This window comes from Dermacentor variabilis, chromosome 4 (genome assembly GCF_050947875.1).
Source record: "Dermacentor variabilis isolate Ectoservices chromosome 4, ASM5094787v1, whole genome shotgun sequence".
In the NCBI taxonomy this organism is placed as follows: domain Eukaryota; kingdom Metazoa; phylum Arthropoda; class Arachnida; order Ixodida; family Ixodidae; genus Dermacentor; species Dermacentor variabilis.
The window spans coordinates 222,566,650-223,720,082 of NC_134571.1; the positions used below are offsets into that span (position 1 = coordinate 222,566,650).

General features: G+C 47.6%; 5 protein-coding genes, 4 long non-coding RNA genes and 1 pseudogene across 15 annotated transcripts; 5 read left to right on the forward strand and 5 right to left on the reverse strand.

Moving 5' to 3' along the window:
* Nucleotides 1-5,256: 5,256 nt before the first annotated feature.
* Nucleotides 5,257-875,903, forward strand: LOC142580123 (protein O-mannosyl-transferase Tmtc3-like). Of its 3 annotated transcripts, XM_075690942.1 has the most exons (24): nucleotides 5,258-5,529; nucleotides 96,799-97,020; nucleotides 274,678-274,740; nucleotides 481,444-481,680; nucleotides 493,109-493,245; nucleotides 501,826-501,907; nucleotides 616,461-616,560; nucleotides 617,779-617,894; nucleotides 708,313-708,530; nucleotides 730,443-730,719; nucleotides 753,038-753,195; nucleotides 763,204-763,290; nucleotides 765,729-765,866; nucleotides 772,623-772,716; nucleotides 781,280-781,414; nucleotides 783,300-783,382; nucleotides 787,917-787,989; nucleotides 788,822-788,908; nucleotides 790,273-790,346; nucleotides 804,826-804,946; nucleotides 836,459-836,560; nucleotides 841,411-841,494; nucleotides 850,443-850,627; nucleotides 866,304-875,903. In XM_075690942.1, exons 1-24 carry the CDS (start codon nucleotides 5,470-5,472, stop codon nucleotides 866,419-866,421), a joined length of 3,051 nt encoding a protein of 1,016 aa, XP_075547057.1. In that variant the 5' UTR covers nucleotides 5,258-5,469; the 3' UTR covers nucleotides 866,422-875,903. The 3 variants fall into 3 exon arrangements, with proteins under 3 accessions (XP_075547059.1, XP_075547058.1, XP_075547057.1); XM_075690944.1 differs by lacking the exon at nucleotides 96,799-97,020 and having other exon boundaries at nucleotides 5,257-5,529; XM_075690943.1 differs by lacking the exon at nucleotides 866,304-875,903 and having other exon boundaries at nucleotides 5,257-5,529; nucleotides 850,443-850,631.
* Nucleotides 25,711-28,238, reverse strand: LOC142580122 (uncharacterized). Of its 2 annotated transcripts, XR_012827570.1 has the most exons (4): nucleotides 27,845-28,238; nucleotides 27,018-27,052; nucleotides 26,142-26,216; nucleotides 25,711-26,090 (listed from the first exon to the last, which is right to left on the reverse strand). It is a non-coding gene; the product is annotated as an uncharacterized LOC142580122 (long non-coding RNA). The 2 variants fall into 2 exon arrangements; XR_012827569.1 differs by lacking the exons at nucleotides 27,018-27,052; nucleotides 27,845-28,238 and having other exon boundaries at nucleotides 26,142-26,456.
* LOC142577676 (uncharacterized) lies at nucleotides 50,201-51,127 on the forward strand. Its single transcript, XM_075687143.1, has one exon. It carries the CDS (start codon nucleotides 50,201-50,203, stop codon nucleotides 51,125-51,127), a length of 927 nt encoding a protein of 308 aa, XP_075543258.1.
* Nucleotides 137,315-137,496, forward strand: LOC142580616 (U2 spliceosomal RNA; annotated as a pseudogene).
* Nucleotides 157,808-245,750, reverse strand: LOC142580125 (uncharacterized). Its single transcript, XM_075690946.1, has 3 exons — nucleotides 245,322-245,750; nucleotides 188,522-188,643; nucleotides 157,808-158,679 (listed from the first exon to the last, which is right to left on the reverse strand). The coding sequence occupies exons 1-3, from the start codon at nucleotides 245,479-245,481 to the stop codon at nucleotides 158,566-158,568; spliced, it is 396 nt and encodes a 131-aa protein (XP_075547061.1). The 5' UTR covers nucleotides 245,482-245,750; the 3' UTR covers nucleotides 157,808-158,565.
* LOC142580126 (uncharacterized) lies at nucleotides 271,747-287,711 on the reverse strand. Its single transcript, XR_012827571.1, has 3 exons — nucleotides 287,485-287,711; nucleotides 286,581-286,679; nucleotides 271,747-271,880 (listed from the first exon to the last, which is right to left on the reverse strand). It is a non-coding gene; the product is annotated as an uncharacterized LOC142580126 (long non-coding RNA).
* On the forward strand, nucleotides 597,294-599,842 carry LOC142580124 (uncharacterized). The gene has a single exon (XM_075690945.1). It carries the CDS (start codon nucleotides 597,436-597,438, stop codon nucleotides 599,566-599,568), a length of 2,133 nt encoding a protein of 710 aa, XP_075547060.1. The 5' UTR covers nucleotides 597,294-597,435; the 3' UTR covers nucleotides 599,569-599,842.
* Nucleotides 875,904-882,702: 6,799 nt separating the features above from the next.
* On the reverse strand, nucleotides 882,703-889,561 carry LOC142580128 (uncharacterized). The gene is made up of 3 exons (XR_012827573.1): nucleotides 889,273-889,561; nucleotides 884,092-884,377; nucleotides 882,703-883,844 (listed from the first exon to the last, which is right to left on the reverse strand). It is a non-coding gene; the product is annotated as an uncharacterized LOC142580128 (long non-coding RNA).
* Nucleotides 889,484-892,488, forward strand: LOC142580127 (uncharacterized). The gene is made up of 3 exons (XR_012827572.1): nucleotides 889,484-890,281; nucleotides 891,055-891,089; nucleotides 891,891-892,488. It is a non-coding gene; the product is annotated as an uncharacterized LOC142580127 (long non-coding RNA).
* Nucleotides 892,489-932,453: 39,965 nt separating this feature from the next.
* Nucleotides 932,454-1,115,109, reverse strand: LOC142580129 (putative fatty acyl-CoA reductase CG5065). Of its 4 annotated transcripts, none has more exons than XM_075690947.1 (13): nucleotides 1,115,009-1,115,109; nucleotides 1,020,640-1,020,756; nucleotides 1,012,752-1,012,868; nucleotides 1,008,683-1,008,858; nucleotides 991,836-991,908; nucleotides 989,869-989,975; nucleotides 987,503-987,680; nucleotides 976,874-976,918; nucleotides 954,428-954,786; nucleotides 937,878-938,007; nucleotides 934,232-934,359; nucleotides 933,534-933,611; nucleotides 932,454-932,717 (listed from the first exon to the last, which is right to left on the reverse strand). In XM_075690947.1, the coding sequence occupies exons 2-13, from the start codon at nucleotides 1,020,739-1,020,741 to the stop codon at nucleotides 932,546-932,548; spliced, it is 1,665 nt and encodes a 554-aa protein (XP_075547062.1). In that variant the 5' UTR covers nucleotides 1,020,742-1,020,756; nucleotides 1,115,009-1,115,109; the 3' UTR covers nucleotides 932,454-932,545. The 4 variants fall into 4 exon arrangements, with proteins under 4 accessions (XP_075547062.1, XP_075547065.1, XP_075547063.1 ...); XM_075690950.1 differs by lacking the exon at nucleotides 1,115,009-1,115,109 and adding an exon at nucleotides 1,091,257-1,091,519; XM_075690948.1 differs by lacking the exon at nucleotides 1,115,009-1,115,109 and adding an exon at nucleotides 1,030,502-1,030,710.
* Nucleotides 1,115,110-1,153,433: the final 38,324 nt, after the last annotated feature.

Here is a 1,153,433-nt window from a genome sequence, read left to right on the forward strand (position 1 = left end):
CATGCTACCAGCATGGCAGCGCCCGTTGAGGCCGACGCGCGCTCGGCGTAGTCGGCCCATTTATGCTTTGCCAGCTTGAAAATATATAGTTGTATTCAGGAATACGATCACTTTCGCGCGACTCGGCGCAGGACGCGTACTCAGCCAACCTCGCCTTGCGCAGCGCAACAGATGGCCTCCGACGAGGCGGATGACAAGACGAGAAATCGTGATTGTATACTCGAAAGCGATAGCTGGAGGATCCCTGCTCGCAGCGATCACGTCGACCACCGGCGACATTGATGAGTTGGCGTTGTGTCATCACAAGACATGAAAAAGCAGGTTATCGGGTACATCTCATACGCATAAAATTTCGCGCCGACCTGCTTGGGCTTCGATTTCAGAAAGTTTGTTGTGGCTGATGGTGCTTCTCATTTAAGGAGCTGGGGACGCGGCTGGCGCGTGAAAATGCACGTCGCCTGTGACCAGCGAAACGTTTCACACGAAAAACAACATTGGTCGCAATCACGAGAGCAATAATTAAGCCAATGTACGTGTGTCTAAATGTACAGAGTGCAATCAGTGTATTCTTAGATCAACGGCCTGCAGTTCGAACACATATCGGTTTCGAGCTGCCACCTAAGCATACGACGGAGAGACGGAGCGAACACGGGCTCACTGCAAAGCCTTCGCTAACTGCAGAGAAAGGAGAGATATACATACGCGAAATATGTGAAAAGGAACGCCACTAGAGAAAGACGAACCCAAAATGTACCGCAATGTGTGAATGAGCGTCTACAACTTACCTGAAACACGATGCAGATAACATGCATGTATGAGAGCGCGGCGCGCTGTTCACCGCCGCGAAGAAGCAATCCGGACACACACACACACACACACAAAAGCTTCAAACGGTTCACCACGGCTCGTATCACACCGCTTCGCGATGCGGAACGGAGCGTTAGCACCTAAAAAGATAACGCTAGAAGTAAGGAAATCTGAAGATGACCGTAGACAGTTGGCTGAGCGAGGTAAATTTAAGTCCTCAAGCGCCCGCGTTGCAATCCGTGGAGTCCCCGTAAAGATGGCGGCGAGCGCCCATCGCCTCTTTTAGTCGTCTGCTAGCCAGAGAACTTCCAGAGAGCAGCCAGACCAAAATCGCCCTGGCAGGTTCTGGCAGCCCGCAGGTAGCCAGAACCGTCCAGCGCGAGCAAAACGAACGCCCGGCGGAAGTGCGTAGCGCGTTGGGCGTAGCAACCCGAGAAAAACGAAGACGCTCTGGCTGGCTCTGGCAGCCCGCGGGTAGCCAGAAGTGGAAAATCGAAGAAGCCCACAGCCTTCCACGCCGGATTTATCAAAGCGGTGCACTTGTTTACATCGACTTCTAAAGATGCAGATCGTTGTTAGCGTCAAATATTGTGGAAAAAGTACTTCGCTGATATGAAATAATGTGAAAAGGTAGCAAATGTAGTTTCTGATCCACTGAATTTCCCACAATGTTTCTGTATATTCATGGATTTTCTTTGTGCACATAACTGCCAGCTGTTTCATTGTTCAGCACAATGCGTTGGCGGGCTAGTTGGTGCGAATCCATGAATACTTTGTTAAGCGCAAAAAGACAGACACAAGAAAGACGACAGGACAAGGCGCTTGGACAAGGCCTTGTCCTGTCGTCTTTCTTGTGTCTGTCTTTTTGCGCTTAACAAAGTATTCACTGTTTCATTGTGTTTGTATTTTCTGTAGTTTTTGCATGTCCTGCAAGTTGATTTTCTCCAGTGCTTTTTGTATGAAATTGATGCCACTGTATGCCATGCTGTAGTGCACGGACCCAGTCAAGCCGGCTCTTTGTCCGTGCTCGAAACATCTGACAGATGTTGAACAAAGCTGAATTGAATTGAATTGAAAACATCCATATCTGCGCATATGTGCCGCATCGTTCCACAGACGAATCAATAATGAGGGGCCTAACCACTTAAACAACGGCAACTAGATATCCAGATAACATATAGCGGGCTGTTAATTTATTTTTGATTGTCACTTTTCTTTAACTCCATCATCTTACTTAGAGTTCGCGCGTGCCAAAAACATTATTAGAGAAAATTGCGCTCACATAAATTAAGTGCACATGTATAGGCCATGTTGCTCTTTTGCGAAAGCGCGGATACTATCACTGACGCCGTTGGCATAACTGGGCGAGAAGGTTGTTTATGCTGCTGTATACCGAATGCACAGCCTCTTGTTTCCTCTTTGACGCAGAGGTAAATAGTACATCTCTGGAATTGAGTAATGTTCAGCATAACAACACGTACAGACCCACCCATTCACGTAGCGAACGCGACCGACACCTTACCGGTACGGTGACGTACAGATGTTGGCACAGCGCTGTCGCCGCTTGCCACTTATTGTCTACGCGCCATGCGAAGTGTACTTAATTTAACATCGCTAATGAAGGAATTGAACTCTAAAATCAGTTTGATTCGTTCTCACCGCTTACGTTTCAGTTCAAGTCCGCCGGTAGTGGGTGCAAGAGCACGACGGCACCAGGTTCAACCTTCGCTGAACAGGATCAACATTAGAGAGTTTTAGAATAGGGGCCCCAAAAGAAATATCGTCTGAGCCAATGCGCATGCGCGAGACGCAAACTGCGTTTGGGTTTTGCGTCGGGCACGCTATTTCACTGATTTAGCGGGAGCCCCAGCTGCCTCAAAATATTTGTGTAAACAAACATGGCGGCACCCGTCGAAGCGACAACTGTAACCTAGCGCCAAACTGGGTTCGATTCGTGGTAACGCGTGAAGTTCGCAAGCTAGGAGAAGTGACTTCGGTTACCGCCTTCTCTCAACTAGTGTGTGTTATGAAGATTGATTCATTAGACGCCACTGATGCTGAATTAGATTGTGGACTTCATTGCGCGTAGGCCTAAATAGCCTAACAAAGCTTAGCTGGGCTGGTGAAGGCTCGTAAAGTTGGTTACTCAAAACTAAGCGCAATTTTTTGCTGCTAATAGAATAACCCCCAAATTGCAATTACACACTAAAACACGAAAGTCAAAATTACTATTCTCACCATAAAATGGTATGTTTTATTTAAACATTCCTAATAGCTTTCCCTTGACGCCGTAGTGGCGTTGTCAGCGCAGAACTCTATCCGCTAACTCGTAGCCCTATTCTATAACCCTTAACTCCTGCATGCCCCCACGCTAACACCCGCAAAGATCTTTGGGGCCCCAAACTATTGTGGCCCCTATTATAAGCTCTCTATTTTCTCAAACTTCCATGTGCATGGCTTGGGAGAGTTGAAGCTTGTGCATTTCAACTTCGTAGGCATGTTTTGACTCACTTTGAGTGCGATTAATTATATATACGAGCGAAGGCGCTGTTCCTATAGCGCGTTGTCGGTTCGATGGCCGATCGTGCTGGGCTCGGTCGAACGATGGTCGGCACACTGATCTTGTCGGTGCCTTTACAAGAAAGCCCGTCGCGGTGCGACAACTCGCGCTCGTCGGTTGCTCCTTGTCGCCCTGGTATGATAAGATGCTTTAAACGACGCGCTGTACGGAATAGTCGGCCAATAGTTGATTCGAGTCTCTTGTCGGTCTAGTATCGATCCAGTGTTAACGCGCCTTAAACGAGAAGTCAGGCACGCGCTGCCACCGCCACCAAGTCAGGGCCGACGCTGCAAGAAGACTTCGTCAGCAAAGTGATGTTTTTAAGTGTCGCCAAAGTGGAACGCATGTATTTTTCGTTAAATTTGCTAGCCATCAATGAAGGGCGGCCACTACGTAGGCTCATGGTGCAGACCAGACGACGCCCTGGTCGCTTTCTCTTTTAATGTTGACTAGCAGTCTTAAGCTATGTACGTTTTTGGCACCGCACCGACGTCGAGCTACCACTGGAGTTTCAACGCAATAAATGGCAAGAGTGGTTGCAGCGGCGTGCGTCCGAGAGCTCATTATTATTTTTTCTTTCGGGGGATTTTTCCGGCGCGCGGCCACGTGCGCTCCAAAAGCGTTTCGCGACTAGGGCAGAGCGCATGCGCCGTCGCACCATGAAAAATGCGGATTGTCCATAGCGTTGAAGGCGCATTGCATGTGAGTAAAAATGCGGGCTGTGTTATGAAAAGGGCTGTCAAAGCTACGAGGTTCTCTGAAAACGCGGAGCCGCGTTTGCATCAGAGGAGTTTTATGCAGAACTAAATGTCTTTTCTATGACGCCCCTGTTAAATGTGACCAACAAATCTCTACAATTATACCATTCGTGGCCATCAAAACGTAAAACATTTCGCCTCTTATGGCATCAATTCGGAGATCCAACGCAATTCACTGATACTTCATAAAAGCCCTCCGACAGCCCGACCCAATATAGTACATCATGCCATGCCTACCTACTTAAAAAGTAAGAAAAGCAAAAGGAAAAGAAGAATTACGCCTTTCTGTAACTTGTATGGGTCGGTACGCACGTGAAACACTTCGCGACGGCATTAATCTAATAGGCACAAACAACCCAGAATGCTTAAAATTTGAAACGCGTTTATTGATGATCAAGTTTCATTAAGGGTAGAAGTTGAACTGAGCCCCCAACGGAAAGACACTTTTCATTTCTCCTTGCATTACGGGAATGCAGTCGAAGAAAGACACGCTTGACAAAGGGAGGAAGGGTCCGCGCCGCATCGATAGTCGAGCGTGAGTCGAAACGGTCTACAGCGCGAGCACGGCCTCGCCTGGGAAGGTGCGCTTCGTGACCATGATCGAGTTTTATTCATTCAGGATGACGCATTAAGCTAAAGTTAGATGGATGGGCCGGTTTGGTAGGGATGAAGTCGGCCAGCCGACGAGAGTTGTTCCGCTCGACACTGTGCGGGCGATGCCCGACTCCACAACGAAGGCGGAGAGCGTTCGCTGTAGTTTGCCAGCATTCGCGATAGACAGATCCACCCATTCGGAAAAGAAAGCAGGAAAATTTCAGTGAGATGCTTTTCACAAGCACAATTGTATCAGCCTTAGCTTTCTGCCGGCATAAAGCGAAATAAAGAAAAAAAAAGATAACTTAAGCATTTTTTTTATTAAGCCTGGCCCACGAAGGCTCCGATACCCTTCCATCATCTGCAGTCTCAGGAGGAACAGCGAGCGTTCGTTAAAATTACGGCCTCAAAACACTCACTTTACGCATTCGCAAGCGCCAAAATCGAAACCGAAACAGAGCTGCGTGGCAGTTTTCGTGTCTGTTTAGTGAGCATCGACGCCAAGCAGGTCGCAGCAGTGCGCCAACCGGTTTCTGCTCTCCTCGTTGACATTTTTTTCCCCCTTCCCTACGTTTCTTCCACTCTGTCTCTTGCAAGATGGCGTCCTGCACCGGCTGATCGCGACCGTTGGAATGTGGTGAATCTGTTGCGTGTGATCAGTGATCGTCTGCGTGCACCTGCTGTTTTTTTTTTTGCTGCACCTTGTGCTGGTGGTATTGTGCGTTGTGCGGATACTGCCCTGCCGACTATATGACGGCCAAGACCGGCGACTTAAACCGGCGGAGCCACATTGCTCTGGCCACTTCAAAGGTGAGGAGTTTGTTTACATGCGAGGGGCTCTCGCTGTCACGTTCTTACATATTTTCCCGCGCTCACTCCCTGCCTTGGCACCTCATGCTTGGTGGTTCTTTCACTGGTCGAATTTTAGTGTGGGACGATGGGCAACCAGTGGTGAGTTGAGTCGAAAGACGCTGCTGTCTCCATTCTCACTCCGGACTCTCTCGTGTGTCCGACCAGGGGCAATGGTCTGACGGACGCTCGGTTTTTTTCGAGCGTTGTGGTGACGCCAGTCGGCTCCGTATAAGCGTCCGCGCGTGTCTGTTAGATTTTGTCGTCTGTCGTTCAGCTGTAGATTCCTTCTGTATCAAAGAGCACACGAGAAGAGCACGGCGGTGAGCACGGCGAGAAGAGCATTTAGGTGACTATTTTTGCATAAACATTGCGACGGTCACTGTCACTTTCGCTTACGCCCTCGCTAACGAAGTTAATGTTCTGTCGTTCAAATATATACCACGTTTATGAATATTCCCATCTGTCACGGCGCGTACACCTTTCTATAGGCGATTTGATTCTGCTAATTCTGTGCAGCAGTGCAAAGGAAGAAAAGAAAATCACATTGCCTGCAGTGTAATTGATCACATTTTGTACCCAGTCCAGTGTTGCCTTGCGCTGCGGTACCCGCACACACAGCACGAAGAGAAAGAAAAAAAAAATGCAAATAACGATCCACACGAAGACGCGAAAGCGTAAGTTTTTTTATTTCATTGTTTCGTTCATAACAAGAGCGTGTTTAATAAGGAGGTGATGCCAGAAGCTTTGTGAGTAGTAAAGGTCGAATTGGATTGCATGTGCACTTGTGAACACGTTAAAAAAAGAGTAGGAGCACGAAAAGGTACACGACATTAGCGTCTTGGCTAAACAAGCGGAAGTTGTTTTTCCGTGTAGAACTCGGCGTATAAGACAAGCGTGAGCGTGTACGAACAAGCCCCGTTTGTTGCAATGCTGATTTGTCCCAGTGCAGTCCGATTCTGGCTGCAGAGAATTGCTAGACACGACAACTTTACGAAAGACGCGGCCCTATGTGACCGGATGTTCGGCGCAACAACGTACTGTTGGGGCCAGGTGGTTCGACACAGTGCTATGTTCCAGTGCGAATACGAGGCAACACGAGGACCGACCGCTAGTCGACGCTACCCACTTACTCAGTGCATTGAAATATCAAAAGTAGAAAGCAGACGGTTATACGTGACCTTTTTAGTCATTACAGGAGCCTATGACAACGTAGACCGCAACATTTTGTGGGACATTCTGGAAGAGGAAGGCTTGGGGGCGATTGTCTACAGCTTTTGAGATATATTTACGTAGAAAATACCGTTTGCCTTGAATCGGTAGGGATGAGGAGCGAGGATAAAGTTGATATCAACGAAGGACTGAGGCAGGGGTGCCCTTTATTCCCATTGCTGTTTATGTAGTAGTAGTAGTAGAGCAATAGCTTCCAGGTTTAATTTATGCGGACGACATTGTGTTGCTAGCTAACAAGCAAAGTGATTTGAAACGTCTGGCTAGTATCTGTGGACAGGAAGGCAACAATTTAGGTTTGAAATTTACTGTTAGGAAGTCAGGTGTTATGGTATTCAATGAAAGCAGTGAACAGACAGTGGCAATACAGGGCCAGGAAATACTTCGGGCAAGGGAATATAAATATCTTGGTATATGTATAAACGAAGGCAATCGATATATGGAAACACAGGAAGAAAGAATACCAGTGAAGGGGAAGAGAAATGGAGCCATAATGAAGCACAGAGTGCTATGGGGATACAATAGGTACGAGGTGGTCCGGGGTATATGGAAAGTTGTAATTGCTCTGGGACTTACTTACGGCGGGCGCGCCTCATAACCAGGTGCTGATTTTGACAGCGAAAATACCAGAATTTAATTTTAATGCTTCTATTGCCTCGCCTTCCTGCTAAAAAAGGGCACTCCGACATACGACTTAACTGTCAGCTGTGCTCAAGGAATAGCTTTTATTTCCTCTTAATGGGGGCTTGCAGCGTCTAAGTAACTTGTACGAGATGTGGCTTGTGCCGGTGAGTTGAATTATATATATATGCAGAAAAGCCACATGACAGACCGTGCACACAGTCGAAATTTAATTAGTCTGCCATTACCAGGACCGTGCAATAAAGATCATCCTCGTCATTATTTCAGTGGAGTGGGCGGCACCTCAACATATACTTAGGTACATTTTAGACGTTCATTCTCGGTCCATCGTAATTCGTGCCTTTGGGGCATTTTCTGAGCAGTATCGCCGCACGTGGGTACGAAAACCCGACGTCTGAGATTTTCTACGTTGTTGCGCAATGCAGCCGTAATTAGAATGTCTTGGGGGGGGGGGGGGTGTAGTTCAATCATTCTAATGACTGATTGCTAAATGCGTAACATTGGCAAACAGGACACCACACAATGCGAAACACAGAAACATCTAGCGCAGACTACCAACTAGTTTATTGCAACGTTGGATGTTACAAGACCTTTCTGCATCAGTCAAAAGGGCCCCCACAAATCAGGGGCACAAGGAGTTACATGTCTAGCACGGAAAAAAGAAACCGCAAGTGGTTCCTTACATACGCAATGTTGCGCATGACCTGAAGAAGGTTGCGAACCACTATGGCATAAGGATGGTGTCCTTGACACTTCAAAAAGTAGCGCAGTTATGTTCCCATCATGAAGGCTTTGTGTAAGAAAGCACAAAAAAGCCAATGCGCTGTGGTAGTGGTATGTTAAATGCCACTTGGACAATCCTACGAATGGCAGGCGGGATGCTGCGTAGCGCACGGGAACATGTCAGCTGACTATTGGCAATTTGCCCGCTGCCTGCACCTGTGAGGCGCAATTTCATCATATTTGGGAGAAGCAAGAACACATGTCTCCGAGATATTTTGGAAGCGCTCCTTTATCATAACCAGGGACAGCGCCTGTGTGAGACATACATGTCACTGTTCAGTGCAGAAATGTTTTTTTTTTCTACTAATCTCACGCGTTAGAAAGTTCTGTGTGGAAGGGCGAAGGGTATTTATCTGTCTTTTGAATAAAATGCACCTGGGCATTTTGTCTGTCTTGTGTTGCTGCATATTTTGTAATGGCCAACCTTCGAATAAGCCAGTTGGCATTCTCGCTCAGTGTTTCTGTATGTCTGTTCTTATGTGGTGTGCTGCTTCTCAATTTTGTGAATTTATCAACCAATCACATAACCAATCAACATAATTCAGCCGCAAGGCATATCAAGCGTGTTTAATCAATGTGAATATTCTGGACATTCACATTTAATGTTGCTAAACTTCGCGGCAGGGAGGCGAGTGATAGACGAATCTCATGATCATGCGTTCTCTATGGGCTGCGCTTTGTTGGACAATAAAGAACCCTAAGCGACGAATCCGGAGCTTCTCAATACAGCGTATGCTACTGCATGTGGGTTTTTTAGGACATTCTGTTATTCAGAAGACTTTGTAAGGACAGCACGCTGCCAACACCCTACCGCTTACTGTTGAGAAATTTACGGTAATGTATGTCTAAATAGCGGCCGGATTTCTGTGGGGGAGTTTGACTCTATGATCGCCGACCACATTGTTGCCTAACTGTTGCTTTGCTTTGGGGCTCTGTGTCCGTTCGGTGTGTGTGTCTTTTGTGCATGCACACCCATAAAAGTGCTGGCGCTTCAGTCGTGGCCTCCGAGACCGCAGCGGCGCGATCTTTTGTGCCGACATTATTCGGGCAGACAGTGCTGGCGCGAATAACGTGCAGCACGTTCCCAGTTACTTGTGGCTATGTGAGTTCAATTTATTCACGAGCTTCTTTTTCCCTGGTATCCTGTCTATGGTTCCACGCAATGCCATCTGGTCAGGTAAAGATCCGTATGGATCTTAAAACGTCATTTCGTCTCGTCATATGTGGTCAGGGATCTACTTCATTCATGACAATATTTTAGCAGTGATGTTGTTTAAGTTAGTGGCTAGGCCGGTGCACAGCAAAACCTTGCCGAGGTGACGTCATCGCGCGCGCCGGCACAGCTTCACCCATACAATAAAGAACGACTTTAGAGAAGGGAAACTGTACCTTCCGCAGTGGTTCGAAAATAAGCAGCGGCAGCACATGGAACTTACCTAGGTGGACACCAGATGGTGCTGCCAAAACAAGAAGCGGAAATGCGCATATTTTTTTAGAGCATTATCCAATATGGCCGCTTTTTGCCGGTCGTGTACGCTTGTATCCGCTCGTATGCGCCGTACTTGCCCCGCCGGCTATGCGGCATGCCTCGGCTGCCGCGTAGCTGGTGCGTTCTAATTGCCAGGATACCAAAGAGCCTCTACTGACGCCCATACAAACAAGCGACAAGTGAGTGAACAGAACGTGCGACTTTATTGGCAGAAGACAAGCAGTGTACATTCTCGTGCAATAGCAGAAATAAAATTTGTATGTCGAGATACGCTGGAATCTTTGACGCGAGCTTGTAAACGGCTCACCGTCGTCGTCGCAGGTGGCGGTCTAGTAACGAGCGACAACCAGCGGCAGTCGCCGTTAAAATGAGCAACTTGCATTGCGAAGCAATCAGGTGACACAGGCATCTGCTGCCGCAACCAACACAGCGAAATGGACTATCCGGCGTTTTAGCGTTCACTCCTTTCCAACCTGCACATTACTTTTCTTTCGAGGGCCGCTAATGTGTGGCTCACATTTGGTGTCCCACATTACCTCAATAAGGACAAATCGCTTTCATGGGCATCACCTTCATCAGCCACTTTTGCGGGCCTTTGCACCCAACTTCACACACGTCGGACCATGTAAGCACGTATGCCGGTCTCCATTCGTGCTTAATCGCGGCCGAGAAAGGCAACAGGCACAATTTGCCCATGGCTGCAGCAGGAAAGGCTGAACGGGGCGCACGAATCACGGTGTGTCTAAATTGGGAGTCTATGTCCTTGTGCAGACTGCAGGAGTGAATGCTTACTTCGAGAGACTGCTTCCCAATGCAACTGGCCAGGCCGCCACATTCGAGAAGCATAATACGGCGACCATAACCAAGTGAGATAACAGCGAAATTAAACAGCAACCAATCACCGCATAGGGTTCAGACAATACATTATACATTGGCTACGAACTATATGGCAACAGTGATCATTCACATACACTGGTCTCTTAGGATACATTCAGCTGCCTACTTACAGGCATAATGCTTGCCTTCGTTGCATGTGGTGGTCTAGTAACGAGCGACAACCAGCAGTACAAACAGATTGGACAGAGCTTAGCACCTGTTTGAACCGACAGTTGCCGTTGATGATGGGCAACTTCCATTGCGAAGCAATCAGGTGATGCAGGCATCTGCTGCCGCAACCAACACAGCGAAATGGACTATCTGGCATTTTAGCGTTCACTCCTTTCAAACCTTCACGTTTATTTTCTGTCGAGGGCCTCTAATGTGTGGCTCACATTTGGTGTCCCACTTTGTCTCAATATGGAAAAGTAGCTTTTGTGGGCATCATCTTCGGCAGCCATTTCTGCGGGCCTTTCCACCCATACGGCTATCAACTTCATACACTTCGAGCCATATAAGCACATATGCTAGTCTCTGTTCTGAGCAAATCATGGCCGAGGTAGGCCACAAGTACAATTTGCCCATGGCTGCAGCAGGAAAGAATGAACGGGAGCACCAGTTATGGTGCGTGTATACTGGGAGTCTATGTCGCTGTGCGGACTGCAGGAGCAAATGCTTATCTCGAGAGACTGCTTACCAATGCAACTGACCAGGCCCCTACATCCGAGAAATATAACATGGCGACCACAACCAAGTGGGGCAGCAAAACCAGATTCTGCAATCAATCATTCAGTGTAGCTTGCGCAAAGACCCAGGCTATCAAGGAAGAAGAGCAATCATCAACGAGACTAGGAATATGGAAAATGAGAAGGCTTGCATTCAAGAGAGAAACCACTCTGCTCTGCAAGCATTGAAGGCCAAAAACATCAAGAAAAGTAAAATAGTGCGTAGCAAACGGTGCGCAGGTTAATGCAAGACACATGTCGATGTTGCATCAGCTATTTCAGGAGAGGAATTGTGCATGACAACATACACTAAAAGGTACTGCTACAGATGTGTTATGCTACTAGACAGTGACTGGTATTAAGTATCAGCGAAGAATCGGTTGACCTTTATGTTTGGATGAGGATGAATGATCTCTAACGAGAATGGGCAATGAAAAAGCTTGCATTTATAGAAGAAAAATTACACTTGGCACAAATGGAATTGACATGGCTAGGAAGCTGATTAAGGGCAAACTGACGGAACTCTTTTGGCGAGCGTCGTCCGTGCTTGATCAGAAGTTGCAGGTGCATCTGAAGACGAAGAATTTCCATAAAGTCCTTCTTGAGTTACCTGGATGACTCAGCCAATTTGTCCGTGCTGGTGGAATGGTGGCTGAAGCACTTTTCAGTCTTGACACAGTGCTCTGCAGACTTCATATCTCATGAAAATTCTTCTGCATGCGCTTCTTTGTTTGTTGTGTAAAAGCCTTGCAAATTTGGCTCCAGCCCCTTTCTGTTGGTGTGGATAGGAGCTCCTGTGATGACCAAGATATGCTTGGCATGGACTCTGTTGAGGCAGAACGGTGACACATGAGATACAGCACAGATTAGCCAAACTCATGTGTGTTTTTTTTTATGTTCGAACCAATTATACTGAACCATAAACATGAACAAACATTCATTTCTGCTGCAAACAAATGACGTGTATCTCAAGACTAGCAAGCCAAGACAGCATATATCAGGCATATTTATTTCTGAACCATGTGTTGTTTACCTTGTAGTAGCAGCCAATGTCCACACAATGGCCTTGTTGTAGCAGGCAGCAGCTTCTGTTCAGTGTGTGGAGTGTGTTGCTTTATACTGGTGCCATCCTCATTACTGCATGTCTGGAACAGAAATTTTGACTGAATCAGAAATTGAAAAAGCACATTTTTGCAATATGAAATGCAAAAAGGTGTGACAGATATATTGTAATGTTTTGCGACTACAGAATACATGCAAATGTACACTGTCTGTTCTGGCGTGCTTAAGCAGCACGTTAAATAACTATTGCTATTGTTCATAAAATTTATGTCTGCCTAACTATACAATGAATGCAAACAGCTTAAGTATTATTAAGATCACAAATGAGAACATTTGTGCGTTCATTTATACACTGGAAGAGATCACACTGCTGGTTCCACAAGCAAATGCATGAAAGTCATGAAGCTATTAGAACTGATGCATTAATTTTCTGCACGAATGTGATGCACTGCTTCACTACTGCAAAAATAAATGCCCTGCGGTAAACCAAACTCAACAGCAAGAACATTTGGAACCAACAAATACGAAATATGAGTGAATTATCACGATTGCAGCTGTTTAATACATTAAATTCTGTACTTTCACATCATTTTACCAAAGGATTATTCGGTTTTGTGGACGAAAGAATTAAGTTACCGGCGGACTCAAAAAAAAAAAGTTTTATATGTATATTGTTAAGGCTACCCAGTCACCTATGGCCTCGGCTAAAAATCAGACGCGCGTTCCGATATCGCTCTTTCTTTCCCGATTGTGTGTGTATAACGACAGCCTCGAAAGTAACGGTTTATTTAGGAAAAAGCAACGGAGGATCCCGACTGCCGTATGTTGTGCAGGATCTAGTTCGTTAACTTGTCTCCGCCTGTAAGTTAATGAGACGAATATTATATAACGATTGAAGCAGCGCTGTTAAACGACTCACCGTTATTGCCGCTGTCGGCCGCAGCAGAATCCAGCTCCCGTTTCGATGCAGACGTGTTCCGAATGGCTCACGACCGAAACCCAACTTTCGGGCTTACATGTCCGCTTGCAAACACGGCACTTCACCCCAGGTTAAATAACGCGAGACATCGAAGCGCAATAAACTAGTTTTAGCAAAAAAGAAGCAACCAGTCTGAGTGCGCGAACGAATTAATCCGTGTCGCCATGCACTCGAAAATACCGGTAAAAATGTTAAATCCAGGCCAGAGGTCACGTAAAAGATCGGTGATGCTGAACGCTATTTGCGTTTATAGTGACAAAGAAACAATAAACTTACTTACAAAGAGTACACTATCTAATTAGCAACGATAATTTCGCCCTCTTTTTTATGTAATAAAAATGCTTCGGTAATTGTAAGAGAAAGTTTGTAAGATAAAATTGCGCTTATTACGACGCCTCTAGCGGGAAATGTTAAAGCTAACGTAAGCATCCCGAAGTGATTCTACTATGCTGGTTTTGTTAGCAGCAGCGCGTGGTCGATTTTTTCGCCCTCTGTGGCCATTTGTTGAACTTGAGAGTGTGCGGGGCCTGGCTTCACCGTAGCTTTGCCTCGCCGCCTTGTACGCAGGTCGCGCATGCGCAGATGCGGATCTAAACTGTGACGTCACTACGGGGGTATAAAGCCGGGCCAACAGCCGGGTGAAGAGAAAGGTGGCGCGACAGGAGAAAAGCGTCACTCCCGAGGAAGCGCGGCGCGAAGGCCGCCGCTGCTCGAGAACGGGTTCCACGGCTTCACTCCTCATCCCGAATGTCGCGGTGGCGAAGCGTCGGCGAGTTGCGGAACACCTGGAGTTACGAGCTCGCGTTACAGAGCGAGAGCGTGCGGGCAACCAGACGCGTCGACGAAACGATCCGGGCCTGCGAGCAGGGACGTAGCCAGGGGGGGGCTTATGGGGCTTCAGCCCCCCCCCCCCCGAAATTTTTGTCGCGCTGTGATGCACCGCCATCAAAAACAACCCAGGGCGCCGGAAATCATTCTGGATTTTCTTTAGAATGTATTTTTCGCGCCCAAAAAACATTTCGGCGCGAAGATTGTGAACTCGGGCTGGATTTTGTGGCGACGCCCATGCACCTGGAGTCACATAACGCAAAGATCCCCACCCGAGCACAAAGTTTCAAAGGCGCTTTGATGGCGAGTGGGCCCGCCGCGGCATCTCGCAGAGGCCGCAGAATCTACGGAGCGCATGGATTTCAATTAAGAAACTTTAGAGGTATAAAGATCCCATAATATTTTGAGGCGAAAGGTGCATTGACATTTCCAAAGTCGTGCGTTACATTTTCAATTCCGGGTCTTTGTGGGTTTCATGTTCTTATTAACATTTGATGCCAAAGCTGCATTTACATATCTAAAGTCGTACATCGGACCATACAACGAAACAAGCCAAATCAATACACTATCAGACAAGTTGACAAAGCACGCAGCGAGGTCCAATGAGACGAAGCGTTCTGATGGTTCATATTTGCCATCATGGGCGCGATCGGAGATATTTTGTTCGATTGCGTTCTGTTCAGTTGCTGCAACGTCACAAAGTTGCAGTATGCAAAATTTGTGATAGCGAGGCGGAGAGAGCAGCCAATCAGGAAGCGGTGACCTCCCCGGAAGTTTACCTCCCTCGTTTGTCGTCTGCTTGCAAACAGTATACTACAAAGCCAAATGTTTCTCGTCTTCCAATTGAAGAAATCTTTATCTAAAAAAAATGTATTTTTTCTTCTCAAGCCCAAACACGTTTTCAAATAGTAGTACGTGTGACTACTGCAATTTATAACTATTAGGTTCTTTGCGTCGTCCCTAGGTGGTGTCGCGCACAGCGAGAAGGAAAAAGAAACAAAAAAACGACGGGAAGAGTGGCGCACTTTTCAAGAGGCAGCGACAACATCCCAGTGGCTCGCTGGCACCGATGATGTTGTCGATTTCTCTGCACAACCAACGAATTATTTGTTTCGAGAAACAAAAACGACGCCGGAATTCACTTTCTGCCATTTCTTCAAACGCGTTTCCCACCGCCACCCGCTCTCCTCCTTCCTCTAGAAACGCCAGCGCAACAACCTAAGTTTCCAACGGAAGCGCCATTTTCTAGAATTAAACTATGGATTGGATTCAAACGTGCCATTCCGCAGCCGAAAAGGCCGCCTGTTGGATCCAATCCAATCCAGCAGACGCGCCATGCGAAGCCGTATGATCGCTCCAAACTTCTCAACTCCCGTCGCGTTCGGACGAAATGCTCGGTGGGCGGATGATTGACAGGAGCGTGTCGTCATTTTGACGTCACCAAAAACGGGGCGGTGCCCCGCGGCTGGCGACGTCGGCGCGGAGTAGGCCAATCGCGCGCGCCGGCAACCGAACGAACGCGCCGAACAACCATCTCCGATCGCACCCCATGTCACAGGAAACAATATCAACATCTTTTTCTTAACCCGCCATGGTTGCTCAGTGGCTATGGTGTTCGGCTGCTGAGCACGAGGTCGCGGGATCGAAGCCCGGCCACGGCGGCCGCATTTCGATGGGGACGAAATGCGAAAACACCCGTGTACTTAGATTTAGGTGCACCTTAAAGAACCCCAGGTGGTTGAAATTACCGGAGTCCTCCACTACGGCGTGCCTCATAATCAGAAAGTGGTTTTGGCACATAAAACACCATAATTTTTTTTTAACACCGGCGCCAAAGCATCCATGTCAACACACTAAAGCCAGCAAAGGTAACTGCGTTCTTATTTATTTTTTCTACATTGAATTTTATTCCAGAGGACACATTGAGCCTCTCCAATTTTTTGTTCTCGCTACCCGCAGGCTACCAGAGCCATCCAGAGGTTATGAGTTTTCATGTGTTGCCCTGACAACCGCGCGGTGCACTGCGGTGCGCGTTCGTTTTTCTCTGGCCGAGCGGATTTTGGCCTCGGAGAGTTTTGGACACTTTCTGGCTAGCAGACGAAAAGCAATCGTCGCTCGCCGTCACCATTGTGGGGACTCGACAGATTGCAACGCGTTCGCTTGAGGGCGTCACCATCGTTTCGACGTTATCGCAACATCTACGGAAAGCCTTACCTCGCCAGTGTAGGATAACGAGCAGCATGCATATGATTCTCTGTGGACCAAGCGTCTCACGTTTTCTTGGATATTCCTAGCTACATTAGGTGCCCCAAGTAGGCTTTCGATTGTGGCCAAGATGCTTTCCTTAGCGTTTCTTCATTTCGGTGCCCCCCCCCCCCCCCACACACACACAAAGACATTGTTGCCGCGCAGCGAATCGTCGCATGCTGAAAGTTCGATTTTGTTACTACATTTGCGAAAAGTAATGGGCCATGAGACTCTTCACTTGCCGGATACATTTACTATATTATACCCGCCGTGCTTGCTCAGTGGCTATGGTGTTGGGCTGCTGAGCACGAGGCCGCGGGATCGAATGCTGGCCACGGCGGATTTCGATGGGGGCGGAAACACCCGTGTACTTAGATTTAGGTGCACGTCAAAGAACCCAAGGTGGTTGAAATTTCCGGAGCCCTCCACTACGGCGTGCCTCATAATCAGAAAGGAGATTTGGCACGTAAAACCTCATAATTTTTTGCTATATTATTGCGATAGCAATTAGGTGGACACTCAAGGCGCATTCCTGTCGTCGCCGTCATGTCCCGTATGAAGTTCAAGGGCGATAACATCGTCAGCGCGCGCCGCATGCTGTATGTGCGAGTGAAAGGGTAGCGGGGGGGGGGTGAAGGGGGGAGCCGACGATGGTGGGGGTCAGTCGTGTGTTCGCAACGGAGAAAAGCGGGAAGGAAGCGCGCCGCCTTCCGTCGCGCGCGGTGCATCGGGGGACTGGAGGGAGGGGGGGTGCGGGCCTTAGGATTCTGTGATCTGTCAATTTGTGATTGCGCAACATGTTTATTTGCCTTGTTTGACGCATCATACAGGGTGTTTTAGCTAACTTTAGCCAGAGTTTAAAAATATGCCGATGCACTTTAAGACGACGCGACCAAATGCATGTTTCTAACTTTAGTATGCATTGTGTAGCTATTTTTGTATTTTGTTTAATTAGATAATTAGTCAAGATTAACCCTCTATTGCATGAATTATGAAAGTCATTCTAAAATTATTTTTTCAGCTTTTTTATTGATTGAATGAACAAACACATATAGAAAAATTTTCCGAGTTATAGCCACTGTATTAGTAAAGATACAGCTTTGCGCCAAATATGGCACACCATGAAGATGGCCGAGCGGTCTTGCTGCCATGGGCGGGAAACAAAGGTTCACGGACGGTGGTCTTTTTAGCGCGATGTGTCGAATGAAATAAAACAGTTGTTTGTTGCGTTCAGGCACAAATTGATGTTGCACTTCTTCTATCTTACCGCCCTCTTCTTTGTGCAAGATGGCCGCTTTGACCTTTGTTTCTTCTCATCAAATTCTGGCTACTGGCCGACTTGGTCGGATTGGACGTCTTTGGGTGGCATTGCGGCCACTGGTCCCTGTGCTTTTTTTACTTGAACCTGGAATTCGATGTCTTGACTAGAAGGCCTTCCTGGTCGCTTGTTGGGTAGGCACTTGTTATGCGAGGTAAAGCATTCTGCAATTTCTGCTTTGAATTGAGCCAGCGCTAGTACTTGTTCCTTCCCAAGCTGCTCCTGCACCCTCCTGTACAATAGCCATGCTGCTACTACCGATAAGTCTAGCATATGCGTAAAAATTCGAAAGTCCCATTTCTTCGACCTGATATGTATGCAGTATAGTCCAAGCAGTGAGTCCAGCAGGTCGGCCCCGCCCATGTGCCTGTTGTGGACCTTTACTACGCTGGGGCAATCAATTTTGCAAAACTCCTTGGCGGAGCTAAACCAGCGCTTAGTCTTTTGGACTGGATCTTTCCCAACAAAGCTCGACAGAAATGTCACGTCGCGGTTATCGTACCACCGCACACACGATAACTCCACGTCATCTATCGCGCTTGTGAGTTCCTCTGAAGCACCACGTCCTTTACGTTTCAGTTCCTTTTCGCTTTTCAGGCGACAGCTTGGTAGACAATTTGCCCTCACCATGCCGATCGACAAAAGTCCATCTTGTGGTAGAGTGCAGCTTCGGGCTATGAACAGATGGCAGCACGTTACCATATTTTGTCTTTCAAGTTCATACTGTGCCAAATATGGCACACACCGATTTCGGTTTCTCTGCTGTAATTGCAGACGAAACTGAGAAAACGAATAACTGGCTTGAATTGGTGAAACCATAAAATGTGCCAAAATAATTTTTCTATGTTACTGTGGTGGAAATTTTCTGAGAAAAAAAATATACCAATTGATCGTGTTTGCCCCCTCCGAGTTTCACGTCGCTTCCCAAAATCTACTTCACCTCTGTTTTGCGTATCACTCAAGAGATGGCAGCACTTGCCCATAATAAGTGCGCATAACTATGAGAATTACTCCGACGGTATCACATTCTCAACTGGCCATCTCACACACGCGAAAAATAAAAATGGTGACCAGTATGTGCCAAATATGGGACGCCATGCAATAGAGGGTTAATTAACTAACTTCTGAAGCAACGAAGCTAGGAAAAAAATCCAATTAGAAAGTTTCAGAGCGCTTTGCAAAGCGTCCGAATAAACAGTTTGACTTTGTCTATTAAGTATTATAGTGTTATTCATCTTACTGCGGATTCCCGCGAAATACAAAAAAAAACACAACGTGACATGCCCGCTTGCGTGTCGTGATTGCACTGCTCCCAAGCTTTCCGCGCACAGACAGCCATAGGTGCACTAGCTGCCACTTAAAAAGCGACAGAGCAGCGACGCAAGCGTTGGCGGTTTGATTTAAGCTAGCAACCGTTATCTCGTGTGCTGTGTAAAGCGACTGATGGACGTGGTTGTAGTGGTAGCTGGTAATTCCAGACAGCGATATACAGACTATCGTCCATCGGCCGTTAAAGCGCGAGCAGTTTCGTGATGCCTTTTTCCAACGAGAAAAAATCAAACATGATACTTTGCCTAGTAGCTGCAAGCAGACAGAGACGGCAGGCTGCAAGAACATTTCGAAGCTGGCACTCGGGTATGCCTCTGAGCCCGATGACAGTATTCAACACCTACGAGTCGCTGAAGCAAACCGGCAGCTTCACAAGAAAGAGGCAGAGAGCTTGAGTAATAAATAATGAGGTTCGCTCCAACGCTTTGTCTTTCATGGCGGCTAATCCACACACTAGCACGCGCTGCGTGAGCGCCCAGCTCGGTGCGTCCAACTCAACTGCCTGGATGATTTTGAAAACAGCTGGACTGCACCCTTATCACCTGCAGTTGCATGAATGCCTGGAGTCAAGGGATCTTCAAAAGAGACTCAACTTTGAGAATTGGATTTTGATTCTGGAGGAGTAGGATTCTGACTTTCTCACCAATGTATCCGGACTGACGAGATGAACTTCCTGAAATTGCCAAGTAAATATCCACAACGCCCACTATATAAATGAGAAAAATCCCCACTGGCTAGGAATATCACGCCGCCAATATCAGTGGTCTTTTAACGTTTGGTGCGGAATATATGACAGCACAGTCATTGGCCCAATTTTTTAACAACACTCTGACCGGCAAGAGGTATATCAGTTCCTTAAAGCGCAGGTTGAAGACTTCTGCTGCAACATGCCACTAGCCCAGCTTGACGCAATGTAGTGTCAGCACGACGGGGCCAGTCAAGCATGACAATAAAGCACGAGCAAGCCTTGATGTTACTTTACCAGGGCAATTGATAGGGAGAAACGGGCCTGTGCTGTGGCTGGCAATGTCATCCGACGTCAACCCTCTTGACTTTTTCTTCTGGGGCTATATTAAGGATCACGTATACACGACGGAAACGACGACTCCAGGAGCGTTAAAGGAGAAGATAATTGAAGTCTGCCACAGCATTTCACCGACGGTGCTCAAGGCAGCGACAGCAAGCGTTCTCAGAAGATCCCAGTGTTGTATCGCTGCAGAAGGTGACCTCTTCGAGCGCTTGCTGTGAAAGCGCATGAAAAAACGTAAATTCAGTGAAAGACTGTGTCTGGTCATTATTGATACTCCTATTCCACCATTTCCAGCCTTCTGAAAACTGAGTTTTTTTTTTATTTAGGGGTGTTCAATTTGCTTACAGCTATCGCGAAATGACGGACCTGTTGCTTCCGGCAGCACAAGCGATAACCGCTGAGTCTGCTTATCGCTATAACGAACTTTCGCAAGGGGAGAGCACATCGCTGGCGTAAACGGCACAGCCGACGCCTACGTGCTTGCCGTGTCACCTTTTAACTGGTAGCGCGCCTATGGCTGTTTGTGCGCGGAACGTTGCGGAGCAGTGCAATCACTACGCGCAAGTGGGCATGTCACTGGTTTTGTAGTTCGCGGGAATCATCAGTAAGCTGAAATACACTAATACCTAATATATATATAGAAAGACAGAAACTGTTTATTCGGACGCTTTGCAAACTGCCCTGCAATTTTCTAAATTGAATATTTTTCCTCACTTCGTTACTTCAGAAGTTGGTTTATTAAATTGACTAAAAATCTAATTAAGCAAAATACAAAATATAGCGTGACACACCACGTACAAAAGTTAGCAACATGCACTTGGTCGCGTCGTCTTAGAGTGCATCGGCATATTTTTAAACTCTGGCTAAAATTACCTGAGACACCCTGTATAAAGTGACTTTTGCTTAGATACGTAGATTTATTGGTTACTTAAACGTATATTTAAATACCTTATTGCGAGGTTTTGTGGATACATGCAGTGAACTTTGTTTCCAGAGACACTTTTTTTGCTTTTTATCAATCCCTATCTTGGCATTTGTGTATTCCATTGTACTTCGAGTTTATAATGTATATTTTGCAGAAATGCTGCTTTTTATATGTGATCTATGTTGCGACTACGATTTCGGCGCAATTGCAACACGAAACCGGTGACAGCTGCTCCTGCGCAGTACATTGGAATGAAGGACAGTGTCACTGAGATTTGTTCCTGGCCGTTGCATATGTTCAAAAATGTAAACAAAGCTTTCGAATGACAAAGTATCATTAACATATTTGTCCTCGACTTCTTCATTTCACGGCCTTTACATTTATCATATCAGTGGCATGCACTGCTCTGCTGGTTTCGCACTGATATAGTTCTAAACTTGGTGTGATATTTTCTTTCTTAATAAATAGACAAACAACATGGAAGCATTGATATCAGTTATTTTTGGCAGAATTTTTAGGACATAAGAATATATTCTTTTACGAAAAAATACATATTTTACTTCTCTTGACAGTGCGTAGCGTTGAAGAATTTGTTTGCAGCATCTTTGGCAATTGCACTGCAGTTATTATTTATGTATTTGATCCCTAGACAAATTCTGTGAGGAGGCCAAGCTCCCCCCCAACGTGAGCCTCCCCCCGAATAAAATTTCTGGCTACGCCACTGCCTGCGAGTAATGGAGAACTTCCAGCAGCAAGTTCGGAAATCCAGTTCGCAAATGGGAGGCGCCGACGGTCTCCAAGCGTAGCCACGCATCACCTCAGCCGAACCACGAATAACGTGGGTGGGGCCGCCAGCTTCGCTGTTTGCCCAGTCTTCGCGCCACTAGTGCGAAGCTGCCCCAAATTTTTGCTTTTTCATTCGTGAATACACATTGAAGATTTCTCGGCTCAAGGCTGCTTGTGGGAATGTTTATCCCATCAGCACACAGCGTACGTGATCACGAAAGTTTAATACTGTTAAAAGCACTGTACATCATAAACAGCAGTGGGGATAAAAGGCACCCCTGCATCAGTCCCTTGCTGATATCAAGCTTCTCCTTGCTCCTCATCCCTTCCCATTGAGCAAATGGTATTTTCTAGGTAAAACCACCTCAAACGCTGTTACAGTCGTTGCCTAAGCCTTCCCCTTCCAGAATATCCCACAAGATGTTGTGGTCAATCTGCCACACGCTCCAGTAATGTCTCAAAAGGCCACATGTTACGGTTTCCTTTATTATCTTGATGTTTCAGTACGCTGACTAAGAACAAAAAATTGTGAAGATCCCACGCATTGTGGGAATGGATGTTAGCGAAGCTTCCCGTGCTGGATGCTTTGATTGACGATAAGTAGCGGTGATGTTGACGGCTAGAGCTTAATTTCTTCTACGTTTAGGCTAACACGAGAGTGGTGAGCTGATGTTAAACGTTACCTTGCGTACACCACTGCTGTTTGTCTGCGTAGTACGCAGAACACACAGGTGGAGGGGTTTACTTGAGGCGTTGTTGTGCGCCATGTTTTATAACCTCTGAGTGGTTTGAGCATTGTCATTGCCTCACATGACACATCGCATTGTGGCAGACCCGGCATTGTGGCATCGCATTGTGGCACTTGAATTGGATTATGGGACTGTACGTGCCAAAACCACACTCGTTTTATGAAGCATGCCGTAGTGGCGCACTCCAGATTAATTTGGCACCGTGATGCTCTTTGACGTGTCCCAAATCCAAGTGCACGTGCGTTTTCTATTTCGCTCCCGTCGAAATGCGGCTGCCGCGATTGGGAACAAATCCGCGACCTCTAGCGATACCATAGCCGCAAGCGGCGGGCACAGATGTGTTGATTTGATCGTCCACCGCTTCCGTAGTGTCTCCTGGACCCTGCGGTGCGCTTTAATTAATGCGGCTCTGCTTCTGCACGCCCTGCATAAGTTGCCCGCGTGACATTTTTACATGGCGTTTATTTTTCAGAAATAGCAGGAACTTACTGTATCGTACCTTGAACTTAAGCTTATCCTGTTTCCCCGCAACCGCTGTCCTGTAGTAGCAGGGTTTCCTTGCCTTCTCACGGCACCGCCCATCCCCCCGCCCCCCATGTCTTGTATGGGAACTGCCTCTTCTCTCTGTCCTCCTCCACTCCACAGTTCTATCTGCGTCCCCTCTGGCCTATATGAATGAATAAGCCATGTGCTTCAGCATTGCTCGTTTGACCTGTAAGGCCATAATATCCGAGATGCATCGCATAAAAAGAATGCGGTGGGTATTTTGAGGACAAAATTTCCGTAATTCGTGTGAGTGCGTCGTAGAGAACGGAACGAACACAATCCGAAAAAAAAAAATCGGTTATCATACTCTTTCTCGGAAAATTAAGAGAAGGGGCTAACGCCGTAGTGCAACCTCGCACAGTCACGCCGTACAACGTTTATAGATCTATAAACGTTGATGCCGCATGCTTGGACCTTGCGCTATATAGAACAAATATATCTGTAATCCAGCACCACTGCTTAGGATGCTCGAGCAGTTCGTAAACGGTCGCTTTGCTGGACAAGTATAGTTCACACTGTAAGGTATGGTGTTATTACTAGCCAAAACTATTTTATTTATGGGTGGGAACCTCGTGTACCGAACCAAGTAATCACGCAATGTAATCTGCAGCGAACAGTTTGAACGCTTGCTTGTCAAAGTACAACAGCACAGCTCCTATCGTGGCAGAACGGTACCCACGCTGCTACGATCGTCGCATATGTTTCATTGCTCCTAAACCGTAGCTTAGAGCTCGAGGATAATACTGCAATAAGCTCACATTAGGGAATGGAACTTTCAGACATACACAGTTGATCTCCGAGGCTGATTGTAGGGTCAAACATGTGCGCTCAAGTCGCGCTGCGTGCTGTGTCCGCCTCAACGCCAGCAGAAAGTCCGGCCATGCCGACTTAAACCACTTCAGTACATCTCACAGAACCATTTTCCACGTAGAGACGCCACGTCATACTAAATAGACCGCACGAGCGCGAAAACAAACGCCAGAAACTACTGCCGAGCGTATACACCAGAACACCTCGAATTCAAAGCGCGCCGGCCGCGCCATCTATCCCAAGCGCCGCGAAGTAGCAGGCCTGGGCCGCGGCCGCCTCGATCACGCGCGCCCGGCGGGCATAGAGTTACTGTACTGACTCTAGAGGACAAGCTACCCATAGGGCCCATGCATTGAAATCGGGAACCGCAAGAGCGCCGCCATGTTGCTACGCGCCGAGGTTGCCAGCTCATGAGACGCTTGCTAGACTTGGTGACAGTAGTCAGTTTTAATCCGGCAACAGTAGCAGCGTAGCAGCATGGCGTCTCGCTTGTACTGTCGTGATGTATGCGTTCAGCCGTGTGTTTGGGCTTTAAAAGTTGGTTCTTTATTCTACGTTGCGGGACGGTGCGGGTGTGGTCCATGTTGGCCGTACAGGTGGCAGTTATGCAACCGAGGGATGATCCTGTTGAAGTTTCCGGTGGTATGCGGTTTTCAACGGTCACGCCTGTTGCAGGAGTGTCACTCGACGAGGTTACGAGCTCGAAGCTGTGGTCAGATTCCTCGTTGGCGTTCCGTTATTCTCTTCGCACTGGCGCGGTATTTTGCAAAAGCCGCTTTCGCGATCTATTATCGCGACGATAGATCGGGCTTTTTTATTATTATAAGCACTGATCCAGTTGGGGTAGGGCACATGTAACCTACAAACGGAAGTCTCAGGAGAGCACCTGAGATTATGATAAAGGAGGCGGCGCAGGAACTCCAGGGCACCCAAGGGACAGTGGGGGGATCAGAGCTCGAAGCAGAACGGTACGTAGGTTGGAGCCGCCGAGGCAGGTGTGTGCCAGGGAGTGTTCGCACGGACAGCTCCCCTGGCACGCGCAGCAGAGCCTCGCAAGGTCGAGATACCTTAAAGGCACCTGCGCCCATGATCTTTCTTTTGCCTCGGTGCAGTGTGCACGATTAAAGAGAATAATATGGAGGGCATCCGGTGCAGTCGCGAATGCGTCATGACAAATGTAGCTCGCGTCGCCTGGCGTGTGCAGTAATATCAGAGTTGGTTGTGTAAACTTTATGCATAATACGTTTTGTTAAAGTACCCTCACGCAATGGGTCTGGAGGGCGGTGTTGGTACATTTTTTCGTACCGCCCTAATCCTATACCCCCTACTACAAACACACACACATACCCCCCTCTTTTTATGTATACATACAATTCCTTGCCATGACGGATCCGTAGCCTCCTTTATTTTTGAAAAATAGAGGAGGCTATAGACCAGTTGACCAGTTCAAGTTGTCAACTTGTCAGTAACTGTCATAGGAATCACTGTATTAAACACAATTCCACGATCGGATTGTTTACTTTCATTTTTTGTTGTAACACTGAGGACTACATAGAACTTTATTTTGTATATGTGAGAGAAGTATGTAGATCACGAGCTTAAGCCAATGTGCGATACACAGACAAAGCAGCTGCTACAACATGAACTGCATTGAGGGCCACACAACACATACGTAATTAAAGGTGCAAAATATAGGGGGAAGCTTCAAAATACGCTCTGTAGCACTGCAAAGTGTAACATATATTGTATGTGTACAATAAATGTTCAAAAATACAATGCATCAATGTCCCATTTGCCTTCAAGTTTATTATCAAGTTCAAGTTTACTGAAGTTTATTATGAGCATATGTACAACAGGAATCTACTGACACACCCGCAGTCAAGGTGGCTGTTCGAGGTGTGCTGGCTGCCTCAGTGTAAGAAAAAGAAATTGGGTGAATGTCGACACCAGTGCCACTGCTTCTTGCCTCTGACCTGCACGTGCCTCCGCGGCATCTTTGTGCACAAGTGTGCTGGCGTGGCGAGGCGTAGGAGTCATCCGAGAGAAAGAGTATCGTTTACATGGAGAAGTGGCTGTTCACATTGCCTGCCGCTTTCCCTCAAATGTTTCCTTGGCGACTAGGGTGACACACCCGCAGTCAAGGTGGCTGTTCGAGGTGTGCTGGCTGCCTAAACGAAAGAAATTAGATGAATGTCGATACCAGTGCTATTGCTTCTTACCTGCATTTGCCTCCACGGCCTCTTGGCTTGCGGAGTCTGTATGAGGGAGCTGCTGTGGCTAGGCGTAGGCATTGTCTAAACAAAAAGAAAAGGCCATTCAAATGGGAAATTATTGAAATCAATGCAGTTATGTCTGCTTCTTGCACTCTTCTTGCCCAAAAATTTTCAAACATAGTGTCCAGTACACACCAGGACTTTGACTGCTTCTGCTTTTTACCTGCAGGTGTTGCTGCGAGATCCTTAGTATGGCTGCGTGCAGCATTGTAACACTTGGTGGAGGCATTTGAAGTGGTAGCCAAAAATATAAAGAATCATCCTTGTTTGCACGAATGCTTTCAATTTCTAAATGCAGTGGTAACTATCACTATTAGTGCAAGGCCCCCCACATCTATGCGGCAAGTTCCATAGCTCGAAACTGAATTTTTCCTTTAGTGTTTCACAAGGCGTCTGATATGTCCACATTAGATGTGATGTGTTTGTTTTTATTTATCCCAGTGTGGAGAGAGCATCATTAAATTGTTTTTTTATTTTTGCTTGTCTCGTCTTTTGGTTTATTTCTGAATTTATCAAGCACCAGTCTCATGATGCTAAAATGACTTATGCAATGGCAATCAGCTTTTGTTTTGCAGAAAAACAACGCATTTCCTGACCCATTGTTTGACATCCCCTCACTCGCATAATCTTGCAGAGTATTCTACCTATATTGACTCGCTTGACCTCCACTAAAGAGTCTTGCATTTTCATATACGACTCTTTCCTTAAAACCATTCGACACTTCTCATAATTTCTGTACCTTGGGCTTCGATACTCTGCATTCACCATTTTTGCTTGTTTCTGACTAAAGATGTCTTCTTTAATTTAGAGCTTAAATTTTACCTTTGGAACACACGGAAGGGCTTGCCATTGCATATCTGCATAAAAGGGAAACATGTTTCATTAAACATTTGCAAAATCCAATTGAAGATTGATGAATGCAGCTTGCAGTGTGATATGACTGAATGAGCCATAAAAGTAACTCATCTCACTCGGTAAATTAAAGCACATATTAGTGTGATGTGCAAGATACGTTACACTAACGTGGTGGGTTCTCTTGCTTATACAGCAAAATAATCGGTGCGCGAGAAAAAAATTATCTTTGCATACCCCTTGTACACACTGATTTAAGGAGAATGAGCTGTAGCTGTCCACATGATCTACTTATTTTACCTGCGAGTATGGTCAACAAAAATGTGTCCCAGCTGCTTAGTGGTACTCGGGATTATGTCAGTATTGCATATGTGCCTGTTGTAAATAATTGTAAACTGAAAATAATTTAATTTTGAAAATGCTCGCAGGGATCTGATGTGCATATCTTCAGTTTATGGATACATGTAAAAGACTCAGCATCAAGTGCAAGTGAACGTTCCCGCAGGCCCGGAGTCAATCATGCAAATACATTCGCTGCACAAATTTGTGACCAGAAAAGATATTCCATATAAAATGGCATGCAAGGAAGTGCTGAAAATATTGCACAGTTAATAAAACGCCCACGCTATTAATATGTGGGTTGATGCACTCGTTATGCAAAACGGAGGTGAGGCGTGCAGACAGGACTTAAAGAGTAGAGTATTTACAAGCAAACAACACGAGCGCCGCCCACTTCTCTACTCTTGTACGTGTCCTGTCTGCACGCCTCACCTCTGTTTTGCATAATGAATCCTTACCAAGTAGCTGAGCTTTCTGCCGTTCTAAGTCTCGATGCACTCGATTTCGTCCGCATTAGGCACTCGCCTCTTGATTACTTCGTGGCACAGAAATACTCGGCATCAGGCTATTTGTCTGCTGTGGCCTTTGTAGAAGCATGATTGTTCAAAGTGCAACAATTAAACAGATTCTTTGAGTTGCTTGCGGCTTCGCCAGTACAATTCCGGTGCGCTGGTCCGCCTGTCCAGCAATTTCCTACTGAAGGGAAACCTGCAAATAAAAACACCGCTCCGCATGCAGAAAAATGCTCTACTGTGACGCTTCTCAAACGATTGTGATGCACTACAAGAGCTGCCTACTCGCGTGATATTCTCAACAAGGAGGTACATTTGTTTACTTACATGTGAAGGTATATGCCAGAGCACTTCGGGGCTTCGGTGGCACACAATGCACGAGTGTGTGTGCCATAGCGTCCGATGTCGACGCGCGATCGCATGTCAAACCTAAACTGTACGAAACTACTACGCATCCAAAAAACAGATTCGAAACCGAAATTCGCGTCATCCTTTATGGCAAGAATGCGTGCGTCGTGATTTACATAAGTCGCGGACTTAGCGATCGCTTTCTGTAAACTTAATATTAACGTACCACCTTCATAAAGCCATCAGGTATGCGTCTTTATATGAGAAAGCATAAGGTGACCTGTACTTGCTTTCAGCTCTTTCAATAGTAATTGCGCTGGCCACATTGACCAGTAGCAACAGGGCGGCGCCCTAGAGGTTCCCACTTTTCCGGCCCAGCTTTTCCTCTAGATTTGTTCTACTAACTCTATGACGGCGGGGCTTGCACAGAGATCTTGCAGCGCTTCCCGAGCGTCTCCCGACACGTGCGCGCGTGACGGCCGTGTCTGGGCTGCCACGCCGGGAGATGCGACCCGGCGCAAACGCGGAACATCGCCTTTTTAGCTGGGCGGAAGGGGTGTTTCGCGCTTTTTCTAACCTGTCATTTTCGCTGTCTCGATCCAATCAAACTTCAAGACCTCATGCAAGTCCGCAATGGCCACACTGAGTGCTGTGCAGACTGCAGAAGCGAATACATCGGGCAAGTACGCTATTACGTTTGTACAAACCGCGCGCTATATGCTAGAACACGTGTGAGCTGTAATATCTCCGCATTTTTGGCACGTAACCTGTGAAGGAATATACAGCACTCTGTTGGTGCCATATATTATTAAAGCACGCAGAACATTGTCCTCTGCGCTTTCAGTTTGGTCTTGTTTGTCATGGTCGCTACTGGGTTGGCCGCGTTTTGCAACCAACTGGCGAGGTCGTTTGACTGGTCTTATAGCCTGCCTGATTAGCATACGCCTGCCCTTCACCACCTGCACATTGAAAACAAAATATATGTTATAGTAAGAAGTGCTGTAGTTCTTTCCCATGCCATCACTGTTGGGAAGATATAAAGTCCTCTCAAATTGAAATACAAGATACATCGGACCAATTGTATCATGCAACCACTTAAGAGTACAGCATTCAGAACACAAGCCTACAGCACTCGAACAAGCAGCATATGAAGCTAAACCTGCACTCATTGGAAAATGAGGAACTACAGTAGTTATAATGTTCAACTACATGTGCAGTCAAAGCCCGTATAATATGATGAACATGACAGATGCAGGTGTTGTACAGTTTCACAAACCATGACAGGGCACATAATATTACCATCCCTACTTAAAGCTGCATCATCAGGCACCCCTTTTGTGCAAGACAACAACGGCACCTGCATTCCAAGAAATTAGCCCCACCAACTGTAGCTACGTGGTATGAGACCTGTTTCGCCTGTGCGAGGCCATATCGGATTGTTGGCGCTCCCTTAGAAAAGAAAACAGTAAAAAAAAAGAACTGGCGAGAACGAGCAAAATTTTATTACAAAATACAACAATAATTAACCACCTTATTTTCCTCGCCATGTGAACGGGAAAATTTTGCGTTTTGCCCCGCATAACAGCCTGCACGCAGTTTAGAGCTCAGGAGGCTCAAATGAATTCGTTACGAATGACACCTGCAACACCCGCTCGTAAAGACAGGCGCGCTGCAAGAACACCTTCGGCGACGAGCAGTCGTCGTTTACGTTTTTGTGGACGCATGCTACGTGGCGAGCAGACTTCGGTTTACTATCATAGCAGTAACGCTCACCAGCAGGCCAACATTCTATTGCCTACAACTTGTCGTTCACGCTTAATGGTCATGCCGTGCACCAGCTGCAAGTTTCGCTAACCGCAAACTCAACTGTTCCGCTTAACCGTCGGTAGCTCTGCATAACTGAAAACACGAAAAGGCTTGTCTTTTTGTTATAGCCAAGGCGAAGCACCGGCACGGTATTCTGCTCTGTAGGCTTGTTGTCCAGAAAGTGCTCGGAGCAAACCCGCGTATTACACATATTACGTTCGTAGGGCGTAAAGTTGAACGTGGCACCAAAATATACAGAGATCGAATACTCACTCGTGCATTTTCACTGGGTTGTTAGTTCTTCCTATTCACTGCAGCTATCCACCGGTGGCGCAGCTTGGCATTCTTCGTTCCGAATGGAAATCGGTGCAGGCTGAAAACTCCTCACCGGCACGATTCGCTACGTGTGTTGTGCTCTTCGCAAACAGCGCTAAGCAAACTGCTCCTTTTGCGCTGGTTGTTTTGGCATCCAAACACGACGCAATGATGCCCAGATGACTTCTTGTACTTTGTATCCGCGTGAACGGGCACGTTTCCGCACTTTGGAGTCCTAGAGCTGGCGTTTGCCATGTCAACCTGTCGCCGGCGAACACACTTTGGCAGCCCAGTACAAAATGCCGCTGGTCGACCGGGCAACCCGAGTGCGAGAGTATGCGTTCGGTTAGTCTGGGTGCGAGGCTATCGTGTTGTGGTCTATTGGCGGCGAGGAGTTACGGAGTCGCCATCTATCGGAAGCGCCTCGCTGGCGTAGTATGAGGGATAACGCGGCGCGCTCCTCATAGGTTTTGCTGTCAGCGCTCACTGAAAACACCACGCGCGAGCTCTCCCGGACATTTCTGTAAGTACTTTCGAAACGGGAGAAGTTTTTTTACTGTCTAAATAATAATCTTGGGCAAACTGAAAGCATAGAATCGTTTACAGGCGCTATCTCTTTACCGAATACGTGAACGCCACTGAGCGCGGTAGCCGCGATGGGGTCTCCCGAACCGGCTTCTTGCGTGAAAGGTAGGTAAACGCTGAGAGCAAACTATGTGAAATATGTTCTTATAGTGTTTGTATAACTAAATGGAGCATAATAGAACAAAGCCTCAATGCAGCGATCGCGCAGATTCGCAGCGACCGACTGCGCGTCTGCATGCTTGTCCGCGCACTGTTTCGCCTTCCCCGCGCGCGCGTTTTCGCACCATGCCATGAGCGTTAGGCCGCCGAATATGAGCATTTGATAGTATACAAGCAACCATTGTTGCGTGGGCGCTATCAGAGCTGTTCAAAAATAATTTCATTGTAGAGACTTCGACGCCTACGGGGAGTGTGATGTGCCGTCGCGACGATTCAATCTTTTTTTCTTCTAAATTCTTTGACCTTTCAATATTATTTCTCGAGTTGCGTCGCACTGTATGTTTATCGGTGCTCTCGACGTGCAATTTCCCGCTGGTCCTTTTTTGTAATCCAGTGCATTAATTCATAACACAAACATGACCATATGCCATGCTTTTTTTAAATGTGCTTCTTACCGCTGCCTTTCCACTCCACTGAACTTGTCAGTATCTATAGCATAGACAAGTTCATAGACCAAACTGTCATGATATTAGTCGGGCAGCGGACTCGGGTGAGCGTCTCAGTGCGCGTTTTCAGGACATCGCAGACGGGGCGCCGTAGCAGAAATCTTCCTCGCGTCTGTGCTTGCTGCATACCCGAGTTGTAGCCGACGATTGTTTGCCGGTTTTATGTTTCGCGAGCCAAGCTTCACACAGCTTCTTGTCCTGCGGCTACGTGTGAATAAGGCTGACACCGTGCTCCGTTGCGTGCGTTCGGCATTGCGGCACCGAGCAGTAGCCTATTATATTGCGCGCCTTCAAAGGCAGCCACTACTTATTGTAGTGCTTTCAAGCGTTGTAAAGGAGACACTCGAAGCGCGAAAATTTCGTCACTAAATGAGGACCGCAGCGTACGAGGGGATTTTAGCTCTTTTTCAGCTCGCTTCGGCGCTCCCGAAGCAGCCGACGCGGCCGCTATGTCCACGTGATCCCTCCTAGCACGTCACGCCGACGGTGGCGCCAGCTTTTCCAGTGGTGGAGTTCGAGGCCAATACCTGCCATGCAAAACGGGGTGCTCGCCCTAGCCAGCATGCCGAGGGCCCATTGATGGCGCCACTGCATAACAATATAGTCTATAGTCGGATACCACTTTAGAAAAAAAGGGGAGGCCCCGCCCAGATGACCGAAGCGCGACAGCCGATTGCCTCCGCGACTAAAATAGTCCCGCTCGAAAAATCGTGCTCCTGAAACGCGCATTTCTCTGCATAAATAAAAACTTTTGTATTTTGATGACTGGTTTAGTAGAGCTCTCATGTGCTACAGCACATGCCGGATAGCGACAGAAAACCCCGTACCTTCTACAACGTTGCCCGTCGTCTGCTCTTTAGCTTCATTGCAAGTGACAAAAGTAGAAGGAGCAGCTCTGCATGGCTTTTGCGCTTGTTTACATGTACACGGCGTATCTACTACTCGTTTTCCAAGCTTAAAATGAATCAGTTGCTATTGAAAAAGTACTTATATAAAACAATGCATTTATCGCAACCATTACAAACTTGGGGTGACAATACGGTCGAGCCAGGAAAGTACAAAAATGCTTCATTCATCGTTTTAAATAAATACTCTTGGTTTTAAATAGCATAAAATTTATATTTTTCGGTTTGTGTTTTCACAATTTCACAGCACGCATTCTACAGCTTCCGCGTGCAGTGAGCACTGGTGGACAGCAATCAATCGACGGTGCTACACAACGCTCGAACACCGTCGCTAGTCGCTCGGCTATCTCACTGCTGACAAAGATCGTTCACGCTAAGTTGACGGCGACAAATCTTTGCGTTGAAGGCTTCTTCTGCAAATATTTTCTGTTGAGACACTCGTAAGTTTGTGTCATGCGTGCACACTTTTCTGATTTCTCTTGAGAATGGTTTTGCTCCATCACTTCACCCCGTCCGACGAAAAACGCAGCGACACAGTACACGAACACACCCGCCGCTAACAGTAGGCACCAGTCTTTGGAAAACTTTTCTCGTCGTAACTTCACTCTGGAGCGAAATAAAACAACATGGAACAAACACGCAGAATGTGTGTTCGTAGCGGTCGCCGCGGGATCCTGTTTTCAGGCAAATCATAGCGCAGCGCCAGCGATGCTCGCTGCAATGTTCCTTCGCGGGATCACGGCTCAGAATAAACGCACGCGGCACAAATGGCGCATCGTAAGCTCGTAGAAATATTTTCGGCCTGATAGACCATCACAAACAGTTCTGGAATTCACTCTGACGAGGGGCTGAAACACACAGCTGACGCGACCTCGCCCAGTTTGAAGCGCGGGCGGCCATCTTCTCGGTCGGCGGGCTCACCGGCCGTCCGGCTGATGACGTTAGCCCAGAGCGCGCGCCCATTGGTGGATGCTCGTGTGCTTCCGCCTCGGAGGAGAAACGCCTCCTTTTTTTCTAAAGTTGTATGCGACTATAGTTTTGAAGTGAGGGACGCTCACAGTAAAATTGATTATGAAGAACGACTGAGGAATATGGAAGAAAGTAAATGGGCTGGGAGAGTGTTGAGGTATCTATGCAGGAAAACGTTGATTCACAGTGGAGGAAAAGGACTAGGAAGCTTATTACCAGCGAGTATGCGCCCTGCAGTGGCGTAGCCAGAGATTTCGCTCGGGGAGGGGGGTCTCACGTTGCAGCTTGGCCACCTTCTTAAGAGGGAGCTTTAGCTTGTGTGCTCCTATCTAAATACACGTAGAAGGTGAATTCGTTTTTCTCGGCAACCACTGCACCAAATTTGACGAGGTTATTTGCATTTAAAAGAAAACTTAAATTCTACTGACTTCTGTTTTCGAAGTATTCATTTATGTTGTAAATTTTTTGTAAAGAAATTGGCAAAAATAGCGAATTTTCAGAAAACGAAACTATGACGCTTAAAACTCTGTAACTCAACAATGAAAAATAATATCACAATTCTGTAAATCGCATCTGCAATGTTCAGAAAATACAGAAAAAGGTCATTCGTATCATTGCGAATGCCCCGTTTAGTGCTCACACTCAACCTCTTTTCGAATCATTAAAAGTAACACCAATTAATGACCTACATATCTTATTGCTAAGTAAACGATATGAAAGAAAACGGAAAAATCATGACGCATTCTTTGATGACACAGCTAACTTACGGCCCAAAGCTAATTACTACCCAACACGTAACAACGACGTCTGGTATGTGCCATCCTTTCGTACTAATTACGGTCATCAAATGCTCCGACATATAATTCCAACTCTTCTTTATCGGCGGAATGAGCACTGAGGACCTAACCATACGGTTTTCTTTTTGCTTTTTGTTTTTACTGCAAGTTCGCGCTTCCTTTCTCCCTTTTTCTTTTCTTATTGTTATTCTTTGTTTTGCATTCTGTAGTGTTCCTGAGCTTTTCGTGTTAATTCTGCCGCCTTCATCTATATGTTATTGCAAGAGGACGTTCTCTAATTTTTATTGAATGTGATGTTTACCTATGCACTGTAGTCTTCTTTTGTTATTGTTCTGTCCGTGTTCTGTTGCTGCCGGTTTTTATGTACGGGGGTGCGCTCCTCTGTCAAGCCAGTCATAGGCTTTTTGGGTGCACCCCTGACATCCCTGATGTTGAAATAAAGGTATTTATTATTTATCTATAGCGGACAAAATTGATATGTTACAAATGAATCTCGAACAATTTAGTATTATCGAAATACGCCTTTTGCATAACCCTTGTGTACCACGTAACCAATTCACGTAAGATACAAATTGACATACCAAATTTGTCTGCTCTGACTGTTATAATAGATGCCGTTTAAGAACCGCGATATCTGCTTTTGATGAAGAACTATTAGTTTGTAAACGTCGTGCGTCTATTTTTTTCGCACTTTCAAATTTTTCGAAATATTGTAAACAAAATTCAGGCCTTAAATCAAAATTCCGCTTCCAACAGATACTAGTATTTAACTATCCCTCTTAAATTTAACAAGTTTCATTAAAAGCGATCCAGGGGTTATCTCACAAAAACGTTTCTGCGTTTTACATGTATTTGAATAGGCCGCGTCGGAGTCGGGCCCGAGCTAAAGCTTCCTCTTAAACAATTTGTCGAGGGATTAAATACATGAATAATAACTGCATTGCCATTGTCAAAGATGCTGCAAACGAATTCTTGAATGCTACGCACTGTCACAACAAGTAATATATATATATATATATATTTTAATGAGAAGATATACTCGTATGTGCCATAAATTGTGCTCAAAATAACTGATATCAATGCTTCCTTGTTTTTGTCTAGTTAATAAGTAAAGAAAGTATAACACGATCATTAGAGCTATATCAGTTCTAAACCAGCAAAGCAGTGCATGCCTCTGGTATTAAAAATGTAAAGGCCATGAAATGAACAGCGTAAAGTTGAGGACAAATATGTTAATGAAACTTTGTCATTGAAGAACATTGTTTACATTATTGTACATATGCAACGGCCAGTGAAAAATCTCAATGACGCTGTCATTTGTTCCAATGTATTACGCAGGAGCACCTGTCACGGGTCGTGTATCGCGAGTAATTGTACCGAAATTATAATAATAATAATATAATAATAATATTTGGGGTTTTACGTGCCAAAACCACTTTCTGATTATGAGGCACGCCGTAGTGGAGGACTCCGGAAATTTTGACCACCTGGGGTTCTTTAACGTGCACCTAAATCTAAGCACACGGGTGTTTTCGCATTTCGCCCCCATCGAAATGCGGCCGCCGTGGCCGGGATTCTACCGAAATTATAGTCCCAACAGAGAGGACCTATATAAAGCCGTTCTGCAAAATATACGAGGGCGAGTCAACTGAAAGTGAGCCAATGCGAATATATGACAAACGGTGTACTTAAAAGTAGTCTCCATGAGCCCATTTGTCCCATTGACTAAGGAGTCAGGTGATTCCAGTCTCATAAAGCTCCTTGGGTTGCTGCTTCAGCGAATCTGCAACTGACTCTTTGACGTCATCGTGCGACAGGAATTTATTTCCCTTGAGCTGTTTTTTCATTTGTCCCAAAATGTGGAAGTCGCAAGGCGATATGTCTCAGTTATATGGCGTATGTTACAGCGTTTCCCACTTGAACTTTGCCAGATTTGTATTAACCACATCAGCGACGTGGGGACGGGCATTGTTGTGGAACAATTAAAAATTTAATTATGGGGTTTTACGTGCCAAAACCAGTTTATGATTATGAGGCACGCCGTAGTGGAGGACTCCGGAAATTTCGACCACCTGGGGTTCTTTAACGTGCACCTAAATCTAAGTACACGGGAGTTTTCGCATTTCGCCCCCATCGAAATGCGGCGGCCGTGGGTGGGATTCAATTCCGCGTCCTCGTGCTCAGCAGCCCGACAACATAGCGAAGTCGTGGAACAAGATGACCCCATTCATCAATTTTTCACGTCGTTTCTTCTTGATATCGACACGCAGCCGATCCAGCGTTTCACAATATCGAAAACGATTGATAGCCTCTCCGGCTTTAGCAAATTCTATCAGTAAGGGCCCCTGACGATCGAAAAAAAAAGTCAGCGACACCTTTCCGGCGGAAATGACGGCCTTTGCTTTCTTTGGGGGTGGCGAATTCGAATGTTTCCACTGTAACATTCGCCGTCGTGTTTCAGGCTCGTAGTAGTGGCACCATGGTTCTTCCCCGATCACAAATGCAGACAAGGAGTCGTCACACTGATTGTGATACCGGATCAGATGAGTCAAGGTAGCGCAGAACCTTCTTCTGGCGGTGGTTCAAAACCTGGGGCATCCATTGCGCACACGAGAGCCGATAACCGAGATGTTCATGAATTATGATGTGAAAGGAACCGTGACTCATGTTCACACGCTCTGCCAGTTCATCGATGCTTATCCTCCGTTCTTGTCTAACCAGCTCATCAACCTTTGCAATTGTGTTGGGGGTGATTGCACGATGGCTATGATCCGGCCTTGGATCGTCTTTGCAATTTTCACATCCGTTTTCAACCGTTTGCTTCAACGCTTCACAGTGGCCAATGAAATGCAATGTGCAACGTACACGGCAGCCATACGGCGACTAATTTCTTCTTGGGAAACACCTTCAGCTGTCAGAAGCCTCGCGGCACCCCGCTGCTTAACTTCTGAAGTGTTCATTACGTCACGCAACCATGTACAATCTAGTGTATGAGAGCATTAAAGAACATTTACCCTCACACCTGCCTGTCACTTTTGTAAATGAAAGATGCCTGTGTGCTACGCGCATGCCTCGCAGATAATGACCCGAACCATTATTGCGGGGCGCGGGTAGGCTCACTTTCATTTAACTGGCTCTCGTTCATCTGAAATGCGAAGATACCATAGAATATACAAATGCCTGTTAATGGGCAAAAAAGTGTCACTGGAAAGAAAGTTCACTGCACGTGTGCACAGAACCTCGTAACAAGATATTTAAATATACGTGTAAGTCTCCAATAAATCTACGTATCTAAGAAAAACTCACTGTATATAATGCATCAAACAAGGCAAATAAACATGTTGCGCCATCACAGGTTCACAGAATCCTAGATCCCGCCCCCATTCCATCCACTCCCCCCGATGTATCGCGCGCGACGGAAGGCGGCGCGCTTGCTTCCCGCTTTTTTTCTTTGCGCACGTAAGACTGAGCCACCATCGTCGGCTCACCCATTCCAACCTCCCCCCCCCCCCCCGCCCCCTCGTACGCTTTCAATCGCACACACAGCATGCGGCGCGCGGTCACGACGTTATCGTCCTCGTACTTCATACGAAACATGAGGGAGACGGCAACAGCAGGAATGCGCCTGGAGTGTTCATATAATTGCTATCACAATAACATAATAATAGTATCCGGCAACTGAAGCGTGTCTTAGCCAATTACTTTCCGCAAAAGAATAACAAACTGTCACCATGCAACAATTCGCTGTGCCGCAACAATGTATCTTTTTCTTTCTTTTGTAGGGCGGGGGCACCGCAGTGAAAAAAAAACGCGAAGGAGAGTATTTCGGCCACAATCTAATGCCTACTTTGGGCACCTAAGGTGGCTGCCGGAAGAATATTGAAGAAAACGTGAGAGGCTTGATCACCGAGAACCATACGCATAGTGCTCGGTATCCTAGGCCGGCGAGACAATACTTTCCGGAGAGGTTGCGCTTGAGCGAACGCGGTGCAATCCGTCGAGTCTTCACAGTGATGGCGGTCAGCGTCCGTTGTTTCTTTTTTCTCGTCCGCCAGCCAGAAGGCGTCCAAAACTCTGCCAGGCGAAAATCCACTCGGTTAAAGAAAACCAAACGCGCACGGAAGTGCGCCGCGCGGTGGTCGGGCAACACGAGGAAAATGCATGTGCTGTGGCAGGCTCTGGCAGCCCGCGGGTAGGGCAGCGGCAGTAAAAATGTTAAGGGGCTCAATGTGTCCTCACGAATAAAAGTCAAAGTAGAAAAAATAAATAACGCAGTTACCCTGGCTTGCTTTAGTGTCTTGACTTGGATGCTTTGGCGTAGGTGAAAAAAAAAAATGTTGATAATATTTTATGCGACATGACGGCACAAATGAACCACAACTCTTCGCCTCATCGTATCTCACTGCGTGTTTTGTCAATTTGTCTGAAAGTGTATTGATTTGGCTTTTCTCGTTGTATGTTGCGATCTAAGACTAGAAAAGTCAATGCACCTTTGGCGTCAAGTTTATAACACCATTAAACCCACAATGCTCCGGAATTGAAAATTTAAAGCACGACTTTGGAAATGTTAATGCACGCTTCGCATCAAAAGTTTATTAGAACTTTATACCCATAAAGTGTCAAAATTGAAATCTCCCTTGATTCTGCGGCCTCAGCGAGATGCCGCGACGAGCCCACCCGCCACGCCTTTGCAACTCCGTGCTCGGATGGCGCTCCTATCGTTACGATATGTGACTCCCGGTGCATGGGCATTGCCGCGAAATCCAGCCCGATTTCGCATTGTTTCAACTAAAAGTTTTTTCGAGCATGCAAAGAACATTATAGACAAAATCGAACGTGATTTCCCGCGCCGGGGGTTGTTTTGGCCGGCGGTGCATGGACAGCACGAAAAAATTACGGGGGGCTGAAGCCCCATAAGACCCCCCCCCCCCCCCCGGCTACGCCCCTGCCGGCCTGTAGGGTGGGCAACAGAGCAACAAACAAAGAACGTCAAGCGGAAACTCAGAGAGGTTGAATAATCTTGTGGGTGGCTCAATGTAAAAGAAACCTGCCATGAGTAACTACTTAAGGGGAAAAAACGAAATCAGGAAAGAAACAATTTATGATAACGCAAAGGGAAGCTCATTACTTTTGGAAGCGAGATCGGTATGCCTTAGAACACGCACCTATAAAGCAAGATATAAGAAGGTAGAAGAAGCATGTGCTTGCTGCGTTAAAGCTAGAGAAACGATAAAGCGTGTTTTATTAGAATGTGAAGACGTCGGCCCAGCCGTCTATTTAAGCACGACTGGCCTCCTTAAAGCCCTTGGGTTCAGCGAGAGCAGGGGAAAAGTAAGCATTTCCGCAATGGAGATTAGTAAGAGGCGATTGGATGATTGGTCGAAGGAAAGTAGGGAAACGACAAAAAATGGTAACGTACAAAAGCAAAGTTCACAATACGGGGTCAGAAAATTTGGTTGTGGGTGTTCCTAGTGGTTTTTTCTTCTTCCTTAACCTGAGTGGGACATTAGGCAGTATAATAGCAAGAGCTTGGTGGCGCAACCCACCGGCCCGTTCCAAAGGGGACGCTTATAACATCCATCCATCCATTCATGGTGGCGCCCATGAAAGAACGGTCTATATAAACGCTCTTAAAGGGACACTAAAGGTTACCAGAAACTCAAGTTAAAGTGGTAGAGCAATGTTCTAGAACGTCTAAGGCGTCAATATAATCGCGAACAGAGCTTTAGTAACCGAGAAATTGAGGTAAATGCATGACACGATTTGAGACCCCCCAGCGACATTCCGGTACTAGCCCGATGACGAAAGGACTCCTCATAATTTGTGTTACTAATACTCAACTACTCGTATTAAAAATATCATTTCATTCGATTATAATACGGAAAAATATGCTACTTGTCTACGTCTATTCGATTCTAAGAAAAAATAACATTTTGACGTTGCCCTTCAGTAATATGGGTGTTCGAAAGGTTTCGTTTTCGCTCGACTCTGCGCGCTCGACTCTGCGCCGCGCACGCTTTGGAGTTTCAGTAGCTTCGTTATCGCGTCGTGCTGTGAGGGTTCTGCTGGCTCGCGAAACTTTCATTTGGAACAAGCAGCGAGAATGCCACGTCCATGTTATGTCGTGGGAAGCCCTCGTTGCTTTCCCGCTCCGGAGAGCCGGTGTCGAGGCCGCCGTCGTAGTACGCAACGACGCCGGCAGTGCGAGCCCTCAGCAGCAGGTCGCGCTCGTCGGTGCTCAAATCGCTGGAGCCCACCATCGCGAGCCAATCTGTCGGTGTCAGGGTCCATTGCGACGAGCGTCGAAGTTAGCGTCATAGAATGAAGTACCAGCTTATGGGCGTCTTGCGCTGGAGTTTGAGGTATAGTAGCGGCGCCTGGTGGCGGTGCGGGAAACGACATCTGGGTCGTGCCAGCTTGGGTCGTATTGAGCCCTGGCTGTGGCGAAGCACGTTTCTAGGCCGAGTTTTGCGTCGATTCGCACATTTTTATGCCCTGTTGCGAGTGCGAAAAGGCTCGTCGCTTCTCATAGACCACGCCGACCACGCTGCGAGCTCGCCGCAGCCTATAGTTTAACGAAAACGGACTCTCCGTGTGCCGTGGGACGTAATGTGGCACGTAATTCGTTTCTCCTTCCGCTAGCCACCATACTCCCGCTTTCGCTCTGCTCTCGGCTCTGTCTTGGCTCTGTTTCTGGCCGCGCGTTCGCGTTTTGCGCAGAAAAGCCGTAGCGCCGTCTGCGGACGCCGTTCTACTCACCGATGGTGCAACGTCACGAGACCATGATGTCAGTACTCCTCGATCGGAGGGCGGGCGATTTGAACTGCGCTAGAGGTACGCGGACGCTTCAGAACGCATTTTCTCTTAAAATAAGTCTCTCCTTGGCACGAAACAAGCGTTTCGAGGTTTCTGTGATGGTATTTCAACAGTCCACGTTGACTTAATAGTAACCTTTAGTGCCCCTTTAAGCACCCCCCGACGCGGTGTGCGCGACAGCAGCTCACAGCAGCCGCAGGAAAGAAAGCTTCGCTTTAAGAAGTTATCGTCCAGGCGGCTACCAATTCTGAAGCCATTCTTTCTGCCAGTGTGCCATTATGTTCTGCCCATGCTTTAATTTAATCGCCTGCATTGCTAACCTGTATATTACAACAGCGCCGCCCGTGGAAGGAGGGCGTGGCATAGTGCGAGGGCGTTTTCGGAGCACGACTTCCGCTCGCCGATGCGCCGTTTCACCGCAGCGCCACCTGGCGCGCGACCAACTTTGCGACGTCGTCGGCTTGCGCACCGCTGTGAACACGTCGCTGTTGTTTTACGTGTGCTCTGCCGAAGCGGCAGGCGCATGCTGCGCAAGAAAGACGCACGTTGCAGGCGCGTCATTTCGCCTGGCGTGCACTTGTAATCCTGCTGCGAAAACGCTCTTACCCTCGCCCTATACCACAATGCCACGCCTTGCTTCCACTGACGGCGCTTTATCCGTGAGTGTGTGCTGTCATGCGCTGTCGGTGTTCCTCCAGTCTAGCGATAGATAGCCACAGGTTAGCCTTCGGGTGTTTCCCGTCAATTCAAACCGCTTTCTTCTTAACCAGACGGGTCAACACAACCAGCGCACGTCTGTACATTCGATGTCAAAGAAGAAGCACCAGCTTATCAAAATAATTCAGACAGGCCACGCTCTCAAATAAGTGGCTTAGCAGACGTGCCACTTGCAGTTCTTTCTGATACCGAACACATAGCTATAATAGAGGAGTAAGACGCTTCCAAAGCTACATCACCGATTAAACTTATACAAAGTTTGTTCTGTAGATATTGTGACAACCTTTTATGGCATACATATGACACTTTTGGCGACACCACAGTCTCAAATACGATAATACCATCTTGGCATATCCCAGCACGCATGGCCACGAAAGAAAGCTAACTGCAGAAAACTGATGAGAGAGCTGAGTATAGAAGAAAGCAAAGCGTGATTTCAAAATTTTTTGTATTCTAGTGTTTCTGTACAACTATTTCCGCAAGTAAATCAATCCGTGAATAATCTTCACGAAATGGTGTTTTGTCTCGCGGCAATCGCACGTAAGATGTTGTCCTTACTGGCAGCGGGTTCCGGCACGCACGGCGGCCTCGCTTTCGCGACCTATGCGAACGCACCGATACCCGACGGCGCAGTGTAGAACGAGTCGACAGCGCGTGGGTCATGCGACCCTAATGCGGTGAAGCGTAAGGGGCGGCGAAAGACTTGCATTGCTGGCGCCCACCCGCAGTGCGTGAAAGAAGGGCACCTCCCGTTGAGTGGGCCCCTCGAGAAGGGCCGCAGAAAGCGATGCAACGGAGCGCCGTCGCGCACAGCGGCCGGACGGGGCGAAGCAGCCGTGGCGGACTTGTTTCCATTCAAGCCTGTCCCAAAAAGTCGTCAGAAAGAGCGGCGAATGATTCCGTCCCAGCCTAAGGAGTCATAGAGAGGAAAGAATCAAAATTGTTTTCAACATGTTCGGAAGGTTTGTGCTACTTTCGGTTTATTTTGCGAGTAAAAGAACTTTCTGTTTAACATCGCTTTGCGCCAAGCGGCCTCACCACGGCGCACGGCGAAAAGACAGCGACATTGGCGCCGTTGCACATTTCGCTGTAGTCGCATAAATCGGAACCTTTCGAGCAGCAAAAAAGAACAAGAAAATGGACGCATTCCTGCAGGCACAGTGGGCGGGGTTTTTTTTTTCTTTTTAATTCATGGCCGCTCTCCCGAAACGGTGACAATGTCTGCAAACGTCGACACACTGCGCATTTTATTCCCATCTCCAGCCATTAAGGTCCTAATGTGCACGTTCGTGGTACGTTGCTGACGCTGCGAGTCGTTGGAAAGTTTTCGCCGGGTGGAGCAAGGTATCGCGGGAGTTGTGCTTCGTGGCTTTGCTTGCTTTTCGCCGATTGTGGCTTTTGCTTCTTGGCGGAATCGCCCTGGGCTCACGACGAGCGCCTTTCTATGAACGGCCTCCCGAGTAGCCGCGGGGTCTGCCGCAGCCGCGCGGAGGCGGAATGCAGGAAATTAATCCGGAGCTTTTGACAGAGGGATCTATTATACAGCCGCTGCCATCTTTTCTGCGCAATAAAGGAGTCGTCATCGTTGCCCTATTCATGCCCACTGCAGGACGAAAGCCCAGCTGAGACCAGCTTATTTATTTATTTCATTTATTTATTCATTTATACATACTGCAGCCTCAATGAGGCAGGAGTGGGAGGAATAAACACAAACGTTTATAAACAAGCTTGCGTGAATTGTTTCAGTGGTAGTCAACGGATGTTGCCCGGTAATGAATTCTATACTTCAATTGTTGATGTGAAAAAAACTGTTTTTAAAGGAATCAGTGTGGGCAAAAAAGGTTGAGATATTTAGCGCAAGGTGAACTCCTCGTACATGAGGGTTTGGACAAAGACAAATAGTTATCTTGAGAGGAGAGGTGAGGAGAATTGATTAACGTGTGAAGGAATTTTAGGCATTCAAGTTTGCGACGCTCTGCAAGAGGAGTGAGACCGAGTTGGCAAAGGGAGTAAGACGGCGAAAATTTCTTGTCATATCTCCTGCAAACAAAACGCACTGCCTTTTTTTGCACTGATTCTAGTTTTTTTGACGTCACAGTGTTTGTATGGACTCTGCAACGCAGCCATATGCGATGGGGGTTTTACGTGCAAGAAGCGTGGTTTCTTTAGGAGCAAGGCGCAGTGTGTGACATAAGTAATTACCTAGTCTTTTGTGGGCCTTGTTACAGTTGACATCAATGTGTTGCGACCATGACAAGTCGTGTATTAGCAGGATACCTAAGTATTTGAATTCGAAGATACTATATAAAGTAATATTGTTAAAGGCATATGCAAATAAGGAAGAGCGTGAGCGTCGTGTAAAAGACATGGAGACAGTTTCGGAAAACTTTATTCATTTGCCATGCTTTGGACCTGTTACAGAAGTTTTCACCTCATGCTGCGAGACTCCGTCAATATGAAGCACGGATGCCCCTCGAGATGTGTTCATCCCGCCGCGTCGTCTGCTCAGCGTCTGCTGAATTTGCGATATATACGGCATTCATGTGCAGAGCTCCGGGCATGTCAATTATCGATGTTACCTATCGTTTGCAAATCGAGAACAAAACTCTGTAATCTGACATTTACGCCCGGAACAGTACTCCGCTGCGTAAGGCTCTGTATGCCTCGCACCTTCGTCAGTGCTGCAAACGACTTGCGACATGGATTCCCCGACTGCTCTTTCCTTGACTTGGCAGCCATTCTGCTACTCCAATATGCTACTGCTTATCGGCACCCACATTACATGGCGTGCCCAAATCCATTCATCTTTACTAGAACATGGGTTACCCCGTTTGCTCGATAGTCCACGCTGCGGTATTCCCGTATCTTAACGTTATGCCTGTCATTTTTCGTTCTATCGCTCGTTGTGCGCTTCTAAACTTGTCACGCTCCTTTCTTAACCTCCATGCTTCGCCCTCTTTGTTAGTACCGATAGCATGTAATCACTGCACTCACTTTTGTCTTCAAGAATAGCGGTAAGCTGCCGGTCATGACTTGGCCTATCGTGAACGCTCTACGCCATTCTTATTCTGGGAATTCGTCAGCGCTTTCCCTGGTCAATAGTGATGGACCCTTCTCGGATATATGCGGTGCCGCCCCCGGTGGCGTCGTTTCGTGCGCCGTCAATGTGTGAAGGCGTCGTGGGATCTTTTTGTTTTTGTTTTTGTTTTGCGAGTATTTATACTTTTTGTGGTTCTGGGTCGAGCTGCTAGTGTGCGTACTGCGAAAATTTCGACAAGTATTTCACCAGGATTTTGCTGCCTTCGACATGTTGCAGAACAAGTGTGGCGTCTGTGTTCCCGACTCCACAAAGCAGACGTCGCGGCACGGGGCTTATCCAAGGTATCCCAGCCTACTTTCGCCAGAGACGACGCGACCAAATGCATGTTGCTCACTTTTGCGGTAGTGAGCCACACTATTTTTTGTATTCTGCGCAATTGCATAATAAGTCAACAGTAATTAACCAACTTCTGAAGCAACAAGGTTAGGCGAAAAATTGCAATTAGAAAGTTGTAGAGCGCGTTGCTAAACGTCCGATTAGACAGTTTGTAACTTTCTATCTATCAGGCATTAGTGTTTTCCCGCTTACTGCACATGCCCGCGAACTGCAAAAAAAAAAAAAAAATGTCATGTACATGCCCACTTGCGCGTCGTGGTTGCAGCGCTCTGGTGAGTCTTAGTCAAATGTGGCAACTGTTCTAAGGACTAAAAGAAAGAGTTAGGCACGCATTCTGTGTGAAAAGGTTTGATACTACTTTCGCCGTTCTCTGAAACAGGTACCCAGACACGCATTGGCTGTTAACACTCTGGTGAGTTGTTTTAGTCGAATGTGGCAACTATTCTAAGGCCTAAAAGAAAGAGTTAGGCACGCATTCTGTGTGAAAAGGTTTGATACTACTTTCACCGTTCTCTGAAACAGGCACCCAGAAACGCATTGGCTGTTAACACGACGGTGCATCTTGTATAGTATATATATACTTCACGAATACCATAACAGCAATCACATCAAAGAAAATTTCGTGGTTAAGATCGAGAACCAATAAACTACAAGCCATTGATTGTGCCATAGTGGCTCTATCTTTTGTCGACAATATGGCATGTACTGTTCGCCAAACCCAGCAGTTCACTACAACTTCAGATTGAAACCATGAAGTAGGTTTTTACAGAGCCAATTAAAATGCCTATAGTATACTCGAGGAACTACAGCGCAGCTTAGGCTTCCTTGAAAAGAAAGATTGCGACACATCCTGCCACACCATGTCTCAATCCTGCGTTGTTTAATTATGCAAACAGAAAACTATTCACTTCGCCAGTACGCAAGAGAGAACCTAGCATACTCGCCTGATAAAGAAGACACAGCAAGCCTCACATGAATTCGCTTGAATTTTGACCTCCACTGGGGAACAATGATATGTTCAATATGTTCCACACTACTAATGAACGAGGCTACGGCTTTTTGCTGGCTGCAGCCGTACAGTCCGAAATGCATATTTCACTCAAATATTTGGCCCGAGCAGCCTGTGTCAGCTCTCCAAACCGAATCATCATGTCTGTTTCTCAAGCAAAAAGCACCACTAAATTGCTCGAGTGAGTAGACCCTGTAGCACGGAAAGGGAATAAATATTGGTACATCCCTTTCCGTGTACCGCAAACAGCTGTAAGCCTAAATCAGCTTCACTTCAAATTACCGCCACTTAAATTTAACCGGTGAAGAACGGTCTAATCTTGAGAAGCAGTGAAAAATACAAGTGGCGCTGGCAGAATCTAAACTGCAGTGTTAAGTCCACGTGTTACTGCCGAGCGTTTCCGTGAAGAAATATATTGTCACGTGGTGGTGGCGTTGAAGAATACAGTAGCAATACTGGCAATACTGTGAAAGACAAAACTAACTTTTATTGGGCGAACCTGTGCCCAGAAAAACAGGCTACACTTAAAGCTCAACGATAGCGGCGAACACGGTCGGCGATCGTCGAAAATCTGACCAGTGGGTCAAGCGCGTCGGCTTTTATACATCAGTCGTCGAATGTTCCAGAGTAATCGCTGGGGCCCGCGTGCCTTCCACAAAGTTCTACATTATTCGCGTTGCGCACACATGCAATCAGATTACACAAGGTTAGGTCAGAGACAGCGGATAGAAGCATCGATAACATTCCAGAAACTTCCGATACATGCAGGCGCGTCCTGCGCTGTGCGATAGCAGTTGTTAGCGGTAGAACGTGTCGCCCGATAAAGACAAACAAGTACACGTGTCAATATTAAAAAAAAATCGATATTATACCCTGAACTACTCGTGAGCAAACATGTTTTAGCGGGTTAAAACCGAGATAAATGTTGTAGCAGTCATATATAGCCAGCGTTTAACTGTGACACACATGTTGCGCCGTGGTGGGTATGGAATCCTGACTGGATTCTGATATGTTGTTTTTGCGTCTATGCTTTTATTATTCACCGGAGCTATACCGCTGCAAAGTGTCGATCCGCGCATGAAAAACTCGCAACGGGCTGGTCTGAGGTTCCTCGCGTGGCACTATAGTGTTGCCTCTGAGAAATATATTATCATCTAGGAAATAAGCACCTTGATTACATTTTCATGAACGAAGACGTCGTAAAATACGTATCTGAGAGGCCAGTCATCAGTATACAAACATGCGGAACGAGAACGAAAAAACGGAAACACTGCAGAAGGCGCCCGGAAACCGCCCGAACTGCAGCAGACGACACGCGCGAGTCAGTGCCCTGACGTCACGCGAGCGGCGCTCGCAGCGCCCCTCTGGATGGTTGTCGGGGCTAATCGTGGCTCACTTGAATTCCTTATGCGACATAGAATTATTTCTCTACTTCAGCCGGTTTGAGTCGTTCCATCTAGTTTTCTTCCTAGCATCTTACACCAACCCATTGGCCCAAGTTGTCTGCCTGCTTGGGCTACTAGGTATATGCTGAAGGTCGAGATGCCATTGTAGTCGTTACACTGTCCTCATTCCAGCCTCATGATCTTACTCTGGTCATGCCATCTTCGTCACGCTCTCTGTCTCGACATCCCGACCCAGCCGCCCAAGTTGTCCAATAGCGGGGGCCAACAGGTATGGGGTCGTGATGCCATCGGGCTCGTTGCACCGGCGTCATTTCAGCTTTGTCATTCGACACTCGTCATGCCGTCATCGTCACGCCATTTTCACACCGTAGTTATGCATCCGTTGTCACACAGCAATAGTGTTGCCGTCGTAGTCGTTCAGTCGTCGTCACTCTAGTTTCGCGATCCGACTCCCGTCGTGTTGTCGTCGTCACACCTTTTACTCCGACCCAGTACAAATAGCTTGGGTCTCAGGTATGTGTACATGGTGTTAAGAACGGCCCGCTGAGGTGCAAGTTTCGCCAGCCAGTTGCGACAGCGGCGTCAACTTTTCTTGGAAAGCCACCGTTACGCTCTAGCCTCGGCACCGTTGTGACTAAACGCGATCGGCCGACCAATTATTGTTACTGAACCCGCCACCGCCGATCTGATCTGCTATGAGCGGGCGAGTTGCCGAGGGAACGTCTCCGGAGGTCTCTTCCCACGCGCCGTTCAAGACGCAAGACAATGGACAACCGGCGGTCGCGCTGCGGGGGTCAGCTCGGGGAATCGGATGTGCCGTTCCTGACGTCAGATCCGAGTTCTGCGAAGGCCGTCTGACGTAGGTTAAGGACCGTGAACCTCGCGCAAAGAGGTGTGTGTGTAAGCCCTCGTCTACGGTGCTTGGTCGAACGTTTCCCTCACCTTTCGATCGAGGGAGGACCGAGTGTTTATAAACCGCTGTTGTGCGGCTGCTTAGTGTATTTCTCTCGTAGTCATGCTAGACTGATGAACTGCAACGTCCTTATGTAGATACTGTAAATAAACCCATATTCCTCGTTCTCGATGAGAAGCAGTCCTTCCCTTCAGCGTCCTCAGCGTGGATAAGTTGGACGACGGCATGGGCGAGCTGCCATCTAATTCATGCCCGACTCCAATCTTGACAACGGGTTACGAGCGGTGGGATGGACTTTGCGACGTGGTGCTGTATCTGCGGTGAGTGCTTGCTCCTTGCTTTGACACTCTAGGCTTCATTTTGTGATTGTTCTGTTTAGAACAGTAGGGAAGCTAGATTGTTGAGTGTTAGCTAGGTTGTGTTTTCCTAGGTAGATTTAGCGAGCAGGACCAAGACAGTAAAACGGCAATCATGGAGTTAAGGACACTGCTGAGGGACGAATTGTTGATTGTTAGTGAGGAACTGGGCCTAGATGTACGCAAAGAAATGCTAAAATCTGAATTACTGAAGCTAATTTCCGAACAGGCCAGTGAGGAAGAAATTGAAATGGGGTTGGAACTTCTGAAAAAAAGAGAAGAACGGGACAAACAGAGAGAGGAACGCGAGTTAAGAAAAATGCAACTTGAACTTGACAGCAAACGTTTGGAGTGTCTCAAGAAAGTGAAGGAGCTCTGGGACGATCAAATGAGGCAGAGTCATACCACATGGACAGGCTATTAAAGCCATTAGAGGTCGGGACTGAGATCGGCTTGTTCCTAAGCAATTTTGAAAGGACATGCGAGAAGATGAACTTCGGTCCGAGTACATGGCCACAGCGGTTGCTGTCTATATGCCCTGTGAGGCGGCGAAGTAATCGCCAGACTCAGTGCGGAAGAGGCATATGATTATGCGAACGTCAAGGCCAGTCTTCTGAAGGAATACCTCCTTTCAGCTGAAGCTTTTCAGCACAGGCAAGAAAGATAGCGAGCGGTATCCGGAGTTTGCATATAGCTTAAAGGCAAACCTAGTCGAGTGGCTGAAAAGCGCGGAAGCGTACGAGAGCAGAGACAGGATCATCTAATGCATGTGTCTAGAGCAGTTTTACAAGACAATCCCACCATCTGTGAAGCTGTGGGTGCAAGACAGAGGAGAGGTAAACACTGTAGAAAGGGCGGCGGAATTAGCCGAAGAGTACGCCACGCGTAGAAACCTGAACGCCGAGGACGGTAATTGGGACGGTCGAAATGGACCGCGGCAACCATTTCCGTTCAAAAGGCGTTCGGGGACTAGACGATCGGAGCCGGTAGACGTGGAGGAAAAGCCCACAGAAAAGAGCGAGGAGAAACCTAACGGGGAAACCGTACAAAAAGAGCAGAAAAAATTCAAATCTTTTAGACCGATCCGCTGCTATAAGTGCCACAAACTGGGGCATATCGCTGTGAACTGCAGAAAGCCTAGCGTAGTTTTTTCCTACGCAGATGAAAAAGACGAGAATATGGAACTTTTAAGCCCATATCTTCACGACCTGCAAGTTAATGGCAAACCATGCCGGGTGCTAAGAGACAGTGCCGCCACGATGGACATTGTCAATCCGTCTTACGTGATGGTAGATGACTTTACTGGAGAAGTAGCATGGATCAAACAGGTTGTAGAAGAACACAGCGTGTGTCTGCCCATGGCCAAAGTCAAAATCAGAGGACCATTCTGGGAGCCAGTGACCGAGGCTGCTGTTTCCAAATTTTTGTCACTGCAGTACCCTTACATTTTTTCGAATCGTTCGAATCAGTTACTGCGTGAAAAAAGGCTTAAACTGGGAGAGGGCGTAGTACAGGCATCGACGCGAGGCCACGCTCGTAAAATCGCGTCGCTTTCGGCTGAAAATACACCAGCTGCTCCAGCAGAAGCAGCAAAAGAGATAACTTCAATAACCGAATCGGAGCTAGGCTCGAGGGATGAAAAAATAATTGAGGAAAGCTTGCCAGCTGACGAGCTCAATGAGAGCGTGCCAGCGTGTCAAAGTTCACCCCTGCAGGAAGAGCCCGCTGATGCACTCGCAAGCGAGACAGGGTGGTTACTCTTACTGGCCTCAAAAAACTTTGATAAGCTCTTACGTGTGGACAGAGGGTCACTGGCAGCCGAGCAAAAAAATGATGACAGCTTAGCTAAATTATACCACACAGCAAAAGCAGACGTTGCTAGGCACAACGTGACGATACAAGAGAGAGGAGGATTGTTGTATCGGCACTACAGAGATCGAAAGTGTAGGATTCTAGATCAATTAGTCGTACCTGCTAAGTACAGGAAGGACCTCTTGAGTCTCTGTCATAGAAATGGGTGGTCCGGCCACCTAGGCATAAACAAATCAAAGGAAAGATTGCTTATGGAATACTACTGGCCTGGCTGTTTCAAAGACGTAGAAAACTTTGTAAGATCATGCGACGCCTGCCAGCGCTCGGGTAAACCAGGAGAGACATGGAAAGTTCCACTAAAGGTAGTCCCCTAACAACAGATCCTTTCAGACGACTTGTGATAGACACGGTAGGGCCCATACCAAAAAGAAAATCGGTTTACAGGTACTTGTTTACCATGCTGTGTCCGGTTACAGTTTCCAGAAGCAATCCCTCTGAAAGAGCTCAGCTCCACCGAAGTAGTAGACGCGCTTTTGACTGTATTTGCACGAGTTCGGTTTCCAGCCGAAATTCAGGCGGATCTAGGGTCAGTATTCACCAGCGCACTGACTTCCACATTCTTGCAAAAGTGCGGGGTAAAGTTGACACACAGCTCCGTTTATCACCCGCATTCAAACAGCGTAGAGAAGTGGCATTCAGTGCTTAAGCGAGTTTTGCGTGCGCTTTGTTACGAGCACAAGGTGGACTGGAAGAACGGTCTGCCGGAAACTTTGTTTGCTCTGCGAACGGTTCCACATGAGGCTACAGGGTTCTTGCCAGCAGAACTAGTGTATGGGAGGAGACTCCGTTCTCCACTAAGAATGTTAAGAGAGATGTGGGAGGAAAGAGGGGAGAGTCCAACAGTGGTTGAATACGTGCTAAATCTGGTGGAACGGCTAAGCGCAACCCAAGAGCTAGTCGAAAAGAACATGGGAGTGGCACAAAAGAACGCCAAATTCTATTACAACAAGAATGCGAGGCTTCGTACGTTTAACGCTGGAGACCAGGTAATGATCCTCAAACCTTCAAGAAAGAACAAGCTTGAAGTTCACTGGGGCGGGCCCGTTAAAAGCTTGCACAAGCTTTCAGATACTAACTATGCTCTGAAAATGCCCGGTCGCAGGAAGGAGGTGAGGATATATGACTGAAATTTGATGAAGCCGTATATATAGAGCGGAGCGGAGTCCAACTATATCATCAAAGAGCAGGTTCTTACTAGTACCAAGCTTAAGGAATATAGGGCGACCTCTAACTCTTAAATAGGCCTAGAAGAAATAGTAAACCATTCGGTAAGCTCGCAGGCTCTAAGACCCGAGCAGCTAGATGAGCTAAAAGGGGTCTTAGGGGAACATCTCGACAGGTTCAGCGATCGGCCAGGTAGAACCGACCTAATAACGCATGAAATAGAGTTGACATAAACCGAACCCGTAAGATCAAAGCCTTACAACGTGTCTCCAAGACAGAGAGAAATTATGGAGGCAGAGATACAGCGCATGCTAGAGTTGGCAGTTATTGAGCCCGCTGGGAGGGACTGCACGTCACTGCTAATACTGGTAAAAAACCCTAACAAGGACCCTCGTCCGTGTGTTGACTACAGGAAGTTAATGCCATCGCTAGGGATCAGCTGTACCCGATACCCAACATTGAGGAACGAATTGAAACAGTTAGCGCTGCTAAATACATTTCAACTATAGATCTCGTTCGGGGGTACTGGCAACTTCCCCTTTCAGAAAGTGCCAGCCGCTAGGCCGGATTCATCTCACCTGTAGGCACTTTTCGCCCTCTCGCGCTCAGCTTCGAGCTGAAGAACGCGCCGGTTAGCTTCTTTAAATTAATGAATATTGTCCTAAAAGACTTGCAGGAGTTCGCCTTGCCATATCTTGATGATGTAACCATTTTTTGGGACAGCTGGGAACAACACGTATCGCACCTCAAACAGGTGTTCTCACGGTTGAGGGAAGCCGGCTTAACGATGAAAGCGGGAAAGTGTAGATTTGGTTGTTCGCAGGTTACTTATCTGGGTCATCTTGTCGGCCAGGGCACGAGACGGCCGGCCGAGCTGAAAATAGCTACGATTGGAGAATTTTCTCAGCAGCGCACGAAAACAGACCTTCGTACATTTTTGGGACTTGTGGGGTACTATCAGCGGTACATTCCGAATTACTCGTAAATGGCAAGTCCATTAACGGACGCCCTCCGAAAGGGAGCACCGAGTAGTGTACACTGGTATAAGGACAAAGAGAACATTTTCCAAAGTTTGAAAACGTTAGTGGTTTCTCGCCCTGTGCTTCGCGCGCCAGACTACACAAAGGAATTCATAGTTCAATGCGACGCAAGCGACAGAGGTATCGGCGTGGTACTTAGTCAGGTCGGCAAAGATAACGAGGAGCATCCTATCCTCTATGCCAGTCGTAAACTAAATGTAAGAGAGGAAGCTTACAGCGCTTCAGAGAAGGAATGCGCTTGTTTAGTTTGGGCCGCCCAGAAGTTGTCGTGTTACTTGTACGGAGCGAAGTTCATCTTCGAGACCGACCACTGTCCTCTGACATCGCTCAATCAAATGTCACACAAAAATGGCCGCTTGCTCCGATGGAGTCTCACTCTGCAAGAGTACAACTTCTCCGTTAGATATAAGAAGGGAAAGTTGCATAGCAATGCGGATGGTTTGAGCAGGCTAATTTGAATTCTGCGTTTAAGGGTCCCGCCTATATTTTAGGGTTACTATTGTTAATTTTGTTAAGCCAAGAAGACCACTCTCATTTAGCAGGATTCCCTCCATGATTACTCAATTTGTCAGCATGAAATTGCTCCAAAATGTGGCATACCGAAACGCAGCATTTTTTGTTTCTGCACTTGTTTTCTTTGAAGCCTATAGCGGGTCTAAAGTGAGATCCAAGGTGCGTCATCTCGGCGCAGAGCCGTGTTGTGTGGTTCGTTTTGCAGTTGCGTGTCCTTGTTGGATGTTTTGGGGCGGTGACATCATTATACAAGTAGTCGCTGCGAGCCAAGGCCCCCTGGCTACCAGCCGTTCTCTTCCTGCCCAGCGGTTGTCAGCGCTTGACAGTCGAGATTTTCCGGGCCATGGAGGCGCTGTTAGGAACGGCCCGCTGAAGTGCAAGTTTTGCCGCCAGTTGCGACAGCGGCGTCAACGTTTCTTGGAAAACCACCGTTAGGCTCTTGCCTCGGCGCCGTTGTGACTAAACGCCATCAGCCGACCAACTATTGTTACTGTACCCGCCACCGCTGACCTGATCTGCTATGAGCGGGGGAGTTTCCTAGGGAACGTCTCCGGAGGCCCCTTCCCACGCGCCGTTGAACACGCAAGACAGTGGACAACCGGCGGCCGCGCTGCGGGGGTCAGCTCGGGGAATCAGATGTGCCGTTCCTGACGTCAGCTCCGAGTTCTGCGAAGGCCGTCTGACGCCGGTTGGGGACCGTGAACCTCGCGCAAAGAGGTGTGTGTGTAAGCCCTCGTCTACGGTGCCTGGTCGAACGTTTCCCTTACCTTGGGATCGTGGGAAGACCGAGTGTTTATAAACCGCTGTTGAGCGGCTGCTCAACTACTTTCTCTCGCAGTCATGCTAGACTGATGAACTGCAACGTCCTTATGTAGATACTGCAAAGAAACCCATATTCCTCATTCTCGATAAGAAGCAGTCCTTCCCTTCCTCAGCGTGGATAAGTTGGACGACGGCATGGGCCAGCTACCATCTAATTCATGCCCGACTTCTATCTTGACAAGTGGTTACGAGCGGTGGGATTGCCCTCATAATCCTTACAGGGGTCATGATGAACCGGGATCATTACATCGTCGTCATTTAAGCGTTGTCATCAGATTCTCATCATGTCATCGTCGTCACACTGTCGTTTGATATTAATCACTTCAGTATTGTCATCCCATCGTCGCCATGTCATAGTCGTCATACCGCCTTCGTAGTTACATCGACTTCTATTTTTCTTCGTCATTGTTTTGCAGTCGTATTGTCGTCACTCAGTAGAGGTTTCGGCGCCCTTGTGAGGCCGTCATCATCAGTCACTATCATGCCTCCATTGCCAGACCGTCATCGTGATTCCGTCATGGTCGTATCGGACTCGTTAAGCCGTCGTCGTCGTCATACAGGTTTCGTGATGAAGTCATCGTCACGCACTTATCATACTCTCGTCGCCATGCGATTGTCCTCATGCCGTTGTCATCGTCGTCACTGCATCGCAGTCATACAGTGGTCAGGCATTCGTCGTCACGTTGTTGCCGCCATGTCCTCGTGGTCACTGCATCATTTCACTATCGTCACCACGCCAGTATCGTCATGCCAATGTCTTCACGCCGTCGTCGTTACACCACCATCGTCGATTTATCAATGTCATTCCTTGTTTTGCCACTCTGTGGTTATCGTGCTGCTCCACCGACGCTGTCGTGCATCCGTGGTCATGCCGTCGTCCCGTCTTGGCCATGCTATAATCGTCACTGTCGCTTCTTCATCCGGTTGCGGTCACGCAGTCGTCATCACACCGTCGTCGCAATCTTATTGCCCTCTTGTCGTCGTCACGCCGTCGTCGTTATGCGCCTTTGTCATTCCATCGACAAAGGCATGTAAGGACATAGTAGCGAAATTCTGCATGACGAGACCAACTCTTTATTGGGCCAACCTATGTCTAGAAAAGCAAGAGATGCTCAATTTAGAACGATGCGGCGAGCACAGTCGGGACGATCGTCGAAATCTGATCGGTGGGTCAAAGGCGTCGGCTTTTACACATGGCTTGTCGTAGGTTCCTGTGTAGCCGCCGTTACCCACGTACTTTCCAGAAACTACTACAGAATTCGTGTCGTCCACGCAGTATGATTATACAAGGTTTGGCGAGGACATACACAATAGACAGAATCGACGATAACGTTCGACTGTGTTTCAAATCATGCAGGCGCGTGTTGCGCTGAGCGATAAAGTTGAGCATTTGTTAACCTGTGAAAAGGGGGTCACCGGAGAAAGATAAGCAAGTACAAGTTTCAACATAATTTGTTATTCTATCGTCACTGTGTCATCGCCACACAGTCATTGTCATGCCTCTGTGCTCATGGGTGACCTTGGCAAGCGAGTGCGAAAGCAAAGTGGGACGATATCGGAGTTGCAATTCCCACAATTGCCGTGCACTGCAGGTGTCAAATAAACGGGACTTGAGTTACATGGCCTGGCGCTGCGACATCGCTCGATCGCAATTCGCATCACCGCTGACAGCCATCGTCGGATTTTTTTTTTGGTCATAATAACTGAACAGAGAAGCGATGCCTGCCTCGAAGAGCCGTTGTGTTAAGCCATGGATCCACTGCGACTGCGCGCTGTTTTAATCGCTGCTATTCTCCCCGGTGCATTTGGCTCTGGAGCGGCGTCTCGCGCGCTACAAAAGAACACACTGAGCAGGGTGGGAGGGAGGCTGCAACCATCATTTCGCGAAAGGTGCCAGAGAATGATGGGGCATTCTCTCAGCGCTTGCGGCTCGAGATGCCAGTTCCGGGAATGCTGAAGCGACCGTGCTCCGCGCGCGTGATGCATGGAGCCTGCAATCTTGGGATCGCAGTGCGGCGGCGGGCGAAACGCAACTGTGGGCGGAATGCACGCGCCTCGCGTCTCTCCGCCGTCGGGTGCCTCGAGGCGGGCGCTCGCCGTCGGCCTGTTCAGCCTACGCGGAAATTCTGGGGTAGCAGGTGTGCTAAAGAACTTGAGGTGGTCGGAACAAATCCAACTACGGTTTGCCTCGTAATCAGATCGTGGTTTTAGCACTTCAAATTCCACAAGTTCATTCTTCTTTTTTTACGTGGATTTGTCTAAATTTCCAATTTCTGGCTCCGAATTATCTTACGGATTGTCATATCAGCGGCTTTGAAGGTCGCGTTTAGTACTTAAATCGCTTTTTTTACAAAATTTACTGATTACTGAAATATACTGATTTCCACCATTCTCTTGTTTTGAAAACCTCGCAAATAAAAAGAATTACTAGAAGTGTCAAAAGTAATTAGGAATGACAGATTCGCAAAAATAATGTTGATTTAGCTGCATGAAACGTAACCACAAGGTGCACTAAAAGAAGCTTGTTGTGCTTTTGTCAACGAATCCGTGCCAAATTGTAGGCAAGTCCATTAGCGTATCGCCAGATTTCCGTACTGTATGAAGCTATTGACCTTCGCTCCGGCTACTGGCAGATTGCCGTGGACGATCTCGACCGCCAGAAGACTGCTTTTGTAATACCCGACGGTCTTTATCAATTCAAAGTGATGCCGTTCAGTCTATGTAACGCTCCTGCCACTTTTGAACGCATGATTGACTCCCTTCTCCCTTGTGATGCAACCAGCTTGCGTACCCAAGAATGTTTACTTTTTTTTTTTTTTTTTTGCTGTTCACCAAACACAGAGTCTGTTTGTGCAGAGACACCATGCAGTGGCATGGTATATGAATATATTGTTAGGTAGGAAGACGCAGACGAGAAGCTATATACAGGTATATTTACAAACATACGCCGCACTTCGCCAAGAGGGAACAGTTCGCGCTAGCCTCTAATCGTCGTCGGCTTCACACTGCTGGCCTCTTCGTCGTCGTAAATATCGGTCTGCAGCAATATTGAAGCGCGGTTGTGCGTGAAAAGCTTTGGCAGATGTTCCCAGCGTCGCAGTCCCAAGTTAATTTGATTGCTGACGTAGTTCAGGATGTTCTTAATTTATGTATATGATATTGTACGAATACCTGACTCACCTGACCTGGCAATGTATGCCGATGATATATAACGTGTTTTTTACTTCCAGTGACACTTCTGAACTTCCTGTCAGTGTTAATGCGTATCTAAATCGCTTATCAGTTTGGTTAAGTGCAAATAGTCTTGAATTAAATACTGCAAAAACAACATACACTTTATTCAAGGCTCGTAACAAGAACATACCTAATGACATTAACATTAATTACAATGGTACATCAATTAACCGTGTCCAAGAACAAAAATTCTTAGGCGTTTGGTTTGACGAACATTTATCTTGGAGTTCGCATATAAGGATGCTATGCAATGACCTTTCTAAATCTGTCGGTATCATTAACAGGATAACCCAGCTGATTCTGCTTTGGCTCAAACAACAGTTATACAATACTCTCCTTTACTCTAAACTTTGCTACGGGGGCCTGGTTTGGGGTACAACTTCAAAAACAAACTACAACAAATTAATTCTTTTACAGAAACGAATCCTTCGTATATACTGCAATTACCATGGCCGTTTTGTAGACCTTGAAACAGCTCCATTATTTCAACACTACTCCCTTCTTCGAGCAGACAGAATATATTATAAGAAACTTCTGATGACGATACACAAACAAAAATTATTCACCAAAATAGACGACGATGAAATACGTCGTTATTCACTGCGCCTGGATACCAGACACTTACCGAAAACTAGAACAAATTATGGTAAACAAACTTTCATATATCTGTCGACAGAAATAGTAAACAAGGTAGGAGAACTGTTAAACTTTAGTGCTTCAGAAAACACCTACAAAAGACAGCTTAATGCATTATTACTCGCCGATGACATTGCTTTCACTAATTCTTAACATTTTCATTTTATTGCATCTGTGTGTAGGCATGTATGACCTAACAAAGAGTGCATACTGATAGAATTTGTGCTAATATGTATGCGGCTTACTGGTTCTAACGAACAAATATTGTAATCATTTTTGTTACTGAAATTATGATCTCTTGTGCGAAATATATGTACTTTATATGTGTATTCATTTGTACTGATTTTATCCGCTGTTGTAACCGTGGGGTCTGGGACCTCTGTCAGGCCTTCGTGCCTTTAGTCCCAGTCTCCCCTCGCTCGGACGAGAAATAAAGTACACGTGATGATGATGATGAAATCCAGCGTTCATTGGGAGTTCCCGAAGTAGAGCTGGAATCGCCACAGCCTGACGCGACGACCCGCGCCGCCGTCGGCCGCCGTCGCCGCCCCGCGATCGCGCCAGGGCCCGCCACCGTCCCGTCGTCCACCGCCGCTGGCACGCCGACCCGACCTCCCGCGGAGCGTGCCACGGAAGACGGACGTTCACCCGCCGTGGTTGCTCAGTGGCTGTGGTGTTGGGCTGCTGAGCACGAGGTCGCGGGATCGAATCCCGGCCACGGCGGCCGCATTTCGATGGGGGCGAAATGCGAAAACACCCGTGTGCTTAGATTTAGGCGCACGTTAAAGAACCCCAGGTAGTCGAAATTTCCGGAGTCCTCCACTACGGCGTGCCTCATAATCAGAAAGTGGTTTTGGCACGTAAAACCCCAAATATTATTATTAAGACGGACGTTTCGCGCGCCCTCGACCACCGTCCGCTCTGCTATCACTGTAGAGAAACGGACCACGTTTACCGCTGGTGCCCGTACCGCAAAATCGGACTACGAGGGTTCGCCATCAACGCTACGCTGCCGCAGCAAGGTGAACGCCCTCGCGGTATCGCCGACCACCTCGTTGCCACTCAGTGGAGCCCTCGACGACCGTCCCGTTCGCCGTCACCAGGTCGCTACCTGTCGCCGCGGCGCCGGCAATGCGCAGGCCCAGCCTTGGGCCGGTCCATCAGCCCATACCCGGAAAAATAAAAGCAGCAACCTATAGATGTGCGGTTGCTGTTCGAACTGATGAAGATCCTCCGCCACCGACGAAGACGCCGAAGACACTGTCACGACACGACGCCGTCCGGATGAAGCCTAGAAGCAAGGAGTGCATACCAAAGACCGGAGGAGGGGGGAGGGTATTCTGTAAAAGTCCACCCTAGTGCACTTTCCATTTCGGCCGCTGCTGATTGGAAGCAGCTGTACGAGCAAGAAGTATTCGAGCGACCCTACCCAATCAGGAACGGCCGAAATGGAGAGTCCACTAGGTGCACTCTTACAGAATACCTCCCCCTAACGACGTCACATACCAGCCACACGTCAACGCGATGCAGCCGTCATTCGACACCAAGACCTAACTGCAACTCAAGACAAAGAACGACCCACTTCGACGTGCTTCTCGACGCTCACGCAATCACCGTTTGTTTAATGTATATGTTAACGACATTGTCAACATTTCTAATGACGCGAACTTATCATTTATGCGGATGACACCAGCGTTTTTTTTTTCAATCTCGTAATATCGGCGATCTCTCGTTGTTGGTAAATGTCACACTGAAGCAATTGGCCGAATGGAGCAAGGTGAACTCTCTCAAATTAAATACAACCAAAACAAATGCTGTTATTTTTGCACCTCCACAAAACATCTGAGTAAAGACTTACCGTTGCAGGTTGGCTCTGAAGTAATTGAACTTGTTCTTAAAGTCAAAACTGTGGGTGTTATATTTAATCAAAAATTAATGTGGAATGAACATGTGGAGCTTACTGCATCTCGTTTAGCCAAAGCTTCCGGCGTGCTTTGTAGACTTCGTGAGACGATACCATCTAAAGTTAAGCTAATCCTTTATAATGCACTATTCTCATTTAATGTATTGCCACCTTGCATGGGGTACCACGTCAAAACAAAATATCAGTAAATTATTAGTGCTACAAAAAAAAAATAGGGCTGTTCTTCATAACGCAAACGCGCCATTCGACACACATATATCTGAACTAATTTCGAAGTTTAATATCGTTTGTCTAGCAAATTTGTATGAAGTTAACTTTGCCCTAAATATACCAGAGGTAAGTATAACAATGAAGCCTTCTTGGGGTTGTGCAACCTAACAGAACCAACAGATATATCCTATAACATTACGGAAAGAAACAGATAGCTGCGACCACTCTCCCGTACAAGATATGAATCAAATCGCTTATCTAATCGCGTACCATCCTTATTAAATAAACTTCATTTTAACGGTGTCGAGATAACTGACATTACTAGGAAAACAATACGAGACTTCCTAATTCAAACTGAGTAATTATTTTTAAACGTTCCTTTGGCTAGGGGAAGTCACTACTTACCTCCTTTAATTAAGTGGTTTTACGTTTGGCGACATTTTGGCATATAAGATGTAACCCAAGACATTTTATACAAACCTTTATTTGCTATTTATGTTTTCGTATGTTAATATAATGTTATATGATAAATGTTTCAGCAATGGAAAATAATTATGTATATCTGTTATATACTGTATATTCATATATGTCATTTGTTCTGACTAAACACACTGCTTTGTATCACTTATTGTACATTTCGCCTTACACATTTTCACTTATACATTTGTACATTGCACGCACCAAAGTGTACAAATTTTAATTTATTATGTCCCCATTGTGATGAATACGGGCAAGAACCTTGGCAAGCTGCAAAAAAGCAGCTTTTAGTTCTTGTCCCAGCGTTGATTTTTTGTAGATGAATGAATGCGAAATAAAGATTGATTGATTGATTGATTGATTGATTGATTGATTGATTGATTGATTGATTGATTGATTGACTGACTGACTGACTGACTGACTGATAGTGGACCCAGGAGCCGACTACTCGTCAGCAGTGGATTGTTCGCCTCCAAATTGAAGAAAGTAAAGAGTGCACGGGTCGGCCCTTAAATTCGGACAGCTGGAGGACACCTCATACCGCCGATGGGAATCTCCACGGCAATAATTACAGTTAATGACCGGACCTACCCTGCGACGTTCGTTCTGCTCCATGAGTGCTCGCGAGACGTAATTCTTGGCGTGGATTTCTTGAACCAACAGGGCGCAATCATTGACCTGAGGTCGAAGTCGATAACGCTTGTGCACAAAGCAAGCGATGCCGACGGAGAGGCCTTCCAACCAGCGCGCCTTGAGTGTACTTGAAGACCAAGTCAGCCTCGCTCCAGCATCATCATTTCCGTCGGCAGTAAAACACCCACAGGCGTACAAGGCGTCATCGAGGGCGACCAGTGTTTACTGCTCGACCGTGGAATTCGCGTCTCAAGAAGGATCGCGCGACTGCACGGAGGGAAAGCGAAAGTGAAGCTGACAAACTTCAGCCAGGAGTTCAAGCACATCAACAAGTGCACGACGATCTCATAGATCGACGAAATCTTGGAAACCCGCACTGCGTTTGCCCTCTCGGATTCTGCCGCATCTACCTCGACGATCATACTTCCTTAACCAGACTTTGGCATAAGTCCAAGTCTCCCCATGAGTAAAGAGCAACAGCTCAGAGGTCTTCTCTGACGGTGCAGACTGCTTTTCGTCGTCATCGAGGATTCGACAAACACCAGTCGCAAAGCATCGCATAATCACCGAAGAGTGCGCTCGACCCCTCCGCCAGAGCCTTTACAGAGTTTCGACGCGAGAACGTGAAGCTATAAGGCAACAAGTCGACGAAATGCTGTCCGACGACATCGTCCAGCCGTCGAAAAGTCCTTAGGCATCTCCTGTAGTCTTGGTGAAGAATAAGGACGGAACCCTACGTTTCTACGTCGATTATCGTCGACTGAACAAGATCACGAAGAAGGACCTATACCCCCTCCCACGGATAGACGACGCATTGGATCCGCTCTGCAACGCTAAATTGGACCTCAAGTTTGGGTACTGGCAAACAGAATTCGACGAGAAAGATTGCGAAAAGACCGCCTTGACAACCCCAGACGGCCACTACGAATACAGGGTCATGCCATTCGGACTGTGGTCGGTGCCTGCAACGTTCCAGCTCGTGATGGACACGGTGTTAGTAGGATTGAAGTGGCAGACCTGTCTTGTCTACTTAGATGACGTCGTCGTCTTCGCCGGAAATTTCAACGATCAGCTTAGGTGGCTTGCGACAATACTAGAGGCCATCAAGTCGGCTCACTCTGACGCCGAAAAATTGCCGCTACGCTTACGCTTCTGTTCCTGCGCCACGTCATCAGCAAATAAGGATGGAGTGCGCGCCCCGACCCGCAGAAGACAGCTGCCATCGCGAAGTTCCAGCAGCCCCTCTACAGGAAGCTGTGCGTAGATTCCTTGGCATGTGTGCCTACTACAGGCGCTTTGTCAAGTACGTTTCACGCATTGCTGAGCCGCTGACGCATCTAACTGGATGTGGTGTCGAGTTCAAGTGGGAAACGCCGCAGGCCGACGCATTTCAAGAACTTAAACGACGCATGCAGTCGCCGCCGGTACTTGCGCACTTCGACGAGGACGCCGATACAGAAATCCACACTGACGCCAGTAGTCTAGGCCCCGGTGCCGTCCTAGTCCAGAGGAAAGACGGACTTCTACGGGTAATAGCTTACGCTATGTGGTCGCTGTCAAAAGCAGAAGGCAATTATCCTACGACTAAAAAGGAGTGTCTCGCTATGATTTGGGCTACATCAAAATTCCGCCCTTACCTATCGCAGGCCGTTTACAGTCGTCAGCGACCATCACGCGTTGTGTTGGCTGACGAATTTAAAGGACTCTTCAGGACGCCTGGCGCGGTCCAGCCTCAGACTGCAAGAGTATGACATCGCTGTAATCTACAAGTCCGGACGAAACACACTGATGCCGCTTGTCTGTCTCGCGCTCCCGTGGACCCGCCGCCCCAAGATGACGAAAACGGGGACGCCTTTTTAGGTACAATAAGTGCAGACGGCTTTGTCGAGCAGCAGCGAGCGGACCCGGAGCCCAGAAGCCTTTCTGAGTACTTGCAAGGCAAGGTCGACTTGTCCTGAGGGTATTTAGGCGCGGACTGTATTCGTTTTCCTTAAGAAACGACGCCCTGGTGAAGAACTTTTCGCCAGCCCGCGCAAACTAGTTTCTTATTGTGCCTGCAGCACTCCGGTCAGAGTTCCTGCACGATGATCAGACAGCCGGGCACCTCGGGTTTTGCCGTAAGCTCGCAAAAATACAAGAGGAGTATTGTTGGCTGCGCCTCACCGCCGACGTCGCCCGTTACGTCAAGACAAGCCGAGACTGTCAGCGACGCAAGACACCACTGACAAGGCCGGCGGGATTACTACAGCCGATTGAGCCTCCTTGCCGACCATTTCAGCAGATCGGTATGTACTTATTGGGGCCTTTTCTGACGTCAACATCTGGAAACGAGTAGATCGCCGTGGCTACCGACTACGTCACTCGCTACTCCGAAACAAAAGCTCTGCCTAAAGGGAGTGCGGCCGAAGTCTCTAAATTCTTCGTCGAGAACATCCTGCTGCGACATGGTGCCCAGTTCTCCTCACCACCGACAGATGAACGGCCTGCACTGTAGAGCTCACCAAAACCATATTGAAATACAGCCAGACAAGCCACAGGAGGAGAACTGCCTGCCACCTACAGAAGAAGGGTCTTACGGAGCGGCTAAACAAGACCCTCGCGGACATGTTTGCAGCGTACGTCAACGTTGAAAACAAAACCTGGGATGGCGTCCTGCCGCTCGTAACCTTCGATTACAACACGACGGTGCAAGAAACAACGCAGATCACGCCTTTCAAGCTGGTTTACGGCAGAAACTCGACGACGTCTCTCGGCGCCATGCTTCCACACGTCACGGACGAAGAAAATCTCGACGTCGCCGCCAGCGCGCTCAAGAAACCTGACAGCTCGCCCGCCTGCGCATCAAGAACCGGCAGAGGACCGACAGCTGACACTACAATCTTTGACGACGCGACATCGAGTACCAGCCCGGCGACCGTGTTTGGATCTGGTCTCCGATACGCCGATGAGGACTTAGCGAGAAACTGTTAGGCCGCTATTTCGCACCCTACAAGATCACCCGACGCAGTGGCGCACGGGACTATGAGGTCGTGCCAGACGGCATTTCGCAATCACAGCAGCGACCTGAAGTCACCTACGTGGTGCGCCATAAGCCTGTCTACGCCTGCTGACGAACTTAGGGACTTGGTATTTTTATTAATTTGTTATTGTTTTTTATGCATGTTTTTGTTTTCGCTTCTATGTTTGTAGCATCGGGACGATGATTTTTAAGATGGAGGCATTGACACCTGTGCTTGTTTATAAGGCGACCGCGTTCACCTTCTAACAAATGTTATCGCTCACCGCAGGGCGCGCCTGCATGTATCGGAAGTTTTCCAAATGTTATCGACGGTTCTATCCGCTGCATACTGTCACTGGACCTTGTGTAATCTGATTGTATGTATGCGCAATGCGAATGGCGTAGAACTTTCTGGAAGACACGCGGGCACCAGCGATTACTCTGGAACCTTCGATGACTCACGTATAAAAGCCGACGCGCTTGACCCACTGGACAGATTTTCGGAGATCACCGATTGTGTTCGTCGCTATTGTTGTTCTTTGAGCGTAGCCTGTTTTTGAGGGCATAGGTTCGCCCAATAAAATGCTAGTTTCGTCATTCACAGTTTTTCTCCCTTTTTCGCCGTGACTACTACGTGACAATATTATGGGTAAGAACTAGAGCATGGCGGTAATCGGCCAACTCTATCGCGTCCCAATGGTCGGGTTCGTGAGAATCGCGTGTACGCACAGCTTCCGTGTCTTTCGAGCGCGACTTTCTCACATCGGCACACACCTGCAAATGATGTTCTTATTATGTCGTAAAATTACTTCAAAAGTCGTGACATCGCTTAGTTGTGTCAACGCTGTTTTGCAACTTTCCCTTTTGTTCCATGCCGTAACAAAGACGTGCTCTGAAAAAAGTAGCTCGGTTACGAGTTTTGTAGCGATTCGGCTGTTATATATAAAGTTTCGTTCACCGAAAGAAATAGTCCGGTCTGCCCCGTCACTGCCCTTATCTGAATGGGCCCCCCACTGCTCTCCACCACACACTGCTGCAGAATAATATACCAGCCGCTTTACTTACAAGCAGCATGTTATTAAAACTTTTAATGGGCACAAAAAGGAAAAATGAGTTTTGAGTGAATTCAGTCCTGTCCATCGAAATCTCTTGACCCGCAACGGAAGCAGGTCGCCCGGCAAGCTACTGAACCTCCTAAGATGGTATGAAAGAGGGAGATCGAAAGACAGTGGGGAAATTGAAATCAATATTTGCAAACAGTAAAAGAAATTAGTAAAGGACTCAATGGTGGTATTAGAAAGGAAACGGAGTTATATGTTTACGACGTAGCTTAGCGCATCCTGCGACAGCACGGGTCCGCAATATTTCGTTTCAGGGGGAGCGCTGATTGCGGAGGCATCGGTGGCAAATTGCTGTCGAGATTTTGTCGGCGCAATGCGGCCCGGCGAACAATTTTTTCCCCCCTGCGAGAAATTCTCTCGCTTTATCGGCGCCTGCAGCGGCCGAGAGGAGGCGTAGATTAGGAAACGAAAAATGGCCGCGCGGGATCAACGACGCGTGATCGACGCGGCGGGCTTTGTTCGCGGCGGTGCAATAATTGCGTCGTGTGTGCAACTCGGTGTTCTCCTCGGAAGCGGACCTTTGTCTCTCGCCGCCGCGTCTATTATCTGCCACCACCACTCGGACTGTATACGCGCTGCTTTGTGTCAGGAGGCGGTGCGAGAGCGCATTTCAACGGACGCATCCGGCGCCTTGCCTGCGTGGCTCATATCCCCCTACCGGCGACTTGCCTTTCTTCTTGTTTCCACCTTTCGGCTCAAAGGAAGTGCATTGTTCACTCGACGGAAGCATTTCGAAGGCCTTCGCCGATTCTGGGCTTGCTCTGTATCGTCTGTGGTGGGGGGAAAATTGAACCGAGACACACGGTGGACGGAGTGAGTGTTTCTGTCCAATCGGCTGTCACGGGGGCCATTGGAGGCTGGATGCTGCTACTCCTCTGAAATGATCATCCCATGAAAGAACCACAGAGTGCATCAGTTTTAATATTGTAATGATTGGGGTCGGGCATGAAATAGATCGTAGCTGGCCCATGCCGTCGTCCAACTCATCCACGCTGAGCATGTTGTTGAAGGGAGAGACTTGTTCTCATCGAGAACGAGGAATATAGGATTTCATTACAGTATTTACATGAGAACGTTACAGTTCATCAGGCTAGCATAATTGAAAGAGGAATGCACACTCAGCAGCCATGCAACAGCTGCTTATAAACACTCTGTCCTCCCTAGATCCCTAGGTGAGGGAAAACGGCCGTTCGACCTTTGACCAATCCGGAGCGTCCAAAGTCATCGTAGCCGATACGCATTTGAGGCGGAGCGTTTATGGACTCACTTCCGCACAGGTTGCACTGACCACACCAAGGTGAGAGGGTTTTCACGGACACGGGTCTTGTCCTGAGCAGGCGCCTCTTGAACCCAGTGTTGACCCCACAGACAGTGGCCTCTGCGTCTGTCCATTGACTGACGACTGCTAAAAGGCCCCTGAGACGGCGCTGCAAAGTCTCTTCTTCCCGGAGTTCCCCCGATTCAAGCAAACCGTGGTGGTGACGGTGAATCCACTAACAATGCTTGGTCCGCCGACTGCGTCTAGACATCCCGGAGCCATTCCGTTGGGGACGTGGCGCATTGCCGTCCTTTCAAAGCGAGTCGTCGCAGCAGGCATGGTGGCGCCTTTACGGCGGTCGCTTCCTCGAAGATCGCCAGCCCCCGCCGGTCGAACATAACAGCTCCTCTATGGCCCGGAAAATCTTGACTGGGCAGTGCTGATAACCGCTGGGCAGGGAGAGAATGGCTGGTGGCAAGGGGGGGGGGGGGGTGCCTTGGCTTGCTGCGACCAGCTGTGAAATGACGACGGCACCCCAAAACATCCAACAAAGACAGGCAACTGCAAAACGGACCCCACAACACGGCTCTGCGCCGAGATGACGTATCTTGAATCTCACTTTAGACTCGCTAGGCTACAAAGAAAACATAAGTGCAGAAACAACAAATGCTGCATTTCGCTACGCTAATTTGGAAGGAATTTCGTGCTGGACAAACTGGGCAATCATGGAGGGAGTCCTGCTAAATGAGGGGGAATCTTCTTGGCTTAACAAAATTAACAATAACAACCGCAACCTTTAGGCGGGATCCCTAAACGCAGAATTCAAATCAACCTGCTCAAGCCACCCACATTGCTATGCAACTTTCCCTTCTTATATATAACGGAGAAGTTGTACTCTTTGAGAGTGAGGCTCTATCGGAGCAAGCGACCATTTTTGTGTGACATTTGATTGAGCCACGCCAGAGGACAGTGGTCGGTCCCGAAGATGAACCTCGCTCCGTACAAGTAACACGAGAACTTCGGTGCAGCCCAAACTAAACCAGCACATTCCTTCTCTGAAGCGCTGCAGGCTTCCTCTCTTACTGTTAGCTTACGGCTGGCATAGAGGATAGGAAGTTCGTCATTATCGTTGCTGACCTAAGTACAACGCCCATACCCCTGTCGCTTGCGTTACACTGAACTATGAATTAATCTGGTGCGCGAAGCACAGGACAAGAAACAAATAGCGTTTTCAAACTTTAGAAAACGTTCTCTTTGTCCTGATCCCAGTGCACGTTATTCGGTGCTCCCTTTCGGAGGGTGTCCTTTAAAAAACTGGCTATTTGCGAGTAATTCGGAATGCACCGTTGATAGTAACCCACAAGACCCAAAAATGAATGAATGTCTGTTTTCGTGCACGGCTGTGAAAAATCTCCAGTCGTAGCTGTCTTCAGCTTGGCCGGCTGTCTCGTGCCCTGACCGACAACATGGCCCAGATAAGTAACCTGCGAACAGCCAACCCTACTTTTCCACATTCATCGTTAAGCCGGCTTCCCTCAACCGTGAGAACACCTGTTTGAGGTGCGATACGTGGTGTTCCCAGCCGTCAGAAAAAATTGCTACATCAAGATATGGCAACGCGAATTCCTGCAAGTCTTTTAGGACAATATCCATTAACTTAGGGAAAGCTAAACGGCGTATTCTTCAGCCGGAAGTTGAGGGCGAGAGGGCGAAAAGTGCCTTCAGGGGAGATAAATGCGGCATAGAGGCTGGCACTCTCTGAAAGGGTAGCTTGCCAGTATCCCCGCACGAGATGTATAGTTGAAATGTATTTAGCAGCGCTAACCCTTTCGATTCGTTCCTCAATATTGGGTATCGGGTATAGCTGATACCTAGTGATGCCATTTAACTTCCTGTAGTCAACACACGGACGAGGGTCTTTATTAGGGGTTTCTACAAGTATTAGTGGTGACGTGTTGTCTCTCTCAGCAGGCTCAATAACTTCCAACTGTAGCATGCGCTGTATCTCTGCCTCCATAATTTCTCACAGTCGTGGAGACACCGTGTGAGGCTTCAATCTTACGGGTTCGGTTGATGTCAGCACTATTTCATGCGTTATTATAGTTCGTTTCTACTCTGCTAATAACTGAATCTGTCGAGATATTCCCCTAACATCCCTTTTAGCTCATCTAGCTGCTCGGGTCCAAGAGCGTGCGAGCTTACCGAATGTTTTACCACTTCTTCCAAGCTGATTTCAGAGTTGGAGGTTGCCTTATACTCATTAAATTCGGTGCTAGTGTCATCCTGCTCCTTGATGGTACAGTTAACGACTCCGCTTCGCTTCACGTACGGCTTCAACATTGCAGTGGTACATCCTCAGCTCCTTCCTGCGACCGGGCATTTCCAGAGCATAATTAGTATCTGAAAGTTTGTGCAACACTTTAACAGGTCCGTCCCAGCGAACTTGTCCCAGCTTGTTCTTTCTTGAGGGTTTGAGGATCATTACCTGGTCTCTGTCGTTAAACGTACGAAGCCTCGCATTCTTGTCGTAATAGAATTTGGCGTTCTTTTGAGCTACTCTCATGTTCTTTTCGACTAGTTCTTGGGTTGCACTTAGCCGTTCCAGCAGATTTAGCACGTATTCTATCACTGTTGGACTCTCTCCTCTTTGCTCCCACATCTCTCTTAACATTCTCAGTGGAGAACGGAGTGTCCTCCCATACACTAGTTCTGCTGGCGAGAACCCTGTAGCCTCATGAGGAACCGTACGCAATGCAAACAAAGTGGCCGGAAGGCAATTCTCCCAGTCCTCCCTCTGCTCGTAAGAGAGCGCCCGCAAAACTCGCTTGAGCACTGAATGCCACTTCTCTATATACAATATTTGACTGAGGGTATAGGGAGGACTGTGTATCAACTTTACCCCGCACTTTTGTAAGAATGTGGAAGTGAGTGCGCTGGTCAATACTGACCCTTGATCCGCCTGAATTTCGGCTGGAAACCCAACTTGTGCGAACACTGTCAAAAGCGCGTCTACTACTTCGGTGGAGCTGAGCTCTTTCAGAGGGATTGCTTCTGGAAACGTTGTAGCCGGGCACAGCATGGTGAACAAGTACCTGTAAACCGGTTTTGTCTTTGGTAGAGGCCCTGCCGTCTCTATGACAAGTCGTCTCAAACGTTCTGTTAATAAGTGCATTACCTTTAGTGGAGCTATCAATGTTTCTCCTGGTTTATCCGAGCGCTGGCAGGCGTCGCATGATCTTACAATGTTTTCTACTTCTTTGAAACAGCCATGGTAGTAGTATTCCATAAGCAATCTCTCCTTTGATTTGTTTGTGCCTGGGTGGCCAGACCACCCATTTCCATGACAGAGACTCAAATGGTTCTCCCTGTACTTAGTAGGTGCGACTAACTGATCTAGACGTCTACCCTTTCGGTCTATGTAGTGCCGATACAACAATCCTCCTCTCTCTTATATCGTCACGTTGCGCCTAGCAATGCCTTCTTTAGCTGTGTGATGCAATTTAGCAAAGCTGTCATCATTCCTTTGCTCCGCTGCCAGTGACTCTTTGTCCACACATAAGAGCTGATCAAAGTTTTTTGAGGCCGGCGATTGTAACCACCCTGTCTCGTTTGCGAGTACATCAGCTGGCTCTTGTTGCAGGCGTGAACTTTGACACCTTAGTGATACGCTCTCATTGAGCTGGTCAGCTGGCAGTGTTTCCTCAACCGTCTTTTCGTCCCTCGAGCCTAGCTCGGATTCAGTTACAAAAGTTACCTCTTTTGCTACTTCCGCTGGAGCAGCTTTTGCCTTTTCAGCCGAAAGCGATGCGATTTTACGAGCTTGGCCTCGCGTCAACGCCTGTACTACGCCCTTTCCCAGTTTAAGAGCCCTTTGTCACGCAGTAACTGATCCGACCGATTAGAAAAAATGTAAGGGTACTGCAGCGACAAAAGTTTGGGAACTGCAGCCTCGGTCACTAGCTCCCCGAACGGTCCACTGATTTTATATAACTTTGGCCATGGGCAGACACACGCTGCGTTCTTCTACAGCCTGTTTGATTCATGCTACCTCTCCTGTGAAGTCACAGGGTGTCTACCAACCGGGAAAACGGGGAATTCTCAGGGATTTTGAGTAGTCTGGAAAAACTCAGGGGAAACTCAGGGAATTTGTGCATCTATCAGGAAAAATTAGCTGTAATTTTATTGAAAGGGTCGATAGTCGCGGTAATGCTGGCTCGAGTAACAGACATGAATCGTAATGAATCGTCTTTGACGCCCTGTCGTCGTCTGGGGGAGTTGCCAGTGTACAGTCAACGACCGACTTTCCGCATTCCCGATAATTTGGACGGCTTCGCGGCACCACTACGTACCCCATAGAGTCAATGCTTGATATGCATGTCAATGCATAGGCAATGCTTGATATAGCTTTCTCGTTTGACTTGACGCAAACTGTAGAGCACCCCACCCGAATAGAAGAGAATTTATAATCTATTTTAGACCTCTTCTTTGTTTCTGGAACAATCCTCTATGCAACTAAGTGTGTAGTGATACCTGGTATCTCCGATCACCAGGCTGATCTCCTGGACCTTTACGGCATGACTCTTGATAAAGTTTGCCCTAAAATGCATTTTAGAAACTTCTCCCGTGCTGACGATGTTTCCATTATTGATGTTCTTTCATTTAATTTTGATGCATTTTGTAATAACACTGCAAGTGTTCAAGAACTTTGGGACCAGTTCGAGGCCATGGTACATGAATGTATTGAATGTCACGTGCCGGTTATTGTTAAAAAGGAAACAAGAAACCCATGGATTTCTCGGGCGACACTGCAGCTAAAAAGAAAACTGAAGCCCATGAAACAGAAAAGAAAAAAAAAACATTCCTTCTCCGGAATTGGAACAAAATATAGCTTTCCTTAGTTCTCAGCTCAAAAAGCAAACGGCCATTGACAAACAGCATTATTTTGAAAAATCTTTGCCCAAATTTATGTCAGAGTCTCCTGAGAAATTCTGGCGTTCGGTTTCCCCAACCTCAAAGACCCATGATCAGTTTTAAATCAAAGGCGTTCTGGTCAGTGATGCACACGAACTACCTAATATCTTCAATGAACATTTTAAGTCCGTATTTACTAACGACAATAACATCTTTCCAAAATTTGAAGCGACACTGCCGCCTTTGGAGGATCTTGTCATTAGTGATCATGGTATCTTAATTATGCTGCTTAACCTCGAGGTAAAGAAATCACCTGGACCGGACAGCATACTTAATGCCTTCTTGAAAAGATATGTACAATGGACATCTAAATATTTGTTTGTTTTATTTACAAGGTCCTTGTGTGAAAGTCAAATCCCAAGAGACTGGGGGACTGCCAGAGTGAAACCGCTTCACAAAAGTGGAGACAAGCGATTGATCAAGAACTACCGCCCAATTTCGCTAACATCGACTGCTTGTAAACTACTTGAGCACATAATTCACAATCACATATCAAACTTCCTCGAAGCTAACAATTCCTTTACTAAATATCAGCATGGATTAAGTAGGGGTTACTCAACTTGTACACAGCTAGTAGAAACTATACATGATTTTTCCTCTTCAATTAACAATGGAACACAGATTGACGCCGTATTTATGGATTTCTCGAAAGCTTTTACAGGGTCACTCACGAAAAGTTAATTTATAAGTTAGACACAATACTTCATAACAAACAATTAGTAAAGTGGATTTCAGCCTACCTTTTAAACAGGGAACAATTCGTTGTTTTTAACAGTCATGGTTCTGACAAGCTTACAGTTAACTCTGGCGTCCCTCAGGGCTCTGTTCTTGGGCCTCTATTGTTCTTAATATATATTATATTGTGTCTAACATTCCTGTGAAAATTAGGCTTTACGCTGATGATTGTGTCATTTATACAGAAGTAAGAAGTGTCTTAGATCATATACTACTAAATAGCGCGTTGCAAAAAGTTTCTGCATGGTGTGAATCATGGCAAATGTCCATTAATTTTGAAAAAACTGTATTGATGAGGATTACTCACAAAAAGAATGCCTTACCGTTTGATTACAGTATTAATGGTGTGACACTTGCAGAAGTAACAGAATATAAATATCTAGGGCTCTGGGTCACTAACAATCTCAGCTGGAACGAACATATTGATTTTATAACGTGTAACGCTTTTCGTAAATTGTTTTTCTTAAGACGGCCATTGCGGTTATCCACTCCATTTGTCCGCCTCCTTGCTTACAAATGTATTGTCTTGCCTACCTTAGATTATGCTGCTATCATTTGGGACCCATTCACTAAGGCTAACATAAACAAAGTAGAGAGGGTTCAAAGGAGGGCTGCTCGATACATGTATAATAATTACCGACGTACATCGATAACATATCTTTTAATCAAAGCTGGTCTGCCGACAATAAATGAGCGAAATCGTTCTGCAAGACTTAAATTCATGTACCAATTAATTTAACTTAACTGAACTTACCCATTTAGTTCATTTTTCGTCTGGGTATGCGACCCGACAACGACATCAGCTAACTTTAACTCCCTTTCGCATCCGTAATAACTGTTTTAAATACTGATTTCTTCCACGAACTATTACCGATTGGAATAACCTCACTAACAATAAAGTGTTGCAACCGTCACAGATTTTATTCGCTCAACATGTTACCTAGTCTGTGTTACTGCATTTCATCACTTTACTGTTCTATTGTGTATTTTATTTTTTTACTGTTTGATATCTTGTTCAAATGTATTCCTGATACTGGCTGCAGAGCTTCAACCTGCACCCTTATTTCTTTTGTTTACATTTTGCCATTTTTGTGAAACTGCTTAATTCTTTTTCCCACCCTGCTATAATCTCGATACCGGGGTTGCAGTATAAATAAATAAATAAATAAATAAATGAATAAATAAATAAATGTATCAGAACGTCTGAAATTTCGGACGCAAGAACTCTTCACCGTCCGATTTTCTGGACGTTTTGCTCTGACCGCAGGTCCGAAACGGCATTAATCAAAGCCACCACCTCTGCCATTTTGATTACCTCGCCGCCTCGAATCGGCGCTCTTGCACGCAGATCCGCTGGCAGCCGTAGCCAACACTGCGGCAACGCTAGGCCTAGCTGCTTCGACGTTCGCTATGAAGCTTCTTGCCGTTGGGTGCCGTGTTTTTTATTGAAAGAATTCGCTGCTATCAGCAATGGCACGGACTCCGCCTTTGTGGTCCACGCGATTGGCTTACAAGCTTGGAAAGCACAATGCGTTGCATAATGCCAGTTCCCGAAAGTGAGCTTCGCCTCTGTACAGAGTGTTACTTGGTGAAACATGCGCAAAAGTATTGCAGTGAAGCATAACAAGCGCGGGAAGGGGCTATTGCCACGGGACACAGTGTGTATTCCTTAATTATGCAAGCATGCACCCGGTGTTTCCTGTCACAGTACGAGCACCGACATGCGTAATATGTGTACCGACAGGCTTTCAGAGCGTTTTTGAATGTGCCTGTGGCGGTTTGAGCCCCTAAGGTCTGCAAATGACATGCATTTATTTTTTCCAACTGGCTGATTTTTCGGAGGTTTTCGTGGCCCCTAGGGAGTTCGAAAAATCGGACGTGGAATGTGCAACTGACCAAAAAGATGCTTCAAATTGTCCGTGGGGCGAATAAGTGGCGGAAGGAGGACAAGAACAGAAAGGACCTATGCATTGAGGAATGAACGGGAAAAGAAGTGTGCTGCCACCATTTTGAAGGAGATTGACCTCAAAAAACAAAGTGTTGGCTCATACCGTGATACAGGTGTCCCTCATCCAAACCGAAATAAACTCTTTAAAGCAGTGAAACACAACACTGAGGCGTCGTGCGTGGGCTTAGAGTATGTCAGGACAGTTGAGGTTGACTTACGAGCTGTTGAGAGATAATCTCAATTGTGACAACGTCCGGGCCTCATACCACTGAGCTTGCTATCAGTTGACAGAAATAGCTCATTTTCGAAAATATTTGCTTGTGTATGCATCTCTATTTTATTCGTATTTGAGAATGTTCGACTCGATCTGCAATTTTTTTAAAATATGTTTTATTTGCTGTGCATTTTACTAACCCCTCCCTTATATTCTCTTTTTGAATAACACAAAGACTACTCTTTCGTATTCAATTTGGATTATGTCGTTTATTTCTATTTTTTTTCAGATGCTTACTAGAGAGTGACAGCATCAGGCGATATGATTTCAGCCAGTCTTGACATAAAACATAGTTCTGCATCACTCAGGAAATTTTGCAAAGGCACTGAAGGAAAACCTGGAAAATCCACGGAATTTGGAAATGTCAACTTAGTAGACACCCTGAGTCATCTACCATAACGTAAGACTGATGGACAATGTCCATAGTGGCGGCACTGTCTCGCAGCACCCGGCATGGTTTGCCATTAACTTGCAGGTCGTGAAGATATGGGCTTAATAGTTCCATATTCTCGACTTTTTCATCCACATAGGAGAAAACTACGCTAGGCTTCCCGCAGTTTACAGCGATATGTTCGAGTTTGGAGCACTTATAGCGGCGGATTGGTCTAAAAGATTCAATTTTCTTTTCTGCTCTTTTTGTATGGTTTCCTCGTTTGATTTCTCCTTGCTCTTTTCTGAGGGCTTTTCCTCCACGTCTACAGGCTTCGCTTGTCTAGTCTGCGAACCCTTTTTGAACGGAAATGGTTTCCGTGGTCCAGTTCGACCATCCCAATTTCTGTCCTCAGCATTCAGCCTTCTACGCATTCCATACTCTTCAGCTAATTCAACTGCCCTTTCCACAGTGTTTACATTTCCTCAGTCTTGTACCCACAGCTTCACAGATTGTGGGATGCTTCTGTAAAACTGCACTAGACACATGGATTCAATAATCATGTATCTGCTCTCGTACGCTTTTGCACCTTTCAGCCGCTCGACTAGGTTTGCCTCTAAGCTATATGCAAACTCGGGATATCTCTCGCTATCCTTCTTGCCCATGCTTCTAAACCTTTGCCAAAAAGCTTTGGCTGAAAGGTGGTACTTTTTCAAAAGACTAGCCTTAACCTTTGCATAATCATATGCATCTTGCACACTGAGCCTGGTGATTACTTCTGCAGCCTCACATGGCAACGTAGGCAGCAACCGCTGTGGCCATGTACTCGGACCGAAGTTCATCTCACAAGTGCTTTCAAAATTGCCTAGGAACAATCGTATGTCATTCCCGACCTCAAATGGCTTTAACAGCCTGTCCATGCGGCATGATTCTGCCTCACTTGACTGTCCCAGAGCCCCTTCTCTTCCTTGAGACAACTCCAAACGTGTGCTTTCAAGTTAAAGTTGCATTTTTTTTAACTCGCGATCTTTCTCGCATTCTGCTCTATCCCATTCTTCTCTCTGTCCCGTTTCTCTCTTTTCCTAAAAAGTTCTATCCCAATTTCAATGTCGTCCTCACTGGCCTGTTCGGAAATTAGCTATGACAATTCCAATTTTAGCATTTCGTTGCGTACCTCTAGGCCCAGTTCCTCACCAACAATCAACAATTCGTCCCTCAGCACTGTCCTTAACTCCATAATTACTGCTTGCTTGGTCCTGCTCGCTAAACATACCTAGGTAAACACAACCTAGCTAACACTCAACAATCCAGCTTCCCTACTGTTCTAAACTGAACAAACACAAAATGAAGCCTAGAGAGTCAAAACAAGAACCAAGCACTCATCGCAGTCATAGCACCAGGTCGCAAAGTCCATCTCATTGCTGTCAGCCAGTTGTAACTGTTGGGGTCAGGCATGAAATAGATGGTAGCTGGCGCATGCCATTGTCCAACTTATCCACACTGAGGACGTTGTTGAAGGGAGAGAATTGTTCTCATTGAAAACAAGGAATATGAAATTTAATTACCGTATTTACATGAGAATGTTACAGTTCATCAGTCTAGCATGACTGAAAGAAAAGTGCACACTGAGCAGCCGCGGAGCAGCTGCTTATAAACGCTGTCCTCCCTAGACCCCTAGGTGAGGGAAAACAACCGTTCGATCTTCGACCAATTCGGAGTGTCCAAAGTCATCATAGCCAACCCGCCTTTCAGGAGGAGGGTTTACACACTCACTTCCACACAGGTTGCACTGACCACACTAAGGTGAGAGAGTTTGAGAGGGTTGAGAGAGCAGGCGCCTCTTGATCCCACTGTTGACCCCGCAGACATTGGCCGCCGCGTCTGTCCATTGACTGACGACTTCTAAGGCTCGTGAGACTGCGCCGCAAAACCTCTTCTTCCCGGAGTTCCCCCGCTTCAAACAAACCGTGATGGGGACGGCGAATCCACTAACAATACTTGGTCCGCCGACGGCATCTAGACATTCCGGAACCCTTCCGTAGGGGACGCAGTGCATTGCCGTCCTTACAAAGCGAGTCGCCGCCGCAGACATGCCGGCACCTTTTCCGATGGTCGCTTCCCCGAAGATCGACAGCCTCCGCCGGTCGAACGTAACAACATACCGCCTCCTGCGCGGACATGCGGACTTTCTTTTTTAGAAAACCAAGGCAATGTGATTATGCTAGCTCTATTCAAGAAAAAGACATTGGTTGCACTAGAAATCGCAAACAACATTTGGCTAATCGATGAACCCAACTAAGAATTGTCAGTTACCTTTGGCAACATTTAGGAATTGTGCTTAGCCTTGTGGCGCTTGTGCCTCAGTTGTTCTGCCTTGCCAGGGATCGGTATCTATAGGTTGGACGCTCCATGATAACGACCGAGCAAACATCTGCCTTTGTGCCTGTGTGTTGTCTCACATGTGTCGTTTAGGCTGCCTCGATGTGCGCGCCCCCCTCTGCCGTTCTGTGGAGGATGGGGACAACCACGTCGTCTGCTACGGAGTCCGCCATATTTGTGCGCACTCCTTCCATCGCACTTCGGGAGCGCGCACTGGGGCTGAACGCGCTTCCTTGAGAGTACGCTGTTTTTCTCACGGAGCGACACAGATCATTATGACTAGAAGGTGAATGACTCAAATGATAAAATGTCATACTCTTGAGGAAGTCAAGAACCTCAGTGGCTGCCTATTAGAAGGCAGTCATTCTTCGGAAGCACACACACAAACATTGCTAAAGTGCAGTACTTGGAATGTATTGCGACGTACACTATTTTACGATATTTTGCGAAACCTGTTATTTTATCTGGCCTTAAAAATAACAATTGTGGTTATAGGAAACAGACAGTGTGGTAACTGCCACTCTCTTTTAGGAGCACACCTCAACCGTGCTGTGGGTGATGCAGTAGAGTAGGGAAAGAGAGTAGTGCCGTAGTGAAGGGCTTCGGAATAGTTTCAACCACCTGGGGATATTTCACGTTCGTTGACAGCGCACAGCACACAGCTGCATTTTGCCTTTTGTCTCCATCAAAACTTTGCCGCCGCAGTATGGTTTTAACCCGGGTACTCCTGTTTTGTACTCAAGTGCCTTAACCACTGAGCCACTGCATCGGGAAAGCGTTGAACAGCATTTTCTTAACCCACCAAAAAAAAGTTTGCTGGAAGTGCAGCCATTAAAAACTACCGATCTAACAAACAATGCCAGCCTATTGAGCCTACTTTGGTGAAGGGTTCGCGTGCCGATAACTGAATATTTATTTTTCATTACATCAAACCACTTATGTAGAAATCACTGAAAGAATCCGCAAAAAATATGGTGTCGTGATAAAATGCATTGCGACACCACTCCATCAATTTATTACAACAATGTGCGGAAAATATGGAAATGCTATGGAAAAATGTTATAAAAAATACACACCAGCTCTATGCACAATATCAAAATTGGTGTCACTGTAAGTTGACTCGAGCACACGTTTTGCTTCAGCGGCCGTTGACTTCTTTTTTTTTCAAGCTGACGCATATGAATGCGTAACCTCATTTCGGCATAGGTGGAGATGAGAAGCTTCTGAACAGTTGCATTGTGCACTTGGCAAGCATTCACGTTGAACTTAACCATTTTGCTAAAGTTTGTCACAACAGCCTGTAAAGGAGATTGTACAGTAAGAAGGCTTTTGGTCCATTCCGTGATCCCCTTGAATAGTTCTTAGCACGACTTTAGAATACTCATAACTTGAGCATCGGGATAGTGCAGGTTGTCGCCGTTCCGGATGTATTCTTTTAGCCTTGTCAGGTAAGAATGCTGACTTTCTGTCAAACTTAACAGAGCAGCTTTTCACTGCTCGCAACTGCTTATCTTTTTGGTAATGCCTTTCACGAGGAATGCGGCAATATGAAAGAGGGTGCTGCATTCTGTAGATGTCAGCTGTTCAATGAAGAGTATCTCAGAGTCAGCGATTCCAGATGGATCTGGTTCAGCTAGCTTGCACTTGCCATGTGTCAGTAGATCAACCAGATACTCCAAATCATCGACAGCATAGCTGATTGTCTTCGGCGTGTGCAAAAATTGGCTAATGCACACAAGTTTGAGAGCATCTGTCATGTCCCAAGCATGTGGAACCGGCTTCTTCAGGCGAACAGCAGTGAAAACGTTTTCCAGGCATTCTTGTAGTATTCTGCCAGTGAGAAAGAAAGTGTAAACTTCAGAGCTCAAAGGATGTCCTCGAGTTGAAGTACAGCAGTAGTGGTGATTAGAAAGACTGCCTTTGATGGCTTCCACTGCGAGGTGCTGCCCATTTCATGCCTTGAAAAGTATTGATGGCCAGCTTGAGAGTACAGACAGCTTCATAATGCTTGTCCATGTCTTGAAGACTAAGAGATACGGAGGGGTGACGCGATGACATCAGAGTATATTTATTTATTTATTTATTCGGTATACCTACATCGCCTGTACGGCATTATCCAGATGGATAATGCCGTACAGGCTTGATACATCACTTTGATACAAGTTTTAAAAACCATGCTGTGGTTTTGGCTTCTTGCTCCAGTATTTTTTCTTTCACCAAGTAACGGATTGCAGTGGGGGCTCTGAAAAATTGCACTGCGAGTCCCACTTTCATCTTTGTGAAATGTCCCGAGGAAACGTGCTTCAGAAAGCTTCGTTGCAAGCTTCAGTTCCCTTTCTTTGTCAAACTCTAAGACAGCACGTACATGCTCTAGTTTCACATCCTGTGATGGCAGGTTGTGCTCGCTGACGGTTGCATCACTTATGTGAACACGATAGAGTTTAGAAGCTGACCCTTGATATTCTTGAGCACATGGGCAGCGTCTGCATTGAAAATTAACTCCATTTCACCGAATAACGGATGTGTTATAGAGCACGTAGTCTTGGAGTTCCAATGGCTGGAAAACCCAAGATCGCGCCACATCGCTTGGTTTGATGCACCCATATCTGATGTTACTACTCGGACTCTGAGTGAAATATCTGCACACAGGCGGACTATTTCGAGAAAGCAGTCCTTGAGAGTACTGCCGTCGACGTGGCTCCCAGTAAAATGGTATGCGATCACCTGTTTCCATCGGCTGTTGAAGCCTCCTACCATGAACACCAGTGCATGACTAGCAGGATTATCTGGCTTAGGTGAGGGCGTCACACCTCCGAACACAGTGTCTTCAGCACGGTCAAGCTGAAACCCTTGCGCTATCTCCATTTCGTCAAGGAACAAAACACAGCCTCTTTCAATGTTTTCCATGCCTTGCGCTTTGATCCTGAAGAGTTCAACAACATCATTCAAAATTCCCGGCGAGAATTCAACACCTGGAGGCGACGACTCAATGTTCTATCTGTCGGCAGTGGATACCCATGCTGTATCAGAGCTCTGTAGCCAGATTTTCCTCAAGCAAACTTCAGTTGCAGCCCCTGTTTAATTGTCTGCAGCAACCACATAGAAACTTGATCGCTGCTTCTCGAAAGTGCCTGCACTTGGTCTTCATTAAGAAATTTTATTCACTTTTCAAAGGTTTCTATTTTACTTTCTAGTTTTCGCACCTTCTTTTTTAGGGACTGAATAGTCACAATAGCCTTGTGAACTTCTTGAAGCTGCATGTAGCTTTGTTTTGCATCGTCTAGTTGCTTTTTTAGCTCGGCACAAGAGCTGGAGGAAGAATGTAGATTGCATGCTTGCTCTTGTTGTGTTTGCAACTCATTGCAGACTGCCTCCTGACTGCAGTTCGTGCTGTCTTGTGCACTGCCAGAGTGGACTGGCAAAGAACCTAGATGAGATGCTGAAGACACCTCAAAAGCTGCAGAAACTTCCGGTTCTCCTTGTGGCACCACTGTGACGGGTGTAGATGTTAGAACAGATATGCTTCTTTCCTTCGGGTCCTTTCGGTGGGGAACTAAAGCTGCACAATAAACAGGAAATTAATATTTAGAGCTTAATGGACTCAGTCAAAAGCATTGAAAGATGACACTATAATTTCTCAGTTGCGTGAACGGCAAGCAGTTTCAAGTAAAGAAATGTAAGGTAGAGAAGTATGCGCGCTTACAGTCCTCAATTGCACCAGTATACTAACAGATCAGCAACAGTGATATGCATTGCAAAAATAATCACTACTGAAAAATATGGTACAACTTAAGTCAGAACGAAAAGATGGTTGGCACAGCATTTCCTTTGAGCAGCTTTCGTCCATCCGCACGGTTGTTTTCGAAGCAGCTGTCCACAAAATGGGCCTGCACACCACATAAATAGTAATATTAACAGTCGAGTAATCACTGCACAAGGAACAAAATCCACCCCCCTGACATTCCATTTATTATACACAAGGTCACATGATACTTGAGGGATTTTCTGCTGTTCCATTTTGTTGGCTTTTAGTGGCAAAAATTTTAGGAAATTGGTATAGGAAAGTAAGTCACTATGACAAACGAACACAGTAGGTGGACGGCATACCGAAAGAAAAGAACAGAGTAAGAGCAAAAGAAGTCCTTAGGGACGATTGATTTGGAGTAAGTGCGAAAGCATACGCCTTTCGCCTAAGGCAGCTGCTTAAGGCAGTGTGAAGGCAGGTTCCCTGCCTTCACGCTGCCGCGATAAAGGAATTACGTGCAGTTCTGCCAAGCCACTGCTTTTGTTGAAGAAGGGTGAAATGAGCCCTGTGAAATTGTTTGCCAAGTGTGAGCAAAGTGGTATGAGGCATAATATATTAGAATGCGGAGCTGCACCCAACTTCTAGGCCGGTCTGCCATGGTGAAGGGGCATTTGCTGTGCAGGAAAGTTGGTTTTCGGAATTTTGCAAATAGTGTACGAAACAATCACTGGTCTAGTATTAGAACTACTAATCACCACAAAGGAAGTAAAAATCAACAGCTCGAAATATTTCGATGTCATTATATTGGTACTCAACAAATGAAATCTTAAACTTCAATAATTTGTCGTGCAGCCTTCGCACCTTTACTTATTTTCTTCGGAACCTCGGATAAAAGCTACGGTGTAATGATCTCTGACACGTTCGCTTTCATCAGTAATCAGTAACACAGAGATTTGCAGCCTTAGGCAAACAGATTACGAGTGGCGGAGGGCTACAGCATAAAGGCCCGGGCACCAATGCAATGCATGTATGTATTGTGTTCTGTTCAGATCAAGGTCCCTTATTCCTTGCAACTTAGTCTTTTTACACTAAATATGCGATTCATGACCACAACTGCGCATCCTGAAGTGTACGTTGGCTAAGCATTTTAAACACAATGCATGGTGCCGTGGTATATGCTGGCATAAACGATCGTACCCAGTATTACGCGCAACATAGACATGAATGCCTACAATAACTCTAATGCCATTTTAGCATGCATGTTGGGTATTATTTTAAAGCAGTACACTTATCTATAGGGCAAGCAGCACGGAAACGAAACAAGGAATATACGGTAGTACTTACACTGCATAGGCGTAAAGTCTTGGGCGGCTGCCACTTGTCACGTTTCACCTTTACAGTCCACAGGAGCCTTCTTTTCAGATCTCTCAGAAATGAAAGCATTCTCCAGCCATTTTGGGAGTGATTTCTGCACGCAGGCATGCAACACCCCGGCATATCTTCCCTGTTTTGCAGCCAAGATAAATTGCAGCCGACGGGAAACAGGCCGCCGCACGTGCAACTGACGCAGGCGGGACAGGGAGTGGGCACGAATATGGCGCGTGCTCTCGCTGACCCTTTCGAAGGACGTCCGCACCTTCCACAGAGCGGCGAAGGGGGCCACGTGCATCAAGGCTCCCTAGTGTCCTTCATGAATTGGTGCCATCGGAGCCGTAGCTGGTTCAATTGACCTAAGCCCACGGGGTTGCCAATTTCATCTCGAAATGCTGACGAGAAACACAAAAAATAATACATGAGACACAAAGACGAGACCCAAGAAATAATAGGTTCATAGAAAAAAGGGAGTTGTGACCCTTAACACTAACTTTGAAAGGAAGGAAAAATTTGCGTAGGCTTTCAGAGACAAAACCGCAGCGGAGTCTGTGAAACGTATTGTGCGTGCCACAGATGCTGTTATGCTCTGGGGTAAAGAAATGAGGTTCAGTTTGTTCACACATTAGAAGGACTACATGTCCCCACTTATGTTGCATCTATAGTGGGGGGTCTTACAGTTTAATGTTGCAATCATGGTCGCTTCCTATTTGTAGCAAGCCAGTTTGTTTTGCAGAGGGTGTTTGGGCACTAGAATAAACAATTGACATCACCAAATACACTGGTTCAATTTGTTCACGCATTAGAATAACTACATGTCCTCACTTATGTTGCACCTATAGTGGGGGGTCTTACCAGCTAAGTGGTAGGGGCTAGTTACTAGATGTTGGGAGCACCTGCGTTTGCCTCAACCCCTGTGCTTGCACTCCTTATGGAGACGGATCAGTTCCGCCCTGGTGAAAGGGTTTGGAGATCGCTTGGGTGTTTATAGCTGACCTAGTCTCCTCACGCCATTTCTGGACCCTACATGTCAAACGCAGGGAGCTGTAAACGATGAAGCGTGAAATTTCTGGAACAAATTGCACACTTGTAAGCCTTATAACTGCCTATGAGCACTAGTTTGAGTTTCATGGATCAAGCGTACCGTGACACAGTGAGCTCTCTTAAATGTGACCACTCCTGCTTGGATGAACAAACGTACTGCTGAGCTCTCTGAACGCCGCACGTGAGGTGGAACTTAGCTCAGATTGTGGCATGCGTGACGTCACAACGGCGGCATATCTTTTGACACTTGCATGATCGCATAATGGCTTTTAACCTCTATACAATGATACAAAAGCCATACGCCTGGAGTACGGTTGCAAACATTAAAGCGATAATGCTATAACATGTTTCGTTACATGCGGCTTTAGCACCTGACCCCCTCTGACTGGTGTTGAGGACTTTTCATGTCAAGAAGTGTACAGTTCTTCACTGCGCCTCCCTTTTCATTACATGGGCTGCCTAGCCGCATGTCTTCCTGGTGATGACAACTAACAGCGAGCGTGCTATCTCCTGGTACTTACAGGGCAAAGACTTGAATATTAACAAAAAAAGCTTGAGACGACAAACCTCGTACCAAGCAATATGAAAGAAAAACTGTATAGCATAACCTCAAAAGGCATGAACACATGAATTGTGCGCGCGCTGTTGTCATCACCAGGAAGACAATGTGGCTGGGCAGCCCCTGTAATGAAAAGGGAGGCGCAGTCAAGAATGGCAGAGAACTAGGTGAGGTGATGAAATCATGAAATTTGTAGGCATAAGGTAGTGTCAGCTGGTGCAAGACAGGCGTAACTGGAGGTCGCTGGGGCGTGCCCTCGCCCGGCAGTAGACATAAATAGGCCAATTATGATGATTGCGATCAAAACAAACTACCAACACTAATTTTGTATGGAGCAATTTTACTGCTCCTGCATGTATATTTCCAAAACCAAAACTGCGGACGGAGCCGCAGATGCGGTAAGTAGCTGTCGGGGGGATGCGTGTGTACAGGCTTTGGCCCCGTAGCTTTCGCTTGGTTGCCTAAAACCTCGCCACATTACAAGTACCGTATTTACATGATTGTAAGTGGACTCGAATGTAAGTCGACCCTCCCCCCCCCATATAGCGTGACAGGAAAAAAATAAAAGAGAGCATCCCGAGGGCACATTCGATAACAAAAATTTATTAGTAGCTGACATGGTCACTGGACTACTCGTCTTCACTAGTGCTGCCGTCATCGTCACTACGGTCCCACAGCGCGTCGTTGTCCGGTGAAATTTCACATTTGGCTAACGACAGCACCACGACATCTTGTGGAACAGAAGCCCACGTCGAATGCACCCAACCACACGCAGCCGTCAGGGAGGCTCTTTTGACAGGTCCGGTTGGCGTAATTTCGCGGTCTTCTGCTGCCAGCCACTCAATATACTCAGGGCGGAGCAGGTCCTTAAAAGTCGAAGATCCGGGCTTGTTTCATGACAATGTCGCACTTCAGTGGCAGGGACGGATCACGCATTTCAGTGACATAGTGACATACGCCGCAAGCTTAGCCTACAGCTCCGGAAAGCGCCCAGACTTCGGCACGTGGGAAATTCCTCACTTGCCGTCACAGGTGAAAATTTCACTTTGCTGCAGTCGCCACTCTCGCACCACCCGTTCAGAAACATCGAAATTGCGGCCTGCTGCGCAGTGATTTGTTTCTTCAGCGTAAAGGATGGCAGCCCTCTTGAATGCTGCTGTGAACGTGTGCCGAACGATTAGTGGGCCTGGAACACTCATGACGACTGGGGAAGCATAGAAGTAGCACGTAACCGGCAGTCAAGTGGAACGCGTCAAACCAATGCCAATGGCTTTTAACAGAGAAGGAGAAGCCTGCGAGCAGTGTCTGGTCTTCCATGAACTACCGATACTGCCCGCAAGCGCCGCCATTCTGAGGGTGCCACTGCGAGTGGAACAGTGGCGCTTCCATCAACTATCGACACCCCCTCATGAGTGTTGTGCGCACTATAAAACTCTCAGAAATGTTGAAAAACCCTTCTGAAAACCAAAGAAACACGCGAGATAGCAAAAAGCTATGGGTAGGGCCATAGAGCAAACATAAAATAGTAACTACGTTGTAGCTCCCGTTGGTCTCGCTTTTTTTGGCGGTGCCATGTTTTGGTTTCGATTGTAAGTCAACCCCCCCCACTTCAAATTTTCAAATTTGAAAAAGTTGATCGACCGTGTAGATACGGTAAGCAGGTTTATCTGAATAACTGGATTTTTCTAACGCGACATCGTTAAGGTCCCGTGTCGCAGAAAAATCCGGTGTCGGCATAGGGGTCGGGCGTTCAGCGAGCGAAGATTGGCCAAGGTATTCTATACGGCACTAAACTTCTATCACTAAAGTTGTTCATTACTTGTCTTGCATTCTTTACAATGTTACTTCTTGGAATTTTGAGAATGACAGGTCACAAGCAAATGTCAATAAAGAAAGCACCGACAGCGCATGCCCTTTTAGTGAAATCTTCTCAGACTAAAATATTAAAAGTGGAAAACAATAATAGAAGATTGGTCCACGCAAGAGGTCACGTTTTTACCAAAAAGCTCGCCTTCGTGCATGGCATTCGCCGCCAGCGTTTCTCAGTTAACTTACACAGTTGCTGGGAAGCGTGAGAAGCAGTCAGGGATATTTGAATGCTATCGTGTTCCACTCTTAAACACGAAGCTTAAGCATCCTCCCATTTTTTTATTGTGCATTTGGTATAGATGACAACCAAGTGGCATTGGTCGCGGAGTACCAAAATATTTAAACCGGCCGAGCATGCAGCACGCGCTCCCCTGTGATCTCTGCGTTGGCCATGAATTAACAACTTTTCGCAAGAGAGTTCTGCGGCAAGTTGTGTTTTCGTCCAATTTAATTTACCTTTTCTTAATTATTTTTACATTTCAATTCTGGCAGAACCCACCTCATGATGACTGTTGACGTGAATGCGATTAGCACTAAGGCAATGTAGCGACACCCAAAGGAAGAGAACATAGCACTAGTAACGGTAACAGGCAGCACAAATGACGAGGACGAAAGAAAGAACCGCACAGGATGGGCGCTGAACTTCTCGTCGTTCGCGCTGCCAGTTACCGTGAGCAATCTATAGCGATGACACATCATACTGCTGAAAAAGCGCATCGCGTTTGAGCCGCACGCTGGTGCTGGGCTCCCCTTTCACTCTTGCGGTGTTGTATGTAGCAAGGGCGTTTGCTATACACGTGTACGAATACGCCGAGCAGCCTTATGGCATCCTCCCAGTCGACTACTAGGCTGCACCGGAGCCTCAACCTGCACTCTACTAGTATCGCCCTGTGTACTGTGCCCACTTTTATGGAATTGCAAGAGACCCATTCCATGGAATTTGCTTCGACCAGCCAGAATGCGCCAACGTCCGACTGTGCCATGTCAGCATTGGACAACCTGTACGTACTCCAACTGGCAAATGAATCTGACTCAACAACAAAAGAAAACGCTGACGAACGATGAAACAGTGACCGCAGCCGGGATTACTATTCAGCCACCCGCCAAACAACAGAAGCCGAATACTTCGCAAGCACTAGGACCATGCTCTAAGCATCGCCGGTTGCCACCACTCCCCATGAATGATTTTAAGATTGTGCTTCGACCTTTCAAGGGGCTTATTGTCAAAGACTTGACTAACCACCAAATTTCCAAAGTTGTGGTGATAGCCTGCCAAGGCCAGATCACGGATATGCAATTCCTGGTCAGGCTTAGACCAGGCTCCAACATCATACTTGTTTCGACACCTCACCAGCAAGTCGCTGACTGGGTTAAGTGCTTGTCCCACCTCCACGCTAACGGAACACTGCACCAGATGAATGTGTATGTGGCAGCTCCGGACGAAGTCTCGCGTGGCATAATTCACGGAATCGACCCCAAGACGCACCGAAGAGTTGATGGCCCATTTGTGTATATGTACTCAAGGGGTAGAGACACTTCAGGCTCGGATACTGGGTGACACCAAGACTACGGTACTTACCTTCAGCAGTGAGCACATGCCCAGATATGTACACTGCTATGGAGGGGAGGCGCCCTGTTACCCCTACAAGGCAATGATGCAGGTATGACGAGTATGCTACCGCACCAGCCACCGCTCTGATGTGTGCTCCACCCCTAACATAGTAGTCTGCCACACGTGCGGCACCCAAAACCTAAGGAAAGGGCATGACTGCACCCTGAAATGTGCCGCCTGTGGGGAAGCCCATGCAACTAGTTCCATGCTACTAGCGCCATTCGAGCTCCGGCCGCACTGTGAATGCTACAGATGTCACTGACACAGAAAGCGTAAATGATGGCAATTAGGCTGAATTCTTCTGAACAACTTGAGATTTGGCAGTGGAATCGTCGTACATTCCACAAGCGACAAATTGTACAATCTTATACAAAATTCCCTATGCCCACCTGACATAATCTGCCTGCAAGAAGTGGGCCCCACCAAGTAAAGCTACTGGGCTATTATACTGATATCACCACTCCTATTTAACATAAATATGCACAGAATCACTCATGCCCTAGAGGAAGTCCCGCAATTAGGCTACACCTTATATGCGGATGATATAACCCTTTGGGCTACATACGGCTCTAGCGCAGAAAGAGCAAACTCTTCAGGTGGTGGCCGACATAGTCTCTAGTTTTGCTAGGAACAGCGGACTTAGCTGCGCCCCGGAAAAATAAAACATTATCCGAATTCACAATCCTGGCTATAAAACGAATGGACAAATAAATCTCAGCTTGGATGGCCACCCCATTGCTGAAATCACCCAAGTCCAAATTTTGTTTTTTTGGGTACAAAACTATGGCAAGGCTACACCCACAATCAAAACTTTACGCACCACAAGTAAACAAATCTCTAGGATGATAGGCCGCATAACGTATCACCATAAAGGAATGAAAGAGGGAGACACCATATGGCTAGTTCATGCTTTCGTCCTTAGTCAAATATCGTACGAGCTTCCTTACCACCACCTGAGCAAGTCCGAAGAATACCAAGTAGAAGCTATCATCCGTAGCGCATATAAAACTGCCTTAGGGCTGCCTATGCAAACTCTGACTGAGAGGCTTTTGGCCTTGGGCCTACATCACACTTTTTCAGAGCTCCAAACTGCAGAGAGACCGCCTCAGCACTACCGCTGCAGGCAGAACTGTCTTAGCTAGCATAGGAGTGCCATACCCTCTAAATACAGGAGATGCTATGGAGGATATGACTAAAGAGTGTTGCAAGCATATATGCACCAGACCGCTTTCCAAGCATATGCATCACGATACCCACCAAGGTCATCGTTTGGCCAGGGTCAAATGGCTACGCCACCATTTGGCACCCAAACCACATGTAATATATGTACATGCTGCTACATATGCAGTTATACAGCAGTAGCTGTACACAAAAAACACCAGCCTCTTGTCACCGTGTCCTTAACCACATCTTGCATAACATTTGCAGAGACCACAGCTATAGCCCTAGCTATCCAACATCGTACAGACGTTCGTACAACATCCAACATCGTACAGACATGTTATCATACAGACGTTCCTTTTGAGTCAATTTTGTGCCATTCTTGTAAATCTCCATGGTCCTTTTTGTTGCTAACATTTTCATCCATTTCACCACTTGCTTTCTGATTACTCCTGGTTGTCTATCTGCACTTTCCATTACCCTGTATTTGGTTGCCAACTTTCTTAGCCTATTTCTCCATTTTGTGTCCACGCTTCTTAGGCGCAGATACATGGGCATTTTAGCCGCCCCTTTCAGAGAGGAAGAGAAAGAAGTGCCCAGGGCTCACTGGTGCTCTGGGACTCTCGCTGATATGCAATTCTTTACGTTTTTCGCCATTTTCGTGAGAGTCATTACATCAAGGATGAGCAAGAAGCCGCTCCCACGACCACCTGAACAAGATCAGTCATCTGCTTCATCGCACATTTTTGGACGACGTGCCTTTGGAGGCTCGGGCCAGCTCGATTCCTGGGAGAGCTCAACACCAGAAGTCATGGACTCTGACAGTGAGTACACCATAGCCATGGGCCGCCATATGAAGAAGATGCACCGTATGTGGACTGAGGCGACTTCATCGAATAAGAGTCAGCAGGAATCTCTCATGGTTTCTTACTTGCCGCTCTTGACGTCACACAGCATGAACTCCCTCAGCAGGCAGTTTATAACCAAATATTTTGAAAAGTGTGGCCCCTGGGCAAATAAATGAGATCAGAGTCAACGCTCACAAGAACATCCTGACGATAGATGTGAAAAAATCCACAATACTGGAGAAGTTTGAGACCATTCCACACTTAAGCGCAATCCCCGTCAACTCCTTTATTACTTATGGGAAGGAGACAACGACTGCTGTGATTTCCGACATGGAGCTTCAAATCAGGTATACGGCCCTCAAGAGTCTTTTGAAGTCATCAGTGCGCATTCTTGAGATTCACCGCTTGGAGAAATCCCGATGTATCAAGTTAACATTTGCTTCTTTGACATTACCAGCGTATGTCAAAGTGGGCTACGTGATACACCGTGTTTGACCATTTGTTTCGAGGCCTGTTGAGTGCCGGAAATGTGTCAAGATATGACACATGAGCGCTGTTTGTAGAAGTAAAGCCACCTGTTTGTGTTGCGGCGGAGAGCATAATACCACCGACTGTGATGCATCTTCATTTAAATCTCCCAACTGTACTGGCCTTCACGAAGCGACTTCGAAGGAATGCCCGAAGATGAAACAAGAAGTCCGTATTCTTCGAAAAATGGCAAGAGACCAATCTTCATATAAGGAGGCTGCTCAATCTGTTCGCCAGAGTGACCAACGCTCGCGAAAGGAGCATCACAAAGCCATTTCAGAAGAACTACATAGCGGGGCACAGGTGTCACGACCACCTCTGCCTGTGCGTGCATCGAGGACAGTCACAGCGCCTGCTGCTAATTCAAGATTGATGACAGCAAGCAGCAAACATTCACGTCCACCGGCTGATACAGACACGGAATGGCCTTTGCTGCCCTCTAGGCCCGCTGCCATGCCAGTGGGCCCTACTGGTCCTCTGCGCCATGAAGCCAAGAATTATAGGGCCAATGGAACCGGTGACACTACCGGCAAGCAAGGAGGTGGACACATTGAGAAGGAGAGCGTACAGAAAAGGCTGAAGCACTTGGTAGAGTCAGTGCGCATGATTCTTGGTGGTCTCGAGAATCCAGCCTCTAAAAGTGACCTGCAGGTGCTTGCCGTGATAGGGCCGCTTATTGCAGCTCTTTACATGCTATAAGGCTTTTGTGTGGCGCTTGTGCTGATCTTGCAGGGGAGGCCCACACACCAGCTTTGTCCTATCGCCTTTAAGTTCACTTGAATTGGTGACTACAGACTTGATACGGAACCTGATAGTGGCTTCATGGATGAGATTTCTGAATGTCTATCATGAGAATGTTGAACTTGCTTTCACCGTTGCGCGTCCCTCTTTCTATGTTATCATCATCCCTCATCACATCTTTATGTCCCAGTTCCCCCTCCCCCTCTGCAGCGTAGCAGGCTAGAGCACGTTAGCTCAGGCCGACCTCTCTGCCTTCTTTCAAGTAAACTCTCTCTCAGTCGCCCCTTTATTTTGATCCATGTCCCTGAGTCTTTCTTCAAACCAAATTTTGCTCTGCAAATCTCTGATTTCAAACGAGGCCTAACCCATGTCCGCTTCCACTGCCTCATTTGCAGTTTGCTCTGGGCTCTCAAAGCCAACCGACTCACCAATCTCTGATTAACTTCCAACCCCACCAATATATCCGATGTTAGGCACGAAATGGCATTTGCGAACATCAGTGCAGGCACCATGACTCCTATCCAGATTCCACGCACCGCCTCATATTTATTGCGACCCCAATGTTTCATTATTGCTGCATTCCGCTCCCCTCTCGTCATGTTATCTTTGTGGATGCTTGAATAAGTCTTTCCTTCATTTACGCATATGCCGAAGTATTTAACTATGAGTATGACTTGCCTGGAATCGACACCACATAGTTAGTTGTCTCTTCATTAGAGATCATATCTCCCAATTTCTCCATGCTAAATTTATGGCTATAGATTTGTCGTTGCATTTCCATACATATTGGCCAGTGTCTGTGAATCTCTTGCATGTCGTCCGCATACACCAGTGCGGGGACGTTCTGTTGCACCATTTGTCCACTACGCGTGCATGGTAAATCAAGTTTCAATTGACTGTTTTGCACTCGTCTTTCTATGCCCTTAACATAAAGTGTGAACAAGAATGGAGACAGAGGACGTCCTTGCTTCAGTCTTCTTCCCACCATCTGGCACAGTGCCATGTAGTGTTGCGCCGGTGTGTGCTAATGATTAAAAACATTTTTAAAAAGTAATCTGGAGTTTTACATGCGAAAACTATGATCTGGTTATGAGGCATGCCGTAGTGGGGAGACTCCGGATTAATTTTGACCACCTCGGTTTCCTTGACATGCAACCTTGTTGATGCATGGCACAGGAGCGTTCTTGCATTTCGTCCCCACCGAAATCAGCCGCGGCAGCAGGGATTTGATTTCGCACACTAGGGTTTAGCAGAGCAATGGACATAGCTGCTAAGTCACCGTGGCTGGTGCTGAGAAATGTTCCCTCACTGCCTACAGCCATTCGTGGTGCAGTGCTATTAAAGCCTCGGCATCTGTGTTCGCAGAACCCTTGGGATGCATGTTCGTTTCTGTGGAAGAACGAAGAAATTTCAAGGCATCTCTCTTTCTTTTAATTAGCAGTTATTGTGCTCCCGCAAATGGTTCGAAAAAGGCAACATACAAAATTGTTCTATATGACAAAGCAGACGAAGCTCGCCAATTACGCTACTTGTGTAGATCAGTCATTTTCTCATATGCTTTCCTAGGCTTCATTGTCTGTTGGTTTAGTGTGGTTGTAGATTACACGCTTTCAAAGTACAGGCTATACCATCATGCTATACCAACTGCCCAGAGTTACACCCTGCTCAGGAAGTTACACATGTTCGAGAAGTTCGCAGAAAGTGTGTTAGTGATGTATAGCCAAGCCCTCACGCTTATTACACCATACTATCTTGGCGATGGTTACCACTTTTTGCTGTTCTCTCGTCGGCAGGTAGTTCACCATTCTGGAGTGACAGTGTAAAGACGTGTAATAATACTACTGACCAGCTACTCTTCTGTAGGCTTCAGAGGCTTCTCGTTTACAGCAGGTGAAGAGAAATGAAAAATATGGAGATCCCATGCACTGTGGGAATCGATGTAAGTGATGCTTTCCATGTTGAATGCTTTGATTGAAGATAATTAGCGGTTATGTTTACGGTTAAGCTTAATTTCTTCAATGTTTAGTTTAACACGAGAGTGGAAAGTTCGTATTAAACGTTAGCTTGCGGGCACCAGCATTCTTTGTCTGCGTAGTACACAGAACACGCAGAGAGAGGTGTTTGCTTGAGGCGTTGTACGCCATATCTCATAACCTCTGAGAGGATTGAGCATAGTCATTGCCTCACATAGCACATCGCATTGTGGCTGAAGAATTAAACTTGAATTGGATTATGGGGCTGTACATGCCAAAACCACACCCAGATTATGAGGCACGCTGTAGTGGCTGACTCCAGATTAATTTTGACACCGTAATGTTCTTTAACCTATCCCAAAATCCAAGTGCATGTTTATTCTCTATTTTGCCCCCATCAAAATGCGGCTGCCGCGGTTTGGATCAAATACATGGTGTCTAGCAATGCCATAGCAGCAAAGCTACTGTGGCGGGTACAGAAGTGTTGATTTGACGGTTGACCGCTTCCGTAGTGTCGCCTGGACTTTGCAGTGCAGTTTAATTAATGCGGCTCTGCTTCTGCATTCCCTGCACAGTTTGTCCGCTTGACATATTTGAATGGTGTTTATTTTTCAGAAATAGCAGCAACGTACTGTTCTGTACCTTGAACTTAAGCTTATACAGTTTCCCCACAACCACCGTCGTATTGTAGTGCGGTTTGCTTGCCTGCTTGCTTACCAGGGAGCTCCACAAGGCATTGTGCACATTCTACGCGGTGGGCTGAAAACGCGTTTCTACAGTTGCTTTTCCTCTCTAACTCACCCCTGTCATGTTTACATACAATGAACCACCCCCTCCTGACACGGTGTGCTTGACAGCAGCAGCCACAGCAGCAGCAGCAGCAGTGGAAAAGTCAAAGGTAGAGGCAAAGAAAGCTTTGCTTTAAAAGACTGCAAGACTTGGCAACCAAATTACAATGGAAACCGGAGGTATAAATGTGCGTAGTTTGGGGCTTCCGGCCTCACTGCTGAAAGTGGTGGTCTCTGGAATGACTTTGTGTGTGAACGTTATTCCCAAGGCATCGATCTCTCAACATCCCTGGTGATTTTCGTAAAGGGGAGCGCAGAAGCATTGCGGAAATAGGAGTCGTGGACAAGAAAGATGCTTACTTGCAACTAAGTTCAGAGACAAACCACCAGGAATATTGTTGCGCATGTGCTGCCATCGACAATTGTGAAAAAAATACTGTACAATTTTTTTATATATAATAATCATGTAACAACGGGGCATGCATGACTACGTCAATAATGACAGCTAGTGTAGGTGATAGCAACAATGGCATGTGCAAGTGGCCTGACAGAAATCATTCCAAGAAAACCTTCGGCGGAAGGGGGACAGAGGAGGGGGACGTAGAAACTTCAGCCATGGGCGAGAAATGTAAATTCCTTATCCATCAGATGCACCGACAGTGCACTAATACAAAGGTTAGCATGAGCGTGAATCTGACCAGCCTCGAGGATTTCCCTTTCGAGTCTCCCTTTAGATTTGCTTATAGTTTCAGTTTTATCAAAAAGCGGTTTACAGCTAGCCACAACCCCTGCAGTGCGCAGGAAGATGCGTGGAGTTGCTCAGGGCTTTTAAAAATGAGAAATGCTCTCTTAGCCTGTCATTTAGACAGTGCCGCATCTGCCCAATGTAAACTTTCCCACAGTCGAGCGGTACCTCATTTAGCACTTCGGTGGCACAGGAGGCGAGGGGTTTCGTGTGTTTCTTTTACCAGGTCTTGTTCTTCTTATGGCTGTTTGCAAGCACACACAACTGAGCAAGCTTGAGAGGATGTGTGAAGACGCTGTGTTTTGCCCAATCCTTTCTAGGTTTTGTGAAATCATGTGAATATGGCATCACGACAAACTTATTTGGCCTCTGGCGTGGCATAGCATTTGGTGGAGCCTGGAGCTTCCTTAAAAGAGCCGAACCCACTGCGACTAGCACATTCGAAGGGAATCCCGAGGCTTTCAGATGAGACACTTGTAGGTTAAAGCTATGACCGAACCTGTGTGCACAAGACTTGGTGAGGGATGACTTGAGGCATAATGAAGCTGTACCCCATTTTACCAGTTTGGTGGGAGTGGAGTCAAAAGGTAGAGTGGTGTTACGACTTTGAGGTGGTCCCGTAGCGCTCGTCACCCGTTTCGTGACAGAGCGTTGGTAGCGAAGACTCCGAGTCAGGCGTCGGTGAGAATAACAAAAGGGACTTTATACACTATATACAGGTCATTATACAGGACATGAAGGGATCGGCACTGGGGCCGAGAGCTCACAGCAAACGCGACTGTTCCCGCACGGCGACGTCCGGCGAAAACGCGTGACACATCTCACTCCAGTCGAGAGCGGCACTCTGCTCCCGGTGGGTCGGCGGATCCGGTTTTCCAGGCGGCGCGCCGCGGCTTATAAGCCCCCAGAAACCATTGTCACTCAAACGGCCCAATACAAAGTGAGCACTCGACGGTCGTCCGAGAGGTCCAACCAGCGACCGCGCTGGCCACCCCGTTCAAAGTTGGCGGGCGCGGTGACCTCCAGGCAAGGGGAGGTACGGCGCCGGGCTGTCTGGCACTTGGCGACACGTTTGAACATGTTGCCCGCCGATGCTTCTCCGGAGGACACCACTGCCTGACGGCTCAGCATCTTGACTTGTCAAGGGAGAATTAGGGCGCTGTGCCTTTCGGCGCAGCCCCGGGTTTGCCCAAAGGGCGCTCGCAGGATAAATTCTGCATCTTGCAGATTCGGAATCCGGGCTTGTGGTAATGGCACAACAGTGGCCATCTTAGAACGCGAAAAATATTCCCAACAAAGGTGTTCATCACAGTTAAAATAGAGCGCTAAATCTAAAAACCGGAGTGTGTCATTGTCAGGATGTTTTATTGTGGAAGATAACGAGAGTGAGCATTGTTTGAAACAAAGCAACACTTGCTCAGCTACTGCAGTCCTAATGTCATTATGCGGAACAGATAAAAAGACAAGAAAATCGTCCACATATCTATGAACCTTAAGAACAGTGTCCTGGTTCAATTCTTGCTGAAGCAAACAGTCAAATTTGGCTAAGAAAATTTCAGACAGAATGGGTGCCACACACGATCCAATACATATACCCTTTTTCTGTATGTGAATCTTACTGTCAAAGTTAACAATGGTAGACGTGAGGTAGCAGTCGAAAAGCTCAAGAAAATGCCGGGATAAGGCAGTCATTCTGAAAGGCAACAACACCGTATGAATCAATTGCTTCCCGGACATTTACAAAGAATTCATCATGCCTTACAGAATAAAATAACTCTTCTATGTCCACAGACATTGCAAAGTTCACGCCCGGTACTCCCATCCTCAAGGTCTGCATGAGACTGTCCGAATGCTTGAGCACAAATGGGTGCTCGGGTGCGAGAGCTTTGAGGTGACGCAGAATAAAATACACTGATGTTGAAATACACTGATACACCAAATGTCTATTTCTGTTACTATGGATCGGAAGGGACATAGCGGTTTGTGCGTTTTTACAGCAAAGAATACCCTGAGGCTGTCGCCTTTGCAAGACTTTACCAGCTTGCACAAGGCGTCCAGTTTCAAGCCATTCAGAAGAGTGATTGTCCCGGCCTTGACTTAGTTGCAAGTGAGCATCTTTCCTGTCTACGTCTCCTTTTTCCGCAACACTTCTGTGCTCCCCTTTGCAAAAATCATGTAAAACCAACTAGCCCTGCAGCTTACTGTTTGAAATCTTCAGTGACTTGTTGATGTGCAGTCCACTGGCGCAATTGTTAAAGCCACTGCACAGGGTGTGATATTCTGTCTTGCTGCAGGTGAGTGCACTTCTGAGTGGTGCCATGGACGGTCCGGACCTGGCTCGTCGACTGGGTTCTACTCCTGAGCCTTGTGAGAGCAGCTCTGAGGACGACTCCTGCTCTCGTGTAGCCGCATGCGACCCCCGGGTGACTGGCTGCTTGGGCGGGGATCGGTGGCACGACTGCTGCTCCTGCTGCCTCTCTCCGGCAGTGCTGGACTCTTCTTCTCTCTCAGCTTGGGTATTGTGCTCTGCTTCTTTCTCTCACACTTCCTTTCGTGCATGCTCATTTCGGGGGACTGAGATCATCGCCTTTAACTCACACTGCCCAACTAACATACCAGGTCTTGTTTGGCTTTGTAGTGCTGATGGTCACGTATGCATAAAAAGCTTCACTAATATTGCTTTCCTTTTCTCTGAGGGGTGTGAGAGGAAACCTGAATAAGCCGCTCACACACACAGAAAAAAAGGCAGGATATTCAAGGTTTACCTAGAGCTTTTATGTAAAGCGGCTTATCAGTCGGTCAGTTGGTTCGTCATATTTTCTGTCGTTCCCTGAGGGGTGCAAAGGCGTGCCTGAATAAGCCACTCATAGGAAGGAAGGTATGATGCTCAAGGTTTATCTAGAGCTTTTATGCAAAGCTGCTTATCAGTTGGTCGGTCAGTCGTGTGTCCCCAGTCGGTCAGTTATAGCGCAAATATTAACTTTAGAGAAACAGCCGTATATAATAAAGAAAAGACACGCTTCAACTTGCCTTAAGTACCATAGTCACGGTCCCCAGAAAATGCTAACAACTCAGGCCAACTTGTTGAAAAGTTGGGACAAGATCGATAAGAGGAAGAGCGCAGACTAGATGCATTACGCCCACCAGAGACCAGCTGCTCGGTGACTGTGAAGATAAGGATGGGAGAGCTTTGTATTAAAGGGGTCCTGAACCTGTAGAAGTTTGCAGGGACAACATGGCCACAATTAGTACATGACCGGGGTAGTTGGAGAAGTATGGGAGAGGCCTTTGCCCTGCAGTGGGCTTAACCAGGCTTATGATGATGATGATGATGAACCTGTACTCAAGGGGTCCTGAACCACCTTTCTTTGAATATGTGCACATTGCTCTACAGGGGTTGAAGGGCGGGAAGAAACTATGGAGACAAGCGCCGACTTCCAACAACCTAACTTTGTTATCCAAAACACACATATATAACCCTAGCACAACAGCACATCTTGCTTTTTAATGCAATAGGGCGAAGGGCCCCCTGTCGCCGAAACTCCAGCGTCAGCGGAGTTGTTAGTGAGCTAAAATCCCCGTATATATTTGGGTATATGTATATGCCACGCCTTTCTATGTGACATGCAGTATATGCGGGTTATATTGCCCCAGCATTCTATCAGTAATGTTTCTCATACCTTGTCTTACATTCTTGACAAAGTTATTCCTCAGAATTTTGAGAATGACAGCCCACAAACAAATGTCATGAAACACCAACAGCCCATACCTCCTATGTTAAATCTTTTCAGACTTAAATATTAAAAGTGCGAAACGACAACAGAAACCTAAAAATGATGTCATTCATTTTGCGTGGCTGTGCACTACCTTTGGGATCACCCCACGCAAGTGGCCACGTTTCTACCAGAAAGCTCACCTTTCTAGGGTAATAGCATTCGCCGCCAGCATTTTCCCGCAAACACTATGGTTACACAAGCTGCAGTTGCCGTGAAGCACGAGAAGCAGTCAGGGATCATTGGATGCTTTGCGTTCCACTTTTGAAGGCGAAGCTTAAGCGTCCTCCAAGTTTTAGAGCGCAGGTTTTAGGCCCCCATTCCTGCGGTGAGCCTTGGCCCAGCCGAGCGAACGAGCAAATGATGAAAGAGCGAACGCAGAGTGCAGCGGGGAATGAAAGACGTGAGGATGACAGTAGAGGTGGAGGGTATGGCGAAATGTTGAGGAGAAAAGCAACGATGGCTACAAGATGGTGCCAGAGTAGCATGCGTCGTCTGGGACGAAGGTCCGTCTGCTGTGAATCGCGCCCGTACGTCACACTGTGCTCGCTGCCTCTTGCAGTCCCGAGATTAGCGAGGCAGCCGGCCCACGCTAGAGCTCTGTTTGCAACTTGCCGCACAAGACAGATATAGAGTAGCGCTCAAATTTCGCATTTCGCAACGGTCGAAACCGTTGGTGAATTTTCTTTCATGCCTAAAAATCGCCTTGGAACAAATATGGTACCTCCAGGAAAATATTAACAAAATAATTTTACAGGAAGACCTTGTTTGAACGTAGATACCGCAATGGCAGTATTTATCTTTTGCCCATTTGATTTCAACGTCCTCCATTCCGAAGGAGCGGGGCGGCGGCGCATGCGTTAAAGTGGCAGTGTCCCACTTATTTATTTATTTATTTATTTCACAATACTGCCGCTCTCAGCCGAGAGCCTAGCAGACGGGCGTGAACACTTTCTTTTCCCGACATAAATACATGTGTGAGCTACACAAAGAATAAAAAAGCAACAATATTCAACAAAATACAAAGGATAAGGTAGATAAGCTATACAATAGAACACTAAACAAAGCAGAATAAAATGAACAACAACCGGGCATATCATAGTCAAAGCGAAAACGTGAAGTATTTGGAAACAAACAAGTGTATACATTCTTTTTTTCTAAGCACTGTTAGTTTAACATAAAGAGAACAGGGAACAAACATGAGAAATCGTTAATAATCTCTTCTGATGAGCTCCAGTTGTGAAACGAACAGGGATAAAGAATTTGTCGCTGTTAATGACGAGTTAAGTTGACTCCATTCTCTGATTACTCAAGGAAAGAATGAGTACCTGAATGCGTCATTAGAAAAGGAATACTCGGTTAGGGTATGTTCGTGTTGATGCCGTGTTATTCTAGATTGCGAATATGAAATGTACCGGGTGATATCAATTTTATACTGACGGTGCAGCATTTGAAACATAAATTTTAGTCGACCTTGTTTCGCTCTCGTCGATAATGTGTTGAGGCCTGAGGAAGCTAAGAGACGTGAAGGTGAGTCAGTGGAACGATATTTGCTATGAATGAACCTTGCGGCTTTTCTTTGTACAGCTTCAAGTTTAGCTATGTTAGTTGCTGTGTAAGGAAACCAAATTGTATTAGCGTATTCTAAAATAGGTCTCACAAATGTTTTGTAGGCCAGAAGCTTAATGTTCATTGGAGCGATCTTTAGGCGTCTTTTTAGATAAAATAGCTTTCGTAGTGCAGTAGTTGTAATATTAGTTATGTGTGGTTACTATTATGTGTGGTTAATATTAGTTATGTATTAGTTACTTATAGAAGGCTTGTCACAACACCCCACATGGTATTTACACTCAGCAGATGCAGATTGCACAACTGTAAGTGCACGGCGAAGCTGGAGTGCACGCCCGCATGTTCCTGTCTGGCCGCTCTATGGGCAGCGGGCCGGCTTTATTTTGCATCGATATTAGGCAAATCGAGAGTCACTACTTTGTAGCGCTCAGTAAAATGGTCAATACGAAGCCCGCCTATACCCAGTAGTTAGTGTGCACTGGCGCGCTTACTCGTGTAGATGCTAACATCCATCATTCCTCGCAAGGCGCAGCTGACATAGCACACGCGTGGTCTGAGCTTAACTTTCGCACAGTTTGGTGCTCGCTGCAAATCGAAATTAGCGAGACCCGATGGCTATATGCCATCGATAAACAACGCGGCCAATGATTCATTCCTACATGGGTGGGCTCGGCCGAGTGTGAGCAGACGATGGTTGGCTTCTTTTGGAAGTGCATAATTCTTAACCAAATTTGAAGCGCAGATTTTCGCTAACATCAGCCTGTTCCGTTCACTACTACAGCTATTATACAGATGAAGAAGTGCACTGACCGAAACACGATTCTTGTATCCATCAATGGCAGTGCTCTATAGCAATCTGCTATATAATGACATATGACAGCCGTTGACGGTAGCCCCAAAACAGTGGAGGAGAAGGTGCCTCTGTTGAAAAGAGAGCATTTGAGAATAAAAGTTGACTTCCTGCTCCACTTGTGATGAGCCCCACACGCAGCTCCCGCATACAAAATTTGACTGAGACGTTGACAGGAGCGTATGCTATCCACAGAATGTGCTTTTTCACCAAGTTTGAGGGGTGGTTCAGGACTCCTTTAATGTACTGCAACGCACCTTTATATACACGTGGCTCCAAGGTAAAGTGTAACACATAATTACAGAGCAGACCAGTAGAACTAGATAACGCTGGGAGATTTTTCCTGCTTGGTGGAGTCGATGAGTGTGTGATTCTCGGACAACGTGCGATACTAGATGTGCCTAGGCTTCAGACTCACACGGGCTCTTGTGGCTACTGAAACCACCCTTAAGCATAAACAGCCATGTTGAAACATTCGAAACGACCTGCGCCTAACTGAAAAGCTTGCCATGTGCCGCCTAGACATGCGGGATTGAAATCTCAGTAAGCGACCGATTTACCCTTCCCTTTGTGCTGGAAATATTCTGACTAATCAAATTGTCTTTGTTCCTCTTAGTGTGCCATCCACCGAACGTACAGTTCCACACTGCTTATATTGTTACTGATCTAGAATGGATTTACTTACTGTGAAAAGGGTTGGGACGGTCCGATACAGCCGATCATCCAAATCACTCACACCGCTTTCTTTTTCCATTCGGCGCTTCTCTGATGCGGCGTTACATTTTCCTCCGAGGCAGATGAAGCTCAACGAGCGAGTCGGAGTGCGCGTTGATGGTACGGTTTCAATCGTGCGATGTGCAGAACTTGCATCTTGCGTGAACGGTGGTTGTCCGCCGTCACTTTAGTGATGACATAGGTCACTTCACTGGAGCACACCAACAAGCCCAACGTGTTACTTTAGTCGGCTACCAAAGCTGAATAAACACTTCTTTTTAAGTTACCAAAGCTGACACAACACTTAACACTTGAACTCAACACTCACACTTCACGACTTCCCATAAGTCGGGGTTGTCTACTTCGCTGCTCGAAGCCTGACCTAAAAACTAAACAACGTGCAGCAAGGCGAGCACGCTCTTATATAACGCGGCCCGAACATATAACGCGGCCCGAACATAACGCGGCCCGAACTTATATAACGCGGCCCGAACGGCCCGAGCTAAGTTGCTTCCCCCTCCCCCTGGTCTCCTTCAAAAAGCCTTCTCGCACCGTCTGTCTGCGTGCGTACTCCGTCATCGCCGGGATAAGGCCAAGCTCGTGGGCCTTTGAGTTTTATTGAGAAAATTCTCATCTTTTGCCTGTGGCCGCTCCAAGAACGCCCAGCATTACCCATAGCGGCCTTACAGGTCACTTCCAGCGACAACGTTGGCATACCTTTCAGTGGGCCGAGCAGGGATGTCGTCGATCATTCACGGAATATACAGCCGTCGCTTGTCGAATCCGCAATATTAATGCCCGCGTTGATTCCGGATGTTGATGACGCACTCGATTTTTTTGTCCCACGGTGGTTGCGATTCAATTTCAGTTGCTATGGTTGACAGATATTCCCAGAATCCGAAGCGGAAGAAGAATAAGCCCTGGAGCTGCTGCGTAATAGGCTGCCATGCCACTTGGCGAAGGATACCCAGGCGAGAAATTATGGCTTCCCACAGAGACCGTGGGAAAAATTCACTGAAATGTATCTATGATGAGCTGTGCCAGCACTCTTCATAGACCGGTGGGTCCCCCTTTCTTATGAGGTGGCGTGGGTTAAGTGTGTGTGGCCAATTCCCGGACTGCACAAAACCACCTCGTAGAACCGTTCACAGTGTCTGGCACTCCGCCATTAGCTCAATATGGGCTTAATGCTGTGGAGTTCATTATGGAGCTCAGAGTGCCATTCATTTTGCTGTAAACGTTTTATTTATATTCGCGAGGATTATGTATAGTCTGCCGGGCCTACATTTAAAGGTAAGTTCATAGTTTATGTTTCGAGTAAAGCAATAAGTGATTTGGGTATTTGAGAAGGCTTCTAAGTCTTGGAAGAGAATGTGCACAAAAGAAACACCTGTACTTATCAAGTGGCCGTTCATTTCATTCCCTGCAGGGACTCGGAATAGTTGATGTTCAGAGAGCTGCCATTGCCAGTAAGAACCCCTTATGGTGAAGTGGATCTTGAACTTTTAGGGTTGTCATCTTCTTCCTTTGTTGGTGCAAGAAAAATCTATGCAGTCGCGGCAATTTAGGGCTGTGCTGTTCTTTCAACTTTTAGGCAACTGTAGTTCTTCAGTCGATCTGTCCAAATCCGTACAAACGAAGACATGATGCCCCCTGACCGCATCGTTAATCTACGTGGGGTGGTGGGGAGGCACAATCCCTCCAAAAAAATTCGGGGGGGGGGGGGGGGGGGGGGGGGTTCGAGCCCTCCAGCCCCCTCTCGTCGGCACCTATGGAGTGGAGTCTTGAGGGTGACCGAACCATGGATGTTCGAATCATTATGTTGCGAGATAGCTGCCGTACTGGCGCAGTCACCTGTTTCTCAGCGTGTATACAGGGCTGATAATGTTTGCCCAATATTTTCCAGCAATTCACTGAGAACAGCTTGGTGCAAGCAACCTATATACGCATTTGTCAAAAAGTATTATTTGTCCAGTCTAATCATATGTGCATCCCTTTAAAAGAATGTGTGTCGTAATATTACACTTCTCTGCTTCACCAAACATGGCCTTGTATGTGCATATGTTGACATGCTGTTCCTTGGTTGTATTAATGTCATTGCCGTGGTGCCCATGCTACTCGATAATCTAAAGCAGTCGTTTGTAATTTACTAGCTTCTCAGTTATTCGGACGTCTTTTGTGAACAGTATTTATCAATGCATATAAGCTTGATCTTCCTGTTTTACAAACTCCGTGGAATGTGTGTTTTATGGTACTTCAGAATTGAGCAAATATTCAACATTCCATTTGGTATTCGGGAGTATCTTTGTGGAATATTCGTATTTGATGGATTCGATTAAGAAATTTCACTTAGCTACAACCATAGTGCTGGTTGTAAGAGTTGGCGTTGGGCATGTAAAGAGGGGTAGCTGGCCCATGCCGTCATCCAACTTATCCACGCTAAGGACGTTGTTCAAGGGAGAATTGTGTTCTCATCAAGAATGAGGGGTAGCAGACTTAATTTTCAATATTTACATGAAGAGTGGAGAACGTTGCATCTCATCAGTCTAGCATGGCTCAAATGAAGCACACCAAGGAGCCGAAAACGGGCTTCTTAAAACTCTCTCTGTCCTTCCTAGATCCATAGGCCAAGGAAACTGCCGTCCAACCATCGTCCAGTCGGAGCTTCAAAAGTTGTCGCAGGGCCCGCTTTGAGGGCGGGCTGTCTGTGGGGGACGCATTGTCAGTTTCACGAGCCGATTCTAACAGGGCACGTCAGGTGATGCCACGTATATGCTAAGCAAAATGAGAACAAGGTAAAAGCTGAAGCCAATGTTTTGACAAGTGCACTTGTCTTTCTCAAGGCAACATATGCTCCCCTTGCCACAGTATTCATAGGTTGGATTCCTATAAAGGGGAGAGGGGGTAAGCCAGCTGGGTGAGGCAACGACCGATGGTGTGTTAGCGGCGAAGGTGTGGGATTGAAAACTAAGGTGTGCTATTAGTGCCGTGCGTAAGCCAGAGTGACCTACATGTCAACTGGCTGACACACGGCGCTACCTCACATTCATTCCTCCACCAATGTTGAATAGCACACCTTTGTTTTCAATTCTACACCCTCGCCGCTAAAACACCATCGGGCGTTGCCTCGCCCACCCGGCTTACTCCTCTTCCCTTTAGAAGAACCCTACCTGTGAATATTGTGCCGAGGAAGCCCCAACCCTCTGTACGTGACCGCATTACATGCACCCAAGCAAATTACAAAAATATTGCTTCAGAATTCTTCCTAATGTTTGTTCGCAATAGAACTTAAGCTGCAACTTCTAGTATGCTTAAGTTTTATTTCTCATTTCCAATAACGATGTTCAAAAGGCAGACACAGGGCACCATGCACTTCATTGTCATGTTTTGGCGATGCGACCGGGTTGCCTGTGCCTTCTTGAACGCTAGCGATCCGTGAGTTCCACAATACGGGTGTTGCATTGCGTCGAGAGATGGTACCACGCAGCTCCTTCAGGCACTTTTCTTCTAGCTGGGCAGTGCACTCTGTCTCCCTGGTGTGTTTCACTGCCTGTAGTGCTGCCTTGAGCCGGTTTTCTTCTTCTAGTTGGGCAGTGTTCATATGGACCAGTGCACAGTAGGGCGTGGTGTGGTGTGATGGGGTGTGCCGTTGTGAACATGCGCTACACCCATTTTAAGATTGTGAGTAGTATCATCTGCAACCAGTCTGCTTTGCCGGTTCCCATTTCATGCTTACATATACTCTAGATTACGGGAGAACCAGCAATTCCTTAGAGCATTTTGAAAATTATTTGCTACATGTGCCTTAGGCAGATCCGACGAATCAATAAATTAAGAACATATTTTATGCGAGCGCACCAAAGCGATAATGAGAGTCGCGTACCAATTGAAACTGCTGTAGGAAAGTGCAATCCACGCGACGATAACGACGCGGACAGGTTTACCTACGTTAAATCGTTGTTGTTGCATGCCTCGCTATCACGAGGGAAATGTCTCCTTTCTTGTTACAAGTGCGGTGTCGGCCGCAGCCGTGTTTCCCTGAGCCGACTGGAATTGTAGGGAATGCTTCCTTTCTTTCCAACAGGCACTTCGGGTGAAGTTCGTTAATGACGGCGACTGACAGTCGGGCAAACGTAATTGATTGAGGTTAAGTGCTGCTCTCCGATGTTCGTTTGTGCGCTCCGCTGGCGTTCTTCGCCTTCCCCCGCAGGGAGAATCAGCGGCGCCTTTCCGGAGCACACCGCAAACGTGCCAGCGATCGTTGCTTCGCGCGCGGGAAAGAACCGTGCCGGGTGAGAAGGACGGCTCTCCAGGGACGAAACACGCTCCGGGAGGAGAGCGGGCTGACTGCGCCGCCAGGGGCGCTCCAGTCAGCCCACTTTCGAGTCAACGTGCCGGCGGCTTCGGTCCGGGCGCGCACTCGCGTGGCTTGCTTTCGGCGCGGCGAGCCACCTCGTGTGCGGACTTGTCCGGAGCTCCACTGCGCCGTAGTCGTCGTGGCCGTTCACTGTCACGTTTGCGCTGCATCGAAGCTCTTCCCTGGGTGTTGCCGTCAAAGCTGTTCTAACATTGTCGCGGCGATTTCGTCGTTGTCGGCAGTGATGTGAACCGTGGATCGCTTCAAGTGTTCGTGCCAAGTTTACGGATTGTGTATACTTTGCAGCCTCGTATTTCAGGAACACCTTGCCGTCACTGACGCAGTTCGGCAGGTGAATTATTTGTGCTCCTTCTGAACTGTCGAGGAACTTGGAGCTGCCCAAGTTTTCTTCTCTTGACCTTTTTGTTAAGACGGACGCTCGCCTTCGCCCCAGGACAACAGCCTCGACAGGCTGCACCTGTTTGTCGCTTGGCGATGTTAAGTCGCTGAGAAAGATGTATCGGTGCATCTAGGGAACTTGAAGACGGTCTACACGATTGTGCGTCGCATACCTCGCCAGGATTTCCAATTGCCTTATCCAAGAGCCCAGATATGTTCATCAACTTGAGTACATCCAGACTCGCGCATTGAGGCAAAATGTTAGCTTAAACCTGATTGTTCGAGCCTCATCACGCACTCAGGCTGTTCATCTTCCAGGCCCCGCACGATCTTGCATGGCTTTGTTCGCTTTCAAAGTGTAACTCATGCAGTACGCCGAATAATTAAGGAAAGTATCCCCCGTAGTGTCTGTCGTCTGCGATTCCATATTTGTGGGGGGAGACGAGGCCAATTTACTTACACTTTGATGCCATAGATTGTTTACTACGGTATGTAATTTTCTGACTGCCCGTCTTGCCATCTTCTGAGTTTGCGTGTTCATATCAATGACAGACGAACGAGCTTTCCTCAGAGATATATTGCTTTTTCAGAGACTTGGCGCTTTGCAGACACAGCAAACGCAAGCCATAGAAAAGGTTGGTTTTGTCTCAGTAGTGCTGCTGTGCGGTGCGCAGCGTAAGCCCTGCCGTGGTGTGTTCACACCTTCCTCCTGTGCATCGTCTGCGAGAAAGGAACGTTCGCAGACTTGCATTGACTTCCGTGCGCTTTTGAGAAATGTCGGAGCGGAAGCTTCGACTTGGGCATGCAGGAAGTAGCTGCGCCTGAACTCTTCAAGCCACAACGTATTCAGTGCTTGGTCCTGAATTGCATGCAAAGGTGTTATAAGCGACACGTTGCCTCAAAATCCATTATGACGCCTTTATTGCACGAATTCGTCTGTACTCCCTGTCTCTGAAAGGAACGTTGCCGGGTGACTTGCCCTGCAACACTGGATTTGTTGCACAAAAGATGTGAACTGTTGTGCTTCACTTTGATATCCAGCATAGTAGCGGCCACATTCATTACCCGCAGTTTTCTTGGACTTTGCATATGCTTCCTGCAGTGTTATTTGGGCATCTTAGGTTGTACTATTGCGGTCACACATAGATTTTCGTGAAGTGTTTCAAGCGACGTTTCTTACAAGCCTTCTTCACGTAACGGCCGTGGTCAGTTGTGTCTGCCTTGCGCTGCCGTACGTCCTTTGCACGTTAGAAGTTTCGCCCACCTTTTTGGGAGCTGGCGGCCACCACTGTTGGACAGGTGCCCTCGTGCCGGTGCGCAGCGTTTTCTCTTCGCGAGCGCGTTTCTTTCTGAGGCTAGATTGCGTTCCCACTGTGACCTGACTCCTGCAGGGCGAATTATGCAGCAGGGTAAACTTAGGTCTTGTGCAGCCTTTGAAATCTCGCTACGTGTAAAATCATCTCTCTTCCTTTGCACCAGGTGATTTCATCGAGTTTCACAAATACACCTGTTTATTTATTTATTAATGCTATTATTTTTCAGCCGCAAGTGTCCAAAAGCCGTGGTCACAATGTTTAGTGACATTCATTGCGTTACATAGAGCAGGAAGGTGGTTGTGGAGTTTGAACTACGTAAGGTTTCACGTAGTCGAAACTTTTGCTTGTGAACACTGCGGTGTGCGCACCGAGACGTAACTTCCTAGTGTGCTCTATCGAGACCGCTTTCGGAGCATCTGTATGTCAGTGAGGGCGGCCATGAAGCGTGAAAGTGTTTCTCAGCTAAGGAACTACGCTTGCCTGTCTTGAAGGCTCATTGAGGAACAGCTCTTTTCTGTCCCGATGTTTTATCGTCTACTCCGGATGAACTCGTCCGTTCCCTTAGGAACAGCATTCTGGTAATCCCTCGCAATGTTCGTAGGCAGGTTGCCGAAACTGTCCCTCGGCATCGTCGTTGCCTGCACGAAGTGCACCGCTTGGCGGATTTAGGCGGGCGTTCAAACGTCAGCTTCGATACATTTGTCTGGCTCTGGCGGTTTTGTTACCGCCAAACTGTGGAGCGCCGAAATGTGTCAGCATGCGTTCATCAAAATTTGCGCGCTTATTACTTGCCCCTTGATTTGTAAGCACGGGCAGTACGCAGTTTACTCATCCGCTTATATATATTAAGCACTTTGCGAGTGTAAATTTGCGGACAAACCGTCGAGCGGCAGTAGAGGATCCACAAGGCAGTACCGTTGTTCCTTTCTTTTTTTTCTCGCCTACGAAACAACGTGACAGTCCGCTCGAGCAGAGCACTGGTGGGCGATCCGCTGAAGCCGTCTCACCTACCGTGTTCATGACTGAACAATTGTTCGGTGACTTGTTCGCACTGGCGTTCCAACCCCTGTGATACAAGTAGTCTTCCTCATTACGCGGGAAGAGCCGCCTACGGAACGCAAGACCGTGACGAGAGACGGTGCCATGCGTCGGTGTAACGTGAGTATAACCGTGTCATAATCTTGAGGTTTGCGTGTGGGCACTCCTGCTCTGTTCCCTTTCATCAGAAAATAAGGAGGAGACGAGACCAAAAGCTTGGCACGGGTCCCATGTCATTTTATCTTGGACAACATAGCACCGTTAGTGTACATTTTATAATGCACTGAGTACTACTTAAATTCACGGAAGAATACTCGACCCAAGGACGATGGAGCGTGGTTTTCAGTATTTATTTATTTATTTAAGAATACCTTACTAGCATGGTGAGAGGCAATGTGTAAGGAGGGCAGTACAAGAAAAAAAAAACACATTCCATGTAATGAAATTAGGTACAACATAAACACAGTTCCATCATTTCAATATAATAACTAATTTGTCGTCCCAGATCAATAGCTGCACTTGGCCGGAGAAAGTAAGTAGTACAGAACAGAAAGCAGAATAATGCAATAGTGGTACAGTAACGAGAGTAGTGAAGTACCACGTAGTTATATAATGCAGGAACAACAACAAAGTCATATGATACCAAATATATAATACCAATGATAACAGTATCAGTACCATCACTTAGCTGAAAAAGAAAATTGGCCTTCATTCCACCCTGTGAAAGTGGATGTACAGCGAAGCTGTTGCCGACGTTAGACGAGTACCAGCACCCCAACTGACCGTAGACGAAGTTCCTCGAGTTTTGCAGCGCGTGGCTGCTGGCCGTACTGCCATTTCTTTCCCACCTGCCATTGCTCACGCTGGTCTTCGCCAAGCATACGTGGGCTGCACACAGCGAAATGCGTTGCCACGCTGCTTCTCCTTGGACCTCGCCTTTGGGCTGCCCTGCTTGGCGTCAGTCCACGCGCTGCCAACTTCAGCCCCTTAAACTTCGTAAAGTAGTGACACTCTCCTCCTCCGCCTTTCCTCCTTATTTTTCCTCTCTTTGACGCTCCCTCCTCGACCGTGGCGCCGCCTACACTGCTCGAGCGTAGCAACGGCGCCAACATGCGCCCCTCGCCACTCCGTAGATGCTTCTCGAGCAAAAATGGCGCTGATGCACGGGGTGAGGGTCCACGTGATGCTACTAGGCTAATAGCGACGCGGCGTCGGCCAGAGCGCGCGAGGAGGAAGCGGCATTCTTGAAAGCGTGGCACTACTTTACGAAGTTTAATGGGCTTTACGCCAGCTGCAGGTGCGCTCTATCTCACGACGTCACTTTTCGAGCGGCCGTTTGAGGTCTGTCTCGGCAGCCGCTAGGTGGCGGCACTGTTTTTGGACAGTAACGCAATCTCATACAAACAGGCGGGTACAGTAATGGAGCAGCAGCTCCCAGGTTTATTTTATGCGGACGACATTGTGTTGCTAGCTAACAAGCAAAGTGATTTGTAACGTCTGGCTAATATCTGTGGGAAGAAAGGCAACAATTGGCCTCGAGTTCCACCACTGGAAAAGCTGGCGCCACCGTCGGCGTGACGTGCTAGGAGGGATCACGTGGACATAGCGACCGCGTCGGCTGCTTCGGGAGCGCCGAAGCGATCTGAAAACGAGTTTGTTTATTTATTTATTTATTTATTTATTTATCACAGTACCCACAGCGCCAGTTTGGCATTACAGTGGTGGGGGGGGGGGGGGAGAAGTACATATATCATTGACAAACAGCAGTTAATATAGAATACATGAAAAAAAAAAGATACAGATCAGGGCAAATCGCCGTCACAACAAAAAGAAGAAACAAAGAAGCAGAGCATAACCGTACATGTGCGAAGTGAAACAAAGCGGTTCTGTTGACGCAAGCACAACGTACAGGGAAAAAAAAATTGCAAGTCATACGGCTGAAGCAAAGGCATCATTTGAAGATAGCGATACAACATCGCTGGGCAACCTGTTCCACTCACTGACGGTCTTAGGAAAAAATGACATCTTAAAAAGCTCCGTTCTACATCTATACTCTGTAAATTTAAGTGAGTGATCGCGCCTGCCAGAAGTATACTCCGGTGGCCTAATGTAGCTATCACGATTGAGGCCGGTTTTAGAATGATATATATTGTGCAAAAATGTTAATCTGAATGTTTTTCTACGATTTTGAAGTGTATTCCAGCCTAATGTTTCCTTTGTTTGGGATGCGCTAAAATACCGAGTATAATTTTGAACCACGAAACGTGCTGCTAAGCTTTGTACTCTTTCTAGTTTCTTTATGTCTGTCGTAGTCCACGGGTCCCAGATAGTACAAGCATATTCCAGTATTGGTCTTATGTTAGTCTTGTAAAGCAGGTTCCTTGTTTCTAATGGAAAGCACTTCGCATTTCTACGTAGCATTGCAAGAACTCTATACGCCTTAGCAATTATATAGTTAACATGACGGTGCCAGCATAGTTGAGGGCTCAAGTACACCCCAAGGTATTTATATTCACACACGGATGCAAGATTTGTCCCGTTAATGCTATATGTATATACATTTGGTGACTTCTGTCTCGTAAAGCACATCTGCACAGTTTTATCAAGATTTATACTCATGCCCCATTTATCACACCACTCCGCAACCTTGTCTAAATCCTTCTGTAGTTCATTATAATCATCGGGACCTTTCATAACGCGATACAAAACGCAGTCGTCCGCAAACAATCGGATGAAAGACGATATGCCAACGGTAATGTCATTCATGTATAACAAAAACAATAGCGGACCCAAAACTGAACCTTGAGCCCCGATGACACACCAACACCATGCGACAGCGACCAACTGAACCCCGATGACACATCAACACCATGCGACAGCCTACCTCCAACGACTACGCGTTGTGTCCTACAATTTCAGTATTCTTTTATCCATTCAACAACTGTTTTATTTATGTTGTACCACGACAATTTTTCAAGCAGTAAAGAATGGGGCACTAGGTCAAAAGCCTTCCTGAAATCTAAAAAGATGCTATTTACACAGCCCCCTTTGTCAAGAGTGGATGCTAGGTCGTGCGTTAATTCTGTAAGCTGAGTAATACAAGAAAAACCACTTCGAAATGCGTGATGCTGAGGGATCAACAAGGAAAACAAATTTAAGTGAGTCATGATATTGCTAAAAAAGTACATGCTCAAAGATCTTGCAAGGTACGCTAGTCAAGGACACCGGTCGATAATTAAACACAGATTTTCGAGGTCCTGACTTCGGAATAGGAACAACATTGGCAATTTTCCAGTCTGTAGGCAACATTCCGCATGTCAAGGACTTGGCAAAGAGCACATAAAGGTATTTAGACAACGGGCCTGCACAAGCGGAAAGCAGATAGTTCGGCAAGCCATCGGGACCGCTGGCACTAGTGGTACTTAAACGCTCAAGTTGTAGTTGAATACCCCTCCTGTCGAATACGATGTCATTCATTGGTTCCCCTCCGATAAGCCCGTAGTGAAACATTGAATCAGTATTAGTTGCGCGCGCAGAAAGAACAGAACCGAAGAACGAGCTAAAACATTCTGCCTTATCTAGACTATCATGCACAAGAGACCCATTGTGTTCGAGCACAGGAATTGACACTTCGTCTTTTCTATTCTTCTTGATAAACTGCCAGAATTCTCTAGGGTTACTTTTTAACTTAGAATGAAAAGAAGCATAAAAAATACCTTTCGCGTGTGATATTGCGGAATTCGCCTCATTTGAAGCTTGTTGCAATTGTTGCTTTTTCTGGGGTGTCGGCTTCTTCCTGTACGCCTTGTTACTTTATTTTTTTTCCCCAGTGCCCTACGAACTTCCCTCGTGAACCACGGCTTACTTCTAGCCCGCCTTGCCGTCATTACCCATGACGGGACGAATTGGTCATGCAACTCGAAGATCTTCTTAAGTAAACACCACAATTCGTCTACGTTACGCGACTCTGACAATGTTTCAAATGCGTCGTAATACGAGTCGAGTGCCAACGAGATTTCATCGACTTGTGCCTTCCGATAGCTGTATATCCGTCTACCTGCGCTATTAGCGACATTAATGTACTCCAATTTCAGTTTGCACAAAACAGCGTTATGGTCAGCACAGGTTGCGTATCCACAGGCAAATTAGTAAAAAGTAAGTCTAACACATTGCTTCCACGGGTAGGTTGGCACACCAACTGCGATAGCGCAAATGAGTTGTGTAACTTCATCAATTCTTTTGCTGACGCACTAGACACATTAGGTATTGTCGTATTTTGCAACCAATTAATTTCCGGTAAATTAAAATCACCACTGATCACTAAGGAGTCATAATTTCTCACTTCTACATCTTCCACTAGCTTAGTTAAAACCTGTACCTTACTGCCAGGAGGCCTGTAAAAGGAACACACCGCCAGTGATTTTCCATTTTTCTAATGAAGTTGCACCCAGACAGCCTCAGCAGAATCATCTGACTTGCGTAACATCTGCGACTGTATATTCTGATCAACGAGAATGAACACACCACCTCCGTGACAGTCTCTATCTTTTCTACAGCTAACGTAGTTGCTAGGAAAGACATCACAATCCCTATCGTTACCATCTAACCACGATTCAGTGCCCAAAATTACAGATGGTTTACTCATGTCAACCAAGTTAAAGAATTCATCTGTTTTGTTTCGGAGGCTTCTGCAGTTAACGATAAGGAACGACAACAACGCGCCTTTCTCTCGGCTTTGTCAAACTCACACAACCTTCCCCATGGATTCGTCATAAACATACTTCATTTTATGGAAGTAGAGTACGTCACGCTTTACGTACCCTTTATCTGCCTCAGACTGATGTTCCTTCGCATATTCAAGAAGCATTCTTCTCTTTCGTAGTGGCCCAGAAAAATCTTCCGAAATGGAAATTCTTGTGCCTTTCAATTTCTTCGCCGCCAGCAGAACTTTCTGTTTGTCCTTATCTGAACTAAATTTGACAATTATAGGGCGTTGCTTGTCAGCGTTAAATTTGCCAAGTCGGTGTGCCCTTTCTATTTCCACATCGCCGACTTGTAATACTGAAGTGCACAGATTGAGAACACGCTCTTCAGATTTTCTATATGGTTCCCGCGTGTCATCTCCGTCGACGCCAAAAAAAATTAAGTTACACCTCCGACTACGGTTTTCAAGATCGTCCACCTTGTGTACCAACGATGCTAAGTTAGCCTGGAAGGAATAACAGCTCGACTTATACTCTGCAACGCTACTGCGTAATTCTTCGAACCTGTCGATAGTTGCTTCAATCTTGGTCATACGCGCATTCATATTAGCCATAGCAGCCTTATTGTCTGCTTGGTAATTTTCAATAGCGGTTAGCTTCTGCTTGATTTCATTTTGGCCATCCAAGAGTTGCTGCAGTATCGTGTCACCGGGCCCAGGGTTTAGTTCAACATCGCCGCATAACAACAACAGCAGGAAGTAAAATGCAGCGCGACGGAGCAGCAAAAAGTGAGTCTTCCTTCTACGAGAAGGTCGCCTGGCCCCTAATCGCGAACATACACTCGCGAAAAGCACAGGGGGTGAAACCGGCAAGGCAAAAACACACTGCGCACATATATCATCTGAACCAACCTACATGAAGAGCAGCAAAGACGTGAATGGCACAGCCATAGTAGTGCCGGTTTCACGCTCCCAATCCAGACTGAAGCTCGCCGCCTTTTGTACATGGAAGTGGTGCTTGCTAACAGCCCATGGTAGCTCGACCCGAGTTGCGCAACGTCCAAAAGCAGCGGCACTGCAGTATTCCTCGGTGATGTTGAAGTCGGTGTTTTCTAAAACAGTGTCAGCTGCGCATGACGGGTTGGTAACTTGCGACGACGGCCCTTGAACGATGTTCGCTTCGGTGATGACGGGGCAGCGGCTCGTAAGTGAGCCAGCACCAACCTGCATGAAGAGCAGCAAAGACGTGAATGGTACAGCCATAGTTGTGCCGGTTTCACGCCCCCTCGTATGCTGAATTCCCTCGTACGCTGCGGTCCTCATTTAGTGGCGAAATTTTCCCGCCTCCAGAGTAAAACATCTTTATTAATAATATCTGAATGGCGAGAGCAGTGTGGGAGGAACCCAGAGTCCAGGGTCCCTAAGATGATTCCGGCGATGTTTCGAGCCCGTTGTATCACAGCTCGGAGGACCTCGGGAGGTCCGTCGCGGAGGGCATCGTCCCACAGCTCTTTGTTGCGTAGGGGGTAAAAGAGAATTGGCAAGGGAGGAAAGAGGTTTGCAGTGCACTCAATCGTGACGTGAAAGATTGTGGGCGAGCTGCCAAAGCCAGGGCAACGATCTGCATAACAGTGTGGGTAGAATTTATTGAGAGAGACAAGATTAGGAAAAGTTGCGGTTTGTAACTGGCGTAATGCCACTGCTTCCTCCCGCGAGAAGGACGGCGGTGGTGCGGCGTGGGTGCGACGAATGCGTGTATAATGACGGAGTATGTCTTTATAACGGAGCAAGGGATCCCCCCACTCTGAACTAGTCGCCTCACCACGCCGAGTCGCCCGGAGGGAAATTTCTCGGGCAACCGCATGTGCGCGTTCCTTACCCGGCAGCGAGGTATGACCAGGGGTCCAGAGTAAGTGGATGCGGGGAGGTGTGGTTAGTGTGTTTTGCGGGATCTGTTTGTGAATTTGGTGCGCCGCTCTCGGGATGCCATGTCCTGATAGGAACGCCCGGCATGCCTGTTGCGAGTCCGTCAATATATACACTTCCTCAGGAACACGGATGGCGTATGGAATTGCAAGAGGAACACCGAGAATTTCTCCGTAAGCGGCATTTGTTCCGCGCATTGCAGCAGAGTCTCTCAGGGATTCGGTGCCATCCAAAACTACCGAGGTATAGCCCTCTTGAGTGCGTGATGTGTCCGTGTATAAAGTTTGTGTTTCCGGGATGTTTGCAAGCATGCGGCCAATGTATCGTACACGGGCTTTGCGCCGCCCTTTGTCATGCTCGGGGTGCATATCACGTGGCAATGGATGAATACTAAGTGCTTGGCGTATCGCTGACGACAAGATCGTTGGACGGGTTTCAGACTCAAGGGGTGGGACAGACTATCCTAGCCGTGTGAGAAGATGGCAGCCAGTAGGAGTGAGTAGGAGGCGCTGGCGATGGCTGACCCATTGTGCCTCTAGCAGCTCGCCTATAGTGTGTTATGTATCCCTAAGTTAAGGAGACGGTGTGTGGAAGTATAGTTCACGAGGCCGTGGGCCAGCTTCGTCGCTTTGCGAATCATTGCGTCTATGCGAAGTTGTTGCGCTTGGGTCAACCGCTGAAATGGGTGATGGTATGTAAGGCGGCTGATCACGCATGCCTCCAGTAAGCGCAGCAGGTCCTCTTCTCGAAGGCCCGAGCGCCTGTTGGAGACCCTCCGGATCACGGCCAGAATTTGCTCAATCTGTCTGGATAGAAGGGAAACAGTGTAGTTTGACCTGCCATCCGCTTGGATGTGTAGGCCGAGGATACGAGCACGATTAACCTGTGGTATCGGTGTGCCATCCACGTGCACAGTGATAGGGGGAGTAGAGGAACGGCTCCGTGGGCGAATGATTATGAGCTCCGACTTTTCCGGAGCACATCTTAAACCGCATTTTCTCGCGAACTCGGAAACTGTATCGACTGCTTGCTGCAGTCGGTCCTGGATGGCTCCTTCGGAACCCCGTGTCGACCAGATAGTAATGTCGTCCGCATAAATAGCGTGGGCGACATCAGGGATCTGGTCGAGTAGTCGGGGGAGCCCTGCGAGCGCGATATTGAATAAAGTAGGGGAAAGAACTGAGCCTTGGGGTGTCCCACGTCCTACAAGGCGAATCGTACCGGATCGATGCGGTCCCATTCCTACGGTGGCTGTGCGATCTCGAAGAAATGCGCGGATATAGTTGTACATACGAATTCCACAGTGTGAATGTGCAACATTGCGAAGGATGAGGTCATGTTCAACATTATCGAATGCCCCTTTTAGGTCTAAGGCTATGAGTGCTCACGTTTGGGTGGACGACGGAGGTCCTATGACTTCCTGCCGCAAAAGTAAAAGCACATCTTTGGCAGACAGATGAGCCCGATATCCGAATTGAGAGTTAGAAAAGAATGATTTTTCTTCGAGGAAGGGCTGCAGACGCCGCAAGAGTACATGCTCCATGAGCTTACCAATGCAGGATGTTAGGGAGATGGGTCGTAAGTTTTCAACCTTAACAGGGTTGCCCGGTTTGGGGATCAGTGTGATGTCGGCGTGTCGCCATGCTTGGGGAAGCATGCCCTTGCGCCAGCAATCATTGAAGATATGGGTGAAGTGGGTAATATCCGCGTCACTGAGGTTACGAAGGGTGGCGAATCGGATGTGGTCGGCTCCCGGTGCCGTGTTGCGGCGTAGGTCTTGTAGGACCACCCGCACCTCGTCAGATGTGATGTCCGCATCTAGCAATTCGTTCGCCTCGCCTACATAAGGCTAGTCAGGGTACTGCGGCGGCGGGCCTGTGGGTATGAAATGCTTCTCTAGCTCTCTGAGGAGTGTCGAGACATCGTCCCTGTACTCGTGTATTAGGATGTGCAGCTGTTGAAATGTTTTTCCCTTTGTTGTGGTGGGATCTGTGAGTGAGCGAAGAATCGACCACGTTTATTGCTGTGCTCAATGTGCCTGAGAGGCGATCGCAAAATCCTCGCCAGTTATTCCTCGCAAAGATCTCTGCATACTCCTGAGATTCCCGTGTAATTTGATCTATACGTTTCCTAAGTTTGCGGTTGAGGCGTTGTCGTTTCCATCGTCGTGTCAACCCTCTGCGGGCGTTCCAAAGATGAAGTAAATGCGGGTCTATGTCTGGTGTCTCGGTTGTGGGGCGCAGTGTGCTCGTGGTGGCCTCTAGATCTTGTGCGAGAGAGTCAAGCCAGCGTTCGTACCCTTGGCGCTCAGGTGGTTCCTGGCGACGTTCCCTGAATTTCGCCCAATCCGTTATACGCACATTTCGCTCGGGCCTGCGCGCACCCCGTAATGACAAGGTGGTCGCCACAATGTAGTGGTCACTACCAAGGTGCTCCTCTAAAGGCCCGTGCGCAACTACTGGGCCAGTATTGCGCACGAAGGTAAGGTCAGGGCAGGTGTCACGAGATACGCTGTTGCCCATCCGAGTGGGGTGCTCTGGGTCGGTAAGGAGTGTGTATCTCATGTTACAGATGGCATTCCATAAGCGGGTCCCTTTAGCCTGCGATTTAACGTAACCCCATGCGGTATGCGGAGCGTTAAAGTCGCCGGCCACCACACAAACCCGTCCAAACCTACCAAATTCTGTTAGTAGGTACTGAAAACAGTGCATTCGCGAACGGGGGAACTGTATGCATTGAGTATAAACAGTCTCTCGCTGCGTTTACCTTGCGTAATTATTTCCAATATTTGGTGAGGAATGTCAATGTTAGTGGTATGCATGCGACATGTAACATGTTTCGAAATTAAGGCTCCCACAAGAGGAGAGACACCCGAGAGCGTGCTGTAGCCGGATAAAGAAGGGGTGCAATTGACTTCCTGTAAGAGGATGACATCGGGAGGGTTCGTGGATGTGGCGATATACTGCTGTAGGGAACCTGGTTTTCGGCGGAATCCCCTACAATTCCACTTCCACACCACTAGTTGCTCCGCGTTACGCGGCGCCATCATCATCGCGAGAGGAAGCAGGCGGTCGTGCATAGGGATGCGGGCGCCGAGTGCCCACATTTGATGGTTGCGGCCGAGAGCCTTGGTCGGAAAGCGCGCTTTCGTTGTTACCGCTAAGCTCAGGAACTTGCATGCGTGCGCAAGTGCACTCTATACATGATTTTACTTGCTACGTAATCCCTATTTGAAGGGCCTCCATTTGGCGTTCTATCCTGTCCAGAGCCGCCTGCATACTAGTGCTCATGTCTGCCACCAGCGCGTCCATTTGTTTTTGCAGGCGCTCACAGCGCGCCTCCATGTCACGACGTAGGCGGGCCATTTCTATTAGAGGATCGGGATTTGGTAACGAATTGGTAATATGGGGAGGGGTAGGGAGAGATTTACTGGGCGGAGCGAGCTGTGGGGTACCCTTCGCCCGACCTACCTCCCGAGGCGCCTCCATTGCCGTTTTCTTCTCCGGGGTCCGCTGCACCCCTGAAGGGACCAGGGTCACCTTGGCTGGGGCGTTGGTCTGCAGGGCCTTCTTGTAGGGTTGTCGGGAAAATGGGGAAGGAGGGCGCTTCTCTGGGAGGCGCACCGATGCCTCGCGGGATCGGGACCGAGACTTGGGGCGGGTCCGGAACTTGCGACGGGAGCTCGAACGGGTCTCCGACCGGACTTTTCTGGTCTCCTTCGTCGGGGCTCGCGACGTTCGGGTCTCCGCCGTATCTGTGGTAGTGGTCGGGTCGCTGGATGGTTGGAGTTCACGCTGCTCTTTCTCGAGAGCTTTCCGCACCCAAGCTTTGTTCAGTGTCTGCCTAGCACGCCCCGGGCAGTTTGGATCCGCTGTAGGGTGGGTGCCGTCACAGGATCTGCAGTGTGGGGTGCACGGATGTGACGGGGCGGGGTTGTCAGTCCCGCACGTCGCGCAAATGACCACGTGTGGCGTAGGACAGTAATCAGCCCAATGGCCGAGCTTGTGACATATCTTGCAAACCAGTTGGCGGGGTCGATGGGCGTAGCAGCGGAGTTCGGCACCATAGAAACGCACGTAGCGAGGCACTTTAAGTCCTGCAAATGTTACCAACGCAACGTTGGTTTGACCCATCATTCGTGCTTGAAGTATTTGAGTTCCAGGAGCCACAAGCTCATCCACTAGCTTGGATGACGATGTACCGGGCAAAAGGCCAGGAACAATTCCCTTGCATGAGTTGTCTGGGTAACTGCCGCTGACGAAGGTTCAGCTCCCTCACCTTGTACAATGCGTGGGCTACGTGTGACTGGGGTGTGCTGATGATTGCCAAGTTCTGCTGAGGTCGCAGTCGGAATATGATGTCCTGACGATCCTCGGTGGTCAAGCCGGCAGCACTCCATAGAGCACTGTCGAGTTCTGGGCGCGTCCACTTATCGAGACAAAGTCCTCCGTGAGGCCGCAGAATTATTTTTTCATCGTGCAAAGGAAGTTGAGGCAGGTTCTGATTGCGAATGCGCTTGCGTACGGTAGGCTGGGAGGCGTCCGGAATGCCCAAGATGTTCTCGGAGGGTTGCGTCTTAGCGCGCGTTTGACGGTTGCGTCGCTTATGTATGACTGTCTTCCAACAGCCACCTGTGTCGTCGTCAGTTTTGTCGTCGTAAATACTCGGGGCAGCATCTTCCTTCATCCTTTCCCTGGTCGGAGTGTCTACCTCTCGCTGTTGGGAGGGAAAATCGGCGGCGATGGAATCGGCGGCCACTCCCGCGGTATCCACCTCGGGCGTCTTCGTTGTTGTCGAGGAACGCGCGTCGGCGTTCTCCGTCGCCGATTGCGTCTTCTGCTCGTTGCAAAATGACGTTGCGGTAGATAAATGCTCCATCGAAACAGAGCGGTGAATTAGTCGAAGGCCCTTTGCACGCCCGTTTAGAACATGGGCCTCGGAAGAGCTGGTCGCTTGGCGCTGTGTCTCCTTTACAACGCTTGAAAGCACTACAATAGGTAGTGGCTGCCTTTGAAGGCGCGCAACATGGTAGGCTACTGCTCGGTGCCGCAGGGCCGGACGCACGTAACGGAGGCCGGTGTCAGCCTTATTCACACGTAGCCGCAGGACAAGAAGCTGCGTGAAGCTTGGCTCGCGAAACATAAAACCGGCAAACAGTCATCGGCTACAACTCGGGTATGCAGCAAGCACAGACGCGAGGAAGATTTCTGCTACGGCGCCCGGTCTGCGATGTTCTGAAAACGCGCACTGAGACGCTCGCCCGAGTCTGCTGCACGACTAATGTTATCACGGTTTGTTCTATCAACTTGTCGATGCTATAGATACTGGCAAGTTCAGTGGACTGGAAAGGCAGCGGTAAGAAGCACATTTAAAAAAAAGCATGGCATATGGTCATGTTTGTGTTATGAATTAATGAACTGGGTTACAAGAAAGGAGCAGCGGGAAATTGCACGCTGAGAACACCGATAAACATACAGTGCGACGCAACTCGAAAAATAATATTCAAAAGTCAAAGAATTTAGAAGAAAAAGAAAAGATTGAATCGTCGCGACGGCACATCATAGTAGGCGTCGAAGTCTCTACAATGAAGTTATTTTTGAACAGCTCTGATAGCTCCCACGCAACAATGGTTGCTTGTATACTGTCAAATGCTCATATTCTGCGGCCTAAAGCTCATGGCACGGTGCGAGAACGCGCGCGCGGAGAAAGCGAAACAGTGCGCGGACAAGCATGCAGACGCGCAGTCGGTCGCTGCGAATCTGCGCGATCGCTGCATTGAGGCTTCTTTCTATTACGCTCCATTTAGTTATACAAACACTATAAGAGCATATTTCACATACTTTGCTCTCAGCGTTTACCTACCCTTCACGCAAGAAGCCGGTTCGGGAGACTCCATCGCGGCGACCGCGCGCAGTGGCGTTCACTGTACGTATTCGGTAAAGAGATAGCGTCTGTAAACGATTCTATGCTTTCAGTTTGCCCAAGATTATTATTTAGACAGTAAACAACTTCTCTCGTTTCGAAAGTACTTACAGAAATGTCCGGGAGAGCTCGCACGTTGTGTTTTCAGTGAGCGCTGACAGCAAAACCTATGAGGAGCGCGCCGCGTGATCCCTCATACTACTTCAGCGAGGCGCTTCCGATAGATGGCGACTCCGTAACTCCTCGCCGCCAATATAGGTTTGAAATTTACTCTTAGAAAATCAGGTGTTATGGTATTGAATGAAAACAGTGAACAGATAGTGGAGATACAGGGCCAGGAAATACATCGGGTAACAGAATACCTTGGTATATGGATAAACGAAGGCAATATATATATGGAAACACAGGAAAAAAAATAACAATGAAGGGGAAGATCGAGAAATGCAGCCATAATGAAGCGCAGAACGCTATGGGGATACAATAGGTACGACGTCCTCCGAGGTATGTGCAAAGGTGTAATGGTTCCAGCACTTACTTTTGGAAATGCGATTGTTTGCTTTAAATCAGGGGTACAATCAGGACTCGATAGGAACCAAAGATCAGTGGGTAGCCTCGCATTGGGCACCCACGGGAAGACTACAAATGAAGCTGTGCAGGGTGATATGGGCTGGGCTAATCTTGAAGTGAGGGAAGGTCGCAGTAAAATTTAGTATGAAGAACGGCTGAGGAATATGGAAGAAAGTAAATGGGCTGGGAGAGTGTTCAGGTATCTGTACAGGAAAAACATTTATTCACAGTGGAGGAAAAGAACTAGGAAGCTTACCAGCAACTATGCGGCCTGTAGGGTGGGCAACACAGCAACAAAGAACGTCAAGCGCTAAGTCAGAGAGGCTGAAATAATCTCATGGGTGGCGGCAATGGAAAAGAAACCGGCCATGAGTAACTACATAAGAGCAAAAATTGAAATCAGGAAAGAAACAAATTATGGTTACTCAAAGGGAAGCTCATTACTTTTCGAAGCGAGATCGGGATGCCTTAGAACACCCACCTACAGAGCGAGATATAAGAAGGAAGAAGAAGCATGTGCTTGCTGTGGTAAAGCTAGGGAAACTATGGAGCGTGTTTTATTAGAATGTGAAGACATCTGCCCAGCGGTCGATTTAGGCACCACTGGTCTCCTTGAAGCCCTTGGGTTCAGCGAGAGCAGGGGAAAAGTAAACATGTCCGCAATAGAGATTAGTAAGGGGCGATTGGAAGATTGGTGGAAGAAAAATAGGGAAACAAGAAAAACGGAGACGTACTAAAGCAAAGTTTGCAATAGGTGGTCAGAAAATTTGGTTGCGGGAGTTCATAGTGTTTTTCTTTTTCAACCTAGGTAGGAGAGCGGCATGCTAGCAAGAGCTTTGTGGCGCAACCCACCGGCCCGTTCCAAAGGGGACGCTCATAGGATCCATCCATTCAAACTACTCTGCCCGCTATCCGCGGTACGGCCACCATAACCCGGGGCCAGCTCGTCACGCGCTCGCGACTCGCGTGACCAACCGGTCCGGCGAGTTCGGGAACAATAGGGAGCTTGCCTCCCCACCACGGTGTAAGCGGCACTGCGGGGCTAATGGCGGCCATGTCGAGACAGACGCGGGCACGCACTTTGTGACAGCACCTATTTCATTCGATTGTACTTTAAAATTTATTTTCGGATGTGGACTGGTTGCCGCCATATCGTGAGCGACGTGAACTGTGTTTGCAATTACCCGCTACGAGGTATTGTATCAAATCCTTTTTTTTTTCATTATGCGGCCGTTTACTTGGTGTTTTGTTCTAATCGCCACTTTGACAGTGTCGTTGCCTCTGTGATTGAAGAATTATCGCATTATCGGTGTGGCACGGGCATTATCGGGGTGCGTACTTAGTATAAATTGGCACAGTGTACAAAGCAGAAAGCGATTGCCAGTTGCGATGCAAGTGCGCCCTGCAAATAAAGTGTACTGCAGGAAGATAAGACGTGGAAGTCCAGCAGTTATGTGTCAGATATTACGCTGCACACATTAAACGCTGGTTGTCCAAGCAGCACAAAACCGCGAAAAACTTTTCCCTGACTTTCTTTTTATTTTTTCGCTGCTTGGGGTGTGTTCCCGTTCTATTTCTTCTTTTGCGATGATTTGGCGATTCTAATGTCTAAGAAACTAGGCAATCTTCAATCGGTCATAGTTTGGTGCGACCGCGGACGGCCGTGGCCGGCGCACGTGTCGGGTTGGCAGCGAGTAAGAACACGACACTGCGTTGTTGTTCGCCGTCGATGCAAGGAGTCGTGCACCGACGCTGCCAGAACTACGAAGCACGAGGAAGGAAAATGTATCGTCATGTTGTGAAAGAGCGCACGTTTTCATCGTCACACGGGGTTGAGCGGTGTGCCCATCTTGCGTTGGAGTCACCGAAAACACTGGACCAACTTGAACGCAACTGTTTTTTTTAGGGCATCATTTCTCTAGGCATTTTGCAACATCGGATTGGTTTCTGTGTAATTATTGACCAATTTCACAACAAATTTGATACTGATTGTTTGTTCCGTCGGTTCGCCGATTTCCATTTCGACAAAGGGAAAATGGGTTGCACGAGAAGTGCACACATAATGTTCTCCCTTGTCAGAGAGCCGTCCGGCTCGTATTCCAGTTTTATCGGGTCATCTATAGTGGAAAGAGTCAGAGAACATACCGTTACACCCTCACTCACTTTTTCCAGGACTTACTGCGTGAACATTTTGGTCAGAGCTTGTTCCTTTTGCCATCGGCAGTCATGGTGACATTTTGTCGGCTCTTGTTCATTTTGCTTTCCTGTTTGTTCTTGCATTTTTCCTTTCATACTTTCATTACGCGAAGCTTGCGTCACGTTCAGGTCTTCGTGATACTCACTTTTCCGCATATTGTGGCTTTCATAAAGCTCAATTGTTGGTTAGAGCATTCGTCTTGCCTCTGCCGCTCCCGCCATGTTTCGTTCGCGCGGTTTGCTTTTCCCCGCCTGAGCCATATGCCTCCGGAGAGCGATCAGGTGCTGCCTCTCGAGAGTCTCGCACCGTGTCTCGTTTCCTTCGCCGTCGTGCTCGAGCGAACTCGAATCACCCACTCGGCTGCCCGCTCACACTCACGCGGGCTCTGTTGGCCTAACGCTAAGCTAATCAGCTAGCAATCTTGCCCGCTCTTGAGGTGTAGTACACTACCCCTTCGAGTTGTTTCTCAACTTGACATGTCCGCTTGTTTGGCCCGTGAACTGAAGATCCCGTCGCCAAAATCTGCTCGCGCAAAAGCACTGCGCCGCAGCAGCTCCCGTCGTGCCTTTTGCTGACGATCCCGCCTTCGGGAATCGAGTCTCGCCCATTTTTCATGAAAGACATTTCCCTCCTCACTGCGCGTGTACTTGCCGCCGGCGCCTGCCGAGTTCTCTCTTCCTTCCTCGGCGGCTGCTTCGCATGTGAACTCGGACCGTGCGCTCTCGCAGGCCGGGACAATCAATTTTTGATGGGGCCGCGCCGTGTTTTCATTCCGCGTGATTAGGAAGCGGGCGCCGCCCCCTCGCCCAGAAAGGACTCGCCACGACCGGGGAACACGGTGCCCCCCCAAGGAAACGATCGCCACCAGTTCGCGAAGTATCTCGGCTTTGTTTCGGCCTCAGGCGGCGTTCGTTGAGCCTCCGGCGGCGTCGCGCGACCAGCGCGATTTGCAATCGCGAGCGGCCGCGCTCTGCTTTTCGCGCGCCGACATTTGTTTTGCCCGACAACGCGGCCGGTGTTCCGCACTCTTTCCGCTTCAAACAACCTCCGCGTTTTGCTTTTCTGCTTTGTTTCCGTCGCGGTTGTGTTTGCATAAACATTATCTTTGTTCATTCCCAGTGGGTTCCCCGACTTTTGCAGGGGCGGACATGTTTTGCATTTGCGGAGCGATTGAATAATAAAATGGGGATAGCTCCCCATCGGGCAGCTGATCAGTGTGCCTGCGGAATCGTTTGTGGCGCTGCAGGTGACAGGGCACATTCTTTGCGGACTTTCGAAGATGAAAACGGGCGTTCCTGTTCTTCCGGCAAATTAATAGGCGTTGTTCGCAAGTGCAACCATCGGGCCTCTCCGCGGGCGCTGTATACGCTTGCTGTAGCTTTCAATCACCCCTTTATTCAAGTTTTCATTCTTTGATCCTTTCGCGAGAGACGTCAAAAGAGCAGCCATATGACGCGGTCTTTGCACGCTGGGGCACAAAGAGGCAGAAAGTGTTTGTACATACGATCGGCTATACACAACGGACAAGTCTTGCCATAAACCGTTCTTATATTGTACGGCCTTCGTTAGCAACGTTCATCTTCTCAAGCTGTCATGTGCCTTACAAACCGATGGCAACCCTAACACATTAGAAATCTGTTTTTCTTTGTTACTTAAGGGTCTCCGAGTTGCTTGACCCGTGGCCGTATGAAGGGTATAATTGATGATGGCAGTTACAAAGATGACTCGCAACCCTCACTAACAGATCTAAGGCGCGTTGTATCGCTGATCAGTGCAGTTCGCCTCGGAAGGTCGTTGCGATCTCGATGGCTCGGAGAAAAAAAAAAAAAAGAACTGCTGCAGGTATGTAACGTTGTGCGCTTCTGCAGCTGGGCAACGGTGTTCGGTTGACCTGTGCGAAGAACACGATGTACCGGCTGTCACGTGACGTGCACCGAAAAAATAATACTGATGCAGACAGAGGCGAAAAATTTAACTGCGGGAGGCAAGAGTAGAATGCTTGTCTACTGGCAAATACACAATCTGATACTTGTGCTGGCAAAACTGTCCAAATAAACAAATATGGCTACGACATCCGCCTTCACGGAGGATTTCTCGCTTGTTGCTGTTTTCACGTTTTTCTTTTATGGTGTCTCGTGCACCCGCCGTGGTTGCTCAGTGGCTATGGTGTTGGGCTGCTGAGCACGAGGTCGCGGGATCGAATCCCGGCCACGGCGGCCGCATTTCGATGGGGGCGAAATGCGAAAACACCCGTGTGCTTAGATTTAGGTGCACGTTAAAGAACGCCAGGTGGTCAAAATTTTCGGAGTCCTCCACTACGGCGTGCCTCATAATCAAAAAGTGGTTTTGGCACGTAAAACCTCAAATATTATTATTATTATTATTATGTCTCGTGTAGGCCGAAAGGGTCGTTGCTGCCGACCACCTTAGTTATATCGGTTTCAAGGATTTGAACGACCGAATGGCGGAAATAGTTTCGCTGTGCGTGCAAAGGCCCGGCCTATACGCAGCGAGCGGCATCAGGGGCGGGATTACCGAGATTACGAACAAATTTGACGCAAGAAATATCGTGTATCGCAAGTATCGCTGTGGCGACCGGGCAACTGATAGATAGGATGGCGGCGCCTGCTTTGTCACGTGCATTGCGCGCAAGTTTGGTGCACAATTGTATTGGGCGTGCGCTGATGTGGAAGGCAGTGGCATTAATGCTGTGCAGCGAACTTCTGCTTATAGTGCCTGATGGGCTGTGTTTCGCTGTGCACTGAAGAGCCTGACACTCTGTTAGGTGGCGGCTAATGGAAGTGTACGTGTGTGTCCCTGACAACCGGCAGGTTTGTCGTTGATGTGGCTTGAGCACTTCTATCGTTTCCTTTTTTTTTCTAGTTTGAGCTTTCTCACGCTCATAGCTATTCTGATGACTATTTTCCCAGACTCTCTTGAGGCTACAATTTTACATGCGAGATGAAACAAACGAAAGAGCGCCTAAACGTTTGTAATTATCAAAACTTGTTGCTGTTGTACAATTCGCTGTTGTCTTTCGTACTCTTAACCTCAGCCTTGAATTAAATGACTCATAATTTCACTTCAGCTCCCAGTCGAAGCAACGTATATAGTGTCTCTGCCCACGGTTTTTCTCATCTTGTGTCATGTGGTGTGAGCGCACGTATGGGTACGACGGATGGCAATCCTGTTATGATAAGAAGCAGGACGTCAATAAGATGACATTCAACAAAAGGAAAGCGCGAATACAGTCATGTAGCACCACTGATACGAAACTTATGTAGACTGCTTGAACAACAGTGGGCTGTAAAATAAAGCACACCTCATGAACGAAGCGAAGTATTTTCGCATGAGTCCACACACACACACACACACACACACACACACACACACACACACACACACACACACACACACACACACACACACACACACACACACACACACACACACACACAAACACAAACACGTTGGCTGTCCGAACTATTATGCGCCAAGATTTAAATGTATATATGCAAAGCCACGTAGCTCGACAGAACCTAGGTAATGTTTTTCATCGCTTGCAGATACTCAGATTAGTTAATGCATTCAGCATAATTACATAAATAAGCTTAATTAGTTAAACAGCTTCTCCAATATATAAATAAATGAAAAGTGTCAATGAGGATAGTGTAGAGCAACATGAAAAACTCCCGATACTGCTTTGTCTTGCTCAATACGTGCTACATAAAAGCCCGCGAATAGGCGCAGAATCGTCGCGTGACCAGTCGCTCGAGGCGCTTCACAGGCCGGCATAACGTGGAATCAGCTAGCTCACGTCAGGAGTAATTAGAGATCGGTTGGAGATACCTTCATCCTGCAGGGAACATAAAAGTACGCTGACGACGTTTTACAGCATCGAAAACTCGTGCGGAATGTTAACGCACTGTTGCTCTTGAGCCGCAGTTCGCTTCGTTCTGCGAGGCCGCATTGGGCTGTTTACAGCACGATGTCGGACGCCGCTTGGATACCTCCACCTTGACATCATACTGTATGAGGAGTGACTGCTCTGAACGAAGTGTGACCGTGCCGCAAGATCGACGGCTAGAACCTATTTGTAACAGCTAGAATGTCGAACCGCTACCTGCTTCGTGTACGGTGCTGTGCAGTATTCTGACGTGCACTTGAGCACGTGTTCTTATGAGGCTGCTAAATTTATGGCAACCTTGGTGCTGAGCATCGTGTTGATGTTGACTGATTGGCCTATAGACTTCTTTGAGGTGCGACTTGGGTCATGGCGGACAGTGTAGTAGTGGCTCCAGGCCCTGACGTCACCAACCTATGATTTATTACCGGTCGTCTGGACCTGCAAAACCAAACTCTTAGCCTGGTGCGAGGCATCATCGTGTTTTATGAGCTGAGGAAAAGCCAAGAAGAAGCAATGAACGCGGATACTGTGTTAAAGTGTGACTGGCAGCGAAACTTGCAGGTGTGGATGTTACGTAGTGAAGTTTTCTGTCGTAATTTGGAAGTACCGGCAGCCTCCCCTTTGAGTTTCTTCTTTGGTGGCTGCTTTGACCGCCCCGCGTTCCCCCGACAGGGTATCTTCTTCTTTCATCCCGTACCTTCTCTGAGAGACTCTACTGATCATTCTGCCAACCTGCTCCGCGGCTCTTCTCAGCAGGCTGATGGTATGGCTGCATTTTCGGCTGCTCTGCAGCCACATGCCTAGGATTCGTACCATGTTCTGCTCTGGGATCAATTGCCCCTCTAGAACTACTTCCAGCGAGGCTTTGGTAGGATTTCTTCCGATCCTGATGATTTCCGACTTCTCCGTCGAACATCTGAGGCCTCTCTCCCTGACGTAGGTCTCTACGCAGGTCGCAGCTTCTTGTAGTCTGTCCTGCTTCTCCCCTAACGATCCTTGGGTGACCCACACCGTGATGTCGTCGGCATACATCGCATGTTGGATGCCCGGGATTTCCTTGAGGCGTCTTGCGAGCCCGATCATCGCCATATTGAACAGGACGGGCGATATCACGGAGCCTTGGGGTGTTCCTTTGCAAGGCGTGGTGAAGACGTCGCTTCTCAGCTCGCCTGTATTCTCAGGAAGGCATACAAGATTGCTCTACACCTACCCAGAAACGCATCAAACGAGAAGCTACTCCAACTCGGAATCAGCAATACCTTCGATGAGCTTGCCGAGGCTCGATTGGGGGCACAACTCATCAGACTCAGAGGCTCCTCTACGGGAAGGGCGCTCCTGAGAAGGTTGGGTCGGAACACGTGCGGACTGGTAGAAAGATACGCGGACGTACCGGACGACCTTAGAAAGACCTTTAATGTAGGACCCCTGCCTAAAAACATGGATCCTAACCTACACGAGGACAGACGAACAGCAAGGGCCGAGCAGCTAGAAAGGAGGCTAGGCCGGTCAGAGAACACAGTCTATACGGACGCCTCCATGTACGTACATGCAGGGAAGCGCTTAGCCGCTACGGTGGTAGCTAATAGCACAGGAGACATGGCCACATGCGCCTCAGTGGAGGTCGTGGGCATAACGGAGGCCGAGGAAATTGCCGTCGCGCTGGCGGTAGCAGAAGGCTATAGGAAAGGCCGATCCCTACACATCTTAACAGACTCGAAAGACACGTGTAAAAACTATACGAAGGGCAGAATTAGCGGCATGGCCCTCAGGATAATCAGTGGGGCAGCAGCCTCTGCTGAGCAGACACCCATACAACACATAATCTGGGTCCCAGGCCACGCAGGCGTAGCGGGGAACGAAAGAGCAGACAGCCTAGCTCGAGGGCTTACATACCGAGCAGGCATGTCAGATGCTCTGGAGCTTCAGCTACTGGCATGCGAGGGGGGATACACAGAGACATTACAACTATACAGGGGGACTAGATTCAAGTACCCACCACCACACAAAGCCCTCACGAGGGAGGAAGCAGTCGGCTGGCGTAGGCTACAAACGAACTCCTTCCCCAACTTGTACATCTATAACAAGATGTCACCAACACAATACAGAGCAAACTGCCCCTGGTGCGGCGACACACCCACACTATACCACATCACATGGGAGTGCGAACGAAATAAAGCATTCCACCAACACGAATTCCCGAGTGCGGAGCAATGGGAGAGCCGGCTCACCAGCAGCGAGCTCGCGGCCCAAAGGGCCTTAGTGCGGCACGCTGCTGATGCAGCGCGACTCAGTGGAGCCCTGGACTAGGGGCCCAACCTTGCTGAAGAGAAGCCTCAAGTCGCCGGCGCCAAGAAAGACGACGGAGGCTTCGAATCCGCGAATCTCTTAAACGATCTCATTAAAAGTTTTCTACTACTACTACCCCGACAGGGACGCGAAGGGCGCGTCGCCCACCGGCGCGAAGTAGCGGCTGCCGAGAGGGCTGCGGCGCGCGGGAGTGGCGCGTGCAGCGCGCACCGCGCCGATGAACGCACGGAGGCCGTGCCTCGAGAGCACGCGAACGATGTGGTATGGAGCGTTCTTTCTTTTTCGCTACTTAGTGTCGCAATAAAGGCATTTAGTGGGCTTGTAATACGTTGGTGGTGTTGCTACATGCAGGGTTAGCGTGGCAGGCCTGGCCGGTAATTGCTCCGACAGAGCGCCTACGCCAAATATGCCACCCTGTGTCCATCAGTTATGTGTCTTCCAGAAATGTGAGCAGAATGCGTGACACTGTCATGTTTTTCACGTGTTTTGCTTTTATGCCTGTGGGCGCGGAAGCTGACGCCCGGCAGCTGTCGAGAAGCGAGTGAGTCACCGTAAGAATGTAGCCTCGACTGCGGGAACCTGGAGCGAGCGTTTACCTGGAGTCGCGAATAGTGTAGATTTTGTGGTATACGAGTGGTCCCGCAGAGTGAATACGGCAGCGCGATTCTGAATTGATTTTATTGAGATTTGATTGGTGTGGGACATGCACATGCAAGTGTCGCTCGTAAGACGGCCTCACACGCGACTAATTTTACGCAATCACGAGGCGATTATGACGAAGGAAACCAGAAACTTTGTTAGCAGAAATAGCAGAGATCGGGCAGGTTGGTATTGTGTGATCTGACTCTTATTGGAATTGATTATGTTGGCTACAGTATTCGACCAGCGGCCAAGAGAAGCAAAATATGTTTAGAGTTTCGGCGGAAGAAAAGAAAGCAGGGAAAAGACAGATAGAGCCGAGGTGATACGCAACTGTATAATCTAGAGATATAGGTTTTAATGTAGAAAGAAAACGTGAACGACAGATGGTCACGTCGCCTTAACAATAGCCATAGTTTCATGCACATATTTGGCAATACACTGTCATTTAACGCATCAGTACTGCCAGGTGTCATAACCGTATGGAACAGCTAGTCTTCCTCATAAAATTGCATGCTTAACAAATCGTGACGCCTTTCGCGAAGAATTGCAAGGCTTCGTGTAGAAGCATTGCATACGGATGTTATTGACCTGCTTTCCTTCCCTGTATTTCAGACTTGTATTTTTGTATGTTTTGTGTGTATGAGTATATTACTGTGTTTACGCTGTCTAAAGCTTAGCCTAGACAAACATATCTTGAACTTCGCTTATCTTGTGACTGCTTGTATTAATGTTTATATTGTTTATTTCTGTTGAAACGCTTACTTTGTGGCCCTCCTTACCCAATGCCCTTGAATGGGCCTGTAAGGTATCCTAAATTAAAGAAAAAGAGACAGGCAAAATTTTAGACCGCGAAGGTTACAGTAAAACCTGATTAGTTCAAGCAGGCTAGATGAGTATTTGTCAAGGCTCCATTTCGAAGGGCATGCGGATATAAATCTTCATCATCATCATGCGCGCACCCTGCGTGTGTGAGAACAACGATGTCATAAGGACGCTCCGTTTTTGTGCTCGAGATGGTGATGATGATACTGCGGTACTCTTGATGATACTTGAGTCATCATTCTAGTGCTTTCTCAGTGACGTTGACTATCACCGATGCACGGGTTCTACCTGAGTGTGTTCGTGTGTTTATATATTGAGCGTAAGAAAATGTAATAATAGTAATCATACATAGTCGTTAGTCGTCATGCAATCATTCAGCAATTTATTGTCGCGGAAAAGCGGGCGACATAGAGGTTGCGCCACTTCCAATTGCGTTCAAGTAACTGTATGGATGAGTTGTCTTAGAACGCATTTCGGTCCACTCGGGCTTGCTTGCACGTCTGCCTCGGTGGTGCAGACGACAAGTGCACGGCGTTTCTCGCTTGACTGTTTCGCGCTCCCCTGCACACGCGGTCGGGAAACCGCCGCTGGTGCTGGCGGATGCATCGCATGTTGCTTGGAGACAAAGCACCTACATCGCAAAGCTCGGGGAGCAGCGCTAATCCGCATTCGAAAAAGCAACACTGGGCAGGCTGAAACAACCACAGTGGCCTGTTCTTTTTCCTCAAAAACCTCGGCGCCCAACAGAACACCGGGGCCGCGTCTGTTCAAGTAATAATACCTCCGAAAACCGCGCCTTTCATGAACACGTCTGGTTGAGAGACGATAGCAGTTCTTTCTGCCTTTGGATTCTTGGGCGTGGTGTCGTAAAAAGAAACGCGTTGGACCGGAGGCAAAACAAAACGACCAGAACCTTTCGGAGACGTTCAATCGTGCTTTTAGGTTTACTTTGACGCATTTGTACTCACAAACAGGTAAGGACATCTGCGGTTGCAAGTCAACTTCCCCTACGGGCTTCGTGGTGAATGATTTTGTCGGGTGTACCTGGCTACCAGTACAGGCGCTTTGTTGTCCTTTTGCTGTTCAAAATGGCGTTTGCGAAACTAGTTTGCCGCGCACAGTGCACCAGGCGGGCGCCACTTGTGCAGCATTGCACGGCACTCGGCGTTGCCCAGGTGCTGACCAAACACAGTGCCGCTTAGGTTCCGTAACCAATCTTTTTTAAACCAACGTTTTTAGATTCCTTTCGGTCTGGAAGCTGCGGCGCGTGGATGGTCGCTCTTCTGCCGCGCGGTGGCGCTCGTCACGCTGTTTGCAAAAGCGTTGGAGGCAGCCGTAGGCGAATTCCGCACAGCTGGAAACAGGGTGAAATTAGTTCGATTTGTGAAGGGAAAGGCGATAAGACGAACATGAAATCCTTCCGACCAATTACTATAACATCCGTTATATATAGGCCGGCGATGCAGGCGGTGAAATTGAAAATGCAGTCATAGGTAGAAAGTAATAGAATACTCGGAGAACTTCAGAATGGGTTCAGAAATGGTAGACACTTAGATGATAGCCTGTTCGTGCTTAACCAGTGCATAGAAATAGCTAAGGCGGAAAATGCACCTCTGTATCTAGCCTTCCTGGATATAAGCGGTGCATACGACAATGTGAACAGGGAACTCCTGCGGAACACAATAAAAGATGAAGGTATCGGTCATGAGGTAATCGATTTTCTACAGGAAATATATCGGGAAAATAATGTTCAAATAACATGAGGAGGAATTAAGAGTACGACTGCTGTCGAGGTACACAAAGGATTAAGGCAAGGTTGTCCTCTATCACCGCTGCTGTCCATGCTTTATATGATAAGTATGAAAAGGAGGCTACAAGGAAGCAGTCTAGGGTATAATCTGTCGTACAGAATAGGCGAAAAGGTTGTTGAGCAACGACTACCGGGTTTAATGTATGCGGAAAATATCGTACTGTTAGCAGATAGCCAGGAAGATTTGCAAACTCTGGTTAATTATTCTGAAGACGAAGGAGACAGTCTAGGCTTTAGTTTAGCGCAGCTAAGTCCGGTGGGATGTTTTTCAACGATACAACTGATCAGGAGCTTACAATATAAGGCCATGAAATACCCCGAGTGGCCGAATACAAATATGTCGGGTTATGGATAAACAAAGGGCAGATGTACACGGAAAAGCACGAACAGTCTCTCATAGCAAAAGGGCGAAGAGATTCCGGGATAATGAAACGTAGGGCATTGAGTAGGCACAACAGGTATGAAGTACTGAGAGGTATTTGGAAAGGAATAATGGTGCCGGGGCTTACTTTCGGCATTGCGGTCCTGTGCTTAAGGGCAGAAGTTTAGTAGAGACGAAGTAAATCAGGGAGTTGTCAAAACATGAGCTTTAGGTGCCCTCGGGAAAACCACAAACGAGGCAGTACAGAGGGGATATGGGCTGGGCATCGTTCGAAGCACGGGAAGCTGAGAGTAAAATCTTATTAGAAAAAACGCCTGAGGAAATTGGACGATAACAGGTGGGCAGCTAAGGTGTTTAAATACCTATACAGAAAGAGCGCTGACTCACAATGGCGGAAAAGAACTAGGAAGCTAACCAGTAAGTATGCCAGACACGAGGATGCAGAAAGACACAGGATTAAACGACTGGTTAAAAACGCAGGTGGTAAAAATTGGATAAATTCAATGGAAAAGAAGTTTAGTGTCGAACTATATCAGTGCTGAAAACAGCAGATCAGGAAAGAAGCGTTTTATGATAATTCAAGAGGCTATGCCCTACTTTTTGAAGCTAGGTCAAGATGTCTTAGAACGCGCAGTTATAAAAAGAAATTTAACGAAGAAGACACATGTACTGTGTGTGGTAAATCTGTAGAAACAATAGAACACCTCCTACTAAATGGTATTCATCGCGATGTCGATGCGGGCATAGTCACGCTTCCCGGGGCCCTAGGGTTTAGAGATAACAATAGTCATGTAAGTGAATATGCGGTGAAAATTAGCAAAAAGCGATTGGAAAATTGGTGGCTCCAAAGCAGAGAGGTGACATAAGGTTAAAAGTGTAGCAAGACGTATTTAAAGAAAATGACGAATTTTAATGACTCACAACACAGTTAAACAAAAATATAAAGCTGAGCAACGTGGCATCTGTCATCACCCCGTTTCAAAGGGGACGCTCCTACCTTCCATCCATCCATCCAGTCCGACCGGCGTGGTCCCTTCCCTTGGCCGTCTGATCGAAGTAGCGAGCTGTACTTTTTCACGTGGGCACTCAAATATTCCGACTGCATGCTTAGTCTCTACACGCCTCTAAAGAGAGGTGTGCTTGGAAGTGTAGAGGATGCACTGACTGCTGTGCTTGTGGGTGTTCGAGACACACTGAAGGAATCGAGAGAAGCACATCTTTGTAAGCAAGCTTGCCTGCATGAACTGATCGAGACCAGAATGCTCGAGTTAACTTCTGAAGCTGACCCGCCCAAAGACAGTGACCACATTTATTCCAAAGGAGAAGTGGATGATAGCATCTCGTAGTACTCTTCAGGCTATGCGGTGCACACATTCTCCAAGAGCACAACTTGCCCTTCCTGTATAGAAGATATCAGCTCTCCAGTGCCAGTTGTTGGCAGTGACTCATACTTGACAGTGTACAAGAGCTTCAAGCAAGGGTGCCTAAAGCATCCCATACAGTTTGCAAATACTCCAAAACAAAGCAGTTTGTATTTCCTTATCAGAAGGTCCCTTTTAAAGGGGATATGTTTTGGGACGTGCTGGAGGAGCTGGAATCGCTAAACCTTGCTCGAGTTGGATGTGCAGAGCATATGGCCACTTTTACATGCCAGGCACTGCATTTCGTCATTGTGACTCGCATGCCTTTTTATGCGAGAGGCGTGAATCGCCGGCTGCGAAACAGAGAAAAAGCCGCCGTTGCAAATAAAAGAAGCTCTTCTTCTGTAGCTATTCCCTCCATGCTTTCGACTAAGTTTGTCTTCATTTAATGCCTATTTGTGTTGACTGAAATTAGCATTCTAAAAATTAGCAAGCGAAACCCTGCTCTAGTCTGTGCGGTGCCCCACGCGTCGGCAACAGAGCGCGTAATTTCTTGACTGTGGTCTAGAAACGGAACATAGCTGGTTATACCTTATCCTTATTGTTTTGCGCATTCCTCCAAATAAGCGTTACTCTAACAAACACTAAAATGTTCGGGTCTCTATAGGCAAACCACGTAACCTTATTTCAGTCCCCTTCCACCCGTGCAATGGATAGGCCGCATGCGGTGAGCACTGCGGAAGTACAGGACGGCTATCAAAAACACCGTCGTGAACAGAAGCGGGAATGTGTGCGGTGACGGCGTGTGGCACGTAATACGAAAGAAGGTCTTGCCGCAAACGCCAAGTGTATGCACGTTTGGGTGCATCACTCCTATGGACTCCACTCCCATCGTAATTGTGGGTGATACCAACATAGACGCATTTTGGCCAGACAGAAAGTGCTTCGTTGCGTTTCTCTTGGGATGGTTCGGCATTCATTGTTACGCAAGCATCAGTGTGCGATGAACAAAGCGCGAAGAAATTAAACGATAAATTCTTCGGGAATCTTGCATTAGGCTGCTGTTTATCTCACCCTTGCCAATCAGGCCAAACAGTTCTTTAACCATGAGACTGGAGTTTCAATGGAGCTGGAGCTCAGAAAAGGCCGGCGGAGAAAGCTCTCAACTGCTGCCGAGTGCAAGTGCTTCGGGCCGACATAAAGCCCCTTAAACTTCGTAAAGTACTGCCACGCTTTGAAGAATGCCGCCGCCTCCTCACGCGCTCTGGCCAAGGCGGACGCCACGTCGCTATTGGCGTAGTAGCATCACGTGGGCCCTCGCGCCGTGCATCAGCGCCATTTTTGCTCGAGAAGCGTCTACGGAGTGGCGAGGAGCGCATGTTGGCGCCGTTGCTACGCTCGAGCAGTGTAGGCGGCGCCACGGTCGAGGAAGGAGCGTGAAAGAGATGAGAAACGAGGAGGAGTGAAGGCGGAGGAGGAGAGTGTCACTACTTTACCAACTTTAAGGGGTTTTAGGCCGACAGGGACAGCAGCGCCGCGTGTTGAGTGGAAACGGAGGGGGTCACCTTCTCGCGCGCGGCTTGGGGTAGTTTGCAAACTGGAAGGAATCTAAGAACGGTGTTTTAACCTACATCAGGCTTTTACTGCCCATTTTAATAGCTAGCTGTTCTGTTCGGGTTTTTGATACACTTTATTGTACGAATCGTTTATGCGTGTGATATATTTAGAGGATGCACTACGTTCGTTTAGACAGCGTATAGTTGACTCGCGAAAAATACTGGTGGCCGTTCACTACTGAGCGAATCAATTCTTTACGGTGTTGAAGTGCGATCCCTTATACTTTCGGGGTTCGGTGAAGTAGATCTCAAAATGAACTCAACCCTCGCGTACTCTCGCCGCAGTCGTCGCATCTGTGAGGACACTTTGCTGCGGCTGCATCCATTGCGCCTGCTTTCCCACGGGCAGCACACCGAAGTTGTGCGAAAATAGCCTGAAAAGAAAGTGCGAGCCATTCCACTATGAGCAGGTAGATGACCAGCGAAGCTGTTTAGCACACTACACAGAGGTCACACAGAATCTTCAACAAAGGCACGAACTCATTTACCGTGACTGCTACATACGTTCGCGTGGACGACGGGACCGCCGCCCCGAGGAGCCGGAGGAAACTAGACACGCGTCACGTTTCGGCGGGACCGCCACCACGGGAGAGCGGAAGGAAAGTAGATACGCAGGCGCTACATGGCGTAGACATGGCCGACGCGGGTGATAGTGTAGTATATCTGTTCTTATCAGCTTAATATCGTATACGGGACCTGTTTGGTCTCATGGTGTTAAACTTGTTTTTGCAAGTTGACGGAGCGCTCGAAGCCTGCTTCACCTCCGCCGCGGGTCGGTCCGGTATTGCACTGTCTGCGAGATCGGCCCGCGGTTATTGCACACGCAGAACAAAGATGCACGGAACCGTAGCCATAAACAGCTTCGCTGTATAAAAGAATTTAAAAAATGTGGATGCCATCGCTGGCCCGGTACTAGCATTTAATGTAAGTGCCGAACAGTTTAATGTTGACCTTAGGACGTAGCCACTGCAGGACCAACAATTCTTGCTGCCGCCATTGTCTGATTAGGATTCAGCCAGTGAGCACCTACATAGCGCAAATGGTGAAACACTGTAGCATCGAATGTAGGCACAAAGCTGTTTTTACGATTCCTCCTCCTCATCATCATCATCCTATTTATGTCCACTGCAGGGCGAAGGCCTCCCCCTGCCATCTCCCATTACCCCTGTCCGTTTCATAGCCGTCTAATTGTGCCAATCGTACGCATCTGCGGTTTACTTGTGGGCATTCATTCTTGGGCTTTAGTAGGCAGATTTGTTATCATATCAGTATCACGGAAAATACAGCTCTCCATTACGGCCACAAAATTGTCTTTAACAAAAAGTTGGCCAAAATCAATGGCAGGTGTAGCTTGTGCCTACTTCCCTGTACTAAATCTTGTTTCTAAAGTCACTGAAGACGCAGGACACTGAATCGAGAATGTTTCATTAGAGGAATTTTACTTAAAACGTTCTGAAATTTAATACAGCACTGACGCAATCATCTATGGCGGAGCAGCGAAGAAAATGCAGGCTTAAGTCACAGTACAGTGGTCACTGCTCCGCTTGACTCACCCCCGACTGAGTCAAGCGCCTAAGTAGTTTGCTCTCCGTGGTTCCGAAGGCAAGCGGTTCAAAAATCATAATTGTTTGCGGTTATCTTCAACGGGCAGCACATAGCATGCAAAAGTGCTCGCTCTTGCTGTAATTTACGGCACTCAGTCCATCGCAGCATGAATTCATTGCCCATGCTGCTCATAGCGTTTCTAATGAGTAGAAATCAACGGATATATGCGATAAATTCATTAACATCTGCATTCATATGGGCAAAAAACCAGAAAAGTAAAAAAGGGAGCTTTTTTTCGGTTTCTGGGCTGGGATGTACTGAACTATCTTCTGTGTAACACATTGATCCTTGGAAACTGGCCTACGAGAATATCAGCGCGATCGGCTATGAAGGCGCTGCTGCGGTACATAAAAGACACTGGACTTTCTGACAGATTGTGACTTCACTGTGTGACGCAGGATTGTACGGTGACGCTGCATAACACTAGGAACGCCTTTGCGGGCTGCGTGACAGTGCCCACAGAAACAGTTTATGTGTACGTGCGTGTGTGTGTTTTTTTTCCTTTTTTCTTAATTTTTTATATCATTCTCTCTCTTACTTATTGCATCCCCTTGCCCCTCCCCCAGTACAGGGTAGCCAATCGGAGATTGTCATTCTCCCTCCCTGTCATTCCTTTGCCTCTCTCTCTCTCTTGAGTACTGTGCGCAAAGCGTTTTTATTGCACGGGATTTCAAGGATTGTCGGTGACATAAACTTCCTAAAAGTAAGAAAGAACATCAACGCTGAACCACTGATATACTAAATTTCCATGCGACCTAGTGCGTACTATCGTGCTCAGTATGAGCTACAACGCGCGACCGCTTTGCCAAGTGTAGCTCCAGAAGAACTTCAGTTTGGCTTGGTTGGTGTTTACTGCATATTGTTAAGAATGGCGAGCTGCAATGCAGGATTGCCACCCAATTACGACTGGGGAACAAGACGCGCATCCCCCACTCTCCGTCGCTTCAGCTAGGATGCGTTCGGTGAAGCGGGCTTTGTGCTGAAAACCGCCGCCATCCTCTAGCCCCATCGCCGTTGTGACGGAATGAGTTCGGCGGACGAACTATTGTGCCCGAACTCCCCAGCGCGGACCTGATCTGCTACGCGTGCGCGAGCTGCCGCGGGAAAGCCGTTTTTTGTTTTGTGGGACATTTTGTGCACATTTTGTGGGACTGCCTTAAATATCCAGAGGAAGCAAAATCAAGAATGCTCCCACCGCGGCTCGCGGCAGCCGCGAAGAGCTACGACCGAGACGATCAGCTCTGGGCCGTCTAGCAGGTCCTGGAAGCGCTCGAAAGGCACGGACCCAGCGAGCCGGCAACGGCGAGCGGAGACCCGCGCCGAGTAACGGCGACTTCCAGGATGACGTAGGCCCTCGTCGGGGCGCGCGAGCGCCCAACTGCAGGCATAAATAAAGTTGTCTCCAATCCAATCCAATCCAATGTTGCTTCCCAGGCGCCGACCGGGACGCAAGACAGCGAGCTACCCAGAATGGCTCCGAGCTACCCGGAACGGCTCCCCTCTGGCGTCGGCTCCGGACATCGGAATGTGTGTGCCTTTGTGTGCGTAAGCCGTCCTGCGGGAGGCGGCTAGTTTTGCGATGAAACACGAACATTCGCCGCCTTGTATCTCCGGCGGACCGAGTGTTTAAAAACTGCTGTTGTGCGGATGTTCGATACACTTTCTCTTGAGCAGTCATGTTGGACTGACACTCTTTTTCTTAAGCAGTCATGTTAGACTGATGCACTTTTCTCAAGCAGTCATGTTAGACTGGTATAAATACTGTAAATAAACCCATTTTCCTCGTTCTCGATGAGAAGCAGTTCTTCCCTTCATCAACGTCCTCAGCGTGGATAAGTTGGACGACGGCATGGGCCAGCTACCTTCGAATCCATGCCGGACTCCAATCTTGACAACGGATCACGAGCGATGGGATTGAGCCCCCAATCCTGACAATATCATATTGACCGCAAATAAAGACGGCGAAAGTGGAAGAGCACACGAAAACTACGCGGGCGGTAATTAACTTTCAACTGGTTTATTCACGGCGATCCGTGGGCGTATATAGACAAATAGAACATGTGCAGAACGCCGCAAACAAAAACTCTCACCAGCCTAGCGGGGCAACCAATTATCAAAAAAATTATCTCCAATTGAAACAACCTAATGGAAGTGTCTTGGCCTTTCTTATTTATGTGGTATGCTTTCATCAGTTCGCGTGCACTCTGGTCCTGGCTTCTCCCCAGAATCTTTATCTCCTTAAACAGTGGTGCACAGCTAGGGGCAGGCATTGCAGTGCGCCAGGCAAGTGCGCCAATTCATCTTTGTTTAACTTTTGTTCATGTTCTCTGGCTCGATCATTTAGGCACCGTTCCTGTCTGCCCTATGTAGGACTTGTCACACGCCAGGGCTTTCGCTGTCCTCCTCTTTATTTGCGGTCAATACGATATGCAAATGCAGCGCATACTGAGCGTGATAGTACATTGCGGTAGCATGATGACAGCAGATAGAAATGAACTGCAACACAAACGTGCTCTTGACAGCCTCGCATCAATGGTGTGCAGTGCCACGTCGGTGGTAATATATTGCGGCTCAAACGAAGCGAATGCAACAGTTGCGAATAACTGCTTCTATACCGTGTGTCTCCGCTACGTTAGCCATGCTTTTAACGGGAAAAAAGAACGCGGTGCGAGACAGCATTATAAGGCCTATGGTGCTTCAGGTCTTACTACCGAACACCGCAGTTCATAAATCTATACGTTGCACGGTCTTCTTTAAATCTGTTTTTATTTTTTGTTCTGTTAATGGCTTAGATAACGGCAGCTGGGACACCCTATTTAACAGCACCATATGTTGCCACGCAATGCAGTGGCCCGGCAAGCAGAAGAGATTGAAGGCTGGACTGCGAGGTCGACGAGAAGCTTAGGGTTATTGTTCTGCCTAACGTGAAAGGGTTAAAGTCGGAGTTACCCTTTATCACGCGATAATTTGATGGAGGCGCTGGATGAACTGCACTTAACTCTACCAAGCAGCACGGAGGCCGCCCCTAAATCGCAACTGACTCCAGGTAACCGTGACAGCTAGTGAATCCGATGGCTCGCCGCAAAACTTGGAAGCCTCCCGGAAAAAAAAAAGAATAAAGAAAAAAAAAACGCTGGATATCCCGTATCGTGAGTGGATGTAAGCATGAAATAGGTACCGGCAAAGCAGATTGGTTGGAGTGATTATTAGGACGATTACTCACAACCAATCGCGACGCAGCGGGCTAGAGCGCACTAGAATGCGCATGGCTTTGCAGCGAGCCGCGAGTCGACGAAAAATACTGTGGCGGCGCTGCGATCGAAGTGGATCGGGCGACAGCAAGGTAAAAGACGTTTTTTGCCGCAATTGAACGCACGCAAAAGGAAGACACATAAAGACAACACGGGCGGCAGCCGCCCGTGTTGTCGTTATGTGTCTTCCTTTTGTGTGCGTTCAATTGCGGCAAAAAACATGTCTTTTAGCAAGCACCAACTAGGCCAACAAGCAGTTCTGTGGCGGCAGCAAGGTCGCGCCGTTGGAAAGTGCTGGCGATACCTCTCGGACGAGTCGTTCGTACTACTTCGCGCGCTGGTATTTGCGTTCGGACCGCTCAAACAGTGTTTAATATTGGGTATGACATGTATTCATGCCTTAGGAATAAATGCCTTTCTTTGTATTTATTCCACTTTATTTTTTATTTTTAACGCCGCCCAGTGATTGTGCGTGCATTGTGGCCGCAGTGTCAGCTTTCATTTTACTATGTTACTGTGCGGTTTCCTTTGGAGTACAAATGTCTTTCTTTTTCTTCAAGCAGCATGTATCGTGTGTATTTTTGCGCATGTAGCTTTCCATCAGTAGGTCTTGCCAAACGCAGACGCAAAAACATATTTCAAGTTCCTGCGCATCGCCGAAAAGAAAATAAAACATATCGGCCTGATCCGGCGCCCTGTACTCAAATTTACGGAAGTTATTGTTATAGCAAAAGAAAGAAAAAAAACTGCAGTGCAAAATTCCATTCATGTTGCCGTCTTCCTCGCGTAACAGAATGCGGAGTAATTGGCACGGGTTCTTTTATTGCGGTCGGGCTTCGGGCGCCGGAAACAGTTGTAGGTGGCCGGTACATATCCTAATCTTTGCCCCGTAAGCCGCGTGAAATTTTTCTGTCCAGTCCATCCTTAACAACAACTGCGAAAAAAAGAAAGGCGGCGCGGTAGCCTAATTAGCGGCTGCATAGTGGATGTGGCGTTGCGCTGCTGAAATCGAGCTCACGGGTGCAAACCAGGTCGCGAAATTCGATGGGAACAAAATGGAAAAACGCTCGTGTACTTCTGCTTAGGTGCACGCTAATGCACCCCAGGTGGTGAGCACTGAACAGGGTGCCTCGGAATCGTATCGCCAGACGTAAAGCTCCAGAATATTTTGATTTAAAAAAATACAAAAAAAGGAGGTAGTTGTGTCCTTCGGCTTTTTTCAGGGGTCTAAACGAAAGAAATTATTATCGAGTCTGATTTCTAAGAACATGTTGCGCTTATCTTATATTCCATGCCTAAATTTAATGCCGTTCCCAACTGTACCTTCGCTCAACTGAGCAGCTTCTGTCTTATAACCGGCTGCTTTCAGTTATCCGGTGCACTATCATAAGAACAATAATGAGGCAATTAAAGGAACCGCATGTCTCACATACACGTCGAGATACTTGTAGATCTGCTGTGTTCGCTGAAGAAGGTTAATGTGGTACTGTATTAGGCACCCAGGTTTAATGCGTTGCAGGCATGGTGATACTGTCAAAAAAATGTTTTCGTTGCCTGAATCAAGTTAGATTTACAGGCTGCCCCAAAACGGGGCATTTATATTGAATGACAGCTAGGAATTTGTTCAGTAGAACCGATTAGCACCCGTGCGTTAATTCTCTCAAGAACTGCATGGTGCGCCTCAGCACGACAGCCACGACTCTCCAGTAGCCCAATCATTAGGAATAAGAGTCCTCACTTGCATCGGGCCCTCACCTTCGACACATCAAAAGTGCTGTTATGCGTTACATTCGAACGGAAGCGGCTATTCAATAATTTTTAATAGTGCATTCTGAAGTCGAATGCGACCTGAATGGCAAATACCATTCGATTAGACTATATGTTTCTACTTCATTTATCCTGCTGTCAGGTTGAAGGAGATCGCCAGGCAAGCCACGATGATTACATTGTTAAAGACTTCCCGGTCTCCCCGATTCGGTCTGAGTACTGTGGGGTCTCTCACCCGTGCTCTCGGGACAAAGGAACGACAACCCAGTAGTGCAAACAACCACAAGGGCATTTATTGCACCTTTCATAGATCGGTGCCTGCTAGCCGAGTTGCTACCCACAAAACATGCCGATGGGCGCGCGACAAATCTAGAAGTCCGACTCACCGCGACCGGAAAACGAGCGAATATGTTCGCCCCATGCTGGATCCCAACGCCTGGTCATTCGCGTGTACGGTCACGCGGACGGTGGCGCGTTCCAAGGCGGCCACGCGAGGCGGTCTCGCAGAAGCATGGGTCGGCGGCGCGCGGGACGCCCACGCTCTCAGCCGACCCGCCGGGGAAGAGAGCCAGCCCCTGCGCCCCCAAGTAACCCTGCCGTGAGGCGGCGTTAGCAACGCAACACTCGTGCCATCTCTCGCACTGCGCCCCAACCACATCGACCGCCGCGGGCATCACGCAGGCCACGCGGCGAAGCCGGATTACAGGAGACGCGCCATGCGGGAAAAACATATTAGGGGAGGCGCGAGGGTCGCGCATCCCCACAGTACATATGCAATATATTTTCCCTAACACTGCTTTCCATATTAACGTCGAATTTGCCTTGATTCCTTTTCTCAGGAAGTCGATTGGTTCACCTGGGGCTGCTGCAGCTTTTAACAGAATTCACTTTTTCAGTCCGTGGATTTAGAAATTTGATTACTTTTCTCTTGTGTGTACGTATTTGATATATATGCCTGCGTGCCCTTAGATTTATCTGCATCTCTTCGCGCCATGCTGTTAATGAACCTAGTGTATTTCACTGTAATATTGTTTTCTTCGATGATTGTCCCTGATCAATATTGCACCAGCAAAAACAATGCTTAAAATGACACGATATTATTACCATTTTATTTCGTAGCTGCATACTATAGATAGGAGGCTTCTGTGGCAAAAATTACGTGTTACTTTTTAAAAGCAGTGTTAAATGTAACAGTTAACCTGGCTAAATCTACAATTGGTGCCTGCCGACAAGAGTCGCGGGCGCACCAAAGCAAGTAAAACCATAAAAAAATTTACTTCACTGACTTTCTACGAGAAAAACTGGGTGTTCGCTAGCGTCCGCGTAACGAATGCGTGCTCGCTGGGAGACGACGCACTTGAAAACGACAGCAATATTGAAGGCGTCATGTTGTATAACTTATGCGTCAAATGTGTATACGTAGCAAAGAGGTGTCAATATAAACATGCACTTGAAATAAAGCACCATGATCAGAGCGTACGCGCGCAATCCGTCTCAGCGCTCGCAGCGAAATTACGTTGAATATGCCGCGAAGCGCGTCTCCGCTCCAGCCCAGTTCGCTCGCAGCGCCGTCGCACAATTTTTCCACACGCGGCGCGTCAGCGAGAGAGCGCCGCTCGTCACATTCGGGCGTTGTGTAGCACACTCTAGCCGGACGCGGCCGGCCTGGCCGCGCAGCGTCGCACCATCTCTCGAGGGAAGCGTCACGAAACCCGCGCCGCGGAACTCACGGACCGCTGACGCTGAAGAGAGCACAGGCAACCCTGTCTCAGCGCAAAAATGTGACAGTCAAGTGTATGGTATACTGCATCAGCCTTTTGAACGTCGCTATTGGAAATGACAAATGAAACATCGGTGTACTAGAACTAAGAGCTTCTTGTGATGTTGTGAACAAACATTAGGAAGAAACCAGGAGCAATATATATATATATATATATATATATATATATATATATATATATATATATATGTGCACAGGGTGTCTACCAACCGGGAATTCTCAGGGAAGGGCATTTGGGCCTCTTATCAGGGAAAATTAGCGGCAATTTTATTGAAAGGGTCTAAAGTCGCGGTAATGCTGGATCGAGTAACAGACAGGAATCGTAATGAATCGTCTTTGACGCCCTGTCGTCGGCAGGAGGAGTTGTCAGTGTACAGTCAACGAGCGACTTTCCGGATTCCCGATAATTTGGACGGCGTCGCGGCACCGCCACGTACCCCATAGAGTCAATGTATAAAAACGTGTGAAATTTCCCACGCAAGAACTCTTCGCTGTCGGAATTTCTGGACGTTTTACCGTGACCGCAGGTCCGAAGCGGCAATAATCAAAGGCACCACAACTGCCGTTTTGAGTACTTCGCCACCTCGAACCGGCACTGCGGCAATGCTAGACCTAGCTGCTTCGACGTTCGCTATGACGCTTCTTGCCGTTGGGTGCCGAGTTTTTTATTGAAAGAATTAGCTGCTGTCAGCAATGGCACGGACTCCGCCTTTGTGGTCCTCGCGATTGGCTCAGAAACTTGGAAAACACGGTGCGTTGCATAATTCTAGTTTCTGAAAGTCAGCTTCGCCTCTGTACAGAAATTTTACTTGGGGAAGCTTACGCAAAAGTATTGCAGTGAAGCATAACAAGCGTGGGAAGGGGCCACGGAACACAGTATGTATTCCTTAATTATACACGTGGGCACCCGGTATTTTCTGTCACAGTACGAGCACCGATATGCCTAATATGTGTACCGACAGGCCTTCAGAGCGTTTTCGAACGTGCCTGTGGCGGTTTGAGCCCCTAAGGGCAGTAAATGACACGAATTTATTTTTTTCCAACTGGCCGATTTTTCGGACGTTCTCGCGGCCCCTATGCGAAAAATCGGTCGTGGGCTGTGCAACTGACGAATATGCTTCAAATGTTCCTTGGGGCGAACGAGTGGCGGAAGGCGGACAAGAACAGAAATTACCTACGCATTGAGGAATGAACGGGAATGGAAGCTTGCTGCCGCCGTTTTGAAGGAGCTTGAGCTAAAGAAAATAAAGTTTTGGCTGATGCCGAGATGCAGGTGTCCCTCATCCAAAGCAAAATCAACTCTTTAAAGCAGTGAAACACAACACTCGGGCGTCATGCGCGGGCTGAGAGTTTGTCAGGACAGTTGAGGTTGACTTACAAGCTGTTGAGAGAGAATCTCAATTGTGACAGAGTTAGGGCCTCATCCCAGTGAGGTTGCTATCAGTTGATAGAAATAGCTCATGTTCGAAAATATATGCTTCTATATCCATCTCCTTTTTATTCGTATTTGATAATGTCCGACCCCATTTGCAATTTTTTCGGGGCACATTATTTGCTGTGCATTTTACTAACACCTGCCTTCCATTCTCTTTTTGAACAACATAAACACTGCTCCTTAGTATTCAAATTGGATTAAGTGACTTTTTATTTTTTTCATGTGCTTACTAGAGAGTGACAGCATCAGGCGATATGGTTTCAGTCCGTCTTAAAATAAAACATAGTTCTGCGTCACTCAGGGAAATTTGCAACGTCACTCAGGGAAAATCTGGAAAACTCAGGGAATTTGGCAATGTCTACTTGTTAGACACCCTGATATATATATATATATATATATATATGATCCGATGATATGATATAGATGATATGATATGATATAGATGATCCGGGCAACCAGTCGAAACTTCAGAAAATGCGGTCTTTTGCCCCCAACCCCACGTGCTGGACCGCCTTATATACGCTATATATATATATATATATATATATATATATATATATATATATATATATATATATATATATATATATAGCGTATATACGTTTTCTGAAGGTTTGACTGGTTGCCCGGATCATCTGATTTTGCTCTCGCAAAGGTGCCCAGATATCCTCGCCTCGTTCTCTCCCCATTCTCGTATTGAGTGCCCGGATAACGGCTCTGGATCTTAGCTCAAGGTCTTTGGAAGGTTGCCGACAAAGGGGGATAAAATCATTTCATGCTTAAAACGATGACTGCGAGAAATGGCATCGAAGAGGCGACGCCGCCTTATTTCACGCTTCAGAATCTGCGAGTGCGAACGGCTTTTCATCGCGACATCTGTGAACACGCGGAAATTGGCTGGTTTATTCGAACTGCGTTTAACCACTGGGAGGGCGACACTAAACTCAAGGGCGTCTGCCTGGACGAGATTGCTCGCACGTGGTTTTTGAGTCGAGAAAACGCCCAGTCATCACGGCCTGAGTGCATGGTGGCCTGTAATTCCATGCAAGCTTTCGATTTATGCACTCACCGCTTGCTAGCTATGTCGAAATGTCAACATCAAGCGAGGCGGCCGCAGAATGGGAGACGTTTACGAAGCGGCGTCACGAGGCCGATGGTGGTGTGTGCAAAGCTTGTCGATGGGAGAAGGACAGCGAGGAGCAGGAGGGCTGTACGGGTGTTGTGTGCAGTGCAAAGGTGCGTGTGTGTGTGTTTCCGCATTTGGGGGGGAGGGGGATTCTGTTGTGTGCGGCGCAGGGACGCAAATTGATTCCAAAGGATTGTTCAAGAATGGGCACATATCTACCGAATGCTAAACCGCACCGACAGGCATGCCATACCAATGGCGAAAGAAAAAAGAAGACTAAAATAAAATATTGGAATACGATGCGCTGTACCATTGAGATGCTGGTGTGCTCCGAGATACGGTTATTAGTCGAAATTATCTGTTGAGGTTTTATGTAATAACTTATCTCTCGATACAAAGTTCACTTTAAGAAGTTTTTTGGGTAGTGGAGTGGGCCAACGCAAGAGACTGTTCACTGGACACCGGAGCGGACGCGCTGCCGACGCCTCGCTATGTTCCCACGGCACCGGATACGCCCGGAGAGACTAGCGCGCGAGAGGTCTTCTCGCGCCGCGATTCGTGTGGGCATGAGGAACGCGACTGCGAGCCGAGCGGAGCGGACGCGCTTCACATGGGCTCTGCGCATTTCCGACTTTCTTCACCAAGTTACCTCTTTATAGTGCCCGAAATTTCTACCTCGGGCCTTCGTGAACACCTAAGAAACCTCTACGACGACTTCTTTGCCCGTGAGTGCCCCTTGTCTTTGCACAAGCGGCTTACGAAGACCTCCGACGCGACGCCGCCGCACTAAGCCTAACGCCGCCTCGGCGTTAGGCTTAGTTAGGAGTTAGGAAGTGCCACGGCGGAGCAGCGAAGCACTTCAGCACATCATATGGCCAACGCAGCTGCCTGCCCAGCCGGCCCCAGCGAGTCACACTCGTTGCCCACGGGGACCACAACCACCACCATGGCCACAGGAAGTGCACACGTTGAAGCCGGCACATCCAGCGCGGTATTTCACATCAAGCGTTCGTGGACGCACACTTCCCCGAGGACTACGACTCCATGGACGAGACCCCAGAACCCGACGCCGCTAACTATGAAACCTTCATCGAACACAGACCCCAGCCGTCGGCCGAAGACCCAAGGCCGAGCGACCCAGCATGGGAATACGCCATCAGCAAAACCCGGGCGAAGAAGCTCCGTAGAGCGGCCCGCAAACAAGAGAACATCACAGACGCCAACCAACCCGTGAGTGGCCAGACGTTTTTCAACAACCCCTCGGATCAAACCCGTAAACAAGGCCCGGCTCGCCGGACAAGACTCCTTCCTTTGCCTAAAGGAGACATCAAAATCGTCATTCGTCCCACAAGAGGGCTAAACCTAAGAGAGTTTCCCAACCACGTCATCGCAGCAGCCGTCACCCACTCCTGCCCACAACGAACCCTCATTGAAGGAAAATACATCATAAGGCCACACCTGGGCTTTAACATTATCGTGGTCAGTACTCAGTATGAAGACGTGGCAGCGACACTCCGTCAGCTTACCCACCTAACGCTCGGCAACAAAATTTATCCAGTGCGGGCCTACGTTCCGTTCTCTCCCCAACTGCTACGTGCGGTCATACATGGGCTGGACCCCCGCAACACATGCGAAACGCTGATGCAAAGCCTTTGGACCCGAGATACAAGAATCAAGATCCTTGACGCCAGGATTCTGGGGTCCTCAACGACTGCCCTCCTTACGATGGACGGCCCGAACCTGCCGAAGCTCGTGTACCACGGCGGTTGCGAGTATCCCTGCTACCAGTACAGGCCTGCACGACAGTTCTGCCAATACTGCATGCAGGCAGGGCACAGACCGGACGTCTGCCCAAATCCAAATTTGTCAATATGCCGAGGTTGCGGAATGCCGAGCCCCCCGGAAGACCACACGTGCCAGCCCAAGTGTGGATTCTGCGGAGGCCCGCACGTCACCAGCAGCAGGGAATGCCATCAACGCCTCAAGCCGGCCCGTTCAAACAAGCCACAAGAACAGCAAAAGAGACACGTCTCCCGCAAAGACGCGCCACAAACGAAAAACAGACAACGGTGGTTCAGCTCCGAGGGCCAAGACGGGTCCGCTCGCAACATGGCCGACACCCGAAGCGCCAGCAGAAAGCGGGCCGCAAGCAAACAACACAACGAGAGCGCAACGAGTAGTCACGCGCCGAACCAGTCCACGGCCAACACCGGATCGCGGGAGCAGCAACCCCCGCAGCGTCCGATTACACCGCCGCGGCTGACGCAGCAACGTGACACGCAGCTGGCGTCGAAGCAGAAGCAAGCCCCCCAGGTGCCGGGAGGCGCCAACCACTCAACGCCGAGCCACAGGTCGCCGCAGCAGGGGCCACGGCCAATGGGGCAAGAACAGGACGAACGGGTGAGCTGGTCAGAGAGGCTTAAGCAACACACCGCACTAGCGGACCCCAGAGTTCCACAACTCCAAGCAATGATTGCCAAACAAAACAAAGAGCTTGCAGAACAAAGCGCTACAATAGCACGAATGCAAGCACAGCTCGGACAATTCACGCAAAGCCGCAGCACGAACACCCAAAGCGAACAAATCCCAGTGCCACAAGCACCGCAGCCAACACAACGGAACGATAACTTTGAGACTACAATCACACCTGAAGTCATTGAGCTTCTTCACCATAAGCTTGAACACGTAGTGCAGATTCACAAAGTCCAGATTGTAGCAGAAATGCATCAGGCCATCCAGGAATCAGAAGAACGGATGATGCAACATATGAAACAACTCATACAGGAGCTCCACTCCCACCGAAACTGTAAAAGGTGCGCCAACACGGCAGCAGGGCCGTCCAAATTGAGGCACCGCGCAGACTCTCTCGGTAGCGAGACCAGCTACGCGAGCACCTCTACGTTTGCTTAATATGGCGAGACACCCCCGTGCAGCCGTAAACGAAAACCTCGTAATCTGGCAATGGAACTGTAGGGGATACAAACGAAAACGAGGCCTACTCAAACAGTTCATAGCCAATACACTAATCAAACCGGACGTAATATGCCTGCAAGAGATAGCCGCCGAGAAGACCCCATCCCTATCAGGATATTACACAATCTGTCAACCTCGCATGCCTACGGTGGCCATCCTCGTAGCAAAGAACATTACATCCATCGAAAATACCCTTCCGGACCCGGACATCGAGCACCTCGTTGTTGAGATTGTTCCGAACAAAAGGGGCCGGTAGAGTACATTCATAACGAACATCTATAAACAGCCTAAACCAATGAGGCTAGATTTCACCAACATCATCACAGAAGCCTACAACCTCGCAGAACCAAACCAAATAGTCATTGTAGGCGACTTTAACTCCCCCCACACAGAATGGGGGTACCGTTGAAATTCGCACAGAGGAGATTCTATCCTTAATGCACTCACTGTGTTTGACATGCAACTCCTCACCAATCCGCTATACCCAACAAGGGAGGGAAACAGCGTCACCCGCGACAGATGCCCCGACCTCACCATAGTCAAAAATGTCAAAGAAGCTACGTGGTCCAACCTGGGGGAGACCCTTGGGAGCGACCATTGCATCATAAGCACCTCTATCTCAACTACAAAAATCAGAAGAAATCTTGGCATAGCAAGAATCACTCATTGGACCCAATTCCGTGCAATCACCACAGACAAGTGTCAAAAGATCACATCTATCACAGAATAGACTGACAGTATCTGTAAGGCACACGAAGAGACCACAGAGACTATACAACGTACTCCAGAAACTCCAGAAGTCGACACACACCTCATTCAGCTATGGCAGCAACGTCGCCGGTTGATACGAAGGTGGAAACGGGAAAAACTAAACAGGCAACTACGCCTACGAATCGCAAACATCACGGAAGATGCACAAAACTACGCCACTGAATTGGCACACCAAAAATTGGCACCAGTTCTGTGAATCTCTCAAAGGGACATTAGGAACCTCAAAAACATGGACCGTCTGAAGGAACCTAATTGATCCCGCAAAATCGAAATCCGAAGCAAACAGAACTCTCAAACGCATCGCTCACGCCTTCCCAGGTGACGATGGAGCTTTATTGAAAGCATTACAAGACAAATACATTGGCGCAACTGGGACGACTATTCCTCCATGCACACAGCGATACGCAGGACGCGCCAACAAAGAGCTGGACGCCCCCATAACCGAATCCGAAGTATACGCAGCCGCACGAGCCTGCACCAAGAACACCGCAGCCGGCGCTGACAAAATTAACAACGCCATGATTCGCAACCTCAGCCAGGAGCAAATCGAAAAGCTAGCCCAATATATCAACGACTCTCTGTGGGAAAAGAACATCTTACCACCAGAGTGGAAGCGTGCCGAGCTCATAGTCATACCCAAACCAGGGAAGCGACCAACAATCGATGCCCTGCGACCCATCTCATTAACATCATGTATGGGCAAACTCTGTAAAAGAGTAATGCAGAAACGCCCCCAAAATTACATTGAAGACAGCAACCTCTTTCATGCATCCATGATCGGCTTCAGATCGGGGTTATCCACACAAGACGCCTTCCTACTCATCCGAGAGGAGCTCTTGACCAACATACCAAGAGGCGGGGAACATCTAATCATGGCACTCGACCTCAACGGTGCCTTTGATAACGTATCGCGCGTAGCCGTACTCGAGGAGCTATCTAACATCAACTGCGGCGATCGCATATATGAATACGTCCGAACGTTCCTGTCAAACCGAACGGCCACCATAGGCATGGGAGAAACACGATCTGACCCAAAGGATATGCCTAAGAAAGGCACACCGCAGGGGTCAATTATATCACCTCTCCTATTTAACATCGCCATGACCAGAGTCGCTAGGGCATTACGGGCCATACCCAACATAGGGTTCACCTTATATGCCGACGGCATCACGGTGTGGACAAGGACAGGCTCCCTCGCGGAACAGGAGCACTATCTCCAAGCCGCCACTTGTGTTGAAACAACAGCACACCAGTGTGGCTTGAAATGCTCTCCGGAGAAATCCCAAGTAATTCGTATCAAGGGGGACAATTACAAGACCCAAGACCCCATCCACATTAAACTTCAAGGAGAACTCATCCAAGAAGTATCACTCATCCGAATACTCGGCATTTGGCTACAATCTGACCGCAAGGCCACACACGCCATCAAACTATTCAAAATATCGGCCACACAAGTATCGCGCATGATACGGCGCGTGGCAAGAGCCCGTAAAGGCATGAAGGAACAAGACACCATGAAATTGGTTCAAGCGCTTATCATCAGTCGACTGTCCTACGGCCTTCCATATCTCCCACTCCTTAAAGCAGAACGAACCACAATTGATGCCATCATTAGGACAGCTGTTAAAAACGCACTAGGCCTCCCACCATATACCGCCAACCACAAGCTTGAAGCTCTGGGAGCGCATAACACTTTCGACGAAATCCTAGAAGCAGTTCTCCTATCTCAGCGGGAACGCCTACTCAAGACGGAAACAGGTAAATACTTCAGCGAGTCCGCTACCCCGCGGACTTACGCGTCATACAATCTACCACTAACATCCCAACAGAAGACAGAGCACGCCTGCACGTAGCTCCCATCCCAAAGAATATGTCATCCCACTCCTGCGAAGGCAGAAGAACAGCAAGAGTGAACTACATAAGACGGACAATGGGAAGAAGCGGCAGGGCCGTCTACGTAGATGGAGCCTTGTACGAACCTCCCAATGGACATGCAGCGGTAGCAACTGTGGTGGGATCCAATCATCAAGAAATCACAAGTCTAACCATATCAAACTGCTCCGTCCTGGAAGCAGAAGTGGCTGCGATAGCACTCGCCATACAACACGGGAATGCTATCAACCAATCCCTTCATATTATCACCGACTCGCAGGCGGCTTGTCGGCTCCTCCTAGCAGGAAGGATCCATAAAAGACTGCTCCACCTTGTTCAAAGCAGCCCAGGATCAAACACTCACGTTAAACACCAGATCACTTGGACCCCCGCACACTTTGGGCTGGAAGGGAACGAGATAGCTGACGGTCTAGCTCGAGGTTACACTAGCCGAGCGGATCAAAACACAATCTCCCCCGACCACTCACTACTTCAACCAATGTCAACAGTTTATAATATTAGGCTCCATCACCAACGCCTTATGCGCCAGTTCCTACCACCACCACATAGACAACTTATTGCGCAGGAAGCGCGCGACTGGAGACAACTCCAGACGGACACTTTCCCCAACCTGTATAAATATCACATTCTGTTTACAGAACGCTACAGACCTACCTGCCCATGGTGCGACGGTCACCCCACCGCCTTCCATGTTACGTGGGGGTGCACGGGGGACAAACCCATACACTTACGAACACTTCAAACGAAGGAGCAGTGGGAGGCCTGTCTGTCCAGCTCGGACCTGACAACCCAGCGCAGCCTGGTACAGCAGGCAAGGGCAGCAGCACAGACCACAGGGGCTCTGAAATGAGTTCTCCATCCGCCGCCCAAGTCTTCGACAACTACTTCTTTCCCTTCGAAATAAATGTTTCTACTACTACTAGCGCGCGAGACGCTAACACGCGAGGCAGACTGGAGCTGGCGCAAAGCAGCAGGCGCGCAATCTGTCGCTGGCCTCTGATTCGTGCCCAGCTCGCTCGTCTTGTTGTTTCCGAAACTGCGTCGGTCGAGATATGCGACGGTCTGGAGAAATGGCGCCTGCGTACGAGTGCAAATTTACGCGGAGACTTTCAGCACGGGACCATTCGAGCACAGTAAGCAGCGCGCGAATAGGCACGGAAGCTGTGTGGCGTCTCTCGTTTTTCGCCGATGACACGGAAGGAGGAAACAGGGAGCGCGGACACATGCGTTTCTCGTGCATATTTTGCTTTACCTCTCGCTCTTTGTGCTAGAGCACCGTGTGCTTCAGCGGGCGATTGCGCGCAACAGTCCCGCTGCTCGTTTCCTCGCTCAGCGTTGCACGGAGGCGTCTCCCTGCGAAGCTGAGCGAGAGCAGCTGGACTACGCAGACATGCACGCACAAAGGCCAGACGCCTTTATTCAGTAAGGCTTTCGGAGAAGCCAATGATAAGTTGTCAACACTGGCCTGATTAGTCGGCGCCGACGCTGTCCTTTCTTTTCATTTGGTCAGCTCGTGCTGTAACGCTAGGAGGCTGCGTGGTATTCAAGAATCTGGTCCTGTTGGTTGCACTATTCTGTCACGTCGTGTTCTATTGAAACCTCCGCTACGACTTTTATTCTGTGCGCTAGAGGAGAAGAGCGTACATGTAGTCCTTTTTCTGCCTGAATGGATTGCCTCATTTCCTTGCTGAAGTGTGATCGTTGTTTAACAAATGACCGCCGGGCTGGTTCAACTTGTGTACCTACCTAAAGAAGACGGGCTTTCGTCATTTTGACGTTGCCGGACGTTGTGCTTGATCGCCACATTTACCGCCATAATATTGGGTGCCACGAACCACACGCATGGTGTGTTTATGAGCCGCGTGGTTGCGAGCGAATTTCCGCCGGCGTATTCGGGCCGTTAAGTTATTCCGTTTACGGTTCATGCTCATGGTCGTTGCATAGCTCTCGGAAGATGTCGGAAATAATGTTTTCAGCAATCATTGCGTTTATTATAAGCGTTTACTCGATATAATTATGGTTAAATAGTACAACCTTGTTCCGACTTTTATAGTTACTGCCTTTTTAATTAACTATGACTTCTCGCGTTGCTGTAACCTACGGCAGCGGCGTCCCTTCAATGTATCGGTGAAAAAAGATGAGCCAAGGTGTCGCCTTCGAGTTGCATGACGCGGAGTCGCTGCCTGCCGCACGCGTGGATATGCTCACTTGGCCACATCTCGGCAGTTTTATCTCGTGAAATACCGACAGTAGAACGGACACGATTCTACTCTGGCGGGTTGCTTATACTTTATATCTAACACCGATAAATCGAATTATTGCTTTTGTTGAACAGTTGCCAATCACGGAGAGAGTACTTCCTACGTCGAACTTGGTAGCACATGAAATCCATACGCGTCCACACTGGCCAGGTCGACATGCAAGCACTCCGGAGACCCCCTCGCCGCTCGGGACGCGGCGGCCAGTCCGCTGCTTGCTCTCGGTCGGTTTTCCTCACGGGCGCGCCGCTGTTGTGCAAGGGAGAGCTATAGGAAGCGAACGACGCTGGGTCGGACAGCATCGTATACAGCGGTGGCTTCTGCCACGCCTACTCGAAACGTAAAGTGAACGCTTATGGATCAAACGTCAGTTCCGAAGCTATACGCCGCCCTGCTAACCTCTCGCGCGGCACGCGGACGACTTCCGGACAGAGGGCACTGGCGCCGCAACGGGCCTCTGCTAGCAGACGACGGGCATGAGCAATACTCGCCGCTCTCACGCCGCACGATCCTGCTCATTCAAAGCTCGTTTAAGGGCCCCTCACCAGGTCTGGCCATTTTGAGCTGACAAACGCAGAGTATACAATGCGCGCCAACGATCGTGTTTGCAAAGAATTATATCGCTACGTAACACCTAAAGGTCTGAAATTTCAATCCGAACCCCGTTTTCCATGCTCCTCGCGGCCGCTGCACTCCAAGCCGGACGGTGACGTACTCGCGTCCCTGCGCCTACGTACTCGGGTCCGGAGTATGGCGTCGCTCGTGGTGACACATGACTTCGAGACTTTCGAGAATTACTCAAGGCAACATCTGCGTTATCTGAGCGATCTGTTGCTGGAATTGACGAATTGAAGTTTAGAGAAATGATAAAACGCACAAACAGAATTTATGCGTGTTTTTTGTTTTACTTCGCACCGAAGCAAGAGAGATGTACTTCCGCTTCGTCTGTTTGTTCCCACGGTCGTGTAGTCACGTGCGCAGGTACCGAAACTATGCCATTTTCTACCGTGTTCCAGCGCGTAGTCATGCTCTGCGATCCGCGTGTTGTGGGCTGCACGAAAACAGAAAATAACAACTCGCGCGCAGCGCCGCTAAAAGAAGACAACAAGATAAGGCGGGGCCCGCGACGTATGCGTCACGCGATCCTCGAGATCCGCTACGGGAGAAGGCAGGGAATGAATTTCGCTTGTGGAGGCTAAACGCGGCGAGATGGTGCCTCGCTATGCAGTGGAGCGTGCATGCCGAAATCATGGGTTCGCGGCACTGAAATATTTCTACCGCGGCTAATAATCAGCCGATTTCAAAAATTTTTGCGGCAGAACGCTCACTAGAGGACACGTAAAATCTTTCAGCGTATAAGTAACATTTTCTATGGGGCCTGGTGAGGGGCCCTTTCAGAGAGGAATTGCCAACCAATGCATGCTATCCGCGCTTATGAAATCCTGCCCACATATAATGCAAGTCAGTTTTGCGAAACAATGGGCAAAGCTCATTGCTGCAGGCTATCTGTGCTCGGTCTTGGAAGCTGGCTAGGAGACCCTCGTGAAAAAGGTAGAGGGCCTAGACGCACTCCCAGCACCTCAGCCCGAAAAGAGACAGTGGCCGAAGTTGTCCCTTACGTGCGTGGGTTGTCCCACAACATCAAAAAGTTCGCCAGCAGGTACAATGTACAAGTAGTTCTTTTCGGCGCCGCGCAAGCTTGCAGGCCTGTGCCTACGCATTCTTTGCGAACAAAAAAGGCTTGATTGCCAGAAGAAGTATACCAGGCCTTATGTTAAATGCGCCACTGGTGTCGTCGATATGATACCGCTGTCGTGTGGGAACGCCTATATAGGTAAAACCGGGAGGTGCGTTAACGACCGAGTACGGGAGCACGAACTGTCAATTATTAATAAAGGCAATGCGCATCTGCCTGCGCACTGCCTGCCCTACCATGGTTACGTAAGCTTAATATTCTAGGCGGAAGAAGGGCTACTACTGCTCATGAATTTTTGGAAGCCTATCGCATTAGAAAAAGAGGCACGGATTGCGTCATTGACGCGTCGATCTGCTTATTTGGTAGCGAGACGCGCCTCTTCGAATTCTCTTTTTCTCGGCCACGAAAAAGGTGTGCGCACGCGCTATGCTCTGTGTATCTATTATGTCCTGTTTTTTGTCGGGCGCCCCAGTAAACTCGTTGTGCAGTTAGCGCCCGGGGTGTGCTGTCCTCTTCATTGACCGTTTTTTTATTTGCGCTACAGTGGCTTCAGCCTATATCAACTAACTCGTCCAAAAAGAAATTTTATTATATTCTACAGGTTTATCAACCGGTGTTCTACATTTCGACGGCTTTCAGGAACAATGAAGGACATACGGTCCGCGACGAGGCCTGTCCGCGGAGACTTGCGCGGCGTCAGAAGTGTTCATATCGCGGACAGTGGAGACGACGGCAAGGATCAGTGAAACAGCCGGCGTTAAAGTCTCGGATACCGTGGGTTTATGAGAAGCCGGATATGCAGCCTCGAGCATCGTCACGTCGTCTGATGGCTGACAAGGAGTCGCCTCCCAGACGCTCCAACTCAGGCAAGACGCGTCGGCATTTCGCTTGCTCTAGACGACGGCACTCTTTGAACACACTTGTCAGTTGCGGTCACGTTAGCTGATTGAGTGCGTTCTCTACGATGGCTTTCAAAATGTGGGCTATCTTGTCAGCCTCGGACATCTTCTGGTCATCTTGTAGAGACAAGGCTAACACTTCCAGTATGTACGGCAAGCAATGTTCAGTTCACTTCTTCTGAACTACCGCCAGTTGTTTCTTGGCGACGGGCTGTCGACCAAATGGGTTGCGGAAAACGTCGCGGAGCTGCTGCTTGAACGTGTCCCAGCTGGCCCTCGCGCGTCCGAAACCAGGCGCGCGAGGTGCAGCCGTTTGCCAGCATCGTGGTTGGATCCCAGCCATTGTGTTTGCTGACACGCTCGTGTACATGCTGAGCCGCTCGTGCACCTCAGTGCTGTTTGCCCCGGATAAAGTCCCGGGATCGCGGGGCTAAACTGGGTGGTGGTCGCAGGCATAGCTGGAGGCGTCGTACCTGGAGGCATGGCGGTAGATCCAGTGTGGCGTCCACTGCGAAGCTCCGGCGTCAGAAAGTGATCCCAGCACCTACAAAGAATGTGACGTGAAAGCAAAGTAGGTAAACAATAGTTCACGTTGTACTTACAAGGGGCAGCAAGCACTGGCCAACATGGACGCCAGCCAACATTAAGCAAGGCACGTCGTCAGATCAGCCAGAGGCCGCTTACGGGTACTTCCCGCTCATTCCAAGTGTCCACATCTTGAAATCATTAACAATCATCAACAGCAATCGGGTCATCTTGGTTAAAAAGCGCAATACATACACGGACAGGAGGTAAGGAAGTGACGAGACAGGCGCTGAACTCTCAACTCAGAGGTTTGTTGAAATGAAAACAAATTTTTAAACACAGGCAAGTCACGTGAACTCTGATTGCGATACAATAAGCGTGAAACCGTTTCCTTTATGAGGCTTGCATTATGAGGCACGCTATACGTGTGGGACTTATGACCACCTGGGGTACTTTAATGTGCACCGAATGCGTGTTTGCATTTTGCCGTCATTGTTATGCGGCCGCCGCGGCCAGGATTTGAAGTCGCGCCCTAGAGCTTCGCTGCGCAACGCCAAAGTCGCTACACCACAGGGGCAGCTGTGTTCGGCTATCGAACCGTCTGTATCTGTGTCTATATTGTAACGCACTAACTGACGAGGTGGCTTGCAAGGATACGCGCGTTAGCAAGCTCTCCGGACCAATTTGGCAAAACCTTGATTTCGGGCTCCCGATTATTCGCACATTTATGTCGCCCAGTCCGAATTACCGGTCGATGACTGTACTTCTAAAAAACAAGCTTCACTGTAGCAGTTTCTACCGCCACAATCAACGGTTTTAATATTCCAGCTGTTTGTCAAGTTGTGAGCTAGTGTCCCTTGAACTTTCCTGCTTATTTGCCTGTTTCGCTCGTAATATTGTAGATGGAATAATGGCTTTACTGAAGTGTTTCGTGATCGCTGCGTTGTTGAAATAGTAAACTGCTTTACTGTATCGAGGTAGTCAACAAGCGCCCGACAAATACGACTCATTCCGTTTCTCTGAGGGAGTGCCTCGCGTGTCCGACGACTTCTTGTATGCAGCAGACAAGGCGTTTCCGACCACCGAATCTTATGTTTTGTGCTGATTGCTTCATTCTTATTATGAAGGAAAACTTGCTCGATGGAGAGACGTATATAGGTTTGCTTCTCCCATTCCAGTTTGTGAGGAAATACGTCACGATTGGTGAGTAAGCCGATGATTTGGGCAGTTGGTGTTCACCCAGCTGGAGCTGGCAAGAACGACGTAAACAAAAAAATAATAATAAAAAAATCAGAGACCTAGCGATAATTAATCATTCATTGCATCCGCCGCCTTGTTAACGTGTACTTCCACTTCCAAGCTACTCACACCTGTTGTGTTGTTAGCTTCGGCGTTTGCGCATGCTTGCGTGACTACAGCCTATATGCACGGTGTGCATTGCCAGGCGGTGCCACTGTCTGCCATGAAAAAGTGGCACCACACATCCATTCTGACGTCTGTTGGGGCATCGCCTCTAAAGTCGGGCAGCACGCGATTTTGGAGGCGACGGTTGGGGTGAAGGAGATTCGGGCGCTAACATCGCCGCGTGAGGTTGGCGCAGTGCTCGGTGGGGAAAGCGTGCGCATAGCGACAGGATTGGGAGACTCGGACGCATTCTTTCGCAGCGCTAAGCTCACGTTTACAGCTGGCCACGTAGTTTGTTGGTTGGCGGTTGCAAAACCACCGGGACATCTCAAACTTAACCGTACTTCTTCTTCCGTCTTCACAATTGAACCTGTTAACATATTACTTCGCTTCCCTCTTTCGTATCATGCAGTCATGCCTGATATTACCTTTTGTCCTTACGGCATTGAGAAACTAATTCATTCATTAAAACTTACATCATCATCTGGTGTCGATGAAATAAATGTTAAAATGCTGAAAAACACCAAAACAAATGTGAACGCGATGTTCTATTTTTCAGCAATCATTGTCATCAGGAGTGGTGCCGGAAGACTGGAGAGTAGGCAAGATTGTTCCAGTCCCCAAAAAAGGTCCTCCATCGTTGTGCTCTAGTTGTCATCCCATTTCACTCACCAGTGTTTTTTGCAAACTAATGGAGCATGTTATTTGCTCTCAGATCGTAAACTTTTTAGTATCCAATAACCTCTTTCACCCAGCCCTACATGGCTTCCGTAAAGGTCTTTCATGTGACACCCAACTAGCTTTATTTTTTCATTATCTAAGCTCTAACTTCGACTTGAACGTACCTGTAGATGCGATTTTCTTAGACATTGAAAAGGCATTTGGCAAATTTCCACACTAACGGCTACTCCTAAAACTTTCCCGTCTCAAGATTAATCCATTTGTACTAGACTGGATACCTTACTTTCTCACTAACCGACAGCAGTTTGTATTTGCTAACACACACTCATCTGAAGGATCTTCTGTCATTTCGGGCGTACCACAAGGCACAGTTCTCGGACCACTACTCTTTCTAATTTACATTGATGATCTTCCTTCTGAGATCTCCTCTAACATTCGATTGTTCGCAGACGACTGTGTAGTTTATCGACGCATAACTAACACTTCAGACATGGATTTGCTTCAAAAAGACCTAAAACGCATTGAATTATGGTGCAACGAATGGTTAATGTCTTCAAATACTAAAAAAAAAACCTCGCTAGTTTCTTGCCATCGCAGACAGCATCGCCAATCAGGGAAATACACCATATACGGCGCCGAAATCTCATCCATAGACTCATATAAATACCTCGGCATAACTTTTTCAACTACCCTAAATTGGTCACATCATGTCATTAACTTAGCCAATGCCGCGAATCGAACCCTCGGTTTTCTCTGCCGGAATCTAAGACTTGCTCCCTCATCAGTAAAATTGTTAGCTTATCTTACATATGTCCGGCCTAAGTTAGAATATGCATGCTCTGTCTGGGATCCTCATCAACATAACCTATCTAATACGCTGGAACCAATGCAAAACCGTGCAGCCCGGTTTATCTACTCTGAATATTCTTATCATGCAAGCGTGTCTGAACTAAAAACCCGTGCCGGTCTTACTAATCTAGAATCGCGACGTCCTATTTCTACACTGTCTTTTTCACAAATTCTATCATTCACCGCTCCACATTTCAGCCATATTACCAGCTCATCGTCAGTCTAGCCGCTTTAACCACGGCAAAGCCGTGTATCCTCCCCCGGCGCAGACTACCTCTCGTCTACGATCATTTTTTGTGAAAACCGCCAGGGTCTGGAACGGTCTGTCTGCCGACATCACGCACCACGCTCATCACTTCAAGGCTGCTCCCGAATCATTGTTTTGTTAAACTAAGCCCACCCCTCATGTAATACCCCATCTCTGGGGCCTTTGAGGTATAATAAATAAATGAATAAACTACAATCAACGCAGCGACAGAAATTGATTGTAGAACTTACCCGCAACGTCGTGCACATCGAGCCTCGTAGCAGCCAAAGCGCAACTGCCGCGCCGAGGGGGCGGGAAAATGTAAACAGGCTGTTGGTCGGCGATGCGTGCTCGGTCGTTATGGAACGCGTATCAGGCTTGAAGAATTCAGCAATGCTCGAACGGCTCGATGGCTAGCCACGCTTTTTTGAGGAAACTAGTGCTTAATTGGTGGCAACCGGTGCTTTAGGTTTGGGGCATATCGAATACCCGCTACTCGATGCGATCCTTGCAGAAACCAACGGCCTCTAAAACAAATTCACGTTACCCGATCCTGTTGCCGATGAAAAAGGGCTGGTTTTCGAATGGCAACAAGCCCAAATACAGTTCAGTAGCAGGAGCAACGGCGATGCGAAGGTTCTCGTCCGGAGCGAAGCCGTTTGTATGGTTGGCTTATTTTATGTTCCGGTAGTCGTTTTGGCAACCGTCCTTCGCAGTAACCCTACCTGCCAAGTTATTTATTTTATTTATTTATTGAATACTGCGGACACGCGGTCCAAGCAGGGAGGGTGACATATGGTACATACAAAGAAAATCAGATTGACAAAACAAACATAACCATGAAAAACAAGATTAGGAAGTGGATTCTGTTTATACAATTCCATTTAGTTACAGTTCCAGGAAAAAAAGAAAACTTACATGTGTTTGTTCTTGCAAAGTAAGGGGTTAATGCATCATGTCTGCGGTGGCGTGTAGCTCTGGTCGTTAGCTGCGATAAATGTTCAGATGGGTCAAGGAATAAATTGTTAGTGGGAAGTAGTTTAAGGAATTCAAGTCTCCGTTTTATTCTTCTAAGTTCAAGTAGTTCAAGGTTGTTAATTTCCATAAGTTCGGTGGAGGAATCACATCTGCAAAATTTGTTAAATATAAATCTGACCGCTTTTCTCTGAATTCTCTCAAGATTATTGATATTAGTTTTTGTGTATGGATCCCAAACTATGCAAGCATATTTGAGCTTTGGTCTAATTAGGGAGATGTAGCATAGCATTTTAACGTTAGATGGGGCTTTCTTAAGTTTGTGTCTCAACAGGCATAGTTTTCTGAAGGCTGAAGCGCAAGTGTTAGTTATGTGATCATTCCATGATATTGTATTGTTAAAGGTCACTCCTATGTATTTATAGCTAGTGACTTCAAGAAGAGGTGATGGACCTAACTTATATGTATAAAGCAGGGGTGATTTATTATGCGTCATCCGTAGTAGTACGCTTTCATCTGTGTTTAGTGTCATTCCCCAACACCCGCACCATGCAAGAATATTATTTAAACTACAACATAAACTAGTTTGATCATGGAGAGAAACAATATCTTTAAAGAGCACACAATCATCGGCAAATAATCGAATCTGTACACCACCTTCAACCGTGTTAACAATATCGTTAATATATAGAACAAAAACAAGAGGACCGAGCACACTTCCCTGGGGAACACCCGATGTGACCGGAAGGCAGCCCAATTTTTCGCCAATTATCTCAACGAATTGTTTCCGGTTAGACAAATTAGCTGAAAACCAAGAGATAAACGTCTGAGAGATTCCTGCATTTTCAAGTTTTAGAATTACTTTAGCATCGAATGCCGTACGGAAGTCAAGGAAAATTATGTCTATTTGTCCGTTCTTGTCAAGGGTTGATGCAAAGGAATGAACTGCAGTGACCAGCTGTGTGACAGCCGAATACCCTCTTCTGAACCCGTGCTGAAACTTGGTTAAAATTGAATGCTTTTCTAGATACGTGGTTATGCTTTTTTGCTATATGTTCGATGAGCTTGCAGCATGATGACGTTAAAGAAATAGGACGGTAATTATCTACAAGTAGACGGTCTCCCTTTTTATGAATTGGTGCTATTCGGGCTATTCTCCAGTCATTCGGTAATTCAGAGGACAATAATGAAGCACGGAATATTATAACAAGAAACTTTGGTAAGGTTACAGCATATCTACGGAGAAACATATTAGGGATATTATCAGGTCCACTTGAACATTTCGCTTTGAGGTTCACCACCATAGACAGTACACCAGCATACGATATAAAATTCACATCAAACGTTTGGTACACTGGGCATTTACGTGAATGATTACTGGGATTTGAGAAGACACTGTGAAAAACATCTTAAAGTGATGAGCAAGTTCAGCCTTCTCCGTAACCATCTGTCCATTTATTGTATTTGGGATATTGGTTTCTTCTTGGCAATGTAATTCCAAAATTTACTTGGATCGTTTGTAATAAAATTAGACAAAGATCAGTTAAAATAATAACCCTTTGATTTACGCACGGCAAGTGGAAGCTTGTCTTGTAGTTCAGGTATTAAGTTTGGCTGCGTACGGGCCTTTTTTAATCTCTTAATTTTACGTTTCATATGAATGATGTTGCGATTCATCCATGGTGTTTGCTTGTTGACTTGTTTTTTCTTATTTGGTATGAATTTATCAAGGCAAAAATGACACATGTCCTTAAAGCGTGTCCAAAGTAAGTTAACTTTGTTTTCGTCAAAATCAGTTAGACAATTTTCCAAGTAATCAATCACGCATGCATCGTTCGCGCGAGAATAATCTTTGACAAAATGGACAGTTGATTTTTAAGTTTTAGCACAGGAAACAAGCTGTAAGCAAACACAAACAAGTCAGTGGTCGGATAGCCCCTGCTCGATCGCTATCGTGAATTCAGCGAATTTCTGAGCTAAGAAAACCAGGTCCAAAACTGAAGATGAAGAACCTTGCACAAGTGTCGCTTCAAGAACAACTTGTCTGAGATCATGTGTTAACATGATATCAAAGAGTACATTAATATCCTGACTATGATGGGGCCCAGGCTGAAGGCGCATCCAGTCTACACCGGGCGAATTAAGATCACCTAGTATGATAATCTTTCTGTGTAAATAGTTATTCATACAAGACCGTAATTCATGCGAAAATTCCGGAGGGGAGTCATGTCTGTAGATTGCGAATATAACGAGAATAACGCGAATATAACGAATATAACCCCAAAGAGATACCTTAATGCATAAACATTCCAAGGTAGCTATTATGTCCAGAACGACAGCCTCTATCGGATCTTTAATTAGGACTGCCAAACCTCCTCCCCTAGAAGACCTATCCACGCGATAAACACTATAGTAGGGAGGAAAGATGTCTTGGTCGTTAATATCTTTGCGAAGACAAGTTTCGGTAATAACAGTAATGTGAGGGTCGTGTTGAAGCAACAGTATTTCTAAGGAATCTGCTTTATTTACATTACTTCTAGCATTAATATTTCATGATCATAGTTTCGCATTCCTTGAAGGTTCATTGTTTCACGACTGTGTTTGCCGAGGGCGAATATCTGCGACCTGTATCCGATTGTTAGCCTTCGCCCAATCAATATACTTCATCTTATTACACGCTTGTATTAATAAGGAGTACAAATTGAAGGTCGTACAGGTCTACACCCCTACATCCAGTCATGATGACCAGATAGTCGAAAGCTTCTATGAAGACGATGACTGAGCGATGGGTAAAGTCAAAACAAAATAAACTATACTCATGGGTGACTTCAATGCCAGGGTAGGCAAGAAGCAGGCTGGAGACAAGTCGGTGGGGGAATATGGCATAGGCTCCAGGAATAGCAGGCTAGAGTTATTAGTAGAGTTTGTAGAACAGAATAATATGCGGAGAATGAATACCTTCTTCCGCAAGCGGGATAGCCGAAAGTGGACACGGAGGAGCCCGAACGGCGAGACTAGAAATGAAATAGACTTCATACTCTGCGCTAACCGTGGCATCATGCAAGATGTGGACAAGGTGCGCTGCAGGGACCATAGGATGGTAATAACTCGAATTAGCCTAGACTTGAGGAGGGAACGGCAGAAACTGGTACATAAGAAGCCGATTAATGAGTTAGCGGTAAGAAGGAAAATAGAGGAATTCCAGATCAAGCTACAGAACAGATATTCGGCTTTATCTCAGGAAGAGGACCTTATTGTCGAAGCAATGAACGACAATCTTGTGGGCATCATTAAGGAGTGTGCGATAGAAATCGGTGGTAACTTCTTTAGACAGGATACCAGTAAGCTATCGCAGGAGACGAAAGATCTGATCAAGAAACGCCAATGTATGAAAGCCTCTAATCCTACCGCTAGAATAGAACTGGCAGAACTTTCCAAGTTAATCAACGTGCGTAAGACAGCTGACATAAGGAAGTATAATACGGATAGAATTGAACATGCTCTCAGGAACGGAGGAAGACTAAAAGCAGTGAAGAAGGAACTAGGAATAGGCAAGAATCATATGTAAGTGTTAAGAGACAAATCCGGCAATATCATTATTAATATGGATGGCATAGTTCAAGTGGCTGAGGAGTTCTATAGAGATTTATACAGTACCTGTGGCACCCACGACGATAATGGAAGCGAGAATAGTCTAGGGGAATTTGACATCCCACAAGTAACGCCGGAAGAAGTAAAGAAAGCCTTGGGAGCTATGCAAAGGGGGAAGGCAGCTGCGGAGGATCAGGTAACAGCAGATTTGTTGAAGGATGGTGGGCAGATTGTTCTAGAGAAACTGGCCACCCTGTATACGCGATGCCTCATGACTTCGAGCGTACCGTAATCATGGAAGAACGCTAACATAATCCGAATCCATAAGAAAGGGGACGCCAAGGACTTGAAAAATTATAGACCTATCAGCTTACTGTCCGTTGCCTACAAAGTATTTACTAAGGTAATCACAAATAGAATCAGGAAGACCTTAGACTTCTGTCAACCAAAGGACCAGGCAGGATTCCGTGAAGGCTACTCTACCATATTCACGCTATTCACACTATGAATACCATATTCGATGCCATAGACCATATTTACATTATGAATCAGGTGATAGAGAAATGTGCGGAATATAACCAACCCTTATATATAGCTTTCATTGATTACGAGAAAGCGTTTGATTCATTCGAAACCTCAGCAGTCATAGAGGCATTACGGAATCAGGGTGCAGACGAGCCGTATGTAAAAATACTGAAAGATATCTATAGCGGCTCCACAGCCACCGTAGTCCTCCATAAAGCAAGCAACAAAATCCCAATAAAGAAAGGCGTCAGGCAGGGAGATACGATATCTCCAATGCTATTCACAGCGTGTTTACAGGAGGTATTCAGAGACCTGGATTGGGAAGAATTAGGGATAAGAGTTAATGGAGAATACCTTAGTAACTTGCGATTCGCTGATGATATTGCCTTGCTTAGTAACTCAGGGGACCAATTGCAATACATGCTCACTGACCTGGAGAGGCAAAGCAGAAGAGTGGGTCTCAAAATTAATCTGCGGAAAACTAAAGTAATGCTTAACAGTCTCGGAAGAGAACAGCAATTTACAATAGGCAGCGAGGCACTGGAAGTCGTAAGGGAATACATCTACTTAGGGCAGGTAGTGACGGCGGATCCGGATCATGAGACGGAAATAATCAGAAGAATAAGAATGGGCTGGGGTGCGTTGGGCAGGCATTCTCAGATCATGAACAGCAGGTTGCCATTATGCCTCAAAAGAAAAGTATGTAATAGCTGTGTCTTACCAGTACTCACCTACGGGGCAGAAACCTGGAGGCTTACGAAAAGGGTTCTACTCAAATTGAGGACGACGCAACGAGCTATGGAAAGAAGAATGATAGGTGTAACGTTAAGGCATAAGAAAAGAGCAGATTGGGTGAAGGAACAAACGCGAGTTAATGACATCTTAGTTGAAATCAAGAAAAAGAAATGGGCATGGGCAGGACATGTAATGAGGAGCGAAGATAACCGATGGTCATTAAGCGTTACGGACTGGATCCCAAAGGAAGGGAAGCGTAGCAGGGGGCGGCAGAAAGTTAGGTGGGCGGATGAGATTAAGAAGTTTGCAGGCATGGCATGGCCACTTACATGACCGGGGTTGTTGGAGAAGTATGGGAGAGGCCTTTGCCCTGCAGTGGGCGTAACCAGGCTGATGATGATGATGATGATGTGAAATCATGTTCAAAACATTACACAGTTTATTCAGTTTCGTGTTCAGGAATCACTATATTCAGAACTCAATTTCTAATGGTGACTCTTCTTATGTCGGTTCCCGAGATATCTTCTGCGTAGACAGAGCTCTGGCATCAACTGGCACTAGTGGCGCGCAGCTGTTTAGCGATTCTGAGCGTGCAACCTTATCAAATAATGGCACAAAAAAACTGCGGCTCACCCAAGGGCACCCTCGCTTTTCAAGAAAGGCTATTAGAACTTGAAGCTGACCGACTGCGTGTTTGGCTCTTGCACTGAAACGGATGTGCTGAGTCGTCAAAGCGATGGCTTGCTCAAACACGTAATTATAATATTTACTTGATCAATTCAGAAATTCCGTGCCATTATCATTTTCCCTTTCGTCTAAACATATGGCTGAAAATTTCCTGAAAAAGGGAAAATTCCCCTCACGGAATAACACTGGCTCTGCTGACGCAGTCGCTGCTGCTGCGGCAAATTTCAATATGTGCTCGCGCCGCCGCTGAAGACGCACTCGTCGGGGCTAGTATCATCATCATCATCATCAGCCTAGTTACGCCCACTGCAGGGCAAAGGCCTCTCCCATATTTCTCCAACAATCCCCGGTCATTTACTAATTGTGGCCATGCCGTCCCTGCAAACTTCTTAATCTCATCCACCCACCTAACTTTCTGCCGCCCCCTGATACGCTTCCCTTCCCTTGGAATCCAGTCCGTAACCCTTAATGACCATCGGTTATCTTCCCTCCTCATTACATGTCCTGCCCATGCCCATTTCTTTTTCTTGATTTCAACTAAGATGTCGTTTACCCGCGTTTGTTGCCTCATCCAATCTGCTCTTTTCTTATCCCTTAACGTTACACCCATCATTCTTCTTTCCATAGCTCGTTGCGTCGTCCTCAATTTCAGCAGAACCCTTTTCGTAAGCCTCCAGGTTTCTGCCCCATATGTGAGTACTGGTAACACACAGCTGTTATACACTTTCCTTTTGAGGGATAGTGGCAACCTGCTGTTCATGATTTGAGAATGCCTGCCAAACGCACCCCAGCCCATTCTTATCCTTCTGGTTATTTCAGTCTCATGATCCGGATCCGTGGTCACTACCTGCCCTAAGTAGATGTATTCCCTTACCACTTCCAGTGCTTCGCTACCTATCGTAAACTGCTGTTCTCTTCCGAGACTGTTAAACAATACTTTAGATTTCTGCAGATTAATTTTCAGACCCACCCTTGTGCTTTGCCTCTCCAGGTCAGTGAGTATGCATTGCAATTGGTCCCCTGAGTTACTAAGCGAGGCAATATCATCAGCGAATCGCAAGTTACTAAGGTGTTCTCCATTAACTTTTATCCCCAATTCTTCCCAATCCAGGCCTCTGAATACCTCCTGTAAACATGTTGTGAATAGCATTGGAGATATCGTTTCTCCCTGTCTGACGCCTTTCTTTATTGGGATTTTGTTGCTTTCTTTGTGGAGGACTACGGTGGCTGTGGAGCCGCTATAGATATCTTCCAGTATTTTTACTTATGGCTCATCTACACCCTGATTCCGTAATGCCTCCATGACTGCTGAGGTTTCGACTGAATCAAACGCTTTCTCGTAATCAATGAAAGCTATATATAAGGGTTGGTTATATTTGTGCACATTTCTCTATCACTTGATTGATAGTGTGAATATGGTCTATTGTTGAGTAGCCTTTACGGAATCCTGCCTGGTTCTTTGGTTGACAGAAGTCTAAGGCGTTCCTGATCCTATTTGCGGTTACCTTAGTAAATACTTTGTAGGCAACGGACAGTAAGCTGATCGGTCTATAATTTTTCAAGTCTTTGGCGTCCTCTTTCTTATGGATTAGGATTATGTTAGCGTTCTTCCAAGACTCCGGTACGCTCTACGTTATGAGGCATTGCGTATACAGGGTGGCCAGTTTCTCTAGAACAATCTGACCACCATCCTTCAACAGATCTGCTGTTACCTGATCCTCCCCAGCTGCCTTCCCCCTTTGCATAGCTCCTAAGGCTTTCTTTACTTCTTCTGGCGTTACCAGTGGGATTTCGAATTCCTCTAGGCTATTCTCTCTTCCATTATCGTCGTGGGTGCCACTGGTACTGTATAAATCTCTATAGAACTCCTCAGCCACTTGAACTATCTTATCCATATTAGTAACGATATTCCCGGCTTTGTGTCTTAACGCACACATCTGATTCTTGCCTATTCCTAGTTTCTTCTTCACTGTTTTTAGGCTTCCTCCGTTCCTGAGAGCCTGTTCAATTCTATCCATATTATAGTTCCTGATGTCCGCTGTCTTACGCTTGTTGATTAACTTCGAAAGTTCTGCCAGTTCTATTCTAGCTGTAGGATTAGAGGCTTTCATACATTGGCGTTTCTTGATCAGATCTTTCGTCTCCCGCGATAGCTTACTGGTTTCCTGTCTAACGGCGTTACTACCGACTTCTATTGCGCACTCCTTAATGATGCCCATGAGATTGTCGTTCATTGCTTCAACACTAAGGTCCTCTTCCTGAGTTAAAGCCGAATACCTGTTCTGTAGCTTGATGCGGAATTCCTCTAGTTTCCCTCTTACCGCTAACTCATTGATTGGCTTCTTGTGTACCAGTTGCTTCCGTTCCCTCCTCAAGTCTAGGCTAATTCGAATTCTTACCATCCTATGGTCACTGCAGCGTACCTTGCCGAGCACGTCTACATCTTGTATGATGCCAGGGTTTGCGCAGAGTATGAAGTCTATTTCATTTCTAGTCTCACCATTCGGGCTCCTCCACGTCCACTTTCCACTAACCCGCTTGCGGAAAAAGGTATTCATTATCCGCATATTATTCTGTTCTGCAAACTCTACTAATAACTCCCCTCTGCCATTCCTAGAGCCTATGCCTTATTCCCCCACTGACTTGTCTCCAGCCTGCTTCTTGCCTACCCTGGCATTGAAGTCGCCCATCAGTATAGTGTATTTTGTTTTGACTTTACCCATCGGCGATTCCACTTCTTCATAAAAGCTTTCGACTTCCTGGTCATCATGACTGCATGTAGGGGCATAGACTTGTACCACCTTCAATTTGTACCTCTTATTAAGTTTCACAACAAGACCTGCCACCCTCTCGTTAATGCTATAGAATTCCTATATGTTACCAGCTATTTCCTTGTTAATCAGGAATCCGACTCCTAGTTCTCGTCTCTCCGCTAAGCCCCGGTAGCACAGTACGTGCCCGCTTTTTAGCACTGTATATGCTTCTTTTGTCCTCCTAACCTCACTGAGCCCTATTATATCCCATTTACTACCCTCTAATTCCTCCAATAACACTGCTAGACTCGCCTCACTAGATAACGTTCTAACGTTAAACGTTGCCAGGTTGAGATTCCAATGGCGGCCTGTCCGGAGCCAGGTATTCTTAGCACCCTCTGCAGCGTCACAGATCTGACCGCCGCCGTGGTCAGTTGCTTCGCGGCTGCTGGGGACTGAGGGCCGGGGTTCGATTGTTGTATTCATATAGGAGGTTGTGGCCAAGTACTGCACCAGGGTGGCCAATCCTGCTCTGGTGAGAGAGTGCGTTACCGGTTCTGGTCACCGGGGTCAGGCCGCACTCCAGGCCTGTTCGTGCAATTTTCTCAACATGGTTTTTTTTTGTATTTTGTATTTTCCGGTGGAGAATTGCGCGGCACCGGGATTTGAACCACGGTCCTCTTGCACGGGAGACGGATACTCTACCGTCCCCGCAGGAGTTAAATTAAAAAAATTAAATTATAAGGTTTTACGTGACAAAACCACTTTCTGATTATGAGGCACGCCGTAGTGGAGGACTCCGGAAATTTCGACCATCTGGGGTTCTTTAACGTGCACCTAATTCTAAGTACACGGGTGTTTTCGCATTTCGCCCCCATCGAAATGCGGCCGCCGTGGCCGGGATCCGATCCCGCGACCTTGTGCTCAGCAGTCTAACACCATAGTCACTGAGCAACCACGGCGGGTGCCGCACGAGTTGTACGCCTTATTTAACCTACAGTGGTGCCCTATTTGATCAGTCAAGGTGGACCAATCTGAGCTCGGTTATACCGCAAGGATGACACTCGGCTAGAGAACCTGGTATTTATGACCTGCACATGTGTGGCCATACATAATTGAGGATATCTATATATATATATAGTTTTTTTTTAGGAGGGTTCCCGTACAGTGATAAAATAAAGGAAAAGACATTAAAAAGAAAGGAAAGAAAGAAAAAAAAGGGGAGAAAGAAAAGGAACATAGGAGGTGATTTGAACTCGTCACCCTTGGATGTTGCCCGTAAGGATAGCTCAGTCGGTTGGTTCGTCAAGCCCCAGGTTACTTTCAAGCGCCATAGCTCCTGCCCCGAGCCTCATACTTACGTGGAAAGGGGCTAACGTTGTCCGCGATAGTTGCGATAGTGGTTGGAAGGCATACTTTCTTGGAAAAAATTGCCGCCCGAGGAGAAGCGCGAACTCGAGCGGCTTTAGAGACTAGGAAAACTGCCTTAAAATATTTAGACTTGAGGGGAAAGCTTCGTTAACAAACAATAACACGGCAATCAGCACTCGAATACGACGAGAGAGATTATTGAGACGAGGAAAATTCCCTTGAAAGAAATATGGTTTGCGAGACAAATGCTTGTAAGTATTGAACCTCTTAAAAGATGAGGCGGGAAATATGCGCTCACCGAGAGGGCATCGTCCGCGCGAGACCACCACCAGGCACCTTACTGAGACGTGGAGAGCTCTGCGGCCGGAACAAAGCCTCCCCTCTCCGCCGGCCAAGCGGGGAAAACGCGCTTTCCGATCGCTCAAGGTTGCGCGGACATAGTATAACTCTAGCGTCTAGGAAAAGCTTAAACAGGTGCGAGGGCGGCACGCATAGCGTGGGAAGCTAGCTGCCAGAATAGCTATCTCAAGGACTGCGGCTGACGAAGGCGAAATACCTCCGTGTAATTGTAATAACTCTAATAGAACTACTTTCGAAAAAAAAAGAAAAAAAAAGGAAACGGCCCGGAAGGCTATACTACGAGAGCTATGACTTATAATTTCCTATATATATATATATATATATATATATATATATATATATATATATATATATATATATATATATATATATATTCATCTCATCTATGGGATCGCATGCGCGTGCTGCTGCTTTGTCTCTGCGTGTAGTAGTTAAGGGAGCCAGTAGCCAGTTTAAGGGCGGAGAATAAGGAAGGAAAGGAAAGCAAAATTGCAGCACCGTGGTTTTAAGCGCACCCGTGGTAGAGAAACGGAAGGCGATATAAGCGTGCGTGGCTATGATACGCACACGACAAACTGCCTTAAAATATTTAGACTTGAGAGAAAGCTTCGTTAACAAACGATAGCACGGTAATCAGCACTCGAATATAGTTATAACCCTAATAATAATTGTAAATATTCATCTCATCTATGGGATCTAATGCGCGCGTTGTTGCTTTGTCTCTGCGTGTAGTAGTTAAGAGAGCCAGTTTAAGGGCAGAGAAGAAGGAAGGAAAGGAAAGCAAAAAATGCAGCGCCATGGTTTTAAAGCGCACCCGTGGTAGAGAAACGGAAGGCGATATAAGCGTGCGTGGCTATGATCCGCACACGACAAACTGCCTTAAAATATTTAGACTTGACGGAAAGCTTCGTTAACAAACTTTAGCACAGCAATCAGCATTCTTTCAACAGTAAGAGTAAGCAACATGCAAACTGAAGACGCCAAAGGCAGAGTCGGAGAGGCTGAGGCAATCTGATGGGTGGCGGCAACGGAACATTTTATATTTAAGCATGCAATACAAAACATAATATTTTCTGATCATAGTGTGTTTAATGAATGTCAATAGTAATGCTGTTAAAGTTATATTCTGAATGTATAACTTTTATTAATACCAGAATGTTCTTATTTTTGCAGTGCTGTATTTATTTAGTTACTTGCTATGGGGGGGGGGGGGGGGGTGGCAAACGGTTGATACTTTTCAATGTGTTTAAAATTTTGCTGTAAATAGTTTTGAAGTTTTCTGCCTTATTAGTTGTACTTTGTTTTATTAGTATACTGCTACTTCTGATGCTCCAGCGAGGTAAAGGCCTTAGTCAGGAGGATTACGCCCTCTTTTTGCCTTACCTTGCGGGCAAACCTTGTGTTTGTTTTGCCCCAAGAAATGAAATGAAACCTGCTATGAGTAACTATAGACCTAAAAGGAAAGTACGAAATCAGGAAACAAACAACTTATGATGACTCAAAGGGAAGCTATACTTTTCGAAACGAGATGGGGATGCTTTAGAACGCGTAGTTATAAAGCGATGTACACTAAGGAAAAAGAAGCATGTGCTTGCTGCGGGAGAGCTAGGGAAACAATGGAGCATGTTTGATTAGAATGTGAAGATATCCAACCAGCAGTCGGTTTAGGCTCCTCTGGCCTCCTTGAAGCCCTTGCGTTCAGGAATAACAAGGGGAAGAAAGGTAAATTAGATGTGAAAGGCTGGGATGTTAACCGGAAATCAGATATCCACTTTGCTACCCTGCACCGGGTAAGGGTAAAGAGGGACACAAAGAGAAAGGGAACACACATAGAAAGGGAGGGAGACGAAGTAAAAAGAAGACACCCACTCACACACATAAAAGAGCGGGGGAATGTCACAGTCGTAAATATCTCCGCAATAGAGATTAGCAAGAGTAGATTGGAGTTTTGGTGGCAGAAAAGTAGGGAGAGCACAAACAACGAAGGAGCACAAGAAGAAAGTTCCCAGTAGTGGCTCGGAAAGTTTGAGGCTGGGAATTTGTTTGTGTGTGTGTGTCTGTGTCTTTTAAGGAGGACATTCGGCAGAATAAGAACAAAAGCTCGGTGGCGCAACCCACCGCCTTGTTTCATAGGGGATGCTCATATCATCCACCTATACATCAGAGTTGCACCTGCAGGGTGCCTACATAAGGGAAACGTTTCATCCACAACAAGACAGTCGGTAGTTTGCGCTCTCTCGTCCTCTGTGGTGTGTCTCTTTGTGTCATTTACTGTGAGTAGTACCACTCAGTGCAATTCAAAATCAGTCAACATTCTTTCACCTTACGAAAGCGAATGGTAAGCTTACGTTTACGCGCTCTTTCGTCGCCTACTCTGGTGCCCGGGACACGCGCGGGTACAAGGGAACGGCCAACGCGTTAGCTCGAGGGTGTGCGGACCAAGCGACGGTGTCTTCTTCTAACCATTCGCACTATCCCTCTTGAAATACCATCAATTAAATGGCAAAGACCTCCTTGCTCATCAGCGCGGAGTCCGCAGAAAATACCCGCCGCCTCACCCACAACTAAGCGGGGAAGAGGCCGCCGATTGGCGCAAAATACAGGCTGTCACGTATCCCCTATCTAAAATTGCCAAACTTGATGTATCCCACTCGTTATAGGGCCAACTGGTCTTGGTGCGGTGGCATACCAACCCTAATAGATGTAACCTGGGAGAGCACTAAGCGCCCTCATAGGCCAGGTAGCAATAACACATTGGAGCAGTGCGAGCCGCAGCTCGCCCTTTCCGACTTGGCAACGTCCTTAATGAACCAGGCAGAGGCCAGCGGGGACAGGGGGGCTCCGACCACCCCTCCTTAACATCTCTTCCTGTCAAATGAAATATCTGCCCACACACACACACACACACACACACACACACACACACACACACACACACACACACACACACACACACATATATATATATATATATATATATATATATATATATATATATATATATATATATATATAATATGCGTTTACGCATGGCGCCATGATGGGTGCATCATGCCTACGTCACGTGACGTGGCTAATGAGGGAATGTCCAGCGTAGGATAGAGTCAACAGAAGAGACCCTTGCCGGTATTCGTGTGGCGTGTTACGCCTCGATTAGTCTTTTCTTGGCTTGGATTTGTTGCGCTCCGCATCGCGTGTCCGAAGCTCGACATGACCATTCGTGTGACGCGCCACGCAATGTGGTGACGCAAACTGCCCACGAAGGAGGTTGGGCCTTCGCCGGGGATATCGTGGAGAACTAAATGGATGCGCTTTCTCGCCTGGGTGCAGTTGATATTTGGATTACGCGTGTGTGCGTCGCGCATACATCTGCCCCCGTCCGTCTTCGCCCGCTCTGCCCGCAATTCGCGTGCACCGACCTCCGGAACGGTCCTCGGTGGCGCCTCGTCCCTGTCGGCATTTTACGACAGCTTACGGCGCCTCGAGGATGCCCGTTTCGCCGCAGCGTTTCAAGCTTTCGCGTCGTCAGATGCGCCGTTAGCGCCGCCGTGCGTGGACGCGAGGTTTCGAGGGCGCTGCACCGAACCCTGCAGTCACTGCGGGGCGAGCGGCGATAAGTGGCCTGCGTGCTGGCGCTGCCGTGTTTGTTCCGCGACGGGCCATTTGCGGAGCGCCAATGTGCGCGCTGCCGACGCGGCTCTAATCTGTTTACCGGCGTCTTGCGAGCCTGGCACGCGCGTGCGCACTAGCCGCGAACGGAATGCGCACCCTCTGTTAGGGAAAAAAAACAACAACAACGAGGCAACAAAATCAGAGATGTGTATTCCGCAAAGTTGAAATGCGCTGCTGCCGATAACGGAACGCCGACACCAACACGCGATATAACTAAGTTTAATGCAGGTCATGTGGATCCGTCTAAGCTCCACAGGGGGTCTTTAGCTTCACTCAGTTTGCAAATCGTGTACATCTAGTCTGAGGATATAACTAGAAGGCCTTCTCCTTCAGCAGCGTACTGGGTAGCTTGCTGCTGCTGACACTGATGCACAGTCGGCGTTCTTATTCTTCCCCTAATTGCCGCGTGCAGCTCACGCAAAGCACAGGGACACGTGTTCGCGCTTCTCCTTTTGTTCTTGTGCCCGCTTTGTACACCGAATCATGCTTTGTCAATTTCCTGTCCGAAGCTCCACGATTGTAAACGGTTTATTGCCACGACGAATACTGCATGGAGTCACCGGGTCCACTTTACTAAATGATTGATCATTGTAAACCGTGTATCGTTATTATGACTAATATAGTGTGGAGCCGCTGACTCCACTTTATCAAAGGTTAGTGCCTTGCTTAAGTTTACGTGTGTGCATTCCGCGAATCGACGTCGCGACGTGCTGGAGGAGCCGACGTCAAGGAAATGTTTAACAGCTCCGCGGGACGACGCCGCACTGCATAGCTTGAGCACAGATTACCACGAGTTGGTCAGCTTCACCTCGTCGAGCCATAGAGAATTGAAGTAGAGGACACTTCCCTTAGAGCCAGTCGACTGTCGCGTGCCAAGCGGCGGGAGTGGACAGCTTCGTGTTTCGGTTTAGGCGTGTGCAGTTTGAGTACTCTGTGGCTGCGGTCGTCGGCGCTGTCATGGCACGGCATTTTTGCGCGACAGCTTTAAGGGCCCCGTGTCGCAGAACATCCGACACCGGCGCCGTTTCAGCAATCGTACCCGGGCATTCCATGTGGCGCTAAAATACGTAGAAAATCGTAAAGTACGTACGACTTATACGCAACCTAAGAAGGGTCGGATTGTAATTTGAATATACGAGAAAACATAATTCTGGTACGCGAAAACTCAAACCCCTTTCCCAGCGTTTCTACCATGCGTATACCGGTCTCCCATTTGCGCTATACCGGTCTCCCACTTGCGCGCGCGAACATCCCGGAGGCCACGCAGCGGCACTTCCGTGTGGCGCTTGCCTCCGCCTCATCACAGCCTGCGCAAGAGGACGCGTTTGAAAAGAGAGATGATGCGCTACTGAACGTCTGTGGAGGAATGTGAGGTAGCGATTGAATTCTACCCCCTCGCCGCTAACACACCCTCGGGAGTTACCTCTTCCCCGCTTTAGAAGAACCGCACCTACACATATTGTGCCGAGGAGTGCATATGTCGCCTTGAAAAAGACAAGCCCACTTGTCGAAACGTTGGCTCCTGCTCTCGTCTTGTTCTCGAGTTGCTCATCGTCTTGAATTTCCATATCTTGCAGTCCCCGCGTCTTCCGTGGATTACTAAGCTATGTAGCATCACAATACTTTACCTTTGCTGTCACGTTGATATGTTTTGGCATATGAGAGGACAGGGGCAAATTTAAATACAGGTGCTTCTATATTGCAAGCCAGGGTCACCCTGGGGTCAAAGGCATGCTCCTAGACGGCCTGTAATAAACTGAATTGTAAAGGTGCTAGCAGAACTGTTTTTCAACTGGCTTAATACGGCAGAGTCACTCGTCTTTCACGAAATCTGATGCAGGCAAAAACTATTTTTCTAGGTGAAGTGTTTATCTGTAACCAAACATTTGTGTAATTGTACAACCATTTGTAGCTTAATTGAAAACATCAGAAACTTCTCAAAAAGTATAGCAAAGTAAAAACTGCCTGCAGCTTGACACAAAAGTGAACACTGACAGAGGTCGTCTGAGTGGCCCTGAAGTGAAACAGATATCGCTACAAAAATAGATATTTAAAAATTTAATAAATAACTAAATAGATTAACGTACAAGCAGACTTACATGACAGTAAATAAGAACACCTAAAAATGTACTTGCTTCCTTTATTAGGTAGCCAGCTGTAAAATAACCATGGCGCAATTCGCATGAGCCGGCAACAGACGCTGATATGTAGGGTGGTCATCATTAAGCTCTACGGCATCCTTAAACACAAGCTGTTGCAGCTAACACAATTCTAGATCGCAAGCTGGATTATAAAGAGCGCTAGACATTACTTGCATTAGAAGTAAAATACATGTTCAGATAATTAACAAAGATTTACTTAATTACTTCCTAATTACTTTGCGGCACATGTTACAATTTACGTGTTGTAGCCGGTGAGATTACAAGATGTATGCACTTAAAGTGAATTTCCAGAATGACAGCAGTGACGAGATACACCCCATCAAACTGGCCACAAAAATGCACTGTTGTTCCACTTACTTTTCTAACAAAACGCACTTTTATGCACTGCAGCACAAAAGTAACTGGAACGCTGAGGTATTTCCTCCTATATTTCTGTAGAAAATCTCGAAACTGGTGTCATGCTGGAGATTAATTTCAAGTGTATACGTCTTGCAAACTCACCGGCTACATTTTGCAAAGTGCAATATGTGCCGTAATGTAATTAAGTGAATGAGTAAATTTGTAAGAATCAGTTGAATGTGTTTCCACTTCTTGTGCTAGTAGTGTCCACCTCTGAATAATCCAGCACGGGAACAAGAACTGTGCTATCTGCCACGAGCAATTTAAAAAAAAATTCCCTAAGACTGAAAAGTGATGACTCTGTACAATCCATATTTCTTGGCTGAATGGTTCGTGCCAAATTCACGAAACATTATCTACTTTTGAGACAACATGGCAAGTGCAATAAGTGATGCCATGAGAGCAGTTAATTATATAGTTCATTATGCTGCATTTATGTTGCATGATCCAGTTTTGTTTTCTGCCATGGTAACTAGATTCCTAAGCAGGTAATCCCATGTCAAGCGACATATTCATTTTGACTACATCAGATTTTATATGAAAAACCATAGCTATTAGTGACCTGCTAAAGACATTAAAAAATTATTCCTCATGTGAGTCCATTTCAATATTTTTTTCAATGCCACAAAAATAATGAAAGAATTCACCAGAACTCTGGTTTCACGCATATGTGAAAGGCACATCATTGTCATTACTGGGGAGCTTCTGTCGCACTTTTAATGTAACTTCTGCCTCTTAATTCTTACTCATGTATATTCAGTATGAAAGTAAACCAATGTGCAAACATTTTTTAAAATACACTTTTTATTGAACACTCAGACAATGACATAGATGCACTTGCAGGTAGGTCATTCCACGCCAAATCGACAGGCGCCACAGATATAGCTCGAAAAAGTTCAGCATGCTTACTGGAGTTCAAAACTCCTTCCCTGCTTTTATTATTTTTGCCAAAGATTTTGTACCATTTTGCTGACCGATTATTCTTGCTGCTCAGTGGAGCAAGAAGGCATCAATCAGCATTACTTTTTGAAAGGCACATTGTATGGATCGAGGCGTTCAAATAGTGTGCATGGGAAGACGGTGAAGTGACGTGACTGCCAAAATAGTCCATTCTTGAAATATTTCAATACTTCGAGTGGTTTTAGCACCGACAGAAACAAGTAAAATTGCAATGTTTGAATTTTTTCTCGCAGCGCACAACAATTCAGAAGACAAATTAAATATATAATGGTAGCCCTGTTGACATAGTATAGGAGGAAAATATTTGAAGGTTCAGCCGATTGCCTGTAAAAAAAAAAGGAAAGTTTTAATCTTTTGCAAGTAGCTTTGTGTTCAAGGTCAGAAAAGCAGCCTTGGTGCTTGACGTAAAAATATGTGATACATCATTAGATAGCTCTACATTTCTCCTACGTATGCGTGAAGTTAAAATATTTTTAAACGCGGAAAATTATTATTTTTTTAAATTTATGTGTCAGCACTGGCCTTTCTTTGACACGTAGACAAGCTTGCCGGCCCGGAATGCAGACGACTACGCAGCTGGCTTCGTCCGCAACACGGATGACAGAGAAGCGATGCCGTAGTTTGCGTTCTTTTGCTAAGAGACGCACGTTCTAACGCAACGAGGCTTGTGCTTGGTGCGGGTCGGGTAAACCATACTGCCATTTCATTTAATTTCATTTATTGTACCTTCAAGGCCCGAAGGCGTTACAGAAGGCAGTGGAACGAAATACAGAGCATGTGCAGATAACAGGGTATAATAATAGAAAAAAAATAGAAAGTGCGGATTAACAAAAGTATTCTTCAATAGTGGTTCTAAAAGCAGATGTATCGGTTGTTAACAATTGAGGCCGGCAGATGATTCCAATCATTGGTAGTTTTAGGAATAAATGAATAAAAAAATTGTTCGTGCGACAGTGTGGAACGCTCAATATATGTCGATGGTCAGTCAGTACGAGATGATATATACGCAGGTTCGGACGAAAGTTCACTTTTTAATTCCGCATTGTAATAATAAATTTTTAAAATTATTTATATGCCATTGCATATAAACTATCGATACGTGTTAAATTCGTCAAGGAATCGTGCATTGTTAAAAGATGCGTTTCATATAGTTTACAAAAGGAAACATTCGCTCCTAGGTAGCCAGTAAATCCAGAGAGGGCGCTGATATCGTTCACGCGAAGCATTGCAAAGGACACGTCGCCCTGCAGTGCTGTGCGGCGCATGCAGGGAAGCAGGGCGCCCTGGAACCCAAAGATATGACGACGCAAGTGGAAAAAACCTTCGTGATTGCACGAGCATGAACAAGTTCTTGTGGTGTTGCTTGTGTTACTGCCGATCGACAGCATGCACGGCCATGAAAGCCGCATGTTCCATGTTTGCTCGGTCGTGGTCGAGCGTGATTGGCGACCAATTTGCGTGTTAGCAAAAATGCGAGACTGCGGCACTTGACGTCGCTTGCCCTTCGTGTGAATAAAAAAAAAGGCATAGTTTGTTGGCTAGCATTTGTGGCTCATCTTCTGAACGATCTCTCCTTGCTAAGCGGCAAGGCTTTACATGCTGTATGCGCGATCCACAAACGGGACATTTCAAGAAATCATTTCTCGCGCGGTCCCGCCGCCCGTGGCTGCTGCAAGCCCGCCCACACGCCGTGTGCAGTGGACGGCGTGGCGCCAACGCCTCCGGCTGCAGCTTTCGCGTCGGCAGAGCGCTCATTAATGACTCGATCAGTGCTTGAAGAGCGTGGCCACAACATTCCATCTTATCTGGCGCCACGTAGCTGCTTTACGTCGCCACAAGCGCACCGTGAAGTTAAACCAGGACAACACTCTGTGCTCAATACCACAAACCCAGCGCCGTACAACCGATTCTCGCAACGGAAAGATGGTACTACGAATGAAAACTACCGTAGAGGCGTGCGGCAGACACGCACGGCGCTGTACGCGTTTTCGCGCTTTTCACCGCGTCGCAATGGACGAACAAGGGGACTTCGAAACACTCACTCAACTTTGATGTCGCCGAGTCGGAGGTGGTCATGGTCATCTTCGAGGCAACAGCCAAAAAATAAAAAATAAGAAAGAAAAAAACGCCAGCAACGCGCAGGGATATTCCAAAGAAGTCGGAACGCAGCGCCGAAAGAGCGCAGGAAGCTCTCAAGTACACCGCGTGCACGAACTGCGGCAATGCGCCGAAGAGGCAAACGCGCATTCATACAAGTAGACGCATACAAACACACTGTTATATCGACGAGAATTGTAATATTTATTAACAAATTTTGTAGTATATTGTTATTGCTTAACTGCTACTATTTCCAAGTGTGTGAAAGTTTCCTACGTGGCTTCTTTGATGAACTACTTTCTTTATCGCAGTAATGCAGTGCACCGGCCGGAGCCAGCAGAGTGCGCGGGAAATGGCGGAACACTCGAACATCGCAAACGCCGTGCCCTGTGTGCGCGCGCAGTGTTCATCGTTTGGATTAAAAAATATATATATAATACGGACAGCAACCGCTGCGAACTGAACTATTGGCCCCAAGAGTGCAGGATTGTCTAAGAATCGACACTTGGGCGAGTTGGCACTGGTTGAACATCTTGAAGGGTCAGCGCAAGACGACGAAGAGGCAGGAACATACAGCATTATCGCTGTCGTTAGTTCAACATCATGGCAAACCGCAGACCGTCTTTCATCACATTCTTTAAACATTTGTGCCTGTGTTTCTGCGCTATACAATTTGCCACCGGAAAAGTATAGCAGCGCAGATTGTGAGTGAAATAAAAATTAAATTATGGGGTTTTACGTGCCAAAACCATTTTTTGAATATGAGGCACACCGTAGGACTCCGGAAATTTCGACCACCTGAGGTTCTTTAACGTGCACCTTAATATAAGTACACGGGTGCCTTCGCATTTCGCCCCCTTCGAAATGCAACCGCCGCGGCCGGGATTCGATCCCGCGACCTTCTGCTCAGCAGCCCAACACCATAGCCACAGAGCAACCGCGGCGGGTCAGATTGTGACTGGTGGCCACGCAGATTCCAAGCACATTGGCCCGTCTATGTCACAAAAAAGACCTCGGCCTCCATGTAAAGCATGAGCACCATGCCGTAGGCATCGGTCAAGTTTTTTGTTTCTGTTGTGCGCGAAGGGGTAACAGCTAAGCGAAACGCATTCAATGACAACATATTCACCACTTCTCCGCCGCACCCACCGCGGAGTGGCCGAGCCGCTGCGCTGCCGAGCAGGATCTGGTCGCGGCCGCACTTGAAATGCAAGAACGCCCGTGCATTGGGTGCACGTTAAGGAACCCCAGGGGGTCAGTGTGGATCCGGAGTCCCTCTCTACCGCATGCCTCATAATGAAGTCGTGCTTTTGGCATGTGAAACCCCAGACATCAACTTTGATAACTTTCTCCGCCATCTTTCCCGTATTTACCCTGGTGGCAATGCCGTTTCCTAACGTACAGCCAGAGAACTGGCCACTTACAATGGACGCCGATGGGAATACTGGATTAATATCAGTAATGATGCCATTCATAGAAATCAAGAACAATAGATGCCCGAGCACGGACCCCTGGGGGACACCAGCATCAACGCCAACGCAGTTTGAGAAAGAACTGTTTAGAGAAGCATATTGCTAGTGGTTCGATAAGTAAGTTCTAAGGCATGCTAGCAGTTTGTGATTTGTTATTACGAAACCTAATTTAAGTAGTAGTTTATTGTGAAAGACTTTATCAAATGCCTTACTAAAATCTTTGTATATAACTTCAGCTTGTTTTCATTTATTTATTGCGGTTGCGAAATCTTGCGTAATTCCAATGAGTTGTCTGCTATTTGAGTAACCGTGCCTAATGCCGTGTTGAGCGTTTGTTGGCACTTTGTGTTGTTCAAGAAACTCAACAATACGTTTATAAATTATGTGCTCGAAATTTTTTGCAAGATTTTTAATAGTAATTAAATGGGTCGAAAATATTTTATATTAGATTTGTCACCGAATTTCTGCAATGGTGTGATTCTAGCTCTGCTCCAGTCGTGAGCCAATGCTCCATTTTTCAGAGACTCATTAAACAATACAGACAAGTACATCGCACACCATTCAGCATACCGTTTTAAAAAAGCATTTGGTATATCATCCGGGTAGGGAGATATTTTAACGTCTAGTTTCAGCAAAAGGTTGAAAATGCCGTGCTCGAAAATTTTCACATCCGGTATAGGTATTAAAGACATGTTCAACATTCGAAGACAATTATTATCTTTCTTAAAAACATATTTGAAATGGTAATTGAATGCTCTACTGTACCAAAACGGCTATGATTTGTTCTCTTTTCCTTACTGATGCTTTGTAGGGATATAGAATCCAACCCAGGTCCCACCGCTGACTAACTTCTGTCTCAAATACTGGAGGGCCAGAAGAACCTACAGAAAAGGCCGGACGATATTGAATCAAAACTGGAAAAGGTTGAAGCTACCTCAGCAGCTATAACAGGAGTCAGCACCAGCGTGTCTGTCATTGAAAGAAGTGTCCGAAATTTCGAAAGCAAGCTCATTGACTTGGAAGACCGTTCGCGATGGAACAGTATTCTCGTTTATGGCATTTCCGAAGAAGCCGATGAAACAAACACCCGACCAGCTTACCCCAATAGTAGGACAACGCGTGTTTAAAAACAAAGTTGGCATAACTGTGTGCTCAATTGAAAGAGTACACCGTATAGACCGCAAACAGCCACTGCGACCATGGCCTGTAATTCGAAAGATTTTCGACCATCGCGAAAAGATTCGCATACTGCAGAATTGTTATAAGCTGAAAGATATGGGTACTTCGATTTCAGAAGACTAGGCAAAAGAGAAAGAAACTGTGGGATAGCAGGTACGAAATTAGGAAATCAGGAGGGGGGGTTAAATTAGTCCACGATAAAATGGAGGTCCAAAATCAGTTATTTGAGTGGGATGACACTGGACATAAGAGAATTCCCGCAAGTAAACGCCCTCAGCGCACAAAACAAGCACCGAAACAATGAATACTAGTACTCATATACATTTTCAGTCTTTAAACCTGAAGCCCCGGAACATAGTAAATATATTGGAGGTTATAGAAAGTAATAATAACGAACAAACCTCGTGCAATAATTATAAGCAAAGTTGGTTACACTCCGAAATCGGCTATCTAGAGGTAACACTACCAGGCTACCTAATCCACCGAAAGGATAGAAGATGTAGAAGTGGCGGAGTTGCCATAATGCTAAGAGAAACACTGCTAGCCATTAGGTTGCCTGACATATCTGGTATTGAGTCCGTCGTTATTAATATCTGCTTGGATGAGCTAAATCTAACTGTAGGGGCATCTTATGGGCCATCTAATGGAGACACTACATTCTTTGATAAACTAAACAGCTTTCTATTTTAGGGCAAAAAATATTCTAAACTGAAAGATATGGGTACTTGGATTTCAGAAGAATTTTCAGTACCAACTACGCAAAAGAGAAAGAAACTGTGGGATAGCACGTCCGAAATTAGGAAATCAGGAGGGAAGGTTGAATTAGTCTACGATAAAATCAAGGTCCAAAATGAGCTGTCTGAGTGGGACGACATTGGAAAAAGAGGGGTCGATTTTAATATTCCATGGATCGAGTGGACTAAAGATTCCCCCAAGCAGTATCAAAATTTAGAGTTTTGTTTAAATCATTCTTTTCCATGACTTAAAGCTAGTCGGGCAACCTACACACTTTCAAAATGGCACTGCCCCTATCTTAGATTTATTTTTCGTACCTGGTGAACTGCTCTGTCGTGAGCCAGAGGTGCAGGTCATAACACACATATCTTGCCACAAGATGATATGCTTAAATCTACGTCTCAGTGCCGTCACGAAATGCAAGAACGAAAAACGTGTATTTTTGAACTTCACACGTGCCAATGAGATCGGGATTTTGAATGAGCTGGATGGCTGCGATTTCCCGGTATGATTGCGACGCGTGCTCTGTCGACCATCTGGGGTTATTCGTCAAAAAGCTTTTTGTATATATGTATACATCGTGATTAATGGTACGTACGTACGGGTCCGCTTCCTGTGCCTTATGTTCGTCAGTGTAACACTAAGCGCAACATAATCAAGAATTAAAGTCCACCAACTAGCCCCGTTCATTGCTTTACTAAATGAATATGTGCCAAGTAGTTGCAAAATTGTGCAGAGCGCTGATCCCTGGATCATCAGACAAATGGTACGCCTAAAACGCAAAACGAAAAAAAAATAAGAAAAAAGGTCCAACTCTCTCTCTCTGCGGCTAATGTTATAAAGCTTACTTAAATCCGACAACAGCGTAAGGCACGTATAAAAAGCGCAAAACATAATTACCACAATATAACTAGGAAAAACTTCCTTCTCTGATCGCCTGCTAAGTTCTGGTGACATCTTTCATCTGGAAAAGACCCCTTCGCCGCTATGTGCATTGGAGATGTGACTGTGACTGACAAACAGCAGAGTCATTGCACAGAAAGTCGCCATTAAATGAAAACAATATGTTAGGTGATGAACTCTGCTTAATCGATTTCCAGAATTGTTCGGGGGATGTCTTGATGAAAGAAGGAAGTTATATATCGTAGTATTTTGCCTCATCATTCTCAGTTTCTTGTTTCAATTGTATTGATATTTTACAAATGGCTTCTTGTAGGAAAGGGCTACCCACATGTATAGCTTTTCCTTTTTCAGTCTCCTACGCTTGCCTTGTAGCGGTAGCGTTTATCGAGTAATATATTTCTTGGTACCTGTAGATTTATTTAGTTATTATTGGCACAAAGCGTACTATACATTCCTGAATAATGTTTTTGAAAGGTAGCCATGGATTACTTATAAATCATTATAATAATAATCCTGCAAGTCAATGATTGATTCATCATCGGCACGATTAAAGTTCGGGAAATGGCGTTTTTCTATGCGCTGATCATAAAAAATATCAGTTAAGGTTAACACCACAGCGTAGTGGTCAGATGTACCACGTGTGACGTCACACGAGACATGATTTTTCACAGTTCCACTCGCAAGAAACAGATCTGAGAATAAAATGGCATGTTGAGTTCTGGTGGTGTCGAATGCAACCTGTAACAAATCGAAATTAGAAGCAATGTTTAGCATTTTAATGTCAATAAAATCTGAATACTCCGCAGGGAAACTGCTCCGATTTACACTCCGACAATTAAAATCACCGGCTAAAATTAATCTATGTTATAGTTTTATATGAGAGCACTTGTAATTCTCAAGACTTCTGTGTCCTGTATCTCAAGAACCGAGACAGAGGAGCTTAGGGGCCTATAAATGGCTCCGAGGATGTATCGCATTTTGTGATGCATGTGGTACAAAAAATGCTTTCAACGTCTCAAATATTGGGCATTCTGATGAGCTGTAAGGACGCCTTAAATAAAATAGCAACCCCGCCACTCCTTCTGCCACGATCTTTACCCAAGCACATGCAACTTTTCGGAACAGATTCGCTATTTGCATAGCCCAGTCTCTGTGAACGCAGCAATTCCTGGTTCATGAGTTGGAAAGGAAGCTTCAAACTAAGCTGCTTTATTTGCAGTGCTGCGGCAATCTTAAGATAGATTGTTTCTGGACACTTGATTTCGGGAGTCACCTGTTACCTTTAGAAATTCTGTACCACTTTCCTTTAACCTCTTCCTAACCATAAAAAATGCCATCCACACTGAGCTTATCAAATGCAAGCTTGACTTTAGAACCATTTATTTTCTCATGTGCTGCAATTTCCCAGTTTCTTTCTTTTTTTTCTAGTTTCGCTGACACTGGCAGCAAAATGCTTTGAAACTGAAGATCCCTTAAGCTTGAAGCACGCCTTCAATGTAGAACTTTTTTGAGGAATATCTAATAACTTTATTATCACGGAACGATTTTAGTTGTTTGCTTACTTAATGTATGGCATCGTTCTATGCAGTTAATAGTTGTGTTTTTTTATGAACAAGTCATCTCTGATGGCATCGGTAGGGCTGTCAGTAGTTTCAGAGGTTCCTTCAATACCGTATACTATTAGATTATTTCTCCTGCAATGGTTTTCTGTTTCATCATAATTTGCAAGTAAGAAACGACTTTTTCAAGTTGAGCTACTGTTAATTTTAATTCATCGACTTCCTTTTTTAGTGAAAGTAAGAGGGCCAGCTGATGTTCTAAGTTTCCAATAAATTCGTTCAAATTCGTAATATAGCGCTCGCTTTTTCCTTGCCTAGTTAAAATATTATTGACCAATGCAGTCATGTAGTTTGTCCTAAAAGTAGCTGTGCCAGCATTTCCTGTTCCGTCGGTCCTAAATAAGATTCGATGTCACCACATACCAAGCGGTTAACTTTGAATGCACAAATACTTCGAAAAAATTTCGAGGAATCAATAAGCATGGCAGCAGTAGCAAGAATTGGTTATCGCTTCCTTAGGAGCGAGTAGGCAAGTGTCTACTGACCTGCACGGTAAAGCAAAGAGGGCTTAGCATCGAGCCAGATGCGCCAGTTGCGCTGCTGCCTTGCACACTCATCGTCCTCTGCGGCACTGGTCTTCTTATAGTGTCAGGCACGTGGTGAGTTCCTGCGGAAGCAACATGCGCCGATGCCAGTATGGGCGGTACCATGACTTCACGGAAAGCGCATAAATTCGCGCTGGATGATGATCTGGTGCTGTTGCCGTAAACTAAGCTTGTACGATTATATATATATATATATATATATATATATATATATATATATATATATATATATATATATATATATATATATATATATATATATATATATATATATATATAGTCAGAAGACGATTTGATGTGCCCTAAACCGCGCTCCACTCTGGTTGAACGGGACGTTGTGCTCTGTGTGGTCGTCCCGCACAATATTGGCTGCTGTCGGCAACCCTGTCTCGGCGGCCACTTTGGCCAGCAGCACGCGGCCATTGGCGGCGTCTTAACGACGGTGCGCCATCGTTCTCTATCGGCCCTAGAATGGGGTGCGCCCATTGACAGGTCGCAATGTATGGCGAAGGGTAACGGCCTGTGGCTGCCGCAATTTCGGGCCGCCATCTCCTTCACAAACTGGTCCAATGTACCGCATTGGCTCGGCTGTCAGGCGCCCCGAATGAAAGGCGGGTCAGCAACCGGCGTCCCACAAGCGTGACGTCAGTGGTGACGCGTTGTAGGCGAACTGACGCGATCGCCTGAAGGAGCGGATCTTTCAGATAAGTGTGTTCAGCCCATGCTTTCACAGTGAAGCTGCGTGTATCGCGTTTATAGGGCGCTGTTTTCTGTTCCGCAGGCAATTAAACGTTCCTCTTCAAGAAGCGCACACACAAGGCAAGGGGCCGTATTCCGGAGTTACCGGTGTACTCTCACTTTTGCGTGACGGTATCATGTCCGACTCGACGCCTTAATTATTAGAGCGATGTGCATTCGGCCGCCTAGTGAACATCCACTGGAAAATGTATCGATGAAAGATTTCGATTTAAAATACGGCCGCCGGGGGAAGAAACAGGCAGCACGTATTCATAAGTTTGACAAACGACGAAACCCAGCCTTCGAAGACGCGTACACAAGAGGAGGGAAAAGACAACCACACACGCAACAGAGTTTAATGAAATACTTGGGTCGAAAAGAAAACCAACGCGCGCATGCGCCATAAAGAAACCAGGCAGTCATAAAGAACATCAGTGAATGACACATTCTATAGTCGCCATTTTTCCAAAAAAGCCACTTCTTTGCATGATAGCGATAAGGAGGGTACGTTCACGCACTGATTGTGACCGTGTTTTTGGATTTGGTGTGCTTCAATGACATCTCTCTTACACTTCAAGTCTCGCCTACCAATAATTTGGGTATATTCATAAACAGGATAGTGATGGCAGTGAGCAGGCAAGTTCGACCCTGCACCTGACGTCACAGACGTTTCATGTTCCTTTAAGCGAACAGACGCAGCGCCCGGTCGGTCCTATGTAAACTCTACCACACGACAACGGTATGTGACAAGCAACACTGGTGGTGCAGTCTGTGAATTTAGAATCATGGCGAATACCGCAGGAGCTCTTAAGTTTCAGGTTTTCAATCCTGGCACAAAGTCTGGAAAGGCTACGAGTTGTGCCGAGAACACAACCCGTACGCCATGCCTAGCGGCTACTTGTTTCACGTTGTGTGAAAGCTTGTAGATATAAGGAATTACTTGCACTCGCTTACGATCCTCATTTCCATGTGCGTGTGCGCTACCATCTGTTTCGTTTCTTCAAGATCTTCAATTTCGTTTAGGCTACCGCCTTGAAATTGGTATCAGGGAAGCCAGCCGCCTATGGACGCTGAATATGCTCATGAAAACTGCGCTGCGTTGAACGGCGGCACCTTTTGTTGAGGGTCATATTAAAACACAGGGCTGTATACTATGCCTTAATCGACTAATATTGAGTGTGACGACTCAAATGGTAGGAGCTGCTGCTTTGCGCGGGGAACACGCATCTAGCAGTGGTGTCCGGTGTTAGAGAGTCAGTTTCAAGTCTAAAAACGTTATTGCATTCTTCGCATGAAAGAAGCCCAGGTGGTCCAAATTTCCGTAGTTCCCACCACGGCGTGCCTGATAATGGGATCGTGGTTTTGGCACGTAAAACCCCATCATGCTTTCTTCTTATTATTATTGCATCCTATGAGGCCAGTTCCTTGGTGTAACTTAGATATTCGCTGCGTGATTTGAATGAGTTATAAATGTCACATCATGCCACACCTAGACCTTCAGGGCTTTTGAGGTTTAACAAAATAAAAAATCAACATGCCTGAAGACCTTTCCCACCCTATGGTCAACAAACGAGCAACTCAAAGCATTGTCAAATTTAGAAAGAAAAATATTGCACAATACGGGTGCCACGTTGAACCCTATACAAATTCCGTTATTTTGAACAAGGTGTCCTCAAATTCAGTGAACGTCCATGACTAGTACATGGTTAAAAGCTACAGGAACGAGTCAACAGAGAGGTCTCGCCACAGGCGTTCTGGAACTACACTGTACCAGTTTCTTCAATGAGCTCACGAAGTGCTACAAACAATTCGGCATGTGGCACTGAGTTAAAGGTTCCTCACGGTCTAGGGAGAACACTGTGTTAGCAACAGGCTGTTCACGCAAAAAGTTCACGACACAGTGCGAACATGTGACAGCAAAAGGATGTGATGCATCTAGCGTTTTGAGCCAACGTTGCAGGTAAAGTTCCAGCTGTTGCTGCCAAGACCCTTTCTCAGTCACAATGGCTCCAAACGGGAAATGAACTTTGTGGGTCTTTGCCGCAAAGACCCACAAAGTGTGGTTGCCTGTTTTCTCCTCTTGTGTACGCGTCTTCGAAGGCTGGGTTTCGTCGTTTGTCAAGCTATGCGTACCAACAGGCCCGACACCGGACTCTTCTAAGCTTATTCTTACCCCTCAGTTGTCCTGCTTGCACATCGACGGTGACAGGACGTGGAGGAGCACTATATGCCGGCGCATCCGTTCATGACAACGACAGTGATGATAATGTTTATGATGACGATGATGATAATGGCGGAGTCAACAGGAAAGAAACAGTCTACAGCTCAGGCCAGCCATCGCTTATGCATAGGAATTCGCTCAGAACGAGACTTGAGACTGTATGACAATGTGGCCATCACTGCATGTCTGCGGGAGCGTACAGGTACTACACAGGGTGTTTTCTTTAGACAATAAAGATTTTTTTTTCCTGAAGCACCTGTCGTCCTCACATACTAGATATACGACGAGGCGGAAATAGTACTTTGCCGCTGCTTGGGTTACTCTGAAAAGACTAGAAAAACTTGTTGGTTAAGCTTTTTATTAGTAACTCGAGGGCACTTTATGTGGAAAATCTGTAGGGCGTCACAATTTATGGCATACCCATTATTTGCAAATCCAAAATATCGCACGCTCTCTGAGATAATTATCGTGGAAGTTGGCGAAATCCAGGCAATATCGAGACAGAGCGCGTCCCACTGCGCGTCTGACGGCAGCGCCTCGTGCGGCCAAATGGGAACGATGGCGCGGCTTGCCTAAAGTCCCTTGTAGGCTTGCCAGGCGAAGCGTCGTCATGTGGCGGTCCGACAGGATAGCGGTGCCGCCTGCTCCCGGGGCCCTCTGTTTCGATGTTGCCCGGATTCTCCGCTGAAATTCGACGATAAATATATGTCGAATTAAGGGCGATTTTCAAGATATTTAAAAAAAAATACGGTGCACGAAAATGCGATTTCCTTCAAGTATGCCGTTTGAACGACCGGCCCAGTCAATAATAAAAAAACTTTAATTCATAAATTGTGAATTTGTTTTTGCAGGGTAACTTAAGCAGGGCAAACTATTTCCGCTTCGCCGTAGTATGCAAAGACAAGTGCCTCACGCTCATAGCTAGCGGTATTTTTTGATGTGATAACTTTATTTGGAATACCCGCCGTGGTTGCTCAGTGGCTATGGTGTTGGGCTGCTGAGCACGAGGTCGCGGGATCGAATCCCGCCCATGGCGGCCGCATTTCGATGGGGGCGAAATGCGAAAACACCCGTGTGCTTAGATTTAGGTGCACGTTAAAGAACCCCAGGTGGTAAAAATTTCCGGAGTCCTCCACTACGGCGTGCCTCATAATCAGAAAGTGGTTTTGGCACGTAAAACCCCAAATATTATTATTATTATTAACTTTATTTGGAATCCGGCGATTGGGAGGCCCGGGCCTGGGGCCGCCTAGATGGCCGCTGGGAGCTGCTGCTCCCGTGCGGCTTCCTTGGCTCGCTGGACGGCCCAAAGTTGGTCTTGGAGTTCTGAGCTGAGCAGCACGGCCGACCACCGCGCCCGTAGATTTTCTGGGGAGACTGTCATTTTATTTTGGTATATTTCACATCCCCACAACATGTGTTGAAGGGTGGCTCTAACAGAATTGCATAGCTTGCACATATCGCTCTCTTATATATCGGGGTAGAAAGTTCTTTAGTTGCACGGGACTCGTATAAGTTTCTGTTTGTAGTCGCCTCCAAGTAACGGACTCAGCTCTGTTCAGTTTAATGTGAGGCGGTGGTAATACTCGCCTCCGATTTTGATAGAATTTGGTAATATCGCTAAATCTTGTTAATATATCTTTTTCTCTCCACATTTCCTCCTCCGCGTTCTCCTGACCGATGGAAGTCACCCTTTGCTCAGCTCGGCGAGTAAGACCTCGAGCTTCGCGGTGTGCTACCTTGTTGAGGTTGACTGCGGGAATGTCTGGTGTCGTATGCGCTGGGAACCAGAGCAATTGCCTGCCGTTCTTCTCTGCATTAGAGAACTTTGCTTCATTGACTCTGATGATGTGCCATGCCTCAGGAGAGATCCTACCTTTTGCATAATTTCTAATGGCCGCTTGAGAATCGCTAATGATGTACTGAGCATTCGTGGAGACCAATGCTAGTGCAATGGCTACCTCCTCTGCGGTCTCGGAATGTTTAGTATTAACTGATACGCTTGTAAGGGGTTTTTGGGTGTGATCTACGATTACTGCTACATAGCTATTTCTGTCTGGGTATTCAGCTGCGTCTACGAAGGTTGCTCTGTCGTCTGACCCAAAGCTTCCGATAATTTTCTCTGCTCTACTCTTGCGTCTGCCGTCGTTGTAACCTGGATGCAGTGGCGTAGCTAGGTCGTCTGGCACCCGGGTCCCATAGGTCTTCTGTCACCCCCCTTCCCGGGTGTAGCCGGCGGAAAGAGGGGTCTTCAGACGTATATGACACCCCCCCCCCCCCTACCTGGCCCCTTGCACCCGGGGCCCACGGCCCCCCGGCCGCCCCTGTTGCTACGCCACTGCCTTGATGCATGTTCTTGGGTATATTTGGTACTAGGAGTTTGTCACGAATTTCTCTCGTTATCGTCCTCTTTCCCCCGTATAGATTGTGGTAATTCATTCCTAGTTTGCTTAGTATATGCCGTCGCGTTTTGGTTTTGGTTAGTCGCTATGCTTGAGATGTTTGTTGTGCTTCTATGAGTTCGTCCAGTGTGTTGTGGAGTCCTAACTTTAGCAAGAGATCCGTGCTCGTACTGATGGGAATTCCTAGTGCTAGTTTGTATGCTTTTCTTATCATGTTGTTAATTTTACGCTTTTCAGCTGCAAACCAATTGTGGAAGGCTGCTATGTATGTGATCTGACTGATTACGAATGATTGTATCAGCCGTATGATACTTTCTTCCTTCATGCATTGGTGCTTGTTAGTAATTCGTTTGATTAATCTCATGGTGTTTGTTACCTTTGTGTCTAACTTCTTTACGGTTTCCCTATTTGTGCCTTTGTTCTCGATTACCAGACCCAGCACTTTGAGCTGGTTGACTATTGGGATATTCCGCCCGTTCTTTGTGTGTAGCTTGATTTCCTCATGAGCCATGTTTCTGTCGTATCCTTTGGGAGGCCTGCCTCTAAGTGTGGGGCGGTACAACAGAAGTTCAGATTTCTCTGCAGAGCATGTGAGGCCTGTTCCTATGAGCTGTTCCTTTTTTGTGTGTATAAAAAAAAACAGTATTGTTGAAAGGAAAGAAGCCGAGCACTCGACGCGCGGCTTGCTTGCCTCCGCCTGACACGTGGCGGACGCGACGCCGGCTGACAGCCCGCGAATTGGAAGCGCTGCTTCAGTTGTTTGTTTTCGCGTCGTCCCTCTCCGGCTTCTCGCCTAATCGCCTGCGTTGACTGGGGTTCATTATTTGGGGAGAAGAAAAAAAGTCACACAGCGCGTAGTGAATTCTACTTGCTTTTTTTTCTTTTATTTTTCTTGCGCCTAGAATGGCTGCGTTATACCTTTAACACTATTATGCTGGATGATACACATAACGTATCGTTTCCTACTGGACCAGAATAGCGCGCGTAGATCTCTAAAGAAGTTAGCAACCGTAACAGAAAACGCTTGCAACGTGTGGAGCAACTTGTTTTTCGACCCACGCTCGCGTTCTTATCAGCTTCTATAGCTAAGCGATATTTCATAGAATGAATTGAGTTGTCTGGTATGTGAAGGTTATTATTCTTTTTGGTGTTTGTTGATGTTGTTCACGTGCTTCTGCATTGATTATCTTTTGGTAATAACATTAAAGTAGGTACCTAATTCTTTTTGTTAGGTGTAGTCAATTTACATTATTTTATTTATAGTGTTCACATGTCTGCGCTTTTTTTGCTGCTCTCTTTATTTAATTTTTCTAGTTATGTGATCATAGGAGGTCCCGGTGTCAGTTTTTTCTAAACTTTGTTTTTTCATGTGTAGGTGACCTCTCCGTTACTTTTCAAAATAAACTCTATTGGCGTGTGCTTTCAAACGAGCACAATTTGGCAAGAAAGAAACTGTTCTCGTCGTCCGCAGCAATTGGCACCCGCAGCAGCCCGGTGCGCAGCACGCCGACGATCTCGCGCCGAAGGAACCCGCGCGCGGGCTGTGCGCGAAAAAGCACGGTACCCGGCCCCCACCTTTCGGCGTGTGCTGGCGCCGTGTGTTCCGTGGCGGGTTTGCCGCCTCCGGGAGTCGCGCGTCGATACTCGACTCTATTACGCACCCAGGCTCGACGCGCCCTCCTTTTTCATCGCCGTTGTTGGTCGCCTCCTCCCATTGTTGCAGTTCGAGTGCCCCGCCTGCTGCGCGGCCTGATTGAGAATCATTGGGGTGCTCGCCTTGTCGCCGCAAAGGGAAGCTGGTTCCGCAAACTGCCGCTGTCGTGGCTCTCACTTTGTACGCGCCGAATCGTTCGCAGCGGTGGTGGACGGTTTTCCTTTCTTCTAATCTGGCGGCTTTGCAAAGTGGCTTGTGTCGCGTGGAAGTGGCACGAGTCTCAACCGAGAACAAATTAAGAGGAACCTTTAGCTCGGGGGCTCCTGTCTAAGTACGTGGGAAACGAGAGAGACTTTTCCTGGGCAACCGCTGCACCAAATCTGATTAGGTTTGTTGCATTGAAAAGAAAAAGCTAAAATCTAGTGACTGTCGGTACCGAACTTTTTATTTAGGTTGTCAATCTTTTTATACAGATTGACGAAAATCGCAAATTTTCAGAAAACGAAACTATAAAGTTTACAACTCTAACTCAGCAAGGAAAAATGATATCATAGTTCTGTAAATTATATGTAGTGGTACATCTGGAGCGGACGTAATTGGTGCATTATAAATGGCTCTCCAATGGACCATTAATGTGTGAGTAGGATTTTTGCAAAGCCTTTGCAAACAATGTAACAAATTTACTAGGATGCAAGCTCATCAATCAAATTTGCTCGCTTTGGTTGCTCTAACGGATGAAGTCTACAGAACTGCGATATCAGTTCTTGGTGCAGAGTTACGAATTTGTAAACTTCGTGCTTCCATTTTTTTTTTCATGGTTACCAATTTTTGAAAGCTCGTGTTAAAGAAATTCGGGTCCTAAATGAAAATCCCTCTCCCAGCAGTCACTATAGTTGAACATTTTCTCTCGAATGCGTGAAATTTCTTTAAAACTGGCCAACTGGTTATCTCACAAAAGCGTTTCTGCGTTTTACATGTATTTGAATAGGTGGCATTGGAGTTGGGCCCGAGTTAAAGCTTCCTCTTAACGCATATTTCTGGGTATGGAGTGTAGAAGATCGAGCGTCGACTCTGGCTTACTTATTCGAGCTATGTCATGATGCGCAATGTCCAGCGCGTTCCCTAGTATGTGTGATTTGGTAAACGTAGTAGAAATTCAGTTGAATTAAACTTTCTTGCACTAAAGAAATTTGTATCGAGACAGGCTGAATGTCCCAGCGAACGACTTCGATAGCCGGCGAAATCTTTACTAGAGTGCCGGTCACGTTTTGTTGCCATTCCATAATATCACTTAAGTCGCATCTGCAAGCACACTGTACAGGCAAGTCTACAGAATCTTTCGATCTTGCTTTCTTTTGTTATCTCATTGCTCGAGTGCTCCGAGTGAAAGTATCACGGTAAAGAAATAGAACATAGCGTAGGTGCTCTGAGATACGAAGGTGAATCAGAAAGTATTCGGCCCCTATTTTTTATTAGCCAAAAGGGGGTACATACATGTAATTACAAATATACGTACAATACTACGCACCTTACACTGCTTTTACACATAGTCCCTACACCGGTTCAGACATTTGTCCCGTCGCAGCATTAAATTTGAGATGCCCCTGTGGGAGAATTCGTCCGCACGCGGCCTCCCCGAACGCTGGTTGTCGTGCAGGTCTTCGTGATCTTTTGCAAACTCACAAGACCACCACTTCACACTCGTCAAAGCGAGACGCTTTTCCCCATGCGTGGGCGGTGATTCCCTGTGGATTTCGACGGGCGTTCGACCCTTGCTCCATAGAAAGCGAATCGCACTACGTTACTCGTACACCGCGGAAATGGCAAGCACAACAGCCATCTTGGGATGGATGGATGGGTGTTATGAGCGTCCATTTGGAACGGGGGGGGGGGGGTGGGTTGCGCCACCAAGCTCTTGCTATTTTACTGCCTAATGTGTTACCAAGGCTAAACAACAAAAAGAAAAAGAAGAACACTATAGACTCCCACAATCAAATTTTCTGATCCCCTATTGCGAACTGTGCTTTTGTACGTCTGTGTTTTTTGTCGTTTCCCTACTTTTATTACACCAATCCTCCTATCTCCTCTCACTGATCCCTATTGCGGACATGTTTACTTTTCGACTGCTCTCGCTGAACCCAAGGGCTTCAAGGAGGCCAGTGGTGCCTAAATCAACCGCTGGGTAGACGTCTTCACATTCTAATCAAACACGCTCCATAGTTTTCCTAGCTTCACCGCAGCAAGCACGCGCTTCTTGTTCTTTCTTATATCTCGCTTTATAGGCGCGTGTTCTAAGAGATCCCGATCTCGCTTCGAAAAGTATTGAGCTTCCCTTTGAGTTATCATAAATTGTTTCTTTCTTGATTTCGTTTTTTACCTCTTACGTAGTCGCTCATGGCAGGTTTCTTTTCCATTGCCGCCACCCATGAGATTATTTCAGCCTCTCTGACTTTGCGCTTGACGTTCTTTGTTGCTGTGTGGCCCACCCTACAGGCCGCATACTTGCTGGTAAGCTTCCTATAGTCATTTACCTCCACTGGGAATCAATGTTTTTCCTGTACAGATACATCAACACTCTCCGAGCCCATTTACTTTCTTCCATATTCCTCAGTCGTTGTTCATACTCAATTTTACTGCGAGCTTCCCTCACTTCAAGATTAGCCCAGCCCATATCACCCTGCACAGCTTCATTTGTAGTCTTTCCGTGAGCGCCCAATGCGAGGCGACCCACTGACCTTTGGTTCCCATCGAATCCTGATTGTACCCCTGATTTAAAGCAAACAACCGCATTTTCAAAAGTAAGTCCTGGAACCATTACACCTTTCCGCATACCCCGGAGCACCTCGTACCTATTGTATCCCCATAGCGCTCTGTGCTTCATTATGGCTGCATTTCTCTTCCCCTTCACTGTTATCATTAACTGACAGCAGCGCCGTGCCGCAGAGCTAGTGGCAGATAAGGCCGGGCCGGTCCAAGAAAAGCCCTCCGCAGGGAATGGATATGTTGACTTCGCATTTTCTGCCGTAATTCGGCTTTTAAAAAATAAATAAGAGCAAGAACTTTCTGAATCGCCCAAGCATGATTGCAGTTCTGGATTTTTTCTTTGTTTTGTTTGGTGTGTTTTAATCTGTCCACCGACAACACCGGCCAACTGTAGCTCATGCATCCATGGCCATCGGCCTGAGGAAAAACACACTAGCCTTTCCTAGAGTTGATAGATTCCATGTAATATAGACATTTGCGATCGAATCAGTCGGTCGGGAAGAGCAGATACACGTAGAAAACGAACCCGCCGTGGTTGCTTAGTGGCTGTGGTGTTGGGCTGCTAAGCACGAGGTCACGGGATCGAATCCCGGCCATGGTGGACTCATGTCCATAGGGACGAAATGCGAAAACGCCCCTGTACTTAGATTTAGCTGTTCAAGAACCCCAAGTGGTCCAACTTTCCGCAGTTCCCCACTACGGCGTGTCTCAGGATCAGACCGTGGTTTTGGCACGTGAAACCATATCGATTAATTTCTTTAATGTCGAAAACGAAAGTGCCAAACTCGTGCTCGTGTCTTCTCTTAGCCGCACCTGACAGTTAAGCAGAATTATACTGAAACGCACAGGGGACACAGATAGGGAAGTAGACTGGACGGCGCTTGACACATGCTAGCGAAGTTTCCATAGAAGCCCATACGTTCAAAACATGGTGTTAAGAACGGACCGCTGAGGTGCAAGTTTTGCCAGCCTGTTGCGACAGCGGCGTCAACTTTTCCTGGAACGCCACCGCAACCCCCTAGCCACATGGCGTCACTAAGTCTACTGTGTCCTCAGGACAATACGCTACGTCCGCCAGTCTGCGTCGCGGGATTGCCGAGATGAGTTCGACGAACCAGGCTTTGTGACGGAACCCGACACCGCCGATCCGATCTGCTATGAGCGGGGGAGTTGCCGAGGGAACGTCTTAGGAGGCCCCTTCCCACGCGCCGTTCAAGACGCAAGACAATGGACAACCGGCGGCCGCGCTGCGGGGGCCAGCTCGGGGAATAAGGTGCGCCTTTCCTAAACGTGCTAAATTTTCTGGAACGGCTAAGCGCAACCTAAGAGCTAGTCGAAAAGAACATGGGAGTGGGGCAAAAGAACGCCAATTTCTATTACGACAAGAATGCGAGGCTTCGTGCGTTTAACCCCGGAGACCAGGTAATGATCCTCAAACCTTCAAGAAAGAACAAGCTTGAAGTTCACTGGGACAAGCGCGTTAAAGTGTTGCACAAACTTTCAAATACTTACTATGCTCTCAATATGCCCGGTCGCAGGAAGGAGGTGAGAATATATCACTGCAATTTGATGAAGCCGTATGTAGAGCGGAACGGAGTCGTTAATTGCAGCATCAAAGAGCAGGATGACACTAGTACCAAGTTTAAGGAGTATAAGGCGACCTCCAACTCTGAAATCGGCCTAGAAGAAGTAGTTAAGCATTCGGTAAGCTCGCATGCTCTAAGACCCGAGCAGCTAGATGAGCTAAAATGTGTGTTAGGGGAATATCTCGACAGGTTAAGCGATCGGCCAGGTACAACCGAACTAATAACGCATGAAATAGAGCTGACATCAACCGAAGCCGTAAGATGAAAGCCTTACGGGGTGTCTCCAACACAGAGAGAAATTATGGAGGCAGAGATACGGCGCATGCTAGAGTTGGAAGTTATTGAGCCCGCTGAGAGTGACTACACGTCACTGCTAATACTGGGAGATACCCCTGACAAAGACCGTCGTCCGTGTGTTGACTAAAGGAAATTACATGCCATCACTAGGGATCAGCTGTACCCGATAGCCAACATTGAGGCGCGAATTGAAAGATTTAGCGTTGCTAAATACATTTCCACTGTAGATCTTGTGAGGGGGTACTACCAAGTTCCCCTTTCAGAAAGTGCCTGCCGCTATGCCGCATTCATCTCACCTGTAGGCACTTTTCGCCCTCTCGCACTTAGCTTCGGGCTGAAGAACGCGCCGTTTAGCTTCTCTAAATTAATGGATATTGTCCTAAGAGACTTATCTGGATGATGTAGCAATTTTTTCGGACAGCTAGGAACAACACCTATCGCACCTCAAACAGGTGTTCTCACGGTTGAGAGAAGCCGGCTTAACGACGAAAGCGGAAAACTGTAGATTTGGTTGTTCACAGGTTACTTATCTGGGCCATGTTGTCGGCCAAGGTACGAGACGGCCGGCCGAGCTGAAAATAGCTACGACTGGAGAATTTTCTCAGCCGCGCACGAAAACAGACGTTCGTTCATTTTTGGGGCTTGTGCGGTACTATCAACGGTACATTCCGAATTACTCGCAAATGGCAAGTCCATTAACAGACGCCCTCCGAAAGGGAGCACCAAGTAGCGTACACTGGGATAAGGACAAAGAGAACGCTTTCCAAAGTTTGAAAACGGTATTGGTTTCTCGTCCTGTGATTCGCGCGCCAGTCTACACAAAGGAATTCATAGTTCAATGCGACGCAAGCGACAGAGGTATGGGCGTGGTACTTAGTCATGGTCGGCGACGATAACGAGGAGCATCCTATCCTCTATGCCAGTCGTAAACAAAATGTAAGAGAGGAAGCTTACAGCGCTTCAGAGAAGGAATGCGCTTGTTTAGTTTGGGCCGCCCAGAAGTTGTCGTGTTACTTGTACGGAGCGAAGTTCGTCTTCGAGACCGACCACTGTCCTCTGACGTGGCTCAGTCATATGTCACACAAAAATGGCCGCTTGCTCCGATCGAGTCTCACCCTCCAAGAGTGCAACTTCTCCGTTAGATATAAGAAGGGAAAGTTGCACAGTAATGCGGATGGTTTGAGCAGACTAATTTGAATTCTGCGTTTAAGGGTACCGCCTAAATTTTAGAGTTAGTATTGTTAATTTTGTTAAGCCAAGAAGATCTCCTCTCATTTAGCAGGATTCCCTCCGTGATTGCTGAATTTGTCAGCACGAAGTTGCTTAAAAATTTGGCATAGCGAAATGCAGCATTTTTTGTTTCTACACTTTTATTTGAAGCCTAGCGGGTCTAAAGTGAGATCTAAGGTACGCCATCTCGGCGCAGAGCCGTGATGTGGTTTTCGTTTAGCAGTTGTCTGTCCTTTGATGTTTTGGGGCGTTGATGTCATTACACAAGTGGTTGCTGCGAGCCAAAACATCACCTCCTGGCCATCAGCCGTTCTCTTCCTGCCCAGCGGTTGTCAGCGCTGGACAGTCGAGATTTTCCGGTCCATGGAGGCGCTGTTAAGAACGGCCCGCTGAGGTGCAAGTTTTGCCAGCCAGTTCCGACAGCGGCGTCAACTTTTCCTGGAACGCCACCGCAAGCCCCTAGCCACATGGCGTCACTAAGTCTACTGTGTCCTCAGGACAATGCGCTACGTCCTCCACTCTGCGTCGCGGGATTGCCGAGATGAGTTCGACGAACCATGCTTTGTGACGGAACCCGCGAGCGCCGACCCGATCTGCTATGAGCGGGGCAGTTGCCGAGGGAACCTATTCGGAGGCCCCTTCCCACGCGCTGTTCAAGACGCAAGACAAAGGACAAACGGCGGCCGCGCTGTGGGGGTCAGGTCGAGAAATAAGGTGCGCTTTTCCTGACGTAAGTCCCGAGCTCTGCGAAGACCGTCTGACGTCGGTGGGGGCCGTGAGGCTGTGCGGAAGTGTGTGCGTGTCCCTCCCGCAGAGAGGCGGCTCGTTTACGATGACTGGTCGAACGTTTCCCTCACCGTGGGATCGAGGGAGGTCCGAGTGTTTATAAACCGCTGTTGTGCGGCTGCTCAGGGTACTTCCTCTCGCAGTCATGCTAGACTGATGAGCTGCAACGTCCTTATGTAGGTACTGTAAATAAACCGATATTCCTTGTTCTCGATGAGAAGCAGTCCTTCCCTTCAACAACGGCCTCAGCGTGGATAAGTTGGACGACGGCATGGGTCAGCTACCATCTAATTCATTCATGCCCGACTCCAATCTTGACAACGGGTTACGAGCGATGGGATTGACCCCCCATCCTCACAACGGCGGTTCTTCGGTGGTTCATGGGGTTTAGCGCTACCTGCACGAGGAGGGAACGCTTCCGGTTGAAGCAAAAAACAATGTGACGCCATATCAGCTTAAAACAGAAGTGGCGTCATTTTGTTCTCACAGGCGCGAAATTTGTTTTTGCGGTCTGGCATTAGAGCTCTATATTTAAACGGCTCGCCATTCGACTCGATGGGCGGGCTTTCAGCGCGGAAAGCAGGATAACGGCAGCCGTACGGGTGTCAAAATCGCACCCCTTCACCGAACATAGTTTGCCTAGACGCAGCCGAAAGTTTTAGGTGTTGAGTACTGGTTCTATCGCCGGATGCCATGCCCGTTAGCCTGCACAGTCGCGCGCGAGAGAGTAAAACATCTTCATTAATAATATTTGAATGGCGAGAGCAGTGTGGGAGGAACCCTCAGTTCAGGGTCCCTAAGATGGCTCCGGCGATCTTTCGAGCCCGTTGTATCACAGCTCGGAGGACCTCGGGAGGTCCGTCGCGGAGGGCACCGTCCCACAGCTCTTTTTGCGAGGGGGTAAAGGAGAGTTGGGAAGTGATGAAAGAGGTTTGCAGTGCACTCAATCGTGTTGTGGAAGATTGTGGGCGAGCTACCACAGCCAGGGCAACGACCTGCATAACAATGTGGGTAGAATTTATTGAGAGAGACTAGATTTGGAAAAGTTGCGGTTTGTAACTGGCGTAATGCCACTGCTTCCTCCCGCGAGAAGGACGGCGGTGGTGCGGCGTGGGTGCGACGAATGCGTGTTTAATGACGGAGTATGTCTTTGTAACGGAGCAAGGGATCCCCCCGCTCTGAACTAGTCGCCTCATCACGCCGAGTCGCCCGGAGGGAAATTTCTCGGGCAACCGCATGTGCGCGTTCGTTACCCGGCAGCGTGGTATGACCAGGAGTCCAGAGTAAGTGGATGCGGGGATGTGTGGTTGGTGTGTTTTGCGGGGTCTGTTTGAGAATTTGGTGCGCCGCTCTCGGGATACCATGTCCTGATAGGAACGCTCGGCAAGCCAGTTGCGAGTCCGTCAATATATACACTTCCTCAGGAACACGGATGGCGTATCGAATTGCAAGAGCAACACCGAGAATTTCTCCGTAAGTGGCATTTGTTCCGCGCATTGCAGCAGAGTCTCTCAGGAATTCGGTGACATCCAAAACTACCGAGGTATAGCCCTCTTGAGTGCGTGATGTGTCCGTGTATAAAGTATGTGTTTCCGTGACGTTTGCAAGCATGCGGCCAATGTATCGTACACGGGCTTTGCGCCGCCCTTTGTCATGCTCGGGGTGCATATCACGTGGCAATGGATGAATACTTAGTGCTTGGCGTATCGCTGACGACAAGATCTTTGGACGGGTTTCAGACTCAAGGGGTGGGACAGAGTATCCTAGCCGTGTGAGAAGATGGCGGCCAGTAGGAGTGAGTAGGAGGCGCTGGCGATGGCTGACCCAATGTGACTCTAGCAGCTCGCCTAGTGTGTTATGTGTCCCTAAGTGAAGGCGACAGCGTGTGGAAGTATGGAAGCGTGTGGAAGTTCGGGAGGCCATGGGCCAGCTTCGTCGCTTTGCGAATCATTGCGTCTATGCGAAGTTGTTGCGCTTAGGTCAACCGCTGAAATGGGAGATGGTATGTAAGGCGGCTGATCACGCATGACTCCACCAAGCGCAGCAGGCCCTCTTCTCGAAAGCCCGAGCGCCTGTTGGAGACCCTTCGGATCATGGCCAGAATTTGCTCAATCTGTCTAGATAGAAGGGAAACAGTGTAGTTCGACCTGCCATCTGCTTGGACGTGTAGGCCGAGGATACGAGCACGATTAACCTGTGGTATCGGTGTGCCATCCACGTGCACAGTGATAGGGGGAGTAGAGGAACGGCTGCGGGGGCGAATGATTATGAGCTCCGACTTTTCCGCAGCACATCTTAAGCCGCATTTTCTCGCGAACTCGGAAATTGTATCGACTGCTTGCTGCAGTCGGTCCTGGATGGCTCCGTCGGAACCCCGTGTCGACCAGATAGTAATGTCGTCTGCCTAAATAGCGTGGGCGACATCAGGGATCTGGTCGAGTAGGCGGGTGAGCCCTGCGAGCGCGATATTTAATAGAGTAGGGGAAAGAACTGAGCCCTGGGGTGTCCCACGTCCTACGAGGCGAATCGTACCGGATCGATGCGGTCCCATTCCCACGGTGGCTGTGTGATCTCGAAGAAATGCGCGGATATAGTTGTACATACGAATTCCACAGTGTGAATGTGCAACATTGCGAAGGATGAGGTCATGTTCAGCATTATCGAATGCCCCTTTTAGGTCTAAGGCGATGAATGCTCTCGTTTGGGTGGACGACGCAGGTCCTATGACTTCCTCCCGCAATTGTAAAAGCACACCTTTGGCATACAGAGGAGCCCGATATCCGAATTGTGAGTTAGAAAAGAATGACTTTTCTTTGAGGAAGGGCAGCAGACGCCGCAAGAGTACATGCTCCATGAGCTTATCAATGCAGTATGTTAGGGAGATGGGTCGTAAGTTTTCAACCTTAACAGGCTTGCCCGGTTTGAGGATCAGTGTGATGTGGGCGTGTCGCCATGCTTGGGGAAGCATGCCCTTGCGCCAGCAATCATTGAAGATATGGGTGAAGTGGGTAATATCCGCGTCACTGAGGTTACAAAGGGTGGCGAATCGGATGTGGTCGGCTCCCGGTGCCGTGTTGCGGCGTAGGTCTTGTAGGACCACCCGCACCTCGTCAGATGTGACAGTCTCGCGAAAACAACACAAGTAAGCAATTATCTGGGGGTCGTAACTCACTACTTTTCAATGAACAGGTTGAGGAATAATGAAGATACCCGCGTCTCCAAATTCAGACATAATTCGACACGCAAAAGAGCACAACATGTTAGGGGGGGCATGATGTAACGGGTTAACTTTGCGAGCGCGCCTTTCTGCACACTTCAAGAGCTACATTGCTTTGCAGTCGATGCAGGGGATAGATGGGCTCTGAAAAGAGGTATTTATTGATAATGATAAAATAAACTAGAGTTCTCTTTACTCGTCACGCATATTTAAAATTGATAAGGACTCTTATTTTCGTTGGATGAATCTGTGTCTCGCCTGAATTAAAAAGAAAAAACGCTTTTTTTCTTTCCTAGTGTCCGTTCCCTCCAAACATAGTCGTGCTTCAATCGCTGCTCCCATAACCACCCTAGCTGATGTCGGTGATAATTTGTTCTGAACCGCTCTTCGGCCGAAGCTTCGCGAACCATTCGAATCAACCTTGGCTTGACTCTCAACTGAATTTATTGATGGACAAAAAAACATTTATAAAGACATTACAGTATTCTACCGCATGAACAGCAAAGCAAGATCAGAGACTCGTGACATCAGCGCCAAGACTTCAGACCCCTCAAAATTCTATCGTAATTGTTTTCTACCTATATATGCATACTCTCTATCGTGCAGTTTGATGGCTGTCTCACTGACGCAGTCGCTACCCCTTTTTCTAATATAGTATGCCTCAACTATTTCACTAGTTACTTGGATATTTGTGTCTAAAAATAATCTGTATGTTAACGGGTGAAATAGGTCTGCCAAACAATTTAGAAAAAGAGGTAGCGATTGCGTCAATGAGACAACCATCATACTGCACGATAGAGAGTATGAGTATCTAAATAGACAACAATTACGACAGAATTTTGAGGGGTCCGCATGAAGTCTTGGCACTGATGTCGCGAGTGTCTCATCTTGCTTTGCTGCGCATGCGCGAGAGTACGTCTTATACATTTTTTTCTGTCGATGAATAAATTCAGTTGAGAGTCAAGCGCCGTCCGGTCTACTTCCCCATCTGCCCGTGTTGCTCATTCCAAACAGGAACACCAACTCGCCATCCTATTGCTGTTCAGGAGAGACGAGCGCGCGTGCGTGGTGTTCCTCGAGAAGCTCGTTCGTGCTAGCTGGCGCGCATCCCGATTATGAGCATTATGAGGTGCTCGCAGCGTCCTCATTTGGACTACGATGCCGTGACGCCGTGTCTCCATGTGCGAGATTCCAGGCGTCGGCGTCTCCAGGCGCCGCCGACCGAACGACGACGCCGTGCTTTTAATTCGGCCACTCTCGGCACGTGTTGCTCTGTGTCAAGCAGTGCGCCACTTTCCGGCTTTTCGGTTTCGTGAGTGCGCAAGGGGACGGCGACCGCCTTCAGTTCAGCCCATTTTATGTACGAAAGAGCAGGCAGGCTGAACTCCCGTTGACATCTGCGTAAAGCGAAGCCTACTTGGTGTGATTAGCTCACGAACAGTGTATGTGTTGTGCGTGTGTTTGAAGCGGGGCTTTCGGGCTACAAATATTAGTATGAAAGAACAGCATGTTTGTTTATTCCACTTGCTCTGCCTTAATACGCCCAAATTTAAGAGCCACCTATACTTTTCTAAATGCACACGCCAATAAGAGACTGCAAACACACATAATCACTACTAATTGCAGCGGTCGAGGTGGACTGTCGACCTGGAAAAATCCAAACTCGCCAAGCGTCTCATTGCGTGGCTTTCCTGCGAGAAAGGGTGTTTCTTTATGTCGCTTGCAGATGCATGCGTGCTGTGCTATAATGGGTTCAGTATCAAGCTTGTGTGTTAGAGTTATTGTGTTCGAATCCTGCTTTCGAACAGTTTTAATAATATTTTTGTAAATATTCATAACGCCGTACTGGTCAGTTTGAAAAGTCACGAAGCCGTTTGAAGTGAAAAGGGCGAGGTTTCGGCAAATCCATGCACCAACCATCGTCGTCTTTAGCTGGCTGACTCGTCCTGCTTGCATCTCGCATAGACAGTAGCGCCACTAGTAATCCAGGTTGTCTACCAACCAGGAAAACCGTGAATTTTCAGGGATGTTAAATAGTCTAGAAATACTCAGAGAAAACTAAAGCAATTTGTGCTTCTATCAGAAAAAATTAGCTCTAACTTCATTGAAAGCGAACGAAAGTCGCGGTTGTGGTGTCTCGAGTAACAGAAAGATCGTAACGAATCGTATTTTGACGCCATGTCGTCAGCTGGACGAGTTTCCAATGTGCAATCAACGACCGACCTTTCGGACCCCCGATAATTCGGACAGCTTCGCGGTGCCACCACGTACCCCATAGAGTCAATGTGTAAGAACGTCTGAAATTTCGGACGCAAGAACGCTTCGCCGTCCGACTTTCTGGACTTTTTGCCATGACCGCAGGTCGGAAACGACATTAATCAAAGCCACCATTGCCACCGCCATGAATACCTCGCCGCTTGAACCGGCGCTCACGGACGCAGATCCGCTGGCAGCCGTCGCTATCACCGCGGCAAGTGCTAGGCCGGTGCTTCGAAGTTCGCTATTAAGCTTCTTGCCGTTCAGCGCCATGTTTTCCAGTGAAAGAATGAATTCGCCGCTGTGAGAAACGGCACCGACTCCGCCTTTGTGGCCCTCGCGATTGGCTTCAAAGTTCGGAAAGCACAGCGCGTTGCAGAATGTCATGTCCCGAAAGTGAGCTTCGCCTCAATCCACTAATGTGCGTGCTGAAGCATACGCGAAAGTATTGCAGTGAAGCATAAGAAGCGTGGGAAGGGGCAATTGCAGGGTGTCTACCAACCGGGAAAACCGGGAATTCTCAGGGATTTTTAGCAGTCTGGAAAAACTCAGGGAATTTGTGCCTCTATCAGGGAAAATTAGCTGTAATTTTATTGGAAGGGTCGAAAGTCGCCGTAATGCTGGCTCGAGTAACAGACAGGAATCGTAACGAATCGTCTTTGACGCCCTGTCGTCGGCTGGAGGAGTTGCCAGTGTAGAGTCAACGACCGACTTTCCGGATTCCCGATCATTTGGACGGCTTCGCGGCACCACCACATACCCCATAGAGTCAATGTATCAGAACGTCTGAAATTTCGAACGCAAGAACTCCTTGCCGTCCGATTTTCCGGAGGTTCTGCATGACCGCAGGTATGAAACGGAATTAATCAAAGCCACCACCGCTGCCATTTTGATTACCTCGCCGCCTCAAACCGGCGCTATCGCACGCAGATCCGCTGGCAGCCGTAGCCAACACTGCGGAAACGCTACGCCTAGCTGCTTCGAAGTTCGCCATTAAGCTTCTTGCCTTTCCATGCCGTGTTTCTTCATTTCTCCAATGTCAGCAATAATTTTGGCTTCGAAGCTCGGAAAGCACCGTGCGTTCCATGATGCTGGTTCCGGAAAGTTAGTTTCAACGCAGTACAGTCGTGTGACGCGGTGAAGCATTCGCAAAAGTATTGCAGTGAAGCTTAACAAGCCTAGGAAGGGGCAATTGTCACGGGACACAGTATGTATTCCTTAATTTTACACGCGTGCACCCGCCCTCTCCTGCCACAGTAGGAGCACCGTTATGCCTAATAAGTGTACTCACAGGCATTCAGAGCTTTTCCAGACGTGCTTGTGTCGATTTGAGCCCTTAAGAGCAGTAAAGGCATGCATTTATTTTGTCGGACTGCCTGATTTTTCGGAAGTTTTCGCGGCCTCTAGGGGGTCCGCAAAATTGGACGTTGAATGTAAACTGACCAGGAGTATGCTTCAAATGGTCCGTAGTGCGAACGCGCGACAAAAGGAGCATGAGAAGAGAAAGGATCGATGCATTGAGGAATGAACGGGGAATGAAGTATGCGAGCGCTTATTTGAAGGAGCCTGAGCTCAAAAAACACTCTTGGCTGACGCCGAGATGCAGATGTCCCTCATACAAACCAAAATAAACTCTTTAACGCAGTGAAACACAACACTGAGGCGTCGTGTGCTGGCTGAGAGTATGTCAGGACAGTTGAGGTTGACTTACCAGCTGTTAAGAGAGAGTGAATAGTGACAAAATTCGGGCCTCATACCACTGAGCTTGCTATCAGTTGGTATAAATAGCTCATATTCGAAAATATTTGCTTCTCTATGCATCTCCTTTTTATTTGTATTTGAGGATGTCTGAGTCGATTTGCAATTTCTTTCGAAGACATTTACCTTCTATTCCTTTTTTGAGTAACATAAGCACTACTTGAAGAAAGAGGGTTAACCGAGCGGCTCGATTTTTATTAGTCATATCATAAGAAGCCAACAAACGCTGACACCAAGGACAACATAGGGGAAATTACTTGTGCTTAATAAATAAAATAAAGAAAAGATAAATTAATAAAAATTAAAGTGGATGAAAAAACAACTTGCCGCAGGTGGTAACCGAACCCACAGCCTTCGCATTTCGCGTGCGATGCTCTACCAATGGAGCTACCGCGGCGCTGTTTTCCCATCCACTTTCTTGGGTATTTATGTGACCTAGTAGAACCCTGGGAGTGTTAGCCAGCGCCACCACTCACAGACCTTGGCGGTGGACGTGGAACGTCCTTTTTGCCGCAGGCGTCACGAGAACGTGATCTTTTTCGGTGAAGGCAACCGGTGAATAAACCCACATATGCTACCTGAAGGCATCAATGTTGCCGGATTCGAGACCCTCGTTATGTAATAAACGAGAAGAAAGAGGGTTAACCGAGGGGCTCATTTTTTTTTTATTAGTCATATCATAAGAAGCCAACAAACGCTGACACCAAGGACAACATAGGGGAAATTACTTTTGCTTAATAAATGAAATAAAGAAACGATAAATTAATGGAAATTAAAGTGGATGAAAAAGCAACTTGCCTCTGGTGGGAACCGAAACCACAACCTTCGCATTTCCGCGATGGTTGTGGGTTCGGTTGTTGTTTTTTGTTGTTTTTTCAACCACTTTAATTTCCATTAATTTATCGTTTATTTATTTCATTTATTGAGCACAAGTAATTTCCCCTATGTTGTCCTTAGTGTCAGTGTTTCTTGGCTTCTTATGATATAAACACTACTTAGTATTCAAATTGGATTAAGTCGGTTCTTTTAAAAAAATTTCTCATATGCTTATTAAAGAGTGACAGCATCTGGTGATATGGTTCCCGCCCGTCTTGACATAAAACAAAGTTCTGAATCACTCAGGGAATTTCGCAAAGGCACTCAGGGAAAACCTGGAAAACTCAGGGAATTTGGAAATGTCAACTTGGTAGACACCCTGAATTGTAACGGGGCCCAGTATGTATTCCTTAATTGTACACGCGTCTACTCGCCATCTCCTGTCACAGTACGAGCACCGATATGCCTAATAAGTATACTGGCAGACCTTTTCGGATATGCCTGTGGCGCTTTGAGCCCTTAAGGACAGTAAAAGTCACGCATTAATTTTTTTGAACTGCCTGATTTTTCGGACGTTTTCGTGGCCCCTAGGGAGTGCGAAAATCTGACTTTGATTGTAAAACTGACCAAAAGGATCCTTCAAATGGTCTGTGAAACGAACGCGCGGCGGAAGGAGGACGTGAACAGAAAGGACTTATGCATTGAGGAATGAACAGGAAAGGAAGCATGCCGCTGCTTCTTTCAAGGAGCTTGAGTGTTGATTGACGCCGAGATGCAGGTGTCCCTCATCCAAAGCAGAATAAAGTCTTTAAAGCAGTAAAACGCAACACTGAGGCGTTGTGCACGGGATGAGAGTACGTCAGGGCAGTTGAGGTTGACCCACCAGCTGTTGAGAGAGAATCGCACTTGCGACAAAGTTCGGGCCTCATTCCAATGAGCTTGCTATCAGTTGATCAAAGTAGCTCACATCCCCTTAGGTCACGCTGTCCGCATTTGTGAACGTGGCTTACTTTTGCCATTTCTGGGCAGAGCTAGCAAGGAATAGAGCACAAACATTAAGCTTATTGAACATTCTGATAACCTAAATTACTTCCATTTTACTTCAAAGCGATTTGCATCATTACAAAGTACTGCTTTGCTGAAGGCACCACCGTGTTTTACGTGACGTTTGACGTGGTGCATGTCGGTATCAACCTCGAAATATTTTCTTTCTTTACATACTTGAAGCCAATGAATAACTTGTGCATGTAATTCGTGCAGGGGATTTAGTCATTGTTATGAAGAAACATAGCGTGACTGACTAAATTATTGAAATAATTAGTTACTTTGTAATTACAATGACTCATAATAAAATGCTATAAGAGTCATTTTGTTCCTTTCAGTGGAGTCTCAAGCAACACCTATGTTTTACGCATGTATCAACAGCCATAAATAATGCAGGACTGAAGGGGATATTCGAAAATGTTTATTTCCACATGTATCTTCTTGTTATTCGTATTTGATAATGTTCATTCCGATTAGCAATGAATCTTACTAACTTTTTAAAGATATCTTCTTTTTCGCTTTGCACTTTACTAGCCCTTCCCTTCTGATTTCTTTTTGAATAAACTAAATGCTACTCCTTACCACTAAAACTGGATTAAGTCGTTTTGTTTATCTTTTAGCATGATTACTAGAGAGTGGCAGCATCAGGCAACAAGGTGTGAGCCTGTCTTGACATGAAACATAGTTCTATGTCAGTCAGGGAAGTTTGCAAAGCCGCTCAGGGAAAACCTGCAAAACTCGGGGAATTTTGAAATGTAAACTTGTTAGACACCCGGGCAGGGTGTCTACCAACCGGGAAAACCGGCAAAACCGGGAATTCTCAGGGAATTTGAGTAGTCTGGAAAAACTCGGGGAAAACTCAGGGAATGTGTGCCTCTATCAGGGAAAATTAGCTGTCATTTTATTGAAAGGGTCGAAAGTCGCTTTAATGCTGGCGTGAGTAACAGACAGGAATCGTAATGAATCGTCTTTGACGCCCTGTCGTCGGCTGGAGAAGTTGCCAGTGTACGGTCAACGACCGACTTTCCGGATTCCCGATAATTTGGACGGCTTCGCGGTACCACCACGTACCCCATAGGGTCACTGTATCAGAACGTCTGAAATTTCTGACGTAAGAACTCTTCGCCGTCTAATTTTTCGGACGTTTTGCCGTGACCGCAGGTCCGAAAGGGCAGTAATCAAAACCACCACCGCTGCCATTTTGATTACCTCACCGGCTCGAACCGGCGCTCTCGCACGCAGATCCGCTGGCCGCTGTAGCCACCACTGCGGTAACGCTAGGCCTAGCTGCTTCGACGTTCGCTATGAAGCTTGCCGTTGTGGGCCGCGTTTTTTATTGAAAGAATGCGCTGCTGTCAACAATGGCATGGACTGCGTCTTCGTGGTCCTCGCGATTGGCTTAGAAGCTTGGAAAGCACGGTGCGTTGTGTAATGCTGTTAGGATTGGGGGCTCAATCCCATCGCTCGTAACCCGTTGTCAAGATTGGAGTCCGGCATAAATTAGAAAGTAGCTGGCCCATGCCGTCGTCCAACTTATCCACGCTGAGGACGTTGATGAAGGGAAGGACTGCTTCTCATCGATAACGAAGAATATGGGTTTATTTACAGTATCTACATGCAGTTCATAAGTCTAGCATGACTGCGAGAGAAAAGTACATCAGTCTAACATGACTGCTTGAGAAAGTACACTGAGCAGCCGCCCAACAGCGGTTTATAAACACATGGTCCTCCCCCGATACCCAGGTGACGGAAACGGCCGACCAGTCATCGTAGACGAGTCGCCTCTCTGCGGTACGGTTTACACACACACACTCACACACACACTTCCTTGCGCGAGGTTCACGGTCCGAAGCCGACGTGAGACGGACTTCGTAGAAGTCGGGGCATGTGTCAGAAAAGGTGCCTTTTATTCCCCGAGCTGACCCCTGTTGCGCGGCCGGGTGCCTATTGTCTTGCGTCTTGGACGGCGCGTGGGAAGGAGCCTCGAACTACGTTCCTGCGAGCACTCTCCCGCTCAGGGCAGACCAGGGCAAGGGTGGCGGGCTCACTAACAATAGTTGGTGCGCTGATCGCATTGAGTCACAACGGCGACGAGGCTAGAGCGTAACGGTGGCGTTCCAAGAAAATTGACGCCGATGTCGCAACTGGCTGGCAAAACTTGCACCTCAGCTGGGCCGTTCTTAACAGCGCCTCCACCTTCTTAACAATGGCTGTTCCCGAAGGTCAGCTTCGCCTCTGTACAGAAATGTTGCTTGGTGAAGCATACGCAAAAGTATTGCAGTGAAGCATAACAAGCGTAGGAAGGGGCTATAGCCGCGGGACACTGTATGTATTCTTTAATTATACACGCGTGCATCGGGTATTTCCTTTCACAGTACGAGCACCGATATGCCTAATACGTAAATCGACAGGCCTTCAGGGTGTTTTCGAATATGCCTGCGGTGGTTTGAGCGTTAAGCGCAGTAAATGACGTGCATTTATTTTTTCCGACTGGCCGAATTTTCGGACGTTTTCCTGCCCCTTAGGTAGTTCGAAAAATCGGACGTGGACTGTGCAACTGACCAAGAAGATGCTTCAAATGGTCCGTGGGGCGAACGAGTGGCGGAAGGCGGACAAGAACAGAAATGACCTACGCATTGAGGAATAAACGGGAATGGAAGCTTGCTGCCGCCGTTTTGAAGGAGCTTGAGCTAAAAAAAATAAAGTTTTGGCTGATGCTGAGATGCAGGTGTCCCTCATCCAAAGCAAAATCAACTCTTTAAAGCAGTGAAACACAACACTCGGCCGTCATGCGCTGGCTGAGTGTTTGTCAGGACAGCTGAGGTTGACTTGCGGGCTGCTGAGAGAGAATCTCAATTGTGACAGAGTTCGGGCCTCATACCACGAGCTTACTGTCAGTTGATAGAAATTGCTCATATTCAAAAATATTTGCTTGTGTATGTATCTCATTTTTATTCGTATTTGAGGGTGTTCTACTCGATTTGCAGTTTTTTTTTCGAATACATTTTAGTTTCTGCGCATTTTACTGACCCCTCCCTTCTATTCTCTTTTAGAATAACATAAACAGTACTCGTTAGTATACAAAGTGGATTAGGTCTTCTCTTTTGTTTCTTTTCATATGCTTACTAGAGAGTGACAGCATCGGGCGATATGGTTCCAGTCCTTCTTGACATAAAAGATAGTTCTGCATCACTCAGGGACTTTTGCAGTGGCACTCAGGGAAAACCTGGAAAACTCAGGGAACTTGGGAATGCCATGTTGGTAGACGCCCTGCTTTGTGGCTATCGTATTGCTCGGGGTCGTGGATTTGATACTTACTGCGGCAGCCGCATTTCGACGGGGGCGAAATAGAACTCGCACGTGCACTTAGAATTGAGGACACGTTCAAGAACCTCACGGTGTCCAAATTAATCTAGAGTCCGCCGCTATGGCGTGCCTCGTAATACGATTGTGGCTTCGCACGTACAGCCCCAAAATGCAATTCATGTTTAATACTTATGTCACGATGCGATCAGCCATGTGAGGCAATGACAATGCTCAACCCTCTCAGAGGTTATGAACTATGGCGCACAACAATGCCTCAAGCAAACACCTCTCCCTGTGTGTTTTGTGTACTACGTAGATAAACAGCAGTGGTGCACGCAAGGTAACATGTAACATCAACTCACCACTCTCGTGTCAGGCTAAACGTTGAACAAAATAAGCTTTCGATGTCATCACCACTAATTATCGTCAGTCAAAGCAACCAGCACAAAAAGCTTCGCTTACATCGATTCCCACAGTGCGTGTGATCTGCATAACTTTTTTAAAACCGTACGTATGCGCAGTAATTTGCGTTATCCTAAAATTAAATACGCACACGCAATAAGTACGAACGCTTTACCTTTTTTCATACCAATTGCCCACTTCCGCCTGAGAACGCCGATCGTCTGCTGCGGCGGCCCATTGGCGCGGAGTGAAAGCAAATGCGGTGATGTCTTTGTTAGCTTCAGGAACATATGCTCGCATTGCGCTGCATGTGCGAGCAGGAAGTAACGGCGCGGTATGGAAAGGGTGAGCGCTGCACGTCAACACCAGCCTCGTTACCCAGCGGTCACCTACAGTTTTGAAAGGGAAAGCGTCTTTAGCGGCAATCGCAAGTTCCGCATCTGCCAGAAAGCTGTTTTATGTATGATTTGACTAGAATGATAAGAGAAAAATATCCTAATAAACCGAGATACGGGGGCAAAAAGCGCTTCGAAGGCATTTGGACATGCACGCCTTACAACGTTAAAAGACGTTATGCAGAAAGGCGTGAGCGTAAGCAAAATAATAACTATAAGAACCTAGTGTAGTGATACCGTGTCTGCCTTCCACTCCGAAAGTGTTTGTTCGAAAGTGATTATCAGAGGGGAGGGTATTGTTTAATCACTTGTACATGTGTTATTACAGCACGCTGATACGAAAAAAACTTGAGAACACATTGCTTGAGAGATACTCTCTGTGTCAAAGGCATACAATAAAAACCGTTTCAGGGACCGTTTTAGACGAGCTGCTTGGTAAAAAGGAATATTATATTGTAATATCAGTGTTGGCGCTTTGCCACGGAACAGGCGACAGTACACCGGTGAAATGTAAACTGGAAGTAAAATCGACAAGTCACCCACCGTCGAGTTTTTTGCTATTCGAGTCTCCGGTCACTCATCATCATCAGCCTGGCGGCGCCCACTGCAGGGCAAAAGCCTCTCCCATACTTTTACAATTACCCCGGTCATGTGCTAATTGTGGCCATGCTGTCCCTGAAAACTTCTTAATCTCATCCGCCCACTTATAACTTTCTGCCGACCCCTGTTACGCCTCCCTTCTCTTGGAATCCAGTCCGTAACCCTTAATCACCATCGGTTATCTTCCCTCCTCATTACATGCCCTGCCGATGCTCCCATTTCTTTTTCTTGATTTCAACTAAGATGCCATTAACTCGCGTTTGTTCCCTCACTCAATCTGCTCTTTTCTCACCCCTTAACGTTACACCCATAATTCTTTCCGTAGCTCATTGCGTCGTCCTCAATTTAAGTAGAACCCTTTTCGTAAGCCTCCAGGTTTCCGCCCCCATAGGTGAGTACTGGTACGACACAGCTGTTATACACTTTCCTCTTGAGGGATAATGGCAACCTGCTGTTCATAATCTGAGAATGCCTGCCAAGCGCTCCCCAGCCCATTCTGATTCTTCTGATTATTTCAGTCTCATGATCCGGAGCCGCAGTAACTACCTGCTCTAAGTTATTCCCTTGCCATTTCCAGTGCCCCGCTACCTATCGTAACCAAAGTTGACGCGATTGAAAACACGGCGGCAAGCATGTCGTCTAGGTCTGTTACTGAAACGGGTCCTGTTCATGAGAAGGAAACTTACAGAATAAAAGTAGGTTGGTGTTCATACGGGAGACATTGCAAAATTGTGACTCGGAGCTTACCACTGCCAATGAGAAGAAAAGTCTGCAATCATTGCATTCTAGCGGTGCTAATATATGGGGCAGACACTTGGAGGCTAACAAAGCAGCTGGAGACCAAGTTAAGGAATGTGCAAAGAACCACGGGACTAAGAATGTTAGGCGTAAATTTAAGAGACAGGGAGAGAGCGGTGTGGGTCAGAGAGCAAACGGCGATAGCCGATATTGTAGTTGACCAGAAGAGAAAAAAATGGAGCTGGGCAGCCCGTGTAATGCGTAGGGTAAATAACCGGTGGACCATTGGAGTAACAGAATGGGTGTCAAGATAAGGGAAGCACTCTCGAGGAGGGCAGAAAACTAGGTGGGGTGGTGAAAATAGGAAGTTTGCCGGCGCGACCGGCCGCGCAAGATTGGCGTGGTGCACGTTATGGCAACAAACAGCCGGGATCGTAATGACAGGATTCCTTGAACTAGGACGCGTTCTTTCGTGAATCTTTACCTCAAGGGAAAGCTCTTGCGTACAGCAGGCCGCGCCTATGAAGCCGAGGAGCTGGTGGCTGTAGGTGCTTTCACTGTGAAGAGGACACGTGTTCCTCAAACTATAGTTAACGCAGCAACAGGACAGAAATTTATTATAGAACGCACGTGCAGCAGGATGCCGACCGGCGTCTTCCTTTCAGGTGAAGTGAGCAAACCGACACGCGGCAGGCGCGAGATCACGTCCAACTCGTGCACAAGTCGGCTTCGTGCCCGAAGCGTTCCGCCACGGAAGGCATATCAGGCTTACAGGTGCGCGATCCGAAAACAGAATTTAGTAAATGTAGAACGATTTGGTGGCTGTGCACCCCCTTTTATGAAAACTAGTATGCCTTGTGGTGTGAAGGTGCTTTAGGTTTGGGGGATACCGACCGCGCCTAACAAGGTGCGCTGCTTGCACAAACCTTTCAAACTAACTCACATTATACCTATTCGTGTCGACGGTGAGAATCTGCTGCTTTTCGTATGGTAGAAAGACAAAACACAGTTCCACATTTTATTGCCCAAGAAGCAGGATCAACGACGAGGTGAAGGCTCTCGTCCTCACCGAAGCAGTTTGCATGGTTGGGTCTTCTCTTCCAGATGACTTCTTGACAACCGTTGTTCGCGGGAGCTTTACGTGCCAGGTTCGCATTTGTCCAATCAATAATCTTCAACACGTTACACCATTGTAATGTAGTGAAGTGTACTCAAGCACATTCGTCACGTTGTCACGTGCCGCCTCAGCCGTCCCATCACATGGGCTTTCGAAAACTCAGTCGTTGGTCATGCTTCACGTAACCGCTTGACATATTATCAAGAGCACATATTTGGGATTGCGAACTCTCCTTAACGCGTAAACTATTCTTAAGGAGGAATGTGTAGAACGCAACGGCAGCCTGTAACACTTTGCTGTATCGCCGTCAGCACAACGCCGGATGCATGTCTTTGCTTGCTCCGAGAGGTTGTAAAAATAATTAATGCCTGTTAGTGGCAGCTCAGACAATGTAGTGGAAGTGCGAGACGTATCTGCTGGCCTAAATCATGGTTTTAACGTCCGAATGCGCCACTCAGCTGCCGTTAGCCATGCGAATTTACTTTCATAAACTTCGTACACATTACGCCTGGCTTCCCGAATAAAACGTGCAGCGCCGAGTAGAAAGGAAACGTAATGCAGGTGACTGCGCGACGTGGCCATTTTTCACACGAACAAGTTTAACGAAAACACCGAACATGTAGCTGTCGTTCTTCAACGAATCGGCTGGATCCATTGTTTGGGCCGTTGCTTCTCCGGTGCTGCGTTCTGCCATGGCGGACCATTGCTGTAAACACGGTGGCAGCGCATTGCAGCTGGCGTCGTGAACGTCGTTTCTCAGTTTAAATGTAAGCGATCGGGAACAAAACAAAGTGAGGAGCTGCAGTAAGTGGCTGCGAGGTTGCCTTTGGGGCTGACCCATCGTGTTCGCCTAATCGAGCCTGCATCAGCGGGTTCCTTTCATCTCAAATGCGTACCTCTGCCACGCGCTTTGCCGAAGTCATTAAGCCCACCTTCCCACGTGAAACGTCAGCACTGTCTCCGGGCGGTTTGCCCAACCGCGACGCGCGTTTCTTTGACTATCAAGGGTGGACGCTCGATGCTTGCCGAGGACTCGCAGCCTCTCCTCCCCTGCGCTCTGCTCCTAGGAGCGAATTGGCGTTCGCCGTAAGATGCGAGGAGGAGCCTCTTCGGGTGCGCAAGAAACGATTGCAGTGTCTCTTTGCGGCGATTCTGGCTCGACTTTGAGAGGTTCGTTCCGATTTTATGTCTTTTTTCGTAAACGCATGTCTGTCCGAAGCTCAGAAAAGCCTCTTTTTGTAATCCTGCGTCCAATCTCCAATTTGAGTGCGCAACCATGCAATCCTTGTTTACCTGTAAGCGGTGGAGACGTACCTGACGTTACGCAACAAGTGCTGCAAAAGTGGCTGTGTCTCGTATGGGCAAAACGGAGGCCGAAACATAGGTCGATAAAGTTCTAAAACACAATTTGTGCAACATTGCTGCTGTTTACGTGCCACTGTCTGAGTAGTAAATGCGTCTCTTTGCACTACATTTCGCGTATGAAAAAATGTAAGATTCGATGCGTGATTTCAGTACACCACATAATAATTAAGATTGCCCGTGACAGAGAATCTAATTGTAGTCGTTGAGCTGGCTTTTTCAAAGAGGCGGACATTACTTGTACAAGAAATCGATATACATTATCAACTATTTGAAAAAAAAAAAGATTCACGAAAATCTTCATAATTATTTCAAGTCACATATAGCAGTTTACGAATTCTAACCGGTGAATTCACAGGGCATACCCATTTAGAACAAATTTTCAGGATGGCACGGGTTTCGAGATATGCGCCATCAAACTCATGGTAAGAATGCACAGTTGTTCCTTTTACTTTTCTAACAAAGCGCTATTTCATGCATTGAAGCTGAAAAGTAACTAGAATGCCCGTGTATATTATATCACGGGTTGGCAATGAATATCTCGAAACTGCTGTCATTCCGAAAGATCATTCCCAGTGGATACATCGCCTAGCAGATACACATAGATACACATACGCCTAGATACACATAATCAAAATTGCCATAGGTAATGTAGTTCCTTGTCATAAAGAGTGATAGATGGTTCACTGATACACGCTTTGTCCCTAATCTTTATATTGTGAGCTTCGGCGATTTCCCTTGTCAATTGGCTTGCGTGTTTAAAAATGACACTAGTTCTTTTAAATTCAGGGCGACAACCGCACGACTTGCAATGCTCCGGGAGATGAAGTGGCGCAACCCCTTGAAGAGATAGCTCGTGCTCCCGAAGTCGAACATTCACACATCGCTTCGTTCGTCCCACCTACTCTCGACCACAAGATAATGGAATGGCATGCGCAACCTGCTTAGCACAACTGATATATCTGTTCACATGTTTGACAGTGCATTTTCCCTTCACTTGCTTTTTATTCAGCAAATTATCAAGTAACGGGCATATACGACCTATCTTATGTTTCGCAGAAAAATGAACATCAATGTTGTACCTTGAACCAACGCTCTTAAGCCCGTGCGCTAGCTTGTGTACATACGGTACAACTGCGTTCTTTCTTTTTTGTTCTAATTTAGTTTGAATACCTTCGTCATTTATGTCCTTGACGCCGCGAACCATACTTTCACTCACAGATGAAATGATCGCTTCGGGGTAACCAGCGTCCAGTAAACGAGTTACCTGATCGGAAAAAGCAGCCTTCGTCATATGAAAACACGACTTTTTTAATGCAGTATTCAGGATAGACTTCACTATAGCCCGCTTCACTACTTTGGAATGACCGGATTTATAGTTCAAAATGGGCTTAACCGACCTGGGACCATATTTCCAGCACACATGATTTTTACCAAAAATTATTCTCAGGTCAAGAAACTGCAGTTGATGGTCCTTAGGGACTTGGAAATTAAAATCAAGGCCCATGCCGTGCTGCCTGAATAACGTTAAAATTTAATCAACACTTTCGGCGTGAATGTCTCTGGTAAAAAATATAACGAAATCATCAGCATAGCGAAAATCCCTATTGGAAAGTTTAGCAAGGTGGCCCTCTAATTGCCTATCAACACAACCTAGGAAAATGTCACTAATGATAGGGGCTACGTACGAGCCAATGCATGCCCCCGATTTTTGTATACGCACGCCCCCTTTCGATGAAACAAAGGCAGATCTCGAGTAAAAGGAAAGGAGTTCAAGAAAGGCTTCCACCGAGATACCGCAACCATTGATGAAGGCTTGTGCGTCATTGCCTCGCACTATGCAGTCTTCAACACATTTCATAGGCTGGCCTTGTGAGCGACCTGCGCATGTGGAATATGCGCAGGCAGCTCGCTCACCGGCTGCACGCCTTTCGCGGCCGGCCACCGTTTCCGCATGCAACGCGTCGAGCGGCCTCCACGCGCGCCCCGTGCCTCGAGAAGCGCGTCCCGAGGCTCGTGATCGCGAGAAGTGGCGAGAGTGGCGTGGGTGGGGCATTCGCCGGAGGGCGTGCAGGCTTTCGCGCTTCTTGGCACAGCGCCTGCGTGTGACGTGGCAATTAGTTAAGCGCGCGCAACATGGCCGCTACCGTGCAGGCGACGTTGTTCTGGCCTGCCCGAGTTGTGGCCAGTTGCCAACATGGTCTCCGAGAACATCCCCGGCGACTTGCAACGGGAGTGTGTGCACGCGCCTCAACGTTGCCGTCGATGTCTGGCCGCTCGTCATCTTGAGCGTCCCACGCGCTGCCGGCCTGTCGCGGCGTGTTCCCTCTCGCTTCGTGCAAGCTGCGGCTGCTCTTCTTCCCAAATGACGTACCTTGGTTACGGGACACGCATCGTCATCGGCAGCAGCCTATTCCCACGTCCAGGGTCGAGTGGTCAAGACTGCCGACTTCGATTCGGAGGCCGCATCCCGAAACGACGCTCCTTTCCGAGCGAAGCACGTGTGGTCGGAATAATCCGGAGAGTAATCGACGGTACTGTTTTAGGGTGCTATTATGTGCACCGTCATTCTGTCAACCACTTGTTCAGTCGGCCTCGTGTTGTCTTTCAAAAGAGGGTGGCCAAGCACCTCCGCCGAGAAAAACCTCCTCCTATGGCTGCAGTAACGTCTCTGTATACGTACCAGTAGTCACTTTCGCAGGGTTCGCGCTCCTCCTCGAGAAACCCTGGAATTGAGAAATGGAGATTTAAGTGCGCTTGTAGGACTCGTTGAAAATAAACACACTCGTTGATTTTCTTGAGGCCTGACGTTCAGGATATCTTTTCTAGATTCAAAGTAACAAACTCAGCACCTAGCCTACGTTATGCCATGGAGACTGTCTATCGGTCAGCAATCCTGGATATCTTCTTTTTAAAACTGTCGCTGAACGATTGCGATGTCGTATGTCCGCAGCCAGCAATGAAAGTTTTGTTTAAATTGCCACTGGCATGACACACCTAGAAAGTGGCATGCCTAGTTCAGGACAACATTCATTTGGGCTAGATCGTGCATACTTGAATTACGAAGGAACAGCGCCAACGAAGACGATCACAAGTGGGGAGAACGACTGGCGCTTGTCCTGTGTCGTTCTCCCCACTTGTGATCGTCTTCGTTGGCGCTGTTCCTTCGTAATTCAAGTATGCACGATCTAGCCTAAATGAATGTTGTCGTGAACTATGTGTCGAAAACACAGGGCCCTTTTTTATGTTGGCGCTTGTCCTGTGTCGTTCTCCCCACTTGTGATCGTCTTCGTTGGCGCTGTTCCTTCGTAATTCTAGTGGCATGCCAGATCACTTTATCAAGTCGTGCACTTGGTTATTTTTTCGTTCGTTCACACCGCAGCCACCGCGGCTCCATTGTCTGAGCCTCTTCACACGCCTGCAGAACGGTGAGCGTCTGCCATTTGGCTGCAGCACGACGAGCGTCTTTAGCCGAACACTACCACCCATCATTCCAGAGGGCGATCGACATCACTGTATACAGTGCGAAAGTCAACCTTGAAAAGTCTGGCCATACCTGGCCCTTGCGCCATAAAACCCCATACATCATCATCATCATCAACCTTGGAAAGTCACGGGCAGAGCGGCAGCTCGAAGCAAGAGAACACAGGCGAGGCGGGCTCGTGTTTGTTCCGCTCGTCGTCCGTTGCTTGGCGCCGTCCCCAGTAATCGTGGTCACAGACAGAGGTCACCCGAAGAACTTGATGTGCGACCTCCGACTCAGCAGCTGCTTAACTGTAAGAGATTGCAGCAGAAAAGATGGAGATTTCACTATTTTCCCACGTATGCGTACGAATAACGTATGTCCGCCTCCACCCGCGTTAGAATATTGTAACGTTCGGCATCGTCGAATCAATTGACCACGTATCAAGGAATGGAATGGTCTGTACGAATTCGAACGTCGTCGACTAAGAAAAAGGGGCGCTCGTGACGGAACCGCTTCGTTTTCTTTCGAAGCGGTTCCGCCACGAGCGGCGCGCACGAGCGCGAAACTCGCGTCCGACTTCCGAGTCGCCTTGCGTGCGATGGCTGATCCTGTCGCCACGAAGCCCTTGGTGTTTGCTGCCTGTCACCTCCGTAACATTTGTTTTTCATTCTTTAACAAGAGAACACTAGCCGCGCGCATTTTTCTTTTTTTTTTTTCTGCAGAGCGAATTGCACCACAACTGGCAATACTGTGGGCCGCCATGTAGCCCCTATGCGCGTTGTATTGCGATATCGGAAAAATGAAAGCATAACTTATATGAACGCAATACTGAAGAAGTTATTCGGAATAAATAAGAGATACACTGCGGACGCGTTATACAAATGTTGCGAAAATAGAACTTGATTACGTGTTACCGATTGCCCGTAACTCGCCGCGTGAAATCAAGGACTGGGCGCTGCGAGAATATTGCGCTCTGTCGGGCGACACGCTCGTGTCGCGTGTTTCAGTTCCGCCGCGGAGCGCGACGGCGGAAGAAATGTCACGGGCGCTTTATGCGACGCCTCCCGCGAAGTGCCGGAGTGCTTCCCGCGCTCGTGTTCGGGCCGCGGTTGGCGGCAAGCAGCGCCGACGCGCGCAACACGGGCGCCTGCCGGGCGCGGCTCTTAATTGGCGCGCAACGGGCGCTCGGCGGAACGAGCGCGCGCCATCGCTTTCGTTCTCTCGCAGCGCGGCGTTGCTAGCTCGCCTCAGGCGCTGCTGTGCCGCGGCCGCTTGTTGGCGTCGCCATCGCTGCCCGCCCAGGCGACCCGGGGCCCCCGACGTGCGCGTGCCGAATTCGTCGTCGTGTTGCCCTTTTCGCGTTAATCGGCGTGTCAACCCGGAATCCGCCGTGGCGCGCGCGTGCTTCCCACCGATTATGTGGCCAGCGCCGTGCGCGAAAATAATAATAAAAGAAAGCGTGCGACGCGGATCGTTGCGCTTGCTTGTATCTGCCGCACGGCAGGCCTCCTCCCACAGCCCGCAGCTCGGTGGGCCCGCATCATTTTCACTGCAACAACTGCGAATCGCAGGAAATGCACCGCATCGATCCACCTTGTTTTGCGCCTTTCTCGCGCACATAGCACGACGACGTTCGGGCGGCGCGCATATGTCATTCTTGTGGCTGCAAGCGTCTCCTCCGAGCGCGCGAAGCTCCTCCTTGGGCTCTGTTTTACATAACAGTATTGGGCCTCGCTAATTCTTCCCCTATGACTTAAAGTTTTTCCAATTCGATTTTATGGCACGTGGTTGCCGAATCGATTCAGCACTTCACTATCGTTGCGAATGGTGATTTCGTGACGCCATTTTTGTCTCTGTTCGACGGCGTCCTAGGTATACAAGAACTGTGGAATGCTCGGGGCCGAGTAGCTATATTGGTGTTGCGCAACGTATGCATGCCAGATATTCGAGCGATAATTAATTAATATTGGTAATAATTAATGGTGTTTTGATAGTATTTGCACAGACAAATTATTCTGGACAGCACAATGCAACAACCAATTCTAAATCTAATTCCTAAATAAATAGTTAGCTACGAACCGTATTTCGTTAAACTTTACATCACCTTCTAGACGCAGCCATTGAAGCCATTCGAGCCATTGAAGCCGGCCGCCGTTCGAGCTCTGTCCGCTGAGCACACGGTCCTCCTGTCCCGACGTGTCCCTCTCAAACACATCCGCGAAACGTTCCGGTCGTGCACATAATTTCTACCCACAATTCTTAGGAAAACGCGAAAAAGTGAGGGCCAAGCCATTGCGGAGATTCGCCACCGATGCTTGACGTATACTGTGAAACTGCTGACCTTTACTGCGAAGCGCAATTTGCGATAAGAAAATTTGGGCTGAAGTAGCTATTGAAGCATTTCATTTCTGTACTTTTGTCAGAACGAAGTGGTTAACCGGCAACAATTGGATAGTGTACGTCCGCCGGTACATATAACGGATAATTAGAATACTAACGTTTCGGCGCTTTTAAGGAATACTTCAGGTATTTCCCACTAGCAGAGAAAGCTGGACTTCTTGCTTGACGTTATACTTGAAAAAAAAAAGGAGAACGCTGAAAAACACCAAGACAGGTATAGGTAAACACATGAGCGCTGCTTTTTTGTTCCTTTTTTAAATATATCTGGACGCTCCAGGAATCTCTAGCCAGTCTGGTATGCTAAGACGTAAACGCTGGCTCTACACGCTACCACCACTATCTTTTGAGCCAAGAAGGCGGCGGGCCGGTCGTTAAGAAATAGGTTATAGTATAACAAGGAAACTACCGCGGTATACGACACACACACTGCAGTGGTTAGGGAAAATAAAACAGCGCAAAACGACATTGTATTTCTTCATCATGCATTCCTTAAGACATTCCGTGAGTCCAGTGGGCTGGGAAGCAGCCGTCTTGTTATCGCTGTTGCTGGCTCAATTTTTTCCAGTGCTCTGACGCCCCTCCTCGAACGGCCCACCCGTTTCCGCAACAGCCACACGAAAGACAGCTGCCCCGACCTTTCGCCCGTAACATCCCTCATGTGCGCTGGGAAAATGTCGGTATGAACATAGGCAGCGATCACTATGATCTCAGCACTACCTTTGCAGCCACACACAGCAACAGCCCCCGCCGCACATTCGAACACGTACACCAGCTGGGACGCTTTCCGGTGCGTACGAGCTCAGCGTCCGCAAAGCCCCATAGAGGATCTCGACACATGGACAGATGCTCTGCTCCGCGACGCAGCCAACGCCACCTACACAGTAGTCCAGGAGGAGGGTGGCCCCACCGCAGATGCTAAACTCATGCATATTTGGGAGGCCCAGCGCAGCCTCCACGCTCTCTGGCTCCGATGCAAACACATCCGCGCTCTCAAGCTTCGCCTCGCGCGCCTCGAAGGAGAGATCGAGGCCTACCCTACCAAACTTAGTCAGGAACAATGGCATCAGACTTGCGACCGACTCAACGGGCAGTTGGGATGCAAGGACACGTGGTTTCTGCCCAAGCACTGGCTTGATACGACCCACACCAAGTCTGCATCAAACAAGAATCTCAACCGCGTCATACACGCGTTTCCAGGAATGAACGAGGAAGTCCTCGTTACTTTGAAAGACAAATACATCAACACATCTATTGACATTCCGACCCCCTTGGATTAAAAAGGCTCCCAGAACCCAGGAATGTACAGGGACATCATGGCGTCGGAAGTCCGCGCCGCTCTCAACCGCATCAAGACTACCGCGGCTGCCGGCGACGACCTTATCATCAACAAAATGCTCCGCAACCTTAAAAACCACTCGGTCGCAGCACTTGCGGACCTTTTCAAACACCGCTGGCATGAAGGTCGCCTTCCAGATTCCTGGAAGCATGCCAAAGTAATGTTCATACCTAAAAAAGGGAAACCACTCGATCTGGGCAACCTCCGGCGCATCTCACTCACGTCTTGCCTGGGGAAAGTTATGGAGCACGTGGTTCTATAGACTCCACACTCACGCAGACAAGGCGCATCTCCTCCCCTCCACCGTGTTTGGGTTCCGGGCTTGACTCCCAGGACATCATGTGGCAGATACAACACGACATGCTCGACCTGGCTCAATTTTCGACCTCGATGTCAGTAAAGCGTTTAACAACGTGTCCCATACTCCTATACTGATCAACATCTCGCAGATGAATGTAGGCACTCGAACCTACAACTATATTGCCAACTTTCTCCACAACGGCACTGCTGAACTCCACATTGGAGACATCTGCTGCGACACAGTCACAATGGGCACCCGGGGAACAGCATCAGGAGCTGTTTGGTTCCTGTTCCTATTCAGCATTACTATGCGAGGCCTTTCCTCACTTCTGGATACCGTGCCCCCCCCACATCAAACATTCAATATACGCCGACGATATCACCCTCTGGACAAACTCTGGCTCGGACGGGGAGACACAAGATTCGCTTTACCAGGCAATCGCCACCGTCCACACTTACGTGCAGGCAAACGGTCTCGTTTATTCGCCCGCCAAATTTGAACTGTTAGTTATACGAGACAGACGTGTTCGCCGACCCGTCCCCGACCCTCAAGAGCCGATCGCGCTCCACATCGCCACCCATCTCATACCCCCCGTACAGACCACAGAGAACTCGGAAGCCATCCAACGCCTCCCGAACCACGGCCCACCAAATCAACGGCCTTATCTGACGCATCGCCACTCGCCGCAGGGGAATGCGCGAGACCGACCTCTGCCAACTCACACAAGCCTACCTCATTGGTAGGATTGTCTACACATACCCTTATTACCACTTCCGCCGCAAAGACGAAGGGGCGGTAAATAGCATCATCCGCTCGGCGTACAAGGCGGTAATGGGACTGCCCCAGTCTGCCAGCACACAGCGTCTCTTCTAGCTTGGAGTATACAATACCCTCACAGAGCTGATAGAGGCACACAAGACTGCACAGATACACCGCCCTTCTCGCACCAAACACGGTCGTTACATTCTTAACCGTCTTAACATCAAGCCAATAGGTGACATCCACCCTACTGCTCCCCTCCCGACTGGAGTCTGCAGTCGGCTGGTCATCAATCCCATGGCCATGGATATGTTAACCGGCCGCCATGATAGGCGTCGCCAACTGAAGGCACAAGCCTTAGACGTCACTTACTCCGCCGACGAACACGCCATGTACGTGAACGCGGCGAAATCTGACTAACACGTACATGGCTTGCGTAGCCACGCCAGCTAACACTCTCATCAGTGCCGCTACAGCGCGCACACACTCCTCCACCGCTGCCGAAGAGGTCGCGATCGCGCTAGCCATAGCGGATCCCCGCACACGCACGGTTCTCAGTGACTCTAAACGAGCCATCCAAAATTTCTCGAAAAACCCACTTCTGTCTCCCCGCCGCACGCGTCCACAGCGGTTGTGCTCTTGACAGAACTGTAAGCTTAGTGTAGGTATCTTATCACGTGGGGATCTCTGGGAACGAAGGGGTCGACCGTCTAGCCCGAGGCATAACAGACCGGGCGGCAGGCCCCTAGATCCCGGATGCCCTCGCAGAGGCCCCCAAATCCTATATATATTGTTACGCCCACAAAAGGCGTTACTTTGAAGCCGGGTAGAGTTAGATGCGACGGCCTTGATCAGCTGAGCGCCTGTCGATATTCAGCTAACCAGCCACCCGTCGTCTTCTTCGTTCACCACTCTTCGGTGCCCCTGCATACTGTTTATTGAGGCGTGAACCCACTATGCACGTCAGAGCGTCACATTTCCCTCCGCGCAGACGAAGCCCGCCGGGCAAGTCAGACAGGCTGTCGAGAAATAAAGGGCTTTAAACGGGCGACATGCGAAAGTTTAGTCTTTGCTGACCGTCGGCCATTTGATGTCAGACGTGCTATGCGGTAAGTTAATTCGCTGATACGCTCAGTAATAACATAGGGTCCATCATAGTGGGCCAGCAGTTTTTCACACAATCCGCATTTCCTGGTTGGTTTCCAGAGCAACACTAAATCACCAGGGTCATATATCACGTACGTGTCGGCGTCGGCGGTCGCAGCGTGCCTTCGAGCGGTCTTGTGAAACAAGAGCGTAAAGAAGCAAGTCGTCGGGCTTCTCCAGCAAGACAGACTGTCTCATACAAAGATTATCGTGGCTGGAGAACGGGAAGATAGTGTCTAGTGTATAACGAGGCGGACGAGCGTAAAGAAGAAAGAAGGGACTGTAGCCCGTAACTTCATGCTTTGAGGTGTTGAATGCGTACGTAATAAAAGGTAGCACGCTGTCCCAGTTCTTATGATCTGACGCGACATACATTGACAGAATGTTAGTAAGAGTTGTGTTCGTGCGTTCCGTAAGGCCATTTGTTTGGGGATGATACGGGGTGGAATGTCGAAACCTTGAAGCACATAGACGAAGCATCTCTTCGACCACGTCTGCAGTGAACTGCCGCCCATGGTCGCTGATGATGACTCTGGGAGGTCCATGTCGCAGAATGACAAAACGCAGCAGAAAAATGCACACTTCGGTTGCAGTAGCCGATGGTATTGCAGCTGTCTCACAGTAGCGTGTCAAGTGATCGGCACACACGATAATCCAGCGATTCCCGTCGGATGAACGCGGGAAAGGACCGAGGAGGTCGATGCCAACTTGCTCAAAGGGAGTGCTGGGGGGTGGCACTGGATGGAGTTGACCAGGAGGAGCACTTGTCGGACGCCTGTAACGTTCACATTCGCTGCAGCTGGACACATACTGGGCGGTCGTCAGGCGCATTTTAGGCCAGTAGAACCTTTCTTGGAGGCGGTAGAGAGTTCGCGCAGAACCCAAATGACCAGATGTTGGATCGTCATGCATAGCGCGCAAGACGGAGACACGGAGACTCTCCGGGACCACCAGAGGATATCGTGGGCCTGTAGCAGAATAGTTCTTTTTGTAAAGAACCCCATCACGAACGCAGAAACGAGTGGATGGTGCTGATTGCCTTGCAGTAATTAGCAGCGGTTCTAAAGTTCTGTCTTTTTGTTGCTCGATCTTGAAGGTATTTATATCAGGAAATCCCGGCTCCAGTGATGCGATATAGCAGTCGAAGTTGTCCGCGTCGCACTCCGTCGTTGGAAGCGGCATGCGGGAGAGGCAGTCAGCGTCGGCGTGTCGGCGGCCGCTTTTATAAGAAACGGTAAAGTCATATTCCTGTAAACGGAGTGTCCAACGCGCAAGCCGGCCCGACGGATCACGGAGATTAACCAGCCAGCAGAGAGAATGATGGTCTGTCACCACAGTGAAGGGGCGCCCGTACAGGTACGAACGGAAGCGCTGAAATGCGAAAATAACTGCAAGACATTCTTGCTCTGTAACGGTGTAGTTACGCTCGGACTTACTTAAAGAGCGACTCGCATAGGCGACGACGCGTTGAATAAGGACAGCGCCGATGCCAATACCGCTAGCGTACGTATGAACTTCTGTGGGAGCCGCATGGTCGAAGTGTCGGAGAATGGGATGTGACGTCATACGAGACTTCAGCTCATGAAAACTAGCTTCACATTCAGGAGTCCATTCAAAGGGAACGGCCTTCTGGAGGAGGCATGTCAGCGGATACGCGATGTTGGCCAGCTTGTTTGGACGTGCGGCGCCTCGGGAACGTGGTAAATGTGCTTCTGCGCTCCTTAATTAGCTGTGACGCGATTCGATGTGGTCTGGTGAACTCGAAGTAGGCTCAAGAAAAGGTCCCGTATCTAACAACGTGAGTCGTCGCATGTGATGATCCTGTGCTTTGTGATTGAAGTCTGGTGTACCTTAGATGAAGTTGCGAAGCATGCCCTGAATTCAAGCAAAAGCTCGCGCAGTGCTGCCTGATCATCTTGCGATAACTCTGAATTAATGTCGATGTTACCCAGTAACTTGTCAACCATCCTGACTGCTTCGGAGGCAAAACTTTCAGCCACGTTCTCTATTTCGTCGGCAAACGCTATCGCAGTACCGCGCAAAAGGTGTCGATGCTCGTTACTGAAGCTGGTGACGAGCCACTGGGAACGGCCATCAGTAATCTGGAGCATACGCCTAGCCGCAGAAACACCTTGCGTCACTAGATGTGAAAAAAGTTACATTCTGCTATCACTTCACCTCGCGCATTCCACTGCACATAACTTCGACGAGAACAATGGCGCGTGGAGGAAGCGTGACACTTTCGGCGGAAACACGAAGGGCGTCGTCACGTCGGTTGTCGTCGTACCCATCTATTTCTGGGTAGGCTGAGAAGGTGGCTACAACTCCCCCTATGTCACTAACAGCGCCGTATTCTTGCAGAAAGTCAACCCCGAGAATGACGTCACGGGAACATTCGCGTTGGACAAGGCAGCTGGCCACGAATGTCGATCCTCGAATCCGAACTCTAGTCGTGCCGGTTCCCAGCGGAGTATCGACGTGACTAGTAGTCGCCCGAATCTACGATCCATGCCAAGGAGTAATTACTCTCTCGTAACCGTCAATCACCATCGGTACGTCGAGCGAAAGCCGGTCATTCCGTCGAGTTGCAGTTGACATCGGATTGGTGCCCGCCCTTCGCGTCGATCGGAGGTCTTCAGCACGTCGACTGCCAGTGGCCTCGCCCTCAGAGGTCGCTGTAAGTTTTCCCGGCGGGGACTTGGCGATCGTGCGCTCGAATATCGCTGGGGCGCTGGTGAAAGTCGCCTTGGCGACGGCGAGCGCGACTGTCGTCCGGTAGGCAGGGGCGTGCGCTGTTGAGCCTGATGTTATGATTGTGGGCTCAATCCCATCGCTCGTGATCCGTTGTCAAGCTTGGAGTCGGGCATGAATTAGAAGGTAGCTGGCCGATGCCATCGTCCAACTTATCCACGCTGAGGACGTTGATGAAGGGAAGGACTGCTTCTCATCGAGAACGAGGAATATGGGTTTATTTACAGTATTTATATCAATCTAGCATGACTGTTTGAGAAAGTACATCAGTCTAACATGACTGCTTGAGAGAGAGTGACCTGAGCAGCCGCACAACAGCGGTTTTTAAACACTCGGTCCTCTCCCGATACAAGGTGATGCGAACGTTCGTTTAGTCATCGCAAGCTAGCCGCCTCTCCGCGGCACGGTTTACACACACACACGCATACACACAGTTGTTTACGGTCCGAAACCGACACCACACGAATTTCATAGAACTCGGAGCCGTTCCGGGTGGCGCGTTGTCTTGCGTCTTGGTCGGTGCCGTCGGAAGGAGTGTCCGTCGGCGTTGTCGCGCCAGCTCCCCCGCCCGTAGGACATCAGGTCCGCTTTGTCGTGTTGCGCACGAAGCCTGCTTCGTCGAACTCCTTCAGTTACAACGCATCCTAGCTGTACCGACGGAGACTGGAGGGTGCGCGTATTGATATCGACACAAAGTCGACTTCGCCACGCCCTGGCTAGAGGTTGGCGGCGATGCTCCTGAGATGTTGCTTCCACAGTCGCAACTGGTTGGCAAAACTTCTACTGCAGCTGGCCGTTCTTTGCACTGATAATGTTCACTATCCTGGGGTCGTTGGCCAGGTCTCGGTGGCGGCGAGTAAGCGGAGAAGCCCCGCAACCCGGGACGTCCGTATAAAAATGTTTAATGTTTTTTTGAAAGTCTTTTGAATTTGTTTTGTCGAACTCTATTCTGTTTATTTGGATTGATCATAGAATTTTCCTATAGAGATCCAAAACTTATTTGACCCCCGCATTCTTATAGGAACTCTAAAGACAGATTTCTATTGAACATTTCTATCGAGTGGCTTTGGGGATGCTAAAGACAAATTTCTATAGAATATTTCTATGCACTTGCTTTCGAGTCCCTATATAGCCTATAGAGGCTAGGACGATGTGTGTAATGTGCTTGCCATTTACTAAGGTTCTAGGGAACGGTACTGTAGGCAATAAGGACTACAGTAAATGCAGTGGCAAAAAAATTGGTGCTACAACCACAAATGAAGACTCCACTCGCTGTACATTTTTACTCCGTATTTTTTTTCTGTTTTTTTTGGGGGGGGGATACACTTTTCCTACTGTTACTCCGCTTTTCTCCTTTCGTCGTCTTTCATCCTTTGCGGTGCTCGTTCGCTCGGTTGCGCCGAGTGACGCAGACGCTCATCGCCGAGGAGCTGCGCTTTTAAAATGGCAGAGCTTGTTTCTTTCCATTGCATCTGCCAGCGGCGCTCCTGCACGGAGGACCTGCAAACGCTGTTTTAATTGGCTTAGTGTGCGATGGAGCATGCCCTTGGTCACTGGCTGTGCCCGTGTACGAAACCTCAAAATATGAAAACTTCACCCGTAAGAATCTTCTAAGTAACAATAATATTTGTTTGATAATAATATATCTGACTGAGTATACGGCTGTAGCACAAGGAGTTTTCCGGGGCGTCGCAAATGGAAATGCAGTGCAATCAACTCGGCCCTTCATCGTACGGTATAGAGTTAGCAGTGCTCTTTCGAAGCCTATTCTTTGTCGCCGCGCTCTGCACACAGTTTGCCAGATGTTTCCCTAAACGTATTCCTTGTTTACAACTCTGTCGCAGCATTCGCTAGTGCACATCGCCCACCTTTGTGCAGTGTTGTCGCAGCACTGATTGTACAAAGTTTGCGAAGCGGCGTACATCAGTCACTGATAGCGCATGTCGACGATGAAGGAGCAGAAAAGGGCGGTCGTTATTTTATCTGGAACTGCCATCGTCTCGGACATACTCCTTCATTTTTGTAGCCCGCTGGCTTCTTTTTGTTCAGCGATGGTGCGTCCGATGAGAACAGCGTTAGATGAGGAATGGTTGCGGAGAAGTGTGCCTGCCTCCGCCGCACTTCTCTAGTTCGGAGGCCACAACGTGAAGCTATCGAGTGGCAGTTGTTGTGAACACAGCTGCTTTCGTTCTTGCATTTCTTTCTCCGGTCTTTTTTTTTTTTTCGCTCCACTCCGTTGCGTCTCGCAGAACGGTGGACTTACCTGCGGCTCGGAGGGGCCTCAACTTTGTCTTCCGTAACGAGGCTGAGCCTTTAGCTTCTATATTATACGCAGTAGATTGCTACGCACATGCCTAGATTGCCTGCCGCGAAATATCGTGCGTGTTTTTTAGTTCGTTCTCTCTCTTTCTTCGTTTTTTTGCCTCGAGACTTGTTCGCTATTGAGCGAGCGCCGTCGTGCTGCCTCTTTTCGCTGTAACGGTTTGCGTTGCCCATTTCGATCGGACTGGGTTAACAACACTGAGTCCGATCGCAGGACGCCCGCCCCGAGTTGATTGGGTTCTGAACTGGAGCATGACATATTGCAGGACCCGTTCATACCGATTATGCGTCTCCTCCGGGAGCCTGTGCTTCCTTGCGAGATTACGAGGGCTTTGCTGTAAAGAAAAACTACTTTTAATGTTCGTTTACCTGGTGTTTTCATTTATTTCTTTCTTTCCTTCTTTATTTCTTTATTTATTTATTGGCGGAAGGTGCAGGCGGCGTTTGTACTGGAACACGACTCTTAACCAAAATTATTAGTTGTTGGAGCGAAGATTTCTTACATTTAGGACAAGCGTAGCTCACGTTGAATCGAGTGTTTGGCTACAGAGATAGCAGGTACGCTCTCATTGTAATATGTGTCGTGCACGCTCTTCGGCTTGAGCAGCGAAATCCTAAACTTGGCACTTGTGCCTTATTCCATGGGAGCCGCCACATCGCTTTTTCTTGACCACTCGCGGCAGGAGGAGCGGCAGCGTTAGTGCCTATGAATTCTCAGATATCTTCTTTCTTGCAGCGGCTGCATTACTTACGAGTATTCTTAATTTCTTCGTTTATATATAACGAGCACTGGTGTTGGTACAGATCACAATTTCTTCCAAAGCATTTGCGATCCACAATATGCGTCTTCGTCAAGGAAGTTGCCTGTGTTCTGGTGCTCCGGGAAATTTCTGCACCGGAGCGCCTCTGTCCTGAATGGATTCGAAGACAAGTTTGTCCCACACATATCGGTCCTCTCTTCGGCGGCGCAGATGCGAAGAGAACGGCGCGCCTGGCGGGTCAGCGGCGGATGCGGCGGGAACAATCGGCGGGTGCGCTTTGCCACGTTTAACAACGGCTTAAACCAACGTCAGCTTCACTGCTCAGATTTGTTAAACTTGCGGCAGATAGTGCATTATTCAAAAGGACCTGCCGTAAAAATTTCATAGCACTGCGATCGCGCGGCGCGTAGAGGAGGAGGAGGTTTCCCTCCTGGAAAGTATCCAGACTACCGTCACGTGCCGTCGACGTCGTTACTGACCTTGAGGGAGTTTCGGCTTCTTCCATTACCCTTGGTCACCAAAACGTATTGTCAGGTACGTTCTACCGTCCTCCCTCTACGTCATTTTTCTTTACTAATGAATTGCGTGACAAAATACACTAATTTCGCAACCGATTTCCTTCATCGTCCATTGTGATCCCTGGCGATTTCAACATTCCCAAGACTGCCTGGAACACGGACCCGGCCACGTTATCACCTTTTTCACAAGAAGCTAAGGAATAGTCATATACGTGCTATTCTTTTCCCTTTCACAACTGGTAGCTGATTCTACGTGACCCTGTGGTTATATAGCGAAGACGATACGCGACTATAGAAGTGCCAGTTTTGATGGGATTAATGTGTAATTATCTTTCTTTCTTGATGTATTCGTTCAAGATTTCGGCAAACATTAGGTTCAGAGTACTGGGTCTTGTTCTTAGCTAAAATAATTGAATTAGCCAAAAATATATGTACCAACTCGCATTGTTAGTTTAAACTCTCAAGCACTTAGGTATGGTGATCACACCAGGCGCATTAATTGCTAACCGCAAGAAACGTTTTTTCCGCTTGGCTAAGAACTCATCGCTGAACTGAGATTGGCTACTTACAAAACAGAATTTGAGGCTTATGTGACTGCCCTAAAACTTGCTAAGAATAATATCTTTATCTAGCATTCTTCCATCGATACTAACAAGTAAGGCTAAGATAGCATCATCAACCCATCATCTAAGGATCAGATTATTTTGGATAACCCCTCGGGCACGCGGCTCTCTTTGTACCCTGTTAGATACGGGACCGTTTCCTGAGCCTACTTCGAGTTCACCAGACCACATCGAATCGCACCACAGCTAATTAAGGAGCGCAGAAGCACGGATACCACATTCCTGAGGCGCGGCAACGTGCAAACAAGTTGGCGGCCCCCACCTCGTGTGCCGCAGGTGGAGCTATTCACTGCTTGACTCTTCCAGAAAGTGAAGCGAGAGCCTGGCACTGTTGCGGGTAAAGTGGGTCCCGAAGCAAGACGACTGTAATGCGCCGTGAAAACCTGGCGGCGTCGCCCCCATCCATCTATTGTGACGGCGCATTGCAAGTTAGCAAGGCAAGACCGCAGGCAGGAGTAAGCCCTCGCCGATTGGCCGAAAATGGCGTCACCTGAGCGGGCTCGCCCATTGGCCGAACGTGACCTGTCTTCGAGACACCGAAGGGCTTAAAAGACGCAGACCGGAAGCAGCAGAGGAGCATTCCTAGAGCATTCCTTGATTCATATCTTTCGAACTGCTTGCCACGGGCCGCAGCGTCCGAGTTGCTCCCGTTCTTACTTAGCACCAAGTGATTTCCACCACTTTGGGCCCCTTAAGGAATTCCTTGAAGGAGAATATTTCAACACTGATCGTGAAGTGAAGAATGGTGCCTTGCAATGGTTCCGTCGTAATAACAAATTTTTCTATGCCGTAGCGTTCCAGGTGTTAGTTAAACGCTGGGATGAGTGTGTAACTGTAGTTGGAGTTATGTGGCAAAATAAATGCACCTTCCACACTTTGAAATTTGTTCTTCTATTTGTTTGTTAAAAAAGTACCGGACTGACTTGAACGACCCTCGTACTAGCGTGGCTAGTTCAGTTATACTTTCAAAGCTTTTTCAGCAATATCTAGATACGTCCACACTACCTAACGAATGGCATTAGGGAGGTGGTTGCCCTACATGTCGGGCAAGAAAAAATGCCTAATATTTACCGTCCCATTTCCGTGACTATTATCTGTTGTGAACTACTGGACCAACCAATTTTTATAGCCTTCCCAATTTCCTTGAATCTAATTCATTCTTTTAAATTCAACACAGCATGACTTTCGAATAACTTTTTCATGTGAAACTCAGTGTGTCTACCAACCGGGAAAACCGGGAATTCTCAGGGATTTTGAGTAGTCTGGAAATCTCAAGGAAAACTCAGGGGATGTGTGCCTCTATCAGCAAAAAATAGCTCTAATTTATTGAAAGGGTCGAAAGTCGCTGTAATGCTGGCGTGAGTACCAGACAGGAGTCGTAATGAATCGTCTTTGACGCCCTGTCGTCGGCTGGAGGAGTTGACAGTGTGCTGTCAATGACCGACTTTCCGGATTCCCGATAATTTAGACGGCCACGCGGCACCACCACGTACCCCTTAAAATCAATGTATCAAAATGTCTGAAATTTCGAACGCGAGAACTCTTTACCGTCAGATTTTCCGGAAGTTTTGCCGTGACCGCAGGTGCGAAAGGGCATTAATGAAAGCCACCACCGCTGCCAATTTGATTACGTGGCCACCTCGAGCCGGCGCTCTCGCACGCAGATCCGCTGGCAGCCGTAGCCACCACTGCGGCAACGCTAGGCCTAGCTGCTTCGGCGTTCGCTATGAAGCTTCTTGCCGTTGGGTGCCGTGTTTTTTATTGAAAGAATTCGCTACTGTCAGCAATGGCACGGATTTCGCCGTTGTGGTCCTCGCGGTTGGCTTAGAAGCTTGGAAATGTTGTATAATGCCGGTTCCAGAAAGTCAGCGTCGCCTCCGTACAGAAGTGTTGCTTGTTGAAGCATACGCAAAAGTATTGCAGTGAAGCATAAGAAGCGTGGAAAGGGGCTATTGCCACGGGACACAGTATGTATTCCTTAATTATACACGCATGCACCCGGTATTTCCTGTCACAGTACGAGCACCGATATGCCCAATACGTGTACCGACAGGCCTTCAGAGCGTTTTCGAATGTGCCTGTGGCGGTTTGAGTCCTTAAGGGCAGTAAATGACAACCATTTATTTTTTCGAACTGGCCAATTTTTCGGATGATTTCGCGGTCCCTAGGGAATTCAAGAAATTGGACTTGAACTGTGCAACTGACCAAGAAGATGCTTCAAATGGTCCGTGGGACGAACGAGTGGCGGAAGGAAGGCAAGAACACAAAGTACGTACGCATTGAGGAATGAACGGGAAAGGAAGCTTGCTGCCGCCGTTTTGAAGGAGCTTGAGCTCAAAAAACAGTCTTGGCTGATACCGAGATGCAGGGGTCCCTGATCCAAACCAAAATCAACTCTTTAAAGCGAGTGAAACACAACACTGAAGCGTCATGCGCGGGCTGAGAGTATGTCAGGACAGTTGAGGTTGACTTACGAGCTGTTGAGAGAGAATCTCAATTGTGACAGAGTTCGGGCCTCATCCCGCTGAGGTTGCTATCAGTTGATAGAAACAGCTCATATTCGAACATATTTGCTTCTATATGCATCTCCTTTTTATTCGTATTTGATAATGTCCGATCCCATTTGCAATTTTTTTTGTAGACACTTTATTTGCTGTGCATTTTACTAACCCCTGCCTTCTGTTCTCTTTTTGAATAACATAAACACTGCTCCTTATTATTCAAATTGGATTGAGTCACTTATTTATTTTTTTCATGTGCTTACTAGAGAGTGACAGCATCAGGCGATATGGTTTCAGTCCGTCTTGAAATAAAACATATAGTTCTGCATCACTCAGGGAATTTTGCGAAGGCACTCAGGGAAAACCTGGAAAACTCGGGGAATTTGGAAATGTCAACTTGGTAGTCACCCTGGAAACGCAGGTAGCTTGTTTCCCCAATAAGTTACATTAAAACTTGGATCGTTCCTTTTAGGCCTACTGCACTTTCTTCCATTTCCCTAAGGCTTTTTACAAGGTTTGTCGCCAACTTCTGTTATTCGAGAGAAATAAATCTGAATCCTTACGTCCTCATGTGGATTGAGCATTTTTTGACAAATTGCACTCGGATTGTTGTAGCTAATGGATGGAGTTTTTTCTTGCAGTGACGTTCGTTATGGCGTACTCCAAGGTTCGGTTCTTTGCCCTTTTCTATTTCTCACCTATATTAGGGACCTTCCGTCTGCAGTGTGCTCTAACCTACATTTGTTCGCTGATGACTGTGTTATATTTCACAAAATAAACATTGAAGTTGACGTTAAGCAACTACAACTTGATCTTACCTCAATAGCTAAATTTCAACTTTCAACTTTATTTCCCATTTTCCTTTCTACAGGAAAAAAAATGCAAGGGCACGAACAAAAAGCGGCACGATCGCAGCTTGACGAGGTTTCTGTCCCCTATCTTTAACGAACAGCACAGCCTAGTCACAAATAGAATGTGTTACATATGTACAAAATAATTTCATATTATACAGACATCCATATTCACATTAGAACATTTATAACATCTGTATACATATGTCCACATGCGTATCTACACCAACCCAGCATCTATACATATTTGCATCTGTACAAGTAGTCATAGATCTATATCCAGACAAAGGGGGGGGGGGGGTGACGATCATGCACAAATGATAATCAACACCAGTAAAAATACACGTTAAAAATATTACCAACAATGTTACTCAGAATGTAAGGGCATTGTTCAGCGGAACATAGAAATAAATGCAGAACGATGGGAAAGCGAAAGATTTGGAACGTGGTAAAAATTTGCCAATATTATCATTTATAAAATTTAACCATTATTATTTCATTTAATTTCAATGCCTTTCTCGTAATAGCATTTAGTTCGGTATGGGGAAGCATTTATCACGTTAATATTCTCGGCACCTGGTGCTGCAATCGCTTGAAATCCTAATTAGTTCTTGTGAAAGATAATACCCACTCGCTGTCTTTTCTGAATTCATATAACTCTACCCTTGATTTGACTAAATTGCAAAAATTTATGAAAGCCTTGTTGTTAGACCGAAAATAATTTCTAATTTTTAACACTAGGTTATGATAATAAAAATATTCAATAGGGAGCACATTAAGAGCACGAAATATTTGGAATGTATGTGCATCAAACGGTGCGTTAAAAACATGTCGGGCAGTTTTCTTTTGTAAGGTTTTAAGCTTCGCATGTTTGCTTGCGATGCCGTACCCCACACTAGATTACAATAGCTAGCATGTGAAAGGAAGAGACTGTTATATAACATCAGTTTTACCTTAGAGGGCAGTATGTGTCGTAATGCTCTCGCCAAAGTGGTCATAATACGCTCAACGTGTGCATCCCAAATTAAATGTTAATTAAAATTTACACCTAACGTTTTTACATTATCAAGTAATTCTATCCTTACTGTGCCGAGGTAAAGAGCAGCATTGCCGTTTACCTGTTGTCGTGGTGGCGTAAACAACACAGCTTTAGTTTTATTCGCACTAACTGCGAATGAGTTTAGATTACTAATACTTTATTACTAATTACTAATAGTAATGAGTAGATTACCAATATTACCAATAGTAATAGGTTTAAAGTTTTATTTGCCTTATTTGTAAGTTACGCAATATCAAGTGATCTGAAAAAAAGGTTAGCATGATCCGCATATGTTCACTAATATTCGTCATGTCATTAATATATGTGTTAAAGAAAATCGGTTCAAGTACACTTCCTTGTGGAACGCCTTGTGTTAATTTCCTTGCTGATGAAAGTTTTGATCCAATTGCGACGCACTGCCTTCTGTGCCCAAGATAATATTTCAAAAGTTTAACGGGAATTCCGCGAAAGCCATAATGGTTTAATTTTGAAAATTGGGGTTTATAGTTAATCGAATCGAAAGCCTAGGAAAAGTCAACGAATACACCTAGAGTTAACGTCATGTTCTCACAGTTACTTAAAATTTCTTTTTGCCTCAGCAGGGCAAGCTCTGTACAATTCATACCGGAAACCAAACCGCATATCTGTTAGGATGCTATGTTTATCACAAAATGACTTAATTCTTTCGCAAATGACCTTTTCGAGAGCCTCGGAAATTACAGGAAGTATTACAGAACTCGTATTTGTTTCCGGACTTAAATGTAGCAATCACTTTCGCATGTTGCATTTTCTCAGGGAAGACGCCGTTGAATAAGCCAATGTTAAAAAATGTGAGTTAGCACATATGACGAAAGATCAAGCACAAATTTAATGGGTTTAATCTGCAATCCATCTATATCACGCGCTGTACCGTTTTTTAAGGAAATAAAGGTCGAGTATAATTGTTGTAGTGTTGCGGGTTCAAAAACAGCTGTGTAAGTATTTGGATTTCCCAGAAAGGAATTTGCATTTATATTATGCGTGCTTAAGGTTAAAGACGTAAGGTGTTTGTTGAATTTGTCAGCTAATTCTTATACACTTCTTGCTTTGTTATCAATTGTCAGCTTGAATTCCTGCTTATTATGAGATTTCTGGCAGTAGAAATTTGTTTACTTCGCGCCAAACGACATCGCTCCTATTAAACAACATCGCTCTATTAAAAACGTTTTCAAAATGTCTGTTCTTGACATTTCTCAGAAATTCATTTAAACAGTTTCTGCATTTTTTAAAGAAAGTGAAGTCCGCAGGATCCCGAATCTTAAGAAACGATGCATACAAGGAATGCTTTTCGCGGATTATTCGAAGGAATTCTTCAGTAAGCCATGGTTTCCTGATTTTTCTCGATTTTTTTTGTACGGGAAACAATCTACGTAAACGTTTAAAAGTATATGGATAAAATATTATTCACTTCATTTGCGTCTGTGCAGTCAAGTACAGAGCTGAAGCTTATTTTTGTTTATTTCCGTGCGATATTTTTTTAGAGTTTCCTGATTAATTGCTTGAATCTGAAGTGGCTCAGAACGATGAGACTTCCTAAATGCGCAATTAACCTTATATATCATGTACACGGGCGAGTGATCTCCCATGTTTCCTTGAATTACAGCAGACTGCACGTTGGCGTCCGAGCTATTTGTGATGAACAAATCAAGCAAGCTTTCAGAGTTGGTACAAATTCGTGTGGGTGCCGTAATTACGTTTCTTCAGCAGAAAGTATTGAGAGTAATCTGCAATCTTCGCGAATTCGGCGTATTTACTAGAAGATTAATATTGAAATCCACGCCAATTACAAATTACAAGTGATTTGTACTGATAAAGCACAACAATCTTTCAAGAAACGCGAAAGAATTCTCAATGTCGCCCCTAGGGGTACAATACACAACAGTGAAAACACACTTTTGGTATTGTAGACTTAACACTTCCTAATCTGTTGTCAATGCAGAGTAAGCTGGAAGCATGCTACATGAAATTTGATCAGATACAAGCTGTGATACACCTCGGCCACACCTATCAGAACGGTTGAAATAAAAGGTTTGGAAACGAAGCATTCGAAACACTTCTTCGTCTGATCTATGCCACGTTTCCGTTATCATTGCATTGTCGAATCGAAACGGGAAGTCACCGAGAAGCGCGATGAACTCGTCATGTTTGTGCCTAGCTGATTGAGCGTTACAGTGATGAGATGTAATCTCGCAAATTCCGCTTGATGACGTCTCTTGGTGAAACCATTCATATGGCACAAATAAGATAAGAGACAGATCAAGCAAATCTTTATGTAGGCGTGCCTACGCGCACATCTTTTGCACATCTGCCTCGCTACCAATTCGAATAACATTAGATGTTTCGATTTTCCGTGCAAAGATTCTACCGCCCTTCACCCACACAAAACGCCGGTTCAGTTCCCGTTTCCTAGCGGTAGCCATGCCTAGAAGCTTCTTTAGCTGCGGACAAAGATGCTCATTTACAAATATTGCTTGCCGCTTGTCAAATCCTAGATGACTGGAATTGATTCTAGCCCTCCGTGCTTTCTCAAGCACTTTCTCAGGCTTTGCGCGGTGGTTGAAAACAACCACCGTGCGCTGCTCCGTGTCCGCCCTTCGTCACGCGACTCGATGGCAAATCTCAGTGTCTCCCCTCTTAATCGGTTCACCCAGTGCGTCGCCTACTTTGCCTAGCACATCAACTAGATTTTCAACTCTCTCATGCGGAATTCGCCTAATTTCGATGTTTTTGTTCCGACAGTATTGGTCTTGAACAGTGACCTTGAGCGATGCATCATGCTGTTGTTTTTTTAGTGCTTCGACTCCCTGCGTAAGTGCTAGTTGTGATGTTTTCAGAGCTATATTTCCCGCTTTCACTTCAACGCAGTTCTGCCTGAGTGTTTCAAACTCTTTGTTGATAAAGTCAAGACTATTTTTAAGCTCCCTTATTGCCTTGCGCAGTTCACGGGCTAAGTTTGACACTTCCGTTCACATCATGAAAGGCAGTCAAATACAACACTGGTTTGGGAACAGAGGCAGCAAGCTAACAGATCGATTAGTTTCACTATATGGTAAGGTCTCAAACCTGGAAAATCAATCAGGGAAATGTGAGGCGTACTTCCTTCGCGCTGCCTCTGTTGCCAAATGCTGCTTCTTCGATGCGAGCGAATTGGGTGACTCTTCGTTAATTACCCTGAATATTAATAAGTTTAGAGTACTACATGTGCCCCTAGTGGCTCGCCACCAAAACGTGTGCTGCATAAATAACGTTTCTCCTGAAACAGTCTACTATTACAGATATCTCGGTGTTCATATAGCAAACCTGTCATGGTTCATTCACAGCGAGTACGTTAGTCTGTGAGGAGTACGTTTACCTAGGTCAATTAATCACAGGGAACCCTGATCATGAGAAGGAAATTGATAGAAGAGAAAAAAATGGGTTTGATCACATACGGCAGGCATTGTCAGCTCCTAGCCGGAAGCTTACGATTATCATTGAAAAGGAAGGTGTACAATGAGTGCATTTTGCCTGTGCTGACATATGGGGCAGAGACTTGGAGACTGACAGGGAAGCCTGAGAACAAGTTAAGAAGCGCGCAGAGAGCGAGGGGACGAAGATTGCTAGGCATTACGTTAAAAGACAGAAAGAGAGCGGTTTGGATCAGAGAGCAAACGGGTATAGTCGATATTCTGATTGACATTAAGAGAAAAAAAAAATGGACCCGGGCAGGTCATGCAATGCGCCGGTTAAACAACCGTTGGGCCATTGGAGTTGCCGAATGGGTTCCAAGAGAAGGCAAGTGCAGTCGAGCACGGCAGAAGACAACGTGGAGTGATGAAATGAGAAAATTCGCGGGCGCCAGTTGGAATCGGCTGGCGCAGGACAGGGGTAATTCGTGCTACAGTGAACATAAAACAGGCTGCTGCTGCTGCTGTTGATGATGATGATGATGACGACGTTATTAACAACGCTAATCGCATCTTAGTGTGTCTGCGCTGTAACATTTCCGGAGCTCAATCTGATCTAAAACACCTATTACATGAAACCTTAATGCAGTCTAAATTAGCATATGCGGCATCCGTGCGCGATCCAGGGCATGATATTGTAATGACTTCCTGAGAGCTTATCGCTGTTCGTTTTATCTGTTCTGATTACGACGGAACCGCTAGCATCACACAAATGAAAAATAATATTGGTGTGCCTTTGCTGTCTCTTCGCCGTAGGATTGCACGTTTGGCACTGTTTCAGAGGTTTTAACATCATCCTACATTGCTGTCACAGTTCTGTACGAGCTCGCATTATGTGTCCCACGGTACTGATTACAGTCATAATGTAAGGACAGGTGTATGTCATACCTGGTATTTTTCGAAGTGTCTTTTGCCGCACACATCTGTAGATAAGAACCACTTTCCCGCTGATATTGGGGCTAGTAGCGATAACACTTTTTATTTTCGTGAAAGCTCAACCAACATTGTATAACTAGGAACGTTTTCTATTTTCGTTTGTTTTTCATGACATGTAATATTGCATATTAAGAAACTTTTGTATCTCACTTTGGTTTTGTTTTCTTTGTTCCTTTGTCACCGCATTTGTTGCTGACTATGTACCATATATTGTACCGCTGCCCTCTATAATGGCTCTGGCTCGGAGGGTATGATAAATAAATAAGTTAAAAATTACATCGTAGTACGTTGGATTGTGTAAACACGGGCCACTATGTGGTTAATTGACCTACCGTATGGGTTGCTTTGGTTGCCTGGGCGATTAATTGTTTTGCAGTTGCGTAAGTATAGTATGCTTTGTTGGCTGTTTCTTTTTTAAGTGTCGGAAATAACAGAAATAAAACTGTAGATAAAGGTGAGCAACGCAGTACCGCGATAAAATATAAAATATAGTGTGTGAGATTGTCCCACTATGTCAAATTGGATGCGAAATTAATCTCCAGCATTTTTAATATATAATTAAAGATGCACGAAAATTGATTTTCTTGACAGGTTAATAGAAGATTCAACGAAATGCTAATTCATTTTAGCCTTTGCGCGTTTGGTTGGAGTCGTGCCAAATAAGCAAATGTCATTTACCTTATTAGTGATACCTTGCAAAGGCTGCCCCGATTTGAACCTTATTGGCGTTCAGGTAACTTGTCCCACCGCAAAATTTCTAACTTGTCAAACCTGCCATGTGAGCTCAGGTTAGGGGCGTCCTCGAAGCAATTAAATTCGAATGTGGGACACTCCCATATGAGGCATGGCTCACTTACGGCTCTCTCGACTGGGGCCCGTCTGAAGCTCGCGCTGTGTTCTCCCTGCGCCGCCGCATTCGCCGACGGCCTCGGCGCGAGCCGGCTGTGCCTTCGCGTGCGCAGTGCGGCACGTCCCGAGATTTGTGCTCTTGCTGCTCGAGCGTCGTCGCAGGCGCATCCTTCGATGACCACGTGAAGAAATTGTTTCGTTGCGGTCTGCGCACGGCCGAGGCGCTCGGATTGGCGGTGTTTCGTCGCTTCCCCAAAGCGGTGCTTTCGGTTCCTCGTTTGCGTTCCCTGCTTAACCGGGATCTCGTCTGATTTCCACTCAGCGGCCTGCATCGTCTGAGGGCGTGGCGCTGTTGCCGTCCATCGCCGTCCTCGTGGGGCCGGCGCAGTGACGTCGGCGAGAGGTCGTCGCTTGCTGCGAGACGTGATCTGGAAAAGATACCGGCCTTCTTGCGCGCCGTCCCGTCATGCCGTGCTGCGGGCTCGGACATTGCGCCTTCCCTCCCGCGCTTTCGATTCAGCGCCCTCTCGACTTGCCAGGGGGGGGTGTCGTTATCTTTCGTGGGGTGCGTCCGCGGTAAGCGACAGACCGCAATTGAGATGATTTGGCACGCGACGACGATGGGCTTCGCTCTCGTTCTTTTTTCAATTTTCTTTTGACACCGCCACGCGTCAGTCTGCGGCTTGTATTTGGGACACGTTGTCGGCATGACCGTGCCACGTGGCCTGAGGTGTCGGGCTGCGTGCACGTCGCGATCGACGGCGCGCTAAACGAGACGCTGCCCTTTCTGCTGGCGTCAGCCGCGGCCCAAGGTGTCACACCTCGATCCGAACGCGCACTGCGTTTGTTTTCGAAATGTCCCGTCACTTGCCGGAATCGCGTTACGCCTTACCGCCTTGTGTGCGTCAATGCTCCACAGCGCTCGTTGTTAGGCAGAGACCGCCCGCTACACTGTTGAATGTTATGACCTCCGAAATACACACATAAACAGCGCAGCTATCTTGGGTCGTACAAGATAGCCAATTGGCCCCGCGGCTTGCGCACCCTGCTCCTAAGTATGGTGTACTGGAATAGGGCAGTGTGTCGACCGGTGGCGAAAACGTGCGTCTGTTTCGATGACAGCCGGGGGCGTTGGACCACGCTGGTCTACTGCAGTGCCATCTGTCGCTGCAGCCTGGAGTCACTGCTGGCAAGAGGAAAAATAATGGTGCAAAACAGGGCTTCCGAGGTTGGCAGTTATGGTTGACGCGGAGACCATTCGTGTACGTGCGTAGCTCGCCGATTGCTTGCTGTGGCTTTTCATACCGTGTTCGCACATCCTTTATGTGCATGGCAAGCGCTGGGTTTGTATACGTCTTTTTTTATTGTGTGCATTCAGGTTCCTGCATAACGATCAGAACAACTCCGGGCTGCTTGAGATCGGGCACAATGAGAACACTGGCTGTATTCTTGCCCTCCGGTGGCCTTTTGCGAAGCTAAATGTGCAAACGATGACGGCTCGATTCGTCACAGAGCAGTGTATATATATGTATATATATATATATATATATATATATATATATATATATATGTATATATGGTAATGAAGCAGACGCGCCCCTGTGTATGTGCCGTCTGAAGAGGAAGACGAAGGGCCGTGGCGTGATCGCGAGCGAGCCCCGTGCTACGGACAGCCCTGGCAGTGCCTTGATTTACCTAGCGTTCCACAACGTTGAGACCGAAAATAAACCTCGTCGCATTTGGTGGAGGTTGCTGAGATCCTTCGCCTCGTCTTGGAGCTCCGCACTCGAACCCTGCCAACAAAATCGCCTTGCACTATGCCTGATCCCGCCACCTCGTTGCCTTCACCACCGGCTGCCACTGTCATCTGCGCCGGCGTCTCTCGTCAACGTGACCCACCCATTTTCAGCGGGACCGCCGAACACGACGTGGAAGACTAGCTGTCATCGTACGGACGTCTAAGTGCCCATAACAAATGGGATGACCAGTCTAAGCTGGCCCACGTGCCGTTGTATCTAGCCGACGTCGCCAAACTTTGGTTCTTCAACCACGAATCCGACTTTACGAGCTGGTCCGCGTTTAAGACTCTGTTTGCAGAAGTGTTTGATCGCCCAGCTGTGCGTAAGCTACGCGCTGAACAGCGTCTACGCCAGCGCGCACTGCAGCTTGGAGAGACATTCCCTAGCTACATTGAGGATGTTCTCGATTTGTGCAAGCGGGTAAATCTCAGCATGTCAGAGGATGACAAGATCAAACACATCCTCAAGCGCATATAGAGGAAAGCGCATTCCAGATGTTGCTGGTTAAAAGGCCACCTAGCGTATCCATCCTCATTAACCTCTGCCAGAGCTTTGACGAGCTGCGCCGCCAGCGTTCCATCGCCCGCCAAAACATTCAGCATGGCGATTCCGTCTCGAGCATCGCGGCCTCTGCCGAAATAACCAACTCGACCCTCTTGCAGCATATCAAAGATATTATTCGTGAAGAGGTGGCCAGGGAGCTCTCGCTGCTGCCTCACAGTGACGCACCTACGGCAGCTTTGCCTCCAACGCTGCAGCAAGCCATCCGAACTCAGATATCTGAAGCGCTTCCTGCAGCTCCTACAACCCCCCTACCCAGTCCTATAATTGTGCCGCTGGCCCATACCAACTTTGTCACTCGCCCTACGTCTCTGCCGCTCAGTTATGCAGCCGCGGTTGCGCGGCCACCTGCTCAGACAGCTTCCTTTTCATAGCCCATGCATCCAGCTTCATTTCCAGTTGCCCGACCGTCACCACAGTTCCTGCGTCCCACCGAGACGTGGCGCACTCAAGACAACCGGCCTATCTGCTTCGCCTGCGGCATTGCTGGCCATGTGGCACGCTTCTGTCGCCGCCGCGCCCTAACTGCGCGTACTAGCTTTGACACGCCCAGCTACGCACCACAATACGCCGCCACGCCTCCATTTTCACCGCGACGTCTCGAGTCGGATTCCTGATTAAAAATAATATAGCTGGTAACATACAGGAATTCTATAGCAATAACGAGAGGGTAGCAAGTCTTGTTGTGAAACTTAATAAGAGGTACAAAATGAAGGTTGTACAGGTCTACGCCCCTACATCCAGTCATGATGACCAGGAAGTCGAAAGCTTCTATGAATACGTGGAATCGTCGATGGGTAGAGTGAAGCCTAAAAGCAGTGAAGAAGAAACTAGGAATTGGCAAGAATCAGATGTATGCGTTGAGGGAAAGCCGGCAATATCATTACTAATATAGATGAGATAGTTCAAGTGGCTGAGGAGTTCTATAGACATTTATACAGTACCAGTGGCACCCACGACGATAATGGAATAGAAAATAGTCTAGAGGAATTCGAAATCCCACAGGTAACGTCGCAAGAAGTAAAGAAAGCTTTGGGAGATATGCAAAGGGGGAAGGCAGCTGGGGAGGATCAGGTAACAGCAGATTTGTTGAAGGATGGTGGGCAGATTGTTCTAGAGAAACTGGCCACCCTGTATACGCAATGCCTCATAACCTCGAGCGTACCGGAATCTTGGAAGAACGCTAACATAATCCTAATCCATAAGAAAGGGGACGCCAAAGACTTGAAAAATTATAGACCGATCAGCTTACTGTCCGTTGCCTACAAAGTATTTACTAAGGTAATCGCAAATAGAATCAGGAACACCTTAGACTTCTGTCAAGCAAAGAACCAGGCAGGATTCCGTAAAGGCTACTCAAAAATCGACGATATTCACACTATCAATCAGGTTATAGAGAAATGTGCGGAATATAACCAACCCTTATATATAGCTTTCATTGATTACGAGAAAGCGTTTGATTCTGTCGAAACCTCAGCAGTCATGGAGGCATTACGGAACCAGGGTGTAGGCGAGCCGTATGTAAAAATACTGAAAGATATCTATAGTGGCTCCACAGCCACCGTAGTCCTCCATAAAGAAAACAACAAAATCCCTATAAAGAAAGGCGTCAGGCAGGGAGATACGATCTCTCCGATGCTGTTCACAGTGTGTTTACAGGAGGTATTGAGAGACCTGGATTGGGAAGAATTGGGGATAAAAGGTAATGGAGAATACCTTAGTAACTTGCGATTCGCTGATGATATTGCCTTGCTTAGTAACTCAGGGGACCAATTGCAATGCATGCTCTGTGACCTGGAGAGGCAAAGCAGAAGAGTGGGTCTAAATATATTAATCTGCATAAAACTAAAGTAATGTTTAACATTCTTGGAAGAGAACAGCAATTTACAATAGGTAGCGAGGCACTGGAAGTGGTAAGGGAATACATCTAATTAGGGCAGGTAGTGACGGCGGATCCGGATCATGAGACGGAAATAATCAGAAGAATAAGAATGGGTTGGGGTGCGTTTGGCAGGCATTCTCAGATTATGAACATCAGGTTGCCATTATCCCTCAAGAGAGAAGTGTATAATAGCTGTGTCCTACCAGTACTCACCTACGGGGCAGAAACCTGGAGGCTTACGAAATGGGTTCTACTCAAATTGAGGACGACGCAATGAGCTATGGAAAGAAGAATGATAGGTGTAACGTTAAGGCATAAGAAAAGATCAGACTGGGTGAGGGAGCAAACGCGAGTTAATGACATCTTAGTTGAAATCAAGAAAAAGAAATGGGGGGGGGGGGGAGGCATGGGCAGGACATGTAATGATGAGGGAAGATAACGGATGGTCATTAAGGGTTACGGACTGGAATCCAAGGGAAGAGAAGCGTAGCACAGGGGGCGGCAGAAAGTTAGGTGGGCGGATGAGATTAAGTTTGCAGGGACGACATGGCCACAATTAGTACATGACCGGGGGTGTTGGAGAAGTATGGAAGAGGCGTTTGCCCTGCAGTTGGCGTAACCAGGCTGCTGCTGCTGCTGCTGCTGCTGCTGCTGATGATGATGATGATGTCTCGACACTGATCGCCGGTCACAAACTCGGCGTTGGCCTTCCCGTCGTCGGCGTTCGATTTCGCCCCTGCGTCGTCGAGTTCCCACTGAAGAGGGAAACTGACTGATGAGGTTCATGAGGCAATAACTGCAACTGCATTGACTTTCTCAAGAGCTCAATCTTCGCCGGAAAATGTTATTACTGTTTTTGTAGAGGGAGTAACCGCAGTGGCACTAATCGATACCGGAGAAGCCGTTTCCGTCATTCACGAGAGCCTTTGCCGCAAGCTACAAAAAGTGACTACAGCTCGCTCTGGCCTGGTGCTCGCCACTGCCAGCGCGCAGCGAATTCACCCTTCAGCTGTATGCACGGTCCGCGTCGTCATCAACGACGTTCTGTACATAATCGACTGTTTCGTGCAACCGTCGTGCTCTGACGATCTCATCCTTGGTTTGGATTTTATGTCACCTCATCATGCTGTCATTCACTGTTCGCGTGCAGAAGTGTCGCTTTTACCACTAAGTGAATCACTGCGGACCAGCTCTCCTCACTTTGCCGACAAACTCAACGTTGATGCCGACATAACCATGCCTCCTGAGTCGTCGATGGCTGTCGTCCTGTCTTCTGATGCTGCATCTCACGCCACTGTAGTGTTCACGCCGTCCGATGTGTTTGCTCAACGCAAGGGCATTGTTCTTCCGTTTGCCGTGCTTACTGTAACATCTAGGTTAACTGTGATGCTAGTCACCAACTACTACCATTACCCCATCAGCCTACTGCGCGGAGAGACCGTACAATACTCCCAAACGGTCGACTACTTCGACGACCTCGATGTTCCTACCGACTCCCTCCGTCACGTTGACGCCATCGCCTCGGTCTCCGGCTCATCACCTTCAGTCGGTTTTGACAACGCCATCGACCCTGCTCTTTTCCCACCTCATCGCCGCCAACTTCTCGCTCTCCTTCACCAGTTTGTCAATTCTTTCGACTGCCATCAGACGTCACTGGGCCGTGCCACCGGTGTTTCTCACACCATCGACACCGCTTGCCACTCCCCCTTGCGACAGTGCCCGTATCGTGTCTCCGCCGAAGAGCGCCGAATCTTCAAGGAACAAGTGGACGACATGCTTAAACGTAAAATCATCCGTCCCTCTCAAAGTCCTTGCTCTTCACCTGTTGTATTGGTGAGAAAAAAAGATGGCTCCATTCGCTTTTGTGTCGACTACAGACGCCTAAACAAGATAACGAGGAAAGACGTTTATGTTCTGCCTCGAATCGAACGCTCTCGACTGTTTACAAGGCGCAGAATATTTCAGTTCCTTGGATCTGCTCTCCGGGTACTGGCAAGTTCCAATGGCCGAGCCTCACCGTCCGAAAACCGCATTCGTTACACCCGATTGCCTCTACGAGTTAAACGTCATGCCCTTCGGGTTGTGCAACGCACCTGCTACTTTTGAGCGTATGATCGACACCATCCTTCGTGGCCACAAATGGAAGACCTGTTTATGTCATGTAGACGACATCGTCGTCTTCTCAACCGATTTTCCGACACACCTCGCTCGCCTGCATGACATTCTGACCTGTCTCGCATCTGCCGGCTGTTAGGATTGGGGGGTCAATCCCATCGCTCGTAACCCGTTCTCAAGATTGGAGTCGGCCATGAATTGGAAGGTAGCTGGCCCATGCCGTTGTCCAACTTATCCACGCTGAAGACGTTGATGAAGCGAAGGACTGCTTCTCATCTAGAACGAGGAATATGAGTTTATTTACAGTATCTACATCAGTCTAGCATGACTGCTTGAGAGACTACATCAGTCTAACATGACTGCTTGAGAGAGAGCGTCCTGAGCAGCCGCACAGCGGTTTATATACACTCGGCCCTCCCCCTATACCCAGGTGACGGAAGCGGCCGTCCAGGCACCGTAGGCGAGTTGACGAGGCACCGTAGGCGAGTTGACGAGGCACCGTAGGGGGATGACGATGCACCGTAGGGGAGACGACCAGGCACCGTAGGGGCATTTTATTCCCCGAGCTGACCCCGCAGCGCGCCCGCCAGCATCCATTGTCTTGCGTCTTGGTCGGCGCGTGGGAAGGGGCCGCAGTAGATGTTCCCGCCGGCTCAGTAACAATATTTTGTACGCCGAGCCCGTTTAGTCATACTGGCGACGAGGCGAGAGCGTAACGGTGGCGTTCCGAGACAAGGTTGCCGCTGCTGTCGCAACTAGCAGGCAAAAATTGCACGTCATCGGGCCGTTCTTAACAGTGCCTCCATGGCCCGGAAAATCTCGGCTGTCCAGCGCTGTCAACCGCTGGGCAGGATGAGAACGGCTGGTGGCCAGGGGGTGATGCCTTGGCTCGCAGCGACCACTTGTGTAATGACGTCACCGCCCCAAAACATCCAACAAGGACAGGCAACTGGAAACGAACCACACAACACGGCTCTGCGCCGAGATGACGTACCTTCGCTCTCACTTTAGACCCGCTAGGCGGCGAAGAAAACAAGGGCAGAAACAAAAAATGCTCTATTTCGCTATGCCAATTTTTGAAGCAATTTCGTGCTGAAAAATTCAGCAATGAGGGAGGGAATCCTGCTGAATGAGGGGGGATCTTTTTGGCTTAACAAAATTAACAATAACCATAAAATTTAGGCGGGACCCTCAAACGTAGAATTCAAATTAGTCTGCTCAAACCATCCGCATTGCTATGCAACTTTCCCTTTTTATATCTAACGGAGAAGTTGTACTCTTCGAGAGTGAGGCTCCATCGGAGCAAGCGGCCGCTTTTGTGTGACATTTGATTGAGCCACGTCAGAGGAGAGTGGTCGGTCTTGAAGATGAACTTACCTCCGTACAAGTAACACGACAACTTCTGGGTGGCCCAAACTAAACAAGCGCATTCCTTCTCTGAAGCGCTGTAGGCTTCCTCTCTTACATTTAGTTTACGGCTGGCGTAAGGATAGGATGCTCCTTGTTATCGTCGCCGACCTAAGTACCACGCCCATACCTCTGTCGCTTGCGTCGCATTGAACTATGAATTCCTTTCTGTTGTCTGGAGCGCGAAGCACAGGACGAGAAACTAATAGCGTTTTCAAACTTTCGAAAGCGTTCTCTTAGTCCTTATCCCTATGTACGCTACTCGGTGCTCCCTTTCGCAGGGCGTCCGTTAAGGGACTTGCCATTTGCGCGTAATTCAGAATGTACCGTTGATAGTACCCCACAAGTCTCAAAAATGAACAAAGGTCTGTTTTCCTGCGCGGCTGAGAAAATTCTCCAATCGTAGCTATTTCCAGCTCGGCCGGCCGTCTTGTGCCCTGGCCGACATGGCCCAGATAAGTTTCCTGTGAACAACCAAATCTACACTTTTCTGTTTTCATCGTTAAGCCGGCTTTCCTCAACCGTGAGAACACCTGTTTGAGGTGCGATACGTGTTGTTCCCAGCTGTCCAAAAAAATTGCTACATCATCAAGATATGGCAAGGCGAACTCCTGCAAGTCTTTTAGGACAATATCCATTAACTTAGAGAAGTTAAACGGCGCGTTCTTGAGCCTGAAGCTGAGTGCGAGAGGGCGAAAAGTGCCTACAGGTGAGATGACTGCGGCATAGCGGCTGGAACTTTCTGAAAGGGGAACTTGCCAGTACCCCCGCGCGAGATCTATAGTTGAAATGTATTTAGCAGCGCTAACTCTTTCAATTCGTTCCTCAATGTTGGGTATCGGGTACAGCTGATCCCTCGTAATGGCATTTAACTTCCTGTAGTCAACACACGAACGAGGGTCCTTGTTAGGGGTTTCTACCAGTATTAGCGGTGCCGTGTAGTCACTCTCAGCGGGCTCAATGACTCCCAACTCTAGCATGCGCTGTATCTCTGCCTCCATAATTTCTCTCTGTCTGGGAGACACCTTGTAAGGCTTTGATCTTACGGGTTCGGTTGGTGTCAGCTCTATTTCGTGCGTTATTAGTTCCCATTGACATGGGAGACATTGTAGAGCAGAGTGTGCGAAATAATTATCGGATCCTTACTGATTCGTACGAAGCATACGTGACCGAATTACAGTGACCGATCGCTACGACAGATGATGCGGTGGCCAACGACACCAGAACAAAGCTAAAGAGAATACAGGACAATGGGAGAAATGTTGAAATCCTATGGACACCGGGGCACACCGGCGCGGAAGGGGGAAACGCAGCCGTTCACGCAGCTGCCGCGCAAGCGGGTGGGCTTGATTACGCGTACAGCTCCCAACACTCCATTTCCTCGCCAAACCCCGCGGACCAATATCCATACCTAAACATATTGGCCGAAGCCACTCCTAGCAAAGCACTGATGCATTAAATTCGTACTAAAATAAAAGCAGACAGTAAACGGAGATTATTAGAAGCTACACCAGTACATGTATTTGACGACAAGGGCGGGCTTACTCGCACGGAAGAGGTTTTTTGAATAAGGTTATGGCCAACGCTGCATACACACCACACATACTTGAGAAATGGCACCAAGCCAGACAAGCTACAATTGCGAAGACTAATACCCGATGCACACATTGCCAGGAGTCATGCAGAGCAGACTTGCAAGACCTCATTTGGAGCTGTGCAGCTTTTTCACAAGGGAGATCTAACATTCAGCATTTACTACACGGAGATATCAGAACACTAGGAATTGCAATACAATCTAACCCTGAAACACAGAAAGTCATTGCGACATATGGCAGACAATGTGGCCTGTTTCGAGTAGTGTAGAAGGGGTCGATCAGCCCATGTGAGATCGGCGGAACTGAACATGCACCTGAGCCTGCATAAAGCGGAAGATCCAGGACTGAGATGAGGATGTGCATCAACCAACAGTCTGGGAACCTACATTCTCTTCCCTCCTAATCCCCATCAGTGGCCTAGAGCCGTCCCCTTCTTTAAAAAAAGAGGCTTTATTCATTCAATCATTAGTTCGGCTCTACCTGGCCGATAGCTGAACCTGTCGAGATGTTCCCTTAGCACCCCTTTTAGCTTATCCAGCTGCTCGGGTCTTACAGCGTGCGAGCTTACGGAATGTTTTACTAGTTCTTCTAGGCCGATTTCCGAGTTGGAGGTCGCCGTATACTCCTTAAACTTGATACTTGTGTCATCCTGCTCTTTGATGGTACAATTAACGACTCCGCTCCGCTCAATATACGGCTTCATCAAATTGCAGTGATATATCCTCACCTCCTTCCTGCGACAGCGCATTTTCAGAGCATAGTTAGTATCTGAAAGTTTGTGCAACACTTTAACGGGCCCGTCCCAGTGAACTTCAAGCTTGTTCTTTCTTGAAGGTTTGAGGATCATTACCTGGTCTCCGGCGTTGAACGTACGAAGCCTCGCATTCTTGTCGTAATAGAACTTGGCGTTCTTTTGAGCTACTCCCATGTTCTTTCCGACTAGTTCTTGGGTTGCGCTTAGCCGTTCCAGCAGGTTTAGCACGTATTCAAACACTAAAAGACTCTCTCCTCTTTCCTCCCACGTCTCTCTTGACATTCTCAATGGAGAACGGAGTGTCCTCCCATACACTGTTTCTGCTGGAGAGAACCCTGTCGCTTCATGTGCAACCGTTCCCAAAGCAAACAAAGTTGCCGGCAGACAGTTCTCCCAGTCATCCTTGTGCTCGTAAAAGAGCGCACGCCAAACTCGCTTAAGCATTGAATGCCACCTCTCTACATTGTTTGATTGAGAGTGATAGACGGAACTGTGTATCAACTTTACCCCGCACTTTTGAAAGAATGTGGAAGTCAGTGTGCTGGCGAATACTCACCCTTGATCAGCCTGAATTTCGGCTGGAAACCCAACTCGTGCAGACACTGTCAAAATCGCATCTACTACTTCGGTGGAGCTGAACTCTTTCAGAGGGATTGCTTCTGGAAACTTTGTAGCCGGACACACCATGGTCAACAAGTACCTGTAACCCGATTTTGTTTTTGGTTCAGGGCCTACCGTGTCTATCACAAGTCGTCTGAAAGGTTCTCTTATTAAGGGCACTACCTTCAGCGGAGCTTTCCATGTCTCTCCTGGTTTAGCAGAACGCTGGCTGGCGTCGCATGATCTTACAAAGTTTTCTACGTCTTTGAAACAGCCAGGCCAGTAGTATTCCATAAGCAATCTTTCTTTTGATTTGTTTATGCCCAGGTGGCCGGACCACCCATTTCCATGGCAGAGATTCAAAAGGTCCTCCCTATACTTAGTAGGTACGACTAACTGATCTAAAATCCTACCTTTTCGATCTCTGTAGTGCCGATACAACAATCCTCCTCTCTCATGTATCGTCACGTTACGCCTAGCAATGCCTTCTTTAGCTGTGTGGTGTAATTTAGCTAAGCTGTCATCATTCTTTTGCTCCGGTGCCAGTGACTCTGTGTCCACACGTAAGAGCTTATCAAAGTTCTTTGAGGCCGATGATAAGAACGACCCTTTCTCGCTTGCGAGTGCATCAGCTGGCTCTTCCTGCAGGGGTGAACTTTGATACACTAGCGATGCGCTCTCATTGAGCTGGTCAGCTGGCGGGCCTTCCTCGACCGTTTTTTCATCCCTCGAGTCTTCTCGGATTCGGTTATTGAAGTTATCTCTTTTGCTGCTTCCGCTGGAGCAGCTGGTGCATCTTCAGACGAAAGCAACGCGATTTTACGAGCTTGGCCTCGCGTCAATGCCTGTACTACGCCCTCTCCCAGTTTAAGCCCTTTTTCACGCAGTAACTGATTCGAACGATTCGAAAAGATGTAAGGGTACTGCAGTGACAAACATTTGGAAACTGCAGCCTCAGTCTCTAGCTCCCCGAATGGTCCACTGATTTTGACTTTGGCCATGGGCAGACACACGCTGTGTTCTTCTACAGCCTGTTTGCTACTTCTCCGGTGAAGTCATCTACCGTCACTTGTAAGACGGATGGACAATGTCCATCGTGGCGGCACTGTCTCTTAGCACTCGGCAAGGTTTGAGATTAACTTGCAGGTCGTGAAGATAAGGGCTTGAAAGTTCCTATTCTCGTCTTTTTCATCTACGTAGGAAAACACACTGGGCTTCCCGCAGTTTACAGCTACATGTCCCAGTTTGTGGCATTTATGACAGAGGATTGGTCTAAAAGATTCGAACTTTCTTTTCTGCTCTTTTGGGAGTGTTTCTCCGTTTGATTTCTCCTCGCTCTTTTCTGCTGGCTTTTCCTCCACTTCTACAGGCTCCGATCGTCTAGTTTGCGAACCCTTTTTGAACGGAAATGGTTTCCGCGATCCATTCCGACCGTCGGAATTCCCGTCCTCTGCGTTCAACTTTCTAAGGGTTGTGTACTCTTCGGCTAATTCAGCCGCCCTTTCCACAGTGTTTACATTTCCTCTGTCTTGAACCCACAGCTTCACAGATGGTGGGATGCTATTGTAAAACTGTTCTAGACACATGCATTCAATGATCATGTCTCTGCTGTCGTACGCTTCCGCGCTTTTCATCCACTCGACTAGGTTGGCCTTTAATCCGTATGCAAGCTCCGGATACCCCTCGCTATCTTTCTTGCCCGTGCTCCAAAACCTTTGCCGAAAAGCTTCGGATGAAAGGCGGTATTTCTTCAGCAGACTAGCCTTAACTTTTGCATAATCATATGCATCCTGTGCACTCAGTCTGGCGATTACTTCCGCCGCCTCACACGGCAACATAGACAGCAACCGCTGTGACCATGTACTCGGACCGAAGTTGATCTTCTCGCAAGTTCTTTCAAAATTGCTTAGGAAGAAGCCTATGTCGGTCACGACCTCAAGTGGCTTTAATAGTCTCTCCATGCGGTATGATTCTGCCTCACTTGATCGTCCCAGAGCCCCTTCACTTCCTTGAGACAACTCCAAACGTTTGCTTTCAAGTTCAAGTTGCATTTTTCTTAACTCGCGATCTTTATCGCGTTCCTCTCTCTCTCTGTCCGTTCTTCTCTTTGTCTGTCCCGTTTCTCTCTTTTATTTTTTTCAGAAGTTCCAACCCCATTTCAATTTCTTCCTCACTGGCCTGTTCGGAAATTATTCCCAATAATTCCGCTTTTAGCATTTCTGTGCGTACGTCTAGGCCCAGTTCCTCACCAACAATCAACAATTCGTCTCTCAGCAGTGTCCTTAACTCCATGATTGCTGCTTTACTGCCTTGATCCTGCTCTCTAAATCTAGCTAGGAAAACACAACCTAGCTAACAATCAACAATCTAGCTTCCCTACAGTTCTAAACAGGACAACCACAAAATGAAGCCTACAGAGTCAAAGCAAGAACCAAGCAGTCACCGCAGATAGAGCACCACGTCGCAAAGTCCATCTCACCGCTGTCAGCCAGTTGTCAGGATTGGGGGCTCAATCCCGTCGTTCGTGATCCATTGTCAAGATTGGAGTCCGGCATGAATTTGAAGGTAGCTTACCCATGCCCTCGTCCAACTTATCCACGCTGAGGACGTTGATGAAGGGAAGGACTGCTTCTCATCGAAAACGAGGAATATGGGTTTATTTACAGTATCTACATCAGTCTAGCATGACTGCTTGAGAAAGTACATCTGTCTAACAGGACTGCTTGAGAAAGTACATCAGTCTAACATGACTGCATGAGAGAGTGTCCTGAGCAGCCGCACAACAGCGGTTTATAAACACACGGTCCACCCCCGATACCCAGGCGAAGGAAACGGCCGTCGAGGCACCGTAGGCGAGTTGACGAGGCACCGTAGGGGAGACGACCAGGTACCGTGGGGACATTTTATTCCCCGAGCTCACCCCTGCAGCGCGCCCGCCGGCTGTACATTGTCTTGCGTCTTGGTCGGCACGTGGGAAGGGGTCTGAGTAGACGTTCTCGCGGGCTCAGTTACAATAGTTGGTCCGCCGAGCGCGTTTAGTCACAATGGCGACGAGGCTAGAGCGTAACGGTGGTGTTCCGAGACAAGGTTGCCGCTGCTGTCGCAACTGGCAGGCAAAACTTGCGCGTCATCGGGCCGTTCTTAACACGGCCTACAGCTTCACCTCAAGAAGTGCCGTTTTGCTGAAAGAAAGCTAACCATATTGGGTTACGTTATTTCGAAAGACGGCGCCCTCCCGGACCCAGACAAGCTCCGCGCCCGTTGCAGACTTCCCAACGCCCACGTCTATAAAAACCATCAGAAGTTTTGTTGGCTTATGTTCCTATTTTCTTCGCTTCGTAAGCAATTTCGCATCCATCATGGCGCCTTTGACTAGTTTGCTTTCCGCCAGTAACGGCATATCAGCGTGGTCACCTGAATGGGATGCAGCGTTTCAGTTGCGCCAGTTGTTGACCTCACCACCGATACTTCGCCACTACGACCGTGATGCTCCTACGGAAGTCCATACTGACGCCAGCGGAGTTGGCCTTGGTGCGGTCTTAGCGCAACGGAATGCTGGCTATGATGAATACATCGTCGCTTATGTTAGCCGTAGTACAAAGAAAGCGGAACTAAATTACTCCGTCACAGAAAAGGAGTGCCTGCCGATCATCTGGGCACTAAGCAAGTTTGGCCGATACCTTTACGGCCGTTCTTTCGCCGTTGTGACTGACCACCATGAACTTTGTTGGCTTTCTTTCTTGAAAGACCCGTCTGGACGCTTGGGACGTTGGGCGCTTCGCTTGCCAGAGTACGACATCCGCGTCATGTACCGCTCCGGTCGCGAGCACTCTGACGCTGATGCGCTCTCTCGCCCCCCGTGACGCCTCATTTGGCGTCTTTGTCAGCTTCCTCGTTCACCCTGTCACCGTTCACCATCACTGATCTGCTTACAAAGCAGCGCAAGGACCCAACCCTGCAATGTTACTTGACTACCTTGCTTCTCCGTCTGATGTCCCTTCGACACGAGCACTGCGTCGCCAAGCAGCCCACTTTTCCGTGCGGGACAACTTCTATATCGCCACAACTACATGCCCGACGGTCGGAAATGGCTACTTGTTATACCTCGTCATATGCGCTCTGACATCTGCGCGTCTTTTCACGCTGGTCCCCTAAACGCTCATGCCGGCGTCCTCAAAACTTACACAAGGTTGCGTCAGCGCTATTATTGGCGAGGCATGTACAACTTTGTGCAAAAGTACATTCACTCTTGCACTACATGCCAACAAGGCAAGACACCTACCCAGCGTTTCACAGGACCGTTGCAGCCGCTACCATGCCCATCTCGTCCATTCGACTGCGTCGGCATTGACCTCTACGGCCCGCTTTCATGTAGCGGGTGTGGAAATCGGTGGACTATTGTCGGCGTAGACTACCTTACTCGCTACGCTGAGACTGCAGCTCTGCCAGCAGCGACCGCCCGTGATGTTGGTTTTTTCATCCTTCACAATTTTGTTCCTCGCCACGGTGCTCCCCGTGAATTACTGAGTGATAGGGGCCGTGTCTTCCTGTCGGAGGGTATCCAAGCCCTCCTTGCTGAGTGCTGGATAATTCATCGCAAGTCGACCGCGTACCATCCCCAAACTAACGGTCTGACCGAGCGCTTTGATCGGGTTCGCGGTCTCTTGCGTTCGCGTACAACACCGCGACGCAAGCGACCACCGCCTTTCCCCCTTTTTCCTTGTGTATGGCCGTGAGCCTTCATGCCCTTTGGACACACGTACTGCCGTACCAACCTGACGCTACACAGTATACTCCGCTTTCTGAAGTCGCCAAATATGCTGAAGATTGCCGCCAGCTGGCGCGTGCCCTGACTAGTGAGACTCAAGAACGTCGAAAGACAAGACATAACCGTGCTCATCAACCACCGCACAACTTTTCTCCTGGTTCGCTTGTGTGGCTTTGGATACCAGCCCACATTCCTGACCTTTCTTCCTAACTCCTGGCGCGTTATCACGGTCCGTACCGTATCATCGAAGCCACTTCACCGGTCAACTACATCGTCGAGCCGCTCACAGTGTCGCCAGACCTACGTCGTCGTGGGCGAGAAACAGCACATGTCAACCGCCTGAAACCATATTACGACGCGCTCATCTTCTCCGTGTCCTAAGTCGCCAGGATGGCTACGCTTCGCTCCCGGGGCATTGTAATGAAGCTGACGCGCCCCTGTGTATGTGCCGTCTGAAGTGGAAGACGAAGGCCCGTGTCGTGATCGCGAGCGAGCCCCGTGCTAGCGTGCCACAACCTTGTGAACGACAACAAACCTCATCGCAATATATATATATATATATATATATATATATATATATATATATATATATATATTTGGTGAAACCTGGCGACCGCTTTTCTGGCTGATGCTACTTGGAAGGAATCCCGTGCAACCCAGCAGGCACAGTTCAGGTGCTCCTTCCGGGCTTCTCATTCTCCTGCTTACTGAACGTGCGTGGTTACTGAACGGAAAGAGCAGACGAGTGTTTGTCTTCTGCAACCGAAACGCTGAGCAGATGATCAGGAACACTGCATGATCTGTGGTTCGAAATGTGCAAGTTTATACGCATCGTTGATGTATCCCAACATTTTGTATAATTTATCTTTTGCAAATTCTAATAGTTTCAATTGTGTTTTGAGAGCGTTTCAGTTTATAAATGCAGAAAGTTTAGCACAGCATGTTTAAATTTCGCGTGGCAGGCACGCTGGTCGATAGCAGCGCCCGACTGGCGGCGTCATCGGAGAAGCGTCCCCGGTTCTCACATTGTTTTGCTGTACAGACGACACACTGCCCCACTCCAGTACACCATATCCTAAAGGTTGCAAGAGATAGAGGTGGTTGGTCTTTCTTTTCAGTATTTATTCGGTTGTCCCCGATGCGTTCTAGGAACACATTGTATGTTGCGACGTCTTAGGTGTTACGACGCTCTAACGATGTCGTCGATGCGCTCGTCCATTAAAACGTATGTACGCTTTGGATTTATCTATTATACAACTATGTACATGCCGGCATTTTATGGTGATTTATTGTTTGCCAACGCACAAGGGAGGGGCCTTCATTGGCCCTACTTTGTGGATTAAAACGCAGTGCTAGATCAGCTTGGATGGCGATAAGCCGGAGCAGATTTTTTTCGTTATAAGCCGGTTTGTCACCGCTTGGAGTTTATCCAGCGGGAAACATGGCGGTGGCGATGGTGAACCAAGTTCTTTCTTCACTCTGTGGCCAGGGTGCGAATGTGGAGGACGCTTGACGGTGACGACGTTATACCGTCGTCGTGGCTTTCATGGCAGTTTCCTGCTTTTAGCTGCTGTGGAAAGAGCGTATGGCTCGAGGTACTTTGAAGAAGATAGAAAGTCATAATATAAGGAGGAGAAGGAAAAGAAAGACCAGACGCACAGATCCCTTGCTACTCCACGCAAGGAAGGGCCTTTACATAAAGTTGTAAAAGAGGAGGGGTTCTATGAGGGGGAAGTGAAATTCCTTGTGAGGGTGCAGGATGAGCTGTGTCAGATCAAGCAGTTATAACAAAAACGGTATTACCGACATTGTAGATAAAAAAGCCTATGCTGACATTTAAATTGCATATGGCAAATCAGTTCTGCTGAAGCCCACTATGCCCACGAAACGAAACGCGTATGCACTGCACAAAATTTTGCACGCTTAGGAGGCTCTGCCCGACCCATGGTGAACACCGTTAGGCTTTTAGCAATGCTTACAGTGCACGGCAACGAGCTCTAACTCGACAGGCGATGTAAACAGGCGTGGTTGAAAACTGTACACTAATTCTGGCTGCCTTGGGCGCACAGAAACAAAAGATAATTCGATAGCAGTAGTATTCAAAGTTTGCCTAATCCACTTTCCGTGTCACGCGCCTATCATCATTTTTACTTGCCATAAAAATTCGCCAAACAAGATACCTTCATTGGTCCCCACCAACAGTTTGATCTGAACTCTTAAGTATCAGGGCATTATCTATGGGACAATCAAACACCATTTACACACCCACGAAGGGGTAAGAATGTTTTGAGAGTGGGTTTCCGTTATTGCTTCGTGCCGCAGTCGGTGGTGCATGGCAACCTTTCCCTCATAAAATTGCATATGAATCTGAATACTAAGAGGCGGAGGGACATTCTGTAAGAGTCCCATTTGCTGGTTGGCTGGGCAGGGGCACTTGTGAGGAGCCGGGCACCCCCCGCCAGCCTCCATCTTGCTGGTGTACAGAATACCACATCGGGGGGGCAGGGTCGGCTGTTTACCTTCGCTGGAGGTATCCTATCCGTTTCGCTCGCACCATTGCATGCGTGGTGTACGAACGCCACTGCTTTGTGCGCGCAGGGCCAGCAGCTGCCGAGCAGAGTTGCGCCTCTCCACCCGCCGGGTCCGCTGTGAGAGCACAAACTGCCATTCAAACACGGGATTCGAAGCCCTCACAGGGATAGCTTGCACGGAGGCCCGTAGCCGGTGAATATGCCTCTTCTTGATCCGAAAGTGGTTATTCGGCTAGTCATTCAGAATAGGCCCAGCCACTGCTGCATTATGTTCGGCGATCGGCTTGCTCGTTTCCCTGAAGGGTGCTGCTTAGTTTAGCGATTATTGACCTGCCGTTCCGGGAGCCTAGTGGTTACCTTTTAGTCGACCAACTAAATGGCAGCCAGTTTTTGTGCACATCCTGCCTTTAGTGGTAAAACTAGAACAATCACTTTATCGACTCTTTTGCGTTGATGTGTTATTTACGTGTAAAGCGCATTTAACTCTGCAGTGGAGACACTACACCGGTGCGTAATTGACCGTGTTACCAGCTTACTAGAGGCGACGGCTCCGGGCACGCTCGATTGAACTAAGAGCGCACACCAGCTACCGCTATATTAAATAGGCGGCTGCACCTAGACTTGCAATAGGCTCGAAGGAATACAGGCACAAGGCTTGTGCCTGCATTCCTTCGAGTCGTAGGTGTGGTGCAAGGGTAAGCGACGGCAGCAAAGCGCAGCGAGAAGCGAGGACGTACGACCTGGGCGCACTCGAAGAAATTTCCCGCTCGAGGCTGGCACGGCAGCACGGCTCGCCGGCACGTACTCGCCGCTACGTGGTCTGTCTCCCCTGGCGCGAGTTGGGACCTTTAGGGGCTCGGAGGCGGCTCTTGTGGAGCCACGCGCGTTCCTTTGTGTTTACAACAGCTATGCCGAACGGCGGGGCCGTTGACCGCTTCCGATCTGGCGTAAAAGCGAGCTCCCGTTCTGAACGTCGTCCCACGTTCGAGTTGTATGCTAGTTCGTGACTGCTTGTACAGCGTAGCCGGCTGATCTCGCCAAACCTTAGGGACACTGTCATGAATATGTTGAAGCACATTTTCAGTAACAAAATAAGCCTACTTTATTCGCTTTATATTTTTTTCTTTTTCCTTTGAGCACACAGCCTTTGCTGTGCGTGTGCCTCGAATGAGCGTGTTGCTATCCGCCTGTATCTGTTGAGACTAAGCCGATTTAGTTCTTTTTTCTGCAGCAGCCACTATACTTACGCGAGTTGTTGTGAGGAATCCGAGGTGGAACAGGCTTCGAGGCAACGTTAACGATAGAATGCAGGCAGCGCGCATGATGACCGCACAACCCACACAAGCACTACACACATCCTGAAGCGAATCTGTAGTACAGAAACAAATAAAGACCCAGTACTACGGTACTGCATTATGTAGTATTGTACAAAGTAAAGATCACTCACTGTACATTCGCTATACTGAGCTAGTGCAAAAGTACAGAACAGAAAGTGCAGTGAAAGCAAATTTAAAATATAGTACTGCACTGCACCTAGTAGTAGACGTTTTTGAAATAAATTCTATAACTTGAGTGCTGGCGATAGCAACTGTTCAATCGTTTGTTTTTGTTAAGAGTATTTTGACGAATGTGCTGCAATAATTGAAAAGTATATTAGTGTGCGGTATAACAACATGCCAGTGTTCATGATGGGAAATAGTGCGGGACGATGTTTTAACATGTAAGTTAGCAATTGGATGTGATAGTGCTTTGCTTTTGGGACTTCGACTTTTATTACGAACACAATGCAGGACTGAAAAATCCAAGTGAGCTTTATGATCTTGATTTTGGAAGTCAAACACGAGCATTCCAAGACAAGTTCTGAACCTAACGTAAGGCTTTTATTTTTTTTATTTCGTTTTGCAGTACCACTCAGTTTTAGTGGATTTCTTGGTATCGTTACCCAATACCTATGCCGCAGTAAACAAAGTGAGATGCCGAAAAGTGCGATGAATAATGATCTCTACTGGTCGTTACTGCTTAAATTTTATCAATACAACTGAGGAGGAGGATGTTGGTTGTGGGCGACCTCCTCGAAAGAGTGGCCGGCAATCGTTTTACCCCTTTTGAGCAGAGTTTAAGAATCTCGATATCGCTACAGGCGCGTCGTTCACTGCGTCCTCATTCAAAGTGCATCGCGGGGCGGACGAACCAGGCTGGGCAGGCAGCGATGCAGCACAGAACGAAAGCCGCGGGGCCGCCCAGCGCGACCGCCCTGGCCTTGTCTGCAGCGTTTCGGCATGAAACGCGCCCGCCCGCAACAGCTCTCTTTTGCTCGACAGTAAGGTGTAGCTTGCACCCAGCCTGAATAATAAATTATCTTACGTCTCGTTCACATCGCGAAGTTTGCTATCAACGGCGTGCGAATTTTGCCAACGCCGAAAGACTCTTGCTGAGTCGTATTAGATTCGTCGGATGATCTCGCCGCTGCCACCATTTGTTAGAGTTGTCGGACGATCTACAAGCTGTAGGTCGATCTCACCGCTGCCATTCAGATGTAAGATTTGGCAGTCGTAGCTGTAGGAAGGAGCTTCACTCTACGTCGGGGCTTAGGAGAGCAGGATTTATTTACATGTTATTTAGAGTTGAACATGAGATACATCGACAGTCTAGCGTGACTCCCAAATGGAGCCCGCTAGACGAACATACAGCAAACAGCTTACGAGCACACAGCTCACGAGTGCATTTCGAGCACGACAACGAGCACGACGACGAGCACCCTCTAGCAGCCGACAATCGCTGCTTACAATGGCTCTCGACTTGGAGTGAGGGCTCACACACACGCATAGGTGCAATGGTCCGGAGCCGACGTCAGAGGCGCTTCGTAGAACTCGGAGCCGTCCCGGGTGGCGCGCCCGGGTAGCACATTGTCTGGTGTCTCGAAAAGCGCATGGGGAGGTTCCGCCAGTTACCTCCCCTCGAGAACTCCCCTGAGCTGACCCCTCGCCACGTGGCTGCCGGTTATCCGCAGTTCTCTGAAGTGCGCCACCGTCCCGGTTGGATCGGAACACGTGCAGCGGGCTGAAATAGCTGCAGGCCGATCCTAACAGTCGTTACCCCTAACTGAACCTGTAGTAAAGCGAATTACTCCCGCCCTCCCCCCCCCCCCCCGCTCCACTCTTCTACTTTCGCTCGTGCCCACCATGTTGCCCTTGATACTGCTGTACGTTGGGCATGCTAGTACTCCAACTTCGACGAAGTCTTTAGCAACAGCGTACGAGCACGAAAGGAAGGCACGAACACAGTGCGCGTTGTGGTGTCCACGTCTGCCTTCCGCCCTCGTTTGCTCGCGCTAAAAAATGTTTGCTCTTGGCGCGGGCAATTAAGGAAAGATTGGACATGTTTTTGGGCATAAACTTTTCACCTCTCTTTCTTCCTGTTTAAAAAAAAAATATATTCCCATTTGGTTTCGCGCTGTCGGCACTAGCATATTCATGCTCGTGGTGAAATTATTTACCAGAAATCCTTAGTACCAAGTGAACTTCCTTCCTGTCAACTTATAAATAAGGATTTTATAAATACGCATGTATTTAACCTACTTCATTACTTCTGTGGGCTGGAGTTAGGTGGCAAAACAAATAGTATTCACTGAGACCCTCTAAAAACGATCTGTTGGCTGACACGGCACTCAGACTCACCAAAATTCCACTCAGACCGGCTCACCTTACTCAGACTCACTAAGACCATACTCAGCCGGGTTCACTCGTACAACTTTACCAGTATCAGACTAATGCAGGCCCTCTTGGACTTATGGATGTATAGATTTGCTGCATCTACTCACAGCGTCACTGCACACACTGTTTCATATTATGCCTTGTATTTGTGTTTGTTGCCATGGATAGAGGCAAAAATCTCGTCAAGCTGCAAACAAGCAGCTTTTAGTTCCTGTTGTAGCACCTATCTTTTGTAAATAAGTGCAAATAAAGATTGATTGGTTCATTGACCGATCCGCCCTCGCTCGAGCCAACTCAGGTTCACGGAATTACAGACAAACTACTTAGCAGCCAAGTCATGAGCTGAGAGTCCTAAAGAGTCATGGAATCGCCCATTTGCTCTTTGGATTCGAACTTGGAAGCATATCTGAATCATCTCAGTCACTCGCTCACTAAATGAGAGCTCGCTCCGAAGTCCAGTTCATGCTCACGCCTACTCAAATTTCGCACTCGTCGGCTCACACGCACACGTTCATCATCACGCCCGCTAACACTCGCCGGCGTTTACTGGTATTCACGTCCATTCATCCTGAACGGCACTCACTCATGTTTGCATTCAGGCTTGTCAGCACTGACTCGCGCCCACACTCTGCTTTAATCACGCCCGCCCACAGGTAGGCATACTTCCCCGCGCTTACACGTGCCAAGGACCATTGTACTTGGCTTTGTACAAATGGCATGAAACAAGGCGACAAATTAGAGTCGACAACAGCGCAAGTGCCACTTACAAGTTTATTTCCTGGAACCGGTGCAAGAATTCTATACTCCTCGTGCGAGTGACCACGCGTTTAAAAGGGCCTTGAACCACTCTTCCGGTTTGGTGAAATAACATAGGCCGCGGGTAGCATACGCTGCTGTGAACATCTCAGCCAAGTTTTGCTGTCGTACGCGGTGCGTGCGAGCTCGCAAGCGGATCGCCAAGTCACCTTTCTCTCAAGCGCTCTCCTTACAGCAGAAGGCCCTGTCCTCACTCTCTTCTGGACGCTTTGTTTAGTCATTTCCTTAGGCGGCTGCTATTGGCCGATAGCTGACATCAAGTTGTGGTAGGCTACATGACTACATGGTGGCCGCCGCGGGGTGCCGCCACGAGTCCACTGATAACTTATTTGTTCTTACTAAGTGTATTGAAATATCAAAAGTAGAAAGCAGACCGTTGTGTGTGGCCTTTTTAGACATTACAGGAGCATACGACAACGTAGACCGCAACATTTCGTGGGATATTCTGGAAGGGGAGGGTTTAGGTAACGATTGTCTACAGCTTTTGAGAGAGATTTACCTAGAAAATACCGTTTGCGTTGAATGGGAAGGGATGAGCAGCGAGAAGAAAGTTCATATCAACAAGGGACTTATGCAGGGGTGCCTTTTATCCCTGCTGCTGTTTATGATGTACATGGTGAGAATGGAGAGGGCGCTAGAAGGAAGTAATATCGGGTTTAATCTCTCATACAAACAGGCGGATACAGTAGTAGAGCAGCAGCTCCCATGTTTATTTTATGCGGACGACATTGTGTTGCTAGCTAACAAGGAAAGTGATTTGCAACGTCTGGCTATGGGGATACTATAGGTACGAGGTCCTCCGAGGTATGTGGAAAGGTGTAATGGTTCCAGGACTTACTTTTGGAAATGCGGCAGGATGGCAACAATTTAGGTTTGAAATTTAGTGTTATAAATTGAGGTGTTACGGCATTCAATGAAAACAGTGAACAGACAGTGGAGCTACAGGGCCAGGAAATACCTCGGGTAATAGAATATAAATATCTTGGTATATGGATAGACGAAGGCAATAGATATATGGAAACACAGGAAAAAACAATAACAGTGAAGGGGAAGAGAAATGGCGGCCATAATGAAACACAGAGCGCTATGGGGATACAATAGGTAGGAGGTCCTCCGAGGTATGTGGAAAGGGGTAATGGTTCTGGGACTTTCTTTTGGAAATGCGGTTGTTTGCTTTAAATCAGGGGTACAGTCAGGACTCGATGGGAACCAAAGGTCAGTGGGTCGCCTCGCATTGGGCGCTCACGAGAACACTGCAAATGAACCTGTGCAGGGTGACATGGGCGGGACCAATTTTGAAGTGAGGGAAGCTCGCAGTAAAAATTGAGTATGAAGAACGGCTGAGGAATATGGAAGAAGGTAAATGGGCTGGGAGAGTGTTCCAGGTATCTGTACAGGAAAAACATTGATTCGCAGTGGAGGAAAAGAGCTAGGAAGCTTACCAGCAAGTATGCGGCTTGTAGGTTGGGCAACACAGCAACAAAGAAGGTCAAGCGGACAGTCAGAGAGGCTGAAATAACCTCATGGGTGGCGGCAATGGAAAAGAAACCTGCCATGAGTAACTACTTAACGAGGAAAAAACGAAATCAGGAAAGAAACAATTTATGATAACTCAAAGGGAAGCTCATTACTTCTCGAAGCGAGATCGGGATGCCTTAGAACACGCACCTACAAAGCGAGATATAAGACGGAAGAAGCATGTGCTTGCTGCGGTAAAGCTAGGGAGACTGTGGAGCATGTTTTATTAGAATATGAAGACGTCTACCTAGCGGTTAATTTAAGCGCCACTGGCCTCCTTGAAGCACTTTGGTTCAGCAAGAGCAGTGGAAAAGTAAACATGCCCGCAGTAAGCATTAGTAAGAGGCGATTAGAGGATTGGTGGAAGAAAAGTAGGGAAACGACAAAAAACGGAGACGTACAAAAGCACAGTTCAAAATAGGGGATCAGAAAATTTGGGTGGGTAGTTCGTAGTGTTTTTTTTTCTCTTTTTTTATTGTTTGACCTAGGTAGGACATTAGGCGGTATAATAGCAAGAGCTTGGTGGCGCAACCCACCGCCCCCTTTCCAAAGGTGACGCTCATAACATCCATCCATCCATCCATCCATCCATCCATGGCTAAGCGCACTGCGACTCTCTGGGCTCAACCGCGTGACTTGTTCAGCGCGTCGCAGGAACCAAATGGGGAAGTCGTGGCGTCTCCAAGATGAACTTTGAACTGCGCGTCACGGTGACATCTAGAAGGCGGAACGCTGTGGACACGCCCTTGCACTGCGTCGTAGCCTTCGCAGTGCAAGACATTGGAGAAGGCACGGGAGCACAGCGCAGGCCGCGTTTGATTGCCAATAATTACGCTTCTTCCCGAACGCCTTGAAGTACTTTTTGTGGCAAAATATTTCTTAAGTAGCCTATTTTCACTTCAAATGCGTTTCTCCACTTCGGTGAAAAGTCGTTCAGGACCACTTTAATGTTGAGAATAGGACGGTGCGATGGCGTTGTCCTGTCCAACAATGTTGGAGATGAATACTAACTGACGACAGAGGACCTCAGTTGCTCAGTCGTTATTTATTCACTCGATGCCTGGCCCTGACCGCCTGTCGTCGTCAAATAGGTAACCACTGACGTCTCTAGGCAATCGAGATGTTGCTGCTGCATTTGCCATGCTAGTAAAAGCAGGTCGAGTACTCGGTGATTTTTTTTTTTTCATTCTCTCTTGAGATGCGCTTGTGATGTCGTCTATGAAAGCTACATGGAGTAGGAAGACGAGTCTCGCGAGTACCGATATCGGTGAAGAAGAGCACCACCAGGGGAGGCTTACATGGCCGCTGCAGTTAGTGCGGCCTGTTCGATGGCCTTTTGTCAAACAGCGTCAGGGAATGTGACGCCGTGCTGTAGCCCTTGGATGCCAACATGTCTGCGGCCACGGCAGCGCCAGGCCTGGTGCTGCACCGGCTTTTCGCGCTCTCTCGAGCACCGCCGTCGTCGCAGCTCCCCACGCGACGCTGCCGCCCGCAGTCGAGTGCGCGCTCGCAATCGACCACCGGTGATCGGGGATAGCCGGGCTGATTGATCGCTCTGCCATTGTTATCGGACGGCCTTTGGGGACGTCATTAGGGACGCGTTCGATCAGGCCGCCACCCTTAGCGCCTCTTCGTGTCTGTTTTTTGCCTCCCACCATTTTGCTCTATGCCGTGTGGGTTGCTTTAGCCTTTCCTTGAGCCTGCTTCTCAGTCGTTACTCTTCAGGCAATATTTTGTTTCCACTCTTACGGTGCGGTCGGTTCAAGTTTCCTCCGTCGTGCGGGAGCGACGTTTGGATACCTGTTATCATCGGGCCGCGAACGTCCGTCCGCTGACGATCGCCTGCTCCCGCTTGCGAGCAGATATACGGAGCCGCAAACGCTTCGCTTGAGCTCGTTTCCGTCCTAGTCGGTGCTTGCCGCTCCTCGTTTGGATTCCCGCTGCTGCTTCTCGTGCTGGACCGCTGCTGCAGCGGTCCAGCAGCTAGTTCATTCGAGCAGCGTTTCATTTTTCTGGTTGCTTCAGCAGCACTTTTGACTAGTGCAACAACTTGTGCGCTAACTTCTGCCGTTCGGTCTTGCGTTCTCGCGTATTCATTTTTATTTGTTTCCTCGTCTTTTTCTTCGTTGATGCGGTGGGGTGCAGACCGACGGTCTCCGTGAAAAAAGGAGAAGTCATGGGCTTGTATTTAGACACTGTTCTTGTGCAGCAGAATCTTGGCTTGGTTCAGTTCGTGCATGGCTTGCTGATATTCAAGTTATGCTTGCCCGCCCACAAGCACACACGCACACATACACGCAACAGAGAACACACAACGCATGCGTGCACACTGTCAATCAGATCCTTGTTTACAACTTGGCAAAAGAGGCTGCAGCTTGCTTCGTAGAGACTTTACAGATAGGTGTCTGACGTTGTTGCTAATGCGGCTCGTCTTTGTTTGCATTCAACGAAAAGGCAAACTGAGCCGTCTAAACAAAAGATGACGTCCTTTTCAGCTCGTAGGAATATCTGGAAAAGGGACGAAATTAGGAAAAAAGTTGGTGAAAGCCATCTCACGACCAATGTCGATGGTAATCATCGAATCAATAGAGCGACACAACGCATTGTCTAAACGAGTCACGTGTGATGCGTGTGCTGCAGCAGGACTCCTCTTTCGCCCGACAACTGTCGGCGCTATCTACCGGCGCACCCAGGTAGGCTGAGAAATGGGCCGTTTCACACGATGCAGTTTTTATCGCACTGGACATGAGCTTTTGGTCGCATGCGATGGAAATTGCAATCCATGTGTCGATCTCTCTTTGCAACTGCGTCGCACGAATCGCGGCGATTTTTGGACGCCAAAATAAAAAGAAAAAAAAAGAAAACCGAAAAAGGATCAGAAAGATCCGTTTAAATTGCGCCGCTAGCCAGATCGCGTTGTTCTTTGTTTCTTTATTTCTTAAGGTATGGCGGTTGCCTGTTTTTCAGCAAATCCAGAAAATGCAAGTAATTGAGCGGAGCCGTGTATTGCAAAGCAGTACGTAGTACCAGCAGCACATACCCGCCGTGGTTGCTTTGTGGCTATGGTGTTGGGCTGCTGAGCACGAGGTCGCGGCATCGAATCCCTGCCATGGCGGCCGCATTTCGATGCGGGCGAAATGCGAAAACGCCCGTGTACTTAGATTTAGGTGCACGTTAAAGAACCGAGGTGGTCTAAATTTCCGTCTCCCATTAGTCCCACGAGTCCCCCACTACGGCCTGCCTCATAATCAGAAAGTGGTTTTGGCACGTAAAGCCCCATAATTAAATTTTTTTTTACCATTAGCATCGACACCAGAACGAGGCAGATAAAAACTTGTAGGTCAGATTCGGTTCTGTGATTTCTATGCGTTTGTTGAGGCTACATTGGAGGTCAAGTGACATTTTCTTCGCGTTGACTTGGGCTGCTGATACTACGTACTTTTGAGTGTCTTTTGTCAATTTAGATGCACTGCTAGTTGTACGTACTGTGGTGTGTCACTCGGGAGAGGACGTGCATTTCGGGTGTCGTCCCAGTTTTCCGGTTCGTTGCGTTCTCGCAATGCACTATTGACGCCACTGTTGCGGCCCAGTGCGCTTTCGCGGAAGGAGTCTCAATTAAAAAAAAATATTAAACTGGGGTCAAAATGCTGCGTCAAGCGGGTATGACATGACAGCATCGAAGCCGGCCTTTATTAAACGCGCGACCGTTTATTTGGCTCACCTGCATCGTAGTTGTGCATTCTATTGTTCTAGAATATGCTGCTGCTGTGCCGTCTAACGTGCCTCTACATCTTAACATTGGGCATTCTTGAAATGTAGATTATATCCTTGTAAAACCATCCCAATAGGCATCACTTCTTTGCACAGCTGCAACTACATGAAAGCTTGCCACATTCATCATTAGGCTTGCACATCATTCCCCCAGCCATTACTGTACAGCTGCATGCTTAATGCTGTCAGAGCACATAATTTACATTTCGATAAATACATGGACGCTTATCGAAGTCAAATAGTCAAATAATGCAAGCATGTCACGTTGTGCCAGTCACAACGTGGCAGTCGCATTACAACGGGGTTGAAAAAAAAAAGAGAGACTTCCAATCCCGGCCCTGCGAAAGTGGATCTCTGGCGAAGCTGTTGAAAACTACTACTATGATGGGTGGATGGGGTAGGCAATGTTTATTGATTTAGAGTAATGGCAGAAATGGTAATTTAGAGTAATGGGAGCAATAGTAATTTTGATGGCGCGCCGCCGCTGGTCGTATTTCCGTTTCTTTTTTCCTTTGCCCCTCCAGGTTTCACGCTGCTCCTCGGAAGTCCTAACTATGCGTTGCCTACCCATAGCGGTGCTGCAACAAGAATGAAATCAGTTGCTAGGTTGGTTCGCTTGTATAGAAAAGCCTAGTGACGTCACTACCTGCGTCGCAAGTTGCCATCGCCGCAGCAGCTTGTGCAACAGTAACCTTTACCAGGGAAGGATGAGCGCTACGCCTTTCCCCTTGTTGTAGGGAACACCTTATCATCAGTTAATTGTGATGCGGATGCTTGTTTTGTTCATTTTTTATTGAAACGAATGCTGTTTTGTATATTGTATGCGTGATTCCAAAGAATGTGTGCACTTTTCGCCTGACTTTGCTGAGTGTTTCAAGCCGGCTTCACCTTCGCCGCGGGTCGGCCCGGTGTTGCACTACATCCGGTATCGACCCACATGTTTTCCCACGGTCGATGACGCGAAAAGTGCCGACCGATGAGAGGCTAACAACTTCCTTGTAAAACGCTCCTGTAGTCAGGTTTAGGCGCACGGTAAAAACCCTCGTGGTCAAGATTAATGCGGAGTTTGGCACTACGGTGTGTCTCATAATAAAATTGTAGTTTTGGCACGTGCAACGCCATAATTCGGTTAACATTTACCATTTCTGGCACGGTGCGATGTGCCGTGTGAGGCAATGACAATGCTAACCATCATGGAAGTTATGAACAATGGCGCGAAACGATGCCTCAAGCACACACGTCTTGCTGTGTGTTCTGTGTACTGTGCAGAAAAACAGCAGTGTTGCACGCAAGTTAACGTTTAACAACTCATCACTCACTTATTCGACTAAAGGCTGAAGAAAAATAAGCATTCGCCGTTGGCATTATGCTGGGGGGTGGTGGGGGCGCACTCGTGTAATTTCGTGCCAGGCTGGCCCTTAAGTCGCCGCTGCTTTCATTTCAACATCTCTTAAGCAACAATCCGACAAACGGTGACGTGCGTATTGGTATGGACTAGGGCAGCACCCCTGACTGCTGTCCTTATTCCTCGCAGGGCGACGGGGGATGCTCCGGCTGGAGAGAGCCTTCCTCATCGTCGAACGTCAGCCCGACCCACGTGAGTTTCCTTCTGCACATTTTCTTCCACCAAGATACTCGGCACCGGACAGCTGAGTTTGTATCACGCACGCTTAGTGCGCAATCAGAGTGCAGCTCTATACGTGTCTTCATTTCGCGATATATTGGCTGGCGCAGACAATCCATCTCATGCAAAGTAAGTAGTACTCAAGTCGGCGGTCGTCGAAAATCAGATCAGCGGGTCAAGCGCGTCCATTTGTATACACGACTCGTCGAAGGTTCCGTCTGATCGCTGGTGCCCGTGTGGGTTCCGGAAAGTACTACACATTTCGCGTCGCGCATACAATCAGATTATAATTACTATGGCGCCATCTCGTAGTCTTGTGCGGCACTCTGCTTTCCTCATCGCTCTTTCGCCACACACTCCCCGGCTTTCCGCCCCATGCTTTAACTGTAGCTTCCTCCTCCGCTTTCCTCATCGTGCTCTCTTCTTTCGCCTCCGGCTGCACTGCGCGTTCGCTCGTGATTTTCGCTGTGCTCGATCGCTCGCTTACGAGGGACAACGCTGACGCTCGCCGCAGGAGCGGGCGCCCAAAAGCTGCGTTCTAAAATACCAAGAAACCGTAGAACAGCGTTACCTGCTTTCCGAGCGCGTAACGCCTTCAATTACTCATGAAAAAAAATCTTTGACGAGCTCAGGCCTCTAGCCTTAGCATTGTCCCAGCGTTTATTTAAGCGAACATTAGTGGTGCTTGTCTTTAGGAAAATATAAAATCGGCTTCTGTCGTAGGTGCTGCGTTGCACGGGGCTTAAGCCCGACTGCCTTATATTCCTTCAGTGAAACCCGGCGCAAAGTGCCGAGGCACAGTGCTTAACTGATGCAGCTGAGCACGTGTACAATTTGTTGGTGCTGATGTATGAGTTAGTCGCCAATGCATGGCCCTGGCGTTCCGATTCGAGTGCATCAAAGCGCGTTAGATAAGCTCCGCACACCGCGCGAACCACGCAGGTGCAAAGCCTGAGTGAGTGTGTGATCCGTGAAGCAGAGTAGGGAAACTTACCAGTCGGGCGTTTGGTTAGCGTTGCGAAGATTCCTTGCAGCTGATATTCCGGTGTAGCGGAACGTTTCGAACGCGCACGAGCCATTCGTTTCGTTCGCGAGGCACAAGGAGAGGGCAGACATTGCTGCTGAGACTTCCCCAACCTGTCTGGCACGAGGGAAAGAAAGTCTTGGGGCGCAATGGTGGTCGAACTGCGCCATTTGCTCCATTCTGCTACATTTCGACTTGCCTGCTCCTGGCTGCGTCCACTCAAGTGCCATTTGCGCCAACTACGCAAAAGTGTGCGATATATTCGCATTTTCACGACAATGCAATGTTTTCAGTAGGGTTTGTCAACGACTGATTTTCCGGACGTAAGATTTTTCGGACATGCCAGATAATTCGGACGCCGTCGCGACACCGCCATGGTACGCATACAGTCAGTTTCTAAGAACGCCTGAAATTAGACGCAACAGCCCTTCGCCGTCGGATTTTCCGGACTTTTTGCCATGACTGCAGGTCCGAAATGGCATTGAATGGTTCTAGAAGACAAGCCACATAACTCAAGCCATTGTTTGAGTTATTTAGGCACTCAGAACAGTATCTATAGAATTGCTGATAGCTGCGATGTGTCGAAATATTCAGTGTCTCTGTGCCTCAAAATGGTTCTGGACTTCAGCAAAGAAGCAAAGAAGTGATATCAGCAAAGAAGTGATTGCTTGGCCTCGGGATCAAGAGCGGGAGAATCTCAAAGCACGCTTTCTTGCTAGAAGCAACGCTAAAGGACCAAGAAATACTATAGGGTGTGTTGACGGCTGTTACATGGAAATCCCTCACAGGAAAGAATCCTCTGCGCCGTGCTATAACAGGAGCTTCAATCGTTTTGCAAGGAATCTGTGATTCAAGGAGCCTCAATATGTTCGTTGGCTATTGAGGCTGCGCACACGACGCGCGCGTGCTGAAAGTTCTGTCTGGGGCGGTGCGCTGACGACTGGGGGACTCAGCGTGTCCGCTTGTCCCACGGCTTACGCCACCAGGATAATAGGGCAACGTTTGAACGTTACAAGCGGAATTTCAACAGATGCACAGCCAACCACATGCGGCAGTTGAGCGTGTATTTGGAATCCTGAAACACTGTTCCAAGAGAGTGCATCCAATTAAGGCGTCCACCAACCGGGAAAACGGAATTCCCAGCGATTTTGAATAGTCTGTAAATACTCAGGAAAAACTCAGGGAATTCGTGCTTCTATCAGTGAAAATTTGCTGTAATTTTATTGCAAGGGAACGAAAGTCACGGTAATGCTGGCTTGAGTAACAGAGACGAATCGTAACGAATATTGTTTGACGCCGTGTCGACGGCTGGAAGAGTCACCATTGTACAGTTAACGACCGACTTTCCGGACTTCCGATTATTCGGACGGCTTCGCGGTACCACAACTGATACGATCTCCACCGGTTGATGTGGGTCTTCACCGAGAGAATCAAGAAACCACGACGAAGGCGGGCATCGTAGTGATGAAAAAAAAATGTAGAAAAGATTGTATTCACTTCACTGGTACATAGTTGGTGCTCTTATCGATGTCTCGAGCGGTCCTGATTATCACCGGGGCCGGCACGGCCTTAAATAACCCCTGGCAGTCCTTTGGTTGTCGACGTCTTCACGGGGAGCCTGTGGAAGTAGGTTCTGCTGTCCACCCGGCCCGTCGGTTTTTCTTCCCTTCGTCCGTTCCTTTATGTATGCTCGGGGGGAAAAGGCGTTGACGCCTTTTGGTCTTGTGGTTGGCGACGTCATCCCGGGGGAAGCCTGTGGAAGTAGGTTCTGCCGTCGACCCTGCCCATCGGCTTTTCTTTCCTTCGTCCGTCCCTTTGTGTGAGCTCGGGTAAAAAGGGGTTGACGCCTTTTGGTCTAGTGGTTGGCGACGTCTTCCCGAGCGAAGCCTGTGACAGTATGTTCTGCCGTCCACCCTGCCCGTCTGGTTTTCTTTCCTTCGTGCGTCCCTTTGAGTCTCCAGGAAAAAGGGGTTGACGCCTTTGGTCTTGTTGTTGGCGACGTCTTCCGAGGGGAAGCCTGTGGAAGTAGGTACTGCCGTCCACCCTGCCCGTCGGGTTTTCTTCCCTTCGTCCCTCCCTATGTGTCAGCTCTGGGAAAAAGAGGTTGACGCCTTTTGGTCTTGTGGTTGGCGACGTCTTCCCGGGCGAAGCCTGTGGCAGTAGGTTCTGCCGTGCACCCTGCCGTCGGGTTTTCTTTCCTTCGTCCGTCCCTTTGTGTCTCGAGGAAAAAGGGTTTGACGCCTTTTAGTCATGTGGTTGGCGATGTCTTCCCGGGGGAAGCCTGTGGAAGTAGGTTCTGCGTCCACCCTGCCCGTCGGGTTTTCTTCCCTTCGTCCCTCCCTATGTGTCAGCTCTGGGAAAAAGGGGTTGACGCCTTTTGGTCTTGTGGTTGGCGACGTCTTCCCGGGCGAAGCCTGTGGCAGTAGGTTCTGCCGTCCACCCTGCCGTCGGGTTTTCTTTCCTTCGTCCGTCCCTATGTGTCAGCTCTGGGAAAAAGGGGTTGACGCCTTTTGGTCTTGTGGTTGGCGACGTCTTCCCGGGCGAAGCCTGTGGCAGTAGGTTCTGCCGTGCACCCTGCCGTCGGGTTTTCTTTCCTTCGTCCGTCCCTTTGTGTCTCGAGGAAAAAGGGTTTGACGCCTTTTAGTCATGTGGTTGGCGATGTCTTCCCGGGGGAAGCCTGTGGAAGTAGGTTCTGCGTCCACCCTGCCCGTCGGGTTTTCTTCCCTTCGTCCCTCCCTATGTGTCAGCTCTGGGAAAAAGAGGTTGACGCCTTTTGGTCTTGTGGTTGGCGACGTCTTCCCGGGCGAAGCCTGTGGCAGTAGGTTCTGCCGTCCACCCTGCCGTCGGGTTTGCTTTCCTTTGTTCGTCCCTTTGTGTCTCGAGAAAAACGGGGTTGACGCCTTTTGGCCTTGTGGTTGGCGACGTCTTCCCGGGCGAAGCCTGTGACAGTAGGTTCTGCCGTCCACCCGGCCCGTCGGGTTTTTTTTCCCTTCGTCTGCCCCTTGTGTCAGCTCGGAGAAAAAGTGGTGGACGCTGTTTCGGAGAACAGGACAATTATGTCGACATTGTGACGCCCGCTTTAAGGCTTCTCACACTGGACAAGTCAACCATAAGATGGGCGTAATTACCCTTTTCGGTATCGTGTTTGTCGAAGTCTTCCCGGGGAGCCAGTGGAAGCATTCGTAAAGCTCTGTCGTCGACAGCGTCCCACCCTTCTGTTTGCCTTCGTCCATCCCTTTGTGTCAGCTCGGGGAGTAAAAGGATTGACGCTGTTTCGGAGAAGAGGGCAATTATGTTGACGTGGGGACGCCCGCTTGAATGTCTCTCACACCCGACAGGTCGATCATAACTACACGTACCCCACAGAATCAGTGTATCAGAATGTATCAAATTTCGGGCGCAAGAATCTTTCACAGTCCGATTTTCCGGACTTTTGCCGTGACCGCAGTTTCGAAACGGCATTGATCAAAGCCACCACCGCCGCCTATTTCATTACCTCGCCGCCTGAAACCGGCGCTCTCGAAGGCAGTTCCGCTGGCAGCCGTAGCCACCACCGTGGCAACGCTAGGCATAGCTACTTCGACGTTTGCTACCAATCTTCTTGCTGTTCGGCGCCGTGTTTTTCAAGAAAAGAATTCACCGCTGTTAACAATGGTGCCGACTCCGCCATTGTAGTCCTCGCGATTAGCTTGGAAGCTTGGAAAACAGGGCGCGTTCCATAATGCAAGTTCCCGAAAGTCCGTTTCGCTTCAATACAGCGTTGTTATGCGGTGAATCATAACAAGCGTGGGAAGGGGAAATTGTCACGGGACACGGTTTGTATTCCTTAATTATACGCGCGTGCACTCGCCATCTCCTGTGACAGTACGAGCACCGATATGCGTAGTAAGTGTACTGGCAGGCCTTCGGAGCTTTTCAGGTGTGCCTTTGGCCATTTCAGCACCTAAGGGCAGTAAAAGACGCATTGATTTTTTCGAACTCACCGATTTTTCGGACTTTTTGCGGGCCCTAGGGAGTCCGAAAAATTGGACGTTGACTGTACAACTGACTAAAAGGATTGGTCGAATGGTTTGTGGAGTGAACACGCGGCGTAAGGACGACGAGAACAGAAAGGACCTACGCATTGAGGAATGAACAGGAAAAGGAAGCGTGTCGCCGTTTCTTTGAAGGAGCTTGAGCCCAAAAAACGAAGTGTTGACTGACGCCGCGATGCAGGCATCCCTCATCCAAGCTAAAATAAACTCTTTAAGGCAGTGAAACGCAACACTGAGGCGTTGTGCTTAGGCTGAGATTATATCAGGACAATTTAGGTTGATTTACCAGCTGTCGAGAAAGAATCTCACTTGTGACAAAGTTCAGGCCTCATACCAACGAGTTCGCTATCAGTTGATATTGTAATGAAGAAGAGGAGCCTGCCTGCGCCAAAGCACCCTCGCTACCGGTATCAGCTCGTGGTTGCTGTCCTTGGCCGAACGCTTGTGGCTGCTACCCATTTGCCTGCGCCCGTTGCTAATAAATATCTTAGCAAGTAGTGGAGGCGCTGGGTTTCAAACACCCTGCAACTTCGGTGTTGCACTCTAGCCCCCATCATGCCCTACGACGCATGTACTCCTCCAACGGCGTCGGCCACCTTGGCTTGTGCCGGTGCCTTGAGTCAGCGAGATCCCCCTATCTTCTCCGGCACAGATGACAAAGACGTTGAAGATTGGATCTCCTCTTATGAGCGAGTGAGATCCCATAACCAGTGGGACGATGTTACCAAGCTGAGAAACGCCGTAATCTATCTTGCGGATGTTGCGAAGCTATGGTTTCTAAACCATGTAGCCGACCTCACTTCTTGGTTGGTCTTCAAGACCAGCTTTACCCAATTTTTCGGTCGGCCAGCAGTACGAAAGCTCGCGCTGAACGTTTGCGCACACGATTCCAAGAGGCCGGAGAGAACTTCACGAGCTACATTGAGAACATTGTTGACCTTTGCAAACCGGTGAACTCGTTGATGTCAGAAGAGAAGATCAAACATATAATGAAGGGTATTGAGGACGGCGCGTTCCAAATGTTATTATCGAAGAGTCGTCACAGTGTCGCTGAAGTGATACAATTATATCAGAGTTACGACGAGTTGCGCAGGCAACGGCTTCACACCCGACGTCCCACTCCGCCCGCCGATTCTCCGTCAAGCCGTGGAGTCGACGACGACCATGCTGCTCTGTTCATAAAAATTCAGGAATACGTTCGCGCAGAGGTCGCCCGCCAGTTATTTTTGATATCTTCTGTCCCGGAACCACCACCCGCTTTGCCTTCTATGATCCGCGACTTGATTCAAGAGCAAGTATCTCAAGCCGTTCCTCCAGCCGCTGAGCAGACACCAGTCACTGCACCTCTCACTTACGCTGAAGCAGTTTCCCGATCTCGTCCACAAACGCGCTCTATGCATTGACCGCCGACATTTTTGCCGCCATCTATACCGCTTCACGACCGACAGCATTTTCCTCCTATGCCGCTACTCTACCGACAGCATTTTCCGACTCCTCAATCGCGACTCGGACCTTACCCCCACCAGTGGCGCACCTTCGATGACCGCCAAATATGTTTCGCTTGTGGTGGTGCTGGTCACGTGGCGCGCCATTGTCGTCGTTGCATGCTTCCTCTTCGGAACATCCGGCGAGCGCCACCTTTCCCCGCTCCGTTTTCCTCTTCGGCTTCCAGCCTTCCTACCTCTTCTTTTCCTCCTGACCGCCCAACCGCGTCTACCCGCCGCTCACCATCTCCCCGTCGTCACTCGCTTTCTCCCGTGCGGCGCCGTCCCGTGTGCACCGAGCAGGAAAACTGATGGCCGCAGTTCCCGAAGCACGAGCTGCGTTCACGTCGCAATGGTGAAGTCCTCGTCCCTCTTCAGCCAAGGTAATACAAGTGTCTGTCGAAGGAATCGCTATCCTGGCACTTGTAGATACAGGAGCCGCCGTATCTGTAATTTCCGCAGAACTCTGCAGCACACTAACAAAGGTTTTGACGCCTCTCTCCGACGTCTCCCTTAGAACCGCCAACGCTCAAAGTATTACGCCTCTCGCTGCCTGTACTGCTCGCGTCTTGATTCAAGGACTACTGCATACCGTCGAATTCGTCGTGCTGCGCTCGTGTTCCCATGACATTATATTAGGCTGGGACTTCCTTGCAAATAATAACGCCGTTATTGACTGTTGTCATGCCGAACTTGAACTTTCTGCAATTCCCGACCTTGAGACTATCGAAAACGGCCGTTCTAGTGCTAAACTCTTTGTGTCCGAAGACAATGCCGTCGCTCCACGCTCTTCCCTGCTTATGCCTGTGTCACGCGCCGCTATTTTTGATGGCACAGTTCTCTTTACGCCCTCTGAGGTGTTCATTCGCCGTCGATGTTCTCCGCTGCCCTTTTCTCTCCTTATTCTTCGCAGCGGCGTCACCAAAATGGTCGTCGACAATCCCACGGCCTCCCTTTACCTTTATTTCATGGTGCCTAGGCCTCGTTCAACCGATCGACACCTTTTGCATCTTTGACGCTCCTGCCGTTTCTACTTCGCCGGACCTTGGCGCACTTGTGACCCTGCGGTTGATCAGTCACTCCTCGACGCTTTCTACTGCTCCATCGACGATGGAACGTCATCTTCAGAACGGAGCCAGCTTATCGCTCTCCTGCAGAAGTTCTGCGCCTCTTTCGACAGCCATGCTTCCGGCTTGGGCCGCACAGCGACCGTCTTTCGCTAGATAGGCACCGGAAGCAATACACCTTTACCGCAACGCCCTTACCGAGTATCCGCCTCTGAGCGCCGTGTCACTGACCACCAGGTTGTTGACATGCTCAAGCGTGGCGGTGAGCAGCCTTCCAACAGGCCCTTGGCATCACCGGTTGTTCTCGTTAAGAAAACGAATGGCTCTATTCGATTTTGCGTCCACTATCGACGTCTGAACATGGACGCTTGCCCGTTACCGCGCATCGACGACGCCCTCGACTGTTTTCAGGGAGCGAAGTTCTTCGCTGGATTTACGTTCCGGATACTGGCAAGGCCCTTTGGCACCATCTGATCGACCGTAAAACAGCATTTGTAACACCTGACGAATTATACGAATTCATCGTAGTGCCTTTCGGCCTGTGTAACGCTGCAACCACTTTTGAGAGAATGATGGATAATATTTTACGGGGCCTCAAATGGAACACACGTCTATGCTACCTGGATGACGTAGTTGTTTTTTCCGATGATTTCCCAACACATCTCAGCCGTCTCGAGCACGTTCTGAAATGCCTTACTGATGCGGGACTTCAACTAAACTTTAAAGAAGTCGTTTCGGCGCCCGAAAGCTCACCATTCTTGGCCTTGTTGTATGGCGAGACGGCGTCCTTCCTGATCCAGCCAAGCTCCGCGCTGTCACCGACTTTCCACAACCAAAGAAGTTAAACGAGCTTCAAAGTTTCCTTGATTTATGCTCGTATTTCCGACGTTTCATTCGAAATTTCGCTTCCATCAGTGCACCCCTGACAGCCCTTCTAAGTGGCGACAAAAAACTTTCCACTTGGTCGCCCGCCTGTGATGACGCCTTCATGAAATTACGCCACCTGCTAACCTCGCCACCTATCCTCCGCCACTTCGATCCTGCAGCCCCCACAGAGGTCCACACTGATGCCAGCGGCGTCGGACTCGGCGCCGCACTCGCGCAACGAAAAGCGGGGTCTGATGAATATGTCGTTGCCTACGCGAGCCGAACTCTAACAAAGGCCGAGGCTAATTACTCTGTTAGAGAGAAAGTGTTTAGCCCTTATTTGGAAAATGCCCTTGGAAAATTTCGTCCTTATTTGTATGGTCACTCTTTCGATGTCGTCACTGGTCATCACGCTCTTTGTTGGCTTGGCTGTCTACCCTTAAGGACCCATCTGGCCGACTTGCTCACTCGGCCTTGTTACGAACGCCCTGCAAGGCTACCAACCTACAAAATTTTCCCAGCCAGCTGCAGCTGCGGAGGTGGCGAGCTTCCGAGAAGCGACCGTGGAACCCTTCCCCACCTGCTGCGGCGACTCGAATTGTAGGGACGACGATGTGCCGCATCAACACCCCCTCGGCGCCGCTATGACTAAACGCAGTCGGCGGACCAAGTGGATTCGCCGTTGCTATCACGGCTTGTTAGAAGCGGTGGAAATCCTTAGAGATGTCTTGCGGCCGTCTCACGGGGCTTAGAAGTAATGGACAGACACGGCGGCCATTGTCTGCTGGGTCAACGCTGGGATAAAGAGGCGCCTGCTCGGGGCAGGACCCGTGTCTGCGAGAACCCTCTCACCTCGGTGTGGTCAGTGAAACCTGTGCGGAAGTGAGAGCGTAAACCCTGCCCCTCAAAGGCGGGTCGGCTACGTTGACTTTGGACGCTCCGTTTGGCAGAACGGCCGTTTTTGCTCTCATCAGCATCCTTTCGAATCAAGCCACCTCTTCACCATCTCGCGCTCTTCGCCGCCACACACTAAACATTTTAACATCCTTAAGGGTGTAAATCAGTTTGTCGCCAGACGAACACCCTAAGGGTGCTGTTGTCTACACCCTACAGTTGGGGTGCCATTATAGCACCCTAGAGGAAGGGTGTCCAGCAAAATAAATTTAGGGTGTAGGGGTGCAAGTCCATATTAACACCCATCTATGTGGGTGTTATGTTGCAAGGGTGTACACCCTTTTATTTCTAGTGTGTATGGAAGGCAGGTTCGGCAGTACACGCCTTCAATTACTACTATGTACAGCGATCCACGCGTAACTCTCGCGTGTGTCCGAAGGTTCAAGTTCGGCTACCAAACGCACCGTCGAACAGCTGGCCTTGAAGCTTCGATGGGGACACACACACCTATACGTGTGGATCACATTACATATTAGTAATTCATGGTGTATATTGCAAAATCTGTCTTCGCTGCACAAATACAACCTAGCAAATGTCACTTTTGAGCATGTATATCAACACCAACGGTTATCACGATTTCCAGATCCATATAACATGCAACACAGACTGGTACCGATATATGCTGCATTTTCAAGAAAAATGTAAATATATTTATTGCATGCTGCAATACAGAGTACAAGATATACATAAATCACAGGAAATATAAATATGCACAATCACCAAACACATCGGTAAGTACAAGAACATGTACATTTCCAACAAAGCTACCTAAAATATATGTATTCATCAAATCTGTTCTTAGAGAAGAAACTATGCATAGCGGCACTGAAAGAGCCTGAGTTGACCTCGCAGTGTTTCGGGCCACATAAAGGAATAAATTTTCAGTATAAGGCTCAATGAACGAAAATTCAAGTTTTGATGCCTTGAAAAAAAGGGATATTGCAAAGGTGAATTAGGGAAGCAATTGAAATGTAGAGCAAACGCACAAGACACCTGTTATTTTGTAAACTAATGTAATCGCAAAGCATTATGAAAAGTTTGGAAAGTCGATATAAGCATAACTGGCCAACATTTTTCGGACTGAAACAATACTTTCCAAGCGTAGACGTGCTTTAAGTGAGGCTTAAGCCAGCAGCATTATTGCTAATTTTCTCTTTCTAACAAGATTACTTGAGCACGAAAAATATGTAGAATTTTTTAGTGCCTACATAGTTTGTCCTCTTTTGTGAAACGAGAGTCCTCTGTGCTAAAGGTGCTGTGTAGCAGATTTTCTAACTACAATTCCAGTTTCTATAAATTTTTGTCTTGTAACCCGAAGGCACTGGTACATATAAATATGTAGTTTGAAAATAGGTTCTTTTCTTACTATAAATCAAGAGTGAATATTTCACATTTACTTTTGTGTGGGTGCAAAGTGCAGTAGAAGCCCTGATAAAAGCAAACCACTGTTGAGTAAAAGATTTTGCTGAGCACGAAAGGTGGACAGTATTTTAAAATACATAGTAAATTTCTAAATTATTTGCACTTAGATGCAATAATACAAGATTAGGGCTTGCTGTAGCATGTGAGTACGCAAATTAGCAAATATGGTTTGATAAATTAGCCATACTCTGGTTACTAAAAGAACACAGGCAGTCATGTAAAAGTTCAAGTTAAATATCACACTGTTAACAATTGCCAGCAAATGGTCTTATCAAATATTTTAAATATACTGAAAAAGGTGCTTTCTTGGGATAGTTCACATACACGCACGCATGCATTCACGCGCGCGCGCACACACACACGCACACACAACAAACACACAAGTCTCTACTACATAAGCAGCTTCCCATGCTTCACACGCTGCATTTTTTATCCTTTGACACTCCTACTGCTAAGGCATAAAAAAGCCTTCGTGTGACCAACCCCAAACTCCTCAACCTACACTTCCAGCCCAAACATACAGCTTAAACAGAGCCAGGACAAGCCTTGCAGCTTCCCCAGTTCTCCAAACTGTAGTTACGAATTTCAATAGGGCTATAGGCGACAGCTCTCGAAGGGCATGCAAACTACCAGGAGAGACCTAAAGCTTGCATATGATACCTCTAAAGCACAACAACACTCCAAATTTTCAAAACTCATTAGAGCTCCTGAGGACAATTGCTATATACGTAGGACGTCTCGAATAACCTGCTGTTCACAATTTCACCGGTTGTCTGTATCAACGGAAATGTGGGCTAATGGAAAATTCACGTCTTTAAGATGAGAATTAGTGTAATGGTGAAACACACTACCAGATTTCTTAATCATTTATTTATGTTCTGGATGTAACGTTCCCTTTAGAATAACAATCAAGGATATCAATTCATCAGGGCAGAGGAGGGAAAAAGGAGGAAGCGTATACCTGACGCCTTCCCACTGATCCTCCTGAGAAACGGCGCCTCATACAGCAGTTGTCCAGGTTGGCTTGAAACCAAACTCGGGTTTCAGGCGTCAACACTCGCTGCACCAAATTGGAAGAGTTTTATTGCAAGTAAAACTCTACCGGCCTTATGCAATACATATGCACGCACACAAAACGCACTCGCGCGCACACAAATATACGCACTCTCAAAGCGCAGACACAAAAGCACGCACGCGCGCATTGATAAACACAAGCAAGCACACATACATGCAGGCAGACACGCTATCACGTGCACGCACACACAGCGACCCACACAGAAACAAGCTCACAAAACACGTACGCACTAGACACACGCAAGCACGCCGGCCCATACAAACCGGCATGTACGCGCGCGCGCGCGCGCAGCCACACACACGCACGCACACAAAGCGAGCTGAGCGCACGCACACGCACGAATCGAGCCGAACGCGAGCACGCACGCACACACGCACAGACAAAACGAGCCGAAGACATGCTAAAGGCGTCCGGCAAGCAGCAACAGCAGCACGCGACCGCATCAGGGAGAACCAATACCGCGCCAGTTCTTTCGAAAGATGGCAAAGTCAGTCGTCCTTTTTCTACGCGACGCAAAAGTGGTCGACCACGTTACAAGAAGCCACGCTGAACGCACAAAAGAATCACATCTACGAACGTTGAAGCGCTGAGAAACAAAGCGTAACTATGCAGGCGCACCGCGCCCGATATAAGACGGGGCGCGATCGAGGTAGTTAACTTGCCCTACTAGGAGTGCAGCTGCCCTTGCTGTTACATTAGTGAATTATGCTACGAGATCACAGTAAGAAACTTCTAGAGCGAAGAAACACACGTAACCCACCAAAGAAATACCAAATAAATGGGCACTTGCCTGAAAATTCCCATTATGGCAGTACTACCGACCGCCGACACAGGGCACATTGCAACTGCTCGTATCAGCGTCCGTGGTTCTATCTTCCAGTGCGTACGAACGCTTTGCTTTGAAGTGGAGCACGAGTAATACACAAAGCACGGGCCATACCTTTTTCTACACCGCGCACAAAACTAATCACACGTGTAAAATTATATCGCACAGCGCGGCACGCGAACGCACTTCATGTAGCGAGCGAATGCAATAATGGCGTAGCTTCCGCCTTCCCGTCCTACCGCGCGCCGAAGTGACGGCATGTGACTGTACAGCGTCCTCCCGTCACTTCCGGTCGCTTTTCATTGGGCAGGGGGCGGCCGCGCAAATTGAACGTTTATTCTGACAGGTTTGGTTGCTCGCATGGCCGCCTGTTTGCTGCTGCTTCGTTCTGGTCTCCAACTAGAGCGGTGAGGCGGGTAGTTGTTACTACGTTTTGTGCCGAGCATTTTTTTAGGGGGGGGGCGCAGTCAGTGCTGCATGACTGAGGGTACAGCACACAAATCGGGACCGTGAGCGAGACGATCGGCGCTCTTCTGCTGGTGCGATTAGATTATTTGCCGCGTCCGAACGAAGCAACCTTGCCAGGTCGCAGCGTAGTTACAGCGATATCCTGGCTAGATAAAGACCCTCACATCTTGGTCGTGCGACAGCGACGCGTAAGCATTCATGAGGCGACTGAAGAATGTGTTTGTAAGAGCGTATGCTGTGTATAAGCAATTACAGCTTTGACGACACCAGCCCCTAATATATAGGCTGAGCCTTACAAACTGTGCCCGAGGATGCGCTTAGAAAGCAGACCAGTAGCTTAGTAAAACTCTGAATAAATTAAGCAATGTACGTGGAGATTCGGATTTGAGAACTTGCAGCGTGATCTCGCCGCTATAAATGTCTTCGTTATGGCTTCACCAAGCAAATGGTGCGTTAATGCCATTGTACAGCAGAGGCTCGTCTAACAGCACATCCCCGTTTGTTCAGCAATGTGTCCACACAGCTTCTTTAATTTCGCCACTTTTTGTTGGGCTTTTAAGGACACCGAAACATTCGTGCAGAATTGTGCAAGTTGCTCGCGCGTTTTCATTCTGCTATTGCAGTTTGTCTTAGAAGTGTTTAATTGCATGATAATATAATTGTGAGCACAAAATATAGTGATAATTAAATTGTAAGTGAAAGTGCGTACATTTTCTCAATGATACATTTTGGAGTGGCCGTCATGGAGTGGCCGTCACAATCCTAGAAAAAGATCGACAGTCACTTAGGAATGCGAAAACTTAATGACTTCATGGATGTACACTTGCAATTATCACGTGACCGTTATACGTCCTACATTGCCACGTGTCCTTTACAATTCTACCTTCATCTGCCGCAATCCACCTTGCTACAGTTTGTACGAACCTTAACCGAATTTATTCCACCCTAAGACACATTATTTACCCATAATTGCTCATAGTTAACGTTGTTCTATTTACTACCTTCTGTATCACTACTGACGTCACACAAGACGCTGATGACGTCACATTTTATTGCTTTATTATACATACTTTCAAGGCCTAGTAGATACAACAGAAAGAAGGGGTGAAAGTATACAATATTTGCAGTGCAGGGCAAGAATAGAAAATCAAACTGTAAGACACTTTGAACAGTGATGTTTAATTAGTGGTGTCACAAATTGAGACTGTGGAGGCGGAAAGGCGGTTCCATTCAGTGGCTGTTCTTGGCAAAAAGGAAGAATGGCACATGAATTTTGTGTTGATGGTCCATGCGAGACGAGATATAACTTTGTGGGGTGAAAATATTTTCTTTAAGAGAAGGGTTAAAGTACCATATTCTATGAAAAATACAGAGACGAAGGTACCTACGACGTAACCATAGGTCAGGTTGACCTAGTGTTCTTTTCATGGACGTGACGCTAGAATGACGTGAATAATTGGAGAGAATAAAAGGGCGGCGCGGTTCTGAATGCTTTCAAGGGAAATGACAAGATTGGCATGAGCAGGGTCCCGTATGGATGGTTGTTGTGGAGAACGCCATCTTTCCTACCTGAAAGGCCATAAAATGCTTTCGCATTAATAATGCAATACATACACACCTTGCTCAATGCGTGGACGTGTACACGTTACTTAAGTTTATGCATCAATGCGTTCAACACCCTTCAGTCGTTGATTTAACACCCTTCTTCTAGCAAAGTCGCACCTTATGTGTGGTATACACCCTTGTGATAGGGTGTTTTGACCGGAAAGGGCGCTAAAAGGGTGTGGACGTGGGTGTAAATGCGTAAAGCACCCCCTTAGCACCCATAAGGGTGTAAAATGATTAGTGTGCAGGCTACCCTCTTCTGCATTCGCGACGGCTTTCTTTATCGTCGTAATTATCCCTCTGACGGTCGCAAGTGGCTTCATGTGATACCCCGCCATCTCCGTGACCTTATCTGCGACGCTTTCCGCGCAGACCCTCAGTGAGCGCATGCCGGCCCCTTCAAGACTTATGCTCGGCTGCGCATCCGATTTTATTGGCGCTGCTGTATAACTACGTCCGAAAGTTCATTCGCTCCTGTGCTCAGTGCCAACGCAGGAAATTACCTCCCGGACAAGTCTACACGCCACAACCCCTTCCTTGACCTAGTCGGTCTTTGATCGTGTTAGTGTAGACATATAGGGACCGCTACTTTCCACTCCAGCAAGCAACCGCTTGATTATTGTTGCAGTGGATCACTTGACCAGAGAGGCTGAAACAGCCACTCTGCCGACTGCCACTGCCGGCGACGTTGCATCGTTTCTGTTACGACATTTCGTTCTTCGCCACGGTGCGCCTTACCAACTTCTGAGCGATAGAGGCCGCGCCTTCCTTTCCAATGCTTTGAAGGCACTACTCGACAAATGCCGAATCGTCGACCGCACCGCTACAGCGTACCACCCGCAAACTAACGGCATGACCGAGCGCTTCAACCGTACTCTTGGCGATATGCTCTCGATGTACGTCGCCTCTGATCATTCAAACTGGGACCAAGTTCTCCCTTTCGTGACGTATGCGTACAATACGGCGGCCCAAGGAACTACTGGATTTTCCCCTTACTTTGTTCTATACGGACCAGAACCTTCTACTACGCTCGATACCATTCTTTCATATGCACCTGACGCGTCTGAAAGTACTCCGCTATCTGAAGCTGCTCGTCATGCCGAGGAATGCCACCAGCTTCCCCGCTCTTTTTCCACCGAGGACCAGTGGCAGCAGCAATCCCGTCAACCTGCCGACCCTTTTTATTCGTAGTTTTATTTTTTATTCGTATCTCCTTTTTATTCGTATTTGAGAATGTACATCATTTGGAATGTGTTATACCATTTTTTTCGAAGATATTTTATTCGTTGTGCGTTTTGCTAACTCCTCGCCTTTCTTTAATAAAACAAACACTGCTCCTTACTACTCAAACTGAATTAGGTCACTATTCCAACTGGATTAAGTCGTTTCTTTTCTTTTTCAGCATGCTTACTAAGGAGTGACACCATCCGGCGACATAGTGGCAGTCGATCTTTACGTAAAGCCAAGTTCTGTTTCACTCAGGGAATATTGGCCTCGCGCTCCACCACTGGAAGAGCTGGCGTCACCGTCGGCGTGACGTGGCATGAGGGATCACGTGGATACAGCGCCCGCGTCGTCTGCTTCGGAAGCACCGAAGCGAGCTGAAAACGAAAGTTGAAAGTCCCAGCTGAGCTGCGGTTCTGATTAAGTGCTTAGGCTGTACCGCCTTGGGTGTCTGCTTGACAACATTTGAAAGTACTATAATAGGTAGTGGCTGCCTTTGGAGGCGTGCAGCATGGTAGGCTACTGCTGTCAGGATAGGGGGCTCAATCCCATCGCTCGTGATCCATTGTCAAGATTGGAGTCCGGCATGAATTCGAAGGTAGCTGGCCAATGCCGTCGTCCAACTTATCCACGCTGAGGACGTTGATGAAGGAAAGGACTGCTTCTCATCGAGAACGAGGAATATGGGTTTATTTACAGTATCGATATCAGTCTAACATGACTGTTTGAGAAAGTACATCAGTCTAACATGACTGCTTAAGAGAAGTGTCTCAGTCCAACATGACTGCTTAAGAAAAGTGTGTCGAGCATCCGCACAACAGCAGTTTTTAAACACTCGGTCCTCCCGCGATACAAGGTGACGCGAACGTTCGTTTAGTCATCGCAAACTAGCCGCCTCCCCGCAGGACGGTTTACACACACACATGCACACACGCACGCGTTGACGGTCCGAATCCGACACCACACGAATTTCGTAGAACTCGGAGCCGTTCCGGGTAGCGCGTTGTCTTGCGTCTTGGTCGGTGCGTGGGAAGGAGCCTCCGTCGCCGTTCCCGCGGCAGCTCCCCCGACCGTAGGAGATCAGGTCCGTGTTGTCGTGTTGCGCACAAAGCCTGCTTCGTCGAACTCCTTCAGTCACAACGCATCCTAGCTGAAGCGACGGAGAGTGGAGGATGCGCGTATTGATACCGACACAAAGTCGACTTAGCCACGCCGTGGCTAGAGGTTGGCGGCGGCATTCCAAGATGAGGTTGCCACCGCTAGCGTAACTGGCTGGAAAACTTGCACTGCAGCAGGCCGTTCTTAACAGCGCCTCCATGGCCCGGAAAATCTCGACTGTCTAGCACAGATAACCGCTAGGCAGGAAGAGAACGGCTGGTGGCCAGGGGTTGATTGATCCCTTGGCTCGCAGCGACCACTTGTGCAATGATGTCACCGCCCTAAAACATTCAACAAGGACAGGCAACTGCCAAATGAACCCCACAACACGGCTCTGCGCATAGATGACGTACATTGGCTCTCACTTCAGACCCGCTAGGCTTCAAAAAAAGATATAATAAGTGCAGAAACAAAAAGAAATGCTGCATTTCGCTATGCCAATTTCTGAAGCACTTTCGTGCTGACAAATTCAGCAATCATGGAGGGAATCCTGGTAAATGAGAGGGGATCTTCTTGGCTTAATAAAATTAACAATAGTGACCCTAAAATTTAGGCGGGACCCTGAAACGCAGAATTCAAATTAGCCTGCTCGAACCATCCGCATTGCTATGCAACTTTCCCTTATATCTAACGGAGAAGTTGTACTCTTGGAGAGTGAGGCTCCATCGGAGCAAGCGGCCATTTTTGTGTGACAATTAATTAGCCACGTCAGAGGACAGTGGTCGGTCTCGAAGATGAACTTCGCTCCGTACAAGTAATACGACAACTTCTTGGCGGCCCAAACCAAACAAGCGCATTCCTTCTCTGAAGCGCTGTAGGCTTCCTCTCTTACATTTAGTTTACGGCTGGCATAGAGGATAGGATGCTCCTCGTTATCGTCGCCGACCTGACTAAGTACCACGCCCATACCTCTGTCGCTTGAGTCGCATTGAACTATGAATTCCTTTGTGTAGTCTGGCGCGCGAAGCACAGCACGAGAAACCAATAGCGTTTTCAAACTTTGGAAAGCGTTTTCTTTGTCCTTATCCCAGTGTACGTTACTCGGTGCTCCCTTTCGGAGGACGTCCGTTAATGGACTTGCCATTTGCGAGTAATTCGAAATGTACCGTTGATAGTACCCCACAAGTCCCAAAAATGAACGAAGGTCTGTTTTCGTGCGCGGCTAAGAAAATTCTCCAATCGTAGCTATTTTCAGCTAGGCCGGCCGTCTCGTGGCCTGGCCGACAACATGGCCCAGATAAGTAACCTGCGAACAACCAAACCTGCACTTTTCCGCGTTCATCGTTAAGCCGGCTTCCCTCAACCGTGAGAACACATGTTTGAGGTGCGATACGTGTTGTTCCCAGCTGTACGAAAATTTGCTACATCATCAAGATAGGGCAAGGCGAACTCCTGCAAGTCTTTTAGGACAATATCCATTAACTTAGAGAAGCTAAACGGCGCGTTCTTCAGCCCGAAGCTGAGTGCGAGAGGGCGAAAAGTGCCTACAGGTGAGATGAATGCGGCATAGCGGCTGGCACTCTCTGAAAGGGGAACTTCCCAGTACCCCCGCACGGGATCTATAGTTGAAATGTATTTAGCAGCGCTAACTCTTTCAATTCGTTCCTCAACGTTGGGTATCGGGTACAGCTAATCCCTAGTGATGTCATTTAACTTCCTGTAGTCAACACACGGAGGAGGGTCCTTGTTCGGAGTTTCTACCAGTATTAGCGGTAACGTGTAGTCACTCTCAGCGGGCTCAATAACTCCCAGCTCTTGCATGCGCTGTTTCTCTGCCTCCATAATCTTTCTCTGTCTTGGAGACACCCTGTAAGGCTTTGATCTTACTGGTTCGGTTGATGTCACCTCAATTTCATGCGTTATTAGTTCGGTTCTACCCGGCCGATCGCTGAATCTGTCGAGATATTCCCCTAATACCTCTTTTAGCTCATCCAGCTCCTCGGGTCTTATAGCGTGCGAGCTTACGGAATGTTTTACCAGTTCTTCTAGGCCGATTTCCTAGTTCGAGGTCGCCGTATACTCCTTAAGCTTGGTACTTGTGTCATCCTGCTCTTTGATGGTACAATTAACGACTCCGCTCCGCTCTATATACGACTTCATCAAATTGTAGTGATATATCCTCACCTCCTTCCTGCGACAGGGCATTTTCAGAGCATAATTAGTATCTGAAAGTTTGTGCAACACTTTAACGGGCCCGTCCCAGTGAACTTCAAGCTTGTTCTTTCTTGAAGATTTGAGGATCATTACCTAGTCTCCGGCGTTGAACTCACGAAGCCTTGCATTCTTGTCGTAATAGAACTTGGCGTTCTTTTGAGCTACTCCCATGTTCTTTCCGACTAGTTCTTGGGTTGCGCTTAGCCGTTCCAGCAGGTTTAGCACGTATTCAAACACTAAAGGACTCTCTCCTCTTTCCTCCCACATCTCTCTTGACATGCTCAATGGATAACGGAGTGTCCTCCCATACACTGTTTCTGCTGGAGCGAACCCTGTCGCTTCATGTGCAACCGTTCCCACAGCAAACAAAGTTGCCGGCAGACAGTTCTCCGAGTCCTCCTTGTGCTCATAACAGAGAGCACGCAAAACTCGCTTAAGCACCGAATGCCACCTCTCTACACTGTTTGACTGAGGGTGATAGACAGAACTGTGTATTAACTTTACCCCGCACTTCTGCAAGAATTTGGAAGTCAGTGCGCTGGTGAATACTGAGCCTTGATCCGCCTGAATTTCGGCTGGAAACCCAACTCGTGCAGACACTGTCAAAAGCGCACCTACTACTTCGGTGGAGCTGAGCTCTTTCAGAGGGATTGCTTCTGGAAACTTTGTAGCCGGACACAGCATGGTCAACAAGTACCTGTAACCCGATTTTGTTTTTGGTTCAGGGCCTACCGTGTCTATTACAAGTCGTCTGAAAGGCTCTGTTATTAAGGGCACTACCTTCAGCGGAGCTTTCCATGTCTCTCCTGGTTTAGCAGAACGCTGGCTGGCGTCGCATGATCTTACAAAGTTTTCTACGTCTTTGAAACAGCCAGGCCAGTAGTATTCCATAAGCAATCTTTCTTTTGATTTGTTTATGCCCAGGTGGCCGGACCACCCATTTCCATGGCAGAGATTCAAAAGGTCCTCCCTATACTTAGTAGGTACGACTAACTGATCTAAAATCCTACCTTTTCGATCTCTGTAGTGCCGATACAACAATCCTCCTCTCTCATGTATTGTCACGTTGCGCCTAGCAATGCCTTTTTTAGCTGTGTCATGTAATTTAGCTAAGCCCTCATCATTCTTTTGCTCGGCTGCCAATGACTCTCTATCCTTACGTAAGAGCTGATCAAGTTTTTTGAGGCCGGTGATAATAACGACCCTGTCTCACTTGTGAGCGTGTCAGCTAGCTCTTCCTGCAGGCTTGAACTTTGACACTCTAGTGCTACGCTCTCACTGAACTGGTCAGCTGGCAGGCTTTCCTCAACTGTTTTTTCATCACTCGAGCCTAGCTCGGATTCGGTTATTGCAATTTTCTCCTTTGGTACTTCCGCTGGAGCAGCTTGTGCATTTTGGGCCGAAAGCGACGCAATTTTACGAGCTCGGCCTCGCGTCAGTGCCTGTACTACGCCCTCTCCCAGTTTAAGCCCTTTTTCACGCAGTAACTGATTTGAACGATTCGAAACGATGTAAGGGTGCTGCAGTGACAAAACTTTGGAAACTGTAGCCTCAGTCTCTAGCTCCCCGAATGGTCCACTGATTTTGAGTTTGGCATGGGCAGACACACGCTGTGTTCTTTTACAACCTGTTTGATCCATGCTACTTCTCCGGTGAAGTCACCTACCGTCACGTAAGACGGATGGACAATGTCCATCGTGGCGGCACCGTCTCTTATCACTCGGCATAGTTTGCCATTAACTTGCAGGTCCTGAAGATATGGACTTAAAAGTTCGATATTCTCGTCTTTTTCCTCTACGTAGAAGATAACTACGCTAGGCTTCCGGCAGTTTACAGCTATATGTCCCAATTTGTGGCATTTGTAACAGCGAATTGGTCTAAAAGATTCGAATTTTCTTTTCTGTTCTTTTTGTGCGGTTTCTCCGTTAAGTTTCTCCTCGCTCTTTTCTGCGGGCTTTTCCTCCATGTCTACAGGCTCCGATCGTCTATTCTGCGAACCCCTTTTGAACGGAAAGGGTTTCCGCGGTCCATTTCGACCGTCCCAGTTTCCGTCCTCGGCGTTCAACTTTCTACGCGTTGCGTACTCTTCGGCTAATTCAGCCGCCCTTTCCACAGTGTTTACATTCCCTCTGTCTTGCACCCACAGTTTCACAGCTTGGGGGATGGTTTTGTAAAACTGCTCTAGACTCATGCATTCAATGATCAGGTCTCTGCTGTCGTACGCTTCCGCGCTTTTCAGTCACTCGACTAGGTTGGCCTTTAAGCCGTAGTTAACTCCGGATACCCCTCGCTATCTTTCTTGCCTGTGCTTCTAAACCTTTGCCGAAAAGCCTCGGCTGAAAGGCGGTATTACTTCAGAAGACTGACCTTGACCTTCGCATAATCGTATGCATCTTCCGCACTGCGTCTGGCGATTACCTCTGCAGCCTTACACGGCAACATAGACAGCAAGCGCTTTGGCCATGTACTCGGACCGAAGTTCATCTTCTCGCAAGTCCTTTAAATATTGCTTAGGAAGAAGCCTATGTCGGTCCCGACCTCAAATGGCTTTAATAGCCTGTCCATGTGGTACGCTTCTGCCTCAGTTGATCGTCCCAGAGTGCCTTCACTTCCTTGAGGCAACGCCAAACGTTTGCTTTCAAGTTCCAGTTGCATTTTTCTTAACTCGCGATCTTTGTCGCGTTCCCCTCTCTCTCTCTCTCTCTCTCTCTCTCTCTCTATCTCTCTCGTTTTTCTCTGCCCCGTTCTTCTCTTTCTCTTTCCCGTTTCTCTCTCTTGTTTAGAAGTTCCAACCTCATTTCAATTTCTTCCTCACTGACCTGTTCGGAAATTAGCTTCAGTAATTCAGATTTTAGCATTTCCTTGCGTACATCTAGGCCCAGTTCCTCACCAACAATCAACAACTCGTCTCTCAGCAGTGTCCTTAACTCCATGACTGCTGCTTTACTTCCTTGATCCTGCTCTCTAAATCTAGCTAGGGAAACACAACCTAGCTAACAATCAACAATCTAGCATCCCTACTGTTCTAAACGGAAGAACCACAAAATGAAGCCTAGAGAGTCAAAGCAAGAACCAAGCACTCACCGCAGTCACAGCACCACGTCGCAAAGTCCGTCTCACCGCTGTCAGCCAGTTGTCAGCATTGGGGGCTCAATCCCATTGCTCGTGATCCATTGTCAAGATTGGAGTCCGGCATGAATTCGAAGGTTGCTGGCCAAGGCCGTCGTCCAACTTATCCACGCTGAGGACGTTGATGAAGGGAAGGACTGCTTCTCATCGAGAACGAGGAATATGGGTTTATTTACAGTATATATATCAGCCTAACATGACTGATTGAGAAAGTACATCAGTCTAACATGACTGCTTAAGAGAAGTGTCTCAGTCCAACATGACTGCTTAAAGGGCCCCTGAAACGGTTCGGACAAATTTTGTAGACGCGTAGGGTACAGCTTAAGTAGAACATTCGCACCACAATTTAAGTGAAGCGTTACGTATTAATGGAGCTACAAGCGATTAGAAGTTACCCTCCTCCCCGTCCACGCTTTTCCTCCTCAACTCGTTCGCCGAGCGAGCGGGGCTACGCACCGCCTTCACTGGTCCTGCGTCACGATGCGACGTCACATCGTCCCCTTCCGGTTGTTTTGGAGCCCGCCCCCGCCCGCGCGAGACCTCTCCGCTAGCCGCTTGGCTGTCGACCCCAAGCGAGAGCTATTGAAGCAGCGTGCGTTGCGAGCATTCTGTCGTAGCGCCGAACGTGTCTGGTATTCCGTTAACCACAGGCAAGCTGGTCATTTCGGCAAATCAATGGAGGCATAAACTCAAGCTGATGAAGGAACTTTGGCGTAGACGTACGTGAGCGGCGTGATCGGTCTACACGGTCCAGACACTTGTTGGCGCAGCGCTTAACCAGCCAAAGAAAGCGCTAATATATTGCTCTAACCAAGTGTAAAACATTTTAAACATTTATAAAAACAACGTGTCGATGATTACATTCCTGCGAAAAATACGCACCAGCAGCAGAGAAGAATACGCTTCGTTGCTGCTACTGTGTATAGTTGCGCTCTATGCCACCAGGTGGCTGCACCGTGCAGACGATTCACATTTGCCCTTCTGCTCATCTCGGCTCATCCCGTTACGGCACAGTCAAGCGCCCAGACCCTGTCCCCTTTAGCTTACGTTTGCCCTAATACGGGACTCGCGAAACGCTGTTGCGTTAGTAATCTGCCGGTGTAAATTGACGGCCACAAACGCGCAAATCCTGGCGCCGATCGGATAGCGGTAGTCCGATGCGCAGCAGCCAGTTCGCTCGTACGCTGCCTTGCAGAGGGACACGATGTCGCAGCTTGACATATTGCCAGTCGCTACGTTTGCAGTCCACAAGGCAACAAAGTCGAATCATAGTGCTCGCGAAAAGACTGAGACCAACTGTGACCGCGGAGCTCTCGTCAAAATGGAGTACGTTGTAACACAAGCAGACGACACTTGCTGTGTGCCGGAAGTGCTTAAGTGTACTGAAAAATTGTTCTTGTGCATTCTCTTTATGCTACTTTCTTTTCATAAAAACAAATTAACTAACATTCCAACTATTACGAAGATCATTTGTTTACCATAAAGTTGGAAAAATTATCGATCACGCGCCCTGGTCAGCCAATCGGATAGCTCGCCCCACTGACGTCGTATGGGTGATTTCGGTCATATGGGTAGGGGCGGCTTAAAATTCCGCCGAGCAATGCGCTGCGATCGGCAGCGATGTGCATTTTTAAAACCTTATAATAAATTACACGTTTTACGCAGAGCACTTAGATGTGTCAATTAATGATCAGAAGGACCTACTCTAACGACTCAGTACGTTTGTAGAAAATCGTCAAAAGCGTTTCAGGGTCCCTTTAAGAAAAGTGTGTCGAGCATCCGCCGGACAGCAGTTTTTGAACACTCCGTCCTCCCGCGATAGAAGGTGACGCGAACGTTCGTTTAGTCATCGCAAACTAGCCGCCTCTCCGCACGACGGTTTACCCACACACATGCACACACACACGTGTTCACGGTCCGAAACCGACACCACACGAATTTCGTAGAACTCGGAGCTGTTCCGGTTAGCGCGTTGTCTTGCTTTCTTGACGGTGCGTGGGAAGGAGCCTCCGTCGGCGTTCCCACGGCAGCTCCCCCGCCCGTAGGAGATCAGGTCCGCGTTGTCGTGTTGTGCACAAAGCCTGCTTCGTCGAACTCCTTCAGCCACAACGTATCCTAGCTGAAGCGACGGAGAGTGGAGGATGCGCGTATTGATACCGACACAAAGTCTACTTAGCCACGCCGTGGCTAGAGGTTGGCGGCGGCATTGCAATGTGAGGTTGCCACCGTTGCCGTAACTGGCTGGCAAACTTGCACTGCAGCTGGCCGTTCTTAGCACTGCTCAGTGCCGCAGTGCCTGACGTACGCAACGGAGCCCGTTGTCAGCCTTATTCACACGTAGCCGCACGACAACGAGCTGCGTGAAGCTTGGCTTGCGAAACTTGGAACCGGCAGACAGCCATCGGCTGCAACTCGGGTATGCAGCAAGCACAGAGGCGAGGAAGATTTCGGCTACGGCGCCGGGACTGCGATATTCGGTGAGTAGCAGGAAACGCGTACTGAGGCGCTCGCCCGCGCCCGCGGCCCGGTTAATGCAATGACGGTTTGGTCTATGAACTTGATGCTAGATATACTGGCAAGTTCACTGGAACGGAAAGGGAGCGGTAAGACGCACATTATAGAAGAGGCATGGTATATGGTCATGCTTCGGTTATGAATTAATGCACTGGATTACGAAAAAGAAGAGGGGAATCGCCTGCTGAGAAGACCGATGAACATACAGTGCGACGAAACTTGAGAAATAATATGGACATGTCCAAGAACTTAGAAGACAACATAGATTGAATCGTCGCGCGGCACATCACAACGCCGTAGGCGTCGAAGTCTCTATTACGAAATTATTTTTGAACAGTTCTGATGGCGTCCACGCAACAATGATTGCTAGTGTACTGTCAAATGCTCATATGCTGCGGCCTAAAGCTGTCGGCACGCTGCGAAAACGTGCTCACAGCGAAAGCAAAACATAATACGCCGACATCAATGCAGACGCGCAGTCGGTCGCTGCGAACCCTTGCGATCGCTGCATTGAGGCTTCATTCTGTTATGCCCCATTTGGTTATACAGACAGCCCACTATAAGAACATATTTCACATAGTTTGCTGTCAGCGTTTACCTACCTTTCACGCGAGAAGCCATTTCTGGAGGCTCCATCGCGGCGATCGCGCGCAGTGGCGTTTACTGTACGTATTCAATAAACAGAGAGCGTCTGTAAACGATTCTGCGCTTTCAGTTTGCCCATGATTACTATATCGGCAGTGAAAAGCTTCCCTCGTTTTGAGAGTGCTTACATAAATGTCCAGGAAGACTGCCGCGTGGTGTTTTTATTGAGCGCCGTAAGCGAAACCTTTGAGGAGCGTGCCACGTGATCCCCCATACTATGCAAGGGAGGCGCTTCCGACAGAGGCGACTCCGTAACACCTCGCCGCCAATTGCAAAGCCAATCAGGCGAAACCTGGATATCTCAGGGAATTGGAAATGTCAACTTGGTAGACACCCTGTGTATATTGTGACGCACACAAGCGTTGTCTCATTGTACTTGGAGTATGTGTGCTACATAACCTGTGTAGCAGCAACATTGATATGTGAAATGACGTCCGTTGCACGCGTGGCACCAGTGTTAACCCTATGCGTTTTGTTTTGATTAGAAAATCTTTATTACTTGTGACATTTAGCCGAATGCGGTTTAAGAATGCCCGATAGTGCCTCTTAAGGCCACACCGCATACTAAACTAGCTCATAGGATCGCATTTACAAATAGGTGTGTACTAGCTGCTGTGCCCGAGTCGGACAGAACAATGAGTCCTTGCAGACAGCACGCAAGATGCAACACGTTAGAGTTGCCACCTTTGCATCACCACGCTCTCCTCTCCCAGTCGTTTGGCACCATTCCACATCCATGTGCACATGTTACAACAGGACTTACATGGTGTGGTCTTGCATAAGGTCCTGCAAGTCTCTAAAAGGTTAACTGCAAGTGGCATCGGAACTTTCGTACACCAGTAAAACTTGTGCATTTGCACAAGCAAAACTTTGCACATTGTAGCAACAACAAAGAAAGGAAGTCTCTGCTCTTTAATTGCTTTGTATTCACTTATATATGTCCCAGGGCAAACAGTGACCAGGAGTGGGAAACATAGGCGTCGAACAAATCACTTAGCCAAATTGCGCAAATGGCTTGCAGAAAGCATAACTGTATTCGACAGTGGTGCAATTTTCTCTAAATTGAATCATGGGCAACGATACACTAAAATAAGCTCTTCTCTGAAGTTGACACTTGTTAGTGTTGCATGCTCATTTTTGAATGCTTTAGCGTAAAGTATTTCAGGGACTCCTTGAGCCCAGAAAGAGCCAGTTTTGCTACTGATTTGATGCTGAAGCTGTGAATAAATCGTTCTTTCACTGCATATGTATAATGTGCAACACTGACGTTAGGTGTCAGCTGAACTATGCACTCGTGTACGACACCATGAATAAAACAAAAGCAGCACTGCGAATACTTACCGTTCAAAACTGCACTGGGCACGTGCGTTGCCAGATTTCTCATTATTCACCCGAACTTTCTTATAGGCTCCTCAAGCGATTTCCACTTTCAAGGATGGTGACGGAGCCCACAAATTCATGACTTGTTCCTGCGTACAGAACAGTACAAAATGCAGCGCAAATACAAACCTCATCAAGCACCGCCATTTCGCCCTATGCGGCCGAAATGCTCCTTACAACTTTCAAAAAGCGACTTCTTCCCTCGGCCGCTCCACAAAGCTTCCTCGTAGTCGCGTTGCGCAGGCGTCATGGCTGACGTGCGCACGGCAGCAGATTCAGTGATCGCAGGCGTCGACGGCGTGGCGTCTCCGGAAGTTGCCGCTCCAGGCCGCTGTGTGCGCGCGCAATCGGCGGTAGAACCGCTTGGCGTGGAAAGGACTCGCACCCTCCCATCTCCAAAAAGATGGCAAGAAATGTCGCCGCTTCAAACGTACACAAGCGTTTACAGAGGAAATTGGCAAGGTAACCCGCTGCAGTGTAAAGCTCGGCGTCTCCGTCAAAGGCTATCACGCCAAGCTCATCTACAGTGTGGAATGACTCTGTCGGGCGGCCGTCACTGTGCACAAACATCGTCATTACCGTTGTATGCAACGTGTCTGCGATGACGGTTACGTTGGTGGTTCGCGCGCCTAGACTTCGTCGCAGCAATGTTCACATGTGCGCTGCATCGCGGCGACACCTAACCTCACACCCCCGCAATCGAGAACGCGAGTGTAGGGGCCGCCGCTGTGCCTCGGAGAATGAAAGGTTTAGGCGCAGCGCACGGTGGATGAGTGCAGAAGGTGCAGAGAAGCTTGGCTGAATCGAACAGTCCTGTAGATATAATGGAAGCTAGTGAGGGGGCAGGGAGAACTGGCAGAGAATGCGTAGAACCGGAGCAGTCGTGAAACGAGTGAATAAAAATCGGCTGCGGCTTGGCTCAGATAACCCCTGATATGCAAAGCGAAAGCTTGTTTTAGCCTGCGTAGAACCGGAGCAGTCGTGAAACGAGTGAATAAAAATCGGCTGCGGCTTGGCTCAGATAACCCCTGATATGCAAAGCGAAAGCTTGTTTTAGCCTGCTTAAGTCTTGGTTTCACTTGGTTAACTTTTGATATTTACCTGTAATTATTATACTTAGATATGCAATCATTGTTAAGACAGGTATGACGGCTGTGCCTAAGTCGGGGGCTAGACGTGGCTGTGATTAGGCTTGGGTAGACACGCATCGCTCGACGTTGCGACGCCTGTTGTGCCACAGGGAAAGCGCAAGTGCTAGACATGCAAAAAGATGCCGCGAACTTGCGCAGCGTCGAAGCACAGACGGACAGGGCGCGAACGCGGCCGCTACATTGATCTCGACGGTGCGACGCCTTTTGCATTGCGGACCCTCTCCAGTGTTCGCCGGGCGCTATCCGCGGGGTGGTCAGACGCCGCTTGGCGACGACGGCTCAAAGCCTCCCGCGGAACGCTCAGAGAAGACAGCCCGGCCTCGCTCTCACCCACGGTGTGAGAAGTAGCCACTTCTTACACCGGGCTCTCATCCACGGCAAAGCGCGCCCCGAGTATACGCGAGCGTGGCGCTTCTATCAGCCAGGTGCGCGGTGAGTCTCGTGGTCAGGCGGCGGCTAGCGCACCGACGGCGCCGGAGCTCGGCGCAACGAGTCACGTGATGCGTTGCCATGGCTACGGCGCAGCTGCAGTCAAATGAAGGTCAAATTCGCGGCGACGGCGAAACTAGGCTCGACGAAGTTAGTAAAGCTTTCGCTTTAACAGCTGTCCAACTCTTCGCTCGCATCCAACACAGGAGACTGCGGAAGCAAACGATACTACTATTGACACGCGAGCGGTTGCGGGCAAACTGAAGGTGCGGTACTGTACGTTTCTGCTATTTCCTAAAAATAAACACCATGCAAATTTGTCAAGTGGAAAACTCATGTGGAGCGTGCAGCCGCAAAGCTGCGCCAAGTCACCGTATACTGTCTAGGCAACTCTACGAAAGCACTCGCTTGTCAAATGAACACTTCTGTGCCTTGCCGCGGTAGCGATGTGGCTGTGGCATTGACATCGCGGGTTCGATCCACGCCGCGGCATCCGAATTCCGACGGTCGCGAAATACAAAACGGTGCCCTATTACGTAAAACTATTTCGACCCGGTTTTATTCCAATCTCCTGATGACAAATTTAAACAACCGGCGACGCAAGCATCGCGCGGTGACCCGCAGCTTTGTCTGAACAGCCCAATCAAACGCTCTCCTCATTTGTGCGAGTTTGCATTTCTTTGCCTTCAAAGCGAATAAAAGTGACTACATTGAGCAGTTTTTCTTATCTAATTGGTTGACAACAGGCGAGGAGCGCACTCAAGTGGAGAGGGATTCGATGGGGCTGAGCCAGTCCACTTAAAATCGATAACCGGATGAAAAGGGTGGTGCCAGCGTCTGCGATTAGTTCGCTTTTCCTTAGCTTGCCGTGGCTAGTCGAAAATCGCGGCGGCATGCAAAGGAACGTTAATAATACCGCTGAAACGGTTCCTCAGCAAAGGAGAGTTAGCAGAGGGCGAAAATGTCTCGATAACTTTATACTGTCACGCAAAAAATAAAATACGCAAGTAATTCCATGCTGTAGCAAAATATTAACCTGCGCGAAGAAGGCGGGGCACAAGGCGCACACACACTGCGCTTTGTGTGTGCGTCTATGTTTCTGTTCTCGTCCCGTCATCTTCGCGCAGTTTAAAATTTCGCTGAATCTATGAACCGACTAGCGCAACAACATGCCTTAAATCTATGCTCTCGGACAGGTGAGAATAGCCACTGCCTGAGGGAGCGACAGGCAGCCATCTTCTATTCCTTTCGGAATGGGCCAGTCTCAGGCTATTGAAAAAATATTTTTTCTTCCGTTTATTAATGCATCTTTAACGCGTATCCGTCACTTTAACGCGGTGAATTTTCGTAGTTTTGTAACGTTGTGGGTCAGACAGGCGAAGTGAGCGCAGCCCGAAAACTTTGGCCAATAGCAGAGGGCTGTTGAAAGAAAAGCGCTGAATCAGAAATAGTTATTTTTCTTTTGTTACGTCCGGTTGTGCATAATCAGTGTGGATATCAGATGGGGAGCTGTCGCAGCTGTCGTGACGTCGTGGGACACACAGGCGAGGTGGGTGTGGCCCGCAAATGTTTTTGACCAATCATGGAGGGCAGATTGCACACTTGTAATAGAAAAGTTTGGAATGGCTTTACGTTATAGCGCCTGCGGTCATGCACTTAGATTTAGGTTCACGTTAAAGAACACCAAGGTATCAAAATTAACGTGGAGTCCGCCACTACGGCGTGGTTCATAATCCGATTGTGATATTTTTTTGCACGTACAGCCACATAATTCGGCCAACAGTTCTCTCACATTGCGACATGCTATGTGAAGCAGTGACAATTCTCCACCGTCTCATAGGTTATAAACACTAGTGCACAACAACGCCTCAAGCAAACACATCTCACTGTACGATCTGTGTACTGCGCAGACAAATAGCAGTGGTGCACGCAAGGAAACATTTTCCATAGTCTCACTACTCTCGTATTGCACTAAACGCTGAAGCAATTAAACATTCGGAGTCAGCATCACCACTAATTATCGTAATTAACAGCACAGAAAGCTTCGCTTACATTGATTCCCACAGTACGTGGGATCAGCATAATTTTTTAGACTGTGAATTTATATGCTGAAGAACGGCACTCATTCATGGCGTAGTTTCACTCGAATTGGGAAAAAGCAGCTGTCCCGTCCACGGCAGAATTGATTTAAACGGCTTCAATCCCGTGGCGGTTGCATCCAGGCGCACCTGTGGCCTACGTCAGCGCCCGCGAATTGTCGGTCGACACATAAGCGAGATGCCCATGTGAGCCGGATCTGTAGTATGGGACGTGGACTACGTCACATCAAATACATTGCACTCAAGGTGCCATTCTTCGACAGCTCGTACCGATCCTCGTGCAATGAGTATGCGAACAAATTTTCTCATGCGCTGACTGTCACCTTGCTCGAACTGACAACATTCCTTAAGGATGTCCATGACAGTCGCACAACTCTTGAGTACATGTGTGAGCAGTTGTGCGCGAGGCCTTTGAGTATGTGGGCAGCCTTCTTGGCGTTCGATATCTGCAGAAGCCAAACAAGGATAGCCGACATTCTAATTGACATTAAAATAAAGAAATGGAGCTTGGCAGGTCATGTAATGCGTAGGTTAGATAACCGTTGGGCCATTAGAGTTACAGAACGGGTGCTAAGAGAAGGGTGCGCAGTCGAGTACGGCAGAAGACTAGGTGGGGGGATGAAATTAAGAAATTCATGGGCGCTAGCTGGAATTGGTTGGCGCACGACAGGGGTAATTAGATATAGCAGGGAGAGGCCTTCGTCTTGCAGTGGACATAAAATAAAATGATGCTGATGATGATGATGATGATGATGATGACCTGCTAGTATACATTGCGGCTATCTTATAAAGGCGGAACGGCAACATGCGGCGCTGTAACGTAAAACTATCCCAAACTTTTCCATTCCAATTCTGCAATCATCCCACCGCGATTAGTCAAAAACTATTTTGGACCACCCCCACTTCAGCTGTCTGTCACGCGACGTCACGGAATACCGCGATAGCTCCCAATCTGATATGACGTGTACACACTGATTATGCATAATTTGACCGAACAAAACAAAATAGTTATTTCTGATTCGACGTATTTTACCATTAGCCCTCAGCTATTGGTCAAAAGTTTTCGGGCTGCACCCACTTCATCTGCGTCTCACGCGACGTCACAAAACCGTAAAACCTTACCGCGTCAAAGTGACGCGTACGTGTTAAAGATGCATTAATATGCCGAACAAAACTGAATTTTCTTCTCAATAACCGCAGGCTGCCCCCTTCCGAAAGGAATAAAAGATGGCTGCCGTTGATGGCTCCCACTAGCTACTCGCCCCTGCCGGAGAGCATGGGTTTATTTGTCTGTACTAAAACTTTTTGCATGGCCGTGTAACGTTTTCGAGAACTTTTGGCACGTTTACGACCTCGTTCTGCGAACTAGTCTTTGCTGAGGATCCGTTTTCGCATCATTCTTAAGCTTCTGTTGCATGCCGCCGCGATTATCGAGGAGCCACCGCAAGCTAAGTAAGAGAAAGCGGACCAATCGCAGACGCCAGCATCACCCTCTTCATCCGGTTATCGATATTCAGTGCAGTGGCTCGGCCCTATCGAATCCATCTCCACTTGAGTATGCTCCTCGCCTCTTGTGAGCCAATTAGATAAGACAAGCCACTAAGATAAGATAAGTGCAGTCAATGTTATTTGTTTTTCAAGCAAACAAAAGTGACCGCCTATGAACCAGGGGAGCATTTGATTGGTTTGTTCAGACAACCCTGTGGGTGACAGCCCGATGCTTGCGTCGGCGATTACGCAAATTTGACGTCATGAGTTTGGAATAACAAAATATTGGAATAGTTTTACGTTATACGGCCCATGGTAGACAATAAAAAGAACAGACAAATCCCGCATGTATTACTCCACAATTCTTTAGATTATTTACGGTATACTGCGCTCGCGAAGAACCTTTCAGGTGGGAACTTGTTTGTACAATTGGACAGTTTTGTGGCGAGAATGAAACCGCGCGGCACACAAGCACATAGAGTGGATAATACAAATGAAACGTAAGTACAACCATTGAAAGAAGCCAGTTCAACCTGCCCAGATAATATTTTACAACCCATAGGACGGTGCAAAATAATACAGTTCAGAATCGAGTGCAAGGCATATAACAGCAGGAAGATGCAAAAAAAAAAAATAAGAAGGAACTCTCTCCAGAAATACGTCGGGTATACAAATTCAGTGTTTTGCAAATTATGAAATAACACTGCATCAATAAAACATTGCGATTCCAAGGAAATGACCAAATATTTAAGTACTAATAAATCAAGTAACGCGCTTTCAAAAGCATTTGCAGATTCTAATGAGACAATCTTTAAAGTAGTGAATTCCAATCAGTAAGAGTTTGCGGGAAAAAATGGGTATTTGAAAACGTTTATGCGCGTTTGATACGGCAGTAGATTGTAGGCACCCGATTTCTTGATGTGCGTGACAAGAATGGCTGAATATATGCGCGCGCATTCACATTGAGTTTGTTGTTATAAAGAATTAAAAAATTAAGTCTCGCTATTTTCTTGCTCTAAGGCTGCTCAAAAAATAATCTTAAATCGCGGTCTTCTTTTACGCGCATGGATAACCGGGACAGGATGGTTCTCTGAAAACTAAATGCAAGTACTGTGTATGTCATACCCAGACGCGTGCCTGGCCCTGTGGCCAGTAAATGTGACGTTGTATTGTGAGCAGCTTCGGCCATAGCATGCTAGACAGTTTGCACAAGTTTTGTGCTGTGCCCTTTGCCTCAAGGCGCAAAACCAACTTGTTCATGTGTCCATCTTAACAATCAAGCGCATCTTTTCTCGATTTGCAGCTGTTGCGGTAGCCCATGAGTGCGCATAGCAGAATTGCTAGGGAAATATTTGGGGGAACCTGAACGAAAACGATAGGTCAAAATCAAAAGCTGTCCACGACGGCGTTTCTCGATGACGCTGTGCGATGTTCGGACGCTAAGAATATGTTCCGACCACGGTGTAGGATATATATCCTTACAGAGTGGTTCCGAATGAAGCTGCCACGATGTGATATTACCGTAGCCCGTTGACTCCGTAGAAAAAAAAAAATGTGCCTACCTTTCGGGAAGCCTTTGAAAAGCGCACAATCAATCATTACTTGGTCTGCCTCGACGCGACTGAACGCTTTGAAGGTGACAAATCATTTCCAGCCGACGAGCGGCTACTCTTTTTATCAAGAACACTGATAATGCCGATGGGACAAGTTTTGCGGAGAAGTTCGGTGTGCAGGGATAGCTTTTAATGCTTTTATTTTTGTTTCGTTGACGTCATCACTGCGTCAGCGGGGTAAGTTTGAAAAGCTTAAGGTCAATGCGCCACGTGCTGACTCTCACGTGAACTAAACCCTGATGTCCAGAAAAGCGGGATATGTCCACAAGAGTCCGATGCTCTAACGATTAGGCTACGAACTCCTGTTGACGCAATTAGCAGTCTTTGGGAACTGTAACCACTTCGCGGTGTGTGTCAAGCGCCTTTCGCCTAGTGAGCCAAACTGTCTGATTGCATAGCTTGTGCCACTACTTATGTGATGACTGCTCTCTTGCCGAGAAGAGAGCACGTGCCGGAACAGACACCTTCAGCACTGCGTATGAGACGTGTGTATTCGTTTGCAGTGCCACACAATGCACGGGCACAAAGGTGTGCAGCCTTACATGTGAAAGCTGTAGAGCCCCATCGGCACGCCTCCACGTCGAGCGCGCCTGTTTGATGGATAGCATTTGCAACGAAGTTGCAGCCACGGTACTACGGAGCTCCAAGGGAAGTGCAGTGATTACAAAATTGATATACTGTGTCGTGGTATCAAATGGTATCGTGCTTAGCAGCAAGTACTGCCTATGTCTGCGGTGTGCATGCTGTGGGTCCGCACATTCCTTTACCGCTAACCGCGTTATCGTCGGCATTCATCGTGAGATGAGTGCTGCGGGAACTTTTTTACGGTATACTTTTTAGGACATAAATGACCATTGCACGAAACATAAATAAAACGAATTAACTGGTGTGTTCCACTTTCGCGGCGAAGCAGACTGACACAGGGTTGCCGAAAAAAACTAAATTTCTTTGTAATTAACATGCATAAACTGAAATTTACGAGCACTCTGGAAAATTCGCAATACCAAGTTTTGACTGCAGTCCTAATTTCAAGTTGCATTCACAGGCACAGGAAAAAATCGGCTTCATCGCGCAATCCCTGGTCTGCATACTTTTGCTCATGGGTGTACAGGCGGCGGCACCACCCTTGCCTGACTGCATAGAAATGGCGCACCAGCTGCGGAACTCACAGCGCGTACTCGTTTCGGTTGTGTGCCACTTCCAGCTTTGCTTAACGGGACAATGTCTCCTGCAAACCGCGAGCTGCTGAGCTGCATTCAGCGTGCACCATTTGTTAGTGTCCTTGCACTGTGTGCGCTTATGCGGTCATTTCCGCAGAGTGCACTCTGATGGAACTGTAAACTGCACGTGTGTCGTGCAGGTAAATGTCATCGGCGCCTAGCTACGCCAAACGCAGTTATCATACCAGCATGTCGGAAGCGCAATCCACGTTGTTTCTTGCAGAGGTAGAAAAGCCTGCGTGAAGGAAAGCGGCTTGCCATTCATATCGTGCACGACCGTTATTCGCGGTATTCGTGTACCAGATTTCCATAATCGTTAACTTCTTTTGCATTCCCGCTCTGCTAAGCAACGCGAAGCACATAGCTGTTCTCATTGAAAAAAAAAATCACCGGTGATTACGATACCGGTTAATGCAAAATTTGAGCGCATCTCTATACGTGTTTTCATTTCGCGATATATTGGCTGGCGCGGACAACCTGTCTCGTGCGGCACGTTGCAAACGGAGCCAAGTGTGGCCCGACTGCCTCGCTAAGATGGAGATCGCAAAAGGCAGCGCGTCGGTCACGCGTGGGCGCAATTCACAGCAGCCGCCGCAGATAGACCTCCCAGACAAAGCGCACTATTCTGCCACCATCTCGTACGCATTGTCGCAGCGCTGCGCTTTGCTTCTCACGCTTTCGACATACCCACCTCTTCCGCATTCCTCCTCGCGTCTTTCATGCCCCTCTGCGCTCGCCGTTCGCCCTTTCATTCTTCGCTGTTGTGCTCGTTCGTTCGGTTACGCCGACGCTCGCCGCAGGCGCCTAAGAGCTGCGCTCTGAAAAAGATTCGCGAGGACGTGTATTCTTGACTGATTTCCACGCGCAACATGGATCAGCGACTTTTCAAACGTGGACTGAAAGGAATCTGCCACGCCAAGGAACTGTATATAGCTTGTGCGAGCAAGTTTGAAGGTTTCTGCTCTTTCCCTTCTTGCTCTGGGTTGCTTTCCTGGTCTTTTTTTCTCGCGTGTCCATTCGCTGAATTGCCGGAATTTGATGTCGTGTAATGTTGTAGACAAGAGCCAGCAACCTTAATGTGGAGACCCACGCTGTGTGTCCCGTGAAAACGGTGGATATTGAAAAAGAGAACCCGAGAAAGAAACAAGCACACGCTCAAGGCAGAGGCCATAGAACGAACGAATTCCTTGCAGTTAGCGGAAGCTCAATGTGGCGCGTTCACGTCCTTGTCATGCGGAAGCGGCTTCCGGACGAGACGCCCGCGCCCTGCGGCTGTCTTCGTATGTTTGCTTGTGTTCCGGAGTTCCCCTCTTACGCAGCCCTTCTTGCTTTTGCAGTTGCGCGTGTCGAAGGCCGCGACTCTTTTGATGCCTTTTTGTCATTCTTTTCCTTCGTTCTTTTATTGACTAGGGGACCGTAGCGGGTTCAGGTGCCGCTAGTTCCAGGTTTGCTGCGATGTTTATCTGCACCGGTACTAGAGCACGTTCGCCGTCTGCGCCCTCCCCGACTTCACGGCCGTCGGTAGCGGCAATTTCCGGTTCTTCCTTTCCCGCGCCTTTCCTTGTCCGCGTAATATTTCTGCGCCTTTGCACCATCGCTGCCGCGGATCTCTGGGCGGTCGTGCACTCGCGTTGCTCGATACCGCGCTCCTCCTTCAGTCTAGCGCTGCAAACGGTTGTCGAACCGTGGCGCCTGCTTCGTGCATATGCAGCGTCGCTGCGTGGAAGCCATTGCGCACTCGCTGGCCATTTATGACATTGGCGGCTAATTTGTGGCGGGACCGGAAGCGAGGGTTCCCAACCTCGGCTCGCAACCGCTGCCGCGCTCGCTGATCGCTACCCCGCAGGCAGCCGTCGTTTATCTCACCTTCGAGCTGCTGCTCGCGGCAACCTTGCGCTGTCGCTGGGCCTTGAGCACTTCACAGCGCCACGAGCGTTAGTCCGGCTGCCAAACGCGCTTAGCCGCAACTCTGGTTTATTACCGTCCCCATGGCAACATAATGGCGGAATATGAGGTGTTGAAAACGCAGTTATATTAGCTATTATATTGCGCATCAGAACTCTAGCCTCGACGTGACGAGGTCGCTGTCGATCATCGAGTTGCAGTCAAAACGAATAAGTTGGTGGTGCAAAGCACGCACTGCCCGTAACAGACAGTCAGTTGTTTTGGGATCCCAGCGGTTATTGCAGGCTGCCGCTGGTGTCTTAGCGAACAGCAGCCTACCTAACTCGAAAACAACATGGCGTTGGGCTAATCGGTGATAATCACGCATTGATCACAAAGGAGACAATTATGAAAACAGTGACTCAGGTTGATGTAATTGTTTTGTAGCTAAATGCGAGAACAACTGATGTGTTCTGCACAAACCGCGTCGTTATGGTGGGACAACCATTCTCTTGTTGAAAAAATTATCTTGTTTTATTGGTATGGCCTGTGGGTGCTAGTCTGCGAAAGAATGTAAATATTGTCAGCGCAGCGTATATCAGCGGATATTGTTACACGAAATAAGACGAACACATGCCTCACGTTCAACTTAGCTTACGCTAGCATTGAAGCGGCCTGGGACTTATTAATTTAGTAAGGTGGAAAGCTGGGCGAGTTGGAATTGATACATTCTTTGAATAAGAGCAGAAAACACCGGCAACACAACAAAGAGGAAGGACACAGGATGAGCACTCTTTGAATTATATTTCTGTGCTTATATTAATGCGCAAGCGGTATATGACTCATGAAACGGAGAATCCAGCGGTATGGCCGGAGATCGTACAAAAAGTCACGTTGTCACAGAGCGGGGGGGGGGGGGGGAGGGGTGGTATTCTGTAAGTGTCCACCTAGTGGACTTGTCCATTTCGTCTGCTGCTGAACTTCTGATTGGCTGGGCTAGGGTACGCGTTTGAAGAAGACGGGCGCCCCTAGCCAGTGAGCCCTCCAGGGACACACGAAATGGGCATGTCCACTAGGTGGACACTTAGAGAACAAACCCCCCCCCCTCCCCCATGGCTCTGATGCCGCTCATCATGCCAGTGTTTCTATACTGCCCCTCCCTCTGGTAAGGCGCTGGCGGCACTGGGCCGCTGCCAGTCAGTGTGCTGATTTCGGTGAGTTCTGTCATGCGCTCCGATGGACTAATCTTCGACGGAGATGGCACAAAAAGCGAGGTGGTTACACAGGTAGGCCACGCCGGCAGCTGGTCTGCCAGTCGGTGCGGCGAATGTGGCCGAGGCACGTGATGCGATAAATGACACAAGGCGACGTGAAAACAATGCCTTTACGTTTAGTAGAACGAGTCGTAATCGGGAAGACGTCTCAACGCTTTCTCATTCATCCACGCAGAGATATCTAATTGCCTTTCACTTTTTTCGAAATGTTTGATTTCTGAACCAAAGTAGGGGACTGCAGAACCTTGCGGCAGTCAGGTGCTATGGGAAGAATTAGGTAGCCACGCGTAGGATTGCAGGAACGTGGAAATGTGTATTAGTGCGAGGTTACCGATCTGCAGTGTTCTAGCATTACTCTTGGGCAACCAGTTTCGGAGGTCCTATTGCTCTCGCCAAATGCGACGGCCCGGAAATACCGCCGATGGACCCATATTGCTGGTTTCTAATGTGCCTCAAGGCACCGTGCTTGGACCTCCTTTATTTATTATTTATATTAATGATGTTGCAAAGGTTATTCGGGGCACTACAGTGGAGCAAGACCTGGCAGATAGAAGTCAACTTCAACAAAACAGTAACGACGTCGTTCACAAACAAAAAGCAACCATTGATCTTCACATGTGGGCGTTGTAAACGCAGCTAAACCAGGGTAAGTCAATGAAAAATTATTGGCGTGATATTTGCTCTCTATCTGAAAAAGCACAGATATGTTGACTCAATTTCAGTCACTTAGAAATTTGGTTTACCTGAAAACTCTAAAATGCGGAACTGAGGAATGTAAACTAGAAGCCTGTAAATTCCTTGTGAGGCCTGTTCTTGAATACACGTCGGTCCTTCGGTCACTACATTGTGCATCCGACGTACCTAGGGTCGTATCTGTCAAAAAGAAGGCAGTGTGGTTCATTTCACTTAGTATATTTCCCTCTGACCTTAAACTGGGACGTCTAACCCCTGTTCACAAAGGTGGAGCCGTCAGTGATATAGCAAACTACCAACCGATATCTGGTCTGCCCATCTTATCCAAAGTTTTTGAGAATGTCATTCATACACGGCTCAAAAATTTTCTCACTAAATACCGTGTCAGCAATGATTAACAATACGGCTTCCAGGAAGGGAAATCTACTGAAATGGCGTTATTAATCATCAAGAATTAAATTTTTGGCAACATCGAAAACAGAATTTTTACTGTGGGATTCTTCATTGATTTAAGAACAGCATTTGATATTGCAAATCATAATATGCTGCTGTTAGAACTGCATGACTATGGAGTAGGTGGCGTCGCGCATGATCTCATAAAGAACTACCTTTACAATAAAAAACAGTGTGTGAAAGTCGATGGCTTGTCATCTCCGACTACTGTGCTAAACATGGAGTACCTCAGAGGTCGATTCTAGGGCCCTTGTTGTTTATACTTTACATCAATCACTTATGTGATGTGCCGAATTCTCCCAAACTGGTCATGTTAATGTTCTTTTCCGCACCAACTTTAGCCCACCTAAAGACAACGATAAAGAATACCTAATTAACCTTGAACAGTGGTTGAGCTCAAACAGATTAACCTTAAATATTAACAAAACTAAATATATTATTTTTAAACCTCTCAACAAACAAAGTGACTTTGAACTCACTCTAAACTTTCAAGAAATGGCTCTGCAACGCGTTGCATCTGAAAAATTTTGGGGGGTTTGGTTCGAAGAAACAATGTCTTGGAACATGCACGTTAATAAGCTCACGAATGAACTAGGCAAAGCAGTTGATTGCCTCTATAGACTGAGAGAATTAAATCCAATTAGACTAAAGAATGCAATATATTATGGTAAGTTTTACTCACGTTTTTCATATTGCACTTTAGTTTGGGACACTACAACGACCACCAACTATACCAAACTGGAGCGAGTCCAAAAGAAGGTATTAAGAATCTATTACCCACTGGTCCCCTAGTCATTAAACATAATATGTTTAAAGCGTCTAAGTTATATGACTATAAACTATCTCTTTTTATGTATAAAAATAAATTCCCAAACGATACACAACATTCCCCGTATGACTACAGCATACGTAACAGGCTAATACCAGTGCAGCGTACACGTACAAATTACGGTAGATCTTGGCTGGATTACTGCATACCAACACTATATAACCTCTTAAAAGCTCACATTAATTTCAGTGCCCCACGCGGCACGTTTAAATCCGAGGTGCGTGATTGATTACCTGATGAAGCAATGAACTTTTTCTGTTTTCTTCTGGCTGCTACATTTCCTGCACCGTTGATGTATTCTGTGATAGTGTCCACCATGTATGCTGCATCTGTATCAAACAAGTTCATTTCTTCTTGATAATGTCTGTATGTATTGACAATTGTTCGAATTTGTGAAATCCACTGCCTGTTGCTCTCTGTAGGCCCCCAGGTCCCGTGAAGCTGTATGCGACAGCTTTTTGCCTGGGGGTCCCCAACTAGTTTGTTGAAAATAAAGTGGATTCTGATTCTGACTTCTAGTCGTTCGTATCGTAACCTTTATTGCACGCCACGACATTATTCCTTCAACCGTTGGCTCACAGACTAGGTACAAGGATACTGCACAAAATTGTACACTGTGCCTTGGCGATGTCTTTGCGTTTGTCTGCCCCTCCACACGTTCTACCCGTTGGGTACACTCTAAAAACAAAGAGAGTTCCAGGCACTCTCATTGAGGGAGTAGCTGCTTTCCCCATATTTCACTCTCTTTTCGAGAGTAGATCGACCCTCTTTGAGAGAGAGTAGGTCAACTCCCCCTGACAGGGTTTTGTTACTCCCCCGCAAGGGATTGCTAGTACTCTTCCGCAGAGTGCTAATACTCTTCCCACAGGGAGTGCTAATACTCTCCTCGCAGGGGTAATAATACTCCGCCAGACCGAGTACTTCTACTCCTCCAAACCGAGTGCTTGTACTCATTCAGAACAGAGTGCTAGTACTCTTCCCAATACCCTCTTAGCCAAGTCCTGGCTAGAATCCACGCATGCAGGCAGGAAATCAGATGAAATTACGCCCGCTTATATACCGTTCCGTAGGCTGCTCCCCAGAGACAGCGGCCCAATTCCAAGCGGCCTTCAGAATAGGCCTGAGCAAAGTTATGCAGGATTTTAGTCATTTTTCCTGGCTATTTGCTGCCTACCACGAGGCGTGACTGCTCTGAAGGCGGCCTATGCGTATGCGTCCCGAACGCCACTGCAGAAAAAAAGAAAGCGAATTAACACTTAATCCGCAATTATCTTGGCAAATTTCACAATCAGGAGTCACATAACCTAAGAACACAATAGTCAAGGGAATCGCATACTTATGAAGAATCGCAACACTTCATACATCATGTGGATTGCCTCTAACATTTTTGTGAAGCTGCAGAGTGAATCACTCTGAATGGACCAGCCTTATCTACCTTCTGAAGGAACGGACATTTAGCTGGTCACCCACATCAAGTAACAGAAATAATTGATGCATAAGGTAGAAATGAAGACCTTACTAAGCCTAACCGACAGGACGGCGCAAGAGACCTAAGAAAATTTTCAAGCAATGTTGAATGGAGATGCCATTGAGTGGCCCAAGCACGACCAAAGTGAGCCATCATTACCATTAGAACACTTAGCTCAGCTGGATAATGTAGTCTATTTACCTTGCCAAAACCGCACTCCTCTGGTTTGATAAAAGTAAGGGTGTCGTTTGACCGGTTGGATGGTCTTTGAAGATTAAGTGAAGAACTACTAAAGGAGGCATAACATGTTCAGCTATGAATTCTATGTGCTGACCTAGGAAGCTTGCATGATTTACATCAAGGCAGTTTTGAAGCGCTGCAGAATTTCGTTGCTGGCACGTCTTATAAACAGAAGGAGGGGTATTACTTAAACGGCATAGCTGAATGTGTCAACAGTTTTCTTGGTTTAAAAATGCTTAATATCCTGATTTCAACTCGCATGGTTGCACATTTGGGACCCTGGAAGTATGGATTATGCCAGAGATCCTGAAAAATGTCAGTACTGTGGCAAATACAATGTGTCTGCACTAATACCCTTGTTTCACTCGTGCAATGTGTAGTGAAAGAGCTTGGTCATGCCTAGGGAGCATGCATCACTTATGTGTGCCGCCAGTGACAACTCAAGTGTGTTCCTTTGAGTCAATTCTTGGCCTCGGTGAAACCACAGAGAGCATGAAGTGACTTACGACAGTCACTGTGAGCCTATAGATGTCTTTAGCCACAATTCACCTACAGCAGACGCAGGTACGAAATAGCGCAATTAGGTGACGCTTCAGCACCTCCGATTCAACAAGCCTTAACCATGCTCCTAAGCCCAAGAGCAACAGATGTACACCACTCAGCTGCCATCTGGCACATTCTCCACCAAAATGGGAGACACTACCGCCATCACCAAAAGTATGAGCGCATTACAGCGGGCCACTATGAGGTGCATTCCCGTGAGTTCATTAAGACTGACTGAGGAGCATTGAAATCTCCAATCGCACTATCACACCATCAACAAAATGTCGCTTGCCACCACTACATTAGCAATTCTGTACCCCACAACCCCCTTGCAACTAACTGATGCGGCTGATGGGAGTCATTTCACAAGATAGTCACTTTCACGAGGGCTCCCGTTTGCTGTTGCATAACAATAAGGCGTATGTTTCTACAGATTGTACAGGTATGTCACTCATAGATACTGATGCACATATATTTCTCTGGCATCAGTTATTAATAAGATTTGTATTTATGGAAGTGGCCCCTTACAAAAAAAAGCAAAACAAAGGGAGAGAGGCTCTGTGACTTGATATTAGACATGCGAGAGTAGCTGAACCTTAGCTTGATACTTACAATGTTCTCATTTAAGAAATAGCATGGCAAGCAAGTGGGAGCGTGCATTTTCCATTCGTTTAGTGAGGCTCGTAGCAACGCAATGAGCCTCTCCTTGTCAAAAGGGCCAGTTTGTCCAACAGCCACTTGAACCGTCTAGAGAGTAAAAAGAAAGCATTAATTGAGCGGTGTAACCAACCCCCATCAATAAGATGCTAGGCAGTTTAGAACGCGGAGTAGGTGACATGTTTAAGATTGTTCAATAAAATACAAAGCTTGCCCAATCTGCCTCTTTTTGTACCGATCGGGTTGGCAAGTTCTGTCATCATAATACAGTTTGAGAAGAACAACATTTTCTGTCTGTTTGTTAAAAAATTGGATGTGAATGAAACCTTGTTCCATCCCAGAAGTCAGTAAGTACAGAGTCAGTCTGTATTCTGCAGGGCTTCCTTACATAGTAAACAATGTTTGGGTGCCTTAGCACATTTTGAAGGCGGTCTGCAAACATCACAACGTAAGCCTTTACATTCCCTGTGAGCTTTACGAGGTGGCAGCACATAGATACCCAAATATCCAGTGTTGCTTTCTCAGGTGGTCGCTTTTGATTTGCTCAATATCAGTTGGCACTTCAGCTGCATCAAACATCTTCTTTTACCTCTTCAAGAACATCAACAATAATCTTATGACACCTGTGTTGGCCTTCTAGTTGCCTACGAAGACCAGTTAATCTAGCAACAACACTGAGTCTTTCTGCTATCTTCTAATGGGGGAGAGGTGTGTCCCACCATGCGTTCCGCATTGTTGTCACTATGTGGGCTGGTCAGGGAGGCAACAACTGTAATAGGTTGGCATATTTTAAAGTGAAGCTTGTACTGTTTTATAACACCAAACGTAATCTTGCACTTGCTGCACAAGAACACTGGCTCACACTCATGGTGAAAAGCTTTTGTATATTGAGCAAATGAGTTGTATGCACTACAAAAAGTCACAATGGTAGCACACATGTTGCCCTACCAGGCCTGGGGCGGTTCCGTCTGACACTGCTGCTGATGCTGACGTGCTGCTGCTTGCCTCGTACGCTGTTGCAGCTGCAGGAGACACGGCAGCTTCTGTGTCACCTGCCATGGTAACTTCAGGTGGTATCGGGCTAACTTCTGCAACAGAGATGTCGTTTGCCTTTTGAGGGCGCTCGTCATCAGGGCCAATAATTTCGTAGGCATTGTCTCCTGCATCGAAGAACCAATAAGAACAGCCTGAATTAATAAGCATAGCTCTCAACAAATACACACATCAAAACCTAACCACAAGCACTGCACATCAGTGACCAGGCTTAATGAATAACACTTGCAGCTGGAGTTACACAATTGCGTGTGCACATTACAGTAAAACCTCATTAGAAGAGATGCTCAAGAGGCACAGGAAACATGTCTCTTGAAACCAAAAATTTTAAAACACTTAGGAGCCAGACTAGATCACTTTATTATGCATCATCACTAAAGTATGTTTAGATATATCTGAAGGAACAATTGCTCAGGGTGGTTTAGAGGGCCCCTAAACCACCCCTCGATATTTTTTTAACATTTAAGTAAACACGCGCATCCAAATCAGAATGCCGTAACGATCAACGATGCCAAACGCCACAGTGCGTAGCACTGCGGGAGCACCACAATATGAAGAAAACGACCTCGTGCGCCTCTCCGGACCTATCCTGCACCCCCCAGTTCGTCCTGGCGTCATCAGGCTGTCTCTGATGATGTCACCAGTTTCCGGTGCTGTCGATTGGTCGAACGAGAGTGTACGACTGCCGGCAAGGCCTGCTAGAAAATACACACACTCCTTCTTCCTCGTCGCGTTGCTCGCGATGCCATTGTGGGCAGCCAATGAGGGCAAAGAACAGAAACGCCGACAGAAGGGTTTCCCTATGAGGCTCTTCAACGCGAGTCACCAGACGGTTCCATTGTATCGGCGGGCCATTAGTGCCACACCTCGGAGGACGACGGGCCAGCACTGCAGCAACAGAGCTCGTTGGTGATGGCCTGTCCCGTAACATTTCGAGGTGTACTCGACGAGGAAAAGACGATACTGTCCATATGGCGTTTGCCAGAGGAAAGAGTGAAATGAGCGGGGACTACTTTTCGATAATCAAACAGACGTAACTCCACTATTACTGCACCGTTTCGAAAAATTCTCATGGCTACGTGTTCGTTGCCTTATCGTGTACAACTGCAACACCGCAACTAAATTTCAACCTCGGTGGTTTAGGGGAGCCCTTTAAAGAAGACACTCACAGCTTTTTAGTGACTAGATTGTGCTATCTTCCTTCCCAACTTCTGGAAGTTAATCACATCACTTCGCAAGCCTCCCTATTGCTCGCCGTACCTTTGAGGTGCTCTTAGATGCTCGTCAGCTTCAACTGCGGACACTTTCTGCCATGCACTATCCTCGTTGCCCTCCTTTTCTAGTTCATGCATAAGGGGGCATGCACAATTGACTTGTGTGAGGATTGCATGATCTTTAAGCCCTTCGGAGCACACAAGCTGCGCGAAGTGAATGTTTCTGGGTTGTGTCCCTTCGAAGTAGTGAATACTGAAAAAGTCATCCTTAGTAACAAAGGTGTCTCTTTTATACAGTGTTGTTAACGTGGCAAACATCGGAAAACGAACCATTTTCAAATGTCTCTTACAACCAAGTGTATCTTGTAACGAAATTCTACTGTACCGAATATTTTTCATCTATGGATCATCTACATGTACATATAGTCACAAAGACATGTTGTGTGGAATGGCGAATCAGGAAGCAGCTCGTACTCTTACTTTTTGTCCCTAACATGAGCAGCTAATAACAATATGATAAAAAAGCAGGCAATGAGGCTAGCATGGAACATAATCCTTCAGTTCTAAACAGTTTTTTGATCCCACATGATTCCCTCCTATGACATAACGAAACAACTTGGTTGCAGTAATGGCTGCATGTGATCTGAGTTGATTGAAACAAACACTACGTAAGGTTGCCCTGTATGTAATTTTATCAGAGTCCTTTTTAGATGTCCTGCCGGTCATCCTGGCTGCACGATGCTTCTCATGCTTTCTGGCACGATTCCTTTCTTTTCCACTCCACTCTTTTCTGGCTTTCTCCCCTTTCCCTTCCCCCTTGTGTAAAATAGCACACCTGAAGTATCAAATCTGCTCAATTAACGTGTGTATCAAACCTGTTAACATGTGTGCTTCTCTGTGGTCTGTGTTGTATTTTTGCGTTGTACAAGTCAATTCAAGATGAAAGATGGAACGTCCCTGCCTTTAGTTTACTTGTATATATATATATATATATATATATATATATATATATATATATATATATATATATATATATATATATATATATATATCATGTCTTGAAATATATGTACATTCAGGAGTGCCTGCATGGTCTTCTCCCCTGCTCCAGTGACGAAAAGGAGAGCACAAGAAGCTCATGCATGTAGGTTGCATTACGGAGTGCCAAGATAATGATGAATCAGGAAGACATCAAAACTGACTAAAAACGTCCGAAAGCTGAAGCGTGAGCGAAGGGAGCTTTTATGCTGGCCTATGCTTGCTGAAGCAGCGCGAATGAAGGTTAGTGCCGGTGGTGAGACGTCTCAAAAGACGCGATTTGTCTGCAACATAACAGTGACGCCGTCTCTCACCGCCAGGTAGCTGTAACAGATGGCTTTACCGTTTTGTTGCAGGGAAATCGCGAGCTGCGTGTTGGTAACAGTTGGGGTCGGGCATGTCAAAAGCGGCAGCTGACCCATGCCGTCGTCCGACTCGGAGGCGGACGACGCTGTTCAAGGGCGGAAGATGGGCCGAGAACGAGGCGTACTGGGTTTATCTTCAATGTCTCCATCAAGAGTAGAGAACGTTACGTCTGATCAGTATAGCATGACTGAATTGAAGCGCACTGAGGAGCCCAAAAAGTTTGCCCAAATCGCGTCCGTCCTCTCTAGATCCCTAGACCAGGGAAATCTGCCTTTTCACCTTTGTCCAATCGGAGCGTCCAATGTCGTCGAAGGGCCCGCGTTGAGGGCGAGGGTTCACACATTGATTCCCGCACCTTTGTTTACTGAATACACAGGGTTTGTAGACAGGGATTGTCGGGCTTGACTCAAGCGGGCGCGACTTGGTTCCTGGGATGACCCAGCAGTTAGCTGGAGCGTCTGTCAAACCAACGTGAGGGTTACCGGAGTTTGTGAGGAAACGCCGTAAAGCACCCTTTTCCATGAGTTATTTCTGGTCGAAAAAAAAAACGAAGCCTTAAAGTTGTATTTGTACGTGAACGGGTCGAAACCTTAAAGGGCTGACCAATACGACGAGATATGCGTGAAAGGGGCGCGATGTAGGCTGCGCAGTTGATAGCAGTAGTTTGCGATACAACAACGGAAGGATAGGATTGGTTGTGCTTTCGATGCCGAGAAGCTGATTTCGGGCCGGTGTGACGATCGAGTGAATGAATCTCGCAGCGCGATTTGGAACGGATTCTAGTACATTCGCGAAAGTCTGACTTGATATGAGCCCCAAACCATGGCAAGCACTCCGCATGCTTTACTTTCGCAAGCATTTACTAATAGAGATCATATATAGAGGCTTGAACAAAAAGGGTGCCTTATACTAAACATTTACAGTCCACCAAGCCAGAGAAAGACAAAGTTTGACAGCCTCCTGCAGGAAACTGCCCGCCTTGTAAAGGGAAGCCCGCTTGTGATAGTAGGTGACTTCAGCGCCAAAGATCCTAGTTGGGGATACCCCAAACAGGATGCTAAGGCAGAAACGTTCTGGAATAAAAGGAGCAACTCGACATGACAATTATGGCGGATCCTGCAGTGCCCACTGGACAGTGCAACAGTGTGACCATGGACACTAGCCCTGACCTCACGATAGGGCAGAATTGTGAAGATGCGCAATGGATAAACACCCTAAATGATTTAGGTAGCGACCATCACATCATCAGCACCACAATTCGAACTGGGAAAATCAAACGACACATGGTAATAGTCAAAATTACCGACTGGGTGAAACAGCGCCGGATGCAAAGCCAACAAAGCATCACAATCGATGATTTAAGTAAATGGCGTGAAAGTATAAGAACACAAAAGGATAAAGTCACAAAAGAACTAGCCCGCACATGTAAGGTGCCTGACATAGATGCTCACTTACTGCATCTCTGGGAGGCACGCAGAGGACTAACAAAAAGATCGAAGCGACAAAAACAGAACCGGAAACTAACAGTACGCATTGCAAAAATCACCCGCAACATTTCATCGGAAAGCGGAATAGTACGCAACGCAACTAGCTATGTCCAATTGGGAACGCTTCTGTGACTCCCTTAATGACATACTGAGTACCGCAAAAACTTGGCGCATACTAAGAGCAATTATGGAACTAACCAAAACCAAGAACGAGGGCTGTAAAGCAGTGGATCGGCTAATCCATACGTACCCAGGGACAGAACAACAACTCAAAGAATAATAATATAACAAGTGCTTCGGAACAGACCCATCTCCCTCGCCGTGCGAGACAAACTACAGGAGGGGGGGGGGGGGGCGTGCCTCACACTGAACTCGATGAACCCATCTCCATCGAAGAAGTTAGTGCTGCCATAGCGAAAATGATTCGAAACACAGCGGCTGGCAAAGACCCGATAACTAACCCCATGATTATAAGCCTAAGCGATGAGGCTCTACAGGTATATACTACATTTATAAATGAACATTGCCAACAGGGTACTCTTTCAGGGCAGTGGAAGCACGCTGAAATAACTTTAATTACCAAGCCGGGCAAGAAATTAGCAATTAGTAACCTTAGGCCAATTTCCTTAATTTCCTGTCTGGGGAAACTATGTGAAAGAATAGTCAACTCTAGATTACAAAACTACTTAGAGGACAATGACATCATTCCAGACACTATATTTGAATTCAGACCCAAGCTCTCAACTCAAGACATCATCCTAAAATTGAAAGAAGAAGTCCTTACAAATATACCAAGATCAAGCGAACACGTTGTCGTGGCCGTCAACATAAAGGGAGCTTTTGATAACGTAAGTCACCAAAGGAATAATCGATGGCCTGGCTGACACAAACTGCGGAGAGCGGATATACAACTATGTTCGCAGCTTTTGAACAAATGAACCGCTGAGATTAAATTTGACGCATTACAAATCAAGACCTTCAAGGCACCCAACAAGGGCACTCCCCAGGGCGCAGTGATCTCGCCAACGCTATTTAACGTGGCGATGATAGGCCTTGCAAGGAAACTACAAGCCAACCCAGGTATCCAGCATGCCCTATACGCGGATGACATTACAGCTTGCTATGTCACCGAGTGGCTACGTGAAAAAGAAGAACGAATACAAGCAGGTGCCTGTGAAATTGAGACATACGTGCGAGCCAGAGGGCCGCAATGCGCAACAGAGATACTGGGGAATATACGAGTCTGGAGAGGCGAAGGGAGTCGTAACGTCCCGACGGACGCTGCCCTTAAACTGGAAATCAGACTTGCAAATGATGCAATACCTGAGAAGAACACAATCCGGCTACTAGGTATGTGGCTACACTCAAATCAGTACTGCCAACACTGCCTTAACCTCATCAAGACGGCAACACAAGTCGCAAGAACGATAAAGCGGGTAGCCACGAAAAGGACGAGGATGAAGGAATCAGACACCCTTCGCCTAATCAGAAGTCTGGTGGTTAGCCGCTTCATTTACACCTTGCCGTATTACCAGCTACCGAAAACACAGAGGGATGTGATCAGTTCGTGCTTAAGGAAAGCATACAAGATCGCCCAACAAATTCCGCAATGCGCCTCAACCGAAAAACTCATGTCTCTCGGGATTCATAATACATTCGAGGAACTGGCCGAAGCTCAACTGATAACTCAAAGAAACGGACTCTCACAAACGACCATGGGTAGGAAACTTTGGCAGACTCGGGTATCTCGAGCTCCTAGAAAAACACAACCAAGCTAAAGCCATCCCCACAAGAATCAGAAACAGCATCAAAGTGACGCCCATACTCAGAAATATGGACCGAACTCTACATGCAGGCAGAAGAGTAGCCAGAGTTGCATACATTGAGAAAACGCACAGAGACAAACCAAACTCCCACTTCTTGGACGCGGCAAGATACCCAGGCAGGCATATAAGAACGGTAGCTGCTGTCACTGACTACTTGGGCAAAGAAATTACTAGCGCCTCCACTCACAATGCTACTATAGTGGAAGTACAAGAAATCGCAATAGCCCTTGCTATTAAACCGACGGAACCAAACCAACAACAAATAACCATCCTATCAGATTCTCAAGTGGCATGCAGAAGCTACCTCAGGGTACGAGGTAGCTTCATCCAGGTGGGATGCTGCACTTCGGAGCCCGGACCTGAATGTGCAATCCTGGGCTGTCCAGCAGGCTCACGACGTGGCCGTGAGGCTTGGCCTTCCGGTCCCGACGTGGGAGCGGCCCGCTTAAATTATCACTACTTGCAGGACCAAATAAAGTTTTCCTTCCTTCCTTCCTTCCTTCCTTCAGGGGACGTTTATTCACCGCAGCCTATAGTATCATACGAAATATAAAACCCCGAGCCAGATTTCACCTTTTATGGGTACCCAGTCATGAGGGAATCAGGGGAAAGGAAGAGGCTGACAGAGTAGCTGGTGCGCATGCTACACACTATGGGTGCTCACTGGGCACCTCTGACGACCTGATCCCGATTGCACAGAACTACTCTGCAATTTTAAACTATCACAGAGGAAATAGAATGAAACTACCGCCCCCAGATAAGAACCTCAGTGAGGAAGAACATGTTATATGGAGAAAGTTGCAAACCTATTCATATAACAACCTGCACATTATCCATAAAATTCATCCCGAAAGATATACGGACGCATGCCCATGGTGCGAAGCCACGCCAACCTTAGACCACATCTTATGGGCGTGCACGGCATATACACAAAAGACAAACACAGAAATTACGGAGCATACACAATGGAAGGCGGCGCTGTCCAGTTTGCAGCAAGACGTCCAAAGGGCCATCATCTGACAAGCTAGATGGCGCCCGGAAGCCAGTGGGGCCCTTGTCTAGGGGCTCCAGCCATTGAGCGCTTTATTCTTCAATAATGTTGTTCTTCTTCTTCATCGGTTAGCTGATGAAATGATGCTGTCAACGTCCCTCTGCCAGAACCGGTCTGAGGATAGCGTGACACCAAGGTATTGAAAGGTGTTGACTTTTACTGGAAATTGTGTAAGAGGAAACAAGGGGATTAAGGCGGTGGGCAAACGAAAATATAGTACATTTACCCGGCTTAAGGTCGATTTCTCACGCTAATCGTACGGAGGGGGGTGGGCAATGTTAGGATTGAACTGCTGAGAATGATATATATGACATTAATCAGTACGTGTTCGGAACACCTGGTTTAACTGGTAGAGTGCTAGAGGAATGACCCTTTACAAGTACAGACTATGATTCGTTGGTTAATCATTCTTTTGGCTTGTTGGGAGTATCAGAGTGTGAGTTGATGTTGCCGCAGAAACAGACATTCCCGATACTTTGTGTATGAATGTTTAGCATAGAGTGATGAAAAGGGGAATGATTGGAAGGCTAGAATTTACGTTGTCCTGTAGGTCGTGCATTCAGATGAGGGCAAGTTAGGTTTCATTTGAAAGCGCTGCGCGAGAGTGGTGGGAAAATTGACGCGCATCTTGGACAGACGGACGAGGTTTAACCTAAGATCACAACAGAGCCGGGATGCTATAAAAAGCAGAAACACTGCCGTGACCCCGTAATGTCCGAAGGCAGTATCTCCAAACCGCACTGCGCGAAAAAAGTCTCTGTTGTGAAATCCTTCTGCTTCCTCATGATGGTGACGCGCCTACCTTACCGCAGTGTAAACGTGCGCACTCTTTACTCTCGACCCTTTGCTCGTGATGGCGACAGAATACTGCAAGAAGGAAGCCTCCACTGGCGGACATTTTTCCGTACGACCGAGCTTAAGCATTTCTCATGTTCTGCCGCCGTTTGACCCGTGCGCCCCCATGAAGTGGTCGATACGTCGCTCATATGGTGGGCGCAGATTTGTCGCTACATTAAATGCGAAGCACCGTTGCTGTGTGATATTACTTGGCGCTTTCCTTTTGTGTGTCTGCATTTTTTTCTCCAAAATCTCAAACACCATCGACGAACCTTTTTGAGAGAATTTCTACTGCCGAAAAAAGGTCTCGAGGTGGTGCGTTCGCCCCGGGGCAAGAAGAGCTCTTGAAATACGAGCGGTTCGGTAAACAATAGGCGCCCCTCTCTGCGCCCTAATGGCCTTCGGGGCCTGACGGTGGAAAGGGAAGTGGCGTGTGGCCACCCTTGGCTGTCTTCGTGTGTTTACTCTTATTTCGGTGTTGGGAAAACTACAAGAACTTCTCAGTGTCACGACATAGTGCGCGTGCCAAGTTACTGTTCTGTCTTTCGTCAGTTATGTCTGGTTTCTTTCCCTGTTTGATGCTTTTTAATGCGAAACTTACTTTTCAATGGTAAACCGAACTTATTTCAAACCACGCCAGCCTGGGGCGGCGGCTGATCTATGCGAGGTGATCTATGCGAGCGTCGACATGAGCTACAGCACAAACCACCGTCGTCGTTCCGTCATCTTGATCGACTTCATTGCATTGTGCTCGTTCATCCGTGGCCGTGCCGTCATCACTGTCCTGTCATGGTCATTTCGTGGCTGTCGTCGTCGTCACGTCGTTGTCACATTTCCGTCGTTCCCTAGTCTTCGTCTCGTTCTACTCATGCCGTCAGTGCATTCGTTGTCATACCGTCATTGTCAGGACTTGGTTGTCGTCGTTCAGTCGCTGTCAGGCCTTCGTCGTCATTCCTTCGTTGGCGTGCGTGGGGTCCAACGCCATAAATTTATGTCGAGTGAGGTGAAAATGCGTCCAACTTGAACGTATGCTTGATACTTGCAAATGGTTGCTCAACAAAAAGACGGTTCCTCTCAAAGACCGACGAAGGCCTCGCTTAAACTGATTTCCGCAGTGCGTATGATCCGCCGAATACTTTCTTTTTCTTTTCTATATTTTTTAACATGATTGGGCTCTGACAGTCCTATGTCTTTTCTCCGCTTCATAGCCATTTTCCTTAATTGTGCCTCGCATAGGAGCTGAAGGAAATAGAGACAGGAGACATTCGTAATGCACCACAATACGAACCGGCATGTTCAATTTTGTGGCCAATATGAAGTGGCCGCTTTCTTTCATGCGATAGCACCTGCGTGCAAGGCACCTTCATTATCTTCTCCTTGCAAACGCGCAGTTTTCAATCTCACTCATGTGAGACGTTGGTATTACTCATATGCATGCGCACAGTTTCGATCGAATTGTGGCCGCCGCCTAGCCATGAGAAATGCGTGATCGGCATTGCCGTGCCTTTGTTTCGAATAGGATGAAAGTTGGCGCTCGTGGCCAACTTTTGGTAAGCACGCTAAGGAACGAAGCCTAAGAAGCATTCTAGAGATGTAAGCCCCAGCGGTTCTCCGCACTCTGCGGTTTTTTTCCCCAGCTGTAATCATGGCTTCCCAGAAGATTCAATAATGTTCCTCCTGTGGTTTCACTGCGTCTACTTGCCTACTTTATTGGGCGAGCTTGGCAATCTCGAAGGTCGAGTAGCACAGCGCTTGTCGAGGACAGGCGGAGCCAGCGTTAACAGAAACAGCGCGTCGTACGAGAGGCACAGGTGGCACATCTGCCAGAGGGGGCTCCACTCGGGATGCGTGCACAAAATGTGCCGCACAAACTCCTAGAGTTAAGGAACATGACAGAAACATGGGAGAGAACGTGCTATTCTTCGAGAAGATTCTGCGTTACAATATTATGTAACGGGTGCACTGAACAGTTCCGAGGGTAACGTCTCTTCGTAACCGAGGAGGCAGGTGACGCAGAGCAGGAACAGCTGCTTGCCCGAACGGCTCACACTCGTGCCAAGCACTGGCGATCCGGCTGGCCCACTGGTTGCACAGCAGGCATGGAAGAGACGATCTGGCTGGCCTTGTTCTTGTGCTCTTCTTCTTCATTACAGTCACCCCCGGTGGAAAAGCGGAGCCATCCTGGCGACTTACGACGTGGAGACGAGCGGGTCATAGAATTGTTTCAGACGGCGCACGTGAACAACATCCCGTCCACGGCGGCGCTTGTCAGATGTCGATGTAAGCGGCTCTATGACATAGTTGACCGGAGAGGTCCGTTCGACGATGCGGTATGGTCCATCATACTGCGAGAGACGTTTTGTCGAAAGTCCAGTCGTGGTAGAAGGCACGGACAACAAGACAAGGGTGCCGGGAGCGAAGTTCGGATTCGTAGCGTCGCCATCACGATTGGCTTTTTGTCGTCGTTGGTCAGCGGAGGTGAACTTTCGGGCTAATTGACGGCATTCCTCGGCCTATCGGGCGATGGCTGAAACGGGAGCACATTCTCACGCGTCTGGTGTATAAGGCAAGACCGTATCGATGGTATATGGGAATGGACCGTAGATAAGAAAGTATGGAGAAAATCCTGTGGTACTTTGTGTAGCCGTATTATATGCGCACGTGACAAATGGAAGGATGATGTACCAGTTTGTATGCTCCGATGAAACGTACATGGCGAGCATATCACCAAGGGTGTGATTGAAATGCTCTGTAAGTCCGTTAGTTTGAGGATGGTACGCCGTGGTGGTCCAGTGAATTATGCGGCATTGAGCAAGCAGAGCTTCAACCACCTGTGACAGAAACACACGGCCTCTATCACTCAGCAGCTCCCCAGGTGGGCCATGAATAAGAATGAAACGATGGAGCAGAATAGATGCAACGTCACTGGCGGTCGCTGCAGGTAGTGCAGCGGTTTCGACATAGCGTGTAAGGTGATCAACTGCGACAATAATCCATCGTTTTCCAGCGGGTGTTAGTGGTAGCCGCCCGTACAGGTCAATTCCCACACCGTCGAAGGCACGAGCAGGGCACGGAAGCGGCTGTAATAATCCGTGGGCCGGATGAGGTGGAGATTTGCGGCGTTGGCATTGCGGGCACGAGCGGACAAACATTCCTGGCCAGTAGTAACGTTGCCGCAGGCACTCATATGTCTTCAAAACGCCTGCGTGTGCACATTGTGGGTCGGTATGGAAAGACGCGCACATGTCGGAACGCAAAGTCTTAGGGATAACGAGGAGCCACTTGCGATCATCGGGCTGGTAGTTCCGTCGATACAAGAGTTTATCCCGGACAGCAAAATGGACAGCCTGGCGACGCAGGGAGCGGGAGATGGGAGATGCAGGCGACCCAGAAAGGAGATCCGAAAGAGAGGCCACCCAAGGATCCTTGCGCTGTTCTGATGCAAAGGTGTCGATGTCGACCGAGGATACCGCCTTAATGGTGGAGAGGGAGGCCGTGTCGGCTGGCAGCGGAGAGCGGGACAGAACTTCAGCGTCAGTGTGCTTGCGACCTGAGCGGTATATGACGTGTATGTCGTATTCTTGAATGCGCAGAGCCCTGTGGGCAAGGCGTCCAGACGGGTTCGTTAAAGAGGATAACCAACAAAGGGCGTGATGGTCAGTAACCACATTGAAAGGCCTGCCGTATAAATAGGGGCGAAACTTCCCGAGTGCCCAAATGATGGCCAGGCATTCTTTTTCTGTGACGCTGTAATTGCGTTCCGCTTTGGTCAGCGCACGACTGGTGTAAGCAACGACGTACTCGGAGTAGCCAGACTTGCGCTGCGCAAGGACAGCGCCAAGGCCAATACCACTTGCATCGGTATGCACTTCAGTTGGGGCGGTGGGGTCGTAGTGTCGCAGTATAAGCGGAGGCGTCAGGAGACGGCGTAAGGTCACGAACGCGGTGTCGCATGCAGGAGACCAGGAAGATAGGTCGTTGGCGCCACTTAAGAGTTGTGTCAGAAGTGATATTATCGAGGCAAAATTGCGAACGAAGCGTCGGAAGTAAGAACAGAGGCCGATGAAGGCGCGGAGTTCTTTGAGTGTCTTAGGTTTCGGAAATTCTGCCACGGCGCGAAGTTTTGATGGGTCGGGGCAAATTCCGTCTTGCGATACGACGTGACATAGAATCATGAGCTTGCGCGCGGCGAACTGGCACTTTTTCAGGTTCAGTTGCAGGCCTGCGTTGGTCAAGGACGTCAACACTTGCCTAAGGCGAAGAAGATGCGTGCTGAAATCAGGGGCGAACACAACGATGTCGTCGAGACAGCACAAACACGTGCTCCATTTTAGGCCGCGCAAGATATTGTCCATCATTCGTTCAAAGGTAGCAGGCGCATTGCATAGGCCCCAAATGGCATCACATTAAATTCGTATAAACCATCTGGCTTAATGAATGCAGCTTTAGGGCGATCAACTGCTGACATCGGTACCTGCCAGTAGCCCGAGCGTAAATCCAACGAAGAGAAGAATTTAGCGCCTTGCAACCGGTCCAGAGCGTCGTCAATGCGCGGTAGAGGGTAGATGTCTTTGCGTTATCTTATTGAGACGGCGATAATCGACGCAGAACCGCATGGAACCATCTTTTTTGTGACAAGAACCACCGGTGATGCCCACGGGCTATTGGAAGGTCGAATGATACCACGCTGAAGCATGTCGTCCACGTGCTCACTGATCACCTGACGCTCCTTGGCGGATACGCGGTACGGGCGCTGCCGCAATGGCGTGTTGGAGCCAGTGTCGATGTGGTGGCTGAGGGTTGACGTGCGACCCAGAGTTGGCTGAGCGACATCAAAAGAAGAGCGGAACTGGGCAAGCAGGTGAAGAAGCTGGGAGCGCTGCTCGGAAGTAAGGTCATCGGCAATGAAAGGTGTGAATGAGTCAGGTGATGGCGGAGCAGAAGTGGAAAGTGCGCAGAAGTCGGTGAGCTCTGCATACGAAGCATCCGGCACGTCGCTTATAAACATGTCATCAATAGGCTGAACATGGTCAAGTGCTTCGCCGCAAAGAGCCATCAGGGCTGTAGGAAGCGGATTGCAGACAACGATGGCGCTGAAACCGGCTGAAATGTCAAGCGCGGCGAAAGGCAGGGGAAGTCTTTGCGGGTCATGAAGAGTTTCGAGGGAGTGAAGAGGACAGCTCCTTCAGAGACAGCGCCACAGAAGACGGGAACAACGGCACACGAGTACGGCGGTATGGCGATGTCTTCTCGAAGAACTAGCTTAGCGGGAAGAGAAGTGGCACCGACGAGGGACACGTCACACAGAGGCGATAATTCGACTTCAGCACGTGCACAATTGATGACGGCGTTATTTCGCGAAAGAAAGTCCCACCCAAGTATCACGTCGTGAGAACAGGACTGGAGAACCACAAACTTCACAATATAGAGAACGCCCTGAATAACAACTCTAGCTGTGCATGCTGCTGAAGGCTGAACTGGCTGGGCGCTTGCTTTGCGAAGAGAAAACCCAGAAAGTGGCGTCGTAACTTTTCGTAAAGCGCTAGAGAGGCGTTCGTTTAAGACAGACGCGGCTGCTCCAGTATCAATTAGCGCAACGGTAGGGACGCCGTCAACAGTAAGATCGACAACGTTCGAAGGCGACAATGGAGGACTTGTACAGATCGATGGCGACGCAGTTCTTACCTCCTGAACTGCGGCGCTTAGTTTTCCTCTTGCGTGGGTGACGGGCGCCGACGCATGGGGGACAACGAGCGGCGACGCGGGCAAGGTGAACGACGTGTAAGGACCGGGCGCTCGGCTGGTGGCCTGTTCGACTGTCGACTAAAATAAGTGTGGTTGGCGTAGCGAGGCGACTGCACAAACTCATCAGAGTGCAGCATGCGGCGGCGGCAGAGTCGTGCAACGTGGCCGGGAATACCGCAGGCATAACATATGGGCCTGTTGTCTTGCGTGCGCCAAGGATTAGTAAAGGCAGGAGCAGGTCGATGAACGGGACTATGAACGGGTGTTGGCGGTCGAGGATGTAGCGCAACGAGTGGTTGACGAGGGGGCTGCGCGGCGACGGATGCGTAAGTAAGTGGCGCGGCGGCAGGATACTGCTGATGCTGCATTGGTAGAGCCTCAGCAACTTGGTCTTCAATAACCCGCCGGAGCGTAGGAGCGAGCTGCGTAGGAGGCTGTTGCGGCAGCGGCTGCTGTAGCTCAGCGAAGGGTAGCAGAGAAAGCTGACGTGCAACTTCCTCCCGCACGAAAGCTTGGATTTGTGTGAGCAAGGAGGAACGATCAGAGAAGGCTGTCATGGAAGAGAGGGCCTCGTCAGCGACTGAGGGGCGCCTAGTCAACTCGCGCTGCCTCAACTCGTCGTAGCTTTGGCACGAGTTTATGAGCTCTGCTACTGTGCGCGGGCTCTTGGCGATCAACATTTGGAAAATGTCATCGGCGATGCCCTTCAAAATGTGCTTTAATTTGTCATTTTCGGGCATAGGCGCACCTACACGTTTGCATAGGTCGAGAACCTCTTCAATAAAACAGGTGAATGTTTCACCGGGTTGTTGCGCTCGCTCTCGTAACCGCTGCTCGGCGCGCAACTTGTGGACGGCAGGGCGTCCGAAAACTGCAGCGAAACTGGTCTTGAACCGGACCAGGACTGAAAGTCGGCTTCGTGATTTTTAAACCTCAGGTGAGCCACTCCCGCAAGGTAGAATATGACGGCATTTAACTTGGCGGTATCATCCCATCGATTGTGCAAGCTCACCCGTTCGTACGTAGCCAACCAGTCATTGACGTCCTGTTCATCCGTACCGCTGAAAACCGCTGGATAACGTTGCGGGACAGCGCCAGAGCAGGCAACGTGGGGTGGCGGCGGCGTCGGCTGGGGAGAGTCAGGCATGGCGGGAGGCAGAGTCCGAGACCGCAGTTCCAGGGTGTAGATGTTCTTGAGTACCCCGCACCTTCCACCAATTGTAATGGGTGCACTGAACAGTTCCGAGGGTAACGCCTCTTCGTAACCGAGGAGGCAGGTGACGCAGAGCAGGAACAGCTGGCTGCCCGAACGGCTCACACTAGTGCCAAGCACTGGCGATCCGGCTGGCCCACTGGTTGCACAGCAGGCATGGAAGAGACGATCTGGCTGGCGTTGTTCTTGTGCCCTTCTTCTTCATTACAATTAGAACATTCCAACTACCAGGGCATAATGACAGTACACCAAATCTGCATATATATATATATATATATATATATATATATATATATATATATATATATATATATATATATATATATATATATATATATATATACACATAAGAATAGGCAAACGTAAAAAGTAATTTACGAAAAATATAACCTATTGTCGTTAAGGTAGGCAACGAAAAAGAAATGGGTGGGGGCGACTTCACAAAGCTCGTCGTTCGCAAGTCATCTTTGTACTTGGCTGGCTTCTGCGCTTTAATTTCTTACCAACAATTCTAGCGTAAAATATTTTTGTCAATACGGCACAGGTATCTTGGAGTAGGGGAAGAATATGCTTGGGAAGATTAGGCACGATAGCTTAGAGCACTGCACAAGCCCGGCCCGGGCGTGCATGACTGTACATGACCCCGGCACTGGCGTTCAGTTTAGCCAAGGCCCTCGTGTGCATTACCACGCCCGGCCTGTAAGTAACAAAGCAAAGAAAACAAAGGCTTTTTTTTCCTGACAGATTGTACCGTATGTGTCAGCCTCACCTCTGCAGCTGCAGTGTATAGAAAGTAAAAGACCGAAGTCTTCGTTTCTCCCATAGGAACATCAGTGACCTGGCGCATTGCATGCGCTGTTATTTTTCCGCTGGTGCGCACTTTGATCGCACGATTTAGTCCCGTGAGGTCATTTAGCGTGCGCATATATATAACATAATAACATTTATTTGGTTGAACTTAATAGAAAACTGTTTGCAAGTGATACTCTTGCTTTATTTCATCCAGAGCGCGATGGATATTTGGCGCTTCTGTGCAAGTGGGCGAGCAGCCACAAACGAGGTCATCTCACGTAACAACCTTAAAAATCATTTTGTGTCTTTATGCTGCTGGAAAATTTTCACTAGAGAGTTAAGAGGAAGCTTTAGCTCGGGGCAACTCCGACGCGGCCTATTCAAGTACATGTAAAACCCAAAAATGTTTTTCTGAGATAACCCCTGGGCCCACTTTAATGAGATTTGTTGCATTTGAAAGAGAAAGTCCAATTCTAGTGAGCGTTGCAAGTGGAATTTTGATTTAGGGCCTGAGTTTTGTTAAAATGATATTGAAAAATTCGAAAGTTGGAAAAGGAATAGAAGCACGAAGTTTACAGATTAATAACTCTGCATCAAGAAGAGATATCGCAGTTCCTTAAACGGCACTCATTAGTGAAAGCAGACAAATTCGATATGTCATTTTAAATCTTACGTGAATTTGTTCCGTTGGGAACAAGGGTTCTACAAAAGCTGTATTTTCATTTTACTAATATTTTTTTAGATTCATGTGTAACATCTCAATTTTGTCCGCTTTGGATGTGCTATTAAGTGCAGTTCACAGAATTGTGATATCATTTTTGATTACCGAGTTACGGAGTTGTAAACTTGATATTTTAGTTTCATGAAAATGTTAGACTTTTTTCCAATTAATTAAAAATTGACGCTGTAAATCGAAAATTCGAAACAGTCACTAGACTTTAAGCTTTTCTTTCAAATGCAACAAACCTCGCCAAATATGGCGCAGTGGTTGCCGAGAAAAACGAATTCTCCTTTTACATGTGTTTAATAGGAGCACCCGAGCCTAAAGCTTCCGCTTGAAGCAGGCATCTGCCGCCTCGCAGGTCATCGGTGCAGGCTCCGAGCTAGCGAGAGTACGAAGGAGCGCGGGTGCGGTTAAGCAACGCAACCTAGAGGAAAGTCTACGTCACGTTGAGCGAAGTGGGGAATGGTAAACGAGGCGAAAAGTCGCGTAGAGAAACGTAGGCGCGCTGGGTTGACCGCCACTGGCAATTGCTGCAGGTTTCGCCTTGTGATGACGTCGTCCTCGCGCGCCGTACGCTGTGTGCGCGAGTGAAGGAGTGCGTCGGTGGGCCCACGATGGCGGTTCGCGTGCGCGAAGGAGCGGAAGCGCGCCATCTTCCGCCGCGCGTATTCTAGTCGCGCGCATGGTACCGAGGAGGAGAGGGAGGCGGGTGTTGTACTTCGGCCGCACGCGCTCGCGCGGGCATTGTATCGAACGCGATCTACTTTGGGGGCAGTCTGGGTAGGCCGATGGCTCGTAGCTCAGCTTGCGCTTGGTTGTCGCCACTCGGTTTGCGTTGAAGCGATAGACAGAGCGAAGGTCACTTCGCTCATTGATGCTGTCGCGGTTCCTCATGCCAGTGTTTTGACAGCAAGCGTCCGGGGTCATCGAGTGTGATGTGTTCATGTTTGCCTGTGCGCGCTCATACCATGTTTGTTAATTTAGTTAGTAAGCGAATGTTTACAAGGGGGCGTTCTATCCTGGCGGCTTCCGCGTATGGCGCGACCGTGTGAGTCCTGCATTGAATGCGACCTTCGATGCGGACAGTCTAGGCGCGCCGAGGGCCGATAGCTTCGTATCCGCTATGGCAACCGTATGCTTGCGCGTCACCCGCGTTCACGAAGTGAAATGCCACTGTCTCGTTTTGTTTCCTCGTCTTGTTCTCGCCCCTGTGCCCGGGCGATGTGCGCCGCAGGACTCCAGCAGCGTGCCCTGATGCGGGCGCCTCCGGGCCCAGCGCATCAGGGCACCCTCCAGTATCTGTAGCGGTGGCGCTCACTCTAAATGTTCGTCTTAACCGAAGTGCAAGTTTTAGGCGGTTCGGCTTTGCGGATTTTTTTTTTTTTGCATTGAATCTATGGAAAACCAAACGTTCCCATGTTAGTTATATGCGAGAATTCGGCTTAACCTAGTTACTCTTAACGAGAGTAGGAGGAGGAGAAACATTTATTTGAAAAAAAGAAAGGACTAGCAGGTGTCTTGCTGCTTGTGCGGGAGGCGCCCTTAGTCCAGGGCTCCTGCGGCTCTTGCTGTCTCCCGGGCCCACCGCACCAGTTGCTGCTGGTTACGAGGGTCCGAACTAGTCAGCACGGCCTCCCAGTACTCGGGTGTGGGGTTGGGTATTTGCTGGGCCACCTTCACGTTGGGGCACGCCCATGTGGTGTGATATAGGGAGGCGTAATAATTACAAAGGTGACATTTGTATCAATATAGTGTAGGGTGGATTGCGTGTAGTCTGCTTAAATGTGGGTATGTATTGGTTTGTAGTTGTCTCTATGTTACGGCGTCTTCACGTGAGAGGGTCTTGTGTAGAGGTGGGTATTGTCGTCTGTTCAATCTGTGGTGTTGTAGTATGGCGTTGTATTGTAAAGGTACGGGCTCCATCGATGCGTCCGTATCCCTCTCTTGTGGTGCCCGGGAGGCATGAGCTCGGGCTACAGCGTGCGCACGCTGATTTCCATGGAGAGACTCGTGTGCTGGAGTCCACACTATTTCAACGTCCGGGAATTCGGAGGCTTGTTTGAGGAGTCGGTGGGCGATTGAAGATATTCGACCTCTCGCGTAGCTACGGCAAGCTGCCTGGGAGTCGGTAATAATTGTAACGTACTCGTTGGTCAGACTAGAGGTGATGGCCAAGGCGATGGCTGTCTCCTCCCCTACGAGGGCGCTGGCAGTGCGGACCGTAATCGAGACCACCTCTTGTAGGTTATAGTCGACAACGCTGGCCGTCATGGCTGCTTTTTGGGGGTACTGCGCGGCCTCTGTGTATAGTGTGGTGGGGAGACTGCCATATCTTGTCTGTAGAGTTTTTGGCAGAGCTCGGCGACGATGGGCATGATGTTCCGGGTGCATGCTTCTGGGGATAGGGGCTACCTTGATGTGCTCCTGGAAGTGGGGGCCAGATGGATTGCTTGTTCGTGGCCTTTGCTGTGTGTGGGGTAGCCTAGGTGCGCTAGGACTGTTCTTCCTGTTCGTGTGAGGGCTAGTCGTTCTCCTTGGCTTGTGAGGTGGGCGTCTATAATTTCTCTTATAGTATTATGGAATCCTAGGGCTTCAAGCTTGAGTGTCGCTGTTCCCGGGGGTAGGCCGAGCGCTTGCTTGTAAGCCTTCTGAAGAAGTACGTCTAATTGATCTATCTCCTTGGGAGTGATGGGCAAGTACGGGGCAGCGTAAGCAATGCGGCTGATTATCAGGGCCTGGACGAGCTGTATTATGTCGTCTTCTTTCAGTCCGTATTGTTTGGTGGTGATACGGCTGAACATTCGCATTACCTGGAAGGTGGTCTGCTTGAGACGTTGGATGGTGTATGCGCCTCCGCCGCCCTGTTGTATGTGGAGTCCGAGAATACGGACGCGGTTTACTGTGGGTATTTCTTTGTCGTCGAGGGTGAGTGTGACGTTTGGTAGTTCATTGAGTTTTCTTCGGGATTTCTGTTGAACGACTAATAGTTCTGACTTCTCGGGGGAGCACCGGAGACCACTTGTTTTTGCATATTGCTGCACGACGTCGGTCGCTTGTTGAAGGGCGTCTTGTTTTTCTCCTTCGGAACCAGCGGTGGTCCAGATAGTAATGTCATCGGCGTATATTGCATGCCTGATTCCTGGTATTGCGTCGAGTTTGTCAGGTAGTTTCATCATAGCAATATTGAAAAGGGTGGGTGATAGAACAGCACCTTGTGGGGTTCCTGTGTTGCGGGTAGGTAACGTCGGGGTTCTGAGTGAGCCAATGCCTATTGTGGCCGTAGGGTTGCTTAGAAAGGCGCGTATATAACTGTAAGTATTACGACCACAGTTCGTGAGGCTTAGGTTTGTAAGGATGGTATGGTGAGCCACATTGTCGAAAGCGCCTTTGAGATCAAGTGCTAAAATTATGAGATTATGAATGGGTTTTCGTTCCTGTGGTTGGTTTTGCTATTCGTCCTGGCTGGCGGGTTGATCGGCAAGGTGTCCCTGCTCTACTTCCTGTTGTACTAGTGTTCTAACTTTCTTGCGTTGCTGATCTTTTGCGAGCCATGTTTCTTCAATTACACTTGCCAGTTGCTGGATGCTTTGTTGCATTGCTAGAAGCTGCCGTTGCAGTACATCAACTTTCTCCTCGACTTGTGCGATTTCTGTCGGTTTTGCTGATTCCGCGAGAATCATGGGTTCAGAATGTTCCGAAGATGATGGCATTGAGGGTGCTGTTATTGCTGTGGAATGCTGAGTGGCAGTACGTGTCGCGTATAGTTCTGTAATCTGCGTGCGAAATTTGGTTTCTTCATGAAGGCGTTTGTTTTCTTCTCTGATGGCCTTTAGTTCAGCTAGAATTTGCAGTTGAACATCAGTATTGTGTATGGGTGAAGAATTATGTGGGGTGGGTGCTGTGTGTAGGCGTGATGAGAGGGTGTTGTCTTGGTGGACTGTGTGAGAGGGGAAAAGCCGTGCTGACCAGCTCACCGCTTGTGATCCCGGTACAGCAGGTCCGCTGAGGTTCCGGGACGCTCCTTGTTGGTTCCGCGAGCAGGAGCGAGACCTGGAGCGGGAAGGCTTCCGTTGCTGGTCTGTACGTGACCGAGACTTCGACCGTGAGTAGTCCCGGCGGCTTGTCCTTTGGGATGCTGAGGATTCCTTCTTCAGTCGATCAGGGCACTCCTTGGAAGCCGTAGGATGAGGCCCCTGTCATAAGGCACACCGGGGGTGACAGGGGTGGTCCTCAGTGGGGTTCCGTGTACCACACTGGGGCATTACGTTTGCTTCTGGAGTTGGGCATACATCGGTCCGGTGGCCGACTTGGTGGCAGATGCGGCAGAAATGTGTGGCTGGTCGGTGTGGTTTGCATCGAACTTCACCGCTGTAGTATCGCACGTAGAAGGGTACAGCCTCGCCAGTGAATGTGATCACTGCCGCCGCGGTTTGTCCATGCATACGGGCATGTAAGATTTCTCGGCCAGGTGCATAGAGCCCGTTAAAGAGGATTTCTGTGGGAGTTTCTGCGGGAATGCCTTGAATGACCCCTTTCACGGAACTGTCGAGTGCCGCCACGTATGCCGTGACTGCAAATTCTCGACCGCCCAGGTGAATTGTAGTGATGTGACGGATGCTCATAGCTAGCTCTTCGTTTGGTGTGCTAACAATAGCGATGTTTTGTACTGGGTCAATTCTTACAGTAAGGGTCCGTACGTGCTCAGTAGTGGGGTGCTGACATGCCAGCTTGACGCCTTCATCAATCTGTGGCGTGGTCCAGGTGGCAAGGTTCAGTCCCTCTCGGGGACGGATGATTACCTTGAGGTCGTTTCGAGACAGCGGTGGGAGTGGGGGTTGTCGGGGAACCGATGGGTGTCGGGGTTGGAGGGGTGGATTGGTGGGAGTCGATGTTTTCTTCCGACAGTGAGCCAGTCTCCGCCGGCAAGTTCATCAGGAAGTGGGATTTGTGCGTGCCCGAGATTCATCTCGGTGCCATCATTGGTGGCCATTGGTGCGCCGAACTGGGTCAAGGTCTTCGGCTAGACCGTACCCGTCGTTAGGCTTAGCTGGGCGGGCGCCTCTCGCGAAGTTCAGAGTCCGGTAATTCGTGGAGCAAGCGACTCACAGTATAGCCTTGGATGTCCACGTGTTCCGCTCGACGTAAGGAGTCGATTGAGGCTGGTTGTGGCGGCGCTGACGTCAATTATCCTGGGTTTAGCGATGTAAAAGCGGAACCCATGTGCGGTGCAACCGTGCGCAGCCTTTTCTTCTTCTCTCTCTCTCTTAACGAGAGTTCATCGTATGTGCGAACAGACGAATTCACGATCATACAGCATAAAATGAACGCATAAGTAGAAAGAGACGCCCCTTGCTTTAGCGTTAACAATATATTATATCGAGAGTTCTAATAGTGCAATCTCAAAAGCGATAGCAGGGGGGAAATGGCTTGAAGAGCTGTTTTTTTTTATAATTCGTTTTTCGTTACTGGAAAACAATGTTCGTTTTTGTGCAAAAGAAAAAGGTCGAACTCGATCTGTTTTTCTATTTTCCTTGCTAAGGCATACTAAGAGCCAGCTCTTTGGGCGTGTCACTTCAGCTTGGCACAGAATGCCTTGTATCATGCAATGCATAATGTCCGCGTGTGCTCGGAGGCGTGACTTCGGTCCTTTAGTCAGGGGGCCCGGCCCGGGTCCACCAGAAAACGCTTCGGGCGGTCCGTAGCGGACTTTCGCGTCGGCCCGGGACCATGCAGTGCTAACAGATGACATTTCCCGTAATGATTTACGGTCACTACATGACACTCTGCTTTCCCACAGACTACACCAGGGTGTGTGTTGCGTCCTGGTAGAATGCGGTGTTCATAGCAGATGTCCAAGTGATAATGATAGAAAGCTGTTGGACAACAGTGGTTGCGGCGGGAAGTTGCACGTAAGGGTGGATTTAACAGGGAATGCCTGGAGTGCAGATGGCAAGAAAAAAAGAAAAAGGAGTAGAGACCAGAGACGAGAGAAAACCCGGCGGGAAGCAAACAATGCAAATGCAACTGTACGTTTCAAATGCACGAGTGACTACGAGAGCATTATAATAATAATAATAAATTTTATTTCTGCCTCAAAGATACATGGACAGAGGAGCTGCAGAAAAAGCTGTAAAAATACAGCTTGACAAAGCCGCAGCCCCCATTTTACAGGCAACAGCAGAAGACAAACAACGACTCAACTTCAGGTGTCGTATAAACGAAACAAAATAACAAAAATGTAATGCTATACATCGCAAGAGCACTTCAAGCGTATTGAGTAAACACAGGGATAAAAAGATTGTTATTATATATCACACTCTCATACATGAAATATGAGATACAGAAGCAAAGACTTATTTTGGCACAACTGAGGATGAAAATTGTTCGGAGCTACCTTCTATATACGTACTACGCAATACCTTATGAGTACAGGTGAATAAGTCAAAATGTGCAGATGTATAAGCGTTCAGAAGGGAAGGGAGTGTGAATTGCAAACGTTCTTGCCCGGAGTTTAGGCGTGCTGTTGGCACCATCCATTGTTCGGGTTGTCTGAAAGGGTAATTTGTGGCTTTCTCTTGCAAGTTTGCCAATCGTCGAATATGGTTTGTACCATTTTTTATTTCTGTTTTGTAAGAAATGCTCAACCGGTATCGATATAATTCATAGATTTGGACCACACCGGCTGCAAGAAAGAGACCTTTGCTGGGTGGCCCATAGCTAACATTGAAGGCGTAGCGAAGGACCCTTTTCTGTAGCATGTGTATTTTGCGAAGACAAGAATGTTTTGCAGTTCCCCATACAAGATGACAATAATTTACGTGAGAATAAAAAAGTGCGTTATAAAGAGTTAGTTTGAGTGACGTCGGAAGAATGTGCCGTGTGCAACCAATCATGCACACTACTCTAGCCAGTTGTTTGACAACGTGAGTTACATGGTGTTCCCATGACATGGTTGAAGAAAATATAACTCCAAGGCATTTAAAATGATTAACTATTTCTATAGGTCGAGAATTATATAGAATATAACTGTGACTAGAAACCGGCTTATTTTTCGGGCGAAATATTACGGCTTTTGTCTTCTGTTCATTCACGCGCATATCATTAGATTTCGACCATTTTTCCAGCGTGACCATTGTTGTATTGCAAGACACTATTAGATCCTGAATGTTTTTCCCAGCAAAAAAAATACTCGTGTCGTCAGCGTATATGATGAATTTGGCATTTTTGTTAATGTTAACAATGTCTTTAAGGAATATATTGAAAAGAAGTGGGCCTAACACGCTGCCTTGAGGGACGCCAGAAAATATAGGTTTTACCTCTGATAGTACATTATGTAAGCTAACTGCTTGTTTTCTTTGCGACAGATATGATTTTATTAACATTGCAGCCTGGCCTCGGATACCATAGTACCATAACTTCTTTAGGAGTAATTCATGATTCACCAAGTCAAATGCCTTTGAAAAATCTACAAATATACCTATTACGAAAGCTCTGTTTTCAAACTGGGACAGAATATATTCTTTTTGATGTAGAAGTGCTAGCTCAGTTGATTTATTTTTGCGAAAACCGAACTGACACGGAGTGAGCAAATTACATTGGTCAATAAATTTAGTGAACCTGGAGTGCATAACTTTTTCTAATGCTTTAGAAAAAACAGGAAGTATGGATACAGGTCTATAATTACCTAAGTCATTTTGGTCGCCCTTTTTAAATAAAACGGTTACTTTGGCGGTCTGCATTTTTTCTGGAAAGGAACATGTAGTTAAGCAGAGGTTGAATATGTGTGTAACTGCGGGGGCTACAATATCAGCAACATATTTTACTGGTCCTATCTGAAGGTCGTCAATGTCTCGGCATCTGCTATTCTTTTGGCTTAATAATACTGACACAACTTCCTCTCTTGTAACAGGTTCTAGAAACATTGTTTTATCGGTACGACAGTTTATGTACTCACATGCATCTGGAAGGGATCCATAGGTTGGCATTTGCGTAAAAAAATCATTAAAAGCATTAGCCAACTCAATTCCAGTTAAATCATTGTCATTAATCTTCAACCTTTGTACGCTGGCATGGGATTGGTTGCGTTGCAACAAGGAGTTTAGACGGGACCAAAGTAAGTCATGACGACCCCTTTTAATGCCCAAAAATGCAGAGCAATAGTCCTTTCGAGCGGATCGTAATTTCCTTGTTAATTTATTTCGGAACTGCTTGAACGCCTTCAGATTATCAGCCGTGCGTGTCGTCAGAAACGTTCTATATAACTTATCTTTCATTTTTATTTCTTGGCGCAAGGCAGGAGTGATCCAAGGTTTAAGACTCTTACGGGACCGCTGATATGTCTTATTGGGAAAGTGAAACTGGTAGATTTGTTTGAATATATCAAGGAATTGGTTATAAGCATCATTTGCATTATCCAGCTCAGCAATCCGCGTCCAGTCAACTTTGTTAAGGGCATTTCTGAAATCCTCCAGTGCAACTTCTGTTATGCACTGGTAAGTGAGAGCTTCCGGTTGCTTTGAAGTTCGCGCTGGCACCTCCATACAGAAATACACAGGCAGATGGTCGCTGACGGGGCACGATAATACACCTGCCTTAAGTTTCGGGTGGCATAAATTGGTGATGAACAAGTCTAAGGTGGATTGACTTTCAATAGTTATTCTCGTTGGGATTTCAATTACGTTGGTGAAACCGTTTGAAGCCAACATAGCGCTAAATTCTCTAGTATGATAATTATCACTGTACATGTCAATGTTAAAGTCCCCTCCAGCAATAAGCAGGTATCCTCAGTCTGCTACAAACGATAAAAAGTGATCATAAAACTTCAAGAAAACGGCTATATCCCCATTGGGTGGGCGATAACAAACGGAATAGATAACTTTCCCCACAGACAGTGATATGACCTCGTAGTGTGGTGTGATCATACTGTATGAGTCAAGCATTTCACCATTTTCGTTCATATCCAGTAGAACTGCCACTCCCCCACCACGGCCAACAGATCTATTCAGGTAATACGTTTTATAGTTAGTCATTCTGAAAACATTATCTTCACTGATGCTCCACGTTTCACTTAACATTATCGCAGTGAACTTGAATTCACTGAAAAATTCTTCTATGGATTGTGTTTTATTCTTCACTGATCGTGCGTTGATGTGTACAGCTTTTAGCGATGCGGGCGAAAAACAGGAAATAATACGGTTTAAGTCAGCAGGAAGATGATATTGGTTTTGCATTTTTATTTCTCTTTACTTTATTTTCTTTTATCGATTCGGCAAGCACAGTACTCATTTCAACTGTTCTAGGTAGTCTTCTCCTTTGATATGGATGGCATCCATCCCTGCGCTTTTGCGGACAAGAACTTTTCCATTTACATGCCATACATAAAGATAACCATTGCCTTTTGCCCAGTCCTTCACCCGACGAAGCAGTTCTCTGTTGTACCGAGTAAGGTTTTCCTGGATGACGATAGGTGGATCGTTCTCTTTTACTTTGTTCTTGGCTGAAAGCCAAGTGTCTCTTGTCGCTTGTCGGGTAAAACGAGCGATTATACCTGGCTTCTTATCTTTCCGGGCAGGCAATCTGTGTATCATCTGAATATCTGTTGCTGTTAGAAGCGGTACTTCAAGCTTGGGGGCAAGACTTTAATACAGAAAGCAGATTTTCATCTGGTTGAAACGGGATACCGTGTATTTCTAGGTTAAGTTTTCTACTGCGGTGTTCGAGGTCATTAACATCTTGCTGCAGTTGTGCTTGCACTACCTGCGTCATATCGTCTTTCTCTTCTAATTCAGCTACTCTTTTTTTCAGAGCCTTGATTTCATTCTCTTGACGAGAAACCTGTCTTTCGAAGTCATCAAATTTATTGGACATGTGTTGGACAGATTGTTCAATTTGACCCACTTTTTTTGTTAGTTCTGGCAAACTTTCCAGTTTTCCTAGGATAGCGGCAAGAGTCTTCCGAATACCAGATTCAGAATCAGAGCCATTATCCTCTTTGCCTGTTACAGGAGCCTTTCCTGCTCGGCATTTACAACAGCGCCATGTCTTTTTCGAATCAGGGGGCTTAGCTTGAAACGATTTCTCTTTTACCCCAGCACACTGGCCAAAATGGTATGCACAGTTACATTCCGTACAGATCACACGCGGGACACTTTCTTGAATAGTTGATGCACAAGAAGAACATGTGCTGGACATTTTTTTTTTTCACAAGGTCTGGCCGTTCAACGCAACACAGAGCATACCGTTACGATGAGTAAGTTTCAACTAAGGTGGCAGCAGCGGCAGGAATAAACTGCATACAAGTTTTGCGTAATATTGCACTAACCTGCGAAGACAGCAGTAGCTTTTTAGCGATGCAGTCGTGTCGCTGCCGCTGCTGCCAAGTGACCGCTGCTCCGATGTTCGCTCTTTTATCTAGTAGATGGTCCAGTGTACGTCTGCGCAGATTTTGCCAATACAGCGCCAAGTGTCCGATGACGCAGTTGGATGACGGTGGCCTCAGGTTGGGCGCAAGTTCACAGCAGCGGGGACCTTTCGCAGTTGTACGCAGATTCACTTCAGCAGGGGTGGTGTTCCTTGGACCCAGTCACAGGTGCATCCAGGGATCTGCGAAGACAGCAGTAGCTTTTTAGCGATGCAGTCGTGTCGCTGCCGCTGCTGCCAAGTTCACGAGTGCATTCGGTAGTTATAGAGTAGCGCGTCTTATACTGGTTCTCTATCAAAGGTGATATATTGTCATGTTGTGGTGACGATGGAGAACACAATAGCAGAACTGTGAATCGCAAACCCAACTTCTTATTGGGTAAACCTGAGCCTAGAAAAACAAATAGCACTCAAGCACAACGATAGCGGCGAGCACAGTCGGCTATTCATACACGACACGTTCGAAAGTTCCAGCGCCGTCGCTGGTGCCCGCACGCCTTCCGGAATATACTACACGATTCGCGTCGCGCGTACAACCAGATTAGGCGACAACAGACGCAACAGGTAGGGTCAACGATGCCCTTCTGTAACCTTCGAGCCCATTCTGAACAAGGATTTCATATCGAAGCCGAAACCTCTTAAAGAATTATTCCCTTTTAGCATTTCTTTTCATCGGGGTTTGTCTTTATGTTGTTTCGTGTTTCATCCCGGCCAGACGGGCTTCCGTCGTACTCTCGACTTCATCAACCTTCGAGTAAGTTCCAAATCGTGCAGGCGTGCGCGTCTTGCGCTAAGCGATAACTGTAAGTTGTTATCGGGTGAAATGCAGTCCCCGAGAAAAGGATTAAAACTTCGGCGGAGACAGTTAACGGTGGTTACGTGTGGGAATACGAAAGCATTATACCGTTCTCACGCCTCGGAACGTCAAGAACGCGCTCATTTCGTACACTCATAACATGGCGCCACGCCATTGGCTGCGCCCCTGCTGCATGCCCAGCGACGCCACGCACGCTTTCGGTCAACCACGGAGCCACCGTGGCGTCGGTGGGAGCGGGTGTCTTGCAGCGCGGAGGCCCGTGTTCGTCTACTACGCCAACGGAAATTTACAAAACTTCATTTTCAAAGGCATCCAATTACTTTCTTTACCGGAACCCCCCTGAGAAATTTGCCGTCAATCCGAGCATTTGTTTACCTGTTTACCATTTGTTTGCCCCGTCGACCATTTCTTTTACCGTCATTTGGTCGCGCCGCCCACTACGACGCTGGATTTTCGCGGAATTGGGTGTTTAATGCTTTCGCATTAATAACTACACGTGTCCATATGATTGGGAAATGTGCCAGATAGATGACGCCTACTCTAGCAGTGGACATACGATTGTTTGACAGGGAGAGAGAAGCGAAGAGTGAAAGATAGGGAGGTTAACCAAGCACATGCCTGGTTGGCTACGACGACGACTTCCGATACATGCAGCAGTAGAATTGGTCGTATAGGTGTGGTTGGTTCACGCCCGATGACGCGCTGCTGAGGGATGGGATGCTGAGGTTAATTAGGTAAACTGTGTTCGCTCCCTTGAGAAGGGTTCCTGCCAAGGCAGCAGACTATGTGTAACAGGCCGATAGATAACAGACTTCGAAGCGGGTGACTATGGGAAACGCGGTCAAGCGCTTTCGTGTAATCAAAAAGCAGGGATCAATACACAAATGAAAGTACATAAATTGCGAGATGTCAATTGCGAAGTCAGCGAGTTTAGTCTCGCATACAAATGACCGCTTCGTGATCCCGCACTGTTTAGGGTAAAAGGGGTTGTTGAATTCTAGGTGAGCCATTAGCGTGCATCAGATGACACTTTAGAGTGATTTGAAGGAATAGTCGTCTGTGAAATTAGGTGACAACGATCGCTAGTCTTAAAAATTTCTACATGTGCCGTTTTCCATTCGCCCGGCACGTTACTGGGTATAAAGTTTGCCTAGATATGAGGTCTCGTACCTGGGCAGAAACATTACCTTCGTAAACAAGTATCATTACTTGAGTACTTCATCAGAGTCTCACTTCGACGAAGGCCGGTCCTCCGGCCAAAACGTCAGTAGAAGCATATGCCACAACGTTCGTCTTTTCTTTTCTTTTTTGAATGTTATACCTTGGGGTTCTCAAGCGAGACCCTCCGTCTTGCATGCATATATTGAGACGATCTCGACCGGGGGAGCTGGGTCTTCACCGCAAGAATAAGGAAACGACGACTAAGGCGGGCATCGTGATGGTGAAAAAAATAGAAAAGATTGTAGTCACTTCCTTGGCAGATGTTTTTGACTCTTATCAAAGTCTCGAGTGGTTCTAATTAACACGGGCGCCAGGACGGCCTTGAATAACCTCGTGTGGTCTTGTGGTTGTCGACGTCTTCTTTGGGAGCCTGTGGAAGTATTAGTGCTTTCGTCAGGTTCTGTCGTCGAGCTCCTGACCTTCGGATTCTTTTTTTCTTCGTGCTTCCCTTTGTTTCAGCTCGGGGAATAAAAGAGGGGAGGCTGTTTTGGAATAGAGGGCCGTTATTTTGACATGGGGACGCCCGCTTTAACGCTTCTGACACTTGAAAGGTCGAGGTCCAGACATACCGTTAAAGCCTTTTCTGGGACGAGTCAAGTCATCTTGTCATGGGAAAGTACGCCTGAATGTCTCTGACTCTTGACAGGTGGATCATAGCTATGTAGATATGTGTGTATGTATATGCCATGCCTTGCTATACGACATGCGGCATATGTGGGTTATATTGCCGCACCATTCTATCACTAAAATCGTTCATACCTTGGCTTACATTTTTGACAAGATCATTCGTAATTTTTAGAATCACAGCCCACAAACAAATGCCATGAAACAAAACACCGACAGTGCATGCCTTTTTGTGCTAAAGTTTCTGAGACCTAAATATTAAAAATGCGAAACTATAACATAAGCCTCAAAATGATGTAATCTTTTGGCATGGCTGTGCACTACCTCCGCGATGGGCCCACGCAAGAGGCCACGTTTATTCCTGGACGCTCGCCGTCGTACGTAGCATTCGCCGCCAGCGTTTCCCGGTAAACATTACGGCTACATAAGCTGCTGTTGCCGGGAAGCGTGAGAAGCAGTCAGGGGCCTTTGAATGCTATGGCGTTCCACTCTTAAGAGTTCCAATCGGTCGGCCGAAGTGAACGGACGTGTTGTCGGCGCGCTCCGCAACCACCGAAACGAAGCGACCTTCACCGACCGCCCTTGCCCGGGCCGCTTTCGCCGGGAGTCATATGGGAAGCGGCCTTCTCGCCGTTTCCCACCGACCGCCTTACTCCTGTGACTGGCCGCTGGGTCCTCTTCGCTTCGGGGAGACGCTTCACGGAACGGCCAGCGGCTCCGTAAAACCAGCGCTTAGTGAATCTTCACCTAGTTTCATAAATCTTGCTGTACAGCTACCGAAAGGTGCGTGGAGGCCACTCTGCAAGTTTGGTGACCCTATCGCCGAGAAAACCCGACTTGCCAGCCAGAGAAGACCGACACACCGTACAGGCCGTGCCAAGCCAGGCGCCGAGAGCCCAGAATGACGGAAGTACACGTCGAAGGAACTACCCTCCCGGAGGAGGAGTACATCCGAGCAGACTGGACCACTATCATCGGAACCTATGAAGGCAAAACCCAATCAAAATCCCCAAGGGAGGATATCAACAGGGCACGCGGAAAACAGAACGCATGTGAGGAACGCACCGAAACGCTCCCCGCGTCGATGTGGCCCCCGAGGTAGCGCCCGGACCCGGCGCAGATGCGTGCAACGCAACAAGTCACGCGCAGAAGTCGCCAAATGGCTCCATTGCCACAACATGCGATAAAGGTAGTTTTCCGCTCGCAGGGAGGCCTCTTCTTACCCAAGATTCAGCCGCAGCTGCTGCTGCGCTGCCTCTGCAAAGCGGCTAAGATACCGATAGGAGCAGAAGTGCAACTACGCGTGCACCCAACGGACAACACGCGCACAGTGGCCACCGCTAACCAGGAAATAGCCCTCAACCTGGTTAAAATCAGAAACATTACCCTAAACGCAAAAGCGTATGGGGTTGCAGCGTACATAGTCCCTACGGCGGACACAGTACGAGGCGTGATTGCTAATGCTTTTTGGGATGAAACGGAAGAAGAGCTTCTACAAGATCTACAAGCGAAAAATCTCCTACATCCTACTAGCAAGACGCATGGGCAAGTCTAAGTCCATCTTTATAACCTTTGCTCAGGGACCCGTCCCCCGTAGAATTATTTATGTTGGGGGAGTGCACCTGTGCACGCCGTATAGGGCGCGACCAGAGGCCTGCACGAACTGTCGCGCCCCAGGACACAGACATGATGTGTGCCCACGAGAGAAAATACCGAGATGTCCTGGATGCGGCGAAGATCACGGCGAACACAGAAGGCGTCAGTGCGTGCCCCGATGCATCCTGTGCGGCGGCGAGCACCTTAAAGGAACAGGACGGTGCAAAGCAACACAGCGACAACAAACAACGAAGCATTCAGTTAACAAGAGCACAACCGGAAGATGGCAGCTACATCCCCAAGATTTCCCAGAGTGGAATTCATCAGCCCCCATGAAGGCCCCCGAGGAGCTCACATGGGCAGAACGAATCGCCCGCAAATCAGCCCCCCCGCGACGAAGAGTTGGCCCGCCTTCGAGAGGAGGTAAGAGGCTTACGACAAGCCATCACCCAACCTAACCGCTCACCCATTACCCAAACTATCACCCAGCCCTTGCACCCACTTCCTCGTGACCCTTTATCCCTAGACACACAAAGTTCATGTCCCACAGAAACCTCAACCTCCACACCACCTACAAAAAAGAAAAGAAGTTCTTCCGTTGTCAGACGAAACAGCTGAGATTGAACCATCAGACAAAACAGCTGAGATGGAGGCTCAGTTTGAAGCCAAACTTGAGGCAAAATTAACAGCGAAACTAGCAGACTTTCAACAGCAGATGCGTGATCAATTTCAGCAATTCCTAGAAAATCGCCTACAAACACTCGAGGCTCGATTTCCAACACTCGAAACTCGTATGGACTGCCTCATTGATGAACGCTTGAAAATTTTAGAGAACAAACTAGATACCTTCTGTACCCAGCTCAGCAAACAAATGAGCTTAATGGTGGTGTAGGCAACCAACCAAATGCAGGCGGCGTCCCTACCCCAAACCACCCACCCCCCTTCCACTTCCAAAACTTCTGGCCGGCAAAATGGCAGGTGATTCACATAAATTGAAGACTACTCGTCGACTTTTAAAACTCTGGCATTGGAACTGTCGTAGCATACCTCGTAAACCAGAAGCGCTAATCCAACAAACTAAATGAGGAACACCCACCAGACCTAATTCTGCTACAGAACCCTAAACTTAGTGTTTCGCTCCCAGGATATACTGCTTATCACTCACCAAATGATACTGCTCATGTTGTGTCCACCTTTATCAAGCGATTCATAAGGCACACACAACTTACATTCCCGCACAAAGTCCAAAACGTAGTCCTTGAAGTAATCCCAGTCGACATTCAACAGGATTCCTTGCTCATCGCCAATATTTATAATCCACCGAGCATGCCAGCAATGCGCTGCGCTAACCTAATAGCGCAACTAACCGCAGCGGCAAATAAAACACCAATCATAGTGGCTGGAGACTTTAACTGCGCACACATCGACTGGGGATACCAGAAAACTTCCGGCAGAGTGGAGGTTCTTATGACACAAACTCAACAGTCTCAGCTCACGGTGTACAATGATTTCGATTGCCCCACCAGGCAAGGTACAACAGGAATGATGGACACAAGTCCGGACCTCACGATGGGCAGACGCATCAAGAATTTGGAATGGAATAGAACAAAACATACTTTAGGCAGTGACCACTATATCCTCGAAGTTCAAGTCTCAGGTCCCCAAGCGTCTCGTACAAGAATAAAGCATAAGCTAATCAACTGGGATAAATTCAGAAAACAAAGGGAAACAAACCAAGAAACTGGGCCGGTGGACGCGCGAACCTGGATAGCACAGGTCCTCGAGGACCAAGCGGGTACCAAGGAATATAGCCCAGAACAACAAGTCCCCGTTATGGACTCAAAATTGGCCCATGTGATAGAATCACATGAAAGTGTCATGAAACGATACGTTCAGCAAAAATGCAATAAGAAGCTCCAAAACAAGGTATCTGAGGTTGCAAAACAAATTCAGGATTATAGCCACCAACTTTGTAGGCAGAATTGGCAGCAGATGTGCGAAGACCTCAGAGGAAATCTCAGTACCGATCGAGCATGGCTCTTTTAAAACATCTAATTGACCCCATGAAAGGTCAACAACATACTAGAAATATGGTCGCCCAGCTAACACACAACCATAAATACGACACGCAGGCGCTACTAGAGACACTCAGGAGCCTACACACCTCGCCGGGCTCTTCAAATCCCTTACCGGAGTTCGCCGGCCCACCAAATACTGAACTGGACAGGAACATAACTATACAAGAAGTCCGAGCAGCACTTCATAGACTCCGCAACACCACGCCAGGCGAAGATCGCATAATAAACGCCGCTTTTAGGAACCTCGATGACAACTCCCTGCGAGAACTTACCAGTATCTTCAACAAGCATTGGCAGAGTGGCACACTGCCAGAGGAGTGGACACATGCAAGGGTTATTCTAATACCCAAACCCCACAAACCTGTTACACCAGAAAATATGCGCCCCATCTCTCTTACCTCTAGCTTAGGCAAACTCTTTGAGCAAGTCATCCTAGCTAGACTGCACAGCCACATGGAAGACACCGGTCAATACCCACACTCAATGATTCGATTCCGATCTGGCCTATCCACACAAGATGCCATGCTTCAAATCACGACAGCTATACTGGACCCCCTCATACCTACGCACACCGAAGCGTTACTGGCGATTGACCTCAAGAAGGCCTTTGACAACGTCACCCACGAGGCTATCCTAAAAGCTATGGTATACCTAGACGTTGGCCAACGAGCATACAACTACATAAGGGCTTTCCTGCAGAACCGAACGGCCAGCATGTGCGTAGATAACCTTCGTACACGCCGCTACACTCTAAAGAATGTGGGCACACCGCAAGGCTCCATGCTGTTTCTTTCCTTTTCACTGCAGTACTTATTCCGCTCGCACGGAAGCTGCAGCAAATTCCCCATCTTGACCATACTCTGTACGCGGATGATATCACCCTGTGTACTACATATGGATCAGACGCCCAAATCGAAGAAACACTGCAAACAGCCGCAATGCTAATACAGGACGAAGTCACCAAGGTAGGCCTCACCTGCTCACCGGAAAAATCTGAGCTTTTCTTGATCCCGCCAAAGGGTAAAACGTATCATACTCCTATCAGAATCTACGTGCACAATAGAGGGGTCCCACAGGTCCACACTATTCGAATCCTGGGCCTCTACCTTCAACAAGATGGCAGAAATACCTAAACAATCAAACGTTTAAAGAGCACACTAGCAGCCACCACGCAGCTAATACGCAGAGTAACCAATAAAGCTCACGGTCTGCGTGAATCAGATACTCTGCAGGTGCTACAAGCTTTTATCATGAGTAAAGTATTGTATTCTGCCCCCTATCTTAGCCTCAATGCAACCGAAACCCAAACAATAAATTCTTTAATCAGGCCAGCTACCAAGGCAGCGCTCCGTCTGCCCAAAAACACCAGTAACGAACGCCTGGCGGAGTTAGGTGTGCATAACACAATACAAGAACTAACCGAAGCACACCTACAGACACAATATCTCCGATTAGCCAGCACACCTACCGGAAGACATATACTTTCTAAACTTCAAATTAACATTCCTGCTAATCATAACTCCCTAAAAAGCCCTTCCCATGGCAATTCGTCAAACGCTACGCATTCGACCGCTCCCGCGTAACATGCGCCCCGACCAAAACCGCGAGCGACGAAAAGCCAGAGCAGCAGCCCTTTATAAACGGTACGTCGGTGAACAGAATGCATTATGGGTAGATGCTGCATGGGATCAGCACGGAGCCACAGCGGTTGCTTACACACCGAACACCCCTCCCTTAATACAGGAACTACCCCCGGGAACAGACTCAGACGAAGCGGAAGAGATCGCTATAGCGCTAGCGCTCGGCAGCTCCAATGCTACCTACATCTTGAGTGATTCTAAAACTGCACTGCTAAATTATGCTAGGGGCAGAGTTCACCCTGCCACCCTCCTCATACTGACCCAGAACCCTCCCTTCTCCCACAGCGCTGAGTTCATCTGGGTGCCCGCGTACTCGCGAAACCCTGGCAATGAGGCCGCCGATTCTTTAGCCCGAGGGTCGAGAAACCGGGCACAGGCGGACCTCATGGGCGGTTTCTCGAGGGAGCGTCCGTGTGCCTTCGCTGACTTCATCGCGAATGCTCGTGCCGAGAGGCAAATATACCCCCCCCCCCTCACTCTTCCCTCACTACCAGGGAGCAACACCTATGGCGCCGCCTGCAAACGCTCACGCTACCTACTCCATCCCTCCTATCCCACTACCGACCCATCCCCCCTTCTTGCCCTTTGTGCAATGCGCTGAAAGCAAACCTCACCCATATACTCCTGGCCTACCCGGCTTCTCCTCCCCCCGGCGGGCCGGTACCACTCCAAACCTGGGAGGACTGGGAGACCTCACTACGCTCCACGGACCCGGCAAGGCAGAAGATCGCCGCCAAGCGGGCTGCCACCGTCATGGACGTGTTAAACATGAACGTTTGAGTGCAGTGGGGTCGTGCGGGGACCCAGGAGGCCTGGGAGGTCCCAAATTCCTTTTCAAAATATACTTTTTTCCTCCTCCTGCTCCTCCACTCTTAAAGCCGAAGCTTAAGGGCGCATTCGCACTTGCGAGTAGCAAGGTCGTGCGACCGTCAGTCGCCCGCGACAAGGCAGCGGCTCGACAACACCGACGTTCACACTTGCCAGGACCACCTCGGCGACCTGCGGGTCGCCTTCTCGCTCGGAACGAGCTCTCTCGGGACGCCGTTCGCGCGCACGCGGGCGTTTCGTCTGCTGTGACCGCGTCTCCGGCATTCAAGCTCGGTGTGCTCAGTTCCTCGCTGTTCGCGATTTACCACGACGACCTGAGTGATGATGTCGTGGCGGTTTTGATGTGCACCGCGGCCGTACAGGCACGTCAAGCGCGTAGGCAGTGACAGTCGGACGCACAAAGTCTCGTGCGCTACTTCCGGGGCATCGCCGATTGGTTTAGCGGTTCGCGACTCGCAGTCGCAAGGCTAGAAAATCTAGCAGCGTGCGACTGCCCGGCGACCGTCGCTTTTCGAAAAATGCGACCATTTGCGACGGTCGCGTTGCGGCCAGAACTGTCGCGCGTTCTCTGCGACTCGCAAGTGTGAATGCGCCGTAAGCGTCCTCCACTTTTTTTCTTCGAGCTCGCAGAGCTGGTAGGCAAAAGCTAAAGAAATCGCCACCGATTGATTTGGTGAAAAAAATTTACAAAGGGGCCATCGGTGGGAGTTATAGCAACGCCAGTTGAATTTGTCGGCCAAATGTGGTGGAGCTCTTGCCGGCCCCTTTCGCTAGTTGGTCATTTAAACTTAAACCGAAGAATTATGAGGGATGCCAGCATTAGCTCACGTTCCTCGTAGAAGTGGCTAAGTGTGTAATGTAATTCAACATATAACTGTTTACCTTCAAAGTACTGTTTCTATTACATTCGCAAAATAATTGTATGCGATTCGCGTGTCATGCAGACAGACACGAATATTTACGCTTAACGGCCAAACGATTGTCTGGATGGCTTGTCTGGATGTCACTTGTCTGGATGAACGCTTGTCCAGTGCATCTCTCGAAAAATGTCTTCGCCAGTTGCGATTGTATATAGCCGTTCTGCGCAAATAGCTACGTGTCAATATGTCTGCTTTAAACACCAGATTCACCGCAGGCCAGCCTGCGGTAAAAACGATAAATTATATGGCCTAGCTCACCGAAATGTAGTTTTGGGCAGTAATAACAGACCGGTATGCAAGTCGACATGCGTTTAACGGAAATAACTGCGCAATGTAGCGGAATTCCGAGCGGGATAGGCGACTGTGTCGCTTTCTTTTCCACGTTGTTGCCTTTTCTTCTTTGTTTTTCCTGCGGGAGTATTTGTTTATTTTCGTTTCTTTCACAAGTAAGTCGAGCATTAAGAGGTTACGCCCTCCGTTTTTACTTTCCCATGCTGAATGAAAATGCAGGCGCGCGAATTCCACGGTGTTCTTTCGCCTCGTGTACCGGTGACGCCGCGTCCTCCTTCCGTACACCTGCGCACAAATCGCGTTACCGGGACGCTTATTTCGCGCGGAGAAGCAGCGCAGGCGCTTTTGCGGCCGGCACCATAAGAAGCGCGCAAGCAGATTTAAACTTGCGCTGATCCGGCTTTGGAGACGCGCGTTCCCGGAGTCCCCATCACCATCGAAGACCTTCCTCACTTGTCCTGGTTCTGCGCAATTTCGCGCATGCTGCCGACGACAGCGGGAAATCGGCTGTGGCCGGATGAACCCGTGCGTCTTGGCGTTATGTCCTCCTGGCGCTGTTTCGTGACAGTGTCGCGTACGGTTATTTCCAGCATGTTACAACGGACGAGTTCCTTGCGTTATTTGATTTCATAAAGGAGGTGGAAAAAGAGAAACTATTAGCAATGTTATTGCCTCATCGTGTCAGTTCGAAAGATGCTTAGACATGTTTCTAGCGAACAATAATGGGCAGGTAAAGAGGACGACAACATCCTAAGGAAAGTCGCTTTAATTTTGGGCAGCACGGGGAGAGAAGGATGCCACAAAAAGACCCTTATACGCGTGCTCACCGAAAAAGTATTCAAAAAGGGATGAAGCCGCCGCCGGGTCGAGCAAGAATTAGCGCCTACAGTATATGCTGGCGCTCAATGTTGCTGTGAGCGCTCGGCTATGGCTGGCATTGACATTCGTGACTTAAATAGCTCCCCCCCCCCTCTTTCTTTTTGAAGCTCATGGCGGCTTTAGAGCGACAACGCGGTAGCATAATAGTCTACAAACAACGCGATGCCGTAGTATTCCACTTTGTCGGCTAGAAACTGAGTGGACACTTGAGCATTCACTCAGACAAGCAATGCTTGCAGCCGAAACGCTCTCTTGCAGCTGCTGAATTATATGGCTTACATTTTAATCTGATCTTGAATCTTTGAAACGAATCGTCTCTGTCCTCTACCGGCAGGGCGGCAAGCCCAACCTTGAATGCTTCCACGCCTTCGGAAAAACCGTGATATAGGGGGACGACAGAAAAAAAAAAAGGCTGCTTCCTTGTCTGCGATCGTGAGTCTTCGCCCAATTCGTTACACGCCTGTGGGCTTCAGGAGACTCCGGCGATAATCCCCCTAATGCCGTCGCCTGCTCTTCCAGTCGCACAATATTGGCGGCGTCCCTCTTGTGGGGAAGCGAAATTGCGCACTGTTATTCTCTCCTGCAGAACAGCGCAAATGGCTAGCGGGACGTTCTAGCGTCGGCGGTGGTGGCAAGGCCTCCGAGATAAGGGGACTTCAATCATTGCTCTCCCACCCCTCTTCGCCGACCGTCAGCGCAGAACCAGCGATGTGAGCAGATCAGTCGCGGCTTTCTTCTCGGCAAGAAAATTACAGTCCGGGGCAAACAGGCATCGTTTCTCCGCCTTCTGTAGGAAAAACAACGGAGGGATCTTCGCTTCCTTTCGGATCCGTACAGAAGCAAACGTCGCGTCTGCTTTGCCGGCTGGCGCTCCTTGTTCAGTCCTTATATTTGTGTGCTCCCGAGACTCGCCCTCTGCGTCCTTTTCGACCTCATTGCTGTCCCAGCTGCCAAGTTCTGTCGTTTCTTTCTTATCGACTCCACTTAACCCAGTCGTAACGGCGACCGTGCAGGTTGCCATGTAAATAAGCTCGAGGATAGAATTGCTCTTGGCCCCAATCCGCTGCCTCCCATATTGAGCTTTCTGTCTTGTGCTCTCTGCGGCCCTTGCTGCGCACAAATAGACGTGTCACTCAGCGCCCCAATACGGTGTATTTCATGGCACGGTTCCATCTTTCCTTTTAACAGGAAACAGGTAACTTGGTATTGCTAAATGGCGGCGCTGTGCTCGCTTTTGTCTCTTCTGGCCGAGAATTTCAGCACACGAAGCAACGCAAAGCAATCATGCTGAATTTACTTAATGCTTTGGCCATCTATCTCATGGTAAAGTTGTTCCTCTGTGATCGTCATCCCTGATTACTTCCGAAATTTTACGGCCATACTAAGCTATTGTACCTGTCTACGCTTGAAACTGAGAATCCTGCGTCCTTCCTTCTGTTGCGCTTATGACGCACACAGTGTGACGTTAGTCGCCTCCCCTTCGATGACCATCCTCTCGCCCTAGTTTGGTCAAAACAACCACCAACCTACTCGGCTCACTGCCACTGGTGTTCGGTCGCTAAAGAGAAGGCCAAGTTATCGCCGTAACGATCGGCCACCGGTGATAGTGACATTGTACAATGTCACTATCACCGGTGGCCGATCGTTACGGCGATACCTGGCCTCTGCGGCGAATCGCTTCGGGACACCAACAATGCGCCACCTTCCGACAACCATGCGATGCCACCAAGGCGAGACACGTCTGGCGGACCGAGTATTGTTAGCCGGTACACTGTCGCCTTGACGGACAAATGGGAGCAAGAAAACTCCTAGAAAAAGCGGTTCTGCGGCGTTTCCTCCCGGACCCCGGTAACCGCCACGGCCGTTTGGCAAACGCCTCCAGCTAAGTACAGGGTCATCCCAAGAACCAAGACGCGCCAACTTTTGCCAAGCGCGGCAACCCCTGTCTACGAAGCTCCCTGCTTTCTGTGTGTTCAGTCAACAAAGGTGCAGGAGTGAGTGTGTGAACTCTCGCCCTCAAAGCGGGTCCATCGACAACTTTGGATCCTTCGACGGGACGAAGGTTGGACGGCAGTTTCCTTGGCCTTGAGATCTAGGATGGAAAAAAGGGGATCTTAAGTAGCCAGTTTCGGCTCTTCAGTGTGCTTCCTTTTCTGTCATGCTAGGCTGATGAGATCTATTGTTCTCCCCTCTTCTTGTAGATATTGTATAAATAAATCCAGTACTCCGCGATATCGAGGAGAACACGTTCCTCCCGTCAACAACTTCCTTAGCGTGGATGAATCAGACGATGGCATGGGCCAGCTACCCCTTTTTCCACGCTCGACCCCAACTCTTACAACGTTCAGAGAGGTATGAATGCTGAATAGGTGAGATTCGGTGCAATAAGATACCGTGGACGTAGCTGTTGGTTTGCAATTTCGTGAGCATTATACTGCCTCTTCCCTAGGCAGGCTGGGATGAGGTGGCTTCTGTCTAACATGCAGTGTTGTAAAATATCGCTGTCCTTTTTCAGATCGAATAAAGAAAAGAATTGGAAACCGATTTATCCTCTAGTTGACGTTGATCAAATACAATGCCCTCCTGAGTCAGTTCAGCGTGGGAGTAAGGCTGCAGGGCCCACGGCCACCCTTGCATGAGGAGGAGCGTCGGACTGCTTAAACTTTTCGACTGCGCTATTTTCTGAATCAGCTGAGATTTTACACCGAAGCTGTCAAGGGCTACATTCCCCACTATCGTGTCGGCCTGTAGAAAAAAACCCCGAAGAAAGTGCAACGCCGGACCGACCCGCGGCGGAGTTGAAGCAGGCGTTAAACACTCCGCATATGTGGGCCGATTCCGAAGATGGTGCAATACCGGGCTGACCCGCGGCGGAAGTGGAAAGTGAAGCAGGCGTTAAACATTCCCCGTACGTGAGCCGATCCCAAAGATAGTGCGATGCTGCGCCGACCTACGGTGCAGATGAAGCAGGCGTTAAGGACTCCCCATATGTGAGCTTATCCCAAAGGTAGTGCGATGCTGCTCCGACCTGCGGTGCAGGTGAAGCAGGCGTTAAGGACTCCCCATACATGAGCTTATCCCAAATATAGTGCGATGCTGCGCCGACCTGCGGCGCAGGTGAAGCAGGCGTTAAGGACTCCCCAGACATGAGCTTATCCCAAAGACCGCGCGACGCTGCGCCCACCTGCGGTGGAGGTGAAGCAGACGTTAAACACTCCCCAGACTTGAGCCGATTCCCAAATAGCGTGATGCTCCGCTGACCTGCGGTGCAGGTGAAGCAGGCGGGTTAGGAATGGCCTGCCGAGGTGGCAACGTGCAAGTTATTTCAGCCCACTGCACGTGTTTCGATCCACCCGCGGTGGGGGCGCCCTTCAGAGAACCAGTGAGAACAGTGCTAACCAACCCTGAACGTCCTTTGGAGAACTTGACTACGGCGGCGTTAATCCACAATGCGCTTTCCGAGACACCAGACAATGGACCGCGGCGGAGGCCACTGTGCGAGGTCCGCTCTGGAGTTTAGAGGCGCAGGCTGGGTTCGGGCGTGACCACCTGGCTACGGGGACGCAGGACAATGGACACCACGACGACTGCGCTGCAAAGGTCGTCTGCCCGCGGAGGGGGCACTGAAACATGTGTGTGCGTGTGTGTGTTTGTAAAACGTCCCGCAGAGGCGGCTGGGTTTCGATGCCGTCGAACGTATTGCCTCACCTAGGGATCTAGGGAACACGAAGTGTTTAAAAACGGCTGGTTGTGGGCTGCTAGGGTGCGCTCGTCGTCGTGCTCTACGCTCGTCAATGTAATCGTGAGCTGCGCGCTCCTTTGCTGTATGCAAACGTCTTGCGGGATCCATTTGGGAGTCGCGCTAGACTGTGTTAATGTATCCCATGTTCAAATGTAAATAATGTAAATAAATCCTGTTCGCCTAGTCCTGCCGCCCCAAGTTCCTCCGATCTTCCTACAAGCCCGACTCCAAATCTTACAAATGGTGGCAGCGGCGAGACCGTCCGACAAATCCTACAGGCGTTAAACACTCCCCAGACGTGAGCCTATCCCAAAGATAGCGCGATGCCGCGCCGACCTGCGGTGCAGGTGAAGCAGGCGTTAAGCACTCCCCAGACGTGAGCCGATACCAAAAATAGCGCGATGCCGTGCCGACCGGCGGCAGAGGTGAAGCAGGCGTTAAATACGTGAACCGATCCCAAAGATAGTGCAATGCTTCGCCGACCTACGCTGGAGGTGAAGCAGGCGTTAAACACTCCCCATACGTGAGCCGATCCCAAAGGTAGTGCAATGCCGTGCCGACCTGCGGCTGAGGTGAAGCAGGCGTTAAACACTCCCCAGACTTGAGCCTATACCAAAGATAGTGCAATGCTTCGCCGACTTGTTGTAGAGGTGAAGCAGGCGTTAAACACACCCCAGAGCGCACGAGGATCAGGCGGCATTCTTCAAAGCCTGGCGCTACCTAACGAAGTTTAATGGGCTTTATGTAGGAGCCCCCGAGTGAACCTTCCTCTTAAGCGGGATGACTCGTTGTTGGGATCGTTGGTGTTTGCTTTACGATATATTGTAGCGCGAAATCACTAACATACACAAACGCAGGTGCAAGTGACAAATTTATTCGAAAGACAGCGAGGTACAACTATTGCCAACGCGCAGACGCACCGACCACCTTGGACTGGTTACAGAGGGCGATTATCAGAATTAGCAGCATCATTTGAAAGATGTGAATAAAGTGTGCTCCGCGCTGCACAGAATAACACACAAGCCTCACTTACACAAGCACCAATTTTTTTTCTTTTTTGTAGAATGCTTCCAATAGGTAACGTGCCGCTTTGTCTTTGCTTCTGCCCAGGATCTTGACATTATAAAATCTCGGCTTACAAGAGCAGGCGCTGAAAGACGTGCAGCCTTCTGGGAGTTATTATCGGTCTCCCCCGTTTGGTCAATAGCGCAGCGGTCAGATTGTCCTGCAACGGGAGTTTCCAGGGGGCTTTCATAAGCCGCCCCGGTGCCGCACTGCTTTGCCCAGCTGCGCATCGCGTAGGGGACACGCAGTTTGGCCGCTGGGGGCCGGCACTACGCACCCGTCCGCCGCCGTGCCCTGGCGCGCCTCGTTCGCTGGTGGCAGGCAGATGGCATAGGTCTGGTCCTTGAGCAGGAATACTCCTAGAGGCCCACGCTACTAGCACAATAAATCGCAACACATATTCAAATAATTAACATAAATTCAATAGTTACTTTTTTCGACCCGCCGTGGTTGCTTAGTGGCTGTGGTGTTCGGCTGCTGAGCACGAAGTCGCGGGATCGAATTCCGGCCACGGCGGCCGCATTTCGATGGGGGCGAAATGCGAAAACACCCGTGTACTTAGATTTAGGTGCACGTTAAAGAACACCAGGTGGTCGAAATTTCCTGAGCCCTCCACTAGGGCGTGCCTAATAGTCAGAAAGTGGTTTTGGCACGTAAAACCCCACGATTATTACTTTTTTCGTTAATTAATTAATGGCACGTATTGCAATCTATGAATTGTAGCCGGTGAGTTCGTAAGGGGTGGTGAATTTCCGGGAGGACACCAGTTTCGAGGCACTACTTCCCAAACTGGGGCATGAAATAAACAGGCGTTTCAGTTACTTTTGTACTTCAATGCATAAAACAGCCTTTTCTTATATAGTTATGTGGTACTCGGCATTTTTAGGGTAAGTTTGTGGGCGCATATTTCCAGACTGGTGTCACCCTGGAAATTCATTCCAAGTTTGCAGGCCATGCAAAATCACCGGCTATAATTCGTAAATCGCGGCATGTGCCGTAAATTAATTAAGTGAAATAACAAATTTTGGTAATTAGTTGAATATATGTTTCGATTTCTCTTGCAAGTAATGTCCTCCTCTCTGAATAACAAGCTCAAGGGCTAGAATTGCGTTATCGGAAATTTATAAAAATTCCGTAAAAGCCTAAAACAATCGCCCCGTATACAACAACAGCTTGGCACGCGAACGGTGAAGAAGCTCATCATCATCATCATGGTGCAGAAGTTGCCGGTTGAGCGACACCGTTGGCGGGTGTCGCTAGCGTCACGCTTGCTGCATGAAGAGCCGCCATCGACGTAATCGAAAAGCTCTTTGGAAGCGCGCTTGCCGAAATAAAACTGCAGGGGCTGGCCGACACAGAAAGGTGCGCTACGAAAGGCTCGGCCGTTCTCGCGAGGCGCTGCAAATTTTCCAAAACAAGTACATGTCAGTAGTATCAGGGAGACAGGATTCGTTTTGCCCCATTTCAACGTCGTTTTTCCGTTCACAAAGATGGCACACGTCGCGCATGCCTCCGGCTGTGCATTAGCGGAATGAAAGGGCGCTCCTTGCAGTCGGCGTGACATTTGCACTGAAAGCGGCCGGGACCGTCGCGCACGCAATGACACGAAGTGCGCTATAGGCAGAGAAAGTGGCGCGAGTGTGTGGGAGCAGGGAGGTTGACTTTTTGATGCATCAAAACTCATCCTGGCACTGACAGCAGTAACGCAGATCTTGCAAACTTGAATGACGTGTGAGTCGTCCATCGAGCCAGACCACATTTTTCCAGCAAGCAGACATTAGTCGCTAGCGTTCCAGATGTGACAGCCCGGTGAACTTCGGGCGTGTTGCTCCGACGTTTTATTACGTACTGATATTACGAACTTATGAACTACATTGCAGAGAAGAGATTGCGTTGAAATAATTGCAGAAGATTGGCCTGGGAAAATCGACAGCCCACAGTGGAAGGAAGATTGCGTGCGCATTGAGTGGCACGACATTGGCTTGCCTTCTCGCAACATTAAATATATCGCAACGAGGCTGCATTCCTTGCACCCGCATTGTCCAATAAAGCCCTAAGCAACGTTGTTCCGCGGACAGGTAGTATAAGAGCGAATCCTGTAAGCGGCTGGCTTTTCCGTCGGTGATGCCCACAATTGTTGCAAGGCGTTCTCTAGCTTGCAGCTGTGCCGAGTGGCCGGCACTGCGCTGATAGAACGGGCGCCGGTCAGCGAGTTGGTGCGCGAACGGGGCACCGCTTACTCTCCTGCTCTCTCCCACATGCCTAGCGCAACGAACTTCTCTTTTCTTCTTTTTTACCTTTTGCGTTTAGGTCGCCTCACTTAACCGCTGAATGAGAAGCTCGGCAGAAATAGTGATTCCACGGAGCCTCCAAAAGAATGTTTCGGCACGGAACACGGCTTGCGAAAGTCAAGTTCAGAAGTGCAAGCTTGCGTTTCTGCCCACAGGTTGCCAGCACATACCCGTCGTGTTGTATCGCCAGCCCCTAGGCGTTATTAATTTTTCCAGGTTCAGGTTCGGTCCGGGCTCGGTTCCGGGCTCGGTTCGAGCCTCGTTTCCATTCAGGTTTGGTTGGACATCCAGTGCTCGCCAGAGTTGTACAGTTCTTGCCAACCTGTACAACTCTGGCGGTTCGATGACCACTTCGCCCGCCGGTGAGAGCTCTCCAAATGGCTTTCCTCCCGTCCAACTCCTCTGGTGTTTGTGTGTGTGCAGTGCATCTGTAGACCTGGGAGCGTCTGCCTTATGCCGGTGCCAGTGGATATGGGACAACCGTCCGGATCTGGATATATACCACAAGCTGTGAATTGTCTTTCCTTCCAATTTCATTTTCCATTCTTCTCGTGTCATTCCACTTTAGATGCAAAACAAGCTGTTTGAACAACTTGTTTGAACACGTTCGAAAAAGAAAAAAAAGAACACGCGCACCTCCTGGGTATAAGAGATAACTGCACGACCTTTTTTTTCTCATTTTGACTAGCCATGCGTGGTCTCTTCACTGAATCCCTCACATGTGTCTCCGCTGCATTGCAGAGATGCCAAGTTCGTATAGTGAATGCGATAGTGCACTGAGTGGTGTGCTGGCAGACACGGTGAAACAAATGATTAAAATGACTTCGTTTGTCCAATCGTGTCACTTGTTAAAAGCAGTCGGTAGTCAAAAATATGTCGAAGTGATTTGAAGGAGTGAAGTTGTATGTCTCTCAGGCGCGTTAATCGCACAATGTGAGCCATCTAATTGCTGGTCGCGCAAGTTTTCAATATCGCAAATCCATACCGCTAGTATATATTTTTACGGTTTCTGCACGTGGAGGCCTTAGTGTTTCGTGTATATATATATATATATATATATATATATATATATATATATATATATATATATATATATATATATATATATATATATATATATATATATATATATATATGATTGCGCAAGGTTTCTGCTCTGGCAAGGCGGCAGCTTTCACCTCACTTTTGACTTTTCTTTTTTTCACTCGCAGCACGCCAGGCTCACCGTCGATGTCCGCCACTATACTCATTCCAAACCAGGCGACGATTATCGGGAGCGGCCATACTTTTCTGAAAAAATCAGACGCTTTTGTAATTAGTTTTTACTTATTTTTACGCACACGCACAGTTGCATTGCTTTCTTTATTATTATTACGGCCACGCCGTGTGCTTATTTTTTGCTGATTGCTACGATAAGATATTGCTGTAAATGTTCACAGTTTCATTTTAATCACTGTATGTAGCTTCTTTACCCTCGAAGCCCTCATTGTTTCTCAATCAGCGCTCAGCTAGAATTATGCAAAAATAATACACAGGAGGCGTTGGAAGTGTAGTGCTGGAACTGCGCGTGTGTTTAGCTAGTGGCGCTTGGGATATTGGCTCTCGGCGCCTTCATAACTCCGTGGTGCGCGCATATTGCCCGTCGTGCATTGATCCGGCCAGTCGACACCTCTGGGAAACTCGGGCGTTCGCTACCAGGGGTGGGGGCATCGATCGGGGAGGATTGCTGCGAGAACTTTGCATATCAGAGAAGCGTTCCTTGCGTGGCCGCCAGGCAGATGCGTTCACTTCGCTCGTTACCACCGCAGGCTGTCAGGAAGGACGCAGGATATATATGCGACGCACTGTCGCAAGTTTGTTCAGCCTGCATGCCGGAAATCTCTTGCAGCAGGTCGAGAAGAATGGCGCCGATACGGGGACGGCGCCTTGCCAGGCGGCAGTGACTGGCGCTGGTGCCGCGTAGATAAAATTTCGCTCAGATGCCTGCTCGTCGAGCGGCTTTTGCGTTCTTCTTCCTGCGCGTTGGATAAGCCTTACAGGTAGGCGGTTCTTCCTCCGAGTTCTCGTATCAACGCTGTGCATGGTTTAGTACCATGTAGGAAGGAAAAAACAGGGCACCCCCGACAATCCCAGCTGCGTAGCGAGAAGTTTGGCGCAGTCACTTAGATTTCTCGCTTGGGTTCTATAGAGCAAACGGTTATTAGGGGCGCCGATTGATAAAACTGCCTTAGTCGTCTGTCGCGGCGTTCCTGCTCGCCGGCAAACGCGATATACAGGGTACAGAGTATTTGTGCAATACTGCGTGCGAAACAATAGTAATAATGGCTTAAATAAAGAGGGCGGGTATCTGATCTCCGGCTCAATAAACAAACATCGCGCATATTGGCACTTTGTCGTGACGTTGAAGGCGCTGCGAAAGGCGCGATGTAAGAAGTTGACTCCTTATGGAGCGAACTTGCAACCAGGAGAACAGCCTACACTCAATGCACAGCAGCACAGTCGCACAGCACAGCAGCACAGCACAGTCGTTGGCAGTCGAAATGTACACGAGCGCAAGGGCGTCGGCTATTAATGTACACGACCCGTCGTGGTTTCTAGCTTAATAGCTGTCGTGCCTTCTTCCAGCTACAACGTTCTTCCCGTCGCTCACGCTGCGAGGCACGGTCCTACAGGCTCCACCTAGTGAACAGCCACTGAGCAGCAGCTGCTCAGCGCCGCCTGTGGCGAGCGGCGCGACACTGGGAAGGGGGGAGGAACGCGCTCTTTAAACGACGAGCACATGTCGCCTAAAGCCGCACGCATATGCGTCATTTGCCGTTTTTTGTGTACATGAAGGCGCAACCGTCGTGGGCCTCGGTGATGACGTAAGTGCTCTTTGCGGGTTCAGAGATATTAAAGGGAACAGGGAATATAGTTTCATTCTGCTGCGTTAACCAGCGGAGACAAGGTGTACGCTATTTCACATGCTCTTTCCGCTAAAGTAGTGGCCGACCTGGACGTTCACGCCAAGTGTCGTTCGCAGCAGGGAAAACAACTCTACGAAGTCATCCTGCGCAGGAATAAACCTATTGTGACACTAACAATGAGGTCATTAACCTGGAACCCTGAAAACATTGTGTTTCTGATGGTTCATTCATTCATTCAAATAACTTTATTCAGTGCCCTGCGATTTGGTGGGGTGGGCCTGGACCCCGCCTAGGTTTCAGCCAAGGGTTGTTGGCGCTTGGCAGCTTCCTCGGCTCGCTGGACGGCCTAGAGTTGGTGCTACAGGTCGGAGCTGAGCAACGCAGACTCCCAGCGCGCGCGGAGGCTGTCGCTGTTTGAGGCTGCATCCCCGTTACCCTGAATTAAAGCCGTACAATGCCATATGATGTGCTCCAGGGTGACTCTAGAGTTGCAATGTGTGCACTTGTCGGTTGGGTATAAATCTGGGTTTATTAGGTGCATGATAGCTGGACTCGGATAGGATCTGGCCTGTAACTGCCGCCATTCTACAGACTGGTTTTTGCTTAATTTTGGGTGCGGCGGCGGGAATGTACGCTTCTGCAATCTATGGTGTTGTTTAATTTCGTGAAATTTGGTCATTCGATCTTCTTGACCGATAATCAATGGACGCCTGACTGTTGGCGATGGATGCCTCGTTTCGCCGCGGCCTATTAATTGAAACCCATGTTACATTGTTACTTTAGCTCGCCATACAGCTCGATATGGACCGGGTACATCTCCACGGTCGCATTGAACAGCGATTTTGCTCGGTCGGCGTTAAATTGAACGTGATCCAGGCATCGAGCTCGAGCTTCACGATCGCGATCGCAGGCTGTCCTCAAGCACCGTCATGCCGAGGGAGCTAGCCTAACTCGATTCTAATTGTTAGACCATGTAGCAGTGACCATGCTTGATCGAAAAAAATTGAGAAATGTGATCCGGTCGTGCGCGATCTTGACTGAAAGTGACTGTGTGACACCATGTTGTTCTAACGTTTTCTGCCCTTCGTCGTCTTGCACGGTGCCAAACGAAAGCCTTTGCGGTCTTGAAGCAGTCGTGAGCGGCCTGTTGTGGCTCACTGTTGAACACAGAAGCGGGACCTACTTGCCGACGCAGTCGGCGCAACCACGAGTCTCTTCGCGCGCCAATTAGTGAGACAAACGAGCCCTTGTTTATCAGGTCATTTTATTCGTCAGGTAATTCTCGTCAGATTGCGGCACTTTGTAAACATGCGGAATAAGCATCGGGTTGTTGTCAGGATGATTTTCGATTATGCTTTGTTCTCAATTGACGAAATGATTAGAGTATATCTTGGTTGATTCTCAAAGTAGCGTTGTCTCTCAGTATCTGTTTGTGTCTACGTACTCATTCAGTCGCGCTTACACATTATATCATTGATTGAAATCCATTAGCCCGCCAACGTTTCTTAAACAAATTCAGGAGTTGTATTTCGACTACACGCGTTTCTGGAACTCTTCTGCACCTTTCTAAATCCTTTCTAAAACCTTTCTAAAACCTAAATCTGGGGTTCGGCCAAATTGAAAGCTGGAGTTGGGCCAACTGGAATTTGGGAGTAGGCCTGCTTAAAATTTGGTGGTGGGCCAACTTGAGATTTGGACGTGTGGCAACTGTAATTTGGGGGTGGACCAATTGAAATTTGTGGGTGGACCAACTTGAAATTTGCAATTGGACCAACTTGAAATTTGCAATTGGCCCAACTTAAATTTGGGCTTGGGCCAACCTAAAGTTCGCGCGTGGGTAACTTTAGCTTGGAAGTGGGCCAACTTTAAATTAGAAGGTGGGCCAACTTAAATTTCGGGGTGGGCCAGCTGAAATTTGGGGGTATGCTTACGCATACCTGGACAACTCCATTGGAGCTTCTGCATTATTTTTTTAGGTGTGGGCCGCCCAAACTTTGGCGGCGGGCCGAGTCAATTTTGAGAGTGGTCCAGGTCGGTTTTGACAGCGGTCAACTCAATTTTCGATTTGGGCAAAGTGCATTTTTTGGGTGTGCGCCATGGCGTCCTTCCGACGCCCTGAGTTTTCACCGTGGGATTCCTCATTGTGAGCCGCAGCAGGTTCAATGAAGGGAACATGAAGTCATCATTTTATCACGTGGGTTTTCTTGTCATCGAATGTAAAGGCGGACGCTCGCCGGATTTTCCGCTTCATGACGCGTATAACGCTTTTGTCTCAACAAGTTACATTTGCTAAAACTTGCACTGAGAGAATGGTAAGTTGCAGACAAAAAGATTTTACGAGGTTTTATTACGAGGTTTCATTATGCTCTCTACGAATCAGTCACATGTGCCTCACACATTCCTATGTATTTCTGGTATAACAGCCTACTTGCATCAAGACGGTAAGTTGGGCCAGTTAGTTGGGATTCATAGTAAGGTTAGTTACAGCGCAACACAAGACGAGGACAAAAGAAGGTATAAAACGCCGTTATACCTTCTTTTGGCCTTGTCTTGTGTTACGATGTAACAAACCAGCCTACTTGCGCAGCATGCATGTGTCCTTAGCCTCTGTCCCTGACGTGTTTACCCGCGTGAGTTCTTTTGAGCTAGTAAACGTGCATTTCACCACATACTAAAACTAACTACCCCAACTTATTATTCTTACGTCTTAGAGTGTCATACGTGTCCTAATGTCGTGTCCACTGTACGAAAAACAAAGGAAATGGTCTGTTTAGCAAGAGATGAAGAGCGAAGCAAGGAAAGGCAGAGAGCTTAACAATACCTATTTTGCTCCCCTGCACGCGGGGAGAGCAAATAAAGGGCCGAAAGAGAACTGACAAAGTTGCGCGCAAAGTTGAAGGTGTGCATCAAATCCATAAATGATCGCCAGGGACCTCTCGACTTCAGATACTGCAGCAACGCCTTTGTTACTGTAGCTACGCCAGTGCCTATGAGGAGTGGGCGGTGCTGCATGTCTCAAAGAGCCCCTCACCAGGTCTGACCATTTTGAGCTGACAAACGCAGAGCATACAGTGCGCGACAACCATCGTATCTGCAAAGTATTACATCGCTACCAACCGCGGAACGATCTGAAATTTCAAACCGAACGCCGTTTTCCGTTGTCCTCGCGGCCGCCGCGCTACAAGCCGGAGGATGATGTACACGTGCTAGTGCACCTACGTACACGTGTTGTGACGTCGCTCGTGGTGACAAGTGACTTCTAGAATTAGTCAAGCCAACATCTGTCACTTGTGTAATATGTTGCTAGAATAGACGAATTAAAGCTTAGATAAATAATAAAACACACAAACTAAATGTCTGCATGGTTTGTTTTACTTCGCACCGCGACACGAGAGATATACTTCCGTTTCGCACGCAGACACCGACGCTATGTCATTTTCTGCCGTGTTCCAGTTCGGGATCATGCTCTGTGGTCCGCTTTTGTCACCCGCCGTGGTTGCTCAGTGGCTATGGTGTTAGGCTGCTGAGCATGAGGTCGCGGGATCGAAGCCCGGGCACGGCGGCCGCATTTCGATGGGGGGCGAAATGCGAAAAACACCCGTGGTACTTAGATTTTGGGGCACTTTAAAGAACTCCAGGGGTTCATAATTTCTGGAGTCCTCCACTATACGGCGTGCCTCATAATCCGAAACTGGTTTTGGCACGTAAAACCCCATAATTTAATTTTAATCAGCTTGTGCCTGCCTTCGTGTAGCGCTGACTTATACCGCTAGTGAGGAGTGTTCGTGCACGTGTGCTGCGCGAAACGAGACAATCGCAACAGCTCGCACGCGACGCCGTCAGCGGAAGTGCGCCGCGCCCCAAAAAAGCGAGGAGAAAAAAAAATGAAGGCGGGGCCCATGACGTATGCCTCACGCGAACCTCGAGGTCCGGTATGGGAGAACGCAAGAAAGGCATTTCGCTTGCAGAGGCTAGACAGTGCAAGTGGAAAGAGCGTTGATGTTTGCGGTGAAGCTCGATCGCCTCCTAAAATCGTGGGTTCGCGACAATTAAATATTTCTGTCTCGGCTATTAACGGACCGATTAAAAAAACATTTGCGGCAGAACGCTCCCTAGAGGACACGTAACAACTTCCAGCGTATAACCAAAATTTGCTTTGGGGCTTGGTGAGGGGTCCTTTAAAACGAGCAGAAGCACAGGACGTCTCCAGCGGTTTTACGTCCTCGCACGAGCTGCACATCGCGTTTCACTCATTCCAACGCGGAAACAATGAGCTCTTACGAAAAGCGCCGTGATCCAGATGCGGCATAAGAATTTTCCCTAAAAGTGAAAATTTGTGTTGGCAGTTGTAGCTTAAAGAAAGATCCAGTTTATGTGGACGATATTTCGAGGAACTAGAAGGCAATCAATAATGTGGCGTGATCGTCGAAACCAAGAAAGAAAGCTTCCTTGCAGCGTTAGTTTTCAGTAGGTGGATCGGAGTCACTCGGGCTCATGGGTGTGACGGGCAGCCTTGCTCTGCTGCGATATTTGAAGGCTGCTGGATTGAATCAGCGTCTGTGATCTGGACTGAGTGACCGAACGATATACCCAGTAGACTTTCTTTTCTTCTTTTAATCTTTCCGTCCCCTTTTCCCTTTCCCCAGTGTAGGGTAGCCAACCGGGCTCAGTCCTGGTTAACCTCCCCACCTTTCCTTTATCATTTGCTCTCTCTCTTGTCGGGAAAGTCATTACTCGTACAGTGCGAGTAAATTGTAGCACCCACTGAAGCATTATGTCGTTTCCTTTTTGAGAGCTTGATGGCGATAATTTCTTGTCTCCTGTGCCAACTGCTCGTGAGTCGTGGGGCGTGAGGTTAACTGAAAACTCGGAACGCCTATCAATCGCAAAACATTGTCAGGTCGCTCATGTGGGTTGTATGGTTTAGCAGCACCCACGGCAGCAACCTCTTCCGCCATAAATGTTACACGTGACAATTAAAACTTCAATGCGATTGGCGTTGCCGGAATTATTACGGCACCTGTGAATCTTGGGAGTGAGACCGGCCCATCAATATGTACACATAGGTGTGCAGTCCATCTGAAGTATCATTCAATATGTAATAGCAGCGTAGTTTGTTTGGAAGCTATTGTCACGTGGTGGTGACGTTGAAAAACAGAGTAGCAATGCTGTGAAAGACAAAATTAACTTTTATTGGGCGAACCTGGGCCCAAAAAAACAGGCTACACTTATAGCACAACGATAGCGGCGAACACGGTCGGCGATCGTCGAAAATCTGATCAGCGGGTCAAGCGCGTCGGCTTTTATACAGCAGTCGTCGAATGTTCCAGACTAATCGTTGGGACCCGCGTGCCTTCCACAAAATTCTACACCATGCGCGTCAGGCGAATAAATCAGATAACACAAGGTTCAGTGACAACGGACAGCGGATAGAAACATCGATGACTTTCCAGAAACTTCGGATACATTCAGGCGCGTCCCGCGCTGCGCGATAGCATTTGTTCAGCGGCGAAACGTGGTCGCCCGATAAATATAAGTACACGTGTCACTATTATTTATTGATCGGCCTTGATAATTATCCCCGAAATAATAAGGCGCACCTTTTTCTTGTGGACACGACAAGAGAGATGAAGATGTCGCTGCTACTGCATATCCTCCTGCAAGACAGCCTTAATGAGTGGCAATAACTTCTGACCCGCTCGTCCTCACAAGGACTTCGAGCGACATAATATAAAACAAACCTTATAAATATTGAGTTGCAATTAATACCGTGCTTCTCTTCGGCGAGGAACCGCTTGTTCCATTTGGGCAAGTTACAGGATAGCTAAAAATTACTGTTTTAAACTAATTATGAACAGAACAGCCTCAGACGCAATCTGCGTTTAACTAATGCAGACACAGAGATCTTATTATACACCACATTAGTGCGCTCGCAGTTGGTTTACGCCTCTTTGATTTGGAACTCGTACCAAGCATACTTAAATGGCCCCTGAAACGGTTCGGACAAATTTTGCAGGTGCGTAGGGTACAGCTAAAGTTAATCATTCGCACCACAATTTGTGTGAAACGTCTCATATTAAGAAAGCTACGGACGGTTACAAGTTAGCCTCTTCCGTTGACATGCATTGCCTCCTCAACTCGTTCGCCAAGTGATCGGGACTAAGCTCCGCCTTCACTGGCTCTGCGTCACGTCGTTTAAACGTGACACAGAGGGTGGCTTGATGCAGATAGCATTTTAATCATGCAGTTACATAAAAAAAATTTTTTTTGGTTGTGCATGGTCGCCTTTTTCATCTTCGATATCATCTTAACTTTCCATTACACATGTCTCGTTGCGTTCTTATTTGTTCAAAAGCAGTACATATGCGCATGCGTGCGCTGCTGTCTATTCCCTGTATATGTGTGTACCGCTTCATAGAATAAAAAACAATTGTTGGAAGTTAGCGCTGTGTCCGCATCGTACTTCTGTCTCTCGTCCCTTTTCGTGCGCTAAAAACCTAAAGGTGTAAAACATTTTCAACATTTACCAAAACAACGTGTTAATGATTACACTCCTGTGAAAAAATTTGCCCCAGCAGCAGAGGAACTACAATAGCGGTGGTACTTTTTGAGGGACAAAGAGTACCAAACCACGTTATTTGTGGTAACGTACTCATGGTAATCTCTACCGGCGACAGATAGATGTGTGCTACAGCTGTGGTCAAATTGCACTTAGATCCGACGTGTGTCCCAATCCGGCAAGCTTTAGAAAGCGTCAGCTCTGTGGAATCAGTTCCCCACCTGAAGATCATCAGTGTCACCCCAAGTGTGCTATTTGCCATGGCGCACACCCAACTGGGGACCGAAAGCGTAGTCGAAGGTTCCAGATGCCTTATATCGTGAGACAAAGGCGTCGAAGGTGCCAACGACAGCAAGAGCGTTATACACAGGTGGCCGACGACATTTACGACAGTGACGATTCCCAGCGCACAGGGATTATACAAGCAAATGACGCCAACTTGCGCTCTCGCGCGAGAGGACGCTCCAGCTCACGAGGGTGCCAACGCTCCAGGGGCCGTTCTCGATCCGGAGAGTCTTCTGGTGTCGACTAGCAACCCCGAGGGCCCGGGGCAAGATCGAGGTCCCGTTCACAGTCGACTCCAAGAGCAACCTGGGCCGGCCGAGTCAAGAACTGAGGCCCTGGGAAACCAGGGCAACCGACAAGTGCAAGGTCTAAAAGTACTAACGGTAGGGCACAGCCCGAACGTGAGTAAAATCCCCGAATATTGTCATTACAATCCGAAAATCGGAATTTGAGGCAAGAACTGTCTGAGCTCAGGGAAGCTTTCAAATCCTTTAAAGAAGGGTCCGAAACACCACGTAATCAGATGGAGACAACGGCTCCAAAACCCTTGGGCGGCAGACCCAAACGTAATACCCCCCACCCTGTTCTCATTAGCGAAACGGCGGAGGAAGATTAAGAAACCACTGAGGCAGAGGAGATGGGAGAGGGTGAGGCACCCCCCAAATCCAAGAAAAGTCACAATAATAGCTTTAGGTAAGCAACTGCTAGACAGGACTTTGGCGAAAATCATGGAGCTCATCACTAATTTAGGTGCTAGAGTGGGTCAACTAGAAAGGCCCAAAGTTAAGGCAAAGGCAAACGCTGCGGCTGCATCGGCAGTCCACGGAGGCACAAACGGTAGCACGAGCGCAGACTCTAGGGGTTCGGGTAGTCAATCAATGGTATCATAATGGCTGCAAATGACAGCAATAACATTAAAATTGGGCAGTGGAATTGTGCGAGTTTCCGGAGGCGCAAGGCTCCCCTGCAGCAGCTCAATAGATGGGCCAAAGTTAAGCCGCACGTTATTCTCCTACAAGAAACACTAGCTCAGGAGGATATATCTCTCCCGGGTTACAGCTCCGAAACCTTCATCATTCCAGGGGGTCGGGGAATAGCGACTTTGGTTATAAAGGGTACGTCGTATGAAACTTACGAGCTTCCCAAGAACAAGGTTGGTCTAGAAGCACAAATGATCGAACTCCTCCCGAAGAACAAAAAAGCAGCTAGCATGTTTATTGCTAACGTTTATAGCTCTCCGGCCGATACGAAAAGGGATTTTAAGACCCTCTTGGCCCGCATTTCATATAAGACAGATACAGCCTCACTCGTAGTGGCTGGGAACTTCAACGCTCCCAACAAAGAATGGGACTATGGTCATCAGGGGTGCGATCTTGTACGCGTTCCAAAATCGAACGGAGGCGGTCCGTTCCGTTGCGTTCATCTGCTATCAGACGACACGGAATAATTGACACCAGCAATCACGTCACAAGTGACTTCATGGCGTTTGTACCGATTCGAAATGACCAATCATGCGCGGCTCGGTGGAACGGACCGCCTCCGTTCTATTTTGGAACGCGTACAAGATCGCACGCCTGAGTGTCAAGGGTACTAATTTAGCAACTTCGGCGAGTGAGTTAAAGTTTGCTGTTATTACAGATGCTAACTTACCCATGAGAACTGTTACCTCCACTACCAGAGATACAACCCAGGATCTAACATTCCTTCGGGGAATCGAAGGCTCGTGGGTCAATCTGCAGGAAAATTTAGGAAGTGATCATTACATAATTGAGGTCATCTTACAGACGCAACCACCACCACTAAGGAAATATGAGTACGTGGACAGGGATTTCTTTCGTAAGTTGCGTAAGGAAACCAGCATAGATGGCGAATCTTATGAGGAGCTTTTAGATCAACTAAAGGCAATGATTAAGACAGCTACTACAGCACTCTCAACAGAAATCGAAGTCCCAAAAATGGACTCCAAGCTAGCTCACATACTGGAGGCGAATTCCCTTCTAACAAGATGGAAGAGTCACACACTTAATAGAAAACTAACTGACGACTAACTTCTCATTGGACGAACTTGTGCCCACACAAGCAAGTTGCACTCAAAGCACAGCGATAGTGGCGAACACGGTCGGAGATCGTTGAAAGCTAATCTTACGAGTTTAGCGCGTCGGCTTTTTTATACATTAATCATCGAAATTTATAGAGTAATCGCTGGTAGCCGCGTGTCTTGCAGAAAGTATTGCACAATTTGCGCCGCACATGCAGTCGGATTACACGAGCTTTGGTGACAACAGACAACGCATACAACCATCGATAACATTCCAGTAAGTTCTAATCACGCAGGCGCGTCTTGCGTTGAGCGAGAACTTTAAGTTGCTAGTGGGTGAAATGCAGTCTCCGAGAAAAGGGTAAGTACACGTGTCAATATTTAACAGCACCGGGACGACATTTTTGCCGCCGGTGGGTACGATACCTACGACGGATAAGACGGCGAGCCGCCGTGAGAACGACGATCAAATGTCTGGGCTCTCGGCACGGCCTGACGGTCTGGCGCCAGTGTAAATACAGTGTAAATAAACTCTTTCGTATGTGTCTTTCCACACGTAATAATATGATGCCGTATGGCGAGCGTCGCATTATAAAAGAGAGGAAAGAAAATGCTCCGCATTTCAACTGGTGCCCGTGCTGACATCGACTGACCTGAGCTTGAGTTGATGCGTCTGTTGTTATGCCTTACGGGCTGTGCGTCGTTTGTGTAACGAAATCTCTTTACGGCGTAATGCATTTTTTTTCAGTGAAATCACATTTGCCGGATTAACACCGCAACATCAAATTGCTCGTTGCAAGATATAATCATGAATCGAAATAAGTTTCACGAAGACAGAGGATGGATTCACGATTATCTCGGTAAAGTCTTTTTTTTTTTTCTGATCGAGCACACGGGTGTTCTAGAACACAGTCCGCATGTACTCTTCCTGCATCGACAGTCGCCATTCGAGTTGAACCGCGATACCGCCCCACTGCGGCCGAGAAAGTAATCTGAGAAATAACGAGACATTTTGGTGGACAAGTGGAACGCAAAAACTGCCGCAAGTGAACTTGTGTCTCAGCATCAATTATGCGTCGCCAGGACGCAGTGCACCAGATGGGAAACTTGAGTCACTGTGGATCGAGATTTGAGTGATGGTCTGGACGGTGGCGTCTAATGGCAGAACTTTTCTGCGCTGCCAAGGATGCGCTGGGCGTGCCAGACGCCATCTCCGCCAGCAGCGGGGTCGAGGGTGGCACACGCGGGCACAAGTGAAGGCCCACGCGGCCAGGGGACGCCCGGCTGCATTTGCATAGCACGGCGAACCGGGTAATTAGCGGCGACGCGGTGCCTGCAGCTGACGCGGAACACTCGCCCGCCAGCGTAGATTGCGTGCACCGCTGTGCAGGCGGCTTACACTGAAGCGGGCGACTTTGCCTCGGTACGACTTTGCTTCGGGCGCTCTGCCGCGCTGTAAGGTCGCGGGTTCGACCATTCGGACAGGAGCGGAAGGAAATGGCGCTCTCGTCTACGGAGGTTGTCGAAATTAGGGGACCGCCATAGAGCGTCCCTCACATCCCACGAGTGGCTTCGGCACGTTCAATCCCGTCACGCAGCTGCACATTTTGTTTTCGAGCAGGGAAGGTGAGGGGATGTCGGCACGGGACTTGTCAAAAAATAGAATTTCACGTTGAACGTCGTCAGCCAAACAGTCTTCGTACGCCTCTGGTTTAATTTTGACCGCCTGTAGGGCTCGAGCACCCAAATGTCGGTACACGATCGTTCTCACATTCAGCGCACATGTCAACGCGGCCGCGAATCCAACCGGTGACCTTGTTTTTTGCGTAGCAGCATGACGCAGCCGTTTTGCAAAAGGTTGGCCTTGTTTCGAGAGCGACGGTAACGCGGCCCGCTGATTTACTTTCCCCTTCACCATGCGAGGGGAGAGGCAGCTCTGCCACCGCGTGGACGCTCGTTCCTTCGCAGCTGCCGGAGTGCGCCGCGTCTGGTATTTGCGAACCAGCCTTTGAAAACACGCTGCCCCGAATCGTGCTCGCAAAAGCATGGCCAAATAGGGCGTTTTATGGATGGTGTTTTCAAGCATTGTGTCGCATGCTCAATTACGTAGTCCGAGCGTCGGCGGCAGGCGCACGTCTGCACTTGTAGCGCATACTGGGCGGCCTTCCGCACGCACCCCCCTTTGCACAGTCCCTGTCTCTAGTGTGCCTCCACATTATTTTTCTTAACAAAGTTCAACCGCCGCTCACAGCGTCGCAAAAAATCGCCTCGATTCTACAGTTGCGCTTTAAGGCCTCTCGAAATTTCGATCTCAGTTTGTGTCCTCCTGCTCGCTGCAGTCGATTCGTACGGTGGGCCATTGGCTCGCCCGTGGTGACTCGAACGGCCGGAGGGGCGAGCCGCTCGGCCATTCTGCTTCTGAGGCTCGCGAGACCAATGGATGAAAACGCGTTGTCACTAGGAGATACCGATGCCTCTTATGAAATGGCCACCGTTTAGTGCGCATTTCCTCTTTCGCCCGCCTATGCAACGGGGTCGTACGTCGCTGCATTACCGACTGTCGTTGCCGATCGCGACACACCTGCTGTCCACCAATGGGGCCGCTTCAGATGTGCGTGGCTAACAGTTGCGTAGTGTGCGAAATTACGCAATCAGGCAACAAACGTTATCCAATTATCCTCGCTGAAACAAATACATGCCTTCAAGCGAATCATCACCGTAATGAAACGAATACTTTTCGAATACTTTACGCTATTCATTTACATTTGAGCATAATTATCGATAGTTTCTGTATGCGCCATATTTTTTGTCGTTTCCTTGAGTAGTACTCACATAAAGTTTATCTCGTTAATTACCTTTTGCATAGGATACCTGTCGTCCCGGTATCGAGGGTATCAAATGTTGATGAAGAATTTAGGCTTGTTGGCATATGATCTCCGCATTCAATGTGCCCAGGTAGAATTATACAAGAAGCAGAAACGACAACAAAACGTGTCATGCTGCGCTTCCCATTGCGAAGATGTCAAGTTTAGTTGCACGAGCGCAGAACAAGTAATTTTGACATGAGTGCCGGTAATAAAAGAGCCTGCTCGAGAATTCGTCGCATCACGCCATGTGTGATTCTCCGCACGCTTCTTTGAAAACGACGTCTAACCGCGTAAGCGCTACGGTAGTGGTATGGGTCAGCACAGGTGTCAATGGCTCGGTAGCTGTGTGAAAGTAGTCTATTAATCCGTTCATCTTTACCATGCAAACACTCACCGTCATCGCCAGCACGCTCCTGGTGGCTCTCCTGCCTGCTTACGCCGTACCTGCATCGAATCCCGCCCCCAACTACTTCGAAGGTGGCTGTCACAACCGGTGCCATTCACTGAGCAATCTGCGTGCCACTGTCCCGCCACCAGATGTCTCAATCTACGATACAGACTGGCCAATCACAACGAAACAAACGTCAACCTCAGCCGTCATAAAAGAGTGCCACCCGTCTGCGCCGCTCTGTGGGCTCGGTAGCTGTGTGAAAGCACAGTCTACTCATCCGTTTATCTTTACCATACAGGTTGGTTACTCGCAGGTTCTGTTTTGTAAAAAATCAAGCAATTACTTCTTAGTACACCTGCCGAGCCCGCAGTGCTGCGTAGTTATTGTTGTCGAATGTTCGTGAGTGATCCGTTCTTTAATGCTTTTGTCAGGGGATATTGAAACTAACCCGTGTTGCAAATGGGTCGCCAGCCACTAAGGTAGCTTTGGCCTGGCGGCCTGCGGCACAGATGGAAGCATTCGAAGGTCCTGGCAAAGGATGAGTCGACTGCTAACAGAACAACTTGTTTATTGTGGCATCGCAAAAGAGCGGCCGGTCAGGTCGACCGAAGTGGAGAAACGGGAGACCACGTTACTCGACTGAATAAATCCAACCTACTCTCTGGCAGGGTTGCCGTTGGGAATTTTTCAAAAAGAGCCAGAACTGAGGCTAAAAGTAGCCAAAGGTAGCCACGCCACCTGGTCTTGGCGCCAAATTTGTAGCCAAGTAGAAAAGTACCATTATTATAAGCAACTTTTATTAATGAACAATAAATAATATCATTTTGAATCAACACAAGAACACAGAGTAAATAAAGAGCAAGGAAATTTGGTTCACTTGCTTGGCCTTCAAGCATCAGGTACGTTGCAAATAAATAAAAGTTCAGTCCGCGTAGTTTATCTAGAGTAGATAGTGTTCATGCCGGAGTAATTTTGGCACATTCTATTCAACAACTCAGCAGGAACGTCACACGATGATGCTGTTTTTTCTTGAAGTCGTAGCCCAAATTTGATTCGCAGAATCGCCATGAGCAAGTCCAGCTTCATTTTGTTACGGATCTCTGTTTTCGTCAAGTTCACGCAAGAGAACACGCGCTCTGCATCAGCGTTAGAAATTGGAAGGGTCAAAATTTTCAGTGCTCCTTGCGCCAGGTGTTGAAAAGGGCATTCGCCGCAAGGGTCCTTGTACGATGCCGCTGCGTGCCAGAAAGTCAAACATGATGCGCGATCAAGTGCACCGCTAACACTCTGCAGCTGGCGTATTTGAGACTCCAGTTCGATTGAGGAACATCCAAAAAAATGCAGCGGTAGCTTCATTATGCATTCACGGCTCTTAGCACTTTCTATGCCATCGGGATTTATGGCACACAGTCTTCGAAGTGCAGAGGAGGCATTTGGAAGTCGCTGCTGCAGTCCCATCGCCATTTGCCTCAAGAATTGGAAACAGCGCTCCCTCACGGCCCGTTGGTCTTCAATAGGGACTAGTGAAATCTTCTCTCTGAAGACGTCACCTAGGTCCACTACCTCTGGTTGCAGGAAAATCGACTTCATTTTTGCCAGGTCTAGCGACAGCAGACTTGCCGTTGTGTTGTGCCTCAAAACTGATGGATTCAAAATCCGCCTAAGAATTTCCAAATACAAATTTTCTAGCTCTTGGAAGACAACCAGTGGGTCAGTTGTGCTTGTTTGGAACATTTTGTTCACTCGCCTAACGTTACGGAGAACTGAGGCAAGAAACACGAGGTAAACATAATTTTTTCTGTCTCAATACATCTCTCGTAAAATGCGCACGTTGTAGCTGCGATCTTCTGCTTTCTCAAAAAACTCTTCGAGAGACTGGTACTGCGCCAAAATTGTTTCTATAGAGTCTGCAATAGCAAGCCATCTCGTCTGCGAAAGCGACAGAATCTTGGGCGGTGGATTTGCACTTTCATCTTCCACTGTCATACTGGCATACAGTCTCTTATAAGCATCTTGCCGGCAGCTGCTGTGTGCAAAGTAGTTGTAGGTTTCTCGCACTAAGTGCTCAACCGCAGAAGGAATCGCCTCCATCGACTTGGATGCCACAAGGTCCAGGCTGTGGCAAGAGCATTTGATCAGAATCAAGTCTTTGTTGTCCTCACTAAGACGACTGAACAGAGAATTGTGTTTGCCGCACATGGCATTTGCACCATCGGTGCAGAGTCCGAGACAGTTCTTGATCGATAGGCCGTGCTTGTCCAACGTCTTCAATACCGTGTCGTGAAGCGTTTCTGCCGTTCCATCAGACAGCTCTACGAGATCAAGAAGGGTGGTTGCAATCCTGTTTTCTTCTAAACTCAGAAACCGCACAACCATGCAAAGTTGCTTTGTCGTGGATACATCGGTTGATTCATCCACCATTAGAGAATAGCTGGAGCCGTTCAGTTGTTTGTCCATGTTTTCTGTGAAGTACGGGAAGAGAACATTCGTAATTATAGCCGTGCACTTCGTTCTGTGCAGATCAAAATCATTGAATTCGGAATGCAGAATGTCACCAAGTTCGTCGACAGCATTTATGGAAGTGTGCACTGCAGTGTACAAGGCGATCCTTAACTCTCGGCGAGCCTTTTCATAGTACGTTCGACTCGAAGACGCTAGAAGCTGCGGCAGTTTTTGTTGCGAACTTGGGATTACTGCGCACTCGCGGTGCTTTTTGGTTTCTGCGTGCTTCAACAGATCACTGTAGTGGGGTCGAATGTTGCAATTGCAGTACTTGCAGTGAGCAGTCGTTCCGCCGTCACGTGACGAAATCCGTCCTGTAACGCATGGTAATATGCATATTAGATACTAAGCGGCATGTGACTAAACGCCTAAATAATAGTTTCCGTTTTGCTTACCGCTCAGTTTCTTGTCCTTTCTCCATTCTTCTCGAAACGTGCGCTTTGCTCTTGCGTCTTTTCCCATGGTAGACGCCGGTGTCGGCAAGCCGAAGGCACAAAAACAGAAGCTTTGTCGCCTTGGGGTACACAAGTGTTATTTCACCTGTACTGCTCGTTCCTCTCTGGTGTCATGCCGTGCACACGGCTGCACCTAAACGCATGGTTTCGGATGCATGACCCTAACGGAGAAAGTACTCTAGATTAGTGTTATTTTCTCCAGATGGAGCGCAGCGTCCTTGCTGCCTTTGCTTCGCCGTGCGCTAGAATTAGCGTTATTTTCTCCAGATGGCGCGCAACGTCCTCACGGGCTTTGCTTCGACGTGCGCCCATCACCCAGAGTCCGTGCGTCTGCGCACCCGCGTCTGCTAGTTGGTCTCTATGTGCGCACCGCCGGCGGAGAGAATATATGCGTACAGGACGCGCGCGCGTCAAGGCGACCGGAACAGCCATGAGGAGAGCAAAGCTTTAAAAATAATTGTTCTTCTTTGTTCTTGCTTGCTATTGTATATGCAATTGCAAAAAAAATGGCTAGTGAATGCGCCAAAATAGAAGTTCAAAGTAGCCAGAAAGTAGCCAAAGAGCCAACGTGAAATTTTCATCGCCAGACGGGGTCGAAAAGTAGCCAATTTGGCGCAAAGTAGCCACCAACGGCAACCCTGCTCTCTGGCGTCCGGGGCAGCTGCTTTTATACTCTCGGAGTCGAGGGCAAGAAGGAACGGGTCGGAAGAAGCGCACGTGACGGCGGCGCACGGAACACGTCGCGACAAGTCTCCGCAGGGCCGGCGCCGGACAGACCTCCTCGGTTCACAGTTGGGGAGCTCCTCTCCCCGGCTGCGCGCTTTGACAAGCATGGGCACCAACACACACACACACACACACACACACACACACACACACACACACACACACACACACACACACACACACACACACACACACACACACACACACACACACACACACACACACACACACACACACACACGCGCACGCACACACAGACACACGAAGACACGTGGCATTGAAACATACCTGGACGCGCTCAGCAGGAGGCGTTGGGACAGCACTGAACTGGCCAAAATGTCCGCCGCTGTGAACGAAGCCCCGGCGTCCGTTGCATCCGCGCCGGCTATACCGCACGTCGGAGGCGAAACGTAACAGACCGCCCCGCAGGGAGAAGGAGATCCCGATGGTCAGGGGACTGCATCCGCTGTCCGGAGGGATGTCGCTCGATGATGCTCATAACCGAAGTCGGTCGTCCCTCGGCCTTTCTTGAGCGCAGCGCACAGAGAAGGCCTCGTTCTCACGTTCAGGTTCACACAGGACACTGCAAAGTGACTTCGGGGGAGTTGCCATTTTTTTCTCGTTCCCAGCAAGCGTTAGAACTACGCCGAAACTCAACCGCTCAGTCAGCAAGCACGACACAACCCTCACTAAGCCATGCCAGGCTCTTTCCCCTTTTATACTACTGCCTAGTTCCTTACAGTAGTCTAGCAGCACTCAGAACGCGTCCACAAATTGGAAAATTGCACTAGAAAGCACGTCATGATTTTGAAGCACTAAACAAAAGCAATATGTTAAAAATCCTGCCTCAGGAACAAAAACATCAGTAACAAACAACTTTGAGGCTGATTCCTACGTTAGGGGCCTCGACTTATGCCATCGGCGTTACTGTTGAGACTCCCCTTTTTGTAACGCACCACAAAGGAATATTGTTGCAAAGCGAGGCTCCAGCGCAGGAGACGGCCATTCTTGGAAGAGATGGTCTGCAGCCATTGGAGAGGGCAGTGATCCGCCTCAATGATAAACCTCGAGCCGGCTAGGTAGCATGACAATTTCTGAACGGCCCACACGAGACATGCACACTCTTTCTCGGTGGCGCTGTACGCCTGCTCACGACTGGTCAGCTTACGACTAGCATACAGGACGGGGTGTTCCACTTCTCCATTTTCCCGTTAGCGCAGTACAACTGCCTCGCTCACTAGCATCGCACTGAACAACGAACCCTTTTGTGCAGTCTGGCGATCGTAGCACAGGCTGGCTTGCTATTGCGCTCTTTAGGGCGCTAAAAGCTCTTTCCCTTGTCTCGTCCCAGACGACTGTTTGGGGCTCTGTTTGTCGTAGAGCATCCGTCAGGGGAGCCGCGATACCAGAGTACCTGGTGATGTACCTCTGATAGTAGCCGGCGACACGTACGAACGACCGAATATCGGTCTTCGTGCGCGGTGGCGGGAAGTCTCGCACAGCGGCCGCCTTTATTTCAGAGGGGCGACGACGACCCCATCCAATCACGTGACCGAGGTAGACAACCTCGGCCTGTGCTAACTGGCACTTGGGAGCCTTGACTGTGAAGCGCGCAGGCGGGTTAGCACTGCCCGCAAGTGTGCCATATGCTCAGACCAGGATGTGGAGAATATCGCTACGCCGTCTAAATACGGTAAAGCGAATTCTTCCTGTCCCCGCAACACTTTGTCCATGAGGCTTGAAAAGCAGTATGGCGCGTTCCTCAAACCAAAACTCAAACCTTTAGGACGGAATGTTCCTATTGGTGAAATGAACGCCTCATACCTGCTAGCCTATTCTGTAAGTGGAACCTGCCAATAACCCCTGACAAGATCTAGTGTGGAAATAAACTGAGCGCTACTAACTTTCTCAATGCGCTCCTCGATGTTAGGGATCGGATAAATTTGATCCTTAGTGATAGAATTAAGCCTGCGGTAGTCGATGCAAGGACGAGGTTCCTTGCCTGATACCTCTAATAAAATCAAAGGCGAGCTATAATCACTCTCACCCGCCTCAATAACACCGCGCTGTAGCATTTTCTTTACCTCACCATCCATAATATCGCGCTGGCGGGGTGGCACCCGGTACGCCTTGGATCATACTGGCTCTGGGGAGGTAAGTTCTATTTCATGAGTAAGGACAGAAGTCCTACCAGGTCTCTCAGAGAACTGACCTTGAAACTCTTGTAAGCGCTGGTGTAGTTCGGTTTTCTGCTCAGGCGACAGCGGTGCTTCACTGATTTAGTCAATAATGACTTGATCGCTGTCTTCCCTGTTCGTCACGGAGCCTAGTCCCGGAAGCTCGACCGGAAGCTCTTCGGGAACGTTTACCATCATACACGCCACTCCTTCCCGTTGTCTATAGGGTTTGAGCAGATTACAGTGGTAAACTTGCTGTGCTTCCCGTTTTCCTGGCAGACTCACCACGTAGTTAAGGTCCGACAGTTTCTGAACAACCCTTGCTGGGCCCTCCCACTGCACGTCGAGTTTGTTTTAGCGATGTGCGCAATATCATTACCTCATCGCCCACCTCAAAACTACGGGCCCTGGCTGTCCGATCATAATAAACCTTGGCCGTCTGCTGGGCCTTTGCCATTGCTTCACCTGACAACTCCTGTGCCCTTCTTAAGCGTTTGAGGAGCCTAAGAACGTACTCCACCACGATTGGGTCGTCGCCCCTGCCTTCCCACGAGTCTCGAAGCATACGAAGCGGAGACCGTAGCGAGCGACCGTACACCAGCTCAGCTGGCGAAAACCCCGTAGCAGCATGCGGCGCGGTCCTTAATGCAAACATCACCCCAGGCAGACACAGCTCCCAGTCAGTCTGTTGTTCAAAACACAATGCTCTCAACACGCGCTTCATGACGGAGTGGAGCTTCTCAACGGAATTCGACTGTGGGTGGTACACTGAGCTGTGTAACAGCTTTACCCCACACTTTTCGAGAAAGGCTGTCGTCGAAGCGCTAGTAAACACTCTGCCCTGATCTGACTGGATTTCCGCAGGAAAACCAACTCGCGCAAATATGGACAGTAGTGCATTGACTATCTCAACTGAGCTGCATTCTTTAAGCGGCACTGCTTCAGGGAAATTTGCCGCTGGGCAGATCACAGTCAAAATGTGTCTGTACCCCGTGGTTGTTACCGGCAGAGGTCCCACTGTATCAATAACGAGCCGTCTAAAAGGCTCCGTAATTATAGGTACCAACTTCAACGGCGCCCTCGATTTGTCCCCTGGTTTGCCCACCCGCTGACAGGTGTCACATGTCCTCACAAAGTGTTCTGCGTCACGAAAACACCCTGGCCAATAGTACTCTTGCAAGAGACGGTCCTTAGTCTTCTTAACTCTTAGGTGTCCGGACCACGAACCTCCATTCGACAAGCGCAACAGATCCTGACGGTAGCACTGAGGCATGATCAGCTGATCGAACTCCACTCCCCTGCGGTCTAGATACTTCCGGTACAGGACCCCACTTCTTTCCAGAAGACGAGCATTTTTCTTGGCGATACCTTCCTTGACATTGCAGCGCATGTTTTCTAGGCTGCCATCCTTTTTTTGCTCGGGTATCAAAGCCGACCGTATGACTTTTAGCAACCTATTAAGTCCATCTGACGTAGGCGCGATGAGCAAATCTGCAGATAGCTCTTCCAACTTTCCCTTGTCGGGCATTTCCTCTCCAGTATCTGGTGCCTTCAACGCTACAGTCTCAATTTTATTCAGTTCGGACGTGCTCTGTATATCAGCTTGCTGCGCCTCCGACCCTTTCCCATTGTTCTGCCACGTTGCCCCGCAACTACCACCTTTGCAGCGAGCTCCCGAACTCTTGATCTGGTTAAGGCCTGAACGCTAGCCTCACCAAACAAAAGCCCCTTCTCGCGCAGGAGGTGATCGGACCTGTTCGAAAATAGGTACGGGTACTGGGATGCAGCATAGATGACACTGCGGCCTCCGTCTCAAGTGCTCCGAAAGGTCCTTCAATAAGCACTTTTGCTACAGGCAGACACACGCTATGAGCTTCCACGGCGTGCTTGATCTATGCGCACTCGCCCGTGAACATATCGGGTTCTACGTAAGAGGGGTGAACTACATCCATTGTAGCTGCGGAATCACGAAACACTCGGCACTCTTTGCCGTTCACGAGGAGGTCTCGCGCGTAAGGCTCGAGAAGCTTCATGTTCTCGTCAGTGCTGCATAATGCCAAAAACACGACTTTTGTTTTTGTTTCAGGACACTGCGCCGAAAAGTGACCCGGCTTCTGGCACGTATAACACACGCGCGCTTGCCTCGTCTCGAACCGCTTTCTGCGTTCGGCTTCGGCTGCCGCCGTCTCCTTACGTTCGGTCGACTGCTTTCGCTCGCATCCGCACTGCGTGTGTCCCCCCTTGCTCTCATGGGTGTGAACTTCGGCCTCTCAAACTTGGAGCCAAATTCACCCTTTTGACCGTCCTTAGCTCCGCGATCCCGACGCGTCACAAGCTCCTCGGCTAGCTCGGCGGCTTTAGCCACCGCACTAACGTCTGGCCTATCCAAGACCCAGTACCGCACGTTCTCAGGTAACTGGCTATAGAACTGTTCCAGCCCGAAACACTCCAGAACTTTCTCGTGGTCACCAAACGCTTTCTCTTCTTTGAGCCACTCCTGCAGGTTTGACATAAGCCCGTAGGCAAACTCTGTATATGACTCACTTCTGCCTTTCTCATTTTCCCGAAACTTCCGACGGAACGCCTCCGCTGACAGCCTGTACTTTTTTAGCAGACTCGATTTCACTTGGTCGAAATCCTTTGCCTCCTCTCTCTTCAAGCGAGTGACTACGTTGGCCGCTTCGCCGGGTAACAAAGTGAGCAAGCGCTGTGGCCACGTTTCCCGAGAGAACCCCTGCTTCTCGCACGTTCGCTCAAAGTTAACCAGGAACAAACCAATGTCCTCTCCAAGCTTAAACGGCCACATCAGGTCTGTAATTTTGAACGATACTCCTTCTCCTGCACCGTGTGCCTGACTTTCATTGCGAACGCGTTCCATCTCTACCTCGAGACGCTTCATTTCCAAAGCGTGTTGACGGTCGCGCTCCTCTTTCTCTTTCTCTTTTTGCTCTTTACGTTCGCGCTCCTGTCTTCTTGCCGTCTACCTCTCCTCAATGGTCTCAAGGCATTCCGGCAGCTCGTCATCCTCAGCTTCTAACTCAAGAATAGCCCTTAGCAGTTCTGGTTTTCTGAGTTTGTCTGAGACATCCAGACCCAACTCTCTTGCAAGCTCCAGCAATTTCGGTTTGCGCAAAGACTTCAAATCCATGGCTGCTCTGAGTGCTGCTTTCTCTACTGCCTACTATTGTCTTGCCGCAAACTAACCCGGCAGCAACGACAACCATAATTACCAGCTCTGTTTCTGACACTAACAAAAGCCTGGCAAAACTCAGAAGAAGAAAGTCCCGCAGTCGCCAAACCTCGCAGGAAAGAATTCAGCGCAGTCGTTCCGCTGCAGGCAACCAGTCATCACACAGGGCTCGTTGCACTGCTCCCGGATAGTCATTGTGCTGCTCAGCATTCAGTCGACCGCATATCTTCGCTCCCCGCCTCCGTTGTCGCGATCTAACCGCTGGCAACCAGTTGTTGCATCTGGGTTACAAGCCCCAAGGGTCGCGTTGGCCTGGCGGCCTGGGGCACAGCTGGAAGCATTCGAAGGTCCTGGAAAAGGATGAGTCGACTGCTAACTGAACAACTTGTTTATTCTAGCATCGCGAAAGAGCGGCCGGTCAGGTCGACCGAAGTGGAGAAACGGGAGACCACGTTACTTGACTGAATAAATCGAGGCTTCTCTCTGGCGTCCGGGGGCATCTGCTTTTATACTCTCGGAGTCGAGGGAAAGAAGGAACGGCTCGGAAGAGGCGCACGTGACGGCGGCGCACGGAACACGTCGCGACAAGTCTCCGCCGGGCCGGCTAGGTCAGACCTCCTCGCTTCACAGTTGGGGAGCTCCTCTCCTCGGCTGCGCGCTTTGAAAAGCGTGGGCACCAACACGCACGCACGCACGCACGCGCGCACGCACACACACACACACACACACACACGCACACACACACACACACACACACACACACACACACACACACACACACACACACACACACACACACACACACACACGAAGACACGTGGCGTTGAAACATGCCTGGACGCGCCTAGCAGGAGGCGTTGGGACAGCGCTGAACTGGCCAAAATGTCCGCCGCTGTGAACGAAGCCCCGGCGTCCGTTGAATCCGCGCCGGCTATACCGCACGCCGGAGGCGATACGTAACACCCAGGTCCCACGCTTGATTCTGTGCTCGCTGTACTAAGAATTGTGTCCACAGGCCAAACCAAACTAATCTGCGAACTTCAGACTGTTAAAGATCTGCTATCTACGGACGTAACATTGACTGACATATGCAAGCGTTTGACTGACCTTGAAGCACATTACAGTCGGCTCTCAAGCATGCGCACTGAATTAGATGTCCTCAAAACATTAAGCGCTGAAATAACTCGCCAGTATCATGACCTTGAATCCCGTATAGACAACAGCGAAAACCATTCGCGCCGAAGCAATCTGATATTTTATGTTATTCATGATCCCAATCCTAAAGAATCCTTCGCCGATTCTGAAGCAATAGCCATTCGTCACATCAGCGAAAACCTTCAACAACCGATCCTTCACGTATAGAACGCGCACACCGCCTTGGACGCCATTCACCTGATCGCGTCTGGCCTTTGATCGTAAAATTTAACTGATTTAAAGTGAAACAGGCGATTTTATCGGAAGGAAGGAAATTCAAAGACACAAATTACAGCGTTGGTGAAGATTTCTCACCGTCAGCCGGCATGCCCGAAAGCATCTAGTAACCTTCGCCAAAACAAAATCTACAGCATTTAAGTTGAGCTTCAAAACATTGTTCATTGGTTGGAAACGTTGCATATTTGATGAATCCTCCCAGACAGTAAAAGAACTAACGTAGAAATCACCACGATATCAATTATCCTCAAACACACCCCAATCAGCACCGCAAGCCACCCTATATTTTCCCGCAATTTTTACGAATATTCGCAGCTTTATTTCAAAACGGGAACTCGTTTCTAATCTTGTTTCATCCTCCAGAAGCAACTTACTCGTGTTAACAGAAACATTGCTTAATAGTGACGTCACTTATCACGAGATCCTGGCTGACTTGCCGAATTATCAAGTATTCCGCAAGGACCGCGATGGCAGAAAGGGAGGAGGAGTGCTCATAGTGGTTAGCCAGGAACTACCATCCACATTGATTAATCTTTCATCCGATCTCGAGATAATATGTATAAAATGTTAAGCTACACCGCAATCCGTTTTTCTTGGTGTGTGCTACAGACCCCCGCAAAGAAACCCTGATTTCCCTGGCAAACTTAATTCCGTACTAAGTGAACTTTCAACCAAGCACCCTAATGCACATACCATCTTGTTTGGTTACTTTAATTGTCCAAACATTGATTGGCCTAACCTAACTGTTGACGGAGGAAGCCACAGCGAGGCAATCGAGTTTGTAAATGTTTGCCTTAATTTTAAACTTACTCAAATCATATCCAAACCAACCCGTGTAACCCAAGATTGTGAAAGCATTTTAGACTTTATACTGACCAGTATCCCTGAAACCATAAAATCCATCTCATACTTGCCAGAAATAAGTGACCACAAAGTAGTTCGAGCCGACTTTATAATTACTCCACTAAAACGACAAACCACCAACATGACCATACGACTGTACGGTAGGGAAATTACACCGCTATAAATAACGAACTAAATCATTTTCTTCCAATATTTCAAGAAAATTTTCATTGTCGCTCAGTACATGAAAACTGGACGCTATTTAAGGGTAAAATAGATATATTAGTCGAAAAATTCATCCCTAAATTTATTTTCCGTGCCTTCTCTCAAAAACCATGGTTTACTAAAACACTTGAATGACTATAAAACAAGAAAAAACGGCTCTTCCGCTCCGCCAAGCTGCTGGATAATGGAAACGCGTGGCTCAAAACATTATACAGCTGAAAAAACATACCTAACGGTAATTCGCAACGCTAAGCATTCCTTTTTCCACGCTGACTTGCCGAAAATGCTGACTACCAACCCAAGAAAATTCTGGCAGGTTATAAACCCAAACCACGCATGTGCTGTGGCTCTTAAGAATCAGGTAAAGCGGCCACCTACTTTGAATGTGCTAATATGTATGACACCGCCTTTTCATCCGTATTTAGTAAAGAAACCGACATGCCACCCCCTGTACAATCCAGTGTCTTCGGAACTGTTATGCCGCCAGTTTTCAATTCAATTCAATTCAATTCAATTTATTTCCAGAATTACAAGTGTTCTGGTGGATACCAAAGGCTAAAAGCTGTTGGAAAACAGCTTGACTAGGCCGATGGTCTTTGTCGCATCTGGAATTTCTGCCATAATTGACAAACTTAGACTATCTTCATCAGCCGGGATCGATAACAATAACTCAAAATTTCTTAGGAACACTCAAAACATTTCTGCATCATTTTTGTGTTTACTGTACTCACAACCACTTTCCACGGGCCAGCTTCCTGCCGATTGGAAATACGGAAAGGTCATTCCAGTCTTCAAGTCAGGTGTCAGAGAATCACCGCTAAACTACCGACCCATTTCTTTAACCAGTATCCCGTGCAAAATCATGGAACATGTCATTTACACACATATCATGGACTTTCTCGATTCGAATAATTTCTTCAATCCTGCGCAGCATGGGTTTCGCAAGGGTTTTTCGTGCGAAACTCAACTGGCCATGTTTGCGGACGACTTACATGCAAACTTAGACCGCAGTTTTCAGACTGACGCCATTTTTCTGGACTTGGCGAAAGCTTTTGACAAAGTACCCCATAAACGCCTTCTACTCAACCTTTCACTGTTAGATCTTCACCCCGACATCATAAATTGGATCCGTGAATTTCTAAATAACCCCTCTCAGGCTGTTTTTGTGAACAATGCTACCTCTGCTTCCCTTCCAGTAACATCAGGCGTTCCGCAAAGATCCGTCCTTGGCCCGATTTTATTCCTTATACACATTAACGACCTACCAACTCATGTATCTTGTAATATCCCAATGTTTGCCGATGACTATGTTATTTATCGTACTGTTGCAAACGTCTCTGATCAATTAACCCTTCAAAGTGATCTTAACCATGCAAAGCAATGGTGTGATGATTGGCTAATGGAACTTAACCCTCACTAATGCAAAACCTTATCTTTGAACCGCCGCCGCATTCCACTTGTTTTTATCTTATGCGATTAGCAGCGTTCCTGTCGAAGCAGTTCAATTGTTTAAGTATCTGGGAGTCACTTTCTGTCATGACCTTTCTTCGGCTTTGCACGTCACCGACGTCATATCATCTGCAAATAAAACACTTGGATTTCCGCGACGTCGTCTACGTAACGCACCTAAGACCGTAAAATTGTTAGCTTATAAAACTGTCGTGCGTACGAAATTGGAATATGCTTCACCAATTTGGAACCCGCGACAAGCTTATATTCAAAACCGTGCCACTAGATTTATTCATATTCTTATGATGTGAGTGTGTCACCACTAAATTAAAATCTAATTTACTCCTTCTCTCATGTCGCCGCCATATCGCCAGTCTTTCTTTATTCTCTAAACTTTTTCATAGCTCGATGGGTATCCCGCCATACATAGTTCCACCAACACGCATATCTAATCGCACTGGTCATCCTCTTCAAGTCGCGCGCCCACGTGTACGCACAGTTACTTTTTCTACGTCATTTTTTCCTCGTACGACTGCTGACTGGAAAGGCCTCCACGGCGACACCACTGCCATCCCTTGTCCATCCACCTTCATGGAAAGCGTCACCAATCACCTTTCACCATAGATTAACACATGGTTTCCACTTATTTCTGTGTAACCCACCCCTTATACCCGTTACGGGGTCTTTAAGGAATAAAAATGAAATGAAATTAAATGGCAGCCTCATAGCATAGCAATGCCCTGTATATATGTATATATATATATATATATATTGCGAGACAGCTGTTAAGCCTGAAGAGTTTATTTCGCAGGTCGCGCGCTGAAAGCGATGACGCTGGCCGTGATGATAAATATATATACAGATGAAGAAGAAGAAGGGGTAAAATAATGCTCCCACAATTTCCCCCGCGCGTGGAAGCGGCCAACCTGGCCGCTGCATGGTTACGCTGGTTATGGCGGGAAACGCCGTATGAAATGCTTTAAACGCGAAACATGCACAATCTCTGTGGCATGCCAGCGGCCGTCCAAAGGCGGAACAACTGGAGTGACACGATAGTTAACTGGCGAAGTCTGTTTCCGAACAGTGAGTGTAGCGTTTGATAAAAGGGGCTGAAATTTCTCGCACAATCCTGGAGCGCGAACTGGGGTCCACAATAACACTTCGTCTCCAGGGTGGAAGGAAACGACACGGTGAGATGCATCATAGCGAATTTTTCGGTCTTGTTGACTGGCGTCGGTATTGAGGCGGGCTCGTTGGCGACACCGGGCAATGCGCGAAACGAACTGCTCACACACTGGTGTGGATGAAGGCATGGGGATACCAAAGAAAGAAACGTCGAAGGTAGTGATCGGTTGGCGACTACACACAAGGAAAAAGGGCGAGTACCCCGTAGTGCGTTGGACGGCCGTGTTGTATGCGAAAGTGACAAATGGTAGAATGACATCCGAATTGGTGTAGTCAGGGTTGATGTACATAGATATCATGTCGGACAGCGTGCGGTGAAAGTGCTCTGTGAGACATTAGTTTGAGGGTGGTAGCTGGAAGTCGTTTTATGGATGGTATTGGACGCACGGCGAACATCATCGAGAAGTTTAGAGAGAAAGGTCCTGCCGCGGTCACTCAAGATCACACCTGGGGCTCCGTGCCGTAAAAAGATGGCTTCCAAGAAAAAGGCTGCAACCTCCTCTGCTGATCCCAAAGATAGTTCGGCTGTTTCAGCGTACCGTGTCAAGTGGTCTACAGCTTTGACGAACCATCGTTTCACCGTCAGTGGTTAAGGGTAGCGGTCCATAGAGGTCGATACCAACGACTTCAAAAGGAGCTTCAGGACGCGGGACAGGTTGGAGCAGTCCAGCCGGAGGTGAGGTCAGTCGTTTGCGGTGTTGGCTGAGCGAACAAGAACCCACGTAATTCGCTACGCTGGTTGCAAGTCCAGGCCAAGAGAAGCGGCTGCGAATTCGCTCATATGTTTTATGGAAACCAAAGTGACCGGCAGTGGGATCGTCGTCAAAAGGTCTCCAGTATCTGGTCCGAAGTGATCGGGGAACGACAGGAACCCAACGGTGTCCTTCGAAATGAAACACGTACCGGTATAATATCGAATTTTCGATCTTGAAGTTCTTGAACTGCCGACTGAGCCGAGCGAAAGGTGTGCGAGATGATCCGCGAAGACGTTCAGTCACGGAGTGGCAGTAGGAGTCATTACGTTGGCTAGAGGCAAACGTATGAGAATGGCTGGAAAGGAACCGGTCGAGAGCTGCGAGCAGAAGAGAATGCAGGCGACGCGCCCTGCGGTTTCCTCACGGAAGGTGGCAAGCAAGCAGCGTTTGAAGACGGTAATATAGGGGACAACGAGAGAGAGCATCGGCATCCTGGTGTTTCTTTCCAGACGTGTAGGTGACGTCGAAGTCCTATTCTTGTAAGCGAAGTATCCAACGGCAGAGATCTGCCATTAAATTCTTTAGCGTCCCCAACCAGCACAAAGCGTGGTGATCAGTAACGACCGTAGAGTGGCGGCCGTGCAGATAAGGCCGAAATTTTTGGACGGACCAAACAAAGGCGAGGCAATCTTGCTCGGTAGTCGTATAATTTTTCTCTGCAGCTCTTAGCGTGCGACTTGCGTATGCAACCACACGTTCTTCATAATTTTGCTGACGGTGCAGAAGAACAGCGCTGATACCGTGTCCGCTGGCGTCAGTATGTAGAAGAGTGGGAGCGGTGTTGTCGAAATGACAAAGCACAGGTTCGGACGTGAGGGCACGCTTGAGGGCGTCAAAAGCAGTTTGTCATTCGTCCGACCATTCGTAGGGAGTTCCATAAGGCAGGAGTTGATGGAGCGGCGCCACAATGGTCGCAAAGTTACGTATGAAGCGCCGGAAATACGAAGCTAGGCCAAGGAAGCTACGTAAGTCTTTGGCGCATTGAGGCCTGGGGAAGCGGAGTACAGCGGTAATCTTGTCGGAGTCAGGTCGAAGGCCCTCCTTGCTGACAAGGTGTCCGAGCACTTTAATGGTTTTGCTGGCGAAGTGGCACTTTTTGTATTCAACTGAAGGCCATCAGCTGAGAGGCATGTCAGGACTTCGTCGAGGCGCTGCAAGCGCTGATGGAAGGTCGACGAAAATATGACGATGTGGTCAAGGTAGCATAAGCAAGTCTTCCACTTTAGTAGTACGGTGTCAATTATCCCCTCAAAGGTAGCGGGAACATTACACAGGCTGAAAAGCATTACGTTAAATTCGCAAAGTCCATCGGGTGTGGCAAAGGCGGTTTTCTCCCTGTCTGCTTCGTGCATGGGGATCTGCCAGTATCCGGAGCGTAGATCAAGGCTGGAGAAATAGTCCGCGCCTTGTAATGAATCTAACGCATCATCGATTCGGGGCAGTGGATATACATCTTTGCGGGTATTTTTGTTCGAGGTACGGTACTCTACGCAAAATCGCACTGAGTCGTCTTTCTTACGCACCAAAACGACAGATGACGACCAAGGGCTTCAGTATGGGCGGATTATGCTACGTTTCAGCATGTCGGCAACGGGGGTATCGATGATTTGGCGTTCAGCGGAAGAAACGCGATATTGCCGCCGGCGCACGTTCTGTGTGTATGCGATGAGCCGTCGCAGAAGTCTGTCCCACAAGACGAGAGTGGATGTCGAAGGAGTCTTTATGCTTGGATAACAACGCCAGTAACTCCCCCGTCTGCTCTGGCGTTAGATCGGAGCTGATGGTACTAACGAGAACAGAAGCAGGGACCGGATCCATAGCTGTGGGTGGTTGTTAAACAACAGTAGTCGAGGTAAGCACAGAGACAGGCTGAGTGTCCAAGACGCACATTAGAACGGCGCCTTTAGAAAGCAGGGCTGGCTCATTGGTTGTGTTGAGTACAGCCAAAGTGGACGTGCCGTTGGTGAAGCGAACAGGGCTGGGTGCCAGAGCAATCTCCTTCGATAAGCAACGAGCTGACGGTACGACTAAAACGTCACCATCGGTGATGTCAGATTTAACTACAAGGTGTTGTTCGCGGCCAGGGGGTACCATACAATCGTCATCAGTTCGTAAGCGAAGGCGCTGTTCGTGCACGTCGTCGGAATTATGAGTCTCTGTCTAGTTAACGAGGCGTCGACGGCACGAGATGAAAGCAGACGCCGAAGAGAGAAAGTCCCACCCCAGTATAAGCATGTGAGCACAGGAAGTCAACACTGCGAACTCGATATGGTGGCGTATCCCGTCAATCAAAACTCTAGCGGTGCATTGCGCCGATGGCCGAATCACAACATTATTTGCACCACGAAGAAGAGCTCCACTGTAAGGTGTAGTAACTTTGCGTAGACGAGAGCACTAGCCAGCGTGAATAATAAAAATAGCTTCTCCGGTATCAATCAATGCTAGAACTGGTACACCTTCTACACACATGAATAAAGTATTGGCCGGGTACGCTGGAGAAATTGTAGTCTGTGCGAGCCATGCAGCTTTCCCTCCAAAAACTGCCCCATCTAGTTTTCCGATCGGTAGTCAGGAGTGCGGCTGGCCGGTCGCAGGGGTGATGTCGAGCGTCGGAGAGGGGAGGGCGAGCGGCGGCACCCTGGACAGTAGTTGTGAGGCGCTTGGAGAGGTGGAGAAAGTGAGCGTGGGGAGAGCCGGCGCTGGTAAGCACTCGGAGGAAGCAACGGGTCTCTCTCATAAATATCGTAGCCACGGCGTTCGTCCTGTTGTCGTCTTCGGCAAAAGCGTGATATGTGCCCGCGAATACCACAATAATAACAAATGGGGCGGGGCCTAGGCCGGGCAGTGTAAAATGATGTGGCAGGCGGACAGGTTGGTAGAGTCGCCAAATGGTTGGGGGCAGTAGCAGGAGCAGGAGACACTGTCCGAAGGAACGCTGGTTGCATAGCCTCAACCTGAGCGTACGAGGTGCGTGGCGAAGGAGGGCCACAGTTCGCAGCGCAGGTCATGGAGGACAGCTCCTCTTTGATGATGTCGCGCAGGCCAGGAACCGAAGGCTAAGGCTGGAGAACGCGAGGACTCAGCAAGCCATACGCTTGGAGCTCTTCGCGTATGAAAGTACGAATCAGCATACGCAGGTCGATACCCGACGAAGGAGGCGCGTCACCGGCGACAGGTTGTAAAAGGATGGATTGCAGTGCGTCCAGGTGTTGGCAAGTCGCGATCACATCGTTAACGGTATTTGGATTCTTGATCGCCTGTGCCTTGAACGCGACGTGGGCAATGCCCTTTTGGATATGACGAACACGATGAGATTCCGTCATGGTGTCGTCAACACGGCGACAAAGGGCGAGGACGCCCTCGATATAAGAGGTGTATGTTTCTCCGGGTAGTTGCCTGCGTCCATCAAACTTTCTCTTGGCGACCTCAGAGCGGACGTTGGGAGCGCCAAAAATCTGCCGAAGCTGGTGTTTGAAAGCCGCCCAGTCAGGCAAGGTGCTCTCGTGGTTGAGAAGTCTCGTGGTCGTACGTCAGTGAGGTAGAATGCGACGTTGCTAAGTTTGTGCATATCATCCCACCGGTTAGACTCACTCACGCGGTCACAATTGTCCAGCCAGTCATCAACGTCGTTACTACGAATGCCAGCGAACATGGTTGGATCGCGCTGCCGCTGTTAGGATTGGGGGCTCAATACCATCGCTCGTAATCAGTTGTCAAGATTGGAGTCGGGCAGCAATTAGAACGTAGCTCGCCCATGCCGTCGTCCAACTTATCCACGCTGAGGACGTTGATGAAGGGAAGAACTGCTTCTCATCCATAACTTAGAATATGGGTTTATTTACAGTATCTACAAGCAGTTCATCAGTCTAGCATGACTGCGATAGAAAAGTACATTAGTCTAACATAACCGCTCGAGAAAGTGCACTGAGCAGCCGCACAACAGCGGTTTATAAACACTAGGTCCTCCCCCGATACCCAGGTGACGGAAACGGCTCACCAGTCATCGTAGACAAGCCGCCTCTCTGCGGGACGGCTTACACACACATACGTCCGCACAGGTTCACGGTCCGGAGCCGACGTCAGACAGACACGTCATAGAACGCGGGGCTTGGGTTAGGAAAGGTGCCTTTTATTCCCCGAACTGACCCCCGCAGCGCGGCCGGTTGCCCATTGTCTTGCGTCTTGAAGGGCGCGTGGGAAGGAGCCTCGGACTACGTTCGCGCGAGCACTCCCCCGCTCGCGGCAGACCAGGGCGGCGGTGGCGGCTCAGTAACAATAATTGGTCCGCCGAACGCATTCCGTCCCAACGGCGACGAGGCTAGAGCGTAACGGTGGCATTCCAAGAAAAGTTGCCGCCGCTGTCGCAACTGGCTGGCAAGATTTGCACCTCAGCTGGCCGTTCTTAACGGCGCCTCCATGGTCCGGAAAATCTCGACTGTCCAGCGCTGTCAACCGCTGGCCAGGATGAGAACGGCTGGTGGCCAGGGGGTGATGCCTTGGCTCGCAGCGACCACTTGTGTAATGACGTCACCGCCCCAAAACATCCAACAAGGACAGGCAACTGGTAAACGAACCACACAACACGGCTCTGCGCCGAGATGACGTACCTTGGCTCTCACTTTAGACCCGCTAGGCTTCAAAGAAAACATAAGTGCAGAAACAAAAGAATGCTACATTTCGCTATGCAAATTTTTGAAGCAATTTCGTGCTGAAAAATTCAGCAATGAGGGAGGGAATCCTGCTGAATGAGAGGGGATCTTTTTGGCTTAACAAAATTAACAATAATAACCATAAAATTTAGGCGGGACCCTCAAACGTTGAATTCAAATTAGTCTGGTCAAACCATCCGCATTGCTATGCAACATTCCCTTTTAATATCTAACGGAGAAGTTGTACTCTTGGAGAGTGAGACTCCATCGGAGCAAGCGGCCATTTTTGTGGGACATTTCATTGAGCCACATCATAGGGTAGTGGTCGGTCTAGAAGATGAACTTCGCTCCGTACAAGTAATACAACTTCTGGGCGGCCCAAATTAAACAAGCGCATTCCTTCTCTGAAGCACTGTAGGCTTTTTCTCTTACATTTAGTTTACGGCTAGCATAGGAGATAGCGTGCTCCTCGTTATCGTCGCCGACCTGACTAAGTACCACGCCCATACCTCTGTCGCTTGCGTCGCATTGAACTATGAATTCCTTTCTGTAGTCTGGCGCGCGAAGCACACGACGAGAAATAAATAGCGTTTCAAACTTCGGAAAGCGTTCTCTTTGTCACTATCCCAGTGTACGCTACTCGGTGCTCCCTTTCGGAGGGCGTCTGTTAATGGACTTGCCATTTGCGAATAATTCGGAATGCACCGTTGATAGTACCCCACAAGTCCCAAAAATCAACGGAGGTCTGTTTTCGTGCGCGGCTGAGAAAATTCTCCAATCCTAGCTATTTTCAGCTCGGCCGGCCCTCTCGTGCCCTGGCCGACAACATGGCCCACATAAGTAACCTGTGAAGAACCAAATCTACACTTTTCCGCTTTCATCGTTAAGCCGTCTTCGGTGGGATACATGTTGTTCCCAGCTCTCCGAAAAAATTGCTACATCACCAAGCTATGGCAAGGCGAACTCCTGCAACTCTTTTAGGACAATATCCATTAACTCAGAGAAGCTAAACGGCGCGTTCTTCAGCCCGAAGCTGAGTGCGAGAGGGCGAAAAGTGCCTACAGGTGAGATGAATGTGGCATAGCGGCTAGCACTTTCTGAAAGGGGAACTTGCCAGTACCCCCGCACGAGATCAATACTTGAAATGTATTTAGCAGCGCTAACTTTTTCAATTCGTTCCTCAATGTTGGGTATCGGGTACAGCTGATCCCTAGTGATGGGATTTAACTTCCTCTAGTCAACACATGGACGAGGGCCCTTGTTAGGGGTTTTCACCAGTATTAGCGGTGACGTGTAGCCACTCTCAGCGGGCTAAATTACTCTCAACTCTAGCATACGCTGTATCTCTGCCTCCTAATCTCTCTCTGTCTTGGAGACATCCAGTAAGGCTCTGATCTTACGGGTTCGGTTGATGTCAGCTCTATTTCATGCGTTATTAGTTCGGTTCTACCTCGCCGATCGCTGAATTTGTCGAGACATTCCCCTAACACCTCTTTTAGCTCGTCTAGCTGCTCGGGTCTTAGAGCCCGTGAGCTTACCGAATGTTTTACTATTTCTTCTAGGCCGGCTTCAGAGTTGGAGGTCGCCTTATACTCCTTAAACTTGGTACTAGGTCCATCCTGCTCTTTGATAGTGTAGTTAATGACTCCGCTCCGCTCTACATACGGCTTCATCAAATTGTAGTGATATATCCTCACCTCCTTCCTGCGACCGGGCATTTTCAGAGCACAGTCAGTATCTGAAAGTTTGTGCAACACTTTAACACGCTCGTCCAAGTGAACTTCAAGCTTGTTCTTTCTTGAAGGTTTGAGGATCATTACCTTGTCTCCGGCGTTAAACGTACGAAGTCTCGCATTCTTGTCGTAATAGCATTTGGCGTTCTTTTAAGCTACTACCATGTTCTTTCCGACTAGTTCTTGGGTTGCGCTTAGCCGTTCCAGCAGATTTAGCACGTATTCTATCATTGTTGGACTCTCCCCTCTTTCCTCCCACATCTCTCTTAACATTCTCAGTGGGGAACGGAGTGTCCTCCCATACACCAGTTCTACTGGCGAGAACCCTGTCGCTTCATGTGGAACCGTTCGCAAAGCAAACAAAGTTGCCGGCAGACAGATCTCCCAGTCCTCCTTGTGCTCATGACAGAGCGCACGCAAAACTTGCTTCAGCACTGAATGCCACCTCTCTACTGTTTGACTGAGGGTGGTAGATGGAACTATGTATTAACTTTATCACGCACTTTTGCAAGAATGTGGAAGTCAGTGCGCTGGCGAATACTGAGCCTTGATCCGCCTGAATTTCGGCTGGAAACCCAACTCGTGCAAACACTGTCAAAAGCGCGTCTACTAAGGTGGAGCTGAGCTCTTTCAGAGGGATTGCTTCTGGAAACTTTGTAGCCGGACACAGCATGGTAAACAAGTACCTGTAACCCAGTTTTGTTTTTGGTAGAGGCCCTACCGTGTCTATCACAAGTCGTCTGAAATGCTCCGTTATTAAGGGCACTACCTTTAGCTAGCTTTCCATGTTTCTCCTGGTTTACCCGAATGCTGGCAGGCGTCGCATGAACTTACAAAGTTTTCTACGTCTTTGAAATAGCTAGGACAGCAGTATTCCATAAGCAATCTTTCTTTTGATTTGTTTATGCCTAGGTGGCCGCACCACCCATTTCCATGAGAGAGACTCTAAAGGTCCTCCCTGTACTTAGTAGGTACGAATAATTGATCTAAAATCCTACCTTTTCGATCTCTGTAGTGCCGATACAACAATCCTCCTCTCTCATGTATCGTCACGTTGCGCCTAGCAATGCCTTCTTTAGCTGTGTCATGTAATTTAGCCAAGCCCTCATCATTCTTTTGCTCGGCTGCCAGTGACTCTCTATCCACACGCAAGAGTTGATCTAAGTTCTTTGAGGCCGGTGGTAGTAATGACCCTGTCTCGCTTGCGAGTGCATCGGCCGGCTCTTCCTGCAGGGGTGAACTATGACACCCTGGCGATACGCTCTCATTGAGCTGGTCAGCTGCCAGGCTTTCCTCAACTGTTTTTTCATCCTTCGAGCCTAGCTCGGATTCGGGTATTAAAGTTATCACTATTAACTATTAAACTTATCTCCTTTGCTACTTCCGCTGGAGCAGCTTGTGCATTTTCAGCCGAAAGCGACACGATTTTACGAGCTTGGCCTCGCGTCAATGTCTGTACTGCGCCCTCTCCCATTTTAAGCCCCTTTTCACGCAGTAACTTATTTGAATGATTGGGAAAAAATGTAAGGGTACTGCAGTGACAAAAGTTTGGAAACTGCAGCCTCGGTCACTGGTTCCCCGAATGGTCCACTGATTTTGACTTTGGCCATGGGTAGATACACGCTCTGTTCTTCTGCAACCTGTTTGATCCATGCTACTTCTCAGGTGAAGTCATCTACCGTCACGTAGGACGGATGGACAATGTCCATCGTGGCGGCACTGCCTCTTAGTACCCAGCTTGGTTTGCCATTAACTTGCAGATCGTGAAGATATGGGCTTAAAAGTTCCATATTCTCGTCTTTGTTATCTACGTAGGAAAAAACTATGCTAGGCTTTCCGCAGTTCACAGCGATATGTCCCAGTTTGTGGCACTTATAGCAGCGGATCGGTCTAAAAGATTCGAATATTTTTTTCTGCTCTTTTTGTACTGTTTCCCCGTTTCTCCTCGCTCTTTGCTGAGGGCTTTTCCTCCACGTCTACAGGCCCCGGTCGTCTAGTCTGCGAACACTTTTTGAACGGAAGGGGTTTGCGCGGTCCATTTCGACCGTCCCAATTACCGTCCTCGGCGTTCAGTTTTCTACGTGTTGCGCACTCTTCGGCTAATTCAGCCGCCCTTTCCACAGTGTTTACTTTTTGCACCCACAGTTTCACAGCTTGGGGGATGCTTTTGTAAAACTGCTCTAGACACATGCATTCAATGTTCATGACTCTGCTGTCGCACGCATCTGCGCTTTTCAGCCACTAGACTAGGTTGGCCTTTAAGCCGTATGCAAACTCCGGATACCCCTCGCTATCTTTCTTGCCTGTGCTCCTAAACCTTTGCCTAAAAGCTTCGGCTGAAAGGCGGTATTTCTTCAGGACACTAGCATTAACTTTCGCATAATCATATGCATCCTTTGCACTGAGTCTGGCGATTTCTCCCGCCGCCTCACACGGCAACATAGACAGCAACCGCTGTGGTCATGTACTCGGGCCGAAGTTCATCTTCTCGCAGGTCCTTTCAAAATTGCTTAGGAACAAGCCTATGTCGGTCCCGACCTCAAATGGCCTTAATAGCCTGTCTATGCGGTATGATTCTGCCTCACTTGATCATCCCAGAGCCCCTTCACTTCCTTGAGACAACTCCAAACGTTTGCTTTCAAGTTCAAGTTTCATGTTTCTTAACTCGCGTTCCTCTCTCTTTCTCTGTCCCGTTCTTCTCTTTCTTTTTTCTCAGAAGTTCCAACCTCATTTCAATTTCTTCCTCACTGACCTGTTCGGAAATTAGCTTCAGTAATTCAGATTTTAGCATTTCCTTGCGTACATCTAGGCCCTGTTCCTCACCAACAATCAACAATTCTTCTCTCAGCAGTCTCCTTAACTCCATGATTGCTGCTTTACTGCCTTGGTCCTGCTCGCTAAATCTACCTAGGAAAACACAACCTAGCTAACAATCAACAATCTAGCTTCCCTACAGCTCTAAACAGAACAACCACGATATGAAGCCTAGAGAGTCAAAGCAAGAACCAATCACTCACCGCCGCAGACACAGTACCACGTCGCGAAGTCGACCTCATCGCTGTCAGCCAGTTCTTAGGATTGAGGGCTGACTCCCATCGGTCGTAACCCGTTGTAAAGATTGGAGTTCGGCATGAATTAAAAGGTAGCTGGCCCATGCCGTCGTCCAACTTATGCACGCTGAGGTCTTATGAAGGGAAGGACGGCTTTTCATCGCGACCGATAATAATATAATAATAATAATATTTGGGGTTTTACGTGCCAAAACCACTTTCTGATTATGAGGCACGCCGTAGTGGAGGACTCCGGAAATTTTGACCACCTGGGGTTCTTTAACGTGCACCTAAATCTAAGTACACGGGTGTTCTCGCCTTTCGCCCCTATCGAAATGCGGCCGCCGTGGCCGGGATTCGATCCCGCGACCTCGTGCTCAGCAGTCTAACACCATAGCCACTGAGCAACCACGGTGGGTTATCGAGACCGAGGAATATTGGTTTATTTACAGTACCTGCGTGCAGTTCATCAGTCTAGCATGACTGCGATAGAAAAGTACATCAGTCTAACATGACTGTTTCAGAAAGTGCACTGAGCAGCCGCACAACAGTGGTTTGTAAACACACGGTCCTCCCCCGATACCCAGATGACGGAAACGGCCGACCATGCATTTCTTCGTAAACAAGCCGCCTCTCTGCGGGACGGCCTACACACACACACACACTTTCGCACAGGTTCACGCTCCGGAGCCGACGTCAGACGGACTTCGTAGAACTCAGGGTTTGTGTCAGGAGAGGTGCCTTTTATTCCCCGAGCTGACCCCCGCAGCGCGGCCGGTTGCCCGTTGTCTTGCGTCTTGGACGGCGCGTGGGAAGGAACCTCGGACTACGTTTCCGCGAGCACTCCCCCGCTCGCGGCAGACCTGGGCGGCGGTGGCGGCTCAGTAACAATAGTTGGTCCGCCGAACGCATTCCGTCGCAACGGTGACGAGGCTAGAGCGTAGCGGTGGCGTTCCAAAAAAGTTGCCGCCGCTTTTGCAACAGGCTGGCAAAACTTGCACCTCAGCTGGGCCGTTCTTAACACCGCGTGCTGACGGTCCTTGAAGGAACGGCCGGTGGGGCAGAGACGGTGACGCTGGAGGCTCCTGGAAGATCTTCTTGGGGCATCCTGGCTGAAAGGCGGAGCAAGCGGCGGCCTGAACAAAGTTTCAGGGAATCTCGAAGGCGTAGAGGACCAAGGGATCGAAAGTACCCTCCACCACTTGCGAATGAGCTGTTAAGCCTCAGCGGTTTATTTAGCAGGTCGCGCGCTGAAAGCGATGACGCTGGCCATGATGCTGAATATGTACAGATGAAGAAGATGAAGGTGTGAAATGAAGCTGTGAATATATATATATACATACATATATATATATATATATATATATATATATATATATATATATATATATATATATATATATATATATATATATATATATATATTACGATATTATCGGTAGATACCCGAGAGACGAGACGCCGCAGGAACGACGGCGAAGTAGGTCTCTGCCCGTGGCGCGAGTCAATGTCGGCCTGGCGCTCTGGCTCCAGTCCAGTGTAAATAACCTGTAAATAGCCTCTTTCGTCTGTGTCTTTCTACACGTAACATTCTGGTGGAGGTCAGCGATCCCCGTCCTCGCCACGGAACTCCAGAGTGGTCGGTACATCGAGCTTGTCACCATGCCTCCCGGTGACGAGTCCGCTTCTGCAACGGCTTCTGCTGGTTCGACTGCTCCAATTGTCACGGTTGCCCAACATCGCGACCCTGGTGTGTTCTCTGGCCTGGAGGGACAGGATGTTGACGAATGGATCAAGCTATATGAACATGCCAGCGCTAATAACAGGTGGGACCCAACAATTATGCTCACCAATGTCATCTTTTAACTTGGCGGCACCCCACGTGTGTTGTGTGGTACCAGACGCATGACGACGAGATAAGCAGTTGGGACACTTTCAAAGAAAAGCTACCGGAACTGTTCGGCGACCCCATTGGCCGCAAGGCTGCCGCGAGAAAGGCTCTTGCTTCTCGTGTTCAGACATCTACAGGGCCGTAGGTTTCATACATCTTCGACGTCTTGGCTCTATGTCGCAAAGCTAACCATGCTATGTTTGAATCAGATAAAGTGTCCCGTGTTCTAAAAGGCATCGCCGAAAACGCTTTCAGTTTGCTTGTTTTCGGCAGCGTCTCGACAATCGACGCCATCATTAAAGAATGCTTTCGCCTCGAACAAGCCAACAGCCGCCGTATCACGCACCACATCACGTGGCTACTCAACACCGCTGCTACGTCGACATATGAGGGTCGACCGCGTCAGGCCACCACCTGTGACGACGTCACCCGTATTGTTCGCCGCGAGCTCGAGGCCGCCTGTTCGCCAACTTTCTCCACGACGCCTCCCGATCCGCCAGCAACCACGATTGCTATGATTCAGGCCGTAGTCAGGCAGGAATTTGAGAACATGGGTCTGAACTTCGTGTGTTCAACATCTACACCCAGCGTTCACCAGTTCTCTACCGGCCCTCCTCGTCCCCGACAGTCCTTTTCTACCACATCTCGCCGTAACCCGTCCGAATGGCGTACCCCTGATGACAGACCAATCTGCTTCCACTGCTGTCGCATCGGCCATGTCGCTCGTCACTGCCGCAACCGATGGCCACCGCCTCCTCGGACATACGCCGCCACTTATTCCCGCACTTTTGGACCTTCTGTTCCCTATGCCACCCGCCATGAACCCGCTGCCGCTGATGCCCCTGCTCCGAACCTCCGCTGCAGCCGCTCGCCCTCGCCTCGACGCCGTTAGTCTCGTTCGCCCTAACCCCGCCGCTTCTCTTCGCCCCCTATCGCCTCCCGGGCCCAGCCGGAAAACTAAGCACGGCTGCTTCTGGAGGTGAAGCTGCCTTGTCGACACTGCCCTCAAATCCTCTGCTCACGTTAAAAACGAACCAAAACCTTCTTGACGTTGACGTTGATGGCTATCCTGTCACGGCACTCATCGATACAGGAGCACGTCTTTCTCTTATGAGTGCTGCCTTCCGACGACGACTGAACGAGCTCCTCACACCAGCGTCGGCACGCGTCGTCCGTGTTGCGGATGGCGGTACTGTGCCTATCATCGGCATGTGTACGGCACGTGTTAGCATCGCCGGCCGCCACACTCCTCTCCTCTTCACCGTGATTGCTCATTGCCCCCACGACTTCATTCTCGGCCTCGATTTTCTCTCTGCGCATTCTGCTCTTATTGACTGCTCTGCCAGTACCCTTCGCCTTGAGTTGCCGATTCTCGCAGAACCTTCTGACGCACCCCAGTGCCGCCTACGCTCCACCGGCTTTATTCGCCTGCCGCCAAAATCAACAGCCTATAATGAACTCTTGTCGTTCCCACCAGTCCCTAATGGCGAGTACCTTGTCACTCCTCTGCCCGACATTCCACTACAGTATGACGTTACCGTGCCTCACAGTATACTTACTATTACTGGGAACCGCACTCGCATACCTATCTTTAACTTTGGATTGGCAAGGCAAATTCTACCGCATGGTATTTGCCCTGTCAACGTTGATTGTCTCGGCGACCATCACGTGGCAGCGTTATCAACTGAAGCTTCTTGCGAGCTTAGCAGGCCCATCGTGCCAGCCTCTGCCGCTGGTCCCAAGATACAGAAAATGGTTGCGACGGACCTGTCTTCTGCGTAGGCTGAAGAACTTTACCAAGTATTATCGTCCTACAGAGATATTTTCGACTTCGACGATCGCCCTTTAGGCCAGACGCTCGTGGTCAAGCGTCAAATTCTTACTGGCGATGCTACTCCTATTCACCGACGACCCTATCGAGTTTCAGCATCGGAACGCCGAGTAATTCAAAGCGAAGTCAACAAAATGCTATACAAAAACATCATTGAGCCTTCTTCGAGTCCCTGGGCGTCACCTGTTGTGTTGGTTAAGAACAAGGACGGCACGTGGCGCTTCTGTGTAGACTACCGTCATCTGAACAGCATTGCTAAGAAGGACGTCTACCCGCTCCCACGTATAGACGACGCCCTTGGCTGCCTCCATGGTTCCAGCAATTTCTCTTCTATCGATCTTCGTTCTGGATACTGGCAGATTGCTGTTGACGATATGGACAGAGAAAAAACCGCGTTTATCACATGTGATGGCCTATACCAATTTAAAGTAATGCCGTTTGGATTATGTAACGCCCCTGCCACCTTTGAGCGTATTATGGACTCCTTGCTTCGTGGTTTCAAATGGTCTGCTTGTCCCTGCTGCCTCGACGACGTCATCGTGTTCTCGCCAACCTTCGACATTCACCTTACGCGTCTAACAGCTATACTTGATGTTTTTCGAAAGGCGAAGCTGCAACTTAACTCGTCGAAATGTCGTTTCGGCCACCGCCAAATTACTGTTCTGGGCCATCGTTGATGCTTCCGGAGTACAGCCTGATCCCGACAAAACTCGCGCTGTCCGAGACTTTCCGATTCCCAAGACAGCCGCAGACGTTCGAAGTTTTGTCGGGCTATGCTCGTACTTTCGTCGTTTTGTTCAAGATTTTGCGGCAATCCCTAGACCCCTCACTAATCTTTTGAAGAAAGGCGTACAATTCTCGTGGGGTACTGCAGAAGCCGCCGCCTTCTCTCGTCTCGTCACTCTTCTCTCCTCACCACCCATTCTCGCCCACTTTGACCCTGATGCCCGTACAGAATTGCGTACAGATGCCAGCGGTCATGGCGTAGGTGCCGTCTTAGCCCAGCGTCAGCGTAGCCAGGATCGCGTTATTGCTTATGCAAGCCGCTCCCTTACACCATCGGAGCGCAACTATTCCATTACGGAACGAGAATGCCTTGCTGTAGTCTGGGCGGTTGCGAAGTTCCGTCCTTACCTCTACGGTCGCCCTTTTCCGTAGTCACTGACCATCATGCTCTCTGCTGGCTCTCATCCCTAAAAGATCCTACAGGCCGGCTTGGCGGATGGGCTTTGAGACTACAAGAATTTTCGTATTCTGTGGTCTACAAGTCTGGCCGCCTGCACCAAGACGCTGACAGCCTGTCGCGTTACCCTGTAGACGACCCTGACTCCTCCAATATTACCAGTGCTGCTTGTGTATTCTCTGTGGCGCAGCTGCTTCATTTCGCCGACGAGCAACGTCGGGACGCCTACATCAGAGCACTTATCGACCGTTTTGGACACTTTCCGGCCGATGCCACTCTACGCCTCTTAGTCCTCCGCGACGGTACTCTGTACCGTCGTAACCTTCATCCCAACGGCTCTGAGTTCCTACTTGTCATACCTAAACACCTCCGCTCAACCGTTCTAAAAGAGCTCCACGACGCACCAACGGCAGGACACCTCGGCGTATCTCGAACCTATGACCGTGTACGTCGCCGTTTTTTCTGGCCGGGCCTGGCCCGTTCCGTACGATGTTACGTCGCCGCTTGTGAACTTTGCCAACGACGCAAGAAGCCTTCCCAGCCCCCCGCTGGTTACCTGCAGCCGCTCGACATCCCGGCCGAGCCCTTCCATCGTGTTGGCTTAGACCTTCTCGGCCCATTTCCAGAATCTACATCAGGAAACAAGTGGGTTGCAGTCGCGGCTGACTACGCGACCCGCTACGCCGTAACCCGCGCTCTTCCGTCCACTTGCGCAGCTGACGTTGCGGACTTCCTTCTACATGACATCATTTTGATGCATGGTGCTCCGCGTCAATTGCTAACAGACCGTAGCCGTACGTTTTTGGCGAAAGTCCTTGACGACATCATGCGGGCCTGCTCCATTCAGCATAAATTTACTACCTCCTACCACCCTCAAACGAACGGCCTCACTGAGCGTTTGAACCGCACCCTTACAGACATGCTATCCAAATACGTTTCAGACGACCACCATGACTGGGACCTGGCTCTACCCTACATTACCTTTGCATACAACTCTTCCCGTCTCGAAACTTCCGGCTTTTCCCCGTTTTACCCCTTGTATGGCCGCGAACCGACGCTACTACTAGACAGCGTGCTTCCGTCCACCACAGCTTCAACGAGCGCTTATGCCCGTGATGCCATCGCCCGTGCTGACCGTGTTCGTCAACTTGCGCGCGTTCGTCTACAAGTCTCTCAAGACAAACAGAAGCGACACTACGACCTCCGTCACCGTGATGTCCATTTTGTGCCCGGCAGCCTCATGTTGCTTTGGTCACCATCGCGTAAAATTGGCCTTTGTGAGAAACTGCTTTCCTGTTATACCGGCCCATATCGCGTGCTCCGCCAAGTGACCGATGTCACCCTATGAAATTGCTCTAGCCGCGCCCACTACGTCCTCCGGTGTGACAACCAGTAACATTGTCCACGTCACCCCACTCAAGCCCTACAACTCTCCACGTGCCTTGGATATTTAAAAGCACCGTGACGGCGCGTTTGCCGCCGGGGGGTAGTATTACGAAATTATCGGTAGATACCCGAGAGACGAGCCGCCGCGAGAACGACAACGTAGTAGGTCTCTGCCCTTGGCGCGAGTGAATGTCGGCCTGGTGCTCTGGCTCCAGTCCAGTGTAAATAGCCTGTTTCGTCTGTGTCTTTCTACAAGTAACAATATATATATATATATATATATATATATATATATATATATATATATATATATATATATATATATATATATAATATTTGGGGTTTTACGTGCCAAAACCACTTTCTGATTATGAGGCATGCCGTAGTGGAGGACTCCGGAAATTTTGACCACCTGGGGTTCTTTAACGTGCACCTAAATCTAAGCACACGGGTGTTTTCGCATTTCGCCCCCATCGAAATGCGGCCGCCGTGGCCGGGATTCGATCCCGCGACCTCGTGCTCAGCAGCCCAACACGATAGCCACTGAGCAACCACGGCGGGTCATATATATATATATATATATATATATATATATATATATATATATATATATATATATATATATATATATATATATATATAGTAGTTCGCGCTTTCTCGTCATCTTGTGCTAGCTCGCGCTTTGAGGAGCCGTGTTAGACTGCCCTATTTCCGGGACCCGTCTACATTCCCCAGCACTTGAGCCGAGGTCGTTCCGCAGGTGGCAGGAGGGGAAACAATGGAACAGCGCATGTCACGCAGTAGGTGACCTGGACACAAGTTGTTTCTCCCAAAACTCGTACCCCCTCCCTTTTTTTGCGCGAAGATGGCACAAGCACGCGCACACATTATGTGTCTCATTGAAGAGGACGCAATACTAGCAGAAATCAATTACGTACACTCAGAGTTCGTAGCACTTAAAGAGCCATTGCTAGCAATAAGTAGAGCTACCCCTACAAAAGACACTTCAAACCCAGCCCCCTAATAGCGGAAGCGCGAAGAACAGCCAGAGCTCGTAGTCACTCCAAATCCGACACCTGCAACGAGCAGCTGCGCACCCCACTACTACACCGCAAGGAGTCAGACCACACCCGTCTAATATGCCGCTCCCCAGAAGGTAGAGACTATAGTAGCAAAGGATATTCAGAGCCTTCAAACATCACCACAAGCTACCATGCAACACCTCACTCCTGTACAACACTCAGCGGCAGAACAACAATCTACCATTCAGATGTCGGAATGCATCACGAGACTAGAGGAACGTATGCTGCCGCTGGAAGCTCTACAACAACGGTGCCCCCCCTGAAAAAAAACTTACCAGACCGCACCAGACTTTCCATACTCACCAGAACTACATCTGATGCAAGCACCCCCCCCCCCCCTTAACAACCAAGATGGCTCCTCCACCACATCTATGCAGTAAGCGCGGGGGACTCCCAGGTTAAACCACAGTGTTGCAGTGGAACAGCCGGGGCCGCAAGAACAAGTACGGATCACTGACACAATACATCTCTACATCAGCAGGACCACCTGATCTCATCGCACTGCAAGAGACCAACACTAACGTACGCCTACACCTATACGTCACGTATGGTACGGATGCAGGTGACGGCCTCCACACCCTAGGTAGTAAGAAGCTGGTGGCAGCAAAACACCATCTCCTACAATCCGAACCGCTTGTCATTCGCTCGAAATTATCCCGCAAGCAACGAAGTGTCCCATATGTTCTTGCTAAACATCTACTGACGGCCGAAGAGCCTGGAAACGGTCCTCGAAGAGGTTTTGGAGCAAGCCACGCACGCGGCAAGCAATTATCCGCCACTTGTAGTGGTTGACTTCAAAGCAGCCCGCCCTCTCTAGGGTACACCTATATGAACCTCAAGGGAAACCTGCTTCACAAACTTACTGAGGACATGTGCCTTACAATTGTCACCCATTCAAGGAATAGGATGAGGCTCAGCAAAAGTGTTACAAGAAACACCAACCCCGACCTTACCCTCACCAGAAGCACCCCCAAAGCATGCAGGGCCAATATCAAGGAGCACCTGGGCGGCGACCGCGTGCTACTAGCCACCACTCTCCATGGGCTCGAGTACAAAGTCACGATAGGCTTTGCTCGCCTCTCGAATCGGACCAATCTGCGGGAGTAAAGAGCACAAAGACATTCAAATGAACACAGCCAACAGCACCAGTTGATTCGGGACTTCATCACTCAGCTTCACCAGGATGTGAAGACCCACACAAAAGCACTCGAAACATCCACCACAACTCCATGCATCCACGCTCGCTTTCTCCACATGTGGGAAGCCCGCCTGCTGAAGCGTGGGAAAAGGCGTCGCTGGTACAAACCAGCGACGCGCAACTCCCTCACCGCTATTATCGCTTTATGTCTTCAGAGGAGGCTTTAGCTCGGGTGCTCCTATCTAAATACATTTAAAATGAGAATTCGCGTTCTCGGCAACTACTGCACCAAATTTGGCGAGGTTTGTTGCATTTAAAAGAAACACAAAATCTAGCCGCTGTTGGTTTCCAATCTTTTATTTAGGTCGTCAATTTTTTAATAAAGAGTGGCAAAAATAGCAACATTTCAGAACACTATCAAGCTTACAACTCTGTTACTCAGCAATGAAAAGCGATATCACAGTTGTGTGAACGGCATCTAATAGTACATGTAAAGCGACAAAATTGATATGCTACATATGAATCTCAAAAAATTTTCTAATATGAAAGTGCAGCTTTTGAAGAACCCTTGTACACAACGTAACTAATTCACGTGAGATATAAAATGACATATCAAATTCGTGCGTTTTGAATGTTCTAATAAGTGCCGCTTATAGAACCGCGAAATCTGTTCTTGATTCAGAGGTATCAATTTCTAAATAATCTTCGTGCTTCTATATTTTTATAAACTTTCGAATTTTCGAAAATATTTTTAACAACATTCAGACCCTAAATCGAAATCTTGCTTCAACAGTCACGAGTCACTAGTATTTAACTTTCTCTCTCAAGTGCAACAAATTTCAGTAAAATCGGTCCAGGGGTTATATCAGAAAAACGTTTTTTGCGTTTTACATGTATTTGAATGGGCCGCGTTGGAGTTGAGCCCGAGCTTCCTCTTAAAGGGGCGTTCGATAACGTCAAGCACCAAGCTCACTGTGTTGAGCCCCTCATAGAGGCTCAACGCACTGTGCCAGGACGTATTGGTAGGTACACTCTCACATGGAAAAGCCATCGTAGAGGCCGGGCCGAAGTCACCGACCCTTCCCCGCTGGTGCGCGCCGTGCTTCGCTGGGCGCAGTGTTGTTCCCTCTCCTGTCCAGTATCGCCGTAGTGGTAGGTTTTCCGCCGCTCCTTCCCACCGAGCGCCCTAATTAAATATATCTTACTTATGTAACTGTGCCTGAATTAACTTCGCCTTCATTAACACATTAAGATCGTGGGTTCAATTCCCACCAAAGGTCGAGGGTTCGTAGCTTTTTTGTACGATATTTTGGTTGCGCCTCCAATGCCGTATATTCCGGTCAGTGGGGCATTGAATGCTTTCCCATTATATATATATATATATATATATATATATATATATATATATATATATATATATATATATATATATATATATATATATATATATATATATATATTTATATATATATATACACACACTACCGGAAGAATGGACTTTCCTTCTATGGTTACGACGTTGATTTGTCGATCTCCCTGTTTGCGGGCTTCAGACGTTCTTGTGGCTTCGTTTATTACGCTTTATCTGGACCTAATGTAGACGAAGTTTCAAAACAATACGTGCGTTTTTTAATATAGAAGGTAAAAAGACTCTGGAAGCATGCATAATCGCTGCTAACTGCAGTGGCTCCGCTTGTCCATGCATCCATGGACAAGCCTTCAATATCAGGCTTCTGTGATACAGGTCTTATGTTCGAATCCTGCCGCCGGACAGTTCTAATAATGTTCGTTTAATTATTGACAACGCATTACTTTCTTAAAAATGAATCACTTTGCTGAGTCACAAAGCCATTTGATGCTGCAGGAGGGCGAAGTTTAGGCAAATCCATGTTCAACCCATCATCCCCATGCTGGTTGAATGCTGCAGCTCCTGCAGAATCTGGCGCCACAGTTCCCTCAAGCAATTGTATGAAACTCTGTGGTGTCCGCTTTGCCACGAGGGGTGTTGCATACTGTGGGAAGCATGTTGAACGGCCCTTCTGCAGAGGGGGCATGGTATAACCGAGGTGACAAAAAAGGCCCTAGAAGAAAGCCGCGATGACACTTCAGGCACACTTGACATAAAACATATAGGTTATGTGCCCGACAGTGTGCCTGTCTCGTGCTTGCACCTGCTCTCCGGACGAGAGTCCTTTGTTTATCGATTCTCTGCCGCACCGCCATTCTTCTTCGCACCTCCGCCCGTAAGTGGGTGTGCGGGGTGCCACCCGCTCGCCCGAGCACATTCATTACTACGAGCAAATCATTTTCTCTGGTACAGCGCATTGCTCGGCCATTCCGCAATAGCGCTCATCTTGTGAGAAATGGTATTCTGCTTTCCAGGAAATACGTTTTTCTCTGTTTTCTTCCACCGTGGCGTCAATGTCTTTCGCCCGTCGTACAGCCCACTATGGTGGCAACCCCCCCCCCCCCTCGCGTCGTCTGCTCGCGTAGTGGGGCCATAAGATAGAGGAGGAGGAATAAATGGCATTAACTGTTGGCTCGTACTTTTGACTATCGTTCCCGTGTGTTGAGTATCGCTGCCTGGCGTCTTGTTAGCTGTGACCGCAGCCCTCGTTTGATTCCTCTTGCCTTATTCGTGGCACTTCTTTCTTTGCGCCTTATCGAAAGAACGAAACGATTAATGGTGCGCCTATATACGGTCCCTCGGCGTGGTTCCCATTTTCCGGCCATTAGTAGCTCAGAGGTGCAGCCGTTCCTTCTTCTCTTTCTTTCTTTTTTTTTTTTTTTGCGGCTGTATTCACCGATGTCTCTTCAGCCTTCTCCCAATTTCGTGTTCTTTGCTGTTGGCTGTGTGAAGTCAAGCCTCTGTGGTCGTTTTCTCTCTCTCGAATTTTTTCTTCGTTTATATCCATGATTGGACTGCGATCAAACGGCTTTTAGTTCCCCACAAGCAGCTTCACAGCGTGGCGAAAGAAAAAAAACAAATTGAAGGAGAAAGCGTTCGCAGAACGTTTCTTGCTAGATAATTTAATCAGTAGTGTGCAGCTTATTCTTTATACATTCATTAAAGTGCGGATATAGAATTCGATGCAGCAGTACAGATCTAAGTTGCAGAATTAACGTCACAGAGTGATCCAGACCCAACTGCGGAAATCATGCTGTGAGCACTGGCGCCTACCTCTCTTTGAGCCAAAAGGCGTATGAAGTCGGAGAGTTAACAAAATACCGACTGAAAAAGAAAAAAAATATAACAAAGACTGGTGCTTATAACAAGCTAATAATGCAAAATGCAGGTGGGTGGTGCTAATATGAAGCAATAAAAATTTACCAAGAAGGGAAGGAAGGTGAATTTCCTGGTCCACAAAAGAAAAAAAAAGCACATGTATGCTGGGAAACGAGGGATCTCGGCGTGAAATAACCGAGGGAGCGCAAAAGAGGGAGGTTATCCAGTGCCCTCGGTTGGTTTGTACTTTTAATACCGAGTAGGTGAGATCGATTAATCTTCCTCGTGGCAGGACTTTTCAGGTGATGAATTGGCCTGGGCTTCGTGAACTGTTTCACACTATTCATTTTTGGCACACGCTTTTCCCGTTTTTTTTTTTTTTCGAGCCGCAGTTTTGTGTGAGCTCCAGGCGACGATACGGTTACCCTGGGTCTCTCTGTGCGTTCAGGTGTTTTCTTTTGCATTTGAAAGTGAGGACGTATGAATCGCTATGTTGTAGCGATTGTGGTGTGGGAAACAAGCTCTATCCTCGAGGGCATTCTATTAGCGCAGTCCTCCTCTGTCCGGAATCGCTTATTTGTGTTATCGCCTAAATTCAAGGTGGATCCTTTCACTACCGCCAACTTAGTTCGTTACCCTCATCGTGAGCGGAGCGATGCATCGCCTTCACTGCACTGATGTGTTCTAGATGCGAGGTTGCCCCCATGAGCCTAAATCGGACGACTTGTGACGAGGATAGATCCTTGCAAGACTGCCTCCCGTTTTCGTGTCGTTAGACTGCGCTGAGCATGGCAGTGCATTCGAAAAATTTAGCAGGGCTCTAGAGCAGCTGCAGCTACTTGTGCTCTCATGCCTCCCAGACACTACAACACTATTCTCATTGCGCATACAATGTGTATACACAAAACTCGGTGAAACCATACACAAGAGAAAGAATCAACGGTAACGTTCGGGTATTCTAAATCATGCAGGCCGTATTGTGCTGAGCGATAACTTCGTTCTAAGCAGATGAAATGCTGTCGCCGGGAAAATGCTAAATAAGTACACGTCTGAGTGCCTCACTCTTAAAAAGTGCGGCTGAACTCATCTCACGATGAGTGGTAGCAGTAATGCGAATGACTATCGAGCGACGTAGCGCAAACCGTATTTCCGAATTCACGTTTATTTAACACGTGCAGTAGTAATTCTGAGACTTTCGATGCCACATACTGAAATGTCGTCCCACTTTGCTATGGAGCTAGCTTGCCAAAGTCGTCCATGAGCACGTAGGCACGATGACGACTGTGGACGCCGACGCACTGACAATGGAAGAACGAATGATATCGATGGGACGACAGTGATGAATAACGACGACGGGGCGACAACGACATGTCAATTCATAAATTATGACGATTGTACAACGATAACTACATGAGGACAACGAGATGATGATGTCTGTATGACAACAATGGCGCGACGAGGACGGTATGACGACAATCGAATGAAGAAGCAGCAACGACGATGATGGATCGACCAAGACGACATGACGACGATCTTATGACAACGGGTGCATCACGGCGTCTGTGTGACGACGGAGCGATGACGAAGATGGCATGACAACGGAGGCACAATCATGATTAAATGACGACAGCGTGATTACAGTAGAATGGCGAACAAGGAATGACGTCGATAGATCGACGACGGCATAATGACAATGGGATGACGATACTGAAATAATGATGGTGAAACGAGGACACCGCCCTGACGAGAGTCGGATATCAAATTTACAATGATGATGACGGAACGACGATTACGACATCCCGATGACGGTATGACAACGAATGTATGACTACGATGGCATGACAGCAGCACGAGGACAACGGGATGACGACGAGAGTATGATGACAACGACGTGACGATGAGAATATCACGAAAGCGTCGTCACGACGACGGCATGACGAGAGTCGGATGGTGAAGCTGGAGGGACGACGATGGCATGACCGCGACAGTATTACAACGACGCTGTGGCCATGGAGGCATGATAGCGACTGTCTGATTATGATGGCATGACAAGTGTGGGGTAATCTTAATTGAATAACAACAGTAATGACGAAGGAAGGTTTACGTAAAGGGAATGACGAAGATGGTATCACGATGACGGCATGACGCCCATAGCGTGACGTGACATCGGCAGGCCTGACGACGACAGCATGATTTATGTCTGATCATGAAGCTAGAATTACGACAGTTGAACGACCACGGCACTATCAATATGGCGGTGTGACTACGAATACATGACCACTGTATGACGACGCTGGCGTGAAGACGGCGGCACGGCGAGTATTGGACGACAAAGCTGCAATGACGATGATGGAACGACGACGACATCACGGCCACGAGTCCATACGTAGTGACCCAAGCTATAACACAACCTGGGTCACTGTACCGGTATAAAAGGAGTGGATACGACGCATGACACGACAGTGAGATTACAAAGCTGAAATGATGAGTGTGTAAAGACCTCGGCGGCATCACGACCAGGAGCACATATACCTAGTGGTCCAAGCAGTTGAACAACGGGGCCCACTTTGTCGGCGTAAGGCGATAGATAGATACATCATCATCAGCAGCAGCAGCAGCTTGGTTAGGCCCACTGCAAAGCAAAGGCCTCTCCCATACTTCTCCAACAACCCCGGTAATGTACTAATTGTGGCCATGTCGTCCCTGCAAACTTCTTAATCTCATCCACCCCCCTAACTTTCTGCCGCCCCCTGCTACGCTTCCCTTCCCTTGGAATCCATTCCGTAACCCTTAATGACCATCGGTTATCTTCCCTCCTCATTACATGTCCTGCCCATGCTCTTTTTTTTTCCTAATTTCAACTAAGATGTCAATAACTCGCGTTTGTTCCCTCACCTCAATCTGCTTTTTTCTTATCCATTAACGTTACACCCATCATTCTTCTTTCCATAGCTCGTTGCGTCGTCCTCAATTGAAGTAAAACCCTTTTCGTAAGCCTCTAGGTTTCTGCCCCGTAGGTGAGTACTGGTAAGACAGAGCTATTATACACTTTTCTCTTGATGGATAATGGCAACGTGCTCTTCATGATCCGAGAATGCCGGCCAAACGCACCTCAGCCCATTCTTATTCTTCTGATTATTTCCGTCTCATGATCCGGATCCGCCGTTACTACCTGCCCTAAGTAGATGTATTCCCTTACCACTTCCAGTGCCTCGCTACCTATTATAAATTGCTCTTCTCTTCCAAGACTCGTAAACATTACTTTTGTTTTCTGCAGATCAATTTTTAGACCCACTGTTCTGCTTTGCCTCTCCAGGTCAGTGAGCATGCATTGCAATTGGTCCCCTGAGTTACTAAGCAAGGCAATATCATCAGCGAATAGCAAGTTACTAAGGTATTCTCCGTTAACTTTTATCCCCACGTTTTCCTAATCCAGGTCTCTGAATACCTCGTGTAGACACGCTGTGAATAGCATTGGGGAGATCGTATCTCCTTTCCTGACACCTTTCTTTAATGGGATTTTGTTGCTTTCTTTATGGAGGACTACGGTGACTGTGGAGTCGCTATAGATATCTTTAAGTATTTTTACATACGGCTCGTCTACACCTTGATTCCGCAATGCCTCCATGACTGCTGAGGTTTCGACAGAATCAAACGCTTTCTCGTAATCAATGAAAGCTATATGTAAGGGTTGGTTATATTCCGCACATTTCTCTATCGCCTGATTGATAGTGTGAATATGGTCTATTGTTGAGTAGGCTTTGCGGAATCCTGCCTGGTCCTTTGCTTGACAGAAGTCTAAGGTGTTCCTGATTCTATTTGCGATTACCTTAGTAAATAGTTTGTAGGCAACTGACAGTAAGCTGATCGGTCTATAACTTTCCCAGTCTTTGGCGTCCGCTTTCTTAGGTATTAGGGTTATGTTAGCGTTCTTCCAAGATTCTGGTACGCTCGAGGTCATGAGGCATTGCGTATACAAATTGCCCAGTTTCTCTATAACAATCTGCCCACCATCCTTCAACAAATCTGCGGTTACCTGATCCTCCCCAGCCGGCTTCCTCCTTTGCATAGCTCCCTAGGCTTTCTTTACTTCTTCCGGCGTTACCTGCGGGATTTTCAATTCCTCTAGACTACTCTCTCTTCATTATCGTCGTCGGTGCCACTAGTACTATATAAATCTCTATAGAACTCCTCAGCCACTTGAACTATCTCATCCATATTAGTAATAATATTGTTACGTGAAGCTGAAGCCGAATACTATTTACAATTTATTTACAGGTAGGCTCACGGAGGCCAAAATGGCGACGCTATATCAAACCGGCACACACGTCGTCTTCGTCCTCCTCAGTCCAGTCACACTGTGGCGGCTGTTCCGTAGCATCACCCCCGGCTGTAGAAGCACCTTCCCGGTGCTTAATCTACACATCCGCGTTGAAAGGTGTGTGGTATGGTTTTAGTCTTGCCACGTGAACGATGTCACTTGCAGCTGATGATGTCGCTGGGAGATCGGCGGGGATGATTTCATACGTGACATCGGTCACTTGTCGTACCACAAGGTAAGGGCCAATGTAGCGCGACAGCAGCTTTTCGGAAAGGCCCACACGGCGAACGCGTGACCAGAGAAGCACCAGAGAACCCGGAGAAAAGTGCACGTCACGACGGTGACAATCATAGAGGCATCTCTGATGCTCCTGTGAGGCCTCGAGACGGGAGCGGGTGAGCTGGCGCGCGTGGTCGGCGTGTGCGATCGCGTCGCGGGCGTATTCAGTGGAGGAACGTGTGGCCGAGGGCAGCAAAGTGTCCAAGGGCAACATGGTTTCTCGGCCATATAGGAGATAGAACGGTGAATAGCCGGCGGTGTCGTGACGCGATGAATTATACGCGAACGTCATATATGGTAAGTGAAGATCCCAGTCGTGGTGGTTGGTCACAATGTACTTCGAAAGCATGTCGGTGATGGTCCGGTTGAGGCGCTCCGTGAGGCCGTTGTTCTGTGGGTGGCAGGACGTGCTGAACTTGTGATTTGTCGAGCAGGAGTGGAGGATGTCCTCGACGACTGCCGACAGAAAGCTGCGGCCACGGTCAGTGAGTAATTGGCGCGGAACACCGTGCACTAAAATGATGTCATAGAGCAGAAAGTCAGCAACGTCAGTAGCGCAACTTGTCGGAAGGGCTCTGGTGATTGCGTACCGCGTAGCATAATCGGTAGCGACGGCGACCCATTTATTTCCGGAGCCCGAGAGGAAAGGGTCCAAGAAGGTCTAGACCAACACGGAAAAAGGGTTCGGGTGGGATGTCGATCGGCTGGAGACATCCAGCTGGAGGTGTGGAGGGCTTCTTCCGGCGCTGACAGGGCTCACAAGCGGCAACGTAGCGCCGCATGGAGCGGGCGAGACCCGGCCAAAAGAATCGACGTTGTACACGGTCGTATGTGCGCGAGGCGCCCAAGTGTCCAGCCAAGGGATCATCGTGAAGTTGCTGGAGGACAGTCGAACGCAGGTGCGATGGAATGACGAGCAGAAAGTCAAGGCCGTGTGGATCGAGATTGCGGTGGTATAATGTCCCCTCCTTAAAGGGACCCTGAAACGCTTTTGACGATTTTCTACAAACGTACTGAGTCGTTAGAGTAGGTCCTTCTGATCATTAATTGACACATCTAAGTGCTCTGCGTAAAGCGTCTAATTTATTATAAGGTTTTAAAAATGCACATCGCTGCCGATCGCAGCGCACTGCTCGGCGGAATTTTAAGCCGCCCCTACCCATATGACCAAAATCACCCATATGACGTCAGTGGGGCGAGCTATCCGATTGGCTGACCAGGGCGCGTGATCGATAATTTTTCCAACTTTATGGTAAACAAATGATCTTCGTAATAGTTGGAATGTTAGTTAATTTGTTTTTATGATAAGAAAGTAGCATAAAGAGAATGCACAAGAACAATTTTTCAGTACATTAAGCACTTCCGGCACACAGCAAGTATCGTCTGCTTGTGTTACAACGTACTCCATTTTGACGAGAGCTCCGCGGTCACAGTTGGTCTGTCTTTTCGCGAGCACTATGATTCGACTTTGTTGCCTTGTGGACTGCAAACGTAGCGACTGGAAATATGTCAAGCTGCGACATCGTGTCCCTCTGCAAGGCAGCGTACGAGCGAACTGGCTGCTGCGCATCGGACTACCGCTATCCGATCGGCGCCAGGATTTGCGCGTTTGTGGCCGTCACTTTACACCGGATGATTACTAACGCAACAGCGTTAGGGCAAACGTAAGCGCAAGGGGACAGGGTCTGGCCGCTTGAGTGTGCCGTAACGGGATGAGCCGAGATGAGCAGAAGGGCAAATGTGAATGGTCTGCACGGTGCAGCCACCTGGTGGCATAGAGCGCAACCATACACAGTAGCAGCAACGAAGCGTATTCTTTGCTGCTGGTGCGTATTTTTCGCAGGAGTGTAATCATCGACACGTTGTTTTTATAAATGTTTAAAATGTTTTACACTTGGTTAGAGCAATATTAGCGCTTTGTTTGGCTGGTTAAGCGCTGCGCCAACAAGTGTCTGGACCGTGTAGACCGATCAGGCCGCTCAGGTACGTCTACGCCAAAGTTCCTTCATCAGCTTGAGTTTATGCCTCCAGTGATTTGCCGAAATGACCAGCTTGCCTGTGGTTAACGGAATACCAGACACGTTCGGCGCTACGACAGAATCCTCGCAACGCACGCTGCTTCGATAGCTCTCGCTTGGGGTCGACAGCCAAGCGGCTAGCGGAGAGGTCTCGCGCGGGCGGGGGCGGGCTCCAAAACAACCGGAAGTGGACGATGTGACGTCGCATCGTGACGCAGGACCAGTGAAAGCGGAGCGTAGCCCCGCTCGCTCGGCGAACTAGTTGAGGAGGAAAAGCGTGGATGGGGAGGAGGTTAACTTCTAATCGCTTGTAGCTCCATTAATACGTAACGCTTCACTCAAACTGTGGTGCGAATGTTCTACTTAAGCTGTACCCTACGCGTCTACAAAATTTGTCCGAACCGTTTGAGGGGCCCTTTAAGGAGAAACATCCGGAGAGAGGCGCCGCCTGGAGTTGACTCCAGACGGTCAATGAGGGCGCGTAATGAAGGATCGCGCCGCTGCTCATTGCCGATTTGAAGCAACTGGGACACAGAGAAAACGCAAGTGATGGTGTCAGCATCAGCCGGTTTGTCGACGGGGTAGCGGGACAAACAATCGGCATCCTGGTGCAAGCGTCCCGTCTTATATACCACGGAGAAAGTATATTCTTGCAGGCGTAACGCCCAGCGAGCGAGTCGTCCCGTGGGGTCCTTGAGAGAGGATAGCCAGCAGAGAGCGTGGTGATCAGTGATGACACAGAAGGGGCGTCCGTAAAAGTATGGACGAAATTTCGCAACAGCCCACACAAAAGCGAAGCACTCGCGCTCTGTGATTGAATAATTGCGCTCGGCGGGTGTTAGAAGTCGGCTGGCGTAGGCTATAACGCGACCACGTCCACGCTGGCGCTGTGCTAACACTGCTCCTATGCCGTGACCACTGGCATCAGTTCGAACTTCCGTTGAGGCAGACGGGTCAAAGTGGGCCAAAATTAGAGCCGCAGTAAGGAGAGTAGTCAGCTGCGTGAAAGATGCGGCATGGTCAGGTCCCCAAGAAAATGGGGCGTCTTTCTTCAACAGGTCGGTAGGGGACGTGCGATGGTCGCAAAATCCTTCACAAAGCGTCGGAAATAAGAGCACAGCCCTATGATACTACGAATGTCCTTGGTAGACTTCGGAACAGGAAAATTCGTAACGGCGCGAATTCTATCCTCATCGGGTCGCACGCCTCTGGCGTCTACGAGGTGTCCGAGGGCGGCGATTTGGCGGTGAGCGAAATTACATTTTTGACGAGTTCAACTGGAGACCGGCGCGGCTGAACACGTCAAGAATCGCTGAACGACGGTCTACGTGCGTGTCGAATATGGTCGAATAAACGATGACGTCGTCCAGACAGCACAAACAGGTGGACCACTTGAACCCCTGAAGCAAAAAGTCCATCATTCGTTCAATGGTGGCGGGCGCGTTACGGAGACCGAAAGGCATCACCTTGAACTGAAAAGGCCGTCAGGGGTAACAAATGCAGTCTTCTCTCGGTCCATGTCATCGACGGATATCTGCCAGTAGCCGGACCGTAAGTCGATAGAAGAAAAATAGGTGGCTCCGTACATGCAGTCTAGAGCGTCATCAATACGTGGCAAAGGGTACACGTCCTTTCTTGTGATTTTGTTCAGGTGGCGATAATCTACACAAAAGCGCCACGTTCCATCCTTCTTTTTGACAAGTATGACGGGAGATGCCCAGGGACTACAGGAAGGCTCGATAAGGTCCTTTGCAAGCATCTTTGTGACTTCCTGTTGGATAACAGCACGTTCCGACGCAGAAACACGGTATGGACGTCGGTGAATAGGGTTCGCATCGCCAGTATTTATGCGATGGGTCACGACGGACGTTTGACCTAAGGGTCGCTTGTCAAAGTAAAAAATGTCGCGATAGCCTTCGAGAACGCGGCAAAGAGCTTCAGCTTGAGCATGTGTAAGGTCAGAGGAGACCATCTTCTTAATGTCGACGTCAGTACCGTGCGATGACGTCACGGTTTAGGCTGAGCTGTAACGATCTTCCACTGTGAATGGCTCGACCTCATCATCCTGCAAAGCGCGAATTATAGCCAAGGAGATCCCCTGAGGTAGAACTTGCGCGGTTAGCGCGAAATTGACAAGTGGAAGGCAGGTGCGGTTGCCAGTAATTTTCAGCACAGTGTGCGGCACGGTAACACCATGTGTAAGCATAACGGCGGGAATTTGGTGCGGCCACGTAATTACCGTCAGGTACAGCTGGAGAGGACAAGTCGACGTGTGTCACAGAGTGAGGTGGTAGGCGAATAAAATCTATGCAGCTCAGATGGTTTGGAGGCGTGTCCACAGTGTCGGCAAGGAGAGGCAAGTCAAGGCGAAGTGAGCCGGCCGAACAGTCAATGAGGGCAGAATGATGGGCAAGAAAATCCAGACCGAGAATGAGTTCGTGAGGGCAATGCTCGATGACGGTGAAGAGAACGACGGTGTGTCTTTCAGCAATGGTGAGTCGGGCAGAACACATGCCAATAATAGCGACAGTCCCTCCGTCGGCGACTTGTACGACTCGATTCGGGGCAGGCGTCAGAACTTTCTTGAGCCGACGGCGAAGAGCAGCACTCATAATGGACGCATGCGCCCCGGTGTCAATGAACGCGCACACAGGAACATTGTCGACGAGAACGTCCAAAAGATTCTTGTTCGTGGGTAAGGTGAAGCGAGGATTTCGTGCCAATGTCGTCAATGCAGCTTCACCTCCAGAAGCTGCACTGTCTAGTTTTTCGGTAGGGGGTGCGGCGAGTAGTTCGGAGAAGAAGCACGGCGTGACGGGGGCGAGCGAGATTGGCGGCAGGAGGGAGAAGGCGAGCGGGAGTAGCGGGGTCGTGTCAAAGGTGTCGCAGGGTCTGATGATGGGCGGGCATAGAAGGGGTGAAGGAAAAGGATGCGCTAGAGGGGTGAGGGGGGTAGTCAGGATAATAGCGTGTCGGAGAAGTCCAGCGGCTGCGGCAGTGGCGAGCGACATGTCCAATGCGTCGGCAGTTAAAACAAATCGGCTTGTCGTGCACGGTTCGCCATGCGGAGGGGTTGCGCTGTCCATAAGAGGAATAAGAAGAGCGCGGTGGGGACGTGCGTGGAGACAAAGGTTCCGAGCGTACGGAACGAATGTGTTGCACGCCGACGTTGGACAACTTTTGACAGACGACGGCTTGGATCAAGGAGATTGTCACCGGAGAATGATCAGGTAACGGGAATGAAGGGGCTGCCGGTTGTGCCGCTTCGACCTCACGACGAATGATACGGGTCAAGTTGTCACATCGCGACGGCTGGTGGAAGAGGTCGTCACAGGATGACGTAGCAGCTGTGTTGGGAAGTCGCGTGATGTGCTGGGATACCCGGCGGCTTTTAGCATGCTCGAGACGGCGGCACTCCTTAAGGATGGTATCGATGCTGGTGACCTTCGTAAACACCAGTAAATTGAAGGCGTCCTCTGCAATGCCTTTGAGGACGTGATTAACCTTATCGTCCTCAGTCATGTTAGGGTCAGCCTTGGCACAAAGGGCCAACACGTCGAGAATGTACGACACGTAGGACTCGGTCGACGTCTGTACACGTGTGGCAAGGGCTTTCTTGGCGTTGACTTGTCGACCAAACGGATTGCCAAAAAGGTCGCGTAGCTTGTCTTTGAAGAGATCCCAGCTCGAGATCGCCTCTTCGCGACTCTGGAACCACGCCAATGGAGTTCCGTCGATGTAGAAAAGTACGTTGGCAAGCATAATAGTCGGATCCCACCTGTGACTGGTGCTGACACGTTCGTATAAGCGGAGCCAGTCGTCAACATCAGGACTGCCGACTCCGTTGAAAACACCAGGATCCCGAGGTGGGGGAACGGTGACGTAGGTCGGGGCAGCAGGCGGAGACGCTTGCGTAGATGAAGTGCCGCCAGCAGGAGCCGAAGTTGCGTTGTCGCCGTTGCGACCGCTGCGAAGCTCCATGACGGGTACGGGGAACGTCCACCTCCACCAAATTAATGTTACGTGAAGCTGAAGCCGAATACTCTTTACAATTTATTTACAGGTAAGCTCACGGAGGCCAAAATGGCGACGCTATATCGAACCGGCACACACGTCGTCTTCGTCCTCCTCAGCGCAGCCACAGTGTGGCGGCTGTTCCGTAGCAATATTGTCGGCTTTGTCTCTTAACGCATACATCTAATTCTTGCCAATTCCTAGTTTCTTCTTCACTGCTTTTAGGCTTCCTCGTTTCCTGAGAGCATGCTAAATTGTATCCATGTTATACTTCCTTATGTCAGCTGTCTTAGGCTTGTTGATTAACTTCGAAAGTTCAGCCAGTTCTATTGTAGCTGTAGGGTTAGAAGCTTTCATACATTGGCGTTTCTTCATGAGATCTTTCGTCTCCTGCAGTAGCTTACTGATATCCTGTCTAACTCCGTTAGACAGGATACTAGATACTGATAGATAGATAGATAGATAGATAGATAGATAGATAGATAGATAGATAGATAGATAGATAGATAGATAGATAGATAGATAGATAGATAGATAGATAGATAGATAGCCTTAAAACTGCTGAACTAAGAAAAGAATGCCATTCGCATTAAAAATACCGTCGCTATGCTACACGCATGAGAGCAAAAAACTAAAGCACACGTAGTAAAGAAAAGTAACAAAGAAACAAAGTCCCGGAATTCGCTACCGCTGGTGAAACGGATTAAGACGCACAGCGTTGTACTTCAGGTCGTCTGCGGCGCCGTTGTGACTGCGTAACGCCGTCCGGCACGAGCGTATAGCCCAGTGCGCCAATGTGTTGGATGAGCTTGTAGGGTCGAGAATAGCGTCGCACAAGTTTATCTCACGGAGTGCTTGATCGGCGTATCGGGGTCTAAACCCAAGCGCGGTCGCCGGGATGGGATTCCACGTAGTGTCGTCGAAGGTTATTAGCGTCAGCTGTTCGTCCATCTCTGGTTCTTGATGCGCAGGTGGGCGAGTTATCGGGCTTCGGCGCGCTGCAGATAGGCGGGGATGTCGAGATTCTCTTCATCCGGGACGTGTAGCAGCAGGGCGTCGAGAGGCGTCGTCGGGTTCATTTCGTAAACCAAGTTGAACGGCGTGATCTGAGTTGTTTCTTGCACTGGCGTGTCGTAAGTGATGGCTACGTACGGAAGGACGGCATCCCTCATATTTTGTTCGACGTCGACATATATTGTAAAGGAGTGTGCTGGTCTGGACTGGTTGGTGCATCATTGGAACGGGAACAAAAAGCGCTGGCACTGGACTAAAGCCATGAACTAGCAACCACCGGTTTATTGCGGGGAATGTTATATATACAAAACACCGGTTCAGCGAAGAAGAAGAAAAAAAAAACACAGTTTGTGCGCCCGGATGGGAATGAAATCATCATACCTCGTTCATCGTCATAGCAGGCTGTCGCATTTTTAGCAAATAGTTACTCTCGCACCTATGCAGGCAAACAGAGGGTATGCTGACACTGGGGTTTCCATGCCATTGGAGGCAAATCGCTTCGCAAATCTCGCTTGCTCTTTGCTTTGTGTATCTACCTACTATTGTGCATTTCCCAAATATTGGTTTGCAAGCGCATTCTTTGGAGTGCTGGGCTGAATGACTAGGTTAGTATGACTAGTTAGTTAGTAATGACTAGTTAGTTAGTACGCATGATCTCTAGCCGATCATCGGAACATCGGCCTGTTTCGCCGATGTAATAATCAGCGTACAGTGCACTTGAGCGGAATCTTATAAACAACTGCGTGTGCGCAGTCAACGAAAGGTGCTGTGTATTTTTTCTCCCAGATTACTTTTCCAGTGCCTTCCTTGTTGACTTTGCGGCATAGCGCTGAGAGCTTGTCCCTTGTGCTGATCAAAACACGTAGGCCTATTTCAGCTGCGACCTTGGTCAATCTGTGCGAAACATTAAGGTATATGACGGCTGTGCTCGCGTGATATCCTTCGTCCAGTGCGTCCTGCCCTTGCCTTGGTCACTTTTCTGGAACAGCCTTCAGCAGGGGCACAGGTTACCCAGACTGAGGGAGCCTGTGCACTTCGTGCATGATGCTACTAGCCACCCGGTGATACTATGAACGGGTCAGCGCTGCCCTGAGGCAGGAAACGGCAATACTTCTTTTAGCTATTTTTGAGTGCGCAGACATAACGGGGAGAGTATTCGAAGTACTAGAAGAAAAGTATTACTTTTTCTAGTACTTTTGATTTTAATACTTGTGATTTTTAGTACATTGATGACGCAGCAGTACTTCGCTTGCGTCATCAATGCTTCTTGCTCCGCCATCCACACCCGTTCGTGTCGCCGTAGAGCTGTCGTTAAATTCTTGGGTTTTACATCCCAAAAGCATGATTTGGTTATAAGGCACGCTGCAGTGAAGGACTCCGGATTGATTTTGACCACGAACGGATCTTTACCGTAACACCAATGCACGGGACGCATGCGTTCTTGCATTTCTCCCCCATCAAAATGCGTCCGCCGCGGCCGGGATTTGGTCTCGTGACTTCATGCTTAGCAGCGCAACACCACAGCCGCTAAGGGCCCAAACAATCCGCCCGTCCGTTCCACCCTCGTCCGCCCGTGTGCTGATGGCTCTCTAGTGGAGAGCGCCGAGCGGTCGCAAGTTTCCCGTGCGCACGCCTGCTCGTCTCTTATTGGCTGGTCCGAGGCGGACGGTGTCGGGTGCCGTCACAGCAAACATGGCGCGTGCTCGAAGCGAAGCGAGGACGCAAGGCCTAAGCTACGTACGTGTCAGAAACAGTCTATTTTTCTCCTTCTTATGATTTTTACTAGAGTTATTTGTCACGCACGGAGATAGTCACCGAAGGCGGCAAGCCGGTGCACCCTTCCAGGCGTCGTTAGTGCGTGCGATCGCCGACAGAAACAGACGGACGCAGTTAGTGTGTTGTGTTTACGAGAGCGTCGGAAGAAATATTTGAAGCCATCGACTTCGTGATTTTTTGTTGCATGCGTCGCGTGCGCGTCGCAAACGAGGAGTCCATCACTTATACGTGCATCTTGAGCAGGGCACATGTTCAGTGCGTGGCGAAATAAGTAGTTTCCGATCGGCGCACCCAGGGTACCCGATTCGTATCTGTTCTGTATATGCGGTTCTGTGTAATTGGTGAACTTCAGTCCCTCGCAGCTTTCAGAAGCAATGATACGATCAGTAGCGATAAGGTTTTATTGCCTCGTTATCGCTGCCATTCCGCGTGTGCTATACAGCGTGTGAGCTGTTTTGCCGGCTGCGATGCGCCGACGTGACCGCGACGTTCGAGCTGTGTTCTTGCTGTTATGAAGTGTGTTCGCAAGCTACAAATCGTGATATATATGTGCGATGTGTCGCAGCGTTGCTGGGTGTAGAAGTGCTCGTTGTACGCGATGTGCGTGCGCTCACAACTGCGCTGAAGTGTTGCCGATTGCGTTGTCATATTTAGTAGCCTTATAGATAAGCCCTATCGAACCGGCCTTTTCTGCTTCGTGCATGTATCCTTTGTGTTAGAAGTTACTGGACTTTTGAAGGTAGTTCTATCGTGGTGGAGTTTAGGGAACATCATAATAGTTACGTGCGTCAAGACATACAGCGCTGTCCTGAAATGTAGACGCGCATGATAGCACTATTGTCATGAATGAAAATTTCGGGCAGCCTTGCTTTTTATCATGTAGACATTGGTGTGAATAGCAATATTTCTAGATTTCACGAAGTAAATTGCTTTATATTTTGTGATGGAAGCGGCTTACATACCCAAAAATCCTAACTGTTTGTTTTTGGCTGGTGACTAAGCACAGAGTGTGTGAAGACACCAATGGCATGGTAGATGAATAGGTTATAGGCAAGAACTGGATGCTTCCTTCATATTAAATACAAATTTTACGTTTGCTGACAAAAATCAATATGAATGCAAAAATGAACACGTAAGACAAGTAATAACAAGTAAGTGTCACAGGTATGGTCATCTATGATATTCTGCTACCAGCCAGCAGAACTACGTGAAAAAAATTTTGCCTAGAGTTCTTCCTCACTGGCTAGCTATGGTCGTGTTACTAATGCAGGGAGAATCGGGTTAAGCGAAAGTTTGCCGAAAGCTCACCACCATACGACCTCCCACTGAAAGGCACGCCCCAGGGTTCCATCCTGTCCTGCTTCCTTTTTAACATCGGCCTCCTGAAACTAGTCTTACAACTGGAGGATATGCCGAACCTAGGCTGTGCCTTTTACGTGGATGACATTACACTATGGGCAACCAAGGGCTCCTATGGAGAGCCGCAAGATATACGGCAAACCGCTATACACAATATTCAAAGTTATCCTCAGGCAGCAGGTATGACCTGCGCCCCAAACAAATCGGAATACCTGCAAATAAGACAACCGCGCACCCAGTGCATCCGTGCGCCCCCCCCCCTTCATCTGACGATTGCCGCACAGTGCATCAACAGGACCCCGGTGGCGCGAATCCTGGGCATGCGCGGACAAGAAAATAACAGCGTAAAGACGGCAATAGACAAACTCAAGCACACTGTCAAGAGTATTGCAAGTCTCATAGCTAGAATAGCAAGAAGTAAATATGGAATGACAGAAGTCGGGAGACGTAAAAGCCTTCGTTCTCAGCCGAATCACCTTCGCCTTACCCTTTCAAGCTACACGCGCCACCGAAATAAAACACATCGACAAGCTCATAAGAATCGCATGCAAAGCTGCACTGCAACTTCCGAACTGCCCGAGCACAGACAAACTCATGTCGATCGGCATACATAACACATACGAAGAACTGGCTGCCGCCACGCTAATCGCACAAAGAGAACGACTCAACACCACACACCAGGGCAGAAAACTACTGCGAAGACTAGGATACCCACTCACCCTCCAATACTGCAAAGACGAAACGGTCATCGTACCGATGCACCTACGGCCACGTATCATCGTGGAACCACTCCCCAAGAACATGCATCCGCTCTACAACCAAAAGCGTCGGCAAGCGCGAGCACGAAAACTCCTCCAGAGAACGAGCGACCTACCACACCGGCGCAAGCCTTTACTACACACCACTAAAAGGCCCCAGAAAACAGGCATACTCAATGGCAGTAACCAACGAAAACAAGGTGGTGTCCTGCGCGTCTCTACGGACCAGATCAAGCGCCACCGTGGAGGCAGTAGCCACAGACCTCGCAATAAGAGAACCAGAACGAAGCGGTCGCCCCGTGTGCATCCTGATGGATTCACAAGCCTTCTGTCGGTTATACCTCAGAGGCACACTACCCAGGTGCGTCACTGATATCCTGTGCCCCGGATTGACTGAGGGCCATGCCGTCGCCTGGTGCCCAGGGCATACGGATCTGGGAGGCAACGAGGAGGCGAACTGCATAGCTCGAGGGCTTGCGTGCCGAGCCGCAGAACCCTGCTCGGGACCCCCTTCAGATTACCATGAAGAAACCACCCCTAGCAGGCAGATTTTGGAAGACCAGCGCCTGACCAGATGGAAGTGCATTCTTCCCTATCCCAACTGAAGCAGTCAACAAGCCATGGGACTGGCGCCGCCTTCAAACAAACACGTATCCGCACATATCGGGACTGCACGTAATCTTTGCAGAGGTTCCGTCCCTGGTGTAACGACCATGCAGCCACACTGACACACATTACTTACCAGTGTACGGAGTACCCAGCCCAGGCAGTATCCAGGCTGGTAAGCTCATCACAAACACTCACGAGGTGGTCTTGGGAGGCACGGCTTTCTGAGCTGGCCCTGGGAAACCAACTGGCGACCCTGGACGAGGCCCAGCGAGCCGCTACGGCTTGTTTGGCTCTACAAGAGGGCTTCATCCGAGAGTAACCACACGGAGTTCCTTCGTGCAATAAAGTCTATCCTTCTTCTAGCAGTCTACATTTGAAAGAGCAGTCATGCACAGCTATTAGGTGAAACAGCAGTAGTCAACCCGAAATTGACACCTACTGTTAGCAGCTTCCATGCGAAACGTAATTATGTAGTGGCATTGTTTATTTTGGTTATCTGGCTCAGGCAAGTAATGTGAATAGGAGAACAATTAGCAAACATGATTAGCTTAGTGGGGCCTAGAATAGCAGCTTGGGCTTCTTGGTTTTCTATCCTGGTGTTAACTGTGCAAAAGTAGACAGGAGACGAGACGAGAAGACAAGACGACACCACAAGCGCTGACTTTCAACAGCGTTTATTTGAAAGAAACACGACTTCTTATACCTTTCCCCACTTCTCTTCTCGTGTCCTGTCCTGTATACGTTCTGCCCTGTTAACACCAGAAGGGTATTAATAGCAGTAGTCGAGGGCACGCTTGCACTTCAAATCACAGTCATACCGTAGCCATTGTTTAATTTGTTTATCTGACTGGGCAAGTAACACGAATGCAAGCACAATTATTCACCCTGAATAGCTCTTCTAGCAGCGTTTGTACTAAAAAAATGCTGAGTAAAGTTGAGTGTGTTCTATCGAGGCAATATTTTAATTCACAAGCCGTCGGCATGGCGACGGCCATGTTGAGGCGATTGAGACAATGACATTGGTGAAGTAATAAATGGTCATAGTTGAACAAGCTCTCGCTGCACTGCTTTGCTGGGCTCCATTCACTGAAACATGTCTGACGGTGGAAGCGTCAGACAGAAAATGACACCCCACTGCACAATGTTATTCATGCTGAAAATTTGTACCAGCATATGTGATGGGCAGCGAAACTGTCTGTTTACTAAAACGGGAAGCGTGAAAAATGCAACAACATAGCAAGGTGCTGTTTCACAATACTTCTTCATGTGCACTCCTGGCAAGCTGCCGCATGCTCTGATGCATAAACATGAACAGAGGTAAGAGGCAAAGTTTCTCAGCGACCCACGTGACGCTTTTAAGAAAATGTATCTGTAAACCTTTCTGTTTTCATAGCTGATCAAACTTTGTTTTCTGCAAGTTGGTAGATCGCATTGCAGCAACAACTCAAGAAGGAAGGACAGAAAACACAGCGAGTAGGCAGATTTAAAAGACGAGGTAGACCAGTGAGTAAGGTTTTAATGAGATGGAAGAGGCCAGCCCTGCTGTTTACAGAGGTTGGTGCTTTGAATGAGATGTGTTAATAAAAATGTGTGAAAAAATTTTGCTGAAAGAAAACTTGCGCAACCAAATGCTAATATAATATAGAAAGGGCAGAAATAAGAGTAAGCGCCAACACACATGGAAGCAGGCACATATTCACACACAAACGCGAAAACTAAAAAAAATCTCAAATATAAAGAAATGGGAGAAATAAGAAATTAGACAAACGCAAGAACACACACACACACACACACTTAAAGCAGGTGCGGGTAGAGGTATTAGGAGCGGGTTCACAAGCTGCTGTGCCTACATTCAGGTATGTTCTTTCTCTCTTTTTGCCGTTCTCTTAACACAGTTCTATGAATATTTAATAGCAACATATCACGAGAATCAAAAAGCAGCGCGAGGCTGTGTTGTGGGAAGGCACATCGAGCGCTGGCAGCACACCCTTATATGTGATTGTGTCACAGCGCGCATTCTACATCTTGCGCGTGCAGTGAGCACTGGTGGACAGCAATAAATCGACGGTGCTACACAACGCTGGAAGACTGCCGCTGGACGCTCGGCTATCTCATTGCTGACATCGATCGTTCAGGCTAAGTTGATGGCAGCAAATGTTTGCGTTGGAGGATGCTTTTGCAAATATTTTTTAATGAAACACTCGTAGGTTTGTTTCATGCGCACATGCTTTTTTTTCATTTCTCCTGAGATTTGCTTTGCTTCATCACATCACCCCGTCAGGCGAAAAATGCAGCGACACACTACAGGAACACACCAGCGGCTAACAGTAGGCATCAGACTTTGGCAAACGTTCCTCGTCGTAACTTCACTCGGGAGCAAAATAAAACAACATGGAACACAAACACGCAAGATGTGTGTTTCTAGCGGTGTGTCGCCACGGGATCCTGTTTTCAGGCAAAGCGTAGCGCAGCCCCAGCGATTCTCGCTGCAATCTTTCTTTGCCGGATCACGGCTCGGAATAAACCCACGCGGCACAAATGGTGCATTGTAAGCTATCAGTAATATTTCCGGCATGATTTCACTTTGACGAGGTGCTGACACTGTTAAGAACGGCCCAGCTGAGGTGCAAGTTTTGCCAGCCAGTTGCGACAGTGGCGGCAACCTTTCTTGGAACGCCACCGTTACGCTCTAGCCTCGTCGCCGTTTTTACTCAATGCGTTCGGCAGACCAACTAATATTACTGAGCACGCCACCGCCACCTTGGCCTGCCGCGAGCGGGCGAGTGCTCCTGCGAACGTAGTTCGAAGCTCCTTCCCACGCGCCGTCCAAGACGCAAGACAATGGGCACCCGGCCGTGCTGCGGGGGTCACCTCGGGGAATAAAAGGCACCTTCCTGACTCAAGCCCAGAGTTCTACGGAGTCCCTCTGACGTCGGCTCCGGACCGTGAACCTCGCACAAGGAAGTGTGTGTGTGAGTGTGTGTGTGTGTAAGCCGTCCCGCAGAGAGGCGACTCGTTTACGATGACTGGTCGGCCGTTTCCACCACCTGGGTATCGGGGAGGACCGTGTGTTTATAAACCGCTGTTGTGGGGCTGCTCAGTGTTTTTTCTCAAGCAGTCATGTTAGACTGATGTACTTTCTCAAGCAGTCAAGTTAGACTGATGTACTGTCTCTCGCAGTCATGCTAGACTGATGTAGATAGTGTAAATAAACCCATATTCCTTGTTCTTGAGAAGCAGTCCTTCCCTTCACCTACGTCCTCAGCGTGGATAAGTTGGACGACGGCATGGGCCAGCTACCTTCTAATTCATGCCGGACTCCAATCTTGACAACGGGTTACGACCGATGGGAGTGAGCCCCCAATCTTAACTGGCTGACAGCGGTGAGATCGACTTTGCGACGTGGTGCTTCGTCTGCGATGAGTGCTTGGTTCTTCCTTTGACACTCTAAGCTTCATTTTGTGGTTGTTCTGTTTAAAACAGTAGGCAAGCTAGACTTTTGAGTGTTAGCTAGGTTGTGTTTTCCTAGCTAGATTTAGCGAGCAGGATCAGGCAGTAAAGCAGCAATCATGCAGTTAAGCGGACTGCTGAGAGACGAATTGTTGATTGTTGGTTAGCAACTGGTCCTAGATGTACGCAAAGAAATGGTAAAAGCGGAATTATTGGAGATAATTTCCGAACAGGCCAGTGAGGAAGAAATTGAAATGGAGTTGGAACTTCTGAAAAAAAAACAGGGAAACGGGACAGAGAAAGAGAAGAACGGGATAGAGAAGAACGAGACAGAGAGAGACAGGAACGCGCTAAAGATCGCGAGTTATGAAAAATGCATCTGGAACTTAAAAGCAAACGTTTGGAGTGGTCTCTAGGAAGTGAAGGGGCTCTGGGACGATCAAGTGAGGCAGAATCATACCGCATGGACAGGCTGTTAAAGCCATTAGAAGTCGGGACCGACATAGGCTGGTTCCTAAGCAATTTTGAAAGGACTTGCGAGAAGATGAACTGTTGTCAATGTTGCCGTGTGAGGCTGCAGAGGTAATCGTCATACTCAGTGCGTAAGATGCCTATGATTATGCGAAGGTCAAGGCCAGTCTTCTGAAATGCCGCCTTCCAGCCGAAGCTTTTCGGCAAAGGTTTAGAAGCACAGGCAAGGAAGATAGCGAGTGGTATCCGCAGTTTGCATACGGCCTAAAGGCCAACCTAGTCGAGTGGCTGAAAAGCGCGGAAGCGTACGACAGAAGAGACATGATCATTGAATGCATGTGTCTAGAGCAGTTTTACAAAAGCATCCCACCATCTGTGAAGCTGTGGGTGCAAGAGAGAGGAAATGTAAACACTATGGAAAGGGCGGCTGAATTAGCCGAAGAGTACGCAACACGTAGAAAGTTGAACGCCGAGGACGGTAATTGGGGCGGTCGAAATGGACCGCGGAAGCCGTTTCCGTTCAAAAAGGGTTCGCAGACTAGACGATCGCAGCCTGTAGACATGGAGGAAAAGCCCGCAGAAGAAAGCGAGGAGAAACTTAAAGGGGAAACCGCTCAAAACGAACAAAAAAGAAAATTCGAATCTTTTAGGCGGATCCGCTGTTATATATGCCACAAACTGGGACATATAGCTGTAAACTGCGGGAAGCCTAGCGTAGATTTTTCCTATGTAGAGGAAAAAGACGAGAATATGGAACTTTTAAGCCCATACCTTCACGAGCTGCAAGTTAATGGCAAACCATGCCGAGCGCTAAGGGATAGTGCCGCCACGATAAGCATTGTCCATCCGTATTGCGTGACGGTAGATGACTTTACCGGAGAAGTAGCATGGATCAAACAGGTTGTAGAAGAACACAGCGTGTGTCTGCCCAAGGCCAAAGTCAAAATCAGTGGACCATTCAGGAAGCTAGTGACCGAAGCTGCAGTTTCCAAATTTTTGCCACTGCAGTACCCTTACATCTTTTCAAATCATTTACTGCGTGCCAAAGGGCTTAAAGTGGGAGAGGGCATAGTACAGGCATTAACCCGCGGCCAAGCTCGTAAAATCGCGTCGCTTTCGGCTGAAAATGCACAAGCTGCTCCAGTGGAAGCAGAAAAAGTGATAACTTTAATACCCGAATCCGAGCTAGGCACGAGGGACAAAAAAACAGTTGAGGAGAGCCTGCCATCTGACCAGCTCAATAAGAGCGTATCACTAGAGTGTCAAAGCTCAAGCCTGCAGGAAGAGCAAGCTGACGCAATCGCAAGCGAGACAGGGTCGTTATTATCACCGGCCTCAAAGAACTTTGATAAGCTCTTACGTTTGGACAGAGGGTCACTGGCAGCCGAGCAAAAGAATGATGACAGCTTAGCTAAATTATACCACACAGCTAAAGAAGACATTGCTAGGCACAACGTGACGATACAAGAGAGAGGAGGATTCTTGTATCGGCACTACAGAGATCGAAAGTGTAGGATTCTAGATCAATTAGTCGTACTACTAAGTACAGGGAGGACCTTTTGAGTCTCTGTCATGAAAATGGGTGGTCCAGCCACCTAGGCATGAACAAATCAAAGGAAAGATTGCTTGTGGAATACTACTGGTCTGGCTGTTTCAAAGACGTAGAACACTTTGTAAGATCATGCGACGCCTGCCAGCGCTCGGGTAAACCAGGAGAGACATAAAAAGCTCCACTGAAGGTAGTGCCCTTAATAACAGAACCTTTCAGACGACTTGTGATAGACACGGTCGGGCCTCTACCAAAAACAAATTCGGTTACAGCTACTTGTTTACCATGCTGTGTCCGGCTACAAAGTTTCCAGAAGCAATCCCTCTGAAAGAGCTCAGCTCCACCGAAGTAGTAGACGCGCTTTTGACAGTGTTTGCACGACTTGGGTTTCCAGCCGAAATTCAGGCGGATCAAGGGTCAGTATTCACCAGCGCACTGACTTGCATATTCTGGCCAAAGTGCGGGGTAAAGTTAATACACAGTTCCGTCTATCACCCTCAGTCAAACAGTGTAGAGAGGTGACATTCAGTGCTTAAGTGAGTTTTGCGTGCGCTCTGTTACGAGCACAAGGAGAACTGGGAGAACTGTCTGCCGGCAACTCTGTTTGCTTTGCGAACGCTTCCACATGAAGCGACAGGGTTGTCACCAGGAGAACTAGTGTATGGAAGGAAGAGATGTGGGAGGAAGGAGGAGACAGTCCTACAGTGGTTGAATACGTGCTAAATCTGCTGGAACGGCTAAGCGCAACCCAAGAACTAGACGGAAAGAACATGGGAGTAGCTCAAAAGACCGCGAAATTCTCTTTCGACAAGAATGCGAGGCTTCGTACGTTTAACGCTGGAGACCAGGTAATGATCCTCAAACCTTCAAGAAAGAACATGCTTGAAGTTCACTTTGACGTGCCCGTTCAAGTGTTGCACAAGCTTTCAGTTACTAACTATGCTCTGAAAATGCCCGGTCGCAGGAAGGAGGTGAGGATATATCACTGCAATTTGATGAAGCCGTATATAGAGTGGAGCGAAGTCGTTAACTATACCATCAAAGAGCAGGATGGTACTACTACCAAGTTTAAGTGTATTGGGCGACTTAAACCTCCGAAGTCAGCCTAGAAGAAGTAGTAAAATATTCGGTAAGCTCGCGCGCTCTAAGACCCGAGCAGCTAGATGAGCTAAAAGAGGTGTTAGGAGAATATGTCGACAGATTCAGCGATCGGCGAGGTAGAACCGAACAAATAACGCACGAAATAGAGCTGACATCAACCGAACCCGTGCGATCAAAGCCTTAAAGGGTGTCTCCAAGACAGAGAGAGATTAGGAGGCAGAGATACAGCGCATGCTAGATTTGGGAGCAATTGAGCCCGCTGAGAGTGAGTAGACGTCATCGCTAATACTGGTGGAAACCCCTAACAAGGACCCTCGTCCGCGTGTTCACTGCAGGAAGGTAAATGCTATCACTAGCGATCAGCTGTACCCGATACCCAACATTGAGGAACGAGTTGAAAGAGTTAGCGCTGCTAAATACATTTCAAGTATTGATCTCGTGCGGGGGTACTGGCAAGTTCTCCTTTAAAAAAGTGCCAACCGCTATGCCGCATTCATCTCACCTGTAGGCACTTTTCGCCCTCTCGCACTCAGCTTCGGGCTTTAGAACGCGCCGTTTAGCTTCTCTAAGTTAATGGATATTGTCCTAAAAGACTTGCAGGAGTTCCCCTCGCCTTATCTGGATGATGTAGCAAATTTTCGTACAGCTGGGAACAACACGTATCGCACCTCAAACATGTGTTCTCACGGTTGAGGGAAGCCGGCTTAACGATGAAAGCGGAAATGTGTAGATTTGGTTGTTCGCAGGTTACTTATCTGGGCCATGTTGTCGGCCAGGCCACGAGACGGCCGGCCTAGCTGAAAATAGCTACGATTGGAGAATTTTCTCAGCCGCGCACGAAAGGAGACCTTCGTTCATTTTTGGGACTTGTGGGGTACTATCAACGGTACATTCTGAATTGCTCGCAAATGGCAAGTCCATTAAGGGACGCCCTCCGAAAGGGAGCACCAAGTAGCGTGCACTGGGATAAGGACAAAGGGAACGCTTTCCAAAGCTTGAAAACGCTATTGGTTTCTCGTCCTGTGCTTCGCGCGCCAGACTACACAACAGAATTCATAGCTCAGTGCGACACAAGCGACAGAGGTATGGGCGTGGTACTTAGTCAGGTCGGCGACGATAACGAGGAGCGTCCTATCGTCTATGCCAGCCGTAAACTAAATGTAAGAGAGGAAGCCCACAGCGCTTCAGAGAAGGAATGCGCTTGTTTAGTTTGGGCCACCCAGAAGTTGTCGTGTTACTTGTACGGAGCGAAGTTCATCTTCGACCCCGACCACTGTGCTTTGACATGGCTCAATCAAATGTCACACAAAAATGGCCGCTTGCTCCGATGGAGTCTCACTGCCCAAGAGTACAACTTCTCCGTTAGATATAAGAAGTGAGTTGCATAGCAATGCGGATGGTTTGAGCAGGCTAATTTGAATTCTGCGTTTGAGGGTCCCGCCTAAATTTTAGCGTTACTAGTGTTCATTTTGTGAAACCAAGAAGATCGCCTCTCGTTTAGCAGAATTTCCTCCATGATTGCTGAATTTGTCAGCACGAAATCGCTTCAAAAATTGGCATAGCGAAATGCAGCATTCTTTTGTTTCTGCTCTTATGTTTTCTTTGAAGCCTAGCGGGTCTATAGTGAGAGCCAAGGTGCGTCATCTCGGCGCAGAGCCGTGCTGCAGGGTTCGTTTCGCAGTTGCCTGTCTTTGTTGGATGTTTTGGGGCGGTGACATCACTACCCAGGTGGTCGCTGCGAGCCAAGGCGTTATCCCCCTGGCCACCAGCCGTTCTCTTCCTGCCCAGCGGTTGACAGCGCTGGACAGTAGAGTTTTTCTGGGCTATGGATGCGCTGTTAAGAACGGCCCAGCTGAGGTGCAAGATTTGCCAGCCGGTTGCGACAGCGGCGTCAACCTTTCTTGGAACGCCAGCGTTACACTCTAGCCTCGTCGCCGTTGTGACTGAATGCGTTCGGCGGACCAACTAATGTTACTGAGCACGCCACCGCCACCTTAGCCTGCCGCGAGCGGGCGAGTGCTCGTGAGAACGTAGTTCGAAGCTCCTTCCCACGCGCCGTCCAAGACGCAAGACAATGGGCACCCGGCCGCGCAGCGGGGGTCACCTCGGGGAATAAAAGGCACCTTCCTGACTCAAGCCCCGAGTTCTACGGAGTCCCTCTGACGTCGGCTCCGGACCGTGAACCTCGCGCAAGGAAGTGTGTGTGTGAGTGTGTGTGTGTAAGCCGTCCCGCAGAGAGGCGACTCGTTTACGATGACTGGTCAGCCGTTTCCACCACCTGGGTATCGGGGAGGACCGTGTGTTTATAAACCGCTGTTGTGCGGGTGCTCAGTGTTCTTTCTCAAGTAGTCATGTTAGACTGATGTACTTTCTGAAGCAGTCATGTTAGACTGATGTACTATCTTTTGCAGCCATGCTAGACTGGTGTAGATACTGTAAATAAACTCATATTCCTGGTTCTCGATGCGAAGCAGTCCTTCCCTTCGTCAACGTCCTCAGCGTGGATATGTTGGACGACGGCATGGGCCAGCTGCCTTTTAATTCATACCGGACTCCAATCTTGACAACACGTTACGAGCGATGGGATTGAACCCCAATCCTAACAACACACACAGCTGACGCGACATGGCCCAGTTGGAAGCGCGGGCGGCCATCTTCTCCGTCGGCGGAGTCACCGGCCGTCCGGCTCATGAAGTCAGGCCAGAGTGCGTGCCAATGAGTGGATGCTCGTCTGCATCCGCCTCGGATGAGTAAAGGCCCCTTTCTTTTTAAAGTTGTACCCGACTATAGACAACTGCTAGAGAAGTATTTGCGTGATGTTGTGTTCTTTTCTGCTTTTTTTTCTTTTTGCCCGTATGGCGGGCGCCTCGGTGGATGGGTGGATATACGAATGGATGCTATGAGCGTCGCCATTGAAACTGAGTGGTGGGTTGCGCGACGAAGCTCTTGTTAATTTTTACATAATGTCCTAGCTATCTTCAGGAAAAGAACACAAATAATTCTCACCATCAAACGTTCCAAACCTCTATTGGGAACTTTGCTTTTGTACGCCTCCGTAGTTTATGGTCGGCCTACGTTTGTACCACCAAACTTTCAATCGCCTGTTACTAATTTTTTTTGCGGACATGTTTAATTTGCCCCTACTATGGCTGAGCCCAAGGGCTTCAAGGAGGCCAGAGGAGCCTAAACAGACCACTATCCACATTCTAACGAAACATGCTCCATTGTTTCCCTAGCTTTACCGCAGGAAGCGCATGCTTCTTCTTGTGCCTCGCTTTATAAGTACGCGTTCTAAGGCATCCTGATCTCGCTTCGAAAAGTTAAGAGCGTCCCTTTGAGTTGTCATAAATTGTTGGCCTCCGCTCGTTTCCGTATGCGCGTAGGCAAGCGCCATCTCGTGATGCTGCAAGGAACCCAGCGGCGCATGCATCGAACGCCTGCTGCTGTGATTGGTTGGATTTTCTGTCGATGGAGACGAAGAAATCCCTGGATTCTAGTCATATACAGCTTCGCTGTAAAAAAGAACCGGAAAGCTCGCCAACGCGCATAGCATTCGCCGCATGCATTTACCGGTAAAGATTACGGTTGCGTAAGCTGCAGTTCTTGGGAAGCGGCAACTGTGGCAAACGAAGCAGGGAGGTACCTCACCACACTTTCACTTGTAAATGAACCGGCCTATAAACTGATTTCATTTGTGTTCTGATAGCGCTACTGAAAGGCCACGCATAGTTAGGACTACCGAAGAGCAGCGCGAATACGATGAGGGACAAAAGGAACCGCTACGTCAATATGCACAACGGCGTCGAGCTCAGGCTCAGGAGGACTCAGTTTAAGGGAACCTCAGATTGGTCTGTTGCGTCAGGTGATACCACAGCTTCGCTGGCTAGCTTCGTTCTTTTGTGTGTTTTTTTCTTTAATCATGACGGCACGACCGCTCAAAACAGCGCGTTGGCTCAATGTGTGTTTCTCGTTACCCCATCCATTAGTAGACTCGCTGCATCGGCGGTGTCTGCAAAGCGGCGGAGAAGTAGCGCCGCTGCAAGCGAGGGCTCGCTGGCACTCGGCGGTTGGGCGTATCTTTTAAATGCGCGCATTTAAGCGTAAAAAATGGTTGGGCGTTAGCATTTCTATGCTTACCCAATGAAAAAAACATCCACCCCTCCGTCCGTCCGACCCGTAAGACGGTCGCTTTCAAAATAGAGCCCGCAGCAGCGAGCGACTTTAGCTTCGTGCTGCCTGTAGCTTCAACGCTAACGAAGGGCGAGAACACAGCGCTCACAAAGCTCCCATCACACGCGCCGTACCTACCCTTTCGCGGATCGCTTTCAGTGCATGGGCCCTCTCCTCAACGTGAGGCGGCGACAAGGCATGCGCGGAGCTGTCAGCGCTCTCTGTCCGCAACGCAAATCGTTTTCAAGTTATGGTCCGTGCCGCCGTGCCATCTACGCAGGCTCCGCCAGTGTACGTTTGATCACGGTTCATAATGGTTCGACGCGGATGGATAAGGCGCTAAAGAGCGATAACGGCTTATAATGATCGGAACGCCATCGGCACACCTAGCGCCGCCGCCTGCCGTCCTTTGCTTGCGTTATCAATGTACCTTGCGCCGCTGTCCGCACTACTTCGTGTCGTCGCAGCGCTATCGTTTTTACTGGCCGATCAAGTTTCATAAAATTGATAATGACGCCGGGCTGCGTGGAGATTAGCAAGTGGCGCAACGCATACTGTAAGATTTGTCGTATGATCCCACCGCTGGCATACAGTTATAGGAGTTGTCGGACGATCTCGCCGCTGCTACCAGTTGAAGCGGTTGTAGGTCGTAGAGAGGAACTTGGGAGGAACTAGGTGAACAGGGTTTATTTACAGCATTTACATTTTGAACAAGAGATACATTTACACAGTCTAGCGTGACTCCCAGATGGAGCCCGCAAAACGAAGCATACGAGCACGAAGCTCCAAACACACGGACGAGCACGCAGCTCACGAGCACGACGACGAGCACACTCTAGCAGCCGACAACAGCTGCTTATAAACACTCCATTCGTCCCTAGATCCCTAGGTGAGAGAACCGTTCGACGTCATCGTTAACGCAGTCGACCCGCCTTTTTGGAGGAGGAGGGCTCACGCACACACCTGGACACTTTGGGTTCCCGGAACCCGAGTTGAGCGGGTTCTCGCTGACACGTGGCTTGCCCCGAGCAGACGCCTCTTAATCCCCGAGTGGACCTCGCACACTGGCCTCCGCCGCTGTCCATTGTTTGGCGTCTTCAAAGGCCCGTGAGTAGGCACCGCAAGGCATCCCCTTCCAGGAAATCCCCCTGCTTCAGTCGAACCGTGAAGGCGTTGGCGATTTCACTAACAATAGTTGGTACGCCGACCGCGTTTAGTCTGGCGGCGCCGAGGGGTTGTTGACGCGGCACCTCGCGGTCCCTGCGAAACGAGTCACCGCAGCAATTGTGGTAGGCTTCCATGATTCTCTTCGGGGAAACTCGCAACGCTCGCAGCTGCAGTTGGCTGAGAAAACTTGCAGGTCCGCATCTCGGCAGGCCATTCCTAACAATACTTAGCCAACTCCCAGAGGGGTTTCTGCATGAATGTCTGCGTTCCATGTTCTATGTCCGAAAAAAAGCACTCGCCGCTACTGTGTTCGCACTTCATGTGGATAGCGCAGTTGATACGCGCGAGTACTTTGCCGCAACCTGGCATTGCTGGCAGCTGCGGCAACCGATCGCGCAGGCTTCATGCTTATTCGCATTTGCATCTGATCCGTTTCATCTTTTGATATGTTGACAAAAACAAAATGTACGCTTCCGTGTCTCGTGCTCTATCCCTTTAGATAGATGAGTTCTCAATGATGCGTCCGTTCTTCTCAGCATCGCAACTGGCGGTTGAACATCGGACAGCTAGAGGATGCCCTGTCAGTGTAACAGGGCGTCGTGTTCCTCACCACTAAAGCAATCAGTCCAGGCAGACATTTTTTGCCCTTTCTTCAATTCGTCCTACTGTGTCAATCGAGGTTCATGCAAAAAGTTCGTTGGCGAAATGCGCACCGGGAAAGTCGCTCCTGTTCAACGAAGCAACGAGAGACTCGTAGTCCTTTTTGGCGGTGAGAATGTCTATCGTCCTCGAACCACGAATATTATTACTAATTGGCGACTACGGCTGGAATATTCGGCGCACATTGGGCTAGCACCGTTATAGTTCTTTTATGCTCGCACGAATGGCGACCGTTGGTGTCTAGAAATGCTGGCCTTGGAAAGCCAATCAAGTTGTAACGGCCGGGCTCCACGGCACAGCACTTTTCAGGCAACGATCGTAACTAACCAGGTCCGGAGGAGCTGGCAAAGCTGTATAAAAGCTCAGTGTCGCTTTAGCGGTAAATGTGAGCGAAATTACGTCGCATCTCTTTGATGTGCAGGATCTCTTATTTAGGCCACGTTCATCGTGCCTTGCAAAGTGCTGTTCAGGAGCTCGCTGCTAGTGCTAACGCATTAAACGTGTCTTCGTGTGAGGCACGTGTGAGGTGGAGAGAGAGAGAGAGAGTAAAACATCTTTGTTAATAATATTTCAATGGCGAGAGCAGTGTGGGAGGAACCCTCAGTCCAGGGTCCCTAAGGTGATTCCGGCGATGTTTCGAGCCCGTTGTATCACAGCTCGGATGACCTCGGGAGGTCCGTCGCGGAGGGCATCGTCCCACAGCTCTTTGTTGCGTAGGGGGTAAAGGAGAGTTGACAAGGGAGGAAAAAGGTTTGCAGTGCACTCAATCGTGACGTGGAAGATTGTGGGCAAGCTGCCACAGCCAGGCCAACGATCTGCATAACAGTGTGGGTAGTATTTATTGAGAGAATCAAGATTTGGAAAATTTGCGGTTTGTAACTGGCGTAATGCCACTGCTTCCTCCCGCGAGAAGGACGGCGGTGGTGTGGCGTGGGTGCGACGAATGCGTGTTTAATGACGGAGTTTGTCTTTGTAACGGAGCAAGGGATCCCCCCACTCTGAACTAGTCGCCTCATCACGCCGAGTCGCCCGGAGGGGAATTTCTCGGGCAACCGCATGTGCGCGTTCCTTACCCGGCAGCGTGGTATGACCAGGAGTGCAGAGTAAGTGGATGCGGGGAGGTGTGGTTGGTGTACTTTGCGGGATCTGTTTGAGTATTTGGTGCGCCGCTCTCGGGATGCCATGTCCTGATAGGAACGCCCGGCATGCCTGTTCCGAGTCCGTCAATATATACATTTCCTCAGGAACACGGATGGCGTATCGAATTGCAAGAGCCACACCGAGAATTTCTCCGTAAGCGGCATTTGTTCCGCGCATTGCAGCAGAGTCTGTCAGGGATTCGGTGCCATCCAAAACTACCGAGGTATGGCCTCTTGAGTGCGTGATGTGTCTTTTGAGCCGCTATAGATATCTTTTACTATTTTTACATACGGCTCGTCTACACCCTGATTCCGCAATGCCTCCTTGACTGCTCAGGTTTCGACAGAATCAAACGCTTTCTCGTTATCAATGAATACTATATATATAAGGGTTGGTTATATTCCGCACATTTCTCTGTCACCTGATTGATAGTGTGAATATGGTCTGTTGTTGAGTAGCCTTTATGGAATCCTGCCTCGTCCTTTGCTTGACAGAAGTCTAAGATGTTCCTGATTCTATTTGCGATTACATTAGTAAATAGTTTGTAGGCAACGGAGAGTAAGCTAATCGGTCTATAATTTTTCATGTCTTTGGCGTCCCCTTTCTTATGGATTAGGATTATGTTAGGCGTTCTTCCAAGTTTCCGCTACGCTCGAGGTCATGAGGCATTGCGTATACAGGGTGGCCAGTTTTTTTAGAACAATCCGCCCACCATCCTTCAACAAATCTGCTGTTACCTGATCCTCCCCAGCTGCCTTCCCCCTTTGCATAGCTCCCAAGGCTTTCTTTACTTCTTCCGGCGTTACTTCTGGGATTTCAAATTGCTCTAGACTATTCTCTCTTCCATTATCGTCGTGGGTGCCACTGGTACTGTATAAATCTCTATAGAACTGCTCAGCCACTTGAACGATCTCATCCATATTAGTACTGATATTGCCGGCTTTGTCTCTTAACGCGTACATCTGATTCTTGCCTATTGCTAGTTTCTTCACTGCTTTTAGGCTTCCTCCGTTCCGGAGAGCATGTTCAATTCTATCCATATTATACTTCCTTATGTCAGCTGTCTTACGCTTGTTGATTAACTTGGAAAGTTCTGCCAGTTCTATTCTAGCTGTAGGGTTAGAGGCTTTCATACATTGGCGTTTCTTGATCAGATTTTTCGTCTCCTGCGATCTCCTGCGATGCTGCGCATAAGATTGTCGTTCATTGCTTCAATACTACTTTTCAACACTTGTTTTGATACACCAAGCTAATCGTGATGATGTCTAGCGCTTGAAACGAACACTTCGAAACCACATTTTAAGGCGAGAGGCTTAGGTGTCTCTGTCGGCGGTGCCCTTGGTAGAAATTGCGCCATCACGAAAAATTGCCGACGCCGCAAAGAGCAAAAAACACTTGAAGAAATGCTCGGATTGACGTCTTATTTCTCAGGGAGGCTGCTGTGAAGAATGTAAATTAGTGGCTTTGAAAATAAAATGTCGCACATTGCGGTATGGGTGGGAATCGAATCCGAGACGAGCACGCTTCCCTGACGCCACGGCTGCTCCCCGGTTCTGGCTTCCTAAAGCTAGTCCTCTGTGATGCGTCGCAGCCATCTTGCTGACTAGTGCGTGTGTCATTGGGCAGCACACGTGACCGGTGCGGAGGAGGTGGCGCCTCTTCATGCGTGCATAAAATGAGCGCGTTGATGACGTTAAGAGGTCTACAAACGGCATAATGCTTTCGCATTCCCACTCGTAAGCAGTCTAAAGTGTCTGTGGAATTTTACGTTTAGTAATTGCTGTCGCGCCAGCTGTTGCGCAGAAAAGCGGGCGCGTGCGCTCTGCGCAGTGATGTCACAGCCGGCTGCGGTAGTTGGCGGCGAGTGAAGCGCGTGCCGCTGCGCCTCAATGAAGCTCAGTTAGGGCGTGGGAGGTGTACGGCTTAACGCACTATCAAATGTGCAGTAGGCTTTAGCCTTCTCGACAGGGGTGCCCAACTTCTTTATTTATATTACCACTGCTTTCATTACAGCGCACGTCGAATATTTGGAATTTTTAAGCACTAATGTATTTCCCAGCATTTATTTTCTGTTGGTGTTGAACGACACATAGGAGGCGCTGAAAACACAAGAAATGATAAACGCCACTAAGTAAAACGCCATTTTTGCAATGTTGACACATGGGACAGGCACTTGGAGACTGACAAAGAAGCTTGAGAACAAGTTAAGGACCGCGCAAAGTGCAATGGAACGAAGATTGCTAGGCATAACGTAGACGGTAAACGGGTATAGACGATATTCTAATTGACATCAACAGAAAAAAATGGAGCTGGGCAGGTCGTGTAATGTGCAGGTTAGATAACCGTCGGGCCATTAGGGTTGCAGAATGGGTACCAAGAGAAGGGACATGCAATCGAAGATTACAGCAGACTAGGTGGTTCGATGAAATGAGGAAATTCGCGGGCGCTAGTTGGAATCGGTTGGCGCAGGACAGGGGTAATGGGAGATCGCAGGGAGAGACCTTCGTCCTGCAGTTGACATAAAATAAGATGATGATGATGGCGATGATGATGACGACGACGACGACGACGAATGATCTTACATAGAACGTGGTTGATTTAATATTAAGTGTACACAAAGGACGCGTGATTCAGAATTACGTTGCCGATATACTTAGGCATTTGAGTATGGTAGGCTGGATTAATATTACATATATTTGATTGTGCATGACTGGCAACCGTTATACCTCACAAAAGGGTTGCTGTCAGAGGTCGTTTGTTCTTGACACTAGCAAATTGCATTTTTTTAGACTTCGCAAGAAAATCTGATAAATGATGTCGTAAGCGGCTGCCTTATAAACTAAAATTTTAGCCTTGTCAGTTATCTTTAATACGCATTCAATGTTTCCTTACTAATAGCATGCACTTTTTTGTTAGAAATTTTCATAACTCGCTCCTAAGGAATGTAACCACCGATGGTCCACAAGAGTCGGCTACTGGGGCGTCTCTTGTGCTTTATTTACATTAACGGTCTGCTTTCCACGCTTTCCGCTAATATTCTCCTTTTGGCCGACGCTTGCGTTATATTTCGGAAAATAATTGCTGCTGATGATGCCAACCGCTTCCAGTCGGACCTCAGTAATGTTGGTAACTGGTGCAAAAATCGGTTAGTGGAACTTAACGTTAACAAAATGCGATGTGATACGCATGATCGCGAACAGAAAATGGCAGATTGCATACCTGTTAAATAATGTTCCCCGGAATTCGTAGACTCGGATAAATAGCTAGGTGTCCTCATCACCACCAACCTAGCATGGCTGGGGCATACCAACTATCTAATTAACAATGCTACCCGTATGCTAGGCTATCTGGGTCGTAGCTTTTTAGCATCCCCTATGTCTCTGAATCTAGTTATTCGTAAGTTGGAATATGCAAACGCTGTGTAAGGATAAGCTTCATTAGAATTTCAGAATGATTCACTTCTTTCATCTCGTGTAACTCAGTACATCTGCTGTGAAAAGTAGCTCGGCGCTCACGCCACTATCATTTTGTCGCAACATCTCTCGTTTAACTCTTTTTCATCAGATATACCATCATTAGCTTCAACGCAACAAGCTAATTTATCAACCACACTACGCATCTCCTCGAATTGATCATCGTTGTAATGTTGGTTTTGTACCATGTGCACTAAATATTTTTTCTCTACTTTTTCCCTCGCTCTCCCGTTGACTGCAGCCACTTTCCCGAAGAGGTTGTATCTATAAATTATAAACAGCGATTTCGAGCCGCTTTAGCTCAGAATGTATGATCAGAAGTTTTCTTTGTTACAATATAAGCAACTGTTTCTTGTGCTTATATCATTTATCTTTACAACCACTTATTGGTATATTGTGAAGAGCTAGTTAAATTTGTATGATCGCAGTAGCTTCATAACCTCATTTGTAAGGCACTGTATTTTGTGTCCATGCATTCGTGCTAACTGGCTGTAACCAGTGCTCTTTGGAATTGTGGGGCATGATATTTAGCGGCACAGCTGAACGCAAAGAAATCCTAGAAAGAAGAAAATGATGGAGCGCCATTCAGACTTCAATATCTTGCACACGCGCTTACTGGGTTCTACAGACGGTTGCACTTTTCGAAAGAAGTGGAATGAGTCCTTTCTGGTTGACACATGGCCAGGTTTCTTCCGCGGGTAGTGGCAGCTTCGGAAACTAGTTGGGGTTTGCCTGCTTGTCCGACAGCGTACAGGTAGGAATGCCTTCTTTTCCTCTATTTCCCTCCCTCTTTTTCTTTTTCTCTCTGTAGTTTTATTCTTCGAGATTATTTTAAACGAATATGACAACATCTGCTGGTCGCGGTGTCTACAAACTGCGAACTACCTCCCGAGTGTTTCGCCAGAGCCGGCGCATTTTATCCTCACGTTTCCTTTTTCCTGCGTATGTGAAAAACGCCTGTACGTAGAAACATATTTCTCCTTCTGGCTCACGTCTTTCCTTCCTTTTGGCCAGTTGGATCACACGTTGGCTTTTCGTGGGCGCCTCGTTCGGGATTGCTTAATGGGTAATCAATTGTAATTAGCGCGCTTCGCTCACCGCTTGGCTGCGCCACGTGGGCAGGGTGGAGAGACGTCGTCTGCCATCTCATATTTTACTTGCATTGTAGCTCGCGCGTATAAAGGGAGCAAGTTGGGCGCTGCGATGAGCAGGCTTTGTCTAATGGCCATGCCTCCCTGCGTTTTTATTTATTGCTTCGCTGTGGGGCACTGAGAATTCACTGAGCGCCGTGCAATCGTGATTAACGCCGTTGACCCTCGCCTCTAGCAGATTTCTTGGTTTCTCTGAACGTTCGCAAAGTGAACCCACCGCTGTGGATGCAGCGTTGCGCTGTCCAGCACAAAGTCGTTGGTTCAATTCCCGGCAGCGGCGGTCGCATGTCGATGGACACGAAATGAAAGGACACTCGTGGGACGTGCGTTGGGTGGACGTTCAAGGATTAATCCTGATTCCCCCACTACAGCGCGCCTCATAATCAGATCGGCCTTTTGGCACACAAAACAACAGAATTATAATTGTGCTCAATGTGCGGGATTGCGTGCAACCACTCACGTTTTGAGGACATTTCCATAATAAGCAAATATACAGCAGCGCTACCTGGAGCACGGACGAAGAAAGAGGACCGGACGAGTCGTCCTTTAGATTCACTGCATACGTACGGATACGATCTCGACCTGGCGAGGTGGGTCTTCACCGCAAAAATCAAGACATGACGACGAAGCCCGGCATCGTGATGACGAAAAAAAAAGTAGAAAATATTGTGTTCACTTCATTGGTCCGCGCGCCGTTGTCAGATGGGAAGAGGACTTGGCACCCGGAGGTGTCGCGTCCCCTAGCCTTCATGTACTCATCAACCCAGCATCATTTGGTACATTGACCCCGGCAATTCCCCTCTACCTAGGCTGACTGGGCGGGGGGCTTTGGTTCTGGCCAACGGTCCTTCCCGGACAAGGGGGCTGCTGTGGTGCAGCACAACTTAGTTACTGCACTCAACACACATACAGCCATGTCGGTCTTACAGGACTGACAGGACAGGCCTGATTGACTCTCGGACTGACTGACTGACTCTCGGACTGCCTTGGCGCAAAAGAGGTCAAGGCATACAACCATGGAGATCACCAAAGCGATCCGCGGATCAGCGCCACGATCACATGAGGGTGCGCCACGACCGGTTCTGGCTCTGGGTTCCACTGCGCCAAACAAAACCCCGTGGATCCACTGGCACACACAGCCGATTCGAGCACCTTTAGGAGCATGCATCATAACTTAATGGAGAGATTTCCACCTGACTCATCAAAAATAACGGCAGGACGAGCCCACACTTCGAGAAACTTCTTGTCGCCCAAGCAATGCTGCTCCCGGGGGAAGTGGAACCAGACCTTGCTTCGTGCTTTCGCAAGCACTTCGTGCAGGCCTGTCCCCCGTAAACCGCTTCACAGTGTGCCAGCCAAACTTGGTATGAGCAGTCGAAGAAGAAGCACGAACTGGTCGATCGCCTGTTTAGGCAAAGGGTGCGAAAATCGAACAGTCGGATATGCAACACCTGGGAGCTCAAAGAGACTACCAATCTTTTGGCGAAGAGCTGCAGGAAGCAAACACTGCGTAAAGATATGAACAGAATTAGCGCAAGCTCTTGCGCCAGTTGGTGCATGATGGACTTGAAGAAATAGGGCACGAGCGAAACAAACCGCACGCGCACACAAGGAAAAAGCGTTAGACACGGACGGACGCTCCGTCCAGCGTCCATCCGTGTCTAACGCCTTTTCATTGTGTGCGCGTCCTTTGTGCTTCGCTGGTACACCTTTTTTTCAAGTTCATATGAACCGAATCCACACGACCGCCACAAAAAGGGCACACTCCACGAGCCGGGATGGTTCTGAAGGGCCTGTAACTCAACGGCAGGCACCCTCGTGCCAGGCGGTACATGAACGTAGCTCGTCTAGCGTCGAGGAAACTGGCCGTAAGTAGCTTCCAACTTGGCTTGTGGATGGACAGATCGTACCTTTGGCAATTCGGGGAAGGGGGCGGGAGACATGGGGTGAGCATATCGGCTAGTTCTTGCGTTGGAATTGAAACTGTCGATGCCGCGGGGGGGGGGGGGAACCTTGCGGAGGCTTACCAGAGAATTGGCAGCCGCCGCATACATAGCGGTAGTGCAGTAGCCACGGTGCCCAGGTCGGAAATACCAGTCCTCCCTTATCCTCGAGCAACTTCAGCACGTGCCTAGCTACACAACCAGTTGTGCCTTTGCAGAGGAAGCGAAAGAGGACGCTCTCCGGGATAAACATGATTAGGGTTGGAACAGGAGACACGCACGCCACATACGTAAGGAAGGAAAACAGAAGTGAGCAGAGAATTGTTGCTCGAGCAGTCAATAGGCATGGCAACGAGCTGGATTCCTGAATCCTGGTTTCAAGCTTCTCCTTAGCCTGTTGCCAGTTTTCAGGAGAGAGACCGTCTGGTTCGAATTAGAAACCTAGAATTCGCAACCGCGTTTTCACGGGGAGACCATCAGAGGGTTGCGGACTGGATGGAGTGGAGTTCAAGTACATGTCTACACTTTTCAACCTATTCAACCTTGCACCGCTCGCCTTGCATTAACTGTCCATGACCTACAAGACCCTGCAAGCTGATGCCTCGTCCGGGATGACAAAAGACAAGTCATCCGCATAGGCAGAGTGCAACAGCAGGGGAACCTGCTGTGAGTAGGAACCTACCAATTCTACTGTCACAGGACAACCTCTGCAGAAGCGCTTCAAAAGCGAGTACACAGAGGGCTACCGAGAGAGGGTCTGCCTTACACCACGTCCCACAATGAATGCCTCCGAGGTGGGATCCTCTATGAGAACAGCAGAAGTTGGTCGAGAATACAAAGCGTGAACCATCTGCCGAAAACCTACACTAAACCTAGCCTATTCCAGAACACAGGAAAGGTACCTATGGCTAATGATATCGAAAGCCTTCTCTTGATCGACGGAGCACAGAATACCTGGAAGTTTCCTGGGATTTGCCCACAGGAGAAGATCCCTCACTGCTAAACCGTGAAGCAGAGTGGAGCGCCCCTGGACACAACATGCATGGTATGGACCCAGAACAGTGTTGAGTACTGCCGTGAGTCGCATACACTGGCACCTTGCTATGAGCTTGTAATCGCAGTATAGAAGTGTGATTTTACGCCATGCTGTCAGATCGGAGCTTCTCGACTGGTCCTTACAAAGGAGAGTGATTAGACCCTCTCGTTGAGACGCTGACAAAGTCCCTTCAAGCCTGTTCACCAGCGATGTGAATGGCATCCCTAACAGTGTCCAAAACTTCACATAAAATTTGATTTTCAAACCATTGTATCCTGGACTGCAATTATGCTTCATAGACTTCAAAGCCAAAAATAGCTCGTCCTCATCTATGGCTGAGTCACATACTTGCGGCGGCTCAGCTGGTGGTACATGGTTGGGACTCTCCTCCGAGTCTCGTGGGGTTATGATTAACACAGGGGCCAAGGCGGCCTTAAATAACCCTTCTTACCCTCGTTAAGGGAATCCACTGGCCAGTCACAAACGCCAAATTGTTCACCACCTCTGTCGCCCTCCACAGTGCTGCTCGGGGTGCTCATGTCTTTAACGAGTTGCTCGTGTACGTGTGGAACTGTCCTCAACGTGTCACAATAGGCGGCAACCGTCTGTCGTCGACGCTTTTCCCCGGGAGTTCTCGACGAGCACCCTGGCATCGACAAGCGGCCACTTCGTGACGGTCAGGAGTGCGACGTTGCTGTTTTTTTAAGAGAAGCTTTCTTTGCCTCTTCCTTGGACTTTCCCACTGCTGCTGCTGCTGCTGCTGCTGTCGCGCTCTGAACAGTACGCTCTGAACCACCCCGCGGGGGGTGGTTCAGAGCGTGTATATAGATGAAAGCGCGACTAAGAGATGAAAGGCGACAGGAGAAACTCGTTTTCACCCCACCGCTGCGAATGTGCACAATGCTCTCTGGAACTCCCTGGCCGTCGCCACATTAGCCGCTTGACAGCTGTAGTCATCCGTAACTCCCCTCCGAAGCCTTTCAGAAACTGCAGCAGTTCCCCTTCTACTAACGTGCGAGGCCAGATAACACGCAGATAGAACTGTAGCGAGGAGAACAGGAGAAGAAGGAGAGGGAGGAGAAGAGCCAGTTCCCATATAAGAGAGGGGGAGGAGGTGACATGAGAAGGCAAGGAAACCCCACTACTATATATTGACACAATGTTGTGGGGCTCCCGCACCGCGGGACAGCGCGCGGGACGGCGCGCGCAACGGCCGGCGCCATGGAAGACGACGAAGGGCGCACGCTTCACGCTCTTCTTCTGGCCCGCCATTAAAGAGAAGCGTACATTTTGTAAGACTCATCTTCAATCTACGTTACATTTTTCTGGCGTAGGTGCTGGGTACATGCTACCACGGCCAGATCGAACGCCGTCTGCAAGCCCAGTACGAAGTCCGGTCGAGCTGACTCCTGTTCACGTACGGACAAGCCGTCGACTTCAGGGACTCCCACCTGAGCACGAGCCTCTACCCAATCGAGTCGGAAAGATGAGTACATCAGTTCCGTCTTCTTCCTCAACGGCACTGACCGAGGTCGTCCTTAACCAGCCGCGAATCCCCACATCCTTCCATGGGGACACTTTCGAGGATGTTGAGGACTGGCTCGATCACTTTGAGCGTGTCGCAGAATTCAACGGCTAGACTCCAGAGCGCAAGCTACGGAACGCCTTTGCCCTCGAGGACAACGCGCGGACATGGTTTGAGAACCGTGAGGCGGCCTTATCCACATGGGACGAATTCCGACGCCAGCTAATCAGCACATACGCCAGCCTCGATCGCAAGGAGCGAGCTGAATCTGCAATTCAGGCGAGAGTACAGCGGCCGAACGAAAGCGTCGCAATGTTTGTCGAAGATATGTGCCGACTTTCCCGACGCGCGGATCCATCCATGCCGAAAGAAAAGAAGGTCAGGAACCTGATGCGTGGTGTCAAGCGAGAGTTATTCGGTGGCCTAATACGCAACCCACCAAATACCGTCGCAGAGTTTCTCGCGGAAGCCATATCAATGGAAAAGGCACTGCAGCAACGAACAAGGCAGTACAACCGCGACGTGTCGACCCTATCGCGTGAGCCTATCGCTATACCATTGGACAATACCGACGCCTTGCGGGAGCTCATTAGGCTTGTTGTCCAAGAAGAGCTCCAAAAGCTTCAGGTGGCTCCGGTGTCGGTACCGCGACTCGCTCTGGATGAGGTCGTCCGGGAAGAAATCAGGCAGGCAGTACAAGTCCTGGAGCGTAGCGAGGCACCACAGCACGACTTACGGCAGCCTCGCATGTCGTATGCGGAAGCTGCGCGAAGTTCGTTGTCTCCGACTTTTCACGATGCGCGCGATGTCCCGGACTTTCATGGTGTGCGCGCCGATGAACAAGCAACTGCCGACTTCAAGACTCGCCGCACGCCATTCATGGCTGAAACACGACCATCCCGCAAGAGCGATGGATGGCGCACTGCAGACCGGAGACCCTTGTGTTTTCATTGCGGTGAAGCCGATCACCTCTACAGGGCCGGTCCTTACCGCCGAGCTGGGCTCCGTGGATTTTCGCTGAATGCGCCTTGCCCACGCAATGGTAACGCCCCCTCGAGATTGAAGCCTACCTCGCGGACGCCAGGAGCTCGTTTGGACCACGATTCCGTGACCCCCGGTCACCGTCACCTGCCCGACACAGGTCTTCCAACCCCGTCTTCACGCCGAGCGCAACAAGGCGTCGCTCACCCAGCCCTGCCTCCCGGGAAAACTGAGTCCAGCGACCTGCGGAGGTGAGGTCGCTGACGTTGCGAACGTTCAAGATCCTCCATTACGACGACCGCGAAATGACGTAATCGAGACGCAGAGAAAGCAGTGTAGTTCCGTGTCAGTATCTTGCGACGTACCAGTTACCATAGATGACCACGAGGACACGGCTCTAATCGACACGGGTGCGGACACGTCTGTTATGAGCCAGAATCTCGCGCGCACACTGAACAAAGTTTCGGCGCAATGGACCGGAACTCAAATTCGTACTGCAGGAGGGCACCTCATAACTCCGATGGGCCGGTGCACGCCACGAGTCAACATTCGGGGCTTCACGTACATCGGCGACTTCGTCATTCTTCCTGAATGTTTAAAGGACCTTATACTCGGCATGGATTTCCTTCAGGCGAACGGTGCCATCATCGACCTGCAAAAGTCCAGAGTTAGCTTCGCTACTACGCTAGCCATAGCGAACAGTAATGACAACGACAGTGACATCGCGCTTCGCGTAGCTGACGATTACGTCACGTTGCCACCCAAGAGCAGCGTGCTTACCCTTGTCCGATACGACATGGAAGACGACGCCGAAGGAATTGCTGAGGCCAACATCCCCCTGCTTCTTGAGCGCCACATTTGCATAGCCAGAGGGCTTCTTCAGGTGCGAAACAAATGTTCAGTCGTTTTGCTAACAAACTTTAGCAACGAGTATCGGCATGTACCGCGAGGAACGACTATCGCATTTCTTCGCGAAATCATTGATGTCACTGACATTGCCACATTGGAAATCGCATCGTCTCAGCAATCTGAGTTACCCAGCTAAAAAGAACGGATTCACGTTAGCGCTGCTCTACCAGACTATCAGAAAGGCCATCTACTGAGTCTCCTGAATGAATTTGTGGACAGTTTTTCAATGTCGTCCAAAGTACGGGGCACGTCCATCACAAAGCACTGCATTATTACGGACGAGTCTGCACGTCCTGTTGGTCAGCATCCTTACAGAGTGTCTCCAGTGGAAAGGGAAGCGATCAAGCATCAGTTGAAAGAGATGCTCCAAGACGACGTGATCCAGCCGTCCACAAGCCCGTGTGCCTCCCCTGTAGTGTTAGTCAGAAAGATAACACACTACGGTTCTGTATAAATTACAGTAAATTGAACAGTGTCACCAAGCGCGATGTTTATCCATTGCCCCGCATCGACGACGCATTAGATCGTCTACAACATGCCAAGTTTATTTTTTCTTCGTTGGACCCTAAATCAGGGTATTGGGTTGATCGAGCACCTTCAAGGAGTTGCAGGTGTTTTACCCCGCTCGCTCGTGCGCGGCTTATCATCGTACCGCTTGCACAACAGCGTCCTTTACAGGAAAAACTGCGGAAGCGGTCCGAATACGTACCTCCCTGTGCCGTCGGCGCTGCGCCAAGACATTTTGCAGGCCTGCCATGATGAGCCACGCGCGGGACACCTGGGATTCGCTAAAACATTAGCAAGAATACGACAGAAGTATTACTGGCCCCGGCTTTATTCTGTGAAAAGGTACGTGAAGACCTGCCGCGATTGTCAGCACCGCAAGAAGCCACCAGTTAAACCGGCTGTCTTTCTCCACGCTGTGGACCCTCCTCAAGCACCGTTCTATCAAATAGGAATGGATCTACTTGGGCCCATTCCCAGTGACCTCTTCGCACAACAGATGGATAGTCGTCGCTACCGACTACTTAACTCGGTACGCCGAAACGGAAGCTATTCCGCAAGCGAACTCGTATGAAATGGCCAAGTTCTTTGTACGCCACATCGTCCTACGACATGGTGCACCGTCTGTTGTCATCACCGACCGCGGTACATCATTTACAGCCGAACTTATGCCGGACGTTCTCCAGCTGACGCATTGCTCTCACCGCAAGAGCACTGCGTATCACCCTCATACCAATGGATTAACGGAACGTCTGAACAGAACGCTGGCTGATATGCTCTCCATGTATATCGACGTAGAGCACAAGACGTGGGACGATATTTTACCCCATGTGACCTTCGCGCATAACACTGCTGTACAGGAGACTACGCAGTATACGCCGTTCGAGCTTGTATACGGCCGTCACGTCACGTCCACACTTGACGTCATGCTACCTCTGGCTGATAATAGCCCGACCAGCGAACACGTAGAAAAGTTTGTACAAAGAGCTCAAGAAGCCCGCCAGCTTGCTCGGCATCGTATCCGGAGCCAACAGCATGCCGACACCCTTCGGTACAATCAGGGTCGACGCGACGTCCATTACAATACCGGCGCCTTCGTGTAGGTCTGGACGGCCATCCGTCGCCGTGGACTCTCGGAAAAGTTGCTCCGCCGGTATTTTGGTCCCTACAAGGTTACACGCCGCCTCAGTGACGTTACCTGCGAAGTCGTCCCCTGCAGTTCTGACCCCGGTTCGCCCCGTCGTCGTCCTCGCGCTGAAGTTGTTCATGTAGTGCGCATGAAACCCTACTATGCGCTTACGTGAACGCCGAGCTGCACCTGAAGAGCTCCGTTTGTTGTCATCGCCGAAAGAACTTTTTCACGCGAACGAGGCAGTCGCTTTTCGCATGGGGGGCAATTGACACAATGCTGTGGGGCTCCCGCACCGCTGAACGGCGCGCGCAACGGCCGGCGCCATTGAAGACGACGAAGCGCGTACGCTTCACGCTCTTCTTCTGGCCCGCCATTAAACAGAAGCGTATATTTTGTAAGACTCGTCTTCAATCTACGTTACAATATATACGACAGCGGTTGCGGGGAAACAATATAAGCTTATGTTCAAGGTACGGTACAGTAAGTTGCTGCCATTTCTGAAAAGTAAACGCCATGCAAATACGTCAAGTGGGCAACTTACGCAGGGCGTGCAGAAGCAGAGCCGCAATAATTAGAGCGAACCGCAGGGTCCAGGAGACGTTACGGAAGCGATCGACCGTCAAATCAACACTTCTGTGCCGGCCGCGTTAGCTTTGCGGTTATGGCATTGCTAGAGGTCATGTATTTGATCCGAATCGCGGCAGCCGCATTTCGACGGGAGCGAAGTAGAGAGAGAGAGAAAAAACTTTATTTTCATGTTCGGTGGTAACGTGGAAAGGTCCTCAGTCCAGAGCCTCGCTTGCGGCATTCTTCAATGCAGCACTGATAAACGCCGCAAGGTACCGTTGGTCGTCGGCGCTGGCTGCTTCTGTCAGCCACCCGGCATGGGGTTTAGGGGAAAGATTTGTGGGGGCAGGAAGGGGAGGTGGGGGTGGTCCACAGGACCAGAGGATATGGGATGTGTTCGGGTGTTCGCCACAGTATCGGCAGGGTGGGGGATCTTCAGGTAAGAGGCCGCGGAGGAGGTGCATTCTTGCTGGTGTAGGGAGTGTTTCAGTCTGGGCCTGACGAATCAGTACACCTTGTTCACGGGTGAGCACTTTGCTGAGCTTGGGGAACTTGCGTCTTGCCTCTTGATATGGCCGCAGAAGCAGGGGAGCCCACCTTTTCGTCTGGGCTGGTCGCGGAATGCAGGGTGCCTGGTTCAAAGTCTCGCAGGCGAGCTGATTAGCTCTTTCATTTCCCGGCAGTCCGTCATGACCAGGTATCCAGATGATTTCCAGAGGACCCTGAAGGTGCTCTTGAATAAATGTCGAAGTGTGGGCAGGGAGATCGTTGTGCAACAATTTCCTGCAAGCCGCCATGGAGTCGGTAAATATGATACTTGGGTAGGCTGAGTTACTAAGGGGCATGTGTTTGATCGCAGTTGCGATGGCTGTCAGTTCCGCTAAGGTCGGATCTGTCTCTGGGAGTAACTCAGTATGTAGAGTTTGGAGGTTGTTATTCACGACTGCTATAGCGGAGCCCCGTGCACCAACGCTAGCATCAGCGTACAAGTATATGCCGTCAGGGTGTCTTGCCGTGTACCTCTTGAAGTAGGCAACTCGCTGTCGTCGCCTCTCCTTGCCTCGTTCTGGATTCATGTGGCGCGGCAGTGGAGCTATAGTTAGAAGTTCGCGTTGTTTCGGGGGTAGTGGGCGCGTGTTCAGAAGGGGCGCAGCTTCAGGATGATGGCCGATGCTGTGGAGGATGTGCGTACCTTGACACGTGCGCTGCAAACGCAGTTCTTGGGAACGACGATGAATGCTGACTAGTTCCTCCACCGTGTTATGGCAACCGATGTCAAGTAGGAGCTTAGTGCTGGCACTAAACGGGATGCCGATGGCCAGCTTTGTCGCCTTCCTGATGAGCGCATCAAGGCGATTGATATCTTGCTTGCGGAGATTGGTATAGGGCAGGTGATAGCGCAGGCGCGACATAATTAGTGCGTTTCTTAGTTGAAGCATATCCGCCTCTTTCACTCCATTTGCTCGGTTGGAGACCCTACGCATCATGTGCAGCACCTGTTCTCCTTGTCTGAGCAGGTGATGCACCGTCGCAGCGGGACCTCCATCTTTCTGGATATGGAGACCGAGTACCTTAATACATTTTGGTTGGGAAATCGGCACGCTTTCGTTTACAATTTGTATGGTGGGCGGTCTCCATCTTTTGTGATGGACCAGTAGCAACTCAGATTTTTCCGGCGCACATCTAAGGCCAATAGTTTGAGCAGCCTCATGCACTCTGTTCATAGCCTGTTGGAGAGTTTCTTGGATATGCCCTGGCGAACCCGTGTTGATCCAGATGGTGATATCATCTGCGTAGATCGCATACTTGATGTCGAGGATGTCTCGTAGCGCTCTATGGACTACGCACATGGCAAGATTAAAGAGAGTGGGCGAGATCACGGAACCCTGCGGGATACCTCTCTGCGGATGGGGATACTGTTGTGAGGTGATGTCGCCTACTCGTAGTGTGTACGTGCGACTCCGTAAGAAGTCCCTAATATAGTTATAAAGCTTGGTTCCGCAGCCAGTAGCTTCGAGCTCTTGCAGCATAGCATCGTGGTTAACATAGTCAAAAGCTTTCTTGAGGTCTATGGCAAGAATAGCTTTAAGTTGAGCGCTGCTTGTTTCCTTCGTGATTTCTTCGTGTAGCTGCAGCAGAACGTCTTGAGTAGATAAGTGATGTCTGTATCCAATCAAATTACGGGGTAGGTGTTGTGATTGCTCAAGGTGAATTAGAAGTCTGTTAAGCACGATGCGCTCCATTAGCTTGCCGACGCATGATGTTAGCGATATTGGACGCAGATTCGCTATGGCTTGGGGCTTGCCAGGCTTCGGAATGAAAATGATGCTGGCTGTCTTCCACTCTTCAGGCAAGCTGCCCGTGTCCCACACATTGTTAATTTGCTGAAGTAAGAATGCATGATCGGCTTCTGTAAGGTTGCGGAGCTGTGTTGTCGTAATTTGGTCTGGTCCTGGCGCTTTATTCGGCTTTGCTTCTGCTAAGGCACGCTGTAGTTCCGCTAATGTGATTGGGCCGGTGAGACCCTCATTTTCTGGCTCTGCGCTTTTGTAGTCGGCATACTGTGGTTGCACTGGATCCGCAATGTGTGTTGTTATAAGCTCGTTGAATAGGTCGTCGGTATGCTCAAATGTTTCGAGCAGCTTTCGGAGCTTATGGGACGTTTCCGTCTTTGTCTGGGTTGGGTCAATGAGTGATCGGATGAGATTCCACGTGGAGCTCATATTCAATGTGTCATTGAGCTTGTTGCACGTATCGTACCACTGCTCACGAGTGAGATGTTCAGTGTAGTGGACGATCTGCTCGTTGAGCGTGTTGATGCGTGAGCGTAGTTTTCGATTGAGCTTATTTCTTTTCCATCTCTTAATGAGGGCATGTCGTGCCTCCCAGAGATGAAGAAGATGCCTGTCCGTGCTTGGTTGCTCCCACTTCTCTATTATTTCCTTCGTGTGTGATTGAATTCGTTGCCTGACCATCTCTACCCAATCTTTCAAGTGCATGTTTTGGAAGTCTCCTACATGTGTCTTTCGGAACTCATTCCAATCCGTCAGGCGATGCTTGCGCTGGCGTTTTGGGAATCCTTTGATTTGTAGAAACATCTTTATGACAGTGTGGTCACTCGTTAAAGTATCGTGCGTGTTAACCCATTGCGCTGACAGTCGTCCTTTAATGAAGGCGAGATCAGGCGTGGTATCTCTTTCTACGGAGTTTCCGTGCCGCGTCGGGGAGTCGGTCTCGTTAAGGAGAGTTAGCTGGGCCTGTTGCATATGGTATAGTAGTGCGGATCCTTTGGAGGAGTTTTTTGTGTATCCCCATGAAGTGTGTGGCGCGTTGAAGTCGCCTGCTATTAGATGATCAAAATACTTCGTTGGCCGCAGATTCGCAACCTCCTTGAAGAAGTCTACTTTCTGTTTTGGCGGGCTATAAACATTTGTGATGAATAAGTGGGGCTGTGCCTTGCTCTTGACAATCTTAGTAGGAAAGACACGTACAGTGAGGCTCTGTTCAGTGCTGTGGACAACATTTGCCGCTATATCTTTACGAATAAGAATGGCCAATGCAGAATTATGGCTATACACCGTATAGCCTGCAAGATGAGGTGTTTGGTTAGTTTCCTGGAGTAGGAGAATGTCGGGTCGACGATCTTGAGCGGCAATGTACTGCGTGAGAAGGCCCCGTTTTCGAGCAATCCCTCTACAGTTCCACTGCCACACCACCAGATTAGTCGCCATTGTTCTACTGATGATTTTGCGGAGCGCCCGCTGTAGGGTAAGGAGTGGGTCGCGTTACGCTGGTAGATCGACGTGCTCTAGGTAGTTCGCGCTCTTCCTGGCGCGGTAATGCGGCCATCGCAGCCTGCACTTGCGTAGAGACAATCGCCTCTGCCTGGCTCCTGAGGAGCTCGTTGAACAGGGAGCGCATTTGGCTCATTATTTGTTGAGTGTATGTTTTTAGCGCCTCCTCAACTTGAGCAGCAACCTGTTGAGCTATCTTGGCCTCTAGACTGGTTTGCATGTCTTTCATTTCGTCCCTTAGTTGCTTAAAATCTGCTTCAAGGTGTTGTAGGGCTGTTGTGTGGTATCTTGCCTTTTTCATTGCCGGTTGCAATGACGCTGGTTCTGCTTCCTGTGATAAGGGTTGCTCTATATCACCCAATGGTGTAACTTCAGGTGCGTGTGCCTCTGCTTGCATGTCCATGCCTTCGGTAGGCTCTAGTGATTGTGACGATAGTGTTGACATTTCATTAGGTCTGCGAGTTTGAAGTAGAGCGTTCTTATAATCTTTGGCTACTTTGTGAGCTCGTGTTTGGACTTGAGATGCACAGGTCACGGGGGGAAAAGGGGAGGTGCCGGGTGACTGACTCACGTTTCGCTGGTTTGCGGGTTGCTCGTCTTGTTGACCTCGGGAATGATTGTGATCCGGAGACTGGCTGCCACCACCGAGCCGGTTGCAGTCCCCGGACTGGCCGCCGCTCCCGGACTGGCCACTGCTGCCGGACTGGCTTTGGTCCCCGAAGTGGTCCCGGCCCCTGGAATGGCCGCGTCCCCTGGATCGGCTGCGGCCCCTGGATCGGCTCCTGCCTTTGGAGCGGCTGCGGCCCCTGGACCGCTGACGGCTTCTGGAGCTACTTCTGTCTCTCGATGTGTTGTCGGAGTTGCGTTTTGGGCTTGGGCTTCGGCTTGCGATGGTGACTGTTTTCATTTGCTTGTCGTCCTTTCGTTGTTTCAAACGCTTCAGGTAGGCCGCTTCTCTGACCGCTCTATCAGCGGCTCGTCGCACTTCACAAGTTGGGTCATCTGCCTTGTGGTCCTTGCCACAATTAGGGCAGCCTGGTTTGCAGTCATGATCCCCTGCAGGATCTCCGACAGACTTTCCACATTTTCTGCACCTTTGTTTTCCATTGTCGCGACAAACGTCTGATCGGTGTCCTATAGCAAAGCATGTTGAGCAAAATTGCGCCTTGGGTCGGTGAGGGACGCAGCGGTATACACCTCCGCCGAAGATGACCTGGCGAGGTACATGTGAGCCCTTGAAAGTTATGATTGCAGTGGCTGTTCTACCCATCATACGAGCCGCAATAATCTCATAATTTGGGGCTCGGAGTTCACGCATCAATTCTTCGGTTGGGGTGTTCAGTTCCACGTTGTGAATCACACCTCTGCACGAGTTATGGGGTGAAGCGATATAGATGTGGACAGGGTAAGTTTTGCCATTAATAGTGGTTTCATTAATGCGCTGGAGTTTTTCTGTCGCCGAGGGGTCATCACTGGTTATTATAGCCAAGTTCTTTTCTTTTTTGATGTCTACTGTAGCGGCGCGAGCCTCTGCAGCAGTCAGAGCTGCTGAGACGCTTAGCGCGTCGTGAAGCGTTCGTGGGCTCCACTGAGGTAGGAAAAGGCCAGTTGGCGGACGCAGAATGAGCGTTGCAACGTGCTGCGTACCTTGGGAACGTTTTGATACTCGAGTGGTCCATCCATCAGTGTCGGTGACGAATTTCGGGGCCATTGCTGCTGAAGGAGTGCGGGCCGTTGGCGTACTTGACGGTAGGCCTACTCCCCTAGCCGTTAGGGCTAGCTGAGCACCCTGCCAGGTCCGTGACAAAAGCACAGAAACTCACAGTACGTTGGTCCGATCACAGCAGAAGTTGGCCAAAATGTTCGGATGATGTTCTAGAGGAGCCGAGCCGTGTCTGAGGACTGGTCCTTGTCGAATAAGTTGGCATTCGGGTCTTTCCTGTGGAGCGATGCGAAGGCACGTATGCTCGGACAGGAGCGACGCTCGCGTCCCCAGCGAAGTAGAAAACGCACGTGCAGTTAGATTTTGGGACACGTTAAAAAACATCACGGTGTCAAAATTAATCGGGAGTCCGCCACTACGGCTTGCCTCATAATCTGAGTACGGTTTTGGCATGTATAGCCCCACAATAAAATTCCAGTTTAATACTTCTGCCACAATGCGATGTGCCATGTGAGGAAATGGCAACGCTCAACCCTCTCAGAGGTTATGAAATATGGCGCACAGCAACGCCTCAAGCAAACACCTCTCCCTGTGTGTTCTGTGTACTACGCAGACAAACAGCAGTCGTGCACGCAATGTAACGTTTAACATCAACTCACCACTTTCGTTTTAGCCTAAACGTTGAAGAAATTAAGCTTTAGCCGTCAACATCACCGCTAATTATCGTCAATCAAAGTATCCAGCACGGAAAGCTTCGCTTACATCGACTCCTATAGTGCGTGGGATCTGCATAATTTTTTAAGCGAAGTAAATGATGAGGCGTTAACATGAACCGTGACAGCTGCGTGTTGCTCGTGGGGCCTGCCCCCGTCCCCAGATGTCGTAGTTGATGGCTTCTCGGAAAACTTAGGTCAATCATGACAGAACTCACAAGCCCAGCTGCAAGTGCTGCTTTAATCTGCAGCAAGTTCCTCGGTGATGAGACGCCTCCTTTAGAACCGAAGTTCTGCCGAGCCAGTTCTTCGAAAGCGTTCACTTTTCTGAGCTCGTTACCGAGTTTCGCGCCGTTCGCTGGCCTTGCCTGCGCGCCAGGAAGGTCTTCCTTTGGTGGAATGGCGCGCGCGATAATGCGTGCGCTACCGCCAATGGACTGCTTTAACGTTCGCAGCCAAACGTAAGCGCATTGCCTACGTAAAGGAACAGCGTAGTTCTAACTGTTCATGCTCCGTACGTTATTGCTTTTCGGCGGTTTACGTACGCGATGATAACGTAAGTTAATTGACGACCTTAACGCACCTAATGTATATGTCCGCTGAGAAATAGCGCTGTGGAACATGGCAGCACTTATGCCTCCCTGTTCAGTCATTCAATCAAAGAAACTTTCATTTCTCCACTAGAAATATAAGGAAGACGGAAGAAAAAGACGCTAACTGCAGCTTGACAAGGCTCCGGCCCCTACAAAGTCTAGCAGCTAGTGAGCCGCGGTACACTTTTAAATAATATGTCTATAGGAAGCAACTAAACATGCCTATTGAAAAAAGACACACTTTGACAAAAGATAGAAAAAGAACCTATAATTTCTTAATAGAGAGCGCAATGGGTTTTAGTTTGTCATACAACGTGGAAATATCTGACATACGGGATCAAAGCGAATTACAAAGCTCTGAAATTTAGAAAAAGAAACAATAAATAAACATATCCCAAAATATAAGGTTAAAAATCAGTGTCGCATCGAGCAGGTGAAATCTAAACAAAAGAGGCAACGAGAAAGAGCTTGCCATTTGATCTCACCAGTCAAATAAAATAAACTCAGAATTCTAAAAGAATAAAGATGAATAAAAAGCGCAAAAAAGATACATGGAAACAGAAAAATTTGGACGTATAGTCAAACATTTGGTCCCACCAAAACCAGCAACTTTTGAGAAAAATAAGACAACCATTGACAAATACAATGTGATACAAATACACTTTGACAGCATTCTGCGACTACTGCAATAAATAATACGCAGTATTGCTGAAACTAAGCAAGCAGCAAGCCGTCAAACTACTTGATGGTCATGTGAGCTAAGTTATATCTTGACCTGATACGAACAAATAAAACGTGCGCGTTGATGCAGTCTCAGCGATTACGCCTTGTTTGGCATATTTGTTTAAGAGCGCAGCTCGTTGGAATGATAGCGAGTGATTTCCATAATTTGTGTGGCATAATCGCTGGAGCCAAGGTTCCTGAATTCTTATGTTGTGCAGGTGGTGTCGCTTTGCTAAACGAAACGAACCGATGAAGTCAGCGTGAATTTTCGCGATGGTTACGCCCTGGCTATCCTTTTTCGCCAGTAACTGTTCAAACGAGCTTTCGCTTCGTGTAAACTCACCTTCGGCTTTAACTATGAGCACATAGCGCGTCCAATTTCTGGGGTCATTCGGCGATTCCGGCGTCTGCACGCCTAACGAGACGCGTCCGCATAGAAATGGCAGGGTGGTTGCTAATGGATTGCCTTGACTTGGATATACTAGGAACGAGACGGTTTTTTACCGTCTTCCCTGTGTTTGATCTTCGTTCGCCGAACTAAAATTCTTGAAGAGACGCGTGCCGTAACATCCCGTAAAGGTACTTGCGTTTAATGTACGTAAGGCGACAAACGCTATTGCAAAATTATCGTTTGAGAGAGGACAGGGTTATGCCCAGCTCGGTTCTTTTGAACGACTAGTGGCAGAAAGGGACCGCTGGCGGCCGCTGTATACCGTGCTCTGTTGTGGCATTAGGAGGACCCCGAGACCCCCGAGCGATCCGATGAGCTCGAGATCGGCAGCTGAAACGCTTACTCCGCCAAGAAAGTATTCCTCGTGCCGGGAAAGCTGCAGCAAGGGGTTTCAGGGAGATGACTCATCCGTTCGACCCGCAGAAGCACATTGCCTTAATCGCCACGCCCGAGCAGTTTGAGCCACCGAGGTAGAAGCGACGTGCCAGAGTTGTCAAGCGGTCAATGCACAAATCACCATCACATCACAGCATCGTCGTCATCCCATTGTCCACACACCGTCGTTTTCGTGCCATCTTAATCATTTCCGAATCCTTATTCGGCTCTCGTTGTACAGCAATCACGCATTTGATGTCGTGATGCCGTCCTGGTTCCGTCGTCGACATTCGTCATTCGATCATCAGCATACAGTTGTCATCCCATTGTCCTCACGCTGTCGTTTTCGTACCATCTTCATCATTTCCGAATCCTTATTCGGCTCTCGTTGTACAGCAATCACGCATTTGATGTCGTGATGCCGTCCTGGTTGTTCCGTCCTCCACATTCGTCATCCTATTATCAGCATACAGTTGTCGTCATCCCATTGTCCTCACGACGTCGTTTTCGTACCATCTTCATCATTTCCGAATCCTTATTCGGCTCTCGTTGTACAGCAATCACGCATTTGATGTCGTGATGCTGTCCTGGTTGTTCCGTCCTCCACATTCGTCATTCTATTATCAGCATACAGTTGTCGTCATCCCATTGTCCTCATGCCGACGTTCTCCTGCCATCTTCGTCATTTCCGGATCCTTATTTGGCTCTCGTTGTACAGCAATCACACATTTCATGTCGTGATGCCGTACTGGTTGTTCCGTCCTCCACATTCGTCATTCTATTATCAGCATACAGTTGTCGTCATCCCATTGTCCTCACGCCGTCGTTTTCGTACCATCTTCATCATTTCCGAATCCTTATTCGGCTCTCGTTGTACAGCAATCACGCATTTGATGTCCTGATGCCGTCCTGGTTGTTCCGTCGTCGACATTCGTCATTCGATCATTAGCATACAGTCGTCGTCGTCCCATTGTCCCCGCTGTAGAGGTCGCCACCTGTGTAATAAGGTGGCGCTACAATCTGAAAAAACCTTGTATCTATAAGCGGCTTTGGGGAGTGGAGAAAAAAACGTTGTTTTGGTTTCCGCTTTGCCGGTAGTCCGCCTCGTCCCTTGGCTTGTGTGCAGAACATGGTGTCAGGAGTGGGGTCCCACCGTTAACACCGACATGCCTGGCACGGAATCCGCCCCCGCCGAGACCACCGAACCAAAAGTGCATAACGGTCACGCTGGCGCATCAGAATCGATATTGGATTCCTTGCTTTCTGTTAGTTCTAAGAGCATTTTAATAAATGAACAGCATGGATTTGTGTGCCGACGACTTAAAACTATTTGAGACAGTCAATAGTGTTCACCACTGCATCGACTTCCAAAACGACATTTTTTTTCACTCTCAAACTGGCACAGAAACAATAAGTACTCTTAAATGCTTCGAATACTATGGCATTAAGTTATATGCGGAAAATGCCCCATGTGAAATTTTTATATACCCTACGCGATGCTGCTTCCTTTGGGTCGATGAAATGAAATACTATCTTGGTGTGTACTTCGACTAAATGCTAAGCTTCTCTTCACATAGATAATTACACAACATGCCCTTCATGCTCTTGGAATTCCGTGCCGTATATTGCATGATTTCCACTCACCTGTTGTGTTTCTGAAATGCTGCTGTGTGCCTCCAACTACTAGACTATGCCCATGTAGGAGGGGGTGCAACGTGCAAATCTAATTCTGACCTCATTGAACGCATCCAGAATAAATTGATATCTATCTTAAAGCACCATTTTTGCCATTGTGGCGACCACCAGTTGAGCCTTCTCAGATATACTTCAACTCGCACCTCTAGATTCAAGACTTAATTAATCACACCTTTGCTTCCTGTATAAGGTGGTCCATGACATTATACATTCCCTGAAGCTTCTTGATCATATGCATTTGTTCGTGCCGCAACAGTATACCAGGTAATGAAGAAATTGCGGTCACTGACCAAGTCAAGGTGAAAATAACACAGAGACTTTTCGGGACCCGTACGGGTTCCTTGATCACACTAAAAACGTCTGTGTTATTTTCACCTTGACTTGGTCAGTGACCGCAATTTCTTCATCATCATGTTACCTGACCAGACGAACTTTCGTCGAAGTCTTGACAACAGTATACCTGGTAGCATTCCACATTCGTTGCCTGGCCTTGTTGCAAGATTGTGCTATATAAGACTCGACTCCAAAACATACTTCAGAGTTCATTTCCTGTGTTTTGTGTATCTGTAGATAATCATGGAGGGTTAACTCCCTTTTACTCTTTTCCTTTTCTCCCTATTTGTTTCTCTATCTTGCATTTTTTTGTCTACCACATTCATGTTTTCTGTAGAATTTGTCTCACATATTGCTGCTTAAGGGCACCAGTACAAAAGCTCTCTAGCCTTTCCTGGGCACTACAATAAACATTTGAATGATTACTATCGTAGTATAAAATCGTGCTTTTTAAGTATGTACTAGTATACTATTTCAGTACAGTAGCTTTTGTGCAATTAAATAAAGGGCATGAATTAAGAAAGTGCAATAATAATATGCTATGTGCCTGATCATATGCATTGTGCTATTAATTTCTTCAGAGCTTTAATAATGGCTGGCTACTGTATGCAATTTTGTGCAATAAAATAATATGCTACAGCAATTGTTGCGTGCCTGGCTGAACAAACTTTTTTTTTTTGGTGACGAAGTGTATAAATTGTCAAAATAACCTGTTTATATATTATAATATGCAAATGAGTTGCTCCCATACATTTGAATAAGCGCTTCAATAGTACGACTTTGCAAAGGGCAGCGAAAGACCCTTATTAAAACCCTCCAATTCTCAAGCTTGTATTATCTGACGGTATGTCATTTGATTAGTTTACAGAAAGACAAATTTGACATGCGGAAACCAGTTACAATAGAACATGGCCTTTACAGTGTGAAAATGTTTTCTCGCAATACACTCAATGTGAAGGCTTCCGGGTGCGGTGTTGATGCATCAAAACAACCTAGAATAATAGATGTGCTCCATGGGCTAGATTTGACATTCAAGAATCTGAGGAGACAAGCTACCAATTACATAAATTTTAGCTTTTCTAGATTTTCTTTTGTGAGTGCTACAGGTGTTTCAATTCTTTCTGGCTGATTTTATCAGAACCCACTTTTTCACCTTTCTTTCATGCACCGACAAGCATAATTATATGACACGGATGCTTTATCTGTATCCGGTGACCGTATTTCACTGGCTGAAAATATGTTAAACGTTATCGCTCGGTGCAGGTTTCGGAAGTTTCACGAATGTTATCGATGGTTCTGTCTGTCGTCCACGAACCTTGTTAATCTGATTGCATACACGACACGAATTGTGCAGTAGTTTCTGGAAAGCGCGCGGACATCAGCGAATACGCTGTAACTTTTGACTGATGTATGCGAACCGACGTGCTTGACTCGCAGAGGAGATTTTCGACGATTGCCGACATTGCTCACCGCTATCGTTGCGATTGAGTCTGCACTATTTTTCACTGTCACTACTACGTGACAATATTTCCAACACAGTGCAGTCTACTAACCCGCTGCTTTTCATGATGCAGGTGTTTGCTCTCACCGTCCGCCTACTTCTAACCGTTCCACCTCCCGTGGATCTGTGCCTTCCGTGAACCTGCCCTACCACAATCAACACATCTTGGATCAACCCGCAACGTCATCAGTGCTGCATGTGCCATCACTGCCATCAGTCTACCGCATCTCGGATCATCAGTGGACAACCCCATCGCCAGGAACATCATCCACTGCTGCTACAAAACCCGTGCGCTCATCGCCACCGCTCTGTGGGCCCGGTAGCTGCGTGACAGTGCAGTCTACTAATCCGCTGCTTTTCATGATGCAGGTGTTTGCTCTCACCGTCCGCCTACTTCTAACCGTTCCACCGTCTGCCTCCCGTGGATCTGTGCCTTCCGTGAACCTGCCCTACCACAATCAACACATCTTGGATCAACCCGCAACGTCATCAGTGCTGCATGTGCCATCACTGCCATCAGTCTACCGCATCTCGGATCATCAGTGGACAACCCCATCGCCAGGAACATCATCCACTGCTGCTACAAAACCCGTGCGCTCATCGCCACCGCTCTGTGGGCCCGGTAGCTGCGTGACAGTGCAGTCTACTAATCCGCTGCTTTTCATGATGCAGGTGTTTGCTCTCACCGTCCGCCTACTTCTAACCGTTCCACCGTCTGCCTCCCGTGGATCTGTGCCTTCCGTGAACCTGCCCTACCACAATCAACACATCTTGGATCAACCCGCAACGTCATCAGTGCTGCATGTGCCATCACTGCCATCAGTCTACCGCATCTCGGATCATCAGTGGACAACCCCATCGCCAGGAACATCATCCACTGCTGCTACAAAACCCGTGCTCTCATCGCCACCGCTCTGTGGGCCCGGTAGCTCGCGACAGTGCAGTCTACTAATCCCCTGCTTTTCATGATGCAGGTTGGTAAGCCTCTAAATTACCGTCCCATTTCTCTAACTAGTATTCCCTGCAAAATAATGGAACACGTAATCTATGCTCACATCATGGCATTTCTCGACTCGAACAACTTTTTTAATCCTGCCCAGCACGGGTTTCGCCGTGGTTACTCCTGCGAGACTCAGCTTGCCGCTTTCTTACACGATATGTACTCTAACCTTGATTGTAATCTTCAGTCTGACGTAATATTTTTAGATTTTGCTAAAGCCTTTGACAAAGTGCCCCATAAACGCCTTCTTATAAAGCTTTCCCGCTTAAATTTTGACCCTAATATACTGAAGTGGATTGAAGAATTCTTGACTAATCGTTCACAATTCGTCACCATTAATAACAGGAATTCTAATTCAGTCTCTGTAACATCAGGCGTTCCACAAGGATCCGTGCTCGGCCCGCTACTTTTCCTAATATACATAAATGATTTACCATTAAACGTAACATCTAGCATACGTATGTTCGCGGATGACTGTGTGATATATCGTGTTATTACTTCCACCGCTGACCAATCTTCTCTTCAAAGTGATCTTAATGCAGTCCAGGACTGGTGTAACGAGTGGCTAATGGAACTTAACCCGCGTAAGTGTAAATATTTGTCCATTCACCGTCGCCGTAATTCTCTCCTATTTCCTTATGTAATATCTGAAGTTCCGGTAGAACTAGTTCATTCATACAAGTATTTTAGGAGTTACACTTTCAAGCGATCTTTCCTGGAATCCTCATGTTACTAACCTAATATCATCCGCGAACAGGACGTTAGGATTTCTAAAACGCCATCTGCATCATGCTCCTCAACATGTAAAATTGTTAGCCTACGAATCATTTGTCAGGTCAAAACTAGAATTTGCATCGCCTATTTGGAATCCTCATCAGGCATACCTAATTAATGATCTTGAATCTGTACAAAATCGCGCCGCTCGTTTCATCCACTCGTCATATTCCTTTGACATCAGCGTTTCCTCCTTAAAAACTGCATCCGCATTATCCCCCTTATCGCTCCGTCGTCGCATTGCCAGCCTATCTTTATTTCACAAATTCTTTCATAGCCCTATGCGCATCGCACCTTACATCCTTCCTCCTACACGCATATCTCACCGCACCAGCCATCAGCTACAGGTTGCCCGTCCACGCTCACGCACTGTCACGTTTTCAAATTCTTTTTTTCTTCGCACAGCTGCAGACTGGAACGGCCTTCCTAACGACGTTGCTGTCATTATGTGCCCATCCAAGTTCATCGAAAATGTAAAAAAACTTCCTGTTATTGTGACTATGTATTTTTATTCTTGCCACCCCTTATGTAACGCTCCATTTATTGGAGCCTTTAAGGTAATGAAATGAAATGAAATGAAAACACATTTTTTTCAGTGATACATTGCACGCATAATTCTTACATAGTTGGCTGTGCAATGACCTACCAAACAATGAAATGGTACAGCAGTTTTTGATATGATATGGCATCGTCGTGCAGGTGTTTGCAAAGCCATCTTGCAGACAGACGACGCGTGAGCGCAAGCGTTGATGTCGATATTTTGTGCACTATTGTTACACCAAAAAAAAAAAAAACTTTTGGCAGGCGTATATTTGTTATTCAAACATGTTTTTTATATCTAAAAGCGCATACAGATCACTAACTTATTATTTCAACCTTAGTTTACAGCAGGCTGTATTAGGCTGGACTTTGACGGATGAAGACAAAATAGTCCAGCAACAGTGCGCGGCAACCGAGGAGCGAGCTTCGGCGCGCGTCAGAGCTTCTGTCCAGTGGTTGCGTGCCCTCTTCCTCCGACCAACGCGAAGCGAAGCGTTCGCTTGTCGGCGCGCGCCGAAGCTTGCCGACGCGTGTCAGCGGTTGGGGCATTAGACGCCCGTTCCTGCGGTGAGCGTCAGCGCTAGCGTCGACGGCGTAACCGCGCTAACGGACAGTGCAACAGCGAAAGCTGAAAGGGCGAACGCGGAGCGGGAGATGAAAGACGCGAACGGCGGAGACCAACGAGAGCGGCCCCTTCCGTGACATTCGCGCAAGAAACTAGTGTCATGCGGACCCGCTCGATGCGTACTCGTATGTGGCCTCAGCGGACCGCTCGTTTCATACTACCGTCTGCTCGCGTCAGCTCTCGCTCGCGCTTGATTGGTTTGTTTGGTTTGACCTCGTTCGCCCTTGTTCGAGTGTCGCGGCTTGCCATTGTTTTATAATGTGATTCCATGGGCTACGCGAATTGTGTAGTACTTTGTGGAAGTCGCACACCACCAGCGATTACGTTGGAACCTTCGACGAGTCGTGTACAAAAGCCGACGCGCTTGGCCCACAGATCAGATTTTCGACAATTGCCGATTCTGCTACATGTCTCGCTCAAATGCTTTTGCCTCAGTGTATTGCGAAATGAAAACACGTATAGAGCTGCGCTCAAATTTCGCATTAAGGAGTATAGTAATCGTATGTGAATTTTACAGCGAAGCTGTATACCTCTACCGTCCAAGGCAATTTTCGTGTCGTTGTTGGCATGGAAAGCAAAAAAATTCCCATACGGGGGTCGATCCAAAAGATAGTGCAATGCAGGGCCGACCCGCGGCGGAGTTGAAGCAGGCGTTAAGCACTGCACATACGTTGGTCGATACCGAAGATAGTGCAATACCGGCCCCACCCGCGGCGGAGGGGAAGCAGGCGTTAAGAAGGCGAAAGCCCGTCAAGCTGGATATCTAGCTTTTTCTCCCCTCTCCCACATCCTTGAGATGGAAAATAAAGGCATTATTATTGTTATATTATTATTACTCCCCATACGTACCGATCCCAAAGAGAGTGCAATACCAGCCCGACCCGCGGCGGAGGTGAAGCAGACGTTAAGCACTCCCCATACATGGATCGATACCGAAGATAGTCCAATACCGGCCCGACCCGCGGCGTAGGTGAAGAAACGTTAAGTACTCCCCATACGTAGGCCCATCCGACGATAGTGCAATGCCAGCCCGACCCGCGGCGAAGGGGAAGCAGACGTTAAGCACTCCCCATACATGGATCGATACCGAAGATAGTCCAATACCGGCCCGACCCGCGGCGTAGGTGAAGAAACGTTAAGTACTCCCCATACGTAGGCCCATCCGACGATAGTGCAATGCCAGCCCGACCCGCGGCGAAGGGGAAGCAGACGTTAAGCACTCCCCATACATGGATCGATACCGAAGATAGTCCAATACCGGCCCGACCCGCGGCGTAGGTGAAGAAACGTTAAGTACTCCCCATACGTAGGCCCATCCGACGATAGTGCAATGCCAGCCCGACCCGCGGCGAAGGGGAAGCAGACGTTAAGCACTCCCCATAGATGGATCGATACCGAAGATAGTCCAATACCGGCCCGACCCGCGGCGTAGGTGAAGAAACGTTAAGTACTCCCCATACGTAGGCCCATCCGACGATAGTGCAATGCCAGCCCGACCCGCGGCGAAGGGGAAGCAGACGTTAAGCACTCCCCATGCATGGATCGATACCGAAGATAGTCCAATACCGGCCCGACCCGCGGCGTAGGTGAAGAAACGTTAAGTACTCCCCATACGTAGGCCCATCCGACGATAGTGCAATGCCAGCCCGACCCGCGGCGAAGGGGAAGCAGACGTTAAGCACTCCCCATACATGGATCGATACCGAAGATAGTCCAATACCGGCCCGACCCGCGGCGTAGGTGAAGAAACGTTAAGTACTCCCCATACGTAGGCCCATCCGACGATAGTGCAATGCCAGCCCGACCCGCGGCGAAGGGGAAGCAGACGTTAAGCACTCCCCATACATGGATCGATACCGAAGATAGTCCAATACCGGCCCGACCCGCGGCGTAGGTGAAGAAACGTTAAGTACTCCCCATACGTAGGCCCATCCGACGATAGTGCAATGCCAGCCCGACCCGCGGCGAAGGGGAAGCAGACGTTAAGCACTCCCCATACATGGATCGATACCGAAGCTAGTCCAATACCGGCCCGACCCGCGGCGTAGGTGAAGAAACGTTAAGTACTCCCCATACGTAGGCCCATCCGACGATAGTGCAATGCCAGCCCGACCCGCGGCGAAGGGGAAGCAGACGTTAAGCACACCCCATACGTAGGCCGATACGAATATAGTGCATTGGCGGGCCGACCAGCGGCGCAGGTGCAGTTCGCCATTAGAGGGCCCACTTACACAGCTTCGCTGCTTATCCTTCTTCTCAGAGTGGAAGGGCACTGAGTTTGTTTAAAGCATACTGACACGTGAACTTGTTTATCTTTTACGAGTGAGCGCTTTTAACGTCTAAGAAATGTTATCGCTCAGCGCTGGGCGCGTCTACATGTATCGAAAGTTCCTAGAATGTTATCGATGCTTCTATCCACGGTCGACTGTCGCCGAAACTTGTGTAATCTGATTGCATGTATGCGCCACGCGAATGGTGTAGAAATTTGTGGAAGGCACACTCGTCCCAGCGGTTAGTTTGGAACATTCGACGACCGATCTATAAAAGCCGACGCGCTTGACCCGCTGATCAGATTTTGACGATCGCCGACTGTGTTCGCCGTTGTCGCCGTTCTTTAAGTGTAGCCTGTTCTTATGGGCATAGGTTCGCCCAATAAAAGTTAGTTTCGTCTTTCACAGTATTGATACTGTGTTCTTCATACGTCACTCCACCTGACATCTGGTGGAGGAGCTTCTCGTTCATGTACCGGACGCCCCACGACAAGCCGTGCTCCAAGCCCGGACCGCAAAGAGAACACCAACGTAGTCCCGCACCATCGAGCAAGCCGCCGTCTTCAACAGCTGTCCCCGGAGCACGGACTTCTACCTGAGATGAGCAAGAAGGTTGTGGCTGTTAAGAACGGCCCGCTGAGCTGCAAGCTTTGCGAGCCAGTTGCGACGGCGGCGCCAACTTTTCCTGGAAAGCCACCGTCATCCTCTAGCCAAAGGCGTCACTAAGTCTACTGTGTACCAAGGACAATGCGCCACGTCCGCCACTCTGTGTCGCGGGATTTCCGAGATTAGTTCGACGAAGCGGGCTTTATGACTGAACACGCCACCACCGACCTGGTCTGCCGCGGGCGGGGGAGTTGCCGAGGGAACGCATTTGGAGGCCCCCTTCCCACGCGCCTTTGAAGACGCAAGACAATGGAGAACCGGCGGCCGCGCTGCGGGGGTCAGCTCGGGGAATAAGATGCGCCGTTCCTGACGTAAGCCCCGGGTTCTGCGGAGACCGCCTGACGTCGGTGGGGACCGTGAACCTGTGCGGAAGTGTGTGTGCGTAAGCCCTCACGCAGAGAGGCGGCTCGTCCACTGGTCGAACGTTTCCCTCACCTAGGGATCGAGGGAAGGCCGAGTGTTTATAAACCGCTGTTGTGCGGTTGATCAGTGTACTTTCTCTCGCAGTCATGCTAGACTGATGAACTGCCACGTCCTTATGTAGATACTGTAAATAAACCCATATTTCTCGTTTTGGATGAGAAGCAGTCCTTCGCTTGAACAACGTCCTCAGCGTGGATAAGTTGGACGACGGCATGGGCCAGCTACCATCTAATTTATGCCCGACTCCAATCTTGACAACTGGTTACGAATAGTGGGATTGACCTCACAATCCTCACATGGCCAAGGCAATGGCAGCCCCTGTGTCACCCATCGTATTTCAACAGCCCAGAGAGCCTCCTACCTTCCGTGGAGCTACGTCGGAGTATCCGGAAACCTGGCTCGAAACCTTCGAAAGGATCTCGACCTTCAACAACTGGACCTCTGTGGATAAGCTATGACATGTGTACTTCTTGGAAGATGCCGCGAGGACTTGGTTCGAGAACCGGGAGCCCACCCTTACGACATGGGGCCTGTTCCGCAATAACTTCCTGTGGACGTTCACGAGCGTTGTTCGTAAAGAAAGGGCCGAAGTTCTGCTGGAAACCCGAGCCCCACTACCCAATGAGACCATCGCCATCTTCACAGAAGAGATGACCCGTCTTTTCCGGCACGCCGACCCGGAAATGTCTGAAGAGAAAAAAGTGCGTTTCTTGATGCGAGGCGTAAAGCAAGAACTTTTCGCCGGACTGATCCGAAACCCACCGAAGACCGTAGCCGAGTTCTTGACAGACGCAACGACGACTGAGAAAACTTCAGAAATGCGCACTAGGCAATATAACCGCCAAGTGCTCACGCCTCAGTGCGCCATCCATACACTGGGCTACGGTGATCTCCAAGAGATCAGGGCCATTGTGCGCGAAGAACTGCGCAAGGTCTCTCTTTCGTCGCAGTCTCATGTGGCCTCGATCGCTGCCATCGTGGAAGATGAGGTTCAGCGATCGCTTGGAGTTCCTGAGGTGCAACCTCAATTACCGCAGCCCCAGCCAGAATCAGTGACCTACGCCGCCTCCGCACGCCGTCAAGGTCCCCCTCCGCGACCGCGGCGGGTCTCTGTAACGCCCCAATTCCGTCGTCCGCCACCGCCGCCGCCAGTACGCACACCCGTCGCCCAGCGCACTCATGTGAGAGGAAGACGGACATTTGGCGCGCCCCCGACCACCGCCCGCCCTGCTACCACTGCGGCGAAGCCGGCCATGTGTACCGCCGATGCCCATACCGCGACCAGGGATTGCGAGGCTTCGCCGTCAGCGCAGCGCGCCCGAGGGAAGGTTCTACTATAACTTCTACTATAACCGTCTTGACCAACTTAGGAGGACCACACTTGAAGTTCAAAATAGCTTCACACTTCTTGGCAGATAGTACCAGCGCACGTGACCTCACTGAAGGAATATTCTTCAATCTAAAAAATTGCACTTGATTATCCTTTGCGAGCTCAGTTGTGAAGTTGCCAAGAGCGGTGTAGAAAAAGCTTGCTTTATGTACGCTTTAGAAAAGTCCTGCCTTTACCTCTTGAATAAGCGCTTCATGGGTCAGGTAGAAAATTTTCAAGATGCAGGTTACCCTGAAGAAGTACTCACTTCCGTATGCAAGAATTTAGCAAAGGAAATTTAAATGCCAACCAAAGAGACGACGACTTGTGAAGAGTAAGTCAAACACCAAACATCGGCGTTCAATCCCTGTGGGCACAAAATGCGCATAACTTGAATGATGTTGGCGCTAGGTATAAAATAAGTTAATGTGTATATAACAAAAAATATAAGCTTTTTGTTGTATTCTTGCGCGTTAACAGGACCAAATATTTATCGCTTTGCCTTGTGAAACACCGCAACAAATTTTCTAATTGTGCGTCTGGTGTAGTACACATGGTTCCCCTTGTCTGCGGTAAAGTGTGTGTACGAGGCAGTCCGGAAGATGCGTCAACAATCGCCTCTATGAACATCAGGTATGTATAAAAGCTTCTAGATCGTCACATCTTGCTGACCATCGTAAACATTGCGGTTGCCATCCGATTTTAAAGAACGTGATATTTTTCGACATCGACATCAACTAACTCGACAATTCGTAGCATCATACCAAATCAAGGAAAGGGGAGAAGCGTGCCAGTCAAGCGACAATAATTTTGCTCTATAAGGAGTAAGCCTAGCTTTATCATTAGCATTTAACTGCATTTTTTTTGCTTATATTGTGTCACTTTCTTTTGCGGATGTTTCTGCTCATTTAACCTGTATCTTCGCTCTCCTGCATGGGCGTATGAAGTTGTGTAACTAGCTTATAGTTCGTACGTTCAATAAAAATTTTCAGTTCTGAAACGAACGCTCTCAGTTTGCTTTTCTGTCAAATTTTGTCTGTGTTCCGGCGCACTTGGAGATCTGTTCAACACGAATCTTGAATTTGTTGGGATCTGGGCTGGGGACGTCGGGGCGACAGCAAGATCTGAAGTACGGTAGCTAGCTGGGCGAGTCGGTACATCTATATTAATACTTACAGTGCGAATTTATTATTACTTATAGTGCTAATGTTAGGTCTTTTCTCTTTGTCCCGGTTGATTCGTTCGCGCTGTAAATAATAAACACAGCAACTTCCGCTGACGACGAAGTGAGGTATCTTCGGAAAACACGTCATGCGTTATGCATACGGCTTGATAGAATATCAATTTAAAGAGGTGTTTTGTTACTTCATTTAGCCTTTCTAATACGCGTATTTCGTTGTTTTGTTTGCTTGTTCTTATGTGCTCTATATTTTTACAATGTGCCGCTTCCCCTCTGATAAAACTCCCTATATGAGCCCGAGAAAATTATATGATTAATAATAATAAAGTAGTGTTACTTCCAATTGTTTTCGTTTTGCGGTGTTTTTCGCGCTTCCCATTTGGGAGCATTAACACGAGAAGAATACACTGATCCTATACTTTCGAGTGTTATCGATAAGCCGCCATTTATAGCACCAGTATGTTATGCGAGTTTCAAATCATTTTATTTGCGTGTAAATTCTGTTCTGGCGATCCGGGTCCCTTGTGAGCACTTCGCGTAAATGTACGTACTAATTTGAATAATTTGTTGCCAGAAACACGGTAGCAGCGACTATAGTACCTAAAAATAGGACGAGTGCTTTGTCCTGTCTTTACCTGCGCCCCTCACTGTGATCGTGTGAATTGCGCTAAATTCCGATTTACTATTACTATTTGAGGAGAACCAGCTGGCCCTACAATAATTAGTATAATACTACTAACTTAAAGCTTCAAGAGGCTGACAACTAATCACGAACTACGTCTTTTGCGTGAAAGCTATCAGTGTACGCGACATAGAATATCCCAGCCAGCAGGAAAGCGTCACATCTCCAACAAAGGCAGAAATCCTGACTCTTTTCAGGCAAATCTCCCCGCATCGACAATTGTCATTTGCAACGAGAGCTGTGATTTGACGGGACACTAAAGTGGGAGGCTTGCCTGCACTACGAAGAGTTTCGTGGGCCGACATGAGCACAGACCCACTGCGGCACGTAAGACACAGTGCGGACCACAGTGGTTTTCTGGGCAGCGAAAGATCACTCAAGCTAACGTATAGTTCCGGGGGCTTCTTGTTCCTGGCTTGAAGTACTCATCCCGCCACCAGTGAAAGCTGATAGCGTTGTCCATTCCTTGGATCATTTTCAGGCATCCGGTTCGGAAAACGTACGTCGTGCACGATGTAGCACATGCATTTCGGAACAGGCGGGAGCGCCGCCAGCTTCGGTGCGTTGCGCTAAGAGCGGCCTGGCTTGAGCAGTGCGATTTCATTCCAAGGTGGTCGTTGTCGCTGCGTTCCACAAACGACTGGAGCCACCAAATGCCCTGTAACCTTGAGCCTCCCTTTACGTCCACTGGAGGACGAAGGCCTCTCCCAGTGATGTCCATTCAACCCCATCTTGCTCATGCCGACTTGCTCCTCGAAATTTCCCACTTTCATCGCCGCACCAAATTTTCTGCCGTCCTCGACTGCGCTTCCCTTCCCAGGAACCAATTCTGACATTATGACAACGTCTCCGTCTCATTGCATGGTATTGCGCCTCTGTCTTCTACATTCCTTTGACTTTCATCCGATATCGTGGCCATCTTCACACTAAATCATAGTAATCTGATTGCAAATATAGGCGACCGCAGTTCGGCATTTAACTGTTCATTTTTACAGCAAGCAATAAAACGCGGCAATGCCCTACCAGAATACATAGCCTCGTGCACTGATCGCACAACTTTTCGTGAAAAACTCACAGTTAATTTTTCATAGCCCTCGATAACCCGCCGACGTACAAAAAGGGCACACCAAACAGCGATTTTACCTTCAATGCTATTTTCTTCGTTTGTTATGTCTATTTCTTACTTTATTCTTATTGCTGATTATCATGTTAGACGTTTGTGTGTATCATGCACTGTTCACCCTTCGGTTGCTTTTCTTTTATTGTTGCTTTAGGTAATGTGAACCACAAACATGCGCCCTTCCCTTATGCAATGCCCTCGGGCCTTTGAGGTGAAATAAATGAAATAAAATGAAAACTCTAATGGCCCACCGGTTATCTGCCCTACGCGTTACATGGCCTGCCCAGCTAGGATGTTCCTCCTAATGCTAAATTGAATATCGGCTAAGCCTGTTTGCCCTCTGATCCACACCGCTGTCGTCCCGTCTCTTAACGTTGCGCCTAACATTTTTCGTTCCGTTGCTATTTGCGCGGTGCTTAACTTCTTCTCGAGCTTCTTTCTTAACGTCCGAGTTTTGGCCCCTTATGTTAGCACCGGTAGAATGCAATGATTGCAGACTTTTCTCACTTACAGTGGTAAGCTCCCAGTCAGGATTTCGTTATGCCTGCCATATGTAATGCAATCCAATTTTGTTCTGTAAATTTCCTTATTATGTTCAGGGCCTCTGTGAGTAACTGGCCTAGATAAATATACTCCTGCGGAGAGCCTAGAGGCTGACTGGCGATCATGAATTCTTGTTACCTTACCAGTCTATTGGACATTACCTTTGTCTTCTGCATATTAACCTTCAACTCTACTCTTACACTTTCTCAGTTAAAGTCCTCAATCGTTTGTTGAAATTCCCCCCGAGTGTTGCTGAACAGAACCGTGTAATCTCTAGACGAAATGTAGTTTAAATATTCGCCATTAATCCTCGCTCTGAAGCCTTTCCAGTTAATGGCTAGAATACTTCTAAGCATGCGGTGGATAGAATTGGAAAGATTGCGTCTTCTTGCCTGTCCCCTTTCTTGATAGGTAGTTCTTGTCGTCGTCACTCTGTGCCGTGGCAATAGGAGCAAGCTCTCCTGGCTTGAACAGTGTGCAGCTGCGATGGGCTGTCTTGCGCCCGCACCGTGTCCAAGCTGCGCCACGCTACGCCCACTCCCACGGCCGTGTGCTTCAGCGCCGACCCGTTGTGTGTCTTCGCAGGCGCCGTCCAGTGCAGACTGCAGCCCAGCATGGCGGCTGTCCGCAGGCGGCAGCCGCGTCGGCTGGCGTTGGTACGCGACCGTGTGCGTACTGTCCTGGCTGTGCTACGTAAACGCTCTCAGCTGTGGATTCGTCTTCGACGACGCATCGGCTGTACGGGACAACCGGGACCTTCGGCCGTCAACGCCCATTGGCAGCCTGTTTGCGAACGATTTCTGGGGAACACCGATTCACAAGGTAGGAGCAGTGACCGGCGCACCTTCCGGTGCCATTGCCCATAGTGCTTCTTACAATATACTAGCGGTAAATCTGGCAAGGCAGTCGCTGACCCACCATTGGAATGATGGGAAGTGCGTGTATTTATCTGATATTCGTGCTTGTGGATCCAGACGTTCTTGTGGCTTTGTTTCTTACGCTTCATATGCTTCCAATGTCGTCAATTTCAGAGCAATCTATACTCTTCGTAGTGCAGGAATCGTAGCGAACACGCACAATCACTACTAACTGCAATGATAGAGCTTGGTGAGGTGGCCGAATCGAAACGCGCTAAGCGTCGAAAAGAACTGGCACGATCGCGATAAATTCATAAGGGCGTTTCACATCGCCTGCGGGTGTGTGCGTCCCTGGCGTAATGGTTTCACTATCAGGATTCTGTGTGGGGGTCCTGTGCTCGAATCCTGCTGTCGGACACTTTTAATAACGTTTTTTTTAATAATTTTTTACGCCACACATTGTTCAAAATGACCAGTTTACAAAGTGACGAAGCCATTTGAAGTCTGAATGACGAAGTTTAGGCACATACATGTACCATAATGCCATGTTGGCTCAATCATTGCAGCTCCCGTAGACACTAGCTCCAGAGTTCCCTCTGGTAATTATTTTATGAAACTGTATGTCATTGGCCATCCTCCTGTGCCTACGTTGACTGCTACATGCTTATCTTGGTTTGTGGCTAAAAACAACAGCTCGTTAAAAAGGAAAACGAAGGAAGGCGTTCGGTTCAAGTAGTTTTCCTGGGCCAAACAAATGTCCTACTCCGTTTTCTTTTGCCGTGGAAGTAATCGCTGAACTCTTGTAAATAAGTGCTTTGCGCACTCGGCAGGGAGCGGCCCTGATTGCAGTCTTTCTTTTCGACACTACTCTGAACGGAATTGCAGCCGCCTCGTGTAAACCGAGCTTCATAAAAAAATTTAATGATAGTGTTTTACGTGCCAAAACCACGATGTGATTGGCACGTCGCGTGATTCACTACGGCGTGATTATGAGGCACGCCGTAGTGAAGTACTCCGGAAATTTGCACCGCCTAGGGCTCTTTAACGTGCACATAAATCTAAGTATGCCGGTATTTTCGTAATTTGCCCCCATCGAAGTGCGACCGCCGTGGCCGGCATTCGATCCCGCGACCTCGTGCTTAGCAGCCCAACACCATAGACACTAATCAACCAAGGCGGGTACCCGAGTTTCATGTCGTTGTCACTTCGCCATGTCACTTGTGTGGCTTCTACACATGCGGCGTGTTTTCGTGGCTTTTTATTTGCGCCCAGTCATTCCAGTAGTTGAAGGGAGCAAGAAAGTTATACAGAATATGAATGCACATAGCTATAAAGGCAGATGCGTGCGCAAAGGGAAAGTCGTAAGAATCAAGACGGGTGTTGTGCTAGCACATGGTTTATTGCTAGAGAGAGCGATGGTTTATTGCTCAAGAGAGCGAGGGGTATAAGCTGAAAATGTCAGCCGTGCTACACGCAGGCTATTTAGATAGAGCTCACAAATGATTTCAAAAAGAAAGTAAACAAATAAAAACTTCTTTCGCTATTGCAGGCCACCAACGCATGCTCCCACGCGCATTCTTTTCTTATTCCAATTTTTAAAATTTTTATTGTTGTTTCAGAACCAGCGGGGGTTGAACCTGCAGCGACATAAGTGTGATGACCGTAAAATACTAGAGCACATTAACTGTCACGGTATACAGAAAAATGGGACAAGCAATATGAGCTTTTTGCGCTGCCTATGTCGGACGCAAACCGTACAGCGAGAACAAACAACGGGCCCTATAACGTAAAACTATTCCGATATGTTTTGATTCCAATCTGCTGACGTCAAATTCGCGTAACCGCCAACGCAATCGCCGGCCAGTCACCCGGAGGGTTGTCTGAACAGACCAATCCAACGCGCTCCTCGTTCATGGGAGGTCACTTTTGTTTGCTTGAAAAACGAATAGCATTGCCTGCACTGAGCGGCTTGTATTATCTAATTGGCTGACAAGAGGCGAGGAGCACGCTCAAGTGGAGAGGGACTTGATAGGGCCGAGCCACTGCACTAAAAGTGGATAAACTGATGAAGAAGGTGGTGCCGGCGTCTGAGATTGGTCCGCTTTCCCTTAGCTTGCAGTGGCTTGTCGAAGATCGCGGCGGCATGCAACGGAAACTTGAGAATGGCGCTAAAGCGGATCCTCAGCAAAGAATAGTTGGCAGAATCAGGTCATAAACGTGCGGAAAGTGCTTGAAAACGTTACACGGCCATACAAGAAGTTTTATTATATTATTATACGCAAATAAACCCATGCTCTCCGGCAGGTGCGAGTAGCAAGCGTCTGAACGATCGGCGGCAGCCATCTTTTATTCCTTTCGGAACAAAGTAGCCTGCGGCTCTTCAGAAGAAAATTCAGTTTTCTTCGGCATATTAATGCATCTTTACTGCCTGCACGTAACTTTGACGCGGTGAGTTCTTGCGGTTGTGTGACGTCGCGCGACAGGCAGGTGAAGTGGGTGCAGCCCGAAAACTTTTGACCAATAGCCGGGGGCTAATGGCCAAAAGGCGTCGAATCAGAAATAACTATTTCTCTTTTTTTTTTCGGTCAAATCGTGCATAATCAGTCTGTTCACGTGATATCATATGGGGAGCTATCGCGGTTTTCGTGACGTCGTGTGACAGACAGGTGAAGTGGGGGTGCCCCGGAAAAGTTTCTCACCAATCGCGGAGGGCTGATTACAGAATTGAAATAGAAAAGTTTGGAATAGTTTTATGTTATAGCGCCAAATGTGTGTGTGGGCAGAGAGCAAACCTGCCGAGTCCTTGGAACAGCGCTATTTCCGGGCATGCTCTGCAGCATTTTTTGCTCCTAGTGGAAAAGTACAGCCTCCTCTCCAAAAAAAGGAGGAATGGAAGCAAATCAGTGGCAACCTTTCTTAAGAGACAGAGGGACAAAATTCAGTACCTGGTGTATTCATAAGAGATGCACAAAACTGCTGGAGGTATCTTGCTGGAGTTGACGCGATTGAGAAATACTTGGAATAAACCCTTACCTCAGACAGTCAATATTTTCAACGTATATCTTGTAACAACCGTCATCGGCTTACCTTGTATCTGACAGCCCAATCTCGGCCAGTGTACGCAAACGGAAGCACACTGTAGCTATGACTTTGAAACTTAGCATATGTTGTTGAACATTCTGCAGTAAAGTAGAGCCATTCCTTGTAGACTAATTGCAAAGCAGGCTCTGGACAGCCGGTTAATTATTCTGGTGCAGCTAAAATTGCGCATTGTGAGCGACTGGACTACCCAGTGCTGAAAATATCCTACGAAATTTTGTGGTAGACAGCATAATTACTAACACGTCAGCCGACCTTCATTTGCCGTGGCACTGCCTATTCATAAATTCAGATTCAGTGTTCAGATTAGCGTGTATTGTTAGCAAGGTCGAGATTTTACAGCATACAGAGGGCTGGAAGGTAAAAGAGAAAAGAGGTTCTATTCCGGTAACGATGTGTTTGTTTCTACACGTCATCCTTTAATAAAGGCCGAGCACCGACGCCTAACATCAACAGATTTGGACATATATTCGCTTAATCACCTAAGAATGTACAGTGCGATAAGCAGGGCTTGCAAAACCGCGAATGAATGCTCTTCGCTTCGGCAACTCTCGGCGTTTGTAAGATCGCTGCAGTGGCTTGCTATTCCGCAGACGGAGCAGCCGACCCGGCATACGGCACAAGCAAGCCTGTCGTGACCCTGGCGCAGGCAGGCTTTGTTGTTGTCTTTGTTCGCGCCCAAACGAGGAGCCGCGCGGGCCCACGCCACCTTCCGCTCGCGCACGCTGCCTTCATGCCTCCCATCACGTGCCGTTGCAATCGTCGCCGGTGGCCCATTCCCACGCCGTCCTGCATGTGGCGTCATCTTTTTCTTTTTTTTATTTCGTTTCGCGACACTTGAACCATTTCACCTATCAGTGGCTTCTCTGCTCTGTGCAGCGGTTGGCGGCATGAGAGGCCTGTTGAACTTCGACTTCAGCTCGCCTCCTTCTCAGCCTCATTTTTATCTATATTTCGCAAAAATAGTGCTAGCTTCAGGACCAGAGGAAGAAGAGACATTAGTACCGCTGGCTATGAACTGGTGGTTTATCGACAGAAAAGAATATTAGGGGCGTGATAAGGATAGCCAACATCATAATGCTAAAATATTCGTGCCATCTAGCAAAGTGAGCAGAAAATGATGGTCGTTCAGGCCGCAACAGTGGTAGAGTGAAGTTCAATCTATCACGCAGATATATCCACACCCTTTTGATAAACAAACTCAATGGAAAGTAACAAAGCTAACAGAAAACTCTTGCAAAGGAACGAAAAACACAGCAATAATAAAACTTAAGTGGCAGTGATAATTAACCCAAGCTTCTTCGCATATGTATACCAGTCTGTGACAGCAAAGCTATATAGGCAAGTTACCACACCCTTCGGAAGTACTAGTGGTCTGCTTGTCGAGCGTTCGTCGTAGTGGCTTTTCTTAACGACCGGATTATAGGCCTCTCCTTTCCGGGTGTCAGGGCCGCACTTGTTTGGCGTGTGAGCACGAAGCATGAAGTCTTAGCGCTAATATTATTGTGCCTATAGATGCCCATTTCTTTCTGTTGTCTCTATATATGTCTACTTATGAGCCTAGCATCTGAAAATGCATTTTGGGGTGCTCTTTCGAAAGCACATCATTGACAGACGATATCGCTAATAGTAACACACCTGACCATGTGACGTGGCGAATAAGCGATTGTGTTGTCAACGTTAGTCGAGCTTTTGACGGCCTCTTACCATCTGCCTGACATTCGTCATCAATGTCACATAAAATTATTATCAAAATTCTCGTTTTTCGGTAGTGGCCGCACTATTCTGTGTTACAATGCAGAGGGAATTTATAATTTTGCTGCAATTAGGCTGGCGCTTAGAAAACGTCATAGAGGGACTATAATTTTGCTACAATGCTCGCTCGTATTACTGCGCGAGCTGTGGTTGGAGTTCAGCACCGCAACGGCACAAGAACCAAGCGGGCCCAAGGGACGAGAATATTTCTATTGCACTTCCTTAGTGGCGGCTACAAACTAAGCAGTCTTTCTCTGAACGGCGAAACGCTAGAACTGAACATCCTAAACGTTTGATTGAACATAGCTACCACACTGACACATTCGGCTATTAATTTTCTCCACAGGCAATTGGGATTCATTGCCCAGATATATTATATTTTGCTCACTTGACGAATTTCTTCCTGTGATTGAAAAATATGTCCATCACTATGTAGCGAGATTCTAAAGATCGCCTATAGAACACCGCATATTCTTTCAAATTAGTTTTATGTACTTTTTCTTCATGTTTTCCTTCCCCATTGTTTTTCTTCATTAATCCTTAAGGGCTTTCTCAGGAAGGTCGCACCTTCTTACTGTACTGCTGCAACTAGGTTTTGTTGTTAGCGGCATTATTAGCAAGTGTATGAGAGCCTGTCATTCACGTTTTGATGAAGGGTATTTTCCCACGTCCTGCAAGAGCAACCATGTGGAGGCTAAGTATGAAATAAATAAGTAGTCGAAGTATGAAATAAATAAAAAATCTAAAGTAAATTACTCTTGATAAAGAAGGGGCCCACATTTAGCGTGCAGTTTGCCGAGCTTTACGTTTTAAATAACGCATGCACGTTAATGTGGAGGCGTGGTATTGAGACTGCAGTTTCGAAACGCTTGCTTGAAAGTACGTTGAAAGAATCGTTGTGGTCGACTCACAGAGACATGCAACGCGCAGTGTCAGCGTTTACAGGAAGGCCAACATGCTGTCCATGAATACGCAGACTGGAGGCCTCGAACTATCGGCTGAAAAGTCCTGCTTAATTCAGGTCGCTTATAAGCCTGGCAAGATGGCGGCGGCTCAGGCTGACTCTCAACCGACGATTGGCCAGACAGATATACCTGAAACAAAGGAAGTGGACTAAAATTCCACCAGTCTGGATCCGGTGTTTTGTGGCTTCAAAAGATCCGCAAGAACATCGGCGACAACTCTCCAGTCAGTGCGGACGTTTGCACCGACGAGCGGAGGGACGTGTGCACTGCGGTATTCGTTCAGTCCTCCAGTCGCTCATTTTCGACCAGGTGCGATTTCACCGGCTTCCTGCTCGGCATTGGGCAAGTCTTGAAGCGATCAAGCGAGACACTGCCGAATAACGTCGCCGAAGGTCTTCGTCTTACGCCCTCTCCGATTATGCAGGAGCACGCTCAGCTGAACTCTGTTTCAGAGCTCGCGACTCAGCCATAGAAAGCCACAATCTGTAAAAGGTAGCACATTACGGAGGCCGTTGCTTTTAATAATCTTTTCACTAGAGGGTGACCACGACTCAAAATGACCCTCCTCCGTGGTGCGACACTTCTGTTACCACAAACAAGACAACCATAATTAGTGATCTTGTACAAACCGCTCCTCGTGGCTATCGCACAGGTGCAGCGGCGATCATTCCACAAGCAGGACGTGACATCGATGCTTAAGCTCTAGTCTTCCCGGAATAACATAGTCTTTCGACCTCTGCCACTGAAACGCCGGCTTTCTTGTTATTGCAACTACAATCAAGGCACGATTTGTCGGCTTTTCCTGTGCGGAAGGCATTCATTCGCGCCACGTCCAACCATAGTCTGCATATGAGGGCTTCGTATGTTCGGGGCAGTCCTAGCTTATGGTTGCATTTTCTCTGAGAGCTAGCACCGCCGTGAGCACGTGATCTGGTCATGCAAGTACATAAACTTAGTGCGGCTTTGGCATATCGCCAAACGTCAGTTAAAGCGAACCATGACATTGTGGACCACCGAAGAACAAGCTTCATGGGGGCATTGAGATACATTAATATTTCCATCATTATCATGACGTGTAGCGCTAGTTTCCCATGCGACTGCGCTAGCCGCAATACGTGACCGCGGACTGGACTACTTACTCCGCCGGCGAAACAAATGGGGGCAAAACGCGAGTGAGTAGAAGTATACGTACTTAAGCTGCATTAATGGTTATGCCTGAGGCTTTCGGCGCTTGGCAGCAGTGTACGAGAGCAGGTAGGATGAAATTATGGCAGGTAAGGTAGTGGAAAGGAACGAGTGTCCGTATCGGTGCTCCTCTTGTGCTGATGGGCAGTTCTCCCGCGCTCTAGCCGAGTTTCAGCGACTTGAGCAATTTAGCCCGGAACATAATGTTGCTTGCCGAACTCTCGACGCTGCCATCAGCGGCGCTCTTAATACGCGCCACGTTTTCTGGCGCTGTCCGCTTCTTTCTTTTCTTTTTTTCTAACTCCGTGCCTTTCGTGAATAGCGGTGACCGTGCAGATGGCCACCGTCTTACTGACGAGGCCGGAGAAGAGCTGCGCCTGCTCGATTATTATAAGGCAGCTTTCTCACCCTGACGGGCCAGGTACTTCTCGCAAGGCGCACGAGTCCATTGCACCGCGCGCCAGCTTTGTCGATGATTCGAGGAAGAACGAGCGGGTCAAAGCGCACTGGGCCGGCCGTCTTCGGCGAACGGCCCCTGCGCCTGTGCATTTGTTGTTTGTTTCCGCACGCATTGTAATGTGCAGTGGTGATTATGGTGCACTCGCAAAAGGCGAACAAGCAAACCTACGGGACAGTCTCGAACGTGAGGAGGTGGTGAAAAAAGCTCACACTGCAGAGTGCTCGCCAGCAAACTTGTTTGGCAGCGTGGAAAGAAGTTATCGGAGAGTCGTAAACGTGGGCGACACATTCGAGCGACCCGTTTTGGAACCTTTCACGGTGGCCTGGTCAGTTGCGCCTCCCACCGGCTGTTCGCTACGCGGCTCTCGCAACTTCTGCTCGGTCGCACAGTGTGAGCAGACTTCTTTTTACGCGTGCCGCCTGTTTGACGGTCATATCTTTCGAACCGTTTTCTTTCAATCCCATAGCCGCCTCTACTCTCGATGGCATACGAAGCGCGAACGGACTTTTCGCCGTGTGTCTTTTAGTTTCACCTTGACAACGTTTTTTTCCGGATGTATGTTTTCCCTTAGTGGTCGGCGCTTCGCATACGTGTCGCGCTTCCAAATCGTTCTTATTAGAGAGTTTTAGAATTGGGGGCGCAAGGCTCTGGGTCCCCAAGCCGTGTTGCGTCGGTTGCTCTTGGGTTTAGATGAGCAGCAGAGTTTGAGGATTGGGTCGAACGCAGACAGCGTTGGGTTGAGCGCTCGGGGCGCCGCAGTGTGGAAAATAGAAACGTGCTTGAAAGAAAAAAAAATGAATCTCTTTTCTTACAAGTGAAAACAAACAGAATACATTTTTGAGCAAAAAGAACGAACAATAATGTGTAAAAAACTGTTAGTACCGGTTAGCATTACGAATTAAGTGTGCGATTCTAAGCCAAGCAAAGCCAATCGAAGCCAAGCGCTCTTAGTTGGTGTTTCCTTGTGACCCGCGGCAAAAAAACTGCGAGTTCACCCGCGTGAAATGGCGAAAATCAGTCGAAGTAAATAAAGTTTGCCCTGCGACCATCTGCTGTACGCTATCGCTGTCACCCGCGAGGGCGGCCCAAGACGGCTTGGGGGCCCACGCTAGTTTTCGATTCTTGGGTCTTGGGTTAACGCGAACGCAAGAACCCAAGACTGGCTTGGGTTCTGCGCATGCGCACTTGCGGCGCGCAATTTTCTTGGGTCCCCAAGCCGCTTGGGCCCCCAATTCTAAAACTCTCTATTGTTGTTGCATGACTCGTGCCTCGTTCCTGTGTGTGTTGCTTCTCTCGTGTCCCAAAGGCCTAGATTTGATCGCCGTGTGGTTTCCGTATGTTTTCATCCTCCGTGCTCGACTTTCCTTGCTAGCTGGTTGAAAATTGAGAAGCCTTGAACGAACGATTTTGATAGCACTGCTTGCGAGAGGTGGTTCTTCAAAGTGGTCATCTATGTCGTGCACGTGAACGAATTTGTAACTTCACTTCCTTTCTCACCGATTGGAACGCAAGCTTATCGTCGTGCCGCGGGCTTCGTCACATCTCAGTTCTCCCGCTGTCGTGGTGCTTTCTGAACCTGCAGTTTCGGTTCCTTGATGATTCCTCCCACTCATTATTATACGACAGCCTCTGGTGTGCGTGTGGCATCCAAAATGGCGGGTGTTTCGGTGACGGCTGTTGAAGCCTGGCTCCCCTAATCGTTTCGATGTCCTCCACTGGTGCCGGTACCCGTGCAATCCGAAACATTTGCAAGAAATTCACAAATCAAGAAAACATCCACATTGTCCCGCCAAGGTTCCAGATACTGAGATTGCCAGTTGATATCCTCTGTCTCATACGCATTTTCTTTTCCTTCAATCCAGCGAGGCTTGAGCATTGGAGGAACCTGGCGAACGCAATCGCGCCAGCAGCCTTTATGATTTTCTGACACCTACTCGACTTCTACAGCTGTGCACGGCATTGGCTTGTCCTCAACGGCTCCTTAGCGTTCTAGCGGCTCAGCTTTCCCGTTGTAGAGGCCGTCTTGAATTATGTTCTCATATTCCACATGAAGTGACAACGGTTGCGCGCCTCTGCTTCGTGTTCACCTTCTCCACACATATAGTGGGTGACGCTGTCGTCACATTGTTTGTTTCAAGGATAAACTGACCTCAGATACCTCAGGACCTCAGGGACCTCAGGATCAGGTAACAGCAGAATTGTTATAGGATGGTTGGCATATTGTCCTGGAAAAACTGGGCACCCTCTATACGCAATGCCTCATGACTTCGAGCATACCGGAATCTTGGAAGAACGCTAGCATAATCCTAATCGATAAGAAAGTGGGATGCCAAAGACTTGAAAAATTATAGACCGATCAGCTTACTGTCCGTTGTCTACAAAGTATTTACTAAGTTAATCGCAAATAGAATCAGGAACACCTTAGATTTCTGTCAACCAAAGGACCAGCCAGGATTCCGTAACGGCTACTCAACAGTAGAACATATTCACACTATCAATCAGGTGATAGAGAAATGTGCAGAATATAACCAACCCTTATATATAGCTTTCATTGATTACGAGAAAGCGTTTGATTCAGTCGAAACCTCAACAGTCATGGAGGCATTACGGAATCAGGTTGTAGACGAGCCGTATATAAATATACTGAAAGATATCTGTAGCGGCTCCACAGCCACCGCAGTCGTCAATAAAGAAAGCAACAAAATCTCTATAAAGATAGGCGTCAGGCAGGGAGATACGATCTCTCCAATGCTATTCACAGCGTGTTTGCAGGAGGTATTCAGAGACCTGGATTGGGAAGAATTGAGGATCAAAGTTAATGGAGAATACCTTAGTAACTTGCCATTCGCTGATGATATTGCCTTGCTTAATAAGTCAGGGGACCAATTGCAATGCATGCTCACTGACCTAAAGAGGCAGAGCAGAAGTGTAGGTCTAAGAATTAATCTGCAGAAAACTAAACTAATGTTTAACAGTCTCAGAAGCTAACAGCCGTTTACGATAGGTAGCGAGGCACTGGAAGTGGTAAAGGAATACATCTACTTAGGACAGGTAGTGACCGCAGATCCGGATCATGGGACTGAAATAATCAGAAGAATAAGAATGGGCTGGGGTGCGTTTCGCAGGCATTCTCAGATCATGAACTGCAGGTTGCCATTATCTCTCAAGAGAAGAGTGTATAATAGCTGTGCCTTACCAGTACACACGTACGGGGCATAAACTTGGAGGCTTACGAAAAGGATTCTACTTAAATTGACGACGACGCAACGAGCTATGGAAAGAAGGATGATAGGTGTAACGTTAAGGGATAAGAAAAGAGCAGATTGGGTGAGGGAACAAACGCGAGTTAATTACATCTTAGTTGAAATCAAGAAAAAGAAATGGGCATGGGCAGGACATGTAATGAGGAGGGAAGATAAGCGATGGTCATTAAGGGATACAGTCTGGATTCCAAGGGAAGGGAAGCGTAGCAGGGTACGGCAGAAAGTTAGGTGGGCGGATGAGATTAAGAAGTTTGCAGGGACAACATGGTCACAATTAGTACATGACCGGGGTGGTTGGAGAAGTATGGGAGAGGCCTCTGCCCTGCAGTGGGCGTAACCAGGCTGATGAGGTGTATTGAGCGCATCGGAGTGGGCGTCGCAGTGTGTACAATATCGCGAGTTTATAAGACGTACGGAAACGTTGATAAATGAGAGTGTGCAAAGTCGCCCGTGAGGCACGCGCGCGCAGCTGTCGAGTCGTGAGAATCATCACATTCTTACTTAGTACGCGTACTTTGAGGGTTAGCGGTGCTAAGCTGTGGCCTAGTTCTTTTTCTTGCTACGCTTATTGTCGCCTAATAATGCACTTCATTTCGACTAATGCGCACGTATGTGTAGCCTAATTTCGGCGTCCCTCGTCTGACCGTTGGCCAAACGCGGTTGCAGGAGCAGAGCCACAAGTCCTACCGGCCGCTCTGCGTGCTCACCTTCCGGCTCAATTACTGGCTGCACGAGCTGCGCCCCATGGGATACCACGTGGGCAACGTGCTTCTCCACTCGCTGGTCGGCGTGCTCTTCCTCAGGTGAGCCACTCGCCAGAGACCTTGTCACCGGACAATGGCTCACAATGCCCAAAAAGCAGGTAATCATGCAACGGTGCTTGTTTAGTGAATACTGTCATAGCCAACCAAGAATATTACAGCATGGGTGAGAGCCAAAGAAATTCCACCATTGAAAAGATGGCGAAAATGAAAAGAATTTTGGTATAACTTCTAAAATGCATAGAAAACGCGAAAGGCAAAAGAACCCTTTCTTGTGTTTTTTTTTTCTTTTTTTTTCTTTTTGAAATTTCAGATTGGAGTGGGGGGGGTTTCGTCCCTAATAATAGTTGTGATAATGACCCTATAGCCATTGGCACCTACCAACTCGGTGGGATCGGCCAAGAATTCAGCGGATGATAGACATCTGTTAGGGGTACACCTTCCGAAAAATTTGATTATGATAAATAAGTAGAACCAAATAGAATATAGAGGCAACTTCCCTAAAAATGTTGGGAATTGCAATAAAGACGTTTCTGTAGCTCAAAGCGGTCCCATGGAAACAATGGCTGTTGGATTTGATGAAAGCCCAAGGCTACGAAACGTAATTTCAGAACGTTTTCATTGTCTGGGTACTCGAACATGAAAAAAAAAGAACAAAAAAGCTCAATATATGAACGTACAGGGCTACAGCAGCACTAAGCAAAAGGCAATTATGAGTATTCCCAGCTATGATCTGTACCAACTAGCAGGATAAGTCAAGAACCGGGTAATAGGAGGAACCATAGAAGCAGCGAGTAGCATGCAAGAGAAAAAAGTGGGCATGGAATCCCAATGATGCTAAGCTCAGAGAGCATACTACATGAATTAAAAAGCTCCTGTAGAGTTGCGCATAGTGCTGGTGGACTAAATAATCAGGGATAAGAAGAGTTGAAAGACCACTGAGTGGAAAAAGGAAGGCAACCTAAAAACAATTTTACTTAGCTTATAAAATTAAACATAGCACACGCTTCTCTCTAGCTATAGCCGAGATCCGAAGCTCACAGAAAGCATAAAACAGAAACTTCAGCGTGAGCCAAAATCACGAAATGGAAACTTTTTGTGTGGATCTAAGACGGGGGGATGGAAATTTCGATGTTGATTTAATTTCATGAGAGATGAGACACCTCCAGACCAGTTCTTCCCTAGTAAAGCTTTAAGGGAGGTATGCGGCATCGTAATATTTGGGAGCGTTTCTTTCTGGTACACCTTGAAGCAGCTGCTCATTGCATATATATGCATATATATATATATATATATATATATGGTCACGAGCTCTGACATGAACCGCGGCTGCCGCGCAGACAACCAGGTGGAAGAAAGAAGAGAACGTCGTTAGTCAAGCTGCCGCGGGACCGCTCTCAAAAACGCGCCTATCAACCAGATTCATCGGGTACTTTCTTCTCCAAAGTAGGTCTTCTGGGCGGTGCATCGGTCCTCTCGGAAGTGGCTTCCTGAAGTGGAGTCTCCTGGCCACTGAGTGCGCAGTGTACGACCTCTAGACCGCATAGTCGGCGCTAATGATCCCTGGTTCGATGCTCGGGGTCGTGTAGAGTACCTAGCTATATGACCAGGCATGCCGCAGAAGTAACACACTGGCAAAGGGCGAACTTCAGAATGCGGAGTGAAGTATTCTGCCGAAGACATCAGTTGAGGGTAACGAGGCTCTTCCCCTTGAAAGTCGTAGGTAGCGGCAAGTCTTCGTGGACGAAAGTTGCGGGGGCGTGGATCAAAACGTAGATTTGGCGATTCATTGCGTGGTGGTTCGGTCGTAATGTAATGCGGTTCGTCTCTGGAGCCGTTAAGATCCGCGACGTTCACCGAGTGGTTCCAAGTAGCCGAAGGGGGTTCCCAAAGAGTGTCTCGGAAAACGGAGGAGCTGCAACGTGGCGCCGCGTAACGTGCCTGTTCGTCATGGCGCTGGAGGTCCTCGCGGACTATCTGGCGGATGGCGGACGAAAGGTCTGGGAGCGGAGGACTCGTGTCAACACTCGCTGCAGTCGTTACGTTGGCCAGCCATCCAAACTTTGGTGTAATTCGGCGAGCCTTCAGCGCCTCGCACGTACGGCAGTGCCGTATCCGTTCTGATACACTGTTCAAGTTCTTTTTACCAATGAGGAAGTTGTACACGTCTTCCGCTATTCCGTTTACGACGTGCACCACTTTTCCTCTGTCATTTGAGGGTTGACGGTTCGGGACAGCTTCAAAAATTTCTTCGATATTGGTAGTGCAAGTCTCGCCGGGTACCTGAGCTCTCTGGGCTAATGTGAATTCCGCACGTTTCTTCTTTGCGTCCGAGTCACCGAAACACATCTTGATCTCCTCAACGAAGCGTGTCCATGTAGTTAGCATGTCCGCATGGTTGTCCTACCATTCCAACGCCGTGCTGGCCAAGAAGAAAACAACGTTCCTAAGCTGAGTGGCAGTGTTCCAGTTATTGTGTTGGCTTATCCTTTCGTAATGGGTTAACCACTCGTCCACATCTTCCTCTGCCTTCGCCAAGAACGTGCGTGGCTCTCGGTAGGGCTGGATAGGGACTGGGCTCGCCAAGGCACTGCTGGTGAGAGTATTTTGCTGTGTGGCCATGATTGAGCTCGACGGCGAAAGTCCGACGAAGTGACGGCCTCGGCGTAGCTCTTCTGTTGGTGGCTCCGTTGTAGGTCGTGGGAGCTGGCGAAACGATGAGTCGGAATCTGCAGTCCACTCAAAGGGAACGCCTTTTTGGAGAAGGCGTGTTAAGGGATAAGCCATGTCAGCAAACCGGGGAATGAGTCAGCGAAAGTAGGAGCACGAGCCCAAGAAACTTTTTAACTGCTTGACAGAGTTGGGTACCTGAAATGCTTCTACGGCCGCAGTCTTTTGTGGATCTGGTCGGATGCCTTCTTTAGCGGCCTGTTGTCTTAGCGCAAAAGTTTGTCGTTCCCCAAAACGGCTTTTTTTTTTCATTGGGCACAAGACCCGCTTTCTCCAAACTGTTCAAGACCAAGTCCAAACGTTTGTTGTGCTCACTAAACGTTCGCCCGAAGATCACAACGTCGTCTAGGTAACACATGCAAACTTCCAATTTTAAGCCGCGTAATATCGTGTCCATGAACCTTTCGAACGTTGCGGGCGCGTTACACAACCCGAAAGGCATCACTATGCTGGCCTCGCGGATCGCACTTGACGGGATCAAAGCGTCCGCTGTCCAGCTAAATTACGGGTCGAACGCAGTTGAACATTTAAAACAAAGTTTAATTACACTGAGAAGGTCAAAAAAGCAAGTTAAAAATACACAACACGTTCAGTTTTAGCCCCGTAAAAAAGTGGTCCGGTCTCTATGACCGGTGGGGCGAGTCTGCCCGTCCCGCGCTTTTCCAACCGCGGTTTCCATGTCCGTCGCCGCCCCCAGGCCCGGGAAACAACACTCGACAGCCTGAAACGTCGTCACTGGGTCACTTCCAGGAACCGAACGGAGGGAGCGGGGTCCTTTCTTTCGCGCACAGCTCGGAGTCCGCGGGGGCCAGTGAAAGAGAAAGCAATAAAAGTTAGGAAGGCTCGCTTCCCTCTTGAAAGAAAAGTCTGGCCGTGCATTCGCGATGCGCACAGAACACTCCCCGTCTGGTGTCTTTCGTTGTTAAGACGCCACCACTATATCACGGTCACAGCAAACGCACAACTTCTGTTGTTGGTCGGAAGAATGTTTTCACAACCCCGTCTTTGGCTGTTTTCACCTCGACCTTGCGCACCCTTCCATCTGCGCTGGGCAGGCTTCGCGTAATCACTCCGACGGGCCAGTCGTTGCGGGTCGCTTCTTTATCCCTGAGCAGAACGACGTCGCCTTCTTTGAGGTCGGGTTTTGCTGCTTGCCATTTTCGGTGTTGCTGCAAAGTAGTGACATACGTTGTGCGCCAGCGCTTCCAGAACTCGTCAGCCAGGTTTTGCACGAGACGCCAATGCCGTTTGTATAGGTTGCTTGTATCTAACTGCCCAGTTGTTACAGATGCGCTTCCGTGTTTTTGGGTTAAGAGTGTCGCCGGAGTTAGGATTGTGGGATCTTCGGGGTCAGACGAAGTAGGAGTTATGGGCCTGGCATTAATGATGGCCGCCACTTCTGCCAAAAAGGTTGCAAGAATGTCATGGGTGAGTCGTTGATGACGTGACTGCATGAGCATTGAGTCAAGAATGCGGCGTGCAATGCCGATCATCCGCTCCCACGCACCGCCCATATGGGACGCGTGCGGTGGATTGAATATCCATTTGCAGCCGTTTCCGCTGAGGAACTTGCCTATTTGTGAGCGATGAATGCCCTCTGCGCTGATTCCAAGTTCTCTGCAAGCTCCGATAAAATTGGTCCCACAGTCAGAGCGTATTAGCTTGATGGGCCCTCGCATTGCTAGGAACATTCGGAAGGCATTAATGAAACTCGACGTATCCATTGATTCGATCAGCTCAATGTGCACTGCGCGAATGCTTAAGCAAGTGAACATGACTGCCCAGCGCTTGCTGTTTGCAACACCACCTCTCGTTCGGCGAGAGGCAATCATCCAGGGACCGAAAACATCGATTCCAACATTCGTGAAAGGAGGATCTGTGCTGATTCGGTCTGCCGGAAGGTCAGCCATCTTCTGGTCGTGAAAGCGCCCTCGCAGCTTCTTGCATGAAATGCATGCTTGCAGCACGGATGAGATGCACCTTTTACCTCCGACGATCCAATACCCAGCAGCTCGTACGGCTCCTTCTGTGAAGTGTCGGCCCTGGTGTTGCACGCATTCATGGTGGTGGCGCACGAGAAGCGTCGCCACATGGTGCCGACCCGGCAATAAGAGAGGGTGCTTCTCGTCGTCTGGAAGGTCGCTTCTGTTCAAGCGGCCGCCGACGCGGATCAAGCCGTTGGCGTCTAAGAATGGGTCAAGCCTTCGAAGCGAGCTTGTCTTGTGAACCTACTCTCCTCTCTGGATACAGCATATCTCTTCATAAAATGCGTCCTGCTGTACTGCGCGAGTGATGACGAGCCTGGCTTTGCAGAACACCTCAACGGGAGCTACCTCTCCTTGTGATGCGTTCTTTGCGCGATGGGCAACCTGGATCAGACTTGCTACAGCACGAGTGAGAGATTTCCAGTTCGAGAACCTCCGTCGCCGCCCCCAGGCCCGGGAAACAACACTCGACAGCCTGAAGCGTCGTCACTGGGTCACTTTCAGAAACAGAACAGAGGGAGCGGGTCCTTTCTCTCGCGCACAGCTCGGAGTCCGCGGGGGGTCAGTGGAAGAGAAAGCAATAAAAGTAAGGAAGGCTCGCTTCCCTCTTGAAAGAAAAGTCTGGCCGTGCATTCGCGATGCGCACAGAACAATCACATTAAACTCAAATAGACCGTCGGGCGTTACAGATGCTGTCTTTTCTCTGTCGTCCTTGTGTATAGGAATTTGCCAATAACCTGACCGTAAATCAATAGAGGAAAAGTAAGATGCCGCAAAAAGACAGTCGATGGCGTCGTCAATTCGTGGGAGCGGATATATATCTTTCTCAGTATTGGTGTTTAGGCGACGATAATAAACGCAGAACCGCCACGTAGCGTCTTCTTCACATCACGGGGGCTGCCCAAGGACTAGATGATTCTCGACTGACGCCTTTGCATAGCATTTCTTGGACTTGATCGCTGATTATCTTGCGTTCTGACGGGGACACACGCTAGTGTTTTTGTCGGATTGGCTGGGCGGCTCCTGTGTTGATGCAGGGACGAGTTCTGGACGCAGGAATCGATGGCGGGCCATCGTGCTGCGCAAAGTCGAATACCGAGGTGTGTTTTGTAAGCAGGGCCATCAACACTCGACGCTCGTGATCACTGAGTGATTTATGAATCATGGAAAGTATCTTTGAGCTCCCGGGGCTCGAGACACCGGTTGCTCTTCCATCGGGTAGCTCTGTAACTGCCGCCACCGATACGGGCGAGTCTTCCCGAAACGTGGCAATCTTTAGGCCTTGAGGTAGCACTGCCGCTTCAGTGGAACAGTTTAGCACCCACAGCTCCGCGCATCCATTGGTCACTGAGACCACGCAGTGCGGAAATGACACGTCCATGACAGAGCTCGTGACAATATATATATATATATATATATATATATATATATATATATATATATATATATATTCGTTGTGGGTTCGGTTCCCACCTGCGGCAAGTTGTTTCTTCATCCACTTTACTTTCCATTAATTTATCGTTTCATTACTTCATTTATTAGCACAAGTAATTTCCCCCTATGTTGTCCTTGGTGTCAGTGTTTTTTGGCTTCTTATGATATGACTAATAAAAATCGGGCCCCTCCGTTAACCCCCTTTCTTCTCGTTGATTACATAACGAGGGTCCCGAATCCGGCAACATTGATGCCTTTAGGTAGCATATGCGGGTTTATTGACCAGTTGCCTTCGCCCAAAAAGATCACCTTCTCGTGACGCCTGCGGCATGAAGGACGTTCCACGTCCGCCGCCAAGGTCTGTGAGTGGCGGCGCTGGCTAACACTCCCAGGGTTCTACTAGGACACATAAATATCCAAGAAAGTGGATGGGAAAACAGCGCCGCGGTAGCTCGATTGGTAGAGCATCGCACGCGAAATGCGAAGGTTGTGGGTTCGGTTCCCACCTGCGGCAAGTTGTTTCTTCATCCACTTTAATTTCCATTAATTTATCGTTTCATTACTTCATTTATTAGCACAAGTAATTTTCCCTTATGTTGTCCTTGGTGTCAGTGTTTGTTGGCTTCTTATGATATGACTAATAAAAATCGGGCCCCTCGGTTAACCCCCTTTCTTCTCGTTGATATATATATATATATATATATATATATATATATATATATATATATATATATATATATATATATATATCTCTGAACGGTATCTTACATTGCCTTGGTGGCTGATAAGAGCACCGCGCTTGTAAGCGATAATTTGATACCGTCACTCTCAGACTTTTTTCTTTGCTGAGACAGCAAGCCGCAGCAGGCAAAACATGGATCACATGCTCATAGAGGGACGCTCAGGCTACTGTCGCATTTAATTCACTCGTAAGTATAACCAGCGGTGGGAGAGTGGTTCGTGTTGTATCAGTAGCAGTAGTGCCTTATACGACAGTGGCACGTAACCAAGTGGGATTCGTCAAAAATCGTATAGCACACTTATAAATTTAAGTATATTTAAACAACAGTAATCTAACGGAATCGTCTGAAGCGTACGAACGTAATGTATGAATTTGCCCTTTCATTGAAATGGTCGCAATGTTTATGAGGGTTTTGCAAAAGTGTCTCCCCGTGTTGTTTCAGTAGCAGTAGTGCCTTAGCGACTGCGGCACGCAACCAGGTGGGATTCATCAAAAATCGAATAGCACAATTATAAACTCAAGTATATTTAAACATAAAAGTAATCGTACGGAATCGTCCAAAGCGTACGAACGTAATGTATGAATTTGCCCTTTAATTGAAATGGTTGCAATGTTTACGAGGGTTTCGCAGAAGTCCTGCTTACACATTTGTGGCGTATTTCATAGTGTTGTGTAATAAATTAGTATGTTCCCGCTTTACATTGTAATGGTTGTGGTCACGCATGAAATAGATGGCAGCTGGCCCATACCGTCGCCCAACTAATCCACGCTGAGGACGTTGTTGAAGACTTGTTCTCATCGAGAACGAGGAATATCGGATTTATTTACAGTATCTACATAAGAACGTTACAGTTCATCAGTCTAGCATGACTGAAAGAGGAATGCACCCCTAGCAGCCGCACCACGGCTGCTTATAAACACTATGTCCTCCCTAGATCCCTAGCCAGGGAAAACGGCCAATCAACCGTCGACCAATTCGGAGCGTCCAAAGTCATCGTAACCGACCCTGCTTTGAGGGGGAGTGTTTACACACTCACTTCCGCACAGTTTTCATTGACCACACTGAGGTAAGAGGGTTCTCGCAGATACGGGTCAGGCGCCTCTTGGTCCCAGAGTTGACCCCGCAGACAGTGGCCGCTGCGTCTGTCCATTGAATGACGACTTCTAAGACCTGTGAGACGGTGCCGCAAAGCACCTTCTTCCAGGAGTTCCACCGCTTCAAACAAACCGTGACGGTGACGGCGAATCCACTAAAAATACTTGGTCCGCCGACCGCGCCCAGACATGATGGCGCCGATGGGTTGGGGACTGTCGTAGTGTCGTCGTTTCAAAGCAAGTCGCCGCAGTAGACATGGTGGCGCCGTTCGGTTTTGGGACAGTCGCTTCCCCGAAGTCGTCAGCTTTCGCATGTCGGACGTAACAAGATGTACTATCAGGCGCTGCTTACAGAATTGTGTTGTGTTCTACACGCGGACCTACAGAGTTGTAAACCTAATTCGTTGGTTTATTGAAATGCCGTAAATTTCAAGAATTAAAAGAAATTGTAGCCTAAACGAAAGATTTCGCTATTTCCTCGATTCAGTACGTTTTAGCTTTTTTTCTTTTAAATGCAGCGAACCCCATCAAAAGTGGTGCAGTCGTTTCCGAGAAGAACGCGCTCCTGAGCTTAGATGCAGCCACGGAAGCAGTCGTCTGAAGCGCGTTCGTCGCTCGTTTTGTCCTCAACCGCAGGGTCTGCACCATGGTGGTCCCCGCCAGGGCCAGTGTCGCCGCTGCTCTGCTCTTCGCCGTTCACCCGGTGCACACCGAAGCGGTAAGTGCGTGCACGAGGCATCCCTCGGACCCGCGATCTGCCGGAGTAGGTACCGTAGAGACGCGTGAGCCCCGTCTACGTAACAGGGCTGTCGTGTTCAGTTTCCATCTCGGCCTCTGTCGCTTGCCGTGCACGACGGCTTCCTCACATTCGAGCACGCAGTGGCGTGGTGCACTTGGCTGCTCCCTACTTGCCGCCATCGCCGCCCTGTTTAACCTAGACGTGCAGCCGCGTGCAGGTGTCGGAGGCAGTTAAGAGAATACACATATCCCCATTTATAAATGTAAATAGGCAAGAAGAAAGGCTGGAGGATCGGGGAATGTCACCGGCATTCGATATTTCGTTCTTTTCGTCATTTGCACGATACTGAAGCTTCCAAACGGCATTTTCCGTCTGCTCTTTTTTTTTCTATCACATAAAAAATGCAGACTCACGCGCACATCCCTCCAAGTCACGGCTACCTTGCCTAGTGTATTCGTTGTGAGGTCTGCACTGACGTTTACGAAGCCCAATCAAACAAATCAGTGAGAGTTGCGGCGCAGCAGCGTTTGCTTCGTTGCTTGCACATCACGTGCGGAAGTTTTTGCTTTGTCATACCGTTGGTGATCTAATCGTCGAATGGTGTTCGGCGTGGTCGCGAATTCGTGCGGATTTCGTCGTGTTTTTGAATTCACATTCATATCCTATATTCAGTAATGTTCCAGGATTTATTTTTTGTAACTTTTTTTTCAGAAAATAAAACTCGAGAAATGGATGTTGTTGAGGCGCTTTGTATATGCTCAGAGTAGGCATAGTCATGCAAGGGGCTTCCATGGTAACTCATTAGGAGGCACACCTCTATTTCATCATCATCAGCAGCGCCGCCGCCTGTTTCATGTCCTCTGCAGGACGAAGGCCTCTCCATAGGATCTCCAATTACTTCTATCCTGCAACAACCGATTCCTACTACCGCCCGCGAATTTCCTGATTTCATCGCTCCAACTATTGTTCTGCCGTCCGCGACTGCGCTTCCCTTCTCTTCGCACCCGTTCTGTAACCATAATGGTCAAACGGTTATCTAACAGGCGCATTACATGACCTGCCCAGCTCCATTTTTCTCTCTTGATGTCAATTAGAATATCGTCTGTACCTGTTTGCTCTCTGATCCAAAGCGCTCTCTTGCTGCCTCTTAACGCTATGCCTAGCAATGTTCGTTCCACCGCTCTTTGCGCGGTCTTTAATTTCTTCTCAAGCTTCTTTGTTAGTCTCCAAGTCTCTGCTCCATATGTCAGGCCTGGTAAAATGCACTGATTGTACACGTTTCTTTTCAATGATAATGGTAAGCTTCCAGCCAGGAATTGACTATGTCTCCCGTATGCGATCAAACCCATCGTTATTCTTCTATTAATTTCCTTCTTATGATCAGGATTCCCTGTAATTAATTGACCTAGTTAACGTACTCCTTCACAGACTGTAGAGGCTGACTGGCGATCTTGAACTCTTGTTCCCTTACCCGGCTATTCATCATTATCTTTCTTTTCTGCACATTAATCTTCAACCCCACTCTTGCACTCTCTCTCTGTTTAGTTCCTCAATCATTTGTTGTAACTCGTCTGCATTGTTGCTGAATAGAACAATGTCATCGGCAAACCGAAGGTTGCGGAGATATTCGCCGTCGATCCTTACTCATAATCCTTCCCAATTTAATAGCTTGAATACTTCTTCCAAGCAGTCAGTGAATAGCATTGGAAAGATTGTGTCTCCCTGCCTGACCCCTTTCTTTATAGGTATCTTCTTGCTCTTCTTGTGTTGAATTAACGTAGCTGTAGAACCTCTGTAGATATTTTTCAAAGTATTTACGTAAGCGTTCTGTACACCTTGAGACATAATGCATCTATGACTGCTAGTATCTCTACTGAATCAAATGCCTTTTCATAATCTACGAAAGCCAATAGAGAAGCTTATTGACGTAGTAGTTCTGCAGAAACCCGCAAGGTGGAGAGATGTAATGAATAAAGGCAAATATCAGACATCCACCCGTTCGTAGCAATTTGCTACAAAGGAAACCCATACTGGTTCCTCGAAAGAAAAGCCTCATAGTTGAAGAAAAATTCGTCCTGATCCGGGACTTGAACCCTGGACCACCGTCTTTCCGGGGCAGCCGCTCTACCATCTGAGCTAACCAGGCGGCTAGCAGGTGGCAGGGCGAAGTCGAATTTGCCGACAACTGGAAGCAAAGGCAACTGTATGACGTAATAGTTCTGTGGAAACCCGCAAGGTGGAGAGAAGTAATAAATAAAGGGAAAAATCGGACATCCACCCGTTTGTAGCAACTTGCTACAAAGGAAACCCATACGGGTTCCTCGAAAGAAAAGCCTCATAGTTGAAGAAAAATTCGCCCTGGTCCAGTACTCGAACCCGGGACCAGCGCCTTTCTTTGTAGTAAATTGCTACGAACAGGTGGATGTCGGATTTTTCCCTTTATTCATTACTTCTCTCCACCTTGCGGGTTTCCGCAGAACTACAACGTGAAACACTTGCGTTTGCTTCGTGTTGTCGACAAATTCGACTTCGCCCTGCCATCTGCTAGCCGCCTGGTTAGCTCAGATGGTAGAGCGGCTGCCCCGGAAAGGCGGTGGTCCCAGGTTCGAGTCCCGGGCCAGGACGAATTTTCCTTCAACTATGAGGCTTCTCTCTCGAGGGACCCGTATGGGTTTCCTTTGTAGCAAATTGCTACGAACGGGTGGATGTCCGATTTTACCCTTTATTCAGAGAAGCTTATTGTACTCTTAAGCCAGCCTGTTCCCATGGTTGACCAAGGTCCGTTGTTGCCCTTATTCTATTGGAGATCATTTTGGTAAATACTTTATATATTACTGGGAATAAGCTAATGGGCCTATAATTTTTTAGTTCTCTAACGTCTCCTTTTTTGTTGATTAGTATAATGTTTGCATTCTTGTAGTTTTCTGGGACCGTTGCAGTCGATAGAGACTTCGTATAAAGAGCCGCCAGTTTTCCAAGAATTATGTCTCCTCCGTCTTCGATTAAATCGACTGTTATTCCATCTCCTCCTGCAGCTCTTCCTCGTTTCATGTCTTGCAAGGCCCTTCTGACCTCATCGCTAGTTATAGGAGGAGTTTCTGTATCCTGTTCATTGCTATTTCTAAGGGAGGTATCCTGACTCCTCTGGGCACTATACAGGTCAGTATGGAATTCTTCCGCTTCATGTACTATATCATAAAAATTGCTGATATTACCCTGCTTATCTTTCAGTGCATACATCTTGGTTTCTCCTATGCCAACTTTCTTTCTCACTGCTTTCAGGCGACGTCCATTTTCTACGGCTTCTTCAGTCTTTCTCACGTTATAGTTTCGAATATCACTTATTTTCGTCTTGTTGGTGAGTTCTTACAGTTACGCGAATTCCATCTTATCTCTTGAGTTGGACACTTTCATTCTTTTTCGTTTCTTTATTAGGTTCTTTTTTACTTGGGAGAGCTTGTCTCCCACTTCAATTGCTGCCTCTGAAGCCAGCCTAGTTACGGTTTCATTCATTAATTCTATGTCATGATCACCTCTCTGTTGTAAGGCTGCATATTTGTTTGCAAGTACCAGCCTGAGTTTGTCTGCTTTTACCCTTACTGCCTCTAGGTTGACCTGTTTCTTTTTGACCAATTTCGCTCTTTCTCTCTTCAAATTCAGGTAAATGCTAGCCCTCGCTAACCTATGATCACTGTATTTCACGCTACCTATCACTTCTACGTCCTGCACTATGCTGGGATCAGCGCAAAGTATGAAATCAATTTCATTTCTTGTTCCCCCATTAGGGCTTTTCCAGGTCCACTTTCTGTTGGTACGCTTCCTGAAAAAGTGTTCATTATTCGAAGCTTATTCCTTTCTGCGAATTTTACCAGCATCTTTCCTCTAGCGTTCCTAGAATCGACGCCGTAGTTGCCAATTTCTTGTTCTCCAGCCTGCTTTTCCCCCACTTTTGCATTGAAGTCGCCCATTACTACAGAATACTAAGTCTGCACTTTTCTCATCGCTAATTCAACATCTTCATAAAACTGGTCTACTTCCTCATCATCGTGACTCGTGATGACCTGCTCTCGAGTCTATCGTGAATTATTCTTTCTAGCATTAACCCTTCGAATACGCAAAAAAATGTGCGTGATGCTAGCGACGCAACTTTTCAGTAGAATTGTTGCTAGCGGCCTTGCAGTCTGCTCAAAAAGGGGAGTGCCAGGCCTCGAGAATGTAAAAGGCATTATTGAATTCACATTTCGCGTGAAATATATGTTTGATGCACTGAAACGCAGCCAGCCCACTGAAGGCGTCAAAGCCGGGTCAAAGGACCTCCGAGTTAGGGCATGAGCCCTGTACTGGCTAAATTCCTGGGAAAAAGCGGTTACATCGCTCAAAACTAGGCGCGACTCTTTCCTAACTGAGTCAACAGCTCAGGGTCTTTGGGTGGCGCTCCTTTCGGCGTTTTAGCTGACGCGGTATTTACTAAGTCAGTGCGGATATTCTTATGTACTTACAGCAAAGTTCAACCAATACGTCTCGGAGAAATGCTTCGGCATTATACGCCAAGTAAGGGGACAAAATGACCGCCCTTCAATGCCTACGTTTATTCAGTTGTAGAATATGCTGTGGGTATACAGTTTGGGGAAACCTCCAAAATTTGGTGACTGTCGAATCGAATGCTCCGAGGAAGTATCTATGCTAACCTTGAAAGATTTCACGCCGGCATTCGAACAGCGTGATCTGGCGCAAAGCCGACTTCAACGGCTGAAAGCAAAACTGGATGGGCTCATGTCGTACAATGTGGAGTGCGCAGTCGCGTTTGACCACGTTTATGCGGTCTCTGAATGCTACGCGACGAGCTTCGTGTGCCGCAAGGTCGTGAACATGGCTTCTTGCACATCGTGCAAGAGCGGCCTCACCGAGTCTGGTGAAGTAAGTGAACTACCAGAGGCTGAACTTGTGAACTGCAAGACTCGTGATGGCTTGGTACATCCCACTAAGCCATTTTTTCCCCTGTTGTTCTCCACGGAGACGGAGTTTCAAAAGAACTCTGAGAAATGGGATGCTTATGAACTAACAGTTGACAATGTGATTGACAAGCATATGTTTGCGTTTACATGGTGCGATCATAAGGAAACGATTATGGCTAATTTGCTACACTACTGCGTGTCAATCAGAATGCGCCAATATGCAAAAGAAAAAGATCGAAAAGCGGAGGACAAGGCTAAAGAAACTAAGGAAGCTATCAAAATTGGTTTGAACTAGCGCTTCGCAACAAAAAGCGTAGGAGATTTCGTGTTCAGGTACTTTCCTGCACTCAATTGTGCCGTGGTGGTGCGTGCATTTAATTGTACACTGCAACCATGAAAAAGTATTCAGTTTCTAGCGCATCGTAATTCACAAGTTAATTGCCAATAAAAAAGCTTTGTTACTTTTATTTTGCGTACTTTTTTTCTGTTCTTATGAAGCCGAACAATAAAACAGTTGGTGACCGCGCCACAGTGAAATTTAGTGACAGCCAGACGATCATAAATCAACTACGTCCACAACATTCATTTGGGCTAGATGGTGCATACTTGAATAGGAAGGAACAGCGCCAACTAAGACGATCACAAGTGGGGAGAACGACACAGGACAAGCGCCAACTTCATCTATCTTTATTCACCGAAAAATCTGCAAATATAAATAAGGAAAATCACAGGCATGCGCACAATGACCATAATGCATCATCTGCCAAACCGTTCTAGATAGGAAATTTCGCTTTTGAAGAGGGTCACGGAAGTATCACTAACACAGTTTTTTCCTCCTTTTTTTCATATGGAATGCTTCCAAAACCTCACGTGCCTTTGTTTCCCTGCCTCTTCCAAGAATCTTTATCTCTCCGCGCCGTGGTTCACACTTCTTGCAGTACTGGCATTGTTTTCGTGGCGAATGTTCTGCCGCTCGGTCACACGCAGTGCAAGTGGCGCAATGTTCCGAAAGATGCGCACCTCCTTCTTTCAGCGACCGCACATGTTCAGCTGCACGGTCATTCACGCATCTGCCCGTTCGGCCCGCATAGGTTTTCCCGCAGGTCAAAGGTATTTCATATACCACACCGGTGCAGCACTTTACAAACTGCTTTCCATGTTTTTTGGTGCAGTTGCTCCTCGTACCTTGGCTCGCGACGCGGGCACAGAGCTGAGCTTGTTTTCGAGGAGCCGAAAACACGACTGGAACGCCGTGTCTGTCACCTTTTTCATATTGTGGGCTATCCTACGTACATACGGAACCACTTCCGGCTTCGCAGCTAGTTTTTCTTGTGCGCACGGTTTCTTGACCATGGCACCTTAGATTTTTTTGAGGATCGCTTCAGCCACTGCTGTGATAACCGTGCTTGGGAACCCCGCCGAAACCAACCTATCAACTCGCTTGTTGATAGGTTGGTTTCGGCGGGTTTTGGAGCCTCTCCAGGTGGCGTTAAGCGCGTTGTAATACTTCGTGATGAAAAGAATGCTGGCCGTAAGTACATAAGACTACGGCTACTATGCAGTCGGTACGATTTCTCTAAAGCTCTTGGGTATTCTTAAAATCTTGGTCCAAGTTAGCTGGGACCTCGCCATGGGCGAGCGACCACTCCCGGCCGTCGCCGGTCGCTCCGCGGCTCGCGGGAGCTATAGATCCAGGAGCCCCTCTCCGCCTTCCGGACGCCGTTCCGGGTCCAGGGGCAGATCCGGGTCCAGGGGCAAATCTATGTCCAGGGGCAGATCCTGAAGCCGCTCCAGGAGCCGCTCTGTCTCCAGGGCCCGGTATGGGTCCAGTGCTGGCCAGCAGAGGAAGAGAAAGTCGACGCTATCGTGGGCAGATATGGTTGCTGGTGGCACCGACGCGAGATCCCCCGGGGCCCACGCGACCCGCTTCTAGAGCAAGCAAGGGACTCCGAGGTAGCGCGCCTTCAGAAGGAAAACGCGGACTTAAAAGAAATGGTCAGAAAGATGGCTAACGAAATGACAGAGATTAAAAAATCGGTAATCAGTCAGAGTGCTACGTCCAACGCGTCGGCGCCGATCGCCACAGAAGCCCCAGTTCAGGCCTGCGACTCGGCCGGGGCCACCAAGCGTAGGGCAGTTTCCAGTAAGGAAGATTCAGATTCGCAAACTTATGAGATCAAAGGCATGCTGGCCACGCTCACTAAGAGCGTGCAGCAGTTACAGCAAGGCTTAGCACAGGTGCAAGTCGTCCTAATAGACCATAAGAGAGGCGTAGCCGCGCTGGCCGATCGCATGGATGCCCTCGAGCGTCTGGTGATCCCAAATAATACGTCCGTAACTCCGATGCAGGTCGTTGTTCCGAACGCGTCGGGGACTCAAATCAGGGCTACAAGCACATTGGCGCGTCAGACTGGGGGCACTCCTTGCGTGCACCTGTGCTTACAGCGGGTACTCCAGACAATTTATCTAATCATGGATAGTTCCAAAGAGGAGTTTAAAATTTGGCAATGGAACTGCAAGGAGTACTCCAGTAAGAGGGCTCCATTGAAGCAATATTATAGATTGCTACCTAACAAACCACAAGTAATAACATTACAGGAAACCCTCGTTTCTGCCGCATCCCTCTCTGGTTATCGTGCCGTCTCCGTGCAGGCCGAAGGTAGGGGAGTATGCACGTTAGTTGACAGGAGGCTTACACACTTGTCTCACGACCTGAGGCTGGCGAGTTGCAAGGTCGAATACGTCATCGCGGAGGTTCTGCTCAACACGAGACAACGCAACCAGCGGAGAAACAGCGTTTTTATACTCAACATCTAGAGCAATCCTAGGGACTCGCGACAGCAGTCCAAAACGATACTCAAGAAGTCCGTCGACCTGGCCGCCACCCATCCCCTGGTCGTCGTCGGAGATTTCAACGCACCGTACGGAGTGTGGGGGTACGTCTACGACACGAGCAAGGTCCGGGGTCTGTGGCAGAACGCCAACGAAATGGACCTCGCGCTCATCACGGACAAGGCGTTCCCCACCCGAATCGGCAACTCTGTGAGCCGAGACGCCACCCCCGATCTGGCGTTCGTGAAGAACGTCGAGGGAGCCGAGTGGAGTAACACCGCAACAAATTTTGGTAGGGACCATTATGTGCTCGAGACCCGCTTCGAAGTCACCCGAAGTAAATCCAGTGAATTCACTTTCACTGACTGGGACCTTTTTCCCAAGCTCCGCGGCAACGACAGCGCACTCGTCCCCAGACCTGGAAGATTGGTACGAGGTAATCAAGGGTGACGCCGAGTCATCCACTAAGAAGATCGTCAGTGACCTGAAGGTAGTGAAGGTGGACAGTAGGCTGGCCCATTTGATCGAGGCCAATCAGGCGCTGCTTCTTAGATGGAAGGGACAAAGGTTTAACCGAAGATTAAGGAAAAAGATCTCCGAGCTTAACAAGGCCATCGAAGATCACTGTCGGACCCTCGGCAAACAGCTATGGGACGAGGTCTGTGACTCGATCGACGGGCAAATGCGTAACGGCAAGTCCTGGGGCATGCTAAAACATCTCGACGAGGGCAGCACCACATCCAGTCAGAGACACACGCTCGCCAGAGCCCTCCACGAAGCTACCACATCCTGTTCCGGGGACGAGCTGGTTGCCAAGCTCATGGAGAAGTACCTTCCCATAAAGCACGGAGACGAGGAAGACAGGTTTCCCAACAACCTCGGCCCAGCCCGTCCGGAAATGGACGAAGACTTCACTGTGGGGGAAATTAGACAAACCATTTTGGCGCTCAAAAGGAAGTGTGCGCCAAGTGCCGGCAGAATCACCAACAAGATACTGCGGAACCTTGACGACGGTTCGATCGGATACCTCACCGAGAAGACCAACGAGACATGGAAAAACGGCAGCGTCCCAGAGCAATGGAACACCGCCAACATCGTCCTGATCCCCAAACCCGGCAAGGCTTCGAACGTGGAGAACCTCTGACCCATCTCTCTCACCTCCTGCGTCGGGAAAGTGGCGGAGCACGTCGTCCTCAACAGACTAAACAGATATCTCGAAGAGAGCAACATATGTACTCGCAACATGATTGGCTTCCATGCCGGCCTCTCGTCGCAGGGCGCCATGAAGATGATCAAATATCAAATCATCGACGACAGTACCAGAGACACCAGAGCCCTGCTCGGACTCGACCTCGAGAAAGCGTTTGACAGCGTTCTCCACGAATACATTCGGGCCTGCGTCGCAGACCTCGAGCTGGGCTCTAGACTATATAACTACGTTCGTTCGTTCCTGACGGGGAGGAAAGTGAAGCTGCGGATCGGCGACTTTTTCTCCGACGGGGTGCTCATGGGCGCGTGGGGCACGCCGCTAGGCTCGGTCATTTCGCCTGCTCTCTACAACATATGCATGATTGGCCTATCGAGGAATCGGGCCCAAGTTGAAGGTATCAAATACACCATCTACGCAGACGACATCACGATCTGGTGCACCGGCGGTAGCGAAAGGCAAGTGGAAAGCGTGATGCAAGAGTCATCAACTGTGCTTCCGTCCGGACGACGAACCCATAGGTGGCCGAGCAAGTGGCCATTGCACTCGCCATGCAAGACGGCCGGAGAGAAAGGGTGTATAGCGATTCTAAAGAGTCCGTTAGTACGTTCCAGAAAGACCGGGTAGCCCGACAGGCAATTCAAATTCTGAAAGGCTCGAAACACGGCAACACCTCCATACACTCGATCCTTTGGTTCCCTGCACACGTCGGGGCGATTGAGGGGGTTCCTCTGAACCTCAACGAGTCTGCCCACGAGGCCGCGGGTGGCTTTACCGACCGCGCTGCCCTCGGATTGGGCGACTCTCTCCCCGGACACAGAGACGTTTCTATCACGCACAACGAAATCACTAAATTCTTTTACTTAGAGAGAAGGGTTTTCCCGCCGCCTCACTCCAAGCTAAGCAGGCCGTAGGCGGTCACACTCAGACTTCTGCAAACGAACTGCTACCAAAATCCGGCGTCCCTTAACAGCATATACCCGAGATTTATCCGAATTCTGCTTGCGTAGCCTGTGGCGAGGTTGCTACTTTGCCTCATATGCTCTGAGAGTGCGCGTCGCTGGGCACGAAGTTCACCGAGGAAAAGTGGGACGCGCTCCTGCGAAGTCCCGTCTTTGAGGACCAAATCCTGGCCGTACCGGGCCGGCAGACTAGATCTATCAGCCCCGTCGTAGGATTAGCCGGGTGCGCGTTTTATCGCGTTTTGCTGGACCAAATACAAGTTTATGCACTCACTCACTCACTCATCCTGTATATATGTATATATATATATATATATATATATATATATATATATATATATATATATATATATATATATATATATATATATATATATATATATATATATATATATATATATATTCGTTTTCGCGGGTTTCTGTTTCTACTCCTGTAGACCACGCGCATGTATCCGCAACTGCTAAATTGCATGTATTGCAAGTTCTGCGGCAAACGGGACGTCAGTAGGTTTCCCGCGCGAAGTGCTCATCGCAGGCAGAAGCTTGCGCTGTAGCTTAAAGGAGGCATCGTCTAGGCGCTTTCGGACCATAGAGCAAGGCCGCTTCCATGGTCGCCTATTTTACGCGCGCCGCAGAACTATTGTTTGGCGGCCCGTCTCGCCACTGAGAATTTGCCTTTGAGCGAAAGTCTCTGTCAATGCACCCTCCTCACATCCGACTGTCTCAGCCTTGCCCGGCGCATCAGTAAATTTTCCGTCTCCTTCGGAAACACTCCGATGCCTGATGCAGGCAGCCGACACCGTGAACTGTATGGCGTGCCTCCCTCCAGAAGCGACTAGTGAATTCACAGTAAACGCTGACAGTTTTTTTTTTCATTTTCTTATTTTCTTTTCTTTCTACACTACTTATAAGTGCTGTTCAATTCTGCCGAAAATATATCGTGTATCTAGCCGCGTTCATGGCCGCTTGCGTAGGGGGGACTCTGAAACCACGACGTTGGAAGCATTGATAAATACTATGCCATACCACCTGCCGCGATCATCAAAACTCGTATACCGCTGATAATTCAAGCATGTTTTCAGGCATTTGAGATATACTAAATGGACTTAAACTGACTCTACCGACATGCCTCGCGCTAAGTATCTAGTGAGAGCCCCCCCCTCCCCTTAATAACATCCAGCGCTAAAGGAAGAGAAAAAGTGATGAGAATGTTTGCAGTCGTACGCAAACAATCAGAAAAGAAAATAACGCAACGACAAACGTAGCAAACTTCACATACACATTTTCATCAACTAAAAAAAAAAAGTCGTAGTTTGCGTCCAGTTATTTCTTCTACAATTGCACTTATATACGTTTTCGCTGGTTTCCGTTTGTACTCCTGTAGACCACGAGCTTCATTCGCAACTGTGAAAGATCGCCGGTACGCCTGTAGAGTTTGTCTAGCCAAATTCACGGCCATCTGCGCACTTGCGATTCCGCAACTACGAGGCCAGAACCGTTTAAAATTCGTTCTATATTGAGTTACCCATCGCGATCAGGAAAACACATCTATCGCGGATACATCGATCTATTTTTAGGCAGGTAAGATTTACGAAATGGGCTGCAGAAATGCCCGAAACGCGCTGCCGATGTGTGCCCACTGAGAGGCCCCTTGCTTGTGATCCAAGCGAGCGCATCGTGCACGCCTACAGGATTATCTGACTGAGCTATGTGGAATGCTAGGTTGCCGTAGTCGGAAGTTCGAATCCTTCTATAAGGTCTTCTTTCTCTTTTTTTTTACTATGGTGACCTTCAAATTCACCTCCCCCAGTGCACTACATCTGCAGGCTTGGAGCGACGCCTGACACCGGCAAAAGATGCCGAGAGCGAGTGGGGTTATACTAATCCATGTACAACTAAATTAGGAAGGCCTACTAAACTTCAACAAAGACACTTCCTCACCAGAACAGCCTCCCTGGTGCAGTATTCGGCCACTACCTCCCAAATGATTCCTTCAATAAACCCATGGCCCTCAGTGCCCAGCAGTTGCGGATGAGCTGACAAAAGCGGCGGTGAGACCTGGAACAGAGCAGAGGGTGTTAAGAATCTCTGGGTCTGGACAGGCCGCCAATGGAGGATCTACTTCGCTCTTGTTCCACGATGCACAAGTTCACGACAGCATGTCATCCTCAAACGAACGGCCTCACTGAACGCCTGAACCACTTACATATATGCTCTCGATGTATGTCTCCTCAGATCACCGTTACTGGGACGCCGTGCTTCCATTTGTGACGTTCGCGTACAACTCGTCACGTCACCGACACCGCTCTCTACTCCCTCTTCTTTCTCATCTTTGGTCGGGAACCGACATTGCCTTTTGACACGCTCCTGCCAACTGCGCTCGAGTCCCCGTCTAAGTACGCTCGCGACGCTATACAGCCGCCCAGGCATGCCAGACTGCCCATCGTCGCCTTTCTGAGTCGCAGGCAAGACAGACGTCTCTTTATGACAACCGTCATGTGATGTCCAGTTCTCTGCCGGCGACCTCGTCCTCATTCGGACTCCTTCAAGGCGCGTGGGCCTCTCGGAAAAACTCCGGCCCTTGCCGCGTCGTCCGACAGCTCAGTGATGCGACTTATGAAGTAGCTCCAGCCGATGCTTCCCCGTCGTGCACGTCAACTGGCATCATCAACGTGGGTCGTCTCAAGCCATATGCAGCCGCCATCTAGAAGGCGCCGGGTCGGCGCTTTCGCCGCCGGGGGCTATGTCACTGTGCCACGGGACGGACAAGGACGACGATTACCAACAAGACGAAAGAGGCGACGTAGTGGGGCTAACCCAACGTTCGGCCATACTGGTTGTACCGGCCATATATTCTGCAGAGTAAACACGGTCCCATTTAACCTTACATCTCTGGCCGTTTCAAAATTAAGAGGTCTGTGTAGATTTGCAGGGCCTAATAGGTGACTATACCCAAACAAGTATTCTATCGAAATTTATTGCTGAATTACGTATAACAGAGTCACTCACTGGTACTATAATGCAGCTCGAAACATCATGGCTATATAAGAAGGTTCCAAGGCATATGGACGTAGGCAGCTGAGGCAGCGTTTGCTTATGTGCCGTGTGTTGTGGTTGCTCTGTTCTGCGCAGCATGTATGAAAGTGCTCCGTGATGGTCTGTTGTGCATAGTATGTCTGCGAAAGTGTTGTGTATTGCTCTGTCGTGACCACGGTGGTAGAATAAGAGAGGTTGGGGTGTCTACCAACCGGGAAAACCGGGAATTCTCAGGGATGTTGAGCAGTCTGGAAAAAGCCAGGGAAAACTCAGGAAATTTGTGCCTCTGTCAGGGGAAATTATCTAATTTTACTGAAAGGGAACGACAGTCGTGGTAATGCTGGCTCGAGTAACAGAGAGGAATAGTAACGAATGGTCTTTGACGCCGCGTCGTCTGCTGGAGGAGTTGCCAGAGTACAGTCAACGAGCGACTTTCCGGGCGCCAGATAATGCGGACGACTTCGCGGCCACATAGGGTCAATGTATAAGAACGCCTGAAATTCCGGATGCAAGAACCCTTCGCCGTCAGATTTTCCGAACTTTTGCCGTGATCGCAGGCTCGAAACGGCATCAATAAAAGCCACAACCGCCGGCATTTTGATAACCTCGCCGCCTCGAGGCACACTCGCACGCGCTGGCAGCCGTCGGCACCACCGCGGCAATGCTAGGCCTAGCTGCTTCGAGGTTCGGTATTAAGCTTCTTGCCGTTGTGTGCCGTGTTTTTTTCATTGAAAGAATTCTCCGCTGTTGGCAATGGCACCGACACCGCCTTTGTGGCCATTGCGATTCGCTTTGAATGTTCGGAAAGCACGGTGCGTTGCATAATGCCGGTTCCCGAAAGTCAGCTTCGCTTCATTACAGCGTTATTACGCTGTGAAGCGTAACATATGTGGGAAGGGGCAATTGTCACAGAACACAGTATGTATTCCTTAACTATACACACGTTCACCCGCCTTCTCCTGTCACAGTACGAGCACCGATATGCCCAATAAATGTACTGACAGGCCTTCAGAGCTTTTTCGGGAGCGCCGGTGGCAATTTGAGTCCTTAAGGGCTGTATAAGACATGCATTCATTTTTTTCGGACGTTTTTGCGACCGAAGTCCAAAACATTCTATGCTGACTGTACAATCGTTCAAGAAGATGCTTCAAATTGTCCATGTGGCGAACGCGCAGCTGAAGGAGAACAAGAAGACAAAAGACCTATACGCATTGAGCAATTAACGGGAAACGAAGCATGCCGCCGCTTTTTTGGAGGATTTTGCACTCTAAAAGCGAAGTGTTGGCTGACGCCGAAATGGAGGTGTTTCTCATCCAAGCAAAAAAGAAAAAAAAGAAAAAAAGAACTCTTTAACAACGGTGTTACCAGCGCAACACTGAGGTGTTGTGCGCGGGCTGAGAGTATGTCAGGACAGTTGAGGTTGACTTACTGGCTGTTGCGAGAGAATCTCGCTTGTGATAAAGTTCGGACCTCATACCAGTTATATTGCTATCAGTTGATAGAAATAGCTCATATTCGAAAATATTCTGTATGCATCTCATTTTTATTCGTATTTGAGAATGTTCGACTCGATTTACAATGGGTTTTACTATTGCTTTCGAAGATATTTTATTCGCTGTGCATTTTACCAACCCCTCCATTCTGTTCTTTTTTTTTTGCATAAAATAAGCACTACCCCTTACTATTCAGCTGGATTACGTTGTTTTTTATTTTTAACATGCTTACTCGGGAGTGACACCATTGGGCGACATGATGTAGGGAGCCCGTCTTGACATACAACAAAGTTCTAAGTCACTCAGGGAATATTGCAAAGGCACTGAGGAAAAACCTGGAAAACTCAGAGAATTTGACATTGTCGACTTGGTAGACACGCTGTGACCACAAGGCGCCGCTCCGCCAATGCGCCGCGCAGACGGCTCCCGAGTTGCCGCCACTTCGCGTGGCAGCAGGGGTCAACATTTCTCCGCTCCGCCGTACTCGAAAGTACGCAGCCGGCAGGCGCCGGAAGCATTCACATTTCTTTCTTGTTTTCCGGCTTTTGAGAAATCCACATCGTAGTGCCGTGCACCAGAGAGATCTTCAATCAGACTGAATAGTTACCGTCGCTGAAAACGCACTTTTCGCGCCAATTTACGCGTAGCTGCAGACGCGTCGTTGATTCCTTGTTTATTTGAATGTTTTATTTCTTTATTTTTCTAGATATGGATTGGTCCTGAGAACTATACGGTGCCTAATGCATCATTGTCAAATGAATCACGTTTGAAACGAATATCTTTGTGATATGTTCACCAGCAAGTACATCTGTTTCTTCTTCCTTATTACAATATTAATAAAATATCCTTTAGTAGCGTATACGACTACGCAGAAACAATATTTACTTTCTTCCCAAAAGTACTCTTACTATTATTAATAATGAAAGATGTAAGTTAATTATTATTGTTGTTAATGCAAACGCCAGAAATTATCACTTTCCAAGCACGTTACTGAAAGATTAGACTACTAGGAGGACAGGCTGATTTCAAGATAAACGCTCATCGACGCTTTCTGCAACACCGAGATGTGCAGAAGCCTCAGCGTGCGCGACCTGCTTGCATCCCAGGCGCAGTGCACTGCGTCACGTCTACGACGGTCGACGCGGCTGCCACTCGCAGCGTGTTCCACGCCGTTTCTGTTCGTTGCTGCTCAGAGTGGCCGAGGCAGGACGGCGTCTGCATCATTTCGTGAGCGCGTGCTCGTTTGTCTCGCCACCTGACGCTACGGGTGCCTGAAAGGAGGACGACAGCTAGATTCCTCCGTTGCCCCTCTGCATTACAGTGTCGCGCGCTCCTGGGAGCCGTGCCTATAGGTAATCCGCTTGGATATGTGGTATTTCTGGCTCTATGTCCAAGCTGCGCGCGCGACACCGTCGGTATTTCTGCTCACTTTGTAAAGTTGGTACTGTGCCGCGCTATTTGAGGTGACCATGGGGCGAAAATGCTCTGCTCCAAATTGGGAAAACTGGCTACAAAACGGGCAAAGAAAAGTTGTGCTTGTTCTCCGCGCCGAAAGGCGAAGGAGTGACAAAAATTGTGGAGAAATGCAATTCCACGGCAAGACCGCCTGCTACAGTCATCCGACTGCTTATGCGAGAAATACTTTGAGCCTCATTCGGTATAGAAGACGTGGGAAGCCAAGTACACGGGTCATGTGATCGCAGGTGCTCCTCTTCGAGCGCGCCTTGCCAAAGACACATTGCCTACAATATTCCCGGACTGTCCGCCGCACTTATCAAGGACGACCAAGCAGAGACCTGCTGAGCGGCTGAGCCTCCCGCCGCGAAAGAATCGACACATCCCAAATCACGCGTGCGCGCTTCCTAAAAACTCGGCCGTTCTTATGACCAGCCACATTCGAGTACTTGTGAAAGTTCCATGAAACGGGAGTCATCACTATGAGCTCCTTACTCGGGCTCACCACCGTGTTCCGGCTTAAGTGCATTCGATTGTTTGTTAGAAGCAGCGCCAAATATTTTACCTCCGCAGTCCTGGGGCTGCCACCTACTAGAAGCTGACGGAGTAAGGAGCGTAGTTTTCTCACAAGTCGAGCGAAGAAATGGTGCACATCATTTGACTGAGTCATGGTCACCTGCCGTAGCTTCCATCAGAGTTGTAGATGTGCTGGACGACATGACGGTAAGGACGGTCGTACTCGGAAAGGAGATTTCGATAATTGAATTACAACTCCTTGTGGCATCACGAGCGTGGAAGACATCACCACCTAGCTGAAACGAGTCGACGAGCTAGCGTTTAGAACGACAGAAAGCTGAGCTAGTTGGTAAGGATTCATTATGCAAAAAAGAGGTGAGGCGTGCAGACAGGACACAAGAGTAGAGAAGTGGACAACACGAACACCGACTATCAACTGAAGGGAGCACTGAAGCGAAAAAAGAAAGAAGACACAAAACTCATCTGCGCAAGCTCAGAAATGGTATTACCACGTGTCAGTCGGGTACATGTGCCGTTCTGTGTGAGAGATAGCTGTTAAGGTACTTAATCTCTTTCTTATGTAAAGTAATCGAAGGCTAACTCACGCATGCACTTCCACCATTATAGATATGCCATGCCTCTACCATAAGACGCGTATCTTCATTCTTATGCGTGTACAATATCGCGCATTCATCTAACTCAGGCGTGTAGTTACAATCTTGGCAATGCAGGGAAAGATTAGAAGGCGACCCACCGGTTAACGACCTTTTAAGTTCCATTAGCCTCTGATTGATATACCGTCCCGTTTGCCCTATACGTAGAACTGGCCTCAGCTAAGGGGAATATTATAAACCACACCCACACGACAGTCAGTAAAACAGTTGTTCTTATTGTGCTTCACTGGACAAATACCTGTTCTTTCTTTGCCTTTTACCTGCTCTTTTTTCCTCTGTACGCCAGCGCATATCTTACGTAGCTTATTGGGAGCAGTGAAAGCGACATTAACATCATATGTACTTGCAACTTATTTAAGCCTGTGCGACACTGAATGAATGTACGGAATAGCCACTACTCTTTGTTTGCTATTACTGTTTTCTGTAATCACGTCCGTTCCCTTCGAAACCGACTTCTTTAGGCGCTCAGCCATAGTGGCCACTGCTGCACTACGATAACCTGCTTCTAAGTGGGCCTATCATCTTGGTGATGTCGTGCGCTGGAGGCGGCGTGGCAGAATGAGAATTGCAGGCGGCAGAAGAGTTGTAGGAAGACGGAAGAGGTGAGAGGGAAGAAAGGCCGTACTCGTGCGACGGCGACAGTGTGGCGAGAGAGACCCCTTTCGGAAGTACCTGAGGGCAGAAGCCGAAATTCAGGAGCGGAAGGTAAGTTTTATTAGCCTATACGGTCACTACGGCGTGAGGAAAGGATACGCCGTGCGAAAGTAAGGCATTGACACAAAGAATGACGACATAGTCACCATCCGGTACACAGGGGTTGGGCACAGCAGTGATACAGGTCAGGGCCTGCGGTGATAGACGAACAAAGTCGGCGCAACAGAGCTGGATCGGTACGGTGTCAGTAAAGTCGGTAACATCAGGGAAATCAAGTTTGACTACACCAGCCGAGCAGTCAATTATAGCTAAGTTGGCAGATAAAAAAATCAAGGCCAAGGATTCGGGAGGGCAATGGTCAAGTACATGGAACAATACAGATGTGTGACAACCGGTGACACTGACACGAGCGGCACAAATTCCCAGCACAGCGGGAGTACCCCCCCCCCTCCCTCACCGACTCGTACGACGCGGGACTCGGCAGGAGTCAGTACTTTCTTTAGCCGCTTCTGGAGATCAGCGCTCATGACCGAGATGTGTGCGCCGGTGTCGATCAGGGCAGTGACAGGTAGGGCATCAACTTCCACGGCGATTAGTTCTAATCTATCGGCAAGGTAAGGAGAAGATTTGCAGGTCGAGGGTTCAATGCAGCGTCACCTCCGTGAGCTGCATCCGTCAGTTCTCCGGGGATGAGCGTACAGAAAGGTGAGGCGATGAAAAACGACAGGGCAGGGAGGAGCGGGACCGACGATCGTGTGGCGACGGCGAACGGCTCGAGCGTCTGATGGACGCAGAAGGGCCGCGGCCATGGTATGTCGAGTCATTTGGAGTATGAAATGGCTGGCGCTGGTTGTCATTGTGGCGGTAGGAGAACGTGGAACGTGAGAACGAGCGCTGACGATAATGGCAATAGCGACGAATGTGCCCCATGCCGCTACAATGGTAGCATATGGGTTTGTCGTCTGGTGCTCGCCATTGGGCGGGATCTCGCTAGCGTCGAAACGTCGGGGGAGGTCGACGAAAAGGCGCAGGGCCAACCGGAGGGCGTGTGATGGAGCACACGGGTTGAATTCCTGCGTTGGCCAGTTCTTCGCGGACAACTGCGTCAATGAGGGAGACCGTCGATTGCGTATTCTCAGAAGGGCACGCTAAAGAAGATGGCGACGCAGCCTCGATTTCGCGCCGTACAATTCGGACAACGCTATCTGTAGTCGACGATTGAAGGGCCAAATGAGCGTTTCGCACTACGACGTAGCGGTGGTATTGGGAAGCCGCACGAATTGTCCGGCAATGCGACGGTTATTTACGTCTTCGAAACGTCTGCACTCACGGATAATTTCGTCCACCGTCATGCAGTCTTAAAAATGGGCAACTTAAACGCATCATCGGCGATGGGTTTTAGAATGTGCCTCACTTTGTCAGCCTCGGGCATACTGTCATCGACGCGGCGGCAAAGAGATAGGACATCAAGGATGTACGCAACCTGCGACTCGGTAGCTGTCTGAGTCCGACAGGATAGGCCTTTAGAAGTGGCGCACTTGTGACCAGCGAGCTTGCCGAAGAGGTCGCGAAGTTTTTGCTTGCATACGTCCCAGCTGGTCAACTGTTCTTCCTGTGTGTCATACCAGGTGCGTGCTGGCCCCTGGAGGTAGAAAAGATTTGCGAGCATGACTGTCGAGTCCCATCGGTTGTGTGCAGCGACGCGTTCGTATATGCCAAGCCATTCTTCGATGTCGACTTTGTCTGTGCCGTTACCAGAGAAGGTGCCGGGGTCGCGCGGATGGGTCAAGACGACTGACGGTTGCGGTGTCGCGGATGGTGACGGCCCGGGTGTGCCAGGTGCGGACGCCGTGCTGAACCCAGCGGCCTGGTCATCTGTTAGCATAGTAGGACGGCCGAGGACAAGCTCGCTGCTGAAGTTCTGTCTTGTGCAATACCCCGCACCCGCACCAAAAATGAAACGGGCAGAGATATAACGTTAAGTGGGACCGTGTTTACTCTGCCGAAGATATTGCCGGTACAACCAGTATGGCCGAACGTTAGGTTCTCCCCACTACGTCGTCTCTTTCGTCTTGTTGGTGATCGTCGTCTTCGTACCTTCCGTGGCACCGTGACAATATACACTCTAAGAAAAAAAAGGACTAAAAGGGGTAGGGAGGTTAGTCCTTTTGGGGGCCAACTGATTTGCCACAACCATTAGTCCTTTTGGGGACGAACTGACATGGGATGAACTGTTACTCCCCATGCGTTTACTCCTTCGGGGACTAACAGTTGCCCTTGTCCGATGCTCCTCAAGGGAGTAACGGTAATTCGTTCCGATGCTCCGCAAATGTGGAATTAATGAAATTAGGCATTTCTACCCTAAAAAAATTAATAGCTAAAAATAAAAAAAGCGCGCCAGCGAGTAGGATTCGAACTCTCATCCTCTCGCTCACAAGTCAGGTACTCTAACCACTTCACCACGCCGCCTGGCCGACAGGACGGGATATTTAGACAAAGTGAAGCATTGGAACGCTAGTGCACGAATATAAAAGCGACTCCGCATTTTGTGCAAGCTATGCAGTGAGAGTCTAACCCTGAGTGTACTTGCAACCATAAGCGACTGCGAAAAGAAATCAGCCCCAGTATTCTTAGGGCGATTTAAACTGAGGCACTGCGCCATGTACACGTGTAGCGAGCTCACACGGGGCACCGAAGACGACAGAGAAGGCCAATTTCTCTGTCGCTTAGCGTGTGCCGTTTGAGCTACACATCGCTTCACTTCGTCACTTCTCTGGAACGGAAGGAACTTAGGTACTATCTAAGCCGTCTATCAATGACTTGCGCGTTTAATGTGTATCGCTCACTTATGGAGTGCGCACGAAGGGCATGGCTCTTCACATTCCAGTTTTAAGTTTCACGCAATTTTCTCACGAAGAGGCAAGGTGCCGCTTTGCATGTAGTTCAATAGACAATGCATGAACTTCGAACCATTCACAATTTATAGACAATACTGTTTTCGCCGCATCGCCCCATGACACGGACGAAAACAGCGAAGTGCCTGCGGAGTAACTGTTGCCGTTCGTCCTCTCATTGCTCTCTTTCCAACCAGGGACTAAACACTTAATCTCCGAAATTTGCACACGGCACGCACATTCATGCAGTTAGTCCTTTGAGGGACGAAAGCGCCCTTTTTAGGACTAACGGCGCAGTTACTCCCGTTTTCCCCGGGATTTTTCTTAGAGTGTAAAACGGCACTACAATGAACGCTTTTGACTAACAACTTTCGGTTATCAACATGGTGGCCACGGCAAGCTAAGCCTTTCACTTCGAAGATGTAGCGGACGGCGCTTGAAGAACCGCCGACCGCTACATCTACAAAATACATTCTGTTGAGATCGCTTCAATGTTTTCTCGACTAATTTCATACAGAGATGGCAAACAATCTGCTATCCGCGGCGTCCGTACGCCGCTGCAAAGCGGGCACGTGCGATCCGGCGGCCGGATATGAGGCCGGGCGTATAGTGTAGGGATGAATCTGACCGGGACGCTGAGGCCAGCGCCTTCGAGCAAGCTTTCGAATTAATGTTTTGCCTACCTATTATTCGGAATTATTAAAATTATTCGGCTACGTCGAGGACGTCGTTCGCTGCTACACGCTGAGCAGCTGTGTGCGATTTGTAAACATATTGGAGGAAAGTGGACGCAAATACTAGCATAGCATTCATGGAGGCTATGGTACAAGTTACACGCAGTGATGTCTGGATTCTACTACATACGAGAACCAAACATTACTCACCGCGGTGGGCGCGACTGGCCCCGCTCACCATTGACGATGGTGAGCGGGGCGTCTGTTGTCTGATGGTGTCTGTTGTGTTATATCCATCTCCAGGAGAGCCGCGGTAACGAAAATTGTTGCGACACACTCTATTAGTTTACAACTACTAGCGTAAATACAGTAACTGAAACGTAACCGTCGCGACAAGTGAACGGGAAGGATAGCTCCGACTTTGGAGTAAGCCGTCTCTCTCCGAGTGCCTCTACTGCAAGGCTGTGTCTGCGCCGTGCTAGCCGTGCTTTCTGCGAGGAAGAGAAAGTGGTTTCGCTTCGTACCGACGCTCGAGTTCGACAGTACCCTGTATGCTTTCTAGAATCCCGGCACTCGACACAGTGCGCAACGCTGTCGTACCCATGTGTTTCCCGTTAGCTTGGTCTCTCGTTCACGTCTACGCATACCCGTTTGCCCCGTACCCTTGTGCCTTTCATATAGGCTTTTCGTACTTTGTAGTTTCAATTGTTCCTCTGCATGTTATCTTCGGGAGTGTCTGCTTTTCTTCACAGACGCCGACAGCCGTATGTGCAAACCTACAACGCGGAAGTCGGCAATTTGTAAAAGCCTTTTTCAAATTCATTTTTGGGTACTTTTTGTTTGTATGTTTGCTTGTACCCCGCCTTTTAGGAAATACATCTACTATTGTTGGTCGGCGCTTCCCGTCTCTGTAGTGTCGTGTGCGCTGCACGATGCATCACGGAGAAGCCACCATTGGCGGGCGGAGACGCAGACGAACCGGCACGCAAGTGACGCTGGATATGGAGATGTATGTCTGGTTGCATGGTGCGCTCGAACGCCTCCTTGCTCTGGCGGCAGGGTTTGTGTTTCAGCTGTAGATTCGACGACGTCGCTTGCGGCGGTGATGCGCTCACACCGCCCAGCTACGTGCCGACGGCGCCAGCAAACTATTTTGCTATCGCTTCGAAGCCGTCGTGGATGGCGCTTGAAAACGGCCACAAATGCATACATTTGAGGTAGCTTAACCTTCTCCTCATCTTAATTTCACGCTTCAAAACGAGAAAGGCTGGCTAGTATATGCCATGTCTAGGCGGAGATGCCCGAGTGCGGGCTTGTCTCGCTGCGCGTCAGCAACCGGGCGCTGCTTTCGAATTGAACCGTTCTCGTATCGCGGTTCCCATTCGAGCTAGAGGTTCGACACTGGTGGTCGCTTGGCATGAAAGGTTTAGACCTCAGGTTATGCTACTTAGCATTAATTTCCCTCTAAAACAAGTTATTGTAGCCGATGCTCGGGCGGCGGCGACGCAAGGTACGCAAGCAAGGGAGAAACGTTCTTCCCCTTTTGATTGCCGCAAGATGGCGCGACACGTGAAGTGCGTGTCAAGGAGGAACTCACCGGCCTGAAGGAGGAAAACGGGTGATTCTTCCTTTCTCGCTCCCTTTATTTTTTAAGAGCGTATAACCTGTAAATAAGTGCATTGTACACCATTGCAACTTGTGTCGACCGTACGGCGTGTTAGCCGCCTTGTAGCGGCGAGGGACGGTGGTATTAGCAACCTTATGTGCGATCGTTCAAGGTGGATATTCATTCTATAGTGGGAATGAATTCTGCCTGACTGTTTGCCTTAGGGGTGCACCTCACCGCTACAAGGCCACTGACGTGCGGTGCCGTCGACGCTCGCGCGACATCGTTAAAGAAATGCAAGGGTGCGCACACCATGTTCCGTGTTTTGTGCACCGTTCTCCAAATCCTAAACTTAGAAAGCTTCGTTTACGCGGACAGACATCATAGATGGTTAGTGCCTAATTTTGTTATGAGGTCAGTCCCGCAGATTTACTGACAGAAGTTGTATAAATTACTCCAAGCTTGGGCATTGTTGGTATTCCACTTTGGCGTTTTAGCGCACAAAAAACTCAGGGACAGTGTGACGGACGTCGACAAGCGCTCGTGCTCTGAAAGGACAGAATTGTACAAAGTCTTCTGTGTGTAGCCTTTTAAGTTCGTATGTATTGTTAGTGCAATCCAAACATTTCCTTGCCGGTTGTTTCGTCTGGAAAGAACGACGTCATATTAGCGACGTAGACTTTCGCGTAATTTGATAGTTTTTACCATGCAATACCAGCTCTGAATATTTTTGCTCATTGTTCACACACGTGTCATAGAAATGTACTAGTTGAAAGCTCGTGATGCTTCGTGCACGCAACATACTGTATTCGGGATAGACAGCTCTCGCACATGCCGAAAACATGCTTCTGGAATTGAATCCTATCTTTCTTTCTTTTTCTCATTCATTACACGAAGTATGTGTAATTTTGCTACTCGCAAAGTCAAATTCGGAGCAGAGCGCGTTTTGTCCCTTTAAGCAGTGTTTTCACTGGGGCCGTTTCGCAGCGGTGAGAGCGCATCACGGGACGACAGTGCCCCGCCTTTCGTTGGCCAATGGCGTGGCATACACGTCGCCCAGGGACGTTTTGGTACGCGGGCAGCAAACATCGTTCCCTGGCTGGGTAGTCATACAGCGGGAATCTCGCCGACCAGTCTAGCAACCTAGGACACCGCGCTCGCAGGCTACATCGAAATCGCCGCTGCCTTCGCGTGTACTTGGCCTTTGCTATGCCAGTTGAAAATAACAACAGAGGTTGCCTTCAGTACTACAGAAATTTCTGTTGTACAACAGGATTTTTCTGTAGTAACTACAGATTCCTGATGGAGCGACAGATTTTTCTGATGTACAACAGACATTTCTTGTTTCGACTACAGAAGTACACTCTGTCGTATGTCTGTTGTTACAACAGAAAGCTGAAGCTCTACAACAGATTCTTGTAGTACTACAGAAAAATTTGTCATCACAATAGGCACCCTGTTGTCCCAACAGAAATGTTCCTGAAGTAACCCGACAAACTTCTATCGTGCTACAGGGAGCTGTTGAAATACTACAGAAACCTATTGTGGCAACAGGCTCCCTGTTGTCACAACAGAAGTGTTCCTGAAGTAATGCGACCAACTTCTGTTGTACTACAGAAAAATGTTGTACGACAGAAAGCTATCATTGCAACAGGCCCCCAATTGTCATAACAGAAGTGTTCCTGAAGTAATGCGACAAACTTCTGTTGTACTACAGAGAGCTGTTGTTCTACGACGGAAACCTATCGTCGCAACATGGACCCAATGATGACAACAGAAGTGCACTGAAATTATGCGATGCGACAAGCCTCTGTAGTGCGCAGTCGAAAAAGACAACAGGAATTCCTGTCGCAACTACAGAAATTTCTGTTGTACGACAGAAGTTCCTGACGTTTCTGTAATTGACAGGCATTTCTGACGTTACGACAGAAATTCTGATGTCGCAACAGAAGCATTCTGTCACGAAGACCAAGAGTTCTGATGTCGCAACAGAAACGTTCTATCGCGACAACAAGAGTTCTGAAGTCAGAACAACAGCTTTCTATCGTGACAGCGACTCTGACGTTAAGACAGCAATTCTGACGTCGCAACACAAACATTCGGTCGCGATAGCCAGGAGTTCTGAAGTCGCAACAGAAGCGCTTTCCGTCGCGACCCTTTAAAATTGTATGCCTGTTCCGCATCGGTGGTGTACACTGTACTTTACTCTTGCGCGGTATTCAATCGCGCTTCTCTGAAGCCGGCAATGCTGATAGCAACGACACCGCTCTTAAAGTCGACGTGGTCAATTGTTATAATTGCGCCGTGACGACGCGGCACCGGCAATGCCCTACCGGCCTCCTCAACATCGGCCGCTGATCAAAATCGTACCATCTGCGGGAATGGCTGCGTGTCCATTTTGTTTTATTTGGTAAGATGTGGCACACAGGCCTGTGGACTTGCATGTGCGGTTACACTGACACATCAGTTAATTTCCCAGAAATATTTCACAAGCTTATGCGAACTGGAAAAGAAGTTTGAGTTGTTCCACAAAGTTGCGTGAAAAGCGGTCTCCCTCGGGTCTCATTAATCTGATACAGCGCTGCCGTGACAAGCCAGTATGCTGTCAGAATGAAGTGTTTATGTAGCTATTTTGCATTGAACACATGAATTATATGCGCGCTCAAAAGTGTACAGAGCGAGAGACAACTGTCAAAATTAGCAGTAACAACCCTAACAGTGTCCCAGGTCACCGTTGTTTATTTCTGAATTTCTTATTCAATATAGATATCGTACAGCACGATGTGCCTGTCGATGGTAAGAACACTTTTGCTCTTCTAGAGATGCGGCAGTTGACGCGGTGGAGTCAAAGCGCGTCTTGGCTTTTAAAATACAAATGTAAACAGCAACGCAGACAGCGATTTTTACTGTTGACATAGCCAAAATGTAGTTTGACAGACATGTGCGCCGTGCTGCAGTGGTAAGATGCTGGGCTCGGGATCCTCAGGTCCGAAGTTCGATTCCTGGGCGGGGAGGTTTCATTCTTTTTTTACATTTTTCTCATTTTTTGTACTAAGAAATTTACATCTCCTTAAAGAGGTCGCTGTCCATTTTTAATTAAATATTGATCAGGAACTACAGAACTTTCGACTACAGAACGTCACACTACAGACAACAGAACGTCAGGCAACACACCTACAGACGACAGAACTGCAGACAACAGAACGACAGAAACAACGTCCCAGAATGCGACAGATTGAAAATTTCCTGTTTTTTTTTAAGTGGGATGGTCCCTAGAATATTAGGGACCATACTTTCGCTTCGCCGTGATTGTGTTTACGTGGCACCTGCTGACATGTCGAAGCTCAGTGTTGAAGCGACCATTCCATCTCAATGACCACAACATACCCGTCTAGAGCATCTAAACCCGTCTGCTAACACTGGCATCCCTCAGTGCCCGCACAGTCGGCGCAGGAGCAGCGTGACTAATGTAGTCGAACACTGGATAAAAGCACGATAACGCCACGAGGTGGCTCTGTCTGCAGCAGGCGCACAGCGGAGGAACTAGCAAGCTTACCAGCAAGTGTGCGACTGATATGGTAAGCGACAGGGCAACAAAGGATACCCGCACACATCGGATTGCCAGGCAACGAGGAGGCTGACTCCCTCGCCAAGGCGGCGCACGGTGAGCGCTTTCCCCTCACTCACTTGGTGACGAGCTTCGACGCGGCCAAGACAGCGGTTCTGCGCAGCCTCACTGCGCAACAACCCGATCGGCGCGTCGCGGCGGGAACGCCCCCGCGCCTGCTCCCGCATGCGGGCCTCTCTCGGGCTGACTGCGCCTTCCTTCTCCGCCTGCGCATCGGCTGCTACAAAACAGTGGCGCGCACACACAGGCTCACGGGAACCGGCAGCCCCGTGTGTGGTAGCTGCGACGGCGTGGAGACACTGGAGCATCTTCTACGTCACTGCTCGGCCTTCGGGACCGAGAGGGAGGCTCTGTACGCTTCCTACCGCCTATGTGGCTTGCCATCCACCACCATGCACTGCCTACTCTTCCCCAATGCTCCCAGTTCCATCACCAAGCGTGCATTTTCGGCATTGATGGAATTCTGTGAAGCAAAACACCTCAGAGCGCGGCAGGCCCCGCAAACGGTTAGCTACATTGTCGTCTTTGCTATTCCGGTCTCTCTCTTCTTTTTACTTCCGGTCGCTATCTCCATCTTTTTCTCCCCACACCCCTTTCCCCGTGCAGTGCTGTTGAGGTGTCCTCCTGTGAGAGACAGTTACGGCACTGCACTTCTCTTCCATTTCTCTTTAAAAATCGCACACACACACGCACGCACGCACGCACGCGCACGCACGCACGCACGCACACACGCACACACACGCACGCACGCACGCACACACGCACACACACACACGCGCACACACGCGCACACACACACACACACACACACACACACACACAACAACAACAACAAAGGACGACAAGGGGAATGTCAGAGAGGCTGAGATTGGGTGGCGGCAATGGAAAAGAAACCTTCCTGTGAGTGACTATATGCCTAAGCGGGAAAACGAGATCAGGAAAGAAACAGTTTATGATATCTCAGAGAAAAGCTCATTGCTTTTCGAAGCAAAAATCAGGATGCCTTGTAACACGCATTTGTAAAGCGAGATACAACAAGGAAGAAGAAGCATGTGCTTTCTGCGGTAAAGCTAGGGAAACGATTGAGCATGTTTTATTAGAATGTGAAGATATTTGCCCAGTGGTCAATTTAGGCAGCTCTGGCCTCCTTGAAGCGCTTGGGTTCAGCGAGAGCATGGGCGAAGTAAACATGTCGGCTGTAGAGGTACTGAAAGGCGATTGGAAGTCTGGTGAAAGTAGGCAAACGACAAGGCAACGAAGGCGTGCAAAATAAAGTTCCCCATAGGGATTCAGAAAGTTTAGTGATGGGAATTCTTCGTGGATTTCTTTTTTTTTTTAACATAGATAGCACATTAGGCAATATAACAAAAAGTGCTTGTTGGCGCAACCCACCGCCCAAAGGGTGCGCTCGTAGCATCCATCCGGCCAGCATTAAGCAAAAGTATTAAGTGAGCTTACGACAGCGTAGACCGGGTGTATGTATGAAATATTCTCAAGCACGGGGGCATACACGACAATTTCTTGGAGCTGTTCAGGGAGATATATAGGGACAACCAAGTACAAATCGTACGACAAGGCCGCAAACCGATCAAGTTGTGTAAATTCTCTGAGGACTGAAGCAACGGTGTCCTATGTCTGCATTGTTGTTTGCGCTTTATGTTACGAAATTAGGTATTGATCAATCTTAAAGCCTTGATTGGCAAAAAGTGCAATGAAAGGTCCCTGTGTATGCAGACGACAAAGTGGTACTGGCACGCAATGCAATGGATTTACGGAGACTTGCGTGTATAAGTGGCAATAGCAGGCCATTTTAACATAGAGAAATTGACAATCGTGACCTGTAATCACGAGACGGGCAATGACGTGGGGTCAGTTCAACAGGTAGTCATACCCATAGTCATGGTAACTTTCATGGAAGCGTTACTCCAGCTTCTGTCTCTCGCCAATCGCTGGAAACATTCTCGTATATGCCTTTTCCACAAAATTTACTATCACAACGCATATCTGCCTTCATTGTCGATTGCGCCTGCTCGACTTGTTTCTGCGCGTCTTGGTCATCCTCAGAAGGTCAGCCTTATCCAGAAGTATTACCGTTGCACACTCACTCTCGTTTTTTCCCATGACTGCGTAAGATTGGAACCGGCTACCAGGATCTGTAAAGAGCATCAGGGACCCCCGTTCATTTTAAGAAGGTGCTGGTAACTCTTTATTATCGAGCTATTTTTAACATGAAGCAACATATCTTCTTTGTTAGTTTTTTGTTGGTTTCCTTTTTTTTTTCCGAGTACAACTCTATTTTAACGCTTGTGTATTTTTCAGCATTTTGTGTGTGTGTGTACCCGTGTTTACCGTGATAATGATTTGTATATTTTCATGTCACTTTCTTTTCTTGATTTATAATACGCCTATCAACTTTATCTTGCATCTTAATGTTGGCCCTCCCTCTATAATTTACGGGTGTACCTGAAGGCTAAAATAAATAAAGAATAGATTTTATTTTTATTTATTTACAGAATACCTGCATCGCCATAAAGGCATAACGTAGGCAGGAAAAACAATAACTGGTAAAAAACAAAATATTTTTTCGCCAATACACTCACAGAGCACCTGTGTTTATACACAAACCAAAGAAATACGTACTGAAGCGTCCACCCACGTAATCTAGCAATGAATGGGAAGCGGAGTGTAGCACTACTGAAACATGGATCACTTTGGTCTGTTTGAGCTAGTGCGAGCAACTTGGAAACGTGTTATGGTGCAAGCGCTAACATTCCCAAATGCAGTTCTTTGCTATAAGTTAGAAATCTTGTCGGAGTTAGAGATTAACGAAAAAGAACGGTAGGCCGGTTGGCTTTGAGAGCCCACGGTAAAGCTACAAATGAGGCAGTGCGAGGTGGCATGGGCTTCGTTTGAAGCCAGGGAAGCGCGGAAGATCTTTTTTTTTTTTAAGAAGGACGAAGGAACATGAATGAAGAGTTAAAAGCGTGGACATGGAATGGAGGAAGGAAGAGGTCAAGAAAGTTGCTACCAAGTATAGGATAATTGAAAGTGTAAATAGAGAAGCAGGATTAGTAAAAAAGCAAGTGAGAGCAATAGAGACGGCACATTAAATGCAAAGGCTGGAAACAAACAAACAAGAAAAGAAAACGCTATGGAGATTTACAAAAGCAACCCACCGCGGTGACTTAGCGGCTATGGTGTTGCGCTGCTAAGTACAAAGTCGCGGGATCAAATCCCGGCCACGGCGGCCGCATATCGATAGGGACAAAATGCCAAGACGCCCGCTTACTTAGATTTAGGTGCACGTTAACAGGACCCCTCGTGATCAAAATTATTCCAAAGCACCCCACTACAGCGTGCCTCATAATGAAATCGTGTATTTGGCATGCCACAATTAAATCAATCAATCTTTATTTATCCAGAACATCTGGTTGGTGTTCAGGGCTAAAAGCCGCTCTAGGCAGCTTGACTGGGTGCCTGAAGACCGTTACATTGGCAGCATGCGAAGTTCCTTCTGCAATTTTACAAACGCAGAAAATAAAGCAAACATGTCGCAATTACAGTGGATGTTGATACTTATGAAGATAACAGATTTACAATATTATGCACACGAAATTTTAGCATAGTATCAATGAATTGATCATTTTAATATGCGTATTTTAAGTTCACACAAAGTCTTTGTAGTTGAAAATGAGCAAATAAAATTAACTATGAAGAATACAAGAATAGAAATCCACGAGACATATCGCCAAATAGTTTTATGAGAGAGACTAATACCTGCGAAGGCAAACAACGCTAGAGCAGTATATAAAATAAGGCATAAATGTGTCATTCCAATCATCGCAACGTGAAAACTATTGTTAACGACATGGATCGAACTGTTGGCACAATTGTCGGTGTCTAGCAGTCAATGTTTCTCGAAATTTATTCAAAATGGTTGGTAAGTTGAAATGAAGGGCTCGTAAGTTGTAACTGGTTCGGAAACGAGCCGTGAGGGTGTTAGCAGCTTGCGGGCATGCTATCGTCGCAAGGAATCCTTTATAAGTGTCTGAAAAGTATAAAGATTGTAAAATCCGAAATTTGTACAAGTGCTGAATTCGTATGATATTGTAATGTTGAAAGACCATTTTAGTTGAAGCCAGGTAAGGAATGTTTGCTGCATGTCGAAGAATCTTCTTTGCTAAAGCAAAATTTTATTTAGGTTCTCTTTAGTTGTTGTAGTCCATACCAAGCCGCATTATTTAAGGTGTGACGCAAATAGAGCGTTGATTTACTTCAATTCGATTTACAAAAGAGGCGAGAAAGAAATCACGGGGGGAACTGTTTGATAACGCCTTGCTACTTGAGGCCAGACCTGCACGCCTTAGGACAGAAAGCGTAGCGGAGCAAATTTGCGCCACAGGATGAGGCATGCGTGTGCTGCCAATGGAATGCCAAAATATGGAACCAGCTCGTGTCCACCTTCCGGAATCCTCTGGATTCGAAGAAGATGGAATGATTAACTGGTTAGTAGTCGAGACAAGGCAGTGACGATTAGAGTATGGAGGTGGAAAAAAAATCAGGGAAGAAAGTTGTGGAATCGGAGTCAGTGTAAGTGTAGGTAAAGGTAGAGTATAGTGATCCATAGTTATGATGGATAGTGACCGTGATAGTAATGCGTAGGGCAGATAAACAGTGGAACATTAGAGTTAGAGAAGGAGTGTTAAGGAAAGGGAAGCGGCAGTCGAGGACAGCAGAAAATAAGGTGGGGTGATGAAATGAGGAAATTCGGAGCTGCCAATTGGAATCGCCTAACGCAAAACAGGGATAATTGGAGAGCGGAGGCCTTCGTCTCGCAGTGGCTGCCGAAGGTAGCGTCTTTAACTACGAAATATAAGGTCCAGGTCAGATAGGCAGAGGGCTAGATGGGGATCAACGTGGTACAGCCTGGTTGAAACAAGCAGGCCAGCGGACTCCGCCCCGCTTCCAGGGCGAACGTCACGTGTTTCGGCTTGCCTCGTTCGTTGCGTAGCAGGATTTCAGTGGACGCTTGACTGGAAAGCGTCGTTCTTTGAACTGGCACACACTCGCTTAATTCTGAATAACTAAGCCGCGTGGCACGGTGTTGCATGGCGTGCAACTCGCGCCTCGCACGTCGAGCGAAATAAAGAAGACGCCCTATCATTAAAGTGTTTGCGCAAAACATTTTTATGTACTCGTGAATACAGTGCTTCGATAATCGGAAAATTCAAGACTAAACAACAGCAACAACAGAGTTTGTACACGTGTACGCGAAACTTGGCAATATTAAAGCAAAAATATCTGCATTAGTAAAGAAACACACTCATGTGCCAAATACGTAAAATTATAGCCCAGAAACTTACTTAACGCGCACCAATGCATATAATGAATCAAAGAAAGGATGAGCACTATTTCATGAAACATAAAAATGGTCCAATGAAATCGAAGGACGCGTCACAATACCTATCGCTAATTCGGTTGTTTCAGTTTCGCGAACCTGCTCCTTCAAGCATTGTAAGCTTGAGCCTCGTTAAGCCCGGTCAAACACCGGAAGCGAACGGGATATACTCGGCTTGTAACGCCCACCACTGTTACGATGCAACTCGTATGCGCAAAGAGGCGTTCAAATTGTTGATTCCGAATTTATAGTCGCTTTCGTCAAAATCTCGACGCTAAAGTAACGTTTCACAATTTTGTAATCTTGAAATCCAGGCAGGGGCTTACGGGGACGTTGAGGGGAGGGCGGTTTTACCAAGATCTTAAAGCACAGAAACAGTTGATTGTCTCACAGAAGCGCCATCACTTGCACTTTATCATATTTAGCTTCTTGTTCACTCTTACAGCGCCTTCCTTGGTTCAAAGGCTTCTGACAAAAAGGAATAACTTACAATGGTGGGTCGAGCAGCGATCGCAAGTTCATTTTCCATTGGACTTTATCCGTGGGCGCGTGCTTCAAACCGCGTGACCCAGTGCAGCGCCAGGCTCGGCTGTTTATTGATCGCCGTTGTTCGCGCCTTCTTTTGCTGTCTTGTGGCACCGTCGTTTGCTCCGTGGAGAAACCTCTGTCGATGCGGCCAAGACACTTCTGCGCGCCCATGGCGGGAGCCTTACAGCGCGGTGCTGCGCGTTATTAATCCCCCAGCCTTAGTAAGCGACGACCATTATGGCGAGAGCGTTTTCTACCCGAAGGCAATGTCCCGCCGCCGCTGCCTTGCGCCGCTTCTGCGAGCCTTTTGCAGTGACGTCGCAAAGTAAGTGTCTCCTCTTTTTGCAACTTGCTGCGCTAGCAGCGTAATGTCGCTTCCAGCCGACGTTGGAGTTGTCATTTATTTTACAGAGTTGCCAGGGCCCGGGCATACAAATACGCATACATTTACCATTGTGCAACCTGCTTTGTCGACACCTTCACGCATCTCTATGCTCATCATCTGCACTCGAAGCATCACCATCATCAGCCTGGTTACGCCCACTAAAAGGCAAAGGCCTCTCCCATACTTCTCCAACTACCCCGGTCATGTACTAATTGTGGCCATGTTGTCCCTGCAAACTTCTTAATTTCATCCGCCCACCTAATTTTCTGCCGCCCTCTGCTACGCTTCCCTTCACTTGGAATTCATTCCGTAGCCCTTAATGACTATCGGTTATCTTCCCTCCTCATTACATGTCCTGCCCATGCCCCCCCCCCCCCCCATTTCTTTTTCTTGATTTCAACTGAGATATTGACACGTGTACTTGTTTGTCTTTATCGGGCGACACGTTTTACCGCCTGGCTACTGGCAAATCGAAGTCGACGATAGGGATCGCGAAAAGACCGCCTTCATCACGCCAGACGGCCTCTATGAGTTCAAGGTTATGCCATTTGGACTCTGCTCGGCGCCTGCTACGTTCCAGCGCGTGATGGACACGGTTTTAGCAGGATTGAAGTGGCAGATCTGTCTTGTTTACTTGGATGACGTCGTCGTCTTCGCCGGAAATTTCGACGATCACCTTAGGCGGCTTGCGACAGTACTAGAGGCCATCAAATCATCAGGGCTCAATCTGAAGCCAGAAAAGTGCCGCTTCACTTACGATGAGCTTCTGTTCCTAGGCCACGTCATCAGAAAATCCGGAGTAGGCCCCGACCCGCAGAAAACAGCTGCCATCATAAAGTTCCCGCAGCCCATCGACAAGAAGGCAGTGCGTAAATTCCTTGGCATGTGTGCCTACTACAGGCGCTTTGTCAAGGACTTTTCACGCATCGCTGAGCGGCTAACGCATCTAACCAAATCTGATGTCGACTTCAACTGGCAAACGCCGCAGGCCGACGCATTTCAAAAACTAAAATGACGCATGCAGTCACCGCCGGTACTTGCACATTTCGACGAAGACGCCGAAACCGAAATCCACACTGACGCCAGTAGCCTAGGCCTCGGTGCCGTCCTAGTCCAGAAGAAAGACTGACTTGAACGGGTGATATCTTATGCTAGCCGGTCGCTGTCAAAAGCGGAAGGCAATTATTCTACTACTGAAAAGTAGTAGAACCATTTGGGCTACAGCAAAATTCCGCCCTTGCCTCTATGGCAGGCCATTCAAAGTCGTCAGCGACGATCACGCGTTGTGTTGGCTAGCTAACTTAAAGGACCCTTCAGGACGGCTGGCGCGGTGGAGCCTCAGACTGCAAGAATATGACGTCACCGTAATATACAAGTCCGGAAGAAAGCACTCTGATGCCAACTGCTTATCACGCGCCCCCATCGATCCCCCGCCGCAAGACGACGAGGACGACGACGCCTTCCTTGGAATAATAAGCGCGGAAGACTTCACTAAACAGCAGCGAGCAGAACCGGAGCTAAAAGGCCTCGTCGAGTATTTGGAAGGGAACACCAACGTTGTCCCTAGGGCACTTAAGCGCGGGTTGTCTTCGTTCACGCTACAAAACAACCTGCTCGTGATGAAGAACTTTCCACCAGTCCGCGCCGAACTACCTTCTTGTTGTACTGGCAGCGCTGCGTCCAGAAGTACTGCACGCCCTACACGACGATCCAACCGCTGGGCACCTCGGATTCTCCCGGACGCTGTCGAGCATACAGGAAAGGTATTACTGGCCGCGTCTGACCGCCGACGTCGCCCGTTACGTCAAGACATGCCGGGACTGTCAACGACGCAAGACACCACCGACAAGGCCAGCAGGATTATTACAGCCGATCGAACCTCCTCGTTGACCATTCCAGCAGATTGGGATGGACTTGTTGGGGCCGTTTCCGATGTCAACATCCGGGAATAAGTTGATCGTCGTGGCGATGGGCTATCTCACCCGCTTCGCTGAAACGAAAACTCTACCAAAAGGCAGCGCAGCCGAAGTGGCGAAATTTCTCGTCGAGAACTTCCTGCTGCGACATGGTGCCCCAGAAGTCCTCATCACCGACAGATGAGCGGCTTTTACAGCAGAACTCACCCAAGCCATTCTGCAATATAGCCAGACAAGCCACAGGAGAACAACTGCGTACCATCCGCAAACGAATGGTCTCACGGAGCGCCTGAACAAGACTCTCGCCGACATGCTAGCAATGTACGTCGAAGTTGAGCACAAGACGTGGGACGCGGTCCTGTCGTATGTAACTTTCGCTTACAACACGGCGGTGCAAGAAACAACACAGATCACGCCGTTCACGTTGGTTTACGGCAGGAACCCGACGACGACGCTCGACGCCATGCTACCGCACGTCACTGACGAGGAGACTCTTGACGTCGCTACCTATCTCCAGCGCTCCGAAGAAGCCCGACAGCTCGGCCGCCTGCGCATCAAGAACCAGCAGAAGACCGACACCCGACACTACAACCTCCGACGACGCTTCGTCGAGTACTAGCCCAGCGACCGTGTTTGCGTATGGAACCCGATACGCCGACGAGGACTGAGTGAGAAACTATTGCGACGCTATTTCGGACCTTACAAGGTCATCCGACGTATTGGCGCACTGGTTTATGAGGTCGCGCCTGACGGCATTTCGCATTCACAGTGGCGCCGCGCACGATCAGAAGTGGTCCACGTGGTGTGTCTAAAACCCTTTTACGGACGCTGGCGAACTTTCCTTATTTTGTTGTTTTCTTTGCTACGAGTGCTTCTTTATTACTTTCGTTGCAGCATCGGGTCGATGCTTTTTAAGAGGGGGGTATTGACACGTGTACTTGTTTGTCTTTATCGAGCGACACGTTTTACCGCCTAACAAATGTTATCGCACAGCGCAGGACGCGCCTGCATGTATCGGAAGTTTCTGGAATGCTATCAGTGCTTCTATCCGCTGTCTCTGACCGAACCTTGCGTAATCTGATCGCATGTGTGCGCGACGCGAATAATGTAGAACTTTGCGGAAGGCACGCGGGTCCCAGCGATTACTCTGGAACGTTCGAGGACTGATGTATAAAAGCCGACGCGCTTGATCCGCTGGTCAGATTTTCGACTATCGCCGACGGTGTTCGCCGCTATCGTTGTGCTATAAATGTAGCCTGTTTTGTGGGCACAGGTTCGCCCAATAATAGTTAGGTTTGCCGTTCACAGTATTGCTACTGTGTTCTTTGAAGTCGCGACCACGTGACAATATCATTAACTCTCGTTTGTTCCCTCACCCAATCTGCTCTTTTCTTATCCCTTGACGTTACACCCATCATTCTTCTTTCCATAGCTCGTTGCGTCGTCCTCAATTTAAGTAGAACTCTTTTCGTAAGCCTCCAGGTATGTCCCCCGTAGGTGAGTACTGGTAAGACACAGCTATTATACACTTTTCTCTTGAGGGATAATGGCAACCTGCTGTTCATGATCAGAGAATGCTTACCGAACGCACCACAGCCCATTCTTATTCTTCTGATTATTTCCGTCTCATGATCCGGAGCCGCCGTCACTACCTGCCCTAAGTAGATGTATTCCCATACCACTTCCAGTGCCTCGCTACCTATTGTAAATTGCTGTTCTCTTCTGAGACTGTTAAACATTACTTTAGTTTTCTGCAGATTAATTTTTAGACCCACCCTTTGGCTTTGCCTCTCCAGGTCATTGAGCATGCATTGCAGTTGGTCCCCTGAGTTACTAAGCAAGGCAATATCATCAGCGAATCGCAAGTTACTAAGGTATTCTCCATTAACTTTTATTCCCAATTCTTCCCAATCCAGGTCCCTGAATACCTCCTGTAAGCACGCTGTGAATATCATTGGTGAGATCGTATCTCCCTGCCTGACGCCTCTCTTTATTGAGATTTTATTGCTTTCTTTATGGAGGACTGCGGTGGCTGTGGAATCGCTATAGATAGATATCTTTCAGTATTTTTACATACGGCTCGTCTACACCCTGATTCCGTAATGCCTCCATGACTGCTGAGGTTTCGTGAGAATCGAACGCTTTCTCGTAATCAATGAAAGCTATATATAAGGGTTGGTTATATTCCGCACATCGAAGCAGGTCGCATGTTACTCCTACATTCGCGTTTTCTCATCTTCGGTTCCTTTCACACTAATTTAGACTATCGTACTATCGAGAACGATTTCTTAATGTCTCTGCTTTTGTTTTACGAAGCTGCATGCGGGGTGAGCAAAGGTGGGCAGAATGCTTCACCACACCTCTGACGTTTCACCGCTACGGAGCAGAATGAGCACAATTCTTGTCCTCGAGTTGGATTGTTCCAACGTTACGAGTGGCTAGCGTGGCGCTGTCCCCTGCTGGGTGACGTCGGCGGCAGGTTGGCTCGACGGCCTTGCGCTTTCATAGCTGCAATTCGTCGTGCCACAGTTCCGCGATTTATCGCATTTTCTCACCTTCAAACCCTGATATGGCTTGTACGGAGAATTGGCTTCAGTTTTCCCATCGCGATGAAATCGCTGAAACATAACGAAAGTTAATCAATGGACTTTCGTTAATGAGCGACTAATTCCCCCGCATCCCCCGTATTCCCCCGGTCCCCACCGCTGACAGTATGTCTCCGAAGGCACGGCCCTTTTATTTCAAGGCGGCTATCTTTAAATGCAACTTCGTAGACTGCAATATAGCCGCAGCGTAAAGACTGGCAGATATCGAAGCACTCAAAGGCGTTACGCACAACTGCTTACACTTACTTGTATTCAAGACTTACGGGACTGTCAAGGGAACAATTAAGGAACGCTGACAGTTGGGGCAATGTGAGAGCCGGCGCACGTGGGACACTTTGTTGGCATCTTGATGGGCGGTCACCCGATGGTTGCCGGGACCCGGCGTCCGGCACTTGACCGACTGGGCCTCTGTTCAACGCCGCTAACCTTCTCGCCTTATTTCGCACCACAGGCCTTCAGCTCAACTCCTTCTACAGCCAACTTATTTATCGCCAAATGTGGCTACCCTGTTAGCGTTATGGGTTGTTTACCCGACAAAGCAACTAGCGCTGTCCAGAAATTACCAGCGGTTTCGCCTTTACCATGACGTCCGCCTTTTTGTCGGCCTCTTTTCATATTTTCTGGGTATTTTTGAAATATATTTTAACCGTTTCAACCTACATTGACCATGCTGCTCAAAAAGTCATTTTATTTTCCTGCCACCTTCTGCAAATTTCTTCCTTCTTGCTGTTCGTCAGCCTCCTGTAATCATTACCGGTTCCGCCTGTTTTGACGACTGCGCGAATATTTTTGGCGAGTCCCCAATAATGCCGCCTCCATGGGATTTAAGCCGTCAACATTACCGCGGTCACGACTGCCGCTTTTTCCGACTTGGAATGAAACTGTTCCGTTAATGAGCGGGATTGTTAAGCATATAAATTTGCAGTCTAAAAAATGTTCGTTATTTGTTGGCCAACAGTCCCGTGTCGTCACTTCGAGACTGAACTCTTCTTTAATTGTGCCTTCAAGAGTAACATTACTCTGTTGCCAGGCCGCGAATTGTCTGTTTTTCAGCCTGTTAGTTCCTTGTGTTTTCCAAAGCTATACGGCGCAGGTGCATATTTTTTACTACACTCGTTTTCGTAAACTCGTTTTCTAATTCTGTTCGTTTAATATTGTCGTATTATTTATCATTGTCGTATGTAATAAACACATGGTGCAAGGGCGCCCTTAAGTGAAATGTTTTCATTTTTGTTCCTGAGCGCGACCGCGTCGTGGTGCAAATAATGCTATCTTGAACTCATTTCCTCAGAAGCAGAGTTTATTAAAACGCTGACGTCATCAACAACATCAACAAGGGCCTTAGTCCTCAATCTTCTGATGTCTCTGTTCGCAAGCTTTTTTTTTTTTCATGGTGTGATCTTGTACCGTATAAACATCCCCCTGATGCCTTTTATGTGTTACTTGTTATCCTCGAGCACCCATGATACACTGTCATCGCACAACTCCACGATGACCTGGCGGCAGACGGCCATGGCGTGTCACGCACGTATGACCGCGATGATTCCGTGCGGCATTATCTCCTCCGCATACGAGTTCTGCCAGAGCTCTAAAAATCCGTTCATCTAGCCTTCGGTCTCCTGGCCCTTTCATGGAGTTATTCTTCAGCTCACTCGGTCTTTTCCCCGTTTATTTGCACAAAGTGTGTTTCTATCGCTGTGGTTACCAAGTACGCCCAACGGTAAGCTACCACTCGAGCCTTACCGGCCACCTGAGCTACAGATTTCGCAGGCTTTCTTCAACGTGACGTCGTCGTTCAATAGGTTATCCTCGAGTACTTACCGTGGACTGAGCTCACCGCTTTCTCTCCAGTGGCATGACTGACACTATACTGGCTCGTGCTAGACACAACACAGACACGCAGCGACATTAATCGAGTCCCAATCACACGCTGGTCGACATGCTCTCAGACTACATTTCTGGCGATCACCGGTGATAGGGAATGTCGTTGGTGACATTCGCGGGTAACTCCTCGCGCTACGACACCGCTTGTTACTCATCACTGTTTTTTTTCTTTTGTCCATAGGAACTTACCATGTTGCCTCTGAATATACTTTCGTCTTTAGATACGACCGCTGAATACAGTCGCGGTGGTGCTTCCCTGCCTGGTCACACAAGTGACCTGCCTGCCTAAACAGCAGCACCAAGAATGTTCGTGCGGGAGCCGTACGTGGATCGGCCGCTCGTAAATTGCTTTCGTTGATGTCTGTGCTCTGAGCCTCTGCGCACGTGACCCATGGCCCCAACCAAGACAGTATGCGACATCCCTGTGCTTCGGCCGCTTAGCGCTTATCCACCGCCGACAACTGCACTCTGAAATATTGCAAAAAATGGTTGGAAAACCCACTTTCACGTGTATAGACCGATGCGCTCTATGCGACCCAGTAACTCGTCTGTTCTTTCTTTTTTTTTGTACGCTTTTTCGCCAGTGTAACTGAATCCCGTATAACTTAATTAGCGAAATGTTTTACCTATGCGTCGTTCTTCCACGAGCTCTCGTCTGATTAATAATGACACTTTTGAGTATAGTGAAGGAAGTTAATATAGAGTGCATACGAAGTGAACTTCTAGGGGACTGTAGTAACCTCCCACAAAATAAATTGTAAAATTTTATTGGAAATCGTAACGTTGGCGGCCGCCCGGGCAACACACGAATTTTAGCACGCCGACTACAATGTTCTACCTAAAAGCTTAGAAGGACCATCATCTTGCTCAAATTTGTTAATTATCACGTGCAATAAACGCACAAAATGACATGGCGCTGTGTCCCAGCTTCAATGCCACTCTCCTGTGTTAGGTTGGCGATGTAATCGTCCTTCGTAAATCTCTTCTTTACCAGAGCAGAAACTAGAAAGCGCGGTAGACGCGAAATCTATACTTCAAACTACATTGCGCATTGAATCTTGCTATTTGAATTAAGCAATTTTTTTTTCCGCTTGGGCGTTGGTCATCGTCAGTGGAGTCCAATCATATCAACGGATTATGTTTCTGTCCAACTGGAGGCAGAACTTTCATACTGCCGTCTTTTCTAAATGACTTTCCTACTCTCAGGAAACAGGAGATAGACGCCAGAAAACTGTTGCACGCACATTTATTGGCCGTTGTGATTTCCATAATTACGATAATGACAGCTTTCCGCAAACATGAGTTTTTTCTTTTGCTTTCACAGTCTGTGATATCAGTGAGAAACACATTGGTTGACCAGGCCCTTCAGGCGCACTCGTCGCCGCAGTGTTTTACTGTGGCAGCCAATTAAGTGCTAAAAAACTTTTTTTTTTTTTGCCTCGGCCATCCATTTATTCTGTTACGCCGACCGTCGTTGTCAGGCCGCCTCCCGATTTTGAGCTTCACCATCACCAAAGGGCACAGAAAGCTTTCGTCGCAACCAGCGCCACCGAGATTCGAACGCATGTCACTGCAGCTTTGTGCAGTTCAGAGCTGGGCACGCTATCTACTACGCTTTCGAATACCGCATTTTTCGGGCAGCTTGTGACTGGTGTAATGCATAAACGTTAGCATTGCATATAAGGTTGTGACCAGTGTGATGCACAAACAAAAGTTACACGAGGGTACGTTACATTAGATAAAAAATGCAGTGCCATTCCACTCTGTGGGGTCACCAGCGAAGCTGTGCCTGGTGATGACTATATTGATTTAAATCATGTGCGCATGCGCGTCCTACCTATAGCCCGGCCAGAGTGCACCTGCTGATGACGTCGCTCGGCGACGTCACAGCGAAGACCCGCTGAGCGCAGCAGCAGCGCGGGCGGCCCAGCGCGATGCCCGTCGGAGAGGAGTCGACCGGCGTGGCGGGTTTCTTGGTCAGGCGCGAACTTCCACGCATGCAGAAAAAAGAAATAGACACCTAGCCGTGTACAGCTTCGCTGGGAAACGAATAGAATTGCAAGTATAGCATTTACTTGAATAGAATTTAATTAACCACTTCACTACGCCTTCGATTCACAAATTCTAGCATGTGCATTGGAACTGCACAAAATTCTTTATAGTAGTGCCCGTTTTACCTGCAGCTTCAACAGAAATAAAAAGCAAGTTACTACGCAGAGAACGTAAAAAAACAAGTCCTGGCACGGTTGCTTGCTGCAGTTAATGTTGTGGACGCGTCATGCAAATTGACTGGTGCTAACGCGGGGTCGTCCTTCCCGAGTATTATTCGTTTGAGCTCTGCAGCGCCGCAATGTCATAAATGAAATCTGATTTTGCTCTCATTTGAATGTCGAATGAACTCATTTCCTCCATAGTTGCCTCGCCGTATGACATGCTGCATTAAATTGAGAACAACCAAGGAAGTACGTGCAAGAAAACTATGTAACGTGTCCGGGATAAATGATAACGAAGAATAAACACAATATTAATAAACATAATAATAATAATAATAATAATAATAATAATAATAATAATAATAATAATATTGGCGAGTTTGTGAATAAACTTTTCTCGCAGAATTAATTATATTGTTAAACGAAGACGATCGTCATTGAAGAGCAATTTTTCTCGCGAATTTCCTGTGAATACTTTCAGATATTCTTCTTCAGAGGTAACTTTCAGAACACATTCAACAACTTGAAAGTGAACGAAGGAAGCTTGAGGGAGAAGCTGCGTTCTTTCATCTCCTACCTGGTGATAATAAGGCACGGTTAACACGGCCAGATACGGCCCCTTGTTGCGACGCCTGTTTCTCGAACCTCGACTGGTGTTACTACATGGGTAGCGTGGCGTTGTCGGCAGGCTGCAGGCGTCCAGTAGACCATGGCGACCAGGCAGGGACGAGACGATTTCCAGTGCGTAACTTGCAGTTTATTCAATGGTTGGCGAAGGATATAAAAGAAGAGAATGAATAAACTGAAAGGGAAAATTGTGGGGCCCCTTAAATAGGCCCACTAAAATCGTAGGCTGGATCTTGCTCACGTCAATGTCACGTGACATGCACTTAGTCCCCGTCGTTGATTGGCGGCTGCTCCTTTTCTCCTAGGCGATGTTGCACGTGCTTGCCTCTTCTGGTGGCAACCCGCGAAGTCTGGTCGGGGATGAGCGGCTGATCCTTTCTCCAGAGTCGCACAGTTCGCGGAAAGGGCGCTCCCCTCCAGAGTCGCACACACAAGAAGGGGCCTGTAATCACTGTGGGGAGCCTGCCACACCGGCAAGACAACCATAGCAAATTAGGGATCCATCCCCACTTTCAATTAGGCATGGTTTTTGAGCATCCTTTTTGCCTGGGTTGTGACACGCCAATCGTAACAGTATCTCTGACGGGGGAGGAAGATCCCGACGCATAGGGGCCAGCAGCCACTGGGTGACGGATCGGCGTTTCAGCAGCAGAATTTCCCTCCTGGTGACGAACCCTTGGTTAGTAGCTTGTAGATTCCCTGGAGTCGTTCATCAGTCCTTGTGGCGCTTGTATGCCTTTTCTCCCTGGTCCGGTCCGTTGAAACGGGACTTGCAAACCGGTCTCGCAACTTTTCGTCTCCTTTTTGGACAAGCAATCACTCCAGAACCGTGCCGGACTCACAACCACAAAACAAGCGAGCACAAGGCCACCCTCCCCCGAAAACACCAGGCTTTACAGAAAAAAAAAGAAAAGAAAACCCGCTGCTGCTTTCCCATCCTTTTCGCGCCTCCTTTCCTTCCATAAACACTAAAAACAGACATTTCTTGAAAGCGTTAGGACGTGGTTACTAAAATCAACTAGCAATGAGCTACAACTTCGCGATAATAAAAAAGATGTATGAAAAAAATACCAACGCAATAACGCCACGGAAACCAAAGTGAGCATGAGGCTTTCGCTACTCTAGGGGCAACGACTCGGACCGTCGGCACTGCCGCTAAGCTTACCCTTCTTGTAGCGAATATCGAAGGTGTACAGTTGAAGAGCCAAGCTCCAGCACAAAATACGGCCGCTTTTCGTAAACATGGACTGCAGCCATGTGAGGTGACAGTGGTCAGTCTCTATGGTGAACGTTGAACCCGCAATATATCAAGCTAGCTTCTGCGCTGCCCATACCACGCAGGCGCATTCCTTTTCTGATGCATTGTACGCTACCTCACGAACTGAAAGCTTTCTACTGGCGTACAGTACGGGGTGTTCATTTTCGTCATCTCTCTTTTGACAAAGCACCACCCTCATACCGCGGTCGCTGGCATCACACTGAAGAATGAATGGCTTATAGTAGTCAGGCGCGTTCAACACTAGCTGGCTCGTTAATGCTTTCTTCGGCATACTAAATGCCTTTTCTTTTTCGCCTTCCCACTTTACCGTTTACGGTTCTGTTTTTCTGAATCTGTTAAAGAACTTGCAATCTTGGAATAACGCGGGAGATAGCTTTGATAATAACCTGCCAAACCAAAGAATGACCTGAGGTCCCGCTTGGTGCGTGGTTGCGGGAAGTTGTCTATAGCGGCCATTTTAACCTCTGAAGGCCGGCGATGGCCTTGCCCTATTACTTGCCCTAAATAAGCTACTACCGTGCGCCCCATTTGGCATTTGGGAGCCTTGACAGTTAAGTTGGTCTCTCGTAGACGGCACAACACGGTTCGCAAATGTTGCTTATGTTCCGCCCATGATGAAGAAAAGATTGCTATGTCATCGAGATACGGGAGTGCAATGTCCTCCATTCCCCGTATCACCTGGTCCATCAGGCTAGAGAAACAATAGGGAGCATTCTTCAATCCAAAGCGCAGGACTTTCGGCCGAAAGGTTCCTATCGGGGAAACAAACGACCGCAAGCTTCCTTGCCCTCTCGGTTAACGGAACCTGCCAGCAATTTGTTGCAACAATACCTTGATTTGGGCGAGTTGGCTTATATTGACGGTTTTCATAACAAAAGCGCTAAAGGCGAAGTCGAAGTCAAATGAACACATACGACAGGACTGGCGCTATTTCCAAATGGCGTTTATAACAAACGGTGATCTATTTATCTCTAGCGCCAGTCCTGTCGTATGTGTTCCTTTGACTTCGTTGTCATATTTAGCGCTTTTTTTTTTGAAAACCGTCAAGATGAACTAACTCGTCCAAATCAAGGAGTTGTTACATCAAATTTCTTCTACTATGGGCTCTATCCTGTCATCGCCGTCTACCATCGACCGTGCCATCACCTGCATCAACCGTATTGCCATATGCACCTGTCAGTCAAGAATATTGTCGTACTATCCCAAGAAAAGACTCATGCATCCGGAAGTTGAGGCCATTTTCGGGCTTGTCGAGCCATCAGAAGAACGTACAAGGTCTTAAAATCGGAGAAGTGGTGCCAAATCCGAATCTACAATGACTGGCTGAAGGTGTTTGTTCATGAGAGTAACGACCCGAACAAAGACATGAGAAAGCTGAGATATTACAAAAAGTTAGCAGGGTAGACTGCGGAATTCATTTGGCAACGTACAAGGCTCACGTTACCTAAACAGCCGGCAAGAAGTTCGAAATCAAACACGGTCGCCATCATTGGAGATGCTAGTCTACCTGGCACCATAAGCAAGATCCTCGAGAAGGCCCGAAGTACAGTTTCGAACTGCACCTCAGCGGGCAGCAGCTCTTGGCTCTAGCAAGAAACGTAGGCGTTAGAGCTGAAGAATGTGAGGGTAGTTGAGTCACCAGTGAAGCCGTGTACTGCGTCGCGAAAAAAGCTGATTGTGGAACGACGCCCAGACCTCCGCTCAAGAGGATAGTGACTTGCCTGAAGGACAAAAAATTTGCCATTCTCCAAGCAGATAAACAAGGACAATTCGGGGTGTTGCCAGAAAACCTGATGGAAGAGAAGGCTAATGAAGCTATAAGCAAGAACTTCAAGGTAGCCGACTTTAACCCGCAGAAACAAAAGAAAGCAACATTCAAACTTTTGAAAGATATGCAGTTGGACTCTGTAAAAAAGCGGGCAAAATCTTCGGAAAATAATTACCTGGAAGCCTTCTTTACATGCAAGACCCATAAGGTCGGATATCCTTTGCGCGTAATCATCTCAGAGAAGACGTCGTGGCACTTCCAAGTAGGACGGTTCCTTAAAGCGCACTTAAACCGACTGCCAATCGAAGATCCCTTCATGGTGAGGTGTTCTGATGACATTATCCGAGAACTGCAAGATGGTGTGGAATCTGTGGCAGCATTCTGACTAGACGTTAAAGGCTTATACAATTCTGTGACGCGAGAAGGCATTCTACGTGCTGTTCGTGAAAAAAATTGATTAAATGGGTGAAGTAAAATACCAGAACTTAGTATGCAAAACTGCGACAATTTATTAACCTTGTTAGAATTTTACTTGCATTCGGCTGCCATTAGTCACAATGGCTGTTATTACATTCAACGCACAGGAATATCTATTGGTTCGTCAATAACCCCAACATTATATATATATTTAGCGTCCTTTCACAGCGGCGTTAATGCGGAACTAACTGGAAAATCAATCATTCGTGTATTCAGGTATGTCGGTGACTATATAATAGTCCTTAACAATTCATCAGTCCGGTGTCTTGACGAAGCTGTAGCAGATTGTTACAGAATTTTCACCAAATTTTCCTAGGGACTCAAGTTTACTTTTGAACAGCCCAATGACAACTGTATTCAGTTTCTCGATCTTAAAATTTTGTTTTCATCAGATGACCATCCATGCTGGAGATACAATCCAAGATGAAAGAAAATTGTTTTGCCTTTCGATAGCGCACATTCGAAATTGCTAAAGAGGGGCATAGCCATCACATGCATTCAGCCTGCTTTGCAAAAGTCATGTGTTCAGCAAATTGAGCGTAGTATGTCTAGCCATGTAGACAGATTCAATCTTGTTGGATTTCCAGTGTCTGTCATTTCACGTCTATGAAGCATTGCTTCAAAAATTAAAACGGGGAAGGAAGTGCCCAACTAAAGACCACGGCAAAAGACTTGTACATGTAATTCCATACCTCCATAAAGTTTCACATCATTTGAAAAAGGTGGTTAACCGACGCAATGTCTGTCTACTTTTTTCAGCGCCTTGCAAATTGTCAGCAGTGTGTAACCTTCAAAACAAGAAGCACCAGAAACGCACGCAATGTCACACTAATCACGGGACTAGTTACACCGAATGCACTTCATATGTGTATCAAATACCCTTAGACTTTGGATGCGTTTATATAGGACAGACTGGCCAGTGCTTCAATGACCCGGCTAGATAGCAGAGCAATGATGTCAGAAAATTATACGGTAGTCACTTGGCTGAGCACTTCAAAAAGTGCTGTTTCGTGACACAACCCTCCTGAGGAAAGGAAACACAAAAACAGAAAGAGAAATAGTTCAGGCATATTTTATAAGGACAGCAGGCGACAAATGCGTCAGCTGTACATCTTTGAGTTTGCAAGAGAAAGAAGTGACGTTTCCGTTGACATGTCTAGAGACCTGAACGAATTGACCATACAATCGTATGTATTGACACGTGTACTTATCTTTATCGGGCGACCACGTTTCGCCGCTTAACAAATGTAATCGCACAGCGAGGGACGCGCCTGCATGTATCCGACGTTTCTGGAAAGTTATCGATGCTTCTACCCGGCTGTCTGTTGTCGCCGAACCTTGTGTTATCTGATTCCATCGCGTAACGCGAATGGTGTAGAACATTGTGGAAGGCACGCGGGTCCGAACGATTAGTCTGGAACATTCGACGACTGCTCTATAAAAGCCGACGCGCTTGACCCGCTGAGCAGATTTCCGACGATCGCCGACCGTGTTCGCCGCTATCGTTGTGCTATAAGTGTAGCCTGTTTTTGTGGGCACAGGTTCGCCCAATAAAAGCTAGTTTTGTGTTTCACCTTATTGCTTCTTTCTTCACCGTCACTACCACGTGACATCTGGTGGAGGTGCTTTACGTCCATGTACCGGACGCCCCCGACAAGCCGTAATCCAAGTCCAGACCGCAAAGACAACACCAGCGCCGTCCCGGAACATCGAGCAAGCCGCCGTCTTCAACAGCTGCCCCCGGAGCACGGACTTCTACCTGAGAAGACCAAGAAGATTGTGGCCAAGGAAACCCCAATGGCAGCCCCAGCGTCCCCCATCGTGCTGCAGCAGCCCAGGGAGCCTCCAACGTTCCGCGGTTCAACATTCGAAGACCCGGAATCATGGCTGGAAACCTACGAACGGATCGCGACATTCAACAACTGGGACCCCGACGATAAGCTGCGGCATGTCTACTTCGCCTTAGAAGACGCCGCCAGAACTTGGTTTGAGAACAGGGAGTCGACCTTGACAACGTGGGACCTGTTCCGTAGCGCCTTCCTGCGCACCTTTACAAGTGTCGTGCGCAAGGAAAGGGCCGAAGCTATGCTGGACGCCCGAGTGCAGCTACCAAATGAGAACGTTGCCATCTTTACGGAAGAAATGAGCCGTCTGTTCCGCCACGCCGACCCGGATATGGCCGAGGAAAAGAAAGTACAGTCGCGATCAATTTGAAGGTGATCGCTCGAGCGGCGACCAAAACTAGGAGCAGCGCCACGTTACGTCATCACCGTCGGTCGAGAGGGAAACATCAGATAGATCCCCTCTCTCTCTTTTGGTGTTCCCTGAAAAGCTGCCCTCCCGTCACCGTTCATGGCATAACCTGCGAATTCATTTCGATTGCGTTATGAGCTTTTTGCACAGAGGCGTCATTGTTAGCCAAGATATGCATGAGGAAGCGACGCACACAGATCATTGCCATGAAAGGGAAACAAACACAAAAATGTGGCGAATTGGTCTTAGGGGTGATGGTTGCAGCCTGGAAAAGCATAATAGGGGAAGAAGGCAGTGCAATTTTTATCTTCGCAGTTCCGAAATCGGCCGCTATGCTGCTTGGAAGGACCGCCAGTCGATGCTCGCGCGATCACCTTCAAATTGATCGCGACTGTACGCCTACTCATGCGTGGTGTGAAGGAAGAACTTTTCGGCGCAATGGTACGAAGCCCACCGACGACCGTAGCAGAGTTCCTTCGCGAGGCCACCGGCATTGAGAAGACACTCGAAATGCGGAACCGGCAATTCAACCGCCGCACAAGCTCTACCCACTACGCAGGAATTCAATCACTGGCCACAGACGATCTGCGCGAGACCATCAGGGCCATTGTGCGCGAAGAACTGCTCAAGGTCTTGCCTTCGTCGCAGCCTCAAGTGGCCTCTATCGCCGACATCGTGAAAGAAGAGATGCACCGATCCCTTGGAGTTCCTGAGGTGCAAGAGGTTCCTGAGAACTACCGCAGCCGGAAGCAATGACCTACGCCGCCGCCGTCGCACGCCGTCAAGGCCCCCCTGCGCGACCGCGCCAAGGTCCTGCAACACAGCAATTCCGTCGTCCGCCGCCGCCGACGCCAGCGCGCCCACCCGTCGCCCAGCGCACCTATGCGAGGAAGACGGACATTTGGCGAGCCCCCGACCACCGCCCGCTCTGCTATCACTGCGGAGAAGCCGGCTATGTGTACCGCCGATGCCCATACCGCGACATGGGACTGAGAGGGTTCGCCGTCAACGCGCCGCGTCCACAGCTTGGGGAGCGCCCACGTGACATTGCCGATTACCTAGCCGCCACTCAGTGGAACTCTCGACGACCGTCCCGTTCGCCGTCACCAGGCCGCTACCTGTCGCCGCAGCGCCGTCCATACACTGGCCCAGCCCGGGGCCGCTCTGCGAGCCCGGGGCCGCTCTGCGAGCCCATACCCGGAAAACTAAAAGCAGCAACCGATGGAGGTGCGGTTGCTGTTCGTCGAACTGACGAAGATCCTCCGCCGCCGACGAAGACGACGAAGAGACCATCTCGACGACATAACGACACGCCGCCGTCCCGACGAAGTCTGGAAGCCAAAACTACACCGACGAAAGACGACTTGACGACGCGACTTTCCAACTTCAGTTCAACACGACGCAGCCGTGATCCAACGCCAAGACCTAACTGCAATGCCAGACAAAGAACAACCGACCTCGACGTGCTTCTCGACGGCCACGCAGTCACTGCCTTAGTCGACACAGGGGCCGATTACTCCGTAATGAGTGGACACATCGCCGCCCAGTTGAAGAAAGTTAAGACCGCATGGGAAGGCCCTCAGATTCGCACCGCTGGAGGACACCTCATCACGCCGACTGGGATCTGCACGGCAAGAATAACCATTCATAACCGGACTTACCCTGCCACCTTCGTTATCCTCCAACAGTGTTCACGAGACGTCATTCTCGGTATGGACTTCCTGGACCAACACGGCGCAATCATCAACCTGAAGTCGAAGTCAGTAACGCTGTCGGAAGATAAAGCAATGCCGCCGGAGAGCCCTCGTAGTCACCACACCTTGAGTGTACTCGAAGATCAAGTGAGCATCCCGCCTCGCTGCAGCATTGTTATTTCGGTCAGCACCGAAACACCCGCTGACGTAGAAGGCGTCATCGAAGGCGACCAACGTCTACTGCTAGACCGTGAAATTTGCGTCGCAAGAGGGATCGCTCGGCTGCATGGAGGGAAAACTGAAGTGTTGCTGACAAACTTCAGCCAGGAGTTCAAGCACATCAACAAGGGCACGACGATCGCGTACATCGAGGAAATTCTGGAAACAAGTAATGCGTTTGTCCTCTCGGATTCCGCCGCATCTACCCCGACGACCATGGTTCCCGAACCAGACTACGACATTAATCCAAATCTCCCTATGATTAAGCAACAGCAGCTCAGAAGTCTGCTCCGACGATACAAATGCTGCTTTTCGACGTCATCGAGGATTCGACAAACACCAGTCGCCAAGCATCGCATAATCACCGAGGAATGCGCTCGACCACTCCGTCAGAGCCCTTACCGAGTTTCGGCGCGAGAACGTGAAGCTATAAGAGAACAAGTCGACGAAATGCTGCGCGACGACATCATCCAGCCGTCGAAAAGCCCGTGGGCATCCCCTGTTGTTCTGGTAAAGAAAAAGGACGGAACCCTACGTTTCTGCGTCGATTATCGTCGTCTGAACAAGATCACGAAGAAGGACGTATACCCCCTCCCACGGATAGACGACGCATTGGATCAGCTCTGCAACGCTAAATACTTCTCGTCCATGGACCTCAAGTCTGGCTATTGGCAAATAGAAGTCGACGAAAGAGATCGCGAAAAGACCGCCTTCATCACCCCAGACGGCCTCTACGAGTTCAAGGTTATGCCATTCGGACTGTGCTCGGCGCCTGCAACGTTCCAGCGCGTGATGGACGCGGTTTTAGCAGGATTGAAGTGGCAGACCTGTCTCGTATACTTGGATGACGTCGTCGTCTTCGCCGGAAATTTCGACGTTCACCTTAGGCGGCTGGCAACAGTACTAGAGGCCATCAGGTCAGCAGGACTTACTCTGAAGCCGGAAAAGTGCCGCTTCGCTTACGAGGAGCTTCTATTTTTAGGCCACGTCATCAGCAAATCTGGAGTCCGCCCCGACCCGCAGAAGACAGCTGCCATAGCAAAGTTCCCACAGCCCATCGACAAGAAGACAGTGCGTAGATTTCTTGGCATGTGTGCCTACTACAGGCGATTTGTCAATAACTTTTCACGCATCGCTGAGCCGCTGACGCAGCTAACTAAATGTGACGTCGAGTTCAAGTGGGAAACGCCGCAGGCCGACGCATTTCAAGAACTCAAACGACGCATGCAGTCGTCGCCCGTACTTGCGCACTTCGACGAGTACGCCGATACCGAAATCCACACTGACGCCAGTAGCCTAGGCCTCGGCGCCGTCCTGGTCCAGAGAAAAGATGGACATGAACACGTGATAGCTTACGCTAGCCGGTCGTTGTCAAAAGCGGAAGGCAATTATTCTACAACCGAAAAGGAATGCCTCGCCATCGTTTGGGCTACAGCGAAATTTCGCCCTTACCTATATGGCAGGCCATTCAAAGTCGTCAGCGACCATCACGCCTTGTGTTGGCTAGCGAATATAAAGGATCCTCCAGGACGACTGGCGCGGTGGAGCCTCAGACTACAAGAATACGACATCACTGCAACCTACAAGTCCGGACGAAAATACTCCGATGCCGATTGCCTATCACGCGCACCCATTGACCCGCCGCCGCAAGATGACGAGGATGACGACGCCTTCCTTGGAATAATAAGCGCGGAAGACTTCGCCGAACAACAACGAGCGGACCCGGAACTTAAAGGCCTCGTCGATTATTTGGAAGGGCACACCGACGTTGTCCCCAGGGCATTTAAGCGCAGATTATCTTCCTTCACGCTTCAAGACAGTCTACTCGTGAAGAAGAACTTCTCACCAGTCCGCGCCAATTACCTTCTTGTTGTCCCGTCAGGACTTCGTCCAGAAGTATTGCACGCCCTACATGACGATCCGACCGCTGGACACCTCGGATTTTCCCGGATACTGTCGAGGATACAAGAAAAGTATTATTGGCCGCGCCTGACCGCCGACGTCACCCGTTATGTCAGAACATGCCGAGACTGTCAGCGACGCAAGACACCGCCGACAAGGCCAGCCGGATTACTACAGCCAATCGAGCCTCCTTGCCGACCATTCCAGCAGATCGGGATGGACTTGCTGGGACCCTTTCCGACGTCAATAACCGGAAACAAGTGGATCGTCGTGGCGACGGACTACCTCACCCGCTTCGCTGAAACAAAAGCACTGGCGAAAGGTAGCGCAGCCGAAGTGGCGAAATTCTTTGTCGAAAACATCCTGTTGCGACATGGCGCCCCAGAAGTCCTCCTCACCGACCGAGGAACGGCCTTTACAGCGGAGCTCACGCAAGCCATTCTGAAATACAGTCAGACAAGGCACAGGAGGACAACGGCTTACCACCCGCAGACGAATGGTCTTACGGAGCGGCTGAATAAGACCCTCGCCGACATGCTAGCGATGTACGTCGACGTCGAACACAAGACCTGGGATGCCGTCCTGCCGTACGTAACATTCGCTTATAACACGGCGGTACAAGAAACAACACAGATCACGCCGTTCAGGCTGGTCTACGGCAGGAACCCGACGACGAAGCTCGACGCCATGCTGCCTCACGTCACTGACGAGGAGAACCTTGACGTCCGTACCTACCTCCAGTGCGCCGAAGAAGCCCGACAGCTCGCCCGCCTGCGAATTAAGAACCAGCAGAGGACCGACAGCCGACACTACAACCTCCGACGACGCTTCGTGGAGTACCAGCCCGGTGACCGTGTTTGGGTTTGGACCCCTATACGCCGACGAGGACTGAGCGAGAAGCTTTTGCGTCGCTATTTCGGACCGTACAAGATCATCCGACGTATTGGCGCACTGGACTATGAGGTCGTGCCAGACGGTATTTCGCTATCACAGCGGCGCCGCTCACGACATGAAATAGTCCACGTTGTGCGACTCAAGCCCTACTACCAGCGTTAATGAACTTTGTGGCTTCGCGTAACTGACCTTTGGACTTTATTTCTTTTTGTTGTTACTTATGTTTAAGAAGTGTCTTTTTGTGTGTCGCTCTCTTATATTTGTAGCATCGGGACGATGCTTTTTAAGAGGAGGGTATTGACACGTGTACTTATCTTTATCGGGCGACCACGTTTCGCCGCTTAACAAATGTAATCGCACAGCGAGGGACGCGCCTGCATGTATCCGACGTTTCTGGAAAGTTATCGATGCTTCTACCCGGCTGTCTGTTGTCGCCGAACCTTGTGTTATCTGATTCCATCGCGTAACGCGAATGGTGTAGAACATTGTGGAAGGCACGCGGGTCCGAACGATTAGTCTGGAACATTCGACGACTGCTCTATAAAAGCCGACGCGCTTGACCCGCTGAGCAGATTTCCGACGATCGCCGACCGTGTTCGCCGCTATCGTTGTGCTATAAGTGTAGCCTGTTTTTGTGGGCACAGGTTCGCCCAATAAAAGCTAGTTTTGTGTTTCACCTTATTGCTTCTTTCTTCACCGTCACTACCACGTGACAGTATGATATGATTCATTTCAATCTTCGTGTGTAGGATAATGAGTGCATGATGTACGTGATGCGCAGAGCATAAATAGATGCCCGTTTGTAATAAACGCCAGCTGGAAGTAGCGCCAGTCCTGTAGTACGTGTTCCTTTGACTTTGTCTTAGTCTTTAGCTAATTTTTCATGAAACCCTTTTGGAAACTGCCAGTACCCTCTGACTAAATCGAGCGTAGAAATTAAATTAGCACTGCTCACTTTCTCAAGCCTTTCCTCTATATGCGGTATTGGGTAAGTCTGGTCCTTCGTGATTAAGTTGGGCCTCCTGTAGTCTATATACGTTTGCGGCTCCTTTCCTGGGACCTCAACCAAGATAAGAGGCGAGGTAGAATCACTCTCTCCTAGCTCGATTACACCTAGCTCTAACATCTTGCTTATTTCAGCGGCCATTTCTTGACGTTGACGAGGTGAAACGCGATAAGCTTTCGAACGAACTGAGTCCGATGAGCTTAACTCGATATCGTGAACGATCGCAGCGGTCTTGCCTGGTGTGTGCGAAAATATGTCTTTAAATTCAAACACGTTCGGCCGTTTGACTGGGATTCAACTCCGCCTGCTCTACTAGCTTTCCAATGGTCACGTGAACGTCTTTTACCCCCGTTATTGATGTTAACTCCGGAAAGTTGACAGGCATCTCCTCAGGTTGGTTAAGTGATATGTTCACAATGGCCTCCCTCTGCCGGTAGGGTTTAAGTAGATTGCTGTGGTACACTTGTGGCGTCCTTCGTTTTCCCGGTGCCGTGATTACGTAGTTTGCTTCAGATATTTTCTGAATTTTGTCAACAGGTCCTTCCTACTGAACCTCTAGTTTGCTTTTCAATTAGGGTTTCAAGATAATAATAATAATAATAATAATAATAATAATAATAATAATATTTATTTCCCATCAAGCAAGATGGAGGAGGCTGCAGGTAAAAGCTGCACGAACAAACGGCAGCTTGACAGCAGCCCGCAGCCCCCTCTACAAGGCGGCAGTAAAAGGGCTACAGGAAAAAACATCGAAAACATACATAGACACCGAAATGGACACTGGGAATGAACACAAAAATCATTCAATGAGAAAGATTAGCTATCTTATACAGAGTGTTGTCGTATTGCAGCATTAGTTACTTTTAAAATATCAGCGGTAGTTTTGTTGTAATTATTCAGGAGAGTGGGCAGGGTGAAGGACAGTTTTTCTGTAGACTAGTTAGCCCGAGGGGTTATAACATTCCATTTTTCTTTGTGCCGGGTAATGTGTATGGAAATGTTCTCTTTTAGGGATAAGTCGCGTAGAAACGTTCTATTTTCAAATACTTCGCGTTTGAAAGCTAGTGTTAGCTTATAGTCATAAAGATTTTTTTACTGGTATAATGTTTGTTCTTTGAAAAAAAATCTGTGTACGGCTGTTATATGGTAAGTCATAAAACAGTCTGACGATATTTTTCTGGAGGACAAAAAGTTTCGGTAAGTTAGTTTGGGTAGGTGTGCCCCAAACCAATAAACAGTAATTTAGATTAGAGTAAAAAAGCGAATTATAGAGAAGTTTGACCCTGAATAGCAGGTATGTTCTTAGGCGAGATAAGACGCCAACTACACGAATTAACTTTGTCAAAACAGTGTCAATGTGGTTATCCCTAAGCATATTATCGGAAAATGTTACGCCAAGAATATTAATCTGATCAGTTATTTGTAGTGGTTCGCTCCCATACGTTAAGTTTGCTGGAGCGTTGAACTGTTTCGATTTCGGCATAAATATAACAGCTTTTGTTTATTAACATTGATTTTTAGCTGGTTTGCTATTGACCATTTTTTCAGGTGTATAAGGAGGGAGTTTGCTGCACTTGCCAGTTGATAACAATCAGGAGCTGTTATAAAATACTGTAATAAAATAAAAATCCGCATATAAAATATATCTTGATTTTGTACAGATATTTGTAAGGTCGTTGATGTAAATATTAAACAGCAGTGGACCCAGAATGCTCCCTTGGGGAACACCTCTAATAATAGATTTTAAGTCAGATTGATGATTCAATTTTTACAAACTGTTGCCGGTGATTAACGTATGACCGAATTAATTGCAGGAAATGTCCGCGGATTTCATATATTTCAGGTGTTTTAGGTAGTGTACAGTGATGAATACAGTCAAAGGCTTTAGAGAAATCCACATAAATACCCAGTACTAACATTTGTTTTTCAAAATGTGATAAAATAAATTCTTTCTGTTCAAGTAACGCCATATCCGTAGATTTGTTTTTGCTGAATCCAAACTGTGCAGGTGAGATTAAATTGTGTTTGTCAAGGAAGCTGGACATTCGAATATGGATAACTTTCTCCAATCCCTTAGAGAATATGGGTAGTACAGAAATTGGTCGATAATTACCCATGTCATTCGCATCACCCTTTTTGAACAGTACGGTCACTTGTGCAATTTGCATTCTTTTCGGAAATAAGGCGCTCGACAACCAGATGTTAAAAATGTAAGTTATATAGGGACACAGAATGTCAAGAACATATTTAATTGGACGAATTTGCATAAGTTCTGCGTCACAGCTTGGACTATTTTTAAAAGAGGAAAAACTGACAGCATCTCGGATCCGGTTACTGGACTGAGAAAGGCGCAACGTTGGTCGTGAGCAAGCATGAAGTCGATGAACTCATTGAGTACTCCACAATCAATACTGAAGGAAGTGATCATTAAAAGAATTGGCAAGTGCGTTGCCGCTTACTTCTCTGCCATCCAATGACAATTTCCAGATACCTGGTGTCGATTTTCTAGGCCTTATAAAGGTATTTCGTTTTTTCCACAGTTTATCACTTTTGTATAGACAACTCTTGAATTCAGAGTAAAGGTAACGAGATCTGCTCGTTCTAATCTCCTTGTTTAGCTTATTTCGATATGTTTTATATTTCTTGAGAAGATTCGGATCTTTTGTTTTAACAAAACTATGGTAAAGCGAGTTCTTGTAATTACTTTTGCTGCGCAGTGCGGGTGTAATCCAGGGCTTACGAATATTTCTACCCAGGGTAAACGTTTTTAGCGGGAAATATTTCTGATAAATCTCCGTTATTTTATTAATAAACATGTTGTATGCGTCATCAGCATTTTCTATTTCCAGAAGCCATTCAAAGTCAGACGGCAGTAATTCGTTTCTAAAACTATCTAGACCAGCCTTCGTAATGGGTTGACAAACAACGCGCTGTCGGATTTTACGGGCTTCCATATTGTGTTTCTGTATCATGAGAATTATCGGGAGGTGATCACTAAGATCGGATGATACAACTGCCGTCGTGATGTTCGTTTTGTCAATGTTTGTTATGAAAAGGTCAAGTAATGTTTCACAGTCTTTTGTTACTCTTGTGGGTAATGTAATTGTATTCTCACACCCATTTGAGATAATGAGCGTTTCCATTGCTTTTTGCAGATTAGTATTTGCCAGCATATCAATATTAAAATCACCGCCCGAAATCACATAGTAACCATTGTTAGAAATGAAATCCAGGAATTGCTCATAAAAGTGAAAGAAATTCGGAGCATTTCCATCAGGAGGCCGATAGCAAACAGAATATACGAGTTTGTTCACACGTGCTGAGAGTATTTCAAAGTCATTGCAAACAACGCAAAACGAATCATGCTGTTCACAATTTACACCCGGCTTTATCAGCAACATAACACCACCACCACGACGCGTGGCTCGATTTAACGAAAACGACTGATAAGAGGAGAATGTGTAGTTATTTTGGCCGTCTTTACACCAAGTTTCCGTCAACATGACGACATCAAACAAAAAAGAAAAGCTAGAAATAAAAGCGTCAACTTCGGTTACCTTGTTACACAGTGAACGGGCGTTTAAGTGAAGACATTTGAGGGAAGTTTTGTTATAACTTGCGACAACTGTGCTTACCTCATCAGGAAAAAAGTAACTGCGATTAGCCATGGCGAACATCAAAAATATCTTTCATACGCATGGCTATAACGTAATAAGAAGAATTATGTAGGAAGATCACGTGCACTGCGCACTATACAATCACTGAATCACCATTGACTTCCCGCACCAAAATTTTACCATTTCTGTGCCAGACGTACTGGTGCGCGTTTTGCTTCGCCCAGTGTTTTGTTTGTTGTAGCAATTGGCGGTTATGGTTTGTCAAGTTTTCTAGAATGGAAGCGCTACATTTGCTCTCCTTCAGTTTATGCCTTTTTTCAAACCACAGATCCCTCACTGCTTGCCTTGCGTATCTGACGATAATTCCGGAAATTTTATCAAGTATGGGCGGCAATCTGTGAATAGCATCAATGTCTGTATCGTCAAGCCTGGACACACCGATCACGTCGGCCACAGAGTTCACTTTGTTTAACAGATTTTTCATCAGTAGATACCTGAATTGCGTGAAATTCAGGGTTTAGCCTTCTGCCTCGCCACTCGAGGTCTTTAATTTCACTTCGTAGTTTCTCATTTTCGGCTTCTGTTATCTGTGCTTTTAGTTCAAGGGCTTCCAGTCTCTTGCGCATTTCTTTTGCGTCCTTTTCTTGAGTGGCGAGTCGCTCTAGAACTTCGTCATATGTTTCTGACATCAGCTGAACTGGTCTTTCTATGTTTGGCACAGTCTCTTTTAGTGGCATCAATCAATCAAGTTTTTCGTTTATGCTAACTAGGATTGACCTTATGTCGGCTGCCTCCTCATTAGCCATCTTTTCATGCAGGTTCTCCCCTTTGCGCTTCATAGTTTTGCACGTTGCGCAAACCCATTTCTGTTTTGCTGACTTTTTGTATTGTTTCTCTGTGAGCGCAGCACACGTTCCAAAATGGTATGGGTGGTTCCAGTCATCACACAATACAAAACTTTCACCTGACGCGAACGTATCCTTACAGGAAAAGCAGACATCTGTGGTCATCGCACACATTGATTACACGAATAAATTACTTAAAGCACACACACAGCAGGAATATACTATGGTTACAAGAACAAAGTGCTTAAAGAGAGCACACACAGCAGGAATATCAGGGTGGCAGCAGCGGCAGCAAACACATGTTTAAAAACCAGCGCGAGAGGAAACACCAACCTGCGGCGACAAGAAAGACGTTTCAGGCGTGCTCTTTTGCTGTCCCCGCTGCTGCCAAGTGGCCCGGCGCACGATGATGTCCGGTTTATGTAGGCTTCGATGACCCCTGGTGGCGGTACAGTGGCGCAGATTCCAGAAGATACTGTTGCCACACCCCCAACGTAGGCACGTGGATCCGCGGCAAGCAGCTGTGGCTTGTTTGATGGGCTTATCTACGGCGACAAGAAAGACGTTTCAGGCGTGCTCTTCGCTGCCCCCGCTGTTGCCAAGACCATTCCCTTTTCCCCTGCTTCAAAGCGTCGCGTTGTAGCCGTTCTGTCATAGTAATGCTTAGCATTGCTTTGGGTTATGCGAATTTCCTGCCCTGCTATTTCTTGAGATGTGTGCAGTCGGCCTAACAGCTCTAGCACGTAGACCACAACCAAAGGGTCGTCCGCCCGGCCTTCCCAGGCTTCTCGAACAAGCGAAGAGGGGACCGAAGGCAGCGACCGTAAACGAGCACTGAAGGTGAAAAACCTGCTGACTCGTGCGGTGCAGTTCGAAGCGCTAACATTGCTGCAGGCAAGCAAACTTCTTAATCGGCTTTGGGCTCATAACAAAGGGCTCGCAAAAGCTGTTTCATGACTGTGTAGACTTTCTTTATCGCGTTTGACTGCGGGTGGTACACTGATCTATGAATAATTTTAATACCGCACGTTTTCAGAAACATCCAGGTCAGTGCGCTCGTAAAGACGGATCCTTGATCTGACTGGATTTCTGCGGGAAACCCCACTCGCGCGAAGATAGACAAAATCGCGTTGACGATCTCCACTGCACTTAGTTCTTTGAGGGGCACCGGCTCGGGGAATTTCGTTGCGGGTTACAGCACGGTGAGAATATGCCGACAGCCTGACTGCGTTGCAGGAAGTGGTCCCACTGTGTCTATTATGAGCCTGCGAAACGGCTCCGTGATAATGTGAACAAGTTTCATTGGCGCTTTAGCCTTATCTCCGGGCTTGCCTATGTGTTGACATGTGTCGCAGCTCCTCACTAATGCTTTCACTTCCCAAAAGCAGCCGGGCCAGTAAAATTTCAGCAGTATGCGGTCCTTTGTTTTCCGAATGTCCAGATGCCCTGTCCAAAAGCCCCCGTGGACCAGATGCAGTAGCTGCTCACGATAGGGATGTGGTACCGCAAGTTGGTCAAATTGCACTCCCTTTCGACTGACGTACTTTCTATAGAGGACGCCTGCCCTCTTGAGGAACTCTATGTTCTGTTTGGCCACACCTTCTCTCGCGTCTGGCCTTAGGTTCCGCAGGGAGGAATCTTTTTCCTGTTCAGCAATCAATGTGGCAGGGCTTACATTCAATAACTTTCTTCTGCATTCTGCCTCTCGAGACATTTCACGATCCGGTGCTTTCCTGACTTCTTCATTAGCTAGTGTACTTTCCGCATATCCCCTATAGGGCTGTCCTGTTTTGTGCTGGTTGACGAATCCTCCGTCAAACCTGTTTCCTCCACCACTGGACTCTCGTACTCTACCTTGGCCGCAAGCTCCCTTACTTTGGAAGGAGTTAGGGCTTGTACTATCCCCCCCTCACTATACCCGATTCCCCTACGTCGCAGCAAATCCTCTGACTTGTTAGAAAACAAATATGGATACTGCTGCGGGAGATGTGCCGAGACGGTGGCTTCAGTGTCTAGTACTGCAAAAGGGCCTTCGATGCGAATCTTTGTCACAGGGAGACAAACACTGGAGGCCTCTACAGCTTGCCTTATCCAAGCACATTCTCCCGTGAACTAGCCTTCCTCCACGTACGACAGGTACACCAAGTCCATTGTGGCTGCCGAGTGGCGAAGCACCCGACATGGTTTGCCGTTTACCACGAGGTCGCGAATGTACACTTCTAGCAATTTCAGATTTTCCCCGTTACTACATAGTCACATCAACACTAGTTTGGGATTTTTGCACCCCACAGAGATATGCTCCGTTTGCTGGCAGCGTAGCAAACTACTGGCTTCTTTGCCTCGAAAGCTTTTTTCTTTTGCCTTTGTGCCCTCTGTTCGGGTGACTCCTCCTTTCCCTTGCTGTTCTCGTCACTATTTTTCACCGAATCTGACTTTTCCTTTGATTTATGATGACTCCACTTTGACCACCGCTTTGGCTTATCGGGTCTGTATTTATTCATCTTCTTAGCAGCTTGGTTGCCTTCGAACGCACGGTGAGTTACACACTCCTCAGCGAGATCGGCCACTCTCGTGATATTGTCTACGCCTGGCCTATCCTGAACCCAAGACTTGATGTTTTCTGGCAGCTGGCGGTAGAACTGGTCTAAAGCAATGCAATGCACTGCTTTGTGTTTTCGCCGTCGGCGAGTGCACCCTCTTCTCTGAGCCATTCTTTCAGTTTTACATCCAAGGTGTATGCGAAATCTAAGTGACTCACTTTTGGTCTTCTCGACCTCCCTGAATTTTCGCCGGAATACTTTGCTGTTAATCTATGCTTCTTCAGCATACTCGCTTTGACTTTATCGAAGTCCACTGCTTCTTCTTTCCCGATGCGGTCAATGATATCAGCTACCTCACGTGGCAGCAACGTAAGCAAGCGTTGCGGCCAGTGTTTCTCGCGAATTTTGCCTTCTCACACGCGCGCTCGAACTGCACCAAAAAAGTCCCCTCCTACTGCGTATGAGGCCATCAAGTCTGCCATTCTGGGCTCTTCTTTTCGTGCCTCTCTGCTATAGGTCTTTCAGTATTTTGAGCCTTCAGAAACTCAATATCTAGGCCCCTCATTTCGAGTGCGTCGCATGCAACACGGTCGCGCTGTTCTTTGGCCTCACGTGCTGCCCGCTCGCGCTCTTCTTTTTCTTCTAGGCGCTTACGCTCTTCCTCCTTATCCACAATGCTCTCTAGGCATTCCTTCAGTTCATCGTCGTCTGCCCTGATCACTTCGATCGTCTCAATGTTCTCCGGCTTTCTCTTTGATTCGGCAATTTGGAGGCCCAATTTCCTGGCAAAGTTAAACTCCGGCTTTTTTAGTGCCTTCAAGTTAATGGCTGCCCTTAGTGCTCCCAACTCTTCACTCTATAACAACCTCGACGTACCCAAAACTTCCGTCAACGGTTAAACAAAAATCACGGTTTCGTACCTCCCCAAAAGATACATAGCACCAAGTGATATTGTTACGCGAAGGACGAGTCGGTAAGACGAGCAACTATTTACAGGTTATATTTACAACAGCGGTTGCAGCGCTGACTGGTTAGATTCACAGCGCGAGCCCAGTTCGTTCTTGCTCATCGTTTCTCGATTGATGGCGCCCACGCGCCTCTTTCAAACAATCAAATATCACACGTGTAGCATAATCCCCGGCGGCAGAAGCGACGTCCCGGAGCGTCTAAGTGTAATCACTGGGAGGGCGATACTGCTTCAGTGGCGTAACGTGCGCGATATCACTGGACTGGGAAGCAGATGAGGCGTCAGGGGCGATCTCGTAGGGGACGGGAGTCACGGCACGAAGCACTCGGTATGGGCCTGTGTAACGAACAACAGTTTCTCTGACAGGCCGACCTGACGCGACGGAGACCATAGAAGCACCAAAAAACCAGGCGGCAAGTGCACGTATCGGTGTCGCCGATCGTACAAACGCCTTTGACTCTCTTGGGTTTTCAGAAGGCGATCACGGGCGATTTCCCTTTGCGAGGCACAGTGGGCGATGGACGATGGCGTGAAGTTCATATTCACTGGTCGGTGCCGCGTGAACAGGGAGGGTCGTGTCGAGGGGCAGTGCTGGTTCTCGGCCGAACACAAGGAAAAACGGGAATAACCGGAATTATGAGCAGATGTGACCAACGTTAGAGCGAGGTCCCAGTCAGTGTAGTCTGAAGAGACACATTTCGCGAGCATGTCTGTGAGAGTGCGATTGAGACGCTCCGTGAGGCCATTTGTTGGCGGATGGTATGACGTGGATAGCTTGTGTCTCGTGGCGCAGGACTGCAGGATGTCCACAATAACTTTTGATTGGAATGTCCGGCCACGGTCTGTGAGAAGTTGTCGCTGAGCTCCATGTAATAAACTCACGTCGCGTAGAAGAAATTCGGCGACATCTGTGGCGCAGCTTGTAGGAAGCACTCGGGTAATGGCATAGTGCATGGCGTAATCCGTGGCCACAGCGATCCACCTGTTCGCAGAGGTAGAAGGAGGAAAAGGGCCAAGTAAGTCCAAGCCAACCCGAAATAATGGTTCCGCGGGAATGTCGAGTGGTTGAAGGTAGCCAGCAGGGAGCGTCGATGGTGGCTTGCGTCGCTTGCATTTCTCACACGCAGCTACGTATCTTCGATCGGAGCGAGCAAGCCCTGGCCAAAAGAAGAGTCGGCGGATGCAGTCGTAGGTACGTGACACAACCAGGTGACCAGCAGTGGGGAGTTCGTGAAGTTCGTGGAGAAGAGCCGAGCGAAGGTGTTTGAGGGTCACAAGGAGTAATGCAGGGCCGTCGGGGTGAACGTTGTGGCGGTAGAGTACGCCATCTTGAAGTGTGAATAAGCGAAGGTAACTGTCGTAAAGTGACGATTCCAGGCGCTCAGTGATAATACGCAAGGAGAAGTGACGGCGCTGCTCGTCAGCGACATGGAGCAGTGGAAAAACAGAGAGAACACAGGCGTCGCTGCTAGTATCAGATGTAGAGGTCACGTCTTCGACTGGGTAGCAAGAGAGTCAATGTGCGCCCTGGTGTTGGCGTCCCGACTTGTAAGTCACTGTGTAGGGATATTCTTGTAGTCACAGGGCCCAACGACCGAGCCGGCCAGTAGGATCTTTGAGCGCCGAAAGCCAGCTCATGATAATCTGTGATTAGTGAGAAGGGTTTGCCACATAAATATGGGCGGAACATTAAAACAGCCCAGACGAGAGCAAGAAATTCGCGCTCGGTAATCGAATAGTAGCGCTCTGCAGCTGTCAGGAGCTGACTAGCGTAGGCTATAACGTGGTCGTGTCCGTGTTGGTGTTGCGATAAGACGGCGCCGATCCCATAACCACTCGCATCGGTTCGGACCTCTGTAGGTGCGGACGGGTCAAAGTGGGTCAAGACCGGTGGATTGGTGAGAATCGTGATAAGGCGTGAAAATGTGGCAGCCTGAGGGGAACCCCACCTAAAAGGCACGTCTTTCTTTAGAACTTTAGTGAGTGGCCGAGCGATTGCTGCGAAATCTTTCACGAACCGTCGGAAATAAGAACAGCCCCACAAAACTCCGGACGTCTTTGACAGACTGAGGTGCAGGAAAAGCCGTTACTGCTCGAACCTTCTTCGGGTCGGGTTTTGCTCCGAGAGCATCGACTAGATGGCCTAGCACTAATCTGTCGCCACCCGAACTGGTGCTTCGATAAGTTTAATTGGAGCCCAGCCTTGCAGAAGACGTCAAGGACAGCTGCGACGTGCTCAAGGTGCGTCTCAAATGTAGGAGAAAACACAAGGACGTCGTCGAGGTAACAAAGGCAAGTTGACCATTTGAAACCTTGAAGCAGAGAGTAGATCATACGTTGGAACGTGGCGGAGGCATTGCATAAACCGAACGGCATAACCCTGAATTGTTACAGGCCATCTGGAGTGACGAAAGCGGTCTGTTCTTAGCAGAATGCGTTGTTGGGCAAGTTCGTTCATTATAATTGGAAAGATTGGATGCGCTTTGTAGGCGATCACAAGGAAGAAGATGGGACAGGCCCAAACTAACAACTGAGGTTTATTCGAGGGAAACACTTAAATATCAGTTCATGCCAGCGCAGGCGTATCGGGGTATCAGCAGCAGATAAGAGGAGAAAAAACACAAAATCAGAAAGAACCAATGGCGTGGCTCAGTTAATCATATTTTGTATTTTATAGGAAACGTGCCTCCCTATTGTAAAGTATGATCGATGTGTCACTGATGCATGGTTGTCCCTTCGTTTTTATGTAATATGCCTCTACAAGCTCCCGTGCTTTTTCGTTACTGCACTTGCGCAGGATCTTAACCTGATTGAGCAGAGGCATGTATTCATAATCATGCAATGCATGGGTAGATGACGTTGCTCCCGGTTTTTAATAGACCTTTCGTGTTCACGGATTCGCACGTTCAAACAACGGCCCGTCTGGCCTATGTAGGTTTTGCCGCATGTCAGGGGAATCTGATAAATAACGCTAACTTGGCAATCTACATGGGGGTTCTTGTGTTTCACGCCACAGCCAGCTTGCTTCTTTCTGGCGTGAAGTCTCCCAATGCGGGCGCAAAGGTACCCTCTTTTCTCGAGTGATGGCGCCCACGCGCCTCGTTCAAACAATCAATTATCACAAGCGTGTAGACCATGGCGACCGGGCAGGGACGAGGCGATATCTAGTGCGAACGCGCACTTTTTATTCAATTGTTGGTGAAGGATATAGAAGAAGAGAATGAATGAATGAATAGTACATTGTGGAGCCGCTTATATAGGCCCACTAAATTCGTAGGCGGCATTTTGCACACGTCAACGTCACGTGACATTTACTGAGTCCCAGCGGTGCTTAGCGCCTGCTCCTTCTCTTCTGGGCGACGTTTCACGTGCTTGCCTCTAATGGCGGCAGCCCGCGGGTCCTGTTTGGTTCGCGGAAAGGGTTCTCTCCTAGAGTTGCACACACACAAAGGGGCCTGTAATCACTGCAGGGCGCCCGCCAGACCGGCAACCACTCAAGATAACCATAGCAACTTAGGGATCCATCCTCCGATTCGATTAGGCATGGTCTTCGAGCATCCTTTTTGCCCGGGGTGTTACACGCCAATCGTAACACCGTACTGCGACGGCTTGTTGCCATCTGCTGCATCTCGGTTCCAGCGAGGCGCTATAAATCAGGCTGATGGCTGGGAAAATCGGCCGCCTTATATCGCAATACACAATAGCGCAACAACACATATATGGAATGGTGGCCTTATTTGGGGCACGTGTTATTTGAGATGTCGTAATAAAATTAACTTCGCTTTTCGTTCATGTGCGTTATAGTGAAAGTCCGCTCAGGTGCATGACTTACCAGTGACTGCGTTTATGCTATTGCATAGGCCAACTTAGGCACTTGAATAAAGGTACTTAAGCAGCACGTGCTAATCTGTCGCGTACATTAGAGTCGTCAGCTGTGAAGACAGAACGTTGGGACAATTACACTTTACATACACCACACCTGTTTGTGCTATCTGCGATAAAGGACAGCATCGTGGGCTTCGCTGATCTTAAATGCATATTTTATTATGACAGTATTTTTCCTTAGACAATACCATGATGACTGGTTAAAAGCAAAAAGAGAATAACTTGAAGATAGGTCATAATATATATATACGTTTCTCACGATCTTTGATAATTGGGTTCATTATAGCAACTAAATGGAAGGATAATTTGAGTTTACAGAGGCCTCTGTGCGATAGCCGTCGTAGATACCGATTGCTCTCCTTTTCGTGCTTCGTACTAAAAAAAAAATCTAGGAAGTGTAGAAGACGCAATATGTGCATGGTGAGGTCTTACACCTACCACTCTACGAGTGCAATATTCGGGTGTCTTATTGCACTCGTCCCTCAACCAGTTCCTGCTACAGGATGATACTCTCTACCATTGCGATGCTAATTCAGATTGTACCGAGTTTCTGCGACCGCGGTTCCCTGCGCTTTCCGGCTGTTCCCTACGACCGCTGTTTTCAACATGCTTCATCATCACCCCACAGCTGGATATTTCATATCTATATAGAAGTCGTAATTTTGTGAGTACTACGTTAGCAAAGACGGTTCACATTTGCTGCTGTCGTTGCGCGCGTGCAATTCGTCTTGGTCGCGCATGAGCAGCCCTGTTGTGCGCCAAAGTGGGCGAGGCCGAGCTGTGGTCAGGAGCTGCAGGCTGTTTTGTCTGACCCGACAGCCTTCTTCACAGAGTGGGCGATACCGAAAAGTTGGTCCGTCACGTGCGAACCGTGCGAGGCCTTGTTAGAAAACATCTTACTCCATCGAAGTAATTGAGACAATTGGACGACGCAGCGTTCCACCACTGTCTGGCGGTAATGCAGCCGCAGAGAAAAATGAGAATTTATTTTTCTCGTGGGAAGCGCGTTCGAAGCTCCTGATGATGTATTCCGCAACCACAGCAGCGTCGGCAGAAGAGAGAATCGCTGGGTCCAAAGCGACTTCGCAGTGAGTGATGAGAGAGCAGTGCCCGTTGGTCGCGCTTTTCTCTCGTCGGCGTGACTGCGTGCGGCCGCTCGGGCGCTTGGGGCGCAGGCAATTCCCACTGCCACACGTAACATTGAACAGGGCTCAGGCAGTCACGCTACGTTTACTGCAAACAGGGACGTACCCCACTCCGAATTTCATAAATAAAATTCACCCCGAAAGAGAAATTAGGAAAGAATAACATGTGCGATGGCATCATTGACATCAGACACATGCAGGCGGGCAGTCCCGCGACTCTCGCTGACCCCGAATAAATATGGCTTTACGGACACAAGATGACAGCAAGCTCTTCATATCAACTACGGGCTGTCCAGAGTATCCGCGATGACGCCATAAGGCTCGACCTGGCGGTGCCGACGTGGACGCGGCCCACCTCGGTCTGGAAAGACCGGGCTTCAGGACTCTAATAAAGTTTTGTGAATGAATGAATACCCGTACACGGCCAAGCGGCAGGCGCTGTCAAATATTTGTGATCACCGGCATCGTTCTCGCGCATTTCAAGTCTAGTAGCCTTGAAATTACTATATGCCTACGCTAGCCTTCCTGCATGAGGCCGATGGCGCTGCTCAACACAGCGATCACAGCGGTTGGTGAACCAGCTCGATACATATGTAAGCTGTGTGCTTCGGCATTGCCTTTTTGGCCTGTATACAGCCATAATATATGAGAGGGATCGCATAAAAAGAATGCTATGGCTATTTTTGAGGACAACATTCCCGTAATACGTGTGAGTGTGTCGTACAGAACGCAACAAATACAACCGATAAAGAAATTCGGTTATCATCCTCTTTCTTGAAAAAGCAAGAGAAAACGGGCTAACGCCGCAATACGACCTCGCATAGTCACACGCCGCACAACGTTTATAGATATTGTCACCTGGTGACACTATCTGACGGTGAACAAAGCATCCGAACTGGGAAAGACGAAACTAGCGTTTTATTGGGCGAACTTGTGCCCTCAAAAACAGGCTACACTCAAAGAATTGCGACAACGGTCAACACAGTCGGCGATCGTCGATAATCTGATCAGCAGATCAAGCGTGTCGGCTCTTATACATCAATCGTCGAATGTTCCAGAATAATCGCTGGGACCCGCGTTCCTTCCACAAAGTTCTACGCCATTCGCGTTGCGCATACATGCAATCAGATTACGCAAGGTTCGGCGACAACAGACAACGGATAGAAGCATCGATAACATTTCAGAAACTTCCGATACACGCAAGTGCGTCCCGCGCTGTGCAATAAATTTGTAAGGCGGAGAAACGTGTCGCCTGATATAGACAAGTACACGCGTCAATATATAACCGGTGATCCCGTATGCTTGGACCATGCACTATATAGAACAAAGATATATGTAATCCAGCACCTACCACTGCTTAAAACGCTCACGCAGTTCATGAACAGTCCCTTTGCTTCACGAGCTTAATTCAGACTGTAAAGTATGCTGCTATTACTTGCGAAAACTATTTTATTCAGTGGTGGAAACCTCATCCATCGAACCAAGTAGTCACGCAATGTAACCTGCAGCGAACATTTTGAACGCTTGTCAAAGTATAATATCACAGCTCCTATCGTAGCAGAACGGTACCTACGCTGTTACGATAGCCGCGTATATTTCATGGCTCCTAAACCCCAGCTTAGAAATAGAGGATAATATGGCAATATGGTCACATTAGTGAATGGAACAATCAGAAATACACAATTGATCTCCGAGGCTGATTGTATGGTCAAAGATGCGCGCACACATCGCGCTGCGTGCTCCGTCCCCCTGAACGCCAGCAGAAAGTCCGGCCATGCCTACTTAAACCACTTCAGCACGTCTCACAGAGCCGTTTACCACGCAGAAGACACACGTCATACTAAACAGACCGCACGACCGCGAAAACAAACGCTAGAACCTACCGCCGAGCATATCCCTGCCATGCAAAACACCGCTTTCACCCAAGCCAGTATGGCGCTGCTCATAGGCGGCGCCACTGCGCTCACGATATGGCGGCGCCTACAAAATAACGGTGTATAGAATTTTGATGAATGTGAGTGCGAGTGAGCCCGGCAGAGTATAATTGTCAGTGCGAGTCCGAATGAGCCGGGCGGAGTATAATCTTGAGTTTGAATCCGTATGAGCCCGGCAGAGTATAATTTTGATAAGTGTGAGTCCGACTTAGCCCGGCACAGTATATTTTTCTGAGTGTGAGTGAGCCTGGCTGAGGATTTAGACGGGTCTGCGTCTGAGTGCGCCTGACTGAGTATAACTTTGATGAGTGTGAGTCCGATTGAGCCCGGCAGAGTATAATTTTGATGAGTGTGAGTGCTAGTGAGCCGGGCTAAGTATAATTTCCATGACTGTGAGTCTGAGTGAGCCCGGCAGAGTATAACTTTGATAAGTGTGAGTCCGATTGAGCCTGGCTGAATATAATTTTGATGAGTGTGAGTCCGATTGAGCCCGGCAGAGTATAATTTTGATGAGTGTGAGCCCGACATCATCATCATCAGCCTGGTTACGCCCACTGCAGGGCAAATGCCTCTCCCATATTTCTCCAACAACCCCGGTCACGTACTAATAGTGGCCATGCCGTCCCTGCAAACTTCTTAATCTCATCCGCCCACCTAACTTTCTGCCGCCCCCTGCTACACTTCCCTTCGCTTGGAATCCAGTCCGTAACCCTTAATGACCATCGGTTATCTTCCCTCCTCATTACATGTCCTGCCCATGCCCATTTCTTTTTCTTGATTTCAACTAAGGTGTCATTAACTCGCGTTTGTTCCCTCACCCAATCTGCTCTTTTCTTATCCCTTAACGTTACGCCTATCATTCTTCTTTCCATAGCTCGTTGCGTCGTCCTCAATTTGACTAGAACCCTTTTCGTAAGCCTCCAGGTTTCTGCTCCGTAGGTGAGTACTGGTGAGACGCAGCTATTATACACTTTTCTCTTGAGGGATAATGGCAACCTGCTGTTCATGATTTGAGAATGCCTGCCAAACGCACCCCAGCCCATTCTTATTCTTCTGATTATTTCCGTCTCATGATCCGGATCCGCAGTCACTACCTGCCCTAAGTAGATGTATTCCCTTACGACTTCCAGTGCCTCGCTGCCTATTGTAAATTGCTGTTCTCTTCCGAGACTGTTAAACATTACTTTAGTTTTCTGCAGATTAATTTTAGACCCACTCTTCTGCTTTGCCTCTCCAGGTCATTGAGCATGCATTGCAGTTGGTCCCCTGAGTTACTAAGCAAGGCAATATCATCAGCGAATCGCAAGTTACTAAGGTATTCTCCATTAACTTGTATCCCCATTCGTCTGCGCAAGCAGGCGTTTGGTGTGTTGCGACACCACGTACCCGAGCACACGAGGGTTGGACCCTCCCGCGTGTAGCCGTGCGCGGCTTAGCCGTGTCTGGGGAAAAGGGGATCCTGGGGGTTGAGTCGATGCTGGGTGTTTGGACCTTCAAGGCCCCCCGGCGGAGGCAACACGCTTCTTCGGCCTCAGCTTCACATAGACGGCACCTCCAGACTGACCCACCTGGAGGAAATCGGCAGTCGCCTTTTCCTGTCTCTCTCTTCCTACAACCTTCGTCTTTCCCTTACTTTCCACCTTTCCTGTCTCCTTCTCTCTTCTACTCACTTCCTTCTTCTTGGCGGCAAGGGTTAACCCTGTGTGGCTATCCAAACTTGGGTACACCATATTTGGTTATAGTGGCGGCGTACGACTGGCGTCGTGCAGACTTGCATGCAAGCTCTGCCGCGTCCCCTCGTTGGGCTCCGTGGTGGGCGGTCGGAGCTGTTGCCGAATGTATACATTTTTCATGGAAACTTCTTTCCCCTCCCTTGCTGATCGCCCTCAAAAACGAGGGCGCACCGAAGATGTTTTCAAGTTTTTCGGACGCCAAACCCAGAATTTTCCCCGCTTCCACGTTATTCATTCCGAAAAGCCAAACAAAGCAGTGCGAAACATTTCACCATTCCTTGTTTCAAAGTCCCTGACTGATGTTTTTGGTCCAGGATACAAGGTGTCGAGGATGGCAAGCGGCGACCTCCTCTTGGAGCTCCGCGATGTAAAACAATATGAAAAACTACAGCAACTAGTGTCATTTGGAGAGACCCCCATAACAGTAACCCCGCACCGTACAATGAACACCACCCGCGGTGTTGTGTCAGACGATGACTTGCTGGAGCTCACTGAGGCTGAACTCTTGGAGGGCTTCAGCGAGCAAAATGTTATCAATGTCAAAAGAATAAAGATGAGGCGAGATGGTAAAGAGATCCAAACCAAGCACCTAATAATCACCTTTGGTTCAAGTGTTCTGCCCGAGTCAATCGAGGCCGGGTACATCAAGCTTCGTGTCAGGCCATACGTGCCCAATCCACTGCGATGTTTCAAATGCCAGCGCTTCGGCCACAGTTCGCAGAGCTGCCGAGGCCGCCAAACATGTGCGAAGTGCAGTGCCCACGAACACACCTCTGAAGTTTGTGACAATGCTCTCCATTGTGTAAACTGTGATGGGGAGCACGCCGCGTACTCGCGATCGTGCCCATCCTGGAAAAAAGAAAAGGAAATAGTAACAGTTAAAGTAAAAAAAAATATAAGTTTCAAAGAGGCACGTAGGCGGGTATCTTACCTGCCCAAGAAAACATTTGCCGATGTGGCGCGTAAGGGGGCAGCGTCACAACGGCCTCCGGCGGCTGTCCGACCCACAGGCAGTGAGTCGGCAGTCACGCCATCTGCCCCCGCGGCGGTTGCAGCTAGCGCCGCTCCGCCAACCGAGGAGAAGGGACCATCGACCCCGAAGGTGGCCGCAGCCGAGGCTGCCTCAACCTCCCAGGTCCCTTCCAGCGCTGGCAACGGCCAGCGCAGCCAAATTCCCCAGGGAGCCCCATCGACCTCCGGGCTGGTGGGCGCAGGGGTCTTGCCCTCCAAGGCGGGACCCTCGCTGGTAACTTGCCGCTCGCAAGAGCACGTGTCCGGCGCCTCGCAAGAGGCAATGGACACTACACATGTCCTCAAGGCGCAACAAACGCCTAAGGAGCGGCGAGGCTCCCTCGAACGCTCCAGAAAGGCCAGAACCCCCGTTACAGGGCCTCCAAAGAGCTCTGTAACCTAAATCATCACCTCCCTTTCCGTACAGACAGCACTTATTTACTTTCAACATGGATACACAAATCATTCAATGGAATGTCAGAGGTCTTCTTAGGAACCTTGATGATGTGCAAGAGATTATACACAAACACAATCCAAAAGTGCTGTGTCTACAGGAAACACACCTAAAAACACAACACACAAGCTTTCTCCGACAGCATGTTACTTTTCGCAAAGATCGCGATGATGCAATCGCATCATCGGGAGGTGTTGCAATTGTAATCCAAAAGAGCATAGCATGTCAACATTTACAGCTACGAACGGCCCTTGAAGCAGTGGCGGTTCGAATAGTTTTGCTTAACAAACTTATCACTATTTGCTCGATTTATATACCCCCACACTACAATCTAAACAAACATGAATTTCAGTCCTTCATAGATGAATTGCCAGAACCCTATGTTGTTCTTGGCGATTTCAATGCACACAGCACCTTGTGGGGAGACTCTCGTATCGATGCGCGAGGGCGTCTCGCTGAACAGTTCCTTTACTCTTCTGGAGCGTGCCTTCTACATAAGAAAGAACCCACATATTACTCTCTTGCGAACAGAACCTTTTCGTCAATAGATCTTAGTATAGTTTCCGCCTCTTTACTGCTCGAACTCGAATGGGAAGTTACGAGAAATCCTTACGGGAGCGATCACTTCCCCGTATTGCTAAGAATATATAAAGAAAATGAATTTCCTCCACAAGCTCCTAGGTGGAAGATTGATACAGCAGACTGGGAGAAATTCCGAACTTTAAGTAGTATTTCATGGGATGACGTGTCCTCGTTAGGAATTGATGCTGCCGTGGAATATTTTACAGCCTTCATAATAGATGCCGCAGCTAAATGTATATCACAAGTAAATGGATTGGCATGCAAACGGCGTGTCCCCTGGTGGAACGACGATTGTAGGATCGCTCGTAAGAAACAAAACAGAGCGTGGGGGTTGCTGCGCGCCTCCCCCACTGCGGAGAATCTTATCAGTTTTAAAAAAGTAAAATCCCAAGGCAGGCGCATCCGCCGACAGGCCAGAAGAGAGAGTTGGCAGGCAGAAGTTTTTATCCGGTATAAACTCCTATACAGATGAGGCCAAAGCCTGGAACAGGGTTAATAGGATAAAAGGGCGACAAACATATTCACTTCCTTTGGTGAACACACAAGGTGAAACACTGAAAGATCAGGCAGACTCACTTGGAGAACACTTTGAGAACGTGTCGAGTTCAAACCATTATTCGCAATCCTTTTTGAAATACAAGCAAATAGAAGAATGCAAGCCAATAATACGAAAATCCAGACAGAATGAACCTTATAACCGGCCGTTCAGTATTGCTGAGTTGAGAGCTGCCTGGACCACATGCAAAAGCTCTGCACCGGGACCTGATAGAGTCATGTACGAAATGATCAGAAACTTACACACTGACACCAAACTTACACTACTCACGCTTTTCAACGCTATTTGGGCTACGGGATACCTCCCATCCACATGGAAAGATGCGATTGTGCTCCCTGTTCTTAAGCAGGGTAAGGACCCTTCCTTGGCTGCAAGTTACCGTCCGATAGCTCTTACAAATTGTCTTTTTAAGCTTTTTGAAAAAATGGTTAACCGCAGACTTGTGCACTTCCTTGAACTCAACATTATCCTCGATCCCTTTCAGTGTGGCTTCAGAGAAGGGCGGTCCACAACCGATCACCTTGTGCGCATTGAGGGAAACATTCGCGACGCCTTTCTACATAAACAATATTTCCTATCCGTATTCCTCGATATGGAGAAGGCGTATGACACTACGTGGCGCTATGAAATCTTGAGAGACTTGTCGGGAATTGGCATCTGTGGCAATATGCTCGTCCTAATAGAAAGCTATTTGTCCAACCGTACATTCCGCGTGAAAGTCGGCAATTCATTGTCGCGACCTTTTATACAGGAAACTGGTGTACCTCAAGGTGGTGTACTTAGCTGCACGCTCTTCATCGTGAAAATGAACTCCCTTCGTGCTTCATTACCGCCAGCCATTTTTTATTCTGTTTACGTAGACGACATACAGATAGGCTTCAAATTCTGCAACCTTACTGTATGTGAGAGGCAAGTTCAACAGGGCTTGAACAAAGTGTCCAAATGGGCAGAAGAAAACGGATTTAAAGTTAACCCCAACAAAAGTTCTTGTGTGCTTTTCACAAGAAACAGAGGGCTCATTGCAGAAACCAGTATCGAAATGAATGGTCAGCGAATTCCTGTGAACAAAGAACACAAATTCTTAGGCATCATACTTGATTCGAAATTAACTTTTATTCCACACATAAAGTACCTCAAGGTCAAATGTTTAAAAACAATGAACTTGCTCAAAGTGTTATCCCACACAACATGGGGCAGCGACAGGAAATGTTTAATGAATCTTTACAAGAGCCTCATCCGATCACGGTTGGACTACGGTGCCGTGATCTATCATTCTGCAGCCCCGAGCGCGCTAAACATGCTAGATCCGGTCCACCATCTAGGAATCCGACTGGCCACTGGAGCTTTCAGAACAAGTCCTATTGAAAGCTTATATGCAGAATCGAATGAGTGGTCACTTCATATCCAGAGTACATACATCAGCCAAACATATTTTTTGAAAGTCCACTCTAATCCTGAACATCCCTGTTTTAACACCATTAATGATATGACATATGCTACACTGTTTCGTAACCGTCCTTCCGTAAGACAGCCTTTCTCGCTGCGTGTGAGGGAGCTTAGTCATGAAATGCGTGTTCCACTCCTCGAACTTCCCCTAATGCATCCAGCCAAGCTGCTACCTGCTTGGGAGTGGCAGCTCATACAATGCGATATATCTTTCATGCAAGTTACGAAACACCCTTCAGACATTGAAATCCAAATGCATTTCCGGGAACTCCAGCACAAACACTCCTGCACGGAGTTCTACACAGACGCATCGAAGTCACACGACGGGGTGTCCTACGCAGCCGTCGGGCCATCCTTCTCGGAAACCGATGTACTACATGCGGAAACTAGTATCTTTACGGCTGAGGCCTACGCACTATTGTCGGCTGTGAAACATATCAGAAAATCAAAACTCCAGAAAGCAGTCATATATACGGATTCCCTTAGTGTTGTGAAGGCCATGATGGCATTCTCTAACCACAAAAATCCGGTAATTAACGAACTCTATTCTGCTCTGTGTAAAGCGTATATAGGTAATCAGCATGTCATCATATGCTGGGTGCCAGATCATAGGGGCATCGAAGGTAACGTTGTGGCGGACCAGATGGCCACGTCAGTTGCATCACATTCTGCTAATCACACCGCTGCAGTTCCTGTCACAGACCTGAAGCCCTTCTTACGGAGGAAACTACGGAACCAGTGGCAACGCCTATGGGACGCGGAAACAAATAATAAGCTCCACGTGATAAAGCCACACTTAGGATTCTGGCCTTCCGTAACGAAATCACGCCGGACAGATGTCCTATTCTGTCGTCTAAGAATAGGACACACATTTGGCACACATAACTTTTTACTCACCAGAAACGAGCCTCCAACCTGCGGTAGATGCGGGGAGAGGCTCACCGTCCTCCACGTCCTTCTGGAGTGTCGGAAAGCCGAATATGAAAGAAACATTTTCCCATAGCATACCGGCAGCAGATCCCCCTTCATCCAGTAATGTTACTCGGCCCAGAACCGCTGTTTGACACCAACGTGGTCCTAAGTTATCTGAAAGATGTTGTGTTTCATGTTTTTAACCCCACATGTTCGTAGCGTCTCCTCTCTTCAGAGGATGGCGCTGTGATAATTCTTTCGAATAGCACATGCCTCTAGGCCCTTGTGGTTCAAGGGCTCTGGCGAGGCAGCAGTGCTCCAAGAAATTTTACCATCTTATATATTTTATATTTTGCATCATCCTTCTACGATGGATTTTAATGTTCATAGTACTCGTCATTAATCATCGCCATAATTTTATAGCACATAGATTTTACGCACTTTACAGCGACTATTTTTAGGCCACTTTACAGCCAAGTCACATCTTCGTCACAGAACCCATCATTCCACCGCGAAATCACTAACACTGTCTTGGCGCTCTTTGGCCATATCTGGCCCTTGCGCCACTAAACCACATACATTCATTCATTATCCCCATTTCTTCCCAATCCAGGTCTCTGAATGCCTCCTGTAAACACTGTGAATAGCATTGGAGAGATCGTATCTCCCTGCCTGACGCCTTTCTTTATTGGGATTTTGTTGCTTTCTTTATGGAGGACTACGGTGGCTGTGGAGCCGCTATACATATCTTTCAGTATTTTTACATACGGCTCGTCTACACCCTGATTCCGTAATGCCTCCATGACTGCTGAGGTTTCGACAGAATCAAATGCTTTCTCGTAATAAATGAAAGCTATATATAAGGGTTGGTTATATTCCGCACATTTCTCTATCACCTGATTGATAGTGTGAATATTATCTATTGTTCAGTAGTCTTTACGGAATCCTGCCTGGTCCTTTGCTTGACAGAAGTCTAAGGTGTTGCTGATTCTATTTGCGATTACCTTAGTAAATAGTTTGTAGGCAACGGACAGTAAGCTGATCGGTCTATAATTTTTCAAGTCTTTGGTGTCCCCTTTCTTATGGATTAGGATTATGTTAGCGTTTTTCCAAGATTCCGGTACGCTCGACGTCATGAGGCATTGCGTATACAGGGTGGCCAGTTTCTGTAGAACAATCTGCCCACCATCCTTCAATAAATCTGTTGTTACCTGATCCTCCCCAGCTGCCTTCCCCCTTGGCAAATCTCCCAAAGCTTTCTTTACTTCGTCCGGGGTTACCTGTGGGATTTCGAATTCCTCTAGATTATTTTAACTTCCATTATCGTCGTGGGTGCCACTGGTACTGTATAAATCTCTATAGAACTCCTCAGCCACTTGAACTATCTTATCCATATTAGTAATGATATTGCCGGCTTTGTCTCTTAACGCATACATCTGATTCTTGCGAATCCCTAGTTTCTTCTTCACTGCTTTTAGGCTTCCTCCGTTTCTGAGAGCATGTTCAAGTCTATCGGTATTATACATCGTTATGTCAGCTGTCTTACGCTTGTTGATTAGCTTCGAACGTTCTGCCAGTTTTATTCTAGCTGTAGGGTTAGAGGCTTTCATACATTGGCGTTTCTTGATCAGATCTTTCGTCTCCTGCGATAGTTCACTGGTATCCGGCCTAACCGAGTTACCACCGACTTCTATTGCATGCTCCTTAATGATGCCCACAAGATTGTCGTTCATTGCTTCAACACTAAGGTCTTCTTCCTGTGTTAAAGCCGAATACCTGTTCTGCAGCTTGATCTGGAATTCCTCTATTTTCCCTCTTACCGCTAACTCATTGATCGGCTTCTTATGTACCAGTTTCTTCCGTTCCCTTCTCAGGTCTAGGCTAATTCGAGTTCTTACCTTCCTGTGGTCACTGCAGCGCACCTTGGCGAGCACGTCCACATCTTGTATGATGCCAGGGTTAGCGCAGAGTATGAAGTCTATTTCATTTCTAGTCTCGCCGTTCGGGCTCCTCCATGTCCACTTTCGGCTATCCCGCTTGCGGAAGAAGGTATTCATTATCCTCATATTATTCTGTTCCGCAAACTCTACTAATAACTCTCCCCTGATATTCCTAGTGCCTATGCCATGTTCTCCCACTGCCTTGTCTCCAGCCTGCTTCTTGCCTACCTTGGCATTAAAGTCGCCCATTAGTATAGTGTAGTTAGTTTTCACTGTACCCATCGCCGATTCCACGTCTTCATAGAAGCTTTCGACTTCCTGGTCATCATGACTTCATTTTGTACCTCTTATTAAGTTTCACAACAAGACATGCCGCCCTCTCGTTAATGCTATAGAATTCCTGTATGTTACCAGCCATATTCTTATTAATCAGGAATCCGACGCCTAGTTCTCTTCTCTCCGCTAAGCCCCGGTAGCACAAGACGTGCCCGCTTTTTAGCACTGTATATGCTTCTTTTGGCCTCCTAACTTCACTGAGCCCTATTATATCCCGTTTACTGCCCTCTAATTCCTCCAATAGCACTGCTAGACTCGCCTCACTAGATAACGTTCTAGCGTTACACGTTGCCAGGTTCATATTCCAATGGCGGCCTGTCCGGAGCCAGTGATTCTTAGCACCCTCTGCTGCGTCGCAGGTCTGACCGCCGCCGTGGTCAGTTGCTTCACAGCTGCTGGGGACTGAGGGCCGTGGTTTGATTGTGTTGTTCATATAGGAGGTTGTGGCCAAGTACTGCACCAGGGTGGCCAATCCTGCTCTGGTGAGGGAGTGCGCTACCGGTTCTGGTCACCGGTATCAGGCCACACTCCAGGCCTGTTTATGCAATTGTATCAACACGCGGATTTTTTTCTTTTTTTAATCCGGTGGAAAATTGCCGGCACCGGGATTCGAACCACGGACCTCTTGCTCGCGAGGCGGCTGTTCTACCTCTACGCCACCGCTGCGCCCCTCCGGCTTAGTCCGACTTAGCCCGGCACAGTATATTTGAGTGTGAGTGAGCCTGGCTGAGGATTTTGACGGGTCTGCGTCTGAGTGCGCCTGGCTGAGTATAATTTTGATGAGTGTGAGTCTGATTGAGCCCGGCAGAGTATAATTTTGATGAGTGTGAGTCCGACTTAGCCCGGCACAGTATATTTTTGAGTGTGAGTGAGCCTGGCTGAGGATTTTGACGGGTCTGCGTCTGAGTGCGCCTGGCTGAGTATAATTTTGATGAGTGTGAGTCTGATTGAGCCCGGCAGAGTATAATTTTGATGAGTGTGAGTGCTAGTGAGCCGGGCTAAGTATAATTTCTATGACTGTGAGTCCGAGTGAGCCCGGCAGAGTATAACTTTGATAAGTGTGAGTCCGATTGAGCCCGACTGAGTATAATTTTCATCAGTGTGAGTCCGACTTAGCCCGGCACAGTATATTTTTGAGTGTGAGTGAGCCTGGCTGAGGATTTTGACGGGTCTGCGTCTGCGTGCGCCTGGCTGAGTATAATTTTGATGAGTGTGAGTCTGATTGAGCCCGGCAGAGTATAATTTTGATGAGTGTGAGTGCTAGTGAGCCGGGCTAAGTATAATTTCTATGACTGTGAGTCCGAGTGAGCCCGGCAGAGTATAACCTTGATAAGTGTGAGTCCGATTGAGCCCGACTGAGTATAATTTTCATCAGTGTGAGTCCGACTTAGCCCGGCACAGTATATTTTTGAGTGTGAGTGAGCCTGGCTGAGGATTTTGACGGGTCTGCGTCTTAGTGCGCCTGGCTGAGTATAGTTGTGATGAGTGTGAGTCCGATTGAGCCCGGCAGAGTATAATTTTGATGAGTGTGAGTCCGACTTAGCCTGGCACAGTATATTTTTATGAGTGTGAGTGAGCCTGGCTGAGGATTTCGACGGGTCTGCGTCTGAGTGCGCCTGACTGAGTATAACTTTGATGAGTGTGAGTCCGATTGAGCCCGGCAGAGTATAATTTTGATGAGTGTGAGTCCGACTTAGCCCGGCACAGTATATTTTTGTGAGTGTGAGTCAGCCTGGCTGAGGATTTTGACGGGTCTGCGTTTGAGTGCGCCCGGCAGAGTATAACTTTGATGAGTGTGAGTCCGATTGAGCCCGGCAGAGTATAATTTTGATGAGTGTGAGTGCTAGTGAGCCGGGCTAAGTATAATTTCCATGACTGTGAGTCCGAGTGAGCCCGGCTGACTATAATTTCAATGAGTGCGAGTCCGAGTGAGCCCGGCAAAGCGTAATTTTTATAAGTGTTTGATACGCCGAAGAGAAGAATGGCTCACAGATAAGTCCGAAGTGTGTGAACGTCATGTTGAGGACGACGATCGATATATTTAAACGAACGTTATTCGAACATATATTGATTCCTCACGGGAAATGTTGATACTGGTTTCCGGCGCACTTTCTTAACCCAATTTTTTCCGGTCTTCATGAACGCACTCGAAACCAAGAAATGTGACGCAAAAGAGAAGCTCACCAAGACAAGGAGCTCGAGTGTCGACAGGCGCTTCGGCGGCGACTTGCAGCGTGCGCTTCAGGTTCAAACGAGTTGTGTTGGAATATTGTTTTGATTATGCTCGAAATTCGCACTACTGGCTGTGATCAACAAGCTGAGGACCGTGACTTTGTCTATTGTACTTTGAGAGCTTCAATATATTGAAGACGACGCCACAGAGCAACGTGCTATGTGGATCGCTTTACATACGAGGCAACTTGTAGGTGGGTGTCTTTTGAGTTATTGAATCTGTTGTCCTTGAAGCGTATCGCACCTAATTTGCGGCGTGAAAGGCTAGAACGAAATCCACAACATAATCCGCAACATCCTATTTCAAGCGGCTATACTACCCTCAATAGCGTAATGGAAATAATCCTCAGACAAGCAAATGGCTTGAAAATTAAACACGGGCGTGCATAACATCCAGCCGAAGTAAAACGGCGACATGTAAGATCATATGAGCATCACGAACAATGTAGTGCACAGTATATACAAAAGTGCGTAAATGTAGCCTCCGTCTGCAGAGCCAACTTCATTCGAGCAACCCTCGGAACACAACCTTCAAGAGACGCCAGAAACATGTATGGTGTTACGTTTCGCCTCCGACGTGCGGTATAGCCGGCGCGGATGCAACGGACGCCGGGGCTTCGTTCGCAGCGGCGGACATTTTGGCCAGTTCAACACTGTCCCAACGCCTCCAGCTGAGCGCGTCCAGGCATGTTTCAATGCCACCTGCCTTCGTGTGTGTGTGTGTGTGTGTGTGTGTGTGTGTGTGTGTGTGTGTGTGTGTGTGTGTGTGTGTGTGTGTGTGTGTGCGTTTGTGCGTGTTGGTGCCCACGCTTGTCAAAACGCGGGAGCGGGGGAGAGGGCCTCCCCAACTGTGAAGCGAGGAGGTCTGATCGGCGCCGGCCCGGCGGATACGTCACTTCTTGTCACAACGTGTCCGTGTGCCGCCGTCACGTGCGCCTCTTGCGAGCCGTTCCTTCTAGCCCTCGCCTCCGAGAGTATAAAAGCAGCTGCCCCTGGACGGCAAGAGAGAAGCTTCAATTTATTCAGTCGAGAAACGTGGTCTCCCATTTCTCCACTTCAGTCGACCTGACCCGCCGCTCTTTTGCGATGCTAGAATAAACAAGTTGTTCTGTTAGCAGTCGACTCATCCTTTGCCAGGACCTTCGGATGCTTCCAGCTGTGCCCCAGGCCGCCAGGCCAGCGCTACCCTTGGGGCTTGCGACCCATTTGCAACTGGTTGCCCACGGTGACATCGCGACAACGGAGGCCAGCAGCGAATATATGCGGTCGACTGTATGCTGAGCAGCACAACGACTATCCGGGAGCAGTGCAACGAGCCCTGTTTGATGACTGGTTGCCTGCAGCGGAACGACTGCACTGAATTCTTTGCTGCGAGGTTTGGTGACTGCGGGACTTTCTTCTTCTGAGTTTTGCCAGGCTTTTGTTAGTGTCAGAAACAGAGCTGGTAATTATGGTTGTCGTTGCTGCCGGGTTAGTTTGCGGCAAGACAATAGTAGGCAGTAGAGAAAGCAGCATTCAGAGCAGCCACGGATTTGAAGTCGTTGCGCAAACCGAAATTGCTGGAGCTTGCAAGAGAGTTGGGTCTGAATGTCTCACATAAACTCAGAAAACCAGAACTTCTAAGGGCTATTCTTGAGTTAGAAGCTAAGGATGACGACCTGTCGGAATGCCTTGAGACCATTGACTAGAGGGAGACGGCAAAAAGATAAACACAGGAGCGCGAACGTAAAGAGCAAAAAGAGAAAGAGGAGCGCGACCGTCAACACGCTTTGGAAATGAAGCGTCTCGAGGTAGAGATGGAACGCGCTCGTAATGGAAGTCAGGGACACGGTGCAGGAGAAGGAGTGTCGTTCAAAATGACTGACCTGATGCGGCCGTTTAAGCTTGGAGAGGACATTGGTTTGTTCCTGGTCAACTTTGAGCGAACGTGCGAGAAGCAGGGGTTCTCTCGGGAAACGTGGCCACAGCGCTTGCTCACTTTGTTACCCGGCGAGGCGGCCGACGTAGTCGCTCGCTTGAAGAGAGAGGAGGCAGAGGATTTCGACCGAGTGAAATCGAGTCTGCTAAAAAAGTACAGGCTGTCAGCGGAGTCGTTCCGTCGGAAGTTTCGGGAAAATGAGAAAGGTAGAAGTGAGTCATATACAGAATTTGCCTACAGGCTTATGTCAAACATGCAGGAGTGGTTCAAAGAAGAGAAAGCGTTTGGTGACCACGAAAAAGTTCTGCAGTGTTTCGGGCTGGAACAGTTTTATAGTCTGTTACCTGAGAACGTGCGGTACTGGGTCTTGGATAGGCCAGACGTTAGTACGGTGGCTAAAGCCGCCGAGCTAGCCGAGGAGTTTGTGACGCATCGGGCTCGCGGAGCTAAGGACGGTCAAAAGGGTGAATTTGGCTCCAAGTTTGAGAGGCCGAAGTTCACACCTATGAGAGCAAGGGGGGACACACGTAGTGCGGATGCGAGTGAAAGCAGTCCGACCGAACGTAAGGAGACGGCGGCAGCGGAAGCCGAACGCAGAATGTGGTTCGAGACGAGGCAAGCGCGCGTGTGTTATACGTGCCAGAAGCCGGGTCACTTTTCGGCGCAGTGTCCAGAAACAAAAACAAAAGTCGTGTTTTTGTCATTATGCAACACTGACGAGAACATGAAGCTTCTCGAGCCTTACATGCGAGTCCTCCTCGTGGACGGGAAAGAGTGCCGAGTGCTTCGTGATTCCGCAGCTACAACGGACGTAGTTCACCCCTCTTACGTAGAACCCGATATGTTCACGGGCGAGTGAGCATGGATCAAGCAAGCCGTGGAAGCTCATAGCGTATGTCTGCCCGTAGCAAAAGTGCTTATTGAGGGACCTTTCGGAGCACTTGAGACGGAGGCCGCAGTGTCATCTATGCTGGCCCCCCCTCCCAGTACCCGTACCTATTTTCGAACAGGTCCGATCACCTCCTGCGCGAGAAGGGGCTTTTCTTTGGTGAGGCTAGCGTTCAGGCCTTAACCAGATCGAGAGTTCCGGAGCGCGCTGCAAAGGTGGTAGTTGCGGGGCCGACGTTGTCGAACAATGAGAAAGGGTCGGAGGCGCAGCCAGCTGATATTCAGAGCACGTCCGAACTGAATAAAATTTAGCCTGTAGCGTTGAAGCCACCAGATACTGGAGAAGAAATGCCCGACACGAGAAAGTTAGAAGAGCTATCTGCAGATTTGCTCATCGCGCCTACGTCAGATGGACTTAATAGGTTGCTAAAAGTCATACGGTCGGCTTTGATAGCCGAGCAAAAAAGGGATGGCAGCCTAGAAAACATGCGCTGCAATGTCAAGGAAGGTATCGCCAAGAAAAATGCTCGTCTTCTGGAAAGAAGTGGGGTCCTGTACCGGAACTATCTAGACCGCAGGGGAGTGGAGTTCGATCAGCTGATCGTGCCTCAGCGCTACCGTCACGATCTGTTGCGCTTGTCGCATGGGGGTTCGTGGTCCGGACACCTAGGAGTTAAGAAGACTAAGGACCGTCTCTTGCAAGAGTACTATTGGCCAAGGTGTTTTCGTGACTTAGAACTTTTTGTGAGGACATGCGAAACCTGTCAGCGGGTGGGCAAACCAGGGGACAAATCGAGGGCGCCGTTGAAGTTGGTACCTATCATTACAGAGCCTTTTAGACTGCTCGTTATTGATACAGTGGAACCTCTGCCGGTAACAACCACGGGGTACAGACACATTTTGACTGTTATCTGCCCAGCGACAAAGTTCCCTGAAGCAGTGCCGCTTAAAGAACTCAGCTCAGTTGAGATAGTCAATGCACTACTGTCCATATTTGCGCGAGTTGGTTTTCCTGCGGAAATCCAGTCAGATCAGGGCAGAGTGTTTACTAGCGTTTTGACGACAGCCTTTCTCGAAAGCTGCGGGGTAAAGCTGTTACACAGCTCAGTGTACCACCCACAGTCGAATTCCGTTGAGAAGCTCCACTCCGTCATGAAGCACGTGTTGAGGGCGTTGTGTCTTTAACAACAAACTGACTGGGAGCTATGTCTGCCTGGGGTGATGTTTGCATTAAGGACCGCTCCGCATGCGGCTACGGGGTTTTCGCCAGCTGAGCTGGTGTACGGTCGCTCGCTGCGGTATCCGCTTCGCATGCTTCGAGACTCGTGGGAAGGCAGGGGCGACGACCCAGTCGTGGTGGAGTACTTGCTTAGGCTCCTCGAACGCTTAAGAAGGGCACAGGAGTTGTCAGGTGTAGCAATGGCAAAGGCCCAGCAGAGGGCCAAGGTTTATTATGATCGGACAGCCAGGGCCCGTCGTCTTGAGGTGGGCGATGAGGTAATGATGTTGCGCACATCGCTAAAAAACAAACTCGACGTGCAGTGGGAGGGCCCAGCACGGGTTGTTCAAAAACTGTCGGACGTTAACTACGTGGTGAGTCTGAGAGGAAAACGGAAACCACAGCAAGTTTACCACTGTAATCTGCTCAAACCCTACTATACATGTAGACAACGGGAAGCAGTGGTGTGTATGATGGTAAACGTTCCCGAAGAGCTTGCGGTCGAGCTTCCGGGACTAGGCTCAGTGACGAACAAGGAAGACACCGATCAAGTCATTGGTGACTTAATCAGTAAAGCACCGCTGTCGCCTGAGCAGAAAACCGAACTACACCAGCTCTTACAAGAGTTTCAAGGTCAGTTCTCTTAGAGGCCTGGTAGGACTTCTGTCGTTACTCATGAAATAGAACTTACCTCCCCAGAGCCAGTACGATCCAAGGCGTACCGGGTGTCACCCCGCTAGCGCGATATTATGGAGGCTGAGGTAAAGAAAATTCTACAGCTCGGTGTTATTGAGGCGGGTGAGAGTGATTATACCTCCCCTTTGATTTTAGTTGAGGTACCGGGCAAGGAACCTCGTCCTTGCGTCGACTACCGTAGGCTTAATTCCATCACTAAGGATCAAATTTATCCGATCGCTAACATCGAGGAGCGTCTTGAGAAAGTTAGCAGCGCTCAGTTTATTTCCACCCTAGATCTTTTCAGGGGTTATTGGCAGGCTCCATTTACAGAATAGGCTAGTAGGTAAGCGGCGTTCATTTCACCAATCGGAACATTCCGTCCTTAAGTTTTGAGTTTTGGTTTGAAGAACGCGCCATACTGCTTTTCAAGCCTCATGGACAGTGTTGCGGGGACAGGAAGAATTCGCTTTTCCTGACGACGTAGCGATATTCTCCGCATCCTGGTCTGAGCATATGACACACTTCCGGGCAGTGCTAACCCGCCTGCGCGAAGCGGGCTTGACAGTCAAAGCTCCCAAGTGCCAGTTAGCACAGACCGAGGTTACCTACCTCGGTCACGTGATTGGACGGGGTTGTCGCCGCCCCTCTGAAATAAAGGTGGCCGCTGTGCAAGACTTCCCGCAACCGCGCACGAAGACCGATATTCGGTCGTTCTTAGGTGTCGCCGGCTACTATCAGAGGTACATCCCCAGGTACTCTGATATCGCGGCTCCTCTGACGGATGCTCTAAGAAAAACAGCCCCAAACAGTCGTCTGGGACGAGACAAGGGAAAGAGCTTTTAGCGCCCTAAAGAGCGCCCTAACAAGCCAGCCTGTGCTACGATCGCCAGACTACACAAAAGGGTTCGTTGTTCAGTGCGATGTTAGTGAGCGAGGCATGGGCGTTGTACTGTGCCAACGGGAAAATGGAGAAGTGGAACACCCCGTCCTGTATGCTAGTCGTAAGCTGACCAGTCGTGAGCAGGCGTACAGCGCCACTGAGAAAGAGTGTGCATGTCTCGTGTGGGCCGTTCAGAAATTGTCATGCTACCTAGCCGGCTCGAGGTTTATCATTGAGACGGATCACTGCCCTCTCCAATGGCTGCAGACCATCTCTTCCAAAAATGGCCGTCTCCTGCGCTAGAGCCTCGCTTTGCAACAATATTCCGTTGAGGTGCGTTACAAAAAGGGGAGTCTCAACGGTAACGCCGATGGCTTAAGTCGAGGCCCCTAACGTAGAAATCAGCCTCAAAGTTGTTTGTTACTGATGTTTTCTTCCTGAGGCAGGATTTTTAACATGTTGCTTTTGTTTAGTGTTTCAAAGTCATGACGTGCTTTCTAGTGCAATGTTCCAATTGGTGGACGCGTTCTGAGTGCTGCTAGACTACTGTAAGGAACTAGGCAGTAGTATAAAAGGGGAAAGAGCGTGGCATGGCTTAGTGAGGGTTGTGTCGTGCTTGCTGACTGAGCGGTTGAGTTTCGGCGTAGTTCTAACGCTTGCTGGGAACGAGAAAAAAATGGCAACTCCCCCGAAGTCACTTTGCAGTGTCCTGTGTGAACCTGAACGTGAGAACGAGGCCTTCTCTGTGCGCTGCGCTCAAGAAAGGACGAGGGACGACCGACTTCGGTTATGAGCATCATCGAGCGACATCCTTCCGGACAGCGGATGCAGTCCCCTGACCATCGGGATCTCCTTCTCCCTGCGGGGCGGTCTGTTACGTTTCGCCTCCGACACGCGGTATAGCCGGCGCGGATGCAACGGACGCCGGGGCTTCGTTCACAGCGGTGGACATTTTGGCCAGTTCAGCGCTGCCTCAACACCTCCTGCTAAGCGCGTCCCAGCATGTTTCAATGCCACATGTCTGAATGTGTGTGTGTGTGTGTGTGTGTGTGTGTGTGTGTGTGTGTGTGTGTGTGTGTGTGTGTGTGTGTGTGTGTGTGTGTGTGTGTGTGTGTGTGTGTGTGTGTGTGTGTGTGTGTGTGCATGTTGGTGCCCACGCTTGTCAAAACGCAGCAGCCGGGGAGAGGAGCTCTCCAACTGTGAAGCGAGGAGGTCTGACCGGCGCCGGCCCGGCGGATCCGTCACTTCTTGTCACAACGTGCCCGTGTGCCGCCGTCACGTGCGCCTCTTGCGAGCCGTTCCTTCTTGCCCTCGCCTGCGAGAGTATAAAAGCAGCTGCCCCCGGACGCCAAGAGTGAAGCTTCGATTTATTTAGCCGAGTAACGTGGTCTCCCGTTTCTCCACTTCGGTCGACCTGACCGGCCGCTCTTTTGCGACGCTAGAATAAACAAGTTGTTCTGTTAGCAGTGGACTCATCCTTTGCCAGGACCTTCGGATGCTGCCAGCTGTGCCCCAGGCCGCCAGGCCAACGCTACCCTTGGGGCTTGCGACCCATCTGCAAAAATGGGCAATATCTGTTGTCGAAAAATGCCTGTGGCTTCAATTGTACTTTATTTTTGACCGCCAGAAGACTGTTCACAGAGATGTGAGGTCGTTATTCAAAACCGTCCTGAGATATTCACCGTCATTGAATGCGTACAGAATTAGACATTTATTCGTCACACATGTGAATGAATAGTTTCCGACGATTTATTCTGGGACTTCGCGGTCAGGAATGAATGAATGTTTGATGTTTGATGGCGCAAGGGCCAGATATGTCCAAAGAGCGTCATACCCCGGTCAGGCTAGAGAAGCTATATAGGTGCACTATCATTTGGATTCGATGATTTGTAAACCTTGACATGCCTAATCATGTTTTATACGGTCACACGCATGCACTGAGTAAGAAGAAAAGAAAAATCAATAAGACGATTCTTTACAGAGCACTGGCACGCCATCCGCCAGAAAGAACGCAACATTACTTTTTTAAAAAAAGGTTATTCAAGTAAATAAAAGACGTCAAAATGTTCGTTTCCTATTTTGTCCGCCCAAAAAGGAAGAAACCTATGAATGTTCAGTTTTAGAATCAGTTCTTGCCGATCCCTGCCGATCACATTGAATGTACATCTTCTTAAATCCGTCACTGCAAAAAAGGCATTCGCTCTTAATACCGCTGCTTCTACACAGGCGCTCATCGTATTTATGACACACTTTAAAAATAAGCCGCCAGAAAAAAAAAAACTATGAGTGGTTATATGTGACGCTTCCAGTTTCGAGAAGTTCGTTGGAAAGCAGAATCCTCATGCACGACCGGTCATTTGCGCAGCACAGCTTCAGCCTCGAGGCACCAGCTACACGTGTCTGTCGAGGTCTGTACATGGTAATACTTTTTTCGCATCATCCTTGGCATAAAATTTGGAGGCGGTAGCTAAGCTGCATTCACTGATGAGCAAGCATAAGTGTAAGGGCCAGACCACCTTCGCAGCGATCACACGGCAGACGAAGCACCGTGCATGTAGAGAGACGCGGCCGCAAGCCTTAATGACACATATAGGTTGTGGGAGTTCCTTCGGTCTACCGGGCGCAGTCGTTGCTGTGCCTCCAGCTGCGGACACATTCGTCATTGCGATGATACCCCCAAACGCCTGCCCCTCGACCCCGCGCCGTTCTCCCCGGGTATTGGCGGCGAGGAGTTACGGAGTCGCCATCTATCGGAAGCGCCTCGCTGGCGTAGTATGAGGGATCACGTGGCGCGCTCCTCATAGGTTTTGCTGTCAGCGCTCACTGAAAACACCACGCGCGAGCTCTCCCGGACATTTCTGTAAGTACTTTCGAAACGAGAGAAGTTTCTTACTGTCTAAATAATAATCTTGGGCAAACTGAAAGCACACAATCGTTTACAGACGCTATCTCTTTACCGAATACGTACAGTGAACGCCACTGCGCGCGGTCGCCGCGATGGAGTCTCCTGAACCGGCTTGCGTGAAAGGTAGGTAAACGCTCAGAGCAAACTATCTGAAATATGTTCTTATAGTGTTTGTATAACTAAATGGAGCGTAATAGAATGAAGCCTCAATGAAGCGATCGCGCAGATTCGCAGCGACCGACTGCGCGTCTGCATGCTTGTCCGCGCACTGTTTCGCTTTCTCCGCGCGCGCGTTTTCGCACCGTGCCATGAGCTTTAGGCCGCAGAATATGAGCATTTGACAGTATACAAGCAACCATTGTTGCGTGGGCGCTATCAGAGCTGTTCAAAAATAATTTCATCGTAGAGACTTCGACGCCTACGGGGACTGTGATGTGCCGTCGTGACGACTCAATCTTTTTTTTCTTCTAAATTCTTTGACCTTTCAATACTATTTCTCGAGTTGCGTCGCACTGTATGTTTATCGGTGTTCTCAGCGTGCAATTCCCCGCTGCTCCTTTTTTTGTAATCCAGTGCATTAATTCATAACACAAATATGACCATATGCATGCTTTTTTTAAATGTGCTTCTTACCGCTGCCTTTCCACTCCACTGAACTTGCCAGTTTCTATAGCATCGACAGGTTCACAGACCAAACCGCCCTGACATTAGTCGGGCAGCGGACTCGGGCGAGCGTCTCAGTGAGCGTTTTCAGAACATCGCAGACCGGGCGCCGTAGCAGAAATCTTCCTCGCGTCTGTGCTTGCTGCATACCCGAGTTGTAGCCGATGACTGTTTGCCGGTTTTATGTTTCGCGAGCCAAGCTTCACACAGCTTCTTGTCCTGCGGCTACGTGTGAATAAGGCTGACACCTATGGCTGACACCGTGCTCCGTTGCGTGCGTCCGGCATTGCGGCACCGAGCAGTAGCCTACCATGTTGTGCGCCTTCAAAGGCAGCCACTACCTATTGTAGTGCTTTCAAGCGTTGTAAAGGAGACCCTCGAAGCAGGAAAATCTCGCCACTGAATGAGGGCCGCAGCGCATGAGGGAATTTAAACTCTCGTTTTCAGCTCGCTTCAGCGCGCCCGAAGCAGCCGACGCGGCCGCTATGTCCACGTGATCCCTCCTAGCACGTCACGCCGACGGTGGCGCCAGCTTTTCCAGTGGTGGAGCTCGAGGCCAATAGTGGCTAGACGGGGAGGTGTCAGCATCGGCTTGGCTGCGCCCCGTATATGGCTGTGCGGCATTTTTTCATGACGGCGACAGGTGGCGCGCTCGTCGTCTCCGAGATGCCTAGCGCGATGTGTTTGAGCAATCTCTCCGGCTCCAAGCGCGCGTTGTGAAGTCTGTGGTGAAGTTAGCTTCGCCTGCCCCGCTTTTGTTTGCTTGTCGTAAGGAGTTCGGAGTAGCCCCCCTTCTTGACCCACGCCACTGGAAAAATTTGGTCGGTATGCAGAGTAAGCTCGATGATGTCCGGGATGTGGGCCACCTAAATGAAGTTCACGAGATGGTAAAGCATTGTAATGTGATGCCAGATCATCGTGAAATGGTGGGATCAAATAGCGACTCACGCATACCCTACTACGTTAGCGGGTATGTTACCAGGAAAATGCTAATGAGAACAAAGTGCGAAGAGTGTTCTCTAGCTGTTGCTTCAAGCAAAGGCTCGCGCTTGCTTCCGTAAGAGTCGTGCCTTACCAACCACATGGATAGAGGTGGCCTACTTTACCCATCTCAGGCACTAAAAGGCTTGGTTGCTGCGATGGAAGGTGCCTTCACGCATTGTTTCAGCTTTAACAAGTTGAAGGCTGACAGCGTCATGGGCCTTATTTCCTGCCTGTCAATGAATAAGCTGGATATGGTTGGCTGTGCGCAGCATAGTGTAGAAATCACCAACCAAGTTATACGGTTTTTTGTCATCACGCGGTTGCACGTCCTTGTCGCAGGAGAGAACGCATCGAAGCAAGGGAAGCGAGAAAAAATGAAGTACCTCAAGTTGAGGCACACAACTGCATAACTGCAAAGTTTATATCATCAAGACCAACATAAAGCGTTTGTATATGTAAAACAGGAATTGTTCCCATCATATTGTATGCCCAGAAATATCTGCATATCTGAACAGAATTTCCCACCCGACAAATTATTGTTTGCACTGCACCTTGTTCACCGTTTCTGGGTATATACCTCCATTATATATTGGATTTGCGCTCCATTTCGTGTCATATTGTTTGTTTGAGAGCTAACAACCATGTAGGTGGTGGTGGTGGTGGTGTTGAAGCAGGCTGGGTTAGCCTGGCATACGTAGCCGGCAATTGTTCCGCCTGGTCCTCCTTTGAGTTGAGATCAGGGGTGTGTCACCAGGTGTCGATGAGCCCCATGTCTCGCAGGAAGGCTATCAGCAGTCGCTGCGCTCTCTTCCTGAATGCCGCAGGCCCTTCGGGGAAAACAACGTCTTCAAAGGTCCTGTGCGTAAGACCGCTCTTTTGTAGGTTGTTGACCATCGCTTTTCTTTCTGTGTCAAACTGCGGGCGTAGCCAAATGAAATGTTCGATGTCGCCAATGTCACCACAGAAAACACACAGTGGGCAAGCGAGAAGCCCATTCTTGAATAACCAAGCTGGGGTGTACGCGGAGTCGGTCCTGATGCGGTATAAAACGTCGCTTGTTCGCGTGAATATCCATGAGTCACACAGGATTCGTGTGATTCTTGTGCATCTCTCTAAAGTGAAGGCGGATTGCACCCTTAGGGTTTTGTAAAGCTTTTGGAGCTTTCACCATGTATATAGAGTCGTGTGTATTATTATATTAACAATAGATATTCTTTTTTTGTCTAAGGCATTTTTGACATTATCTGAGCGGTACTAAATACGCGAACTAAGTTCTTTGCAGGTTTCTAATATTGGAAACCAAATTTCCCTTAGCGCTCTCATTATGCTGAGTTTTGACCATTGGTGTCTACAGTTCTACCTTTCATTGCGAAATTAAATAAAAATGAAATAATCATGGTTCACTCGAGCGGCCCGTTTCAACTGATCAGGCTCGCACCGACCAGTAGACGATTAGGACAAGCGCCCGTAACTCAAGACACTAATAAAGTCACGCCAGACAGAACTGCATACAGCACCCCATAATAGTCCCTTAAAATGTAAAAGCGGCACTGGCAAACTGCAAACAAGCGCCTACTGCGGAAGCTTTCTCTGTTCGGTGTAATCATGAGTTTCACAAGTGTTGCACTGAGCCCGAAGCTAAAGCGCGGCGATAAAATGACCAAATTTAGCACATAGCACGTTAAGCCAGCTGCAGTGATAAAGTCGCCTAGCCTTTAAAATGATTTTCCGATGTGCGTATTGCGCCCCAAGAAGCCGCGGAGCGAGAAAGCACTTCACAGCGGAACCAAATAACCGCAGCGGACCTTAGCCAGCGTACGGGAGGCATCTCGGAGCCGACAGCAGCGCCACCGCATCGTCCTGAAAAAATGCTGCCTCTCCGGCGCTCCGATGCCGACACCTCCCCCTCTAGCCACCAAACCCGGGCGCCGCGGCCGCGTCCCGCGACGTCATGTTACGCGGCCATCCGATTGGGTCGTGGGGCGTGACGTAGGGCATAACTCCCGACTGGGGAACATCGTCGCGGTGCGCGAGGAGTCGAGCCGCGGCAGGGGCGAGCGCCGGTCCCGGGAGGCGAGATACGTGAGCCACCATCTACTTGTGTCCCCAACGCCTTGGGACGTTCACGTGCTTTGCCAGCTTGCCGAGTGGCTCTGCGTTCCGCCCTTGCGGTAATCGCATTCTGCGTGTACGAACCGCCGCGGACCAGTGTCGGTGACGGGAAGGCGGTGTTTGCGAGCACATCTCGGCCCGCATGTGCGAACCGTTGTTCCACGCGGCGTGGAACCTGCCTTCCCCCGCCATGGGGGCGCTGAGAGTGCTCCGTGTGTTCAGGTTTGAAATTTAGCGTTAGAAAATCATGGCATTCAATGAAAACAGTGAACAGACAGTGGCAATACAGGGCCACAAAATACCTCGGGTAAGAGAATATAAATACTTTGGTATGTGGATAAACTAAGCCAGTAGATATATGGAAACACACGAACAAACGATGACAGTAAAGGGGAAGAGGAATGCAGCCATAATAAAGCACAGGGCGCTGTGGGGATACAATAGGTGCGAGCTGCTCTGAGGTATTGTTGTATCTGGAGGACAATTCCTATTGCTGTCCCCCAGATTTTGGACTTTGCCGTTGGGTGCGGGAGTTGGCCGAGGTGAGAAGGACATTGAGATGAAAACTGGAGGTTTATTTACATTATTTACGGTGAGAGTACAAAAAAATTAACAGTCATAAAGTCACTACTAGCCGGCAGCAACTCGGACGCTGCGGCCCGTGGCAAGAAGTTAGAAAGAGATGAAGGAAGGAAGGCTCTCTTGCTGCTCCCGGTCTCTGGCTTTTAACCCCTTCGGTGTCTCGAAGTCACGTCACGTTCGGCCAGTCGGCGAGCCCGCTCAGGTGTCATGTTCGGCCAATGGTAGGCGCCCGTGCGAGTGTACGTCACATTCGGCTCAGAGGGTCACTCCTTGGGCTCCAATAGTCCGAGGGATTATTTGTCTGCGGTATTGCCTTCCCGGTCTGCAACTGCCTTCCCAAAGGCGGATGGGGGGATTGCTGCCAGGGCTTCACGATGCATTACAGCCGTCTTGCCTCGGGACCCACGCTACCTGGAACAGTGCCAGGCTCTCGCTACACTTTCGGGAAGAGTCAAGCAGTGAATAGCTTCACCTGCGGCGCACGAGGTGGGGGACGCCAACTCGTTTGCACGTGCCGCGCCTCGGGAACAGGGTAGATGTGCTTCTGCGCTCCTTAATTAGGTGTGACGCGATTCAAAGTGGTCTGGTGCACTCGAAGCAAGCTCAGGAAAAGGTCCCGTATCTAACATATTATGGAAAATTGTAATGGTTCCAGGACTTACTTTTGGAAATGCGGTTGTTTGCTTTAAATCAGGGGTACAATCAGGACTCGATGAGAACCAAAGGTCAGTGGGACACCTCCCATAGGGCGCTCATGGGAAGACTGCAAATGAAGCTGTGCAGGGTGATATGGGCTGGACTAGTTTTGAAGTGAGGGAAGCTCGCAGTAAAATTGAGTATGAATAACGACTGAGGAATATGGAAGAAAGTAAATGGGCTGGGAGAGTGTTGAGGTATCTGTACACGAAAAACATTGATTCACAGTTGAGGAAAAGAACTAGGAAGCTTATCAGCAAGTATGCGGCCTTTAGGGTGGGCAACACAGCAACAAAGAACGTCAAGTGGAAAGTCAGAGAGGCCGAAATAATCTCATGGGTGGCGGCAATGGAAAAGAAACCTGCCATGAGCAACTACGTAAGAGGGAAAAAACGAAATCAGGAAACAAACAATTTATGATAACTCAAAAGGAAGCTCATTACTTTTCGAAGCGAGATCGGGATTCCTTATAACACGCACCTATAAAGCGAGATATAAGAAGGAAGAAGAAGCATGGGCTTGCTGCGGTAAAGCTAGGGAAACGATGGAGCATGTTTTATTAGAACGTGAAGATGTATGCCCAGCGGTCGATTTAGGCACCACTGGCCTCCTTGAAACCTTTTGGTTCAGAGAGAGCAGGGGAAAAGTAAACAGGTCCGCAATAGCGATTAGTAAGAGGCGATTGGAAGATTGGTGGAAGAAAAGTAGGGAAACGACAAAACACGGAGACGCACAAAGGAAAGTTCGAAATAGGGGGTCAGAAAATTTGGTTGTGGGTGTTCATTGTGGTTTTTTTCTTCTTTAACCTGGGTTGGACATTAGGCAGTATAATAGCAAGAGCTTGGTTGCGCAACCCACTGAGCGGGTGAACTGGTGTTAGAAAATTCACGAGTGAGTTCCAAAGGGGACGCTCATAACACCCATCGATCGTGGTTACGGGCAGTTTTGTAGGCACTGGCCATATTGTAACCAATAAATGCATTAATTGTCCTGGACGTCCCGTGTCCCTTGGAGAGCACCCATACGTACGGTCAGAGCCGGCCAGGCCTTTCGGCTCGGTGCTCGAACCTGCGGTGGGCCTATCGCCGTACGCTTCGTGCCGCGTCGTGAAGCTCCCCTTTTCGGGGCCGACTCCGTGCGGGGAGGCGTAGAGTGAGCCCACATAGACACAGTCAAGTCTCTATTAAGCGCGGCAGGTTTGTCACAAAACTCAGAGTGCGTATCGAAACTACATTTACCGATGGACAAGCGGTGCAGGCCAGTTGGGACAAACGACGCATCGCAGCATACGCGTGGCGCGTGACGGAAAACGCGACTGCAGCGCCAGTAGTTCCTGCGGCAGCGCGCCCAACGGCCCCGCCGGCTATTGGGCGTGCATGGGGGCTCTGAAACTCAAGTATGTCTTAAGAAAGTGGCGTTGGGTGCATCTGTCTTTCAAGTACCTCATAACTTAACAGCGAGACTCATGTCATCAGACTTCCTGCGCGCCGAACGATACTGGCCGCGAATTAAGGCCAGTATCGTCCTAATCGACATCAGGAGCATAACGGGTCTCCGATCCTCAGGACAAAATGAAGATGCATCGCGCTTCTGAATAAGCACTGTGCGCTCATCTCGAAAGGTATACGATGGCCATTGAATTATGATTTCCCCTGACCCACTACCTGGTGCAGGGTGTCTAACAACCGGGAAAACCGGGAATTATCAGGGATTCTTGATATGTCTGGAAAACTCAGGGAATTGTCAGGGAAATTACAAAAAATGTGACCAAATCAGGGAATGTGGCCGGTGAGATCGACAAAGCGATGAATACGATCTACGGCTCAATCTCGGAGGCCGCGTGCAGTAGCGCCGTTGCTGCACACAGCGTCCTAAACCGGCACGAATACCGCGAAGATCTCTGAGGCGGTGTGCAACAACGGCGCTGTTACACACGGCCTCCGAGATTGAGCCGTAGATCCCCGACTCCATGCATCGTAGCTCTCCGCAGTTTAATTGCCACTAAGTGGCGCCAGTAACCAACTAGCAGCAAGCGGTCTAAGAGGCAACTGTCATCATCATGATCGGATGAGTATCGCCATCTCTCCATTTTGTGGTAATACGTGACGTGCTCGTGGGTGCACTTGTGTATGTTGTGCTTTGTTCGTGGCGGCGGCGTTTTCATAGTTTTGTTTTGCGGTGAGGCTGTTTTTGAAGACACTCGAAATCGGCGATGTCACAGTCGACGAAGTGTTCGTTCAATGCTGACTGGACCAATGCCAACGTATCCGACTTCGCCAGCTGGATTAAGCCTGTGCCCAACGATGTATATAGCGCACAATGCGCAGTGTGCTGCAAGACGTTTCGCTTGAGCAACATGGGAAAAACCGCGGTTTCTAGCCACGCTGCAAGTGTAAAGCATAAGAACGCCATGAAGGCGCTGGAAAGTGGCTCCCAGACACGTGTATTCTCGTTCTTCAAGCCAAGCAGTGCAGCCCTGTCAACCGCGATGACCGTCGACGAACGGGCGAAGAGAGCAGACCCCTCATCGATGCCTCCTGCTACATCAGCGCCTGCACAGATCACGGTGCGTGGTTTTTTATTGAAGAAAGATGTTGCGAAAGCTGAGATCGTATGGTGCATGAATGCTGTAATGACTCATGCATCCCTCCGTTGCGTGGCATCATCGGCGGCGCTCTTCCCGTTGATGTTCCAGTCTTGTGAAATTGCCAAGCAAATGCAATTAGGAAAAGACAAAGTGGGATATACTATCTGTCATGGCATCGCGCCATTCTTCCGAAAAAAGCTGCTATCAGCTCTTTCTGAAGTACCGTACATAGCTGTAGCATTCGATGAATCACTAAACAAAGTAGCGCAGAAAGAACAAATGGATGTGCTGGTCAGATACTGCGATTCGGCTGACGCTACTGTAAAAACTCGATACCTGACTTCATGTTTTCTCGGCCACACCTGTTCTGAAGACCTGACACTTGCTTTCAAGAAAGCCACAGAGGACATAAAGCACAAGATATTGCAAGTGTCAATGGATGGACCAAATGTAAACTTAAAGTTTCTTAGATCCCTTAAGGAAGAACTCGCTTGTCACGACAGTCGACAAATCCTGGAAATTGGAAGCTGTGGCCTACATGTGGTTTATGGTGCTTTCAAAACAGGCCATGCAGCAACTGGCTGGAATTTGGTAGTATTTCTGCGGAGTATTTATAACCTTTTCAAGTATGTTCCAGCGCGCCGCGCTGATTACATTCGCATCACAGCAAGCACATCGTTTCCGCTCAAATTCTGTGCGGTTCGATGGCTTGAAAACAGTATGGTGATTTCAAGAGCTCTTCAAGTACTGCCACACTTAATAAAGTATGTGGAGTGTTCAGCTAAAGACAAGAGCAAGCCAAAGTGCACCAGCTTCACCACAGTCGAGACGCTAGTAGCTGACACGATGCTGCCGGCAAAACTGGCTTTCATGCTATCAGTTGCTGAGGAATTGAAGCCATTCCTGACCGAATTTCAAACGGACGAACCAATGGTCCCCTTCCTTGCCGCAGCATTGGAGGCTGTCCTACGATCACTGATGGGAAGGATCATTAAGCAAGAAATTTTGCGTGCCGCTGACACGCCGTTCAAGTTACTTAAAATAGATTTGGAGAAGCCCGAGAACATCGTTTTTGTCAACGCTTTTGATGTTGGTTTTGCTGCCAAGAGCGAACTTCGAAAAGCTGCAAAACCATCTCAACTTGCACTGCTTACATTCAAGAAGGAATGCATTTCTTTTTTGAAGGTGTGCTCGCAGAAGATTATGGAGAGGTCGCCTCTAAAATACAGGCTAACAACAGGAGTGAGTTGTTTGGATCCAGTCTGCGCCTTGTCAGTGGAGGTTGGCAAAAGACGACTAGCGATTGCCCTGGAAATACTCACACAGCACCGGTGGCTGACCGGCTTAGAAGCAGAACGGGCGCACCGATCCTATGTGCAAGTCTGTTCGCTGAGCTCTGCACAGCTACTTCTGAAGAACTTTGATAGGACAGCACAGAGACTGGACACCTTGTGGTTTGAGCTGTGCTCACGGAACCATAAGGAGTTGCTTATCTTTGCCAAGATCATCCTCACCATGTCCCATGGCAATGCTGCTGTCGAAAGAGGTTTTTCTGTAAATAAAGAATGCCTCATAGAGAACCTGAACGAAGAATCTCTCATTGCGCAGAGAATAGTGTATGATGGAGTTTCAGCGGCAGGTGGTGTAGCCAATGTTGACATTACAGACAGTATGGTGGAAATGGTGCGTGGCGCAAGTATTCGATGGAAGGAGGAGCTCAATCAAGAAAAAGAAGCAAGACAGGCTGGATGCATCTGAGGCTGAACAAAACAGGAAAAGGGCGGCCACCCGCATCAAGGAACTCCAACAAAAGAAGCAAAGGCTCATCACTGAAGCACAGAATGAGGCTTCTCTTCTCCAGGAAGAAATTGACGCTTTAAAGTGAATAAATGTGCTCATAATCTCGCTTTGGCACTGCAATAAACTGTTTTGTGAGTGGAATCGTCTATGTGAATTGTGCCTCTGTTCGACTCTCAAACATTCTTTAAAATTCAGGGAATTTTTATTGGAATTATCAGGGAAAACCTGGAAAATTCAGGGAATATCTATTAATTAATTTAGTAGACACCATGCTGGTGGGTCAGGAGCATGAAAGTTGGCATATGTAATCATTGTTTTCGACATAGCTGCCACCGGCAGCCACAGACTTCTGTCATTGTTTTACGCAGACGCCGATATCGCTTCTGTACAAGGCCTCGGGCAATGCATCCTTTACCAGACGGCCGCGGCGTCGCTGGCTTTTCCATTGTAGCGGCGGCTCCATAAAGTTCTGCACAAATTCCGTGCGGCGGTACTTGTTGTCTTTTCCGGCGGTGGCTGAATGCTTGCGCCGGCGCGTCGATAGCGCCGATATGCTGGGGCGCCTCCTAGCGAGCGTTCTCGCGGACCTCCGAGACGGTAGCAGATGCCGTGGTAATCTTAGAGGCCGCGGCACGTGATGTAGGTTGCTGGCGTGCGGCGTAAGCCACGCTCCTTGCCGTTTCGTGCAGACGAGAAAAGGCAGAAGGCACGGAACCGGGTTTATCGGACTACGCGGCATTGCCTCAGGTTGGCCTTGGAGGCATGACTTCGATGATGAGCACTCTCCATCAGGAAGTGGCCTGTTCCTTAAAATGGGCTTCACTGTTGGTAAGAGCTGAAACAGACCGCTGGTTACTAATCTGAACCACCGTCTCGACGACATCGAAGACCGGTTACGTAGAGGAATCTTTCACTGTACCGCTGACAGTCCTGCAGTAACGCGGGCGCAATCTGAGCAGAACATATGCGCTGAACTTAAGTCTCAACAGGGGTGACGACCGTATACCTCACACGCATCACCCGCCGTGGTTGCTCAGTGGCTATGGTGTTAGGCTGCTGAGCACGAGGTCGCGGGATCGAATCCCGGCCACGGCGGCCGCATTTCGATGGGGGCGAAATGCGAAAACACCCGTGTACTTAGATTTAGGTGCACGCTAAAGAACCCCAGGTGGTCAAAATTTCCGGAGTCCCCCACTACGGCGTGCCTCATAATCAGAAAGTGGTTTTGGCACGTAAAACCCCATATATTATTACTCACACGCATCGATTGAGAAAGTGTGTTCCAGAAAAATGTCGGCCCACTTTGGTTTCTGTCTTTCAAATTCAGAGACAACGTACCTTCATCACACAGGAACCTGAAAACTTGTAGAATATTCGTTAGTGAAAATGTCTGCCGGACAACCAGAAACTTCAGCAAGAAAGCTTTATGATTAAGCCAGTGGTCAGAAGTTCTCCGCGCGATATAATAAAGTAGACATAGATAAGAAATGCTACGTATACTTTCCACCAGCTGACAGCGTTTCTGAACTTCGTCAGTGCCATAACCTGAGTACAGACGAGAGCGCTTCGGGCTGTTCGCTTGCCGGTAGCGACACATTGTTATCCTAACTAACAATGTGTAGCACAATACACCTTACACAGGTTTGCATTCTTATTCGTTCACATTAGGAGCATGCTAAGCAAAGGGGACGCTTTATCTTCTGTTGTTGACACATGCTTGGCTGACGTCTTAGTGCTCACGGAAATCTGGCTATCCGCGAGAATCGGGGTGGTCAACTGTTTAAAACGTGACAAAAGATACGCCATTTATCGCTGTAATCGATATGCCAGATCTGGTGTCGTGATACACATTGCTGTGGCGGACAATCTTGTTTCCAGCGTTGTCGTACTCAGTACGCCACTGGAGCTCGGTTGTGTTCGTATCCGAGTGAACTATCAGAATATGGTACTTTGTACATGTTACCGTCCCCCATGTGCAAGCTCAGATTTTCATCAACAGTTGCACCGTGTGCTAAGCAATTTAGTATTACGTTTTCCGTGCGCTTCCTTATCAGTCTTAGGTGATTTTACTTTTCGTAAAATAAACTGGTCAATCTCCTGCCCCGTTCTTACAGAATCATGATCCGAAAGCGCAGCCTGCATAAGATTTTGTCTAGATGTTAATCTCGCGCAGCTCATTTCCCTACCAACTAGAATCGGTCCGACATCAGCTAACACACCCGATTTAGTTCTTACGACTGTCCCAGATATTACAGGGTCACTCAGTCTGTTCCCCTGGTTTGAGCGACCAGTGTTTCATTCATTTTTCTATAACAACTCCACTCACAATCATAACGAGTACCCTTAAGACAGTAGGCGATTACACGAAAGCAGATCGTACTTCAAATAATACAGAACTTGAATTGTTTTTAGAGGATTGTATGCCTGGTTTGTTTGATCGTACTGGAAGCTTTTCGAAAATAAATTGGTATCATGTAGCAACCCGTATAATTCCCGAAAAGAAGCGCTCGCCTGGATTTACCGGAACACGAAAAAGGCTGTCAAACAACAAGAAAAAGAATGCGCCGTGCTTGCTTAGTGGCTATGGTGTTGGACTGCTAAGCACGAGGTCGCGGGATCGAATCCCGGCCACCGCAGCCGCAATTCGATGGGGGTGGAAGGCGAAAACACCCGTGTACTTAGATTTAGGTGCGCGTTAAAGAACCCCAGGTGGTGCAAACTTCCTGAGTCCCCCACTACGGCGTGCCTCATAATCAGTTTGTGGTTTTGGCACGTAAGCCCCCCCCCCCTTAAAAAAAGAAGGAAAGACAGTTTGGTCTTTTAAATTGTTTCATCAACACCGCAAGTTGCCGCACCTACGGTGATACCCTTAAGTATTTTTAACGACGAGAAAATGATCGCTTTTTATAGGTCACGGAAAAAAAATATTTGCCATTGCAAATAATATTCCAGCAAACATTGCAGCATACCATATTGTGCATAATCAAGTGCTCTTTCCAAAAACATAAGTTATGAAACAAAAAGAACTGTATTAGATAAAAGTTCAAGAAAGCGCCATTATTTAGGCCAGTTTATAAAAACAACAATAAAGAAAACGTGATCTCTACAAAAATAATAATATCAAAAGAAATTCCGAATATGCATTTCAAAGATAAATAACCAAGGGATAGTGTCTGAAAAAAATAAATGCACAGTACACCGCCGTTCTTCGGATACAAAAAGGAAACTAAGACCAGTTCATCGCTCATGCCATGCGGCGAAGCAGTTCCCGGATTTTGTAAAGCATAGGTGCACTCCGCACTTTTCCCACAAACTGTCTGGTATTCGTTCATCTTTTGCAGTCCTCGTAGCAAATTTTGCAGTTCCGTCTTTTCAGCATCTTCTGAGGATGGTCCAATCAGAAGTCCAGGGAACGTACTTCACCAGTTCGTCTAGAGTCATGCACCTCTTCCGGTACCGATCGCTCTCAGCGTAGCTGGGCAACTACAAGATTTTGCATCCAAGCATATCTGTTTGCATTGTTGCAGATTGTCTTTATCACCTCTGCAGAGAAGAATAGAAAAAGATCCCACGCCGTTGTAAACTGCCTTGCGCTGCATCCGCAGTGCTGGGCCGAGATGTGCAATGGCGGCCTTCTTGGCGGGATTGAAAGTTTCAATGCCGCCGATGGCAGCACATCAGAACCAAGCGAAGTTTGCGCCCTGAAGATGACCAGTATAGCTCCCAGCTCGTGAAAAAAGATCGGCAGATAAGCGCGCACAAGGAAGGAGATCGCTGAAGGCCGTGAAGGATATATACTCGCCGATGAACAGCTGCGGATGTCCGATGCTGACTGAAAACATCGTCGCCATCAGAGCTTGATTCTGCTTTGCTGCCATCTTTGGAAGCATAGCTCGAGTCATCATCACTAAATTGAAGTGCAGGTGCAGCATAGTTTTGAGCACAACGCTTTTCTCGCGCCGAAGCCGCGCGGGACGACGCCATGTGAGCGACTTTCGTTAGCGGCGCAGTGACACCGGCAGCGCCCCGGGATTTTACGAGAGAAGCGGAACCTAAACCATTGGAAACTGGTTGAAAATACCAGGTCCGCATGTTGGACATGCGGCGACCCTTTAGAAATACACTTTGGCGGAATAAAACGACTCGGTCTCCGAAGCAAAGCTCGAGCAGCTGACGTCATTCACGGTTAATTATCACCGTTCAGCACTGTCGTATGTCGGAGCGCAATGTGTAGGAATCGTTCATGCGTTCATTGTCTGCGTCTTTGACTTGTTGGTATACGTACTGACATTAAGCCAAGTCTGTACGTCAAACATTTTTTTATCTTAAGCGTACAAAGTTTATTCGAATTACGTCAGTATAGATGAATTATACGCAATGGCGGACATAAATTGCAAGGAAAAACCGAAGTACTTGAACTAATAATAAACTAATTGCATTACTTAATTAGTTTAATGCAAACCTTACTACACATGTTCATGAAAAAAAGTTGAAGGTCCAGCAGAGTCTAGCAGAGTTGAAGGTCTAACAGAGGTCTAGCTGCGTGTGAAAATGGGCACGCAGACCGAGACAGTTGGCTTGACGTGGCACCATGCAGCGCGGCTCTTGTCAACCCCTGAAACTGGGCGTGGTGTGGAATGCAGCCTCGCCATTGGGCGTTTATTCATTTCGCGCCGTATTGGCGGCGAGGAGTTACGGAGTCGCCATCTATCGGAAGCGCCTCGCTGGCGTATTATGAGGGATCACGTAGTGCGCTCCTCATAGGTTTTGCTGTCAGCGCTCACTGAAAACACCACGCGCGAGCTCTCCCGGACATTTCTGTAAGCACTTTAAAAACGAGAGAAGTTTTTTTACTGTCTAAATAATAATCTTGGGCAAACTGAAAGCACAGAATCGTTTACAGACGCTATCTCTTTACCGAATACGTACAGTGAACGCCACTGCGCGCGGTCGCCGCGATGAAGTCTCCCGAACCAGCTTCTTGCGGGAAAGGTAGGTAAACGCTGAGAGCAAACTATGTGAAATATGTTCCTATAGTGTTTGTATAACTAAATGAAGCGTAATAGAACGAAGCCTCAATGCAGCGATCGCGCAGATTCGCAGCGACCGACTGCGCGTCTGCATCCTTGTCCGGCACTGTTTCGCTTTTCCACGCGCGCGTTTTCGCACCGTGCCATGAGCTTTAGGCCGCAGAATATGAGCATTTGACAGTATACAAGCAACCATTGTTGCGTGGGCGCTATCAGAGCTGTTCAAAAATAATTTCATTGTAGAGACTTCGACGCCTACGGGGACTGTGATGTGCCGTCGCGACGATTCAACCTTTCTTTTTCTTCTAAGTTCTTTGACCTTTCAATACTATTTCTCAAGTTGCGTCGCACTGTATGTTTATCGGTGTTCTCAGCGTGCAATTTCCCGCTGCTACTTTTTTGTAATCCGGTGCATTAATTCATAACATAAACATGACCATATTCCATGCTTTCTTTAAATGTGCTTGTTACCGCTGCCTTTCCACTCCACTGAACTTGCCAGTATCTATAGCATCGACAAGCTCATAGACCAAACCGGCATGACATTAGTCGAGCAGCGGACTGGGGCGAGCGTCTGAGTGAGCGTTTTCAGAACATCGCAGACCGGGCGCCGTAGCAGAAATCTTCCTCGCGTCTGTGCTTGCTGCATACCCGAGTTGTAGCCGATGACTGTTTTCCGGTTTTATGTTTCGCGAGCCAAGCTTCACGCAGCTTCTTGTCCTGCGGCTACGTGTGAATAAGGCTGACACCGGCCTCCGTTACGTGCGTCTGGCCCTGCGGCACCGAGCAGTAGCCTACCATGTTGCGCGCCTTCAAAGGCAGGCACTACCTATTGTAGTGCTTTCAAGCGTTCTAAAGGAGACACTCGAAGGGGGAAAATCTCGCCACTAAATGAGGACCGCAGCGTACGAGGGAATTTAAACTCTCGTTTCCAGCTCGCTTTGGCGCTCCCGAAGCAGCCGACGCGGCCGCTATGTCCACGTGATCCCTCCTAGCACGTCACGCCGACGGTGGCGCCAGCTTTTCCAGTGGTGGAGCTCGAGGCCAATACCTCCCGGGGCACTTCGCGGTGCTGCAAGCGCCATCGGATAAGTTGGACGAATCATTTGTCGCCAGGGTCTACGCGGCCATTCTGGAACGTACAAGCGCACTACTGGACTTTTACGGCAATCGCCTTCGACTTTCTATTGTTAATGGCTCCGCAGTAACGTTTGTAACAAAGAAGTATACTGATGTAAGTAGCTCTCTTTTTAATGAATGGATCGACTTGGTGTTTCTTCGAATCGATGTCCGCGTGAGCAGACAATTTATTCGTACTGACACAATTCAGTTAAACTTAGTAGGTTTTCCAAGTGTTTCGCAGAAAAGAATACACTCTGTAGAAAATATGCAGAGACGCGTACAACGAAGGACGTGTGTGTTTGTTTTCTGCAGTTTCGCAGCATTGCATGTAATAACGTTAAGTTCGAGCGTTTGTGTACGTCAATGAGCATTGTATCGCTTCAAGGCACGAGCTGCATTAACGAACAGAGGCGAGCATGTGCTGGCGTATGCTGCCACGATAAAGTTCCCGGTTTTTTACTTCTGTTAATTGGTCACTAGGATAAAACGTCATATGAGGCGTAATATGTGCTGGCAGACAGAGCACATGGTACCGTAGCGGCACCTCGGTAGGCAGGCTTTTTCCTCGATGCAAAGAACGCATGCTCGAAGCGTGGACCACATGCAAAATGCACCTGGCAAAACACGGTGCACGTGCTCGAACGAATTTTAAGCAAACCGCGCGTAATTGAATTGGCCTGGAGCATTACCCTCTAATATTTCGCATTCGCCTGTCACCACGCTTTATTATCTCATTTGGAAGCGATGATCGCACCTCACTGCGTGTTGCGAGTGCGACAGATCGATCCGAGCGTCGTCGGGAGGAATTCACGCTGGTGTTTTTAGAGCGCGGCTCTCGGGTGGCCGCTCCTGCGGCAAGCGTCGGCGTCGCTTGTAACCGAGCGAACGAGCACAGCGAAAGATGAGAGCGAATGCGGTGCGGAGCGGGGGATGAAAATAAATGTCGCACTTTCGCCCGAAAACCGAACATCGATCGCGGTAGCAAATTGATGGACAGCTAGCTATACCAAGCAAGGATAGCAGTTTTATTGGCCGCATAAACTTGTGCACGTAGGCATAGTAACAAAGTTAACAAGCGTGGTGCCACGCGCGTACAAGGGAACATGAAAGCATCTCTTTCGATGACCGCAAAAACTCGTTGTCAAACGCTGTAATGAGGAAGCCCGGTAGCACCAGCTAGCGAATCGACCTTCTTGCTGCCTCTCGCTTCAATGCGAACTAAGCAGCGAAACACAGCGGGCGGTAGACTGCCCCCGTCGCAGATGCCTTTCAAGACACAGCGGCCAGGATGGGTGCGCACGGCCTCCCGGGCCGCTCGGAGTAAAACGCGCCCGCCCCCCTTTCCCTGGATGCTTGCGAGCGACAGAAGACGATGCGCTTCCTCCCCGCTTCCCTAGCTTGAATGCGCGAGATTGAGCCTCAATCGTCGCCTCACCCTCGCAGCCTTTCACTCGCATATGCAGCACACAGTGCGCGGCGATGATTTTATCGCCCTTGGACTTTATGCGGAACCTCACGGCGACGCGGACGGCAGACATGCGCCTGGAGTGTCTATATAATTGCTATCGCAACGAATGTGGCGAGAGCGAAGAAGCGCGAGGTGGAAAGTGGAGAACAGGGTTGCAACGGCACCATGAGGCGGAAAGCGGATGAGCGTATGGTGAAATGGTGAGGAAGAAAGCGGAGTGCCGGCGGAGACCAAGCTTGCGCGAGCGCAGAAACAGCGCTGGTGCTGGCTTCGGACCCACTGCACATAAGTTGCTTCACCTGCGGCTCCGCCGCCGCTAGAAAAGACGCGCGTTCACGCCTTTTTTCTGAGCAATGAGCGACGCAACCGGCGGAAGCTCTTCGTCTGCCGCTGCTGCTAAACGAGCTGCCCGAGTAGAGGCTTAGCGCCGCCAACGAGAGCACCCTGTCATTCGGAAAGAAGTTCTTTGCTACAATACATCGGGAATTTAAAACACCTAAACAGCGGCGCTCGAAATTCGCATTAGGAAGTATCGTAATCGTCGGTGAAATATTTTTTTCTTTCACCAAAGACGTGGGGTTTTGATATCTCGAGGGGGGGGGGGGGTGAATGCCTCGGTGCCTCTTGCCGTTTTTTATGCCGTTAACGTAGCAAAGTGGCTTACATCTTTTGTCCTCATGCGCCGAATTCACTGAACGATAAGACGAGCAGCATCTACCTCGTATAAATTGAGGGCTTTGGCCGGTGCCGCTGATTTGCCCTGCCTTCCCTCGTTCACTGATAGAAGAAGAGCGAGTCGGCAAGCCCCAACCCTAACCCAATTCCAAAAGTTGTCTCATCAGTGCATTATCCAAGAAGTCTCATAAAAGGCTTGTAACTCTGGGCCGCTGTCTTCTCAAGGCACATTGTGAGTTGGGTTGAACAACGTACTGTTTTGAGCCCGGATAGCAAGACAGTGCGCTGCTCGGCTGGGCGCTAGTTCGGACGGCCCAGCTGCGCGAAAGGCACGCGGTGTCATCGACGGCGAGGCTTAATGCGGCGGGTGGAGCCGGTTTGCGAGCGTGATTGCGGAGTCGCTGGTTGCGCCCCCCCCCCCCCCTCCTCACGAGAGATTGAAGCGGCGGGGATTTCCCATCCGAGGAATGTGTCCGCGTGAACTTGGGAGTTCCGCGGAACAAGGCGAGGCAGTTCCTTTGGTGCGCAAATCCTCGCACAGTCGCCGTGCGCCGCCCATCGCGGCATCTCTGTTCGCCCTGAGCTCCCGTTGAGCCCCTCGGGCGGTGAAGACATTCTCGGTTTGTGCGCGCCGTCTTTCTCTCGCCGGTTGAATCCGAGAGACGCGAACACCGGCAGAGCGTCGCGGGTTGAGGATTAGCGTCGGCGCTTCTCTCATTGCTCGGTAGCAACACTTTCACGCCTCAGCGGCGGTGAAAAGGCACGGAAAGTGCAGCCTGGAATCAAAATGAACATGCCCGCACGTGCTGTCCTGAATACTCGCTTCTCCGCTTACTATCTTTTCACGCTTTAAGTATAAATCCGTCTCGAGGCGATGTAGATTTTTCCCCCTCCAAGCAGGAGTGCACACCCGGCCTAAATTCAGGCGTGAAATGGCAATGAAGCGCGCGCATTATTGTGGACTATGAATTGCGTGCGACTGAGCCGCGATGCCGCGTTTGCCGCAGAGTATTGTCCATGTCGTCCGTGTGAAAAAATGATGAACGTTGCCCACGCCGCCAAACAATGGTTTGGCACTTGTTCGAGTTGGTAATAGAAGTGCTGTCGTGCAAAACGTGCGCGTGACATTGCACAGGAGACGAGTGCAAATTATTCGTTCATATCAATAGCGGTGAAGAAATTCCTATTCATGTATACCTCAATTTTTTGGTTCCGTGTAGCTGATGCCTTCGGCATAAAAGCTACGATCGCCGCGGCAACTTACGTGTAGGAACCACGACGAAGAATACAGGCGTACTGTTTTCGCTGAATGAAAGGCGACATCGTATATGTGCTTGCAAACGGTCGAACGTACATGGTAAATTGACGGTTGTTTATTTACTCATAGTCGAAAAGCTTAATGTCAAAAATCGAATTAAACTAAATTATGGGGTTTTACGTGCCGGAACCACGATCTGATTATGATACACGCCGTAGTGCTGGATTCTGGAACTGTCGACCACCTGGGGTTCTTCCAATGTGCGCCTAAATCTAAGCACATGGCTGCTTTCGCATTTCGCCCCCATCGAAATGCGGCTGCCGTGGCCGAGATTTAAAAAAAAAAGAAGAGCCTGAAGCGTGTGCAGAAAGCGAGCTGCCGCGCCGGACAGCGGGACGTGACCGAGACGGGCGAAGCGCCGACTTTCGTCCCGTATTTCGTTGCGCACACAACAATATTGTACAGAGCGTCCCAGCTAACTTTAGCCAGAGTTTAATGATAGGCCGCTGCACTTCTAAGACGACGTGACCGAATCCATGTCGCTGATTATTGTATGGAGTAAGTCGCACTATTCTTGTATTCTGCTTAATTGCATAATTAGTCAAGATAAATTAAACAACTTCAGAAGCAACGAGGTTAGGCAAACGATTTCAATTAGAAATTGGCAGAGCGTTTTGCAAAACGTCCGATTAGGCAGTTTCTATCTTTCTATCTTTTAAGTAAGTCTGGCTGAAGTTAACTGGGACATCCTGCATATTGCTGCGTGCGCAATAAAAATATCGTTTGAAAGTCAGCGCTTCGTCGGTCTCAGCCGCGACACGTTGTTGTCTGGCGCTGTTTCTGCTCGCTTCCTTCCGACATCCACCGACCAGGCCAAGGGTGCGCAAACAGCTCGCTTTTCCGTTCGTTCGGTCTGGCTGCGACGTCACAAAGTGGGCCGTCCGCAAGATTTGTGAGAACGGGAGGGAGAGTACAGCCAATAAACGAGCGAGCCCAGCCCCGGAAGTTTGCGTCACCAATTTGGGCTTCGATCGGGGACGATATATTAAGTGCAGAATGTTGGTGATGCTTCAATAATTGAACACGTAATATAAGAAACAATCTCTTACTGTTGCAACATATAATCTGCGTCGGAAATGTCATGCGAGAGAAGAAAACTAATTTAAGCGGCATATATTTTGGTTTAGTCCGCTAGGTGGTATCGCACACGGCAAAACAAATTGGCAGGAGCGCGCAGTTCAAATGGCGATCATTGTTCATCGACTGCGCATCGTTATGTCGTCGCACAGAAACATTAGACATGGCCCACACGTGTCGCCGCACCAACGCGAACTGTTGGTCGCTTTCATGGAGGGCCACCCGTACCTTGTGCGGACATCGCGCGCGCTGACCCAAGAGCGTCCCGTCGACACAGCCACTACACCGGGAATGCGGCCGCGATCCGCAAAGGCCGCCTTTGCACTAGCCTTGCCGGCCGTTGTCAACGGGAAGCTCACCCAACCCTGTTGCTGCCCACCCCGGTTATTTTTTCCGCAACTGCGTGAATGGTCTCGCTCACGGAAGCGTGCCCTATGGATACGAATTCTTCGCTGCCGATAGATCTTTGGAAGCTCCCCGTCGCGAAGAAACAGAGAGCAGAGTCTTGCGTCGTGATGCCACCGGTCCGAAGGCCACCGATGGCGTCTTCCAGTTGCTCGCAGAGCCACCGCACAGTGCCTGAAGTGCTCGCGGAACTCTTCCTCGGTAAGCTCGTCAAATGCGTCCCGAAAGATGCGTCGCCGAGGCTGCCCGAGAGACTCCAAAAGCGCGGTAATAGGAGCGGCCATCGTGACTCGTGAGCGCCAAACCGCCGAACAATGAACGCGATTCTATGAGCACAACGTGAAACGGCGAGCATTCTCGACAAATGAGGTCAGATCAAACAAAATTAAAAAGAACACTAGTTATATTTATCACAGCGCAGGCACAACATTTAATTTCACTGTGATCACAGTTGTTTTCAATAATTAACGTCGCTAACGTTCTGCGATGGCGGATCGCGCTTTAATCTCGAAAAACTGGACCCCTGCCAGGGCCAGCTATGTTCGGCGAGCGACGATATTACGAGCAGACGACAGGCGCATCGTCTGCTACTAGCGCTGCTATGGCAATGGCCATTCATTCTTCGAAACGAATGCCCTTGTCTACCGTTCCACGCTAGCGGCCGATTCCACTCGGTTTTGGAATTATTGACAGGAGTGTGACGTAAACGCATTTTGTGGTCCCGCCCCGGCGCAATGGCGGCCGTGACGAAACGCGCGGGCGCCAACGAATCACGAGAGGGCAAGCGAGAGAACGGAGAAGCGAGCTGTTTGCGCGATCGCACCCCAAGTTATAGCACGCATAGTTGCGCCTAGCTCTGTTGAAACAGTTGCAAGATTCGATATAAAATAGCTTACAGATTAACATCGTCCGCGGAGCATGCACCTTTGTGGCAAAGGGTGGTTTGGGTACATAGGTCGTGTGGCATGTGTGCGCAGTGTGCGACGGAAATCGCATCTACTGAGGCCAGGATCCACCGATATCGAACAGCGCCAGGTCGAAGAGGTGCTTAATGCTATGCCGGCACTCGTTGCATTCTTAATCTGCTTACTGCATGCCAGAAGGCTCATATTGGAAAGTGTTCAAATGCGAAGAAACGAGTAATCGCGCGGCATCGATTCGACAGCAAGCCGTATCCATAGTCAGTCAATGTAAATGCATGTGCGCATACAGAAGCGCAGGAATTATTTCCACCAATGCCGATGAAGGAGAAGCAGAACTCAGCTATAAAGAAATAGAGCACATTGCGGTTACAATAAATATGAAGTCGTGCGAGGAATTAGGGAAGGAGTAATGTTGCCAATGCTAACGTTCGCAAATGCCGTTCTGTGTTTAAATGCAGAGATCTTGTCAGCGTTAGTTTATAGAAATATGACATGCCAATGAAAGTTCTGCTGCTGCTATTGATCATTTATCGCCACGCATGGATGCACAAATGCTGTCTGATGTATCTTTGGATGGCGCACCGCCAAGATTGTGAAATGTTGGTGTGATTACTTATTTATTTATTTATCTGCGTTATCATCTGCGCCAGTGGAACTACAGAGGGAAGTGGTACATACCTACACTCTTAGCACGGTAACGCTTAATGAAGGGGCATATTCTCACAATTTTATGCACCTGTAAATAAAAATTGTATTGTAACCTTTATCTAAGTAACCTTTAATAAAGGCGCATATTCTCACAAATATGTTTACCTATGAATAAGAAATAAAGTTGGAACCTTTACTCGCGTAACATTTAATAAAGGGGCATATTCTCACAATTTTTTGCGCCTTAAATGAAAAGTTATTTAGTAATCTTTAGTACAGGTGCACGTAGCCATTTTTGTATTCTAACATTTCGTATATGATGAGCAAAACGTGAACAAGGTGAATGCAGGAGCCAACGTTTCGACAAGTGGACTTGTCTTCCTTGAAGAAGACAAGTCCACTTGTCGAGACGTTGGCTCCCGCATTCACCTTGTTCACGTTTTGCTGATCGTCTTCAATTTCCATCTCTCGCATTCCCCGTGTTTTCCCAACATTTCGTATAGGCGTACAGTCTTGCAAATCCTCACCCGAGCGCCCTTCTGCGCATGCCCATGAATTCAGCACACTGACTTTTCGGCTATCCGTCAAACTTCACCTCAATGCACTAGCGTACCTAATTGAGCGGTAGTTTACAAAAAAAAAAAATCTATTTGAAAAGATCGGCCGAATCTCAACAACTTTCAGTTACCAACGCAATGAGGATACCTGCTTCCGAAGATACGGGCATCTAAGGCACTGATCTATCGAGAAAAAGACTTGGAAAAACCCTAATAGTGAAACAAGAATAGAAATTGACTTCATACTTTCTGCTGATCCCAGCATAGTGCAGGATGTAGAAGTGTTAGGTAGTGTAAAATACAGTGATCATAGGTTAGTGAGGTCTGGGATTCTCCTCAATTTGAAGAAATAAAGAGTAAAATTGGTCAAGAAGAAACAGGCCAACCTAGACGCAGTAAGGGTAAAAGCAGGCCAATTCAGGCTGATTCTTGCAAACAAATATGCAGCTTTATAATGTAGAGGTGAAGATGACATAGGGGTAATGAATGAAACCGTAAATAGGCTGGCTTCAGAAGCAGCAATTGAACGGGAGGTAAGGCACCAAGGCAACCAGTAGGCAAGCTCTCCCAATTAACAAACGCCTTAATAAAGAAATGAGAAACAATGAAAGTGTCCGACTCAAGAAATCAGATAAAATTCGCGGAACTGTCAAAACTGATCAACAAGGAGAAAATAAGGGATATTAGAAATTGTAACATCAGAAAGTCCAAGGAAGCAATAAAATGGGTGCAGCATGAAATCAGTGAGAAGGAAACTTGGCATAGGAACAAGGCAGGTTGCAGCAGTTAATATAAAAAGCACGATGCACAAAAGCTGGCACAAACTTGGAAATTCTAGGAATAAATGTTCAAAACACAAAATAATTGATGAAATACATAGTATGCTGCGTTTGTAAATGTGAGTGCATTGTATACATGCAAGGTTCGACCCGCAACAACGTATTTTGACCCGCGGCAGACCATGTTGATAGTTTTCGGCAAACAGTACCATGCCATCATCACATTACAGTGAGATTTCTAATAATTACATTTTGCACAAGTGGAAAGCACACCACCTGAAAAGGTGACACATTGCAGTGTCACCACGAATTTCTGCATGCATCATTGCCTGTGTTGAAAAGAATTTGGTGGAAGTATCGGGCGTCAGCACCCACGTTCTGGAAATGATGTGAGTAGCAGCTTTGAGAAGAGAAGCTGACGCGAAACATTTAGGGAAAATGTCGTGATTGTTTTATTTGCACACACAAATCAAGATAACTCAGTTTTCCCTTCACAAGCCAAAATACATTTTGCCTTGCCGTTTTTTGTTCACGGCCATGAAGGAATAATTAAAAGACATTTGAGCACAGCACTGTGTGGTAGCACAAATTTCTACATCGGCGCGAGAAATGGTGCAAATACGCAGAAATGCTGAAGGTTCCTGTACAACGCGAACTCTGGATCCCGACACTGTAGTGTCGCCAAACGGCAGTGTCGCAACACTGTAATGTCGTCAAGACTGGTCAAAGCTGTCTTATGCGTAGCCATAAAAATAATGGCAATATATATAATATGAACTTTATAGAATTTAATCAGAAACTTTACTTTTTAGCTGCCTTTTCACTAAATAATATGGTTTAGTAACGTATTCCGTAGCAGAGAAAAACTACATGTGGCACGGGTGCTGTGTTAGTATCAAAGTGCAACTTTTGAGAATTATTTCTATAAGCGTTGATTTTATCCTGTCACCGACAAAAATTACAAAGGCACTTGAGTCTACTTATGTGCACTGAATGCGAAAACAATGTGGCTCTTCCGTATGATACTTTTCACTTGGTCAGGCTTTAATTGGGCGAAGTCAATTTGAGGGTGGGCGAAGTCAGTTCTAGGATGAGCCCGATCGGTTTTGAACGTGGGTCAGCCAAGTTTTCTCATTGGGGAAAGTCAAATTTTTCGGCTGTGGGCGTCCGCCCGACGCCGTGGGATGTCGCAGTGCGAGCCGCAGCAGGTCCAGCACCGGGAACGTGACGTCATCGCTCGGTCGCGTCGATTTCGGTGCCATCGAATGTGAAGAGGAAGCTCGGGCTCCGACGCGCCCTATTCAAATGCATGTAAAACGCAAAAACGCTTTTCTGAGATAACCCCTGGTCCAATTTTAATAAAATGTGTTGCATTTGAGGGAGAAAGTGAACTTCTAGTGATTGTTGGAAGCAGAATTTCTATTTAGGGCCTTAATTTTGTTAAAGGAATTTTCAAAAATTCGAAAGTTCTAAAAAAATGGAACTACGAAGTTTACAAGTCAGTAGCTCTGCATCAAGAACAGGTATCGCGGTTCTGTAAACTACATGCGTTAGATCATTCAAAGCGGACAAATTTTCTATGTTGATTTATATATTACGTGAATGTGTTACGTTGTGTACAAGGGTTCTGCAAAAGCTGTATTTCCATATTACTAAATTTTTAAGATTCATGTTAACATACTAATTTTGACCGCTTTAGATGTACTATTAGTTGCAATTAACAAAATTGTGATATTGTTCTTTATTGTTGAGTTACATAGTTGTAAACTTGATAGTTTGGTTTTCGAAAATTTTTGATTTTTATCAATTTTTAATAAAAAGTTGACGACCTAACTAAAAAATTCCAAACCAACAGCCACTAGATTTTAAACTGTTCTTTGAAATGCAACAAACCTCGTCAAATTTGGTGCAGTGGTTGCCGAGTGAAACGAATTCTCCTTTTTCATGTATTTATATAGGAGAACCCATGCTAAAGCTTCCTCTTAACGCCGGACGTTCGCCTGATTTTCGGCTTCATTGGGCTTAGAATACTTGCGCATTAATAATAGATGTGCTGTAGTGCAAGTGCCCATGCAAGCGGTACTTAGTTCAAAATATAGGTGAGCATCCTGCTCTGTATTCACGCCAAACTTCAACGCTCACCGGTGTAATTGCTCCTGTTATAGAATGTTGGCTGTAAATACAGATTGATCAGCTAGCAATTCGTGTTGGATTATGACAGACGTAGTGGCCATTATTCTCACGTACGCTTCATTTATACTGTACTGTCCTCTGCGTACGTAGTAAATGTGAGCGCAACAAACGTCAAACGGCCAACACTTTTTTTCCCCAACGAAAAGTTGGTTCCGCGAAATGTAGGTAGCGCTGCCGCGCCCACAAGCCACAAGTCCATAAGCCTCATCTGTAAGAGGCTTTGGCCTACAGTTCAAAGCAACGGGTCCGATTTTTCTAAGCATTGGGATTTAGAGACAGTGTAGGCAAAATAGACTTCAAGCGGGTATAAATAATCAGAGGGAGGTTATCTGATTGCTGGCTAAATCGAGGCAAAAGTGTAATTTCACGCTTCACTAAGTACAAAATATATTACTAGTTATGGCTAGGTGGGGCGAGCCGCTGCTCGGTTTAGAGAGTTCAGCCTTGTACATACATCCAAGCCGACATTGCACGACGTAGGCGTTTCTGTGCAAGTTTCGCTACCATGGGTACATATACCTTGGTGAATATGGGTCCTTTTTCACCGACAAGGAAACCCCTGAAAATGTCATGCGCGTTGAAATCAACCATTTGTCGCAGTTTTGTTGCGGGTGAGACGCGTGTCGAAACTCGACTTCTCACTCTTTCCGTGCAGGTGACTGGCGTGGTTGGCCGAGCCGAGTCCCTCTCGTCTGTTTTCTTCCTGCTCGCCTTCCTGGCCTACAACAGAGCCATCGACAGCTCCAAACGCACTGGTATGAGCACCGACCTTTAAGACTTGCTGCTTTCTCAGTTTACACTGCAAAGACCGGCGCATTCTAAGCGAGGCAGACGGAAAAGTTGTCGAGTTTGAAAGCTTTCACATTTCTACGAAACAAGTAGGTGCGGTGGACGAACACAAAGACGGTGAAACATGAAACGCTCAAAGTCGCAACTAGCCGTTAGTAGAGGATAAAAAATTACAATAGCAATGCTTACGTCAGCCATCTAAAGGGTCTAACTTCATAGTGTCGGGCTTTCTGAATAGATATCAAATAGCAAGAATTCTTACTCCTCCTATTCAAATGCAATAAAAAAGTGGTTTAGAGCACTTTCAGTCTGGTCCTTGACATAAGCGTGTAAATTTGATGTTGGCTTTGTCTAACAAATCGTGTGTCATTGTAACTCACGTGATAAGGTTGCAGTCGGCGGCTTAAGCCATGTGTTTCATCGGCGGACACCGCGCTGAGAGAAGGAATGAGGAGAGGATCAGATACAATCAAAAAGGAGGAGCGCCAGGATTGGTTGGAGCGATCATTGAACCCGCTCGTGCCCCCGCGCAGTGGATTCACGTCACAGAACCCAGGGTGGCCGAAACGAATCCCGCTGCTTCGCCAGCAAACTTCGCCGCGCAACTTAGGCATGTGAAACCCCAAAATTTATTCTAATTTTCAGCCGCTTTTCGACCGCTGCCCTATGTCTTTGGTTCCAGCTCTGGTTGCATCTTTACGTAAGAAACTAAAGACGAAACACCGAAACCGTGATTGACCGGAAGCAACTCATCGAAGGGAAAGTGTAATTGTAGTGTCGTGCCTGCATGAGAAATTTGCAAAACTTTAAAAGGGATTTGCGTCAATTTTGTGCTATGCGACGTCAGTGCACGAAATTTAAAAACTGCCGAGAAGGCGTCTGTAACTATACTTAGGAGTGTCAACTACGTTCCAGAACTTATGCAGGGAGATTTCTTGTTAGACCTTTGATTCGTCTTGAAAGGGATAAGCAATGACCTGAGGCTTGTTAGAACTAAAACAAATTTGGGTAACGGACGTCGTCCAAAAGGCCTGTCCTTGCGCGCTTATCTCTCGGTGTTTCACTGCTTTATTTTTTCTTTCTCCACACGGTGAGGGTCGTTTCCTTCGAGCTAGAATAAGAGTCTGCCGAGTGCGCACGTGTAACGGACCCTTGCTGCACGTCGTCTTCTGTTCCGCGCACAGAGTGGCGCCCTCTTGCGGCGTGCGTGGCCCTCGTGGTGGTGGCGACGCTCTGCAAGGAGCAAGGCATCACCGTGGTCGCTGTCTGCTTCACCTACGAGATATTCGTCGTTCAGGAGGTCAGTGCCCTCAATTAGTAGAACAATGTATCGAATGCTGCTGCGTGAGCTTGCCTCTCCAGTGCTTTGAGCGCCGCAACGGCTCAGTGAATATCTATGCAAAACCTGCTGAAACACGCGAGGCACAAGCGTGAAACATGCAAAACACCTCACGTGCAGCCACTGGCTCCGCAGCTCCATTGTTCGGGCGATCCTGGAGTCGTGCACTCTTAGGCAAAGTTACACGCTTTGGAGTGCCCCTTCTGCCACACAACGATAGTCGTCATCTGCCTTGATGCGTTTCCTTTCTTTAACGCGGTGAGCTCGGTACTTTCCAGTAACGAACGGCATGCACGTTATCAGCATGATAGCATTCCCGACAGGAAAGTAGCGGGCACGGCGTTTTCAAGAGAGGAAATGCATCAAAGCAGATAACGATTATTGTTGTGTGGCAGAAGGGGCACTCCAAAGGGTGTAACTTTGCCTAAGAGGGTGAAGGTCACAAAACCTCGCTCAAAGGCCACACACGCTTATTGGCGTGTGTTTATTGTTACCGCGGAAATAATTTTCTATAACAGCAGGACACGATTGCTGTCTTGTGGCTATCCCAGCAGGGTTCTGGCACACTACAGCTAGCTGGTTTTGACTATGTTTATGCGCAAGGACAGGTTGTCCCTAGCTGAGCGAAGGTATATTTTGCAAAAGAAAAAAAAAAAAGCCGCGAACAAAACGGATACTTTTGAGGACGGTATCTCATGCGTGTTTTGGTGACACAATTGATCACTGACTTGTGTATTCTCATGTTTTTATGCGTTTATACCGTCTCTTAAACTTGCAGAACAAAGGTTGGCATTAATGAAATTGCGGCAATGCTGGTATCTCCTTTGCGCACTCACAACAGCGTTGTGTTTTATGCGCGTGCAGCCCTGCTGCTCGTGCAATTAGCTGTCTGCGTGTCTAGAGCAAGTGACGGCTATTAATTTATTTCAATAATACACCGCTGAGTTCAACCTCTGTGCTTTATACGCGCATGGGAAACTCGTCGCCCGTATCGCCGTCATGTCTCTACACATATCGTTTTAAATAAATAAAGTTGTGCTTTCATGAGCTATATTACGGGCGATGTTCAAATCGTGAACACATTCTCCCAGTTCTTCATTAAGGCCGGTGCAGATGAAAAAAAAAAGACGCATGCTTTTACGATCACGTCTTTTTTTACATTTTTCATTTATTTATAACATGCGCTTTTACATTTATCATTTTCGTTGTGCCATCATATAGACCCTGATAAAACTCGACTCTCTACAGTGCTTGTGCAACTTGAAAAAAAAAACTGTAGTGAGGGGATTTTACGGATGCGCGGGATCATGAGCTTTGTTCCAGGCCTATACTTGTCCTGACGATGCCTGTTTCCGCAGGCGGCCAGTTACCACTTGGTTTTCTCAGCGCGTCGTAAGCAGATGCTGGCGGCAAGGTCGCTTGTGATTTTCACAGAACCTCACGTAATGTAGCAGGCGGGTTCCTTGTCCACCTTGCTTTGGCCGCGCTTCTCCATTCCGCGCATATACGGCACTGCGTCAGCCGCTGTCAACTCGCTCTCCTTGCCAGGTCATGCCTATGCGGATAATGCTGAGGTGCTCTTCCGGTTTCCTTTGGCTTTCCCTTCTCTCTCCCCAACGCGCCGTCGCATGCATGTGGGAGTTTGATGCTTAATTCCACGCCTGGTTTTGTGCTCCTTTAACGCATTACTCAGCAGGTTGAAGGATCAGCTTTTATGGAGAAATGTAGCGTAGTTACGGGGATTTTGCTGAAAATCTGTATGAACCTAAATGTCTACGCTAGCGAGATGGAAAGGCGAGTTGTTTCCTGCACAAGTCAGGAATCTACATCGGATCAAACGTTGCTGATAGCCTTAGTCTTTTGTATCGATTTGTAAATAGAAAAGGTTGATCTTGAGCAATGGCGAATTCGGCAAATTGCATGGCTGCTAATCGTGGCGCCTTGATGCTCTGTTTCATCCTATCATCGTCGCACGAGGGCGATTTGTCGAGGATGCCATTAGACTTGCGCAAGTACTCCTTCGCAGGTGCGTGATTTCTGGATGAAATAACACATTTATTTGTATAACAAAATCAAATAACATTCTAAATCGCAGAGTTAGCATACAGATGAACAATCAGCGACACTGCCTTGGCACTTGCAGATTCTGGTTCCCGTTCGCGTATGTCCTGCTTTCTTTCCTTTTCCCAGTGTTCGCTCTACGTTCAATAGTCAAGCGCCTTCTATTAACGTTCCGTGAAAACAGTACGACAACCACAAATGAGGTTATGCGCCGGAAATTCCTGCAGACTGCACTCAGTAGAAACATTCCGAAGCAATTTCTTTATGCGGATTATTGCATGTCTTTCTCGTGAATTTCACGAGGCCATTGCATGTGTGACTGAAAGTACAAACATGTACTCAACAATTGCCTAAACAAAGCAGATCTGATCCACTTTGTACGCTAATATTGATCGACAACAATGTGGGCTATTCGATATCGCCGAAGCCTTTCTGGAACTTCCTTACGAACATTGTGAAGTCACAAAAAACAAGATAGCCCACGTTGCGCCTCAACCGCCCAGTGTTCTGAGCAAACCGCGTGCGCAAGATGAGCATAATAAACTAAGCCGGGCACATGTTTACTGGAACCCTCTTGTTACCCACTGTGTAAAATGGTTCTCCGCTTTTCTTATATTTCGTACAAAGCAGCATAAACCATGGAACAAGACCGAAGCCCTGCGTGCTTAGTGGCGGTCAATATAAGCTGAAACAAGTTACCCGTGGTCGAAGGGACTCCGAAACTGTACGGTGGGGCCGACGTAGGAAGAACTGACGTAATAAAAGTTAGTAATTTGAACAGTACTTAGTTCTCCTGCCTTTTTGTTTGTCGGCGCCGCTGTGAAACTTGAGGCTCCGTCGACCAGGATTAGCTTGTCTCAGCTCACATTGGAGCCGAATGTACCTTACGTTCACTGTCTGTCACAGAAAATAAGGGGTCGACAGGGGTTGAACGTTGTGTTTACTGCTGGCAACAAGTTGGAAAGTATAGTATGCGCCGCCGCGCAGAGAAGTAAAGAGCAGTTGAGCGGGACAATAACACGTGACATGTGTTCAGCACGTAAACAATTTGTAGAATGCTGGCATGGGTTGTTACGATCGGTCATTGGGGACAGCCAACGGCGAGCCTCCTGCTTTCCTCCGGCGAATCGCTTCAGCTTTGTGAAGCTGACAATGCGTCCCACCAGAAAGACCAGCGGCGACACCATGGTGAGACACGTTTGACCAATGCGTGATTGAGGGATGCCACTCGGCCGCCGACCACAACGCTGGGGCCAAGGAACTCCAGGGAAAGGGCATTTCTACGCCGTTTTCTTACAGTCGCTGCTAGCCGCCAAAGCCGATTGACAGACGAACTTTGGCTGCTGGGCCATCAAAGGAGCCAAGTTTCCCTACCTACGAGTGCCCCCTCCTCACTTTGGGGCAGTGGACGGCGTGCGCCTGGGATGCTACTTCTCCCATAGTGCTCAGTGAACAAGGGCGCCGAACTGATACCCTCGCCCTCATGGCAGAGTGCTTCCTTCGGCGACTTTGGACTCTCTGGTTGTAGGAAGGCGCCACTGCGGATTTCCCTGGCCTAGGGATCTAGGGAGGACAAAAGGAACTTAAGCGGACTTTTTCGGCTCCGCTGGCTTGCTCTCTGAAAACGATGTAGTAGCGCTTACATGTAGCTTCTGCGTGGTGCAATGCACTGGGCTCCGCGCCCCGGCCGCGTATTTAGAATTGCTCGTAGATACAGCGGGGCGTGCCACTTTTGAAGGAGCTCGACGTTTCTGCGCAGGCGCGAGTAAGAGCGGGCGCGAGAGAGAAAATCTGGGGGCTTTTGCTCCTCGAATATATGACTCAGCCTAGGCACTACGGAGGAGGTTTCTTAGAGTGCGTTGTATTCGTTTGTCCCCTAGACATGCCAGCATTGCAGAGATCGGTCGAGTTGGTTTATACGCTCCGCCGCTGGCTGCCCGCGCGGTGAGGCAGTGGGCGCGGACGCCGCTTGGTGATCGCTGTGTCTGAAGGGACAATGTTCTGAGTGGTGTTTTGTAAGTCGCGGGTCGCTTTTTTCGCCGCGACGATAGATCGGATTTTTTACAAGCACTGCTCCAGGAGGGCACATGTAACCGGCAAACGGAGGCCTCAGGAGAGCACCTGAGGTTATATTAAAGCAGGAGGCGCAGAAACTCCGGGGCACCCAAGCGGTAGCGGGGGGATCAAAGCTGGAAGCCCGACTGGTCCGTGGGTTGGGGCCGCAGAGGTCGAAGAGTGCCTGCGGGTGTTCGCATAAAAAATTGGCTGTCCGCGATAGCGGACAGCCGATCTTATACTCCCCTGGCACGCGCAGGCCTCTGCGAGCCCCAACTCACGGACCAGTCCGGCTTCTAGCTTTGATATCCCCGTTGCCGCTTTGGTGTCCTGGAGGCGCCGCCAATAATGCGAAATAATGACACCTTGTTTTCATTAGTAAAAAAATTACCGACGATTACGTTACTTCCTAATGCGAAATTTGAGCGCAGCAAATAAGCTGTTGCACCTTTTCGATAGATTGAGGCAAAGAAATCGAGCAACACATGTATGCGCTATCACAGAATTTTTTTTTTATTTTTCACACGTATTCCTTTAACAAAGACTCCACTAGGTAAGCTTCTGCTTCGGCGGCACGCACCTCTGGATTCTGACGGCGACGGCGCTGGGCCTCTGCTCTGGCAGCTCGTTTAGCAGCAGCAGCAGCAGCAGCAGACGGAGGACTTCCATCGGTCGTCTCGCTCATGGCTCAGAAAGAACTGGCAGATAATTTCGCAGTGGCGAACGGCAGCGGCAATTTCGGCTCGGGCGGTGCACATATACAGATCCGCCGCCACCGATCTGGCTCTCTGATTGCCACCGCACAGGGCGAACGGCAGCGGCAATTTCGGCTCGGGCGGTGCACATATACAGATCCGCCGCCACCGATCTGGCTCTCTGATTGCCACCGCACAGGGGTTGCATTGGAGGAGGAGCGAAGAAAGGAATTAAGTTCGAGCCGGCGCTTTGACAACCGGAGACTCGCAGGAAGAGGGGGGAGGGGGGCGGCGTGTACACCCAGCGGCAAACGATGGGGGCAGAAGCGCGCGCAGCAAGCGGACAACACGATAAAGGGAGGAGGGAAGAGATAGCAGCGACTGACTGATGCCGCTGACGCCGATAGTGAGTCAACCCCAGCTGCGGAGTTGGTTTCAGGGACAACGCCGCCGATGCCGACACAAACAATATGATACCCTCGCTTCCGCAGCGCTAAGAACCAGGTCTAGCCGTGGGAAGGTGGTCACGTATTCGTCGACGTGCCGGGGCCTACGTGAAATAACCGGCGCGTCGGCAACTGAAGAGCACCCTATCCGCCACACAAGAACAGGGGGGGGGGACCCTTTCCTCCTCTTTCTGCATGGCGGCGACGGTGTTCTATGCAGTCACGTTATCTTGACTCTCTAGCGGCGTCAGCGGCATCCAGCGGTATCAGTCGGTCGCTGCTAGCGCTGGGGGGATGAAAGGGGGGCGGAGCTGGTTACGAGGCCGACGACAACGCCGACGACGACGCGAAACCCAGGAACGGACGCCAAAGAGCTGCGCTCTAAAACATGATCGATTAAATATGATTGCGTCGAGCCGCCAACTTGCGATGCTAAGTTCAGCACAACCGCGCCCCGCAACTTCTGCCGGCACGCCTAGGGACAAGCGCATACACTGCGCTCCAAGAAACTCCTCCGGAGTACCTAGGCAGAGTCGTATTTTCAAGGAGCAAAACTCCCCACATTTCCTCTCTCACACCCGCTCTCACTGGCGCATGCGTGCAAACGTCTGTTGTCTCCGCAAGTTCCACGCCCCGCTTTACCGAGCGGTTGGAAATACGCGCCCCGGCCAGTGCGAGATTGACCATTACTTCCATTTTTATGGCAGTAAGTATGCCTCTCCTATGTAAATAAACCCCCTGTTCCGTTTCTCCAACCTCTCGACCTCGTGCTCATGAAGAAAAAAATCAACGCTCGTCAAGAGAGCTCGGACGACGCGGCGTGGGCCCTCGTAACCTCCGTGGGACACGCGTCCCGGTAGCGTAGGGCAGCCTCCCGCTACGAGACGCACCGGCGGCGTGGGCTAGAGAGGGTGACCCTCGGTGTGACGTCAGACTCCGAGACGACGACCCTCGAATACTACGTGGTGTATGCTCAAGAAAATCATGTTAACTTTCGTCGCTCTTTTGAGAGCAGGCAGGTAATTGCCACAATCGGAGATCGAATATGGCCACAAGCGGTAGGTTACCACTGAAATTCCGTCTAATTTCTATTTTTCTTTCTTTTTCTTTCTTCTTTTTTAGGTCGCATATCTAATTGTATACTCCTAGTAGAACTTCAAGCAGCGCGAAGAAGGCGAAGACAACAATCGAAAACACAACTGTGAAATTTATTGAAAGAACACTCAGTATTTATAACATGTCAAAAAACACCAATAACCGAAAGGTTGAAAAGCATGCGCACTGCCTTCAAGTACAGGTGCTTATCTAAAAAATCCCAAAAATTAGATAACCACCTATACTTGTAGGCAGTATGCACTCGTTTCAACCTTTTGTTTATTGGTGTTTTTTGACATGCTATAAAAACTGTGTGATCTTCCACAAAATTTTCCAGTTGGTGGTACAGCGCTCGTCGTGCTGTCTGTGTTTTCGATTGTTGTCTTCGTCTTCTACAAAACTGTTACGATACTGTACAGTATCGTTATCTGGCCTATAGAAAAGTACAAGAACAAAGTATGTAAACAATTGAGCAGCTACACCCATTAGAGAAAACTCGACTCTAACCCAACTTCAGATTACAGCAATATACTGTGAAAAACACAATACCGGAGCTCCTGTCCAGGGAACTAATCACGTAATCTGAATATTGCTTCATGATGCCCAAGAACATAAAAGCAGGCCGCCTTTATCTTCTTCCTAAAATACACAAAGTTCCCGTCGAAGAAATGTTTACAGCAGAAATCCCAGGTCGGCCTATTGTGTCTACTACCAACACACGTATACTGAGTCACTATCTAAATTCTTAAATCACCACCTGTCAAACATCCCCACCGCCCTCCCAACTTTCTTTCAAGACACGCAGCACTTCCAGCGAATTATCGACGGCATCAACGCCAACCGAATCCTTTTCCACCGCGCTATTCTAGTCACTTTGGATGTTTCTGCCCTTTACACCAACATACCCATGAGTGAAGGAATTGAAGCCGTTTCTAAATCCCTCGCAATCAATCCCCAAGCGCACGCTCTTGAAGTTTACTTATCGCTCCTTAGGTTAGTTCTCACGCTCAACTATTTCGAATTACATTCTAGTCACTACCTGCAAACTTTAGGCACTAGTATGGGCACACCATTCGCTCCCACGTATGCGAAAATTTTGGTGAGACAGCTTGAAGCAGACCTGTTGAAATCCTACCCTTTAAAACCCCACACCTATCTTCGTTACATTGACGACATATTTATAATATGGGAACACGGCACAAGCGCGCTAATCGACTTAATTAGCCATTTCAATAGCTTTCACCCAAATAATAAATTTACGGCTCACCACTCTCCCAATCAGATCAACTTCGTCCCGCGCTTCCCCACACGACACCACAGCTCGTTTCATCGGTCAAGGCGTCAGCGTGAGGAATAAGCTCTTTTCACAACTCGCCCATCCAGGGCGGGGAAGAGAAGCTGTGCTCCTTTGCTTTTCGTTCGCTTGGCTTGAGACGGAGTGTTTACCGAGCGTGACTTCACGCGTTGGCTCGTTTGCTTTGGTCCACGTGCGTTGTCTGTTTGTTTATTAAATTAGTGCAAATGGCATTGGCGTGTCGACAATGAGCGGTAGTGTTGATGCTCAGGCGCCCATTCTTACAAGGCACTTGCAGGAATTAAAACATGACGATGGCATTTAGTCTGGCTGCTTGAAATTGGAAGACGCGCTGAAACAGCTCGTCCATATCTTGGACTTGTTAAAGTTTGTTTGTTTTGATCTAGAACGATCACTACCTGCTGTCAATGTGCAATTGCGGTTCGTTTGTCGCGAAGAAAGCCAGACAAGCGCACTAATCGGTAAAGGTGATTCATACCGCTGTCAAATGGGCACTTTCAATTGCGGGCTGCCTCGATCCAGATAGAACTAAATTCGGACCGAGCACTGTCACACGGTCATTTTAAATCGCATGATTTTGTCCGTCCTTTTTCCAAATATCACCTCAATGGCTCATGAATGTAGAGAAGCCTGAAATTCGTAAACGCTGGTGTTCAGAGATTGAACGTTCGCACTAGTTGCGCGTGGCTCGTTTTGCCTGCCTGTGTGGAGAGCACGAATAATTTGGGCACAGGTAGTGTTACTGACATGGCATAGAGCAGCGTAAATTTCTTCGCGTATCACTTATAATTTTCATGCTATAGAAAGGCATGAATTTCACATTCTTATCTAAAGCGAATGACTGTATGCTTCTCTCTTGACGGGTAAATCGACGACATAATCATTCATTAAATTGTTATTGCGATATCAATTAAATGAACACTGCAGGTGCATTTTGCCGTCGCCCTGATGTTACATATGAAGCCCAAGGGCGATAACACGGTCGCCGCGCGCCGTATGCTGTATGCACGAATGAAAGCGTGCGAGGTTGAGCCGACGATCGCTGTTCCATCTGGCGTGCGCAAGGTAGAAAAGCGGGGAGGACGCGCGCCGTCTTCCGTCGGGCGCAAGGAACCAGGGGAAGGGCAGGTAGGCCGGGCGTTGTACTTGAGCAGGAACTGCGTACGGCGCGGTTGCGCGGTCGTTTATCTTGTAAGCGGTGTGCTTTGGGGGCAGAGTCTTAGGTGGCCCGACGGCTCGTAGCTTTGCATTTGCTGTGTTCTCGCAGCTCAGTTGGCGTTGAAGCGACAGCGAAGGTGACTTCGCTCGCTGCTGCCGCCTCGCTTCGTCGCGCCAGCGTTTTGGCAGCGGCTTTCCGCGGTCATCGAGTGCGATGCTAGCGCGTGCGCGCTGGCGCCATGCGTGTTAATGTAGTCGGTAAGCGAATGTTTGCAAGTATGTACGGGCGATAAAACTACTATCGTCAGGTGTTATACACATCCGCTAATTTGCTATCGCAGTCAACGCTTGGCATTTCGGGCGAAACTGCGAATTTTAACCGCTGCAGCCGGCTTAAATTCTGAAAATCAATCTTCGCAGCAGAGATCGGCTGACTCCGCAAGGACGAGGACCAGTTGCTGCTATGGAACATGGAGTATACGTTACAACACGCAGAATAATTAAACTACAGAGGATGCGCTTAACCATGCCACTGTGGGAGCCTATGCGGAGAGGTAGTCGCCGTAGCCACGCTTTATTTAGGCCGGCCAGCCACGGTGCCGCGGGATCTCGGGAGCAGCCGACCCAATGGCACTCACGTCGAGCACCGCTGGCGTGTGCTGTTCTCGTGCTTCCTGCACGTGAGCCCATCTTCCTCTTCGCCTGCTTTGGAGGCGATATAGTCGCGCCGCTACACCACAACAATATAAATACAGAGCCTAGGTGTTGAGCGGCCGCGCACAAGATAAAAAAAAAAAATGTGCGGATCCCACGCGCTGTGGGAATCGATGTAAGGGAAGCTTTCTCTGCTGTTCGATATGATTGACGATAATTAGCGGCGATGTTTACGGCGAGTGTTTAATTTCTTCAACTTTTAGTCCTGCGCAAGAGTGGTGAGTTGCTGTTCAACGTTACCTTGCGTGCACAACTGCTGTTTGTCTATATAGTACACAAAACACAGGGAGTGGTATTTGCTTAAAGCTTTGTTTTGTGCTATATTTCATAACCTCTGAGAGGGTTGAGCACTGCCATTGCCTCACATGGAGCATCGCAACCGTGGCAGAAGTACTGAACTTTAGTTCAATTAATTATTATGGGGCTGTACGTGCCAAAACGACAATCGGATTATGAGGACTCCGGATTGATTCTGACACGGTGGTGTTCTTTAGCCTGTCCCTAAATGTAAGTGCACGAGCGTTTTTTTTTATTTATTTCTCCCCCGTCGAAATGCGGCTGTTACGGTCGGGATGGAACCCGCGACCTAGGGCAGTGCCATAGCCTCAAAGCTGCGGCCACACAAGCGTCGAGTGACCAGTTCCGTTGTGCCGCTTAGGTCTTGCTGGGCGCTTCAATTAAAGTGACTCTGCTTCTTCGCCCCCTGCGGAAGCTGTCCGTTAATTTGGCATACTTTAATTGTGTTTTTTTTTTTCAGAAACATCAGAAACGTAACGTACCATACCTTGAAATTAAATTTATGCAGTTTCCCCGCAACCACTATCATGCCTATATTAAGTAGCGTTTCCTTGCCTTCTCACGTCACCTTTTCCTTATCCCTCCCCCAACCCCTGTGTGGGAACTGCAAGAGTGGCATGGCAAGGCTGTTATTCACTCGTTTCGCGACTGCGTCGGTTCTACCCCATCTCTACCCCCTCTCCCATTCTATATAGGTTTCCTCTGGACTTGAATGTTAGTAGAAAGGTAGGCGCTGCAGTTTCTGCAATGCTCGTGCGGGGCTTCGGGTGTTGCAATAGTAGTGATCTACGCATATTGTTATATTGCAACAAACAAATTTATTTAACTTTGTTTTCAAATCTACAATGTGGCCATGCAGTTACGACTACATTAATAAGCAAAAAAAACTGCAGATTCAGTGTACGTGTTGGAATCTATGCGAAGTGAAGTTTCTGTCAAGTGGTCAATTAAATGCTGGTAATGTAACTGCGATATATACAATTTCTCTTATTTTCAACAATCCAACATGTCATATTTTGCAAGGTTTGCTTATGCACCGCATAGGTCACAACCTTAATGTCATGTAATCTTTATGCATTACACTGTTCACAAACTATACCGAAATGCGAACGGCAGTTAATGTAGATGCACGCTGCGAGACATCAACACAGTGACGTTTGTTGAGCAAGAAATGGTGCGAGGTGTATGCAGATGAATGAATAAACGTGCTTATGTACTTATTTATTTATATACCTCGCTGGCTGCAAGGTTGCAGTATTGTGCGACGGGGAATAAAAAAGTTGTTCCGAACGGAAGAAGGGCACAACATTAAGAAAAAAAAACAGCAAAAAAAGCAATACCAATACATTGCACCAACTAGCCCAACGTGTTTTACTGGTACAACATTATACAATACTTAACAAACAATAACAAAAAAAATTACTGCCCATGCACTCTGTACAGATGGTAAACCGGCGAAGCTGAAATGTGCGGCCCCGGTGTTTATCACTGGGTAAATTCCAATGGTTTATTCAAGTCTTTCTATATTATTGGCTATGTCTGTGTTTCTTAATGAGATTATGCACGCGTTTGGCTTGGGTTTATTACATTGATAATTTGGAATGACACTCATCGCACTTTGCAAGATCACCATCATGGAAAGTGCAGTGAGTGGTTCATTGTGTTAATCCAGCGAGTCCATCAAAGTCTTCCTTAATTATGTTACGCATTTGTGTTTTGTAATGCGTTAATCATAATGTTTATGACTCGGTTATGCACTGTAGTTACCAAGTGACACACCGGGGCTGCACATTTAATTTAATTAAATACGTGGACACATTTTTGAACCAATTGGGAAGTAGAGAAACTGCTGCACGCGTGCTCTGCTGCTAGAGAGAAACGACGTCATTATCGGTATAGCCAATGGCCTACCACTCCTTTGCTGCGAGATAATAATGACATCATGATCTTGTCTTAACCCCGTCCCTCTGTGTACCTTCCCTGCAATAATACGTAGATAAATGTATGTTTGAAATGCATAAGCTTTGCTATGTCTACCCAACAAGAAATTTCTCCGTCCATCATGCAAGTCGAATGCAATGGCTCACACACCCCTAAACAATAGCTCATACCCCTACATTCTGGTTTTTGGGATCGGACCATGAGTGTTTTGCCTAGGCATATACAGCTTCACTGTAAAAAAGAATGAACACCTTTCTGCTAGAGACCAAGGCGCACTAACAAATGAAAGTTTATTGAACATGCCGAGTAAATGCTGGTTTACAAGCAATAAATCGAAGTTACACAAAAAGCAGAAGCAAAAACTGATGTGTGCCTGGAACTGGAAGAATGTTTGCATAAGCAAGCTGTCAGTCTGTCTATTGGAATAACAACAGTGTTTCTTGAAAGGTGCTGGCATGCAGGATTGGTAATTGTAATGATTTTTTTCCTGCACTGGGAATTTTTGCCTATTTTCTTTCTGCAGCATTTTTATTTATGTTTGGCTGCATCAAGCACCAATTTTTATCTATCCTTCAAAGATTTCTTTCTTTTTCTGGGGAAAACACGGGGAGGCGGGAGAAGAAAAATTCAAGACGATGAGCAACACGAGAACAAGGTGAACGTAGGAGCCAACGTTTCCACAAGTGGACCTTGAAGAAGACAAGTCCACTTGTCGAAGCGTTGGCTCCTGCTTTCACCTTGTTCTCGTTTTGCTCATCGCCTTTTTTTCTGGTAATTTGTATAAATCGCCACATTGTTGCAAATGAACCTCAGTTGAAAGTTAGTCTTTATCCATCTCTAGTGTCATCCTGTTGACACTGCTTCATGCTATGCAATCTTGCAACATTTGTGTGTGTGTGTGTGTGTGTGTGTGTGTGTGTGTGTGTGTGTGTGTGTGTGTGTGTGTGTGTGTGTGTGTGGTACCATTCTTCTCCTGTGCAGCCTTACGCATTCATTAACTATAGTGCAACAAGAATACGATGGACAAGAACAAAGTGAACACACACAGAGCGCTTCGTTTTTGTCTGTTGTCTGTTTATTTATTTATTTATTTATTTTATTTATACAAGTACCTGCAGCGCCACAAGGGCATTATTGCAGGGGGGGACAAATTGAAGAAAAGTGAACATGTGGCAAAAACTTGATACAGCAGAGCACAGGTGGTAAGAGTAACAAAATACGTAACATAGATGAGTCATCTCGACGGCAAAACGGTCTTGTGAAATGCGGTGCAAATTTGCAAGACAGAAATGGAAAGGGTACACTATCGCATGAAGTGCAATGCCAGCCAAATGATATAAAGAAAACGGGATAATATACTACGACAGACTGCGTGACAATAAAGACAGAAACTCTGAACACGTTTTACATTCACCAATGCTCCTGGGAAGCCTATTCCAGTGTGCGGAAACATGCGGGAAAAATGAATTACGGAAGACATCAGTACGACAGCGCATTTCAAGGACTTTCAGCTCGTGATCACATCGTTTAGAGATGAAGTGGGGAGGGAAAATGTACAAGTTCTTGTTTATTCCTGTGAGATCAAAGTAGATTCGGAAAAAAAGTTCTAATTTTGCAGTTAATCGGCGGTGTGCTAGTGATTTCCAACCAAGGTCCTCTTTAAGCAATGTAATACTGCTACGGAAATTATAATTACCAGAAACAAATCTTGCAGCGCGGTTTTGGACGCGTTCGAGCTTTTCTATAAGTTTAGAGCTTTGAGGGTCCCATACCTGGCAAGCGTATTCTTAATAATAATAATAATAATAAGTTAATAATGAATACACACAAACTCATCCAGTTTTCAGTTATTATGTCGGGCTCATAAGCCCGCTTGTGTCCTGGAATATCTGCATGGCTATGTATCCTGTCATTTAATTTCTGGCCATGTGCTTACAAGTCGCGTGTCAATCTCCTGATTTTCCTGACAATCTTGTGTGATGTGCAGGCCCAGACAGTTTCTGGTAAATCCGTGCAGGGTGTTGTGCAGGGTGTAATCTTCACTACAAGTGCTGCTTTGATTGCTTTCAGCTCAGCCTTTCTATGTGTAGGATGACCTGGAATGTTACTCATTTATATGGGGTTTAGTTTTATGTAGTGTCATACTACTGTTACACTGCTATTGCCACATCAGTGTATTATGTGTGCCTGATATTTGCTTGCATATTCATGATTATCAACCTCCTTTGTGTGTTCAGTAGTAGCATAGTCTCCTGGCCTAATTGTTTGCCCCCATATTTCACGGTATGGACGTGTTTTTTTCTCAAGTTCAGGTGCTCCTGAGGATGTTTCTGAAGGGAGGTGTAGTCATCCTTGCATCTCATATGCTAGCTGGCATAGTATCTTGGGACCAGGTTCTGAACTCTTGAGGCAAAGAATTTGTGCTGCAGGCTGCAACGCTACTCTGTCTGGGTGCTTGTTCGTTTGCTGTTTCTCATAGAGGACTTCAAGCATGGTAAAGTCGGAAATACCTGTTGTTACCCGATGCCTGTATTCGATGAGTTGTCTTTTTTGTGTGCTGCTGGTAATTCGTGCCGTACCATACCTTGGACACAAGCACAGCATCTGCGATTTTCAATAATATCCACTCGTCCATCCTCCATGATTTCAAGATGAATCTTTTCCCCAGATGTAGAATTTGCATCCAGGCATGGCATAATTGTTTCACCCACATTCTGGCTCTGCTGTCATGGTCTTACACTAGCTGAGGATTGGTGGATGTTGACTTGCGGGTATGTTTCTCCAGCTTTTGGGAGCATAATGTGCAATCTGGAGTAGTTCTTGATCCTAGTCTTTTTTCCGACGTCGATGTAAGCCAACTTATCAGAAAGCGAGAGGCCAGACTGGCCAAAAATGGCTACAGTGTTGTCGAGGGCTTGTTGCATCATTCTTAATTTCTATATAAGATAGCTTTCCCATAGACTCCCACCACAGGCTGTAGTGCTTCTTGTAGTATGCCTGTGTTAGAGTGGGTGGGCCAAATGTACCTCCACCTCTCACCTGGAATTTTCTGTCTCTCCGAAAGTTACTGTTTAAGTGCTCTACCAGAAATATTTTTGCTCATCGTTCCTCTTATTACAGTAGCATGAGGTACTGCTGTGTAAAGCCTCTTCACTCTCTTAATTCATTCATAAGCGGTATTGCACAATGTCCTGCAATAAAGTTTCTGCTGCTGATGGCCTACTCATATCTGCCAAAAGGAAGAACTCTTGAAAAAGGTTTTCTTTGTGCTGTGTGTGCGACGTAGTATGAGCATTCATGCCTTGATATTTATACATCTGTAGAACCAGCTTCCTGACAGAGTACTTGCTGTACCTGATTATGCTTATTTGTGCAGTGCTCTTGAACAATATTAATTGATGAAATTAATATTTACACACTCGAATTATCACGAAAGATGGTTGATTTACAATTCTGCCTTTTGCTTTCTATTGGTGTTAGATTTTGCATAAGCATGCCCCACTATGCAATAGTATTTTGAAGTTTAGGGGTTCAATAAAAGGTAATGAAGTAAATCTAAGGGCAAGAGCTTTTTTTTTTACCTATGACTCCCATCGAAATAGGAGTCATGGGACTTCCATGGCTGGCAAATCAACCCCTCACCTTGCGTTAGCAGCAGAATGCTGTAGCCACAGTGGCAGGTGAATAAATTCAAGAACAATATTTTTGTCTATAGATTTTTTCTTGCCTGTATGTAAGTAAAATTTGGAATAAGTTTGTCATTGCAGAAAAGCCCAGTTCGTGGTCCTTTATTGAATAAGCCACATATTGTGTATAGTTGAAATGCAGAAATTTGATCTAAAATCCTCGGGTGATATGTTCTTGCAAGTAGCATGGTATTTCATTACTTATAAAGAGTAATCACAGCATATATCGTTATATGGGTTTACACACTAATATATGTGATCACGAACTTATTAGAAACATGTAAGGCATGAATGTTTCTGCACACTTGATCAGCTGTGAACATGCAGGAACTGTTGTACTGGCTGAACTGACTGACTTCACTGCACAGTATTGATTTACTTTTCTTCAGCGTGTGCTTTTATACTGTTTTATCCCCACTAGAAAGGCCGTTTGCCTGCTTTTCGCATTGTTGCACGAGTTTTACATGATGGTGCAGGAGGGTACGTTGTCACTCTGCCACTATAGCCTGCAAGTAATTTACTTAATCTACTAGCTGTAGAGTTAATTACCTTTCAAAGCAAGTGTTAATACAGATGCAGTAAGGATACAAAGTCCGCAACGTATTCAACGTTTATTGGTTTCTGTGCAAGAAAAAAAATTCTCCAGAGAAGAGGTGCAACGTAACGAGCATGTAATATTTTATTCAAGCCACAGATTTCATGGTATCGTAGCAAATTCATTACGATAGCCTACACTTTTGCTCTTTCAAATTTAAAATTCACGCTTGAACACCAACAACAACATGCAACTGAACGGTACCGCGTTCAGCACAACGTTGAAACTTCGGGTACTTTGCTGTCTTGTCATTTGCCCTTACCGAAATTGAAATAATTCAAGCTGCTCCGTAAGCGCGATTTTTGCATGCTACTGAACAAAAGACAATTGTGAAGACCTCGTCGTCTGGTGGGAATCGAACACCTCCTAGTACTGACAACTCGCAAAGGCGTACGAAGCAAACGTGTAAATACACTTCATTTCCTGCGTAGCGTGTCAACAAACGCATAGAAACGGGAGAATGGAATCTGCAGAACAAGTTTATTATTCTCCCTTCCCGTACGTACCGAATTCGGAAATTCACGTCTCCGCTCATTGCACTTATTGTGCGAACGAGACGTTCATTTGAGGGATCGACAGTCGTTTGTGCGCAGGCGCGAGCAAGAGAGGGTGCGAGAGAGAAAATCTGGGGGCTTTTGCTCTTTGAATGTATGACTCTGCCTAGGTACTGCGGAGGAGGCTTAGTGCTTTGTAGGCTTTTGTCCCTAGGCGTGCCGGCATTGCGGAGTGGGTCGAGTTTGTTTACGCTCGGACGCTGGCTGCAGGCGCGGTGCAGTAGCTGAAGCAGCGGGCTAAGTCAGTCGTGGCTTTCTCGCACCTTACGGAGATGTACCTTGTAAATAACGTCACAGATGTTTCTGTGGGAGCAGTAGCAACTGTAGTAGAGCCTGGGCCACATATATTGAATATCTAGAAGGCTTAGCAGAGCGCCTTAGCAGCAGCGGTTGAACGCAAGTGGCTGAAAGGCCGCCGGTGACGATGACTGACCCAGCGCCGCAGGTGCGAGCGTTTGTCCGACGTACCTTCAAAAGCAAAGTTCTGACTGGTGTTGCAGAATTCGCAGGGTGCGGCTGTGCTGAAATTAGTGTCGCAAGTTGGCGGCTGGACGTATTTATATTTATTCCATCGTGTTTTTTTTACTATTTATAACGACGTGTCATTATTTCTCATTATTCGCGGCGCCTCCGGGATACCAAACGACGCATCCAGGACGCCGTCGATGTCTGCGCTTGCCAGGCGTGTATAAGATCGGCAGTTGGTGTCTTGGAGGTTCTGGAGAATTGCTTGATGCTCCACATTATCGAAGGGTCCTTTTACATCTATTGTTAAAATAGAGAACTTTTTGTGGCATTCTAGGTAGTCCAAAAGGTCTTTCTTGCGCTGTAGCAGTATATCGTGTGCTGGGAGGAGCTGCCGGAAGCCAAACATTGTGTCAGGCATGAGTCCTAAGTCTTCGAGGTATGTGGTGAGGCGATCGTGAACCATGTGTTCGCGAAGCTTTTCAGCGCAGAAAGTAAGGGAGATGGGCCGTAGGTTGCTGATTTGTAGTGGCTTGTTGTGTTTTGGGATCATAATGACTTCTGCGTGCTTACATTCTGCCGGGAACTCACCTTTTTCCCAGCACTTATTCATGTACTCGAGGAGTCCATTTAGGGCCTTGTCTGGGAGGTTTCGTAGGATCTTGTTCGTCACCTTGTCATTTCCTGGCGATCTGTTACGGGTCAATTTAGCAAGGGCGGCATGGAGTTCAGGAAGCGTGAAAGGGCTGTCGTGGGTGAGGTTTGGTTCGCCTTTGTACGTTCGGGGATCGGTAACCTTGGGGCCATTGTCTCCGACAAGTTTACGTTTGATTTCTTCCAGAATTTGTTTCTCAGTTCCTGGATGGGAGTTAATGATTTTCTTGAGGTCATGTCTTTGTTGGGTCTTGGTTTTGTTGGTAGCTAGAAGGGCTCGCAATATATGCCAGGTCTTCTTAGTGCTGAGTGTGCCTTGAAGTTGGTCGCACAGCTTATGCAAGTTCTGACTGCTCAGTTGAATTTAATTGAATTGAACTTATTTTCATATTGAATGGGAAAAGTCCGAACTAAAAAGTGAAAGTAAATTCACTTGACAGAGGTTCGGACCCCTTTACAAGGCATACAGTAGGATAAACCAGTGACTAACATTTCAAACATAATATGAGCACATGAAGCGTTAAAAACAAAACAGCATACATTTCAACATAAAAATTTCAGGCACGGGCTACTATTTCACATATTCTCTGTAGGAAAAAAGTAGAGAAAATACAGAGAATTGCAGGGTTGTATGCATGAAATGAAATGTCCATAATGAAATGCATATTAGTTTTCAGACAAACATCCACGCAGAACAGATGATATCATGAATGCATCATGAAAATGAAGCGCAGTGTGTTTTTGCTAACAGTTGTGACATAGATCTCACGTTCATTAAGAAAATTTAGAAGTACAGGTATGCTGTGTTGGAGCATTTGTTCTGCATACTTAGTTCGACCCAAATCGGGACATTTCAATACTCTTTAGTGCGTGTGTTGTATGTAGGTTTCCTAGTCTTCAAGTGCGATAACGACGTTATGATGTCTTCCCTAGTATTCATGCTCTGTTTACATCGTATGACCATATTATATGAATATAGATTACGAACAGGTACTACATTGAACCGATTAAAGCTGTTCTGTATGTGCATTCAAGGGCACTCCAGCTATGTGTCTAAGGGCTTTTTTCTGAAGTACATACAATTGTAAATTTGATGACCTAGTTTTGCCCCATACAAGAACGCAGTAGTTTAAGCTGGGCAAAAATAACGCGTTGTAAATCAGTAATTTAATATTGGGTGGTAAAAAAAAACGTAATCTAGCCAAAATGCCCACAGTCCTCGAAAGTTTGGTAATAATGTGTTTAATATGCGTGTCCCAGGACATATACTTGTGGAAGTGTACACCAAGTGTTTTGAAAGAGTCAACAACTTCTAAAGGCATTTTGTCAAGCATAACATTTTCTGTGAGAACTACCGGTGACTGTTTAGGAGTAAAAATGATTGCTTCAGTTTTGTTTGTATTAATTTTTAGTGAATTTATATTACTCCATGTTAGCAGGCCTTGGAGAAAATCATTGATGTTTAACCGAAGTTTTTTAATGTTGGACCCGCGAAATAGAAGAGTCATGTCATCAGCGTACATTATATAAGATGGTGTTTTGCTAATGTTAGTGACATCATTAACATAAATTAAATAAGAGCGGTCCAAGGATGCTCGCTTGTGGAACACCAGCATTAATCGATTTCACAGGGGACAGGCTGCCATTGATAGAAACGCACTGTCTCCGGTATTTAAAATATGATGTTGAAAGTTTTATAGGAACTCCTCTTATTCCGCAAAGTTCAAGTTTTACTAATAATGTGTCATGGTTCAAGCTGTCGAATGCTTTTGAAATGTCTACAGATATTCCAATAACAAACTGTTTTTCCTCAAATGCTTTTAGAATAATTTCTTTTTGTGCTACCAGAGCATGCTCGGTCGATCGACCTTTGCGAAAACCAAAGTGACATTCACTCATCAAATTAAATTTATCTACGAAAGAAGAAATCCTAGAATGTAACAGTTTCTCCAGACATTTAGAGAACAGCGGTAGAAGAGAAATCGGTCGGTAATTGGCGAGGTTGTTTTTATCTCCGCTTTCCAAAATTACAAAACTTTTGATATTTACATTTTTTGTGGAAAAGTTCCGGTTGAGAGGGCTAGATTGTAGATGTGGGCGAGTACCGGTGCAATAAATCGGCTACGCATTTTACAGGTTTTATTTGCAAATTATCTATGTCCAGAGCTGCGCTGTTTCTAAGTGAACAAAGAGTTGTGAAAGTTTCAGATTCGCTCGTCGGGTTTAGAAAAAGCCTCTTGGGGTTTCTTTCAACCATATAGGTTGCATCAAAGTTTTTTGAGCTTGTCCCTAGCTTCAGGAAAAAGTCATTAAAAGCTTGTGCCAGTTTAGTACCCTGTACGGATTGATCGTTTAATTTTATTTCAGTGATATTTTGATTTGCATTGGAACGATTCAAAAGGTTATTAATTTTTTTCCACATGGCTTCAGGCTTATAACTGTTCTCTAGAGAAAAAATATTGTGCAGGTATGCGCGTTTCGCATTACGCTGGAATGTATTGATTGTGTTTCTTTGTTTTCGAAATAGTTTCCAGTCTTCAGGGCTGCGTGTGGTTAAAAAATTGTTGCAAAGTTTATTCTTCTTCTTGATTAGTTTGAGGCAGTAATTAATTATCCAAGGTTTACGTGATCGTGCTGACTTCCTAATAAGGATAAGCGGAAATGATTCGAAGTACGCTTTCTTAGACACAGAAAATTGTCATAGGCTTCATCGCATGTTTTCGAGTCATAGACGACTTCCCAGGCAATATTTAGAAGCTTATTTCTAAAATTGTCGAATGTATGTTGATGAATGTTCTGTATTTTTCGATCTACGCAAGAAAGTTTTTTATTGTCTTGGTAGGGGGTCTTAACAAACAAAAAAACTGGCAAGTGATCGCTAAATTGTGAGTCAAGAACGCCACCCACAGTGTCACTAGGATCCAGGTTTGTTATGAATAAATCAATTAAAGTACTATTATTAGGGGTTCTACGGGTAGGACTATCAGTAATACCATGGAATCTATTGAATCTAACACTGAGCGAAACTGTTGGGATAGAGACACATTCAGCATATCAATATTGTAGTCACCACCTAAAATAAGCGTTAGCTTATGTTCTATTACGTAGTTAAGGAACGTTTCAAGATGATCAATGAATTTTGACAAGCTTTCGCTAGGTGGTCGATACACTGTAGCAATGGCATAATTCTTGGATTTTACAACAAGACTTTCGATATCATTCGATACAAAAGAAAATTGATCAAGTATACTACATTCGAAGGTTTTTTTTACATGTATTAACAGTCCGCCACCAGATCTGCAAGTTCTGTTTATGAAAAACGTTGAATAACTTGGATCCATTACAACATCTTTGTCTGATGTGAACCATGTCTCCGTGAGCATTACAATGTCAAAAGTAAAATTAAAGTTTTCCAAGAGAATAGATAGTTCATCTGCCTTATTACGTGCTGACTGCACATTAAGATGGAAACATTTTATTCCTTTTATAGGTTCAGCGCTGTATATCTTATTTACATCATCTCTGTGTAGTGCTATTTTTCAATTTGTCTTGTTTTTCAATAATCTTGCATGTTTTTGCCCTACACAATTTTGTCAAGATCACGAGGGCTGCGAACATGAATTACTCGGGAGTTTTCATCTTTCGGTGCCAAAATCTTTCCATCTTTCGTCCAGACGAACCTCCAACTACAGACTCGCTTCTTCTCTATTGTCTTTCCCAGGAGTCGTTTTAGAGGGGGACAAAGATGCTCATTTATAAACACAGGGGAGCCCGATGAACGGCCGAGGTCGGACGTTGACACACGTGTTTTCTTATACTTCTGAAGAAGAGAGTCGCGTCTTGCACGGCTCCTAAACTGAGCTATAATACTAGGGCAGGCTTGGTCGTTTCGGGGTTTGAGTCTATGCACAACTTTAATGTCATCCGGGATCACAGGCTCATTAACAAGTGTTCCTATCTGTCATGGAAATTTCTTGAGGACTTCATTTTCCTGTTCATTCACTCCCTTAAACTCGATGTTGCACCGCCGTGAATGCTGCTCACTAGCAGTCATTCTTAGGTCGTGTTCCTCAAGATCCCGTTTCATACAAGTGCAATCATTCATCAACGATTCATTGGTCTTCCTTAACATTTCGTTCTCCTTTTCAAGTACAGTATTCTTTTTTCATTATCTGTTCACACGTCTCATTGAGGCGCTCGAGGCTTTTTTTCCAAGTCTCTTAAATCCTTTCTGACATCTCGTTCGAGTTTAGATTTGAATTCTTTAAGATCCATCTTGAGCTCTTCCCTGAGCTCGTCAATGCGAGGTGACATTATGCAACTTCACAAAATAGCAAAAAACAAACCACACTTGTTGCCAGCAGTGAGGCAAGGAAGAAAAAGAAGTGAGAAAAATACAGGGTTGAAGAACAACCAACCTGCGTGGAACTGAAAGTAGATGCTGTTTCAAGATGTGTCCTTCCTGGTGGCCTCGCCGCGGCCAAGTGATCAATCCGGGCGGAATCACTCAAGTTTTAGAGCACGCAGGTAGTTGCGGCGCCTACGCAACTGAGGTATGTCACGACACACCCCTTTCCAACGATGACGACGTTGAGAGCACGTGGCTTTGTTCACGCGCTTGCCGAAGTTCCGCGATGCGGTATCGGGCAGCGTTTATCCAGCAGCCTGTGCTGACACCAGACTATCTGCGTGGAATTGAAAGTAGATGCTGTTTCAAGATGTGTCCTTCCTGGTTGTCTCGCCGCTGCCAAGTCGATCTCCGTATTCTTCCGCTTGCTTTGTTATGTGAGCGATCCGTTTCTGCAGTTTGTGGTTAAGCTTCATCTTTTTCCACCGCTTCAGTAGTCCTCTTCTGGCATCCCAAAGATGTAAGAGGTGAGAGTCTGCGGCCGGCGTGTCCATCGTGAGTTGGATGGCTTTCGTGTGCTTCTCCGCCGTCTTGACCACTTCGCTGAGCCACTCTTCAATGTTTTCGATGTGTTCTTCTATGTCATGTTCTCGGAAGGCCTTCCAGTCCGTCAGCCTTCCCTTTCCGGTTCTGCTCGGCTTCTTAGGGTGCAGGATTTCAAGCTGAAGGATGTGGTGGTCGCTGCCGAGATTTTCTTCCAGTCGGGTCCATTCCGCGTTGGTTATTCCTATTGTAAAGGTGAGGTCGGGATTTGTATCCCTGGACACACTGTTGCCCATTCTAGTCGTTAGTTTCGGATCATTCCAGAGGGTGAGTTGATTCTGTTGCGCCGAATCGTGCACTCGCGCTCCTTTCTTGGTCGTGTGCTGGTAACCCCATGCTGTGTGTGTGGGGGGGGGAGGAGATTAAAATCCCCCATTCTTACAAGTTTATGGCCTTTAGCTAGTCTTCTGGCTTGCGTGATGAAGTTTACAAAGTCGGATAACAGATCCCTGGGTGGACTATATAAGCATAGTACGTATAGTCTTTGATGTGTCTTTTTCTCAGGTAACACTTCCACTAGGGTGTGTTCCACGGTTGTTCCCTGGATTGCGTGATCTTGCGTGGTCAGATTTTTCTTCGTCAGGATGGCTGTTCTCCGAGATCCGGTGCGTGTATCATATCCCTGTATGCGCAGATTGTTGTGATAAGTTTCTTGGACAGCGATGATATCTGGTTGTTCCAGTTTGGTCAGTTCTTGGAAATTCGTTCTTTTCGTTCGGATAGAGCAACAGTTCCATTGCCACAGCTTCATTGGTGGTTGTGGCAATCTCTTCTTGGTATTACTAGCCATCTTGTTCGATATCGTTGTTTTCGCCCCGGGACATGGATTCCGGTCTGGCTGCGTTGTGGAGGTCTTTGCGTGTTTTCTTGCGAGCCGTGTCGGTGTTGTTAAGGAGCTTTTCTACTGTCGCTTTCGTTGCATGGTTCTGCTTGGCATAGGACATGAAGTTGCTGAGGTCTTGGAGGGTAGCATGGATAGGGGCCAGCTGAGCGGTGATGTGTTGCTGGAGCTGTTGTGTTATCTCCTTTGCAAAAGTGGTCAACGCCTCCTGTATCTGCTCCTGCACCTCCATTGTTACAATTTCCTTGATTCTTTCTTCCGTATGGGGCGGTGAGGTGTTTGGCATTCCTTGAGGTTTCGAGGCTTGATTGGCGCTGTTTTGTTCTTTGCATCTTTGTATGAGCTTGTCGATGAGGGCTTGCTGATTTTGGAGTTGTGCTCGCAGATCTCGTTCTGTTTCCGTGAGTTCTTGTGCTCGTGTATTTCCTCCTGCAGCATCTGCATGCGTGACTCGCTTTTGTGAGTTACGTGTTCGGGATCCAGACCGTGATCTTGACCCGCGAATAAAAAAAAAATAGTACCACATGACTTGCCCCTTTGCGCGTCGGGATTGCACTGCTCCCAAGCGTTCCACGCACAAACGAACAGCATTTAGCCGGGTGCACTGAATTAACTTCTAGTTCCACTTCGACCATATAGAACTGCAGAGTTGAAACGCAACAGATACTGTTCATCTGGCTGAAAATCTTTGCAGTGGTCCCCACTCTCTGCCAGGCAAAACTTAACGGGAGGGAGAGCTTGCAGTGTCTCATCCGACATGCGTTTTCTCAAATCATTCTTCGTCAGCGAAGCCTGGCTGAACACGCGTTGGTCTGGTGCGTTCGAAAGAGGCTGCGCAAGTAGGCACAAAGCGAGCTCAGGCAGCAGGGGGAACATTAGTTTTCCGGCAATGTTTTTTGCATTCCTAATGCTTGTTGATGCTTGGTGATACTAGAGCAGAATATTTCGTTTTGATGAACAGCGGAGATTACTGCCCTTTGCTGAGCATGTACACCCGTGAGCAAAAGTATACGGACCAGGTATACGGACCAAAGACACTTTTTTTCCTCTGCCTGTGAAGGCAAGTTGAAATCGAGGACTACAGTCCAAACTTGGCATTGCGGACTTTTTAGTGTACTCATTAATTCCAGTTTACGTTTGTTAATTACGATGAAATTCAGTTTCTTCGGCGACCCTGTGATCTGTATACTTTTTCTCATGGGTGTGCATAAAGACTCGAACCGTTGCGTTTCTCGTTTAAAACGACTGACAGATCTTTTAGTAAACTTATTGGGTAAGTAAATAACGCGGTGATTTGCGGAAAAAAAACAAGCAATAGGCTTCCAGGAACACCTTGATAAACATTGAAGGACCAGGGGCGAAAATGACTCGCAACGACATGCGTGCGAGCACTTGAGCTTTTGGGTCGACGTGATAGTTTGCTGTATATAGCAGCCGGCACGGAACACGTACTCTACAGCTGTCAGGTCCACCGTTTTATTATTGAACCGCACGTGAACCGGCTGCAGATGGTGCCGAAACCAAAACGAAACGAAGAGAGCTTAGCGCTGGAATGACGTGCAAATATGGCAGCCATGACTTAACGCCATCCTCCCAGCGCCAGCATTGCTAAAAACACAGCCTTCGAGACTGCCTACATATCTCTGTAGCAGCAATGAGCTTTGGGTTTTACGGCGGCCTTCCGGAATTTCGTCCGTGTTTAACTGTCCTCGGGACTCGGAAGTCTACAAGACAAAAATAGCCCGAATATATCCGTGTAGCCAACTCGGGATTTTCGACGCCAACCCGCATAAAATGTGGCCCAATTTGGCTAATTGCCCAATCTGGCAACCCTGCTCGTCAGAGCCCAGCGGCCGAATTGACTGTAGCGCACCAAGCGGAAGAGATTAACTTTTTCCGGTTTCGGTTTTAGGCGGGCGCGTTTTGAACGCTGACTGGCACGCGCTACGCCGGCTGCGCTACTCGGCGCTTGTTTTCATCTGCTGCTCATTCGCACGCGGTCTTAGTGCGGAATCGTTTATTTAATTAAAATTATTGCGAACGATCTTTACAAGTCTCCATCGAATCTGCGTCACGTGCTATTTCATAAAGTAGACGCAAAACGCCTTGTAAATCAGGAAGTGTTTATTTCGCTCTATATAAATGCTCGTTCCGGGCTTTTTGTGCGTTCATCCAACGTTGTGGCACCAGGTAAACAGCAGTAGTTCCCGTACAAACCTCCGCCGGACGATCAGCTGAAGAAAGTAAATTACAGGCATGTGTCATTTTGGTATTTAGCCCTCATGGGAATACTGCGTGTAGAGGGGAAGCGTGCCGGAGTGACGCATGGTCGTGACGGTGCCTCGGCAGTTGTAAGCAAAGTACTGCGGTAGCTTGGCAGAACATAGCGGTCTAGTACATTTCTTGTGCAAGTTCTTTAAAAGAGCCTTTTAGTAGTTCGAAAAGATGGCGCCTATCATCCGTGGCCACTGAGTTGTATAGCGTCGGGTGCAAACGTATCAAAACAGCACCACAGAAGAACACGTTTTGTCTACGGTAACTCAAATGGTTGGCCAAGAACACCTACGCCTAACGCTTAATAAGCTCAGCCATGCCTGCAGCACACACACTCAATTTAGCTGCTTCATCAAAGCATAACATGATAGTTGAGTGTACTCAGGCCAGAGATACGCTGTAGTTGTGTTTGCCTTTTGCCTTACTGAGAGTGGCAGTTCGCCAGCACAGTCACACCGGCGACTTCTTTCACGCTGTGAACGTGCCCGGCAGCGCAGAGCTTTTCCCCTTTACGACGAATGGCAGGGCGTATCCGACCGTCTAAATTTTATATTGGTCTGAAACCGCACAGCAAAACTTGCGCCATTCCTTCGTTTCAAAACAAGCATGAACATGCGATCACGTTGGCAGATCCGCGTGGGCAGCGTGAGTAGCGTCGTAGAGAACGGAACGAACACACAGAGAGAGAATGAAACCTTTATTTGAAGTAGTGACTTGTCAGTCGAAGTGGGAGGGTTCCTTATTCCAGGAACCCTCTTGCTTGGATCGCCCTCCTGGCCCGGGCGACGAGTTCGCGATGGTCGACCAGGTCCGGCTTGGAGATCGCAGCCTCCCACGTTCCAGCGAGGAGGTTTGGGTCTGCGTCTGCTGCTATTAGTTGTGTCGCTGTGCTTGCTTGGGTGCTCTTGCATTGCAGGAGGAGGTGCGCCGGGTGTCTGGCACGTTCCAGTGTGGACAGGTGTAGTTGTATAGCGTCGGGTGGAAATGATGCAGTAAGCTTCCGTGCGTAAAGGTATTGCTCTGGAGTCGCCTCTAGTCGGTGCCTTCGTTTCTTGTTAGTTTGGGATGTGGTGGAGGGTATACCCTGCGTCCAAGCCGATAGTGTTGTAGTAGGGCTTGGTAAGGTAACGGTATTGTTTCCGTTTTCTCCGCTGATTTATGTGAGCGGGACCTGTCTAGAATGTCGTGCGGGGAAGCCCGGTTGATGCTTGCCCGGGCCGCGGTGTGTGCCGCTTCATTCCCTTCGAGTCCCTCGTGTCCCGGAACCCACATGATGCAGGTGTAGGGGGGAGGAGTATCGCCACGTTTCAGTAAGTTGATCGCTTTGATGGAGATCCTGCCCTTCATGTAGTTGCGTGCCGCTGTTTGAGAGTCGGCGAAGACCACTATGGCATCCTCGCTTGTATGGGTGGCGAGTGCTATAGCGGCCTCCTCAGCTGTGTCCGCGCGTTTGGCGAGAATTGTCGCCAACGCCAGTGTCGTCCCACTGTAGTCTGTGACGCTGATGGCGAAGGCGTTTCGGCCCGGATACTTGGCTACGTCCACGTAGCGCGCCGTCGGGTCGTTGCGGTGCTTGTGTCTGATGGCGTTTACCCTGGCGAGCCGTCTGCCTCCATGGTGTTCTGGATGCATGTTCCGAGGGATCTGAAGAACTTGTAGACATTCTCGCAGCTTCGATGTGATCTTTTCCTTACCTTCACCATTGTGTTCTAGGTTGGTTACGTATCATGTGCGTCGGAGGACTGCTCGGCCTGTGGTTGTGAGCTTGAGTCTCTAGGTCTGGTTGATGAGGTGCGCTTCCGCGAATTCTTCCCAGGAGTTGTGAACTCCCATGCGATGCAATGGGTCAGTGGAGGCGGTCGTCGGTAGTGCTAGGGCGAGCTTCGTGTCCTTTCGTATTAGAAGGTTTAGCTTTTGTTTCTCGGCTATCTTCAGGTTGAGGTAAGGAGTTCCGTATGTAATGCGGCTGTAAAGGAGGGCTTGTACCATTCTCGAAGTGTCGTGCTCTTTGAGGCCATTGCGGCGATTGGCCACCCGTCGTATCAGATGAGTAAGCTGTGCCACGGTGTTGTGTAGCCTGGGGAGTGTGGCGGAGTCGGACCCGTCCTTGTGTATATGGACTCCGAGGACTCGAAGTGAGTCGACCTTCGATATCGGGACTCCCTGAAGGACTTGTGGGTCCGGTGCGTCATGGCTTGGGGGCCGGCCCCGGGTGGAACGAACACAACCGAAAAAAAATTCATTTATTCTGTCAAAAATTGGTGCTAATGTATTCGCACTCTCCGAATCGGAGGGGATGGGGCGACAACAAACCCACCCCGGGTGCATTTACGGATGGTTCAACTGCTGACCGGCTCACGCCTGACCGGAGGTTCTCGCCTGATCGACCGTGGACCACAGGCATGAGACGGGAGGCGACGTAAAAACACACGCTCAATTTAATTTAAGATCAGGCCAGAGACATGATAAAAAAATACGCAAACTCAAAGCAGATGTTGCAAAGCCTCGCGGAAAGTGTGTGGGTCACACGCAACACCAACTCTGACGCGACGCGCGACACAAAGCCCGCCACTTGTGAATTCCTAACACTCGCGAAATACTCAAAAGAGTACGCGACGCAAATGAAAAATACACGCGACAATAAACGCGGTAAACACTACACTAAGAGAACATACAAAAATGAACCCGCGATGAATACGTAAATGAAAGATGAAACGCGATTAAAAAAAAGAGACCGGCGGAAAGTTCTGAGAGCAGGTTGGAACACGAAGCTTATCTGTGACGTGCTCGCCGAGATCCCGATCTGAAGAAGCGTCGGGCTGCTGGTACCTCGCTGCCAAACATCTTGATGGACTTGCACCGTCTGTCAATCCGCCGGCGAAGACTCCGGCCTGTGGGTTTCAGCCTGCAGACCGCATCTTCAGCTGTGTTTCGATGCGCGACCACGCTTCCAAACCACTGTGCCCGCTCGCCGTGGCTAGCCCGTCTCTCGTCGCGCTCCAGCGACCCACGTGACGAACCGGTCTGGCGAGGTAAGGAAGAATGGGGAGCTTTCCTCCCTAGCTTTCCTCCCTTTCCCCCCGTGTAAGCGGCGCTGCGGCGGCAATGTCGCCCATCTCGATATAGGCGCCGGCACGCATTTTGTGACACATCCCCTTTCTCGAAAAAGAAAGAAAACGGGCTAACGCAGCAATAAGACTTCGCATAGACACGCCGCACAACGGTTATAGATCAATAAACGTTGATGCCGCACGCTTGGACCATGCGCTATATAGAACAAAGATACCTGTAATCTAGCACCTACCACTGCTTAGGACGCTCGCGCAATTCGTAAACGGTCGCTTTGCTGGACAAGTGTAGTTCACACTGTAAGGTATGCTGTTATTACTAACCAAAGCCATTTTATTCATAGGTGGGAACCTCATCCACCGAACCAAGTAATCACTCAGTGTAATCTGCAGCTAACAGTTTTAACGCTTGTCGAAGTATAACAGCACAGCTCCTATCGTAGCAGTACGGTACCCACGCTGTTACGATCGTCGCGTATGTTTCATTGCTCCTAAACCGCGGCTTAGCACTAGAGGATACCACTGCAATACGGTCACATTAGTGAATGGAACATTCAGAAGTACACAATTGATCTCCAAAGCTGATTCTAGGCTCAAATATTGGCGCGCACATCGCGCTGCGTGTTCCGTCCGCCTCAGCGCCAGCAGAAAGTCCGGCCATGCCGACTTGCACCACTTCAGTAGGTCTCACAAAACGGTTTACCACCTGGAAGACGCCTGTTATATTAAATAGACCGCACGAGCGCGAAAACAAACGCCAGAAACTACTGCCGAGCGTATACCTGCCATGCAAGAGTGAGCGCTCGCCCAAACTAGCATCCCGACTGCCCATAGATGGCTCCACTGCGTAGTAATATGGTGGCGCCCATGAAAAAACGGTCTGTATACACAGAGAGGTTGCCACAACATAGGCTCTCAGGCAGACCATACCAGACACTCGCAGAATGTCTTCTACTCGCACTCAAGAGAACTTCGTGGGTGCAAAGCCTGTTTTCAGTCGTTCAGAAGACAGAATTTTCGAGTTCTTGGTTTTTGAGCTCCTCGGCATTATGTTTTGCGCGTTCTGCCAGCGCAAGCAACACACTCCAGTGTTATCTCTCGTGGCAATCGCTCGTCGTGTCTTCGACAAGCGCGAGTACCGAAAGAAGGCATATGTTGCGGGGCCATAGAAAGCGTCACAAACTTGTCTCACTAAGGATTCAGTACAAGCCAAACTGACTGTCACCAAGAGTGGCTTGTTCTTTTGCTAACTGCTTCACAACCTTTTCAGGCGTGGCGAGAATGCCTCAAAACTCAAAGAGTTACGAAATTAATTACAATAATTTTGAAGGTCAGAGAATGCGTCACGAACTTGCCCCAGTTAAATTCAGCACACGTGACACTAACTGCATGCGGCACACAGCCGAGCTGCTTTTCGCTAACTGCGTCACAACGCCGGGCGCCGCCACTGTGCTTGAAAAGTAATCATAGTACCTTGCTGGTGAAGCAGCGCACAAACACGGACACAGTGGAGACAAGCAGGAATAGACGACACTCGCTGCTACCTTGCTGGTGAAGCAGCGCACAAACACGGACACAGTGGAGACAAGCAGGAATAGACGACACTCGCTATGATCACTATGATCACTCACCAACTAGCCCAACTTTCCACGTTACTGAGCTTGAAAAGTACCCCAAAAAGTAGCGAAATTAGTTACAATAATGTTCGACCGCCAAAACTTGTCCCCGTAGGTTTCAGTACACGCGAATCTGCGTCACACGGCCGAGCTGCTTTTCCATAACTGCGTCACAAAGCCAGGTGCGGCGAGCGTGCCCAAAAACTAGCGAAATAGGTTATAAGAATGTTGGCGCTCATACAAAGCGTCGCAGACATCTCCCAGTACGAGTCATTAAGTCAAACTAACTACGCCAGGACGGCCCAGCCGTTTTTTGCGAACTGCATCACAAGTCTCGCTTCCGTGCCGCAAACGCCAAAATTACTTGAAATGCGTCGCTGACCGTCAAACAAAATTTCGCACCCTGCCGCAGTCCAATAGCGCAGTGCTGCCGTGTCGAAGTGCAGAAAGAACGCAATATGCCAGGAGCCCAACAAATACGCTATACATCCAAGAGAGACGGGTCGCCGAACAGGTGAACTTCACCGGCCACGCTGGTTGCGGTGGCCTGTCTGGCGCATGACGCATGCATCTGTCGCCTCTGTCGCGTCTGGCGTGCCGTTAGCCTGTTGCTATAGATACGCAAGAAAAATAAGTCGCAAACTAGAAGTTCATTTATACGCAACACCTTTTAGTATTAGCAGGAATCAAAGAAGTAAAACGTTGTCTGTAAGGTCACTTCACATTCTGTTTTTCCGATGCTCGCGTCAACTAACGTATGGCATTAACATACGCGTGGCGTGTTTCCGGTTGCCAGTTTTCGCCGAGTGCCCCCTCTTGACGCCAGCATGAAGCGAACGCGTTCGCGGCTGCGAGCTCTTCCACTCGCAATCCTGAAGTTGAGCGCGTCGCAGCTCAGCAGGACATGCGGACCACAATGCTTCGCCGAAGCGACTCGGCAGCAGGACGCCACGCGCCAGACAAACACGGTCGCCGACACGCAAATTGTGCGCCTTTCGCTGCAGCAGGCCGCGAGTGCGCGATTGAACAGCTTCTGTGAGGACACGTTTCACTTTCGTGTTCGACCGATTCCGATGAAAGAGGGATCAACCACATCGGCCGTCTTTTCCGCCGTATACCCCTCAGTTTATAGTCGGCACTTGTGTGGACGCTTTCATAGCTTTTGTGTCCTTGTTTTCTACGCCTGTGTCTTCAAAACTATATGAACCATTTGGTTTTCGTAGCACGAAGTAATGCACGCTGGACTCGATGACTTCTATCGCGCTATATAGTCATGTGGCACTTAAGGGCAGACTCACGTGTTCACTTTGGTGGCCGTTAGACGGCGTTTCGGAACATGAGATTTTTTAAGAGGTTATCTCGTCGGAAACGAGTGGTCTACGGCGACCCAAGTTCCCAAAGCTATGAAACCTCGCTATGGCTGATACGCTTTATTACAAAAAAAAGAAAAAAAAGTGAGAACGATTTTTGTTCCATCGACTCAGGCCGAACCGTTGAAGCCAGTTCCTATTTGCCGTTGTGCCTTCCGTGCTGAATGGTGTATTTCTCGAGAGGTTTCCGGCTATCAGCCCTTACCCGGGCTACATCATTTTTCTCCCCTACTTCGCCGAGCTGACATATCGGGGCAACATCTTTATTTCTCTTCGGGTTCGGCGTCTGGGTCGAAGCAGTTTTTTTCGAGCAAGACGAAATAAGAAGAGAATACCTTATCATCGTCTTGGGAACTGTGAAAAAGTGCGCATATATTTTTCTTTCCTGTGTTCTTCACGCTGAAGCTGACGTTTCATCAGTGCCTATATACGATCTTGGAAAGGCTGTGTGTGGCTCTCCGCTGCAGCGTTTCGAATCTTGTCGGAGTGTGTCCTCCACATTCCTCAAGGCTGATCGACCTGCAATCAAGACGTTTGACCCAAGTAGGGATCTCATAGCCTACTAGGCCATCATGATACGTCTTCCATGTCCAGTGAAAACGTGTACACACCGTTCCATGTCCCTTCTTCTAAATTCTGCACAACTTCACTTGAGCTGCGCACGAGGAAAAGGTAATCTAGGGGCGGTTGGCATAAATGGCGCTTATAGTGCCTTATACTTTCATCTGCCAAGCCTTCTTCTCAGAGACAACAGCCCTAAAGGGGCATTCAATCTTGTGAGTTTTTCCGGAGAAAAATATTTCCAAGACACCTACATAACGCCTAGATGGCATGCCAGCGACTGCAAGTGCCTAGAAAAAGATTAGGTGGTTACGCGAAATTGACATCAATGTGCATTTGTTTAGGTTTAGAACCAACAAGCAACCGCTTTAAATGCTCTTTAGATCATGCTATCATGAGATCTTGGCATTAGCTTCTCTAACTGCAAAGTCAGTAAACAACACAAGCGACGATAAACATATGACTTTTACTGATGATATCTAGAACTCCTTAAGGCACATTAAGAAAAGAGCATGGCCTAGTACGGAACCTTGAGGGTCACCTGAGTTTACAGGAAGTTGATTGGAAGTCATGTTAATTAACATGCACATGCCGTGAGTGATTGACGTCAGGGTTCACTCGGGATATATTTAAACATGTAATAATAATATAAGTCACGCTGAGTTCGATGCCTTGAAATGCTCTTTGAAGCGCGGGGACCTTCATGCAAAGCACATAGCTGTGTTATTGATTTGCTGAAGTAAGGTTTCAACTGTGGACGGTTTAACAGACCGATTTAATAATTAATTAGTTATTACATCAGTTAGGCTATTAGTGAGTGAGTGAGTGAGCGAAACAACTTTATTTGGTCCACTATATACGTAAGCGAACTCCACGTCACCTGGCTAGGCCCACTCGGGGACCATGAGGTGAAACCTGACGGCCCTCTCGCGAGCCCTCTGGACTGCCAGGATTTGAGAGGTGTGATCCTGGGCCCTAATTAGCTTCATCATTTCCTCTTGAGTGAAAGCGGGACCGGCAGAGGCGCAGCCCCACAGGACATGTTCGAAGTCCGCATAATCACCACACAGAGCGCAGTCCGGGCTTGGGAACCGTTCGGGGTACATTGTGTGCAGCGCCGCGGGGCTCGGGTAAGTGCTTGTTTGCAGAAGTCTGAGAGTGACTGCCTGGGCCCTGCACAGCGAGGAGTGCGGCGAAGGTATGAGTCTTCTTGACAGATAATTATATTTGCAGATTTCGTTGTACGAGCAGAGAGGCTCGGGTCGCCCAGGAGAGGACGCGTTACCCAGCGCACGGTCAGTCAAACCTCGTGCAGCCGAGTGCGCCTCCTCGTTGGGGTTGATCGAGGCACTTTCAGTGGTTCCAAGGTGCGCAGGGAACCACGCCAAAGAGTGATGTTTCATGTCTTTGGCACTTTGGATGATACGCAGGGCCTGGGGAGCCACCATTCCCATCTGAAAGGCCCTGACAGCGGCCTTGGAATCCGAATAAATCGTGTCATGTACACTGTCCGTCAATGCAAGAGCAATAGCAACCTGCTCTGCAACGCTGGAATTAGAAGTGCGGACGGTAGCGCAGCTAAGGATTTTAGAATCACAATCGATGACCACTGAGGAGAAGGCCTCTTCTTGAACGTACAAAGCAGCATCTACGAAGCATGTTCGTTCCTTGTTCAAGCGGGCACTGGCGAGCCGAGCTTTACCCCTGGATCGTCTTCGCCCTTCGTTGTAGGTGGGATGCATATTTCGTGGCATCCGGTGTATGTAAATCTTGGACCTTACGTCGCTGGGCAGCTTCACAGCGTCGAGACTGACGACCGTGGGGTTACGTCCCAGCTTGCCAAGTATGGCTCGGCCCGCTGGGGTACCAGAGAGTCTGACAAACTGGGAAAATTCTTGGGCTTCAACGATTTCTTCGAACGTGTTGTGAATTCCCAAATTGAGGAGGTCTTTTGTGTGCGTTCGGATGGGAAGGCCGACGGCAAGCTTGAAGACTCTTCTGATTAGGGCATTGATCTTGTTGTGCTCCGATACGAGCCAGTTGTGCATAGCCCCTGAATAAGCGAGGTGGCATAGCACGAAGGCGTGGATAATCCGGATCAGATTGTCTTTCTTGATTCCGCGGTACCTGTTGGCGATTCTTCGGCTGAGGCCGAGGGCGCTTTCGGTCTTGGAAAAAATGCGTTTGAAGGCGGCTCCATTGGCCCCGTTCGACTCGATAAACATTCCCAGGACCCTGATAGTGTCTACCCGCGGTACTGGGGAGCCCTTACCGGTGAATAATGTAATGTAGCTCTCTGTTGCTGGCTTCCAGGACCGGTGTGAACCGCCTCTGGGCCTCTTCTTGTAAAGCAAGAGCTCGGATTTAGCGGGCGAGCACCTTAGGCTGGTGGGGATAAGATACCGCTCCGTCACATCGATGGCCTCTTGCAAAGCACCCTCGACCTGCCCTTCACATCCACTGGAGCACCAGATGGTGATGTCATCCGCGTAGATCGTGTGGTTAATGTTCGGGATTTTGTTCAAGGCTCTCGACAGGTTTATCAGGGAGATGTTGAACAGCGTCGGGGAGATCACCGCCCCCTGAGGTGTTCCCTTTGGCCCAAGCTGGATTTCGTGGGTCAAAAACTCGTCAATCTTGAGTCTAGTGGACCTTGAGGAAAGGAAGTAGCGCACGAAATTGTACGCCCGTTTGCCGTCGTTACACTCTGTCAGGCTCTTGAGAATAAAGGCGTGCGATATGTTGTCAAAAGCCTTTTCCAGATCCAAGCCGAGAATTGCATTAGTGTCGGCGGAGGTAGAGTCAATGATCTCGTGCTTGATCAGTCTCATGGCGTCCTGAGTCGAAAGCCCCGACCGAAAGCCAATCATGTTGTGTGTATAGCATTCGTTAGACTCGAGATGGTCAGTGAGGCGGTTAAGCATGGCGTGCTCGGCCATCTTTCCAACACACGACGTCAGGGAGATGGGCCTTAGATTGTCGATGCTCGGCGCCTTACCTGGCTTCGGTATGAGTACTGTGTAGGCTGCTTTCCAGCTCTTGGGAATGAGGCCGCTGCACCAGATATCATTCATCTTGTGCGTAAGAAACTCGATTGAGGCGTCGTCGAGATGCTTGAGCATTTTGTTGGTGATCCCGTCGGGCCCAGGGGCAGATCTGCCGTTGAGGGATGCGAGAACTCGCTTGACCTCAGCCACGGTAAAATCCTCGTCCATAGATGGTACGTCACGCCCTTCGTACTCGGGAAACTGAGGGGGCACCGGATCGTCCGTGGCCGCCAGGTACTTGTCGATGCTCGGCGCCTTACCTGGCTTCGGTATGAGTACTGTGTAGGCTGCTTTCCAGCTCTTGGGAATGAGGCCGCTGCACCAGATATCATTCATCTTGTGCGTAAGAAACTCGATTGAGGCGTCGTCGAGATGCTTGAGCATTTTGTTGGTGATCCCGTCGGGCCCAGGGGCAGATCTGCCGTTGAGGGATGCGAGAACTCGCTTGACCTCAGCCACGGTAAAATCCTCGTCCATAGATGGTACGTCACGCCCTTCGTACTCGGGAAACTGAGGGGGCACCGGATCGTCCGTGGCCGCCAGGTACTTGTCTATGAGGTGCTCCGTGACTGCCTCATCTGGTGTCGAGTCGGTGGCCAAAGGGACAGCTTTCGCCAAAGCTCTCTTCTGGTTGGACTTGGTGTTGCCATCGTGCATTAGGTGCCTAAGGAGACCCCAGCTTTTACCGTTCTTGATTTGGCCCTCCACCGAGTCACACAGCTCGTCCCATTGCTGCTTGCATAGCACCTTGCAATGAGCCTCTATCATCTTGTTTATATCGGAAATTTTCTTGCGTAGTCTTCTGTTATGGCGCTGAGTCTTCCATCTCGCGAGCAGTGCCTGCTTGGCTTCCAATAGATGCGCCAGCCTACTGTCCATCCTGTCCACCTCCAGATCGGTTGTCACCTCCTTGGTGGCTCTAGCCGCATCCTTCTTTATCTCGTCGCACCGAGAGTCTAGGTCCATATCATCGTTAAGGACGCACTCGGAGCGGTTGGCTCGGAACAAGTCCCAGTCAGTGAACCTAAAGGTCCTCGTTTTGTTACACCCGCCGTGGTTACTCAGTGGCTATGGTGTTGGGCTGCTGAGCACGAGGTCGCGGGATCGAATCCCGGCCACGGCGGCCGCATTTCGATGGGGGCGAAATGCGAAAACACCCGTGTGCTTAGATTTAGGTGCACGTTAAAGAACCCCAGGTGGTCAAAATTTCCGGAGTCCTCCACTACGGCGTGCCTCATAATCAGAAAGTGGTTTTGGCACGTAAAACCCCAAATATTATTATTATTATTCGTTTTGTTACGGGCAGCCTTGATTACCGCTTCGATGATGCAATGATCGCTGCCAAGGTCCATGGCTGTGTTGGTCCACTTGACGCTTTCCAGGTTCTTGACAAAGGTAAAATCCGGAGTCGTATCTCAGCACACCGAGTTCCCTCTCCTGGTTGGAAAGCCTTTATCGGTTATCAGCGTAAAATCTTCCTCCGTTGCCGCGTCCCATATGTCTCTACCCTTCTTCGTATTGGTACAATAGCCCCACGCCTGATGCTGGGCATTAAAATCCCCCATGACGACTAGAGGCTGACAGCCGGCCAAATGCACGGCCTTCTTGAGAATACCACAAGGCCTGGCCCTGTGAATGCTTGGTCTGCAGTAAACATTCAGTATGAAGATACTGTTTCTTCTTAAGCGCTGCGTAGGGGGGTCGACAAGGAGTTCGGCCATGACGTACTCGATCCCATTGTCCGCGGGACCAAGGTCTCGCTGAAGGCACGTGAACTTTTTACTGACCAGGATAGCGACCCCCCTTCCTCCTTCAGTGGAAGCCACCGTAAGGAAACCGGGGAGCTTGATAGGTGATGATGTGATCGTTTCTTGCAAGGCGATTACTTGGGGTTTGTCCTTTACGCTTTTTAGGTATTGTCGCAGGGTCGCCCGCTTGCTGACGAACCCTGCGCAATTCCACTGCCACATTGTTATGACGTTAGTTCCGTTATCCATGTTTGGGCTTAGGAATGGATTGCGAAAGTGCCGCATTCATAATGGCACCCTCCGTCGGTGAGGCAATGACGCTGTGCAGCTTTGGGACTTGTACTGTAGATGTGCTTGGCAAAAATCCGTGGCTGGTCCACTCCAGCCTAAGTATTCTCGCGCTGAGGACAACCAGGCCCAGCTGAGGGTGCGCGATCATTTCTTGTACGTGAGAGAGACCTGTCTGTATGTTGGAGATGGCGTTCTTGAGATCAGACAGGAGTTCTACCATCTCGTCTCCCCTTGAGTCATCCAGGGCACGCCGCTTCACTGCAACCGTCTTGGGAGGGGCCTCCACTGTGTCCATGGCCGAAGAGCGTGCGGCAGGCTGAGAAGCTGGCTGTGTGAGCGCCAATCTTCGTATTTCCGCCATCTCGGCGGCTAGCCAACTGATTTCCTGCTTGAACAGAGCGTTTTCCTTCCTAAGACTGTCATTGACACGCCTAAGTTCTTCGAGCTCATTCGTGAGACGCAGGTCGTGCGAGTCTTGAGAGTTAGACGCCTGCGTTTGGTTGCCACGGGCTCTATCGGCCCACGTTAGAGAGGACTTGCCTTCACCGCCGTTGGGGGTCTTCGAACGTGAGCTGTTGGATGAGTCGCTCCCAGTACGGGACTTGGAGCGCGCTGGAGAAGGCGATGTGAGTCGCGATCTCGAGGTAGAGCGACTTCTGGAGCCCCGTCGGCTTGTAGAACGGCTTCTCGACCGCAAGCGTCTCCTGCCCCTAAGGTTGGTGCTGGATAAGGCTTGCGGATCGGAGGATCAAACGATCGACGGCGTGGGGAGCTGCTCTTGCTGCCTGGCACGCTCGAAGCGTCGTCGGCGAACGATGTACGGCGTCTTGAATCTATGCGCACACTCTTTACCGGCTGTAAGGTGCGGACCACCGCTGATCTTGAATTTTGGGGTGCATTGATGCTGCTCATCAGGATTTGGCAGTCCGCATCCCCGACAGATGACGTCTCTCGGTGTTGGACATACATCGGCATGATGCCCGAGTCTTCCGCAGGCGTGGCATACGTCCACTTGCTTTCGATATAGGGAACATTTCATCAGGAGCGTTCCATACCTGACGAAATTCGGTACCCGCTGCCCGTCAAAGGCGATGATGATGGTCCCAGTCTGAGCGATTCTCTTGGCTGCTAGTGCAAGAGGGTTGTTCTGGTTAACAATCTTGCCATCCACCGTCGCTGGGTCGTCTTGTAACGGTATGCCACGTATGACCCCCTTGCAGGTGGCGTGCGGTGCTGTTTCGTACGCGCAGAGTTCGTGGATAAAAACATATGGTTGATCCATCTTTCATAGGTATCTATAGAACACGAAAGGGGAACGTGTCTTCACAGAAGCTGTTGCATGTTTGCATCGTGTGAACAGTGATGCCAAATCTAGAGATTTCTCTCTAGATCTAGGGGTTTATTGTTTTTGTTTTGTGTAGTGATTTAACGTCTTTCACGAAGTATCTAGGGTTTTTTAAAAATGCAGTTATCTCGCCATTTTCGCTCCTATGCGTATGCATAAGTAACCACAGGGACTTCAGCACAACTAGAACTAGCCGCGCTGTAGTCAGTCGCGACAGTTTTCAATTCTGGCAACATAATAGGAACGGGTGGCGCGGGTGTCGCTGCTCTCTTGACGGTCGTGTGGCACGTGTCCTCCGGCGCAGTCTTGTCGTTGAGGCTGCTCTAGTGGCATAGTCTCTCTCTTTTGACCAAAAAGGGCGTTCGGCGCTGCCGCCTGTGCTTCGTTATGGAAACCCTCGTTTGCTCCTCTTCCCGAGAGAGGCAGAAGCGTTGTCGCGGCTGGCTATTGTTACAGATGCTGCGCAGCGCGTGTAAACTTCTGAAGTTTGGCCAATTGTATCTTTTTCGCGCTCGAGAACTTTCCAGATTACAATATCTCTACTTTGATAGCACCTCATACGTTACTGGTTCCAAGAGCTCTGTGTACAGTATACGCACCACCAAATTGAATGGCAACTTGAGGTACGGGTGGCGACGAGCAAGGTGAGCTAAGTAAGGAAACCAAAGGTATATGACCAGGTGTGCTTAGTTAAGTGGGAATCTGATTCAAAGTACAAAGGATGGCTATCGCCAAGCAAGAACGGAAGAGTGTACTTTCACTGCAAGGCTTGTGACGCAGATTTGCACACTTGCACTCATGCCTGGCCTGAATACCAGGCCAGGCATGAGTTCCTTCCTTTCGTCCCTCCACGAATGAAATATTTTTGTTAACTAATATACGGCGCCGCAAAATGGTCATATTTTAAAGCGACAGCAGCGTGAGCTCACGCTACTGCTAAGACAACCACTGTCCCTTCCATTTCTCTACGTCAGGGAGCAAGCTATAAGGGTAGCGTGAACATAACATCTCAAAAGGCCGACGGCATTGGAAGAAACATGAAACTACCTAACGTACACAGCCAAACCTAGGCAGTGCGGCCGCCAACGCCTTGAACTATCATTAACAGTTATGCGGAATGGCATTTTACTCGCGCGCTCTCCTTGGTGCATTATACGTGCGCGCAAGGGGAAAGGACGAAGATCCCGGTTTCGCAAGCACTGTAGATCCATGCTACTTAGCAGAATAAATTAACAGCGGGAATAACCCACAAGTTTAAAAAAATACCAAAAGTCCAAGGACGTAAGCCCCTACAAACTTGCTTAGAAGTTGCTAAGCGTGTGAGAGCGAGGAGATGGCGAGCGGCAAACACGTAGTCGCACGGTGCGAAGATTCACACCTGCTGTCAGCTAAAGCGACCGTCAATATCCTACTAAACAACATACTGTAAGGGGGCATACAGATAACTGGGAAACTAACACGCGAACCAGCAACGTGGATGGAGTCATAAACGTAGAGCGGATTCCGACGCACGAGCACGCAAATTGACGCGAATTCATCATCATCATCAGCCTGGTTACGCCCACTGCAGGGCAAAGGCCTCTCCCATGCTTCTCCAACAACCCCGGTCATGTACTAATTGTGGCCATGCCGTCCCTGCAAACTTCTTAATCTCATCCGCCCACCTAACTTTCTGCCGCCCCCTGCTACGCTTCCCTTCCCTTGGGATCCAGTCCGTAACCCTTAATGACCATCGGTTATCTTCCCTCCTCATTACATGTCCTGCCCATGCCCATTTCTTTTTCTTGATTTCAACTAAGATGTCATTAACTCGCGTTTGTTCCCTCACCCAATCTGCTCTTTTCTTATCCCTTAACGTTACACCTATCATTCTGCTTTCCATAGCTCGTTGTGTCGTCCTCAATTTGAGTAGAACCCTTTTAGTAAGCCTCCAGGTTTCTGCCCCGTAGGTGAGTACGGGTAAGACACAGCTATTATATACTTTTCTCTTGAGGGATAATGGCAACCTGCTGTTCATGATTTGGGAATGCCTGCCAAACGCACCCCAGCCCATTCTTATTCTTCTGATTATTTCCGTCTCATGATCCGGATCCGCCGTCACTACCTGCCCTAAGTAGATGTATTCCCTTACGACTTCCAGTGCCTCGCTGCCTATTGTAAATTGCTGTTCTCTCCCGAGACTGTTAAGCATTACTTTAGTTTTCTGCAGATTAATTTTTAGACCCACTCTTCTGCTTTGCCTCTCCAGGTCAGTGAGCATGCATTGCAATTGGTCCCCTGAGTTACTAAGCAAGGCAATATCATCAGCGAATCGCAAGTTACTAAGGTATTCTCCATTAACTTTTATCCCCAATTCTTCCCAATCCAGGTCTCTGAATACCTCCTGTAAACACGCTGTGAATAGCATTGGAGATATCGTATCTCCCTGCCTGACGCCTTTCTGTATTGGGATTTTGTTGCTTTCTTTATGGAGTACTACGGTGGCTGTGGAGCCGCTATAGATATCTTCCAGTATTTTTACATATGGCTCATCTACACCCTGATTCCGTAATGCCTCCATGACTGCTGATGTTTCGACTGAATCAAACGCTTTCTCGTAATCAATGAAAGCTATATATAAGGGTTGGTTATATTCTGCACATTTCTCTATCACTTGATTGATAGTGTGAATATGGTCTATTGTTGAGTAGCCTTTACGGAATCCTGCCTGGTCCTTTGGTTGACAGAAGTCTAAGGTGTTCCTGATTCTATTTGCAATTACCTTAGTAAATACTTTGTAGGCAACGGACAGTAAGCTGATCGGTCTATAATTTTTCAAGTCTTTGGCGTCCCCTTTCTTATGGATTAGGACGCGAATTGCCGTTTACCAATTACGTTTCGCCAAAACAAAGTGAAGTTGCACGCCACTAATAAAAATTTCCGCGCAGAATTTAAGACAGCGTAAATGACGAAGTACGCATAATAATTCGATGTGCCTAATCGCCCTTTGTCTCGCGATCTGCAATTAGGCGGAAAAACTGCCATCATTCCGTCATGTAGATTGCTCTATTAGGAGCGCTGGAAACAAATCCGCCGGGATGGTACTCAAGTTAAGCTATCGGACTATATAAGCAGTAATCTCCTCGTAGAGCGAGTTTAGCAGGCGTGCGTAAATTCAACTGAATACATAGGGCAGCCTAGCGGTATCCTACTCGACACAGTGGTATTCTTGGTTTCACTGAGCAACAATCGTAACGAGCACATAAATCTGAACACCGACCTTTCTCTGCGCCTCCTGGCAACTTCACCATTCCGCTTCGTCCAGCAGCGAATACAGCGGTACAGCCACAGGATCAGAAGAATGTCGCAGTCGTACGTGCACACAAAGTAACGGTTTCCGCCAAACTGTCCGACACCACACCACCTCCATTTCTAGTAGTTCAAATCAGGCACGGCACGCGCCACTGTACTGCGCCTGCCACTGGTGGCGTTGGTGAAGTAGACAGTTCACAGCTAGCATAGGAAATCCTGAGAGATGGGGGCGCTGCGATCGTTACAAGTGTTTGCGCATTCCCGTTTTCGCACTTTGGTGTTGTAGCAGTTGCTGCCCCATTGTATTGCGTGTCACAACGAAAACCGCGCCGGCGAGAAGAGCTTATCAGACGTCGCGCATGCGCATCTGGAGGTGTACCGGCCGATTGGATGTACGATGTTGCCCATGGCCATCCCGCGGAACAGCGCGTGAAAACTCCGCGGCCGTCGGCGCTTTGTAACGCGACAGCGTTAAGGAGTTCGTGTCGCAGAAAATCCGGTGTCGTCGGCGTCGGCGGCGTTGGCCGTGAGCGATAAATACCGGGAGGCACTTCATAAATAAAAAACAACTTGCTAGATGGGCTGAGTGGGAATCGAACCAGGGTCTCCGGAGCGTGAAACGGAGACGCTACACTCTGCCACGAGTTCGATGCTTCAAGGCGTTACAGAAGCGCCTCTAGTGAATGCGGCGTTGCCTTGAAAACTTACCGTAGAAAGTTATACTGCGGTGTATATCGGTAATTATGAGCATGTAACTTACAGAAGTCGCAGTTACACGAGTAGCGAAGTACGTTTCCGCTACATTTCTTCTTCTGCGCTCTGCGCACACGCAGAACCATCTTGCGGCAAACACAGAAGACCCCTCCTCGCAATGTGCGGCGCTGCCCCAACGCGTGGCGCGCCACTCGACCGCTTCTCCCCTTCGTGTCGTGCGGGGACCGGTACGAGGATGCCCCTGCGTTTAAGAAGTTTTCTCGTTCTCTCCCCTTCCAACTTCCAGCGTGCATCCATAGAGAAAAATTTCAACAAGAGCTGACACCCATAGAACCCAGCGGCCGAATTGACTGTAACACACCAAGCGGATGTCATTGACTCTTTCCGGTTTCGGTTTTGGGCGCGCGTGTTTTGAACACCAGTTGGTACACGCCGCGCCGGCTCCGCTGCTCGGCGTGGCATTCATTTTTTTTTTTTTCGCTTCTGCTGAACCTCGCGTGGCCTTAGCGTGGAATGGTTTCATTATTAAGTAGAAATGATTGCGATTGACCTTTACAAGACTGCGCCGAGTCTGTCAGGTGCAATTTCATAAAGAAAACGAAAGACGTCTTCTGAAATGATGAAATGTTTATTTTGTTCTATATAAATGCCCGTTCCGGGCTTCTTCTGCATTCATCCAAAGTTGTGGCACCAGGTAAGCAGCAGTCGTTGCCGTACGATGCTCCACCGGATGCCATCAGCTGAAAGAAAGTAAATTACAAGCATGTATCATTTCGGTATATTGACCTAACAGGAGTATTGCGTGTAGAGGCGGAACGTGCGTAAGTGGGGAATGAGCGGCATTACAGATAAATTCACTTTTACGTACATTTCGCAGCAAAGACTCCTCCCAAACAATGCCATAAAATCTGAACATCCGATTTTCAAGCACCCCTCCTTTCCTGGGCATTATTTCATGCACTTTAACTGCAGAAATACACGGGTGACTGCGCGTTTCCAAAACAACTTGGCCTCAGTCGACACGATGGTACGCCAAGTACACAAAGGTGGCTGCAACACAGGCTCAGCCAGACGATGTTACACGCTCGCAGAATGCCTTCTAATCGCACTCAAGTCAGACTCGTGGGTGCAAAGCCTGTTTTCAGTCGCTCAGAATACATAAATGTCATGCTCTTGAGCTCCTCCGTGTTATCTTTTACGCGTCCTGCCGGCGCATGCAACACTCCCGTGTTATCATTCTCGGCAATCGCTCGACGCGTTTTCGAGAAGCGTGAGTACCGAAATAAGGTATATGTTGTGGCAGGGCTATAAAATGCGTCACAAACTTGTCCCACTAAAATTCAGTACACGCAAAACTAACTCACTATGGCCGGCTTGCTTTTTTGCTAACAGCTTCACAACCCCAGGCGCGGCGAGCAAGCCTCAAGATAGCCTAAAAAGTTACCAAATAAATTACAATACTTTTGCGGGTCAGAGTATGCGTCACGAACTTCTACCAGTAAGATGCAGTACACGCGAAACTAACTGCGGCACACAGTCGAGCTGCTTTTCGCTAACTGCGCCACTACGCCGAGCGCGGCCACTGTGCTTGAAAAGTACCGCAAAAAGTAGTGAAATTAGTTACAATAATTTCTTGGTTCAGGGAAAGCGCCAAAACTTGTCCCGGTAAGATTCAGTACACGCGAAACTGCTTCACACGGCTAAGGTGGTTTTCGTCAGAAAGCCAGGTGCGGCGAGCGTGCCCAAAAACTACCGAAATAGGTTATAATTATGCTTGGGCTCATAGAAAACGTCGCAAACACCTCCCACTACGAGTAATTAACTCATATTAGCTAGGCTTGGACTGCGCAGCTGTTTTTCGATAACTGCGTCACTATATAGGTTCAGTTTTGTGCAGTACGTAAGCCTAAATGTGCTTGAAGTGCGTCGCAGACTGTCAAACAAAATTCCTTACCTTGCTGTAGTCCAGTAGTGCAGCGGTGCCGTGTCGAAATGCAGACGGAACACAAGAGAATGCCGGAAGCCCAAAAAACGGGCTACATCCAAAAGAGACGAGTCGCCCAGCACGCGAGCTTCACATGCGCAACCGGCCTCACTCACTCCTGCAGCTTGTCTGGCGCATGACGTATGCACGCGCGTCTGCCGTGCCGCTAGCTTGTTGCTAGGCAACGCAACAAAAAGTTGCAAAGTTCATTTACACGCAAAACTTTTTCCACTTTTAGTGGGAAGGAATAAAAAAAAATAAAACGTTGTCTGGAAGTTCATTTCACATTCTTTTTTTCTGATGCTCGCGTCAACTAACGAATGGTGTTGAAACTAGACGTGACGTGTTTCCAGTTTTTTGAAGAGTGTCCCCTCTTGTTGAATTTGAATCGCTCGTGTTTAGGCGACGCGGCTCCTCTTTCCGCGCTCACAGCGCGATTCCTATGTGCACGTCCGACGCCTCTGACGCGATCGCTGCGCCGCAGCGCGTCTGGTGAAACAGCGTCCCCCGCGATGTGTGCCGAGCTGCTTCGGAGCAGTCATGCGTCTGCGCGGTGCTCCCGAGCGAGATAGAGGACGATCCCATCGAGGCGTCAGGCCCATCGTTTGGCTCGCGTAGATCGTTTCTCCCTCAGGGACACCGAGTTCTTTGGTTCGCTCCGCTTGCTCAGGCGCACGTTTCGTTGCCGCGCCGAACGCTGCGTCGCTCGGCGCTCACCGCGTAATTGGTGGGTGCAAAGTCCGATGCGGGGCGCCTCGTAAGTGATCGCTGCGCCGTAGCGCATTGTCTTACACCCCTTGGCGGGTCGACGGGAACGCTGCCGCGTTCCACTCTTGAAGGCGAAGCTAAAGCGTCCTCCAATTTTTTAGAGCGCAGCTCTTTGGCGTCCGTTCCTGGGTTTCGCGTCGTCGTCGGCGTTGTCGTCGGCCTCGTAACCAGCTCCGCCCCCCTTTCATCCCCCCAGCGCTAGCAGCGACCGACTGATACCGCTGGATGCCGCTGACGCCGCTAGAGAGTCAAGATAACGTGACTGCATAGAACACCGTCGCCGCCATGCAGAAAGAGGAGGAAAGGGTCCCCCCCCCCCCTGTTCTTGTGTGGCGGATAGGGTGCTCTTCAGTTGCCGACGCGCCGGTTATTTCACGTAGGCCCCGGCACGTCGACGAATACGTGACCACCTTCCCACGGCTAGACCTGGTTCTTAGCGCTGCGGAAGCGAGGGTATCATATTGTTTGTGTCGGCATCGGCGGCGTTGTCCCTGAAACCAACTCCGCAGCTGGGGTTGACTCACTATCGGCGTCAGCGGCATCAGTCAGTCGCTGCTATCTCTTCCCTCCTCCCTTTATCGTGTTGTCCGCTTGCTGCGCGCGCTTCTGCCCCCATCGTTTGCCGCTGGGTGTACACGCCGCCCCCCTCCCCCCTCTTCCTGCGAGTCTCCGGTTGTCAAAGCGCCGGCTCGAACTTAATTCCTTTCTTCGCTCCTCCTCCAATGCAACCCCTGTGCGGTGGCAATCAGAGAGCCAGATCGGTGGCGGCGGATCTGTATATGTGCACCGCCCGAGCCGAAATTGCCGCTGCCGTTCGCCCTGTGCGGTGGCAATCAGAGAGCCAGATCGGTGGCGGCGGATCTGTATATGTGCACCGCCCGAGCCGAAATTGCCGCTGCCGTTCGCCACTGCGAAATTATCTGCCAGTTCTTTCTGAGCCATGAGCGAGACGACCGATGGAAGTCCTCCGTCTGCTGCTGCTGCTGCTGCTGCTAAACGAGCTGCCAGAGCAGAGGCCCAGCGCCGTCGCCGTCAGAATCCAGAGGTGCGTGCCGCCGAAGCAGAAGCTTACCGTCGCCGCCGTCGAGATGATCCAGGAGTACGGGAAATATAAAAAAATAAAAAAAAAATTCTGTGATAGCGCATACATGTGTTGCTCGATTTCTTTGCCTCAATCTATCGAAAAGGTGAAACAGCTTATTTGCTGCGCTCAAATTTCGCATTAGGAAGTAACGTAATCGTCGGTAATTTTTTTGTTCTGTCCGGAAACGACAACGCGCTCTCAGAGCGCAGTGTTTAGTTATTAACAGGTTAATACGTATAATTGCAAATATATATATATATATATATATATATATATATATATATATATATATATATATATATATATATATATATATATATATATATAACCGCTTAGCACGTTCATTCGTTAATTCCTAGTGAAGTTGTTTCGCGCTGCTGGCCGTGAGCGCGAGCAATAACTGTACGTAATTCTTGAAGACAGTTTTTCAGCGTCGCTGTTTACAACAATAAGCACAAAATGTACACTGCTTCATTTGCTGCGTTTCCTTGACCACAGCAAGCCTGGTCATTACCAAAAAAAAATATAATGCGACACTCTTCGATATAAACATGACAAGATTGCTCGCATATAGCCAGGGGAAAGTGTGACACAGTTTATTAGAAAGTAATGCAGCGGCCCGTTTCAAAACAGTTCTTTTCCTCCTAAACGCCAGTTCTGCAGAAAAATAATAAACAATAGAGCAGCAGGAGACCGAAAGGTCATTCACTTAGCTACAGTTACCATAAAGAAAATTGATGTTTACAATGCGAAGTTTTCCTTTGTTGAAGTGCATAATTTAGAAAAATAATTATATCAGCATTAATGCGCAGAGTTTACTGCAGATACTATGACGTACTTGAAGTTCTCAAAGTTTAATTTCGTTCCCCACTTCTGAATCGTATAGAGTCGGCTGTTCCCTGCAAACTGATATTTTTGTTTGCTTGTGGAAATGAAAGAGTGACCACGAGCAGAAAAATGCAATCACACTTGCATGCGTATAAGCATGCGTAGTATGCCGCAACGTGACGCAAGGGTTCAGTATAACTGAAGGCTGTAGTCACTGACATATTGCTTAAGCGTTGAAAATTGTGTATTGTACTAGAGCACAGCGAGCAAATGGCTGAACGTTGAAACAAAGCCGTTGTTTCTATGGTGCTACTTGTTATTCAAATGCACAACACGCGATGGCCTCAACAATTGTTTCGTAACCGGGGTATCCAGAAAAGCGCGCTGTCCACCAGAAATTCTTGAGCCCAGGCAGTTATGGGCTTCGTCCAAACAGCAGAGTGTGCACCGAAAGACGCCAGACCTCCTAGAATTCAAATTATTAATTTTAGACGCACTGAGGTAAAATGGAGAGACGAGCTAGTTGCTGAACATTCGTCATTGAAACTTAAGCGCAAACTGAGACACGCACAAGAGAGGGAAACGACACCAACGCTTTGGTGTGCTGCGCGTCTGAAATTAGTGACAGCAAGACCAGGTACACAAAGGCCGTTTGAGTGCCGCAGACAACCTGACAAAAAGTTTCTGCAAGTACTGCTTTTCGCTAAGATATATGCTTTGCTTGCGTCGTTTATTCTTTTTATGGCGTTGTTGAACAGCTGTTTTGTTTTATGTAAAATGACAACACTAAAAATCCTCCTTAGCAGTTTATAAATGTCAACTGCTGTAAGATAGCTTCACAGATACAGCCTAAGTTTCTGTAATTTTACATGCCATGTGTGTATGTGTCAAGGGGATCTTCGCCCAGAGAGCGCCAAATTTGTATGTGGTGCAATGATGTAGTTAATGCCCGATACACTGCACACTTCGCTGCAGCGCACAAGTTATGTGGAACAAGACACAAGCAAAAAATAGACAAACGCACTGTCTAAAAATTTTACTGGAACCTAAGTAAAACGATAACTGGATCATACAACATTGCCTCCTCCCCTTTACGGAGTTCCAGATAAGAACTGTAAACATAAAGAAAACAGAACGAACGTTCCACATAAGATCTATTTATATGTCTCGTTCCACTTATTAACAGTACGGATCCAGATAAAAATATGTGGATCACACTTTTAACCGGAACTTACATGAAACCAGATTAAGAGTGTAGGTGCGTGTTGCACGCATCCCGATCTCGGTTCGAAAAGTAATGAGCTTCCCTTTGAGTTATCATAAATTGTTTCTTTCCTGATTTCGTTCATTCCTCTTAAGTAGTTACTCATGCTGGTAAACTTCCAAGTTGCTTTCCTCCACTGTGAATCAATGTTTTTCCTGTACCTCAACACTCTCCCAGCCCAGTATACTTTCTTCCATAATCCCTCATTCGTTCTTCGTAACAAATTTTCCCGTGACCTTCCCTCACTTCGAAACTGGGCGGGCAGCTTCCGGGAACGATCGGTCGGCCGCAGCAGGCGTCGAAATTGTCAGTGCCAACGGGTGTTCAAGGCGTTGGTTGAACCCACAATAGGCGCAGAGCAGCGCAAAAGCAGAACAAGTGTGAATAAGTGAGCTAACACCGTCGCTATTTTACTACTTCAATGCGACGCTTCCTCTTTCAAGCGCTGTGCGCCCCTCGGGATCATCTCGAGGGTGCGTACATATTAGCGCGACGTGACGACGAATAATTCGTAGGAATGACTAAAAAAGAACACAACTTCGTCGTTTTTCCTTCGTTCTTTGCGCGTGGTCTTTCACCAGACGCATGGGTCTGCAGTAGGCTCGCGAATTAGCGACGCATTTGGCGTCGCACGAAACGTTTCAGAAAACAACTACAAAGAATGCAAACACTCCTAGGGACGAATGGCGAGATGAGCGCTGGCAGAAGTAATGGAGTACAGTAAAAGTCTTACCTTGGTGACGACGTCAGCACAAAATATTTCCCAAAGAATTGCACAAATTCATTCGTGCCAAATGGTCGCATTTCTTCTTTTTTCAGAAATGAAAACAGTTACGCTTTCTTCGCAGCAGATAACTGCCAGAACAACCTGGAAAGATGCACTTGTTCGGTATATCGCACCTTAGACTGTTCGTATCACACAAAGATAATCCGCCAGTTAACGCACGATTCTTCATTATTCTTAAAGCGAGCGCGCACACAGCAACGAAATGTAGTTGCAGCACTGGCGGGCAGCTTCCAGGAACGATCGTCAAAATTTTACTGCAGGCCTGACAATGGGTGTTCAAGGCATTGGTTGAACCTACAATATCCGCAAAGGGCGTGCGATGCTGTAGCGACTGAGCTACGACGACGGCGGTCATCCATGTGGCTTTCATGCGTGACTGGCGTAGAAAACCAAAGAGAGAGAGAGAGAGAGAAAGAGAGAAGTGGTTCTTGTAGGGAAAGGAGAAAAGGCTGGCACTATCTTCTGCAACCCTTGCGGGAGCACGGCTCCGCGCCAAAAATTCGCATATGCATCGTGAACTTGCCAGCCTTTTCTCTCTCTCTCATGGGTTGCCCTCAGGCACGTGCCCCGGATTGTTTCTTTACTTCTGAAGGGGGGAGGGGGTGGCAATCTAAGGTAACCCTTCATATGCGAATGATGGGGGCGGGGGTATTTTACTAGTGCAAATGTGAATAATGTCCACCGTTCACCATAAAGACCTGCAAAAGAGAAATGAAATAAGGTGCACCTTGCAGGTGCGCCCTGCCAGATACACCTCTTTTTTTGACAAACGAGGAACGCCATCAAATGGACTCGCGCCGGCAAGGAACGCAGGAAGAACACTGCCAAGAACAAGTAAACAAGTGAAATTTCAAAATAAAGATTTCTAGTAGCGTTTTTGAATTAGCTCTGGAAGAATTATAGAGAAATATATATTTGAGGGAGATACGATCTCTCCAATGCTATTGACAGCGTGCTTACAGGAGGTATTCAGAGACCTGGATTGGGAAGAATTGGGGATAAGAGTTAATGGAGAATACCTTAGTAACTTGCGATTCGCTGATGATATTGCCTTGCTTAATAACTCAGGGGGACCGATTGCAATGCACGCTCACTGACCTGGACAGGCAAAGCAGAAAAGTGGGTCTAAAAATTAATCTGCAGAAAACTAAAGTAATGTTTAAGAGTCTCGGAAGAGAACAGCAGTTTACGATAGGTAGCGAGGCACTGGAAGTGGTAAGGGAATACATCTACTTAGGGCAGGTAGTGACGGCGGATCAGGATCATGAGACTGAAATAATCAGAAGAATAAGAATGGGCTGGGGTGCGTTTGGCAGGCATTCTCAGATCGTGAACAGCAGGTTGCCTTTATCCCTCAAAAGAAAAGTGTATAACAGCTGTGTCTTACCAGTACTCGCCTACGGGGCAGAAACCTGGAGGCTTACGAAAAGGGTTCTACTTAAATTGAGGACAACGCAACGAGCTACGGAAAGAAGAATGATGGGTGTAACGTTAAGCGATAAGAAAAGAGCAGATTGGGTGAGGGAACAAACGCGAGTTAATGACATCTTAGTTGAAATCAAGAAAAAGAAATGGGGCGGGGGGGGGGGGGGGCATGGGCAGGACATGTAATGAGGAGTGAAGATAACCGATGGTCATTAAGGGTTACGGACTAGATTCCAAGAGAAGGGGAGCGTAGTAGGGGGCGGCAGAAAGTTAGGTGGGCGGATGAGCATAATAAGTTTGCAGGGACAACATGGCACCAATTAGCACATGACCGGGGTGGATGACGAGGTATGGGAGAGGCGTTCGCCCTGCAGTGGGCGTAACCAGGCTGATTATGATGCTAATGATGATGATGATGGTATATTTGAGGAACCATCACAGTTCTTTTGGATCCCTCATTTACCGCTCTACCAAGTGCCAAAACGGACTCGTATTGTTATTTGGGCAGTTGCGTAACGATGCGTGGCCGCCAGTCCTATACAACCGCGTAGAGCGCAAGACGCTGCGGTTCTAGGCGCACTGCGTCCACAGCGGAAGGTTAGAAAAACGCCCACATTAGCACAGCACAGAAGTGGCTACGTCAGGCGGCTCGACTGATAACTGTAGAAGAGTCATTCAAAACACACGAAATCATTCTCCACTTTCGGCGGTGTTTTCTGTACCTGCTTTTTAAATAAAAAGATGCTGATCCACAAACATTTTCCCAGACGACGGTTAAATTTGTTAATTTTCGCTTTTCCTTCCTGTTTGGCGGTTGCCTCGGCTCTGTACCTTAGTAGATCGCCTAATTTCTTAACTATACTTGCGACTGTTGTTTCAAGTTGTCAATTCTGCACGGAAAATGCTGTACAATTAGGGAAAAACCAGACGAGGTAACGGGTGACATTCATATTGCTTATGGGCTTAACGGCTATTCAGGATTTGATGATGGACGCTGTTTCGCATGATTTTATTTTCCGCCTTATCTAATCCACATCACGGGTATATGCTTTAGAGGATCTGCCAGCGTCGCGGAGAGCCGTCACTCGAAGAAATAATGAATCGAAAGGAAAAGTTAAACGCAAATGGCGCTTTCTCCCACCGCAACTCGTTCCACGAGTATACAGACCAGTTCACTACGAACTGAATTCCTTTCCTGGTCTCTGTATGAGTCTAAACAAAAAGGTTGAACTAAGGAAGCAAGCGATGCGCGTGGCCGTAGCAATAAACGGTGGCAACTGAACGCATCTCGAGTTAATCGCGCGGGCACCAAATCGATCAGAAAACGGGCCTTCACAACCGAGGAGATGCCGATAACTACCGCCTTCCAAAAGGAGTTACAAAGGCAGCAAAATGTTGACCGCCAAATAGCTGTGAAGTCCCAAGATTTATTTGACGGCGCTTTAGGAATGTGTCTGAAGAGTGCTGGCTTGGGCGGGGGTGGGGGGTGGGGGAGGAATATGCCTCTTACTTCGGGAGGGGGGGGGGGCACCCGTCGCGCCCTCCTGGGTACATGCCTGGTTGCTCTGCACATGCTTACAACTTCACGAAAATTGTTGCGAATCATTACGAAAGAACACTCTGACGTATTTAAACAATGCCTACTCGTGGCACGAAAAAAACACGCATGAATAACTTTGAAATATATGTAAAGATTTAGCAGCCGCCGTAATCTTTCAAAAAGCAATGCCTGATTAAAAATGGTTTCAGGCAAAATTTGTTTTGCTTGATGCAACTTCGTAGCGCGGCGACAAAGGACGAGACCCACATTCTGTCGCGTCCTTTGTTACGACGTTGCATCGTACAATAGCCCGATATCACACATTGTTTTATTTGCACTGCATCTGTGCAAGAGGTGTTCTAGATACGAGACAATAATAAAAATATATGGGAATGTAAAGATAAAAGGGAAATGTGGTCTGCTGTTTGCGATGGACATTGTTTTGGCAGCTCAGGATATTATGTGCGTTTGAAGGGCCGAACTTCAGGGTATACGTTGGATCATTGCTTCAGCAACGTGGAGCTACCGGACGAGCGAGAATGCGTTCTGTGATTTACCCATCGGTTGCGAAGAGATATGTTATTCAACGCAAATCTTCACGAATCTGCTGAAAAATAGAAAGGAAAATGTACACGAACACCATGGGCAGCTTTTTTAATTTCATTATCACCTGCTTACAAGTGTCCTTGCGAATGAAGGCTTATGTTCACCGTACTCTGTTGTGCAGTACTTCGACGCGACCAAACTAAAATAGCACAAAGTGCCTTGAGAGGAAGAGCTCACATCGAGTGATAGAACGGAAAGTTTGTCAAGATGCATAATATGGCCCCATCGGTCGCAGGTGTAGACTGTAGTTGAGGATAGAAAGCATAATCGGAATACTTGTAAGAGAGGGAACATGTAGCATCTTAATATAACAGAAAGGAAGGGAGGGCTGTTAGAGGGAATACATGGCGAGATAAGATTGGGAAGTTTGCAGCTGTAAGATGTGTTCGGTTGACGCAGGATAGGAGTTAATGGACATCTCTGGGGGAGTTCTTAACACTCCATTTGACTCAACATATGTAGGGTGCTGCTTCAGGGGTTCACCGCGATTGTGGGTGAATAATATACAATATATTTTATTAACTCTCCCAAGGTTACATCAGCAACAACGGAGAGAGGACGCAAGGCAAAAAGCTGCGCTGTTGCAGCTTGAGAGTCACCCTGCGCCCTCTGCCGGGGTGTGTACGGCCCAGCAGCTGATCACAACAGTGGAAGAGCGCAAAAGAAATACAGCCATAAAGTATCTACGTCTGACATTTGCATGAGGTGACGCCTCTACTATCACTGGACGTTGTTTGACGAAAACTACTCCACATATTCTACGCACAGGAAACTCATTTGCAATCAAGCGAGATACAATGCAAGTAAAATGAAGGTACATGAAGCTGTATATATGTCCTAATCACGAACCATATACATTAAAACATGGGAATAAGTTTGAGTAATTTATGCCGTGAAGTCTCTTCACGTAGGATGTTGTTCTTTTGCAGAATATTGAGATAATGTGATAAACTATTTGTCAGTGACTGCTTGCCGCATGTTGCGCGGCAGAAAGGTACACATCATGACATTTTGTTCCGTGTATTGTAGGATAGAATCGAACGAGTCAGGTTGAGACTTGAGAAAAGGAACTCATTCTTAGTGGAAACAGCGTTTTTATACATAGAGATTAACTTGAAAGGGAATAACTGTGAGGAGGAGGAAGGGAAAACATTTATTAAAGAAAAGAAAAAACAAGCGGGTGTCTTTCTGCTTGTGCGGGAGGCGCCCTTAGTCCACGGCTCCTGCGGCTCTTGCTGTCTCCCGGCGCACCAGTTGTTGCTGGTTACGAGGGTCCGAACTAGTCAGCACGGCCTCCCACTGCTCGGGTGGGGTGTTGGGTATTTGCGGGACTACTTTGACGTTGGGGTACGCCCATGTTGTGTGATATAGGTAGGCGTAATCGTTGCAAAGGGGACATTTGTATGAGTATAGTGTAGAGTGTGTTGCGTGTAGTCTGCTTAAATGGGGGTATGTATTGGTTTTTAATGCGAAATGCAAGAAATGTATTGCGAAAATCACATTTTTCAAAGACAAAGGCCGTATCTTGTCTTCTGCACGCAAACTAAAAGGGGCTGGCTTTCCGATTCGCGAGGATTTTTCGCCAGGTACCCGGCAGGCAAGAAAGCAGCTAATTGCTTTTGCGAAAACAGAAGCTAAGCCGTTTACGTTGTCAAAAGATCGACTACGCATTGGAGACTCCATTTATATTTTTGATAGTGCTCGCAATACAGTTTTTCATTGTGTTAAATAGCAGCAAACCACACTGCCTGATGTGAACCGCATGAAGTCAAATCCACCTGTCATCGCACTATCATTATCAATATCTTCCACAAGTATTCGAAGTCTGTTGCCTAAACGCGACGATATTGCCTCATTTCTTCATGACTGCGTTTCAGATATTCTTGTTCTTACTGAAACATGGCTGCACCCTGAAATAACAGATAATGAAATATTTCCACATGATAGCACATTTAACATATTAAGGTGTGATCGCACCGAAAAGAGAGGCGGTGGCGTACTCCCTGGTATCAAAAGAACAGTTACCTCACAAGTTGTTAATGTAGATTCCAGTATTGAGAGAGTATGGGCTGAATGTCAAACCTACAGAAACAAGCTACTGATAGGATGTTGTTATCGTCCTCCCGATACAAACCAGTACTTTCTTAACGAACTGCGCAATAGTATTTCTAAAGCCCTTGAGCTCTGTCAAGCTGATATCGTCTATGTTTTTGGCGACTTTAATTTTCCTTTGATCGACTGGAATAACCTATCATCCTCTTGTCATACATCAATGGAGTTCATTTCTTTAATGTTAGATTTCAATTTATTCTAAATAATTATCTAGCCTACCCGTGGCACTAACATTTTATATTTAGTTTTCACTAACGCCCCTGAAACAGTTGGTGAAGTTGTTTGCTTAGACGGTTTCAGCGTTCACAAGCTACTACAACTTACTCTTAACATCCCCTTGAAATTTGCAGGTGTCTCAAACAAAACCATCCGTGATTACAATAGAGGAGACTATGGCAATATTAACAAAGAACTTGAGACATTTCTTTCTGGCACCTTTTTAGCTTCGTTTTCTGCTCGGTCAGTCAAAGAAAACTGGCTTCTGTTTAAAGAAAAGCTGTGTACTTTGGTGGAAACGTATATCCCCCAAATCAGAATAACAGGCGATAGACAGAACCCTTGGTTCACCAAGTACCTTCGACGGCTGAGAAACAAGAAGAAAAGGCTATACGCAACTGCAAAGCGTACAAACTCACCCGTGGTATGAGATAAATTAGCTCATTTTTGAAAGTTTACTGCTCATCTTTAAGAGAGGCTAAAGAAAAATACTACTCTGAAGATCTACCTTCACTGCTTAAAAACAACCCCAAAAAATTCTGGCAGGTGATTTCACCCAATAGTGGCTTGCATCGCATTTCACTAAGTGATGGTAATCAAGCTCCAATCAGCGACAAGGAATGCCCAGTCGTCTTTAATGCATTTTTTCATCCATATTCACAATAGAAGACCATTCAAATCTGCCGGAAATCACTGATCTAGATTGCCACTACATGCAATCCATCGATGTAACAGAGGATAGTATCACAGGTCTCATAAATAACCTTAAGTTGACTACTTCTTCGGGTGTCGATAATATTAACTCAAAAATTTTAAAGAATACAGTCACGCTATCTAGCAAATCCTTATGGAATATTTTCCGCCAGTCGTTATCATCAGGCCACTTCCTTTAGACTGGAAAATTGCAAAAGTGATACCAGTCCACAGAAGTGGTAGCAAGAATTGCCCAGAAAACTATCGTCCAATATCATTGACAAGTATTTGCTGCAAAATGCTTGAACATATCATTGCATCTCACATATATCACCATCTAGAATCAAATAATTTTGTCTTTACTAACCAACATGGGTTTAAGAAAGGCTTGTCATGTGAGAGACGCAGTTACTAAAATTCACTACAAACTTCCATTTTAACATGAACCATAATCTTCAAACAGATTGCTTTTTTCTCGACTTCTCCAAAGCCTTCGACCGTGTGGCTCACTGCTGTTTAATTTCCAAGTTATCCCCGTTCTCAAATTAGACTGCTTAGCGCTCTCCTGGATTCGTAACTTCCTAACAAATCGTCAGCAATTTACAGTCGTTCATAATTTTACGTCACCCCTTGCATATGTCAGTTCCGGTGTACCGCAGGGTAGCGTACTAGGACCCTTGCTTTTTCTTGTCTACATCAATGATCTGCCCAATAACATCTCATCCTGCATGCATGTTTTCGCCGATGATTGTATATTATATCGACCAATTCGCAGCCTTGATGACCATCGCATTTTCCAAGAGGACCTTCCTCTCGTTACCAAATGATGTGAAGACTTGCAAATGAAACTTAACTCATCTAAATGCCTACTAATGACATTCACGAGAAAAAACATCAATTCATAGCTTTTCCTAGTATATAAACACAAATGTAGTATCTGAGGCATCAGCGTATAAATATCTAGGCGTAAATCTTACACCGAGCCTTTCCTGGGCCTTTCACATTGCAGCCATATGCGCAAACGCTTCCAAATCTCTTGGGTATATTCGTCGCAACTTGCGTAATTGCCCGTCTAACATCCGTAAATTAGCATTCGTATCATTTGTACGCCCTCAGCTTGAGTTCGCGTCCCCTATATGGTCTCCCTACCATGAACACTTAATCCGCATGTTAGAAGCCATCCAAAACTGAGCTAGTCGATTTATTTCCGGAAATTACAGCTACCAGTCAAGCATTACTCAAATAAAACTCGACCTTTCCCTTCAATCACTGAGTAGCCGCCGGGACATAGCACTCCTGTCCTTGCTCCATAGATATGTTCACCAAATGAAGCCATCAAACTTGCCACTGGAACGCGCGTCTTGCACATCACGACGACCTTATAATGATTTAAGCCTCACTCGCATTTATGGCAACACAAACGCATTTAACTTCTCGGCTCTACCACGAGCGATTCGGTTATGGAATTTGCTTCCTAACAGCACTGGCGCTCAAATGAGCAATGATAAATTCAGACTACTGAACCTACAGTTTTCATCATAACAAATATATTCATCTGTACATATGTCATGTCATATAATACGTGTAACATATGGGTCATGACTTTCTTTTGTTGTTGTTATTGTTGTTTCAATTTTGTTTGCTTTATGTGCTCGCGCTATGTACGTTACTTCGCGCTAGTGTTACATCGCTTTTTATAGTACCGTGAATTGTGCTTTTCATTCCTTTCCCGACAATTGTTTGTATTGATTTCGCGTTTTTATTTGTTACACTGTTTTGCAAGCACGTCATCATTATAAACACTTTTAGCTCTCACATTTTTTAGCGCTCATGTATCTGTTTTCTCTTGTCATTTGTTCAATGATGCCCCCCTTACTCAATGCTCCCCTTGGAGCATATAAGGTACTTTGAAATAAATAAATAAATAAATAAATAAATAAATAAATAAATAAATAAATAAATAAATGTCGCCATGTTACGGCGTCTTCACGTGAGAGGGTCTTGTCTGGAGGTGGGTGTTGTTGTCTGTTCAATTTGCGGTGTTGTAATATAGCGTTGTATTGTAACTCTGATATTGTCATGATATTAAACCTTGCAAAGTAGGTACCAGTATGAGTACACCACGGTACATTAGCTATTAATCTAATTGCTCGTTTTTGAGCAATTAGAATTTTCATTTGGTTCTGCTTCGTTGTTGTCCCCCAGACCATGAGACTATAAGTTGTATGTGGCAATATAAATGCACTGTAAAATAATATTTTCACTTTAGGGGGAAGTGTGTGCCTCTGACGACATGGGATGCCATTAATCCTGCTTATTTTAGCGCAGATATGCTCAATAATATGTTTATCACAATTAGGAGACTCGGTCACAACAACACCAAGACATTTCACAACTTGTACGACCTCATTTCTTCCTTTTTTTTTTTTTTTTTGCTAACCAAAGGTCGAGATTTGGACGCACCGTTCTGTTTTTAGCTCGGAATAATATTGCTTTCGTCTTGGTAATGTTTACTTTTAGGAAATTCCTAAAGGACCATTGGCGCAGGAATTCTAAGAACTGATTGCCGAGTGCTAGTAGGTCAGTTTCTGTATTACTTAGGCAAGCATTGCGAGGTCGTCTGCATACGCTATTATGTATACAGGAAGAGAAGCAGAAAATATATCATTAATGTAGATATTAAATAATAGCAGCCCCAGAATGCTGCCTTGGGGTACACCAGAGAGGACAGGTTGTGAGTTTGATATAGCGTGATTAAGGGAGACCATTTGTCTACGATATTTAAAATATGATTGCATTAAATATAACCTCGTTCCTCTAATGCCATAGTAATTGAGTTTATCTTCCAGTAAATCATGATTAATCAGGTCAAATGCTTTTGAAAAATCAACAAATATTCCGAGTACAAGGAGCTTTTCCTCAAACGCATTTGTTATTATCTCTTTTTGCTTAATTAGTGCCACTTCAGTGGACCTTTGTTTTATGAAACCGAATTGACTGTCTGATAAAACTTAATGTTTAACTAGAAAATGATGAATTCTCACATAAATCTTTTCCAGGCCTTTGGATAATATCGGAAGAATTGAAATAGGCCTGTAATTAGCCATATCCGAGGTAGCACCACCTTTGTGAATGACCGCCACCTTTGTTACCGGCATTTCGCTTGGAAAGACGCCATATGCTAAAGCTAGGTTATATATATGCATTAGCATTGGGGCTAGTATGTTAGCTACAAACTTGAAAGGTTTGACCTGAAAGCCATTTTTGTCTTCAGCTCTGCTATTTCTTAGATTTCTAAACACCATTATGATTTCGTCTTCATGTGTGGGATACATGAACAGGTATTCCGCAATCCATGGCGTGTTGTACGCGTAACCCACAGTTCTGTCAGAGGGACAGCATAATGTTTTGGTTACATTAAGAAAGATATTATTAAATTCTTTACACAGTTGATCCATCCAGCCATCTTTCATTCTCGTCGTAATAGTTGTTTTTCACGTGCGATTTAGTAATTTGTTCAATTGGTCCCACTGGTTGTGAGCATTTCTTTTGGATCCCTCGGAAAATGCATTACTAAAATACCTTAACTTGGCAGTTTTTAGTGCTCGATTTTGCTGATTTCGTTTTTTTTTTTATATTTCTCAAGCTTGGAAGGCTGGCGCGATTTTATGAATTGCGCAAACATTTTCTCTTTTTTCTTTATTTTGCGCAGCAGTTCTTGCGTAACCGACGGCTCCTTAGGATTGCGTTTGCGCGGACAGACTTGCGGAAAACATGGGTGATAGGCAGTTTTTATTTTGAACAAAAATGAATTATACGCCTCATTCGCGTTTTTTAAAGATAGCACATCGTCCCAACTAAGGAAAGTTTCGCCCGAAAGGGGAAGCATGGATTGCGATAGCGAATTAGCAGATAGCTAACGAAGTATAAGGGTAGTAGTTTTACCGGTCGTATAAACTTGTAAAAAGTCGCTTACTAACTAAATTAACAAGCACGATGTCATGCGCGCACAGGTAAGCATGAGCCCATCTCGCTCGATGACCGCGGGGACTCGCAGTCGAAACGCTGGATTGAGGAATCGTGGCAGCGAGCGAATTTAGCCTCGTGCATCCCTCGCTTCAACGCGAATGAAACGTCGAAAGCGCAGGGCATACGAAGCTACCTGCACCACGCGCACTCTGCAAACACCGCAGATCGCCTTGGAGATGAGGCCCGCGCGCACTCGTCGTAGATCGAGGTGCGGCACGGCAGAGCAGCAGCCGCCCGAAAACCCCTGGCCCCGTGCCTCGCGCGCGACAGGAGAGGGCGCGCTTCGCTTTCCTCGCTCGCGCACGCCAGATTGAGCCGCGCTCGCCAGCTCACCCTCGCACGCTTTCGATGGCACAAACGGCGCGCGGCTACGATTTTATCGCCGTTGTACTTTAAACGGAACTTAACGGTGTTAGATACGGGACCTCTTCCTGAGCCTCCTACGAGCTCACCAGACCACATCGAATCGCGTAACACCTAATTAAGGAAGGCAGAAGCACATCTACCACGTTCCCGAGGCGCAGCACGTCCAAACAAGTTGGCGTCCCCCACCTCGTGCGCCGCATGTGGAGCTATTCATTGCTTGACTCTTCCCGAAAGTGTAGCGGCAGGCTGGCACGGTTCCAGGTAACGTAGGTCCCGAGCAAAGCTGCTTTGCGGCTCTGAAAGGTCGCTCGAGAACAAACCGCCTGCCCCCACTGAGCGCTTGCAAGCCGCGAGGCAAGACGGCTTTAATGCACCGTGAAGGCCTGAGAGCAACCCCCCATCCGCCTTTGTGACGGCAGTTGCAGACCAGGAAGGCAATACCACAGACAAGTAATCCCTCGGACAAGTGGAGCCAATGGAGCGACCCTCTGAGCCCAATCTGACTTGCACTCGCACGGGCGCCTACCATTGGTCGAAAATGACGCCACCGGAGCGGGATCGCCGATTGGCCGAACGTGACGTGACTCCGAGACACCGAAGGAGTTAAAAGCCAGAGACCGGGAGCAGCAAAGAGCATTCCTTCATTCACCTCTTTCGGGCTTCTTGCCTCTGGCCGCGGCGACCCAGTTGCTGCCGGCCAGCAATGACTTTATTATTGCTAATTTCCGTGTATCTTTACTGTAAATAATGTAAATAAACCTCCAGTTTTCATCTCAAAGTGCTCCTCAACCTCGGCCAACTCCGGCACTCAACGGCAAGGTCCAATATCTGGGGGACAGCAATTAAGATTGTCCTCCAGATCCAAGAACGGTGACGCCGGCGGCAGAAATGCGCCTGGAATGTCCATATACTTGCTACAGCTATAATAAGGCGATGAAAAGTTCAGTTTTACTTTGATTTTTGGTTGTCCGCGGTGTGATTCCTTGTATGCGCGACATATTAAAAAAAAATAAAGCTCCTGCCGTTTTTTGTAGGAATGCTATGCGTGACTAGGCGGACATTAGCAACAAGAAAAAATTGCATTGAAAATTTGGCTAATTTTAGTTACTAACCATAGGGCACATATGTAACGGCGGAATTGAAGCGAACGAGTATGGAAGCCATACGAGCTCAGTATAAATCCGGAGACCAGCATCAATTTCAACGTCCAGAAAATCTGCCAATAAGGCCTCGGCACTTCAGCTAAGCTGATCTCAAACCGTTAAAGGCGCGCTTTTAGGAAAGTGTTAGCGGGAACGCCTATGTATTTCACAGCACCGTCTGCAGCCGCCTATCCTAGAGGCGTGCTAGTCTGGTATTTCCGCTAAAGTGGCACGACTTACTGCTCGTCGGCTTCGATTCTGCAAATATATGAACCCTGAAGTTAGCAATTAGGATGTTATTCGCTTATTTTTGTTATTTAGCGAAATTGTCGCTACCATATTTTTCGCCGTTAATGTCAGCCTAGCCGCGTAGCCTCCAGCAAAACGGTCGGGGCCCAGATTTTATTTAATTTTTTCTTCGGCACGAAAATGAATAATATTTTGTCGCCCGACAGCAACTCGCCCTGCTGTGTGCCACCACAGTACGCAGCCACGCGCCAAGTCGCACACGTCCTCGAGCGGCTGCGCTATGAGAGGCGGGAGGGAGACAGCGACGAGAGTGTTCGAAGCTCTCGAATAATGTTTCACTCGGGCGGTCGGAAAGCGCTCGTTATGTTCACATTCTGTCCATGGCGCTGAAAATGCGGGCAGGTTCGACGAGACGCGGCAACATCAGGTTGGCGCTCGAAACGATGCGCGCCTCACCAGTTCCGTTGAGCCGAACGTGTTCTTCACTCAATGTGATCGCGCCGCCCAGCTGTCGCCGTCGGCCTCGCGGTGCCACTTTTGCTGTTTTCAATTGCCTCGTTTTCTGAGCGCTCTTTCGCGCCTGTGGCGATGGGCGCGGCGTTTCGGCGGGTTTCGCGTTTCGGCCCAATTCTCGAACCCATCGCAGGTCCCGCGTTACGGGACTTCCTTACGGAATTTCGTCGAGTTTTCTGAATTTTGGAGACACTATGGTTGCAGTCGTGCTCGCGGTGTTTTCGTTTTTTCCTTCTTGCATTACAGTTTAATACTCCTAGTATTCTGCTTCCAGTAGCATCATTTCTTGCTTCATTGGTGATTATGTTGTTTCTAAATTTCATAACTTTGCACTCGCTTCAAAGCTAAAACGATTCTATTCCAGTTTGTGAGCCGAAGTTATTTGGAGTGTTGGGAATTTTCGCTGTCACGTGTGTCAAAGCTTCTAACGCTACCTTATTTAAACACATAGTGCAACAGGGCAGCCCAGCCATCTCAGACATCGTTGCATTACCATAATCCCGGTGAGCAAAGTTTCGTATTTGCGTGCGCAATTTCGTGGGTTTGCGTCGCAGTGCCGTTTGGCGTTTTGGGCGAACTTGGAAATCTCGAGGCCGCGCCGATGACGATACACTTCAAACGGGCAGCTTTCCGAGCCTGTGAAACATTTGAGAAAAAACGTCCGCCGTGATCACGTTTCATTTATTCCAGACTTCGTGCTTTTTTTTCTGCCGCGCTAGAAGAGCAGTTTAGGTGGTCGTTTTTTTGCAGTGGAACTTTTTTTTATATAAACTGGTGCAGCACGAATGTACAGCTCGAACCCCCTCCCCTTCTCTTTCATTGAGGCCTCGACCATAGACTTGGCGTTGAATTCACTTGATGAGGTGGCCGCGCTTTTCACCGCAGTCGTGCTCAGCGTGATCCACGAAAAGCAGTGCAGTTGTGATTTGCAAAACCGAAGCGATGCAAATGTTCGTTGCGGGTTTCCAGATGTCGGGCGCCTATTATTCAGTCACGCATACGAGCCAGATATGCCGCGATGTGGCGGCAGCATTCTGACTGGGGCTGAATCCAAAAGCGTTCGCATCAACTCGTACGACGCGGAAGAGGCTATCAAAATTAATCCGGAGCCCTCCACTACGGCGTGACTGCGCAGTTTCGTGGCGTTAAATCACCTAATTTTAGAGATGTGGTTGATCCATGATTTCGCTGCCATTTTCTAGCTTCGATTACGGCCACTGGGCGGCCAGGCCAACGGTGAGAGCAGCCGAAGGCACTTTGTGACGGCTAGCTTCAGGACGGGCTGCCGGCAAAACATGGGGAAGTTTATGATAACATTCAGAACCCGATAAGGCGCTACTGTCAGCTGTTTGTTTCGCATACGAAAAATGGCTCACGTATAGTGGAAATACGAGTATGCGATTTTAGAATTATCTCGAAATGTAGCGGCTACATAAGTGATAAGCTGGAATGTGCTTCGTTCAACTTTTGGACGACAATAAATTGGTTACCTCGCACTAAGAGAGCTTGCGTTCTGCTTCCATCTGATTCGGATTTTCGATTGGATAAACTTTATTAAAGGTCCTGCAGACTATTTCGTTACCGAGAGAAAATGACTATTTTTCTATAACGTTAAAAAAATTATGCGGTGACACCAAAGTAAAATATACCTGGTAGCGAAGCTTCCATAGGAGCCCATACGTTCAAAACATGGCGGTTCTTCGGCGGTTCGTGGGGCTTAGCGCCATCTGTATGTGGTGGGAACACTTCTGGCGGAAGAAGAAATAATGTGACGCCATATCCGTTAAAAGCCAAAGTTACGTCATCTCGTTTTGGAAGGCGCGAAGTTTGTTTTGTTGGTCTGCCTTTGGAGCTATGTATTCAAACGCCCCGCCATTCGACTTGATGGGCGTTTCGAGCTTTCAGCACGGAAAGTGATGCAGGCAAAGGCCAGCCGTACGGATGTCGAAATCGCACCCCTGCCGAGAACATACTTTCTTTGGAGGCCGACGTAAGCTTTAGGCGTAGAGCGCTGATCCTATCGTCGGATGCCAAGCCCGTCGACCAGCGCAGTTGCACGAAAACAGCCACACAATTATCTGGTGGTCGTAGCTCACTACTTTTGACTGAACAGGTTAAGAAGCGATGGAGGTGCCCGCGTCACCAAATTCAGACAAACTTCGACAAGCAAGAAAGCACAACGTGTGAGGGAGGCGTATTTCAACAGGTGAACGTTACGAGCGCGCCTTTCTGCACATTTCAAGAGGTGCATTGCATTGCGAGTGATAGCGGCGTCAACGCCCCCTGTAACGATGAGCGCTGAACAGAAGTGTACTTATCAATAATAATAAATTAAATTAACTTGCATTTTCATAACTCGTCACGAATATATAAAATTGACCAGGAATATTATTTTCGTTGAATGAATCAAACTGTGTCTCACTTGAATTAAAAAACGGTTTTTTCTTTCCCAATGCTTGTTCCCTCCAGACATAGTCGCGCTTCAATCGCTGCTCCCATAACCCCCCTTGCTGATGTCGGTAACAATTTGTACTGAACCGCTTTTCGCCCGAAGCTTCGTGACCTATGTGGATCGACCTTGGTGACACTGCATACCACGGCGTATGCGTGCCGGGAAGAGTCAGTCGACAAGCTTTGCTCTGGGTGGCAAAAGAGATAAAGCCCCTGTTTATTGCGATGGCCGTTAATATACACTTTGGCGCACATCACGTGGTAATGTAGCTTGGCGTACATAGCGTCGCCCCCAGAATACAGGCAGACGATAACAGCACATCCCTCTTTTTCGGGAACAGATCCGAACATAACAGAACAGTCGCGCATACACGACAAAGAGCATATGCTTTATATGAACAAAACAAAACGCCACAAACCCTACTCATCAATGTCCAGCCTTATGGGCTTCTTCACCACTCTACCAAACCGCGTTACAGTGCCAGTGGGGTCACGATTGGCCACAGCGTGACTTGGAGACACCGCTAAATATTTTTTCAGTCGAGACATCTGTGCTATGAGCCGTATGTGCTGCGCTCGGCTGCTCTTCGTTTTCTGGAAATTCGTAAGTGTCCATGTTCGCCCTCTCTTTTGGGAGACGGTTGAGCATTCTGTTTCGGCTTAGGTCAACGCCGTCCACTTCACGTATGACCGCGGTTGCGGCGCCGGTGCGAAGACTGTGGCCTTGGACTGCATGTCTGTGACCAGACCAGCTCACCTGCTTGAAGCTTAGGAAGCAGTCTGGCACGATGGCGTCCACTGTAGTAGCGGCATTGACGCCTCCTGACCTTGTCGCTGTCCACCACTTCCGGGCTGCATTTTCCCCGATTTCGATGACGTGGTAGCGTTGGGACCCATGCCCTCAGCAGCCTACCCATAAGTATTTCAGCAGGTCTGACTCCAAGGATGCCGGGCGTTGCCCCGTAAGCCAACAACGCCAGCGGGGGTCTTTTGACTTTAGAACGAGGTGCTTAACCGTCTGAACCATTCGCTGTACTTCCCCGCTGCCCTTTGGGTGCCTCGGACTCACGGTGGCATGGCGAGACCCGTGTGACACAGCGGACTGCTCAAACTCGACATGGAGAACCGTTATCGGTTACCACTCACTCAGGGATTCTATGCCTAGCAAAAACAATTTTCAGTCTTTCAATGACAGTTCCAGACTTTGTGGAAGGAAGAATGGCAACCTCCGGATAACGTGAAAAATAGTCAACCACGACAAGGTATGTCTGGTTGTTAATTACCCACAGATCCACTCCCACTCTCTCCCAGGGAAATGATGGGGTCGCTGTTGCTATCGTGGGCTCGGCTTGTTGAAGAGTGCTGTGCGCACACAGCGCACTGATCCACGAGCTGTGCCAGTTCAGTGCTGGCCACCAAACGGGAGCTTTAGCAGCGCTGCGACGACGCGCGATGGTCTGGTGCCCATCATGCATTTTGCGCAGCACTTCTGAGCGACTGCGGGACTACCAGCCTTGTTCAACAGGAGACGATCGACTATGCTAAGACATACCCGATCTTGCAAGTAAGGCGCGAGGAAGGAAGGAAGGAACATTTGGGTTTCTCAGACAAATATTCTACAAAGTCTGCGCGGATGTCTACAAATAGGGTCACTAATTTGACATTCTCTCACTCTAGACAAAAAATTGTCCCCCGTTTCGAAACCAAGCAAACAGGCCTTCGAGTACGCTGTGATATCCGACACGCTCAAGCCTTTTTCTGAATCGCTGCAGGTCGCAGGGGACCGCGAAAGAGGTCGGCTATGACTAGTGCTCTGCCGGGAACGTACTGGACACTGAGAAAATAGCGCATTAGGCGCAGCCGGAACCGCTGAATGCGAGGTCGCATATCAATGACCATTTGGCCCAGCAACGACACTAAAGGCTTGCGATCAGTTTCGAAAACAACATTTAGGCCACGTATGTACTCGTCAAATCTTTCGGCTGCCCATGCCAGCGCTTCTATTTCTATCTGGGAGTATCGCCACTTTGTGTTCGTGAGGGATCGAGACGCGAAGGCTCTTGGCTTACGGTGACCGTCACTCTACGTTTGGAAAAGGACAGCTCCCAGTCTAAAAGAGCATGCGTCAGCTGAAAAAACGGTTTGAAGCGTTGCATCGTACATAGCCACACACTGCGCAGAACAATTTAGCTCTTTTAGCTCATTCAGGGCTTTTTCTTAGTCGTCTTTTTGCAAAAGAGCGTGCATCGGGGCCGTAGTTTGCACCAAGTGGGGCAAACAGCTCCCTAGGTGATTGGCCATGCCGAGCAAGCTTCCTAGCTCGGTGACATCTTTCGGCGCGTTTGGATTCCTAATAGCGCTGACTTTCGCTTCATCCGGCCCAATGCCGTTCTCATTCAGAATATGGCCCAAAAACTTCGCTTTATTAGCACCAAACAGCGAAACAGAGTCACGTTTGTGATGTAGCTACAGGTGCGACATAAGGACAGCCGCTAACCGTTCATGATGCTGGGCTTTCGTATCGCCCCACAATAAAACGTCGTCCATGACATTCACAACACCTGGCAGGTCACATAGTATTGCGGACACTCTTTTCCGGAAATACACCGGAGCGGATGTAATTCCGAATGGTAGCCTGGTAAAACAGTACCTCCCAAACGGAGTCAACAATGTGGTAAGCTCTTCGGTGTCATTACTTTGTCGGATTTGATGAAACCCCAAGAAGGCGTCAAGCTTCGAGAACCATTTGGCACCTGCCGGAGATCCTAAAGCTTGATGAACTGTGGGTAGCGTAAAGCGCTCACGAACAACACACTTAAGTCTACGCATATTCTTAGTTCCCGGGACTGTTTCGTGATCAGCATGATTCCTACGCACCACTTCCTGGGGCCGCCTACCTTTCTAATTATTCCCGTGCGCAATAATCTCTCGATTTCGTGCTTTAGCATTTCCATGAGCGGAATCGGCATTCACCGCGGAACGGTTATAGCATGTGGAACTGCGCCCGGTTGTAGCCTGATAGTGTATTCTCCTGGAATAGTTTCTAGGCTGCGACCCACGTGTGGAAAGAGTATGCCATACCGCTCCTTGGCTGCAGTGAGTGAGTAGGCAAGTTTAACGACTCCTAATGCCTCTAAGGCCAGCAGCGCCAGAAGTACAGTCGCAACCTTTCTGAGCGGTGAACACGGGAGCGCGTGGCTTTCGGCACTGCCGCGCGGCGGCGGCAAGAAGCGGCGCGCATGCGCAGTGCGCCATCTTTTACGGCTTCTTCCGAATATCCCTTTTTTGGCCTTGTTGATCAGTTTTCACAGTTCCGTGAATTCTATCCTATCTCTTGAATTGGACACTTTCTTTTTTTGTCGTTTCTTTATTATGTCCCTTGTTACTTGGGAGAGCTTGCCTACTGGATGCCTTGCCTCCCACTTCAATTGCGGCCTCTGAAGCCAACCTAGTTACGGTTTCATTCATTAGCTCTACGTCATCATCATCATCTCTCTGTTCTAAGGCAGCATATTTGTTTGCAAGTACCAGCCTGAATTTGTCTGCTTTTACCCTTACTGCCTCTATGTTGACCTGTTTTTTCTTGACCAATTTAGCTCTTTCTCTCTTCAAATTGAAGTGAATCCTAGCCCTCACTAACCTATGATCACTGCAATTTACCCAACCTATCACTTCTACGTCCTGCACTATGCTGGGATCAACGGAAAGTATGAAGTCAATTTCATTTCTTGTTTCACCATTAGGGCTTTTCCAGGTCCACTTTCTATTGCGACGCTTCCTAAAAAAGTGTTCATTATTCGAAGCTTATTCCTTTCGGCGAATTCTACCAGCACCTCTCCTCTAGCCTTCCTAGAATCGACGCCATAGTTGCCATTTGCTTGTTCACCAGCCGGCTCTTCCCCCTCTTTTGCATTGAAGTCACCCATTACTACAGTATACTGAGTTTGCACTTTTCTCATCGTTAATTCAACATCATCATAAAACTGATCTACTTGCTCATCATCGTGACTGGATGCTGAAGCGCAAGCTTGTACTACCTTTAATCTATACCTTATATTAAGTTTGATTACGACTGCAGCTACCCTCTCATTAATGCTGTATAATTCGTCAATGTTGCCCGCTATGTCTTTATGGATTAGGAATCCTACCCCGTATTGCTTCTTTTCTAGGAGACCTCTATAGCAAAGAACATGTCCGTTATTCAGCAATGTATAAGCCTCACCGGTTCTCATCTCACTAAGGCCGATGGGATCCCAAACGATGTCTGATAATTCCTCAAAGACTCCTGCGAAGCTAGCCTCACTCGAGAGGGTTCGGGTGTTAAACGTTGCAAGGATGAGTTTCCATTGGCGGCCTGTCCGGATCCAGAGTTTCTTAGCACCATCGGCTGCGTTACAGGTCTGATTGGTCAGGTGCTCCGCAGGTGCTGGGGACTGAGGGCCATCGTGTAATTGAGTTAGCCATTTGGAAGGGGGTGGCTGAATGCTGCACCAGGGAGGCCAATTCATGATCTCGTGAGGGAGTGTCTTGTTGAAGCTTTGTGGGCCTTCCTAATTTAGTTGTACCTGGATTAGTATAGCCCCACTCCCTCTCGGCATCTTTCGCCGGTGACAGGCGTCACTCCAAGACTGCAGAATCTGTGCACTGGAGGAGCTGAATTTCGCGCTCTCCATCACACACACGCTTCCCTTCCCCAAGGGAAGGGAAGCGTAGCAGGGGGCGGCAGAAAGTTAGGTGCGCGGATCAGATTAAGAAGTTTGCAGGGACGGCATGGCCACAATTAGTACATGACCGGGGTTGTTGGAGAAGTATGGGAGAGGCCCTTGCCCAACAGTGGGCGTAACCAGGCTGATGATGATGATGATCACACACACACACACACACACACACACATATATATATATATATATATATATATATATATATATATATATATATATATATTGAAAAAACCTTATAGCGGGATTTTAACTTCCGACTATGGCAACCGAGCATTCGCTATAGCTCAGTCAGATAATCCCGCAGGCGGGGAGGTTACCTTATCGCCGACAAGTACAGGCCCGAGGGCCCTACATGCCTAAATACTTCTTCTGTTTGCTCGCGATAGAAGTGTTTTCCTGATCACGATGGGTAACTGAATATAGAACGATTTCTAAACGGTTCCGGCCTGGCAGTTCCGGAGTCGCACGTGCAGAGACGACACGGCGTAGTGTTGCTCAATGATTCCAACATCGTGGTTTCGGAGTCACACGTACGCATGCGATCATTAACGCGGCTAGATATACATTTTCGGCGAACTTTTCGGCGAACGAATATATTCGTTCACATTGCCACATTGGTCAGAGCAGCTGCTGAACCTTAGCATGGCCCGTGTTCATAAAAGAGGCGAGATATGGTCTAACTTTCTCTCGAGGGATATTCTGTGTGCTCCAGCGGTGGTCTGGTGCAGAAGCTGTTAAAGGGACCATGAAACGATTTTGACGATTTTCTAGGAACGTGCTGAGTCGTTAGAGTAGGTCTTTCTAATAATTAATTTATGTATCTAAGTGCTCCGCGTAAACCGTGTAATTTATAATAAGGTTTTAAAAATGCACATCGCTGCCTATCGCAGCACACTGCTCGGCGGAATTTTAAGCCGCCCCTACCCATATAGCGTAAATCACCCAGTTGACGTCAGTGGGGCGAGCTATCCGATTGGCTGCCCAGTGCGCGTGATAGACAATTTTTCCAACTTTATGGTAAGCAAATGATGTTCGCAATAGCTGAAATGTTAGTAATTTGTTTTTATAAAAAGAAAGTAGCATAGAGAGAATGCACGAGAACAATTTTTCAGTACACTTAAGCACTTCCGGCACACAGCAAGTGTCGTCTGCTTGTGTTACAACGTGCTCCGTCTTTGACGAGAGCGCCGCCGTCAGTGTCGGTCTGTCTTTTCGTGAGTACGATGAATCACCATTGTTGCGTTGTGGGCTGCCGACGTAGCGACTGGAAATATGTCAAGTTGCGACATCGTGTCCCTCTGCAAGGCAGCAGACGAGCGGAGTGGCTGCAGCGCATTGGACTATCGATATCCGATCAGCGCCACGATTTGAATAGTAAAAAGAGCTCACCGTACAACTTGAATGTTTTTTTTTCCCTGTTACAAGCTAGACAGCTCAGAGAAGACAGACACGTATCCAATAGAGAAAGTAAATTTCCGTATTTACACTTACCGGTGAGCGTTGTCGTCGTCGGGGCCGTCAGGGGAATTCGGTGAGTCTGGTGGTGGCGAATCGTTGCTGTCGTCGTCAGCGTGGAGCGGATTGCGTAAAGGTGTGTCGCTGTGTGTGGGTCAAAACCCATCTCCTCGCTCATCCGGCACAACCGCTCCTCAAGCTCCGGGTCCCTGACGCGAATGACCATCAACAGAACGATTGCAACACACGCTGCTTGGATAGCTCTCGCTCGTGATCGATGGCCAAGCGGGTAGCGAAGAGGTTTCGCGCGGGCGGGCTCCAAAGCAACCGGATGTGGACGATGTGACGTCGCATCGTCACGCAGAACCAGTGAAGGCGGAGCTTAGCCCCGCTTGCTCGGCGAACGAGTTGAGGAGTAAAAGCATGGCTAGGGATTTTCTACTTAAGCTGTACCCTACGCGCCTACAAAATTTTCCGAACCGTTTCAGGGGCCCTTTAAAGACTGGCACTAGGGTTATCTGTACATTGAGCAAAGAAAGCCGCATTTCTGACGCACCACATTGACGTCCACCAAGGGTAACGACGGATGAAGCTTGTGGTAGCTGCAGTCGCGGAGAACCCGTCTCAGTCTACGACGGAAGTGTGGTAGCTGCTGGGTGTAAACGCTTCTGTTGCTAGCATACGGCGACGCCTCAGGAGTCCTGTCCGCGAAGTTCTGTGGCTGCTCAAAAGCCCGTCGTCGCGGCTTCGAGCAAGGCAGTCGCGACTGCGATTTGCCCAAGCTCGTCTTCCGATCATTCGGGTCGAGTATTCTCGGACGAGCGAACGTTTTTAACTCGTCAAAACCAACGCGTGCGAGTATGGCGAGCAAGAGGGACACGTTAAGAACTTTTTCTGAACGGACTTTATTTTGTATGAAGGACTGAATTTAAAACGATTTCTAGGCAGTCACGAGCCAGCCAATAGAAAGTTTTAGAGTAGAGAATGTGCGAGACGCAAACTGGTTTTCGGTTTTGCGTCGGGCACGCTATTTCACTGATTTAGCGAGAGCCCCAAAAGTTGCCCCAAGAGATTTGCGTCAACAAACATGGCGGCACCCATCCAAGCGATGGCTCTAACCTAGCACCAAACTGGTTTCGATTCGTGGTAACGCGTGAAGTTCGCAAGCTAGGAGGAGTCGCTGCGGTCATCGCTTTCGCTATCTAGCGTGTGTTATGAAGGTTGCTTCTTTAGACGCTGCTGGTTCCGAATTCGATTGTGGATATTATGGCTCGTAGGCATAACACGGCTTAGCTTGGCTAGTGAAGGCACGTAAAGTTGGTTACTCAAAACTAAGCGCAACTTTGCTGCTTACAGAATAACCTCTAAATGGTAATTAAATGCGAATACACGAAAGTTAAAATACTATTATCATAAAATGGCATATCTTATTGAATTATTTCTAATAGCTTTTCTTTGATGCCGTAGTGTCGCTGTCAGTACAAGACGCTGGGTTTCGGTTTTTCGTCGGCCACGTTATTTCACTAATTTAGCGAGAGCCCCAAAAGTTGCCCCATAAGTGAGGGAAGCTCGCAGTAAAATTGAGTATGAAGAACGGCTGTGGAATGTGGAAGAAAGTAAATGAGCTGGGACAGTGTTGAGATATCTGTACAGGAAAAACATTGATTCACAGTGGAGGAAAAGAACTAGGAAGCTTACCAGCAAGTATGCGGCCTGTAGGGTAGGCAACACAGCAACAAAGAAGGTCAAGCAGAAAGTCAAAGAGGCTGAAATAATCTCATGGGTGGCGGCAATGGAAAATAAACCTGCCATGAGTAACTACTTAAGAGTAAAAAACAGAAGCAGGAAAGAAACCATTTATGATAACTCAAAGGGAAGCTCATTACTTTTCGAAGCGAGATCGGGATGCATTAGAACACGCACCTATAAAGCGAGATATGAGAAGGAAGAAGAAGCATGTGCTTGCTGCGGTAAAGCTAGGGAAACGACGTAGCATGTTTGATTAGAATATGAAGACGTCTACCCAGCGGTTGATTTAGGCACCACTGGCCTCCTTGAAGCCCTTGGGTTCAACGGGAGCAATGGTAAAGCAAACATGTCCGCAATAGACGTTAGTAAGAGGCGATTGGAGGATTGGTGGAAAAAAAAGTAGGGAAACGATAAAAAAACGGAGATGTACAAAAGCACAGTTCGAAATAGAGGATCAGAAAATTTGGGTGTGGGAGGTCATAGGGTTCTTTTTCTTTTTTTATTGTTTAACCTAGGTAGGACATTAGGCAGTATAATAGCAAGAGCTTGGTGGCGCAACCCACCGCCCCTTCCAAAGGGGACGCTCATAACATTCATACAGCGATCCGCAAACGCAAAGCCGTATTCTAAAGCTCTTCACTCCTGCGAGCCTCGACGCTAACACCCACAAAGCTCTTTGGGGCCCCAAACCGTAGTGGCGCCATAGAGTAACATAGTAGACGTAAAGAGTGGACACTTCCATAGGCGCCTGCGGCCGACTTTGGCTCTCAGCGCACCTAGCGGAATTGGCGAAACGCACCAGCCTCGCAGATGGTCGCGCACGCCGCCGAATGTCGGAGGCCCTAATTTCAGTTTCGTTCCTTATTTTACTTTTTTTTTTGTGACCCATACCGTTCCTGAAACCGAGTGATTTCTTGAGTGTGCCGCTGTTTATGTGTGTGGACGACGAGCGCGCAAATGTGTTAGTTTCATTTAAATTCATATTTGCTGTTTCAAGCTGCAACTTAGCGCAACAATCATGGAGGAAGTAGAACTTTATCGCCCATGTTATTCTACGTCTAGTAACTCACGACAAAAGGTGTATCGTAAATAAATTTGCCGTGTTCCTTAAATATAAATCAACTTGCTGCACAGTCAAGAACGCGAGAATAGCAGACAATTTATTGCAGCAAGATTGTAAGACGCAGATACATGAAAACGGGAAGAAAGAGTGAAATGCAAGTAATATGAGAGAGAGAGAGAGAAAACAACTTTAGTAAATATGCCTGCAGAGTCGGTTAGGCTCCCTCCACGCAGGGAGGACAAGCTTTTACCGCGACGCGGCCACTACGTCAGTCTCGTGCATTGTGCTCCTTGAGGTCTTGGTTCCTCGCTACTTCCGCGGATCCGAGAGGGCCGCCACCCCCTTCCTGGGGGTGCTGCCCCCCTTCTCCTCGGTTTCGCGAGGTCGCTGCCTCTCTAGAGCTGCCGAGACCTGCTGGACGGCCTTTAGTTGTGTATCTTGGTCATAGGTCCTCGTTGCAGCCTCTAGCTGCGGCGGGATCGTCGTCTTCTCACTGGCTGCTCGTGGATTTATACCACAGTCCCAAAGGATGTGAGCCGCGGTGGCTCTCTCCTTAGCGCACAGTCTACACACGTCACTCGCGTACACGCTCGGACACACGTGCTTAGCTAGCACCGGGGTGAGCAGGGACCCCGTCTGTAATTGCCTGTATAACACTGCCTCCTCCCGGGTAAGCGCCGGGTGAGGTGGCGGCATAGTCTGTCTGTTAAGTCTGTACCACTTCACTATTTCGTTGAAGGTGGTCATCTTGTCCTTGGCACTGCGCCGCGACCAACACTCCGAGTCGGCCGTGCTTGCAGCTGCGCGGTTGGTTAGTCCTCGCGCGGCCGAGTTGGCCGTCTGGTGGTGGTTCACGTTCCCGCGTTCCGACACGTCACTGCCCATGTGGGCCGGAAACCACTTGATCACCTCAGCGCTTTTGCGTCCGATGTCTTCGGCCTTGCGCAGTACGCGCGCAGCCTCACTACATACCCTACCCTTGGGGTAGTTCTTCACTGCCGTTCTAGAGTCACACAACACTGTAGTGCATCCGGGGTCGGAGACGGCCAAGGCGATGGCCACCTCCTCCGCCCGGTGTGCCTCTCGAGTCCGGACGCTCGCCGCGGTCTTCGTTGCACCCGTCGGTGCCCCGACAGCCACCACCGTGTATGCGTCGCTGCTCCCTCGATACTCCGCCGCGTCCACGTAGATGGTGCCTTCTTCTCTGGCGTGGAGGTCCACAAGAGCCCTGGCCCTCGCCAACCTCCGCTCCTTGTTGTGCTCGGGGTTCACGTTCCTCGGGATCGTGCAGACCCTGAGCTTTCTGTTGATGCTATCCGGTATAAGTACGTCTTTCTGCTGCTCGCCTTGCCTCGGCTCGAGGCCAAGGTCCCGCAGTATCTTTCTTCCGGTTCTTGTTTCAGAGAGACGCTCGAGTTGCGCCGTTCTCTGTGCTTCGGCTATTTCGTCCAGAGTGTTGTGGACTCCCAGCGCCATGAATTTTTCGGTGCTCGTGCTCCCGAGGAGGCCGAGTGCCGCCTTATACACCTTGCGTATGGTGGCGTCTATCTTGTTACGTTCGCTCGGCCTCCAGTTGTAGAAGGCGGCCACGTACGTTATGTAATGTTATGTAATGTAATGTTATGTTATGTTATGTTAAGTAATATGGGTGTCACGCGGCGCACTTTAAAACGATATCAAACCCAAGCCGATTTGAATTTCTCAGTCGCGATTGGTTCTTTTGCGCAAGCTTCGCGATGGATAGCCAATGGATTTAGCCAATAGCAGTCGAGAATTTCAATCCGGGTTGAACTTGATCGCGATTGAAAGTGGTCGTGTGACATCGGTATGATGGAGAATAGTCGGAAATTAATGGCGTGATGACAATAACTTTGCACAAGCAAAACACATAGAAGACGTGTTGCAACTATCCAGATAACGAAAAAAAAAAACTGCACTACACGACAGCAATTAATTTGCTCAAAATGGGATTCTTTTAGAAGATTGTTTTTTGTACTTCTGCGAAGGAGGGAGTAAAGTTTCGTTCGTTCTCTGTCCTCGCTTCACCGTTGGAACTTGAAGCTTCTCGGACGATAATCGGCAGTTGTTGATCAAACGCAGGCAGGAAGCGATGAGATCAGATGTACAAGAAATATTTATACGTAAACTTTTTTATATACATGGCAGGTAAAACAAATACATTAAAAATTTGAACAATTGAGAAACAAAGTCTCACTCTTCGACTGTCTCAATGGCTGTTAGAGCCCAGACTCGTTTTAACGTACATAGCACGGAGGCTCACTGATATATCAGAAATCCTCATTTCAGCCAAGTCTAACGTACATGGTACGGAGCCTCACTGATCTATCAGTAATCCTGAATTCAGCCAAGTTTGAGGGACAGCATGTCGTCCCGATTTTTATAGCCCAAATATACAAAGAAAAAAGGCGGTAGGGCCGTTGGCCCGTCCCACAGGTTCAGTTGCCAATCAGAGTCAACCGTTTGTTAAGCCACAACCCACGGGGATGGGCTTACTCTTCAAAATAAACATATTGGAAAACAAAGCTCTTTTCCTTCTTCCCCAAAACTCCGTTGCCCTCTCATTTCTCCGTAGTTAGTGTCGGGCTCAGCAAAACATGCCAGGCACGAACAAGTTATCGCTAGGCCGCCTCAAATCCCAAGGGCGCCTCTAGGCCGCAAATGTCTCGGAAGCAGGGGCATCGACACCACGTATTGCAGCTGTACTCAAAGTTTGTCCGTGTGGGAGACTGATGGCCCTCCTTGTCCTTCAAACATACTGTCTACAAGACCAAGTTCTCCGAGTGCGTGTTTAAAGACGCCGCCGTCCGAATGCACGCTTCACGTGTGCACCGCATCCCTACAGCGTGCACTGTAAGCTGGCCTTCGACACCACACAGGCAGTCGCACCCAACAACAAGGCTGGCGCTTGCGTTCCGGACGCGTAGAAGAATAGATCCCTGCTCCGTATATGCGGAGCAGGGATCATTGTTCCTCAGTCCCTTGTTGATATGTTCATATCAACAAGGGACTGAGGCAGGCGTGCCCTTTATCCCGCTGCTGTTTATGATGTACATGGTGAGGATGGAGAGGGCACTAGAAAAAAGTAATATCGGGTTTAATCTCTCGTACAAACAGGCGGGTACAGAAATAGAGCAGCAGCTCCCAGGTTTATTTTATGCGGACGACATTGTGTTGCTAGCTAACAAGGAAAGTGATTCGCAACGTCTGGCTCATGTCTGTGGGCAGGAAGGCATCAATTTAGGTTTGAAATTTAGTGTTAGAAAATCAGGTGTTATGGTATTCAATGAAAACAGTGAACAGACAGGTGAGATACATGGCCAGGAAATACCTCGACTAACAGAATATAAATACCTAGGTATATGGATAAACGAAGGCAATAGATATATGGAAACACAAGAAAGAACAATAACAGTGAATGGGAAGAAAAATGCAGCCATAATGGAAGCACAATCGCTATGGGGATACAATAGGTGCGAGGTTCTACGAGGTATGTGGAAAGGTGTAATGGTTCCAGGACCTACTTTTGGAAATGTGGTTGTTTGCTTTAAATCAGGGGTACAATCAGGACTCTATGGGAACCAAAGGTCATTGGGTCACCTCGCATGGGGCACTCACGTGAAGACTACAAATGAAGATGTGCAGGGTGATATGGGCTGGACTAGTTTGGAACTGAGGGAAGCTCGCAGTAAAATTGAGCATGAAGAGCGGCTGAGGAATATGGGAGAAAGTAAATGGGCTGGGAGAGTTTTCAGGTATCTGTACAGGATAAACATTGATTCACAGTGGAGGAAAAGAGCTAGGAAGCTTACCAGCAAGTATGCGGCCTGTAGGGTGGGCAACACAGCAACAAAGAAGGTCAAGCAGAAAGTCAGAGAAGCTGAAACAATCTCATGGCTGGCGGCAATGGAAAAGAAAGCTGCCATCAGTAACTACTTAGGAGGAAAAAACCAAATAAGGAAAGAAACAATTTATGATAACCCAAAGGGAAGCTCATTACTTTTCGAAGCGAGATCGGGATGCCTTAGAACACGCACCTATAAAGCGAGATATAAGACGGTAAAGCTGCGGTAAAGCTAGAGAGACTATGGAGCATGTTTTATTAGAATGTGAAGACGTCTGCCCAACGGTCGATTTAGGCACCATTGGCCTCCTTGAAGGCCTTGAGTTCAGCGAGAGCACTGGAAAAGTAAACATGTCCGCAGTGAGGATTAGTAAGAGGCGATTGGAGGATTGGTGGAAGAAAAGTAGGGAAACGATAAAAAAAACGGAGACGTACGAAAGCACAGTTCGATATCGAGGATCAGAAAATTTGGGTGTAGTAGGTCATAGGGTTTTTTTTTCTTTTTTTATTGTTTAACCTAGGTAGGACATGAGGCAGTATAATAGCAACAGCTTGGTGGCGCAACCCACCGCCCCGTTCCAAAGGGGACGCTCATAACATCCATCCATCCATCCATCCAGGTATCCGCAAACGCAAAGCCCTATTCTAAAGCTCTTTTCACTCCTGCGTACCCCGACGCTAACACCCGCAAAGCTCCCTGGGGCCCCAAACTATTGGGGCCCCTCTGAACCTCTCTATTGTCTCAAACTTCCATGTGCACGGCTTGGGAGTGTTGAAGCTTGTGCATTTCAACTTCCCGCTGTTGTCTCCGGTGTTGCGCTATCTTCGGGGCGGCCCACGCCTGCTTCACTTTCGCCGCGGGTTGGCCCGATATTGTGCACTATCTTCAGACCGACCCGCAGCGGAGGTGAAACACTTTGCGTTTCGTTTGAAAGCTTTGATTGTCGTCAGCTTTCGCTGCCATTCCATCTTCAGAGAGTGGAATGGTTGTTACTTTTTTCACTCCTTCTGGATGGCGGTAGTTATCGACATCTCCTGGGGTGTGGAGGCTAGTTTTCTCATCGATTCGGTGCCCGCACGATTAACTCAAGATGAATTCAGTTGTCACCATATATTTCTGCAGGCAAGACGTAGTTTATTGTTTTAATTAAAATATTTTATTTTATTTATAATGCCCAACACAATTTTTATGTCACCATCTATTCAACGATGGCGCCCATCCCTGTTGCTTCGTTTGTTCAATGTTCTTTGTTTAGGCTGAACCAGGGTTCACGAAAGGGATTCGGTTCGTGGTCGACTGGTCTGTATGCTCGTGGAACGAGTTGTGGCCATACGAAACGCCAGTTGCGTTTACCTTTTCCTTTTGCTTCATTATTTCCTCGAGTGACGGCTCGCCGCGACGCTGCCAGATCCTCGGAACCATATATCTCCGGTTAGATAAGGTGGAAAATAAAATATTGCGAAACAGCGTCCGTCATCAGACCCTGCAATAACCGTTCAACCCATATGCAATATGACTGTCACCCGTTACCTCGTCTGGTTTTTCCCTTAGTGTACAGCACTTTTCGTGCAAAAATTGGCAACTGGAAAGAAGAGTCGCAAGGAGATGAGAAATTAAGCGATCTACTAAGGGAGGAAGCCAAGGCAACAGCCAAACAGGGCGGAAAAGCGAAAATTGTTTTTGAAAATATTTATGCATCAACATCTTTTTATTTTAAATAAAAGTAGAGGAAACGCCGCCGGATGTGAAGAATAATTCCGTGTGTTTTGAATGACGCTTCTACAGTTATCAGTCAAGCCGCCTGACGTAGCCACATCCCTGCTGTGCTAATGTGGGGGAGGGGGGGGGGTCTAACCTTCCGCGGTGAGCGCAGTACGTCTAGAACCGCAGCGTCCTGCGCTCTTCGCGGTTGTACTATAGACTGGTGACCACGCATCGTTACGCAACTTCCCAAATAACAGCACGAGTCGGTTTTGCTACTTGGTAGAGCACTAAACGAGGGATCCGAAAGAACTGTGATTGTTCCGCAAATATACATTTCTCTATAATTCTTCCAAAGCTAATTCAGAAAACGTTACTAGAAATCTTTATTTTGCACTTTCGCTTGTTAACTTGTTCTTGGCAAGGTTCTTCCTGCGCACCTTTCATGCGCGAGTCCATTTGTTGTGGTTCTTTGTTTGCCAAGTAAAGAAGAGGTGTATCTCACAGGCGTACCTGTGAGATACACGTTATTTAAATTCTCCTTTGCGCCTTTACGCGTTCTTATGGCAAATGGTGGTCATTATTCACATTTGTACTAGTAAAAGTACTCTCTCCCTCATTTGCATAGAAATGTTACCTTGGATTTGTCCCCCACCTATGAAAAAAAAATCCTGCGTACGTGCCTCACATTGAGCTTGTTGCCGCCAGCCCCCTGTAGTATTTTGTCTGCCTTCTCAAGGTGGGCGGGCAATCTTGGAAAAGTAGACGGCAACGCCGACACTTGTGCCCATAAATCAACCTTAGCGAGGATAGGCACGGAGTTTATATGAACCTGCACAATAGCTCGCTTTCCCGACCGTGTCAATCGCATCAACGAAGTTTTCTCCGTTGTCGTGTTGGAGAATCAAGACGCGTACCTTTCTTTGTGCTGGCACCGCTTCCTTGAGGCATGCTTTCGCAAAGTGTCCTCTGTTGTCACAGCTATGGCACTTGGAAGCTCTGGCCGGGCAGGCCGACCTCGATTGTGCTGTGGGCGTTTGTGGTGGGCTACGACGTCCACGCTGGCTCCCTGGTCCTGACGCGGGCTTGTTTTCCCTTTCCGGTGCTGCCGTTTACGGCCTCAGCAAGGTAGTTGACCGCCGCCCTCTTCTGATGCCATGCGCTGACACTGCGTACGACCGCGTATGCGTGTCGGAGAGAGTCACTCGACAAGCTGTGCTCTGGGTGGTAAAAAAGAAAAAGCCCCTGGTTATTGTGATGGCCGATAATGTACAGTTTGGGGGACATCACGTGGGAATGTAGCTTGGCGTACGTCGCCCATCCGTAGTGACGTCACACGCAGAACACAGGCAGGTCATAACAGCGCAAATTATACGTAATATACAACGCTTTATGGCATTAATGTAGCGTTCTAAATCGTTAAAAACTAATTCGTGTTTCCAAGTACATAAGTTTTAAGAAAGAAAAGTTTATTAACTTATAAACGTAGGTTTGCAAAATTGACATTTTTGAAGCCCCCTGAAAGAAGAATCAGTATATCAAAAACAAAAAATTGTCCGACGATTACGCTTCTTGCGAATGCGATCTTTGAGCGCAGCTGCTGCCTGATTTCAACAACAGGCAACCGCATACAGAACACGCAGTGCCGAACGGAGGTGGCTCTGCGTTTCGGATTGGGCAGCACACGCCGCGATCCGCCGCTATCGAGCCATCTTGTGATGGGTGCCCGCAGCGTGGAGGGGGAGTTCTCCTCCGAGGTGGGATGGAGGGGTATTGAGCAGAGGTCACACACTCAATGTGGCCGCATAGGTCATGGAGTGTAAGATTTGGTGTCGGGCTTGTAGGACGATCGGAGGAACTTAGGGCGACAGGACTAGGCGAGCAGCGTTTATTTCCAGTATTTGCATTTTAAACATGGGATACATTTACACAGTCTAGCGTGACTCCTAAATGGAGCCCGCAAGACGAAGCATACAGCAAACGAACACTCAACTCACGAGTACGATCAGAGAGCACGACGACGAGCACACTCGAGCAGCCGACAACCGTTCCTTATAAACACTCCGTTCGACGTCATCGTAGAAAGTCCTCGTGGCCGCCTTTGAGAGAAGGGAGTAGGGGTTTTACACACACACACATGCCGCACCGGTTTCAGTGCTCTCTCCGAGGGCCCACGAACTTTGCAGCAGTCGTCGTGGTATCCATTGTCTTGTGTGCCCGTAGTCAGGTGGTCACGCCCGAACCCAGCCGGCGCCCCTAAATTCCAGAGCTGCCGTAGTCCGCAGTTCTCTAAAGGAAGTTCACGGTTGGTTAGCGCTGTCCTCGCTGGTTCTCTGAAGGGCGCCACCACCTCGGATCGATCGACGCACCTGCAGCGGGCTGAAATAGCTGCAGGCCGATCCTAACAGGAGGAAGGAAATAATCGGAGGGAGCATGCCGCAACGCGATTGAATCCGTTGTGGCGGCCCAGCGCGTGACAAAAGCGTCAGAGCGCGCGGTATGTTTTAGTACTCCCGGTTGATCTTTTTTTTTTTCTATACACATTCGAAACTCTTCAAATAAACAAAAACATGGCTACCGCCGCGGCAGTTTCGCTTTATGCCGCGCTCATGTTTCTCGATTGTGGCGTCGAATCGAAGTGTTGCGCCATGCGTGTCCGTTCGGCAAGCCTCATCAGAGAGAATGCCTATCAAGCGTGTCGGAAGTTGAAGAAAGCAAATGTAGCAGGCCGAAAAGTACGCGGCGTTGCTACACTGCTGACTTTTATTTTTTTGCGGTAAGTGCGCGCTGCGGTTTGTGTTGCAGTGAATTGCATAGTCATTCAAAAGCTAAGCACGCATATCCTTCACTTATAAAGGGCGGCTACAAATTGTTTCATAAACTGGTGAGTTCTCGTGTGAGGGATAAAGCAATGTTTAGTTTTCGAGTTGGATTGCACTTTTCGCTTTCGTTCGCCGATACACGCTATGTTTTAACCGCCGTGGTTGCTTAGTGGCTGTGGTGTTGGACTGCTAAGCACGACATTGCGAGATCGAATCCCGACCACGGCGGCCGCATTTCGACAGGGGCGAAATGCGAAAACACCCGTGTACTTAGATTTAGATGCACGTTAAAGAACTCCGGGTAGCCCAAATTATTCTGTAGTCCACTGCGGCGTGCCTCATAATGAGATCGTGGTTTCGGCACCTAAACCTCATAATTTTTTGTAATAAGTTCGTATGCGTCCGATGACCTACCGCTTGTTCGTGTTCGCAGTACGCACACTTCGAAGCAGGGCCAGTACTTGGGAACATAGCGGAGACCGCATGAGCCGGCCATATATCGGTCTCAAACGCCAAAACTGGAACAAGCGCAGTTTGCAGTTGCTGCTGCTTTTCTTAGTGGCAGATAAATTGACAAGGGACCGCGTTTCATGACAGAACAGCATAGCACGTACGTAGTACGTAGCAAATGCAACTCACCGTTTCTTGCGTGAGTCAGCGTCATCTGAGGCAATAAGCTCCACCGCGTTTGGCCTGCAAGGATGACTCCGCTACCGCAATACGATAAATCGCATGCATGAGAACCTTCATGCGTAAGATGCCACTGATACAGCGACAATGCAAATCAATAAACCTCGTATAACAGGGCAAAGTACACACGGGCGATGCCTCGGTCAAAAATGTGGCAAATACTTATCGCTTATTATCGCTCAGAACGTCTGTTTACTTCGGCCGAAGTATACCTAGCTGTAGCCTAAATGCGCTGATGTTGGATTGTGAACCTCTCACAACTCGCCCAAAGTGCGGAACACATGCCTTGCAGGAAACGACTGAAGCGACACAAGCATCCAGAGAAAAATGCGACCAATGGTGCAGACAGAGCAGCCACCGCTGTTACGACTTTGAGGTGGTCCCGTAGCGCTCGTCACCCGTTTCGTGACAGAGCGTTGGTAGCGAAGACTCCGAGTCAGGCGTCGGTGAGAATAACAAAAGGGACTTTATACACTATATACAGGTCATTATACAGGACATGAAGGGATCGGCACTGGGGCCGAGAGCTCACAGCAAACGCGACTGTTCCCGCACGGCGACGTCCGGCGAAAACGCGTGACACATCTCACCCCAGTCGGGAGCGACACTCTGCTCCCGGTGGGTCGGCGGATCCGGTTTTCCAGGCGGCGCGCCGCGGCTTATAAGCCCCCAGAAACCATTGTCACTCAAACGGCCCAATACAAAGTGAGCACTCGACGGTCGTCGAAGAGGTCCAACCAGCGACCACGCTGGCCACCCCGTTCAAAGTTGGCGGGCGCGGTGACCTCCAGGGAAGGGGAGGTACGGCGCCGGGCTGTCTGGCACTTGGCGACACGTTTGAACATGTTGCCCGCCGATGCTTCTCCGGAGGACACCACTGCCTGACGGCTCAGCATCTTGACTTGTCAAGGGAGAATTAGGGCGCTGTGCCTTTCGGCGCAGCCCCGGGTTTGTCCAAAGGGCGCTCGCAGGATAAATTCTGCATCTTGCAGATTCGGAATCCGGGCTTGTGGTAATGGCACAACAGCATCCCCGCCCTCAGATAAGGCGCCGGGAAGACGAGCTGCCTCCACGTGGCTCGGATGCCAGGCGCGCACGTTCGTCAGGCTCGTCCAAGTTGACGTCCAGTGTCGGGACGCCAGGTCACTTCACGTGCCCAGGTCCGACTCGCCAGGACAGGAGCTCTGCTCACCGCGTTGTCGCCAAGGCACCTCGACCAGCTCCGCTCGGATCGTTCCTAAGCCCTTGCTTCTCGCCACTGGTCCCGGTTCGTCGTTCTGCAGCTTGCAAAACCGACCGGCAAAAGGCGACACCCAACACGAACAAGTGCCCTCTGTCTCCCGTCAAACACCAGACAAGGCTATAATCCAAATCAACCTAACTGAATTGCTATCCCCCTTTTTGCTCCCGCTGCAACAAGAGGCAGGTGTACGATCTAGTATACAAGGCTCAAAGAACCCTTTTTCAAATGAACAACACACCAAAATATCAGGAAAATTTAATAATCAGCAATAACAATGACAAATAGAATGGTCCCCTTGAAATCACTTGAACCGAAAACATACTACTGAGGAAGCAAATGAGGTCATTCATTTTTCCCGGCGATATTTTCGCGGAATCCGAAGCTGCTTATATTTGCGACCCTGCTTATCCGTGTAGCGGTGGTACAATAAGCCAGATTCCTTGCCAAATGAAACCCACTTTTTTTCCACTCCCCGTTTGACGCTCTTCCTCAGATCGGCTAGTGAACAGTCTTCCTGTTGCTCGCGAACCAGAGTTTCTCTTTCAACTGCCGCCTGCTCCTGCCAGCTGGCGGAAACCGGAGCGAGTGTGGAGCCCGCGTCGCCTAATTGCGGCGTCGCGTCTATATCGCGGCTAGCACTGCACGCGTCACTCCCACTCACTTCCAGGACCCGCTCGCCTAGGCCAGCCTCCGAGCTCTGCCTCTCCTGTGACTGCTCGCCACTCAAGTTACCTTGATCAGTCCGTGTGCCGCACCGCCTTTCGCTCACCGACGCAAAGTCAAGTTCCCTCGACAGCGGGAGCGCTTTGGATCGCGTGAGCGCCATGTACGCCACGTCGGCAAAGAATGATTTGCCCTGATCCTTCAGCAGCTGCTCCGAGTTATTTGAGAAGAGGTAGGAAAAGTGCTCCGGGAGGGCGGCTGACACAGCGGCTTCGGTGTTAAGTTTCCCAAACTCTCCTTCAATGATAACCGTTGCGATCGGTAAACAGACACTCTCCTCCTCGGCCACTTGCCGTATCCTAGCACACTCTCCCGTAAAATCACTCGAGGAGACGAAAGACGGGTGAACAACGTCCATAGTTGCTGCAGAGTCCCGAAGTGCACGGCACTTCTTACCGTTTATCTTAATTTCCTGCACATAGGGCTCCAATAGACGTATGTTTTTGTGAGTTTCCTGTATTGTTGCAAAAGCAATTCTCTCTGGGCAGCTTGCAGCGATGTGCCCTTGCTTTTTGCAATTGTAGCAGGTTAATGGTTTCCGTTTTTCAAAAGAACGCGTCGTATCGTTTCGCTGTTTTGTTGCAAAAGCAACTTTCTCTGGGCAGTTCGCAGCGATGTGCCCTTGCTTTTTGCAATTGTAACATTTCCGTTTTTCGGGCTTTCCGGAAAACCCATCTCTCCTATCTGCTTTTTCTACGCGCACTGCCTTGCTGTGCAAGCTGCGGCGGGTGTAATACTCTTCCGCTAACTCTGCTGCCTTGTTTAGCTTAACCTCCTTTAGCCTATCTTGCAGCCAGAGCCTGACATCCTCATCAATGCAACGGTAGAACTGCTCCAACGCGATGCATTCGACGATTTTGTCGCGGTCGTCGTAAACCTCTTCGCCCTTCAGCCATTCCACCAGATCGGCTTTTAGACGAAACGCGAAGTCAACATTCGACTCCTTGCCCTTTTTTGCATACCGGAACCTCTGCCGGAAAGCTTCGGGCGACAATTTGTACTTCCGCAGTAGCGCTTCCTTCACATCACTGTAGCTCTCAAACGCCTCTTTCGATAAGCAAGTTATTACGTCTGATGCCTCCCCAGGAAGCAAGGCTAACAGATTCTGTGCCCAGAGGGATCGCTCAATGCTATTCCGTTCGCACACGTGCTCAAATTTCACGAGGTATTTGGCCATATCCTCTCCGACGACAAAGGGTGGAAGTTGATCGCGTATTCTTGGAACGTTAGAAGTGAGACTAGGCGCCGGCGAGCTGTTTCGAGTCTCCAACTCTTTCATTTTAAGCTCGTGCTCGCGACGTTCCCTTTCTGCCTGCAACTCCCGACGTTCCTTTTCTGCCTGCCACTCCCGACGTTCCTTTTCTTTCCTTTCCTCTTCGCAACGTTCCTTCTCCCTCTTTTCCTCCTCGCGACGTTCCTTTTCTTTCCTTTCCTCCTCGCAACGTTCCTTCTCCTCCCTTTCCCGACGTTCATTGATACCCGCCAAGGCCTCTGCGGCTTCCTCAGCCGTTACGTCCCCAGTCCTCATGACCTCAAGGATCGCATTCTTTCTTTTGGTTGAGCCCAACTCAATGCCCAACTCCCCACAAATTTCGAGAAGTTCCTTCACCTTGTACTTCTCCATCGCTCACACTGTCCTCCTGCTGTTTACCCTTTTTGAATATACCTGCCGTACGCTACTATAATTCTACTAGTAAGACATATGCAAGTATTTCACACACTGCCCTGTTTACCCCCTCAGCATCCCCTGGTTTTCAAAACACTCTTACTAGGCTTGAAACACACAAGGTTATCACAATGCAATACCAAATCCTTCCCTAAGCTACTATAACCTGTGTCAGAGAAAGTCTGGTGTTTGAGGTAAACTTCAGGCACTCACCGCGCCGAGGTAGCTGATGCCGGTCAATCCCGTAGCTGCCATCCACTGTTATGACTTTGAGGTGGTCCCGTAGCGCTCGTCACCCGTTTCGTGACAGAGCGTTGGTAGCGAAGACTCCGAGTCAGGCGTCGGTGAGAATAACAAAAGGGACTTTATACACTATATACAGGTCATTATACAGGACATGAAGGGATCGGCACTGGGGCCGAGAGCTCACAGCAAACGCGACTGTTCCCGCACGGCGACGTCCGGCGAAAACGCGTGACACATCTCACCCCAGTCGGGAGCGACACTCTGCTCCCGGTGGGTCGGCGGATCCGGTTTTCCAGGCGGCGCGCCGCGGCTTATAAGCCCCCAGAAACCATTGTCACTCAAACGGCCCAATACAAAGTGAGCACTCGACGGTCGTCGAAGAGGTCCAACCAGCGACCACGCTGGCCACCCCGTTCAAAGTTGGCGGGCGCGGTGACCTCCAGGGAAGGGGAGGTACGGCGCCGGGCTGTCTGGCACTTGGCGACACGTTTGAACATGTTGCCCGCCGATGCTTCTCCGGAGGACACCACTGCCTGACGGCTCAGCATCTTGACTTGTCAAGGGAGAATTAGGGCGCTGTGCCTTTCGGCGCAGCCCCGGGTTTGTCCAAAGGGCGCTCGCAGGATAAATTCTGCATCTTGCAGATTCGGAATCCGGGCTTGTGGTAATGGCACAACACCGCCGAGGCTTCCATCTGAGCAGCTGCCGGCCGAGCGCGCACCGCATAAGAACTACCGGTTACCAAACGCCTCGGCAAATCTCGAATTTCCTCCGTGATCTCGACGCGAGGGGTGACATGTTGGGCCGCCACGGTGGCTTCAAAGACCGTTCGCTTGCCGGCAGGCTGCGTGGCGTAATGCTCCCTCCTGTCTTTTTCCTTCCTCCATGGTTGGGGTGGGAAGTAGAAGTCAGGGAACGAAGCGCTATAACTGTCTTTTGAGTCACCGCAACGGCTCTGCGCCAGGTAAGGGGAGGTATATAGGTATACTTTACTTAATTTTTATTAATGATCTACCTAAGTGTGTCTCATCTCGAATTCGATTATTCGCTGCTGATTGTGTTATATATCGTAATATGAATAATGACGCGCTGATCGCCTTTCTTTACAAACTGATCTTGATGCGGTGACTGCTTGGTGCTCCTCGTGGCTAATGACGTTAAATACGTCTAAAACCAACCTAATGTCATTTACCAACCATTCCACTCGACTTCCTACCGCCTACTTTTTCAATAATGCTAGCGTAGAACTTGCGCGAACTTACAACTGTCTTGGCCTTCATCTTCAGTGTAATTTCACTTGGCATTACCATATTAACACCGTCTTAGCATCGGCTAACTGAGCATTCGGTCTTCTTAAGCGTAACCTCAACACGCACCTTCACACTTAAAAGAACTTGCTTATAGCACGTTGATCCGCCCAAAAATTGAATATGCTTCTGCCATGTGGGATCCCGATCAAGCATACATTATCAACAACATTGAATCTCTGCAAAACCGTGCTGTTCGCTTCATCTTTTCCGATTATTCACGCTTCGCTAGCGTCACAACATTAAAACAACGTGCCGAGTTGCAACCGCTATCACGTCCACGCCAGTGTGCTCGCCTCACCTTATTCCATAAACTTCATCACGCTTCACGATGACTTCTTTTCACCAGCCCCGTGCAGTCTTCCCGCGCCGTGCACGCTAACAAAGTGAAACGCATAACGTGCCGCTCATCGCTCTACACAAGATCATTTGTTCCTCGCACAATTAATAGAATAGAGTAACCTGCCGTCACGCGTAGCTACTAAAGTTAACTTACCATCTTTCCAAACCTTGTTGCAAGAAAACGGTTAGTGGTACGTAGTAGATTGGTTATTACTTAGTAATACTTGCTGGGGAGCTAGTTGGTGCATGTTTCCAGAAGAGGGTTGTAGCGCCGAAAAAGACAACGCATAGCAAGCGAGACGGTATGCACCTGTACCGTCTCGCTTGCTATGTGTTTTCTTTTGCGGCGCTACAACCATCTTCTGGAATAGTTATTACTTATTGTTATATGAACATATTAACATATTGTGTAAAAAAAGCTCTTGTGATTTCATGAATTAGAGCATATACCCGCTGTTCATATCTATTTATTTTATGTTCCTTGTGTGTGGTGTTTATTTCATGCGTTTTTATTTCTTGTGTATATTTCATGTGTCCCCCCCCCCCGTGTAATACCCTCGCATGAGGGCCGTTAGGGGTAATGTAAATAAATAAAATAAATAAATAGTGGAGGCGGGAGAAGGACAACCAGGCGCAAGCACTGCCAAAGGCGACAAATGCCACTGAGGAATGCGCCCCGCAAACGGGGAAGCGAGAGACACGGCTGAGAGCCGTACAGCCACGCGACGCGGAGAGCCGTACAGCCACGCGACGCGGAGAGCCGTACAGCCACGCGACGCGGAGAGCTGTACAGCCACGCGCGAGGCGGCAAGGAGCGCCCGCCGCCGACACCGCAGCAGTGCCACGAGAAGGGCGGAATGGACGGCAGCGGCGAGGGTCACCGCAACGGCGCCGCGCGTAGGAAAGGGGCGAGAGGATAGGTGAGAACACGTGATCCGGCTTTGTAGGACAAGGGGAGAGCAAGGCTCGCGCCGTGCGCGAGCGACAGGAGCGCGCGCGGATGATGACCTTGGTTACGGCGAGGCCGACGGCGCCGCGAAATGCGGGAACAGTCACCAAAGAGCTGCGCTTTAAAAATAGATGTCCAAAGAAATCCATATGTTTCATAAAGAAACAATGTTTCAAAATAATCATAAAAGATTAATCTCTGCATTCTCTGTACAATGCACTGAAGCAGTGCCCCTGCCTCTTAAGGCAGAGGAACGCTATGCATTTCACACAGCAAACTTCCGATTTTCGTTCGATCTTGTGTTACAGGAATCTCAGCTTGCAGCTTGGCCTCTTCTGCATCTTAGTGCATGTGTTGAGAGCTGGTGGTAGTTCCCGGGCAGGAACGTTGAGAGCTGGTGTGGGTGTCCAGGTTGGAAGGTTTACGGCTGGTGCTGGTTTCTAGGTAGGATAGTTAAGAGCTGGTGGAATGGAATAGGTTTGGGCATGTTGGTTATTCATCGTAATGCAAGTACATAGTACAGTAGGGACGAGCTACAAGTCGAGACCAGGACAAGCGCTAACATTCAGCTAATTGCGGATATAGAGAGCTGGTGCTGGTTTCCAGATAGGAATGTTTATAGCTCGTACTGGTTACCGGGCAAGAAAGTTGAGAGCAGGTTCTAGCTTCCAGGTAGGAAGGTTGCGAACTTTACTGTCAAGTCCCAGAAAGTGCTAGATGAGCTCAATTCTGAACTGACTGATGTTGGCTCATCTCTAAACAGCAACTGCTCTAAACATGAAAATTCAAGTTATGCACATTGTATTGTTGGTGGATGTACGTGCAATCCTGGTTCCTGCAATGCCCACATTTCTCTTTCACCAGGTGTCCGCTTCTTGCCCGACGTGACTGCGTCCTTCGCAGCCCAATGAATGCCTCTTTATTTCCTGCGCAGATTCGTCCCCACCACGTGATCCGGGGCCTTCGTTCCCTGTCCGCGAGCCCGGTATGCGTTTCTCCGTCGTCGACCACGTTGGCCTCTTCGTCTGTAGTGCCGCCTTGCGGCTGGCTGTGGCATTGCACGCAGCGTATCGGCGCGCTCTCCCTCGGCGCACTCATGCTCCTGGCCGTCAGGCTGCACATCATGGGCGCTCAGCTGCCCGTGTTCACCAAGTGAGCAACCGTGTATCGTGATGTTGGGCTTTATTTCTGTGACGGCAGCAGCACGGTGGCGAACTCCAGGCGGTTCCAGACATGCGCGAGCTGTTGTCCTGTGGCCAGCGACATTGCTCAAGTCTTTCATTTTCATTCCATTAATTTTCGTAGAAATGCTAACATATGCCAGTGTTTTACCAATTCATGCCTGAGGCCTTGTGCTTTTGTCTAGTAGTTTTGATACGTTGTCCTCTCAGTACACGTGTAAATGCTGGAAAAAAATCTTGCAAAATTAGGGAGGAACAGAAAAACATGTGCATGTTTTTTTTTTGTTTTTTTTTTTCATTGTTCTTTTCCTTTCGTTGTTCTAATAAACGCTCCATTTTCTTATACAATCATTCAGTGAAGATGTTAAAGCAACTAGAAGCAGTCAAAATATTATATAACAGTTTTTAGTTTTCTGAAAAAAACTATATCCCTATGAAATTTATATCTTTCGTAAATGCGATGAATATTAGGTGCAATACGCAGCAATATTTTGTTAATCTGTGTGTCAATTAAGGGTTAAATGAAAATTGTGAAACCATCGTTTTCGGCTGTGAAGTGCTTCAAAAGTGTCTCCGCTTCCCTGGAAGGACCAAGAATGCTGAAGATTTCATATTTTGAGGAAATGTGGGCCACTTTATAGTTGACATATAAGTAAAGTTCGAAAGGTGTAGCTTTATTATGTGCTTCAAAAATTACTGCATACTCGTTTTCCAATGTTTATGCTTTATGCGAGAAATGTAGTTGATTTCGCCTTTTCTCCACTGTGAAATATGTGAAGCATGGTGTTTATATTTTTTTGCCGTAGGAAGCATGTTGTGAGTTACTAGCGATAATGGTTTAGTGTGTGCAGGTTAATTAAAACTTTTGCAAAAAATTACTTGTCCAAGCTTTCCAGTGTGTCATACCGCCATTAGTCGCAACGTTTCCCAAAGCCTTAAAACAATTCTATAAGACACCAGTGTCAAACTCGGTGAAAATAAGGGAAAGTTCAACTTTATTCTACAGTGAAATTTTCACGTTCCAGCTTAATTACAAGCAAGGCAAATCATTACTGAACCCTTGTTTTCTTTCCCCCCTATATTTATGCGTCATAACAGAGTCTTCAGTGACTGAACCAATCAGGCAGCTTACCGTATTTACTCAAATCTAGGCCGACCCCGATTCTAAGCTGACCCCCTAAAGTCAGAAGCCGAAAAAAAATATATATTACCTCGAATTTCGGCCGAACAAGAAAAGCGAGGACAGCGTTCACAAAATGCAAACAGCATTTATTGAATCTGAATGTGCGGAGCTCATTCAACGTCGTCGTCGCTGCTAGACTCATCGCTGTGTTCCTTGTCACTGTCACCTTCAAACAGTGCACTATCTTCGGTACCGTCAAGCGCATTAGATATGCTGCGCTTTTTAAAGGCGCGCACGATCAAAGTAGTCCGACGCTGCAGCTACCAAGCCCGCCAGCTGCGACAGCGATGCACGTTTGATGCGGCCTGTTGCCGTTAGCATGTGGTCTTCATCAGTCAACCAGTACGTGTAATATTTCCGCAGACGACCCTTGAAAGGTTTGTTGATGCAGACGTCAAGTGGCTGCAACTGGCCCGTCATGCCGCCCGGTATGACAGCGAGGTCCCTGTTCGATTGGGCGAGCGCAGCCTTCACGTTGTCGGTCAAGTGCCCACGGTAAGAGTTGACGACAAGGAGCGAGTTCTTTGTCAAAAGGGCTCCTGGACGCCGTCGCCACGCAATCTTAACCCACTCTTCCACCATCGCACCCGTCATCCACCCGTTCTCATTTGCCCGCACAATGACATTTCTTGGGAAAGTTTCTCGAGCAGGCAGTGTCTTCCTCTTAAATATCATATAAGGACGGAGCTTACGTCCATCAGCTGTGCAGCACAGCATCACAGTTGCGCGCTGCTTATCGTAGCCCGCAGAGCGCACGTTCACCTCCTTGGCATCCTTTTCATTCACGGTGTACGCCACTGGCATATCAAAATACACAGCCGTCTGGTCGGCGTTTCTAATTTGCCCAAGGTTGTAGCCTGCCGCTTCTCTCTTTTGCAGCACGTGGCGCTGAAAAGCTATCAGCTTTTCTTCGAAATCACTTGGCAGCTTCTGGGTGATTGAAGTGCGACGTCGGAGGCTGAAGCCGAAGCGCTTCATGAATTTCTGAAGCCAGCCCCGGCTGCCTTTAAAATCCTTTGGCATTAGGCCTCGCTCTCTCGAAAGTTCCCTAGCTTTTGCTTGGAGCACTTCTGTTGTCACTGGAAGGGCAGCTGCTCTCTGTGTCCGAACAAAGTCAGCCAAAAATGTCTTCACTTCGTGGTGACAGCCTTTCTTTGGTTCACTAAATGCCATCCTCGTTGCGACGCACGCAAAAAGCTGCGGTTGTCCCCTCCAACGACAGGCATTTTTCTCGTCGACACCGAAGCCCCGCCCGGCTTGAAGGTTCGATGATGCCTCTGCGGCCATCATAACTTTTGGCTTGAAAGCGGCACTGTAGTGGCATCTCCTGCTTAGTGCCATCGCGATAACACCACGCCGCACACCGATACGACTGACAAGACACACGTCAAAATGGCGACCTGGCTTTTCTATGGTTGGCTACTGGCACGGCTAGTAGCGGCTGCGATACTGACTTTTCTAGGTGGCGCTAGCTATGCACCATATTTAGCAGTTTCAGTGAAAAACTGGGGCGTTTTTTTTTTTAATTCTCAAATCTAAGCCGACCCTAGGGTTTGGCATATGAATATTTGAAAAAGATTATTGGCCTAGATTCGGATAAATACGGTATCTTGCAGAAATAACAGGCATGTTATGGGAAACCAGCGCTGCCCTGGGGGCTGTCGTAAAAAACGGCCCTCAGCGCTGGAAGTGAGAAAACGCCGGCACTTTTATTCTCCCAAACAAACGTAGGACCGCAGGGGGCACGTTGTTTTTAAGTTTTACGAAATGTAACCACATCCAGCGTTGACCATCCTTTTGCAAAAAAATCATTGCAAACCATGAATGGTTCTTTTATCACCAATGTTGCTCATACCTTGTTGCTCATTCTTCACAAAATTATTTCTCAGAATTTTGAGAATGACAGCACACTAATGAATGTCATGAAACAAAAAACACTGACAGTGATACTTTCTTATGTTAGATCTTCTCGAACTGAAATATTAAATGTGCGAAAGCACAACAGGAGATTCGTCCACGCAAGAGGCCCCGTTTCAACCAGGAAGCTCGCCTTCGTGCACACAGTTCGCCGGCAGCATTTCCCGGTTAATATTACGGTTAGGTGAGCTGCAGTTGCCGGGAAGCGTGAGAAGCAGTCAGGGATCTCTGAATGCTATTGCGTTTCACTTCTAAAAGCGAAGCTTAAGCATCGTATAAAGTTTTCTTTGTAGTCTCTCTCAGTCTGAATATTGAAAACGGTGAAGAGGCTACGATCATCGACGACGAATTTCTATGTGAAATGCGACCTTGGAGTGTCTTGCGCAGAAAACTGCGTGAGAGCCATGCACCAGCAGCTGCAAGCTTATGTTGCCCATCATGTTGCAGTCCAGTTTCAAATGTATTGGCTCACTGTAAGAGCTCTTTAATGCAAAATAACTTGAGAAGGGCGACGATTTCATATAGTAAGTTGTTTTCAGGTTGAGAAAATCGATACGTGACAACGATGGTTCAGGGTTCCAGCGAAATATAACTTACCAGTGAAGAAGCTATAAACGCCATAGGAATTCAAGCTAGCCGTTAGTTGTTCCATTTCTGCACATTAGAGATGCAAATAGAGACAGTTCCTTCGTAAGCAAAGTGACGCTGATTTCCTTGGAACCACTTATGGTTCAATCTTATTTTGTTGTAGCGCAAGCTGAACAAGGACAACAGAAAGGCACATCTGACACACACAGTGCTAAGATTCAACAACATACTTATTTCTGGTTCTCGACGCTATATATGCACCCTCGAAATGTCATACAGCAAGTGTAAAATTTCGGTAAAAATGAACAATGAAATGAACTAGAAACCGCACGTAAGCGGTTTTTTTACTCACATATTCACAGACATGTACACGTTCAGCGCGAACAAAGATAATTGAGCTCTTTTGAGGATAATGAAATGGAAGGTTTACTGACTAATGCGTCGGCGTATGTTCATATGTGTCTAGCGTCTGTATCAAGCGCGTCATCTCACACCTGCTTCTACTCATGATAACTATTTCTTTATATCTAGGTTTGCATTTGCATCTCTGGTAATGGATGGCAAGAAAGCCATCAGCGACCAAGTTGTTTACTTTGTTATTGTGTTCTCATAACCAGTGATTTATGCATCTACCTGTTTGAGCAATGTAGGATCGTCCACATCCGAGAGGAATGCATATACAACACCTGCCATGCAATCAATGAATTTGTTTTTATGTTCCTTTTTGCATGCGGTACGTGCAATGCTTTCTGATTTTGTGTTTCTACACAGGCCGACCAATTTATTAGGCGCCGAAAATACAATGTCGATGCCGCTCCTTCCAGCAATCTTCTTTAATCTATGGGAGAACCTGTGTACATAGGGGATGACAGCAACCTTTCTTTTGTTTGTGACAGTGCTTGCGCCATGCACCTGCTCCGAACTGCTTTCCTGTGCCTTCTTAAGCAGTCCCTTTGCGACTGACACAAGCACGCGGCTCGGCTAACCAGCAGACCTTAAACGCAAGGCTTGCCGCCGTCCGAAGCTATCGTAAATTACGTTCTGGCATAATTTCTTTAGTGCTTCGCTGAAACACATCTTCGTGATTCCTTTCTTCACAAGCTTTGTATGCGCGGAATGAAATGGTAAAAGTGGTTTACTTGCTCTAGGTTCATAACACCAGCAGGTTTTGTTATCGGTGAGCAAAAACTTGATGTCAGGGACTCTAATCCTCCCGGCACATGGCATTTCAAAGGTCACTTCTAATGGGTTAAGACAGTCACGAACAGCGGTGAAAACGGGAGTACATTGATTAGTAAAACGAGCGGATGTACACTTAATACGAACTACAGAGTCAAGAACATATCTAAAAACATTTACAAGCTTAGTTTCGTGAAGGCGCTCTGACAGGTCCAATTTGTCTAAAAGCAGATTACTTAGCACTGGTGTTAGCCAATAACCTGTACACACTCCCTGTTTCTGCAGATACAGGGTACCGTTGTTTTGGATAATATGTAGACGAGAAATAAAACCTAAGCCATTCTAAACATTCTCAATGGATGTACCTGCTTCCGTACTAAACCTAACGGCACCATATGTACCGATGCAACTGTCAATACAAGGTAATAATTCTGATTGTGGCAGAGAATAATGAAGGTCTTTAACATCTGTGGAGAAGGCCTTTACACCTCGATTTTCATGAGCTCTTACCAAATTTGAAACCTCCTCAGAACTTTTGTCAGGAAAGGGTCATTGATATCTAGCAAGTTTAGTTTTTCTTGTAGGTACAAGGCGACAGATTTCTGCCAAGGTACAAGGCGATGTAGGTACAAGGCGACAGCCGAACCACGTGCTTGTGTCAGTCGCAAAAGGACTGCTTAAGAAGGCACAGGAAAGCAGTTCGGAGCAGGTGCATGGCGCCAGCACTGTCACAAACAAAAGAAAGGTTGCTGTGATCCCCTACGTACACAGGTTCTCCCATAGATTAAAGAAGATTGCTGGAAGGAGCGGCATCGACATTGTATTTTCGGCGCCTAATAAATTGGTCGGCCTGTGTAGAAACGCAAGGTCAGAAAGAATTGCACGTACCGCATGCGAAAGGGAACATAAAAACAAGTTCATTGATTTCATCGCAGGTGTTGTATACTGCATTCCTCTCGGATTTGGACGATCCTACATTGCTCAAACAGGTAGATGCATAAATGACTGGCTATGAGAACAAAATAACAAAGTAAACAACTTGGTCGCTGATGGCTTTCTTGCCATCCATTGCCAGAGATGCAAATGCAAACCTAGATTTAAAGAAATAGTTATCATGAGTAGAAGCAGGTGTGAGATAATGCACTTTATAATAGAAGCTAGACACATATGAACATAGGCCGACCCATGTGTGAGTAAACCTTCCATGTCATTATCCTCAAAAGAGCTCAATTATCTTTGTTCGTGCTGAACATACAGTCGCCGACCGTTTATTCGGACCTCACAGGGACTGCGAAAATGCCCGAATAAACAGGTGTCCGAAAAAGCAGATTAAGAAAAAAAAAGAAGTCATTTATTTCCACGCACTTATTCGGGCTCAGCAGTAGGCTTGAAGAAATCGTGAATGCGCCATTGCACGCTGTTCCGGTTACGCGCAATCAGATAAGCCTGAATCTCGGAGAGGGTCATACGGTCACTATAGGTGGCTGAAAGCAGAGTCACTGCTTGTACTCGTAGTCATCGGAGCCGACTTGGAGCCATCGTCCGGTGGTATTGCAGAAAGCTGACAAATGATCTCGCCGTTGTCGAGTTCTGCACATGTCAGTACAGCTGTGTCAGCACCTCTGAAACTGTCAAATAATACAGTGTCCGGAATCGCAATGCAACCATTGCGCAGGTCTCAGCAGAACATTTTCGGCGTCAGTAGGGAGCACATCGGAAGGCGACAAATCCTAGGCCGCACCCGCTTTCCGGCATTCCCCAGTGCCGTCTGTGTGGACACTGTCGGCGCCATTAGACATTTGACGCGATGTTTCCGTATGCCGCGTTGGATCACCACCACCTTGACACAGCACACAAAGCAAACGCCGTCACGCCGACACTAATCGCACAAACTAAAAATGTGGCCTATTCGCAGCGTCTACGTGTGCGTCGTGCACGAAGAAGAAGCAAATCATCTGCTGGATTGTCTTGATGTGGCTTTTAGCGTCCTCGATCACCTTGCCCCGGGGTTGCCCCGAAACCAGAATGGTGCGCTTTGCACCGCCGTGGTGGCGCACTGCGGAGGGTCAACATCGAGGACAAAACTGCACCCCGTGCAGGGTGCTTGCATGCAGCGCTACTTTGCCCCTGGCACGCAAGACGTGCGCGAACACGCGCGCGCGCACATTTTATTGTTTGCAGGTGCTGAGCATCTGCGGCAAGCGCTCGAACCTTGTCAAACTGCGTGCTCCGACATACCTGGTTGCAAGCAAACACCAATGGATCTTATAATTAATCCTGACGACCCGTTCAACGAACCTGCCCACTTTCGGCCGCTCTTCACCACATTGTTTTTCGACGAGGTCGATCAGCATGTCGTCTTCGCTGTCAGACGAACTTGAAGAAAGCTCATCGATTGCGGCAATTAGCAGAGCTTCCTTTCTCATTGCCGACATCTCCACTAGCTAACTCCGTTGCAACTAGTAACGTTGGTTGCAACCGCAGCTATCGGGCCAGAGCATCCGCGGTTCTGCAGTCGGCAGTGCGCGCGCGCGCGTCCCGCAGTGCTTGCTGGGATTGCACCCCGGCGCACCGCCGATTTTCTCGGTGCGAGACGGGGCAATGGAAAACCGCTCCAACAGGGTGCGCTTCCGGTGATCGAGGATGGTCGGTGCGCACCGGTGCGATTGTTCGAGGATGAAAGTGCGCAACAAGGCGCCCCGGTGCGCACGGATGCGGGTGATCGAGGACGCTATTACTAAGCTGAGACCGGAACTGCTGTAGCGACTCTATCGAACCAGGCAGAAACGATGATGATGAGCGGGAATTTGCAGTAGCGCCACTTCGTGGGGCAGCAAGGAAGCTCCGTTCACAACAATAATGGTGTTCTGCAAGTCGAACCATGCACCGGTCAGAATCTGTGCATGATGCTCTCGATCTAGTTGGCTCTAGGAGTATCCCAAAAATCAGACGAGAGGTTGCAAGGTGTCCGAACTTTCGGCAGTTGTTATACATTATGGTCTATGGGGAGAATGGCGGTGGCGGGAAGCAGACCGAATAATCGAGCATGTTCGAATTTTTGGAGCCTGAGAAATCAGTCGGCAACTTACATGTCTGTGAATATGCAAGTAAAAAAAACTGCTTATGTGTGGTTCCCAGTTTATTTTTTGTTGATTTTTCCCAAATTTTACGTGTGCTGTATGACGTTTTGAGGGTGTATATATAGCGACGAGAACGGGAAATAAATCTGTCGTTGAAAGTTAGCGCTGTGTGTCAGGTATACCTTTCTGTCGACCCAGTTCAGCTTGCACTAATAAGATATGCCATACCAACAAGCCCCTATAGCTATCCTTATGGTCCAAGTTAGCGACACGGCAACTCGCTGCACACTGTTAGCAGCTTGCGGACCACTGGCCGACGGCGGTCTTGCTGGCAAACGCCGAGACCTCCCTGTCGCACAATGACGTGGCCATTCAGCAACAGAGGAGTGGTTGCAACCACGGCCGTAACTAGCGGTGGGGGGGAGGGGGAGGCTGACCTCCTCCCCCAACATCTTTTTCGTGTTTAACTGTTAGGGAATAGTAAATATGTACATGCCTTCACAGCTAACACCAGTTGCCCAAACTTTTCACACACTAACTTTCCCGATATTACTCCATCTTCTTCCTTTCCTCAAGCCTTTCCTTCTACAAGACCACCTCAGCACACTCTTATTACAGACTCTCTCTCTTGCGCAGCTTTACACCTCCACCCTCCCGTTCCTTCATGTCTTTAATTATTTATTTTTTCTCCTTTCACCCCGTGGCGGCTCCTTTATTGGGTCCCTGGCCATTGCCGCTCGAGAAGTTCTTCGCCTGTGCGGACCGCGCTTGACGGCTTTGAGTCTGAAAAATGCGTAAGTCTCTTTCAATGGCAGCGGCGAGTGCGTGCATTCATCAGCATAGAATTTGCAACTATAGCGTTTGGAAATGAAACGAAAGACACATTTCACTGCCTGCGTAAAACCGATTTGCTCGCAGCCTCTACTGTGTAGGTACAGTGCACAGTAATGGCATCCACATAGCGCTGTCCACGACTTCAGTGGTGTTATAATCCGAACTTGTATTGCTTGCCTTAACCAGAAATTAAATTTAACTCACCAATTCCTTTTTTACTTATTTAGATATAAATAATTTAAAAGTACCCTTTAATTCTTATGTGTAAGCGATGTTCTTGATTCAGACACGAAAATAAGCCAGTATAAGTCTTCCAAAATGGCAGACGTTCTGCCACACGACCCCTCCTTCGAAATAAATTCCTGGGTACGGCCTTAGTCGAGGTTACGCTCTGGTGTCTCCGGCATCCTCACCGCCGCTGATCGCTAGCCACCGATATCGTCGCTAGGCCTTTTACGGTTCACTTCGAAGCTGGCAGCGCTTCAGAACAAACCGCCGACGCTCCCTAGCAGCAACGATTTGTTGCCGTTGTCACTTTACTTCGCAGTAATTTCACACGAAGAAAACACGCTGATATTTACGGTTCCGGCAGCTGCAATGCGAACACTGTTCACTGTCTACCGTCGGTAGCCACTCACTACAGCAGAACTCGACTTATATTATTGCAACTCTCGTTGGTGCTGAACGTTTGACCATGGACGTGTTTTTTTTTATATCATCATCAGCAGCAGCCCGGCTACGCCCACTGCAGGGCAAAGGCTTCTCCGGTACTTCTCCAACTACCTGGGTCATGTGCTAATTGTGGCCATGTTGTCTCTGCAAACTTCTTAATCTCATCCGCCCACCTAACTTTCTGCCGCCCCCTGCTACGCTTGCCTTCGCTTGGAATCCAGTCCGTTACCCTCAGTGACCATCGGTTATCTTCCCTCCTCATTACATGTCCTGCCCATGCCGCCATTTCTTTTTCTTAATTTCAACTAAGATATTAACTCGCGTTTGTTCCCTCACCCAATCTGCTCTTTTCTTATCCCTTAACGTTACACCCATCATTCTTCTTTCCATAGCTCGTTGCGTCGTCCTCAATTTAAGTAGAACCCTTTTCGTAAGCCTCCAGGTTTCTGCCCCGTAGGCGAGTACTGGTAAGACACAGCTGTTATACACTTTTCTCTTGTGGGATAATTGCAAGCTGCTGTTCATGATCTGAGAATGCCTGCCAAACGCACCCCGACCCATTCTAATTCTTCTGATTACTTCCGTTTCATGATCCGGATCCGCCGTCACTACCTGTCCTAAGTAGATGTATTCCCTTACCACTTCCAGTGCCTCGCTACCTATCATAAACTGCTATTCTCTTCCGAGACTGTTAAACATTACTTTATTTTTCTGCAGATTAATTTTTAGACCCACCCTTCTGTTTTGCCTCTCCAGGTCAGTGAGCATGCATTGCAATTGGTCCCCTGAGTTACTAAGCAATCAGAGAATTGCAAGTTACTAAGGTATTCTGCATTAACTCTTATCCTCAATTTTTCCCAATCCAGATCTCTGAATACCTCTGTAAACACGCTGTGAATAGCATTGGAGAGATCGTATCTCCCTGCCTGACGCCCTTCTTTATTTGGATTTTGTTGCTTTCTTGATAGAGGACTACGGTGGCCGTGGAGCCGCTATATAGTTGCGGAAGGATGAGAGAAGAGAGAGGAAGAAAAAGATTGGAGATGCTGACTGCTCTGTGTTGTTGGTGGTCAGCCATCTTAGCTGTTCTGACTCATCCTGTATATATATTGTAAATATAGTTTTATGTACTCGCAGCATCCCCGTAATGGTTCGTCCACACTAGCGACAAAAACGCGCGCGACACACCGCGCGCGGCGAGCGGTGCTGTCGCGCGCGGCAAGATTCACGAAAAGCTGCAGCAACGCGCGGTAAACGCGCGAATGGGTGCGAGACCCATTTTTCGCGGCAGACGCAAAACGACCACCAATCAGAAGCGAGCCGCTTTACGAGCCGCGCTGTTATGGCGCCACCTGTCGTGTAAGCAAAGAATCATAATCTATGGGCTCTGAGACTGAACTGTGACACGCGCGCCGTAAAATCTCAGAGGCCATTTCCAGTCAAGGGGGCTGTTTTTGTTAAGCCTTACCACACCGCCACTGAGGCGTCGACGAAGAATTCGCCTCGCAATGGAGGCGTTTTTGGAAACCGTTCGCGGATATGCGTGCCTCTATGATAAATCGAGCGTCGGATTAGGAGCTGCGCGCCAACCGCTGGCACATTATGGACAGCAGTTTGGCAGCGGGGAAGCAGAGTGTGCGCCTGGCCCTCAGTGTCCCTGTACCGCACCCAAAACTTTCTCGTCCGCTTTCTGGCACGTCGGCGTCACACAAGTAAAGAACAAACAAGTATTATAGTGTTCACAGTCACCAGTAGCTCCTCGTCCATATCCGACATGCCTGAGCGTGGCCGGCAGTGGCGCAAAAAAACACAGACACTTCCGATGGAAGACGAAATGGGCAGAACCATAGAGTTTCCTACAAAATTACTAGAGGGTACTCTGGCGCTAGTGTCTACGTGAGCTACAATGGGAGCGGTTGTCCCAGCATGGGAATTATGGGAAGTACATGGATTTGCCTAAACTTCGTCCTTTTTGGCTTCAAACGGCTTTGTGACTTAGTAAACTCGTCATTTTCAACAGTTTATTGCGTAATAAATAATTAATTAAACATCATTAAAATTGCCCGACTGCAGGATTCGAACACAGGGACTCTAGTACAGAAGCCTGATATTGAAACCATTAAGCCACGGATGCATGTATCGACAAGCGAATGAAACGCACTTATGAATTTATCGCGGGCATGCCAGTGCTTTGAGACGCTTGGTGCGTTTCGATTTGGGCACATAAACAAGCTCAATCGTTGCAATTAATAGCAATTGTACGCGTTCCCCGGCGTCTTCTACACTTCGAAGAATATAGATTGCGCTGAAATATACGACAATAAGATTTATATAGCGTAATATACAAAGCCACAAGAACGTCTGAATCCACAAGCACGAAGATCAGACAAATCCATGTACTTCCCATCATTCCCATGGTAGGACAACGACTGCAGCGCCAGAGTTCCCTCTAGTAATTTTGTAGGAAACTCTATGGGCAGAACGGAGAGCGCGTTGTCACGAGAAGTATCGAATGGAACGAGACAATGCGGGACTCCACGGGCCGCTACCGCGTGCCGCAAAACGCGGCTGTGGACTTGCCCGCACGCGTCTGCCGCGCGGGCGTTTGCCGCGTGAGTCGCGTCGCGCGCGTTTTTGTCACTAATGTGGGCGTACCATAACATACTGGTGAGAGGTGCGGGGTATCACGGCTGGAAACGGAGCTCCGCAGTGGTCGTCGCATCACCGTCCGCACCATGAATGACGGTGGGCGCCCGGGATCAACGTCGTTGCGCCTCCAACGTCACCGTCGCCAGCTGCATCGCTGTCACCTTCGGTTGTCGTTGTGCAATCCAGGGATCCTGGAACTTTATTCGGCACCGATGACGCTTATGACGAAGAGTGGGTGGTTATGTACGAACGCATGAGTGGAATCAATAGATGGAATCCTACGCTTACGCTAGCTAACTTGTTGTTCTACCTAAGAAGCATGGCAAAGGTGTGGTACGAAAACCACGAAGAGGAGCTAACCAGTTGGGACCAATGCAAAGAAAAATTGACAGAGTTGTTTGGCAAACCAGCCGGCCGTAAAATTGCCGCAAAGCAGGAACTGGCCTCCCGTGCCCAATCCCCCACGGAGTCCTATGTCTCGTACATCCAGGACGTGCTGGCACTTTGTCGTAAAACTGATCACGACATGACAGAAGCTGAGAAGGTTGGGCGCGTGCTAAAGGGCATTGCTGACGACTCCTTTAATCCACTCATGTGCAAAAGCTGCTCTAGAATTCATGCTATCATTAAAGAGAGCCGACAATTCGAGCAGGCCGAAAGCCGACACATCTTGCGACCATTCGCTACACTTCCCAATACTGCCGCAACGGCGACGTGTTAAGATCAACCCACACAGCAGCATGCGTCGCCATCAGAGGACATGGTGCGAATCGTTAGACGTGAACTGGATGCAATGGCGCCTGCAGCTTTCTATTCGTGTAGCCCTGATGACCATATTTCCAGTTCCCCTCATACAAGCCATCGTTCGCCAGGAACTTGAAAACATTGGTTTGCAGTCTGTGTGTGCTGTCACGAATCCCAGAGCTAACGAACTCCCTTCTACTATTTTTGCTCCACACCGACGCTTCTCTACGTGTTATCGCAACCCGACTGAGTGCAGAACTGCAGACGACCAGCCGATATGTTTCACCTGTCGTCGCATTGCTCATGTCGCCGAATACAGTCACAACTTGTGGCCCTCAACACCTCCCACGCCGACCAACCTGAGCCATTTTGATGGAAATGCCCGCAACGTTTGGCCCACCGCCGAGTCTAACAGCGCCGACAACTCTGCTAGGAATACCTGGCATGGCCGCTCACAATCGCCACGGGGACACCAGTGTCGTTCACCGCAAACACGTCGCCCATCTTCCCGTTTGCCGCAGCCACGCCACCTTTCGTCCCCTGGGGAGTTTGGCCGCGCCGTTTTGGAAAACTAAGAAATGCAGCCCTCGGAGGTGGTGCTGCATTGCCTACTACTGCAGCAAATCCTCTGTCTGTGCCCACAGGGAGAAGTGTAATTGATGTCAAAATAGACGGCATACCTGTCCAAGCACTCCTCGACACTGGAGCCCATGTGTCTGTGATGAGTGCTACCTACGTAGAAGTTTAAAGGAGGTCCTCACCCCAGCAGCTGCCCGAGTGCTTCTTGCGGCCGACGGTGGCGTGCTGGTTGTTCTTGGAATGTGTACTGCGCATTTAATTATAGCCAGCCGCCCTCCTTCTGTTCTTTTTGCTGTGATCGACAACTGCCCTCACGACGTTTTCCTTGGCTTGGACTTTTTATCCACTCATTCTGCTCTCATTGACTGCGCGACCGGCGTTCTGTAGTTAGAATTGCCTCAACTCGCCGATGCTCCGAGTACCGCCCCACCATTCTTGTGCTCGCTTCAACTGAGATGTGAGTCTGTCACCCGAGGCAGTTACCTACGTCACTTTGACCGCCCAGCCACAGGTTCCTGACGGCGAATATGTGCTTCACCCCATCATCGACGGCCTTTTGAACCGGAACGTTGCTGTACCGCATACGTTGGTCATGGTTACTAATAACGACGTCGTTCTACTGCTTCTTAATTTCAACCTGTGCCCTCAAGTGCTTCCGGCTGGCATGTTCTTGGCTAGCGTTTCTAGTGGTTGTTAATTTGACATTGAGAGTCTGAATGCCAAGAGTGGCTCATTAGCGCCAATTGCAGCTGACAGCTCTGGTTCCTTAACGAATGACTTCACAAAAATGATTACACCTGACCTCACCTCTGCAAAGGCCACGGACATACGACTCCTGCTTGAATCGTACAGTGACATCTTTGATTTCGGCAACAAGCCATTAGGCCAAACATCTGTTGTTCACCTCCGTATAAACACTGGAGATACGACACCTATTCGTCGGCATCCCAATTGTGTATCGCATCCTGATTGTTGAGTGATCCAATTAGAAGTGGACAAAATGCTCCGCAAATGGGTCATCGAGCCATCAGCCAGGCCTTGGGCTTTGCCTGTCGTCCTTGTGAAAAGAAAGATGGTACCTAGCGTTTTTGCGTTGATTATCGCCGCTTAAACAAGATCATGCGAAAAGACTTCCACCCACTACCACGCATCGATGCCGTCTTGGGCTGTTTGCACGGAGCTAAATACTTCTCGTCCATCGATCTTCGATCCTGGTAATGGCAGATTTCTGTTGATGAAATGGACCGCGAGAAGACGGCCTGCATCACACTGGATGGCTTATATCAGTTCAGAGTCATGCCCTTTGCATAGCAGGAGCAAATGTCGCAGGAGCATTGCATAGGCCAAAGCCTATGCAATGCTCCTGCGACATTTGAACATATGATGGGCTCTCTTCTGTGGGGCTACAAATGGACCACTTGTCTTTGTTACCTTGACAACATTATTGTTTTTGTCCCACATTCAGCAGCCACCTTACCTGAATCGCTGCAATTCTTGCGGTCTTCCGAAAAGCCGGCCTTCAACTGAACTCCATGAAGTGTCAATTCGGGTGGCGTCAGATCACCATGTTGGGACACCTCATTGACGCGTCCAGTGTCCGACCAGATCTGGAAAAAGTTTGCGCTGTACGCAGTTTCCCTGTGCCACGTTCTGCCTCTGATGTGCGTTGCTTCGTCGGCCTGTGTTCTTACTTTCGCCGTTTCGTCAAAAACTTTGCCGTCGTTGCTCGGCCTTTGACAGATCTTCTAAAGAAGAACATGCCATTCTTGTGAGGCCCGGAGCAGGCTCACGCATTTGCCGCTCTCATAGGGTTTCTGACCACCCCTCCCATACTTTCCCACTTTGATCCGTCAGCACCAACCGATGCCCACAGTGATGCAAGCGGCTATGGCATCGGCATTGTTCTCGCCCTACACCAGAATGGTACCGAGTGCGTGATAGCTTACGCCAGCCGCCTGCTGTCACCTCCCAAGGGAAAATACTCCATCACTGAGCGGGAGTGCTTGGCTTTAGTTCGGGCTGTCGCCAAGTTCCGGCCATATTTGTACGGTCGCACGTTTTCGGTCGTCACAGACCACCATGCACTCTGCTGGCTGTCTTCTCTCGAGGACCCGACTGGACGGCTTGGTCACTGGGCTTTGTGGCTGCAGGTATTTTCATTTAGTGTCCGTTACAAGACTGGATGCCTCCACAAGGACGCTGACTGCTTCTCGCGTCACCCCGTGGATCTTCCTGATCCTTTTGCGCACTATCTGGTGACCTGCGTGATGGCTTTTACTGACATGACCGACATCCACGCTAAACAACAGCGTGACGAATCCTTACAGCCCATCATCACCGGAGTGCAATCTGGAAGCACCAACAGCACATGTTGCATGTCCGTGATACACGACGGCATCCCCTACCGCCGCAATATCGACCCGACGGCCCTGAGTTGCTGCTTGTCCTTCCTCGTCATCTGCGACCCGTCCTCAAACAATTTCGCGATGCACCGACGGCGGGACACCTTGGAGTTTTGCGTACATATGACCGCATACGACGCCGGTTATTCTGGCCGGGTCTCTACCGCTCTGTGCGTCGTTATGTCGCAACTTGCGAATTGCGTTAGCGCCAGAAGAAAGCTCCCCTGGCACCTGCTGGATGACTCCATCCCATTGAAGTTCCCTCCTAACCATTCTTTTGCGTAGGCCTTGACCTGCTTGGCCCTTTTTCGACAACGACTAGAGGGAACAAGTGGCTCGCTACGATGACAAGCTACGTGATAACAGAGGCGTTGCTGACTAGTTGCACAAATGACGTCGCCGATTTTCTCCTTCACGACGTTATTCTCCAGCATGGTGCACCTTGACAATTACTTACAGACCACGGCTGCTCGTTCTTGTCTCCAGTTATGGACGACCTCCTCCGCTCTTGTTCCACTGAGCACAAGCTGTCCACCGCCTACCACCCACAAACGAACGGCCTTACGGAATGTCTCAACTGAACAATCACAGAGATGCTATGTACGTCTCCAACGATCACTGCAACTGGAACGCCACGCTGGCTTAAGTGACATTCCCGTATAACTCGTGCCGACATGACACCGCAGGATATTCATCATTTTATCTTTTGTATGGTCGCGACTCCACACTGCTGTTTGACACCATCCTCCCTTCTTTGCCATGTGTTGCAACTGAGTACGCTCGTGAAGTCATCGATCGCGTTCACATAGTCCGTCCAGTCAACCTATCTTGTTTATTAGCCTCACATCATATACAGAAAGAATGTTACGACCGCTGCCATCGCGATGTTAAGTTTACACCAGGTGCTTGGGTGCTCCTCTGGTCACCATATCGTCGGGTTGGCCTCTCCCAGAAGCTTCCCTCTTGCTACACAGGGTCTTATGAAATCGTACGCCAAATTAGCAACGTCAATTACGATATTTCGCTGCGACACTTTGATGCATCCTCAAGTCAGACGCCTGTCGACGTCGTGCACGTTTCGCGGATCAAGCCATACTTTGCTCGCAATTCTTCACCTGCCATGCGCCGAGACGGCGCTTCGCCACCTAGGGGTCCTGTTACGGAAGGATGAGAGAAGAGACAGGAAGAAGGTTGGAAACCCTGGCTGCTGCATGTTGCTGGTGGTCAGCCTTCTTAGCTGTTCTGACTCATCCTGTATATATATTGTAAATATTTTTTTTTTTTTATTCAGATACCCTAAAGGCCCTTATGGGCATTACATTGGGGGGGGGGGGGGTTAACAACAGGATATGTCAAACACAATTAGGGGGAAGAAGGCAATATAGAACACCGTGGTAAAGATCACTGAATACAACAAGAAAATATAAAAAGAAAAAAAAGGAAAGAGCATTGCATACATGATGAAAACAACAACAACAACAACACTCCGTACAAAGCATGTAGATACACTTACAATGCGTCAAAGGCATAAAATTCTGCTTTTACCCAACATGCGTAAAACTGCGCTTCAAATTACTAACAAATGAGTCATGATCACGTATAGAAGCAATTTCTTTTGGCAGCTTATTCCAGTGATGAATAGCTAGAAAGAGCGGTGATTGTCGCAGGAGATTCGTACGTGCAAACATGGGACGCACTTTGAAGGGATGGTCGAGGCGGGGAAAAATTTTTTGTGGGGGTTTGATATGGTATGCTGTAAAGGATGACGGGGTATGATACAATCTGTGGAAGTGGGAAAGCAGTGCTAACAGTCGTCGTGTTTCTAGAGACGGTAATTGGAGGGACTCTTTGATAGCCGTGATGCTGGATGTTCTAGAGTATGTTTTAGTGATGAAGCGTGCTGCTTTATTTTGTAAAGATTCCAGTTTGTTTATTAGGTAAGTCTGATTTGGATTCCATATTATGGAAGCGTATTCAATCTTTGAGCGAACTAGAGCTGTGTAAGCTAACAGTTTAGTTGACTCATTTGCTAAATACAAATTTCGCCTAATGAATCCAAGTGTTTTATTTGCTTTCGAAATTATTTCATCAATGTGATCATTCCATGTAAGGTTAGAAGTTAAATGGACTCCCAAATATTTTAATGTAGACACATTCTCTATGCATATGCTGTTCATAAAATATGAACTTAAGTGAACGTTACTGGCTCTGCTAAATGTCATTGTTTTAGTTTTAGAAACATTAATTTCCATTTGCCATTGCTCGCACCAAAGTGAAATTTTGTTTAGGTCGGCCTGTAAAATATTAGTGTCTTCAGAGGTGATAATTTGTCTGTAAAGAACGCAGTCATCTGCAAACAATCGAACTGTTGAGGTCAGGTTGTTACTGATGTCATTAATGTAAATTAAGAATAAGATTGGGCCAAGTACGGATCCCTGAGGAACGCCAGATTTAACTTGTGCTAAAGCGGAAAAGTGATCATTTACGGAAACAAATTGGTAGCGATTGGTTAAAAAACTTGAGATCCAATTTATAATTTTACCATGTATGTTAAGCCGGCTAAGTTTCATCATTAAGCTATAATATAGTTTTTATATACTCGAAACATCTCTGTAACACATTTTTCAGTATTTTTACGTACGCCTCGTCTACACCCTGATTCCCTAATACCTGCATGACTGCTGAGGTTTCGACTGAATCAAACTCTTTCTCGTAATCAGCGAAAACTATATATAAGGGCCGGTTATATTCCGCACATTTCTCTATCACCTGATTGATAGTGTGAATATGGTCTATTGTTGAGTAGCCTTTATGAAATCCTGCCTGGTCCTTTGGTTGACAGAAGTCTAAGGGGTTCCTGATTCTATTTGCGATTACCTTAGTAAATACTTTGTCGGAAACGGACAGTAAGCTGATCGGTCTATAATTTTTCAAGTCTTTGGCGTCCCCTTTCTTATGGATTAACATTATGTTGCCGTTCCTCGAAGATTCCGGTACGCTCGAGGTCATGAGGCTTTGCGTATACAGGGTGGCCAGTTTTTCTGGAACAATCTGCCCACCATCCTTCAACAAATCTGCTGTTACCTGATCCTCTCCAGCTGCCTCCCCTTTGCATTGCTCCCACGGCTTTTTTTTTTTTACTTCTTTTGGCGTTGCTTGTGGGATGTCAAATTCCTCTATACTATTCCCTCTTCCATTATTGTCCTGGGTGCCACTGGGACTGTATAAATCTCTATAGAACTCCTCAGCCACTTGAACTATCTCATTCATATTAGTAATGATATTGCCGGCTTTGTCTCTTAACGTTTACATCTGATTCTTGTCTGTTCCTAGTTTCTTCTTCACTGCTTTTAGGCTTCCTATATATATATATATATAACCAACAATATGCGTCACTCTACTCTAGTGGACATTATTTTGTATTTTGCCGGGATTAGAAGCTGTATAACCAGTTTCGCCGGTGAAACGTCGATGCGCTGCTTCTGCGGTAAACACGAAGTGTCCACCGTGCATGTTAGCTGTGAGATTGTATCATTAACACTTTGTTCATTTTCAATTTGTCACCAGACGCTGTCAAATGCTCCATGCACATACCGCCGGAAACACCGGCTGATACTAATATTACTCTTCGCGGTTGTATACATTCTTGTACTGATGGCTTGCATATATCTTTGTACTAGAAGCATTGCCATTTTCTCTTTCAGTAAAAGCAAATGCACATGGATATTTTGCCGGTGAAGCTCTATATAATAGTTGAAACTGCGTGTGATTGCGCCTACCTGAATCCAACGTCGCCGTCGCTCAGGCTTATAGACTTCACTGAAAATAATTGGATATGGTAAGGCTATATTACTGCTTTTCTAGTTGTGGCGCTTAACCATGCAGTAACAACGGCCTTCAAACTTCTTTTGCGAATTTCGCACATTCCCCACCGTACGCCACTGGACATTTTCTTCTGTTTCTGTGACTAAAGAATGTGCGCGTGATGTCCGCAAGAGGGTGCTGCATGTCATCTCGAAACTCCAGTGCAGACTCCCCATAAGTAATACGCAGGAAAACTTCAGTGTGTGTGGGTTGTCGCCTCTACAGTTATTATTTCTTGGCAATCTTAAATGTGGGAAATTTTTGTTGAGGTTGAAATTGCTGTTTTGTGCCGTTTTCATTGTGATGCACAGTACCAAACAGTGCCAATAATAATTGTTTTTGTGAGTAGTCAATGGAATTTAAGTTGATTCGACATGTCTAACGTTTACCAAGATATAGAGCAAGAAGGCAAGGTTAGTTTCTTTTTTCTAATTTATACTTGCACCATGCATGCACGCGCTAGCTATTTTGTATACTTTGAAATCTGGAGTGTGTCCTTCCTTTGTTTGTGCTTGTACTAGCGGGCACCAAGGGCTGACAAAAAAATATAAAAGCTAGGCTCAGCAAATCTGGATGGATGATACTTTGGGGCTGACTTGGTTATTGGAAGGCTACAGCTACTTGTGTGTTACGTGTTTTGAAGACAATTTCTTCCTTTGTGAATTGCCTCCACTTTTTCATAAATGTTATGACTTTCTAACTTGAAGCCTCTCTCGTGGGTCGATCCCGGAGATAGTGTTCTCTAAAAAAAGTCACAGTTTCGCCCAAAAGGTGAAGCATCGATTGTAATAGCAAATTAGTAGACAGCTATACCAAGTAAGGATAGTAGTTTTATCGGCCGTATGAGTTCATATAAACATTCGACTACTAACTAAACTTACAAACATTGTGTCATGCATGCACAGGCAAACAGAAACACATCTCACTTGATGAGCGGAAACTCGCTGTCAACACGCCGGCGTAACGAAGAGCGACAGCAGCAGCGACCGAAATGACCTTCACGCTGCCTCTTGTTTCAACGTGAACTAAGCGGTGCACACACGAAGCTATGAGCCCTTGGTGCACCTGTAGACCCTGCACTCGTCGCACATCGCTTTCAAGCCTGCGCGGCTTCGCTCAGTCGTCTCGTACGCAGCCGCCGAACACACCCGCGGTGCCCGTGGCGGACGTCCCCCGCCTTCCTCCGTGCGCACGCGAGATCGGCTCACCCTCGCGCGCTTTCGCTCGCACCAGCAGCATACTGCACGGCCGTGGTGTTATTGGACTTGATGCAGAACACCAAGGTGATGCCGACGATGGCAGAAATGCACCTAAAGTGTCCATATAGTTGCTCTCACAATAAAATTCGGATAGATCTCGAAGGTACGGGACGCTCTTCCTACTCCCCTCGTGCGATGACCAAGTGCCGTCTGCACTTGGAGGAGTGGCATGGAATGAGACAGGCGCACCTTCCCACTGCCATGCCCCGCCCAAAGACCCAAAGAAATTGATGATGGAAGCGGACTTTGAACAGTGGCAACTTGCAGAGAGTGCTGCTATGGAATGCACTAAAAAAAAACAAGGCGATTCAAGCTCTGGTGGATCAAGCGTTGTCACTCCAGCGCGGCTCTCAATTAATGATGCGGTTCATACACCTCATTCTCGCCGCGGAAGACATTGTCTTTCACCAAATTCATCTAGAGCTTCACTCACGTTTATGTCATTGGTGATCCAGGTCACATGCCCGAGTGACAAAAACTGCAGATTACACTTATTTATTACCTTTAATCGCATTTACACTTTTCCAGCCATGCACGGTGCGATCACTGAAATGGACTAACGTGTAATGCGAAGTGTAACTGCACATATAAGTGCAAGTATAATTGTTTGCTATATTAAGGCAATAAAAAATTTGGGAGCCAGTGTCAAAGGTTGACAGTAGAGGCTCGATATACTACGATTGTGTTCCTTCTGTTCTTTTTTTCGTTTTCCCGCTTTCAAATCTACGAAAACGGAAACAATATAATCGCAGTTAGGCCGATCATCCTCGCACCCGTTGCGCGAACCACATGTGTACGCCTGTCTCTACCATGGTACCTGGCCGGCGGTAGGGCACTTGAGGTTTCAGCCATGCGCTCCGCGTTTCATTTGACCCCGATGGCGCACATGTTGCGAGCAGAAATGGTCAACCAAGTGCATATCTCTTGCTGCAGGTTCGACAACCCAGCGGCCGTGGCGCCCAGCCCCGTGCGACAGCTGACGTTCCACTACCTGCCGGCAGTGAACACGTGGTTGCTGCTGTTTCCTCACGCGCTCTGCTGCGACTGGACGATGGGCAGCGTGCCACTGGTGCGCTCCATGGCTGACCCGCGGAACGCCGCCACGCTGTCACTGTACGCGGCACTGGCTACGCTGGCTTACGTGGCACTCTTCTCCTCCGGCCGCCGCCGGCCCCCCGCCGCGGATGACCAGAAGAATGCCATCTTCCTGGTGGGTAGCTCGAGGTCTGCTTCCTAGCGACCATACGGACGTTCCAGGCGTATTCGTGCCGCTGTGCTGTTATGGTATCAACGCACATCTAAAGTTACTGCGTTTGGTTGTCTGCGTCTGAGACATCGCAGAATCCTGTTCCCACGTTACTGCCATCTGCGTCATGACGTCATGATGTGCACCTAATCGGAAACAAAACCGAAACTAATTTGTAGAAAAGCTAATTATTACAATTATATTGAGCCCTTTGAGGCTCAATTGTCAGTGTTCTTCCAAGGGCTTCTAGTGCAAGACGTCCATTTAGGTAATGAAAAAAAAAATTAACTGGAAATGTCATGTTAGCACTCCCTTAAAGAATCATTGCTTCATCCATAGTGCAAGCGTTGAGCGGAATCGTCTTTCCGCATATCAGTCACACTCACCACTAACACGAACAACTTCACTGTGCAGCGTGCCTTTTGTTAACATTTTAGAGCGCAGCTCTTAGCTGCCCGTTCCTGTGTTGGCGTCGGCGTAACCGAGCAATCGAGCACAGCAAAAGATAAGAGCGAACTCAGAGGGCAGCTGGGTGATGAGAGGCTCGAGGAGGAAAGCGGAAAGGGGGGTGCAGCGCAACCAGGAGACAGAAAACGGAGGAGAATATAAAAGTGAGGAAAACAGCGCAGTGCCGACGTGACCAGGTATGCAGCCAGCACGGCAACAAAGCACTGGCATGCAGTTCTTCAGATCCACGGAGCGTGCGCTGCTTTGCCTGCGGCGGCGCCGCCGCTGCCGCCAGAGAATGCACTCTGCGCTGCCACGCGTTCCCGTGTTCGCGCTTTCTTTCTGAACAATGAGCGCCGCAGCCACTGGACATGCTTCGTCTGCTGCTGCTAAACGAGCTGCCCGAGGAGCAGAAGCTCAGCGATGCCATCGAGAGCAACGTGTCATTCAGAATCCAATTCTTTTATACCGCGATACATCGCGAATTCAAAACACCTGAACAGCTGCCCTCGAAGTTCACATTAGGGAGTATCGTAATCGTTAACGAAACTTTTACTGCATTTCTTCCTTCTTTTTTTTTTACCCCATGCATTCCTGTGTTTAATGCCATTGAGCCTTTAAAGCCATGTCAAATAAATAAAGAAATTAATTAAATAAATAATTACTTCACTAAAGAGTACTGACATGACATTTTCAATTTTTTTCTTTTTTGCAATGAATGGATGTCATGGTCCTAGGTGTTGATTGGAGGGCATTTAGGTACCTATAGATATTTTCAAGTTCCTTAAAAAGAAATTTTAGGTGTGATCAGTGATCTTCTAACACAGCCCAGAATACTAGCTGATCCCATAATCGTAACCTGTTTAAAAGTATTCTGGTGTGTGTGGCTGCAACACAACTAGAACTCACACATTACTCCACACCCATGAGCAAATGCATAACTGCAAGCTCACTGAAATAAACTGAACTTATTGTTCGTTCAGATACAAACTCAAACTGACGAGTGGACTGGAAAATTTGCAATGCTAAGTTTGGTCTGCAGCCTTGAATTTCAAGTTACTTGGTTAAAGCGCAGCACGACTGTGAAGAACACAAGACAGCGTATTACAGTGAGCGCTGTGTCTCTTGCCTTCACCCCGGGCGCGCTGTGTCCTAACCAAGTGTGAACCATCCCACCCAAATGAGGCACTGGCGTAGCCAGGGGGGTGGGGTCTGAGGAACCCCCCTGTCCTACGGAATAGAAAGTTTCAGGAGGTGGGCACCGAAAGAGTGGCATGGATGAAAGGAAAAGCTTGAATGTGAAAGCAAAGCGAAGGCAAGTGGTGGTCCAAAATAAGGAGGGGGGGGGGGGCTGTCACGGCGGCGGTCTCCTCTCCCATGCATAGAACACTGCGGCCTCATTCATGGAGCGCCTCTACATCATCTCGGATCCTATTAACCATAACTGCTGTGCTAAAAATTCTACACAGAGATAAAAATGGGATGAGCATGTGTATAAAACTTGGAGGCATTGTTGCTCCCTACCAGGCTTTCATGTCGTCAGAGCTTCTCATTACTCGTACTTAACCAAATTGTCAACCAGGCTGCGCATAAGGAAAGCATTTCGAAAATATTGCGACTTGCTTGTCTAGAAAATGCACGATAAGCACCCTACCCTTTACTCACCTTTAATTTTTCCCTTGTCTCTGATTTTCATTATATTAATAAACTTGAGAAGAGCTTGCTGTTAGGCTAGTTTGTACACGCTGTTAGGAATGAAAACAGAGCAAAAACGGGGCAATAAATGAAGACCTACAGAACTCTGACTTGCACACGGCAAAAGATATCAAGGACCAAGGACTGGGCCAGGGAAGTCAAGATACAGCCACAACATACAGGTGGTAGGGTAAGTCAATGGCATCGAAGTCCATCCAGAAACAGTATTATAGGAATGTTAGCGGCCACTGCGAATGTTGAAGAGAGTGACAATGACTAACAGAAAATAATTTTAAGAAGGGAAATGGGGTGATGGATACCAGAAGGGTAGGGGGATGTGCACGAGAGGCCTCAAGAACGAAGTTGGCGAATAATTATGGACACGGGAAGAGCGTCTATTCTCCGTGGCCAGTCGCCTAACTGAGGCTCACCTAGCCCGTCGTAGCACGTGTTGCTTGCAGTGGAGAGCCCATCCTGACTAAACGTCGCGGCAATTTTCAGAATAGATGGGTTTCAGGAGACGCGGTCGTTTCAGATCTCTCTGAGCTACTGGTCCTTGCTTTGCTGCGAACTGCGGATGCCTTTTCACTAAGGCTTCTAAACGGGAAGCAGGCGCTGCTTCGGACTGTCTGCCTTATCAATTCCCGAGTGTGATCAAATAGCAATATGCGTCATGTGATGACTACAATACCATGATCGCAAATTACTTCCAAACATCTGTTCAAACAAGTCAGACAGCACCGAAAGTGTGTGAAACTTGCATCATATTATACTATCCAAGTTCTAGCACAAGGCTTCGTTCCTGTATTTTCGAGTTTAGAATAATATTGCATGCCCACAACGCGGAAAGCGCAATTGAGTGATAGGCGGCTTGCAGAACAGTGCAAGACGCGCGCCCGAGGATGAACAAGGCTGCTGCATTTCAGACGAGGGGCGAACTCACTAGCGCTCCAAGCAGAACCAGCAGCGAGATGTTAAGCGAACTGTCGAGTACCTTAAGCAGAATGATCTGGCTTTAATGATTTCTGATAAAGGTATAGTTTTACGGTTCTACCAAATTCGTTATTTCGTCGGAAAGCGAGGGAAGCTGTCGCAAGAAATTTTTCCTTCAAGACATGCACTGCCGCTAAGCTAAAAAAGCTAGCGTTGGGTCTGTGTGACAGGTGCAACCTGAAAAATCTTGGTTTGGCTATCAAGGGTGCGAAGAGCGGAGCGCTCAGCATTTTCTTCTCCGCGAAAACGCATAAAGAAGGCATTCCTTTCCGAGCCATCGTATCGGAACGTGACACGTGGCATGGGACGGTCTCTAAGTTTCTGCAGAAACACTTGCGCTTGCTCAGATTTGAGGACCCGTTCATGATAAGGAATTCTGAGGAGCTCATCATATTTCTTCGTAATCATGAAGGCTCGAGGGAACCGTTGTTTTCGTTTTCCATTGATGTCATTAACCTATTTTATTCCATTCCACAAGATAAATTGCTATGCGTCATTAGAGATTCCATTGATGACTACGGCCCAGTGGCCTTTCAGAACGCATGTGGCGTAAGTGTGGAAGACTGTTTAGAAATTCTTCATTTTTATCTGGCATCGACCATCGTTAATTTCGAAGGAAAGAACTTCGTCCAAAAGCGCGGAGTGTGCATTGGTTCCTGTATTGCCCCTTTATTAAGTGACATATTTTTATCGTATTGTGGCAAGCGAATTGCTGAACGCCTTGACACAGCCTACTCGGCTAAGATGTTTAGATATGTTGACGATTATGCCATTTTTTTAGAGGGGTTGGGAGGGAGGCGGTTCAACTGCAGTAAATCGTGTTCTTGAAATTTTCCGAGAGAGCGCGTTTGGGTTGAGTTTCACCTTTGAGTTGGCTTCACATGGATGCCTGCAGTTCCTGGACACTTTCATTATTATTGCTGGATCCCATGCGTGCTGGAGTTATCAGCCTCGATCAAAAAACGCTATTTTAAACTACCAGTCTGCTCATTCGAAGCTTGTAAAAAGGGGAATTGCGAAAAACTGCCTGCGTGCTGCTCTTGAGAAGTCCTGCCAGCATGAAATGCAACATAGCGTGCTCTTACAGTTGCAAAGACTGCACAGCGCAGGATTTCAGTATGAGATGGTCACCTGGGTGCTAGAAACCCTTGACAAGGAAGCGCGGGGCCCATCAGAGCTCCGCCCAAGCGTAGAGCCGCAGCGTCGTAAACCTGTTGACCCCCCCCCCACCCCATCCCGTACTACCACCAAATCTCCCACCGCCTCAAAAAGGTGGCTGAAAAATGTGAAGTACCGGTGGTTTTCACGGCGCCCAAAAAACTTGCAAAAAATAAAAACACTGTGTATGGAACAGTGAATACTTTTTTATTGACATTTATGTCTCTTTTAGCTCTTTATAGGCAACAGCTTAAAAGTCTTGCTTATTACTCGCACACAGGATTAGCCACATGGGAGCAAGTGAATGGATTGGTTCGTATTTCTGCGATCTGGGTCTGAAGCATGTGCACGTCTACCAACGGCTCTGGTTTTTGAGTGCTGTAAGGCGTTCAGGCGCCATCTCAGCCACCCGGGTGCAAGAGGCCTATGGACGGCTTTCAAAGAAGCTCACTTCCCTTTTCGCCTCTAGGAATTCAAGTAGAAAGGCAGTGGTCCTTTTAGAGCTCGGGGTACTTCACCATTTAACTGAAGAAACATGACGAAACAAAACTACGATCACACTATCTCGGAGTTGTAAAGAAGGGGGAAAAAAAAGCACCTACATGTGCTGTGAACAAAAGTTATGGACTGCCGTTTCACGACGTCTGTCCTTGCCCATATGTGGTCACCATTGGCAGAAAAAAAGAGGCAGAAGAAAACAGCACGTGGGGACAATCTGGCTCCAAAGAATGGAACTCGAAAAGGAGAGATGGAAACAAGCGGCAATTCTGAGGCACCAACGCACATGGCCGATTCGAGCGATGCCGGCATTTAATTTATGGAAGTATGCGTCACTTGCACGGTGTAAGAAGTATACAGAGAGAGGTGTTGACACTCTCCCCTTGCCGCGTGCGAGTGCGCCGCCCGCTCGAGGCCACAGTATGTCCGGGGGTAGCGAAACAGGAGAGGGGGTGTGGACGTAGAGGGCGCTGTGAAATGCGGTCCCAAATCGTGGCGAGCTGCCACACACGTGCTGCACTACCCTGCAGCTGCACTTCCTTGGTGTTTTGAAAGCGTTTTTTATTCCCGTGTTTGATAGCGTTGTGTTTAGCTTTCATTGCCACAGAGGCTCACCTCAGGTGAGCATTGCGCAGATGAAAGTAGCAGCGCCTTTTTTCAGACGTGTTTGCAATGGGAAGAAAGTGTTTCGTCCCGAACTGCAATTCGAGCTACCGGACTTGCACAGAGCATGTGCCCCTATTCAAAGCTCCATCTGGAGCAGTGGCGCCGTGCGATTCTGAGGGCAGACCGGACTTTGACACCTACCAACCATGTCAGCACCAAGCATTTTTCACAGGACGTGATATCCTAGACATTATGCGAAGCTCAATGGACAAGTGCTGCTTAACGTGGAAAAGAGGCCTGTGCTGTCTAAAGACGCAGTTCCCACCTTATTTCCAAATTGCCCAAAGTACCTCACACGGCCAAACAGAACTTGAAAGCAGCCTTTTAAGAGAGAATCTCCTGCGCGAGCACCCAAGCGACGTTGGCCGAAAATCGACAACGAGAGTGCGATGCAGCATCTGCAAGCTGCTTTGCCCGCTGCGACTCCTGTGGACTCGGAAATAGCCTTGGAGCCATTGGCTAAACGACATCATCTTCAATATGCTGCCTTGACACCATGTTTGGCACTTGACTGTGGCTAAACCAGCGCACCGCATTGTGATGCTCAACAAAGTGAAACCCAGGTAAGCTACCCACTTCACGTACGCTTGGTTGCTTTCTCATTTTTTTTTAAAATCTAGCCTCAAATATTCTGTACACGATTTTATTTCGTGCAGGTTGGTAGCACAGGGCAAGATTGTGTTGCTGATGGAACAGTCACTGCTAGGTTGTTTCATTCCGACAACTCAAATTTTATGGAACCAGAGGAATGCCTGCATAAAGGGAAGAATGAACTCCACAACATCATACCTTGCTTCACTCAGAGTAGCGAAAAATTCCAGGTAATCTATGCTGCAAACATTTCATAACTGCTCCGCTGTTGTTATTTCTTTTTACCTTCAAAAGATTTCTCAGACCTTTATTTTTCTTGTTATCCTGTCGTATCTCAGTTTATACATTAGCTACATTATTACAGCGTTAGCTCTTTCATCAACCTGCATTATTAGCATTTCAAACCAGTTTCTTTTTTCAGAGTGAAGTTGTCAGGGCTTTCATTCAGCGTGTAATGCCGCTGCAAGTTGCTTGCTGATCTCAATATTGTAGCTGCGCTCCATATATCAGAACTGTCTTTTAACTTCCACTGTACAATGTTTTTTGTCCAGAATGACACCCCTGGAGATGACAGCATAGCAGCCATTTCCTGTCAACTCAGCAGCATGAACAGGACGTCCGTTCATCCCAAAGGATGCACAGGACAAAATAAAGACGAGCAGCTGCATAGCACCTCGTCTTTTCACTTCTTTCTAAACATGCATCAAGTCCACAACTCCCCAGCAGAGCATCAGCAGTGCAAGTAGTAGAGAACTTTGGACTGCATGCTGTTGTTTTTTCTGAGCTGGCTTCGGCAAACAGTCTTGAATGTAATCGCCCACCTCATCTTCGTAAAACACGAGAGGAAACACCTTCGAGTGACGACTCTCTTTCGGTGAGGACGTTTGTTCATGGGCATGCATTCTCTACCCATCGACAGTCTAGGCAGTGAGGCAAGTCTGCATTCTATAAGTGCAGTAGAAAGTGTTGTTCGGAGGTTTCATGACATGCCTGTGTGCATTGGTGGCCCCTCTACAGAAAAAGCTCAATGATTTACGTCCAGAGTGTGCATATGTTGATGTCTGTGGAATGCACACTACTTACTGATGAAAAAATATGCAAGGCTTGTGACCGACTGAAAGATGTGCTCCGAATTCATGATGCCAGGCAAAATAAAAAGAACAGAATGAAGCATGTCCAGCTCATAGCAAGCCCATCAAAAAAGGCCCGAGTCGAAACAATACGCAAAGCGAGAATTGCCTGTTATAATTATAAGGGAAAAATATGTCTTGACTTCCCAACGGGAAAAACAAAGTGGAGGCAGAACTTGCTAAATGCAAAGCAAAGTTAAGAGAGCTAAATGAGGAATTCACTGAACATCTCTTTAAGGAGGTGAACCTACCGGAGGCTCAGCAGCTCATTTTCAAAGAGTGTGTGGCAGCCGGAAAAGCTCAGTCAAAGAAGGGTCGAAGATATTCAGACAACTGGATAGTACTCTGTCTGCTCCTGCGTATTGGATCACCTGCAGGGTACAGGTTTCTAATGGAAAATGAAATTGTTGCATTGCCATCAATCAGAACAATACGCCATTATATGGCAACAATCGGCTTCAAGTCTGGCTTTGATAAAAAGTTCTTTGCTGCTCTAAAAAAGAAGTATCAAAGAAGGACATGTTTCAATGACACGGTTTGCTAATGTTCGATGAAATGCAAGTTCGCAAGAGTAAGCGTATCAACTGAAATACTATGACATATGTAGGAATGACATCGGAGACAGGAGACTCAGGCGAGCTTGCTGACCATGCCCTGGTTTTTATGTTTTGCCTGTTTGGCGACAGCTATGCCCAACCACTTGGAGTTCTTGCGGCCAAAAGTGCAACAAAAGGCACCGTTCTTGCGCAGTTGCTACTTCAAGCACTTGTTCTACTGGAAGAAGCTGGCGCAAAAATTCACGGCTTTGTGTGTGATGGGGAATCAATAAACAGAAGTATGTGGAGCACATTGGGGCTAAGTGGGAGGGAGCCATCAGGACTGCTGCAACTCCTTCACCCAACCGAGTGATCCTAAAAGAAAGGTTTTTGCATTTTCAGACATGCCACATTTAATCAATTGCATAAGAAATCGACTGAAGCAGCAGAGGTACCTGAAGAAGGAAGGCAAATGCATAAGATGGGAAGACTATTCTGCAGTTCACAAGGAGGATCAGCACAAAGCTGGGGGTCTGCGGGTGTGTCCAAAGATTACATATAGCCACATCTACCCAACCATTTGGGAAAAAATGCGTATGAAATTGGCGACGCAAGTCTTAAGCCGCTCCGTGGCATCAGGCATTAAATTCTACAGAGAAGAAGGTGTACCACGGCTTGGTGGCAGTGAGGCGACTGAGGAATTTACTTTAGTTCTGAACGATCTCTTCGATGCATTAAACCGTTGTTTTCCTGCGGAACGCATTACAAAGCATAGTTGAGACCTTGGAGTTATCAGCCGCTGTTTTGAATTGTTTGACAGCTGGGAGAAGGAACTTCAGTGTGGCTTGATAACAAAAGACATGTTCCTCACCAAGAGGACATCTGAGGGCCTTTGGGTCACATTAAAATTCACAAAAGAGTTTCGCAATGCTTTCCTGCACGATTACAATTTTAAATATGTCTTGACAAGCAAGATTAATAAAGATCCAATTGAACATTTCTTTGGAAAGATAAGATTGGCTGGAAGCCAGAATGACCACCTGTCAATGCCTACTTTCTTGCAGCTGTACCATACATTATCCATTTACACGCTCCTCAAGCCTCCTAAATTTGGCAACTGCAGAGTAGTTGAGGGAGAGAAGCCGCTACTAGACATATCCGATTTCAGGGCTCTTATAAACCCGAACAATATCACATCAGCAGATGACTTTGTAGATGAGGTGAAGCAGAAACTCAACAGCCTTATCTGTGTAGAGGACTGGGAATGTGATGTCATTTGCCAAGTGAAGGGCGGAGCAGAAACTGAAGTTGAAGACTGCATAGTTTATTATTTAACAGGATTCATTTGTAGAAAAATGAAAAACTTCACCAGCTGCCCTACATGCAAGTCAGCGTTCAGTACGGAAAAGAGCACTTCCGCTGAAGCAGCACTCACGAATGCAAAAACAAGAGGAGGTCTTGCACACCCAAAGGCGCACCTTTATATAATTTACCTAAACAAAAAGAATGTTTGTTTGTAGCATATGCAGATGCCCAGACTGCATACTCGGACACAATAGATGGTGTCCTAGACACATACACGGTTACTTTTTCCTGTGAAGAGCATAAGGAACAATGCATTACTATGTTAGCATGCGAATGAGGCAGCACTGCAGACATGTCAACATGGGCATGAAAAAGAAGGCTCAAGAAAAAAAAAAGAAAATGGCCAAGCTTTGCTCATCATAGCCACAGTTTTCAAGCAGTGTATGGGCATCTGTCATGCAGTGTATGTGCTGGATCTGTCTCCGAATAAATTGAAATGAAATTTTTCATCTCATTGTGTGTTGTTAATGATCCTCCGGCTGGCGACGTGCTGTGTGGCCACAAACTTATGAAAAGTGCGGTGCCGAGAAACAGCCTGTGGGGGCTTCCCACATTTCATCGGACGGAGGAATTCTTCCCGCAGAGGGACGCCCAGCAACACCAACGGACCATCGGAACTGGAAGAAAGGGCAGCCATTCAGGAGAACAACGGGACGGGGCCATAGAGCAATAACCCGCGCTCATTAGGAGCCAATTCAACAGTAGCGAGCGGTGGCGCTGTGTGCAGCCGGTGCCCTAGGCGCCGGACATGCGCAAAGTGTTTTCGAGGAGACCAAGCCAACCAAACCCTGTGCACTTGAGCTGCTGCCACGCTGCTGTGCTACAGAACTTGGATGCGAAATCGCTCTGCTTCCTCGCCCGTTCCCACAGCCTGACACAGGCAACAAGCGACACCGCATCTTGGGAAATGGGCTTTGAGTGATGACATCATTAACTGCTGTACAACAGATACTTTGGTATCAGTAAAGCATTAAGCCTGACACACGCATGATTTTATTACATGTAAGGCATTTTCTTAGCGCTTTCAGTTCTACGCACGCTACTAAACTCGAAAATCGAGCGTAGGCAGTGGAATCTCAAGGCGCCAGCCCACTGATCTGGGCCCGCTGGTCCCGGTGCCATCTGTCATCTCTCAATAGAACTACAGGGTGCGCCCCGCCGCGGCCGAACATACTATGGACGCGCTGGCGCGGACGCAGTGTCGACACCTCAGTATATTCGTACACCGTGGTCACTTGCGATGATGAGTACCTTCGGCTTCAGTCCATAATTTTGTCCCAAAGAACCCTCCTCTTTATTGCGAAAATCCTTCATTTTAGCATCGCAAACAAGTGGACACTGCACAACTTGAGTGATCAACAGCTCGTTGAATACCCTGTGAGACATTACAAATTGGCAGCGGACGTCGTCTGCTACAAGTTTCATCTGCTAGAACCGTCTGCTCGAGCGACGAGTGCCGCGGTTCCCCTCGCCGCCCGCGCTTCAGCCATGCCCCTGCCACGTAATCTCAACGTCACTGCTCAAGGCATTCAGCCATTGGTTGCTGCTCTAGCCGCTTGCGAATTTTTACAAATGTTGAGTCTGTGATCACAGCGATGCTTGGAAAACTGGTTATTGGGAAAGGAGGCTTGCTCACGCAGCGGATGCTGCGCCATTTCTGGCCCAAAATTGCTTGCATCTGAAACAGGCTTTACTCAGTTATGTATGAAACCACGAAACAGAATGTTGTCATATATGGCGGTGCACAAATTTAAAAAGATACCTGAATAAATAAAATGCAGCCGATCCAACTGTTGTAATCTATATGCAGCGATGTTTACAAGGTACTGTTCACGCACACCTTCTCATCTTACTCAAAGATGCCCCGAACGAGGAGTTCTGCAATGCAGTGCGACCATGAAAGCAACCAGAGTTATAAGGGTTGAAAGAGGCGAGCTGGCTCTCTGCATCATTTGTTTGGGGTACCTGACCTCCCCTTGGAGGCGCAGATGCAACCTTCCACGTGGTTGCCAGGTGGCGCAATGCATGCCCAACACGAGGCTATAGCGAGGCCTAGAGTGTACTAGGATACGGTTGAGTGGGACGAGCGGCTGGGCCGGCGCATGCTGTGCAATAAGGCACATGACGATGAAAAATACTGTGGCGGCGCTACAATTGAAGCAAACTGAGCCGCATCAAGGTCGCGCCGTTGGAAACTGCTGGCAATACTGCTCGGAAGGGTCATTCATACTACTTCACGCGCTGCTATATGCGTTCAGACCAGTTTATAATTGGATAAATATAATATATATAATACTGTAATATATAATTGGGCATGTATTCATGCCTTAGGAATGAATACATTATAAACACCGTTTGAACGGCCTGAACACATATAGCAGCACGCAAAGTAGTACGAATGACCCTTCCGAGAAGTATCGCCAGCAGTTTCCAATGGCACAAACTTGATGCGGCTCAGCCCACTTTGATTGTAGCACTGCCACAGTAGAGAGCTTTAGAATAGGGGCCGCAATAGTTCGGGGCACCAAAGCGCTTTGTGGGTGTTAGCATTGGGGCTTGCAGGAGTAAAGAGCGTTAGAATAGGGCTTTGCATTTGCAGATAGCGTCTTGCACTAACAGCGCCACTACAGCATCAAAGAAGAACTGTTAGAAATAATTAAATGAAATGTGCCATATTATGATAATAGTAATTCCGACTTTCGTGTACTCGCATTTAATTACAATTTAGAGGTTATTCTGTAAGCAGCAAACAATTATTTGCGCTTAGTTATGAGTAACCAACTTTACGTGCCTTCACCAGCCAAGCTAAGCCGTGTTATGCCTACAAGCCATAAAATCCACAATCGAATTCGGAGTCAGCAGCGTCTAATGAATCAGTCTCCATAACACACGCTAGTTGAGAGAAAGCGATAACCGCAGCCACTTCTCCTAGCTTGCGAACTTCATGCTTTACCACAAATCGAACCCAGTTTGGTGCTAGGTTAGAGCTGTCGCTTGGATGGGTGCCGTCATGTTTGTTTAAGCATATCTTTTGGGCAACTTTTCGGGATCCTGCTAAATCAGTGAAATTGCACGTCCAACGCAAAACCCAAGCGCAGTTTGCGTCTCGCACGTGCGCAGTGGCTTCGACGTTATTTCTCTGGGGCCCCAAAAGGTTTGGGGCCCCTATTCTAAAACTCTATTCTGTTATGTTATTGTACGGGTCCCTTTGGAGAACAAATATTTTTCTTGTTCTTCAAGCAGCCTGCATCTCTTGTGTGTATTTTTTTGCATATAGTTTTCCATCAGTAGGTCTTACAAAACCCAGACGGAAAAACATATGCAGACTTCCTGCTTTCTGCTTCAAACAAGTAAAACATATGTGCCCCATCGGGCACCCAGCACTCAGATTTATGGGGAGTATTGTTATAGAATAAGAAAAAGAACTCCAACATTCCATTCATGTTCTCATCTTCCTCGCGTAACAGAATGCAGAGTAATTGGTACGAATTCTTTCACTGCGGTCGAACCACAGGGGCCGAAAACAGTTTTTATAAGTAGCCATTATCCATGGTACCCCAGCTAACTTGGTCCAAGATTTTGAAAAAAACCTATGCGTTCTTCAGAACAGAAATCGCGTGGATGTTATTAGCGTTTATCTAAACTTACAGTACCATTTTTTTTGCTCGTCTTTTCTTGAGTAATTAGCTGGGATAAATAACTAACTTTTCAAATATAGCTTGAAACATTCAGACGTCAATAGGAAAGTTGTGGAGCTCCACAAATGTTGCCCAGCCCAGGCACTTCCAACGAGATAGACTAAGCATGGCTGTTTTTATTCAGGAAAAACGAAAGCCCGTGGAGTTTAAAAAATACCACGTGACAGCATGCTCTGTGCACACAAATGCACCACGATTACAGCGTTGTCAACTGTGCTTTGTAAAAAACATAGCTTGCTTCGCGCCTTTCGTGCTGCCCACGACAAAGCTTCGTGTTGTGCTTGGTTCCGAGATAAACGCCAGTGGGTTCAGGTGGCAGTTGAAATACAGCGCGGCTCCCGTTTCTGCAACAATAATTGCACTCTCGTGCTATCAGAATGCATGCGGAGGAAAAATGACAAGCTCATGAGTTCAAATTTGGGAGCAAGACCCCAACAAGCAAACACACATAACAAGCTTTATAATGTTGTGTGAATTACGCTGGTTGTCACAAAAGGAAGAATTGTAAACTGACACAGAAGGTTGCTTTTTAGCTTCATTCCTTGTCGGCAGAGAATTTGTAATTTCACATTACTTGCGTGCCCTTTTCACGTTGTACAAAAGTTTCACACAGATGGCTCATTTCTTGGATAACAGTTGTAGAGATTTATTGGCTGAGATGTCTGTCTAAAGAATGTGTTAAAACAAGTCGCTCTCTGCCATGTAGCAGTATTGGCACCTTTTCAGCACGTCCGATGTAGCTTTTTTGATAACGCAAGACGGTATCTCGCGGCAGGCCTCAGCAATCTCTGCCTCTTGCGCTTATGGTGCAGTTGTAGGTTTGCGGTACACTCGGTCTTTCACATGTCTCCACAAGATCGAGTCAAGAGGCGTCAAGTCTGGTGACCTTGAGAGCTATGTCACTGATTCATGTCGCCCGACCCACTGGCGTTTGAAGGCTTCGTCAAGCCTAGCACGGGCAAGGCTGCTGCTGTGAGCTGGCGGACCGTCGTGCTGATACCAAGTTCGCTTTAAAAACCCAACAGGAAGATCACAGCGAAAACCTTCGACTGGGCCTTCCAAGATGTCTTTCACGTACCGCTGAGCAGTGAGCATGTGGTCACAAAAATGGGGCCAATTTTTCTTCCGTCAAAGATACCGCACCACGCACTGAATGACAATTGATACTGGTGTCTGGTCTGTGCCACCCAATGCGGTTTCGTATCGCTCCATTATTGCGCATCATGGATGTTGACATGAGAATTTCTGGAGAAGTTTGCCTTATCTGTCCAGAAAACTTTGTCAGAAAAATTCGGTATTTCCTCACTGTTCACAAGGATCCAATTTGAGAAACCAAGCCGCCATTGAAAGTCTCTTTCTTGCAGCTTTTGATGCAGTTGGAGGTGATACGGGTGCATTTCAGCCTTCCTAAGAACTCTTGACACTGAAGACTTTGAAATGCAGACCTCACCACTGACATCACGCACGCTGGAATGAGGGTTCGCAGACATGAAAGCCAAAATGTCTCCTTCAGCCTGTTCACCGATGGTCCCATTTCTGTGCGGCATCTTCTTCAAGCTACCTGTTTCTTTCGGCGTCAAGTAACTCCTCCTAATTGTGTTCGCGCTAGGTCTCCCCCACATTGCCAATTTCGGTATACCTTGGCACCTTTCCTCTTGTCGCCCCGTGCCACTGCCGAGGTTAAGACCATGTTCGCCTTCTGCTCGCTTGAGTACGGCATGGCTTAGGCACTACAAACAAATTCTTCGAAACGATTACGTGGCACGACAGTAATAGACAGTAGAGCTCACACGCACCTAGCCGCTGGCACAGCTTAAAAGAAAAGCGGCGTTGTATCAGTAACAAGTGATGCTCCCTCTCGCACAGGTTCCATATGTATGATGCATGTTTTGTGCTTATATTTTCTTTTCCGCATCAACTTGAACGTTGTAAAAAAATAGTTTATCTCGTCATATCGGAATAAGCGGCTGATGACGGTGCGTTCTTTGGCGACAGGCGCGAGCGGCTGCTGAAGAAGCGCTTTTACGGAGCGCCGTCACCAGCCGCTGCCGGTAAAGTAAGAACCGAGCAACGGTTGAAGCCCTTGTAAGTGAAGGGAAAGTGCCGGCGGTATTTTTTTAGATCACTCATGAGAGCACTGTAATCAGGGCCCATTCAGGTGCATAGAGCGCACTGTCATGTAGTATTTTTTAAACTCCGCGAGCTTTTGTTTTTCCCGGATAAAAATGGCCACGCTAAGTCTATCTCATTGGAAGTACCTGGGTTGGGCGATATTTGTGGAGCTCCACAACTTTCCTATTGACGCCTGAACGTTTCAAGCTATACTTAAAATGTTAATTAATTTATCTCGGCTAATTACTGAAAAAATACAAGCAAAAAAATGGTACTGTAAGTTTAGATAAACACTAATAACATCCATGCAATCTCTGTTCTGAAGAACGCACAGGTTTTTTTCAAAATCTTGGTCCAAGTTTGCTGGGACACCCTGTATGTGCTAACCTTTGGCCCGTAAACCATGTGAAATTTTTTTGTCCAGTCCATGGTTAACAACAACAACGAAAAAGAAGTGGCGCGGTAGCGTAATTAGAGGCCACACAGTGGATATGGCATTGCACTACTGCACTTAAGCTCACGAGTTCGAACCAGGTCACGGAATTTTATCGGGACAAAATGGAAAAACACTCATGTACTTCTGTTTAGGTGCACGTTAAAGAACCCCAGGCAGTGAGAACATATAATCATATAATCATAATCATATCGCCAGACGTAAAACTCCAGGATTTGCTTAATTAAAAAAAAAGAAAAAAAAGGTAGTTGTGTCCTTCCGCTTTTTTCTAGAGGTGTAAATGAAATAAATTATGCTCGAGTCTGATTTCTGGGAAAAACATGTTGGTCTTAATCTTATATTTCATACCTAAATGTAATGCCGTTCCCAACTGTACGTCTGCTTGACTAAGCAGATTCTATATTATAGACGGCTCCTTTGCTGCTTTCAGTTATGTGGTGTACTATCATAAAGACAATAATGAAGCCATAAAAGGAATGGCATGCCTCACATACACGTAGAGATATTTGTAGATCTGCTGTATTCATTGAAGAAGATAACTGTGGTGCCACATTGGGCACCCAGTTTTAAGGGGTTGCAAACAGGGTGAGACTTTAAAAAAGATATGTTTTCCATGTTGAATCAAGTTAGTATATTTAAACGCCCCAAAACGGTGGGCATTTAATTGAATGACAGCTAGGAACTTGTTCAGCAGAACCGGTTAGCAGCCGTGCGTTCTCCCAGAAACTGGTGCGCCTGTGCGCAACCGCCACGACTCTCCAGCAGCGCAATCATTGGGAATAAGAGTTCTCCTGATAGTTGGGTGAGTTGGTACGAATTCATAGCGAAATATTTAGCGCGCACAATTGACAAGGACACAGTGAAGGGGGAAGCACAGTAAGGTGCTCGTGTGTCCCCCTTCACTGTGTCCTTGTCAATTGTGCGCGTTAAATATTTCGCTATGAAGAGTCCTCACTTGCATCAGCTCCTCACCTTCGAGGCTTCAAAAGTGCTGTTATGCATTGCATTCAAACGGAAAAGGCTATTCGATAATTTTTAATAGTGAATTCTGTAGTCGAATACAATCTGAATAGGAAATACCGCTCGATTAGACTACATATGTTTCTACTTCATTTCACCTGCTGGCATGTTGAAGAAAATCGCCAGAGAAGCCACGGTGATTGCTTTGGTAAAGACTGTCCAGTCTCCCCGGTTCAGCCTGAGTACATAGGCAATATATTTTCCCTAACAGTGTTGTTCATATTGACGCCCAATAATTGCCTTGATTCCTTTTCTCGGATAGTTGATTGGTTCACCTGGGGGCTCGTGCAGATATTAAAAGAAACATGCTTATTCCGGTCGGGACCTTTCACTTTTTCAATCATTGCATTTAGAATATTTCATAGTTTTTTTCTTACGTATACACAGGTACAGGTTTTCCCACATAACCTTAGCCAAAGTTTTAAAAATGAAAGGCACTCCAGACGCAAGTTGAACCGAATGCATAATGTTGGCACTGGCCTAGAGTTACTCAGGGTATTTTTTATTTTCCCCTTAACAGATTAGTTATGTTTAGTTAATCAACCTTTTAAGTACTGGCTGCAGACCCCAAGTGTGATGCGCAACTTTGTAGAGCACCTTGAGAAACCTCTCAATAAATTGTTTCCAACACAATATACTATATCTCACGTGGTCCTTTCTTCTGCATTCCAGAGAAAGCCCGCCAAATATTGAAAAATACCACCTGACGAGGCACTTGCGCACTGTTATTGTGCTGCTCTCCAGCGTGCGATGGATGAACAAGGTCAGCTGCAGCGAGACTGGCCCATGACAGAGCCTTATGCCTGGTGTAGGTATCTGGGCATGCAGCTCTTATCGCATGACAGTGCGAATGCCCTGTCGCAGGCCAGTCTCACTGCAACCGACCTTGTTCATCCATCGCACGCTGGAGAGCAGCGCAATAACAATGCGCAAGCGCCTCGTCAGGTGGTATTTTTCAATATTTCATGGGCTTTCTTTGGAATGCAGAAGAAAGGACCACGTGAGATATAGTATATTGTGTTGGAAACAATTTATTGAGAGGTTTCTCAAGGTGCTCTACAAAGTTGCGCATCACACTTGGGGTCTGCAGCCAGTACTTAAAAGGTTGATTAACTAAACATAACTAATCTGTTAAGGGGAAAATAAAAAATACCCTGAGTAACTCTAGGCCAGTGCCAACATTATGCATTCGGTTCAACTTGCGTCTGGAGTGCCTTTTATTTTTAACTTTGGCTCAAGTTAGGTGGGACACCCTTATGTAGTGGATATATATGTCTATGTACCCTTAGATTTACCTAGAACTGCATTAGTCATCTACATCTCTTCGTGCCACACAGTTAATAAACCTGGCTTAATTATTTCACTATAATATAGTTTTCTTTGATCATTGTCCCTGATCAATATTCCATCAACATGAAGCACACGTAAAATGGCACAATATCAATAACATTTTCTTACATAGCTTCATGTTGCAGATAGGTGGCTTCTGTGGCAAAAATTATGTGTTACCTTTAGAAAACAGTGTTAAATATAGCTGTTCACCTGACTGAAACTACAATTGGTACCTGCCGACAAGAGTCGCGGGCGCACCAAAGCAAGTAAACCATAAAAAATTTTATTGAACAGAGTTTCTGCAAGAAAAACTGGGCATCCGCCAGCATCTGCGCAACGAACGTTCGCTTGCTAGCAGACGATGCACTTGACAATGAGAGCAAAACTGAAGACATCATGTTGTATAACCCATGCCTCAAATACGTATACATAGCAAAAAGGTGTCAATATAAATTTGCAGTTGTAATAAAGCACCATTATAAGTGCCTACGTGCACAATTGGTCTCAGCGCTCAAAGTGAATTGGTCTCAGCGCCCAAAGAAATTTCGAATTCTTCACGGTCGATATGCCACATAGTGGCGGAAAAAAAGGAAACTGTCTCTACTTCATGGGTATGTTCCAAGCTTTTTGTCCACTCGCAAGTTTAAGCACCAAGACGACCTTGGTGTATGTGCCCGCAGACCTGAACGCTGCTTCAATTACAGCTATCTGTCAGGCCATTAGGCCTAATCAGCGCTGTTTCGTCGGGCATTGGCGACTGAATGAATTGCGGCTTGGTACCGAATCGAAGCAGATCTAGTCGTGGAAGCCGCACGATAGACAGCAAACCGACAAACCGCCTCGCTAATCAAAGCGGGCGTGTGGGATGGCGCGAGCGTAGTCTAGGGGTGCCACCTTTGAGAATTATGTACCATGGCCTCTCGTTCCCGACGCCGTTTGTAAACGTACGTCTGTCTTTCAGTTTTTTTTTTTAGCTTCGGCACAACCACTCACAAGATGCTTTTCATTTACACGGTGGGCGTGTTAGTGTCATGTGTGACTGGTGCGCTGATCCACCGCCCAGCTGCAGAAACCTATGCAGACGGTGGAGGGACATAAAGGAGGGTGGGGGGTTCTATGTGTTACCCGATTTCGGAACGTTTGACAGGTGGCAAATAATCCTGAACAATGAAATGATGAAAATGAAATGCTCTTAACATCGGCGCGACCGTTGATCGACCCGCGCAGCGCCAACAACGGCCATTGGTGAAGCAGTGATGGAGCCACACATGCGTCATCTGCGCTTTCGTCTCTCGCGCAGACTGACAAGCTTCATACGTCATACGTCAGCTTCACAAGCTGACGTATGACCCGCAAAGCCCATCTGGAGGAAAATTGGAAATCAAAACTGTCTGCAATAATTATGAAAGATTGCAATAAAACAGAGGTGCACTGTTAAACTTAACAATCTCATAAGATATGCAGTATGCATAACTTCACTGCCTCTTCAGCTTCAAAGGTCAAAAAAGCAATTGATTATATTCAACAGATGTTCTATGAAGAAAAAAATTAATATTTTTCAGGCTTTCAAGTAGAACTGAGCTGTCAACAATACGTGCTGGCATACTAATAGGAGTAATACTCTACACCTGTATTCCTAGGTACCTAAGTTGTAATGATAGCTTGCAGCATTGTTATATGCCATGCTGTAGTAGACTCCTGAGTATGTGTGGCATCGTGCTTTGTTCTTTCTTTTTTCCACAATATTTATAAGCTTTAAATTTCGTTATTAAGTTTGTGATATGTGATATTCGATTCAGCTTTTTCTTTTCTTGATTCGATTCTGCACCTACTACTCGGTATTCGCACATCCCTATTAATCACGTTAACAAGAAACCTGATCTGATGCTCAGAGCAAGAAAGCCTGAGTTGATGCCCTATGAGCGCAAGTCTCCCACGCACAAATTGAAAAACGTGTCGAACACTATTACACTATTGTTTCTATAGCACCACGTTAGCTGGGTGGGTTGTTTGTGCATGCATAGGAATGTGCGAATTTATTTATTTGTTTATTGATTTGACATACCCTTAAAAACTGAGCCATTTTTTTAGTATTTGAAGCTTTTGAATAACAAATTGAATATTGTCGTATTTGATTCTGTGATTGAATTGTACAGTCGATCACTATTAAAAAATCCGAATATATTTCAAATAGTTGTCTAATACTCCATGTCATCATCTGTGTGCGAGAAAGGATGAAATCCAAGCAAAAATGGGAAATATTTCATTCGATGCACAGTGAGCATAATATACTGAAGCATGCTGTGTCTCTCACGAGAACCAGATATTTCATTGAAAATAACGAATTATTGCAATAAAATTTTGTTTAGACGTGGCATTCAGCAATGCGTATTGTTGGTGGTACTACAGCCGATTTCCATTAATTTTACCCTCACAGAACCGACAAAACTGATCTAATTTTTCGGTGGGTCGAATTAAACAAGATCCAGAAAAAGGTGCTGTTTTTCCTAAAAGGCAAAGCATTGATTGCAATAGCAAATTTTGACACAGCTATACGAAGTAAGGACACTTGTTTTATAGGTCATATAAACTGCTGCAAACATTCACTTACTAACTAGCATAGTGTAACGCAGGCAAACACACCTCATTCGATGACCGTCAGCAGTCACTGCCAGAATGCTGACATGATGAAGAGCGGTGGTCAACGCATTCCCCTTCATGCTGCCTGCTGATCCCGTTTCAATGCGAACTAGGCGCGAAAAAACACACACACAGATTACCGCCAAGACGGGGCAGCGTCATGTGATGCCACAGTAGAAAAGATGCGCAAAAGATGTTCCCCTCCCTACGTGCACGCGAGAGAATACGCCACCGTGTCGATCCTTGTCAGCTCACCCTTGACCACAGTCCCTCGCACATGCAGCATACAGTGCGCGTCTGCGATCTTATTGCATTTGGTCTTTATACAGGAGCTCATAACGATGGCAAAAATTAGCCTTGAATATCGGAATAAAAAATTCCAAACACACCTCTGATTCATTTGGCAATATATTTGGCTGATTCTAACACGCCCCAAGGTTAAGCGTGCGCCCGCTTTCTATGTGTCTAAAGTACCAAAGTAACATAGCAATGACACTAAAGGTCCAAGCAAAGTAGAAATCTAACACGCATCCGATTTTTTAACAAGGAAAATGGACAAAGGTCCAGTGGCAGGCGGTTGTTTATAGTCAGCTTTGCCGCGCGGCTTTCTGAGTCAGTTTCGCCGCAATACAGCCATGTTGTGCAATAAATTTTATGCTTCTAAGCGTATACTAACACCTTAAGCGCTGTCTTGGTTCCGCACCCGATTGCACTGTGCAGGCGATTTCCAGCCTGATTCTCATGATGGAAAAAAGGCACGCATTAGGATCATCTAAATACTGTAATCAGACATTGTAAGCTACCCTCATTCAAAATTTTCCTAGGACAGGCCGAAAATTGGCACTTTTGACAGGAGACGGTGTGTGTTCAACACGTTCGCTGTTCCCTAAGCTACATCGAGAAATGCTGATATTAAAAGGGTCACAATTAGATCACCGTAGATGTCTCACGTGTGCTTGCTGATAAGTCAAGTTTGAATTGTCTGGCGAAGGGCAGTTTCAGGATGGAAATGTAATGGTTCAGGCCAATAGAAATGCATAAGCGTCTGTGGAAACCTTTAGTTTGGATCGAATTAACCGTAGTCGAGGTGATGGAAGTATTTGTAGATCAAGCACTTGTGTCTCCCGTTTGGTTGAAATCTGAATATGTTTCAAATTGCAGCGTACTTGATATATAATAGTCGCACCATCTGGCAGGAGCATGTGAACTAATTGAAAAAGCGTCTTTCCTTTGCTCTGTTATCGGTGCAATGGACATGCATTTCTTGTTTGGTCATGAAGATATTGTCACGTAGCAGTGGCAAGGAAGAACACAGCAGTGAAACTGTGAATAACCTGACTTTTTATTGGGCGAACCTGTGCACACAAAAGCAAGTTACAATCAAAGCACATTGATGGCGGTGAACACAGTCAGAGATCGTCTAAAATCTCATCGGTGGGTCAAGCGCATCAACTTTTGTACATCACTCGTCAAAGGTTCTAGTGTAACAGTTGGTTCCCGCCTGATTTCCAGAAACTACTACACAATATGTGTCGCGCATGCAATCAGGTAATAAATGGTTCGGCGAGGACATACACAACAGACAGAATGAATGATAACATCCACGTAACTTCCAAATCATGCAGGTGCATCTTGCGCTGAGCAATAACGTTTAACATTTTGGTGAACAGCGGTCACTGGAGAAAGATGAACAAACTTGCATGTCAATATACACAGGTATTCATTGACCCAGAAGATTATCTTTATTAACTTTGTGTGGTAATGCATGCCTGCATGGGCTCTGAAGAGCCCTGAGTTTGCATATTAAGCTGCTTGGTTATTTCAAATGCTACCATAGGGATTTTTAATAAACCATGTTTTATAATGTGCAGCCTAATGACAGAAACAGTTTAATTATGTGAGTACCAGGATGTACAGCTGTAGATAAAATAATTTCTTGTGCTGCAGAGCCTCTCCCTGCTGGTGTTTCCCTTCCTGCCGGCATCCAACCTGTTCTTTCCCGTGGGCTTCGTGGTGGCTGAGCGTGTCCTGTACATGCCCAGCATGGGCTTCTGCCTCCTCGTCGCACATGGCTGGCACACGCTGATCAAGAACTACGCCGACAGGTACACGCTTGGCAGCGGCGCACACTAAATGTGCATTGCTGACATGCAGCTTCATTCGAAGTTTTCTTAAATGGACTCTATAGAACTTCTAAAGCTAACACTAATGGGGAATCCAAAGCTCAAGGACAACTGCTATGAAATTTTAATCCGGCTAAATTGTTTATCAATGAGTAACACTGCAGCAGTCTTGGCAATGGTGCAGGATTAGTAATTGTCTAATTTTCTCATTAACAGCCTTTAAACAGCATCTAAGGTGAGGAGACATGAATCTGATCATTAGCTGGCACGATGCAAATCCCAACATGTCACCATCAAATTGTTTAGCATGCTGTGGGCACTGTTTAATCTCAGAGGTCGTGCTGAGAAGCCGCACTGATTCTCAACATTCTGGGCAGTGCGTCGTTTCTGGCGAGGGCTAATTGCAGCCTTTTCTTCAGTTTTGGTATTGCCAGAAGTGTCTGTGTTTGTGAGCTTCTTGTAGTACATCCAATTGTATTTCCAACATTCTCGCGCACACCAGTCTGTACAAGTATTGCTCTGAGATAATCGCCGAGTGAAATGCATTACCAAAAAGTTCGCATCTTTTTATGCCTCTTGAGTGAATTGTTGCGTGAACTTGAGTGAACTGAAGTTGTGTTTTACTTTTGTATTATTGTGGATATTGCTTTATTTTTTTTCTTAATTTTAAAATGCTTCATGTATATGTGGACTGTTTTTGTACCGTCTCTACTGCTTGGGCCTTTATTGGTCCGGTAGAATTTGGATGTCGGGGTCTCGGAATCTGACATCACCCTGAGGGTCGCTCTCCAGCCTGCGCTACTGGGGCATCACACACAAGGTATGAGGGCCCACGCTGTCGTCCGAACTCTCATGACGAGGGTTGCTTCTTTCTTGATGAATACTAGAGGATGGAGAAATGGAACAGGGGGCTTTTTTACATAGGAGAGGCTAATCTATTCACAGAGAAAAGTCATACTCATACTGGCAGGAGCACGGAGACCATTACATCATAGCACGTAGAAGATACATATCAACGCTACTACATCGATCTCGGAAAACACCCCAGAGGAGCCGAAAAAGTCTGCTTCAGTCCCCTATCCTCCCTAGATCCCTAGACCAGGAAAACCTAAGCTCGTACCTTCCTCCAGTCGTAGCGTCCGAAGTCGCCGAAAGCTCTGCATCGACAGCAAGGGTGTGCACCATCACTCCGGCACCTGTGTTCCACGAACACGATTGGAGAAGTAGACTCTCAGGCAGACGCGCTTCACGATGCATTTGGGCTTATGGAATGGCCCAGCAATTAGCTGGTTCATCTGACCATGGTTGGCTTCGGTGGCTAGCAGTGGCCATGAGGAAGTGGCATGGAAAGCTTTATTTCTGGAGTTCCTTGGTCCCAGTGTCGAGGTCGTTGGCCAAGCGACATCTATAAACCACGTATTCTTCGTCAGATGTATCATAGCATGGTATCGCTGCTGGTCTCACTGATGGGACGTACTGTTAGCTTCACAAAGCTGAAGCACTTCCTCACAGAAAATGAGGAGTGGCTTGAAGTTTGCTGCCCCCACTAGCTAATTGTAACAGTCCACAGTATGTACTAAATAAAAAATAATTGCGTGCGATCTCTCTACAGGGTGTACGTGTCAACTTGAGCCACACTTCAAAAATAGGCAAATGCTGTGCAGCTGGACAGAACCGAGGTAATGTTGTTTAACGTCACACAGAGATACTCAGATGATTTTTTGCATTATGCCTAATTAGATAGTCTTAATTAATTAATTAAACAACTTCTCAATTAGCATAATTAGATAAAAAGTGTCAATGAGAAAATTGCAGAGCAAGATGAAAAACTCCCGATACAGCTTTCTGTTGCTCAATACGTGCTACATTAACATATTTTTCCATGTGCGAAAGAAAGCCACAAATAAATGCAAAGTGCCTCGAGCGGCCAGTCGCATGGCCGTTTTGCGCGTTTCGAGCAACAGAAAGCTGCATCGGGAGTTTTTCATGTTGCTGTACCATTTTCTCATTTACATTTTTCATCTAATTATAATAATTGAGAAGTTTATAAATTATTAAGACTAAGTATCTAATTAGGCATAATGCAAAAAATAATCTGAGTATTTCCAAGCAACCGCAAACAACATTGCCTTGGTTCCATCCAGCTACGTGACATTTGCATATTTTTAAAGTTTGGGTCAAGTTATATGAACACCCTGTATATTTACGCTATCTGAAACTAAGCTTTTTGTGTAGACCAAAATTTTATTGCCCTTGGCTTTTAACCCTCTCAGGCACCGATTAATTATGTTCTCTGAAAGTTTACTTTCATGGCATTTCCTGAACCTTCAAAATCATTAAAAGCACACAGCTTGCAAAATAGATTAAGAATTTTCAATTCTTTAGTAAGTTTTGTCGAGCTTGCAGAATGTGGACCCCATGCAAAAGCTCATTATGGGAACATCAAAAATGATAACATCAACTATTTCATGTCCAGCAATCCTGAAGAACACCTATCCAGTCACTTGAAAATAATGCCTGGTGAAAATCATTGTGAAAAACAAAAGCATGGAATAAGTAAACCCACTACATACAATGACATACTGACACTGAGCAAAAACACACAACCATCCATCTTCCCTTTCATTTTGCTGTAACATTTTTCTCGTTATATTCAAACTTGCAGCACTATTCGAATCAAAAGTGTTTCTAGATGTAAGCAACACATTTTAATATCATTAAAAATGACTATTCCCATTCAACTCTTAAAAAACACAAGCTGCTATGGGAAAGTGCGAAGGCGGAAAGAGATGCTAAAAGCAAGGTTTTTCTTGTGCATAATAGGCTGAGGTTCAAAAAAGATGTTTTTGTTTGGGATGAATTGCAAAACAGGTGCGTCCAGCTTATGACTAATCACACTTCACATATTGGAATGCGTGGAATCCCAGGCATGACTTCATTCTCAAATTCAAAAGAAACATGTGCGTTTGCCAAACATAAACGCCCGCAGCGTCATTAGTAAAGCAGACTTCCTTGAAATAAGTTCACTTCAGCACTACCCTCACATTACTGTAGTAATGGAAACGTGGCTTCGCAGTGAAATAAATGACAAAATGTTTCCCTCCTTCATATCCAGTATTTCGAAAGCACAGGTCTTCTAGGGGAGGTGGAGTGGCTGTGCTTATTAAAAATCAAATAGATGCTTTCATTCTGGACGATGTTGCTGACCTTGAATGCTTGTGCCTAAAGCCGACATGCTGGGGTTATAGCTTTGTTCTTTGTGCAATCTACAGGCCTCCTGAATCTCCACCGAACTACTTAAGCAAGCTCCATATGCACGTGTCACCATTCCAAAAGAGCCCAACTCTACTAATTGGAGATTTTAATCTAGCTGGCATCAAGTGGGAGCTAATGCAAACATGCTCGCATCATAACCAAAGTATCAATGTCATGTTTGATGTAATATTAGTGCATGATTTGGTACAAGTGGTGGATAAGCCAACACATGTACGTGGTTCGAGCAGTTCTGTTTTAGACTTGGTATTCATAAATCGTGATATCACTGAATATTCTGTGCATGTTGAGCAGGGGCTTTCTGATCATTATCTAGTGGGTGTGTCATTTCCCTTTTTATCGCTTAAGAAATGTTACGATTCCTCGATTAAATCTGTTAAAGATTACTCATGTTCCAATGATGCCTGCATAGTGGAATGTATGGAAAGCTGTCTGACTAAATTCGATGAAACAGACATTTGTGTCCTGTGGGACTGTTTTAAGTGCATGTGCCATTGATAACTGTGCCAAACTAGGGAAAGAAAGTTAACAAGCACACACCATGGATGACATGTAATATTATACACCAGAAATGCAAAATAAAATGATTAAAAAAGCAGCGAGCACAACCAGGGCTAATCAAGATACTACAGGAGAATCTTACCACCATTTCAGCACGTCGTTGCCAAACTTTGTAAAGGCGCCAGAAAAGTCCTGGAATTACATAAGTGGAAGAAAGCCCATTGTGTCTCGGATATCAGTTAACAGTTCCATAATCACTCACCAGAGAGCCATTGCGCATCATTTCAATACCTATTTTCAAAGAGTCTTCTCAAATTCCAATTTATGTACCCCTACAGCCGCACAGTTTCATGATGCAGAAGTAAATTTTGTTTTTATGCTTGGGTATCTTCAATGTTACTGAACCTAAAAACCAAAAAAACATGTGGGCCAGACAACATTCCAACCATTTTTCTACAATGTTATGCTGAATCAGTTGCAAAGTTTTTGCGTGTGATCTTTTGAGCATCCTTGCGAACTGCGAAACTGCCGGATGACTGGACGACTGCCCAAATTGTTCCGGTACCCAAGAAAGGTGATCATTTGCTGTTAACTATCACCCAATTTCCATAATTTCATCATGCTGTAAATTAATCAAGCATGTCATTGTTAATTGCATAAATTCTTAAATCAGCGCTCTATTCTATCCAAATTTCAGCATGGTTTCCATAAAGGGTATTCAACAGTAACCCAATTAATAACAATCGTTCATTCGCTCACACTTACCCTAGACAGTAATGGCCAAGTTGATCTCATATTCTTAGATTGTAGCAAAGCATTTGATAAAGTCTCTCATGATAAATGAATTTTAAACCCAAAACTATTTGCCTTCCTGAAATATTAGTTATGTGGATTTTAGACTATTTAACTTACTGTAAGCAGTGTGTTTCAATTGATGAAAAAGAGTCGGATGGTCTTGCAGTCACTTCTGGTGTGCCTCAAGGGAGTGTACTAGGCCCTTTATTATTTCTTGTTTATAGTAACGACATTGTTGACACAGTTGTTCCTGGTGTAGAGATTTGTTTGTTTGCGGATGATTGCATGCTGTATCGTGACATTACATGTTCTAATCACTAGAATGACATAGATAACTCTTTAACTAACATCCTAGCATGGTGCCAGGAACAAGGTATGGTTCTAAACAAAGACAAAACGAACTTCCTTTGCGTATCATGGAAAACATTTATTTTCGATCACAGGTATCACCTTGGACAATCACCCTTACATGGTCTCCAGTTTTAAATGCCTAGGTGTAACAATAACTAACAATCTCTCCTGGAATTCACATGTTGGAAATATCTGCTTGTCCGACTTTTGAAAACTGTCTTTTACGGAATAAACTTTGGAAAGCCTCCACTCGGGTTAAACTATCGGCTTATATAATTCATTAATCAAGACGAAGTTCGAGTATGCATGCGTGGTGTGAGATTCATATATTACAACCAATATTTAAAAACTTGAAAGAATTCAAAGGAAAGCCATAAGGTTTACTTATTCAAAATTTTCACCGTTCAATTCACTGTCTGAGCTAATGAAAAATAACAGTGTCCAACTCCTTGAAACAAGAAGAAAAAATATGCATCGAGAATTTCTTTCCTTGCCAATAAATAAAATATTGGCGCTTGATCCTGCACCCTATGTATCGTTTCTAACCACACGTTGCGCGCGTCACCATCAACCCGGTTCACTAACCCCTTACTTTGCTCACCCTGACACATTCAAGTTTTCTTTTTCCCCGCATAGCATTAGAGAGTGGAATTCGCTGACACAATATCTGACAATGCATTGTGATGTTGTATGTCGTTTTTTATTTCACTTGCTACCTTTGATCCTATGTTATCAATTTCTGTATTTGATCTGCTTGGACCTGTAACATGATCTGCAGTACGAAATAAATACATAAAAGAAATAAATTATTTTCAACAATGCTTTTGCTATTCAAGCACTATCTTGGTGCACATAATTGTGCACACAACACCTTACAGTGCTGGATGAATAAACTACACCTCAGAAAAATGTTTAAAAATTTCCTCCGACAATGAGTGGAGGGTTCACATGCAAAAAGAAAAAAAAATCGTAACGAGAAAAAGAGACAGATTTAAATCAGAGGACAGGTGACACTTTACCACAAGAGAAATTCATGTGACCAAATTGTTCTTTACACCAAGACAGGATGGTCATCCAGTCCTGGACTGCATCCAGTCCCCTTTCTCCAGCACTATTTCAAATTGCATTAACTTAGACATTCATCGTGAGATTGGTTATGCCAGAATTTTCATCTAGCAAAAATGTTTTATGATAAAAAACATACTTTGCTTCTGTAGTTGGATTCTTGAAAAATTTGTGAGATGCCAGTAAGAACTAGTGCTCTGGGCTACCACTTTTATGCAATTGCCAGCACAATTTTTTTTTATTTGCTAAACGTTTTAGCTTAGTGAATAGTGTGATTTGAAATAGTGCTGGAGAAAGGGGACTAGATGCATTCCAGTGCTGACTTATGGGGCAGAGACTTGGAGACTGACAAAGAAGCTTGAAAAAAATTTAAGGACCACGCAGTTAAGAGTGATGGAACGAAGATTGCTAGGCATAACTTAAGAGACAGAAAGAGAGCGGTTTTGATCAGAGAAAAGAAATGGGCTCATTTTCTGTGTTTTTATGTTTTAACATTATTGGAAGGCTTATCATTCACAACGTCTACAATGATACATTAAATCGTTTCCTTATCATGGGTGATTTGAATCGAAGTAAAGCAGAAATAATTTCTCAGAGAGTTATTGAGAATTCTTACGTGAAACTTCAAAGAAACTTGTCAAGAAGCATGAATGAAAGTAATAATCATGAGTAAAAAAGTGTAAAATGTACAAAATATGCGCCTTTCTTTTACTTCCCAACTTCTGTAAGTTAGACCATGCAAAAATTTTGATAGAGATTTGGTGGCATGAATATTATTGATGTGATGCCTATGCTGTGTTGGGGAGTGCGGGGAGGAAATGTAGCTTTGGTAATGTGACAACGCGCCTACAGTGCAGGGAGCATTCGTATTCACTCATGGCAGCAAGCCATGAGTACTGCATTCTTTATGCCCTCAAGGTAAGCATTGTCAGCTTGGGGAGTGGGCACAAGCATCCTCTTATTTGATTATTTTGTGCGATCAGCTTTTCTGTACAAAGAAGCGGGTCTAGTCATGTCCCTCGAACTGGCACTGAAGCCTTCACATGCTTTGCACAGCACTTGTAGAGCATTGTACAGTAATGTGCAGTGTTGTGAAGTATTGTACAACAATGGAAATGTGGACATTTGCACAGGCGGTGTTCAGAATGTAAGGGCTGGTAAAGCTTCTGCCGAAGGTCTGTCTGGAATTGATTGCGCGCTCTTGTGTGAGTGCAAACTCGACACGGCAGGAAAGATTGCTTGCTCATGGTGAGTTGTACAGTATTATTGAAATCCTGAGGCATAAAAACACGTGCCAAGAAAAAAATTAAGTTGCCCTCAATGTTAGTTGAACACAATCATCAAAACAAAATGCACTTCAGAATAGTGTTTGCCTGAGCTCGTTGGTTGCTCATAGCACAATTGATTTCCAGCAGAACATTCTCACACGGACAGGAAGAGACAACGACGCACGAGTCCAACATGTGTCGTCGTCACTTCCTGTCCGTGTCAGAACATTCTGCTGGAAATCAATTGTGCAAAATGCACTCCTGAGCATGTACGTACGTATGATGTTTGAGATGTAGTTGATACAGGGCAGACGTCGGATCGGTAAATTAGACAACCTGTCATGAGCTTCTGTGTCTTTAATGCTGATGTAACTTTAAAATTTTATTGCCGAACCAACCAAAGCAATTTATCTTGGTTTAATGAAGAAGTGCTAGAAGCACTCGAGGCTGGTTTCAACAGTACCTCCTGTCGAAGCTTTCTTTTCAGATTCCTCAATGCGCTTAATGTTGTCAAATTTTGCCAATAAATTAAGTGCAATCATTTTCTAAGGTGCATGGCACTGCTCGTGAAAGAATTCCAATGGCAATGATTAACAACGCGTCGAAAAACTGTCAGTCAAATTAATCGATTTCCTTGGGCCCAGTAAGGAAACAGTTAAACTGCGAAGCTGAATAACATTGCTCTTTTGGTAAGCTCACCATCCTGATCAACTAGTCGTCCCAAATACGCACCAGACCTGACAAATTCTTTTATTGCGATAGCTATTACGTAGACACTGCAAGCGCATTTCCGCCGTCGCCTCCGTCTAAAGCCCAAGGGCGATAACACCGTGGCCATGCGCTCTACGCTGTATGTGCGAGGGGAGCCAACGATCACTGCTCAATCCTGCCCACGCGAAAGAGACGAAAGCGAGGAGCAAGCGCGCAGTGTTCTGTCGAGCGCAAGGGCACCGGGGGAGGGGAAGGAGGAGGGCGTTCTACACCGGTTACGGCTGTGCATGTGACGGCTGCGCGCGGTCGCACAGCCGTATCTTGAGAGCGATCTGCGTGCCTGGCGTTCTTGAAGTCCTTGAATTTTGAATCAGATGTTCTGTACAAATCCTGCTTCTTTGTCATTACAACCTCCTCAGTTGCCTGGATGTCGGGAAACTTCATATTTCACATTGTTTTAATAATGAGAAATTATCCTATATTTGATTCAATATTCGTTAATCGCTTTTCTCAATGTTAGTATTCAATGTTATTCAGAAATTTCACTTTTCAAACACCGCTATCAACCAGTAATAATCTGCATGAGAAAGTGTACTGGTGTGCTCGAAAATATTTAGACGAGATGAAATCGTTTACGCATGGTGATAATGTTTATGGGAAAATGTTCAACTGACCCTTCTCTTGCAATGTTATGTGACAGACAGAGTATCAACCTAAATGTTATTTTAAAAGAAGGGTATATTGTCTTTGTTGCTACAATTAGGCCCCAAAATATCAGCAGGTCCTGATACGTTACCAAATGATCTTTGAAAATGATATTATGAATGAGTCTCACATTTTTTGTTCACAATCTTTAATGTGTCATTACAAGAAGGAACAGTGACTGGTTGATGGCAAGAGTTGTGCCAGAAGGAAGGTCCCGCAAGCTTTGTTCTTGTGGCCTATTTTGTTTTTGTTATATATGAGCGATGTTGCATAAGGTGTTCACTCTTCTGTTGATGTGAAACTGTTTACGGATGACAGTGTGTTATTTTCTCGCATGGAAACTGTCCTGCTCGATGATTTTTGAAAGCTGTTGAAGAGTGATGTGAAAAATAAGACATGAAAATCAATTTTGACAAAACCGTCTGTATCAAATAAAAAAGATCTATTGGTGCTTACATATAAAATTAACAATAAAGCAGTTAGGTGACCCAGTCAGTTAAAATGCCTTGGCATTACATTTACTTCAAATTTAAACTGGAACTAGCACATTGAAAATATCCCTGGTTTGGCTGAATGTAAGCTTTCATTTCATTTCATTTTATTAGCTTAAAGGCCCCAATAAATGGAGCGTTACATAAGCTTGTGTTTTAAGATGAAAATTGAGAGATGCTGTGCCTGAAACAAAGCGCATGGCTGATAAAACTTTAATGTGACCAACCTTAGAGAAGGTCCAGCATCCTTTGGGATCTGTGCAGTCAAAGGCTAGTTAATGAGTGGGAACAGGCAGCCAGGTTCATGCTTCCAGAGAACGCAATCAGTGACTCTACTCACCGAGCTAATCTTCGAAAGCTGTCTATGCATAGGCAGATTGCACGCTTAACATTCCTGTATCAACTGTGTAAGAAAACACTAAAGTTAGATTCTAGTTTTTATTAGCGCCCTCCAGGAAGACTGTCATTGTGTACTAATGATCCTTATACCATTTTATACTATACTACAAGGGTTAGTGCAGCCAACTTTATTGTTTGTTTGTTTTTTTCTTAATGGAAAGAGCTTGATTCTGATGTGTTTGTGGAATGTAATTCAGCTGACACTTTTCAGCAACGTTTGTAGCTGCTCTGTACATAGTATGGCATAGAATTTTCCCGCAGCCCACAGGACCTCACAGTATTCTAAATAAAAATAAAAATATTAATATAAGACTTTGCTGATTCAGATGCTTTCAGGTAAAATGAAAAAGAGGCTGCCTCCATTTGGTGACGTGCAGGTGAAGGTGTGCACCGCTCAGTAGTTGCCCCCTTTTGCCTCTTCCACTGTGCAGTCGGCTGACCAAGAACTTCTTGTGGTTCGGGCTCCTCCTTCTGCTCATGACGCACTCCTTGAAGACATTTGTGCGCAACTTTGAATGGTGAGACTTGTCAGTGGAATTTGCAACTGCTTAGTGTTACCCTCTGCTATCCCACTCCACGAATGTTCACTTTTCAGTGGTCCACTTTTCCTTGCCTAACAGAAACATGGAAGATCTAAAGACAAGGTAAAATTAGGTATTGCTTCGATTGGGTAAATATATCACTCTGGATATCAAGTCTCATGCATCCGGAACCGTATATGGAAGCGGTTTTACCATGTTCTTCCCATCATCCTTTGCAAAAATTATTCAAGTTATGGTGCTGTAAACTCATACATATATGTATATCATGTGCTTATTTCGAATGTGAGGTCTATTTTTGTTTAACTCTATTTATTTAGTTTTATGCAAGCTTCCTCCTATTAATGTTTTGCAAAGATTTGCAAAATATTAGTTCCTCAGATTTTGCTAAATGTGGCATCAATGGCTTCTGTGGGGTTCAAGGAATGCCCCAAGACCAACCTTATTGCCCTGCTGCCCTTAACAAGAATTGCGGGATTTTGAAGTTGAAACCTGAAAGAGTGTTCTTCTGCAACTTAACTTCAAAGTCTCCAACTTAAGTATATTGAATAGTGATTCATCTCCTGCTTCCTGGATCACTGAATGCATAAATGCCTTTATCAGCTTTATTGAAGAATTTTGCAGTTATTTATCTCTTAATGAGCAGAATGCCGTGCTCATTGTTCGTATAAACATGAATATGTTGTTACTCCTTGTCACCTAATACAGTAGTTGCCTTGAAAACATTGAGTGACCAATGGGTACAGCAGGTACTTTTACCCGGATTTATGTCTGTTTCATTAATACTTTGAATGCTGAATCTTCTGGTGGTATTGTGACATTGGGCATTAGTGACCACGTGCCAATTTTCGTTTCCTACCACTGCACTTGAAATGAGCAGGATGTGAAGGCAGAAACGTTTTGCATGTAGAGAGCCTAGCTTACTTGCAGGGCCTTGTTGCCAGTACAGACTGCTCTGGTGCAACAAGTGAACCTGCCTAATTTAGGTCTTTTGCTATGATTATGATCTGTATATGAAATTGCCAATTCTGATCACAGCTTCATAAATAAAAAGACATCCAGGAGACCATGACCTCACCACAAAGAAGTATCAAGTAAGAGAACAAAAATGTATGTTTGTATAATTTGTAAAAGCCACATATAAGGAGCTGCTTTACATGTTTAAATGTTGAGCAACACATTGTGCTTGGATATTGAAAAAGCATGAGCTGAACACTACATAAATAAATGTGCACAGTGCAGATCTAAGAGATGCCTGAACTTTTTATGAAGCAATTTGTGGTGTCAAATGTCTGCCCCTCTGCACATCGCATTGAGAGGGAAGGCTGCTCGGGAATGATTAGTGGCAATTTAATTATCATTCCATAATTCGTGGTGCACCTGAATCTTCATTAGGCACCAGGACAGAATCGTACCATTTAGTTTAATTCTGTACACGAAGGTTCTCAACAGAGATTGCTAAAATTATTGTTATTTCAAGTTTACCAGATCCTGTTACCAGCTTTCATGTTTACCGTCAATTTTGTGATTTTACGGTGCTTTCTTTTTTTTTCGATAGCAATCAGTACGAACCCTCAAGCTGCATTTTCACCGTTGTCTCTGGCGCCGCCATACTGTTCTGGTATTGACTATGCATATCGTCAATATCTGGGTCACAATGTCTCCAGAGTGCGCAGTGCATTTGGCTGCAAAAACGACAAAGCAAGAGCGACAAATCAAATTGGATGCATCGTCACATTCTGCTCAATTGGCTCTGCCAGAGCAGCAGTGCTGGCATTGTGCACACATGCATTAGCGTCCTGGCTGGGGGCACCCCATCCATACAGCTGCTTTCATGTGGCACTGACGGACAGCTCCACCCTTTCTGCACGAGCTGGACGGTCAGGATTGCTGCTGTGCGCCAGCCTTGCATGCTGCGTTCACCTTCCACGTACCGCTTGAGCACCGTGCGGGGAGCTCAACTGCAACCTTGCTAACATTCAGTGCTTTGCCTTTGAACAACACTGCTAATATTGTTTCTCTTTCATGGTCATATTTTGTGCTTTTGTTTCTTTTGTGCTGATCCTTTGCAATAACTAAACCTCATTATTGTGCATTCCTCAGCTTCTAGCTGTGTTAATTGTTTCCTCAATTGTGTTCGCTATTTTTCTGTCCTTGTATTTGCAGGTTTCTGTATGTTTCATTTTTGCGTTTTATAAAGGTTCCTGTGCTCGTTAATATTATGGTTACTGTAGTTTCTTATTTCTTACGTGAACTTCCTTGTTATGTCCTTGCCAACCCTTTGTTTAAAACCTATATAAAAAGGCATTAGAGGTAATACTATAAATAAGCAAATACAACTCGCGTGAATCATTTACAGCTACGTGGCTTTAGACTGTTTGAGCACTGACGCCAAGTCTTCCCTGTTGGCGATGCAGGGAGTCCGAGTACAGCATCTTCATGGCAGGTCTCAAGGTGAACAGCCAGAATGCCAAGCTGTACAACAACGTGGGCCACGCACTGGAGGGACAGGGGGATTATGCCCAAGCGCTCGAGTACTTCCTCAAAGCTGCCAGGTGGGGATCAAGGATTCTACGCAATGCTGGCTGTTAGCACCATTACGTCTGAATGATTGCATCTGTACCTTGCGTCAGCACGTTTGTTGTCTATGCAGGAATCAACTTGAAGTTGTAAAACCTTTTTTAGCTTGGTACATACTTTATACTATGCGTGGTCTCCATTTGTTTAGCCCCTTGTACATTGGGCTGTTTGCTGTGGCCATGTCACATGGGGACTTTCAATATGTTGATCGATAATGATACCTATTTCGAGTGCAACTGGCATGGGTCACTGTGAGGCATGTATCCGTACGGTAGGGAAGGACTGCCTTCCCCACAAAATGCAGCAGCTCATTCGGCACTCTCCCTCCTATTAACTCAGAGTTGCTGCTCTCAAAAGGCCGGCCACTTCTTTTTAGGCCACTCTGCTTCTACTTGCCAGCCTTTGATCAAAATGGTGATGCCAGAGGTCGTGTGACAGGGAAAGAAAAATTACACTACCACACACATTGGCCACATTGTAGCCATCAGATCTGGATCAAATGTAGTGGGCATCCAAACAAATATGCTCCTTATAACTGCCGTCGGAACCACACTATACAGTGTAACCTCATTCATGCATTGTGGAAAAAATATGAGAGCGGCGTACCAACCTGGAAAACCTACGACCTGAATTCGCAAACAAATTTGGCAGACTCAACTGCATCTACGTAATGCGGCGCATTGTCCAAATTGTTGCAGCACGATGTTCACCGAGCTGATGGGCTCCGAGCTTTCTAAGGCAGCGCATTGTCGTTTTTACGGCTTTGGCTAGCTTTGTTTGCGCACACCGCATTCAGCCAAGGTCAGCAGCTTTCTTGGACAGGGCATTTTGGCGGAAAGTGTTGACATTCCCGCTCGGCAAGAATGGTCGCCTGCGTACACTCTCGCTCCCAGCTGCAGCCAAGCTGCACCGCCATTGCCGCAGGGCAGCTGTGCGAAATGTGAGTGGGTTTTTCAGCTTTGAGGGACTGAGCAATAATTTTTCACGTTTGGAGGTGATGATACTGGTGAAGGAAACACTTCTGCAGTTCGTGGGGAAGACTGCCAGCCATTTTGTGACGAAAACAACTCTGCAAATGAACGCTTGAGTCATAGGCTCACCGTTTGTAATTGTAACGGGCCTCTTGCCAGACACTTGCTGTGCTGTCGATTGTGCACACCGGCGTGAGAGTGTTGGACATGTTGTACTGCTGCGGCACGCACGGTCAAGTTCCACTATGTTACTGGTGATCCATCACGCAATGGTTGCTGAGCACCATAAAGATTCGGATCGCACTTGCTCCCCTACAGCCGATTCAGCAGTCTCGGCACTATTTTAATCTACCGGTGCGTATATTGTTGGGTTTTTACCATTGGCTCACGAACGCGTTACTACATGCGTCACGGGAGTAGTTGTGCGGTTACGTGGAGCCAAACAAAAAGAGAAATGTCACTACACAGACAACTGGAGTGCATCACATGAGACCAGAGCCACACACACGTAGTGTCACATGATGCAAAACTGAACAATTTCAGACCATGTATGGTGACTTAGCACAAAATTGAAAAAGGAAGGGAGGGGACTAGGTGAGTGGGCTAAATTTCAACTGGTCCCCTCCCCTCTTTATTTCCATTTTGCGCTATGTGGCCATAGGTCCGAACTTGTTCACTACGAATTGACTAGCCTAGCAACGCATACTTTGATTTGAAGAACTTCGAGGGGTCCTTGTTTTTTTGTTTTTTTTCTAGTGCAGGCAAATAAATCTTTGCACGCCTATCAAAGTGTTCAGAACTATTCTCAAATAGCGCAGCTTAAACAAGGACACAGAGAGAAACAAATACCACAGAACAAGTGCTGAAGAACGTCACCTTTCATATACCCAGCCCAGAATAGGCATGTGTACAGAAATATGTGTACAAGGCGCAATCATAGTCCATCATGCAAAAAGGCCATTTTTTTCTTCTGATAACGCAAGAGAAGGTGTGCTCATGCAGTTGTCTCGAACCTTTCTAATATGAAGTGCCTCCTATCGTTTCTCTCTCTCTCCACAGTTTCTCCTTTCCCCCTGGGAACGTCTCAGGCGTGGGAGCGCACATGCACTTACCAGAATGGCCCACCAGATGGCTTCCATGCCCATTCTTCGTATTATTGCAGTACTGACATGCTCAATCATTAAAACACTGTCCCGTTTGTCTTGTGCATAAACTTTACCACAGCTCAAGGGCATCTTATAAATCACATTGCGCATGCAATCGGGGAACCCAGTTTTACGATTGGTGGTGCAATAAGTACTATTATGCTTTTTTATTCGATTGCACACCGTAGATAGCTAGCAAGAGGCACTGAAAAGTAAATTCTCATTATGTTGGTTGGACGCTTTCTTTAAGTTGCGCAATAACTTGTGCACATACGGCACTACGTGCACCGGTCTCCTGTCTCTTTCTTTGCGTACTTGCTTGAAGCTTATCATGTATTGAGGCAGCACTGATGAAGCTGTGCGAGCACGAGATTGAGCAATGTTTATCGAATCAGACTGCATGGCTAACAGAAGCAGGTTCTCTCCGTTCTCGCATCACTTCAATACATGAAACCATAAATACTTCGTTTAGCGCAAAACAACGGGCACAAGAAAAGGCGACAGGACAAGGTGCCTTTTCTGTCGCCTTTTCTTGTGTCCATTGTTTTGCGCTAAACGAAGTATTTATGGATCCGCACCAACTAGCCTGCCAACACATTGTGCTGAACATGAAACCATCTTGCAGAAAGAAAACTTATAAGTGTCCGATGGTACTGTATGCCACACAAGCTGTAAAACAGGTAGGTAAAGATGCTCATAGCAATAGGGTTGGCGGCAATGGCTGGGAATGCGACCCGCGAGGAGATTTGCTGGCACCGTTAGGGGAAAGTGGGAGTGCGTGCCGGCACTTTCACGGGATGCGGGTGGGCAAGCACTACAGGGAAGGAAGCTGTTGTAGCAGCAGCCTACTGCTCCCAATCATGTGTGCCTCCTGCTATTTTTTGTTCACATGAGATCTAGTAGTGGAAAACGTGTCATATTGTTGCAGTTTGGCGATGTACTTAATGTTGGGGCCGAAAGATTGTGTTGTCCAGGAATGTATTAGCTGGTAAAAAATAAGCACAACTGTACTTTTTTGTGTTCTCGATGGTGAACGTTGGTGCCAGGAAATTATACAAAATGGGATCATATCAACGAGGTTCTACTGTAGTTGCACACTTTGGATTTGCATTTCAATTTCTGGCAAAATACCTGTGCATTGCAAGTTGTAGTGTGAGTGCAGCATTCTTCAATACCTTCCACGAGGTGTTACATCCCGTACCCCGCTCTACTTCTTCATTTTTTGACATTCTGCTTGTTACAACTACCACTGCAACCATGGTAGATGAATTTGCACTCATGACAAGAGCGATGACATAGTTCTGCAGGCATGCCACTAATGTGGTGTCATACATGGCACAGGACACAGCAAAAACAAAGGAAAACCACCAGGCATTTTAGAGTAGTTCCTGGTGATCATCGCCATAAATTTGGTAAATTTTCTAGTTATGACTGTAGCAGCGCTTACCCCATCGCTTTGTTTCAATTTGTGCACCACTTTTGAGCCGCACATCTGCTGTATTCACTGTGCTCTGAGGTCTCGCCGAATTAAGCAGTACACGATGAAAGACTTCCGAGTTAGTCAGCATTTAATGTCATCTAACTATGCACATGTTTGGTGAGGCTATAGATAGATAGATAGATAGTAGTAGTAGTAGTAGTAGTAGTAGTAGTAGTAGTAGTAGTAGTAGTAGTAGTAGTAGTAGTAGTAGTAGTAGTAGTAGCATTTTATTTCGGCCATATTATACAATACATATACATTGTGTTCCCAAAAAGAGGCTAAAGGAGGCAGATATATCATTCCTCCTGACAAGGCCTTATCCCCAGATTACAAGTTGTGGCACCGGTGGCGAGCAGGCAAAGCACTTAATTCTCAGGAATGCTGCTCACTAAAATTAATAACACAAGAAAAGACAGCAAAACTTGCACCAACACTAATGATAAAAAACTGGACAAAATATTTAGCAGTAAACGAAATACAGAAAACGCTACAGTGAAAACAAAAACATAATTAGTAAATCGGTAAAGACAGAACAAACCAATTGATGCCAATTTATATGTTTCAAAATTATACAGAAGGAAAAAGCATCTTTACTTTTTTCTTAAACATCTATACACTAGTACTTTCCACAGCTCTTTCCATAATCGATTGGTACATATTACACAGGGTTGCAATTTGGTGATGTAAACATTGTTTTCCATAGTTGGTTCTAGATCTAGTGGTGGACAATGCAACAACCCGTAAATGATATGTTAGATTCCTTTCAGTATTGCTGAAAGTGTCAAGATCCTACTTGATTTTATAGAAAATGCAAACTGCCAAAGTCAAGCTATAGGGATGAAAGAAATTGCGAACATGACAAGTCTCAAAAACATTTGCTTCGACTGCTGGACCTGCACGCAACACTCGTAGGGCTCTTTTTGAAGGGAAAACAACTTAAAGGAATTAGTTTTATTGCACGTACCCCATACTAGGTTACAGTATACAAGATGGGAATGAACGAGAGCAAAATATAATTGTTGCTTGACTTGTTGTGGAAGACGATACCTGATAAGATAGATTATACAAATAGATCTGGCTATTTTCATTCTAATATAATTTACATGACATGTCTGCCCTAGGTCGCTGCGGAAGCATACACCCAGAAGCCAAAAACTATGCACTTGTTCAATACGCGAATTGATGAATTCTAATTTGATATGGTAAGTTCATGGTTTATTTTTTGGATGAAGGAGCATAAACGTCACCTTGACTAGCTCTATATTAATTTTCCAAATGAACAAGGCTGTAACTGCGAGCGCAGTCTCTTTTGTACACAAGGCAAGTAGTGAAGCATGCGACAACCATCATGCACTCCTCTGCGAAGTTCGGAAGAAAAAGCACTCATGCAGTCAGATCAATTCCAGTTGATTTTATCTGCACCAGAAGTATGTGTAATGCTTGGCTACTGACATGGCATTTTTCCTAGGGCTGGGCAATCGAGTGATTATCCTTCCAATTAATTGATTAATGCCTTGATAATGATCTATCTATCTATCTATCTATCTATCTATCTATCTATCTATCTATCTATCTATCTATCTATCTATCTATCTATCTATCTATCTATCTATCTATCTATCTATGTATGTATGTATGTATGTATGTATGTATGTATGTATGTATGTATGTATGTATGTATGTATGTATGTATGTATGTATGTATGTATGTATGTATGTATGTATGTATGTATGTATGTATGTATGTATGTATGTATGTATGTATGTATGTATGTATGTATGTATGTATGTATGTATGTATGTATGTATGTATGTATGTATGTATGTATGTATGTATGTATGTATGTATGTATGTATGTATGTATGTATGTATGTATGTATGTATGTATGTATGTATGTATGTATGTATGTATGTATGTATGTATGTATGTATGTATGTATGTATGTATGTATGTATGTATGTATGTATGTATGTATGTATGTATGTATGTATGTATGTATGTATGTATGTATGTATGTATGTATGTATGTATGTATGTATGTATGTATGTATGTATGTATGTATGTATGTATGTATGTATGTATGTATGTATGTATGTATGTATGTATGTATGTATGTATGTATGTATGTATGTATGTATGTATGTATGTATGTATGTATGTATGTATGTATGTATGTATGTATGTATGTATGTATGTATGTATGTATGTATGTATGTATGTATGTATGTATGTATGTATGTATGTATGTATGTATGTAATCGACAACATCAATCCCAGACCCTTTCATTCTTAGCAAGATCTTGCCAAAGACGAGTCCATGCTTGCTTTTGGCCATGTTGTTAATCTTAACTTCCAGCTCCTAAATTTCTTTTTATAGTTCTGCATTCATCGGCATGGTACGAGTATTAAACAGAGACTCGGATAAAAAAAGAAAGAAAAAACAAACGGTTGATGGCAGCAGCAGCAGCAGAAAAAGAAAAGGGAGTAGAGGGAAAACTTAGCAATACCTGCGCAAACAGTGGATTCAGGCTTAGATGTGGGTCATGCAATGCCACTGCTTCCAATAAAGAGCAGGCGTCGATGTCAGCTCTTGTTTATAGGGCGCACTGCGATCTCCAGTGGTGAATTTGCCGATGCCAGCAGCAGGCCACGAAGTGGCTACGCAGTCGCAGATTCACCCCGTGTGGATGATTCAGTGCCATCTAGAGAAGCAAGGCGGCGGGATGGCACCATGAAGATTGTCACCAAAGAAACAGTGCCCGACAAGGACAACTGCGCAAACAGAGGATTCAGGCTTAGATGTGGGTCATGCAATGCCGCTGCAGCCAGTCTACATTATGTAGTAGTTTCTGTGGCAGCGAGGTCACTAGCACTGAGCCTACTGTGCATCGTAAGGAGAAGCAGGATTGGCACATTTGAGTTTGTGCTATGGTAAGGAACAGTTAGTTGAACATGAAAGATTTGTATTGATGAAATAAATAAAAGGTAAATGATAGATGGCACCTTTGCTTCCATGAGTGACATTTTTTGTTCCCATCTTTTACCGGAACATTTTGAATAAACACAGCATTGCTGAAGTGTGCCAAGCAAAGTGCCTACAGTGAACACCTTTCACTTGCTCTCTCTCTGCAGTGTGCAGCCTGATGACATTGGTGCTCACATGAACGTCGGACGCACGTACAACAACTTGCTGATGTTTGAAGAAGCGGAGACTGCCTTTAGGAAGGTGACTATAGCATGGCTTTGTTTGCTTTGGCAGGTCTGCTTTCTGCAGCAGGAGAGCAACTGAACACACCACGACTGTGTTCAGGCACGTACCCAGGATTTTTTTTCTGGGGGGGGCCCAACCCTCGGTAACGTTTCTATGCAAATGGGGGGGGGGAGGGTGTACTTTTGCTTATACAAATGTTAATAACGCCCGCCATTCGCCATAATGACGCGTAAACTCCAAAAAGAGAAATGAAATAAGGTGTATGTCACAGGTACGCATGTGAGATACACCTCTCATAGGCAAACAAGCAACCACATCAAATGGACTCACACAGGAAAGAAGCGCAGGAAGAACACTGCCAAGAACAATTAAAAAATAGAAAGTGTAAAATAATAATTTCTATGGTAGCATACAACATAAAAAAAAAACAGCAGTTGACTACCAAGGCACACGGCACACGCGGGGTTGTGTTACTCCGCCAGCCAATCACACAAGCAAACAAAATCGTCGTCATGCGGTTTTTTCAAAATGGCGTCGTGCTTGATATCTCCAGAGCATCTGCTTTTCTTGAAGAGTCTTTTCATGGACGGAAAGAATGAGGTGTGCAACAGGCGTGAACAAAGGGTATGGAGTCTGAGCATTTCACTCTTCAAAAGTCTACTTGCCATGGTTGCTTAGTGGCTATGATGTTGGGCTGCCACGCTCGGCATCCCGGCCACGGCAGCCGCATTTTCCATTGGGGTGAAATGGGAAAACACCCATGTACTTAGATTTAGGTGCATGTTAAGGAACCCCAGGTGGTCCGAATTTCCAGAGTCCCCCACCAAGGCATGCCTCATGGTTTCGGCACAAAAAAATTCCATAATTATTTAATTAAATCTTCAAAAGTCTGCGGTACAGTTCATTTCACTGCGGAGCCCGTTTTCCTCATGAAACTTCACTGCCAACTGAAGTGCGATTTGACAATATACTGCGTGATTGCAGCAAAGCAAGCATTTTATTTCAGTTCAATAACGAATTAGGCATTCGTCAATGAACATAATAGGCTAGAGAAAACGTATAAATTTACGGGCTAATAATTTTATATTTGTGGTTACCGCCTGATTTGGGTAACAGGAAAAGTTTGAAGTACGAATTATTTGCAGCATCGCAGAGGAACAGTGGCTGGCGGTTATAAGGGTGTGAGCGGGGCTGCACTGTAGACTGCAGTTAAATCCGATTATAGCAGCGTCTTTTTAATTAGCTCTGGAAGAATTATAGAGGAATATACATTTGCGGAACAATCACAGTTCTTTTGGATCCCTCGTTTACTGCTCTCCCAAGTGCCACAACCGGCTCGTATTGTTATTTGGGAAGTTGCGTAACGATGTGTGGCCGCCAGTCCTGTATAAGCGTGTAGAGCGCAGGACGCTGCGGTTCTAGACGTACTGCACCCACCGCGGAAGGTTAGAAAAACATCTATACATAAGCACAGCAGAGAAGTGGCTACGTCAGGAGGCTCGACTGATAACTGTAGAAGCGTCATTCAAAACAGACGGAATCGTTCTCCACTTCTGGCAGCGTTTTCTCTGCTTCCTTTTTAAATAAAAAGATGTTGATCCATAAAGATTTTCATAAACAACTGTTAAATTTGTTAATATTTGCTTTTTCTTCCTGTTTGGCTATTGCCTTGGCTCTCTCCCCTAGTAGGTTGCTTAATTTCTCAACTCCCTATGGCTCTTGTTTCTAGTTGCCACTTTTGCACGAAAAGTGCTGTACAGTTACGGAAAAACCAGACGAGGTAGCGGGTGACAGTCATATTGCTTATGCTCCTATCTAAACACATGCGAAAGGAGAATTAGTTTTTCTCGGCAACCACGGCACGAAATTTGACGAAGTTTGTTGCATTGAAAAGAGAAACGTAAAATCTAGTGATTGTTGGTTGCCAACTTTGATTTAGATTGTAAATTTTTTATTTAAAAATTAACAAAAATCAAAAATTTTCAGAAAACGAAATTATCAAGTTTACAACTCTCCAACTCAGCAAGGAAAAATAATATTACAATTCTGTGAATTGCATCTGATGTTACATCTAAAGGGGACAACATTTATATGTTTCACATGAATCTAAAAAAATATGTAATATGGAAATACAGCTTTTGCTGAACCCTTGTTCACAACGCAACAAATTAACGTAAGATATACATTGACGTATCGAATTTGTCCACTTTGAATGATCTAATGGATGCCGTTTACAGAACTGCGGTATCTGATTTTATGCAGAGCTATTAATTTATAAACTTCATGTGTCTTTTTTTTTTTCGAGCTTTCGAATTTTTGAAAATCTTTTTCACAAAATACAGGCCATAGATCGAAATTCCGCTTCCAACAGTCGCTAGAATTTAACTTTCTCTCTCAAACGCAACAAATTTAATTGAAATCAGTCCATGAGTTACCTCAAAAAGCGTTTTTGTGTTTTACATGTATTTGAATAGGCCGCGTCGAAGTTGGGCCTGAGCTAAAGTTTCCTCTTAATGGTTATTGCAGGGTTCGATGATGGACGCTGTTTCGCATTATTTTATTTTGCACCTTATCTAACCCATATCGCCGGTATATGGCTCCGAGGTTCTGCCACCGTCGCGGCGAGCTGTCACTTGAGGAAATAATGAAGCAAAATGACAAGTTAAACGCGACTGGCGTTCTGTCCGGCCGCAACTCGTTTCTCGTGCGTACACGCCACCTGACTACGAACCAAACCCCTTTCCTGGTCCCTGGATCAGTCTAAACAAAGAAGGTTGAACTAACGAACCAACAGCAATGCGCGTGACCGTTTAATAGGTGGTGACAACAAAACGCATCTCGAGTTAATCGCGCGGGCACCGAATCTATGAGAAAACTGGCCTTCACACCCCAGGAGATGCCGATAACTACCACCAACCGAAAGGATTGAAAAATGCAGCAATACGTTGACCGCCAAATAGCTGTGAAATCTCAACATTGATTTGGCGGCGCTTTAGGAATGTGTGTGAGGAGTGGTGGCGTGGGCGAGGAGTGGGGGGGGGGGGCCCCCCCGGGGTACGTGACTGTGTTCCTTTCTTCCACTGAAGAACTGACAGTCGAGCTAGTTGTGGTGAACGTGTGCGTATAGTATTTGTGAAATATATGGACTCAAAAAAGGCAAGTGCGCACAGAAGACAACACTTAAAGCTTACCCCACAAGTGAATTTACTGCGTGTTTCATGTAATTTCAACCAAATTTTCTAAAGAAAACTTGTACATTTTGAACGTTTTGGGTGATTGAGGCCAACAGGGTATTATCTGTAGTGTCTTGAGTTATTCAGACTATTTCTTTAAGTGTGATTAGTTAGAGCTGATCCAAGCACCCTCAAGCTGTCTTTGTCTGCTTTTCACCTGGGTGTCCCTCAATTACATTGTGTGAAATAAAATTTTGACTGATTGATTCAAATTACCGATAAAAGAACTGAAAGTCATGCTAGTTAGTTTTTATTCATCCTCAAACAACTTTTCAAGCGCTAGAAACAACACAAGCATCAAAGAAGTACACACATATGGCATTGTCTACGTGGGCTTCTTCGTCGTTCGTGTCATTTCTTGTACTAGAAAAGCTGTTTGAAGGTCCGTAACTAGTGAGGTTCAAAGTTCAACATCTTTATTCATTGTCTGGGAGCATAACTCATATATAAAAAAATTGTCAAACTTGCTCAGAGACAAATAAAGAACTTGTTTCTATGACATTATCTTTAAAGTGGTTCCTTTTCTGGGGCTCAACGGGAGCTCACGAAATATTTTTAAACAATGAATTCATTGTGTGCTGAGCTTCTCAATTGCAGTCCTATGAGTAGCATTTCCAAAGAAACAAGCTTATATGAGGGTTGATCCAGAAATAATATTCCCAAAGAGCTCCAGCCACCCGGGAAGGTGCGAGGCGAAATTACGGCAACACTGCTGCGCACGGCCGTTCCCCCACTCCCAGTTCCCCCCGGCTGTGCTTGGCTCAGCAGCCGTCTGACATGGAGGTTCCCATTGTTGATCCCACCAAGTGCGAGATTTGTTCCCTAATTTGCTTTTTGCATGCCAAAGTGACTCCACCTGTGGATATTCATCGTCAGTTGACAGAGGTGTATGGCGACAAATGTGAGTTCGTTTAGCACGTCCGAAAGTGGTGCAGGAAGTTTAGTGCCGGTCAGAAGGAAGTCCACGATATAGAATGGAGTGGAAGACAGCCAGTTTCGGAGGCAATTATCGAGATGGTCCAACGCGAAGTGCTTCAAAACGTCACCGTCCGTCAACTTGCTCCTCAGATTCCTGAGAGTTCTTATGGTATAGTGGAAAGAATTTAGACTGAAAAATTAGGGTATCACAAGTGTTGTGCTCAATGGGTGCCACAGCTATTGACATCAGACCACAAGGAGGAACACATTGACTGAGCTCACCAGTTTCTTCAAAAGTGTCAAGAAGATAAGGAAGGATTGTTGGTCTCCATAGTTACGGGAGATGAAATGTGGGTGTTTCAGTTCACTCCCGAAACGAAACAAAAATCCAAATAGTGGCGTCACCCAGAGTCACCAGTCGCAAAGAAGTTCAAAGGAACTTCTTCTGCTGGCAAAGTCATGGCCAGTGTTTTTTGGGATTGTAAGGTGATACTGCTGATCGATTTCATGGAACATGGGACAACAATCAACTCAGACAGTTATTGTGCAAGACTAAGAAAACTCAGGCGAGCTATCCAGAACCGCCAGCGATGACGACTGGCAGCCGGTTTAACACTGCTTCATGACAATGCCCGACCTCGCATCTCCCGTCAAGCCCAGGAACTTTTGACAAACATTGGGTGGACTGTCATGCCCCCCCACCCACCGTACAGTCCAGACCTCGTGCCTATTGATTATCACTTGTTCCCCAAGTTAAAGGAACATTTGAGTGGCCAACATTTCCGGAGTGATGATCAAGTCAAAGAAGAGGTGAAATGCTTCCTCTTCGGGTTGGCAGCAGAGTTCTACGACATTCCTGGCATACAGAAATTGGAGTGCCATCTAGAAAAATGCGCAGAAAAAGATAGCGATTACGTAGAAAAATAGAGCAGTTTCATCTTTCCAATGATGTAAATTTTGATGAGAATACAATGTTGCCTATTTCTAAAATTGATGGGAACCTTACTTCCAATCGACCCTCGTATGAACAGAGCCAACGAGAGTATTCAGATACACTTTCAGTACCAGTACGTTGCTTATCATTTAGCACCATTGTAGATATCTATCTTTGCGACGACAATGCTGACACAGCTGGCTTACACTGGACGCCATGCCCAACTTGTTTCTGCTACAGGCACGCAGCTTTCTTACTTTGAAATCATGATCGAGAGGGCTGCAATCCCAATGCGCAAATGTGCAGGGACAAATTCTTTATTTATTAGTCTTTTTTTTTTTCCATATGCACCTGCCTTTTTAAGAGCCTTGGAATAGAGAACTAATTTCTAAACATAGCATTATGGAACCAGTTTCATAAGGTGTTTCTGAACACTGTACAGCTTTTCCAAATGCAGTCAGATTTTGTTAAAACGAGACTGCCTATAACTAAGGTCCTTTGTTTTCGGGTAAAAGCCTATATAGTTCCTGATTTTTGCATCTGCAAAAAACTTTATGAAAATCAGGTTAAACCCAACTTCTTCTCAAAAGTTTGCCCTTTTGTTGAGGATAATAATGAATGCAGGTGTTGCAAAACTATGAACCCTGCCAACCTTCTGTGAGCAAGTGGTCAAAATAGATCATATTATTGTTGTTACTGATATATAAATGGGGTCTATGCCTCATGTTTGCTTGACACGCAAGAGAAAACCCAGATATACAAAAATGTAGTGCAATCAAACCTGGATATACCGAACTTCAATATATAACAAAATTATTGATAAAACGAAGTATTTAACTTTATTACCTCTTGTCCATAGAGCACCACATATTTAGAACCTCTGTGTAAGAAATGTGCTTAAGCACAATCTTAATAAAAGAAATTTCACTCCCACTGCGCAGGAATACGGAGACAATAAATGGAAACTTGCCGAACTCAGATGGTAAAATGGTTGAGTTACAAGCGGCAGCTTTGTGTAAGCATCGTTCAAATCGTGCGCCTTGCGACCTACAATGACCACCGAAGCGAAGCAGCATCATGCTCCATATAAAAGTCCACATGCGATAGGATTCTACCACACCTCGTGCTTTGGGTGCAAGTGTAAGCATGCGAGGGCAATCCGAGAAGGATCGTATTCTGGTGGGCTCCATGTTCCCGCACAATCAAGCCGAAAGGGGGGAACGATCTTGCGATAATGTGATCGCAAGCATGTGCGAGGAGAGGAGGAGGACCAGCTCGGTGGGCGCCTCCTATTGTAGCGCATGGCTGTCGCCGCGGCTGCGTGCATCTGCAGCCTGCGTGCTTTTTTAGAGGTAATCTGCTGTTCAACAGTGTAGCTTTTTGGGCTTGTTGGTGCGTGATTTGGACAGCATCGAATAGCGCGTTTGTGTGTGTCTGGTTTTTTAATGTCTCGTCCTCTGCACACTATTCATGGCCATTCTTATCTGCTGTGTTTGCAAAGAGTGAGCATGGCATCGTGTGTGCTGTCTTCCCGTGTGTACATAGTACTGGAGGTTACAATCTCGAGTATCGGAGACTCATTGAAGTGAGAGGCGGATGAAGCATTTGCTCCCCACTGCTGGCACTTCTCGTGGTGGCCTTGTGTCCCACTGCGAGCGACACTGTCAGCCGTGGCGGCAAAGTGGGTGCGAAAACGTGGCTGGTTTCACTTCATACTGCCAATGTGAACATGTCTACCAACATGGCATGAAACTGTATCTTTCATCGCTGACGCTCAACAAAATTATTTCTTTTTTCGCATTCAGGAATGCTTTTTCTGGTCGCCCGACAATTCTAAAAATATTGCGGACCAATCCGTCTAAGAAAAATCCATCGGCGACTGCACCTATTTGCATAAAAGGGCAAATTTCAAAGTAACAAGATTACAATATAATGAAGCAAATAGTCCATTTTACTGACTTCACTATATTGAGGTTACTTTGCATTCATTGCCTGCTTACCTTGACTTATCAAAAGCTTGTTGCTTCTATAGTAACTGCACTTACATGAATACAACAGTGGCAAATAATGTCACGTTTCGAGCAGGTTGCATGCTTATAAATAGCTGTAACGTACGAAAAAAGTTACAGTGACATTTCACTTTGTGAATGCGGGTTGCATGTAAGTGTAAGGATGCCACGAGCATGCACAGCGAGCACCGTGGCATCAAAGCACCAAAAGGAAAGGGCACGACGCCACAGTGGCCTCGACGTTGTGACGCTTGGTGTGCCTCAGGGAAAGCACGCATTGCTGCGCCTGCGAGGAAGAGGAAACACCATGAACGTGCACAGGGAGCGCAGCAGTGCCGAAGCACAAACGGAAAGGGCACGAACACGGCGGTTCCCTTCTCCACCTCCTGGCACCTTCCTCATCTGGTGCACGTTTCCCTCACGGTGATGAATGTCATCTCGCTGATTTGACAGACTACGCTTGCACGTAAAAGTGAAATAATGCAGCACTGATGTTGCTCTGCATTGCAAACAGTAGCTTTGACATTGAGAAGACATTTGCCCAACTATGTCACATTAAAAGAACACTTGCTTATTTTGTCTAGTTGTTATTGCATTAGTTTTTTTTGCAGGAGCGTATATTAGAAACTAGTTAAACAGGACGATGACATACGAGGACTAAAGACACGACAGGTCTAGGATAGACTCAGAAATGCTCCCAATGCACATGATGATCTACATCAACGAGAGTTTGTAAGATGAGGAAAATGCCCCCTGTGCGCTTTTTGTACTGTCTTTGCCATTAAAATGTGCGTAGAACAAAATTAAGAAAAAATACACATATCCATCTCTATTCGTTGTTTTTACTAATGTGCTTTCTATTAAGTGTAATAATAATGCCTGATAACAGTAATTTGTGCAGATTAGTTTGTCACGTGATTTTTGAGCAGCTCTCATATTAAATACATCTTCCTGTGAGCGACCTCACTTGTTTAGATGGAATGTTTTTGTCCAAAAGGCAGCTATCGCTTCTATTATGTCTTTTTAAATGTTGCCAGGAAAATCTGGAACTTTCAGCTGCCAGACAGCAAAACCGCCGATTTCTCCCCGGTTTTCCTCGGTCCTGTCTTTTTTCCTTGTCTGGTCATATGCACTGTTTGCCATGCGATACATGCTCTATCCATGTAAAAAAATTTTAGGTGTATATCATATTGTGGAAACTTTTGTTGAATTTTGTCAGTTCAATCCATGGCTGTATTCTTCACACGCATGGCAACAGGCAATTTAAGGGCATGGGAGCCTCTCGCATGATATGAGTCAGGTTCCCATAAGGATAAGTGGCAAAGGCCGGGAATAAATTTGTGAAGATTGCCATGTTGAGTGGAAATCTATACTGCTTGCGTTGTCTGCGCATTTCAGTTTCAAAATCATAACTGAGACATTTACCAAGATTTTACCCTCACTTGTCTTACGTATTTTACGTTTACCTTTCTCTCTCTTTGCAGGCCAAGGATTTGCTGCCTCGACCAAAGCCAGGCGAGCCGTACAAGGCACGAATTGCTCCGAATCATCTGAATGTATTCCTGAATTTAGCCAACCTCATATCAAGAAATAGTTCACGTCTTGAAGAAGCTGATGGTGTGAGTGGTGTTTTACTCTAATATTTGTCATACTTTAATGTACCGTTTGCTATTACAGCACTGTACTTTTGGTGGAATTCTTATCATAAAAAGTGCAGTATAACCATTTTTTTCCCCTAATGATCATTGAGCAACATTTGTGTCGTTCAACTTACGAATCATTAAAATTGACCCTGTTTGTGGCATCTGTGGTCTTTATTTTGTTGCCAGATTTTAATTTGCACACAAAGGGACCCTGAAACAACCTTCACTGTTGCTGACAAATAGCACTGAGTCATCAGGGTAGGTCCTTGAGGCCATCCAGGACTAAACTTAAGTGCTCTGCATAAGCCATGTTCATTCTCATGAACTTTTAAACATCCACGTCAGTACAGGTTGCAGCAGTACCACTTCCATTGTTCTCATCCACCTCTGTGAATTTTACGTTACACTCGAATGAGTGATCTTCCCGCATGATGTCACCATGGGCAAGCATGTTTTTTCGCGAAGTTTTTTTTTTAATAATGGATTTATACGTAGTAATTTGTTTACCTGTACACCTAAAAATGCAATGGCAATAAATGTAGGCATTTCTTCATACGAGTGGTATACTTCACACCTGAGAATGCGGATTGTTTGTTGCAGTTTTGATCTGTACACATGCATTTGTACATGCTTTCAAGGAAATGAGTGGACTAAGGAGTTTCTTTCAAAAGGCTTGGCAGACTGTACCAGTAGTGAAAGGGAATGTGACAGAAGTTAATGTTGTCACGTTGTAGTGCCAATGAACAACCACATTAGCACATGGGGGGCGAAATGCAAAAACGACCGTGTCCCTACAACTGGGGAACGTTACAGAAACCCAGGTGCTCAAAATTTATCCAGAGCCCCCACTTTGGCGTGCCTCATATTCAAATTGTGGTTTTGGCATGTAAAAGCCCAGAATTAATTCTTTCACACCACAAGTCATGGAACTAAGTGTCTATAGGGTGAACGTGTGCCCAGCAAAACAGATACATGCATACATAATAATTCATTTGCAATGGTGGCCAGCGGGACATGGAGGTGTATACTTGCATGAACACAGGTGCGGCTATCTCTTCTGTCATGCATGTTTTTTTCTGCTGCAGGTGTGTGCAGCGAGTAAAGTGCTGCAGAAGACATGCGCACTGCATGTCATTTCAAGGCCACCACCATGACAGTAACAAAAACAACTGTCAGTGCAGTGAATAACTTCTTTATGAGTACGAACATGTGGGCAAAATGTACTAGGGATGATTCTATGCAGTGACTCACCTTCATTGTTAGGTATCGTTTTTTTTTTCACTCTTGTAAGCGTGAGTGTCTGTACAGTCTTACATGTTCCCTTTCATTTATTATTGTTATTATTTTTTAAATTTATCTTAGGGCAAATTTATTTTTTGCAGTATAAGTGAAATGGAGTAGCCTGAGGTGTACTGCTTCCAATCTCTCCAGTTGAACTTACTCAACCCTACCTAAATAACAACTGCATCAGAAAGAGACGTGGGAACAGCCACTGTTCAGATCTACTAGACACTTGCATCACTGCATAAAGTTGTACACAAAGGAGGAGGGATACAGGCATGACAGCCTGCAATACAAGTTGAGAGGAGGGTAATGTGTAGCCAGTTGTAGCTCCTTCAAAATTCTTGTGAGAGAGCGTTCTAACGACCTCAATGTCTACATGGTACTCTTAGATACGGCATAAATAATTTCAGGAACCCTTGAAGCCTCATGGCACACAATCTCATATGCTGCCTACTCCATTATTGCAAGAATTCTAGCTATGATTTACTTCTCAAGGTTTTGTTTGGCCCTGTGCATCATCTTGTCTAAGTTGCCAGTTATTGTGTCATTTAATAATTTGCTCATGTTTCTCTTTCAGTTGTACCGCCAGGCAATCAGCATGCGTGTGGATTACATCCAAGCATACATAAACCGGGGAGATATCCTTATCAAACTCAACAGGTAGGAATGATGCATGCACTTCTTTTCAGGCCTTCAACACGCCTTAGTTTCATGCTAGTGAAAGTACCGATGCTTGGATCACGGGGAAAGAAGTTTTTGAGGAGAGGAACGTGCTAGGGCCACAACAGTGCGAGCCGGCAGCACGATAAAGTTACGGTCGGGTGAGGAGAAAACGCAGCACGACAGATGACGCGTCCGGCATGTTGCCATTGTTTACATGTTCTTCTATGGATGCAACACACAACAATCACGATATTGGCTCACATATTTTAATTTTCCCAGATTTCATTCTGTAACGTCAATAAATAGAAGCAAACCTTCATAAAGAAAACACCACAAGCCTTACATATTTCACTTGATTTTTGACCATCCACCAGGGAATTATGACATCTTCTATATGTCCCATATTACTAATGACTGACGCTTCAACTTCTTTCTGCCTGCAGCCATACGGTCCAAAAGGCATATTTCACTAAAAGATTTGGGCCGAGCAGCCTGTGTCAGTTCGCCAAACAGATTTATCATGTATATTCCTCAAGCAACAAGCACCAGTAAATTTCTCAAGTGAGTTGAACATGTAGCATGGAAAAGGGAATACTTATATATTGGTACGTTCCTTTTCGTATTCTGCAAATAGCTGTAAGCCTTCATTAGCTTTACTTCAAATTACCGCCACTTAAAATAAACACGTGAAGAACCGCCTAATTTTGAGAAGCAATTAAAGAAGCAAGTGGTGCTGGCAGAATCTAAACCGCAGCGTTATTCATGTTAGTGCCAAGCGTTTCTGTGAAGAAATGAAAAAATTCGATATTATACCATGAACCACTCGCTGTGAGCAAACCTGTTTTAGCGGATTAAAGTCAAGGTAACTGTTGTAGAAGTCATATATAGCCAGCGTTTGTGACATACTTGTTGCACCGCAGCAGCATGATATCATAACTGGATCCTTATATGCTATGTTTTTGCGGTTGTCGATCCATGCATGAAAAAGCCACAATGGGGCTATGGTCTGCACTCCTTCGGCTGGCACTGTAGCATTGCCTTTGAGAGCTGCATTGCCATCGAAGAAATAAGCTCTTTGAATAAATTTTCACGACCAAAAACATCGTAAAAATATATTTGAGATGACTGCCATAAGTATACAAGCAGAAAGAACGAGGGCGAACAAACGAAAACACTGCAGAAAGCGCCCGGACACCGCCTGAACTGTACCAAACGACAAGCGCGAGTCCATGCCCTGACGTGACGGGAGCGGCGCTCGCAGCGCCCCTGTAGTTCGTTCTCGGGGCTAATAGAGAATTCATTCAAAAGGTACCAGGGGCATGTGCCTGCAGAAAGTGGGCCTGCAGCCAAGAAAGCCGAGCCTTCCCAAGACCCACTCGAAGCAAAAAGGAATGAACAGCGACATATACATATGGAGATTGATTCTGCTAAGATGATGCTTACAAATGCTGAACTGCTCATTACATAAGGGATTAATACCAAAACGCTTGATGATATTTCATTTCTTATACCCTCAAGGCCTGTGAAGGCTTTACAGAGGGGAGAGGGTTACAGGTAAATTCCAACAGTAAGCATTACAAGAGAAAAAAACGCAACATAAAAATACAATTTGACAAATAATTCAGTAGGAATACGATGAGCAATTACAAAAGCTATTACAAAAGCAAGACAAGATATACAAGTACATGGAGCCCCATTCTAGCAAGTAATGTTGGTTAAGGCATCATGAAACAAGAAATTATCGCTGATGGATGCAATGTTTACGGGAAGGTGGTTCCACTCTAGTGACGTCCGAGGTACGAATGACTGGGAAAATGTATTTGTGCTGCAAGAAGGGACATGAACCTTGTAAGAATGATCGATGCGACGAGATACGTAGTGTGGAGTATATGAATGAATGCATCACGCAGTGTTGTAAGGTGAAAAATTTTGTGAAATAATGATAAAGGGGAAATTTTACGTGGAGCTGCAAGAGATGGAAAAGAAAGGCTAGTTTTCATGGCTGTTACGCTGTCAGTTCTGTTATAATTCGAAAGAACAAAACGAGCAGCGGTATTCTGAACTAATTCTGATGCGTTAATTAAGTTTAGGTTATCCCAGACTGATGTAGCGTATTCTAATTCCAGGCGTAATGATCTTTTATAAAGCAATAATTTCAAAGAGTGTGGAGCCTTAAAAAAGTTTTGACTTAATTAACCAGGAGCGCGGTTAGCATTGTTAACGATATTAATAATGTGAAGTGCTCAGGTAAGGTCGTGTGTAATATAAATTCCTAAGTATTTGCACGAAGTTACGTGTTGTAAAGGAAGGTAATTTGAACCTGAGAGACGTGAGGTGTCCTAGATACATGCATATATGTTTAGACTTGTTAACATTTAATTCCATTTGCCATAAACTGCACCAGTTAGATATTATAGTATCAAGGTCCGATGGAAGACGGTTAGTATCAAAATCTGTAGTTATTTCTCTAAAGATAACAAAATCAGCGAAGAGATGAATGTTAGAAGTTACTTGTGAAGCAAAGTCGTTAATATATATTAAGAACAATAAAGGACCGAGAACCGATGCTTGGGGCACTCCGGTAGCAACAGAGCACACAGGTAAATTGTAGCCGTTAGCAGTAACGTATTGTGAGCGATGAACAAGAACACATTCGATCCATTTTAAACGATTAGCATCAATATTCAAATGGGTTAGTTTGTGGACTAGAAGTTTGTGACAGACTTTATGGAAAGTCTGAAAATGTGCAGTGGACGCATGACGAATGATCAAGAATTCGATGCAACTGATGAGTGAAGGATACGAGTTGAGTCTCGCATAATTATGATTTCCTAAAGCCATGTTGTGCAGGTGAAAAAATGTGTTATCTTCAAGAAATTTAGTCAACGAGGTTTGTGAATACAATGTCTTCTAGCAGTTTGCAACACGTGCTGGCAAGTGAGATGGGGCAGTAGTTGGTTGCTATATCTTTTTTACCAAATGTGGGGTGCGGAATCACCTTCCCAACCTTCTTCTGATAAGCTAAAGCACCTGTGTTGTGTGATTGTCGAAAAAATTTTGTTAGTATCATAGAACTGTAAGCGGAACTGTTCTTTAGGAACTTAGTGTTAATTGAGTCAAAGCCAGGTGAAGAATTGTAGCCGAGTTTGTCGATAAGTTTAGCAACACCAGGTGTATGAAATATTACTGGGAACTTGGCTGGATCATCATAGTTACGTAACTATGGAAGTTGCTCATTAAGAGAATTTTTTACAAAGGCTTCGATAAGGTGAGTTGCAGCACCATCTTTAGGAAAAGGCTGCCGGGTAGAGTCGTCTAATAAGATTATCAGACACAGGCCTAATTGTTTTCCTAAATTTTTTAATACTAGTTTTAAGAATTGATGGAAGAGTAACAGCAAGAAAAGTATGTTTAACAAGTTTTCACGCTTGAATATATTCGTTCGAAGCCGCCTTGTAAGCCGCCAAACGAGAAGCACTCGAGGACAACTTAGCTGAGCGATGGATACGCTTCTTTATGGATAGAAACTCATTTAATGCGAGTGTTATGCCAGGGGACTTGTGGGTTAGAAGTTAAGATACGGCTGGGAATGTATTTGTTCATTAGTTCATTTACTTTATGAGTAAATTAACTAATGAATAAGCACTTCAGAAGTGGATAAGCACTTCTGAAGCAGGGGCAAGCAAAACAAAACTTGCAAGCAGCCTTCACAAGCTTGAAGAATCAAACAGAAAATGTGCAGTCCAGAAGGACTTATCTCAATTTATTTGCTCACTGATACATTTGACTGTGATATTGAGTATAATTTTATTCATGCTAAAAACCTGTCTAAATTTTTAAGCTCAGGTGATATTTTTTTGTGACATTAGATCGTATTTCTTTGTGGTGCTTTTATCATATGCAAAAAAAGAACAATATATCTTGGGAGTTTTCCTTAGAATGTGTTCATTTTTTGTTCTTTACTAAATTGAACCAGTGTAATATGTGATCAATAATAAAAACAAATATTTTTTAGAGTACATAGATATTTTTTTGTCATATTAATTGCAGATGCAGTTTGCTACGTGCATGTGAGCCATATCAGTTACTGCTCCAAACTGCTTTTTTTGCTCCACACTGCTATTCTTTTTGCTCCAAAAGCATAAATTTCTGCTTCAAGCTGCTAATTTTTCTGCTCCAAAAGCATAAATTACTGCTCTGAACTGCTATTCTTCCTGCTCCAAAGCCTGCTGCAAAACACCAAAAGCCACTTTCATCACTGCACTAAAGTTCCATCACAAATATCACACATCAGTATCACTGCGCTCTTTTGGCTCGGTACATTCGGACCACTTAGAGGTATTCTGAGCATCCCAGTTAGGTGGGGGGACTAGATTTGCCTGCTTCAATTCTGAAACCATTTAGGCCTTAAATTTGTGTAACTTTCCAATATAAAATACTACATCAATTCTTGTTTATTGCTACACCCATTTCGTGCATTGATTTCGTTCTGTGAAACAAATCACATTTATTTACCCATTTCTTCAACCAGGACCAAAGAAGCACAGGAGGTCTACGAGCGAGCACTTTCACTGGACGCCAGCAACCCCGACATCTTCTACAATGTGCGTTGGCCAGCTTCAGAAACAAAGCAACATTGTCATGTATTGAAGCCTTATCTGGTTTGCAAGATAAGCCCATACATTCTTAGTCTCTGTCCTGTCTATCCTGCTTTCATTTGAACAAACTTCAAACAGATACACTTGTGCCAACCATCAGCCAGGTGCTGTCTATTAAAAAGGGCCTGAGTAGAATGTATTATTCACAGTGTAAAAAAATAGAAACACAGCTGAGAATAGACAGGATGAGGACTGAAATTTTTGTGCTGTGAACTTGTGATGAGCACATGAGTGAGCACAGCCTTCTTAAAACAAAGAGAGCGCCTGTGCCTCTGTTCGGCCTTTGGTGGTCACGAAGATGACGAATGCTCTAAGGTTGCACTCACAGTGAAAATGTAAATCGGCTTTTTGTGCTGCTTTGTCAACACAAAAGAACAACAACGGATGAAGTGCACTTACTGTGACAGTAAACAGGCAGCAAACACAAGCAGAAGGACCCTTAAGCGCGGTCCTTGCACAAGTTTCCAAAAGTTAAAGAAATACAACGTTGGCATTCGTGAAGCATGCTTCAACCCTTTACGCTGCATTTGACTCTGTGTGTAGGAAGGCCAGAAGAGCTTTGCATGTTATAGAAAAAAATTTCAGTCAGCATAGAATTTAAACTTCCAAAGCTTTTGAAACAATTCTTAGGAAAAAATATTGCACATGTGCAGTATTTTTACATGTGCAATGTGAAAATTGTTGCACATGTACAGCCACACAAAGCACACCTGTGTCAAGTCGCACCTGCTCACCTTTGAAAGGTCAGGTACACCATGTGAGCCTGCACTACTTTCAGCTTGGAGTTGTGTTCCTGGAGCAAGGCAGGCCAGGCGATGCCCTCATGTACTTCAACAAGGCCTTGGAGTTGGATCCCGATCACGAGGTGATTGAAACTGGCTACAGAAAAATTTCTCAGCCACTTGTGGCCGTCACATATGCTTTTGCTCAGCTGTAAGCACCTTTTATTTCAAGTATGTAGAAACGCATGGCACTTTGTGTAGTGTCGGTATAGTGCACACACAGGACAGAATGCAAGATGGCACAACAAAAGCACTAACTTGCAAGTAAACATGTGTTAAGGAACTCCCACTGTGCTAACAAAACTACCTGTGCAAGCTCGTTTTGTTAAACAAGAAGACCACTCAAGGATTGCAGGCTTCCCACTTGCCCTTCAATTGTGGTCAAGTCATTGCTGAGGGAGTTCGAGGAGGAATGTGGAGAAAAAAAGCGCATTCTTTTTTTTTTTTTCAATGGTAACTCATGTGGAACAAGCTTGAGGTGCTGCCATAGAAAGTGGTCAAAAATGTATGTTTGGAAAAGTTGGTCTATTGTGCCAGCAAACGATGCGAGAGAACGCAAAGGACAAGTAAGGAGATTGAAATGATCGCAAGGTCATTTTCTTTCTTACCGCAATTCAGTCACAGGCCATTTTTTATTTTTAACAATGCTGTATCAGTCTAGGCTGACTTTGTTGCTGCATATACAGTCCGTTTAAGGGCTTCTAAACTACTCCAAGCATGGCAATTTGTTTTATAGTAGTGGCTGCACACCAATATACAATGGACATGCAGCCATAAGGATTTTTTGAAGTGACTGCAAAATAACAAAGTTACAGGGGTTTGATAAATGACCGCACAACCGCTGCCGCTTCTTGCTCGCCCTCGATTCCCTCTACACGGGCACTCTCTCCACCTCACCATGTACTTTTCTGTGCTGTGCTCCACGGAGTACAGTAACGGCAGTGGGTGGCACAAGTCAGCCAGGCAAGAGAAGTGGAAGACATCCACTGTCCGCCTCTGGCCGTGTGACACCACCTGAATGCAGACTTGGCGGAAGGCAGATTAGTGCCGCACGATCGGCAGCCTTCTCGGAACACAGAGCTGGCTCGCGTCACGTTGGTGCTCTTGTCCCTCGCGGGTCAACAAATCCGCCGGTGACGTCAGACACATCACTGTGGTGGTAATCATGACGTGCCAAGAGAAGACGGGAATTTGTGGCTTTCCTGCTTCACGTAGCACTCACCAAAGATTATTGTCACGATGCTGCAAGCGGCATGCATGCTTACTTAACAAATGTGTTCAAAATGTCAGAAATGGTGTAAAGGGGGGTTTGGCATTTCTGCCATTTGACTGCTTTTGAAAGTGAGAGGCTGATGGTGAGTGCGCGAGTGGCGACTAGTGTTGGCACTCATTGGCCTCAAACACAACGGACATTGAAATTGATTATTTCTTATTGCTCTTTTTGCAGCAAGCGCTGATGAATTCTGCCATTCTTATTCAAGAAAGTGGAAACTCAAAGCTCCGTCAGCTGGCATTTGAAAGGTAATAATCTTGTTTGTATTGCTTCGATCTGTAAGTTCAGTCAAATCTACAGGATGAGTGGCACTATGGGCACTGTTACAGTACATTAATGCCTCGTTATAATGAAGCCGCTTTACTGAAATTGTCTCTTAATTCAAAATTTCTCCCTGTCTCAACCTAAACGCGTGCATTTTAGACCAGAATAGTTCAAGCATTGAATGTTACCTTTGTTTTCTGCATATTATTCTTCAATTCTACTCTTACATTTGCTCGGTTGAGGTCCTCAATCATTTGTTGCAATTTATTCCAAATGTTTCTTACCTAGGAATGAATTGGAACATGTGATTGAGGACCCTAACCAAAACATATGACGCATAAGTAAAACTCTTGCTTGGGCTAGTTGGTTCATGCTTGAAGTGGTAAAGGCAAGGCGCAGAAGACCAGGACTCAAGAAGAAGAACACAAGCGACAGGACCGGCGCCGGTCCTGTCGTTTGTGTTCTTCTTGAGTCCTGGTCTTCTGCGCCTTGCCTTTACCACTTCAAGCATATAATGCATAGTCTGGCAAGAAAGAAAGAATTCATGATTGCCAGTGAGCTTCTAGAGTCTGTGCAGGAGTTCGTTCATCTAAGTCGATTGCTCACAGGGGATCCTCATCGCGAGAAGGAAATTTACAGAAAAAATGGTTTGGAGTGCATACAGCAGGCATTACCAAATCCTCACTGGAGCTTACCACTGTCGCTGAATAGAAAAGTGTGCAATATGTGTTACAAACACAAAGGATAATTAACCAAGAAGCTCAAGCACAAGTTAAGGACTACACAAAGAGCGGTGGAACGAATTAATGTAATGTCAAGAGATGGGAAGGAGAGCAGAAGGGGATAGCCGATATTCTAGCTGGCATTAATTAAGAGGAAGAAATTGAGTTGGGCAGGGCATGCAATGCGCAGGGCAGATAATCGGCAGACCATTAGAGTTGCAGAATGGGTACCACCTAGGGAAGGGAAGCGCAGTCGAGGACGGCAGAAAATCAGGTGGGGTGACGAAATTAGGAAATTTGCAGGTGTATGTTAGAATTGGCCAGTGCAACACATGGGTACTGTAATTGGAGAGTGCTGGAAGACTCCTTCGTCGTGCAGTGTACATAGCAATAGGCTTCTGCTGATGACTCAAAGCATACTGATAAGCTGCACCGCTTAGAGCAAGGAGTGCACTCACGGTAGCACTCCACACGGAGCGACCCGGCTCTGCGGCCAGCCATGCCACCTGTGCGCTGTCCATGCTGTTCCAGCTGCGCACTCACGACAGCACCTTCCACCTCCCTGCCCCGCACACATTTCCTCCGTGCTGCACTCTCTCACAGTGGCGAGTGGCACTGTGGAAGCAGTGCACAAAGTGGAACAGGCAAATGTTACTCCACATTGCCCTCCATGTAGCTGGCATGCCCAAAATCATCCGAGACATGACCTCCTATATAAAGGAGCCCATCGTGACCGAGAAATTCGATCCCGATCTGGGTTGATCACGATCGAAAATGTGCTGCGTGACATGGGTGGATTTTTGAGGCGGATTTGTGCTATTTCAGCTCTACTTTCTTAGCTTTTTTGGGTAGTTGCTTTTATCAAATTACTGCTTATATCACATTTTTTCGCCATCTGATTCACTTCATTATAGCGATGGTTTTCTGCAGTCTTAAGCAGAGAGTACACTTGAGCAAAATGCATTTATCCTTTTCCTTGTATGTCTGGTATGCACCTCTCATCGCCATGTTTCCAAATGTTGATATGCATGCTTCAGTACTTGTAGATGCTCTCTTCTTGTCTTTTTTTTTTTAAGGAAAGGCTTTCTAAAATATGCAGTATTAATATTGAATGACAATCAGGTTTTGACACTTAATTACGGTTTACAATAAGTGCCAGCCCCTCAACCTTAAATTTTAGGATCATTCCTTTTAGGTTGTAGAACACTTTTGCCCCACGTTAACAGTCTCATCTTGACCATATGCTCTAGTGGCCAGCAAAGTCACCGTCTCAACATGGCTCATGGCAGCAACTGCCCTCTTTGTTGTGCAGGTGCACCCTAGACTTGCACCAAGGCTGTGCGAGAAAGTTGTTTTGTCTTGACTGGCCTGCATTTCGGCACCGCATGTTCAGGCATAACAGTTCAACCACTTGGACCAATCCACCTTTCAGACGAAGCGTGATTGTTGCCATAGTGAATGTATGGGCTCAAAAACACATTCCTATTAATTTACGCCAAGTACTACTGATAACTAGAACTTTATTCCTTCTGAATTTATGCCGATAACTGACCACTCTCTTTGTCACCAGTCATTGGGTGCATTTTTTCACTGTGTATATTCCACATCACTGATGCTATCTTTTACTGTTACTCCTTTGACTGCATTTCTTTCTCCACTAGTGCCTATACATATAAACTATAATTACCGCATTTTATTTTGTTGGATAATTTGTTATATTTCTGTTTCTCTTATTTCTTCTTGCATAAAACGCACCTCTTTCTGTGATGCTTCACCTCATAAGAGGAAGCTTTAGCTCGAAGGCTCCTATGTAAATACGGGGGGAAGGAGAAATCATATTTCTCGAAAACCACTGTACAAACTTTGATCAGGTTTGCTGTGCTTAAAAGATAACATTATAATCTAGTGACTTCTTCACTGTGCAGATCTTTCACTCTAGAAAAGCACACGGTCAATTTCAGGCTGACCTTTCACAGAGACTTGGCTTTTCGTTTGATACAGCCTGCGGAAATGGTTGTATTGTTTACTAAGCATAATGGACACAGAACACACAAGCTCCAATACTAGTTTAAAGTGCATGACTAGGCCAGCTTCCTTACAGAGAAAAGCAGACCTAGCACATTGAATCAAGCGTAAGAAACATAATAAATTGGGCCAGTTGGCATAGTGAGCTCGTATGTCTGTTAACACAGCACTGTGTTTATGCACTCGAACCTTGTTATAACGAAACAGGATGTAACAAAATAACAAATAGAAGGAAGTCAATAAAATTCTGCTTGAAATCTGCAGAGAGATCCATGTATTTAAAACATCATTTTAACGAAGTGAAATTGTCCTGCTAATGCATATAATGAACTAGATTCATCTCCGAAACCGAAGAAATATCCGACTGTTGCACGCAGATTGCATCACTTTCTGTGAGGTACGGCACTCGTTTGTCGTGGCAGTTCAAAACTCCCGCATCCCCATGTCGAATTGGTTTAGTAAAGCAATGAAGGGGCCTAGTTGGTGAACGTTCATGGTTCATGGTTACACTGACGATATTGATGACGATAAGTGAAGGACAGGACATGGACGGACGTAGCCCAAGCTACCAACTCGCAGATTCGCAACTCGCACAGAGTTGGTAGCTTGCGCTACGTTCGTCGACGTCATGTCCTTCAGTTAATATCTTCAGTGTAAAAGTAAGCGCAATATAACCATGGTGGAATTGATTGTCGAGCAAGACTGGTCTTTCTCACCGCCGTGCCTAACTTGCACACCTGAGGATAAGCATCAGCTCACTATCATACTTCTCCAGTGACCTCCCAATATCTCCCTTGCGCACGCCTGGCTGCACGAGCCGTACCAAGCTGCACGTCTATATGCGCAGCGGTGCGAAGGATTAGTGCATTCACTTCTCTCTGCCTATCACGGCGTGCCGCGCACGCAGTCGCTGCTGGGCCTGGCCTCAGAGACCTCAGAGTGCAATTTCAGGGGTCACGCCCAGGCTGCGCATTCACTTATCCCTTTCCCTGTGCCACACCGCACGGCCTAGCAGCTGAGCATGGCCTCAGAGATCGCAATGGCAATCTCGGAAACCACGAGCCGGCCAAGCCAAATCAAGCCAGCACGGCGAAGTTCGCTTGCTTCCTCGACCACATAACAGAGCGCTCTGTTGTGTGCCATATGCTGTTTGACCGTGACAAGCTGAGTGGAAAGCGGGCACGAACGACCACCACAGTGGAACAGAAGGCAGCCATGCAAAGACTATCTCGTCAGGTCACGTGTTGCATGGGCGTCTTGCACTGGAGTTTGAGGTATAGTAGCGGCGCCTGGTGGCGGCGTGGGAAACGACATCTGGGTCGTACCAGCTTGGGTCGTATTGAGCCCTGGCTGTGGCGAAGCACGTTTCTAGGCCGAGTTTTGCGTCGATTTGCACTTTTTTCTGCCCTGTTGCGAGTGCGAAAAGGCTCGTCACTTCTCACAGATCACGCCGACCACGCTGTGAGCTTGTCGCAGCCTATAGTTTAACGAAAACGGACTCTCCGTGTGCCGTAATGCTAGGAGCAGAAGGAATCCGTGACGCCGATCCGGAGAGACCTAGCCCAGCCACAGAACACCTATACAAACTTAGAGAAGGGAAACTGTACCTTCCACAGTGCTACAGAAATAAGCATAGCGGTGGCGTCGTGAACTAAAGTATGGGACCACAGGTGGCGCTGTGCAACAGGAAACGGAAAGGGGTTTTGCACAGTACGGCGGCCGCTTTACCAGGTGTTCTGTGGTTTTACTGGGTTTCTGGCTGCTGCGCCTCGATCATGCTCCCGCCAGTTTAGTTGCTGTGTGGCAAACGTAGCGCCTACATATATGTGTAGGCGCTACACGATGGCCTACAGATGGCACGATGGCCTCGACTGGAATAAACGCACAGGACACCAAAGATTGAGTAAGCCTGAAAATATTTCATTTGCATTTTACAAGTACAACAAAAAGCACACGTCTACGCATCCACACAAACGCGGTTACATAGTCAAGAACATAGTCAAGAGATGGCTCATTAATAAGGGTAGCACAAACGCACAAGAAAGAAGACCTAAGCTACAAAACGTACGGTCGGCTGCTAAGTATAATAATGTCCCTGTCACCGCGTGTCACTTTTATACAGCATCTTTACAGCACTACCAGGCCGGGTAGTTTGGCGGAAAGAACGCAACAGCTTACGGCCGTCAGCTGCCTCTTCCTTACGGGTGTCATAACTATTCTAATCTCCGCATCAACGTCGTGCAAGTCCGCATACAGGTATCTGTATCTGAACCACATGTGCCAGCTTAATACATGTGTAGTGAAATTATGATAACCACTGCGTCTTATATCAAACGTATTGGTTTTGCAAATGCGCATCACAGCTGACGGAACGACATACTGTAAGTGAAGCACAAGAGAACAAGGACAAAAGGAGGATACAACACTTGAAGACGAAATGAAGAATTAGTGGGCGTACAGCAAACAAGCGATGACGGAGAACACACAATGATGCATCGGCTGTTCTGTGACATCGGTTTGCGTACTTACGGTGTTATGGAGATCAACGGCATAAAAACGTACCTTCAAGCGTACTCCTTCAACCTCCGCCGCATTCATTATGATAATCAACGCCTAAACAAAATGAGGCACTATTTTTTGCTAAGAGTAGACCTCTTTACAGCAAGTCTATGTAATGACTCGCAGACGAAACCAGCATGCTTTCGAAAATGTTTTACCGCCGTAGTATTCGAACGCCAACGGCCAGGAAACACATCGATACTAATAGGCTGTCGGTGGTTAATCAAGTACAAAAACCTTGACGCTATGACTAAAAAGCAGCTTCAAAAAAAAATTTTTTTTTAAAATCAACTGCCTATTTTTCTGAGGTAAAAAAACATCCTTAGACACCTCGATTGTTTATGTCAATGGTTTGTGTAACGTAAAAAATTCAGCATGTTCAGCGCCCCTAGCAGAAAAAGCACCAATTAAAGTATTCGACCAAATTACAGTAGCTCCACTTGCGCGCTTACGCTGAAACACGGATGGATGGATGGATGGATGGATGGATGATTGTGGCTCAACCCTTTGAATCGGGCGGCGGCGGCGCGCGCCACCTAGCCTTTAATGGTTCTATATGCATGCATACCTATGTATTTACTCCTTTACTTTTGCGTTGATATTGTCCACCAATCAGATAGCCTCCGTTTAGTTATTTCTACCTGTTCAAAGTCTATTCTACTTTCACTGTCTTTAAAACCCAAGGATTTGAATAGTTCCCCGTTAGATTCAACTGCAGGGTGAAGTTGTTTACAAGCAAGTATCAGGTGTTCCGCCGTTTCCTCCTCCTCTCTACACGCCTCGCACACCAAATCTATCTCCTGGTATCTGGCTCGGTACGTTTTAGTCCTCAGTACACCTGTCCTGGCTTCGAACAACAATGAGCTTCCCTTAGAGTTATCGTAAATATTTTCTTTGGCTATTTCTTGCTTAAACGTCCTGTATGTCTCCAATGCCGATTTGGTTTGCATCTCTGTACTCCACATACCCCTCTCTGCCTCCTTAACCTTTTTCTTGACAGATGATTCCTTACTTGTTCCCCCGCTACTGCCCAAGTATTTGCTTGTCAATTTTCTAGTTCGCTTCCTCCACCTCGTGTCAACATTCCTCGTGTATAAGTAACTGAAAACCTTCCTAGCCCACCGAATTTCCCCCATTTTTCTCAATCGCTCCTCAAATGCTATCTTGCTACTAGCCTCTCTGCCCTCGAAAGAAGACCATCCCAGATCCCCCTGCACTCCAAGATTTGGTGTCTTGCCATGTGCTCCCAGAGCGAGCCTACCCACACCACGTTGCCTAATTTCCAACTGTTGCCGGGTCTCTGTTCTAATACATAGAACTGCATTGGCAAAAGTCAGGCCTGGTACCATTACCCCCTTCCATATCCCTCGTACTACCTCGTACCTATTGTAGTTCCACAGTGCCCTACTCTTCATAATCGCTGCACTTCTGTCACCTTTAGTCGTTAGATATTTTTCGTACTCTGTCAGATACTCAATGCCATTATTTATCCACACCCCAAGGTACTTGTATTTATCGACTATCTCCAGCGTGGCCTCCTGTATCTTATGCTCGCCGCAACTGTTATCATTAAAAATCATGACTGCTGATTTTTCTTTGCTAAACTTCAAGCCTAACCTGTCTCCTTCTGTACCACATATGTCCATTAATTCCTGCAGATCTTCTGCATTGTCAGCCATTAATACAATATCATCCGCGTACATCACTCCTGGTAATGACTGTTCAATCAATTTTCCTTGCTTGAGAAATGATAGGTTGAAGCCGAGTCCGCTTTGCTGTATTTTGGCCTCTAGACCTTGTAGGTACAGCATAAACATCAGAGGTGACAATGGGCACCCCTGCCTAAGCCCCCGCCGAATCATCACAGGCTCCGAAACCTGCTTTTCCCATTGTATAATCACCCGGTTACGTTCATAGATATCTTTTAAGAAATTGGTTACTCCATCTCGCACTCCTAATGTTTCCAGAATGCCCCACAAGCTCTCTTGAAGTACACTGTCATAGGCTCCCTTGATGTCCAAAAAAGCCAGCCATAGGGGTCTGTGTTCCTTTTCAGCTATTTCAATGCACTGTGTTAGCGAGAACAGATTGTCTTCTAGCCTCCTATGCTTCCGGAACCCATTTTGTAGCTCTCCAAGTACCCCCTCGTTCTCTACCCATGCCTGCAGTCTGTCCTTTATAATCTGCATAACCACCCTGTAAACCACTGACGTCACTGTTATAGGCCGGTAGTTATTTATGTCAGCTTTGTCCCCCTTTCCCTTATATATCATTCTCATCCTACTTAGCCTCCATTCGTCAGGTACTTTACCATCCACTAGCATTTTGCTCACCACCTCCCCCAATGCTTTCTTAGATTTCGGGCCCAATTTCTTTATTAACATAATTGGAATACCATCGGGGCCTGCCGATGTGCTACTTGGTACCCTCTTCTCCGCCATTTCCCACTCTTTTTGTCCAAGCGAAAGCAGTGGGTTGACCGGGCTATCCCTCTCCGACGTACTGCATGTACCATTTGTCCGTTTTGTAAATTTTTCCCTCATCATGGTTCCTATATGCTCCATTGCCGCCTCTCCTTCTAACCGAGTACCTTGAGCTGTTACTATATACCTCTGCTCTAGGCTTGTCCTATTACCCAAGGAGTTCAGATGTTGCCAGAATTTTCTAGCTGCCTGTTTATCTTTTTTATTGCTTATTTTTGACAGCCATTGGGACCCTTTTGTCTTGATTTTCTCGTTGATCAAATAAGATGCTTCCCTTTTGCATTTTATGTAGTTTACCCATTTCCTCTCTACTTCTGCTTCAGGTTCTCCCTTACTTTTGGAATACCTGTGTTCCCTGGAGGCTTCCTGACATTTCTTTATGGCCTTCTTAACCTCTTCATCCCACCAGGTCTTGAGTTTTCGTATCCCTTGTCTTGTTTTCCTGACTCGCGCCTTACCTTGATTGATTTTTCGCCCTCTGTGGCCATTTGTTGAACTTTTTGAGAGTGTGCGGGGCCTGGCCCAGCCTCGAAAAGGCTTCACCGTCATTACTTCTGCGTCGTGGGTTGCCATGAACAAGAAGGCCTGAATCCCAACATCAGATTCTACCGTTTTCCTTCAAGGCCTCACGAAGTGGAGCGTCTGGCGCGCTGCATAGCTGCAGTTCGTCGCGCTGAGTAAGCGAAACTTTGCGCCATGCTGACTGCTTCGCCTGTCTTGAAGCTTGCCTGATTACCTGCGTTCTAAATTTTGGTCTTTTGCACCTACAGTCCCGACAGCAGACCGACATAGCAGCGGGCACGGCTGGTAATTCACGATTCGAGACCCGGCCCCAGCGACAATTAACAATTCAACCGATGCAAAGTGGTACGTACGTGAAGTGACCAGCAGGTGTGTGCGAATGAGCACAAATGGTCGGGCTCATTCGATGACAATTCACTACTCCACTACGAGGAGCACAGATTAAGAGAGTTAAATGCGCTCATCCTTGATCTCAAGCCAGCACGTTGAGGCAGCGAAGAAAGGCAATATTGATTGCAGCACATCGATGTTCGAGCGCCGTCATTAAAAGCTACATCAAGCGAGCAGCGCACGAGCTCGCGCTGCGGCGCAATTCGCACGTACGTGCGAGCTCATATGCATTGCATCCGTTATTATTAGTTACTAAAAGGGACAGATGGCCGCTACTACAACGCAGGCATGACTACTTGTTTAGCGGCATGCAGTCAACAAAGATTGCAGGAGGCCCGCCGTTTCGCGGCATGTCGAAAGACCGCTGCCGTCGCGGCGCGTACAATTGTGCGCTCGAGCAGTCGCGGCGCGTACCGTCGTGTGCTCGAGCAGTTCCGTACACATGTCTGCTTGTCGCTGCTGTGGATTCATTTATGGCAAGCATTTCCTCGCGTTTGTGCGCCTGAATCTGGCAGCTAGCGTGCAAACCTTACCTGAAGTTCTACTTCGTACGCGACTCGCTTCACTTGCGATTGACACCGTGCTAAAACTTCGCCACCTAATTCTTGAACGGCGTACGCCACCTAATTCTTGAACGGCGTACACGCATTCGGCACTGCATAATTTCTTGCCTTTACGCAGCGTGCCACCCCTGAAAAAAATCTTCGGCGCCCGATATTCGCTGCAGGCCGTGATACAACACAACCGAAAGTGGCGGGTCCATATTGTAAACGTGCTTTCCGAAGCAGATGACCGAGCTTGGTACGACCCATTTTAGGACAGAGGGCGCTTTTGAGCACCTTTTTTTGCAGCGCCCCCTGGGCAATGCAAGAGCTCCATATGCAGATGATTCTTTTGTTACTTTATTCAAATTTCATTGCATGCGTGGCCGTGTAGTAGTTCCGTGGATTGCAAGTCTGTCTTCCTATTTCCTTGTTTACTGTTGTGCACTCCGTTGGGCATATACACGTATTGCAATAAGTGGTAATAATGACGCAATTTCGGCTGCCCCTTCAACTTCGTTTTAATGAGGTTCGAGTGTATATGAGGAAGGCATTGGATGTTCCCCATTTTGACAGGCATTGCTTCAAAGATTTCCTAGTTTGAAAAAGCAATTTCAGCCACAGAAAAGAATATACAGCCAGCAAAACTTAAGCCCTCGGCAATTAAGCAACGTGCGGTTGACCTCCTGTCAAGACATAATCTTGAAACGGTTGTCTCTAATGTCAAGAAAGCAAAATCCCTCACCTTAGAACTGTTTTTCTCGGCGAAGACCCATAAGCAAGAAATTCCTTTTCGTGCTATAGTGTCAGCGAAAGCGACGTGGCAGGTCAGTGTCGCTAGTTACCTACAGAGCTGCTTAGCTTCACTAGTTTTTTCAGACCCCTTTTGCTTGTGTAATTCTCAGGCACTAGGTCAGTATTTAAGAGAGGAAAATCCTGGTGGTTGTACAGCTTTTAGTATGGATATCGAAGACCTGTATTATTCCTTGCCGCATGACGGGTTGCTAAATTCCGTAAATGAGTGCATTAAAGAACAAGTGCAAGAGTCGGCTTTTATTGACAGATGCGGTGTTTCCACGGGAGCTTTTCTAGAAATTCTTTCAATGTACTTGAAGTCGACGCTGATTGGGTGGAGACATGGCATTTTTCTGCAGAAATCAGGCATTTGTATTGGCTCAAAGGTTGCCCCTATTCTTAGCAATATTTACCTGAGTAAGGTTGACAGCTGCTTAGAGAAAGCCTTAGGTGATAGCGTTATCAAGATATTTTGTTACGTTGATGATTACCTGATTTTCTGCAATAGGGAAGAATTCGATTCTGCTGCTACCTCAGTAAGTGAGCAATATAAACTTTATGGAGGAGGATTAAAGTTTACCAAGGAATTTCCTCAGCGACGCGTAATTCAGTTTCCTGACATTTCCTTGGTCTTCGAACAAAATCACGTTTGTTGGCTGTACTCCCCAAGATCTTCGAAGCCATTGCTAAACTTTCAATCCAAGCATTCCAAAGAAGTAAAAAACAGAATTGCCATGTTGTGCCTTAAGTCGTCTATCACCAGGTCCTGCATGCACAAAATGAGCACCAGTTTTAATGCGAAGGTCCGGCTCCTATTAGAAGCAGGTTATCTTAGTGTAGCAGTGGCCACTGTGGCTGCGCGCCTAAAGAAGTCAGTTTTGAGGGGAACGGACGTGATTACAGAAAGCAGTAATAGAAAAAAAAGAGTAGTGGCTGTTCCGTATATTCATTCAGTGTTGCACAGGCTTAAAAAAGTTGCAAGTAGATATGATGTTAATGTTGCTTTCACTGCTCCCAATAAGCTAGGTAAGATATGCACTGCTGTGCAGAGGAAAAAGGAGCAGGTAAAAGGCAAAAAAAAAATACCAGATATTTGTCAAGTGAAGCACAATAAGAACAACAGGTTTACTGACCGTCGTATGGGTGTGGTTTATAAAATTCCCCTTAGCTGTGGCCAGTTCTACGTAGGGCAAACGGGACGGTGTATCAATCAGAGGCTAATGGAACATAAAAGGCCGTTAACCGGTGGATCGCCTTCTAATCTTTCCCTAAATTGCCAAGATTGTAACTGCACGCCAGAGTTAGATGAATGCGCGATATTGTGCAGGCATAAGAATGAAGATACGCGTCTTTTGGGGGAGGCATGGCATATCTATAGTGGTGGAAGTGCATGCGTGAGTCAGCCTTCGATTACTTTACATAAGGAAGAGATTAAGTGCCTTAACGGTTATCTCTCACGTAGACCGGCACATGTACCCGACTGACATGTGGTGATACCATTCCTGAGCTTGCGCAGATGAGTTTTGAGTCCTCTTTCTTTTTTTTGCGTCAGTGCTCCCTTCAGTTGATAGTCGGCATTCGTGTTGTCCACTTCTCTACTCTTGTGTCCTGTCTGCATCGCATACCTCCTTTTTGCATAATCATCCCGAATGTTGGAATAAAGTTTGATTTGATATGAAAACACATTTATTTGCGGAGTCTGGTTGCTCCCAGACATCCTAGGTCTAACATGCGTTAAAATTCATCTCAGAAAATGTTATAGCAATATTTCATTGAGGGAGCAAATTTGTAGAAGATGAAAATCATGGGAAATGCACCTATATTGAACGTTTCACATTATTCGCTCCTGGCACCTTTCAGTGAAATCACAAAATGGTCATTCTGATGTTCTTCTTGGGGCTTTGAATTGAAATTTGCTTTGAAATTTCAGATCAGAATTATCAAAATCTTTTTCAGAAATTGCTTGTGCTTTATTTTCCTTTAGAACACCAAAGATTACACTACAATTTCATGTATCACATGGTAGATTAATTGGGACTAATACTTTTTCATTGTTTCTGCAGCACAAAGGACGGAGGCCACAGGAGAGACAGGACCGATGCATTTACATGCTTATCTCTGCTTTCACTGATCTGTAATGCCTCCAGTGTTTCTCTTTCTTCTGGAAATATAGAGGGAAATAGTAATAGGATATGATGGAGACATTATATACCAAGGAACGGGAAAATATGTGAGTCAGCTGTCAGTAGCTAAATTTCTTGAACAGCAAAATGGTGCTGTTGGTAGATTGTCTGCTTAGTTAACAGATTTCACTGTTACTTTTATACTGAATTATTCTTAATTCTTAGATAATGACAGTGATGATATGGCACATCGATGAGCATGCATGAGGAGAAAGCCTATCCTAGCAAAAGTTCCTATAGGTGAACTAGCAGCCTGTAAGGATATTGACAAATAAAAGCCTACCTAATATGTTCCCATAAGAAGAACCATGGTGGAAGAATATTACGAGAGGTGTGTGAACGGCACCCATTCCAGCATATTGGTTTTGTGTGCACTTAAGCCATTTTCTGTAAGGTGGCGCGTATTTTGGGGGGGGCGAATGAACGCAGCGGAAGATGAAAGAGCGAACGTGGAGTGGGAGGTGGAGGATGCAAGCCATAATAGGCGGAGACCAATGAGAGCGGCCCCTTCAGTGAAGTGCGTGTGAGAAACTGGTATTATGCGTACCCGCTCAACCACTCATTTCGTACTATGTCTGCTCGCGTCACTTGCGCTTGTTTGGTTAGTTCGGTCTTTTTCGTGCTTTTTTCTAGTTATGGTGAAGAATAAATGGGTGAAGTACAAAAATATCTACAAACTACAAACATATCTTATTTGAGAACTGAAATTATAATTTTTCTGTCATTATTGTTAACTATTTTATTTCTTCGCAGGCACTATACTCAACGGACGAATTGAAATTGGAACCTATTAAGACCCATTGACACCTTTACCTCCATCAAAACGAACTGGCATTTAGTCTAATTTCAATATGGGTTCCAACACAAGTATGCATGACTTTATAGTTTGGTATTGCAACATACAAGGCCAGAAAGCTGCATCTGTAACAGTCCTTACTTGCAGTGGGTCTAAAGCATATTTTTTTTACTAAGCAAGTACCATCTGTCACACTGTATATGTAGGCATATCATAAGAAGGCAACAAACAGACGCCAAGGACAGCATGGGGGAAATTACTTGTACTTACTAATTGATATAAAGAAATGATAAATTAATGAAAATGAAAGTGGAGGAAAAAACACCTGGCCGAAGGTGGGGTACGAGCCCACATGTTCGCATTGCGCGTGCAATGCTCTTACCAATTGAGCTACTATGGCGCCATTTTCCCATCCACTTTCTGAGGTATTTATGCTTACCTGCTAGAACTAAACCTGGGAGTGCTAGCCAATGCCACCGCTCGTGCCCTTGACGGCAGATGTCCCTTCAGGCATCACAGGATCCCTTTGGGTTCACTGAAGAGACAATGGGTCAGCAAACCCACATGTGCCTCCTGAGCATCACACGCGTAATGCGAAGATGTGGGTTCATGCCCTACCTGCAGGCAGTTGTTTATTTACCCACATTAATTTCCATTTTCAATTTCCATCTTCAATTTCCAATTCAGTTAGTAAGTACAAGTAATTTTCCCTATGCTGCCCTTGGTTTCTTTGTTGGCTTCTTACGATATGGCTAATAAAAATTGGGCCCTCGGTTTTCCTTCTTCTGGTTCAATGTATAAAGGCAGTAATACAAACTACCTATAGACTAATATGTGCTCAGTGTAAATTCCTATTGGAGTGAGAGAAAAATAATAAACAAATGTACTGGACTAATATAACTCCTATCAGACTAACAAACATCTTATACATAGAATATAAAAACTTATTATGTCAATATAAATGTGTATCAGAATTTTCCTATATGATTTGCTATTAAAAAAGCTTTTTCCGATCTATAAAACGTCAGTTGCCTGTCAGAAACATGGTCCTGTGCTTGCTGTGGTTCCTTCAAGTTTTGTCCTTTGTGCTGTAGGAATGATTATTGAATACCAACTCGCCTAATTCATCATTGTTCTTATACTTCTTCAAGTAAGACAATAAAACACTAAGGTATTACCTATGGTCTCAAATACAGTATATATAAAATAAAAATGATAATAATAAAGAATGAGCACATTTCCTGTGTTAAGTAAACAGTTAAACAATTTTACATTTGCTCTGAATGCTTCTCTTATAGCTTTGTGTACAAACACCTGCTTTACTACAACGGCATGCACTCTTTCAAGCTTGTTGGATCTTGAAAACTTTCCTTTGAGTGAAGCGTGCTTTCCACAAGGTATTGGTTGTCTCCAGTGAAGTACTTCTCTTGTGTTTTGATGCCGCAGACTGGAGCTGTTGCTTCGCAAGGGTAAAGCGAATGAGCGTGTCTACTTCAACCTTGGCATGCTCTCCATGGACGACAAAAAGATGGAAGAAGCAGAACGATGGTTTCACTCTGCCATACAAGTAGGTGGCATCTTCTGCCTGTTGTTTATTTGTACACATCGCAGCCCTATGGAAAAAGAGGACTATGGCAGAGTGAGCACACAATAGAACAAGAGAAGGAAAAACAAAATAAAACAAAGTACATTCATTGACATCAGGCGTCAGCAAAAAACGCTAACAAATAGGAAGGAAAGTTACATGGATCAAGACTTAAAAGAAGTGAGTGAACGTTCCAGGCTACAGAGTTCCTCCAACAGCCTACTCTGTAAGGGAAATAACTGTACTTGCAGGTGTTTGTATGTACGTAGTGTAACATTCGCGGTGCTGGTCACATTCTACGTTGGGGCCTGCAGGTAAGATTGACCTGCTTGCCCTGCTTTTTATTTTGCCACCCCCTGGTTGGCTACTTAGCGCATGCATCGCTGAAGGAATAAAGGTGAGATTGCCTTTCTGGCACTGCGTGGGTCGTCTGTTCCTTGGGCCGGTCGTCCTGCCGCCCTCAGCATCTAGCCACCGAATACGTAACAGCTGGTGGCAGCGGAGTGGGATGGTGGATGGAGCGCACGTCAGCGGTGGCCTTGGCATCCTGTTTGGTGAGAGCACGGCTTACTTGACTTCATTGGGAGCATTAGCAACATTTACTTGGTAGTCGAGGCATTTTGACTTTGCTAAATATAAGTAGTACATGTAAGAGTGGCACTTGTTCCCAGCAGTCGTGAACCTCGCATCGTTAACAAAACCCAACCTAAAGTTACTAGCTGAAGAGTTAGGTATCCCTGTACAGAAGTCGTTGCGTAAACCTACAATTATTGAAGCAATTCCCAAATGCGGAGCGAAAGACAAAAGCGTCAAGGAATGTTGGAAGACAATTTCCCAACAGCTAAAAGAAAGAGAGATAGAACTGAAGTTAAAATAGATGCAGCTGCATAGCCTTGAACGAACTGACAGTTTCGAAATTCGCGGATAGATGCAACCTTTTAAGGCTGGTAGTGGCATCATTTTGTGCCTCGTCAACTTTGAGAGGACTTGTACTAGAGCAGCACTTGCAGAAGTGACCTGGTCACAGCGCCTCTTGACGCTGCTTCCAAACGAAGCAGCGGACGTAATTGCGAGAATGCCAGATGAATATGCACGTGACCACAATAAAGTAAAGCTTCAGCTGAAGTGAAGGTACAGCTTGTCTACAGAAGCCTTAAGGATGAAGTTTCATAACACGAAGCGTAGTCAAGGGGAGTCATTCTCGGAATTCACCTGTACATCCATGAGCTTGTTGAAGAATGGCTTAAAGGTTCCAATGCATACGAGAACAAGCAGGGTCTGACTGAAGTGTTTACACTAGGGCAATTCTATGCGTCTATTCTGCAGCTAATGCACCTGTGGATCCAGGACCCAAGTCAAACGGGGAGACATTGCAAATGGCAGCTAGTTTGGCTGACAAGTACTGTTCCTGCAGAATGTAAAGTTCAGAAGAACTGCCAAGAGAAACCGTCGGGAGGATTCAAGAAGTTTCAGAAAGGAGAGAGAGAGAAAGCAACCAAGGGAAATCCGAGAACGTTCCCGCCCAAGTGCATGCGGTCAACTCGAGGGAACCAAAAAGATCCAAGTTTGAAGAAAAGCGACCGTTAGTCTGTCGCAAATGCCAACAACCAGGCCATATCGCAGTAGGGCGCCGACAAGCAACTGTGTCCATTAACTTGCTAACTGAAGAGAGCGATTTACTCTTGCCTTGCACCTATGACATGATGGTGAATGGCATCATTTGCAAGGTTCTAGGTGACACAGGAGCAACATTTGATATCGTCAGCCCATCGTTTGTTAAGCCCGAGGACTTTGCCCGATCGTGTGTATGGGTGCATCAGGCACTAGAGCCCCACACGAAGTGCTTGCCGATAGCCAAAGTTGACATGATGGGAGCCTTTGGCAAATTTCAAACTGAAGCTGCTGTTTCAGACAAGCTCTTTCAAAAAATTCCTTATGTTTTTTCTAACAGATCAATGAGGGACTTGCAAAACGCAGGAATGGAACTTCATGTGGACCCTGTAATGGTCGTCAAGAGGTCCCGCACTACAGCGCAAACTACTAAGGCTACTCATGCCGCCAAAATTCCAGAGCAAAGTGATCCGTCACAAGCTGCCGCAGTGAGCGAAACCGTTCCAGCCACACCAGCTGCTGATAACTCCCTGGTCGCTTCTGCACCCCGGAGACAAAACGATAAGCCCAGTCAGTGAAAATTTTCAACTTCATACAAAGGTAGACAAAAGGTTCTCAAAACTGATCAAGCAAATGATGAGTCACTGCAAACGTGCTGGGAAAAATCCAAGACGGAGCCAGTATTGTTCACTGTCTAAGACTGTCTCTTGTACCAAACACTCAAAAACAAGAAAGGCCGCTCTTTCAAACAGCTGGTAGTTCCCTAGAAGTATCGTGCTGCACTTCTCGATCTGGTTCATACCAATAGCTGGGCTGGTCATTTAGGAATAAATAAATCTAAGAGCAGACTATTGAACGACTACTACTGGCCGATGTGCTTCAAGGAATCTGAGCATTGGGTACATTCTTGCAACGTTTGCCAAAGGACCGGACGGCCAAGCGAGAAATTTAAGGCTCCTTCGGTCCGAGTGCCTTTGAATGGCGAACCTTTTCGCAGATTGGTAGTTGACATCGTTAGTCCATTACCAGTAACATCGGCGGGCAACAAATACTTGCTAACACTCATTTGCCCTGCCACGAAGTTCCCGGAAGCAGTGGTGTTACCGGAATTAAGCTCCACAGCTGTAGTCAACGCGCTACTCGGTGTCTTTGCCAGAATCTGATTTCTCAGTGAAATCCAATGCAACCAATGTTCTGTGTTTACAAGCCCGCTTACCACGACATTCTTGCAGAAATGTGGCATATCCATTCACCACAGCTCTCTCTACCACCCGCAAAGCAATTCAGTTGAAAAACTTCACTCGGTAATGAAGCGCATTCTGCGTGCGCTCTGCTTCGAGAAGGGCACCGACTGGGACGCAGCTGTTCCCGCAATGCTCTTTGCTCTGCGCTCAGTCATTCACGAAGCAACTGGATTCACCCCGGCGGAACTTGTTTACGGTCGAGCGCTTCGCTCCCCGCTCACCTTGCTAAAAGAAAAGTGGGAAGAGAAATTTGTAGACAAATCCGTTGTTCAGTACGTGCTGACCTTGTTGAAACGCCTACATGAATCGCAAGAATTGGCGCAGATCAACATTGCGGAAGCGCGGAAATGTGCAAAAGTGTACTACGACAGATCTGCACGCACTCGAACCTTCAAGGAAGGCGACAAAGTGCTGATTTTGAAGTCGTTGAAGGCAAATAAACTGGAAGTAGCATGGGATGGGCCAGTCATGGTTAAGCAAAAGCTTTCCGACACCAACTAGTTGGTAATGACACCCGGTAAATGCAACGATGGGACACTCTACCACTGCAGTCTAATGAAGCCGTTTATGGAACACACAGAAACGTTCAGCATTGTCCTAAACAAACTAGAGGAAATAAATGTTCCAGTCCCTTAAGTACCGACCCTTTGCTCTTCCCTGTCAACAGAAGAAATAATTGAATCTGTCGCTAAACAAGCTTCTTTAACAATCAAGCAAAGAAAGGAGTTAAAAGTGCTTGTACGTAACTTCAGCGATTTGTTCAGTCCCTATCCCAGTGGGACAAACCTTGTGCAACACGACATTGAGTTGATATCTGACCAACCCTTCTGTACAAGGATACACAGATTTTCGTGTTGTCATGAGAAGCTGTTGAACAATTCCGTTCAGAACATGTTCACACTGGGTCTAATTATGCCAGCGGAAAGCGAATATGTGTCACCGATGTTTATGGTAGAAAGTCCTGGCAAGGAACCCCGACCCTGCATTGACTATCTCAAGCTGAATGCGATAACAAAAACGAAGACGTTTCCTATTCCTAATGTTGAGGCCTTGATCGAGAAAGTTTCCGCGGCACAGTACATTTCTACGTTAGATATGGTACGCAGCTTCTGGCTAGTGCCACTGACGGTGAACGCCAGTAAGCTCGCCGTTTTCATGACTCCGACAGGCACGTATTGCCCTCTGGTGCTTACTTTCTGCCTCAAGAATGCACCGTTCATATTTTCAAAACTAATGAATCGAGTGTTCACAGGCACCGAGTATTTCGCTGTGCACTACCTCAATGACATCACTGTTTTGTCGAGCACTTGGCCACAGCATTTGGACCATCTGCAGCAGGTATTCCTTCGAATCCATGAAGCAGGCTTGACTCTCAACCTGAGCAAACGTTCTCTTGCAAGCACTGAAGTCCACTACTTGAGGCATGTAGTTGGCCAAGGGAAGCGACGTCCTTCTGAACCAGAAGTTGAGGCAATCACTAGCTTTTCTTTGCCAAAAACAAAGACTAACTTGCATTCCTCTTTAGGTTTAGCTGACTACTACAGAAGCTACGTTCCAAGCTCCGCACATATCACTAGTCCTCTTACAGACGCTCTGCGCAAGACCAAGCCTACTATTGTGCATTGGAATACAAAGCGTAATGATACATTTGCTGCAACTAAAAAGATTCTTGTCAGTGAACCGATTCTTATGGCACCAGATTACTCTCTCCCTGTCTTAGTTCAGTATGCCGCCAGTGACCGCGTAATGGGTGTTGTTTTAAGTCAGGTGAACAAAAAATTTGAGGAGCACCCTGTTGTCTATGCGAGTCGGAAGCTAACGTTATGCAAGCAAGCCTACAGCAAAACAAAAAAAGAATGCTCTCGTGTTATCTGAAAGGCTCTTCCTTTGTTTTTGAAACCGATCACTCCCCTTTAGTGTGGTTGAACCAAATGTCAAACAAAAATGGTCGCTTGATGTGGTGGAGTCTTGCACTTCAACAGTTTGATTTCCTAGTGTGACACAAGAAAGGCAAATGCCATGCAAATGCTGACTGCCTTAGCCACAGTCCCTGTTTTTCTTTTTTTTTAAATTTTGCTCGTGTGTATGGAAGTCTACGCAAGCCTTTTTCATTCTCGTGTTTGGTTTTCATATGTTCCGCTCCCAGTGAATTCGACTGCCAGGCTTTCCTAAGCTTGGGCGCGAGACTGCTTCGGACGTAGTTACTGTACTTCTTCCGCCCATTCAAAATGCCACTTCAGATCCTGTCATGCAGGCTGATGAGATGAACCCTGCGCCAGAGGTCTGCAGCCGGCTCCCTGTCGCTACCTGCTCGGCAGCCTTTTGGCACTCGGCAAGCAGTGCTAATTACGAGCGTCAACTCATACTGGGCATGCCAGCCCTTCTCCACGGGCCTCTTTATCGAGCCTGAAGATGCTCAGTGCCTTCTCCACCCTTCCTGCGATGTCTAGCTCAACTTGCCTGCCTGTGCCACCATGCACCTCGGCATCTCCACCCATTCCAAGCACACAGACAACGGGGTCATGCAAAATGCGTCAGTGCTGTGCTTGGACAATCTTGTTTCCATCGTTGGCTACCTGTCCCCACCTCCAATCGTTCAAAATGCGTCATCCTCTTGAACGCCTTCCGAAATGGGTAGCTTTGGCCGATCTGTAACATTTGTGGTGGTGGTCACATTCTATGTTGCGGTCTGTAGATAAGATTGCCCCGCTTGCCGCGATATATTTTCTTTTTATTTTGCTACCCCTGGATTGGCTACTTAGCACACAAAAATCGCATCACTGAAGGAATAAAGGTGATTGTCTTCCTGACGCCGTGTGGATCATCTGTTGTTTGGGCTGGTCGTCCTGCCACTTTCGATGTCTAGCCGCCGAATACGTAACAGTAGTAAGGGTTTGTGGGAGGTGGCATGAAGAGGGAGCTGCCATGGGCATGGTTTATTAGGCCGGCCAGCCATGGTGCTGTGGGATCTCAGGAGCGGCCAATACTGCAGCTGCTCAGGTGGAGTGTGCTAGCGTGTTTTCTTTTAGGTGCCAACGTGCACGGAAGCCGTCTCCTCCTTTACCGGCTCTGAAGGTGATTGTCATGCCGCTACAGGGCCCCCCTCCTAGTGCGAAGCGCAATTGAAATAGATGCAAAAGGCGCTCGTATAGAAAGAACAGAGGCTGCAAGCCTATATACATGGGGGGCAATTCATAGTGTCCATTAAGAAGTCCAAGTAAAGTCCATGTTGCGATGAAGGGCACAAATAGCTATCTGGTGGTTGTGGCTGAGAGTGTCTGGAAAGAGGGCGCATTGTCTTGTGCGTTGAGGACGCCGTCTTGCCTTGTCGACATCTGCGTGCCCATTGCAGTGCAACTCAGCAAGCAGAGTTGAGGCGTATTGGCCAGTTCTTGGTGTGTGCCAAGAGTTCAGGCCGTTGAGGGGAATAACGCAGAAGACGGTCTGGTCGAATGGCATGCAATGGTGGAGGACTGTGAGTGGTGCTGTGCCTTGTTGCCTTTGCTGAATCATGCTACATCACCATTTCTAGTGCGGGTACGATTGTGCAGGGCTAGCAAGACCAGCAAGATCTTAATCTCGAGATGGCATGGTCAGTCTGGTAGCTGCTCTTTTGGTGCCTTATTTGCCAGGGCTTTCTTCAGAGGGGTATGGAAAGCAGATACTGTCTTCGTTGGTAGTGTTGGGTTCACGAGAGAGATGTACAAGGAAGCACCATCAGCGCAGGTGGTGAGTGAGGTGCAGCAACAGTGATGCCGTAGTGTGAAACCACGACATACCGCAGGTTCTCGTAGATGCCCAGGCCTGGTAGAGCTCCGGTAGATGCTCAGGCCTGGAAGTCAGAGCTTCAAAAGAAGACCGTCTGGCAGCTCACGACTTGCATGGAGATAGTGCAAAAATTAAGTGTTGGTTACTCACGTTGTTGATGCAGAAGTGATCCTCGAGCTGAAGAAACCAGATGGCAGAGCTGCCTCTGCAAAATTTCGGGTAGGCCATGCATCCGTGGAAGGTATGAGCACAGAACATCAGAAGACTCGCCTGCTGCTGCTTGCAGCGAAATCTCAAATGTCGATAGTATCAGGCTTGTGGTGGTCACTGAAGGCAACACCAAGGTTGCGCTTGCGGCATTGCCATGCCTGCAAGAGTGAAATTTGTGGCTAGTGGAGCCGGTGGGAGAGCCTCTGAATCGGTGATGAGTGCAGTGTCCCCGAATGGAAAGCAGATATTTTGCGGGAATGTCCAAGGAAGAAGAGCAGCGGGCCATAGATTAGCTAAAAGCGGTTGCGTTTGGCCCAGTGAATTCCTTGGAGAGAGTCATCACGCAGCTGCCTTTGAAATGGGGAGGAGGCTCATGGACCGAGTAGAGGTCTGATGCTGGGGCTGGCATGTGCTGACTATCAGCACGGGTGGGTGCAGGTGATGTGGGACGACAATACGCAGAATGATGTGACAGTTCAAATGGCGAGAACTGTTATGACTTAAGCGCTTGAAATGGTGTACTGAGCAAAGACGGCTGCCTGCAAGTTTTAAGTCGTCGTAGAAGTCCGGGCTGGGGAGTAGCAGCCGGAGCCTGAAATGCGGCCTGGAACCTTGTTGATACAGAAGTGGGTGTCCAGCTGGATAAACGGATGTCTGTCAAGTCGATGTAGAATTCCCGGACACCCTACAACTGTGGGATGTCTGCTGGACCGCGTGAGGCCAGGTCACTCTCGCCTTGTAAGAGTCGGTGTGCTGACGCCGGCATGATTGGGCCTGGTCGCCCGGTGTCCCCAATTTGTGTGAGGCGGCGCAGAGAGGTAGCCGCTTGGCCACGGTTTATTTAGGGCGGCCAGCCAGGGTGCCGCAGGTTCTCGGTCAAGCGCATTAGCGCTCTTTTTTGCGCTACATGCATGTGAGCCGTCTTCTTCTTCACTGGCTCTGGAGGCGATAGTCTTGCTGCTACAGGTTTAAGTTTGTCAAAACTACATGTAACACATGGTGAACTAGAATACCCTACAGTCATGCTATTCCAACTAGCCCCAGTCGAAGCACTTCTGAATGGCATTTCAAATACCAGTTGCACCTGCCCTACTTTTCCGTTGTTCCATCACTTGGTGTATAATTCTTAGTTTCTTCTCAAATGTAATGGAATTTAACTGCTTCCTTGGCAATGTACTGATTAATGTGCCCCAATTAAATTTTAGTGCTAAATTGCCATGTGCAGCAGTGTGTAAAGTTTTTCTTTCTTGCAAGGTCTTGCATAGACTTTCAAAAGGCACATTGTAACTGAAACTGCTGAACTACCCCGTTACAGGAACTGATGTCCTTTCAGTATCCAAATTTGGAGCCCCAGAGTGATCCAAAATTCACTGGAGATATTTTGTGTGTGTCCACAAACACTCTATGCGTGGTATATGCCTCAGCATGATGTGGGCAAGTGTGCCGGGGGTTATGAGAAAATAATGCAGATATGGAAAGCATATGATTCAGCAATGCTATAAACAAGGTTAGTTGGTGCTCATTCATACTGCCTATCATTGTGTATTACATATTGAAAAGTGATCGAGAAAGATGCCACACAAACAAATATATTGTAGCACATGTTTCCTGTCAGTATTATGGTCTGAAAGTCATTGATTACCATATTTGCCCGATTCCAGCACATGCTTTTTTTCCAACAAAATTGGTCTGAAATTTGCTTGCATGGTGCAGTTGGGAATGAAACTGAAACTGTATTCACAGCATTCACGACAGCCTACTGTCTGCATCATCGCCATCGTCATCACAAGATGTCACATGAGGCTCTCGCGCCGGATACTGATGATGACGCACCACCACTTTTTGTCATTAAATTAAAAAGATAAGTAATTTTATATGCTAAGCTAGTGCCAACTTTGTTAAAGTATTACAATTTAAATGTCGTTTAATGTCTGGAACAGGCAGCTGGAGCAGTTACGTCAGGCAGCACTCTGAACCATAACTTCAGCGTCATCTTGCATGAAACGTTGATGATGGTGCTACTCTTGGTGGTGTTCATCATCTCCAGTTCGTGGCGTTCGTCTTCTTCATCACACTCACCCCCGGTGGAAAAAGCAGCCATCTTGGCGTCTCGAGCAGTAGTGATAATGCGTGGCTCATGGTAATACTTCAAGTGATCTGTGTGAACAATGTCATGTCCATGATGACGGAGTCAGAGGGGGAATCAGTGGTCTTATAAGTCACCTAAAACGTGCGCTGGACAATGCAATAAGGTCGATGAAGTGGGGAGGCAATTTTGACGAGAGGCCAGGAACGTCAAGGGTACTGACAACCAAAGTCGCCGGGAGAGGGAACAGTTTGTACAGCATGGGCGTCATCAAGCCTTTTCCGGCACTGTTGCTCAGCGGTGGTGAAGTGGCGTGCCAACTTTTGGCACTCCTCAGCATGGCGTGCTGTGGTTGGAATGGGCACACACTCCAAAGCATTAGGGTGGTAGGGCAGTATGGTTTCCATGGTGTGGAATGGGCGACGGCTGTAGTGCAATAAGCCAGTACAGTTGAACCCACTTGTAACAATATTCAAGTGCCACGAAAATTCCATTGTTATAACCGATAATTGTTATAACTGGGTTTCATGAAAAAATCAAAATAGGGGGATGGCTGAGCTGTTGGGTGAAAACTATAATGGCGGGGAGGGCAGTGCGCCGTCCCACCACCTTCCTCCATCCGGCTGCTGATTGTGTTCACTCATGTAACTGCTTCCTGGATGCTCTAATCACATGTAACAAGCTGTGGCTATCGGTATTAAAGAATGGCACTACGATAACAACTGCAAAGAGGGGTCATGGGTGGCAAGCGATATGCGAGCTCCGCTGAGGCATCGCTTTGGTCGCCCGGGGCCTTTTAAAAGCTTTGACAAGGTTGCCGTGGCAGCCTGCCAGCTTGAGAAATCCAGAAGAAACGCAGAGGCGAGATCACCACAAGCATCTTGCCACGTACTTCTCACTGGCTTGCATGAGAAAACCCTATGTCCATCAGCCTTGCATGCTTTACACGAAGCTTGCCGACCTCCTTCTCCAAGGCATCCAGGTGCTCCACGTAGTGCAGTGGAAGGTTCCTCGTGAAAACGAAGCACCATAGGAGGACTGAATCATCTGCTGGGCCTCCTGTGAGGACAACACTGAGGCAACCTACCCCACCGCGTAATCGCTCATGTCGTCGCCATCGCTATCCTATGCAAACATGTTTACGATGATCACCTCATCTGTTAGAAGCACTTAGTTTCCAAATCTGTAGCTGTGCACCTTCTTTTCACCGGCAATGTTGTGCATTGTCGATGATCAGTGGACGGATCAGCCATCTTCCGTTTCGGCGGCGAGCCAAATGAGGCTGAGAAACCATGTGGCCAGGAGCGATTTCAACGGAACCAACAAAAATGAACACGAGTGATTAAGCTGTTCGCAGAATTGTGCTGAATGAACAGCCAGCGAGCAATCTGAGAGCAGCAGAGTTAGGGCGGTCCATTCATGTTTCAGAGGGTGGCGTGGCATAGAGCTATGGCCGCAGCCCATTCGTGTTCGGAGGGGTGGAAGGACAATGGGAGAGAGGTGCGTAGAGAGTGCTGGAAGATGAGTGTGCAGCCACTGTTGGGGCAGCAGGCCATCATTCAGCGGCTCGAATTTCTCGTATTATTTTTTTCTTTTCAATGATTTTGCATTTCACTACCTTTCAGCATGGACACCTAGCAGCCAGACTTCATCGTTATAACTGATAATGTGGCACAGTAGTAATCAGGTTATTTCACCATGGAAAACACACAAAAGTTGACGGTGCAGCAACTTCTCATTGTTATAACCTGTATTGTTATAAGTGGGTTCGACTGTAGTTGTCTGGGTTGCAGTGTTATAGGCGAATGTAACAAATGGTAGAGTAATGCCAGAATATTTGTATTCAGATGCGATGTACATGCCCAACATGTCACCCAGGGTCTGGTCGAAACATTTGTGAGTACATTGGTCTGGACATGGTAGGCAGTTGTGGTTCAGTGAATAACATTGCACTGAGTGAGAAGAGCTTTGCCATCCTCAGACAAAAAGACTCGACCTCTGTCACTGAGGAGTTCACGAGAGGGGCCATGACGGATGATGAAACAGTGGAGCAGGAAGGAGGCGATGTTGTTGAAGTCAAACACAAGTAATATAAGATTACAGTAAAGCACATTACGCCAAAATAAACATAACTCTTGAAGCATGTTTGAATGAAACATTTCCTCCCGCTTTTCAGTTGTTTTTTTTCAGCTCTTTCGATCAAAACTGCTTTCTGTTTAATAATATCATTGCCATGTTAGTTGACAAATTGTTGGCAGCTAATGATAAAGCAAACCCATGGTTTGCTAACTCCTGTTCAATCACTAAAAAACAAAAAGCACTTGTAATTTTTGGGACAACTTTTCGTCATCAACTAGACATAAAGGGTGTCTGCAACCTGTGGTCTCCCTGTAGATGCAGTAAATATTTTTACATTGCAGCTTTTCTCCAAGGGTCCCATGCTTTAAGGTTCCAGCAGGAAATTTCTCATGACCGTGCTAATACTCTCATGCCTGTATGATAATGACAGTGTTCTTGCTTTTCTACCTGATTGCTCATCCAGCTACAGAGAATGTGTATTTTTCTTCAGTTTTTACAAGGAAATGTCATTCTAACATTCCCTTTGTCCATTAGCTAAAAGCAACATTACCACAAACATTTTGTTTTCTATTTTTATACTTCTATTGCTTTTACGTTACTCAATGCTGACGATAAATTATGTGTAGTAACTGGCACCACCAGGTAGCACTACTCGCACTGAACTGCTCTGCAGGCGAAAGTTGACAGTTTCATCAAGGTGGTGGCGGCCCAGGCCGTGCAATTAGTAAGGACCGTGGCCGAGCTTGAGGAAGAGAAAGAAAGGAGCGCCGATCTGGAAAGGTGGCTCGATGTGCTTGAGACGCGGGAAGCGGAGAATGTCGGGTCAGGACAACAAAGCGGTGGCAAAAACTCGGAAAGTAGGGTAGACCGTACAGGCGAAGCGGGAGGCAGGGAGCCAAAGCAAGCGGTCGTCAGCTCGCCGCCGGTGAATCGGCGTAGTTATAGCGAAGCAGCGGAACACGCCCCGAGTGAGGCGACGGGCGCCAACGAGCACGAAGAGAGGAGGGGAACAAGCTAACCCCAAGGAATGAGCTCATAGCCAATGATAAGAGGCAGCATAATCTGGAAGTTAGGAGGAAGGGAGGGAATGCCCTAGTGCTTATCGGTGGTGACTCAAGTATGGGTAGGTGCAAAAGAACTATAATGGAGCGTGCAAAGGGTGATAAGCGGGCAGCAGTGGGGGCGTTGCCAGACAGGACAATGTACGCAGTACTGAGAGAAACAAAAAGCGAGCTTTCTGAGAATGTTGAAGAGCGCAATTTGGTAGTGGTAGCGGTGGGGCTAAATAATGTATTGAATGGTGAAGCTGCAAAAGTAGTGGAAAGATTAGTGGAGGGAGTTGACGATTTAAGGGCGATAGCACAGCAAGTCCATATCATGGTATGCACAGTGCCGGAGGTGCAAGGACGCAACGGAGAAATTGCCAAGGACGTTGTGGCTGTTAATCGTGAGATAAGAAAGCTAAGCCAGGCGAAAGGATTTGAAGTGGCAGACATAAACAGAGAAGTGCATAGAGCAGGCTTTGGCGGAGGCGTTACACGAGATGGCATTCACTTTAATGGAAGGCTAGGAGCCGAGATCGGCTGGCGCCTGGCAGGTCGGGCAGTAGCTTTTTTAGGGGGTCCACTGCGCCTCAGGGCGTAGGGGTAGATAGAAACAGTGTAGAAAGTGCAACAATAGAGGCTGACGCCAATAAAATGGCAACTAGGAGGTCCAGGAAGAAAACTACAAAAAAATTTATTTAACACCAGGATCAGGTACATAAACATGCAAGGCAGTACAAAGAGAGCGAAGTTGTTAGAAATAGAAGAGCAGTTAAAAAAATAAGTAGGTGTATACGCGCTATGCGAAACACATCTCTGGGATCTAAAAGACCCACCGTTTATTGAAGGCCACGTCTGGGAAGGGAGCAACAGAACAACAACGGAGAGGAAGGGAAGAGGAGTAGGTATGCTGATACACCAAGGAACAAATTGGCAAAGAATAAAGTCAACTTGCAAAGAACATGTCTGGGGTATCAGGTACAATTGCCGGTAAAAAGACATGGCTAGGAGTAGTTTATTTACGGACAGGGGACAAATGCAGGCAAGAGAACAAGGATCTAGTGAAGGGTCTCGATGACGATAAAGCAGTTTGGAGAAGGTGCCGATATTTGTCTGCTGGGTGACATGAATGGCCACATCGAGGATCCGGATGGATACACAGATTGTAATGGGAGGTTGATGCTAGAATTCTGTGAGTGACACAACCTAGTTATAGTAAATACAGAAACTAAGTGTGAGGGACAAATCACGGGGGAGTCCCGTAACGGACAAACGACCATTGATTACTGCTTAATGTCACAGGGGTTGTATAGCAAGCTCGCAATAATGGAAATAGACGAAGAGGGGAAGTACAGCCTCGGAAGTGATCATAAGCGTATTAGTCTACAGTTGGGAGCCCTGCTCAAAAGAGAAATGCAGGGAAGTCAAAAAGAGTATGCAAAATTAAATGACGAACAAATAGCGCAAATAGCGGCCGGCATAGAAGAAACAATCGAGAAACATCCCATGGAAAGGTGGGAATATAATCAGTTACAACTACTCATTAGTACAAAAATAAAAGAAGAAAAAGGAGTGCGTAACCTGCTGGAGAGGAAAGAGGAAGCCACGAAGTTGGTGGAATAAGGAAATAAGGGAGGCCATCGAACAACGACGGTTGGCATCACGGGAACACAGAGAGGCAAAGGGGGCGCAGTTATCTGAAGAGGAAATAGGCCGAAAATTGGAATCTTATCGACAAAAAAACAACAAGTGCAGGTCCTTGTCCAAGCTTAAATAAAGCAGTCCTCTGATCGCTGGCTGGCTGAAGTTCGCGGTGCAAATAAAGGGGGGGGGGGGGGGGGTCAAGAATTAAAATTCTGGAACCATGTAAGCTGGCTGGGTAAAGTCAACCACAGAAAGCAGGAACAGATTCACGATGCCGAGGGAAAATGTTTAGAGGGAGTTGGCGCTGTGAACTACATTGGTTCAGTTATAGCTGAGTCATTTAGGAAAGCCGATAGGGTAATCGCCCCAAATGAGGGGGCAACAGAGGATAGCACAATCGAAAACAGCTTAGAACTGACCACTCTTAATGGAAAAAGGCGGAAGCAAATGTTCCGAAATGCACGTCCACAGGGATAAACGAAATTCCAATCAAGTAAATAATGAACTTGGTCCAAGAAGCAAGGAAACGATGATAAAAGCATTGGAGGCAGTCATAAAAAATAAGCAAATTCCGCACAGCTGGAAACAGAGTAAAATGAATTTGATTAAAAAGGGACAGGTGATAAGAAGAACATAAAATCCTTCCGACGAATTACGATAACATCAGTTATATATAGGTTGGCGATGCAGGCGGTGAAATTAAAAATGCAGTCATGGGTAGAAAGTAATAGAATACTCGGAGAACTTCAGAACGGTGTTACGTTCAGCCTCTGACGCGCGGTATAGTCGTCGCGGATGCAACGGACGCCGGGGCTTCGTTCACAGCGGCGGACATTTTGGCCAGTTCAGCGTTGTCCCAACGCCTCCTGCTAAGCATGTCCAGGCATGTTTCGATGCCACGTGTCTTTGTGTGTGTGTGTGTGCATGTTGGTGCCCACGCTTGTCAAAGCGCAGCAGCCGGGGAGAGGAGCTCCCCAACTGTGAAGCGAGGAGGTCTGACCGGCGCCTGCCCGGCGGATACGTCACTTCTTGTCACAATGTGTCCGTGCGCCGCCGTCACGTGCGCCTCTTCCGAGCCGTTCCTTCTTGCCCTCGACTCCGAGAGTATAAAAGCAGCTGCCCCCGGACGCCAAGAGAGAATCTTCGATTTATTCAGTCGAGTAACGTGGTCTCCCGTTTCTCCACTTCGGTTGACCAGACAGGCCGCTCTTTTGCGATGCTAGAATAAACAAGTTGTTCTGTTAGCAGTCGACTCATGCTTTGCCAGGGCCTTCGGATGCTTCCAGCTGTGCCCGAGGCCGCCAGGCCAACGCTACCCTTGGGGCTTGCGACCCATTTGCAACAACAGGTTGCCAGCGGTGAGATCGTGACAATGGAGGCCAGCAGCGAAGATATGCGGTCGACTGTATGCTGAGCAGCACAACGACCATCCAGGAGCAGTGCAACGAGCCCTGTGTGATGACTGGTTGCCTGCAGCGGAACGACTGCACTGAATTCTTGGCTGCGAGGTTTGGTGAGTGCGGGACTTTCTTCTTCTGAGTTTTGCCAGGCTTTTGTTAGTGTCAGAAACAGAGCTGGTGATTGTGGTTGTCGTTGCTGCCGGGTTAGTTTGCGGCAAGACAATAGTAGGCAGTAGAGAAAGCAGCATTCAGAGCAGCCATGGATTGGAAGTCGTTGCGCAAACTGAAATTGCTGGAGTTTGCAAGAGAGTTGGGTCTGGATGTCTCAGACAAACTCAGAAAGCCAGAACTGCTAAGGGCTATTCTTGAGTTAGAAGCTGAGGATGACGAGCTGTCGGAATGCCTTGAGACCATTGAGGAGAGTGAGACGGCAAAAAGACAGGAGCGCGAACGTAAAGAGCAAAAAGAGAAAGAGGAGCGCGAACTTAACGAGCAAGAAGAGAAAGAGGAGCGCGAACGTAAAGAGCAAAAAGAGAAAGAGAAAGAGGAGCACGACCGTCAACACGCTTTGGAAATGAAGCGTCTCGAGGTAGAGATAGAACGCGCTCGTAATGGAAGTCAGGCACACGGTGCAGGAGAACGAGTATCGTTCAAAATGACTGACGTGATGCGGCCGTTTAAGCTTGGAGAGGACATTGGTTTGTTCCTGGTTAACTTTGAGCGAACGTGCGAGAAGCAGGGGTTCTCTTGGGAAACGTGGCCACAGCGCTTTCTCACTTTGTTACCCGGCGAGGCAGCCAACGTAGTCGCTCGCTTGAAGAGAGAGGAGGCAGAGGATTTCGACCAAGTGAAATTGAGTCTGCTAAAAAAGTACAGGCTGTCAGCGGAGGCGTTTCGTCGGAAGTTTCGGGAAAATGAGAAAGGCAGAAGTGAGTCATATACAGAGTTTGCCTACAGGCTTATGTCAAGCATGCAGGAGTGGCTCAAAGAAGAGAAAGCATTTGGTGACCACGAGAAAGTTCTGCAGTGTTTCGGGCTGGAACAGTTTTATAGTCGGTTACCTGAGAACGTGCGGTACTGGGTCTTGGATAGGCCAGACGTTAGTACGGTGGCCAAAGCCGCCAAGCTAGCCGAGGAGATTGTGATGCGTCGGGCTCGCAGAGCTAAGGACGGTCAAAAGGGTGAATTTGGCTCCAAGTTTGAGAGGCCGAAGTTCACGCCCATGAGAGCAAGGGGAGACGCACGTAGTGTGGATGCGAGTGAAAGCAGTCCGACCGAACATAAGGAGACGGCGGCAGCCGAAGCCGAACGCAGAAAGTGGTTCGAGACGAGGCAAGCGCGCATGTTATACATGCCAGAAGCCGAGTCACTTTTCGGCGCAGTGTTCAGAAACAAAAACAAAAGTCGTGTTTTTGTCATTATGCAGCACTGATGAGAACATGAAGCTTCTCGAGCCTTACATGCGAGACCTCCTCGTGAATGGGAAAGATTACCGAGTGCTTCGTGATTCCGCAGCTACAATGGATGTAGTTCACCCCTCTTACATAGAACCCGATATGTTCACGGGCGAGTGCGCATGGATCAAGCAAGCCATGGAAGCTCATAGCATGTGTCTGCGTAGCAAAAGTGCTTATTGAAGGACCTTTCGGAGCACTTGAGACGGAGGCTGCCGTGTCATCTATGCTGCCCCCCCCCCCCCAGTACCCGTACCTATTTTCGAACAGGTCCGATCACCTCCTGCGCGAGAAGGGGCTTTTGTTTCATGAGGCTAGCGTTCAGGCCTTAACCAGATCGAGAGTTCTGGAGCTCGCTGTAAAGGTGGTAGTTTCGGGGCCGACGTTGTCGAACAATGAGAAAGGGTCAGAGGTGCAGCAAGCTGATATTCAGAGCATGTCCGAACTGAATAAAATTGAGCCTGTAGCGTTGAAGGCACCAGATACTGGAGAGGAAATGCCCGACACGGGAAAGTTACAAGAGCTATCTGCAGATTTGCTCATCGCGCCTACGTCAGATGGACTTAATAGGTTGCTAAAAGTCAGCCGGTCGGCTTTGATAGCCGAGCAAAAAAAGGATGGCAGCCTAGAAAACATGCGCTGCATTGTCAAGGAAGGTATCACCAAGAAAAATGCTCGTTTTGTGGAAAGAAGTGGGGTCCTGTACCGGAAGTATCCAGACTGCAGGGGAGTGGAGTTCGATCAGCTGATCGTGCCTCAGTGCTACCGTCAGGATCTGTTGCGCTTGTCGTATGGGGGTTCGTGGTCCGGACACCTAGGAGTTAAGACTAAGGACTGTCTTTTGCAAGAGTACTATTGGCCAGGGTGTTTTCGTGACGCAGAACACTTTGTGAGGACATGTGACACATGTCAGCGGGTGGGCAAACCAGGGGACAAATCGAGGGTGCCGTTGAAGTTGGTACCTATCACTACGGAGCTTTTTAGATGGCTCGTTATTGATACAGTGGGACCTCTGCTGGTAACAACCACGGGGTACAGACACATTTTGACTGTGATCTGCCCAGCGACAAAGTTCCCTGAAGCAGTGCCGCCTAAAGAACTCAGCTCAGTTGAGATAGTCAATGCGCTACAGTCCATATTTGCGCGAGTTCGTTTTCCTGCGGCAATCCAGTCAGATCAGGGCACAGTGTTTACTCGCGCTTTGACGACAGCCTTTCTCGAAAGGTGCGAGGTAAAGCTGTTACACAGCTCAGTGTACCACCCACAGTCGAATTCCGTTGAGAAGCTCCACTCCGTCATGAAGCGCGCGTTGAGAGCATTGTGTTTTGAACAACAAACTGACTGGGAGCTGTGTCTCCCTGGGGTGATGTTTGCATTAAAGACCGCGCCGCATGCGGCTACGGGGTTTTCGCCAGCTGAGCTGGTGTACGGTCGCTCGCTGCAGTCTCCGCTTCGCATGCTTCGAGACTCGCGGGAAGGCAGGGGCGACGACCCAGTCGTGGTGGAGTACGTGCTTAGGCTCCTCGAACGCTTAAGAAGGGCACAGGAGTTGTCAGGTGAAGCAATGGCAAAGGCCCAGCAGAGGGCAAAGGTTTATTATGATCGGACAGCCAGGGCCTGTCGTTTTGAGGTGGGTGATGAGGTAATGATATTGCGCACATTGCTAAAAAACAAACTCGACGTGCAGTGGGAGGGCCCAGCACGGGTTGTTCAAAAACTGTCGGACGTTAACTACGTGATGAGTCTGCGAGGAAAACGGAAAGCACAGCAAGTTTACCACTGTAATCTGCTCAAACCCTATACATGTAGACACCGGGAAGCAGTGGTGTGTATGATGAGGCCTGGTAGGACTTCTGTCCTTACTCATGAGATAGAACTTACCTCCCCAGAGCCAGTGCGATCCAAGGCGTACCGGGTGCCACCCCGCCAGCGCAATATTATAGAGGCTGAGGTAAAGAAAATGCTACAGCTCGGTGTTATTGAGGTGGGTGAGAGTGATTATACCTCCCCTTTGATTTTAGTTGAGGTACCGGGCAAGGAACCTCGTCCTTGCATCGATTACCACAGGCTTAATTCCATCACTAAGGATCAAATTTATCTGATCCCTAACATCGAGGAGCGCCTTGAGTAGCGCTCAGTTTATTTCCACCCTAGATGTTGTCAGGGGTTATTGGCAGGTTCCACTTACAGAATAGGCTAGTAGGTATGCGGCGTTCATTTCCCCAATGGGAACATTCCGTCCTAAAGTTTTGAGTTTTGGTTTGAAGAACGCGCCATACTGCTTTTCAAGCCTCATGGACAAAGTGTTGCGGGGACAGGAAGAATTCGCTTTACCGTATTTAGACGACGTAGCGATATTCTCCACATCCTGGTCTGAGCATATGGCGCACTTGCGGGCAGTGCTAACCCGCCTGCGCGAAGCGGGCTTGACAGTCAAGGCTCCCAAGTGCCAGTTAGCACAGGCCGAGGTTGTCTACCTTGGTCACGTGATTGGACGGGGTCGTCGCCGCCCTCTGAAATAAAGGTGGCCGCTGTGTGAGACTTCCTGCAACCGCGCACGAAGACCGATATTCGGTCGTTCTTAGGTGTCGACGGCTACTATCAGAGGTACATCCCCAGGTACTCTGATATCGTGGCTACCCTGACGGATGCTCTAAGAAAAACAGAGCCCCAAACAGTCGTCTGGGACGAGACAAGGGAAAGAGCTTTTAGCGCCCTAAAGAGCGCCCTAACAAGCCAGCCTATGCTACGATCGCCAGACTACACAAAAGGGTTCGTTGCTCAGTGCAATGCTAGTGAGCGAGGCATGGGCGTTGTACTGTGCCAACGGGAAAATGGAGAAGTGGAACACCCCGTCCTGTATGCTAGTCGTAAGCTGACCAGTCGTGAGCAGGTGTACAGCACCACCGAGAAAGAGTGTGCATGTCTCGTGTGGGCCGTTCAGAAATTGTCATGCTACCTAGCCGGCTCGAGGTTTATCATTGAGACGGATCACTGCCCTCTCCAATGGCTGCAGACCATCTCTTCCAAAAATGGCCGCCTCCTGCGCTGGAGCCTCGCTTTGCAACAATATTCCTTTAAGGTGCGTTACAAAAAGGGGAGTCTCAACGGTAACGCCGATGGCTTAAGTCGAGGCCCCTAACGTAGGAATCAGCCTCAAAGTTGTTTGTTACTGATGTTTTTCTTCCTGAGGCAGGATTTTTAACATATTGCTTTTGTTTAGTGTTTCAAAGTCATGACGTGCTGTCTAGTGCAATTTTCCAATTTGTGGACGCGTTCTGAGGTCTGCTAGACTACTGTAAGGAACTAGGCAGTAGTAAAAAGGGGGAAGAGCCTGGCATGGCTTAGTGAGGGTTGTGTCGTGCTCGCTGACTGAGCGGTTGAGTTTCGGCGTAGTTCTAACGCTTGCTGGGAACGAGAAAAAAAATGGCAACTCTCCCGAAGTCACTTTGCAGTGTCCTGTGTGAACCTGAACGTGAGAACGAGGCCTTCTCTGTGCGCTGCACTCAAGAAACGCCGAGGGACGACCCACTTCGGTTATGAGCATCATCGAGCGACATCCCTCCGGACAGCGGATGCAGTCCCCTGACCATCGGGATCTCCTTCTCCCGGCGGGGCGGTCTGTTACGTTTCGCCTCTGACGTGCAGTATAGCCGGCGCGGATGCAACGGACGCCGGGGCTTCGTTCACAGCGGTGGATATTTTGGCCAGTTCAGCGCTGCCCCAACACCTCCTGCTAAGCGCGTCCCAGCATGTTTCAATGCCACATGTCTGAATGTGTGTGTGTGTGTGTGTGTGTCTGTGTGTGTGTGTGTGTGTGTGTGTGTGTGTGTGTGTGTGTGTGCGCGCGTGCATGTTGGTGCCCCTGCTTGTCAAAGCGCGGCAGCCGGGGAGAGGAGCTCCCCAACTGTGAAGCGAGGAGGTCTGACCGGCGCCGGCCCGGCGGATACGTCACTTCTTGTCACAACGTGTCCGTGCGCCGCCGTCACGTGCACCTCTTCCGAGCCGTTCCTTCTTGCCCTCGACTCCGATAGTGTAAAAGCAGCTGCCCCCGGACGCCAAGAGAGAAGCTTCGATTTATTCAGTCGAGTAACGTGGTCTCCCGTTTCTCCACTTCGGTCGACCTGACCGGCCGCTCTTTTGCAATGCTAGAATAAACAAGTTGTCCTGTTAGCAGTCGACTCATCCTTTGCCAGGACCTTCGAATGCTTGCAGCTGTGCCCAGGGCTGCCAGGCCAACGCTACCCTTGGGGCTTGCGACCCATTTGCAACAACGGGCTCAGAAGTTGTAGGCGCTTAGATGATAGCCTGTTCGTGCTTACCCAGTGCATAGAAATAGATAAGGCGGAAAATATACCTCTGCATTTAGCCTTCCTGGACATAAGCGGTGCATACGACAATGTGAACAGGGAACTCCTGTGGAACACAATAAAAGATGAAGGTATCGGTCACGAGGTAATTGATTTTCTACAGGAAATATATCGAGAAAATAATGTTGAAATAACATGGGAAGGAATTAAGAGTACGACAACTGTCGAGGTACACAAAGGATTAAGGCAAGGTTGTCCTCTATCACCGCTGCTGTTCATGCTTTATATGATAAGTATGGAAAGAAGGTTACAACGAAACAATCTAGGGTATAATCTGTCGTACAGATTAGGTGGAAAGGTTGTTGAGCAACGACTACCGGGTTTAATGTATGCGGACGATATCGTACTGTTAGCAGATAGCCAGGAAGATTTGCAAACTGTGGTTAATTACTGTGGAGATGAAGGAGACAGTGTAGGTTTCAGTTTTAGTGCAGCTAAGTCCGGTGGGATGTTTTTCAACGATACAACTGATCAGGAGCTTACAATACAAGGCCATGTAATACCCCGAGTGGCCGAATCCAAATATCTCAGGGTATGGATAAATAAAGGGCAGATGTACACGGAAAAGCATGAACAGTCTCTCATAGCAAAAGGGCGAAGAGATGCCAGGATAATGAAACATAGGGCATTGTGGGGGTACAACAGGTATGAGGTACTGAGAGGTACTTGGAAGGGAGTAATGGTGCCGGGGCTTACTTTCGGAAATGCGGTCCTGTGTTTAAGGAAGAAGGTTCAGTCGAGACTAGAAGTAAATCAGAAAGGTGTGGGAAGATTAGCACTAGGTGCCCACGGTAAAACCACAAACGAAGCAGTACAGGGGGATATGGGCTGGCCATTGTTTGAAGCACGGGAAGCTTAGAGTAAAATCTTATACAAAAAAACGCCTGAGGAAATTAGATAACAGGTGGGCTGCTAAGGTGTTTAAATACCTATACAGAAAGAGCGCTGACTCACAATGGCGGAAAAGAACTAGGAAGCTAACCAGTAAGTATGCCAGACACGAGGACGGAGACAGACAGAGCATTAAACGACTGGTTAAAAACGGGGACGGTAAAAATTAAATAAATTCAATGGAAAAGAAGCATGGTGTGGAACTATATCGATACTGGAAACAGCAAATCAGGAAGGAAGCATTTTATGATAATCCAAGAGGCAATGCCCTTCTTTTTGAGGCTAGGTCAGGATCTCTTAGAGCGCGCAGCTGTAAAAAGAAATTTAACGAAGAAGCTGGCACATGTACTGTGTGTGGTAAATCTGTAGAAACAATAGAACACCTCATACTAAAATGTGATGGTATCCATCCCGATTTCGATGCGGGCAGAGTCACGGTTCCCGAGGCCCTAGGGTTTATAGATAACAATAGTCATGTAAATAAATCTGCGGTGGAAATTAGCAAAAGGTGATTGGAAGATTCGTGGCTCAAAAGCAGAGACGTGACATAAGGTTAAAAGTGTAGCAAGATGTATTGAAAGAAAATGGCGAATTTTAATTACACACAGCCCAGGTAAATAAATATAAAAGGCAAAATAAAAAGCTGAGCATGGTGGCAACTGCCATCACCCCGTTTCAAAGGGGGCGCTCCTACCTTCCATCCATCCATCCATGCTCGTACTGAACTCCATTACATTGGTAACATACAGGCTAGCAATGCAGGCAATCAAATTAAAGCTTCAAGCATGGGCAGAGAATAATGGCATTTTGGGAGAGCTTCAGAGTGGCTTCCTAATAGGTAGGCGTTTAGATGATAACTCATTTGTTCTGACTCAGTGTGTTGAAATATCAAAAGTAGAAAGCAGACGGTTGTATGTGGCCTTTTTAGACATTACAGGAGCATACGACAACGTAGACCGCAACATTTCGTGGGATATTCTGGAAGGGGAGGGTTTAGGTGACGATTGTCTACAGCTTTTGAGAGAGATTTACCTAGAACATACCGTTTGCGTTGAATGGGAAGGGATGAGCAGCGAGGAGAAAGTTCGTATCAACAAGGGACTTATGCAGGGGTGCCTTTTATCCCTGCTGCTGTTTATGATGTACATGGTGAGGATGGAGAGGGCGCTAGAAGGAAGTAATATCGGGTTTAATCTCTCATACAAACAGGCGGGTACAGTACTAGAGCAGCAGCTCCCAGGTTTATTTTATGCGGACGACATTGTGTTGCTAGCTAACAAGCAAAGTGATTTGCAACGTCTGGCTAATATCTGTGGACAAGAAGGCAACAATTTAGGTTTGAAATTTAGTGTTAGAAAATGAGGTGTTATGGTATTCAATGAAAACAGTGAACAGACAGTGGAGATACAGGGCCAGGAAATGCCTCGAGTAACAGAATATAAATACTTTGGTATATGGATAAATGAAGGCAATAGATATACGGAAACACAGGAAAAAACAATAATAGTGAAGGGGACGAGAAATTCAGCCATAATGCAGCACAGAGCGCTATGGGGATACAATAGGTACGAGGTCCTTCGAGGTATGTGGAAAGGTGCAATGGTTCCAGGACCTACTTTTGGAAATGTGGTTGTTTGCTTTAAATCAGGGGTACAATCAGGACTCGATGGGAACCAGAGGTCAGTGGGTCGCCTCGCTTTGGGCGCTCACGGGAAGACTACAAATGAAGCTGTGCAGGGTGATATGGGCTGGACTAGTTTTGAAGTGAGGGAAGCTCGCAGTAAAATTTAGTATGAAGAACGGCTGAGGAATATGGAAGAAAGTAAATGGGCTGGGAGAGTGTTCAGGTATATGTACAGGATAAACATTGATTCACAGTGGAGGAAAAGAACTAGGAAGCTTACCAGCAAGTATGCGGCCTGTAGAGTGGGTAACACAGCAACAAAGAAGGTCAAGCGGAAAGTTGGAGAGGCCAAAATAATCTCATGGCTGGCGGCAATGGAAAGAAAACCTGCCATGAGTAACTACTTAAGAGGAAAATACGAAATCAGGAAAGAAACAAATTATGATAGCTCAAAGGGAAGCTCATTACTTTTCGAAGCGAGATAGGGATGCCTACGAACACGCACCTATAAAGCGAGATATAAGACGGAAGAAGAAGCATGTGCTTGCTGCTGTAAAGCTAGGGAAACGACGTAGCATGTTTGATTAGAATGCGAAGACGTGTACCCAGATGTCGATTTGCCTTGGGTTCAGCGAGAGCACTGGAAAAGTAAACATGTCCGCAGTAAGGACTATTAAGAGGCGATCGGAGGATTGGTGGAAGAAAAGTAGGGAAACGATTAAAAAACGGAGACGTACAAAAGCACAGTTCGAAATAGAGGATCAGAAAATTTGGGTGTGGTAGTTGATGGGGGTTTTTTTTTCTTCTTTTTTTATCGTTTAACCTAGGTAGGACATTAGGCAGTATAATAGCAAGAGCTTGGTGGCACAACCCACCACCCCGTTCCTAAGGGGACGCTCATAACATCCATCCATCCATCCATCCATCCATGCACAGTAAAAGGCAGACCTGTGTGGTCAGTGTGCCTACGCTCCTGATAGTAGCTACTGTGTCCTCACTATTCCTGTATTTCAAGTACTCTCAAGGCCAGATGGCATTACAGAGAGTGGGAGTGAAAAAAAATTACATGTGCAATTGGTTCAACAAAAAAACACTTCAGGCGGCGGATTAGCCAGCGAAATTGTTGATCGCACACCGAGGAACTATGGCCAAACTTGGCATCCAGAACTGAAGTCGCTCTAAGTGTTGCTTAAATGAAGAGGCGTTCTCAGAGAGGACAATTTGCTCAGAGCTTATCAGTCATTCTTCCTGAGTCATGTTAGCTACATCACGTTGTACGTTAGTTGGGGTAAAGCGGAAAAGGTCAAGCTTGGTTCTCTGATCAGAACCGGCCTCAAGCGTGTGTTCGGCCTTCCGCAGTCCACAAGCACTGAGAAGCTGCTGGAGCTGGTACTCCATAACACCATCAATGAGCTAATAGATGCTGATACAGTGGCTCAAATAATAAGACTTTCATCCACTAAGCCAGTGATCAAGTTGTTAGAAGAAGTGAGAATCCAACCCAGACATGAACTGGCGACCAAAGTTAGCTTGACCCGAGAAACCAGAATTCGCATAATGGTTGACCCTGCCCCGCGAAACATCCACCCAGTACATAACGAGGGTAAAAGATTTGCGAGAGCCAACTCCATCCTTAAAAAGATCAATCAACAGAAACTAGATGCCCGGTTTGTCGATGCTGACAGGTATGACAGTGGGGATAAGGTCGCTGTCCTGGTGTTAGACGCGGGGGGCAACCTGGTCAATGCAGCCTTTGTTTATACGAAGCTTGCCCATGTGGCGGACGAAGCAGCGATCGCTCTGGCTTTTCACAGCTCAAAAGTTCCCGCTATCGTCTTCTTGGACTCGCGCACCACGGTTAGATCCTTCTCTTCCGCCCTCGTGTCTGAACAGGTGAACCATATTGTGAACAAAGCACTTCAAAGGACTATGGAGAGCAGCGAAGGAGGATACCACATCTTGTGGTTCCCAGCCCATCTAGATAGCTCGATTAACCCGTTTGGTTGTAATTCTAACGAGCAGGCCCACCGGAGAGCGCGCGATTTCACATACCGTGCTGTTGGGGGTAACCAGGCTTGGAACAAGGTCAACATCCACAAAGATCCATTATGTACTTTCCACGAAATTGTTTCCCATTATCGACTGGGCAGGAGGACATTTCCGCCCCCTCACCCTAAATTGAACAAACCTCAGGCTAGCACACTCAGACTTCTGCAAACCCATTCGTATCCCATTCCTCGGTCCCTTAACAGGATAGATGCTGACCACTCACAGTCGTGGCCCGAATTTGGTCATGACTCATGCTCTTTTTAACACATGCTCTGGCTGTGCCCAGCCCTTAACGCCTCTCCACCCATCACGAAAGAACAAAGGCAGGAATCTCTCAAGAGCCGCAATCTCCACATTCAACTCCAGGCTGTCCAGAGGGCCCACGACATTGTGGCGGGACTTTATCTCCCGGTCCTATCGTGGGCGGGGCCACCAACTTGATCTGCGGGAGCCTTCGGCTTTGGCTCCCCAAGATCTCAGTCCTTCAGGACTCAAATAAAGTTCTTGTCATGTCGTGTACTCCACTACGGCATGCCTCATAATCAGAAAGGGATTTTGGCACATAAAACCCTATATTTTAATTTAATTTTAAATTCATACAGGCTGTCAGAAATTACGAACGCAGTCTTTTCTCGATCTCATTCATAAAATTACATCTTCCAGTATTCGCTGTGTAAACCCATCGAGGAGAAGTATCGGATGTGTCGAAGACAATCTAGAGAGCCATCTATGCGGGGAAGATAGCAGAGATGTTTTTTCATCACCTTTTTCAGTTTGTGGTAATCCGCACAAAATCGAAGAGTGCCATCCTTCTTCACAAGTAGAAGGGGTGATGTCCATGGCCTGGTTGAGGGCTCCATTACGTCGTCGTCAAGCGTTTGCTTCACTTGACAATGAATCACCTCTTGCTCCTTTTGTGACAATCAGTAGGCATGCTGATGCACGGGGCATTGGGTCGGGCCCTTTTTAATACGGTGCTTCACGATGGGGGTCTGTGTTACTTTTGACGTGGATACAAAACAGTCACTCAACATGTATAAAATACTTCCTATTTGCTCTTTCTGTGTGGTTGAGAGCTCAGGATTTACATCGACTGTAATGACAACCACGGTGTCACTCTTGTGTGCTGCAGACAGCTCAACAACCGTAGAACCCATTGCATCCCCAATGTCTTCAAACTGAGCAATGGCTATTTGCTTTGCGAGGTGTTCGGTATTCGGCTTTAACTCAGGAAGAGGACATCAGTGTTGAAGCAATGAACGACACTCTCGTAGGCATCATTAAGGAGTGTGCAATATAAGTTGGTGGTAAGTCCATTATACAGGATACCAGTAAGCTATCGCAGGAGACGAAAGATCTGATCAAGAAACGCCAATGTATGAAAGCCTCTAACTCTACAGCTAGAATAGAACTGGCAGAACTTTCCAAGTTAATCAATAAGCGTAAGACAGCTGACATAAGGAAGTATAATATGGATATAGAATTGAGCATGCTCTCAGGAACGAAGGAAGCCTAAAAGCAGCGAAGAAAAAACTAGGAATAGGTAAGAAACAGATGTATGCACTACGAGACAAAGCAGGCAATATCATTACTAATATGGATGCGATAGTTCAAGTAGCTGAGGAGTTCTATAGAGATTTATACAGTACCTGTAGCACCCACAACGATAATGGAAGAGAGGATAGTCTAGAGGAATTTGAAATCCCACAAGTAATGCCGGAAGAAGTAAAGAAAGCTTTGGGAGCTATGCAAAGGGGGAAGGCAGCTGGGGAGGATCAGGTAACAGCAGATTTGTTGAAAGATGGTGGGCAGATTGTTCTAGAGAAAACTGGCCACCCTGTATACGCAATCCCTCATGACCTCGAGTGTACCGAAACCTTGGAAGAACGCTAACATAATCCTAATCCATAAAAAAGGGGATGCCAAAGACTTGAAAAGTTATAGACCGATCAGCTTACCGTCTGGTGCCTTCAAAGTATTTACTAAGGTAGTTGAAAATAGAATCAGAAACACCTTAGACTTCTGTCAAACAGAAATCTAAAGACTTCTCGTTGACAGAAGTCCTTAGACCAGGCAGGATTTTGTAAAGGCTACTCAACAATAGACCATATTCACACTTTCAATCAGGTGATATGTGTGGAATATAGCCAACCCTCATATATAGCTTTCATTGATTACGAGAAAGTGTTTGATTCAGTCGAAACCTCAGCAGTCATGCAGGCATTATAGAATCGGGGTGTAGACGAGCCGTATGTAAAAATACTGAAAGATATCTATAGTGGCTCCACAGCCACTGTAGTCCTCCATAAAAAAAGCAACAAAATCCCAATTAAAAAGCTATTCACAGCTATTCCAATGCTATTCACAGCTTGTTTACAGGAGGTATTCAGAGACCTGGATTGGGAAGAATTGGGGATAAAAGTTAATGGAGAATACCTTAGTAACTTGCGATTCGCTGATGATATTGATATGCTAATGTGCTGCTGACATGCTGATGATATGGTTAGTAACTCAGGGGACCAATTGCAATGCATGCTCACTGACCTGGAGAGGCAAAGCAGAAGGGTGGGTCTAAAAATTAATCTGCAGAAAACTAAAGTAATGTTTAACAGCCTCGGGAGAGAACAGAAGTTTACGATAGGTAGCGAGGCACTGGAAGTGGTAAGGAAATACATCTACTTAGGGCAGGTAGTGACCGCAAATCCAGATCATGAGACTGAAATAATTAGAAGAATAAGAATGGGCTGGGGTGCGTTTGGCAGGCATTCTCAGATCATGAAAAGCAGGTTGCCATTATCCCTCAAGAGAAAAGTGTATAACCAGCTGTGTCTTACCAGTAGTCACCTACGGGGCAGAAACCTGGAGGCTTACGAAAAGGGTTCTACTTAAATTGAGGACGACGCAACGAGCTATGGAAAGAAGAATGGTGGGTGTAATGTTAAGGGATAAGAAGAGAGCAGATTGGGTGAGGGAACAAACACGAGTTAATGGCATCTTAGTTGAAATCAAGAAAAAGAAATGGGGGGCATGGGCAGGGCATTTAATGAGGAGGGAAGATAATCGATGGTCATTGAGGGTTACGGACTGGATTCGAAGAGAAGGGAAGCGTAGCAGGGGGCCAGGCTGATGATGATGATGAGTACTCGCCACTGAAGTTTGTCACTAAACGCTCAGTCATCCTGCGGTTCAGTTGAATAATGCTGCGGGCGGCACCGACTTGCCGAGCCAAGAGCACCGACAGGTTTCCTTCAGTGATGCCACTACTATTATGGCCGCAGTTGCTTTCAGCAGTTGTGGACATATACTAGTTCGCTGCGGCAGTGTCACAGTGTCATCAACAACATGCAGTGCTGTCTTGCGTGCATTACTATCTTGCAGTACCAGGGTGTAGTTGTCGGAAAGCATTGTAATCAGCTCCCGAAGATCGATAGCAGCACTGTGCTGGCAAAGGAAATTCATCCCAGGGATGACTTTCCGCGAGAACTTGTGCAACACGATAAACAAGACAATGTACGTTGACTTACAGATTAGAAGCCTGGCGGTGCATCTCCGAATTGGCTTCAACAGAGGACCGCCTGCTCTCCGGAGGCTTGGTCCATGACTTGGCGTTGTGACTTTTCTCAGTTGAGCGGCTAGTCTGGCACTCATAACAGAATAATCGGCGCCAGTGCCCACAAAGGCAGTGGCCGAGTAGTTGTTGACCTAAATGGGGACGTCTGCAGAAACACTTCTGTAGTCAATAGCATGCGGCTGGGAAAGTGAATCGGTGGTGATCAGCAGGCATATCGGAGGAGGAGGATGCTTTATAGATCTGTCAACAGCAGCTACGAGATAGACGTAACGCTGCTTGGGTGCTCATACTGCAACAACTGCTGCCGTAGCATATGCTCGATCGTTGCTGCATCGTTGTGCGTCATTGAGCAATTTGGCTACGGTACATGGTGGGTTGTGCACTAGACCTATGAACAACTGCTCGTTCATGCCCCATATCAACAAGTGGAATTTCTTTTCTTCTATCATTCCGGGATCAGCTCGCCGGAATAGCCACGACATGTCCTCAACGAGCATGGTGACATTCTCATTTGGCCTCTAATTCCTGGAATTGAGAGCACATTCTGCTTGCTCTTTCCGTTCTGAACTTCCGTAAGTATGGTGCAGCTGGCCACAAAATTCTTGCGAGGCCACCAAACTTGCTTCGTGGTTCTCAAACCAGATGTACACCGAGTCTTCGAGGGTGAAGTAGACATACCAGAGCTTCCGGTGGTCATCCCATTCATTGATGCTGGCAACTCGATTGTGGTGGTCCAGCCAGTCTTCTACATCCTTGAAAGCATCACTGTGAAATGACCTTGGCATTCATGGCATGTTGAAAATCCTTGGAGCAGGTGGAGTGGTGGTCTCTCCAGTCTGGCTGGCCATTGAATTGGTTGTCATGGTTCTGTACACTTTACTGAAAGAGTCCAGTTCTGGTGGTAGCCCTAGCTGTCGCCAGCTGCACCAAAGGTGAGCGTCGCCGGTGTCGCGATCCAAGTTGGAAGCTTCCTGTAGGTCACAGTGCATGGAACAATTTACCCAGCACCTCCACCAGTCATGTTATTATATATATGGCAAAAACTACTGAGCTTAATCTAATGGAAGCACACAGTTTCCGTCCGACACCTTCACGGAGAGTGTGTCTTCATCGTTGTCGACACCCAGTTCACTTCGTCATCCTCAGCTACCGCAGAAGCGGCAACCTGCAACACAACCAACTGTTATGCGCCTGGCAATATTAATGGATGTAGAGGAGTATTCACAGTGGCAACACATGGCACCTATAGCTATAGACTACTTTCTAAGTCGGTAGTCTTCATCTTTAGTCTTTTGTTGTGCTCTAAGTTTCGATACTGTAATGCAACACCAACTATCCTACTTAGCCATCCTATTGCAGTATACTCCTCGTTCATCTAGGTCTTCTGCTATGCACAAGTGGCTCATTGAATTGACCGAACTTTTCAGCATAAGCTGCATCAGAAAATTTGCAAAGTATAAAGTACACATGGGCTGAAAACATGATAGCTTCATATTGTTGTTTGAACATGCAAGAGAACATAATTCTGTTACAAGGAAACTCAAAGACAAAGCCTCTTGGAGGATTTCATGTTTATGCTGGAAAAGGTCCATGTGCGATATCCTTGGGAGGTCTGTAGTAGGACATCCAAATCTCGACGTTCAGTGGATGTCCTGTTTGTTTCCGAAACTGTACACACACATCGGGACACGATCTGGATGTCCTACGTACATCCAAATCATGTTTTAGGAAGCCCCCGTGGCTGCACCATATGGGCACACAGATTGTAATGCTCACTTCTCCATATAAGCGGTTTTAGGAGCTACCACATATTAGCTGTGACTCTGTCACATGTGAAAAACATGCAATTAAATAGTGTGAGATAGTACACCTTTTCTTCCTTTCTTTTTTTCAGTTGGGTTGCCTGCTGCCAGTTTTCTTGTAAATATGCATTCCACACTGGGGCAGTGAATGGTCTGAAAAGCATTTTTGGGTAATGAGCATTTGTAAGTTCAAGTATTCTTCATGCAAAAAAAATCTTCATATATATAAGGAATGAACATGCAGCATTTCTATAAAATATATTGTCACTTGAGACTGCAATACTACATCCTCCCTGAACTTCCTCCTGTGTACTTCACTATAAACATTTTATGCAATTTGTGGTTGCACCATTTAACAAGTAAATCTGTGGCATTATGTGTGCATCATTGTTCACACATCAGGTGTCTTAGAGATTATGTGAGAGGAAAAATATGGTCTTGCATAGCAATCAAAGTGTCCTGTCAGTTAAGTAGTGCTCACATGGCAAGATGAGCGTTGCTAGTTAATTGGGCTGTAGTTTCTTTTGTTTTCAACATAAAGGTCACGCCGACTGCTGCTCACTGTTTGTTCCATTCATGATTGTCAGGGCTGAAAAGATTTTTGTTCAGCTTTGCAAATGCAGTATCACTTTTTTATGCCTTTTGCAGGTCAAAGCCGACTTCCGTAGTGCCTTGTTCAACCTGGCCCTGCTTTTAACTGATTCAAACAGGCCACTGGAGGCTGTTCCACACCTTCAAAAACTTCTTGAGGTCAGTGTGTTCTTGATATAAGGTCGGATGCCAGAAATTATGCAGCAGTTTGTTACATGTGAACTGAATCTACATGTGGAGCTTTTCTGCTAAACTAACTTTTTAGCAAACATGCAAAAGTAGAAATGAAGTTCCCTATTTCTCGGTTCAATGCTGTCCTTTTACGAGTCCTTTCTGATGCGGGCTTTATAAAGGTACCTTGCACAACACCTCTTACAAAGGGTGTGGAATGCAGCCAGAAATAAACAATAGCTAATTGTGAATGTTTTCTAAGAAATATTCTATGAATGCTCCTTGTGTGAAATAAGTAATTGGCAACCACCTTCTCACTGCCTTTGCTTACTTTTTGTTGTTCTTGTACTGCATTCGATGCTGTCCCACGAAACCCATGCAGAAGCGATGCCCACCTTACTCCACCGATTATTATGCAGAGCCTTAATGTCACACGACCTCAAGATCAAGCAGTCCAGTGGTGTTGTTCTCTGGCACAAGATAGCGCCATTGTGTTTATAAGTGCATAGGAATAAACATGAAAATGGGCATGTTTCTCTCAAAGAAAAAGCAAGCAATCTATTCGGCAAGATTATAGGCTCCCTACTGCAAGTATTAATGAATAACTATTAAACTTGTATGTTCATGACAGCATTGTCTGGAAACTAACCAGCAAACACGAATGATAAAGGGTCCCGCACACACACTCTTTGCCCCTTCAATTAATTCTTGTGCTCTGAGTCGTGCTTACCATCTTTCTTAGTGTAAACTAACTATCCCAACTTTCTGTTCTGTTAAACTGAGCAGGTTTACTTGAAATGTTGGAAGAGTGTTGTAGGGCCCCTTTAGTAAAAGGTTTGTCAATTGGTGACTTATAAAAGAATGATGTGGATGCAAGCAGCATCTTTGCTAAAGTCCTTGTCAGCTTTATTTTATATCTAGAGGTACTGTCAACAGAAGGCAGTCAATGCACCAACAGTGATGCTGGCTTGATGAGCACTGTGGCCCCATTTGCAGTCGCCAGCATTAGCAGCTGCAGATATGTAAAAGGTAAACGGCATGTGAAAACAGGTGACCTAATGGGCAACACTGAACAGAAGCACAAAAGCCACTGCGCTAGAAAATCTGCATTATATGGGATTAAAATATGCAAGCAGTATTGTACTAAACAGACAAAGGGGCACTGAAATCATATTACTTGTGTGTTACAAGCAGTGATAAAACAAGGAACGTCGCCGAAGCCAATGTTTTGACAAAGGGCACTTGTAAGGCAGCAACTGATGAAGACGTGTCGCCTCATCCAAACATTAACTTATTCCACTACTGCTCCTCACTGCAAGCCTCTATCTTTCGGTGAACGACTGTCTGGTTCAGATTACTTGGGTGTATCATATGGTATGAGTAGTTTAGATATGTGCAAACTTAATATATATGTTTCATTGAGTTCGAAAATGGTAACTGCATAGTCACTTGGTGCCTTACATTGACGCTTGACAACCAAATACAGTGCAGCCAACTTATAACGATACCACATATAACGATATATCAGTTGCAACAATAAGTCGACTTCAGAGTATCAATTTATACATTAGGGCTATGAGGAAAAAAAAACATATATAACAATATTGTCACGTGGTGGTGACGTTGAAGAACACAGTAGCAAATACTGTGAAAGACAAAACTAACTTTTATTGGGCGAACCTGTGCCCACAAAAACAGGCTACACTTATAGCACAACGATAGCGGCGAACACAGTCGGCGATCATCGAAAATCTGCTCAGCGGGTCAAGCGCGTCGGCTTTTATACAGCAATCGTCGAATGTTCCAGACTAATCGTTGGGACCTGCGAGCCTTCCACAAAGGTCTACACCGTTCGCGTCAGGCGAATAAATAAGATAACACAAGGTTCGGCGACAATAGACAGCGGATAGAAGCATCGAAAACTTTCCAGAAACTTCGGATACATGCAGGCATGTCCCCCCGCTGTGCGATTACATTTGTTAGGCGGCGAAACGTGGTCACCCGATAAAGATAAGTACACGTGTCAATATGCATGCTATGCAGCGTGTATCGGATATAACGATCTAAATTTTTCCTTTTGGGCGGTGTTTTACATGCAGAATAATCATGAAATTTGTATTTCTAAGTTCCCCGTAGCTGAGACAAGGTGAAAAGTTTGTGTACGTGGGTTCGTATCTGCCGCCATTACCACACAGCACATTTTGCTAGCGTGCCCATTGCGAAAGCCACGCAGAGCATCACAAGACAAGATATTGCCAGCTGCTTCACGTTCACGTTACCGGCAAGCATCCAGAGACATAAAAAAAATTATGCAGATCCCACGCACTGTGGGAATCGATGTAAGCGAAGCTTCGCGTGCTGGATGCTTTGATTGAAGATAATTAGTCAATAATAACCAATTGGCCAGGCTGTCTTCAGCTGGATTCCCTGATTCGACTGTGATGGCAGTCGCCGAAAGCCTACTACAAAAAATGAAGAGTGTGGCTGTGAGAGCTGGGGAGGATACCCCTCGAAAAGGGGTGGTGAGACCTGTGGTGGTGCACTATGTACACAAAATGGCCCACCATTTAAAGAAGGTTGCAAGCATACATGTGGTGCCGCTTGTGTTTTCAGCCCCCAAAAAGCTCGGAAGGCTTTGTTCTCGTATCGAAAGAATACGTGAAGTTAAAAATGGATGCGGCACCATGCATGGGCGACCGTTTATGAAGTGCGCCGAAGGTGTCATGTACGAAATCTCCCTTTCATGCGGCCGCTCCAACATAGGGCAAACTGGGCGCTGCGTTAACGACCAAATAAGGGTGCATGAAAGACATATAGAGCAAGAAAAAGAAGGGCCAAACATACCCAAGCACATTAAGTCCTGCTCGTCGCGCTCTTGTGAGCCATGCATTGCAGGGGCGTGGATTCTAGCAAAGAGTAAAGATAGAAAAGCTCGGGAAGTAATTGAGGCTTTCTTTATCGAAAAGAAAGGAAGCATGTGTGTCGGCGACCCGTCAATTTCTTTATACATGGCTGAAAAGAAATGTTTAACCAGTTCGCTTCCATATCAATCTTGATCTGATTGTGTTCCTTGTGTCTAAGACAGCTGTATAAGTGTATGGTGTGCCTCCGTATAAAACAGTTGTAAGTGGCGCTCTGTTCCATCTCCTTCCTTGTTTCTTGTGTGTGTTCGCGCCTAGTACCCAAGATGAATTGTGACCAACTCGCCCAAGAAGAGGTCCTTTTAAATTTTGCAAGACTCAAAGCATGGGCTAGCGCAGTCGATGGCATCGACGATTCTGAAAATCACAAGCACCACGATCATGAAGGCTGGAACCAGTGACTATGCCAATCAACGGAAACGGTGGGCTTTGTGCGCCAGGGTGAAACCCCCCACTTGTGAAACCAACACGGTAGCAGCCGCTGACATTGCCGATCTCTGGAAGCACGTCGCTACTGGCGATAAAATAGGCAGTGCTTCGATGGAGGAGTTTCTGAGTGCAGATAGCGCTGCCTCATTCTGCGAAGAATCTCTGACGGGGCGATCATTGTCGCAAAAGAGACGACGGCATTGCGCGACGGAGGTGATGCCAGCAATGGCAGTGACAACGAGATTGACAGTGGCCCGTCTTTGACACCGACCCCAATGTTCACACAACGCGCACTGTCGTCGATGGAGTCGCTTATTGATTTCATGAACGCTAATTTATAGCTGCCACTGTTCGCGCAGCCGCTGGACGTAATGCATGCCTTGGTTGGGAACCTGAAACTTTTGCAAAAGCTGGGGAACATATCTTACTATTTCAGCGTGCCTAACGGTTAATACACTGTTTAGAGGCATAAATATACATTCTATTTTTTACAAGCTACATTATACAACATCTATATTTTAGCGCAACTGGCAAATTTGATTTCGGGGCTTCAAAGTTATGTTCGGCAGCTTTTTTTAATGGCAGTCCAGATATAGTGATGATCGGTTATAACGATCGGATTTTTCACTCTTTTTTCATATCGTTATAAGTAGACTGCACTGTACTGTCGAGAATGTACATTTGGGTGAGCTGGGGTGTATTCCGTAAGAGTCCACCTAGTGAACTGTCCATTTCGGCCGCTGCTGATTGGGTGCAGCTGTACGAGAGAGGAGGAGACGAGCAGCCCTAGCCAATCAGCAGCGGGTGAAATGGACAGTCCACTGGGTAGACTCCTGCCAAATACCCCCTTTGGTTGGGCATAATCCAGTGTAAAAACAAGAATAGCCAAGGTAATGTTAACTGTTCAATTCTGCAGACTATATAAGCCATAATTAAAAAGGGAAAGAATTACATGCAAAAGGGCACACCTTTGGCACGTCAAACTTTGCAGCATACATGGCACATGCCTAAGAAAGGAAATCGAGTTCCTCTTTCGACAGTGAAGTGGATGCCACACTGTCCCCGCGGTGTCCTCAGCCGAGGCCTCTGTTGCCTGCTGTGCCAGCCTTTTGCAACTTCTGTGCCGCCACTGTTGTTTCATGAAATCTTGGATTGCATCCGCATTACCCTGCAAATGCAGTGCGGTATGCCCCAAGAAAGCATTTGTGACATTGTAGCTCATCACTGAGACTCGTTTGATCTTTGTGGGTTTTGCCAACACAGGAAAGTGGAAGTGAATACCAAAGGGCATTGTCACCACGTGCTGTAAAGAGCTCGCAGCTGCTGCTGCTTGTCCCATCTTTGCAGTTGGTACATTTTTTAACTGGGGAAGAGCACAAATATCTGTAGATGTGGTCATTAATAAGGTAAATATTTTTGCTGTTTACGAGTGCTGCTTGCTCATGTATACCACCCCATGTGTATATACCTGGCATATCTTCTTCTCAGTCCCACCCGGATCACATTAAAGGACTCATCTTGCTGGGTGACATCTACATCAACCACATAAAGGATCTGGACAAAGCACAACAGGTACTCTCCTTTGCGGTTTGATTATATTCTTTTATCAGTTTGCATGTTGGCGAGTCACATGGTGCATCTTGGTTCAGAACAGGCGACCAGCAAGAAGAGAGGCATAGACTGAGGAAGGGGACATTGTATGCGGCTGGGAACACAAGTGAACAGAACGCATACTAACGGAGCCGTGTATGCAGCAGCATATACGCCTCGTGCACCGCCTATAGAGGCGCCACTGAAAGCCACCTAGCGGACGCTTCCAACAGTACACGCGGGAGCAGTAGCAGATGACAACCCTTTGCAGCAAGGATGGCTGAAGTTCGCGGCTGCGATTTCTCCTTTGTTCGGGTGCCAGGCTGCTTCTTCTGCGGTGACAGCTGTAGGGAAAATGCTGACCTCCGTGCGAGCGGGCATGAACACGATGTTACCGGTGTTTGGGACAACATGGTCCACATACGTGCAAGGTGTGTCCCGCAGACAAACGCCACGAACCCCATTTACATGACGTAGAGCTCATGTTCACTAGCCGATAAATTTTGTTGAGTGATGCAATCTCTCAATGGTTTTTTTATTCTGCCCTTGCCACAATGCTGCTTCTGTACCTGAATAATAAGCACCCGTCGTTAGTGCAAACTTATATCAAACAAATCCGCACGGTCCAATCTCTGCATATGCCGTTGTGATTTTTCTGCCGATGAATACATTTGACATCACCGAATAAGTGCAGTTGAAGTTGCCTCAAGAAGAGTAATTGGCAATTTATTGATGGAAACGTGTACACTAGCCAACGAAGTCACCAAACACACGGGTTAATAAAAGCGCGTGTTAGTGCTGTACTGCCGATGCAATTCTGCTGCATACGCCGATGAACTACCGTTTCCGCTGCAGTTTGTGCAATCTTAAATTCCCAAAAGGGAGCTGCTTGGAAACGTACAACGCTAAAGACTGACTAACTTTTCAGTACTTTTTTATTGAGAGAGGTGCCACATGATATAGTTAAAGGCAGAGCAGCGCCAGTCAAAGTAAATGAGCACTGGCGGCAAGGCCCGGTTTAGTCGTCTGCAGCGTAAGTATAAGAAAGAATTAAGTTGAGTACAAAACTCACATGCAAGAAGGGACTACGTTGTGAAACAAACAAATCACTCAGCGTGTTAAGTTTGCTCAGGCAGCATCGAGGTGTGATGACTTCCCAAACGGGACGCGAACTTTTCAGCGAGAAATGGAACAAAAATACCATATGCAGCAGCTATTAGCAGTTCTCGCCCTGAACTACCTATTTTCTAAACACATTTCCAAAAACGCAAGTAATATCTAAGATGCCCTTGGGCAAAAGGAATAAAGCTGTTAAAGAAGCACTTCTTCGGTATCATTCCGATAAGACACAGCGTGATTTATACCCTTTACAAACAAGGTAGGGTGAAAACTTCGCAGCTCAAAAGAATCGACAATAGTTATGCATGGAGCAACTAGCAACAGTTAAACATGTGTGAAGCCACGCATAAAATGGATGTAAAAACATGAAGTGCGCGACAGCTGGTGCGAGGATTTACCGCACCACATGAAACCAACAATTTCAGTTCTTGCAAACTTCAGTAGCTTTAACATACAATGCAATGCGCTCGTGCAGTCGTGCTGCCTAGCTAGTGCAACGTGGTAAAGCGGTAAACAATATAAGCGGCAAACAGCATTCCGAACTTTAGCGAAATGCCTTGAAACCTCATGCTGCACTGCAGACGAACTTCGTTGCTCACGCATCTCACTGTGGTCGAGTGGAAAAAAAACACCGACGAGACAAAGGAAAGGATGAGAACAAGAAATTTCCCTTCGAAGCGACAATCTATTTTTGCTACCATTGCTCCCGCTGATGAGGATTTGCCGGGAATGATTAGAACCGTATCGCCGGCATGTTTTCACCGGTATTTGAGCCCCCCACCCTGCAACAATTCTTCTTCGACATTCCCTGAAGATTTGGCCACCCCACGCGCGAATGGTGATGCCTATCTTGCTCTGAAAACGCGAATAAGACAGAGAAGCACGATCAACGACACAACAAACTACGGCGCGCGCCAGGCTCCTCTCCCGCGTGTTCTGCGCAAGGCCGCCACCAGTGGCGCGTCCCTCGGCGTGCACGGCGCGTATAAACTATGGCTAAGGTGCACGCTGAACACACTGTACACATGTAAATTTGTTTTCTGAGATTGTTTTCTTTCTGCTTATGGAAAGTGAGTGCATAAGCCACAGGAGGCCATTTTCGAGTGCACAGTAATCACACAGTCTGAAAATATTGTTTAGGTAAATCATTATTGTATGTAAGGAATAACAAGTATCCTAGAACTGAACCTTGTGAAACACTGGAAGCTACAGGAGATAGAGATGAATTGTAGTCATTAGCAGGAATGGACTGCATGCAATAACCTAAGCAAAAAAATGTGAATTCATTTCGCTGTGTTGTCATCTAGGTTAAGAGATCCTGCATTTTGAAAACTGTAACTTGTGACAAAGTCAGATGTCTTGACAAAATTTATAAATATGCAGTGAATGAAAATGTTGCAGTTTTGCCCAAAAAGCAAAGTGTCGATTGCGATAGCATATTGTTAGACAGATATACAAAATAAGGATAGTAGTTCTATCGGCCACATAAACTCGTAAACATTTGTTTACTAACTAAATCCATCATGATGTCAAGCGAGGTGTCATGCGCACAGGCAAACATAAACACATCTCACTCGATGAGCACGGACACTTGCTGTCAAAATGCTGGCGTGAGGAAGAGCGGCATTGAGCGCGTTGACCTTGACACTGCCTCTCGCTTCAATGTGAACTAGGCGGTAAGAACACAGTGCACACAAAGCTATGAGCCCTCGGCATGCCTAGACTGTGCGCTCATCGCAGATCGCTTTCAAGGCAGGCACAGCTGCATCACACACAGCTGCCGCAGAGCAGTACACTCGCCCCCCTCTCTCCTCCCCACCTTCCCTCCCTTGTGCGCATTTTCACTCGCACCCACAGCGTATGGCGCACAGTAATGATGCTATTGCATTTGGACTTTACATAGAACTTCATGGCGATGACAACGGTGATGACGATGGCGGAAATGTGCCTAGAGTGTCCATATAATTTCAATCGCAATGAAATCAACAAATAGCTGAAAGTAAGGTACCGTAATATCCCAAGAGATAGTGAACCTAAAATCTAGAGCAAATTTAGCGAAAAGAGGGAGTGGAATAACTTTCAATGTAAAATTAAGAAAAGATTCAAAAAAAGTTTTGTGGCTAAAGGTAGCGAAGGTAGTGAAGGTCTGTTTATATGCCCTTACTCAATCTTCTTCACATCTTTAAAAAGAACACTTACTATCACTGTCGAACAAAATGTCGGTGACCTTGTCCCACGTCTGGTCATACGTGGGAAGCTTGATTGAATTTGGTGTTTATTATATCAGTTAAGTCTAAATTTTTCATAATTCCATTACTTCTCCCTCAAGTGTAGTCTCCCCGTCCTACAATGATGGCTTGATTGAATTTGGGGTAGCAGCCTTTGCATTCCTTGATGTGTCTGGGTTGTCTGGGTTTGCTACCCCAAATTCAATCAAGCCATCATTGTAGGATGGGGAGACTCTAGACTTGAGCGAGAAGTTATGGAGGTGGCACACATTCGCAGACTTGGCCTAGACATGTGTGTAAGTAAGCCTTCTGTGGCTCTCCTAGATAAAGAAACCCGGTTTTTGATTAACTGGTGATAGTTGTTTTTTGCCCCTTGGCACTTTCCATAGTCATCTAGGGTGCTTTCTGCCACGTGTGTTTCATCTTGTTCTTCAGTATGTCAAGGCATGCTGCGCACAGCTGTGACCTTTTGCTGCTATGTGTTTCATGGTAATAAGCCTCAGTTGCTGGTTACTGCTCATCCTGTCCACTTCATCTCACGTCCCATCTGAAGTCCTTTCCTCTTTAAGCAAATCACGACAGTATTTCACACCAAGCAGAGGGGCCCTCGGCACATGCCAAGCCACAATCAGCAACGAATATTTCAGCGAATTGGCAGATTAACAATCCTAGTTCCCAATGTTATTTCACATGTGTGCGGAAGCAACCTCTTTTCCAGACAAGAAAATTGATGCAGTGCTGATTCACCTGTCCTCAAAGTTTGGTTTATGCCTCGGTAATCTCCCACATTAACTGGTTTCTGCTTCCTGAAATATTCATGCAGTTGTGGGCCTGCAGTATTTTGAAATTAGCAAACCAATTGCTGGAAGCTTAGTGCCTGTTCTGTGCAGTGTGTTTGTCTTCTTACACCACAATTTTTATCTCGCTGTTACGAGCCTACGTTGCCCAAGAAGGCATTTTGCTAACTCAAAGCAGCAATGGAGGCTGAGTGATTTTGTCTGAAGCTGCACTGTCAACAAGGGAGAAGAATATACTTTGCATTAAACATCGGTACAACCAGCAACAATTTTTAAGGAACATTGGTAATTCCATTGAGAATTGAAACAGGCCTATTGTTTGAAGAATATGAATTATCCTTGGTTTTATATGTAGAAGCAACTTATGCAGTTTTCTAGCAGAACGGGTACTAAGAACATCAAAAGTTTTCTTTTATGAGCCAGTTAAGAAGAAGCTTGGACTTAGGAGCTCCTATCTAAATACATGGGAAAAGAAAACTCATTTTTCTCAGCAACTACTGCACTAATTTTAGTGAGGTTTGTTGCATTTAGAAAAGATAACTAATTATAGTAACTGCAGGAAATGGATCTTCAATTTATTGCGATGATTAGTTTTTGAAAAGTTCTTTGAAGTTTCAAAATTTCAAAAATCTGATCTATCAAGTCAAAAAACGTCACAATTCCCTTAACTGCTGTAATAATTAATCTAAAGCAGACAAAATTAGTTTATTATAGACCACACTTACAAATATATCACAAATCTGAGAGTAAGACTCTTGCAAAACCCTCACGAATATTGTAATAATTTTATGGAAGCTGTAAACTCATGATCTTGGCTAGTAACGCGAAGGGACACAGACACAGACTAGAAGCAGACAGGATGAGCGCTGTGTCCATGTCCCTTTGCGCTACAATCCAAGATCATGTTACCGTATCAACTCGCCCAACTTTCTATCCTTTTGTTGTAAACTCATTTACCGCATTTGTCCGCTTGAGATGCTCAAACCAATGCAGTCTACAGAACTGCAATATCTGTTCTCTGTGCAGAGTTAATGATTTATAAACTTCGTGCTGCTAGATTTTTTAATTATTTGCTGATAGTTGACTATATTTTTTTATTCCATATCCAAAACCAAAATTGTGATTGCTAGGGCTGCCAGAACTGAATTTTCTGTCTGAAATTTCACTCAGATTGGTCCAGTGCTTCTCTCATAAAAGCATTGCTGCATTTTGCGCGTACTTGAACAGGGAAATAAGTCTTGGTCCCGAGCTTAAGTTATCCGATCAATTTTCAGTGATTTGTTTGCTGGCATTCCAAGTGCACTAGATTTCATTTCGTCATTGACAAAGTGGTACATTATAAAGGAATTACCGCTTGAAATTGGGCAAGTGACATTAGCTCTAGTACTCTGTAGTATTTGCTTTGAAAGACATGCACCAGTGGGTGCAAAATAATTATTGAATAATCCAACAGTATGAAAATCAATGCTGTCAGGAAGTACTCTTTTAATAGCCTGACTTCTCCACTATTTGCCAAGCTTTTTCTGAGTTCCAATTTACCACTCTGTCTGATGAGAATACTATTACAGTCAAACCTCGATATAACAAACTTCAATTTAAAGAAATTTGCGATGTAACGAACTATTTGAATTTCCTGATCTTGCATTGAGAACCGCGTATTTATTTTTCGCGATTTAACAAAGTAACCTCGTGACACAGTTTCGATTTAACAGAATTTTCGACCATTTCAGTCATGTGCTTTGAGCCTCTATGGCTTGTAAATCTAGCAAAAAACTACATCAGCCGCGGCAAAAGCTATTTGAAGCGTCCTTCTGTATGAAAAGTTTCAGTGGCAAATCCGCTATAAAAGCACGCGTGCCAGGACGTGGTAGGCAGGGAGCCGCTGCCCCATTTGTCGCATTGGTAAAGAACGTGGAGAAACACAAGAGCTGATGATTATTTCTGCACAGGAAGGATCGGAGGGAGTGAACACGTAGTAATGCGGTCAAGCATGCGCTGGGGTTGAGGGGGGGGGGGGGTTTGGCAAGTCCATCAGCTTGCGCGTCTGTGTACGGGCCATGTCGATCTTGAAGGTAATCTCTCTGCGGCAAAGCAGGAGCCAAAATGGATTGTGCTTTCACGCACATTTTTTTTGTTCCTGCGCGTCTAGTGTGGGCAGTCACGTAATCTCAAGTTTCTGAGATGCAGTACGAAGTGCTCGCTCGCATTGTGACAGCGAGTTCATGTTCGTTGAGCGAGAGCTGTTAATGTCTGCCTGAGTGCGCGCAACACCAATAACACGACGACTCTTACTTCGTGTAGCCTCTTTGCTATTGCCATCAATGCTACAGCTTTTTGGCAGAACTGACTTTTCTTTTTCTCTCTTTCTTGGCTCGGGACCAATATCCATATCTTTTTATACTTTTTTTTTATCTTGTGTGTGCCGGCTGCAGGCAATAAGCACGGTCAGCTATGGCATCCAAGATTCGACGCAGCACACACATATCTTGGACGCCGTGAGCCACGGCGATGCAGTGCAATCTGCACCGCACGCACTGGTGCTCATAACCACGCTATTATGGGCAGACCTTCTTGTGATTTGTTTATGAGTGCTTACTAACAAGATATTATCCACCCAGAATGCACTGGGAATTTGTGAAGTTGTCTTTAATGCTGAAACATTAAAACCTCAAATGAACGAAAATTGCGATTTAACTAAGTTTTTCGCTTCAAGTACGACTTCATTATATTGAAGTTTGATGCTAATGTTTTTTTCCCACCTCTCATTATTACCATGCATTTGCTACACGTACGCTTAAACTGGAGTAAATAATACCCATTGTGTTTTTAAAGTTGTTATTTCTCATGCCAATAATCCTCTTCAGAACATCTAGAATTTGGCAATTCATCCATGGATAGATTGTGGGAATAGACAGAGGCACATTTGCATCTTTTCTTCCTCAAGCAAAAAAATGAGCTTCCAACTGCAACGTCCACCAACTAGCCCCCTTCATTGCTTTACTGAATCATGAAGCTGAGCAAGATGCTTCAGAATTTAGCACCGAGGCCAGTGTCAGCCTGATATACAGTTTCAGCTTTCTGCTGTGAAATATACGCGTGGGTTCTCATTTGTGCAGTAAGGCTTTCCACTGCAGCAAAGTTACATGGCTTTGGCCTCGGTGCCATTCTGATGGCGCCGGCTGTACAACTAAAATGTGTTTTGAATCTTCAAGGGTGTGTGGGGCTCAACATGTGTTCAGCTTTAACATAACTATTGAGAGAACAATTTTTGCATCTCTGTCAACTTGGGTTTCAGTTGGTGTTAAAATGTAATGGCATTACTGAGTAGAGGAAAGACAGAAGTATGCAAATGTGTGTGTGCGGAGGGCTGGGCGTGCTCTTGTGGCACCCTGCACACGCCTGCTCTAGGCACCCGCGCTGACATCAGTGACCAAGCGAGCCCCCAACGAGGTCAGCCTTTTTACAGCCTAAGGTCTTTGTGCCAATACCATCGGCTCTCAGCGATCTGCCGAGCACTGCCCTATGGTCAGCACTAGGCCAATTTTACTGGGGTCATTCTGTCACATTAATAAACCATGTTTGCAAACTTACTGTTGCTATGTCTTAATGGTATATACATTATAATTAAGAATGTGATCTGTTAGAGCTTATGATCTGTGAAACAGCCTTATTCTTATTGTGACTCTCATGCCCTTGCATTTATTTCTTCTGTAGGTTGCCAGAACAAGGATGGGAGAATGCATGATTTCAGCTGGTGGTGCAGAGCGTAGCTGACACCATGCCATGGGGGTGCCACAGTTCATTATTTCATGCTCTGGCCGTAAAATTATAATTGTGCACTTTTTGTAGAGGCATTGTTTTTCATGGCTTTGAGGAAGATTTGGATTACTAAGAGATTACAAGACATTACAGGGAGTTAGAGGCTAGAGTCAACTTTTTCCAGCACAGAACATTTATTTGTTAGAGAAATTGTAACGTTATTGACAAAAGCTAAAAACAGTAAAAAAATGCCATTGAAGGAACTTAATGGTGGTGTACCTGATGCCTCAATGTGTGAAAAGCTGTCACTGTCTGGCTTGTGCTTACTAAAGGTTACATACATCCACTTGTTATTGTTTATCACACTCATTGTTGTGGAACCGACATGTTGGGACAATTCATTAGGAATTTAGGAGTCACTCCAGCCAAATAGTGGATTTACTAGACCCTATGTTTCAAACCCAACCCACCTCCTGCGTCAGGGCTTGACAACGGTTGAAGGCCTGAGGAAAGAGCCGAGTTGGTTCTGAAACGTTGGGTCTAATAAGTCGACTTTTAGAGCACAGTTCTTAAGCGCCCGTTGCTGGGCCGAGTGTCGGCATCCCTTGTCGTCACCCTACGAACACGCTTGTGCCATTGCTCACAGATTCGTCTTCTACCACAGCTGGCTCATTGGTGTCCCTCAACTTAATCACGCGAATGAGCTCGTGCCACTGCTTGCACGTTTGCCATCACTTTCTTCCAAGGCTGCTCATCGTGCCGGTGTTCCCATACTGGGAACACCGGCAATCAGCCCTCTGCAAAGGCACAGATGGCACTGGCCAGGCGGTGTGGGGATTTCCATCTCAAATTCTTTGCCTCAATATATTGCAAGATGAAAATATGTATCGAGCTGTGCTCAAGTTTCGCATTAGAGAGTGCTGTAATCGTCGAACACTTTTTTGGTTGGAGTCGCTCTGCCAGCTCGTTGTTGTAAATTGTGAGAAACATTCTTTTTCTTTTACCCCTCTTTCACTCGGCGTTGCAGTGCTACGAACGCATCCTGTCCCTGCAGCCGGACCATGTCCAGGCGCTGCACAACCTGTGCGTGGTGCAAGTGGAGAGGGGTGCACTGTACCAGGCTGAGGCCTGCCTCCTGCGAGCACTGAAGCTTGCACCAGGAGAGAGCTACGTTGCCAAGCACTTGGCCATTGTGCGCAATCGCATACGCAGGTGAGTTGATGTTTGCCGAGAGCACTGTGCTTTTTCCTATAGGATATGCTGTGATGGCAGCTTGCTACTGCGGCTCCAAGAAAGAACTGACAAGGTGTATGCAAATTGGCACAGCCAAGCTTCCATAGACGCCAACATGTCTACAATATGGCAGGGTGTTGCCAGAATCTTGCCATCTGTGTGGCAGGAGCACGGAGGTTATACTAGTACTGCTGGAGCGGAGGTCCTGCATACCCGCCTATGCGACCGGGGGAAGCCTGGTGTCACGGCTGGCGGCCATCTTGTTTGAGGAAAAGGGGCTTGCGTGGCTTGGAGAGCTGGGGTGGCTGAAGCTTGGTAGCGTTCGCTACCACTTGTTATGTTGTGAATCAGCATGCGCCGCTGACACGTGTTTGTTTTGTTAGATTCACCGACCATGCCTCTTGTGAATCGGCAGTGGCTGTGGTGACGTCACAAGAGAAAGACTATAAAAGCTACACTAACCTTTAATAAAGCGTTCGTTCTTTGCCAACTGCTTCTCGAGTTACTTCAGTGGTGACGAGGCTGCCCACGACCGGGCCGTGCCTGCTCATGGCGGCCCACGCCGGACCACCGGGTTTTGGCGAAACGGAAGACAGTTAGGACGCCTACCAGGTGCGTCTGCAGTCCTACTTTGAAGCTTACGATGTCGTCGACTCGAAACGACGAGCCCTGCTAATGGCAGCCTTAAGCACGGCAACAGTCGGCACAATAATGGTACGGTGCGCACCGGCGAAGATTCAAGACCTTACCTACGAGAAGCTGCTTGAACTGCTGGAAGAACACTTTGCGCCACAGGGCAACGAAATAGCGGTGTCCTACAAGTTCTTCACCAGATGCCAGCGTCCCGACGAGGCAACGAAGGACTTCATTGTGGAAATTCGGAAGAAGGCCTGCAGTTGCAACTTTGGCGAGGCACGGGACAGGATGCTACGAGACAGACTTGTTTGTGGTCTGCGTGATGCCGGCGTTCGTTGGAAACATTTGGCCAGACCTTCGCTGACGCTGAAAGAAGCCGAAGATATAGCGTTAGCAGCAGAGATGGCAGCTCTCAACGTTGATCACATGGAGAAGACACGGGATTATGGCGACGTCCATGCCATGAGGAGCAAGGTGCAAAGTCAATCGTATTACCACAAGACTCATCCGAGCACTTCTCGACCAAGCGAAGACGTCGTTTGCCCGTGCTGTGGTAGCACTAAGCACAAGCAAAGTGCAAGTTTCGCCGGGCGGAGTGTTTTCGCTGCCGACGTAAAGGGCACCTAGCTAAGATGTGTGTATGGAAACAAGGGGTTGCCCTTTGTGAGGAGCATTCTTCAGAGAGCGACAGCAACAAACTTTGTCTACTGAGTTTGTACACAACGTCGGTAAGCTTGGTCAAGCCTGCGGTTCGCGTTCTCTGCTGGAGCGGAATTCCGCTGACAATGCAAGTGGACACCGGATCGCCTGGCTCCATCATTACATGGAAAACATACTGCAAGCATCGGCATGCTTGGCCTGCGCTCCGCGAGACGTCCTTGCAGTTGTCGTGCTTTCTTGGTAAGCTTCCTGTGAGGGGTCAGCTGAAACTTCCGGTCTCGTATGCGGGAAAAACCCTAGATGCAACTCTAACCGTACTGCAATGCGATGGCCCGAACTTGTGCGGACAAGATGTCATCGGCGCATTTGAGCGTAGCGGAAGGCCCGTCTTCAGAATTCTCGGCGAGAAAACCTCCGGTGAGCAAAATGTCCCTGACAGTACTTTGGTTAGCGCACTCTTAGAGGAGTTCGGCGATTTGTTTACGCCAGTTCTAGGGCTAATTGATGGCCCCGCAGTCCATTTGCGGTTGCAGGAAAATGCGATGCCGCGGTTCTGCAAAGCATGTTCTGTGCCGTATGCAATGCGGCAGCAAGTGTCAAATGAAATAGACAGACTTGTTAAGCATGGCATTCTCTCGCCTGTCGACAGTGCAGAGTGGGCCACGCCTTTGGTTCCCGTTATCAAAAAGAATGGTTTCATTCGGTTGTGTGGCGATTTTAAGGTGACCGCAAATGCTGCATGTATCACGGAGCAGTACCTATTCCCAAAAATAAGGGATATCTTTGCAAACCTAAACGGTGGTGAAGTATTCAGCACCATCGACTTGAAGGATGCTTACAGTCAGTTGCCGCTTGACGAGGAAACGAAGAAGATATTGGTCGTAAACACTCCGAAAGGCCTGTTTTGCTTTAATAGGCTTCCTTTTGGCGTAGCCTCTGCTCCTGCAATTTTTCAGAGACGTATGGACGGCATCCTGCAAGGCATTCCGGGCATTCAAGTATATTTGGACGATGTGGTAGTCGCGGAGAAACGCGGCAACTGCGAGACACTGCGTGAAGTTTTCAGACGTTTCCGGCAGCACGGTGTCAATCTGAATCCGCAGAAATGCAAGTTCCGACAAGCAGAAGTGGAATTTCTGGGACATCGTATAAATACAAACGGATTGTTACCTAAGATGGACAACATTGCTGCAATAATGAAAATGCCGAAGCCAACCGGTGTTGCGGAACTACGGGCATTTTTGGGCTTCGTGACCTACTACCACTCATTTCTGGGAACTTGGCTACTGTTCTACAGCCGCTGCATGAACTGCTAAGAAAGAACACACGCTGGCAGTGGGGAGCGAGACAAGATAACGCGTTCCGAGCAACAAAGCGGCTGCTACAGGAAGCTAAGTTCTTGGCGCACTACGATCCAAGTAAGCCGCTTATCTTGGAAACCGATGCGTCGTCGTGTGGCGTTGGCGCAGTTCTATATCACAGAGTAAATGGGCAAGATCGACCAATTGGGTTCCGGTCGCGAACGCTTTCAGCTGGTGAGCGTAATTACGCGCAAATTGAAAGAGAGGCATTGGCAGTTGTCTTCGGGGTTACAAAGTTCCGGGAATATCTGCTCGGGAATCATTTCACGCTTGTTACAGATCACAAACCTCTTCTGAGCCTTTTCAGCCCCGACAAGCCCGTTCCCACCATGGCCGCTGCTCGGATTAAGTGTTTGTCCCTCTTGCTAAGCGCCTACAACTATAAAATTCAGTTCAAGCCAGGAAAGACGTTGATTCCTGCAGACACCCTCAGCCGTTTACCGGTGCGGCAGGAGCATAACAACACTGAGGCTGCAGAAGATGACGCTCGTTAGTATGTTCTTCTGACCGATCACCTCAATACCTGTCCTCTGTCGGCGAGTGACTTGGCTAAAATGACTGCTGACGACAGCGACCTCGCGCAAGTCCGCGATTACATTCAGAATGGCAGGCCACGGTACTTGCAACCGGCTCAGGAGCCGTTACGCATGTACATGCACAGGAAAGACGAACTGACGTACAGCCATGGAATTGTGTACTGGGGCCATTGAGCGGTTATTCCAACAAGTGCGCGGCAGTCAATGCTGCGTATGCTGCATGATGCACATCAAGGGATAACGGCTATGAAGAACCTGGCACGTTCTGTTTTCTGGTACCCAGGGCTCGATCGGAACATTGAGAAGCTGGTCAACACGTGTCCAACATGCACAGAATGGGGCAGCATGCCTCCTGCCCGACAACCCGTGCCTTGGCCGGACACAGAGGAGCCATGGTCTAGGGTCCATGTCGATTTAGCGGGTCCTGTGGAAGGTAATATGTTGTTGATCGTGGTTGATTCCCATACGAAATGGATCGAGGTTACCGCCATGAAGACTGCCAGTTCGGCAAAGACAATTGAAGCACTGCAAACTATGTTCAGCTGGTTCGGTTTGCCGAGGACCCTGGTGACGGACAATGGGCCACAGTTTACTAGCGAAGAGTTCAGGGCATTTATGAAGCGCAATGGCATCGCTCATTTGCGGACAGCTCCCTACAAACCGCAGTCTAATTGCCTGGCGGAAAGAGCAGTACGGACTGTCAAACAGGGGTTAAACAAAAACACACGCGGCAGTTTGCAAGCTCGGCTGGACCACATTCTTTTGCATTATCGGCGCACTCCCTTGCCAAATAGGTAAACCCCAGCTTCTATGCTTCTCGGATATCAGCCACGTTCTTTATTGCACAACGTCGTGTCACGACCATTCCCTTCTGCAGATGCGTGCAACAGTGGCCCACCGCTGAGCAAAGACGTTCAAGAACTACGAAGTGGGTGACAAATGGAAACCAGGCGCGGTAGAGTCCACTGAAGGCTCGCAAATGGCAACGGTAAAGACTGCAGATGGGGAGCAACATCACCGCCATCTCGACAAGCTAAAAACCAGGAGGACCAGCGTGGGAAGAGAAGCGGTGGAACCCAAGGCCCCCATGCAAGTACCAACGACTAAAGGCAGCCAGAACGCCGCGGCAGACTCGCAGTCTCAAGGACACGACAGCAGTCACAGTCAGGCTCAAGTAGGCACCGACATTCGGACGCCGTCAGACGGGCGGGCCGAAGCCTAGGTTGCTACCAGCGAGCCGCAAGTGACTGACCGGGCTGAAGTGACACTGCGTAGGTCGAAGCGGAAGCACCGGCCCCCGGACCGCTTCACTCCTTAAGGGGGAAGAATTGTTGTGAATCAGCATGCGCCGCTGACACGTGTTTGTTTTCTTAGATTCACCGGCCATGCCTCTTGTGAATCGGCAGTAGCTGTGGTGACGTCACAAGATAAAGACTATAAAAGCTACACTAACCTTTAATAAACTGTTCGTTCTTTGCCAACTGCTTCTCGAGTTACTTCATGTTGCAGCGATCAAAGCATTTTTTTACATTATGGCTGCACTTAAGGTTTTGTTTTTCTCGGCTACTTTGTCACGCTGGAGTTTTCCGGTTAGCTGCGTCTGACAGGTCGCTAAGTGAAATCTTCGCTCGCGTGCTGCCACCAAAGTCGCGGCTGTTCATACAAATCGACAGGCATTTTTTATAAGCTAGTAAAGAATATGTTTCATGTAAATGAGAACACTCAGATTGTGACCAACAACAACGAAAATACAAAACAAAGCTGTATTTTCTTTATCTTGCATGCGCAAACTCCTGGCACGTTCAGTGTTGTGATTGAAAATCACATTTGTCCAATTTAGTATAGAGACTACAATAAAAATCAAACAAGATAATTGGCACAGCAGTTGTCTTGATAAGCTTCTGCAGAGAAGAAAAATAATCTGCAAAATGGGCCATAGCTACAGAGGAGGCGTGTATTAAAGAATATTTTTTCACAGATATGTAGCCAGCAGTGTCGAGCTTTGTCACGTCTCTAAGCGATGAAAAGGCACTGATGAGTAGAGGTAAAAAAAATGTGGATGTTCTTTATTGGTTCTTGAAAATTATCTCCCTGGTGAGCATTTGCCTCACCTTGTTGTTGCAGTTCTTTTGATTGATCGTCTTAGTGATGTGATGGGCTCTGATCTTCAAGTATATGTTTGCAATCTTTTTGGACACACACATGATTTTTAATAGCCATGTCGTCAATCATTAGTGCAGCGAGCAGTGGCTTCTCTGCGCTACCTTCTTCAGGAAGGCTTCAGAAGTAAAACCTGGTTGGCCGTTAACGGACTTGCACCATTCACGCAGCTTTGTTGAGATGGCAAAGCGTTGGTTGAACTTAAGTTGCACATACCCATATGCAGCTGGGGAGTAGTAGTGCAATGTTAGGGCAAACGCACGAAGTTCAGGGGGATACTTCCTGTTTGTTTTTTCCTGGGCTCGTGCAAGAAGCTGCTGAATATCAGTTGAATATGTAGCTTGAAAAACTTCAAGGCCTTTATCAGATAGCAGGTTTTGCTTCTTCAGCTCCTCAATAAAGTCCTTTGAATCGCCACAGCAACCTTCGTTTCGTCTGCTGCAACGTTTTCACTTTTTTCTTCAACTGTAGAACCTCATCAGCTGACTGTTGTGCCTTTTGCTTGCAAGACTCTTTTCATAGGAGAAGAGGGCTCTGAGAGGATGTCTGGCTCTTGTTTACCAACATCAGGCACAGGTGGTGGAGGCGCTTCCTGGGGCATAGGAGGAGCTCACGTTCGTTTTTGCTGTCAGGAAGAGAGTATGCTAGAATTCATTACATCGCTTGCTCTCTCCATATCCACATCTGTGCAAAGCAACTAACGCTTTCCTGATCACGAGAAAAGTAGTAGTTTTTGGTTAGTGTAGCAAATATTTTTTTCCTTTAAAAGAACATGCTTGATACTAAAGGGTACAGCATCAAAGTTTAGAGGAGGAATTTCTCATTGCGATGGTAGTTGTCCCAATCAACATTTTTTGCAAGCAGAATACAACAAAAAAAATTTATTACCAAGAATGTGTGACGAGGAAAGAGAAATTTTACAGAAACGTCAACATTTCATCACAAGAAGCGTAGTAATGGGCAGCTGTAAGGCTGGTGAGATCGCAATGTCTGAGCTAAGAAGTATAACTAATTTAAAATACATACTTCATTTACTTACTGGCTGCCAACGATGGGCTGAGAACTCCAGAAATATGGTGAATAAGTAACTCTAGAATACTGCCTGCTCGCAGCCTTGCTGTTTGACCTGTTCTGTCGAAGCAGCTCGCTTCGAAATGAACGGAGCACAGAATGTCAGCTCTCTTGGGTGCCCAACCAACTCGCCGCACTGCACGCTCCCAGACTCCATGCTGGACATCATCTTTGGGAAACCTGTGATTCATGAAAAAAAGGCCCATGTGCAATATGCATCTCCAAGGCATGCCTTTAACGATGCCTTCGTGTGCTCGTACGGTGCATAAAACAGATAAGGGAGCAGGCCACAGAATGTGTTTAGCGCACTTACACATGAAATGTTATTCTTGGCGTCTACCTCGCGCTACACCCAAGCGCAGCACATGAGGCCACCATCCCTTCCAGGAACGCTGGAACAATAGAGCATGCGCCACTCCACCTGCACTGGCGCTCTACAGCGCTTTTTGCCTCAGGCAAGATGGTGGCGCCAGTGGCATCAGCTCCAGGGTCGGCACTTCCACTCCAGCAGTATTAATATAACCTCCTTGGTCTGGAGGATGTCAAGCAAAAAATATTACATCATGCGCATAAGTGTAAATGACCTTGTGATTTTATGCTTTATGTATGGCTAAATTTTTTTTTATTTACTTAAGGTCCAGCATTTTAAACCATACACAAAGAGTTATTTTTGCTTCTCTAAAATTGCAGCTTACATCAGCAGGAGGGAGGGGAGCGACTGTGTAAGCAAACCTTCCAGTGCACTTGTTGACTCTCCCACTGTGCTTAATTAAGCCATTTCCTTCCAAACCAGTAACAGTTCGTATTTTTGTACAGGTTTAGTTCGCACTTTGAAAATATAGGTCTCAGCTCAGATCAGGCCAAAATTTTGGTTTGAATATTGGTTCATGTACAGTTTGATATTCTGGAAGTAGCCAATTTTTATGTGTTAGATCATCATAGTAATTTGCACAAATTAATAATTAGAGATGAGCTGTTCTTCTAAGGCTATGAAGGTGAGTCAGCATAACCATGAAAGAATAATGTGCCGTCACTTGGTGCCAGAAGGATTCATCCAGGAAACAGATTCACGAGGACACAGTGCAAACACTATGTAGTCAAGTGTCGTCATGTGCAGCGTACATTAAGGGCCAACTGCAATGAAATTTTGGACCATCTAAAAAGCCTAGTTTTACCCCCTGTGGTCTGTTGTTGGGAGCCTCCTGCATGAGGGAATGGCTGTTCTGGTCCACTGTCAGGAGGTGCCCACCAAGGCATTTTAACTGTGGACGTTCTTTGTCTTGGAAGGTATGTCATGCCATCTTTTGGACAGTTCACAAGTGTATAGTACAGATTTTATTTTACCATGTTCCCTAGAGATGGCAGCGCTATGCAAAGCAAACAAAATGTGAAAAGGCATCGTCAGCAGGTGCTGTTTCTTCTCTGCTGGAGCGTGACGGCATTCTCTACAAGCTCATTTGTATGGGAACAATTCGTTTGGGTTTATTCAAATCAATGGTGATTTTAGCCAAGACAAAAATTATATTCCTCCACCCTCACAGAGCAGGAACCTCATCGGATGAGTGTGCAGATGGCAGCAATAAAGAAAACAACACAGTGAAGGGCAGTGCCAGAGCTGCGCGTCCACTTGCTACAGGCTGGATTTGTTGCACGAATGATCTCCCAGATATTTTTGCTGTTGCATTCACTGTCATCTATCCAGAATCACAAATGAACTCCACTGATCTGAACTGCAGGGAAAACACGGGGAAGGCGGGAGATGGAAATTCAAGACGGTGAGAAAAACGAGAACAAGGTGAAAGCAGGAGCCAATATTTCTAACAGTGGACTTGTCTTCTTCAAGGCCTTGAAGAAGACAAGTCCACTTGTCGAAACGTTGGCTCCTGCATTCACCTTGTTCTCCTTTTGCTCACCAATCTGGACTGTGAGTTAGACTACTTCCCGCTGTTATTCACAGACGAACCGCTTTGCACATGAGAAAATTTTTTTCAACTCTGGCAACCGTCCTAAGCATTCTATAGGGAAGAACTGGCAAGATGTAACTGGACATGAATTCATACCTTTTCTTGGAGTTTTTTTGAACATGACACCAAATCGTAAGACAGAAATCAAGAAGTACTTTAGTCAGGATCTGCTAAAGAAGATGCCATATTCACACGAATGACATATCTCCAGATCTTGTATCATACCAAGTTATGTGAAAATATTTGTTTTCAGAAGCGGCAGTCAATAAAATGAGGCCAAAGATCTGTTGTGTTGGAACTGGAATTTATATATGTATGTTCTGGCATATGCTGGCATAATCAAAGTATGGACAAGACTGCGTGCATGCTAACGCATAAGAAACCCATGGCGCACCACGCGCCAGTTCACAAACAATGCCTGGGGTAGCAGAAGCTTGATGTGGGCAATTTGGTTTTGCATACTGGAAGAAAAGAGCATTACAAAGACTAAAAGAGGAACATGTACGACATTCGCGCGCGCTAAAAGAAAGATATGCGCCGCGGACAGGCAAAAAGAAAGCAAAAGTAAAGGCACTCGGGGCACGGGGAAGGCTGGAGATGGAGCGGAGCAGGTCGTCATAATAAAAACAAAGAAAAAACAAAGAGCGCCAGGGTGATGAGGTGCCGCGCACCTGCTGTTTCTGTTACCATGACAACATAAACAATCGTGTGTGCCACCATTTTGCCAAAGTATCGTCCTCATGCTAGGGCCGTAAATGAAGGGGACCTTGGCGCAAGCATCGAAAGAGTGTCTGCGCAAAAACAGCCAATGGCAGCCATGCAGAGATTCACCCCTGGGTACGTGCTACTTCCATGCTTCCCCAGTCATCATGAGTGCTCCAGGCCCACTAAACATTCGGCGCTCGTTCACAGCATCGTTCAAGAGGGCTGCCATTTTTTATGCCGAAGAAACAAATCACTGCACTGCGGGCCGTAAGTTCAATGTTTCTGAACGGGTGGTGCGAGAGTGGCGACTGCAGCGAAGCAAAATTTTCACTTGTGATGGCAAGCAAAGAATTTCCCGCGGGCTGAAGTCAAGGCGCCTTCTGGAGCTGTACGCCAAGCTTGTGGCATACGTTGCTGAAATGCGTGATCGGTCCCTGCCAGTGAAGTGCGACATGGTCATGAAACAAGCCTGGATCTTCGCCTTTTAAGAATGTGCTCCACCTTGAGTACAATGACTGGCTGGCGGCAGAAGACTGCAAACTTACTCCAACCGGACCTGTCAAAAATGCCTCCCTCATGGCTGCGCGTGGTTGGGTGCATGCGGCATGGGCTGCTGTTCCAGAAGATGTCATGATGTGGTCGTTTACCAAATGCGGAATTTCGCTGGATGACGACGCGCTCTTGGAGTGTAGCAGCGATGACGATGGCAGCGCTAGGGAGGACGATGACACAAGGGAAGATGAGTAGTCCAGTTACCATGCCAGCCCTCGGGTATCCTTTCTTTTTTCCCTGTCACACGCGATAAGGGGGGGGGGTCGACTTACATTCGAGTCGACCTACAATCGTGTAAATGCAGTGCTGATGCAGGCTCGAAACAGCTTCAGATGTGTCTGCAGAGACATTAAAAATGGAATAAAAAATTGGAGGACGCTTAAGCTTCGCCTTCAAGAGTGGAACGCGACAGCGTTCCCGTCGACCCGCCAAGGGGTATTGGGCTACGGCGCAGCGACTACGCGCCCCACATCGGACGCGGTGAGCGTCGAGCAACGCAGCGTTCGGCGCGACAACGAAATGTGCGCCTCAGCAAGCGACGCACGCCTGAGCCTTAGAAACAGCTCGTTTCTAAGGTAACACCGCGTTCACTAGAGGCGCTTTTGTACCGCTTTGAAGCATCGAGCTCGTGGCTCAGTGGTAACGTCTCCGTCTCACACTCCGGAGACCCTGGTTCGATTCCCACCCAGCCCATCTTGGAAGTTGCTTTTTATTTATGAAGTGCCTGCCGTGATTTATCGCTCACGGCCAACGCCGCGGACGCCGACGCCGACGACACCGGCTTTTCTGCGACACGAGCTCCTTAACGCTATCGCGTTAAAAGCACACATCTGCTACGAATCGCTGAGACCCTTAGTGGCACACTTTCAAGTGAAGTGTCACTTGTATCTCGGGGCACCCCATCTACCTATGTAAATGATGTCAAGTCACGTCAGCATGTCACCTACCACAGCAGGCAATATATCAATATTCCAGGCAAACTTTCTTAATGACAATCATGTATTACTATGAAAGTGAGCACGTTTAAGGTGGATCACACTGCTGTATCAAAGATCATCTGACACACACACAGATAATAGACCGTGCTTACAGGCTTGAAAGTGCACATGGTCTGACCGCATGGCCAAGGTATAAAACCACAAGTACAGCCTTTTCAATAAACATTCATTCTTGTTCGCACAACTGAGGGTCTGCTTCCCATGCTTCCTAAAGATACAACAGATAGGGTCATCAGGGTCCATTTCGTGGGTCATGTCATTGCAGTCATTGGTCATGCTGGCAAGTTCGTTGGGCCAAAGCTTCCCATTGTATTCACCGTAAGGGTGCCAGAACAGTGCTTCTGTACAAATATGGGCTGCAGGCAACCACCGTGAATCAACAGCGCAAATGCCAGCAAAAATTGTTGACCTACACAATATCATTTATTCCACTATTCACGGCTATTTTATTTTGTCACAAAATGATGATCTTGCCTCATCATGCCCTGCCTATTTGTTGTCTTTTTAACCTTGACTTGATCGCATTTTATCCTCTTTTTGTTGTCTCTTCTTATGTGGCGTCACAGTTTGTATGCGAGTTTTGCATTTACGACCATATAGTTGGGCTTTAACGTCCACTTAATTGTGAGTAGTATTGTATGGGCATAAGGTAGTCTTTGTTTCTTCCTTTACTGTCACTGCAGTAGTTTTGTATGCATGTATATCTATTTTTGTATTATTTATATTTGCTACAAATGATGAAATTCTCATATATGCTCCAAGTTACGTGCACCACTATTATTGTGTGTGCACAATTTGCCGCCTGTCATCACCCCCTGCCTTTGCCACCTCGGTTGAAGAGGGTGGAAATTCTATCAAAATATTTCTTGTTTTTACTCCTGCCTTCTATGTCAATATGTATATGCTGGTGGAAATTATTATTATTATCATTATTGTTGTTGCTGTTGTTATTATTTTAACAAGCACAGGGGGAAAACACATTGAAAGACAGAGGAGCAAAGTGCTTACTGCCAGCGCCTGTTCGCGTGCTGCCTGCTGTAGCAGAAGACACATGGGCGCAGTTCTGCAGTCCCTTTCTGCTTAGTACCGATTATCAGCACAAAGTGGTTGGGTTGTGGAAATGCCAGCGACACTGCTGTGCATACTCCGCCCGCATGATGAAGTGGAGGGGACTACTGGTGAATCAAGTTGATCGTATACGGAACTGCTGTAGATTCCCAGCTGGCATGTTCCATGACCAGCACCGCTCTATTGGATGTTTTTTTCCATATTGTACAATGAACTCTTTCTTTCTTTATTCATTTATTCAAGATATTCCTTACAGAAATGCCTAGGGGGACGCGACAAAAGGCACTGAACGTGCCTGACTGGGCCTCGCCACCCTTGTCAGCTGCGGTCACACAAGCACATAAATTAATAACAAAAGGTATAGAATACAATAGCCGCAATTTGAAACACGGTAAAACTTAAACATCAATAAGTGTTCTTCATTTTTTTTGTTACATCAATAACATAAATACAGATACAATCAGATACATTGTACAGGTATGTCGAAACAACAGTCATACGAGTGCAGAAAATATATCGCACTTTCACAATGAGAAGCCAAGACACAGAGTAAGCGGAAATCAACTGGGATCAGTCCGGCACGATTTTTAGTCTGTGTTAAGAAAAACATTTCTGAGCATTTTTCTGAAAATGTACACTGAGGTAGCTGTAATGAGTGCTTCAGCTATTTCCGGATATTCGTTTAGAAGGTCTGGTATCATAGAACTTTGTTTTTGATAGCCATATTTTGTACAAGAATGTGGCGTGGGTATTAAATTCTTTCATAGGCAGTACGGACCAGGTTTCACTTGATATTTGGTTTGGATAGGTGTTGTTTGGTGCTGATGCAATATTTCTAGGGCCAGTTTATATTTATACAATTTATGAATAGGCAGTATTTTATTTGATTTAAAAAAGGGTGTAGTGCCTTCAGAAAGTTCTAAATTTCCGATTGCACGCACCGCTCGCTTTTGCAAGAAAAAAAGACCATCTAGGTTGGTCTCAGTCGTTGTCGACCATACTAAGAAACAGTAACATAACCGGGAGTGAATAAGCGCGTAGTATATCTGCCTTTTCACCGCAGACAGGATATAATATCTTACTTTATTTAAGATTGCAACAGCTCTCCCTAGCTCACTTCGGAGCTTGTCAACGTGAGGCGTCCATGAGAGGTTTTCTTGAAATGTCACCCCCAAAAATCTAACTGATACAGATTGTTCAGTGATAATGTTCTGAAATTTTAAATCCAAGTTTACAGTCGGGTGGTTTCCTCGCGGCCGGAAGAGTAAGCATTTCGTTTTACTGATGTTTAATTGAAGCCTATTAGATTGAAGCCACAAATCCAGACCTGTTAGCCATTCTTTAGCTCGATGAAATACCTCTCTTCAATGAGCACCTGAGAAGAATACATTCGTATTGTCTGCATATAAAATTAACTTTGTGTTTTTGTTATTGTTTACAATATCGTTAATGTATAATAAAAATAATGTTGGTCCTAGTAATGATCCCTGTGGTACGCCAAATTTTACAAATTTTAAGTCCGAGTTTACGCCATTTATGCATGTGGATTGAGCTCTCGAAGTTAAGTAGCTTTTTATTAAAGACCAAGCTTTGCCGCGTACTCCATACGATGGCAATTTCTTTAAGAGCACATCGTGTTGGACACAGTCGAAAGCCTTTCTAAAATCTAGAAATATTCCCAGGGTAACTATTTTCCTTTCGATGTTGTCTAGTATGTGCTCCTTTATTTCAAGAAGTGCACTTTCAGACGACTTGTTTTCCCTGAACCCGAATTGTTTGCTTACTATTATATTGTTTGCCGTCAGAAAGCCAGAAAGTCTTTTATGTATTATGTTCTCCGCTATCTTTGCAAAGATAGGAAGCACGGATATTGGTCTGTAATTGTTCTTGTCTTTAACAGAACCACCTTTATGTATTGTGGCCACACGGGCTAGCTTCAGTGCGTCTGGGAACACTGCGGTTGAAAGAATAAGGTTTAGAATGCGCATAAGCGGGATGCTTACCATCGGCGCGACAGCTTTCAGTGGTCTAGCTTTAATATCGTCAGCTCCAGCGGCGCAATCGTTTTTCAAAGCCAATATGACATCAGTCATCTCATATTGATCAGTGGGTGACATAAATATAGTATTTTGACAGTGTGTTTTCACAAAATGTTCACAAGGCATTTTGGCGCGGTCATCTGCCGAAGCACCCACCTTAATAAAGTCTTCGTTAAACAAGTTTGCGACCTCGATGTCACTCATGGACTCACTTTCATACAAAACACGTTTTGGCAAAATTGTCTTTCCTATAGTGTCCCGGATCGCTTTCCATACAAGATAAGAATTTACCACAATTTCAGACAATTTTTTCATGTAGAATTCTAGTTTTGCTTCTTTGATATCAGCACTTAATTTGTTCCTCACTTTCTTAAATATTTGAAGATCACATTCACATCTTGTGTCTAAGAACTTCTCGAAAAGTCTCTGCCTGTGTTTAATTCTGGTGTATAATGGATATGATATCCAAGGTTTTCTTGTTTTTTTGTGTTTTTCAGGAGCTTTTAACGAAAAGGAGGCATTGTAGGCAGAAGTAAAACACTTCAGAAAGACATTATAACCAACATTTGGATCGTTTTCTTTTATGACACTATCCCATTTCTGTTGTTCCACGAGTTCTTTAAACCTTAACATGTTTTGTTCCGAGTAGGCTCTAACCAGTGTTTCTTTTTCTAATGTACGCTTTTGTTTCGATGGTATTAGACAATAAATTGGTAGATGATCGGTAAGGCCACAAGTGATTACACCTCACTTCACTTCATCAGGGCAAAAGCTTGTAATGCACAGGTCTAATATCGTTTCAGTACTTGAGGTGACACGGGTAGGCTCGTTAATTACATTTGAACAACCATATGATTCGAAAAGTTCTCTGAAATGCAAGAAGGTAGCATTATTTTCAGAAGCATCTATATTAAAGTCGCCGACAAAAACACATTCACGGTTGATTTCAATACCACACACAAATACTCCTTCTGCAAATTGCATAAATTCACTTATACACTCAGATGGCGGTCGGTACACGGCAGCAAGAACTATGTTATAGCAGTGAATAAAAGCACACTCAAAATTTTCGTTCACAATAATATAATTTGGTGGAATTTGGTTTGGCAGATCCGAACGAACATACAGGGCAACGCCACCTCCACGCTTCAATGAACGACAGGCTGACACACAGTCATATCCAGGTAGTAAAAAACAATCATACGGTGTGAACCATGTCTCACTGAAGCAAATGAAATCGAATTTATGGTTTAGGCTAGATAGAAAATTTTTCAGTCCCCATTGGTCCAACAGGAAACAAAAAAAGCAACAAATATTTATCCTTATCGGATCCTATTCGTATCAGTACTGACGTATTTGTCAAAAGCAATCACCTCTTGAACTCTATTGGTGTCAGTAAAAGGCTTGGTCCAAGAGGCAGCAAATAGATTATGCCTGTTGGTGCCAATACAATCTCTGTTGGTCCAATAGATGCCGTATAGACATCCTCTATTGGACTCTATTGGTACCGATGGAATTAAAATAAATCCCATAGAGTTCCAATACATTACTAATACAACCTATAGGACTACTCTATTGAACCAACAAAAAATACTTTTAGCATTTTTGCTAGGTTTCTGATTTTGAGGTGTTATTTGGTGCATAGACATAACATCTGACAGGTCATTTTCTTTCACTTTGGGGGCCAAATAACCACATGGTCTTCTAGCCTTCTTGTGTTGTCATGTTGACTCACTTATTCTTTTTGTACCAAAAGTATGATTATTTGCGTGTCGCAATTTGTGTAAGTTACGGGAACCCTTATAAAGGCATCAAATAGGTTGCTTGTGCTACAAATGTGTGCCGTATACACACGACCTGTGATGAGTGCCTTGCCTCAAAAGTGCTTTTTATTCACTGCCTTAGGTATCGAGAGCACTTGAGGGAAGCAGGGGCGCCTGTGCATTCTGCATCCTCGAGTGAGCCACCCATGACGTCATCATCTTCGAAGCATGCAGCACAGAGTGCCAGCAAAGCAACATGAAACCCATGAGCAGCATTGTTTGTGCCAAATGTCAGTGCAACTGCATACAGAAAGCTGTTTTTACAGGAGCCGGCAGATGAACTGTCAAATTTGGTGCATTCTTTGTATTGTGGTAGTGGAAGTGCAGATGTTTGTTTCATGGCATTTTATTGCATATACAAAATGTGTAAATTGAAGCGCCAGGTATGCATGCTGAAGCAAAACCCAACATGTGCTTTGTTTGGCCATTTGGGTGAGTTTGTGCAGCTAATTGCATAATTCCATTTTATTTTGGCACACAAGGCAAGCAGTGCACGTGAACATAGTGTGAGGCTACATGTATTGTGAAAAGCCACGTTTCAACAAAATGTGAGTGCAAATTAGGCAGTTAGAAAAATCATGTATGCCTAATGCTCCTGTTTACTGTAGTCACGAACAAACCATAAGTCCTCCATTTATATATGTGGCAATGGCATAATTGACTTGGAGTGGCACTAGCTGTGATTAGCACCTACAAGGGCTCACTGGCCTTATAAAATGGTTCAGAATCGTGTGTGCCTGACATGTCTTTAGCCATTGCAGAGATGTTGGCCTGACCAAACTGTATGTAGCAGAAGTGATTAGTATATGTGAGACATTGTTATGGCAGGAAAATAAGATCGCAATGGCTGTTGTGGTTTGAAGGTGAGAAATGTGCATGAAGCTGAGGCTCTCCGAATCGAAGGTGATGGCCTTCATGTTGGCTATGAGGTAACATATATAGTGAAAGAAGAGCTCTGGGAAATCCATCCACGCATTCATGTTGTTTATATATAGTTCTTGGTTGTAATGAGGGACACACCATACACTATACCTTTTTTTTTTCTTGTAAATTAACCGACCTGTTTCAGCATAACAACTTGCACTATACACATATATATATCAACGTTAGCAAGAGCAGTTAGAACATATCAGTAGGAAACTTATGAGGTAACTTATGGTTTCACAGATTATTGTGCATGATCATGATAATTGAAGAGAGGAGTGAAAATAGTGAAATGGGGAAATATAAAGCACAGACAGCGCCTGTCGACAAGGCAGGCACTTTGGTTTGTCTTGTACAGTGTAAAATATCCATAAATTATGGCAGCTAAGCTATGCGCATTATATTTTTGGGAAGTCAGCATGTACACCACACATTAGCTGCAGGAGATGAAATGTGTAGGCACAAAGCAAGTCCTATCTACACATTTGCTGCTTGTTAGTAGCATAATGTACATATGTGTTCAAAGAGAGACTTTTGCGCCGTACCATAGGATTGTTTGTGACCACAGTTGCCACTGTACAGAGACTGTGCAGCTAGCGTCTCTTTAGAACACGCAAGTAAAAAGCTGACTCTAAATGCATGTACTTGAAGAGATGTATTTATGCACATGTAGAACCGTTCACTGTGTGAGGAGTCGAGAGTAATTCAGCGAAATGAAATAAACTCCTTCTGCTAGCAGTGTCTACACTTGGGACCACATTGCGGCTGACTGACTGGGGAAGTTTGTAACAGTTCATATGTGGTGGTGTCGTGCTGTAAAAAATTAATTAGGGATTGTTATTTAGCAAATTTATTTCTTAGTGCAGGAACTCAGATTTTCTCCAGTTCTATGTTTGTTGAAGTTGGCTGCCTAGCATGACATATCACTCACAGCAATTTCCTTTGTTTGCAGAACTTCAGAATTATATCAGTACCATGTTTACCATATCATTTCTTAACCTTGCATCCACACATCAGGAATAGCCACAATGAACTTTTCAAATTTCTCTAAAGAATAGATTATGTGGAAAGGTTGGTCTCACTTTCCCATACTTATTTTTTATTACTTTAGTGCTCGGATATCAATTTTGTACATACACTGTGCGTTCTCTGCATCTTTCTCACTGGATATTTTAGGCTTTACTTCACATAGTTTCCAGCTTTTATTTTAAATACGCAACTCACAGTGATTGCGCAGTTACTGATATGACTTGCTTAACACGTAGGCTTTGTCTCTATTGTTTAATATGTGAGAAACATATTGTAGATGATTTCATGCTGTTTGAACTATTTCAACACGATAGCGTTAAAGGCCCCGTGTGGCACAAAATTGGGTGTTGGCGCCAGCAGCGATGTCCGTATGAAAAAAATCATCCCGAACCACGCATCCCAATCCATGCAGGCTCTCTGCGTGGCGCATGGGCGTTACTGAACTAATTGAATTTCTCAATGTAAAATGCGTCAGAAAATTCATAAATTACAACTTATGCAAAACCTACAGACATGACAGCATCAAGTTGTAATTTGAATATACAAGAAAACATGATTCTGCTACGTGGGATCTCAAACTGAAACCCCTTTTCCAGTTGCCGTTTGAGGTATAACTTCATAGGAGCAGCAGTCCCTGCTCGATTTCTTGCAACACCATCCAGATGGCCTGCGCGGCAGCATCCACCGTAGGGGGGAAAACATGAAAAGAAACAGAAAGCTCGCCTTTGATGTGCCACCACTGCTTCCAGGAAAACACTACGCTTGTATAGTTACCCGGAAGCATGATCGAACCCAGAATGGTTATTCTTGTGCTGCTCTTGCACCTTTGGTATGCACGAAAAAAGTTGAGGTTAGATGTGGATCGTTTCTCTCCTTCGTCTTCATTCAATTTTTGTGACATTTAGGTTCCTAACAGTAAATTGTACATTTGTTTGGGACTGCATTTTCTACTGAGTACAGTTATCTATATAAAAAATGTGTTTTCAGCTACTCATAGCTGGACCTTTGCTGTGGAAACTATAATCCACAAAAAAACGCCATGTCTTTGTCTAAGAAGCAGTAAGGGAGCTACTGAAGACAGTTGCCTGTTGGGTTGAAGCTGAGTGAGTGGTACCTCAGTGTTGTATGATACAAAAAAATGTCGATGCGTTTTTCTTGTAGCTTCAACATTCCATGCAGAAGCAGTGCAATTTCCTTGAGTATTATGCATGAACTTAATTTTGTCTGCTGCCGGTACATTTAGCGGAATGAATCATGTTCTATTGTGCTGTGTTTTGGCTGCTCACTTTCTTAAGCTTACTACGTTTACATGTGATATGTACTCCTGCCCACAAATTTGTTTCGAATATGACAAGGCTAACTACTTTTCACTGTAGCTTATTTGGTTTTTGAAGAGTTGTAAAATATAAGTGCCTCAAAAATTTTTAATCACTGATATTCAGCAATTTTTATAAAATACTTGAGATTCGAAATCGAAATTCCAGTTCAAGGAGTTGGGAGAAATTATACTTCTCTCTCAAATGCAGCGCATTTCATTCAAATTGATTCAGGGGTTGTCTGATGAGAGCACTTGTGCTTTTCACATATATTCCAGAAGGAAGTCAAAGTCACTCGTGAGATAAAGCTTCTATTTAAGACGTGCACTGCATAGGATTCATGTACAAGTGCGAAATCCTTAGTGGCAGGCTTATTAGGTGGCAAGTCATCTTTGCACTTCTCCCAGTCCCTAAGCTTTTGTGGACAGGTCTACCTGCTCATGAGTGGGAGAGGGGTCTAGAATACTAGCTACCAGATGCATATGGCATGTAAATGACTTGTTTCTAACATGCCCACATATTCTGCAAATAACAGTTCATATTCGTTGCATATGCATGAAGATTTATCGGGACAACACCCTGTAATGCACCTGTAATATATGATACACAGCTCCAAATTTTGGTATCTCTGAATAAGCACCAAATAATGGTCACAGCTTAATGTGTGCTCTGACAAAATAATGTTGCACTTACTTAGGCTCTTCGCATATGTTCTTTTACTTATTTATTTTTCTCGGGGAAGGGAAGAAAATATAATATGGAAATTGCTTTTGGCAAATGCCCAAATGCTGGCTTTGTAGCTTGGTTTCAAAGGCAGAAAAGAAGTTGCAACAACAAATTTAGCAATCTAAAAACTTGGTCATGTTCATCTTTTATGGGACCATAGAAAGAGATCATAAGAGCCAGAAAAAGAATAAATAAAAAGATGAAATAGATATTAGCAAGGTGAAAGATTATTTAAGTCTGGACATCTTGGCCCCCATGTGGGAGCCTTGTTCAAAGTGAAGTTCGAGAAAGATGAGCGTGAGGTTAGGTGGCTATTCAAAATGCCAGATCCAAAAATGTTGCCAAAGTTAAAATTAATGGAAATGATATAGTTCTAAACATGGCTAACTTAAATCATTAGGGGTGTTATCTCACGTCTTATCACTGTTATCACTGAGGTTTACATGTTTCTAGCTTTTCGGCACATTTTATGATGTAGCAACTAGCAGGATGACAATGATAATGACTAACACCATGGCATTGGTGGCAGCAGATGCCATGCTGTGGATAGCTTGCATCCATGTAAGCAATACAGACTGCCAATCGAATATACAAGTACAGCACATTTTGCAGATGCAACACATGGGAATACACAAACTAGAAGCACTTTTAAAGAATTCCACTCCATTTTTGTTTTACAATAATAAAAGTAAGCAACAAACATATTCTATTTGTGGTTGTTACAATGCATGCACTCAACATATTCCAATAATTCAATCTTGATTGAGCCATAAAATGGGGTCTAATTATCCAAAGTATAAAATTTAATAAGTTGTTTCAGTAGCATATGTGCATTTGGTATTTTTGAAATAATGGGGGTGCTTTGAGAGTCGGATCAATACAACGCACAACTAACAGAAATGGTGGCATTTCATAGTCCAAGTTTCATAGTTCAAACCTGTGACTTTTAGTTTAACGTTATAATACTCTTGTAAGCATAATTCAAGACATACATTGCCAAAAGTAGCAGTCTCCGTGGTGCTTCATCTTGCAAACCTACGTGCCTTGAAAAAGGTGCAGTTCGCATGGGTAACTTGGTAGTGCAAGGACTGCAGGCTTTAGCACACAGGCGCTTGTGGGTATTAAGGAGCATGCAGCTCACGCAACAGGTGCATTCAGTTAGTCTCGTATAATGGCGTTCCTTTTAGTTTTTCAGGCTAAGCACGTGTGCTCAAAAACGCATGCTTATTTAGACGGCAAAATTTTCTTCATTAGTCAGTTGATCATATGCTATTTATGGCAGAAGTGTGCAATGCTGGGCTAGTTGGTTAGGCATTGCCCATAGAAAGGTGAAAACAGCGCAAGATAGATGGCACGCAGAAGAAAGATACACCGCAGGCGCTGACTAACAACTGAAGGTTTATTGCCGATCAGCAATATAAGAAAAAAAAGGGGGCAGGAAAACAACCAACACGTGGCCTTTGACGTTGGTGAAACAGATGGGGTGAAAGACCAATCAAACTAAAAAACATGCTCAGAAACACGGGCGCTGATTTCTTGTGCACTTTCAAGGTAGCCGATCTGTTTTTACTGAGCTTTAGGGAAGGGTGGCTTGCGCACGCTTCACCTCTTCGGCTGTTCGCAAGGACCCCAGCTGTCAGGCGGCCATATGCACACTTATAGTGTCCCATGACCTGGCACTTTTCAAAGTCCTGAATGCACCCTTACGCATTGGAGTTGTTAGTCGGTGCCTGTGGTGTGTGTTTCTTCTTCGGTGTGTCATCGTTCTTGCGCGGTTTTCACCTTTTTATAGATCTAGCTAGTTATAGTCTTGCATGTCGAGTTGGTTTCTAAAAACTTGTTCTAGGGAATGAATTCAACAGCCTCATTTTTAAAAACAAAGTGAAGCAACATCCTGGTAGTAGCTGTTGAATTGAAGAGCAACACCGAGCTAGTTAAGATACAGTATTCTTTTAAAATGTTATTGTCATTCATTTGGTGGAGGCCCCTTTTTGTAATTTGAACCGGACCCCTACTGCTTGTGTGTCAGCATAAACTCACCGATTGTGGCTGCTTCATCACAAGAGAAATTTGTGATGGCTGGGTCAAGTCTTTAGTGCTGCCTCATAATTGGAAACAGTTTTTCTTTTACTCGTAAACAGCAAACTACACCCGAATAGAACCTATCAAAATCCATGATGTTGCAACAAGCTGGTGCGACAACTTGTGCAGGAACAGCTGGTGCTCCTTTGCATTGCTTCTGGCTCGCCCCTCTCACATTAAAGTGGCTGCTATGATATGGCACATGCATAGTTCTCTAATACAGTTTTACTTAGTATTTCTTTGTGGTGCCTTTTCAAAGGCAAAAATAAGGTGTTAATAGATTTCTTCCAGCCGAAATGTTTTGTTTCTGGCGTGTTTGCTGTGATAGAACTAGAAATACTGTCTAGGACCACCAAACTTGGAAGGTCAGATGGAGCAGCCAGGGTTTCAGTGGGATGTTGCAGGAGCCCAGGATGCCGAAACATTGCTCAAACCCGCGGTTGATTGCTTCCCGTGAACCTCTGTCTCATTCGGATCTCAAGCCTTTGGAGCAGCACAAAGTATGAGGCTGTGTTAACTTCATATCGACAAGCCTGCATAACAAATTATTTCTTGTTTCTATGTGGTAGTTCTGACAGGAGAATTCTTCACATTCTGATTCATTTACGGCATTCGCATGTATGTATTACCTACATCGTTGTTTTGTAAAATGTTCCATGCTGTTACATGATGAATGTGGTGCATGACTGTTTGTTTTGTTGTGCTCATGTTGGCAAGTATTACTGTTGTATACGTTGATGGCTATTACTGCCGCACGACGAAGGCTATTGCATTCCCAATTTTTTTGTCTTTAAGCTTCTGCGCCAGCATAATTTAATGGATCCCCAGCATTGGTCAAAATTTTGTGCACCCATTCTTTCAAATATGAAAAGTTAGTGAATGTTGGAGTATGAAAACTGAGAAAGCTCGGAATTACACCAGCTATACATCTTTTCTATTTCTTTTTTTTTTTTTCAAAGTACATATGGCTTTGGGCAGTGAGGCCTAAGTTTCATTTACTGCTTTATCACTGTGACTTCGCTTCCTGGTTGCCATCAAATCAGAACTAATATTTTAAGGGAAAGGTGGCTGTGAATGGGCAAAAAAATTTTAAGAGCCCCTCATCAAGGTCCCATTTCAAATTTTAGTTATACGCTGAAAGTTCTTCAAGCCTATCTAGGGATTGCTCTGGCAAAAGTATTAGAAGAAGAGATAGATGAAATTGAACACCCTGTTACCCTACCTCTAGGAAGCAAGTGTCACGGTCAACACAGGCACCTTCTCCCTCCGCCTCGAGTAGCATCCACTGGCAACACTCGTTCCTCACCTTCCCCGATAGTGGTGCGGAAACACTGCGTCGGGCTAATGTGTGGCGAGCCCCGCCTCCCATCTTTTTCTTCGCTTCCTTTCTTGCTGTGTGGCCCATTTCCAGTGGCAGCATTGCGCGTTCCACATTGAATGATTGACCAAAGTAATCTATCATGGTGACAGACGTTGCTAGGACAGCATTTACATCACAGCGTTTGTACGTGTTACCTCGACTTTCTGGCTGGGAGCTTTCTCAAGACATGCAGCATTTCATTTAAAATTTCTGCAGTTCCTGTGGCGCACAGCACTGTATTACTTTTCAGACCCGACCCGTGTGTGAAATATATGCTGAGCTTGTCTGTTTAAAATGGCCAAACCTGGTGAGGAGCCCTTTAAAGGCAGCTGATATGAAGAGCACGCATGAGTATTTCTTACGAAAAATGCAGACTACATTGTAGATATGCCTTTGATGCTGGCTTTGTGTGAATCAAGGTCTTGTTTTCCACATGAATGTTGTTGTACAATATATTACATTACTCAACATGTCACAAGCGCTACAAAATATGGCATGCATCCATTACACCGATGGAGCTGAGATATGTATGCATGGAGTGCCGTATGTGCACATACTGCAATTCTGGATTTGTTCTTGAGGAAGGTATGCAATCTATGCTGTAATTAATGAACATGATCATTACAAGGTTTGTGCAATGGTATGCAGTTTCATTCGATCTCTACAGAACAATGGTACTACATACACATTGATATTGCTACTGTTTATTGCGATAATCCCGAGTAACAGCAATGCATTTTCTGATTGGTGTACAAGCTTCTGTGCTCATGCAGTATGAACTTTTTTTGGATGGTCCCAGAACCATGAAATAATTGCCCCATTTGTTTAATTATCCACTTTCTTGAAACTAATGTCTTCCAGTCCGTAGAGTGGCAAGAGGAAAACCATGTACAGAAAGTAAGCTGGGTGCAGAAGTTGCACAATTTCTGGTCCTTGTTAGAGCTGGTAATTAGAAAACTTCGGAAATATTCTTGCTGATCACCTTTTCTTTGTATTGTTAAATCACTAACTTCATTCTAGTACACTGTGATGTGGGACATAAAAGATTTGTTGCACTTTTAAAAGGTAAATGCTTATCTATTGATAGGATTGGTTTGAGTTATTGTCATCTATGTCAGACCGAAAGTAGTAAATGGGACCAAATACATACATGCTTACAGAAAATGTTCTCATTGTGAGCATCTTGAATAGCTCACTCTTTCTTATGTTTTCCATAAACTTTATTAGATAGCCTTTTCCATATAATAAGTAGTCCTGTCGATGTACGAAGCTCCAACAGCAAAAAAAAAAAAAAATTGCTGCTTCTGTACACTTGTGCATGCACGGGCTTGGCAAAATTTTGCAGGCACATTACTGTGGGCACTAAAAATTAGAGATGGGTTTAGTAGCTCTTGGCTTTGTGTGCTTCGGTCATTAGGAAATACATAGATTGCACAATGCATTTTGAACATAGTGTAAAAACATGTGCATTTGGTACTGGAGTAGACCCAGGGTAGCCTTCAAGGACATGGGGCGCGTCAAAGCATGCAGAGATTGGGGGGGGGGGGGGGGGTGTTAGGGAAGGCTCCCACGCATGCTCAATACTGCCAGCAGGCATGTCTCCTCGGAAAGGGGGTCGAGGTAAGGGTTGGGCCCGCAGGGCCCAGCCCCCTCTATATCCCTTAGTCATTGGTTGGTAACCTAGTGAGACTATACAGTTCAGTTCTCACTGTATAGTTGGCCATAAAGTCAAGTCCACATCCCAGGCGATAATCACATCGCCAGATAATGTTGCTGTTTTTCCGCAAGAAAAACAATAATGTGACTGCAGCCCTACTTTCAGCAGTGCTCTCATGAAACATTTGATTTAACGTTAGTCCTTCATAGGCATGAAAGGTAGTTTGTGCACCTTCTGCTGTGACATATTAATCTCACGTATGCCCACTTTGCTCTTTACTTCACATGAGTAACTGTGTTTTCCGCAGAAGATGCCAGAGAAAATGTGTTATTCAAGTAGCATTTCTGCCCTGTGCGGTGTCGGGAGATGCAGAGGTTGGCAGCTGGTGTGGCTGTAACCCAACAGTTGTCATGAAAACTCATGCATAAGCTTTGCGAAATGTGTTGCTGTTCTTTGTTTCATTTTGTAATCCAAGTAGTCTTCCACAGTGTAGTGCAATTTTCTATCTGTTGCATTTTTAAAATCTCTGGCGACTTACCTAGTGTGTTGATACATCGAGAGTTGGCAATAAATATGTTTTTGATGCAATCTAAGATGAATGCATGTGGTGTTATAGCTAAACCTCTTCTTATTTGTTTTGTAAGGCCAGAAGTGTAATAAGTAATTTTCTGTAAAGGGGAGTGCTAGAATGTCACCGCAAGGTGGCTTCAGAGAAGTTTACAGGAAAGACGTTCACTTGAAACGGATCTGTATTGAAAAATAGTTTCACCACAAGCATTATTAACTGCGTACGTACATCAGGAAGCATGAAAAAGCTTAGGAAAGGGGTAATACTAGAGGTGATATGGTGAATGCAGAAACATTGTTCTAGCTGGCCGGTTGCATTCAGATGCGAGTTGCAGCTATGGAGGTCCCGGCTATTTACTTTTATTTTCAATGACGTGTTTATATGATAGCTAGCAAAATACCTCCTACGTAGAAACCAAGTTTATTACTGCATCAGCATCTGAATGGTCACGCGAATAAAAACCTGTTTGTCGGCTTGTGTGTGGCAAAACACCACACGGGGGGAGGAGGCACCTGGCGGCGCTCCGCCGTCTGCTCCCGGATGTGTCGCGGCTGCGTGTGTGTTAGTTAAAAGCAATGATCGATGCTGCACCTTTTCCGAGGTAATGCTTAAAGGGCAACTTCGGCGTTTTTTTTAACCATACTACGATATTGTCATTTTCAAATGGCATTGACAGTTCTGTCACCAGCAGGATGGTTCAGTTGACCTAAAAATTCATCAATAATTTTAAATAACCAATAAACGCGATACCAAAACGGTTAGCTGCTTCACGTGACAGCACAATGGGTCGATGACATCAGATCCTACACTACCATAATGTAAACACGCAGTGCTCATGGTGCTAATGCCGGGGAAGCGAAGCTGATGCCTCTTGATGGCACAGGGAGCTTTGTAAAGAGGTTCCGAACTAAACGCAGCCAAGTCGCATTGGACACGAAAATACCTTAATTATAGCATAATAACATTCGTTAAAGCATAGATGCGGATATCGGCGAACAAACGTGATCAGGTCACAAAGAAGTCACATCATGCGAGAAAAACTTTGACGGGGTGCCTCCGACAGGCCAGGAACGGATCTCCTGCAGATTTTGATGAGGCGTTAACATACGAGGCACGGGAATGGCACTAAATTACATGTACACGCTCTGCACGCCGCAAACGCAACCGTACATGTGATCGGCGAGCATGACCGCAATCAGATAGATCGCGTTTGTAGTTTGATTTCCTTTTTAAACCTCATGTGCGTGTTTTCACTATGTCCTGAAGGAACAAAATTCATAGCTCACATTGCGAAGAAATGAGAGCCTTGTACAGGAATGGGATGAGGTACAGGAATATATGAACTGTGTGGTTTAATTAGGTGTTAAATAAAAATTAGCAAACCGTCGTTTTCTGCCTTTCTCAAGGCGATGTATTGAATGCTAACAAAATTTCTCCGATGCCCTAATAACGGCAGCAATTTGACATTTAGGCTCAGTGTAGGCCACGTTGTTCGTTACGTGCAGCACATTTAATTGTGTGTTTTGAAAATGTTTATGGAATAGCCGTTTCTTTCTCCTTACTTTTATGTGTCATACACCTGAGACGTAGTTCGTATTCCAGGTCCCCTGGGTGAATAAAGCAAAACACATTGTTTATATTTGCTTGAATTAGAAAGCATGTGATAGGTTGTGTATGTATGTCTTCGAGCTCGTGCAGCTTTCCATTGTCACGTGCGTCCAATGTCAGTGACGGTTCAACTGATTGAGGGAGCGTTCTCTTTGATGACCGGCCTTCATAGGTTACATGTTCACAGGTTACCATTCTATTTCGCGTGGGCTGCTGGTAGAGATACTCCGGAGGATACGGCAAGATGTGGGTGTCGCATCAGACCGAAGCGCAGGATTTCCATGCTGTGTACACACTTCCTGGCCTTCAATGATATGCACATAATGCAGCCGTATGTACTTTGCATCAAAGTGCAGCTTACAAATGGAGTCGGTGGCTTCCAAAGGGCCAGCAACTAGCGACAGTTAAGCATGTGCGAAGCCACGCATAAAATAGATGTAAAAACATGAAGTACGCGACAGCTGGTGCGGCGATTTACCGGGCCACATAAAACCAACAATTTCAGTTCTTGCAAACTTCAGTAGCTTTAACATACAACACAATGCGCTCATGAAGTTGTGCTGCCTTACTGGCGCAACGCGGTGAACAAGCGGAAAACAATATAAGCGGCAAACGGCATTCCGAAATTTAGAGAAATGCCTTTAAACTGCATGCTGCACTGCAGACGAACTTCGTCGCTTACGCGTGTAACTATGATCGAGTGGAAAAAAACACCGACGAGATAAAGGAAAGGATGAGAACGAGAAGTTTCCCGCCGCAGCGACGATCCATTTTTGCTACAGTTGCTCCCGCTGATGAGGCTTTGCGGGGAATGATTAGAACCGTGTCGCCGGCACGTTTTGGCTGGTATTTTAGCCCCCCACCCTGCAACAATTATTCTTCGACATTCCTTGAAGCTTTGGCCACCCCACACATGCGATAGGTGTTGCCTGTTTTGCCCTGAAAACGTGAACAAAAGAGAGAAGTACTATCAACGACACAACCAACTGTGTTCTGTGCAAGTCCGCCACCAGTGGCGCGTCCATCGGCGAGCACTACGCGTATACAGTAACTCTAAAGGCCCGTTCACACCGAAGGCGGAGAGGACAAGCGGATCCGGAAAATACGCGGCCGCTTGGCCGGATCGCGCACGGACCGACTTTTTCTGCGTGGACAAGTTGGCCGCTTATGCCGCAGCCAATCAGAACCCGACACGGCGGAAGCGCTGGTGAACGAATGTAAACGAATGCCTTTCTCTGGGCTTTTCGCTTCTGTACTTGAAAAGCGTCAAAACGGCAAGTTGGGCCAGTTGGTTGGGATTCATAGTAAGGTTTGTCACAGCGCAACACAAGACAAGGACAAAAGAAGGTATAAAACGACGACACGGCGCCGTGTCGTCGCTTTATACCTTCTTTTGTCCTTGTATTGTGTTGCGCTGTAACAAATCTTGGAAAGCGAGTTGACAAGTGGCGAGTAAAATGCCAACGATCTCGTCTTCCTCGTCTGAGCTCATAATTTTGTAGAAGTAGATAGCGGACGGGAGCGCCGCCAACCCACGACGAAAAAAAATATCGAAAGTGCGCGTACAAACCCAAAGTGCCGCGAGATGGCGGCACATCCCTGAAATTACTAAAGAAATTGCGAGATACCCCGCCTACCCGGCGGCGCGGGCAGTCAGACAACCCGGCTGGTATGAACAGGCGCGGGCGCTCGCCGCCTCGCGGCTTTGAATATCCGCTTGTCCGCTTAGACGCTCCGCTTTCGGTTTGAATGAGCCTTAAACGACAGCTTGGCACCGCCGTAACCGCCGCCGGTACGCGCGGTTCCGCCGGGCCACCACATTGGTCGGAACTTCAGAAGGCGATGGCAGCACCGCCGCAAATTTCAGCGTTTTCTTTTTTTGCTTCACTCTCGCCGCTTGCTTTGGCCTGCGTTGGACCCACTCCTACTATCTAGTACACTCTAACGAGCATAGAGTGTACTAGAATACGGTTGAGTGTAAAGCCCCTTAAACATGGTAAAGTAGCGCCACCATGGAGGCAGGAAAACTGAGGAGGAGCCCTGGCATCACCCTTTGTGGAGCTAAGTGAAGCCGGAAGTTGGCGTTGCTCCGCCCAACGTTTTAAAGCGAAGGTTCCTTTGCCTCTTCCTTCGACTTTCCCACTGCTGCTGCTGTGGGCTGCTGCTGTCGCGCACACTGCGTTGGGTGATGGTTCAGAGCGTATATATATATGACAGGCGTGACTAAGAGAAGGAAAGCGACAGGAGAAACTCATTTTCACCCCACTGCGTCGAATGTGCACAATGCCCTCTGGAGCTCCCTGGCTGTCGCCACATTAGCCGCTTGGCAGCTGTAATTATCCGTGACTTCCCGCAGAAGCATTGCAGAAATTGCAGCGCATTTCTTTCTACTAACGATCGAGGCCAGAGGGGATGCAGATAGAACTGTAGAGAAAAGGAGAGGAAGGAGAAGAGGCAGTTCCCGCCCAGGTAGCACAAACCCATATAGAAGACGTCTATATTTGGGCTTGTTCAAGCAATACGGTTGTCTACAATCCAGCTTGTACAAGCTGAGCAATAGCTCTAGAACTCCACAAGCACTCCTGAAGCCAAGCTAATGCTCCCTCCGTATTCGTCTTGGGGAAGTCTTGGCAAGCTGTTCCTTAGACCATGTGCAGAACTCGCTTGTGAAGGCCTATTTTGCTTGCCTGAGAAAATACCGGGTGTTTCAGCAAACACTTTAAGAAAGAAATCGTGGGGCAGAGAGCACAATTCTAGTTCATGAGCCGCTCTACTCGAAGAGGCGGGCATTACTTGCAGAAGAAATTGAAATGCATAATCGACTAATTAACAAAAATTCACTAATCAAATTTAAGCTAATTGCTTTATGGCACATATTGTAATTTAGAAATATCAGCTGGCGAGACTGCAAGGCATATCCACTTGAAAAGAATTTTGTGGATGACACCATTACGAGATATGCGCCGTCAAACTTGCGGTAAAAATGAACTGTCATTCCGCTTAATTTCCCAACAAAATGTCGTTTTATGCATTGAAACTCAAAAGTAATTGGAACGCCGATGCGTTTCTCTGCAAAGTTTGGGAATTAATATCTCGAAAATGATGTCATCCTGAGAATTCTTTCCAAGTGGATCGGCCTTGCGAACTCCCCGGCTAAAATTGGTAAATCGCAACATGTGCCATAAGGTAATGTGTTAAAAAGTTAATTAGTAATATTTTAATGAGTCGATTATAAATTTAATTTTTTGTGCAAGCAATGTCCACCTCTTCGAGTAGACCAGCTCAAGGACTATAATTGTGCTATTTGCCACGGTCATTTGTGAAAGGGTTGGCTAAAACACCCGGTATGCAGTCTGTACTGTCAAAAAAAGAGTTTGGTACTGATCACTGGCACTGATATGCTTTTCTTGGAACCAGTGTCATGATACAGGATTTCTAATAAATGTACATGTATTCAATACGGCTGGTTCTAACTTAAAAATTGTCATCATCATCATCAGCCAGCCTGTTTTATGTCCACTGCAGCACGATGGCCTCTCCCTGCAATCTCCAATTACCCCTGTCCTGCGCCAACCGATTCCAGCTAGTGCCCGCGAATTTCCTAATTCCATCGCTCCACCTAGTCCTCTGTCGTCCTCGATTGCGTTTCCCTTCTCTTGGTACCTATTCTGTAACCCTAATGGTCCAACGGTTATCTAACCGGCGCATTACATGACCTGCCCAGCTCCAACTTTTCTCTCTTGATGTCAATTAGAATATTGTCTATACCCGTTTGGTCTCTGATCTAAACCGCTCTCTTTCTGTCTCTTAACGTTATGCCTAGTAATCTTCGTTCCATCGCTCTTTACGCGCTCCTTAACTTGTTCTCAAGCTTCTTTGTCAGTCTCTAAGTCTCTGCCCCATATGTCAGCACTGGTAAAATGCACTGATAGTACACCTTGCTTTTCAATGATAATGGTAAGCTTCCAGTCAGAAGCTGACAATTTCTGCAGTATTTGATCCAACCCATTTCGATTCTTTTATGAATTTCCTTCTCATGATCAGGGTTCCCTGCGATTATTTGACCTAATTAAGTAAACATACTCCTTCACAGACTCTGGAGGCTGACTGGCGATCTTGAACTGTTGTTCCTTTGCCCGGCTATTTATCGTTATCTTTGTCTTTTGCATATTAATCTTCAATCCCACTCTTACACTTTCTCTGTTAAGGTCTCCAATCATTTGTTGTAATTCATCTGCATTGTTGCTGAATAGAACAATGTCATCAGCAAACCGAAAGTTGCCGAGATATTCGCTGTCGATCCTTACTCCTAAGCTTCCCAGGTTTAATAGCTTGAATACTTCTTCCAAGCACGCAGTGAATAGCATTGGAGAGATTGTGTCTCCCTGTGTGACCCCTTTCTTTATAGGTATCTTTCTGCTTTTATTGTGTGGAATTAAGGTAGCTGTAGAACCTCTGTAGATATCTTATAGAATATCATGAATGGCATGTCACGAAAAACTGACCCCGCATCCTAAGACTAAGGCACAGGACTAAGGAGGACAAGAAAGGCATGTGAGCTGGTGGCAGGCCCAGTGGCTTTTGAAGAATGTGTGCGAGTGAAAAACAGAAAGAAGTACTTATTTGGAGTAAGAGTTCAAGGCCTAACATAAACATGATTAAGAAATCATCTCTACATATAAAAAAGTAGCGATGACACTATCCAAAAAAATACTGATCCCCTTTGACAGCTCTCAAGTGTACATTTAAAACACTTATCGTTGAATGCTTGACATAATCATGATTAAGAAATTATCTCTGTATATTAGGAAAATAGCGATGATGCTGTCCAAAAAGATTAGTTCCCCATTGACAGCTGTCAAGTGTATATTTGTAACCCTACAGTTTCTGTAATTCACACACCATTTTCAAGGATTGACTCTATGCTAGTTATGAAATTACAATATTTTAGGACCTCAATTAACACTCACGATGCATAGTTACTTGTTTTAAGCCTCGCTTTTCAGTGGCTGTCCTCACAAGACTGAACAATAGCATAAGCACAAATAAAACAATAACAAGCACCATAATTAAAGGACCAAAAATATAAAAGTGAAGGCATAGCATAATGCCAGAAGACTGTTATAATTCACTCTATACTTTAAAATGCCTATTCAGGTTCATCCAAAGCATCTTCACGTTCTTTTGCTGCTTGGAAGTTAACTTACTGTAGCTTTCTTTTACTTTGCATCTTGTTGGCGAGGTGCCCTGAACACCAATTACAACTGCAATAACTGATGTATTGCAATACTTGGCGTTTGTAAAATTTATGTCTAAAGTAGAATATATCATAATGCATACTAGTTTCCGTGTGACCACAGTAAAGCATGATGTCGCAACAGCATGCATAGACGATCCTTGAACGTTATCTGGCCATTGATAATAGGCATTTGAAGACCACATGTGACAGTTGATGTAAGTAGAGTTTAGAGCCCTAAAACAAATATTAATCATGTACCATGCACTAAATTCTTATGTAGACCCGTTTTACTGAAATGTAAACATTCTACACAATGCTGACTAAGAAAATAACATTGTTGTTTAAGTCTCTGAATGAAAACTAGCTGAACAATAAGCATGGCAACTTCTGACCCGCTCGCAAAGTGCAATTCTTAAACAGGCGAGTGCTGCTTGCAAATGGGACGAGTCATCGCATTTCTCCAAGCGGAATAGCTTCGTGTGGCTTCTGCAATACCAAACCATCTAGTCAAACAATGCAAATAACACAGAATATCAGCAGTTTTGGCTGATATCTGAAGCATTGTCACAGGCGAACAATTCTGCAATTAATAAATTAAATTTGCGGAAGCTCTGTTCTATGGAACTGCAAGGAGGAGGGAGTTTCCTATAAAAATTGCCATCCACCCAACTGTAGCTACACTGGGTGCATGACAATTTTCTCTTTAAAATATTTCCATCAATTTTTGTTTAATCCCGAACACCATGAATTTTGGGAGTAAGGATCATTGCACTTCATCATCAACCTATCTTAAGTCCACTGCAGGACAAAGGCCTCTCCTTCCGATCTCTAATTACCCCTGTGCTGCGCCAACCAATTCCAACTTGCACCTGCGAATTTCTTAATTTCATCACCCCAGCTAGTCTTTTGCCATCCTCGACTGCATTATGCCTTGTCAAACAACAGCCCTCTAAATTTGCCTTCAATGATACTGTAGACATGCAGGTCTGAGGCTCATTTTCTGCCACTGGCTTGAGTGCTGAAGTTTCCACCGAAGGTGTCTGAAAATACTTGGTACGATGTCCGCAGTAAAGCATCTTGAGTCCCTGTCCCCCATAAGAGAGAGCCGTCATATCTGGAAAAAAATAATAACAAAAAGAAAACATATCAGCAAAACGAATTCAAAGCTAAAACACTAACATACACAATGAGGCTATTACAATGCCTTCATTAAGGCAGGAATGAAAGCCCCAGGAAAGGTAAGGCAGAACAGCAAATGACACTGGGTGATTATGCGTTCCCTAGAAATTATTACTGTAGCACCGTTTACACACATAAACTGCAACATGTACATCGCATAAAAATGTTATAACTGTACTTACTGTGTATACAACTGAACCACGAAATGTGAAATAATGCCTTCAGGTATCGTGTGTGGGTTTGTTGACCAGTTGCCTTCACCCAAAAAGACCACACAGTCATGACGCCTGCGGCAGAAAGGATGTTCCCCGTCTGCTGCCAAGGTTTGCGAGCGGTGGTGCCGGTCCCAGGGCGAGTTCCAGCAGCGAAGCATAGACAGCCCACAAATGCATGGGCGAGCGGCGGCACGGTAGCTCAGTCGGCGAAAGCATTGCCCGCGTAATGCGAAGACGTGGGATCGTTCCCCATCTGCAGCCAGTTGTTTATTCATTCATTTTCATTTGCATTAATTTATCATTTCTTTCATTCATTTAGTAAGTACAACAAATTCCCCCTATGTTGTCCTTGGTGTCCGTTTGTTGGCTTCTTAAGATTAATAAACCGTGCCCCTCGGTTCCCTTTCTTCTCATTAAAAAAATAATCAAGTCACTTTAAGAGGCATACCACATTTCTATAACTCATGCCAGCTGTAATTTAGTTACACCTGGCACAAGTTATAAATGCGTGCTCGTATTGTAAATTCATAAAGCTTTTGCCTACAAAGTCACATCGACAAGCAGGATTGGAGCTCAACTTGGATACTAATGTGGTCACATTTTCCTAGTTCTCGAAGGGCATGTTGTAATCGGCCATTGCCATTCTGCCAGTTTCGTTGGAGACACTGACAGCTGTTGGAAGCCTTTTATCTGGATGTCTTAGTCTTGCCATGTCTTTCAATAGTACGCAAATGTCTGAAAGCACTTAAACAAGACAGACAGGAGTCATGAACATTTTGACGGCTTGGACGGTAACTAACAACATGCCGCACGACGCACCTTCAGCATGCATAACTATACTCCTATATAGCTGCGCAGGTTCGATCCTGATCGATGCCCCAAGCTCTTGCGAACTAGTCTCATCATTGATGCAACCTGGCTCAAGGCTATATGTTTCGTATTCTTGAGGCATGTGGTTCGTATTCTTGGCTAAGCGCTTGCCTCACTGCACTGGGCAGCATTGATCTGGAGGAGTGCTTGTATTGGGCAAGGTGCCCAATGCAAGCACTCTTGCAACTTTTGCAACTTTTGCTGTTCCAAGTTCCAAGGTAATGCGTGCTAAAAGAAGAAAGGAAATTGCATCAAAGCACATTTTATACAACGGGCAAGAACGGCGTTCGCAGGAAGTCACACTTTGTTGTGGTACGTTGCTTTTTCTATCCTTTCCCACTTCCTAATATCTACATTTAGTTTCGCTTTCCTTTGTCACTGTTGTAAGCGCTTGCCGAATTATGTAGGTACGTCTAACAATTGGTCCCATTACTAGCCAGTCAGGCTATAGCACCAAACAAGTTTTGCGAAGTTTTCTGCAATGTGAAGATCAAAGTGACAATAAAGAAAAATGAACTGAGTGGACACTGTGAACGTACGTGCTTACATGTCAATGCAATTAGTCGGAGGGACGTAGATATACTATTCGCATCGTGATGCAGTTTTCAGACTGCCAGCGATGTAATACATCTCAATAAACGGTATAGCTCGCGTTCATATTGTTACGTAGGAAGACGCAGACGAAAAACTATGTACAAGTATATTTACAAGAAAATACGTTGCGCTTGGCCAAGAGGCAACAGCCCGCGCTAGCTTCTAATCGTCGTCGTCGTCTTCACACTGCTCGCCTTTCGTGATCGCACATATTGTGCCGTAGCACTACCCCCGGCTGCAAAAGCGCCGTCCCGGAGCGACTAAAGGCCGGACTCGGAAGCAGTGTAGTAGGCCTTGAGCCTACTGACGTGTACGACATCACTAGATGCCAGAGGAGAGGACGAGGTTGAACCCACAGGAGCAATTTCGTAAGTCAGAGGTGTCACCTGGCGCAGCACGTGGTAGGGCCCTGTGTATCGCGAAAAGAGCTTCTCTGAAAGTCCGACGTGACGAGAGGGCGACCACAGGAGCACGAGCGCACCAGGCGAAAACTGTACGTCACGATAAGATAAGATAAGATAGAGTAAGCTACGCACGTGTACACCTTCATTTCAACAACATGGAAAACCACCTTTCATCGGTTTCAGAATTGCGCACGTTGTCGCAAAACAAGAAATATTCATCTTCTCTGCTTCACATTAATACCCAGTCCGCTAGAAATAAAGAGGAAGAAATACAATGTTTATTTTTTCGTAGTGCTTTTCAGTTTGATGTTGTGATGCTGACTGAGACATGGTATCGAGATGCTACAGAAGTGTTGCAAATTCCGGGTATACTTCTTACTTTTTAAACCGCGGCTCTAAAAATGGGGGCGGAGTTATGATGCTAATTAAATGTAACATCAGCTGTGCTATCGTGCAGGCATTTTCGAAAATTACCCCTGACTTCGAGATACTCACCATAAAAAGCGGTGCTAGAGTGTACAGCGTAATGTATCGTCCACCCAACGCGAATGTTTCCCATTTCTTTGCATTTCTGGAAACGTTCCTAAGCTATTTTAACGATATGGCCGACACTGTGATCCTTGGAGGTGACATGAACATCGACTGCTTGCAACAATCATCAAATCATAACGAATTTTGTAGAATCCTGCATGCGAACAACTACATCAACTCAATTAGCCTACCGACACGAGTGCAACCAACTTCATCGACCCTACTTGACGTCTTTATTACAAATATTACCTCCAAGCATCTAAGTGCTGGTGTCATCAGCTCTCACATGAGCGATCACCTCCCGATTTTTCTTTTAACGCAGTACACTAAACCATCCAACACATTAAAACCCCGGCCTGCAAAAACTTACAGACATAAATTCTTGTACATACTGGAATCATTTTGCTGTAATCTGCGTCTCGCTGATTGGAGCCAAGTCATAGATTCTACTGAACCAGAAGGATCCTATACAGAGTTCATAAGGGTCTTTAAGGCGGCGTATGACCAAAGTTTTCCGTGCAAGTTAAGAAAACGAACTCGGAAAGCCCGTAAGCCATGGGTCACATGGGAACACCTGCAGAGTATGAAAGAAAAAGATAAGCTCTACCAGCGTTTCATGAAAACAAGACACCCGACTGACTTGCAGGTTTTTAAGCGCTTCCGAAACAATCTAAACAAACAGCTCCGCGATGCAAAACGGATATACATGACTAATCTTTTTTCTCCCGAAGTGTGCAGGAAACCCTACCTAGTCTGGAAACGACTAAATACCGTACTGCAAGGCGACCCCAAAGAGGAATCAGTTTTATCAATCACCAATGGAGGCGAGACATTAACAGATACCCATTTAGCGGATTCCTTTAACGAGTACTTCACATCATTATATATATAGTCAAGAGTAAGCACGATCCCAAATGCCTTGACTACTTAACAACACGAATTATGGATAGTGCATTTTTGTTTCCCACTACAGTGCACGAAATTGAAAGTTCAGTCATGTCCCTGAGGAACAGTATGTGTACCGATGCTGATGACTTCCAGATACAACCTGTAAAATATGCCATCAATATAATCGCACCGATTTTAGAACATGTAGTCAATCTTATGTTTTCCAGCGGCACTTTCCCCAAAGGACTTCAAACATCAAAAGTATCAGTCATTTTCAAGGGCGGTGATATTAATGACTTCTCTAATTACAGGCCAACTTCAATTATTCGCGTGTTTTCAAAATGCATTGAAAAGTTGATATATGAACGCATGTCCAGCTTTACAATAAAACACAGCATTATCGTGCCATGTCAATACGGTTTTAGGAGAGGCTGCTCAACCGAAACGGCCCTTCTTAGCCAAAAAGAACACATTTTGCAGTCCTTTGAAAATCGACTATGCACACTAGGCATATTCGTTGATTACTCTAAAGCATTTGATTCAATTAATCACCAATCTTTACTTGCGAAACTGGAACATTATGGCTTTAGAGGCACTTTCCTAACACTTCTCACGTCCTATTTTCATCATTGTTGGCAGCAAACCAGTGTTAATGGTTTTCTATCTAAAGTAAAACCAATTCGTGCTGGTGTGCCTCAAGGCAGTATCTTAGGCCCATTACTCTTCAACATATATGTGAACGATATAGTAAACATAGACAGTAACACAAAATTTATTCTATACGCAGACGATACAAGTATTTTCATAAGAGGGTGTGATCCGTCTGGCCTCATAGAAAAAGGCAACGTGGTGTTAAATAAACTTCATGCTTGGAGTGTCGTTAACTCATTAAACTTAAACGCTGCAAAGACGAAAGCAGTTTTATTTCGCCCTCAGCACAAGGCACTCAATATAACCAGCAGTATAAAAATTGGGTCATCAAATATACCAATATCGCGAAGCTAAAAGTCTTGGCGTCGTTTTTGAAGAACACATGACGTGGACAGTTCAAGTAAATGAAACATTAAATAAACTTTCAAAAACTGTAGGGGTTTTGTGCGAATATCGCCACATATTGTCTCAGAATATAAAATTGTTAATTTACAAATCCCTGTTTTTGTCGAAATTATCATACTGCTATTTAGTCTGGGGCACGACAACACAAACAAACACTCAGAAACTACATAAACTTCAGAAGAAAGCCCTTCGCAACATCGTTAATGCTGCATACGACACACACACGGAACCAATCTTTAAGGCCCTAAATCTATTAGCAGTAAATGAGCTTTACCCTATAATGTTAAATAAACGCTACAAATTGGAAGTGAAAAATAACAATTCATTTCTTACTGAATTGTCCGGACTACGCCGGCTTGAGCATGCCCGTACATTGAGAATGCGTGAGCTTTGGAAGGTCACGCATTCACGTGTTCACGCATACATGTTCAAGCGTATTTCTTTCTTATTTCATTATTTGTTTCTACACAGTGATTTGTTGTTATGCTTCTTGATTATGCTTCTTGATGCTTGATTGATTGAAGCAGCGGGCTAAGTCAGTCGTGGCGGATCGTAGCTTTCTCGCGCCTTAAGGCGGTGTACCTTGTAAATAACATCACAGATGTTTCTGCGGGAGCAGTAGCGACCGTAGTAGAGCCTGGGCGGCATATATCGTAAATCTAGAAGGCCTAGCAACGTCAGTAACCGTCAGTAACTAGTAGTAACCTTAGCAACCGCGGTTGAAAGCAAGTGGCTAAAAGGTCGCCGGTGATGATGACTGACTCAGCACCAGCGCCGTTGGCGCGAGAAAGTCTGTCCGACGTACCTTCAGCGGCAAAGTTCTGACTGGTGTTGCAGAAGTGGCGGGGTGCGGTAATGTTGAACTTAGCGTCACAAGCTGGCGGCTGGACGTAATTATATTTATACAGTCGTGTTTTTTTACTAATTGTCACAACGTGTCATTATTTCGAATTATTCACGGCGCCTCCAGAACATCAAAGCGGCAACGGAAACACCACAGCTAGCGCCTCATAGAGTTAGTAGAACAACTCTAGAGGAAAAGCTGGGCCGGAAAAGTGGGAACCTCTAGGGCGCCGCCCTGTTGCTACTGGTCAATGTGGCCAGCGCAATTACTATTGAAAGAGCTAAAAGCAAGTACAGGTCACCTTATGCTTTCTCATCTAAAAACGCATACCTGATGGCTTTATGAAGGTGGTACGTTAATATTAAGTTTACAGAAAGCGATCGCTAAGTCCGCGACTTATGTAAATCACGATGTACGCATTCTTGCAATAAAGGATGACACGAATTTCGGTTTCGAATCTGTTTTTTGGATGCGTAGTAGTTTCGTACAGTTTAGGTTTGACATGCGATCGCGCGTCGACATCGGACGCTATGGCACACACACTCGTGCCTTGTGTGCCACCGAAGTGCTCTGGCATATACCTTGACATGTAAGTAAACGAATGTATCTCCTTGTTGAGAATATCACGCGAGTAGGCAGCTCTTGTGGTGCATCACAATCGTTTGAGAAGCGTCACAGTAGAGCATTTTTCTGCATGCGGAGCGGTGTTTTTATTTGCAGGTTTCCCTTCAGTAGGAAATTGCTGGACAGGCGGACCAGCGCACCGGAATTGTACTGGCGAAGTCGCAAGCAACTCAAAGAATCTGTTTAATTGTTGCACTTTGAACAATCATGCTTCTACAAAGGCCACAGCAGACAAACAGTCTGATGCTGAGTATTTCTCTGCCACGAAGTAATCAAGAGGCGAGTGCCTAATGCGGACGAAATCGAGTGCATCGAGACTTAGAACGGCAGAAAGCTCAGCTACTTGGTAAGGATTCATTATGCAAAACAGAGGTGAGGCGTGCAGACGGGACACAAGAGTAGAGAAGTGGGCGGCGCTCGTGTTGTTTGCTTGTAAATACTCTACTCTTGTGTCCTGTCTGCACGCCTCACCTCCGTTTTGCATAACGAGTGCATCAACCCACATATTAATAGCGTAGGCGTTTTATTAACTGTGCAATATTTTCAACACTTCCTTGCATGCCATTTCATGTGGAATATCTTTTCTGGTCACAAATTTGTGCAGCGAATGTATTTGCATGATTGACTCCGGGCCTGCGGGAACGTTCACTTGCACTTGATGCTGAGTCTTTTACATGTATCCATAAACTGAAGATATGCACATCGGATACCTGCGAGCATTTTCAAAATTCAATTATTTTAGACAACAGGCACATATGCAATACTGACATAATCCCGAGTACCACTAAGCAGCTGGGACACATTTTTGTTGACCATACTCGCAGGTAAAATAAGTAGACCATGTGGACAGCTCCAGCTCATTCTCCTTAAATCAGTGTGTACAAGGGGTATGCAAAGATAATTTTTTTCTCGCGCACCGATTATTTTGCTGTGTAAGCAAGAGAACCCACCACGTTAGTGTAACGTATCTTGCACATCACACTAATATGTGCTTTAATTTACCAAGTGAGATGAGTTACTTTTATGGCTCATTCAGTCATATCACACTGCAAGCTGCATTCATCAATATTCAATTGGATTTTACAAATGTTTAATGAAACATGTTTCCCTTTTATGCAGATATGCAATGGCAAGCCCTTCCGTGTGTTCCAAAGGTAAAATTTAAGCTCTAAATTAAAAAAGACATTTTTAGTCAGAAACAAGCAAAAATGATTAATGCAGAGTATCGAAGCCCAAGGTACAGAAATTATGAGAAGTGTCGAATGGTTTTAAGGAAAGAGTCGTATTTGCAAATGCAACTCTTTAGTGGAGGTCAAGCAAGTCAATATAGGTAGAATACTCTGCGAGATTATGCGAGTGAGGGGATGTCAAACAATGGGTCAGGAAATGCGTTGTTTTTCTGCAAAACAAAAGCTATGATTGTCATTACATAAGTCATTTTAGCATCATGAGACTGGTGCTGGATAAATTCAGAAATAAACCAAAAACAAGACAAGCAAAAATAAAAAAAACAGTTTAATGATGCTCTCTCCACACTGGGATAAATAAAAATAAACACATCACATCTAATGTGGACATATCAGACGCCTTGTGAAACACGAAAGGAAAAATTCAGTTTCGAGCTATGGAACTTGCCGCATAGATGTGGGGGGCCTTGCACTAATAGTGATAGTTACCACTTCATTTAGAAATTGAAAGCATTTGTGCAGACAAGGATGATTCTTTATATTTTTGGCTACCACTTCAAATGCCTCCACCAAGTGTTACAATGCTGCACGCAGCCATACTAAGGATCTCGCAGCAACACCTGCAGGTAAAAAGCAGAAGCAGTCAAAGTCCTGGTGTGTACTGGACACCATGTTTGAAAATTTTTGGGCAAGAAGAATGCAAGAAGCAGACATAACTGCATTGATTTCAATAATTTCCCATTTGAATGGCCTTTTCTTTTTGTTTAGACAATGCCTACGCCTAGCCACAGCAGCTCCCTCATACAGACTCCGCAAGCCCTGCCTCTTACCTGCACAAATGCAGGTAAGAGGCAAGAAGGAATAGCACTGGTGTCGACATTCATCTACTTTCTTTCTTTTTCTTTCGTTTAAGCAGCCAGCACACCTCGAACAGCCACCTTGACTGTGGGTGTGCCACCCTAGTCGTAAAGGAAACATTTGAGGGAAAGCGGCAGGCAATGTGAATAACCACTTCTCCATGTAAACGATACTCTTTCTCTCGGATGACTCCTACGCCTCGCCACGCCAGCACACTTGTGCACAAAGATGCCGTGGAGGCACGTGCAGGTCAGAGGCAAGAAGCAGTGGCACTGGTGTCGACATTCACCCAATTTCTTTTTCTTACACTGAGGCAGCCAGCACACCTCGAACAGCCACCTTGACTGCGGGTGTGTCAGTAGATTCCTGTTGTACATATGCTCATAATAAACTTCAGTAAACTTGAACTTGATAATAAACTTGAAGGCAAATGGGACATTGATGCATTGTATTTTTGAACATTTATTGTACACATACAATATATGTTACACTTTGCAGTGCTACAGAGCGTATTTTGAAGCTTCCCCCTATATTTTGCACCTTTAATTACGTATGTGTTGTGTGGCCCTCAATGCAGTTCATGTTGTAGCAGCTGCTTTGTCTGTGTATCGCACATTGGCTTAAGCTCGTGATATCCACATACTTCTCTCACATATACAAAATAAAGTTCTATGTAGTCCTCAGTGTTACAACAAAAAATGAAAGTAAACAATCCGATCGTGGAATTGTGTTTAATGCAGTGACTCCTATGACAGTTACTGACAAGTTGACAACTTGAACTGGTGAATTGGTCCATAGCCTCCTCTATTTTTCAAAAATAAAGGAGGCTATGGATCCGTCATGGCAAGGAATTGTATGTATACATACAAAGAAGGGGGTATGTGTGTGTGTGTGTTTGTAGTAGGGGGTATAGGATTAGGGCGGTACGAAAAAATGTACCAACACCGTCCTCTAGACCCATTGCGTTAAGGTACCGTAACAAAGCGTATTATGCATAAAGTTCACACAACCAACTCTGATATTACTGCACACGCCAGGCGACGCGAGCTACATTTGTCATGACGCATTCGCGACTGCACCGGATGCCCTCCATATTATTCTCTTTAATCGTGCACACTGCACCGAGGCAAAATGGGCGCAGGTGCCTTTAAGGTATCTCGACCTTGCGAGGCTCTGCTGCGCGTGCCAGGGGAGCTGTCCGTGCGAACACTCCCTGGCACACACCTGCCTCGGCGGCTCCAACCTACGTACCGTTCTGCTTCGAGCTTTGATCCCCCCACTGTCCCTTGGGTGCCCTGGAGTTCCTGCGCCGCCTGCTTTATTATAATCTCAGGTGCTCTCCTGAGACTTCCGTTTGTAGGTTACATGTGCCCTACCCCAACTGGATCAGTGCTTATAATAATAAAAAAGCCCGATCTATCGTCGCGACGATAGATCGCGAAAGCGGCTTTTGCAACGTACCGCGCCCGTGCGAAGAGAATTACGGAACGCCAACGAGGAATCTGACCACAGCTCCGAGCTCGTAACCTCGTCGAGTGACACTCCTGCAACAGGCGTGACCGCTGAAAACCGCATACCGCCGGAAACTTCAACAAGATCATCCCTAGGTTGCATAACTGCCACCTGTACGGCCAACATGGACCACACCCACACCGCCCCGCAATATAGAATAAAGAACCAACTTATAAAGCCCAAACACACGGCTGCACCCACACGTCACGACACTACAAGCGAGACGCCATGCTGCTACGCTGCTACGGTTGCCGGATTAAAACTGACTACTGTCACCAAGTCTAGCAAGCGTCTCAGGAGCTGGCAACCTCGGCGCGTAGCAACATGGCGGCGCTCTTGCGGTTCCCGATTTCAATGCATGGGCCCTATGGGTAGCTTGTCCTCTAGAGTCAGGATAGTAACTCTATGAGTGCCTGGACACGTTGGCGTGGCGTTTCTCACGGCGCTCGACGTTTCTGCGCAGACGCGAGTAAGAGCGGGTGCGAGAGAGAAAATCTGGGGTCCTTTGTGTAACTAGAATCACTGGAAAAAATTTCAGAGCACCGCATTCGTTTTCTCTGCGCCGCCGACGCGTTCATTAGACCAACCGTACCACGTGACTGTGGGGCGCCATATACCTTCCAAGCGCCGGGCGGGCCGGCTGAGTTAGAGCGCAGGCAGCGCAGGTTCCCTACGTGTTTTGTGTTCTGATTGTCGCGCTCGCATTTGACTGCAAGGAAATCATGCCTGGCTGCTGCGCCTTCGGATGCAGCAGCCGAACTGAGTCTGGAAAGACTTTTTTTCTAGATTCCGACCGGGAAAATGACCGAGAGCGTCGTTCTGCGTGGTTACACAGAATCGGCCGGGAGAACTTCAAGCCTACAAAAAACACCCGCGTGTGCGAGGTATAAGTACACCTTGCTTGTGCTTTTCGGCACCGTTTTAGAAGATGCTTAAGCGAAGTGCACGCGGTGTTAGCGATGCTATGAAAATAGAAGTTCATTGCAGGGATCGTTCGCGTCTTGCACACTTGACGTGGGTACACCTGTACGCGTTTGTTGCTCAACACACGCGGTTATTCCGTGCTCGTGGCACGCGAAGGCACACTTGTCGCGCGAGAATTCCGCGTCCTCACGTACACCAGGGGCTCGCATGATCTCTCCGCGCACGTGAGCGCGCTCTCGCCTCGAGTCATTCGACCCATATGGCACTTGTTTTTCGCAGATCGTGATGGTCGCAGTCAATAAAAACATGGTCAATACGAGGCCCATGGTACTTCCTTTTCTCCACTTATCCTTTGCTCATTTATAGATATGCATTTGGAGCTTGAAACTAATGGCCAGGCGATATTCAATCTTCAATATGGTTCAAATTTTGAGTTTGTAAGCCGATAGCATGCAATGAACTGAAGTCAGCATACATATTATGTTTTATGTGGAAATGCTACGGTGCATACCCAAATAATGTTGTGCTTGATGCACAACAAGAAATACAAAACAACAGAACACCCAGTAGCTTTAGTTTCACTCTGTCACTATGCATATTACATAAACGTACCGCTCTAAAAGCACAAGAATTTTATACATCGCCTATGTAATTTAGAAAAAAAAAGTGCTGCGTCACCAGCGGGCGTTCCTGCTTTTTTTTTTTACAGAGGCCGCAAATCTTGGCAGTCTAAGAAAACAGTCATAAATAAGTTGAGAAGAGTAGCCGCTCATGGGGGGAACGCACCAGGCAGCCGCGTTCATAAATCGCCATGTAGCAAACTTTCGGTCATTATCAGTGCACAGAAGTGCATATACGTTGCTGTAATTACGCAAATGGCTCATATTGGTCTTCCACAAGAGTTAGTGCGCAAAATGGTCATCGAAGTTGGTTTTTACGCCTGCTGTTCACAGATCGTCTTACGATCACGGCCAAACACCGGTGCGCACACGGCAGTCGCAGTGTGTCGTGCGTATACGGCGGACGAAGTCGCCCGGCAGAATCAAGAACGCGCGGTATCCGTTTACAAACTAAATTAAATGTATCCGATTTAGCTTGTGAAAATATACAATGAACGTACGCGCCTGTGAAACTGTCAGGTGTTAGTTTCGTCCTGCTTGGAAACATTCACCAGAAGCCGACGGCGGTCCACGATGTTCATACCCAAAAGCACAAGCTTGCCTCATTCCGGCTCGAAGTGACGAAATGTTTCCTTCGTAGCTAGCTCCGCGGAAGGGGGAAAAACGCGTGCATAAACTCTCGATAGCAGCGCTAAGCTGCTGCCCACAATCGTAGCACAGTTCCAGCAGTAAACACGATCGGCGTGTAGAACAACCACTGGCTGCATTACTTCGCACAAAATAACATTTTATTTTCGCTCTCAGCAACCATTATCTCCGGGCACAAAGTATTTGTACTTGAGTAAACACTCAACCCGATGTGTCACCGAATATCAAGATTTTCCAACACGGCGGCCTTCCCGCAACGCAGTAGGCTTGGAAGGTATATGGCGGTGGCCGCTCAGTGTTGCCAGTCAAATCCCGACCTTTGCGGTACTCTGAAATTTTTTCCAGTGACTGTGTAACAAGCATGTGACGAAACCTCGGGCATAATAAATAAATCTTCGTTGGCCTGACAGGCTTGATGGTCTGTCACGCTCGGTAGGTAACATTGGTCACCGCACCAATAAACACCGGCGAGCACAGCTGGGGCTCTATCTGGGACCGAATCTTGTAACGGTTTGGAATACGAACCGTTCGCTTCGCCGCTTACGTCACTGTATGTGCCACTCCCAAGCCGATGGTGGAATAAGGGGAGGACGCGACCAATAGATGAGAGGGCGCCAACCCCGAAGTGTACGTCATTATATTGACACGTGTACTTGCCTATCTTTATCTGGCGACCACGGTTCACCGCCTAACAAATGTTATCGCACAGCGCAGGACGCGCCTGCATGTATTGCAAGTTTTTGGAATGTTATCGATGGCTCCATCCGCTGTCTGTGACCCAACGTTGTGTAATCTGATTGCATGTCTGCGCGACGCGAATAATATAGATCTTTGTGGAAGGCACGTGGGTCCCAGCGATTACTCTGGAACATTCGACGACTGATGTATAAAAGCCAACGCGCTTGACCCGCTGATCAGATTTTGATGATCGCCGACTGTGTTCGCCGTTGCCGCCGTTCTTTAAGTGTAGCCTGTTTTTGTGGGCACAGGTTCCCCCAAGAAAAGTTAATTTCGTCTTTCACGGTATTGCTACTGTGTTCTTCATACGTCACTCTACGTGACATTTGGTGGAGGGGATTTTCGTTCATGTACCGGACGCCCCCGACAAGCCGTGATACAAGTCCGGACCGCAAACACCAGCGTAGTCCCGGACCATGGAGCAAGCCGCCGTCTTCAACAGCTGCCCCCGGAGCACGGACTTCTACCTGAGAAGACCAAGAAGATTGTGGCCAAGGCAACCACAATGGCAGCCCCAGTGTCACCCATCGTATTTCAACAGCCCAGAGAGCCCCCTACCTTCCGTGGAGCTACGTCGGAGGATCTGGAAACCTGGCTCGAAACCTTCGAAAGGATCTCGACCTTCAACAACTGGACCTCTGAGGTTAAGCTACGACATGTGTACTTCTCCTTGGAAGATGCCGCGAGGACTTGGTTCCAGAACCGGGAATCCACCCTTACGACATAGGGCCTGTTCCGCAGTAACTTCCTGTGGACGTTCACGAGCGTTGTCCTTAAAGAAAGGGCCGAAGTTCTGCTGGAAATCCTAGGCCAACTATCCAATGAGACCATCGCCATCTTCACGGAAGAGATGACCCGTCTTTTCCGGCGCGATGACCCGGAAATGTCCGAAGAGAAAAATGTGCGTTTCTTGATGCGAAGCATAAAGCAAGAACTTTTCGCCGGACTGATCCGAAACCCATCGAACACCGTAGCCAAGTACTTGACAGAGGCAAAGACGATTGAGAAAACTTTAGAAATGCGCACTAGGCAATATAACCGTCAAGCGCTCACGCCCCAGTGCGCCATCCAAGCACTGGGCTCCGGTGATCTCCAAGAGACCATCAGGGCCATTGTGCGCGAAGAACTGCGCAAGGTCTTGGCTTCGTCGCAGCCTCAAGTGACCTCGATAGCTGACATCGTGAAAGATGACGTTCAGCGATCGCTTGGAGCCCCTGAGGTGCAACCTGAATTACCGCCGTCCCAGCCAGAAGCGATTACCTACGCAGCCGTCACACGCCGTCAAGGTTCCCCTCCGCGTCCGCGCCAGGGCCCTGTAACACCCCAATTCCGTCGTCCACCGCCGCCAGCACGCCCACCCGTCGCCCAACGCACCCACGCGAGGAAGACAGACATTTGGCGTGTCCCCGACCACCGGCCGCTCTACTACCACTATGGCGAAGCCGGCCATGTGTACTGCCGATGCCCATACCGCGGACCTGGGATTGTGAGGCTTCGTCGTCAACGCAGCGCGCCCGAGGAAAGGTGAACACCCTCGTGAAATCGCCGACTATGTCGCCACTACTCAGTGGAGGCCGCGACGACCGTCCCGTTCGCCGTCACCAGGCCACTACTTCTCGCCGCAGCGCCTTCCATACAGTGGCCCAGCACGGGGCCGGTCCGGGAGCCCATATCCGGAAAACTAAAAGCAGCCACCGATGGACGTGCGGTTGCTGTTCGTAGAACTGACGAAGATCCTCCGCCGCCTACGAAGACTAGAAGAGACTACCTCGACGACATTAGGACACGCCGCCGTTCCGACGAAGTCTGGAAGCAAAAAGTACGCAGACGAAAGACCACCTGACGACGACACGTACCAGCGACAGGTCAACGCGACGCAGCCGTGTTCCGACGCCAAGGCCTAACTGTAACGCAAGACAAAGAACCACCGACCTCGACGCCCTTCTCGACGGCTACGCAGTCACCGCCTTAGTAGACACAGGATCCGATTACTCCGTCATGAGTGGACCCATCGCCGCCCAGCTGAAGAAAGTTAAGACTGCTTGGGAAGGCCCGTCAATTCGGACCGCTGGAGGACACCTGATTACGCCGACTGGGATCTGCACGGCAAGAATTACCATTCATGACCGGACTTAGCCTGCCACCTTCGTTATCCTCCAACAGTGTTCACGAGACGTCATTCTCGGCATGGACTTCCTGAACCAACACGGCGCAATCATCGACCTGAAGTCGAAGTCATTAACGCTGTCGGAAGATCAAGCTATACCGCCGGAGAGCCCTCATAGTCACCACGCCTTGAGTGTGCTCGAAGATCAAGTGAGCATCCCGCCTCGCACCAGCATTGTTATTTCAGTAGGCACCGAAAGACCCGCTGACGCAGAAGGCGTCATCGAAGGCGACCAACGTACACCGCTCGACCGTAAAATTTGCGTCGCAGGAGGGATCGCTCGACTGCGCGGAAGAAACACGGAATTGTTGCTGACAAACTTTAGCCAGGAGTTCAAGCACATCAACAAGAGCACGACGATCGCATACATCGAGAAATTTCTGGACACCAGCAATGCGTTTGTCCTCTCGGATTCTGCCGCATCTACCCCGACGACCGTAGTTCCCGAGCCAGACTTCGACATAAATCAGTCACCCCGTGATGAAGCAACAACAGCTCAGAAGTCTGCTTCGATGATACAAGACTGCTTTTCGACGTCATCAAGAATTCGACAAACACCAGTCGCAAAGCATCGTATAATAACCGAAGAGTGCGCTCGACCACTCCGCCAAAGCCCTTAGCGAGTCTCGACGCGAGAACGCGATGCTATAAGACAACAAGTCGACGAAATGCTGCGCGACGACATCATCCAGCCGTCGAAAAGCCCGTGGCCGTCTTCTGTTGTCTTAGTGAAATAAAGGACATTATCCTACGTTTTTGCGTTGATTATCGTCGATTGAACAAGATCACGAAGAAGGACGTATACACCCTCCCACGGATAGACGACGCATTGGATCGTCTTTGCAACGCTAAATACTTCTCGTCGATGGACCTCAAGTCTGGCTACTGGAAAATAGAAGTCGATGACAGGGATCGCGAAAAGAAGGCGTTCATCACGCCAGACGGCCTCTATGAGTTCAAGGTTATGCCATTTGGAGCGTACTCGGCGCCTGCAACGTTCCTGCGCGTGATGGATACGGTTTTAGCGGGATTGAAGTGGCAGACCTGTCTTGTTTACATGGATGACGTCGTCGTCTTCGCCGGAAATTTCGACAATCACCTTAGGCGGCTTGCGACAGTACTAGAGGCCACCAAGTCATCAGGGCTTACTCTGAAGCCGGAAAAGTGCCGATTTGCTTACGATGAGCTTCTGTTTCTAGGCTACGTCATCAGCAAATCTGGAGTCCGCCCCGACCCGCAGAAAACAGCTGCCATCGCAAACTTCCCGCAGCCAATCGACAAGAAGGCAGTGCGTAGATTCCTTGGCATGTGTGCCTACTATAGGCGCTTTGTCAAAGACTTCTCACGCATCGCGGAGCCGCTAACACATCTAACCAAATGTGATGTCGAGTTCAAGTGGGAAACGCCGCAGGTTGACGCATTTCAAGAACTCAAACTACGCATGCAGTCGCCCCCGGTACTTGCACACTTCGACGAGGACGCCGATACCGAAATCCCCACTGACGCCAGTAGCATAGGCCTCGGTGCCGTCCCAGTCCAGCGGAAAGACGGACTTGAACGGGTGATATCTTATGCTAGCCGGTCGCTGTCAAAAGCGGAAGGCAAATATATTCTACGACTGAAAAGGAATGCTTCGCCATCATTTGGGCTACAGCAAAATTCCGCCCTTGCCTACATGGCTTAAGTGTTTCCCCCAGAGCAAAAAAAAAAAAAAAAAACAGAAAAAGAAAAAGGGGGAGGCCCGCACCACCTTGCAGTATAACGGGCTTAACGCCAATTATAAGATAAAAAATGAGGGATCATCACGAGAGATGATCCATAGGAAATTTGGATACAAAAGCCAATATTTAAAAAAAAAATTCGGAGCTGAAGCCAATGAAATGAGTGAGGAAGTAGTAGAAGACGAAGTATGCCGCCAGGATTAGCAGCACATAGCGACCCGGTGCAGGCTCCGTTAGGGTGTAATGAGCCGAAGGCTCCGGCAGTGATGCGCGATCATGGCGAGGCTGCAGCTTTATTGCAAGTCAGTGCGAATAGAGTTCAGTCGGCTCCGGTGGTAGTGTCTCCCGCCGGGTGTGCCAAGGGACGGAATGCGGAGCCCGGTCGCCGCTCGCCGAGACAGAGGCAGGGTCCGGAGTTGGCTCAGAGCAGCAAGAACTGGTGGTGACCTGGACGAACATGGCACGCCATTCAAAGTCGTCAGCGTCCATCACGCGTTGTGTTGGCTAGCTAACTTAAAGGACCCTTCAGGACGGTTGGCGCGGTGGAGCCTCAGACTGCAAGACTGCAAGTCCGGACGAAAACACTCTGACGCCGACTGCCTATCACGCGCCCCCTTCAATCCCCCGCCGCAAGACGACGAGGACGACGACGCTTTCCTTGGAATAATAAGCGCAGAAGATTTCACAAAACAGCAACGAGCACACCCGGAGCTAAAAGCCCTCGTCGAGTATTTGGAAAGGAACACCGACGTTGTCCCTAGGGCATATAAGTGTGGATTGTCTTCGTTCTATCTACAAAACAACCTGCTCGTGAATAACTTTTCACCAGTCCGCGCCAAATACCTTCTTGATGGAAAAAACCAGTCAGAAAACACAAAGGACAAGAGGAGAGGTTCACACCACAACGACAGTCGTTGTGGTGTGAACCTCTCCTCTTGTCCTTTGTGTTTTCTGACTGGTTTTTTTCCTTCAAGTATTTACCAACTGGCCCAGATTTCAACCCTTTTGCAAACTACCTTATTGTTCCGTTAGCGCTGCGTCCAGAAGTACTGCACGGCCTACATGACGTTCCGACCACTGGGTACCTCGGATTCTCTCGGACGCTGTCGAGGATACAGGAAAGGTATTACTGGCCGCGTCTGACTGCCGACGTCGCCCGTTACGTCAAGACATGCCGAGACTGTCAACGACGCAAGACACCACCGACAAGGCCAGCAGGATTACTACAGCCGATCGAACCTCCTTGCCGACCATTTCAGCAGATCGGGGTGGATTTGTTGGGGCCGTTTCCGACGTCAACATCCGGGAATAAGTGGATCGTCGTGGCGACGGACTACCTCACCCGCTTCGCTGAAACTAAAGCTCTACCAAAAGGCAGCGCAGCCGAAGTGGCGAAATTTTTCGTCGAGAACATCCAGCTGCGACATGGTGCCCCAGAAGTCCTCATCACCGACAGAGGAACGGCTTTTACAGCAGAGCTCACCCAAGCCATTGTGCAATATAGCCAAACAAGCCACAGGAGCACAACTGCCTACCATCCGCAAACGAATGGTCTCAAGGATCGCCTGAACAAGACCCTCGCGACATGCTAGCAATGTACGTCGACGTTGAGCACAAGACGTGGGACGCGGTCCTGCCGTATGTAACCTTCGCTTACAACACGGCGGTGCAAGAAACAACACAGATCACGCCGTTCAAGGTGGTTTACGGTAGGAACCCGACAACGACGCTCGACGGCATGCTACCGCACGTCACTGACGCGGTGAATCTTGACGTCGCTACCTATCTCCAGCACGCCGATAAAGCGCGACAGCTCGCCCGCCTACGGATCAAGAACCAGCAGCGTACCGACAGCCGACACTACAACCTCCGACGACGCTTCGTCGAGTACCAGCCCGGCGACCGTGTTTGGGTATGGACCCCGATACGCCGACGAGGACTGAGTGAGAAACTATTGCGACGCTATTTTGGACCCTACAAGGTCATCCGACGTATTGGCGCACTGTACTATGAGGTCGTGCCAGACGGCATTTCGCATTCACAGCGGCGATTGAAGTGGTCCACGTGGTGCGTCTTAAACCCTTTTACGGACGCTGAGGAACTTTGCTTATTTTGTTGTTTTCTTTGCTACGAGTCCTTCTTTATTACTTTCGTTTGTTTGCAGCATCGGGTCGATGCTTTATAAGAGGGGGGTATTGACACGTGTACTTGTTTGTCTTTATCGGGCGACACGTTTTACCGCCTAATGTTATCGCACAGCGCAGGATGCGCCTGCATGTATCGGAAGTTTCTGGAATGTTATCGATGCTTCTATCCGCTGTCTCTGACCGAACCTTGTGTAATCTGATCGCATGTGTGCGCGACGCGAATAATGTAGAACTTTGCGGAAGGCACGCGGGTCCCAGCGATTACTCTGGAACATTCGACGACTGATGTATACAAGCCGACGCACTTGACCCGCTGGTCAGATTTTCGACGATCGCTGACCGTGTTCGCCGCTATCGTTGTGCTATAAGTGTAGCCTGTTTTGTGGGCACATGTTCGCCCAATGAAAGTATAGTTTTGTCGTTCACAGTATTGCTACTGTGTTCTTTCAAGTCACAACGACGTGACAATATGGACAGACAAAACCGCGTTCATCACACCTGATGGCCTATCCCAATTTAAAGTAATGCCGTTTGAATTATGCAACGCCCCTGCCACCTTTGAGCGTATGATGGACTCCTTGCTCCAAGGTTTCAAATGGTCCACATGCCTCTGCTATCTCGACGACGTCATCGTCTTCTCGCCAACGTTCGGCACTCACCTTTAGCGTCGAACAACTATACTTGATGTATTTCGAAAGGCGAAGCTGCAACTTAACTCCCCCAAATGTCGTTTTGGCCACCGTCAATTTACTCTTCTGGGCCACCTCGTTGATGCTTCCGGAGTACAGCCTGACCCCGACAAAACACGCGCTGTCCGAGACTTTCCGGTTCGCAAGACAGCCGCAGACGTCCGAAGTTTTCTCGGGCTATGCTTGTACTTTCGTCGTTTTGTTCAAGATTTTGCGGCAATTGCTAGACCCCTCACTAATCTTTTGAAGAAAGGCGTACAATTCTCATGGGGTACTGCAGAAGCCGCCGCCTTCTCTCGTCTCGTCACTCTTCTCTCCTCACCACCCATTCTCACCCACTTCGACCATGATGCCCCTACAGAATTGCGCACAGATGCCAGCGGTCATGGTGTAGGTGCCGTCTTAACCCAGCGTCAGCGTGGCCAGGATCGCTTTATTGCTTATGCAAGCCGCCTCCTAGCACCATCGAAGCGCAACTATTCCATTACGGAACGAGAATGCCTGGCTGTTGTCTGGGTGGTGGCGAAGTTCCGTCCTTACCTTTACGGTCGCCCTTTTTCCGTAGTCACTGACCATCATGCTCTCTGCTGGCTCTCATCACTAAAGGATCCTACAGGCCGGCTTTGTCGATGGGCTTTGAGGCGAGAAGAATTTTCATATTCCGTGGTCTACAAGTCTGGCCGCCTGCACCAAGACGCTGACAGCTTGTCGCGTTACCCTGTTGACGACCCTGACTCCTCCAATATTACCAGTGCTGTTTGCTTATTCTTTGTATCACAGCTGCTTCATTTCGCCGACGAGCAACGTCGGGACGCCTACATCAGAGCACTTATCGACCGTTTTGGACACTTTCCGGCCGATGCCACTCTACGCCTCTTCGTCCTCCGCGACGGTACTCTGTACCGTCGTAACCTTCATCCGGACGGCTCTGAGTTCCTACTTGTCATGCCTAAGCACCTGCGCTCAACCGTTCTAGAAGAGCTTCACGACGCACGAACGGCAGGACACCTCGGCGTATCTCGAACCTATGACCGTGTACGTAGCCGTATTTTCTGGCCGGTCCTTGCCCGTTCCGTACGACGTTACGTCGCCGCTTGTGAACTTGGCCAACGACGCAAGAAGTCTTCCCAGCTCCCTTCTGGTTACCTGCAGCCGCTCGACATCCTTGCCGAGCCCTTTCATCGTGTTGGCTTAGACCTTCTCGGCCCATTTGCGGAATCTACATCAGGAAACAAGTGGGTTGCAGTCGCGGCTGACTACGCGCCCCGCTAGGCCGTAACCTGCGCTCTTCCGACCAGTTGCGCAACTGTCGTTGCGCACTTCCCTCATGACATCATTTTGATGCATGGTGCTCCGCGTCAATTGCTAACAGACCGTGGCCGTACGTTCTTGGCCAAAGTCACTGACGACATCATGTAGGCCTGCTCCATACAGCATAAATTTACCACCTCGTACCACCCTCAAACGAACGGCCTCACTGAGCGTTTGAACCACACCCTTACACACATGCTATCCAAATACGTTTCAGATGACCACATTACTGAGACCTGGCTCTACCTCACATTACGCTTGCGTACAACTCTTCTCGTCTCGAAACTGCGGGCTTTTCCCCGTTTTACCTCTTGTATGGCCGAGAACCGACGCTACTACTAGACACTGTGCTTCCGTCCACCACAGCTTCAACTAGCGCTTATGCCCGTGATGCAATCGCCCATGCTGACCGTGTTCGTCAACTTGCGCGCGTTCGTCTACAAGTCTCTCAAGACAAACAGAAGCGACACTACGACCTCCGTCACCGCGATGTCCATTTTGTGTCCGGCACCCTCGTGTTGCTTTGGTCACCTTCGCGTAAAGTTGGCCTTTGGGAGAAACTGCTTTCCGGTTATACAGGCCCATATCGCATGCTCCACCAAGTGACCGATGTCACCTATGAAATTGTTCTAGCCACGCCCAATGCGTCTTCCGCTGGGACAACCAGTGACATTTTCCACGTCGCCCGACTCAAACCCTACAACTCTCCACGCGCCTTGAATATTTAACAGCACCGTGACGGTGCTTTTGCCGCCGGGGGGTAGTGTTACGATATTATCGGGAGATACTCAGGAGACGAGCCGCTGCGAGAACGACGACGAAGAGGGTCTACGCCCTTGGCGCGAGCGAATGTCGGCCTGGTGCTCTGGCTCCAGTCCAGTGTAAATAGCCTGTAAATAGCCTCTTCCGTCTGTGTCTTTTTACACGTAACAATATCAGGTGGCGCTGTGGAGGACCTGCATAGAAAGTTCAGTCTCTTGTTCTATTAGAACGAGAGGCATTGCGTTTATGTTTGGTGTTTCTAAATTTGCCACTAAAGTTGTCTTATCTCAAGTGCAACTTGATGACCTGCATAAAAAATTCGGCCTGTTGTTCTATTAGAACGAGAGGCATTACGTTTATGCCTTGGTCTTCCTAAATTTGTCACTTATGTCGTCTTATATAAAGTGCCACTGGAGGACCTGCATACGTTATTCGGTCTCTTGTTCTATTAGAACGAGAGGCATTGCGTTTATGTATTGGTCTTCCTAAATTTGTCACTGATGTCGTTTATTATCAAGTGCAACTTGGGGACCTGCATAAAAAAACTCGGCCTCTTGCTCTATTATAACGAGAGGCATTACTTTTATGACTTGGTCTTCCCAAATTTATCACTAATGTCGTCCTATATGAAGTGGCACTGGAGGACCTCGATTCGAAATTTGGCCTCTTGTTCTATTAGAACGAGGGGCATTGCGTTTAGGTCTTGGTCTTCCCAAATTAATCACTAATGTCGTCCTATATGAAGTGGCACTGGAGGACCTCGATTCGAAATTTGGCCTCTTGTTCTATTAGAACGAGGGGCATTACGTTTATGACTTGGTCTTCCTAAATTTGGCACTAATGCAGTCTTATAGCACGTGGAACTGGAGGACCTGCATACAAAATTCGGCCTCTTTTTCTATTAGAACGGGAGGCATTACGTTTGTGCCCTGGTCTTTCTAAATTTGTCACAAGTGTCGTCTTATATCAAGTGACACTGGCGGACTTGCATAGAAAATTCGGCCTCTTGTTCCACAAAAGCACGCCTAATTATAGAGAAGTTTTGCTCTTTCAAAGAACGCCAACAAGTTTTAACGCGATAGCGTTAAGGAGCTCGTGTCGCAGAAAAGCCGGTGTCGTCGGCGTCGGCGTCGGCGTCCGCGGCGTTGGCCGTGAGCGATAAATCACGGCAGGCACTTCATAAATAAAAAGCAACTTCCAAAATGAGCTGTGTGGGAATCCAACCAGGGTCTCCGGAGTGTGAGACGGAGACGTTACCACTGAGCCACGAGTTCGATGCTTCAAAGCGGTACAAAAGCGCCTGTAGTGAACGCGGTGTTGCCTTAGAAACGCGCTGTTTCTAAGGCTCAGGCGTGCGTCGCTTGCTCAGGCGCACGTTTCGTTGTCTCGCCGAACGCTGCGTTGCTCGACGCTCACCGCGTCCGATGCGGGGCGCGTAGTCGCTGCGCCGTAGCCCATTGTCTTACACCCCTTGGCGGGTCGACGGGAACGCTGTCGCGTTCCACTCTTGAAGGCGAAGCTTAAGCGTCCTCCAATTTTTAAATAATGCACGCAAGTTAAAGGGCACGAACTACAGCATTTCCGAAGATTTTTCACGCGTGTTGAGGGATAAAAGAAGCCGTTTATCGAATTTTGCGAAACAGAATCGGCAAGAAGGTATAAAAGCAGTACTAAAGTTTGGTACCTTGTACATGGACAACAAACGCTATCAGATTGATAGCGTGACCAAGAAAGTGAAGCGGATGGGACCATCACCAGTGACTAACATAAAGGAAATGCTCAGCGTTTTGGTGATAAACTGCAGAAGCATAAGAAATGAAGTCGCTTCTTTCCATATCCTTCTTAGATGAGTACAGCCGTCAATAGTCATTGGCACCGAGTCATGGTTGGACTCGAGCGCCTTAGATTTTGAAGTTTTTCCAGATGGCTATCATTGTTTCAGGCGCGATCGAGGAGCAAGAGGGGGAGAAGTATATATTCTTGTTAGCTCAAGCTTATCGTGTGAACTACTGGAAGGTTCTACAGCCGATCTTAAGTCTGGTTTTTTGAAAAGTGAGGCTATCTAATGGGTAAAGTCTAGTTATTGGATCATATTACCGTCCTCCTGGATCATCATACGACCAGTTTCTTCAGCTGTCTGCTTTCCTTGATACGCTTGAAAACGATATCATAATACTAGGGGGAGATTTTACTCTTCCGGGTATAGACCGTTTTTTCGTAGGCGCCGCCATATTGTGAACGCAGTGGCGCCGCCTATGAGCAGCGCCATACTGGCTTGGGCGAAAGCGCTCTTTTGCATGGCAGGTATACGCTCGGCGGTAGGCTCTGGCGTTTGTTTTCGCGGTCGTACGGTCTGTTTAGTATGACGCGCGTCTTCTACGTGGTAAACGGTTCTGTGAGACCTGCTGAAGTGGTTTAAGGCTTAATGGCCGGAATTTCTGCTGGCGTTGAGGTGGACAGAACACGCAGCGCGATGTGTGCACGCATATTTGAGCCTACAATAAGCCTCGGTGATCAATTGTTTATTTCTGAATGTTCCAATCACTAATGTGACCTTATTGTAGTATTATCCTCTATTTCTTAGCTGCGGTTTAGCAGCCATGAAACATACGCGATGATCGTAACAACGTCTGCTACGATAGGAGCTGTGATGTTATACTTTTACAAGCGTTCAAACTGTTCCTGTTCGCTGCAGGTTACATTGCGTGACTACTTGGTTCGATGGATGAGGTTTCCGCCCCTGAATAAAATAGTTTTGGCAAGTTATACCAGCATACCTTACAGTCTGAATTAAGCTTGTCCAGAAAAGAGACTGTTTACGAACTGCGCGAGAGAGAGAGAGAGAGCAAATGATAAAGGAAAGATAGGGAGGTTAACCAGGACTGAGCCCGGTTGGCTACCCTACACTGGGGAAAGGGAAAAGGGGACGGAAATATGAAAAGAAGAAAAGAAAGTCTACTGGTTATATCGTTCGGTCACTCAGTCCAGATCACAGACGCTGATTCAATCCAGTAGCCTTCAAATATCGCAGCAGAGCTTTCGTGGCCTTCTGTAGCTGCGATATGCGAGGCCATGGTCCCAAGATCTTCTTCAAGGTGAACGGTGTTCCATCTAGCTGGTTGAGAGCTGTGAAGAGGTCATGTCTTTCGTTTTGAAAAGATGGGCAGTAGCACAGTAGATGTTCTATAGTTTCCTCGGCACCGCAGGCATTACAATCGGCGCTATCAGTCATTCCAATCAAAAACGTATATGCATTGGTGAATGCGACGCCCAAGCGTAAGCGGCACAGCATTGTTTCCTCATTTCGCAGAAGCCCTGGTAACAGCCGCAGTTGCATAGAGGGGTCGAGGGAATGCAATCGTTCTTGGGTGAATTCAGGTGTGTGCCACTTCTCTAATGTCATACGGTGTGCTACCTTGCTTAGGTGTTGGGCTGCGTCGGTCCGCGATAAAGGTACAGAAACAAGGGTTGCTCCTTCGTGTGCTTTTCTAGCAGCTTCGTCAGCGAGGTCGTTGCCGGAGATACCGCAATGGCCAGGCAGCCACTGAAATACGACGTCGTGTCCTTTCGCTATCATACGATGGTGCATTTCTCGTATCTCCGACACTAGTTGTTCACACGACCCGCGACGAAGAGATGACAGAAGACATTGTAAGGCCGCCTTCGAATCGCAGAATATTGCGCACCGATTAGCGGGTTGGTTGTTAATGTAATCAACGGCACCTCGGAGGGCAACAAGCTCCGATCCGGTGGATGTTGTCATGTGAGAAATCTTGTATTGGACGCTAATTGATCGTGATGGTATAACCACTGCGCCGGTGGAGCTGGTCTGGGTGGAAGAGCCATCCGTATATATGTGGACTCTGTCAAAGTAGAAAGTGTTCAAACAATCCAGAGCTGCTTGCTTCAGGGCCAAGGTAAGGCAGGTCGGTCTTCTTTCTTATCCCTGGAACCATGAGACGCACTTGAGGTTGTTTTAAACACCACAAAGCTGAGGTTGAACGTGCTGAGGGTGTGAAGCCCGATGGTAGACAGGCACGATGGATGCTGACCTCGTTGGAGAAGGACGCCTGTGGTCGTCGTTCTGGCAGGCAGGCAAGATAGCTTGATTGCATGCGTGAAACATGACGAACATGGGCCCTAAGCGTGTCGATGCTAATGTAAGTCGTGATCGGATAGTCTCGAGCCATTATAATGGTTCCTGCTGTTGAGGCGCTCCGCGGAAGTCCTAGGCAAACACGTAGTGCCTGTGCTTGCACGCTGTGTAGTTCTCGAAGATTTGACTTGCATGTTTTAGCAAGCACGGGAGAACTATAACGTAGCAATCCGATAAAAAGTGCTCGATATAACTGTAGCATGGAGCCCACTGGCGATCCCCATGTTTTCCCGGCGATAAACTTGAAGACATGAACAATAGATGTGAGCTTCTTCTTCAAGTGGGCAACATGAGGGCTCCAAGAGAGATCCCGGCAACGACAATGACAGCCAAAAACCGATGGTTTCTCTTGTAAGAGATAGGCTGGCCATTAATGCATACTGGATAACGAGACATTGGTTTTCGTGTAAAGGCGACTAACGCACATTTTTCTGTTGAGATGGTAAGGCCTCGTGTGTGAAGATAGTGAGATGCCTGTGTTGCTGCTTTCTGCAGCCTTGCGCGAACCTGCAGACGAGTGACCGCTGATGACCAGATGCAGATGTCGTCGGCGTAGATTGAGACACTCACTGTTTCCGGTAGGGATTCGGCCAGCCCAAGAAGTGCGAGGTTGAAAAGAATAGGGCTTAGAACGCCACCTTGGGGAACTCCTCGGCATATGTAGTGGTCGGTAGTGGGACCATCTTCCGTACGTACGAACAAGGACCTTTGTGCCAAGTAGTTTCTGATCCATCGATATACTCGCCCTCCTAGTTCAATTGTCAAAAGTGCGTCTAGAATGGGTTGATAGGAAACGTTGTCGTAAGCGCCTTTCACGTCAAGAAAGAGCGCTACTGATAATCGTTTCCAAGATTTTTGCTGTTCTACAGATGACACTAAATCGATGACACTGTCAATCGACGAACGGCCTCGTCGAAATCCTGCCATAGAATCAGGGTAAATCTTGTGGTATTCTAGGTACCATTCGAGACGCATGAGGATCATGCGTTCCATGAGTTTCCCGACGCAGCTGGCAAGTGCTATAGGCCGATACGATGCCAGTTCGAGCGGCGACTTTCCTGCTTTTAGTAGCGGTACCAGGCGGCTGCGTTTCCACTCCTGTGGGACGACACCATCTTGCCATGAACTATTAAAAAGGCTGAGGAGTTCTCTTCGTGCTTCTCGGCCTAGGTGGCGCAAAGCAGTATATGTTATGCCATCGGGCCCGGGCGAAGACGAACACCTACAGAGCGCCATAGCAGCTTCTAACTCTTCCATAGAGAATGGAGCCTCCATACTGGTATCTCGTGGACCGGGGATGTCGCTTAAAGCCATGTCGGGGACTAAAACTGTGCCGCCGGCGATTTGCGCGCAAAATTGCTCTGCAACGTCTATCTCACGGCGGTTTTGATATAGAGCGAGGGCGTTAAAAGGGTGTCGTTGCTGGGGTCTTGAGCAAAGACCTCGTAGGGTACGCCACACACGGGACAATGGCTTGCGGGGGTCTAGTGACTCGCAAAAGCATTTCCATCTTTGATCCGCTAGCTTATCCATTCGGCGTCTTATCTTCTTTTGCATGCGCCGAGCTTCTCTGAGGTCAAGAATCGACTTTGTGCGCCTGTACCTCCTTTCAGCACGGCGACGTATTGTACGAAGCCTTTCCAATTCAATGTCATTCTCTGTACGCTTTTTCGAATGTGTGAAGCAACGCGTGCAATCTTGCATTGCGTCTGAAATTATGTCTTCTAATCTGCGTGCGATATGTTTCTTGCAGGTGTCTTCTACTCGATCTTGAAAGACTGACCAATCGATTTGGCGAGATACATCCGGTAATGCGGCGTCTAGACCATTGATTCTCACATAGGTCGGAATGTGATCACTTCCATGGGTTTCAATATCTGTGAACCACTGCACGCTCGAAGTTAGGCAACGTGACACCAAAGTCAAGTCAAGGCAGCTACTGTACGTTGTTCCTCGCAGAAATGTCGGACTTCCGTCATTTAGAAGACACAGGTTGTGGCCTGATGCAAAGGATATTAATGACCTGCCCCTCGAATTTATCCTGGAGCTTCCCCATATATGGTGGTGAGCGTTGAAGTCCCCTGTTATTATCCAAGGACCGGGAGTAGTAGCCATAATATCTTCTAGTCTTTTGCTGTCAAACTGACTTGTTGGGGATAGGTAGACGCCAATAATAGTAAAAGACAGCCTCTCATTTTTCACGCTAACGCAGACGTATTGGTTACCGTCGTGTGGCGCAACGGGTTGCGAAAAATACTTCAGGTCCTTGCGAATGTAAACAAGAACCTTACTACTACGGGCACACGTTGTTGAAACAAAAGGTTCATATCCTGATAGTCTTATGGAGGCTGATAAGTTCGGTTCACAGATCACCAGTATAGGAAAGTGGTAGTCAAACACGAACTGTCGAAAATCCGAAATACGTGACCTTAGGCCTCTCGCATTCCATTGGAATATGGAGGCACTTCTGACATCATCCCGGAACGATCGCTGTTGCTGTCGATGAGCCATGTTTCTGCTGTAGAAGTGCTCAAGCACTGGACTTCTGAAGGCTCGCTAGAACCGGATTGATGGCATCCAGCACTTGCAACGCACTTCGAGCTGTTGGTGTCTGTATCTTGTCCAGAAAAACACTAATAGCACTCACCAGAGAGCTGATCATGACAACAATTTGCTGATCTTGGTCCGTCAGTCTATCAGGAACAGTCGAAGTGTCCCTTGCTGTAGAAGTCTGATTTCGCTCAGTAGGAGCATGTAGCCTCGGGAGTGCAGGCCACGCGTCAGTAGCAGGGCTGTTCGTTGCATCTTTGTCATTTGTGCTGACTGCGTTTGGCCTGGGCGGAAGAGTGGGTGGCAGTGTACGTGGCTGGCGCTCTGCAGAGGCTTTGGAGGTTCGTGATCGACGTCGGCGACGCGATCGTCGCCGCCTAATAGCTGTTGCTGCTTCTCGGTGAGACGAGTGGTCTCTAACCATATTCCTCAATATTGCCATTTCCTTGCGAATTAAAGGGCATTCCTTCGAGGAGGCATCGTGAGGGCCGCTGCAGTTTGTGCACTTCAGCACACTGGCTTCGCACGTGTTAGTGGTGTGGGGCCCAGTGAAGCGAGAACAGACGGTAGTGTTTTTGCACACACTACTCACATGCCCAAACTTTATACACTTCCAGCACTGCAGCGGTTTTGGTATGAAGGGGCGAACTGCGTGTCGGAAGTGGCCCACTTTTACATGCGATGGTAGGGATTCGCCTTTAAATATGATTTTGACACACCGCGACGTGCCGAGACGAAACACGTTTGTGATGATAGTGTTTTCTGTAGCTGGCTTGATTAAGATCGACAGATCGGAGTCGACAATGGTCTCATCAACATCGTAAATTACGCCACAACTGATTTGTTTGCCCAGCGGAATATGATGGCGGACTTTCATCCCGTCAAGTTCCGCGACATTGCGCAAAGAATCCAACGCAGCCGCGTGTTCTACGCCAATCGCTAGGACATTCTTACGGGTGTTCACTCTTATGTCTTTGATTTCATTGGGAACCAGTGCCTCTAGATGTGAAGACACGGCTTGCCTGTTGAGGTGTCTCAGGTTGTCAGTAGCGAGAGCTGGCGCGAACAGGATGGTGAGCCCCTCGGTATTCCGCGAAGATCTCACGGTGGACTCACTCGAATTCGAGGATGCGCTGAGAAACCTTCGTTTGGCTTTACGACTCCGCACCAGCTCGAAGGCGTCGTCACAAGAATCTTCACCGCTGACATAGTACTGCATGGTGTCGTCGCTGTCGGTGTCGCTCTCGGTGCCGTTGCGCTTCCTGGGGGCAGCCGCCGCGGGCACTGCCGACTCCGGCGGACGCGCGTGAGACTCCATCTCCATCGCAGTAAAGGAGGAAATAGCAGTTCACTGGCAAAGTCTAAAAAATCCACAAAATAAGTAGAGCTGCAAGACTCGGTGTTCTGCCTGAAAGGCACTTCCGCGAACTGCGCGAGCGCCCTAAGCAGTGGTAGGTGCTGGACTACATATATATTTGTTCTACATACCGCATGGTCCAAGCATACGACATCAGCGGTTATATATTTATAAACGTTGTGCGGCGTTATTATGCGAGGTCCTATTGCGGCGTTAGCCCGTTTTCTCTTGCTTTTTTGAGAAAGAGGATGATAACCGAATTTTTTTTTCGGTTGTGTTCGTTCCGTTCTCTACGACGCACTCACACGTATTACGGAAATTTTCTCCTCAAAAATAGGCATCGCATTCTTTTTATGCGATCCCACTCATATATTGTGGCTGTATGCAGGCCAAAAAGGCAATGCCGAAGCGCACAGCTTACATATGTATCGTGCCGGTTCACCAACCGCAGTGATCGCTGTGTTGAGCAGCGCCATCGGCCTCATGCAGGAAGGATAGCGTAGACATATGGTAATTTGAAGTCTGCTTGACTTGAAATGCGCGAGAACGATGCCGGTGCATCACAAATATTTGATAGCGCCTGCCGCTTAGATGTTTTGTGGTTGCCTTAGGTTGGCCGTGCACGAGCATGCGCTCATATGTTTTAGTCCCTATGCCAAGCAATCAGATAATGAGCAGATTTACCATTTCATGCTAGTAATACAGAGACGCCGTTTCTCTTCGTTGAATTAAAACCGTTAAATGCAAAGGAGTTCACAACTCACAGACGCACCGCGGCTGACAATGCGCATCGCGTGTTTGCGCCCCCAAGAGATATTTCCGCGTACTGCAGTTACCGATGCACCGAAAGGCTTCCCTGACGACCTTATATGAACGGACATGGCCTAAATTTCACAAAGTACCATCTAAAACATCTCCAAATCGTTCCGCAGCACGCGACAGCAATACTTTCAGGCAGCGCCGCGCCGAACCGCCCAAGACAGAGAGGAGGAAAGGCTCTCCGCGCGCCCTATCCTCCTCGCCCGATGAAACGGTCTATAGACTGGTCGTGCGATGACCCTGTAGCGCCGCTCACTGGCCATGCGTATTCTGCATATTTAGATCTCGTCTGTGATTTTACGTTTCAACAGTTCATTTGTGATGCATCACGGAGGCACGGCACAGGTCACGTACTTGATTTGCTCTTATGTAATGCCCCGAACATTTTAACAAATGTGAGTGTACTTCCCGGCTTATGCGACCATTGTGTTTTTACTGCTGGTATAAACGTTCAATATGTCTCCGTGCCGAAGAAGGAACCCAGAAAGATTTACGTGTATAAGAGGGCTGATTTTGGAGCTACAATTTCGACGTTTGCGTTATATTTTCCAACCATTGATGCATTAGTTGATGAATTGAGCATTGAAGAGTTATGGAAGCTGTTTAAAGAAAAGCTGTTTGAATAGCGCGATACATTTGTTCCTACTCATGTTATCTCATCTAAGCGGTCAAAGGATAAGCCTTGGTTTAATCATCAGCTGCGCACACTAATACAAAAAATTAGGAGAGCTTATCTCAAGTTTCGGAGAGCGAAGTCCCAGAATACTTGGTTAGAACTGAAATGTTTGAAAAAAAAGCTTTCAGAAACTTGCGGAGCCAGGCCAAGCATACTTATTTCGAAAACCTTGGTTTGAAGTTGCTCAAAGATTCCAGAGAGTTCTGTAGATTTGTTAGATGTAACGGTAAAGAAAACACTTCTATCCCCCCTTAAAGAGCTCTGAAACCATAATTGATGCTGATGAGGACAAAGTGAACCTTTTTATTAATTTTTTCTTGTCAGTGCTTAGACCAAAGCGTTCTCGCACTCTTAATGTGATCTGCCAAATGGACATTAAACAAATGCCTGAGGTTACATTTGGTGTAGAAGGTTTGCGTAAATTACTGCAGGAGATGAAGCCGATGATCGCTTGGGGCACTGATGATATTCCGGCAGCGATTCTTAGACTGTTCTGGGATATTGTGCTTTTACTTTTTTCGGTTATTTACAAAGTGTTTATCTGAGTCTTGTTTACCGCGTGATTTGAAGCTGGCAGGGGTTGTACCCATTCACAAAGGCGGGTAGAGAAGTACTGTTGGGAACTACAGACCGGTATCTTCAACAAGTATCACATGCAAGTTAATGGAACACATAAGTTATACTTCAATTATGTCGCATTTAGTTAAGCACAGTATTCTAAGCTCTAGTCAACATGGTTTTCGACAAGGTTTTTTCTGTTCTACACAGTTAGTAGAATTCTTTCATGATCTGGCCTCGCCAATAGACAAAATCAAAATAATAGACTGCATATTTCTAAATTTCAAAAAAGCCTTTGCTCTCATTGCACATGATTTTCTTATCACAAAACTTAGGGCCTACAAATTGGACAACAGTGTCATAACATGAATTGCCGAATATCTTCGCGCAAGAGAGCAGTCTCTGGTGCTCAACGGTTTTTCTTCTGTATATGTTATAATAATAATAATAATAATAATAATAATAATAATAATAATAATAATAATAATAATAATAATAATAATAATAATAATAATAACAATAATAATCTTTATTTCTCTCTTTCCACAGAATACAGAATGAGAGCGAACGTAAGGGTAAAAGCCGCATGCAGCGGCTTGAAAAAAACCCCATTACGCCCCACATGACAGTATGACGAGAAACAGCTTAATCATGACAAACGCAGAGAATACTAGAAACATTGGAGTACATTGCAAAATTTGTGAGCGTACAAGGGCAAAAATACAGTAGGGATCAGTAAGAAAATATACGTACAAAATTGACAACAGCCTTAGTGCATTTGTTAACATTGAATATGTTCCAGTTACCTCAGGTGTTCCTCAGGGATCAGTTTTAGGTCCCCTTTTATTTCTACTCTTTATTAACGATATTGAAAGTGGTCTTACTTCTTCATTTAGAATGTTTGCGGATGACTTTGTCATTGATAGAGTCAGAGATAACGCAAATGACATTTCATTATTACAGACTGATTTATACCTTATAGGAACACGGTGCAATACGTGGGACATGTCACTAAATGTTGAAACATGTGTTCACGTCACCTTTTCAAGGAAGCGCGCATTTCAGTCATGCACTTATACCTTGAGTAATATGGCATTAAAGAAGCATTACCAAGACAAATATTTCGGAATTTTAATGACGCCTGACATAAGATGGAACAGGCTCATTACGCATATTGTGATTCCATTAGCGGCGGAGGACGGCGGAGGAATCACATTATCATTGTGATTCCTCCGCCGTAACTTCAGTCAGATACCGAATAAATTAAAAGAGCAATTGTATTTCACTTATGTTCGTAGTTTACTTGATTACGGCTGTATTTGTTGGGATCCGTACACGGCTGATCTCACGGAACAGCTTGAAAGAGTGCAGAATAGAGCACCTAGGTTTGTTCTTAATAAATATAGTAGAAAATTAAATATGACAGTCTGTAAAATTAAATTATCGTGGCAAGCATTAAAAGACCGGCGAAAAATCTGAGGTTGAAAATTTTCACGCTGTTTATTATTAAAAAAACTGGGATTTAGAGACAAATATATATATTAAGTCGCCTACTTATATCTCGTTGAGACGCGACCATGCGCTGAAAGTCCGTGAGTTTCCTTTCAGGGGTGACGTCTTTAGGTATTCTTTTTTTGTTCTGTCTATAAGAGCATGGAATGCTCTTTCGTCTGACATTGGTAATATTGAAAACAATGATGCGTTTTATCGCGCTTTATGTATGTGATTATTTGTTCCTTCCTTTAAAATGTAATCCCCCCTGCTGTAATGCCCGCATGGGCGCTGCAGGTATGTAATAAATAAAATAAATAAATAAAAATGAGAGGCAATACGTTTATGCCTTGGTCTTTCTCAAATTGTCACTAATGTCGTCTTATATCAAGTGCCATTGGAGAATCTGCATACAAAATTCAGCCTCTTGTTCTGTTTCTATATTTTTTTCGGTGTTTCTATATTTGCCACTAATGTCTTATATCAAGTGGGACTGGAGGACCTGCATACAAAATTCGGCCTCTTGTTTTATTAGAACGAGAGGCATTACGTTTATGTCTTGGTCTTCCTAAATTTGTCACTAATGTCGTCTAATATCAATTGGCATTGGAGGACTTGGTTACAAAATTCGGCATCTTGTCCTATTAAAACGGGAGGCATTACGTTTATGCCTTGCTCTTTCTAAATTTGTCACTAATGTCGTTTTATATCGAGTGGTTCTGGAGGAATTGCATAGAAAATTCGGCCTCTTGTTCTATTAGAATGAGAGGCATCACGTTTATGCCTTGGCCTTTCTGAATTTGTCACTAATGTCGTATTATATCAAGTGGCACTGGAGGACTTGCATAGAACATTCGGCCTCTTGTTCTATTGGAACGAGAAGCATTGCGTTTATGTCTTGGTGTTTCTCAATTTGTCACTAATGTCGTCTTATATCAAGTGGCGTTGGTAGACCTGCATAGAAAATTCAGCCTCTTGTTCTATTAGAACGAGAGGCATTGCGTTTATGGTTTGGTCTTCCTAAATTTGTCACAATTTGTCACTAATGTCGTCTTATATCAAGTGGAACTGGAGGAATTGCATAGCAAATTCGGCCTCTTGTTCTATTAGAATGAGAGGTATTGCGTTTATGCCTTGGTCTTCCTTAATGTGTTATTAATGTCGTCTTACATGAAGTGTCACTGGAGGACTTGCATAAAAAATTCGACCTGTTGCTCTATTCGAGCAAGAAGCTGTTGTGTCGGCTGGCGCTCATCTTGATAAGAGCACTCTGCGATGTGCGCATGCGCCACTAAGTGTTAAAAGCAGAGTGCCCCTTGCTAGCGGCGCTCTCTTTCTTGCCGAGCCTCAACGCACAAGCATGGGTTAATAGACGTCGTTCACCCGGAACTTGTCTGATCCTTTCGGCACGCCTGGCGCAAAACGTAACACGTGGCGACGAGGATGGGATTTTGAAGAGTTGCGCACCGTCAAGGAAGGCAAGTGTTCTCGGCATTCAGCCTCTGTTCAGTATCGACGATTGAAGAGTGCTGCTTTTTCTTTTCTTCGCTGACTGATATCATGAACGAAGACGCCAGTGCAGGTTCGACGCAGTTTGCTGCTCAACTGGGCCAAATGGAACCATTCGACGTTTCCACGAATGACTGGGCGTCGTACGAAGAACGGCTGACGTCGTTTATTATCGTCAACCGCGTTCCCGAAGGTGACAGAGTACATGCATTCCTGAGCATCATAGGCCCTAGTACCTACAGTCTTCTGAAATCGCTGGTTGCCCCGGAGCTGCCTTCAGCCAAAAGATTCGAGGTACTAAAGAAGACGCTGCGGCACGATCTGTCGCCGAAACCGTCGGTCATTGGCGAGCGAGCAAAGTTCCACAGGAGGCAGCAAGTCGAAGGAGAGTCCGTTTCTGATTACGTTGCCGAGCTATGGAAGCTAGCACGAACTTGTGATTTTGGAAGCGCGTTAGATGAATTCCTCCGGGATCGCTTCGTCTGCGGCTTGTTAAGAGAGGATATACAACGAGTGCTGTTCACTGAGGATAGCAAGCTTACGTTTCGGAGCGCGGTAGAGCGCGTTGTGGTTATGGAGGCGGCAACGAAAAGCACTGCGGAAGCCCGTACAGGTGTGTCTACAGCAAACCCCATGCATAAGGTACAGGCGACCACGAGTGTCCAGTCGCAGGCATGTTTTCGCTGCGGGTCGCCGAAACATTCCGGCAAAGCGTGTCCCCACGTAAATGACAAATGCTATAAGTGCAACAAAAGGGGGCACCTACAACTAGTTTGCCGTAGCACCTCCAGCACGTCGCGTGGGAAACGCCCTATCAAGGACATTGTAAAAACGCTATCGGTGGTATCCCGCTCGGAAGTGGTAGCCGTAAAGGGCGTATCTGCTCCCAGATTGAGCCTATCATGGTACCGATGAAAGTAAATGATGTGACAGTCCCTATGGAGCTAGATACAGGTGCCGCCGTCACAGTCATGCCTTTCAAATAATACCGCCAATTTCTTTCATCAGCCAGGATCAACCCGACAGAAGTGAAGCTCCGCACCTATACAGGAGCCCTGGTGATACGAAAAGGCGCCCTACAAGCCAAGGTGCAGCACGGTGGCAGCACAGCGAGCCTTCCTCTATACGTCGTCGACCAGGAGGGGCCGCCGTTGCTGGGTCGGGAATGGCTTCAGGCACTTAGGCTGGAGTGGAGCAAAATCTGGAACGTTCACCATCTGCCAAGGTCAGAGCTGCCTTTTTCTTGTCGTTTAGAGGAAAGGCTGCACGCTTTGATCGCAAAGTACGACTCCCTATTTAAAGATGAGTTAGGCATGATTACAGAAGAAAGGACCGAGCTGTATTTCAAGCCTAATCAGGCATCGAAGTTTCTCAAAGCAAGAAACGTGCCGTTCGCACTGCAAAAGGCGGTTGAGCTTGAACTTTCGAAGATGGAAAAAATGGGCATCATAACTGCCGTTGCCACATCAGATTACGCAATGCCAGTGACACCCGTTGTCAAGAAAGACTGTGGCATACGCCTCTGCGGCGATTATAAGGTGACAGTGAATCCGTGTCTTTACGTCACACGTTACCCGTTGCCGAAGGTCGATGACTTATTCGCGGCTCTGTCTGGAGGCACACATTTTTCAAAGATCGACCTGAACCGCACTTATCAGCAAGTGGTCATGTCTGATGCCTCAAAGCAATACCTAACCTTGAACACGCACAAGGGATTGTTTGTCATCAACCGATTACCTTTTGGAATCGCTTCCGCGCCGGGGATTTTCCAAAAGATAATGAACACGATGTTGAAGGACCTCAAGGGTGTTTGCTGCTACCTAGATGATATTTTGGTAACTGGGAAAACACTAGAAGACCACCTAGCTAATCTTGAAGCGCTGCTGGAGCATCTTCAAAGCCGAGGTGTCAGGGTAAAGAAAGAGAAGTGCTCGTTTTTTCAAAGCGAACTTCACTACCTTGGGCACAAAATCAGCGCTGAAGGCATTTCCCCATTGTCAGATAAAGTTGACGCACTTCTCCAGGCACCAGAGCCGAAATCAAAGGAGCAGCTTCAGTCTTTGTTGGGCGTTGTCAACAATTACAGCAAGTTCGTGCCCCAGTTAGCAACGATAGCTCAACCATTTTTCAGACTTCTGCAAAAAAAGGTAGCGTGGCACTGGGACGAGCATGCTAGAGAAGCGTTCAACCAAGTGAAAGCGCTATTGGCACAACCACCTACGCTCGCACACTACGACCCTGAAAAACAACTTAGGCTGTCATGCGACGCGTCTCAGTATGGTGTAGAAGCAGCCCTATTTCATGTCTACGATGACGGAAGGGCACGGCCCATTGCTTACGCTTCGCGAACGCTATCTGAAGCGGAAAAGAAATACAGTCAACTGGAGAAAGAAGCGTTAGCCATCATTTTCGGTGTAAAGAAGTTTCACTTCTATCTTTATGGGCGCTCATTCACCCCGGTCACAGACCATAAGCCGCTTCAAACAATATTGGGCCCAACAACCGGGATTCCCACCATTGCGGTTGCTTGTTTGCAACGCTGGGCCATTACGTTGGCAGCCTACTCCTACAATCTTATCTTCAAGAAATCGAGCGAGAACGCGGAAGCCGATTTCTGCTCGCGTCTGCCGCTGCCAGATCTTGAAGCGGAAACAGAAGAAACATTTTATTCGTTGCGATTGGACTCGTTGCCTGTTTGTAGTCGAGATATCGCGGCTGCCACATGTAAAGATCGAATTCTTTGTCAAGTGAAGGAATTCACAAATGTGGGATGGCCCGCGTCGATCAAGGATGAACAGTTGAAGCCTTTTTTCGCAGATGCAACGAACTGACGGTGCATCAGGGATGCGTCATGCTGGGCGCAAGAGTAGTCATGCCTGCAAAGATGCAAGGGTTCGTTCTGGACGAACTCCTTGACGGCCATCCCGGCATCATGCGCAGCAAAGAACTAGCACGCAGCTACGTGTGGTGGCCAACTCTTGGGGCGGACCTCGAACTTCGTATCAGAAGCTGCGCTAGTTGTCAAGAGCAACGTAACGCTCCAATCAACGCACCTCTTCACCCGTGGTCATGGCCGACTTCACCGTGGCAGCGCGTTCACGTAGACTTTGCGGGACCTTTTCAGAATACCATGCTTTTAGTGGTGGTCGACGCACATTCTAAATGGCCAGAGGTTTTCGAAATGAGATCGACAACTACAGAAAGCACGATTCGTTGTTTGACTGAGCTTTTCGCACGTTTTGGTTTCCCTGAAACAATTGTTTCTGATAATGGACCTCAGTTTGTTTCGCAGGAGTTCAAGCACTTCGCGCAGGCAATGGGAGCGCGGCACGTCCTCGCGGCTCCCTACCACCCCAGCTCCAATGGGTTGGCCGAGCGTTTCATCCAGACCTTAAAGAATGCGCTGCGCAAAGACGGCACAGGAGGAACACTGGAGGTAAAGCTGCATAATTTTTTGCTGTCGTATCGCAACACGCCACATGCGACGACTCGTGAATCACCAGCGGCATTGCTCCTAGGACGACTCTTACGCAGTCGGCTAGATGCCGTAAAGCCTTCCGTGGGGGAAAGAGTAGCACACAGACAGTGCACTCAGGCACGAAGTCGTCCGTGTCGCGAACATCACTTCTTGGTAGGCGACAGCGTGTTAGCACGTAATTATTCTGGAAAATCAAAGTGGGCTCCCGCTGTGATTGTTGCTCAAACAGGACCTGTCTCTTTCCAAGTACGTGCAACCACCCCGAGGGGCACCTTCACCTGGCGTCGTCACCAGGACCAGCTGCTGCAGAGGCCTGCAGAGGACGTTACCCCTAGGCATGGAACAGCTGACGAAGTTATGACCAGCGAGTACCTGGTTTATCCTGAGACTGCCGGTACACCAGTTCCTTCCAGTCCACAACCGCCCATGGTAACTCCGGTTGCGCCACAGGCATCACCAGCACCCGCCGAGGCAAGACGCTACCCCATGCGAAATCGTCGCCCACAGGATAGATTCTAAGCTGGACTCTGAGTGACTGTGTGCTCCATTAAAATGGGAGGTGGTGTTGTGTCGGCTGGCGCTCATCTTGATAAGAGCACTCTGCGATGTGCGCATGCGCCACTAAGTGTTAAAAGCAGAGTGCCCCTTGCTAGCGGTCCTCTCTTTCTTGCCGAGCCTCAACCTACAAGCATGGGTTAATAAACGTCGTTAACCCGGAACCTGTCTGATCCTTACGGCACGCCTGGCGCAAAACGTAACAGAAGCATTACGTTTATGCCTTGATCTTCCTAAATTTGTCCCTAATGTCGTCTTATATCAAGTGCCACTGGAGGACCTGCATACGTAATTCGGCCTCTTGTTCTATTAGAACGAGAGGCATTCTGTTTATGTCTTGGTCTTCCTGAATGTGGCACTAATGTCGTCTTATATCAAGTGGGACTGGAAGACCTGCATAAAAAATTTGGCCTCTGGTTCTCTTAGAACGAGATACATCACATTTAGGTCTTGGTCTTCTAAATTTGTCACTAATATCGTCTTGTATCAAGTGGCACCGGAGGACTTGCACAGAAAATTTGATCTTATTCCATTAGAACGAGAGGAATATGTTTGCGTCTTGGTCTTCCTAAATGTTTCACTAATGTTGTCTTATATAAAGCGGCACTGGAGGACATTTACGAGATACTTCATTTCTCCTTACTTTCCTAAAAGAGGTTGGTAACAATTTTTTCACCACCGGATTAATGGTCGATCCCTCAGAGTGGGTTGCACCATTTCACTAGGGAACTTCAACAAGAAGTGACTAGCGGGTGATATCAACCTGTCCGTTCTTGTTACTGTTCCTGCGGACTGAGTGCTTTGGACCCTCCAGTTTACACTTGCATCGTATCGTGACGCGTATAATGTGATGTGACATGTGCGTTACCGGTAACATGTGATGTTACCTATGTTACCTCTTCTCAACGGATTGTGGCGTCTGCTTGCAAGGTACGAACCGCTGCTGAAGAAGCGACTCGTAGCTCTACGCTACAGGAGTGTCATGTCAGGAAATAGAACTGCGCAACCGGCCTCTGGTGTGGCAACATACGAACGAGGAAATGAGCGTGTGCCATTCGAACTCGTAGGAGCACCAGAAGTAGACTTTGCCGCCGACGTGTGCGCAGTGCGTAACTCCGAGGGTGTTGTATTTGCCTCAGTGTATGTGTCCCCAGGTGCTCAACATAGGACGCTCGCAGACTTTGTGGCACATACTTTCGTTCCTCAAGATGATGTGCCCCTATTTTTAGAGTGGAGATCTTAGGCGCCTGATCCGGGGATGAGCGTCGTCGTAACCGAGCGAACGAGCACAGCGAAAGATCAAAGAGCGAACGTGGAACGCAGCTGGCGATGAAAGACGCGAGGAGGAAAGCGGAAGAGGAGAGTGCAGAGAAACCACGAGGCGAGAAGGAGGGTATAGCGATAGGGCGAGAAGAAAAGCGTAGTGTGGCGATGAGCGTGACGAGATGGCGCCAGAGCAGCGCAATCGCCACAGAGGGCTGTCGGCGGCGGTGACGTGTGAATCGCGCCCATGCGTCACCCACGCTCTCGCGATCTCCACATTGCCGAGCCAGCGTCGCCACGGTTCGCACCGTTTGCAACGTGCCGCATGAGGTGGATTGTCGGAGCCAGCCAATATATCGGGAAATAAAAAAGCGTATAGGGATGCGCTCGAATTTCGCGTTAGGGATTATCGTAATCGCAGGCGAATATTTTTACGGGTCGTTTTAACGTAAACACCAAGGAGCCCTACAACTGCTCTTTTGTACACTGTCTGCAAGAATTTGTGGCCAATGCACAATGCCGCTCTTCGCGTACCGGTTCTTGTTTGGACTTCGTATTTAACAACAAAGTACCCATATTGCCCCGCTGCATGTCCTTCTCGACTTACTGAGCGTGTTTAAATAAATGTATGGAAAGGAAAACGAGACTTTCAATATACCTACTGGTTCCAGTTACCTTGTTCAATCAGTTTACGACGCTCTCCTGTGGAGAAGCACCTGCGTGGGCCGCGCAGGCCTGTGGCTTTTAACAACGGAGCTGTGTATGGCTAACCGATTCGTCCGTCCGTCCGTCAGTCCATTCATCTGTCCGTCGCTTGTCCGCCTAAAACTCCTCCGGCGCAACCACATGCGCATGCGCGAAAAGAAAGAGAGGTGCGCCATTAGCCAACACCACCTAGATAGCACAAGGCCTGTTTACTCCGATCCATGACGTCACGATCCTGGCCCGTAATGTCCATTGACAAGGCTGGCGTGATGACAGCGGTGACGTCAAAATCATTGTTACCTATTCGGGAGCATCCCCATTAGATTCTATGGCAGTCGGGCCAGCTAACATGACGTCATGCATCGGAGTGAAGAGGCCTGGTGCTATCTAGGTGGTGTTGGATTAGCTGCGCCAGTAGTCGCCTCGTTGTTCTCCGTCGGAGCCGAGCGCGCGCGCAGCTGTTTCTCTCCGGCTGCGAAATGCGTACGCAGCGCGCGATATGTAGTCTTAAGGTGCAGGCAGCTTTCGATCAGAAAAGCCGCGAGCAGAACCGGGAACGAGCCTGACTGTCTACGCCGTGCCGGTGCTGCAACCCGGGCAGGGGAACACGCTCGTGCAGCCGAGCGCAAGCAGCAAATGCGTACCGTGGATCCGGCCGCCTACCAAGCCGTCGTTTAATGAACCGTCGGGATTAACCTAGTGATAAGCACCGGGGCCGCACGTTTTAGCTTCGCCGGTTAACTATCTGTACGGAGTGCTTGGGCGATGTTTCTTTAAATTAATCGATAGAGAAACTTGAGGCGGAAACAGCGGTTTCTATGGCTTAGGGTTGGTAGACTGGGTTTCGACTACATTGGAGTTATAGATGCGCGGCTGAAACAAATAAATACCAAACGAAAATAATTTTTATGCAATCTGTCCAGTTTATCAATATTTGTTTTTGTACTTGGGTCCCAAATAATCGCAGCATAATCAAGTGTTAGTGTGATTGTATGCCACTGTACGCTAATAGACGGACCTGAGTTCAAGTGCTCTTAGAAGGAAATACAGTTTACGGTAGGCATTGCTGGTTACAAGATTAATGTTTAGCGCAATAAGGTTATTGCTATTCAAACCACATAAGTGCGTTTACTCAGTAGGTTCAGAGAGGGACACATTATTTGCACAATGTATCATCTAGTCATTTTACATTGTCTTGTAGTTTGGTGGTTTGTACTGATTTTATTTGTTAATGTACTGTATTTGTATTGGTCCATTATATAATTCTATGTATAAGTGTATCTTTTCACAGAAATGTTTTTTTCCCCTCTCCTTATCGCCAAAATCCTTATCTTTTGCTCCCAGAGAACGTGAAGCAATACAACAAGTGACAAAAATGCTTACAGACGACGTGATCCAACCATGAACGAGTCACTGGGCATCTCCTGTAGTTCTAATAAAAGAAAAAGGACGGCAGCTTGCGTTTCTGTATGCACTACCGAAAACTAAATCAGGCGACAAAGAAAGACGTGTACCCGCTTTCCCGTATAGATGATTCACTCGACAGGCTTCGTCACGCGCGTTACTTCTCTTCAATGGACTTAAAAAGCGGATATTCACAAATCGAAGTAGATGAAAGAGACCGTGGAAAAACTGATTTTGTGACGCCAGACGGCCTATACGAATTTAAATTCTTGCCTTTCGGCTGGTGCTCTGCCCCTGCTATACATTCCAACGCCTCATGGATACTGTGCTTTCGGGTCTGAAGTGGAAAACCTGCTTAGTGCACCTGGACGACGTCATCGTGTTCTCCGCAACTTTTGAAGAACACCTCCAACGGCTTCAAGCGGTTCTGCAGTCCATCCGGTCCGCCGGCCTCACCCTGAAGCCGAAGTGCCACTTTGGGTTTGCGGAACTACAGTTTCTTGGTCACGTCGTCAGCCACGCAGGTGTCCGCCCTGATCCCGAAAAAATTGCCGCCATCGCACAGTTTCCCGTACCATCCGATAAAAAAGCTGTCAGGCGCTTCCTCGGCCTCTATGATCACCGGCGGTTTATTGCAGACCTTGCTCATATTGCGTCGCCGTTAACTCGCCTGACGAGAGGCGACGTTGCTTTTGTATGGGGCGACGAAGAGCAAGGTGCATTCAACGACTCGCGGGAACGTCTCCAGACACCTCCAGTGCTTGCTCACTTTGGTGAGACCACTCCTACATTGCTCCACACTGATGCAAGCAATGTTGGCTTGGGAGCTGTTCTTGTGCAGCAGCAGGAGGGCACAGAAAGAGTACTTGCGTATGCAAGTAGAACACTCTCACGCGCAGAGGCTAATTACTCCACGACTGAGAAAGAATGCCTCGCCGTAGTATGGGTGCATATGAAATTTCGCCCGTATTTGTATGGCCGCTACTTCACAGTTATCAGCGACCACCATTCACTGTTGGTTGACCAACCTTAAAGAGCCTTCGGGACGACTGGTGCGTTGAAGCCTATGGTTGCAAGAGTTTGGCATGACTGTCGAGTACAAGTCGGGGAAACGACATACGGATGCTGACTGCCGGTCTCGATCGCCGATAGAGTCTTCTGCTCCGCCCGAAGAAGACCCGGCATTTCTTTGTGTTTGGACACATCCACCATCGCGCAACAACAACGGGACGACCCTGAGTTGCTTGAACTCATGAATTACTTAAAGGACAGATCTGCGAAACCGCCTAGAGTTTTCGCAAGACGACTGTTGTCGTTTGTTTGCGGGCGAAAGTACTTTACAAACGAAACTTTTCTTCGACCGGGTCCCCCTATCTACTCGTCATTCCTGCAGCTCTTCGTACGGAAGTACTTGAAGCCTGTCACAACGAGGTGACTTCTGGTCACTTAGGCTACACGCGAACGTTGGCCAGAATGCAGCAGAGGTACTACTGGCCGAGACTTACCACCATCGCGAAATATCACGTTCGCACTTGCCTCGACTGCCAGAGGTGCAAGTCGCCTCCTACGTCCAGGTTCCTCGAAGACCACACGACCAAATCGGAATACGACCAAATATTGGGCCCACTTCCCACTTCTACTGCAGGGAATCGCTTTGTTATCGTAGCAACCGACTACCTCACACGTTACGCTGAAACAAAGGCAATCCAGAGAAGCACAGCAGCCGAAGTGGCGCGCTTTTTCATTGAGCATGTTGTGTTGCGACACGGCGCACCAACCGTCGTAATAACAGACCGAGGAATCGCATTCACGGCTGCACCTTTAGATCACGTCTTGCTGCTAAGTGGGACGGCTCAACGGAAGTCAACCGCCTACCATACACAAACCAACGGATTAACAGAACGCCTAAACAAAACAATTGAAGACATGCTCTCCATGTACGTGGATGTTGAACAGGAAAATTGGGACGACATCCTACCGTATATCGCCTTTGCATACAACACGGCGAAGCAAGAGACAACGCGCGTGACTCCGTTCACCCTTGTTCACTGACGGGATGTACGAATGATGTTGGATGCAATATTTCCACACGACTTTGACGACACTCATAGGGACGCCGATGTGTTTACGCAACGCGCAGAAGAAGCTCGGCAGCTCGCGCGCTTGCGGATGTGCCAGCAGCAAGACTACGATGCAGGCCGCTACGATCCTCACCGTAGAATAGTTACCTATGACAGAGTATGGGTTTGGACACCCGTACGGAAACGAGGCCTCTCCGAGAAACTGTTAAGGCGATACTATGGACCATATCGGGTATTGCGGCGACTCAGTGATGTCACCTACGAGGTCATCCCCGATAGTCCCAATTCTACGCGGCGCCGCACGCACCGTCCTGAACTTGTGCACGTTGTCCGCATGAAGCCGTATGTGAGCGAATAACTATGCGAGAGACACTTACTTCCGCGAGTGACATTTCTGGTTTAGCATCGGGACGATGCTCTTTTAGGGAGGGACAAATGACGCGTGTATTCTACGCAGAAGACAACGACGATGGGGTCATTAACGGACTCCGTCTAGTGGGTGGCTGAGATTGGGCGAGGACGAAGAAGACGTGCCTCTGTTCCGTTTGTTTTTGAACAGGTTCTCTGTCACAGATTCTTTGTCGCTGTGCACCTCACTTACTGCCCCCGGCGAGTCACACATATTGAAAACTTTGTACTCACTGGCTCCAAGTCAGTTGAGAAGTTTACGATTAATATGTGTACCTGGGCACAAAGGCATATTTATGAATGAGGTGGCAGACAGCTTGGCCAAGGCTTCTATCAGCGGCCCGGTGCTTCCCCTTCTTCCAACGATGGGTTTTATCACGTCCGCCAGGTTCAGAAGATTCATCCTTTTAACATCACAATCAAACCTTAAATCATCCTTGGAACTACACCTCTTACAATTGGAGGTGTAGGTCCCTTGGAGCAGGAAATTTTGTAAAACAAGACAAACGGAAGTCACATTAACGAGACTACGTGGTCGAGTCCCATCTCTAAATTTTTACATGCACCGATCTGGTCTGGCAATATCCCCATTGTGCCATTTTTGTAACGCATTAGAGACGATTGAGCACTACTTACTGTAATGCCGGCGTTTCTCCTCTAAGAGGAAAATGACATTAGAAATAACAGTGCGAGAGCTCGGCCTGCCATTGAACACTCCGGTACTGCTGTCTTTCGGAGCGTCTGTGCTTGGGCACTCACAGAGGAATGTGTGCTTCGCCTTAGAAAAATCTATTATTGAACCAAACCGATTTCATTGATGCCAGTATTATTCTTTTCATTCCTCCTCTATTGCCTCATTTATATATTATAGATAATTTTTTTCCTCTTCATAGCATGACAGTCTACTGAACCGTTTTGATTTTTCCTCGCTTAAATTTATGTAACAAATTTATCGATTTTACTTACATTTTCTGAACACATAAGCAAAGTCTGCCCGACTCTTGGCCAATCCCCGTGAGTGGGCAAGCGCCAAACTCATCATCATCATGATCATCATCAGGTTGTCCTGCTTTTCTTGAAGAACGTCTCCCTGTCTTCTGTCCACGTTGTATCGCGACAATATGTTTTACATTTCGGTGAGATTAACAGCCAAAATTCATCTCGTGATGCCAAAATATGGTTTGGTAATGGTAATTATAAATAACGCTGTTTTTACAGATCACTGTGGTATTTAACTGGAGAAGAAATAGCTGAAATCTTTTCGTTATGTGGTAGTATGGGGAAGCATGACTGCTTTCTCTTTTATGTTCTTAATCTCCGTTTTAGTTGCACAGTTTCCCGTGAAATCCAGGGGTTATTTTTTTTCTTTATTTTGTTCTGCTTGGAACGAAACGGTCAATGCATTCATTTATGAGACTTCTAAAATGGTTCCAAAGTTTGTGCGCATCTTCATCACTGTGGAAGAAAGCATCAAAACTAAATGACAGCTGGTCTAAAATTGATACATTGTCTACACGAGAACAGTCACAGAGGGTAGACACTTTGGGCCTTTGAGTTAGAGAAACGTCAGATAGTGTAGGCAATACTTCCTGGGGGTCGGGTATGCCGGATATTGAGTCACAACTGCAATTAGCACTAATGTTTCCACTAGGGAAAAATAAGTCAGTAACTGATTTGGAGTTAAACGGTAATGCTCCTAAGGATCTATACTTTGGGGAAAACTATAGAATGTTCAAAAGGCAGATTCTCATGCAAAATGCAGAAAAGTTCATCGACGTTGTACCGAACACGAGAGCAGTGCTCACGAAACAAGCTAAACGACGGCTGCGTTTGATCACTGAACGTTGTGTAATCCTCGCGTCCCATGACTGTCGCACTCGCGCCAGCGTATGTTCGGAAAAAAGCTTTCCTTTCGCGGGCGGCGCATGGGAATCTCAAGTGCTATCAGCGTCACGTGATATCCCTCCGACACTGCCTGGTTGGTCACCAGCAAGCGATGTGTGCGGAAAGCTCTGCCGCCGTAGCCAGCGTCGTTTCTGCCGTGGCAGTCGCTGCGGCTGTCCGTACCCCAGCTGGTAAGTCGGAAACCCCTCTTTACAGATCTTTACCGAGTGATGAAGATTCGTAGCTGAAGAGCCGTAGCTGGCCTGCTCGAAGTGTTAGTTACAACCTCAATAAGTGCTTTCCCAGTGCACAAGTGGTCGCCGTCCCTTATACCGCGCCGCGCTCGATGGGCAGGCGGCGCGCACACCCGAAGGCGCTGCACCACCGGAACGCAAGAGGTTGCAACATTTGTTTGCTGGAGTGTTTCGCCATCTTATTTTCTCATGCCCTGCGGGAAGCAAATTTTAGTGTTTACAGTGCTTTCACAGCGGTACACTAACCGTTCCTCAAATGCTTGGACAGTGCTGCCAACCTATGAAGCCAGTTTTCACCTAACTTCGCTAAAAGCATTCCCTAGATTTCCCTAGACTTCGCGAAATGTGTTGTCTTTCACGATGGTGTATATATTTCGGTGTGGCGTGCGAAGACTGCAAATGTTATCATTTTTGTGCACGTTCTAAAATATTTATGTAGTGAAGTCGCTGGAAGCACGCTAAAACTATGTCGCAGTGCAAGTTGGTGTGCTAAAATAACAGCGTCCTGCTTGAAGCTACATTCATTGAAGACGTCAGCCCGCATATACTTTGTTGCTGCCCAAAGTTGTTTCACACCAAGACCAAAGTACCAAGATTGCACGGAACCCTATTCGAAGTGTGAGGAAAATGGGAACCTCTCCCCTGCAGAACGCACCTCTTGGAACAGTTCGCTACTTTGTGACACCAATGTAAAGTAGTGAATATTTTTAATGCCTTGTGCCGACGTAATAAGCAGTTGTCGAACAAGGAACATCGCTGGTGTTTTGACTGATGAGTTTTCTTCGTCAGGGCCTTTTTTTTAGCAGCGTTTTTTCTGTCTGATTCATTCTGTGTTGTATTTGTACTGACGTAGCAGCACCACCCTTACTCGTCATTTTCAGCTAAGCACGAAGATGCGTTGTTAAATTGCAACTTTCCTCAAAAGCAAAACTCGCTCAGGACCCTAGCCAAAGTTGCTTTGCCTATGGACAGGTCTCAGTAAGTTTCAGTATGCGCACGCGCACTCTTGAGTCGTACTTATCAAAGCCTAAGGCATCCGTAACATTTCGTTTCCATGACGAGATGTGTTCACTGCCCTGCTTTGCGATCAGAAGTCATAGTTCGCATGCAATGTAAAGGTAATTAGTCGCGACTGGAATCAACACACCGTCCCGCCAAGAGTTTCACCGTTTCAGTGCACTAGCGTGAAATTTGCCTAGAATTGGTCAGTGTTCCCTATTTCCCTTAACGCCTGAATTCCGTAGATATGGCGAACACTGCCTAGAGTTGACAGCATTGTGTCAATTAAAAAAAATTAAATTATGGGGTTTTACGTGCCAAAACTTTCTGATAATGAGGCACGCCGTAGTGGATGACTCCGGAAATTTCGACCACCTGGGGTTCTTTAACGTGCACCTAAATCTAAGTACACGGGTGTTTTCGCATTTCTCCCCCATCGAAATGCGGCCGCCGTGGCCTGCATTCGATCCCGCGACCTCGTGCTCAGCAGCCCAATGTGCCGATGTGCCAATCAGCTTGTGTTTCGGACCACAGCATTCTGCTCCGCGGTGGTTGTATTTATTGGTTGTGAGCTCACGCATCTTAACAGTTATACGGGGGAATTTGAGAAACAAGGCTCGAACAGAAAAAACAAACATGTTTTTTCGGCTCGGAGAGAGAGAGAGATTTAATGGATAATGAAAGCATGTTACTCCAGACGAATAGGATGAAAAAATGGAATGATGTGCACAGCTCACAACAAGGATATGAAATGAAATTGCAATTAAAGTGTCTCATTGAGACCAGTGTTTACAAGGGAACACCAACGTGCATTCGTTAATATTAAACTAAACCATACGGTTTTACGCGCCAACTCAACGACGTGATTATGAGGCACTCTCTGGTGGGAGCTCCGGAAATTCCGACCGGCTGGAGTTCTTTAACGTGCACATAAATATACGCACACGAGTGTTTTCGCTTTTCGCCCCGCTCCAAACTCTTCGCCACCTGGTATTTATGAAAGCAAAAAAAAATAACGTAAAAAACAGTTATTTTGCCATGACTATGGCAAAATAACTTGAAGGGCTAGTGACGACATAAGGCGCTATCGGGAACAAATTTCTTGGTAGTTTTATTACAAAATAAAAGCAGCATAGGGAGCCAGCACAAAATGTACAGCCGTTGGTGCTATATGAACGTTTAGTGACGAGACAAAATCGACTGCATCGCCATGGAGATTCGCACCGCCAGTTGAAGAACATTCGAGATAAGGTTCCACCAGAGGTCATTGAAAGTGCGTGTGTGCTTCACCAGAAGTCGGATGACGCCGGCGACGAAGAGCAGCTGTGCCAGCATTCCAACGTAGTAGATCCTGAAAATGAATCGAAGGGCGTGAGAAGACAGCAGCTGTGCCCGCGCAAAATGAGCCACGACCAAAAAGCACACAACAATGACTATTTAATAATGAATATTATCGCACCCATTCACGGATCGACAGAACGCAGGTGCCGGCACTGGAGCAAAGACCCGTTTACCACCGGGAACGCACCACGCTTTGCTGAAATACCGGGTTCCCGGAGCTGTTTGCGTGACCAGCCGCGTTAGAGGCGCCAAATTGTGATGCCAACCAGAGAGGACATGTTTTTGCAGTCATTCACCATATTCCTTTAACTGCTGTTGTGATGCGTCGGCAGTGACATAATTGTTAACGTTAAGTGCCTGTTTAAATATTGCTCCGCGAGAAAACTTGCCTAAAACAAAAACGGTTTACCACGTTGTAGGTTGTAGGCAGCCTCGCAATATGTCGCTACCACCGTTGCTACTGCCTTCCACAGTACCCCGGTATTCCGCAAAATGTAGCGCGCTTACGGACACAGACAGAGGAAATTCTCAATCTGTTTCGAGGTTAGGTGGTAAAATCGCATCTTTGAAAGTACCACTGGGTCATTGCGTTTTCATATATCTGTGATGTTCTAGCGTTACGTGTTTTTAGGTCGGGAATAAACATGCGCGGGCAGTAAGTTGTCTCTGAGGCATGCCACTACACGAGCAGGCGATGCCAAGCTGCTGAAGCGCGTGCTGTTAGCTTACGCGGCGGCTGTGCTGGTTGGCGCCGAGCAGTGCGCGAAGCATGCAAGCGAAGCCAGTGACTGCTCGGGTGGCCGGCGCAGTTTTCTGGCAAGCTCACCTTTGGGCCGGTTCTGAGGCGGTGTTACACATGGCCGTCCAGGAGGTTGGTTTTGTCTGTGTGATTCCTTCACTGTGGCTGTTAAGGAGAGGGGGGTCGACATGCTCTTTAGGCTTGCGAGAAAGTGCCCGAGCCACCTTAGCCTGTACACAACCCTCTACCGTTTGTTGGGCCGAGACGAGTGGGAGGTGATGCTTGGTGCGTGCAATGCAGCTACGAGTGCATTTCTAGAAAGTGCCCTTCTGACCTCAAGGTCGTTGCCCTAAAGAAATGATGTGATGTTTTTTTTTCTTGTGCAATGGTGCTGCAACCCAACAGCAAGTTATTCAGATCATTTACTTTAGGAGGTGCTTTGAAAACCGTTTAGAGGAACCATAAACACGCTTAGATGTCTTGTTTGCACTACGCTGTTTAGCGGCTTTCCGACCGATGGCGGTGCAGCTGGCTGCTTCGTGCTGCTCTTCTGCTGCTGGTCGCATGTCGCGTGAGCTAGCGCTGGCAGCACGCCAGGAGCAGAAAGAGCGTCCCATGGCGTACAATTTCGACGCAATAAGGGACGTGCAGGAATACCTCGAAGCGCCTGTCGCTCGCCTAAAGCTCGCATACCCCAAGCCGGCTTATTTTAGCGCGAGTTCACAGCGCGTTCAAGACTGAAAAGCCGTTTGCACAGCCTCACGTTCAGTGGTGTGCTTGCTCACCTGATAAGGTTTCTCCGAGCGGCTGGGATAGTTGAAGGGTCCTCTTTCAACACGTACCTACGCACACCTAGTATGTACTGTTCCATGTAAGCCACCCAGTCGATGGAGCGAATGTCGAAGTCGAACGTCTGGAATTGCAAAGAAAGAATAAGGAAAAATAACAATAACTTGTACTCCATTTTAGAGTGCCTGAAGCGATTTCTCCTAAACCATACAATAAAAAGATGCGCCATGTTTGACACTGTATTGAAAGACACCAGTACCCGAGCCTGTTCATCAAATCTACAGGTTTCAGAACTCTGCGTACTAATTTGCCTAAAACAGAGACTCAAATTATAGCTTCGAAGCTCCTTCCACAGGCAGTAACGCCCACGCTCATAAGCAGCATGTGACAGAGGCCAACTGGCGCGTCGTCTGAAATATGCACCGTTCCTTCGCAGCGTGTGCCTACAGTTCGTCACATTGATTTCCGCCCCCTCGCTCAAGTGCACATGCCCTCGTTGGGAAAAACTGTGCAGATACAATGCACCTACTTGAATCTGTGTGAGGCAAGGATTAGGGAAGGAATTATTTAAATGCTATTTAACTAAAGCGGTGCTTACAGACATTTATTTGATGGGTGCGCGAACGCTGGAAATTTCGAATGCAAATGCCGTTCGAGTCGTATCCAATTCGAAATTTCACGAATAAAAATGGTAGAATATTCATTTCTGTTAAATGTAAGAGGGATCAAAGCATTTATTAGAGTCTCGAGGGAAAGATACCGATGCAAGTGGTGACTTTTCCGAATGATTACGCTGCAGGACAGTCGCGGTCAGGAAGATGCACCGTGATAAGGGAAAGCGCAGGTCGCAATTTCTCCTCAGTAATTTCCCGTCGCATAATAAGAATTCCTCGCTTTTAGGCACCCTACGCCCCAACTTGTCTCGCCTCAGATCAAACAATTTACTGTATGGTGAGTCTTTTCGCATCCATCTGATGTTTGGTGTTTTATGGCGCAAGGGCAAGGTATGGCCAAAGAGCGCCAGGACAAGTGGCAATGTTGTCGATGAATTGCGGATGGCATGGACTTTGAATTCATTATGGTAGATGTGACATGGCTGTAAAATGGCCTAAAAACAGTCACTGTAAATTGTGCAAGATCTACAGGTATTAAAATAATGACACTCACTGGGTAGTGATGTGGGCTATGGCGATTGGGTTTCGTTAAAAACAATGCTACAAAACATAACAGCCACACCAGAGCTTCAAGAAAGCCACTAAAAAAATTATGGGGTTTTGCGTGCCAAAACCACTTTCTGATTATGAGGCACGCCGTAGTGGAGGACTCCAGAAGTTTGGACCACCTGGGGTTCTTTAACGTGCACCTAAATCTAAGTACACGGGTGTTTTCGCATTTCGCCCCCAACGAAATGCGGCCGCCGTGGCCGGGATTCGATCCCGCGACCTCGTGCTCAGCAGCCCAACACCATAGCCACTGTGAAACCACGGCGGGTAAAGCCCTTGAATACAAGGGCTGTGTATCATGTTTTAAAAATTGCCTGGCCAAATGATTTTCAGAGTGTCTGAGCTAGAAACTAAGACTAATTTCAGGTTAAAAAGCGGTTCATTGCTAAGAAAAAATGTCGGGTGAAGAAGCATATTTTCGCGATATGTAGAGGGGAAATACTTTTTCCTCTATGCCTCTATTTCAGGGTGTTGAATAAGAACATGGAGGACTGTGAGACTATTGCAGCACTTACTACAAGTCAGAAAATGTCCCGCCCCCCCCCCCCCCCCCCAGCCAAGAGGTACGAGAGTTCCATATGTGTGTCCTATTCTTAATCGGCAAACAAGTACGTCCTTGTGCCGTGCTGTTTTCTCACTTATACTGTTAGTTTTGGTTTTATCATGTATAGCTTATTGAGTGGTTGTGTATCCCACTCTCATTGCCAATTGTTCCTGAGTTTACGACGTAGAAAAGACTTTAGGTCTGTGGCAGGAAGAGGGACATGACCATCTGTGTCAAACTCACTGACGTAGCGTTTTCGTCAGCATGCTACGTTGCCTTTTGTACCGTTAAGGCCAGGCGACCAGCGTAAGACAATCACTTGGTTGCACATATACGCGGAGCGCGACAAGCTATATAGTTATCTCAAAACAGAGTATGTTTTCGTGAACTAATTAGTGCTCCCACAACGCTTAAGGAGTCTCTGAAGACAATAGTCTCAGCGACATTTGTGAACCTTATGTGTTGAACAGCCGAGAGTATGGCGTAGGCTTCCGCTGTAAAGGTACTGGCGTGTGGGTTTAGTGCCCCAGATGTTGAAAACGAGGGTCCGAGAGCTGCGTAAGCAACACCAGCAGGGTACTTCGAAGCATCTGTGTAAAATTTACCAAAGGATTACTTCTCTTTAAGTTCAAGAAAATGCGATTGTATGTGAGCCTCAGGTGCTCGTTTCGATATTTCTAAGAAAGAGATGTCACATTGGATAATCTGTCACTCCCAAAGCAGTGGAAGCCGAGTAAGACCCATTAGGACATTCTCCAAAATAGGGACCCCTGTTTTTTCCGAGTGCTTCCAACCGGAGGTACAGAGGAGGCTGGATGGCTGGGCGGTTACGGAACAGCCCGGCAGGGACAAGTCGCGAATAGTAACATGACATGGATGCTGAACATCTGACTTAACTTTCAGGGCTCGCATACGTTTAAGCAAGGTGCGGTGCGGTAGAATCACTTCTCTCCTCGAACTAACACAACGCCCTACGTACATCTGGTAATGCGGTCTGTCCGCGTTCGACTACGGTTAGCCATAACACACACACACACACACACACACACACACACACACACACACACACACACACACACACACACACACACACACACACACACACACACACACACACACACACACACACACACACACACACACACACACACACACAAAGAAAAAAACTGAAAGCAGTTTCATTCAGAAGCATTCTTCTCGTTTTCATCATATGCAACGTGTAACCTCGTGCAATGTTTATGTACTGCGCCATACGCAAGCCGTGGTGACATAGTAACACCAAATAGGGTAGAAGCTGGGCCGAGTTGGTCGTAGTTCGTAGCGGTGGTATTGCGTTGTCCGCGAACGTAGGACAGAGGAGAGTACAGAGCGTTCTTCACTCTCCTCTGTCCTACATTCCCGCACTACGCAATACTGCCGCCATGAACCACCACCAAATAACGCGGTTGCAGAACACGAGACGTCGACGCAGTGATAGGAGTAAGGCGATGGATGCTGAAAGAAGTACGTAGCGCTTAAGAAAGACGCCAAGGCGGACACAAGCCCACGCGAGTCATATTTGTAACAGCTGAAAGTTTGTGGGGCTCCGACGGTGAAAGCTTATGACATGTTGCTGTCATTTAATTGCATTCCATTACGAAAATTAACTCTAATGCCACAAGGACTCCGAGCTGGGCTATTTGGTTCGTTATGGCAAAACAGTGCAAACGACGGGACGGGCGGAACACTGTGCTGCGTTTTTCACTTGTCCCATCGTTTTAGCTGTTTCGCAATGACTGCCTCATTGCCACTACTTGCGCACATGTGCCAATGGCACGCCATCTTCCAGCACCGCAGTGGTGACCCTTCCGAGGAAGGGTAACGTGTTTTGCTCACCTCGCGATCAGGCCCTTCGAGGCTCGCCATGAGGAGTCGAAGGTTGCCCACGCTGAAGGTCCACTCGTGAGTGACAAAGAATTCGAGAATGCCCATGGCACGGTGAATCCTCTTGTAGATATCGCACAGGCTGAAGATAAAGAAAGCGGTCAATGTTGGGCGGTCCCATAAACACGGCAAATTAGCTCTGCGGAAACTAGCAAGCAGCATGAAGATTCATGAAAGGGAACCTGTCATCCCGCTCTGTCGGGCGTATAACATTGTCCCCTTCAAACTCCCATAAAATTTCGTGTTTACAGGTGGTTCAGTAAAACGAGTTCTTGGGCAAGTTGATCACTTATTGCAGGCATAAAAGCAGCGCCAAAGAACACACAGAAAAAGGAACACTGACAGACACGGACAATGTGTCTGTTAGTGTTCCTTTCTTTTGTGCGTTTTTTGGTGCTGCTGTTATGGCTGCAATTACAGGTGCTCCTGCTACACTGAAAACGGCCCTTGAGAAAGCTTCGAAGCGTCAACTGAATGAAAACAATGAAGCATTACGTTCACAATCGAATATGATGCAGAGCGCCTCTGACGAGTAACTAAGGCACTAAAGAGTGTGTCAGCGAACTTCTTTACCGAATACGGGGTTACCGGAGAGGCGTACATCAGTAACAACGCGGGTAGTGACGTTGGTGACGTTGTGTCTAACCAGATACTGCTGTGGCCTAATATTCTACATCGGTGCTGGTGTAAAGCTTTGCAGCGACATAATAGTCAAGCTCTGCCAAGACCTGCCACCCTCTCGTTAATGTTAATAGAATTCCTTACCAGCTGTATCCTTATTAATCAGGAATCCGGCTCCTAGTTCTCGTCTCTCCGCTAAGCCCCGGTAGCACAGGACGTGCCCGCTTTTTAGCACTGTATATGCTTCTTTTGTCCTCCTAACCTCACTGAGCCCCATCGTATCCGATTTACTGCCCGCTAATTCCTCCAATAGCACTGCTAGACTCGCCTCACTAGATAACGTTCTTGCGTTAAACGTTGCCAGGTTCAGATTCCAATGGCGGCCTGTCCGGACCCAGAGATTCTTAGCACCCTCTGCTGCGTCACAGGTCTGACCGCCGCCGTGGTCAGTTTCTTCGCAGCTGCTGGGGACTGAGGGCCGGGGTTTGAATGTTGTATTCATATAGGAGGTTGTGGCCAAGTACTGCACCAGGGTGGCCAATCCTGCTTTGGTGAGGGAATGCGTTACCGGTTCTTGTCACCATGATAAGGCCGCACTCCAGGCCTGTTTATGCAATTTTATGAAAACGCGGATTTTTTTTAATCCAGTGGAAAATTGCGCGGCCCTGGGATTCGAACCCCGGTCATCTTGCACGCTAGGCGGATGCTCTACCTCTCTAATTTCAGTTTGCAGTAAGCGCTTGTCCTCGTTTGTTACTGAGTCCCCTGTCCCGCTTCGCGCTGTATCACACATTCTAAAAACGGTTTACTCAGATTTGCATGCGACCACACCCCACAGAGCGCTTGTAGTGTGGTCGCTCTAGCCGTACTTAAGTAAACGTTGCACATTAACATGTCTGTGCACATGCTGAACGATTGGATAGCTTAATAACTATACACGAGCGTTTTTTTTGTTACCAGACATGTGCTTTCACATGACCGGAACTTCCTCAGCCTTCCTGCAAAATGACTGCGTGTTTATGTTGCCTGGCTTCTGGTGGTATTTATGTGTCCATGATCCTTGTTACGGCCTTTGTTCTCTCTACTGTCTTGTTGTGCTATACATCGCCTTGCGGAATCGTAGCGGTAGGCGCATTAAGGCCAGGCTTTGCACAATGTAATAGGCGTAGAATTACTTGGTGTACAGTCGCAATCAAAAATACGCGACCCACGGCTCCGGGCGCAGGAGCGGCTGCGGGGCCACACCGCGGGCTGCTATCTCCATCGGGCACATAGGGCGCCTGCTTCGAGAGTGCACCGAGTGACGCCAATCTTCGCCCTCACTCTCGTGCGGCCAAGTCACGCGCTTGATAAATTTCAAGGGCGGCGTTCGGCTGCTTCGCAGATGATCCATGGTCCCTGCGCAGGAGGGCGCTTCCACTTTTCTTGGAAGCCGCATTTCTTGGCACGGCGGTGGCGTGCGGCTTCCGGGCACGGCTAGCAGGTTCGGACGGTTTCTGCAATCTGAGCCTACTAACGCGATCCACCTTAAACGAGAATGGAACATTAGTCAGGGCGGGCGTTGACACCAACAAATTGGTGGCTCTTTGCTTGCTACTCCTATGCGCCAATGCCTTGCCGCGGCGTCCTTCGTTGACAGCCTGCATGCACGTGCGCCCTGCGTTCAAACGCCAAGCAGGGAAGCGCGGCACACACGGGCACGAGGCGCACGTAAACGTGCAACTAAACCGAACACTGCCAGGCATACGTTCCGTGCGCTTAGTGGAACGGCCGAACGCGAGCTGGCACGGGGAGGAAGGCAGGCGCGCACTGAACCCTCTTTCCAACTGACCATCACCTGCGAACCAGCCGAACGCCGCGCTTGAAATTTATCAAGCGCGTGACTTGGCCGCACGAGAGTGAGGGCGAAGATTGGCGGCACTCCGTGCACCCTCGAAGCAGGCGCCCCAAGTAAAAATGGCTGTGGCTTAGTTAAGGTTAAGCCCAGGATGCGAAGCATACTAGCCTTTATTTTAACGCGACAGCGTTAAGGAGCTCGTGTCGCAGAAAAGCCGGTGTCGTCGGCGTCGGCTCAGGCGTGCGGCGCTTGCTCAGGCGCACATTTCGTTGTCGCGCCAAACGCTGCGTTGCTCGACGCTCACCGCGTCCGATGCGGGGCGCGTAGTCGCTGCGCCGTAGCAAAGCCACCTAGAAACAGTCTCCATAGGGAAAGAAAAAAAAGTCTTTCTTTCTCTATGCAGTCTCTGTAGCACGCCGCAACCTTCGCTTCTCATTCCAACGAGTAGCTCTCTCTCCAGGAGGCATCTCACCTCGTGAGTGTCCAGCAGAGGCAAGCGCAGCTGCTTATATACCGCCGCGACGCCGCGAGCGACGGCGCGAGTTGGAGCCCCGTTTCTCCTCTGTCGTGACGTCACGGTGTCACGTGGTCAGCCTTGAAGGCGACGCCGCGAGCGACGGCGCGAGTTGGAGCCCCGTTTCTCCTCTGTCGTGACGTCACGGTGTCACGTGGTATTGAAGGCGACACCGCCGCGCCTGAGGAGCTGGGTTGAGCTCTAGTAATATGCTTCGCATAAAAGGACCTCAGCCCGCAGGAAATAGCAGCGCCGCGGTGTGGCCCCGCAGCCGCTCCTATCCCGTAGCCGCCAGGGGGGGGGGGGCGGCGTCGGAGCTGCGCGCCTATTGGCTCTCGCCACAGGCCACTTCCGTAATATGGCGGCAACCAGGGACGCGGCCTCCGAGATTTAAGTTTGTTTACGCTCCGACGCTGGGCTGCCGCCCATTTGGTGATATGAGCATGCATCACTTGCATTGTGGTGTATCCGAGGCACGTGAATCAACTTGAAATGCTTAGAGGCGGAGGAGGAGGAGGAACTTTATTACTGCAGAAACTGTTGCGCGGTTCCCTCTGACAGGGCTCCACTGGCGATCGCGGCTCGCCGGGTCTGGTCTAGGGTCGCCAGTTGGCTTCCCAGGTCACGTTCCAGGTCCAGTTCGGAGAGTCTCGCCTCCCAAGACCACGTAGTGAGTGTGTGTGTTGTGACTCGTGGCGAAATTGCGTCGCCCGGACGGTCGGTACATTCGTGTGTTATGTGCGCGCGTGTTGCTGTGTGGTTGCTACACCAGGGACATGTCCGGGACGTATAACTGTCTGGGGAGATTGCGTGTAGACGAGACAAGTGTGGGTATGTGTTAGTTTGCAGGCGGCGCCAGTCCCTTGCCTGGAGTTTATTGAGAGTGGCACGTGTACTTGTCTTTATCGGGCGACACGTTTTGCCGCCTAACAAATGTTATCGCACAGCGCGGGACGCGCCTGCATGTATCCGAAGTTTCTGGAAAGTTATCGATGCTTCTATCGGCTGTCTGTTGTCGCCGAACCTTGTGTTATCTGATTTCATCGCTTGACACGAATGGTGTAGAACTTTGTAGAAGGCATGCGGGTCCCAACGATTAGTCTGCAATATTCGATGACTGCTGTATAAAAGCCGACGCGCTTGACCCGCTGATCAGATTTTCGACGATCGCCGACCGTGTTCGCCGCTATCGTTGTGGTATAAGTGTAGCCTGTTTTGTGGGCACAGGTTCGCCCAATAAATTTAGCTTTGTCGTTCACAGTATTGCTACTGTGTTATTCAACGTCACCACCACGTGACATCTGGTGGAGGTGCTTTACGTTCATGTACCGGACGCCCCCGACAAGCCGTAATTCAAGCCCGGACCGCAAGGACAACACCAGCGCCGTCCCGGAACATCGAGCAAGCCGCCGTCTTCAACAGCTGACCCAGAGCACGGACTTCTACCTGAGACCAAGAAGATTGTTTCCAAGGCAACTCCAATGGCAGCCCCGGCGTCCGCTATCGTGCTGCAGCAGCCCAGGGAACCACCGACGTTCCGCGGTTCCACATTTGAGGACCCGGAAAGCTGGCTGGAAACGTATGAGAGGGTCACTACGTTTAACAGCTGGGCAAGCGACAAGCTGCGACATGTTTATTTCGCATTGGAGGACGCCGCCAGGACGTGGTTCGAGAATCGAGAAGCCACCTTGATGACGTGGGACCTGTTCCGAAGCGGCTTTGTGCAAACATTTACAAGCGTCGTGCGAAAAGAGCGAGCCCAAGCTCTACTGGAGACCAGAGCGCAGCTGCCGAATAAGACGATCGCAATCTTTACTGAGGAAATGAACCGTCTGCACCGCCACGCCGACCCGGAAATGCCCGAGGCGAAGAAAGTCCGCCTGCTGATGCGTGGTGTAAAGGAGGAACTTTTCGGCGCAATGATACGAAGCCCACCGACGACCGTAGAAGAGTTCCTTCGCGAGGCCACCAGCATTGAGAAGACACTCGAAATGCGGAACCGGCAATTCAACCGCCGCACGAGCTCGACAAACTACGCCGGAGTTCAGTCACTGGCCACCGACGACCTGTGCGAGACCATCAGGGCAGTCGTACGAGAGGAGCTTCAAAGGATCTTCCCTTCATCGCAACCTCAAGTGGCCACAGTCGCCGAAATTGTCAATGAAGAAGTTCAGTGATCGCTCGGAGTTCCCGAGTTACAACTACAATCATTGCAGCCCCAGCCAGAAGCGATGACCTACGCCACCGTCGCCCGCCGTCAAAGTCCCCCTCCACGACCGCGCAGGGCCCTGCAACGCCGCAATTCCGTCGACCACCGCCGCAGCCGCCAGCACGCCCACCCGTCGCCCAGCGCAGCTACCCGAGAAAGACAGACATTTGGCGAGCCCCCGACCACCGCCCGCTCTGCTATCACTGCGGAGAAGCCGGCCATGTGTATCGCCGATGCCCATATCGCGACTTGGGACTGAGAGGGTTCGCCGTCAACGCGCCGCGTCCACGGCTTGGAGAGCGCCCACGTGACATCGCCGACTACCTCGCCGCTACTCAATGGAGCCCTCGACGACCGTCCCGTTCGCCGTCACCAGGCTTCTACCTGTCGCCGCAACGCCGACCATACACCGGCCCAGCCCGGGGCCGCTCTGCGAGCCCATATACGGAAAACTAAAAGCAGCAACCGATAGAGGTGCGGTTGCTGTTCGTCGAACTGAAGAAGATCCTCCGCCGCCGACGAAGACGACGAAGAAACCATCTCGACGACTTAATGACGACACGCCGCCTTCCCGAAGAAGTCGGGAAGCCAAGACTACACCGACGAAAGACGACTTGACGACGCGACGTTCCAGCTTCAGTTCAACACGACGCTGCCGTGATCCGACGCCAAGACCCAACTGCAACGCCAGACAAAGAACCACCGACCTCGACGTGCTTCTCGACGGCCACGCAGTCACTGCCTTAGTCGACACAGGGGCCGATTACTCCGTAATGAGTGGACACATCGCCGCCCAGTTGAAGAAGGTTAGGACTGCATGGGAGGGTCCCCAAATTCGGACCGCTGGAGGACACCTCATTACGCCAACTGGAATCTGCACGGCAAGAATTACCGTTCATGACCGGACTTACCCTGCCACCTTCGTTATCCTCCAACAGTGTTCACGAGACGTCATTCTCGGCATGGACTTCCTGAACCAACACGGCGCAATCATTGACCTGAAGTCGAAGTCCATAACGCTGTCGGAAGATCGAGCGATACCGCCGGAGAGCTCTAGTAGTCACCATGCCTTAAGAGCGCTAGAAAGTCAAGTCAGCATCCCGCCTCGCTCCAGCATTGTCATATCCGTAGGCACCAAAACGCCTGCCGACGTAGAAGGCGTCATCGAGGGTGACCAACGTCTACTGGTAGACCGTGAAATTTGTGTCGCAAGCGGGATCGCTCGACTGCATGGAGGGAAAACTGAAGTGTTGCTGACAAACTTCAGCCAGGAGTTCAAGCACATCAACAAGGGCACGACGATCGCGTACATCGAGGAAATTCTGGAAACCAGTAATGCGTTTGTCCTCTCGGATTCCGCCGCATCTACCCCGACGACCATGGTTCCCGAACCAGACTACGACATTAATCCACGTCTCCCCGTGATTAAGCAACAGCAGCTCAAAAGTCTGCTCCAACGATACAAGGGCTGCTTTTCGACGTCATTGAGGATTCGACAAACACCAGTCGCCAAGCATCGCATAATAACCGAGGAGAGCGCTCGACCACTCCGCCAGAGCCCTTACCGAGTTTCGCCGCGAGAACGTGAAGCTATAAGACAACAAGTCGACGAAACGGTGCGCGACGACATCATCCAGCCGTCGAAAAGCCCGTGGGCATCCCCCGTTCTCTTGGTGAAGAAAAAGGACGGCACCTTACGTTTCTGCATTGATTATCGTCGACTGAACAAGATCACGAAGAAGGATGTACACCCCCTACCACGGATAGACGATGCATTAGATCGGCTCTGCAACGCAAAATACTTCTCGTCGATGGATCTCAAGTCTGGCTACTGGCAAATAGAAGTCGACGAGAGAGATCGCGAAAAGACCGCCTTCATCACGCCAGACGACCTCTACGAGTTCAAGGTCATGCCATTCGCACTCTGCTCGGCGCCTGCAATATTCCAGCGCGTCATGGACACGGTGTTAGCAGGATTGAAGTGGCAGACCTGTCTTGTTTACTTGGATGACGTCGTCGTCTTCGCCGAAAATTTCGACGATCACCTTAGGTGGCTTGCGACAGTACTAGAGGCCATCAAGTCATCAGGGCTCACTCTGAAGCCAGAGAAGTACCGCTTCGCTTACGATGAGCTTCTGTTCCTAGGCCACGTCATCAGCAAGTCTGTTGCAAAGTTCCCGCAGCCCATCGACAAGAAGGCAGTGCGTAGATTTCTTGGCATGTGTGCCTACTACAGGCGATTTGTCAAGGACTTTTCACGTATCGCTGGGCCGCTGACACAGCTAACTAAATGTGACGTCGAGTTCAAGTGGGAAACGCCGCAGGCCGACGCATTTCAAGAACTCAAACGACACATGCAGTCGCCGCCCGTACTTGCGCACTTCGACGAGGACGCCGATACCGATATCCACCCTGACGCCAGTAGCCTAGGCCTCGGTGCCGTGCTAGTCCAGAGAAAAGATGGTCATGAACACGTGATAGCTTACGCTAGCCGGTCGTTGTCAAAAGCGGAAGGCAATTATTCTACAACCGAAAAGGAATGCCTCGCCATCGTTTGGGCTACAGCGAAATTTGGCCCGTACCTATATGGTAGGCCATTCAAAGTCGTCAGCGACCATCACGCTTTGTGTTGGCTAGCGAATTTAAAGGATCCTTCAGGACGGCTGACGCGGTGGAGCCTAAGACAGCAAGAATATGATATCACTGCAACCTATAAGTCCGGACGAGAACACTCTGATGCCGACTGCCTATCACGCGCCCCCATTGACTCGCCGCCGCAAGATGACGAAGATGACGACGCCTTCCTAGGCATTTTAAGAGCAGAAGACTTCGCTGAACAGCAGCGAGCAGACCCGGAGCTAAAAAACCTCATCGAGTATTTGGAAGGGCACACCGACGTTGTCCCTAGTGCATTTAAGCGAGGATTATCTTCGTTCTTGCTTCAAAACAACCTACTCGTAAAGAAGAACTTCTCACCAGCGCGCGCCAACTACCTTCTTGTTGTCCCGTCAGGACTGCGTCCAGAAGTATTGCACGCCCTACACGATGATCCAACCGCTGGGCACCTTGGATTCTCCCGGACGCTGTCGAGGATACAGGAAAGGTATTATTGGCCGCGCCTGAACGCCGACGTCGCCCGTTATGTCAGAACATGCCGAGACTGTCAGCGACGCAAGACACCACCGACAAGACCAGCCGGATTACTACAGCCAATCGAGCCTCCTTGCCGACCATTCCAGCAGATCGGGATGGACTTGTTGGGACCCTTTCCGACGTCAATAACCGGGAATACGTGGATCGTCGTGGCGACGGACTACCTCACCCGCTTCGCTGAAACTAAAGCACTGCCGAAAGGTAGCGCCGCCGAAGTAGCGAAATTCTTTGTCGAAAACATCCTGCTGCGACATGGCGCCCCAGAAGTCCTCATCACCGACAGAGGAACGGCCTTTACAGCGGAGCTCACCCAGGCCATTCTGCAATACAGTCAGGCAAGGCACAGGAGGACAATGGCCTACCACCCACAGACGAATGGTCTTACGGAGCGGCTGAATAAGACCCTCGCCGACATGCTAGCAATGTACGTCGACGTCGAACACAAGACCTGGGATGCCGTCCTGCCGTACGTAACATTCGCTTACAACACGGCGGTGCAAGAAACAACACAGATCACGCCGTTCAAGTTGGTTTACGGCAGGAACCCGACGACGACGCTCGACGCCATGCTGCCGCACGTAACTGACGAAGAGAATCTTGACATCGCTACCTATCTCCAGCGCGCCGAAGAAGCCCGACAGCTCGCCCGCCTGCGAATCAAGAACCAGCAGAGGACCGACAGCCGACACTACAATCTCCGACGACGCTTCGTCGAGTACCAGCCCGGCGACCGTGTTTGGGTATGGACCCCGATACGCCGACGATCCCAAGGGAAGGGAAGCGTAGCAGGGGGCGGCAGAAAGTCAGGTGGGCGGATGAGATTAAGAAGTTTGCAGGGACGGCATGGCCACAATTAGTATATGACCGGGGTTGTTGGAGAAGTATGGCTTGCAGTGGGCGTAACCAGGCTGATGATGATGATGATGATGACGCCGACGAGGACTTAGTGAGAAACTATTGCGACGCTATTTCGGACCCTACAAGGTCATCCGACGTATTGGCGCACTGGACTATGAGGTCTTGCCAGATGGCATTTCGCATTCACAGCGACGTCGCGCGCGACCTGAAGTGGTCCACGTGGTGCGTCTTAAACCGTTTTACGGACTCTAACGAACTTTCCTTATTTTGTTTTTTTCTTTGCTACGAGTGCTTATTTATTACTTTCGTTTGTTTGCAGCACCGGGTCGATGCTTTTCAAGAGGGGGGTATTGGCACGTGTACTTGTCCTTATTGGGCGACACGTTTTGCCGCCTAACAAATGTTATCGCACAGCGCAGGACGCGCCTGCATGTATCCGAAGTTTCTGGAAAGTTATCGATGCTTCTATCCGCTGTCTCTTGTTGCCGAACCTTGTGTTATCTGATTTCATCGCTTGACACAAATGGTGTGGAACTTTGTAGAAGGCATGCGGGTCCCAACGATTAGTCTGGAACATTCGATGACTGCTGTATAAAAGCCGACGCGCTTGACCCGCTGATCGGATTTTCGACGATCGCCGACCGTGTTCGCCGCTATCGTTGTGCTATAAGTGTAGCCTGTTTTGTGGGCACAGGTTCGCCCAATAAATGTTAGTTTTGTCGTTCACAGTATTGCTACTGTGTTATTCAACGTCACCACCACGTGACAAGAGCTTTGTGTGGGGAGCGTATTGCGTTCTTCCCAGACGTTGGTCCTGTAGTATTTGTTGACCTGTCGTTAATAACTCGTGGGTCGCTCGTCGGTCTGTCGGAGGCTGAAGAACGGTGTGGTCTGCCGCTCGGCTAGTGAGACCTCGAGCTGCGCAGTCCGCCTCTTCGTTGCCCCGCAGGCCTTCGTGCCCGGGGCACCAGACGATACCGTGGGTCCATTCTAGTGAGCGACCCAGGATTCGAATGGCTTGTATAGGGAGCGTTCCATTCATGTATAAACGACACGCCGCTTGTAAGTCCGTAAGGACGCGGGCGGACCTTCCCTTGCTCTCGGCGTCCCAAAGTGCGAGAGCGATCGCTGCTGCTTCTGCTACTGCGCTGCGTATGACGCGGATGCAGGCAGAGGCTACCAGGCTCCCCTGATTGACAACGGCGATTGTGTATTTGGGCCCGCAACGTGGCGACGAGGGATACGGGCTAGCGTCCGTGTAGTATGTATCTGGGTCTCTGAAGCTGCGTTTGTGCAACATGCGGGCACACGCTGCTCTTCTCGCTTGATTGTGGGTGGGGTGCATGTTCTTGGGGATAGGGTCTATTACAATGTTCTCTCTAATGTGGTTAGTCAAGAGTTGTGTTTCTTCTTTGCAGTACTGAGGTGTCAGCGGGTACCCTAGCCGTTGAAGAAGGTGTCTTCCCTGTTGAGTCTTGTTGAGGCGCTCCCTCTGCGCTATGAGCGTGGCACTTGCTAGCTCCTCAAACGTGTTGTATACACCTAGCGCTAGTAATTTCTTTGTGGTTGTGCTTGACGGTAGCTGCAAAGCAGTTCTGTAGACCATTCTTATGAGAGTGTCCATGCGCTCTGTCTCGCTTTTGCGCTTGACTTGATACGGGAGTGCGTACGTGACACGGCTGATGACGAGGGCTTGTACGTGAAACCAGCTTTGCTGCGCGCTACTCTGGCGATGAGTGATGCGGTGCTTCTTATAACGTGATTTAATTTCTCTGAGGCTACCTTTATGCCGTTGTTCTCCTGGACGTTCATACCTAGTAAGCGTGCGTTCGGGACGCGCTTCATAGGTTTCCCGGCAATCTCGAGATGTATTGGCGGGGCTCGATGTTCCTTAGTTTGCTTGGGCCGGACTTGATGGTACTCCGACTTGTGTGGGGCACACTTCATTCCTGCTGTGGTTAGGTATGACTCGATGTGTCCGATAGCTGTGAGTAATGTGTTTTCTCTGTCGTCGTATGAACCCTTGGTTGCCCATAGGGCGATATCGTCGGCATAGAAGGCACATTCGAGTTTTGGGATGTTTTCCAGTTGTAAAGCAAGTTTTCTAAGTCCGATATTGAAGAGGAAAGGAGATATATGGATCCTTGCGGAGTACCCTTCTGCGGCAGATTATATATGTCTGATTGTAGGCCTGCTATGCCGATGCGGGCTTTGCGGTGGCTGAGAAAAGCCACGGTATAATGGTATACTCGCTCTCCGCATCCTATGGCGGCGAGGCTATCTAGGATGGTTTCGTGTGCTATATTATCAAATGCTTTTTCCACGTCAAGGGCTAGGAGTATGTTGTTGTTGCTGCCAGGTTGTGGGTTGAGGACCTCTTCCTTGAGCAGGAGGAAGACATCCTGCGCTGACATGCCTTTCCGAAACACGTACATGCAATTGGGGTGTAGTCCATGTTCTTCCATGTGTTGTTCTATTCGAGTGAGTACAATTCGTTCAAGAAGCTTGCCCAGGCAAGAAATGCTTCCAGAAACACCTGTGCAACATTTCGCAAGGGTGGTGCCCAGGCCTTTGACAACGCTACGCCTCGCTGTCGAAAGCCACGTCGCTCCGTTTTCAACGACGCAGAAAAAAAAGCATTCATGCGGAAAGTGGACTCGCGCCACATCGAAAAGGAAGAAGACGGTGGCGGCATGATCATGAAGCCATGTGCCGAGGCCACAGCGATAATGACGACACAGTAAGTTTTTGCTGGAGTTCAGAGTGCGCATTTTCGAGAACGCTAGTGCGATCAGGTAAGGCTTAACGCCGCATACGTTACGCGCAGCGCGCACTTGTGATGAGCACCTCCGCTCATCTTAACTCTTTCTTCATTCAAACAGCGAAAGACTGGAATCATCTACCTTCTGAAGCGGTGCACCACTCCAGTCATTCATCGTTCAAGGCATTTATTGAAAATATTATGTAAATATGCCCACCCCTCATGTAAAACCCCAAATTTGAGGTACCAATAAATAAATAAATAAATAAATAACTCGACGCCGCACAGAGTGACAGACATGCCACGCAGAATGAGAAGCGCGCACATATTTGCAGGTGTGCGTTCATAGCCTTCGACACGTGCTTCAAACCATAAGCGCTTTGCTGCTGCCGCGCGTGCGGCTTAACTCCGACCCGATTCTTCGTGGGATATTTTCCTATAGCCGCTACGTGCAAAGAAAGAGCGCGTGGCCAAAACGCAATTGTCGCGCCTCTTATTGGAATAAAGCGTAGACCAAGGGGGAAACCCTACTAAAACACCGAGCTTGCTGCGATTCTTGACTTATAAAAAAAAAAAAACGAAAACCGTAATTTATGATGGCTTCAACGCACGGTGTCTTTGTAATGCGGTGAAGCATTTAGTGTACTGCAGTGAAGCGAGTCAGAATTTGCGCAGATACGCAGTATAAGCAAGACTTTATACGCATTTCATGGCGAATGTGCTTTAAAAAGCTTCTCCACAACACTTATAGGTGCTGCGGTGAAATTGTATAGCAAGCAAAAAGAAAAATAATACCGGCAGACGGAGGACTCAGGTGCGCACCTAGGGGTACAACCATGGCCCACTTCTTTCCAGTTTTTCTAATAACGTGTTGCTTACGCTTCTTAAGCGCGACGATTCTCACTTCGCTTCTCTGCAAGAGACTGTATGCTTCAGCGCGGAGGCCTCAGGTGAGCACGTAAGATAAGAATAAAGGCCAGACTATGGCCCAGTGCAGTTTCCCGCTTTTCTAATAAAGTCTTGCTTACACTGTGTATGCGCGCAAATTCTCACTCGCTTCACTGCAATAACAGAATGCTTCGCCGCATTACAAAGATGTGCGTTGAAACCATCATAAATTACCGTCTTGTTTTTTTTTAATCACAGAAGAATCGCAGCAAGCTCAGTGTATTATTTAGCGTTCCCCCTTAGTCTACATTTATTCCAATAAGCGGCGAGACAATTGCGAGTTGGCCACGTGCTTTTCCTTCACGCATAGCGAGTATAAAAAATCATGTCCCACGAAGAATCGGGTGTCACAACGCCGCACGCGCGGCAGCAGGAAAGTGCTTATGATTTGAAGCACGTTTCGAAGGCTATGGACGCACACCTGCAAATATGTGCGCGCTTCTCATTCTGCGTGGCATGTACTCAGTGACTCGGTGCGGCGTCAGAATTTTTGTGCGTCCGGTATTCCGGCAAGCGCGGGCGGTTTTCCGGTTGAGCGGGGGCGTAAACGTGAGCGGCCAGGTTGGTGGCGCTAGCTTGTAGTGCAGAGCCCAACCACACAAACACAAAGCCAATTACTATATTCTGCTTAGCTGGTGGTGTAAATTTTCGGCACTGCCGTAATCGTGTTTACAATTACGCCGCTGCCGAAAATTTGCACCATTAGCGAAGCAGGATATTGTGGGTTACCGCAATTTCAGCTCTGTGTTTGTCTGGTTGAACTCTACGCCACCAGGCGGCTGCACCGTTTCGGCCGCACACGTTTACGCCCCGGCAAATCCGGCAATTCGCCCAAACTGTCCCCGTTTGCCGGAATAGCGGACAGGCTAAATGCCTATATTTTGGACAAGTGCGCGCTCCTCGTGGCGTATGCGGCGTTAAGTCTTACCTGATAGTAATAGCGTTCTCGGAAATATGCACTCTGAACGGCTACAAAAACTTACCGCGTCGTCGTTATTGCGGCATCAACACATGGCCCCATGATCATGCCGCCGTCCTCTTCGCTGGCGCGTGTCCACATCGCGCATCATTTTCAGCGTCGTTGAAAACAGAGCGACGCGGCTTTCAGCAGCGAGGTGTAAGGTTGTCAAAGGCCTGCACACAACCCTTGCGTAACGTTGCACAGGCGTTTCTCGAAGCATTTCAAGTTGATTCACGTGCCTCGGATACGCCATAATGCAAGTGATGCGGGCTCCTATTACCAAATGGGCGTCTGTGCCCACTGCTGAATCACAGAGCTGCATCGCGTACACCGGGACGGCAGCCCAGCGTCGGAGCGTAAACAAACTTAAATCTCGGAGGCAACGTCTGAGGCCGCGTCCCTGGGTGCCGCCATGCTAGCGGAAGTGGCCTGTGGCGAGAGCCAACAGGCGCGCAGTTCTGACCACCTGGCTCCTATAGGATACGTTTTCCGTATAAGCCGCCCGGAGTGGTGTGCCGCGTACTTTTGATTGCGATTGTACATTAAACAAGGGAGCTGGGCACTTAACCTGCAAAACGGACAAAAAATAATCGCGCGTGAACAGTAGGTGGCCCGTCTGAGACACGAAAGTCCGGAGAGAGAGCAAGGAGAGGCAGGGAGGTCAACCAGATGAGCACCTGGCTTCCTGCCCTAGACAGTGGGTAAAGGAAAGGGGAATAGAAAGACGTCAGTGACGGGTGTAGCCATGGTCTGAGTATCTTTGACTCACAGGACGGTCTCGAGTCCCGTCCGTTTAAAGTTGTCTTGAGAGAGAGGCGTCGTACCTCGTAGCGAGGACAGGTATACAATAGGTGCTCGATGGTTTCCTCGTACCGTCAGGATTCGCACATCGGGCTGTCGGCCATTCCCATACGATAGGAGTAAGCGTTCGTGAACGCCCCTCCTAGCCACAAGTGGCACAGCAAGGTTGCTTCACCCCGGGAATGGCTAGGTGACAGTTGTAGCCGTAGCAGGGGGTTCCGTTTCGATTTCCAATTTCAGTTTTACTACGTAGTTTATTTCCTGGCTCGGCACAGGGCCTCAGATTAGTTGAACAGGAATACTCCCACAAGCACTGCGGTATTGTGTGGGTTCGAAAAAGAAAAGATTCGTACGTTCACCCCTATGTCAGATATAAGTGCGTTGAGCCTATGTAGCCCAATATAGAATAACAGCGGAGTGACTATTTTTCGACAATAGCACCAACCGCCGGGCGATTTCCAGAACGCGCTTAACCGTTTTTGTTAGGCAGAATTACTTGAAGTGATTAATGGCAGAGAACTCAGCTTGTTCATATTGGATGATACAGTGAAACACCCAATACAATAAGGGCGATCGGAAGCTATTGAAACCATGGGCGAAGAACGTTATCACGTGATTAGCAGGTCTATAACGTCTCATTGCTTGCTCAGCTTCATTTCGCTGAAAACAACACAAAGTCCACAGGAAATCAAAAGAACTGCTTCTTTGCCTAGTCCAAACAGAACGCTGAGCTATTAATACATTGATTACTAATACTGTGTAACATAACTTGCGGGTGTCTATTTAAAGCAGATCAAAGAAAATAAGCGGTCAACGACAATGATCGATTGAAAAGGCAAACGCGGAACAATTAATAATAATAATATTTGGGGTTTTACGTGCCAAAACTACTTTCTGATTATGAGGCACGCCGTAGTGGAGGACTCCGGAAATTTTGACCACCTGGAGTTCTTTAACGTGCACCTAAATCTAAGCACACGGGTGTTTTCGCATTTCGCCCCCATCGAAATGCGGCCGCCGTGGCCGGGATTCGATCCCGCGACCTCGTGCTCAGCAGCCTAACACCATAGCCACTGAGCAACCACGGCGGGTGCGCCGAATAATTAATGCAGAAAGTTGCACTACTTGGTGTTGATGCATTTGCTATGACATAGTTACTTTGCTGTGACTAGTGCTCTGCCCTTTGCCACTTTTTTCTCCGTTAGTCTTGTTAGCGCTAGTAACTGTCGCAGCAAATGCAAACGCGGAGCTCGCTAGTTAACTGCGATGGAAACGTCACAGACAGGTAAGCTTGACGGCAGTGCTTTTTACACCGCGTTGTATCCTAAATAAGTAACAGAACCAGTGACAGAAACTGCGCGAAGTCGAGAAACAGCCGTCATGCGGCCACGAGCCGTCCATCAACACGCTCATATTACCATGACTTTAGGTACAGTGCAAAGTATAGAAGACGGACAGGAGCAAAGACACACAGCGCCTAACAGGTGATATTATTGAACTCGAGAAGATCGCACAGTTCGGTGAAACCTATGTATCACCCCATCGATAGGCTTATGGAGAAAAAGTTAAATTCCCTACGTTGAAATTATCGGCGAATATCACATACCATACGAAGTGTTCGGGTTTATCTTTTAACGGGAAGCTACAAGCAAGGGTGCACTTCCTTTCTGACGCATCTTTGCGCGATGCCGCGCCAAGACGATATTCTGGTGTGATTTCGTGTGCACATGTAGCATGCTGTTCTTTACATGAAATTTGTTGCGAGTACAGCGCTGTCCACTGTTGTCTACATCGCGCACTACCTAAGTCATGGACAGCGAACAAGCCCTAGACACTCACATGGGCTTGTATCCTCCGAGCCGGGCCACCGTGTCGGCGATGAAAGCGGGCAGGTTGTGATCGAGTTGGACGGCGACAGAGTGCCAGAAGCGGGTCGTCTTGAAGCTACCGCCCGGGTAACGGAAGATCTCGCTGCTCGGGTACTTGAGTACCAGTGGCTTCGAGTAGTCGAAGATCTGCTGCCACGTGAGGCGCCGCATAGACCCCGAGGTGCAGTTGATGACGAAAGGCCCGGCCGGTTTCTCCTTCCACACGTGCCACGTGGCGGTGATCATCATGTTGGCAACCATGTCCACCGGGTAGATGTCGGCCGAATTGTTGGGTCGCAGGTACATTGTACGCAGAACGCCCTTGCCCGTCTACGCAGAAAAAAAAAAATTCAGTTTGCAACATGCGGCTGACATATTCCTTTCTTTTTTTGCTTCTGCAACTCTCGCTCAAAAATCGACCATGAACTGCGCCAGCGGTCTGGCGGGAGTTCATAGCAAGTGAAAGTCGTAATTTAAAGGGTCTAATTTGCATCGAGCACACCAATAAAGCCACAGTGACGTACTACGTGTTTCTGTGGTCTGTCATTAAGACTGCTTCGTTTTTCCAGACTCCGTAAACGGTTTCTATCACGCTGTAGCCATAGCGAATTCCTAGCGCGTATCTTGAGAAGTTGCAAAGGCAAAGCAAGTTTATTTTTCTCAGGCCGAGCAGGTAGTTAAAAGCGAGCATGTGGTCTCGAAGTGGTCGATTGAAATATTACGTTAAAACCGACAATAGGGTGCTTTGACAGGGGCGTCACCGCTTAGGCCGGCTTCGTTTTGAGGCACACTACTCAATGATGTCTCGAAAAGGTATCAATCCAGTTCCCCTTTGTTCAATAGGTTGCACATTTTTCCATTCCCTTTGATATGCGACATGAAAATTGCAATGGTGGTCAATAAGATAATAATTCAATAACAGATAATAAGGTCAATAAGAGATAAGACAACCAAATAATTAACGGCTTTCAATTAACGTTTTTGTGTTGCCTAACAGGAATACTAGAAATGGAACCACTAATAATTTTAATTAGTGGTTCCATTTGTTTCGAAGGTTGATGTCTAAGGTTACACCGATGCATTTAATGGCGTCAACTTGCTCAAACAGCACGTTATCAAGATCAATATGTAATTGAGTATCAATGATACTTTTGCGTCTTGACCTAAACAGAACGTATTTTGTTTTAGCGGCATTTACTGTAACTTTATTAGCATGTGGAGAATCGAGATCGACATACGTCAATGATCATTTAACCCCAGAAAACAACCGACTGTTCGCAAAGGCACTTGCGCTGAACAAAGTAAAAGGTTCGAAATTCCTCTGGATGCACAGCTGTACAGTGAAGACGAGAAAAACAGAACGATCGTATTTTCCGGATCTCTGGCGCGACAGTTTTCATGTGCACCTTTACTACCAACATTGCGTGTTCTCGCTTTTTCTTTTTTACCATAACTATCAGCACGTTCTCTTTTTCAACAGTGTAGAGGCTTACTGCGTGTAAGGTCATCAGCCACTACCATTGATTCGTTTTAACACGCTCAGCCTTCGCAAGCATCGTGATGACCTGGTTACTTTTCTTTCTACAATTAGTCGTGCAGTTATCTGCTTATCCGAAACTTGGCTTTCACACAGTGACGGAAACTTGCGTGGGTTTTCAGGATACATTTCGGAATACTGCAATCGAGATGGGCAACCCAGTGGTGGAGCTGAAATTTTAGTTCGGTCGTAACTAAAGTAGAAGCGTCGCGGTGATCTTTTATTTCGAAATCGGCAATGCGAATCTATTTGGTTGGCATTTAATCCGAAAGCGTTCACGCTAAACAGTCGTAATACAGTAGTCGCTTGTATAGATCGTTCTCCATCACCTTATTCATATTTTTTTTCTCATATAGGTTTAGTTTTACACTCCGTTATTAGTGAAAATAAGAACAAGATCTGTGGTGATGCGAATGTTAACATTATAGACATTAATAATCACTCGTGCTCTCACTACATCCAGTGTCTCCTCAGCTATAGATATTCCTCAATAATTAACATTCCCATAGGTGTGACCCAATCGGTACGAAGGCCTTAACTGATCACCTTTTTTAGTACGACATCTGGTCACATAGCTGGAGAAATTGATCTCACGTTTACTGATCATAATCCACTAATTCTTTGTTTAGACTATCAAAATAGAGCGTTGTATGACGCGTCAGAAGTCTTCATTCTATTCTGCAGGGTTTTTCGATATAATCCATGCAACCAATTGGGATGACATCGGTGAGGACAATGGTAAAATAGCCTTTCAGTCCTTCAAGATAAAAACTGATTGTATTAAGAGTGAACAGTTAATATTGAGGTAACTCACTGGTTTCACACACCCAGATATCCCGATGTGCTGATCAGGTCCATTTACAAGAAAAATTGACTCCATGAGAAACTCAAAACCCAGTCACTTAATACTGCATTAAAGTTGAGATTTGAAACATTCTAACGTAGTTTCTGCTGTTCTTAAACGCCTCAAACGCTATTATTACCAATGCCAAATCGAGAAAACTAGAAATGACACTAAGAGCTCGAAAATAATAAAGGCGTTTCTTAACAGTAACAGGTCCGAATCATGCTTGAGTGAAATCATTCGTAAGGGCAGCTGCCATAATAATCCAAATGACGTAGCAAATGCATTTAGCGACCATTTTAGTGCCATATTGGATGTCGAACCTTACCTTCAACATCGCACTTATTTCATCCGTTTCCAACGTCACCCGAGGAAGTCCACCGAGTGACGCCTTCTCTAAAAGGCCTGCGCCCTGGTAACGGTGAAACTTATGTCAAGTGAGTTGTCACCAATTTGGTTAAATACAAAAAATAATATGTTCAGGTCCGGTATTTTTCTAGGCTGCCTCAAGGTTGGCAAAATAGTTCCAGTACACAAAGAAGGTGACAGGTTCTATTGCAACTGCCGTCCAATCTGCATACTATCATTCTTTAGAAATGTAATCGAAGAACCGTTTTATAAGCGTTTAACAAAGTATCTCTCTAAATAGAACCTGCTGTCTCCTTATCAATTTGGTTTTCGCCAAGCCCTTTCTAATAAATTTGCTATTTTTTCTTTTACTGATGGCCTCAAACAAGCAATAGACAGAGGTAGGTTGGTTGGCGCCGCATTCATTGACCGTACTAAGGCATTTGATGCCATCAGCGATGAAATTATGTTGCACAACTCAAATACTTTGGTATATTTAGCCCCCCTTTACAGTTCATTAGCAACTACATTATTAATCGATCCCAAATTGCTGAAATGAACAATCGTCGATCGTCAGAAGAAATAATTAAGGTGTACTCCAGGGGTGCTTTCTTCGACCTCTACTCTTTCTTTTATGCATTAATAATCTACCTTCAATACTTTGTCTTTGTCATCTTGTGCTGCCCCTTCAGGATCTTCAACTAGTACTTTGTCATTCTAGTTGTATTTTATATGCTGATGATACCATTTTACTGTCGATAAATCCCAGTTGTACTCAAGAAAAACTTAACACCGGCCTTCGCAATGCCCAGTCTTGGTGCAAAGCAAACTTGTATAGCAATCCTTATAATAGCACAATTATGTTATTCCGTTCTCCCCAGTTATGCAGAAGTTCTACCTTAACAGTTTCGCTTAACAATCGCGCTGTACCTGTCTAGCAGTACCACGTTTCGTGGTGCAATCGTTAATAAGCACCTCAAATTTGATCTTCATGTCATATCGCTTGTTAAGAAGGGTTCTTTTGGAATTCATGTAACTAATAAAACACATTCCTACTTCGAGCCCCACATTATTTCGTAACTATTTTACGTCTAAGCTCATAGTCATCTTTCTTACTGCGCGTCATCCTGAGGCAACACATATAACACACACCTCAAACTCCTTAAACACTTACAAAACGAAGGTGTAGTGGTTATGACATTCAGCCCATTGATATGTAATTCTCCTCCCATATATAAAAAAATTTAATATTTTTCCTCTCTATGAATTGTTTTGGCATAGGTGTGATGATGTGGATAGTGGCGTGTGGCGGTGACAAGACCAGCTTGTCATGATTGTGTTGTGGCAACAACAAGAAAATAATTGGCGATGGTGATTGCCGAAGAAGACCACGTGCCACCAACAAGGAAGCGGCGTGTAGAGCGTGAAAGCGAGCGGAGGTCTCGAACGGCAGCTGGCAGAACGGCGGTACAAGGCTCGATGACTGGCGACTGGGTGTCTTGCTACCGTGCGGACCTGGTCGAAGAGCCCGCTCGTGGCTCAGCTCTCCTGTGCACCAGCGGCCTGCTGTTATAGATGCCTGGTGCAGTGCTTCCTTGTTGGTGGCACGTGCTCTTCCTCCGCAATCACCATCACCAATTCTAGTTGCCCACCACTTAAGATAGTTGCCCGCAATTATTCTAAATAACATAAGAGGCGGGGGTGCACGAGTACAGGCACGTGCAGATAGTTCAAGGAAAGTTCGTGGTCCACAGAAACAATTTATGAGCGATCACTGATCACCAAACACGTTGCGACTTCGGAACACAAGCCAAAGTTCTAACAAGTGCTGTTCCAAGAGGTGACGCAGTTCAGATACGGCTTAAGTAATCTGCACCTACATTGTTTGACCCATTGATGTATTCCACAGTAATAATAATATTTCGGGTTTTACGTGCCAAAACCACTTTCTGATTATGAGGCACGCCGTAGTGGAGGACTCCGGAAATTTTGACCACCTGGGGTTCTTTAACGTGCACCTAAATCTAAGCACACGGGTGTTTTCGCATTTCGCCCCCATCGAAATGCGGCCGCCGTGGCCGGGATTCGATCCCGCGACCTCGTGCTCAGCAGCCCAACACCATAGCCACTGAGCAACCACGGCGGGTCATATTCCACAGTAAACGAATACTCGTGCATCAACAATCTCCACTGTAAAACACGGTTGTTTACGTGCTTGGCCGACTGCACGTACTGCAGTGGCTGATGGTCGCACTGGATAACGAAAGGTCCCCCGCAAAGGTAAATGTGGAACATCTGGACAGCCCAGACAAGCGCTAAACACTCACGTTCAATGGTGGAATGACTGGTTTCTCTAGGCAGCAGGTTTCGACTAGCATAATCGACGGGGTGTAAAACATGTCTTCGCTGGTCCGTAGAAGTACAGCGGACTCGTATTCGAAGTATCCGTGCGGAGCACGAATGTCTTCGTGAAGTCCGGGGCTTGAAGTATTGGACTTGCGGCGACCGTGTCCTTGGGGACGCTGAAGGCGTTTTCTTGTGTCGGTCCCCAAGATACAATATGGTTTTGACCCTTTTTTGTAAGGTCAGTCAGGGGCTTGGAGATCTCGGCGTAGTTGGGGGTAAACCCTCTGTATATAGTATGCGGTTAAGCCGAGAAACGAATGTACGGCTTTCTTTGTGGTTGGCCTTTTAGCGGCTAACATCTTGTCCTGTGTTTTTAGCAGTGGTTCTACTTTCGCATCTCCAATGCGGTGTCCAAAGAAGGTAATAGTATTTCGCCCGAGCTTACACTTGCTACGTTTGATCGTGAGGTTCGCATGCGTAACATTTGGAAAACGCGTCCCAGGGAATCGACGTGTTCTTTCGAGGTAATGGTGGCGATTACCACGTCGTCAAAGTAGTGATATACGTTGGGTAGGTCTCCTAAAATGTCCTCATTAGGCTTGGAAAGATAGCTGGGGCAGTCTTGATTCCAAAATGCATATATTTGAAGTGATAGCGCCCCGACAAGCTTGAAAATGCCGTTTTTTCGCGGCTCTCTGCAGCCATGGGTAGTTGCCAGTAGGCGTTTATAAAGTCAAATTTTGAAAAATACTGTTGTTTCCCTGCAAGCACAAGGACAATGTCAATCCTTGGGATTGGCTCGCTGTCGAAAACCAACTTTTTGTTCAGTTCGCGGAAATCGATGCACAAACGAATAGTGTTGTTGGGTTTCTTAACGACAACAATCGGTGAGAGATATGGGGACTGACTTCTCAATGATGCCTAATCCCAGCATCTCTTGTACCTCGCTCTCCACCTTCTACGCATAGCCAGGGGAATAGAGTACCGGGGTATGTGAACAGGTTTTCTCGGATATCAGTTCTAGCGAACATTCTACGAGTTTTATTTTGTTTGGGAGATCTGAAAATATCTTTGCGAACTCGTTGCACAATTCTTGAACTTGCTTGTGCTGTTTTAGACGTAAGCTTGGTGATACCTTGACGTGCGCGGTGTTCTGGGTTTGGCGTAGGCTTAGAGAAGGGATCCTATCTACCAAATCAGTGTCGTCAGTAACTTCGGCCTTTGTGTTTTGGTCGTTGACAACGGTGGCTGTAGACACTTGGTTATTCGTACTTCCCGCTCCTCATACTTCTTTAACATGGTAACTTGGAAGACCTTTAACTTTGTACCAATGTCAATGGCATAGTCGACATCATTCCTGACTTCAGAGACCGTAAATGGGCCTTTCCATTTCATGAGAAGCTCGTTCGAGTCAGTCAGTAATAAGATCAGGACCTTGACCCCGTATTGTAGTCTTTGTCTGCTCTTGCCATAATAATAAAATTGTTTTCATGGGCCTTACTAAGCTCTTCGTGGGCAAGGTCACATGTCTCCTCGAGTCGGTTCCCGAGGTCCACAAGATAGGTGTATCGTCGATGTCATTCTGGCAGCGGCGGTGGAGCAGACTGGACGTGTTCTGACTGCTTCGTCGTGTATTTACAGCTTCTGCGCGGAACACAAGCAAGCATGATCTACGCTGTCGTTCTTGGGTGCAGAAGAACCTGGCCATAACACGCCACTATCTTTCATTGACGCCCCATTCAAGCAAGTGCAGCGACACCACTCTACTATCTTTCGAGGCACTGACTGCGCCTTCGTCCACATTATTCTGGCAGCGGCGGTGGAGCAGACTGGACGTGTTCTAACTGCTTCGTCGTGTATTTACAGGTTAGTTCTATATTTCAGAACTTTTCCGCTAGTCCTTCCTGCCGCCGCTGCTGCCAGAAAGTGTCAGTGTTTTTCATTTGCAGAGAAAAACTACCATGATGCGTGACGTTTGCCTTTCATGCAAGAAGACAATCGACAATGACTAATAGGATTACTTGTTCCGAAAGCGATTACATTTATCACCCAGGAAAATGTTCTGGCACAAATGAAACATTCTTTAAAGGAAAGAATGAAGCTGCTCGAAGGACGTGGAAGTGCCCGACATGCTGCTCAGCAAGGTTAAGGGGTAGCTCAGCAGCTGCGAACACCAAAACAGACGAGAACGAAATTCAGGGTCCTACCGCACAGACAGGTAGCTCCAACAGTCAGAGTGTGAATGTACTTACCTCTAGACTGGATGACATAACTATACGTCTGGACCGTCTTGCGCAATTACCAAACCAGGTCATTGACATGGAAGAAAGCATGAAGCTTATGAATTCCAACTTTGAATCTCTCCTCAGCAAATGTGATGAAATAGTGAGGGAAAACGCAACCTTGCGCAGAAGTAACGAGAATCTGAAGCGACAAAATTAAGAGCTGTTAAGCCGTATGATGTCCCTGGAGCAATATTCAAGGGGCAACAACATCGAAATGAAGGGTATACCTATGACACGAAATGAGAACTGAATTACTAGTCCAGAACCCATTGACACCAAAGACATTGATGTTTGCCATCGTGTGTCTATTGCGCACAATACCACTGAAAAAACATAATCGTTCGTTTTGCTTCAAGGAAAGTCCGAAATGAATTTTATCAGCGAGTGAAAAAAGCGCGGCTTTCCACGGATGCGCTGGCCTTTTCTTCCGTCAGAAATCAGGCAATCTACGTAAATGAGCATCTCACATGTGAAAACAAGAAATTGTTGGCTGAGGCACTGAAGCAAAAAAGGGAAAAGAAGTGGATGTTTGTTTGGACAGATCAAGGTCAAATCAAAGCACGGAAAGCAACTGATAGCCCTGTTGCACGTGTTACTTGTGAGGCTGATCTTAGTCGTATCAGCTAGCTAGCAAATCACAGACATCATGGCGCACATGTCAGTAGACGATTTCAATCAAAAGACAGTTTCTCAAAACGTGCTGCTAGGTGCACACTTCAATGCGCGCAGTTTACGGAAAAACCAGGACCAAATCCGTAATTTTGTTAGCCTATTTATCAAGAAGTTCTCCTTTATTGGTATATCAGAGACATGGTTGACGGAAAATGAAGTCGGACTTCACAATAAACCTGGTTACAAGCTAGAAGCGAACTGCCGCGCAACCTACAACCAATCTGGCATCGCCCATGGTGGCGCTGCCCTGTACATAGACGATAGCATTACGTACAGGAGACGATACGATACTGAATTTAAAACACCTCATTGCGAATCAGTATGAACTGAAGTGGATAGAAGTCATTTGCAGCCGTCACAGAACCTTATTGTGGGCGTTATATATTGGTCGCCGTCTGCATCTTATCAGGGCTTTTGCGATGACCTTGACTGTATATTTAATGCGTTCTTGAGTTCTAATGCTCGTGTGGTAATAATGGGTGATGTCAATATTGATGTAAGTGACATTGATTCTTCTTCTTGTTATGAATATGTGTCTTGTTTTACTAGTTAAGGTTACTCATTGCTTGTATACAAACCAACGCGTGTAACAGAACACAGTCGTACACTTATAGACCATGTGTTGTCTAACACTCCTGTTTGCAAATATGGAGAAGTTTTAGATGTTAGTATTACTGATCACTACCCTGTGCTTTTTGTAATGTCAAACTGCCTGAACTCAAGCAAGAAGTGTTTTACGCGGACATTATTTAACGCTGACGTATTTGCAAATAATGTACGCGCAATTGATTGGTCACGTGTATACTCTTCAAAAAATTCTAACACTAGTTACGACATGTTTGTATACATGTTTAGCGAGGCGGTCGCCACCGCCTCCACCACTTACTGTGTGCGCAATAGACATGCAATACCGCGAGATCCTTGGGTAATGGGCGCGCTCTTGCGTTCTATTAAAACGAAATATAACCTGTATAGGAAATTAAAAAGGCAACCTTATGACACTTCCTTGAAGGAAATATACTTTACGTATCCGCAAACTCTTAATAGAACAGTTTATGCAGCAAAAAAAGCTTATTTTAGCAATCGCATTGAACAGAACGGGAAGGATTCGAAAAAAAAAAAAAACTGGTCCCTTCTCAACCAGTTTCTAGGTCGAGACGTAAAACAACATCCCCCAGAAAAAATAATATACAATGATGTGTACACTACACCGGAAGGTATCTGTAATGCTTTCAGTGCCTATTTTTCGTCCAACATTAACTCAACTGGTAAGGATTTTGATGCAACGTACATTCCACGTACAAATGCTTCTTTTTACCTTTACCCTACAGATGAGCTTGAGGTGGCTTCAGTTATTTCTAATTTGTGAAACACAGCCTCTGGAATTGACAATGTTTCGGCGCATGTCATTAAACTTGTAACTGACATCGTGTCACCAGTTCTCGCGCATATCGTCAATACTATATTCGTCACGGGTGTGTTTTCTGAACGGATGAAAATTGCCAAGGTGATGCCACTGTAGAAGTCAAAGGACAAGCATAGAATAGAAAACTACCGTCCAATTTCTGTGTTACCGTTCTTCAGCAAAATACCAGAAAAAATATTCGCGAGGCGCCTTAATGACTACCTGCACAAGCACAACATTCTTTCTCGGCACCAATTTGGTTGTAGAAACGGCCTTTCCACACAAACTGCAGTCTCAACATTTACAGACTTAATTAGAAAATCAATAGACAGTGGTTATCTGGTCGCGGGATTGTTCATAGATTTTACGAAAGCTTTCGATTCCCTCAATCATTTTATATTCAGCGATAAATTGCTCCGTTAGGGAATTAATGGAATACCTTTGACGTTAATTCGCAGTTAGAAAATCGTCAACAAATAGTTCAACTAGGTGATTTTCAGTCCAACAGCACCGTTATTAACCTTGGCGTTCCCCAGGGATCCGTACTTGGACCTTTATTTTTTTACTCTATATAAATGACTTGCCTTCGCAGCTTGTGTGTGCTACCCCTGTACTCTATGCAGACGATACTAACCTTATTATAGCCCCCCCCCCCCCCAGATTATGAAGAATGCAACCTAATCAATAAACTTAACTCTGAATTACAAATTTTGCACCGTTGGTGTACAACGAATGTCGTTCACCTTAACCCAACTAAGACAGTTTTTATCTTATTTCACTCTGAAAAAAGGAAAACGGCTATTCATTCAGATGTCGTTTACAATAACCATCCAATAAAACAATCTAGTGAGACAAAATTTCTTGGTGTTATTATCGATAACCATTTAAAATTCCGCCTTCATGTGCGTTCCGTAGTTCAAAAGGCTTCATATGGCTTGCATGTGCTGTCGAAATGTTGAAACTATTTCCCTCCCCACATACTTATCAATCTTTACTACGCATTTGTTCACTCTCACATTAATTACTGCTTAGCGAGCTGGGGTTGCACATACAAAACTCATCTGTCACCAGTGTTTACACTTCAAAAAAGAGCTCTTCGCATTATAGCACCCAACAGTATGCATATTAAGAGTGAAGATTTATTTAAAACCCTTAACATTCTCCACATTTACGATTTGACAACATATAACATCGCCTCCATCATGCATCAAATAGTTAATGAAAAACTGGCCTTGACAACGGTCTCGCTCCATCCCTCACTTCGCCATGTTGGAAACACATCTCGCTGTCGTTTTTTATTGCCTAAGGTAAATACTAATTACGGTCGCTCTACACTAGAGTTTACAGGTACCTCAGTTTGGAATAAACTTGATAGTGACCTAACCACTCTAAGAACATTGCATACATTTCTTAAAAATTAAAACTCTCGCTTATTAACAATGCGTAACACTGCGCATGTTTGCCCATGCCCTCACTTTTCTTTTTTTTTCTTTTCCTGTGCCGATGTTTTCGATGACGTAACAAAGAAAATTGTTAGAAAAATGTATCTCATTTGTGAAATGTCCCCTACTACTGTATTTTCTTGTTTTACTTATTCAGCTATTTAGGTTTTATGTGATTTTCCAGTATAAAAAATAACAGCTGCCATAGAAGTGTTTTTTTTCCTAATAACAATCGGTAGGGACCTATTAACAAATTTGTTGGGTCCCAAAGGTGTCTACTTTGCAATTGCATACGTTCATTATGTTAAATAAACTTTCAAACTTTCATCTTTTGTCCACAGCTCTTTCAAAACGCTTACCGGTCTGCGCACGTGCCTGCCGTAGATTAATTCAAACGGCGAAAAGCCGAAACTGGCTTGCGGCACCTCTGGATAAGCGAAAAGTGGAGATAGGTATCGATCCCAAGACCGTGGCTTTTCTTGGCACATTCCTTTGAGCCTTCAGAGTGCCGTTTAACTTTTAAACCAAACCATTGGCCATGGCGTGGAGTGGTCCGGAAAAACTTGACCGAAAGCAGTCGACCGACTTCCTGCACGAGCTCAGAAGTGAAACCTCGACCGGTGACCACCTCTCATGGCGAGCCCACTCTGCAAAAATTTCAAGCAGTGCTTCGGCGACACTGAAGGAATCGATATGAGCCAGCGCTATGGCATCAGGATAGCGTGTCGCAATGTCAATAAGGGTGAGGACGTAGCGATTTCTTTTATCCGACCTTGTGGTTAGTGGTCCGATCAGATCAACCGCGACTCTTTGGAACGGTGTCCGTATAAGAGGCATGTTGCCCAAAGGGGCGACACCAACTTTTCCTTTTGGCCTTGTAGTCTGGCACACATCGCAAGACTGGACAAAACGTTTGATGTTTTCGTGCATCCCAGGCCATTGAAAATCTCCGAAGATACGGTCGGTAGCTTGTCGAACGCCCTGGTGACCAGCCATGATGCTTTCGTGAGCAACTTTCTGAATATGGAGTCGAAACTTTGTTAGGACGACTTATTTAAAAATTTTTCCCGTAGGTAGACTAGTGATGGTACAAAAGACCTGCATCTTCAGAAAAATAATACGCCGTGTCTTTCTTGGAACAAAGTTGCGTGCCAACCTTACTGAAGCTACTCTTAAGACTTGGCTCCTTTTTCTGTTACTCGGGTAGTTGTGCTGGAGTAACTTCTGACGAATCGGAACGGCACTTTTTTCAGAGTTCCTTTTCTTGCGACGTCCATGCGACGGCAGAAACTATGACATTCCTCCAGATGCCGACGGTGGACTCGAATTAGTTGCTTCGGGAGGCCTGTTTAGACATTCCCAATCAGGATCCGGCTCGTATGGCTCCCTCACTCTTGGAATATTGCCAAGCACGAGGTCATATAGATGATTACTCATCCATAGTGCATTTACGTCCCCAATGAAGTAAGGTGTATGAATTCGGTTGTGTGCTTCGGGTAAGTCCTTGCCATTGCCATCCAACAGTACAACATTCTTGGTTTTGCCAGTTAGGCACTCATCGGGAAGCAAATCACGTCAGACAATTGTTGTGTTGCTGCCCGTATCTCGCAGACCGTGTGCGACTTGTCCTAGTACTCGTCCTTCGACAACTGGCATAGCATCCACTAAGAACATTGGCGGCTTCTGGATCGTTTTAGCGCATTGAATTGTAGCGCATGTTTCTTCCGTGGATTCGGCCAGCGAACCAGAATCTCGATTTTCGACATTGTCTATGACAAAAGACACGTGCTTCTCTTTCGTCTTAGTCTTGCAATCAGCTGTATTGTGTCCAATCCGCCCGCATGGTTTCAATTTCTCAGCCTCTCTTGAAGCGCTTCGACAATCAGGCGCCGTTTGTCTTTTGCGGTTGCAAAGAAAACAAGTCTGCTGCTGTTTGTTATGGGGTACAACACTGGGTTGATTGACCTTCTCGGCGTCGTCTGCTACTCTCGCAATATTCTTGGTGCCCTGGGCTTCGGGGAAACGGTCGGTTGTGTCCGCAAGAGAAGTAAGGGTTTTGCATTCCCTTTCATTGAGGAAGATGGCAAGCTTGGGGTGGCAGCAACGCAAAAACTGCTCAGCGATAACGTGATCCCGGAGGTCTTCAAACGTTTTAGGAACGTCAGCCATCGCTATCCAGTCATCAAAGTAGCTTGACATCCGTGCGGCAAACTTTTCCTGTTTCGCCATCTTCTAGTCGTACTTTACGAAATTTTTTCTTTGTACCCCTGGGCTGTAAATCTGGATGGATGGATGGATGGATGGATGTTATGAGCGTCCCCTTTGCAACGGGGTGGTGGGTTGCGCCACGAAGCTTTTGCTATTATACTGCCGAATGTCCTACCTAGGTTAAACAATGAAAAAAAAAACACTATGAACTACCACGCCCAAATTTTCTGATCCCCAATAGCGAACTGTGCTTTTGTACGTCTCCGTCTTTTGTCGTTTCCCTACTTTTCTTCGACCAATCCTCTAATCGCCTCTTACTATGCCTATTGCGGACGTGTTTACTTTTCCACTGCTCTCGCTGAACTCAAGTGCTTCGAGGAGGCCAGTGGTGCCTAAATCGACCGCTGGGTAGAAGTCTTCACATTCTAATAAAACATGCTCCACAGTTTCCCTAGCTTTACCGCAGCAAGCCCATGCTTCTTCCTTCTTATATCTCGCTTTCTAGGTGCGTGTTATAAGGAATCCTGATCTCGCTTCGAAAAGTAATGAGCTTCCCATAGAGTTACCATAAATTGTTTCTTTCCTGATTCCGTTTTTTCCTCTTAAGTAGTTACTCATGGCAGGTTTCCTTTCCATTGCCGCCACCGATGAGATTATTTCGGCCTCTGACTTTCCGCTTGACCGTTTTTGTTGCTGTGTTGCCCACCTTACAGGCCACATACTTGCTGGTAAGCTTCCTAGTTCTTTTCCTCCACTGTGAATCAATGTTTTTCCTGCACAGATACCTGAACACTCTCCCAGCCCATTTAATTTCTTCCATATTCCTCAGCCGTTCTTCATACTCAATTTTACTGCGAGCTTCCCTCACTTCAAAAATAGTCCAGCCCACATCACCCTGCACAGCTTCATCTGTAGTCTTCCCGTGAGCACCCAATGCGAGGCAACCCACTGACCTTTGGTTCCTGTCGAGTCCTGGTTGTACCCCTGATTTAAAGCAAACAACCGTGTTTCCAAAAGTGCGTCCTGGAACCATTACACCTTTCCGCATGCCTCTGAGGACCTCGTACCTATTGTATCCCCATAGCGCTCTGTGCTTCATTATGGCTGCATTTCTCTTCCCCTTTACTGTTATGGTATTTGCCTGTGTTTCCGCATATCTATTGACTTCGTTTATCCATATACGAAGGTATTTATATTCTGTTACCCGAGGTATTTCTTGGCCCTGTATCTCCACTGTCTGTTCACTGTTTTCATTGAATACCATAACACCTGATTTTCTAACACCAAATTTCAAACCTAAATTGTGACCTTCCTGTCCGAAAATATTAGCCATATGTTGCAAATCACTGCATGTTAGCTAGCAACACAATGTCGTCTGCATAAAATAAACCTGGGAGCTGCTGCTCTGCTACTGTACCCGCCTGTTTGCATGAGATTAAACCCGATATTACTTCCTTCTAGCGCCCTCTCCATCCTCACCATATATATCATAAACAGCAGCGCGGATAAAGGGCACTCCTGCCTCAGTCCCTTGTTCATATGAACTTTCTCCTCGCTCCTCATCCCATCCCATTCAACGCAAACGGTATTTTATAGGTAAATCTCTCTCAAAAGATGTAGACAATCGTTAGCTAAGCCTTCCCCTTCCAGAATATCCCACAAAATGTTGCGACCTACGTTGTCGTAGGCTCCTGTAATGTCTAAAAAGGCCATATACAACGGTCTGCTTTCTGCTTTTGACATTTCAATACCTTGAGTTAGACCAAACAAGTTATCATCCAAACGCCTACCTATTCTGCAGCCATTCTGAAGCTCTCCCAAAATGCCATTATTCTCTGCCCATGCTTGCAGCTTTAATTTGATTGTCTGCATTGCTACCCTGTATATTACCTATGTAATGGTCAACGGTCTACATGAGTGAATTCTGCCTTTAAAAATTAAATTATGGGGTTTTACGTGCCAAAACCACTTTCCGGTTATGAGGCACGCTGTAGTGGAGGACTCCGGAAATTTCGACCATCTGGGGTTCTTTAATGTGCACCTAAATCTAAGCACACGGGTGTTTTCGCATTTCGCCCCCATCGAGATGCGGCCGCCGCGGCCGGGATTCGATCCCGCGACCTCGAATTCTGTCTTTCTCTCCCTTACCTTCATAAATTAAATTCATTCTACTTTGTCGCCAACTGTCTGGTATAAGTCTATCTTTTAAAGATTTTGCCACTGCTTTCACCAGCGCTTCCTTACTTTTTTGGTCCTAGTTCATTTATCAGCCTAACGGGAACCTCTTCTAGTCCTGTGGCTGTGCGCTTAGGAATTTTCTCTTCCGCTTTCTTCCAGTTTAAATTTGTCAGCACCAGCTCCTTTTCCACTTGGGTGTCTTTCATGCTCTTTTTTTCTTCAATTACAACCCCGTCATTGGATTGGAACGATCCGGCTGTTATTTTTCGGATGTAATTTATGGCCGCTTCTAATTCCAGTCTGTTTTCATCTTTGTCTAGGATATGTTGCATTGTTGTGGACTTCCTGCCTAATAATTTCATGTGGTTCCAAAATATTCTAGGTGCGGCCATCTTTTTCTCACGTATTTCTGACAACTAACGTTCACTTTCACCTTTTAATTTTGCTTGCACCAGTATTTGAACGATAGACTTTTTCTCCCGGTATATTTCCCATTTACTGGTTACTTCATCCTGCGGCAACTGCGCCTTTGCCTACCTGTGCTCTCGAGATGCTTTCTGTCGTTCGGCGATCGCTTTTCATATCTCTTTGTTTCACCAGCCTTTCGGTTTCTTTTTTCCTTTCCAATGAACATGTTTCTCTTTCCGTATTTCTGTCGTTATTACACTTAGAAGCTCACCATATTCCCACTCTTGGCCATTTGCCAAGTTCTTCCTCAACTCTAGTGACTATATTTGCTATTCAGAGTTAAAATTTGGACTGGCGATTTTGCTCTCTTTGCTCTTTTTCCCAACTACATATCCCATTTTGAAAATGATGCATTTATGGTCACTCCCTATGCTGCTAAACCCTTCCTCATCGATGACCATTTCTCTCAACTTATGAATTCCTTCTGTCATCAGACAGCAATCAATGGTCGATTGCCGGTTTCCCACTTCCCACGTGATCTGTCCTTCACACTTAGGCCCTGTATTAAAGAAAACGAGGTTATGTTGCTCACAAAGGTCTGGCATTGACTTCCCGTTATTGTCGGTATAGCTATCTAAATCCTGTATGTGGGCATTCATGTCACCTAATAGGACAGTTTCAGCACCATTCCCGAAACCCTTAACATCAGCGCTTATGCATTCCACTAACTCTTTATTCTTTTCTGTGCAATTTTTTCCGATCCACAAATACGCAACGCCCAGCCAAGTTTCTTTCCCACTCATTGTACCTGATAACCGAACATGCTCTTGACATTGTGAATTTACTCTTTTCCATTTGGCTCCCTGATGGATGAGCATTCCCACTCCCCCTCCCTTTCTTTCCGACTTAGTTCTGTTGCACCCTTCCAAAACATAATTCTCAATAAATGGCGGCTCTTCTGAGTCTCTAAGGTGCGTTTCTGCAATCGCATACACCCTTATTTGTTCTCTATGTAACTGCTCCTCAATCTCTGCCCACTTTCTTTCTTCGGCCGCCTTACATGTCTATGTACCTATTGCAAGGCGAGCTTTCTTTGCTTTCCTCCTTTTTCTGTTATCGACGGAGATGCTCTTCTGATGTTCCCCTAGGGGACCTCCTTCATTACTATCTACTCTGACCTCTTGAGCGCCCGCGGGCCCCCTAAAAAAGCAACAGCGCGACCACCAAGTCGCCAGCCCACTTCTCGCGCCAGCCTGTACTTGAAGTGGATCCCGTCACGTTTAAAACCATTACAACTTCTCACTTCCCTGTTTACTTCGACAACCTCGAAGCCTTTCTCTCGGCTCATTTTCCATATCGCCTCATTAGCAGCCGCTAAGGCTCTTTGTACGTGACTGTCACGCACAGTCACCTCCGGTACCGTGCACACCACGATCTGCACCTGAGGGGATAGCTCGCGCAAGTCATCCACCCCCTTCGACAAGCACTGGCCTAGTCCTGTCCCTTTCCTGTTTAGGATGTCATTTAGCCCACCTGCTACTATGACAAGGTGGCGCACGTGGGCATTTTCCGCGAGCTTTTCTTTTGCTCACTCCATGACAGAACCCAGTGTCCGCCCTGGAAATGTCCCTACCGCCACTCTTTTATCGCCTTTCACCCTCTCCACAATTGCTTTTGAGCACCCAGCCAGGTTTGAGTCGCCAGCGATAATCACCCTTTCACTCTCTCCTATCTCGCCCTGCTTTCCTTTGTCCTTTTCCGCGTGATTCGGACTCGACAAGGGGAATTGTCTGCTGGACTCCTGCTTTTTCTGCGTGGCGGCCTCAAGGTAGGTGCCGCTCTTTTCAGCTAACCCTTCATCACCCTGAATGCATTCCATGTATTTCGCTGACCCTCCCTCGCCTGTCGCGTCGGGGGTCTGCGTTTCATTGTCACGCACATTCTCGTTCACAATGGCGGCCCTGTTCAGCTTTTCCTCGGTTGCTTCAAGTCTCTTTTCCACTACCTTCCGCGCATCACGCTCCCTGTTTAGCTCATTTTTGAGCTCATGCACCTGTTTGAGAAGCTCTTCCTGGAAAGTCTCCATTTTCTGCTGCTTAGTATCGACATCACATTGTGTGCCGGTTGATTCGATGCCCTCTCCATTCTCATCCGTCTCCTCATCTGCCTTAAGGGACCCTTCGCGCACTGCTTGCTTTCCCGTCTTTCACGCCATGTATCGCACGGCCTTTTTGCAACTACTGCAATACTATAATATTGCTACTACTGATGCAAATACTATAGTACTACATCAACGCAGAGCGCGTGCCTTTTATCAAAGAACGATACGCACAGGATCCAAATGCTCAAAATGTCGCAAAGCAAGTCTCACCACTGTTTCAGAAACAATCAATACCGCGGAGACCGAAGGTATGACCCATTCTCGCACGCGCTCAACCACGCGGCCATGCTCTCAATCTCCTAGCAAAACACCCATGGTAAAACCACTAATAGCTATTTGTCTTGCCACTTCCAAGCTACCATTTAAAGTCTACAAACACTCAACGTCCCACCAGGCCGCACGTGTTGTAGCACGTGGCACGAAAGGACGCTATAACCATCCTACAAAACAAATGTACACGAAGCACACCCGCGCACCCGAAATACGAGAGACAAAAAAGGAAAGAAAACCACCCAATTACTATTTAAAGGCAAAAAAAAATCAGCAAATAAAAAAACCGAAGCAAACTCAAAGCATGCACAAAAACTTATGATTTCGTCAGCGCCACGGAGCCCCGAAAAGCACGTCTATTCGCCACAAAGAAGCCAACGCCAAACCCGAAGCGTTGAAGAAGCGCCCTCTTCACCATCTTGTAATCTAGGGAGTCAGCAGCAGTCATATGCCCAGTCACAGTTAATGCCTCACCAGTCAAGGTCATGCTTATGGCGACAGCCAATTTATCTTTAGACCAGTCATGTGCAGTAGCTACGCGCTCAAACATCTAAAGATACGCGTGGAGGTCGTCACGTCGTTCATCGAACAGCGGCAGTAACTTCTGGTGATTGAAGCAGGGTAGGCTTGGTGACGTTACCGGCGCGGTCGGGGCCGATGTCTGGCTCTGCGCTTCTTGAAGCTTCAGCTTCGGCTGCAAGATTTGTAGCTGTCTCTCGCTGGCTTACCGCTGGCTTTCTGCTGTTACTTTGGCTATTTCGCGCTCAACTGCTCGTTCGTCCCGCTGCCTAGGCTGTACTCTTTCCATACACTCGCGAAATTCAGTGCCAGACAAGCTTAACTGTGTTGCAGTGGCAGCTAACTTGTCTAAATCCATATCGGTCGTCTAGAGTTGCGCGTATACACCGAAATGCCGGTCTCCTTGTTTGGCATATTACTGGCGGATCCTGGCAGGCTCGCCAGATTGTGATCGAAACAAACTTGCTGTTCCCTAGAGTGGTTGCTTGAGCTAGTTGGTAATCCATGATCGAAAATAACGTACAGCGCGAAAGACAAGGACTGCGAAGACGACATACACAGCGCTGTTTTCTTTTTTTGACTTCCAACAACATATAATTGCGTTGCCACATTGTGTGTATATATACAAGAAAGGGCATGCGCAGAAAATGAAAGGCAGTCACATGGGGTGTTCTAACAGCAAGTCACTGAACTAAGAGCATGGTCACTAGAAAAATAAAAAAAAAACATTACGGTTTCTATCTGTTTAGATACGCGACTTCACCAGGGGTCAGCGCAATAGAGGGGGCACTATATAACGCAAATACTACCAAGTTTTCTGATGAAATCAGCGCTGTGTATATCGTCTTCGCAGTCCTTGTCTTTCGCGCTGTACGTTATTTTTGCTGTTCCCTTTGCGCCCAGGGCCCTTTTAATAACGACACGGCAGACGAGAGCTTTTTACGTGCAACTCAGACTTTATACGGACACGCTAACACGATACAGACGATTTGCACACACGTGGACTAGAATTCGGAAGTCATTTGCTCTTCTATATAAGGATGTGCCTAGCACTATGGATCACGACTCGCCGGTGTGCGTCGTCGTTGCGGTGACTATGACGGTTGCCATTGCGTATTGCTGAGCACTGCTGGCCACCGGGGCGCCTGAGCTACCTGTCTGTCGACCGAGCCCGACGTTCTAGCGGCCGAGGCGTTACAGGCCAGTCGTTACGGAGAGGCCGCGTTTTTACAATTGCTAGCAGGTACAGCGGGGCGTGGCGCTTTTGACGGCGCTCGACGTTTCTGCGCATGCGCCAGTAGAAGCAGGCGCGAGAGAGAAAATCTGGGGGATTTTGCTGCTTGAATATATGACTCAGCCTAGGCACTACGGAACCGCGCGTTGTATTCGTTTATCCACTAGTGCATTGCGGAGTGCGGTCGAGTTTACAAGCTCCGCCGCTGGCTGCCCGCGCAGTGAGGCAGTAGGCGCGGACGCCGCTTGGTGATCGCTGTGTCTGAAGGGGCAATGTTCTGACTGGTGTTGTATAAATCGCGGGTCACCTTTTAATAATAATATTTGGGGTTTTACGTGCCAAAACCACTTTCTGATTATGAGGCACGCCGTAGTGGAGGACTCCGGAAATTTCGACCACTTGGGGTTCTTTAACGTGCACCTAAATCTAAGCACACGGGTGTTTTCGCATTTCGCCCTCATCGAAATGCGGCCGCCGTGGCCGGGATTCGATCCCACGACCTCGTGCTCAGCAGCCCAACACCATAGCCACTGAGCAACCACGGCGGATGCAGGTCACTTTTTTCGTCGCGACGATAGATAGGATGTTTTACAAGCACTGCTCCAGGAGGGCACATGTAACCGGCAAACGGAGGCCTCAGGAGAGCACCTGAGGTTATATTCAAGCAGGCGGCGCAGGATCTCCGGGGCACCCAAGCGGTAGCGGGCGGATCAAAGCTGGAAGCAGGGCGGCTCGTGGGTTGGGGCAGCGGAGGCCGAAGCGTGCCAGGGGGTGTTTCCATAAAAAATTGGCTTTCCGCGATAGCGGACAGCCGATCTTATACTCCCCTGGCACGCGCAGGCCTTTGCAAGCCCCAACGCACGGACCAGTCCGGCTTCTAGTTTTGATGTCCCCGTTGCCGCTTTGGTGACCTGGAGGCGCCACCAATAATGCGAAATAGTGATACGTTGTTTTCATCAGTAAAAACATGATTACATAAATATAATTGCGTCGAGCCGCCAACTTGCGATGCTAAGTTCAGCACTACCACGCCCCGCGACTTCTGCCGGCACACCTAGGCACAAGCGCATACAACGCGCGCCAAGGAACTCCTCCGTAGTATATAGGCAGAGTCGTATTTTCAAGGAGAAAGAGTCCCCACATTTCCTCTCTCGCACCCGCTCTTACTCCCGCATGCGCGCAAACGTCCATCGTCTCCGCAAGTGCCGCGCCCCGCTGTACCTACCAGCAATTGGAAATACGCTTACGGGCCAGGCGTTACGAGACAGCTACAGCAGTGGCCTGGTTTTCTGCCGGCCTGCTGTTCACCTGCTTCTACGTCACGACAAGGTGCGGCGTCATGATGATGGCGTAAGACGTGGCCGTCGCAAGCAACACACCAGCTGTCTTCAAGTGTTGAGCGACGCACTACGCAACGACAACCGTCATGGTCAGCGCAACGACGACGCACACCGGCGCGTCGTGATGCATGAGCCCTAGGCACATCCTTATATAGAAGCACAAACGACTTCCGAATTCTAGTCCGCGTGTATGCAAATCGTCTGTATCGTGTTAGCGTGTCCGTATAAAGTTGTGTTGCACGTAAAAAGCTCCCGTCGGCCGTGTCGTTATTAAATGATCCTGGGCCCAGCTAAAACAGCCAGTTTGTTTCCATCACAATAGGCTATCATTCCTCATTTTTTCTCTTTTACGCAATGAAGTGACTGCTGAAAACCTTAATACTAGCGAAACCAGATTTGCAGAGCGAGAAAACCTACGACTTCTAAGGACTAGGACTAAGTATAGGAAAGAAACCGCCTTTTTTAGGACAGGATATCAAACTGGAATAGCATTTTATGTGAAATGAAATATCTTTCCTCATTGCATTCGTTTTCTTTATTGCTAAAAAGATTCTTCTTAGAAAATATATATGGTTAATTGTTACCGTGCGTCTTGTTCTACTTACCTTTATTGTTTTCTTTTTCTCCTTTTGTCGTTTCCTAGATGTATTATTTTCATAAAGTTTCTGCAAAGTTCAATGCTTCGTTCTATAAAATGCGTTTAAATTATCTATAATTTATGTAAGCATTTGACTGCTACGTTATTAGTGTGCTCCCCGAGATTTTCCAGCTTTGTGACGCCATATTATGCTACTTATTCTGTGGCTGTTAAAATGTACAGCATTACTGTAATAAATATGAAACGCATTCAATGTGGCCGTAGTGATAATTGTTATAAGAAAATTTGCAACGACGACGACAGCACCTAAATTCAACTTTTTATTTATCTAGTGATCAGAAAAGACTGACTAATATTAGTAATAATGTATTAGTATTCACAATAATCGACGCTTTATTCTTTAAAGCTCGCCATACATAAACGTGGCATTTAAAATGAAAAAGAAATTTTAAAATGAAAAAGTGAAAGGCTGTCTGTCATATGGCTAGTTTTGATCTGTCAACGCAGCGTTAAAGAACGAAGTACTTATGTTAACTGCAACAGAAAGTTACATTCAAAGCGCCTGGCGAGTAACGTTCACACTCAATGGTTAAAATGGATCTACAAATTGGAAAGAACTTACGGCGATGATAAAGCCAGCAGGTCCATTGAAGTTGTCAACCCAGCCCTGCGAAAAGCATAGGAATAGCACTTGAGTGGAATGATCACCGTAACGCATTGTTTTTGTCCGCACATTTTGCTGACGCTGTTAATGCAAAGTTGGGCTCTACCGTTTATAATTTCAAGCAGAACTAAGTCACATGGAGTGGAAAAAGAACCGAACAATAAATGAGACGTGAAACGCAGGGGCGAAACGTTGCTTTCACGATTATCAAGTACAGAATGTATATAAACCAAAATGCACAAATATCTCCCGAAAATCCATGATTTGGCCATTTACACAAGCAGTCAGTTGAATGATTGGTAAAGCGAAGCTACCTCTACCGTCCAAGGAAATATTCGTGTCGTTAGCGTCGTAAGCAGAAAACTTCCTATACGTGGGCCGATACCGAAGATAGTGCAATGCTGGCCCGACCCGCGGCGGAGGTGAAGCCGGCATTAAACACTCCGCCCAAGAGTGGGCCGACCCCGAAGATAGTGCAATGCTTAGCCAACACGCGGCGGAGGTGAAGCTGGCGTTTAGCACTCCCCATACGTGGGCCGATCCCGAAGATAGTGCAATGCCTGGCCGAACCGCGGCGGATGTGAAGCAGGCGTTAAACACTCCCCATGCGTGGGCCGATCCCGAAGATAGTACAATGCAGGGCCGACCCCCGGCGGGGGTGAAGCAGGCGTTAAGCACTCCTTATACGTGGGCCGATCCCGAACACAGTGCAATGCCGACCCGAACCGCGGCGGAGGTGAAGCTGGCATTTAGCTCTCCCCATATGTGGGTCGGTTCCGAAGATATGTGGGCCGGTCCCGAAGATAGTGCAATGCCTGGCCAACCAGCAGCGAAGGTGAAACAGGTGTTAAGCACTCCCCATCCGTTGGCCGATCCTGAAGTTAGAGCAATGCCGGGCCGACCCGCGGCGGAGGTGAAGCAGGCGTTAAGCACTCCTTATACGTGGGCCAAACCCGAACATAGTGCAATGCCAGCCCAACGCGCGGCGGAAGTGAAGCAGGCCTTAAGCACTCCTCATACGTGAGCCGATCCCGAAGTTGTGCAATGCCAGCCCGATCCGCGGCGGAAGTGAAGCAGGTGTTAAGCACTTCCCATCCGTGGGCCGATCCCGAAGATAGTGCAATGCCGGCCCGACGCGCGGTGGAAGTGAAGCAGGCGTTAAGCACTCCACATACGTGGGCCAATACCGCAGATAGTGCAATGCCGGGCCGACCCGCGGCGGAGGTGAAGCAGGCCCAGACACTAGTATATATTTATAGCCCTTTTTTAAGTACGTGCCGGCGTCTTCCCAAAACAAATACAAATTGCAAATGTTGTTGCCATACATAAAAGTGGTTCTGTTTCTGACTTCTCCAATTCCAGACCAATATCGATTCTTCCAGCATTAGAAAAAATTATTCATTGCAGGTTGACTAACTTTCTGAGTAAGCATTCTGTTCTTTCTGACTACCAGTTTGGATTTAGAAAACAGAGGCCCACTAAGATGGCACTGACCAAACAAAAAGAAATAATTGACGCCTTTGAAGAAAAGCTTTCGTTCTCGGGACATATATAGACTTATCCAAAGCATTTGATCTAATTGACGACTTTCTATTATTTCAGGAATTCAGTCACTATGGCATTAAAGGCATCAGTCTTGCTTTACTACAGTCTTACCTAAAGTACCGTAAGCAAATGGTGTACTTAAATGAAACCTCGTCAGATGAGCCAATCTTGTCTGGTGTGCCTCAGAGAAGCATTTTACGGCCTATATTTTTAGTGTTTATAAATGACATTTTTCATACCTGTTTCTAATTTATCTCGTAACTTACGCTGATGACATTACAATGCTCGCCACAGGAAACACACTAGCTGAGTTATCCCTCCGTGGCAACGAATTTTTGGAATATTCGCTTCACTGGTGTAATAACTATAGTCATGAAGGTAATACGAGTAAAACAAAGGCTGTGATATACAGGAAAAAACTAAAGTAGTAAGTGATGATATCGAACGATTATTAGGCAATGACAAAATTGATATTGTGCCCAGTATAAAATATCGGTGTTGTATTCTCTGAGACGCTCAATTGGGACTTATGAACTGAAAATATTCGTGCTAAAATGAACAGGTCAAATGGTGTGTTAAGTAAACATAGGTTAACCCTTCCCACACAGGCTAAACTCCTCGTTTATAATTCATTTATAGCGCCAGTGATTACTTATTGCCACACATTTTGGGGTAAGAGGACACAGCACAATAAACAACGCCTTTTTATTGCACAAAAGCGTGCGATAAGACTGATAGCTAATGTACCGTAGAATGCTCATACCAGACAATATTTCAGGCAGTTCAATATAGCAAGAATAACTACTACGTATGTGTTGAAGCTGCTTTACATTTACATACCTGCTGTAGCAACGAACAATGCCTTATGCTATCAATAGTTCAGCTAGTAGGTCATGAACATACATCTGATGTATGTCATTCTATATCATGGACCCTACCGTTAAGTCACATGAAATAACGCACACACTCTTTATCGTACAATCTGCCGAAGTATCTAAATGTTCTCGAAGATAATCGTTTTTCTGTTAGGCTGTTTTCTGCACAAACGTTTATTGCATTAATAAATCTTTTCGAGCCTTCAACCGAATAGTTCATCTGTGTAACTCTGACAATGCACTGTAAGGGAATTGACGAAGTGTTTCTATCATAGAACGCTTGTACTTTTGTCTCGCTTTGTTTATTTCCAAAATCTGGGAGCTGCCGCTCCCGTGTTGTGGCTATGGACGAAGAAGCCCTCGAAGACCTTCCTGGAGCCAAGCCATCACGTGCGGTCGCGTCCAGGAAACGCGGAAATGCGTCAAGCGACACGGACAGCGAGGCAACCGAGTTGTACTCGGACAGCGTCGACTCGTCGGACGACGATTTCACGCGTGTCATGAGCCGAACCACAAAAAGAAGACTACTGCGGAAGTCATCGTCGCCAAGTGTGTCTACCGTGAAGACAACATCACAGCGCTGGCCGCACACTATGCTCTTCATGCCTGTGGACCCAGTGTCAAATCTGCGACTCCTAAACAGGCAAGTCCTTTCTGCGTTTCTTGAGGGAGTCGCGCCAAATGAGATAAAGGACGTGAGAATAAACGCACGGAAGAATGTCCTTGCAGTAGATGTTCTACACCGTAGTGCACTGCAAAACCTGCGGCACGTAACGGAGATCGACAAAGTACAGGTGCGATCCATGATACCTACTGGCTGCAATGGGACTATCGGCGTCATTTATGATGTTAATATTTCTATACCAACCGACGACTTACCAATATTAATAAAGCCAACTACAGAAGGCACTCTTATCACGCACATCACAAGACTTGGCAACACCCGTTGCCTGAAGCTGTGGTTTGATGGAGACAGCCTTCCCTCACATGTCAAAGTTGGCCACGTCCGCCATCCACTCCGCCCATACATACCGAAGCCCCTGCAATGCTACAAATGCTGCAAGATGGGACACGTAAAAGGTGTCTGTAGGAATAACCTCGTGTGCCCACGGTGTGCCGAATCCCATTCAGCAGATGCCTGCCGCGCAACTGTGTTAAAGTGCCCTAACTGCCATGGTACTCATGAGGCCTCATCCAATGATTGCCCGCGGGTGAGGAACGAGCGAGCAGTACTCAAACGTATGGTATGGGACCATTCAACACACAAAGAGGCTGCCGCTACTCTCAGGCCACGACGACATCGGCCCCGAAGAGCAGCACGAAGAGTTACGTCTACTGAAAGATATCCGCCATCTTCCGGCAAAGCGGCTACCGTATCAACGCCGACTTCCACAAAAACAGATACTGCGAAAACGAAGACTGCGGCAACACGCTCACCTCCTGAAGAGTGGCCTACACTTCCAAGAGCACAACCTGCCTCGGAGTCACACCAAAGTGCGCCGCCCACAATGACCTCACGAACCGCGGATGGGACGACGACTGAGGATCGCCAAGTCATAGTGATGCTGAAGTCACTTATGGACGCCATGCGCATTCTACTGAGCAACATGAAAACCCCGTCGGCACAGAGCGCACTGCAGGTGCTGGACACCTTGAGTCCGGTGCTTGCGGCTCTAGGGTAAAACCATGGCCCGAGAGATGCCGTCGTTTCAAGAGGAAGTCAAGCATGCATCTGTCTTGCAGTGGAACGCCAGAGGGCTTAAGTCACGCATGTCCGACTTTAGACAGTTTGTCTTTACGCACCAGTTCCCCATTATCGTGATTTGCGAGCCCAACCTGTCAGCTCCCATCAGACTGTCCGGGTATGAGTGCTTTATTTCCTCTACCTACGGAGAGTGCAGCAAGGTTGTGTTTATACGCCGTGACTTGACTTATGTACATCACCCAGTGCCTCCTGACGAAGCAAATCAATACGTTTGCTTAACAGTGAAGAAGAAAAAGCTCACGTTTACACTTCTTGGAGCCTATATATCTCCAGCAAGCCGTCTAGATTGTGAGCGCCTACGGGGAATTTTGACATCGACTCCAAAGCCGTGGGTGCTCACTGGTGACTTTAACGCCCACCATTACCTATGGGGAAGCTCCAAAGTTAACTCTAGAGGCAGAACGTTGGTGTCCTTTGCTTCTGAACGGGAATTTTGCTTGTAAAATGATGGTAGCCCCACTTATCTGCGTGGATCAGCGTATAGCAGCTGCTTGGACCTAACCGTGTCACGGTCGCTTTCGAGAAGAGTGCACTGGTTTTCAGATTTAGAAACACGGGGTAGCGACCACATCCCAACCTATTTGAAGATCGAAGGTTTGACTAGTTCCAAGTCTTCCAGAACCGTCCAGTGCACCGATTCGCCTAAATACAAAATAATAATGGAAGACTGTTGTCGTGACGGCACCTCTTATAACCTACAGGGCGCGATAAAGGATTCCATACAAACAACCACGCATCTGCTTTCGAGGAGTTCTTCTCGCACCGATTTCGACATTGAACTAGCAAAACTTCGAGCCATTCGCCGTCGTGCGGAGCGAAGATATAGACGCACGAAGTCAAATCATGATTTGAGATTGGCTAGACGAACACAAAAGAAAATACAGCGTCACATGAACAAGCTGGCTTCGCGACAATGGGCATCCTTTTGGGAGTCCCTGGATCCGCGAAAACCTTTGTCGCTTATATGGAGGACTGTTCGTGGCCTTCGCACAACCTCTGGTCAGCGCCACCCGTTTAAATCTTTGGCACTTTATCTACAATGTAGAGATATTTACGTCGCTGAATCTTTCTGCAGGAAGATTGCTGGCGAGGCAAATTCCGATGGAACGGGTACGGGAACGCTCGACGACCCACTGTTCTCACGCGATCCCCGCATGAAATGCCCTTTTTCTATGGAAGAACTAGAAGCTGCGCTGGCTTTGTGCAGGCGTTCCTCAGCGCCAGGACCTGACGGCATTACATACCGTGCCCTGTGTAACCTAGGAGACCAAGCTCGGAAGGCACTCTTGCTCCTATACAACGACTCCTGGCAGACGGGTACGGTTCCGCAAGAGTGGAAGTCAACTCGCCTCATTCCACTTCTCAAAGCTGGCAAGTCGCCTTTGGACATTTCCTCCTACCGTCCGATCACACTTGCCAGCTGTGTCGGAAAAACAATGGAAAGAATGGTTTTAACACGTCTGGAATGGTACTTAGAGTACTATTAAATCTATCCACAAGCTATGGCCGGATTCAGACGGGGCCGTTCGTCAACAGACGGCGTTGTTGACTTGATAACATTTGTGCAACACCAAAAGGCCTGTAAGCGACTATCTGCTGCTCTGTTTCTAGACGTAAAAGGAGCTTATGATAATGTCACCCATGAAGCCATCCTTAGCACGTTAGAAGCCGTCGGACTTGGTAAGATGTATATGTGGGTGTGCAACTACTTACAGAGGAGACCATTCTACATGCACACAGAAAATGGCCCGACGTCCGAGCATTACGGCAGCCGAGGAGTCCCTCAAGGAGGAGTGCTTAGCCCGACTCTTTTCAATCTCACCCTCAGTGGATTAGTTTACAACCTGCCAAGCACCGTACGACTTTCCATCTATGCGGACGACATCTGCATTTGGGCATCAGGTGTGACACGACTTCAGCTTCGTGCTCGGCTTCAGAAGGCAGCCACAATGACATCTTGCTACCTTCGTCAACAAGGACTTGAAATTTCATGCGGAAAGTGCGCAATGGTGGCATTCACGAGGAAGCCAATGTCTGGTTACGGCGTATCTATTAACGGACAACTTATACCATACAGCAGAAGCCACAGGTTCTTGGGAGTCGTAATTGACAGAGACCTGTCTTGGACTCCGCACGTCAATTACGTGAAAAAGCGGCTGACTGCTATCTGTCACCTGTTCAGGTTCCTTGCAGGAAAAAGTTGGGGAGCATCTGTACACGCTATGTTACAGTTGTACATGGCGTTGTTCGTTGGATTCCTGCGATACAGCCTGCCTGCAATATCCAACACCTGCAAGACTAACATGCGTACGATTCAGAGTATTCAAGCCCAAGCCCTTAAGATACGTCTTGGCTTACAACGCAGTGCATCAACGGCTGAAACCATTGCCCTAGCGCAGGATTACCCGATCACGACGCACACTGCCATTGAGACAATGCGTATGCATCTCAGGCATTATGCTAGGATCCCTTCCCACCACTTGGAGAGCCTCACTGCTGCAAGGCCCTGCTCGACATTTAGCGGTATTGTCAGTGCACATCGTGCGTCGTTTACCTCAGGGTACGCACCTGCGGCCAAGCCAGCGTTTCCTCCGTGGTGTTTGAGCCGTCCACAAGTTGAGCTAACGATTCCAGGACTACAGAAGAAGACAGATCTACCGGCCCCTGCTCTAAAACAGCTGAGCTTACTTCTTCTGCATGAAAAGTACAGCAACCACGTGCACATCTATACCGACGGATCGACTACGTCGTGCAGTTCTGGTGGTGCCGTGGTTATACCAACGCGAGGAATTACACTGCGGTTCAGGACATCGCATGTCACGACCTCAACGGCGGCAGAACTAACGGCCCTGCGTCGAGCACTGGAGTTCATTGATTCGGAAAGACCCAGAAAATGGGCTGTGTTCTGTGATTCAAAACCGGCATTACAGTGCACGCAGTCAGTTCTCCGACACGGATGTCATGACCAATTGACATACGAAGTCGTGAAACTTCACCATGATGTCCAACAAAAAGGCCACGAAGTCGTTTTTCAGTGGGTACCTGGCCACTGTGGAATCAGTGGCAATGAGTCCGCCGATAACGCTGCTCGCACAGCTTATCAAGAAGAGCACAGCATTCCGATTCCGCTTTCGAGGACTGACGCTGCAAGGCAGCTTCGACACCTGGCACGTAGCCTCACAGTGACCGAGTGGAACTCGCAAAACTTACGACTTACACGACTACATCGACTAAACCCCTCCCTGCAGCTCCGACCTCCACCCGGACTTCCTCGACGTGAAGCTACGCTTCTCTGTCGCCTTTGGTTAGGAGTGGCCTTCACAAAGGCATACTCTACATTAATTGGGGTGACTGACAGTGCAGCATGCGAGGTCTGTGGTACCGAAGAAAACATCGACCACCTGCTGTGCCACTGTCCAAGATATGCCCTAGAGAGACAAGAACTTGCCAAAGCTTTCCAAAAACTGGACAATCGGCCGCTTTCTGTGCAGGTGCTGCTGGAACACCGCCCCCATCGCCCGTCGGCCCATAAAGCGGTGAAGGCACTTTTGTGTTTCTTAAGGACGACGGGTTTGTGCGACCACCTGTGACTATTAGGGCAATTTCTGTAACACCGCACGCGTCAGCGAACTTGCCACAATTTCATTCTTTCCTTCCCTCCTCTCTCTCCCTGTGATCTTTGCTTTCCCCTTTCCCATTCCCCCGGTGTAGGGTAGCCAACCGGACGTTATTCTAGTTAACCTCCCTGCGTTCTTCTTTTCTCTTTCCTCCTCCTCCTATTTCTGTGCATTTTCATCTACGTTGACGTTATAATTGTGTAATGGGAATTCACACGAAATTGTGCAATTGTGTGTTTTCGTTAATTGTGTAAAACCACAATTATGTCATACATTACGTGTAAAATTACAATTGTGTAATAGATTACGGGTATTGGGAATGTTTTCCCTCATTTGAATTCTGTAGTTGTGCCTACTTTGCAAACTCTCGCATTTCCATCCATCCGTCCGTCCGTCGTGCATTTGCTCGAGTGTGACCTCCTGGAGATGAGGGGAAAACGTATTGCAGTTCCTGCCTTTCGGGGTGCATGTTCCGGCGGTGTAAGGTGCCATTTACAAGGACGAGCAGACGAGGTGACCGGTCCGACAAACCAGAAGGCAGGCGGTTGATAAGATCATTTGGAGACGTGCCCCGCTGTTGCTCATCAGCAACATGGATGAAAACGGAGGGCGAGAAAACGCCGGGTGTTGTGTCCTCCGTGGGAGCGTCTGAGGCATATTAGGGGTGCCTAGACAAGCAGTCGGGTTCCTGGTGTTCCTGGTTTCCACAGTGTACGTGAATTACTGGAGAGGTTGAGCACAGCGACCTAGATGTCCAGTAGGGTCCTTGAGGCTCGAAAGCCAGCACATAGCGTGGTAGACAGTGGTAACAGTGAAAGGCCACCCATTTATGTAGGGACGAAATTCGCTGACTGCACAAACAAGTGTGAGGCACTCGTGCTCGATAATGGAATAACTGAACTCGGCAGGGGAAAGAAGCCGGTCGGTGAACGCAACAACTCTATCATAATCACGTTGGCATTGGGCTAAAACAGCGCCAATACTATAGCCACTCGCGTCTGTGGGTACTTCAGTTAGAGCATGGACATCGAAGTGGGCAAGATTGGCGGGGTAGTGAGCAGCGTGATAAGGTGTGAAACTGTTGTGGATTGATCGAGACCCCATGGAAACTGAACGTCTTTCCTGGGATCTGTTAGTGGACAGGCTATATCTACGAAATTTCTGACAAATCGACAGAAATGCGAGCACAATCCCACAAAGCTTCGAACATCCTTGGCACAAGAAACTCGATGACAGCGCGAACCTTGGCGGGATCGGCGAGGACGCCAAATGAGTCGACGAAATAATCGAGGATAGCAATTTGGCGACGACCGAATTGGAACTTCGAAGAATCAAGTTCTAGCCCAGTTGCATGAAACAGTGATAGTATGGATGAAAGATGTGTGAGGCGTGTTGCAAATGTCGGAGAGTACACGATCACGTCTTCCAGGCAGCACAGGCACATAGACCATATAAAGCTGTGTAGTAGCGTGCCCATCATTCGCTCGAACGTCGCCGGGGCATTGCACAAGCCAAATGTTTTAACTCTGAACTGATAGAGGCCGTCAGGTGAAACAAATGCTGTTTTTCTCAGCCCTGTCGTCGACGTCGATCTGCCAGTAACCATAACGTACGTCCTCAGTAGCGTAGGTTCTAGGTATGAAAAATAGGCCACGCCGTGAAGACAATCCCGAGCCTCATCAACGCGTGCAAGAGGATATACATCTTGTTGAACTTATTGAGATGCGGCTAATCTACGCAGAATCGCCAACTGTTGTCTTTCCTTTTAACTAGGACAACAGGGGAAGCCTACTGACTCGCGAACGGCTCAGTAACGCCTTTTTAAAGGATCTCGTCAACCTCTTGTAGAACAACTCGGCTGGTGACAAGCGCCCGTTAATTGGAGGCACATCGCCATTATGTATATGATGTCTGACAAGAGAGATTTGACCTAAGGGACAGCCGTCAAAGTCGAAAATGTCGGTGTATGTGACGAGGAAATGACGGAGGTTGCCATTTGTGAGGGCAGAAGGTTCGGGGCAATCGTCTCCCTGATATCGTTCTGTATCGATGGAGAAGTGGGCGCGTCGACGAAAGATCTGCTGAAGGAAGGTCAAGCGGAAGTGATGAAATATGGCACTCATCTGATGGCGCAGAGTGGCCTTGGGGAAGAACTTGAGGGCAGAGTCGGAAGTTCAAGAAAGGCAGACGAGTCTGGTTGGCCGCAACAGTCACAACGGTGTGGGGAAAGGAAACGCTGTGCGATAAAATGACACTGGGAGATGGAGTAACCACATAGTCGCTATCCGGTACACTGGGGCAGGGTACGGCGACAACACACGTCAGTGCTAGGGGCGGCAAACGGACGAACTCGACACATGGGATCTGACTGAACTGTGTCGGTAACGGCTGGTGAAGCGGGGACGCCAAGTTCGTCGACACCGGTCAAGCAGTCAATCAGAACAGAGTGGTCAGGCAAGAAATCAAGTCAAAGGCTTACGTCATCAGGGCAGTGGAGAAAATGAAACCTTCCTGTCGTACATGCGCCAGAACAATATGCAACACTATAACTATATAACGTGCGTGATTCTATGGTAATGTATGTACTTATGTGCGCATGCGGGAGAGGATGGATGTATATGCGAAATTCTTCCCGGTATTTAGCAGTTTAGTTCTAAGTAGTGCTTGTTTTCGCCTCCCCTTCCATTGTGTGCGTCTTTTATTGCGCTAATTCGCTTCATCAACTAGAAGTTCTCCGCAATATCAGCATTAAAATATATATAGAGAAAGAGACGGCGTTCATCACCGACAGGGGCTCCCTGACGGCACAGGTGACAATGGAAGGGCGCAGGATGACAACCGGCAAGTCGGCCGCTTCGTGCACTAGTAGACTCTCTGCAAGCGCCTTGGTATAGTGGTACGTGGTCGGACGGCCACCCATCACCTGGCTCAGAATCTTCTCTTGAAGGTCTTCCTCCAGCCATCTGCAACGACAGCACATAACACAGATTTACTGAATAGCCCAGAAAGCTTTGGGACTTGTATGCCTAACGTGTGGTGCTGCAACAAATCTTCGAGAAGAGTCCATTCATTCAAAATAAATTATGGTGATTTACGAGCCAAAAACGACGATGCGATTATGAGGCACGTCGTAGAAGGAGACATAGGACGAATTTTTATACTCGGCCCCCGGGGTTCTTTGACGTACATCGAAATCCAAGTGCGCTAGCGTTCTGTAGATTTCATCCAAATGAGGCCTCCGCAGCCCGGAATCGAGCCCGCGACCTCATGCTTCAACGCCCGGTTACGGCATGGCGGGTCTTGAAGGGCAACAATAAATCGAGTAACACCCGCAAGACACCTTGTCGACATCCATTTTTCTGATTGGCTGAAAAAGGTTGACCACAAGCGCACAAAGAAACGCCAGCGTTCTCCTTTCTTTTTCGAACTTAGCGCCTAAAATGCAGCCTAGGCCCTTGAGTATGAGGCCAGCGATTTGAAGTTGTTTTCACGTATTGGGACTGTTTTCGTACGGAAATTGGTTTGAAACTTAGTTAGGATTTGTTAGTAGTGCTTCAGAATGAAACTTTATCGATGACGGTGCTACAAGGCCTGACGTCACGGAGTGCTGTGGCTCCCAGTATTTCGTGCTCGAAAGGAGCGCGAAAGACGCGGAAGAGTCCGGACATGAAAACAGTGAAAACACCACACGCGCTCAAGTACGGGACCCAATCAAATAGCACAAGCTTATCACGCTTATCTGTCTTGCCGTGTTTCCAGGCTTCATCCACGTGTGGTCATGCCTCCAGCCAAGTGCAATTTGATCATACAGCCCAACATAGGAGTAAGACTCTTGCTAAGGCTAGTTGGTTCATGCTTGAACTAGTAAAGGCAAGGTGCAAAAGACAAGGACTGAAGAAGGACACAAACGACCAAATCCCTCTAAGCTGTGGTCGCAGCTATATCGGACAAACAGGTCGATGTTTCAATGAGCGTGCAATGGAACATTGCCGTAATCTGCGCAACAATGAAGGGAGCTTCCCTGCAGAGCATAACAGAGACTGCACTAATTGCTGCCCTCAGTTCGACAAAACTAAATTTTTGAAGTCTGGAAAAAACAGGTTTGAGCGGGAGATTGTGGAAGCCTATTCCATCAAGAAAGAGGGAAACAGCGCTGTGTCCGCGTCTTGCCTCTGTCTCTCGTTCCTTTTCATGCGCTAAAAAAACCTCAGTTATGCAATACCAACACGCCCTAACCTACGCTCTTTCAGAAAAGAAATGCGTCCGCAGGCCGTCCATTGTGCTTAGTGACAAGGAGACGACTTTTTTAGAAGGTTTCATTTAGGCCTCTTGTCAGAGTGATTTCATTTAGGTTTCTCCGTTAGTCTTCCTTTCCTTTATTTAGTTTTTATTTTGTTCACGATTTTCTAGTGGCTCTTACAGGGTTTGTCGCTTTCTTTTTTTACGCAGACACTGTTCGTTAGGCCCTTTATCATTCAACTGTTCTGTCCATTTCATTGCTTGTCACGTGGTTCATTTTTCGCGTGGTCACACCTTTTATCAGTTCTTTAGGTGAGTGACTATTAGAGATTTTAGTTTTGACACAGAAGCTGGACTTAGACGCCCTTTCTTCATGTTTTTCCGTGTTATTCGTTAGTCATTATCTTCATAGTCGTGCGGGTTTTATCACTGACTGGGCCTTAGGCGTTTGAATGGTGTTATGTTTTGGATAGTTGATAGTGAAACGTAGACGGTATTTTTTATGTCCCGTTTTTTCTTCCCGTTGGTTTGGTAAAGACTGTGCTCGATGAATTGCTTCCCGTGCTGCTCCACGTGTAGTTTTTGTTTGCTCATTTGATCTTTTGTATCAGATATGATTCCTGAGTGGTCGATGAACTGCTGTATTGTTCTAACGTTTCCTGTGTGATTCGGCTTGATTGACCTACATAAAGCAGGCTTGTTACGGAAATAAACTTAGTTGTGAGTGGCGCCGGTCCTGTCGTTTGTGTCCTCCTTCACTCCACGTCTTTTGCGCCTTGCCTTTACTAATCCAAGAAACGAGACTGTCTTCAATGGCACTCTCGCTGGCGGTGCGCACACATTCTTGAGGAGATGCATGAAATGCAGCTACAACAGGGTTGTGCGTGCCAGGAGTCAAAGGAATGTCCTTACTCCGAAACATCGATGACCTTCTGGTACGGTATTTCCTCGGGGTAAACAATTTCATCCACGTGGTTTCTGTTGCAGAAGCAGTAGGCTGTGGACACGTGCACGAAGGCCTGCCAGGTAGAGGAAAGAAAAGACAAATAAAAACAGCACCTTTGAGATGTTTGTATTTAACAAGGTAACATATTTCTAGGCCACCAAGCTGTGCGGTGTGTGGGCCAAGCAGTGCAATGCGTTGAGCAGAATCTGTCCCACCTGCGCATGTTCAGAAACTCGCGGCGTTCGTACCACCGTATTAACCGCGCCGTGCCGTGGCGCTTTGGCACAAGCGAATCGTTCTGAGCGATGTTGTCGCGACGCACTGTACCCACTGCTGTCACCGCGGCACCACGCTTTACACGCCGCGACGTTTCACAGTCATCGTGGGTTTATGCGAAAACAGGGCCAACTTGTGCGACCTTTCGGAATTACGTGTAGAAATCCAGTGAAGCTGCATTGTTCGAGGAGTTACATTAATAGTTTGATTGCCTGCAATTAAACCACACAATTTAAAACGCTGCCCTCGAATGGATCGCCCGTTTGACACCTTGTGCGATATAAAACTCTTTGGAGCGCTTGATACAGGAAGTTGTTTTCTTATTTTACAAAATCTGAAATCGAATGAACGTAACTTTGGTCATGTTGGTATTTCGTTTTAGCGCGGTAGCGCCCAGAACACACAGAGACATTTCAGACAGACGTAGACGAAGCGCTGTAATTGAACCACATATGCTTAATTTTGCGCGCTAATTTGCTATAACGTTCGGCCTATTTTCGCAAAATTTTGCCTCGATGGCCTTTGTAGTTCTCCAGGGGCAGAATGATAAATAGGGTGCCACAGGTAAAAAGAAATTACACGATGCAGAGTGCTTGCAAAAGGCCATAATCACCTCACACTGTGAACTGCACTTACACATCACCCATGACCTTTCCGTTAATTAGGTAAATATTGACACGCATACACTGTTTTATCTTTTTTCGCACCTCCTTGCTTCTCAGCTTCACCACTACGTGACAGCATAAACAAGCTGCCTCGCTTAGTTACCCAAGAAACTGGATATAGGTGATAAGAATCTCGTATATATAGCTCATGAAAATGGGGGAAAGCAAGTGTTTAGCAATTATGTGAAATATTTCTAGTTACGCGCCAATCGGTACGATTAAGGCACATATTAAACCACCGGAATGCTATGATTTTCAGTACATTTAATGTGGATGCCATTTATACTTCTCCCAGGGCATCGTGCCGAATTCGGCGCCGTTCGTGAAACACCTATAACGATCGACGTCAGATCGCTTAGCCGTATATTCAGATGGTCTATCCTATAATTTAGAGAGTGTGACAAACAGCTGTCATGAATGACAATGCAACACTGCTTGTTAAGCGTCCACCGCTGATCTTTGCATCATTACGCACCACCGCCATTTGCTACAGCGCCAGTAACTTCTGGTTTTTGTTCGACTCTATATGTGCTCCTCTTCACGCTAACGGATGCTCCGGGCAGCACGCGGCAAAAGAAGCACCTGCGCAGCGAGCGCTTCGCGTCAACAAACCGATCACGCATGACGCGAAGCCGATATCTCTAACAGCTCCCTATCGACATGTTTGCCAGTAGTGCGACTTAGTACGCAAGTCTCACTACTTGCAATACTCACTTCTACTCAACGTTTCCTGTGTAGGGCACCTTACGGAAATATAGCTTAATGTTCGTGTGATTTACTGCCTCACCACTGCTGACGTCGCCAGGAAGCTGAATTCAAAGTGGGGTTGAAGTACTGAATTTGTGCATCCGAAAATAAGAAACCAGCGATGTGCGCGGTAGAGGCACAAGATTGGACTAGGTTTCCGAAAGGTGCACGTATTTAGTACGCAATCGTCTGCACACGTCGCTGAAGCTGCGCCCTGCATCACGAAGCCAGGAACGTGCACTTACGGATACGTTCTTCAGCTTGTGGCACAACTCCACTACTCTCCGTGTGCCCAAAACGTTGATGTCAATGGCTTTGCTGCAAAGAATAAAAAAGGAAAGGCGTCAGACGTATTGCCTAAACAAGAGTAACAAGTGACGAGTTAACTTTTGATTGCGCTTGTTAAGGGAGGCGAGGTTGTATCCTCCATGTCTTCCGTAACCAGACTCCTTGTTTTCCAGCAGCACAGGCAGCCCCCATAGCGTAACACCGTGTCGCTTACTTATGGTGCAAGCACATCTGAGGGACTCTTTCTCTCCTCCCCATCTTTCATCCCCCCCATCCCGCTCCCATGTGTAGGGTAGCAAACCGGTTAAGCTAAACTGGTTAACCTCCCTGCCTTTCCTTCTCCACTTTTTCCTTCCTTCCTTTCTTCCTTCCTCGTGGTACCAGCGTGCTTACGCGAGGAAATGCTTCTCCATGCAAGACCGTCGAGTGCTTCAGGAACGCACAATGCGAAGCCATAACAGTAGCACGTCGGCTTGCTTATGTTGCAGCGGGCACTAGGAAACTGCTGCTTTGTTCCATAGCATCAGGCTCCAAGTAGTAAACGAGAAATATTCTTGACCCTAGTGAAATGGCTAAGCAGTTTTGCGTGGAAAAATTGCTACCCTTGAAGTATGCCGTAGCTTGCATTGAACAGCGCTAATGGAGAAGGAAGCATATTTCGCGACAGCAGTTAGCTACAGTAACTAGCAAATTTGACGGCGCTAGAAAGGATATACATGGAGCATTCTAAGGTGCACTTCTGGAAGCGTAGTTAATCGTGACGAACTTGAAGCTTGCTAACTTAGGACTGTGCTCAGCTCAAGGTGTCTGTCAAGTGCCGTTTATGTTGCTTTATGAATCGGAGACGGGATCTTCGCTAAGTGATTTGAGTTTTCCTATAATGCTAACGTCCGCAGTCATGTGAGTGCCTGTCCGAAACTAAAATACACGTCACTATTCGGGTGCAATTTCTTGACATTTTTTTTAGGATCGGGAGAAAAGAAAGACTGCGTTGGCGACTTGTCCAGTACCCGGACTAGAACTGTTGCCTGCAAAAGCTTCTGCATGCCCTAACGGAAAATGGTAGGTGTAACGCAAAAATGAGAGAAGTATGAGAGAGGGTTAGAGAAGTACGGATTGAACAGCAAGCAGGCGTAGCCAATATTCTAGTTGACAATAGAGGCCAACTACAGCATTCTTTGCAGCAGTGTTAATGCAAGTGTATATACACGCAAAAAAGAAGCAAGAAAGGAGAGGACAAAGTACTAATTTTCACGTAACAGCTTTTATTGAGGAAAGCTCGCCAATTTATGCCAAGGACACATGAGACAACATACCTTGTAATGTCTTTTATTCATGTGCCCTTGGCATAAATTGGCGAGCTGCCCTCAATAAAAGCTTTTAGGTGAAAGTCAGCACTCTGTCCTCTTCCTTGCTTTTTTCCTGCGTGTATATGTTCATTAGCACTGCTACAAAGAATAGATCACCAGCTAGCCCGCCAACAGTCAACAACCACAACAAAATATTAAAACACGAATATCGTTTCAGATGTTGCGGATACAGAGCAGTCTCCGTGAATTAAAGGAGTTCACAGCCGGGCTGTTTTGTTTATGTGCAACATGGCGAACAGCGCAGAGAACGCGTTGACAAGTGAACGAACAAAACAGCACGAAAGCCTCTGGTGGCTGACCAAAAGCTTGGTAACCACTACAGGTTTCTTAATTAAATTAAATTCTGGGTTATTACGTGCCAGAACCAGGACTTTATTGCGAGGCACGCCGTAGTGGGAGACTCCATAATAAATTTGACTACCTGGTGTTATTAAACGTGCATTGAGATCTATATGATTACAAGGGCGTTTCCAGATTTCCCTTCATCCCGCAGCGGTCGAACACTCGAGCTCAGCAGCTGAACGCCACCGTAGTTCAAAGTGCGGCACTCATAAGGACGTCGAAAGCACGTGACTCAATGATCGGGAATATACTTGGGGCAAGGCGCCATCCGTTCGGTGTCGACTGTATCAGCAAACATCCGGGTAATAAATTAACTGTCACGTTTATTTATTTCGCGATCATTGATGCGTTCTCTCAGTGCTCCAGCAGTGCGCTGGACAACTGTAGATGCAGTCCGCACAGGAAATTTCACAAACTACTGGCAATGATCATTTTCTAAGCGGTCCTTTACCTTGGTGAAGTCTTGTGGAGCTTGTTTCGAGCCATGTGTGCACATAAAAAAAGACGGATCATAACTAGAGAAGACGCACAACCTGAAAGCTTCTCTGGTCTTTCTACCAAGTCCATTTTTGCGCACAATTAACAAGGAAGGAGATAAGCCCTTTGTGAATAGTGCACTAGAAAAAGCCCGTTCATTGATCAAAGGAATGTTTCAGAAACCAGCCCACGCAGTCACTCTCTCTCGCTGGTTCCGGCCCCGTACCGGCGCGTTTCCGGTGAGCCCTGCTGGAAACGAGAGGCAACCATTCGCCGGCAGCTGCACTTGAAGTTCACCTCGGTCAGAGCATGCGCACGTCGCTCGTGACTCGTGTCACCAGGGATGTGTCAGCAGCAGCTGCTCGTGTGACAGGGACCTTATGCCTACCGCATTGGGAACCAGAAACCCGCATTGGTTGCGAAACGATAATCAACTAGGAAGGCAGTAACATTGGAAATTTCGAATCGGACAGTCCATGCTATACGATTTGTACACATTACCGATGGCGAATAGCAAGCAAGGGACGGACGAAACGCAAGGGAAACGAGGACTGTTACGTTTCGCCTACGACGCGCGGTAAAGCCGGCGCGGATGCAACGGACGCCGGGGCTTCGTTCAAAGCGGCAGACATTTTGGCCCGTTCGGCGCCGCCGCTACGCCTCCCTGCCAAGCGCGTCCAGGCATGTTCCAATGCCACGTGTCTTCATGTGCGTGTGTGTGTGTATGTGCATGTTGGTGCCCACGCTTGTCGAAGCGCGGCAGCCGGGGAGAGGAGCTCCCCCAACTGTGAAGCGAGGGGGTCTGACCGGCGCCGACACGACATATGCGCGACCTTCTCTTCCCATTGTGCCTGACCGGCGCCGGCACGACGTATGCGCCACCTTCTCTCCCCATTGTGCCCGAGCGGCACAGTCACGTGCTCGTCTATAGAGGGGTTCCTTCTTGCCCTCAACTGCGAGAGTATAAAAGCAGCTGCCCCCGGACGCCAAGAAGAGGCTCCGATTTCTTCTGTTGAGTAACGTGCTCTCCCGTCTCTCTACTTCGGTCGACCTGACCGCCAACTCTTTGCGATGTTAGAATAAACAAGTTGTTTTGTTGTTACCAGTCGACTCATGCTTTGCCGGGACCTTCGGATGCTTCCAGTTGTACCCCAGGCCGCCAGGCCAACGCTACCCTTGGGGCTTGCGACCCAGGTTCAACAACGGGCGTCAGCGCCGAGTTCCCAACAACTCGTGCCAGCGGTGCGATTCCAACAACTGTCTGCCAGCGGTGAGATCGCGACAACGGAGGCCAGCAGCGAAGATATGCAGTTGACTGTATGCTGAGCAGCTCAACGACCATCCGGGAGCAGTGCAACGAGCCCTGTGTGATGACTGGTTGCCTGCAGCGGAACGACTGCGCTGAATTCTTGGCTGCGAGGTTTGGTGAGTGCGGGACTTTCTTCTTCTGAGCTTTGCCAGGCTTTTGTTAGTGTCAGAAACAGAGCTGGTAATTGTGGTTGTCGTTGCTGCCGGGTTAGTTTGCGGCAAGACAATAATAGGCAGTAGAGAAAGCAGCATTCAGAGCAGCCATGGATTTGAAGTCGTTGCGCAAACCGAAATTGCTGGAGCTTGCAAGAGAGTTGGGTCTGGATGTCTCAGACAAACTCAGAAAACCTGAACTGCTAAGGGCTATTCTTGAGTTAGAAGCTGAGGATGACGAGCTGTCGGAATGCCTTGAGACCATTGAGGAGAGGGAGACGGCAAAAAGACAGGAGCGCGAAATTAAAGAACAGAAAGAAAAAGAAGAGCGTGAACTTAAAGAACAGAAAGAGCGAGAGCAACAAGAGCGCGACCGTCAACACGCTTTGGAAATGAAGCGTCTCGAGATAGAGATCGAACGCGCTCGTAATGGAAGTCAGGCACACGGTGCAGGAGAACGCGTATTGTTCAAAATGACTGACCTGATGCGGCCGTTTAAGCTTGGAGAGGACATTGGTTTGTTCCTGGTTAACTTTGAGCGAACGTGCGAGAAGCAGGGGTTCTCTCGGGAAACGTGGCCACAGCGCTTGCTCACTTTGTTACCCGGCGAGGCGGCCGACGTAGTCGCTCGCTTGAATAGAGAGGAGGCAGAGGATTTCGACAAAGTGAAATCGAGTCTGCTAAAAAAGTACAGGCTGTCAGCAGAGGCTTTCCGTCGGAAGTTTCGGGAAAATGAGAAAGGCAGAAGTGAGTCATACACAGAGTTTGCGTACAGGCTTATGTCAAACATGCAGGAGTGGCTCAAAGAAGAGAAAGCGTTTGGTGACCACTAGAAAGTTCTGCAGTGTTTCGGGCTAGAACAGTTTTATAGTCGGTCACCTGAGAACGTGCGGTACTGAGTCTTGGATAGGCCAGACGTTTGTACGCTGGCTAAAGCCGCCGAGCTAGCCGAGGAGTTTGTGACGCGTCGGGCTCGCGGAGCTAAGGACGGTCAAAAGGGTGAATTTGGCTCGAAGTTTGAGAGGCCGAAGTTCACACCCATGAGAGCAAAGGGGAACACACGTAGTGCGGATGCGAGTGAAAGCAGTGCGACCGAACCTGAGGAGACGGCGGCAGCCGAAGCCGAACGCAGAAAGCGGTTGGAGACGAGGCAAGCGCGCGTTTGTTATACGTGCCAGAAGCCGGGTCACTTTTCGGCGCAGTGTCCGGAAACAAAACCAAAAGTTGTGTTTTTGTCATTATGCAGCACTGACGAGAACATGAAGCTTCTCGAGCCTTACATGCGAGACCTCCTCGTGAACGGGAAAGAGTGCCGAGTGCTTCGCGATTCCGCAGCTACGATGGATGTAGTTCACCCCTCTTACGTAGAACCCCATATGTTCACGGGCGAGTGCGCATGGATCAAGCAAGCCGTGGAAGCTCATAGCGTGTGTCTGCCCGTAGCAAAAGTGCTTATTGAAGGACCTTTCGGAGCACTTGAGACGGAAGCCGCAGTGTCATCTATGCTGCCCCCCCCAGTACCCGTACCTATTTTCGAACAGGTCCGATCACCTCCTGCGCGAGAAGGGGCTTTTGTTTGATGAGGCTAGCGTTCAGGCCTTAACCAGATCGAAGGTTCGGGAGCTCGCTGCAAAGGCGGTAGTTGCGGGGCCGACGTTATCAAACAATGAAAAAGGGTCAGAGGCGCAGCAAGCCGATATTCAGAGCACGCCTGAACTGAATAAAATTGAGTCTGTAACGTTAAAGGCACCAGATACTGGAGAGGAAATTCCCGATGCGGGAAAGTTAGAAGAGCTATCTGCAGATTTGCTCATCGCGCCTACGTCAGACGGACTTAATAGGTTGCTAAAAGTCAGCCGGTCGGCTTTGATAGCCGAGCAAAAGAAGGATGACAGCCTAGAAAACGTGCGCTGCAATGTCAAGGAAGGTATCGCCAGGAAAAATGCACGTTTTGTGGAAAGAGGTGAGTCCTGTACCGGAAGTATCTAGACCGCAGGGGAGTGGAGTTCGATCAGCTGATCGTGCCTCAATGCTATCGTCAGGATCTGTTGCGCCTGTCGCACGGGGGTTCGTGGTCCGGACACCTAGGAGTTAAGAAAACTAAGGACCGTCTCTTGCAAGAGTACTATTGGCCAGGGTGTTTTCGGGACGCAGACCATTTCGTGAGGACATGTGACACCTGTCAGCGGGTGGGCAAACCAGGGGACAAATCGAGGGCGCCGTTGAGATTGGTACCTATCATTACGGAGCCTTTTAGACGGATCGTTATTGATAGAGTGGAACCTCTGCCGGTAACAGCCACGGGGTACAGACACATTTTGACTGTGATCTGCCCAGCGACAAAGTTCCCTGAAGCAGTGCCGCTTAAAGAACTCAGCTCAGTTGAGATAGTCAATGCACTACTGTCCATATTTGCGCGAGTTGGTTTTCCTGCGGAAATCCAATCAGATCAGGGCACAGTGTTTACTAGCGCTTTGACGACAACTTTTCTCGAAAGGTGTGGGGTAAAGCTGTTACACAGCTCAGTGTACCACCCACAGTCGAATTCCGTTGAGAAGCTCCACTCCGTCATGAAGCGCGTGTTGAGAGCATTATGTTTTGAACATCAAACTGACTGGGAGCTGTGTCTGCCTGGGGTGATGTTTGCATTAAGGACCGCGCCGCATGCGGCTACGGGGTTTTCGCCAGCTGAGCTGGTGTACGGTCGCTCGCTGCGATCTCCGCTTCGCATGCTTCGAGACTCGCGGGAAGGCAGGGGCGACGACCCAGTCGTGGTGGAGTACGTGCTTAGGCTCCTCGAACGCTTAAGAAGGGCACAGGAGTTGTCAGGTGAGGCAATGGCAAAGGCCCAGCAGAGGGCCAAGGTTTATTATGATCGGACAGCCAGGGCCCGTCGTTTTGAGGTGGGCGATGAGGTCATGATATTGCGCACATCGCTAAACAACAAACTAGACGTGCAGTGGGAGGGCCCAGCACGGATTGTTCAAAAACTGTCAGACGTCAACTACGTGGTGAGTCTGCCAGGAAAGCGGAAAGCACAGCAAGTTTACCACTGTAATCTGCTCAAACCTTATAGACAAAGGGAAGCAGTAGTGTGCATGATGGTAAACGTTCCCGAAGAGCTTCCGGTCGAGCTTCCGGGACTAAGCTCAGTGACGAACAGGAAAGACACCGATCAGGTCATTAGTGACTTAGTCAGTGGAGCATCGCTGTCGCCTGAGCAGAAAACCGAACTACACCAGCTCTTACAAGAGTTTCAAGGTGTGTTCTCTGAGAGGCCTGGTAGGACTTCTGTCCTTACTCATGACATAGAACTTACCTCCCCAGAGCCAGTACGATCCAAGGCGTACCGGGTGTCACCCCGCCAGAGCGATATTATGGAGGCTGAGGTAAAGAAAATGCTACAGCTCGGTGTTATTGAGGCAGGTGAGAGTGATTATACCTCCCCTTTGATTTTAGTTGAGGTACCGGGCAAGGAACCTCGTCCTTGCGTCGACTACCGCAGGCTTAATTCCATCACTAAGGATCAAATTTATCCGATCCCTAACATCGAGGAGCGCCTTGAGAAAGTTAGTAGCGCTCAGTTTATTTCCACCCTAGATCTTGTCAGGGGTTATTGGCAGGTTCCACTTACAAAAGAGGCTAGTAGGTATGCGGCGTTCATTTCACCAATGGGAACATTCCGTCCTAAAGTGTTGAGTTTTGGTTTGAAGAACGCGCCATACTGCTTTTCAAGCCTCATGGATAAAGTGTTGCGGGGACAGCAAGAATTCGCTTTACCGTATCTAGACGACGTAGCGATATTCTCCGCATCCTGGTCTGAGCATATGGCACACTTGCGGGCAGTGCTAACCCGCCTGCGCGATGCGGGCTTGACAGTCAAGGCTCCCAAGTGCCAGTTAGCACAGGCCGAGGTTGTCTACCTCGGTCACGTGATTGGTCAGGGTCGTCGCCGCCCCTCTGAAATAAAGGTGGCCGCTGTGCGAGACTTCCCGCAACCGCGCACGAAGACCGATATTCGGTCGTTCTTAGGTGTCGCCGGCTACTATCAGAGGTACATCCCCAGGTACTCTGATATCGCGGCTCCCCTGACGGATGCTCTAAGAAAAACAGAGCCCCAAACAGTCGTATGGGACGAGACAAAGGAAAGAGCTTTTAGCGCCCTAAAGAGTGCCCTAACAAGCCAGCCGGTGCTACGATCGCCAGACTATACAAAAGGGTTCGTTGTTCAGTGCGATGCTAGTGAGCGAGGCATGGGCGTTGTACTGTGCCAACGGGAAAATGGAGAAGTGGAACACCCCGTCCTGTATGCTAGTCGTAAGCTGACCAGTCGTGAGCAGGCGTACAGCGCCACCGAGAAAGAGTGTGCGTGTCTCGTGTGGGCCGTTCAGAAATTGTCATGCTATCTAGCCGGCTCGAGGTTTATCATTGAGACGGATCACTGCCCTCTCCAATGGCTGCAGACCATCTCTCCCAAAAATGGCCGCCTCCTGCGCTGGAGCCTCGCTTTGCAACAATATTCCTTTGAGGTGCGTTACAAAAAGGGGAGTCTCAACGGTAACGCCGATGGCTTAAGTCGAAGCCCCTAACGTAGGAATCAGCCTCAAAATTGTTTGTTACTGATGTTTTTCTTCCTGAGGCAGGATTTTTAACATATTGCTTTTGTTTAGTGTTTCAAAGTGATGATGTGCTTTCTAGTGCAATTTTCCAATTTGTGGACGCGTTCTGAGTGCTGCTAGACTACTGTAAGGAACTAGGCAGTGGTATAAAAGGGGAAAGAGCCTGGCAGGGCTTAGTGAGGATTGTGCCGTGCTTGCTGACTGAGCGGTTGAGTTTCAGCGTAGTTCTAACGCTTGCCGGGAACGAGAACAAAAATGTGAACTCTCCCGAAGTCACTTTGCAGTGTCCTGTGCGAACCTGAACGAGAGAACGAGGCCTTCTCTGTGCGCTGCGCTCAAGAAACGTCGAGGGACGCCCGACTTCGGTTATGAGCATCATCGAGCGACATCCCTCCGGACAGCGGATGCAGTCCCCTGACCATCGGGATCTCCTTCCCCCGGCGGGGCGGTCTGTTACGTTTCGCCTACGACGCGCGGTAAAGCCGGCGCGGATGCAACGGACGCCGGGGCTTCGTTCAAAGCGGCAGACATTTTGGCCCGTTCGGCGCCGCCGCTACGCCTCCCTGCCAAGCGCGTCCAGGCATGTTCCAATGCCACGTGTCTTCATGTGCGTGTGTGTGTGTGTATGTGCATGTTGGTGCCCACGCTTGTCGAAGCGCGGCAGCCGGGGAGAGGAGCTCCCCCAACTGTGAAGCGAGGGGGTCTGACCGGCGCCGACACGACATATGCGCCACCTTCTCTTCCCATTGTGCCTGACCGGCGCCGGCACGACGTATGCGCCACCTTCTCTTCCCATTGTGCCCGAGCAGCACAGTCACGTGCTCGTCTATAGAGGGGTTCCTTCTTGCCCTCAACTGCGAGAGTATAAAAGCAGCTGCCCCCGGACGCCAAGAAGAGGCTCCGATTTCTTCTGTTGAGTAACGTGCTCTCCCGTCTCTCTACTTCGGTCGACCTGACCGCCAACTCTTTGCGATGTTAGAATAAACAAGTTGTTTTGTTGTTACCAGTCGACTCATGCTTTGCCGGGACCTTCGGATGCTTCCAGTTGTACCCCAGGCCGCCAGGCCAACGCTACCCTTGGGGCTTGCGACCCAGGTGCAACAACGGGCGTCAGCGCCGAGATTCCAACAGGACACAGCTCATGATTCGAGAACGTACTGTTCCAAGTTGTCCAAAATATAATGCTTAAAAACACGCGCGAAACAACGATGCATGCAAGGACTGTTCTGAAGGATTTGATTTTGTAGGTATCTGTTGCCACCAGTTTCTCAGCGTAGGCACGTGGCATATAACTTGTGCTTATTCAATAAGAGTGGGTCACTTTGAGGCCACCTAATACACGAATATGTTGCGATTTATTATTCGGCCAGTCTCACAGTATTGTTTCTTTTGGAACAGCGTGCGGTGCTGTACCTGACACTTCTCTCCTGCAGCGAACGCAGCGCTGTACACGTGCACCTTGCTTCATAACCGTCATTGCCACGGCGCCCCAGACAATTTACAGCAGTTGTTTATCATTTACAAGCGCATCAGTTGTACAGACGACTAATAGGGAGGGGCATTAGTACATGTACGTGTCCACACGTATAAGCCTGAGTTTCATTTTTTGAACAAATGAATTCTGCGCGAACTTCATATTTCACGCTGCTTTAGAATTGAGAAAATATTGTATGTCGGGTTCTATATACGGTCCTCGTTTTCTCGATCATACGTATTGGATTAGGTGTGGAAATTTCATTTTAACACACCCACAAATTAAATTTTGTTTTCGTTACTGACCAGAAGCCTTTTGTGTGTGTGTGTTTATTAACGCGACAGCGTTAAGGAGCTCGTGTCGCGGAAAAGCCGGTGTTCGTCGGCGCCGGCGGCCATGAGCGATAAATCCCGGGCGGAACTTAATAAATAAAAACAACTTGCAAGATGGGTTGGGTGGGAATCAAACCAGGGTCTCCGGAGTCTGACGGAGACGCTACAACTCAGCCGATGTCCGAGCGTTGTCCGAGCTCAGCCAACCGAGCGTCCGATGCGGGACGCCTCTGACGTGATCGCTGCGCCATAGCGCGTCTGGTGGGAAAGCGTCCCCTGCGATGTGTGCCGAACTGCTTCCGATGAGTCATTCGTCTGCGGGGTGCTCCCAAGCGAGATAGAGGACGATCCCATCGAGGCGTCAGCTCCATGATCGCGTCGGCCTTCATGGCGCGTCGCGGCCTGGCTGTCCGTGCCGATCACGACGTTTGGCTGGCGTAGATCGTTTCTCCCTCCGAGACACTGAGTTCTTTGGTTCGTTCCGCTTCCTCAGGCGCACGTTTCGTTGCCGCGCCGAACGCTGCGTTGCTCGGCGCTCACCGCGTGATTGGTGGGTGCAAAGTCCGATGCGGGGTGCCTCATAAGTGATCGCTGCGCCGTAGCGCATTGTCTTACACCCCTTGGCGGGTCGACGGCAACGCTATCGCGTTCCACTCTTGAAGGCGAAGCTTAAGCGTCCTCCAATTTTTTTTTCTGATATGCTGCCTGAGCACACGAGTTTTCCCTTGACAAGAGAAGGAACAGAACGCAGAACACATGTTTTGCCAAATGCCCGGTCTCTATTTCTGCGCAGTACATGTCTCCGTGCCAAAGGTTAAGTGTGCAACAAGCGTGGATGCGTCATGAAAAGCTCGCAAAAATAAACGTTTTCATTACGGAAATTAAAAAATAAATGCGCTGCTATTACTACTTGCCGGAAATGACATATGACCACGTTGATATTCAGCGTGGAGTCTCGATTCGGGTTCCGAGATTAGGCCGTGACCGCGGTGCCCTGGAAATCTCGGATTGGGCGTGCTGGAATTTGCGTCGTATCCGCTAACCACTAGCTGAACGCATCGTCTGTGTAACCGCAATGTAATGGCTCATGACAAGATACACAATTACCACATACAACTTTGGCAAGATCGCTTCATTTAAAGGGCCCTTGAAATGATTCAGACAAATTTTGTAGACGGGTAGGGTACAGCTAAAGTTAATCATTCGCACCACAATTTGTGTGAAGTGTCTCGTATTAAGAGAGCTACGGACGATTACAAGTTATCCTCCTCTGTAGCCATGCATTTTCTCCTCAACACGTTCGCCCAGTGGTCGGGTCTAAGCTCCACCTCCACTGGCTCTGCGTCATGATGGCACATCGTGTCGTCTACTTCCGGTTCTCTAGGAGCGAGCGCGCGAAGCCTCTCCAACCTCTCCGGCAGCCGCTTGGCAGTCGACCCCAAGCGAGACCTATCGAAGATCCGTGCATTGCGAGCATTCTGTCGCAGCGCCGAACGCATCTGGTATTCGGGTAACTACAGGCGGGCTGGGCCTTCCGACGGATGGGTGGAGGCATAAACTCAAGCTGATGAAGCAACTTTAGCGTTCTTGCGCATTCTATTTCTGTTTCTTTTTATAGAGACAAATTTACTAACACTACAACTATTACGAACATCATTTGTTCACCATAAACTTGAAAAAATTATCGACGTCGCGCCCTGGGCATCCAATCGGATTGCTCGCCCCCACTGACGTCAAGTGGGTGATTTACGTCACACGGGTAGGGACGGCTGAAAATTCCGCCGAGCACTGTGCTGCGATCGGCAGCGATGTACATTTTTAAAATTACAATAAATTACACGCTTTACGCGGAGCACTTAGATGTGTTAATTAATGATCGGAAGGACCTATCCTAACGACTCAGTACTTTTGTGCAATATCGCCAAAATCGTTTCAGGGTCCATTTAACTATATACACAACTCCTTATTAACAAATTTATCCAAAGTTATCTCATTGCAGTTAGCCTAGTCAAGACAAGGAAGTCCGTGAAGTCGGACGTGACGAGTAACGGCGTGTAGAGGAGAGATCGCCCGTACCGTAACGAAATAGCAGAATGGGCGCCAAGTAAAGAACTTGGAGGACGCTTACGCTTCGCCTTTAAGAGTGGAACATGATAGCGTTATCGGGCGTCGTTGACACCGACACCGTTTTTTATACGACACGGTGCCCGATAGATAACAATGATCAAGAATCAAGAATCAAGAATCAAGAAGTCTTTATTGAGTAACACAAACAAAATGTATACACAGATATTTGGACCGATAGCCAATGAGGCTAGTAAGCGGTCCAATACAAAATAACATATAGGACAGCAATCACAAACACATTGAAGAAAAACTAACTTTGTAGCCTTGCTTCCATTCCCAAAAAATGTTTCTTGCATGTCAGTTTGAAATTCCTAGCTTGCTTTACTTCAATTGGCAACGAGTTCCAAATTTTCGCTCCTGTAAATTCTATTCGTATTTCTCCGTACGCATTATGGCAAATAGGAAGGTTAAAATTGCCATTGCTGGCTTGTCTAGTGTTGCGGACGGGAATACTGAATGCACCAAGAGGTAAGGGGTAGTTGGTATTTATAATATTATTAACCATAAGAGCTATTTTGTAATCGCGTAAGGTTGTGAATGACATGATTTGCATTGCGTCAAAAATGTTATTGTTAGAACTATTCGAAGAAGGTAATCCCATGGTTTTCAAGGCACGTTTTTGTAGTCTTAGCAATGGTGTTAAATACGTTTTGTATGTGATTCCCCATGATTCACTGCAATAACTGAGATGACTGTGACATAATGAAAAATACAGTGATCTAAGAATAGCAGGTGGAAAGTGCCGCCGTGCCTTAGACAAGGTAAAACAACCGTACGCAACCTTTTTACACACACTGTGCACCTGTTCCTTCCAAGACAAGTGGCAGTCGAACATGACCCCTAAATATTTAAAAGAAGACACACTATCAATAACATTGTTGTCAACACATATAGAAAAATCACTTAATTCAATACACTTTTGTTTTGAACGAAAAATGATGGGCCGATCCCAGCGGCAGTGCAGGGCAGAGCAATTTTCTTACCCTTGTAAGGAAGAGACTACAAGCATTGACTCATCAATGGTTCATAGCCCCCGCACGCAAGGAAAAGGGGGTTTGATTTTTCGCGTAACATAATTGTTTTCTCGTATGTTCAAACTGCAATCCGGCGCTACCATGTCTGTAGGTTGTGTGTCAGGTGGACTTTACGAATTTTCTTACGAATCTTACTTTGAGAAATTAAATTAGTTCAGTAACGCCCTATGCGGCTCGCGGAGGGCCTGCGTGATTGTGGTGAGAAATTGTGCGCCGTTGCAGAGGTTGCGGCTCGGGATGATTTTTAACGACGGACATGGCCACCGGCGGCGGATGCCGACAGCGAATGCCTGAAGCGCTTAACGCTATCGCGTTAGAAAAATGCAGTGGAGTACGGCAGACAGTTATTGTGTTGAAATTGGCAAATTTGCAGGCACAGGTGAAATCGGCTGGTACCAAACAGGCTGGGAGGGGCGTACGTCATACAGTGGATACAAAATAAACTGATGCAAATGATAATAGAGCATTTTTCTTACGTGACGCATTTTTGCCTCCGGCACGTCCAACGCGCTGCCTACATTGATTTCTTTGGTGCCTAACCGCATTCAAAATAAAACGTTTCACCAACGTGTCCATGGTCTATTTTCACAAATCTAAACTCAATTTGCGCCACTGAAGGGTGAAAATGATTCCAGTCTATTTCACGTAATGCTTCGGTGATATTCAATGAATCTAATTAGCCACCACAATAACGTTGCACACACATCATCTCCCATATCGTCTACATATCGTCTACTTTTGAGCAGGCTCGAACATGCAGTAGAACGACGACTCATAACGTTTAGGCATGAGAAATCGTTGGAAGCACCAGCCATGTTTGATATCTGCACGGCAGGCTTCTGCACGGACAACGAAAAAGCCTTTATTGAGTATTCCTGTGACCGGCTTACAAACTGTATGAACTGAAACGCTTTTGCGACGAATGTTCATATGTGAAAACTACGGGGTTGCGTGTTTGTCAACCCTCACTCTAACGTAAGTTCACCACGCAATGTTTGTTAGTTCATACTTTAAGCGCTATAGAGGGCCACTACAGGAGCGTAAATACAGATTTCAGAAAAAGATTTCATAGACATCTTTTCATAGCTAACAAAGAGTTGCATTAGTCGAAATAAATAAACGCAAAAAGAAATCGGCGCAGGTACTGCTCAATCAATACATACAGAATAATTAACTAAAAACACGGCTTTACGAGCGCGAGCAAATGAGCAAATAATTTATTTATTTATTTATTTCACATACTGTCAATCCCTCATGGGATTATAACAGGAAGGGCAAGTACATATGGTAGTATTTGCGAACAAGTGTATATATAGATTATATAATCATAAGTGTGTTATTGCAAAGGTTTTAGTTTCACTAAACAAAAGAATGAAGCAGTTCATCACAAATGCAATATTTGGGTACAATATACTATAACAAGGAAGAATCTGAGGAAACAAGAAACCAAACACGAAAAAAGAAAAAGAAACACCTGAAATCACCTGTGATATACAATACCTAATGAACATGACAAACAGTATGCAGTCATGCGTATGATGCATCATACAAAAGGAACACTCGTAGATTAAAGTGTTAGGCTATGAAGATCGGTAACAAACCTGACTATGTAAGTCAGAGCTGTAAGGCAAGAAGGTGTTCTTCCACTGAATTAGCAAATGTATCTAATGAGGAGCTGTTACTAATGGATTCACTCAGTTGATTCCATTCTCTTATCGCTAAAGGAAAGAATGAATTCTTAAAGCAATCGGTATGAAAAGAATGCTCATTGAGTGTTTGTGTGTTCTTATGTCGCGTTGGCCGTGTTTCATTTCTGGAGATGTATCTAGAGGTATCAATCTTAAGCTTGTTGTGTAACAGCTGGTACATAAGTTTAGAACGGGCTAGTACAGCTCGGTTTTGTACTGTTAGGATTCCGGCTTTGTTAAGTAGTTCGGTGGGCGAGTCTGTTAATTTATGTTTATTGTATATGTACCGTAGAGCTTTCCTTTGTACACCTTCTAGTTTTTTAATTAGTTGTTTAGTATGTGGAAACCAGATAACATTTGCGTACTCAAGGACTGACCTGACGAAAGTTTTGTAAGCAAGAAGTTTTGTATCGGGTGGTGCTAGTCGGAGGTGTCTTCCAAGAAAGAAAAGGCGTTTCATTGCAGTTGCTGTAACATTATTTATATGGGAGTTCCATCTGAAGTCTTGTGTTAACGTTAATCCGAGGTACTTGTGTTCATGAACTCGTATTAGTGGCACGTCGTTAACGGTATACATAAAGCTCGAGTTATTTTTTTTTCTGGTGATTGAAAGAACAGCAGATTTCTTAGTATTGATGGTCATCTGCCAGTGGGCGCACCAGTTAGACACAGCTTTCAAGTCGTTGTTTAATGTTATATGGTCATCATATGAGTTAATATTTCGATAAAGGATGCAGTCGTCTGCAAATAGCCTAATGTTTCCTGTGATTTTTGCGGGTAGGTCATTAATAAAAATTAGAAATAAAAGGGGAGCCAGAACGCTTCCTTGGGGGACTCCCGATGTTACCCGGGCTGTCTGGGAGATCTGTCCATTCACTTCCACAAACTGGGTACGGTTAGTAAGATAGTCGCAAATCCAGTCAATTATGGGGCCTGTACCTAATGTAGCCTGAAGTTTCCTTATGAGCTTTTTGTGTGATACCCGATCAAATGCCTTCGAGAAATCGAGTAGGATGAGGTCTGTTTGTCTGTGTTGGTCGATATTAAATGATATGTCGTGGGTTAGTTCCAGTAGTTGAGTGACTGTAGAAAGGCCTCTGCGAAAGCCATGTTGATATGGTGATATGATACTCTCCTGGTCTAAGAAAACGGTTATGTGTTTTAGTATGATGTGTTCTAGAAGTTTGCACACGGTACTCGTAAGTGAAATCGGCCGAAAGTTGGACGGGTCGTCTTTGGAGCCTGACTTATGTATTGGGACAACTTTTGCGGATTTCCAGTCCTGTGGAAGAACAGATGATGATAATGATTTGTTAAATATTATACAAAGGTACTTCGTCATCCATTCTGCGTATCGTTTCAAGAAAGCGTTGGGTATTTTATCCGGGCCTGGCCCTTTTTTTGTGTCCAGGTTTAGGAGAAGGTTCAGTACTCCGGCCTCCGTGACGGTGAGGGGGCTTAGTGTGCTGTTAACGGTGATGTCAATTTGGGGTAGTTTCCCATCGTCAGATGTGAAGATAGAAGAAAAGTAGTTATTTAGTGAATTAGCGGTTTGTTTGCTAGTTTCGGGTGACACTTGGGGATCACTTGATGCCTTAGGATTAAGGTAGTTCCAGAATTTGCTCGGTGAATTTCTTAGAAATCCTTGAAGTGTGTTTGTGTAAAAGTTTGACTTCGCTGTCTTTATTTTAGATTTCATGTCTTGGATAGCCAGAGTAAGATTACTTCGAGATGAAGGTTTAGGTGCTATTTTCATTGATTTTTTCAGACGTTTGACTTTACGTTTGGCATGAATGATGTCACGTGAGATCCAGGGATTGTGCTTTCTCGTTTTTTTAACTTTAGAAGGTAATTAAGGAATGTATTAAGACAGTGCTCACCGAAGTGGTTCGTCGAAGCGCACGGAAGCCGCAGAGTGGTAGACAACGGAGACGTTCTCTGCAAGTTCGGCGACGTCCTCGTCGCCCAGGCCTAGTCCAGGCTCCAGGATGTCTCCGGCCACAGCCACCACCTTACTGAGCACAGACGGGTTCTCCTCTCTCACTCTGCCAAAGACCTGGAGAATAAGATCGCAGCCGCTCGAACACAACGCCCCTTTCTTTAATACGTTTTCGTTTCAACTGGGAAGCCGCCTAGTCACGGCTGAACTGCAGAAACTCATTCCCATAACGCCCATAGTGCCGCTGCGTAATATTAGTCGAATTATGGGCCTCCAGGTATTGCAGTTTAGTTTGGCAGGTTGCGGGTGCCCAGTGATATTTTATATCCTTTGCTTCTTACTTAGGGTGTGGCGTCGTTCCCTCGCTGGGTATATTTGCCGATATAACTTGGGCCACGGCATACGCGATGGCTGCTGTCTCGCCGAGCAGACAAGGGCGCGTGCCCGGACAGACAATTCCGGTTCTGCGCTCACTCTTGGCCAATTACCCAGAATGAATGCGCCACTGAGACGCAAGGAGTGTGAGGCATAAATTTATTTGGATGCTTGTCGCACTTCAACGTGCATACACCCCTCATTAGCATTCTTCAATCGACAAGCATCGCCCTTGTGACGCAGACAGGCGACGAGGCTGTCATCCGGCACTGCCGCTGCCATACCTCGCGTACTCAAACACGCTTTGCGTCATGCAACATTGCGTTGGATCTGTTTTTAATGCGAAAACATGGCTCATGAGGGATAAGATCTGGCCCAGTTGGCGTGACCACTGATGGTCCAAAAAGGCTACGAACTCACAACCTTTGGTGTTAGGGCGAGGTAATTAAGGCAAAGTTGAGATATAGTTAATTAAGACAGTCGGACCCACGACCGTTGGTGTTAAGGCGAAGTTGATTAAAGCAGTTATTTTAATTAAGATGCAGTTAATTGAGGCACTAGAACCCACGAGCTTTGGTGGAAGCCGAGCCCACGAAATTGTGATTTTATTAAAGCGCAGTTAATTAAGGTACACTTAATTTGGATAGTTAATTAAGGCACTCAAAACCACTTTTGGTGGGAGTCGAGTCCGCGACATGTGGTGTTAAAGCGCAGTTCATTAAGACAATGGAACCCACGATTTTTTGGTGGGGGACGAGCCCATCACCTTTGGTGTCAAGGCGAAGTTATGGCACAGTGAATTAAGGAGGAGTTAATTAAGGCACTCGAACCCACGACCTTTGGTGGGAGGCGAGCCCATCACCTGCGGTGTTAAGGCGAAGTTAAGTACACTGAATTAAGGTAGAGTTAAGGCACTCGAACCCAAAACCTTTGTTGGGAGTCGAACCCACATGCTTGCGTTGTGTGAGAATGTCTAAGCATCCCGTAGCGGTCGCAATGCTTTCGCATTCATTCGCGTAGAGATAATTAAGAGCCCCTTAAATTTTGTTTTATTGCGACAGCAACTACATGGACACTCAAGGCGCATTTTTACGTCGCCGTAATCCGTCCACGGGCGATAAGACCGTTGCCGCGCGCTGTGCGGCTTGCGTGTGCGAGCTTGCGAGAATGAGCCGACGATCACGGTGCAATCTCGCGCACCAGAAGAAAGCGCGAGAAAGCTCGCCGTCTTCCGTAGCGTGCAAGGGCCGGTCGGGAGGAAAGGGGGTGGGGCGCTGTACTTCGGCAGCAAGTGCGTATGGCGCGGCCGCGTTGGATTTGTCTTGAAAGCGAGCTGCTTTGGGGGCACAGTCTAGGTGCACCGACGACTCGTAGCTTTGCATGTGCTGTGTTCTCGCCACTCAGTTTCCGCTGAAGCGACAGACAGAACGAAGGTCGCATTGCTCGCTGCTGGGCCGCGCTTCATCACGCCAGCGTTTTGACGGAGTTTCGGCGGTCATTGCGTGCGATGCGTTGATGTTTGTGCGTACTGACACTACGATTGTTAATTTAGTTTGTAAGTGATTGTTTGCAAGTTCATACGGACGGTAAGACTACTATCCTTACTTTTATTGCTGTCTGCTAATTTGCCATCACAATCGATGCTTCGCCTTTTGGGCGAAACCGACTTTTTTATGATTGACCCAACCGTGCTTAGGGCGGTAGGCACACTGAAGACAATAAAAGTGCGGCTTGTTAGAACAGCGCTCTCAAGGTATCATCGCTACGACGCAGTGCACAGCACGACGGAAGGGACGTGTCGCGGTCTTGTCTCCTTTTCGCACAGAAGCTTCAAATGCATACGTGCCTGATTCGTCAGTTCTATTGAGTATGCCGTGCACTTTATTAATGCGATAAAAATTACAAGGACGCTCCAGGCAAATGTACGGCGTCACCGTGATGTTCAGTATAAGGTCTAAGTGCGATAACATCGCGACCACGTGCCGTATGCTGTGGTGCGAGTGTAACGGTGCGAGGGTGAGAAGGATGGTGGCTTTATCTTGGTGGCGCTTAAGAGAGGAAGCGCGCAGTTTTCCATCGCGCGGAAGGCGGCAGCACGGGCGGAAAGGTAGGCAATTTTGCTCCGGCGACGGGTGCGTATGGCGCGGCCCCGCGGGCGCTGTCTCGAAAGCGATCTGCGGCCAGTACAGTCTAGACTCGCCGAGGGCTTCGTCTGCGCTGTGTTCTCGTCGCTTAGTCTGCGTTGAAGTAAGAGGCCGCACAAGGTCGATTCGCTCGCTGCTGCTGCCGCTCTTCCTGAGGCCAACGTTTTGACAGCGAGCGTCTGCGGTCATCGAGTGAGATGTGTTCATGTTTGCCTCCGCACGCGTGACAGGATGCTTAATTTAGTTTGTAAGTGCATGTTTACAAGTTAATACGGCCGATAAAACAACTTCCTTTCGTCTGTCTAGTCTACTGCTGTCTAATCATTTGCTATTGCAATCGATGCATCGCCTTTCTTTGCGAAACTGCGACATAATTCTTCATGGGAGACGCCTGACTCAAGTAAAATTGGCGCATGAGCTGAACGAGATCATGTTGGGCAATTGCTTTTACTCACGGGCTTTACGCTTATACTTAAATGGTCTGACAACCAATTTTCGTGGTACCCATTTTTAGTGCAATGGAAAGCTCACCGGTCAGAGTATAATCATGAAGTGGCAACGTGGAAAACGCCGTGGAACATTTTTTAACATAATTTTTTTTATTTGCAGTGAGGATGTAGTCGTTCACTGGAAGCGTGCCGAAAACGGTGATAGGTCAGCGCGATAACGGTTATACGCCGGCATTAGCGCAAGGCAGACGACTAGTGCTGCCTTAGCTGTGAGAAATGATTTTGGCTATCAAGCCGATTCATGTTTTCTAAATTGGCTTTCGTCCAACTGCTTTGGCGTTTAACCAGTCGAAACGAAACCAGTTGGATCGAAAACGCAACGACGCTTTCACACGTGATATGCAGTTCAGCGTGTTGCCCTAGCTATGGATGTGCTTTTGATTTCCGAAGCATAGAATTAAGCGCCAGTGTAACAATATAGCAACTGGAAGTTTAGGCAATAATTATGCTGTACTTAACAGTCGACTTACGTGCTGTAATCTGAGACTACATCCGAAGTATCAAGCTTTCAGCGCCAGGCCACGCCACTTACTGTTTTCTTTAGAATTTCATTGCAAATTTAAAATTGTAATTCCTACTTAAATCGCGAACAGCGTGTTGGATTCTATCATTGAGTCATGCTCATTTACCTTCCATCAATGTCTCACATTTTGGCCAGTTGTCGGTCCCTTCGAGACTCGGTGAGCACATTTCAGTTTGTGAACTATACTGGTCGTGTCGGCGGCGCAGGAAATGCTAGACTTTCGCAACTCGGCCGCACCGGATGTAATAAGCTTTTCCGTAAACAGTTTTCTTTTAGCATTGTCTCTCTTTCTAAAATCTAAATAAATATACGTCAATCAAACGTCTGTGTGGGGTAGTCACCTGGAGCGAGAACACACACCATGCGGCGGCATCAACGGCATTGGTTTTTTGGCGTCAATGCCATTAATGAAAAATGTGCCACAAAATGGGAAAACTGCGCTTTACAGAAGTGACTTACTGGGCACTCGAACATCTCTTTGAGCCGGTCGCTAGGTTGAACGCCATCTTTGGCACGCAGAAGGACGTAGACAGTCTTCAGCCCGGCACATGATCGAAGAAGTTTCTCGATAAGGATCTGCACAACCAGGGGAAACACAGTGAAAATAAATTGGAGAAAAGTACAGCGCATGAGCGCAACATCGAACAGTAAGGGGACACAGGTTCATTGGAAGCGTAAAAGAAAACGCGAAGTGACAAGAGCATGGGAGACCGGTGGAATTCGTTTGCGTCTTGACAGCCGTGCGTAAACCCAAAATGAACAGCAAGTCTCCCGCTTCGGCACTAACGACGGCCCGCTAGCACACGTGCATACACCACGTTGGAAACAATGAGTTGGAACTCTTTTTGGTAGCGAGCTTTCAACGAAGGCTTTTTATCAGTTATAAGAACTTTGTTATAAGCTCGCCAATAAATAGAAACGCCCATGCGGCACTTGCGGCCAGGAATAGGCAGACAGTTAATCAACAAATGTTAAATGATTAAGATAATAAATAATTGGTTAGGTTTGCTTTCTTACGTTTGACGTATTCACCGATGTTGTGCCACACTGCGTGCCTACATCGCGGCAACGGGCGCTGGCGCCCCCTCCCCCTCGTTCTTCTTATGTGGTTGCCCTTGGTTACAACCTGCGAAGTTCCAGGAAACTGCTGAACCCTTTTTGTGGGTCGAACTGAAGAGTCCAGGGGCACAGAGCACGACGACGAATCCACTGGCAGCCTTCAGAATTCCACAAAACTTCTGACCCCTGCCATGGAGACCTGTTTATGCAGCTTGGACTTCTGCTTCGACGAAAGAGGGAAGCGACGCGGTTGACGTCAGCACCGGTCCTGCCTCGGTCATGCCGACAATGGGACGCCGAAAGGGACTTGAGGCAGACCCGCCCTCGGAAAACGTATTGGGAAAGGAGGCTTGCTCATGCGGCGGGTGCCGCGCTGGCCCAAAATCGCTTGCATGTGCATTGCTCACGCGGCGGCCGCGGCGTGAGCAAAGCCTATTTCACATGCAAGCGATTTTGGGCCAGAAACGGCGCCGCCGCGTGAGCAAGCCTCCTTTCCCAATACAAGCTTTCAGAGCGACGCGCGCCGCTGCGATCATGACCGCAACATTTGGAAAAATTCCCGAGCGGCGAGAGCGGCAACCAATCGCGGAGCGCCTTGAGCAGTGACGTGGAGCTCACGTGGTAGAGGCGCGGTCGAAGCGCGGGCGGTGCGGGGAACCGGGGAACTCGCCTGCCGGAGCAGACGGTTCTAGCCAACGTTACTATAGTCTATAAATATATTATATATAGTAACGTTGGTTCTAGCAGACATTTGCAGCAGACGACGTGCGCTACCAGTTTGCAATGTCTCGCGCGGTCTTCAACTAGCTGTTCATCAGTCAAGTTGTGCAGCGTCCACTTGTTTGGAATGCTAAAATGAAGGATTTTCACAGCAAGGAGGAGGGTTCTTTGGGAAGGAATAATGGACTGAAGCCGAAGGTACTCGTGGTCACAAGTGACATATACTTCCATAAAGTAAATCTCGGCGTCGCTCGAATCGGCCTTGTCGGTTGGTGCCCACTTGTTTCCATCTATCCTTTTCGAGTTCCATTCTTTGGAGCCAGATTGCCCGACGTGTTTTCTTCCTGCCTCTATTTTTCCCCGATGGTGACCACATATGGGCCCGGTCAGAGGAGATGAAACGTCAGTCCATATGTTTTATTCGCAGTGAATGTAGGTGCTTTATTTTTCCTTTTTCACAACTCCGAGCTAGCGGGGTCATAGTTTTGTTTGATCATGACCGCCGCTTTTCTACTCTAATGCCTAGAGGAGAAAAAGGACGCGAGCGTCTTCTAAACCCGTCCATAGGCCTCTTGCATCCGGGTGGCCGAGATGGCACCTGTACGCCATGCGGTTTTCGAAAACAAGCGCCGTTGGAAGACATGCGTGTGGTGCAAGCACAGATCGCGGAAACAGGAGTCAACCAATTCATTTGCTTCCATGTGGCTAATTCTGTGTGCGTGTATATCTCTAAGCTGTCGCCTATAAAGAGCTAAAAGATAAATGCGAATAAAAAGTTGTCAAGTGCGCGACTTGACCGCACGAGAGTCAGCGCGGAAATTGGCGTCAGGCTCCTGCACCCGGAGCCGTGGGCCGCGTATTTTTGATTGCGATTGTACGAGGTGCTCCGGGGTACGTGGGAAGATGTGATGGTTCCAGGCCTTACTTATGGAAATGCGCTTGTTTGCTTGAAATCAGGGGTACAACCAGGACTTGATGGCAACCAAAGGTCAGTGGGACGCCTCGCATTGGGTGCTCACGGGAAGACTACAAATGAAGTTGTGCCGGGTGATATCGGCTGGACAAGTTCTGAAGTGAGGGAAGCTCACAGTAAAATTGATTATGAAGTACGACTGAGGAATATCATCATCATAATCATTACCCTGTTTTATGGCCACTGCAGGACGAAAGCCTCTCCGTGCGATTTCCAATTACTCCTGTCCTGCGCCAACCAATTCCAACTAGCCCCCGCGAATTTCCTAATTTCATCGCGCCACCTAGTCTTCTGTCGTCCTCGATTGCGTTGTCCTTCTCTTGGTACCCACTCTGTAACCAACATTCTCCAACAGTTATCTAACCGGCGCATTAGATGACCTGCCCAGCTCCATTTTTTCCTCTTGATGCCAATTAGAATATCGGCGACACCCGTTTACTCTGATACAAACCGCTCTCTTTCTGTCTCCTAAAGTTATGCCTACCAATCTTCGTTCCATCGCTCTTTGCGCGGTCCTAACTTGTTCTCAAGCTCCTTTGTCAGTCTCCAAGTTTCTGCCCCATATGTCAGCTCTGGTAAAATGCACTGATTGTACACCTTCCTTTTCAGTGATAATGGTAAGCTTCATGTCAGGAGCTGGCAATGTCTGCCGTATGCGATGCAACGCTTTTTTGTTCTTCTGTGAATTTCCTTCTCATGATCAGGGTTCCCCGTGATTATTTGACGTAGTTAAACGTACTCCTTCACAGACTCTAGAGGCCGACTGGCAAGCCTGCTCTTGTTCCTTTGCCCGGCTATTTATCATTATCTATTGTTCTTCTGCATATTAATCTTCCAACCCAACTCTTACACTCTCTGTGTTAAGGTCCTCAATCATTTGTTGTAACTTGCCTGCATTGTTGCTGAACAGAACAATGCCATCGGCAAACCGAAGGTTGCTGAGATATTCGCTGTCGATTTTTACTCCTAAGCCTTCCCAGTTGAATACTTCTAAGCACACAGTGAATAGAACTGAAGAGATTGTGTCTCCTTCTCTGACCCCTTTCTTTATAGGTATCTTCCTGCGTTTCTAGTGTAGAATTAAAGTAGCTGTAGAACCACTGTAGATATTTTCCAAGGTATTTATGTAAGTGTTCTGTACTCCTTGATTACGCAATGCCTCTACGACTGCTAGTAACTCTACTGAGTCAAATGCCTTTTCGTAATCTATGAGAGCAATATAGAGAGGCTTATTGTACTCTGCGGATTTCTCGATAACGTGATTGATGACATGGATGTGACCCATTGTAGAGTAACATTTCCTGAAACCCGCCTGCTCCCTCGGTTGACTAAATTGCAGTGTTGTCCTTATTCCGTTGGAGATTATTTTGGTAAATATTTTATACAATACTGGGAATGAGTTAATGGGCCTATAATTTTTCAATTCTTTAACGTCTCGCTTTTGGTGGATTAGTATAATGCTTGCATTGTTCCAGTTTTCTGGGACCCTCGCAGTCAATAGACACTTCGTATACAGAGCCGACAGTTTTCCTAGTATTATGTCTCCTCCGTCTTTGATTAAATCGACTGTTCTTCCATCCTCTCCTGCCGCTTTTCCCCGTTTCATGCCTTGCAAGGTATTTCTGACCTCATCTCTAGATATAGGAGGAGTTTCTGTACACTGTTAATTGTTTTGAATAGAGCGCTCCTGAGTTTCGAATATCCTTTATTTTCGCCTTGTTAATCAGTTTTGACAGTTCCACAAATGCTATCCTATCTCTTGTGTTGGACACTCATTTTTTCTCGTTTCTTCATTAGGTCCTTTGTTACTTGAGAGAGCTTGCCTACTGGTTGCCTTGGTGCCTTGCCTCCCACTTCAATTGCTGCCTCTGAAGCCAACCTAACTACGGTTTCATTCATTGGCTCTATGCCATCATCATCTCTCTTTTCTAAGGCAGCATATTTGTTTGCAAGTACCAGCCTGAATTTTTCTGCTTTTACCCTTACTGCCTCTAGGTTGACCTATTTCTTCTTGATCAATTCAGCTCTTCCTCTCTTCAAATTGAGGTGAATCCTAGCCCTCATAACCTATGATCACTTCACTTTATCATACTTATCATTTCTACATCCTGCACTATGCTGGGATCACCAGAAACTATGAAGTCAATCTCATTTCTTGTTTCACCATTAGGGCTTTTCCAGATCCACTTTCTGTTGCTGCGCTACGTGAAAAATGTGTTCATTATTCGAAGCTTCTTCTGCGAATTGCACCAGCATCTCGACTCTAGCGTTCCTAGAATCGACGCCGTAGTTGCCAATTGCTTGTTCATCAGCCGGCTCTTTCCCCACTTTTGCATTCAAGTCGCCCATTACTACAGTATATTGAGTTCACACTTTTCTCATCACGAATTCAAAATCTTCATAAAACTTATCTACTTACTCATCATCGTGACTGGGTGTTGGAGCGCAGGCTTGTACTACATTTAATCTATAGATCCTATTAAGTTAGATTACGACTATAGCTACGCTCTCATTGATACTGTAGAATTAGTCAATGTTGCCCGCTATGTCCTTATGGATTAGGAATCCTACCCCTTATTACTTCATATATTGGAGACCTCTATAGCAGAGGACATGTCCTTTATTCAGCAATGTATTAGGCTCACTAGTTCCTCACTTCTTAGAAGAACTGAGGAATATGGAAGGAAGTAAATGGGCTGGAAGTGTGTTGAGGTATTTCTACAGGAAAAAATTGATTCACAGTGGTGGAAAAGAACTAGGAAGTTTACCAGCAAGTATGCGGCCTGTAGGGTGGGCAACACAGCAACAAAGAACGTCAAGAAGAAAGTCAGAGAGGCTGAAATAATTTCATGGGGGGCGGCAACGGAAAAGAAACCTGCCATGAGTAACAACTTAAGAGGAAGAAACGAAATCAGGAAAGGAACTATTTATGAGAACTCGAAGGGAAGCTCATTACTTTTCGAAGCGAGGTGAGGATGCCTTAGAACACGCACGTATAAAGCGATATATAAGAAGGAAGAAGAAGCATGTGCTTGCTGCGGTAAAGCTAGGGAAACAATGGAGCATGTTTTATTAGAGTGTGAAAATGTCTGCCCAGCGGTTGATTTAGGCACCACTGGCCTCCTTGAAGCCCTTGGGTTCCGTGAGAGCAGGGGAAAAGTAAACATGTCCGCAATAGAGAATAGTAAGAGGCGATTGGAAGATTGGTGGAAGAAAAGCAGGGAAACGACAAAAAACGGAGAAGTACAAAAATAAAGTTCGCAATAGGTAGTCAGAAAATTTGGTTATGTGAATTCACCGTGTTTTTTTTTCTTTTTTCTTTTGGTTTTTCAAACTAAGTAGGACATTAGGCAGTATAATGGCAAAAGCTTAGCGGTGCAACCAACCGCCCCGTTCCAAAGGGGACGCTCATAACGTCCATCTCCAACCGTTCCTCCTAAGGTGACAGATTACTGTGTTCTTTTCTTCCTTTTGGAGGTGCAGAGACGAGCAAACTATTTCGCCCCTCTTAATGAGGTTTCATATTACGCAATACTTGTGTCTGGTGGGGTGACTAGAATTGAAGTGAAGATGCCATCCTGTATGTGTCAGTTTTCTTGATGTGGAAAAGGAAAGGTTCGGTCACCCTTTTCACGAGGACATCTAAGAGACAGAGAACCAGAATTCCACGTTCCACTGTAAACTGTGTAGTGGGCTGTATGGAGTGCAAGTACGCGAGCAAGTTGTCTACCTCAGATGACTTCACCACTGAAGAACAATCGTCCACGTAGTTCACAAACAATGGGGGCGAAAGTGCAAAGCGCCGGCATTTCGATGTCCTCCATGGTAAGGTCGGCGGCTGTGGCCGAGAGTGCGACTCCCATGTAGCAGTCCTACTCGCGTTGGGCTCACACTTCTCTGTTCACTAGTGCGCCTGTGCGCTTCGCGCTGTCTGACACGTTGTGCGCTTGGCGTGACTCAAAGAACGCACTCCCTTTTCTATGAATCAGTTCTGTTGGTTATTGCATTTGTGCCTTTCAAGCATTTCTCTTTCAATAAGCAGTTCTACAGACTAGTGGAACTAAGCCATTTATTCATCGCGCCCTCAAGCAACGGAACGAGAATGAAAGGAAGACGGCGGAAGCCGCACCACCACAGGCAACGGCGCCTTGTCTCGATGCCATAGGTGTACGCCGCGTGAGCGAGATATTAGCGCGTGTGCTGCGAACTGCAAGGGTCGCTCAAAATTAAGCCTCTCTGGCTATTTCCTCCCTCAGCCAAAGACTTCGTTTATGTCGAAAATGCGCAGGGCATTGTGCACAAGATGGTCTGCACAGAATGCCCAGCGTCGTATGCTGGCGAGACTAAAAACTTCCCGGAAAGAATTCGTCAACACCAGAACGACCTTCGCCACCTAAACAGAGAACGCGTTGCTGTGGCAGAACACTGCGAGCTTTTCGATCACCGTATTAGCCCCGACGGCAGTGTCGTCTTGGTGAGAGTAAACAACTATCGGCGGCGGTTCCTTTTGGAATCCTGGCACATCCAGAAGACGCTGGGTAACATCAGTCGTTCGTGAGAAGCACATTACCCAGTGTTTATAGCTCAAGGTATACCAAAAGTGTCTGCGCGCCTGTCAGTTCAGGCGCCAAAAAGGCATGCAAGCACTCCCACGCCTTCACGCCATCTCCACCCTGAAGGAGGAGCCGGCCGGACTCCGAAACGTCGGGTTTTTGAAAGAAAGTTTGGTTGGGGTTTTCCTTGTCTTTAATTCAGTCAAGAAATGGTCGGGAAGTTTAGGGAGCGGCATTACTTGTGGCGGTTTGTGTTGGTGACCGCTCCCTGTCATCGCTGGGGAAGTGAGAAAGGAGTACGTGGCTTCTCGCATTGCCCGAGCACCTCACAGGCGGCACGGGTACTTCGTGTTGACATTCTCCTCCTCGGAGGCGGAGTTTGACATCTACACGACTACCACTTTGGCCGATTGGGACATTAACTGTTTCACTAGCAAGTGATCTAGGGAAGAGGGAGGGTATTTAGGGGACGTCCTCGGTATGGTGTGTGCCCGCCCAGAAGGGTTTAGCCTGCTCTGCCAGAATGTAGCGTGCTCCGAGAACGATGTAGCTGCGTGCCACAATGTAACATGTGCTGTACTGGTAAGTCCTGCAAGTATGACTGTCTTTACCTGTAGCTGTGTTCGTTCCTCTGATGTAAGCAAACCCACCGTTACGTTGCTCCAACCTTCGTACCTCGTACTAATCAGCAAGGAAGCAACTCTTGTCAAGAAGGATCGGACGACGGCCTGTGCCAGCTGAGCCTTCGCGTGACGTCCCGGTAGCTGAGCCCGGCTACCCGCTTCGAGACGCACCGGTGGCGTAGGCTAGAGCGTGACCCTCTGTGTGGCACCCGACTCCACGACGCCCCGTATCCTGCAGCCCCTAGGCCTAGAGAGAAACCTAGGCCATCAAAGTATACCGTCGTGACTCGAACCCTACACCTTCAATAACTAGAGACAGTCGCCGCACAAACACCCGGTTTGTGCTTCTTCCTCTTTGTTAACGGGCGTGTGCTATCAGGCCAAGAGGTTTGACTGGGGTGTAAGAAAACAAAGCTCACCTTGCCCAGAAAGCCAGTTCCTCCGGTGATGAAGACAGCCCGGTCACGGAAGAAGTGGTCGATGGGCGAATGACCGCCTCGCTTGCTCGTCGCGCCGTTCATCAGGGCTCGTTTAGGCTGCGCCGGAAGACAGCGCCGAGAATTAGTGCTGCGCCTGTCTTACCACTCCGTTGTGTTGACCGCAAGGAAAAAAAAAAGCAAAAAGAAAACAGAAGAAGAAAGAAAAACAAATTGATTGTGTGCGACAAAGGCAACGCAAAAGAGCTTCCACCTCGAGCCGTACCATCAGCTCATTGGCTAGATTGTATTCTGCTTTAGCGCATTAATGAAAATCGAAGCGAATGTCGCAGGCACCATACATGAAAGACCGTCCAGTGTTTCTAAATGCTGTATATTATAGTAGCTCGTGGTGTGACTCACAGGTACTTACGTTTTTCAATATTGATGAGATAACCGAGTGTCGTACATAGTGAAATCTCATTGAATATGCATATGACAATGCAAGGTTTAGGCTAGTCGTAAAAGCATGAATATCTTGTCAATACCGTATGCAGTCGCAAAATCGACGGTTTGCGTGCGCAGTGACGTTTGTTTATCCATAATATTCGCGTTCATGGATATCGCACATAATATTTATTGGACACAAAGTCGAGAAGTGCTGTCGAGTGTGCGATCTGAATGTGAGGCAATAATATCCTGGTTTTCCATTTGCAATAGTTCTCCGGACTTTCCAGACGTCAGCAATGTTTAAGTTAGCGTTCACTCACTTCTTGGGAACTGCGCTCATACCCGGAATGAGCGTCACGTCTCCGCGTGCGGCACCGACAACGGATAACCTGACTGCGCACTGCCGACAGACGGCGGGTCGGAAGGCGCCGCCAAGCCTTCGCCGCGCGTCACAGTGCAGCGCTACATTCTGTGTCACTGTGCGGTATTTACGAGATGTCGTCGCCTTTAACTGGCTCCGGCTACTCCTTTTCACACAGGGATTTAGAAAGAGGAACAGATCGTAATAAAAATAATGCCTTCACGTAAGTGCACTCATACTACACTAAAACTGGGAGCCAAGTAAGGTACTCAGCATCACACATTTCAGTCACATATGTGCACTAAGGTAAACAATGTCCGGTCACTTGGCTAGACTAAAATCAGGGCGCATAAGAAATCACGGATTAAATTCAGGTGAAGGTACATAAAACAAGGCATTGTATTGGACCTTATTTTTATTCTGTTCTGTAGCATTTTTTTTGTTACATACGTCAGGGAACGCCAAGACTGAAGACAAAGGACAGCCTGACAATGGCCCATGCACTGTTGAGCAGTACGGACATATCTGAATACACATTAATGACAGTCGCGCCCAAAACATACCGAAAACAATTCTGGGTCAGTTATGTTGTCATGCAGCTTGAACATGGCGTCGGGTCAATAGTGTATGGAGTGGACGGAGCCATGCGCAGCTCTGTGCAAATCTAAAACCCATTTGAGCGGCAGCATCGTGTTCAAGGGCGTGACTGCTCAGGCGTTGTCGTAAGCGAGGAGTTTGAAGAATGATGATAGAAGCTGTTCGGATCATAAATATAATTTGCTCGTTTACATCAACATATCTCGGCTTCCCAGCATGACGAAACAGTGCGCAACATAGATGTTGAAAATAGATGAAAGAGAACCGGAAACAGTTGGTGAGAAATGCACGGACGCTATAACTGGCAATTTATGTACTGTTTAATTAGTTAGGGTAATAAGTATGCGCCTGAATTTGAGCGCATGTGACATTTAAAAAAGCGCCAGCGCAACGAACACGGACGGAGACGAGCGCTGAACGGAGGCGGACCGGACGTTCCCGAGACGGCGACGTGCGGAACGGCATCGAAAGCCGGCCGGTGCGCGACCGTTTCACGCATCGCCGTCTCGGAAACTGTCGGTCTGCGTGCGTTCAACGCTCGTCTTCGTCCGTGCATGTTGCGCTGCTGCCTTTTCAAATATGTACCAACACGCCAAACTCGCTGCATTAATCAAGATGTGACATGCAAGCGAGTCCCTCGCTATGCAGACTACATGAAAAACGCTGAATCACACAGCAATCTCCTCCCTGCGTACGAAGATGGCTTGATGGGGCACTGTAACGCCCGCTGTTCTGCGTACTTAGCGTTTGTGAAGAAGGCTCCCGTGTCGAAGCATCTAATAATTATTGACAGCACCTTTTTTTTGGTCGGCGCGCTTGATTTTTCTTTTGACCTGCGTTTACTACCAGACCACGTATCACCAAAGAAATTGACAAAAACAATGAAATTGGTGGCAACCACTGCGCCGAATGTGATGAAGTTTGTTGCATTAAAATGCAACAGTTTCAATATAGTAGGAATCGAAATGTTCATTTCTGTCGCCAGTTTTTTTTAATAGTTCTTGAAAATCGCAAAATTTCATTAAAGGAGATTAAGTTTTACAGCTTTAACTCTGCAATACAAAATGATATCAATTCTCTAAACTTAACCGAATAATACATCTACAGCGAACATAACTGATGTATTAGGCACCGTTCTAAAGTGTATGCCATTAATATGTCAGTAGGACTTTTGCGAAACCGTTGTGACAAATTAAGGAAGCTGTAAATTATAGGAAATTTGCCCGCTTTGGATGCTATAACGGATGCATACAGTTCACATAATTACGATATCTTACGTACAATAAAGGATTACGGTGTTTTACGTGGCAAAACTACGATATGATTATGAGGCACGCCGTAGTGACGCACTACTTAATGTCGACCACCTGGGGTTCATTAACCTAAACCTAAGCACACGGGTGTTTTCGCATTTCGCCCACATCGAAACGCGGCCGCCGTGGCCGGTGATTCGATCCCGCGACCTCATGCCTAGCAGCCGAACACATTAGCAACCACGGCGGGTTGTTACGGACACGCAAACTTCCTGCAGTTATTATTAAGCCTAATTATGGTCAAAATCGCTAAAACATACCAGTCCCTAAATAGAAATTCTGCTTCTTACAGCCACTATACTAGCTTTCTCCTCTACATGGGAAGGACGACGAAGTACTTCTATGGAACACAACCTGCCCGTCTCTCTGCTTTTCTGGACTGTTCAGGTCTGTTGTGGAGTCTGCCGCCCCACATCTCGCGGCGATGGATGTGGTACCACCCGAGGTCCCGCCCGGATCATCAGCGGGAATCGCTTCGAGGAAGCGAGGAAATACATCTAGCGACAGCGAGGACGTTGAGCTGTACTCCGCATCAGCTGACGAGTCATTGCAAGAAGGTTTTGAACCTGCCTTGCACTGAAAAGCCAAGTGAACAATATGATCAATGCGTCTTCGGTGTCAAGTTCATCTGCCGTAATAATTGCGCCTCAATGATGTCCTCATAACATCCTGTCTGTGCCACAGAGCTCCAGTGGAAATCTGCGCCTCAACAGGCAAGCACTGTCCTTGTTTCTTGAGATCAAGGGTGTGAGTCTAAACACACGGAAAAACATCTTAGCTATTGACGTGATCGCCATAAGTGCGCTGAGCCCTCTACAGCGGATATCGCAGCTGGTCAACATAAGCGTTCGATTCATTGTCCCAGCGGATGGTACCACCATCGCTGGAGTAATTTGTGACATTGACATTCCTGATGCAGACCTTCCAAGGCTCATAAAACCAGAAAGTGAGAAGAACGACGTTATTCTGCATGCCGGCTGTCTTGGTAAGACACGCTCTGTGAAATTCAGGAAAAATGCATGGAAGGCGGGAAATAGCCAGCACTATTTAGACTACAACAGTCATCACTCACGACACTGCAAGCATGGAATTTTTGTCCTCCAAGCCAAACGAATAAGAAAAATCTGCAGTGAAGACAGCGACTATATGCACCGCCTAAATGACCTTAAAAGCAACGCTAGCAGAAAGCAACTATCCACAAGTTCCTTTCGACAGAGCTTGTGACGTAGCGTGAACATTGGAGACGCAGTCGGAATTATCTAAGAAAGCACCTACATCTGAATCTGAGAGACCACCAGCCTTTAGAACAATATATTCTAATGCTCTAACAAACATCAACATCCTATGAAAATACCACCCAGTATTATCAAGTGAGACGTGAAAGAATTGAAAAATTATAGGCCCATTAGCTTATTCCCAGTATTATATAAATAATTACCAAAACAATCTCCAATAGAAAACGGCAACACTGGACTTTAGACAACCAAGGGACGAGGCTGGCTTCAGGAAGGGATACTCTACAATGATTTACATCCATGATATTAATCAGCTAATCGAGAAATCCTAAGAGTATAATAAGCCTCTCTATATGGCTTTCATAGATTACGAAAAGGTATTTGATTCAGTAGAGATACCAACAGTCACAGCGGCATTACGTAATCTAGGAGTACAGAACGCTTACGTGAATACCTTGGGAAATATCTACAGAGGTTCTACAGCTACCTTATTTCGACACAAGAAAAGCAGGAAGATACCTATAACGAAAGGGGTCAGACAGGGAGACACCATCTTCCCAATGTTATTCACTGCGTGCTTGGAAGTATTCAGGCTATTAAACTGGAAAGGGTTAGGAGTAAAGATCGACGGCGAATATGTCAGCAACCTTCAGTTTGCCCCCGATGACATTGTTCCATTTAGCAAACAATGCAGACGAGTTACAACAAATGTTTAAGCACCTTAAGAGAGAGACTGTAAGAGTGGGGTTGAAGATTAATATGCAGAAGAACAAAGATAATGATAAATAGCCGAGCAAAGGAACAAGAGTTCAGGATCGCCAGTCGGCCTCTAGAGTCTGTGAACGAGTACGTTTACCTAGGTCAAATAATGACAGGCAACCCTGATCAAGAGAAGGAGATCCCCAGAAGAATAAAAATGGGTTGGATCGCATATGGAGACAATGCCAGCTCCTCACTGGAAGCTTACCATTATCATTGAAAAAGAAGGTGTACAATCAGTGCATTTTACCAGTGCTGACATATGGGGCAGAGACAGAGTGAAAAGGAAGCTATAGAACAAGTCAAGGACCACGCAAAGTGCGATGCAACGAAGATTTGTAGGCATAACGTGAACAGACAATAATAATTTTTGGGGTTTTACGTGCCAAAACCACTTTCTGATTATGAGGCACGCCGTAGTGGAGGACTCCGGAAATTTTGACCACCTGGGGTTCTTTAACGTGCACCTAAATCTAAGCACACGGGTGTTTTCGCATTTCGCCCCCATCGAAATGCGGCCGCCGTGGCCGGTGTGAAGAGACAAAGAGAGTGGCTTGGATCAGAGGGCAATTGGATATAGACGATATTCTAATTGACATGAAGAGAAAAAAATGGAGCTTGGCAGGCCATGTAATGTGTCGGTTAGATGACCGTTGGGCCATTAGGGTTACAGAACGGGTACCAAGAGAAGGGAAACGGAATCGACGACGACAGAAGACTAGATGGAGCGATGAAATGAGAAAATTCGCGGGCGCTAGTTGGAATCTGTTGGCGCAGGACAGGGGTAATTGGAGATCGCAGGGAGAGGCCTTCGTCCTGCAGTGGACATAAAACAGGCTGATGATTATCAAGTAACGAGGGTCAGAGAAAAGCGTTCCCAATGGTACCAAGGGACCATTATAACAGAAACAGCTTCAACAGAAACGTTAAAGACATGTACGTGCACCCAAACGTCAGCTAACATTCCCATATACAGGAATTAGGGACATTACGTTCAGTTTACTTTTTTCGCCACCACATGGCGTATTACGCGTGATGAATTTGAAATTCCCGCTTTGACGTATACCACGGCGCACAAATAAATAAAACAACAAAAAGACGCAGACCTTGAGACTGCGCTTCACCTCGGCACTTGGAAACGGGTGCGCTCATACACCAGCGTTATCTCGAACACGGCCAGCTACTTTCGCTGCTGGCAATGAATGGATGCCTAGCTAGACGCCTGGCCAGACAGCTCGTCGGAATTCCGGGGATGTCTCGCCAGAAGAAAGGCTCCGGCGAAGCTTCCGCCGAATATTTTATTTTTCGTGATTTATTCGTATACCACTGCCGCCACGGGCGTTTACGTCAGCCTTCTGCTTCACGGGTTTCCTGCGGAACCGGCATTGCTTAAGTGGAAGCTTAAGCTCGGGTCTGACGCCGGCTACTGAGATATATGCAAAACGCGGGAATGCGTTTATGAGAAAAGCGCTGAACCGATTTGAATGAAATTTGTTGCATTTAAGAGAGAAAGTTAGATTACAGTTACTGGAGCCAATAGTTTTTGATTTAGACCATGGCATGTTTTACAACAGTTACAGGAAATCGGTAAATTTAGATGAAAGAAATAGAAGCATGAAGTTTTGCAAATCTGCAGCTCAGCCATGAAAAACAAATATCGCATTTCTATAAACTTCATCCGTGGTGGCATGAAGAGCGATCAAATTTTATGCATGCATTTACAACTGTGAATTTTTACAATGTCTGGAAGGGTTTTGGAAATACCACATTCATAAATTAGTGGTACATTCCAGGGCGGCCTGTGACATCATTGCTGTCCGCTTTAGATGTGTTATTAGGTGGCGTTTAAAGAAGGGAGATATCGTTTTAAGTTGGTAAGGTACAAAGTCCTATATGTCATTTTGTTTTTCGAAAGTTCGCGTTTAAAATTTACGCCAGCAAAGTAGACAGCCTAAATAAATATCGGTTTCTGAAATCACTACGTTTTAACCTTTTCTTCTAAATTCAACATAACTCATGATATTTGGTGTAGTGGTTCCTCTGAAGAACGATTGCCGATTTCCAATGTTTAGCTAGGAGCCCCCGATCAAGCTAAAACTTTCCCTTAAGGTCGTGTTAGACTAATATATTTGTTGGTAGCATATATTTGTAAAGCTGCTTGGGACGCAAAAGGAGAATAGAAAGGAAGAAGGCATGGATGTTATTCAGAAGAGCGTCTGGTTGGCTAAAAATGACTAAATACCTACTTCTGTAATACTATAACAATAACTTCGATGATGCTACCTCAGTCTACACCGGAAAATTGCAAAACACTATGTAGGCTGCAACATGCACTACAGACGCTATGTTCTTCTCTAATTATCTTAATATACGGCTGAAATATTACCTAGCTATCCCTTGACAATTTAAGAAACGCACAGCCTTTGTGCGACGTTACAAAATGTAGCAATATTTCCAGCAAAGCTGTTTCTGTGGAGCGATTAAGAAATTGTAATTGCCAGTAATATGAACACACAGCATAAAACTTCACCCTACATATGTTTTGGCAAAGTGGGCACGCTTTATTTATTTATTTACAGGTCCCTCAGGACCAAGAAGGGCGTTACGGACGTTCAACCCCATTTCGTCCCCAATTGAAAACCATTGACACGTCTCGTTCTCCCAAGGGGCCTAAGAACATGAGCTCAGCGCTCGTATAACGCTGCAATTAACTTGCACGAATGAAACTTCACACGCACACCTGACGTAACGTGCGCCACCTTTAAATATACGAAGCCGCTGCCTAGTTCAGCTGACTGAGGACAATGAGGATGCCTACTACGGGCCTCGTACCACGTATGAAAAAACAATGAAAAAAGCAGTATTCACTCATACGCTCATAATTACTCCACAGAATGCTGAGTTGGTGCTGCAAGGAAGCAATCGCTAATTCCTTTCGCTATGCAGGCGTCATCTGCAACCACCAATTGTACAGCTATCGATTCAGTGGTCATATCATATCATGCGATGGTAGAGCATCGCCCACGACATGCGAAGGTTGTGGGATCGTTCCCCACCTGCGTCAAGCTGTTTTTTCATCCACTTTCATTTCGATTAATTTATCGTTTCTTAATTTCGTTTATTAAGCACAAGTAAAGGTTTACCCTGTGTTGTACTTGGTATCTTTGTTTGTTGGCTTATGATACGACTAATGAAAATCGGGCCCCTCGGTTCACCCCCTTTCTTCTCGTTTATCGATTCAGTGGGTAAGATAAACTGGAAGTTACACAGTATTTAAATTCAGCTATTTCTTTGAAGAGCAACGACCATACAACGAGCAAAGATGAAAAGCGGTAAGTGCTAAACGCGAGTTGAAATTCCCAAGTCTTTTGAATTATTACGAATCCTTCAAGTTCGTTTCCGCGCGACACAAGCAATTTAGGCTTGAATTTTAAGCACGACGCCGTAGTGCGATAAGGTGAAATGCTTCAGCGTTCTTCTGTTGACTGATTATTGAGTTATCTTTAGAGGAATAATAAAATGAAAAAGATACAAATAGAGTCTTCTCTGGCATTGGCGCCATATCTAATTGGTGCAACCAATGGCTCATAGAAATAAAGGCTAACCAACGTGACTTTATGTGGGTGTCATGGATGAGTCCAACTTTAGTCTTAAATCCTACATGATCTGCAGCGCTATTAGGGTATTTTTGCATCCGCAGGTAGTGGACTCCAAGCGACAATGATTCTTGGAAAAAAATGTTGAAAAACGTTATGGCAGAACTGATCTCATGATGACTGTCGAGAGTAATGCGATTAGCATTCGAGCATATAGCAATACACCATATTTCTCAAATCAAGTTTGTTTAACATCTCTAGTTATCATTCTAAAGCTTCTGTTGGTTTGGTTATACGTGGCCTGATCCGGTATCCTCTCCTGTTGGTAAGGCACTAACTTGCCATAGCGACGGCGTGCCGGCGACTGCATCACGCCGACGTACTAAGGATTGTGGAACGGGAGAAGGAACGCTGTCGATGGGACGAAAAAGGCGGTACGACGACGGGACGATTACGCTTATACGACCAGTCTTAAATGATGACGTTGGTGTAATGAAGAAAGCATGACTCCAGCATGAGGACCATTGGATGGTGAGTGCATGACGAAGACTGCGTGATGCCGATGGCATGACGAGGACGGCACGGCGATCTGACAACGGATGCATGACAGCGACTGTCTGAACAAAACTTCATATGACAACGTCGCCCTGACAGCGGCGGCATAATCACGATGTAATGAGAGCATAATTACGATAGAATCACGAAGACCGATCGACGTCGATGAAACGACGAAGGCAGTATGAGGACGATGGTAGGAGGACAATGGGATGACGTTACTGAAGTGATGACGATGGTAAAACGACAGCATCAAGCCGTTGGCATGATTATCTTGTTATGACGACGACTTTGTGACAATGCGGCATGACGAGAGTTGGATGACGGTATTATAAAACGAAGACGATAGAACGACCGCGACAGCACTACGACCATGGTATGAGGACGACTGAATGACTACGATTGTATGACGACGACACATCGACGATGATGGCATGAAAAGGTATGAGGAGAATCGGATGACCACGAATATGACAATGGCGGAACGGCGATTGAATTACGAAGCCAGTATGAAAAGGATGGCCTGACGGCGGCGGCACGAAGAAAGGCGGTTGACGAAGCTGGAATGACGTTTGTGCAACGACCACGACGGCACCATCACTCACGAGTACATACCTAGTGGCTCAAGTTTTTGTCAACTTGGCCCACCAAATGGGCGTAAAAGACGTGACGGCAACGAAACGACGATAGTGAGATGAACCTTAAAGGACGATGACTGAACGACCATGACGACATTACGACCATGTTACATACACGTGACGTGTAAAATCAGTGATAACGATGAGCCACATTAAACAGGAGCATATTTTTACTTAACAGAGGGCCCTAGCTGACGGTCATTCCTTGGCGGATAAATCTCCGGGCCCACTTCGCGCAGGCCACGCGTGATCTTAGCCACGCGCCCGCTTCGCTTTCCAGGCCTGTCCGTAGCCAGCCGCCGTTGCCTTAATCTGAATAAAGCATTTCGTAAAGTATTGAGTAGAAGCGAAGTGCACTTACCCCTTAAGTAGCTTGTACTAGGTGCTTGAACCGCGATAGAACAGACGAAGCGTGGGCGCCCAAGAACGGAAACCACAGAACCCGAACGATTTCACACACTCCCCCGAAGGTTCTCCCTGCGGCAAGTTCCGAGTCTCGTTGCCACAAACAGGTCGCACAAGCTATTGAGACGATGTTGCGCTTGCAGGAGAGCGCCGCGTAGGACGGCCCCTATGTGGTGTGGTTTCAACGAGGGCCACCGACCGCACTGCACGACTTGACACGGATGAACAAAAGACCAAGGCGGAAAACTGGGAATTCCAGGCCTCCACGACATCGCGAAAACCTTCCTGGAAGCACGCCCATTGTGATTTTGCTCTCCGAGAAGTTGACGCAGGGACGAAGGTCTTATGACGCAAGAGGTCATACAGCTGCAAACAGAGGCCAGCCACGCGGTCTGCCCTGCTGCAAGAATGCTTTGTCACTGACTAGGCATTGTCCCCCCGTTCTTCCACGGTTGGGTTCACGTCACGTAAGCAGCTTTTTCCTAGATGCACTCATACATCAACTGCGCACGTTTCATTCATCCGAGAGCACTGCATGTTGCACACATACAGGCAGCCCGTACTAGAAATATGTGGATTTGAAGACGTCACACACTGGTAAAGGTGCCGGAAAATTGGCCTTCACACGTTATCTGGTGTGACGCTCGGAAATCGCTTACAAATTACGAGCGAGCAGCGTTTTGCAAGGCTACACATGAGTAATTAAACGAGAAATGTAGTGCGGAAAACATTCAGACACGCTGTCTATGTTTTGCTCTGACAACTCGAGGTTTTCTTCATCTGAACCCATAGCGCGCTACATGAACGCCTTTTTTTCGTTTTTCATTTCTTGCCCACCTAAACCGCACCACAGCTTCTGAAGAAAAAAGGAATTATGGTGAATTCACGACTGCAGCCGACATCGGCTGCAGGTTGTTGCTAAAACCTCAGCGAAGGCTCTAAGCTGGGCCCGCTGCGTGAAAAACAGGCATTCCAAAGCGCGAAGGTATTGGCCCCGACGCTGCAGTGATGCCTTTTTCTATTGCTCTTCACGCTTTCAGCGTTTCGCCAGCGTCAGAGGGACGCTCGGACTGCGTTATCAATGGGATCAGCTGTACATGAACGGTGGATGTTAACATAGAATGAAGCGCAAAGCATCGCTACAATATCTCGGCCCAGCTGCGGGGCGAATTAGCATCGCTAGTTTCAACAGTGCGCCTCATAGTTAACCACGTATGAGCAAATATTGCAAAGAACCGAGTCGTCTGTCGAATTGTAATTGGCAAGGACTTCACCGCATCGATGACCTAATTGAATTTTGTGTCGACCGCGAAGGAATGGTGGAAGTCGAAATGAATACAGAGATTAGCTGCAAATAGTCGTTCTGCGAGCGATAAAGACGTGTTGAAAGGGGTCCTCAACCACCTGTCGGACTTGGCGCAAAACATTCATCGGATGGCATATGCTTTGTGAACCTTTCAGCCAAATCTTGCACTCATGCGCGGTGCCTGGGACTCCCAAATGCAGCGCGAAGTCACCTTTCTCACAAACGCTATCTTTTCAACAAAAGTGGTCTTCTCACTTTTTTCTTGCTGCTGTACTTCGTCATGTAGCAGGTTACCATAGACGGCTGCTAATGCTCGATAGATGACAATCAAGAAAGGAGTTTGGATCATTGCGCTTCTACCTACGCTTCGGTGTATAGTTATGACGCAAGTTTACTCAAAGAAGTGAGCGAAAATATGTGCGAGCCGGCGCACCGGCGACGCGCCGCGGAAAGGGGGGAGAGCAGCAATTATCATACAATGTTTCTTCCGAGGTGGGATGAGGAAACGGGTGGAGAACGGGGGGTCAATTTCCCTTTGTCCTCTGGTAGCTTCAGCACTAGTTAAAGGAGGGAAGGTGCTTAAGGTGCGAAGTCGGCGCCCCTCGATGATTCAAGTGCACGGTGCCAGCGCGAAGGAAGAGCCGCTGTCCGGCAAAGAGACGCCTTATTAAAACGCCGAGGCGTCTGTCCGAGTGCAAGCCCGAAACTCCGCTCTCCCCCACACAACCAAAACATGACTTTTTAAGCCCTCAGTTGCAGAAAGGAGTCGCAAACCAGCCGATCACACATGTGAGTTCACACCATTGGAAACAATAGCACAACAACCATCGTGCCGCACACGGCATTGGTGGAAACAGTGACACACTTTATAACACGCCAGGGGATAGGATTGCTCAAAGACATGTGTCATCTCCCTCTCCCCTACGTTAGGCTCCGAGTATGGGTCTTGATGTCCTGCACTTTTCTCCTGCAAGTGGCCGCCACGCAAGCTGCGAGAATGTTTACACGAAGCCACGGCTTATTGAAGGCATGTCTGCCGGACAGTGTCCTGCCAGTGCCAGAAAACTCGGTTCCCTGTGGAGCTGCGGGCCGGTTCGCTTGAAATCCAAACACCACAATTGGGACGCGATGGCGATCGCACACAAACGAATCCATCGGTCGCAGCCGGCTAAGTGGTCGCAAAGACACTGCCGTTTTCACATGGCATTCTCAGAAGGCCCACGCGGACAGAGCTTTAGTTTAGGGGACGCAAGGCGTTGCGGCCCCTATTGCTTCGGTGCGCTTGCGTTTGCAGGCGCAAGCAGGAACACGTTATATGTTAGCGGCCCCAAACGCAAGCCGCAGTGAGGTCTCATGCGCTCGCAGCGTCATCAACGTGTGATCGTTGCTGCGTTTTTTAATATATGAAATCAAGCATATGAAGTAAAGTACATTAAACGGTTTTTATTAAAAGGAGTTAATACATATAAAATCGATGTCTGTCGACACTTGGGAAAAGATTTAAGAGATTATCTACGCGCCTACGTTACGACTGAGGCCGAGCCGAAGCAATCCATCCAAACATACGTTTGGTGCAGCATAATCTGTTGTGGTCTGTGTTTTGTTTATTTAGAGCCTCCTACAAACTTTGACATGCCACCGTTGCGGTGACAGCGTGCCGGTGTGCTCTCCGGCGCGAACGTGTGAAATGCACACGTCCGCGCAGACATGCCCTGCGTCTGCGCGGCGGGATGGGCGGCTAGTCTCGTTTCAAGCATCACTTGCAAGGGACCAAAAGAACGACGAAGCGCTGACTTCCAACTGATCGTGCTCTACCTTAGCTAGGCATTCTAATCAATGTAGTAGACTTATCACTGAAGCAGCAGCGATTGCCGAAGGCGACTCAGTACGCCGTCAATTGCATTAACAGGTAAAGAACTGATTTTCCTGAGGTCGCACACGCGCCCTCGTTAATCTTAGGCGGCGGTCATGGTTCCTTTGAATTTTGAATGCATACTCATGTCGGTTGGATGCTTTGTGAGGGGCGCTTTTGTCTTCTTGTCTCAGTATATATGCGTGTTACTCAAGATAAAAATAAGTTGGAAGTCAGCGTTTGTCTTCGTCATTCTTTTGGTCCCTTGTCCTTGTATGCGATGCAAGTAATGTTTGAAACAATGGAATACCAACTAGCCTGTACCCAAAGTGCAGTGCCTAGAATACTTGAAATGTGATTACCCCCAAGCAGCGCGCATGAGAATTGATGAAGCCGCTGGGTGATGCTTCAGCTGAGAGGCGTGCTCGCCTGCTTAAAGCGCGAACAGTCTCTCATAGCAAAAGGGCAAAGAGATGCCGGGGTAATGAAACACAGGGCATTGTGAGGGTACAACAGGTATGAGGTACTGAGAGGTATTTGGAAGGGAGTAATGGTGCCGGGGCTTACTTACGGGAATGCGGTCCTGTGCTTAAGGGAAGAAGTTAAGTGGAATCTAGAAGTAAATCAGATAGCTGTTGGAAGATTAGCACTAATTGCCCACGGGAAAACCACAAACGAAGCAGTACAGGGGGATATGGGCTGGGCATCGTTCGAAGCACGGGAAGCTCAGAGTAAAATCCTATACGGAAAACGCCTGAGGAAATTGGACGATAACAGGTGAGCAGCTAAGGTATTTAAATACCTATACAGAAAGAGCGTTGACTCTCGATGGCGGAAAAGTACTAGGAAGCTAACCAGTAAGTATGCCAGACACGAGGACGGAGAAAGACACAGCATTAAACGACAGGTTAAAAACACGGAAGGTAAAAATTGGATAAATTCAATGGAAAAGAAGCATAGTGTTGAACTATATCGAGACTGGAAACAGCAGATCAGGAAGGAAGCGTTTTATGATAACTCAAGAGGCAGTGCCCTACTCTTTGAAGCTAGGTGAGGATGTGTTAGAACGCGGAGCTATAAAAAAGAAATTTAACGAAGAAGAAGACATGTAGTGTGTGTGATAAATCTAGAAACAATAGAAGACCTCATACTAAAATGTGATGGTATTCATCCCGATGTAGATGCGGGTACAGTCACGCTTCCCGAGGCCCTAGGGTTCAGAGATAACGATAGTCATGTATATAAATATGCGGTGGAAATTAGCAAAAAGCGATTGGAGGTTTGGTGGCTCAAAAGCAGAGAGGTGACATAAGGTTAAAAGTGTAGGAAGACGTATATAAAGAAAATGGCGAATTTTAACAACTTACAACACAGTTAAACAAAAATAAAAAGCTGAGCATGGTGGCAACTGCCATCACCCCGTTTTAAAGGGGACGCTCCTACCTTCCATTAATCCATCCACGTCAGGTCGCCGCATGAAACGCATGCTTGTATCATCGGCTGCGTGCGTGGTGCGTGCTTTATCCATTTTTTTCGTGCAAACGCTGCCTTGAAGATACGCGATGAGCCGACGACAAAGTCATTGCTTTGTACCCGGCTGCAAAATCGGGTACAAATCATGCGAGGAGAAGTTGTTTGGTGTGCCGAAAGAAGAGGACGTATTTCAACAATGGCGGCGCAATATTCCAAAAGCAGACAGGCCTGTTGAGTGCAGCGCAGCTGTCCGCGAGCTGCACTTTGACATACAGTTCGTGAATCGACCCTTCGAGCACACCATTGACGGCAATACTGCGCGCCTTGAGAGAACGAGGCCAGTCCTGCCTGGCGCTGTTCCGACTATTTTTCTGGTGTGTCAGGCACACCAGGAAGAACTTACCAACAACATAATGAAGTTCTTTCTTCTGACTAGGCTACATTTCTTCACCAAGCCCCTGAATAAAGATAGGCTGTCACCAAGCGAAAGAAGGAAACACCTGAAACTAAGGAGAACCACTTGAATGGCAACAGCTTATGTTGGACGTATGACGTGTTCTCATTTGTGTCCTCGATAATGTAGAAATGTAGATAATGTAGAAAGCCTGCCTTTTAAAAGTAGAGTTGAATATGTTTGATCTAACTGAAAAAAAATCCAGAGCGTTCGCTGTATTTTCGTAATTTCTTCAATGTTTTAGTGTCAATTATTTGTCGAATAAAACTTTATTGTAGCAAAGATTTCTTTTTCGATTGTAGAAGAAAAACAGATGATCATTCAAGCAAATATACAAATTCTGTCCCCAGATCGCATTGCAGCAGCTCGCTCGGTCCGAACCGAACTTGCTAACTTTTATTTCTCGTGCGCCGAGACCTTGGCAAAGTTTGTCACCTTTGATAGCGGCACCGCATCCCCATTTCAACTAAAAGCCACAAATTTCATTGCGGCAGCGAATGCAGTTGGGGCTCCCAGAATCAACGTGCTAAAAAAGCATGCAAAAGAAGCGCGAGATCCGAGAGCAATCTGCAGCAACGAAATTCACGGCGGAAAAAAAAATATCTCTTTACAAAAGTATTCATGCACATCAGCACTACAGAAAGTTGGCGTAGAAAGAACGCACCGGAATTCAAAGGCAGGTTGGCAAACTCAGTCTATTTACTGTGCGGCGAGCAGACGACATCGCAGCACGCAGACATGGATGGATGGATGGATGTTATGAGCGTCCCCTTTGGATCGGGGCGGTGGGTTGCGCCACGAGGCTCTTGCTATTATACTGCCTAATGTTCTACCTAGGTTAAACAATGAAAAAAAAAACAATATTAACTACGACGCCCAAATTTTCTGATCCCCTATTGCGAACTGTGCTTTTGTACGTGTCCGTTGTTTAGTCGTTTCCCTACTTTTCTTCCACCAATCCTCCAATCGCCTCTTACTAATGCCTATTGCGGACATGTTTGCTTTAACACTGCTCCCGCTGAACCCAAGGGCTTCAAGGAGGCCAGTGGCGCCTCAATCGACCGCTGGGCAGAAGTCTTCACATTCTAATACAACATGCTCCACAGTTTCCCTAGCTTTACCGCAGCAAGCACATGCTTCTTCCTTGTTATATTTCGCTTAATAGGTGCGTGTTCTAAGACATCCCGATCTCGCTTCGAAAAGTAATCAGCTTCCCTTTGAGTTATCATAAATTGTTTCTTTCCTGATTTCGTTTTTCCCTCATAAGCAGTTAGTCATAAGAGGTTTCTTTTCCATTGCCGCCACCCATGAGATTATTTCGGCCTCTCTGACTTTCCGCTTGACCTTCTTTGTTGCTGTGTTGCCCACCCTAGAGACCGCATACTTGCTGGTAAGCTTCGTGGTTCTTTTCCTCCACTGTGAATCAATGTTTTTCCTCTCCAGATACCTGAACACTCTCTTAGCCCATTTACTTTCTTCCATATTCCTCAGCCGTTCTTCATACTCAATTTTACTGTGAGCTTCCTTCACATCAAAACTAGTCCAGCCCATATCGCCCTGCACAGCTTGATTTGTAGTCTTCCCGTGAGCGCCCAATGCGAGGCGACCCACTGACTTTTGGTTCCCGTCGAGTCCTGATTGTACCCCTGATTGAATGCAAACAACCGCATTTCCAAAAGTAAGTCCTGGAACCATTACACCTTACCACATACCGCAGAGGACCTCGTATCTATTGCATCCCCATAGCGCTCTGTGGTTCATTATGGCTGCGTTTCTCTTCCCCTTTACTGTTATGGTTTCTTCCTCTGTTTCCATATATCTATTGCCTTCGTTTATCCATAAACCAAGGTATTTATATTCTGTTACCCGAGGTATTTCTTGGCCCTGTATATCCACTGTCTGTTCACTGTTTTCAGTGAACACCATAGCACCTGATTTTCTAACACTAAATTTCAGACCTAAATTGTAAGCGGCAGCCAGCGCCACCTGGACCTCTTTCCGACGTATCGCGGGAGTGCTTGAAAGCCGGCGGCGCGGTACGCACACTTCCCTATTCTAGACACTGGTCCCAAACCTTGGGTAGACTCGGCTGGTCTCGTTTCTCGTAAGTTCTCATACACCGCGAGAGTCACGTGGGTGACGTGACCGCTTAGGGCAGCGATGTTTTCGTCCGCCCCAACAACGCAAGGACGCAAGCACTCCCTACCTTTTATCGTCACGCCCGTCTCCCCAAACACTCCCTTTCAGCTTAGACCGTCTTCCCGTTTGTTCCGAGCTAGGGTGCAGATCTGGAACCTCTTCTACGGCGCGACCACTAATCCAATTTCATTCCAGGCATGGGTGTCTCTCACGTCGTCTCTTTGCGGAAACCACGCACATCCTTCGTTTCCCGTAATTGGCCGATAGAACAGCGTGTGAAATCGCCCTGCGCTTTGCTGCAGTCGCCTAAACTGGGCCACACAACAACAGCAAGACCAACTTCGTAACCTCAAACTGACTACGGGTATTGAGTAGAGATTGCACTCATTCACAGAGAGGCCTCAATGTGGCCGCAGAAGTTTGGGGTGGGAAGTAGAAGTCATCATCATCATGATCAACGTATTTATGTCCACTGCAGGACGAAGGCCTCTCCCTGCGATCTCCAATTACCCGTGTCCTGCGCCAACCGATTCCAAATAGCACCCGAAAATTTCCTAATTTCGTCACTCCATCTAGTCTTCTGCCGTCCTCTACTGCGCTTCCCTTCTCTTGGTACCCATTCTGTTACCCTAATGGCCCAATGGTTATGTAGTCTGTAGATTACACGACCTGCCCAGCGCCATTATTTTCTCCCAATGTCTGTTAGAATATCGTCTACGCCCGTTTGCCCTCTGATCGAAACTGCCCTCTTTCTGTCTCTTAAAGTTATGCCTAAAATTCTTCGTTCCATCGCTCTTTGTGCGGTCCTTAACTTGTTCTCAAGGTTCTTTGTCAGTCACTTCCAAGTTCCTAGGACCCTTATAGTCTATAGCGTATAGTTAAACATTCCTAGGACACTGATAGTGTCTACCCGCGGTACTGAGGAGCCCTTACCGGTGAATAATGTAATGTGGCTCTCTGTTGCTGGCTTCCAGGACCGGTGTGAACCGCCTCTGGGCCTCTTCTTGTAAAGCAAGAGCTCGGATTTAGCGGGCGAGCACCTTAGGCCGGTGGGGATAAGATACCGCTCCGTCACATCGATGGCCTCTTGCAAAGCACCCTCGACCTGCCCTTCACATCCACTGGAGCACCAGATAGTGATGTCATCCGCGTAGATCGTGTGGTTAATGTTCGGGATTTTGTTCAAGGCTCTCGACAGGTTTATCAGGGAGATGTTGAACAGCGTCGGGGAGATCACCGCCCCCTGAGGTGTTCCCTTTGGCCCAAGCTGGATTTCGTGGGTCAAAAACTCGTCAATCTTGAGTCTAGTGGACCTTGAGGAAAGGAAGGAGCGCACGAAATTGTACGCCCGTTTGCCGTCGTTACACTCTGTCAGGCTCTTGAGAATAAAGGCGTGCGATATGTTGTCAAAAGCCTTTTCCAGATCCAAGCCGAGAATTGCATTAGTGTCGGCGGAGGTAGAGTCAATGACTTGAACTTGAACTTGAACTCACGGCACTGTTGAACCCCTCGACTCCCTCAAGGAACTCCAGCAGCCGTCGTTTGCTGTCAACCGCCGACGGAACTAGCAATCTGGAGCCGAGCCACTTCACTGGTGCTTTTGCGACATTTACTGTTAGCTTTTAAAACAACAGAATATTTAATCCAAGGAACCTCATCGCTACAGATGCGAGCCAAAATGTCGTGTTCATTGCATTCGATGACATGCCAAAATGTCAGCTGCTTACCTCGAACGAAGTTCGACAATTCTTTCAAGTCACAAAGCTTGTCTGCTTCGTCCTCATTCTAGGCAGTGATAACTGACTCCGCAAGCACTTTCTCAAGGGCAGCGGAGTCTAAGCGCATTCGCTTGCTCTCTGGGTCCTCTCGTCTAGTCCCTTCTCTGGACAGGCAGCTTGGGCATTCGGGAAGTACCGTCGGTACGGCATCAGGTCGAAGCCATAAACATGAGATCGACACTGTCACTGTGCGGCCGGTGGCTTCGTCAATATGGATTGTTTCTCGAACGATGTCCTCTGCTTTGAAGTGACGCTCGCACACCTAAACAAAATAAATACTTCCCAAGTGCGGTTACTTAACATCAAGGGCTATGTGTGACGCATTTAGCCTTTACGTGCTACAAAGGAGTTGTAAGCAACGCTTGCAAACCAACGGTAGAAGCAACCTCCTCAGAAAATAATAAACATTTAACATTTCCTACCCTGGAGTTAGCTGACACGACCAGGTTTTCACGTGCAATCGCACGGATCCTCGCTTTTCTTAATTCGTCGGTTTTAGGGAACGAGAAGACGTGCACCTTGGGGCATGTCTTGTAATTGCGATTGCACCGCGGCACACAACAGTTCCTAGGCGTTTCGCAGTTTCTTCTAATTCGGCACAACCCTGTTCGGCCCACATGACACGCGATAAACACCGATGTCAGTCGCTGTTGCCGATTCACGTACAGAAATAAAGATTCAAGCAAACAACAGCGTTTTGCAACGACCACGTGCGTCTGACGGCGCCGCATACGCGCGCTCAAGCATGCCGCCACCGCCGCAGACCAAGGCCCCATGCCGATAACGTATGATCCCGTGGCCACAGGAGCACCCCGGCCTGGAAGAATTTAAAAAAAGATAATTTAAATTATGGGGTTTTACGTGCCAAAACCACTTTCTGATTATGAGGCACGCCGTAGTGGAGGACTCTGGAAATTTCGACCACCTGGGGTTCCTTAACGTGCACCTAAATCTAAGTACACGGGTGTTTTCGCATTTCGCCCCCAACGAAATGCGGCCGCCGCGTGGAAGAATTTCCTCTAGGTGGCGTTGCGACACTGCGCCAGGTAAGGCGATGTATAGGGAAAGAGTGGAGGCGGGAGAAGGACAGCCAGATGCAAGCACTGCCAGAAGAAGGGGCGGATGCTGCAGCTAAAGCAGCCCACAATGCTCCCGTTGCGATAAGCACAGCGGTAGCCGCATCGGACTATACACGGCACCGGCTGTTCAAACTACTGACCACCGCCCACGGAACGCGCGAGTGGCTAGCGGTAAGCCACCCCAGCCCCTATCCGAGAAGAGACTCACGAGAGGAGAACAGCTACTCCTCCTGCCCCTCAGGACAGGCAGCGTTTGGCCTGCCGCCCGCAAATTCAGCGTAGGGAGAATCGCATCACCTGCCTGTAGGAGACGCGGCTCCCCTGAGACCCTGGAGCATATCCTATGCCACTCTCCAGGACTAGTGTCAACGACAGGAGACGACAGCCGCATACCGCCGCCTCGGCCTTCCAGCCAACACCGTAGACCTTCTCTTCCCCCGCATATCCCCGGTCGCTGCACTGCAGGCCTTCCTCGAGTTTGCTGCTGCGGCCGGACTTGCCGCCTTGTAGCCGATCTCCCGGCCACCTGCTCCTTGCGGTGTCCTGCCATGACACGTTGCAACAGCTAGCCCTTCCCACAACCTACTTTATTCCCTTCCTTCACTTTTTTTGTCCCTCTCTCCCCTCCCCCCTGACGCTGAGCCGTGCTCTCACGGGTAGCAGAAAAGGCCATCATTTTCTCTTTCCTTCGAATCACTATATATTGTCGCAATACAGCGCGGACAGTAGACAGGGAGACGTTCAAGAGCCGCAGGGCAACTTGTTCAAGTACAAAACAGGCCAGAGACACGTCTTGTTTGTCCTTGCCGAAATCTCACTGACCCACTAGACGAACTCCGTTAATGTCCCTATCTTCGTTGTCGTCTGCATAGAAGAATAGACGCGTCATTTGTCTTTCCCTAAGAGAGCATCGTCCCGATGCTAGACCAGAAGTGTCACTTGCGGAATAAAGGGTCTCTCGCATAGTTCTTCGCTCACATACGGCTTCATGCGGACAAAGTGCAGAAGTTCAGGACGGTGCGTGCGGCGCCGCGTACAATTGCGATTATCGGGGACGACCTCGTACGTGACGTCACTGAGTCGGTGCAATACTCGATATGGTCCGAAGTATCGCCTTAACAGCTTCTCAGAGGGGCCTCGTTTTCGTATGGGTGTCCAAATCCACACTCTGTTACCGACGTCATAGATTACTATTCGACGATGAAGGTCATAGCGCCCTGCCTCGTATTCTTGCTGCTGGCAGATCCGCAAGAGGGCGAGTTGCCGAGCCTCTTCTGCTCGTTGCGTAAACACAGCGACGTCCCTATGAGTGTCGTCAAAGTCATGTGGAAGCATCGCATCCAACATCGTTTGTACATCCCGCCCATGAACAAGGGTGAACGGAGTAATGCGCGTCGTCTCTTGTTTCGCCGTGTTATATGCAAAGGTGATATACGGTAAGATGTCGTCCCAATTTTTATGTTCAACATCCACGTACATGGAGGGCATGTCTGTAATTGTTTTGTTTAGGCGTTCTGTTAATCCGTTGGTTTGTGGATGGTAGGCGCTTGATTTCCGATGTGCCGTTCCATTTAGCAGCAAGACTTGAGCTAAAAGTGCAGCCGTGAATGCGGTTCCTCGGTCTGTTATTACGACGGTTGGTGCGCCGTGTCGCAACACGATGTGCTCAATGAAAAAGCGCTCCACTTCCGCTGTGCTACTCTGAATTGCCTTTGTTTCAGCGTAACGTGTGAGGTAGTCGGTTGCTACGATAACAAAGCGATTCCCGGCAGTAGAAGTAGGAAGCGGACCCAATATATCCATTCCGATTTGAGCAAATGGTCTTCGAGGAACCTGAACGGGTTGCAGGAGGCCGGCTGGTTTCGACGGAGGCGACTTGCGCCTCTGGCAATCGAGGCAAGTGCGGACGTGATGTTTCACGGTGGTGTTAAGTCTCAGCCAGCAGCACCTCTGCTGCACTCTGGCAAACGTTCTCGTGTAGCCTGAGTGACCAGAAGTCACCTCGTTGTGACAGGCTTGAAGTACTTCCGTACGATGAGCTGCAGGAATGAAGAGCAGATAGGGGGACCCGGTCTAAGAAAAGTTTCTTTTGTAGAGGACTTTGGCTCGCAAACAAAGCGACAACAGGCCTCTTGCGAAAACTCTAGGCGGTTTCGCAGATCTGCCCTCTAAGTAATTGATGAACTCAAGCAACTCAGGGTCGTCCCGTTGTTGTTGGGCGATGGTGGATGTGTCCAGAACACAAAGAAATGCCGAGGCTTCTTCGGGTGGAGCAGATGACTATCGGCGATCGAGACAGGCAGTCAGCATCTGTATGTCGTTTCCCCGACTTGTACTTGACAGTCATGTCAAACTCTTGCAGCCGTAGGCTCCAACGCACCAGTCGTCCCGAAGGGTCCTTAAGGTTTGTCAACCAACACAGTGAATGGTGGTCGCTGGTAACTGTGAAGTGGCGGCCATACAAATATGGCCGAAATTTCATAACAGCCCATACTACGGCGAGACATTCCTTCTCAGTTGTGGATTATTTAGCCTCTGTACGTGAGGGTGTTCTACTTGCACAGGCAAGCACACTTTCTGTGTCCTCTTGCCGCTGCACAAAAACAGCTCCCAAGCCAACACTGCTAGCATCAGTGTGGAGCAATGTAGGAGCGGTCTCATCAAATTGAGCAAGCACTGGATGTGTCTGGAGACGTTCCCAAAAGTCAGTGAATGCACCTTGTGCTTCGTCGCCCCATACAAAAGCAACGTCGTCTCTCGTCAGGCGAATTAAAGGCGACGCAATGCGAGCAAAATCCGCAATTAACCGCCGGTAATAGGCACAGAGGCCCACAAAGCGCCTGACAGCCTTTTTATCGGTTGGTACTGGAAACTGTGCTACGGCCGCAATTTTCTCAGGATCTGGGCGAACACCTGCGTGGCTGACGACGTGACCGAGAAACTGTACCCCGAAGCCAAAGTGGCACTTCTCCGGCTTCACGGTGAGGCCGGCGGACCGGATGGACTGCAGAACCGCCTCAAGCCGTTGGAGGTGTTCTTCAAAAATTGTGGAGAACACGATGACGTCGTCCAGGTACACTAAGCAGGTTTTCCACTTCAGACCCGAAAGCACAGTATCCATGAGGCGTTGGAATGTAGCAGGGGCAGAGCACAAGCAGAAAGGCAAGACTTTAAATTCGTATAGGCCGTCTGGCGTCACAAAAGCAGTTTTTTCAAGGTCTCTCGGATCTACCTCAATTTGCCAATATCCGCTTTTTAAGTCCATTGAAGAGAAGTAACGCGCGTGACGAAGCCTGTCGAGTGAATCATCTATACGGGGAAGCGGGTACACGTCTTTCTTTGTCACTTGATTTAGTTTTCGGTAGTCCATGCAGAAACGCAAGCTGCGTCTTTTTTCTTAACTAGAACTACAGGAGATTCCCAGGGACTCGTTGATAGTTGAATCACGTCGTCTTCAATCATTTTTGCCACTAGTTGTTGTATGGCTTCAGGTTCTCTGGGAGCCACACGATAAGGCTTTTGGTGAATTAGTCTTCCCGTATCCTCTGTAATTATCCGATGCTTCGTTAGAGGCGTCCGTCCGACGCTGGACGTCGACGCAAAGCAGTCATTGAACTTCGACAATAGCGTCAGAAGCCGCTCTCGTTCGTGCTGCGACAAAGCAGTGCTGACGTCGAGTGCAGAAGCTGGGCCTTGCGTAGGTGTTTGTTCGAGTTGCGAACAGCGGCCTCTAACATCCGCAACACCATCAAAATAAGCCACAACCGTGCCCTTTGGAAGGTACCGTCGCTCTGTGCTAAAGTTGGTTAGTAACATAGTAACAAGTTAGTGCGCCCGTCGGTGACATTGACGATTCCTCGTGCGACCGAGATACCGTGAGTAAGCAACAATGTGGCTATTTGGTCGGCAACTCCCTCGTTATGAAACGGTGCGTCAGATGCTACCGTAACAAGGGTGCATGATCGAGGTGGGACGACGACGTCGTCTTCTGCTAGACGAAAGGAGTTGCGTTGCGGCCATAAGCAATGGACAAAACCAGGGCTCTTATAAAACGTCACGATGTGGTCCGGAATGTTAATTACGGCGCCGTATTCTTTCAGGAAATCCGTTCCAATAATCACATCCTTACAGCACACAGGAAGAACGATGAAAGTGGCCACGAAAGAAGAATCCCGGATGCTAATTCTAGCAGTACATCTTCCAATAGGCATCAGTAATTGCCCGCCTGCCGTCCTTATGTGGGGTCCCGTCCATTGCGTCTTTACTTTCTTCAGACGGAGGACGAGTTCCTGACTCATTATACAGAAGTCGGCACCATTGTCGACTAACGCTGTCACCGGCTGTCCATCCACCAAAACGTCAATGTCGGCGCTCACAATTTCTTCGGTGTCGGGGTTTATCGGCATCACGTCAATCTGCGGCGAGAGTGTCGGGGGCTTTTTATTGTCTTGCGGTGGGCCTGCAACCTCACCCCTAGAGGTCGCCGCCTTCAGTTTCCCCGGCGTGGGCCGGGTGGCCTTCGTCCTCGGAGGTCAGCAAAAGTACGTCCAGTAGGGGAACGTATCTGACGTGGAGGGGTTGGAGAGCGCGACCGACGGCCGAAATCGGACTGAACATGCGGCACAGATTCGTCATTCGGGTGCGCTATTGGAGGTCCCTGAAAAGCAGTTCCGTCGCGGCGTAGCATGGAGTCGTCATTTGCACGTCGACCATAGGACCACGGACGAAAAGGTCGAAATGATGTGTCGCGATGGCAGCAATGACGCGAAATGTGGCCGACGCCTCCGCAGTGAAAACAGAGTGGGCGCCTATCGACGGTGCGCCATGCGTCGGTTCTCCGAAATTGTGGCCGTCCCGTAGTGTCGTTTTGTGGCGTTGAACAAGGCGCTGTGAACGACGGCTGGTGGTATGACTGTAGCTGCGTGACGGATGCGCGCCTCGAAGCCTCCTCTTGCTGCGGCGACCAAGGAGCGACTGTCGGAGGCTGGTGGTACGGCGGTGTGGTTGTAACGGGTGGTGGACATCGGACAGCGGCTGCGTAGGTCATGGGACGCTGGTGATCTTGCAGATCGGCTGCCGGTAACACCTGCCTGATTTCGTGACGCACCACTCCGGCGATTGACGCCACGGGTCTGTCCACTGTCGATGTCAGAATCTTTTGAATTTCTTCTCTGACGAGTTCTCTGACGAGTTCTCTGATCAATTCCCGCAAGGGGTTCTGATACTCGCCAGTCACTGCGGCGGCATTGATTGTGGTGCTGGTGGACAGTCGATCGTACTGTCGCATCTCTGATGAAGGGCCCGCTCAATAGCCGTAGCCTCTTTGATAAAGTCAGCGACGGTGACTGGTGGATTCCGCACAATCCCCGCGAACAATTGCCCTTTTACACCTCGCATGAGGTAGCGCAACTTTCTTCAGTCATTGTAGGGTCGACTCTACGAAAGAGGCGGGGCAATGTCCTCGGCGAACATTGTTACCGACTCATTAGGTTGTTGTATACCCGTAGCTCCATCATCTGCTGGGCACGGTCGCGTCGGTCGGCACTCGCAAAAGTATCTGATTTTCTGACAAAAGTCATTCCATGTCGTTAGGCTATAGCTTCGCGGTTTTCGTACCAAGTACGGCCGCTGTCGTCAAGGGCGAAATAGACGTGGGAGAGCTTTTGCTGCTCAGTCCACTGATTAATCTGTGCGACGTGTTCATATTTGTCAAGCCAGTCTTCAATGTCTTCGAAGACTGCTCCGCGATAGCGATCGGGAACCAGAGGATGCAGAATGGTTACTTGCTGTGGACTGGAAAACCGGCTGCTTTGGGGTGCTTGCGTTGGCCTGGTTTCGGCCATTGCGATATGTGTGGAGCTCCTAGAGGGAGGTGGTTGGAGAGGGGAGAACTCCGGGGCGAGGCCTAGCAGTAGACGACTAAAGCGATGCACGGGTGTTGTAACTGGTGATAACACGTCCAGGCTAGAGGAACGACTCCCAGAAGGACTCCCGAGCATCAGGCGCGGTCAGTACCCCGCACCTCCACCAGTGTCGCAATACAACGCAGACAGTAGACAGGGAGACGTTCAAGAGCCGCAGGACAACTTCTTCAAGTACAAAACAGGCCAGAGACACGTCTTGTTCGTCCTTGCCGAAATCCCACTGACCCACTAGACGAAGTCCCTTAATGTCCCTATCTTCGTTGTCGTCTGCATAGAAGAATAGGCGCGTCAATATACTGTCAGATGCGACAAATGCCACTGAGGAGCGCGCCCCGCAAACGGAGTAGCGAGGGAGACGGCTGAGAGCCGTACATCCACGCGACGCGGTGACTAGAGGGAAATCAGGTGCTGCGATCGTTCAACTATCACGGGAATGATGGGAATTTACAGGCTACGGATTGGTACACTGTTGACTGCCAAACTAGTCTACGGGTATTTTTCAGCAGTTTTGGTTTCGCTCCAAGCGTAATATTGGTGTAATCCGCAGTGGAACAGTGCGACGCAGAGCTCTCTACCTTTGTTCTGTTGCTCAAAGTGGCCATAGCGCGCTGTGCCAGCGGCTATGACGACATTTGTGTCGCGGTGTGGTGTCGAAGCTCTGACGAGAAAGCGACGGCGTCGTAAACGTTGAAAGAACGTGTTTTGACCGTTCTTACCTAGGTCTGTTAAGCGTGTTAGGTTGGCGATGTCGCGTTACGTGCTTTATGAAGTTTCCGAAGTGAAAAAAGACTAATACAAGACATACAGTTGAACTTCTAGTGGCTTGAACATCGAATTTGAGGGCTTCATTACGCATTCCTCACTCATGTGCACATTTAAATGTGTTTCAGGACATTTGAGAACATAAGCTTACTTGTGGTAGAAAATGCTGCTGTTTCCTGGCTGTAGTCTGCAGTCGCAAAATTGACGTAAGTGCAGAGCCACGCCATAACAGCTTCTGGCGCACGCTTCAGGAGCGGTACGTCAATATAAAATGTAACGAAGCATACTCGTAGGAGGCCACAAGCGTCCTAGCTAGCAGTGCAGCAGATTTTAAGACGTTTAGCAACCGTGACGAGAGGATAGGCAAAAAGACGTGATCCGGCTTTGGAGGACAAGGGGAGAGCAAGGCTAGCGCCGTGCGCGAGAGATGGCGCTAGGTGCGCATGCAGCTTAAAACCCCACAATTTTCCAAAAGTAGCGCCATTCTTAGATCTTTCCGCCACGCCGCTCACCCCGATGTTTCCTCCTCCACACCTCCTGTCATCCCAGCCTCCTCCGCTCCCACATTGGCCAATCTGCCACGTGAAAGCAGGCGCCGCGCTTTTGTATATATTTTCTTTCCAGCGCGGAAGCAGGCGCCGCGCTCTTGCATATTTTTTTCTTTCCAGCGCGCTCCGACCGCCATTGTTGGCCCTGCGAGACGAAAGCACACGCGAACGGACTTATCTAGTGCGTTGGCGGAACAAATCGATGCGTTAGAGACGAGAACCTAATTGTGATGCCTTGCTGCTGCGCCTTCGGTTGCCGCAACCGACACAGCGACGGCAAAAGGCTTCTTTACCATCCGGCGAGCGCAACGCACAAAGAAAAGTGTGGAATAGTGTGAGGAAGTGACAAAAACGCACGGCTTCGTGAAGCGCCACGGTTCCTCACAACCTTCTTTTGAGCCTAGTTCACGCCTGTCGCTTCGAAAAAGTATGTGTTCATGCTGTACGTGCTTCTAGCGCATTTAACTTGACAGTTTTTCCTCTGTGCGGTCTTTGTTTCATGTAGTTTCGTCTTCCGGCGGAAATGTACGCATCTGCAGCTGGCCTGTGGCATAAAAGCGACTTTATTCATGCTGTGTTTTAAGCTCCACCAGTGGTTAGCACATTCTCGACGCCTTTGCAAGGCTCACTATGACTTACAGATGCAGTTGTTTAGCTTCAAATGTACGCCCGCATGTACTGATTTGGTTTGTGGTGATTAACGTTTTTAACGTCCCGAATCGACTAAAGCTACAGGGAGGTGGTAGTGGATGGCTCCGGATAACTTCATTTAGGTTGCCTGGGGATGTTTAATGTGCACTTCGTTCGTTGCTGTACCAGGGCCGGTAAATTCCTCGTTGGCGTTTCGTAATTCTCGCGCGGGCGCGGTAGCGCTGCGCCAGAAGTTTGCGCCTCGGCGTAATTGTATTTCTTTATTAGATTTTATTTGCTGGTTGTACTAGTTATTGACGACGCCTCCAGGACACCAAAGCGGCAAAGTGAACACTTGTAATGTCGCGTGTTCTCGAGAGGCCTCTGTTAGCCGTTACACGTGCCCTCCTGGAGCCGTACTTATAAAAAAAAAAAATCTATCATCGCGATTACCAAAGTACCCGCAATGAAAAAAGCGCCCCGCGACTGGTGCAACATACCGCGCCCGCGCGAGGAGAATTACGGAACACCAACGAGAAATCTCTTCACGGGCTTCTTGCATTTCGCCTCTATCCCGGAAGCTACCGGACGCGTCCTCAATATTGCAGCCATGAGCAGCGGCTACTCGCACGTTTTGTGTGCAGGATTATAATGGCCGAGAAGGACCGCAAGGGACCGCAGGCCCGCTGATAAGGATTAACATTTTTACTGCTCAACGCTAACATATTTATCCGTCCGATTAAGTAAATGGGTATCACATGTGTCATATAAACTTGATGTGAACCTACGAACCACGTACGCATACATTCACGATGTCCAAACCTGAAACTGGCCATTACGCGTGCGTTTGAGCACACCACGTGCATGCGTCGCGTTCCAGCAACATGAACTCTCAAAGTGCGCGTGCTTTACGCCTTACATAATGGTGCATTTCTCCATTTTTTCCGCAGTTCCAACATAACATTCTTAAGGCCATTTATCGGCTGACGAAGCAAGATTTCGAATGAGAAAACTGCTCCGCAAAGCTCGAACGAACTTTTCCGCGGATTTCCTCCGCTAGCGTGTTAGCCGTCGTCTGCTACGGCAGGGCCAGCATGGGCGGCGCCACCATCGAGGCCGCGCCGAGCGGAGGAGGAGGAGAGTGGTTGGCGCTACTTTTGATAATTGAGGGGTTTTAACGCAGCTTGTTAGTAAGTTTCTGTTTAGCGCACGCAACTTATAGCGTACGCTATACGCTATAGTGTAGTGTACGTTTTATACAATTTTAGTTGGCCGGCGATATCTTCGGTTCTCAGAGGCCATATGTCGTCGTTGCGGCTATTTCTCAACTGTAGCGATAGGTGGCGATGAAATTTCGAATGTTTCTTTCGTTAGATTTCGGCTCGTTCGAAACGAGAAGCGATCTCGAAAACACTACGAGGTTATCCATATTACTCTGTCGTGGAAGCGGCCTGAGAGTAAGCAAAAGCCGTTTACAGAGTCATTTGCTACGAACGAAGTGCATTTTACAAATTCAACGCCAAATTCCATTAGAAGCGGGCAGCCGGGACCGGCGCCATTTTTCATGCAAATTCTGCAAACCACGCAAAAACGATAATGATAATTGGTTTGCGTTGCGTACGCGCGCTATACGCCCTATTTTGCTTAGTGTTCAGCGCATGCGCAGTGACGACCCGCTATTATTTAGCGTACGCAATGGTATAGCGTGCGCTATACTAAAGCTGTCTATTAGCGCAGCTAGAGCACCGCACTGACCCCGCCTACGGAGCTGGTTGCGGCGAGGCACTATGACGACGGCGGCGCGAAACGCGAGAACGGGCGCAAATGAGCTGCGCTTTAAAAGATATTGCAGGACCTCTAATGGTTCAGTAAGCTCAACTGCGAGTTCGAACGACTATTGTGACTCGGTGGAACCTGCAGCAGCATCGACATGGCTTCCCTCGCGTGCTACGTGTCCTAGGCATGCTGCATGCTGTGTCAGGTCTCGTACTTCGACAAATGTCATTATTATTGCAGCCGTTATGGCTTAAGACTTCAGCGGGTACCATCATCAGCTACCAAAACGCGCGCGGAACAGCGATCATCACAAACGCAGCTTGCTCGGCCTCGCCTGCACGCCGCGCGAAGGGTCGTTCCGGAAGTCACGTTGGTTCGCCGTGGTCACGTGAGGCGCAAACATCCTAGCTGTGCAAGGTCTCCACGCCGCCGAGCGTCGACAAGCGACAGAGCTCCTGCGCCTGACGCCGTACCCACCCAGACGCGGCGCCGTGCGTGCGTTCCAACGTGCACGTCTGGTTGGGGCTTTAAGGCCAGACGCATGCTTGCATGCGCTCGCTCACTACTGGCTGCAACTGGCAGCACGCCTTCGCAGTTTTCGCTTCGTATTGAGCTGTTGTGCAAAATACGCAATTTTGATCTGGCTGCTTATCCATTGGCCAATCTGGTGCAGGACTAATCTAGCCCGCACGACATAGCACGGCCAAACTAGCGCACATGAGCGCGAATGGGGCTCTTGCATTGCCCAGGAGGCGCAGCGAAAGTGGTGCTAAAAAGCGCTCTCTGTCCTGCACTAGGTAGTACCAAGCTCGGTCGTCTGCTTCGGAAAGCACGTTTACATATGGACCCGCCACTTTCGGTTTCGTTGTACCACGGCTTGCAGCGAATATTGGGCGCCAAAGATTTTTTCAGGGGTGGCATGCTGCGTAAAGGCAATAAATTATGCAACGCCGAATACGTTTACGCCGTTGAAGAAATAAGCGGCGAAGTTTAAGCGCGGTGTCAATCGCAAATGAAGCGAGTCGCGTACGAAGTTGAACTTCAGGTAAGGTTTGCACGCTGCTAGATTCAGGTGCACAAACGCGAGTAAATGCTTGCTATAAATGAATTCACAGCAGCGATATGCAGAAATGTGTACAGAACTGCTCGAGCGCACGATCGTACGCGCCGCGACGGCAGCGGTCTTTTGACACGCCGCGACACGGCAGGCCTCCTGCAATCTTTTTTGACTGCTTGCCGCTAGACAAGTAGTTACGCCTGCACTGTAGTAGCGGCCCTCTGTCCCTTTAGCAACTGATAACTGATGCAATGCATATGGGCTCACAGTAACGTACGTGCGAATCGCGCTGCAGCGAGAGCTCGTGCGCTGCTCGCTTGATGTAGCTTTTAATGACAGCGCTCGGACATCGATGTGCTGCAATCAATACTACCTTGCTGCGTTGCCTCAACGTGCTGGCTTGAGGTAAAGGATGAGCACATTTAACTCTCGAACCTGTACTGCTCGTAGTGGGGCAGTGAATTGTCACCGAATCAGCCCGACCATTTTTGGTCATTTGCACACTCCTGGTCACTTCACCACTTCGCACCAGTCGAATTGTTAATTGTCGCGCTGTGGCCGGGTCTCGAATCACTAGCCATGCCTGCTGCTATGTCGGTCTGCCGTCGGGACTGTAGGTGCAAAATACCGAATTTTAGGACGCAGATAATCAAGCAAGCTGACAGGCGAAGCAGTCAACATGGCGCGAAGTTTCGCTTATATACCCAGCGCGACGAACTGTAGCTATCCAACGCGCCCGACGCTCCGTTTTGTGAGGCCTTGATGGAAAACGTTAGAATATGATTTTAGGATTCAGGCCTTCTTGTTCATGGCAGCCCATGACGCAGAAGTAACGACGGTGACGCTTTTTCGAGGCTGAGCTATGTCACTCCGGATCGGCGTCGCTGATTCTTTCTGCTTCCAGCATTATATGTCTCATGGAGAGTCCGTTTTCGTTAAACTGTAGGCTGCGGCTAGCTCGCAGCGTGCTCGGCGTGGTCTGTGAGAAGCGGCGAGCCTTTTCGCACTCGCAAGAGGGCAGAAACAAAGTGTGAATCGACGCAACTCGGGCTAGAAACGTGGTTCGCCACAGCCAGGGCTCAATACTACCCAAGCCGGTACTACCCAGATAACGTTGCGCGCGCCCCCACCAGGCGCCGCTACTATGAAAGAACTGAACCGCGCTGTCGCACGTGCCTTAAAGGGACCTGAAGCAACTTTGACGAATTTGTACAAACGTACTAAATCGTTAGAGTAGGTCCTTCTGATCATTAATTGACGCATTTAAGTGCTCCGCGAAAAGTGGGTAATTTATTATAAAGTTTTAAAAATTTACATCGCTGCTGATTGCAGCAACACTGCTCGGCGGAATTTTCAGCCGTCCCTACCCATTTGACGTCAATTGCCCTAATGACGTCAGTTTGGCGAGCTATCCGTTGGGCTGCTCAGGGCGCGTCATCGATAATATTTCCAACTTAACGGCGAACAAATGTTGTTCGTAATAGTTGGAATGTTAGTTAATTTGTTTCTATAAAAAGAAAGTAGCAGAAAGAATGCACAATAACAGTTTCTCAGTAAACAAGAACTTCCGGCACACAGCAAGTGTCGTCTGCTTGCGTTACCAACGTGCTCCGTCTTGACGAGAGCTCCGCGGTCAGTGTCGGTCTGTGTTTTCGTGAGCACCATGAATCAACTTTGTTGCGTTGTAGGCTGCAAACGTAGCGACTGGCAAAACGTCAAGCTGTGACATCGTGTCCCTCTGCAAGGCAGCAGACGAGCGGAGTGGCTGCAGCTCATCGGACTATGGGTATCCGAACGGCGCCAGGATTTGCGCGTTTGCCGCCGCCACTTTACACTGGATTACTACCACAATAGCGGTTCGCGAATCCAGTATTTAGGTAAACGCAAGCGAGGGGACAGGGCCTGGCCACTTGATCGTGCCGTTTCACGGGATGAGCAGAAGCAAAAACGTAAATGACCTGCACGGTGCAGCCACCTAGTGGCACAGAGCTCAACCAAACACAGCAGCAATAACGAGGTGTACGGTTCTTTGCTGCTGGTGTAAGTTTTTAGCAGGAGCGTAATCGTTAACATGCTGTTTTGGTAATGTTTAAAATGTTTTACACTTTGTTAGGGCAATATTAGCTGTTTGGCTAGTTAAGCTCTGCGCCAACATGTGGCTGGACCGCCATTCCGACCGATCAGGCCGCTCACGCACGTCTAAGCTAAAGTTGCTTCATCAGCTTGAGTTTATGCCTCCACCGATCCGTCGAAACGCCCAGCTCACCTGCGTTTACCAAGATACGAGACACGTTCGGCGCTGCGACAGAATGCTCGCGATGTAGGCTGCTTCGATAGCTCTCCCTTGGGGTCGACTGCCAAGCAGCTGGCGGGGGGGGGGGGGGGTTGGAGAGGCTTCGCGCGCTCGCTCCTAGGGAACCGGAAGTAAACGACCCGACGTGTCATCACGACGCAGAGCCAGTGAAGGCGGAGCTTAGACCCCGAACACTCGGCGAACGAGCTGAGGAGAAAATGCATGGCTATGGAGGAGGGTAACTTGTAATCGTCCGTAACTCTCTTAATGCGAGACGCTTCACACAAATTGTGGTGCGAATGATTAACTTTAGTTGTACCCTACACGTATACAAAATTTGTCCGAACTGTTTCAGGGACCCTTTAAGGGAGCACACATTATCAATACGGTGAACCCAGACAGGATGCGAAGAGACTACGTTTGAGCCGCTTCATGTTGCGGTTGAATATTAGTGTTTATTTATTGTACTGTTTATTATATGCAGCAGTCTCGAGACCCAAGAAGGGCAGGCATGAAAATATAAAAAGGCAACAAGAACTATGTACCAAAACGTTAGAAAACAACAAAGTAAGATGTTATAATGGGCAGTCTAAACAGTTCCCGTCATTTAGGCGCGTGGGAAAGTTTTTGAATGAGTCGATTTCGGGCAAAAATTGAGTTAGGGTATGCTGGTCGTAACGTCGAGTATGCCTTGTTACAAGGTGTGTTACACACGGTGTGTGTTGAGGGATAGCTTTTTGTTTATTGGTTGGTGGAGAAGTTGAAGTTGCTAGTTCTTCCACCTTGCTTCAAGTGAGAGAATGTTATTAGAATTAATTAGCTCTGATGGTTAATCAAATGTAGGGAACTTGTTTTACACAAACCGGAAAACTGGTCTTTGAATTCGTTTAAGACTGTATATATCTTAAGTGCAAGGGTGCCAAATATGGAGGCACAGCCTGATTCTGACTGAATAATTGTGAAATAGGCTAGTAGTTTGGAATTAGGCAACTTCTTGAGTTATTTAAAAAACGCGACTATTGCGAAAGGCGAAGCGCATATGTTGCTATTACGAAGATTCCAGGTCAGACTGCTCGTATTTGTCGCCGGCTTTCTCAGCGGTGAAGGGTTCGGTTTACAATGATATGGAAGTGGTGCTTTTTACGAAGATATAGGGAGAAGGAAACTTTTTCCACATTAATGATCATTCCCCATTCTTTGCACCGATGAGAAATGTTACTAGACTTGTGTTGAGGTCATGCTGGTTGCTGGTGCAAGTTACTTGATGGAACAAAACGCAATCGTCTGCGAACAAGGTTATTTGAGCACATGGATTGACTGCATTCACTAAACCAATTACGGATAATAAAAACAGCAAAGGGCCTGAAACACTGCCCTATGGAACTTCAGTTCGAGTGTTGCCCCCTCGAAGCCTAAACAAACGAAGTAATTGTAGAACATCTTTATGAAACCGTGTTAGAAATGTGTTAAAAGAGACTTCTGTTTCATGAATTTATTATAACTGAGGAAATATTGTGCTCAATCACTTTACAACTGGTGGATGTTAAAAAAATTAGCCTGTACTTTTCTAGTAAGGTTCTAGCCCATTGGCGCCACTCGGGCATATTCCAGTCGTCAGTCATCTTTTCAGACAAAGGAGAAGCGCGAAATATAAATACTAGAAGCTTTGCAAGACACTGGGCATACCGCCACAGTAAGACATTTAGTAAGTCGTCAGGACCCCAAGAAGTTTTAGTTTTTATATTAAGCAACATGCGTCTTCCTGACTGATAGCAATTAAAGCTCAAGTCCCGAGCCCTGAACTCTACAGCATTGGTCATGCATGAAGAGTTAATGAAATATAATGTTCAAATAAATATTAAAATTCTAAGCAATATCGTTTTTATTCTGAACATAATACTAGCAGCAGAAATTTTCGAAACCGATTGACTGCTCCTTGTTACTGAGATAGTTCTAGAAACTATTCTGGGCCGTTTTGATGAAGTTCTTAAATTTATTTTATTTAGCAATACTGTAGGCCTTTGCACAGGCCCAAACAGGAAGTGGATTGCAAAAATACACATGAGCATGGAAAAACAGGAAAAAAAAGAAGAAGAAGAAAATATACAAAAAAGAATAGTGCCATACAACAACACTGGTATTTAACACAAGACACTTTCTTTGTTTCTCTGAATCAAGGAATAACAAAAGGTGCCCAAACAATTGCAATATGAGTCGTGTAACATTCTTGTAGTTATCAGTGATCAATAAAACACCACTATTCAGCACATTGCAGTATTTACATTTGAAATCATAAGGGCGTATACAATCACAGTACACTAGTCTCCAATCATTCAACCAACTCATTATCTTTAAACTACGCGCTGAAATACTTTTATGAGCAACCAAAATATGGCTCCAATTTTGCGACAAAGCCATCCACAGAATCTGAAGTTTGGTAGCTTTACTGTGAAGCAATAATTTTTGCGGTAGTGAATGCACGAGGATGCTTTGTACTTCAACTATGGACGTAGTTGAGGCGTTTCTCAGTTTTATTCTTTTGCTTTTGGAATGATTTCTCGGGTCATTTAAGCCGTATGGTTACGCACTTTCTTTTGCTTGTCAGGCATAAAATTGTCGATAACGGTCCACCTTAAAGCGATCACAGAGAGATAAGTGTCAGTGTCATCAAAGTAGACGATATGCGTTTCTAAATGTTCAATTATGGATGCGGCATAGGCCAAGGAATAGTATTTAAAGCACTGAGCCGGTAAGTAAAGCAATGAAAGGGAGTAGTTGGTGCGTGTTCACGATTACGTTGCGCCAACGAATTTAAACTGTAAAGTCTACAAAGAGAGGAACAAGGATGCAGACGGACGATTCTGAGCCGGCGTTTCCTGCTTCTGCACGTTACAACAAGGGATGGGTAAGAAAACGCTGACAATCTTGTGATCCGAAATATTGGGCACAGCGAAAGTGGTATAATGAATAAAGCGGCGTGGAATAAACGTTAGGTCTTGGACAAAGCCAGAACAGCCCTGCACTCGAGTTCGTTTACTTACGGTTTGAACGAGGTCATGTGACACCATAATGCCAAAGCATATTCACCTGGATACGCTTGGATACACTTCGGAATGTAGTCGTTCACAGTCAACGCCTAGTAAGAGCATTTTACTGTCCGCATACTGATGGCATAGGTGCCGGTAATTTCCTTCAATAATTGGGCGGCACGTGCGGGTGGCACAGGGTGTCTACCAAGTTGACATTTCCAAATTCCCGGAGTTTTCCAGGTTTTCCCTGAGTGCCCTTGCAATATTCCCTGAGTGACACAGAACTTCGTTTTATGCCAAGACAGGCTCTCTACATCACGTCGCCCAACGCTTTTACTCTCTAGTAAGCATGTTAAAAAACAAAGAACTTAATCCGGTTTGAATAGTTAGGGGTAGTGTTTATTTTATTCAAAAAGAAAACAGAAGGAAGGGATTTGTAACATGCACAGTGTTAGGGTTGGCGTCTTGCACCACGTGCAGAATGGAATTTCATCCGACCATCTTCGTCGAAATGAGGCGTGACTTCTCCTGCGATGGTTGGCGTCCCGCACCATGTGCAGAAAAAACTCTCTTACCCGACCTGCTTCCACCAGGCCTCGTCGAAATGAAGCGCGACTTTCTAATTCACCATGACCATTTCGAGTGTCTGCCGGTCTGGCGGACGCCCCGCAGCATACAGGCCTCTTGTGCGTGCGCGTGTGTGTGTGCGCGTGCGCGTGTGTGTGCGCGTGCGCGTGTGCGCGTGTGTGCGCGCGTGTGTGCGCGCGTGTGTGCGCGTGTGTGTGCGCGCGTGTGTGCGCGTGTGTGTGCGCGCGTGTGTGCGCGTGTGTGTGCGCGTGTGTGTGCGCGTGTGTGTGCGCGTGTGTGTGTGCGCGTGTGTGCGCGTGTGTGTGCGCGTGTGTGCGCGTGTGCGTGTGCGTGTGTGTGCGTGCGCGTGTGTGTGCGTGTGCGTGCGCGTGTGTGTGCGTGTGCGTGCGCGTGTGTGTGCGTGCGCGTGTGTGTGCGTGTGCGTGTGTGTGCGTGTGCGTGCGCGTGTGTGTGTGTGTGCGTGCGCGTGTGTGTGTGTGTGCGTGCGCGTGTGTGTGTGTGTGTGCGTGCGCGTGTGTGTGTGTGTGCGTGCGCGTGTGTGTGTGCGTGCGCGTGTGCGTGCGCGTGTGCGTGTGTGCGCGTGCGCGTGTGCGTGCGCGTGTGTGCGTGCGCGTGCCTGTGTGCGTGCGCGTGCCTGTGTGTGTGTGCGCGTGCCTGTGTGTGTGTGCGCGTGCGCGTGCGTGCGCATCCATGTGTGTGTGTGCGCGCATGCGTGTGTGTGTGTGTGTGCACATGCGTGTGTGCGTGCCTGCGTGCGTGTGTGTGTATGTGTGTGTGCGAGTTTAGAGAGACCCTTTCCTCGAACAAACTACACGAGAACTTCCACGAAGCCGCAACGCGCACAAGAGAGGGACAGGCGTCTACAATTCCAGGATGCGGGACGACCTCTTTGCAGCAGCCTCGGTATAACCAGGGGAGGAAGGGCCCTCTTTCTGTGCCGGTCACGTGACGTCGACGGAAGCAAGATCCCGCCCACGATTGTAGAGAGCCTATTTAAGGGGCTCCGAAATGTACTTTTGATCACTTCATGCCCTTCTCATTTTCTTTCATCTACCTTTGAATAAACCGTGCAAGTTTCGCACTAGAAATCGTCTTGCCCTTGCTTGGTCGCCATGGTCTACCGGATGCCTGCAGCCCGCCGACAACGCCACGCTACCCAATAAGTAACGTCGGTCGAGCTTCGATAGGCAGGCGCCGCTACAACTCGGCAGCAGTACGATACGCTGCCCTGGAGTACGCAACAGCGAATAAAATGTCTTCTAAAGAAATAGCAAAACCAATTGCAAATTGAGTCGAACGTTCTCAAATACGAATAAAAAAGAGATGCGATAGCAAGCTAATCGGTATGAGGCCCGAATTTTATCACAAGTGTGATTCTCTCGCTACAGCTGGTATGTCAACCTCAACTGTCCCGACATACTTTCAGCCCGCGCTCAACGCTTCACTATTACGTTTCAGTGTTTAAAGAGCTTTTTTTGCTTGGAAGAGGGACACCAGCATATCGGTGTCAGGCAACACTTTGCTTTTAGAGTGCAAGCTCCTCCAAAAAAACGGTGGCATGCTTCCTTTCCTGTTCATTTCTCAATGCGTAGGTTCTTTGTCGTCTTGCTCTCCTTCGGCTGCGCGTTTGCCACACGAACTATTTGAAGCATCCTCTTGGACTGTTGTACAGTCATCGTCCAATTTTTCGGACTCCCTAGGGGCCGCGAAAAGTCCGAAAAAATGAATGCATGTCTTTTACTCGCCACAGGCACGCCCGAAAAAGCTCTGAAGACCTGCCATGCACTTATTAGCCATATAGGTGCTCGTACTGTGACAGAAGATTGCGGGTGCACGCGTGTATAATTAAGGAATACGTACTGTGTCCCGTGACAGTTGCCCCTTCCCACACTTGTTATGTTCACAGCGTAACATTTTTGTAATGAGGCGAAGCTGACTTTCGGGAACCGTCATTATGCAACGCGCCGTGCTTTCAGAACTTCGAAGCCGACCGCGATGACCAGAAAGGCGGTGTCGGTGCCATTGCTGACAGCGGCGAATTCTCTCAATGAAAAAACACGGCACACAACGGCAAGAAGCTTAATAGCAAACCTCGAAGCAGCTAGGCCTAGCATTGCCGCGGGGGTGGCGACGGCTGGCAGCGGATCTGCGGGCGAGTGTGCCGGTTCGAGGCAACGAGGTTATCAAAATGGCGGCGGTTGTGGCTTTTATTGCCGTTTCGGACCTGGGGTCCCGGCAAAAAGTCCGGTAAATCGGACGGCGAAGGGTTCTTGCGTCCAAAATTTCAGACGTTCTTATACATTGACCCTACGGGGTACGTAGCGGTGCCGCGAAGCCGTCCGAATTATCTGGCGTCCGGAAAGTCGCTCGTTGACTGCACTCTGGCAACTCCTCCAGCCGACGACGCGGCGTCAACGACCATTCGTTACGATTCCTGTGTTACTCGGGTCAGCATTACCGTGACTTTCGTTCCCTTCCAATAAAACTACAGCTAATTTTCCCTGATAGAAGCACAAATTCCCCGAGTTTTCCCCGAGTTTTTCCATACTACTCAGAATCCCTGAGAATTCAGTTTTCCCTGTTGGTAGACACCCTGTGACATCTGTACAACGCATATAGTATAGAAGTGTGGCTTCAAGAAGACAGTTTTGTGCACAGCCAGTCTAATCAGTTAAATGGCGTAGCAAAACAGCACCGGACTTCTGTTCGAGGAGCACTAACTCCACCGCCGCTAGTTAATCTATCTTTGTGGAAAACAATATATGATGCCTTAAACTTTCTGTGCGTGAGCAAACAGGGACAAAGAAGAGGAGCAACACAAGGACGAGTGCTCCTCTTCTTTGTCCCTGTTTGATTGCGCACAAAAAATTTAAAAAATGAATCTGTTTCAATTAGGCCGACTCGCAGTTACTCTTCAATATATGATGGACAGAAAATGTCTTCATCGGCGATTTCATTGCGTAGCTATGTATCAGTAATGATAGTGACACAATATGGATAACAATATCAGTGATAGGCTGGTAACCACCGGCAATGTTGAATAATGCGGCCCAAGCCTGTTACGACATGCTTTCTTTTGGCGTAAAATAGGAGGTAGACCACACCCACTTCGTCCACCTTAGCGGGTTTATGTCTGATACAGTTGAACACAAATTTACGATTTCACCCATAATTTCAATCATTCGCCTATACATAAATGGAACTATGATTGGCTTGGAAAAAATCTAACATTTTCGCTGACAAGCTGTCACTCTCTAACAATAGTTGCATTACGCTTTATCCTATTTCGCAGTCAAGCATCCTTTCGAGCATCCTCCTGCGCAGAATATCGTGATCACTGTTCAATGCGCGCTTTTAATGTTAATTTGTTTATCATGATAAAACTATTCCGTTTCAATGCGCTTTTAGAAAACATGACACCAGTCTCAAAATAATATTTTGTCAATTTTGTTGATCGAAAGGCAGACCTCACGCAAGCTCAAACCCATGCACGAGGTTTCTCAAAGAACTCTTACCAGTCGCCAACCTCACCTTACTTTGTGAGGCATTGGGCAAAATGGGGTTGAAGTCAATATTAAGCGGTGCACACCTTGTGACCCATGACGAATTTACTGTTATGGCAACACGGGTTGGCGTCGGCTGAGGCAAGGGTCCAAGGATTCTTGTTTGCATAAGTGCATGGTAGTCAAGCTTGTCCAGCGTTGTGCGAGAGCGCTTTTCATTATGGGGACTGAATCGAGGACCATCGAAGTGCGCAAGCGTATAGCCAAAATCGTCACAGCTGCGATAAAATGTCCGCTTCCCTTCAGTTTACCTTTTCTTGCCTGTTGTGCGCTCTTTCTGCGTCACTTCAGCAATACGAAAAATGTGTTTAGAATTTTTTTTTCCTGTGTCGTCAGCCGCGTGCAGTAAACGCGCCAAGACATCCTGGCGGTCTGAGACGGAAAACGCGCAAGCTCGGAAGGAAGGTGTGAAACAGCTGCAAGCGTTGGCACACACGGAAAAGCACGGACAGCGTAATTTCTTTAAAGCGGGTTAGCGCAGTCTTCCCTTTTCACGCGGGCGCGCTACGGCAACAAACGTGCATGCGTCCGTGCAGCGACCAACGGCGCCAGGCAAAAAGCACGAACATGCGGCAGACGTGTACTGTGCACTCTGGCTTCGCGCTGCAAGCGTGTCGACCCCGTCTGCTTTTTTTTTTTCGAGTGCTTCGGCGAAAGAGACGCTGCTGTATCTGGGCGTCAACCTGCACCGGGGCGTCGCTCGCTCATCGTCACACAGCGGCTCCCCGCGGCCAGCTGTGGCGAGGTTGCCTCGCGCTGTCTTGTAGAAGCTAGAGATCATTTTCTCGTGCGGGATGCAAAAGGCGAGAACCAAAACAAAGGAACAAACGCAAACGAAATTTTTTTTCAGTAATACGAACGTGTGACTGCGATGCACAGCGCATTCTTGGTGTGCACTCGAGGGCTATATATTTGTGGAACTGACAACCTGCGAGGTACCCCCCCCCCCCCCTTGAAAACAAAGTAGTGGAGGAGAGGGGTAAGAAGGTGCAACTGCGTTGGGGGAACAATGCCTTGTTGCCCGTACCGCGCAGTTTGAGAATGGCGCTTTTGCACGAGGGTACGCGACTGGGCCGAATGGCACAAAGCCTAAAATTTCAAAGCAGGGTTTTAGCCTTTTGCTATCCCTCTCGCATTGGTGCGCACACCGCCGGTGTCTGAAGTGATCGCTTATGATGCGGCTTAACGTCCCGAAACTGCACACTGATTTGTGCCCTAAGGTCAGCAGTGAATCATTATTATGAGTGTCCTCTTAATGGGGGGAGAAAGACTATAGAATAAGGCGCCAATAACAGATCAGCATGCCCTGAACGAGGAAGTGTTACTGCGTGTATATTTACCATGTTTCTCGTAATTTTGTTGCGTCAGTTATTGTTCTACAGTTTATTTCATATATTACTTTACGTCAAACAGATGTGTCTCACGATTAGTTTAATTTTGATTATTCGTATATATCCACAAGCAGACACTTTAGAATGTGACATTTCTTTCTTTACTTACTAGCGTAGACGTCTGTGACTTTCGGAGACTTGTAAGATCACAGAAGTTGCGGTATCTTTGTTATTGCTTGTTATTTTTTATCATTAAAATAATCACTGTCTTGAATGTATTTGAAGCTGTTTGCAGTGGTGAGCGCCGGATTTTAAGGTACTTGCCGTTTCATTTTTTCGTTCTACACTGTCTACAGACACGCATGCAAAATTACTTTACGGCTGTATTATGCTTATTTCTTCTCAAGGTGTTACGTTTATTCATCCAAATGTTTGTTTGCGGGGAACCAAAATACAACATAGCTGAAATTCCTGACGGCATCGAAATAAATTTGTCACCAGACTTCAATCACCAGGCGAAAAGGCAAGTAAATAAGGGAGCCTTCGCCAAACGAAATGCAAGCATGTGCAGTAGATGTAGCAGTTCGTACTAATTACGCTTATTGCGCGACAGGAAACGGCGGCAGCTATCGCATTGTACTTGTCACATGCGGCCGTCCTTGAGGAGACGAGAACGCCTTTCATGTTAGCGCGACACCCGCATCAAGGCCATGTATTGTGAGGAATTCCCGTATACAAAGACAATGCGCATTTTCTGGAAGGACCAAGACGCGCCAGCTGATCCATTCAGTCACGCATCGCGCGTGTTCGACAGGCAGTCGCCCCAGCGCTCAGCAAACGGAAGGAGACGCGCGAGAAATGGGGACCCGTCCCGACCCACTCCGGCGTTAGCCCAAGGCCAGAAACGCGTTCAGCCATCCCAAGCGCTGCTTATTTGCCCGCTGGAAAGCACTACAAATAGGAGGGGAGAGAAATGTTAAAATTAATACATTGTGATATACAGCTAAATAGGCATATAGGCACAGCCGAAATAAGGTTTCCTGCGTGGTAGTTTATGTAGAAACGTTTGCGCCCCAGCACAGCTAACGCTTTAGCATTTAAACATAGCGGGCGATCTTTGTTAAAGTATGCAAATACCGAGCTAAGCGCGGTGCGTGTGTGCGTGGCATTCGCGAACAATGCTGTGGTAGCCGTGTGCTGGATAGAGCAGAACTAAATCACCACTTGCTCGAGCTGCCCAGTGACAAATCTAAGGACTGAACTACGAATACAAAGTTCGCTCTACGAAGGTTAAACTCGGGCCCTCAACCATTATTTGCCGTCGCCGAACCACTGCGCAATTTACGCACTGAAAGTGTGCGAGGTGAATGCGGCATGTTGATGTACGTACTGTGTAGTGAAGCACACACATATTGAATGCACGGGGATGAGTAGAGGTGTTCTTGTACCTGGCGGTGTGATGAAATGTGTTGGAGCTGCACGTGAAATACGTGCACCTTCTTTACAATATGCAGATTTCAACTTTTGTTGACTTTAATTAGAGTACATCTCACGTGTAGTAATTTCTTATATTGCGCATGACTAAATAAAGTCATGGGAGCACAAAGAAAAGCAGGTTTATATCTTTTTTTTCTTTTGGTTGCAGTATCACAGACGCTAGAAAGAAAAAAAACACAGGCCACGGGCTCTGTGTCCCCGTTAGCCCTCCACTGCAGTCCAAAGAATGAGCAGACATATCGTGAAAAGCAGAAGCCGTAAACGACAAAATACCACAATCGCCAAACAAGCGGCAATAAAAAAAAAATCAAATGAGATTTTCTGCCCTTGCAGATGCGCTGTGGTGGTGCAATGCAGTAAGCCTTGGCGAAATAGATGCGCATGGATGTACAGGGAGTTGCGCGACACACACCGTGTGGTTGTCGCCATGTTCGATATGTCACAGTAGTGTAGGATAGTGGTAGAATGCATTCGAATGCAAGCCGCACTGCTGTTGCTTTAGTCTTGAGCGTAATGGCTAGAGAAGCATGCACGTTTTGAGCACGGCGACGCGCTGACTTGAACGGAGGGATGATGGTCAGACACAGATCAAAGACGCGTGAAACTGTCGAAGCGCTGTCAAACCACAAGAACTGTAAATGGGTTGCCCTGGCAGCCTGAGTGCGAAATAGGTCACGTGCACTGGTGGACTGCAAGTGCGTGCTCTCTGCGCACTTACGGTTTGCGCACATTATACAGTTGCTTGCCTGGAGATATTACGACACGAATACCACCCAGCTCGGTTCCCTGTCGTTCTTGCCATTATGAGAGCCTCGAATACCAGAAGCACCACCAGTTCTGTGCAAGCAGTGTTTCAGAATAAGCGCGACTGACAGACAGGATGTATCGCTCAGAGAGCACACCGTGTGTCCGAGCTAACGTTAGTCAAAATGCACAACGAAAAAAAAAAAACAATTACAATACTCGGTGCAAAGTACAACTTTAAGCCCCACGGTGTTCGATTGCAAGAACGGTGACGACCGAAAACAGCTGGTCTTATAATTGTATCTCGCACCAAGTTTTCTCATTTCTTTTGTTGAGCAGCTTGGCTTACGTTAGCTGGGACACGCGGTATAGTGCCCTCTAGGCTGCCAAAGAACGATTCCAAGAAGTGCCAGATCCCGTTTATTTAGCAGAACATTTGCCTCCGCTCCTAGGGACCCATAACTGGCCGAAAACAAAAAAATAAAAACATTCGTTGCTTGCCTTCCGGCGCACATGCAACGTCGTGCGCGCTGTTAAGAATGCCAGACAAGAGAAAAAACGCAGGACGCTGTGACCCGAAATGCGCACGCTCTAGTTGTTGCGTCCTTTCGCCTCTCGCGAAAGACTGCGTCCCACACGACGCGGCTACGCGACCAACTGCATTGTGCAACGTCACTCGCACACACTACAGGCGTTCTTTCCTTTCTCGGATACGGGAGCGCTGTATGCCTTGGGCCGCGGTCGCACAGCGTGACACCGCTTTGTTTCAGCAACAGCGGAAGCTCTGTCGAGGCCAATATTTGCACTCGCAATCTGCCTCGTGGAAGGAAAGCAGCGCGCTCTCACGGTGGCCCAGCGCACGGCGTCGCTCCCGAGGCCGCGATACGCGTCCCCGCTGTTCTCGTTGTCGGCCTGCTGCAGGGCGCGCCGCCGTGGCCACGGTGTGGCAACGACGCTGGCCCAACGTACTGGGCGTACTAGAAGACGCGTCTCGTATCACTTTGCTCAACTTTTGTAATTGGTTATTTTGTCTTAGTTCCGAGAGCTTGGTATGCTTATGATGCGATTATTCCAGTGTTAGAGAGCAGATGTCGTGCATATACTGCGACTGTCCAGCTTCCACGCTGGTTATCTTGCGTTATATTACTGACATCTAACATTGTTTCTCAAGATTACCCTGTTGGTCGATCTCTATGTTACATGCGTTCTTTGACAAAACTTAGGCAACGCAACGTCGCCCAGAAATATACGAGTAACTGGTTCAAAACTGCACAATCGGGGACGCGGCATAAAGGAGAACTCGAAATGCACGGCCAAAAATAAGCTAGAACTGTTGACCTAAAATATTAGCAGCTCATGCGACGATGCTGCCACACTCCTGCCGTTGGTTACACGATGTTGCCACTTTTATGCTAACCGCACGCGGCTCGCGCAAGCCGGTGCTGCCCTCGACGTTATGGCAGGCCGAGCTCGCCAGGTCGTTCAAGTTGGTCGCACGACTGCTAGCGCCACCCAGCATTGCTAGTTCCAAGCATAGTGAAAAGATCGCCAGCGCTTCGCTGAAAACATTATTGCTATCGCAACGACAAACACGCATGGCGTAAACCGTGCAGATGTTGCACTGACGAACTGTTGTCCAGCTGCAGCGCTTCGAAAAGGCACAGAAAATAACCCACAGCTCTTTTAGGGAAAGTCTGGCTGCTGTGACAGAGCGTGGGCTACGACGCCTTGGCGTTCGTTTTTGAACACAAGAATTTTATTGCGTAGATATGGGCCCAAATGACGACAAATACGTAGTTGCAGTTCACTCATGAAACAGAGGACTACCATCAAAGAACACGAGATAACCTGGTCAGCAGTAGCCTCCTCCTCGTATAAAAAACCACAGAGGCCACCATCTATGAAATTTCAACAAGAACTGGCGAGCATGTGCGCATAGATACAAGCGCCCGCACAAGAAAACAGACAACTTAAACAGTGATACCGCTCGCACAAATACCACAAGAGATGGCCCCAAACAAGGTCATCACTGGTCTAAAAACCCGTCGATTCCATCCGCACCCAGATGCAAGCCTTCATGGACGCTACACGCGCCCAGTTGGAACAAGACAGACTGCAATACAACGCACGGATGACGCAATAAAACACATGGAAGCCAGTGTAGACAGCAAGCTTAAGGACCAGTTTCCCTCCATAAAACTACGAAAGACACTACGAAAGACCACTGCAAGGCCACATCTGTGGCAGGATCGAACCAAATACACCAGATCAGAACATCACCGACCACAACATGCAAGAATGGCTAGACTATACAGGCAAGTCCATGAAAACTTAGAAATTTAGCAATGGAACTGCCGTGGGTGCCGAAGGAAGAAAGGGCTGCTGACAATTAATCGCTCATTCTTCAAAGGTACCAGGGGTCACTGCCCTACAAGAGCCTGGTATCCGACCAACACTACATGGCTACGAAGAATACCACACAAGTCAAGATGACAAGTAGGAGGCAGCTATACCAGTAGACAGAAACATCACAACCATACAACACAAATCCATCGACGACATGGACGTACAACATGTACTCATCAAACTCGTCTAAAAAGGCAACCACAAACAAATCGCCTTGGTCCTAAACATTTACTGCCCTGCCCTCCCCCCCCCTCCCCAGCCAAAGGCGGGCAAACATAGGCAAACTATTTACAGATACCCTCCACCTCGCCAGACAGCCCCCTGGTCATAATAGGAGATTTCAACGCTCAGAACACGCTGTGGGGGGTACCAGAAGCAGGACTGAAAGGGCCTCCAGCTAGAAACACTAATTGAAAAGTGTCACCTCGCACTCATCACAGACCCGAACATACCGACGAGGAAAGGGAACAGCGTAACACGCGACACCACTCTCGTCTTCGTCACACAAACTATGCGAGCCGAATAGCTCAATACGCTGAAAACTTAGGCAGCGATGACTACACAGTAATCATAACACTACAGAATGGACGCCTACGCAGGCAGGTCGGCACAGCTAAACTCACTGACTGGCGAAAGATCAGGGATGCACAAGGACAGGACGCCGACACAATCACGAGCCTTGAAGACTGGTGCGACAACCTCCGTCGACATAAACAACACCATACAAAGGAAATCGCCAGAACGAAAGAGACCCCAGAGGTGGATTCCCACTTACTAAACCTGTGAGATGCCAGACGGGGCCTCACCCGCAGCTGAAAACACAGAACAGGAAACTGAAAACACACATAGCACAAATAACAGCGGAAGCAGGAGAACATGCCACGCAACTCGCCTCGGCGAACTGGTAGAGATTATGTGACTCCTTCTGTGGCACCCTGGATACGGCAAAGACGTGGCACATCCTCAAAGCAATCCTGCGCCCCACCAAAACCAAAGGAGAAGGACAGAAGGCACTGGAGCGGTTACTACACACCTACCCAGATAGCCAACAAGACCTCATCGACGCCATCAAGACCAATTGCTATGGAGATCCCGCTCCCACACAACCATGTAGAACGCCCTACACAGGAAAACAACCCACTAATGGACGAACCTACCACAGAAAACGAAATGAGAGCGGTCATCGTAGCCACCACCCGTAACACAGCGGCGGGCTCGGACCACATCACTAACTCCATCAGAAAGCTGAGCGACAAGTCCATGTCCGCGCTCACGGCCTTTTTCAATCGACACTGGGAACAAGGTACGGTGCCGGTGATGTGGAAAGACGCACAAATAATCATGATCCCCAATCGGGAGAAAAAATTGGCACTTGAAAACCTCAGACCCATCTCGCTCACGTCCTGCTTCGGCAACTTGTACGAGAAAAATTATAAACACGAGAGTACAGAGACACTTCGAAGACAACAAACACCTGCCGGACACCATGTTCGGTGTCTACGCAGGCCTGTTCACACAAGATGTGCTACTCTAAATCAAGGAAGAAGTCCTGAGCAACGTTCCCCGCAGCGGCGAACACGTCCTCCTAGCAATCGACATCAAAGGGGCTTTCGACAATGTCAGCCACTAAGGAATCCTAGATGGGCTGGCCAGCAGCAACTGCGGCGAGCGAACGTACAAGTATGTTAAGGGCTTCCTGAGCCACCGCACGGCGGAAATGAAGATGGGGGAGATCCAGACTCAGTGTACCACCCTCCCAACCAAGGGCACACCACAAGGTGCTGTCATCTCACCCACGCTCTTCAACGTCGCCATGATCGGCCTCGCAAGCAAAATGCAGGACGTAGGTCTTCGGCATGCAATTTACGCAGACGACAGAACACTCTGGACCACAACAGGGTCCCTCATTGAAAAGCAAAAACTGCTGTAGACTGCAGGGTCGCGATCGGAGATATTTTGTTCGATACGCGTTCTGTTCAGTTGCTGCAACGTCACAAAGTTGCAGTATGCAAAATTTGTGACAGCGGGGCGGAGAGAGCAGCCAATCAGGAAGCGGTGACCTCCCCGGAAGTTTACCTCCGTCATTTGTCGTCTGCTTGCAAACAGTATACTACAAAGCCAAATGTTTCTCGTCTTCCAATTGAATGTATTTTTTTCTTCTCAAGCCCAAACACGTTTTCAAATAGTAGTACGTGTGACTACTGCAATTTATAACTATTAGGTTCTTTGCGTCGTCCCTAGGTGGTGTCGAGCACAGCGAGAAGGAAAAAGGAAAAAAAAAAAACGACGGGAAGAGTGGCGCACTTTTCAAGAGGCAGCGACAACATCCCAGTGGCTCGCTGGCACCGATGATGTTGTCGATTTCTCTGTACAACCAACGAATTATTTGTTTCGAGAAACAAAAACGACGCCGGAATTCACTTTCTGCCATTTCTTCAAACGCGTTTCGCACCGCCACCCGCTCTCCTCCTTCCTCTAGAAACGCCAGCGCAACAACCTAAGTTTCCAACGGAAGCGCCATTTTCTAGAATTAAACTATGGATTGGATTCAAACCGCAGCCGAAAAGGCCGCCTGTTGGATCCAATCCAATCCACCAGACGCGCCATGCGAAGCCGTATGATCGCTCCAAACTTCTCAACTTCCGTCGCGTTCGGACGAAATGCTCGGTGGGCGGATGATTGACAGGAGCGTGTCGTCATTTTGACGTCACAAAAAACGGGGCGGCGCCCCGCGGCTGGCGACGTCGGCGCGGAGTAGGCCAATCGCGCGCGCCGGTAACCGAACGAACGCGCCGAACAACCATCTCCGATCGCACCGCAGCTCACCTCATCCAAGAATACGTCAGCCAACGGCGACTACAATGCTCCCCCGAGAAATCTGAGCTCCTACGAGTCTGGTGAGGCCGGGGTAACCACACAGTCCCCGCAGACCCAACAAGAAAACTCGAGGTACACCTCAACGGGTGTACCTCGAGAAGCCTCGACATACCAGAGAACCAGAGAAGCCTCGAGATACCAAAGAACCAGAGAAGCCTCGAGATACCAGAGAAGCCATTGCTCAGGGTTCTGGGCATGTGACTGCAGTCCAACCAGCGGGCCACACACACCCTTACACTCAAAACCACTGTCAAGGTGATATCACGCATGATCTCTCGCGTAAAATTCAAGAAAAGAGGCATGAAGGAAGGGGCAACCCTCGTACCGGTGAGAAGCCTGATGGTGAGCAGAATCACTTACAGCCTGCCCTACTACCATCTTACACAGTCCGAGACGAAGCAGGCCGACACGCTCTTGAGGATGGCTTTCAACACCACTCTCCGCCTGCCGGTGAGTACATCGACTGAAAAATTATTGGCGCTAGGGTTACACAACCCCGCTCAGCGAACTGACAGAAGCGCTTGACGTACTGCAACAACAGAGACTTGCACTGATTCGCACGGGCCGGCAGGTCCTAGAAACATTGGGCTTCCAAGCTATAACATGAACCCAAGAAACCTGCTCGATACCTCGTCACGTACAGGACATGTACCACGTTGCCCCAGTACCACGCAACATGGACCCTGACCTACACTCCGCCAGGAGGAGAAAAAAGGCCCATTACATGGAGAAAGCATTCAGGTTCTATACTACGGCCTGTTTTACGGACGCCGACATGTATGGGACAAAGCACAAGGGCGTAATGGCAGTGTTATGCGACCGCCGAGGCCACGTTACTTCCGCTGCATCGACCAGCCCCTTCATGATCACGCAAGCCGAAGAGCTGGTCATCGCGTCAGCCATCCGCGAAAGCCAACAGGCAAACAAACCACTGATCCTCACGGATTCCCAGCAGGCCTGCCCCAACTTCCTACAGGGAAAACTCTGAAGACGTGCTGCACATGTTTTAGCCCAAATACCTAAGGAGGACCGTGAGGACATCACCACCGAAACCAACACCTGGATACAGGGCCACATTGGCATCGCGGGTAACCTTCAGGCCGACAGAGGGGCTCGAGGTTTCGTGCATAACCCAGCACTTATCACGACGGCTGCAGAAGACTCGGACCCTGTCGAACTTGAGTATTCAGCCATCGTGAACTATCACAGAGGGAGTCATTTGCGATATACACCACCCTGTCGAAATATAAAGACAGAGGATGCCGCTGCCTGGCGTAGGCTCCAGACAGGCACTTACACGAACCGACACATATTACATCGCATGCACCCTAAAGCCTAGAGGGATGAATGACCTTGGTACCGGGCCACACCAACCCTATGCCACATTAGGTGGGTGTGCACGCTGCACCAAATAGAACACCCCGACACGAACACCACGAGTGAGCAATGGGAGGCACTGCTGTCCACCTCGGCCCTCGACGACCAGCTCTGAAGCTGATCCAGAGAGCTGAGAAGATGGCAAGAGCCAGCGGAACCCTGGACTAATGGCCCCAAGCATTAGCGATTTTTCCGGGTTACTCATTTAATAAAGCTTATCTATCTATCTATATCTATCAATATCTATATCTATCAATATCTATATCTATCTATATCTATCAATATCTATCAATATCTATCTATCTATCTATCTATCTATCTATCTATCTATCTATCTATCTATCTATCTATCTATCTATCTATCTATCTATCTATCTATCTATCTATCTATCTATCTATCTATCTATCTATCACGAAAATAGATTATGGTGCACTTATATCCATAAGTACAAGTTTTCCTACAATTTACGCTAATGAAGCCACTGTGTCGAAATTGCCATACCACAATGGGCAACACCGTAAAGGGCAACTGCAAATAATTATTTGGGCTAACTTAGTTACATCGGGTATATCAGTGAAGCAATCTTACAAAGCTGCTGGGATAACTTACATATTTCTAATTAGCAGCCCCTAAACGCGCCCGTCTGGTGTTTAGCGTCTGTGAGGTAACTGCCAGCACGTCTGCGAAGTGTTTTCACCGCGGGCATCGCCTAATCTCCAGTCACGGGGACAAGCTAGACGTTCGGGAAGGGCGGATTAATTTTTTTTTAAATTTTGATATGGAAAACGGCTATTTCGGGAGCTTTTTTGCGACGTTTCTACTGGAATTTCAAACGTAGAATTTTGCATGGAGAGTCCTTTCTATCTTGAGTACCTTAAACTGGGCATTTTTACGTGGTTAAAGATTTCGTTGTAGTTGGCCTTTACCTATTCAAGAGGCAGAATAGCACTGCGCTCATAGTCAGTAAACCAAGGCACTGAGATATGAGCTAAGTGAACGAATAATCGCTGTCACTTAATGAAGTTCTGGGACCAAAATCATGCTGTTAGCTAACAGAAAGACGCTTAATAAGGTAAGAAACCAATAACAGCCGACATATTTATCCGGTGTGCTCAGTGTAGGGCTAACACAGCAATATAAATAAAACAGTGATGGCAATAAATAAATTATGGGGTTTTACGTGCCAAAACAACGATCATAAAATAACGAGTGGGGTGAGGGAGGAGGCTGAGAATTGGTTTCCACCACCCGAGATTGTTCAACGTGCATCTAATTATTGCACGTTATACGAGGGTATTGCATTCGAGGCTAATGCAAGACAGTGGCGGTTGGAAATCTCCTCCGTGCTTCTGCGGATATGAAACTGATGCTAGGCTGCTGCTGAATTCATGTCAAGTGGTACACGTGAACCGGCAACGCGAGCAATACGACGCTCTCGGGAACTTTGCCCCAACATCGCGCAGGACAGTCATCGGACGTCGCGTGCAAAAAGACACACTGGGCACCGACGTAAACGTGCGTATGAGCTGCGTCTGAACGCGCGAGGAATTTGTCGTCAACGCGTTACTCCGAGTGAACGACGCGTGAAATAGACTCGCTGCTTGCGAGATGGCAACAACAGCACGAAGAATGAAAAAAAAAGAAGGACTAGCAGGCATCGCCAGCAACCTTAACATCTTGGTTTATGTACCTATATATGTTGGAATTTTCACGATTTATCATGCTTTTAACGTGTTACAAGTGTCACATTTCCGCCAGCGTGGCAAACGCGCTCGTGGTGCCACATTGTCACTGTGTCAGCAACTAGTGATACGGGCGTGCGTCGAGTAGTAACTTCGCCGTGAACAACCAGCAATGATGGAAAAAAAGAAAACTTCTAGAAAAGGCAGATAACGAGAGTATAGTTTCGGTTATCTAGCCAACATGTATTCAAAGTCAAGCTTAATTTTACGTGAAGTTCTATTGTGACTAAGTTCCTTGAGTTAAAAAAGAACCGTCGCCATCCCGTTCGCCTGCAGATGCCGGAAAGACGAGGACGGCGCCTGCCTCTGCGGCCAGCTTCGGCAAGCGCCGCCTAGCTGCGCGTGCCGGCTGCTTTGACCGACACTTGGCACTTCCGTGTGTCTGCAGCCTTTTTTAACACTACGGCCAGGGAATTAACGGAAAATGGACGCCAGTGAGACAAATCAAGCAAGCAGGCAGTTTTGGTTGGGCGCCCGCAACGAACCACGCGCGCAGAGCGCGAGTTCGTGCGTGCGTAGCGAACCGCACACGATGCGGCAACAGTTGGCCGGACGCAAAAGTTGAGAAGGGGACTGCCGACTTGCACGCGCAGGAACCAGTAGTGTGCTACTCAGCGCCGCCATCTGAAACTGTGTATAGCCAACATCAGCCGCCACGAAGTCGAGCCAAAAGCCGGAGTTGTATCTTCGGCAAGAGGGATATCGAAAAATGCGCTCTTGTGGACACGCGAGAACATACCGCAAAACACTCGCAGCGGACGCTACGAAGCTTTTGAAAAGCTTTGAAAAGACGGCGTGCGTGCTCCTGCGCACCGCGCACTGACGCCTTCGCAGAGCTGCCGCGGACGCCCAACTAAAAGTGCGTAACATGCAGGGTGTTGCACGTAACTTGCGCCAAGGATTAAAAATAAAAGTGGTTACCCGCAGTGGAATGAAACCAACGGCATATGGCAACGGATAGAGTATTTTTTTTTATATGCCGCCTCATTAGTTAATTAACCGAGATGAATTAACAAACTTTGTAATATTAATGTTAGGCCAAAGTGTGTTTCGTTGCGTTGCAGAAGGGGCTAGAAACGACCGATCCAATTTTTGGTGGCAACGTACCTGCTGCGTGGCGTCCAGAGAGTTTTACGCACCTTCTGTAGCTAACACTGGAGATGTAGCGTACACCGGATGCATATACCGTAGCGAGGGTTGTCAGACAATTTTTTAGCTCCTAGATTCTTTTACGCGCACCAGGATGCCAGAACACAACCCAGACCCTCGGCCTGACGCGTGCCATGCTCAACAAACTGAGCTACGCTCCTGGGTTCTTATGTGCACGGAGGCGGAATTTGTAAACGAAATTGTTGGCAACGTTTTTAAACTGTCCTGCAAGTTACGCTGGACATGAGGGTTGGCAACCTTGGCCCTTGCCAGAAAACAATCATGAAGCACCTGCTTGTTCGGCTCGCCGTAGTTCAGCGCTATATAGTGGTCTATTTAAGCTGCAGCGCAAAGAACCAAACCGATGTATTAGATTAGAAACAATGATGACGCTACTGACAAATGTTTTCTTGAGCTTGCGAGTCCCTCTTGTTCCCATGGTTCCAGAAATACGCAGATTGGCGAATATGAGGCTTAATATTACCGGCAGAAGAACAGCAATCCAAATAAGCAGTTCAGAGGAAGATGGAAACTGTCAAATAACACTGCTTAAGGAGTGTTATTACAATACCTGCAGGTAGCACAACTTGAGTTTAATTTCTCAATGAGGCGGATATTACTTGCACGAGAAATTAAAAAGCATTAACAAATTAAAATTTATTAGGTAATTACTATACGGCACTTATTCAAATTTACGAATTGCAGGCGGTGAGTTCGCAAAGCGTATCCAATTGGAATAAATTTTCAGGATGACACCAATTTTGAGATATTAATTCCCAAAAGTGCGACGAAAGACGTTTCAGTTACTTTCGTGCTTCAGTGCACAAAGCGGCGGTTTGCTAGAAAAGTGAGTGGAAGAATGGCGCACATTTAGTGCAAGTCTCACGGTGTACACTTCGAAACCCGTGTAATCATTGCAATTTGTTCCGAGAAGATATGCCTTGTAAGCTTACCGGCTACAATTCGCAAATTGCGCTAGCTGCTGTAAACTTATTTGAACACAAGTTATATTGTGATTTTTTGAACTTAGTGGAATAAGCATGTCGATGTCTGGTGCAAGCAGTATCCGTCTCTTTTAGTAATCCAGATGAAGGACTATAGGCTTTGTGCCACAGGCGATTTTTAATAAATATTCTGTATGGTCTAAAGAAACGTAACTACCACGGGGACCGCGTTCCCGTACAAGACGACGGCCTTCGATTGAGTGCGTGCTAACTGGACGCATTCCGAAAGGCCAAACAGCTTAACCCGCGGCAGAATGACGAGGGCTGCGCGTCGAAAACGAAAAGCGTGCGCAGGACTCGATTGCAGCAGTGCACCTGCACCAACGGAGCAACGCTCTGTAATGTCAAGAAATGAGGAGGCTGAGCCCCCTTATGCGCTACCTTGTGGTATTGCTGCAAAAGCTGAACACGTGCGTGAAAATCGTGCACGTTCGTGCCCACCACGGCGCCGAGGACGAATACAACGGCGCCAGGATGCCGAAGCTGCACGATTCCAGACTGCGCATGGAAATGCTACGAACACATGCTTCGTAGCATTTCCTACGAACACATCCCTAAGGTCATGCCGTGTTTGGCCATTGGCTCCGCGTGAGCACCATGTTGATATTTTTTTTTTTTACTGCGAACACTGGAGTGCGTGGCCTCGAGCGCGACACCGCAAACGCGCATGTGTCGCGAACTTCGCGCGTCGTCGGCTCTGCCGTATCTGCAGCGGGTGAGCTCACGCAGCTGCACACAGCTAAATTAAAATTATTTAAATATGGGTTTTACGTGCCAAAACCACGATCTGATTATGAGGCACGCCGTACTGAGAGGGACTACGGAGGTTTGGACCACCTGGGCTTCTTTAACGTGCCCTTAAATAGCAGTACACGGGTGTTTTCGCCCCAATCAAAATGCGGCCGCCGTGGCCGGGATTCTATGCCGCGACCCCGCGCTTACACTCTAAGAAAAATCCCGGGGAAACGGGAGTAACTGGGCCGTTAGTCCTAAAAAGGGCGCTTTCGTCCCTCAAAGGACTAACTGCATGAATGTGCGTGCCGTGTGCAAATTTCGGAGAGTAAGTATTTAGTCCCTGGTCGGAAAGAGAGCAATGGGAGGACGAACGGCAACAGTTACTCCCCAGGCACTTCGCTGTTTTCGTCCGTGTCACGGAGCGACGCGGCGAAAACGGCATTGTCTATAAATCGTGAATGGTTCGAAGTTCGTGCATTGTCTATTGAACTACATGCAAAGCAGCACCCTGCCTCTTCGTGAGAAAATTGCGTGAAACTTGAAGGCTGGGATGTGAAGAGCCGTGCCCTTCGTGCGCACACCATAAGTGGGCACATTAAACGCGCAAGTCATTGGTAGACGGCTAGATTTTCTTGGTCAATAGTACCTAAGTTCCTTCCCTTCCAAGGAGGTTGCGAACTGAAGCGCTCTGTCGCTCAAACGGGACACGCTAAGCGACAGAGGAATTGGCCTTCTCTGTCGCCTTCGGTGCTGCGTTTGAACTCGCTACAGGTATGCGCGGCGTGGTGCCTCAGTTTAAATCACCCTCAGAATACTCGGGCTGATTTCTATCCGCAGTCACTTATGGTTGCAAGTGCACTGAACGTTAGACTCTCACTGCATAGCTTGCACAAAGTGCGGAGTCGCTTTTATATTGGCGCACTTCGCATGCTTAACCATGTCTAAATATCCTGTCTTGCCAACCCAGCGGCGCGGTGACGTCATTCCTTCTTCGGCTCTCGTGCGCGTCGGACGCTGGGAACATGCGCTCTCTCCGAGCGGTGTCAGCGGCTTCAGGCCGTGGTTCTACTGTATCTGCTGAGGATTACAAGGTTATTCTGCCCCAACTGCCAACTGGAAACGCTTCCCTGGACACTGTATTTCTTTATTGTGATGTGTCTGCCAGGCGCTACCGAATCAACGATTTCGAAGAAGAAATTGAGCGCCTACAAGTAGTCAATGATGAAGCGTCGATCGGTGCCTACCGGATGAATCATGTCTGGGCGCTAACGACATATTCCATGGCCGCAAAACAAGTGCTCGTAGATGCAAAGGAACTGCGCATCAAAGGTAAAAGATGCCTTGTCATCGATCCCGACGACAGTCAGGTGAGAGTCAAACTTCACTGGCTTCCTTACCATATCAGTGACGACGCCGTTCGAAAAGCGTTGGAACCATATGGAAAAATTGAAGTAATGAGTAGAGAAACGTGGCTGACTGGAAAATTCCAGGGAGCGCAAACCTCATCTTGGTCGGTGATATTGAGACTGAAACGCGGATTTACTGTCGAATCACTCCCGCATCAGATTCGTATTCAGGGCAGAAACACTCTTGTAATTGTGCTTGGACGACCACTCCTGTGTCTGAGATGTAAGAAATCGGGCCATATAAGAAAGGATTGTCGTATGCCGCGGTGTTCTGCATGCCGCAAATTTGGTCATGAAGGTGACGACTGCAGGAAAACTTACGCTACCATGACACGGGAAGACGGCGAGAACGACGACACAGATGCGCTCATGGACGAAGATGAAGCTGTAGAAACTTTACAGCCTCGTAACATTAATATTGCCTCGTGGGTGCCTGAGCCTGCAACACAAACCACGCAGAAAGAAGCTGAGGCCGACTCTCCAGTGAAGGCTGTGGTAGTTGTAACAACGGATAACATCTCGGGGGAGCCCGAAGAAAAGTGCAGTGTAGTGTTTCAAGTTCCGTGCCTTTCAGTGCCTGTGGAGTCGCCGACGGCGTCTAAAGTGATCTACCCAGCAGAACTAGAACGCCCGGAGACGCCCGTGGCGTCTGACGACGCAGTATCTGCGGCAGAAGCAGAGATTGCAGATTTAGGAGCGGAACGTCCCAAGACGCCAGCGGCGCCTGAAGCCTCGTACCTTCCAATGGAAGCGGAGACGCCAGAGGCGTACCATTCCCTGGAGTCTCAGCAGGAGGACGCAAGCAATAGGGCTACAAGGATGCATGAGCTTGGTTCGGACGAGGATGAAGGCACGTCAGGGAGCATTACAGAGATGAGAAGCATGGTGCAAAAAGCAAAATCGAAAGCGGCCATGAAGAGGAACCGTGTTACCACGGCTTCTCGGATACCGCCCGTGGAAAAACGCCACAAGCACTCCTTGTGACCTGTAAAGATCACGACTCAAAGGTATGCACCACTGGCCGGAGTATCGGCAGTTTTATCACTATGGCTTACTTAAAGCTAGCAACCTTTAACTGCGTGAGCTTGGTCGCACGCAGGAGGAAGCAGTGGTTTCTAAATCTGCTCCTGCAAGAAAATGTTGACATTGCGTTTATTCAGGAGACAAAATTTTCATCGAGTGTGCAGTTGGAAGAGATGGACTACTTTGTTCGCAACCATTACTCGTTTCATTTTTCGCCTGCTTGTGGTTACAGTGGAGGGACGGCAGTTTTGGTAAAGAAACACTCAGCGGTACTAGTGTACCCCGAGTGGGACAAGGACCGAAACGGCCGTGTATGTAGTGTGGATTTGGTATACCGGAATGAACCATACAAGCTTGTTTCCATTCATGCTCCGAATGACGCATCGCCACGAAAAGAATTCTTTTAAGGCCTGAGGCAGTATGTCGACTCACCATGCCGTACCATATTTGCCGGAGACCTTAATTGTGTTTTACGTGCTTCAGACTGTTCGAAAAAGCGATCTCCAGATACCAGCCTAGCAGAGCTCAGGAAGCTTTTGAGAGACTATAATAATTAATAATAATTTCATAATAATTTCATAATTTATTTATTCATTAGTAAAAATACAGATAATTGCGCTATGACTTGCAAGATGTTACCGAGCTTGCGCCAGGAGATAATGACGATTTTACACATTGGCAAGGGGACTGTCATTCAAGGCTTGATCGGTTTTACGTGTCTAGTGACCTCTCATCGTACAACGTGCGCTATAAGGTGCAACCTGTTGCATTCTCAGATCATGCATTTGTCAAAGCCATATTTGAAGAAAAGGAAATAACAAGAAAGAGCCACAAAGAGTGGCAGTTGTGGAAGCTGAATGAGAGTCTGCTGGATGAAAAAGGAATATTCGGCAGCATTAGCAATCTAATCAAGGAAAAAAAACGAAAGTAGGAAAGGTAGACGCGATATTGTGGGAAGAGATGAAGGAAGAATGTAAGATGTTTCTACTTGCAAAAGGACAGGAAAAAGCAGCATTGAAGGGAGAAAAGCTGAGCTTGATACGAATTCTCAAAAATCTAATCGAAGCCGAAAACTGTCACCCGGGTACCCTCACAGAAGATATCAAAGAGTGCAAAGGCCAGCTGCTGTCAATCTTGGAGAAGGAATATAAAGGCGCTATGATCCGGTCTAGGACGGAATCACAGCAGAGAGATGAGGAACCGCTCAAGATTTTCAAGACAAAAGAAAGACAGCGTGGCATGAAAAACAGAATAGAAGCAATACAGAGCGGAGACAGTATTCTCAAATCACAAAACGACATCGAGACTGCCTTCACTCAAGCATACAAAGACCTCTTCGAATACGGAAGTAACACATGCGAGCGTGAACTCTTGCAAAAATATGCCTCAACGTTAAACTGCATAGATGATTAGACAAAACAGCAAACGGATGAGTGAATTGGCGGCGAGGAGTTACGGAGTCGCCATCTATCGGAAGCGCCTCGCTGGCGTAGTATGAGGGATCACGGGGCGCGCTCCTCATAGGTTTTGCTGTCAGCGCTCACTGAAAACACCACGCGCGAGGTCTCCCGGACATTTCTGTAAGTACTTTCGAAACGAGAGAAGTTTCTTACTGTCTAAATAATAATCTTGGGCAAACTGAAAGCACACAATCGTTTACAGACGCTATCTCTTTACCGAATACGTACAGTGAACGCCACTGAGCGCGGTCGCCGCGATGGAGTCTCCCGAACCGGCTTCTTGCGTGAAAGGTAGGTAAACGCTGAGAGCAAACTATCTGAAATATGTTCTTATAGTGTTTGTGTAACTAAATGGAGCGTAATAGAATGAAGCCTCAATGAAGCGATCGCGCAGATTCGCAGCGACCGACTGCGCGTCTGCATGCTTGTCCGCCCACTGTTTCGCTTTCTCCGCGCGCGCGTTTTCGCACCGTGCCATGAGCTTTAGGCCGCAGAATATGAGCATTTGACAGTATACAAGCAACCATTATTGCGTGGGCGCTGTCAGAGCTGTTCAAAAATAATTTCATTGTAGAGACTTCGACGCCTACGGGGACTGTGATGTGCCGTCGCGACGATTCAATCTTTTTTTTCTACTAAATTATTTGACCTTTCAATACTATTTCTCGAGTTGCGTCGCACTGTATGTTTATCGGTGTTCTCAGCGTGCAATTATCCGCTGCTCCTTTTTTGTAATCCAGTGCATTAATTCATAACACAAACATGACCATATGCCATGCTTTTTTTAAATGTGCTTCTTACCGTTGCCTTTCCACTCCACTGAACTTGCCAGTATCTATAGCATCGACAAGTTCATAGACCAAACTGTCATGATATTAGTCGGGCAGCGGACTCGGGTGAGCGTCTCAGTGCGCGTTTTCAGGACATCGCAGACGGGGCGCCGTAGCAGAAATCTTCCTCGCGTCTGTGCTTGCTGCATACCCGAGTTGTAGCCGATGACTGTTTGCCGGTTTTATGTTTCGCGAGCCAAGCTTCACACAGCTTCTTGTCCTGCGGCTACGTGTGAATAAGGCTGACACCGTGCTCCGTTGCGTGCGTTCGGCATTGCGGCACCGAGCAGTAGCTTACCATGTTGTGCGCCTTCAAAGGCAGCCACTACCTATTATTGTAGTGCTTTCAAGCGTTGTAAAGGAGACACTCGAAGCGGGCAAATCTCACCACTAAATGAGGACCGCAGGGTACGAGGGAATTTAAACTCTCGTTTTGAGCTCGCTTCGGCGCGCCCGAAACAGCCGACGCGGCCGCTATGTCCACGTGATCCCTCCTAGCACGTCACGCCGACGGTGGCGCCAGCTTTTCCAGTGGTGGAGCTCGAGGCCAATATCAGAAAGCGAAATAGAATGGGCTATACAGAAGCTAAAACCAAGAAAATCACCAGGAGCAGATGGACTCAGCACTGCCTTTTACAACAAATTTTCACCGGAATTAGTCCCAATATTATGCGACGTGTACGATGACACCTTGAAACGAGGATTGCTGCCGCCACCTATGCGCCGAGGTCTTACTGTCTTACTGCCAAAGAAGCAATCAAGGCAAGGCCGACAGTGAGCGATTTCCGCCCCATTAGTCTTAACGACCGATTACAAAATACTTGCTAAAATTATAGCTAGACGGTTGGACTTTGCCCTCAGATCAGTTATAGGCAACCATCAATCTTATGGCATCAAAGGACGTCGCATCAGTGATAACCTGCATGCTATGAGGATACTGTGCGAAGCTACCTCCGTTGGTGGATCCAGGGCAGCGGTTTTGCAAGTGGATCTGAGCAAGGCTTTCGATAGAGTAACACATGACTTTCTCTTCAACTTGCTTAAAGGGATACGGACACAAAAGTTGGTGGGTGGTTTTTTGCGTCAGAACAAAAGTTGAACTGTTGAAAATGACGAATACAACAAGCTGCTTAGAAAAAAAGAACGAGAAACACCTTTATTTTGCGATTTTCTGTTGCGCCTTGCCTCCAAGCGGCCGCCGGGAGAAGCTGAAATTTGACGTCATGACACCCCCGCGCGCGCGGCCAAGGTCAGCTACAGCCGGCGCAGTCTTTCCGGAGTGTCGGTCCCTTCCAGGGTTTGTTTATCGCCATCGGCTATGTTCGCACGTGGTCCGTCTGAAACATTATCCCCGTCAGCGCTCCATGCAGGTGGTGCGTCTTACACGCGTGCTCGCACGGTCGTCGATCGGTATTGACGCACGCGGCGGAAGAAAATGCCCAAATATTACTGCGCCCATGGCTATTATAACAGCATTATCGGTCGTGACACGCCGTCGCGCACGTTTCCCAGAGACGAGAAGATGCGTAAACTTTGCATACGTGCCTGTCAGCCACCACACCCAGCATGGAGACTTCTAAAAAATGGCGTCATTTGCGCGGACCACTTCATCAACGATCATTATGCGACCAGCCCGGCTGTGCTCAAAAGCCTTGGCATACCGCTCAAAAGGCTCCTGTTGAGGCAATACGATTCAAAGAGCGGGTGCTTAGTGATGCATCCGTAACTCTCAGCGGTCTTCGCCACCTTTTGTTGTTCTGGCAACAGACCCTCTCTCTTTCTGTATGCATGTAGCCGTAGCGGTGACCGCAGGAGCGTTTGTTGAAAGAAGGGAAATTACCCTTTCATTGGCTGTGCAAAAACAGATATTCTCGGGTTGTGACAGAAATTGTTCACCCTGCGGATGCATGTTTTTGTCACAAAACAAAATAGTCATGTTGTATACACTTTCGCTGCGTCTAATATTGAGCGACAGCATACGAGCGCTCTTTTAATTGATCAAATATACAAAACACAGCCAGTGAATGAACGCCAGACAACAGCATGCATGTGTACTAACCTAAAAGGCGCAGCACATTTACCTACATTGCCTTTTCACACGTTGCTTTTCAAGCTCAAGCAAAAAATTACGCATTTTCATAGGTCTCTGCATGATCATGCGTCGCGTTTCATGACTTGGTTGTTCGCGCAGCATTTCCCTAGTAAATGTCACAGCCAAAGGCTTTCCTTTCTCTATGGCCACAGAATCGATGTAGCTATTAAGTGATCTGGTCGACGGGTCCCTAGCGCAGCCGCCCATCTCAGCGAGTTCAACCAGTAAATGGCTTCTAATGGCGTGAATGTGATAGTAGTCGTAAACACAGGGCTATGAAATGGCTGGAAAATTCTACAAATGCCGTGCCTCGTCGCATAAAAACGAAGTGTGCAGCGGTCGAAAGCCGACAGCGTAGGTAAGCACAAAGCGATGAGCTACGCTACCTACGATTCAGCCGTAATAGCTGCCTTTCTGCCTCAACGCGGGTCACGAAACTAGGCATTTTGCATCCTACGTAACATAACTTTACGAACTGCTGCCGCTGCACTTCAAGTTTACTAGAAAAAAAAATTACCATGTTGCTGGCCCGGACTGCCTGACCGGCACGTTCAAGGCCGCCTGCTCTTCGCCGCTTGACGTGGAAGGCTCGTAACCGTAAGCGGTTATATTTCTTGCTAAGTTGGAACGGTCCTCATCTACAGACGTGTACTCATAGCTGGTAGAGGCACCAGAACCTGAATCCATGCTCGCGATAGCGGTGGCGGCGCGTCTCGAATGACCGCGGCCGGCCGGCTGGCTATCCGTTGAGGGTGCCGTGACGTCACGCCTTCCAACTCGCTTGGGCCGGGCGGCGTTGCGCGCGCTCACAAAAACGCCAAAAATAAAGCCATCCGCTGAAAAATGAGCGAAGTGACTACTTGTTTTCGGTGTACTCGCACACTGAGGACCCATTTTCTGTATTATCGTAAAATGTTCAGATTTTGTGTCCGTATCCCTTTAAGGCCTGCAACATTGGGGACCGACTTCTAAAATATATTGGTGTCTGCTACAGACAAGCGACGACGCGACTGGTAATCAACGGACAAACAACTCCCACCATACAGCTCAACAGATCCGTTAGGCAAGGATGCCCCATGTCACCAGTTCTTTTTGCTCTGTACTTAGAACCCCTGTGCAGAACAATTCTAAACGACAGCGACCTAACAGGCTTCAGTTTCGCAGATACTTCTGTGAAAGTCCTCGCCTACGCCGACGACCTTACGGTACGATGCTATTCTTTCACCACGCCGTTTACTTTTTTTGCCATCTTAATTCCTTTTATTTGCTTTTTTTACATAGCAGGTACCATGCACGGAAGCGTTCTTTCTTTACAGCTTTTCTAACACACATACACAGAGAATTGCACATCTATATAAGTATTCATCTTTGCTGCCGGCGCTTCTGCCACACCTGCCATCGCTTGCTAAACTCATCTTCGCCACCCAGCAGCGAACTTGTATACGCAAAAGCATCACAAAATTGCGTCCACACGGGTTTTGCGTTTTCTAGTGCTAGGACGTAATCAGTCGGGATCTCCAAACTGCATAAAAACCTAGCAATAACAGGTTTCCAACACTTGTCATTTCTGTCATCTTCCAGTGTCAGATATTTTACGTTATCCCAATTTCGGTATATCTGCACGTCAAACGCATCGGCCCTTGGCCGAGGATCACACCCACCGTCATCTACCGATTCCGGTAATTATAAAGTCGGTCTTCCTCGCCTACCGACTGGCAACACCGTCCTCAATTCAGTTTTCCTGCATGCTGACCTGGCAGGGCGGCCGTATCCAGCCCCGGACTTTCGCGATGCTCTCCTTTCAGTGCTAAATGCAACTGACATACTCGGCGCTGGACAATACCAGATGAGCCATTTGTGGTTGGTGACATGTGTTAATAGCATCGCGAAACAGAAACTTGTCGACAAAGGCGAGTTGTTGGTGAAGAGCCTCAAGTGCCCTGTCATTGACCCGGAATGCAAGAATATCAAGATGAAGCTTCTTTGGCTTCCCCCACACCTCGAACAGAGACTGATTGTTGAAGCGCTAGAGCCATATGGCACAGTGCAGTCCATCACGAGAGAAATGTGGCGGTGTGACGGCATGGAGGGTTGGCAAATGGCTAACCGAGACGTAGCGTTCACATTGAAAGATGGCGTTTCTGCCAGTAATCTGCCACATCTGTTGAGCATATACGGCCACCAGTGCCTTATTTTGGTACCTGACCGACCACCACTTTGCCTCCGGTGCAACAGAGGTGGGCATATCCGGCGACAATGTCGAACACCACGCTGCAGTAACTGTCACCGCTACAGTCACCCTGCAAATGCATGCGTCGGAACCTACGCTGACAAGCTTCGTAGAAATAGACCAGCTGAGGATGATACCATCACCGATCATCTCATGGACGTGAGCGAAGTTGGGGACGCAACTGGAGAAACACTCCCTGAGACTCATCGACAAGAACAGATTAAGCCGTCATCGGCTGCATTAGCCTCAGCCAGAAGCCTGCGAGCGAGGATGAGACTAAGGCGCCTGACGACGAACCATCTGTGTCATGGGCAGAATCACCACCAGTTCAAGATCGCCCACCGTCAGTGGAATCTGGATCGATGTGCGAGGCCGCTAAGAAGCGTCCAGCGCCATCTGACAATCCATCGCCCTCGGGAAAAGAGGCTCGCGTTCCCAAGGTGTCAAAGTTGACAAAACCGCTCCGGGGAACGCCTACTCCTACAGATGTCCCTTGAGTTAACGTGCACCAGAAGGTCCATAGTGCATCACCTCATCAAGAAGGGAGTGGTGCACCTCTGGAGCAGTGTTTAGACGCTGCACCTACATAGGTAATCATGACGGGCGCTCTTCCCTTCCATTTTGGTACTTTAAACGTCCGTGGCTTACGAAGTAAGCGACGGCAAGTACAGCTTCTTCATTTGTTACGCAATAGAAAATTAGATATTGCTGCTATCCAAGAAACAAAGATTGAATCCGACGAAAACACAGAAGTAGCCCTATCTTCATTCCTATCTGACTATAATGTTTGTGTCAGCCATGCAGTCAGCGTTTCTGCAGGCTGTATGTTATTTGTTAGAATACATTTACCATGTGATTTGCTACATTTGTTTACTGATAGGGAAGGGCACCTAATCTGTTGTGATATGGATATCAGTGGTATGAGCTTTATATTTGTGTGTGTTTATGCTCCGAACAAGTTACGTGAACGCGAGTGCTTCTTATCTCTAGAACATCATTTCTGTACTGATCGTGCGTTGGTCCTAGTTGGAGACTAATTGTGTATGTAACACGCAAGATCGTACGTCACTGAAACTGAGACATGATCCAAGTAGTGATGCATCGCAACGCCTGATATGTGATTCTCAGCTTGTGGACATTGGGGAAAATGAAAAGGATGTCGATATACGCACTTCCAGGGCACCTCGCATGCAAGACTTGATCGAATTTAGGTTTCAGTTAGCGCACTACCTCTTATTTATGGTTACACTGTGCACCCTATATTCTTTGTGACCATTGCCTAGTCTCAGCATCGTTTGGCAGCCGTCGGTATCAAAGTCGGCGTATGTGCTGAGAGCTGTGGAAGTTTAATAACCAATTACTTTCGCGTGAGAGTTTCTAAAACCGTGTTACTGAGCTTATAGCTCATGTGTCATGCTGCAAGGACTTGCCACTCTTTGCTGTGTGGGAATTATTCAAACAGGGAAGTTAAAATGATGGCTATCGAGGAATCATCAATATTGGCCTTCGAAAAAAAGAATAATAACAAATCATTCTATAAACCTCTGAGTGAATTGCATGAGCTTGAATGCCTACATTCGGGTCAATATATTGATGATATTTATAAGGTCAAGGAACAGTTAAACTTTGAACGCAGAAAAATACAGAGGTGCACTAGTGCGTGCGCGAGAGCAGCGTTTTCTGGAAGAACAGCCTTGCAGTAGGGCCCTAGGTGATGAACGCCGACACGCGCTGTCGAAACAAATGCTAGATATAGAGTATGGTGGAATCATTGTTAATGAGCCTACTCTAATAACTAAAGCGTTTTTCGAGCATTATCACAAACAATTTCGAGACCATAAGCCATTGGATACAGATGCTGCCAAAAAATTGTATCGTTACTGCCCCAGTTAATCAGGATGATTAAAATTATACAAATGAAAACCTTGATATTAATGAGGTAACTGCATGCATCGATTCGTTAGCGAAAGGCAAGACGCCCGGCCCCGATGGCCTTACTGCCGAATTTTATCAGTGTTTTCGTTCCCTCTTATCACCATTATTACTTCAGGTGTACCGTGAGGCCTTGGAAGTAGTGTACCTAACCGCCACAATGTACGAAGGACACACCGTCCTTATAGCCAAAACCGATGATGAGACTAAATTGCAAAAAGTTGACGGGTATCGGCCTATCTCCTTATGCAATGTTGATTATAAAATTTTTGCTAAGGTATTAGCTAACAGTTTGCAAGTTGTAATAAGATCTGTGGTCGGTGATCATCAAACATGTGGCATCAGGGGCCGGTCCATTCAGACGAACATTGATGTTGCGAGATCGGTGCTAGAGTGTGTATAGCTGAGGGGTTTGGACAGGTGGCAATGGTACAGCTAGATCTGGCTAAGGCGTTCGACAGAGTAAATCACTCATTCCTGTTTACTGTACTAGAGCATATAAATATCGGGTCCCTGCTCCTTAGAGGTATCAGGATATGTTATGCTAATGGTTCAGCGAGGCTGATAGTGAATGGCTCTCTCTCCGATTCGATTAGGCTTGCATCATCAGTACGACAAGGATGCCCTTTGTCACCGCTCCTGTTCTGCTGCTTGTATTTAGAACCACTTTGTATGAGCATTGTTAAAGAACAAAATTTCCAAGGGTTTAAATTACTGACTAATGAGGTTCTGGTTCTTGCGTATGCAGACGACGTGGCCTTTTTTGTACAGATAAAGAGAGTGTGAAGACTGCTCTTGCAATTACAGAAGAATATTGTGCGGCTTCTGGTGCAAGCGTTAACTTCGAAAAAAGTTCAGGTTTTTGGTTTGCATTATGGGCCACAATGCCATCACATTACGCAGGCATTCAATGGAAAGAAGATCTGCGTTATTTAAGTGTGCCTCTCTCACAGTATAGAAATAGCAACGCTCATTGGTCGGGAGAAGTTGGCAAAATTCAACGTAAAGTGAATTCATGGCGAGGGCGGAATTTGTCAATGTTCTTTCGTGCTGAAGTGTGTAACGTTTTCTTAGCTTCCTGTCTTATGTATGTGCTGCAAGTACTGCACTGCTTACGACTTCGCCTTCAGGCACTGCATCGCGTATTTGCAACATTTATTTGGAGTTCCAGTTGTGAATCGATGCGGCGTGACAATCTGTTCCTCCCTCTTGAACGTGGTGGTCTAGGATTAGTCCACCTCTTCATCAGGCAAATTGTTTCACGCCTGTTTTTCTTTCGAGACAATGACCATCCATTCTTGCGTGAAATGTTGCAACTCCGTTTAGTTCATTATATCCCTAATATAGTAGTGTCATCAAATGCCAAAGATGTCCCACAGGCTCCTTGGAGCTTTCTTAAGGAGGTTGTGGACACATTTCTTTTCTTGAAAGTTAGATTCAGCCTGGAGTATGTGTTCACTGCGAGTCGAAAAGCAATTTCTGCGGCACTGGTGGACTCTATTTTCCCAGGTCCTTTGTATCGTGCACCTTATTTAAGCCGACCTTATGAGGATGTACGTAAGCGCGTCCGAAAAATGTGTGTACCTCCTGGAGTAAAAAGATCTTTCTTTAAATTACATTCGGAAACACTCCCTGTTAAAACTTAGTTGAATTCGAGGGGTTGCTATGTGCCGTGGTCAACAAACTGTCGGCTCTGTCCACGTGCCGAAACCATAGATCACTGCTTCATAGACTGTAGGGACGCTGTATTCTTTTGGGACATTCTCCAACGGACGCTTAAAAAGGACATTGACATGACTCCCTATACAATTAGGTTTCTTCCGTTTAAGGTTACGGGTGGTCCTCCCTATGACATGTTCATAGTACTTGGTTTACATAGCCTATGGAAAAGTAGACTGTGACCCCCATGCCGAAAGCCCGCGATCTACAAAGTCCTTCTTTCGCGAAAGTGCTGCTTATGTAAGAAGTGCGTATACGCTGCGCAGGAACCTCCGCCAGACTGGATGCACTTGTTGGATGCATGTGTGTGTTTGCCTGAGTTTTAAGTGTGTAGTTGTGTTCACTTTGTAATACACTTTCAGTTTTCTTTTCCATGTAATAAAGAAAAAAAACGGCGTGGTGAAGTGGTTAGAGTACCTGACTTGTGAGCGATAGAACGCGATTTCGAATCCTACTGTCGGGCACGTTTTTTTTTTTCAGCTCATTAATTTTTTTAGGGTATAGATGCCTAATTTTATTAATTCCACCTTTCCGGAGCATCGGACCGAATTACCGTTACTCCCTTGGGGAGCATCGGACAAGGGCAACTGTTAGTCCTCGAAGGAGTAAGCGATGGGGAGTAACAGTTCATCCCATGTCATGAAGTTCGTCCCCAAAAGGACCAATGGTTGTGGCAAATCAGTTAGTCCCCAAAAGGACTAACCTCCCTACTACCCCTTTTAGTCCTTTTTTTCTTAGAGTGTATCAGCCCAACACCGCAGCCACTGCAACCACGTCGGCTTATACACGGATGCAAGATTAAACGGTGCGCCCCTTAACCTTGCTGTCTTTGCTAAATGGAAAGAGGTATTGTTCTCGCTGTCATTTCTGCCCGCAGTCGCAATTTAATAAAAATACCGAGAGCGGGAAACAGGGTGCGCGAAGTAAGTAACATTTCCTTCTTAAAGTTCGCGCTTGACGAAACATTTTAGACATTAGCTGCTCGTTGCGATTAACCACTACTTGGAACGGGATAGTTGGTCAAACATTATTGGGCAGGAATCTCTGCTGCCACACTTTTCTAGACGGATGCAAATTGTAGGCATGAAGTTCATACCTGCTTGGCAGGTTTCCCCATTCTTCGCAAACAGGTGCTCATCGCTAATCTGCAGTGGTAGGATAAATTGTAGCTTCACCATGGCTCCATTTATGAGACTCGATATACATATTAGAGAGGCTCCATTTGTCGGCTTACCAGACAACTAGCACGATAACGTGACGCAATGTGCCAAGTAATCATTCTTGTGCATTGCTGCCACTGAGCATGCGCAAAACTGGGACCATCGTTAGGTTGCGCTGATAGGACTGAATGCCAGAGGTGCTGAAGCTCAAAAAGATGAAATAGTGCAAAAGTGCAGGATGTTCCATTTGTGGCAACGCCTTCTCGCGAAAGCTTCCAAATTAAGACCTGTAGGCCAGTCAGTGAAATTATCGCACCTGAAAAACAAATTCAGTAACCCGTGATGGAGCCACGAAATGAACGCGTCGTCAGTCACGCACACAGGCACGCACGTGCAAGATAAGTAAAGCCCGGTTTGCAAGTGAAGCCCACGCACTTGTTTGCCCTCTCTAGTCGTGTGACACCCAATGAAGGCGTTGAGCAGGTCACTCGGTTGGTGCTCTTGGGCTGCAGTCGCACGATACGCAGCTCCACGATACGGCGCCGAGAGGCATTGGACCAGCGTAGACGAAACTTTTCTGCCTGTCGGCTTTGCGAAGCCAACGTGCACATTTGGCGATGATTCAGTTACGCGCCTGGCCGTATGTGCATTGCCACCAATAATCTCGACCGCTGTGGCCTCGTTAAGTTGCTGCCTCGAGCAATGTTATGCAAGCAGAGAGCAATCGTCGGCCCAGCCGAACAGCAACGGTGCCCGACGATGTCTGCCTCCGATAAAGCCAGGCCAGCGGCCCTCCCCCGCTCGCTTCCGGGGGAGGCCGGTTGCGTCACTCGGTCGGATTGCGGGCCACGGCGCTCCGTGGCCCCGTGACCGCTTTCGCGGCCACGCTGTCCCAGGAGGAAAACGGCCGCCCTCACGCGCCGCTGCCGAAACCAAGTGTGCTCGGTGTACTGTCAAATATTTGTCCGCCCGAGAACATCTCGCGCTCTTACACGCCTTGAGGAACCCGGCTGCTAAACCAGGAAGAGCCAGGGAGTATGTCACTCGAGACGACTGCGCGGTCTCCAGCTGAAGCCACTTAGTCTTTGCAATAATGCAACTCTCGCAAGTGCGTGAAATGTATGTGCTCGGTGACGTGCCATGTAGGTGGTAAAAAAGAGCACCATCCGGAGGAGTAACTCGATACTGATACGTCAAAAGCAAATATGAAAGGCTACACAGTAGTATGAGAAACGAAAGAATACAACTCATGTTTTCTTCTTATGTATTTCAACTCGTATATCGTTTACCTCTTTTTTCTGTAATGAGACAGTCACAAAGGACAGATTGTTAAGGGAATCGAGAGTGTGGCACATATCACCCTAAGATGTTTTGCAGCAATCGAGTGTAGCTAAACTGAGTGAAAGTTATTTTACTATACAGCACAAGCGTCGACATAAAAAATAAAAAAAAAAAGTGATCAAAACTTGAAGTTCTTAACACATCACGCAAGCATAGATGCTGCCTTTGTTGGTGTCAGAGCATTTGGAGTCTTCTGCCACGAATAACACTTGGCGTCACTTTACGTGCGTCGCAGCCAGAAGAGCGCAGATTTCTGGTAGAATGGAAATATTTTAGGCACATGGGTCCCAACCACGCCGCAAAGTTTGTATTACGAGCACCCCGAAAACCCGCAACACGCGACGCGGAGCATTCCGTCGAACGACCAGAGCGGTCGCGCTAACGGAGCTTATCCCGAGACTCACCGTGCACCAAGCATCCGAGGTCAGGCAGCTGCGTCGCCCCAACAGGTTGCACCGAGTTGTGCCGGGGCCCCTTTCGTCGAGGCAGGCGCGGCGAGGGAGCGAGCCAGACGCGAGCGGCCCCTCGCGGGATTCGCTCGGTGGGTGGGGCCGGCGTTCTTCCGCACTGGCGGCTGACCGGTCATGAGGGCGACCTTCGAACGTGTTGACGGCGTGGGTGAGTGGCCGTGTGGTCACATGGCGTTGTAGTGGGGGTGGGCGATGCTGCTTTCTTCAGCGCGCAATCATATTGTAATTTCCCCATCGGCGTATGCTGATAAATCATCCGGAAACTGCGGGAACGAGTGGAAGAGCGCTGAAAGGACGAGGAATGTGTTAGAACAGAAGCCGCAGGAAGTTGTTTCATAGAGTGGCCTATTGAGCGGTTCTCTTGCGTAGTCACTGTACATGCGCGCTTCGTTTGACTCTGGACCACGCTTGCTGAAGCGCTCGAAATTAGGGCAACTGAAGATGTGCTCGCAGGGCTCAATAGGTACTGAATGATAGTTTGAACAGAATCGCGTGTGACTGTCCGATCACCCATTTGCAAAGCTGTACGGACATATTTTGTTTTCTTCCCAGAGAAAATCGGAGGGTTGCAGACAAGCGTGCTATCAAGGGTCGATATTTTGTGGGACACTATGTTATTTACCTGGTTAGCTTATTTCGACGGTTGTGGAACAGCTCCTATTCACGAAAGGCAGTGATCCAACAGAAATAAAGAATGCGAAGCACATAGGAAAGTAAACAGTGGCATATTTATGAGAAACGGTTAATGTCGATCGTAGGGGCAGGTCACGAGAGTTCGCGAGCTATTCCTCCTCTTACAACTGTTATCATCCATTATACATTAAGCCGGTGGCAGATGCATGGTAAAATCGGTTGAAGCGGGCAATGCGGGTGAGTTGATTTCAGCTTGACCACCGGTTATTTGCCATGGAGCGATACCTCAGAGAGTTCGAGGAGAGTGTATCGTATCGCGCCTGACACGTGTGCTATGCATGATAAGCTGAAGGGGCGTAGTCCCACTTCTCTGTATATCGTCGCATGACTATCTGAGGGGCGTTGCCCCATTTTACTGTATAAAACACCTGCTCAATAAATCCCGGCCAGTCGTGCTCTGGCAACCGCAAGCATGCGGCCATGCTGATACATGGTGTCAGAAGTATCTAGCCCCTGCCCACATTTGCTCGTCTGAAGGATAGCAGTCGCCGAGGTCGCCGTTCGAAGGCTGCCAGCATAGATTTCATAAAGCCACCGGAGCCGCTGTGGTTTGAAGGTGGCAAGAACTGGGGGCTGTTCAAGCAACGGTTTCAACTATTTCTGACTGCAACGGAACCAGCGAGTAAGAAAAGAGAAGCATTGACAAAAACTGCGTTGCTACTGAGAGGAAGCCATCGAGGTCTACAACAGCTTCACTGAAGACGATTCAAAGGACGATTACAACGCAGCAATCAAAAAGTTCGACGAATACTTCGCTTCTCTAGTCCATGATGTACATCAGCGCTACCTGTTCCGTAGCCGAACGCAAGAGCCCGGTGAGTCTTTTGAGCATTTCTTACGAGATCTGAAGACGAAAGCACGAGCGTGTAACTTTGGTGGGCTAGCAGAGTCAATGATCAGAGACCAAATTGTTTTTGGCACAAACGACGCCAAGGTTCGAGAGAAGCTTCTTTCTGACAACCAGTTGACGCTGCAAAAGGCAGAAGAACATTGCAAGGCAGCTGAAGTAGCAGCAGCGAACCAGGCAATTTGGATGCGAGAACAAAAGCAAGTCGACGGAATGCCCAAGAAACGTCGTGCTTCAGAAGTAAAGCAGCACAAAAGTTACACATTTCAAAGTTGTGCAAGGGCGCATGCACCACGAAAACGCCGAGCTTACAGACGAAGATGTCGTGCATGCCAAGGAAAAAAACCACTTCGCTATATGTTGCAAAGCAAAACCGCAAGTAGGCGAGTTGCAAGGTAGTGAAGATCGTTTTCAAATTCTCGCTGTCGGTAATAAGACCAGCCGAGCACACTGGGTGGTAAAAGCGAAGGCGGGAGGAAAACTGATTTGAAATTAGATACTGGATCACAGGCCAACCTGCTACCTTCAGCTCTGTACGAACAGATAAACCCGAAGCCACAGTCGAATCCCTGCAGTGCGGTGTTACGCTCCTACGGGGGAAGCGGAGTCAAGCATTTGGGAACCGCAAGGCAAGAAGTGACGCTGCGCGACAACGCTCTCACTCAGAATTTTTCATTGTCCGCAAGGGAGCCCAAGCAATTCTCGGTCTGCAGGCGTGCGAGACCAGGTGACTAGTATCCCGACAAGTACACAGCGTGTCGCAAAGCAGCTCAGAAAAAGTTGTGAATGAATCTCGCCACCGTTTTTCTGGCATAGGCTGTGTCCAGCGTCACTATCGCATGGCCCTGCGCGACGGAGCACTCCCAGTCGTCCAGCCGGCGGGTCGAGTACCAATGGCCCTGAAAGAGCAGCTTCGTCACGAGCTGGAGCGCATGGATCGGGAAGGCATAATCGCGAAGGTGACTGAGTCTACTGAATGGGTAAGCCCTCTTGTCATAGTGCGCAAGAAAAACGGTAAAATACGCGTGTGCATGGACCCGCGTAAGATAAATGAGGCCATTAGACGAGAACACTTCGAAATGCTCAGGTGAGAGGACATTGAATCCGAGCTCGCAGGAGCTAAAGTGTTCAATCGCCTAAATGCGAATTCCGGTTTCTACCAGATTCCGCTTCACGACGAAACGTCGAGAATCTGCACTTTCGCGACGCCTTTCGGCCGCTACCGTTTTCTCCGATTGCCTTTCGGCATATTGTCAGCATCGGAAGTGTTTCAAAAGGCCCTTAACGACATTTTTGAGACTGTACCAGGATCGAAGGTATATGTCGATGACATATTAGTTTGGGGCTCATCAGGGCGAGGGCATGACTAACTACGTAGGTTGGTGCTAACTGCAGAAAAAGTAGGGCTAACATTCAACCCTGACAAATGCGTTGTTGGAGTCAACGACATAGAGTTCTTAGGGGACGTAATTTCTGCAGAAGGAATAAGGCCGAGTTCTGCCCTCGTTCAGTCTATGCTCCAAATTCCAGAGCCGCGTGACAAGCCGCGCAGAGAATGCTCGGAGTCGTAAATTATTTAGGCAAGTTTATTCCACCACTGGCAGAAAGGACGAAGCTTTTGTGCAGCATAATCAAGGAAGACGCGGTGTTTGATTGGACGCCGAATCATGCGGAAGAATGGCGTCAGATATGCCACACCTTAAGTAGTCAACCGTTGCTGTCGGTGTTCGACCCAGCAAAACAAACAAAACTCTCGTGTGACGCATCACGCAGTGGCGTAGGCGCCGCACTCTTGCAGGGCCACGATACTTGGAAACCGGTCGCGTATGGATCGAGAACACTTTCAGAAGCGGAAAAACGGTATTCGCAAATAGAAAAAGAAACGCTAGCTATTACATACGGCTGCGAAAAATTTGATCACTTTGTGTACGGCCGAAAGGTCGTCATTGAGACCGACCACCGGCCTTTCTTTATCTGTAAGTAAACAATCGGTGACATGCCACCCAGGCTACAACGTTTCTTTATGCGATTGCTCAGATATGACTTCGACCTGCAATTCGTTCCAGGGAAACAGCTCTTGCTGCTCGTGGACATGCTATCTCGAGCGCTCGGCAATTTGGACACGGATGTGGTTGGCACCGCTGACGTAGAAGTGCACGCCGTGGGTACGGTATCTTCACTCATCAGTGACTAAACATGGCAGCGCCTCGCAGCAGAAACAGCGAAAGATAGTTACATGAAATTGGTACTGCAAAACCTAATAACCAATGAGCCAATAGACGGTCCGTTGAAACCATTTTCATCGGTGCTATATCATATTAAAGGTGTCCTATTCAAGGGGTGCGAGGTCGTAATTCCTAGCAGTATGAGGCGAGAGACTGCGCAGGATTCGCGAGGATCATCTAGGACAGACAGACGGAAAAACTTTATTGGTAGTAAATGAGTTTGGACTCCTCTGGGTCCGGGAATCGGCAAATGTAACGCTAGGTCTCGTCTTCTGGCCTGACATGAACTCTGAAATCGAGGTGTTCGCTCAGATGTGCGCTGCATGCAAAAAGTATGCGTATAACCAGCCCACGGAGCCACTTGTGATGCGTCCCGTTCCGGACCAGCCTTGGTATCGCGTAAGAATCGACATATTCCACTACGGCGGCAAGTCCTACCTGTGCGTCTGTGGCGCCTTGTCTAACTTCCCAGAAGTAAAATACCTCCGAGACACTACAGCCAGGACAGTCATTGAAGCGACTAGTGCTATATTTGCCCGTTATGGCATTCCAGTGGAGGTTCTTTCCAACAATGGTCCCCAATTTCCTAGCAGAGAATTTTACACGTTTTCGCACACTTACGACTTCAAACACATTACCTCAAGTCCGGGATTCCCACGTTCCAATGGGTTATCGGAAAAGGGGGTACAGGTGGTGAAGAGACTCATACATAAAACAGCCGAAGCTAAATATGATTTCTGGTTGACACTTTTGGTTTACAGGACTTCCCCTTGGAATGTGGCCGGTCGCCAGCAGAGATCCTCCAAGGTTGCCAACTGTGAACTCTGCTGCCTGCCTTCGAATGTGGACCAGCCCACCAAGTTGTCAAGCACCGTCAGCTTCAAGCCTTCGCGCAGACACTAGCTCCGCTCCACGAAAGTGATGTCGTGCGAACCCAGACCGGCACGTGGGCCACGAGAGCACAGGTTCTGAAACCGTCGACGTACCCCAGGTGTTACCATGTGATCACGCCGGAGGGGCGGTCCTTTCGGAGCAGTCGCAAACACATACTACCGACTGGGGAGACCTTTCAACGTGACTTAATTCCCAAGGGTAGCGACGCGGAACCAGAGTGCTCGACATCTGCTCATCGCACCGACGACGCAGCGCCGAGTAATAGTGTTGCGACAGCCGCGGACATGTCCCGCAGTGCGCCGTCAACGCCAGCCAGTGTTACGGCAACTGCAGACATTTCGGTCAAGTCGCCGCCTGCACTAGCACCGAGGAGGTCCCTGGGGCAAGCAAGACCACCCCGACAGTATGATCAGAACTTCGAACAGATTTCCTAAACACGCTGTGTCAATATATATGTGCTTTACTTTCGTTATAAGCGTGTAACCTCGGAATCATCACCCGCCGTGGTTGCTCAGTGGTTATGGCGTTAGGCTGCTGAGCACAAGGTCGCGGGATCGAATCCCGGCCACGGCGGCCGCATTTCGATGGGGGAGCAATGCGAAAACACCCGTGTACTTAGGTTTAGGTGCACGTTAAAGAACCCCAGGTGGTCTAAATTTCCGGAGTCCTCCACTACGGCGTGCCTCATAATCAGAAAGTGGTTTTGGCACGTAAAACCCTATAATTTTTTCTTCGGAATCATCGCTGTACTAAATCTGTAAATAATTGCGCTGTTTATTTTATTTTCTTTCTTGTAACGAAAGAGGATGTATCGCGTCTGACACGTGTGCTGTGCATGATAAGCTAAGGGGGCGTAGTCCCACTTCTCTGTATATCGTAGCATGATCATCTGAGGAGCGTTGCTCCATTTCACTGTATAAAACACCTGCTCAATGAATCCCGGGCACTCGTGCTCTGGCAACCGCAAGCATGGGGCCATGCTGATACAGAGTTTGACCGTTAGTTACGTATGTGAGGTAATAAACGTTGGGAACGACGAATGGGACTGCGACTGCAACTGTCGGCACATTGCGCACTACCCGCCGTGGTTCTTAGTGGCTTCAGCGATGCGCTGCTAAGCACGAGGTCACAGGATCAAATCTCGGCTGCGGCGGCCGCATTTCTATGGCGTCGAATTGCAAAAACACCGTTGCACCATCCCTGTAAGAACCCTCGTGTAAAAAAGAAAATGCCATGTGATCTAAATTGATACGGCGTGCCTCATAAAAGGATGGCGGTTTTCTCACGAAACACCCCCCCCCCCCCGCCCCGATTTTAATTTTGAATGCTGGGCGCTGACGCTTCTGGCTCAAAAAGAGCACCAAGTCAAGTCGCCTTTGGTGAACGAGACAGCTTCGTGATAGTCGTCGTTCCGCTCTTTCGAGCGACGTTGCGATGCAAGGTATGTCTATTCTACGGACTGATTGGACAAGACACGTGGTCCTTGATACAGAATCGCACGCAGAGCGCATAACTGGGACGCATCGAGAAAGTTTCGTGACAATCTTTCGCACGGAAGCTACGAGAGACTGTATTTTGCCGTTTGTTGCTTCACCCACTTCGCCTCGCTGTAAGTGAAGAATGACAACGGCGCTGTCCCAGGTATTGTGGTTGTAGGGCACGTGCATGGAAAGGAGTGTCGCGTTCCTTTGATGGTGCCATTGGTCTGTGGGAGATACGGCGCTCAATGACCGAACTGTGAAATGCACTGACACGGTAGCTCTCGAAGGCATTAGCGTAACAACCACGCTGATAGCGTACCGTTCGCGATGGGCTATTGCGAATTATAATGGAGCGCAGCAAAAAGACCGCTACGCAAACAGTCGAAGAGGAGGCTGCGGTTTCCACGTGGTGTGTAAGGGGGTCAACCGAGACGATGCGGCATTTTCGTCTGGTAAATGGGTTTGATGTCTGGACAGACTTCAGTTGGAAAAGCGATACGACACACTTTGGCGTCAATTTGAACACAACGCCTTTTTGAAATGACTGAGTCTAAAGAATAAACAACTTGGCGCGTTGGGCGTGTTGGCATTCGCACTTGGATAATGCTTTCGTAGCATATATCAGAAACGGACATAAGGGAGGCATGAACACCACAGTGCTCTAAGTTCAAATATTTATTTATGGAAAATTCACTTTTATTGGTCATGGGGGGAAAAAAAGCGTCATCCCTGATCAACACGTCCTACAGCTGCTTCCAAAAAGGTCGTCTCTTTATCTGACAGGTTGACAGCCGCAGTGCTAACAAAGATTTCACCATTACACCTGGGAGCTTATGGCTCTGTTATTTCACGCACATCCCTATCTCAGTGCTCTAAGAATCAGTCAAAAAAAGCTCTGCAACACTCCTAATACTGAACAGACAGATGACCGTCGTAATTCTTTACACTTAAAAGGGCCATGACATGGTCATCCGACTGGTCTCAGCTTCTGTTTTTATCTCAGAGTAGAGGGCCCAATATATTTATACATACAACCAGCTGGGCTCAGATGTCGTAGCACACGCAGGGTGAAAGCACATCAAATTCAACAGTGTCAATCAATCAAATGAGCTTTTATTTCGCCATTAGAAATATGCGAGTGACTGAAAATGCCGTTAACTGCAGCTTGACAAGGCTCCGCCCCCTACAAAGTCCAGCAGCAAGTGAGCCGCGATACACTTCTAAATAATATGTGTATAGAAAGCAACTAAACATGCTTATTGAAAACAGATACACTTCGACAAAGGATGGACAAACAACCTATGATTACTTGGTGGGCCCGGTGACTGTATCTTGGTGCAGTTCGCTAACCGCTTTGCTTTCGCCATGCAGATGGTCGTCTATCTCATCACCAACCTGCTGCTTCCTGTTCTGGCATGCACATGCTCGAGTGCGTCGTCAGTGCAGGCTTCCCCTTGTCAAGAAGACGGAGCGGCCACGTGCAATCCTTTGCCTGGTTTCCACGTATCGCCATTTCTATCTGCCTCACCGTTCGTCACCTACCGGTCCTGGAGCCAACTTGGAAAGATTCATCGCCATCGACAGCCCTACCACCTATAAAGCAACAACCACCGTCGACGCAGCTCGGTGGGCCCGGTGACTGTACCTTGGTGCAGTTCGCTAACCGCTTTGCTTTCGCCATGCAGGTTAGTCAAACATATGCACTTTTTGCTAAAAAAATCAAGCAATTATCTTCTGGTACAGCTTCCGAGCCCACGGTGCTGCGTCGCGACTACCACTGCGTGCATTTATGTCATCCGTCTGCTACTAATCATATCCGGTGACGTGGAGACTAACCCTGGTCCTGCCAGCCTTGACACTGTACTGGCCGAATTGCAGAAACTAACCGCAGGCCAAACAACACTTGTGCAGGAGCTAAAGGGCCTGAAACTGCAGCTGACCACCACAGACAAAACAATCAGTGGCCTGAATAAGCGCATGAACGACTTAGAGGCCCATTATCAGGCTCTCATGCCTCTACGCCAAGACATAGAAATACTGCAGACATCAACTGAAACAACGACGCCGACGTTTTCGACGACGCCGAAAACCGATCTCGCCGCAATAACCTGATCTTCCACGGAATTACTGACCCCACTACAAATGAAACATTTACTAAGTCTGAAGAATTAATAATTCAGATCTGCCGTAATCATTTACAAACCGACATCAACCCCACAGATATAGAACGGGCACATCGCTTAAGAAAACATACCAAAGATCGAAATCGTCCAATAATAGTAAAATTCGCACATTGGAAAACGAAAGACGCCCTTCTGTCAAAAGGCCGAATGAAAGGAACTAATTATAGACCGTTTTTTCGTAGGCACCGCCATATTGCGAACGCAGTGGCGCCGCCTATGAGCAGCGCCATACTGGCTTGGGTGAAAGCGGTCTTTTGCATGGCAGGTATACGCTCGGCGGTAGGTTCTGACGTTTGTTTTCGCGGTCGTGCGGTCTGTTTAGTATGACGTGCGTCTTCTATGGGGTATACGGTTCTATGAGATGTGCTGAAGTGGTTTAAGGCGTGATGGCCGGAATTTCTGCTGGCGTTGAGGTGGACGGAACACGCAGCGCGATGTGTGCGCGCATATTTGAGCCTACAATCAGCCTCGGACATCAATTGTGTATTAATGAATGTTCCAATCACTGATGTGACCTTGTTGCAGTATTATCCTCTATTTCTAAGCTGCGGTTTAGGAGCCATGAAACATACGCGACGATCGTAACAGCGTGGGTACCGTTCTGCTACGATAGGAGCTGTGATGTTATACTTTGACAAGTGTTCGAACTGTTCGCTGCAGGTTACATAGCGTGACTACTTGGTTCGATGGATGAGGTTTCCGCCCCTGAATAAAATAGTTTTGGCAAGTGATAGCAGCATACCTTACAGTCTGAATTAAGCTTGTCTAGCAAAGGAACTGTTTACGAACTGCGCGAGCTTCCTAAACAGTGGCAGGCGCTGGATTACGGATATATTTGTTCTATATACCCCATGGTCCAAGCATACGGCATTAGCGGTTATATGTTTATAAACGTTGTGCGGCGTGACTATGCGAGGTCGTATAAGTAAGTGTATTTTTATTTCGACCATCACGTCATACATGATGATGCAGGGGGACCGAAGTAAAAGCTGTCTTTCAACAGCTTGACAGAGCAACGGCCCCCCTTATTTGGCAGTAGCATACAAAGTCAGAAAAAAGAAAATACACAAAAAGAAGCACTGCCCACGGCGGTCACATTACACTACAGAGCAATATATAAACATATTACATAAAGGCTGCATCTGGTACATAACTTAAAAAAAAAAAGAAGAAGGCTTTTAATGGTTTACACAATGCAATGACATGGCAAAGGCACTTTAACAGAAAAAAACAGAAATAACAACGAGTAACACCATACTTCTGTAAAACGATTTGGCTTTAGTTGCATAAAGAAATAACAAGAAAAGGTTTAGGAAAGAAAGTAAGCCAAGAGTGTCTGAAATGTGGCATATTGAAGTGTTATATCCTGTCTCAATAGGTCATTAAGAAGTTGTGGAAGCCGGTGTTCTAACGTTTGTAGCCCATATGTTGTTCGAAATGTTTTAATTTCCCACATATCCTTATTTCTTGTGTTGTAGCTTTGTTCACGCCTTCTCAGGCCTGAAAGAGCTTGAATAAAAGATGTTTTGTTTAAATGTTCTTGTTTAAGTGTTCGGCTGAGGCGATAGTCGTAGATTTTTGTTACTGGAACTATTTTGTGTTGTAAAAATATTTCTCTTGTATGATGCAACCTCGGTAATCTCTTAACAATCCGCATTGCTTTTTTTTGTAATACAAGTAATTTGTTCAGGTTTGCCTGTGTTGTAGTTCCCCAGATAAGGCTACAATAGTTAAGGCGAGAATTAAATAAAGAGTAATAAACTAACATCATAACACAAGAGGGTAAGATTTCACGGTTGCGATAGAGCAGACCAATTATTTGTGATAATTTAGAAGTAATGTGGGCCACATGATCGTCCCAGGACATCTGCTGGTTAAACACAACGCCTAGAGTTTTAAACTGGGGTACTATTTCTAGCGGACAAGATTTAAAGTATATTTCTTTTGTCAGAGTAATTTGTTTATTCTTGGCCCGAAAAACAACTGCTTTTGTTTTGCTCACATTAATTTGCAATGCATTTTTTTGTGTCCATTTGTCTAGGTGTTTGAGCATGCAGTTTGCTGAATCTATTAGATCATTGGCATTTTCGCCGGATAAGAATATGCTTGTATCATCTGCGTATATGATAAATTTTGCGAGGGGAAATACATTGACGATGTCATTGATATAAAGATTGAAGAGAAATGGACCGAGTATACTTCCTTGCGGAACACCGCAGCGGACAGGGAGAGTTTGTGAGATGAAGCCATTTACACTTACAGCTTGTCGGCGATATTCCAGATACGATTTGACTATGGATGCTGCGTGCCCGCGATAACCGTATCGTTCAAGCTTCCGGAGAATTAATACATGATTTATAAGGTCAAACGCTTTTGTAAAATCAATGAAAATACCCAAGACTATACTGTTATGTTCAAATTGTTTTAGTATGTATTCCTTCTGTTCTAAGAGTGCGAATTCTGTTGAAAGGTGCTTTCTAAACCCATATTGTGATTTGGTGAGTATATGATGTTTGGATTCAAATTCTGTAAACTGTTTGTGAAGAGCTTTTTCTAATACCTTTGAGAATATTGGAAGTATGGATATTGGGCGGTAATTGCCTAACTGGTTCCTATCTCCCTTCTTGAAAAGTACAGAACAGCGCGCAACTTGCATTCCATGAGGAAATACAGCATTTGCAATACAGAGATTAATAATGTGAGTAATGTAGGGCAAAATGATATCCAGAATTGATTTTATGGGCCGTATTTGTAGTCCATCTATATCACGTGAGGTAGTATTTTTGAGCTCTGTGAAAATTGTCATTACTTCAACTTCAGTCACAGGTTTAAGATATATCGTTTTGTCTAACAGTGGGACGTCATTTAAGTCGTTATCCACGTCTGTGTCACAAGAAAGACCAAGGAAATATTTATTAAACTCATCCGCTAGATTTTGGTCGGACACATGTGTCCCATTTAATTTCAGTGATGTAATTGCTCTAGGATTTGTATCATTAGTTATGAGGCTGTTTAGTTTTTTCCAAACAAGATCACTACGCCATTTAGTTGATTCGAAATCATTTATGAAATATTCATTCCTAACTTTCTTAAGTATCTTGTTCAGGCGGTTACGATAGGTTTTAAAGATATGCAAGTCGCTCATTTCCTTCGTTCTAATAAACTTATGGTAGAGTTTATTCTTTTTTCCTATCTTAAGCAGAAGATCAGGTGTGAGCCATGGTTTGCGGGTTTTTTTATTTCGCTTAAATGTCTTTATGGGAAAGCAAGCAGCGTAAATTGATTTCAGAATAGCAAGGAAGTCCTGATAAGCCAGGTTTGCGTCACGTTCCGAAAGAACAGTATCCCAATGAGCTTCAGATGCACGCTGTCTAAAAGCGAGAAGGCTTTCCTCCGTGATCGCTTGATAAGAGAATGATTGTTTGTCTCTATTTTTGAGCTTTCCTTTCAAACACAAGAATATCGGCAGATGATCACTGATGTCTGAGATAATTACACCACATTTAGATAACTTATTTCCAACATTTGTTATGAACAGATCTATAAGGGACGATGATCTAGCTGTTATGCGCGTTGGTAGCTGAATCATGTTAGAAAGCCCGCTAGCCTTTAGTAATAAGTCAAAACTTTTCTTCGAACTGTCATGAGCACACATATTTATGTTCATATCTCCACCACAGACCAGTGTAAGGTTTTTGTTGGAGACAAAAGAAAACAACGATTCAAGAACGTCGAAAAAAATAGGATTGCAACCCTGAGGAGGACGATAACAGACAACGAAAAGAAAGTTTTCTGCAAGTATTGATAGAACTTCATAATCTGCTGTGCTCCGAGTAAACTGTGGTAAGAGCTCAGGTTCATGTTCACTATTAATTAACAAACAGACGCCACCACCACGACCTGTATCACGATTTAAGAAGAATGTTTGATAGTTAGGAAACCTAGGAACTTCTGAATCATCCGTTAGCCCGTTTTCTCATGCTTTTTCGAGAAAGAGGATGATAACCGAATTTTTGTTCGATTGTGTTTGTTCCGTTCTCTACGACGCACTCACACGTATTACGGAAATTTTGTCCTCAAAAATAGGCATCGTATTCTTTTGATGCGATCCCTCTCATATATAATGGATGTATACAGGCCAAAAAGGCAATGCCGAAGCGCACAGCCTACATTTGCATCGTGCTGGTTCACCAACCGCAGTGATCGCTGTGTTGAGCAGTGCCATCGGCTTCATGCACGAAGGGCTAGAGTCGACATACGGTAATTTGAAGCCTACTAGAGTTGAAATGCGCGAGAACGATGCCGTTTCATCACAAATATTTGATAGCGCCTACCGTTTAGATGTTTCGTGTTTGCCTTAGATTGGCTGTGCCAAGCATGCGCTCTTATGCTTTGTTTTTCTCCCTATGCCAAGCGATCAGATAGTGAGCAGATTTACCATTTCAAGCTGCTAATACAGAGACACCGGTTTTCTTTGTTGAATTAATACTGATATAAGTAAAATAGTTCACAATACATGCACACACCGCGACTGATAAAGCACGTCACATTCTTGCTCCCCCAAGAGATGTTTCCGCCTACTGTAGTTGCCGATACACCGAAAGGCTTCCTTGACGACCTTATATGAACGGACATGGCGTCAATTTCACAAAGTACCATCTAAAACATCTCGAAATGGTTCCGCAGCAGCGCCGCGCCGGATCGCCCAAGCCAGAGAGAAGGAAAGGCTCTCCGCGTGCTCTATCCTCCTCGCCCGATGAGAAGGTCTATAGTGTAGGTGAAACTTTCTCTCACCTGACTCAGAAAGCACGGAAGGCCCTTTTGCATTTCGCCAAATCTAATTCACTTGCATACTCTCTGCGCTATAGAACCTTGTACATTGGTCCTAAACGATATGTTTTTGATGAATATTCTACCTCTGTAAAAGAAATTGTGTAGCAATCATCCCGTTCTCTACAAAAAAAAGAATCAACCAGAACTTGCACCTAGAAAAGATCTTTCGTTTTCCGCAGTCTTTACTAACGCACGTAGTTATCTTCCGAAGCGCGAACTTATATCTAACATCATATCGTCAACAGGCAGCAACTTGCTCATTCTAAAAGAAACCTGGCTACACATGGACGTCACTGATACTGAAGTTGTGGCCGACCTGCCCGACTTCCATGTTTATCGAACTGACCGCGTACGCACAAGGGGCGGTGGCGCTCTTGTAGCAGTTCACCGGCAACTTTTGTGTTCATTTATTAACATCGCATCAAAACTCGAAATACTATGGCTACTATATTGCACATCACCACTTACAGTGCTGCTGGGGGTTTGCTAGAGGCCTCCCCATGCCACTCCTGAATTCTGTGGGGAGCTCAATAACGATTTAATACAACTAACGACCACCTACCCTAATGCCTCCATCCTACTTTTCGGGGACTTTAATTTCCCAAACATAGAATGGAGCAACTTACCATATTCTTCAATAGTAGGTCACCCAGAGACAAGGAATTTCATCGACATTTGTTTGAACTTTAATCTGACACAATTAGTTTCGGAGCCAACGCGTGTCACATCAGAATCCGCAACAATTCTGGACCTCATCCTGACTAATGATCCCAGTACCCTCTCATCAATTACACATATTCGAGGAATTAATGGCCATAATGTCATTCATGCTACTTTCTCTTTCCTGTAACACCAAATAAGACACATAAGAAAACTATAAGGCTTTACGAAAAGGGTGACTATGACGCAATTAACCGCGAACTTGAGACCTTCTTCCCCACGTTTGAAGCCGCGTATCGCAATCAGTCAATATTCCATAACTGGTCGATGTTTAAGGATAAGTTAACAGATTTGGCTAACAAATATATTTCTAAAGTTCACATTCGCCCCAATAATCAAAAACGTTCGTTTACTAACGCCTTAAAAAAACTAGAAAATAAAAAGAAACGTCTTTACCGAGTGGCTACAAATAACGGGAACTCGCATCGATGGGAAATCTACTACAAAGCTGAAAACGAATATCTGATATCCGCAGCGCAAAGCGTTCCTTTTATGGCACTACACTCGCAAATTGGCTGCGCACTAACCCAAGACAATTTTGGCAAGTAATAAATCCTCATCCTGTTCATACTATTACGCTCACCAATGACTCACACGAGGCAATTACCGATACTGAATGCGCTGACACTTTTAATTCCGCATTTACAACAGTATTTACAAAAAAAATCGAAACAAACATTTCTTTATCTTTGTACAACATTGAAGGTCACATGCCATGCATCACATTTTGTGCTGACGGAATTTCATCCATAATCCAGAAGACTAAGCTATCATCTTCATTTGGCATTGATGAAATTAACTCTAAACTTCTAAGAAACACAAGACACATGGCTGCATCATACTTGTCCTTACTGTTCTCACAGTCACTCTCTTCTGGAAACATGCCGGGTGATTGGAAAGTAGGAAGGCTCATTCCAGTCTACAAAACAGGTAACAGGAATTCTCCATTAAATTATCGACCCATCTCACTAACAAGCGTGCCGTGCAAAATCATCTACTCTCAAATCATTGCCTTCTTGGACAGTAATAACTTTTTTCACCCATCACAACATGGTTTTCGCAAAGGTTTCTCTTGCGAAACTCAATTAGCTATTTTCGTTCACGACTTGCATGCTAAACTTGACATCAATGTACAAACTGACGCAATCTTTTTAGATTTTGCAAAGGCATTTGATAAAGTATCCCACCAACGTTTGCTACTAAAACTTCAACTGTTGAACTTGGACCTTAACGTTCTAATCCGGATAAATGAATTTTTGTCTAATCGCGCACAAATGATTTTATTCAACGATAACCTATCAAGTCCCCTCCCGGTAACCTCTGGCGTGCCCCAAGGATTTGTTCTTGGTCCCCTGTTATTTTTAATATATATTAATGATTTACCTCAGTGTGTCTCCTGTAATATACGCATGTTTGCAGACGACTGCGTCATCTACCGCTCTATCAATAACTCATCTGACCATACTGCACTCCAAAATGATCTTAACAGTGTTTTAGAATGGTGCAGCAATTCGCTGATGACCCTTAACGCCAAGAAATGTAAATTCGTGTCCTTCTCCCGCCGTCGCAACCCTTCCATCTTCCCATATGCAATTAATACCACACCATTAGAATCAGTACAATCCTATAAATATCTAGGTGTAACCCTGTCTCACGATTTGTCTTGGCGCGCACATGTCACTAGCATTATCTCTGCAGCTAACAAAACGTTAGGTTTTCTAAAACGAAATCTACGGCAGGCCCCATCAGATTTAAAATTACTAGCATATAAGTCACTTGTCAGGCCAAAACTGGAATACGCGTCAGCCATCTGGAACCCTCATCAAGCATATCTCACCGACGCATTAGAATCAGATCAAAATTGTGCTGTTAGATTAATTCATACCTCATATTCATACGACGTCAGCGTTTCATCACTGAAATCAGAATCCGGCTTGTCAATACTTTCATGTCGACGTCGCATTTCCAGTCTTTCCCTGTACTACAAGTTATTCTTTTCTTCCCTTAATCAAGAGCCTTACATCACAGCAGCAGCACGCATATCTCATCGCACCAGCCATCCACTTCAAGTGGCACGCCCACGTGCACGGACAACCACCTTCGCAGCCTCCTTTTTGTTCCGTACCGCCACAGACTGGAAAGGCCTCCCCGCCAACATCGCTAATACGACTTGTCCATTTTCATTCACAGAACTTGTAACCGACCATTTTATTAAAATGGTCGGTTACAATTAAAATAATTATTTCTGACGATGTTTTGCTATCCTATAAAAACCCACCCCTTATGTATGGCCCTACGGGGGACTTTAAGGTAATAAACTGAACTGAACTAAACAAAGAGCAGAAGTGGTTTAATTTGTCATACAACGTGGGAATATATGAAATGCAGGATCAAAGCGAATTACAAAGCTGTGAAGTGAAGACAAACAAGCATATAATAAATAAAAAAACAAGAAAACGCATATCGCAATATATGAGTTTGAAAAACTGGCGTCACATCGGGCAGGTGAAATCTAAAACAGAAAGAGGCGACGAAAACAGTTTGCCATTTGCTTTCTCCTGTAAATTTAAAATACCCTCAGGATTCCGATAGAAAAGAGATCAAGAAAAGCCAATAAAGACGCAAAAAGAAAAATTTGTGACGTATAATAACTTAGTGCCACCAAAACTAAAAACAGCGTTCGAGGAAAAATTGAATGAGACACTCATGGACAAATACATGCGCTGCAAATGCGATTGGCAGCGTTCTGCGACTGCTGCAATAAATAATACGCAGTGTTGCTAAAACTAAGCAAGTAGCAGGCGGCAAACGGTTAAGTCATATCTTCACCTGATTAGAACAAATAAAACGCTAGTTCGAATGATAGCGAATGACTTCCGTATTTGTGCAGCATAAGCGCTGGAGGAGCCAAGGATCCTGAATTTCAGTGTGGTATAGGTAGTACTGTTTAGCTAAACGAAAGGAACCGATAAAGTGAGTGTTATTGGTTTTAATGGCGAAACCGTAAGTACAGGAAATACGGAGTGCATAGATAAATTCCACTTTTGTGTTTTAAATGAGTTAAAATAAGTAGTATGAGTAGAATATGAAACGTTGGCAGTTGCACTTACTGCGTGCTTTCGACATAGACATAGAGTTTCGTAATGTTATCTAACAATGTATAGCCCCATAGAAGGTGTCAAAAATTTAATGTTGATAAAAATAATTGATTGTAAACCAAACGCTTAACTTTTACTGGTAATATTTGACGATTTGTACTAAACAGTCCAGTGACGCAATTTAATTTGCTGCAGATAATTTACACTTGTTTGTTACTTGATAGTGTCTCTGAAAATTTAACTCCCGATACCTTAATCTAGTTAACAATACTAATTACATCATTATCAAGATATAAGGTTTCTGTCTATCCACCAACTCTGTGCTTAGTGCGACAAATTCCTGCTGCAGGAATGCACCACGAATGACGAAAATGAATTCACGAAGTGTACCTCTGACATCGTTTACCTTTAGATTGCGGTAAAGCTACATCAAGCAAGCCGGACAGTGTTTTGCTGACAGACCTGGCAGCCTTAAAACAATGTAAAAAATAGGTACCGCCGCCATTACGTGTGCATTGAAACCAATGCTTATGTACCCCAGTGTTCAACGAAACCAGCTTTCTGAGCAAGAGTAAAAAGAAAGAAATTGTAGAAACTTACTACATTACCAAAGCAGGAGATAAATGCGGTAGCATGGCGTCGTTCGGCGTAACAAAACCTGAGATAATTTTTTTAGATAAGAACCTATACTTGTAGGCAGCCCGCATGCGTTTCAACCCTTTGGTTATTGGTCTATTTTGACTTGTTAAAAAAACCTGCGTGATCTTTCAACAAATTTTCCACTTGGCAGTACAGCGCTCATCCTGTTGTGTGTGTTTTGGATTGTTGCCTTCGTCTTCCTCGCGCTGCTTCGAGTTTTACTCAAGATGAACCAACTCGTCCAAATCGGGTTATTACTACTAAAAATTTGCGTTATAGCCTTGTTTTCCTAGTAACAAAATTATTTTAACGGGCCACATTCAAAACGGCATCTGTTAATACAAAACTAGTCGTTCGTGGTTAAGATTAGGCTCTAAATGTTAATGTTGATTCATTTTTAACGAACGACCGATCGAGAGAGCAACGCAAAACTTCTCCTCTTTCCTTGCGAAGAAAACTTTGTTTTAGAAAATTACTTGGCCCTTAAAACTCTTTTTGCCGGGTTGCATTAAAGGTAGAGTAAAACTGCGAATTGCATTCATTATTTACATTGGACCTCTAAAGCGTACAAAGGCAGATTAGGCTAGTTGTACAAAGAATGGTGAACCTCGTCGTCCAATAAGCTCTGCTCCAAAATTGCATGACTGCCACGTCAGTGAGCGAGATAAGAACAGGCACACCACGCATAAACTATGATCTTTCTGAAAATTTCTCTCAAGCAAACGTGCTCATCTATCAAGTGGAGAGTGCAGATGCATGTTAGCCAGCTCCCTGAAGCGCACATACTGTCTGACCCTGTCGAAATGGCCGGAATGCAAGTGCAAGTATCTAGGAGTTGGAGGAATGCTTTCTGTATCTGCATGTACTTTGCGTGTTCAAAAACTGAAAATTTCCTCATCTCATCGCGATGACCGGGAAGTTTCTGCTCAACGACGCAACATAAGTAACTGCCGTCATCGTGTGTCTCAATTCCAGAGACACACGGTGACGGCAGTTACTTATGCTGCGTTGTTGAGCAGAATAAGGTCAGAAAAATACGATGCGGACCGGACACACGCTCTGTCCTTCCCACATCGTTTTCTTCCACCCTCATTTCGCTAAACGACACAACATGATGCCCCAACTGGCCCAACAGTCATCGCTTCTGAACAATTGCTTAGTAGTGCATAGCGGTGCGTCACTAAAGACCAGTCTTGAGCATTCCTTATGTAAAGGCTCATTATATTGTATGACAGGGGTTGCCTCTGACATCTGAAATTGAGTTTATTTTACCAGCCTATGACATATGTCAGCAAACTCATTCTTGAGTCGACTCATTCAGACTCAGACTAACCGGTGAGCCTGAGTTTGAGTGAGTCGAGAAGGAAGAATCGGAATACCGTACAAGTGTAACTGGTGAAGGCAACGACTGGCTCAGGCGTCATGCAGCGAAACAAGTACGCTTGAAGCCTGCTATCAAGTGTGCGTGAACTATCTACGGAGCTATAAGTTAACCAGTTCAGTTAAGTTGGGCTCCGGAGTGGGCGGCTGCCATTGCTGCCGAAGAAACCATCTAACATGCATAGAGCATCTGTGAAGGATGTGGACAAACGGCATGGAGGCTGAGAAGTAATTTCGCCCCAGCACTGTCGAAGATCGCCGTTTTCGGGCTTCGCCGAAAGCAAAGCCAGCTGGGCGCTTGGTTAGCGAGTCAGGAGGCGCTCTTCGGCGTCAAAGAGCCCGCGTCACCACCTCGGGGCATCGTAACCTGTTGCACGTGCGGTCTGGAAACGTGGGGAAGGGTGTGACGTTGGGGCTCTTTGGCTCGGAAGCGCGAACGAAGGCGCCCTGCCCGGGACGGACCACGGGCAAAGCGTCATTACGGCGTCAATGGGCATGCCTGGGGGACAAAGGGGCAAGTTGAAGCCAGAGGGATCTGTGGCCCGATGCGCGGTGACTTGAAAGACAGGCTGGCACCGGAGACACAATCCATCTCTGCACTTAGTTTTTTGGGCCCGTCGGAGGAGACGAACCACGCACAATCGGTGGGTGCGCTTTGGCAGGGGTGCCCTTTGCGGCACGCAGTGCGCGATGGTTTTAATTAAGGTGCGAGGACAGGGCGGTGCAGATGTTCGTTCTCCATAAGTGTTCTTCAAAGTGTCGGGAGACTTTCCCATGCACATTGCAGAGCAGGATGGTTGGGATGTCATTCGTTTATTTTTTGTTTGGCAGATCCTTTCTCTCCCTCTATCTCTCTGAATGTTCCGAGGAACACAGGGAGAGGGTGAGAGAAAGTGACTAGTGAGTGATAGCCCAGTTGACCCAATCAGGTCATTGGGGTGTCGTGATTTGCCGTGAGGGGATTCGGGAGGAGCAACTGAAGGGTTAAAAGTTGGCTCCCGACCTCTCACGCAGGTTCCGAGCGCAGGAAAGGTGCTCTGCACTTTCGGCTCTGCCGAGTTAAGGTGCCGGTTCCAGTGTAACAGAAGGGTCTTGACGTACCAACGGTGTTATGCACTATCGGCTATGTCGAGTTGATACGTCAGACTCACTGTCAATAGCTGTCGAGGTAAACATTGTGTACATAAAGTCTTTTCTCTAAGTGCGAACGTCTATGGCGTCCCATCTCTGATGGAAGAGGAGAAACGACGACGATGGCCGCTGAAGAAAAGTTTCTCTGCCAACTAAGCTGGTTACGCCAGCTTGGATCACTTTGTGCTACGAGTGTAGGAAGGTAGAAAATTTAGTGCGTCATTCCTTTTGCTGCTTGATCACACAGCTGGAAAGGGCGTGTGCACCGTACGCTTCCTGAATTTCTTCGTTGCACACAAATAATCATTCCCACGATACAGCGTTATCCCCAGCGAGAAACCTAAAAATTCAGTAATACGCTTCCTTTTATTTAAATCCCTATCGAACACTATTGGACCAGGCTATAAAGCTAGCAAGCTGGTAAGTGGCGATACGCTCCTTGAGGTTCGTGATAAGCTGGAACATTGAAAGATTGCAAATCTCAAAGCTTCTGCTGACATCCCAGTAACAGTGGCTCCACATCGTTCTCTGAACACAATCCGAGGCGTGATCTCCGATGCCGACTCGTCGGAACTAATCGAAGCAGAACTATTGAAAGGCTGGCAAGATAAGAATGTAATTGAGGTAAAAAGGATAAAAATCAGACCAGACAACAACAAAATTCCAACCGAACATCTGATCATTACACTTGCCTCTAGTGTGCTACCAGAAGCCTTTGAGACAGGTTATAGTACTAAAATCTGTGTAAGACTTTGCATCCCTAATTCCGTCGGTGTTTCAAATGTCGCAGTACGGCCATGGCTCGCAAAGCTGCTTAGGTCAACTCATCTGCACAAAATGTGGTGACATAGACCACGCTTCCGATAACTGTGCTGGCTCACCCCACCTAGAAAACTGCGAAGGCAACTACCCGACATATTCCTGAACCTGCGAAACGTGCAGAAAGCAGAACGAAATAATTACCTTGAAAATCAAAGGAAGCATCTCGTTTCAAGAAGAACGAAAACGTGTTTCAGTTTTCCATACCGCAAGGCATGCTGATGCGCAAGGGGCCAGCATCGCAGCAGACTGCGGCAACGGTCGGGCCCACAAAAATTGTGGCTGCAGCTGTGCCACCAGCCCCCTTGTTGACAGCAGCCAACGCTGCTTCGCCGTCGGTGAAGGAGGGTCTGTCGACCCCCGGATTAGTGGGCTACAACATCTCTTCTTTCGAGGCGAGGCTCACAAACTGAACTCAGAGCTCGCAAAAGCGCATGACCAGCGCCTCACAAGAAGCCATGGACATAACTTGCATCCAAACGATTCAGTCAGCGCTAAGCAGTGGCGGGATCCTCTCGATCGCTCCAAGAAAGACAAATCTCAAGTCACGGCGCCTGGAAAGGGACCCGTAAGCTAATAACATTTATTTATCTTTCATTTATTTATTTATACAAGTGCCTGCAGCACCACAAGGACATTATTGCAGGGGAGGGCATTATTAAAAACACACAACACACAGCGCAAACACTTCTCGTTATGGAGTGTTGGATCTGGAAGACAATCTCAATTGCTGTCCCCCAGATTTCTGACCTTGCCGTTGGGTGCGGGATTTGGCTGAGGTTGAGGAGGACTTTGAGCTGAAAACTGGAGGTTTATTTACATTATTTACAGTGAGAGTACCAAGAAATTGACAATTATAATGTCATTACGGGCCGGCAGCAACTCAGACGCTGCGGCCAGTGGCAAGAAGCTCGAAAGAGATGAATGAAGGAATGCTATCTTGCTGCTCCGGGTCCCTGGCTTTTAACCCCTTCGGTGTCTCGAAGTCGCGTCACATTCGGCCAATCGGCGAGCCGCTCAGCTGGCGTCATTTTCGGACAATGGTAGGCGCCCGTGCGATTGTGCCACACCCGGCGCACATGGTCGCTCCTTGGGCCCCAATTGTCCGAGGGCTTACTTCTTTCTGCGGTATTGCCTTCCCGGTCTGCAACTCCCTTCACAAAGGCAGATGGGGGGATTTCTGCCAGGGCGTCATGGTGCATTACAGCCGTCTTGCCTCGGGACCCACGTTATCTAGAACAGTGCCAGGCTCTCGCTACACTTTCGGATAGAGTCAAGCAGTGAATAGCTCCACCTGCGGCGCACGAGGGGGGGGACGCCAACTCGTTTGCACGTGCCGCGCCTCGGGAACAGGGTAGATGTGCTTCTGCGTTCCTTACTTAGGTGTGGCGCGATTCAATGTGGTCTGGTAAACTCGAAGGAGGCTCAGGAAAAGGTCCCGAATCTAACAGCTCCTCCTCGCCCCGGAAGTTCGGAATGGCCGGTGAAATCAATTCGCTGGCCATGAGGAACGCTGAAAGAACATGTAGGGTACTGGTGTCGAGCCTCGTGTGACGAACTTGGGTATCCTGGGCCCTGGAGAACGTACGTCAAACAAACAAAACAACATAGCGCTGTACCACGTGTAAGCGCAGGCTCTTCACCCTTGACTCGCCAGGCTATTACTAAGTCAAAATGAACCCTGATCTTTTCTTTCCCCAATTTTGATAAAGCAGTTGCAACCACCTTTCTAAACTGCTATCCATTTCTCCTCGAATGCCGACAAGACCATAGTGTTATTGTTGTTGCAAAACAAAGTGCCGTTGTCGTTGCAAACAACGAATGAAAACAGCCGAACATAACTTAAGTGGCTTAACTACACGAACAGCATGTTTCCAACCTATCGCAGTGGCGTACTTATCGCACGTATTGGGGCCACTGAACAGTCCGGTCAACTCTACAAGTACATAATCGCAAGCGTGCTAGCTTTGTGGTCCCTATTCCGAACACGTACTTGCGTCATAGGCAAACGTTTCATTATGCTGACTCACGTTTCTTCCTTTAGTTCCTACAGGACACGTAACCTAAATGAGAACTTAATTTGCGTAACTTACGCACTTCGCAGAACCCTTTAAAAAATGCATCTCCTAATAACTCGTTCCACGCACGCTCACTAGAGAAGTCAGAATACGGCCGCCCTCAACACACACGAGCAACCCAGTCGTTAACAATCTGCTTCCCTCCGTCCGCACAAGGACACGCGCTAATGGAAGTAAGAAGGCTTCTCAGTGCAAATCACGCACTTACTGAAAACGTACGCGCTTAACCTTAGAAAATAAAAAAAAACACTTATAAAAAAAAGAAGGTTAACTAATACACACGCGCGTTACCATAGGCCTCTCACCGATAACCTTGACACTCAGGTTACTCACACACACACAAAAAAAGAAAGCCTATATACTCATTAATTAACACTCGCGAGACTAATTGTTTAAATGAAACACCTCTTTCAAACCCCGGAGCTTCTCAAACGAAAACAAAGAAAGCTCATACCTTACTTATTAAAAGAAACTCTAGCCTCAAATTGCGAAAGTTTCCAAGAGCTCAAAAATAGAACAAAAGAGCACGTTTCCCTTCTACGGAAGCTCTCTTGGCCTCCCGTTTCAAACGCTTACGACTGACTCATACTTTTGAGCCGTACTCGAGGTGGTCGCGGTTCAAAAGCTACTCTGGCTACCGAGGAACAACAAACGGGCTGACTCACATCAGCTCCTCCGAGACGTTACAGTCCCCTGCCAATTTGCGTCCTGGCGCCACGCTTTCATCACTAACTTGACTGACCGCGTCGCGACTCCCTACCACCTCGTATCGTCTTGCCACCTGGCGCTTCTTTGTACTACACGCTGAACTTCGAAAAGAACGACGGACTGACAAGGAACATAACTGCCCCGTGCCCTTTGTCCGCGTCCGTGCAAAACATGCTTCTCGGTCTCCTTTTGACCGGTGGCTCGAACGTGCTTGATGCGCACACGTCGTCCACGACGGCCGCATCTTTCTTTTCTTCGCGCCCTGCCTTTATGCGCCTGTCGCCGACTTTGGAGGCGCTACATTATTTACCGCTTTCTGATCTTTACGGCGCTTCTTTCTGCGGCGCTTTCTCTTTGAACTTGTTTTCACGTCGCCTTTTCGTGCCTCGTGCTGGCCGGTACACATTTCGTCGGCCCGGATCGCTCTCTCACCCGCAGTCCTGAGTGATTCTTAACTAAACACCCCTTTCTTGGCTACCTAGACTGGCGGAGCGCCGCACCGATCCCTGAACAATGCAGTTGTTTTCCCTTGAGCTACGCAGCTCGCAATCCTGTGACCTGCCCTCAACTGCATCGTCCAGCTCGCACTTCTCTTCGGCGCGCAGATCTGACTCGACATTGGTGCTCGCGTCTATCGGGTCAACAGTGCTCTGTACTTCGCTAGCAACCTCGCTAACATTACAAGCGATGCACACGCGCGGTGACTGTGCCAATTCATTCACAGCTGGCCTAGCTGCCTCCACAGTGCTCTGTTGGCAAAGCACCTCGTCGCTCTTACTCTGGCCTTTACCGGCCTGTGTTGCCACTATGGCATCGTTAGCAGCTAGCCCTTTCCGTTCGCCTATGAATGGGCCGCTAATCTCACAGGCACTACTTTTCTCGTCGGCTTTTGGTGATAATGCGCTAGATACTTCCTCATTCTTTTGCTCTGCACTACCTACAGAATTTTCAGACAGCCGTTGTCTCCGTGCCTTGAACTGCTCAAAATATTGTAGCTCTTTGATCAATGCTGCCTTCTCTCTCTCGTACTTTTGTTCGCGCTCACGCTTACGTTCTTGATGCCCACGTTCACGTTCATTCTCACGTTCTTGACGCTCACGCTGACGTTCTTGACGCTCACACCTAAGAGTAAGTTCTTGAAGGTCACGCTTCCGTTCATTCTCGCGTTCTTGATGCTTACGCTCACTCTTACGTTCACGACGCTCACGCTCACGTTCACGACGCTCACGCTCCCGTCGTTCTTGTATCACCTCCCAAGCGATCTCAATGCTTTTATCATCATCGCCACTATCTTGAATCGCTTTTATGATAGCCGGCTTTTTCATCTATTCGTCCGCCTCAACTCCCAAATCGTCGCACACCAACAACAAGTCTAACCTCGTCAACCTTCTAAGATCCATGGAAGCTGCTCCAACTGGTGGTTAGAACTGTTTTCCTTTATTAATTTGTGCAAACACACAATATGCAACAAATTCCCGATTCCTAGAACTATCAAAATAAACACATTTGAAGTCTGGCGAATCAAAAGGGAAAAAAAAACACACGCTCACTTACGGTTGCAGCCCCCTGCCATCTGGTTCGTTGGTCCGCTGTTTCCGGTTTCTCAGGACTCTCTGGGTCGAAGGCTCGCTCTTCTTCGCTGTTCCCGGTCCCTCAGGACTACTTTAGACGAAGGCTCTCTCTTTTTCGCTGTTCCGGGTTCCTCAGGATTTCTCTCGACGAAGGTTCATCCGTAGCGCTGCCACCAGTTGTTGGACTTTGAGGGCGATCCCACCGCTGTCAACTAGTTGTTGGATCTGGAGGGCAATCCCAATTGCTGTCCCCCAGATATTGGACTTTGCCGTTGGGTGCGGGAGCTGGCCGACGTTGAGGAGGATTTTGAGATGAAAACTGGAGGTATATTTACATTATTTACAGTGAGAGTAGAAAGAAATTAAGCCATAAAGTCATTAAGGGCTGGCAGCAACTCAGACGCAGCGGCCCGTGGCAAGAAGTTCGAAAGAGATGAATGAAGGAATGCTCTCTTGCTGCTCCGTGTCTCTGGCTTTTAACCCCTTCGGTGTCTTGAAGTCGCGTCACGTTCGGCCAATCGGCGAGCCCGCTCAGGTGGCTTCATTTTCGGACAATGGTAGGCGCCCGTCCGATTGTGTCACACCCGGCGCATAAGGTCGCTCCTTGGGCCCCAATTGTCCGAGGGCTTACTTCTCTCTGCGGTATTGCCTTCCCGGTCTGCAACTCCCTTCACAAAGGCAGATGGGGGGATTGCTGCCAGGGCGTCACGGTGCATTACAGCCGTCTTGCCTCGGGACCCACGTTACCTGGAACAGTGCCAGGCTCTCGCTACACTTTCGGGAAGAGTCAAGCAGTGAAGAGCTCCCCCTGCGGCGCACGAGGTGGATGACGCCAACTCGTTTGCACGTGCCACGCCTCTGGAACGGGGTAGATCTGCTTCTGCGTTCCTTACTTAGGTGTGGCGCGATTCGATGTGGTCTGGTGAACTCGAAGGAGGCTCATGAAAAGGTCCCGTATCTAACAGGAGGCACGAACACTACAATGGAATGTTAGAGGACTTTGCAAGCTCGACGATCTTAGAGAGCTTCTACATAAGCATAATCCAAGATTGCTGCGTGTTCAAAAGGCACATCTGAGTTTTACACACAAAAGCTTTCTTCGGCAACACGTCATCATCTGAAATGACCATGACGAGGCTCACGCCTCATCCGGGAGCGTAGCGATTGTTGCAGACAAGTCTGTAATTTGTCAACATGTAGCCCTTGGGACGTGGCGGTGTCAGTTCATTTTACCAAGTTGGTTACTGTCTGGTCTAAATACATAAAGCCTAACTACCAACTCGGAAAACCAGATTCTTATAGCCTCATAGATCAACTGCCGTAAGCCTACATGCAAATCGGTGATTTCGACGCTCGCAGCAATTCGCTGTGACACGAAAGGTCAACTCGTTGAAAATTTTCTTCTGGCCTCTGGTGCGTGCCTGTTTAATAAGAAGGAGCCAATCTTTTACAACGTCCAACGCAGCTTGTATTCATCAATAGATCTAGCAATTGGCACTGCTTCTCTTCCGACTGACCTGTAACGGAATGTCAAGAATCCTTTTGGAAGGAACCACTTCCCTGTAACTTTAAACTCAATAACGCAGCATACCAACCCTCCTCATATTCCTCGATTGAATTTAGCATCGGCTGACAGGAAGCATTTTAAAGAATGAACCGGTTTACCACGATATTTTATAAACGATTTTAGTACAGATGACGCTGCATATATTACCGCTTTCATTATCGATGCAGCTACAAATTTTATTCTAGAAAAGAATGGTATTTAATTTCAAAGACGTTTTCCCCGGTGGAACGATCACTGCAGAGACGCAAAAAAGAGACCGAATAAAGCATGGGGCATACTGCGTAGTTCGCCAAATGCAGAACATCTCATTGCATTTAAGTACACTAAATCGCAGGGAAGGCGGACACGATGTCCGGCAAAGAGAGAAAGCTGGGTGAAGTTGCTCTCAGGTATAAGCTCATACACACAAGAGGCGAAAGTGTGGGGTGGCTTAAGAAAACTAAAGGGGTGTGGCGGCGCGCCCATCGCCTCCAGAGCCGGTGAAGAAGATGGCTGACGAGCAGGTAACATGAGAAATGAACACGCTGACTTGCTCGACTTGAGCGGCCGTGGTATCCGCTGCTCCTGAGATCCCGCGGCACCATGACTGGCCGGCCTAAATGAACCGTGGCCATGGCGGCTACCTCTTCGCGCCGCCTCCCACAAATTGGTGACGGGGACGAGCGAGCCCTGCCAGCGTCAGCACACCGACTCTACCAAGGCGAAAGTGACGTGGCCTCACGTGGTCCGGCCGGTGTCCTGCGGTTGTAGGGTGTCCCGGAATCTTACATACATGCCGGATATCTGGTTCATCCTTCTGGACAGCCACTTCCATATCAACAAGGTTCTAGGCCCCAGCTGCATTGCAGGCTCTGACTGCCAAGCCCGGTCCCGCCTTCTACGAGCACTTGCGTGCAGACATTCTTGCTCAACACGCCACCTCCAGCGCTCAGCCTCTTCTAGTTGGCACTCCGTCACAACAGCTCTTGTCCTTTGAACCGTCGCGTCATTCCGCGCCTTGTCGTCCCACATCGCCTTCGTCCACACGTGCCGATCGTCAGCAAGCACCACCTCCAGCATCAAGTCTTTACTCGGCCCTTGAGCTTCCCCATCTCAAGGGCACCTTCGCCACGACTCCTTCCAAGGAATTAACTGAGCAAAACGTAAGCGCTTCCCACTACTCTACGGCCCACTATCTGCTTTCCCTTCGGGAGCACCTCACTCATCACCAGTTCAATTTGTGGGAGGCTAGTGCACCGCCTGCACTAGGTTCAACTTCATTCTATCTGGCATGACAACGCGACAAGCAGAACCTTCGTAATGCCTTCAGCGACTACCGCAACCCTGACGCTACCGGCATTCGAGATTTCACTGCAAGCAGCAGCAGGCGAGCCTTCCGATGTTTGTGCTCGCAGCTTCTGCAAATGCATGGCCTACCGAACTTTTGCAGAAGCAGTTCTGCCATTTGGTTTCTTCAGCTCGAGAGTCACTTCTACATCAACATCGTGAATGACCAACACTTGCGCAATCTCCACGCAAGTAGCGAGCTCCCAGACGGTCTAATTTTGGAGCTCCGACTTCTAACAGGCCTGAGCGTCTACGAGATCCTGCGGCAGTTCGGGATTTCATAATACGGCACCACTGTGCGTACGCCTCTCTCACAACCTACGCTGCCGGTGCTGTAGATCTCTCTCGAATGGCCCGAGCCCGACACCCAACGAGGATAGCATATGCTTTCCCTGGCCTCTCTGACGAATGCCCTTACGAACTGACCACGCCATTTCGAGACCAAGGTCTTGCTGGTCATCGCAATACGCCGTCCTGCACAACCGTACCCGCACCTAAAATAGCGACACTGCATGAATTAGTAAGGGCAACAATGCACAGGGACACTTGCAGTTCTCTGCCACTGCTACTGTTGCACGCCGTTCGACGATGCCGTCTTAAGTGTTGTTGCCCTCAACGGCCTGAACCAGTGGCACGCGCCAAGAAGCGGCTGATACGCCGCAACTGCGCTTGTTGACTTGCACCGTAATCGTCGCGCAGGCGTCGACAACGCAAGACGCCGTCCTCAACGCAGAAAGCAATGCGCCCTGTGTCCGGACACACTCAGCCACAACCACCAGATAGCTATTTGTGCCCTTGACTGAAACACTGACTTTACCTGGACTTCTTAACGGACGCTACGAATTGCCCCTCATGTATGTAGCCTTGCAGTCTCTTCTTTCTATGCACGCGATTTTTGCACACATGTCATCGCGCTTCACCGGCTCGGCGCGACTTTGACCTCGCGAGCCGGTGAAGAAGTCTGCTCACCTGCATGCAGCGCGGTAACGTTCGCGAGCTGGACCGGAGCAGCCGCGGTATCCGCCGCTGCCGAGATCCCGAACACCACGGCTGGCTGGCCTAAGTAAACTATGGCCCCGGCGGCTACCTCTTCGCGCCGCCTCTCACAGGGGCAATAAGTCCATCCGTTTCCTCTGGTGAACAACCAAGAGGAGAATTTCAGAGACCACGCTGACTTACTTGGGGAGCACATTGCGCGTGTGTCAAGCTGAATACATTATTCACAATCCTTTCTGAAATGTAACCAAATAGAAAAATGTATGCGATCCGTGCGTAAATGCCGGTATCAAGCCCTATGACCATCCTTTCAGTATTGCCGAGTTGAGAGCTGCCTTGATAACACGCAATCACCGGGCTCTGACAGAATCATGTATGACATCATTAAGAACCTACACACTGATACACAACTGACACTAGTCGCACATTTAAACATTATTTGGGCTGCCGGATACCTTCCTTCTGCATGGAAAAGAGGGATAGGAGTCTTTGTTTTGAAACAAGGCAAATACCCATAGGCGGTCGCATGCTTCCGCCATATAGCGCTTACAAGTTCTCTTAGCAACCTGTTCAAGAAAATGATCAATTGTCGTCCTCCATATGTTCTTTAATGTGACAAAATGTTTGATCATTATCAATGCGATTTCAGACAATGCCAGTGTACAAGCGACCACCTCCTGCGCATCGAAGCGAACATTCGAGATGCGTTTCTACGTAATGAATTTTTCTTATCCGTATTACTCGTTATCAAAAAGGCGAATGGCACAACGTGGCATTATGGAATCCTTCGAGGCCTGTCGGCATTGGGCATCTGCGGGGACCTGCTGAATGTAATATAAAGTATATGGTCGATTGTACTTTTCGCGTCAAAATTGATAATGTGTTGTCCCGTCCCTTTACGGGAGAAATTGGTGTACCCCCGGGAGGCATGCTGAGTTGCGCGCCTTTCATCGTGAATATGAACACGCTCCCGGCTTCCCAACCACGAGTCATATTTTATTTCGCCTACATCGACGATGTGCAAAACCGATTCAAATAATGTAACTTTAGAGTGTTCGAGAGACATGTACAGCCCGGCCTGAATACGATATATCTCAGTAGGCAGATGGAAATTGCTTCAAAGTTAACCCGCACAAAAGTTACTGTGTTCTTTTCACTAGAAAGAGGACGCTAGTGTCAGAATCCGGCCTTCATTTGTATGAACAGCATATACCTGTAACTATTCAGCATAAGATCTTAGGCATCATACTTGGTTAAAACTAACCATTGTTCCCCACATAAAGCGCCTGAACATGAAATGCTTGAAGACAATGAATCAACTGAAAAATCCTGCGCGCACAACATGGGGCAGTGAGAGGAGGTGTGTCATTATCGTGTACAACAGCCTTGTATGTTCGCACTTGGCCTACGGGTCCCTAATTTACCGTACCAGCCGCTACACCGAGTGCGCAATAAATGCCAAAGTGCGGTCCTGTGCACTCTCTAGGCATCCGACTGACCATAGGAGCCTTCAGAACAAGCCCTGTACAAAGTACAAGTGCAAATTCATTCAGGAAGAGCTTGAGAAGGCGACACCTCACTATCAACTCATCATCGAAGTACGCCAGTTTGGTCGCGGCAACATTCTCTGCTGTTACCAAACCAGGCATTTTTCGCTAACCTTCTCGAATGTACAGGGTTTGCCTTACATCCGGCGAGCTCCTTCATTTATGTTCGCTTAGCTTGCGTTCAAGTACTAGTTCGTGGGGTCAATTCGAGCCTTTCCCCTTCAGAGATTTTAGAAATATTTTCTCTGGCCGGAGCCGCGTCCTTATTTCGTTGCTCTCGCTTATCTGAGAACAAAATCCCTACAGAATCAGTCATTGTCACTTTCGCTGGAACAACTCTTCCGACAGAGATCAAAGCGTGGCCACTCATTTACAGGGTTCAACCATCATCTCCTCACCTCCTTGAGTGTTTTAAGTGTTTAAGTGTTTTTAGTGTTTTAACGAATCAAAATATCGTAATTCACAGGAAGAACAGTGTTGTCTCTGCAGTGGTTCTCACTCAGCCGACTGTAGTAACTATCTTGCGAGAGCGCAGGAATTGGGGAAATTTTAGAGATAATTGAGCAAAAGAGATGCTCTATCATTGCAGAGCGATCTCGCAGGCATGCCGGTGCAGCAAACTGGCTTTCTCATGTAGCAGACTCATCGCTTTCTGAAGTCATAGCTTCGGCAGTAGAGACGGCAACAAAAAAGGCAATGGAAAATCTATTTGTGAACCTATCAGATTCATTGGCACAAATGGTCACCACACAAATTACTCAACTCCTTCAGGTGGTAGCCCAACCGACCGTGGTCTCTAAACCTCCAATGCCTCCAGATGCAAAGAAATGTAGGTGCTCTTGCGTTAATGCATGATAAATATTGTTAGGAGCCCAATGCCACATAATTCTCGCACTGGAGTTGGTCTTGAAACCCCACGAAATATTATCGAATCCAGGCCATTCTAAAATTCCACCTATGAAGACCCCTCCTGTGTATAGGATTTGGGCTCTGACTGTTGCTTGCAAGAAATACACGTGGAGCTTGACTCCCGCGCTCTGAATCGCCGCACATATTCTGTAGCGCAGGGATCTACAGCCATGCATAAGATGAAGAAAAAAAATGTGCCAGAAAGAGAATATTTAAAAATTTTTTTTGAAGGATATTATCTAAGACAAGGCAATTTTTGCTGCCATTCTTAGCTTAATATAGGTACGCTAAAAATATTACAGTGGAATTTTCCTTGCATTTCTTGCGCTGCTACTGACTTATATTACATCAGTACCCATCAATCCCCTGACATCATTGCATTACAAAGAACCTAGTTATCAGCAGAAAAGACATTTCATCTAAAAAGTTACCGTACATTTCGCTCAGACCGCCCCTCTCATGGTGGTGGCTTAGCTGCCTGTATATTTTCAAAGATTGAGCGACGGGCCAAAATGGCTTACCAGCTTGTGACTTGCTGAAGTGACATTCTAGCTATAGACATTTATATTCCTGGCCGCATCCAAGTGACATTACTTAATGTTTATTTCCCCGCAGGCATTCTGAATACTAGTGTACTAGATTCCGTGATTGCGTCCTTCAGAAAAGAAATCATTTTTGCTGGAGACTTTAACTCCCATCATACTTTGTGAGGTTTCAAGACCGACTAGAGCGGAAAAAGTTTGTGGGATTTGGCTCCTTATGCAAAAAAAAGAAAAGATGAGGAGACAGGACACAAGAGAAGTGGACAACACGAACGCGTTCGAACGGCGTTCATGTTGTCCTCTTCTCTTGTGTCCTGTCTGCACGCCTCACCTTTTTTTGCATAATGAATCCTTACCAACTAGCTCAGCTTTCTGCCGTTTGGGCTTCTTACAATATTTATCGTGCATTAATGCAAGAACACCCACATTTATTTTTAGTCAGTCACTCTCCATGATGGATCTCACTTTCGCTACCTCTAATTTGTCTATTTTCACATGGTCTGCTAGAAACACGGGCAAAAGCAGTGACCATCTTGCTATAATTTTTGTGCTTGTATGCCCGTTGACTCAAATTGCTATGCATCCAAATACTTTTGTTATTTTCAGCAAATTCGAAAACGGCCTTACACATGGATTTATATACTCAGCAATAGGGTACTGAAGAAGAAAATGCCATACATTTATTTTCTCTTTTAAGTGATTCCGTAAAAATGTATCAATTCAGTGTGCACTCCACTAAAAGTGGTTCTTCTAAGCCCTGGTGGAACGCAGACTGCTCACGCGATTACCAGGATAAGAAAACCAGCGCTGCAAAAACTACTTCATAGCAGTGTCCTAGCATTTGGAGAGACAGTAAGTTCGCGGCAGCAACATCTAAAAGAAGAGCTGCAAATGGGAAAGACAACTTCGCCTCTGTTTCAAAAGCCACCAACGCAAAAGCCCTCCTCCGATTTCTGAGAAATAAAAAGCTCTTTCCGGCACAAATAAACGTCGACTCTGTAGTTCCAACACCCCGCCAATTGGCAAAATGTATTGCAAGATATTGCTAAACGTCCAGAATGCCGCTTTAAGTGGATTGCGCCCTATCGCGCTACGCCGCCTACTAATGGTGAAGGCTTCAAAGAAGCGAAAGTTTCGAAGCTAAAAATGTACTAAGCCAGCTGCCTAATTTAGCGCCAGGCGCTGCATTAATAATAACGTTATTTAGGATATCACCTCGTGCATCACTTACTGCGGTAAAACTTTCTATTAAAATTCGTGGATTGCTCCAGAATGAAGACTTGCAAAAGTAACCCCATTTTTAAAAAAATCGAAGTGCCTGTTACATATTAGATAACCTTGGGCCAATATTCTTACATCTAACCTAGTAAAACTCATCGAAATAATCTTACACGACCTCATATATAATTGGATGATAGAAAACGTGATTATGAGTCCATGCCAAATTGGCCTCACATTTTGGTGCTCGATTTGATGTCCCTATGGCAACCTAGACAGTCCAATTCAACTAGCTCGATGTCAGAAAAAAAATGTACGACCTTGTCACTTTGAATATCACTAAAACCTATGAAAGTGCTGAGCATGTAAGCCTAATAAACGCGCTTCGGAATGCAGGTCCGCCAAATTATTTTGTTGCGTGTGTTCACGAATTTCTAAACAGCAAGAATTTTACTGTTCTCAACGCGGACTGTCTCCATTAACTTATAAACAGTCCCGACGTCTACCTCAAGGATCTGTCCTATCGACGTTGCTGTTTAATGTTTTACCGAGTACTGTACCTTTGCAACAGAATGTTCATGCGTACGAATACGCCGGCCATATCCAGCTTTTCTAGACACGTACCAACTAGCACTCCAAGCGGCCCCGGAACGAAGCTAGCGCGTTTTCATTGGAACGAGCGGGGTTTTTCGCGAATAACAAAAGCTGCATGTCGATTATTGAAAAAGGCAGGTGAGAGACATGTTCTAGAAGACAATTCACACCAGCCAAATGCAGTGATCACGCTGTGGCCAGCAAGAATTCTGTTTCCAGGGCGGTTAAAGATTCTGCAATGGAAACGACGAAAATTTGTGCTCGAATTTCGAGACAAAAACGTCACCTGTGATAAAGCTACGGCGTCTATCGTAAAAGTCAGTACAGCATATGTAGTCCGGAGACTCAGCTTTCTATTGACGTTTGTCTGGACTCTCTACACATGGCGTAACAATGTCCCCGAAAGCAATTTCTGAAGCGCAGTCGTGCAAGTTCCCGTGGTATCTATCAAAATCCGAGCGTATCACTCGCAGAAACGTTGAAAGCCGCAGCCGAGTCATTGAATCGCTCGCACTTATCGTTCTGCGTCAGGCGGGCAGTGGTTCGATGCCGCGATACTCCTTTTCTTTTTTTAACGCCACGTAGGGCTCAGTTCGACAGTCTTCCACCATTTGGCCGTAACACAAAACTCGAGATTTGGTTTCAGTTTTGGTTTTTTCTGGAGTGTGCTTCAAATATTATATTGTCTATTTTTGCTTCTTAAAACGTACTAATTGGTTGCTTATTCTTCAAGTCATCGCTTTTATTATCAGATTTTATCCCTAGGACAACATAATAACAAGCATGCACATGTCTTTGTGATATGTTAAAAAAGATACCATCGTGCCTTGTAGCATGGACATACTCAGGAATTCTGGACATTTCACCTTCACCATCATGCTGTACTTGACGGCAGTGCACATGCGTAACTGAGTGGGCAATATTTTAAACAATTTATTTCTATATAATAGCCGTGTATCAACACGCTTCAACTGTCTGCGCCAATAGGTTGTCGTTTGTAATAACATATGTATTTATGGCACTTAGTCGGAACATTGGTGGTGCATTAAACCAGTGTTTCGGTCGGGGATGGGCAGTAATGTCACACCACAGGAGCAAATGGTTTTGTACCCTATAGGCGCCGTGCACGCCGACGGACGCGCCACTGGTGGCGGCCTTGCGCAGAACACGCGGGAGAGGAGCCTGGCGCGCGCCGTAGTTTGTTGTGTGGTTGATCGTGCTTCTCTGTCTTATTCACGTTTTCAGAGCAAGATAGGCAACACCATTCGCACGTGTTAGGTGGCCAAAGCTTCAGGGAATGTCGAAGAAGAATTGTTGCAGGGTGGGGGGTTCAAATACCGCTGAAAACGTGCCGGGGATACGGTTCTAATCATTCCCGGCAAAGCCTCATCAGCGGGAGCAACGGTAGCAAAAATGGATCGTCGCTTCGAAGGGAAATTTCTTGTTCTCATCCTTTCCTTTGTCTCGTCGGTGTTTTTTCCCCTCGATCATAGTTAGACGCGTGAGCAACGAAGTTCGTCTGCAGTGCAGTATGAGGTTTAAAGGCATTTAGCTAAAATTCGGAATGCTGTTTGCCGCTTATATTGTTTACCGCTTTACCACGTTGCGCTAGCTAGGCAGCACGACTGCACGAGCGCATTGCGTTGTATGTTAAAGCTACTGAAGTTTGCAAGAACTGAAATTGTTGGTTTCATGTGGCGCGGTAAATCCTCGCACCAGCTGTCGCGCACTTCATGTTTTTACATCTATTTTATGCGTGGATTTGCACATGTTTAACTGTTGCTAGTTGCGACCCGCCGTGGTTGCTCAGTGGCTATGGTGTTGGGCTGCTGAGCACGAGGTCGCGGGATCGAATCCCGGCCACGGCGGCCGCATTTCGATGGGGGCGAAATGCGAAAACACCCGTGTGCTTAGATTTGGGCGCACGTTAAAGAACTCCAGGTGGTCAAAATTTCCGGAGTCCTTCACTACGGCGTGCCTCATAATCAGAAAGTGGTTTTGGCACGTAAAACCCCAAATATTATTATTGCTAGTTGCTCCATGCAAAACTCTTGTCGATTCTTTTGAGCTGCGAAGTTTTCACCCTGCCTTGTTTGTAAAAGGTATAAATCACGCTGTGTCTTATCGGAATGATACCAAGGAAGTGCTTCTTTAACAGCTTTATTCTTTTCGCCCGAGGGCATCTTAGCTATTGTTTGCGTTTTTGGAAATGTGTTTAGAAAATAGGTAGTTCAGGGCGAGAATTGCTAATAGCTGCTGCATATGATATTATTGTTCCATTTCTCGCTGAAACGTTCGCGTCCCGTTTGGGAAGTCATCACACCTGGATGCTGCCTGAGCAAACTTAACACGCCGTGTGATTTGTTTGTTTCACAACGTAGCCCCTTCTTGCATGTGAGTTTTGTACTCAACTGAATTCTTTCTTATACTTGCGCTGCAAACGACTAAACCGGGCCTTACCGCCAGCGCTCATCTACTTTGACTGGCGCTGCTCTGCCTTTAAATATATCATGTGGCACCTCTCTCTAGTAATATAAAAAAAGTACTGAAACGTTAGTCAGCCTTTAGCTTTGTACGTTTCCAAGAGGCTCCCTTGGGGAATTTAAAATTGCACAAACCGCAGCGGGAACGGTAGTTCATCGGCGTATGCAGCAGAATTGCATCGGCGGTACAGCACTAACACGCGCTTTTATTAACCCGTGTGTTTGGTGACTTCGTTGGCTAGTGTACGCGTTTCCATCAATACAGTGGCAATTACTGTTCTTGAGGCGGCTTCGACTGCACTTATTCGGCGATGTCACATGTAATCATCGGCAAAAAAAATCACACCGGCATATGCAGCGATTGCACCGTGCGGATTTGTTTGATATAAGTCTGCACTAACGACGGGTGCTCATTATTCAGGTACAGAAGCAGCATTGCGGCAAGGGTAGAATAAAAACAATCATCGAGATATCGCATCATTCAACAAAATTTATCGGCTAGTGAACATGAGCTCCACGTCATGTAAATGGGGTTCGTGGCGTTTGTCTGTGGGACACATCTTGCACGTATGTGGACCATGTTGTCCCAAACACCGGTAACATCGTGTTCACACCCGCTCGCAGAGGTCAGCATCTTCCCTACAGCTGTCACAGCAGAAGCAGCAGCCTGGCACCCGAACAAAGGAGAAATCGCAGCCACGAACTTCAGCCATCCTTGCTGCAAAGGGTTGTCGTCTGCTACTGCTCCCACGTGTACTGCTGGAAGCGTCCGCTAGGTGGCTTTCAGTGGCGCCTCTATAGACCGTTTTTTCGTAGGCGCCGCCATATTGTGAATGCAGTGGCGCCGCCTATGAGCAGCGCCATACTGGCTTGGGTGAAAGCGGTCTTTTGCATGGCAGGTATACGCTCGGCGGTAGGTTCTGGCGTTTGTTTTCGCGGTCGTGTGGTCTGTTTAGTATGACGTACGTCTTCTACGTGGTAAACGGTTCTGTGAGACGTGCTGAAGTGGTTTAAGGCGTCATGGCCGGAATTTCTGCTGAGCGTTGAGGTGGACGGAACACGCAGCGCAATGTGTGCGCGCATATTTGAGCCTACAATCAGCCTCGGAGATCAATTGTGCATTTCCGAATGTTCCAATCACTAATGTGACCTTATTGCAGTATTATCCTCTATTTCTAAGCTGCGGTTTAGGAGCCATGAAACATACGTGAGATCGTAGCAGCCTGGGTACCGTTCTGCAACGATAGGAACTGTGCTATTATACTTTGACAAGCATTCAAACTGTTCGCTGCAGGTTACATTGCGTGACTACTTGGTTGGATGGATGTGGTTTCCACCCATGAATAAAATAGTTTTGGCTAGTAATAGCAGCATACCTTACAGTCTGAATTAAGCTTGTCCAGCAAAGCGACCGTTTACGAACTGCGCGAGCGTCCTAAGTAGTAGTAGGTGCTGGATTACAGATATCGTTGTTCTGCACAGCGCATGGCCCAAGCATACGGCATCAGCGGTTATATATTTATAAACGTTGTGCGCCGTTAGCCCGTTTTCTCATGCTTTTCAGAGAAAGAGGATGATAAACGAATTTTTTTTCGGTTGTGGTCGTTCAGTTCTCTACGACGCACTGACACGTATTACGGAAATTTTGCGCTCAACAATAGCCATCGCATTCTTTTTACCTTCTCATATATTATGGCTGTATACAGGTCAAAAAGGCAATGCCGAAGCACACAGCTTCTATATGTATCGTGCTGGCTCACCAACCGCAGTGATCGCTGTGTTGAGCAGCGTCATGGGCCTCATGCAGCAAGGCTAGCGTATACATATGGTAATTTCACGCATACTAGACTTGAAATGCGTGAGAACGATGCCAGTGCATCACAAATATTTGATAGCGCCTGCCGCTCAGATGTTTGGTGGTTGCCTTAGGTTGGCCGTGCACGAGCATGCACTCTTATGTTTTATGTTTTACTCCCTAAGCCAATCGATCAGACAGTGAGCTGATTTACCTTCAATGCTCGTAATACAGAGACGCCTGTTTCTTTGTTGAATTAAAATCGATATAAGCAAAATAGTAAACAACACATACACGCACCGCGACTGATAATGCGCGTACACCGCGGCTGATTATGCGCGTCACATTTTTGAGCCCCCAAGACATATTTCTGCCTACAGTAGTTACCGATGCACCGAAAGGCTTCCCTGACGGCCTTATATGAAGGAACATGGCGCAAATTTCACAAAGTAAGGTCTAAAACATGTCGAAATCGTTCCGCAGCACGCGACAGCAATACTTTCAAGCAGCGCCGCGCCGGATCGCCCAAGCCAGAGAGGAGGAAAGGATCTCCGCGCGCCCTATCCTCCTCGCCCGATGAAACGGTTTATAGGCGGTGCACGAGGCTTATAGGCAGAGAGCACATTGACTTGAAGAAGCGCCAAATTTAAACCGTAAATCCATTTATTACAGCTGGAGTTTGAACGGCGATTGCAGAACGAGTGTCATTGAGTCTATTTGCTGGCGCATGTTTTTGCGAGGCGGCAGGGTAGGAGAGGGAGTATATATGCCTGTAATGCCTTGAGCGGGCGTGCGTGTCTAATTGCATTTACGTGTGCCTGCGTGTTTGTGTCTGTATTTGAATCTGCGTGCGCACGAGTGCGTGTGTGCGTATGCGAGCACACGTGTATTTGTGTGTGTGTGCAGTTCGTGTGCCTGCGTACGTACAGTTTTGCGCATGTGTGAGGCGTGGACGCGCATAAATGTAAATGCGGGCGAAAATGTGTCGTGTATATATATATATATATATATATATATCTGTGTGTCTCTGTGTGTGTGTGTGTGTGAGCACTCCCCGCTTACGCCTACTCTGCGGGATGAATGGGATATATAGTTTATTTAAACCCATATTTAAATCTACGAGACAATAACGAATTACTCTGCATTTAAAGCACTACCGCTTTCTGAAAGCGAAATCAAGGCAGAAAAGAAAAAAAAAGACGCCTGCACCGTCAATATTGCCACCTCAGATTTCGTCACGATGGCACCGTCCCCATCGGCACGGCTCTTTGAACCGCTACCAAGCTGTTCAGCTTCGTTAGCTTCCTTCCCACGGCGTCAGTTCAGTCTTCAAGCCAGCGACGCGCTGAACCTGCACCATCATTGCATCATGCGTCGCTTCTACGACCAAGCAAGCTTTCGGCGGCACATGTTCGTTGGTATATTGATATTAAAACTGTGAACTGCTTGCCTTGGAATAAACAGCGTTAAGAAGAAGCTTTTTAGCTCGGGTGCTCTAATCTAAATACATGTAAAAGGAGAATTTGTTTTTCTAGGCAACCACTGCACTAAATTTGCCGAGGTTTGTTGCATGTAAAAGGGAGATTTAAAAGCTACGGACTGTTGGTTTCGAACTTTTATTTAGGCCGTCAATTTTAATTAAAAAGTGGCAAAAATCGAAAATTTTCAGAAAACGAAACTATCAAGTTTACAACACTCTCTCTCGGCAACGAGAAAAGATGTAACACATATGTGAATTGCATCTAATAGTGCATCTAAAGTGGAAAAAAATGATTTGTTAGAGACGAATCTAAAAATAAATTTAGTAATAAGTAAATACAACCTTTGCGGAACCCTTGTACACAATGTAAGAAATTTCCGTAAGATGCCAAATGATATACCAAATTTGTCCGCTTTAAACGATATAGTGGATACCGCTTTTATAACCGCAGTATCTGTTCTTGATGCAGAGAAATTTATTTATAAAATTCGTGCTTCTATGTTTTTCAAACTTTCGAATTTCTGAGAATCATTTTCATAGAATTGAGGCTCCAAATCAAAATTCCGCTTCCAAGAGCCACTAGAATTTAGTTTTCTCTCTCAAAGGCAACAAATTTCCTTAAAATAGGTCTAGGGGTCATCTCAGAAAAACGTTTATTTTTTTGCGTTTTACATGAATTTCAATATACGGCGTCGGAGTTGGGCCTGAGCTAAAGCTTCCTCTTAATAAAGATCGAAAGCGGACTGTCCACTAGGAAGACGCTTAAGGAGCCAGATTGTTGACATCACAAAAGGCTACGTGCGGTCAGGTTGACTTAAGAGACTTTCTTTTTCTGCGTCAGTTACGCTTTCCGAGACCGTTTAATTGAAAAATTTTTGTTCGCATAGCTCTTACAGAAACATGTTTAATCAAAATGTCTTCGCTCGGCTAGATCATCTCGAGGACGGGCTCCAAACTACTCATTTTGTTTAGCCATGTCTCAACTTATCCGTATCTAGAGGTTACCAATATGAATACTCGAATGATAAAATGATTTCATCAAGACTTACATTAGTTAGTGTTTTTATTTGCTGCAGTTAAAAACAGTCGGCATATTGATAGTGCAGTAGCAAGTGTGAAAGTATGTTCACTAGGGTGGAGGATGATTGGGCGAGTTGGTATTTCATTCTAAAACTGGTACAGCGCAATATAGAAAGGAAGAAAGAGTTGGAAGTTCCTGTATCTGGCCGGATTGGCTTGTTTGTTCCTTTCTATGTTGCGCTATACCAGTTTTAGAGTGTGAAAGCATGGACAGGCTTTCCTGGCGAAAATCAAGTTCATGAGCTTAAATGCACGTGCCCAGCCGTGCACTTCTGCATTATCAATGGATTCTTCTACATTATGCAAGAAGCTCCTCAGCGCTACGGTACATCACAGAAGATGTGCGAGAACATTGTGTGCGCTCCCGATTTCATTTATGAGCGTTGCTGACATCAGGCTCGATTTTCTGGTGTCATTAGGAATAAAAAGTCGGGGGACGCTTAAGCTTTGCCTTTAAGAGTAGAACGCGATAGCATTCAAACATCCCCGACTGCTTCTCACGCTTCGCGGCAACTGCAGCTTATGTAACAGTAATGTTTACCGGAAAATGCTGGAGGCGAACGCTATGCACGAAGGCGGTTGTTCTGGTAGAAACGCGGCCTCTTGCGTGGGCCGATCCCGGAGGTCATGCACAGCCGAGCCTGGAAAATTGCATCATTTTCATGTTTCTAACGTTGTTTCGCACATTTAACGTTTCAGATTTAGAAGAAAGAAGAAAGGAAAAAGAGAAGCAGAAGGCAGGAAGTTTAACCAGAATAATGTCCGTTTGGCTACCCTACACCAGGGGAATCGGAAAGGGGAAGACAGAGATGCCAGGGAGTAAGAGGAGCGAAGGAAAGAAGGAAATTAGCGGTGAGTTCGCTGATGCGTGGGATCTAATAGTAATTGCCCTAATAGTCACAGACGTTCACACAAGCCCGTCGTCCTCAAAAAGCACAAAAGCGCCTTCACCGCTTCATGGGCTGATGAGCGATGGGGCCGGTGTTCCAGCAGCACCTGCAGGGAAAGCGGCCGATTGTCCAGTTTTTGGAGAGCGTAACCAAGTTCTTGTCTTTCTGAGGCATATTGTGGGTAGTAGCACAGCAGGTGGTAGATATTTTCTTCGGTGCCGCAGGCCCCGTACGCTGCACTGTCGGTCACTCCAATTAATGTAGAGTATGCTTTTGTGAAGGCAACTCCTAACCAAAGGCGACAGAGAAGCGTAGCTTCACATCGAGGAAGTCCGAATAGAGGTCGGAGTTGCAGTGAAGGGTTTAATCGACTCAGTCGTGTAAGTCTTAAGTTTGGCGAGTTCAACTCGGCCAGTGAGAGACTGCGTTCCAGGTGTCGAAGCTGCCTTGCGGCGTCTGTCCTCGAAAGCGGAATCAGAACGATGTGCTCTTCTTGAAGTGATGTGCGAGCAACGTTATCGGTGGAATCATTGCCACTGATTCCACAATCACCAGGTACCCATTGAAAGATAACCTCGTGCCCTTTTGTTGGACGTGATGGCGAAGTTTCACGATTTCGTATGTCTGCTGGTCATGACAACCGCGCCGGAGGACTGACTGCGTGCACTGCACGCCGGTCTTGAGTCGGAAAACACAGCCCGTTTTCTCAGTTTTAGAAGATTTAACATATAAGGTATGCGCTGTCGATCTGGCAAGGCATATACATATGCGGAAATGTGTACGAAAATGTACGCTCACTGACAACGCCGCCGACGCCGACACGAGATTTTCTGAGACACGGGGCCCTTAACGCTTTCGCGATAAAACAGTTGCTTGGGTGAAAGCATTGGATATATTCTTTTATACTTTGCAACAGATGGAGCAGCACGGACATATACGTTAGAATGAAAAGAACTAATGTATTAGGATGAGTGCTTGCGGCATATATTTTGGCTGTCTAATCTTAGGACCTGAAAAATTAAATACCGGCATTTGCTGACATATGTAAAGTAACGTTAAATAAGAGCTCCGACGCAGTGCCCGCGATGGAACTGGCCCCTGGACTAGAGGGCTTCATTGACACGCGAAATACTGGTTTAATAATTACGGGTAATCTGAAAGTGTTTAGCTCTGGAATTTTTGGTATGTCTGCACCGCTGTGCAGTGTCTTGGGGGCCCCTTTTACCACGCGCAATATATTTCAGCTAATATTTGAAGCAACAGTACATAATTATCTTTTTTTACGGGTGAGCTTCATTTAGCGTTTGCCCACCATTCCAAGGTTATCGCTTAGCTCAAGACGCGCCTGCATGTATTTCAAGTATCCAGAATGTCGTCACGGGTTCAATAGCGAAAGAGGGTTATCTAATCAGATTGCGCGCGTCAAGCGAATACTGGCGTCGTATACATTCCCTATCACATTTCAGCCCCGGCGATCGCGCTGCAATGAACGACCATTCCAATCTGATGAACCGATGCCGTGATTCGTAGATATGGTTCAGAGGAAGCACAATTTTCCGCGCCATCGTTGTACTTTGATTTAAATTTAAATCTTATTAGTCTGCTTTCGCCTGATGACATGGAAGGAAATTTTAATAAATATAACCTTAGGATAATTAAAAGCCTATTCACTTGAAAACGTTTCGTCTGAGTTCCCCCTTTGTAAGCTGATACCTTCCTGAAGGTGTTTCGTATTGTGGGTCCTTCACGTACGTCCAACCTTCGAACAAAGGGTCATTCCTAATTTTTCATTTCGGGAAGGCGCGTTACCCTCCTGCCTTTCACTCCGGTACACAACCATTCAAAAGACAAAAGTTCTGCGTGAGTTACCAACCCACGAGCTACCGTAACTCACCTCGCCTGTATCGCTGTCATTCAGGCTTGCATGTGAAATGTGTCTGTTAAATCGACGCATCAGGAATCCGAAAAAAGCTGCCCTCGACTAGCACAGCTAGGTTTCTTTCATTTTTTACTTCGTCCTGTGCGAGATGAGGCAGGCCACCGACAAAAAAATGTGCAACATACTAAAGAAAATGGCGGATAATGGAAGTGCGAAAGGCAAGTTTAACCATGGACGTGCCCAATTGGCTACCGTACACATGGGGAGGGAAAAAATTAATGGTAATTTAGCGGTAGGCGCGAGAGAAATGTGGTAAGCATTGCGTCGCACCTCTGTGAGGTCCGGTTCCATGATTTATGCCAAGTTTACTGAATTGCAGTGTTGTTCAGTACCTCACTTTACACCCCTCCTGTCTCTTCTAGGAGCGAAGTGTAACCGACGGTGGTGTCTGGAGCATACCACCATGCATATATATATATATGCAACATCATATTCAACACAGCAGTACTGTTTTGCGATGGCAGATTCCAGGTGAGAAAGAGGATGATTATGGAGATGATGAGACTCTATCTTCTGCTGCAATTTAGGATTTAATAAATGAGCGAATGAATTCAGTAAACCGAAAATAAAAACCGAACGTCGGTGGAAGCACGTCTCCGTACATTGGAAAAGGAGTGCGGTATAAAAAAAAAGAAAGAAAAACTAAGTCCAGGTAGCAGGCGATGTCGCAGTTAAGGGTCGAGAGAATTTAAGTGGGAATTTCTGAAACCAGTTTAATTTCAGCGTAGATGTGTGATGTAGCGAGCAAATGATTAGAGCCACCGCCCAGCATTTGTCCTTTGCGGTAGTATAAGCACCCGCCATTTTTGGTAATTAACGTTTACCAAATACAAATCTTGGCAATCACTTATTCATTGATCATACCTCGCCGCGTAACACTTAGTGACAGGGTCTGTGAACTACAGCTGCGCTGTCGCGACAACTTACGACCATACTGCGACTCTAGCGTTACGGTTGCCCTACTCGTGACCGTTGCGTTTGAGGGAGTATTATAAACATCGATTTACTGCACAGGTTAGAGAACAGGCAGTTTAGAACAGCGTTTCTCTCCTTACACCCGTTCAACGCAAGAGCCTTGGCAGTACGTTCGGTGCGCGTCCCTTCAAGACAAGAGAGAGTCTCAGGGAGCCAGCAGACCAGCGTGCCTAGTGGGTTATAGCGTATAGACGCCAGTGCGCATGCGTGGTACAACATGCGCAGCGGCGCCTACGCTGGCCCGCTGTGCCCGGTGGCTCAAACACGCGAACGCAAACATAAAAGCGCGTTAGAAGACAGGGTGCCGTCTCGGGCCTCATGCCAAACATATCCAAGCCAACGATCTATTAACAACCATGCTGTCGTTTCTATTCAAGGAGGTTATATACTTAAGCTTCTGGAGTGCCAGTCCCAGCCGCCGCCTACGGGAGCGCGTGAAGCCGCCGGCGGCCATATTGCTAGAGGAAAAAAAGCACGGCTGCATATATGTGGCCGTGGTGTACGCGCGGCGCTCCCTGCACTTGCGGTTCCGCAATGAAAACTAAAATTAACCCCTTTAAAATGTATTTACGAAGTAGTCAAGTAGTATATGATCAATAAATATCAGTCCGCCGTTGTGCGTCGCTGTTGTAGAAAAAAAAATATGTCATGGTGGCGGGTGCATTGTGTTTAATAAGTTGCGAGAACTGAAAAACAGTCATATTTTCTGTTTTCATCATTCAGTAAGCTACTGCGTGCATCGGCAGTGTGATGCCCTTTAGTCTATACGTAGTGTCCACCTGTATTGGCCGCGACAAGACCTCGAAATATAGTATCTTTATGCCATTCCTTAAAAAATCACTCTTTGCTTAAGTGAGTGTCCAAGTCGCTGATAACGAAGCTCTTGCTACTGTAAAGTGTGGAATCAGCGTTGATGACCTAGAATGACCTAGAAAAAAAGCAAAGAAATCTATGGGCACTTTGCTGAGCTAAATTGCGATAGCGAAAAGCCTATTTATGACTGCCTCTGTTGTCTGAACTGTTCTGCGAACGGACGCTGCCGTGGCCGCGAGCATGCGATGCAATCACAGCCACATGGCTGCGAGGTTTGTCGCCGATGTGCGCGCACCCCCACGCGCATGTCCGCGCTCTCCCACGCGCCCACTCGCATAGCGCTACTGGCATGGCGCCTCCTCTCCTTGCTCCCCTCGCCGGTGGTCACCGCTTTCATGCGTCCCCCGCGGACTGCGCCCGGACACTCATGAGCCAGTAAAGGCTTAAGGCGCCAATACACTTCGACGTGACCCGGCGCGCGCGAGCGCGGTGGTTGCGCTACGTCACGCCAGGTCGGCTACGCTGCGTCAGGCGTAAATCTGTCCCCTTACAGTACAACGCCCCTGCCGCAGCTGGAGTAGCGCATGCGCAGAACACCGCGCCGCTCCGTGGCGCCTGTCGTGGAACATCGAAACAAATCTTTCGCGCGCTTTCTCTGTCGGTAGCGATTGCGACCGCGGACCGGACTGTTGCGCGGCGATGGCACGGATGCAGAAGCATTTTGCAAGACGAAATTAAGCAGGAGACACACGCTACGATTCGGCGTCCGATCCGACGTGCGGCGCCACATGCTCCGGCATGCGGCATACGACGATTCAGGGCACACGGTGCGTGCATCCGAAAGATTGAGCGGCGCGTAAGCTCCGCCCAGGTACAGCCCCCCAGCTTCACTTCATATCCACATAGAGAAACACAATACAAACAACTCTGCACAACACTGCTTCGCTTTACACGAACACTGTCAATAAAATTATGCCCCTGAGAGTGACGGAACACTTCACAACGGCGCGTTGTCTACTGACGGCTCCGCCAATAACCAGTGATAGGGCCGGTAGGCCTAGCTAGTCGGACGCTGCGGCCGACGGCGCTGGCGATCCAACGCGAGCTCGTCAAAGAGCGCTTATTTTTGCCCAAACAATTAACACTTTACATTTAGGTCGCCCGTAATTAAATACAATTGGTTTACTCGACGCAGTCGTTGCGAAGGGCAAACGTGCAAGCGAAGCGAGCAGCCTCCCTCAGACGGTCGGTGTGTGCTGTCTGCCCGCGAAATGCCCTCGCGTCACGGCTCCCGATCTCGCCAGTAGCTTGGTGCTAGTGTATTAGGCGCTGCTTTGCATAACAGGCACACGTTCGAGATAATTTTACTGAACTGGTAACTATTTCGTGTCGGAAACAAACTGCAGCAGGCAGTGAAAAAAAAAAAAAAGGAAGAGACTGCGAGAAACCGGCCAGCCAGCGTCGCCTCCGTGGAGGGAACGTCAGAGAACGTCACATGCCAGCCACGCTGTCATTGGCTGCGGCCAAACGGCGGTGCGGTTGTCGGACGCGTCGGACGGTGAAAATCTGCCCGGTTTGTCGCACGCCGGACGTCCGATCCGGCGCTTCGGCACGGCAAAACAGCTCGATTCCGGCTGCCGTTCCGGTGCGTCGGACGCCGGGTCGGACACCGAATCGGATCGTGTGTCGCGTGGTCTGCGTCGAAAGAGGAACAGGTCTCTCTACATAACACAGACACGTAGCCGTGCCACTCCTTTTCGTCGCTTCAACAGCTTTCAGTTGACGAGCATAGCGGTCCCTCAGCCGCTTCCATAGTTTCAGGCACTCTTCGACTGAAAAAGGGAAAACAAGACAAACAAACAGGCGCTGAATGAATAGCATATCCAGAGACGTATACACACACGTGTGTAGCATTGACGCTCCTGTTGAGAGGTCAGAGTACATGCGTATCTGCTCCCGCACGTTGTTTTCCCGCTCCGCACCACAGTAGTCCATTCTTTTGGTGTCGTAGACACACGGGTGTTGCTTAACGACGTCCAGAAACCTTTCGATTTTGGAGCCGCACAGGTCGGGCACGCTTTCTTGCGAAGAGGCCATCTCGTTCTGGCTCAGCCTGCCGAGTCTCTACCTCGACGAGAGAGGGTGCTAGGCGGCGCTAACTTGCTCGGCGCGAAATGCAGTCGGTTGCATTCGGCGCCGGACGACGTCCGAGCGCGCCGAATGCCGCCGATCGCACCAGATGCCGCTGGACTGCGGAGGGTCGTGTTTTCGCCCATAGAATAAGGAACCAACTGAGAGAAGGGAAACTGTACCTTTCGCAGTGGTTCGAAAATAAGCAGCGGCAGCGCATGGAACTTAGGTGGACGCCAGATGACGTTGCTCAATCCGGAAGCGGAAGTACCCTTTTTTTTAGAACAAAATCCAATATGGCCGTTTTTCGCCGGTCGCGTACGCTGGTACTCGCCGTGCTTGTCCTGCCGGCTATGCGGCATGCCTCAATGCCTTCGCTGCCGCGTAGCTGGTGCGTTCTAATTGCCAAGAGCCTCTACTGACGCCCATACAGACAAGCCACAAGTGAGTGAACAGAACGTGCGACTTTATTGGCAAAAGACAAGCAGTGTACATTCTCGTGCAATAGCAGAAATAAAATTTGCATGTCGAGATACGCTGGAATCATTGACGCGAGCTCGTAAACGGCTCACCGTCGTCGTCGCACATGGTGGTCAGGTTAACGAGCGACAACCAGCAGCGGAAACAGATTGGACAGTGTGCCACCTGTTTGCAGCGACAGTCGCTGTTAAAGATGAGCAACCTGCAGTGCGAAGCAATCGGGTGACGCAGGCATCTGCTGCCGCAGCCTACACAGCGACATGGACTACCCCGGATTTTAGCCGTTCACTCCTTTCCAACCTGCACGTTTCTTTTCTTTCGGGGGCCGCTAATGTGTGGCTCACACTTGATGTCTCACATTGTCTCAATATGGACAAGTTGATTTCGTGGGCATCGCTTTCATCAGCTACTTTTGCGGGCCTTTCCAACCATGTGGCTATCAACTTTATACGCATCAGACTATGTAAGCACGTATGCTAGTCTCCGTTCATGCCTAATCGCGGCCGAGAAAGGCCAGAGGCACAATTTGCCCATGGCTGCAGCAGGAAAGGGCGAACGGGGAGCACGAATCACGGTGCATGAAAATTGGGAGTCTATGTCGCTGTGCAGGCTGCAGGAGCGAATGCTTACTTCGAGAGACTGCTTCCCAATGCAACTGACCAGGCCGCCACATCCGAGGAGCATAACACGCCGACTATAACCAAGTAAGATCACATCGAAATTAAACAGCAATCACCACATAAGGTTCAGACAATACATCATACATTGGCTACGAACCATATGGCAACAGTGAGCATTCACCATACACAGGTCTCTTACGGTACATTCAGCCGTCCACCTACAGGCGTAATGCTTGCCTTCGTCGCACGTGGTGGTCTAGTAACGAGCGACAACCAGCAGCAGAAACAGATTGGACAGAGTGTCCCACCTGCTTACAATGACAGTCGCTGTTAAACATGAGCAACTTGCAGTGCGAAGCAATCGGGTGACGCAGGCATGTGCTGCCACAGCCTAGACAGCGACATGGACTACCCATCATTTTAGCATTGACTCCTTTCCAATCTGCATGTTCCTTTTCTGTCGGAGGCCGCTAATGTGTGGCTCACACTTGGTGTCCCGCATTGTCTCAATATGGACAAGTCGCTTTCGTATGCGTCACCTTCATCAGCCACTTTTGCGGGCCTTTCTACCCAATTTCATACACGTCCGACCATGTAAGCACGTATTCTGGTCTCCGTTCGTGCTTAATCGCAGCCGAGAAAGGCCAGAGGCACAATTTGCCCATGGCTGCAGCAGGAAAGGGTTAACGAGGAGCACAAATCACGGTGTGTGTAAATTGGGAGTCTATGTCATTGTGCAGGCTGCAGGAGCAAATGCTTACTTCGAGAAACTGCTTCCCAGTGCAAGCGACCAGGCCGCAATATTCAAAAAAGATAACACTGCAACCGTAACCAATTGACATAACAGCAAAATTAAACAGCAATCAGTCACCGCATGAGGTTCAGACAATACATTATACATGGGCTACGAACCATCTTACAGGCATAATGCTTGCCTTTGTCGCATGTAGTGGTCTGGTAACCTGCAACAACCAGTGGTACAAACAGATTGGACAGAGCCTCGCACCTATTTGAACCAACAGTTGCCATTGAAGATGAGCAACTTCCATTGCGAAGCAATCAGGTGACATGGCTGCCACAACCAACACAGCAGCATGGACTACCCGGCATTTTAGCGTTAACTCCTTTCCAACCTGCAAATTTATTTTCTTTCGATGGCCGCTAATGTGTGGCTCACACTTTGTGTCCCACTTTGTCGCAATGTGGACAAGTCGCTTTTGTGGGCATCACCTTCGGCAGCCATTTTTGCGGGCCTTTCCACCCATACGGCTATCAACTTCATAGACTTCGAACCATGTAAGCACATATGCTGGTCTCCGTTTTGAGCAAATCATGGCCGAGGTAGGCCACAAGCACAATTTGCCCATGGCTGCAGCAGGCAAGAACGAACGGGGAGCACCAGTTACGGCGTGTATAGTGGGAGTCTATGTCGCTTTGCGGACTGCAGGAGCAAATGCTTACCTCGAGGGACTGCTTACCAATGCAACTGACCAGGCATCCACATCCGAGAAACGTAACACAGTTACCACAACCAAGTGGGGCAGCAAAACCAGATTCTGCAATCAATCACTTCAGTGTAGCTTGTGCAAAGACCCAGGCTTTGAGGAAGAAGAGCAATCATCAACGAGACTAGGAATATGGAAAATGAGAAAGCTTGCATTCAAGAGAGAAGCCACTCTGCTCTGCAGGCATTGAAGGCTAAAAAATTACCGACGATTACGTTACTTCCTAATGCGAAATTTGAGCGCAGCAAATAAGCTGTTTCACCTTTTGGATAGATTGAGGCAAAGAAATCGAGCAACACATGTATGCGCTATCACATAATTTTTTTTTATTTTTCACACGTATTCTTTTAACAAAGACTCCACTAACAGTTCTTGACAGTCATGAAGGAAGCTTTGTGGTCGGAGAAATAGACTGATATATGTTCGACTTGGTACACCAATGCTTGATTCTCAAAGACGAGATCTATACAAGTGCCTCGCGAGGTTGTCACAGCCGTGGGGGAAGCAGAGGCTAAGCGCCGCCGCCGAGAAGACCCTGCCGTTCGCGCCGCCGAAGCGGAGGCTCATCGCCGCCGTCCAGAGCAACCAGCAGTAAGCGAGGCTGAAGCAGAAGCTCATCGCCGCCGCCGAGAAGACCCTGCAGTTCGCGCCGCCGAAGCGGAGGCTCATCGCCGCCGTCGAGAGCAACCAGCAGTAAGCGGAAGCGGAGGGGGGCGGCGTGTACACCCAGCGGCAAACGATGGGGGCAGAAGCGCGCGCAGCAAGCGGACAACACGATAAAGGGAGGAGGGAAGAGATAGCAGCGACTGACTGATGCCGCTGACGGCGATAGTGAGTCAACCCCAGCTATCCGCCACACAAGAACAGGGGGGGGGGACCCTTTCCTCCTCTTTCTGCATGGCGGCGACGGTGTTCTATGCAGTCACGTTATCTTGACTCTCTAGCGGCGTCAGCGGCATCCAGCGGTATCAGTCGGTCGCTGCTAGCGCTGGAGGGATGAAAGGGGGGCGGAGCTGGTTACGAGGCCGACGCCGACGACGACGACGACGCCGACGACGACGCGAAACCCAGGAACGGACGCCAAAGAGCTGCGCTCTAAAACATAAAGAAAAGTAAAATGGTGCATAGCACATGGTGCATAGGTTAATGCAAGAGACATGCCGATGCTGCATCAGCTATTTCAGGAGAGGAATTGTGCATGACAACATACACTAGAAGATACTGCTACAGATATGTTAGACTACTAGACAGTGACTAGTATTAAGTATCAGCGGAGAATCGGTTGACCTTTATGTTTGGATGAGGATGAATGACCTCTAACAAAAATGGGCAATGAAAAAGCTTGCATCTATAGATGAAAAATGGCACTTGGCACAAACGGATTTGACATTGCTAGGAAGCTGATTAAGGGCAAACTGACGGAATTCGATCTTTTTGCCAGCGTCGTCCGTGCTTGGTCGGATGTTGCAGGTGCATCTGAAGACGAATTTCTAGAAAGTCCTTTTTGAGTTACCTGGATGACTCAGCCAAATCTCCGTGCTGGTGGAATGGTGGCTGAAGCTCTTTTCAGTCTTAACACAGTCCTCTGCAGACTTGATATCTCATCCATATTCCTCTGCATGGGCTTCTTTGTTCGTGGTGTAAAAGCCTTGCGAATTCGGCTCCAGCCCCTTCCTGTTGGTGCAGATAGGAGCTCCTGTGATGACCAAGATGTGCTTGGCGTAGACTCTGTTGGGGCAGAACGGTGACACATGAGATACAGCACAGATTAGCCAAACTCATGTGCATTTTCTTTTATGTTCGAACCAATTATACTGAACCATAAATATGAACAAACATTCATATCTGCTGCAAACAGCAAGCCAATACAGCATATTTCAAAGATATTTATTTCTGAACCACGTGTTGTTTACCTTGTAGTAGTAGCCAACGTCCACACAATGGCCTTGTCGTAGCAGGCAGCAGCTTCTGTTTAGTGCGTGGAGCGTGTTGCTTTCTACTAGTGCCGTCCTCATTACTGCATGTCTGGAACAGAAATTTTGACTGAATCAGAAATTGAAAAAGCAGAATTTTGCAATATGAAATGCAAAAAGGTGTGACATATATATGTGCTTAAGCAGCATGTTAAATAAATATTGCTATTGTCCATAAAATTGATGTCTGCCTAACTACAATGCATGTCAACAGCTTAAGTATTATTAAGATCACAAATGAGAACATTTGTGTGTTCATTTATACTCTAGAAGAGATCACACTGCTGGTTCCACAAGCAAATGCATGAAAGTCATGAAGCTATTAGAACTGATGCATTATTTTTCTGCACGAACGTGATGCACCACTTCACTACTGCGAAAATAAATGCCCTACGGTAAACCAAACTGAACAGCAAGAACATTTGGAACCAACAAGTACGAAATATGGGTGAATTATCATGCTTGCAACTGTTTAATGCATTAAATTCTGTACTTTCACTTCATTTTACCAAAGGATTATTCGGTTTTGTGGACGAAAGAAGTTGCCTGCGGACTCGAAAAAAAAGTTTAATATGTATATTGATAAGGCTACTCAGTCACCTACGACCACGGCTACAATAAGATGAAAAATGAGACGCGCGTTCCGATATCGCTCTTTCTTTCCTGCTTGTGTGTGTATAACGACAGCATCGCAAGTAAAGGTTTATTTAGGAAACAGCAACCGAGATCCTGACTGCCCATATGTAATGCAGGATCTAGTTCGTTAAGTTGTGCCCGCCTGGAAGGTAATGAGACGGATGTTATATGACGATTCAAGCAGCGGTGTTAAACGACTCACCGTTATTGCCGTTGTAAGCCGCAGCAAAATCCAGCTCCCGTTTCGATGCAGACGTGTTCCGAATGGCTCACGACCGAAACCCAACTTCCGGGCTTACATGTCCGCTTGCAAACACGTAACTTCACCCCAAGTTAAGTAACGCGAGACATCGAAGCGCAAGAAACTAGTTTTAGAAACAAAGAAGCAGCCAGTCTGAGTGTACGAACGAATGAATCCGTGCCGCCGTGTTCTCGAAAATACCGGTAAAAATTTTAAATCCTGGCCAGAGGTCACGTGAAAGATCGATGATGCTGAACGCTATTTGCGTTTATAATGACGAAGAAACAATAAACTTACTAACAAAGAGTACAATATCTAATTAGCAATGATAATTTTGCCCTGTTTTTTATGTAAGGAAAATGTTTCGGTATTTGTAAGAGAAAGTTTGTAAGATAAAATTGCGCTTATTACAACGCCTCTACCGGGAAATGTTGGAACTAACGTAAGCATCCCGAAGTGATGCTACTACGCTGGCTTTCTTAGCCGCGGCGCGTGGTCGATTTTTTCGCCGTCTGTGGCCATTTGTTGAACTTGAGAGTGTGCTACCCCTGTTTTCGCCAACGTAACGTCGCCATGACGAGCGCGCGCGCGCGCGCGCGCGTTACGTCGGTGTGTATTGGCGCCTTTACGCTTTAATACAACGGTGTGTCTCATTCCTGTGCAGCGTTTCAGTTTTAACCGGAAAGACTCAGTGAAAGAAAATTTACAATAAAGCTAGGGCGATGATCTGCACGCAGCCGCAAGTTACACATGCGTTCCGATGAGAGTAGCCTGTCGAAGTTAGCCATGTGGTACCTAGCGGCTCAAGCAATCATCACTTTTTTGTTCGTTTCTGCGTCCATTCTGCCTGCGTCAGTGACGAGAACGAAAAGTGGGAAGGCCGATAAATCGAAGGGGGCGGGGGAAGGCGGTAGCGTAGTGGTTAGCGTGCCCAGCTCCCAATTGTAGAAGGCTGCGGATACAGGGGCTCGAATCACGTGGTTTATTTGTGAAAACACCTTTCTGTTCTCTCTGGTGATGACGAAGCTCAGGATGAGGCGGCAGCCTGACGACCACGGTCGCCGTCAGCGTAACACAATACGCGGGCGTGCAAAGTTGCATCTAAAGTCGAAAGCATATCCAGAGGAAATACAGTATGCTCCTATCGACAAAAAAAAATTGATGAACAATGAGCACTGTTGTTGAGTGAGGTTGTACACCGATAATTTCACCAAAGACAGGGTCGCGCTCCTATCCCGGTAATTAGACGTAATTAGAGGGAATGTACATCAACAGCATGTCAACTAACGTGTAAGTGATACTTCATTAAGAGCGTTGCGTGTTTGTGTTGTGTGTAGCACTAGCGAGTAGTGTAAGAGATGACACTGAAGAGAAAGCGGTGAGTCCGCGAAAAGTAGTTCAGGATGGCCCTATTAAACGTCAGCGCCGTGTTGAAGAAAGCCTGCGACTTCAGTTGCACAGGTCGCCAGAAAGGCTTGAGTGGTAGCATACCGTTGGGCGTATTTGGTAACCACAGCGATAGACAGACACTTTGTGAAAGCGAAAAGACGAATAGGGCCGAGTGAGTTGAAAATGAGTTCAGTGAGAGAACTTGCGTGGTGTATAAGAGATTGAAGAAGACGATCACTTTAGATGGACGGTTTTTTCAAGCTAAATAGAATATGCCAACCCAAACGAATCAGCGTGGTCATACTTGCGCGACACGCCATGGTTGCCTGCCACCAGGACATCATGGAGTTACGGCTGTGACAGTTCGCACTGGGTGCTTGAGAATAAAAACGAGCACTTCAGAGACGTCCGAGGGACGTTTCTAAGATACAAGATCACATCCTGAAAAAAAAAAAGAGCTTACGAACAGGGACATCAGAAAATCGAGTATTACAGCGCTTGTTGATTTTGTTCAGCATGACATCAACGTTTTATTCAGCGTTTATCTCTGAGAAACTGAGTTCAACGTATGTTTATTTGCATTGCAATGGCGGGCGTAAGGAAAGCATTAGAGGGTGCCTGAGTACTCTGTGTAGATTACGTACGACAATGATAGCAAGAATACAACATTATGAAATAATATAATTCGAAAACAAGTTCAGTTATTATTTCAGTGCAGTGAAAAGAAAGTGCGTCCACAGTATATAGTGGATGAGGAAAATAATGTACATACTACAAAAAGTCTTGTAGGTCTGTAGCAAACTGGATAGACCATTCGCGTCTTGGCAACGGGATACAAGTCACTCCTGAAGGCGGAAAGTCTAGTGGGCAAATCGGACAGTTGGCTCTCGCAGTGATGAAACCCTGCAAAGGACGCGATAACGCCACGACTACACACGACATTACGCCAACAAATAATGCCATTTTTTTTAAAGCAAAGCTTTCCTTGCCTCTTCTTTCGACTTTCCACTGCTGCTGCTGCTGCCATGCACGCCGAGTTGGGGGGCGGGTGGTGCATACATGGAAGGAATGGCGATGCGAGAAACTCGTTTCGAGCTTTTCACCGCGTCACACGTGCACAGTGCTCTCTGGAGCTCCCTGGGCGTCGTTACACTAGCTTCTTTACAGCTGTAATGATCTGTGACACCCCGCAAAAGCATTGCGAAAAACTGCAGCGCTTACCGGTCTGCTAACGTGAAAGTCCTGAGGAGAGGTAAATAGAATGGTAGAGAGCGAGCAAGGAGATGAGGCAGAGAATGGTTAAAACCGGCGCAATCGCGAAAGGAGTGAATAACAGACTTGCCACTCTTCGCTCGCACTTTCCATACAGGAGGGAAGGTCGTGACAGGGAAAACGTTACGTTAAGGAAACGAAGGTAAGGAAACGCCACTACTGTAGACACCACAGCAGTTGCGGGCCAAATGGAAGGTACGGTACTGTACGTTTCTGCTATTTTCAAAAACAAACACCATGCAAATTCGTCAAGCGGACTATTGACGTAGGGCATGCAAATTCAAAGCCGCATTAAATCACCCTAGGATCTATGCAACACTGAGGAAGCGGTCGCACGTCAAATCAACGCTTCTGTGCCCGCCGCGGTAGCTGTGTTGGCATCGCCACTACGGTGGACCTCATAATCTTATTATGGTCTTAGCACGTGGAGCCTCATAGTTCTGCCAACACGTCTGCCGCGATGCGATGTGCCATGTGAAGCAATGACAATGTTCAACCCTCTCATAATTTATAAACAATGGCGCGCCACAACGCCTCAAGAAAACACGTCTCACAGTTTGTTGTGTACTACCCAGACAAAAAGCAGTGGTGCACGCAAAGCAACATTTGTCATCAACTCGCTACTCTCGTATTGCACTAAACGCTGAAGAAATTACACATTCGCAGCCAGCATTACCGCTAATTATCGTCAATAAAAGCAAACAACACAAAAGCTTCGCTCATATCGATTTCTACAGTGCGTGGGATCGGCATAATGTTTTAGGCTGAGAATTTATATGCATAAGATTGGCGCTCATTAATAGAATATTTTCATTAGCAGTGAGGAAGAGCAGCTGTAGTGTCCACGGTAATACGGCTTCAATCCCATGGCCATTACATCATTGCCAACTTCCGTAGGATCGTAGTCGTCAAAATGGGATATAAGTGACAGGGAAATCAGGAAGTTGATGAATGGCAAGAAGACAGAAGGTTGCACAAGACTTCAGGAAAAATAATGACTTTTTGAGCAGCATGGTCAGGGGGCCGTGCTATGGTTTCAACGTCTATTAAAGATCCCCCAAAATATTAACTGCAGGCATTTTGGGGGATCTTTAATGGGTCGAGAATTCGCCAAAATTCCGGACAAATAAATTGGCTGTTGAAGGAGTACAGCCAAAACTCGATGGTGCGAAATAAGGCGAGTATGTCGGCATGTGTTGTAGAGAGGTCAAGTAGGTCCTTTGCCCGACGCCAGCGCCCGGCAAATGTCAGGCTACTGCACATATAAGCGAGATGCCCGGTCGTCAGTAGTTACAGGGTAATTCGGGCATAAACTTTTGGCCGCGGACTGCATGCACTATAAATACAATGCACTCTACGTCATTTTCCGACAGCTTGTACCGATTCTCGCGCCATGATGACGCAAACAAATTGTCTCACGTGCCCACGGTCACCTTCCTCGAACTGCCAACATTCCTTACCAGCCGTAGTTGCTTAGTGGATAGTGTTGGGTTGCTAAGCACGAGGCCGCGAAATCCAAAACTAGGCACGGCGGCTGTATTTTGATGGGGGCGAAATGCGAAAACACCCGTGTACTTACATTTAAGTGGACGGTAAAGAACCCCAGCTGGTCCAAACTATAATGGAATCCCCCACTACGGCGTACCTCATAATCAGATCGTGGTTTGCCCCTAAAACCCCATAATTTATTACTTACCATTTCTTAAGGATGTCCTTGAGAGTCGCAGAACTCTTGAATACAAGTAAGTGTCAGGAGTTGTGCGCGAGGTCTTTGAGTATGTGGGTAGCCATTTTGGCGTTCGATATCTGCTAGTCTACATTGTGGCTATATTATATAGAAAAGACAAATCCCGCATATGTAAGTGCACAATAATCTTAAATAATAGTCTTCTTCCACGCACGTGGATAACCGTGACAGGACAGTACTTTCACAACTAGCCGGAAGCACTGTATATGCAATGCCCAAAGGTGTGCCTGGCCCGCTGGCCAGTAAATGGGACGTAATGTAAGCAGCTTCGGCCACAGCATGTTAACGGACGACCACATAGAGACAGGCTGTATAGTTCTTGTGCCGTGCCTTTTGCCTCAAGGTGCAAAACCAACTTATCCATGTATCCAACTAAATAGCTATGCACATCTCGATTTGCAGCTGCTGTGGTAGCCAATGAGTGCGGATAGCAAAGTCACTAGGGAAATAATGGGGGGCATCTTAACGAAATCGATGAGTCAAAATCAAAAGCCGTCCACCACGGCGTCTCTCGTAGACGCTGTGCGACGTTCGGACGTTAAGAATGTGTGCCGACTGAAGAAAGGCTACTGCGGGGTGCTTCCGACGATTACCCTAGCTTGTTTACTTCTTAGTATCAAAAAAAAAGGAAAAGAAAACGGTGTCAAAAAGCCCCGAATCAATCGTCGCTCGTCGCGACTAAACACTCCTAGGATGATACGTCATTTCTAGGCGACGAGCGGCTACGCTTTATCACGAACACTGATAACACCGGTAGGACAAGCATTGTGGCGAAGTTCAATGCGCAGGGATAGCTTCTGATTATTTTTTGTCTTGTTGACATCATCACGCGTCACCACGGGAAGTTTGAAATGTTAAGGTCAGTACGCCACGTGGTGGTACTCCCACGAACTAAACCCTCGTGTCCAGTAAAGCTGGATACGAACATCGCTGCATTGGTAGATTTATATGCTTTGTACTAAATACTACAGCCCTATATGAGTAGCCTAGACTTATGGCTTGGTGGCATTAACCTCTCTCCTAATATCAGAAAAAGCGCCATCCTATGTTTCGCTTAAGCATTCCTGTGCGAATTTCGACTCTATCGAAAAGAGAGTGTCCCACAGGTGAATTCACATAAATATTTGGGTTTAATATACAACGAAAAGCACAATTAGAGTCCGCATATAGGGTATATTGCCAAGCGCTTGGGTCACTTGTTCCCAGAAGACGAGGACGGGCTGGATTACGAGCTTGCGCCTTGATCTTTTTGTCAGTGCTTCGCTGCCACTTCGACGACTCGGTATTGGCCCCTTTTAGAATTCGCCTGTCAATTAAACGTGACATTTTTCTGGTAGAAGTGCGGGGTATTCTCGAACCATGTAGCAGACTCCTCCCAGCAGCAGGAACGCTCGACCGGTAACGGAGCTCCCGCCAGTACACTGCGCCAGCCGGAGAATCCCGGGATTGACCCCTGAGTTTGACCTGCGAGAACAACGGCAATGGCGGCCGGTATGGTTGCTACATTCCATACTACCCTAACTAACCCTGCAACGGCTACTCTTGTACCTCTTCAGTATACACTGCATGAAACTCGACGTGCCAAGTCCCTTCCATGGCGACCTTCTTGGAATGGACGACTGGCTGGCGGACTTCGAACGCGTAGCGCAGTTCAATGGATGGGACGACGAAGCGAAGCTCCGAACCATCTACTTCAGCCCTTTTGGATGGTGCACGCACGTGGTTCCAGACCGCGAAGACGTCCTGACATCCTCGCGTGAGTTCTGAGCAGCCTCTTGGACACCTACGCCCGCTCCGATGGCCGGCAACGAGTGGAATTGACCCTCCAGTCTCGAATTTAGAAACCTAATGAGAGTGTGGCTATGTACGTGGAAGACATGGTGCGTCTCTTCAGGCGAGCTGTACCCGCCGTGGTTGCTCAGTGGCTATGGTGTTGGGCTGCTGAGCGGCCCAACACGGCCCGCGGCGGCCGCATTTCGATGGGGGCGAAATGCGAAAACACCCGTGTGCTTAGATTTAGGTGCACGTTAAAGAACCCCAGGTGGTCAAAATTTCCGGAGTCCTCCACTACGGCGTGCCTCATTATCAGAAAGTGGTTTTGGCACGTAAAACCCCAAATATTATTATTATTATTCAGGCGAGCTGTCCCTACCATGTCGGAAGACAAGAAGCTGCGTCACTTGATGCGAGGCGTGAAAGAGCAGCTTCTCCGTGTACTCGTTCGTAGTTTGCCCAAGACAGTTGCAGAGTTTCTCACTGAGGCCTTAGCCATGGAGAAGGGCCCGCACCAGCGCTGGCACCAGTACGATTGGCAAGTGAATCTCTCCTCTGCTGCCAGTGGCCTAGGAGCTCTTACGACTGACGTCGAGTTGCTTCGCGAGTTTATTCAATCGGCAGTCCGCGACGAGCTGCGACAACCGCATGAGGTGCAGCAGCCTTCAGCCAGCTTCATAGCTGGCGTCGTGCGTGACGGAGTGAAGCATGCACTCGGCTCACCTCGTTACGAAGCGGCACTTACGAAGCTCCACCACTTGAAGCATTCACAACTTCAAGAGAACCTCGACGCAGAACTTACGCTGACGTTTCAAAAGGCACCGTCCCGTCACCGGCGACACCTTCTACCGTGAGCGAATAGCAGCGTGCAAATTATGCCGACACATTCGGGCACCCTATATATCCCTTCAGTAATGCCGCTACCTGCCGTCACCTCGTATGCCATGCTTCAGTCAGCGCAGGCGGTTCCTTATTTTGTAGCGATTCGACCAGCCGTGCGTAAATCTGAAAGTGCCAGCACTGCCGCCTTGGCTTCCAGGGGTTTTCCATTAATTCATCCCGACCCCATTTTGGACAATGACCACCCGAGATTGAAGATTTTGTCGCCCGACAGAACATGCCACCGTCATCAAGGCGCCGGCCGCGATCGCAGTCGCCCGGACTATCCTATTCGGGAGGTACAAGTCAGATGTCGCAAGGACGATCTTCGACGTCTCGCCTGGGAAACTAACATCAGTGATCTTACCAGGAGAGGCCGCTGATACTCGACGTGCGGAGGACCTCCAATCGACGTGACCTGAGACCGACGGGGACTTGACGACACCGGTGTCTATAGCTGGAGACAACTTGAGAAGTATCAAGGTTCCCTGTAAGTAATTGACCCCGATAAACGTACCACTTTACAGACTCAAGAGGCTGAATGGCGATCCTAAACTCTTGATCCCTTCCAGGTCATTGAACATTGTCTTTTATTTTCCTGCATATTAATCTTCAACCCCACTCTTATACTATCTCTGTTAAGCTCCTCAATCATTTGTTGTAATTCGTCCGCCAGTGTTGTTCAACAGGACAAGGTCATCTGCAAACAGAAGGATGCTGAGATATTCGCCGTTGATTCTTACTCCTAAGCCTTCCCAGTTTAATAGGTTCAATACTTCCATCAAACGTGCCCTTGGAGAGATCGTGTCTTCATGCCTGACTACTTTCCTCATAGGTAACTTTCTACTTTTCCAGGCATACGTTACCACTGTACCAGCAAGTGAGAGACGACGCTGCAAGAAGACTTCGTTAGCAAAGTGTCGCCAAAGTGTAACCCAGTGATTGTTTTTAAATTTATAACCATCATTGAAAGGCGGAAACTGCGTGGCTCACGGTACAGTCCGCGACCACTCCGTTGTCCAGACGAAGCTCGGGCGGCTTTCAATTTTAAAGTGAAGTTGCACTCTTACGCTAAGCACGCTTTCGGCATCGCACTGACGTTGAGCTACCAGTGAAGTTTCGACGGGCTGGACAGCACGAGAGTTCGCAGTAGCCTGCGTCAGAGCACTTTCTTCGAGAGACTTCCACCCCCCCCTCACACCGGGCCCCGTGCCTGCGTGTGCGACCCTTGCCAAACGTTTCGCGACTAATCCGCTAGGGCAGGGTGCATGCGCGGTTACGCCGTGAGAACGGCGGATTAGGGCCCAAACATGGTATAACCACCCACCCGTTCCGCCCTCGTCCGCCTGCGTGCGGATGGCTCTCCAGTGAGACGGACGAGTGGTCGCAACTTTGCAAACCGCACGCCTGCTCGTCTCTCATTGGCTGGTCCGAGGCGGACGGTGTCGGGCGTCGTCACGGCAAACATGGCGCTTGCTCGAAGTGGGGACGCGAGGCCTAAGCTACAGCCGCATCAGAAACAGTCTTTTTTCGTTCTTGTGATTTTTACTAGAGTTATCTGTCACCCACGGAGATAGTCATCGAAGGCAGCAAGCCGTCGTACAGGCAGCAGACCTCATCAGTTCGTGCGATCGCCGACTGAAACAGGCGGCGCGCAGGAAATGTGCGTTGTGTTTACGAGAGCGGCGGAAGAAATATTGAAGCCGTCGACTTGGTAATTTTTTGTGCTATGCTCCGGGTGTACGTCGCAAACGAGAAATTCATCACATAGCATTCTGAGCGGGACACATGTTCGGGGCGTGGCAAAATAAATATTGTCCGATCGGCACACCGAGCGTACGTGATTGATATCTGTTGTGTGTATGAGGTTCGTTGCCGCGAAGTGGCGAATGCTAGTCTTTTGCAACTTTCAGAAGTAATGATACGATCAGTAGCGATAAGTTTTCACTGCCTCGTTATCGCAGCCATTCGCGTGTGCTATAGTGCGTGTGAGCCGTTTTGCCGGATGCGAT

Bases quoted from the DNA above. Each gene is read 5' to 3' on its own strand.
- LOC142580124 (XM_075690945.1), top strand. From the start codon at position 597,436: ATGTCACAGTCGACGAAGTGTTCGTTCAATGCTGACTGGACCAATGCC.
- LOC142580125 (XM_075690946.1), bottom strand. From the start codon at position 245,481: ATGCGCCTGCGACGACGCTCGAGCAGCAAGAGCACAAATCTCGGGACG. The intron at 188,644-245,321 runs GTAAGTGAGCCA...TTGCTTCCGCAG, and splicing joins GGGCCCCAGTCGAGAGAGCC to GAACTCACCACGTGCCTGAC. The intron at 158,680-188,521 runs GTCAGTAGACAC...CATTCTTTGTAG, and splicing joins CTCTTTGCTTTACCGTGCAG to GTGCTGGGATCACTTTCTGA.
- LOC142580129 (XM_075690947.1), bottom strand. From the start codon at position 1,020,741: ATGAACGGCGCGACGAGCAAGCGAGGCGGTCATTCGCCCATCGACCAC. The intron at 1,008,859-1,012,751 runs GTAAGTCACTTC...CTTATTCTCCAG, and splicing joins AAGAGATGTTCGAGTGCCCA to GTCTTTGGCAGAGTGAGAGA. The intron at 954,787-976,873 runs GTAAGTTCTTTC...TTTTCTGCGTAG, and splicing joins CTGCTGGCTTTATCATCGCC to ACGGGCAAGGGCGTTCTGCG.
- LOC142580123 (XM_075690942.1), top strand. From the start codon at position 5,470: ATGACGGCCAAGACCGGCGACTTAAACCGGCGGAGCCACATTGCTCTG. The intron at 5,530-96,798 runs GTGAGGAGTTTG...GTCTTGCTGCAG, and splicing joins TTGCTCTGGCCACTTCAAAG to GTGAGTGCACTTCTGAGTGG. The intron at 708,531-730,442 runs GTGAGCAACCGT...CTCTTGCTGCAG, and splicing joins CAGCTGCCCGTGTTCACCAA to GTTCGACAACCCAGCGGCCG.
- LOC142577676 (XM_075687143.1), top strand. From the start codon at position 50,201: ATGGACATTGTCAATCCGTCTTACGTGATGGTAGATGACTTTACTGGA.